We start from the raw sequence: 931,591 nt of genomic DNA on the forward strand, positions 1-931,591 counted from the left end.
GTGATTGCAGTGCAGGGGAGAAAGAATAAAAAGAGAAATCAAGACAAACAAAAAATTAGGCTTTTGAAGGAATTTTTGAAGCAGCAAATGCCCTTTTCAGCTTCTACCTGAATCCAAAGGGACCGTTCATGTCCCATATTATTTTAGCCTGTATGGGCGAGGAATGGAGGAGCACAATATTGTCCAGTTTATGCCTTCCCAGGTTTGTTTTGGAGCTTGTGTGGATACAGTCTGGCCACCTGGGGTGAATATCCTTCAATGATCAAAACCTTGAAATTTCTCAAAATTTATCTTGTGAAATCTCAGATGTTAGGGATGCCAATAATAAACCTGGTATAAACAGAGCTGCAGAGCTCAGCAGCATGGTAGGGTTCTTTTATAAAGTGCATACCCTCTGAACAGAGAGTGAGAGCTTCAGACCCAACAGTGAGAGTAAACATCTGTAGGCTCTGCCTGTGCAGCCCTGCTACTGGCCTTTTGCATCAGGCAGGCAGGATAGAATTTCATAAACATTGTTAAATAATGTCAAAGCCTTAAGCAAACTGAATTGCCTTGTCTTTGCACATAAAAATGCTTGTGTTTTGTCTGCATTTTCTACAGTTTTGAAATAAATAAATAAATAATAATATTGTGATTTACAACTTCTGTTCTGATCACTGACTTTGTCAGCTCAGTGGGAGTAGTTGATTTGCTAGACCTTAGGTTGCCAGTTTATCTTTCTGTTTGGGGTACTAATCATGTCACAGCATTTATAAATAGTCATAATGCTTTTTCCAATAAATCACTATTTTGGGTATCCTGGTGTGGCCCTGCATTATCTGACTGTGAGAGACAGGAGCTGATGAAATAATCTCCTTCATTTGTTCCAGCCATTGAGAGGCTTTAAGTGATGTATTTGTGTTAATGTAGAAACAAGGGGCCCACTTACCTGAGGAAAATTATGCGTTCCTGTGGCTGGGGTTTACAGGCAGTGAACACATTAACGTTCAGATAAATACTGGTGACTGATTTTCAACATGATCTACGATCCAGAAATGTTAGACATTTTGTCCCATTGAGGTCCATCTAGCTTGGTGCCCGTCCCTGTGATGGACAGTACTGGACACCTGAGACAAAATTACAGGAACAGTGCAACTGTGGGCTCAGACCTCCTTTAAATATTTCCCTATCTCTAGTACAATGTGGCCCAGGGATTTTTGTTATTGTGCTTGGTGGACCCAGGTAGATTTTGTCTCATGCATTTGTCAGGTTGCTTTCTAGAAATAACGTAAAGTTACTATCCATGGCATCCTTTTGTCCTTGGTTATGGAAAGGTAGAAACACTTTTTGTCTGAGGGTTTCCAGCAGGCTGTCTCTGCTCCTTAGACAGCTTTTTGATACGCCTCTGTCACTGCCAATGAATGTTTGTTTGGACAGCCAGAGTCGCTGTTGACATTGGAGAATTTCCAGCCAACTCTTTATGCTGGGGCCAGAAGTCAGAGGTGCATTCTGGATTTTGACCCAAGGCCAGCATGGCCACAGACACTGTTACATGCAATTGACTGCTGAACTGATGCTAAAACAAAACAAAAATTTCTCCATCCCCTGCAGTATCTCTGAGAGATTAGAGTACAGCAGATTGCCTAGAGACCTCCTTGCTTCTCTTCTGTGCCTGTGCGCTGTCCTTTCCTTTCTCCAGTGAATGATGAAATTGAGAGATTTTGGTGCTTTTCAGTTGTTCGACAGGGCACCATGACGTTGCCCGTTGTGTGTTGGTTTGAGAAGACAGTGCCGGGGAAACTGAAACTTGGATGTTTTTACGTGCTGAGGCCCCTCAGCGCTGCTGGAGGTCGCCTTGCTGGGTTGTTGGGATGTGGTGGGTTTGTGCATCACACCCTGCATTGCTGCCCGTGGCCCTTTTCCCATCCCCTCACTTGTCAGGGCAGTGGAACAGCCGCACAGTGGCTTGTGCTGCCTGCTGGGCTGGACAGGCTCAGCAGGGGAGTGGCCTTGCTAATTATCTCTGCCTCCCAGAGACAGGAGTGCCCTTGCTGCTTATTAGCAACTGGGCAGGTCCCTCTCTGTGCTAGGCAAAGCAGTGGTATGATGGCCATAGGATTGGCCACAGGAAGGGCTGCGTTTAAACAGAGCCAAATTTAAAAACATAATTTTGATGGGAATTATACACGTGCCATGTAGATTTAGCTGTGCTGGATATACAACCTTCCTAAGCTACTCCACTTGTTAGTAAGGAATTTTCCTGCTGGTAGTAACTGTGGCAAACCCTATATATTTATATATATATATATGTAGGTGCATATGGGTATAAATGTATGTATATGTAGTGTGTATGTAGACCAGCCACTTTGATGTATTGTTTGTCTTCTGCAGTCACTGAATAACTCACTAGAGCGAATGCAGCCACAGGGTGAACATTTGCAGACTGAAGTTTTAAGACTGCTAGAATGAGAATTTTGTTAGCTTCAGAAAGGAATACTTTGTAGACACATGCCCTTAATATATCGAACACTGCATTAAGAAGGTGACAGCCTTTGTAAAAGAGCTAGTTGGTTAAGTTGTCCATATACATCTTGCCAGACTTATAATACTCCAGTCACTTTAAGGGGATGGGTGATCTATGGTGAATGAGGAAGTAACATCATTATTTCCCCATTTTCATCAATCCCCATGGCAAAGAGTGTGTGAGCAGCTATTGTGCTTATGGTCATAAATTTTCAGTTTTGCGATGCTGCCCCAAGGTGATGGGTCAGAGGAGGAAGATTGTGGCTCCTAGCTCATGTCATCCCTCCCTATTTAATTACAATAATACTTCTTTTACAATAGCACTCTGAGCAGCAGCTCTCTTTCTTCTGTGACAGCATTTCAGCCACCCTAAGCTAAAAAAGAAATGCATCTCTTTTAACAGGACCATAAGTAGCTTTGGATGTATAACGCCTCTATAAAACTGCTTGGCAACATGATTTATTAGAGCAGGATCAGTGGTAAAAGTGACTTCTCTGACAGTAATGGATGAAACACTTCCAGCATAGCTACTCTGTCTCTGCTTGGTGCCTGTGCCAACAGCAGGCTGGTTTTGTCAGCTCATTCATAATCTCTGCTTTACTCTCAGCAGAATCCGTTGCACAAGACAAGTTTCAGCCACGGCAGATGCTTTTTTTTCTAGTCCTCTGTGGGAGCTGCTGCAGAAGATGGGTCAGTGCAAATGCTGCTTGATTTCTGAGACTCTGTCTGCTTAATTCGACATCCAGACCCTATACCTAGGTGGGAGTTGGGTGCATGCCACTCCCATACCCCTCACTGCTGCCCACCCCCAGGAAGAGAAATTTGAGTGACTGGGGTGAAAGGAGCTGCACTGTTCTTAGACTGAGTGTGAAGTCTGACTGATCAGCAGCCCAAGGTCCCAAGGAAGTCTCAGATGTATCTTCTGTGCAGTCCCTGTGAGAAGACTGGGTTGAGAAGCCTGAATCTAAGGTGTAGATTTTCAAAGTGCCAGTGGAAGTGAAAGATCCCAGAAACCACATCCTGCAATATACCATGTGCTGCAGCACCCTGATCTGCATTGTGACTTGAATGACCTTGGGTGTGCAACGTGACCCTGGCAGTGGGACCTGACTCTGGGGCTCCTTGTGGTGGGGCAGCAGAGACCAGCCTGTGCCATGTGGGCAACTGCACCACCCACCCTGCCTGTGCCTGGACTTGGAAGCTAGGTGGGTTCTAAGAGATGTTTGTGTTTGGGATGTCTTCTTCAGCACATGAAAGCAGAGAAGGATTGCCATGGCAACTATTCTCGAGTATTTTTCCAGTGTTTTCCAATCTTATTCATTTTTTTTTATATCTCTAGTGTTTAATTTAAGGCCTTTCCTAATTGGACTCCAAAAAACCAATTGAAGTGAATTCTCTGATTAGACAAAAAGTTCAGACACCTTCCCACACAACTTGTGAAGTATAAGATCAACAGAATTGAATGTTGCTGTGAGTAAGAGGAGATCTGAAATTTGAAATGCATTGTACCCAGACAAATGAAATAAATGAAGTCTTTTACTTAAAGCAAAGAATTGAAAAAAAAGATAGTGTACAGCATGACAATTTTGGGCACTCCCTTACTGGTAGATCTTTCTAGGCTGTTTAAACACTGATTATAGACCTTCTCAATCTTCTTTATGACTCAGCTTTGTGAAGGAACTTCTTTCAAAATCAACATGTGCTGACTCATTGAAGTATCTTTCATGAACTGTAGTATTATTTAGTCTGGGTACTTTGAAGGGAATGGTTACTGCAGTGGTGTTTCTTTGGGGTAATTACCCCAGATTAATGCCACTCCTTTTCTGGTATCTTGCTTCCACTTTGTGACTGTTTTGGCTGGAATAGAGTTAATTTTCTTCACAGTAGCTGGTGTGGGGCTGTGCTTTGGGTTTGTGCTGAAAACAGTGTTGATAATACAGGATATTTTTGCTATTGCTGAGTAGTACTTACATAGAGCCAAGGCCTCTTCTGCTTCTTGTTGCAAGTATGCCAGGAGTACACAAGAAGCTGGGAGGGGAGAGAGCTGGGACAACTAATCCCAGCTGATATTCCATTCCATATGGGGCCACACAGCATATAAAGTGGGGGGAAGAAGGGAGGGGGGATGTTCATAGTAGTGTCATTTTTCTTGCCGAGGAACTGTTCCATGTGATGGGGCCCTGGTGTCCTGAAACTCCTACCTGCCCATGGCAAGTGGTGAGCTAATTCCTTGGTTTGTTTTATTTGCATATGAAGCTTTTGCTTTACCTATTAAACTGTCTCAATCTCAACCCATGACTTTTCTCACTTTTATTCTTCTGCTTCTGTTGCCCATCCCACCAGGGTGGGGGAATCAGCGAGCAGCCGCGTGATGCTTCACTGCTGTTTGGGATTAAACCATGACACACCTGCACGTTGACACCTGTGTGTGGGAAACCCAGGCTGGAGGGGAAGAGGAAGTCCTGTGGAGGTGTAGGAAGGAGAAGGTTGATGCCTTGGTTGTGCTGTCTGGGGGGAGGGCGATGTGAGGGCGGGTTGGTTGAACGCAGTGTCTCTGGTGCCCCGTGCCTCCCGCACCGGCCCTTTGCCTTGGTGGATGCTGGCAGGGAGATTGATAAGCTCCTTTCAATAGGGCTTATGCTGTGATGGCTGCAGCACAGTTAATCACAGAATAGGAACCAGAGATTCCTCCCAGCTTCTCCAGCCCTGCCTTGAGACAGTCTACATCTCCTCCCTACAGTGGGGCCCAGGGAACAAAGATCTCCCTGGAAATTCCCTGCCTGACTCTCCTCCCGCTGTGTTGCCATCTGCTTTGCACAAGATTCGGGTATACGCCTTTGTGGAAAGCAATGCTCTTCCTCTGAGGACATCTTTGGCGCTGCTTCCCTGGAGGGGTGAAATCCTGAGGCACAAAGTGCAGCTGAGACTGTTCTGAGCACTCCTCCCTGTCCCAAGGCAGGGAGGGAAACAGAAATGACAATTTTATGAGATACTGCGTCTTGGGATCCTGATCTAAAACACCCTCCAGTTGGAAACCTGCCCAGCTGATTTCAAAATGATAAAAGCAGTCCTGCAGGTTTTGATCCAAATGGGGTAACAGAGCCTGGAGCAAATAGAGGTGGGAAAAATGGGTGCAGTTTCAAGCACACAGGGTGCCCAGGTGTGGTTTTGTCCCTCCCAGGTGTATCTGTTAATCTGCCCGTGTGTTGACCCCAGTGTAGCTTAATGCCACTCCTCTCCCATCTCACTGGGCATGGCAGTGGCACGGCTCACTGTTCCCCACTTGGAACAGTGCCTGTTGCCCACTTGGCCTCTCAGGTGCAGGCGTGGTTTTTATCAGCTTCAGAATGGCTGCACAGGACATCTCTCTGAATCCAGGAATGAAGGCCAGATCTTGAGCCAGGGGAGTCGTTTGGCTGGAGACAGCACTCCACAGAGCTGGTTTGTTCACAGGCAACAGGAGTTCATCTATTTTTCATCATGATGATGCTATTTCTGAATAAGAGAGAAAAATGCAGGCTTATTTCTGAAGCATATGATTTAGTTTTTGGCCTTTAAAATTTTGTTTATTTTGAATGGAAGCCCAGAATGCATATAATGTAGCAAAAAACTGCAGATACAGACTGGGATTTTTGTTTCACCTTTGAAGTTACTCCCACTCCTGATGCTAGGGCAGTAACATTTGAAAAGGCTTTGGATGTTTTCCCTTTCCTTGAAAAGAAACAAATGAAAATAATGATCCTGAAGCAATACCGCAGGCACCTGCTTCCAGATAACTCTGCTGAAATCAGCAAGGTACAACCAGGCACCCCAGAGAGATGAGGAAAATATCCTGGGAACTGCCACCCTGACAGAGTTTTTCTGTGACTGCAGTTCCTGCTCCTGGACATGTAGCAAGGGGATGAATACAAGCTCCCCAGACAGTCCTGATGTGAAGGTAAGCACAATTGTTTTCTTAAATGTTTGATCTCATAATCCACAAATCCGTTTATCATAAATATCCTTTCAAATTGTTGTGGCAAACTCTTCTGGACTGATTCCAGCTCCTGAATTATGAGAAGCTAAAAATGGTGTCTATTCCCATGGCTATAGACAGAGAGATGCTACTCAGAAACAAATGCACCACCAAGTGCCTTAAAAATAGCCCCTGTGGAATTATTCAGTGTTTGGGACTTGTCATTTCATAGGGGTAAAAATGGATTCATTTTGGCACAAAATATGCATAATATGTATCCACAGCTTTATAAAAAGCATTTATAAAATTATGTGTATAATTTTATATGAAATTGTTGCTGAGCAAAGAGACAAAACAATCAACAGGAACTTAACACAAGTTTTGTTCTTAAATAATTGTAAGACTTTTTTCTTAGAAATGCAGGTGTCAAAAAAGACCTTCCTCCCTTCACCCCTCCTTCCGTCCTTTCTTTAAAAGGAAGCTTTAAGGAAAAAACTTGAAATTGCTGCCATTATGGCAAATGTAATAGCTATAAGCCAAAGAAGAAGCCTGACCCAAAGTTGTCACCCCACATAAATTAATTCCATGGCTTTAGCTATTCTGGTTTTCAAAATGAAGGCCTTTATATCTCTTGGGGTTCCAGGTTTTGCAAGTGGAGACACAAATATGGTAGAAATTCAGTTGATGAGATGGTGCTCTGAGAAATAACTGGGTCAACAGCTGGAACATAACTTGAATTGTCTCTTAGTGGAGCATTTGGGGACCATGCTCTTTGTCTTCCTCTCTTGTTATTCTGCTTCCTTTCATCTCACTCGCCCTTCCAGTACTCAGGCAGGGCTGATGCATTTGTACTGGTGGGTGGGGAGGATAAGGCTTCGTTGGAGGGTCCTGGGCATCTTTCCTTTTCCACTTATGGGCTCTGCTGAAAGGGAGCAGGCACAAATATGAAGGCTTTGCTGCTGCCCTGCTCCAGGCTTTCCTGTCCATCCTCAACCTTGTAGAGCCTAGCTGCAGGCTGAATGTCCTTCTTGCCTCTAAAGGTGCTCAGTAACAATCTGTAGCAGCCTAAGCCCTAGGAAAGAGTGAAAGGTAGGGCAGGTAAACCAATATCCTGGGAAAACATTTTACAAAATTGGAGCAATAATACAGCAGAACAAAATGTGAGGCTTTATAGGCATGGACAACAATTTTGTTAGTGAACAGAGTGGTTTCGTTCACTCACATTGCACACCTGTACTCAGGTGCAGGTGGATGCCAGCAGCCAAGTGGTGGCTCACCCTGGGTCAGATTGCCACTGATAGTCCTGAGTGGGGACTGACACCCAGAGGAGTGACCCATGGCCTGCCAGGAAGTGCAGGATGGAGGGCTGGGCCTGTGAGCAGGAGGATGTCACCCCATACAACATCGTGCCTTCGAGCTGTGCTTGGGAAGTCTCGAGATATAACGTATGAGCAGACTTGGTTGCCCTGTCCTGATCGGGGGGATGAGTTACCTTAAAAATGGGATTTGGCAACTGAGAGAAGAGAATAAAACAGACTTCCCAGAACAGTGCAATGGCAAAGACAGCAACTTCACTTGAAAGAGATCCTTCAAATTGTAATGTTTTTCCTTAGAAATTGGCATTTAAAAAGCCTTTTAAATGAAATGCATAATTTTTTATTTGAAAAAACTCTTAGAATAGTATACTTTTAATAAAGGGAGTTTTTTATATAATTTCACAAAAGTCAGTAATATTTTCTGTTTAAAATTACATCCCTCTTACCATTTTACTGAAATTATTAAATGGTTTCTAGGGCAACTTACCAATAGCATTAGGGTTCACTTTTCTGTTTCTTGAGGGGTCATGGAGGTCTTCATCAGAGAAATCAAGGGATAGACAAAAATGTCAGAACTGTGCTTTGATGTTTTTCCACCTCTTGCTGAAGCAAAAAAATTGCCTGTGAATGTGATAAAAAGGAGTGAGGCTAGCTGGAGATTTATGCCCTCCTGGAGACATAGTGTGTCAGTTCTCCTCCAAGTTCTCTCATGCTATTTCCATGGCAACTCCATATAATGATAACTCCCACAGATTTTCTCCTTTTATCTGCTATTTTGGTCCCAGATAGTGATGGAGTTGAGGCATACATTTCTTTCACACCATTTGATGCCCATCGACAACTAAAGTAAATAATGTCCTCATTCTTCAGGTCTTTAGAAAGCACAGTTAGTTCACAGCCCTTTCAGGAATTCACCTGCAGAGCTGGACAGAGCTGAGACAGGAAAAGCAGTGCTACAGATGCTCACAGGAAGCTGCAAAGGATGAATGCTCACTGTCAGCACAACGTGACAGGATTACATTCCACTCCTGCTTTTCTCCTCCCCTTGGCCAGGGTAACAGATGGACACCAGGGAGGAGGCCATGGTGTAACGGGAGGATGGATGGTTTGGGTGCAGGGAGCTGCATCTCAACTGTTCTGCCCAGGGAGACAGAAGGTCATTCTGCCTGACTGGGAGATGCTCCCATTCCCCCTGATGATTGCAAATCTGGTCCAGCTCATGAAACAAGGATCAGGAGTTTCAGCCAGGCATAGCTGCAGCCAGAAAAGCCCTTAACCAAGTGCCACTAACCCATGACTTCCTCCCTCTTATGAAACCTCTGCAGCGAGATGCTGCTGGCTGATTTTACACAGCAGAAGTGGCAGGCATACAGCTTGCTTCATCTAGCTGGTAGGGCAGGACAGGCCAAATATTAGTGCTGGAGTGGAGGGTCCATAGAAATTCTGAGTCCAGCTGCCAGTGTGGGCTGAACTGAGCTTCTGTGCTTGGTTTGCAATTGAGTGCCAGGGACAACAGGACAGTCTGAATGTGAAGACCTATACCAAACATTCCCTTGCTTTGTGCCCTGAGAGCATCTGGATATTTTGACCCTCCTCATTTCTTCCTACAGAGGCTTCCATTTAAGCAGATGAGCAATGCTAGGTGAAAGGACATCCTCCTCCAGGAAGGGATCTTAAACCTTATACTTGATAGTAGTGTCCCTTCTGAGTAAGGCTGTTGCTCAGAAGAGCTTTCCTACCTGTTTGCTTCCCTCTGTCCTGTAAACCAGATGTTGGTGGGAGCATTTCTCCATCATAGGGAGAGGAAGGAGGGCACAGTATCATAGAGAGATATAGCTTGGAAAAGACTTCTGAGATCATCAAGTCCAACCTTCGATTGAATGCCACCATACCCACTAAGCCATATCATTAAATCCCATCTCTACTTGTTTTTTTTTTTTTTTTTAACACTTCCAGGCATGGTGACTCCACCACTTCCTGTAGATTGAGTCCTTGCCTGGAAGCAGCCCAGGTTTGACTCTCTTTTCTGAATGACACAGAGCAATTCACCTGGGTATGTGGGTAAGCAATCACCTAGGTATGGTAAAAATTTGACCTTCACCTTCTGCCCTGAATGTAGGAAGTATCATTTCCCCATCATGCTAGCATGATGGAAGGATAAACATGTGGAAGACCTTTGGAAGGACTCTTAGCAACTCAAAAGACATATCAAAAACAAGACAGCAGAATTTCTGAATAGCAGAGCTAAGGTCACCAATGCAAATTGGTGACCAGCACCGTGTCCAAGTGTATTGTGATGATCCCATCAAACAAAAACAATTCTACATTCCCCAGGGTAGGACTGAGGTTGAGACAGTGGGGTTAAACTCAGTAACAAATCTCTGTTAAGAGGGAGACCACAAAGACATGTTTTTAAAATCCTTATGTTTCCAAGTTCATGGAGGTTTTTTTTATTTCTTAGGATTATGCTAAGACACATATGGCCATAAAAATGATTCCTTATGTACTTAGACCTATAAATGTCTCTAAGGTGAGAACTAAAGTCAAAGAAACTTTTGCCATTGATTGTACCCGTAAGAATTTAACTTTTTTTCCCCCCAATGTTCTCACTTCAAATGTATCATCATGCTTCTATTAATTTCAGTGTGAGCATTGTATGCACAGTTGGAGGCAGAGCATGTGCCAAAAGCTGACTACATTTGAAGAGTGCACTGTGAAAGAGAAATCAGGTGAGACACTAGCAAGGGTTTAATCTCTGGGATCCTGTAAAAGAGCATGCAGCTTCTTTCAGCATTTCCTCATTCATTCCATAAAGCTGATTCCACTTTTAGAGAGTATTGCCAGACGATAAAGACAAATTATATTCAAAAAAAAAAGGAAAAACTCCTAATGAAACTTGCAGAGAGAGGACTTTCCCCTCCTCCCACCCCACTTGTCCGAGGATTTGGAAAAAAACACTTGTAGCCAGAACCAGGGCTAGACATCTCGGAAAATCTGGCTTTAGAACTACTGTCGGATGTCAGATGAAAAGTGTGATCACCACCAAGAAACGAGCGACTGATCTGGTGTGAACTCACTTGAACGCTTCGAATAGGTTAAAAATGGCCCATGGTGTGTCTTGGTGCGCTCTGGGTAGCTCGGCAGGAACGGAACCGCGTGTTCACGGTGGATGCAGATACCGCAGTGCCCCCGCCTGGCTGCTGAAGATCCGATGGCACGGTGAAACAGACGGCTCCAGATTTCGTGTCCTCACACAGGACTGGGTTTCGTTTGGCTTTCAGAGAGTTCACTAAAGCACAGTGGGCAGTAGAGCAGATGTCCCCCTAGGACAGGAGCAGGGTAGCAGAGAGGGGGACAGTGGCACTGCAATGCTGCAAAAACTGAGTAGACAGCCCTCAGGTCATTTGAAGCAGTCCCACAGTTCTTCCATCAGCCTCTGCTCTGAAGAATTGAGTATGCCTTGGCTCAGCACATACGTCCTTGCATCAGTGAATCCATCTGCTTGTGAGCTGACTTGTGCTTAAGAACTGAGCATTTAATCTTGGCCCTGTTGATGTCTCATCTCACACAAATTGTTTGCTGATTTTGACCCAAAAATCTGGATGTAACAAAGGAGAACCACAACACAGTCACTGTACGTAGTAGTGATGGTGGTGATTGGTGAGGAGGAGAAAGGACAAAGACCTGATTCTTCTTTGTGTAATAGATTTGTCTACCACAGGCTTTGACACTTGGGGTCTCCTGGCTTTCTGACTGGCATAGTCCCACCTAGGCAAGCCCAGAAGCTGGTGGCCTCCATTTGGGAGGCTGCACAGAATGGAGAGCAGAGCTGGTGATCTGTATTCTGCCTGGACAGTCACTCTGACAGAAGCATGTCCACTTGCTGCCCACTCCAGCAATTGCCCATGTCCTGGAGCCTTGTGGAGCGCCAGGAATCTGCACTGTGGGCTCTGGGTGCTGACTGATCTTCCTTGACCACAGACACCTCAGCAAAGATGAGCAGCAGCCTCTCCAGGCAACCATTTCTCTGCAGCAGTTGAAGTGCAGACAGTCAGGAAGAGGCTGGTTGAAATCAAACTAAACTGTGCCTAAAATAAAATGAGTTCAGAGACAAGCTCTTTGTGCTGCTGTATAAAACAAGCAGAACATCACAGTGGACAGGCTTCCTTTCTTTCAACTGGAAAGTTATAGTTGCTTGTGGTTTTTGTTTGTTTGTTTGTTTGTTTGTTTTTTAATTGGAACATGCTGAATCAAAGAAATCATTTAATGGTGGAAAAATTGCAAATTTTACAGAAGTTCAATGTAAGGCCATGAAATAACATTGTTGTTGTTGTTATTGTTAAAAACAAAAAGAAAAAAAATAAACAATAACAATATGATGTTGTTAGGAGTTTTAATACCTAAGCTGTTCTGAGACGCGGCTTTTCCCGCCCGGGGTGGGGTTTTTGTCAGAGCCGAGCGCATTTCCCCCGCTCAGGACCAGCCCCTCCCTCCGCGGCCGCTCCGCGGGGCAAGGGCGCCGCCCCGCGGCCGCTGGCGGAATGCCAGGAGGAGCCGCCCGCGGGCTCCCAATCCTGCCGCCGGCCCCTCTCCTCGCACCGACCCTCCCGGCGTTGCCTCCGCTTCCTTTGAGGAACCAGAACTCTAAACACAGCCGCTTCCCTGTTTTCGAGGGGGCTGCTTTCAATCTTGCAAGAGTTAGCGCGGTGGGACGAGGCCCACTGCTCTGGAGAGCACCGTGGGTACCAGGTGGGTGCTGGAGTCACTCCCGGACCCGGCGTGCCTCATTCTTTCGCCCTTGGCACCAGTCTCAGGTGGCTGCGGTAGGGGCTCAGGACGTGACAAACAGCCAGTGAGAGAGGGCGGTTCAGCACTGCTATAAAGAGAATGCCTGCAGGAACAGCCTGCTTTTTGGATTATAGGGGCGCCCTGGGATGATCAAGTGACACTGAGCAGTACTTCGGTGCCCAACCTCCGAGATTCAAGTGTGCTTGTTCGCTCTGGCAAAACCAAGAAGGAGATGATTTGCAGGAAAACATAGTTTCTTACAGCATTGAGCAAGGAGCAGTACCAGAGAATATTGAGGTCCTTTTCTCATACTGAATATTGATTAGAGAGCTCATCAAAATTTTTCAGCATTTCTCTATACTCAAGCATAGGATCCTCACTACAGACTGTTCTGAGAGAGAAACAGCAGACAGCGACGTATGCTGGAGACACAGCATTCTAGTTCAGCTCCTGACTAATTACTTAGAGAGCAAGATGCCCATTTTGTAAGTCACAGCCTTTGCTTTCTCCTCAAATGCACCTGTTACCAGTTTGATGGGAGAAACCGCTCAGCCAGGCAGAGCCCTGGCTGTCTCTGGAGATAGATGCAGATAAAATCAGCCTGGTCAGACAGGAGGGCAGCTCCTGCTCCATGCCTGGCACTTCAGAAAGTCTTGTAGAAAATGGCACTCACATCTAGCAGAGTGCTTCACTCGTCACCATAGCAAAAGCAAAACAAACACCAGTTTCCTTAGAAACTGCATGTGGCAGCGCATGTTGACTTTTAGGGAGGAAAAGAATCCTAAATAGGAAAGTACTGGGTGACTGTGCTGCAGGTAGGGAGAGGGGACAAGACATGTCCCAGGCCCAAAGGAACCAAGATGGCTGGAGTGGGGCAGGGACCCCCAGCAGAGACTCTCGTGGCCATTGTCCCTCACTGCTCAGTGCAGTGTCAGAGGCTGCCTTGGGGCAGAGGCAGCTGAGTCCCCGTGGCTGGGTGCCCCGGAGCGCACAGCTCCACTGAGTGCACCAACCCCAGCCTGGGTGCAGTGACACAGACCAGACGGCACTCAAGGGCTGGGCTTGCTGCTGCTGAGACACACCTCCACTTTGCATTCAGAGCCCCAGAAAGCAGGCAAATTTGAGCAGGGGATCTTGGATTTCCTTCTCCAGGGTTTCCTCCTAGGAGAGGCACCTGCCACTGGAGCCCTCAGCTCAGTGTCCACACCCAGGCCTTGGGTGCTATTTCTGGCTCCAGTCAAAAACTACCTGCCTTACAGTGGGAAGCTCAGGACTGTTCAGTCCCTTCTATTTATAACCCACACAAGCTCCTCCAGGGCAAAGGGAGTAAATGGTGCTGGGGAAAATGAGTCTGAAGAAGGCATTGTCCAGCAACGCATACTTATGGCAATGTACACCAACCACATACCAGGCTGTCTGAGTAAGGGTGAAGTCAGCAAGGTGAGGGAACTGGTTATTTCCTTTTATTTAGTGCTCAGGAGGCTCTATCTGGAGTACTGTGTCCAGTTTGGGTCTCTCACTGCTACAGAGCTTGATCAAGGGGAACAAATCTGGCAGGGGAGCCATTGACCATGGGAGCTGCTTGGACCATGTCACCAGGGGGAAAGACTGAGGGACCTGCTTAGTCATCAGAGGAAAGGCTAAGGGGGATCCAGGTGCTCTTGTCTATTAACTGAATGGGTGCTACAGAGAAGATGGGACCAGACTTCTCTGAGACATGCACAGTGAAAGGTCAAAGGATGACAGAGACGTTGCAAAAAGGGAAATTCTGATTAGACACAAGTCTAAAAAAGTCCCAATGAGAGCAGTCAGACACCAGCATAGGGACCCCAAAAAACTGTGTGATCTCTATCTTTGGAGACATTCAAAGCTTACCTCAAACTGGTCTTGGAGATGAGCTTTGTTCATGGCAGAAGCTGGACTGGACCTCTCCAGAAGTCCCATCTGACCAAAACCTTTGAGTGACTTTGCAGTACTGCTAAACCTACTAAAATGTAGGAAAGAGCTGGAAACAAGGAAGAACTCTGTGGCTTCTCAGAACCACCAGCTCCCTGCATGTTCTGTCAGCTTACACTTTAAAGGGAGCAGAATATTCTGCTTGGGGCAGAATAGAGCAAGAGGCATCCCATGTATTACTCATACATGACTTCCACATTGGCAGCTTTTCGATCTCGTGTTTGTCTTTAAGAAGCTGCAAAATCGATCCTTCCCTGGGGAGTGTGTGTGTGTGTAAAGGCAGAGTCTAAGTGGAAATGTAGGGCGGGCTGAAGTGTTGTTGCCCTCCAGGTGCTGCTCACAGGCTGTAGTGCAGCTGCCAGGGATGGCTGAAGGAGACTGCTCCCAGCTGTTCACTTTGCCTCTGTCAGGGACAGGAAAATGGGAGGCATTTCTCCTCTTCAGCTACCTCTGGTTCTGGTCCAGTGTGAGGAGACACACTGAAACCTACAATGTAAGGTTTGTAGTGGAGAAGGTGACTGCTGTAACTGGGCACTGGACACACCACCTGTACTGTCAGCCCTGCTGTGAGACAGTCAGTCACCCTCAGCAAAGGAGCAACATGCACACTTGGACCAAAAGCTGTCACAAGTTGTGGCCCTGTGATTCTGTTCCTTGGGGAGCAGATCTGATTAAAGTGATCTCTTGGTCCTGTGAGCCTGGAGAAAGCCCCCAGCTGAGGAAGAGGGACTCATGACCCCCATGCCACAGCAAGGGCTACTGGACTGGTAGGAAGAGGGTGAATCGCTCTCAAAAAAAAATCTTGTTTAAGGAGGGTGGCACTGGCACCAGCTGCCAGAAGGGAGAGGGAGCACTTGGGAGGTGACCCCAGCAAGGTTCCTCCCCATTCCAAGTTGTGTCACCACTGACATGGCTCTATGCTCCAGGGGTTTATTGCACCCTCCATGTTCACTCCTGGCCAGGCACGTGGAGCCCCACAGCCCTGGCAAGGCCATGGGATGGTGACCCTGAAGGTCCTGGGACTGAACAGTGTTTTTGTCCTTCTTTGCTCTTTTCCCATGACACCTCTGACCTGAAGTTCAGCAGTTTATCCTGCCTCCTGATAATCCTGGCTGCTTTCATAATCCAGGTGTGCTCTGTGCCAACCCTTCTCTGGTGTGTACATTTCTGGCTCTCTGGGCCCCGAAGGCAGAGCACCTGCAATCACCACCACCAAGGGAGCCCTGTGCAGGAGAGAGGGTAGGGATGAGCCTTAATGGGTTTACAGGCCTTCCAGTGAGCAGGTTTTCAGAAGAAACAGCACAAGGATCCTGCCTCCTCAACTCACTTGCTCCTTTTGGGTCTAGTCTGTCTGGCCCAACCAGTTTAGGATTTCCCTGGCATGTGTTTGTGATTAAGTGGCCAGCTGCTTTGGTTTAAGCTCAATTATAAGGAGAGAGGAAACTGCTGGTTTTCCAAAAGTCTCTCCTGAGGTGTGAGAAACTTGCAGCACAGCAGCACCCTTTAGCCAGCAGGGCAAAGTTCCACAGAAACTCATGTTTATTTTGGCATTTAAATGAGCTCTCACACAAAGCTGCCTTCATATCAAACAAGTGCAAAATAACTCTGGGCAGATTAGTATTTGTGTCATTACAGAGGTTTAAAAAAATTTACTCTAAAAGGCACTCTTAAATCCGTGGAAAGAGATTTGCATTCTCTGCCAAGCAGCATGCACAGTAACAACCAAATAATCAAGAAAATCACCATGCCCTGAATCAGTGGGAGTGCATATGATGGCTCTTATCCCTTCTAGTTCTGCTGCCTCTGGGGCCAAGGCACACTGGGAGGTATTTTCTGGTCTGAGGCAGTTAGTGAAGGAATTGGTAAGTGTCTGGGATATGGAAAACACATGGTGAGAGCACACTTCACTCCTATTTCTCCTGTTAGCCTGCTCCTTTGCTCCACCAGACTCCACTGAAGCAGAGGAGCTCTCTCTTTCAACACATTTTTGAATCATCCTGGGACATATTATAGTTATCAATGACACCACATCTGCTTGAAAAGCTAATTTCTTGAAAGTTAGGTACTGTTTCAAGCATATCCCTCTTACCTTCAGTCTACAAGTTAACAAGTTTCATAATGGCTTCACAAACCCTTTTCCCAGCCTGCTCTCCAATATTATATTAGGATCCTTGAGTTTTCTCCCTCAACCTGTGTTACACCTGTGGACTTTATAGGTGGAAGAAAGAGGAGGGATGGTTAGGAGGGATAATTTCCACCTCAAATTTACTAGAAAAAGGCAAGTTGTCCTGTGATACATTTCAAAATAAATCCTTAAGAGGGATCTTTCTCATGCCAAGGGATTCAGAAGCCTCAGATATCCTTGTGTTGCCCTTCAGTGCTGGTAGGCAGAGTGGGGAAGACCCAGGCTGCCTGATTCACTGTGCCTGAGGAAGGGGTTTACTTACCAATCATAAGGGTATGTGGTAGCATAACACACCATGTAGAATCTCATCGGATAGTATTCTCTTAAAAGGGAAATTATAGCCTCACACTATCAGGAGGTTTAAAAATTATCATCATCATCTGCACTGATATGATTTTGTTTCTACTTTCAAATAAAAATATTACATGCATTCAGAACATCAGAAAGACATCTTTTTACAAACTGAATTACATACCTACAAGCTCCTTTCCTATTCTTGATCATGCAAGTACCCAACAAGAGGCAAGCGAATAAATACAGGAGTATTGATACAGCAGATACAGACACGTGCAGTGATAAGAAGTTCACATCTTTCCTCTGGCATTTGCTTGCTGTGGCTTGGATTTATATTTCCTCATTTCTTAAGCACTCCTAACATTGAATCAACTTTATTTAAGAAAAGTAGCATGGAGAAGCTACTATCCCTTCTTCTGTACCCTCAAGCAGCTGACCTTTGGTCCACAGTGACAGCTTCAAAGAAGCACCTCTCTGCCATTTCTCCCTAAGTGCAACCTCCCAGGGGGCCCACTCCAACCCATGGAGAGCTATCACCCCACCAGCCATTACAGGAATCACATTTGCAAGGAAAAACGCCGGTTTCTCCATAGCCAGGCTGTTTGGGTTTTTATTAATTAAACAGTCCATATACAAAGTACTAAATAAATATACAGCTGTGTCAGATGCCAGTGTACCACACACACCCACTTGGAGAGCTCTCTGTAGTTACATATGAAATACCATGGAAAGCTATTTATCAAATGCAAAGCAGGTTACAGAATGATTCAACCCTGCAGACTCATTGCTCATCACCAGGGTGCAGTCCACACACCACACACACACGCTTTTGCTCACTCATGCCTGGGAAGAAGGGTGTCTGCCCTCTGTAACCTGGCTGCTTGGGAAATGTTTGTGTTAATGTCACAGACACACTCAGGATGAGACCGAGATCCAGGGTTCACAGGATTATATCCCACCAGGGTATCACAAGGAGCCACATGGAAGAGGCTTTGTCCTTAGGGATCCACAACCTGAAATGGCTGGGGTAGGGAGGGAGAGTTTGCAGAGGGGCAGGCACCTTGGGGAGCTCAGCTGAGGCACAGGGGTAGGAGCCAGAGCTGGAAAGGAAGCTCTTAGAACATGAATTGGAACGTGTGTCAGGCTAAATTGGTGTAGATGGTTTTATGTCTTTAAGTTTTCTTACTCATCTCCAGCATGGCCCCTAGATGATGAGGAAGGTGCTGGAAGCAAATATGAAGATGAAAAATGGAGTCTTCTTTCTCTCTCTCTCTCTCTCTCTGTCTCTTCTTCACTGATCTCTGGAGGACAGCCAGGCAGGGCTGGGAGTGGGCACAAAATTAACAGGGGATAGATAGAGATGTTCTCAGTAGTACCTGAGATGTCTTTGTGGGTGGACAGGAGGAAGGAATGTGTAGGGCTGATGCTCCTGCTCCTTCCTCTTCTCCCATCAGATGAGGGATGCAGGGATCCCCATGAGCTGATTAAAGCAGGTCCTGCCTGGGGCAAAGCCAGTCACAGACCCAGCTGATGAACTTCCTGCTTCTCTACCATTCCTGCTGGAAATAGGCCAGAATGCTCTTCCATCAGAAGAGAGAAGCTCCATTCCATGGAGACAGAGTGAGCAGGGACAGGATGGCCAGGGCCGTGTCTGAAAGCTATGTCTGAAGAATAACAGGGAGGTACGAAGGTGCCTGTGAGGGGAAAGAGGATCCCTCTCCTTTTTTTGCTGGTGTGGGTTGACTCTTCTGCAGGATCATCTCCCTTGTCACCATGTGGCCCATTCCCCGTGCCTCTGCTGAGGGGCACTTAGTCTCTGCTCACTGTGGAGCTGCTACATGGGGCTTTTCCCACCAGTGTAGTCATGGTATGGGCTTGTCCGGGCCTTGGGGCGAGGGATGGAGAAATCATTCTGGGGTTCAATGGCCTGAAAAGGAAGCACAGAAGTCTTTACCTTTGAAAACTGGACAGAAGTAATAAAATAAGGCTTATAAAGAAAACAAAGGAAGGAAGGGAGAAACAGAGCTGAAGGTTTCCTGAGAATGTGACCAATAAGGCTGTGGAAGAGGATCCTGGCAGAACAAATTTGTGATGGAGACAGGTCACCAGAGGGACCATGTGGGAACATGATGTGAGCTACTAGACCTGGCTAGGCTGTGGTCTGAATGAGGACTGGTGAATGGACAGGTGGATATGCAGACTGCCCGCTCTGGATCTGCACTGCAACTTCCAGTGTCTGCTGGTGGGAATACATTCTGGGCATGGGCTGAGGAAATAGGCACACTCTCCTGAGGAAAGGGCACAGTCTACGGTAGGAACTGTGCTCGAAGAGAGGACTTATGTGGTACCAAATCCCAAAGCATTGAAAACCATAACCTCTTCACACTGGGCCCCTTTTGCCTTCCCACGTCCCTGGACATGTCATAGCTTTTTCTTTCCTCCCATCCACAGGCACCTCCAAGAACATGTCACAGAATCACTTGGCTCCATGCAAAGCACAGGCCTGCCTTCACAGGGTCTGCTTTAGGCCCATCTGTCTTTGCCCCTTCTCCTTCCCTTCCTTTCAGCACCTGAACAGTAGCCTATAGCCTGCATGTGGTGAAAGGGGTGACATTAACTTACCTTCATCTGAAAGTGAGAAGCGTACGGGGAGTAGTTGACATTTCCTGTGTCAAAAGACAAAAGCAGGAGAAAGTGCATTAGCATTACACAGTATCTCAGAAATACCACATCAAGGGAGACTCAGAGGATCAGTGGCTACATGAGCAGCTGCTTTTAGACTGGTCTAACTGTGCAATGTGCAGGCAGGAATGGGCTATAAAATCCATAGTTGGAGGACATTAATATTTCCTTCTGAATGCAGGAATGAATGGTATTGCAAATAACAGGATGCAGGTGGCCTTGGAGTTTAGACACCTCCTATTGCCTCACAATTACTATCACCATCACCAGCCAAATCCCTCCCACTTGTATGCACAAGACCCCCTTCACAGTATTCCCTGGGAGAGCACAGCCTTTCTTATATATTCTCTCACAAACATGGGGGTCTGACTCCAGGCGATGAACGTGATACCAGTATCAAATCCACACCCAGAGGAATCACATCTCCTACCCACAGGTTTGGGAAACCTCAATTGATAGAAACATTTTGCTTTGTCCAAATCGGCAAAAGACTCATACAGAAAAGAGAGACTTTCTTGCCTCATTTTTGGATGATGGATTTATTCTTACATACATATGGGAACCTGATCACAACTGGAATAAATTACCTCCAAGGTATAACCTAGATAGGCCTGAAGAGCTGATGCACCACTAAAAGACAAAAAAAACTGATTTTTAACGTGGACTTCCCAGACATAGCAGGGTCATAAAGAGTTATATTTCAGCCCTGACATGCAGCAAGTCTCCTACTCAGTCACTCCTCCTACACATCTTTAGGTTTTGCATTAGTCCTCACTCATTTCCCTCATGTCTGGAGATTAATTTTCATGTGCATTTCCAAAGTTTCATCAGTCTGAAACCTTTTCCTAGCCTCTCATTTACCTATCCTCTTCAAATTTTTTCTTGTAGCTCTCCCATCTCTTCTAGGTCATGAGTGGTGCTTGTGTGCTTAGGGTTGGAGGGGAAGTGGAGTCATTCATTTCACCATACCTTGCACAATTTCATCTTGGGTGTAGGCACGGTTGTCCACTCCAGTTGCCTGCTTTATGAACTTGGGTTGGCAGAAGTCATTTTCTGGAGGGTAGTCCTCTAGCTTCAGAGGAGCAGTGAGGAAACAAATTTCGGGGACAATATACATTATCAGGAAAATCCAGCCATTGGACACCAGAGCAATGGCCACAACAGGATCATCCCACATTTGTTTGCCTAAAACTGTGTTGCCTTTTATGAGCATAGTGATCCACACTACCCAAATGGCAATGGAGAACAGGACAGTGACAAAGATGTGTGCCCCATGCCTCTTCCAACTTCTATATGGCCCACAGAATGTGAATATGGAAACCAAGAAGGCCAGAGCCATCAGGAAGAGCACGTAGATCAGAAGCATGACAAAGTCCTTGTTGGTATTGTCTCGAGCCATATTCAGGAATTCTTCTCTCTGGTTTACAAACATGGTGACTAAGTACTCAATGCTGATCACAACTTGTACCAGGGCAAAGGAGACAATGAAGAGCAGCAGCACCCGCCAGGAGAAGGGTTTTCTTCCTCTCACTAGTTTGTTGAGGTTGCAGGCATGGGTGAGGAGGCACGAGAAGCAGAGAGCAAAGATGACTCCAAACAGGAAGAAGCGAGTGGGACGAGTCCTGTCATTGAGTTTTATGATGAAGGCAAAAGTGAGACCAAAAATGCCGAGTGTGCCTAAAAGAAAGAAAAAATAGACGGAGATCATGTGCCGCTTGCTGTTGTCTTGGACTTTGCAGATGAGGAAGAAGAGCGAGCAGATGAGGAAAATGGTGATGAGGATGCCTGCTGCAGCCAGCGACTCCAGGACAATCCCCCAGGCCTTCTCTGTGTCACAGAGCAAGTAGTAGTCAGCGCTGATGCTGCCGCAGCCTGGGGGAGGTGACGTTGTCATCCTCTTGCCTTCTTGAACAACCTCTCCAAAGCTGTAGAAAAAGAGAAAGCACAGGCTGTCAAGTCAACCACCTGAGTACTGTCAACAGTGGGGAAGGAGAGGCAGGACAGACCTCTATCCCCACCTCGCTGGGCAAGGACACCACAGTGCTAAGGACATGGGGCAATGGCAGCAGAGTCATATCAAAGTTTGGCATTGGCTCTCCATCAAGTGCAAGCCAAGCCCCTCAGGAGGAGGCAATTCACCTTTCATGTCTTCTGCACTGTGCCTGATGTTGTGCAACATTTTAGGAGTGTGGGAAGCAGGGAGAAGGTGAGGCACCGCAGTGGGCAGTTGCTTGGTGCCCTGCAGTGCAGAGACTGAGCTGCCTTGTCAGTTCTGTGATACAAGAGCAGCTGTAGTCATAACTCAGTTTACACTCTTCAGACAAGTTCAAACAACATCAGTACCTTGTACCAGGAAGATTCAGAGAGGAACAATGCAGAACAAGAAACTTGTTTTCTTTTACATTAATTTTACCCCTTTTACCTTCTCTGAGGCACTTTTGGCTTTGGTTTACTGTTATGAATGAAGGGGAACTTTAACACCTTTTACCTTGCAGATAACTAATCTGGATGCCTCCAGCATATCCCTTCTCACTCCAAATTCAACACCAAATACAGGCCACCAGCCACTAGCCCTGAACTCATATGTCTTCTTCTTCATGGCAGTGTAGCAATAAGGAGTGTCTCAAAGACCTCACTCTCCTCTCCAAGATACTGCCTCGCACTGACTAGAGGCCTGACATGTCAGAGCCAATGCTGCTCATTGCATGAGAACTAACCACCAAGTTACTGTGTGAGCAGTCCACAAGCCAATGATGTCAATGATGTCAAGGTCCCTAACACATTCCTGCTGTCTCATCATAAGGACTTCAATGCAGTCTGAGCAAGCCTGCCTCCCAGGGGATAAGAGCTTAAGTGGGCTGTTTAGGGGAATTAAGTTCTCTACTTTCTTGAGAGCTCGAAGCATATGCAGAACCCACAGCGCAGGGGGCCTTTAGCACATCATGGCCTATTATGCATGTACCAGAGTTTAGACCATAGGGGCCAGGTACTGATTTCTAAATACTAAATCCTCAGTTAGGCTTGAGTCTCTAAAATTGATCAAAAGAGGAGTTTAGATACAATATCACAATGAAACGTGAGCAAACCTGTCCTTAATGGTGACTCATACTGGAAAAACAGGAGTTTTCTAATAGACAGGAAAAAGAAATCAACTTTGCAAAATTTAGACTTTAGTGCTCACAATGCCATTTGCCTTAATTTTCCTGCTCCAGAACAACATACTGCACTCATGAAGTTGGCTCTCAAACCATTCCAGCAGATTTCGGTGAGTGCAGATTGTGTTTTTAATAAATAGCAGTTGATCTAACCAAGGGATGAACAAAGGGTGAAAATACCACTGACTCACTCCCAGCCCCACATATGCTTCAATGAACCTGCTTCTAACTGAATTGGGGAAATATTTTTCCAGCTTCTAACCTCACTGTGTAAAAGATGTACAGCTCTTCAAAAGGCTGGCTACAATAAAATGCAGATTATTCAAATATGCAGGAACTTTGGACTGCCATGGAGAGAATGGAATAAGTGGATAAGACATGAACGAGTTTTCACAATCAATGTCCAAAAAACTTTGGAGATTTATGATCTCTTGCACAGGTAGCTGGGTTATCTGGACAATTGGGAGTAATAAATAATGAACCTTTCTGAAAATCTAGAGAGAAAATTCTAAAATTTTATCCACAGATATTTACTGTTGATTAGATTAGCTTATCTGTTCACAGCTGTGGCAGATACAGACTGGTGCTTGCTGTTGAGGCACATGAAGAGCCCAGAGAACCAGCGTGAGTGACCTCATGACAGCACAGAGCACATCCATAGCTTTGGCTCCTGACTGGTGCTGACTGCAAGTGGCGCTTGCCACAGCCAGCCACCACGGCCAGTGGAACAAACGGGATGGAAATAACCTTCCTGACTTGGAGAACTGGGCCACTTGCAACCATTTTTACTGCCTTCCTTTTCCAGAGTAGATGTCCTGCAAGGCATGATGAGGCATGAGGAGCCTCTACCCTGTCTCCTGGGTGAGTGTTGCTCCCCAGAAGCTAAGTCAGCTCATCCAGCCCCTACAGCAGTGTCTAGGAATTCCAAGGGGCTCTGCAGGGGCTCTATGCAAAGAAGCCTGTGCTGTGGTAGCTTCTGCAGCATACCCCAAATCATAGCTCTCGCTTGAGAGAGGAGGAGTCTTCTCCCTCCAACTTGACCCTCCTTTCTCATTGGTATTTGTACATAAAATGCACCCATTCACCCAGAAATTTCAAATCGTTTCCCGGGAGCGTCTCCCCGGCTCCAGCTGGCAGTCCCATCTTAGAGTCAAGGCCGGGAGGCACTCTCAGTTCACTGTGGCACCCCATGCCCCGCACAGCCATGGTCCTGCACGCCATCCCAACGCAGCTGCGGAAGGCAGGCCCAACCTGGATCCTGTAAAACACTGCCTTGATTTACCTTTCTGGGTCCTGCCTGGTGAAGGCAGCAGGGAGGCTCCGTCTAGGAGAGGCACTTATCCAGCGCACCAGGACCCGGGCACCTCCGCTCCCGCAACCCCGGCCGAGCAGCAGCTCCGCGCCCGCCGCTCTTGGGAGCTTTAACAGCTGGAGGGCTCAGGAGGTGGGGCTGAGCACGCCTATTCCAGTTCCACCGCCTCTCCTCTCCCACAGGACACGGCTGTGAAAATTCGGCCCCTGTGCCAGGAAATGAAGTAAGGCCTCCTGACGTCAGTGGGGCACTCACCCCTGCGTCGGGGTGGAGATGGAGCCCTGGGACAGCGCTGAATGCTGCTCAGTCAGGCACCTGATAAGGTGCTCTCCCGTCTGGCTCCTGGCACCCGTGGGTGGGGACCGTGACTATGAATAGCAGTGCGTCCCCTCCCTGCTCCGAGCCCTTTGCGTCTTTGCCTGCTTTCTCGGCAGATGAACTGCAAAGTAGGCGATGAGGAGGCTGTGGTGTGTGAGCGCCCGCAGTGCCCAGAGCGAGTGGCAAGCCTGGATCCGGAGATGGTTTGTTTCTGCCGGGCTCTCAGCAGGTGCTGCGTCTGCGTGCGGGGACACGACTGCTCTGCCTGTCCCTTCCACCTGTGCCAGTGAGAGTCACCGGCTTCTTTCCTGAAAAGGGCAGCTTGGCTTTCCTTGTGTCTCGCTCAGACCAGCCTGGCTTTCTGAAGGCTCGGTTCTGCCTGCTCGCGAGCGCTGAGTCACTTTGTCCAAATTGCTGGCCCAAACAGCTAATGAGCAAAAGCAATGACAAATTCCCCCTTGCTCTACATTTTATGCCTCTGGCCCGACACACCTATCAGCACAACCCCATCTAAATCCTCGAGTATACCCAATGTGTTTGTGACTTCATTTGTTATTTTAAATATTACTCACTGGGAGTATTTCATTATCCTGATTAAGGAATTGACATCAAGGCCTATTGACATGAAGCATTCAGTCCCTACACACACAGCCCCAGACCTAAAAATCCTCCTCACCTCATGAAGTTTGTACTCCTTCCCAAACCCAGGGGTGGGGTAGAGCAGCTGCACATGCCTGTGCTGAGATCAAAGTGCCCCCAGGTGTCTCATTTGCTTGTTAATTTTGTTTGGTTTAGGGCTTCTGGCTTATTTCTGGTGCTGATCCTTTTTGAATCTCACATGTGGAGACTGCCAAAAAACTCATACGAGAGAGTCCTCTCTTCCACACCCTGCAGAAGTACAAGAGAACCTGCAGGGATGAGTGGCTCATGCAGTGAAAGGCAACACTCAGTGTAGTCACTGTGGGGTGGGCCATGCTGAGCCCTGAGACAGTTCTTCATGTCCTTCCTACTTTAATTTCAAATAAAATCCTGTGTAAAATCCTGAGGCTTCTTAGGAAAAGACATATCAGGTCTCTCTCCAAGAAATTAATCTAAACTTTAAAGCAGGTCCTGGGCTTAATGAGCCAGCCAAGAAGGAGGCAGTTATGAAAAATTAAAATACAAAATAAGTAGAGATGGAGAAGAGCTTAGCACCATGTCAGTGGGACCCAATTTGTCTTAGGAAAGCATCCAAAGAAGCTTTCAAAGGCCACTGGTCACTGCCAGCCTATTTGCATCTTGTCAGAGCACATTATGGACTGCCAGCTACTTCCCTACATTTGCACAGACACAAAAAACCTCATGGAATAGACCATGTCAAATTATATCAGGGGAAGAAAAGATAAAAGTAACATGGACACTTTTCAGAATGCCTGAGAAATCCATGAGAGTCAGTCATCAGACATAACCTGTACTTTCAGAAGGTTAATGGGGCTACATTTAAAAACAATCCCAAGCGATTCTGGAGCCTGAGGGCTGCTGACTCACTGTAGTGTGAGACATGGTGTCCGTGGCTCTCATGCTGTGCCAAGGAGGGTGGAGAGGCACCACTGGTCTACAGGTGCGAGTACAAATGGCACAGTGATCACACCAGAAAGGTGAGATGGCTGTCACCTCACTTTAGGGACAGGATGTAACCTGCAGATAGAGGCACCTAAATTTAGATGTCTGATGGTTATTACCTAAATGTGAACTGAATGTCTCAGCTCCCAAACAGCCATAAGGTCAGAAGGACTGTCCCAGCTGATTGGATGCAGGTGCCTATTTCTGTGTACACTGAAATGCTCCCAGGTGTGGTTGCCTGGGGCCTCATTTTAGTTGCTTGCACACCAGCATAGCATCATTTGGGATTCCCCAGTGTCTCCTGCTCAACCTCCAGTGACCACTGCAGGAGCACATGAATTTCCCATACCTCCTCTATCAGATCTGGCAGCCCTGTGCAGATGTTTTGGATACCCTTAGGCATCTCAAATCACCTTTGTAAGAACGAATGGATTGAGTGCTCAATCTCCCTGGCTGTTTCAGAGTTGAGATGGCCAGCTGATATGTAAGTACCTAGTCCACTGTAAGGACTTAATTCTGGTACAGCAGCATGGATAAAGAGTTAATTGAAGGTGCTGTAGCTCTGTTACCTGTTACTCAGTGAACAGCATAAGGATGGCATATAAGATACAAGAGCTGTGGGAATTAGTCCTTCTGGAGCATTAGTTCACTCTAATAACACAGAAGATCCCAAATGTCCCTAGGCAGCGGAGTATGGACAATCAAATTGACTCCTAGGTGTCTACAGAGCAGACTTCTTTGGAGGCAGTCATATCTATTCCCACTATAGTTGGTGGAGAGAAGGGGCACTTCCAGGATAGTTGCAGTTGATCTGCTTCAAGACAAACCAAATCACACCTCAGAACTACCCATTTCTTTCCAATAGAGATGGATAGAAGAGAATGATACAGATCTTTACACTTGACAGCTGAATTGCTTAGCAAATCTCCAAAATAATTGAAACACAATCCAGTAGCAAAATGCTGGTAATGCTGGAAGTTCCTTTAGGTGGGAGGCTGTTGGTAGTAAAACTGTTTGCTTTGGCCATATTTCAGCCCTGAACAAGCAAGCTGGCTGCTGGTAGTGGGAAGGATAGTTGACAAGGAGAGTCAGGGACAGCAGTAGGGTCTGACCCCTTGGGCAACAGGCACCCACAGCTCCCAGTTCTCAGGCAGCAGGATGAGGGCTGGGCTTTCCCTCTGAGTCAGCTCTGCTCCCTGCCCCTTCTTGCTGTTGGCATTGCTTGGCTCTGCTCCCTCCTGTGGGGTGGGAGTGCCCAGTGCTGTCCAGTGCCCTGGGCCAGCCCTTCTCCACTGGCTTCAGTGTCACAGCAAATGGCAGACTGCTGCAGCCCCCTCAGCTCAGCTAGGCATGGGGAAGGAAGCATGTCTGGGAGGTGCAGGGACTGAGATAGCATCTTTTATTAAGACAAGTAATAAGGCAAGCAGATGCCTGGGGAGAGATGGTGCATGGCGCTCTGGAATGTGTCTAAATAACATGTTTGTGTTTGACCAGTGATATTAGCTGCATTGTGAATAGGTTTGTGTCATTCCTTCTGCTTAGCTACCTGTGCACAACAGATAGCTTAATAACATAAGAACAGCCTTGCTCCCTGAAAAATAACCCCTAGCCAGTACTTATCACAGTCATCCTGAGCTTACATTACAGCAAGTTCCATCCATTTTCTTCATCTTTAAATCAGTTCAGGTATAAACATTATGACATCCTTGGAAAAAGCCTGGCACAGGGATGATGGGTCTTCAGCCAGCCAGCTCAGGGCACCACTGCCTTAGACAGGAGAGAAGAAAAGGGAGGGGGTGTCATTTCTTTGCATAATACTGGACTTTCTCCTGGGTGTCCTGTCCTCGAATCCCTCATGTTCTGGCTTTGAAAGCATGTATCCGAGGATTACCAAAAACTCTAAGACTCTAAGAGTTGAATAGTTTTCCTTTGGAAATGAAGAGTATTGCACCAAAAAGTAAATATTATCTAAAATAATTGCAAAAGAAACACATCCTGGTGTCCTTCACAGCCTTTACTTTTCTCTGCAGCTATCAGTTCTTCCAAATTGCATGCTGTGCTCTGTGCCATTTTCAGTCTCAGGAAAAATATAAACATTTCTGGTATGTAACAATGCTTTGCTTTCTGTGCTGATTGCTGCCTCCTCTCAAAGAGGTTCCCTTCTTTAAAAGAGCAGGTTTGGGCCAACTCCTTTCTCTTCCTGCCTTCTAAATTCCCTAATTCCTGGTACAGGACTTTCATTTACTGGGAAAGGGATAGATTTGGTCAAGGAAAGGACAAGGAAACTTATTAAAATATTGAAATGAATGTTAGTGAGTATATCCTATATACAGAAACTTTCAAACTTGTGAATTAACTGTTACAGCATTCCTAATTGGTGAGAAGACCTTGCTTATGGAAATGGACTGCCTGGTCCTCCACTAGGAACACGATGCTCTTGCAATGTTGCAAACAGGATCACTTCTGCACACAATCCCAGGTGTGAACAGCCTGGTACCTGGAAACCCAGGGGCAAGGGGCAGCTCCTGGAGTACCTGCTGAACCTGTGCTGAGTTCATGCCTTGAACATGCTCCTGTCCCGTGGGGACAGGTATCACAGTCTTTCATATTCTACAAGTGTGGAAGCTGGAACAAGAATGGGCAGAACTAAGTGGAGAACAGCTGAAACTGTGACTGTAGTCACTTTGGCCAGGAAGAGCCATTTCATACAATAAAACTGGTGCTTTTTAAGGTCATGAACAAATTTAAAAAATGAATTAGATTTATCACCTCCTTTAGTACTTTCACCAGTATGCTGATTAACATTTCACTCATGACAACTGAGCCATTCTTCTACATGTGTAGTTTCCTGGAGGTTTCCTGTGCCCACCCACTTAACAGTTCAGCAAAGAATGCTCCAGCCCTCCTTTATGACATTAACCTCATCTGCTTTTGGGATGCATTCCCAAAGCAGCAAGTTGCCCTGATATATACGACTGGTCATTGTATAAAAACAGACATTTTAGGAAAATAACTCTCAATAAACAAGGGATCTGAAAACATACCCCTAGAAAGAAAGACAGGCCAGGGAAGATCCAGGAGGACCTGCACTTGCTCTCTCCCAGAAAGACTGACTCCAAGGCTGGGGTGATGATTTAGGATAGAGGGGAAGTCTGGCTGCATCTGTAGCTAGTGGGACATGAAAGAGGGACTCTCAGCAAAGCACTCCAGGAGGAGCCAGCTTTTGCTTTCCTTGTGTTCCAGTCCTGGTTTTGGTACCTTTGTCTGGCCACTAATGATGTTCCTTTTGGCATTCCTTGCCCACTGTGTCTGGAGTAGTTTCCCCTTTTCCCTCCTTGTCCTCTTCACATTGTAGGATGTAAGGTTGCAAAGACTGGCTGAGATTCTTGCTGGGAGAGGATCAGGCTCCCTCTTTCATGACTAGCTGTTGGCAACAGAGATTCTAAGATAGCCATCCTGCCCTGGAATCTGATTTCTCCTGCCAGCAGTGTCTTGGGTAAGACGTTCTGCAGGAGAGCGCTTCCATGCAGGAAGCATTTCTGGGAATCAGGCTGCACACAAAAACAACACTGCTCAATAATATGGAAAATTCTTCTTTACTGCTTCTGGATCAAACACCACCACAAAAGTACAAAGAAAAGCTGAGATCCAAAATAAATCACTCCTCCCTTTTAGACTTCAGAAAAGAAAAAATCAAAAACATTCATAGATTTTGGATTATTTTTTATCAACAAGCTTCTTCATGCAAGTACAGAGCTATGTCCCCCTGCAGCCAGCATAAAAGCTGGCATAAACTCAATATTGTCTCTCCTGGATAAATGATCAAAAATACAGTTGTGTTTATATGTTTAATTAGACACATCCGGTTGGACTTGATGATCTTGTAGATTTTTCCAACCTTACTGATTCTATGAAATGGCTACATACAAATCTGCTATTGACTGCAGAACCAGGGCCTGGGAAGAAGTCAGCAGTTTTGGTCAGTGTGTGCAGACTAACCTTTAATCAATGCTATGATTTTTCTTGACAGAAATGAGCATCAGGGGAGAAAAATATAAGGAACAATTATAAGTTATTAAGGTCAAGTAATTGAATTCACAGCCTGTTGATCCCAAATATTTTCTTACAGCTTAGAGCAGGTCCCCAGGGCAGGCAGTTCTTGTTCTGAGTGTCACAAATCCCAGTGTCACCTCCTGGAGCTGGAGAGTTGCTGAGGAGCCATGTGGAGAACCACAGTGGGAATCTTAGTCAGGTTTCAGGAAAATGTAAGCAAAGAACATGATAACACACAGTGCTCTGGTGCCAGCCCTACTGAAGGATGTCTTGCTGCAGTCCTGGGAGAAAGAGCTTCTCTTCTGTGCAGTTTCTTCTGGGGTGCTAGGGGCTTGGCAGCAAAGCTCAAGCAGATGGAGCTGGGGACTCCATTTGCCTGCTCTGCTATGTTCCACAGACACAGCCATCTCCCAGGAGCTATGGGCATTACAATCTGTGGGTGCTCCTGATTTGAGGGGAGATGATTTGTGTTCCAGTGGGTTAGAGCTGGAGACTGTTAGAAGTGCCAGGCCAGTGCTTACCTGGCAGACATGCCAGTGAGCAATAGTTACCAGATTACATATAAATGACTTATAAAGCCAACGCCTCACTTCTGCTTGATGGTTCACTCAAGATAAAGTTTGTTGCTTGGCCCTGATTATAGATGACCATAAAACTTGTCAGATATCTTGGAGGGCTGCTCAAGGCCTCACTCAGATGTCAGCATCCATCAGGAGAGTACTAGCTTGGTCCATGCTCAAGTCCTTCCCCAACTCAGTGTACGTATGCCAAAAAGACAAATACAGCCTTGCAATTGCTCAGAGATGAGATAAGAAAAAAGCAAGGATGTGTGCTTTTATCAGGCTAGGGCTAGGGTCATGTTTTCAGCATGCACAAAACGCCTTTTCACTCAAATCATGAGGACTCCCCTCCCTGTGGCAACCCAGGAGCCTGGGGAAACACTTGGTTTCTGGCACAGGTAGATGGTATGCCCTGGAAGCCTGGACATCTCATGCACAGACGGCAGTGGGTCTGACCACTGCTGGGGGAGCCCAGATGATTGCTTAGGACACTCATCCTGGGTGGAGGATGGTGCTGGCTGGGGAACAGAGCTCAGTATCCTCCATTTAAAAGACCAGCATATTGCTGGTCACCCTCTTTTCACTTGGCACAAGATTATGCATGCAGGTCTCCTTCCACTGCTTTCTCCATCATGGTGTGTATTGAGGTGAGTGGGTTGCTCTTCCAGTTTCGAGGACAACACAGACACGGAATCCCCAGATACTGCCTCACTGGAGGCCCAGGACTGCATTTCTGTTCTTTACTCCTCCCACCAAAACCCTTTTCTTATATGATTCTCTTGATGCAGTTTTGCCAGAAGTGACCGGTTGTTGAATCAGTATTAAGGTCTCTCAAGTTTCTTTCCACCCTACTTGCTAATCACAACTGATGCTTTATGAAATCTCCAACTCCAAGTGTCACCAGAGACACTGAGCTCCCTAAGGGACATACCAACGACATGGGTGTGTTTCAGAGGCCTGATAGCATTCCTGTTGCCTTCTGTAAAATGAGGCCTCTTTCTGCAGTTTCTACCTAATTTTGGCAAGCACACACCCACACAAACACACACATACCTGCGTGCAAGCACACACACCCCGCCGGCAGCTACACCCAGCCTCGCACTGCCTGCCACGCTTTGGCCTCTGTGGCTGCAATGTCTACTAAAACCAGATAAAAATGCAGGACTTGCAAGGTGTGAGGGTGCTGTTGGTGGAAGTGGTAGCTAGGAGGGGGAAGAGCAAAAGGCAATGACAAGCCAGGAGTGGAAGTGGCAGTCAGGCAGGTTGAGAAAGAGAACAGGCAGTTGCAAGCCAGAAGCATCACTGAAAATGGTTTTCCATAGAAAATTCACTGCAGGATACATAGCATATCTGCCTATTGTTCCTCTGCAATAAGTCTCCTTTACTTTGGGATGCCAGATCCAAATGATGTGCACTTCTTGCTCCACTTTTTAAAGATGGAGCACTTGAGGCCATAGATTTGAATCCTAGCCAGAGAGATTAAGTACTTGAGAACTGAAGCAGAGGCCTAATGTAATCCATTTAATTATTCTCCCTTTAAATCTTTCATGATAAAGAGTGGAAATCTCAAAGGGAAAGTTAACTGAAAAATGCAGTCTGTGCATAAAATTTCTACTACTATTCTTTTAAGTTTTCTGATTCATGCAAAGAAAAAAGAATCCCTCAAATATATAATCTTACACACACACACAGATACTTTCCTCACTCATTTGACCAAGTCCATTATTTCATTGAAAGTTCAGATGGAAATTTCCACTGACAATTCAGACCAGCTGTCAGAACTCAAAAGTGTCTCTTGATCTGCTGCTGGGATAGTTTCCTTGTCTCACCTCACAGCTTCATTTAACTCCTCTCCTGATTTCAGATAAGCCTGTGGAAATATTTGCTATCGCACATTAGCTATGGTCACTAAAGATATTGTAAACTTGACATGTTTATGATGACAAGCAGCTGATTAGAAAAGAGCATTAAACTGTTAAATGTGAACTTCCCGAGTGGATGTTGTGCCCAGGGCTAGGAGAAGGCGAGGTCTGAACTAGACAAAAAATACAACTGATTGCCATATCCCTGGCATTTATTATTTTTATTCCAAACTTCTTGACAACCCAGGAGCTCCCCTAAGCTAGGAGGAAGAACATCAGTGTGAAGTCATTATTAATAGCCAAATGGAGGGGACTTGGCTGAAATAGAGGTTTACAAAGCTTCTGGCTTGCAGTATGAAGAGAAAGAGGTCCTGTGCAACCATTTGGACCAGTAATTCCAAACTAAGGAGCCCCTTTCTGGCTGTGCTATGCTTCTTTCCTGGGCCACTTAGCTGGCTACTGGGTGTGATGGACAAGCCTCCCATGGGAGCCCCTGGACTCCCCGTTGCTCTCCAGACCCAGCAGCCCTGGCTATTTTGCTTGGCAAACAAAAGTGACACTGTAAGTGACAGCCATACCCCAAGGAAGGGTTGAGTGGAGGTTTAATTGCCAGTTAACCTCTTCAGAAATGCAAACACAGCTTCAGCTAATGGTATGAGCAATCCAGGAAAGCATCAGAGATGAGGGATGCTGCTTGGTGTGTGCATGATAAGCCAAAGAGAAGCTTTGCCTCTCTGCAGCAAGTTCTTCTCCTCTTCCAAAGTTGTTGCATTGCCCGATAATCCCTTCCTTGTTCATTATGAACAAACTGCTATAACAGACGCTTGTTTGCAGTCATGAAATACCAACTGCAACACGAGTAGCTCTCTTTAAAAGGCTATATATTGCTTTTTCCAGGAATCCCTGGCTGCAGATGGGACCTCACCCAGGATAAGACCCATCAGCTTTTGGGCACCAGGTAGTGCTGCTGCATTTCAACAAGCAAGCATTATTCCCTCTCTGGGACCTGTGGGGAGGTTTATTTGATCACACAGAAAATTCAGTGCCTTTGTGCCTACATTTTAAAAGGCACCAAGAATCACTACAAATTTTAACACAGACCTTCTGCTTGGCACACAAGACATCCCACTATGTGGCATGAACTAATTTGGAAAAAAAAAAAAAAAAGCCTGTGCTGTATGGGAATGAAGGGATCCCACCCACATCCACATATGCTATGGATTTGAGCAATACCATTGCTCCAAGGGTTTTATCAAATTACAGAGCTGTGATACACATGGGATTCATGTTATCATGAGATTTTACAGTACATGGGGTTAGCTTTCCCTCAGTCAGAACTGAACACAGACAGTAGATCTGAAGCTGTGTTGAACCAGAACTGAACCAAACCAACTTACTTCTTACTTAGCAACCCAAATAAAAACTAAATCCAGCCTCTGATGATTCACCTGTCTGATCAGCAGTGTGCTGTCACTAGAGGTAACGGCAAAGAAAAGTAGCAATCCACATGCATGATTCTGCCAAACAAAGCACACATTCTGGATGTATTACACGACAATCTGGTTTCTTTAGCAAATGCAGCATCTGTTAACAGTCCTGTTCCAATTTTTAAAAAAGTCTGCTATTTCGTAACAGTTGATAATCCCCAATCTCAGGAGTGGATAATCTAGATGTGTGCATGGTTAAAACCTCTGCTGGCCAATTGAGGTCTTTCTTAACTACTCATTTATAATCATCAAGCAGAACAATGACACTGTTGAAACTATTACTGGTTAGGATGTATCCTAACCTTGCAGGACAGCACAAAATTTTGATTGTTTTGCCCTAAATCTAACCCTCCTTCTCGTAACTTATCAAAAAGAGTTGACTACTACAAGTAATGAGTTGAAACAAGTTGTTGAAGATAAACCATCTTTTCCTAATAAGCAGTATTAATTAATTAACAAAATTAACATTAATTAACAAGAGACTTGCCTAGAGAGCCCAGCAGGATCTCTGTTACTTTCTATCATACACCTGCTTGTTTGGTATCTTCTAGAACACCTGGAAACACAGATTCCAGCCAGTCCCTTAACAACTGAGGTGGGATATGCTTGCAGGTGTGCAGTGGAGGAACCTCTACCTGCACAGGGGCTGTAGTAGATTCCTCTGGCAAGAGGCTTCAAGGCACAGAAGTGTTTCCTAAACTACCATTAAGATGGAGAGAGCCACGTTGGAACTACTGAGGCAGCTCACATCTTCCCTGTACTCTGGAAAACAAAAAAACAAAACTAAATGCAAACAGCTTGGGCAGAAACCTATTAAACAGACAGGAAAAAAGCCTGCAGATCCATATTGCAATGCAGTATGAACAGCAAAGCACAGAAACAGCCCTGGCTGCAGGATACTTGGGGGGCCAAGGCTGGGGACAAGCCAGCAGAGAGCGCAGAAGGTGCTTGAAAAAGGGGATGCATACATGAGACTTCCATGGTGAAGGAAAGGATTCAAACATGTAGGAGAGGCTAAAGGTGGGAAGATTGGAGGTCCCAAAAAAACCACCAAATAGTGGAAGCTCATGCAACACACTATGGGACATGTTGAGCAAGAGGAAATCTTGCCTGAGAAGGATGTCAGCAGAACTCAGCAGGTCTGTGCCAGCTGAAGAAACAAAGCACATCATTATCAGTTAATTATGTGAAGGGAAGCCTTGGCCAATGCTTCCAAAGAAACAAGTCAGTCCATGTGGAAAAGCCTGAAGGCAGGGAGGGTAGCTGCACTCAGGCACTCGTGGGCAGAGGGGCTTCCTTACCCCAGCCTGTGCAGGGAGATTCCCTGTCCCTCAGTCACAGAAGAGGTGATTCCCCAAGTTCATGTACCTGCAAGCATCACTGTCCCAAGATGCCAGTCACTGAATGCTTCCAAAGCTTAATGGAATCCCTTGGTAAGCCTTATCTGATCAAATGATGGGAGCGGACTGGGTAATGATGCAATCCAGCAAGCCAATTCAGGAGAGCAGAAAGATGCAAAGTGTGCCTCTGGGATTCTGCCGACATGCAGAGCAGACGGACTCACCTGCTCTGGTGTACCAGCACCTTGTGTGTCAAGCAGTTCTGGTTTCTGCCGTGAGGCTCAGCCCATCGCCCACATCAGTCACGGAAAAAAGCCTTCCAGCCAAAGAAGAACCCAGGGCAGCACAGAAGCTCACAAGCTGTTTCCCTTGATACAGAATTAATTTTAAGGCTCACAGCTTCCGGTTTTAAGGCTCATGGCTCTTCTTTGGCAAAGCAAGCAGAAATTTAGATATTTGTCCTGCCATCATGAAAGCCAAGGAAATGACTATCCAGATCACAGAAGTCACTTCAAAGCAAGTTCACTCAACTATGGCTGGCTTCAGTTCTCTATTTGTCAGAAGTCTTTTCCCACCAAGAGAGATAACAACTTCATCTAAACTCGCTGTCCTGCTGGAAAAGAGGGCATCTCCACCCATCAGTCCTCATCTTTATCCCTGTATTTTCATGTGTCAATAACTTATAGCACTGTCTTTTCCACAGACTTCAGCATATTTTTGGACATTAACCCACAAGCCATTTGAGGCACAAAAGCATCCCCACCTGCACATTTTCTGTGCTGTCCATATAAATTGGTAATACACAGTCCTGTAGATCGCAGGTGATCACAGAAACAAAAGGCTAACAAAGCTGGACACTTCCAGCTGAGGCTGCCCCAGCCTCAGTAGTGGGGCTAAAGTTGTGGAAACTGAACAACATGACAAAGGAGGAGAGCTCTCAAAAGTTTTAATCTGTTTATTCTGACTGGCAGAGGACATGCCAGTTCAGGGGCTCCACCTTCCTTTTCAAGAAAGAACAGAGCAATTAGCTTTCCAAAGGGCTGCTTGTGTTAAAAGGAAAAAAGAAAAAAAGGAAGCCTTACTGGCTGTATGTGTAAGATACAGACATAAAGACACTCACCAAATATTTAATTGATATCATGCCCTCCAACAAGCTCCCTTGCCATTGCACAACAGGTTCATCAACAACAGAAAGCTAACAGGGCACTTGCAGTACTCAAGTCTTCCCCTACATTTGCTGCTTCTACTAAACCTGAGAGCCACAATTTTCTGCTATAGGATTTCCAGAGGACACAACAGTCACATAATCACAAACAGTCTGTGCAAATACAAGAGCAAGATTAGTGAGAGTGATTCCCCCCCCACCCATCGGCTTAATGCAACCCTGATGGGGAGGGAATTTCTACACTAATGATAAATTGTTCATCAGACAGACCAAGTGGCAGCATTTGAAAGAGGAGGGAATAGCCTGGTGTACAGAGAATGGATCTTCAAGAAGTCACCCTCTGAACTAGACAGAAACAGTACAATTGGAGTATAGAAGTCATATCTGAGTGGCAGCTTTGGAAGAACCAAAGGTCACAAAACACTAGCAGGTTTTATGCAATGAAGAGCTTTCTAACAAACTCATCCAAGATGAGAAGGCCTGGCTACAGCCAGCCAGATAACCTCACACCTGCCCGTGCTTATGTCTCAATTCGATCTTAGAGAGAACATAGTAAAAAATCTGTTTCTGACATTTCTTCCACACATCTTTTATAACCATTCCTCACTGTGTTGTCCATTTTGGAGAGAACAGCCTTTTCCATTTTTAAAAGTTTGCATTTTTATCTAAACTCTTTATGAAAATTGGGAAGGCAATTCCAAGATTCCTAGATAATAGTGAAGAAATTCTCACCAATGGGTGGAGGAAGACTAAACTAAGATACACATGCATCCCTTGAGTGTATCCAATGGAAAACAGCTCAAAGCTCTGCAGGATCTCCAAGAAGCATCTCAAAACCTGCAACTACAGGCATGGAAAGCTGCTTTGTCAGGAGTCTGTTAGGCTGTCTGCTTCATGTTGTTGATTGTATTTGGAGAAGACTAATCCTTAATGACCAAAGACAGCCTCTGGCAGGCACCAGGGTAAAGGCTCAACAAGCCTGTACGCACACACATGAGCAGCAGTAATAGGAAATCACTCACTTGTGGCAAATCTATCATTCTGAATACATATTGAAGGATAAGCAGCATTACTTCCCTGCTGATGATACACCAAGCACAGAAGCTGTCAAGGATGGATCAGGCTGGGTATTTCCTGTTATAAATTCCCTTCAGCTGAGCTACAGTTAAGAGAGAAGACCAAGTATATGCAATTACATGGGTGACTCTGGGGTACCTTAATTTCTGTTGCTTTAAATAAAACTGAATGATCCTCCACACATTCTTTCCTAGGCTTGCTCCATGGATCCTTACATTGCTGCTGCAGGAAAGGAGGTACTTTTGTGACTCCGGCTCTTATTTGCAAAAGACTTTCTCCTACATCAAAGCCAATAAATTTCATGCTTTAGCCTTATTCGTGGGATGGAGCAAATATTGAAAAACAGACAAAGGAGTCCTTTTTTCTGGAAGCCTGCATAACCAAAGCAGTTCACCCTTATCATGCAGTCCCTCCATCATTATCACACAGATAACCTGCAGAGCAAGTTTTGCTATTTGCTTTCCTTTTCACAGAGGCATGTTTGTGAGTGAAAAATTTGAGCAGGATTAAGGGGGGGACTTAAGTCCAAATGGGAATAAATGCCAATAAACCTACCTTCCTTGAAAATATCAAAAAGGGAGGAGGAAGTGATGGACAGTAGCAATGGTGTCTGTTAGACGCAAGAAAAAACTTTTCCCACTTTTTGCATAGGAAGCCCACATTACATTTCCCTTTCCTCAGGAACCTTTACAAGCACCAAGCCCAAAGGAAGGCAGAAGCCTTTTACATGAGTTCTATCCCAACTTTATTGTAGAGAGAGGCAACAGACCACCATGTACATTTCTGCAATGATGGGTATCCTCCTGAAGAGAAGGCAGAGGTAAAGCGTTCTCTTCCCTTTGGGCATGCAAAATTACCCTGTATTAATCTCTAGGAAACACAGCTTCAGGCTTGTAGGTGCTTCCCTGAAAAAGTGTTGAACAAGCTCCAAAGACATCCACCTCTCCCTGAGGACCTACAATATCAACATCTAAAAACTGCACAGTGCCACTGTCTTCTGTTGCACAACTAGGCATGACCTTGGCACAGTCCAACACATCCTACCACGAGGCATGACGGATACTCGATTACCATGTTCAGGAAGGCAAACACTGGTGCCCCAGGGGGGCTTTGGAAGCAGAGAGAAAGTGTTATTGTCATCACCCTAAGTTTCTGTATTTGAAAGGTCCTCAGGAAGAGATACAGCACTGGAGGCATGGCTGTATTCATCCTTGGGCCAGAGATCAAGTAACCATTTCCATTTCTTAGGTGCCAGAGGAACAAAACTTCCTTAGTTCTCCCTTTTAAATGCTGTTATTCAAAAGGAGCTTTCCTAGTCAGACCATGAGAAAAAGCCATCTGAAAACTAAGAAAGTATCTTTTAACCTTTCTTTTTAAAGTTCAGGAGTTAACTCCAAATCTTGGGATTCTGTCAGGAACTCATATTCTTATTCTCTGTGTTTACAATTGTTGGGGGCTCCCCCCCCCAAAAAAAAAAAAAAAAAAGAAAATTCTAAGTACATAAAGAAGAGGACTAAGAACTCAGAATGACTACATGAGCTACATCTGACACCAAAGCTGGATTTTTACAGCATTTACTCTGCAACATTTACAATAATTAATTGCTCATTTGAATGTTTACAGAAGCTCCTTACATATCATTGCAGTCAAACCACAACATCACATTTATACATCACCAGAGTGGTTGGTACATGCCTGTGTTTTTCATAGGTAATGCAATGAATTCCATTCTTTCTTAGGTATGTTCAAGAGCTTTTAAGTATCTTTGTTATTTTCCTTCTTCTGTGCTTGGTTAAACTGCGCATTTTTACTAACTTCAGTCCTGATTTGTAAACTAAGGCCTTCAGATTGCCAATTACTTCTGAGAATTCCTCCTAAACTGAGACTCTTTTCAGCACAAGTTAGTGGTTTTGCTAGAAAGTCACAGCATTCAGCTCTCCCTCTTTAGCTATCTCTACCTTTCTGGGGGCAGGGGGACAGGTGGGCTGTCCGGTCCTTGAATGAGTTCATGTGTGCCTCATTACTTTTAGAAGATTTAGGCTCAGGCTGCTGCCACAGAAAAAGGCCCTGGATTGCCCACTTTGGTTCCCAGCTGTGCTTTCTGGCCCATGCTTTCCCTTGCAGCCCCTGGGCAGGAGGTGCATGGCACTGGGGAACTGATATGGCCAAATCCTTTTCAGATGGGTCAGTTCAATGCAGCTTCTGTACTGAACCACTGGGTGGTTGCAGGGACTGCTACTATTTTGCAGCTATTGTCACATATATTGAAGTTAGTTAGCCACACTAACATCCATGTCCAATTTTACTTCTCCCCGCACAAGGGTTGACCCGCTTCTGTTAGCTGTAGAACATTTAAATGAAAGACAATCTATCCCTATTTGTTATTGCCCCAAGTACTCAACTACACAGTACTAAAAATCAAAACCATAAAACATAATTTAAAATATGTATTACAAACATATAAATAATCACTTTCTCATTATGGACTTTGGAAGTGCAGAACTGTTTCAAACTGCAAACATCCCCACTGAACGTTGAGAACCCAGCTTTCATTGAAACTTCACCTGAGTTTCAACCATAAAGTATGACAAATCGTGTTAGCCCAATCCTACCTTACATCATGTTAAGGTTAATCCTCCACTCAGCTCCCTGATGTGTGAAACTCCAGAGGGTGCAAGGGTGTGCTTCAGAACTGCCCCTCAAAAGCCCTCCTGACTGAACAAACATACTGGCAGCAGTTGTATGAAAGTATGCAGCCACGTGCATACCAGTGTGGGTCTTTTCTGAACATTTATTCAGAGAGAGACAGGTCTCACTTCATTCTTTTCCCCTCATGTTTCATTAGATCAGCTAGAGATTTTGTTTTAGGCTGGCTGCAAATTCTGTTTTGCCCAAATACATCTCCAGACACTCCCTATTCCACTTCAGTTATAAAAACACCCTCTGACCCAGCCCCTCTGGAGTAGCCACAATAAAGAAACCATTTCCTGCCCCTCCAACCTGTTGAGATATTTTTAGTTGAAACTGAATGCACATACCTGTGGCAGGTGAGGCACCAGTGAGAATGTGGGTGTGGTGAGACCTTTGCTTTTCTAATGCCAAGTGCTTCTACAGCTTGTCATTCCAAATCAAGGGAGGTGGCCAGCTGTCTAGTCACTCCTCTCAATGAGGCTCTGTACTCTTTCACAAGCAGCAGCTCTATTTCTCTCCACCAATGTTCTTGATACTGCAGAAGAGGGATAATCTTTGACTCCATCAAGGGACATCCATTTGGAGGCCTGCTCTTGCAGGCTTCCAAATAGGAAGAACACAGAGATGCTACAAACTCCTACAACCTGAAAGGAATTCTGAAAGGAATGACTCCACCCCACCTCCTCCAGAAAAGTATCCTTCACATCACTTTACAAGATTGGTTCAGGACTGACTGCATCCCATCCATTACATAGCTGGGAATAACACTCCAGAGGTTTTCCAGGGATCCAGGACTCTCAGAGATTTAAGCTTCCTTTGCTCATACTGGAACCAACCCTATCCATGGGGAAAAGCACTTGGATCTCCACCCATATTATCACTCATTTTGCTCTCTCTCTGGTGCATTCTAGGGCTGTTTCCTCTTATCTGTGTAGTTTGCTACCAAAGGGCCCTGTAAAATGAACATGTTCTCATTTATGGGCTTTCACCCCTGCCCCTCTGTGCTAGGACCTGGGGAAAATAAACACTCTTTCCTTTACACAAAGGCTCTTAGCAGTGAACATACCCAAAATCTGTACACTTACGACTTGCCACTGACTCAAGACCATTTTTATCAGACTTGTTTATCAGACATTTACCAAGCTATCAGACTTGAAGATATTTGGGAGATTTAAGTAAACTGCTACAACATAAATGAAGAGTGAGAACACTGGCACTCTTTTTGCTCCAAAGAGTATCTCAGTTCCTTATGAAAAAACAGACCTAGGTTTTCTGGCATTTCTTTGCAAAATGTGCTGCCCCTAACGAAAGTGTAAAAGCATTCTGAGCAGCATACATGTGGATACTAGATTTATGCTGACAGTATGAAATAACCACTGTGCTCATCTTGACTACTGCAATAGTTTCTGCTTTCCATTTAGATCTAAAAAGGACTATTTTGAACATTTTTTTCATGTAGCACAAAATCCAGTTTATGAATAGTTCTACTGGACATTAAATTTTCATGTTTTCAGTAAATTTACATATGCGGGAGCTTCTCACTCTTCTCTGCCTACCAGCAGGAACATCCTGTGTGAAAATTTTTATTATCAGTGAGAATTAGCAGTAACCTTCTGGTTTTATATGAAGTACATTTATCTCATTCTTCCAAAAGTCTACTGGTCTGGCACGGAACTCTGCCTAAGAGTAACAAAATTCCCTGCCTAGGGAAACAAAGAGCTTTCCAGGATACCTGTTTTTCTGCACCTCCCAGCTTGTGAGTTGCTATCCCACATAAATACCCCCCTCTTGTGTTCATTTGTAAGTACTACGAGAATCGGCCACAAAAACCCCACCCAAAACCCAGACCTATCCTTGATGGTGTCAATCATTAGCAGGAACTGGATCGAATTTCAGGCAGTGAATGTTTCATCCTGCTGAAGCTTGTTCTCTCTGTGTTGGACTGCTCTTCAGCTGACAAATCTAAGGTACTGATGTCACATCTGAATTGCCAGGATTGACCCAAGAAGAATCCTGATACACAAAGTGAACAGAACAGGTCAGTGACAAGACAAGGAAAACCAAGTAGCTTTAAAATTAAGCAAAATATATTTTGAGTTCTCAGTGTAATACATCCCTTCACCAAGGCAAGAGCATCCCAGCTGTGCTGTGAAAACTCAGTCACTTCTTTTTAACTTTTTCCTCTTTCTTCAGACACATCTGACTCCAGATGCACTCAAGTGAGACTGAATAGTGGGACAGGCTGCAGCAGTGCAAAAGCTGCACTCACACTACACTTCATAGTGAATGAGCAGGGCCAGACCACAGCTGCTTCCAGGCCAGAAGTGATGGTCTCTGACAGTGTCTCTGAAAGGAAAACTGGTGCCATGGTACCAACATGGGCCAAGCTCAGTCTGTAGCTGGTGAAGAAGAAAAGTGGGTTTTTTCCTCAGGGACTGTCAAATTTTATATGTAGTTCTGAAAAAAAATCCACTGGTGATGGCTTGGTAGACTGTTTTTGATAGCTCAGATAGCCATAAAGAGAAAAATAAAAAAGTCTGTTCAAATACCAAACTAGAAGGCTTTCCTCTTCTTCTTTTTCCCTCCTGCCACCTTATTCCTGACACCAATAGCCTCTTCTGTGTCATCATCATCGTTCCGAGATCGCTTCTTCTCTCCCTGCTCCCGCAGCTCCTGCAATGCAATTGACAGATTGATCCAGAGTTTGGCACCTGAAGAAATTCAGACTACAACAGCAAGGACAGGGTCAGAAAGCCAGCACCCACCATTCGAGCAAGCCTCTGGGCCTCAGCCACACGCTCTGTCAGCATCATAACTTCTTCCTCTTGCATGGGGAATGCTGGCAGCTTCTTGCCAATCAGGTGTTCAATGCGCTGGAACAGCTCTACATCATACCTGAGGAAAGACAAGACACCAGCCTGAATGAGCCCCCCTGAGAGGGCCTCAGCTGTCACCATCACAGACTTCAGCCCTTATCTCCAGCCCACAGATACTGTTACTTTGGGCTGATGGGCTCACAAGCATCTCAGCTGCATCCAAATGATGCCATTTGGCATGGCTTCTCTGATTTATTCAGCTCATCTCATCTCATCTCAGTTCTGAAGTATTTGGTAAAGATTTTCTTTTTAGGCAGATACTTCAGTGTTTATAAAACACTCTCAAAGTTACTTAACCTGCATTATAGATTTTAAAAATACATAAATATATTGTATAGTCCAGTTATAAACCATTCTGCTCAATGAATGCCTGCTTCTAAAATTTTTCTAGACTTTCCTCCCTCCCCACCCTAGGCTTTGAATTCTCTCCCCTTTAACTAAATAAAACCAACTGGCACTTCAAAATGAAAAGCAGTATTTTATTCTCACCCAGGATAAGGTCAGATATTTTCTGCTCTGAAACACAGCTGGAAAGAATAACTTTGTTAAGTTTTATCACTTACTGTGTGACAAAGGTGATAGATTTGCCAGATCTCCCAGCTCGAGCTGTTCTCCCAACACGATGTATGTAATCCTGGAAAGAATTTTCTTGATAAGCAATAATATATTTTCACCAAACACAGAACAGGTCTTATGGCAGATCAACCTATATATTTTGTCTTCAGGAAAGAACAAGAGAATGTCAAGAACATACTGCCAGCATTAAATGCTCAGGAGGGTGTGCAGCATCCGATTTTGAGAAGTGGCCTAAGTGGAGGTACAACTTCAGCTTTAACATCTGAATTCTTCTCTTTTTAAATAAGAAGACCAAATCCAATTATTCCAGACTGCAGGATAAAAGTTATAGTACATGACCCTTGCCAAGACTTCACTCTCTTTTCCTTGGAAAGCTAATATTCAGTGACCCCATGCCTGCATTTTCAGTCTTGGGATCTAGTGCTCTGCATAGTGCACCTTCCAGAGAAACTCTCTGACAAGCAGACTTAAACTTGGCAGGCATGGTGAAAGAGAGGATGATTGAGAATAATTTAGAAGAGTCTGATCTATCGAACATCTTTGGTCAATACAGTTCCAGGCTGTTTTCCAGGTTTCCTACTACATTATGGAAATTAAAATACTCCCTTCTCCATACAGGATTTGCAGAGAGAGGATTGTAAGAAAGGATCTGTTCTATGGATTAGATGAGAGAGAAGAGCACAAAGACCATAATAACACCATTCAAGCTGCTGCCCTCACCATGTTTTTTCTTACTTTTGTGCCTTTACAAAAGGAGTGTCTTCAAAAGACCTTTCTGTTTGCAAGACTTCCTTCTGTTTGCAAGGCACAGTATCCTTAATCACTGTAAGCAACAATAGCAATTCCTGAAGGGTAGGTTAATGGTATGCTTTCCAGAACTAAGCTGGGAAACAGTCATATCCCTTGGATAATCCCATACTTTCCATACAGAGAGTTGGTAACTTACTTTCTTTTTCTTTTGCTGTACTTTTGTGATATGAAAAGGACACATATTAAGGACATCTTTTTTAACCAAATGCTTGTTGAATGTCATAATCAGAGAATTTTCTCTCTTTTAAACACAGTTTAAAATATGAAGGCAGACCTGAATCACAGACACAGAGATGACTACATGAAACTAGTAATACGTTAAAGTTGTTTTCAAAGCCCTTTCATGTAAAAAGGCAAGACATACAGTTTGAGCAGAAATGCAAAGACACAGAGCATTCCTTACTTCCCCTCTTCACTTACAGGATCACTTCTGCAACCCAGGCCGTGAGACCATACAAACAGAGATACCAACTCAATAGCAGAGGCTGAACTATACCTTTCAATGTACAGAATCATGAATTAGGCTTCCAGCCAGCAGAACAGAGAAAAGATTCTCCGTTCCTTTGTCTATCTGCTCCCAGTGACCAGAAGCTCTCAGCTGGTACACAGACAGGCTTACCTTAGAGTGTGTAGGAATATCAAAGTTTATCACCACATCCACATGTGGGATGTCCAGACCTCTGCTTGCAACATCAGTAGCCAGCAGAATAGAACGTGCCTTTGCCTTGAATTTGTTTAGAGAACCCAAACGTTTATTCTGGAAAAAGGACGAAAAGGGAATGAGAGAAGAACATTCATTCTAGTTAGCTCTTGTTAAAATACTGGCACAAAAGAACTGGAGGAGAAACTCAAAAAATTTCACTTCTCTAATTTCTTTTTTAAATATTACAGAATCGGCAGCAGCATTCACGTTAGGTAAATTTCTATGTTCAGTCCAGTCCACTAGCTGTGAATACTCCTCCTGCAAGGCAGGTGTGACTCTGTATGGTGCAGCCCATTTCCCAAGCCCCAGGCCCCCTGCCTACTTTATTCTGGGGGTTCATGCCCATACCTGACTCATCTGCCCGTGGAGGGGAATGGCAGTGAACCCCAGGTTGCGGAGCAGTAAAGCAGTCCTCTGAGTATTGTTACATGTACTACAGAATATCATGAAAGAGTTACCAGCCAGTTCATTCAAGATATAAACCAGGTAGCTGTCCTGTAAAGAAACAGAGAGAGAATTCAAAAAACAACCCAGAGATAATCACATGTGCAACATTAAGTCTAGGACTCAGAAAATGACAAGATATTGGACAGATGTGGGAACAAGAAAAGACAATGAGAGAGAAGAAACAGAAGTGCCATTACCTTGAATTTGGAGGGGATGAAAATGTAGTACTGCTGTAGTTTTTCAACTGTCTGATACTTGGAAGAAACAGCACATTTAACAGGATTCTTCAGAGCAGCACGCTGGAGTTTTTGAACCTGGTAAGAGCAATGAAATTTAGCTGGAAAGAGATCTTGTCAGAAAGTTGTATTAATATAGTCTAGTCAAGAGGCTAGCCTGATGGAAGGAGATCTAAAACAGATTAGTCTGCTCCCACCTTCTTGGTCATGGTGGCAGAAAACAGGAATGTCTTCCTGTCTCGAGGAATCACTTTTAATATCTTATCCACCTGTAAAAAAATAATGGAAATACTAAATACTACAAGCAAGCAGGACACAAGCCTTCCACAAATATAAAGATCATCCACATGAGGAATAATGCATGTGTAAACATACATTAGAGGAATAATGCATGTGTAAACATACATTACATACATGTTCCTACAAAATTTGTAGCAACAATTTTTTTTCTCTTCTAAAGGGAAGGTGTAGGCTGATATCTTGTTGACAATTAGGCAGTGTGAACTTCAAAAGTCCAACAACAGTGCAAATATCAGGCAACATTTCTGTAGGAATGTGTGATTGTTTTCTACACTAACTACATTCTACATCAGGCACTCCAGAGACACTAGTGGATTTCAGAGACAAAGTGCCTCCTACTTTCTTGGCAGTGCTCTGCAGAACTCTGCCATGGTCTAATCCCACCACAGACTTTTGTGTAATTATTAGATCTTAGTTACAATTTACTACTAATTTCTGCAGAACAGCTCAGTGTTTACTATGTGCCCATATGAAGCAATTTTAAAGGGACTCATGTGGCGTTCCAAACTCGTCTTTCAGCAAATCCCTACCTCTGTCTCAAAATCCATGTTAAGAATCCGGTCAGCCTCATCCATCACTAGGAACTTCAGAGCTCGTAAGTTGAAGCCCTTTGTGTTCTCCAGGTGATCAACTAGACGGCCAGGGGTGGCTACCGACAGTATAAGGAGAGCAAATTCAGAATGAAAGCAGAGGAAAAGATCCAAACAGGCAAGACAGCTGTCCATTACAGAAATGGGATTCTTCGCCCAAGAAAAGTAAGGATTGCTTTGTGGAATAACTCTTTCATAGAGTATCTTCAGAGAGTGGAGTCAGACTCTTTGAAGAATGTCCTAAAAAGAAGTGACACTAAAAAGACTGTAGACAAGCTGTACTGAGAAGGATGAGACCAGCACTTTAAATACTTGAGGAGAATGAAAAAACAAGGCAAAAACACTCTAGGTCTAGCAGGAATGCTTTGGAATGAACTTATAACAACAGTTACTGGTGGATACTTTAGAAACATTAACAAGTCTGAAGGGCCCCTACCCCAAAAGTTCAGTTAAACAGTTTGTAAGGTGGCTGTGCTTTTCCTTCCCACGCTTAATTGCAGGGGGAGGGGAGGGGGGGGAAGGAACACGGGGGGTGTGCGGGGGTACACACAACACGGCTAGCTAACAGATCAGAACCCCTAACCTAAACCCCAAACCGAGACGCAACAAGCCAGTACTGAGAGCTTAGAACAAAAAACAAATGAAGGATGTACTCTCCTTTCCTTGGTTAGCTGCAGTTTCATAATATTCATACGCCACATCCCCAGCACATCAACTTACCTATTATGACATGTGGTTTCTTGGCTAAGGCCAGAGATTGAGACATCGTGTCAATTCCACCCACAATAACCGCTGTAGGACAAAGAGAGGGGAGTGAATCCCTCAGTGTAGCACCAGCCCTCCCCTGGCACTGCAATGTTTACTCTGACTGCCCACCACCCACAGCAATTCTGTACAAATGAAAAGCTACTTATTTTTATGAGAATTTACTTTATTTTAGCATATCTGACCTTCCTAGGCTTCTTAAGCTATGCAATTAATTCCTTACTGGCCACAAATATTTTATTTTCACAGCTGCAGAGCTACAGGCAGAACCTATTCCTTGCAGTTTAACCCATCTGCAAAAAATCTAGGAATTCTAAGGAATTCTAAAAACACCCCCAAAGCTTTTTTTGAGAGATTATCTAAAGAATTAATACAGACAGTCTGAAAGGAAGATTAAACTACATCACACTGTAGGAGGGAGCTCTATGTAATTTCACTGGACACAAACCCACTATTGAGAACATTCTCTTCTATTTCCACCTTTAACTATTTAGACACAGAATGCAGAAGAGCTGTAGACCACTCCATAAGGAAAGACCATAGAGTCTTTCTTTTCTCAAACCTGATACCAGATCTCTATCTTCCAACAGCATAAGCTTTTCTCCTATTTTGTTCAACCCCTCATACAAATCCTCTATTTTTATCTTTGCAATCTAAAGCTGACAAACTGGTCTTCAGAAAAACTGGTCCAATACTGTAAGAGCTACTTACTGCTTTGAACACCGATGGAGGACCCAAGAGCTTCAAACTGCTCTGAGATTTGAAAGGCCAGCTCCCTTGTTGGTGTGAGGACAAGAGCAAATAATCGCTGAGGTGTTTCCAGCAGTGCTTGAAGAATTGGCAAAGCAAAGGCTCCTGTTTTTCCAGAGCCAGTTTCTGCCAGTCCAATGATGTCTCTGCCTGCAAGAAGGAGCAAGGGGACAAAAAACTGTTATACATCCAGAACAGAGAAAGAAGACTTTAAAGCACTGTGCAACAAAACACAAGAATTCCCTAAGGACAGAAAAAAAGGCAGAGACACAGAAGGCAAAAAAAAAAAAAAAAACAAAAAAACAACCACAAAGGGCCAAACCGAAGAATTTCAGAATTTCTCTGAAGCATTTTTAGACTGTGATTTTATTTGTACAGTGATCACAGTCTCAATAGTCAATTTTCTAGTTAAAACTTCTGTTAATATACAGGGTTTCAAACAATACTTAGGTTCAAAGTAAGCTGTACTTTTATAATGTCTCAAATCTGACATCAGTTTACAGCTTAATGACTCTACCTCACTATTCTAGTCCAAATGTTGTCTGTTTACTGGCTTACAAGGAAACAGACTGCGGTGTTTGCAACTTCAGTTACACAAACTACAGACAACAGCACTACCAAACTCACATTTCACATGGCACAATTGTGCCATTGATTAACAGCGTAATCTAAACCAGTCCCTTCAGTAGGAAGGGTAGGAGAGAAAGTCTTTTGCCCAAAAACAATGCAGGCAAAAGGGTGGAATTCATCAATAGAATCCATTATGACCTCCTAAGCTCATGCAGCCAAGAAGAACATGCTGTCAACATACCTTACACTGGAAACAATTTCTCAGGCATGCAGTCTTTACCTTTGCATTTGTTTCCCGCCCTCGGCCCCAAGAGAATCTTATATGTGTAGTAAAAGAGTCTGACAAAAGTTAAATGCTAGGACAGAGCAGACACTGAAAGTTTGTTCCCATTCTGTCACTATGTTGTTCCTTTCCTCCTTGAGTGTTGTTGGTGGCGGGGGGAAGGTGGGGGGGGTTGTTAAAAAAAAAATTCTAGAGGCAGAAATGTCTGCTGAATTCAGTAATTAATTTTTTCTGTAATTCCAGAATGCTTACAGAACGTCACTGTCAATTGGTTTATTACTCACTTGAGAAATCTAATTTTAAAGAGTTGCCTGCTCACTCACAGCAAAGCAAATTACACACACTAAGGAATCAGTCAAGGCAGCTTCACTTTCAGTCACACACACACACAAACACACTCTGTAGGTCTCTATCAGAAGCAGCACTGTCCAAAACCTATAGGAAGCTTCCTGTGTATCCCTGAGTATTTCAGAAACAAAATTATCAATGTGGACTAGCAGTTAAAATGATTAATAATAATTCTATTTAACATGGAGTATCAGAACTACACAACAGGAGTGAACACTCAAGGAACAACGTTTGCACCCATTTGAAAGTTTGTGACTGCAGACAGTGTTATAGGATAAACTACTATTCCAAGCTCCACCTCACCTGGAAAGGGCAGATAATTAATATGAAAACTACTTCTAGATAGAGATAATCTACAATGAAGAAGTTGGGACACACTCATCCGTGATCCTTCTCACTCAGGAAAATTCATTCACATAGAGCTCCTGGAGCAGTCCCCAGTTCAGGATCAAAGAAGTACACTGCTCACCTTGGAGAGCCACTGGAATGGCCTCAATTTGGATCTTCGTTGGCACCTTCCATCCCAACTGGTCACAAGCTTCACACAGGACATCTGTCACTCCCTGGACATTAGTGACAAGAGAAAAGGGAAACAGACATCACCAAAAAGACCTAAATAAAATCACAGAGCTAAATTAAATACATGCTGCAACGGAGCCAACTTGTCTCCAGCACAGACAAACCCCACGAGGACCCCAGTGCAACTCTCTGAAAGGGCAGGCTGCTCACAGTGATCCCCACTTCCATCAGTAATTTCATTGGATTTGTTCAAAATCTGTTAGAGATGACTGCCACAGGAAGAGTATGGTCGGTCTTACCCTAGTTTACACAAGCAAATTCCCTCCTCACACACATCTATCTCTTCACCTCAGGGGTGACCCATGACCACAGCAAACAAAAAACACCTCGTCAAGTTAAAACAACTGGAAGGTAGCGGCGGCCGGCTGCGGAGCGGCGATGGGAGCAGCAATGCCAACCCCAGCGAGGCAGCGGCCGAGTGCCCGCAGCTCCCGCCCGGGCCCGGCACCGCTGCCCGCGGAGCGCCGCACGTGTCTGCCCCGCGGGCACACGGGCAGGCCGGGAGCTCCCGGCCTCATGCGCGCGGGGGGGGCAGGACGCTGTTCCTCGGGACAGGGCAGCGAGCACCGGGGGCAGAAGCGGCTCCGGCCCAGCCTCACCAGGTCCTTGAAGCTCCGTGGCTGCTCCTCCGCCGCCGGCTCCTGCTCCGGCTCCGCCGCCGACCCTTCCTCCTCTCCTGCCGCCATCTTGGCCCGTCCCCTCCCGGTGCAGGGCAGAGCACTCTGGGAGCTGTAGTGCTCCTCGGGGCGCGACGGGATTTGTAGTTCCGGGGAAAGAGCCGAGCGAAGCGGTGGGTTCTCCCTCAGCTCCGAGGGCTGCTCAGGGAAGGGAGAGCTGCGGATTTCCGCCGCCTGTCCTGGGACAAGGGCACCCTGAGCTGGCTGTGGAAAGCCTGCCCGTCTGCCCGCCCGGCGGTAACCCCGAGCGGCCAAGCCTCAGGCCTGCACTCAGCGCTGCACGGCTTAGGCAGTGCTTGATGCTGTTCCCAGTTCATACCTTCTGCAGCTGTGAAAGGACAGGTAAAATGAGCTGGCCAGGCACAACAAGGCAAGAATATGTAGAAACTTACATCCATAATGCGTATAAAGAACAAATCAAGTGCTTCGGATGTGTTGGTATGAAACATTTTGAAGCACTAGTGATGGGAAGAGAGAAAATAGCTGTCATTGTCCCACATTGTTTTCCCGTTTATGATAATTGCTAGTGTGAATTTTTGAAGTATGAATTATGAATTTTTTACCCTCTCTCTCTGGGAAGTCTTTCTGGGCGTGCTGTCAGTGGAAATGCTGATACACTTCAGCATCTGTCCCTGGATTCCAAGCGTGGCATTTCCTCTGCACCCAGAACAATGAGGAAAGTGAGAGGAAATACGAATGAACTCTCTGCGTGACAGGGAACGAAGAGGAAACCTGAAACAATTCATGGGCAGGAGTAAAAATGAAACTGCTGCATCCCACTGTGCTCAGGAGCAATGATAAATTAAAACAAAACAAAAAAAAAGCCCCAAACCCACCCTGTGTAGATGCTCGTTGTTACCATATGTTTCAAAAATTACAGCAGTCTGAGCCATCAGCTTGCTGTTGATCGTTAGTGCTAAAGGTTAAGCCTGGCCAGCACATAGACATGAACCCCTGTAAGGGTCACTAGGATGCCTCAGGAAATGGAGTCAGGGATGTGACAGGAAGTCACTGCTTGTGATTCTTTACTGAACTCCTTGCCCACATAATAGGGTGCTGTTTTATTGGGGAGCAGGGTGCAGCAATTCTATTCTGGTGAAATTCCAGTTTGTGTAATTCCCTACTGTCAATAGAGGTATTTGAATGAAAGTTTTCTCCTGTCCTAAACTGTTGTTGGGAGCATTCATGCATGATAAAATAAATATACAACTTCAAAGTAGTAATTCCTTTTTTGTGCTTTTCAGCACAGGACACTGCAGATTATACTGGATTTAGAAATTGTCACTCCAAGGCTTTTAAACTTGGCTTTAAACAAATATGGTTCTAGCTCTACTGCATGTTACAGTCCTTAGCAGGGGCAGGGTGAGAGCATCCCCAGCAGATGAATTTTAGTGCAGATATAATGTCAGCTATTTCAGAAAGGGTGCATAATGAGACAAGATGGACAATGTGTACAAGCACATCACCTCCAGGAGTGCAGAGAGACACTGACACAAAAGTGCTTCATATTCATTTATTCAAATCAGCAGTGTACTTGTTCATTTCTGTTCAAACAGGCATGGGTATCAAAAGCATGAGTCCCACTCTGGGGAACCAGAGCTTTTATTCTTCCTATAACATATTAAAACAAATGTTGATATCATGAAAAGAAGAGACAAAAAGGACAAGGATTCAAGCTTTGTGACATAGAGTGCTGCCCTCCCTAAGAATTTGGTCAGTGTTACAGAATTACAGAATAGGTTTTTCTGATCATTTGGATTTGTGCCTGTGCAGGGACGTTTCCCTTATCCACTGGGGCATGCTTGTGGAGGGAGTTACCTCTGCATTAACTCTTCTAGTCACCTCAAGCTAGTTTCGGGGTCTTTTCCTTGTACCTCTTTCAGGTACTGACATGATCCCCATCATCACCATACTTGGGCACTTCTGAGTGGGATGATCCCAGACACATCCTTGTGAGGTAGGGAAGTGCTACTATCCCTGTTTTTAGACAGGGAATTGAGGTACTGATGGCTCAAAATCACAAAGGGCATATTTAGCAGAACAGTCACTTGAAACAGGGTCCCAGTCCTTGCTCCTGCTTTGTAGGGGCTCTGCCACTGAATCATCCTACTCCTCTCTACCCCTCCTGAATATTAGTACCCGCATGTATTTCACTAATATGAAGCCTTCCATGGGAAGCATTGCTAGGAGTACGTGTAGCTTTCCATGCATGCTGCCTCCCCTCTCACAGATGATCCACTGTGGGTCTCACAGGCTGCTTGACTGCATGGAGAGTGGCACCTCCACCTCTCAGGTGTGCTCCCATCACGGCGGGGCTCCAGCTCAGACCAGTAACACCAACCTACCCTTCCCTTCCTGCTGCAGGAGATATAACTGCTTCCTTCCACCAATGCCCTGAGGCAGACTCTGGTCCCAGGGTCACTCTTCTCTCTGTTTTGGCTCCTAAAATCTATTGTCACTGTTTGACTGTGTTTCACCTATTTTATTACTATCAGCATTCAGGTCATGCTTTCCTTTTCCTACAGGGATTTGCCCTCCCTCACAGCAAAATAACAGGTAACTTGCTCTCACATGCTACAGACTTGCTTTTACTCTAAAAAACAACAGTTTTCCTTTGGAACAGAGGCCTCCTTAAAAAAACCAAAACATATATATATATATACACACACACACTCTTATATACAATATCATAAACTTAAAATCATTCTATGTAAATAAATAGAACACAAACATCACAGTTCTCAGACTGGAGAGGTTTCTCCAAAATGGATAAATTCTGGCCCTGCTATTTCACCCTGGGATGGTGAACTATCCATACAGTCTGTCATATCTGGAGCTGCTTCTTTCTACAGCCTTTCCAGATGTACCTTGGTAATGGGATTGTACTTTACTGGAAATTGGCAGCTGCTGGCTTTTTTAGGGTACTCCAGCCCTTGTACCACACACAGATTCATAAGTTGTTTACAAACCAGGCTCAGTCAGCATCAGGTATTTCATCCACCTCCTGACCTACTTCTTTTTGCTGCCTTGATGAAGCAGAGCAGTGGAGATGGCTGGGGAAAAAGAGGTCTGCAGAATGTCTGCCTCATGGCATCAGCACCGTGAACTGTAAAACAACAGGAAGCAGTGCTAATGGTCACAGTTAATAATGAAATGTCTCCAAACCCAGTTTTAATATGGGCCAAACACTGTTTCAGCTGGACGGTCTCAGGATCTCAGCAGTGGTTTTAGCACCCAAGCTGAGTCTCCTAGTACATGGGGAAAGCTCTGTTCTGGACTCAAGAAGATCACAGACTTCATCCATTGCCCTGGTGCAGGTCTCGAGGTTGTCAGCCAACTTCTGGATTTTGGCCTTCAGCACAGCCTGGCTTACTTTAGTGACCTCCTTTGTGTATTCAGGCACGAGGAAGCTGTGGGAGCCGCAGAAGACCACGAAGCAGACGGAGTTGTAGAGCGAGATGGATGCCCTCTTCTCTGACTGGCGCAGTGTAGGGTCACCTGGGCCCTGCCCCCGGCGAAGGAACTCCAGGCAGCCGAGTATTTCCCTCATCTGTTTCCGACAAGTCATTGCAATTTCCTGCACCTTCCTCACCTCCCGGGAATTGCAGAGCACTAAGGAGAGGTCGGAAGTGATACTGACGGCCCCCCCTGCCGTGGCCAGGCCCAGACCCACAGCCGACGCCAGCAGAGAGGCTCCCAGCGTCGCCGGGCTCAGGGACAGCCCCAGGATGGCTGTGACTGCTCCGGCAGCGGTCAGGGTGCTCCCGCTGACATTGGCAATCAGGGACCTCTTGCAGAGCTTGTTGAGTTTCCGAGCTGCCTTGTGAAGGTGAGCAATTTGGCCACGCAGCCTCCGTCTCTGATCCAGCAGGGCTGCGTGGAAGTGGTGCGTGGGGTCTGGTGTCTGCGGAAAGGCAGCACTGTTCCTCTCCATGGCTTCTGTCCAGAGAAAGAAAAGTCTGGGTTGGGATTTATGTAAAAAAGCCCCACAAGACATGCTCATCCTGGACCGCCATTTCAGGGATGGCATCCAGCCAAAGTTTTGTTGCTTCAACCCATCTACAAGAAGGGTTTTCCATATGCACACACATGTACACTCACATGCACACACATACCCATATGAATGTGTACATTTAATTACATATTGCATTGTAACTTTCAGACAGCAAAATGTTAAAATGTTTTCTTAGTCCCTGCAAAGACTAAAATATCCTTAGACTGGGGTCAGAGGTGCTGTTACCATTATCTCTGTGAAGACACAAAAGGTCTTTTGAAACCATAGGGACAGAAATTCCCCTGAGATTAGGTGACTCAGTGCCCAGAAGACCAATGCTGCCAGAACTAATCTTTTGTCTCCCTGGTGGGATTCAGAAGATCTGCAATATAGAAGGACATCTTTCGCAAGAAAGGTCAGACTCCAAGGAGGTGAAAGCCACCATCCCAGGTCTTTGTTTAGGGGTGATTTCCTATTAAAGGAGGACAGAGGGAAGCTGCTGAGTGGAGTCTATGACTGGATTTTCCATATAGGAGGTGAGGAGCTTATTAATGCCTTGGACGGGTATTGTGGACATCCTTCCTTTCTTTAAACTTCAGCAACTCAAGGCCCTGCAGCATTTTTTTCCCTATTTTAACCTGGTGTCCAGTGTATGAACAAAGATGGGAACTATTGTTCTGTGGTGCTTAGTCCAACCTGTGGTCATAAGTACCCAGTTACAGTGGCAGGGAGGCCTCTGAACCTTGTTTAAGTGAATTGTGAAGAGCACATCAGAAAAGCAGGCCCATTTTTAGTGTGCACTCCCTGGCAGATGGGGAAACAGGGGAAATACAGAGGCCTGTGAATAGAAAAGGCTTGAAAACTGCTGGGTCTGGAAAACCTCCCCTTGCAAGATAGCAGGAGAGGCTTCACTTCTAGAAGATTAATCTTTGGTGTTTCTGTGCTAGACAATCTCTGTTTGCTGTCTCTCTTCATTGCCACAAGTGCAGAAGGAAATGTTCCAATCAATATTTTCAGGTTGCTCTAGGGCTGCAAAATGCTCTACAGAGGAAGCCAGCAACTTCAATCCTGCTTACAGGGAAGCTGAGGCAACAGAGCCAACAGGAGTGGTGTAGCTGATTGTCTGGAGGAAGCAGAGTCTCTGTGCTTCACAACACTGCATTGTGCACACAGCTGTGCTGCCTCTGCAACTAGCAAGGTCCAGCCATAGAGCTGAGAAGCTGTTTGGAGCCCATAATGCCCTCACAGCCAGAAGGAGTCTCTGTAGCAGAAAAACCCTGTCACTAAGCCAACTGAGCAAAACTATTCATTGCTGCAGGCACCTTTTCACTTCTAAGTCTTCTGTACTGTGGGAACTGAAGGAGCCTGGTCCCTCATAAAGTCACACTATGTAGTTAGGATCCTGGGGCTTCATTCTGCAGAATCCTCATGTTTCAGGAGAAAACTTTGTACCATAGTCTTTCCATCCGGAAGTGCATTCATAAATAATTCTCCCTGCAATCTTTCTCCCTTCTGCTGGCTTGTCCTAATTAATCTCACACCTTTAAGACACCCCCCATGCCCTTCAGAAAATGACCCCAGTCTCTCTTGGTGCCCTTGGGTCATTTGAATCACTTAGTACATTGTGCTTCTCTTAAATGGAGCCTGTGTCCTATTATTTTTACACTATCATTAGAAATAAAGCTGGAAGGACAAGGACTAACACCAATCTAAATGGATACCAGCATTGAAATGGACAATGAGCATATCACCAGTAACTTAACAACAGATCAATATGATGATCATTAAATATGTCAATTCCTGTAGCCTCTTAACAATTTGTTCTGAAGATTTACTCACTGATAATAACAGCAACTCTCTCACTGAATTATTAGAACAATCATTCATTGTATAGCATAGGCCATGTAGTGATGCAAATCTTTTCACATTGATTAATGCCAGCAGAAAGGAAAAAAAAACCCAACTCCTGCTCTTAGAGAAAAATCTCCCCAGCACTAAAGGTATACATCAGTCCAAACCCTGCAAAAACTTTCCTAATAGAGTACTCAGAGACACTAAAAAAATTACTGGTTCAAACTTACCTTCAGTTTCCAGCTACCCTCCCAGAAGACAAATTTTGTTCTGTTTCTGGACGAGACCAATTTATAGCTCCTGCGGACCAATTGCTGCGATGGGAATGCTTTGCCTCATACTGGGAGTTTGCCATTTCCTGTTCTCTCTTGTGCAGAAGGATATGACACACTGGAAAGTGACCTGTGGGACAGTGAGCACACATCACGTTCAGGAAACGATTCCTGCGAATGAACATTGTGTGTTCACTTTTCCTGAAGTGTAGGGTGGAAAAAAGGTTTAAAAATCGCAGCCTATTCCTGGCTCTGAGGTAGTGCAGACATTCCCTGCAGGGAACAGTTGCCTTTCCTTTCCCTGAAATAGCAACTGACTTTACTCTGTGCTGGAGCTGCCAATTGTTTGATGACTTAAGTTTCCCTCCACTACACATCTAGAGCCAGGGGACCTATCAGCCAGCCAACTACTCCATTCAAGGCCAGTGTACTTTTAAAATCCCAGCTCTTTGGGAAAATCCATAAAAGGGAAGCAGCCCCACAGCAAGATCATTGCTCTGAATTCCCATCCCTTCTCCTTCCCAGTACATAAAAATATGATGCAAAAGGAGTGATTACCCTATGGTTTTACTCTGTTTATTAACCACAAGCACCACAATGGTTGAGAAACAGCCCTCTTGTTTTCCTGAGATGCCTGCCCAGCAATCAGTAATCAGAAAGAAAGGATCATTTGGATCCCCTGTTCTGCTGCCTGCTGTTGCCTGGCAGTTGTGCCATACAGATGTGGCCAGAGGGAAGAATTGATTAAGGTGTTGGGTAAGAACAGCCTAAGTGCCACTCCTGGCACTGCCATGCTGAACCACGGCCAGTTTTAATCAAAGAGTCTTTTGATGGGATCAGGAAAAATAACTTTTGATGGCACTCAGTGGTAGTCCAAAGTGACATGTGTCATTATTGACACAGGGCCTGTGGTCGTGGGGACACTTCTTTCGAGCTGTGCTTGAAGATGGGGCATCTAGTTTCTTGTTTGGTGGATTCTTGTTCTTCAGGACTATTTGTTGAGAGGGAAGCTCTGATTTTGCCCCTGACCTAGCTAATCTGAAAGCAATCTAGCTGTCACTGAGTGGTGAGGCTTTCCAGTTGAATTTGGGGATGTGTAGCCACACAATTGCTGGAGCTGACCTTAAAAAGGGCTGAGACTGAGAAGAAGCAGGCAGGGAGAGGAGAAGGCTAGGATTATTCATTTCAACAGCAACTTAGTTTTCAATTATGTAAAAATAGGTGTGAAATAGTATGCCAAATGTTTTCTCAGGGGTGGACCTACAGGAGATGAAATGTGAATGAAAAAATAAATAGCATGGGAGAGTTATTTCAACCTGTCGCAGACATGAAAAGAGAAAACACTGTTTTGAAGTAAAATATGCAGTCCTGGTCTGTTACAATCTGTACATACTGCACGTTAACAGGAAGGTGAGCTTTGACACTGAAGGAAACTGTGCTTTAGCCCTTCCCTTTGTTTTAGCAAGCGTCTGCTTGAATTGGAGCCCATCTGCCTTGGCAAGGGTTTGCAGTTGATAGAGAGGTCTTTTCTCACATTCCCGAATAGAATAGGGCACTTTTATTCGTGTGACTGCATCTGTGTTAGAATTTGTGCCTGCAGATATGTCCTTGTTAGGACAGCGAGTTTTGGTAAAAGTGAAATAACAAAGAAAAGGAAAAAAAGGGTCAAGAATGAGCCGAAGATGATGACAGAGTTTTGGATGCTCTCCTTTTCCCAGTTGTCTTCTTTCAATATACTTAGCTGCAAAATATTGTCAAAAATTCCTGTAATGCTTAGTCTGTGGGCAAGGACCTGATTAGGGTGCAGAAGAGACAATTCATTTTTCTTAGACTATTCCCACACAGACTTTCATGTCCACTGAAAGATCTGCACTTCACTCAAGATCAGATGTTGGTCTCAGCCAAGGATGATTCCTCACAGGAATCATCCCTGGGCTCCTTCACCATTTAAAGAGAATATTTCCCCATAATCCACCCCTTTAATAAGGTGCATACCCAGAAAGTATGGACTTCATGTGAGGAGCTACAGATGTCAATGTGATTTTAGAGAAGAGATGTGTATTATAAAAAGAAACGCTATTTCCTAGCAAGTGGCCCTACCACAGCATTTTGCTATTGGTTCTGGTCCCTGCTGACATTCTCACAAACATCCCTCTGGTGAAACAGCTGGTCTTCTCTTGCACCGATAATTAGAAAGACCAGCTCCAGTAAAGGTGAGCAGGTGGGAATGGGAGCTGGATGGGAGAAAAGTGTCTTCTCTCAGCACCTGCTAAGGACTGAAAGGCTTCTAGTGCCATTAGTGCACTTGCCCAGATGTAAGTACATCTGCTGGGTCACCAAGTAGGTTCCAGGAGCCTGCTTGGAGTGAATCTTAGCTTATCAGGGATCTCCAGATGTGTGGAGTAGGTCTGGCCTTCACTGGGCAGTTCTGCAAGCTGGTGGAGCCCTGACCATATTGCCTGCTGTACACTGCTGCCTCTTTGTTGGTGACCTGCAAAATGCTTGGGCTTGATGGTGGAAGGAGCACAGCAGGTGTTTCACAGTGACCCTGGCCAAAAATGGTACCTCTGCTCCACCCTTTCCCATCTAGCCACATCCTCTTGAAATGCCTGAGGGCACTCTGTGGGAGCAGGTGACCAGAAAAGGGAAGGAAGGATGTTTTATTGCCTCAGCTCTCTTCCTTTCAGGGGATTTTGGCAAAAAGAACTGGTTTTTATGCTCCTGGTCTCTCCAGCAGAAGGGATGTATGGCAGAAGTGTCTGATCTGAAGCTGTTTGCAGCTACTGTGATGTAACATTTAAATGCAAATGTGTAACATTTGAAGCTGGAGTTTCAAATAAATACTTCCTTTACTAACATTGTTTTGATCAAATAACTGAGAAAATTGAGTAAATTTACACTTACCATTTTTTAACAGAAGATTTCTGCCATACTTGGTTCTTTCAACTTTAACTACTAGAGCTAAAAGCTTTTTTTTTTCTTTTATTTTATTTTTCAGTTGTATCAAAGACAAATCTTAATTTTTCACAGCAAGATATTAATTCAGAATCAGTAGAAACTAGAATAGACCAAAACTAAAACAAAGAAAGCAAATTGGAACAAAAGGGCTATATCAGCTTTTAGTAATCTTACCAGCAGATCCAAATTAGTTTTTAAAAGCATTCCAGGATGTGACAGGCTGTTCTGGGCTCTGGTCGCCGGTGTATGTGGGTCCTCAGCTGGGTTTGAAGAAAGCTGCAAAGAGCAGAGCAGGGTGGGGGGAACAGGAAAGCCTATGGGATGAGGACACATCTTTTTTGTTCCATTTAAGCAGAAAATTAGCCAAGTGCACTGACTGTGCCTGCTTTGGGAGTGAACATTCATGTAACAAAAATACCATCCTAAATTGCCTTGTCAAAACACTGTTAGCAGCATTTGCAGAGATCAAGTATTTATTTGGATGTGGAGAATGAATTCCTGCAATGCATTTTAACAGAGCAGTTTGTGCTGCCATTTGCCAGCTTTAATGACATGTTTCAGTGCAGGCTGTGTGCATAAGATTCTGATGCACAAAGGAGCAGCTCCTCACTCAGCTCGTGAGCCTCCAGCCCTGGCCGTGGCACAGCTGACATAATTCAGTGCAGCCACACACGGGCTCTGCTGACACCAGCACTGTTGGTGAACGCTGTTCACCCTCTGTTCACCCTCTTAGCGGTGGCAGCAGCAGCACCACACCAGAGCAAGTCTGGCTACCCATCCCCTCCAGGACTATAGAAAATAGAGAATTGTTCAACATATTTTCCAGAAACACAAAGAAACCTCTTAGGTTGGTAAAAAGTAGAAACTAGGTAACCTGGTTTCTCGTGTCTCTTTTCCAATAGACTTCTTGATGGCTGAGTTCACAAGGCAACATTTCTCTTGAAAGAAGGGAGTCTGGGTTCTTCTCACCTACATAATCTACTTATTTTTATAAAACTTTCAAGAAGTCAGTGTCTTTGAAATCTTGACTGCTTTGTCAAATTGTGGCTGAGATTGCCTTGGAACCTCAAAAGCTACTGTGTTACATCGACTAACCCTCCCATCTGGCACAATAGAAACATGACAGAGACACAGAGGCCTGAAGAAGCCCAGGAAAAGTTAAAAGCTGTTACTTTGAACTTCAGATAGAGATGCATCTCACCTAATTTCAGCCCCCTGTAGAGGTTCATACGCAGTCAGTTTATTCACACTCTGAAGCTCCCTCTAGAGACAGAAGAAAAGTCAGTCCCAAAAGCTCCTTCAGACCATCTTTTCCAGGCACCTGCTCTATAATATGTGACAAATTATAGACAGCAGTTCTTTAGCCTTTTCCTGCCTCATTCAATATCCCACAGGTTTGCTAGGTTTATGTTCCAATTTCAAATATCCTGTCCCAAAGTCCCTGCTCTGGGCCAGAGATGGTCCCTCAACCCAGCCCTTGCTGTCCTGCAGTGTGAGCAGGAGATGCTGTTGTGGAAGACTGTGTGTGGCAGTGGTGCATCCCTGCCTGTGCCCTCTGATAAGAGCCCCTTCTCCCTCATGGATTTTTCAGGTACATTTTGACCCTGTTGACACCAGCAAGGCTTGGGAACACTTCTGAGCTACAAAACACTTGCACAAGAGGGATGGATCTCATCTAGATCCAAAGAGAAATGGGCATCTGGCTATGAGCATGCAGTGTGGCCTTCCTTACCTCCTAAATATTTGTCATACAGGTACCACTGCTTGCATCCGTACTTAACTCAGTATTCAGCAGGAGATATATGGCTGTTGGGATGGCCTTTATGTCCATCACGAATCAAGTCTCTGTATTTGACAAACCTGCTTTAAAAAGTGTTTGTGAACTCTGCTTTAAGGACAAATTGCATTCTTCATACTAAAATCAGATTTTGACTAATATCTCTTGTAGTATCCTAGGGCTCCCCTCTATGCTGGTATATAAATTATTTTATATTTGCAGCACATCAGACATCTAGCAATTGTTCAGATCAGATGATAACATTTTGTAGTGAGCTGGTATAGCTCTAGAAAAATGTTTTCACACTTGAAGCAGCTCTGCAGACTTGGAGAACTGGAACTGGGCAAAAAGGGTGAATATGTTCTCTTCCAGTCAGCCCTTCCTTGAACCTGGTGCAGTCAGGGAGCTGTGTTGGATCTCAAAAAGCAAATATATTGCTGTACTTCGTGCCTCTTTACAGTGATGTCTGAAGGTGAGCATCCTTCATCCTTTAGCTTTAGCACGCACCAATCATTGCACCTGAAACTCTTCCTTCTCCAGCCATTCTGTAGGCAGGTCTTCTTCCTACAGCGAGTGGTCATGAGAGAGCCTAGAAAACAGTAGTCTCTTTCCCTAAAATCTGCTCCTCAGCAGGAATCTTTTCCTCCATAGCACAGTAGGTTGCAAGTAGGCATTGATAATCAGGCCGCCTACTTCTCAGCACTTTTTATATTTTGGAAAGCATATGGTGGCTGACGCATTTCCTGATGTATACTCAAAAATCACATCAGTTTGTATCCAGAACTTCTGATTATCGACATGGAGCTACAGACAATTCATTTCATTGCTGTTCTGCAGTATTTTCAATGATCTTTGGAGGTTCCTGTTCTCACCTGGTACATAGGGAAACAGAGGCAGGGAGGAAACCAATGGTTTGCTCATTGCCTCCTGGGCAGAACAAATGGTGAATGGAGGTGGCCTTCATTTCAGATGAATGTTTGCTCCCTGAAGCTACCTTCTGACCTGACACAGCTTTTATAATACTGATCAGGTAATGATTTTAAATTCCCTTGTTCTGGGCCTTTGATGGTTGAGACTTTCCCATGTTTAAGGATATATCATACTGCATTCTTCTTTTTATATTTCTTGGAAAAGAAAAGGTTTCTGTAAGCCAATAAGAATATTTCCTTGTAAGGCTTCTGGAACAAAATGGTTTTTTTTTTTTAGATTATTAATATGGAAGTGATTGGACAGCTGTCATAGGAATCCTCATTTGAATAGATGTCAGCAATAAGGAAAGAATATTGCTTCATGCAAGAAATTAAAAGAAAATTTAGAATCTGTTCATCAGTTCAAAACTGCCAGAAGAGTTAGTGGAAAAGGAACAAGAGACACGGATTTATTCAGGATCCCACAACTAAGCACTTTACATAACAGACCTTACTGTGCTGAAAAATAAGGCAGTGAAACAACCCACCAGAAGTATTCCTCCTCCTCTAGCTCATCTCTGAAGATGCCTGCTTGCCCAAATTCATACATTTCCCATCTTCACAGGTGCAGTGATAGCAGCAGCTACTTTTGCTCTTAGCTCAGGGCAGCATTTCAGCTGCTGGACATCTACGCCATGCTGCTCCTTTCCTTTGCTGGCTCTGCAGCCCAGCGTCCTCTAGAAAAGTGCTGGGAACATCATCTTCAATCCCTGCCTTCCAGCAACATAGGGGCAGGAGGGGGCAACCTCTTCTCCCTCAAGGATTCTTGTCCACCTCTTCTGAGCTATTATGAGCTTGTTTTTATGAGGTAATAGCTCATCTTCCTGGCTTCTCTGCAGAAAGTGGAGGAGTTGCAAGTTGTTGTTCTCTGCCTGACCAGGGTGGGCACCAAAGGGGAGCCGGTGAACCCCAAGGGCTGCAGTCAACCAGAAGTTTAAGACCAACTGTCTCAGAGGAAATAAAACTGCCTAAGTGATGTGAATGTTGTGGTTCAGAGTGAGATGGGAAAAGATGCAAGTCCCCACCTGGAGTTGGCAGGGAGATGTGTACATTGCCACCCAAACCAAAACTGGGTCAGGATTTTCTCCAGATAGCAGCTGAAAGATGGAACAAACTGCTCTTTCTACTGTTCCCTTTGGGTTTTGTGACTGTTACATGGGATGGAAATGCTATTGTTTTAGAAGGATGTTTTGGAAACTGAAGCTGGCTGCTCTTAGTCCAAAGCCTTTTGAGATGTTTCCTTGTGAGGGTGCTGAAATGAAGGTGAAAGTGTGTTTCAGATGCAACTGGCTGCTCTGGGCCCTACAAAAGGTCAGCCAAGTCATTCCCACATTTTTATGTGTTTGATGGCAGAAGAGTTTGGAATTACCAAACTGAGGTGCAGGAACTGTTGTTCCAGGCCGTCCTGAACCTAAACCTGGTGAGTACATCCAGTGTCAATGATAAGTGCAAGTGGCAGTAGGGTTTTATTATAACTGAAATCTGCTTCTCTCTCCACTAGGACTGTAATCAAACATCTGCGTGCAACTTGGCCAAAAGTGCTCCCTGTTGTCTGGATCTACAGAGCTGCTGAACCAGTAGCTTTGAGAGCCTTTTACAGTCACTGCTTCATCAAGGAGGGGTACTGTCAGGGCACCACCAGCCCTGCCATCCCTGCCCAGCATTTCCTGGGGCTCCCTCAACCCTATTCTGGTCCCAGGAGCCCATTCCTGCCCCCCCCAGAGCCATCAGCCCCTATCCCAGCAACAAAGAAATAGGGCCAGTCTCAAGTTCCCCACAGCCCTGCCTGGCCATGGTCCCACTGCCCCAGGGAGCATCCAATGCCTGGAGCTGGGGCTGAGCCCAGAGCCCCTCTCCAGGCCTGATACTGATCCCACCTGCAGCTGACTTTTTGGCCTTGCCTCGCTGTGTGTACGGCAGGGAGCTGAAGTTCGTGGCAAATTAAAATTTAAAATGAGCAGACAAATTCATTGCATTTTGAACAGATTTTGGTTTTTGTTTTTTTTTTTTTTGTTTTTTTTTTTTTTTTTTTTTTTTTGTTTGTTTGTTTGTTTTTTAATGAAATTAGATTAATCATCTCTGAACCTTTTTTCTGCTGACAGGAAATGTTGAGAATTTACACCTCAGCAGGAGAAGGGTAGAAAACGTGAATCAGACTAAAATTGGAGGATCCGAGCAACTGTATTTTTAAGAATTGTGAATGACTCTCAGCTCTCCTATCTCCAAAACACAGACGGGCTTTACATGTTTGGGAAAGTCATGGTAATATGAAATGCAGTGCAGTTAGGTGTTCTTGTGGAAAAGTCATAAGGAAGGAGAGGAATAGGAGAAAGAGTTCAAGAAGAATTATCCTCAGTATGAGTACAAACAGCTGAACACTGGACCTTCGTAAGATTCTCTTTCTAGGACTTTTAATGCCATCTAGGTGGCTACTCAGCTTTGTTCCCTAGAGCCAAATATCACAAAAGGGACATGCAATAATTGGAATGCTATCCTGATTTTGCAATTTTTTTAGTTGGCTATCAGACACTAAGTTTGGTTTGGATTACTGTATATTTTTGCAAGTTAATGGGCATTTGTTACTGGTTATAATAATCTATACTTTCCATTCTGTCTGGGAAGTGCTCTAAGGGGCTTTCAGATCTGCTCTCTTGCAGAGCAAGCTGGCTCACATTGATAGCACCTGCAAAAAATAAATTGTTCTGTAGGGTTTGCAGGCACATTCTTGCTACTCTACCAGAGATCTCTGTCCATACTGACAGTGCATGCAGAGACCGACAGCCTGGAATACCATTGAGATACTGTTGTTCTTGATTTCACTTCTTCTAAGGTGAGGTAGCAAAGCTGGCTGGAATTGTGATGGTAAATGCATAAGAGGGAGGGATTAAATGCATAATAAGTGGGAACTCTCTCACTAAGAATCCTTCCTACCTGTTCTTTTTTATGTCTGCATTGCAGGGAAATATGTACTACTACACATATCTTAACTAAGTTTGACCATGACTAGAGTAATGATCTCTGGTGCAAAATTTCAGGTTTTTGTGCTGCTAATCACACAAGAAACAGCAGGTTTTGGGGGAGGAGGGTGAACTATGAGCCACAGTCTTTGTATATTTACTACTCTGTAAGATGATGCTGTATTCCTATTCCTTGTAGGTCTTGATTATTCTCTTATACTTCTGCATCCTTCCCCTAATAAAAATGACTTGACTGCTTGTATATAAAATGGTCATGAGATTAAATAACCTTTGTAAAAATAAGGAAGGGGAATAATGGGATAAAAACAGAAGAGGAAAACCAAATAAGTAGGCACCCCTAAAATAATTACAAAATTTAGCCTCAAGTTGCTCAATTTAACATTTGATAGAGAATGGTGGAGACAAAAGTGGAGTGAGATGAGGACTACCACAATGTGTCACAGTGTTGCTGTGGTACACACTGAGAAGCTTTTCCTCTGGAGATGGTTGTTGTTGTGGTTGGCACCACTATACAGGAGTTAGACATACATCTGTGTGCCAGCTGTGTGAGTAAATGAAAACAGTCTTGGGAATATTATGTTACAAGCTGGAGGGAAGTGTGCTATTGTGATGCATTATTACTCTTGTAAAATAAGATTTGCCGAGAATGGGGGAGGTAGAAAGGCTTCTGTCCCAACACAAGTATTGGCATAGGTGATTGAAGAGTTGGTGAGTACAAAAAGCTGCTTAGACACTGTAACACATTTAGCTTTTAAAGGACATCAAGGATTCTACCAGACCTAGATTGAACAGAGCAGACACGCAGTCATCCACCTGATTGCAGGAAACTTTAGGGGATGTCAACAATTTCACTATTCAATTCTTTATGGCCCATACTACTACATGGAGTAAATGTCATACAGTCAAGTTTTCTTGCCTTTGTAAAATTTCCAGAGAACCTTAGTCTATAAGCCATCCTTAGTCTATCAGCCATCCCACTTCAAACATGATTTGAAAGCCCAAATCCAGATTTGCTGAATTTGCTGTCTTATTGGCACTGTCTTCCTCATCATAACATCATAATTCCTCAACTAGGGGACCTCGATGGCCAGAAGAAGTTACAAAGAAAACATAAATGCAAGAAAAATGTGTTTATTTTCCTAAAGTCTTTTTTACCATAATTATGCTAGAAAATGTCAAAGTGCCTATAAGACCTTTTTTTGAATCAGACTTTGTGAATTAATTGAAGATGAAGAGTCTTCCAAAATCTTCAAGAGGTTCATTTTACTGTTCTTTGGTGGAATGAAATAGAGAAGTGAGGTGGTATTTTTCCACTCACAGATTGTTCATCTTGTTGAAAAAGGAAAGTTAATAATAACTGGTCAGCATCATACCTGAACTATTCAAGTGCAGTTTGTTTACATGAGGTATAAATAAATGCAGCAATCTGACCCTGCTAAACTATTGATGGCCATTAAATTTCAAGGTAAACGTATTAGGAACTCCTTGACAGAGACACAAAACTATACCCAAAGTTGTAGCTGGTAAGAATATATGCATGCTAATGGGGTAGTCACCACAACGTGCATAAAGAGCTTTGCCTCACTTCGTGCTGCAGCCAAAGCTTTTATGTACAGAAACTGCTGTGACATGATCTGTAACATGGAAAAAGAGCAGTGAGCAAAAATTGTGTTTTTTCTTTCCAGCTTCAGATCAAAATATGAATGGTGCTCTGACATCTCTTGCAGACTCAAGATCTGTCAATTTTTTTCCATCCATGTTAATGAATCATATGAACGAATTTTACAGGTTTAGCACTGTGTGTTTCATTTAGAGTGTGATCTGTTTCTGTGCACCAGAGACTTACATGAAGCTCTGTGGTCTAACACAAACTTTTTGATCTTTGGTGTTCAGGTCCCAAATTATTCCACTGATATTGCAGAGCCTTTCACTAAGTTAACAACAGGAAAGGATTTCAAACAGGGTAGCCCATTCTGAGGGGGATAAAGTATGTGCTGTTTCATACGTCATGCATAGAAGTGTGGAACATCTGGAAACTTTATGTTTGGATGTAAAGGAAAAAAATATGCCTGAGTGTTTCACAGCAGCCAGAGGTATAAAGCTCGGTAGGAGAAGTGGCAGCACAGCTTTGTGCTACCTTACTCTCTTTGAAACCGTTTTATTTTAAAGAATTAGAGTCTAACAGTTTGCTTTCTTATCTAAGGTAAAAAGGACCCTCTGAAGATTACTACTGAGTTTTCTGACTCATGTTCACGTTAAAGCAGAATTTCTAATTTACGAAGAAAAACAAAACTTTCGCGTTCTCCAAGTCCGTTTGCTGGCAGGACTCGGGATTTCTTATCCCCAAGCTACTCAAATCCAACTCTTTTCCCAACAACACATCAACAGGCGAAAAACAGCCGCTCCCACGGCCTTACAGATGTAGAAAAAGGACGATATCGTGACAGATAAAATAGAAAAAAACATTCTATTTCACCTGAAGAGACACAAGACGGAGCGCGGGGCACCGGGCGGCGGCGGGGCGGGGCGGGCGGGGCCAAACAGCGCCCGCCGCGCTGCAATAAACGGGAGCGCCGCGGGGCCGCCCCTGCCCGCTGCTCCCTGCTACACGGCAATGTCCGAGCCAGCCCCGACCCCGCCGCCAAGAAGCCGAAGAAGGCGGCGAGCGGCTCCAAAGCCCGCAAGCCCGCGGGGCCCAGCGTCACCGAGCTGATCACCAAGGCCGTGTCCGCCTCCAAGGAGCGCAAGGGGCTCTCCCTCGCCGCGCTCAAGAAGGCGCTGGCCGCCGGCGGCTACGATGTGGAGAAGAACAACAGCCGCATCAAGCTGGGGCTCAAGAGCCTCGTCAGCAAGGGCACCCTGGTGCAGACCAGAGGTGTAGGTGCGTCTGGCTCTTTCCGCTTCAGCAAGAAACTCGGAGAAACAAAAGAAAAGGCTCTAAAGAATTAAAAATATACAGTAATGAAGCCCAAGATGCTGGCGGCTAAGAAGCCTGCCAGTGCTGCCAAGAAGGTGGTGACAGCAAAGAGCTCCAAGAAAGTTAAGCCTGCAGCCAAGAAAGCAGCCAAGAGTCCCAAGGTGATAAAGGCTGTGAGGCCCAGGAAAGCGGTGGCAGCAGCGAAGAGCCCGGCTAAGGTGAAGGTGGTGAAGCGCAAGGCAGCCAGTCTGAAAGCGGCTAAGGCAAAAAAGGCAGCACCCAAGAAATAAGCCCCATATGGAAATAGGCTTATTTCGTACTTAAATCCAACGGCTCTTTTAAGAGCCATCAACATTTTTGCAAACGAGCTGAAATGCTGTGGCTGCCGCCGTTTCGGGGAGGGGTGAGGGGGAACAGCAGTCTGCTGGTGAATGCGCTGTGAGTCCGGGAACAGCTCGAGGGGCACTTGAATTGGTGAGGGGAAGGGAGCAGCGCCTTGGTAGATTTCAAAATGTCCACAAGGCGCAGGGATTGGTTGCTGAAGGGCTGACCCGCTTCCTGGAACTGCTGTCAGCCCCGCCCCTAAGCGAAGTAAGACAGCGTGGGGCTGGTGCTGTGTGCACAGAACTGCGTCAGGCACGGACAGTTGAAATACCTGAGACAAGCACTTCAAAACTTCACATGAGCTGCCACCATCGTAATGAAATTCAAGCTCTTTCTCGGAATTTGTAGGTGGCTCTTAAAAGAGCCTTTGGGTTTCTCTCGGTTAAACGTGGGAGCCTTTATTCTTCGGCGCTCACTTGGTTTTAGCTTTGTGGCTGTCGGTCTTCTTGGGCAGCAGCACGGCCTGGATGTTGGGCAGCACGCCGCCCTGCGCGATGGTGACCTTGCCCAGCAGCTTGTTGAGCTCCTCGTCGTTGCGGATGGCGAGCTGCAGGTGGCGGGGGATGATGCGCGTCTTCTTGTTGTCGCGGGCCGCGTTGCCCGCCAGCTCCAGGATCTCGGCCGTCAGGTACTCCAGCACGGCCGCCAGGTACACCGGCGCGCCGGCGCCCACGCGCTCCGCGTAGTTGCCCTTGCGCAGCAGCCGGTGCACGCGGCCCACGGGGAACTGCAGCCCGGCCCGCGACGAGCGCGACTTGGCCTTGGCGCGCGCCTTGCCGCCCTGCTTCCCGCGCCCGGACATGGCTGCAGCCGAAAGAGCGAAGTCAAGAAACAACAGTGAAAAATTCGAGTTCCAACCTCGGCCTTATATACCTCTTCAGCGGAAGGCACGACTTTCGATTGGCTAAAACAAGGATGTGCCTAAAACAGCCAATAGGAACGCGGATCCAGATTTGACCAATGGCGATGAAGGGTGTAGAGCTAAAATTGCAAAATCTTGTCTCAGCCAATAATATCTTAGGCTGCGTGAACCCTAATTTGCATAGACGCCCTATAAATGTGAGCTTTCAGAAGGGCAGGTCGTTCGTTGTGTGTCTGACAGATTGTTAGAGCAGCTGCAGCGAGAGGTTTCGCTATCATGCCCGAGCCGGCCAAGTCCGCCCCCGCGCCCAAGAAGGGTTCCAAGAAAGCCGTCACCAAGACGCAGAAGAAGGGCGACAAGAAACGGCGCAAGAGCCGCAAGGAGAGCTACTCCATCTACGTGTACAAGGTGCTGAAGCAGGTGCACCCCGACACGGGCATCTCGTCCAAGGCCATGGGCATCATGAACTCCTTCGTCAACGACATCTTCGAGCGCATCGCGGGCGAGGCGTCGCGCCTGGCGCACTACAACAAGCGCTCCACCATCACGTCGCGGGAGATCCAGACGGCCGTGCGCCTGCTGCTGCCCGGCGAGCTGGCCAAGCACGCCGTGTCCGAGGGCACCAAGGCTGTCACCAAGTACACCAGCTCCAAGTAGACCGTTTACTGCGTCCTTTGTCCCATACTTTCAACCCAAAGGCTCTTTTAAGAGCCACCCACCTTCTCAGTAAAAGAGCTGATTCTGTGGCGAGTTCCTGTCTCGTCCTGTTTGTTCTTTTTTTTTACGGAGGCTGGCTGAGGGTAGTGTGCAGTTGCGGTGTAAAAGTGTCGTAAAATAAAAGGTAAGCAGGATTTGCAGTGTTTGCAGTGAACTTACGTTATGTCCTGCATCTGATTCAACGGATCCGAGGACGTTCATAATTCCTTTAAAAAGCTCTAGGAGACTGTTTTGTTGTATGTACACTGTAGGGGCGGCAGGTTAGACAACAAATAAATGCTGTCTGAGGTGTCCCAATTAAAACAGCCCAAGCACATTCCTGACGGCTGGTACATGGTATTTCTCTGCTGATTTACGGTGAAGGAAGATGGTGTAAACCGGAAGCCTTGACAGCACAGGTGCTTTCAGAGCAACTGGTGCTCGTTTCTTTTTTTGATTCACAAAACGGATTTCAAGGTGGATGCCCAATCCCCGGTCCTGCAATGTACGTTGTCGCGGGTTACAACGGAAAGCAAAGCGGAACGCGTTCTCTCCCCGACCTACTCAGTCCCCGCACAGGTAGCGCCAAGCACAGGCTCCCCGGCGTAGCTTTTTCCCGGCTTTTGTCCGCCCCTCTCTCTCCAGCGCCCTTTCCCCGCGCCCCGTACACGCCGCCGCCGAGCCGCGGACGGCGCTGGAGGCGGGCGGGCAGAGCCGGGGCCGCGCCGCTGCCGCGCTCGGTCCGACCTGAGTGAGGACTGCGCGGAGCCTCCCCGCGGGCGGGCCCGGCCGCCTCCCGCCCCTCCCGACACGGCGCTGATTGGCGGCGCTCGCGGCCCGCAGCCCGAGCGCGCGCTTCCCCGGGGCGCGCTCCCGGCAAGGGACGCGGCGCTCCCTGCGGGCCGGGGCGGCAGCCGGGAGAGCTCGGCGGGGCCAGGGAAGTCGGCTGCCGCCTGCGCCTTCAGCCTTTCTGCCGCGGCCCTGAACCGAACGCGGCTACTGAGCGGGAAGAAGCCGCGAGCCCTCGGCGAAGGAGGCGCTGCCGCCGCCGCCGCGGTGCCTTGCAAGGCGGTGTTGGAAGGGGGCGGGGGCGGGGCGAGGCCAGGGCGCGTTTCCCGCCCCGGAGGCGGGGTCTTTTCCCGGGCTCGCGAGAAGCATCCAATGGCGGGCGGGCGGTGTCGCGCGGGCGCGGGGCCGGGGCTATAAATGGGGGCGCGGCGGAGCCGGAGGCTCAGCGTGCGCTGTGGTGGGCGCGAGCGTCTGCGTGCGGGTGCTGGGCCATGGCGCGCACGAAGCAGACGGCGCGGAAGTCGACGGGCGGCAAGGCGCCCCGCAAGCAGCTGGCCACCAAGGCTGCCCGCAAGAGCGCGCCGGCCACGGGCGGCGTCAAGAAGCCGCACCGCTACCGGCCCGGCACGGTGGCGCTGCGCGAGATCCGGCGCTACCAGAAGTCCACGGAGCTGCTGATCCGCAAGCTGCCCTTCCAGCGCCTGGTGCGCGAGATCGCGCAGGACTTCAAGACCGACCTGCGCTTCCAGAGCTCGGCCGTCATGGCGCTGCAGGAGGCCAGCGAGGCCTACCTGGTGGGGCTCTTCGAGGACACCAACCTCTGCGCCATCCACGCCAAGCGCGTCACCATCATGCCCAAGGACATCCAGCTGGCCCGCCGCATCCGCGGAGAGCGCGCCTGAGTCTCCTGCCGCAGCCCTTGCTGGCCAAGCATTGAGGCACCCCGCACAAACCCAAAGGCTCTTTTAAGAGCCACTAACATGCCCAGTTAAAAGAGCTGTTCCACTGGTTTAAGCACTGTTGCATGGGAAATGAAGGAAACTGAGCTCTACTCTTACACGCCTTTTATAATATTAGGAAGAGTTTTTATTTAGGATGTATACTCCTGTGTTTTTATTTCATGAATCTAGTATTCCTTCTGTTAAAAACCTATTCTCACAATACATTTAGGGTGCGTGTAGTGCCTCCAGAAGCGCTTTTTGGACTAGATGACAGTTCTACTGATGTTATATATATACCTTAATGATGCACAGTAATCCATAGATACCTACTTTACATTCCGATCCCTTCTCCCTGCATTCACTGAACCGTGCACATTTCAGGCGGTGCCACAGCTCTTTTAATTGGGCATGTAGTGGCTCTTAAAAGAGCCTTTGGGTTTGTGCGGGGTGCCTCAATGCCTGGCCAGCAAGGGCTGCGGCAGGAGACTCAGGCGCGCTCTCCGCGGATGCGGCGGGCCAGCTGGATGTCCTTGGGCATGATGGTGACGCGCTTGGCGTGGATGGCGCAGAGGTTGGTGTCCTCGAAGAGCCCCACCAGGTAGGCCTCGCTGGCCTCCTGCAGCGCCATGACGGCCGAGCTCTGGAAGCGCAGGTCGGTCTTGAAGTCCTGCGCGATCTCGCGCACCAGGCGCTGGAAGGGCAGCTTGCGGATCAGCAGCTCCGTGGACTTCTGGTAGCGCCGGATCTCGCGCAGCGCCACCGTGCCGGGCCGGTAGCGGTGCGGCTTCTTGACGCCGCCCGTGGCCGGCGCGCTCTTGCGGGCAGCCTTGGTGGCCAGCTGCTTGCGGGGCGCCTTGCCGCCCGTCGACTTCCGCGCCGTCTGCTTCGTGCGCGCCATGGCTCCGAATGAGAGCAGCCAAGAACTAAGCAACAGCAGCAATGGAGAGCTGCGTGTATTCGGGGAGTATTTATAGCACTGGTGCATCCTCTGATAGGCAGACGGGGAGATGATGAATTTCATTGGTGGATTCAAATTTTAAAATTCCCGCCCTTACCAGATACCGCCTACCCTTTTCAGGCTCTGTTCTTACTAAATGCTTTGTGCTCTTGTAAAAATCTATAATGTATGCTATTGCCATTTACGAAATCTCTCAGGCTTGGTATTGTTTTTAACTGACAAAATTTAACTTCAGCATTAAACCACGGAAGCCTTAAAACTTTTTTTAGATTATGCAAGCTTATAATTGTATCTTGGTTATTAAGTTATTTTATCAATTTTAAGTGTGAAGTTTTCACTTTTATTTTAGTGGATGTTTGTGCAGAGGTAACAATAAAATTCCCTTTAAAGTATTTGTGTCTTTATTTCAGTGCCCTAAAATATCTCAGAGTTACACAAAATATAACGGAAAAAAAAAGTAGTTGAAAATGTCTACTGTATAGGAAAATTTAAAAGGGATATTAAATAAGTAATTTCAGTCCAAGAATGAGAACTATTCAGAGCTTTCAGTTCTTATTGATAATATACTGATATGTAAATTTATTAAGCATTTATGAAACAAGGATACATGGCTAGGAATCATGGCTTGTAGCTGAAGGTTTAGGTTCAGATTAGGTTTTAAGTTTAGAGCCCCTGTTTAAAAAAAGCTCCTCTAACAAAGTGGGAGGGCATTGCTTCCTTGTCAGTCCGTGCGTGTCCCCTCCGTCCCCCTTTTCCCCCTCACCGACACCGCCGCACTGTCTCTCTTTGTCTCTTTATTTCCTCGACTCGGCCCCCCCGATCGGCACAGTGCAGCCCAGCGGCTTTCAAAGCACACTGAGACACGGGAGAGAGCGAACACGGTGCGGGCCGGGGCCGCGCGGCCCCGCCGGTCCGGGCGGCGGCGGGAGCGAGGCTTGCCGTGGGCGGGGCCGAGGCCCGCCCGCCGCGGCTCGTCATTGGCCGCATGGAGAGCGGGGGCGGAGCCTTTCGGCGCTGCGGCCCTCGCGATTGGTCCGCGTGAGATTCGCCGCGCCATTGGGCCGCGCGTGCCCCGATAGGAGGCCTCGGCCTATCAGGAGGCGGCGGCCGCGCGAAGGGAGGGGATAAAAAGGCGGAGGCCGCAGGGCGGCCGTGACGGCGGCGCTGTTTGTCGGTGTCGGCGGGAGTTTGTCGGCAGAGCGAGCGAGCGAGGGAAGATGTCCGGGCGCGGGAAGCAGGGCGGCAAGGCGCGCGCCAAGGCCAAGTCGCGCTCGTCGCGGGCCGGGCTGCAGTTCCCCGTGGGCCGCGTGCACCGGCTGCTGCGCAAGGGCAACTACGCGGAGCGCGTGGGCGCCGGCGCGCCGGTGTACCTGGCGGCCGTGCTGGAGTACCTGACGGCCGAGATCCTGGAGCTGGCGGGCAACGCGGCCCGCGACAACAAGAAGACGCGCATCATCCCCCGCCACCTGCAGCTCGCCATCCGCAACGACGAGGAGCTCAACAAGCTGCTGGGCAAGGTGACCATCGCGCAGGGCGGCGTGCTGCCCAACATCCAGGCCGTGCTGCTGCCCAAGAAGACTGAGAGTCACAAACCCAAGAGCAAGTAAGCCGGGCGGCGCAAGTGTCCGAGGCCCTCAAGCGAAACCCAAAGGCTCTTTTCAGAGCCACCCACAGCCTCGAGAAAGAGCTTGAAATGCTGCGGCCAGGGTGCCAGGGCAGAGGGAAGGGTGGCTGCGTGTGTCTTTGGTATGTGTGCTTTGGCGTGTGTTTGCTGTAGCCAGCCCGGGCCGGTTCTGCCGGGCTGCGTTTTCGTCCTGGGCCGGGATCGGCCGCATCGCTGTGCTCCCGGAGCGCAGGGAGCTGCTCTGTGCTGGGACGAGCGCGGGCGGATGGCAGCGCGGAATGTCCCGGAGCCAACCGTGGCCTGCGCGGGCTTTTGGAAACGGCGCGGACACCGAACCCTCCCCGGCCGCGGGCCCGCGCTCCCGCAGGCGGCAGCGGCGACCGGAAGAGCGAAGAGCCCCGTCCACAACTTTACTATAGGCGCTGCAGCTGGATCTGCAGCTGCCTTTAAATCACAGGCCGGGAATAAGGAAAAGAATGTTGTAACGGCCTGAACGTGAACAACGTAAGCATGTTGTTTGCTCAAATTTTCATAGGGAAGGGTTACCCAAGTCTTCTCTTGGCCTGAGTTTTTTTTCCCCTTCCAAAAAAGGCCGCTGAAGAGCAGCAACCCAACCTAATCTGAGCAAGACAGAGAAAGGGAGGGACGAGAGGTGCAGTGTTCAGGGGAAACATCTAGCAGCAAATACAACAATTATCAAAACAAAGCAACACAGCTCTTTTAAAGGAATACGTGGGTGGCTCTGAAAAGAGCCTTTTGATATGGTGGCGCTGAGAGAATGCAAGACTTCAGCCGCCGAAGCCGTAGAGGGTGCGACCCTGGCGCTTGAGGGCGTAGACCACGTCCATGGCCGTGACCGTCTTCCTCTTGGCGTGCTCCGTGTAGGTGACGGCGTCGCGGATCACGTTCTCCAGGAAGACCTTGAGCACGCCGCGCGTCTCCTCGTAGATGAGCCCCGAGATGCGCTTGACGCCGCCGCGCCGAGCCAGGCGGCGGATGGCCGGCTTGGTGATGCCCTGGATGTTGTCGCGCAGCACCTTGCGGTGGCGCTTGGCGCCGCCCTTGCCGAGCCCCTTGCCGCCCTTGCCCCGGCCAGACATGGTGCCACACGGGCTGTCGCTCCTGCGGACGCGGCTGCTGCGAGGAGCGCCGCCCGCGGCCCGAGCCTTTATGCGCTGCGGTCCGACCTGGTTGGGAGCAGGGGCGGGCTCGGCGGGCGGGGCCGGGCCCGCGCCTCCGCCCCTGTGGCCGCTGGCGGGCACCTCCCCGGGCCCCGGCTGCTTCCTCCGCGCCGGTCCCCGCCTCCGCCTCTGCCCCCAGCTCCGCCCGCCTCGCTCGCATTCCCCCAGGCCCTAGGTTCCCCCGGACCGCTTTTCCCTGCTTTCCCCCTCTGCCGTCGTGGCGCGAAAGCAGAAGCCCTTTTTTTTCCCTGATGGTGCGACAGTGCCACTGCGCAAGGACGTGGTGGTCTTTCGGCCGCCGCGCACGGTTTTTATGGCCTTGCTGACCATATATATTCACTGCTGAGGTTCCATTCAGGCCTTCGATATACTGTGGACGACCTTATAAACCTAAGAACTCTTCAGTCAGTTTCAGGACCTTAGTTTAGTATTTGTCTTGTCTACCATGAAGCATGAGGAAAATCATGCCTAAGTTTTCACCTTAGACCAGAATTAAACCTTTTTTTTTTCTCAAAGCTGGCAATGTCTGACTCTCACATTATTGTTATCAGTGGCGAATCTGCACAGGACTTTTTCAGCAATGAACTGAACACCCTTTATTTTCTATCCTAGTGTTTCCAGTGTTTGCTTCCCATTCATCCATTATTTTCTGTCTTTAGCATTTGTTTGGCATTAAATTCCAGACATCCTGGTGATATACAAAAAGTATTATATTTCTATTAGGTAATTACTTCTAACTGGATTCAAATTATTAACATATGCCAAATGCACAACAAAAATGGCTGTGCCAGCCGTGTTCCTGTGTACCCCTATGTTTTCAAAAGGCTTGGCACAATTCTGAGTGGATACTCTTTCCTTCATATAATATGTGTTCCTTTCACAAGGTTATGTTGCAAGTGATGACATTTCTCTTTGTTATTTTGGTATAACTGCATGTCTCTGAAAATCAGACATAATGACTTTTCAATCCATGCCTCATTTCTGTTGGCTATGCCTGCAGTCGTCCATTTGTAGTTCAGGACCCACTGGCTCTGTGCAATTAACATAATTCCAATATGGAGAATTTGCCTGAGCTCACCATGGCCAAATACACACATTTTTACTCACACAGAGACAGAGGAAAGTCCTTGAAAGCGAAGGACTTGGAAAGATCTCTGTGAACTCTGACAACCCGTTTTCTCATTGACTTTGGCATTTTTTTTCTGCCTTAGTCACAGTGACTCCAGCAAGGTAAGTCTGAAAAAATGACGGGGTCTAAAAATACAATGGTGAAGTAATTGTTTCACAGCATCTTTCAGCTCAGATATTTTATATAAGAATGTCTCAGCCTGGCCCTGAAGATCTCTGATTCCTTTTTATCTCTTCTTTTACATGACTTGCCATTCCCTCTGTTTCACATGTATTATCTTCATCTCTGCAGCTACAGGGAAGGGTATTCAGTTCACTCCCTTCCCTGGCTGGCATTTTGTTCCATTTCATGCATGTTTTCCAGCAGCGTTTTATAACACAGGCAGACACTGAGGACAGCTAACCACGTGTTAATGGAATTTTCCACTATGACAGGGATACAGTCCATGAAGTATACATGTCCATCACTCATTTGTCCATCTACCACTCCCACTCACCTATTCCTCAACCTTTTGATTTGTAATGCTAAAGCAAATCCCAAAACATAAAAAATGCTTTGTCTAGAGGAAGCAACTGCTATACATGGAGAAGAAAACTCCCTGATTCCTCCTTAAGACATCCCCTCTGACTCAATGAGTCTCTTGCCTACAAAGCACTAAAACCTAAAGGACCACTTTGATGAGATTATCAGCTATTGCTCTTACCCTCTTTATTTACTAGTCTATGTCACAGTTGGGATATTGGTTCAGAAGGAAGTTTCCTGTTAATTACTCATTTCTTCAAGTGTTATGTCTCCAGCCTGCAATTCAGAGAGAGCAGAATCTCAAGGCTGTCCTGCTCATAATACCCATTAATTTCTCCCCACTCTTGGATACCTGCTGATATTACTAATTTAAGAAACAAGTTCTACTACTGCACTGTGTATTCTTCTGACCTTTTCCAGGCTTACAGCTTCTGTGTTCCCGATACTAGCCTAACAGAACTTCTATGTCCCTCAAGTTTGAAAGGACTGCAACCAGGTGATGCTGCTACCCAAGGGAAAGGTAAAAAAAAAACCAAAAACAAACAAACAAACAAAAAAACAACAAAAAAAAACCACCCAAAAGACCCAAACAAAACCACAAACCAAAGCTAAGACCATTCACCGTGTAGGGACAATAAGGACATGTGGTAAAATGAAAATAATAAAATCTAAACTCAAACAGACTTGAAGATTAAGAACCCATCCTTTTTTTCATTGGTGTCAAATGTAAACAAAAATTCCTGTCTTCATCCACCAATGTGGCTGACAATGATAACCCTTGAAAGCCTTTCTATGTACTCAAGCACACCAAGGCCTAAAGAATTGATAAAACCAGAAGAGATTGCATTTTTTTCCTCCACTTTCGTTTTGGTTCTATTTATTTTCTTTCTTTTTAATTTTTTTTTCCTAGCAAATTTTTTAATAAAAAGGCCATGCCTTAGATTTGGACAATTAATATTAGAATTACTCAAACATTCACCTTACTGATCACCAGGCCCCTTTCTCAACAGCTTTGAGTAATTTCAGCTATTAAGTTTCCTTGTACATGTCTCATTGCAGTTTGGGCAAACCCAAACCCCAGCAGGTTTCTCTTTACTTACCACCTCTATACAGCTGGATGTCTGCTGCTCCCTGCTCCTGGCTGCTCAGTGCTGGCCTTCTGTGCTAGTCTTGCTAACTACACAATTAAATGACAGATGTTACAAGCTACTAACCTCAAACAGAATACAAAAGTTAAAGTTGTTACTCTATTCCCTATTTCAAGACCAAATCAACAAAATCTTGGTGGCATTTTCAGTTCCAAAGGAAAAAAAAAAAAAAACAAACAACAACAACAACAACAAAAAAGACCAAAAAAACCCATCTGTGCCAGAAAGAAGAAGATTTAGTTTTAATACAGTCATTATGGAAGCCAATCTTTTCTGGGACCAAGGCAATTTGCAGGCAAAACAGATGAAATATATTCTTCCTGAATGTGCCCAAACCATACATATATAGTCTTACGGGCCTCTGAATCCAGATTCCTGACTTCCTAACTCTATGACACCAGAGGTGACAAGTTGCTGACCTCATTAATATATCGGGGGGAAATTAAGGCACCAGCCAGCCCTTCCAGTGCCCCTGGCAATCTGGACAACATACTGACCTGAGATAGTGCTACTCTGGCTCCAGACCATGGACTGCACAGCTGCAAAGCATGTGCTGTAAAAACATGAACTACAGCACAACACTTACACAGTGAACAACCCTTCAAAACATTTTTGTTCCCTTCTATGGGAAAACAGCCTATACAGTGAGCTCCCAAATGCTAACTTGCAATACTGCTGCTCTAGAAAGATGGCACAAACAACCTTGTCTAGAGCCAGTACCTGCTTCACCTTCACACCTCTGATGAGTAACAGGAAGGCAGCACCACTTAAGGGCAGCCCCTTCACATGGTGTGTTACACAGGGCTCTGGCTCTTAGCCTACATTGTGCCTACACTGTCATTGCCTGTGAGGCAAAAAAATGAGTTGCCTGCCAACACAAATTTACCTGGAAACGTGTCACATCAGTGTCTGGCGTGCCAACAGCCAGGAAGATGGCAGATTGCAGACCAGCTGTGCATGCACGAGGTGTCCAAGGACACTTTGTCCCTCCACAGGTTCCAAACACGTTTCTGGCTGGAGTGGGAAGTGACATTTAGATTCATCACATTGCTCCCTCCTGCGTACCAGAAGTTACAGACAGCATTGCCACACAAGCAGGAAAGTGTGGAGGGCAGAAAATCCACAGAAGTGCTGCAGTGTTGCCGGGAGGATAGCAAGCAGCTCAGCATCCCTCCGTGTGAGCTGCTGACCAGTCTGAGCAGCCAGGATTCGGTGCTGATGGAGAGGCTGCTATGAAAGGATAGAATGTTGTCACCCTCCTTGGTGGACTTCACCACTAAATGCAAGTCAAAGCAAGGCACTCTTGATTCAGGAGGAGACAATTTCTTTGGGGAGCCAGAGCTGATGCAGCTTCTGTTAATGTTGTTCACCTCTCAGGAACAGGCTGTCGAAAGGCCTGAGGTGTCCTCAATCTCGCATTGATGATGACATTCAAACCATGCCAGGGTGGTCCAGAACACAATTTTTAAAGTGGCTTGGATTAGTTTTAGAAGACCAAATTACTCAGAGATATAAATATCCAATTATTTCATATCTGACTGAGGACCTTTTCATTGTGTGTGAAAAAAGTAAAAAATGCCTTAAGCTAATAAACACACACACAGAGTAAAGAACAAAGTCCATTTTTTCATCATTAGCTGTTCTGAGAAAAGTTTTGGCCCCCTGCATTTTTTGCTGACTTTTTTTTTTTTTTTTTTTTTTTTTTTTTTTTTGCTTTCCCAGGAAGGATTTCCTTCCCAGTGCCTCCTAACTATGGACATATCCAAGTTTCAGACTATAGATTTTCAATTGCCAAATTACATGGCAATGAAGAAGGGAGAACACAACAGGTGTCCCAACCCTCAACCAAGGGTACAGGGAGGAGTGTACAACATTCCAGGAAGCTGAGTCTATGGGGACAGTCATCCATTGCTCTAACCTATTTGTTCTGCTCCTTACAGATGCTCACTCATACCCTGAATTTAAAAGGCCTTATGTGACCTCAGTATACTTAGGAGCCTTAACAGCAGTAGCAGCAGACATTAGTATTGTGTAGGCAGAGACTTGTTCTGCTGAGCTGCAACAAGTTTGTAGTTTGGTAGGTCTCGCTTTAAAATTCCTTAGCTAAGTGTTAAAAGTTGCTAAACTGTGCTGGCTGGTTGAATCACACAAGTGTTATTACATTTGAAACTCAGATGAAAGATGATGTCACTGAGGGCAAGTAAGGCATGGGTGTAACACTGTAATAGGGGTGTAATCAAGGTTGCAGGGAGCATTTACACCTCTTTCCTGTGGAACATGTATGTGGGAATGCAGATCATAATGTAAAGGCCCTCACCTAAATCTCTCTGGAAATTGCCATCTGAAGTGAGGAGAGGGGCTCTGGTGCCCGAGTGTCACAGCTTTGCCTCCTTCAGCTGCCTAAGGATGAGCACAGCACTCAGCTACAGCAGGCAGAGCAGCCCAGCAGCCACGTTTGTGTGGCTGGCTCTCGTGCTAATGCCTGCTAACAAAATTGCTTGGGGACAACTACTGTGCTACCTCTCCTTAATGCAGACATACCTAAATATAACCCACAGCTTATTTTCATAGGAACAAGTACTGGCAGGCCCTAAACTGCAGATGGGAATGTTTGATAGCTCTCAGGTGTGCTGCCAGCTCTTGGCTGTGGTTCCTGCCGTCTCCTTCCTAATGCCAAGAGGTCTCAATGATAACTGCCAAAGTTGGACAGATTTGGGTATCTGAAGGGAAGCAACTTGTAGGGAGGGCTCAAATTGCAGGTTTGTTATGTAGTGTGACCTGCTGGGGTGCCCATAAGGTGAGAAGGATTGAAGCCATTCATATGAAGTAAACCTTACAGTGGTGCCTTCTCCAGAAGTATGTCTAGAGATCCTTCTCTTAATTAATAATGAATTCTACCTCCCTCTAGTCTCACTGGGGAAACCAAACTACATGTAACAGTCTATGTAGTGCCTTCTCAATAATGTTTTTCCATAATAACCTATGTCTAAAACAGGATTATTCCCCTTCTTCATTTGCTCAGCTAGAGGTAAAACTGCCACTTCTGCCTTTTGGGTAATCTTTCACCACATTTTTTCTCTGCCTGAGTAAATCTGTTTATCCTTTTTAAACTATCTGTTCTGACTGCAGAGCAGCTCTTTTAAAAATTGCTAAATACACCTTAGCTTTCCAAAATATTGTTCCTGTATGTATTTTTTTCACATAAAGAAGATTACGTGTTCCAAGCAGCAATTCTGCATCAGTAAAGTTGGTTTATCTATCTGCTGCAAAACCATATAAAAAAATCATAGCGTCTCTGTCCGGAAATTTCTGAAGTTACTAGATTTTTTTTTTAATTAAAAAAAATATAATTAAGTTTAAGTTTCTAGATTGTAGCTGGAGACCAGAAGCTCACACATATAAACTCAGTAGATTTTTTTTTTTTGAAATGAGGAAAGGGTAGCAACTGCTGGGAGAAAAGCCAGGCAGAAATCTGGGTTAGTGACCATTTTAGCCACCTCAATTTTGCCATCAAAAAATGTGAATGAAGACTCTGTGAAGCCCCAAATGAGAGCTGGATAATTTCTATTTTCTTCAGTGAAGATTACTGAAGTAAATGTGTTAAAAATAACAAGAATAATCAAAAAGGAATTTTTTAATTTTGCTGACATGTCACTCATGGGCTATGCTTTTCCTCTGTCTATATGCAACGAAGTCTCTAGGCAACTGCTGAATTTCATATCTTCACAGCAATCGCTACCTTATTACATTATGCAGCCAAATCAATGGAAAGGTTCACTCATAGTTTTACATATACAAGATAAAGGCTTCAAGACATTTTACTTCCATTTGGCAATTTCTGAAGGTGTATCTGCAATACTCACATCCTCTCCATTTAATCCCTGTATCCTTACTTTGTGTTACATAGTATTGCCAAACAGGACCTTGAAAGTCACAAATTGATTAGCTCTTCTCTCAATTAACTTCCCCTTAAAGCATTACAGAGCTCAGATGCATTTTTACCGCAACCTTTTTTTATGGTATTTTATCATTATGGGGTGGAGGTCACAATTTTCCCCTTCATTGCATTTATTCATAATTTCACATTCCCCAAAACACAATTTTACAGCAAGCTAAATCTCTCGCCTTATACACATTTCAGTATTTATAAAAAAGCCATTGTAAATGAAGCCATGACACAGAAATAGAATTACTTTTCCCTAAAACTATCTACTCATACTCTCTGAATTTCTGGTTGCTAATATGTACCTAAATACTGTATTCACATTATATGTTATATCAGGTAATACCAAAGGGCTGGTGTGGTGTAGTCTTTGTGATTCTTAAACAACTACAGAAGACAATGGATAATACACTTTTTTTATCACGAGCAGTTACAGATTAATGAAATATTAAGCCAGAGCTCTGTTCTGTTGAGCGTATTACACCATCTTCCACCAGATATCAGTATTGGCTGACTCCTTCCTGGGTTAGGAATGACCTATGGCCTACCTCTCCCCTTGTTAAATCTCAGGTTATCACAAAGTCCTCTAGTTTCTGTCATAAAAGTATTTCCTTATTTCAGTGATTCCTGTAAAATGCACAAGTAATAATTAGGTGGATTTTATTTGGCGTGAGAAGGGGATTCAGAATTCAGAGGCTTTAGCTAACCTTTGTGTAGCCATATTCTGTAAAACATATTAAAAAATCCAAACAGTAATATGGTTTACAGTTCTACTACTTTTAGAGAAAATAAAAAACAAGGTAATATTCTTTGGGACTGAAGAGCATGATTATTAAACTGCATTGCTACTCCTTGCAAATCTTAAATCACCAGAGACAAAGATAATTTCCATAAACAACACAAGTGTAGGAGACTGCTTTCTTTTACAAAACTGCAGTTTTGTAACATAAGGTTTTAAATTACTATATACTTCAAAATAATTTTGAACATGATAAGCAAATAGCTTCATTTACTTAATATTTGGTAGAAAAATTCGTGTGGAAAACAAACAAAAAGAAAACACCCCACATAGGGCAGCACAGCAACTTTGTCTACTGAAATTCCAGGAAGACAAAATAAACCAACTCTATGTTCATCGGTCTCCAGATAATAGCAAATTGCTTATGTTTCTATAAAAAGTGGAATAGGTGGTTGTACGAGACACTATTTCACTAGACTTTAGCGTTTTAGTAGGTAAAACACATGGTCAAAGGAACCGGTTCTTAATCCATATTCAGAGCTGAAAAAGGAGTTTGTGTTACTTCCTCCTCTTCAAAATCAATTTAAACTGTCAAAATAGCTTAAAATCGTAAGATTTCAACTTTGACCCAAAGAAAACCCTCTAAAGAATAAGACTGAGTTGTTGCTGTGACATTTAAGTCAAAAGGAAATTTTTAATTTGCAAGGAAAAACAAAAGTTTCTCCCTTCAGAGGTCTCTCCAGCAGCAGCACACGGGATTTATCGCCTCTCCTTTAACTCAAATCGCGTGTTTGCCGCAGGAAACTCTCCCGAACGCAAGTACCTGCTCTTCTCCCCCCTCACCGGGGAAACCGGGCGATTTGGTGGCAGAAATTCCGAGGAAAATACACTTTTGTTAGTCCAAAGAAACACAAATCGAGCACACCGAAGGGCTCCCCGGCCGTGCAGCGGGGCGGGCTCTGCAACCCACCAATCACCGCGCGGCTCCGCTCTAAAAATACGAGCATCTGACCCGGGCCAGCCCAATTGTGTTCGCCTGCTCCGCCGAGGAAGCCGCCGCGATGTCCGAGACCGCTCCCACCGCCGCCCCCGATGCGCCCGCGCCCGGCGCCAAGGCGGCCGCCAAGAAGCCGAAGAAGGCGGCGAGCGGCTCCAAAGCCCGCAAGCCCGCGGGGCCCAGCGTCACCGAGCTGATCACCAAGGCCGTGTCCGCCTCCAAGGAGCGCAAGGGGCTCTCCCTCGCCGCGCTCAAGAAGGCGCTGGCCGCCGGCGGCTACGATGTGGAGAAGAACAACAGCCGCATCAAGCTGGGGCTCAAGAGCCTCGTCAGCAAGGGCACCCTGGTGCAGACCAAGGGCACCGGCGCCTCCGGCTCTTTCCGTCTCAACAAGAAGCCGAGCGAAGTGAAAGAAAAAGCCCCCAAGAAAAGGGCGCCTGCAGCCAAGCCCAAGAAGCCAGCGGCTAAGAAGCCCGCCAGCGCCGCCAAGAAGCCCAAGAAAGCGGCGGCGGTGAAGAAGAGCCCCAAGAAGGCGAAGAAGCCGGCGGCTGCAGCGGCCAAGAAAGCAGCCAAGAGCCCCAAGAAAGCCGCGAAGGCAGGCCGCCCCAAGAAGGCAGCGAAGAGCCCGGCTAAGGCAAAGGCGGTGAAGCCCAAAGCAGCCAAGCCTAAGGCAGCCAAACCCAAAGCGGCTAAGGCGAAGAAGGCGGCGCCCAAGAAGAAGTAAATTGTACCAGAAGAGTTTTGTTCTACATATTTTGTTATCCAACGGCTCTTTTAAGAGCCACCCACGCTTTCCCTAAAGGAGCTGATGCACCGAAGTCATCCGTAATCTGCAGCAAGGGTCCAGCAATTCGTAAGTTGTCAAGAGGTCAATTGTGTCTTTGTGTTTTTTGTGTCCTAGGGATCACCGAAAGAAATAGTTAAGAACGCGGTAGATTGCGGCGACTTAAGGGAAGTGTAGACTTTTGTTTTTCCTCCAAGTGATTACTTTGACAACAAGAAACAATGTTTTATAATGATTTGATAAAAAAATCGGATGTACGTTTTTTTAAAGATATATTTTATAACAAAATAATGCAATTGCCAGGCACGCTACTACTGAGCCATTTCCAATTTTTGAATTATTTCTCTTTAAGTATCTCCGTAAATGCCTTTGTCTGTTTGGGAGAAAGGAGGGGCGGGTTTCTTTACTGACACAAAAATAGCCCTGATCTCTCCCAGTCCTTTTGTTCCCGGTGAGAAAGAAAGCTTTAAGTATTGAAAAAGCCCGCCCTGCCAAGGGATTGGCCAGCGGAAATCCCGGCCCGCTGCCCTTCCCCCTCCCTTCCCCGAAGACGATTACGCCTCCCATCTCTGGAACTGCATCAGCCACTCGGAGAAGAAATAGGCGGAAAAGGGAGGTGGGACTCTCAGCGAAGAGTGTCCGTATGTTCTCAGACCTAAGAACTAAACGGAAAATATCCCCTACCAGAAAGAACTTGCATGGAGAGGGAGGAGGACGTTTTGGCAGAAGTTTATTAACAAAAATATGGAAAATTTTATCCAACCAAAAATAAAAAAAAAGTTAAAACAAGAACCGAGTCGTTAATACAAAACGGTCTTCACTGTTGTTCGGATAATTCAGCTCTCTCAGGACTTTGTGGGTGGCTCTGAAAAGAGCCTTTGGGTTTTTCCAGAAAAGCGAATATGCCGCTTAATCTTTCGGCGCTCACTTGGCTTTAGCCTTGTGGCTGTCGGTCTTCTTGGGCAGCAGCACGGCCTGGATGTTGGGCAGCACGCCGCCCTGCGCGATGGTCACCTTGCCCAGCAGCTTGTTGAGCTCCTCGTCGTTGCGGATGGCGAGCTGCAGGTGGCGGGGGATGATGCGCGTCTTCTTGTTGTCGCGGGCCGCGTTGCCCGCCAGCTCCAGGATCTCGGCCGTCAGGTACTCCAGCACGGCCGCCAGGTACACCGGCGCGCCGGCGCCCACGCGCTCCGCGTAGTTGCCCTTGCGCAGCAGCCGGTGCACGCGGCCCACGGGGAACTGCAGCCCGGCCCGCGACGAGCGCGACTTGGCCTTGGCGCGCGCCTTGCCGCCCTGCTTCCCGCGCCCGGACATCTTCCCTCGCTCGCCGCCCTGGCACAGGAACGCGCAGCGCAGCAGGCACTCGGCGCTCCCCGGCTCCGCTCTCGTTTTACTGCCTTAACCTTCCGCTGATAGGCTGATAAGTAGGTCTTGTGCAGGCAGCCAATGAGAAGACGGATCCAATTCTGACCAATCAGACACAAAAACTGGGGAGTGATGACATCATTTTGTTGTCTGACCAATAAGAATGCGCATAGCAAAATCCTGTCATTTGCATAGACGCGCTATAAATAAGAGGCACGCAGCTGTGCTCCTCACTTCGCCCCTGGGTTGGGTCTGCGGCCGTACCGTGCCGGAAGGGGACCAGCCGCTGTCGCCATGCCCGAGCCGGCCAAGTCCGCCCCCGCGCCCAAGAAGGGCTCCAAGAAAGCCGTCACCAAGACGCAGAAGAAGGGCGACAAGAAGCGCAAGAAGAGCCGCAAGGAGAGCTACTCCATCTACGTGTACAAGGTGCTGAAGCAGGTGCACCCCGACACGGGCATCTCGTCCAAGGCCATGGGCATCATGAACTCCTTCGTCAACGACATCTTCGAGCGCATCGCGGGCGAGGCGTCGCGCCTGGCGCACTACAACAAGCGCTCCACCATCACGTCGCGGGAGATCCAGACGGCCGTGCGCCTGCTGCTGCCCGGCGAGCTGGCCAAGCACGCCGTGTCCGAGGGCACCAAGGCTGTCACCAAGTACACCAGCTCCAAGTAGGGCGTCTCGGATCGTCACTCTTAACCCAAAGGCTCTTTTAAGAGCCACCAATTTTTCAATAAAGGAGCTGAACTCTCAATTAAGAAAAAATACTTTATTCTTTCTTAGTGTGGAATCTTTATGGTGTTTTTTTTGGGGCTTGGGTTTCTTTGGGGTAGGGGGTGGTTTAAGCGATTTTGGTTTTGCATACTACTTAAGGATTATCTTGATAAGTATTGCTGTCGAGTTTATTGTTAATGATCTTTCAGTAGCTACCATATGTCTGTAAAGAATTTTAAATGGCTGGGGGTATTGGTTGTTTGGTTTTATTTTTTTTTTTTTAGGTGATGTTTTCCTTACTTTATGGTTTTTGCAATTTTCAACATCTCCTTACTTTTACATGTTTACATGTTATGTCTGTTGTAAGCTAACGGATAGGAGTCTTCCTGGATTTTTCAAGTCGGGAGGGAATTGAAAAACTTGAAGGATGCTCACCCATGCACAGCACTGTTATTCTAAGATCTACCACTTGATGGTGCTCAGTCTTTGGAGTTTTTGGGGGTTGCAGTTATTTTTGTCACAGAAGTGAGTATAGCCCGCTGTACTATAAAAGAATTTATGTAGCTACGAGTGGCATTTACCTTAAGCTCTCGCAAATAGCCCAGTGATCAATATAACTCAGAAGCAGTTTCTAAAATCTCCTTTATCTTCAACATTTGTCTTTTTAATCCTACTGTTTATGTGGTTTTTTTTGGGTTTTTTTTTTTTTTTTTTCTTTTCTTTCTTTTTTTACAGTAACCTGCCTAGCTTCTCCCCATGACTGCTTTGGCTTCTCCTTTCAAGTAGGAAAACATAGGAAGATTATTTTTTTTTTTTTTTTACTTATCTGACTTCTTCTGCATTAATATTTCACTAATTGTAATAAAACTATGAAACGCTGAGAAACTAGACACTGCACTGACATTGTCAGCTACCAGACTATCACATAGCTACTAATTAGGCTCAAACTGCATGCCTTCTGAGTCACTCCCTCTCGTTCTTAGGTAATTACATGCAACCATAGATGCAGATCAAAGCCATTATCACTTTCAAACTGGATCTGAATAATCCTACATTTCAAGTATATATTGTGAACTTCTGAACATACTTAATTCCTACAGGGACCGCAGAATCACAAAAGTGAACTTTCTAGTACTGACTTGCATATTCTTTGGTAGTACAGGTAACGAGACAGGCACCAGGTCTCTCATAAGTCTGTCACCTATTACCTAATAAATGTTAATTTCATTTTGAAGGGTTATGGGGACTTCTCAGACTGGATTTCAGATATCCAGTGGGAAGAGGCATTCTCCAAACTCTTCTTTATCAGCCTGAAATGGTGTTTTGCTATCTAAGTAAGTGCATTAGTGCAAACTCTGAAATACAGGTTGCTTATTCAGAGTGCCTGTATATATCTAATACCTTAAAAGATTTATAAACCATTGCATATCCAGTCTCTAGGCTTTTTCAAGCTTTTCTGGGTCACCAGAAAAGCACAATGTGCTCCTATTTTGACAGTTGAAGATGGTCACCAGAATAATTTGTCAGTGGCTATTCTGCATATAATCAGTCATGTGAAAATAGTTCAAACTACAGCTATCATGGGAAAGCCCTGCTGCCCGATTTAAAGTAGGAGCTCAGTGATGCCTTTTGGCTTCCAGCTCATTAAGTGCTCCTTTTGCTTTTCCTGTGTTTGTGTGCTTCATGTTGCACACTTCATTAGGAGCCAGCATAGAAATTCAGAGGATTTTTAAATAGATTGTTTCAGTGTGTGAAATTGTTTCTAGGCCTAGGAAACTTTTCACTAAACGGAAAACAAAATGTTGCCGGTTGCCTCGTTCAAATTCAGGATGAATGATAAGGCAATATTAGAGTGCGATGATGTGAACATAGCATTTGACATCAGATCCGATTATAACATAACTCTAATTTTTCTGACAGTGCTGAGAACAAAGTCTCTGAACTGACAAAGAGCTACTGCCATGGAAATTATTTTAACTTGTTCTTGTCACTAAAGTTAAAAGTAGTAGGATTTAAAGTCAGCAAAAATAACAAATCTTAAAATTTCATGGCAGAAGATGAAAATTCAAAACCACTAATGCAAATAGTGTGAGTATAAAATCACGTGACAGCTTATTCCTGCATAATTCATATTCTTTACTGTTCTTTCCTATTTATTTCAGAGCACTCCTCTTTGTATTCTTAAAGACACCCTACCCAGATGACATCTCCTAGTACTAAGAGGACATGGTGCTCAAATACATCATCCTGCTCGAGCAGGTATTATTGCTGCTGCCCCCAAACCATGAAGGAAATAAGCAGTTGCCCCCTCAAATAGTTTTCCTGCCCTAGGTTCCTCTTTGAATGTGAGTTTCCAGTTCACCGAGTAAAAAGATTTTTTTTATCCAGTGTGCAGAGCAGATAGAGCAAGGTGTCTTCAAAGAGGAACCCCCTACACCAGATTGCAACCCAAATTATACCTGTGCCACCACCCATCATCCAATCCCCAAATCCAGTAATTTAATTCTTGGGGGTGGTCCCTTGATGTCATATTGATTTTTTTGGTCACTGGGCTGGCCTCCTTTTGAAGATATTTCATTCTTGGGATTGGTTCCTTGGTGCATCTTCATTCTGCTTCTGTCTTGCCAGTTTCAGTTTGTTCAGTGTTTGTGACACCATTTTTATCAAAAAGTTTACACTCTCATCAGCTCATATGCCCTAGGGCTCCAACTTGTTGATCTTCCAGTGCAAAGCAAAGTTATTAATCCCAACAACCCTCAATACTGAGAAGTGTTTGAACACATAATCTATAAACAGGCCCTTCATGTTGTCTTTTAATCGACCCTCCATGTTTACCTTCAAAATACCTCTTCATTCACAGCATCTGAAATATGGGGAATATTTACACTGTGTAATACAACCATTTTAGTCAATTTTTTTTTTATATCTCAGATGATCGGAGTCACATTACAGCTTAGTAAATAACCAGCAAAAAAAGAACACTGAAGACCAGTGTTCAACAACAGTTACAAAAAATGCCCCTATTTTATTTTTAATAGATTAATAAAATTATTATCACTCCTGGAATAACTTATATCTTCTCTAGATGACCATCCCTGCAGTAAAATTTGTGTTTATTCATCGTCATGTTTAAAAAAGAAAACACCTGCTCTTTTATTTCAGCCAAAGTGAACCACACCAGCTGGGAAAACAAATATCTGTATTCTATAGTTAACTGACTGAACAGTGGATCAGAAATGAGAAATAGATGCCCATACACCTGGACCAAAACCTGAACAAATCATAGACGGTCTGTAGGAATTTTTTGCTACTTCCTGGGGTTTTGTGGGGTTTTTTTGGAGGGTTTTTTGATTTGGTAGGGTGTTTTGGGGTTTTTTGGGTTTTTTAGGGGTTTTTTAGGGGGTTTTTTGGGGTTTTTTTTTAATGTTTGTTTTGTTTTTATTAATGATGAAAACCAGTATGTGTTCTCAAATGTGGATTTATTTTCTTTAATGGTCACAGAATGCAATTACCTGACACCCAAGACAACTTATTGCAATGTTAGTTTCCCAGAGGCTTTATTTCCCCTTTTAAATAGAAAACATTATATTTTAAAATAATTACACTTACAGGAGAATGTATTGACTGCAGCTAGGGAAAAATATTTGGTTTTACACACACCTTGCTGTAATGTTTTCTGCCAGTGATGTAAATCAGTTGAGGTTAGATGGTAAATGAAAAAAAATTGAGACTTTGGGTTCAAATAACTGGTCTAAGGGTTGTGCCAGTCAGAGAACAGCACAGCTCAAGACATGACACAAATCTCACAGGAGGAGAGGGCTGAAAGTAGATGGGAATGCAGCTGGGACCTTCTCCCTTCCCAGCTCACACACCTATGAGGAAGGAAGAAGCGTTACAATGAGCAGAGGCAGCTCTTTCCTCAAGGACTGGGGTCACAGAACCAGAGGCCTGTGTAGGTGGAAAGGGTGTTTTTGGTTAGATTTCCTTCATGCCTACAAATAACCAAATTATTTGACTGTAACCCAAGCAAGGTGGGTGTTTCAAAAGCATTCCTTGTCAAAAAATGATAGAAGGTATTAATCAAAAAAGTGAATCCTTTCATTTTTATCACTGAAAATCTCAGGAAGCAATTATGAGCATAATTCGTTTTACAACTAGAAAACAAGTAGATTGAAAAGAGTTACAGAACAGATGGGAATTTTATTCCCACATAAAATCCACAACCTTTTTGTACTTGCGCTCCTGCTTATATTTCATGTAGGTATTTTTATGTGCAAATGTCGTAGGAAAATGGAAGAAATAATTCCTGAAATAAGAAGAGAGCACACAGAGCGTTACATCTGAAGTCTGAATTTCTAATAGACGAAAGGATATTGATCTCCTTTTTTGCAGTATCAGAGCTGTGAAGAAATGCACACATCTCTGGTATGCATCCTCTTTTCTTTTTGTAGCAAATAGCAGCCACCTCAACAATAAACAATCTGAACACTCCACATGATCAAGTTTGGGTTTTTTTTGTTTGTTTGTTTGTTTTGGTTTTTTTGTTTTCTCTTATGCTCTTGGGACACAGCAAGGTTAGAGCCTTCAGCCATTCCACTTAGAAATGAGGACAAAAATTACTATAGCAATGACATAGGCCCAACCTTTCAACATAGCCAAAAACATCTTTAAGCAGAGCTGCCTCCACCTGTGCTCCAAGCTTATCAGAGTCGGTTTCTACTGTCTACATGGGGGGCTTTTGAAATCGCTGCTAGCAACCCCGTTGGAGCAGTGAAACAGCCACATTTCACAGGCATCCGGAGCTCCTGGAGCTTTAGCCTTACCTGATTCTTAAGTGTCCTGCAAATCCTCACAGGACGTGTATGCGTTGTACTTCAGAGTTACCATAGCAGCTCGCATTTCTCAGCAGGAAATGTCATGGTATAAAGAACAGGGGGAAACATCAGGAAACTGCAAGAGCTGGGAGTAATTTACAGCATTTATCTGAACCGAATAATGTCTACTTTTCTTCTTCTCCCTACATGTTTGTTTCTTGACAAAGGTAAAGTAAAAAATCATTAACTGGTGGCTGGGGCGAAACTGAAGAGGAAATATCTTGTTTCTGGATTTAAAAATCCAGGGCCCTGCTCTGCTCTTCCAGGAGATAGCCGAGCCTTTTCTTTGCCTTCTCCCTTCTGTTCCCAGGGGCCTCCTGCAGTGCAAGGTGTTGGTGGAAGCCACAGAGTAGCATAACTTGATGAACTCCTAATCCCAAAACACCCCCAATTCCCACTGTGAGGTCCTGCTCCATCCTGTGTTAACCCTGACATTTCCCTCCTCTCCCAGCGAGGGATTACTCCTTAAACCATCGTCCCTGGCACCAGGGCAGGGAGCAGGAAAATATCTGCTTGTCACGGCCTGACCACCAAACCCAAAGGATTTTGTTGTCGCTGGAGAAAAGATGGTTCCTGCTGGGAACCGTCCACTCTGTTACTCACCCCTGCACTCCCCCTGCGCTGTATTTATGCAGCAGCGGGATAACTCAGCTTCAGCCGAGCTCTCCTCCTTAACGCGCCCAAATTCAACTCCTGCAATTAAATCACAAAGCGCACAATAGAGGAAAAAAAAAAACCAAAGAAACCACAGATTCATATACGATTCCTTCATTTTAACGCACATCCAGCCCGTCAGTCCGGGGCCACAGTGCATCCCACCATTGCCAACTGCACACAGAACGCTTCCCCCAGGAACGGGGCGTGGGGAGGGACGGGATGCGGCATCAGTGGGCGCCGTGGGGGTCGGTGATGCCCACCCGAAGATCTGTCCCGTCAGCGCTGCTAAATGCTTCCATTTTCACCTTCCTCTGCCATTCTGCTGCTGGAAAACCAAGATTCTGTCAAAGAAGTATCCAGAAGTCCATCTGTACCGACCAAAGGAGGCTGCCGGTGTTCACTGTTGGGAAAGACATATATTTTCAAAACAGTTCTGCTCACTTATCCCGGTTTTGGTAAACCACATCTATAAAGCATTTTCACAAGAGTATCTGGCTGTACAATATGCAGTCGAGGTCCTGCGACCTTTCATAATTTAGACCTCAATGTAGTCCTATCTTTAATTTATGGCTTTATTTCCTAAATATGTAACTCGAAACTACAACTACATAATAACCGAGCACATTCTCTAACAGAAAAAAATGAGAGGAATTACTACAATAAAAGTTATTAATTATATGTCTTCTTGACTATTACCACCACACCCTTAATATAAGAGTATTCTTTTGTAAGGGAAAGAAACATATAAAATTGTTCTATTGGAAGTTTCTACAGTCTACAGACAAGAATTTTATTCTAGTCACACAACATCGAGAGTGCACACACGGTTTTTCTTAGAAGTCTTTCCCATTGTTCGCTATAATTCAACATGCAGAGGACAGTCTCATTACATGGAACAAGGTGACACAGAGGGAGTGTACACTTCCCCTGTGGAAGGGTGAATTTATCACTGACTCTGTTTTAGGAAAATGAAATTCAGCGAACACCAGGTCACGGATTTTAAGTCACGTTTTTTTTTTATACTGGAGGACGGAGGCGGGGAACGACATGGTCACGTTAAAAACTGCTCCCTTGCTGCGGTGCCACGAACTGCAAGACAGAGCCTCATGAAGCCAAGAAGCTGCTGCCTTCAGCAGCCAAGAGCTTGTACGAGATGCTAAGGGAAAAATGAGCCAAGAGGAGCCTTAGTACAGCCAGAAGGAAATCGGAAGCCAGCAGGGCAGCACCAGAGAATTAAACTTTAAAGCAACAGCGTGACCCGCTGTAAGAGCAGCAGCTTTTCAAAGAATGACTCGCTTTCACCCAAAACCAAGTTGACGGCTCGAAAATCCACATACCACAGGGAGAAGAGGGAGTGGATCCAGTGATCAGTGCCAGAAAAATGAAATGAAAAGCGATCGTACTCTTCCCAGTGTAGTGCAGTGACCACCACTGTAGCGGCACATCACATCAGACCGCTCCTTGGGAACACCAGCAACTCCTCTCTGCCTAAAACCTTTCCCTAGTGTTCCACAATTCTGGCAAGGAAAGCCGGTGAGACTCTTTCACACATGAGCGCTCAAAGGCAGCAGAAGTGGATCAGTCAGGGGCCCGAGGCTGAGAATACCCCTCCTATTGAGAAAGAAATTTGTTTTAGTCACTGCCAGGACTGCGTAACACTATTCAGGGCTTTAATTTTTTTTTTTTTTTTTTTTTGTTTTTTGGTCTGCAAGTTTTGCTTCCTTCCTCACTCTCCTTCCTCTGAAACATGAAGGTGCAATAAAGATTAACTTCTATTTACGACTCTTAAAGGAAACAATCCAGAGTGCTAAGACTTTATTGATGTCAGGCAATACGTACTGAACAGAGCACTTACAGCAAACACGGAGGTGACCGGCCAGGACACGTGATATTTACGCGATTATAAAACCCCTACTTCCCACTGGTAACACATTGAAAATATAAAAACGTTAGCCACTCAAATTCTAAAAAGGTATAAACGACGAAAATTCTACTTGGTGAAAAAAACAAAGGTTCTTTAAGAAAAAAGAAACCAGCATTTAGTCAACCTCCGTACAGGAGCAGGAAGACTGAAACAAAAAAAAAAAAAAAAACTTAAAAGAGCATAATTAAAACTAGAAGGAAAGACAACTTACTTGTTCCTGTCTCCTTTCACCAGATAGCCAAATCTGCAGTGACTCAACCCTTTTCGAAGAAAGTGGGTGGCCCTGAAAAGAGCCTTTGTTTCGAGATTAAACTCACTAAGCATTTACTTGGCTTTAGCCTTGTGGCTGTCGGTCTTCTTGGGCAGCAGCACGGCCTGGATGTTGGGCAGCACGCCGCCCTGCGCGATGGTCACCTTGCCCAGCAGCTTGTTGAGCTCCTCGTCGTTGCGGATGGCGAGCTGCAGGTGGCGGGGGATGATGCGCGTCTTCTTGTTGTCGCGGGCCGCGTTGCCCGCCAGCTCCAGGATCTCGGCCGTCAGGTACTCCAGCACGGCCGCCAGGTACACCGGCGCGCCGGCGCCCACGCGCTCCGCGTAGTTGCCCTTGCGCAGCAGCCGGTGCACGCGGCCCACGGGGAACTGCAGCCCGGCCCGCGACGAGCGCGACTTGGCCTTGGCGCGCGCCTTGCCGCCCTGCTTCCCGCGCCCGGACATGGCAGCGACTCAGCAGCAACAACAGCAGCAAACCCGGGAGAGCCGAGCTCGCCGCCTGCCTTATATACAAGTCGGGCGGATCGGCAGCGCCTCTTGTGATTGGCTGCGAGAGAGGACTCGTTCGAAAGAACCAATGGAAAAGCGCATCGAGATCTGACCAATAGCGAACCGCGGCGCTGTGCGCCGGGCTGAAGGCGAGCCAATAGCGACGCGGCGATGTCGGCGGCAGCGCTATAAAGGCGGCTGCCGAGGCAGTGCCGCTGCTGTGAGCAGTTTGTCGCTGTGTTTTTGCTGCGTTTGGCGAGTGACAGAGCTGCGGTCGCTGCCATGCCCGAGCCGGCCAAGTCCGCCCCCGCACCCAAGAAGGGCTCCAAGAAAGCCGTCACCAAGACGCAGAAGAAGGGCGACAAGAAGCGCAAGAAGAGCCGCAAGGAGAGCTACTCCATCTACGTGTACAAGGTGCTGAAGCAGGTGCACCCCGACACGGGCATCTCGTCCAAGGCCATGGGCATCATGAACTCCTTCGTCAACGACATCTTCGAGCGCATCGCGGGCGAGGCGTCGCGCCTGGCGCACTACAACAAGCGCTCCACCATCACGTCGCGGGAGATCCAGACGGCCGTGCGCCTGCTGCTGCCCGGCGAGCTGGCCAAGCACGCCGTGTCCGAGGGCACCAAGGCTGTCACCAAGTACACCAGCTCCAAGTAGACCGTTTCTGCGTCCTTTGTCCCATATTTTCGACCCAAAGGCTCTTTTAAGAGCCACCCACTTTTTCAACAAAAGAGCTTTAATTTCTTCACGTGCATGTTTTTCGTAGCATTTACTCTAAATAGCTTTTTGTTTAATGGTTGACCCGAAATAGTGAAAACAACTTTATAATCCAGTAATACAAACATAAGCCATATTTAAACCCTATTTAGGTTTTATAGGCTTGCAACTTATTTTCCCTACTGAGCCCAGATGTTTACTGACAAGCCTTCATTTTGTCTGTTATGCATGAGTTGCTTCAACTGGCGCGTGTTAAAAGGGCAGCTCCCCTGTGCTGTCCATCTACTGTGTGCTGTTGGCCAAATCCTTTCTGAAATGTGAAAACAAAAATGGTTAAAATGCTTCCCCCCTCCCCCCACCCTCTTGTTTCAGCCGTGGTCTCTTCCCTCTTATATCCATACCACAGACAACTACCAAATATTTCAAAGGTGTCATCAAGAATTCATTAATTTTTAGGGAAATACTTTTTTTTTTACTCTACACTGAACTGGTCTTCCCAATCTGAGAAAAAAAAAATTGGTTTAAATCAAATACTTTAAATATTACTTAGGCATTTATTAATTAGGTTTATTGTTGTAGGATTCCAGATAATGGCTTGATAACGGATTCAGAGCTAATTAGCATTCATATAAAGTGATTTCTTAGTACCTTCTGCCCCCTTATGGGTGTTTCTGAATTTTCTGACATTTTCAGTTTTACAGTCGGTTGAAGATGTCAGATTCAGATATATAGGAAAAACTGCAAATACAGATGAAAAACTCGTCCCGAGGGAAACTATTCAAATGGCACTTGAAAAACGCAGAACTTAAAACACAGAACTTACTGGATAGAAAAGTTAATAATGGGTACGAAATGAAAAACAGAAAATTCTTTAAATTAAAGAGTTGTGGCTCTTAAAAGCTCAGTCTGTCTGACAGAGATCAGAGGAAGCTCCCATAGACCCAAAGGCTCTTAGTTTAAGACCTGCTACGTGCATAATAAAAGGAGCTCAGCAATGCTTTGTAAAATTAAAACTAAAACCTATGCAATCAAAAAACCCATCTGGATCTAGAATAGGTAAAAATTTCTCCGGGCTCATTGGAAATTTTACTATCGAACCCTAAAAATATTGAGTTTTAGCAGCTGATTCTGTGTAATATGGAGCAGCTATTACAAGAGCCCAAGATTCTTTATGCAAAGACACGTCCCAGTTTATAAAGTTACCCCCTCACCCAACTACTAAAAACGTATTAGTTAAGATAGCGGAACAGCTCTTTTAACTGGGCATGTAGTGGCTCTTAAAAGAGCCTTTGGGTTTGTGTGGGGTGCCTCAATGCCTGGCCAGCAAGGGCTGCGGCAGGAGACTCAGGCGCGCTCTCCGCGGATGCGGCGGGCCAGCTGGATGTCCTTGGGCATGATGGTGACGCGCTTGGCGTGGATGGCGCACAGGTTGGTGTCCTCGAAGAGCCCCACCAGGTAGGCCTCGCTGGCCTCCTGCAGCGCCATGACGGCCGAGCTCTGGAAGCGCAGGTCGGTCTTGAAGTCCTGCGCGATCTCGCGCACCAGGCGCTGGAAGGGCAGCTTGCGGATCAGCAGCTCCGTGGACTTCTGGTAGCGCCGGATCTCGCGCAGCGCCACCGTGCCGGGCCGGTAGCGGTGCGGCTTCTTGACGCCGCCCGTGGCCGGCGCGCTCTTGCGGGCAGCCTTGGTGGCCAGCTGCTTGCGGGGCGCCTTGCCGCCCGTCGACTTCCGCGCCGTCTGCTTCGTGCGCGCCATGGCTGCAGAAACTCGAAAGCCGAGACAGAGAAAGACAGAATGAACACAGCGCCGCTCCCAGTGCCATTATTTATAGAGCATCCCCGTCTCTGATTGGCCACAAGACGCGCGATCTCATTGGCTGCCGTGCGATCCCAGCCGGGCCCGGGGTGGCTGCAGCTCGGCCCGGAGCCGCTCGGCTCCGCGGCTGCGACCCCGCTCCGACCCCAAGGCGCTCGGTGCGGGTCCGGGGCCCGGGGCGAGCCGGGAAGTTCAGACACAGAGCTCGTATCCCTTCTGCTTCTCCGACTCTGCATCTCTGCCAGTCTCCTGACAGGTTACAAACAATCTAGAGGCCAAAATTCAGCAGTTACTTGCACTTTATTTTTTCTTTCTTTGTGCCTCTGTTTTGGTTTACTATTTTTAATGATGGGCTGGTTACAAAAGAAGGAAAATGTTCTTTCAGTGCCGTAGAGAGCTCCTTACGTGAATAGGCACGTTATACCCAGCGACACAACGGACAGATGGGCTGCTACCTTGAAACAGAGACACTCCAAAAATCCAATAATGCAAGTTTGTAGCTATGATATTTAACAAGCTGTAGTGATCGAGATAATTTTAAAGCTACTATTTTCACGTTTCTCATGTTTTAATTTCTCTAGGAAATTCTGCTTGAGTTAAGCCATCGACTTTTTTTTGGTGAAATTAATTGAAAAGGAATACGGTATTGGTCTCCTTTTTAATTTTCCCCTACTCATGAAGGTTTGAGAAAACCAGACATGACCACGAATATTTATTGATATCATTGTTTGCAAGTGTCAAATGATTTCAAAGGTTTATATAAAGTGAAAATCGGGGTTTTCTTTTCAGTCATGAAGTACAACAAAAATATTCTTCAAGTGAGCCCAGGACTGGACTTCTCTCGATATGTGAAAATGAGAAAAACGTCAACCCAGGGCTTCTTTTGATACATTTTTCAACAAAATATACTTCTAGGTTCATCATTTGCTTTTATTGTCCAGTCTTCTCCCCCCCTCCAATCACCCCCCAAATGATCACTAGAAAATACTATTAGATTTACTCTTTTATTTTAAAAGTAAATAAATCATAGACAAAGAAATAAAGGGGGGTAAAACAGGAATATCAGAAAAAAAAAATAATCCCAAAGCAAATTTCTGATTTTTCCTTTGTCGAAAAATTAAATCAAATTTCTTTATACTCAGTTAAAAAATTAAAAAAAATCAAGGCATGGAGTAGTATTTTACATAATTGTTTAAATCGGCAAACATTAAAAAACCGTTTAATTTATTGCAGTTCTTGAAGCGATTTTGATGAGAATTTGGAACACTGAACAACATCATATGGCAAAGACAAGGTCCTTGTTAACAGCGAACTTACACATTTGAAACTGCTCACCAAGAATAACTATTACATGAACAATTTTGGTAAGACTTAGGACTTCAAATCTCTGCAACATTGTTCCAACATTGTAACACAGCTCTTTTAAAGGAATACGTGGGTGGCTCTGAAAAGAGCCTTTGGGGGGTTTTTGTTACGGTGATCCGAAAGGAACGCAAAGCTTTAGCCGCCGAAGCCGTAGAGGGTGCGACCCTGTCGCTTGAGGGCGTAGACCACGTCCATGGCCGTGACCGTCTTCCTCTTGGCGTGCTCCGTGTAGGTGACGGCGTCGCGGATCACGTTCTCCAGGAAGACCTTGAGCACGCCGCGCGTCTCCTCGTAGATGAGCCCCGAGATGCGCTTGACGCCGCCGCGCCGAGCCAGGCGGCGGATGGCCGGCTTGGTGATGCCCTGGATGTTGTCGCGCAGCACCTTGCGGTGGCGCTTGGCGCCGCCCTTGCCGAGCCCCTTGCCGCCCTTGCCCCGGCCAGACATGATGCGATTCCTCCGGCTGCTGCGGACACGACCGATGTGAGGCAGCGCCGCCCGCGCCGCGGCTTTTATGGTGTTCGGTCCGACCTGGTTGAGGACTGCAGGCGAAGGGGGCGGGGCTTTCCTGCCGCCTCCCCGCTTTCTCTGTGGCGCGGCCCGCGAGCAGAAAATTTCGGGATTTGTGTGAATTTCCCTTCTCCGAGGCACAATGGGTTCGGTGTTTCTGTCACTTTTCGGTGCGTTCCTGTGTTTCAGATGGCAAGGGGAGCATGTGTGGTTTATTATAATGATTCATGTGTTTTTAAAGCTTTGCTATTTCGTGATAGCTTAGAAGAAAAAGCTCATTCATAGAAAGTTACCCCACTTATTGATTCACTTAAATTATGCTCCGATTTGTTATTTTCAATGATTCATGTCTTATGTATTTCGGTTTCACTTGATTGCATGGATTCTCCTGAGCTGCTTCTCTGTTTATACAGTTACTTCACTTTTTTAAAATGGATAATCTTGCTGTAAATTCTGTCCAATCATGCTCCTGAGTAATTCTACCCATCCTCGTTTTTTACTCACATCTTCATTTCCCACCATCTCTGAATGTTATCTCAAGGTGAATTTTCCAGTACAGGTATGCTAACCAAGATTTTACATGTTTAAGTTTAATTTTTTAAGGTCAAAGTATTCTTTTGGACGAATATTTTTACAGTATTTTCCAGTGTGGTGGTGCCATAAACAAGAGCATGTCTATTTTTAGAGCAATTGAAAAATCAAATACTTAAAAAAAAAGGGTGATTTGCATTTCTCGGGTATTTATTAATTCTAGCTTCGGTCTCTTTAGTGGAAGAAAATGTTCTGAGATTTTACTTTTGAAATCCAGCTCTATTTAGCAAAAAATATTCAGTAGATCATTTTCGACCTGAAGATTATCTGGAAGGATAAAAAAGAGTCCTGTATTGGGTGTTTGCTGCCCTCTCATGGACGTTTTTTGATTGCTTGATAGTTTTTGTTTTTTCTTACTGGCTGGGCAGGTTTATGTAGTGGAATGCAGTGGGGATGCCACGGCTCAGGTCATGGTGTTATCTTTCCTAAGGCCAGTTTGCTCCTTTCAGAGAGGGAATTTTAGGGACTGTGACTGGACTGCTGCGGGAGATCAAGCTATCTGTAGAAACTGGCCACTCTGCAGTCAGCTCTTCTGTCACTTCCAGGAGATTTTGGGAGTAAGGTAAGTATATCCTGCTCTGGTAACAATGCGCTTGGAGTCACGTTTGCAGCAGGTTTTTCATCTCTGAGTACACAGATGAGTCCCCAGGGTGTTACCAACAGGGCAGTTTAGCTCTACCTGCTGCAGAACTCCCTGAATTTACTCTGCTATGAAAATCCAGACCACCGGTCTGTTCAAGCAGACTTCAGGCACTCTGACTCTATCACAGATCCTCCTTAGGAACTGTTTCCACTTGCAGATGCCTGCCATGAGGCTATCACAAAATCCTGGGCAAATCGCATACCTAAGCAGCTTGTGATAAGTTGTCCAGTTCTGTAAAGCTGAGTTTTTAATTCTGCTTCTTTTTCTTTCCAATGGAATAAAATGAAGGTACAGCCTCATAATGTAAATCCTGCTCAATAATGAGCTGCTTCTGGCCAAGGATCTGTGACTACATATAATATTTTCCTCTGTCTCTTGCTGTCTGTTTGCTTTGCAAAATATCAGAAATCATTTGGAAAAGGGCTTTTATTTTTAAAATAAAAGATACATGCTTGTTCATAGCGTTAGTCTTTTAACTCATGACAGAAATACACGACGAATAAAGGGGAGCAAGTTTTGAGCTGAGTTCCTGCTCTTCTTTGCTCACAGCTGATTCTAAGTTATACATCAAATATCATCTGTTCTGTGAGGTATCATTGATAAAATTAAACAGTAACTTAAGATCCATTGAATCATTTCCATTGGAAGAGACATTCAAAGATCATACAGACTAACCTCTGTGTTGCATTAAGGGTATAGAAACGTGGCAGAAAAGGAACACCCTTGCATTCCAGCTGGTCCTCAGAGATCAGAGGTGCTGGGTGCAGCTGGCCTTAATTTCTGATTCCTACAAATTCAGCACTGTAAGCCTAGTAGCGTAAAATAGGAAGTATGAGCACAGATTCACAAATAGTGCAGTTTAACAATTCAGCTCTAGAGATCTGGTTGCAATGAAGAAGAACTACTGTAATCACCGACTGGACAACAGAGTAGTTTATTGAAGAAACTGAACTACAAATTCAGAATTGCCAGTGCTAAATGCACTATGACAGAGCTCCAACAAGAACAATAATGTTGTGTTAACCCAGATATTATTATCATTATTATTATTATTATTATTATTATTATTATTATTGCTATTATTATGTTATTAAGCTTACCAAGAAGGCCTGCCCAACTGGGAGGAGGGAGAGGAGAGTAGCCTGTTGACTGTCTCCAAGGTCTTTTTGTCTTCTTCCCAAACAGGTTAAATTTCTACCCTCCTTATATAAAACATAATCTTATCCCACTCTCCCTCTTTTGTATGGCATGATCTAGGTGGAGAACTGAGTAACATAGTCACATATGTGGTAGCACATACTGCATAAAAGGTATTATTGCATGCAGTAGTGTGCAATTTAACATATAACTGACTTTACTGGGCAAAAGTTACTTGTCTTGCTATGTGTCCTTCAAAGTTCAGATCATGATTTTGTTCCATATGTGCTGTTCCTCAGAGCCAAAGCGTGACCATCCTATCTTCACCTTCAGCCCAATCATTCTCTCTTGACCTCAACAAGGCATCTCCCAATGTGCACAGATAACTGGAGGTACAGTGCAGGCCATAGCCTGTGAGCTACAGCCCTTGCCTTGGCCCTTGGTTGTCATTTAACACCTCTGTGCTGTAGACAACGGCTTCTTTTGCTAGATCAAGTTTCAATGTTTGATGCAAGCCATAATCCCATTATTATTTTTTTTTGCATTTCAATTCTTCCATAGCTGCTGGCAGCTCAATCCTGAAATAATTGAAAAAAAGTCACTGCAGTCACTGAGGTTTCACTGATGTCTCAGCAGTTAATGCAGGACTGATGACCAAAACTCATATGGCAGTGGAAGTGCAAAGAGATCAACAAAACAATATGTGCAAAATGAAAGTCAGAATGCAACATAACTCTGAATCTAGAAATAATTGTCCAAAATTGAGTACGGAGAGTGAATGGAGATTCCAGGAGGAGTGACATAGATTACTTCATTATGCTTTGACAATATGTTATGTAGAGGAGAGATCTCAAACTCCCACAGAAAAAAGTATTAGATAACCCTGTTATCAATGCAGCAGAACACTGCGTGCATTGTCATCTAGACAGTAAAAGAGAGACTTGTGGAAGGAAAACTCTGTTGTGTAATCTTACTGTGTCAAAGGTGTCTAGTTGAAAAGTGGCTCTGTACCCAGATTCAAGCTGGTTCAAATCTTTACTGAGATGCAAGCAGCAGAGAACAGGTCTGGTATTAATGCTATTTATGTTGCACTCTTCCAGACTCTACATCTGGCTGTCCCCAGCGTCCTGCCCATATATTGTAGGTGTTTCAGAACTGAAAACAGTTTCTTCCTTTTGAGAACCTGTAAACTTAGTCTTGAAATGTACATAACTTACATTTTACAATTTATTTAGCTCAGGATAATAGGAAGAACTATTTTTCTGCCTAATTCAGCTGCCATGGTTTAACCCCAGCCAGCAACTAAGCACTGTGTAGCTGCTCCATCACTCATTCCCAGAGATGGGGGAGAAAATCAGAAAAGTGAAAAAACTTTGTGGCTTGAGATAAAGACAGTTTAATTGGTGAAGCAAAAGCCATGCATGCAAACAAAGGAAAACAAGGAATTAATTCATCACTTCCCATGGTGGGCAGGTGTTCAGCCACCTCCAGGAGAGCAGGGCTCTGTCCCACCTAATGGTGACTTGGGAAGATAAAAGCCATCACCGGAATACTCCCTTCTTCTTCCCCACAACTTTACCTGCTGTGCATGAAACTGTATTATTTGGAATATCCCTTTTGGAATATTGGTATTGGGATCATCTGTCCTGGCTGTGTCCCCTCCCTGGTCTTTGTGCACTCCAAAATTCCTCAGGAGTGAGGTGGTGTGAGAAGCAGAAAAGGCCTTGGATCTGTGTAAGCACTGTTATGCAATAACTAAAACATCCCTGTCTTATCAACACTGTTTCCAACACAAATTTTAAACATGTTTGTGCCTGAACTAACACCATTTTTTTTTATGGAAGTCTAGCTTCTAATTTTCTCTACCCAAACAGAAGATTTCTTAATAAATTAGTGGAATAGTTTCACTTGCAATAAAACTCCACCTTTGTTGTTTTTTAAGAATTGAATCATTAAGGGAGACTTTTTTATTGTTTTTCTAAGACATGATGGGACTAGGCAGAATAAACTCTTTCATCTGACAATAACTGCCATAAAAGACATACACAAGAAGAACAGGAATAAAATAACCCACTAAGAGACAAGGAACACATGGAGAAACATATGTTTGAAAATTACCTGGTTTTGTGGTAATCTGACAGGCAATTGGGCTTTGTGGTGACTAATGCTGATGAAAAATTCTGTAACTCCCATCATAAAAAAATGTTCATCAGCAGAAAGTGATGTGTTATTCTGGGGGGAGTAACTTAAACAGAATTCTTAACAGGTTCTTTCATCTGTTCTGCTATATGGAGGCCTTGACCTAACCCAGTGGTTCATTTGGCATTATTGGAACATCTCTAACTTTTGATATTGACATTTACTAAGTACATCTGTGAAATAAACAGCTGACCCTATGGAAGAGAAAACAAATGAAACCAGATCTTCTTTGTAATAAATTGCAGTACTGAACACTTGGAGGTTTTTATGTTTTTACCTTCTTTCTAACGTTGGGGCAGATTAGCATTTAATCATATAGTATATCCTTTTGGTTTTTGTCAAAGTATGACCAGACTCTAAACACCAGCACACCTTAGAAAATACTGAGCAGAGCTCATATATTTTCTTTCTTTTGCCAGTATCATGAGGCATCTTGAAATGCTTAATGGAAAAAAAATAATTACCATATGTCCAAAAAATATGTCATAGAAGAGTGAGATGTGTTCCCTCTTCACTGCAGTCATAAATCACACAACTGAACCTCAGTCCAGTAGGTTAGCAAGGAATTTGAGCCATGACAGCAAAACAGTTTTTCTTAGGATATCAGGATATATTTTCTTAGGATATCCTGAGTTTTTCTTAGGATATCAGCTTTTCTTATGTCCAGAATAAAAATCTGCTTATTAGCTAGAGAAACCTGCTGAAGGTGATGTGGGGTCTTGAGGGACAGACAGACAGACACCAAGTCAGTGACTTGGCAATTTAACGTGAGCTGTTTCTGAGGCAGAATCAGTCTGGAGCTGTGCACAGCTCAGATCAGATGGCATCTGCAGAGCCAGCAGTGCACAAGCTGAGGAGAAAGGTGGATGAGAAATTATGAATTTGGGTTACTGACTGATATGCCAGTGATGCAATTGGTGTAAAGATGACATTACACTTATCCCTGCAGTATGAGTTTTTCTGGGCCACTCTTCCCCTTTGATACTGCTCTCTCCCTTTTCCCAGTAGGTATCTGCTATGCTGCCCAACTCAGCTTGACAAGTTTAACAGGAATTTTTGGTTTGATGCTAATTTTGTTCCTGTAATGGACAGCGTAACCACTGGAGCTTATATAGACCGTGCATTCAGTATTCCTGCACACATACAGTCTTTCTTGTTGTGTGGTAACTTCTTACAATATTTAAGTCATCTCTTAGGTGAAAGATCAATTTTGCTCGAGCTTTGTGCTCATTAACAAAGTAAATCCCTACCCATAGGCTATGATCGCCTCATACTCACAGTAAACCACTTCCTCACAGAGCAATCACAGTGAAAAGTGTGCACTGCATCATTTAAACCGAGACGGGAGAATTGCCAGTGACCAGAGCTGTTACATGTGCAGGAAATACCAAGTTTTTATGGTTCGAATTATGCAAAAATCCAACACCCGGGAAAGAACTGAGCGCGGCAGCTCCAGTGAGCAAGAGTTTGAGCACCGAAGCGGAGGACTGCGGGCAGCAGCAAACCTCGAACTTCTCGGACACCGCTGGCCCTAGGGTTTCCAAAGCGGGCACAAAACTGGACGGGAAGTGAAAAAGGCCGAAGGGATGAGGGAGGTGGGAGAGGCGGTACAAACCTACCAGGGAGTTCGTAAGCCTCTTCCGCCAAGTGAATGTAAAGAGAAGGTGGAGCGCCTTTTTAACCCGAAAATTGCTGGGTATTAGATAAGCCCGAGAGCGACGGCCAATGTTTGCGGAGCGCGGGCTTTTCGAAATCTGCCGGGCTCCGGGGGCGGTGCGAGGCTCTTCCTGAGCAGCTCTCCGCCTCCCGGCTGGTAGGAGATGAACTACGGGAAGCCGCAACACCCCCATCCCCCACTCCCCCTTCCCAAGAGCCGAGGCGCCTTGAGCGGTGCCTCTCACTACCTCCAGGAGCTCCAGTTGGCACCGATTCCCTGCAAGGAACAGGAAGGTATTGGCACCGACGCTCAGGGATTATTTATTTAAATGCGATGTGCCGCCGCCAGCTCCGCTGCGTTGCGGCTCTGCCACGGCGAAGAGCAAGACAGCAGGGAAGTTACCGGGTCCACCTAAAAGCAGAGGAAAAAAAAGGTTTTATTTGCGCACAGATAACATGAATACTCAAAAAAGCCTAAAGGCTTAAGAAAAAAGAGTTCCAGCTCTTTATGTGAAAATTTGGGTGGCTCTTAAAAGAGCCGTTGGGTTTATCTGCAAGGCAGATAGGAATTTTTTCTGCACCATTTATTTTTTCTTGGGTGCTGCCTTCTTTGCCTTGGCTGCTTTGGGCTTAGCTGCCTTAGGCTTGGCTGCTTTGGGCTTCACCGCTTTCGCCTTAGCCGGGCTCTTCGCGGCTGCCGCCGCTTTTTTGGGTTTTGCAGCCTTTGTCACCTTCTTGGGGCTCTTCGCTGCTTTCTTAGCGGCGGCGGCCGCTGGCTTCTTGGCTTTTTTGGGGCTCTTCTTCGCTGTCACCGGCTTCTTCGGCTTTTTGGCGGCGCTGGCAGGCTTCTTAGCCGCCGGCTTCTTGGGCTTGGCTGCAGCGGTTTTTTTCTTGGGGGCTTTTTCTTTCACTTCTCCGGGTTTCTTGCTAAGGCGGAAGGAGCCAGAAGCGCCGGTGCCCTTGGTCTGCACCAGTACGCCCTTACTGACGAGGCTCTTGATGCCCAGCTTGATACGGCTGTTACTCTTCTCCACATCGTAGCCGCCGGCGGCCAGCGCCTTCTTGAGCGCGGCGAGGGAGAGCCCCTTGCGCTCCTTGGAGGCGGACACGGCCTTGGTGATCAGCTCGGTGACGCTGGGCCCCGCGGGCTTGCGGGCTTTGGAGCCGCTCGCCGCCTTCTTCGGCTTCTTGGCGGCGGGAGCCTTGGCCGGGGCCGGGGCGGCGGCGGCGACATCAGGCGCGGCGACGGGAGCGGTCTCGGCCATGTCGGAGCCTGCACGATCCGGGCGAACAATGGAAGCGCGGCCGCCGCCGCCGCTTTTATAGCAGCGCCGCGCGCGCTGATTGGTGCGCGGCGCCCCGCTCCGCCGCCCGCCGCCGCGCCCGTTGTGTTTCTTCAAGGTCCAAAAAGGACTTTTTCTGCACGAAATTTGCAGCCTGTGCACCCCGTTTCTTGCCGGGAGGGAAGGGGGGAGTCTGTCCTACAAGCTAGTGGAGTTTCCCGTTAGAAGGGGCAGAAATGAGGGAAATGCGACCGCTGAAACTTAGCGGCGGGCAGCTGCAGAGACCTCGGCAGAGAGAGACCTTCGGTTTATACTTTAAATTAAAATTTTACCGTGAGCTAAATGGGCACAACTGGCACAAAATCTTGTTCTGTAGAAGGTGCTCTACAAGGCAAGTAAAAAACATAGTGGTTTGAGCGGTTGGTGTCAGAGTAAATGGATATTTAGTCCGAGGAAGTAACACAGTTTTGCCCCATGGTCCCAGCCGCTGATGCAGAGCTGGCTCCCTCGGCTGAGCCGCTTCCCTCCCAAATCACCCCGCTCAGCGCCTCTTCGGAGATCACAGGGTCTCAGCCCGTGCCTTTGGGGAGATGTTTGTGCTTTAGCAGCGTGTGTGAAAGTCAATGTTACTTTCCTTACGCTTCGGCATTCCAGTGGAACAAAGCACCGACGTGCCCCCTCTGTACACTGATGTTTCTGTCACTGCATTTTCGATACACCTTTAACGAAGTAGCCTTCGTTTGTTAAATTCAGAAATCAGGATTACTGCAATTACAGTTTATAGGCTTTTAGTGTTAATACATACAGAGTAATAAGAGTATGATATAAGAGTAATTATTCTTCTCTGCTTCATAATTAATTAAAATGGATTGGGAAGTAGACCCTGGAGTGCATTGAATTTTTAATTGTAAGGGGAGTTAAACCTGAAAATTCGTCCTTTGAGGGTATTTTGAGTAGCCAGGAGACTTAAAGCAAAACTGGTTTCTCCGTTTTTTAATGAATGAATGTTGATTGTGTAAGTTTGTATCTTTGATAACACCATTTGGTGATTCACCACTTCTTTACTTTCAGAAGAAGAGAACCTACACCTTAGCGAGAGGATTTCTGCCCCGAGAAGTGGCAGCTCCATGTTACAAACAATTGATGGTTTCTCTCTTTTTCTCTTTTTCTTCGCTTTGAATGCAATGTTGCTTTCTTTCAAACACCGAGCACTTAACAGTCTGCCTGCAACAGTATTGTGTTCTGTACCCTCCATATCCGGGGCTATCATCAGCTCCTAAAACCCCTCCAGCAGCTATATTCAGAACTAAAAGGAGGTGTGAAAGGATGAATGAAATGTCGGTGAAACGTAGAGTCCCCACTGTTTGAGACTGTGAAAATAAAGAAACACAGCGACTTGAGTAATTGGAGAAATGTCATGTCCTTTTTTTCTTACCCATGTTTAATTGAAAAATCTTAACTGCTACAATCAGAGGAAACATTAGATTTATTCTAATAATTTGAAATACCTTTTTTTTTCCCTGCTTGAAGTTAAATGTTGAAAAAATACAGCTTAGTGAGGTCTCCTTTAGTAAACCTATACAACAAAGGTAAATGGACATTTTGGATGATAATAACAGGCATAACAAAACCGCGGTGTGACCTTGCAGAATGTTGCATCGTTTCTTGATTAATCACAGAAATGAGAAAATAAATGTAATGCCCATTTAATCTGATACCTATTTCCTACAGTGGGGGAGGATTAAGGCCTTTTGTGACACTACTGAACACTATCAGAATGCTGAAAATATATTTTTATCTCAACTACCAATAGTAACCCCATAGCCAAGAACAGAGTTCAAAACCTACCAGAGGCACTAGTGCTAAGATCTGTAGTTATCTAGTCCTTTGATATTTGTATATAAGTGCTTCATTTGTGTCAAGCTATTCATATTTATTGGCAACTTTCTGTCCACTTTCTGGGCTTGCACAAGAACTGTTGTAATCTTGATCAATCCTTGAAAGACTCAGTAATCTTTTTATTTCTTCCTACTTCTTTGTGGCAGAAAGGAATTCTGAGATTCCTGGAAAAATAAACAGAACATTTGTGTTTTTCGTTATTTTCATTGTCAAGACTGTGTATTGATTTACTTAGAAACTGGAAAACGTTTAGAGTTGTGATTCTACTCTCTCAAGCTCATGTCTCCTTCATGTAAGATATCAGTGAGCCTTGGAGATAATCTCTACCCACTGTGAGAGACCAAGAAATGACACATTGGTAGTGTGGGGCAGTGGATACTTATAGGAAATGAACCATTGTGAACTCCTGTTCAGTGGAGACCAAAACAAAGGTGAGCATAAGACAAGGAGGGCAGACCTGAGTGTTGATCCAGGTCAGAGATAATTTGCCTTTTTTCCTCAGATATGTTTTGCTTTTGGATATCCAGGTGTAATAGCTTAGAATCATCCAAGTATTTGTATTGTAATCAAGTAAGTAAGCTTTTATATCTCAGCCACTGTAGACTAAAATTTATTTTTTCAGCCACTATAGAAAAGCCAAAAAAGGGAACATCTGCTCAACACAGCAAGTTGGTGTATTTGCATATGTATACCAGGAAGGCTTCCCAAGGCTTTGATACTCCATCATTTCTTCACATAGAAGTTGTGTTTGGGTAGCATCACTCCATTCACCTTCCCCTTATTTTTAAAATCAGCAAGTGTCAATAGAAACATCAAAATATTTAAGTAAAATATTGTTGCTTTTCTTCCAGGGAATAAATATGCTTATGAATTAGCACAGGCCTACACAGAGATTCTACCCAGAATTCTTTTAGAAAGTTAATAGACGGGGAAAGAAAAAAAAAAAAAAAAACACCATTGTGAAGTGGATTCATGCTCTGCATCAAAATCCCACACATGCTGTAAAATAATTCAACTTTATGCAGATTACTTACCAAAATTGGACATCTACACTTGCTCCTGTTCCAAAGATGAAAAGGGTAGGTAGTAAAAACTTATTGTTTTTCTGTGCTTTAATGCCAAATTTCAAAGCTGATGTCTTGCACAGGTGTTTTGATGTAAAATAAACAATGAATCTTTGCTACTTCTGCCAAAATAAGTGAAAGCCACCGTTATTTTCCTCTGTGCCCACTGACATTTATTTTCCTGAATGACTAGTAAAGTGAAAATGTTCTATAACATGTGTACATTTAGTATTTCCATTACCCCATGCCTAAATGGGCAGCACCCAAATTCTTCACCAAGTGTTGTGGCTTCCACAATGGTGAGGCTCCTGACTTGGTTGTACAGCAATTTTATCTATCTGATAATTTCGGGGTATAGGCCAAGACCTATGGTAAGATATGCACTTCAGAATGTTAAAAAAGTCTGTATTCTACATTTGAAAGACATACAATTTTTATTTTTTCTCATGCAATTGAACATGCCTCATTTTCAGGAAATAGAACAATTTTTAAATCACAGAAATTCAAATTCACACTATTCAAATATGGATGCAAACTATATCTCTGTCTTTCATTCTTTGTCCACTAATTCTCTTGAGAGGACAGAAATCCTCTTGGTCAGCATGCAGAAACACAAACGGACTGTAACTGGTTTTTCCCTCTTAAGTGGAACACAAGGAGTTTCTGATGCAGCATAAAACCTAAATCTGCTGCTGGAGTTGGCAAAAAGATGCAAATTGTGAGCAGGGACATTTTATGCTTCGGCAACAGTACAGATCTGGTAATAAGCATGGACTAGAAAGAGCCACTTTCCAGGTTAGACTCCCAAAGCTGATTGAAGAATGTTGTGACCAGAGTGGTTTTCTAAAAAGCATGTTAGAGTTCTTCCCAGAATTTCAGTGGTAGGAGGTGAGTGAGGCCTGCTGGTCTACAAGCAATGAATAGGCATTGCCCTTTGGAAACTCCAGATATGGCACAAGCAGAGAAAGGTTTTATACAGTGCAGTGAGGGAGGTCAAGGGTGTTTGCAAAATTATTAATCTATGTGGATTTTTTCTTTTCCTTCATATGGCAAAATCACTTCATGGAGTTCCCAAACTACACTGATACCGGGTAAGTGAATTCCTCTTACTGTGTAACAGACCAGACTCTGGTGGTTACTTTAGACCACACTCCAGGTCTTTCTGCATTGAATGGAATGACTGCTTGCCTGTTTCAAAACTTACTAAATCTGTGTTGTAGTTTTAACAAAATACATCCTGCACTGTAATATCAAAACATGTTTTTTTTTTCCTTTCTGTCTCTATTAAACGACATTAAAATATCAATTGTTTCTTCTAAAAAAACCAAACTTACATTCCTCCTTTTTTGATGTTGCTCTTGTCTTAATACTGCTGCATTAAAATCTCTTTACTGAGCATTTACAAAGGAGGAAGATTTTAATCCTTGCACATAAAAGGAGATTGTCAGGTAGATGCTTCAGCATGCATTGAAGTAGACAAAAGAGAGGAAGATAACCAGATGGCTCATAAGTGAGTGAAAATATTATTCAAAAAGTGCTAAACAAAAATATAATGTTTGTGAAACCTTGCTTTCTAAGGCTCTACATATCTATAAACATTTGGGGGCATATAAACCCCTGGGCAGCCATTTCATGGCAATTTCTGCTGTTTCCTGTGGCTGGAAGTAATTCTGAGATTCAGTTTACTGCTGACATGCTCACATTTCACGTATTCAGTGCTGGTCCTCTCTGCAGAAATACACAGAAGTCAACTTAGTGTTTGTAACATACAAATCAAAATATTTTCCACATAAACTAACAGGTTTGTGCAGATTTTCTGAAAGAAAAAAACAAATAAAGCCAAAAAGAAATCAATCAAAAAACCAAACAGGACAAAACCCCTCAGAAAAACATAACACCCTTCCCCAACAAACCCCATGTAGGAAAACTTAAACAGGGGAAATAAATTAAGAAAAACTATAGGAAATTATTTCAGAATTTTTATGATTAATAACACAATACTTGCCATGATTAGCCAGTGGCTTTATGCATTTTCAGGCTATTCATTATTTTCTAGTATATATATATATATATATATGTATATTCACATGAAGTGCTGCTTAAAAGGGTTCCAGATGATATGTAGACCCAAAACACATATGTAAAAAAGGAAAAAGACTACTGAAGTGGACATATGCTTTTCTGGCAATTATTTTCACTGTAAGCTGTACTTGGTTAAGTTTCTTTATAAAGTAGTGTCATATAAATTCCCAGTAAACAGTACACAGCATCAGAATAACTAGAGATTAAGAGGATTTAGTGCTACTCACTAAAGGAAATAAAACAAAATAAAATTACAAAAGACCTGCCCCCATGCTTGGAAAAAATGATTGCTGCCAAAATATAGTCTATTTATACCCAAATTTGACAGGCAAAAAAAAATGTTGTGCTGTAGGCAAAACAACACAGTAAGGTAGAAAATATTCGTTATAAATTTGAAAGAGTAACAAAAATAGTAACCAAATATATGTTTCTTTTATGAAATCTGGTAGAAAAAGTGATGCGGCAATGTTAGAAAGAAGTTACATGCTGCGCAGGAGCTGGCAGGAGAGAAGAGGGCGAAGTTCAGGAAAATGGCTCCTAAGGCTTTTTGCTTTTTGGAAACACGGTACCGGGAGAGCGCAGCTCCAACACACACTACAGGTTCGTGCAGTCAGCAAGGCCGGCCGAGCCGCAGCGCAAGGGCGAAGAGGGCTGCAATCCTGCGAGGAACGTGAGACTGCACACTCCGAGCCCAGATCGACACCACCGCGGGGACCTGCTAAAGCAGCATACACAGCTCCGCGGGCGTCGCCGCCCGGAGGGGCCGAAGCAGGGAAAAGCGGTCCGGGGGAACCTAGGGCCTGGGGGAATGCGAGCGAGGCGGGCGGAGCTGGGGGCAGAGGCGGAGGCGGGCACCGGCGCGGAGGAAGCAGCCGGGGCCCGGGGAGGTGCCCGCCAGCGGCCACAGGGGCGGAGGCGCGGGCCCGGCCCCGCCCGCCGAGCCCGCCCCTGCTCCCAACCAGGTCGGACCGCAGCGCATAAAGGCTCGGGCCGCGGGCGGCGCTCCTCGCAGCAGCCGCGTCCGCAGGAGCGACAGCCCGTGTGTCACCATGTCTGGCCGGGGCAAGGGCGGCAAGGGGCTCGGCAAGGGCGGCGCCAAGCGCCACCGCAAGGTGCTGCGCGACAACATCCAGGGCATCACCAAGCCGGCCATCCGCCGCCTGGCTCGGCGCGGCGGCGTCAAGCGCATCTCGGGGCTCATCTACGAGGAGACGCGCGGCGTGCTCAAGGTCTTCCTGGAGAACGTGATCCGCGACGCCGTCACCTACACGGAGCACGCCAAGAGGAAGACGGTCACGGCCATGGACGTGGTCTACGCCCTCAAGCGACAGGGTCGCACCCTCTACGGCTTCGGCGGCTGAAGTCTTGCATTCTCTCAGCGCCACCATATCAAAAAGGCTCTTTTCAGAGCCACCCACGTATTCCTTTAAAAGAGCTGTGTTGCTTTGTTTTGATAATTGTTGCATTCGCTGCTAGTTGTTTCCCCTGAACACTGCACCTCTCGTCCCTCCCTTTCTCTGTCTTGCTCTGATTAGGTTGGGCTGCTGCTCTTCAGCGGCCTTTTTTGGAAGGGAAAAAAAAAACTCAAACAGATCAAGAGAAGACATAGGTAACCCTTCCCTATGAAAATTTGAACAAACAATAACATGCTTAAGTCGTCCACGTGAAGGCCGTTACAACATTCTTTTCCTTATTCCCGGCCTGTGATTTAAAGGCAGCTGCAGATCCAGCTGCAGCGCCTATAGTAAAGTTGTGGCTGGAGCTCTTCGCTTTTCCGGTCGCCGCTGCCGCCTGCGGGAGCGCGGGCCCGCGGCCGGGGAGGGTTCGGCGTCCGCGCCGTTTCCAAAAGCCCGCGCAGGGCACGATTGGCTCCGGGACATTCCGCGCTGCCCTCCGCCCGCGCTCGTCCCAGCACAGAGCAGCTCCCTGCGCGCCGGGAGCACAGCGATGCGGCCGATCCCGGCCCAGGACGAAAACGCAGCCCGGCAGAACCGGCCCGGGCCGGCTACAGCAAACACACGCCAAAGCACACATACCAAAGACACACGCAGCCACCCTTCCCTCTGCCCTGGCACCCTGGCCGCAGCATTTCAAGCTCTTTCTCGAGGCTGTGGGTGGCTCTGAAAAGAGCCTTTGGGTTTCGCTTGTGGGCCTCGGACGCTTGCGCCGCCCGGCTTACTTGCTCTTGGGTTTGTGACTCTCAGTCTTCTTGGGCAGCAGCACGGCCTGGATGTTGGGCAGCACGCCGCCCTGCGCGATGGTCACCTTGCCCAGCAGCTTGTTGAGCTCCTCGTCGTTGCGGATGGCGAGCTGCAGGTGGCGGGGGATGATGCGCGTCTTCTTGTTGTCGCGGGCCGCGTTGCCCGCCAGCTCCAGGATCTCGGCCGTCAGGTACTCCAGCACGGCCGCCAGGTACACCGGCGCGCCGGCGCCCACGCGCTCCGCGTAGTTGCCCTTGCGCAGCAGCCGGTGCACGCGGCCCACGGGGAACTGCAGCCCGGCCCGCGACGAGCGCGACTTGGCCTTGGCGCGCGCCTTGCCGCCCTGCTTCCCGCGCCCGGACATCTTCCCTCGCTCGCTCGCTCTGCCGACAAACTCCCGCCGACACCGACAAACAGCGCCGCCGTCACGGCCGCCCTGCGGCCTCCGCCTTTTTATCCCCTCCCTTCGCGCGGCCGCCGCCTCCTGATAGGCCGAGGCCTCCTATCGGGGCACGCGCGGCCCAATGGCGCGGCGAATCTCACGCGGACCAATCGCGAGGGGCGCAGCGCCGAAAGGCTCCGCCCCCTCTCTCCATGCGGCCAATGACGAGCCGCGGCGGGCGGGCCTCGGCCCCGCCCACGGCAACCCTCGCTCCCGCCGCCGCCCGGACCGGCGGGGCCGCGCGGCCCCGGCCCGCACCGTGTTCGCTCCCTCCCGTGTCTCAGTGTGCTTTGAAAGCCGCTGGGCTGCACTGTGCCGATCGGGGGGGCCGAGTCGAGGAAATAAAGAGACAAAGAGAGACAGTGCGGCGGTGTCGGTGAGGGGGAAAAGGGGGATGGAGGGTACACGCACGGACTGAGAGAGAAGTTAGTTTCCCTTTGTTCCCTGGTGGTTTTTTCCCCCCGCGGTTTCGGCCGATTTAAACACAGTTGCGATCTTCCTTTCGAGCTTATAAAACGTCATACACTTCCACGCAAGGGAAAAAGACAATCATTTCGGTTATATCCCAAAGTATAAGGACAAGAAATTTAACACTTTACCTCCCACCACTATGTATCTGTAAAAACTCATTGGTTTTTGTTAAGTATCCCTATAAATATAATGTAGACCTTGCAGTGCTACAGCTCCTTCCATTGTGTATGTAGTGGCTCTTAAAAGAGCCTTTGGTTTTGTTTTAGCTATTTTTTAAAAGTAAGTGGCCAAATTCTGACAAGGCTTATGCACGTTCTCCGCGGATGCGGCGGGCCAGCTGGATGTCCTTGGGCATGATGGTGACGCGCTTGGCGTGGATGGCGCAGAGGTTGGTGTCCTCGAAGAGCCCCACCAGGTAGGCCTCGCTGGCCTCCTGCAGCGCCATGACGGCCGAGCTCTGGAAGCGCAGGTCGGTCTTGAAGTCCTGCGCGATCTCGCGCACCAGGCGCTGGAAGGGCAGCTTGCGGATCAGCAGCTCCGTGGACTTCTGGTAGCGCCGGATCTCGCGCAGCGCCACCGTGCCGGGCCGGTAGCGGTGCGGCTTCTTGACGCCGCCCGTGGCCGGCGCGCTCTTGCGGGCAGCCTTGGTGGCCAGCTGCTTGCGGGGCGCCTTGCCGCCCGTCGACTTCCGCGCCGTCTGCTTCGTGCGCGCCATGGCCCAGCACCCGCACGCAGACGCTCGCGCCCACCACAGCGCACGCTGAGCCTCCGGCTCCGCCGCGCCCCCATTTATAGCCCCGGCCCCGCGCCCGCGCGACACCGCCCGCCCGCCATTGGACGCTTCTCGCGAGCCCGGGAAAAGACCCCGCCTCCGGGGCGGGAAACGCGCCCTGGCCTCGCCCCGCCCCCGCCCCCTTCCAACACCGCCTTGCACGGCACCGGGGCGGCGGCGGCGGCACCGCAGGCGAGCGGTGCACTACGGTGTCGCTGCCCGAGCCTCGGGCTCGCCCTGTTTTTTCCAAAGCCGCTCCTCTCGCGTTCATTCCCGGCCTCGGGACCGCTGCCTAAAGCTGCCGCCGGCAGCCGCCTCCTTCGTCGAGGGCTCGCCGCTTCTTCCCGCTCAGCAGCCGCGTTCGGTTCAGGGCCGCGGCAGAAAGGCTGAAGGCGCAGGCGGCAGCCGACTTCCCTGGCCCCGCCGAGCTCTCCCGGCTGCCGCCCCGGCCCGCAGGGAGCGCCGCGTCCCTTGCCGGGAGCGCGCCCCGGGGAAGCGCGCGCTCGGGCTGCGGGCCGCGAGCGCCGCCAATCAGCGCCGTGTCGGGAGGGGCGGGAGGCGGCCGGGCCCGCCCGCGGGGAGGCTCCGCGCAGTCCTCACTCAGGTCGGACCGAGCGCGGCAGCGGCGCGGCCCCGGCTCTGCCCGCCCGCCTCCAGCCCCGTCCGCGGCTCGGCGGCGGCGTGTACGGGGCGCGGGGAAAGGGCGCTGGAGAGAGAGGGGCGGACAAAAGCCGGGAAAAAGCTACGCCGGGGAGCCTGTGCTAGATGGTGGTGCCCTGCAGGACTCTGCAGTAAAGAAGAGCGGTGAAACATCCCGGTCCTTTTATTCAGAAACAAAGAACAAGCAAACAAGAGCTCAAGGGTTTTTTTTTTTCCGTTAGGTTTTTCTTTCCGTTAGCGTGGCTTAACCGGAAAACATCACGTTCTAATGGCCAGGGGATTCGTTAGGGCCGTTAATTTTCTTACACGCTAATCCTACAGAACACATGCACGTAGTGCAGGCGTCTAAGATATGCAGGACATAGGCCAAGTTTACCAGAAACACCTTAAATTGCACTTTCAACTAAGATCACTAGCTTTACCCTGTAAAAACGAATTTCCCTCCCAGTCCCCCCTCCAATGAAAAAGCAGTACGAGACAGGAACTAGCCACAGAATCCGCTCTTTTACTGAGAAAGTGGGTGGCTCTTAAAAGAGCCTTTGGGTCGAAAATATGGGACAAAGGACGCAGAAACGGTCTACTTGGAGCTGGTGTACTTGGTGACAGCCTTGGTGCCCTCGGACACGGCGTGCTTGGCCAGCTCGCCGGGCAGCAGCAGGCGCACGGCCGTCTGGATCTCCCGCGACGTGATGGTGGAGCGCTTGTTGTAGTGCGCCAGGCGCGACGCCTCGCCCGCGATGCGCTCGAAGATGTCGTTGACGAAGGAGTTCATGATGCCCATGGCCTTGGACGAGATGCCCGTGTCGGGGTGCACCTGCTTCAGCACCTTGTACACGTAGATGGAGTAGCTCTCCTTGCGGCTCTTCTTGCGCTTCTTGTCGCCCTTCTTCTGCGTCTTGGTGACGGCTTTCTTGGAGCCCTTCTTGGGCGCGGGGGCGGACTTGGCCGGCTCGGGCATGGCAGCGACCGCAGCTCTGTCACTCGCCAAACGCCGCGAAAACACAGCGACAAACTGCTCACAGCAGCGGCACTGCCTCGGCAGCCGCCTTTATAGCGCTGCCGCCGACATCGCCGCGTCGCTATTGGCTCGCCTTCAGCTCGGCGCACAGCGCCGCGGTTCGCTATTGGTCAGATCTCGATTCGCTTTTCCATTGGCTATCGAACGAGTCCTCTCTCGCAGCCAATCACAAGAGGCTCTGCCGATCCGCCCGACTTGTATATAAGGCAGGCGGACTTGGCCGGCTCGGCGCTCGCTCGGCTTTCCCGGGTTTGCTGTTGCTGTTGCTGTTGCTGAGACGCAGCCATGTCCGGGCGCGGGAAGCAGGGCGGCAAGGCGCGCGCCAAGGCCAAGTCGCGCTCGTCGCGGGCCGGGCTGCAGTTCCCCGTGGGCCGCGTGCACCGGCTGCTGCGCAAGGGCAACTACGCGGAGCGCGTGGGCGCCGGCGCGCCGGTGTACCTGGCGGCCGTGCTGGAGTACCTGACGGCCGAGATCCTGGAGCTGGCGGGCAACGCGGCCCGCGACAACAAGAAGACGCGCATCATCCCCCGCCACCTGCAGCTCGCCATCCGCAACGACGAGGAGCTCAACAAGCTGCTGGGCAAGGTGACCATCGCGCAGGGCGGCGTGCTGCCCAACATCCAGGCCGTGCTGCTGCCCAAGAAGACCGACAGCCACAAGGCTAAAGCCAAGTGAGCGCCGAAGAATAAAGGCTCCCACGTTTAACCGAGAGAAACCCAAAGGCTCTTTTAAGAGCCACCCACTTCCTCATTAAAGGGCTGAATTGCTTCTGTATATTGATAAAACTGACCAAGTGTAACGGTTTTTATTAGCGCCCCTTCCTTGACCATCCTTCTTTTACATGAGTTTAAACAGAAATTGCCATCAATAGGGAAGACTGGTCTTTCACTGGGAATTTCCTAAAGCTTTGATCAACTGCTCTAGCTTAATATCATGAAAACGTTTCTTGAAAATCTGCATAGGCTTCTAAAATCAAATTCTATATTAAAATAAAAAATAAATTTTACATGTAATTTCAGCACTTTTAAGAAAATATGGGTGGCTCTTAAAAGAGCCGTTGGGTTTAAATGAAGAGCAAGACGTCCTCAGCAAAGGGCTTACTTCTTCTTGGGTGCCGCCTTCTTTGCCTTGGCCACTTTTGTCTTTGCAGCTTTTGGCTTGGCCGTTTTGGGCTTCACCGCTTTCGCCTTAGCCGGGCTCTTTACTGCTGCCACCACCTTCTTAGGTTTGGCAGCCTTTGTTACTTTCTTGGGGCTCTTGGCTACCTTCTTGGCTGCTGGCTTCTTGGCTTTCTTGGGGCTCTTTGCTGCCACCACCTTCTTGGGCTTCTTGGCAGCGCTGGCAGGCTTCTTTGCTGCCGGCTTTTTAGTCTTAGCTGCTGAAGTTTTCTTTTTCAGAGCTTTTTCCTTTACTTCTCCGGGTTTCTTACTAAGGCGGAAGGAGCCAGAAGCGCCGGTGCCCTTGGTCTGCACCAGGGTGCCCTTGCTGACGAGGCTCTTGAGCCCCAGCTTGATGCGGCTGTTGTTCTTCTCCACATCGTAGCCGCCGGCGGCCAGCGCCTTCTTGAGCGCGGCGAGGGAGAGCCCCTTGCGCTCCTTGGAGGCGGACACGGCCTTGGTGATCAGCTCGGTGACGCTGGGCCCCGCGGGCTTGCGGGCTTTGGAGCCGCTCGCCGCCTTCTTCGGCTTCTTGGCGGCCGCCTTGGCGGCGGGGGCTGGGGCGGCGGGCGCGGCCTCAGCGGCGGGGGCGGGCGCGGTCTCGGCCATGGCGGCGGGCGCGAGTGCCGCGGGCCCGGCGGCGCCTCCTTTTATAGCAGCGCGGCGGGCGCTGATTGGTGCTTTGCCGAGCCCGCCCCGCCCCCGCCCGCTCCCTGCCGCCCGCCGTGTGTTTCTTGCCTCCCACGAAAGCGCTTTTTCTAAACAAAATCTGGAGCGCGGCACCCCGATTCTTAGCATTCCTGCTGAGGACAGAGAATTTTTTTTTGTCTTGTGACGTTTCTTTCAACCCAGACTTGTAGTGAGTTTTAGGCAACCCAGTAATCCCCGAGTTTGGGGGTTGCACTCAAAGCTGGACCATAAGATTTTTATTTCTCCATTTGAATTAAAACTTTGCTTCTGACACTACTTCCTCAGTGACATCGGATACATGTTCCTGAGAGGGTTTTTCATTGACGTGCTTCGAAATGTGGGTAATCTCGAGACCTTATCTTAGCGTAAATTAGCTTTGAAAAGATGCAAGTGACACAAGGTAGTCACTCGGCTCTGTATCTGGATTATGAGTTGTTTTCCATATCGTGACTTCATCTCTTAAAAATAATGAAACCTTTGGACATAGTGCCCTATTTAGCTCTAGTAAGGACTTGGTAAAAAGTAAAATAAAGACAATTTTCACCAGAAGCATTAACCTGAAAAGCAACTCTCTTAAGTAATCAGGTATCTTTAGAATCCCGGAATAAGTTTACATACATATAGACACATACATATAGTTGCTTCTCTGTCCCCCTGTGTTTTCTATTTTCTTTCTTTGTAGTATTATTTTAATTAACTACTTGCCCATTTTTTTTCTCCAAAATGCTTATTTTCATAATGCACAATAGATAAATTATTCATTTGTATATTCTTATTTTAAGGCAGTGTTTACTTTTCTGCTTATTTTTACATTATAATTCAGTAATTATATAATAATTCAGCCACAAACACCAATTTTACAAAAAGAAAAACAAGATAAAATCAAAATACAATGTACATGTTTTCATTATGAAAAACAGACGTAAAGCTGCAGCCATTTCTATCTTAAAATAATGTAATTCAAGTGACTTAGGCAAACAATTTTCTCATCAGAACTGCTGAGAGAAGCAATGGCATGTTTTTTTCCAGTGTATAACTATTGTGATGTGGGATAAATAAAAAAAATCATAAAAATTATTTTTCCTGCAATGAGTTGGATAGCAAAAGGATAGTCAGGTCTGAACGTTTGTAGTACACTGTGGGAAAGAATTGGAAAGCCAGGTGATGGATTCACATGATTGTAAATGCAGTTATTCGACTTCTTTCACTTTACATTTTGGTAATAAAATATCACACACTGTCTTGTAAAGTTTTGATGATGGGGGGTCACTTTTATGAACTTGTCAGTGGTGCTAGGTTATCTTGACTGGGGTGTACTTAAAGACTGTCAAGAGATGTGGTGGCATTTCAGAGAAGCTTTTTTCTAGGGAAGACAACCAGCAGAAAACATCATGTGAGAGAGGATAAAAACAAGATGATGTGGATTTGGTTTTCTCCTGATGCTATATTTTGTGCTAGTTTCACCCCCTGAATCCACTGTGAATTTTGGGTTGTGAACTACATTGGCCCAGAAGTTAATCTCTTTGGAAGGATACACACTGCTGGGGAGAAATTTCTGGGTGATAATTCTGTGGCATACAAATTTCCTTCAAATTCTCTATCTTAATCAATTCTAATAACTCAGAGTCACTAGCTCCTTTACCTTTAAATTATTTTGAACCTTTGCAAATGCAATTTCCTGCGTTTAGGCTAGGCCTCTATCCTAGTTCCAAATACCTGATGTAGCAGCACATTCCTGGAACATTCTTTCCTAAAAGTTACTTTTCCTGGCCCTCCAAAATTCTGACCACCTATGAGGACTTTTATTATTTTGTTTTCCACAATAATAGAGAGTTTTAGGCTAAGCAAAGAAGGAAATGGAAAGAGATCTTGCAAAGATTTTCAAGGGGAAAAGAGGAGGGAAAGAGAAAAGAGGAGGGAAAGAGAAATAAATTTAATTCCTATAATTCTTATAATTAATGGGTGAACTTACTTTAAAAAAATTGCTTCAAATATTATGACATACTCAGTAAAAACAAAATGACATCTGTTTTCTATTCTCCACTTTAAAAAAAGTTGTCAAGATAACAGACAATTTATTAAGTACCAATCGGCCTCGGGCTGATTGGTTTAATGATCAGGAGCACAGGTAGTGTTTTCTTTGAACCTTCTGGTTACAGAACACTTTTTAAATACAGTGGACAAAGATATTTGGAAGAGGAGGACCAGGAGGAAGCTTCCTCCTCCTTCAGAACACACAACAAGTAGGACTGGCACCTTCTACAACAGGCATGAGGCCCTGGAAGTAGGAAGGTCAGACAAGTGATGAGGTGAGCCCTTCTGGGACAGAGGGGCCCCCTGAAACAACACCATCTGTACCCCACATCAAGACCTCCTCTGTTTTGAGGAAAAGAAGGGTAATTGTAATCAGACACTCCCTTCTGCAGGGAACTGGGGCCAGACTGGTTCTCACACGTCAGGCACAGAGTTACAGTGACTGGGGTAACATCAGGCTGTCACTAGGGAGGTTCTGCAGGCCTCCATCCTCACCCAATTCTTTCCAACATCTTCGTTAGCAACTTGGATGCAGGGCTCAAAGGAATACTAAGCTTGCCATTGATACTAAATTGGGAGGAGCTGTCAGCTCCCCCAAGTGCAGAGAGGCCCTGCAGAGACATTGATAAATTAGAGAGACTGGCAATCGAACTATGGGAAGTTTGACAAGGGCAAGTGCTGGAACCTGCACCTGAGACGGGGAAAAACTGGTTGTGTGTACAGACTGGGGAACGAGACACTGGAAAGCAGTGCCATGGAAAGGGACCTGGAAGTCTTGGTTGAAGGCAAGCTGAACATGAGCCAGCAGTGCCCTGGGAGCCAGGAGGGCCAACCCTGTCCTGGGGGACATCAGGCACAGCATCACCAGCTGGGCAAAGGAGGGGATTGTGCCCTCTGCTCTGCACTGGTTGGCCTCACCTCTAGTGCTGCGAGCAGTTTTGGTGCCACACTATAAGAAAGACATTATGTGATTAAAGAGCATCTGCAGAAGGGCCACGAGGATGGTGAAGAATCTGGAGGGGAAGCTGTATGAGAAGCAGCTGAGGTCACTTGGCCTGTTCAGCCTGGAGAAGAGGAAACTGAGGAGAGACCTCATCACAGTCTCCAGCTTCCTCATGAGGGGAAGAAGAGAGGCAAGCAATGATTTTGTCACTCCTGTGACCAGTGACAGGATTCAAGGAAATGTCATGAAGCTGAGTCAGGGGAGGTTTAGGTTGAATGTCAGGAAAAAAGGTTTCTACCCAGAGGTTGTTTGGGCCCTGGATCAGGCTCCACAGGGAAGTGGTCACAGCACCAGCCTGACAGAGCTCAGGGAACATTTGGACAACATACTCAGGCACATGGTGTGACTCTTGGCATGTCCTGCACATGGCCAGGATCTGATGGATCTGATGGATCCCATCAAACTCAGCTTATTTTATAATGCTATGATTCTGCAAAATTTTTCCAAAGTTCAGTCAGGAATTCAAAAACTCCCTTTTCTCCTGTTCTGGTATGGATAAATGCTTTCAGGTAGGTCCTTCCTATGAGCCCATGTGATTTGGTGCACTACAGAATCATAGTATGATTTGTGTTGGAAGGGTCCTTCAAAGATTAGCTAGACCAACATTGTTGTCGTGGGCAAGGACATCTTTCACTGGACCAGATTGCTCAAAGACTTATCCCACGTGGCTTGGAAATCTTCCAATGAAGGCATCGACAATTTCTCTTGTCCTACCACCTTCATAATGAAAAATTTCTTCCTTGGAACCAACTTAAATCTAACTTATTTCACTATTAAAACCTTGTCCCTTGCCCTGCCACTACAGGCCCTGGTGAAAATTCTCTGTCTTTCTTATAAGAGCTCTTCATATATCAAAAAGCCACACTGAGGTCTGCCTAGAGCCTTGTCTTCTCCAGGCCTAACAACCACTGCTCTCCCAGCCTTGCTTCATGGGAGAGGTGTTCTAGCTCCTTGATCATTACCATGGGAGAGGTGTTCTAGCTTCTTGATCATTACCATGGCCCTCCTGTGGACCTCCTCCAAATCTTTCTTCTACCCCAGAGGTGGATGCAGTTCTCCAGGTGAGGTCTCAATGGAGTGGAGTGAATGAAGAGAATCACTTCCCTCAACCTGATAGCTGTGCTTTCTTTTTTATGCAGCCCAGGATACCACTGGCTTTCTGAGCAGCAAATGCACATTGCCACCTCATGTCCAAATTTTCATCTACGCATATCTCTGGGTCTTTTTATGCAGGGCTGCTTGCAGTCAGTTCATCCTACAGTCTGCACTGATACTTGGAATGGCCCTGACCTGCGTGCAGGGCCATGCATTTGACATTGTTGAGCTTCAGGAGGTTCACCTGGGTCCAACTCCTCAAGCCTGTCAAGGTCCCTCTGCAAGGTATCCCTTCTTTCCAGTGAATCAATGGCCCCACTGAGCATGGTGTCACCCACAAACTTGCTGAGGGTGCGCTTGATCTCACTCTGTTATTGATGAAAATATTGCACAGTATCTGAATTGCAACTATATCTGCTAATTCCCTGAAGACCCTGGGATGAATCCCCTTATGTGCCATGGATTTCTGCTTATTCATGTTCCTCAGACAGCCTTGAACCTGATCTTTTCTTATAGTGGGGGAGGGACTTTGTTCCCCTAGTCTATGCCTTGAGTTTCACAGACTTAGGAGATGGGAAAGAGACTGCCAGTAAAAACTGAGGCAAAAAAAATTGTGGGGTACCTCAGTCTTCTCTATGCCAGTAGTCACTAAATCTCCTCTCTTTTTTATTGGGGGGCCCATTTTATTTCGTCCTCCATTTTTGGTCAGTGTACCTACAGAAGCTCTCATTATTCTTCACGTCCCTTGCCACATTCAGTTACAGATGTACCTTAGCTTTTCTGATTCTATCCCTACACATCTGGACAGCATTCTTCCCAGGATATGTGTCCCTGCTTTCACAGCCTGTGCATTTACTTCTTGCACTTCAGTTCAACCAGAAGGTCTTTACTCAGCCATATTGGTCTTCTACCTTGCTAGCCTGCTTTCTTACATGCGGGAATCAAGTGCCCCTTCTCCATGGGGCAAATGTCCTTAAATAACTTTCAGGCTTGATTAACCTTCTCCTTGATCCCTGAGGGCAATTTCCAAGGGGTTTCCATATCCTATTTTCTTAAGCAACTGAATGTTTACTAAATTACATATCTTGTCTCTGTGGTTTGCCTGGCCCATATCCCTCAAATTTCTAATAAGTCTGGGCTCAGGCAGCAGCCCAGGTTACAGCTCTTCCTGACCTCTTCAATTAGTCAATTTTTGTTGGCAAGAACAGGTTGAGTAATGCTTCTCCTCCGGTTGGACTTTCTTTCACCTGGATAAAAAATTATCTTCAACATGCTCTAGGAGTCTCCTGGATATCTCCTGGCTTTCTGTGCTACATCTGTGCAGATGTCAGGTTGACTGGTGTGCCCCAACAGGAGCCTGTGAATATGATGGCACCTGTAGATGAAGAAAGAAGCTTCATCACCATACTCCATCTTTTGTTTGGGTGGCCTGTGGTAAATATCAACAATGAGGTTTCCTTTTTTGGCTTGGCCTCGAGTTTTGTACCCGACGCTCTCAGCTATTCATCACTGTTTTTCTAACACAATTTTTTGCAATCAATCCTCTTTTTTCTTTTTACATAGAAGAAAACCTGCCCCCACCCTTCTTTCCTGACCCTTCTGAACAGTTTATAGCCATCCATTTCAGCACTTCAGTCTTGCAATTAATCTCACTGAGTGAACTGTGACTGTGACTGACTTTCTGCACAATAATTTCAATATTTTCTCAAGCCCTTCCTGATGCTTGTGCTACTGAGCAGTGATACTTCATACCTACAAATTCATTCTGACTTTTGGGTGCTTCTGGTACAAAAAAAAACCCACCAAACTAAAGTCACAGAGTTACTCACAGCAACTCAAACCTGCCCTTGATGTTATTGCAGACTTTGTGTGATTTGAAAGACATCTTTTGTCCATGCATGATGGTTTTATTTAAAAACTGATTTATCATGATATTCTAAACTGTAATACATTGTTACATGAGTAAGAAAACTTCATGTCTCAATAGGGAAGAACTTATAATTACATACTGTTCAGTTTACAGCAAAGGACTCCTGCCCATGACAAATTTTTTTTTGTATTCATAGAGATTTAAAGGCCCCAAATAGAAAACCAATCTCTTAAAAAAAAAAATCCATGGGCAGAGTTTTGGTAGGCATTAGGCAGGAAATTTAGGCTTTACACTGATAAAATTGCTTTTTAAAAAAATTTCCTTCTCACAAAAATACTCAGATTTTTTCAACAGCTTTATTTTGGTTCAAAGCAAGAGAAAAATAGTTCCTTGATCATTCCAGACCACAAAACTTTTGATAACTTCCGAGCTCAGTTAAAGGATAATTTCAAGAGTCCGTTCGGATAGATCAATCTATCACTTGAATTACTACAATTCTTTTTCATATTTAATGCACATGGTGACTGTGACTGTGGCAGGGATTGTGACAGTGATGAGCACTGCCACACCATCCTGGATCACTGAGCAAGTCTACTGGGATGGGGTTGGTGCGAGGCTGAGCCGGGAAAGTGGAGCCAGCAAAGTCAGAGGCGCACAGGCACAACATGGAAGGTAAAACCTGGAACTGAATGCAACCCCAAAGTCAAGGTGTTAAAACCAGCAGGTTTTAAGAGCAGAGTTTCAAGTCTGAGAAAACTTGAAAAACAAATTACCTTCAAGTCTGGCAAAGGAAAGGGAGAAAGAAACAAGAAGTATGTTTTCCTTATAGGAGCAGAGTCCTCTTGGATGCAGAAGTACAAGGAGAACTGCAATGGAATCTGCCTGTGCACTGTTACTGAGGTGAATAAAGCATTTCTGCTCTGCACTTCTGGCCCAGGGTCAGATTTTCCATCACGTGAAACTGGCAATGGGGACCAACTTCCCTTCCAAATGTTATTCTGTGTTCAGGGAATCAGTTGTTCCATAAATCCAAAAGCACAGAAAAAGTTAGGAGAGGAACAGACTGATCAAATATCTCTGTGGGCTGCTTCTGCGGGGAAAGAAAGTAATTTGCAAGAACAAAAGGGTGTTAAAATCCCTGCCTGAAATGTGCAAATGTTTCTCTTTGTCTTTGCTGTTCCCATCTCCTTGATTTCACGTGGGTACATCCACCCTGAGCAATGAGTTCAACTTACTAATTTACAGCTCTTCATAGAAATTTTTCGAGAAAGACATCAAACTAACTGTGAGGGCTCTTATGGTTTTGTTCCTTGCAAATGCAGTTTGATAGGCAACTCCCACAGAAAAACTGATTTATACTGCCTGGAATTGGATTGGAATTGTTTTTTAGGGTGTGGTTTTTTTATTGTTGTGGTGGCGAGGTTTTATTTGTTTGTTGGGTTTTGTGGGGGGGGGGTTTGTTTGTTGGGGTTTTTAAGGGGGGTTGTTTGTTTATAGGTTTTTTTTGGTTTTTGTGGGTGTTCATATGTTGAGGGTTTTTTTGCTAGTGGTGATTTTTGGCTTTTGCTTTTGTTTTTACCAGGCCTTCTGGTGGTGATCTCAGCTGTTACTCACAATCTTTTTTAATGGCACATAGCTTTATTCCCCATGTAAAATATCATAGTCATCAGTGCCTATTAGGGAGAAGACTGTAACAGGCAATCAGTGGCAGAGAGATGACCTGTCTGCAAAAAATTCACCAAGAGTTTAGATGCTCTTAATCTCATAAAACAGAAATAACAACAAAAAAAAAATCCTGGGACCATGAGATTTTTTGAGATCATATGCAAGCAAAAGTGTTAAGCTGTTTGGTAAAATATTTGTTTATGTCAGTCATGGTTGCCATAGTTTTGAGAAGAGAAAGCACTTTGTATCAGCACAGAGAAGAGGAATTTTCCCCTCATCCCGTGCCAAGATATTTTTATCTGAAGAGACTGTACGAAAGTGTTCTTGGAAAGCTAAGGATAACACAGAAGATCAAATAGTGATAACTGATGTGTTGATTAGGCAAAGTGTGGCTTCAGGGCCAAATCTGTGCACAGGTGTGGCACTGACACAAGGGCGTGGGGTGGAGTGTGCTCCTAAGCAACAGTTTGCCCTTTGTGAAGGTTGGGAGGAGGCTTTGGACTGCTGAAAGGAAAAGTGCCTGGATGCCCCGATGCTGCCTGCACAGACTCCTCCATGCCTCAAGGAGTAGAGGGACACAAAGAACTCTGCGCTATCCCTTCACTCTGGACTGTGCTGGAGGTTCCCTCCTGCTCCAGCCAGACATCCCTCCCGAGATGGAGTGTGCCAGACCAGCATGGGAAATGTAGATGGTGAAGACAGGTGATGAGCAAGCAGATTAACAGTCAGGGTCCTACTGCGAATCAGCCCTGGGCCTGACCATTGCAGGTTCCCCTAACGATTTTCTATTTGTGGCTGTTTCCCGTATGTATTGGACTCCACAGATTTCGGCAGCAACAAATGGAGAGACGGGGAGGATCTGAGGAGAAGTCCAATACTTCCACACAAGATAAGACAAGACACAGCATTTATTTCAGCAGTTCCCACACTTAGAAAAGTTCCATGTAAATCGCTTTTCACTCAACATCCAGATAAGACAGAGACTTAGTACCAAGGGGAGAAGCAAGGTCAGGTTTCCTGTCAGCCCCCGGCGGTCCCACCTGGTCAGGACAGGCCAACCAAGGTGCAGCGGCCGGGGAAAGGGGCTGCTCCAGGACACGAGTACAACTGTGGGACTGTGTACAGCTCCTCTGTTTCCGCACAGACCTCAGAAGCCCATTAAGTGTGAATTTGGGGTCAATAAGTATGACAGTTCAAGGGCTTCCTGAAGAGATTCAAGAAACAGGAAGTAATTGGCCCCCTTAAAACCAATGTTTCTGGAAAGGAGCAGCCACATGAGACACATATAAATTTGTCAAGGGAACGTGTGTGTAATTAACATCTCAGTCATTAAGCTGGGCACGGAGAGAAGCTGGGAGTGTGGCCGCGGGCAGAGCACGGCGGGACGCAGCGCCACAGCCAGAGCGGAACGAGTCGCGGCTTTAGGCAGAGCGCTGTCGCCGAGCTCCTGATCGCAGTGGGAACCTCCGTGACCAGCTCATCTTCCCTTGGCTGAGCGAGGGATGGTCCAACTGCCAAGTGAGCTTCAGACAAGAGGGCAGGGCCCTGCTCGGCAAACAGGAACATGGAAAAGTGGGAGGTTTTCACCTCTCGCTGCACTGTCACAGCTTGTGCAAGTTCAGACGAAGAAACACGGGACGAAACTGGTAAATTATGATCTAGTGAATTGCACAACACATTCACTCCCATGTCAAGAGGCGGGAAAAGGGAGACCTGGTGTCTCCTTCCAAGTGCTCTCGAGTCCCAAAACGGGCTCCAACATGGACTACTTATTACAGTGACCTCTTCTCTCCACAGCCCATTGGTGTGTTTCAGTACTCTGCTTTGTTCAGTGTACAAATCCTTCACTTTCTAAACGTTCCATAATGTGCTTACCATCAAACGATATGCAAACATACACCCAGTGTGTGTCTAACATACACATAGCTCTATGATCCCAAAAAAAGACAGTGCAGCCCAAAAAACAAATTAGATTTACACTCCCCAATGCCAATATCATCGTGCACCCTCCAGACACACACATCACTCCTCACCACCGGTGCACACATCGCCCTACGTACTGTGCTGCCATCACTCTGCACTTCCTGAAACACACAGCGCTCTTCTCATTATGACACAGGCCTCATCCCACTCCTCCCACCCACCCACATTGCTGTCTGCCGATTTACACACATATCACCTCATTCCTGAAGGAAACCACATCGCTTGCACTGTTTTACAAACAAATCACTGTGCCTGATGATGCACACAGCGCATGACAATCCCATATCTCTGAGTTGCCCTGCACCGTCATTCCTACATGCTCCCCACCCGCTGCCAGAAACACATCACTCAGCACCCTTGATCCACGTCCTGAGACTCAGAGCCCTGCACACCCCCAACTCATACATCACTCTGCTCCCTACAACATATGGCACCTTCTGAGCCAAGCAAACACACAGATCTTTCCGCACCAGCACCTGCTAGTGCATCAGTTCGGCCCTCCCTGATGGAGGGCTCATTCTGCTCCCTGATGAGCGGACACAGCACTCTGCTGCTTCCCTATACACCTCTTGCTCCATGCCACCCCACAGTGGCATCACTCTGCAGTGCCTGACACAAACCTCAGTCAGTGCCTGACGGGATGTCTCCTCTCCCAATGACAAATGCATCGCTCTGCGCTTCAAATGGCAAACACTCCACTTTGCTGTTCCTCAACACGCACGTATTCCTCGGCGCCTGTGGAGAACACACGCATTGCTTCACGCTGAGCCCGCAGGGTCCCTGCCGCTCTGTGCCATGTGAAAACTGCTGCATTTTGATAGCGTGAAAACACAAATATCCACATACATGGATCTGGGGCGATGGCGACTACATCCCTCTACAGCCCATGAGAACTCACAGAGCTTGGCAACCCTATCTTGTAAACCGCCCCGCACCTGAACGGAGCACGTAGCTGGGAGGGGAAAGCAACATCCATCACCGAGAACACCAAGGCTCTCACCAAATGCACCAGATCCAAGTAAGCTGCTTCTGCGCCCTGGACCATCTTTTCAATAAAAGAGCTGATGCTATGGTGATCTATACTTTGCTGTCCCGTTTGGGGTTTTTTTCGGGAAAACAGAGATAACGCTGCTGCAGCATTGTAAATTGTAAGGAAAGTGACACATGCATTGTTTGAGGTAAAAGGATGTGCTCTACATCTACTTCAACGGAGAAGTGAACATCCATAATTCATTTGAAAAACCCTGGGAGCCTGCTTCTGGTACATGCACGGCTTAGAGGGGGCAGGTTAGACAAGGGAATCGAGTCGGTGGTCCCAAAACTGCCAAAAAAAATCTGTTCCTGACTGCTAGTACGTGGTGCTTCTGTTGAGCTACGTGAATGGATGTCGGTGTGAATGGGGAGCATTCGAAACACAGGCAGTTCCAGACAACCCTGTGCTATTGTCTTCCAGTTATTTTGTTTTTGAGCAAAAGGCTTCGAGATGAACGCCCTCCCTCCATCCCTCCCATCAGTAAGCGCTTTCGCCCCGATCTGCATAGTCCTGCAGGGCACCAGCATGTAACACAGGCTCCCCGGCGTAGCTTTTTCCCGGCTTTTGTCCGCCCCTCTCTCTCCAGCGCCCTTTCCCCGCGCCCCGTACACGCCGCCGCCGAGCCGCGGACGGCGCTGGAGGCGGGCGGGCAGAGCCGGGGCCGCGCCGCTGCCGCGCTCGGTCCGACCTGAGTGAGGACTGCGCGGAGCCTCCCCGCGGGCGGGCCCGGCCGCCTCCCGCCCCTCCCGACACGGCGCTGATTGGCGGCGCTCGCGGCCCGCAGCCCGAGCGCGCGCTTCCCCGGGGCGCGCTCCCGGCAAGGGACGCGGCGCTCCCTGCGGGCCGGGGCGGCAGCCGGGAGAGCTCGGCGGGGCCAGGGAAGTCGGCTGCCGCCTGCGCCTTCAGCCTTTCTGCCGCGGCCCTGAACCGAACGCGGCTACTGAGCGGGAAGAAGCGGCGAGCCCTCGGCGAAGGAGGCGGCTGCCGGCGGCAGCTTTAGGCAGCGGTCCCGAAGCCGGGAATGAACGCGAGAGGAGCGGCTTTGGAAAAAACAGGGCGAGCCCGAGGCTCGGGCAGCGACACCGTGCTGCACCGCTCGCCTGCGGTGCCGCCGCTGCCGCCGCCGCCCCGGTGCCGTGCAAGGCGGTGTTGGAAGGGGGCGGGGGCGGGGCGAGGCCAGGGCGCGTTTCCCGCCCCGGAGGCGGGGTCTTTTCCCGGGCTCGCGAGAAGCGTCCAATGGCGGGCGGGCGGTGTCGCGCGGGCGCGGGGCCGGGGCTATAAATGGGGGCGCGGCGGAGCAGGAGGCTCAGCGCGCGCTGTGGTGGGCGCGAGCGTCTGCGTGCGGGTGCTGGGCCATGGCGCGCACGAAGCAGACGGCGCGGAAGTCGACGGGCGGCAAGGCGCCCCGCAAGCAGCTGGCCACCAAGGCTGCCCGCAAGAGCGCGCCGGCCACGGGCGGCGTCAAGAAGCCGCACCGCTACCGGCCCGGCACGGTGGCGCTGCGCGAGATCCGGCGCTACCAGAAGTCCACGGAGCTGCTGATCCGCAAGCTGCCCTTCCAGCGCCTGGTGCGCGAGATCGCGCAGGACTTCAAGACCGACCTGCGCTTCCAGAGCTCGGCCGTCATGGCGCTGCAGGAGGCCAGCGAGGCCTACCTGGTGGGGCTCTTCGAGGACACCAACCTCTGCGCCATCCACGCCAAGCGCGTCACCATCATGCCCAAGGACATCCAGCTGGCCCGCCGCATCCGCGGAGAGCGCGCCTGAGTCTCCTGCCCCCTGTGTACTCTATGTGATTCTGAATTATTTTTCCCACACCCTAAAGGCTCTTTTAAGAGCCACTACATTGCACAAGAGAGTTGAGACACTGTCTTCCTTAGGCATTCTTCAAAGAATTATTCTGAAATTCTGAAAGCTTGCTGCAATTCCAATGTAAGCATGCCAGTAATATCAAATACTTAAGCTGCTTTTCTGTTTTAGGCACTGTTGCATGCTGTTTTAGTGAGATGCTTTCCAATGCCCATTCAAGTGTAGAAAATAAGTAAATTGTACAAAGCAAATGAGTGTTCAAACACAGCAAATGGAAAGTACCCTACTAAGTCAGACAGCCCACACTTATCCCCTCACCCCGACCTTGGTATTTTGTGTAAAACAGACTATTCGGACTAGTCGAGGTTTACTTGAAAGCTTTGTGGAAGGTATAACCTGAGTTAGCATTAGAAGAAAAATATTACCAAGTTTCAAACAGTTTTTATTAACTTTTATACACCATCATTGCTTTTACTGTTATGTGCTCTTGAAATTTAACTGGGTATCTCAGAGATCTACCTCTATCACACGACTAAAACAGAAGTGCTAAGATTATAAACTTGATGATAGGATTAATAATTGAGAAAGTCAATAATTTAGTTTAGTTGTTTCTTTTTTGCCTTTTTTGAGGGGGAGAGGCGGGGGGCATGGGTGGGTGGATGCGTTCTGGGTGAGGACAGGCTGGAGAAGATGACCAGTGAGTACCTGGAAAGGCAAAGAGAATCTGGTGGTTGGTCATTTCTGACAAGTCACCTCTCTTCTATTTTCCCAATACATGGAGACCGCTGGCACAGAGAAAGTTTTGTGGCTTCTGTTTGGGACCACATCAGCTGAGGAAAAGAAAGCAGCTGTCAAGGCTTGGCAGATTTAACCAAAGGGAGACCTGTAGGAAATAATCTCATACAGTTTTGAGAGTTAAAGACAAGTGTTTTGCATTTGATGACAAGAAAATTGAATCAGTAGAGGAACATGCATGGGGAGATCAAAAGCCAAAACTCAGCAGAATTCAGTTGATCCAATAAAATTTTTTAGTCAGGAAATTACAGTTGGCCTTTAGTTCAATTTTTGGTTGTGTCAAGTCTTACAGACTGGCGCTGTTTTAGTATTTTAGAGAGGTCAAGTTTTCTACAAATTCACAAATAAGGCACTAAGATTTCTATTGATTTTGCTTCTTTGCTGTCACATCTTTTCCTCTGTCCTTGACAATGGACTCCAGCCTGTCCAAAACCCTTTTGTAAATATTACCAGCCAAAGCGTTCTGAAATTAAAATTCAAGTATTTGAGTATGGCAAGTGGGGAACACTGTAAGAGGTTTCATATGGTATTTTTCTGAAAAAATACACACGAGGTAAACATGGTATATACAAGAAATACTCATAGTATAGCGATGTAGGTATGAAAGTAAATATAAACACATACATACACACATATAACACCTGTATACAAACCTTCATATTCTCATTTTCCATTCATAAATTTCAGATCCATCCATCTCTTTCTCACTCCCCTCTGCCTCGGGACCACCTGGAATGTTTTCTAGCAGTTCTGATATTATATGGTGTAGAGCAATTTCAATATGGTGTATTAAATCATAGAAAGTGTTCCACATCTGGTACTAGATGATCAGTCAAAGACTCTTCTAGTTGAAATGATTCTATTATCTTCTTTTGTTTGTACATCACCACTTGCAGAGTAAGGGGTGAGAATTTATACAGGGCAGTGCTCCTGCTGGAAGAGTACAGAGACTGTGCCTAAATGTAATTTAAAAAGAACTCTATTATTATAATATTAAAATTAACACTATATCTGCCTACTCTCTAAGACTTCAGTAGCCTCCAGCCTGATACTACTTGTTGCTACACACTTGCAATTTATAACTGACTTAAACTTTGTAACTAGGCCCAAATTCGAGGTTAGCAAAGGTTAAAAGGGCTAAAACCTTCTGAGTGTTGCAATTGTAAATAAAGAGGCAGGGGTCACTGGTGCCTGCTTATAGTGCTCACCCAGGCTCTATAAAGAACATTCCCTGATACCAGGCTATGGAAACTGCTCTCAAAAGCAAATGAGGAAATAATTAATTATGACTGGTGAGTTGTTAATATCTTCTCTGTGTTCTCAGGCCATATTTCAGTGATCTCCAGTAAAATTGCTAAAAGGGACTGGGTAGGATCTTACAGCATTGACATCGTGCTACTTGTTAGAAATAATACAGTTTATTAATTTATTTTTCCTAATTAGTGTTAATATGCTCTATAACAACTAAAGCAGAAGGAAGAAAGAAAGGCTGAGGTTATACTTTCACTTATTATTATCTCTGACTTTTAAAAGAACATGGAACTTTTATGGCCTACTGAAATATCTCCTTCTCTCCTCAGGCTGTTAGTTATAATTTTCTTATAGCATCATGGTGCCTAATCAAGATAAGGAGAAATCTTCATCATGCCACAATATACAACCCTCCTTCCATTCCAATCTCGTTCCAAAATCAGGCAATGACAATCAATAAACTCATTCAGGGGGCTTTACATTGGAGGAAGAAAAAAGAAGGGGGAAAATAAAAAAAAAGGGATAAAAAGCAGAACCCCCCAAACAAATCTTTATCCTATCTGATTGGTAAAGTCTGCAAGTCTTTCTCCTTTCATTTCCCAACCACCCAAGTGCTGTCTCTGGCAGATGGGGTCTGCAGTGCAGCATCTCTAAGCAGGCAAATAGTCCCCAGAAGCCTCTAAAGATTACAGGTGGCCACTCTGGCTTCTAACAGCAGCCTTCAAGCGCTCTGCAGTCCTCAAGACTGAGGCATCCCAAGTACCAGATGTGAATTTTTGCAGATGGAGAGAAGAAAGGGAGATGATTCCAAAAATAACTAGAGAAACATCAGCTACTAATGAATCCAAGGTTTAATTTTAAACTCCTTCTTTGGATTCTCAGACTCTTGTTAGACTGACCTCGCCTCATCATAAGAATTTGAACAAAGGTGGGTCCTTCAAAGGCTGGAAACTGGAGGTGTATATAACTGTCCTTCCAGAAACTCATGAAGAATGCTGAAGAACTGACTGCAGAAATGACAACTCAGCAGACATCATATACGGTGATCACTACTGGAGAAATGCAAGTTAAAAGACAAATACATTTACTCTCATTAGGGCAAGAATATATAAATTTTCACTCTATAAAAATTATTGAAAATACCCCCTCCACAAAAAAAAAAAAAAAAAAAAAAAAAGAACAACAACAAAAAAAAACCTAAAACCCACAACCTTGTCCCCCCAGTTTTGTATTATTATGGTAACAAATCTGGAAAAGTTTGGTAAATTATTCTTGTCTACCATACTTTTCAGTCAGTTTCTTGGCCTTTTCAGTTACTTTTCTGTGCTGCAAGAAGCCTTATTTGCCCTGTGCCATCAGCCTGGTGGTCCATTGTTTTAACACCAGGTATAACGATATATATAAAAACCTGATTTATTGCAATTGATATTCTTGTTTCTGGCGTTAAGAATAGCGGGAGCAAGGCAGCAGCCCCCTTAAGGCAATCTGTGTTAATGAGGTTTGACAGGACAGTTACACAGAAGTTTCTGCTCTTGCCTTGTACCAGCCAGCCAGGGCTTAAGGTACAAATTTTCCTGAGCACGGGCCGATGCCAGACACAGGAGTGTCCCTGTCAGGCACCTCCAGCTCGCTTTTCCTCTCCAAAGCTGTGTCACATCCAGTCACAGAGATGTAAACCCCTCCATCCTGCCTGAGGCTCCCCAACAACCCTCTCTTAACTTACATCTCTCACACTTCCCCCACCTAGTGTTCTTAAAGCACTTGTTACTTTGCCGTTCTGCAAATCATCCCGGCTGAATTTCAAGAAAAACTTGAAGCAGCGCTACAGCTCTCTTTGATGTACATGTAGTGGCTCTTAAAAGAGCCTTTGGGTCTATGCGGGCTGCGGCAGGAGACTCAGGCGCGCTCTCCGCGGATGCGGCGGGCCAGCTGGATGTCCTTGGGCATGATGGTGACGCGCTTGGCGTGGATGGCGCAGAGGTTGGTGTCCTCGAAGAGCCCCACCAGGTAGGCCTCGCTGGCCTCCTGCAGCGCCATGACGGCCGAGCTCTGGAAGCGCAGGTCGGTCTTGAAGTCCTGCGCGATCTCGCGCACCAGGCGCTGGAAGGGCAGCTTGCGGATCAGCAGCTCCGTGGACTTCTGATAGCGCCGGATCTCGCGCAGCGCCACCGTGCCGGGCCGGTAGCGGTGCGGCTTCTTGACGCCGCCCGTGGCCGGCGCGCTCTTGCGGGCAGCCTTGGTGGCCAGCTGCTTGCGGGGCGCCTTGCCGCCCGTCGACTTCCGCGCCGTCTGCTTCGTGCGCGCCATCTCCCGCAGGAACCGACTGCAAACCCTGGGAAGGGAGACTGAGAAATAAGAGCGGCGTGTCGCCGCGGCCGCTTTTATAGACTGCAGCGCTGTCTGATTGGCTGCCAGGAATGCGCCGCTCCTATTGGGTGCCTTCCATTTCGAAAAGCCCGCCTCGAAGGCGCGCGCCTTCCCCAACGGCCGCGCGCCCTCAGCGCCCCCAGCCCCAGCCCGGCCTCGCCCCCGCCGCTTTTGTTTTAAGGGCGGGCTCTCCCTTGTCGCAATTTTTACAGCCCCCCTCAAAAATGAGACCTTTACGGAGAAATGTTCAAACGGAAAATGACAAATCGCAAATTATGCTGAGCTGGATGCATAGAAAACTCATGGGTTTTTTTTCCCTATTTGACTTTTTTTTTTTTTCTTTTCCATTTTGTCGAAATAGGAATCATAGCAGTATTTTTGGGCTTGGATTTTCGTTACTATGGGGTGCGTAGGGTTGTGTATTGTGAGGGAGTTTTGGTGGGAGAGGTTGTGCTCCACTTTGGGTAACTTTCATCTGGCAGGGTAAATGTATTGGGATCAAAATTAGTTGTAAATGCAAGTTTTCTAATCCAAGGGATTGTGCTTTCAAATTGCTGAATCTTTCCGTATGCAAAGTATCCTTAGGCTCTTGGTGAAGCGCAGCAAGGCATCAGGGGAAAGTTCCATTTTCCTCACTGTATATATTTGCAAAATTTCCCTATTCGGGTGAGCTGCCATTGGAGCCCGACCAGAAGGGCTTTCATTCGGGTGGAAGGCAGGTACTGACAGCACGTACGGAGAACACCGCTGGCACCCTGAAATAACAGAAAGCGTATTTTTAGCCTGAAACTCAGCAAAAGGGAAAATAACGGACAATTTCCTACACATCACATTCAGAGGACAATGGGGACCTTTTTTTACCATTGGGAAGGGACTCAGGCAGCTGATACCTCTCATCTTGCCCTAAAATCGACATTAACATTTCAATATGAATAGGTATCTACTTTTACTGTTTACGCAAGAAGGGGAAAATCCCCCCAGATGAGATGCCTGCAGGGAGATCCGTACCTTTAAGCCGTCAGCACGGAATAGGAGGCTACGTTTATGTTGCTTAGATATATTTTTAGGTCTCGGATACGGTCCTAAACGTAGTACATTTAAATAACCAAGATGGTCCTTAGCCTGTTAGCCGCAGGATTTGGCTCACAGCAAAGGATTCAAATGAATGATTTCTACAAATATATTCATGAATTAATAAATAATTAAAAATTTGGAAGCCAACTGATCACGTTACAGCAACACAGCTCTTTCACAGTTTAAGTGTGCGGCTCTGAAAAGAGCCTTTGGGGGGTTTTTGTCACGATGATCCGAAAGGAACGCAAAGCTTTAGCCGCCGAAGCCGTAGAGGGTGCGACCCTGTCGCTTGAGGGCGTAGACCACGTCCATGGCCGTGACCGTCTTCCTCTTGGCGTGCTCCGTATAGGTGACGGCGTCGCGGATCACGTTCTCCAGGAAGACCTTGAGCACGCCGCGCGTCTCCTCGTAGATGAGCCCCGAGATGCGCTTGACGCCGCCGCGCCGAGCCAGGCGGCGGATGGCCGGCTTGGTGATGCCCTGGATGTTGTCGCGCAGCACCTTACGGTGGCGCTTGGCGCCGCCCTTGCCGAGCCCCTTGCCGCCCTTGCCCCGGCCAGACATGACGCGATTCCTCCGGCTGCTGCGGACTAGACCGATGTAAGGCAGCGCCGCCCGCGCCGCGGCTTTTATGGTGTTCGGTCCGACCTGGTTGAAGACTGCAGGCGAAGGGGGCGGGATTCCCTGCCGTTCCCTGTTACGTCACCGAGGCTGAACCATCGTTCGGTGTCACCTGTTTAGGGCGCTGTAAGGTCTGCCAAGTAAACCAAAGAATGAACATCCTCCAGGAAAAAAATTCCAGCGATGTGCGTGTTCATACAGTTGGAAAGCTTTCCCCTCCCCCCCGATTTGTATAAACCATTTGCATCTGTGCGCGTATTATATTTTCTTGCACAGGCAGGGGTGGCTGTGATTTACTTCAAATTTTCGTTATTTTCATTCTGTCGTTTATTAATACTTTTGGTTAATTGGTATGCAAAGTGCTATAAACGTTGCTTCACTCTTTTTAATGATTTGAGATCTCTTAACAGCTTAAAATAATTTTTCATAATAATATTTAATTTTATTTGTTTCTTTATTTTGATCTTCACTTCCCATTTCTTAAATATTCCAATTTTACATCAGCAACTTTTTGTCTGTAATCACATATTAAAACAGAAGGTAAAATAGAATTTTTTTATATTTTTAAAGTTCTATTAGTTTGTGACTTCTGCTAATTTTTCTCATTTTGAGTTACTGCAGAGGGGTAATTTTTTGGGTTTTAATTTTTTACAAAAAGACCTTTACTATTACTATAGACTGAAATTTCTGCTCCTTGATCAGTAAAAAAATCACTTTGCTTTTTATTATAGATTAGGCTTTTCAATCTTTGTGTGTGTGTGTGCATGTGCGTGCGTGTGTGCATGCGTGTATCTATATCAATACTGGAAACAAAAGATATTCTGAATTGCCTTCTGTGAAAGTCAGGAGTGGTCTTAGGACATTCTAAATGTCATCATCCAAAAACATACCAGGCTGGTACAACTGAAAAACTGATACCTAAATTATGTTGGTTTTCTTTTGTCCTTTTATGTATGAAAGGCAAACATAATTTCTATGTATCCTTTTAAATTGTTAAAGTTTAAAAATCATTTATTATATGCTACTTTGAATTTAGGTCAACATTAGTAAAAGAAAATATTGCCAGACATTCTATTTTAAGAATATATATGAATAAAATTCTGGAAATATGTTTGTACATTCAAACAAACAGTTTTGAATTTAGGGTATGTATTGTATAAGTTTTCATTTTCCTTATTTTCCACCCACTGGCAGCTGGTGCTTCCTTCTCGCTTCAAAATATTCTGTGTCACTCTCAAAGGAAGAATGGAAATGCACTAAGCCCTCTGTGAACAGGGCAGGTTGAACAGATCCCTGCTTTGGACTGTATTCATGCTCTTGAGATCTGCCATGCTGGAAACACAGATTTCATCTGGAGGAAAGATATAAATTCTTGCCTTGCACTGAAAACCTGAGCACTTTTGACGGACCAGCATATTCCCACAAGAGAGGAGAGCTCAGAGGAGAAAGGCAAAACCTCAACGAGCTGGAGAAATAACGCACTGAAAATAAAACTGTGCTTATTTCAACATCAGGGAGACGGAAGGGTTACCATGGTTTTAGACAAGAGAGCTGCACCAGTGAATCATCAGATTTCCTCAGATGACTAACAAAGACTAACTTCTTCCTGAGCAAGCCAGACGAAAATGAGGGGTGGGGAGGATGGGCCGTGTACACGTGAATCAGCCCAATATAACTTGTGAAAACTGGAGAAAAAATGTAAAAGTTTGGGGATAGCAACAGGCTTGAGATTATTTCAACCAACCTATTCCCTGCCACGGACTGAGCTGGGGGGCAGCATTGATATAGAGATATAGAGACCAGTGATGAGAATTTTGTTTCTACAGTGATTAAACTGTCTATTGCAAATGCTTCATTATGCTTGGCTGCAATTTCAATACAATATCCTTCTGCTTGTATTAATACAATCCTTCTGATTGTATTAAAAATACAATCTAACATCAAATATACTCATTAGGAAAATTTAAAATTAAATGTTAAACTCTCCTCATGTAATATCTGAAAGAACATGGATGGAGAGTATTCAACTCCTACAGCATGGAGATCGGATCAGCTGGGACCTGCCTCCACACAGGACTGGAAGCTGCACAAGATCTGACTTCTTTGGCAGTCCTTAAGCTACTGAATCTACCCCAGTTGTCTTTGTTCTCTGTGTCCCCATGCCCACACACTGCACCTTCAGTTCAGCACATAAACCACTCTAGAAAGCTGTGCTTACTAAAACTTACCAGCACACATCATTTTGGTAAGATTCTTTTTAAGTACAGAAAGCTCTGATTTTGAGACTGAGGCACAAAAAAATCAATATTTGCATGTGTGGATTTATCATTTGGAAGGAATCTTCTGGCATTAGCATAAGTGCAGAAATGCTTTCTGCTGTCCAAGCAAAACTAGCAAATCCCGCAGATTTAGTGTAATGACTGGTGCACTGATAACTAATTTAGTATTTTCCCTGCCTTTCCCTGCTAATTTAGACAGTCAGAGGTGGAGAGACCCATTCTCATCTTTTTATTTAACCACTCCCGCTGGTCAGAGATAAGGGTTTGGGCTGTAGCCCTGGTTTGGGCTGTTTCCAACTTCCTTCTTGCTGCCAAATTCAGAAAATACACAGGGACTGATAAATCAAGAAAAGACCTCTGTCGTGGTCCAGCATCTTAGGCTGACCTTTGAGGATGCCGTTTGCCTTTCACATGGAGTGGCTTACAGATCACATGATCCACAGAGAGGCAAAATCTTCCAAAAATTTTCTTGTGGGCATGTTGTCTGAGTCTCTACTGGGAGGAAGACTTGCATGGGCCTCACCCCCATCACTCCATGCACAAGCTGAAGTCTTGCAGGCTCACTGAACTGCTGGAACAGCTGGTATAGCTGAATAGGTCCAGGAAAAAAAGGCTGGAGAAACTACTAGATCAGGTTTGGGGTGTTGGGAAGTTAATGAAATGCCCAGTTCTTCACATGAAGCTTTTATAGGATATAGGAGAGAAGGGACAGGGTCAATAACTGGTAAGGAGGAGCAAGGGCCACAATGTTGAGCAAATTCTGGCCTTGGCCGTAGCATTCCTGGGCTTGTCTGAGGAAAACACCGAAGAGTGCTCTAACAAGTGCTCCAGGGTGGCCTGTGGAGCTCCAAGCTCAGTAGCACTCCTTTCAAATCTGCTCCTGCAGTCCAATAGAGACACAATAAACAGCAAACCAGCTACTCAGCAACCCCAGCTGACTCGGGTGTTCAGGAGCTTTGCTTCTCTCAAATCCTTTCTCTTCTTTCTAAACTGGCATTTGATTGAAGCAGCACAGGTCTTATGATGCACTGTCCCTTGATTAAGTCAGAAAGATGAATCCAGAAAGAATTGTAAGCACCACATTTTTTGCACAGCTGAGTCTGAGTAGCTACTCTTGCTGCCTGGGCTCATGCAGAGCCAGTCTGGGCAGTATTTTTTCAGCTGAACTCTGCCAACCCTTACAGAGCTGTAAGTACTTAAAAGCAGCTGAAGTACTGCTGTGTCCAAATGGTATCTCTGGGGCATAGTTTTCCAAGTGCAAATCTAATGTGAGCATCCTTGTAGGAATTTATTGAATATTGTCTTGGGCTATGCGTTTCTGAAGGAAGCCAACTCTGAAAAATGGCAATATGCCTTTTGTTAGCGACACCAGACACTGCTGCTCTGCTCTGTTTTGTTACAGCGATACTTGGTTGGAAAACAAAAAATTCCAGTTGAAAACCCCAGGCACGTACAGGGATTTATTCATGGTCATGCTCTGGACCAAGCAGCTTGTCTTTAAGGATACAGTAGTTAAGGAATTCACCACGGTGTCCAGGTCCTGGCCAGGTCACACCAGTCGTCACCTGGGCTAGGCTGAGGCAATAGCATGCAACTGCCCTCATGGGCAGAACTTGGCACTTCTCTTCGACAAGCTGCACAAGATGGCCCATACCTCAAGCTTATTAATGTCGCTTTTGTCTGAAAGTATTACTTTTGACCCTGTCTGCCTTCTTCACTTTGTGCCATCCACACTAGCTAAGTGTACATTCTGCCTCAGCGCCCAGGTTGTTCCAGAAAACACTAAATAATACCAGCCCTGGGGCATTGTTTTCATAACCAGTTGTCTGCAGACAATAAGTTGTTGACTATAGCCCCTTGGCCCTGTGCTACAGACAATTTTCAAATATCTAAGAGACTGTGGATTCTGCCTGTAGTCCCTCTAATCCCAAACTTGGGAGATGATTCCAAAAATATAATGAAATGTCAAGTATAATGCATACAACATTTCTCCTTTGCCCACACAGATAGTCTTTAATCAACAGTTCTGTGATAATTACCTAATTACCTAGACATGAGCAATTTTTGTTGCAATCTATCCACTATCAAGTCAACAGAATCCATATTATTTCTAAGGCTCAGTCACTCTGTTTCTTGGAGACTGCTGTCATTCCCTGTAACATTTTCTACTCTACAGTAGAAGTTCTTTCCTCACTGCTAACTTGCTGCAAAGAACATCAGTTCCTGTACTCTCAACCATGTATATTAAGGACAAATCACTTCCTTTCTCATCATATTTTAAGTGTTTAAGAAGAAACTTTAGTTTTTCAGCATTCTCTTTCCGTCAGGGTACTTCAATAATACATGCCTTTTCATCAGGGATGAATTCTTAGACGTCTGCCAATCGGTATTTCTCTCTTCTGTGTATTGACTTATTGTTCACTTCCCATAACCTGAAATTTGGAACTAAAAACTAGGCCTAAAACTCCAAATAGGAGTATATCATTCCTGTCTGCAGACAAAGATCTTCTTCACCTGTCTTAGGGAAGCAGTCACTGTGATCCTTTTCTGCAAACATACTGCTTTTGATTCATTATCAACATAGAACTATAATCTGAAGATCCAGGTCTACTGAGGTGCTTGTCAGCTTCTGCTGACAGTAGCAGTTTTGCAATATTTCTTAGTATTTGTAAAACTGATACAGTTTATTCCAGATGAAGAATCTAACATATCTTTGAAGACAATGTCTCTTATCCAGCATTTTTCAATACATGAAATGCCCTCAACCTTTTTAATTATTTTTCCTAGTTGATACTCACAGCATTTATATACAAACTCTGTAGACTTTAATACAGATCATTAGCAAAATTATCTGATCCCTGCAGTCCTAGGCCATTTGAGACTGCAGTTTAATTTCATAGTTGACAAACATAAATATTTAAATATAAATTTCTACCCTGGAAATGTTGGTGTTTCCTGATTATTATTTTAATTTCTAATACTTTTCTAAAATGAAACAAAATCAAACTGAGAGAAATCTGTTGTAGTATCAACAAGTTCTAGAGAAACATTGCACCCTGTACTGAGACTGTTCCTAAAGTAAATTTTGAAAAAAGCCTATTAAACATGGTTTTGATTTCTTCTTTTATATCTGTTTTGAGTAGTGTAAATTCGATTTTTTATTCATATCGTCCCTGAAGCTGTTTGACCTTGTAAATACTACAACTCAACATCAATGAGTTATCCCTTCCTCAGTATGTGCTGAGTCTGTAACCTGAGAAATGCATTAATCTGTAACCCAAAATGACTGATTTTGTACTTAGGTCTTGGCCATATTCTTCAGATACCTAAAGAGTAAGAGAGGCTGCATAGTCTGGGTGCATAGCTGGGCCTGCAGCATATTGTCCCAGGAAAACTTCCACTATCCTACTTCCCTCCACTCAGAATGAAGGGCTGGAATTACCTTTGATACCTTAGGAAATGGCATCTAACATCATGTACATCCTGGGTCTCACTGAAGGGGTAGGACAGAGTTATTCTATATTGATGGCGTAGTTTCAATTCGCATTTCTGACTGAATCAGTATTTACAACCTCCATCACTAAAAAAAAAAAAAAGAAAGAAAAAGAAAATAAAAAGAAAATAATTTTACTCTGTTGCACACCTGGGAGGATAGACAGCATGTCACATAGTTTCAAATACCACATTCCAGTTCTTTCCAGGCACTCTGTAAAAGTTACATTTCCAGGAGTTACATTTCCATATTTTTCATGTAGATGCCTCTATTTCTTCATCTTTCTCCACTTACCTTCTTCCTCTTTTTCTTCAGCTGAAATCAATAGAAATGTAGTTGGTCTGTGGAACAAGGTAACACAGTTCTGCTCATTACTGAGGTTCTAAAGCTTACCAACACTACTGCTACTAGCAGTAATTCTTAGTCCCATGGATGGATGAAGAGAAGTAAAATTTGGTTAGAAGAGAATCTCTGATCCAAAGGCTTTCAGAAGCTAGGAGGAATATTTTGATACTTTAGGCTCTCATTATATGGTGGTAAAGAGAAGATTTGGGAGGTCATTCATTAAAATGCACAGCCCTTTTTTGCTGGTTGGCAAACATTTAGCAGTTATGGCAGAAGAGTAATTTCTTCGGTCAGTCAGTCACTTTTGGTCACTCCAGACTGTAAGAATTTAAGTTCTGCTGAGAATCTAACTAGCCTTAACAAATCCTTCAGTAACATACAGCATGAGCACCAAGCCAAATCAGGGTTGCTCAAACTTATCTTGACAAGCCTTGAAACTAAGGACTGTGTGAGAGGTTAAAGTGGTTTTTGAAGCTGTCTCTATGGAACTACCAAAATTTAAAGAGTTGTGGGAGTGTCATTCAGGGTTAATCTATACATGGGCTTCACAAATTAACCTGGAGAAGGACTATGTGTAAAATGGTACCAAGGGAAATAATTCTTTTCCTCCACTCATCACTGGTGAGAGAAACTGGAGTGCTGTGTCAAGTTCTGACCTTCCCAGTGCAACAGAAACATGAACAGAAGTGGAGTGGGACCAGTGAAGGGCCACAAAGAAGATGAAGGGATTGGAGCATCTCTCATGTGAGGAGTGTCTTAATAATGTGTTCAGATATCCCATGGGGGGGGAATAGAGGACAAAGATCCAGTTTTCTATAGTACTGCACAGGAAAAGAATCAATGGGCACAAACTGAAACACAGGAAATTCTATTTAAATGTAAGAAATAATATTTTGGAACATGCTCCCCATAAAGGATTTAGTGTCCTTCTGCTCTAGCTGATCCTTCTTTGAGCATGCTCAGGACCTACTGCATTAGGTGTTAGATTAAAAGATGAGATACTTTTTTTAGGAGATTTGATTGTCCTAACATTGAAATAACTGTCCATATATTTTTGTTAGCTCAGGTGAAGTATAACTAAAAGGATGTAGGCTTCTTTACTGCTGAAACTCTTTGACACCTTGAATCTTCCCTACATATAAAGTTTGCAGTTGCTGAACCAGTATTGTCAATATAGTTTTAGCATGACAGAAACCTGACTAATGTATTTTGATCTTGTTCTGGTGTTTTTATTACTAATATTGAGAGTGATTACTTGAGCAACTGCAAAATTACTATTTATTAAGAAGACAGCATGCTTCAGTTAAAAGTTGTCAATTTCTCTGTATCTTCACTGTCCTAACTATAGTAATTGTAATTGAGTGTAGGCTTTCAGCTAAATTTGTCTAATCAGCTTATCTGGATTGCTCTCATCCTGCAGTCTGGATGTCTTATTTGCCTTTATTTGTCTAATGTTTTTCCTCCTTGAGAAGCTTCTCTCTTGATAAGAAGAAAAGTATTTTCTCTACTATACAGTCTTAGGAATTCTTACATTATATATGAACTATTTTTGTCTTGAAGATCCCCGCATTAGAAAATACTTTGTCATTTTGTAGGTTCCTCTGTAATCTGCAGTAGCACCTACACAGCTGAGCAAGGGAACCTGGGCGTGTGTGTGATGGTGCAAGGGAGTGAGGCCATGTTTTGGGTGTACATTTAAAGAGGGAAAAAAGTTTGAGTCCCTCAGTAAGAGATAAACAGAGACAACAATTGTACAGGGTGCTTGGCAAGGAAATCTGGGAGAATACTGAAAAATGTTTGCTGTTTAATTAAGTATTAAATGAGTCACATTTAAATATCGTCTCTTCACATGGAAACTGCAAACGATTTTATTACCAGCTCACTCTCAATTTTTTTTTTATTTTCAAGTAATTTTGTTGACACGAGGAAAATTTCTCTGTCTGGTTAAAAAACTGTTCCCTAATGTACCACTGATTTGATAAATTATGTGCTCAGATGCTTGCTTTGCATCGTACTTTTTCTCTTATCAGTAAAACACCCAAGGCAATGTCAATGCTATTTGTAATGATCAGTCTCTAAAATACGAGAATTTTCACTGTGGTTCAGTGTTGCCTTTAACAGCTATTTCCAGCAGTGCAAACCTGAAAATTGCTCAAAGCAATTGAAAAGTTTGTTTTACCCAATTAAGTAGAAAATGTCATTGCTTGGCCCAGAGTGCAGGAATAACCCCTAAAAGCCTGCCCTTCTCACACCACCTCATATTTTTAAACACCCTCTCTTTATTAACATACATTTAAAAAATGAAATAAAATAAGTGAAAAAAAGAAAGAAAAAAAAAAAGAAAGAAAAAAAAAGGGGGAAAAAAAGGAAAAATGAAATTAAAAAAAAAAAAAAAAAGGAAAAAAAGAAAAAAATTACCTTCCTCAGAAATCAATGGTGAGAACAGGAACATTTTGTCTTCTCAGAAGTAGGCCAGGGATAATTCTTCACAGATAAGAGCCAGTGTGATGGTTAAGGAAAAGATACAATAAAGGATGTTGACACACAATGCCGGAGGCCAGCTGCCAAGACGTCCAGTATCTCAGGCTACTAGGAAAAAGCAAAGCGCTTCAGAAGTGCAACTGCAAACAGGGAGCAGGGAACACGAGGGATTTACAGCGATGCACCCAGAACTAAAAGTGAGAGAAGTCCTACATCCTACCTTTGAAACACTTTAGATTACAGCCCTCACAATCTTCTTCATATGCTTTCCTTACGAAAGCAAAACAGAAGGAACCAAACAAAGAAACCCCCAAAGCACCCAGAAACGTTCCCGTGCTTTTAAAACTCACCACAGAGTAGGGACAGCAATCCTTATCTGCTGCAGGTGGAGTTCTAGGGACGGCGCTACTTAGGGAGGAAGATCTAAGATCTCCCACCACTTTCCATCGTGTGCCTTTATCTCTAACCTCCGGTGTGTTCTTGGGGGAAGGGAAGGAAACCTCTCCTCTCCTGATGGGCTGAGAACAGGTTTACTAAAAGCAAGCTTGGAGCTCAAATGTGTGAATTTGAGGGAGGTGCAAGGAGGATGCACCCCTGGGGCTACAGCTGCATTCTTGTAGGAGCGGTTATTGTCCACTCCCTGTTGCTCCCAGTTTCTTGACCAGTTTCAAGTGTAATAAACCAGTCACAGAGCTCTAACAGCAAACTGTCAAAGCTGCAGGGATTAAAGCCCGTTAACCGCCGTGCAGCCTTTGTTCTCTGAAGAATGTACATCACATTAAACAGACCCGGATAGACGACAACACTTCCCTGCTCCCTTTTGTATCACTTACAGTCAGATTCTGCTTTATCTTTATTCAGCTAGACTGGAAAAATATGCATAATGCTCTCATCTTACCAAACCAAATACTTTTTTACCTCTCAAACGCATTCATACTGTTCACACGACTTGCTACACTGAACTTTCAAAATCTATGGCTACTGAGGACTTGGTCTAGTTGTTTATGTGGGATCAATGTCATGTTCATGAGAGGCATGGCATATCTCACTGCCCACTTCAATATTCCTTTCAGTCTGTTTTTTACTGTGGAGTACTGACAAGCCTAATCTTTTCCAATCTCCAGTTACCGTTTCTGTCCTTCAGAGTATTTATTACCTCACCTGCATGCAAGCACAACAAAATAAAAATAGAAATAAAAGAGAATATGGAACAACCAGAGTTTATTGTTTTGATTTGTAATTTTAATGAATCTACTGTATCATTGTCATTTTAATCTGTCTCATTTAATCAAATCTTCTTGGTATCAAGTATAACTTTGTGTCTTCAACATTCAATGTATCAAAATACATGTCAGGGCCCTTTGTAACATACCTCATGTCATCTTGAATCTCAAACTTTTCCAGGCTAGAAAAGTTCTTTTGTTGAAATAGCCCACTGACATTTTGCACGACATTTTTTTTTTTCGAAATACAACGTGGTAAAATATTAAGTTTGATCTTAACTTGTTCTTTCAAACCAAGGGGAAACAATTATGGCTGCTTTTTTATTAGAAACCAATCGAGGCTTTTGTCTTCTTACTTAATAAAACAATTAGCCCAAATAATTCATTGCCGTCCTTAAAAGTTTTAGTTAATTTCTATGATCACTTTATGAGACTCAATAATTAAGCAGGATTATGATAATTAAAACTGAATCTGATTTAGGAGGATTGTGTGAAAATTATTTCAGTATTCTTAGGTTTGGGATGGAAACCTCAATAGTGAGGTTTTTCCTTTTCCTTTAAAGAAAAGAATTGGAGGAATATGAAACCTACTAAAAAAATAACAAAACAAACATAAAAAATCCACAAAACCACAACAGTCAGTTTCCAAATATTTGTAAATTATGCTGAAACGGAAGCATTCTATTAATGAAGGCCATATTTCCATAGTATTTAATTTATTGGGTGATAACTGATGCTTCAGCTGGCTATGTAATTGTTTAGGTGGCATATAATACATATTAGTGTATCTATACCTGTTAGACATTTTTCCTCTCCAAGTCTGCCTCAGATGTTTGTAAGTCATAAAGAATAGCATCCACTATTGTAACAGAGATAGGGTTAAACTATCCGTTTATCTGGGATTTCTAGGCATTAACTAGGAATTAACAACTTCATTTTACAGACAGACTACTTGTAAAAATAATAAAATCTTTCTATCCACTTATAAAGCATCACACAAAAAACAAAACAAAACAACACAAAAAAAAAAAAAACCCAACAACAAAAAGCATAGCCCTGACAAGTTCCAAACACTTTTCAACAGGATATATATTCCTCTGAAGGTCTCTTCCTTTCCCCAAACAAGAAGATATGTTGAAATACCGTATCCTTAATAGTTAAAGATACGGTTAAGAGAGCCGAATCTTTATCCATATTCAAAGCTTGGCCATGAAATTGTGTTACTTCCTTGTCTTTGAAACCAATTTACGACAAAAATACTCAAGCTGCTCACTCGGTTTCTGTCCTAATCTGAAGAAAACCCCCCAAAGAGTAAGCCTGCATTACGGGGGAGACTTTTTATCTACGTGTTTTATTTTAATTTAGAAGGAAAAACAAAAGTTTGCCGTTCCCGGGGTCTTTCTGGCTTCACAACGCGGCGTTTAAAACAGCTTTTCTCTTCCATCTGTGGTCCAAACAGCAAGAAACTTGCCCGAATGAAAGTCCACCGTCTTCTCTTCACTCTCCGAAGAAACTGGGGTGATTTCGCGGCACTCGTTTTACGAAAAATATGAATTTATAACTCCGAAGAAACACAGACTCGGAGGAGGAAAAGCTCTTCCTGGCTAACAGTTAGGCGGGCTCTGCAAAGCACCAATCACAGATCACCGCTTCGCTATAAATTCAGGCATCGGGGTTACTGTAGCCCAATTACTTTCTTTTGATTAGGAAGAAGTCTCTGCAGCGATGTCGGAGACCGCTCCCGCCGCCGCTCCCGCTGTCGCGGCCCCCGCCGCCAAGGCGGCCGCCAAGAAGCCGAAGAAGGCGGCGAGCGGCTCCAAAGCCCGCAAGCCCGCGGGGCCCAGCGTCACCGAGCTGATCACCAAGGCCGTGTCCGCCTCCAAGGAGCGCAAGGGGCTCTCCCTCGCCGCGCTCAAGAAGGCGCTGGCCGCCGGCGGCTACGATGTGGAGAAGAACAACAGCCGCATCAAGCTGGGGCTCAAGAGCCTCGTCAGCAAGGGCACCCTGGTGCAGACCAAGGGCACCGGCGCCTCCGGCTCCTTCCGCCTCAGCAAGAAACCCGGAGAAGTGAAAGAAAAAGCCCCGAAGAAGAGAACAGCTGCAGCCAAGCCCAAGAAGCCGGCGGCTAAGAAGCCCGCCAGCGCCGCCAAAAAGCCGAAGAAGGCGGCAGCGGTGAAGAAGAGCCCCAAAAAAGCCAAGAAGCCAGCGGCCGCCGCAGCCAAGAAAGCAGCGAAGAGCCCCAAGAAGGCAACAAAGGCTGCCAAGCCCAAAAAAGCGGCGGCAGCAGCGAAGAGCCCGGCTAAGGCGAAAGCGGTGAAGCCCAAAGCAGCCAAGCCTAAGGCGGCCAAGCCGAAAGCAGCCAAGGCAAAGAAGGCAGCGCCGAAGAAATGAAGTGTTGAAGTGGAAATACTTTCAAACCCAACGGCTCTTTTAAGAGCCACCCACTATTGTCCCCAAAAGGGCTGATACACTCCGTCGCTGAGCTCTGTTCCTGCAGCAGGGCCAACTATTCACCACTATCCGTGTGGGACGTTCGTCTGTGGAGTGGATGGGACGCTAAACTTACGGCCGTGGTTTTACACTAAGACTTGGAAAAATAAAAGTTTACATTCCCGGCGAAAACGCTTTTAAAGGGCTGCGCTTTTTTTCTTTTTTTTTCTTTTTTTTTTTTTTTTTTTCTTTGTGGTTTTTTTTTTTTTTTTTTGGAGCACCGCAAGTGGGTGTAGATGTTAAAGGGACTGCTGCTTAAGGGCGGGTACCTTTCTGGGGCGTGGAGGTTCCTCTCGTTGCTCTAAATCAGCGCGATTCCTAACAGCACGGATGCGACTGCCACACCTCTTAGTGACCGTAGCAGGGAACTGTCAGCACGGCTCCTCCGCTTCCTTGGCAATGACCTTTCCGCTTGCCAGCGCTGGCGTGGGGCAGGTCTTAATTTCTGCGTGATTTGACCGACCTACTTTTTCGAGGAGGCGATTGCCGGGGCGGGAGGCGGGCAGGAGTCACCAGCGCTCCTCTCCCACCCTGCCGGGCTGGCGGCGGCGCGGCGGGAGCTCGGCCGCGCAGCTGTCCCGAGCCCCGCGGGCGGGAGCGCAGAGGCGGAGCGGCGCGGAGCTTTGCGCAGCGCCGGGGGGTGCGCAGCGCCGCCTGTGAGTGGCTGACGGGAGAAGCCGCAGCCGCCCATTGGGCAGCTGGGAAATTTGGAAAAGCCCGCGCTGCAGGGGAAGGGGGGAGGGGATGGGGTGGAAAAAGGGAGAAAAGGAGGGGGCCGCGGAGCGCTACCCGCGCGGGCTCCGAGCCTACCCGTGCTCCCGGGCCCCCGCGTTTCGTGAGATCTCAGCCCCCTAAAGCGTCTACCCCATTTCAGGGGTGTTCTCCCTTTCCCCCAGGCCTGTAATCCTTGTCTTCTCATACACAAGGCAAAATGTCTTTTAGCTTGAGCCAATTCTGAAACATCCGTACAAAAGATAGAGGGTCGAGTATTTCTCCCTCCGACTTTAAGTTACTAAATGTTGTTTTTATCTTCGTGAAGCATGTTTGCTAATTTAACTGTGAAACTTCTAATTTGGATAGAACATATATTGTCTCCTTACTGTTAAAAAAAAACTAGTTTTTTAATTGAAAAACTATTTAAACGTTTACATTTAAGAAAAGTACATCTGAACTACCTCCAACTTGAAAAAATATTCAAGGATTTTCTAATTACTATTGCAAGACTAAGTAGCTGACTAAACACTTGTTTAATTCTATGATTTTTTTTAGTTACATTTCCATACCCATGACCGAGGCACTACCGTGTAAAAGCTCTTTTATGGAGTATGTGGGTGGCTCTTAAAAGAGCCTTTGGGTCGAAAATATGGGACAAAGGACGCAGAAACGGTCTACTTGGAGCTGGTGTACTTGGTGACAGCCTTGGTGCCCTCGGACACGGCGTGCTTGGCCAGCTCGCCGGGCAGCAGCAGGCGCACGGCCGTCTGGATCTCCCGCGACGTGATGGTGGAGCGCTTGTTGTAGTGCGCCAGGCGCGACGCCTCGCCCGCGATGCGCTCGAAGATGTCGTTGACGAAGGAGTTCATGATGCCCATGGCCTTGGACGAGATGCCCGTGTCGGGGTGCACCTGCTTCAGCACCTTGTACACGTAGATGGAGTAGCTCTCCTTGCGGCTCTTCTTGCGCTTCTTGTCGCCCTTCTTCTGCGTCTTGGTCACGGCTTTCTTGGAGCCCTTCTTGGGCGCGGGGGCGGACTTGGCCGGCTCGGGCATTTTAGCAGCGATTTTCCACTCGGAGGAAGCTGCGCACACAAAATGGCCGGAGCGCCCTGTATTTATACAGACGCGTATGCAAATTTTAGGATTCAGCTCGGCGCAATGCCATTGGACCTTCCCGCACGGCGCGCGTCTTCATCGCCAATTGGTCACAACACGATCCGTCCGTTCATTGGCTCTTTCGGCAGAGCGCGGTTCCAGCCAATCTCCGCGGGCTCATCCCGCCCAGGGAAGGGATAAAAGGGGAGCGGCGCTTGCGTCAGGAAGATTGTCTTGGTTCCGTCGGTGTTCGGCCCGCGCTCCATCCAGTGCTTCCAGCATGTCCGGCCGCGGGAAACAGGGAGGCAAGGTCCGCGCCAAGGCCAAGTCGCGCTCGTCGCGAGCCGGGCTGCAGTTCCCTGTCGGCCGTGTCCATCGGCTTCTCCGAAAAGGTAACTATGCGGAGCGCGTGGGTGCCGGAGCTCCCGTCTACATGGCGGCCGTGCTGGAGTACCTGACGGCCGAGATCCTGGAGCTGGCGGGCAACGCGGCCCGCGACAACAAGAAGACGCGCATCATCCCCCGCCACCTGCAGCTCGCCATCCGCAACGACGAGGAGCTCAACAAGCTGCTGGGCAAGGTGACCATCGCCCAGGGCGGCGTGCTGCCTAACATCCAGGCCGTGCTGCTGCCCAAGAAGACTGAGAGCCATAAAGCTAAAAGCAAATAAATCTGACGAGCGAAGCTACTCAGACTTTGCACGACATAAAATTATAAACAAAAGGCTCTTTTCAGAGCCACCCACGTAGTCAGAAAAGAGTTGTGTTGCTTTCTTTACAAAGGTGCTCTGATGCGGAGTCTTAAATTGTACTAAATTTAATTCAAACGAACTTGTGTTATGATGTTTTAAAACTTTGTTTCTACTGATGAGAGCTGATACATTTGCTTTCCAATCAGTGTTTCTAAGTTAAAGTTAATATTTTTGTAATAATTTATTGTTTTATTTTTTCATTGTAACACTCAGTAAAGAGCTGGTACTTCGGGATTCTGCTCACCTTTCATGGTTCCACAGCTTACTTAGGGTGTAGAATACAGGACGGCGGATGAAGCACGCCTGGGAGTGGCAAAAGCTATGCAGCATGAAGGTAAATAGGAGACCATCATAAACCCTAGATGTAGCTCCATCTAACAATGAAAAAAGCATTTCTTCATTCCCTTTATAGGCCTTTATTCTTTAAAAGATGCTAAGTTCCGTATGTGTTCAGTACATGTAGAAATAAAATGAGGAATGCCTTAGCAAAAATGGCATTTGATCTATATCTCTACTTAGACCTGCACTCTAAAGCAACAGTGTAACACTCATTCAGGAGCACCTTGTAGTGGTAGTATATTCCCATTTTAAGAGGCATTTTCAAACTTTCTACTCATAACTTCTCTCACTGTTCATTGCTACTCCTCTTGTTGTATCAATTAACAGTGGGTAATATTGAGTTTTCCAAATTGTTGACACAAATATCACTCCAGAGCACAACCTTAAATCTCTTCATACTCATTATTATAAATTATGAGAAAAAAAAGTCTGGCTGATTCCTCTTGCTAGGATATTCTCAGAAGCCTTGTCTGATGATCTGTAGGACACTGCACTGCAGTGATTGGTCTCACCTTTGCTGCACCTCTGCTCTTTCCATCCCCTGGAGAGAGGAAGACTGCTCTGGGCCCGGGGGAAGGCAATTCTCCCAATGTGCCTCCTCGCCATCCCCAAGCTGTAGCAGAGAGGCTTTTTAGGCAGCATTGTGCCATGGCCAAAGCGGGGCATCAGGGATCATTTGTGGAGAGAAATATAAAGAAGACAGCTGCTGGAGCACCAGACTAATCTTTTGTAGTGATGGTATCTGTCTCTAAAGGTTTTGTTTTTAAGTGGACACGTTTAGGGTTGTAGTGGTTTTATTATGCTGTTTTATTGATCATTTACTACAGCTAAATATCTCTGGCCCTTACACTTCTTTTTTAAAAACTGCAATGGTAATTAAAATTTTTTTTTGACATGTATGAGCCTTCTATATTTAGTTTCCAGAAGAGATTTCTACATACGTGTTTGTCAGAAAATTTCAATCTCAGAATGGTTTGGGTTGGAAAGAACCATTAAAGATTACCTCGTCCAAAACCCCTGCTTGTGAGCAGGGTCACCTTTCACTAGCCCAGGCTATTCAAAGCCCCATCAGGCCTGACTCTAGGGATGACATCATCTAGGAATGAGGCATCCCCATTTTCTCTGGACAACTTTGTTCAGTGTCCTACAAGCCTCCTTGCAAAAAAAAATCTTATGTGCAATCTAAATGTGGCCTCTTTCAGTTTAAAATCATTGTCCTTCCTCCTGTCCCTACAGGCCTCAAAAGAAGCCTACTCAATTGAAAGGCTGCTATAGGATTTCCTCAGAACCTGCTTTTCCCCTGGCCAGACAACTGCAACTCTCTCAGCCTTTCTTCATGGGAGAGATGACCTAGCCCTCTGATAATTTCTGTGGCCCTCTCTGGACCTGCTCTGCCAGATTCATGTCTTTTCTTATGCCAGAAGATCACAGAGCTGCATACAGCACTCCACGTGGGGTCTCAGGATAGCTGAGGGGAAGAGGAAAATCACCTGCCTCGACCTCCAGTTCAGGCTGCTTTTGTTGCACCCCTCATTAGGATGGGCTTTCTGGGCCACAAGTGTGTATCTCTAGATCAAAGCACTAGAATTCCAGAAAAAGGCCGTGGGGTAGAGATATCTAAGCAGGAGTTGGCTTTCCCTGTGGACAACCTCCTGTATGTGGAGGTCAGAGTTAGTAGCATAAGAGAGGGCCCTGTCCTCTGAGTGTGGAGCTAAGCCCAGTGTATCCCTCCAAATTCATCCTGTCATCTGAACAGGAATATACTATTTGCCTCAGAATTTCATTCCAGACACTTATTACACTCATTTTTCTTCTCACTTCTGTGATGCTTAGATCCACTCCTTAACACTCCCTGGATTTGTCTTAGCCAGTAGTGGTTTCGCCAGTTGCTAACCCAGTGTTGCCACCACCAGTGATGAGGTCCCCAAGGTGAAAGTCCAGTAAATCAGATGGATTAAGCGGTAGGAGAGCTGGAAAATCTCCTGCTGTTAAAAACAGCTTTCAAGCAAATTCCAGTGGATGAAGGAATGCAGCTAAGCGAGTTTAAATAAATACATTTATCTCATTTGCATATGCAAGAAGCAGTAGGAAAGAGGAAATCCATATCACATGGTACTTTAGCTGTGTCATTGGGTTGCAATGCACCTTCACATTCTAAAGAATTTGTGACAAAAAAAAAAAAATCCAAACCTGCAAGCAAAGTCCCTGAAATGCCATAGATCACAGTTATGCTTGGGGATAACTCAGTAATGTCAGTCCATATATCAAAAGACTTAAAACTGCATGGTTAAGTATTCAAAGAGCTTTTCTACCCTTTTTCATCTCTATTGCTTTCAATGCTAGGAAAAATGTACCTATTAAGCAGCTCTTACATTACTTTAGTTTGCATACTATTATACCAAATGTGACAGTTGTAGCAGACACAGATATGGATTTAAATTGCCACTTAAGCTCTCAAGAAAATTATGAGCAGCTTTGAAGTTGGTTATAATATACTGGTGCAATGACTTTTTTTACTAATTATGTACCCTCTTGTGCAGTCATGGTGAGATGTTGCCTTATTGTAATAAACAAATGCAATTTTCTCATTATAGTTTAGTGAGGAACTTGGGCAACTGTCCTTATTAATGCTCATTTGAAAAGCTACAGATTTTTAATTTTTTAACTAATTTTTTTTTTTGTAAAGGTTTCTTTTCTCATTTAACCCCTAGTGCTGTGTGTCCAAATTAATGAGGAAAATGAGGTATCTATAACATGCAGATCGGAAGCTAAACTTTGATTAAAAAAAAACTTAAATCAGCAATAGAAATAACTTTACTGGGGATTTTATTCTGCAGCAAAATTTTATTTCTTCTCTTTTTAAATGATTTTTGTTTAAGAAAATACTCTTATCCATAAAAGAACTGTATGTATTTCCCTAACAGACACACATGTGAAACATGTCCATGCACACTTGCAGCAACACATAGGCAAGGCAACCTTCTAGAAGGCATGATATTAAATGATATCTAATGTACTAGACCTATTGAGGAAAGGGGTTTGTAGCTGTTTTATTTACCTTAAGCTACTGGTCTCAGCCTCTCCATCACCCATCTCTGGCAGAAATGCAAGGGGATTTTCCAAGTCTTGCCAGTACTTATACTGCTGGAAGGAAAAGCTATACTAGGATCCTCGATCTGCATTTAGGAAGCCTTAGAAATAAATTATTATTTTAACATCCCAAAAGGTTTTGCATCATTTCTTTTGAGTTTCTTAAGTAATCAGAATGCTGTTTCTAACTGCCTCAGGAAACCTCGCTAGACACAGATTTTCAGATATAAAGAACAAAGCAGACTTTGTGGAGCCAAATGGGAATGTTAGGCACCAGCCTGGCAGGCCCACTACTGACAAATCTTCCAGTGAGTCTATAAACAGTCTTAGTTCATTCTGTTCAGTCAAAAAAGCAAACCTAATCTAAATTAAAAATATATTTCCTTCTTATTCTGTATATATGAGAGGCAGGTCTTTAAATTTGAAAGAAAAAGGAATTCACAGTGATACTTAGAACAGGATTTGTACCTTTTTGTCACCTGCACCTGAAGGCATGACTGTCTCAATTGCACTTCCCCCTGAATCTAGGGAAGTGCTATTTTATCCCCAGCAATATTTTGGAGATGTTGCTGAGGTTATCTACATTATATTAAGGAATAAGTTTAAATAAATACCTGCACCATTTTTAAAGGACATGAAAAATTTTATAGCAGTAGGCATGTAACGGACATAAAATAATAATATAAGAATTGGCAAGCACCTTAGGCATATCCTCTATACTCTGTGCAAGTGATATTTAAAATCTTAACAGATTTCATTTAGAAATACAGCCTCATAACTCAGTATTTATTCAATCACTTCACAATTACAGTCCAACATACTGTAAGCAGCATGTCTGAAATGTTTTCTGCAAAAGCATGAAACACACGGAAAAAAATTCTGGATTCCTCGTTGGAATAAACATCGTTTCGCTAGTGTTCATTCTTCAGATGTCATACAGGCAGTTGTCTGTGATACCTGTAATTCTTTCTTTCGCTTGCGGGATCTCGGTGTACGGCAGCGGATACTTCTCCTCGAGGCCGGAGCTACCGGGAGTGAGCCCGGAGCCCTCCGGCCAGCGCTGCCCTGAGGCCGCTGCGCGGGGCTGGGCCTGCCCGAAAAGACGGTCCCTTCCCCGCTCTCAAAGAGCCCCTCCGAACTGCCTTCAGGGAGTCTCCGGTCTAAACGCTTCCCACTGCAGCCCCTCACTGATCATTTCTCCCCGCTCCCCCTCGCACCGACCTGCAGCCGACATGAAAGCGTGCGAACATGAAAGCGCGGAACGCTCCGTGCCCAGACCCCAGGGCCACACGGAGGAGGGGGCAGCTGTGGGAGTGTCCGGGTAGACAAAAAATACGGGAAGCCACCATGGCCGAAGCAAACAAAGACAGCGCGGCCCGGGAAAGTCTCCTCCGTCTGGCTCCCCACGAGCGGGAGGTAGAAGAGCGGCGGGGGGAGGCGGGAGCGCCGAGCGAGGCCCCGCATTGGTCGGATTTTGTCGCAGACCCGCGGGGAGGGACGAGGAAGGGGCGCCGCAGCCCGAAACGCGGGCCGGGGGTCGCAGGCCCCGCACTAGATACTGACAGACACCCAGAGCTGCCGTGGAACTGTCACCAGCACAGAGGGCAGCGGGGCGGGACAGGAAAGCAGCAAAGGGACGCGCGGGCTGACGGCGGGCAGGGACAATGTATGCGGCCCGACGTTCACTCAGTTGGTTAGCACCCGGTACTAAAAAAGGCAATACTGTACGTTCAATCTCTGTATGAGCCAACCACTTAAGAGTCGGGCTTGATGATCCTTGTGGGGCTCTTCTCAGAATATTCTGAGATTCCATGGCTAGAAGTGCGGGCCGAGGCCAGACCCGCTCAGGAGAGGCGGAGCCGCCGCGCGCCCCCAAGGGACGCAGCTGGGAAAGCGCCGCGGGCGCGTCTGGCGGGAAGCACGAGCGGAGCCACGGAGGGGCGGGGGGGAGGAGAAGGACCAGAGAGCGGGCATGAGAGCCCGCCTCCCTGCACAGTCCTCAACCAGGTCGGACCGCCGCCCATAAAAAAGGGAAAGGCGCTAATTCCCATGCATTGAGTCGCTGACTTCTACTGCTGCATCATGTCTGGCCGGGGCAAGGGCGGCAAGGGGCTCGGCAAGGGCGGCGCCAAGCGCCACCGCAAGGTGCTGCGCGACAACATCCAGGGCATCACCAAGCCGGCCATCCGCCGCCTGGCTCGGCGCGGCGGCGTCAAGCGCATCTCGGGGCTCATCTACGAGGAGACGCGCGGCGTGCTCAAGGTCTTTCTGGAGAACGTGATCCGTGACGCCGTCACCTACACGGAGCACGCCAAGAGGAAGACGGTCACGGCCATGGACGTGGTCTACGCCCTCAAGCGACAGGGTCGCACCCTCTACGGCTTCGGCGGCTAAACTCGGTTCTTGTTACGTTTTAACGCTTTTACAACACAAAGGCTCTTTTCAGAGCCACCCACAAATGTCTTAAAAAGAGCTTTAATCGCTAGTTGCGTCTGCTTTATTTCGCTTTTCGGCTTGCAGGGTAAGGGAGAATGGATTCTCTTCTCGGCTTTCCCCCAGACTACCGCTGCTTGCCCCCCCCAACCCACTCCTAAGGTCTTCCCAGGGGGAATGTCTCGCTTTCAAGTAGGTGGGAAGGAGCTGATCTCTACTCGGCAAACTAAATGAGGGCGCGACGCGTGTGGCGCTTGACTGCCGACTCTCGCTGCTGCGGGGAAATACGTTCGGCAAGTTACAGCCTTTATTTCCCCTAGTCTCTTCCACGCGGAGCGCCACCCGGTTAACCCAGACCCTCTTTTCAATGGCCGAGGGACGGGGCGCACACGCGAGGAAAATCAAAGGCCGTGGGCCGGGTAGGTCGGGGCCAACCGCCGCTGCCGCGGCACCACTTTTACCGCCACGGCCGGGAAGGGGAAGGGAGCTCCTGAAATGGCGGCACTCTTCCCTGCCATTCGGTGGGCGGGACGGAGCGGGAAGAACAAACAGCGAAGAGCACCCCTTAGCGCTGCTCTAGGGACCGCACACCAAAGACGCTGCGAGCCCCCCGCAGCGCGGTGCTCTAAAGCCCCCCCCGCCCGTCCCCGCCCTGCTTCTGAGGCTGCCTGTCCTCTAGGCACCGCTCCCGCCTACACCCACCACAGCACAGCGCCGTACACCCCGGCAGCTGTAGACGGTGACCTGCTCAGTGACCGACACACACAAGGGGCACAAGGGGCTGGCAGGGCTGGACACTACGGAAGGAAGGCTCGCTTTCCCCCCAGTTATCCCTGGATTCCCACTACCTTGGGCACTGAAAAGCGCTTGCCGTGGGCTGCCTGGGCCTGCTCCGTAACACAGAGACAACAGCTCTCTCCAGTGGAATTGAGGTGGCTCTTAAAAGAGCCTTTCGGTTTAAAGTAGAAAGGGCAGGAGACTCAGGCGCGCTCTCCGCGGATGCGGCGGGCCAGCTGGATGTCCTTGGGCATGATGGTGACGCGCTTGGCGTGGATGGCGCAGAGGTTGGTGTCCTCGAAGAGCCCCACCAGGTAGGCCTCGCTGGCCTCCTGCAGCGCCATGACGGCCGAGCTCTGGAAGCGCAGGTCGGTCTTGAAGTCCTGCGCGATCTCGCGCACCAGGCGCTGGAAGGGCAGCTTGCGGATCAGCAGCTCCGTGGACTTCTGGTAGCGCCGGATCTCGCGCAGCGCCACCGTGCCGGGCCGGTAGCGGTGCGGCTTCTTGACGCCGCCCGTGGCCGGCGCGCTCTTGCGGGCAGCCTTGGTGGCCAGCTGCTTGCGGGGCGCCTTGCCGCCCGTCGACTTCCGCGCCGTCTGCTTCGTGCGCGCCATGGCTACACGCCCACTGTAGCGCGGCTACGGCAGCAAACAACCCGACAACAAAACAGAGCGCTGCTCCCACCTCGGTTTTATATCCGAGCGATGCCTGCTGATTGGGCGATGGAAACGGCCGCGCTCAGGGCCCGGTTTGAAAATCCCGCGTTAACCCCTTCTTATGCTTTGCCCTGCTCTTAAATACCTAACCCAAAACGTCCGTTTCTCTTGGTCTTCCCTTTCTTCCGAGCAGATATTGCTGCTTTTTAACCCCTTCCCTTAATCAATTAAATTACTCTGCTAAAAAGTGCGTAAAAATGAAAGCGGGTAAAAATAAAATACAATTTTCTAAGAATTACTGAGAATATAACATGTTTGTATTCCCGTTTACTTGCTGATATTTTATTATCTGTTTAAACTGGTCGCTTATAATTTGTCATCGTATATTCTAATAGAAGTTGTAACAAAGAAATCGGGTGTTTTGTATGCATTCTGAAACTAAAAATTGCGTGGTGGGTTTTTTTGTTCTGTTTCTTCTCTTTTTTTTTTTTTTCTTTTTGTTTGCTTGGGATTTTTTGTGGATGTTTTGGTTCGTTTCTTTTCTGTTTCGTTTGCTTGCTCATAAGTTTGTTTTGTTCGGTGTGGGGTTTGGGGGATTGTCATTCTGTTAACGTAAAGCTTTTTAAGCCACTCTATTCCTTAAAATGTAAAGCCGCAAGTACCATTCTGAAACGCCTTAGTGAAAAATAAATATTAGAAATATACAGAATGCAAGTAAAACATCAACAGATGATGGTTTTTATCTAACAAAAAGGGAACAACACAACATTTTTTGAAACAACAGAGGATCAGAGCGGCTTCAGTGGTAACCCAATTAAATTCTCCGCTACAATGACCAATCAACAGCGGGGGGCGGGGCCGCCGTGCTCCATAAATGGGGCTGGAGGCGGCAGTGGCGGTTACTGTCTCGGAGCGGTTACAGCCGGGGCTTGTCATGGCGCGCACGAAGCAGACGGCGCGGAAGTCGACGGGCGGCAAGGCGCCCCGCAAGCAGCTGGCCACCAAGGCTGCCCGCAAGAGCGCGCCGGCCACGGGCGGCGTCAAGAAGCCGCACCGCTACCGGCCCGGCACGGTGGCGCTGCGCGAGATCCGGCGCTACCAGAAGTCCACGGAGCTGCTGATCCGCAAGCTGCCCTTCCAGCGCCTGGTGCGCGAGATCGCGCAGGACTTCAAGACCGACCTGCGCTTCCAGAGCTCGGCCGTCATGGCGCTGCAGGAGGCCAGCGAGGCCTACCTGGTGGGGCTCTTCGAGGACACCAACCTCTGCGCCATCCACGCCAAGCGCGTCACCATCATGCCCAAGGACATCCAGCTGGCCCGCCGCATCCGCGGAGAGCGCGCCTGAGTCTCCTGCCCTTTCTACTTTAAACCGAAAGGCTCTTTTAAGAGCCACCTCAATTCCACTGGAGAGAGCTGTTGTCTCTGTGTTACGGAGCAGGCCCAGGCAGCCCACGGCAAGCGCTTTTCAGTGCCCAAGGTAGTGGGAATCCAGGGATAACTGGGGGGAAAGCGAGCCTTTCAACTGTAGTGTCCAGCCCTGCCAGCCCCTTGTCCCCCTTGTGTGTGTCGGTCACTGAGCAGGTCACCGTCTACAGCTGCCGGGGTGTACGGCGCTGTGCTGTGGTGGGTGTAGGCGGGAGCGGTGCCTAGAGGACAGGCAGCCTCAGAAGCAGGGCGGGGACGGGCGGGGGGGGCTTTAGAGCACCGCGCTGCGGGGGGCTCGCAGCGTCTTTGGTGTGCGGTCCCTAGAGCAGCACTAAGGGGTGCTCTTCGCTGTTTGTTCTTCCCGCTCCGTCCCGCCCACCGAATGGCAGGGAAGAGTGCCGCCATTTCAGGAGCTCCCTTCCCCTTCCCGGCCGTGGCGGTAAAAGTAGTGCCGCGACAGCGGCTACGGCAGCGGCGGTTGGCCCCGACCTACCCGGCCCACGGCCTTTGATTTTCCTCGCGTGTGCGCCCCGTCCCTCGGCCATTGAAACGAGGGTCTGGGTTAACCGGGTGGCGCTCCGCGTGGAAGAGACTAGGGGAAATAAAGGCTGTAACTTGTCGAACGTATTTCCCCGCAGCACCGAGTCGGCAGTCAAGCGCCACACGCGTCGCGCCCTCATTTAGTTTGCCGTGTAGAGATCAGCTCCTTCCCACCTACTTGAAAGCGAGACTTTCGCCCTGGGAAGGCCGTAGGGGTGGGGGGGGCAAGCAGCTGTGGACTGGGGGAATAAGCCGAGACTTGAGAATCCCTTCCCCCTTGCCTTGCAAGCCGAAAAGCGAAATAAAGCAGACACAACTAGCGATTAGAAGCTCTTTTTAAGACATTTGTGGGTGGCTCTGAAAAGAGCCTTTGTGTTGTAGAAGCGTTAAAACGTAACAAGAACCGAGTTTAGCCGCCGAAGCCGTAGAGGGTGCGACCCTGTCGCTTGAGGGCGTAGACCACGTCCATGGCCGTGACCGTCTTCCTCTTGGCGTGCTCCGTGTAGGTGACGGCGTCGCGGATCACGTTCTCCAGGAAGACCTTGAGCACGCCGCGCGTCTCCTCGTAGATGAGCCCCGAGATGCGCTTGACGCCGCCGCGCCGAGCCAGGCGGCGGATGGCCGGCTTGGTGATGCCCTGGATGTTGTCGCGCAGCACCTTGCGGTGGCGCTTGGCGCCGCCCTTGCCGAGCCCCTTGCCGCCCTTGCCCCGGCCAGACATGATGCAGCAGTGAAAGTCAGCGACACAATGCATGGGGATTAGCGCCTTTCCCTTTTTTATGGGCGGCGGTCCGACCTGGTTGAGGACTGCGCCGGGGCCGGGCCGGGGCGGGCTCTTTGCGCGCCCTTCCCCCCGCGCGGGGCTTTCGCGCCATCGCTCCCGCCGGAGCCGCTCCCGGCTCGGGCCCGGCCCCGCCGCCGGAGGCCGCTCCCGGCCGGGGCCCGGGACAGGTCCCGGCCGGGGTCACCCCGTGCCCGCCGCGCTCGGCCCGGCTGCCCGGTCCCGCCGGCGCGGCTCTCGCTGCCGGTAGAGAGCGGGGCCGTGCCGGCCGCGGGGCTGCGGCAAAGCCCGGCCAATGGCGGCGGCGGGGCCGGCAGAGCCGCGTCCCGCCCGCGCTCCGCCGCCCCCCGCGCTGCACCGCCGCCATCGAGCTGCGCCCCGACAAAGGGCCCGGCCGGGCGGGGGAGAGAGAGCGGGCGCCGCGGCCCCGCTTCTACGGTAAATGCACCCTTTTCTACCGAAGGCTGAGAAAGTCCGGTATTGTGCTGCGATTTTTCTTTTTTTTCCCTTTGAGGGAGACTTTTTGTTTTTGGTGCCTTGCAGGGAAACCTTGCCCTTCCCACATCTGAGACTTAATGATCATGTGGCTTCGTTGTGTTTATGGGACTGGCGCGCTAATGAAGGAACTGATCAATGTCTCTTACTGATGTACCCATGAAAAAAAATCTACACTATATCTGTGCTTTTAAAGATGTTGCATGTGTTTGATAATTTTAATGATCCTATCCTTTATTGAAACTTAATAAAGCATGATTTTTGTAGTTTCTTTCTTCACAATTTATAACTTTTTGAGCACAAAAAGTGGTCTGGGTGTTATTTTGTGCTGGGTTCTCTGTTGGCTCCATGAGTCCATTGTGCTGCAGCGACTCCTGAAAACCTTCAAGCTTTGCCTGCACACACATCTTTTTACTTTTTCTGAGTTATTATTTAAATTTACTATGAATATATATTTCAGGTATTCTACTTTGTTCTGGAAGGATCATCAAATAAATGCTGTCCCATACAGTTGCTACATACCATCTTGCTTGGCAGGAGTTATCCTCTGGTTAATTATACCTGTGCAGTGCACGGGTTTTGGAGTTTTTTGCTGGTCAGGTATTTCTCAATTTCTTTGATCGTCCCCGTCTTTTCCCTGTTCCCAATGGATGCCTATTACTATGCAATACTTCTTGAATGTGGAAAGGTTTTGCCTGGTAATTTTGCACATTTTTCCATTTGAGCCATCACTGTTTTGTTGGGTTTTTTTGTCCTTTTTCACAACCTTTTCTCAAAAGTTCTCTTTCTCTATCTGTAGACCTTTTGTATGAATTTTGTTTAATACAGGTTATGCTTGGCCACCACCCTGATACGTATTTTCATGTGTAGATAGTTTACCAGTGTTTACATTAGTTTATACCTATTAATATCAAATTACTTGTTCTATGGGTATAGGAAATACATATTTATCTTTGCATATCAACACTGATGATACTTGTAGGACAGATGAAACACTTCCAGTTGTCATGGTCTAACCCCAGCGAGCAACCAAGAGCCATGCAGGCACTTGCTCATTCCTCCACCAGTGGCTCTGGGGAGAGAATCAAAAGGGTAAAAGCAAAAAACCTCATGGGTTGAGATGAAGACAGTTTGATAGGGAAAGCAAATGCTGTACTCACACACAAGAAAACCAAACCAAAACAAAGAATTATTCAGCACTTCCCATGGGCAGGCAGGTGTTCCGCTGTCTCTGGGAGAGCAAGGCCCGATCACTGTAATGCTTACTGGGGAAGATAAATGCCATCCCTTCAAATGCCTTGCCCTTCCTCCCCCAGCTTTATGTACTGAGCACCAAGTGATAAAGTCTGGAATATCCCTTTGGTCAGTTGGGATTACCTGTCGTGGCTGTGTCTTCTTACAATCTCCCAGGCATCCCCAACTTCCTCCCCTGTTGTGGCAGCATGAAAAGCAGAAAAGGCTTTGGCTCTGAGTGAGCCCTTCTCAGCAATACCAGAAACATCACTACATTATCAGCCTGGTGCTCAGCATAAATTCTAAACATGGCCCCGTACACACATGCATACACTGTGAAGAAAATTCACTCCAACCCAGCCAAAACCAACACATTTAGAATCACTGTCTTTGCACATTATTTATCATTACACTTACTCAAGGAAAAAATCCCAAAGATTTATATGTAGTCTTTCCCCTGCTGTCACCGCATTTATGGGTTACAACATAGATAGTACACAATAGAGAACTCAGTCAAACTTCTGCATGACTATAAAACATATTCTTCCCTGCCTATTACTGCTCTTGGTATTTGATATCACATACCTTTTCCTTGGCAGTGGTGAGTGTGGCGTTCTCTCTATTTATCTATATTCAGATGACCTATTTTGGTCTCTTCAGGACCCCGGTAAGAATTATTTTTCCCTTTTCATGTGGCACATTTGGTTTTAATCAGGTTATTTTTGGCAAATCATCTCTATAGCTTTGCTTTAATTTCATTTCAAATGTATAGATGCTAATATTCTTGCAGATTATTCAATTAAATAACTTAATTTTATTTATGTGGTTTAATAAGTATAGTTATTCTGCCTTGCAAAATGCTGGGTTCACCTCCCTTACCCAGTGTTAATTGGCATTTTATCAAAAAGTTGCAATCTCTTTTAGAATCCATTTCTTGATGTTTTTTAGTTCACTAGATCTCTTTGTGTGGTGCTTATTGTGCAGTTAATATTTTTTCCATGAAATTTAGCCTTTACTTACTTTTAAGTCATATTTTCTTGATCTTCTCTGTATTAGACCTCCTTAAATAATAAAGTTTTTATCATTACACAGGGTCCAATACTTTTTAAGTATTCTTAAGACAAACACATATGAAGAACTACAACAGGTGTCAGTGTAATTTGTTCCTAAGCAATACCTTAGCTTCAAAGAATAAACCCCACAGATTATTTAGAATAAATTTTTATTATGGCAAAATTTACATAGAATTCTTGTAGATATGACAGCAATATACAAATACATAGAATAGATTTATGCATTACAGTCTGCTTGTGTTATTTGAGGAAATATTCTATATTTCAAGGTTGTCCATGTAATGCTTACCCAAATTTTTATTTTCTACACCATGTAGCTTAATTTTCTTGTTTTTGGTTTAGAATACTTTATTTGTGTGTTACTTTTCTAAACTTCTTACCAGTATTTGTGGGTATAAAGTAACAGTGTGTATATTATTGAAGTATTACGACACTTCTGAAGATAGACAAAATTAAACCGAAAGGAAGAGCAAACAACCTATTTATAGGAACTCAAACTTTCAATGCTATGGAAAAGAGAAAAGGAGTTCTAAGCAATCTGAATTCACTGAATTCTGAAATAACACTTCATTTCCTATATGACATCTTTTATTTTATGGCCAGTCTCATGTTTAATGTCCAGTGTTCATCCTTCACTCCCGGTGGTTCATCTACATGGATTATTTTTTTACTCAGAACCAACAGGTGAGTATATGGACTACAAATTTTTACCTCTCTATCTATCTATCTTGTCCTGTTAATTAGGACAATAAGAGAAGAGCATGGGCAAAACCTTTTCCAGATGAGGCAGCATTAGTTGGAAGAGCCTGAGCTACGTCCCGTGATGTGGGCAGGCAGTCAGGGCACGCTGGAGTGCAGGAACGGGTTGGAGACGGCAGGAATAAATGAGAGAATGACTCCACTTCTTTGCTCACTCTAGGAGTGTCAGCAATTTAGCACTTCTCTTCCCCTCTGCATCTGTTTTCAATCTCTCATGCTGACATTCCTCCCAGCACCCCTGTCCATCCCAAAAGACAACCATCCCCTTGAGGAGGCTGTTGAAATAATGTGATTTTCAAATCTGTTTTCTCTTTATTGATCTGCTTTTCTTTTCAGGAAAGCTGTTAGCTGAGTGGAAGGAGTTACTGATCTCTCAGAGGATCTGCCAGCACATGTAGTTTCATGTCCTTAGGAGAATTAACATTAACTTAGAAAGTCTCTGTGGTATGTTTTTTAAATCAGCTAAAAGTGTCCTGATGGAAATACTGAAAATCAGAGATGCAGATTTGGTTCATCTCCTAAAACAAAAGCTTATGATAGTGCTACTTTATTTAGATGAAGCATTTGTGAGGGAAAGGAATAATCTTTTGTTGCATCATCTTCCTAGGGAGATGAGCATCCCAGAGCACTATCATATGAAATGTAGAAGCCCAGCTAAAAATGGAGATGGATTTTTGCCAAGAGTGATAATCAACATGACTAGATATTACAGAACATGTCTAATTCCACTGTGAGGAAAAGAAAATATTTTTGAAAGTTAATTTTGCACAAACAAAATTAAGGCTTTGTGCAGCCTACTGACATGGAGACTCCAAGCTGTCAATGCCTGCACAGCCTGTGTCAGCATGGCCAGTGGTTATCCCCACATAATAAATGAGAATCACCCCTTTCACACCTCAACATGTGCCTAAATCACTGCCAGACTCTCTGAAGTTTGGTCAGCTCCATCCTAATTTTCCTTCTCATTCACCTGGACTAATCTGATGAACCTGGGGGAGGGACTGAGTGCCCCTGCGGGTCTGTCTGCCCCAGGGCACAGCAGGATTTCTTCCCGGCTGTGCCTCTGTCTCCAGGCTAACACAGTTACCTGCAAGTGTGCGCTCAAGGCCAGCGCCGATATACGCAGAGTTGCACTCCAGGTGGAAGCTGGACACCAGCACGGATCATGGTAGCTCCTGTCCAGTCACAGTGGAGTCCATCTCTGACAGAGCATTTAAAATTACATTAAATATATGTCGTTTTTACCTATGGTGCTTACATATTACAAGGTAATAACATTTGTCACACTTGTTTCTTTTTCTGTGTAAATACAGTAATTAAATTTTGATCTTATCAGCACTATCCACTGCTGCTTCTATTCTGTATGAACTTCTTGTGGCTACAAGGTCCTTTGGCAATTAGCAGTCTACACACACACACAGACTAATGGGAATTTCACTGTCTATAGACTGGACTTGAACATCTGGATCATAATAATTTCGGTGATCAAATGGCAAATCCAACTATCCTTTTGGTGAGGAACAAAATAAATATTTGTTTTCCTGATATGAAACAGGGAACTTGCCATGACCTGTATAGCATTAATATCTTGGGCTCTCTAGGTGCTTTGGGTGTCATTAAATAACAATAGATTTCAGAATTTTAATTTACTTTTTTCCAATCATTGTTTTCAATTTCACTGCCTGTCCTCCTCTTGTGCCTGATTCCTAACTTGCTCTTCAGAATGGTCTCTCACCACTTTCCACCTTTACTGCACCTTCCAGTTTGATCCTAATAAAAATCTTCCTACATTTGAAAACCACAAATAAATAAAACAAATGTGTTCAATGCTCAGAAGCACTACAATGAAAGTTGCTTGAATGTCTAGAATCACCAGAAAACAACCAGAGAATAAAACAGGATTTTGTATCTTCGTACCATTGTAGCATTGTGTGAAATAGTTCCACCCAGCACAGTGTGCACAATTCTGGCCTCTAAATAAACTATTGCAAAAGGTAAAGAAATTTCTGAGAAAAGTGATAAAGCTGATTTAATGCTTAAAATGGCTTTTCTACTAAGCATAGCAGGACACCTTTAGAACAATGACCACTACTGACTGAAGATGTTCTTGTTTATCTTTACTACCCAGGAGGTCAGTGGTGAAATCTATCAAACTTAGTGAAGTCTAATCTAATAATGAAATTAGTTATAACCAAAAGGTTACTGATATCAGAAACGCTGTCTAAATTCCATAGGCAGGTTTTATTTTTTTTTTTAAGTAAATAGATTCTTACTCTAAAGGCTTTTTTTCAAATCAGAGAGAAGAGAGAAAGATGATGTGTGGAAAGAAGAAATGAGCGCCCATCTCTCTCCTCACAGAAGTCAATTCTGGACTACACAGATGCTTGCACAAACCCTTACATTGCTGGCAAATAGTTCATAAACTGATCCACTTAATTACATGTATGTCCTGAGGATCAAGTTTGATTTTTCCATAAGGTAAAAAACCCCCAAAACCAAAGAAATCTCCTCCCCAAAAAAACACCAGTCCCAAACAAAAAAAAAACTGATTCTACCCTTTCCCCCCACCCTGACCCCAGCCAAAACACAAACCCAAACCAACACACAAAAAACTTACCCTCAAAACAGCTCCTATTCAAGTGCTTAACTGCTTCCTTTTTTTTTTTTTTTTCCTGGGCTTCCAAGTTGCTAGCACCCTGGTTTGTGCTGGTATTCTCACGATTCTCTCAGAAACGACTAGTGAAGGCCATAGAGGAATCCCATGACAGGAGAAACCTGTAGCTGCTACAGGAAGAGGCATTGTTTCCTATTCGAAAAGAGAAAGGAGCATCAATTGTATGCGGAGTGCAGAGAGGCCTGGAACAATCGAGCTCTGGAAGATGTGATACACAGAGGTGCCTCCTGGAGAGGTAAAAAGGTTGGTTTGCATCAGCCTCCTCACTATGGCAGGGTTGTTTCTGTACCTGCAGCCGTGCATCGAGTCGTCTAGGACGGGATGGACAAGGGGAGGGGAAGGATGCAATGATCGGAAGGTCCTGATACAAGTGTTTTATCGTGTAGGGTGGTGCATTGCTCTCTCAGCTTTGAAGCCTGCAGAACCAAAGTAATATTTTCTAACAGAGCAAGCTGGAGCACCTCAGCTGCTCCTTGGGTTGTTTTGGTTTTGTGGCGGGTTGTTTAGGGTCTCGTTTGTTTGTTTTTGTTTGGTTGATGGTTTTCCCCCCCTTATCCCGGGCAGTAGCCGCGGTATAAATAAACGGCACTCAAAAACCACCAAGTAGCAGTTGGAAAAAGAAACACGAGAAGCATTCAAAACACAGGCTGGTTTTACCAGCAGCCAGAGCGAGATGCTCGTCACTCATCGCGGAGCCGTCCAGCGCATGCATCGTCACCGACTGCGGATTAAGGCAAGGAAAACGACTCGGGGGCGCGGTGGTGGGAGGTCGGGAAGCGGCGGCAGGCAAGGCAACCACAGCGAAATGGAGGGGAAGGGGTGGGGGAGGGAGAAAGAGGAGGAGGAGGAGGGAGGGAAGGAGGGAGGGAAGCTGCTTCCCGGGCAGGATTGGTTGGAAATTGCTGCAGCCCAGGCGGGTGGCGCCTGCGGCCCCGCTCCCCGCCGGGCAGCCGAGCCGAGCCGAGCCGAGCCGAGCCGAGCCCAGCCGAGCCGAGCCGAGCCGAGCCGAGCCGAGCCGAGCCGAGCCGAGCCGAGCCGAGCCCAGCCGAGCCCAGCCCAGCCGAGCCCAGCCGAGCCGAGCCGAGCCGAGCCGAGCCGAGCCGAGCCGAGCCGAGCCGAGCCGAGCCCAGCCGAGCCCAGCCCAGCCGAGCCCAGCCGAGCCGAGCCCAGCCGAGCCGAGCCCAGCCGAGCCGAGCCCAGCCGAGCCGAGCCGAGCCGAGCCCAGCCGAGCCGAGCCCAGCCGAGCCGAGCCCAGCCGAGCCGAGCCGAGCCCGGCCGAGCCGAGCCGAGCCGAGCCCAGCCGAGCCGAGCCGAGCCCGGCCGAGCCCAGCCGAGCCGAGCCGAGCCGTGCCGAGCCGAGCCTTGCCGAGCCCAGCCGAGCCCAGCCGAGCCCAGCCCAGCCGAGCCGAGCCCAGCCGAGCCGCGCCGAGCCCAGCCGAGCCGAGCCTCGCCGAGCCCAGCCGAGCCGAGCCGAGCCCAGCCGAGCCGAGCCGAGCCGAGCCCAGCCGAGCCGAGCCGAGCCCGGCCGAGCCGAGCCGAGCCCAGCCCAGCCGAGCCCAGCCGAGCCCAGCCGAGCCGAGCCCAGCCGAGCCCAGCCGAGCCGAGCCCAGCCGAGCCGAGCCCAGCCGAGCCCAGCCGAGCCGAGCCGAGCCCAGCCGCGATGCGGGCTCGGGGCAGCGCTGCAGGCCGGTGGAGCCTCTCCTTCGCTCAGCTGCGCCGCGGGAGTGACGGGGACGTCACGGGAGGCAAAGGGAAAGACGCACACGGGTTTAGCTACGGTCCACGGCAATCCGCTTTGCTGTTGTTATTAGACACACTCGAAGCGGTTTTTGTGACCTGGAAACTGACGCAGTTTTCTGCTGCGTTTCCACAGCTGTAGCAGCTGCAATTGGCTTCCACTTGCACGCAAACGTCCCGAGCGTCAGCATCAATGCCTTCAAAACCGTGTGAATGGAGACAAGTCAACTTCTTACATGTTTACCAAAGTCTAAACTGACCTTGTACTATGTATTTTAGAGAAATAAGCAGTAACTTATTCTTTTAAAAGTACTTTTGGGGTCTAATCAGGTATGGGTTTAAATGTTTAAGAAAAGTAAATTACTAATGGCTATTATTCAAATTATTTACATAGAATAATACCAGATTTGTAAGATGTTCCAACTGTATTTTATTTTGCTATGCTGTGTAAGATTGCAGAAAGACACTAAAGAAACTAAAAATGTGAGTGAAGGAATTTGAGAGTAATTTAATAAAAGAATTATAAAAAGTTAACCTTTGCATAGACTATGTGCTGCAAATGTTCATTTAAGTTTTACAAGGAAGAGCCTGGAGCACTGTGGGGATAGCATTGGTATCAGGTAATTAATTAATTCCATTTACATTTGGTCTAGGTAAACACTCTAGATTGACTACATTATTGATAAAATTTCTAGCCTAAAGCAAATTCTCATTAAAAAAAAAAAAAAAAATTAAAATCACATCTTCCTCTAAGACTTTGGAAGACTGCTTACTACCATGGGATTTGAACTGTATTCCTATCGTATCCTCAACATCATCAAGGTCAACAGACAAAAATCAAGCTTAGACAGTCTTTTTATAAAACAAACTAAAAAAAAAAAAAAAAACCCAAACAAAATATCTCTAAACCAAACCAGCGAAAAACAAACTGAAACAACATGAATAAGATTTTCAGAAGGAAATTATTATCCAAGGACTTTTTCTGTAAATGTTTTTCTTAATGTCACTTTTTTTATACTTGATTCTCAGCATCCTTCTCAATGTTTCTGCAACTGAGCATAGTTTCATTCTGGTTTTGATTTGTTTTATTTTTAAATATTGTCTTGCACATTATCTCTCCCTGCTTTATGGAAAAACAAAAAGCTATCGGGTAACTACAGGTTAAGTAACATTTACTTGGGAGCAAGGAATCAGAGAGATTACACTACCTATGTTACAGTTAGTCCTTTACAGCATAAGGATATATTTTGTGTGGACTTAAAGTTCAAAAGTAAATTAGGGTCATATGATAAAAATGTTCATTTCATGACCAAAAGCATCTGTGATGCAGTGTTCTTAAATCTAAAGCCTTCCTCCTTTTTGATAATTTAGGTTGGCTGGATAGATTAAATTATATTTAGGAAGGGAAATTCCACATCTGCAATGAAATAAAAGATTGTGCTTTCAAAGAACCACCACTTTTAACCCCCATTTGTCCCATACTCAACGAGGTCATATAATAAATTTCTCTCTTTTATTTCCATATTAAAAAAAAAACCTTTCATTTAACTGTGATATGCAGATAGAAAATGTGTTCATTTCTAACAAGCAGCTCCCCGAGGTAGAATAACATATTGCCTTTCTACATTAATTGTGCATGACTGGTGAGGAGAAACACAGATATGCAGTATTTGTACGAAAACATTCCAGGCATAATTTAGCTGAAGAAAAAGAGGATTTAGTACACAGAACTCATCAAATCTCCTGTACTAACAAAAATATCCTTAAACCCATCATGAAAACCCTGTCGCTGGCATAGAGAATGCAGTGGTATTTTAAAATCTCTATATAAGGAAACTCAGCCCATTACATGAGCTGTCTCAAGAAGGAAACATAGCTAGAAAATTGTGAACTTAATGAATTACAATACTGAGCTTAACGAGTTTCTAGTGAGGAACACTATGGAAAAACAAAACAAACACTTCAGACTAGATTACAATCTACACATATCTTATTAAAAAACTGTTAAAATAGGTGTTTTTCAAATGATTTTTAAAACATTAGCAGGGGGCGGGGGGGGGCGGAATAAGGGGAAAAAAAAAAAAAAACAACAAAATAAGCAATTTCCAAGAGAAGCAGAACATAAATACTGAAGTGCCCGAGAAGGAAATATGAACATTATTCTTGAAAAGAAATGCTCCCTCCTCACATCGTGTTTTCAAGGGCAAAAATGAAACCCGAGAGGCCTCTGTTTCAGGAATTTCAAATGGCCCAGTCAGAACCTTGTACAAATCAATTCCCTTCTCCAGGCCCACACAATCTCTTCCTTCTCTACTAAATATACATCAATGCAAGGTTATTTTGCCAAATATGCAAAAGACAGCAAAACTGAAATTATTAAACAAACAAAAAAAATGTCTTGAAGTAGATAAACCTAATTCCAGCCTCAAATTTCAGAATGGTTACTAATAAAGTCCTGCAGTGACTGCTGTTTCAAAGTCCAGCTCCGAATGGTAGATGATTAATATCTAATGCAATTTCTTCCAGCAGCACAAAGATGATTTAAAAAAAGGTGGGGAAAAAAAAAAAAAGTCCTCTGTCTATTTTGGGAAAGAAAAGGAAAAGCCAAAATAACAAACATGGGAAAAAACCCACCAAAGAACCAAACCAAAATAAAACGCCAAAAAAAAAAAAAAAAGAAAGAAAGAACTGAGCAAAGGAAAACAACTCAACGTGAAAATTGTTTGAGAATTATATACCGCTTAGAAACAGACCCCCAATTCTTATCTTGTTTCCAAGCAAGATTTCAGCCGGGCACTCCCACGTTATCTCCCTCGTCTTGAAAAACATTTTCCATTAACACAACGCCCCAGTGACTCACTCCTCCGCCTCCTGAGGCAGAACACCGGAAACAAAAAAAAAAAAAAGGAAAAATAGAAAAATAAGGGAAAAAAAATAAAAACCAAAAAACCCAAAACCCAAAAAGCAGAGTTTTCATCGCCTGAGTTCTCCAGGGACGATTTAAAGAACAAAGAAAATTCGGAGGCTCCCAGCGCTGCATTCCTGCCTTCTCTTGGGGCAGTTTTCCGCATAAATCATTACTGAAGGAAAAACAAACTAAAGCGTCATTTATCTGCAACTATTCTAACAAAGGAGGGAACGCGGTGTTCTTTACAGTGGGGAATTAAAAAAAAAAAAAAAAAAGGGAAAAAAACCCAAAAATTGACCTGTTCGGAGGAAAGAGAGGAAAGAGGAGCTGCCGCCGTCTCCCAGCAGCGCGGCCACCTCGAGGCACCAATGGCGGAGAAGCTCCTCCCTGAAGCTGCCGATCCCTTGCGTATTACCGGGATTTATAAGCCCCTGACACCCCTAGAAGAGGGACGCAGAGGCTGGCGGCTTCAAAGACCACAACTTTCGCATCGCCACGGCCGTGCACTCCTTCTCGGGGTGCAAGGAGCTCCTGCAGTCAAGCAGGGCCTGGCAGTCGTAGCAACCAAGGGCCCCAAAAAAGACAACTAAGGCTACCAAATCCAAAAAAGTGGTACCGAAGAGCTCAGCGAAGCCAAAGGCAGCAGTATCCATGAGACCATAATTTATAACTAAAGGAAACTTTTGCAGAAAAACGCCAGGAGCACTTTTAAACACCACTCATGCTGCCAGAATGAAGGAGAAGGAATTAATCACCAGTTCAAGCCCAGACTAGCACATCACGACTCCCTTCCCGTGCACTGGTGACTTTCTGTAGGGCTGCTACACGAACTGCCACTCGAGCCAATGCTGCAGCTGTCATCACCACCACCCCTCACTTAATTCAGAATACCTGATGCTACCTTTTGGAAGCCCTCCTGGTCTGCGCCCCAGGGAAGCACTTATGCTTATCTTCCTATTGCCTGAAAGCTTGAAGAAGCAAACAAGAAAAACGACGACCACAGAAAGCAGAAAACCGCAGCAACCGCTTCGCAGAGGGCACTCGAGTCCCGCCTGCAGCCCCAGCGCAGGGACAGCCGCGGCTCGCCGGCCCAGGAGGGGCCCCAGCCCCCGCGCTTTGAAAGCCGCGCGCTCCAGCCGCATTGGCCGGCGGCGGCACCGAGCCCGCCCCGCCCTTTGTCCCTCGGGGGAGCGGCGCTTCACCCCCGCGGAACCCACCGGGAGGGAGGCAGCGAGCACAGCCTAGCAGAATCCGCATCTCTTCTTAAACCATACAGCGGTGACTGATTTCAGCCACAGCCTTCACCTTTTATTGGTTTTTAAATAGGGAAACCAACGCCCGCTTACATAAGTACTTTAACTTCTGGGATAAAGGGAGGAAGCTAAAGACCCGCAAGGCAGAACCCAAAGATACATAACATTTTAGATGCCACCCCGAAATATTTTAAGTTTCCCGGTGTATTCCGAGGATCAAGCGTTCCTGCTCTTTCTAGGAAGATGTAGGTGGCTCTGAAAAGAGCCTTTGGGTTGTTTGCCAGATGAGATTTACTTGGCTTTAGCTTTGTGGCTGTCGGTCTTCTTGGGCAGCAGCACGGCCTGGATGTTGGGCAGCACGCCGCCCTGCGCGATGGTCACCTTGCCCAGCAGCTTGTTGAGCTCCTCGTCGTTGCGGATGGCGAGCTGCAGGTGGCGGGGGATGATGCGCGTCTTCTTGTTGTCGCGGGCCGCGTTGCCCGCCAGCTCCAGGATCTCGGCCGTCAGGTACTCCAGCACGGCCGCCAGGTACACCGGCGCGCCGGCGCCCACGCGCTCCGCGTAGTTGCCCTTGCGCAGCAGCCGGTGCACGCGGCCCACGGGGAACTGCAGCCCGGCCCGCGACGAGCGCGACTTGGCCTTGGCGCGCGCCTTGCCGCCTTGCTTCCCGCGCCCGGACATGGCTCGAAATGCAGAAAAATAGAATCGAGTGCGTGAAAAAGCTGCGCGAAAGCAGACAAAACGCCGGAAAAACGAGTAAATACCCCCAGAGCTTAAATGCTGCCCTTTTATAGCTTCCTTCTGAGGTTCGCTTGGACTTCTGATTGGTGGCGAGAGGGATTGTGAATTTATCCAATGGGAATGCAGATGAGAAAGTCGACCAATGGAAGTTGCAATGTATTTGACGTCACGGACCCGAGCTAGCCAATGCACAAGGACAGTGTTGAGTCATCTCATTTGCATACCGTCCCTATAAATAGGGGGAGCTCCGCTCCCGTATCTACGTCGTTCCTGCGGTAGCCAGGTACGGACAGACCTGTAAAATGCCGGAACCAGCGAAATCCGCTCCTGCTCCCAAGAAAGGCTCCAAGAAAGCTGTCACCAAGACTCAAAAGAAAGGCGACAAGAAGCGTAGAAAGACTAGGAAAGAAAGCTACTCCATCTACGTGTACAAGGTGCTGAAGCAGGTGCACCCCGACACGGGCATCTCGTCCAAGGCCATGGGCATCATGAACTCCTTCGTCAACGACATCTTCGAGCGCATCGCGGGCGAGGCGTCGCGCCTGGCGCACTACAACAAGCGCTCCACCATCACGTCGCGGGAGATCCAGACGGCCGTGCGCCTGCTGCTGCCCGGCGAGCTGGCCAAGCACGCCGTGTCCGAGGGCACCAAGGCTGTCACCAAGTACACCAGCTCCAAGTAGGGCGTCTCGGATCGTCACTCTTAACCAAACGGCTCTTTTAAGAGCCACCCATATATTCAGTAAAAGAGTCGATCACAGATTTTTTTCGGTGAGTGATGCTTATACCTGGTAATGCTTTAGTCCCTGGGTTAGAACATACGGTCGGAAGTTCAGACAAAAATGTTTATCCTGTTAAAGTATCCGGAAAGATCTGGGTCATCTTGCCTGTCCTGTTCTGTGAGTTGGTCTCGCAGGTCTATAAAAAGCCTGTTAAGCACCTAAAGAGTTCTAAAACTATTAAAGGTTTCTTTCTTTTTAGAATATTCGCTCTAGTTATCCACAATAACCGTTTGTTGTCCCCTTTAAATATAGATGTCGTTCTGGAACGACTTGGCCATAAGCCAAAGTGGCTTGTTTACCCGGGAACATAGAGCTTGATCTAATAATTGAAAGACGATGTTTAATAAAACCTATAGCGGCAGGCACAAGCAGATGCATTATGGTATAGAGAACAGCATTATTTTATTAGTCCTAGAGATTTCATAAGGAAGCAGTGTACTTTATTAATGTCTCTGACAGAGTGGAACTGCGGCAGAATTAAGAAATCCTGAAGCGACAACACAATAGGAAATTACAAATAAATATAAGAGACTCAAGGAAAAAAAAAAAAAAAAAAAAAAGAAAAAGAAAAAAAAAAAGCAAATATGAGCGCTTTAATGAACCTCAGGTAGTTCGGGATGCCCAGGAAAGGTTGTATTTCGGTAAACGCCTTTCACAAGGGGGTAAAATCCTGGCTGTCCCGGGCAGAGGCCGCGAAAAAAACTACTGCAGAGATAGAGTAAAAACTCCGCGTCTGCCGGCGGGCTGCAGCCGAGGGAGCGCTCCGGACCGTCTCCAGTCCCTCTCGGCAGGGCGGAGCTGAGAGATAAGAGAAAAGGGAGCGCGGCTGCTCCAGCGGGGAGAGGGGAGCGGGGGGAGGGCGGGGAGCGGCGGCGGCGGCTCCCTCCCACCGCCGCCTGCTCCCTCCCAGCGCCGCCCGCACCGCGCGGGATTTTCAAACGCTGCTCCTTGTCCAATGGCAGCCGTCTCTTCGCGCTGGCCAATCACAGCGCGCTGCTGGCTATAAATAGCGGTCCCTGTGGCCGCTTCCCGCTCAGTGCTCCTTCACTCGGCGGCGGCGCGGCGCTTCCTGCGGGAGATGGCGCGCACGAAGCAGACGGCGCGGAAGTCGACGGGCGGCAAGGCGCCCCGCAAGCAGCTGGCCACCAAGGCTGCCCGCAAGAGCGCGCCGGCCACGGGCGGCGTCAAGAAGCCGCACCGCTACCGGCCCGGCACGGTGGCGCTGCGCGAGATCCGGCGCTACCAGAAGTCCACGGAGCTGCTGATCCGCAAGCTGCCCTTCCAGCGCCTGGTGCGCGAGATCGCACAGGACTTCAAGACCGACCTGCGCTTCCAGAGCTCGGCCGTCATGGCGCTGCAGGAGGCCAGCGAGGCCTACCTGGTGGGGCTCTTCGAGGACACCAACCTCTGCGCCATCCACGCCAAGCGCGTCACCATCATGCCCAAGGACATCCAGCTGGCCCGCCGCATCCGCGGAGAGCGCGCCTAAGCTGTTGGCAGACGGTAATTTTGGATCACCGAAAACCCAAAGGCTCTTTTAAGAGCCACCACAACGTCACTAAGGAGCTGTAAATTCCTAGTTATGTGTAAGAACTGGTGTCTTTCGGGTGGCTTATAGTCGAGAGAATCTTCTACGTCAAGTAAGTACAACACAGAATGCTTACATCGTATTAGGAATCAGATCCTGAGTTTTGTCAAACTGCAATGCCGTTAATTATTTAAAAGTGATTTTGCTAAAATTTTTAAAAAGTTTTCTACGTGTTTTTTTCACATGTTATTTTGGTACGTAGGAAACGGTCTTAACTGTTCTCAAAGGGTAGATAACCATTTAAAAAATGAGGGGGTTTTATCTGTTAGCATATGTGTTAAAATAATTTGTTCGACGTGTTCGAATTCGTAAAGGAAGAAATCTTCATAGAATCCTGCTCTCACGATTGGAGAAATGCATTCTAAATGCCTCCTGTGTACTGTAAGTGTGCTGCCTTTATGTCTCTCATTTTACCTTATCGTTTTTCAGTTTATTGCTTTATTATGCCAGCAGCAATTTTGTATTTTACCCTCCCCCTTTTTTATTTTTGGGAGGGCCTGTGGGACTGTTTCTGAAAGTGTAGAAGCTCCTTTCCCGCCTTCCCTGGAAGAACTCTCCATCGGTGCTTTCCTCAGTGCTCTGTCATTCCTGGTCGTCAGCGACGTCCCGCGGACTCTGCCATTTCAAGCACCGCTGTTTATTACCGAGATAAATGTATTTCTAAAAATGTTGGGTGGGGGCGGGTGGAATATAAGGTGGATCAAGGCAAGGATGTTTTCTGAGTCGTTTTTCTAAGTCTTGTGCTCCTTGCTGGTATCTTGTCTAGGACCACACGTGTGACATCTTTAATGGTTAGAGATTCTAGGTTGCATGAATCTTCTCTGTCGTTATTGAGGCTCCCAAGAAGATGCGTTGAAATTTCCACAGACAAAGTATTTTCCAAGAAGTATCTGCTTGAAAACTTCACCAGTCTAGAATAATTTCTGAATGGCGGCTCTTCCCTATTCATCGTGTCCGGTGATTTTTGTGAACCTACCTAAAAAGGATTTCTCCCTGACTGTAAATTCAATCCCTCCCCGCCCCGGTCTCCAAATAATTAGATCTATAGTTGCCTGAAAAATGTAAACTTCTACAATTATTTCAGACTTTATGGCACCTTTATATATATCAATGCTACAGGTAGTTTTATGTAATTTGAGGAGCCTGCTGTTCCAGTGGATTATTGGAAATTATGTCCATTTAGTTTTTCGATGCTAAATGACTACCCGCGGCTTTACAAAGCTGTTGGATTGGGTTAGACGCAGCCTGCATTTAAACTAGGAAATAAGGAGCCACTGAGAAATGCTTAGAGGAAATATATCTCCTGGAAAGCCTGAGATTGCACGGCTCACTTAAATCTTAACTGCTGATAAACTTCATTTTAAGAATATTTCTTTCTCTGTGTCAGAAACTTGGACTCTGCAGCAAAATCTGACCAATCGAGTGCCTCGACACCATTTTCTTTCCTGTGTTTTTCTCACTTTCAGCCATTTTCTGTTTCTGAACCTCGGAGGGTTAAAAGGGAGGGGGGAAGGTATCGGGAGTAATGCTTTGGGAATTGAGAAGTCTCTGCTGTGACTAATTTATGCTCCCAGATTTGTTCATTGACATATGACTTGTGTTCTTCTGAACAGATTTTTTTCTTCCTGTAGATTGCTACCGGGACTGCAGAAACTGGTTTTAGTGAAAGCTAACTAATTTCATTTTACTGAGATGGCCAAAGATATGTTTACCTGGACCTGTTCGTATATGCTTACAAGAAGAAAATAATGTAAAATAGCTTTTTCTAACAGTTTATTTAGAGTAGTTTATTAGTTTTGTTGATATCTTATATAAGCCATTGGGCAGAGTAATTACATTTTAGCAAAATGTAGCATCAGAAATGATGGGGGTTTTGTTTTGGTTTTGGGTTTTTTTTTGGCATGTTTAAAAAACAAATTATAATTGAGTAGTAAGACAGGGAAAAAGGTTTTATTTGCCTTTATCTCTTGTCACACTTCCTCTAGTCTCTTGAAAACCTCAAATTGTTTTACTAAATTAAGTATTAACTGAATTCATTCAGAGAGAGTTGCATGCTCGAATAGTAAAAAAACACTTAACCAATTCATCAGCTGAGAAAGGAAAGGTGTGCAATGCTTTTTATTTTTTCAGGGCTTATATAAACTCTAAATTAATACTGCCTGAGTCTGAAGTAGTTTTGGTGTGTAATACACAGCAAATGGGTGGCATGTAGACACAGGTGATATAGCGCAAGATTCCCTAAGTGCAAGTGAGAATAAAAGTGGAACTTCCTCTGGTGCCAGCAAGGTTCAGCTGCATTTCTTTGCTTTTTGCAGGGGAGCCTGAGATAAAAGAATGCTGCCAAGGGAAAGCTGGATGTGAGCAAGACCTCTGTGTTGAGCAGTTGAGCATTGCCTTGAGACTTGCTGCTGGTAATCAAGGTGTTTTTGCAGGTGATTTTAGATGCTCAGCAAGATATTTGGCTAGGACTGTTCCTGGCCCTTTAGCCATCCTCCATGAATGAATCATGGCCTGGAAGAATGTTCTTATCAGTCCAATGGGTAAAACAGAGCATAGCTACTGACATTCTGCCAAAATACTTCATTTCATTCATTTAATCCAAATACATAAAAGGTCTGGTGACAGCATCTTTCTAGAACAAAAATATTTGAATCAGTCCTACTTGACAGCTATTAGTTTCTGAAAAAAAAAATCAGAACAGATAAATAGCCATATGAAAGCAAGGTTCTCATTTGAATTAACTATTGTAGTGTATTTGTCTTTTATTAGTTCTCAGCTTACAGCCTGAGTTGGGTGGATCTGTAGAATGACCACTACCCCAAAAATTAACCTTCAGTCCCACACAGGCCACCCAGCACTCAACTCCCAAGCCCATCAGTTGCTTCTGATCAGTTGTCTGGGTTGTTTTTTTGGTTGGTGTTTTTGGTGTTTGTTTTTTTTTATTATTTTTTTTATTTTTTATCTGACATTACCTCAATTCTTGGAGTTGTTTCCTTGATCCTTTCTTATCTTTTTCATTCTACTTTTGGGTACATTAGCAGCATTAGCTTTTAATAAAACCTTTTGTTTTGGTCAGCTCTTGTGGCCTAATGCTACAACCACTCCAGCCACTAATGCTAAACTACTTAATACATCATGAGAATATGCAGAATACAGTTAATGAAAATTTCCTATAAAAAGACTATGAAGTAACACAAGATTGAAAGCTCTGTTCTCAGTGAAGCTGTTATGGCAATACCAGGGTTTAGTAATAAAAGGACAACAAACCAGAGGAACATTAATATATAAAAGCAACGTTTTTGTAACTTTGGTAAAAAAACAAGTTTGAATTAAACCCATTTGTGCATAAAACAGTGTAAGCCCTTCTGGCTGGTGGCCTCAACCCCAATCTTTGATGACTGATAGGGATCAGAGAAACAAATCCTGCAGTTCCAGGGACACTGGGGTGGCAAAAGACATTCTCCAACCTTGCTCACTCCATACTGTTGTCATCTGTGCCACCCATGGTGCCCTGCATCTCAGTCTAAAGGTGCTTTTAGGTTTGCCTTCAGGTTCAAAGAGCCACAAAGTCTAAAGCTCCAGGGCCGCTGGTGCCACCAAAGACATGCCAAGGTGAGTGTGGCACTGCCTCAACACTGCTTTCTCCACACCTTTCTCTTCCAGGGCATCCGTGGTGCTGGGCACTTCAGCCTCGGCCCAGGCCTGCTCTTGGGGTAAGGTGTCAGAGCCACAAAATCCACACCTGCAGGGACGCTGGGGCAGCAAAGGCCAGGTCAAGGGCAGCGTGGCCCTGCTCCAATGGTGCTCCCTCCTCACCTCTCATCTGGGTCACCTGTGGTGCTTTATCAAGTTTACATGTATTGACAATGTTCAGTTCCATATCTGGTTCCCCACCCTTCGTGTTCTTTTACCCTAAAGCACTGTGAGGTTTTAGTCCATTAAGGTGATGATGCTTTTTTAGTGGGCTTCATCACTTTGTCTTTACACGTCAGCCAAATCTGTACTCTGCTATGCTGTCATCTGTTCTCATGTGAGTTAAATGTAGTTAAGATATTAAAATATCTGATTATAGATCCTCTGTGTCCTTATTGCTTCTTTCTCTCCACTTTATTCTTGCTCATCACTATTTCTGAAGATCAGTGCCATGAGTATTTGATGCATTTATGAGTATCCCCTTTCTCTCTGCATATGGATTTTCATGTTTTATGTTATTCCAAGCACAGCACTGATCCATCAGGATGGAGCTGTAAAGCTATACAAAATTTTGGTCTGTAAGAGCTTCAACTTGTGATGCCATCAATAGGAAAGTAATTGATCCAGAGGGCACATGATTTATTTTTTGTAAGTGTTCTATATGATCCCATGGATTTTAGGACAGTATGCCAATGTTGTAATGAACATAAGGACCTAGAGCCAAAGGACAAAAAAGTGCACACAAAACCCAAAAACAAATAAACAACAACAAAAAAAAAAAGTATTTCTGAGACATAACTTTTCAGGAACAGCCAAAAGTCAAATATAAATCTTTGTGTTTTAGATACCAATTCAGTGTGCTGAGGTCTGAACATTTCCTGGATTAATTCCAGCTACTGATAGTATTTGAAAAACAGGTAAGATCTTCACTGCACCAATGCAATGATAAGTAGCACTTGAGAATTTCTGAATGCTTTGCTGCAGTCAGCTAGCTCTGTTAAAATCCTTGTCACACTGACATTGTAGGACTTCTGAGCAACAAACAGGGACAGCTGCAATTCCAGTTAGTAATGCTGTGACATAGAACATTAAGGAAGGTTATATTCCCCTCCTTTTTCCTAAATGAAATATGCTGTTGGTTGCTGAAACTGAATGTTTGTTTTCTTTTTTTGGGTCAGTTTTGATCTTCCCATCAGTTGTCCCAGGCAGACTCATCTGACAGGTTGTTGTTTAGTGTTTAGGAAAAAGGAACATATTTGGAAAAAATTAAGATCACTACATGGATATGGACTAGTCCACCTCCAGGAGAGATGCATTTAAGAGTCCAAGAGTGGTGAATATGCCGACACCAAAGAAAAATTGAGGGGTTGCCGACGTTTGTCACTCGTAGTCTCCTTTGGTAATCTCTATGCAGGCCAATATAACACAGAAATATTTCCAGAACAAAAGTGTCACCTCACCTCTGCATCCAATGCTTGAAAACTGTAACAGTTTGCAGCATTTCCAGGCCAGCCCTGGCTGGTTTTTGTAGTTGTTTAGGCAGGTGCATGCAGAGTCTGAGTTCACCTTACAGCAGCAGCAGCACGAGTGCAGCCTGCACAGAAATAAAATGAAGAGTCTGAGTTCAAGGCTGATTATGTGCTGTGAGGACTGAATTACAGTTGTGTGTGTCTGTGTGCATGTGTACATGCAGTCATTACACACTTTCAAAAATCTGTAACTGGGATCTTTTAAAATGGGAAGAATAGGAAGTTCTTAACCTCCTTATAAAATTCATGTGGTTTAATGGCCCTGAAATGCCTGGCTGCAAGACTACATTGTAGAGGTATTTCATAATACACAGTATTTTGCAAGCAGCTGTATATGTTGTATTTTAAGATCATTTTCAAGTAATAAAACCTTTTATCCTCATGAGTTTAGGGGGTGGGGTTGGTTTGCTGGTGGTTTTTTTTTAACACATTATTTATGAGCCTCCCTGAGACCCTCCATGAGCCTCTACCAGGTATTTACTGTTGCAAAAGGGATGGTATTCTACTCTTCCTTCTCTTGGATATGTTTCCACAACTGTTTCATTGCTCCATGAGTGCTAATGTTTTTTACTTGTGAAAATGAGGTTAATATCAATATAAATTAGTTTCATAGCATCTGTGTCAGGAAGGAAAAATGTATTAATTTATGCAATTCTGCCTTAATCCAGTAAACTTAGTGGTACTAGAACATTGATCTGTTTTTTAGTGTTGACTGTAAAAATATGTGTAGCATTCCTATTCTAAGTGGCACATGTTTAGCAAGGAGATAGCCCAAACATTAGCATGAGAAACTGGAAATAGTCTTTCATTTTCATTACAGTGCAGAACAAGAATAGGCCTCCTACTTCCCTAGTAGGAAGCATTCCCAGAAGATGTCGTTGCAAGCAGTGGCTTCTTCCTTACACGCTCTTCTTTTGGAATTCTCTATGCTCTCAGCTTTCCTAGAAATGCTCAGAAATACGCTAGACAGGTAAAGGAATGACAGACAAGATGTGTATGTTAGCACTTGTGTTTCCAGGGAAACAAACAGAGCCCAGTAAAACAAACACAGGGCAAAGAACTATTCACACTTTAATCCTCACTAAGGAAATTGGATATTACATTTTAAAAAAACGGAAAAAAGGAAAAATCCTCAAGCAATTACACGGCTTGAGCATTTCCTTCCCCTCCTATTTTAAACAAGAGTAATTTAGTAAAAGAAAGAAGCTGTAGGTCGCAGAGGACAAGGTTGGCAGAGATTATATAAATTCTCCCGAGGAAGGTGTCTATGCAGGCAAATGATAATAACAAAAAAATGAAAAAGGAAGACTTGAAGCGTCCAAAGCAAAAGCAGCTGCCGAGATGAGCGGGCGGAGAGGCGGGGCGGGAGCGCAGGGCGAGCGCCCGCATTGGTAGGATTTTGCCGCAGACCCGCGGGCAGCGGGGAAGGAAGGTGAAAGGGATGTCGGAAGAAAGTGCCGCAATCCCTGCTCCAGCTGCTGGCGGAGACTCGGAGCTGCTGGGGAACTGTCCCCGCGCGGGGGGGCACGGCCGGGGTGGGGCGGGACTGGACGGGAGAGCAGCGAGGGCAGGGCGCGCTGCGAGCGGGGCGGCCCCGCTCGGGAGAGGCGGGCACGGCGCCGGGAAAGCGCCGCGGCGGCACGAGCGGAGCCAGGCGCGGGGGGAAGGGCGGGAGCGGCAGGCGGGGACGGGGAAGGACACCCCGCCTCTGGCTGCAGTCCTCAACCAGGTCGGCTCCCGGGTAATAAAGGCACGCCGGGGGCTGGCGGTGGTGCATAGGAAACTTTTGTAGCGCTCGGTACCATGTCTGGCCGGGGCAAGGGCGGCAAGGGGCTCGGCAAGGGCGGCGCCAAGCGCCACCGCAAGGTGCTGCGCGACAACATCCAGGGCATCACCAAGCCGGCCATCCGCCGCCTGGCTCGGCGCGGCGGCGTCAAGCGCATCTCGGGGCTCATCTACGAGGAGACGCGCGGCGTGCTCAAGGTCTTCCTGGAGAACGTGATCCGCGACGCCGTCACCTACACGGAGCACGCCAAGAGGAAGACGGTCACGGCCATGGACGTGGTCTACGCCCTCAAGCGACAGGGTCGCACCCTCTACGGCTTCGGCGGCTAAAGCTTAAAATAGTTAAAATGCATACTCTTAGAAACACCAAGGCTCTTTTCAGAGCCACCTACAAATCTCATGAGAAGAGCTGTTGATTACTAATTTCTGTGTATCTGTTACTGAGGTTTCTAGAAAATGCAAACACGTTACAATGGGTAAAAATTTTCTAAATGACAAAAACTTATAGGGCTAAGATTAGTGACGGTAAACGCACTAGTAAATTCCACCCAGCGCAGTTTGCATCACGCACTGATATTTTTTTATTTCTTAAATCCAGGACCCTAACTGCAACTGGGATAGTGTAAATGCAGCGCCTGAGCTCTGGCGGTTACAGGACGGAGGTGCCTGAAGTCACGTTGGTACCTTTTACTCCAATAGGAATGGAACAATTACAATCCTCTAATTTGCATAACGCCGTTATAAATAGGGGGAGCAGGCGCCATTTTCGATGTTGTTGTGCCACAGTGACGATCCTGAAACAAAACATTAAGGATGCCTGAGCCGGCGAAATCTGCTCCGGCACCGAAGAAAGGTTCCAAGAAGGCTGTCACTAAGACGCAGAAGAAAGGTGACAAAAAGCGCAAGAGGGCAAGGAAAGAAAGCTACTCCATCTACGTGTACAAGGTGCTGAAGCAGGTGCACCCCGACACGGGCATCTCGTCCAAGGCCATGGGCATCATGAACTCCTTCGTCAACGACATCTTCGAGCGCATCGCGGGCGAGGCGTCGCGCCTGGCGCACTACAACAAGCGCTCCACCATCACGTCGCGGGAGATCCAGACGGCCGTGCGCCTGCTGCTGCCCGGCGAGCTGGCCAAGCACGCCGTGTCCGAGGGCACCAAGGCTGTCACCAAGTACACCAGCTCCAAGTAAAAGGATAATGATCTATAAACCAAACGGCTCTTTTAAGAGCCACCACACGTTCCTAATAAGAGCTGTGATTGCTAATACCATAGGGGTTTTTTTTTGTATCATGTGGATTATGTAATTCGAATGCAAAAACAAATACCGTTAAAGGTACAAGATACAATTACACAGCTTCTGAGGATTCCTTTTTTATGCATGACTAACTCGAGTGACTACAAGCTCTATTTGTGAAATCTGTGTGTGGCTCTGAAAAGAGCCTTTGTGTTTCTAAGAGTATGCATTTTAAGTATTTTAAGCTTAGCCACCGAAGCCGTAGAGGGTCCGACCCTGTCGCTTAAGGGCGTAGACCACGTCCATGGCCGTGACCGTCTTCCTCTTGGCGTGCTCCGTGTAGGTGACGGCGTCGCGGATCACGTTCTCCAGGAAGACCTTGAGCACGCCGCGCGTCTCCTCGTAGATGAGCCCCGAGATGCGCTTGACGCCGCCGCGCCGAGCCAGGCGGCGGATGGCCGGCTTGGTGATGCCCTGGATGTTGTCGCGCAGCACCTTGCGGTGGCGCTTGGCGCCGCCCTTGCCGAGCCCCTTGCCGCCCTTGCCCCGGCCAGACATGACTAAATTTTCACGATACTCGAACGCAGTATGCCGGGAGAATCCCCTCGCCCCTCTTTATGGGCGGCGGTCCGACCTGGTTGAGGACTGCGCCGGGGCCGGGCTGGGGCGGGCTCTTTGCGCGCCCTTCCCCCCGCGCGGGGCTTTCGCGCCATCGCTCCCGCCGGAGCCGCTCCCGGCTCGGGCCCGGCCCCGCCCCCGGAGGCCGCTCCCGGCCGGGGCCCGGGACAGGTCCCGGCCGGGGTCACCCCGTGCCCGCCGCGCCCGGCCCGGCTGCCCGGCCCCGCCGGCGCGGCTCTCGCTGCCGGTAGAGAGCGGGGCCGTGCCGGCCGCGGGGCTGCGGCAAAGCCCGGCCAATGGCGGCGGCGGGGCCGGCAGAGCCGCGTCCCGCCCGCGCTCCGCCGCCCCCCGCGCTGCACCGCCGCCATCGAGCTGCGCCCCGACAAAGGGCCCGGCCGGGCGGGGGAGAGAGAGCGGGCGCCGCGGTCCCGCTTCTACGGTAAATGCACCCTTTTCTACCGAAGGCTGAGAAACGGGATTAATATGCTACGGTCTTGTTTGTTTTATTCTCTGTGACGGCGACACTTTAAATTTTCACGTGGGGGAATTCTTTTGTATGTCCCATGTCCTTGACTTAATGATTACACAGCTTTGTTTTGTTTATGGGACTGATGTGTTAATGAAGGGGCTGATTTATGTCTCTTGCTGCTATACCTGTGACAAAAGCCTATACCACTTCATCTACTTTTAAAAAGTAGCATGTTTTGGTCATTTTCATGATCTCACTCCTTACTGATAGCTATTGAACTATTCCTTTCACTGTTGTTTGGGGTTTTTTTTCATTTAGCATTACTTTTTGAACACAAACCAGTATTTTTTTATTTACTGTTGTTTTGCAGCTGCATTAATTTTAATGTGTTCCATCATCTTAATCACCTTTATTAGTTTTCAATGTCTATATCTTTGGCGGGAGGGGGGTTGAAAACGCACGGCTGACTTCTTCCCCTTCTTTATTATTTTCTTTCACCTTGGTCTTTTTTAGTACACTTATTTTCTGCTATTGAAATTTGACACATATATTTAATGTTTATCCAGGGAGTTATAGGTTTGTCAGATGATAACAACATTCAACAATTTACAAAACTAGAAAACTTGCAGCTACAGGCAATAAAGTACCAGGCAAATCATACAAGTATGCCTAAAATTTCAGTCTCAGCAACTAAAAGATCTACAATAGCTACCTTCAGCCTTGCAACCAAGCTTCTCAAATGTGATTCTAAGGTTCATCATGCGCTTAAAAATTTTTCCCAAATAATCCCAACAAGAGATGTGTCTCATCATCAGTAAATTTGTAATTTTCCCTATTGCTATGTGCTGTCTCCTCTTGATGGCCAAGTTGTTCTTTAACTTTTCCTGGGACTTCTTGGTCCTTTTCTCTGTGTTCCCCATAGAAAATTACACCACACTAAAATGAAGTTATGTTCAGAAATGAATCTAAATCTCCAGCATATATCCCTGTTCTGAATGAGAGGCAGCAGGGCTGCAGAGAGAAGGCAGGTATTAAAAGGGAGCAGCAGGATAACCATTGTGGCATTAAGCTGCTCTTTTCAACACTGCTTTGCCTCCACAGTTTAGGAGACATGTACAGCAGAAGCACTTTAAAGCAAGCCTTTCTCACTAGGAAGGAAAAATATCCCAACCATTCTTTGTCTGCTTCCCTTCAGACACTACTATTTTGCATACAGGCTGGAGATTTTTGTGGATCTGTGCTTCTGCTCAGCACAGTAAAAAAGAAAAAGGAGCAGAAGAAAGACCAGCTTGCTAAGATCCCTTTTTTCACTTGTTCCAGATAGGTGGCATAACCCTGTACAAGAAACCTTTCTCCTCTGATACCAGGTAAGTCCAGTCTTTGGACAGTCCGTAAGATTTCCAAAAGGAAATAGCATCATGTTTTCCTCTTGAACAATGAAGTCATATTAACAGGAAAACACCTTGATTTTCTGGTTCATGATAATTTCAAACTGCAGAGTAAAATCCACATCAAATTTTTAGGGTTATCATGGTTTTGACTTAGACATATACTTTCAATATTTATTCCATCTGAGAAGAAATACAATCATTTCATGTTATAAATTAAATCCCAGCTTCCATCTCATTTAAGCTGATGAAAAATAAACTATGCTCTATGGGCCAAAAGGATTAGTTCTAAGCAGGATGAGCAGTGTTTGTATTCCAGACTCTATATCTTTCTCGTTTGCATCTTTTTCCCTTTTACATTTATCTTGTGGCTGTTACAAATGCAAACTATTCTATGAAGCATCCTGGTATTGCTCCATCTTGCAGGAAAAAAAAAGAAAATAGGAGGGAAAAAAAAAAAAAAAGGAGTAGCAGAACCATTCACAAGTTTATTGTTTCTGGTTTTGTTTTTGTTTTTTTTTCCTTAGAAATGCCCTTAGCTGGGTTTCGCTGCTGCAAACCCGGCGGCTGCTGCGGGGGACACACGAGCCGGACGCTCCGGGGTGACCCCGGGCCGGGAGAGGCCGCGCCGCAGCGGAGCTTCGGCACCGACGGCTGGGATTGAAAGAGCTCATTCTCATTGGCTGATAGTATTCGGTCATTGACCAATCCGAGCGTGGTGTTTAAAAATGACCAATAGCAAAGCACTTCATTCTGCGGATGACGTCACTACGGCAGTTGTCCAATGGAATCGCTGATTTCTGATACCAGACATTTGCATAAGGGCTCTATAAATACGGGAGTAATCGCATTATCCGGCACTCCGCTGTGACTGAGCAGTCAGGGAGCTGCAGCCATGCCCGAGCCGGCCAAGTCCGCCCCCGCGCCCAAGAAGGGCTCCAAGAAAGCCGTCACCAAGACTCAAAAGAAAGGCGACAAGAAGCGCAAGAAGAGCCGCAAGGAGAGCTACTCCATCTACGTGTACAAGGTGCTGAAGCAGGTGCACCCCGACACGGGCATCTCGTCCAAGGCCATGGGCATCATGAACTCCTTCGTCAACGACATCTTCGAGCGCATCGCGGGCGAGGCGTCGCGCCTGGCGCACTACAACAAGCGCTCCACCATCACGTCGCGGGAGATCCAGACGGCCGTGCGCCTGCTGCTGCCCGGCGAGCTGGCCAAGCACGCCGTGTCCGAGGGCACCAAGGCTGTCACCAAGTACACCAGCTCCAAGTAGGGCGTCTCGGATCGTCACTTTTAACCCAAAGGCTCTTTTAAGAGCCACCTAATTTTTCAATAAAAGGGCTGAATCAGTGCTTTTAGGGGGGAGGTATGTAAATAGCTTAATGTTTGCACGTTAATTAGTAGATGATGTGGTCCTCTCCAGCAAGTTTAAATGTACCTACTACATTTCTTAGCTTACCTTGCCTATGCGCGGTGTAAAAACTTGTTCAAAGCCTCTGATCCGGTTCCGTCTCAAAAGGGACTTGAAAGCAGCAGCAGCAGCTTGTCCAATTCAATGTCCGGTGAGGAAGGTGAAATTGTAAAAATTTTCTAAGGGCTAAATGCCTTTTACCAAATTTACTAGCATCTACTTTCAGCGCACTATAGCAGTAAAATAGTTTTTTTTCTGTCTTGGCTTAATTTCGAGGCAGATTTGTTTGTATAGGTAGTAAGATAAGATTTTCTCAACGACGGGGTTTCAGCCTTGAAACACCAATGCCCCAGAGTTATGCAGGAGATGACTGCCGAAAAAAGGGGGCGATCAGTGATTTACACTGCAAGGTTTACTGGGAGCCGGGGAGAACCGGAGCGTGGAGCCGCAGCCCTTCCTGCCCCTCCGCGCCGCTGCGGCAGCGCAGCTCCCCTGCAGCTGCCGCCGGACAGGGCCGCGGCACGGCCCGCACGTTTCGCCGTGCCTGCTCCATTTTTCTCCCCGCCTTCCCCAGCGCCCCCCTCCCCCGGTCCGAGGCCGTGAGACAGGGGAGGGAGGGCCGATACGCGGTGCCGCGCGTCACCGACCGGCCCGCGCTCGGGCACGGCCGCGGAGGATGCGGGGGGGTCACCGCCCTGGAGGGCGGGGCCGGCGGGAAGGCGGCGCGGGGCCGGCGGGGCCAATCGCGGCCCAACGCGGCACTTTTAAACTCCCCCGGGCACCGGAGCAAAGGGCGCTCGCCGCTCCGCGGGGCCGCCGACACCGCCTCTTTTCGCTCGGGGCTGCGCCGGGCAATGAACGGGGGGCGGGGCGGGCCCAGCTGTTATCGCAGGCCTCCCAAATTGCACGTAGAGACACTCTTCCCTTGAAAGGCAGCCCCAATCTCCCACGCACTCGAACCTAAAATCTGAACTTTATTAACGCCGTGTAAACTCCCACGGAAATCTGTAAGTGATTTGGTGCATGACCTTAGTGTTTCAGCTCTTTTTGGGAATAAGTGGGTGGCTCTTAAAAGAGCCTTTGGGTTTATTTAGATGAGAAGACTCTCAATTACTCTCAGTCACCTTACTTCTTTTTGGGCGCCGCCTTCTTCGCCTTAGCCGCTTTGGGTTTGGCTGCCTTAGGCTTGGCTGCTTTGGGCTTCACCGCCTTTGCCTTAGCCGGGCTCTTCGCTGCCTTCTTGGGGCGGCCTGCCTTCGCGGCTTTCTTGGGGCTCTTGGCTGCTTTCTTGGCCGCTGCAGCCGCCGGCTTCTTCGCCTTCTTGGGGCTCTTCTTCACCGCCGCCGCTTTCTTGGGCTTCTTGGCGGCGCTGGCGGGCTTCTTAGCCGCCGGCTTCTTGGGCTTGGCAGCCGGCTTCTTTTTAGTTGCCTTTTCTTTTGTCTCCCCCGGCTTCTTGTTCAGCTTGAAAGAGCCGGAGGCGCCGGTGCCCTTGGTCTGCACCAGGGTGCCCTTGCTGACGAGGCTCTTGAGCCCCAGCTTGATGCGGCTGTTGTTCTTCTCCACATCGTAGCCGCCGGCGGCCAGCGCCTTCTTGAGCGCGGCGAGGGAGAGCCCCTTGCGCTCCTTGGAGGCGGACACGGCCTTGGTGATCAGCTCGGTGACGCTGGGCCCCGCGGGCTTGCGGGCTTTGGAGCCGCTCGCCGCCTTCTTCGGCTTCTTGGCGGCCGCCTTGGCGCCGGGAGCAGAAACAGCGGGAGCGGCAACAGGCGCGGTCTCCGACATTGTGCCGGCCTTCGTCCACGAACCAGGGGAAGCTCTGGGCCTGGAGCAAGTCGGCGGCCTCGTATTTATAGAGCGGAGCCGCGCGGTGATTGGTGCGTTGCAGAGCCCGCCCCGCTGCACGGCAGAAAGGTCCCTTCTCCCCGCTCATTTTGTGTTTCTTAGGAGCCGAAAACGGCTGTTTTTATCAGAATTTCCGCCACCGACCCCCCTCCAGTTTGCAGCGACGTGGAGAAGAAAGACTCTTGTTCCCCTCGGCCAAGTTTCCTTTCGGAGAGGCAACGGGTGAGCTAAAAAAGAGGCGATAAACACTGAGTCCTGGACCTGAACAGACCTCGGGAGACAGAAACTTTTGTTTTTCCTTCTAAATAAAATCCGCGATGTGGGGAACTAGATTCCCAAAGCAATTAATTAATATTCTTTAAAGGGTCTTCTCTTAATCTGAACTGAAAATGAGGGATTTAGATTGATATTTTAGTCGCAATTTGATTTCAAAGAGGAGTAAGTAACACAGGCTCATCCTGAGCACTGAATATGGATTAGAAATTAGCTCCTTTGTCCAAAATCCTCTGCCTCTTTCAAAATAATTAAAAGAAATTAAACTAGTGCATTATGCAGCAAGGCAAGGAGCAGGTTAAAGTCCTGTGAAGGGCTTTTTGTCCCACCTAAGGAGGTGACTTTTTACAGCATAGCAGTTTGTGCTGTGTTGCTCAGTGTACACAATGCAGACATGGTTCCCTCGTCCTCTGCTAAAGAAATACTTACTTTCTTAATAAATTAGGTGACATAAAAACTTACCATGGCCAATTTTTATTAGTAATGATAACCAGTACCCTATCATTTCATAATATGTCTGTGTTTTTATTTTGATACAGCTGGATTGGCAAAAATCTGAGTCATCATTGTATAAGGAGACACTGCTGCAGCTGATTTTCCCACTACTTGAACATAATAAAACTTGCTCAAGCAATCAGTTAGGAGTCCTCTTTCAGAGCAATTTCCTAAATATTCCATTTTCTTACTGTCCAGTGACTGATCCCTACATTGGAAGTAATACTAAAAATGGCATGTCTTGATGTATCTGCCACACTGAAACAGCTGGCTGCTAAGCAAGAGGGGAGACAGTCTTCAGAAGCACTTTTCCAAGACCAAACTTCAATTAAAAATAAATGCACATTGTTTTTCAGAGTATAAAGAATTAAAAGAAGTATTGTCTGACATGTTTATTAATTCCTACAACCCATTGTGTTGACAAAGGCCTGTAAACTCCTTTTAACCTCTTGATATTGGAACTGCTGGTGATAAGAAAATTCTGGGCAATGTTATGATTCAAGTAATTTATGCTTTCAAAATTATTGAAATATGATTTTGACCAATAATAGCAGATTTTCTGTTTCTATTTCAACATATTTATGGTTTATATTTAGCACTACGTATAAGCTAGAATCTAAACTGGCAACAGTCCTTTTCACCTCAGATTGCCTGTGCATTGTGAGGAACCACTCTTGTCAAACTCCTTCAGATTTGAGGCAGAAAATGGGCTCAGCAGCTCAAAGATTTTTAATGAGAAGTAAGGATTAGTAACTCAGAATGCCTTTTAATACGATAGAACAAAACCAAGCCACCAAAAAACCCACAAAACAAAAAACCTCCAACAACACCTGTAGGTCTAAAAGTGTTTTGGAGGGGGCAGGGCTGTTTTTAAAGACATCAGTGAATTACCTGAGCTTCACATAGGGCCGAGCTGAAACAGAAAAACAGACGCGGCATGATGGGGCTGTGCGTTCTTCCCTACACTCCTAGCAAACTTCCTAACCCACATCAACGCAAACTGATTCATTTTACTACATAGAAAATTTTTTAGAAGTTTTGATCCTAATTTAAGAGCTAAGGTACAAAGCATTCGGGGCGGTTTTTTGGATTTTTTCCAAGAGACAAGATTAAAAGGATTTGGGGTGTTTGGGGGGGTTTGTTTTCTCTTTTGGGTTTATTGAGGAGAGGGGAATATTTTTTTTTTTTTTTTTTTTTTTTTTGCTAGGATGTACAGCTCCTTTTATGAGAACGTGGGTGGCTCTGAAAAGAGCCTTTGTGTTAACTCTTGAGGTGGGGACGCTCCTCGGGTTTGTTTCACTTGCTTTTTGCCTTGTGGCTGTCGGTCTTCTTGGGCAGCAGCACGGCCTGGATGTTGGGCAGCACGCCGCCCTGCGCGATGGTCACCTTGCCCAGCAGCTTGTTGAGCTCCTCGTCGTTGCGGATGGCGAGCTGCAGGTGGCGGGGGATGATGCGCGTCTTCTTGTTGTCGCGGGCCGCGTTGCCCGCCAGCTCCAGGATCTCGGCCGTCAGGTACTCCAGCACGGCCGCCAGGTACACCGGCGCGCCGGCGCCCACGCGCTCCGCGTAGTTGCCCTTGCGCAGCAGCCGGTGCACGCGGCCCACGGGGAACTGCAGCCCGGCCCGCGACGAGCGCGACTTGGCCTTGGCGCGCGCCTTGCCGCCCTGCTTCCCGCGCCCGGACATGGCTCCCGCTGCTCCCGCCGCCGCCGCCGCCGCCGCCCCGACTGACGCGGTCACGTGGCCCCGCACCCCGCGCGCGGCCGCTTTTATAGCTCCTGCGCGCGCCCCGCTGGCTCTCGGATTGGCTGCAGCGCGCTCTGGCTCGCTCCGACCAATGGCGCCGCGGATCCAAATCTGACCAATGGGAGCCGCCGGCGGCCTCTCCCCCGCGGAGCCGCCCCCGCTCCGAGCCCGGCCCCGGCCCCGGCCCCGCTCCGGGAGCAAGGACAGCGCCGGGGAAACGCCTCCCCGCCCCGCCGGCCGAGGAGAGCGGAGGAGCGCAGCTGCCTCCCTGCAACGGGGGGAACCCCCCGCCAAATGGCATCGCCGTCCGTTCAGAAATAGTCCTGTATTTTAAATCGCAGAAGTGCTACTGCTGGGCTGCTTTAAAAATGTGTTATTGTTACGATAAAAGAGAAGCGTTACTTCCAGTGGGAGCATTCACACCCCAGCACCACTGAGAGGTGTGGAAACTAGGCAGGAAGAGGTAATACGAGACGTTTCTCTGATTCTACAGACCAATTACTTCAGTATTGCTGCAATCACTCGTGCTGGTGTTTTCCAGCTGAATTACCTGTCTCCAGGCTGAATCTTCTCAACTTTGGTAAACATAACTGATGTCATCAGATAACGTCCACAACAGAAGTTGCTTAATAAAGAATTTCGTGTTTCAAGAATTGTGTAAAGTTACATCACACAATATACATGAGGTAGGCGGAGAATATGCATGAGGTGGGCGGGCTTATGTAAATTTTACATGTTCTCGGTATAGAGGACAGCTGTGCAAAGATTTTTGATTGTGTCCAGAATTTGTGAAAACAGATTCAAAGTTTTCAAGTCTAAGTTTGGTTCGCTAATAACTTTGTCTCCTTAAAGCAGAATTAACCTCAAAACACGGTGCAATCAGCTAAGCCCGAAACTTACAGCCAACTAAATGTATTGTTTGAGGTATCTGCTAGTCTGGTATCCTAATATTATTAGCCACAACTAAAATTATCTGTCAGCCAATCTTTTAACATTAAAATTGTTACTAATTTTTACTTAAGGTAGCCTGTCCATGATGCACCCAGTAGTTATCTGAGGCTTGATATGAAGCAAATCTCGCAGTCAGAGTATATAAAATAAATTGGTTTGTAATTATTACTAGTATTTCAGGACTTAAGTTTTTACTAGCTACCAATAAAAGGGATGTTTAGGAACTTAAAAACAAAAATATAGCAGAAGCTTAGTGGGAAAAAGTAAGTATATGCTATTTACAATGTGATTATTACTTTTCTTTTCTGAGGTTCTGAATGCCTCTATCGTCTTCCAAGGCAAGTGATGAACCCTCCCCCCTCTCCACCTGCCTGCTAGTTTTTCACAAATCACACAGAAAGTGGTATTTTGATACACTGAACATTTATTGTCTTTCACAAGACAAAATGAAGTTTCCCCAGCCAATAAAAATCCACCAAGATGACCATAAAGGGGAGAGGATGAAAAATTCCAGTGTACAGTATACGCAACAAATTACCTGACTACCCTGGAAGAAAGATGATTGATCAACCTCACTGCAACTAAAAATATGATTATAAAATATTTACAGAAAAAAAACAGTACAGAAAATAAAAACTGGACAACCATTTGTGTATGAAATGCTGCTAACACTTTTCTGGCTCCTTAAAAACCTGTTCCACTACCCTCACCAGAGCAATCAGGGTGTGTAAGGATTTTGGCAGGGAACAGTCACCCCCGTCCCCAGAGTATCATTATCTCCCTCTAAGGAAGGGGGAGGACTTGAGGGGAGCAGCATCACCTTCTTCACTGCAATTTCCTTTCACCCTGTGGACGTGGTGGCTCTGAAAGGAGGTCCCCAGGCACACCTCAGCTGCAGCGGTCTCTATTCACAGCACACTGGCAAGTTAACCTGTGGGTAGGGAACTATTTCCAGTCATGCCCTTTCGTTGCTTGCAGGAGGACTTTCCCTTCTTCTCCCTCCACAGTGATCTGATCCGTGTTCAGAGGGGCAGGAAAGCTGACTAGGACTATGACAGGTCACAGGAGACCTTCCATTTCTTTCATGAAAGCTTCATACACATCATCCTTTGTCTGTACAGAGATAGGGGCAGACGATCCAGCCTTAGGGGCAGCTTTGGTTAACGGGAGGGCAGGCTCATCCTCTTGTTTTCTCTGGGAGGCAGCGGAAGCCCCTTTGTTCTCGCGGCGCACTCGCAAGGCGGTGGGCACGAAGCGCGTGATCTCCGCCTTGGGGTTGGTGATCTGCGGCTTGGCACTGATGGTGGCCGTGGCTTTCTTCTCGATGGTGGCCGCGCTGGTGTCATCCGCCTTGGGCCGCTGAATCAAGCTGGGGGGGGCACTCAGTACCCCAGGATTTGGAATGGGAGCTGGTGGAAAGAGCCCAGGTGGGGCAGGTCCTAAGGGAGGCACCAGAGGTGGCCGTAACATGCCTGGGCGAGGCGGAGGGATACCTGCAAGAAGAAAAGAAAGCGTGAGCTCTCTCCACATCTGGGAACTTGAAAATACTTGAGAAAAAAAGTGCACAGGCTCAGAATGCCAAGAGAAAACAACCCCCAGCAAGATGCAGTAGCACTGGCTTTTACAAAAAAAAAAAAAAAAATTTCAAATCTGCACTAGATGCCAGGTTGAAAATGCTGCTCTTCAGACTCTGAAAGTCACAGGAGCTTGTTTATTGTTCCCTTCTAAATTTAAAGTAATAATCTGAGAATAAAGTTTCTTGACAATCCACCCCACTGGAATTTCAGAGTCATCAGAAATGTCTGACCCAGGCACAAAAAATAAATATTCAGATCTCCAACTCATTTAGTGGAGCACCATTACAAGCACCCAGAGGCCCTTCAGAAAGAGTCCATCAGAGTAGAAGTTTAAACTCTGAAATTCCCTTTTTGAGGGCAGATTTCTTGCTACCAAACTATGCATAGCACTTACTTGTTATTTCACAGAATATTGTAATCACACATAGCACAATGCAGCCACATTGGAACAAAGGCAAACTGGCAGCCAATTATACCTCACTGGCTTGATCACCACAGCCAAGACTGCGAAAAGAAAGCAAGAAGGGACTTGGCACTGAAACAAACAGAACCCCTTACCTGGTGGGGCAGGAGGGGGCAGACGAGGAGGAGGACCACGGGGAGGAGGACCTGGGGGCAGACCTGGTGGGGGGCCTGGGGGAGGACCAGGTGGTCGCCCTGGGGGAGGACCAGGTGGCAGCAGTCGAGGCAAAGGCCCACGCAACCCTGGTAAGCCGGGAGGTCTCAGGAATGGAGGAGCTCCTGAAAGCATTCACGTAACAAACAAAAAATTTAATTCACAGTTAAAAATATATCCCAGCAACTATCTCATCAGCTAAGGATAAATTCTTCAACATATGAATGAAAGCTGTATTACCTAGCTGCCAGATTAAATAGAATTTCTAAAAATCTGAAGCAGAGGCAGCAGTTATACCGTTAAAGCATCTTTATGAACGTAGAGTATCATGGAAAAAGGGTTCCTCCCCATATAATTAAGTTGTAACTGGTAACAGCTTCTGAGCTGAGTTTGTCAGAATTTAAACAGCTAAAAACCTTTTTCTGTGGCATTTGATTTTTCTTCTGGCCTAAAAATAAGTACCTTTGCTCTTTTACTCCACTTCATACACCGGTTCTGCTGCTGTCTGCCTGTGTTGGCTCTAACAAAGACAACCATCAGGAAGGCTACAGCTACAGGGGCCTGATGCCCCAAAAGCAAGGTACAGCAATGATGATGCAGACTGATGACAGACAGGTCTCAGTAAGTGGGTACATATATTCCATCTGCAATACATTCTGCAGCTTCCAAACTCCCAAATCGATACCACTGCCTGAGAGCCTGCATCCCTCAAAGCAGAGTCAATCAAGTACTCACCTGGTGGAGGGCCAGGAGGAAGGCCGGTGGGTGGGCCTGGGGGCCTCAGTGGAGGGGCTGGAGGTGGTCCCAGCGGAGGAGGCCCAGGCATGGGAGGTGCCTGTATCTGAGTTGGTGGCACGGCCTGTGCACTCTGCTGCTGCTGCTGTGCCTGGGAAGTCGCAGTAGATGACCCGGTCTCTGCTAGTGCCTCCTCACTGAGCTGCTGCTGCTGCTGTTGTTGTGATGTCTCTTCAGACTCTGAGTCCTCTTCCTCCTCCTCCTCTTCTTCTGAATATTCCTCCACTTCTCTCCCTTCTTCTGGAATTTCCTGACCTGGATATGGGAATTATACACTTATAAAATCTGTCTGTGCATAACATCTTTGTGAACATCAGAGAAAACTGAGTACACAAAATAAAATAAAATGAAGCAAGAGAAAGATAAACCTTACTTCAAAGGGAAGAAATTTGACCACTTTTTACTGTTAAACATAAAATGAAAACAAATAAAAATAATAATAGAAAGATCATTGCTGTTCTAGAGAGAGCTCTGACCACAAGAATTGTGTGTTCCTCTAGGACCTGAAACTTGTACTACCAACCCAAACTACTGCTATTTAATCTCTGCCTTAAATGAGTTTGTGGGAAGGTGACGCAACAGGGGGATGGGGACACAATGCCACAATAAACAAAATCCCCATGTCCAAGAAACTCCTGCACCTTTGAAAGATACTGGAGTTTCTTTTTAAAGCAAACAAAGTTTGTTTTATTGGTTAACTTATCTCAGCAGTGTTTTTAGGGAGTACAAATCCCTACACGTTACATGCTGAGCATATAGACAATGTTACCCTTTCTCTTTCACCGAGAGATTTGTATTTCAATTGAACAACTGTTGAAAAGTTAAGCAAGAAAAGGTTTAGAAGAAAAAAACCAGTAAATTGCTACTCTTAACTTCAACTCTGCTATGCAAAACACACACATTACTTAAAAATAAATTACAAAAAACATACAAAACCAAAAAACACCAAACAAAAGAAAAAAGAGCAAAAACCGAGCTATAACTCAAATACCTATCGAGAGCTGATACTCTCAGCAGAACCTACATTATGACAATAAAATATTTACTCTATAAAATAAAACTTGTGCAAAGCAAGTTGCCCACAGAAACCTTAACTGGAAGCCTAAAGGCATCTCATCACATATTATATCCACCTTACTCACCTGCCATTCGTAACATCATGGCCTGGAGTGGAGTCAGTTCTTTCATGTTCTTTTTCTTTTTTCGTGACTTTCCAGGCATGTCTGCAAACCGGACACTGTGACCTGGGGAAAGCAGGGTGCGGATAAGGGTGACAGGAGGTGGGAAGAAAATAAGAAAAATCACACAGTTGTGTCAATACCTGGTGTGGACAGCATATCAGTCTAACACAGTGATGCTCCTTAGATAAGAGCTAGCACTGGTGTTTCTGATTGTTTGAAGTTTTGCTAACCTAGTGTTCTCTACCAATTGCTCACACCCAAGCAAGTGAGCATATTTTACACTGAGGCTTAATTTTGTAGAGCACCTTACCAATGCAATGATTCAGGTGAAAAATGGCTTGTGAGCTGTAAGGTAACACAACTAAGAACAGGTTTATCTGAAAGTTGCTTCACTTCTAGATAGCCTCCTTCTGACCCATTTATTAATAAAAATTCTTTAGCTGGAATTTAGGTGACTCAGAACATTGTTAGTTGACTAAATAAATTACACACACACCCTCAACTCTATCAAGTAGTGTTTTTCTTTTGAAAAATCAACCCCCAGTGTCTCATTTCCCCTTCACACCTGATTTCTTTTCTTCACCACCTTCCCTCTCCTTATCATTATCACGATGCAGGAAGTCCTCTCCTTCACTGTCTGCATCTGACCTATCGCTGTCACTGTCATCGCTGCTCTCATCGTGCTTATCTTGATCCATATCCTCAGGATAACCTTCATCTTCACTAGTGCTGGACATGTCGTCATCATGGCCTCGCTGTCCTGCAGAAAGCAAAGTACTAGGAAATGCACAAACTCCAAATACAAAATATTCTTTCACACCAGTGTATGTTTACAGTCACAATATTCCCCTTAGCAAAAGCTTGGACAAACTGTCATCCCTTTACTTTTTAGCACATATTTTTAGAGGATATTTTGGAAAATCTCTTAAGATTTCATATTAACCAGCTTATTAATTTGCACAGCAAAAAAGTGAAGGCAACTGCTCCTGCAACTCATTCATCAACTTCTATTCAGAAATTGCCCACCACTGAAATATTTTGATGTCTTCTGGCATGAAAAAAGCTAATTCATCTAATCACAAAGTTTCTAGGGATGATGCAGCAACTATATGAAAAAGAGGACCTATGTTCTCCTAGCAAATGCACCCTCAGGGCTGGTTGTGGGTTTTGTTGTAATTTTGGTTTGGCGGTGTTTATTTGATGGGTTTTTTAAACAGACAAATTCTCTGAGAGTGAGTTTTTTTAAGGGATAATATGAACAATGTTTCAGCACTGTTAAGGGTTCATAAAAAAATCTAACGTGTGAAACCTAAAAAAAAAAAGTATCTGAGACATGTAATTAAAAGTTTCAACATTTAAAAAATACAGCTGGTACCAAAATTGCAGATATTATGAATATGTCTGAATTACCTCAGAGGAACAATCACTTAGTAAGAATCCTTCAAATAGTACTAATATTCATATTGCCCAGAGAACACTTTGTATAGGGCACACTGTATTCACAGCAGTACCATCCATAGCAGAACAGAGGTCAAGGAAAACTTCAGAGAGGAATAGGGAAGTCCTTACCTGCTTCAGAACTGTAAGAAATCTCCTCCTCTCGCCTTCGAGGAGCCACGTCCAAGGTGAAGCCCACCTTACGGCCATACATCTGTAGGACCTGAGGAGGGGGTGGCCCTGGAGGAGGTCCAGGGGGCTTCCTGCCTGGAGGTAAACGCGGAACACCAAGCCCAGGAGGAGGAAGCACAGAAACTGACCGAACTGGTGGTCTGGAAATAAGAAAGGAAATGAGAAACGTAGGAACACAATTAAAGCAAACATGCCTTTAGTAGAATTATTTAGCCTTCTCTCACTACTGCTTATGCAGACTTCTAAAACGAAACATGAACATTTAAAAAGTACAGATTTGACACAAGGAGTTTACAACTTCATACAAAGACATGAGTGCAGAAGATGAGACAAAAGCTCCTCAGAAAGCAACTGAAGACAATACTGAAAAAAATCAGCTAGTGAATCGTACCACAGAAGGAGAATGAAATAATCAGAGTTGGTGAAAACAAAAGGCTATTCAGAAAGAAACAGAAAAAAACTAGCACTAGAATGAAAAAAAAAACCAAAACAAAACCAAGCAAACTAGGAGTTTATATGAACTATTCATATATACTGAATACGCCGTCAGGACAAAAGAACACACATATGGCAATTTAAGGGGCATTTATGTTCAAAACAGTAGGGTTCTAAATTTTCCTGATACGAAAAGACAAAAACTAGAAGGCATAATGTATTACTCAAATAAATTTAAACAAAAAGCTGTGATAGTGGGGAAAGATTAAAAAGGGCTTTGGTTAAACGAAAGCACAATTCACTTGCACAGAACTCCTGACTTCTATGAGTCAATATTACCTCTGTTCTACCCCTAGCTCCTCCCCCATAATATGAGGGCTTCCTTTTAATTCTCCCCTAAGTCTCTTTTTCCTCTTACCCGTAGGCTGATGTCTTCTTGAGGATAGAAGGTGGTTGAGCCCCTGGAAGGGGAATGTCCTGTATGAGGATGTTGGAGGGAGCATGAGGCATATCTGGTAAGGGGATACTCTCCACTTCAACATGCTGAGCATTCTGGAAGGGAGGGGAAAAAAAAGAAAAAGAGAATGGGTTACTTCCACAGAAGCTGCTGCACAAACTCATTACTCTTAAAAGTACAGAACGTATGGAACCTGGCACCACTTGTCAAACGTGTCTGTTCTTAGGGTGTGTTATCTTGCAGCAGTCCATGAAAGAAATTTGAGAAAGTGTTAACAGCAAAAGCTTTCAATGCAAACCAAAGCACTTGCAATGCACCCATGAAAAGCTTTAGTATTTCAGTCAAAACTCAGTCAAGTTTTCACCTTCTTTTAGACCTTCAGTCTACAAAATGAAGGGACTGCAGACAAGTATGGCCGTGCTTTTGTGCTTTTTAAGTATTCAAGTCACAGACTGCTGCACATTCCAAAGGAAAGGAAAAAAAGAAGTCTTACAGATCCTTGCACTTGTACAACACTATGTTCTCCAGCACAGTACAGAGGAATAATAGAGAAAGATCTTTAAAGGAATGCCAAAGGATTCTCACTATTTCCAGCAAGATATTTAGCAGAAATTCACAGAAATATTAATTGCACACTCACAGGCTCACACTCTCTTCAATACAGAAAACGAAAGGCTGATATTGTTGATTTGCAACACAAATTTCCCTTTCCTCCTTTCATTTTGAATGAGATCAGCGTATCAGAGACAAACAGTGACCTGACAACCACCACACCGTTCTCACTGAAATGCTCTAATTTGAGGTACTATGCAAATTAATATTTCATATGAGCCACATGATGCTGAACTCATATAAATCTCCCTTCCTCTGTAACAGTCACACCTAATGAGCAAACACAATACACTACCACAGTTACAAGACTGAAATACAGTAAGCATTACCTTGACAGCATCAAAATACTGGCTGAGTTGTGCTCTCTTCTGCTCATACTCCACTTCCAGCTTGCGCAGTTCTTTGTAGATGTCAGGATTTTCCTTCTCATAGAGCCGCAAGATACGTTCAAAAGTCTCACGGAGCTTTTTGCGTTTATCCTTCAGAACTTTTTCATTAAGTTGTGGCTGCTGTACAGGGTTAAACTCTGATCCAAGACAGCAAAAAAAAAGACAAAAAAATTTGCAAATTACTCTACTGCACAACTGTGATAAATGAAACCATTTCAAAACAAGTTCCAATCCCTGTTTTCAGGAAGTCTTGAGCCTTATGACAATCCCCTTCTTGAATTCTACATTAGCAGCACTCACACACACACTACTCGTTTTTCTTATCAATCATCTTATTGGAAAAAAAGTCCTCTTTGATAGCACCACAACATCTCAAATCATAATCAATCCCCAGATATTCACAGAATCCCCCCTTCTAAGAGGAAAGGGTAAAAGATTGCTCTATTTCAGTCTCCCCCACTGGCAGTTAAAACCACGCTGTGCATCTACATAAACCACTGCCCAAGTCCAACACCTGGTACCTCTCACTCACCCATCTCATCCAACTTTTCCATGTCCCGGATAATCTGCTTCGGATCTTTCATCTTCAGTACAGCTGCTCGGACCATCATCCGTTGCTTTTTGTTCTAAGACCAGAGATCAAGCAGATAGAAAAGTTTCACAGTAGAGAAACAAAAAAATCTGTTACCCCTTTCTCAGTATTCCCAGTCTGAAGAAAAAAAAAAAATCACACCTCAGAATGCCCTGAAAACGTTCACCATGGCAAAAAAATCAGCAGCAAATGTAGCTAAAACCTTCGGTAATTTTAATTCCACTATCTTGGTAATTGCAAATGCTGCTATCATTCCTTCACTCCAACTAAGACACATACAACCAACACAATAACCAACTGACAAAATACATTAGAACACTCTAAGAAGTGTGTGACTCTTGGATGCTTTATTTGTTTGGACTTTTTTTTTTTTTTTTTTGGTTTGTTGCTTGCTTCTTTGCTTCCTTGTTTTGGGTTTTTTTAATTACTAAGTACTTCCAGCAATGTTTCAAAAATAATTACAAGTTAAAGAACAGCTGGGAATATGTTTATTCCAAACAAGACTTCTATGTTTTTTTGAACTACGTGTTTGGACAGTATTTCCAAAGTCAGTCTTAGGATATCAACCAAAATATCCACAGTCTATTCATGCCCTTTCCAATCACACACACGATACGTAGTATAGGGAATGCCAACTACATGTTTCCTAATCTCTTTATTTACCTTCTTTAGTTCCCTTTTCCGAGCTTCCTTCCCTAGAGGGGAAAAGAAAAAGAAAGTAACAACTTGAAAGATAAAATCAAATTAATGAAGAACCTTTCCTTCATCAAGACTAGGGCTGTTTCTCAACAACTCACTCATTTTACAAAGACTTACTGCAATTCAGCTTCCCAGTGAAAGAGAAATATAGCATGAAATAGATTTCTGTTTCTTATCTTTTATACAGAAAAAAAAGAGATACTGCAGTCTTCATGTCTCCAGAAGCAAGGCTTTTTCCATACAAAAAAGAACAATAGGCAACCAAAGTCGTAGTGATAGGGGCAATCATGAAAAGATTGCTGCACAGAAGCTGAAATACTCATCAGACAAGACACTTTAAAAATATGTAGGCTTTGAGAATGCCTCTGAAATAAAGCATATCCACTGTGGGAGTCCAGATTTTCTTTATTCACTGAGTATTGGTAACACCTGGCATGTTACCAAAGGTAGAAAAAACAGTAAGATAACTCCCCCATCTAACCAGAGCACCTGCAAAATTTGACATGTTCCTCAAATTCCTGCCTGGGACAGATTAACTCTGTCCCAGGAAACAGCCTGCAGTTTATCCAACAGCTAAGTACAAAGGCCTTCCAACACTGATAACCAGTGGGAAACCAAGACGCAAATACTTCAGAGAAGCAAGAGCATGAAAGCAAGCAGCCTTCCCAGATAAAACTGAGATAATATTTTTCAAGTTAGAGAAACTCAGTTCTGATCCACAAGTGAGGATTCTATCCTCAGAGAAAGCTTTTTATCTGTTCCTCCAGGCACTCCCCATTCCCACCTGCTTAGCTTTTATGGATACTTACGGGCCTGATCTGTGGGATTCATAAACTTCCCACTCTTGGTGGATGATGTAGATCTCCGCCCCATTTTGATCTTTTTTCTTCTGCCTCAAAAAATGAAACTTAAAAAAGAGTAAGGGACCTGGAAAAGATGACATGGTTTCAGGTCCTACACACTGGCAGCTTGAGGATGCTTGTTTCTCTTCTTTCTATCAGCAAGTTACTCCCTCAAAGAGCCCAAATACCTTTGAGGTCCTCAAACCTGATTATGAGCTCAGCACCCATATCAAAACTGCCCTACTGCAACTAAGTACTACTATTTAACTAAGTACCTACTTACTACTACTTTAGTAGGTTATAATATTAAACTAATTGATGAGTTTGTTATTATTCACATTACAATTCAAACCAAGAAGCTTTGTGTTTAGACTATGGAGGGTGCAGGGCAGGGAGAAACACACATTCTATTTTTCTGAGAGCGTATCAGAGTTCAGCTTCTCATTCATTCTTGTAAGTGCTCTCCAGTTTTCACCTTTCTCTGTTTCAAATGTTTCCCCATAGATCCTCCTTCCTTCCTTCCCCAGACTTCCAACTGCCCCTGATATCTCTCCCCAGCACCCACTGTATCAGCAAGCGTAGAATTATTCTGCAAAAAATCATTTCCTGTCTTTAGATATTTCTTCAGCTTACAGATGACCACCTAAGTGTCCAGACTACAGCCAGGGATGTTTCTTCTCTCCCTCCCCCTCCACACCAACCTCCCTGCAAAAACACTGGGCTGGGTTTGCTTTTGTCTTTTGCATAACACTATCGCTTCCTTAGGTGGGAAGCTCACCAAACACAGCTAGGAGTTACATTTACACCCCGTATTTCCCACCTTTCTCATATTTAAAGGTTAAAGGCTAAAGGGAAAGAGAACAAACTTCTGAAACCTCGATTTCAGATCTTCTAAGGACCCAGACTAAAGAGTTTCAACGTAACAAGTTAAGGGCCGAAGGTGAAAAAAAAAAATAATCAAGGACTAAATTCATTATTCTTCTGACCACAGGGGAACGAGACAGAAAGCCCCCCCCTCCTACTCCCGCCCGATGGCAGGAGGAAGAAAATGAGTTAGCACGATCGGCCGCCTCCCCCTCTCTTCTCCTCGCAGCCCAGCACCGCCGCGGCCCTCTCACCCCTCCGCCCGGCCGGGCCCGGCTCCGGCTCCGGCTCCGGCTCCCTCGGCCTCGCTCAGCCCCGCGCCCGCCGCCGCGGCCCCGCCGCCGCCATCTTGCACCGGCTCCGAGTGGCGGCGCGGAGCCGCGCTCCGGAAGCGGCGGCCGCAGCTCGATGGTTCCGCCGCCCTTCGCTCCCCCTCGGAGGCTCCAACTCTATGGTTGGAGCCGGAGAGGGGCGGGAAGGCGGAGCGGAAGAAGCGGGAACAGGCCGGGACAGGGACAGGGACGGGGACGGAGGTAGCGATAGCCATAGAGACCAGCGCCCAGCCGGCCCCGGAGGGCTCTGGGAGCGGGTGGACACACGCGGTGCGGGAGGGGTACGCCCGGACGGGCAGCGCTGGAAATAGGGCTGCGAACGCGGCCGACGCGGCCTCTGCTCCCCCAGGCTCTCCAGGAGAGAGCCCCCACAGTGCCCCCCGTGCCCTGGAAGAAGGCAGAGCCCAGGGACGCGTGGGAAGCCTCTGGCCGTGGGGAACGAGTGCAAAGTGCTGCGGGAGCAGGGGCTGCCCACAGCCTGAGGCCCGTTCCATGGTTTATTGTAGGCTTGGCAGCGCTGCTCCCCTGTGAGCGGGGCTGGGATATCTCTGTACAAAGAGAACGGCAGAGGTCATTTTTGATGCTGTCGGGCACCACAGAAGATACTCTGTTGTTTGCCTTTTCCTACAGCCCCCACTGTGGTGAACTGACGAGGCTGTGAGCACCCGGTGGGAGCTGTTTTGTGTCAATGCACAAAGCACAATTTCCAGCAAAAGTCCACAGCACATGAAGAACCTGGATGAAGATGCACGAAACATCAATGTGCAAGCAATAAAGCAGGGGTGCAGGCTTAAAAAACTAGCATGTTGGGGAGGAGATGCAGGAAGGAAATTTTTCTCTGCATAGGTGGCATCTGGAAGCAGAGGTGGTCAGATCCCTGGGCAGGATTTCTAGACTCCCTGCTCCTGGTGAACATACCATGCAACACAGTGTTGCTACCGTTTCTCAAGGAATGGAGACTCCGTTGGCTAATTTGTAAGGATCATTGCATGATGGGTAAAAGATTATAAGCTACACATCACATTAAAGCCAGCTTTAGTCACAAGCGGCACAAAGTCAAGGAGCATCCTCAGAGCCAAGGTTTCAGGAGCTCTCAGTGCCTACAGAGGGAGTCTTGCTAACCACATGCACAATATGGTCATCCCCACCTTGTGCCTCTTTGGCGTGTGCTTTTTGTATTATTCTTGTCACCAGAAAGAACATTCAGCCAGGCAGATTTTGGTTGCAACTGTACTGTTTTTTCCACATAGGTTTGGAAGCAGCTTACACTGGTTTGGGCTGGTTTGCAGTTTTTTTGAGGCTTTTCTTATTTGGAACACATATATCACAGTGTTAATCCTTAATCCTTTGTCCAGAACAGCTTGAGCAAAGGCAGAACGCTCAATAGGATGGGATGGAAAGCTGTGGCCATGCACATCCCTGTGGGGTGCCATGTCACTGTAGAGGGGGATGGCTGAGTCTTCCAAGGTTAGCTGCACAAGGCTTGGGGTCTTCTGTCCTGGCAGTCCTGGGCTCAGTGGGGACAGTGGTACTGCCTCAGCCCTGACTGCTTTCTCTCAGCAGCGTGTGCAGATTTGGAGGACAGTAGTCCTCTCACATTTTTCACTTGGTACTTCTGTCCCACTGAGAGGCAGCTTGAAGGAGTCTGGAGGGGAAATATCAACAGACTGGTTATGACATCTTTGGAGCACCAAACATAAGACTGGCCAGAGCATTAGAGAGAGCAGGAATTAAATCTGTTGTGAGGAAATCCACTTTCCTTGAAGTCCACCAGGAATGAGGATATACCTAGAGGCGAGTAGCAGTTTTTTACCTCTGTGTTCTTCATTGCATACCTCACTTCCCCTGACACTGCTTAGCATTTGCATTCAAGAACATGTGGGCAAATTGCTTGAAAAAATGTAACAGATTTGTTTTTATTTGGCTCTGCTATTCTTATACAGCAGTGATTGGCAATCTTTCAAAGAGCTGATTTTAATTCCTAGTTTAGAGTGTACGCTTGCACATAGAAACAGGACCCAGAAACTCCTACCTCTCCCAACACAGAGATATTGCTGTTCTACTGACTGACAGTCTCTTGCCTCTACAGAAGTACCTCTAAACTGAGTGCCATTTGTGTCAGGAGACAAGAGATGTTACATTTTGGAGAAGTGATGCCTCAGGTCACCACGTCATCCACCACAACACCTCGTGTAGGGAAGGCAGTGCTTTTTGCCACCACTGAAGTGCCTTTCCTGACTCACATAGCCCAGTCTGTAGCTGGTCCCAGTTTCTCAGGCCCTGGCACCCATCTATGCTTCTGAACCCTGGGCTTTCTCCCTGATGACTTGGCAGAGCTGTTGGGTACCAGCAGTTTCATTGCCATTTAGTGGCTTTTGTGCATAAAAGGGAAGAGGAGTCAGAAAATACTGAAGTGATAACAGACATGGAGGAGAATTAAAACCCAACAAAACAAACAAACAAACAAACCCTCCAAACCCCAGAGCTGGAAGGGTTGTGAATCTTACCCATATCTTTATTTCATAGGCACCGTCTAGTTATTAATAAATTGAGATTGCTAATATTGAATATTAGCAAACGTGTACGAATTTGGACATGGTTTTAGTATGGGGGAAGCAGGTACTAAAAAAGGAACCTATGCATAACCCTACTAGATTGGTCTATTGTGGATTAAAAAAATATGAATTGCATGTGTAATGAAGCTTTCAATACTTCTTTATTATTTGGTTTAAGATTGTTTTTCAGACCAAAAAAAAAGAAAAAAAAAGTACAGAGAAGAGAAGTCTTCCAATACTCATGTACATTTTTATTAATTTTTAGATTACCTTTTTTCTAAGATCAAGAAAAAACAATCCACAGCATATCAGAGCAAAAATATAAAAAATAAGAACAGTTGGTAGCATATTGTGAAATGCAGAATCTGAGCACATTCTTGGCAGCCCCAGATTGGTGGGATCAGGTGAAGCGCTTGAAAATAACTTTAGTTTAATAGGGCTGCAATCCTACAGGCACTTATACATGTGTATAATCCCACTCCAATCAACAGAAGAGCAACTTTGCACAGGAACTTTTACATGTGGGTTGGCAGGAGCGGGGCATTACAAGCACGAGAGGTGGTTCAGGCACACCCGGAGTGCAGCAGCTGGTTTCTCTCAGTTGTGGAGCAAGGTTGTGTCTGTTTGCATGTAGGCCCAGGCTTCTCTTACCTGCCAATCTACTGGGATTAGAGTTTATTTAAAGAAGATCTCTGGCTGGCTCCTTAGGAGGGCAGGAAATAGCAGTTAAATATGCTTCAGCTAGTCCTTGTAATTGAATTCAGTCTATCAGATTTAGCACTAAACCACACTAAGAGTTTAGCAACCACAGATGTCTTCATAAAGCCTCCAGATGCTGGCATGAATTGCCTTGTTGAAATTGTTTTCTCCCATTGAGTTGTCATCTTTGATATAGAAACACACCTTCTCACCACTACCAGTCCAGCAGTCTGTATTTTTGTCTCTAGTATGAATTACAGTTCAAGGTTACCTACAATGCTTCCCAGAAAATAAGCTTAAGGAAAGGTGCAAAGTATTTGGAACATTGCCCCCTCAAAATATCTGTAAACCAGTTCTCTATTAATATATTTCAGTGCCAGTTTCCTGAACTGTCACTTTTCTTCTTCTGCTGCCACAAGTAAGAAAATAAAAAGCCATCAGTAGTTAATTTGTCCTAATGAATCAAAAAGGTTTCTGCAGGCATAAACTGCTGCAGCTGCTGTGACAGCAGAAGAGAGAGCTGCACCTTCATTTACTGAACTTGCTGTCTCACCAAAGAAGTTACTTCATGTATGGCACGCTGGTACTTTTCTGAGGCGGCTTTAAACTCAGCCAGGTGCTTCTCGTAGCTTCTCACAGCTGTCAGAAGCTGACTCCTCTCCACAGCTCCCAGGATGGCATGGAGAATCATCTCAAGGCCAAGCCCAATGATGGTAATGCTAACTCCCCCAAGAACAGATGCCGCAATCTGTGCAAGGAGACCGGTGAGCTTGCTCACAGTGAGAGTTAAATGATTGGAGCCAAGAAGTTTGACAGCTACCATTGCAGCTGTTGAAGTTGCTTCTCCAAAAATAATGGAAAAAACTCTCTGGGCTATTGCAATTTTCTCCAGCTCAGGCTCTTTGATATCATATAGCTTCTGGTACAGCACTGGCTCGAGCTTGTCCTTCATGTCACTATCAATCTTCTGCACCTGATGCTGAATCTCACTCATCACTTGAATAATAATCTCACAGTTTTCCTTGACTGTACTGCTCTCTCGCATCTCAATGGGGGTAATAGCACAGCCCAGGTGTTCATTCAGCACTCCAACCAGCTCATTTGTTGCATGGAAATTTGTAGACATACAGTCAAGCAATTCCTGATGCAGATGGATCAGTTCTTGCTTTCTCTTGGGATTATCTGGGTAAAGGAGGTCACTCAATGCCATTCTTCAGAAATAGGCTACTTCAAGAGAGAAAAGAAATTTCTTACTCTGTTTAACACCCATAACCATAGCCCTTAAAGAGCAGTGAAATCTGCTTTGTGTCTGCCCCAGTGGTTCTTTTCATACTGAGCAGATCAAATCCCAAAGCATAGCTTGTAAATGTAGAAATCTTAAAACTTGTTCTGGATCTTTGCCAAGTGATTGGAAAAGGACCTTGTAAGACATTGGGTTTGCTCAGAGCAACAAAAATAACTAACAAATATGTAATGAGCAGATTGGTAAAATGGATGTGGGCCATTGGCAACTGAAGATTGAAATTGAAACTGAACCTTGGAAACTGCAGATGGTAGAAGCTGAGCTAGTTCACTAAAAAATGGAACAATCTCATCTAATCAGCAAAATTAAAGATGTGGCTTAAAGATTAAAGGGTTGTTCAGGCACTCTTTTGTATCAGCCTATGTTTTCCATTCAGTGGCATCCAATTTTTCAGCAACCATGATGATTGGTGGATATGGTTTGTGTCACAATAAGAGTATTTTATGCCAGTATAGTCTTTTTCTTCTAACATTCAAGAGAAAATGATACTATATAAGCATCCTGTGCTTAAACTAAGAAGCTTACCCTCTGAATTCATAGTGAATAGTAAAATTGTTTATAATAACCCCATCCTAACCTGTATCACCTTACATACATCTCTCACTGTATTTCCTTCCCTAATATTTATTTCTTCATAAACTGCATGCCAACATAGAGAGTCCAAAGAGATTGAGTTAACAGTGATCATGGAGTAATTTCTCATCACTAAGATTCTGTAATCAACACTGTCACTTCCCTTTAACCTATCACCAGCTGCAAAGTTAAAATGCTTTAGCATGATTTCAGCTTAAATGCAAACATCTTTGCTACGGGGGCAAACTATGAATGATTAGGATGACTCATTTCTTTGTTGGCACTTTTCATGGTCTCAGCCCCCCTATTGCAAATCTGGGCCACATTTGTGCAGTGCTTTGCATTTTTCTAAGATAAACCTCTTCATTCTGTTGGTGCCTACATATCACAGTTAGTGCTACAAATAGTTATGTGTAAGGGACTACCCAGATTTTTCTTCTTAAAAAGATACCTTTGTGCCATTTTGGTCCTTTGTAATTCATGCACTGTCTGTTAGCTGCAAATCATCTGACACTGACCCAGCTCAATTTTACTAAACACACCCTCCCCCACAAGGTCACTGTAGAAAACCAAAATGATTTCCACAATCCCCTGCCAACTTTTAATCTCAGTGTTGAAACACAAGCCAGTCTGAAAAGAGTTTTTTTTTTCCCCAATATTTTGCACAGTACTGTGTATTTTTTCAGCCACTTACCTTGTATCTCTGCCAAGAGAATAAACTGTTTAACACATCTCCTTAGACAAGCTGTAGGGAGCAAAACACATATTCAGTAAAGGTTTGTGATTTCTGGAAACATAAAGCCATGATAATGCAGGCTGTGATTTCATATCAGTCCTGCCTCAGGGATGTTGCTGGTTTGCTTTCTGACTCAATGTGATACGAAAACCTTTCCTCTCCAGTGGTGTTTTGTTGTAAGGTGATTTGTTTTCCCTTATTGGTAGAAACTGAGAAGACAAATTGTTTTAGAAGGAATAGCACTTCAACAAACATTTTACATACTAGACAGGTGTAGAGAAGATTTCTGGAATCTGTTAATCGTATATGATTATTTCAGCTTCTTACAGCTGCTCTAGATTTTATATCTCCTAATGCTAAAATTACTTCTTACTCTTCACATCAGCACTTTCATCAGCTTTTGTATTTTCTTTTTAGAATTAGGCAGGCCACATGTATTTCTGTATTTCTATTTCTCCAGCTCCAGGGAGATTTACCACAGAAACTTTTCTAATTAAACATTTACACTGCCTACCTGATTTGGTCTGAATGCTCCTGTTGAAATGTGTATGGGATAGTAACTTCAGCCTCTTTCCCCTCAGCTCGCCTGGTGTTTTCCAGCAGCATGTGATGAGTTAGAGATCTGGAGGCTGGGCTTCAGTTGCATCCTGTGCCTGCCTGCCTGTCATTAATTCTATTGTGTGATGTTTACCCAGATTCATCTCATGTTCTTCCTCCTCTCCCCTTCCTTCCAATTTTAAGAGAATTCTTTTCACTTGATGCTAATTCCCAATTTCTAGATCCTCCAAAGGCCTTCTCTTCCTGGAGAGAATGGGTACAGCACAATTCCCTCCTGCCTGCTGCAGAGGTGCCTACAGCCATGGCTGAAATGGGAAGGTGTTACTTGCTGTCCTCAGAACATAAAAGGTGTAGGACAGCTCTTCTAATTCAAATATGTACAAGATTATGTTTTTTACTGGTTTCTATTGTTTATAAATATAATCATTAGTGCTTGCACCTATGCCTTGAAGCAATGAATTTTTGCAATGACTGCTTTTGTACACCTGCAAATTACAGAAGAAAAATTGAATGGTCCCACATAAACAGAAGAATAGATACCACAGGTAGTGGAAACAGGCTTTGTCTGTTCCAGTAAGACAAGCTTGTACATATGGCTTCAACCAAGCTAGACATCTTTCATGCTCTTATCATTAGAAAGATGGCCTGCAGTCCGCTAGGGTCTCACCAGGAATACTGCTTCCACTGTAGAGGATGGCTGAGTTCTCAGATGAAAATATAAGATGAAGCATAAAATGAGCCCTCTGCAATTGCGAACATGTTTTCACCTGAGAGCTGAGCTGCTGTATTCAACCCCAATGAATACAGTCAGAGTGCCAAACTCTCTTGTCAGAGCTGTGGGCATGAGAACATAAGCTGAAAGAGAACACTAAATGATTTAACTGCTATAGTTCTAGAAATGTCAATTAGTCGTGACTGCTGAGTGTTCTCCACTGAGAATGCCATGTAGTCTGAAGTATTTTGAAATATTTTGTGCAATATTGAACTGAATTTAATTGATCAGGCTGGCAACTGCCTGTGTGTCACATTCTGGAAATTGATTTCAGGTCTTCTTTGTTTGCAGTGGATGCAAATTCTTTTCTTCTAAAGCCTTCATCATTTGAAACAAGACAGAAAATAATTTGAACAATATGAAGACACTTTTGTTCCTGCTTTACTCTGGATCTTTTAGGAAGATTAACAGCTATTATTGCAGGCCTGTTAATTTAGAGGAAAATACTTGATCTGGAGTGTCTGTTGTCCTTCCTTGCTGCAATTTGCCAGGTCTCTGATGCCATGAGAGTAGAAGTGGTGTGGAGGCCCAGACTCAGCTCTGAACAGCAGCAAAGGCTAAAATGTTTTGCCATTTCACGCAATTTCAGACCCCTTTTGCCATGGGAAAGAAATGGAGGAAAAGGCAGATGGTTGAACTGAGTTGTGATAAAAAGTCTTCATACAGTGGGACAGGAAGTTGCAATTGCTTGAACACTTCTGACTACACATCTAACCACAGCAATAGCTGATGAAACGTCTGCTGCAACCAGTCCAGCTTTACAGGGCTCTGGCACAAGCAAAGGCAGCATCAGGAGCAGTCTCTGAGCTGCACACTATCCCAGGACTGTATCTCTAGTTGGCCTTGTGAGAACTTGTAGGTGCAAGCAGAAGGACGTAACTTCCTTAGCAGTCAAAATGGTATCATGATGGGCACCCAAGCAAGGAGAATGTCTTGTGCTTCCACCTACCAAGGGATGCTTGCACTATCTAGTCAGTGTATTAACTGACTAATATAAATCACTTTTAAGGGAACTGTAGCCTGACAAAATGTGGCATTACTCAGTCTTCAATTGCTTTGTCCCTTGAACGTAGATGTCATGCATTTGACTTTGCTGTGTCTATGTCCCCCACCCAAAAATGAGAGTTCAATTCTGTGTAGACCCACCAGCATATACAAACTGAAGGATTATATTTCTGAGGATGATGTAAAGTAGTTGTTTTCTAGGATTTACACAAATTTACCAAAAACCACCAAAACATAAGAATAATTAATTTACAGCACGTCCCTTACTTTGAAGATTGCAGGTCAAAGTCATACTTCCTGCAGCCATCAGAGTAACAACACTTGCAGCTGTTTATACCATATTTTCCTGGCTGCTTGGTGAGGTCTCAGAAAAGGCTGTCAAGAACTTTTTCTATGTTTTCTTCCAACTAATGTCTTGGGGAAGAATGGTTCAGGTGGGTTAGCAGTTTGGATAATTGATTTCAGAAAAGTAACAATCTATACAAAAATATATCCACCTTTATTCCTCTGTAATTCCCCTGTAATAATGCCTTATGGATTTCCTCTGTTTGCTTTTCAGAGTCAGACACCACTCCAGAAATGTTAGTTCATCTTGTTTTTAAGAGTGGCAAAGAAGGGCTGTGCAACGTCTGCCAGAATCTGCACAATTTAATGTACTTTTCTGTCTCTTTAACCAACACAATAATCTGACTCCTTGATGCATATCTTGGCACCGACTTTTCCTGCACTCAAAGGAGATATGGACAGCTGCCCAGTTACCCACTTGACTTTACTGCCATGGTGCCTTCCACATCCCACAGACTGACTCTTTCTCACTAAAAATAGTTATTAAGAGATCTGTAAGGAGTCCAAAGTCCCTGTGTGTCTTTCCTGAATGCCTCAGGACAAAGCTGTCTTCAGTGAAGGTTATCCCTGATCTAGTCTTCAGAAAGGCCATAGATAACCTTCTTCCTACCTGAATGGCTCCCGGGAATCTCTGTTTTGATGAACAAGAAAATGTTCCAGTCTTGGCTGCAGAGCTGCAGCTGAAAGCAAAGGGAAGATTGAACCTTTTGTAGCAGCAGGGACTCCAGAGGCTTCTTGCCTGCTATTCAAGGGCACATATTTGGATGCAGCCAGAGAATCAGAGATTGTGGGCCAAGCACAGGGAAACTCCAAGCACACTAGGGAGAATGGCAGAGGCAAGTGCAGTATGACCACTGTTCTTGCTTCTTGAACCTGAAAGAAAATAAAGGGAGCAGTCATTTAGACCTCTATTCACTGCCTAAAGCTTTTTGGTTTTGCTAACACAACCTTTGCCCACAAAGGCCATTTTCTCAACTCTGTCTATTATTTTGGCTTTGGAGGCACAAACCCTCATTCCTAAATGATTGTTTTCAGCTCAAAGATTGCATTGACACACTGCTGAACAAAGAGACAAAAGCAAGAGTCCTGGACTGGTGGTAGGCTCACAGAAAGGCAGGGATGTGAAACAGGCCCCATGAGGTATTCCAGCACAGAGTTCTCTCTATAACCTGGAAACTCTGTGTGTTCTTTGTCAAAGGATACCTTTTCTCCCTGCTGCCTCAGGAGAGAGGTCACTGCTAAAGTGACAGTAGCTTTGTTTACAATTCTCTCAGATTGCCAGAGATAAGTGTAGGAGTAGTAGCTTGACAGAGTAGTAGTGGACCGTAGCCTAGAATAGTCCTGAGGCTTGAAGTGTCGCAGCATTGCAGGACACCAGCAAACGGTGTCATTTTTTTCAAGCAAAACTCACCCACTCTTGCAATAACAATGTGGGGGACCCAAAGGCAGGAGTCCTACAACATCCTTGACACGACACTTGGGATAAATGGGGGCTGCAAAGAACCTTGAGACCTGCTGTTTATTCATCTAGTGAGCTGTGGGGTTGTCCCAGGTTTCACATCAAACAGGTAAAAGCCGGGTCTTGTGGATCTCGTAGGCAAACACAAGAGGTGAGGTACAGGTTTGGCCTTGAGTGTGGCCCCATGTAGGTGCAGCTGGTGGGGGCTGCCTGGGGCAGTGGAGACCAGCCCTGTCCTGTGCCCCCTTGCATGAGAGCCTGTGTACAATACCTTCCACCAGCTGGCACTGGTACTTGCTGTAGCTCCCCACAGAATGCAGATGCAGCCGGTTACCCTGCTGGGTTTGAAGAAAGCTTTTGACAAGAAATATCTCATAAGGGGGAATGAGGACTTCCTTCTCAGATGTGTGGTAAGAAAAGCCTTGCATAGCTGCTCCCAGGCAAGTAGTCACTGTGAACAAAGTTTCATTCCCAAACTTCCGGGCCTCCTTCCTGATGTGGGAGGTAGAAGTGAAACGGCCAAATCGCACCCTGCTGCCTACCTTGGCCTCAATATATAAGTCCTTTACACCCCTGTGCACCTGGTAGCACTTATGTTCCCCCATGCTGATCTGCCATTCCTTCAATATCTGGATAGCAGTTGTTAGGTAGAAGTGAAAATATTTAAAGCTGAAGTTGTGTCTGTAGTGCTCTGGAGAGATTCCTGCTGTAGATGTAGCCCAGTTCAGCTGCGAGTGCAGGGAGGAGTTCATGGTGTAAGCCATGAGGACTGTGGCGTGGCTGTCACGCATTTCCCTCAGCAGACCTACAGGGCTCTTTAGCAAAGCCTCCTGAGCCTTCTTCCAGAGACACAAGTAGTCCTTGTTATCAGCTATTTCCTTTTGAAAATAGTCTCCTCGCTCCAGTTCTTCCATCATCTCCTCTCTGCACCCCAGATACTGGTCATCAAAGGAATGCAGAGCCATATCCATCAGGCTGGGGGACACAGCCTGCAACATAAAAGCAAACGAAGATTAGCATCAGAAGTGAGAATTTCTTGTGTACCTTTGTGGATGCAATCCAAGTTTTTCTCTACCCTTTCCTTGCCTCTTTGTCATTATTGGCAGAGCAAGCAAGGCAGGTAGCAAATCTTTAGCAAAACCCTCCTGAGCAACCTCAGGTTATTGTCTATATGCCACCACAGGCAAATACTAGTCAGGATGACAGATTTCTTATTTGAGTGTATATCTTATTTGATATACATTGAATCTCCAGGAGCATTAGTCGATTTAGACAGGCTGGAAAAGGAGAGGAAAGATTCCATGAAATCTACTCACAAACACTCTATGAAATCATCTGGCTGCAAACAGGAGGAATATTCCAACCAAGTAGCTAAAACAAATTCAGACAGGTAAGAAAGGGAACAGAGGAACTGAAAGCAGAAAAATTAAAATTGAACCCAAAATTCCTTAAAGAACATGTTTCAAATGGAAAAAAAAATATTTCTGTGGTGTTAGCAATTTCATTATTTCAAATAAAGAACAATATTTACCTCTTTTGCCAGTATTTGTGAGAAGATCAGTAACAGGAGGGTGCTCAGTGTCACCAGCTTCCCAGTGTCCCAAGACACTGTAAAGAACATTTTTTTTAAGGAAAGGTAATTTGCACCTGTTTCTTTCTGTTTTTCTTTGAACTGAAAAATTCTGCAGTTTGCAATTTGCACTCAGGTTTTGGTCGCTGTTCTTCAACCAGAGATAATTCGTCAAATTCTCACCGCAATTCAGAAGTCATTAATCCATCCAAGCAGACAATTTACTGGTAGAAATGTGCCCAAAATCCATAAGGAAGTGTCTGGTTGCACCAGCTTCAGCTGTCATGAGAATGTCCGTCACCTTGACAGTTCTTTTGATTCCAAGGTATTTGGTGGTGTTCTTGCAAAAAGGAAGAAAACCGTGGCTTGGAGAAGTCTAAGGCACTTCTCCTAAGGAGTGGTGTGTCAGGGTGATTGCTCCCTGGTTAAGAGTTTAAAAGCCCTTGTAAAGAAGTTGACTCTGATAAAGACAACACAGAAATGAAGAGTAGGTTGGGATCCCATCTGGAAGCAGCGATAACCTAACTCTCCTTCTCCTCCTTATCACCCCCTGCTTCTACTCATGTGCTGCCAATCCTACTCTCACAGCACCGCAGACTGGCATTTCGTTGGACTGTTTACATTGGCACAGGCAAAATGAGTGTGTAAATGCAGATTCTGTGCTGAGACAAACCTTTCTGTAGCAGCTGCCTTCTAGACACCCTTCCAAATACAGGCAGTGAGTTATTCACCCACAGAGCCCCATGGCCTCTGATAACTCTTCTGTATGGAAAAAGATCCAAGAACTGTCAAGGCTTTGGTTCTGACTACAGAAAAGTGAAGCCCGTTTTCCATGGCCTGATAATCATAGGCTAGGTGAGGGGCACCTCCAGACATGGAGCGATTCCCTGAGATAAGGGAGGTTTGAGAAGCTGCTTGGATTCTGTGGACAGAGCATCTGCAAAATATTGCTGAGATAGGGTGGGAGGTGACATAAAGGTCTCATACTGGGCTCCTTTCAAAGCAGTTGGTGCTGCTGACAGTCTCTGTAGTCCCTGGCAACATGAGATGATGCCATGAAGTGCCATGAAGTGATGAATGCAGACCACCTAGTTCTACATCCTGGAATTTCTCTGTTATCTTGGGCGGTGTTTCAGAAAGTGGTTGTTTGACTGCTAAAAGTGAGTCCACAGGAGGGCTCACGAATTTATTCAGAGGCAACTCCTCCTCTGTTTGTGTAGAGATAAAACAGACCTAAAGTGAGACTAAGGCTCCTTTGGGAGCTTGGCAGTCATGATAAACACCCCCACTAAAATGTCAACTCAGCTGCATATAATCCATTTGTAAATTATGTCCCTGGTTTTCCCCTCTGACTTGTAAGTGAATCTTTAGTATGAAGGGAATCAGGAGGAAAGGAATTTGTATTTTCAAACGCTTCAGAAGCAACCCAAGTTATTATTAAATACAACAAATACAAAGGCCGAAAGATGGCAGCAGAGGATTTGTGGCGGTGCTTAGCGCTGCATTAACCAAAAGACAATCGAATTCCTCCATTTCAGCAGTAAATTTGTAACGGGATCTGAGTGCTCAGATCCCCAAAGGTCATAATGACTTCAGGCCATGAAGAGATCTGATGACACAGAGCAGATGACATAATGAAGGCCTCCAGGTGTAACTTTTTTTGCCTGAAAAAATATTACTGAAAGGGAGAGAAAAATGTAAGACTAACAGAAAGATGTAAATAGAGACAGGAAACTTTTTGTGCTAACAAAACCAAACAACAACAAAAACACTCCTCTTTTATTCATACACTGGATATTAGGGTTCTGCTAAACTCTCTAGTATTTTTCCAAGTGAAAATTTCACTGTTTTCAATAAAGCACTCTGTTAATTTTTACTAGATGGCATTAAGAGGAGAATTTTACTGTGAGCAGTGAAGCAGTGAAGCCCCATTAGTTTATGTCAATAGAAGAACAAGTCACAGGCGTTTGATGAAGACATGCAGAGATATTTATTAAGTGTCTTCTCCTTGGCCAAGATCAGCATCACCAGTGCAAGCCATAGCAGCTTGTCAAGCATGGCTCACACCGGCAGCCATCTCTGCAGACTTCTCCCGTGTCCTTACTTCGGGACAAGGCTTTTCAGAGCAATGCGGATCTGGGTACACGGTGAGTCAGGCAAAGCCTGGCCCTCCTCTCCCTCAGTGTCACAGAGTGCCGAACCTATGACCTAAATTGCAATGTCATCCTTTCTGATTCACTCTGAGGCATGGGAGGGGAGAAGGAAGCCTCATGCACTGGGTTCCTGCTCCTCAGGGTTCACAAAAGCAGGCTGTGTCTTCCAGGCATCTCTTTTAACACAGGTAAAGGTTGTTCGGAGGAACAGAAAGAAGCAGCACACCAACCCAGTTTACATAAGCAGTATTTATTGCAATGAGCAGCTGAGGATGGTTGCACCACATGTAACCAGAGAGATCTTGTCTCTGCCAGTTTCCTGAGCATCTGCAGTCCCTGTCCTTGGAGGTGTGATCTGCTGTTCACCTCTCAGGGAAGGAAAGCTGACAGAGTAAATCAGGAAGGTTATGCACAAAGTTACTAAGGTATAATATTAATGCCAGAGGACAGAATGAAGTAGTGCAGAGGAAAGACAATATGTAGATAAAAATACACATACATTATATATATATATATATATATATATATAAATTTAGCTACCAATTGTCTTGAACAAACCAAATACTGCCCAAATTTCAATCCATCCTTGAACCAATTTTCTTTTTTATTTTTAATTTCATAATGTTTATAGCTTTCTTTTTTTTTTTTTTTTTAATTTTTTTCAGCTGTTTAGGTACTTCTAGTTTCAAGCATAAATGCAAAAGCAACAGAGGAAAAGAGTTTTTGTGGGTTTTTTTTGGGTTTTTTTTGGTTTTTTTTTTTTTTTTTTTTTTTCTGCTGGGTATTTTTATTTTCACTAGAAGCTGGTTGGATAAAACAAAACAAAACCAAAAAACCAAAACCAAGAGAATCTTTTTTTACAGTCATGAAAAGCAGCACACAAATGCAAGGACTGATCTAAAGGGATTCCCTAAATACACCTTTTGGGATTTATTTATTGTTGCTATATAACAAATTTTATGAATAATCAGAAGAATGTACTAGAAGCTGATTGCTATCTATGCAAGAGTATTTGCACACTTCTATCTTTGCAAATGATCCCACGGTGATGCATATTTAATGTGATTATTCTATATGAAAATACTGAACTTTTCCACTAATTGGAACAGGAGGCAGGTGTTCTTCCTTCTTCACAGTGAGCATTCCAGGATCAGATCCATCACATTTACACATACTGTGACATTCTTCTTCCATAATCCTCCTGTATTTTGCAGAAGAGGATAAGAGATCTAGTGATGTTTCTAAGGCATGCAGTGGTTTTCTTGAAACTAATCCCTATTTTCCACATATTGTGTGCTGGGGATTCAGGTGGAAGGAAATAAGACAGAGTCTTCTGGTGAAGCTCAAAATACCACAAAAGATGTCTGAAGAGAGACTTTATGATGAAAGGAAGAAAGTTAATGGAAGCTCAACAAATGGGATAATCCCTGCCTTGGTGTTCCAGATGGTTGGGAGACGACAGGAGAAGATGCCAGTCCAGATGCTTTCCTTCCCTCCTTCCCAACCCCAGCTTCTTTCTCCTGTGGGGTTTGGAGTGTTCCAAGCCAAACAAGCAGAGAGACCTTCCCATCCTCAGTATCTCCCAAAGAAGCGGTTGTAGGCCACGGCAAATCCTACTTGGTCAGAGAGATAGTCACAGGGGGGGTAGTTTTCACAGCGCTCATGCATCTGCTCCATTGGGCTTTTATAGTACTCGAAGTACCTGCAGTAGACAGAGATGCCATTCTGCAGTTTCAGCCAGTGCAGTTGGAGACACTTCATACACCTGACACTGACATGAAAGAAGTGATCCTCCGGGGAGACCCAACAGAGGACTGGTCATGCTGAGTTAAACGTCTGCTCACACAAGGTTAGGCTACTTGATCAATGCTGGGAAATATGGGGTTGAACCCAACTTAAATCAATTGCTCTTGAGGTTTTATCAGCAAAGGAGACCACAGAAGTTGTAAGGGTTTGGCTTTTTTTTCAATCTCATTCTCCACCTATGCAGGATTTTTTTGTTGTTGTTGTTGTTATTTATTTAATTATATATTTATTTTATTATTTCCTGCTTACCTTTATTTTTGCCCACTAGCCATTATTTTCCTTTAGCTTAAACACTTCTCTCTAACAATCCTCATTTCTGTTGTAGACAGGAGCATTATCTCCATGTAGTTTTTTTTCTTTTCTTTTTTGCCAGGCTAAGAAAGCCCAAAATTTTTAGTCTTAGCTATACACTTTGGATGTCATTCTCAATTCCTCTTCTATGTTTGGTTAATCTTTCCTGAAGACTGTACACACCACCACAGAAATCCCACCAGTACCTCATGAATTTTTACTTTATTTCTGTATTGGAAAGAGTAGCTTAACAACCTCTTCCAGGAAATGTATGAAGAACTTCCTTGCATTACCTGAAATTTCTCAAATAGCTGGGATTTCTCCAAATCTTTGTGTCTACTTTCTGCACAAGTAAAGATATGTTCTACAGCTTCAGAAAGAACAGGCAATCTGATCTAGCCTTATTCCTGCAACAAAGCTGTGCTTCCATTGTGGGAAACCAGCGGCAATGACCGGGACTCTATGATTCTCATTATCCTGAAAATTGGTTCTGATGACCCTGTAGGTTGGAGCATCTTCTAACTTCTAGCCTCCTGTCTCCATGGCAAAGTTAATGCTGTCTTTCTCCCTGGGAGGAATACTAGAGTCCAGCTATGAGCCTTCAAATGGCTTTTAATGAAAAAGAATGGGAAAAAAAATTCCATTACTGAATGACTCCTACAGCCTTTTTCCTTCAACACATAAGGGTAATAACATAGCTGTACTACAAAATTATGCCTTGTCATGCCCTGTGGCCTTCCCGCCCCCTCTTCAGCACAGGTCCAGCTCTCAGCCAGCTCCTGAGCTGTTACCATTCGTAAGGGCTGGATCTCTTCTTCCTCTTCACAAAGGCATTGGCGACTTCTTTTTTAATCTTGATGCCTGCCAAGAGAGAACACAGCAGGTTAGAGACGCAGCACCAAAACACACAGACCAGTCCAACCTCTGAAAAGCAGAATCTACTTTCTTCACAAGCAAATGACTGCCACAAACCATGATAATGGTCCATTCATCTCTCCCCATCCCACTGTCCACTCAAAGCTCCCTCCCCACTGCAGCCTTCACATCTCCATGAAGCAAGGGCTTTTTCTGTCATAAACTCCATTTCATTATCGCACAGCATAATCTGAGTCTGCAGCAAATGTGCAGAAGGCATAAAATACTAATAAGAAGAAAATTAGGAGAATGGCACCCTCTTTCCCTGGCCTACTTAATTTTAGAGTCTTTGGCTTCCTGTGTCTGGACTGCGACTGAGAATTATGTAGGATCCCAACCAGAAGACCTTAAAGCACCTCCAATGAGCCATGAACAACTGGCAGCACACAGAAATACCAATGCTCACAATGCACAGAGTTCTGTGAAAGGTGAAGAGTATAAAATAGTGACAGTAAACATCACCCAGTGAGAAATACACCCAAGATGTGCAAAGATCCCAGCATTCAGAACCTGGAGAACATGAGAGGTGTTTCAGCCATGACAGCATTTGCCCCTGCTCTCCGCTAACACATCATGTCTGCGCAGTTTCTTCTTTGCTCCCTTGATTTGTCGTTGTGCAAACACCATGGTGCTGTGAAGGCCCCCACAAACACCAGGTACAGCCACTTCCCAGCCCGAGCCAGGGCTCAGCACAGCACAGCCTCACTCCAGGGGATGGTCCCACAACAGCAGAGGTGTGCACAGGTGCTGGCACAGCAGCAACACAGGCAGCAGCACACCTTTCAGCATGGAAACTGCCAAAATATTTCTTTCTCTGGGGAAAAAAGATTCTAAGACCTCTGCCTGTGGGGAGATGGTGGGGTTTGTCCCTTCCCTCATCATCATGGAGTGTTTGGCTGTGTTTCTCTTTGGAGGTGAGAGGTATCCTGTCTCTAGCAAACTGAGGTTTAGTCTGGATCAAAATACTGACTACACAGAAACTGCCAATTAATGAATTGTCAGAAACTACCACCTTTCCCTGAATAGTCTTTGCATCCTTTTTTCTCTTTCTCAATCTGTGTTTGTACTGGCTCACTGGAAAAATACAAGCTTTCATGCTTCTCAGCAGCAATGTTATCCTTTAAAGTGTGAGAAAGGACATGAGAGAACAAAAAGGATTTTCCATACAGATTTCTGCCAAGATCAGCTTGCTGCAAAAGTTGTGAAAAACCCAAGGTGTACAAATCCCACCATCCCAGGTGACCTGACAGGAGGGACTGCAGCCCTCAGGAGTAGCCAAAGAAGCCCCCCTCTTTCAGGGTTTCCTTGTTGCAGGATTTGGCAGGGATGTCACAACCTATTGATGTGGGCAGCTTCTGCTCTCAGAACCGCCTGGGGCTGAGCAGCCACTCTGGGCAGGTCTCTGAAGCCAGGTCAGAGCAGGGACTCCACCAACACAACTCTGTTTCACAGGATGCAGATGCACCCAGCTGCTAACAATGTGCACCCCTCATGCCTTGCCAGGGCACTGCTCAAGGGTTGTGGAGCCTGGGGCAGCAGCACACTGAGAGCAATGCTGGTGGCCTTGCTGCTGCAGGGACATGGCTGCTCTCATGTCACCTGCTCACACAGGAGCGGCTCTGTTTGCTTCACATGCTCCTGCACCTCAGGGACTGCAGAGTTAGGGAGCAAAAGGGGAAGAGTTAGAGAGAGACTCAGCATGGTTCTTGTTCAGCTCTTGAACCTATCAAAGGGAAGAAAGAAGGCAGATGCAGGAGAATGGAGCTGAGCATCAGTCAGAATGATATACTCACTGTCAGAGCTGAGAGATCCTGAGGGTTCTTTGGGATCTGGAAGACAGACAGACAGAAAGGAGTCTGCTTGTAAGTTCTTCTATGCTTGTGAGTCGTCCTCCTCTGTAACTGAATCCCACCACTGACTGGCCAGATCCAGCTCCCCCCACTTACATAGAAGGTCTGTTTCTCCCAAAATGGTTTTACTAACACCCATCATTTAGACAGAGACTAAATGATAAACCAGTTGAAATCTTAAACATATTAAAATGTTCAAATTCTCTGCTGCAATTCAATATGCAGCTGGGGTGGGGGTGAGTGGGTGTTGACCAGTGGAAGAAAATGCCCAGCAAAAGATGGGTGTCTCCGTCCCCAAGCCCTCTCTCATCCGTGACTGTCCAACAGGGACCTGAAGCTGTGCAATGACTGGTGGTGCATCTCCTCCTCCCCAGAGCTCTGTGTCTCTCCCAGACTGAGGGGAAGCTGACAGCAAGCTGCAGGGCTCAGCAGCACTCTGAGAGCCTTCCTGGGAAGATGTCCCCTTACCTTTCTCACAGCAGCAGAGTGCTGCCAGGGCCAGAGTCACAATCAGCAGTGCCAGCAGGCTCCTCATGTCTTCTTTGGCTGTGCTAGTCTCCCTAACCTCAGAGCTTTCCTGGAGGTTATTGAAGTTCTCCGGGGCTTGCTTTTGGGCAGCAGTTTATATCCTGTGATTTCTTGGAGAGATCAGGGATCTGGCTTGTGTTCCTGTGTCTGTGCTCCAAAACAAAGCCCGTCCTTTGGGCTGGGAGATACTGGGTCCTGGCAGTCATTTTGGCATCCATCTCATGACTCAGGGCATTTCCAGAAGATTTTATCTGAGGTTTTGAATGGGGCTGTTGAAGAAAAACAATGGGATTTTTAAAAATCATTTTTCTTACAAACTTGAAAGTCATTCAGTGATGCTGGAAAGCCAGAGGAGAGACCAGCACACACTGAAATAGAGCAGTTCTTTTCACGTGATAGGGCTCTCTCATGTGGAGTTTCTCAAATGAGACTGAACACACTGGTGACCTTTTCCTCCACCCCACCTTGACTCATTACCCTGAGGGTAAAGAAACCTGTAAATCAGTTTGCATAAGACAAACACAGTAGTTTTTCAGACAGTTTCAGAATTTCACTGAATCACTTTGGAGATGAGATTTTTATACTTTTAGGAACTTTGGAAGTTAATTTGAGGGAAGATCTTTATATTTTCCTCCTGGAAATCGTCACAATTTAGAAGCTTTATTTTGGCTTCTCTTGTCTAATAGTCAATTAAATATTTAGACTCCAAAACTGTTTTATTCTTCAGGACCCGAGTGGCTAAAGTTACTTGGTATGGCAAGAGCCTTGCATGGGCTATGTGTCAATAACCCCATGCTCCCCAAACCCACTACCGGAGCTACCTAATCCATGTCCCACAAACAGCATAGGAACCACAGAATTACAGAATAAGCTGAGTTGTAAGGGACTCATCAAGTCCAGCCCCTGACCCTGCACAAGACACCCCAAGACTCACACCATGTGCCTGAGAACATTGTTCAAATTCTTCTTCAGCTCTGTCAGGCTGGTGCTGTGACCACTCCCCTGGGGTGCCTGTTCAGTGCCCAACCAACTTCTGGGTGAAAAACCTTTTCCTGATATCCAACCTAAACCTTCCCTGACACAGTTCCAGCTGTTCCCTTGGGTACTATCACTGATCACCAGAGAGCAGAGGTCGGTGTTGCCCCTTCTCCGCCCCTTAGGAGGATGTTGTATACTGCAATGAGGTCTCCTCCTGGCTGAACAGACCAAGAGACCAACTTTGGGTAGTTTTTTTGTGGTTTTTTTTTTTTTTTTAATCAAGTGTGCTCATTCTTTCTGGTAGCAGAGATATACTCTTCTTCCACTTCATATCTAGTCCTCTTCAGACCCATGTGCAGGATTACAGAAGTAAAGTTTAGGAAGTTCCCAAGGAAAATCAGAGCCATTAGGGATTTTCCCAATTCTTAGAAACACTGTCTTTTAGCTTAGAGAATTTTCAGGATTAAAATAAACCCCAGCTTTTGTCCCTGTTAACTTTTCTACAATCCAGGAAAGCTGAATATATATACTAATGACATCCAGCAAAAGGTCTTGTATATATATTATTTCAGCAAAAGAGCAACAGTTAAAAAGTAAATAAACATCTAAAAATAATGGGTATTCTAGGAAAGTTACGCTTCCAGATGAATATTTGAAATAATATAAATATATAAATGTACAATTCTAGTAATCCAAACAGCTTTATTTATCCTCCCATCTTTTCCCAAGCTTTCTAAACAGCATGAAGTCTCTTAAATCTCTTTGGCTGTTGCTTATGCTAGTGAAATCCCACAGAAATTTCTGGTGTTATTCATTATTTATACTGGTTAACTGGGGATTGGAATCACTGGATATTTCTGGACACAGACCCAGACAGCGCTAGACCTTGTGCCTTCTGTTGTGGTGGTGTCACTGTGTCAGGACTCTGCAGACTTGTTGATTTTAGCATATGTGAGTTTGCTCCGGTTGGTGATCACAAGATTCACCTACTTGAGAACATAAGGAAGAAGTGTGTGTGAATATACCTAATATGTACAGGTTTTTTCCTTAAAATTATTTCTCTCTCACTTTTTCCTCTGGACAAAACTTTAGCAACTGTAAGGGTGGAGTTTCCTATCAGAAGTGTTTTCAATAAATAAATCACATTTCTTTCCAAAATTCAGTTTCAAAGCTGGCAAACCTTGGAGCATGTTTTGGAAGGAGACGCATGTTTCTAATGGACCAGGTAGAATTGGCTCCACACTTAGTTTCACAGATTAGTCAACAATGTGATACTTTATACATCACAGACTTTGATTGCATGCCATGAATCTTTCCAACTTCTATAATTTGCAGGTGCCTGTGTAAGTCTGGAGATGTGAATGCTGAAACCATCTGTGTTGAGCTGAGATAGATGTTATGTCTCCTACACAAATCACACCAAGGGGTGTCCCGGCTGCTGTCAAGCCCAGAATTCTTGGACATGTCAGCACTGGTGCTTTTTGGCCTGGGGACAGGCCCTGGTGATGGTGAGCAGAATGCAGCCATACTCAGTCCTCAGAGGTCCCGGAGGGGCTCAGTAACTTGTGCACAGGGTCAAGCCACATCTTGATTTCAAATGATTTATGAACAGTAAAATGAAATTGTTCTATGTGGACAAAGATGGGCTTAACCCCAAACGTTGGATTTATTTACCACCAGGAGCCCCCCTCCAGCTTTGATTTCTGCAGCTTTCAAGTGCTACCAGAGTAGCTTCAAGTGGAAGGGTTTTAAAAGGAATTGCAAAAGGAAATACAAGTTAAGTCTGGACCACACACTCCTTTCTAAAGGAGCACCTAACATCAGGACCTGATGGTAGCTGGATAAACCAGAGGCAATTTACAGGCTTTTTCTGTCACAAACTCTCATCCTAACTTTGTTTTAAAATTAAATAGGTGCCTTCTGGATTTTGTTTCCCCAACTGAAGAAAGATTTGATTTTCAAAAAGTGCATCCGCATTCTGAACACCCCACTGTTTTTAGACTAAGACTGGGAGCTGAAACTGTCCAGTGACCTCTGAAAGAAGCTACTTGTAGAACTTGGAACAAGAACATTATAGGTTCTTCCAAAGCCATATGCTTGCAAGGTAATGATGTTTTTCCCCATAATCTGCAACAGAATGTATGATACACAAATTCAGTTCCTTCATGGAAAATTGCATACCCCCCTTCCAAAACACTGTGAGTCATGAGAAGATAGTATCAAACCAGCAATTTATTTTGTAGTAAACACCCACATCCTGAACTCTCTGTGATCTCTGCTACATCAGCTCAGCGCTAATTAACACAGTGTAGGAATCCATGGCTACATGGGAGAGAAGCAGCAGGCAGGATAACATACAGGGATACAAGCAACTGAGTATGTTTCAGAGCCATTGCGATTTTGGGGAGGATACCCTGGACTCCAGGCCCCAGGGTGGGGACAGGTCATCCTTTACTTGGTCCTCCTCCTCCCCCCAAAATAGTGCTTGTAAGCAGCAGCGTAGCCATGGCGAAAAGCGTACATTTCACAAGGGTAGTAGTCCTCGCAGAGCTCCCTCTGATGCTCCTGGGCTGTCTTACTGCGCTCCCTGATCCTGTAAAGGTAGGAGAGAAGAGGGGTAAGTGTTGAGATCTTAAATATCTGTCTACAGCCCTTTCCTGTCCCGAAACTCCCCGCTTGGATTAAGGATCTACCATTAGCGTCCATCATCCAGCTACAGAGTTCTGAGCTTCTGTGTTCACCACACCCAGGGACTACAGCAGGAATGTTTTGCCTCCTCAGGCACCCTTTTATTTAGGGGCCAAGTAAGGTGGTGGGGAGAGGGGAATGGCTCCTGTCTCAACTTGAGGAAGGGTCCTCCCCTTGCAGCCTTCCCCAGCCTGCTCTCTTCAGCTCTTCTACTCTTTCCCATATACATAGAAAAAAAAGACCTGAAATATTCTGCAAAGGAGTCACCTGGTACTGAGGAGAAGGTTTGTCTTATGCCTCACCAAGAGATGATTTCTGTGTTTCAGTCTTTATTTTCACAAGCCTTGAATTAGGCATGAAATTGGTTACATCTGTATTTTATAAATGAGGGAAGAAGGCCTTCAGATGACTCTTTGATTTAGAAAAGGTCATGCAAGTTCTGCATGAAATCTGAGGACTAGAAAAAGATTTCAAACTGAGCTAGCTTTCGGACCATCCCACATTCATTCTCTCTTCTTCTGTTGGTGCTTCCTTCAGAAAAATTTATCAGTCTTCTCAGTATGTGACATGTCTCCAAATCTAAGGACCCACTCTCCGTTACCTGAATTCTTGCTTTTCCTGGGTTTGGGGACTTAAACGGTACCTCACAGTAAAAAAGGGACCGAGGCTTTCCACAGGTCACCATGGCTGCCACCCCTGCTAACAGCCTGTCTTGGCAAGGAGGAATCTCTTCCCACTCTCAAGCTCAGCATCCTGAGGCCATGGCATACCTCTCCTGAGTGATGGCTCTTAGTCTCGTGTCGGCTTGTATGAAGTCATTGGCCCTTCGCCTGTTGAGGAAGGGATCTGAAAAGGCAAGGGGTTATTCAGACTGGCACATTTTCAATGCCAGATTTCAACAAAAGCTGGTTTCCTCCTTTATAACAGACTCCTTGTCTGCCCTCCTATGTACAGTTAAATCCAAGACCTTTTAATATTCCCTCCTGTCCCCTGGCTGGTTCATGTATAGGCTCTCTCCGTGGCTAGTGCAGCCTGTACAGAAGTGCCCATGCTGGTCTTGTTCTGCTGTTATTCAAATCACCCAGAGGAATGTTACTGTGATTTTGCTGCCACAGTCCCTCTGATTGAGTGGAGCTTGGCCCAGAACAGGTAGGCACCAAACTACATAGACCATGGGACATCTGAGCACTCTCAGAAGAACAACAAGAACTGTGAAATTGTGCACTGGAAGGGCCTGAGTAATTCTCTCTGCCTCCAAGGTTAGACAGTCATTGAGAAGTTTGTGTGGCAGTTTTGGACTGAGGGGCCTGAAAGTCCCTTCTGACTTTTTTGAGAAATATCACAGTCCTGTTGCAGAGTTCAGGAGTCTGTGGATGTCATTTGGCTTCCACATGTGCCTTTGTGTTGCTGACTATCTGCTTTGTGAAATATTTCTTCCAGATGTCCTAATGTTCTAATTTCTTTTTCATTTTGATTCACCTGTTCTCTAACCTCTCCAGGATATTGCTTGTTCCAAAGTGACACTCTTCACCCTTTTCATGCTTTTCCTGTGACACTCTCTCTCCCTCTTCCAGCCAAAGGATCCCTCCTAGTCACACACCCTACCTGCTTCCAAGGTGCTTAGAGTAAGGCTCTTCTTGTACTTCAGGGAGAATAAATTCTGTACATGGCTTCTACGGTGGCTCTTTCCATGCTCATCCTAGAGCTTTTTGAGCAACGGCCTTTTCTAGTGTCAGTTAACCTGGTTTTGGTACACATAACAGAGGCCTGGACTCTGTTCTCAAATTTTTCCCAATTCTCATTATATTCTATGCAAAATAGTGGTATGAGCTTGTACCAAAACATGTGAAGTCTTCTTTTAACGCTCTCCCTTTTCATTCTGAAACTCCATCACTCAGTAAATTCAATTTCCCTGGACTCAGTTGTTCTACCTATTTTGTCCCTAGTAGGAGTATGAGTAAATGATCTTGGACATGTCTGTAGCACTCTTCAAATTCAATAAAATAGTAAAGCAGTCTCTTACTGAGATACTCATGGGACTCCATGCTTTCATGGGACTCTGTGGAAAGAAAGAACGAAACATGTATTATTACACTGTATAGATGGGATTCAGTATTTCATACACCACAGATCAACAGAACACACACAGAAATCAGAGAAGCCATGTTTTAAGGCACATGTTTAAAAGGAAGAGAAAGGGATTAGTGGTGTGAATTTATATGAGGCGTTTAAAGTGCTCAGAAGTTTAATAGAGAGCTACCTGGTGATTTAGTCAGTGCTTCCAGACTCACGTTTGGTCATCCAGCCTGATTCTGCAGCATAGTTCCTCACTTTCTGCTCCTAACACTACAGTGATAGAATACCAATTTGCCTTCAAAGCTTGCATGTGTTCTTAGAGAATGGAATAGCACAGTGAAATGCACTTGAATCTTGCATGAAGCAGCATCTTAATTCCATCAATATGGAACTGTGAGCCTCACCAGGAAAAGGGGATGATATTACAAAAGGAAAAAGGGAAATCTTCCAATTAGCAAGGAATAATTAAGAATTAGCACACCTATCATAGTTCAGACTACAAAGGGGCAAAAAGAGGAGCAGTCTGTGAGGTGAGCTGGAACAGAGAGGAAGGGTTTGAAGCATCCTTGACCGTGAATTCCAATGACTGGAGGTAACAGCTCTGGATCAGGCCTAGGAGGATCTTACACAAGGGCAGGAAAGCAGACAAGAGATCAAGTTAAGGGCAAAGAAGACACAAAGTTAAATAACAAACATCTGAACAGACCCATAAATGTCTGCAGGTCTGGAGTTTTCATTCTACCCAGTAATAAAGGTCACCTACCATAGGAAGTGGCAGCCACCACCAAGACGGCCAGGAGCGTAAGGATGACAAGAGTGCGCATTGTGCCAGTGCAGGGACGAATCTCTCACTCTGTCTTTCTCACTGTGTTTTGCTCTCTTTTCACTGAGGGTAGCTGGAGATCCTGGGCTGACTGCAAAATTAGCAGTGGAGTGTTTATTATGAAAACAGAGCTAGGAGGAAGCCCGTGAAAGAGCCTGGGCAAGGTGACAGCTAGCTGGTACACACTCTTCTTGGAGCTATTACAAAACATCCTCTATTAGCAGACTGGATTAGGTTTTGGGAAGGAAGGGGCATGCCCCCTTCCTCTCATAGCTCAGGCCTGGGGGACATGATCCAGAGGCAAACATGTCACTATCACTCCACACTCAGAAAAGCTGGCCTAGGCGAGTGGAAGGAATTTCACAGGCTGCCAGGGGCCCAAAGGCAGAGGTGTGTGTTGATCCCAAATATAAATGTTTGTTTTTCTGATTTTTCCTCTGATCTCCTCTCTTTGCCCTCACCATACTCTGTCTGGATACAACCAGCCCAAACTCTTCTGTCAGCTTTACCAATGGAGACATGGAGCATGAGGCTTCAAACGTTCCTGTCCCACTCAGACCCCCTCTCTCCAGCTGCCCTCTGCTGCAATGCCAGCCTGCCAGCTATCAGAGAAGGAATACAACCCTGCTGCCCCTTTTCATCTCCTACTTTATTGCTTCAGAAGTGACAAGCAGCAACCTGAAAGAATCCCTCTGCTGGTGTGATCATGATTTTTGCATTCAGATGACAGCAGCACCCAGAACTCTATCTTTGAAGGCTCTCACAGTGGTGCTGACCCCAGACTCCTCTTGCAGCCCAAAGGACAGCATCTTGGTGGAGTCAGAGGCAAACATTTCCCTCTCTGTTCTAGCACTAGCAGTCCTTGCCTCATGGGCACCAAAGGCACATGCCAACGTAAGGCTTTTCATCTGGGATGGATCTTCAAGGCCCGCAGTCTCAGGGAGAATTACTTTGTCTTTTAACATCTAAAAGAGTTTGACTGGATCCAATATCATGGGCAGCAGAGAGGGACAAAACATTAGGTGTTCCACTCTCCAGCTCTTGGAACAGTAGAAAGCAGCGAAAGAGGAGTTACAGAGATGGCTATCCCTGCTGAGTGAAAAGGAAAGAGTTTGCTAGAGGCAAGGTAGGGAATGGGTGTGGGCACCCACTGCCTGCCAGCCCTCCCCCAGTGGCAGTGATGGGGCTGGGATCCCAGACACTGCCTGGGAATGAACCTAAGCCACAGGAACCATTCTTATGTCTCGTCCAAGCTGTGACTACTGCCTGTTTTGTCTATGTGTATATGCAGGTATCAGGATTTCTCACTGACAGGATGCAAAGTGAATGCACTCTGGGTGCAGACCATTTTACTCAAACCACTGTGCTGTTGTCACTGCTGTCACCTTCAGAGGCCAATCCGTGAAGCCTCATTGAAGGTAACACAGCCAAGAACTGCAGGGACATTTAGCCAGAGCCTAACACTTCATGAGTGAGGAGTGAAATTCATTGGGAAAAGATTACTCTGAGCTTTGCAATTTACTCTTTCAATGTCAAACTCATGACCCTTACCTGAAGCGTCCTTTCTCAGGAAGAAAAACTCACCAGGGACTTCAACTTCAGACCAAAGAGAAAGAATTTCTCTTCATCCCCATTATCCCACCCCATGTGGAGAGCAGCTCAGTCCTGCACCATCCAGGCCCCCCCATACACATCCATTTCTTGCCTGTTCAGTGCTTAGCCTGAAATGAGGAGGAAAACTTGGGAAAAAGCTATAAGTTTGCTATAGACACAAGGTCAAAGGGGAACTGAGACTTTGCTGCTGCCACTCTGTGCCCTGCCACTCCAGTCTCTTTAAGGAAATTCTCTGCTCTGGGATCCTTTTCATTTCTTAGAACTTAGAAGTTTTGGACTTATTGTTGAACGTGGATTTTATAGGTTTCCCAAATGTTTTGTACAGTAGCTGCTAAGAAAGAAAAACATGAGGGAGAGGCTGGAGGACAGATCCCAGTGGGAAAGCAGTGGGGCACAGAGAGGAAGATGCTGGGTGTACTTTGGAATGAAAGTGAGGCTGCCCAGTGGGAAACTCCAACACACTTTCGAGCCAAACCCTCTTTATTTGTCTTCTCTCAGGGCAGAGCTTTCTGCTCCCTAGAAGACTCTGCTCCCATTTCAGAGGATTGTAATCCCAGAATGCCTGGAGCATACTCTGCCGTCAACCACAGGAGAACAGCCACAAACACCACTTTAACCCAAATGTTTCATTTGTTGCCACAGAAGCAATACATTTTTCAAGGGATGAATGAACATGCCAGCTTCACAGCCCTATTCCAGCAAATCTCCTTCGGGGAATTCTTCCTCTTGCAAAAGTACTCCTTTCTGCTCCCCCTGCACTCCATACTTTCCCAGCACACACCTCCCCTACTCAACAGCAGTGGGCTGCCCTGGGGGTAGCATGCCATGCAGCACAGTGAGCCCAATCCCTCTGCTTTCTTGTGGCATCCACTAGTTAGAAGTACAGAAAGGAGCTAAGACAAATCTGTACATGCCAGGAAGATCCCTGTAGACTCACAAATAAAGGAGGGATCAGAAAAGCAGCCCTGATTTGTCTGCTGCTGGAATGGAAAATCACAACACTGTACACACTGTAGCAAACACTCCTAACATTTTACAGCAGTGAAGCACCAGCACGGCAATGATAATAAGCAGCTGTCCAGGAAAAGCAAGGCAGTCCCTGAATACTCACTAAGCTGTTGCTTCCCTGCCAGTCTGCAGCTCTCGTCTCAGGGGGCAGCTCTCCTGGTGTCTTGGACCCTGGACCGAAGAAGAGGGACCTTTTATTCATTAGCATCGATCAGTGACTCCTCCCCTCTCCCACTCTTGATCCACCCCCAGGCTACCATCAGAACCACCTTCTGCCCACAGCCAGGCAGCCAGCAACATCAAAGAGCTGAGCCAAAAGGGAGAGAGCCAGAGCACACACCAGCAGCTAGAGGGGACACAGCCACATCCAGGTTGCCTTTCTGTGCCTGGGAGCAATGAGTGCACAGAGATATGGGAACAAGCTCCAGTCTCCTTCTTTGTTGCGAGAACCCCCTCGGCATTCACCCCCTCCTTTTCTGGCTGTCTCTATCTCAAGCTACAGTGCTAGCCAGGGCACCTGTTCTTCCTCAGGGAACAGTAGGCCAGGAGCCTTCTCCCATCTCATTTCATGCTGCTTTTGCAACTGATCCTCTCTCTTAATGGCAGGCTAATATCAGACTGAAAACTCACATAACAAAGGTGTCAGCTCTGAAACCCCCAAAAGCGACACATGCTACACACAAACCCAAACCCCTGAGGTGCACCCTCTGCTCACATCGGGCTCAGAGCAGTGCTGGGCAGCCCAGGACATGTGACTGCTGGACTGGGCTTTGGGCTTCTGGCCCAAAATGGAAATGATAGCATATCCGTGGAGATAAAGAACCGCCACAGTTTGGACAGAGAACAGTGAGCAGCTTCTGTCCAAGGGTTTTTATCTTTAGCTCCTAACAATGCTTTATGAGTCTGGGGAAGGTTCAGACTTCACTGTGGCAACGAGGTACCACATTACTTGTGTCGTTGTACAGGCAGCTGTTGGTCCTCAGATCCTGAGAACAGCAATCTTGGACTGTCCTCAAGGCAAAGGGTATGTGATCAGGAACCACCTTTGAAAAGCCGTGCAAACAGGAGGGCATTTCTTGCCCTTGTCTACCACCCTTTGGGGGTCATCTAAGTTTCAACCCTATGACATCCTGAACCCTGAAAGAAATCAGGACTCAGAAGATCTGGTCACCTTCATCTACCTAGATACTGGTAAATCATTGGCCCCGGTGCCATCTGGCAAACTCTTAGTTAAGTAGAAAAAAATGGGAGTTAAAACAAAAACGGCAAGATAGTAAGGAACCAGACAAATGGGGCAAAAGCTTAAGCAGTGGGAAGGAGAAATTATGAGAAATTGCCCATTGAATTTCTCTTGGGACTAGATTTACTTTACTTCTTTTAATGATGGGCATTAAAAATGAATGGTTGTTGAGGAATTTTGTCAATAACACAAAGCAAGAGGGCAACAGCAGTGAAAAGGAAGTCTGAGAGCTCATACACGATGAAAAGGATGACCTTTAAATCTTCATTAACAGGAACAGAATAATATGCAATAGGGCAAGGTCTGCCATCGGGATTAGCTGTAAGAATCCTGCTGTAAATTAAGTGCTCATTAGCTAGAAGTAATTGGGAAACAAAAAGAAGAGCTATGAACCAACAATCATAAAGGCAAGGACAGAAGATCCTTACCTTACCAGGGAGATTTCAGCAGGATTCCTCTGCATGGCCCAGGTCACCCCCTTCATGGAATAATTCTGGTGGGAAGTTCTATAGATGAGGACTAAAATATGATTTACACTCACACCCAAAATGACAGACCTTTTCACCATAGCCTGTGGGAGTTGCTAAGCCTCTCCACCCCTGCATTGACCCCAAGGCTTTCCCAGCAGGACAATGGACTAGCAGTCAGGTTTTGTTTCCAGTACCCCCCAAGGGCTGTGTCACAGTCCACAGCTCTCATGATTAGGAGAAGTCCCATTTCCAGCCTCTGTCTTTAAAGCCATGATCCACAACTATGCCTCCCTCACTGAGTGCCCAGCTCAGGTTAGGAAGGCTTCAGCAGAGTTGCTGAGTGCTCCAGTAAGGGAATAAACCCTATCAGCTCTGCAACAGAGCAGGGTTTCCAAACCCAGGTTGCCCAGAGTATCAAGTAACTGGACTTACCAATCTGGACAGACCTTTCCAAATTTGCTTCTGTGTTTCAGGATGTAAGTTAGTCAGCCACCACATGGTCTATGGCTTATGAAGAGATTTCTCAACCTGATAAACAAGTGCTTCTTAGAACAACTAGTTCTACAGCACATGAGAAAACAAGACTTTATTTTTACTTTTCCATTTAGTCCTAAGTAATACCTAGGAACTGGTCCAAGAAGCAAGAATAATTGAGCCACTAAGTAAGAGTGTTTGACTATCCACAATATAATTAAAGTCAACAACCTCATGGAATAAATCGTGCTGAAAACTAGCATACTGACACTAAGCTTTAGAAAGGGAGATGTTTTTTAAACACAGAAGCTAGTCAAAAGACTATGAAATAAAAATAAACAGAATACATTTCAGATATTTAAAGAACTTGATATACATATCTGAATATGTGTTAGCTCTGGCAGCAAACTCCCTCAGCCATTCAAAATTAAAAACTAGCTGAAATGCTAGCTAAACCTGAGGGAAAAAAACATTTCAAAACTAGATTTAAAAAATTCTAAAGATTAAAGGAAAGGGGGAACATATAAACAGGAAAATCTAGTTTCATATCAATCAAACAATTTTTTTCAAAATAACTGAAATTACTAATTTCCACTTCCATGATGGAATGGGCAAAAAAGAGTAATTTTATAACAAGTAAGTGATGGGGTTTTTTTCTTCAGAAATATTTATACACATATCTTTGAAATATGTCTTGACCTTTTCCCTGAGGAATATTTTGCCCCCAGCATTACAACTTTCTGCAAAAATAAATTTTCCAGTTTGAAAATGCGTATTGGTTCTAACAATGTGGATCTGTGTGTAGTCTTAGGACTGTTGTAAAAATCACTGTCTGAAGCTCACAGATAGTGTCAGTCTTCTGTGGGTGGGAAAGCTCCCACACCATCTTACAGCTCTTTTTTTTCATGCTTCCTCCAACATTTTGGGTCGTTTAGAAGCTTCCCTTTCCATTTTACGTAATAACTGCCAGTAACTTTCTCCTGCCCATGGATGTGGAGTACACCTGCATGTCCAACCTGAAGGATGTCACTCTGGGCTCTGGGACAAATGGTTGCTCAGTATCCCAGGGCTAAGGAGCAGGACTGAAAATAAACAACATTAAAAGGCCCAGATCCTTCTTTCCTGAACAAATTCAGAGGGTGAAAGGATAATTCTTCTTCCACTTGCTCTGACTTACAGAATTTGGGCCCCTCTCCACATTAATCATGACCATAAGGAGAAATTTATAGTTGGTGAGCTGTAGGGGTTCATTGGTTGGTTGATTGGTAAACTGGGGAGGCTTTTAGTTAAACTGGGAAACTGGGCTGCATTATGTTAGTGGTGGCAACATTAAATTTCATTTACTGTTCTGAAATTCAGAAATTAATGTCCAGACACAACCTCTATGCAGCTGTGATACTGAAAGTTACTCCCTGTAATCCATCAAGCTCCAAAACAAAGCCCAGTGTCCTAGAAAAATCTCCGTCTGGCTATGAATACAGGAACATTTGGAGTCAGCAGTACAGCCTAATGGGAGCTCACTGCTCTCCAGTTCTGCTTGCTGGAAAAAAGTGAGCCTGGCTCAAGCCTTCAACTCCAATGCTTAGCACCCTCTGTGGGATATCACTGAGTTACCTCAAAGACTGACTATCTCTGTTTGGCCAGGACTTGTCAGAACAGCTGTGTTTGGCTGGTAATAGGAAGATCATGAGCAGAGAAGACTAAAATTTCACAGAAGTCAGACGAAGGTTATTCAGTTCACTGAATAAAGCAACCAAAACATTTCAGGGCTAAGAGCTAACTCTATTGCTTCCTTTGGCTTCACCCCCACCCACCCACACATGTCCACATACACTGATCAGCATATTTCTCTTTTAGTCCGGGAAAGAAGGAAGAGACAGGATAATATTAATATTACTTGGATGTTGAAAAAATTGGCAGAAGCACTTGTGTAGAGATTAAATAACCCACATAAGAAACTTGCCTTTCTTGTACTTCAAGAATCCTATGAAAAACAGGGCAAGCAAAATGTTCAAACTTTGTCTGTATAAACAGAATATGCTTCTGGGTTGCACTCTTATGGGAAAAGGGAACAGAAATTTCTCTTCTTTTTCCACACCCATCCCCCTTGCTTCACCACATGAACACAAAAATGTCCTGACCTGATTAATTCTTTGGGATCAGATGAGATATACCCGCCTTATTTCCTGTACAGACATGGGAAGAGATAAGAAAGCATCTGTGGTTTCACTCTTCTCATCCATCTGGTAAATAAAAAAATAACAATAATGCTTCTATTTTTTTTAACAACATACTTAGGATAGCATCTTAGATCCCAAATCTGCCAGCCCTTGTGAAGCCAAGATTGGATTGAAACATTTATGTTCTGTCTGTCTTAAATGCAGGAGGCCACTGAAGTATTTACAAGCATCCCTGTTTCTTTGCCCTATCTCAGTTCAATATCTAAAGGATCATAAATGTTGTCTTTAGTAAGCAAATAAATTTTTCTGTGGTACGTCAAGCCCATGGTCTTGGCCTCTGTAGTTAATATCAGACAGAGTACAAAGGAATGCTAGAGAGTGGAGGGAAATACACAATACACAGCTAATTGTGAAATGCTGTTTGCGACAAGAAAAAAGGCATTCTTATTTATTGAAACATGAAATCTGATTACTTTTATCTTCTTAACTTTGTAGTTTGCATAACTACAAATTGTACTAATATTTCTAACATCACATGATGGTCAAATCCTTTGACTTGATGACCTTTCTTAATATTAATTTCACACTGTTTATATGCTTTTTGGATACTTATTTATTTTATTTGCATTAAAATTGGCAACTGATGATTTTTATTAAGAATTGTTGTGTTTACATAAAGCAGGAAAGAATTTTAAAAGGAGAAGGAAAGACAAAAGGAATTCAAGAAATGTTTGGAAAATGTTCTCAGTCTTAGGGTGTGATTCCTGGGGTTTTCTGCTCAGAGCCATGAGTTGGACTCAAGGATCCTGATAGGTCCCTTCTGACTCAGTATATTCAATGATTCTGTGATAAATCAGATCTTTTAGATTAGTTTCTCCTTCTTCCTAGAATGGCACTGGACTCCAAAACCCACCACTGTGTGAGAGGTGTCTTTGTCATTAGTGGTCCCAATTGTCTTCAAATTATAAAAGAAACAATAAAATAATAGAAATGGAGAACAAAGAAGAGGTCTGGGTGTGGAAGCACTGGGAAGAAAGGCATAAGAAGGGCTAAAAGAACAGCCCCTATTGATGGAAGCTGGATTAGCAGATCATTAAGATCTCAGCATATTGACACAGATCCTCTGGGTATCCAGACTAGGGGAAATAAATAATTCACAGTTTAAAACCAGGTAAGTCCTAAAACAAGAGGCAGAGTACACCTAAGACTTAATAAAAGGAAAAAAAATTAAATGTCTGGAGATGATGGTGCTTAGATGAGGAACAAGATTGAGCTCTAAGATACCTAGATGAGGAGACAAAGGAGGATGAGTTCTAATGATACTCAGAGGTGGGAAAGGATGGAGGCAAAAAAGACAACAGTTACTGCCAACTCCTGCAGGATGCAAAAGATGCATCTAAAATGAGCATATGGTGGCCAAACTAAGAGAAACACCGGAGACATAATGAGAACTCCAGAGCTCATGAATTAAATCTTCTATGTAATTGCAAGAAAATGGAATAGTATCAACAAATGCCTTCTGGTGCCTATGAATATGTGGTTATGAGGGTGTTAGTCTGAGTGAGTGAAATCGGTGTGGTTTGAAATAAAAAACCTTTGCTTTCTGTAGTGTCTTGCATTGCCCTCTGTTACTTCAGTATTGCAACAGTAATCACCTCAAAATGGAGTATCAGAAGTCAGTATAAAGACCTCTTATGATGTCCTCAGTATGGAAAACTCTTTATCCAAACCCTCTCAAGTTTTTCTGCAGCTTTGGAAGTCATCTGCTTGGTAATAAGTTTCTTTCAGAGCTCTTTCCATTTTGTCTCATGATCCTTTCAGCCAGGCAGTGGGACAAAAGCCAGGACAGGTGTACAAGAAAAAGAGCAAGACTCCAGTGCTGCAGGCATGAGGCGACAGTTTTAGATTCAACATTCCCCCTCATTTGCTCAGAAAAAGCTGACTAGGGTCTCTTCTGCTGCAATTATCTGTCCTTTTTTTTCTACCTACATTATAAAGGATGTAATTTTAAGATTCAATACACAAAAATCACATAAGAACACACTTACAACATGTATCAGTCATAGAAGTTGCATTCTACTATTTTCCACCGCAGAATCTTCCTTTAAAGACTTTTGCCAACAAAGACACTTTTGTCCTTCCTGGCCTTTGACCAATGTTTTTTTCCTCTGTTCCAGTAATAGAATATGCTTACAATACTTCCTGGCACCAACTGGATTGTATTATTTGGGATCTCTTTTCACTGTCTCCCACCTACAGCCATGGCCTCACTGGAAAATATTACTGTACATTTATCAGGAAAATACACTGCATGAGTCACATATTGGGTACACAGGCAGTTACAACCCTGCTGGCTGGCTAAGCCTAAGATTAATGACAATGGTGTTTACTACCATACATTTTCATACAGCAGACATTGAATGAGAATCTCTGCTGTGCATATATTATATACCAAACATTTGTACACATCTGTAGAGCACACCTTCCCCCGTGTTACTTGGCCAAGCATCTGTCACTTCATCTCTCTGAGGTAGGGGATTGTCTTTCTTGATGGTCACTTTCTTGATGTCACTTGATTTCACTAGTGAACTGGAGGAGGAACCAATGAACCTACTGGAGGATCCATTAAATAAAATAGCAACACTACACAATAAATAAGACATACTCACTATCTCCTAAGAAGACCCTTGTCTATTTTGAGACCTGAGTGTATAACTGAAATGAGCAGTAAGGACTGCAGTCAGGACAGTCATTTCATTCGAGTTGCCCAGGAATCTCATTAGGATTAAAGTCCTATTTGTGCCAAGTGCTGCAGAACCTGCAGGAGGGAGAGACATGTGGTTATGTGCTTGTCTTCAGCCCTCCACAGCAGAAGAGGTCTGGCAGGAGCACCTCCCTCAGCCGAGGGCCCTCTTATCACTGCCTGGCCTTCCCAATGATACACAAGTGTCCCAAGTTCACCCTCTTTTTCAGCCCCTGGAGCTCTTCTGCATTGTCTGATCTCTCTGGGCTCTGTGCTATCACTCTAACAATGATCTGTTACTGCACCAATCCTCTGTTGCAGTACTGGATTGCTAAACAGAAATCTCTGTCATTACCTTATCTGGGAAGATCTTGAGTAAGCAAGAACATAAGAAAATTTATCACACTGAGTTTGCACTTCCAGAAAGGGACACCATCAGTAAAACAGCAGCAGGAGTGCTATGCCACTGCAGAGAGATCTGCAAGGCTGGCATGACAGCTGAGAGCTTGGCTTTACCTCCTTCTCTCCTGCCTGACAGCAAGCACCTGAAATCTCAGCTCAGATTTCTGCCTCCTCCATGCAAAACTTAGCACTGAGGCACAAAGTTTACCTTAAGCTGCTCTCGAGAAAAAGATTCCTGATGTCTTTCTGCTGAAGCTTTCTCCTGCCTATCCCTGCCTGCCTGGTGGCTGTCCTTCATTCTGCCAAATTCTGTGAGCTCCCTGAAAGCTACTGGGCCCCAGGAACGTCCCTCCTCCTTGTTCTTAGTGGGAGCTTTTGCTGCTTTTGTCAGTGATCTGGGGAATGTGTTCCTTGAGATTTCTCTAAGGAGGTGGTGAAGCTTGGGGAGAAGCAGAGGATGGTGCTTGCCCAGAAACCCCTCCCGCACATTTTGCCCATCTGTGACATCTCTGTCTGTCACAGAGAAATTCAAGAGACAGATTAAATATATCAAACATAAATAAAGCAGCTCCAAGTCTTTGGCTGATTTTCATGGCTAGAAATAGAAGCCAACTACTTGAGGAGCTTTGGGTTTGCATGCTTGATGGATTCCCAGCATAAGGACAGACATTCAGATAAACCCAGCCCAAACTGAAGTAAACAATCTTGCATGACTTTTCAAGAAGGTGGCACTGAAGTGAGTCAGAGAACGTTGGTACCATTGAAGGCAATGGGCAAGGAGCAAGGAGCAGCTCCCAGGCAGCTCATCCTGGGGGACTTGAGGGTCCCAGCAAGGATGTGAGGGCATGTTACAAGCAAGACTACAGTACCCTTGACATGAAAAAGCTAATCATGCAGTTCTGGGACTTTCCACTTCTGCCCAACACATAGTCTCACAAAACCAGTAGCACCATAATACCTTAGAGACATACTGCTCTATTGTCAGGTGTGTCTAATCATTTCAAAATGGGGACAGGACAAGCAGACACACAGGTCACCTCATTTCCATAGGAATAGCCAAAGAAAAGAATCCCACCCTATTTGTAAAATGCTGGTAAAGCAGTTTCTTAAGTTTGAAATGTTCTGGAAGTAGTTATCTTTATTGTTAAAAGAAGAAGAGTTTTATTGTCCTAAATGACAAAGCCAGACTTGCCAAGGAGTCCACTGAAATACCACTCTCAGGACTCAGAGACCAAAGAGAAACCTTCTAACAGGGCCCCCAGGCAAAGTGCTAATCCATTTGCTTGTGTTGTTCAAGTCTTTCTTCATCACCACTCTGACAGAGGGTGCCTGGTGGGTTCTCTCTGGTCTCCCTTTGCATAGGATATTTGCTGTTTTTGAAAGGGAGTGCCTGGGGCACAAGCGATAAGGCAGGCACTTTTCCCTGGGAGCAGCAGTGTTATTCTTGAGGCAGAGCTGCCTGTAGGGCATGTTTATGGGCAAAAAGAGAAATAAAATCATACCAGGGTCAGAGGACCTGACACTCACACAGAGACAGGGAGCCAGCAGGGAGGAGGAGGGGGCAGTGAGAGTCAGCCCTATCCTGGAGACTGAGAGGGAACCTGTGGAGTGCCTTGTACTCTCAAGTCTCCATGCAGCTTGCAGATAGCAAGGCAGAAAGAAGAGATCCTGGTCTGGGATCCTGAGAACAACCTTAACAGGGTGATTCTTAGGTCACCCTGCTTCTGCCTGCTGCTCTGTGGGAGCAGTGCATCTCTCCAGAGTGGTTTGTGTCTCTGTGGCAGTGAGCAACCCGGTCACAGCAGAGACACCGAAGATGTGCTGTTCCCATGCTAGAGACCTGCAAGATGGAAGCACATGAAAGACCCATTAACCATGGCAGTATCCAGACTCTCGGATGACAGAATAGGTCTGTGAAAAGATGATTGATGAACATTTAAAGACTGTTGATAATTTGATATAAGCCTTACTACCTTAGTTATAGCATCAGAAACTGCCTTTCACTTTAACAATACCTTCCTTTCTGCTACTGTCTTGCAATGGCTAAAATGTACCAAGCAAGAGCTCATTCACATTTTCTTCTCACCTGCCACTTGTACTTCTTGATTACGCAAATATGCTTTCTTAATATCTTTGTAATAAAATATTTTAAACAAAATAATATTCAAATATTTGCTAATTAATCAAAATAACATTAAAATATTGATGACACAAATTTATCTTCTTAATATCTGCTTAACATAATATTTTCTCTACTGCTAGCATCTTAACAGAGCAAAACACCTGAAAACATTGCTACGAGATGGGGTCTGAAACCCAGGATGCCCAGGGATCCAAGAAAGCATGGCAACTGCTTGGAGAAAGCAATGCAGCAAGGAAGCACATTCACCATCAGACCCCAAAAGAATAAAGTAGTTCATCCAAGAGGAAAGGTCTCACTGGCAAGGAGTGAGAGATGGAGGGAAAAGAATGATCCTGATCTGTTTGGCTTCAGCTGTGCCAAACAAGCAACCAAACAAGACAGCCTTTTACTCATGGTGAAATACTGCCATTTTAACTTAAGCAAATAGCATTCGGAGTCCCAGGGAGAGGGAAGGTGAAGAGAAAATGTGGCCATATGGCTTACATTCAGGAGATCTGCATGCAGAAGACCTGGGCTCTGTCTCCAGCTCTGCCTACAGGCTTCATCAACAGCCTGGGGTAAGTTACTGTCTGTCTTTTCTGTTTCTCAGCCAAAGAACAGAAAAAATTGGCAAAGGAAAAGAAAGTCTTGATTGCAATGGGAAGTCATGATATATCCAGGATCAACACCCACATTGAATTCCAAGATGCCAAAGAATACTCTGAGCACAACAGATTTATATTGAAAATATCACCTCTGTATTTTAAAATGCAATATTTCAGGCATACAGCTTTCTGCTCTTCTTCATCTATCTCTCTCTCCTTTAGTAGAGAAGAAAACAGTTGAACATTTTTTCTTGAGCTGATTATTCTATTCCTTCAAGCAAATAACAGAGCAAAAAAACCAGGAAAACTGCAAGTTCCCATCCTGCTCTTCCAACAGCTGATTAGAATACCCAAGGACTTGACATTTGTCTGCAGCAGCCCAAACAAATAAAGGAACTAGAATTGGACTGCACCCAGGCTATGTCTTCTGGCACCTATGGAGGTAATGATGTGCTGTACTAAGCTGGACTGAGAAAGTTACAGACAGCAATCTACTAGGTAAAAGGCAAGAAATAATGCTGGTGATGTAGACATACAGAACACATGACGTGGATGGAATAGAATTACAGTAATCCCTAACAAGATGATGAGATGTGGGCTCTGGCCTAGTAAGAGAGGAAGATGGAAGACACAAAGAATATATAATACTCATAACACAGGGATAGGGAGAAACCTGGAGTGCTCACACAGCCCTTGTGTTCATGCTGGACACTGGATGGGGCTGGCATTTCAACCTGTATATGGACACCATGAGGGGTTCTCCAGGGGCTGTTGTAATCCATGGATATTGGAGATAGATGATAGATAGATATACATATACATATATATATGTATATATATATGTGTGTATATATATATATATATATCCAGCAGCTTAAGCCCCAGTGAGCGTGTGGGGAGGAGGACACAGCACTGTTTGCAGCTGTGATGCAGAGAGCAGCTCTGCATAGCTGCCATATGTGGAGGCCTGGTGCAGGCAGGGATGCAGTTATCCATGGGCCTTTCCTCTAACCTGGACAAAATCGCTGCTTTACAGATCATGCAACTAGCCTTCCTGCCTGTCTGGATATGCAGATACTTTAGCAGAGAAGGGAGAAATTCAAGTGAGAGAACAAGTATGCTCTTATTCAATGTGCATCTTGTGGTTTTGCAGGTTTTTCCACTGAAAATATTTCTCTGAAGTTTCCTTAGTGACTAAGCCAAAATGGGCCAAAGAGGTATTTGAGTCACAGCCTTAGAAAAAACGCTTCTGTGTTCTCTTCTCCACCATTATCATCTCTCTGTGGTATCCAGCCAGCACCTTCCCTCGCTGATCCTTACCTGTTTCTGGCCACATCACTCCTTGGGCAAGTCCTCTCCTCTCAAAACAGCCTTTGGCTCTTCCTTGCCCTCCTCTTTCACGCTCCTGCAAACCACTGTCCCAGTTGTATCCTTCAGACAATATTTCCTCCTCCTGTGTCAACTGTCCCCACATCTTTGCTGTCCCGTGGACTGCTGTTTATGGTCCTGAGAGGAAGCCATCCTGTGTGGAGGTGATTAAGAGTGACTGAGTCCTGCGAACTGTCCACCAGCAAGAGAAAGTTTGTTTCTAATATTGCTGCCCAGATTTATTGGTTTAGCCTCCTTCCAGATGAACTCACCTTGGCCCCTCAGCACAAGAGAGACACGGAGTTCCTGAAGCGAGTCCAGCGGAGGACAACAAAGACGATGAAGGGACTGGAGCATCTCTCTTACGAGGAAAGGCTGAGGGAGCAGGGCCTGTTCAGGCTCGAGAAGAGATGATTGAAAGAGAACCTCATCAATGTTTGTAATCTGAAAGGGGTGTGCCAAGAGGATGGATTCAGGCTCTTCTCGGTGCTCCAAGCAACAGGACAAGAGACAATGGGCAGAAACTCATGCACAGGAAGTTTCATCTGAATATAAGGAAGAACTTCTTTATGGTGTGGGTGACTGAGCTCTGGAGCAGATTGCCCAGAGGCTTTGTGGAGTCTCCCTCACTGAGATATTCAAGAACCATCTGGACACAATCCTGTGCCATGTGCTCTGAGATGACCCTGCTTTGAGCAGGGAGCTTGGACCAGATGACCCCACTGTGGTCCTTTCCACCAGACCCATTCTGTGCTTCTGTGAACAGAGGTGTCAGACAGCCATGCCCTTCATCCATTTATGATAAGGAGGACAATTATTCCTATCATATGTTGTTCTAAATCATCACTGTTTCCTCCCTGTCCTGAGAACTCAGGCTCAGCTCAGTGCTGGACTTCTGTGCATGAGATGGGATCTGACTTAGGCGCCATAAAGTTCATTCTGTGACAGCTATTCTGGGAAATACCTGAGAGATCTTAAAAAATAGTTTTATTCAAAGAAATGAAGAAGTTCAGTCCTGCCTTGCTGTGCTGGTTGTTGACCTCTGCATGCATAAGGCACCAGGGCTGCATGGCCTGGGAGATGTCTCTTCCCTTTGTGCTGGCAGTCAGAGGCCTCTCAGCACCTCCCAGCCACTGCCAAGGGCAGGAGCAATGCTGACTAGGCAGACTCACATGCACTCACATGCAGTGCCTGCTCCTCTTCTTCAGGGTAGGTGCAAAGGTTTTTCAGTCCTTCTGCATTCAGATTCTCTGCAGCTCAGCAGTCCCCCACTGCCAGATCCATAACTCTGTGTGCAGTGGGACTGAAGTGACAAAGCTGAGGCACAGATTTTCATATAAAAATCTTTGTTCATCCTGCAGCGGATGGGGGCTAGTTCACCTCTAAGCAACACTTCATTGTTTAATGTCAGACACAACAGTTCAGGGGAAAAAAATAAAAAAATATTAGTCCCCTCGTTGAACCTCCAGATCTCTGTAACCTTCTGCTTCTGGAGAGGTTCAAATCCTTTCTCACCAAAGATGGACATGAAATTGCATCTTACACAACACAACCCAATTCCCTGTTCCCTGGGGTAAAGACAGGCCTCTGCAGCCTCACTTTCCTGTGAGGCAAATTGAGCTTCCATCTTAGATACTTCGTATGTCCTTTGAGTTCAGATGCTGCTGCAGAGCAGGGGTTCTCATATCACAGTATGTCTGCAATGCTGAGGTGAAAGGGAACCCCTTCATCCTGCCCTCTGTCAATTTGCATCTAGCATTTCCTCCTTTTACAAACCAAACCAGCCTCCCCAGACAGCTCAAAACATCTGGGCCACATACATCACAAGTTCAGGTCAGAGATGACACAACGGGGCACAAGACCCAAAAATAAAACAAACATGAGATTGACCCATGCACATGATTCTGCCTCTGGTTTCTACCTCAAATGCCCTATTGCAGTGGCTAAGCCCACCAAAGCTGCACTGCAGAAGCTTTTGAGCACAGGGATTAAGGCAGACCCCCTTATTCCACTGCCACCACATCTGTGCACAGGGCATCCTGTGTGCAGCACCCCAGGGCTGTCTATGCTGTGTAAGTCCTGAAAAGTACTGCAGAACAGCTGGAGGAGGAAGAGGAGGAGGAGGCTTTTCCTGTGCCTTGCTTGCGGCTCCCAAGTTTGTAGGTTAGATGCAGAGCTGTGTAAGGTGCAGAGGGAATTAAACTCCCCAGTGTACATAAGCTCCTGAAAAGTTATCCCTATAATTAGCTGTGTACACAGTGAGCACAGTCACTGGGGACACTGCTTTTACTCTCAGGCTTGTTTGCAGAACCAGAACTTCATTCATGTCCTATTTTGTTTCCCTGCAGCACTAAGAAAGAGTCACGTCGCTGTGCCTAATTTCTGCAGCAGGCCAAGACACAAACTTCAGGTACTCATGCAGCAGGCCAGGGCCCCCACACTCTTTGATCTGGCAGACAGACAGATCAGTGCATGGCACTGGAAACACCTACAATGCTAAGACTCCTCACAGATGTCTCCCCAGGCAGGCCTTCCCTGTCTACCATACTGCAGACAAAGGAATAAACCCTTCCTAGGGAGGAGCAAGCTATTGCTGTAAAAAGGAGCAGTTTTCCAACTGAGGGAAAGTGAGCAGGGCTTTTGACAGGAGATACAGCCCTGCACATTCTAGGACTGGCATAAAACCAGGAGTTCAAAACCATCACACATCACTGACATGAGGATTCTGGAAGGCAGGTGTGAGTTTGCAGTGCCTGGGTTCTGGGCCAGTGGGAGGTGAGCCATCTCTTATCCTCAGAGCAGTAGTGTGACAGCATCCAGGATGGGGCCCTCTGGCTCCCCAGTGCTTCAGAGGGGCTGATCCCTGCGCTCACACCTTCACACAGATCAACACCAAAATTGCTTCATTCACAAATCATTCCAGTCCAGTGCTACAATCTCTGCCCATACCCAGGGCAAAGCAGCAAGGTATTCTGACACCTTAGAGCCTTCCCCTCTCTCTGGGGCACAGCCTTCAGCTCTTAGCATCTATACTGTCCTTCTGTAGTCTTTTTTCAATGCACAAAAGCCACAAGGGCATCCAGCAGAATTCAGACATATATTTTTATATTTTACCCCTGTACACACACTCATTCAAAAGGTCATCTGGTGCAGACAGTTCTCTTCCCTGGCCATGCAGATGGTGAGATCATGCCTTGTTCTGATCCACAACAGCCTCTCCTGGGTAAGATTACTGACTGCAACATCTTAGGCTCATTCATTTTTGCTGCACCATCTCAGACCTGCTTAGCTAGAGCTGTTCTGATCCCAAAGCTTCACAGATATCTCCTATCCTGGTGGAAATATCTATTGATGATGGGTCCATTTCCATAGGGAATGATTCTTAGCAACCAACCTGGTTGGTTAGGTATTGCATTGGTTAAACTCAGAGAAAGGAAGTTTTTTGAGCTTACTCACAGATAAATAGAGACTTTGTCCTTAAGTGAAAGACAAGGGGAGTGGGAAATAATATTTGCATAAAAATTCAGGCCATTCACTTACTGCTTTATTTAGTAAAATAAATGGAAAATTTCATGTGATATCAAGCAACAAATATCTTTATAGTATCAGCCAAGGCTTGGCAGTGGATCCCAGCATGGCACCAAAACCCAAAAGAATGAGGGAAACAGATCCCTGGAACTACTAGCTTTACTTCTGATATTGCCATTTCACTGTACCACCCTTTGCTCCAACAGTGGCACACACAGACATATTGTAGGGCAATACCAGAGGTCCTGAAGTACTGAAAAAGAGCTCTTGAGCCAACAAATGAGAAGAGATAGGAGAGAAGAGATTCCTGGAGAGGACAGACAGCATGTATGTACATAGAATGATAATGGGAATCCATGACTGACTTGGCTTAGGAATTTCTGAGCTGCAGGGCAGAGTGTACTCTTCATACACCAGAAACAGACTCTGGCTACAGTCATCTTCTTGGTTGAGAATCAGAGTTCTTCATTAAGGGGCTTCTCCTCAGATTTGTCTTCTTTCTAAAACACATTGGAGGCATGAAATCAGTTTTGACATTACTTGATTTCTCAGCATAAGGATAAAGAAAACAAAATAATTCAAATGCCTCCTTCTGCTGTCTATGCCACGACCCTATCTTATTTCTGTCACACAACACAAAGACCCTGTGCTACAGGAGGATGAATATTGACAGAGAGAGAACTTATAACACTGCATGAACATGAAGATTTAATTGTGCCTCTCCCAGCAGAGACCACTGGTGGAGTCCTAAGGCCCTATCTGTACACTCTGTTCTGTAGTCCTCCTGATAGATTTAATTCCTATCCATGCCATTGGTCTCTCTGACCTGCTGTCATATGCTGCCATCCACCTCCTCCCTTCTCAGCATCCATAAGCACCCTTCACTTTGTCTCCCTAAGTGCTGTTCCCAAAAGATAGATGCTTCACAGAGACCTTCATACAGCTGCAGAGATCCGTGAATTCTTGCTGTAGACCAGAAGGCATAGGTCAATGAAGAAAGAGGCTCTGCAAAGACATCCACCTCTGCTCTGCCCTAAATCTAATGTTTCTCTGATATTCAGGTGGAAACATACATGAAAGAGAAAGGGACAGGGATGCGGAGGAACTCAAGAAACTGAAGTCATCTTCTTCAAAAGCCTGGTAAACAACAGCATCAGGACCCTCTTTACCTTTGTCATTCTTTGTAGGAAACGATTACAGAAGTCCTGTACACGCTCAATGGAGATGTCACCCACAGTCAACACTTCGTGCTCATCATCCGGTGTGTGGAATATAGCCAGAGCTGGCAGCTGGGACTTCTTCAGTTGGAAGTACGACAATACTCGTTCATTGCTCTTCAAATTGCTGTCTAACAGGATAAAGAGAATCTGTGATGGAAATTGGAAAGAAAAAGTGAGAAAAACAGAAGCTGAGACAGAGAACAGATCCTCAAACAGTGATCATATGAAGATTAAGAGTGACATTGTCATAAAGAGTTTGAGAAAACCAGCCATACCCTTTAGGACAATCCCTTCCTTGCTGACTATCTAGCAGCTCCATGCAGTACACTTGTCTGTATTTTATCAAGTCCAGACTTACACTGCCAAACAAAATGTCTTCTTTCACCTTCTTTAAAAATATATCTACAGAATGACAGGAAGGCAGTCTCCACTTCTATTATCTTAATAGTTAAGGAAACAAGATGTCTTTTATCTTAACAGCAAATGTCAAAGAAGCTGAATCCTTCACTTGCATGTTATTTGCATAAGATGCTCACATCCTTGCAAGACCCAGTGTAAAAAGGGGTTTTGGTGTGGGAAGAATCAAATTCAATTGCAAGAATGTGGGAATGAAGTACAGGGCATCAGGAACCTGCAAGGATAAGAACATGAGAGTACCAAAACCAAAGGACATATTGAAGAGAGCAGAAATGAGAATGCAAGGATTTGGGAAACAGAAGTTGTTGGCAAGACACCATTGTCCATACAGCCCAGCTCGGTGGAGCATTCAGACCTGAGAAGAGAAGCTCAACATGAATAAGCCAGGATGAGAATGACCTTCAGTCATTATTATAAAATTTAAAAAAGAAAATAAATGTAGCAGTTAAACAATTTAATCAGTGACCTGATTAAATAGAATCCCTCAGCAGATAAGATCCAAGTCAATGAAAAAACACCCAGCTAGCATGTGTAATTTTGTCTTCTTTTTACCCTGTGCAATCTACTGGGCCGAGCATATTCAGTGCACCTATGTACAAGGCTATGGTTTCACTCACACAAGAAAAGAAGAGACAAAAAAAAAAGAAGCAATGTAATGTGAAGATTATGTGCCCAGTTCCCAGGCTGTGACTCATGTTTTTCTTTCTTTTCAATGAAGAACACTCAAGTTAGTTCCAAACTTGTTTTCTTCTCTAAAAATAAACTTCATAAATACTAAATTCCTTATTTATTAAATTTATGTTCTATAAAAAACAAATATATCTGAAAACTTTCCTAGGCAACAGCCTTTTGGGAAAGTGGGATACTTAGGCTGCTGTAAGGTTTAACTTCAGTTTTATAGCAAAATACAGAAACAGGAACAGCACTGTCACTGGATATGTGATATTCACCATTTGTAATTTTCCTTCCAAAAGTCAACTGTGCCTCAAGAGCAAAATGCTAGTGAGCAGACAGGTGGTGGGGTACTTCTCCCAGAGCACTTAATTCATCTCTTTGCAGGATAAAACACCAAGCTAGAAAAGGGTCGCATATTTAAGGTTCACAGGTCTAGGGACATGATCTGAGAGGCTTTCAGATGGAACAGCAGTATGCAATGTTTTAGGGCTCTCTTTTCAACTAGAAAGCTGGAAACAGAGGCCAGTGTCGGAGGGAAGTACTTTCAGAGTGTCAGTACAGTAAATGGTACTGCATTTTCATGGTTCATTCAACAGCTTTTGGGTTTCTCTATAAGAGATTGATTAGACAACAATATTTTTTAAATCAAATGTTAAAGAAGAAGTAATTAAAATTAAAACTAGTATTGTTGCATCACTTCCTATACAAAATCTCCACCACCTTTAAAACAGATGAATAGCATTTTAAAACAGTAACATGAATAAATGTTAGTCAATATTCTTCACTTCATCAAGCTTCCAGACTTTGCTAAAACACCCAAAACTAAAAAGCTGTACATATTTTATCCATGAATACCAAGAATAGAGTAAGAATAAAAGAGTAAAAAGGTTGAGGTTTAGAACTCTGAATGCCTTCTTCCTCACAGGAGCAAAGAGAAACACACAAACTGGCCCCTCAGCTAGAAAGGCTGAGATATCATTGTCATTCAGAGTTACTGACTTGGATCTCTCTAATGACTCCCATGTGGTTCACAGAGCTACAGTGTGCCAAAGTACAGCAAACTTTCCTTCTCTGCCTATATTCAAAAAATACAGGAAAGAGAGCAATTGCCACTGTAGCTTAGAAGAAGACACCTTTATGCCTATGAGAATGGTGCATTCCTGGGAGGTCTGTGACATGGGTTGTGTCCTCCTTCAGCAGAAAGGCCCAGCATGCCCCCTATGCTGGTTGTGCTGCAGGAGTCCTGTGCCCCACACAGGGCCTGCGTGCTATCAAGGTCATGCCTGTGGGGCAGAAGGTAGGATGTGTTGGCCAAGAGGCCACAAGCACTGGAAGCCTGATCTCCACAGCAGCTGAAAACCAAGAAGGTTTCTCAGTGGTCACATTTCCATGACAGATGCCATCTTGTGGAAGTAGAGGAATTCATGAGGAACGTATTTTGTTCTGAGATTCTCAGTCAGTTCCAATCATAAAGACTGAATGCAGTAACCATGGAAAATTATATTAACCATGAGGCAGAATTCACATTGCCTAACTTCTGCCATCCAGATCCTAGTCTTGTCTCAGCCAGTCATCTACATAACCTCTACAATAGTGACAGGCACTTTATTCCACTTATTTTAGAAGGGAAGGAAGCATATGCCCGGACTTCTCTTTCAGTGTTGAAAAGAGCCTAAAACCTTTACTAAGATGACCTACCCAAGCTACAATTCACCAAAAACAAATCCCACTTACAATGGCAACTCTAATGCCACTGCTAGAGATCAGTCAGTTCCATTCCAAACAGAAAGTTCACTTCCCATTTCATAGCATCCTGTACAATACCTGGTTGGGTGTTTTAAATTCTGAGATTATTTCCATGATTTTTTTTCATTTTGTAGCAATCTTCTTGCCTATGTTCAGAGATCTGCTGCTTCAGGCAGTGAAGGATATCCTGAATGAATGAGAAACCCCTGACATAAAATGTCCCCTTCACACATGATATTTTCTGTGCACTGTCACTTGCAATAAGCCACCTTTCATAAATTTTGTACACTGGTGCTGTCTTGGTGCCTTGACAACTTGATCCCTAGCCCAGTGCTTTAAGAACATCAAGTTCGTGGTAGATACTAAGATATGGAATTATATTATTGCCCAGGGAATTAAAGTTAATTGAAAATAGCACTGCAATGTTAGAAACCGATTTGCCATTGCTTAGTTTTTCCTTCAACAAAGACAAACAGAAAGGATGGTCAAGCCTTATATCCAGTGTTTGACTTTGAACTTCAGAGAGCTGCAGTTCACTGTTTTGTATAAGCAAAAAGATCAAATTCTGACGTCTGAGTGATTTCTTACATCATAGTTTATCAAAGCAAAACAAAAACATCAGTCATGAATTAAAAAAAAAAGACAGTTATAAAAACAACTTTACTGCAGATATCTATTAAGTGAGATAAAAAGTCCTTATTTACAGGCTTCTCTGTTTATGGCTAAAAGAGGCATCTCTAAATATTATCTCTCTCAGTTCTGGAGCCATCAGTGTCTCACACGAAGAATAAAAATTGTACAAATGACTGTCTGCAAGAGAAAGGGCATAATCTTTTAATTTCTGTGGAAGAACTCCTGAAGGACACCAGGAGTTTCTCAGAATGCATTTCTAAATGGACCTACATCTAAATTAAAAGGGAGTTTGCAAACATCTCTACCCAAATAATTTTGACATTGGAAACCAATTATGTCAGCTGCAACAAAAGCTGCTTTTGTTATTCCCAACATCACCTTGTTGAGACTTCTGCAAACACCCATGAGTTACACCAGCTGTAATTGGCATGTTATACTCTGATACTGTGGAAAGAAAACTGAATATAAGTATTCTAGTTTAGCTCAGCAATGCAAACCCAGACATCTCCTTTCCAGTGCATTTCCTTTCCTTGCCTGGACTTTTGGCAGTACTTTCTCAAATAAGCACATATTTGATTGAAGATCTAAGAAGGCTGGTGGATTTACTCCTGCAGCTGCAGTGCTCTGAACTCTGTTCACTGTTGTCCACCCACAATTGTTTCTCAAAGTGTGCTAGAAAACTACCATATTTCTTCTTATTGTTGTCAGCTTCTGCTGGTTTAATATCATCTACCATTTGCATTTTCCTCTCCAACATTTTACAGTGCTTAGTTTCCACAATAAAATCTAGAAAAATCTAGACTGCCTCCAGGCACTCAGTCTTGCTCCAGGTGCAGTTCAGACTGCACTGGCTTGCAGAAATGCTGCAACACACCCCAAGTATCCCCACTCTGTTCTGGCGCTCTGCAGTCACTGTAGAGCAGTGCTGGATGCAGTGGTACATGCTCACAGGGAGTCTGAACATCTCTCCACTGCACAGCAATGATTCCTTGCTGAAACCACTGGTAGCACTAACCCATTTCACCACTGTCCCACAGGACAGGAATTATTCACTGGCAATCCTGAACAAAATTCAAGTCAAGACTCTTGCATTTATTCTCACAAAATCTGCATTTATTTTCAGACTATCTGCAAGCCACTGAAAGGCAAAATCTAGTCAATACTTATTTTGAAGCAAACCTCAATTAACTTGGTAGTTCCAACAACACATAATTTCACAAAGGAAAATTAGCCAGCAGAGATCTTCATGGCATTATGCAGTGGCTGCCACCGATACCCAAACTAATTCAGGTCTTTCTATATGACAGAGCAATGGGGACAAACCTAAGTGGGCATGTTACTCTGCTTACTCCTTACTATCCAGACCTAAAATTCAAGCAGAGGGATCTTAGCTCTCTCACACTGGTTTCTAGGAGGGCAGCCTAAAACACAATTTACTTCTCAGAGTGCCACTCCATCAGGAAAAGTAACTTATTAGACTCTAGGTCACTTCATCTCTGTGTCCTCAAGTACCACAGCAGTAAAGTGGAAATAGTCAAATCCCCACATCTTTAATGTTTATATTTTACTCTGGCAAACTTGTTGACTGATTTGGTTGGAAACTTGCCTGCACAAATAAAAAAAAAATAGATTTGGCTTGCTGAGAATTCATAAATTGTCTGAACTTCAGTACAACATTTTATCCAATGTTTTGTGAAATATTTCTAAGAAAATTATAGCTATTTACTCAGATCTAGGCAAGTCACATGAAGACTAGATGCAGCTGCATCAGCAAAGGATAGTGATGCTGAACAGCATTGTGTTGGAAGAAATAGCTGCTAGGTGGAGACCTGTATCAGACTCTGCTCATGGAGAACAGTGGTAATGGTGTCGCTTTAACACACATCTCACAATAAATAAATGGAATTTTACAGATAAATGAGTTTTCCTTTATAATTACATATTCATCAAAGCAAAACATTTTTGAAGAGACCTTTTGATTTTGATGCATAGTTCCTGCCTAGTCTCTTGCCAATGGTTAGGAAAGATGTAAAGGTTCCTGTAAAGTAGTCCTGCCATAAGCAAGTCTCAAGGCTTCTGAGATTGCATGGTTCTGAGGTGGTCCCTGAATTTGAAGGTGAGGGTATACTTGATTTATAATCTGTTCCTTCAGTACCAAAACCAGATGCATACATATATTCTAGTTATCAGATCCCAAATCTTTCCAGGTCCACACTACTCATAGAGGAAGACCTCTTTATGCCTCTCAGCTCATCCTTCCCCACTTCTGTGATATTCTGCCCACTCCCATCTGCTCTTCTCCCTTGCCACAAATGCTTTCCTGTTGCTCCCAGTCCTCCTTTGCTTGCAAGTTCATTCCTCTGTTCCTTGGACACAAATTCCACTGTAATCGAGCTGCTGGCAGAGAAGCAGACATTGGATGATTTACTATTTGGGGAGCTCCATTCCCAGAGGGATGAGATTCAGGCAAAATGTCTCTGAAACACCTCATCTATCTCATCACCTTATTGTGGGAAATCTAAGCAATCAGTTTGCAGTGCCTTTAAAATAACCATTTCCAGAAGTGCAACGGTTAAGAAGCACTGACATTATTTGCTCTCTGGTCACTTATATAAGGCTCCTTGGCGTCCTGCAGGCTGTAGATACAAATTCACCTCTCACATCAGTGAAGCGCAACTGTGGCCAGACTGAAGAGCAGCAGCTGTGTGTCCTCTCCCAGTACAAGGGAACAAAACTGGATTAAAAGCAACAAAGTACACGATGTTTCACCAGGAGAGCAGAGAGCACAATACAGAGGATATTTTCCCCGCAAGGTGGCAAATTGGCAAAAGGCAAACAGAACCAACCCGTCCATTTAATTATCCAGATAATCCTCTTTTCCTGCTACTTGACCTTTGCTCTCATAATTCACAGAGGAGATTATGCCCTCCCCATTCATGGCTGAAATCACTGGGTTTTTTCCTCCCCAACAGCCCTTCTTTCTTTGTTTGGACTTACCTTCCCCTTGTAGAGTTCTGCTGCCACCCGAAACTTGCGCATTCGCTCAGGGTGCTTTGGAGACATCTTGTCCGTGATCAGGAGGAGGTTAAACTGGAGTGAACTCTGCATCACACCTATTGCTGTCTGCCCAGCACACAGAGAGAGAAACACGGGCAAGGAGATTGAGAGTGCTCACTTGGCATTGGATGCAGTGTCAGTGGGACATAAGTCCACATGGCTCAGCTGTGGTTTCTTTGCAAATCAGCATCACAAGCAGGACAGATTTCTTTAAAGCAAGGGGATCCAATCTGGGTTCTTTGCAGAAGCTCTTAACCTCCTGGCTTTGCTTACTCCCCAGACAAGAGTCTGAAGACCGCAAAGGTCCATCACTGGTCTTAAGATAGTGACTAGGCAAGAGGAGTAGGAGTAGGGCAGAATACAGGATGTTGAAGACTAAATGAAAGATATGAAGAGCAAGGCCAGCAAACACGGAATGTAAGGGTGTCCTAAATTGCTGAGGTCCAGCACCTGTGTGAAATATGAGCAAGAAAGTGGGAAGGATTTGTGGTGTCAAGGTTGGTGTTTGTCCTTGTTTTCTTTCTTTAGTGTTACATGGTATGTAGGATAGGGATGAGTCCACAGTTTCAGCACCCTCATGGCCTGGACACTCCTGAGTGCTGAGGGTTAAAATTGTCTCTGCTGTGCCACAGTGAGAGAAGACCCTGGGCAAGGGCCAAGCGGGCACTACACACTGGCCCTCTGTGAGAACCAGAGCTGGCACTGCCCAAGAAGCCACAGCACCATCTCCATGAATTTGCTCACTCCTCATCTCACTTCTTCTGTCTGCTTCCTGCAGGCCTGCAGCCTCTCCCTCAAATTAAACAGTAGTGAGGCCAGACCTGCTGCCTGCCTAGTGCCACCAAAACCACAGAGGCACAGACTGTGCAGCTCCCCGCCAGTGGGAGCAGAAGTTTCCACATGCTCCAGGAGTAACAAGGAAGGGGTCAGGGAGTGCATGCTGGCAAGGGCCATGAATAACAGAGCATCTAGCTTTTGGCAGACGGGACTCTGCTGTTAGCTTAATGTTTATCAGATATTTTGTATCCCTTCACTTTTCTGATGGTGTGCAGCTGAGGCGGGGGACAGTAGAGGGGTTGCAAGCTAAGCTGGAAAATGTTAGAGGACATCATGGGAGAGGATGAGGCTGAAGGTGAGGGTGAAGCCAGCTAGCACCAAGCCCCTTGACAAGGCTGGGGTGAGAGCGGACAAGGCGGGAGCAGCGGTTCCTCCAGCGGCTCCGCACAAAGGTGTGCTTGTCCATACAACCTTGTGTAAGAGCAATCAGCAGAGCTCATCAGCAGGGCTGGATCACATCTGACTCTCCTGAAAAGCTCACAGGGTAAACATTGCCTAAAAGTTCCTAAAGTATGTGGGAGAAACAGTAAGGGCCCCAGGATGGGGAGAGAAACTCTTGGCAGCACTTGGTGCAAGCTATGTGACCCCATTATCTGCTGACCTGCAGCATTTTTGGATGCAAACAGCATAGGCACTGGGAATAAATATTTATGAAAAAGCAAGCTACCTTAGGGAAGCTGTGAGGGCTTTGGGCCAGGGACTGCAGGAGGCACTGTTAACTGCAGGACCTCCAGAGCATCTGGAAAAAAACTGTAACAACATCTGTACTGACAATCAGGGTGGAGAGGACCAGCTGAACAGCTGAGGAATTCTCAGTCAGGGTGATAGCCTGGACACCAAAGAGGACACCATGCAGCGAGAACCCAAAGCATCAACAGAAATGCATAAAGAAAGAGACATTGTCCCATGAATTGCAAAAGGACCTAATAGGGGCTCCAAGGTTTCAGAAGGTCTGGGAAATTACAAAGATGAGAACATCATCCCTACTGATGTGACTTGGGTATTCTTAAAGGGCTGTTAGGCCAGTGGAGCAGGATATAGCAGTCCCCAGAAATATTTTGTGATTTCAAAATGTAATTTCTCCTTTTGAAGATGAAAAAACAAAAACTTTTTTGTTGTTGTTGCTACAGAAAAAAAAAACCTCCAAATTCTACCATATTTCACTGTGGGGAAAAAAATATTAAATTTCAAAACAAAATACTATCCTACTGGTGGGTTGCAACTGAACTGACTGAATACATCGGTTCTCTTAGATGATCCTTGAGTTTATCTTGAAAATGTATAGCTCTGCAACAGGTTGGGCCATTCTTCTGTGATACAAGCTGTGCCTGGTCAGCACTGTTGTAGCTATCCAGAAGGTCACAAAATACTCCATCAGCAATGATAAAGTCTCAGCCTTGCATCAACCGCGGCTTCTAAGACCTACTGACTCCACAGCAATGAGACCAGGGAACTGCTGAGATTTCAGAGGAACCTAAATCCTTGGTAAACCTCTACAGCAGAGAGGAGAGCTGGCACTCTGTCACTGCCAGTCAGATGGGTGAGCCGATGAAGATGGCCAACATGGAAGCATTCTAAGCCTGATTTTGTGTGTGGTTTGTTTGTTTGTTTGTTTGTTTGTTTTGGTGGTGGTAGTTGTTTTTAAACTCATGAATTCTGGAGGAACAATAGAAGGAATGGGAAAGATTTTGCTTGGGAAGTTCCCAACCCAGTCTTGAATATGCATTCAAATATCTGGGCTTATATCAAGCCCTATGTGCTGAGTGACACAGAAATTCTGCCTTCTGAGAGCAGGTCATTTGAGCTTCCATGTTTCTCAAGGCTTGACAAAGACAGGGCATTCTGGCTGAGCTGGCTCTGCAGGCATGGTACAACACAGCAAATGTCCATGGGAGGAAGCAGCACTGCGTGCAGAGTAGTAAGAAATGGAGTTCTCTGTCCCTCAACATGCCAAATGTAATGGAAACCCAAAGGAACTGCAATGAGTCCCTTCCTCTCCCACCACACTTATGCCCTAGCAAATCTGCTTCCAGTCCACATGTGGAGCAGCAGTGAAGAGCTGTGTGGCTTCCTCAGTCCCATCCATACCATCGCTCTGACCCTCACATACATCAGGATATGCAAACTGGGGCCAGAGGATACCATGAGAAGAAGGCCAAACACAAGGGTGAGGACTGCAGGGAGTTGGTAATTACCACAGGGTTGTACTCTGTCACCAGACGGAGCTCATTTATCCGAACAAAGTGAGTCAGCTTCTTGGCATCAACCTCTCTGTTGTTCATATCCAGATCCCGCCGGTCACTGTCTACCTGAAGACAGGCAAAGACACCTACAGTCACAGCTGTCTTCTCCTCTCAGCACCTCCTCCTGAGGCACTGACTGCACTCATTCACAGAGACACCCACCCCCTGGGACACCACCATCCTCTCTCCCCCACTACACAATCCCCACCTCTTCCCATCACCACTTCTGGAGGTCTAGAACCTACAGGAACGAGCCTGCACTCTGAGATAAGGATCTCCCAGCCTTCTCCAGCCTCCCAAGGACAAGGCAAACTCATGGTATACCAGAAATCTCTTAGGACTCCAGATGTCCCTACACTACCAGCTCTCAATGCACTGAAGACAGGGAGAATTAGCTGATAAACTATTCTAGGCATTGTGGAGAGAGGTCATTAAATAGTCTAACTCCTCACATCAATACTGGCTTTACATCCCTTTTAAACATCTCCATCTGCTTATTCTGTTTCTTCTACAAGTAATAAACATTGGCATCGCCCAGTATGGAATTCCTGGAAACATTGTGCAAGCAGGAAATCTCTCCAATAAAAAGAGGATTTTTCTTCCAGTACAGCAGGAAAGAAAAAAAAGGAAAAAAAGAAAAATAATTAAGCCCAGCATATTTCAGCTTTAGAGGAAAATTCATCCTGCCACACATCTCCCCACACTTCATCCCCTCAAAACGATCTGAATTTATTGAGATTTTCATGACCTGATAAACTGAAAAAAAGCAGGCAACGACTGAATGATAGCAATGCACTAGAGTTTAAGGGCAGAGTTCCTGTGCAGTACCACCACAGGATGTGACTGAGTTAAGCCATGGGAGCAGTGGTCTCTGACATGAAGTAGGATCAAAGTTTGGGATTTGAAAGCCATTGATACACATGTTGAATGAGGTTCTTGGGCCTGAAGAGCAGTACACATGCACACCCCATATTTTATTCTCTGCATCTGGACAACCTCTGAAAGTTCTTGTGTTAGTTTTTCCAGTGGTGTGCAGACATCTAAAGTAATTTTTGCTGTTCTGTGGTCATTGGCAAGGTCTTTGATACCAGTCACCCACCCTGTCTGACAACACAAGCTGGTGATTTTCAGACTGTGTGGCCTGATTCCTCTCACAGATTTTCCTCCTGCATAAGATGAAAGGGCAACTCTGCTCAAGTAAATAAGATCCGGACAGTGCAACACCTGGGCGGGTGAGATCAGACAGGCCTTGAGAATCAATCTAAAGCAGCCTGGACTCCACAGAAAGTCTTCTCTTGGCTTTCATGGGCTTCTGGAAACCTCTGACTTCCATTTGGGGATAATAACATCTTTAATCAGCACTCAACATTTATGTTTTTAAGAAAATAAGGCTGGAAAATAGCCTGAATTTAATAGTTGAAACTCTAGTCAAAATGTCTTTATCACTCCTTATAATTAGGTTGTTAGCATCTGTTAACTATGTTCTTTTTAGATATATCAGGATTTCTTACTAGAGTAAATTTGTTTCTTTCCCCTATATACAAAGAAGTCTCACCAGTTGACACAGTCCCTCCTACTACTGTATTTATGGTTTAAACTTCTAAGCATTGTGTTTCATACACTGCAAAGGCAAAGAATAAATTAATGTATGCCTCTGATTCACTTCTATCCTGGTGACGCATCTTTGTATCCTTCAAATGAGTATTTGATTCCAAGTTCCTGTATCCGTTCTTTTAAAATTCCTTTTTATCTCTGACCTCTTACTCCTACACATTATGCAGTGCAGGATAGAAGAAAAAAAATGTGTCTGATAATTTAAGAAAAACTGACAATCAGACAAGTGAATTGTCAACCATATTTTAACCTGACTAATGTATTATTTTCTTGGCTGTTTTTTTTTCCATATTAAAGAAGAGTTCAGTTGCAAAAACTTGACTCCAAACAAAGAATATTCAATATAATATAAATTCCAACAATCCAAACAATTTATTTTATCAAACTTTCTCCCAGTGCAGTCACCCTCACTATCTGCCACAGTGCAAAAACAAAGGATCTTTTCAATATTTTTGGAAGAAAACCACAATGACTAAGAACCAAAATTGAAATGAGTGTTGCTTAAAATTGCAACATCTAGCAAATAAAAGGTTAAATAAAAGGACCTGCCTAACTATTGCTCACTCTTAGATCATTCTTTTTTAATTATTTGGATAATATCAGTGGTAAACATGGTGCAGGAAATGATGAGGGGAAAAAAGAGAACAAATTGTCCAATCTTTGTACAAGCTGGATGTAGAACTTGGCCAAGCTGCCATATTTAGTTTCCCTAGACCATGTGGTGTGTACCCATTTCTCCCCACCTCAAGCACTTAGAGGTCTGGTGTCACAACACTTCACTGGCTTTTAGGACATCTTGTGCTGCCTGGGGCCCCATTCCTCTTCAGACACACCTACCTCTGCAGTTTTCAACTGCCGTACTTGTGCAAGAGGGAGCAACGTGGGGAAATGGATGTAACTACTAGAATACTTGCTCTTAGCTTTTCTTGGTACTTTTGCAGCAAGTACATGGCTCTTCCCAGTATCATCTCCTTAAATTTCAGCAAATATAGCTACATTGAGGCTACATTGAGCTACCTGCACTTAGAGCTGGAGTCAACAGAGATATGATCTAGCACAGCATCCATCCCTAAGAAACTCACAAGCAAGATTTCTAATGCCGAAAGCATATTTAGGAAAATAGTCTGCAAACCACCGTGTAGGTTGGTACAGCATCTCTTAACTGCAGAGACCTAGTCTGGATGTGTCTTCTGTCACAAGGGAAAAGTTTTGTACCCTAGGAGATAGCTTTGCCTGCCTGAAGTGACACTTGCCAAGTTTTGGTATCAAGCCTGCTGTGTTGATCCGTTGTGACATGAACTCTAGACGCTTTTCATGTGTCTCAGGACCCTTTCCAAAACCACAGAAACCTCATCCAAGTTAATGCCAAGCTCCAGGCAGGTCATGTAGAAACACAGGCATTGCTCTTTGCAGAGCTCTGGGTGCTGAACCAGATCTGTAGAGCAAACACCTAAATAGGAAAATCTTACCAGGTGTAATGAACGCTCCATGTCTCAGTGACAGGCACCCTGCAATTGAAAAGCAAAAGCCCTCTCTGGGGCAAGAAGAGGGATGCACTTTGAGGTGGGCAGGCAGCCCGACTGCCAATGACAGCCCTATTTTTGCCTTGCTCTAAGGATAGATGAATTTTATGCTTTTTACTGCTGTATGCATTTGCCCAAGACCCTCTCCAACCCACACCAGGGCGCTGGGGGACCCGGAACCAGACCCTTATGTTGGAGATGCAGGATTTTCCCTGGCAGCGTGTTCCCGGGAGGGAGCTGCTCCCCCACGGCACGCCGCGGGCCCACGCACCGTGCGGAACAGCGCGACAGTGTTCTCCGAGGCGCCGTAGTGGGACAGGACGGCGGCGCTGCTGCTGAGGCCGAAGGGCACCTCCGGGATCTGTCCGGCCGCCAGGCGAAACTGGTCCGCTTCGGGGCTCTGCGGGTCCTGCGGGGGCAGAGGAGGGAGGGTGAGGGGCCAAGCGGATAAGGGGCCAAACCTGATCGGAGCCCCGGGGGCCGCCCGGGCACGTGAACCGGCACCGGCACCGGCACCGGCACCGGCACCGGCACCGGCACCGGCACCGGCACCGGCACCGGCACCGGCACCGGCACGAGAGCGACACCTGCCGGCCGCTCGGTCCCGCAGGAGCGGCCGCCGCCGCCACCTCCTGCGCGGGCGAGCTGCTCCGGGATCCAGGAACCCTCCGGAAGGTGCTGAGCCCTTGGGCACTCATCAGAACATAGGTGCAGCTCGTTTTAAATAGATATATATATGTGTGTGAGTATATATGTGTGTGTTTATAAAATATATACATATATCTAAACGTCGCCATTTTTAAGCTAACCTTGATTCTAGAGTCAGGGGGTTACAATTTTGAACACCTTGAATTATCAGTACCCTGGCTCCTTTTAAAAGGATATCGTAGGTACATCTTGTGAAAAGTAGCTAATTCAGGTACATGAAAGGATAGAAATGTGCAATTTCTCAGTATTTTGAGGTCCATTAACTACTACTATCCTTTGCCTGTATTAAATCCTTCCTTGCTGTTCCCATTCCTAACTTTTTAGTGATGTATTTTTGATGCATCTATTTATTGGATATAAATTCTCAAGACATGGTCTCTGCTTGGAAATTGGTTTGTTTTCCTTTTTAGTTTGAACTGTCAGCTCAGCTGTTTGTGAGCCCAGAGAGAATGGAAAACAAAATTCTTTGTTCGTTCCAAAGAAAAACATCTCTCATGACCTGTTTTGGAAATGCCAGTGCATCAACATTGCTCTGGTGAGAGTGCTGAAGCCTAGGGTGGGAATAATCTCGCTGACTTTTGGAGCATTCCTGGGAAACCTGGGGTTTAATGAGGCCAAGCATGGCTCTTTCTCAGAGACACGCGGGGTTTCTGGAGCAGTGTGTTGTGTTTCCATCACGGCATGCTGCTCCCAGTCAGGGAGGCCCTGCTCATTATACGGGAAGCTTGTCGAGCCACATACTGCAGTGAACTGAAAGGCTGCAGCAGAGAAATAATTTATGGTGAGCAGAGAACATGGGCTTCATTTGGATGAATATACTTTCAGGCCGAGAGCCAAGCCTTCATGACACACATACGTCTTCATGTACTGTTCAAATGCAGCCCCGCCATGCTTCAGGCACTGAATGTCCGAGATGCGGCTGGCTGCTGCCTCGTGCTCCTGGCAGCTGGGGCTGCACGGCAGCAGCCTCCTGTCTGGCTCTGAAGAATGCAATCCTGCAGAGGGAGGTCACTGTGGCACAAGACAAAAGGAGCCGTGTCCCTGCTTAGCTCAGGAGGAGGTTCTGGGTACGGCTCTGCCGCAAGCCCAGCCAGCTACCCTCGGGGAAGGAGGCGTCTGGCACTTTCCTTCTGCGTGTGCAGATTGCCTGGCTGCTTTGCACAGCTTTAGCGCTGCACGAGCAGCCCCCAAGGAGCTCCAGTTGCCTGCAGGCAGCGAAGTCCAGGCGGCTGGTGCTCTGTGATCAGTGCTTACAAGGCCCCTGGGGCATCAGCCTCCTGCGCTCCCGGACTTGTTGCTGCCTACACTGCACAGGCAGCACCATCGGTCCTCACTCTGTGGTGGGCTGCGAGATGCCCCTGTCCTGCACCAAGAGCATGATGTCCTCCCTAGACTGCCCTCCAGCCCCAGGCACAGGGCAGAAGGAGGAAGGTGCTTGCAGAAGGACCTGTTTTTGAAAGTCTGAAGCCTTCTCTGACATGAGGTAGAGTGTGGACAGCAGAAGAGCAGAACAGAGCTCAAAAAAAAATGGGAAAAGGTGCAACTTGGGGACTTAAAAGTGATAAGGATCCTACTAAAGAGGCCTCTGTTTTACAGTGCTGTGGCTCAATAAATATATTCCTTTTATTTTCTGAGGAAAAATACTCATGCCATTTGTGGGAGCAAGGCACTCGTACCTGTCACTCACGTTTGAATTCAGTGGAATTTAGATAAAAAGAGACAGAGATCTCAAGGTATCTACTCTGGGAAACAAAGAAGTGAAACAGAGACCATGCCTACATCCTCCTTACAAAGAGGCTGCAGCCTGAGGCCAAACCCTCTCCTACTTCAGTGGACCTGCACTATCACTTCTCCCTGAGACTTGGCTTCCTCATCCCTATCACACAGGCAGTGCCTTACTCTGTCTTTGCTGACTACAGCATGTACTGACGTTCCCATTCACCCCTCATCAACACTGTTTCTCTACCATGCACATTTCTTTGTTTCTTCCCCTGCAGCATTTCCCTCTCTTCTGCTCCAGGGGCTCCTACAACCTCCTTCATCTTAATCCCTTGCTCCATCTCCTTTTCCATGCACAGACCAAATTCCCTGTGCTCTCTCTGTGACCCATCACCTAATCCTTCCACATGCCTGTCACAGCCCCAGCACCTTTTGGGACAACTGCTGCTTTGGTTTGGCTTACACCACATCCAGCCTCATGCTCTCATAAGAGTGGGATAGAGCTCACAACTGGCAGAGGGGAGGTGCTGTGGACAAACCTGGAAGAATCCAATGACTGCCACCTCTGCACCACTGACGAAGGCTTCGGCATCTGGGATGTTGTTTAACAGGATGGGTTTGTCTGTGGCGCTGGCTGTGCCTGCAGAGCAAAGGTCAGGGTTGGGCAGAGTGTACACAAGGAGCAGCTCAAAGAGGATCCCCCCAACACACACACAAGCATCCCAACCTTACAAGCTCACCCACACACCTCTCTTGCAACACGTTTGTGCAGCATACCTTGGATAAGGAGGACTCCCAGACTTTTCCCAAGGCGGGAAGAAAGCTCACTTACTGTGGGATGCAGAGTCGCTCCCTCCAGCACACTCTGCTGGGGAGCATCTGGTAAGCAGGATAACAAAGAGGCACGGGAAGACAGATGTGCCCATGCTACCAGCTTGCCTTCTCCTCGCCATGCCACCCTGCTCTGGTCTTCTCATCAGCGAGAGACACGTCAGCTGCTGTGGGGACCTACAACCTTCCTGGGGTGGTGGGAAGGGAGCAGCTGGCCCAGAGCAAAGCCTTTAGCTCCTGAGATAACTGCCTGGCTGGAGAAAGCCCCTCCCTGCTGTGCAGGAATCAGCCTTGGAGAGCTGCACCAACACTGCCACGGTGTGTCCTCACCCACAGCACTGGACTTCGCAGCTGCCCTGCACCTTTGTGACCAGACACCCCAGCTAGGTTAAGAACATCCCTCTCCAGGTGCTGGATCCCAGCGGCTGTTGTTCCCTTGTGCTTGACCAGCAGGCTAGTCACGAGGACATGCCAACTCTTGCATTAGCTCTGGGGAACAGCTGCTACGGTAAGTGCTAAACATGAGAAGGGTATGTTATAGCTCCCTGGCTCATTCAGCTGCCATCTGGGATGAGAGGTGGGGGCTATCCACCCCTGGAGTCTACCCCCATCACAGCCCAGACTTTGGGCTTCAAACGATTAATGAAATCCCTGAAGGAAACTGTTCTGAAATAATTTGCTTATAGAGTAAGGCTGCTGCTTTGAAAGAGGAGGGCTATTTCCCTGCTGAAATATGCTCTTAAGCCTTCCTATACTACATCCTTCACACACACATCACTGAGAAACATGGTCTAGAAAATAATGTGACACGCATGCAGAAAAGAAGAAAGAAACTGGTTTTATTCTCAGACACTGAAGTCTTGTTTCGGCATCTAGCTGCATTCCCCCTGACTGGCTTTGCCTGCACAAGGATGGATTTTAACAGGGTAGGGCACCAGATACAGACCAGAAGACCATCATGGGAGGTAAGTAACCCTTTACAATGAGTCAGAGCACATGGCAAGTGTAATTCAAGATAGGGATTTTCCAGGGACCAGTCCACCCCTGCCAGGTGATCTTGTTTCCTCAAAAAGGCACTTCCAGGACTGGAGTTGGTACGGGAGAGATGGGGACAACAGGAGGAAGTACTGGGGGAGAGGGAGAGAGATGTTTCCCAATTTAACCCATTATGGTGTCATGATGGGGTGGTGGTGAGAACTGTTGGGTTGTTTTCAGTGTATCAGAAGCAGCAGCAAAGGCCTGGAGACTGGTGCAGGAGACAAGGGGATGGGAAGGGGGAAGGCAAACTGGGTGAACTCATTCTGTCCATTCCTTCTTGATGGACAGGTTCCACTCCCAGGTGAGATGGTCGTGCTTGTCATCATCCGTGAAGAAGGATTTGTTATGATAGGTGCCTCGAGCCAGCATACCCTTAGGAGCCTCTTCAATAGGTGTCAGGAACTCGTACTCCTCTGGCCGTGGCCCATAGCTGCCAACCATGAACGTGGCTTTGTCCACTAGGAGAAAACAATCCACAGGGAATAAGCCCCTCAGATGGGGAGTGATAAGGGAGAGAGGAAGCCATGAGCAAAAGAACAGAAATGAGATGGGAGAGAAAGGAACAGCCCATGTCAGCAAAGGAGAGCAAAATCAATGGGTTAGTGAAGCATAAGGACAGCTGGAAGGATAACACAGATGGGCAGGTGAACAGGCAACTCAGTTTGTACACTCTCACATGTATGTACCTGTCCTGGTTTGAGACATATTTGGGAGAAAACTGAACATTCTGGCTGCTGGAAGGGTGTGAGTACACCCAGTATATGGCTCAAGATCTACCTTGATTTCCCACTACTTCTCTTTACAGGTGAGAAGACACCAGTTATGTGTGCTGAACAGGATGCTGAAGCCTTAGAGGTGGTTGCACAAAAATGCATGTGGGGTGTGTGTGCACAAAATGGGACTTTCTCTGCCTTGTCCAAGAGCAGCACCGAGGAGAACCCACAGGCAAACACAGGGCCCTGCACACAATGGGAAGTTTCATGGAGCAGGTCTGAATTTCACCAAGTACTTCTGAAGAGCTTTCAGAGGGTGGGAATCTCCACACAGGCTGAGCCCCTGCCCAGCAGGTGGAGGGGAGGAGAAGAGCTCTGTATGGAGAGGCAATCTGTGGCAAGCACTGTCCAAGCAGAGTCTCTGTGGACTTTACTGCTGCAGACAGGGGTGTAGCATACAGATACCAGAGCTGGCTCATACTGAGCTCGCACAAAACAAAAAACCGCGGTCCTGGGTGAAGCAGGCTTACACACTCTGCTGAGAAGTCACCTGCTGAGCGTTAGGACAGGGTGGGACTTGGGACCAAGGGAGCCTCTGTCCCAGTCCAGGTCTGCAGGAACACTTGTTCCAGAAGAGGGAACACACAGGTAGGAGCAGTGTTGTGCATGGCATGCAGGGCTCTTACTCACCCTTCACCCCTGTCCGGTAGGTGTGCTGCACGTATTTCAGTCCCGATACAATGTCCCTGTTTACCTGCAGGAAGTAACCAGAAGTGTCAAGAGAAGAGTTTTGGTTCTGTATCTGATGATTTTCCCCCTCCTTAGGGACATACCCATCTCGGCTCCCTACCCAAGGGAGCCTCAGCACAGGGCACATTGTACAGGTCCCTAAAACAACTTCTCCATAGGTACCTGGAGACCTTCAGAATCCTCTGTGCATCTCCTGCACTTCCCCGTCCTTTGCCCAACTTTGAAGCTGACTGGAGCACATCAGTAAGGTTCTCAAGACATGGTGATGAGGACAAAGAAAAGTGAACTAGGGAGTTCCTGTTCAATAATTTTCATACTGGTAACCATACATGGGTAACTAGAGTCATCCCTTCAGCCCCAATGGGTGGGCAGCTTCCAGGTGCCCTCTAAGCTCCATAGGGAGCTGGCAAGTTTCTTCTCAAAAGACAGAGGAAGAGTTTTCATAATATTTTCTCAAATCTCCCATGGATAGCTTGGATGTATCCACTGCTGCTCCCCTCCAGCATACACTGCCTTCCCACAGTGTACACTACCAATCTGAAAACAAGATGGACAGATCCTTTTACATTCCAGGGTAGAATTCACACAGTATGAGCCCTTACCAGCCATGGAACTGAGGGAAGGCATTGGAATAACTTGTCTGGCTTCAGGTATCTCTGGTCAACAAGGCACAAATACAGATAGAAATATTTCGCAGCACAAAAGAGAGCTGGAGGTGTCTCAGGGGAGAGCATTGGGGGACATTCATCTCTGAGACAGCAAGCCTCAGAGAAAAAGGGAAATCTGCCCTACAGAACCCACAATATTAACACCTTCCCTCGTCTGTCTCAGAATTATCTTTCTTCCCTTTTTGCCTTCTCTTCCAAGCCCAGCTTTGAAGCAAGCACTTGAAGAGATGATCAGTTCAGTGCTGGATGCCACACTGCAGTATGGCCAAGTTTCATTTTCAGCTGTAAACAGAAGAAATGGCTGACACACTGATTAATGGGAGTCAGGGAGAAATGAGCCCATTTAGGTATATCACGACCTGAAGAATTCAGGTATCTTCAGCCAAATGCTACAATATTACATCTTTTTAATATGTACATGAAGCCCAGAATTACTGGCTGAATCAGTATTTCATAAATAGCTCTCTTCTCTTCTCTTCTCTTCTCTTCTCTTCTCTTCTCTTCTCTTCTCTTCTCTTCTCTTCTCTTCTCCTCCCTGTTCATTTCCACTTAGTGTGAAGTAAAGATTTTCCAGTGGCTAAAAAGCAAAACCAAACTCAGCCAAAACTACCCATCTGGCTTTTAAACCACTTGTTGTTTATCAGTGTGAGCAAACAGAAACCAACTTCCTCCGAGGGGTGAGCAAGCAGAAGCGATTTCCTGGAGATACCTCATCCCTTGTTGGGTAGAACAACACCTGAAAGTAGGGGAGCTTTGCAAGCATTCAGCTTTTGGGAAGGCATTCTGCCTGGCTCGAGTTATCTGATAGACTGCCACTGACTGGCCTTAGCAATTGATAAGAAGCAACTGCATGGAAAACAACTCACTCTGAAGTGGATCTTAACTCTGTATTCCACCCCTTCCTTTAATACGAAGGTCTCTTTCTTGAGTGCTTCGAGGTCACCTGCAAGAAGAGAATCAAGCTGTCAGCTAGAGATGTCACAGCCAGGAGAGACCAGGCACTGAGGGGAAAATGGGGGTCGGGTTGCTGTCAGAGATGAGCAACCCTTCAAAGGATGACACCTGTAAAATGAGTACGCAGGCGTCTGTGTAAGATTGTGTTGTGTGACCAAATACACAGAAATTCCTGGGTGTTCGTATGTATCTGTGCTCACAGAAGATAATGCCTCAACAAACACAGGTCTGAGTACATACACACAAAGATGTTTATGCACAGAGTTGTTGCTGAGCATACGCAGGAGTGTGTGTAAGCTCCATCCATGCCCAGGCCTGGCTGGGGTGAGAAGAGCATGTTCCACAGCTCCTGCCCAGCTTGGAAGGCTGCCTGGGCCCCGCAGGGCTCTGCGTGGTTTTGGACAAACAGGAAGCCTCTCTGCCTCTCCAGGCCCAGCTTCCTCTCTCTGCAGAAAAGCCCATATAAGGTTCTCTCCCCATGCCCCCAGGAGCCGGAACTGCAGTATTGCTCGATTCTGAAGTTTCAATACAGCCTGTTACCCAAACGCATGCACATCTCTTGTGCTCATGAAGTGTCATTGAAAGGAAGCAAGCAGAGATGGCAAGAGAAACCCAGGAGCCCCTAGAGCAGTCTAGATGAAGGAAAAAACTCTCAGTATTTTCCTCTGTTACATCTCCTTTTTTATTCATATGTGTATACCTTAAAATAAGAAACAAGGCTAAGATGACTTCAGAGTTCCTCTAAAACCCACTGTAGCATCCCAAGGACAAACTCTCTTTTAACTTGGAGCATGCCAGGGCTTTTGCTTGTTCCCCTCTGTGACCAAGGGCAGAGCCTGTGCCTACCTGTAAGGTCCATAGTGATTGGTCCTGGAGCAGAGTCACATACCAGAGTGAGTCGGGTGACCACCACATTGGGAGCTGTTGGGTCTGCAGGTAGGCAAAGTCAGGGGGAAGCTGTCAGCTTGCAAAATTAAAGGCAATCGGAGGGGAATGATACTGAAGAAACAGGGATGCCTTGCCACACAGAAACTGCATTTCATTAAACACCCAGTAATGCCAGGCTTCCTTAGCACAATAGGACCACATGTCTACCCAGTCCTTCCACATGGATCCCTCTGGCCTCCATCACAAAAACCTAGAGGTGGTCTTTCCACCACAGAAAATTTCCTTCTTAGAATCATTCTGAGCAACAAGACCATCTTTCAGCATAGGCTGACCCCTTCATAACCCCCAAAACTCCTCTGAGACCCACACATCTCCCACCACAAGTCTTTTTCTGATGCCAACACTCCCCAGTAATCTTCCTAACTCCTAACACTCAGAGCATCTCCCATGCTTCCTTTATGTGCAGCTTTCCACCTGCCCATCCCCAGTCCTCCAGCACAACCAGTGCATGTCCCTGGCCAAACAAGGTCCGTCTTCTTTGAAGCAACAGCACACTGTTGCAGAACATCTCCCCAGTCCCTCCCTATCAGTGTGCCCCAACCTACCTACTACCACCGGTCCATCTCCCAGCAGGGACTTCTTGTACTTTGCGAGGCTTTCATCATCCTTGTCCAACTCTTGCAGCTCCTGCAGTGTTTTCTGGGGAGGAGGTTTGTAATTGAGTTTCCCATCCAGCTCATCATCATCATCCTCCACATGAGGTTCTTGTGTCTTCTCGGTCATGGTCACTTGGTCTGGGTGGCAGAGGAGGGTGCAGTCAGTGAGATTGCTGTGGATTGGGAGTATGGGGACACTCTGGGCACAGTGTGGCTCAGTCCCCCTGACAGGCAGGCACGCACCCAGTGCCAAAGGCTGAAGGCAGCAGGATTCCTACAGGCAAATGGCGACGGTGATCGGCTGCAATCCAGACACTGCTGTGCTGATATTCTGGCTCAAACACAATCCCCCTCTACCCCCGCTCCTCTCTCCCTGCAGGCACCACGCGCACACGCAGACCTACACCATTCTTCCCTCCCAGGGAGGAGGTGCAGGAGCAGAGGCTGAAACCAGAGTGATTTACAGCCACTCTGCAGCACAGTTGTGGCCGGCAACCCTGCAATTACAAGCCATCACACAAGGCTTCAGTGCTCGCTGGCTATCTCGCACAAAGAGCCGCTGCCACACACTGGAGCACAAAGAAACACGAATGAAGCCAAGGACAGATGTTTCGTTCACCCTCTAATAATGGGTTAAAAGTCACATTTCACAGAAAGATCGAATACCTGACAGCCACTTCCTTAGATTAGCAAGTCAGCTGTAGCTCTCAAGGAAGCGGGCAACATAGTCTATCTGCTGGCATTCCGTGTGCTCCCACTAACAGCTCACTGCAGGCGCCCACCAGGACTCCTTCCCACTGAGGAAGGAAGCATGATGGTGACCCCAGAAGAGCCAGGCATAACCGTGGTGCTCTTGGAGTGGACAGGCAGGAGAGCCGAGCCGCAGTCAGCAGGGCTGGGTCACGCACCGCTGAATGGCACAAGGGCAGCAAAACTGCTTGGGTGGCATCCCAAATGGGAGCCAGAGCCAGGAAACAGCAACCAATGGGCAGCCAGAGCTGCCATTGGGATGGGGGAACAGGGGACGGGCACCCCATTGGGATGGGGGAACAGGGGACGGGCAGAAGAGGTAAGCAATGCTGTGCCAGGTGCCCCTTCGTCAGCTGCCTGCCTCGAGGAGCCAGCCATATGGTCCTAGCCACCTTCCCACTCTTCAGAGGAAGGCTGAAAAACAGAGCAGTGTCCTGATACAATGGCAGTTGACACAAATGGCCAAGCCATTCCATGTTCCTTGGCAGCAAGAGGATTTGGTCAAGCTACACAGATCATTCAGTTCACCTTCACTTATGCTTGTTGAGACTGTCTCTACTAGAAAATCCCCTTTTGCTTGCTTATTTGCAATTTTCCAAACAAACCATTTGTCCTTCTCTGCAGCTCCAACATTTGCCCCGGCTCTCAAAAGTTAAACTGGGAGATAATGGGATAGTTTTTTTCATTTATTAAAACAGAAAAGAAATAAACAGAAAAAAAAGAATAAAAAAGAAAAAACAACTGTTTAAGGTGAATCATCAAGTGGCATCAGGCAACTCTGAGTAGTATGCAGACCTCTCAGAGCAATTCCAGTGCAGGGAAGAAAAATAATCGAGGAGTGGTACATTGGCATGTTGCAAAGGGACAGAGTAGAGCTGACCAGCACACAAACAAGAAGATTCAGTCAAGTATTCTAATTGGAAATGGCTATTGCAAGACGACTTTGTAATTTTGTGGTGAATGAGGAACTAGTGCAGAATGGGCAGATGGGAAATAAAAAGGAATCTCAACCCAAACAAACAGGAAAAAAAACCAGGTCCCAGCAGCTGAATAACCCTGTCTCAGTTCATGCCCAGATCTAGGAGTGCAAAGTACCCAAATACCATAGGAAAGGCCCTTGAGCTTGTCCTCACAACAAAGAAAACCAAAAGCTCCCTCCTGAAAGCAGCAGTTACGCATGCCCCACCACTCTGTGGCAGAGTCACCTTAGAAAGGCTCACAATCCCCTCAGTGCCATTCCACAGGAGGAGGCTGTGATTAGCCATGACAGCCACTGCCATGTCTTGCCTTCCACTTGGGCTCCAGCTGCAGGTCTGAGCACTGACCTGAGCTCTCTCACAATACCAGGCTGCATCTACCACCAATGCAAGCACAGAGCACAGCTGCCTGCCTGCCCCCATCCTCCCATGTCCACCTCTTGTAGTTTAGCACAGGAGATGGAAAGAGGCATCTCTGCCCACATGCAGAGAAAAGGCAGTCAGGACTGGACCAGCTGGCTGCTCCTCACCCCTCAGACCTTTCCCTTGCACCACACATGCCGCAGAGACCGTCCCTGCCAGCCCGCGGGGGTGGCTCACTTGAGGGGGAATGCTTTTAGGTTCTGAAAACCGCCCAGAAAGGTGGACAGACAACCTCCATGCCAACAGCAAGATCCTGCAGGGAACAGGACCAGCCAGACTGTCTGGGATGAACAACCTCTGGCTCACAGGCACCTCAGGATGGCACCGATCAGACCAAGTTCTGGCATTTTTCCCCAAGCCATGGACCTGATGCTGCCTTCCTGCCAAACTCCAAGGCAGCTGGTGACCAAGAGGAAAGCTCCCATCTCAGCAGCTCCTGCCCCTGCTTGCTGGTGCCCACTGCAAGGTGAGACACATTCCTGAGCTAAGGCACCACTGCTTCCCCAGAGACACCATGTTGCTGTCGGGGTTCCTGAGTTTCTGTACCACTGCCCAGGCCAAGGGCTAATATGGAGCCCCCCATTCAGACCAAGAGCCTCACTAAAATGAGAAAATGAACCCTACATTTTTATATGCAAGGAGAAATCTGTGTGCTTGGTGTCTTGCCTTGCCACATTTTTCTTGCCTTTCTGCAGCTCTAGCCCACAGACCTGCGTCACCTGCACCCCCGAGGCCTGGCAGCAGCCGTGAAACAGCAGGGAGGGGGCAAGGGCAGGGTTAGGGATCCCTGTTAGAGAGAGATGGCTGCAGCAGGCAAAGAAGGAATCGTGCGTTGGCAAGAGGTGCTAGAGTCTCGCAGCTGGGCTCTGCCTGTGCCGTAGACAGCTGCCTTCACACCTGCAGCAGGACGGAGCAGTGACAAGGTGGAGGGTAGGCACCCCCTCGACCCCCCCATGCCTCCACGGGGCACAAAAAGGGGTGTCAGAGGGGCAGCATTTTACCTGCCCTCCGTCTGCTCATCACTTCTCCAAACCAACCCCTGGCCGGGGGCTTATCTCCAGGAAGCGGCTTTAGCAGGGAGGAAGTAATTTTCCGCGATGGGGGGAGAAGCACACCGGACTCAGCAGCGCCCCCAGCCCTGGCCTCCCCATGCCAAGCCCCGGGGTGCGGGGACAGAAGGGTAGTTCATTGCCCGGGGAGCGCCGGGTACCACGCCGCAGGGACACACCCGCCGCCAGCCCGGGACCGCGGGGCCCTCTTCCCTTCCTTGCCCTGCCCCTCCGCCCCAGCGCAGCGCGGAGCCCGACTTCCCCCTCGGCTGCAGGCAGGGCTCTGCCTGTCTCCTCGGGCAAGACCGGGCACCGGCGCCAGCCCCCGGGAGCGGAGGCGCGAAGTTGCGCGGCGCCGGCGGGGAGCGAGCCGTGGGCGCGCCCGCTCCGCTCTCCCTGCCCGGCTGCCCCCGTCCGCCCCTCGCACTCACCGGCGGAGCGGCGCCTGCGGCCGGGGTCCTCCTCTGCTGTCAGCGCTCAGCTTCGAGCTTTGGCAGTTGGAGCAGGAAGGAAGTTGGTGAAGAGAGGAAAAAAAAAAAAAATAACACTCACACGCAGCGAAAAAAAAAAAAAAAAAAAAAAAAAAAGAGCCGCGGCAGCAGCAGCCCACCCGCAGAGGAAGCCCTGCGCGGCCCCGCATGCTGCTGCGGCGCTCTGCCGCCTGCCCCGCTTTGTGTGCGCCCGCCCGGCGCCGCGCCGCGCTCTTTTTGCGCAGAGGTGCACAGGGCTTTGTCTGCGAAGCTGAGCCCGGCCAGGGACGCGGGAGTGCCCGCCGTGCGCGGATTCGGGCTGTTGTGCCTGGGAGCCAGGAGGGTGATAGCTTTGTTTTTCTCCCCAGGCTTTTATTTTGTTTATTTTCCTGGTGCAGTTATGGTCGATTTCAAAAACTGGCGCTGATTTATACCGATTGAAATATGCGGAGAATCAGGTTGTGTATTCCTGCGTACGTGGGAAGATAAGCAGTATTGCAAATGGAGGTTCTTATGAACCTCATTTTTCCTGCTACCTGCTGCACTTAATCAGCTTATTGTTCCCAACTCCCAGCCGTTCTCACACAAGCAGTTTCAAAGATGAGCTACCTCAGGAAGAAAAAGCTCTCATTTCCCAGGGTTGCTTATATGATCAAAAAGATTTTACATCCCTTACTTTGTGAAATATCAGCAGGTTTCCTCTTTCTTTGCCCCTCATGGAGTGTCCGCTTAGTTCATCAGTCACATAAATCCTTCATGTACATGGTCATCAGTGCACAACAATTTTGGTTTGCAAACAACAAATCTGGGCCTGCAATGGCTGATAGACTGCTCTTAATGCATTTACGACAGCAAAATAAGCAAAGCATATCTATTGCCAATGGGCTTACATTCACTGCCTCAGATCCACATGTCCATTAAAAGTGTTTATTGTACACAAATTTTTAAAGGTTGTAAACAACTTAGGGAAAGAGATCTTCTTTAGGGATTAACAGATCTCAGAAGAGGCGGAATGATTTTTCCAGCCAGATATTGCTTTCATTTAGGTTATGGGGTGGCACAATGATCCTTACTTCATGAATTTCAAGGGAAAAACAGAACACATACCTGTCTGACAATGGATGCCCATTTATCAGGGGCTATAGCCTCAGAAACATTTCAAGCTTACATTAATTTGTTTCACCAGCAAGAAAAATTATTTTATTCTCTGCCACTCTTTTTCACTGCTACACTAACCCTTCCCTTGGGCCAGCACAAGGGACCTGACTTGAAGACAGTAGATAGATGAGTTCAAATGGTACCAGGGAAAAAACATGTAAGCAAATGTGTAAGTATATATTGGTGAGTTTTCAACACAGATAGATTTCCCCATACTTGTTTATAATGGACAAATGTGGTTAAACTTTTATGCCAGCACCAGTGGCTGAGTGGGATGGGGATAAGGAAAGGACAAAGCAAACTCTTTCAATTACAGTGCCGCTTTATGGCAGTTCATATTTTTCATGTAAGCAGTCCTGGCCTGGGAAAGCTGTGAAGAGTTGGATGTGTTAACTATGGAAAGATTTAAGGAAGCCCCCTGTGTCTTGTACCACAGCTTCTTGTTTTGGTTTCTTTGCTGTCTGGACTAAGTCTCTGATTTCAGTTTAGAAGCTTAACACAGTTAGCTGGGAGGAGGTGTGGGTTGAGGTTTCTGTTCACTCATGGCTTGGTTTGAAATTTCCTAGGTTTTAGCCACTGAACAGTGCAATTGTAAGTAGTGTTATTGCATTCATTCTTGCTGAGGAATAATCAAGATTAGTTTGGTGTCTTTTGTGGGTTTCTTTTTAGTTAAACAACAGACGGCACGTGCCTTTGTGTATCTATTTACACAGTATTTCTAAATACATGTGAGCATAAATTAAGATCAGTTTATCCACAGATATTCATAAAGGTATAGGGATGAGTAGCTGTGTGCCACCATCTATATGTATGTTCAACCTCCATGGGCTCATCTGCCTAGCATGCAGAGGAAACAGATTTTACTCCTAAATTAGAAATTAGTCAGTATGTAATCACGGGGACATCATGTAATTGCTCTGTGCCTCCTCTTCCTATTCATAAGCAGTGTGAGAAGGAGATGTAGACGTTGGAATCGCACCATGCCAAGCAGATGGGAACTTAGAAGCCAGGCATGATCCTTTGGGTCAGCATATCCAGCATCCTGCTGGGGAACCACGTCACTGCTCTGCTGGAAGAAAGGAAAGGTTTGAACCACAATGGAGCAGGACATCACTGAAAGCAAATCTCTACCACTGAGTATTTCATCTTTGACAAACTGATGCCATGCCATGAAGATCATCTCTTGGCAGACATTTTCCATCCTCAGCCAGTTCTTTTGTCTGTGACAGAAGGAGGCAGGGCCAACAGCTAAAATATACCTGCTTTATTGCAAAAAACATGGTAAAATTTCAAATGTGTTCTTAGCTGGAAAATATATTTTTTTACTTAAAATATTTTTATTAGGTCTTACTTAATTTTACCCCACTGATAACAGCTGATTGTACAATTAGTAGACCACAATAATAAGTGTGATCAACCACTAGTGTCTAAGTTTATTTCAAAAAGTTTATGCAAAATTTTAAATGCATATCCTTCAACTACACAGCCTGTGCTCCCAACAGTCGTATATGTTTGTAGCCCCCTATTGGAAACAATAAACCTTTACTTTTTAAAAAACTGCAAGGTTAAAAAAATTAGGCACTTATTTTCCTGTTTAAATTTGGATTGCTGCCATTAGGTATCCAGTATTTCTAGATTTGAACTTTTTACAGTGGTGGTACAGTGCAGCTTTGTGCTGCTAAATGTCATCTCCATCTTCTGTGGAGCAGGTTGCTTGCTGCATTTGAGGAACAGAACTACTTTATGACCTTTAAAAGTGACTAATCATGAAAAGTTTCACCTGTTAGAATCTCTTATTTTCACCTACTTGTAATTTCCAAAGCTATCTAATTTGGAGCTGAAATTTCCCAGGCTGAAAGCTCTGAGGGGAAAAATGAAAAGAGATTTCGGTCCAGGTAGGGAGTCCATGTTTGTAATTTTGAGAAGCTCAGTAGAGTAATACTTTTTAATGCTGCTCCTGTAAAGTGATTTGTTTTGGAACTACCAATTTGCATTTTCAGTGAACTCGGTACATAGTGTTACTAACACTGATTTCTCTCTAATGAATAATGTTGCTGAATGCTGTCACTGTCATGAGTTTTGCCTCCTCCTCAAGCTTTTTACAGTCTCCAGGAAGGCTACAGGTGACACGCTGGGAAGATGACCTCACAGTTCAGCAAATTCACGTCAGCAGGGGCAGCAAGGTCAGTTTTGGCCGTGAGTGTCCCCTAGACGGTGTCCCCGGATGGTGTCCCTCACTACATGCAGAGATCCTCTTCCCTGCAGAGATGGGAGGAGGTAATCCGGTCCTGAGGCAGTCACGAGGGGGTGGGAATGGGCAAGGTGACAGGTCAGGGAGCTCCAACATGAGCATTCCCTGCCATATGGGGGAGCATTCACTGCACCACAAGGTGCCACCCAACTCTGGTTATCCCAGCACTGCCTTCTCTGACTCTCAGTTAAGCGGGATAAACAGGGTGATACAGCCAATGAAGCATGAATTCATCTCCTCTGAATAAAACACAGGCACAAATTGCCCCGGCATTGGCTTTAGAAGTCAGCATCGTAAGGTTGCTCCTGTTGTGCCTAGGACACAGGACAAGGTGGTGCCTGTTTTCTTCTTACTTGTTGTTACTCACCCCTTCTGAAGTGCTGCAAAGGAGTGTTCAGCCCTCGGGGTGGGAAGGGAAGAAAGGGATGGAGGCTAGATAAAATGCCAGGCAAGTGTTCAGCATGAAGAGCAAAGAGAGAGAAGGCACTTTGAGGTGCCAACACAAAGCCCCTGTGAAGGGTTTAACTGGGTTTTCCAACCCCAAGTCCCATGAAAATCCCTTCAAACCACCTAGCCACTGGACTTGAGGACTCTCAGCTGGATGAAGAGCTGACCCCTGAAGACATGACTGTGTTCCATCTCTCCAGCTCCTCCAGAAGTGATTTCTTTGAAAGATGGAGAGATTGGAGATTTAATACTTGTCTAAGCAGCTTTCAGGCTTGTTAAAGTGCTAATCCCATAACCCCTGTCACAAGCCTGAAGGTGTGCAAAGACTTCACGTGTCACTTCACAATCCCCTGAGGAAGCAAGGGAAACAGGAATACAGAGGAAGGAAAAGGATTTTGTGCGGATGAGAGGGTAGGGGCAAAACAGCCAGTTTCATTCAGAATCTAGCCTGAGGAAGGCTGAGGATTGACAGAGCAGCTCCGTGAAGGAGAGAGAGGGAGTTAGTAGGAGGGGGAGAGTGAGAGGACAGGGCTTGTTGAGGGGAAGATGGTCCCTGTCATGGGGGAGCAGAGGTGAATTCTCTGCATCCCCTGCACTCCAGAGCCTAGCATGCAGGAAAGCAGCTTTTGCTCTCCATCCCTCACTTGGTGCCGTGGCAGAAGGCAGAGTTCTGCAGGTGAAGGTGTCCTAGAGAAGTCACCCACCAGAGCTGGATTTAAAAGGGAACTGGATTATTTTAGGACCTCTCAGAAAACAGGTGGTTATGTAAGGTCAAATCTCAGCAAGTGTAATCAAATCTCAGTTCTAAGCTGATCACCAAGCAGGGTGTTAGGAGTTATTTATTCAAGCATTCCTCCCTGTGTTGTGACTTTCTTCTGAAACAGCCAGAGCTGAAGCTGGGACTAAATTAGGAGAGCTTAGAGGCATCCTCTCCTCCTCTGCTGACCTTGGGAAATCTCCCTTGCCAGCTGCACCCTGACATTCCTGTGCTAAATAGTACTCTCAACAAGGAACTTGATTGCATACCAGAATTTATGGCTTCAAGTCAGGTTGTGTCCAGCCTCTGGCTATGTCTTAGATGCCTTATATACCCCATAGCTCAGGGTATGCTGCTTGCAGCTATATAACATCTCTCAAAGCCATGAGACAATAATTAGCAGCCTCTCTGTGGCAATGTTTTTCCTTTATTGCACTTGTGCTGTTCACATATTATTGCTCTCACAGCCCTGCCTCCGTAAACCCCCACAGTGTTATTATGGTGGATTCTTGTGGAAGAACTGGTGTGAGAATTGCTGTTCCTCCCACTCCTTCTTTTTCTTTTATATTGCAGACTTCAGTGTATAAAGGAGAAAAACAAACGTGGTATTCAATGGAAGAACCAATGGCTATTAAATTCTCAGTAAATATTATCCAGTTTTATATATTCACAGAAGATTAACAAGCAATGAATGTGCAGCATTTGCACATGATGAGCGTTCTCCTCCCAGATCTAATAGAAACAGACCCAGAAATAACCCATAGGAGTTTAAGTGGCTCTTGATGAAAATTGTATCATACCAAGGGAAAGCATGGCAAGAAATCATCATACTGGTCATTTTCACCGTCATCACCTGCAGCATCGGAGAGAGTCCTCAGAGGAGGATGTTCCTATGGGACCCCATCATATCCCTTCACAGCTGGTCAGTGGGGAAAATTTTCCCTTTTCCCCTCTCTCCTTTTCCTTTATTTTCTTTTTTTTTCCTAGAAATAATTTTCAGCATTACAATCAAAGTACACCATCAGCTCTCAGTGTCCCACAAATAAATCTTCATGTATACAAAACTGTCAGAACATCCTTTGTGCAACATGTACATGCTCACATGCAATGATGACTACTAAACAATTCACTTTTTCTGTGGTGTGTTTATGATGCTTGACTGGACCAGAAAGCAAGCTGCAATTCCAGGTCCTTGGCACAGAAATATCCTTAGCAGCCTCCCAGCAAGAAGCTTCAAAGCAATTTGTGTGTGTGTACCTCCAGGGGGAAACAAGAGTGTAGAGGATCTTAAAAAAAAAAAAAAGGTTGGAATCTGACAGGGAAAGGCCATTAAAAACAAAAACAAATGAACAAACCAACAAACTTTACAACATTAAGCTCTACAGTTGTGCAAGATCCTGTGGGGAAAACAGAAGGCTTTGTACTAGCAGTACACCTAAGTAATAAAATGAGAAAACAATTTTAAAAAAAAATTTATTCAGATTTTCATCCCCTGGCTTTCTCCCTTCCACAGTTATTTCCACTAGGGATCTGCTATCACATGGCAGCTAGAGCATTTAGCATCCATGTGTCTGGGAGGTGAGCAGCAACCCAAGAGACAAGATAATGGAACTGGAAGAGCTGCCTCCTCTGCCCATTAGTCAAATGTTCCCAAGGAGAGTGTGAGATGCTCCCCAGAAGCAATAATTTCTTTCTGAAAGCCTCAACTGTTACATGAAAAAAAAATCATAATAATGGTGGCAAAGGGCTGAACTGAATGAGATTGCACAGCAGTGCTTTTATGTGGTAGGAGGAGGAAGGAAGAATGTCTGTTCCATGGTGTGAAAGCCATGGGAAGATATGTGCCCCCTTAAGAAGAAGAAAGAAACATGCTACCAAAATGTTTAGGAAGGCCTTCCTTTATTGGTCTGCTGGTTGCCAAGCAGAAAGAATCAATCATTCAAAAAGAAGAGAATAAAAAAAAAAAAAAAAAAGATGAGAAAAGGAGCTGTCAGGAAAGAAGATATCTGGAGCTGAGTTGTATACAGTTTCTTCTTCTTAGCCCAGTGACATTGAATCATTTGCTTCGCTGTTTTAAACTGAATAAAGCTCTGGAATGATCTGATTTTCTGATTTCTATTTAAATAAAAACACACTTTTTTTTTTTAACAAGGTGGTTTTACTTCTCTGTTTATTTCAATGCATGATTTTAGAGAGTGCTAGTGTACCATTTAATCACTGTTCACAGGTACATGGCATGTAATTCATACAGAAGAAATCAATTATGAGAAAAGAAAAATCTGAATAAGACTCTTGAGACAATACTGTGGAAACTGTGATTTTTTTCAAGGGCAACCACAGTCACATAGATTTATAGCAGTCACATAGATAATCAGATTAACTACCTGGGTTTGATAAAAAAGGGAAAAATGCTAAGTTCAATATATGAATGTTGAGCTTGTTCTGTCAATGTCATTCAGGAGAAAAATAATCTTATAAATTAATAAAACAGATATTTTAAGTGTAGGCAGAGTGAAAAGAAGAAAGAAAGGATGCTTTTTAAAATGATCTAACAAAGTCAGTCCTATTGTGTCATTACCAACAGCCTGGATGCAGACATTAAGCAAAGTTAGTGCACAGAAAGGATGCTCACTAATGATATTGCTTTCTCTTGGGACAGCTTTGCAATGAGCATGGGGATGCTCTTAAACAATGAATCACAAAGCAGTTAGAAATGACTGAGCTTTTTGTGCTGCATGGCCAAGAACATCAGTCTCCTCAGCAGATGCCTGCATGGCTGAGTCTTATCTGCAGGTCTATGGACTCTCTCCACCATCTCTTCCATACTTACAAATAAGAATGATAAAAATGTAGTTCTCTCTCTTGAGATCTGATGGTGAAAAGAGCTATCAAAAAAAAAAAAAAAGAGAGAGGATTTCTTTTGATTTTCCTTTCCCTGATTTATGCCAATCAGGGAAACATTTCTGTAAGTTACTAAAATCATGCTAACATAGCAGCCTTGTGAGTGTGAGATGCTAAGACTTCGTTATCTGTTCCAAGAAAGGTAGGACTCATTACTGAGAGGAAAATATAACTCTGGTAACTAATGATGTGTAGGACAGACTACATGGTTTTATATCATCTGCTCTAAAGAGCACCAGAATGTCCTGAAGCACTTGTGCCTGGAAGCCTGGGGCCTGTAATGGTGTTCTGACCTGTGCAAGTAGAGCACTCTTGACTGAATAAGAAAAGCAGGGACTTCATTTTTCCTGAAGAAGCTTTTGCAAAGGCCATTTGGCTTGAGGACTTAGTTATGTCCCCAATACTGAGTTTGTAGCACAGACAGGGCCGTTGCTGATAGTTCAGCAAAATCCTATCACTTGATTTATGTTTCCTCAAAGGATCCTTTTCTACAGGTTGGTCATGAAACTCTCCCTCTCGAGCTCTGGTAGTGGAAAAACAGACCTCAGCCTCTTTCCTTTCTGCCCTATTGCCAGAGAAGTCTCCAGGGTGTGAGTGGAAATGAGTATCAAGATCAGGCTCTTCTGCAAGCTGAGCTCAGTGACACTGAACATAACTTTAGTATCCAGCAGCAGGCACAGATTCCCAAAGTCAGCACACCCTGTTTATTGCAGGCTGTTATAGATGCTTCATCCTGACACCAAAATAACTGTGCAAGATTTCCTGAAGGAAAAATGATAAAACTCTCCACGAGCGTGCCTTCTTCTCTGCATTTTTAATAGACTGATTTGCATGTATTCAAACAACCAAATATCTGTGCCAGGGAAAGCCCAATCCCCTGTATGTTTCTCTTTTCTACCCTAGCACAAATGACATGAGACTTAGGAACATGGTCAGCACTGCAGGAGGAGGATCACAGCATGTGAGTCCTCATTTGCAGGCACCTTACTCCACTGTGTTTCTCACCAAAACGCTGTTGACATGACAACCTCGCTGATCTTCCACGAGACCAATAGACAATCTCATTCTAAATCCAGGTCCTACCATAGTTCCCTCACCAGGGATCCAGAGGCACTTGGTGGGCTGCCTGTCTTCAGAAGGGAAACCAGCATTTTACTGCCTGGTTAATTCTCTGCTCACCTCCAGTTAGGTATCTTTGTGGCAAGTGATAAATCTCTATCAGTAAGGCACAAAGTCTCCCAAGTACGTGGCACAAGTTTGTAGGGATACATTTCAAAAGTTATTGTGGCCCACACCAACCACAGCCCTTATCAGCTGCATCCCTGAGTCTGTGCCTCAGCTGGGATTTCCTCCCACAGTCCCATGAGCTCAGTCAGCCTCTGGAAAAATGACTGTCTTGTAAACTTGTGTTTTCTTTGTCATTCAAGTGAGCTGCTATTTCTGGCATAACTACTGTTTCCATGGCTACACCAGCTCATAAATAGGGTCAGAAACCTTGGAGATGTTTTTTAAGTTATTCCTTGGAACAGAATATAATCTGGCTGGAGGTGATGAAGCTCCTGAGTTTTCCTTTGAGGCCATGAGGACTGCACTCCTGCTACCACCTGGACACCATGGTTTCTGGTGCAGCTCTGCTCTGGATCGAATGGCAACTGTTGTGGCCAAAAAAATTGGCACTGGATTTCCTGGAGAAGAAAAGCCTGGGCAGGGAGGGACAGGGATTGGGTTCTCAGTCCCTGGGCAGGACTTGTCATCCATCTGGTGCAGCAACCAGACACGAACATGAAGCAGGTGCCTCTTGCTCTGATAGGAAGCTGTGCACCCACAACTCTGCAAAGTAAATTCCACCCACTTTGTGAGGGGAAGGGAGAGAAAGAGTATGGATGGAGAGAGAGGACTGGTAATCCTAGGAGATAAGAAAGAACATGAGAAGTGGGGCCCTTTGGGAGTTTCTGTCATGTTTTTTCAGTGGTAAAAAAAATATCTTCATGTGACACCATGGAAATTTTTTTTTCCCACAGTCCAGTTTTTGTTAAAGGGAAACGAAACAAATTTCATTGGGAAAACAGGAAAACAAAGGGAGTATTTTGAAAACAAACAGCCTGAACATATGTAAATTTTTAAGCCTCAGGAATGAGCAGTAGAAGGCTGTACAGCTGACTTCCCCAGCAACTTTACCTACATAGAAGAAGGCAGAAGGGGAGGGGGAGCCCCTGGAAACCTGTCTGCAGCAGATGGAGACATGGGAATGAGCAGCGGGGATGGGAGTGAGTCTGCTGCCAGCAGACTGCACCTCTTTATATCCACACAAGCAGGTCCCTGCCCACAGTAATCACTTCTGCTGTCAGATGAGGATGAGTGCATCAATCTCCACACATTTATATACAAGTTCTAGTCATCACAGGGAAAGAGAGGACGCCAACAAGATGCTGCCCCCGTTCTCTTTCCTGTGCCCAGAAATTACTGCACAAGCCTCTGAAAGCTGTGTGATTGTCTTAAATGTGTGGGAATGTGTGTTTGCTCCTTCTCTGCTAGATTGAAAGCCTCTCAGCTACATCTAGGATTTACTTCCCAGCTTCTCAGTGCCCACTCAAGGGCTAGGATCTTATTGATTTTTCCAATGTAAGCTAAGAGTCTCACTGAAGGATTTATCTTGTCTAACTTCAGCCATCTGAAAGGTCAGAGGCCTCAGCTATGGGACTCTTGCTCAGCACCAGTGCAGTGCTGGACTGGTGTTCCCTGCCAGGGTCTGTCACATCAGTGAGAGACTGTCCCTTCTTGGTCACACACTGTCACACCCCTGGCTGGCTTGGCTGCTCCAAAATCCCTTCCTCCAACCCCACCCAAAGACAAATCCCATCCATCATAAACAAACCCACACTTTGGTTTCCTTCTGCCCTTGTGTTGCTCTGATTCTCCTGCTGCTCCTCCATTTACTGGGATTCTTTTCAGTCCTGCCAGCCCTGATCTTGTGCAGTTAGGTGGATGCTCAACAAGGGTAAGTGTGAGGTGCTTCACTAGGGCCAAGAGCCCCTGAGGGTTGTTAACCTTGTGGTTATACCTCCAAACAGGTACAGGCTGTGGCTGAGGCATTGCTGCAGCTGAGCATGAGGATGATCTTCCAGCACCTTTTTGCCAGACTCTGGAACTTCTCTTTTCATCCTGAGACTCCACCAAGTCTTTCTACATCTCTGACACTGATCTTCCAGGCAGTTACAGCAGGCTGTTAAAACACATGGGAGATACCAATGACTGGGTATAAAATAGTAAGCATTACCACACATAGAATTTTGATGGGCTGGAGTATGGGTTGAGCTCTACCTCTGGGGGCACCTCACAGTAACAATGCTTCTGGTATCCGGCTGAGACCTAGCTGTTACCTCAGCCCAACACCTTGGGTCTCAGGAGTGACTGGTTGGCCACCCACGTGCAACACAAAGGCTCCCATTCTCCCCCTGCCTTCCCATCTGCTTCACTAGAGCCCTGGCAGTGTCTCAGCAGCATTCCCTATGACTCCCTTGAGTGGACTCAGCCCTGTTGACACTGGGCTAGCTGCGTGCATCGCTCTGTAAGGTGCGTCCTTGCACCTGCAGCACCTCTGAGAAGTTTACTGGAAACCCCTGCAGGCATTCACCTGCACAGGAGAGGGATAGGGAATCCTCCCTTCCCTGACATGTGCAGACACGTGTGTTCCCAAGAAGCAGCATCACTCAAAGGGCAGGTTATTTCTTTATTTCTCTTTGCTTCTCAGAGATGTCCCCCCAGAAGCTCCAGAGAAGCCACAACCTTCTTGCAGAAAGGGGCACGTCACCCCTCAGGCGTGTGCCGCGGCTGTGCTGCTCCTCCAGACCTTGCTGGAGCTCTGCCTGCACAACTCTGGTCTCACAGTGCTCCCCTCATTTCACCCCTGCCGTGTAGATGCCCGCCCACGACTGATGCCCTGATGTCACCTGGTGGCAGAGTATATCTGGAGGACAAAGGACACCTCGAGACCCTTTCTACGCAGGCTGGAGGACGGGAGTTGAATGATTTGCAAGAGGAGCCCTTGGCACTGTAAGTGTTCCCCAGGAGCTTAAAGCAATAGCAAGGAGGGCAGGGGGATGAAAAAGAAACTGGCTGAAAAACCCAGGGGAGAGAAAAGTCCAAATAAAACTCCATGGGGGAAAAATTTGGATGTTTGTGCTTGGAGAGAGTGAACAGATCCAGTAGCTGGGAGAAGGAGCTGTGGTTCTTGCGTGGTTGTTTTCTGTTTCCTGTATCATTTGGGCAGGTGCTGCTGCAGTGATTTGTCTCAAAGTTCCCTGGCTGTACAAGCAGGGGCTGCTCAGTTCCTCATGCTGGGCACCCCTCGGCTGGGGCTCCCTGGAACCCCCTTGGCTTGTGTCCTCAGCTGGCTGAGCCTGCATGAGAGCAGCAGTGGGGGGCTGCCGAGGAGCAGCTGGGACAGGCAGCTGGTGTTTCCTGCCCCAGCGCCCAGCCACACCTGCAGGGCACACCAATGAGGAGTTTATAACGTGATGCTGTACCTCTGCTGTTACTGAATCCCTTCTTTCAACGGGGATAGTCTTTCCAGTGATCCTCATTTGGGAATACAGTTCTACTGGAAATGAGTTTCTGTCTCTTAGAGTGCATCTTCTTTCACCTGTTCTTGGTCTTAAAACTGCTGCCAGAATGAAGGATTTGAAATCCTGTGTAAGACACAGGAGCAGAAAGAGCTGAACCCACCTGGACTTTTCCCCATCACTACGATTAGCCACCTCAAGCAATTGAGACTGGAGCTGTGAGACCCCTCAAAGGCCCTGGATTTGATACTCCCTGACAAAAGCCTGAAAGAATGATGCTACTGGATTGAGCATGAAAGAAACCCATAAAAAGAACATGAGCACAAGGATGTTTCACCCTGGCTTTTCTCTGCTCACGGAAGAATATCTGCATGGAGGGCCACGGTTTATGGAGATTCTGTGTCTGACGCCCAGAGGCAGCGCAAGACAAGCTCACATGGAGGAATCTGTATTTTTGAAAGCTTTGAACAGGGGAAGATGAGTTCCTACAGCAATATGGTCTGAAAAGAAGATCAAGTGAGGCGTCTACATTATCTGCCAGGGACATTTTCCACAGAGAGTCAGAGATTAAGGATGGTGCAGATTAAAGAGTCAGCATTTGTCAGTAGTATTCAAGCCCCTTTAAATTTAAATAAAACTAAAAGAAGGATGATTAACCTGGCCAAAGCCCCGAGGTGGGATTTCTGACGCAACTGAGATAAGCCCATTAATGTGTATTAGGTATAATTAGCATTCAGATGCAAGCAAAGCTCTTACCTAGAGGATTAAGCCCTTGACTGAGCAGAAATGCTGTCAGGGGCAATTAGGTAACACCTTATCAGAGGAGGGAGCAGAGGAAGTACATGCAGAGGATCTTATGCCTCAACAGTTTTTGTATCCAACGCCATCAGCTCTTGCCCAGGAGCTGCCTGCTGGTGCTGGCAGAAGCAAAAGAGCTCTGGCAGACCAGGAAACACTGGGAGAAGGCAGCATAGCACTTGCAGAGATCTAGAGGAGACTCAAAACCTTCATCAAGCCACCTGTTTGATCTGGTACCAAGGACTATCCAAGTAACCAGGTATGGTAAGACAAAAGACTGTGAAATTCCCATGGGAAGAAGCTGCTATTGGCATTTCTTTCATATCTGTGATCCTGGGGTGCTTGTCTGGCTGTGTGTAGGAGCAGTTTGTTCACAAGCTGTGGTAACTGGGGCAGGTTCCATGCTGTGGGGCTGGGCCCACTCCAGCATGAATGGAGAATTCTTTGACTCTAATGATGGCAAGCAAGTCCCACCAGCTCAGTGGTGGTGGAAAGGCAGCTTGATTTCAGTGGCAAGAGGAAAGTTGTTATGTAGCATTAAGGTTGCTTTCCATTCTCTGTTGTTTTTTAGTGATGCATGGAGAATACAGAAGTAGATTAGTAATGAAGAAGTTAGAATTGTCCCTAATGTTGGAAATGTCCCTAGCTAAAAGTTTCATTGAATGCTCTTTATTAAATTCATGCAGGTGAGAGAGAATGAAGTGTGATTTGTGCAGATCCTTTTTCCTTCTAAATCCTGGGTTATTGAATATCTGGGAAATGGATACAACTACTTCAGATTGGGGCAAAAAGAAACTTCAATGACTGAATCTTTCCATTAGCTATTTCTCTGTTAAGTGAAGTCAGGGATGAAATGTGGACTCAAGGATTTAAGAAGTTTTGACCCTCAAAGACATATTTGTAGTTAAGGTAACATGCCAGTGCATAGTAAAGGTTAATGAAGCAGGGCGGGAATTCAGTTGGAGATGGAGGTCAAATGCATCTTTCAAGTTTTGGATGTCAGTCCTAAGGGGTGGAAATCTATTAGCTGGATTGTTTATTCTGTTGTACTTTTGGGAGTAGCCCTTGAGAGGAGTGCCAAGTAACTTGGATTAACATGGTGCTTAAAAGTGGATGCATGTCTCTTTTAGTTCAGGAGTGGGGGTCTAACACTGAGACAGACAACCTACTGATTAAAATTGCACCTGAGACAAACATAATAATAGACTTTGGCACATTAGCAGACATGCTGTGGAGCAGCTTTCTGATGCAAAGCATTCTGTAGTAGGGCAGTATCATCTGAATTTTTCCCATCCTGAGTAACAGAGAAGGACCAAATTCTGTCTTTGTTTTGGAAGCAAAATGCCTTCATCTCTCAGTTTGGCCCTAAAAATTTGTGAGTCAAAAGATTTCATCTCTCCTCCCAGCAGTGCAGTACAGGTCATACCTATCACTGCACTTCCATTCTCATTCTATAAAAGAAGAAGGTGACAGTGTTTGCCTGTCCTGCCACCATGCTGTGAGGAAAAAGAGAAAGTTGTAAATACTGGGCAACTGTTCAGGCACTGCAGAGATGGCAGCCAAATAAGTAACTTCCATGGTTTGAGCTGATCCTTGTGTTTGTGGGCACAGTGTGTGCTTAGGAAGCGTTGTGTTACACGCGGGGGAATAGCATCTGTGCATACTTCAGCTTCAGACACAACCATCTGCTGCTCCATTTGGGGCTGCTGGAACCTGTCCAGTCTCCTGCTTGGGATATTACAGCTGAGACAGAAGCCTGACCACAAGCGACAGAAGAACTAGCCTGCCTCTAGGTGCTATCATTTGGAACCATCCCACTGCCACACAGATGGAAAGATGCCCAGACAGCCACAGATACAGAAATATGGCTCTTCACCTTGTATAGATGTGGAAGTGACACAGGAAGATTGCTCAGATGATCTTTCTCCTTGTATATAAGGATTTGCTTTCCAATGCTCTGGCTATTTCAGGACAAAGGAATGAACTCTCTTTAGACTAAGAAAAAAAATCTTTGATGACATTTATAGTTCTGAGATTAGAAGTCCAGAGTGTCACAGCAGGTGATGTTGGGGATTAAGCCAGAGTACTATGGTGGCCTAATGAGATTAGTCTTTAGAACCAAATCCTGAAGTTAATTCCATCAGCGATTACATCAGCCTGAATGCACGGGGATGAACACCTGGAGATAGGAGACACATAACAGTCATGGTGAAGAACATGACTTCAAGGAAGAAAGAAAAAAGTTACATTTCTTTTTATCCATAAATGCACTTGTTCAGACCATTATAATACTAATGGCATACTAATTAGCACAAAATTTGATGAAGGGCTGGAAGCTTCCCTTTGGGCACTGGTGAGAGTTATAGCTGTCCTCTCTGGGAAGGAAGCAAAAGGCTGAGTGCAGCAGTTCTGCTGTCTAAGACAGGAGACATATCTCCTGAACAGAAATTGCTCCCTGATAACTATTTATCCCCTGTGGAGTTTGGCTTGCACAGTGTGGTGAAGAGGGGTCAGCACATGTAATATAATGCTCAAAAATACAAAAGTGGGCACATCCTGGAGAAAGTTACAGGCTTCACTCTTCTAAATCCTGAGAAATTTGTGAAATTAACTTCTGCGTAAAAGATAGTCTCTAGTGCGTTGCCATAGCCTTCTGTGTAATCTTGCAATGATCTTGTGCTATTTCCCATGAGTTTGGTATTGACAAACGTTGGGCCCTAATTGCAGCTCCAGCCAGACAAAGGACCCATCTAGCCCAGCATCCCAGGTCCATCAGTGTTCCAAAGGTAATGCTTAGGCATAAGTATGAGAACAGGTGAAGTATATCGTGGTGATTCCCAAGGACAGGATATTTCTCTAAGCCATACATGTGTCTTCGTGGCTCCTGTAGTAGTCCAGTTCATGAACCAGTAAGCAAAAACCTCAGCAATGCTGTTCCAAGGCTAGCTAGGAAAAAAATTCCAACATTGGCATTAAACTCCCTCTTTTTTTTGAGCAAAAACCTCAGCAATGCTGTTCCAAGGCTAGCTAGGAAAAAAATTCCAACATTGGCATTAAACTCCCTCTTTTACTTAAATTGTGGGGCAAGCTTCTGCAGCAACCTGTCTCCAAGAGTGCAACTGTGTTTGAGACAAAAGAAGGTATTAGTCTTCATGGCTCTGCAAGACATTGCACCATGGGGTAAATGTCTTTTTGGCCTTAGCTCAAATGCTCTTTGTTTGGCATCTTAATTGTAGCATGCCAGATGAAAGGCAGTGCTACCCTGCCTAATTTGTATGCATTACAATCTTTCTTTATCTTTAATACCATTATCTTTAATCCTGTCACAATTATATTTTCCATAATTCTGTCATCTGACTATTGATAGCTGGAAAAGATAAGCAGAACATTGTGTCAGTCCTTGCTGTTATCTTGCAGACAGAGGGATCTGAGAGAGGCACGTGCCTGCTGCACACAGCCCAGCGATGAGTGAGACCCCAGCCGCCAACCTCAACACTGGAGATGCTTCAACCGGTCCCACCACACCACGCAAGGGGCCTCCCAAGTTCAAGCAGAGACAGACAAGGCAGTTCAAGAGCAAGCCCCCCAAAAAAGGAGTAAGAGGGTAAGGGAATTTTGGAAAGAAAAGAAACCGTGCTAGTTGAGTAGCTCCCCACTGCTACATTGTGGTTCTGTGCATCTTCCCCTGGGCAAGGAGCCAGAAGGCTTCCCCCTGCCCCCTCAGCTCTCCAGCCTGGAGCTGCTTCTCTTCTACCCCCTACCCACAATTCTTCTTCCTTGGCTGGGGGTTTAGGGCATCTCCCCTTTCCTTTCTGCTGCCCCAAACTCACTCCTTACCTGCTCTTTTCTCTCCTAGGTTTGGAGATGACATCCCAGGCATGGAGGGGTTGGGCACAGGTAAGCTCTGCAGGATGTTGTTGTCATGTCCTGCTTTAGTACTAGTGCAGACAGACTTGATCATGGGAGAGGATTCTGGGGTGCCTCTGTTTCCCTGGCCTGTCTGCAGCTCTCAGGGTCACCAGAGAACACTAGTTCTGCCTCCCCAAGCTGCCACATTCATGCTTATGCTTACGTACACTACGTGAAGGAAAGGCCATTTATGTATGCTTCAGCTTCAGACTATATCTGCATTGGGCTGCAGAAGTGCTTGTTTGTTTTCTGCTAATACTCTGGCTTAGAATTTCTGCAGCATGAGATTCTCAAATAAATGCTAAATGCTAAGCTATTAATACCAAAAAATCACAGAAACTAAATCCCAGATGGTTAAGTATTTGTGTTGTCATCAGAATCCTAATTTTAAGAATTTTATGTACCCATCTGGGATTGAGAAACATGCATTGGATGAGCTGTAGCCAGTCAGAACTTTGACGTGTTGGTAGAGTTACAGATCCTGAATATTGTAGGCCAAATTATTCAGCATCTGATCTAAAACTGCAGACGTCTTCGAGGAGATCACAGTTTGGCTACAGGTAATTTATAAGAACAGGAGAAATCACATAACTGGAATTCACTTTTACACCAGTTTACATAGTCACTGAAGAGGCTAGGAACTGCTGGCTTGCTTTTGCTCACAGAGAGAATATACACTGATCTGGTTTGGTCTGACAGGTAGTACAGGATTGGAAATGCTCATCTGCCCATTTAACCTTCAAACGGAATCTCATTCTTGTTAACATTTCCTGAGTAAAACAGCCTTTCCATTAATAAAAAATAAATCCAAGGAGTGCATTGGACTATGAGAACACATTTGTCATTTTCCTCTTTTGCAGATATCACTGTGATTTGCCCATGGGAAGCTTTCAGCCATCTGGAACTGCATGAGCTGGCCCAGTTTGGGATCATCTAAGGTGTCAGCATCTCTACTGGTGTCACCTGGTTACTCCACAGATCCCAGCATGGTCATTACCACCTTTGACACTTACTTTTGGCCCCTGCGTCCACTTGCTTATGGACAGGGTGTTTTTGTAAGAGCTAGTTATGAGAAACTTAACTTTGCAGATTAATTTGGCAAAGAAGTTATTTGGGACCCTGAGCAGACCTCATGTTCCATGTGATGAAACTACTGAAAAATGTCTTAATGTCTCCCTGCACCATATTCTTTCTTCTCTCACTGTCACAGATCTTCAGGATTTATGGCAATACAGAGAGGCTGTATCTGAACTTTTTCCGTGATTAGCTGAGATACTGTGTGCATGTATGTCCAGACCTAATGAAATCAGCCTATTCCGTTTTCTTCCTTCCCTCCCTTTCTTCAGCTTTCTATATAGAATTTCCATGGGTAGGTCCCAGTGTTATTTGGGCCACCAATTATTTGCTCAGAGTACATCTGTAGAGAATGGCATTAGAGTCACCAATCCCAGACATTAGGCTGTTTTCCATAGGAGATCCTTCCCCAGCGGCTCACCGTAAGGAACATGCTGCTAAGATTTACCTCATCAGCAAATGGGGAAAAGGGCTTGTAAATGCTGTCTCTGCTGTACTGCCCACAGGCTATGAACCATGAGAGTTTGGCTGCTCTCATAAAGTTAAATGAATATATGTGTGTCTGAGATCAATAGCTAAGTGAATTAATCCTATTATTCGTTCCTTTGTGGTTGCAGTTCCAAAGAAGCAGCCCTCCAAATGATGCTGCATTTCCTCTCCTTTGATGGGAAGCCCTGTGTGACACTTTTCCCCATGCCAATACATATTTACATAAGACATTTGCTCCCCAGGACATGCTTGCTGCTTATTAAGACAGAAAATCGTTATGATCTGTCACCAGACTGTGCCAGCAGTCCTGCCACATGCAACAGAAAATGATATTGCAGTAATTGCTCCCTCTTCCCTGTATTTAGCATAGTACAAGTCTTCCTTCACCCTGCCCCTCATAAGTAGGAAGGCTTTCCTCTCTTCACTCCCTAGCAATTTCAAGCTCTGGAGCTTGTTTGAACAAGCAGGCAAACGGTGTCCCCAGAGAGAAGTAACAGCACAGCAAGCGGGGAGGCAGGGGAAGGGTAGGATGTGTACATGCAGGCAAGCACAGAGTGAATCCACTTAACCCCATCGATCTGTGTCTGCTGGTCTCTGGCAGCCTGAGTGCTGCCTAGCGGTGAGGCACCCGCAACCACTTAAATGCTCAGGGAAGGCACCCAGATTCCCTATGGCCCTGGCATTAAGGAAGGGCTTTTGGCTTGTTTGCAGGCAACAAGCAAGTTTATTGTAGCTACATAATATTCATAAGAGGAGATGGAATTTTTAGTCATTGCCTTTAGCTTAAGAATCCTCATTGCATAAGAACTGCCTCCCCCTGTCTTATCTTTCCTATGCTGAACATGTTCATGGGAGCAGAGAGTGATTGTGGAGAGGAGAGCAAATCCTATCTAAACGACTGATCCCCACACGTAAAGCATTGCTATAAATCCATGGCAGTGCCATAGTTATCTGCTACTCTTATTCCAGAAATAAAAGCTAGCAGTTTTCAGTTAAAATATAGTTTGAGCACCAAAAGCTAAAGGAAATTAATTCCTGTTGGCAGTGCAGAGTACAGCTTTTATTATTCAGCACTCCTGCCATTAGACGCAGCAGTGAGCCGAGGAGTGGTTCAGAACCGCAGCACTATCGCAGCGCAGAAGTCGTGTACCATTTAGCTAATTGCAGCCCACAGCGATTTCCTTGGGCAGAGGCAATCTGTCCTTTCCACTTACTTCCAGCTTCTCCTGCCTTTCTCACCTTTTAATGCTTTTCTTCTTTCCCTAAGTGTTCTTTATAAAAATGACGTTTTATTTAGCTTTTATGATAGGGAACTGATTTCTTTTTTTTTCTTTCAAGCTCATGTACTAGCCCTCTCCTTCTGCAGTTAAATGTGAATGTTTTTATGGCAATACTCTCATCCTCTTCCTCCCATTATGCCATCCTGTTACATATGATCCTCATTCCACCTTCTCAGTCTGTCCTCTTCTCTCTGGGAAAAAACCCATTAGGTCCAGTTTTGAATCCTTCAAGCTGGATGCCTCTATTTTAATGGAGTTTTCCCTTTTTTAAGCTTTTTAAGCAGGACAAAAACAAGAGAAAGAAATTTTAATTCATCCTTTTGTTCCCTTTTCTTCCCAGACCTTGGAAAAACAGTCCACAGACATTGAGATACTTTGTCAGAAAATACTGGGGTAAAAGCAAAATTCTCCTTAGTCCAGGGACTGAAGTTTTAGCAAATCAGAAGGTCCTAGTGTAGTTCCACATCTGATTGCCATAGCCCCAGTTCCCATCAGAGAACTTCTCCATTCTCCTTCCTACGGGAGTCCAACAGGAATGCACACATAACCCAGCTCTCATACCTGGCTGATGAGCTGTATCAAAAGATGGATATTTTGAGCCAACACAGTTTGTTAGTTATTTTAAAAATAATTTCTATTCATTAATAGGAATCACATTCATTCCTTTACTTGTAAGGAATTTTGAGGATTAGAAGAAGAGTCTTAAAACACACTCACAGTTGTTTTGTCTGAGGTTCTGAGTTTTTTCTAATGAGCCATAATTCCTGAAACTTGCATTTTTCAGTAAGAGATGGCTATGGTGCAAGAAAGCAAATGTGCTAAAGCAGCTTGTTGAAGGACTTCAGTCTGTATGCATTGTAATATGTTATTCTCTGTTCTTTTACTATAAAAACATGTCAAAAGGAATAAAAATTAATAAAAAATGTTTTAAAAATCTTAAGAATGTTGTCTGACTTGCTTACAAAGTATAGCCAGGGAAAGGCAGATGATTTAGCTTTTCCTTCTGAAATCCTTCCCTTTCCTGGGGAAAGCCCTGAAAGTCACTTATCACCTCTCATAAGAGAAAAACAGCTATTTATCCCCGAACAATAGGCAATAAAGACGGGCTGTGATATCATCTGAGAAGCAGTTTTTTCCTGAGTGATGACTGGTATATTCTCCCCCAGCACATGGTTTCCTTCAGGCTGAAATCTTTTGGCCAGTTACATCTTCTAAGACTGTGCAAATGAATGTTAGCATGTTTTCTACCCTATAGCAAAAAATTGCTGAGATGTGAATGCCACTTAGTTCCTTCTTATTGTTCCTTCTCATAGCTGCAAACACTCCTCTCCTGTTGCTTCTTTCTGTTGCTGAACTTTCTAGGTGTCCACAGGGGTTTCAAGATGGTCAAGTGCAATTGCCTTCTTGTGTTATGCTGTCAAATCTCAGCCTTAGAAGTGTTTTCTTTCATGCCATCTTTGGAGTTTTTTCTTGCTACTCATTACTGGGTGTCCAATTGAAAGTCTTTTGTCTTTGAATGTTCTCTGTCCTGTGAGATACAAATACGAATTGTCCAGGACTCCCTTTGTGAGGGATTTTCATAAACCCCTTCCCAACCACATTTTGAAAACCAGAAAAACACCATCTCACATAGTTATATCCACTTAAAGCCGTAACCAAATTTTGAGTCCCATCTTCGCTGACCCCAGTTTCTGACTCCAGTGAAAAAGTTAATTAAACCCAAATCTCTGCAAGAAAAGAAGAATGAACCTTGTGAAAAGTGAGAAGCACTTGTCTTGCTTCCCTCTCCCTCCCTCACCCCTCCCCCCCTGCAATCTAAATCACCTCAGGAATATCAGTTAAAAATAAATAAAAATAAAATTTAAAAAATAAATAAAACAAACCCTCAATGTAAGTTGGATTCTTCAGGAGATCTGAAGAGCACTAGTGCAAAATTACCATCCTCCAACAGTTTTCATATCAGCACCTCACTCAGTATCAAGCCACTGTCACATCTTCCTATGGTATTGGCTACACTCTATAAGGTGTAGGCTAAAAAATGTACTCTGGCAATATCACTCTGTGTTTTGTGGGGTACTTTTCTATTTTATATATGGGATTTTGAGAGTTAGGTAAATTGAGAGCACCCACCACCTTTAAGTCTTCAATACTTGATTTTCAGAGTACTTAACATTTTATCTTGAAGTTTAAAATGCAGCTGTCATTAGTTGTGGTTGCAGCTGTAAGTACTCATTCGTGAATCTCATTCTCTCTGAGTCAGATCTCACTCAGACAGTAAAATCCAGGGCCTCAGCTTGGAGATCTGAGGAACAAGAAGTCTATTTTTGAGAGCATTTATGTAATGCTCCATAGAGTGGGCAGCTTATTCCAGCCAAGAGTCTGTTTCGGCATCACCACACCACTGTGATGCAAATCTAGACAGATCTGAAAAAAAAAAAAAAAAAAAAGAACATAAGATTATGCAATTAAAATAAAAGATCGTATCACATGCTTATAAATGTGTTCAAGTCTGGAATTTCCTCATACCAGACTGCTTAACTTTGAAACCTTATTCCCAGTCCCCATAGTGCTGTCAGGGCTTTTGAAGCTGGCATCAGCATAGTACCCTAATGTGAGGCACCTGCACCTCCAAAGTTTGTCCTGGCAGCCCAAGGCAGGGAGCATTTATGGCTCTGAGTTTTTTCCACACCAGCCGTGATCCACTTGGAGGGAGTGGGATGGCTGAAGGCTCTGTGCTGGGGGTACAACATAACGATTGAATTCTGTCAGCTGCAACTTTCAACTTACCTTTAACATGTGCTCTCACATTTTATGTTGTTCCTCTTCTTGAAGTTTAGCATAACTATGGTGAGAATTTTGGTGTTTCTGCTCCTGCTGGGTGAAAATAATACCTTCTCTATCAAAGCCTTCAGGAATTTTTAAACACATTCTTGCCTCTGGCATTTTTCTGAGGGCCTCTCACATTCCTGAGGCTGTAAATGAAGTGGCTGAGCATAGCAATCACCAGCACATACTCAGCATACAACAGACTGTCCAGATGTCAGAGCTGACAAGGGATATGACAGAAATAGATGAACTACACTACCCTGTGAAGAGTAGGACTTTACACAGGGGGGCACTGGGAATGAAGAATGCTTTTGGTACTCTGAGACCTTGGTCAGGACAGTGGTCAGCACAGGAAAAATCCACAGGAAGGAAAGATATCTTCAAGAACATGGAGAACACAGAGAAGGAATGTGGTGAAGCCCCAGAAAGCTGCTTGCCAAAGCTGTACACTGGGCTTTGCCCTGTGGTCTGTGCCAGACAGGGTGGGCAATAGCAGCTGGCCAAGGAGCGCTTGCAGGGATTCTGAGACTGTTATGATACTGAAGAAGAGCATCCACACAAGGCACAAATAATTTATAAAGCACTGAGCAAGCTGAACTTGGTCCCTTACAAGAGACCTTGCTCTCTCTGGGAGGCAGTGGCTGCACAACCATCCAGGAAGGAAGAGAGCTTGGAGAAAAACACATCAAAGTGTGGGAGCTCCAGACTACTACCACACTGACCCTGTAATCATGGGTGACAGAGTAGGTAAGCAGGAATAACATCAGTGGGAAAACTTACGTCTTGTGTTATTAGGAGAACTCGATACACCCGTGTTTTACTTCCCCTCACCTCTGGACAGGACACCAAAAGGAGCAACAGATAGAAATCCCAGGATCATTAAAACCCCCACCATTGAAGGCTGCTGGAACACATCTCTTGGAAGTACGACCTAGGCAGGTTTACAGAGGCTGTAGAGGGGCAAACAGGCTATAGGCAGATGGAAGGCAAGGCCAGTTCCTCAGCCATACAAAGGTTCTTGCCCCACCAGTGTCCTGAGGCACAAACTCCCACTGTTTGATCAAAACACCACATTGGTTTCTCTAGGCACAGGGAGACGGCAAACACATTTGCTCATCTCACAAGAGCTATCTGGATTCAAGCCAGCTCAAATCTGTATCATCCAGACAGCTGCTGGCATGGGCATAGCAATCTTGCATCTGTCTGCACCAGGGGACTGGCTGCAGGTCTGGAAAGTAAGGAAAGAAAAATAACAGAAGGCCAAACGTGGAAAACAACAAATTGTATGAGATCTGGCTTTAGCAACTGCAGTTTTACCAGAACCATGCACTGAGATCAAGGTCTTTCCATGCTAGGCACTTTGTAAGTACATCATTGTGAACTAATAAATTAGTTATAACCCTGGTCTCCAAGCAAGTGCTTTACTCCAGCCTGAGGATACTGAACTTCACTAATAGGAGGCCACTGCAAAGATGCAGCACAGTCAGTCTTGAAAATGTCAGTACATGGCCCGGTCACCTATAGACAGCTGGGATGAGGAACACGCAGATGGAGGCATTGGGGAAAGTCCTTTCAAGCACAAACCTTCAGCTACATGATCTAGTAAGGACCAGTCTCAGACAAGAGCAAAGGGAAAGCAAGTCAGCAATTACATTGGAATGAAATATGGTCAGCACAGGAAGCCATTTTGAACTAAAGCGGCCTGTACTGAAAGAGTACCACGAGGAGCTATATCATGACAAATCTGGGAGGATCTTAACACCATTGCATCCCCATCCACAAGGCTCCATTCAGTTCTAGGCATTTTGAGGACAGAAGCTGATAAACTGCTCTGTATTTTGAACTCAGGTAGAAGGGGAATGAAGAGTAGACAAAAATGAAGAAAGGAGGAGTAAGGACTTCAAAGGCATCAGTTGCTCCAGCATGCACAGCCCCCTGAAGTAGTCAAGTGTAGTTATGATTCCCACCTGGAGGTAGCTGTAGGGCATAGATAACAAAGAAGGACAAATATTAGTGAGGATGAAACAAGGAAAAACTGTCTGAAAATAACATCAAAATATTAAGTAGCTGTTATCAAGAAGTCCTGACAAATACCTTCCTTGGGAAAACATGGGCCCCATGGGAACTGGGAAGGCTCTGATAGTCAGTACATTTGTGAGCGTGTTGCAGAAAGCATCCAAGAATCCCCTGCAGAGAACATCTGGTACAGAACAGGCGTAGTTGCTGCAGGAGTCAGGGCAGTCATGCTGGGCCATCTCTATTGCTGTTGTCTCTCAAGCTATAAACTAGTGATGTATAGAAAGTAAGTTTGCTTTTCATATTAAATTCATGCTCAGCCATTACAATATCAAACCTAAATACATAGGAAGCTCTGTTTAACAGCCAACTGTAAGCTTCTGATAACAAGACAAAGTAAGATGCCGGATTCTCAGCTGCTGAAAAAATACATATGAAAAAAACAGCAAAAATCTCAAGCTCAAACAAAGAACACTGAAGCACACGAGACATCTTCATTTCACTCTTCAGTGAGAACTGCTTCTTTGGAGAATACAGTAAGATTTTTGTTCTACATCCTGCCATTAGTGCTAGGTTTCTCACTTTAGAAGGCACAACATGCACTGGGTTGTGTGTAATGCTATGATATGCAATATATTTTTCTTTGCTCTAGTCTGGAACCATTTCCCTGAAATGTGGAATAAAGCTTTGAAGCTTTATCCCAGCCATGTAAACTTTTTGCATTCATTCATAGTAACGCCTAATCCCATTTTAATCTTAATAAGCTCTTTAGTGCAATAATATCCTGTGGCATTAAGGCATACAACTTAATTCCTTGAATTAAAGCCAGGATTCTCTTTGGAGTTTTTGCACTGACTTCCATAAGCTTTGGATTAGGTCAACCTCCAAATAAAACCCCAACCTGCTGCAAACCAGTGAACTACCTGATTGAAAAGGCTTTATGATTTTATATTCTCTTACAATAGCTTTTCTATGTATATAAAATCTGCACTCATAAGAACTCCAGAACTTCAAGCAGCATTTATCCAGAATAATTAGCTTCCCTGATGACAAGATGCTGTTGACAAACTCTTCAGGAAGAAATATTTCTTTACTCTCACTACCCCAGCCCAGGGCTGATACGGTGATAGAACATGAGAAGCTTGAAGCCTTTGGGTGCCTGCTCTCAGAAGAACATTATTTCTTGATCTCTCTAAATGAGCCACTAATGAAGTGGATTCCCAAGTTCCTTCAGACAAAAATGATAGAGACAAATTTAATATAACCAAATTGCAAACAGGAGGAAGTTGTTTCTAGTTATAATTATTTAGTTACAGAGGAAATTTTAAATCACCTCTTTCAAAGGTCTGAGAAAAGTCATACTGTGGGAACCACCTGGAATTTCTCTCTGAACCTCAAATAAATGTCCCAAGTATTCCCAATAGTACAAATCCTCTGGCCTGTTTTCAAACTGTAATTGTGGCTGGGAGCTACATAACAGTGCAAAATCCATTCTCTGCCCTTCCCATGTCTTCACTTTGACTTTACTTAAAAATGAGAAATCTGTATCATAGTCACTTCAGTCCCCTGAGCTTTGTGACAAGGCACTGAATGTACACAAAGAGGATCAATCAGTCCAAAGCTCAGACACAAATCCAAATCAAAGGGGTTGCTGCTCACTGACTGGGTTAGAGAAGGTGACCTCTTTGGCTGCTCCAATTGTCAAACAAAATGCAGTTCATGGTGACTTAGGCTTGCACATACCTTCTCTGCTTGCAGCAAGCTCAGAGCACAAGAACGACTCATTGCTGCAGCTCAGCTGCTGAACAGTACTCAGTAACCCAAAACAGTTCTGTTATTTTTCATCAGAGGTCCTTAACCCCTCTTTAGTTTACTAAAGAGATGGTAAAAAGGACATTTGATCAGACCCAGAAATGTTTTCATGGGAACATATTTCTGATAGGATATGAGTCTTTCTTATATGCAGCAGAAAAGTAAAATCATATCTGGTGGCTGGTTTGGCAAATTCAGATAAGAACCACATTGCTAATTTCTCACAGAGGAAATAATGAAACTCAGAAACAATTTTCCACATTATCTGTGCCCTGTAGATCTTCAAATCAAGAGTGTGGGACAGGAAGGTAGATAGATATGCTGAGGGTAACATCTGTGGCCCAAGCATTTCAGAGCTCTTGTGCAGAACCACTGGAGAAGCTGTCAAGTCATATCTGTACAGGATGTCATTAGGATGATGCCAGCTGTGTTTGACAGTCTAGTACCCATGCTTACCCACTGGTGCACAGGTGGGATTCCATGAGCAAGAACTGGGTTTGAATGCAGTAACCTGTATACTCATACAAAAGCACTGGGAAAAAACGGAGATTGGCATGTATGTTAAACTGATGCCACTGAGCCTGACACAGGCACTGCAAATTTTCTAGCCTATTGCTATAGTACAGGCAAAATAGGTCTTCACTGATGTGTGCTGTGTCTAATATGAATAAGAAATGTGGAGAAAAGCACAAGAGTTAAAAGTCTCTACCAAATCAGAAAAAAAGTCCTTCAGACCCAGTACTTTGTTTCCAGCTGTAGCCAGTAATGGTTGCAAAGGACAAGATACAAATTACATATATAACAGCATGGCACTAACATATCTAGTAGCTTCCAGTGATTTGCACTCAAGGACATCCTGAGCCAGAGATGATGTCTTTGTGTACAATAGCACTTGGTAAATTTTTCCTTCATGATGCAGTAGAGACACATTCTGAACTTATAGAAACCCCTGCAATCTATGGTACCCTTAGCTAAAGAGTTCACACAATAAACCCTCATACCTTTAAAAAACAAATTAATAGATCTGTGGCCTTTCTCTCTCAGAATGCATAAAAATCCGCAACTTGTTTTACTTGATGCTGCCTGCAAGTTTCCTCTGTGCTTCCCTTGGAAGAGACAAGAGTACTACATTGACAAAAGTAACCTATTCCTATTAATTTTGGTGCTTGCAGGAAGAGGATGTTGTGGTCATTCATTTTTTGGCCAGTGGTAATCAACTGCAAATGGTGGGTTCCAATTCAGAATATTGTTACTTGAAAACTATTAAAACTCCATGTTGTTTCTTACCTAGAGAATTTGGGACACCTTCTGTATTTAAATATGGGGGACAGTGGGTTTTAAGTCAGTGTTACTTAGGAGCAGTATTTAAAGAATTCAGAGATGACATGGTGAAGATAAGTAGAAATTACTGGAAGTTGGTTAAGTAAATTTCCTGTGGTCAGATAAAATAATCTTTACAATTACTGTGTTCTAGCAGTAGTTTCAAGATTAAAAAAATACACTTCACAGCCATTCTCTACACACAGGATCAGAACCACAGCTGCTGAAAATTGACCTTGTTCCCATAAGTCACCATACATTTACTGCAGCTAGTCACAAGACCAGCTTTCTGGGTCCTTGGGAGAAGCTCAGGTGGTCTTGTGTGCACTGTTTCAAGGAACTGTGTTTTCTTCCAGGAAGTAGTCTCTTTCCACATTTTGTTTTTGAGGCATCACCATTCCAAGTGTCAACCTCCAGCTTCTCCAGAGTGTTGGCAGCTGATCCCAGCAGTAAAACCCAGTTAGGCTCGTTGAAACAATGGGGCTGAGGGCTTTACTGTGGAAAGAGATAAAGTTCTTAGCCTTCATTAAATAATTAGCAAGAAGGAACACTTCAGAGAAGATGAGGTAGCTGTTGGTTTAATATTTTAGCCATCTATGGCAAACCAGAGGAAACTGCCTCATGCTCACTAATACCTTAACTGAGCATATTACAGTTTCTGGGTTACTCAAAGCAAAGTTAAGCTGGGGAATTATTGCCTCGGGAAAGCTGGCAGGACACACCTAGGACAGAAACTGGGTGATTAACGCAGCAGGTGCTGTGCCCAGCAAGTAGGGTCCATGCTGGATATAGCAGAAGTAGAGGGAGTACTGCAGATTCCCAAGAGATTCAAAACAGAGAGATGCTACTAATTAATTCATATCAAATAAGGTTTCATTAACAAGAGGGTATCCAGGCCACCCCTATTGCCTCAGAGCAAAGTCCAACTGCAGAAGCAAGGCCAAGTCTTAGATTTGCAGTCAGCAGTAGCATGCACAGACTGTGGCAGGAGCTCTTGTTCCAGTGCTGGAGTTGGCAAGGCTGCAGGTATGGGAGGGGGCACGCTCCCCAGTCCTCCTTCCCCATGCCCTGTACTCAGCTGCCTCCTTTAAACTCCCTTTGGAGGATGGTGACAGTGGCTGCCAAACATGTCCTGCTCTCGTGGGGCTCCCAGTGTGCTGGCTCTGCCTGCTGTTCCTCCAAGGGTTTCCGTGACTGACTCCCCCTCTGCACACAGTGCTGGGTGCTCAGCTCCTGGCCATGCCAGACTTCAGGAGATGTCAACACAGATCTCCTTACTGAGGATGCAGCCTTGTATGGTTAGACAGTAATGTCTGTGGTGTATTGTGAGAACTGGAGCTATAAATACAGAAAATAAGGGTGACTTTGGTATGTTTTCCCACTTAAATTTTTATTGGACTTTTTAAAGCCAGAAATATCAGAAAGCTCCTTTAATGACAATGGCATTCTTTAAGAGTCTCTGCAAAAACTGAGCCCTAAAACCTCTGCCCTACTAGCTCATGCTTCTCAGACCTTGAGGCAAAATCATTCTGAGTGAGGCTGTGCCAAGTGAAGACCCTTCAGAGCTTCCCATTTCTCACTCTAAAACACATGGAAGTTCCCCATCCATAGAAACATTTACAAGTTTTTCCAAAGCTGATGGAGGAGGAATCTTAGGATCAGTAGCACCTGCAGAGCATAAGTCCAGCTGCCTCCCACAACCCACGCTGTCATGCAAGCGGGGAGCAATACCACCATACCTGGGGCCAGGAGCAGCACTGAGGGCTCCAGGATGCTCATCCACAATGATGTCTTTGCTCTCAGGATAAATTCTCCCTACATGGAAGTATTTCCTAGAGTAGGAAAATGAGTAGTAAGCCCCTCCCCAGCTTGTACCTTTAACACTATCAAGTATTATTCGAGTTCTCCACAGCTGCAGAAGAAAACAGCTGCTAGGTCCTGGTTTTGACCAGAGACAGTCATAGTCGTGACATTGAATTATACAAGCACAAGGAGATACAAATAGCTTGTTTTTATTTATTTTGTTTTCTGAAATCTATAAAAATAAACATCTTCAAGACTATGAGACTTTGCCAAAAGTTAAAAATATAACTGAAGAATAAAGTAACAGCCACACACTGTTCCTAACCCAAATTTAACATTAAAAAACCCCAACCTGACCACAGCAGAGGAACTCTAACCAGAGTTTTCTACTCTACTCACTTACCTCTCACCTCATAAGGAAAATTTTTGAATGCAAAAAGAAATTAAGAACATAATTAATTTTCATACTCTAAATGTCACTTAGCCTTTTTGTTGTCTATCAGGTTCTTTTTGCCATACATACTCTTCTGTCTTGACCTAAAAACCACACCTTCTGTCTCAAATAACCTGTTAAAGCATTTGTGAGGCATCACCCTGATTTTTCTGCTGAAGGGCATGCTGTGTCCCAGGAACCTGCAAGGCACATGCAAAGACAACTGTTAAATGATTTTCAGTCTGTGGTCTACAGTCTGCAGGGACTTCATGAACTCTTTCTAAAGAATCCAGGACAAACAGTCAAAGCAAACAAGATGCTTGTCACTATGCTTTGATTTCATGGTCAGTCCATTAGAAAAAAAAAATTAAATGTTTATGGAAAAGATATAAGAAATCATACAAGGTTGAAGGCAGTCAAGAAAAGTCCAAGAAGAGCAGGAACTTGTTTCATACATACTAGTTTCTGGACTGCAAGTGTTTCAACTAGCTGAAATGTGAACCTATGGTGATTTTATATAGCTTCTAAGCAGCATTTTGCAATCCATGCAGAATTCTTGCTGCTGCACCAATTTTCTCAGCAGCATCCATGCCAGATAGCTTAAAGCTAGTGCAGTGGTTTCATTACCTTTTATGTGGTACATTATTTGAGCTGTTGTCATTTCAATGAGCCATGAGGCTTTGCTCTTACCTTAAAAGTAGGAACATTATTGAATTTTTTGTTTTTTTGCATTATAGATCTGCTATGCTGATTTACACAGCCAGCCCCAGATCTTCTTGGCTTATTAAGCATCACCAGATCTACTCCATATTGTTCTAATCTGGGTACAGGTATCTTGCAACAGAGAGACTAAAATAACCTCAGCTGTGTTAGTATTTGTCATGTTGTCTGTTATATCACAGCTCTGTCTGGTGCAGAAACAGGCAACAGAGCCTGGTGCAAAGGTTGCAGAGTTAATGCCCAGCAAAACAGTTCTACCTTGGGAAACAGCCTAACACCTCAGCACAGCAGCCTGGTCAGCTAATTCTCCTGCAGAGAAATGGATCACCAGTGAAACTGCTGTGCCGTTCTCTGGGTTCAGACTGCTATCTCAGCACAGCACTGCTCAGGTATGGCAGCTCTAACTGGAGCTAGCCCAGTACATCTGAGCTATGAAATACAGTCAGGACACCCACGTGCTAATCCCAAAATCACTGAAGGCATGTGGAGTATTTCACACAGACCACATCACCTCTAGACAACATGTTTCCACAGAGAAGAAAAAGAGACAATAACAAAATATTTTTCCATCTCTTGTGTTGTGGAAACGTTAATCCAAGCTCATGGTGTTTAACAGGCTACACAATTAGGACAGCTGACCTCCAAATGTTTCTGCTTATTGATGCAGTGCTGTAGGATCAGACCTTGCCATCAGTAGGCACATACTGTCTGCTCACCTTCCCTTTTGTAAAATAAAACTTTTCACACCCTAAAGTGTCTTCCCCATCAGCTTTCTCACTTCCCCCTAATTTCTGTGCCATTCTCAAAAGATGGTCACTGTTCCTCCCAGCACTGGTGTCATATTGCTGCTCACAATCAGCCTGCATTCTACAATTTTGGGGTGTAATCTCTGAGCTAAAGAAGACTTCTGGCTGCACTGTATCTTATAGAGGTCTTTCTAAGACACAAGACCCTTCACAGCCTGATTATCCCAGGGCATCCACATCCTGGATGGCTGAGTATTAAATCAGAGGCAATCTTTACTGCAAGTCACAAACTCAGACTCTGTACCAGCACTGAAATTCATCAGCCCTGCTACCACTGGTCTTCCACTAGGCCCTAATCACTCCAGATGGCTATGGGCACAAGGATAGCACTGGGAACAGCAGCAGGGATTAGCCAAAGGGGAGGACAGGGGCAGATGTGGCAGAGGGAGAAAGGGAGAGAAATTGTTATCTGGAGCTCATGTTCTGCCCTAGGTGTGGCCAGCTCTGTGGACATGGTTATGACATTCACAGAACAGGAACAATTGAGAGGAGCCCCTTTGCTGGGTGGGGGGACAGCCCCTGCAGCCCCTGGCCCTCTGATGGGGATTGGGTTAAGCACCCTCCACACATCATCTTCCCGTGCTTAGTTACACAGGCAGCATGGTACAGGTCCCCAAGGTTGGGTTTCACCTCTCCTGGCTTTAGGCATCTATAGCATGACTGCCAAGGGGGATCGAGTCAATAAAACCACTGGAGCTGAAGGATGTATTCATCCAACCAAGCACAGGCATCTGCTGCAGCATGACATGAGCTGTGCTCTGTCTCAGCCATGCTGATTAACCCTTCAGGAGCAAGGGAAAAACACTAAGGTGCCTAGCTCAGACAGGGACATTGCATTTGATTAGAGGTCAGTGCCATACTCAGAAACCAAAAATAAAGACTAGAATGCAGTGAAGACCAATCCTGGCAAAACAATGACAGTGACAGTCACACCAACACATAGCTGAGGAATGTGGATAAAAATAAAACCTGTGGGAACAAAACAAATTCTGACAGCACTACAATAACCATTGGTTAAATAGCACAATATTTACTGGCATTCCCATAGCATCCAAAAACCTTTAGCAGGGTTCAAAGCTTTGCTGTGCTAAGCACTGCACAACCATATAATAAAAAGACCCTCCTGACCTCTTGAGATCACATGCAGGAGCAGTAAGATCCATGTGTGGTCATCATCCATTTTCTGTGACTCTTTTTTTCCCCAACCATTCCCAAAAGTTTCTCAGCATTGCCCATTTCTCTCAAGGGATTGTGCTGGAACACAGTAACATGATTTGGGCAAGCATTTGTGTTAAAACACCATTGCCTCAGAAAAAGGCATATATTGCTGCTTGCAAACTTTCTGACATTGCAAGGCCAGGTTTGTACCATGACATTTCAGATTTCCTTTTAGATGATCTCAGGTTGTTTCCACATGTCTCAAGAACTTCAGCCAAGACTTTAAAATAGATTGAAGTTACAAAGAAAAATATTAGAATTATTCCCCAAGTATGTGAAGAAACCTCTGTATACATACAAGAACCAGAACATTTGGAAGAAAATAGGAAAGAAATATATTTACAGACCTCCTTTATATCTCCGTGAACACAGGAAGGAATTCAAACATTACTAAAGGCTCAAAGCAACTTGTTAAGGAAAGCACAAAAATATTTTACACATTTTTTATTTTTTCTGTGTACTAGGTTTGAGTTCAGGTGTGTGTCAAATACCCAGCTCCACATATCTTCAAGAACTCTTATGTTCAGTCTTTAAAATAAAGTATTTTAAAACATCCACATAGAAGACTCAGAATACACAAGGGTTTCTTTGCAGTGGCAAATGAAATCTTCAAAGAAAGCCCAGGAGGCTTATTAAAGATGGAACTAGGAAAAAAAACCAAAAAAAGAAGTCAAAACAAAAGCCAAAAAAACGCTGAAAAAAACCCTAAGCATGGACACAAGAATCAGTATTAGCTGCTGATTCACAGGGATGTGACGCTGTGAGATGGCCTGAGAGAAAAAAATGTCTGTAAAGAACAGAAAAGAACAAAGCAGAAATAACCAGATTTAAAGGAGCTTGCTTGACTTGGAGCTTCTCAAATACCTGTAAAAATTCATAGAGATTTACCAAATCCCTTAAGTGAGCCAGTTGTGTAAGTATCCAGAGAGTATATTATTTTTATTTAGCTAGAAGTATCTGGAATATATATGTATTCTTAAAACACTTTGCTTTCTATAAAATGGAGGATGCACCTTTGAGAATTGTGCAGTCAAAGGAAAGCGTGGAAATTAAGTCAGAAAAATGTGTCAACAGTTGCATCAGAGAGAAACAAACTGCTACTTTCAGTGCAGTATTTTATCCCTTTGTGAGCTGAATTATAGCCAAAAGAAAACAGCAAAGAAGATAATCAGGTCAATTTGAGGCATGATTTATTTTGAACCTTCTCTATAGCATGTTTAACATAATCATGTTTCACTGCGCTGCTAAGAATAGTCCTATGGAAACCGAGAGAAATCTAAAGCATGTGTGCATGTTTGCACTGGGTGAAAGGCACCTCACACAAACCAAGGCTTCATTTTTGCAACATGAAGTGATATTTAGACTCCTCCTTTGCCTCTAGGGACAGAGCCTTACTGAGTAATGAATAGGTATTTACATCATTAGCACTGAGGAGAAAATCTTACAGGAAACTTGGACTTCACGAGGAAAAGGCTGTTCAGACTGTTGGTTACGGCTCTCAGTAGGCAAATGATCATGAAAGTTGGTTCAATACAAACACTGATACCATTTTGCTGTCTTTGAAATATTTCAACTGCATGCTGGAAGGTGTTTGAGCATTCACATCTGAGCATCATGCCTAAATGAAACTGCTGCTATTTGCAGCACAACTAGCATTTGTGCATAGAAATGCAACAAGAAGAGCAGGGCTGGTCTTCACTGCAGAGTCAAATTAACTTTGTAATGTTCTAAGTTGAATGTTGCCTTTATGTTAAGTCCTGCTGACACACACGCGGTGAAGTGGTTTACAGAAAAATCTCACGTATATTTTCTGGTAATTGCAACCCAGACCAAAATGATTCCCACAGTTCTCTGCCCCAGCAGTCTGTTAGAAGTTCCCCTTTCTCTTTTATCTTGCAGCAAAAGCAGCAGAAGTAAAAACTTTCTCTTTTTCCCCCCAAAACTGTGTGTTTGTGCACATCAATAGGGGTTTGCACACTGCCAGATCACTCTGCAGCACAAGTTTAATCTTGATCACATGTGGGCATATGACTGCATTTCTGTCAAACCAGAGAGGGCACATGATGGAGTTTTCCCTGTCTTTTTCTGTTAACGTGAAGTTTATGTCAGCCAGGGGAGAGTGGATGACGCCTGATCCCTCACAAGGCCAAGCAGTATGAAGTTAAGCCCTTGTATTACTCTGAACGGGTCCGAGAGGGCAGCAGGGGTGTGTGGCAGGTCAACACTCTGCAGCCTGGGGCTGGGCCATCCTGGATGCCATGAGGACAGCCCAAAAAGGAGGACTGAACGAGCCAGCCAAGGCCTCACAGCAGGACACAATCCCAGATGGCAGCTTACACTGGCAGCTCTAAAATGGATTTGCACTTGGCATCCTTGCTTGAGCCACGCACACCAGCCTGTGGTGCTACTCTTTATTGCTTTACCTCACACGAGGTCACCTCAGAGTGAAGTAATTCAACAAAATAGTTCTAAAATAGCTCTGCTTGTACACTGCCAATGTTCCACTGTATGGTACAAGGCACACGGAGCGCATCCGCCTCCCTGGATCAAGAAGAGAAGCTGAGATCCATCTCCTGGCCTTCTCTGACAGACTGCTACCATCTCGTGGCCATTCTTGTCCTCCCTGTTAGCAATAGCACCCGACCTCTTGAAAAAACAGTTCTGTTTTCCCCTGTCCTCTTAGCTGTTCCACTAGAATTAAACGATTCTTTGGGAAAGAAGTAGCAAACCCAAAGCACTTTAGGTGTAGTGTGACACTGTAGAAAGAATAAGATTAAAGAAAAATGTGTCCAAAACATTTTTCATAAAGTTTACACAAGAACCTGAAAATAGCACCTATCACTTCATTTTGCAAAAGTAAATAAAGTTCTTTTAAGAAAATATTACACAGATCCTTTAAAAAAATAATAATTTGTGAAGAACAATTTCTTCTATATCAAACAAAGCTTTAGTGCACTTACCCTGAATCCCTGTCATCCTTGATTCAATCAGAAACAAATTAAGACTTAGAGAGAAAAACAGTTTGCAATATAAAGCTTCAAGAAAACATTTTAAATCAAGATACTACCAACACAAGCATTTTTTTTCCCAAGAAAGAACACAAAAATTCTCACCAGAGGTACCCAAATTTCCTGGGGATCCCAAGACTAAAGTTTAGGCTGTGAAGGTCCCCCTGTTAGCAGCAAACTTTAGAGCTCATGTAAGGGATAATGCTGCCCAGAGGACAAGACAGATTTATGACATACTTTTCATTGGCAGTTCTTCCACTCCAAACTCTGGGCAGCCACTCCCACCTCCTATCCCTGCCCTCTCTGCCTCTCCTGGTCACCTCTCTAAACAAAGGGTGGACTCTCACCAAAGCACTGCACCTTACACATGATTCCAACTGAGATTTTTTTTTTTTTTTTTGTATCATGATGATAGAAATAAAATTGGATAATTGAAATAAGAGCATATGACTGAGTTTATCTGGTTTGTGATTAGATTACAGAAATTATTGTTTATACAAGTGAAGTAAATCTGATCATTCAACTGGCATTTTAGGAAAAGAAAAAAGCAATTCTGGAAATTACACCTGCTTGCCTCTCAGGACCATCTTCCCTACAGAAACTCATCCATTGCTTTCCAGAGCTGAAGGTGCAGAGTCTGACTCTAGAGGGAGTTGTATAACCATATGTGGAGTGTGATTATGACAGGGAGGAGGAAACTTTCCTAGGTGTACGAAGAACCACTGGTCAGTCCCTCATGTCGTGTACAAACTGATACGACCATAACATATATAACTCCTGATACAGAGGTCATGGCATTCGTCTTGTGGCAGCAAACAGCAGAACTCCATGACTGTTTTGTGCTGGAGACTGTTTGTGCAGCTCGTAGGTTTTCTGTTACATCCATGATCAAGAGCACACGGTAACATGCTGAGCACTCTAAGAAGAAGGTTTGAATTCTCCCTCGTCTGCTCAGTAAAGAACATATCACCCACAGCCCCTTCTGGGGCTTCTTGGGCGAGGTCCAGGGGGCTGGACAGTCATGTCTACCTGCAATGCAGAGAAATCCTGGGGATGTATATTTACATATAACCAATGTGGACTCCTTTGTCAGCCAAGGAACTCGCCACTGGTGCCTCTATAAGCAGTGGAGGAAAAGCAGGTCTTCCAGAGAGCAAACCCAAGCAGATCCAAAATTCAGTGCTCTGAATTGTTGCTCATGAGTACATGCCTTCATGGACAACAGAGGAAGTTGAAGGAGTCCAGCCAGTTTGCTTAGGTGGCTGTGACCTCCAACGCCACAGCTATCCCTGAACTCCTGTGCAAATGGACCTTTCTGTTGGGCCTTCATCATATAACCCTCCAGACTCTCCTGCTCATGCCTCCTCAAACAGCTGAAAAGCAGCCTGTCTCAGTTATACAGGGCAGGAGTATAACCCAGGCATGGGATAATGGTGGAGTACATGGATTACAGACACTAGATCTAATTCTTCTGCAGGCCATAAAACAAACCAAAAGAGGCAGCTCTTCTCTGGAAATAAACAAAATCAAACTAGCCTGCCATAGACTTTCAATTTTATTTTAGTATTTAAATTTAATTGGTTTAGGTTGAAGATCCCCCCTAGCTAATTTGCGGCAGAAGACACAAAGTTGGCACTGTTCTTACATTTTAAGCCCTTTCAATTATTCCCCTACATTTTCCCTGTAAAACCTCAGGGTGGAAGATAAGGCAAGGGAAAATATATTAGTGATCACATTACTGCAAAGCTGCAAACAAAATTGGAAATTGATCTACTCATACTTAATGGTTCTTGACCTAGGTGAGTATTTATCTCAGTCTCACCTTGCAGCTCACCCATAACCACCAGTTTATGAGCCAGGCCTCCCTTAGAGTTAGGTATCCACAACAGGTTCATCAGTTTTGTGTTTAATTCCTTTACTTCCCATATCGTGTCGTCTACACTTGAAACCAAATCCTTCAGATTAAAATCTTTTGCTTATTATGGGGTTTTGTCTGTTGTGAAGAGAATTAAATCTAGAAACCAGACCTAAAGCAATGAGAATTTTTTTTCTTGTAAAAAATTAGTACTACTGATGCTGGTACCTGATTCAGACCCAAAGCAAATACAAAGTCACATGAAACCAAACTTCTATCTTTTGGCCTGATATAAGGAGATAGTAGGAAGGATAGGGATTGCTTTGAAAAGGGATGCTTTCATATCTATGATCCTATGACAAGTATTTATTTCTGATCAGTGTTGCAGTCAGTGCACAGTAACAGCAGTCCCAATCATCCAATTAATAGATTTTTTTTCAAAGCCTTTTCTCTGCCTATCCTGTTTTCATTTGAGTGGCTTTTCCCAGCTTCGAAGAATGCCTTGCTGACAAGCAAGTAACCCCCCACCAAGTTCAGATGTCTCTTTGTTACCCCTAAAATGCAGTTTGTCCAGATGTAGACCAGCCTTTCTACACAGAACTCCTCCTTGTCACTGCTGTCTGTATAAGCCTATGTTTGCACCACACAAAAGCAAACAAAATAAAACAAATCAGCCATACATGTCAATTACAGAAATTGCTGTCACAGATAAATTAAGTGAAACAAAGCTGCAGACAGATAAGGTTCAGACTTTAGTCCTGAGGTATCACAGACTCAGTACAAATCTCATGTCCAGTTATTAGCAATGTCAGTACTGTATTTCAGGGCTACAGGGTTAAATATGAATGTCAGCTAATAACTGATTTTATGCAGTCCTGATGCAAGCCCATTTTGAGATAGTGAAGACTAAGGCAGTTTGTGTGCTTTATATATACAACAAATTGCAATTCAGAAATAATTTAAAAAATGGAAATGCATGGGGGTGGGACTAAGACATCTACGACCTTATTCTGCTACCTTTTTCAGAGTGGATACCCACTACCCCTGAATCATTGTACACTACAACAGGTTTAGATACAATGCTGTCATAGCAAAGTCCTGACAAAGGAGGTTTTCTCTAGAAGGCATTTATCTAGAAGATGTGAACAGCCTAAGAAATCTTGCTGTCAGATGTAGGCAGATGAAGCACTTGCTTTGATCTCCTTTACAAATATAACTCAAAGCCTGATGAATCAATATGATTTCCCATGTAATTTTAAAGCACGTGGGAATAAATTATTTTCCTATAGATGGGGAAGGAAACTAGTCACAGTTACACATCTGCCTCATCTTCTTTAAGTTCTGTTTATCCTGTTACTTATCCCAGAAGTACAGCTCAGCTCAAGCCATTGTTCTCAGTAAAAAACAATATGAACCAGCTTAAAATGAGTTTGTTGAGAACATATGAGCAAAGAAAGATAAGAGCCAAAAGAGAAAGTGAAAAATATGAGAGCTGTGTAACTGCGACATCAACACTGAAGTCTGTGTTGGAAGAATATTTTGTTTTTGCCAAAACTTCTAAACAAAACCTGGTCAGATTGGATCAGTTCTTGAATACAGGCTTCTCTGCCTGGCAAGGATTCATTGGACAGAGTTGAAGGGAGTTAGTTGCCTTGTTCCACTGTCACTGGTTGAGTATCAGATTTATTTATTTTTTCCTGTTTTTGCTAAGTTGATCCAGTTGCCTTGGATGAACTTAAAACTTCTGGCAGTTGTTGATTTTGATCCTGGGATACTTTTACATGGATAAGAAAGGATTATAATAGTTTTGCAGTCCTAGGATAACTAGTTGTGGCCACAAAATGTTCAGAAGCACAAAACTGAAAGGGATTTGGTCCTTTCTTGAGGCAAATGGTAAATTCTTGTAATACACAGAAAAGCACTGGTACTCTTTGGCATTAGTTCATTAAGAAATTAGCTGCTTCTGCAGTATGGGCATATTACCTGTCATGAGTAGATTGCCACACTTGGTGGCCAGGAGAACTGGTAATTGCTGTGCGGGAAGGAGCCTCTGTCCTTTGCAACTGGACATGCTAATTTACTGCAAGGGATAAGATGTGGAGGAACCCTCTGAATCTCAGCTCCCTGCCTTTTTGCAAACAAGGGCAGTCTTTTAGTTGCTGTTCTTTAAAAATGCAACTTTCCACGAATTAAGTACTAACTTGAACTTTGTGCACAAGCAACTGGAAGTTATTCTTATTTCAGCCTGTAAAGCTCTCCAGCAAAGTGGGTGTTGTGGTATTGTGATTCTCAGCCTTCATTAATGAAACTTTCCAAACAAGGAGAAGAAAACTGTTGCCTTGAAGTGTGGCCAGTTGTCCCTCCTGCTCCTGAGGAATGACATGTGGGCAGTTACAAGCAGTCAGTAATTCCTGGGAGACCAAGCATCAAGCTGCAGTAGAACATGGGTGCTTGCTTGGCACTGAATATGTTCTCTAGGTGATAATAATACACACAAACTCAACACATTTCTTAAGCACCTCCTTTTAAAGCATAGTGTGGAGAATGTTCTAAGAAGCTCTGCTTATTACTAAGAGTTCTAATCAAGACACCAGCTGCATTACTGGCATGCTTGGTGGGATCAGGCATCTTCTCCCAGCACTTGCTTAGACTTCGATTTATAACACTGTGAATCAGATTCACACCTGATTCACTGCAGGCTGCAGGCCTTGCACATTATTTGACACTACCTCATGCTACAGTGCTAACCAGCATCACACTGTTTGTCTGCTCTCTGCCTACTAATTCTGTATTTGAGCATGGCTGACCCCACACCAACCTCCACACAAGCACAGACACACACAGTGGTACTACTTCCAAGCAAGCAATATGCAGCAGGGATGTTTTAGTGCTTCACTGCTGACAATTCTAGCAAGTAAACAGCCTGTATAAACATGGCTTGTGGCCACTGCTGTACTCAGAAACCAGTGCTCAGGAGCAGCATAAGAAATGGCTGGTAAAGGACTGGAAATAAATCAAGTATTGCAAAAACAGTGTGAGGCAAGGGAGATATTATTATTTCTCACTCACTTGGATGTTCCAGTTCCCTGACCAAGACACCTGCTACTTTGCCCACTACTATCCTTACACCCACAGCAACCTGCAGGACTACCCTGTGGCTATCTCTAAAGGTCCAGTGGTGTCTAAATTCTGAAAGATTCACATCTTATGCTGCTCACTGTGAAACACAGTGTATGTTTTAACTATCACCACCACTACCCCTCTCCAAAAGCGGCAAGTGCACTGAGCAGAAGGCTGTTATACTGATAGTGAGGGTACATCCAGGAGAAACTAAGAATTCCTGGATAACAAAGGGCTTTATGGATTTCATTCTTGGTGACTCAAGCAAAGCTCAACTCCTGCAGGACAATTTTGCCTTGAAAGCGGTACCTACGTTGGATCCAGGTGGTTTGATTGTGGGAAATCACCACTGCTTTTTAACAGGCCAGGAGCTGTACTTCAAATACAGATCTATCACGAAGAAAAGTTCCTTTTCCCTCTGGTATAACCAAAGAATAGTCAAAAGGTAATCTCATTTTCTTTCCCTTTAGAATACCCTATTCTCCTTTCCACTATATCTTTGTTAGTTTGATGTCTCTATGTCCCTTATTGTTTTGGTATTGTTTACATCTTTGCACTGCACCAAGCCTTTCTGACTGCTTTTTTAGGTTAAGTTTCTTTTCAGAATGGGTTTTTTTTTCTTCTTCAGTATTGTGCAGGTTTTCCTTTAATATATTTTCTCCTTTCTGGTAATATCTTCAAAGTAAAAGCGTTTTCTTCAAGACATTTTCAGCATATTTCTCCCCATGTCCTCTGCAAAAATTTACTTATTAAATTCCTTATTTCTTTCATTTTCTTCTTTTCTGGCATACAACCACTTTTGAGAATGAAGTTAGATTCAGAATAGATCCCAAATGTCCTTTTGACAGCAAAGATTGCCAAGTTTGCTGTATGTTTTGCTACAAATGGCTTTCATTTCTTGTGCAGACTTCCACTCACAAAGACATTGATGGATATAAAATTAAACCTTCTGGTATTAAACTAAACCCTAAACCAGTAAACTAAATCTCTCCAGTTTAACTTCTATGCCAAATTAACAAAAAAAAAGACTCTTGAGCAGAAAGTCAGTGTCAGAATTAGTACATTTAATGTTTTTCACCTCGTTACAGCCTGTTTTATATTATGTTTGTGTTCTTTCAAATGAATATTTTGGCCTGTAGATCCCTAACTTACAGGAGACTGATACTTCAGGCTGCAGACAAAACACCCCTTTCAGTATGAAAGACTTGGAGTCCATAGGACAGTATTTCCACAAGGTATTCTTGGACTATTGTGTAAATAACAAGCAGGTAAAGGAAGTTTCCCCTGCACCTTTTCTCCTGCGTCATTAGTCCAGCTGCGAAAAACATAAGTCTGTAGGTTTATAGCAATAATTAATTTGATAGTGGCTTTCTCTAAGGAATAAACTAAATTTGTGGTATTTCTTATTATCTATGCCTGAAGGAAGACAGGGTAAATTCCAAGGTCCTGAATTCTGATGTGTTAAACTGGAATTCCAGGTAACTTAGAACTATTCAGATAGGCCACAAATTATTGTATCTTCTCTGTATCTCATAAAAAATGCAAGAGTAAATGTTAGAAATGTTACTAAACTAGACTTTCAAGGGTCACACTATTCAATTTAACACTTTTTAAAAGATTGCTCACAAACCTTATAGTCAAAACTTAACAGGCAGTTCACTGGAAGAAGCAAAGCACTCTATCTATGCCAGGTGGCCCTTCTGATGAGAAAAAAACTGTAGCGATACAGAGCTTGGTCTATTGCATCACTCAAATCAATACACTTTTTTTCTGCAGCCCTTACATTTTGCAGATCAATCTAGGCACAATAAAAGGTGTATTACTTGGTTTTGTGTAAACCTTATTTCATTAACCATGGAAGACACTATTCTAATTGCTTTTAGCCAAAGTGGTTAGGTTCAGGGTAACTGACAGCAGAGCAAGGATCTGTATGCTGACCAAATGATATATCTATTAAACATAATCAGCTCCTCCTGTGTAGACTGTGAGTGACTGGGAGATCTGAGGTGCAGGTGATTTAGAGGTGAGCATTGTGTGCTATAAGAGCTGTGGCCCAAACATGGTCCTTTATTAGGGAATAAAACTTCTGTATACTTCTCTTTTGGGGAAAAATTATTAGGTTGGATCTATAGCATCAAATTTAAGATGTCCATAGCATAGAAAAAAGATGCTATTAAATATTAGGAAAAAATTCTTCACTCTGAGGGTGAAGACTCACCAGAACAGGTTGGTCAGAGAAGCTGTTGATGCTTTATCCCTGGCAGTGTTCAAGGCAAGTTAGATGGGACTTGGAGCAACCTGGTCTAGTGGAAGGTATGCCTGTGGCAGGCAAGGTTGAACTAGGTGATCTTTAAGGTCTCTTCTAACCCAGACCACTCTGTAATTCTGTGATGGTTCTATGATCTGGAGGCATCCATTGTCAGAGAACTAGGTCAGATGAGCAGTGCAGACCAGAAGTATTCATTTTCCCTGTAGCTTAACCCTGATCATCCAGAATGCAGTTTTTGTTCCAAAGAAGGTGGCTTTCACCTGTCAGCTTCTGCAGTTGAGTAAGCAGTCACAGAGTCAGGATGGGGAGGGCACTAGCATTAAACACAAGAAGTATCATGCTCTTTACTTTGGTGTCAGTCATACTTTGTAACACCCGGTTCAGAGTGTTCAGGAGCCGTGTCCTCCTCTCATGCACGCAGAAGAGCCATCACAATGTCACTAAGGGCCCATTGCCTACATCTAAGCTTATAGACAAATGTAGCCTCAGATTTAAAAGAGTGATTTCACAGGAGGACAAAGAGACATTTTATTTTTCTGTAACCTATATTTACTTGTTTTGCTGAGATAAAAATGGTTGAAGCATGTTTTTCTCCTTGTTTACTTGGTGTTTGTTTATTCGGTGCTTGTGATTGGCATATGATTACTCAAGAGGTTTCCCACAGATATGCAAAGCAAACTCCTGTGAGTGAATGACTTTTAGAAAGCATGGGGATGAAATTTAGCCAACAATAATAGTTCCTGTAAATTGTTGCTTCCTGTTTGTGACATAAATACTGTAAATAAACAACAGAAAAAGAGAAAACTTAGTAGAGGAGGAGATGAATACCACTTTGGCCACCTAGGAGCCTGACCCTGTAAAGCTATGCTTGCCAACACCTATAAACACCAGTATACATTGCAAAACTATTTGTCAGGTCGAGCTTCACTAGGTCCCGTTCTGTCATTTTGGTGCTAAAATATAAGTGAAGACATATTTCATGCCATGAAATTGTATGAATTGCATTAATGCATCTTTCATGCAATGAATAACATTCTTTTGCTGGATGTGTACCAGAAGCAAAATGTGTCAGGGTGATGCTGTTACTATGTAAAACAACTAACAACAGTTTATGAAATCAATCATGATCCCTTCAAGAAACTCCTTCTCTTCCTCTCATGATTATGTATGTGCATTTTCCCATGTGGATCTACTTCAGCAACTAAGTAAGTTCATCAGATCAAAAGACTTAACAAAATTTCTGTTGTTGATCCTGATGAAAGTTGTTAAAGGCGTTTGAAAAAAGGTGAATAGCAAGGAATATCACAGCTGGAGTAGAATTTTTGGCAGAAATTCATGCTGGAGCTGTACATAGTCCTCAACGACACTTTGATGATGTTCAGCCTAGAAAACTATACAGCCTCAAGATGTAAAATAGGAGCACTGTGATTGTTGCCTAGAGAAAGCAAACTGTTATTTGGAAAGAAGTCACATTGATATTTCAATGGGTAATATTCTTTTTATGTACATACACTTTATAATGCTGACTGCTTTGTTAATACTTTCATTGGTTCAAGAGACAGACCAGCATTTCTCGACTTTTTGCATTTTATGCCAATTCTTCTTTTCAGAAGCCCAAACATATGAAAAACAGAGCAGTGGCAATTAATACTACTGAGAAAGCATAGCTGTCCAGTTCCCAGACTAAAAATAAACAAGCCCTACTGAGTAGGAAGTGAGCTCCCTTGTCAATATGTTATGTTTGTATCCAGGTTCATAAATATTTACTGAAAAGAACAGCATAAGGGATTCAACCTTGAGCAGCTTTCTTACATGTACTCCTTCTGGCATTGTGATTATCATGTTTATTTGGAATTGTTCGTTTGGTTTGTTGGGGCTTTTTAAATTTGTAACTGTAATATTCCCTTATGAATCAAAATGGTTACCAAGACACCATAAAAAAAAAACACCCTAAAATATCAGGAGAACATTTTCACATTATGGCTAAGAACAGAAGTCATGAAAGCAAAAGTACCCATATTTTTCATCCCAGGAGGAACATGCTGTGGCTGTTTGTTTTTTTGGTTTTTTTTTTTTTTTTTTTTTTCTGATCGGAGACAGATATATGAAAATATACAAACAATATTGTCACCAAAATAATTTTGTCACAAAAGAACTTTACACAACAATTTTGTCACCAAAAGAAAAATACCAGCCTTTACATGATAACTGTTTGCCCATTTGTTATTGAACTCTTACCAAGATTCTCCTGTCCCAGCCTGGTGTACACTCCCTGAGCATCTCCTAAAGTGGCTAACTAATGGATAATACCTTTTTGTCAACCAGTGTTTTGGAACTTGTCAGTCATAATAATTCATTCCTGTTTCTATTCTTTTTTCGGAAACTCAAGGCACTACTATGTTTCACAGACGCAAGGCACTGATATTCAACCTAAGATATTTCAGGTACCTGAGCCAGTGAAAAAAAAGTAAATATTATAAGTTTGTTTAATTCTTTAAATACCAATAAGCCATTTTTTTCTATAACCTCAAACCTCAATAAAGAGTATGTTCCACAAAGATAAGTAGGGAGTTCTTTGCCTGGATTTCCTTCAATCTCAGCATTTGGAAGAGCTTGTTTTTCTGTAATTTAAACTGTCTTCATCACATTACTACACTATGATTTACTGATTGACGACAATCTCACTGGAGAAAAAATAAACCCAAGGCAAATTCCAAAGAGGTTAAAAAATATTTTCTCCTATTGGCAGTAGGGTACATGCATTTGTAATAATGTGCTCATTGGGTTAAATATTATTAATGAAATTTAATATCAACTGTAAAAGCCACCTCTTCACTTAGAATAAAAGGTTTTTAAAAATGTTGTAAATATTCTTTGTTTCTCAAGGGACACACCACCCCATACACTGTCAGACCTGGCTCATCTCACCTGCTGATCATGGATCTCACCCAGTGGTTCTGTGAGGGAGGTGCTTGCAGTGCAGCACTAAAGCCAGCTGCAGCTAACCTGGCCCATGTCCAGCTGCTGAGACACATCTGCTGGGTCAGGTCATGCTGAGAGAGAGAGCCCAGGGGCCTGGCCTGCTGCACTGATTTGGGCACTTGAGGACATGTGGTCCTCACCTGCCACCAGTGAGGGGGCTGTGCCTGTCACACCAGCCAACACACTGGAGATCCAGCTCTTGAGAAAGAAGACATATCAGCCACCCACAGTATGCAGGGAGAGATGAAGTTAAAAGGGAGTTCCCTCCTCCCAGCCTCTAAGTCTGGGCACAGACCATTACAGCTGTAATTGTCTTCTGTGGGACAGGCAGTCCAGTTAAGTAGAGTTCAAGTACAGTTTAAGTACGGTACAGTTGAGTATATTGCAGTGTTATGATCAGTAAGAGCTTGCCTGCCAAAGAGGAGATCAGTAAAGAATGTCTCTTTAAATGTTTTTGCAGGCTTGGCACTTCTTCCCCCAGCTGCAGATTTCATTCCCAGATATTGTGTACCGTAACCAAGGGGCGAAACGTAACAGATCACATTCTTCTAGGCTTTCCCAGAAATGGCATTGCTTAGAGGAAGTTGAACAAACAAATAAATAAACATCCCAGCTCTTAATATTTTGTTTCTGTGTTTTATAGTCAGACTGGAGAATTATCCCACAGAATCATATGTGGGATAAAGTGTAGTAGTTTACTTTTAAAACAGGAGGGTAAAATCAGCAAAAAATTTTGCAAAGTCCCAGTTCACCTCATGCTTAATAATATTACTAAACTGCTGAGTGTTTGCTTTAACTGCAAAAGGAGAAATCAAGAACTGCAGAGTAGTTAATTCCACTTTAAAACCACATAAACCTTCTTAATGCACACAAAAAATTATGTCAGTTTGAGGAAATAATTCCAGGAAGCAATGCTCACACAGCAACTTAGTAGAAACTGGCTCCTGGAATGTGCTTTCCTTTCCCACCCACAGAAAACAGGACCCAGCAGCCCAAACACTTCATCCAGTCTCTCTTACCTCCAGGTATACACAGGTAGAAGCCCTGCTGTCTTTCTCCTCCCCCTTCCCATTCTTTCTCCATGAGACACGTTGATGATCATTCCCCTGCTCACCTCATCCCCATCAGACTTATCTTCCCCAACCACTCCATCATCAGACTTTGGCACTGAAAGCCCAAAAGGCAGTCAGAGCATACCTGTAAAATGTCCCCAGGAAGAAGAACAGAAAGGCATACTGCATCCTGCCCAGCCTTCGGGCACAATCTTCCCTGCCCAAATACCTGGAAGGAGAAGGCAGGGAGGAGAATACCTGCTAGAGAGGCAGCCAAAGGTGTGGAAGGAAGCATCCAGAGTCAGAAGGTCAGCTGGGACCAACGGCAAGTCTTGAGTCAAATTTTGACTAGACTTCTCCCTTTTGGCAGCTATGGCATCCTAGGAGGCATTAAAAGCAGCAGAGACTGAGACCCTGCTGAGGAGGAGACATGGGACTTCTCAGGAAAAACTTTAAAGTGCCCCTGCCACAGGTGCACAATCAGGCAACCAGCTCTGGCCAGTGAGAGGCCACGCTCCAAGAGTAACATTCCCAAATAGTGTATTTTAAACATTTAAACTTTTTAATCACCTCCTAAGAGCACAGTAGCTGGCTATTCCAAAATGTTGGAAGTCAAGCAGATCAGGTAGCAGACCAGCTTGGCTGAACAGGGATCTTCTCTTGGGGAAAAAGGCCAAAAAAGGAAGGTGTGTGCCCAGTGGAAGCAATGCCAGGTTACATTGCCAGGTTACAATGCCAGGTTACCAGGTGTGCTGGTGTTGTAACAGCCGCCCCTCTAGGGGGACAGTGGCTCCAGGGAGAAATGCTTTGGCATGGCAGAGCAGACCCAGTGTGGCAGTCATCCTGATTGCCCCAGCAAACAGGACCCCAGTGTGAAAGCAAGGATATTTTTCAAGGAGCTGCTTGTGCCTTCTGCCCATGGCAGTGAAACAGCAGCTTCACTTGTGGTGCTGAGATCAGCTAAAGAGCTGGTTGACCACGAGATCAAAATTATATACCCTTTTTCTCCCTGAATGACAGAAAAATTAACATAATGTTGCCAAACTGCAAGACTCCCCCTCCTGGGAGCACAAACATGCCTCCTGCCAAAGCATGTTACTTCACTGGAACAGAGGTCTTGCCTCAGAAGTCTCTTATTCCTCAGTTTCCCAGCCATCAGCCCCAATGCTAGATGGCCATGTTCATCCCCAAGGCTTCCTTCTCCACTTTCAGCTCAGCAGCTCTGGACTGCTGAACTTCATCTGCTGCAAGATTTCTGTCCCCACCCACCAGAACCCCTGCCTAAGCCACCCATGATCTGAACTCCCTTGATCCAGACCCTTGTCCCTCTCCATGCTGAAGTTATTCCACACACCGAGGCACATAGTAAGGCATCCCCCCACTGCCACTTGCATGCCTCTGTCCACTGAGCTTCTCTTAGGACTTCCTCCTGTATTTCTTTCCACATGCCTTGTGCTCTTGGATGTGAGTGCCAGTATTACAGGCTCACAACATGTGTTTCACATGGGCATTTCTAGACCATGCCTAAGCATGGAATTATGAAGTGAAAATCTGTGAACAGCTTCATGGCTAGGTGTCCTGCATGCATCAACCCCCAGCACACAGCCCTCCTAACAGAGGAGGACTAACCCCACCACAAAGACTGGTAGTAGGACAAACAGTTCCAGATTGGCCCAGGAGGACTAAAGGAAGGAGAGTTTTGCCCCCTTACATAACTCGAGGTTTCAAGGGTTCCCTGTAGCAGCAGGCACCTTGGTACCTTGCACTGTGCCTGCGTAAGCACGGTGGCTGCAGGCGAGGGAACTTGGGCAACGCTGTCTGGGAAGCAGAGGGAGGGAGGGATCAGTGTCCAAAGTGCAAGAAGGGCCATGCTGGCAGTGAACTCTGGCAGTGCTGAGGTACTGAGATCCATCCTGGGATGGTCAGTCACCTCTAAAGAAGTGTCCAAACAAAACTAAACAAATTCATCTAAGCCCTCAAGGACACCCAAGCTACTCTAAAAGCACAACAATCTGGGTGAGCTTAGCCCGGTCAGTTTTTCGTGCTGGTTAACACAGCAGGGAGAAGGAAAGGAAACGCAAGCCTGACCCTGGCTCAGGTTGTGGAGCTGGGCTTGTTTTCTTGGTCATATGCAGCTGATTCGCTATCGGGGAAAAGCACTGCTCTCAGAAACGAAAGAGAAAGCAGATAACTATCTTCATGTGACAAAACAGGCTGTGTCACCAGCCAGCACATGATCGGCAGCAGCCACAGAACCGCTTGGCTCCTAGAACGGCACCACAGCCCTCTCCAGCGTGTTTCAGCTCCATACCCACCCAGATGGGCAGCCCGTAAGTATCCTCCACTGAGACCCCACTTTTTTAATGGCATTGGCATTGGGGAGAACTGCCAGGAGAAGTGGTGTTGCAGGGTGCAGATGTCTTGGAGGGTCCTTCCCCTGCTTTTAGACGCTTTAAGGGCAGCTCCCCCACAGTCTGTTGCATTTGCTGCTGGTTGGTTTCTGTTTGCCAGCAATCCTCAGTTTGTCAGCGGCCTTTCTTCACCCATGGTTTCTCTGCAGCTAATCCTGCCGGAAGGGCAAAGACGATCCGGATAGCTGGGGTGGGGAGGTGGTGAAGGGACAGGACAGATGTCTTGAAGTGTCACGTCCAAAACTTGACACTTTCCCATCAGTCTTGTACAGCATTTCTCCCCTCAGCAGCCAGGGACAGGGGAGGCGAGCAAGTCAAACTGTCTGGGGGGCTCTTCAGTGCAAAAGGAAATGCCCATTCCCTCGGCTCTTTGCCCTCAGCCCCACTGCAGCGGCATCCAGTGGCTCACTGAGATGCTCGTCCCTGCACAGAGGCCAGATCCTGTGCCACAGCTGTGTCCCTTCCTGTTCCCTTGCCCAGGTGCTCTGCCAGCTGCTTGCTGGAGGAAGGCACAGCCCCAGCCTGGCAAGGTTGCCCACCTGCCTGTGAGCAGCAGAGGAAAGGGCTGTGCAGTCCTGAAAGCACGGAGGGTGCCTAGGAGCCTTATCTCCCCCACAAAGACCTCAGGGAGCTCCTGAGCCATTCACATAGGGCCTCTCTCTGCCAGGGAGCCCGAGACTCTCCTATGGTGAAACCCAGTGCTTCCATCAATGCCAGTCCAGGAACAAGGAGGCTGACTTCAGGCTGGGGCTCACTGTGCCATGTTCAGGTTCCTCTTTCTTGCACCTCTGAGGAAGAGCCAGAGAGTCTCCTATCCAAAGGCACAGACACTCCTTAGAGGCAGCGAGTCTGTCTCTGTCTGGGAAAAACCCAAGCTGTACACTGAGTGAAAGCTCCTTCCTGTTTGTCCCTTGCTTCTCAGCCAGGCTGCTGCCAAACCTACCTCAGTGATGAGCTGCAGAGCTCACAAATGTCCTGTCTGTGGCTGCACTGTGGCAGGGTGCCAGGTCTCAGCCTTCACTGCCTCCAGGCCAGTTCTCTATCCAGCTGGCACAGGGCCATCCCAGGCATGTTTCTGGTCCTATCAGTCACACGTAGGGACAGGGATTTACCTACTGGGTTGGGCTGGGCAGGGGAGGCAGCAGGAGGCAAAGATGCCAAATATTTGACCGTGAAGAGAGGGACATCACTGGGAAAATATGTCCTTAAACACATGAGCCTCAAAGCAGAGGAGAGGGCAGAGATACCATGGTCTTTCCCCAGGTCTCCATACATGCAGAGATCACATAGCAGCACAGGCTCTCTGAGGAGGCTGTGTTACCATATGTTACCATAAGCCTGAAAGGAACTTAATTCTCTGTCCCCTCTCTAGTAAACATGTGCAACTAGGACAATTTTTAATAGCTTTTACATTTTATGGATGCCGAGGGAGTGAGCGTGAGACGACTGAACAAAAAGCCACGTTTCTACAAGCCTGCCTTCCTTAGGAAACTGGTCTAAAAAATACAACAGTAAGGGTTGGTGGGTGAGCGGGGCCAAGAGTCAGCTGGGCTGTAGTAGTCCCAGCCCTGAGGTCTAACAGAAACCCCTGGAGACCTGGTCAGCCAGCCAAGCTCCAAGTGCAGCTTGTTCTTCCTCTGAGGGAAAGGCAGGACAGCAGGAAGAACAATGAGTGGTGTGAGCCCTTGCGAACAGGGAGAGGAAAAGCAGCAATGCCTGGGTGCAGGAGACCATGTGTAAGACAGACAAACCAAGGGACAATACTAGGGGAAATACAAACCATGGTGAAATTACATCTGGTGGAGGTCTCATTTTGCAGCACACTCTGTGCCCAAGCATAGATATTTTCCTGGTTGCTTGTGTCTTCATTGCAGATTCAGAACAATGGGCATCCTCCATGTGACCTACCAGTCTCTCCAGAAGCCTTTTGAGAAGAAGCCCTCCAAGGGAGGCTACAAGAAGTGAGGGGAAAGTGACCAGAGGAAGTAGGTTGGTGTCTGATGCTGTGACCTCTCTTCCATGCTGTGTGTGTGCTTCTCCTGGGAGAAGTTTGGGACTGAGAAGCTTCATCTTTGTGCTTATTAAACAGAGGTGCCTCATGTCCAAGTTTCCAGGGAGAGATGAGGAGTGGGAGGGGAAGGCTAAAAGGTCTCTATTCACCAGCACTGCCACCAGGCACTGAGTACAGATTGAGTGGAGTCTCTCCTGGCACTCTAAAAAGTCAGAGCCTGTACCAAATTCACAATCAGCTTGGGGTGATGATCTAGAAGGACGTCCAGGATATCACAGATTCACAGACTATTCTGAACTGGAAGGACCCAGAGTCCAGTTCTTAAGTAAATGATATACCACTGGGTAATAGGCAGTGGAGGGGGCCAATGTGCACTTCTTAAAGGAAAGTGGTAAATTATTCTCAGCAGATAAAGCTTGTCGGAGGGTGGAAGAGTTAATTGCAAAGCCTCAAGCCTGAGGCTGGGCTTGAAGCCAAGGTCTCTTGAGTCCTGTGTTTATGCCTTTCTGCAGACCTGGGTGCACAGTGCTTCAATGGCATGTGGCCCTGCAGCCAGTAATAGCCTTTCCTGATGTCACTTCCCTGTTTTTCAGCGTGAAGCAGAAGCCTGCAGGGCGGCACTAGAGGACAGTACACGGTGTTCCAGAGCTATAGGACAAGGGCAGGGAGGCAAGGGGAGCCCTGCAGTTCAGATCCTGTCATGTCTGCACTTTATTCAGTAGTCCAAAGATCACAAGGGATGTCCTTGTCTGATAAAAACTGAAAGAAAGGCATTATCCCAGATAGCTCTTATCCTGCTTCTTACCAGACAGCAGTTTTTCTCTCCCCCCATCCCTGCAATTTGCATTATGGTGAGACCATGATGATGCAAAGGACATGTGTGGAGCTGAGTCATACTCTCCTCCCAGTACTGGTCCACATATGGGACACCATTAAGCCACCTTTGCTGTGACCAGAAGTGCACCAAATTCACCCCCCTCAACCCAGTAACACATGTGCAGCACGGTCCTAGGCAGGACTGAGACACTCCTGTTCTGTTTGCAAGGGGAATCCCTAGACCCCAACCATAAGGCTCAGAGCCCATCTTGGGAAGGGTGCCTTAAGAGGCAACAACTGAGGGGTCCCCCCCTTCATGTTTTGCTACAGGTATCCCCACAGCAGCTTTTACCACGGTACCAAGAAAGCATGCAGGATGAAAGACCCAGGATGGGTCTGCTGCAACAGAGGTGCACCAAGAACCTGCTCCTCGTGCTGACTTTACTGGAGGCTGTTGGAACCTTGGCCTTGATGTCCTACGCACTGCTGTACGAAGCCGGAAACCTGGTGAACCTCCCTGACAAACGCATTGGCTTTTACAACTTCTGCCTGTGGAACGATACAGCCGGGGAGCAGCAGTGCCTGGACACCAAGCATCTACAGGCAATGGGCATCAGTCTACTACAACTGGGTCTAGCCAGGGTTTGTGTGTATACCTGTCTGGTCTTCATCCTCTTCCACCTCCCTTTTGTTCTAAATGTGAATTGCACGGGGCAGAGAGAAGGATGGAAGATGATCCGCATCATACCCTTCATCAAGATGATAATGCTGTCTGGAGGCCTGGGTATGTTTCTTTTACAAACCTCGCAGTGGATTCGTCCCTCTGATTTCACTGGAGGCTTCCTGGCACTGCTTGGGACTCAGGCTCTGCTACTGCTCCAGATTCTCACTACCACTGTGTACCTCCAGCTGGGCCAAGCACACACATATGTGTCAAAACCATTTAATTGAGGAAGCCCTGCCCACTAAGATTTGACAGTGAAGAAAATGCAAGAGCTATTTAAAATAGTAATCCAAATAGAGCTTTACTCCCTAGCAAAAATCTGATTCCCAGTCCAAAGGCTCATGTTGAGCCAAGCTCTGGTACAATGCTGTGTGCAGCGCTCCTGCATCAAGCTGCAGCAGACACCAACAGCCACAGCACAGAAGCTTCCCAGGTACAACAGCGTGTAACACCCCTCAGCTTGGGGCACAGCATCAAAGTGACAGCACTTCTGGCTTCAAAGAGCAGTGAAGGTAGCAGTACCAGCATACAGTGGACACAGCCCTCTGCTTATACATAGTATAAGTAAAAAAAGTTGCTAGTATCTCATTGTATGTGATTAAATCTGTAATTAACTAACAAAATGCTTTTAATACCTTTGCCCTACCATATAACAAAGATAAAGGGAGTTTAGAAACAGGATCTGTAGATTACGTTTAACTAGGAACTAACAAATGTTCAGGAAAATGTAACCAAACAGGTAAATTCTTTGTAAGCAGACTGGATATATATCACTTAAAATAAATAAGCAGCCAATCAACAACCAACCTTCAAGGCTGTGAAGAAAGCCATTTAGGACGATACAGAAATAACACCAGAAAGAACCCGTTTTGGAGTTTGAAAACAAGATAACAGACTGAGCATGCACCAACTAAGAAAGTGCAATAAAAGGACAAGTGATGAAGACGATTAAACGTCCACCAAAAACCCTTACAGGGGGTAGTAATAACCCCTAAAGGACATTAGATGGCAGAAAAGACTGAAATACTTAACTTCGGTTTGTATAATTTTTCAAAACAGGCGTTTTATGTTATTGATTTTTCTGTGTAATGAATATGTAACAGCCTTGTAAGTATAAGCTGCATTAATTCATCCAGTGGCTGGGAGAACTCACATAAATAAAGAATGCCTGCTTAACAGTGATATTCTTTGCAGGGAAGTGAATTTGTTTCAAGGGACATGAGGGTCTGTTTTCTCTTGGTTCTCTTGCCTTGGTGGGGATGAGGCTGGTGATGCTGATTTGACTGATTCTTCATTTTCATACATACTGTCACAGCTGGCCTCATGTGGTTTGTTTGTCCTCTTTTTGGATCAGGAAGAGGATGCTGAGGCATCTTCATCCCTTCCTAGACCCCCATGCACTCTGCCATGGGGTCAGCCCCCTCAGGGCAGTCCCGGCCCCTGCCAGTCTGCACCCACACATCTTCCTCGGCATTGGGAAGACTGCTGGAGTCTGGAGGCAAACTCAGCACCAGGCCCAGTGGGAACAGCCTGCCAGGCCCCACTGCAGCTGTGACAGAGGGACCACAAGGACAAGGGGGCCCCAAAGGCTGAACCGTGACCATGCAGCTCTGCCAGCAAAGGTCTTCCAGGTCAGCAACTCCCTGCTCCCCTCCATGCCCAACACCAACCCACCAAAGGGATACTCAGAGAAACACAAATGTCCTGTTTAATCTGTCCATGCTGTGAAATGTGAAACAGAAATGAACACATCCTAATCTGGAGCCAAATCCCACCGAGCCCAGCACAGAGTGGGAGAACTGAGTACCTCCTTTCTTTCCCCCTCTGGCCTTCCTGGGTATCCTACAGCAGATGGATGCACAGCCCTCCTCCCACGGTTCTCAGGGCTGCGGGAGGAGACACCCTCCCCATGGTGCCCTCTTCTCCTGGGAAGTCAAAGATGTTAGCTGAAAAAGATCTCCCTGACGTATTTCAGGACATCGTCCTCAGAGTTCTTCCCGTCTGGCTTCTCTGCGTCAGCACCAGCACCAGGAGGGCATGGAAGTGCCGGACCGTGGTCACTGCTTCCATCCCTGTTGGCCGTGCTTCCAGGAACCTCGTTTGGTGTTGGCGGGAGCTCCTGCTCCTCTTCGCTCCTGGACCGGGCATTCTCTTCACCTTCCTCGCACTGTAGATTCTGACCAGAGGGAAAAAGACAAGTGCCGGCCGTGCATGACTTCACGCCGGGAGCACCCCAAGGAGTAGGAGGGCAGCCCACCATCCCCGTGAGCCGAGCCTCGCCAGGCCCCAGGCCCGCGGTTCGGCTCTGCGGCGCCCGGCAGGGTGCAAAGGCAGCCGCGCCGCTGGGACAGAGAGGAAGGGACCGGGAAGGCCACGCGGCACCCGGCAGCGCCCTCCGACCCGCCTAGAGAGGGGCCGCCAGGGAGCCACGGGCAGCAGCGCTCCCTGCTCGTCCTCCGGAGCCCTGCTGTGCTCCGGTACGGCCAGGGCCGCGTCTCCACCTCCGGAGGTCCCGGCTCACCTCGGCCAGGATCGCCAGGGCCACCTCCACCAGCTCCGCCTCGTTCATGCAGTACAGCGCCGCCGGCCTGGGCAGTGAACAGGGGAGGCTCAGCGCGGGCAGCGCCCGGGCTCACCCTCCTGCCCGCTGCCCCCCCGCCCCAGCGGCGCTACCTGCGCCCCGCCGCCGCCCGCCGCCGCCGCCCGGCCCTGGGCGACGGGGCCGCCGCCGCCCGCTCGTCCCCCGCCGCCCCCATCCAGGCCGGGAGCTGCCGCGGCCGCGCGCCCGCCGCCATGCCCGGGCGGGGCGGTGCCGCCGGGGCGCCTTCCGCCCGTCACACCGAGGCTGCTTCCCCCCCCGACCGGGAGTGCGGGGGAGCTGGAAAAGCAGCCCCAGGCCGCCCTTAAACACAAGTCACGACAGAGCCCCGTGTTTGATCAGGCAGGCAGGCAGTCCGTGAGGCCGCTCGTCCCACGATATTCCGTCAAGGAGCAAACATGGCTCTGGGCCAGCTGCGGAGCAGACGGCACGTTTGGAACGACGCGTGCCAGCCTCCGGGCCCCTGGGGCAGCCCGGCGGGCCGGGCCCGGCGTCGCCCCCGAGCGCTCGGTTACGGTGCCGCGGTGACGCCCCGAGCGCGCCCGCCGGTGCCGGGGCGCCCCCTGCAGGCCCGGGCGCGCAGGGCAGCAGCGCTCCGCCGGAGCGGCGGGGACTTGGGCCGGCAAGCGAGGAGAGAGCGGAGCCTGGGCCCGGGACGGAGTACAATCCCCTCTGGGAATACAGCACGTTGAGCATTGTTCTAGCAAAACAACGTGTTCATTCCTTCGCTCCAGGCTTCTGGCACAGTATCAGTGTTGTGCTAGTGCACCATTTTGCATAGCAGCCTTGAACTGGCACATGTTTTTTATACTTACTTTCCCTGTTTGGGGGTTTTGTTTTGCTTTTAGTCCTACTTATGAAGCAAACCTGAAGTAGTCTCTCTCCAGAAATCTCAATTGACCCTCTGTGAGGGCTGGAAGATAACATCTGGATGAAAGCAACATCTGTGGGAGTGTTCAAGACCAGGTTGAATGGGGCTTTGGACAACCTGGTCTAGTGGAAGGTGGCCATGCTCATTGCAGAGTTGGAACAAGAAGAGCTTTAGGTCCTTTCCAACCCAGACCTTTTTGTAATTTTGTAATTCTAAATTCTAAAGACTCTATGCAATGTAGTCAACACTGCAGGGCTTGGAATACAGCCACAGTCTTTCTTGGCCTTTTGAGAGGCAAACAAAGGCTCCCATTTGAGAGCTCTCTAAACACTAAGACTAACGCTGGGAATTCCTGAAGCCAGTTCAAAGTCAGCACTTGGATTTGAGGGGACATTAGCTCAGACTGGCATGAAGAGCAGCTGCACCATCAGAATCACATCCCACTGAGGTGGAAACCCTGTACTTAGATGTCAGTCTGGCAGGGGACCTGTTAATCTTGGAGAATGGAAGGTGGGGTTATCAGATGTGTATAGTCAGCAGGAGCAAGTTACTCCATGGACAACAGGTAGCTGTAGCATGAACATGCCTCTAGTGAGGATTTCAGTATCCAGCAGTGTCGCCCTTGAACAGCTGTCTGTGGGTATGGCTACCCATATGGCTCATGAATGGCTGTTCATTTTCCAGCAGGGTGTACGCTCTGCCAAGGAACAACAGTACAACAAACTCCCAACACAGGCCAAAGACAAAAGCAGCAGAAAGCTCCATGGCAAGGTGTAAGCAGATGAAATGTATCTGCTTAGTCCATTCAAAGACTATGCAATACCTGAGCACAGCACTTGCCCTGATGTTGGGGGGCTTAGGGGGAGAGACAGCTTCAGTGACAGAGAGCCCTATACAGGGCCAGACTGGTCTTGGCCTCCCTCCCCCTCTCCACCATCAGGTAGCTGCTAAGCATTATGTAGCTTCTGAACTCCAACACAAGTATTTCAAAGTCTGACTCAGGATTTCTGCTCTGGTTGGTAGCAGATACCTATGGCAAGGTAACACAATACATTCAAGCAAATGCAGTTGTTTTTGGTCCTGGATGTCTGGTTCACCCTGGTGAAAGCACAAGGGTTTTTTGCATGCAGGAGACTTGGCACATCACTGCCCTCACCACCCTCCATGTTTTGCAGCAACTGCTGAACAAAGCATAGAGTTCAAATGCAAGTGAATATTTTCTTTTTACAGAAAAAAACAAATAAAAACAAATTAACAAAATCGTAACAACAAATGTTATACCCAAAGAATACTCTGGTTTCTCATCAGCCTTTCCAGTTTGAGTCATCTTATTGTCATGCACTGTGCTGCCTCATGCTTGCTTCCTCCAGCCTCACCTTCTTCTGCAGAACCCTGACGTGACCACAGCCTTTTAGCACGTGCTACTCAAGACTCCCTAACAGAGGGAAGTCCAGCTGCCACAATGGATTAGTGGAGACTTATTTTTAAGTGCTGCCACTGATCCAGTCCCATACTGGCATTCTGTTGCACAGTGGTTTGGCAAATATATTTATCAAGAGGCAAAAACTACAATGAGAAGAGGGACTTTGCCTTCTCTCCCATGCAGTTTGTTCCAGTGAGTTAACACTGGTTTTGTCAGGTCTATTGCTCTTCCCCCCTTCAGTACTGTCCAGGTTAAGATTTTTGAGCCAGTAAGGTTGTTAATTTAATTTTCCCATCCATAGAAGCAGTGAGGCAGGTCCCGCAGTCCATGGCTGTGCTCCAATCCACTGTGACAACAGGAGCTCGGTGTCCTCCCAGGGAAAGGCAGCTCTCCAGAACCTTTTCCTCACCATTTAACTAAAAAGAAGGAAAGCATAAGATTTTAAGAAGGTAAGTTTCTGCAGTGGGGGCAATACACCTGACAAAACAAACCAAAGCCTGATACAGACTTCATATCTTTAAGAACATGCATAAGTAAGCAGAAAATCAGTGAGATACTGAGATGTGTGTAGTACACACATGAAAGGAAGCTTCCACTCTCACTACAGAACGTTCTCAAGCAGCTCAACTTCTGACATCAACTGAACTGCACTAATTAACAAGGCAGGCTAAGAGCATACACTGATGAGAAGCAAATAAGCCTAAGCTATTAGCTCATGTTAGTTCAAGTGCTCTGAGTGCCCCAAATGCAAAGTAAAAATTCCATCTAATCTACCTTGCAAGAGCATGGGCATGTGATCAGTAACACTTGTTACTGAAGCACAGAAATTTGGGCACTCAGATACATTCAGCCTTACTCTTCGTTTAATTTCAGTTCACAGTAAGGGAAGAGGATCAGGCTGGGTCCAACACAGAATCAGCAGGCACAGAAGGCAGACTGAACATAAGCACCAGTCAACAATCATACACTTTGCACTGAAGTGGCATGCATCCATGTATTAAAAAGTAATTAAAACTTTGTCCTAGTCACTTGGACACTAAAAGCTAAGCTTTAAGAAGGAGCACAAATACTCCAGCTACATACATAGGACCCAAACACTTGCTGTACATTAGACACTGCTAAAATGCACACTGTGTGAAACTGAGTGGCAGCTTTGACTGAGCAAGGATGGATATGTACTGCTTAAGAACCTCCAGGGGCTGCTGCTGTACACTTGTAATTAACAGAAGCTTGTATGGATATTTAAGGGTACTCCCCATCACTTCTCAGACTTACCTTAAAAATTACTCCCCCAGTAGAAGAACATGTCAACATGTAATTGCCCTCAGAGTCAAAAGCAAAAAGCCGTCCTCGTGGGAACTGGACTTGCTTGTAGCCACTGTACCCAGACAGAATAAAAGGACCTGTAGCTTCCCTGGGAAGGTCATACTCAGACACCTTCAAGCCACTTTTATGGATATTCCACTGAATAAACTAGAATGAGAAGAAGAGATGACAAAAGCCTATAATGAAATTAACTGGGATGCAAGTGGAGTTGCCATTTTTTGATTTTAAGCAAAATAGTGGTATTCCTCACAAACAGAGGATGGCATTTTGACATCTATATCTAAGTGGCTATATTAATAAAACACAGGCTGCCAAGGCTGTAAGAGTGCCTTCTATCCAAGTAAAGATATGCTCTGCCTTCAGGTCCCTCCCTGAGTCACACCTCTACTGCTGAAGACTGAGGAACTGCAGAAATCAAAGTGTTTATTATCAACAACAGGGAGCTGTTGACGAGATTTATGCAATGTGGTCAAGGATATGCTTCCCTGTGAATCCCAGATCTCAAATGTGGTGATCTCAGGGGCAGAGAAAGGTCATCCTCACATGGATTATCTAGGAAAGGGATGTCACCAACAGGAGGATTTGCATACAAGGTCAAACACAGCTCCAACTATTAATACATTTTTCAGCCACTCTCTCTGCAGATCGCGTGGAGCAGGGTGGTACTGCACCACCCTGCTAACCTAAGACTGCAGTTAGCAGCCCACATTTCATCCAGAATCTGAGCGTATTTTTACAATTGTCCCCACCATATGGGGAAGACTCCAGAAGTGACCTCTCAGCCAGCTGACCAGTAGGAGGTCATCCATAGCCTACCTTGCCATCCTCGCCTATGCTGTAGACTGTGTTCTCATCATAGCTGAACTCGACAGAGTAGACCTCCCCATCATGTGCCTTCCAGCTCATGGCGCACTCGTGCTGCTGCATATCTGAGGGGAGAACCAGTACTGAACACTCCTCGTACTCACACAGAGCTGAGGTGAGGAGAGGGAGGTCTTTTATGTTCCTGAGGTCTCTGAGCCAGCCCTCCAAACCAGCCTGGGGGAGCCCAAACCAGTCCCAGCACCCTGTGCCTATACTCCTGCTCTCACTTTGGCCACAAAAATCATTGTCTGTAACTACTCGACTTTACAGGGCTCTTCATACACTCACTGTCAACTGCAGGCATTCTGCATCCAAGCACCACTGGCACTCCTCCTCCCCTTGTTATCCTGCCCATCCTCCCAGCTGCTGACAGCTCTGTCCTCCCAAAGACCTGGGACTGCAGCCTCCACCTCTGCCAGAAGCAGATTCCCCATTCAAAGGTAGGAGGCCTGAACTGCCTGTATTGCAAGGACAGGCTGAAGATAATAAAAACCTGAGAAACACAAATTGCTCCCAAAAGAAGGACTTGAATTTAAATGGAAGGTCTCACATTAACTGCTTTCCTCATGACTCAGCCTCTAGTGGTACTGCTATCTGGCACAGCACAAGACCACATGGCTTAAGGGCAAATTCACTCTCTTCTTCAGGAGGAGAGAAACAACAAATCCAGCAGCACTACCAGGGTCTCCAGCCAATGTCCTTCAGAAAAAGTCTATGTCAATTCATTCCTGAGAGCTCCTGTGGAGACAATAGCTTCCACCTTGGTCTCCAAGCATATCCTATAGCTGCCTCCCTGCTATGGGCAGTCAGCTGAGGAATAGGGACCATCTCACTACTCAGTTTCACAGAAATATTTAAGTTAGAAAAAACCTCCAAAATAATCAAGCCCACCTGTTACTTTAATACTGCCAGCTACACCACTATACTATACTCTTAAGTGCCACATCTGTAACATCTTTTAAATACGTCCAGGCATGGTGACTCCAGCACTTTCCTGGGCAGCCTGCTCCAGTGCTTGACAATCCCTTTAGTGACAGAAGTTTTCCTAATATCCAATCTAAACTTCCCTTGATGCTGCTTGAGACAGTTTCCTCCTGTCTGATCCCTTGTTACCTGGGAGAAGAGACTGACCCCCACCTGACTACAAACTCCTTTCAGGTAGTTGTAGAAAGCAGTAAGGTGTCCCCACAGTCTCCTTCTCCCTAAGCTAAAGAACCCCAGCTCCTGCAGCCACTCCTCATGTGCTCCAGACCCTTTACCAGGTTTGGTTTTGTTCTCTGGACACGCTTCAGCCCCACAATGTCTTTCATGCAGTGAGGGGCCCAAAACCCAACATGCTGTTTGAGGTGCAACCTCAGCAGTGCCAGGTGCAGGGGGACAATCCCTCTTCTTGCTGGCCACATTATTTGTGATACAAGCCCAGATGCCAGTCTTGGCCACCTGGCCTCACAGCTGGCTATCAAACAATATCCCCAGGTCCCTTCCCACTGTACCAAAGAGACGAACAATCCCATCTGCAGCCCCGGTGACCAGAAGGTTGCCATTGTGGTTGAAGGCTGTGCAGTTAATAGCAATGGGCTCAGGCTCCAGAGAGAACTGCAGCTGGAAGGGAAAATCTGCATTAATGCTGAGAAACGGAGCTGGGGGTGCTGAAGAGCTGAACTCCAGGGGAAGGAAGAAAGAAAGATGGTAATTATTAACAATAACTCTGGTTTGGAGCCCTACACCTCAATGACTACAGACTTCAAGGGTCTGGCAGCAGCATTTTACTGTGACACTAAACCAGCAATTCACCTCAGCCAAGCCACAGCTTTCTTGGCCATGGCCTCGAGGTTGCAAAACCAGCTTCTGGCAGGCATTAGCTTGAGTATGTTGCTTTCTCCTACATGTCAGGGACAGCACTTCACTTAAAAACAGGGAAGGCAAGGGAAACAGCAGCAATGAAAACCCTTCGGTACAGCTCAGCTGGAGAAAGCCTCAGCAAAGCATCGTTCAATCCACTTGGGATATTTCCAGTCACAAACTGTGCAGCCAGGATAGAAACAAGGCCATGGACTATTCTGAAGAATTCCTCAGAAAAATCCCAATGCACCAATAAAACAAAAAAACTTCACCCAATCCAGCAGCTACTTACATTATTTAATTTTATCCTGAATGTAACAGAGGGGAAAGGAGGAAGGAGGAAAAAGAAGGGTGTTGAAAAGAAAGTCAGCATAATTTAGAAAGAGGGCTCCTAGACATTGAAACAGAAGACATTCATTCTCAGCAAGCAGACTGAGAAAGGAAAGAAACCCAGCAAGTACCTGCTGTTTCATCGTCTTAGTGTCCCACAGTAGCAGCTTCCCAGGAACTTGGTTCATGCTTTTGCCCCCAGAGCTGATTACTGAGAAGTCAATGTGGGAGACAGGGCTCTGGGCTGCTGCAGAGCAGACGAAAGAGGCACCACTTGGGCTGCAGGCAAGCGAGAGGATCCTGAAACACAGGCACATGGTCTGAATCACCTCTCTCCTGCAGCTGCCTCAAGCAAAACACTCACCTACCAGCTCTCCCATTAAGACTCTGCAAGACAGGGTGCACTGTAAAGAAGGGCAGGATTCATGTGCTTAGTTTTTGAGTGCCTCCCATTTACCTGAACAGTTTTACACTGCTCAGGCAGGGACTGCCCTCTAGATGAAGGCTGGATAGTTCTGCAGATGCAAAAAAGCAGCAGGAACATTGAGATGTTTACTATTAAAACCAACACCATTTATTTATATACAGAAATCAGTATTCCAGAGTTACCTGGGCATGTCCTCATCAATGCTGATTTCACAGAGATTCTTCTTTGCTTCAGTGTCATAAAGACGAACTGTCCCGACCCCACTGCCAAGCAATAGCTTGAAACCAGCAAGGAAGTAGATGGAAAGAGTGTGAGAGAGCAGTACAATGACGCTGGCCAGCAACCACCAAGACTTAGTAACTTTTTTTCTATTTATGCATTCAGACTAAATACTACTCCATTATGGTACATCCTGTCTTCCTGTGCAATCACACTGAGTAGGACTACCCCAAAGCCACAGAAGTCAGAGTAAAAACCCTGCTTCCCAGTGAGAAAAAGATCTAATAGGCACCAAGGTGGCATAAACACCTCTTTCTAGATCATGGCTCAACCCTATGGGATGCAAAACATGTATGGAGTCTCAATATCTAGGGGTCCAAGGAAAGAGAAGCTTAAGGTTGTTAACTGTGTGCTAAAGAGAAAATCAAGCAGAAGCCAACTCCCTTCACCCATGGGAGGATGAAATCATCCAGAAGAGCTCACACATGCTTTATCAGTGGTGTTACAATTTCAATTAAAATTTAAGTCATGAAGAGATGCATTATAAAAGAAAATTGAGCAAGCCAGATCTTTGTCACTTCAGTGCCTAATTTGCTGGTGAATCCTACATGTATTTCAGAATGAAGAATCTTTCCGTTAGCAAGAAAGAAATAAACTCCACAAAGCAGAAGCAACATCATCACAACAAACAAAGAGCGGCAACTGCATTGACAATTTGCTTTCTAAAAGCCAAAGAAGAGACAAGCTGTAGCACCAGGTCTTCACAGGTGGCATTTTATGGTTAGCAAGCCACATTGTCAGTGACAAAATGTGAAAAATACCACCTCATTTGCAGGCCAGCCTTCTCATACAGCCCTGTATCTGCCAAGGGAGGGCATGAAACAATAGCAACAGCTCAAGGACTCAAAGGAATGCATGTAATTTAAGGCTCCTCTCTAGTAACAGAACTAGAGAAAAAGGGATATAGGAAACATTTAAACTTCCATGTTATTTAAACAAGCTCCAAGCTCCTAATGCACACACAAACCCTCAGCTCTTAAGACACCAGTCTAGAACTGGCCATGGAGCTTTTTTCACACCTTTTTATGCACAAGTAAAATGCCACCCCCCACAACTCTATTTCCCCTTCTCTGCTGCTGGCTCAGGGTACGAGTGCAGGTCCACAGCTCTCTGCTGCAGGCCTCCAACAGGCTGTTGTACTCGGTTGTCTCTGCCTATCTTTGCAAGTTGCTGTGTGATCTGTATGAAGACAGGCATTTCTCTCAAAGGCACTACTATCCTGCAGCTGTACACACATTGCACTTCAGAATTTCTGTTTCAGGGCAAGCAGTGGGATGAACTCCTTGCTCAATACAAAGCATACACTCCCCACTCTAGTTCTTTTTGGACCCTAGAGGCTTTGGTCCCCCGTGTCCCCCTAGAAGTGGAAGCTAACTGCTGCCCCAATCTTATGCACAGTGCAGCTGTCTAGAAGTGAACATGCAACACGTAGCAACATGGCCCCAAGTCATCTGCTGCGCTTCCACATGCGGACTACTCACCAGCCGATCACGCTTGGTGGCCCATTCCAGGGACAGCAGTGGAGATTTGGAAATGGATGAAGCTTTCGTTTGCATTATGGGGTTAAAAGACCAGACTTTGATGACCCCATCCACATCCAAGCTGGCCACCCTCCGTCCAGAACAATCAACCCTGTGTGTAGAATGAAACTGATGGGATATTTTTCTCCCTCAAATTCTTAGATGTAACCCACTAATCCTTCCTTTCCTGGCCACACGCCAGTTCCTTCTGCAGGAATAAGAACTTCTTTGCACTACTTCCTGCTCACTTCACAGTAACTGGCACAACAAAGCCCACACATAAGCTCCAGACATAAAGCATAATGCCCTTAAGATCTGCTTTCCAAGGGAGTTTTTTCTTGGCTAGCATTGCCCAGTCACAAAGATCTCTGCTCAAAAATCTGTCCTTTTTCACAGGTAGCACAAGCTACATGCTATTTTCAGTCACACCAACTTGACTGCCCTACAACTGAGAGTACATGTCCAATGTGCTGGTCAGAACAGAGGCTGGGAGAAAGAGGCCAGACACAGCTGATCCTTCTGCAGAGGCTTGTACAAGACAGCCCTCTTCTGCCAGTGCATTACCTGCAGTACATGATGGATGAATGGTGCTCCCCATACTCCTCCTGGCTCAGGACGATGAAAGGCTGTTCCTGCCGAACTCCCACAGCCTCTGCACTGCTGCCAGGCATTTTGGTTGAAGTCTCTGTTTGCTCAGCATGCAGCTCTGAGCATGGTTCTGCCTCAGCTATGCTAGTATCTGTTTTCTTCTCAGCACTTTGGCCCTGAAGGAAGAAATCCTGTGTGAAATACAAGAAAGTAGCTCCATATCAAGCTCCTCAGCTACCCCAGCCTGCTGGGAGAAAAAAAAAAAAAAAGAAGCTGCAAAAAAACAGGAGCATTGTCAGCCCAACACTCCTTCTGCCAGGGACCTTTCTGAGTAGAAGATCATGTGTTGCACAACTGCACCATTTAATATGACCTGCTTAGTTGCTGAGTCCCTTATATGCCCCTCCCTGTGCCCAGCTATATACTTTCCTGTAGGAATTAAAAGAACTGCAACATTTCTAGCGTACCTCAGGCAATATCAGAGGCCCATTTACATGCCATTAGAGCACAGATTCACAAGAAAATAAACATATTTTGAGGAATTCTTGCATTCAGCAATATAAGTTAAGTCTGTACAATGTGCAGTTCAGCAAACCTGCACAAAATCTTGGCTTTCAAGCCCCAGTGAATGGATTATCTTCATCTGCCAGAGATTTAGATTGTGCACACTGGAGTCACCATTGCAGCCAACTGACTGATGACAACAGTAGAGCTGACACATGAGTCCAAAAGCTTAAGACCCAGTTTGACAGGGCAGACAGAACAAATGGAGTTTTAGGAAGTGACGGTATCTGGATGAGACAAGATCTGCACTGCAGAAATATTTGGAAGCAGCTTAGTCTTCTCTTGCTACCAGAAGTTGAACAAGAAGCAGATACAGCACATAAGGTGGAAATCCATCTGCTAGCATTCTTTTGATAAACCATCCTCTGAAAGTTAAATGTCCCCAAAATGGTATTGGTGTTGATGGTTATGAATTCCTGTTCTGTAACACATGCTTGCCTAATTTACAGTAGCTTCTCATCAGGACCAATGGATCAAGCACTACATAATCTAATCATCTGAAATCACAGAGCTGGAAAAGTCTGGGAAATAAATCCAAGAATTATTCTGATAGTTAATGTGGGGAGGTAACAACCAGTGAATGACAATCATGTGAAAGAAAACAGCACCATCTTTCAGTTTCCTTTTTGCTCACATGCTTTGAGTACAAGAGAAAGTTAAAGAGCTTGATAAGCTTCCCCAAGGGCACAAGGACCAATCTTTACACAGCCCAAAAATCACTGCCTTAACCTGGAACATTGTAGAAAAAATGAAGTGAAAGGAAACTTACTGGGAAATCAGGCTTTGCAATTTTCCAACCAATCCTGAAAGAGTTTTAGAGGAATCATGAATAAAAAAGTTCTCTTAAGGCCTTGAATGCTGAGTGATAGAGTAACATCTCTTTAACCAACACTCCCACACACAAAACAGCCACACATTGGCCAACAGGCAATAGTCCCTCAGCACTGTCTCTCCACAAGGCAGAATGTCTCATACAGACAAAATAACAACGGCTGAGATCCTGCCTGTGCTTTGTATTTTTTGACAACATTGCTGTTGAAAGCCAGACAACACACAGGTGAACAGAAGCAGTGTACTGACCTTCAGCAGTTAAAATTTAGGACATAGTTTTATTATTTCATTAGATTTTTAAGCAGGGCACACCCCCAGGCAAAACTACAACAGTAAAGAACAAAAAACTCCAAAAAGCAAATGTTGCTAGGAAAGCAACAAGTTCCATTCCTATCCAGGAAAATGTTATATTAGTTTTCATTGTCCCAGACAGAGCCTGTATAAATCAAGCATAAGAACCTACAGGAAAAGAACTCACTTTGGCTGGATGAGTGAGCCAAGTTCATTACCACTGAGGATTGGGGATTTTAACAAGGTGTTTGGACACAACCATTGAAAGTGAATGAAACCTTAATGAAGCCTCAGGACCAGGCTGTTGAAAACCATGGAGAAAAGAGACAATTCTTCTTCCACCTGAAATGCCAGTACTGATTAACTTCCAGAGACACAGAAATAAACCAAGAGCAGAAGGAGTTGATTAATTACAGATATTAAGGTTAACTTCCAGAGACACAGAAATAAACCAAGAGCAGAAGGAGTTGATTAATTACAGATATTAACCTTTGATACAGTTATTTCTGACTAGCAATTCCAAAGCTTAAAGGAAACACTTCCACTTGTTTCACCACTTAGTTTTACAGGAATACAAGCCTTCTGCCCCCCAGCCCTGCAGTGCTGACAGTACCTGGAAGGTCCCTTTTGACAACAGTTCCTTCCTTTCTTTCCCATGCTCTTGCAAGCGCTTCTGCCGCTGCTGCAGGGAACTGGACTCGCCTGCCACTAAACCACTGAAGTGGCTCTTCCCATCCTTACAGCTCACTGTTCCTTCTTTTCCTTTGGCACTCTGGAAAGCAGAGAAGTGATTGGGCAAAGTTATGCTTCTAGTAGGCTGCAGAACAAAGAGCAAAAGAAGCAGCAAAGCAACCAAGCACCTGCAAGGGCTCCACATATTGATAAGCTCTTAGATAACAACAGCTGTTCTTGTGCTGCATTCAGGCCCAGCATACATTTGCCAGGCAGAAAAGGACATTTAATTTTTCAGGTGGAAGCAAAAGCTTGGAGCGGTGCCATGCTGCAAGTTAACTCCTTGGAGACTGAGCAACTTTCAGCTGAGAATTACCTGGTGATTTGTTGTTTCTTTCTTCCCTAGCAGCATACTGCCAGTCTGCATTGGAGAAGCTCCACTTGAATGGGTTGGTCTGGAAGGGCCTTTTTTACTTTGGGAGAGAAAAGAGGACAGAAAGCCTCCCCGGGACTGAAGAGAATGTGCTGTACTTCTCTGATTGCAGGTCATATCACTAATGAAAAAAACAAAATACCACCAAACAGAGTATGAAAGTGAGGCAACCTGCCCAAAGACCACCCAGCTGAGTCAAGTGGCAGCTGTTTGAACCACTGGAACATTCATTTCCAAGCCAGTGCACCACTATGCACTAAAAACCTGTTAGTGCCTGGAGCAGGTCATTACAGTTACTGTAACCAAAAGCTCACTTCTCAGAGATGCCACTGAGACACTGAGCTCAGACTGTTGCTGAATCCCCTGTAGAGCCCCTTCCACTCCATCTGGTTTGTTTAGAAAGACCCGAAGGGAAAGACAGGGGAATTCAGATTTCTGTATAATTTATTCAGATAGGATTCTCAATTCAAAGCATAAAACAGACCTACTTTGAGAGACATTCAGTACCCAATATTTCACTGAACACCCTTTGATGAACAGCAGGTTATGTTGAACAATTTTATGGCACAAGCCTTCAATATCCCAAAATCCAGACCCAAAGAAAATAAGAGAGCTACAGCCCATTTCCATGATTATAAACACCTCCCTTCTCAGTCCACAATGCCAAGAGCAGCAGCTGCTTCCCAGAACACAACTGTCTGACCTCACTCTGCTACAGCTTCCTCTGAGAGCAGAGTGGCAGCAAGGGCAAGGGCAATACAATAATCCCCACTGTCTCTGTCCACTCCTCAAGGATGGAACTATTCTGCCAAAGCTGGGCTTTGGGTTAAGCAGAGACATGAAAATAAGCAACTGAACTGGTCCCCAAACTAAGAGATAAGGTGAACATGCAAGAAATGCCACTTCCTAGGCAAATTTTTCTAATTCAAATGGACAAAAATAAATACAGGAATAAATTACCTCATCTCTCATGTCACACTCCTCCATACATGCATATAGCATCAGGGCTTTCCACAAAGTTAAAAAACATATCACAAACTAAACTCTGTAGCCTGTACTACTGTGCAAAGACTGCAGAGCTGTCACCAAGATAGTTCAATAAACATTTAAGTCTATTTAATCAGACAAATTTTAGATTAAAACATTTTGTGTGTAGTACCTGCTACAACTTCTATCTGTCACTGGCAACAGGATAATTGAATCAATCCTATTCCTGTCCTGTACTGGAGTAAAAAAATAACAGTTAAAGAAGCTGTATCACTGTGTATGTTGCCTAATTTCCAGAGATAGGCACAAAATAGATGTAGCCATAAAACACACTTTTAACTGCAGCAAGTTCATGGGGAAATCTGTGCATAACTGAGCCTCACAGAAGAGAAGCTCTTTTCCCCGACTTTGCAAAAGCAAGAAACATCCCTGTGTAACAAGAATCCCTTTGGGTCATACAGTAACAGTATCTACAAAACAACACAGGGCATTCACCTATGGCACTGCAGGCACTCAAGTAAATTGGAATCAAAAGCCAGTCCACTTCATTTGAGCAATACTGCAGGTACTGCACTGCTTCCAGTGCCCTAGATGCTCAGAACACCTTGGTGCAATGCTGACAGCAGAGCAGAATCACTTCTATGTGTGCTTGGGCTCTCACTAGTTTGCAAGAACCTCCCAAAAGATGTGAGGGACACCTGTCATGAATTCCATTACACCTACTCAGGTCACCATAATTTCTGCCTGGATGTCTTTCTGCATTGAATCCCAGGGCAGGGGACATGGAAATGACCCTCCAGGAACCTCCCTGACCCAACAAAAGCAGCAGAGCCTCTCCCCAGCTCTTCTCCTGCAGGCACTCACAGCTCAGAGTCCCCTAGTCGATCCATGTTGGCCACATATGCAGGCAACTTGTGATGCAAAACTGTTTGTTCCACCTCCAGTTCCTCTTTCTTCATGCGGGAGGATTCAGCCTGCAGAGCAAACAGCTACGAGAGGAGAAAAGAGCCAAGTAAACACAGGGTCACTGAGATTCACCTCCTTCCCACTCAATGAAGTTGTTTACTCCTTTTATTTCATCAGGAGTGGGGGAAGGAAAAAAGTTGCTCTGACCAGCTGAACACCACATTAGTCCAATCAGTCAAAACAATCAGTACTTTAGGCACATGAAACTGGAGCCTACTTAAAACCCTTCATCCCTCTCCTCGGGTTGGCTGTGGGGACATTTGTGGTGCTGGGAAACAAGAGCTGGGCAGGGCAGAGCTTGCCAGTCCCTCTCCGTGCAGGCAGTTTGAGGCCAGGGCAACGCAGGCACGGAGCCTAGAAGGTAATCTTCTTCCCACAGCCAAGGGTTTGCTGAACCGGCAGGGTGCACCGAGGTCAGTGAAACCAGGTCACCCTGAAATCCAGCTCCATACCTTCTGCAACTCCTTCCTAAGCACGATAGTGAGATTTATCCCCACATCACGGAGAAAGAAAACCATCTCTTTTTCCCTTTAGTAGAGAGGAACCTCAGGATGCAGATTTCTGGAACAGATGTGGTTTATGCCTGTGACTCTTACACAGAGTTCCTCAGGCTTTTCTGTTTCTGTACATTTGTTTTTCTTTTTAACACAGTATTTAAGGAAAGAAAATACAGGGAGAAAAATGAGCTTTAGAAATCTAGCTTGCTATTTATGTATTTGCACTGCTTCAGCAGCATAAAACAGAATCACTACTTAATTTCAGCTAGCATAAAATTCCATATTTATTGACATCCTTTTTTAAAACCTGTATTCTAGAGGTAGCTGGTTCCCCCTCTGACCTGAGGAGTTGACTAAAAGGTAAAGTCTAGTTTTATTGCTGTCAATTTGCCAAAAAACTTTTATCTAGACTGCAAATGGTATCAGCCAACATGCAAAACACAAACCATAGGTTTAATCTGACTAAAAGTAAAAGATACAAAGTTTGAGGAAATAAAAGAGCTCTATTGCAAAACATACTTCATCCTCTGTCCCTATTCACTGACCATCTTTGCAGAACCTTCCTGTCAATGTTTGACTGACCTTCTAACTCCATACAGTACACAGTGACAAATCTTGGGTTTTTTCCCCAGCTGCCTCCTTTTTGAAATCAATTATTATATTTTACTTCTATTTCTAGGACAGTGTTGAACAGCTATTAAAACAGTACAAACAGGAAACACAACATTCAACATTTTTTTGTAACACAGGAGGTAAAGTACAAACTTTACTGAAGTATTTATTTATACCAAGAGCTTTTCTTGGTATGTTTGAGGAAGCGAAATTAAATTTTGGCTTGCATGAATAAGCCTTCCTACTTGTACGTGATAATCCCCATGTGATCTACAGTTTAGAAAGTTCTTAAACTGCAGATTTCACAAATTTCTCTAACAGAAGTTATACTTGGAAATGACTGACCGGTATTGCACCCTTTCTGTAAGTATCTGCTGATGATACTGTCAAACACAAGACTCGGAGCTTGGCAACATTTTGTCTGAACTAATAGACCCTTCTTATGGTTTACTATAAGATCTAGAGTTGGGAAACAGACATTCACAACATTTCCATTAGCTGGTCTAAATTGCTTTAAGTAGACATCAAACATGGCGAGGGGGCCATTTCAGAAGCAACAGTTTCTGTCTCTTTGCCAGAATTTACTGTCCATTTCTATTGCTTCTCTCTCTCTATCAGCTAAAATCTGGAAGCGACTGAATACTATTCACAAAATCAGCCATACTTCCTTTCCAAGCCATTCTATAACTCTATAACATACATCCTTAACCTGCCACCAGTTTCACCTTGTTTTGACTTTGCAGTGTAACAGAAAACAAGTTTGTATAGCATTCAGTATTCAAGTTTGTATACCTGTCAGACAGCACAGGGAGGAGAGACAATCAATCCTAAATACACATTTCACAATATGATGACAACCCTAAGTTTGCTGGAAACAATTGAAAGATAAATCAAAACAAAATAAAGGACTTAAAGAATCTGCCTTAGAATAACTGCATCAAACAGAACAGTTACAATATTCTCGAATGGATGGAATCAATTTTACAAAATTCACATCACACAGTCAGCAGCTAAAGAATGATCTCAGTTCTGACCTTATGCCGCAACGATTCATTTTCTTCTTGTATGAGACTGGTCCTGAGGCATTCAGCTTCAAAGTTCAGTATGACTGGAACTGGTAAGCGATGTTAAAGAAAACCGAGGTGATAACTTGTGTGCACCTGGCTTAATTCTAAAAGCCAGCACTCCATACTGGCCATGTCTCTGTAAGAACAAAGCTGCCCAGTCCATACAATTAGCAAAAAGTATGTGCACGACCAGAAGCTTAATTACTTAAGTCAACTTTTTACTTTGCTATTGCACAAACTATTTCATGTGGACTTTGCAAGGATTTTTAAATTATTTCTTTTTAGAGCCAGAAGTGGAGGGCATGACAGATTCTATTACTGCTTTACTGTACACTGAAGAAACAGTTCAAGATGAGCTGTATTCCAGCTGCAGCATAAGCCTGCCCATCACCAAACAAGACAGAACTCTGTAGTGTGGGGCTAAAAACTTATTCCTGCCAAAAATCAACTGCTCTATTATAATAAGCTGTCACTAGGCAATGTTGTGAACATAATGTACCCAAAGAAGGATTGAACAGAAGATGTCAGTACAGTTATGGATTATGACCCAAGCTTGTATGACTGTTTTGTACTATGTCAAGCAAAGAGTAAAATCATTTCAGAACAAGATGTGCACAAGATTTCTAGTGACTAGCATCAGGATGATTCAGCATCAGCAACAACCACAATTGTTTTGCCCAGGGAACACAACATAACATCAGATAATTGAGCAGTAACTATTCCAACACCCTCTGGTAAACATCAACTTTCTATTAAGTCTTGGCTGTAAAAAATCACCTGAAAGCAGGAAGTTCCATAGTACTATATCCTTGGCATAACTGTTGAAAGTATAACACCAGGGCAAGGGAGATTTAACTATTAGTTGCAAAGAAGGATATGCATGCACTGAAATAAGACGCTCAGGAAGTTGTGCAGAGACACGATGAACGTATCTGCCCACTGGCGTGAGAAATAGGTAGCAAAGGTGGGGTTGGAGTCTGGAGCGGGGAGGAAGGGCAGGACAAACCAATCCTTCCACTCTGCCTGGTTCTGGAGCTCAGAGGCCTGCTTGAGGAAAAACTCCTGCGCCTTGTCATTGCGGCCATTCTGAAACACAGCAAGAATAGGGCTCATACTTCGTTAATGCCACCAGATTAGGTCTAGGAACATTTGATTTATATTATAAACACAATAGCAACTATTTTCACCACCCTGACACAGCAAGAGGTTAATTACAGATTCACTAAGAAACAAAAGAATCCCAAATACACCAGGAGAAGCTCACAAATGCACTTAATCCAACCTTCTTTCTAGTCACCACAATCCTATTTAAGGCCGAGACCAATCGAACCGAACACACTGATTTCAGTTAAACCAGTGCAGAGTGCACTGACATGAGACATGAGCATTCATACACAGGACTAAAGTATAATTCAAATTACATAATGTCTACAGCACATACAGCTTGTAAAGGTTTCCATCTGACGCATTATTCAGACAGGACTGTCACACCTCAGGGTAAACACATGGCAAAACCAACCATGAAAAAGCACACTTCTGGAAAGATGTACTAGATTTTGACTCCTCCACCAACACCCAGATCTTCAGTCAGTGAATGGAACCAAGAAGAATCAAGGGGAGAACATACTCCATTGACTTTTCAGGGTTTGTTCAGAAAAAAATCTGTTTCATTTTAAGCTCATTATTTTCTGTCCTATTCATAGCAAACAAAAAGACATTCATTTTCTCTCCCACATTTCCCTGTTCTGGTTTGAACCTTGTGTTCTCTGCTAGCATCTAAGTTAACTGAGCAGGACTGAGCTAGCAGCATTGTTATCCTTTCTGAGGGAAACCTGTCTTTATGCGAGTGTGAATATCTTGCACCCAGCAAACCATGTTTCCCTGTTGCTCGAGTTCCCCTATCCTGCACACAAGCTCATCATGTGAGTCTGCAACCAACTCCATACTACACTGCTGATCATGACACATGAACTGCTTGTTCCTAATCCAGCAGGCCTGGCAGAGGCTCACAAAGGTAGTTTATTGCTTTGGTTTCAGAGACCAGGACCTTTATAAAGTAGCCTAAAAATCAAACACTACCTGAATAGCATGGACAAGGTAGTATCGGAATAAGCTGGTTTTCAGCTTGTTCACTGTTGGCCGATACACGTCTTCCAAACGGCTGAAAAGGCGTCGGTCCAGATAACTCCAGTAATCCCGCAGGGCAGCCAGATCGTAGCTCTGAACAAACTGCTGCAGCTGGTCCACTATCTTATCCACCTAAAGAGGGCAAAACAGGGAAGAAACAGGGAAGACTTCAGTCATGTGAGGGCTCTTGAGGCACAAGACTTTCTGTAACTTAGTGCTGAGAAGCTTTAACTGCGAAAGTAGTACGGTACAATCCTTATGCATTAGCTATTTTCTAATCCTGGAAACACTCTGCATTTTGCATTAGCATTCTTCCACTCTGCAGCACTTTACAAATGAAGGAAAAAGAAATATGACAGCGCATAGCCAAACAGATTTTGACAGAAATATCACATTTTGTTGAATCCAACTGAGGGAGTTTTTTGCAAGCAAGCAAAACTTTCCACCTCCTTTAAAAGTCTGTTGATAATAACAAAAAAAATTAATGTGATTAAATGTTTAAAACACAAGTGCAGCACCTGAAAAAAAAGTATTATTTTTAGACTAAAAGGAAAAATACCCGCATTTAGCCTAGAGAAAGAGGAAGTCAGTTCTGCTCCATTGCAATTTTTGAAGTACCTTTATCTTTAGTAACATCATCTACTAACACGGCAAACAAAATTTTGCAGAAGGATTTTTTTTGGCATTATGTCTCTTTGGAAATCATTTCTGCAATATGAATAAGGCAGAATGGTAGTGTGGGAATAGATTTTTGTTCAGTGGTTTCTGATGGCCAAGACAGGCATCAGAAAAAGAAAAAACTGCATCCTGTATAAAATTAAACTAAGGTTGTTTAATATGTGGTTTGCTCTCCCCTCACACTTAGTATCTTAGGACATACCCAACTTTTATCTCTGTGGCTTCCTACAGATATAGAAAACTAAAGTTTGTGACCCCAGCAGACCCTTCTTGGACAAAATTCAGATTAAGTCACCAGCAAAGTGCTGGTGTTTTAAAAAATAAAAGCAACACGCTTTATTAATGATAAAAGTAGCGCTTATATTGCTGGTCAAAGAAAAATCTGACTGTTCAAAGCACTACATTCAGTGCACAAAACTGCTGCTACAGGAACACAAAGCTCACAAAATGGACTGAAACTGTATTTTTGAGACTGGCAAATTCTGCGCCAATTTCCACGCGTTAGTCAAGGCAGCTGGCACTCAGGACATACAAACTAAAGAGCGGAGCTGTAAAGCCGCTGGATAAAAATCCCACGGCCGAGAAAATATGCAGGCAAAGGAATGTCTTCCTGCCCTCTCGGTCCGCGGCTCTCTTCCGTTCTTCTCGTCTCGAAGCCGACAATCCGTCCCCAGACGGCCGGGCTGGCCGGCGGCGCGGGGCGGCTGCCGGGAGCGGCAGCCCCCGGCTCGGAAGGCAGGCGAGGGGATGGAGCCCCCCGTCCTGCGCTGACGGCGCCCTGGAGCCGAGCGGGAGGGGAGCCCTCAGCCGGCTACAGCCCCCCGCCAGGAGGCTGCGCGTCGCTAAGCGGCGGCAGGGCGGGCCGGGCGGCTCCGGGATGCGGGATTCCGCCTGTGCGGCCGGCCGGGCCCCGGCGCCCAGCCCTGCCCAGCGGGGCCGGGGCGGCCGCTCTAGCGGGGAAGCGCGGAGGCTCCGAGGGCTCCCTCCGCCGCCAGGCCCGCTCCCCTCGCCCAGCCCCTGGAGCGCGAAGAGGCGCCCGCGGCCCGCCCGGGGAGCGCGTCCTCCTCGGGGCGCACCCGCGCCCAGCGCCCCGCCGGGAACGGGGACGCGGTCGCCGCTCACCCGGAAACCCTTCTCCCGGTCCGCCTTGATTTCGGCGTCCAGCTGCTTCAGGGCGGCGGTGAAGCCGCGGAAGAGCAGATACTCCCGCACCAGCTCGTCCGTCCGTTCCGCCGCCGCCGCCATGGGGGACCCGCGGCGCCGCCGGCTCCGCCCGCCCACGGGCGGGGCGGAGAGGGGAGGGGAGGGGATGACCCGGCCCAGCCAGCGCCGGCGGGACTACAACTCCCAACGTGCCTTGCCCGCCTGCCTCTTCCCACTCTCCACCCTGCTGGCGCGTCCAGCCCGCGTTTTTCCCGCCTTCTGATTGGTCGCCGCCGGGCGCCGGCTGCGTGCCGATTGGCCGCCCGCCACGTGCGGCTCGTGTTGCTTGGCGCGGGCGGCAGAGGCGCGGCGGCGCGGGGCGGGGTCCGGGCGAGTTGCTTGATTGACAGCTTGATAGACGGAGCGAGCGGGCCATTCCAGAGGCTCCCGGCGCGGCCCCTCACGGCCTTCCCGGCCGGCCCGTGCCTCCCCGCCGCAGCAGGAGCAGCGGGGGCGGGCGCTCTTTCCTCCAGGCTGTGCTTGCGGTCGGTAGCGAGGCAGGGGGCATTAATCAGTGGAAAGCCGGGAAGGGCTTTCCAGGCGGACGCCTCAGGCTGTGTCAGGCCGGCGGGGCAGCTGCAGCAGGCCCGGCTGGGCCTGGATCTGGCCCTCTCGTGTAAGAGTATGTCTGATATCGTTGCCCTCACCAATGTATCACAGTTTATTGGGGGAAAAAAAAAAAAAAATCTGTGTTGTAAAGAAGCCTGTCATTTAGCAACACCGGTGGGAGCAGAGGAGTCTTAGTGCTTTGTGAAGCCAAGCCCTGGATTTTCCATGGAAATGAAACATAAATCAGTGTAGGGAAAGGTGCAGGAGATGGGAGGCTGGCTTCAGCTGGGTTGCTGTTAATTGTTAGTGGTGAATTAGGTTTTAGTAAATACTTAACAGGCAGGTATCTCTTAGGCAAAGAAAATATTTCAAACTCCATGATTTTCTACAGAAAGATAAGCTCTTGTCAGTCAGCCAGATTTTTTTCTTTCTGTCTCTCCACTATGCAGGCTGTAAGATTTCTTTCCCTTCAGTTAGATATTTATTCAGTATAAATAAATGTTGCATTGCAGCTTTTAACAGGCACAGCTGGAGACTGTAGGAGGACACATGCCAAAGTGAGTCTCAATCCCCTGAGACACCTGCAAGAGGTAGAACACTGCATGGCAAAGCAGCACTTGCCACAGGCACACCACTGGGTTCCTCTGGCAAGACTCTTCAGCAGCTTGCGGGGGAGAGTTTTATCCCAGTCAGACAGCTGTGCCTCCAAGGTGCGGAACAGTAGCTCTTTCTCTCTGCATCATTGTAATACATGAGTGTGTTCAAATTTAACCAGGTTCAGGCTCAATCATTGAGGATGATCACTGAGTCTTTATGGGTTCCAGTATGTGTGTAATTTCACTGTATGCACCTTTCCTGGATCTCTTTAAAGCTGCCAACTCAGCCTAAGCGAGTTGTCCAATTTGTAGTTGCTGGGTCATGACTTTATCATGTGCCTTATCTGTACTTTTCTTACAGGCTTTTTGCAGCATTTTTATGGCTTTGCATTTTCTTTTATAGTATTTCAGAAACAAACCAAGAGATCCCATGATGAAGCTGATGTCACAGCATTTTGTTCTGAAATCAGAACAGTGAACTTAGGGACAGAAGGAGTTAGAGGGAAAGGAATAATTAATTTAGCTTTATGAGGTGCACTTTGTCTTCAAGACAGTGGAAAAATAAGTTCAGGAATAAAAACGAGCACCAGTACTGTTTCTTGGTCTCAACTAAAGGAATAAACTATTTAAGCAAAATTATAAAGATGAAATTTACTCAAAATACTACTGAAAAGACTAAAATTACCATGCTCAAGGCAGAGGAGTAAACATCAGGAGTATCTACTGAACTCTGCAACTGATTTGTTTAGTTCCATTGGTTACCTTCAGTTTTCCAGTTTGTAAAGTAGAGGGAGTAATGATTGTTTAGGACAGAAATTGTCTCCTGAATATGCTAAATACCACTATATGTGGCTTGTGCCTGCTGAATCCCTTAGCCCTCATGTAGGTTGAGGTAAGAGTTCAGTTTGCAGTGTTCTGAGCAAGATACAAGTTAACCTGCAGTCAGCAGGATCTCAGATGTCAAGACTAAACAGCTACTTCCTTTGCCTGGTCTAAGGGGACTGTGTTCACATGCCAGTTCTTGAAATTGCTTTTTCATAGTGTCTTGTGCCCCTTGTGTGACTCTTGGGAGCTGAGGAAGTTTAATGTCTTAAAAAGTGTTAATACAGAAGGTTGCTTGTAATCCTAGTGCTTGGTGCCTGGCTAAAATATCCAGCATGAAAGCTCTGCAAGGTAGATATGGATGGTCTCAAAAAAATCTTGAAATATTTTTAAGATGTGTATGTTTAAATGCACTGGCCATATATTTTCAGTAGTGCTTGGCACAGATGATGAAGGAATGATGTGCAGCACTGAAGTTAATCTGTTAATCCAGACTTTTGCTAGGACAAGCCTTTGCCATGTATTATGCTGCTGTAATCCAGGTTACAGCAATGTAGAACATGGCAAAGGCTTCTCCTAGCAAAAGTCCCATGGGAAATCATTAGTAAAATCTTATGCCTTAAGTTGGTAGGTATCCAGCAAGACTTCACAGTATGGTATTTCTGGACATGCTCCAAGAAGAGAACGATCCAAACAAGACCATTTGCTGATGAAAAAAGATCAGAGTTAAGTAGCAAATGTCTCTGTGATTTGGTGTTATGTGTATGTATTGCATAATATATACCCAAATATTTATATTCTGTATTGAAGTTTACTCTCTTATTAATTCTTTCCCCTTTTCATATGTATAAGGGTAGCTAATGAAACAACACAGTTGTTTTCACAGAGACATGGAAATTACTGAAGGTAAACATGAAGGAGATGCAAAGCAACAAAGGCATGTTAAAACATGAATCTAGTTAGAGCAGAGAACAATCAGTTCTGTTTTCTTCTTATGTTTAGTATCAGGTTTTGCGTAAGGCTAAGACATCTATCCAGAAGCTGGAGCAAACCTTGTGTTCTTTGCTGAAGATGAAAGGTAACTGTATGCAAGTATTTGCTTGGACAAAGAGCCTGGATTTGGTTTTTATGTATTTGTTAGAGACAGAAGTACACAGCTGAGCCCATTAAAGTATTGCACCAGCTGTGCCTTTAGTTGTAGCAATAAGTGAGGGATAGTGAGAAGTCTGTCAATCCACTGAGTCCCGTATCTCAGAAATCCCCCTCTGACTCAGCCTTTCCTACCCCCTCCCCAGCCTAGGTGAAGAGAGGAAACAAGCAATTCCTGCTGTCCCGTGGCAGCAGGCCATTCAGCCTGAGTACCCTTGGCAGCCTCACCCCAGCAGGTGTGGGGCTGGCACGGGTCCCCAGGCTGGATCCTTAGGCTTCCACCCGGAGCCTGCAGGAGCTGTGTGCTCCTCCTGGCCGCAGCAGTGTGGCACAGTGCCAGTCACAGCTGTCACCAGCACCCAGCCCTGCCAGAGCTTAGACTGCACAACAGCACGCTGTGGTGTGAGGTAAAAGGATTTCCTAGGGCAGGAAATTGAAGCCTCTGGTTAAGGGTGTACTCTGATATAAATGGTTAAGAGAGATGCTGCAGTTTTGTTTTCTTTCAGCTTGGCGGGCCCTCCTCACGCCCTGCTCTCTTACAGCCTGTGACACCTTGGTCACTCTGGCCAGCAGGTGCTGTCTGCACTTGTGGCAGCTCCTGCTGCGGGGCCTCACACCCTCAACAACGTGCCTTCTGTTTAGTGCTGCTGGCCACTGCTTCTGCTAGCAGCAAGCAGGACTAGGGGCTGATAGGGTAGAGGCTTTGGACATATTTTTTTGTCCCTTCAAGTGTCCAAATTCCTGTCAGCTAGAAAAGAAACTGCTATTCATGTGACTCGCACCTCCAATAATTTGAATCAATTAGAAGTCTCAGTGCTTAAAATGAACAACCTCATCTGAACCCACATCCTTAGATAACCCATAAAAGTGAGTCACAGGTAGAAAGAATAGTTTGACTGAGCAAAATTGAAAGGATAACAAGCAGGGAGGCTGGTTGAGGGGAGTTTGAGGCAAGCTTCCCCTTGTATGTACTTGCATATATGTAAAATCCATACTGCTTGTGAATCACAGGCTGGATGTCAGGGTTTTTCACATGCAATTTGTTTATTATAAGGTATTCAAAAAATACTGTATTGACTAGTGTGTGCCCGGGGTTTGATTTGCAGGTTGTTTTCACCATCAGTTCTGTAAAATCAATGTTAGGAAGAAGGCATTGATTCTAAGTTCCTCAGGGTTCATAAACGCCCAGTAGTGCTTGTGATGTTCTAGGGGAGACAAATGTTTATTCTTTCACATCATTTTTGCCTAATGAAAAGCTGTGGCTTGTGAAGAACCAGTTGACAGTATTCTGCTTGGTTGGGGCTGAGGGTGAGAGAGAAGTCAAAAGTGCTGTTGATGTGACAGTAACCTTTCTGCTGACAACAGCGAGCTGCAGTCTGGAGGTTGGGAGCCCATCCAGCTTGGAGGAAGTCAGGGAGGAATATGTCAGGAGGCAATTCGGCAGTCAGAGGTAAGGGCTTATACCAGTCAAGAAAAGATAATATTTTGCACTTGCTTCCATCCCAGCATCTCTGAAACTCTTTGTCATTATTACTGTATTTCCAAGCAGAGGTTTTTCCTCATGAGGAAAGGACAAAGAGTTTTCACCTGGACTGCTGTAATCCCATGGAGTGCACAAACATTCTAAGCTTGTTGTTGGTCTTGTTTCCAAACAGTGCTTGTATTTTTTTTTTTCCCTTTCTATGTAGCTGATCTCTGGCAAGGATGTCTCACTGCCTGAAAAGCAAAAGAAGGAGGAAGAAGCTGGCTTGGGAAGAATTCCCTTAGGCTCTGGAGTCACCATGACAAGGGCATTATTAATCCAGTTGAGAAGCTATTAATGTGGCTTTTTTCCCTTGTGTTCTTTCCAGCAGTACATCAGCCTCAGAAGATATGAGTGAAAGTGACTCTGCCATCTGGTATTTGCTTCAAGAACATGAAAAACAAACACTTGAAGAATATGGGAAGCCAGAATTGATCCAGTTTTCAGACACTTTATCCCCAGATCTAGTGGAATTTGAACGGTAGGTGCACCCCACATTGCCTTGAGGGGTTTAACTTGTTTGCATTATCACTGTGTATCCAGGCACTGCTGTTCATGCAGCCCTGCTGGAGCCTGTGTCTGCCTCACAGCAGCCTTGTGCCAGCAACCTTGGCCCTGCTGGTGATGAACTGATCACTTCCTAAGTCCCTGCAGCTTGCACATGAACGGACTCTTAGAGTTGTAGCAGCCCCCAGCTTTTCAGGCCTTGGTAAATCCCTGAGGATTTTTCACTCCTTAAGAAAAAGAAGAAAATTTTTTTCAAGTGTGTCAGTCCCTGTGTTGCCACACTTTACCACTGTATCCCTGCCATGGGGCTAGATTTTAGGAGGGTAAGAATTGCTGCTCCAGATGAATGTGCCAAGAGTCTAGCTGTATGTGTTTTAAGGAGGTGCAGGAACCAGAGGTAAGCACATTCTGTTCCTCACAGTGATGCTCATCCTTCCTCGAATGGCATTGTTATGAGGAGCTTGAACACTGTTCCCCTTCCAGAAGCAGACCCTTAGCTCCTGGCAGCTTGGAGTACTTTTTTAGTGGGATCAGAGTAGGGAAAGGCTGGATTCAACCAAGTAAGATCTTACAGCCCTCAGCCTCTGGCCTGCAGAATAGTGGTTGTCTGGAAGATACCAGAAGGCATTCTGCAACAATGCAAAATTGTCTGCAACACTGGGGAAGGGTGGGGGGGACCTAAAAACTCATGTGTTATACTTAGAGCTAGTGGATGTGAGTCTGTAAACCTTTTAAGCTCCTAAATGCATGATGCAGGACCTAAAAGTCAAAGACTGCTGTTCTCATGTCAGTTGTCCATGTATTTAATTTGGAAGTCGTAACATAAATAAGGTAAAATTACTGGTTTTTTGCAAAGTTAGTGGTATCTTAAAACCAAGTATTATACTCCGTGTTCTTCCCCTTCCTGTCAGACAAGACTAGGAGGTACTTAAGAGGTTTTATCCTGCATTTCCAACAGGATAAACGATTATTTGATTGCCAAGATGAGAAATAGATGCATGTGTAATTTATCCTGTACCATCAAGCAGTCAATTTCACCCTAACCATTCCACAGTTAATAACATGCAGTGCAGGAGAATCCAGAGCTGCAGCTGTCATCCTCTTCCATGGTATCACCACCACAACCAAAAATCTCTGCAGTTCCTTCTTCTCTTTTGCTTTGAACTGCTGTGTATTTCTAAAAATCCCTTTGATCGCCGGGTTTTTTCCTCAAAAGGAGACTGCAGCTGGACCAGCAGATGGCACCAGCTTCCCACTCATGCACCTGCTTTTGCTCTTGTTAGAATTGGAGGTGGCTGTAGTTAAGGTACCGTTTAGAAGACCTTGAAATATGCTGAATCAAGATTTTCAGGATTAGAAAAATCTGCTTCATCAAAGACTGCACGACAGAGCCATAAACACCTGACTTTCATGTTCTTTACTGGCCAGGTAGACCAGGGCCTGTACTGTGTAGACTCCTATCCTGTAGTCCTAGGGCAGATTGCATTTGGTTTATAGCTAATTCTTGTCCAAAAATGACGTTTTATAACAGGCATAAACAACAAGGACTCTTCAGCAAAGAAAGCAACAGCCTTTTGGTGATCATGTAATCACACTGTTTGGTGATCATGTAATTGCATATTTGCTTCGAGCTTCAACTGTCTGGGTTTTTTCCCACATTCAGCAGCAGGAGATACATTGGTAGGACTTCACAGTACTCTGTCCAGTGCAAAATGTGGTTGTCTCCTTCCAGCCGGGAAGGAAATAGTTGACTCGTGCTTCAAGCTTAATTTCTTTAGCCAAGCAATCTAATGGTGGTTCGTGTTCCGCTTGAGAAATTCCAGGTCCTTTGTTTGGAGCTGGACATCCAGAAACCTTAGTGAGTGCACTACCTTACATGAGAATGCTTATTCCCCTTCTGCTATTTTGTCTCCAGCAGTAGTGGAAAATACTCCAGAGTGTGGAAACTTGGGTTTAAACAGGTTTATGTTTGCCTACAAAATTATATTTTTAATATTGGTTTGCTGGAACAAATAAAAAATAATTATGTCTTTTGAGTTACTTTCTCATACAGTACTGTTCAGTTAATCAGGAAATGTGCTTATTTGGGACATCTTACAAGGAATCATTTTGAGCCCAAACATAGTAACAATGACTGCTGTTTATAGAGCTCTTGGATTATACTCCTTTGATCTTTTTATTTTCATCTGAGACTCTCTAAGCATTTAATTAATGTAAAATAACCTTCAGTGCTGCTCTCTGAAGTAGACATTATTATCCTTGGTTCACTGTGCCACACAGTGCTAACAGAAGAAGCAGGCTTGATCTGAGATTTAGTCACTGGGTAGAAATGACCCCTGTGTTGCACCACCAGTTTCACTACAGACTGCATAGAAGTCAGCGTTAGGGATGTGTTTCCTTAGATGTAAAATGGAGGAATAGGAGCACCCATGCATAAGTCAGAGCATCCAGACCTGGGGCAGTGTCTTTCTGTCTGTATGTACAGTACCTACTGCATCAGGATATGACCTCAGCCAGGGCTTTAAAGTGTAGCACGATGCCAGTAAATGTATAACAAGTGACTTGCAGTGCAAAAGGTTCAGGATACAAAGACAAGTAACTGAAAATGTATTAAATTCCAGAATGAGGTTTGCCCATGCAACCCATACAACCTGCAGTGCCTGGAGCTTCTGTTGTGAGACAGTCCTGCTGAGGCTGATGCTGGAGCCTGCTTTTTGCAGGTGAAATCGTCAGTGTTGGGCACCATTCAGTAATTGTATGAAGTCTGGGAGGCAGAGTCAGTGAAGTAGTTACGGATCAGAGCTACTCCCTGGTGTCCTGCTGATTTTCAGTAGATGGCTGCCTTATAGCCTGCTCTTAAGAGATACTCCCTTTCCTTTCCTTCCAGATACCTGTATTTTTATAAGCACACAGTGGATCTGCTGGTAGAGCATGGAATTGTTTGCACTGGAGAGGTCCCTCTTCCTGAGGTCTCCACAGCTATTTCCCATCTCTGGCAAGAGCTTTCTGAAGAGAGCAGGGACAGCATCTTGCAGTACTGTAGCCAGAGAGATTTCCTCATGGATCCCAAGGCTGCTTGCCCAGAGCCTGCTTGCACTGAAGGTAGTGTGAGGGACAGCGGAGGTAACAGTGAGGAAGCCAGTGGTTCCTCAGTCTCCACACCAGAGGAAGTAAGTGCTCAGCAACATTCAAAGTCTGCCTCTGAAACTCCAAGCCTTCAGATGCTAATTGGCTCTGCAGCTTTTAATTGCAAACATACAGTAGTTGTAACTACGTTTTCTCAAGATCACTTGAAAGCGTAAGTGGAGACAATAAGCAGTCTTTGATTAAATGTCTGCACCAGATTTTCTCTTGGTGAGATACCTAGTGAGCTGCAGAAGTGCAGTGGTAGCAATCCTGCTAGTCTCCACGGACTTGTGGAGTTTCTGTGCTAAGTAACAGTTAAATTTGCTCCTACCTTGCTCCAGGGACAGGGAGCAAGAGCAAGAATTATACAGTTACTGTGCTCTGCAGACTCTTCAAAGAGCACAGATGATCTAAATCCAGAAGGGATACCTAGTTTGCCAAATCCTGCTGTGTTTTGGGTTGGGTGGGTTTTTTTCATCAAAGCACTTAGTAGCAAAGAGAGAGTATTTTTAGACCAGTCCCAGTGGTACAGGGCCAATGACTGCCTGTACCATGCACCTCTGCAGAGCCAAGAAGTCAGTGACTGAGTAGACCAGGGCATTTATTAATAAGAGATTGAGTAAATAACAGACAGTTCTATCAATGGTTCCTGGAGCACCGATTGCTGAAGTAATTAGCTTTGAAGAGGTATGTGTAATTTCATTAGCTGCAAGGAAGGGACAGATGTTTACCTTTAGCATAGAAATAAATGGCATTGGCATGTTCTTTTTGAGTCACAGGACACAACTGATATTGCTCATTGCCTCAGGAAATGTTGTGGGAATGTTCCCTGTATGGTATTTCTGGCACAGAAAGTGTGTGAACTGCATTATGGCAGAGTGAACTAATGAGTTTAGTGGTCTGGTACAAGGAACATCCAAACTCTAACTGGAGTCAGTTTTGGAGAGACTGTCTGGTACAGCTGAGATCTCCAGCCATAAGCAGCAGTCCACAGTCAAGTCTCTAAAGCACTGATACAATTCATGGTTTTTACTGATTTTTTGGGAGATGTCATGTGAAGTCTAACTCCTGGAGGTTGAAGCACAGGCTTAAGGGAGTGGACTGACCTTGTGTTCCTAGCCATGAAATACAGTTATTCCACATTATTCCTGTCTCCACAAAATCTCTTGGTTTACTCTAGCTGTAACCATACCTGTTAAATGTAAAGAAAGAATATAATGTTTTTAAAGACTTCATTATTAAAAATTATGCCCTAGGTAAAACTTTTTAGGTGGCTGGATATGCTGACATCTGAAGTGATTTCTCTGCTAGGTGATGTTTGAAGATGCATTTGATGTTGCTGCTGGTTTCCTTGACAGAAGCAAGGCTCAGGGAATGTCCAGCCAGAGGTAAATTACAGACTCCCCCTTTTGGCAGACATAGTACGTTCATAGCCCACTGTCAGCAGTCCATGGCAAGTGCTCTGCGGAGTAAGGCAACAGCTCTCTTTTTTAATAAATGCTCAGAATAGCAGCCTCCAGCAGCTGTGCTCACAAAAATACTTCCCTTTAAGGGGAAAAGGTGAAACGACTAATCGTCATTTATAGCAGAATCAGTAAGAATCACTTACTAAGAGCCCCATCACTTCAGGATAACTGGGGTCCTTCTGATTTTCCTTGCCTCTCTGCACAGCTATTTGTTTTTTCAATTTACAATACTTGCCATGTTGTCTTTTTCTCTCTCACTTTCCAGGCCTGTGACCAAGAGGCATTCCCTAATAAATCAGCTAATCATAAGCCATACTCTCATTTAATGAAACAAAAATGATAATATGATAATTTTTCAACATTTTCTCCCTTGTCTTACCCTAATTCAGTCACATGGAGGTGATCAGGTTAAGGTGTTTGGTGTTGACCTGAACAGTAACACCAAAGAAACACAGGACCTTTTAAATAACATCTCTTTCCTCTTCAGTTCAGATGAGTAACCTAGAAGAGAACATGTCAGATACAAAGCTGGCACTGCCTTTGATTTTTTCCAGTAGACCAAAGAAAGAAAAGCATTGTTTTCCTCAAGAGGAAAATCACATTATGATTCATCTTTTATGTATTCTTTCTACTTAGTCTTTGTTAAGATTGTTTCTCTTTGCAAACAGTGTTTTTAATCTGTGGGGTTTTAATCCCATTTTCTACTTATTTCTCAACATTCAGAGTGATCTTTAATGTGTATCTCTTCCTTTCACCACCATTCCATGTTGCACTTCCAGAAGGGAATAAATTAAAATAAGGTTGTTTTGGGTGATGATCAAAATATATTTGAATGGATGAAAAAGCTTAACAAATACTTTTTTATTAAATAACATTTATTAGGTCACATTTTCCATTTGTTTTTAAAATACGATTAAGTATTCCTTAATACTGCAAAGTATTACTAGAATCTTTAAAGTCTGTTTTAGGTCCCAAATAAGTTTGGTATTTCAATAGTCAACATTTATTGTTTTCTGTTTCTTGCCTGTTGTTCTGCACCTTGTAATTCTGGACAGAGGTGTGATGGCAGAACTTTGTAAAATCCCAGGAAGAATACAGAGGTGAGGTCCAGAATGAAAAGCTTAGCTTTGTGCCACAGTTACCTGAGAACAACTGCCAGTTATAGCTAACATGTCACTTCATGACCACAGGTTACTGCATTGACTCGAAAACTTCACAGAAGTTAAAGCTGTTCCTCTGAACAGCCCTACCAAATACACTCCCAAATGACCATTGTTGCTGACCGTTTTAAATGGATATTTACTTTTCCCCAAAACAGTGTTACTATGCTGTAATGTATCAGCAGATCTCCTTGTTGTGACACCCGTTTCTTGTATTTCTGTTCTCTGTTCTTACAAATCTGCCTTGCACTTGGCAAACAGTATCTCATCAATGCATCCATCACAACTCTTCTCTGTCTTGCTTGGCTATTTTCTTTAATATCAAAACCATCTTAAAAACAATTCTAATTTATTTTTTATTTATAAGTAAAATATGGAGGAGAGAAAGGAGACCAGAACACAAAATTAAATACAGTATCTGATTCCATTTTCAGTTCAGCATTAACAATCTGCACTTCTGAAAATCCAGAGGATCATCAGAGACTCTATCTGCAGGTCACTGACTTCCTAAAACACCTCTTCTTCACTAATACACAGTTTTGCCAGGTAAGCCTTGCCAAAGGATTCCTTATAGAAGGAGCAGTGTATTTCAGAGCAGTGTATTTCAGGAGCAATGTCAGAAAGAGATTTTTGTATTCAATGCTTCTGATCATATTGTCCAGAATGACTCCAAAAAGAACTTGGGGTTCATTATTGTAGATATGTCATTCCAAAAGGCCAGTAGGATTGCCTTTGTAAGAGGTTAAGTGTGAGTGAACACTGCTTTGAATATTAATCAAAATGACAAATGGCATGAGGAATTGTAATTTTTTTTTTATTATTATTGCTTGCATGAAACTTCCTTGTGGAAAAGCTTGAATCTCCTCTGAGCAGGTAAAGCTCACTTTCCAGCTCTTCATCAGCCCCCAGGTGCTTCATTCTGAGCTCATTAGAACCACCTTCTGCCTGTCTGGGTGCCAGGTTCCCTGCCCTGAGCCCTCCACTGGCAGGCCCTAGAAGCAGGATATTTGTGTTCTTGAAAGAGCTGATGAAAAGCTCCTGAGCTTCCCCCTAACTTCAGCCTACTGTTGCAGGTTTGCTGAGCCAGAAGTCTTTGTGTTTGCATTGTTCTTCCTCCCCTTCTTGCCTCCCTGCCATGGAGGTGGCTCAGAGCTTGGGTAAAGAGCTGAAAGGGAGATAGCCCTCAGCCAGAGCGTGCTTGTTTTGGTTCAGAGTCAGTGGTACCTCCACAGTCGCTGTTGGTTTGCTGGTTTCTATTGCCTAGTTCCCACCTGGCCTTTGGTACTTGAGCAGATGCTCCTTTGAAGGGAAATAGAAGGTTTGTGATGAAGGGTAGTTGTGACAGAAAACAAAGCAGAAACTGGTGTTGCACCACTATCTGAATCCATCACAGAGAGACTGCTGCGTGCCATTTGGTTCCCCCATCCTGTACCTAGTAGCACTGAAGAAGGGCAGAGAATGGCAGCAAGAACAGGAAAAGGCATTGAATACTGTTAAGAGTAGGACTGTTCTACAAAAGAAAAGACTGGGGGGTACTGAAAGACCATTTTATTCATACATGGTGTGGATTCAGTACACAGAATGATTACTCATTGTGTCTAACACCATAAGAACTAGAAAGCACTAAATAAAATGAACAAACAACATATTAAAAATATTTGCATGTACAAATTACCACATTTAGACTCCAGGGTCATCAATCCATGGGCAATTACAAAATGTGAAGGACCAGATTCTATTTCCAGTGCGAAAAGGCCTCACAGCAGAGTTTGCTATAATGCACAAGCATTTATTGTAAAACAGAGCACACTGTGTGCCCAATTCTTGCACTTTTTTCTAAACTTCCCCTGCTGGCTGTTGTCAGAGACCAGGCACTGATCTCCACAGCTGTCTGTGAATAACTATGTTCTGTGTAAGAGCAGAGCTCTTCTTATGTTTAAGTAAATGACTATGAACTCAGCAGGCCTAGAAAAGAAAGAAAAGCTTTAGGCAAGATATGGCATTTTCTGGTTTTAAATTTCTTTTGTGAGTGTCATGCCTGGCATGGTCTCATCTTGTCCTTCTGCTTGGGGCTGCCTCATTATGTGTGAGCCCAAGTCCATCTCACAGCTCCCAGATGAGGTGGTATGGGAAGAGGTAGTGTATCTTTCAAGGTTTAAAGAGGCACATTTAAAATAAGACTAGGAGAATGGAAGTGATGGGAAGACAAGCAGCAAAAGAGGCCAAAGTACTGCACATTGGCAGTTGACTGTACTGTGTAGATCCGAAAGGAAAAAAAAAGCTGCACAGGCTTTTTTACACAGGAACTTTTAGTTATCTGTGATAAGACAATAAAAAGAGATTTGAGCACAAATCACCCAGGATAGATAATATGAAGGTCACAATCTGTTTTCATTTAGAGTGCAGAACAGCACATCTAGACACTGCTGCCAAGAGGCAAAAGAGCAGAAAAAAGAAAATATGACTGACAAGATATTTTTTGTTTTGAGAGCAGAAATTCGGATCCATCTCAAAGCAAACAGATTGAGACAGTTATGAAAGTGGTTGCAGAGCAGGGATAGAAGATGTTCCAGCTAGCTTGAAACACACCAACTCAGGCAGCAGCAGAGAGATCAGTATAGGCTACTCACCTTACCCCAGAAATTGGGCTGCTCAGAGCATCAGAGACTCCTGGACTTGACAGGGAAAGGAACCTGTCCTGCTTACCTTATTGGTATGACTGAACCTCTGCAGACCATTCCCCTTCCCTTGATGTGGAACCTGTGCTGGTGCTATGCTAGCACAGGAGTTTGGGCAGTGCTGGCATAAATTATCTCAAGGATAAAGCAGTGTCCCAGTACACTGTGCACACACCTTGTAGGACATACAGAGGTGGGTAGCAAGTACAGTAAGTACCAAGGTAAGGCATACCACTGAAATACAAAAGCCAGCCCATGGTCTCCTTTCCTTTCATCTGCAGAGTTGACGAGGTGGTGGATTTTATTGGTGGTCGTTCATGCCACTGCCATGTTCTGTCATTTCTGGTTAACTGTCCAGGTACAAACTACAACAACTGCTGTTGGACTGTGGATGGTTGCTGTTTCAGAGTCACAGCTACTGAGCACAGCTCCTCTTGAGCCACTGCCCTGGCTCTCAAGGCTACCAAGGGCTTGCACTCCACTGGAATAAAAAGCTTCAGAAAGACTCAAGAGGAGGAGGGAAATAATTTGGACAAGGAAAGGGAGAGCTCTTTAAAGGGCAGGGACCCCAAAATGAGAAAAAGAACATGCTTCTACAGTATATGATAGAGAAATATTTCTGAGCATGAGATTAGTTAAGCAATCTTGTAATTTTTCAAGAGCTGTTGTCTTAATGTCACATTATAAGAGAAGCTTAGCAGCAAAGGCAGTAAAGAGTTAATTTAGATTGAGATCCAAAGGTTTTACCTAAATGAAACTCAGTGGTTTTTTTTTCTAAGTAGTACTGAGCACCTGTGTGTCTTCAAAGGCCCACTTTCTTTTAAAATGATGGATTTTAGATGAGTCACTTGACAAGCAAGTGGTATTTAGTGCTTCTTAAGCTATACATTTTCAAACAGCACCTATTTTTAAAAGCAGTATTTCACTGAAGAGTCTTGCATCAATGCAGAAGGTGGACTAGATGGACTGCAGGCATGAATACTTCTATCTTTCAGACTTTGATTTCTCAAGAGCCACTTATTCTCTGTTAACTGGTGAAAGAGAAGACCCTTTCCTTCTGTTGCTAAAAGTGGAGCAAAGCCTGAAGTTGGTAGAAGTTAAGGCCTCAAGGAAGCTCTCATACCTTCAGAACCTGTTATGTGAACATATTTGCTACCACAGTCAGTAACAGCTGTCTAGATTATGTAAACAGACACAGGGTTGAGCCCTGTGATTTTAGAAGGAAATTGGCAGAAAATTTGAGCCATTCTTCATCCGGCACCTCAGGAACTCAGCAAGTGCTCAGGGAGGAGGGAGGGCTCATGCTGCATTTTCTGGTACATCAGCTCTTGACCAACTCATTGTATATTTGAAATTCAATGAAGTCCTCTGGATTTTAACCCTGCTTGACTTTGGGGGGGCTTTCAGGAAGAAGATCTTCACTATGATCATGAGACAGTGATGCTGCGGTGCACTGAGACCTTCGATGATGAAGATTTCTAAACAGTGTCTCCACTAATGTTTTGCCAAGCACTGCCAGGTACACCAGGCACGGGAGGAGGCTTCACCTCTTTCACTGAGCAACTTCTCTAAGCAGAGTGTGGAGACACTGTGTTGAAATGGTTCGTTACCATTGACTTCTCCTTCCCTCATTATTACTTCTTGATATTATCAGTTGAGTAATTTATACTTTTTAAAGGTTTTAAAGGTCTTAGCTATTTATTAATAAATGTTTTTACCTCTTGCTATTTCATGTTTAGCCTTGCTTCACAAAGAAACGGAGGCATGTACAGTTAAGTGACCTTGCCTAGAATAAGGTGCGGGAAGAGCAGCAGGGAGGCCAGATCAGTGGCAATCTGCACACTCCCACAGGATGCAGGTCTCAAACTGCAACCTGCAAAAGTCATCCCCTGACAGTGATTACTTTTCTGGTGCAATTTTTCATCTTGGGCTCACAAGGAAAGAGGGATTTCCTCATAGAGAGTGGAATGAGGCTCTTCTCTTTATGAGGACAATGAGCACCCACTCCCCAGTCACCCAAAAAAGTGCAGGCACAGTAATACACTTCGGATTATTTACTTTTGTAAAGCCGAGTGACCAGCCCTGTGCTCTTCTTCCACATCTGATTCTTGGATGAGTAGTGCTGCTCAGATAGTGTCTTGGAATTAAAAGTGCTGTGATATTGAATAAAGTCCTTCATATCTCTGAGTTATCATTAAAGGCTCTCTGCAGACTTGAACAAACTGTATTCTGATAGTGGTTACGTTGAGGTCATGCTACTAGCCATCACAAACAGAAAGGATGGAAGTTTTATTTTAAAACCTAAAGCTGGTGTGCCTAGATATCCAACTTCAGCAGCCAGCTTTTAGAATGAGTCCAAGAGGCCTGGACTGTGGCCCAGATTGCCTTGGTGCATAAAAACATGATACATTCAGGCAAAACCACGTGGAGCTGAGTACTGAAGTACAAGGGAAGAATAAACACTACAGTGCCCTTTCTGTCCCTGCAGTTGAGGCTGTGGTAGCACCCCCAGATGAATGTTTGCCACACTGCTGTGTTTGAAAGTGGGGTTGCAGGGGTTACATTTGGGTTTAGGAGGTCTTCGGAGTTCTCCAGGGTGCAGCCTTGCCATCCCCTGGCCTTTCCAGTGTGCTTCATTTATACATGCTGGCATTGCTTTGATGCTAGAAGCATTGTAATGACATTAAGGAGAACATGAAGAACACGTTACTTTGGTCCCTCCTCTGGCATGATCATAGTTCACAGGAGTGCAGGCCTGCAAGTAATTCTTTGAATACCACCTGCCACTCGCTCCAGCAACCACTCTGAGAAATACCATTACAGTGTACGTGTTATTATTTATTATACTTACAAAAAACAAGTATTAATCTCAATGAAGGAAACACAGGCTTATGCTAGAGCAACAATTTTATTACACAGCACCAGCAACCACAGGACCACATGTGATCACATTGCATGTGGCCCTACAGGCTGAAGCTAATAGGGAATAGGAGCAATAACCTGCACACCTGTTTTCCAGAGAAGTGCTTGTCACCACACTAGACCAAACAGGTACAGCAAGGGTACACAGGACACAGCAGTAGCATAGGGATGTGTAAGATTGTGAGCAGAACTCTTTTCTCCATTTGATGAGGATTCCTTAATCTTTGTAGGGTTGGGTGCCCTACAGTAAACTGTTTCTCCTGAGACTCCTCCCAGCACTCCAAAGATGGGATACATTTCAGTGAAGCTGTTTTTTTCTGTTAGTTCAAGAACCTAACTAAGGTCTCTAGAGTCCCTTTGTGGTCTGAGGCAGAAGAGACACGTTCAGAAAACAATCCGTCCCATTAACTTTAAATGCCTCTCTTACAACAACATTCATTTGACTGGCTAAATTATGGGAATTTGGAATGAGATGAATCATGACCGAGAGGCACCTGCTCCTTCCCCTTGGCCGGGTTGAGGTATACAACACAAGGTGAGAGGCTGAGTGCTGCTTTAAGGTGCTGAGGATTAACCCCAACCCAAGAAATGCCTGAGAGTGGTACGGGGAAGCTCCTTCAGCTGGCAGATCAGGGGACAGGGAGCCCTTCTGCTTGAGCTGAACAGCTGCCCCTTAGGGTGCCCAAGGGTCAGTGCAAGGAAGGAAACAGAACATCTTTACCAGGCATTTCTTGGGCTTTGGTGTTCTCCGAGAAGTGATTAGGTTCTTCCCAGAAGTGAGCAGGCAGGTAGAGAGAAGGAAAAAATTACTTCCTCAAGGCCATCAGTGGTGCAGTCAGCAGAGCTGGGAAGAGGAAGACATTATCCTTTTCCTGCTCCCCCCTCTGACAGCTGCCAGCTCATGCTCAGATGACAGGGGCTGCAGACACACTTTCAGACCTCTATTTCTAAGATGAGTTCACTTGCAGGCAAGGTGCTTATATCCTTGTATCAACACCAATCTCGGAGTTTCTTTCTAAGCTTGCTTTAACACTGGTTTTCTGCCCAGCAGCCTTCAGTTCATCCATTGTCTTGTCACAAGACAGTCTTCTGGGGCAAGCAGGGAGATAGCGAAACCAAGAGACATTGCAATATCTGGTGCCTATGCCAAAAGGAAGGTCATAGACCTTGGAAATGAGCTGAGAGCTCTCCGTCCCTCCCTTGTGGCTTTGCTTCCATGCCAGGAGCCCCCGCTCCTCCTGTGTTCCTGCAACAGCAAAGTGAGATTGTTGTGTTTAAAACAGCAGGTGTTCGAGCATAGGGCTGCTTTGTGTGCCTCACACCCACTGCTCAAATCCCAGCAGACCCAGCACAAAATACAAATCCCTTCTACTTAAATCCTTCCAGCTCCAAAGAGCTCTACAAATAATTCACTAACAAGCTTCCAGACAATACCCCTTTTCCTGCAACAGCTTCCAGATAAGCAGCTTTCTCCAATGCTTTCCATGGGAATCATGTATACCAAGAAGTTTTCACGTGCCATAGGAGATCCAAGACCTGTTCAAAGGGGAGGTTCATGCAGTGCTGGGAAAGCAAGGCTGCATGGTAACTGCCCAGAGACTTCAGAGCAGATTTAGCTAGCAGTTACTAGTCAGTCACAGGTATTTACCCTAGCCAAAGGAATTCCTAATTACCTGTAACTGCTGTAGCAGCAAAGTCCCTCTTGGGAAAGGGAGTGAGCACACCTGTAAATTCTGCCCAGAGGAGCTGATGATTGAAGGCTGCAGGAAAATTAATGAGCCAAAAGGAGACTGGCTTTCTGAGAAGCCTCAGACAGTAAAAGAATCTGGTTAATAGAGTGTCCTTTCTTCCTGCTCTTTTCCTACAGCAGAAAAGAGCATTTCCTCTCCTATTCTTATGCTCTCCCTCCCCATGCTATATGAAAATCCAAGGCTCTTTGCTGCCTGTGAGGGCCAGCACCAGCCTTTCCTACTGCTTTCCACTGCTGTGGCTTTAGTTCAGCCTCAGTTTTAGCAGCTCCCATACTGTCACACACTGGCTCCTTACACTTCTTATAGCTGCTTTCCTCTCTCCTTTTAACTAGCAATGTGGTTTTAGACTGGCATTTTCCCTGAAAGACATATTTGCCAAATAAACCTTTTCCTCAGCCTGGGTTGTTCCTGAAAAATTATTTAATTTTTGATAAGCTGCTGTTTTCCAGCCAGAGACCATTTCAGTGATGTCTCCTGTTCCTCACTCCTCTGTGGGACAAGTGCAGTCACACAGTGTTTCATGGTTGCTAGCACAACTCCTATCCACAGAACAGGAGTCATGAGGACAAAAAGTACCAGGAAACAAACCCTAGGACAGGCACAAACTAGCAGCTCATTTCAGCAAAGCTTACCTGGAATAGTGTTATCCAAGATAAAGCCCATAAGTCCACCCACAAACATGCCAGTGGTGAGAAGCACCAGGATCACTTGGTCAAGCTGGATGATTCCTAGAAGAAAAATAAAGCTTTAGATCATGGTGCAGGAAGAGCATTCTACCTGTTTTACCAGCAACATTTCTGGTGCCAAAAGGCTGCAAGCTGCATGCTCGCTTGGACGAGACTTGCAAATCCAAAGCGGAGTGTAAGATTTGGCAGTGGAAGGGAGAATGATCTCACAGCCAGTTTCAGACCTACAGATTCACAGACCCACAGTGGGCAGGAGATGGCTCATAAATACACTAAGAGCTTATAAACAGTGCAGACCCCAGCACTGTCTGAGAAAAAGCCACTTTCAGCTCCAAACACATTCAGCACCTCCACAACATAACACCTAACAGCTCCCTGCAGGAGCACCAGCTTCAGTTGCCAAAGAAATATGAATGTATTTAGCATGGGATTCCACCACAAGGTCATCAGGTGTGATGTTTCCCCTTGAGAGCTGATGGCCATGAGCAGTGGCACTGAGCATCTGATAGAGCATCTATAGAGCATGTGGTTTGTGGGCCCAGCTCTTTAGTCAGCCCACCCAGCACACCATGTATGCTTTAAGAGAAGACACTCTGGCCTTTGTGATGAAGACATTAGTCACACAAGACACAGTGAAGGGCCAGCTGCTGGAGAACTGACAATTTCAATAAAGTGAACTTGATGGAATTTAGTAGAGGAGTATGCTCTTGCATTTTGAAAGCACAGCATTTTATTGTGTATGAGCACATAAGAAAGCCTCATTCATTGAGAATCCAGTCACTGACCAAAAGCGGAGATTTCTGCACCAGAACTATGCATCAGAGCAAAAGGCAAAAATAGCCCTCACAGAAAGAAACAGACAACAGTCAATGCACAGGTTTCAGCATTTTATCAGGAGAAACTATTTTAAAAGATTTCTCTGCTCAGCCTTTCCTTCAGTTTTATACTACAGAAAATGCTTCTCATGTCACTTCTTACCTGTTTCCAGCAGAGCACTATTTTTGCTTGCCCAGTTGGGAATTGTGAGGCCGGCAAATAGAGAAAATCCAAAGATAAAGATGTTTCTTGAGGAGTTCATATCTGTATACTGCACAGAGAAATTCCATAAAATACATGAATAAACTGTGGATTACTGTTGTGTTCATGAGACATGGTGGGATGCACACACTGGAATCAGGAATGGACCCAGCCCTGGTGCTGCTGGGGCATTTGTGATCCTGCAGTCCCCAATGCCAGCCAGCTCTGCCCATACCAGGCAGGGCAGCCCACTGTGATTTAGCCCCTCTGGGTACAGCCCCTTTTCTTTACCTGAGGAATTGTCAACATAAATGTTTACATTTTCTGCAGTGTGGTTATAGCTGACACAGTCTGTAAGAAACTGACTTGAAACTGAGGGACCTGTGTGCAGTTTTGGACACCACAATATAAGAGATAAAGCTATTAGTGAGTGTCCAAAGGAGGGCCACAAGGATGGTGTAGGGTCTGGAGGGGAAGCTGTATGAGGAGCAGCTGAGGTCACTTGGCCTGTTCAGCCTGGAGGAGACTGAGGGGAGACCTCACTGCAGTCTGCAACTTCCACATGATGGGAAGCAGAGGAGCAAGAACTGATCTCTTAACTCTCATGACCTGTGACAGCAAAGAGCATGATGCTGAGTCAGGGGAGGTTTAGGTTGGGTATCAGGAAAAAGCTTTTCACCCAGAGGGTGGCTGAGCTCTGGAACAGGCTCCCCAGGGAAGTGGTCACAGCACCAGCCTGACAGAGCTCAAGAAGTGTTTGAACAATGTTCTCAGGCACACGGTGTGACTCTTGGGGTGTCCTGCTCAGGGCCAGCAGTTGGACCCGATGGTCCCTTCCAACTCAGCTTATTCTATGCTTCTCTGTTTCAATGAAATTAAGTCGCCTTCACCAGGGATGAAGCAGTGCTCACACAGCTGTTACCTGTAAATTGGAAATCCCCACTGCCACGATAACTCCGAACATCACGAGGAACATGCCTCCAATCACAGGGATAGGAATGCTGGCAAGCATTGCCCCAACCTTCCCAAAGATGCCGCTCAGGAGCATGGCACAGGCAGCAGCAATGATCACCATTCGGCTCCCTACCTGGGGCAAGAGGAAGAGGAGGCAGTCATGCACTGACCGGTAGAGAAAGGCGAGGGGTGGCAGGCACCAGTGCCAGCCTGTCAGGTAGGTGTTGCAGCTCTGGCCCTAGCACTCCATGGCAATGTTCAGGAACAGGTTTGGATACAGCTGCTGGTGAGCTGGGATGCTGACACTGAATGGGAAGCATCAGTATTTGTGGACCATAAATGTTTATCATGAAAGGCACTCCAAAAGCACCACACCTATTTACTCAGTGTTATCCTCTCTCCTACTATTGACAGAACCTCAACAGTTTGCTATTAAACTGAAATTAAAAAAAAATAGGAGCACAGTAATACCCACTTGTTCTTGCTCTAGCCTAGAAATATCTTGGCATACATACAAGCCTGGTATTGCAACCCTCCAGCCAGTTCACTGGACAATCCTTCCACCAGGGTTTGGATTGACATCCAAAAGTGGCTTTCAATGATGTATCCCACAATGATCCCTCCATTCCCAGAAGACCAAGATTTCAGAGACCAGAGCTGGCTGGCTGCTCCATCCTAAGCTCTGGGATCTGATATATCCTTTCTATGGTCAATAAATTAGAAGTAAGGAAGCCCTTTGGTCTGTCCCTATCTCTCACCACCTGTCTATCTCCAGTAAAACATTTTTTTTTCTCATTTTTTCCCCTAGGAAGAGTCAGAGTGGTTAAGCACTATAACAAAGATGGGATGAAGCACCAAGTCATGCCCTTAATTCACATCTGCTAGAGCATATGAATAGGAAAGAAAAAGAGTATCTGCCAAACAAAGGGTTGAAGGAGACATTTATATGGAAAGTGAAAAGGAAAGAAGCAATATTCATTAAACTTCCAAGTCAAGATATGCCTTGCCCACACCAAAACTTGGACTACCTAAAGAATCATGCTAAACTTACAATATTTGTGTCAGGGAAGCTCCGTAATCCTCTGCAAACATTTTATAATTCAATTAAATATTTTAATCCCTCCCTTTAACTATCTGAAGAATGTCTAATTAGAGGACAGGCATTTGGTGAATGCTTTCAACAAAAACATTCTCAGTAACTAACAGTGTCTCTTTTTAAGCATTTCTAAAACATGTCCATTTAAAATATTTTAAGTCTTTCTTGATTGTGAAAGATAAATTAAAAAGATTTGGTGTGGAGTTTCAAATAAAATCATGCATTGCCTTCAGGTGCTTCATTGCTTTTTATACTCTTTGGCTTAAAACCTTGGGACACTATTATCACCTAAATGTTAATTAATAAAAGTCAACAGATCTATTTGTTCCAGGATTAAGAACAAAGATTCAAAGTCTCGATTTGCTAAAATGTTGAATTACCATGTACATGGGGTTGGCCTTAAAGGCAAAAGACCTAATCCAGAGACAGCACTGTGACCATATTCTGCTAAAGCACTAGTTTGGAGTTTGTTTCAATTATGTCAGGAAAACAATAAAATCAGTTCTCTTTCTTAAGGCTGAAGAAACTGCAGGGTTCCCCAGAACATGTGGTGACTCTGAGGCCTTTACCTCTCTTAAAAATCCTCTTTTTCTTGGAAAGGAGTTCTCAGTACTGGTATACTGGGCCTGATCAAGCAGTTTAAATATTGGTGCCTGGTGCCATGTAGGATGTTGCATTTTGGCAGCCTCTCCTTGTCTGCCCCTGTATGTATCTGAGATCTCAAAAGACCTCTCCAGTGGTGCTGGACATCTGTGTTTAAGAGAGGAAACAAGTCCCTTGTGTTTCCATTTGTTATGGAAAAACATGTTTCCCATGTAAAAAAAGAAATTAAATCTGCCTTGTGCTCTCAGCACCCCCATCTGTCCCAGCCAGAGTGTTTACACTGATTTAAATTGACTGAGATGACACTCTATTTTCAGCTCTTGCAAGTGTGGACAGAGTAAGCAGAGGTGGGATCCAAGGGGAATATGTCTCCTGAATCAGCAAGGATGGCATGTCCTCCTGGAGGACTCGGCATACACTGTGAGAATACATGTCCTATAATCTGGTAATTATGAATTTGGGCAGCACCCCATACATACAATGCATGCAGCAAACTACACATCAGGAGAGAACTGGCTCAGGTGGATGGTTAGTATGCGCAGACTTCCTAGTGACAATGCACACACGGTGACAAGCTAAACTGGACTCCAAGCAGACATCCAGACAGCCCCTGGTGCTCGAGGCAGCCACCTCAGTCAAACACCAACACTGCAATGTGTGAAAAACGGTTATTGTGAGTGAGGTTCATAAAATCCAGTGAAATAAGCAATATTCTAGAGTGGAAGCTGCATTTATTTACTGACTCACAGCTCTTCTGGCATGACATTGCTTATTGGCAATGATTTGAAAATGTTGCCCAGTTAGCCTAAATGTCTGTCAACCTGTCCTAGGGCTGCAAAGCTCAGTGAAAATCTTTGATCTGATTGTCAAGCTTATCTCTGGAAATTTCTTTCCCTGATAAGTGCAATTAATATACTCAAGGGACTCACACACAAACCTTTGCAATCACATGTTATAGTCTACCTTTCACATGATTGCCATCCTTGGGTTATAGAAGTTGTGGAATTTGAAGCCCTATTAAATATTCACCCTTACCCTTTCTCTCCTCTCCCTCTCCACACCCATACGGGTCAGCTCAGATGCAGCATTGTCTCTTCAGCCTTACCTAGGCCAGGTGCCACGAGTGAGTGCACTAATTCCCTATGCAGGCCAGAAGCAGAGAAAGGGAAGCATTGCCCACCTCTGTTAAATCATCTGTAGCGCTGCTGAGCTGGTCACCAGTGTGCCAAGGCACAATTTTCCCGTGTTATAAGTTATAAATAAGTTATAAAACTTTCGGGAGGTGGCTGAGATCACTCCCCAGGTCCCGCACACAGCCGTGTGCAGCGCTCTCCTGTACACACACCCGCGGGGGAGCCCTCCGGGAGGCACCACAGCCACCCGCTGCAGCGAGGCTCACCTTGGTGATGCCCAGGGCGCCCACATTCTCGCTGTAGGATGTGGTGCCGCTGCCCGTGCCCCAGGCCCCAGCCAGGAGGCAGCCGATGCCCTCCATGCCGATCCCGCGGCTGATGGCGTGCTTCGGCGGCGGCGGGGCCCCGCACAGGCGGGCACAGGCGTAGTAATCTCCCACGGACTCCAGCATGGAGGAAATCACCCCGGCTAGGATGCCAAAGATCCCAGCCAGGCTCACCGTTGGCGTTCCCCACTGGCCTGCCAGTAAAGAGCTCGGTTAGGTGGAAGTTCAGGGTTTCATTTGCCCTGAAATCTGCCCCGGGGGAGGAAGAACAGCAGGAATGCCTGTGGGTGTTTGCCTGATTTTTGACATTTCATCTCCTCCTGGAAGTCGTAAGTGTAGGTGAAAGCAGGAGTAGGCACGACGGGGAAGGGGAGGCAGTGGTACCTGGGTAAGGCAGCCGAAACCAGGGAGCCTGTGACAGAACGTCCCCACGGCTGTCTGTCCGGGCCAGGTGGCCGTAGGCAGTGGGGGCCGCAGGGAGGACGCTGGTCACTGTCAGCACGTAGCAGAGCAGCCAGCTCAGGGAGAGCCCCAGCAGCACCTGCCCATCACAAGCAGCAGTGGGGTCTGGTTAGGGTATGGCTGTGTCTTCAGCACGGCTGGGGTGGACAATGTGACCCCGCCCGACCCTTTTCCCTGCACACGGAAGGGAGGCAAAGAGGCAGCAGGAGCTCCTGGTGGCCCTCTCTTCTTCTGTCCCTCCCTCCCAATAATCAGGGCCACGGGGAGCTTTTCCCCCTCTGCCCCTTACCACACAGGCTCAGCTGGGAAGCACTCATCTGGACACGAGTGGAAAGAGCCCAAGCAGCCCGGGGTGGGTGAGGCCAGCCCCTGACACAATTCCCTGGTATCCAGGAACCTCAACATACCGGGAAGATCTGGAAGAGGTAGATTGGAAAGAAGTGGCACTTCTTGCCTCTCTTGTAAGATGGAAGCGGCACAGCAACATGTTTCAAGTACTGAGAGAACAGAACTATGAAAAAAGTAGTCCTAGAAGGAGGGAAAATGAGACCATAAACAAAATGGGTGCCCAGCTACCCATCTGTCCCCACATTAAGTGAAGACCTGTTACCCAAGAACCCAGGACCCCAAAGGACCCATAAAAACAGGCTCTCAGCAGCAAAGGGTGGCTCCCCACTCCACCAAGGGCTCTCTGTCTGCGAGGGCCACGTGATGGAGGGGTCCTCCATGGCAGGGGTGTTCCCGGGGCTCGCGCTGATGGAAGTAACTGCAGCTGCAGCTCCTCTCCCATCCCTTGGACACATCTGGGAACAGCAGCACATCTGAGTGCACTCACAGCCTGCCCCCCATGTGCCTTTTGCCCAGGAAAGCCAACCAGATGAAGCTGGAGACTACCATATGTGGAGAGAGGGCAGGGACTGGGCATCCCACTTTACTGCTGAGCTGGTAGAAGACCACGGACATTTCCTGGGTTAGCCAGGCCTCTGAAGGGCTCCTCATTATTTTACAACAAATCTAAATTTTATACATTGAGTGAATTAATCTGGATAGGAATTGGTGAGAAATCAATTGCACCAGCTGAAGTGCACTGACTTCACTGGAAAACTGGTAGTTTTCCCCATGTGAAAAGGTGACAAACTGTAGGTGCAATAGTCAGGGACAGGCAGAATTCCAACAGTGCAAAAAAAACTCTATCCTCACTTCTCTGCAAAGACACTCCATGACATACACAATTCAAAGCACTGGATGACTGGAGGGAGAAAGTCTGAGGAGGAACTGGTTTCCATTTGTGGTTTCTAATGCTACAGAGTGCAGACAGACTGTGTGAGTGCACACTTCGTCCATTTGCATAAACAAAGGTGCTCAGCAGCCTTACAACTCTGGAAAGAACAATTCCTCCTACTCATGTGAAGACAATACATAAAGCACCACTTATTTCAGCACAGAATACCTGAATGCTCAACATGATCATTTTGGGAATGTCTTTTAAACTTAAATAGCGGGTGTGTAAGACCGTGTGTAAACAACTGTGACAGAGACTGCACACACAAGGGAAAGGCTTGTACTTCTACTGACCTATGAACTTCGAATTTTTACAAAAATCTGTGGTTTTTTAACTCATTTTTGAGTTTTACTTTGTTGCTGAGGGCTTAGCCTCCTGGGGGTTGGAGGAGAATGACTATGTCACATGGCTGCCTTGTACAAGCCAGTCACATGTTGCTGCTCAACAAATAAACCTTGAACCCAGGGGAACTCTGCTATGGACTGTGACATTTGGTTTCATATTAGAGGCAGGTGATTTGTGTACTCTCATCTTTTCCACAGAGATATGAGACTTACAGGAGTGCTATGCCCCAGTGCTGCCCAGCCATATCTCCAGCCGACTCAAACAGAGGTAGTGCAACCAAGGTGATAGTGGGGGCAATTGTCAGGGGGCCGATGAACCTCATCAGAAATCCAATCAGGCCAGAAAATCCAACGAAGATTTGAAAGCAAGAAGTTACAATGATAGTTCCTTGCACCTGGAAAAATGGAGGATGAAAACAGAGGTTGGAAGGAACTCCACCTGTTGAGCCTTTTCTTCATGTCAGTGCAAATCCAGCATGAGAGCCAGGCTCAGTCTCTAGTGACAGGCTGGCATAGAGGCCTCCTGCTGACAACAGTAAAACCTAGCTCAGAATTACATGTGGGAAGGACCACCAAAGCAGCAGCACAGAAACTACACCCTTGGCTGATGGATTTAGTCCTCACCAGGGCTAATTTTGTTCCAGAGATCACCCCCTCCCTGTCCCCTTGGGCCACCCAAGCATGCATCACCTGCCTTGCACTCTCCTGCCTGCTCCCCTAAGAGAGGGGAAAAGCTCTTGCCCCAAAACGAGGAGCAGGGCCATGGTCTCCACTGATCCTTCCTTGGGAAGGGCTTGGGTCTCTTCAGCACACTGCTGAGGCAAGTGACTCATCATAGCCTCTTTTTTTCCTGAGTATCAGTTTCACCCTGGGAACACATTTATCATCCTGATCTTTCCAGTGTTTGATAATCACTGCCAAGGAGCCAGCAATTACATTCTGAAATGCTGCTCACCTCGTGTCAGCTTCAGCCAGGGATGGGGCTGCTCTCTGCCTTCTCAGATTTGGTGACAAGCCCAGGCTGGAACCTCTATGGTGCTCAGCACCTTCCTTCCCCCAGCTCCAAAGGGAAGAGAAACACAGGGGCTGGGTGAATGACCCAGGCTGAATCGAGATGTCAGCGGTGCCTTTGTGATAGATTTATGTGTATCAGCAGAGAGCAACCTGTGCTGCACAGCAAACCCCTTTCAACACTTCCCAAGAGGTTTGGAAAACACACCAACAAATGGATCCACAGAGGCAAATTTAGTCACTTGCTCTGATAAAGGCAATCGATGTAGAATAAGGCAGTGAGGCTCCTGACCTTTCCTCCTCCCTTCTGATTACCTAAGAATGTCCTTTTCCTTAATATTTACAGTAGGTTTTGCCTTGCATTTTTTTAACTAGGTTTCCTTTGCTTAGACAGGGTTCTTTCCTCGAAAATACTTTCCCTCCCTTTCTTCTTCTAGGCTAACCATGCTTTATAGAGAAGGGATCTGACTGGACCAGTGGAGACTTTGCAGGGACCATAAATCACATGAGGAGATCTGCATGTCCCCTGTTCAGCAGCAGTGAAGCACCTACTTTTTTGATAGAGAATAGATGTTTAAAAAGCTGCAACAGCTTGAGGGCCAAGGTTCATTGGGAATAGAAGTTTCTCCAGCTGTGATGGCCATGACATGGTCAGGCACTTGACTGAAAGCAAACAGCCCTGATACAGAGTAGGTGCCACTGAAAATGTAATATACCTCTCGCATCCGTGTCTGCCAGACTTGGATGAATTCTGGTGAAGAGGTATTCACCAGGGTGGCGTTGTTTGTCCAGGCAGGGCACTTCCAGTTGGGGAGAGACAGCATTGCCAAGGTGGGGGTCAGGAATGTTAAAGTACCTCCTTGAATAATAGGCAGCCTGGAAGAAAAGCAGAAGGAAAAAATAAAAAGTGAGAGTGCTAGAAACCCTGCTCCATAACGGTGAGAGAAAGGAAAGCAAAATAAATTTAAAAATCAGTCTGCCCATGGCCTCTGACAGTATCTTTTGAATTGTTGTGGCAGGTCACCATCACTGATCATGGGTAGGAATTGCTGCCCATTGCATGCAAGAGCAATGACATGGGGTAAGAGCTGAGGTTAAAATACCAGCAATGGAGGGGCACATTGGTGCTACAGTCCAACCCTGCTACCCCGTGTTAAGGAAAAAGCAGCGCTTCTAATGGCTGATGAGACCACAGACCTGCACAGAGTAGGAAAAATCTGGCGGAGGGAAGAAGACCAAGGAAGAAAGACGGTGAGACGCTGAAGAAAAGCTCAGCATCAGTCTTGCCAATATCCAGTTGCTTCCTCTCTCCCCTTTGGCTGCTTTGGTTTTCTCCACAACGTGCTCATGCACACAAGGGCACGCACTAACTACTCTCCATGTCACAACAATCCTCGGTCTGAGGGTGATAGAAAAGGTGACTTGGCTTTCAATATACTGAGTTTTAATGCCAATTCCTCTTCTGCATTTCAACTGAAACTAGAAAGGAAACCTGCATGGAGGGGTCTATGGGCACTGACTGGGTGAGACCTTGGCTCTCCCCCCACACCGCACATCTCCTGGCTCCTCGGGGTAGCAAGGAGCATGCATTTCCAGAGGAGTTCAGCACTGGCTTCATGCAGAGATTTATACAGCAGAGCAATGCTCCTTTGAGCTACACCAGCCTCTTTTCCATGCATGAACAAATGAAGACAGACACCTAAAAGGCCTGACTGGCTCTCCAAAGCCCCACATAAGCCCCCATTGCAGTGCAAGTTTTTTTTAACCATTCCTCTTGTGTGCTTGAAAAATCCTGAGCTGCCTGAGGCACAACATCCCTGAAACAGCCAAAGGAAATTTCCAAGGTGCCTCTGTTTTCCTCCCTTTAGGGAGCACCCCTAGGAGGAACCCCCAAAGCAACCTTTTCTTGTGCCAGGAGCTCTCATGGCACCTGTTCAGAAAAGCCATGGGACAGCAGTTCAGGTGACTGCTTTTGCAGGGCACAGCTTTCCCTGAAACAAGAGGAATTTCTAACATTCTTGAAATAAGAGATGGTGTAGCTGTAACAGGCCACGTCTCTGTCACCTAAACTAAATATTTACACTAGTCATGCACAACTGAAGCACTGTCAAAGCTTTGAAAAAATTTTGCTGGGCAAGGCACAAAAAAAAAAACCCAAAAAGAAACAGAGAAGGCCCAGGGCCATGACTTAGAATCTAACAATAGAGTTATAGTTCCTGTTGTGTTGGTCCCTAAGATATTTCACAGCCAGTGTTGGCATGGATGAGCTCAGTGTTGCCACAGGCAGGCTCAGAGCAAAATGGGGTGCCAAGAGGATGTTCATGGGGTACACTGAACTTTTTTCTGTGAGGTTTGCAAGAGGGAAAGCTGCAGAAATAGGGAAGGCATTACTATGTTTTGATAATCAGTATATGATGTCCAAGCATTTACTAAGCAGGACTCACCATAATGGGAAATGACCTGTGTCTCCACTCAGGAGCCTCTGATAGTGTTTCCAGCGACTGTCTGGGGCCCACTGCTGCTTTTTCATGCTCTGTAACATGACTGAGCTGCAGGTTGCAGTGGGTCAGCTTTTCCCCTGGCTATTGCTTCATGAATGTCCTCATGCCTTATAGTTGGGGTCAGCAACAAGGCAATTGCACCCTCAGCACGGCAAAAGCCATTCAAGTTAATCCCATGGGAACAACTCCTTACCCCTTAATTTGATCTGTTGTACCTCAATTAGCTGTTCAGCCATGGGGGAGAGAGGCTCTCTGCTGCTCTTTAATCCCCAGTTAACAGAGAGCAGGGGACATTACAGCTCTCAGGAATGCACCGAGGCACGTTTGGAGGGTGCCTGGGAGAACTCAGAATGCCTGAATTGCACCAGCAGTGATGGTCATGCACTCCAGCCTGACTTTAGCGGGTAAACCAGTTTCTCTGTTTTTTTTGTGGTCAAGGTGCTCCTCCTTCCTCCACTAATCCTGTAACAATGTAGGAGAAGGGGAGCACTCTTCAGGAAGTTTGTCTACAGACACCTTTTAAGACTAAGAGAGATAGAAAAGTTTCAGTAGTGAATGAAGCAGAAGGAGGAAAATCATTTTGTGGAGCTGGCAGTTGACCAGTGATTAACCAGAGTCCCTCAGATTCAGAAGACAAAGAATGTATAACTTTTGTCTTTGAAGCAAAAAACATGGGTTCCCGCCATACTGGAGGAAAAAACAGCCTGTGGAAAAAGAGAGACAGCACAGAGTTATGACAAGGGGAATAGAAGAAATTTTTCAAGGTCAGCAAAGATACAGGATCTTTCTGGAAAGGGTGAGTACTTGCAGTCATCTCTCTCATTAAATACTTATTTTTCTGGGTACTGAATGGCAACTCCATGCTCATCTCACTGCTAGCTGCTCATCAGCAAAGGATTTACCTTTTATGCCACAAATCCCTGAACATGGGAAGTGGCACCACCTAACAGGATGTGCTGCTGAACTCTTCCCCGAGTCCCTAAGTAGTGGCAGATGGACTTCACCCCTAGAGTTTCCTGTAGAATTTGTGCTCTCTTGACCCTGGGCCCAAATCAGAAGGGCTCCTGCCTCAGCTGGAAGATCCCTGGAGTAAGGAGCAAGCAGGTACTTTTTACTGCATGTTGCAATGCTTTATTATTTTGAGGACAGATTCCTTATAAGCCCAACAAAAGGTATATGAAGTATCAGGAGATGCAAAATTCAGCAAGGTAACCCTGCAAAGCTCTCAGCAGTTTCAAGGTGCTTTGGCATGGACCCTGATCGCCCAATGGTAACAAATGACTCACTGATAAACTCTGCAACAGGGTGGTGGCCTAGCTCACATTCACAGTTCTTGCATTTGGCTTACCTTACTCCAAAGAGGACTTGGAGCAGGGTGCAAATTCCTGAGACAAAGATGATGGTGTTGATCAGGTGGCTCTGGGTCAGGAGATCATGCTGGAGGCAAAGGCCTTTGGAGAGCATCAGTGGGACGGCTACAAGACCTCCCATGGCTGTCAAGAAGTGCTAGGAGCCACAGAGAAAGACTGGGTGAAGAAGGACACAGAACTGGCTCTGTGTTATTACCATGGTGGTGAGAGAACTCACAGATTTGTGCTTGGGTGATACTAGCATTACCCAAGAATTGCAATGCACCCACTGAAATGTCTCCTCCTTTACATGTCCAAAGACCTTTTGTAGTGCTGTGGACTTCCCAGGCCACTGTTAGATACAACCAGTTTATCCCCAGCATCTGCAGACAAAGCTGTTGGACATACTTTTCCAGGAAGCTGGGGACCTCCCAAGGTACAGGGAGAGAGCAATCAGGCAAAGTGAATGCAAATATTTTAGTCCATCTTATTTGCACCACAAAGGATGACATAAAAAGCTGGCAAATTGGAGCTACATGTTTTTTGCCATCACTAGCTTTTCTCACACAGCACAATTATGGATAACCATAAAAAGTGAGTGCCAAAGAATGGAAGAATTGGGCATTGTACTTGTCAGAAGAGTCACAGACATATTTCTACAATGACCTGTTGTTAATGACTAAATCTGAAAACAATTTTTAAAACCTCTTTTTGTTTTAATTATTAACTTATGTTGTTCACTCTCACTTTGGAGCACAGCACTGCAGTGGTGGAACTAGTGGCACTCAGAAACACACTTTATTAATTACAGGCATGTTTTATTAAAATTATCATGCAGATGTGTTGGGTTTATACACTCTAAGTTTCCATTTAAGAAAACAAAGTACAAAATTCCACCAACCTCCAAGCACAGTCCATCATTATCCTAATGACTCTGAGGTCTCTTTTCCCACAGGCTCCCTACCCAGCATGGCATTGGTGGCACTGGGTCATTTAACACACCTGGGCACAGACACCAGCCAAAACTGCGTGTGGCCTGCTGCTGAGTTTTTGTTGCCATGGGAAGACAGAAGCTCAGAAAGCCCTTATACATTTGGCTACCTTCAGCCAAGGTACCCAACATGTTCTTATTAACTGTTTGACCCCAGCCCCAGGACCCTGCCCCACATTTGCACTTCAAAGGGTGCAGTGTAGCTGTGGGCATGATGATAATAGTCAGTGCTCAGGATGTCGACCAAAGGACTTGAGCTCACTAAAAGCCAGCCTCAGAGCTCCATTAAAGCTCTGTTAGAGTAAAACACTTCCAAATTCAGGTTTCACCCCAATTACTGGCTGAATAGCCATGTAATTTTCACTTATTCCCAGCCTCCACCTGCTTTCCCATCTCACCTGAATGCCCAGCAGGATGGACAGATACCAGGGAGGCACATCTGTGACAGTGTAGCCAAGCTTTGTGCCACTGTGGCCAGTGCCTCCACCTTCCTCTGGGACACAGGCAGCATGATCTGGTGAGGAATGGCAGTGGCTCCCATGTTTACCCTGGACAACAGGAGAGACACTTTGTTAGCCACAGCCTGGCCCTGCAGATGCCCAGCAGCCACTTCTCTCGCAGCCATGCTCCACATCTGGCAGGAATACCTCCTGTGTAGCTTTCAACAATGCCATGATATTAAAACAAAAATAAAAACAAAAAACCAACAAACTAAACAAAACAAAAAAACAAGGAGGGGAAATTAAAACAGAGGCACACAACATATAAACATATATGGAAAATTTTTGTATGTGCTGGTGTGTCTAGGAAGAAACACTAGAGGGTGTCTCAATTTCAAAGGGACATCCAGACAAAGTGTGTTAATATCTAGTTAAGGATGAAGAAACTGCAACCAGAAGCAAGGAAGAGTGCAGTAGGCTTATCAGTGAAAGCTGCACTGTCCTCTGGTCTCTGTACCTTCTGGCAATTCCACCCAAACAGCATTTCTTATAAAATATGCTAAAACACCTGGCTACCACTAATTACTGAGTAGAAGCACATTTTATATTTAATTTCCTGGGTCTTCTCTTTCAATCTCCTTATGCTCACCTTTACCAGCGTTCTGCCTCAATAAAGACACCTGCCTTTTGTCCTACTAGAAAACCCTGCTCCTCCAGAGGATCTGGGTGAAACACAGGGACACCAGTAGATGGGAAATCCCAGCATCCATGCCAAAGAAGCTGGCTGAAACTGCTACCCAGGAAAGCTCGGGTCTCCTCCCAGGGAGTTCTATGCCTTTCAGAGTTTATTTATATAAAGATTCATTTTGCCAAGGAAAGCAAAGTAGTGCTTTGCTTCATTTGCCACAGCTTTTCAGCTGAACAAATTCTCCTGGTTGTCTGTGCCTCCTTCCAGCCCACTCTGACCCCTGTGCACATAAACACACACACACACAGGGTGGAAGGAGGCTGCCTGGGAAACCACAACACTTAAAGCCAGATGCAAAAGCTAAGTAAGATCCCAAAGCATTTGTTTCATCAGCCCATCTCCAACTAGCAAGTCCTCAGCACCCTGGGCAGCAGAGGGCTTTTCTGGGCTGAGATGCCTTGCTCTATCAGGCAGGGACAGAAACCTGCTGTCTGGAGAAGCTTGATCAGTTTATCTGCACCAAACTTCTTTTTGTTTTTTTATCTTCCAAGTCCTGCAGGAACCTGAAGACACCAAAATACCCAACACAATAGCAAAGTGTCTGCGGTAACACTCCTGGCCTACCTACTGATGGAGGCAAAGAGGTAGTGCTGTGGTCAGGAACAGAGATATAAAATTAATGTCACATTCTGCTGTAAATTTTGCAGGCATGGCAGATTATTACCAAAATCGTTTGCCTGAAACCTCCAGGTTTGCATTCTCTTGGTTGAGTCTCCAAAGTCCCATTTTAGATCACACTGTTGAAAACAGGCCATGTAATCCCTAAGACCCCAGACCCTAATATTGTTATTGATCTGAACTGTTGTGTGAGGGGTGGGGAATTCAGGTTCCCCAAGGGTATAATTGCTCATGAATTTCTTTGTTCAAGGGCCCTCCCCAGTGGCACCCAGCTCAAGCTGTTTCTACTGCAGTACCACTCAAATAAACTACCTTAATCAACTTAAAGCCTGAGACTCTGCTCTGGGATTCCTACGATAGAGAAGCCTCTTTAACAAACACAGCGTATTTATCCAGCCTAGGCAAACTGTGAGCATTACAGATACTTCAAAATTGATAGGTGAAGGCAGAGTTAATTCAAACTGGACTCAGGCATGAATTTCAAGAGCAAAAGTTGTTCCTTAATAACTCCCTGTGCAGACATTTTCATTTCAGAACAAGAGAGCCTGAGCCATGGATTAACAAATGTACAGCAAGGTACTTAAGACTGCCCATGCATGGAGTCATTTGGAGACAACTACTCCTGAATAACACCACGGGTAGACAAATGCTAAGCTAGGCAGACAGCAGTAAGCTCCTTTCTTTTCATTGCAATTTTCCCTGTATTAACCAGGAGGCATATTCCAGCCAGGCAGAGCCTGTGCCAGTAACAGCCCCTCATGATCATCACATGAGCACCTGACCCTCCCCAGGAGCTGGAGGGGAGTGACCAGGGCTCATCGGGAAAAGGATGGAGTGGAGATATCAGGATGAGAAAGGAGCAGAGGCACTGGACTCAAACTGAAATGCAGGAGGTACCATCTTAAAATCTGAAAACATTTTTTTTGCTATAAGAGTGACCAAGCACTGCACAGGTTGTCTAGAGAGGTTGTGGGTTCTCCATCCTTAGAGATATTAAAAAACTGCCTAGACACAGCCCTAGGCAGCTGGCTCTGAACAACCCTGCTTGAGGGGTTCTGGAGAAGGTGATCTCCAGAGCTGCATTCCAACCTCAGCCAGCCTGTGAGGCTGAGATGCTGGCAGGAGGACAAGGCAGGGGCAGACTGGAGCAGGGAAGGGAAACCACTGTTGGGGGTTCTCACCCCAGCTGCTCCCATGAATCCAGGGGACCAGTACACCTTCTATGTGCCTCAGGCTCCAGACACAGCACGAGAGCCCTCAATCACACCTTAAATAAGTGTATCAGGAAGGCAGTCAGGAACTGAACTGCTTGAACTACAGGTAGAAGACCTTTGTCTTCTACCTTCTTTAGGGTGACTCAAACCATAAAAATTCACAACTCCGATTATGTGTTATGGCAGAACAAGTTAAAATGGAGAGCCTGTTAAAAATAACAAAAGAAAACTCACTGACTGAGCACTTCCCTGAGGCTCTGCCCACAACTCCACTGCACAAAGCAAGCTCACCCAGAGCTACCCAAGAAATGTGGGACTTGTACTCTAGGAGGTTAAATGCTTCCTCCAAGGTAGCACAGACAGGCTGTCTGTATCAAGGTAGCAAGACGTTTGCAGGACCCCACTCCTTCACACTTGCTGACAGAAAATAAGCAAAATTTTTTGTTTCTAATGGAGGTGACTCCTGCTTTGGGATAGGAAGAGGGCTGTCATGTCCCAGGACCTTTCCCATGGCTGTTTTAGCTAGCAGCATTCTCAGAGTACCACGCACCCCTGGACTGGCACATCATTTAGAGCTTTTGCTACATGTCTATAATTCTACAGGGTGCCCTCCTCAGCTGACACCCAAATCGCTTCTTCACCCACCTTTCTAACAATTCACCTCACTGGAAATAGGTCCAAAAGACAAAGAAACAGTGTTTACTAGGCTAAAATTCTATTGTAATTTTTCTAATGATTACATAAATTGCTTTACCCAGGAACACAGCCACAAGCTCACCTGTTTTTCAGATACACATGCACTGCCATTCATCTACATTATCATTTTAGAAATAGTGGAGGGAAAAGAAGTTAAAAGGGTACCAGAGAGCAGAAAGTATACTCAGCCTGCAGCAGCAGCAGGGGCTGCAGTGAGGAAATCATTCCTCAGATTCTTGTCAATAAGAGCTGAGACAGAAGTTTACCACACACCAGAATCATTGCAGCAGCCCAGGCCCCCAGCTTTCCCCTTCTCCTCCTTCCACAGGGTTTGCACCTGTTTATGCAAGAATTACCCTTCAGAGGGCAAACTCACCACAAAGCTGGGGTTACCTAGCCTGCTGATATCTTTGTCGGAAGAGGGTGACATGCCTTCCACTTGCCTTCACTGACTGCCTTGAAAAAGAACCAGTCCGAAGAGGAAAGCCTCCCAAATTGCCACTCCTTTCAGTCAAAACAGCCCCAAAGAAACGGGGTGAGAAGATGCAGAAGCTGGATTTCAGGAACCAAACAATGCTCAGTCCTAGCTATTCATGTGAGCTGTACTGCAGAAGTATTTCCTTTTCTTTGGCTTATATAAGTGACTCCTTTTCTCCAGCTGATTAGAGGACTGGCATTCAAATCAATCTGGAAAGTAGCCCAGAATTCCTTGGAATGAGAGAACCAGGAACTCTTGACAGAAGAACTTCATCCACAGCTAAGGAGGCTGGAGGATATCAGAGAGGCATCCCACACAGCCTTGGAAATTGTTGCTTCATTATTGTTTCAACAGCAACTTGCATTTTTTGTGTGGGTTGGGCCTGTTTGAAGATCTTTGTTATCATCTTTGGGATATTTAATTACTAGATAGTTTCACTTATTTCATATGTCAACTACTTTATATTTTGGCTGATGTACAAACATTGCCATCTTGTAGGATAGTCCTATTACAGCCTGAAAAGAATGAAGCTTTTACTGTGAATTTATTTATGGCAGCAACCAAGGACCAAATGTTGACATATATTTGTTGTTTAGCTTAAAAGAATTTGAAATAGAATGAGTCATAGTTGTAATATTGTGTAATTTAGAATACTGTTTGATTAGCTTTAGTTGCTTAGCATGAGCAGCTGGATTTCCTGAAACCTTGAGCCACAAGCTGTGGACTTTCATAGAGATATGCTTTTGACTGAAATACAGTTAATTTTCCTAGTAACTGGTACAGTGCTGTGTTTTGTCTTTAGGATGAGAAGAATATTGATAGCACACTGATTATTTAGTTGCAATGTTTATCCTGAGTCTAACACTTTTTTAGTTCCCCATGTTCTGCCAGCGAACAGGTGCACAAGAAGTGCAAAACAGAAGATAAGAATGCTACAACCATCAACTCAATAAAATAAGGCAATGGCCTGCATGCATGAAGACAGAGAAAGAGTCCAGTAAGATATTAGAAGACCCAGACTGAAAATCACCATTGGACTAAAAAACTGCATTAAGAGCACATGAAAGGCAGGTGTGTAATCTTAAGCATTTAGTTGCCTGGGGATTTCTTTGTTCGTGGTCCCTCTCTAAAGTCATCCAGCTCAAGCTGACGTGCTGCTGTACCACTCTATTAAATTCTTTATTTTTATACATTCTGATGCCTGAGACTCTTTTGTGGTGGAGCCCGAGTGAGGAGGAAGTGCACCCAAGAGCGTGTGTGTGTGTGTGAGTGAGGAAAGGAACACCCACTGGCTGATGGAGCTGCTTACTGTGAAAGGATTTTGGTCTCTGCTGGTGTAATCTTGGGAGGGGGGTGTGTGTGTGGGTGTGACTCCTGGAACACTAAGGCAACGGCTTCTCTTTTCGTACAAGTCATCAGAACATGCCACCAAAGAGGTACAGAAAACATAAGATTGAAAAAAGAGGACTTCAGGCCATCTTATTATTCCCGTACAGCTACGAATCCTAGCTCACAACCATCAGATGGCCCAAAGCATAGTTACCCTCTTCTTAAAGTAGCTAATGGTGTTAATGCTCCATCAAACCATTCCAGCCACCCCACCCCCACTTAGATTAAATCCTGTTTAATGGCTTCCTAATGCAGTGAGCTTCCCAGACCAATTGCAAAGAACTCCTTTGGAGAGGGGCATGTTATCACCTACACTTAGCGACCAGCCATTGGCAATATCTCCTGGTTTCCTTGAAGGATGCAGTGGAACTGAAATAAACTCCAGTCCCTATTCCTTCTGTAGAGCTTTGGTATTCTCAGATCTTCTCCTGAGATCAGCACTGTATTACAGGATAGGACAACATCACCCTAAACACCATTAGTGAAGTTAAATCCTTCTGGACAGATAAATTCTAAGACATCAAAATCATTGAATCACAGGATGGTTTGCATTAGAAAAGACCTGGAAGATCATAGAATCATAGATTCAGAATGGGCTGGGTTGGGTTGGAAGGGACCTTAAAGATCATCTACTTCTAGAGTAGAATGGCACAATATTCCTCTGGGCTAGTCTATAGTCTCAGTAAATTTTTATTTTTATAAAAAACGTCTTCTACCTGCTAATTTCAGCCCAGCATCTGTTCAATGACGCCTCAGTCCTGCCATAGCCTTGTTTTCAGATGAGACCCTGGCATTCAGTAACCAAAGCTTCTTAAACAATTTAAACTTGTTTAACATCCAAAAGGCAGGGGTGCATAACAACACCTGTGTCACCTAGACTAGCATGTGATACTGCCCACACAAAAGAGCATTAAGTAAACAGAATGAGAAGAACAAAATAATAATAACAACAACAATCCTTTTCCTCAAAAAAGGCTGGGCAGAAAACCAGTTTCCCCCCCTGGGTAATCCTGCAGTGCAAAAAATGCACTTTTTAGAGTAGCAAGACATGGTAGATTTTAATAAAAAACACAAAAAGGAAGTCCTACATAGCCAAAAGCCTGAACATTAAGCCTGTTAGGAATGAAGAGTTTAACAATACCAGCCTCTGGCCAACAGAAGGTTAATAATCTGTATTTTAGATGAAGGTTATGAAATAGCACAATGTATTATGTCAAAGTAGAAATTTATGGAGTCCATGTGAATATCTTGCCTTTGGAAATAAGCAAGAAAAGTAGGAAGTCTCTGTGTACATGCAAATATTTGTATACATAATGTATACATGCACATTTATGCACATATTTAAGTGTATATAACAGGATTATAAATAAATTACTAAATGGTGAGGTTTTTTCAGAACAAGGAATTATTCAATTAGCAAAAATGCCTGTTTGAACAGCAATGTTGTGAACTACTGAGTATTGATGACAGTCAATTATACAAATGACTTTTAAGTATAAATCAGCAGGTACACACCTTTTCAAGTTATTCACAATGTTTTAGAAAAGGAAACAAAAAAAATCCTGATTGCCTTTAGCCTTGTGTGTCTGGCATATCTCTTCCTGTCTCAAGTGACCTGGCCAGCTGCTCATGACAGTAAAGGTCGGCTGAGTTTTTGCCCCTGAGGGGGCATAACTGACTTTATGACTCTACAATGCAAGCACTAATACTGGAGCTGCCTTTGCCTTCAGTGAGTACCTCCAAAACTTCCAGCGCACCTTAAAATTGGAGTCCCAAGTGGGATAGATTCACAGAGTATTCTGAATTAGAAGGGACCCACAAGCATCATCGAGTCCAACTCTTAAGTAAATGGCCCGTACAGGGATTTAACCCACAGCTGTGGTGTTATTAGCACCACATTCTTTCCCAAGTTATGAACCAAGCAAGAGTGACTGGCAGATGAAGATGTCTAAAGCTGAATGAGAGGCATCCCTCCATGGAGGGCTCTGCACATCTAACCCGGGGAGGTGCAGATTTGCTGAGGTGTGCCAAGCCCCTTGCTGAGAGAGCAGGTTCATCCACAGTGCTCTCACAAACCTGTGAATTCAGCACCTGAATCCCACCTACTGGGGTTGAACAAAGGTGTGTTCAAAGGGAACTCAGGGCTATGAAATAAAAGCGGTGCAGTTTAGACGAGGCATGTCACGGACACTGTGCAAAAAAACCCAACAAAACACCAAATACTACAATCACCTTTCTGAAGAACAGTTTGTTCTTCAACAGCTCTAGCCCTGGTTGGTTTGCATGAAGGATGTACTAGCAAGAGAACTAAGCACGTGTCTTGCAATTACTAATTTAGTTACAAAACACCTCTATGTCCTGTCTGCAAAACCTTCTGCAAGCTAAGAGGATTATCCATGGTCACTGACTTGAAATTAGTACCTGTGTGTTCATTGAATCATAGAGTAGTTTGAGTTGGAAGGGCCCTTAAGTGTCACCTAGTTCCAAGCCTCCTGCCATGGACAGGGACACCTTTCACTAGATCAGGCTGCTTCAAACCCCACGCAACCTGGCCTTGAACACTTCCTGGGACAGAGCATTCACAATTTCTCTGGGCATCCACAACTTCTCCAGAGTTCAGAATTCAGTAGTGGGAGTGTGGGAGAGGGACACTTTTGCAGAGGGAAGATTTAAAAGGTTCAAAGGGGCACAAGAAAAGGTAGGGAGAAATGTCTCCTATTCAGGAGAGCTTTACCCACCATCCAGTGCATCCCCACCAGCCAGAGGGAGATCTGAGTGCAAACACAAGAGACACTTGAGCTAGCTTTGAAAACCATCAGCTGAGCATTGCCTTGCAGGTTGCTGTGATGGAAAAGCAGCCCTTGAAGGAGATCACCCACAGGGAATATACCACAAAGGCGGACAGCCCCAGCCAAGACTGTGGAGCTAGGAGAGCTGCAGCCTCATGGCCATGACAGCTTCCCCACTAGCTCCTCCTTCCTCTTAGCCTTCCTCACAAGCAAAGGACTGACCTGGGGCACAGACAGGCTCCTCTGCTGAGCCCAGGGTCACTCCCGGCAGGAACAGCCTGGTGCCCTGCTCTGGTTCCCAGCTCGATGCAGATGTCTGCCTCTGGAGAGCAGGAACTGGGAACAGCACTGAAATCCCACTCCAGCAGGATATTGATTTTGTAATAATAAGCCCCTTTATCTCCCTCAGCCGCAGGCTAGCTCTTAAGAGCATTAGCAAAGGGTTAATCCGTGTCATCTACACAGCATTTCGAGCACAAGCGTGCTTGTTGTGTCACGGGGGTTTTGCAGAGCCTGTTCGTTCCCTGGCATGCAGGACGAGACGCACTGCTGCCGGCCCCGGGCGGACGGCCGTGCTTTTGGCTGCGCTCGGTGCACAGCTGCTGCGTCCCTGCGCATCCAGCAGCAGGGACGGGCACCGCCTGGGGCTCTTCCCACTGCCCGCCAGCAGGAGAAGGTACACAGATTCCAGGCTTAGGCTCAAGAGAGGGAGCGCTTCAGGGTCGGTCCTGTCCAGACAGATGTATTCCCAGAGCCCAAGGGGCTGCCAGGAGACAACGGGGCTTGCACCCAGGGCATGCCCCAAGGCAGGCTCCTCTGCCGTCAGCGTTACACTGTCACACAGCCCAGCCTGCCTCAGAACTTTTACCTTTACTGCACGAGCAATCAGCACAATCCCTGCAGTCACATGGAGAAAAGAAGAAAAAAAAAAAAAAAAAGAAGAAAAAACCCAAAAACTCCCAAGAAACTAGCAATATTCACTGAGACAGGGAGGAACATACCTCCTTGGTCTGCTCTCCAGGGGGAGCCAAGGAAAGGTCACTGCTTAAGAAGGATTAACCAGAAAAGTGAAGAAATTAGTTTCTGAGCAAGATCATTATGAGTCATGGGAGGTTGAAACAGTTTTCTTAAGAAATCAAGTAAATCCCTTGGAGAGAAGTCCAGAAGTACCAGCCCAGCCAAAACAAAAAAAAAAAAAAAGGACTGAGATGGATGGACAAACAGAGCAGGATTAAGGCGTTCCCACATCCAAAATTCCATGGAGGTGACAAGAAAACTCTGCAAGTGCAAGAAGGGCCAGAGTACTGCTGAACTACTCCAAGTGGGAGCAAGAGCAAGTCCCAGTGCTGGGGAGGAAGGCAAGCAAGGCCCAGCCACTGCATGGCCCCACAACTCCCTCCCACTCTGCAGACACCCTCATCTACATCCCTGTGTTGGGATGGGATGTGACAGGAGCTCGATCCTGTCTGACATTTTTATTTCTCCTTTATGCACTACAGTAAATCACACTAAGATGGTAAGACCACTGCTGGGGTTTAGAAATAGAAACTGCTCACACATCTAAGGCAACATTCCCCCTCTCTGAACCCACTGAGGCAGCCATAGGCAGCCCAGCACACTGGCTACAGCCAAAGACCACAGATATAAAAAGAGAAATGAACAAAAACGGACCCGTCTCCATGCAAAGCTGTATTTGTGCCAATGCTATTAGTGAATAACAGCCTCTAACCCTTATATCTGCAGTAAGTTCCAGGACAGGCAAGAATGCAGTGCAGAAAGGGCAAAGGAGACCCACAGAGCCAGGGGAGCTCCAGGGGGTGCAAGAAGGGGAGAAGAGAGCCACAGCAGGGAATGCTCCAAAGTCACCTCAAAGGCCTGCTGGTCACACAGCTGCTGTACTGGCTGCTGGGGAGAGCCTTGGCACAAAAGCATTGCCTGCTCCAAAACACCTGGCTCTCAAGCACTCAGGCAACATGGAGCATCTTTTCTCTTCATGGGTGTACACAAGTGACCAGGCAGGCGGGGTAGGTAAGAGCAACATTACATTCCAGGAGGCAAGAGTTGATTGCTACTATAGCCCCTCCACCTATAAAACATCAGAGCCTGAAATGACAGGCAGAGACATGCCATGCAGAGAAAAGAAAAAGGAAAAACAGATTTCTCTGCAGTTCCCATAGTGGCAAAGTCAGCGGAATTGCTGCTATGAAACCCTTTTGATTCCCATGGCTCATATCTCACTCCACTGCCATTGACAGAAAATCAGCCCTAGGTTCTGGCAGGAAGGAAGAGATGAGCACAGGAGGGTCTGCAGCATAAGAGTCTCAGCAGTGAGCTCGAGCATGGATTTTGGCAGGAAAAGGAGGAGGAGAAGGAGGAGGGTTCCTTATGTGCAGCTCCAGCACCTGGAGAGATGTTAACAGCCAGTCTCTGCAGGCAGGGGCTGTAAAGGATGGATCCTAAGGGTTTGCTCTTTTCTCACTCCCTTTCCCACACCTGTTTTCCTTCTCCACGGGGCTCTGGAGGCGAGTGGCCAGAGCAGGGCTGGCAGCGCTAGGAGCAGGGACACAGCTTGTGCCGACACGACACGGAGGAGAGGCAAGTCCCGGGGGAAGAGCGGCTGCTAGCTTTGCTGCTCAGGGCTTAATGCACTAAGAGCCCAGCTGATTCCTGCTCAGATGCAAAGGGAAACCGCAGGCGCTCGGGGCGGCCAGGCACCCAATGGTGCTGTGTTTCCCCAAACCATGACAGGACAAAGGTTCGGGAAATGCATCGTCCTTTGCCTGCTGCCCTGGAGCTACCTGAGCCTTGCCTGGAGTGATGCTACTGGGCCCGGGACCGCCTCACCTGCTGCAGGACACGTCAGAAAGGGGCTGCCCAGCGACGCTGCCAACGGGACCGATGTGCAGAGCAACATCTCAGGTACTTAAATGAGCGATCTCCTGCCTGTCCCTCTGCGTGCTGCCTGGGGCCCCTCGGTGCAGGCACACGGGGGGGAGGGCGCAGGGATGCAGTGATGAAGGCATGATGGTGCTTCTCTCGTCGCACACAGCGGCACTCCCAGGCCATGCGTAGAGGCCACAAGGCTTTGTGGTGGCCACAGCAGCTTCTGTGATATGGGAGAGATGTGTCGCACTAGAAGCAGTCAGGAGGCACAGGGAGGGAACTTGGCAGTTAATGTTTTCCTTTGAGAGTAAAGTCCCTCCTCCATGTTAACATCTAAGCATATCATGATGGACCAGCTGTCTGCTCAGTGTATGGGTGCACTGAACACATCCCTATCCCTATTCCCTCCTCGACCCTTGGGAGGAAATGGAGATTTTTTTTTTTAAAGCACAAATAATCTCCAGCTGCTGAGGGTGATTATTTTTCTTTAATCCACTTTACAGGACAAAGCACGGACCATTACCCAGTGAGTGAGATACAGCCTCAGGGCTGCTGTGGGGTGACTACCCACCTGGGGCTTGCAGCAGCTCAGAGAGCCCATGTCATACTCCAGATCATGGTGACTATTGGCAAAGGTCATAACAACCAGTGCTGGACAATGTAATCACACGAGATCCAGCCCAGGCACTCTGCAGCCTCCCTGACACCGCTGAATTAACTCATACAGACATCTGCACTACCTGTTGACAGCACTGCTGATATAAGAGAAAGTCTCATCTTGCTCAGCCTGATGTTTCTTGTAAGCCTCACTGAACTAGAAGCCTACACCATCTCAGTAAAAGCAGAGGGAAACCAGACCTTTCTCTCATATTAGCTTTACTATTATACTTGGAATTCCCCACAAAAGTTACCCCTAAGCTCGATAAAGCACATTTCTGCCTGAAGGTTTTAAGCTTGGTTAAATTAGAGTTGATCAGAGTATTTTCCTTTAATTTAGGATATCGATACCCATGATACCTGCTACCACACTTTCTGGCCTTGTGGTAGAATATCCCAGGTGGGGGGATTGGCAAGCACATGGTCAGACTACCATTCTTTTTGGAGCCTACCTAATTTTTGGCTCTCCCTAGGTATTAGTGCAATGCAAAAGAGATGGTCTAAGCAGGATAATTAAGTAGTTCTGAATAGCTGTGAGTTACAAACTAGTTAAAAAATTAAAGGGTGGGAAGAAAAAAAGCCTCTCTCTCTAGCAGAGAGTAATAACTATTTCTTTGTTTTGAGTTCCAACCAACAATATTCCCTCAGAATATTGTATTATTAAAAAACATTCTCTTCCTTTCCTTCCTAAAAATTGCTCTCTATGTACTCTCCCCAGCCTGCACCTTTCCAGTCTCATTTCTGCTGTTCAGCAGCTGCTCACACTGGAGAGTCTGCAACTGAAAAACCTATTTTCCAGATAAAGCTGCTAGACTTTCTAATGTATTTCCTTTGGACTATGCAAAAAACCACGCACATGTAAAAAAACCGCAAGAGTGACACAGGGGCCTGGCAGCCCTTTCGACAGCATCACTAGGCGGGGGTGTTTGTCACCACCTACGCTTAACATGTCCCCTTCTCTCCCAGTGCCATGCACAGCTCTCCCCCCGCCACGCTACGGATACTACTACGTGGACAGAGGCTCGGGCGTCTCCTTGGGCTCGGTGCTCGTGTACTGGTGCCAGGAGGGATACCGGCTGGTGGGCAGCGAGAGGCTCGCCTGCCTCCGCCAGGACAGCGCTTCATCCTGGAGCCATCCCCCTCCCCAGTGCCAGGGTAAGGAGCCCTCGGGCGGGAGCCAGCCCTGGCACCCGCTGCCAGGGGCTCAGGGGCGGCCGGGGCAGCGCTGACTCGGGTGCGGAGGTGCAGCCACCGGCCCTCGCACGGGGGCTTCCTCCCTCTGGCCAAGGCAGCGAGGGCAGCAGGAGGTGGGGTGAGCCAGCCACCCTGAACAGGGAAAAGAAGGTCCAGCTTGACCCAGCTGGCTGTGGCCAGCACCGCTGAAGTGCCTGCCCCAGCAGCAGCACTGCAACAGCGTTTCAGGAGCTGCAGAAGGCAGGGGGGTGCCAGGGAGTCAATTCACCTGAGATCAGCTCAGCAGATAACCAGACCTTCCCTCATTCCCAGTAGCTGCTGCTCGAGTCATCAGGCCGGGTCAAAACCTGGTACCGGCTGACTCCTGGTGCCAGGCACAGGGAGTCCAGGGCACTGCCAAAAGCTTTCCCAACAGGAGGAAAACCGAACTTCACAGTAACCCGGCACATGCCGGCACGTGCCAGTTGCAAGTGGCCCTCCTTAATGCTTCTATTTTTCTTTTTATATTTTAACTTTTTCCCCTTTTTAGCTGTTTTCTTTCACCCTTTTGCATGCTTTCTTTTTTACATTTTTCAAGGGTTTTTCCTTTTTAACTTTTCTCCCTTTTTGACTTTATTACATTTTAATTTTTTTCTACTTTTCCTGTTTAATCTTCTTACTTTCTATTTTTAGGGCTTAATTTCTACTACCCTTATGTTTTATGCAGGACACATCAAATGCTTTACATTTTCTGCCCCGTGTGATTATTTTATATTACTCATCTGAAAAAAATATGATGTGTTAATATGGGGTTTTTTCCATCAAATTTCTGGTGTACTGAGCCGGCGTGGCATCAACCACGTTCACCACTAGCTTTTATAATGGTTACTAATAAATATTCTCTGGAACGTCGCTTTGGGGTTTACCTGCAAGGGGGACGGCGGCCGGGAGCAAGGGTGGGTCCCTTTCCCCGGCCCCGCTCACCGCCCCTTGCCCGCAGCCGCCCCGCAGCCCGCGGGCACCGGGTCCCGCATGGCGGTGGCCGCCTCGCTGCTGAGCGGAGCCGTCATCCTGGCACTGTCCGTCTCCTTCGCCGTGTGCTGCTGGCGGGACAGGGCGAGGAAGAGCCGCGGGGGGTGAGTACGGAGGTGGTGTGGGAGCGGGGGGCGCGGGGTTTGGCAGGAGTGAGGAGCAGCTGCGGCAGCTGCGGGAGTGTCGCTGCTGCCATCTGCTGAGACACGCGGGTTGTGCCCACTCGGGACACTTGAGACCCACTTGTGCCCTTTCACAACCCTCCTGCTCACACATCTGGAACTATCAAGCATAAAAAAAAGTTAAACCACTGCTCCAAAGCCAAGATATGCTTGACTGTGGAAGGGGTTTCCATCAGTGAGGATGCTGCTGCTGCTGCTGATTGCAGAGGGGGCTCCTCTTACATGCCTGAGGAATGGGATGCCATACAGAGGGACCTGGACAAGCTCAAGAAGTGAGACCATGGAAACCTCATGAGGTTTAACAAGACCAAGTACAAGGTGCCTGCACCTGGGCTGGGGCAACCCCAGGTATCAACACAGGCTGGGGGATGAACAGATCAAGAGCAGTCCCGCTGAGAAGGACTTGGGGGTGCAGGTAGATGAGGGGCTGGACATGACCCAGCAATGGCACTCACAGCACAGAAAGCCAATTGTATCCTGGGCTGCATCCAAAGCAGGGTGAGGAGAGGATTCTACCCCTCTGCTCTGGTGAGACCCCACCTGCCCTGCTGCATCCAGCTCTGAGGTCCCTAAAGCATGAAAGACATGGACCTGTTTGAGTAAGGCCCAGAGGAGGCTACAAAGATGATCGGAGGGCTGGAGCACTTCTATAAGAAAGGCTGTGAGAGCTGGCATTCAGGCAGCAGCAAAGCCTCTAGGAAGATCTTATAGCAGCCTTGCAGTACTTGATGGGACCCTACAAGAAAGAGGAGCTACAAGCTTTTTAACAGGGCCTGTTATGACAGGACAAGGGACAATTATTTTAAAGTGAAAGAGGATTGGCTAAGGTTGAATAAAAGGAAAGTGGGTTTTATAATGAGGGTGGTGAGACACTGGAACGAGTTGCCCTGAGAGGTTGTAGATGCCCCATCCCTGAAAATATTCAAGGTCAGATTGGATGGAGCTCTAAGCAACCTGATCTAGTTGAAGGTGTCTCTGCCCATTGCAGTGGGGTCACTTTCAACCTAAATTGTTCTATGATTCCATTAGCTTGGTGATCTACAAAAAAGCTCCCCGTTATCAGAGGAAGAAAGGAACACACAGTACGTGGAGGATGGTTAATAGGAATATCACTTTTCTGAGGCTAAGTTCAGCACAACTGTCTGCACACAGCCCAGGGCTGGGAGGGAAAGGAGGAGCACTCTTCTCTGGAAATAGCTGGGAGAAAAGTCATGGTGGGAAGCAGGACTGGACAAACAGAGGTAGCAGGACCACAGAGAATCATTTCTGCAGCAGCACCGCCTGGCATACACTACAGTCCAGCAAGGCCTCTTTTGTGCCCTGGGCAAAGGATTACAGTAACAAGGACCACGCAGCCTAGGAATACACCTTAACCAAGAGCCTAACTCATTATCAGAAGTGCACAAGGACAAGGAGAAAAGAAAAATCCCTGCAAGCAAGAGAGAGCATCTCAGTCTTTCAATAGGCACCAACCATACCTCTCCCCATAGGCCTGCTCTTCCCTAGGTGGTGCAACCCTTTTCTGCAGGGCTGAAACAGCATCAGTCCTTTCCTCGGGGAACGGAGGAATGGGGTAAAAATCATTGGGTGACAGTGTTACCTTAGGATACAAACATGCCAGATCTTTCCAGGGGTGTGAGCAAATAAAAGCCAGACCACAGAGCACAAAGAAAGCACCTGCACGGGCATCTCTCTCTCACCACTTGGCAGGAAGCAGCAGCAGCAGAGAAGACGAGCCAGAGGATGGAAGCGTGACCCCTCCATCCCCGAGAGGGGCAGGAATGCTTTTGGCAGACTCAAACACTACCACCGGCGCGATTACCACCTCTCGGCCGTCTCCAGCTCTGTGTTCCCAGGGGCATTCGCAGGCTGCAATAACCTGGCTTTCCAAAGGTACGGTTCAGCACCGCACCCTGCCGCTGCCCTCCCAAGCTCCTCACACGGGGACAAGAGCTGCTCCCAGACTGCCCGGAGGCAGGAGCGGCCAGCTGTAAAAGAGCTCGCGTCCCCTGAGCAGTCAGCGAGTGCCCTGCTTCACCCTCCGACACGCTCCCCACCTAGCCCCCAGCTGCAGTGAAACGCTTGCACCCGCTCTTTTTCAAGGGGGAGGGAAGCCGGAGGCCCGGGGCTCCCCTTTGCCCTGCCTCAGCATCACCTGGGTAGGCTGCAGCCTCCTTACCATGCCCTGTCCCGCTTGCCTTTCCCAGCAGCCCAGCCCAGCAGGCGAAGGTGCCCTTGGAAAGATGGCGCTCCGAGGCCCAGGAGGTGCTCCTGCCGGTGCTGCCGGCCGGCCCCGCCCCGGGCAGCGGCCTGCCCGGCCACCTGCCCCGCACCGCCCTGCTGCCGGCACGCCTCCGCGGTGACCTGCTGCCCTTCCGCGGCGACCTGCTGCCTCTCCGCGGCGACCTGCTGCCTCTCCGCAGCGACCTGCTGCCCCTCCGCGGCGACCTGCTGCCTCTCCGCGGCGACCTGCTGCCCCTCCGCGGCGACCTGCTGCCCCTCCGCGGCCACCTGCTGCCCCTCCGCTGCGCGGGCCTGGAGCAACACGAGGGCTTGAGCCAGTTTGGAAAGCCGCTTTGAGAATTTAAACTGCCATTCCACTTCCTTTTTTTTTTTGTTGTTTTTTTCCCTTTTAACGCTGTTAACTCCTTGAGCTCAGGAAGGAATTTCAGAAAAGCCAATTACTGCACCTGGGTTTTGAAACGGAGAAAACCTGTCACTTCATGCTGAAAGACCATTTTTTATATAATCCTTTTATTTCCCTCTCCTGTCCAGCAGTGCACATTTCAAACAGGAGTTTCTAGGTTATAAACTTCTTAATTGATCATTGATCAAAGTCAAGTCTGAGCAGCCCCAGCTTAACCTAAAGTCTATGTGTAGACTTCTAGGTTTTGAACATGAGTCTGATTTTCTTTTTAGGGCTCTTCTAAAGGCTGAAAGTGAAAACAGACAGATACCAGGAACAAAGAATGAGATTAAATATCTAGAAGCATTTACAATTAATTGCAGTTGAATATAGATAGAGACGTAAAGGTTTTTTTGTTGGCATTCAGAAGTCACCATATCCTCCCACTTCTATACGGACAATCTTTGACTTGGAAGATGTACTGACAAGAGTGCAAAGCTAGTCAGTCAAGGGGAAAACATGAATTTATCTTTAATACAAAGAACTTAGCACATCTGAAAGAAACAAAACAACACCTCCCTCCAAAAGAAGAAAAAAAAAAAAAGTAAAAAAGGAAGGAAAAAAAAACCCAACCCAAAACAAACCTCTTGGGGATTTTTCATCCCTTCTCTCCAACATTAGAAATTCAAATCATAGGTATCAGGACCCATAGCAGGACTCAAAGAGCTAACCTAAGCACCATCAATTGCATTCAGAAAGCAATGACACCATATTTCTGTCCATCATTTCCTGGGTGGAAGTCCAGGGGCGTGTTCCAGGAGCATATGCAGAGCCTGGCCAGGCAGCTTCAGGACACCTCAGCCGCTGTTTGCACCGCAGGACAGACCTGTGCATCTGCAGCATGCCTGAGGCACTCTGGGCACACGGGGCTCCTTGAGTAATGCGGCATCAGGTCTGCACAGAGATGCTGCTGGTACCCCGGGAGGCGCCGTGCTATTAGAGGAGGGCTGGCAGCCCCCAGAACTGTTGCGTGCATGGGGCTGGGAATAAGAACGAGCACTCCAGCATGCCCTGTTGGCTCAAGCATCCAACATGATACTCAAGCAATCCTGCTACAAAGGCTGGGAGTTGTAGTCTGCTGACTTCGTCTCTGTCATTTGCACCAAATTTCATAGAAAGAAACCTTAAAAAGATGCAAGGTAGCCCTTCCTTATGATAAGAGAAGGTTTGACAGTAGATATTGATACCGCTGCCACTTTTCCCTGGAATGAGGGCTAGGGACACTGGTTTTTTTCTATTTCTAATAATAAAGGAATCTATTCCGATTTCACCTCCTATGTCTTTTTTTTCTTTTTTTTTTCACATGACCAAGCTATGGGAAGTCTGGAAGCAGGTGGTAAAACTTCTACATATTCCTGGGAAATTATGATGTTGACAGTGGCCATTTACCAGCAACTGCACAAGAAGCAAGAAAAATCTTTCGTTCTCTTAAAGGCAACTAATGCCTTGGAAAGGACAGGAGAAACAAGACCTGCTCTGAGCTTCCCTTCAGCTCACATCCTAACCTTGCCTTCTCCTCTCTCTTTTTCCAGCCAAGTCTAATGCACAGGGAGGGGAATAATCCTGTTTCAAGGTAAACTGTTCAAAAGAAAAATTGAATAGTATGGGAATGAGACTTTTCCTATCTATTTCTTTCTCTGTTTCTCTCCCTTGTTATGTTTTAATGAATCCAAAAAACCTCACTACAATCTTCTCTCTCTCCAAAGAGATTTTTGTTAAAAAATACATTTGGGACTAATTTTGTTCTTCCTTGGATCTGAGTGAGGCTTTAAAAACAAAAGTGTGATTTCTTTGCTACATAATATTAGAGAGTGACACCTCTTTTCACTATAAACTGAAACGATGCACATTGCAGATATAAAGAATCTTCTGCCAAACATGTCCAGAAAGTTGCTGATTTGTCAGCAACTTCCCTTCACATGAAGTGTCATGACAAAAAGTTGGCATTTTCAATAAAAAAGCTGACATAGTAGGTTTTCATACAGAGAAAACTGTCAACTTGAAACAAGCATTTTATACAATTGATATTTAAAAAATTATTTACTTGACAAAATTGAGAAGTTTCCTTAGAGTAACATTTTCCTGACTATTTTTTAATGCATATATGCAAAGCTCAGCTTCCTAACAAAACTCTTTGATCCAAAATCATTGTCTTAGCCACATTTCTTCAGCAAGGAAGAGCACACAGCCAGGTCTTCCTCAAAAGTCTTCTCAAGATGAGATGAGAACCAAGAGAAGAAATATGGGTTAAGGGCAGGAAGGTCAGCTCTGCTACAAGTTTCCCCATCTACCCTTTACTCTTTGCCTCAGTTCCTTGGACCAGTGCAGCAAAGAGCTGAGTGAAATTGTGAAGAGCCACGCTCAGCTTCAACTCAGGAAGGCACCATCAGTGAGGCAACAAGCACAGTTTGCATTTATTTACCAAATGAGGAGGGGGGAGGAAGGCAACTATATAGAAGCTTTAAGTAATTTGTAAACTGGAAGGAGCAAACCTCTTAGACTATAAACTCATGCATTCTTGCAGAGGTTCCTGTTGGAGCCAGCATCCACTGAACCACATAGATCACATTTATATTTAAATTTACATTATGTACATTCAATATCCTGCAGAGAGCTGGACCTTGGAACTGAAGGAAGCCATCTGAAGAGGGATGGAGATAGCTGCAAGGCCAGCTCATTGCCCATTCTGTCCCAGGCAAACCTCACAAGTAGCAGGTTTCTGCTGAGGGTCTGAACAAAGCACTCCCAGTTGGTTCTTTTTTTAAACAGGATTTTAAGCTTCAGACTCCACACTGTAAACCTCAGCCTGCATTCTTATCTTGAAAGAAACAAGTTTTGGTCACAGCTTTAAATTCTCCAGTGAAGGTTGGTGTACCAGCCTCCTGTGACTGTTTAGCACTGGCAGAAGAGGTCTCAGACTCTCTGGAGAGCTGACCAAGATTAATGCTGGGACCTGTAACATCTAAATGCTAAAGGCATGAAATTATAAAAACATATTCATTGTGAGCTTGAAAAGAATGGCCACTTTCTAGAGTACAAGCTTCCTAGAGTAACATTTTAAGTGCTGGTAGGAAGAGGAAAGATCTGAGCAAGTTTCATTCTCTCTCCGTGCACTTCAAACACACACATTATTTGTCAATTTTTTAAGTCTCAGCACTGGGAAAAAGAAATAGCAGTCTAGCAAGATTTCACAGGATACAGCAACAGTAACTATGTGATGCCTGTATCCCACCGAAAGACTCATCTGCGTTGCAGGAGATGGAACCTCCTGACCATCAGATGTCAGGCAGATCACTCTCCCATAGATTTTAGATTAAAAAGAACTTTTCTGTACTGTTTTCCTCTGCAGTGATACCACCTCTGTTCAAACGACTTCCACACTTAAGTCACTGCATCAGACCACCCTAGACCAGTACTTTTCATCAGCAAAGCCAGTAACAAATGTGCAGCTGCCAGGTCACCCAACTCACCTCATACCTTCACAGTGCAGCAATTCAGAGCGCTGCAAGTCACTCCAGCTCCCTGAACTTGTATGGCAACAACTCTATATGGCCATTTCCATCTGGAGAGTCTTCAGTTTGCCACAGAAACATAACAGCAGCATGTCTTGGGCAAAGGCAAAGCCCAGAAAGTAGGGAAGATGAACATCTCGCTCATTAACAGTACTCTTGCATGTAGATCACAGCATTCTGAGGCTATGCCTTTTCTTACACTGCAACCCAAAGCTATGATGATACTTCACCTTTTTACTCTTTAGAAGCTTTGTTTATAGTCTGAACTATTAAGAGAAGAAAAATACAAGAGCTCCTTCCTATTGCTGCCTGGAATCAAAAGACAAAAACTTTTCAAACAATATTAAGAGTGGTAAGATAAAAAGCAATTCTTTAATGAAAGCTTCTGGGTGCACAGATATGGCTATATATGCACCCAATAATTTATATCTTCATTTTCTTAAAGTGCAATTTCTCAGTATATCTAGCAGGTACATCCAATAGGAGATCAGTTGCCCCAGTAACCTACCCTTAGGTAACCCTCTTGGAGTTGGTCCAGGGGCTTCCCTATTTCTTGTTATGTCTCAAGTTCTGATGGAAAACAAGACATCTTTGTCAGAAATTCTCTTTTTAAGAATATGACTAAACAGAATTTCCAGAATGTGTTAGAAAGGTTTAGCTTATTATTCTAAAACATGAGGGCAGGAAAAATACTAGAAACCGTATAACTGTATCTTAAAAATCTACAAAGCTACAAATACATGAAAAAGCTAAGAATCTTTAGGCATGGCTATCAGTTGAACATCCCAAAGAAGGAAAAAGATGCTGAGATTTGGGCAAAGAGGAAGGAGCACAAGCTCTTACAGTTCCTGCATCTGCATTCAGCTCGAACAGATGACCATACACCAGTGAAGTGGAAAACACATCCCTTCAAGCTGGGCTGGTGACAACCCCAGTCCGCCAACCCTTCAAGGAACTCTGCCTGCCACCGCTCAGTTTCTTGACATACCTCAGTTCTGTGAATTTTTATCCCAGCACAACAGCTTCCCCCAGAGGGAATTAGTCCCAGGCAATGCAACACCTGCCTTGCATTGGATTTCTGTGCCAAGCTCCTTTGCAACTAAGGCAACTTCCACACATTGTGAGGAGAGGGATGAAAAATAAGCAACCAGGTACCACAAGCTTTTCAAGTGTATTCTTCTAAACTCCCTTGCAAGCATAAGGTTGGAAACTGATGCATGACCATTTCCCTCACACCAGAAGAAAAAAAAGCCAGAAAACTCCACAGCAGCACGACAACTCTACCAAACTATAAAAAACTCCAAACTAAAACAGAACAAACAAAAACACAAAGCCAAAACCACCCCACATTTTCCCAAAAATCCAACATCTTCAATGTTTATGATTACATGAGCATCTCGGGGGAAAAAAAAAAAACTTACTGGACAACAGAGTCTGTGATGGAGGAAAAGAAAAAAGTTGAGTTCAGAAAATCCCCAAACGGAGACAAGGAAGGTCCAGCTTGACCCAGCTGGTTGTGGCCAGCACCGCTGAAGTGCCTGCCCCAGCAGCAGCACTGCAACAGCGTTTCAGGAGCTGCAGAAGGCAGGGGGGTGCCAGGGAGTGAATTCACCTGAGATCAGCTCAGCAGATAACCAGACCTTCCCTCATTCCCAGTAGCTGCTGCTCGAGTCATCAGGCCGGGTCAAAACCTGGTACCGGCTGACTCCTGGTGCCAGGCACAGGGAGTCCAGGGCACTGCCAAAAGCTTTCCCAACAGGAGGAAAACCAAACTTCACAGTAACCCGGCACATGCCGGCACGTGCCAGTTGCAAGTGGCCCTTCTTAATAATTTTTAACTTTTTTTCCTTTTTAGCTATTTTCTTTCTCCTTTAAATTTTATTTTTCTATTTTAAGTGTGATTAAAACAGGTCTGTCAAGACATCGCATTTACAACGCCACATACCTGCTGGCACTTGATTTCCAACTAGACAATGATAGTTTTTAAAGGAAAAAGAATTCCTGACATGGCTGTTCACCTCAGCCAGAAGGTGGTATTTTATTCCTTGCTGTATCTAGACAAAAACATAATTCTCTTGTTCATTATTAAAAAGATGGTAGGGTGGGAGGGAAAAGAGCCAAAAGGCAGGAACCCTTACAATCAATCCAGCACTGCTCACCCTCAAATTACTACACCTGAATTGTAAATTCGTTAAAAATGCCAGACAGCTTCTTCAACACATCCATGGCCAACAATCCCCTTCCTTCCGTCAACACGCACTCATACACATTTTGGCCCATTCTTTACCTTCTCCAGACATTATCTACCAAATGTGTTGGCAGTCCTAGGTCACCAGCCTTTCAGTCAAACACTGTTCTTTGCTTAACAAATGAAAGAGCTGCAAGTATCCATACAATATAAGAAACAACAGACCATGAACTAAGATAATCACACTGATGTTCTCTTTTCAATAAATGTTCCTGTACAGAATTTGTCATCATAGGAAAACTCCATCAATTAATTAAAAAAAAAACAACAACAAAAAAACCAACCAACCAACCAAACACCAAAACAAACCCCCAACAAAACAAAAACCCACCTTCCTCCCCCCCACCAATAAACCCAAAACTTCAGGAGAAAAAACAGATGAGCTCCACACAGTTGAACAGAATGCAACACCAGGTTGGTTCCCAACGGAGGGGATGCAGAATCCACATCAGGAAGTACACAAAAATAGGCTGTGACAAAAGCTGCATCCAACACATCAGTCTGATCACTGATACACCTTACTGTTGTAATGCCAATGTTACCCACCAAGAAGTCTTTCTTGGGAAAGCAGCATCATAAGGAGAAGTCATTGGTAGTTGCAAACCTTTTCCTGAAGCCTAAGGGTTTGTTGGTAGGCCAACCACACAAGCTGCTGCATGGCAGCAGGGAGTTAAGCATCTCCCAAGCAGCTAAAGCCCATGGCAGCAGACCATGGGCACAGGGCTGCCACAGCACCTCCTAAACTGCAACAAAGGGAAAAGTAAAAAACTGAAGAAGACAACAGCTTCAGGAATTCTGTGGTACACAGAAAGCAGCTGGAGCTGCTCTGGGAGCCTTGCTAATTTTCAGGGTCAGGAAGGGCACCCTTCTATAACAAAATGTTAAAGGTGGAAAAACACCTAGCAACTGTGGAAGGAGACAGAAAAAAATCCAAACCAGAGATCATTTATATCTTCACCAGCACCTCCAGCAGACAGTTCCTGCTGGGCTGCACCCCACTTCAGGGGCACCAGTAGGCACCGCGATAGATGTGGCCATTCCAGCCTGCAGCACCTCTCTTTCCACCACCAGCAGTTACAGGAGATGGCTGGGCGACAGAAATATAGTTTGCTTTTTGGAGAGCACTGGCATCAAAGGGTGTGCACATTCTCCCAACTCACCTGCAGCAATGCTGCCAGTTCAGAAAGAGCACATACAGGTCTGTAATAGAGTAATAAATACAGCACTAAAATGGCAATGCAAGTGAGAAAGTAACAAAAGCATGTAATCACCAAGTGCTGCTTTGCGTAACAGGATATTTAGAAATACTTTGTGCAGATTCAAGACTTTGCTCCTCTGTCCAGTGGCTGATTCAGGATTTGTGCCCACTTCCTGAAAGGCCAGTTCCTCACCCCACCCCATTGCCATTTAAGGTTCACAGTTCATCAGTGGAAATTCCCTTCTTTGCCCCAGCCAACAGCCAACATTTTCAGAAGGCTGCCAGCCTGAACTATAGAGCTCCCACCAGGTGGGAAATCCTGCACAGGCATCTTTAGAATTTCAGGCTCTTTGCCACCCTTGTAAGCTAAATCAATCAGCAGCCCAACCACAAGGTTGCAGGTTTTAAGTATGTCTGCTTGCAAGTATAAAAGCTTACTGGAGGCCTTATGTCCATTGAGAGCTCTTCATCCCTTGCTGTGCAGTGACAGTGTTTTACACCTTTATGCAAGGCTGCTGACGAACACAGGGAGTCGTAGCAAATTCTCTGCCATATCTTCAGGCACATTATTGCATGCTATCTACCCCAAGTGCCATGGCATTTAATTCAGAAAATATAAACAAGATTTTCATGCTTCAGATTTAAAAGGATACCACCAATAACAGAGACTGACTGCCTTGAGCTATTGCCATGTGTAAAGACAACAGAATCCCTTTAAAAGATTTAAAGTGTTATGCTTTTTCCACCCTTCAATATAGAAGTTACCATACAAAGCAGTACTTCCAATGATAAAGTAGTTCTGGTTTAGATGAATAAGAAGAAAACTCTAAACATGCAATGGCATATGCTTTTTATCAGATGCAGTAATGAAAAATCCAAGGTTAAAAAAACAAAAAAGCAAACATGAAGTCATCATCAAGTTTTTTGTTTTATTTAAGATTTTAGTTTTAATTCTGAAGAAAGAGGTACATTTCCTTGGTTTTAGTTTTAGCGTCAGGTTATAACCATGTTTATTTATCTGTTTCTTTTTTCCTGTCTTTTCAATACTGCACAAACGTCCAGAAACTACAGGGTTAAGTAAAAGCTGCAGGCAGAGGAGGTCAGAGGTTGCTCCTGATGGTGATCATGTGGCCCCAATGCAGTGCTATCCCAGAGTGCCCTAATCAGGTGAATCTTTTTTTTAAAAAAAAAAAAAAAAAAAAAGAGAGACTGACAGAGGAGACAGAAAGACTGAAGTAAATATCACTCGTGTTTCAGCTGCTTATAATTATATTACGTATACGCTAGGTATTAAATCTGTGAATACTTTTAAAACATTAAAGTTTACTTGAAATCTAAAGCCAAAATTAAAGAAAAATCTTATTCTCCCCTCTTTAAACCACTCTAGCAACATGCCAGTTACTCATACCTATAAGTGTTTTGTCTTTCAACACACTTCATGTCAAACTCTGACTGATGCAATAAAATCCCCTGCTCAAAAAAAAAAAAACAACCTAAAAAAAACAACCAACCCCAACATAGCAATTTCCCTGTGTAGTGCCACACTGAATGCAAAATAAATGCCGGGCCACTGCTTGCCCCACATGTTCAGTAACTTCATTTAAATTAAATACCTTTTTTATGTTCTTGCATTTGATTCTGCATTGCACTTTTCCCCCTACTGCAGATTGACACTTTTCCACTAGGCAGAAATACTCATGTGCAAAAGACGTAAGACAGTAATATTCTCCTTAAGCATTGAGACTGCATTTTGATTTCTCTCTCTTTTTTTTTTTCTTTGAATGGTTAGAAAGTATTTCAAACAGCGTATTTCAAACACCGTTTCTGGAAACTTAACAAAAAGAATGGTCATGACCCTGTGATGGCATTGCATTTGGGGGGGGAAGTTTGATCAGGAACTGGATTCTTCAGAAAGAAAGATATGACAGGGAACAGTAGGTGGGCGTGGGGAGGAGTCAGGGTGGGACACTTCCTGCATTTCTAACGTTTTGGGTCTTATTTTTCTTTTTTTCTTTTTCTTCCTTTCCTAATGACGATCCAGCGCTGAGCTCTGTAGTAGATCTGTGGGGGTTTTACTGGGGGGTCTGAAGGCTGTCTGAAAGCCTGGAGGTGGGGAATGGAAGCTGGTGGGGTTTGAAGGAGGAGAGTAGGGATTCCAACTGGCTCTGTGCAGAGGGATCTGTGTGCCGAAGGGGTTACTGTGGTGCGTCTGTGATGGCGCTGCACTGGGGCCGTCCACCTCTGTGAGGGCCTGAAGAGACTTTAGCCAATGTGGAGGATTGTCATCTTGAAGAGTGTCTAAACTGTTTCCTGTGGAGGCTGGGATACCTAAGAAAAGAAGAAAAAAAACAGGGATACAGGCAAGTCAGAGGAGAAGCAATAAATTGACCATGAAGGAGGTCAATTTAACCTAGCAAAAAGCAACAATGAAAAAACATTATTAGTTTGTACAGAAAATGCATTTTACATTATTATGTATAGTTACCCTGCCCACAAAAACATTTAACATTAAATTGAGATAGGAGAAAGTTCACCCTCAGAGCACTTCTTCATGAAACACACATTTTTCTATCAAACATTCTGCTCAAGAACTGCATCCTTGTCAACATGACCTTACCACACCAAGCTGCCAGTACACTACATGCTTCACCTTTCATTCTGCCTACTTGAATCACGCTTCAGCCTCTCTAACAGGGAAACACAACCAGACAGCCTTATAAAAGAGAGCTTTATAAACAAGTGGAGTATGTCCCTTTTAAAATAACCAAGTCCAGTGACTGCCTTCAGTGCCTCAGGACCAACGACGCACATACCGGACATGCCATCCAGCAGAAGGGACACCCTATAGATTGACCCTATAGGAAAGCGCTGATCCACCTGACTGCCTGCAAAGGTCCTGAGCATGCACTGCAAAGGCCTAAGTGACGCTCTGTTATACCTAGAGGTTCCACAAAAATTCCTGGACCCTTGAGGTTTTGTGGATGGAAGCTGGAAGAGACCACCGCATACTGACTTTTTTTTTTTTTTTTTTTTTTCAGATGTAAATCAGTTTGTGCCAAATACCCATTTGATGGTTTGCCAGTGGAGCTGAAGGAGTGAGAAACGGTTACCTGTGATGATTGCGGGGTCCATCCAGCTGCCAGGGCTGTCCCAATTCAGGCTGTCGGTGGTGGCAGTGTTGGACGTTGGTACACTGTGGTTGGCGTTGGAGGGGGAAGAAGCATTGGGCAGTCCACCAAAGTTGATGTTAATGTTCGGTAGAAGTGCCCTTAGCCCGTCCTGCCATTCCTTCATATTTAAACTCTCTACAGAACTGCTGTTGTCTGGGAGATTTACCAACAAAAAAAAAATGAAAGATAAAAAAATAAAAAGCTGAAGTTAGAAACAGATGTCCTTCTTTGGTGGGGTATGGGATTTTGCTTTTACTTTTTAAGCTAAGCATTTAATACTTCCCTATCCAAAACCTAGGGTCAGTGTTTCCATGATTGATGAATTACTCAGAGGGGCTGGCAGGTTTTAAACAAAGTGTAAGGGAATGGGAGAAAGATATAACTCCTCCTCCAGTATGTATTTCCCCCATTTTGATTCAGAGACTCGAATAATCAAGGACACAGTGGCTCTCCCTCTATCTAGGGATCTACCCTAGATCTACCAGGTACTTGATAACAATACCTCTGCTGCAATTTGGCTGCTTTATTGATGGGCAGCAGGCTCAAAAGGGTGACGTGTATCAAAATGAAGAAAGGCTAGGTAGGGCTTTGCAATAGAAACGGAATGTGAGAAATCAGGGAGGCTGAGGAAAATCACAGATGTCTTTTGGTTTGTTATAGCTTGCTCATTCACAGCCCTAGAGATGTTCTTCCGAAGGAAATGGTAATGAAGTTGGAGGGAGTGAAATTTCCTCTTGCAGTTGAAGAACAGTAGTGAAAATTCTTTAAAGACCTTTCAGAATAATTTCCGACACAGTAATATCCTCAAAATTTTGGTAAGAAGCAAACCAGCTGGACACCAAAGCAGTCAAGTCTCAACTACTTGCCTGAACGTTTCAAGACATATTGGTAAAGGACAACAGGATAATGTGGCTATTAGCACTACAGCAAATGATCCCTCAACACAAGTGTTACACCTTGCTATCTAGAACAGACTATCCGGTTCTGTGATCCATCTCTCACTTTAAGTATCTCAAAGCAGGACAAACCAGACATAAGCACTCTAGTACTTATCATCCAATACATCGAGTCATACTTCATAAGCTTGTGGTCAGTTGTATTTGGAAAGGAAGTGTTAGGCAATATGTTGGCACATGCTTGTCTTTTTGACAAGTATCTACAACACAACCTTTTTTTCAGACACCTCTGCCTGTCCTGATTGAAGACAGGACCTTGATCTCAATCAGAATTGTTATAAAGAAATACTTTCATAATACAGTTACTTCATCAACAACAGAAGAGATTTAAGTCTTCCTGGAAAATTACAGTATATCACTAACTTGCAACCTTATGTTGGAGAGTAAAGAAAGCAGTCTCAATTGCTATCAAAACCTGCCTTGGCAGTTTTTGTAAAGCTGAATGTTCAGAAAACAGTGGTGTCATGAGCAATTACTTTTTTGTAACTAGAGGGGGGAAGAAACCCTCAAAACCAAACAAGAAAACTACTTGAAATCCTGTCCTTTCACAGCTCCTCATTTTCCCTTTGCAAGACTAATGCACAAAAGAAATGCTTCTAAAGAATTCAGTGTAATAAGTTTTTAATCAAAACCTACAATCCTGAGATTAAAAATAATAAATCAAAATTTTAGGAAGTATTAGTAGAAAATGTCCCCAAGAGATATTGTTCACAACCCTCTAGAACATCCATAAGCCCATTTGAGACAAGTTCTAAATTAACATTTTACAACAAAAGTAGCCAGCTCACAATCACAGAAATAACAGCAACAAATTCTGCATGGTACACCATTAGTTTCCACTTTTTCCTCACTGCTGCTTCAAAAAGCTTGTGCAAAGAAACACAGCTCTGTTTAATTATTTACTTCTACTGCAACACAAAAAGCACACAAAAGTGCTTGCTGGGTCTGTGCATGAGCAAACACACTCATCTCAACACCTGTGAGCTGGGGATCTGCAAGGGTCTCAGTCACTGACTTTACTAACCCCCAACACGCCCTCAAAGCTCTTGTGTAAGAAAATGAACATATAGTAATCTACCTGCAACATGTCATCGAGGAAGACCAAGATAAAGCCTGCAGGACGTTACAAGGAACAGGATAGGAAAATTAATGTCATAGGGCATCAGGCCCCGTTGGGTTAAGAAAATATGTACGTTTTTATCATGTTATTCTCCATTTAAAAAAGACATAATACAGCACACATAAGGGTCAAGAAAGCTAGCAAGTGTTTAGATATAAGACTCATGAAATGGGAAAAGGCTGGCATTTCCTGGTGAGGAGACACTGCTGTCTGAGGCAGGTATAGTGCACCACTGCTGGGTACCCCCTCTAACACAAAACAAAAGGAAATAATAAACTGAGGGAGACTGTTCTTTACCTCAACTGTCTGAACAAAATCTACTTGGATTCACAGAAGTCAAGAGATGAAAGGCCTAAAATGATTCAGTACCTACCAAAACGGTGTTGTTTGCTAGCTAAAAGAGTCAGTTTGATAAAATCTTGTGCTCCTAGGTATAAAAGTGACAAAATAGAGTATTACAAAAAGTTTATTTTGTTTCCCAAACAGGTCTGTTTGTGAGGCTGCAAGGCAAGCTAGGACAAACATTGGCCCCAACACAAAAAACCCCAAGCACCTCTTCGCTGGATTCCAGCAAGTTTTAAACAGCCTAAGTGAAAATGCAAATCCACCCCAGAGACGGAAGTTAGTTCTACCAGCTGAAGGAAAAGAACTTCAGAAATCATTACTCATCCCTCAGCTGGTTTGTTCTTCCTATTAAATATGTCTATGCTTCATGATGAAGCTAGGACCATAGTCAAAAATGAGAAAAAGCTAGCTCTCAGTTAATACAGATCTATTACAAAGGGCATTTGCATGTTATCCTTCCCTACTTCTAAAGTTAACTGGTTGGAAGGAGTAATTTTCTGACGATTAGCAGACTTCTCAGTTGAACATTACAACCTAGGGGTGTGAGAACCAAAACAACAGTTTCCCTCTCTCAAGGAGTAAATGCTGTCTCCTTCCACAGGCTAATCTTAAAAGGCTTAAAGGAGCATGCCCACTGATAGTGTGAAAACACAGAAGAAAACAAGGTAAAACCCAGATGACTGCAAAGAAAGTGTTTTATATACCAAGATAAATATGAGATTCCTCCTGTCATGTCCTTAGCTTTGTCTCCCAAAATAGAGAGTAACCTGGTGAGGCATCACTGAAAGCACCACCATTCACATGAAAAACATTCTCAAACCCACAGCCTGCACTCTGGTCTTCTCTCAATGTACATTTCATAATCCTGTCTGGTCCAGTGGAAACTTGTGTTTACAGGGGTGAACAGATGCCACATTTCTAGCACTGAAATTTTCCTGTGTCTGAGGTGGTATGCCAATGTGAAATAAAAGCACTTGTACGAAAAATTTTCAAACTCAACCACTGTCTTAGAATGAGAAAAGGAAAGAAAAAAAAAGCTTCATCATAAATACAACTTCTCCATCCAATCTAAATAAAAAATCACTTGAAGTTAACTTAAGAAAAATAAAACATCTGAGAAGCCTGAACATTAATTTGTGTAAAACTAGTCACTTAATGAATTTCTAAATAAAATCATTGTCCCAGTATCACATCCTACCAGACAGTCAAGTAGTTTTACCTTATTCTCTACCTGCAATGCCTTAACACTCTTTCTTCAAATCAGGCAAAGCAGTGTGTATTTGGGGGAGAGGCCATGAAGAGGATTAACAGCCAAGCCAGAATACTGTTCTGTTGCACATAACCAGTACTTTTGAAGATGTTTGCTCAAGTGTCTGCTGCACTGATACGGGCTGTTCTGTGACTTCCAAAATTCTGACAATGACGCTGCAATGAAGACACAAAGGTGTTTCAAATTTGGCTGTGCCCCTTTGGTGACACTGATGCACTCAATCTTTCATATTGATGGGATAGCACAACTTCCAGCTTTCTTGGTGTGAGACAAGCATACTAAAATGAATATTCCACAGTGACTAGACCATTTCAAATCATTACCCCAATTCGGATACAAGCCTATGGTAAAATCCAAAGCAAAATTCACCCAGTATATGCTTAAGTAAATATGACCAATAGGAAAGATCACAAGACTGCTACATTATGGGAAAAGCAAGAGCATTGCTTTGCTCTACCTAACTTATATTCCAAGCCATTACAAAAGCCTATTTTCATGCTAATTGAGTAAAAACATTAAATATCTTCACACCAAGTTCTAAATATTCTAGTCCCACTGAAAAGCATACAGTCCTGCAGATCTTGGTTGCAATTATTTATTTTTAAAGAACCCATTAGTATGTCATATGTGTGACCAAGACACACAGTGTGTCAACTACAGAAAAGTGTCAAATAAGCAAAATAAAATCAGAGGAAAATCATCATATGAGAGAAAAATAAACTTCTAGCCTATGTCATATACCTGACTGCAAAGAATGCCAACAAAAGAAGCAAAGAGACTATCAAGGTGTATTCAGTAACAGAATAGCTATTTCAACAGCTTGCCTGTAAAAAGGCCCTTGTGAAATCTTCAAAGACACTGTACAATAAATTTTGAAGCCAAAGAAAAATGAGAAAAATAAAGAACAGGAAGGACTACCAGGAGTTCACCCAGAGTTTTTCAATTCAATTAGGAACAAATGGGGCCACCAGAGAAGCATACCCTTTCCAGTGACATCTCTGGTCTCAGTCTCTGCCTTGTGTATCATGTTCACAGACAGCACACATTGTAAGTGCTTTCCCTGAAACAGCCTATTTCCCTATTCCAAGAAGTGACTGGGGCTTCTCTATTTTGACCTCAAAATAGCTTTCCACTGTATTTCTGTTTTGAAAGCAGTTGTCCAGTACTTCCCTTTGAGGGGGAGAAAGGACAATTTATCACATCCAAAAAAGAAATTATGACCATCCCATTATATAAACTCAAAAGCTTTTCATCCAAAGGTTGAATACTTAAACATCAACAAAGCAGTTATGATAATAAATATACCTGTTTCACCTTAGTATGAGTAATAAGCTTGTTTGCTCATGAAATTTTTTAATCATTAATAAAATCCCATTTCAACTTCTATGACCTGAAGGATTTCTCTCTCAGCTTCATTGACTCTCTATATCTATGATTCCTAGAAATCCTACAATGCTTAAACCAAACAATGAAGTTTCATCCATTCACAGAGACCTAAGAATATTACTGGCAGATTAGAGAAAATGGAAGCTGTCCACATTTAAACAGCAGTGCTACCCATTAGGAATACAAGTAGCCACTTCTTCATATTAGAGAGACATCAAGTGACAGGAGCACTAGAAGGTAGAGCTGTTTGCAGTGAACCTTTAAAAGCCTCACAAACATTGTCTACACATGGGAAACAAATTGACAGTTCACAAAACCCAGATTTGTAAGTGTCATTTCACAGTGTGAATTTCAAATGAAAGTCCTACAGTCATGAGCTCTAAGAGCTGGGGAAACAAAAGATGCACACGTACATACAATTTCTGTACATACACACACCTACAAAATTGGCTTTGGCAGACAAGAGACACCAGTCTACCTTCAGCTTTACAATACTGCAAATAAAGCACATTTTACATCTATTCCATATTGATTTCCATGGTTATAGTAATTCCATTCAATTTTAAAGACAGCCATGTAAACAGAAGCACATTATTCTTCAGTGTCAAATAAATCCAACTGCAACTTAACTTGCCACTTAGCCAAACTATCAAGTAGAGTATACTAATTCTAAAGTATACACTTAAAGGGGGAAAGTAAGGTTTTCTAAATGATTTTTCATGATGATCTGGCAGTACAACTTTTAAGCTTTCTGTGACTAAGAAAGTGTTTTGAGTCAGAAAATGTCATTTATTTTCAGAGAAAATCCCTTCTACAACATTAGTACAGGGACAGTAAGAAGACTCATATTAGCTTGCATGGACAGTATCAGAATATTATTAGGCTTGAGAAAAGCTGTGTTACATCAAGTGTAAGCGTAACACTTACACTTACCACAGCTCAAGAGACCAAACCATAATTATAGCAGCCAGCAACCCAATTTTAACCTATAAGCAAATTTTAAATTGAGATTCCAGGTTGCTTTGAAAAACATGCTTGACTTTCTACAAAATGTTTCCAGAGCATCCCACATTTTTTATTACTGACTCCATAAGAAAATAGGTTTTGGTGCTGATAATCTTTAACATCACCACAAATCTAAACTAAGTGCACAAAGACTTAAGATATTGAAACAAATGAAATAGATACTTGAATCCTACACAGAACAGTTTGATTTAAAAGTTCAGAAAGCATGCAATTCCATTAATCTGATAAATAAAGTTCATTTTAACCTAAACTGCTTCCTCTCACATCATGCATCAGAGTTCAATGTCACCAGGTTACCCTGTTTGTCAATAGAACAAACTTTGACTTCAAAAGAAAAGCCCATGTGTACAAGCATACTTGTGGGTACACAGATAGATACATGCATAAATAAAACCAGAATATTTGAAATTTGCCCTTTGGGCAATGCAATAACTAGAAATTGTAAAGAAAAAAACCTGAGATCTTCGAAGCTATAGTAACAATTATCAAGAGCCTATCATGTTACTGAGATTCTGGATTCCAGGAATATCCAACCAATCAACAACCCTCTGACTTCAGACTGCGAGACCAGCATTAGCACAATGAATGCATACTCTGGCAAATGATAAACTCATTTTTAATCTTCCCACATCTGCAAACAATTAAAGCTGATATATATTTGCTGATTATTTCAATAATTCTGTAGGAAAATTAGATAAACTGCAAGAAAGCCAAGTTTTCACCTTTCATGACATGAAATTCATTCTGATTATTAGATGCTGTCTTCTAATAGAAGTGATCTATTTTTTAAATAGATTTTTTAAAATAAGTCCTCTGAGGACAAGATGAAGTTCAAATGGGGCTGTGTAGAAGAAACTAAGGGATAGCAAAGGATGGGAATTTTATTTTTGCCCTCAAATGTGATTTGGCAGTACTGGGAGGAGAAACACTATTTGTAAAGCTGCTCTTTCAGTTGTTGCTATTCCTTCAGGATTCATTTATGCTTCTCTCCCAATACAAATTTAAAAAAGATTTTATTTGCTCTCTGTTGTTTTTCAAGCTGGAGCACATAAAAAAAGTTTATGCAGAATGCCTTTGAATTATTTGTACTTTTTGCTGAAAATCACCAGTCATTACTGGTATTTTGTTAAATGGACTTGGAAAGAGCCAAAGTTTCAGGTCCATGCCAAGGCACAGCCTTTTGTTAGACACTGAGGTGGCAGTGCCAAGTGCACTCACTTTCCAGTCTTTAAAAAGAAAATGCCATGTTTTTAACATCACTAAGGCAGCTGCACCTTTTACCTCATGCCAATGACCTAACGCATATTTTGAAGTGACTTCAGAAAAGCATCTAAGAGAACACAACAACCCAAGGCTAAGCATCTGCCTGCTGGAGGAAGGAGACACATAAGACAACAGAATTGCCTCTCACACTACTGCAGGGCCATCTCAATATCTTACCCGTTACCTGTGAAAGGAAACGACCATTCTATGTTTTGGTGAACCAGTCCTAACGAGTCTTCCATCCCTAAAACCCAGGCAAAAGCCAACATCTAGTGTAGCTGAAGCTCTTTTGGTGACACTACTAGAGACAAAAACAGTCATGAAATTTGATGTGAAAAAACTCCAGTCTGCTTGTTTCTCCCTGTTTCCAGAAAGTTAACAAAAAAGCTGGCAGGAGTAACAGTCCAGAATGCAGACTGGGTCATCTACTCAGGCCACCTATTTCAGCCAGCTGCATGTTTATTTCAAATGTAGTAGAGTTAATGCGATTAGTCACTCCTCTAATACATTGCAGCCAAGCTGGAGGCTTTTTTCCCCACTTTTCCCTTTGTTATATACATATTCTTCTTCCAAAATAAAATTACACATTTAAAAATAGGCACCTTGTTACCCAAAAAAAGCAGGATGCCTGTCTTTTACTGTCATGCCAAAAAAATCTTACAATCAAAGATTTTTAAGAATATGTAAGAGCTTAAAACCAAGCTAGAGATGAAGACAGATACTTATGTATCAAGCCTTATTTGAAACAGAATCAGCTATATAATCACAGGAAAAAAAATTAAATAGGATTCAGAAAACAGTTGCACTACTAGCACTGAAAAGGCACTGGAAGGAAGGGTGGATGTGCAAGATGAGATTTTGAAACAGACGGAGAAGTAACAGGACTTAAAGGACAGGTGCTGTGGGTGCAGTTCTCTCAGAGATCATGACAAGATTAAACGAAGGAAGCCAGGCCTTTGCAGTAAATGTAGGAAGTGCATGGGAGTTAAGGGACAAGACACCAGAGCTAAGAAAAGGAATATCCACAGCAAATTTCAATCCTGACACTGATTTAATATTTTGGAAATTAATCTGAAACTGTACTTCCGTTTTATTTATTTTAAACCTGGATGCATAATAAAAAAAACACTAAACTCCTCCAGAAACAGGAATGAGCAAGCCAAAAGTTTATTTTCAAAATGGATTAATTCCATATTGCGCTGAACACTTCTTCACCAGTGAAAAAGAAAATTAGTTATGATGGGAAATAAAAGGAGAAAGAATTTCAAGGTGGGGATACACACAGACACAAAGCATCTCCTGAAGAGGAAGGATGAAGGACTAAGAACCTCCATGGGAAAAAATGGGTGCTGTGAGCAAAAGAACTGCTGAGAAGAACAAAATGTTCAATAGCAAAGGCTGTACTAACAGTCATCTTTGTTGATGAAACCAGGATATAAAGAATCAGTAGAAGCAATAATGCAAACAGCTGAGGGTTGTTTACAGAAGGTACTTTTCATTTTACCATTTCAAAGCAGTTTCAAATGAGGAGTGACCCTGTTATCAGGGCAACACATCTACTTCTGAGAGCAGCTGCTCTGCACTCTGGAAAAGATACAAGCCTTTGGAAATTCCATATGTGGCACCTACAACTATTAGTTGTATCAGCCAAGATGTTCATCAGATTTCCTATTTTCAATATTTACCCCTAATCAGATAAAGACTTCAGGCAGACATAGATCTAACCAGGGGGTACAGAAAAGATGACATTCAGCTGCAATGCTTTCTGCCCAGCTGGTGTTGGAAAGCCAAAGATCAAGGAAGACAGCCAAGTGAGCAAGCAGTCTTCTTTAAAAGATTAGGACAGAAAATTTATTGACTAATACCTCTCTTACTGTTAAGAGTAAGGAAACAAATACTTAAAACAGGCATTAAAACTTTCATATACTGTCAGGTCAAGAGGAAAAGTATAGGAAAGTGTTTGACCATGGCATCCAAATAAAGGGATGTGAGGCACCACTGTTTAAGTCACATTCTTGTTGCTAGGGTATAGGATCAAATGCCTTTTTTACACAGCACTTGGAGAATTTTTACAGCATGCTGACCTCGACAGCCATACCACATGGCCTAAACCCTCTTTTGAAAAGGCAAAGTAGCAGAACACACTCAAAACCCCATATCATTATCCTAAGACCACAGGAAAATGTCAGCTTCTATGCCATAAATTCTGTTTCCTTCCAAGACTGGATAAAACAAGGCTTGGAATATGTGTTTGTTTGTTTGTTTTCAGGAAATAGAAACAACCCAGGGAGAGGAGACAAAAAGACCAAATAAAAAACATGTGTCTCAAATGGAAATGCAATTATGTAATGGGAAAATAGCAAGTCAGACAAGTAATCTTAGTATTAAAGGGAAAACATGTTAACCCTTATCCTGATAGATCATCTTCTTGTGCTGTAAATATTCTTTAAATAATATGACCACAGTCAACACATAGGGATCTTCCCTTCTTTTACTAAAATTTTGTCCAAAAGGTAGCATTAGGCAAGAAAGGACTTGATGTTCAAGGCAAGTGCAATGGCTGGGGAGCATAGAGGCCAGAAAATTTAAAGCAGCAGAAGATCCAACACCATAAATTGATCAGAAATGGAAGAGCTCAGTACTTAAAATAAGTGGGAAGATGTTGGACTTTCTTAATAAAACTGTTGTTGCTTTGTCCTCTCCGCTACCAGCTACTGCTTCACAAAAACCTAAATGCAGCCATGACACGAAGATACGCATGCTAATCTGTGTCTGGATAAGGAATGCAACACCACTACCACAGACACTGCTGGGGGACACCCAAAATTATTAGAGCTGCCTACCCATTTATTGTCTCACCTTCGAATAAACATATACATCAATCAATAAGGATGCACATATTCAACAGGTATAAGCCACAACATCAAAACTAAAAGGTCTTGAGAGAATGAAATTTTGATTCTTCATTATATGACACACTTATTACATTCAACCCCCATGTTTTGAAAGATCAGGAACAGCCCACAGAAACCTATAGTACCTTCTGTATCAGTCACCTGCATGGTTATAATATCTTGATGAACTTTACAATGGTTATCTTCAAAGACAATGAATAAAATATTTTTCCCCATCCTAAATAAGGTTAAATTCTTTATGCTTCGTATCTGTGTCCACTTGACTCTTTCCTCTTTTTAGATTTTTAATATATGTGTGATATACAAAAATTGCCTCTGTTCAACAAGCATTTGGAGAAAACTTTGAGACATATGATTTAATTTTTAGGCTGCCCTGTGCAGAGTCAGAAATTGGACTTGATGATCCTTGTGGGTCCCTTCCAACTCAGGGGTTTTAATGATTTTTTTGGGAAGAGTATATATATATATATATATTTATATATATATATTGTGTAGGGAGTAGTCTTGGAAGAGTTCGAACTACCTCATTATTATGGTCTACAGAGAGCTTACAATGAAGTTTTACATTCAGGGTAATTATGAAATTAATAAATGAAGTAATAGCCAGTGTTTCAAAATGTCAAGTACTTCATCTTGTGTAGAACTGATGGGGAAAGTGGACTAACCATTTTCAACTTTTTCCTAATACTTCTAACTCTGTGAGTTTGTTACTGTACTTCTACGTAACAAAATCAATGACTACCAACCACTCAGTAAGTTCAAGAAGTAAAACCATATATTTATATTTTCAAATTAATATGCATACATCTCATTTTGTAAGCATCAGCCTCAAAATACACTGTTAATCTGAATCCTACCTTATTCTATGATCCCATACTATTTATTTATTATTATTTTTGAACAGCACCAGGCAGTAGGGCAGCAAAGATCATAGAGTAATAGCTATCAAATTACAAAGAGTTTCCTGTTATCCTATAGTAAAATAAAAATAAAGGCACAAACCCACCCACACTGCTGTCAGTAAATCAATCTTTCCTTTGGCATTATCTGCAGAACAAAGCATAGCTGCTGGCCAATATTCTCAGGATAGCTTGCATACAATCTAGGGTAAGAATGCTTTGTAGCAACAATTACACTGTCCATGAAGTGTAATGACAGGTCCATGTCACTGGACCTGTCTCCTGAAGCACCTGAAGTTACACATTTATAATTTCACAGTAAACCATCTAACCAATCCCACTCCAGAGAGCAGCAATAAGCTTAAATTGTCCCTGAAAATGACAACATGAAACATCTGCTACAGTTTGAAAAATGATACAGTGGGGGAAGGAAAAAAAGTTACTCTAGGAATCAATCAATCAAAAACTTCATTTAAATATGGGTTGAGGACAAATGTATGCCTGATGAATATGACACATTTCAAGTGTAAGCATAATAGATCTATGAAGTGAATAATGTATCATTGTGTCATTTCACTGGAAACAGCAGAATTAGTTAATAATTAACTACTTCCTCTGACAAATAAGCAACCAAATTCCACATAGAAATTATTTTTAAGTGAGAGCTTAATTAAAAAAAAAAGAAATGTAGGTAATGCCTGTGTACCCCCATTTAAATTTGGTACACATCAGAGAGCAGACCTGCCTGAAGCTGTAAGTTTATGAATACAGCACAACTCTGATTCTCAAATAAACAAAAGGCAGTTTCAGCAAATTACATTTAACATGTCACACATGAGCGTTTCAAATTCATGTAATAATGTCTAAAGTAGAAACAGCAGCAGTTTAAAAGATACCGTTTTCTTAATACAAGCATCCATACCACAAACACACCTAGTGAAGCCAATTCAAATTTAGAAAGCCTAGAAAATACTATACTAACATATGAATTTATAGAAGTTATTAGATCTGCTTCTTTTGACATAAATAAAAAGCTTCAAAAGGGTTGATTAAGTAGAGCAGACAGATACAGGCAGGCGTGCCTGTTCCCACCTCCTTTCTTTTAACCAGTAACTGGTCCAGTATTAGCTACTTTAGAAATTTATAATCCTGTAAGAAACTGTGATCAAACACCTTAAGAAACATGTGGCTTTTACAGCAGTAGAGGGTCTCTGCTACAAGACAGAATGTGAAGTTTCACATGCACTTGGTTTCTTTTCTTGTTATATCTAAACCATCCAAGTTGGTAACATTGACTAAAACACCCTAATATGGACTAACAAAAAAGCCAAGAGAAAGGAACTTAAGGTCTGCTACAACTAACTGTTCCATACTGCCAAACAGCTGTTATGATATGTACTGCCTTTCTAGTAGGTCAGCTAGAGTATGATAAAGTCTTATACGCATGAGTTCTCTGTACTTGGACACCACTTTCTTTCCCCAACGCCACCAGATAGATGGATCTGTAAATTACATGAGGAAACTAGGAAAATTCTGTAATTAAATACTTGCTACTGATAGATTAAAAACAAAGGACAGGAATTATTTTTTCAAACAGAATATAAAAGGGATTCATTGAGAGGCCTGTAGTCTAGAAGCAGATTAAAAAAAATAAACTGGAAACTATTAAGTCAGCACACAAAAAAAAGAGCCATGAGGTCATCTCCTGACTTTCAAATTATTTGTACTTCTGAAGCAGTTAGAGCACTACAATAAATATAATACAAACCCATAACCCAGCAAACTAAACCAGAACTGAGACTTCAGCTGATTTCTGGCAGCAGGAAAAGGGAGTAATCCATCCTTGTGCAAAATATTCCTTTTTCAAGATATATCAAAGCTGACGTATATCAGCTGAGTGTTTGCACTGCAGCAACTGCTATCTAATTGTCAGCCAGTACATTAACAATATTTTCTATAACAAGAGATTAAAACCAACACAAAGGAACCTTCCATGGTTACTACAGCAGATGTTTATTTTGGTTTTAGCACGATATTTGCCAAAAATATCTTTAGATTAATTGGTTGTAGTAGTTGCATACAAAAAAAGGACACACTTAAATATCAATTCTGTTACCTGAAAACATATGGGGGAAGCACATGGCCTGGGTTGTGCATCAACCAATACCACACAACCTGCTCTTCAGAAGTTGAAAAAAAGATCTACAAGTCTCCTACAATCACAAAAAGTTGCACTTTCAAACTGCTAACTAAAATTAAAAGAATGCAATACTTTTGCAAACCTGGAATCAACCTGAACAGATCTTTTTCAACACTAAAGGATTTTTCTGGTCCCCCAGATCATAAGATAGTCTTGTTACTGACCTCTCAAAGTAGTAGTTTTTACAACTGAGTGGTAGAGTTGAAAAGTCATGTCCTGTTGTTTATCTGAAAGTTGCATGTAGTTTAGGGGAAACGGAGCAACAGTGCAGCTGTGGATGCTGTTCTTGGTTACTCCATGCCAGAAACCTTTTTTTTTTTTTTTTTTTTTGGTGCAACCAATATCAGTCATTTCAGGCTTAAAACTTTGCTATTGCAAGTGTGAAGAGTTTTGAACTACCTGCACTTGCAGTATGGACCATGTTTATACTTGAATCAGCCCAAAGACCCTTCAACAGTACAGTAGCTACAACAAACCTTCAAAGAGGACAAAGTAAAGCCAAATAACAGCCAAAATTAGTTATTGTAAAAAAAGCCACTAACATTTTCCTAGGTCACCTTCTTATAGTAAAGCTAGTACTTCTAAAACCCACGAAAAGAAAATAATGCTGGCAACATCTCAAGGAGCAGTTTTCTCCACCTCAAGGCTACAAAGAGCTAACAGACTTTCTACCTGCAGTTCATTATTCATGTAATACAATCTTTCCCCTGTTAAAAGAAGGGAATTTGTTTGGGACAAGCTAAATTGGAAGTATGGAAAAACTTCAAGCCCCAGAAGCAAATTTTTATCAAGACAATTATTGTTACAATTAGCTGCTTAGTTGCAATGGTTGATGCAAGAGCCTATTAATCCACTCAGGGCAGCCTAAACTGGCCTGACTGCACATTTATTTTTCTCCAACATCACAACCTTCAGAATGAGGATGAATCCTCTTACACACATTGCAAGCATCCATTTAGTGAAGATTAGCATAATATTAAGGCCATCTGTAGTACAGAAATGAACAGCACTGAATGTTTTACTGTGCAGCCATTTGGTTATGCACAAGAGGGAATGACCCAGCCAAGACATCTGGCACAAATTACCATCATTACAATGTTTTGCATGACTTTAAGAACTCTGGTCAACACCTGCATACCAACGTGAAAGTCACAATGCACTTCCAGGGCCTGCTCTTAAGTAAAGCCAGTCTGGCAAGACTGAAGAGCCAAAATACCAATCTGCTTTGGCACAAAATTAAGCGGGCACATAATACTCCACCTTCCTTATAAAGCTCAACATTTACAAGGCTAAATATCCAGTCACTTTTTTTGAAATACAAAGGATCTATTTAAAACAATATTCCTCCCTCTGTTCATAACCTAGTACAACAGTCAAGAGATAACAGTCTACTGTTCGTTGCTGGCTATTTCCTTTTCCTGTTCTCATTCAGAGAAGCTGAGAGCATGAATAAATAATATTCACCACTGTCCCTATTCACCTACCTGATATAGGGATCCCTCCCAGACCTGTGCTGTGTTGTGGTGGGAGATTCAAGTCCAAGAAATTACTATTTGAGGTGGGATTTGCTGTGTGGTTCAAGTGCATGATGCTATTGCGTGGGAAGGCCATCCAAGGATAGCGAGCTGCTTGGCCTGGAAAACTGAAGGAGTTGTAAACTGCTCGATGCTGTTGAAACTGTGGAAACCTCTGTGGCATGACTGGAAAGGTGCTACTGAGAGAGTTGGCATTTGTGGGTGCAGCAGGATGCAGGAATCCAGAACCTGGCCCTTTGGCAGTTGTAGTGTGTGGGGTAGGGTTCTGAAGAGATGTGGGCGAAAGGGAAGGTTGGTCTTGGACTGACAGTTCCTTCTCAATCAGGTCTGCTAAGGCTTTGCGGGTGATGTCAAAGGGATCGAACCCTAAGTCGTCCTCTTGCTGTTTGGAGGAACCAAACCCAAAAGCTGCTTGCCAGTCTGTGGAGGAGGACACTGGTATAGTTTCTGTTGGAGAAGAAAGAAACAGGATTTACAACAAGAATTATAAATCATTTTCCCATATAAAAACTTCAGCCTGTGTATCTGACTGCGGTCTTTTATTTTCCATAGAATACTACTTTATATGTTCCCCAAAGACACCTTATTCATCAGCTTAGAATGCCATTTTCAGATCAAACTATCACAGACTTCTACTAAAGGTGAAGTGCTAGAAGTAGTAAATAACATTTTTACTGCACAGCTGCACTGTTCTTGAACTATGGAAAAACCTTATCCAGAAAGTATTTTCAGGAATAGTTCCAAGTAGAAAGAGACCAATGACCACTTTGCTTAGAACCTTCTATACCCCATACTACTTCATGGAAGTGCGAACAAGCAAAGCATAAATAAGGTTGTTACTCAGTTCACTATTTTGCTTTCACTATTAATGCTGTGCAAAAAGATAAGCAGGATGTGCCCTCTCAAAAGGAGGAACCTCAGAGCAGTACAAAACTGAAATCAACAAACAAAACCCACAAAAAACACAGGCAATGATAAAACAAAAAAGGGAACTGAATTACAAGATATTGTTAAATATTTTGAGGCAGTATTGCAAAAAAAGTTAACAGAATTTGTCTTAATTTTCAATTACTACTTCTTTTCATGATTGTGTTAAGTTAGCTATTCAAATTCAGTGAATTCTAGTCTATCTTCACATTATTTTTCCTCAAAATTGTGCTCAAGCAACCTGCTCAGTACAGGGTAGCATCACTCGCACCATTAACTCCCTCTGCTGGTAGGGACCTGGTCTGCCGCTGTAAGAAGGTTCAGTATCCTCTCCGAGAAGAAATCGACACTTCTATTTTCACTCTAAAATCCATGATGACAAAGAGTTGCTAGACCAACAAGAACTTGTCCTTTGGTTGTTTAAACCACTTGTCCTGTGGTTATTTAAACCACAGCCAGACACTTTATATTAACTATGATCCCTACTACCTGGAAATTATCTCTCACTGCTACTTAATCCTCACAAAATTGGTGCGCCAAGTGCCTTAGCAGAAAGGAATGTCCTTGGTAATAGATATTGTTTACAAACAGAATTATGATATCCAGAAGCAAGATAAACATCAAAAGATGACTAATCACTAAGTAAACTATATAATATTATTTACATTCATTTTTTTACTGATATTGTTTCATTTAGTTTTCTAACAATTCCCTCAGTTATCTGTGAGCTCTTAAATACTGTTAACCATTTCCAAGACTACAATTACAACTAAAACAATGTTTCGTGCATATGACAAGGTATTTCATAGGACACCACCTGGAAAATAAAGGTATCTTTCAGCTGATGAAATTTAACAAAACTTGTCTGAATTTATAGAATCTCACCTCAAAGAGAAAGATGAGACCTTCAGATAACTATGCAGGATACTAAGAAAATTCTGAATTTTACACAACAGCTTCTGCTATTAGAATTACAAATTATCACATCAAAATATATTGATACCATGTATTTTCCCCCCTCTCAATAAAAACCTGTAACACTAAATATTAAGCCATACATGTCACATCCTATGCACGTTGCTAGGAAAAACTAAAATAAGCACTCTGATAATTTAATCATGCAGCTTGAAAGCCCTGCAAAGTTTATTTAAGAAGAAACCCTTAGGTCAGTGCAATTCATCTGCAGTTAAGTGAAAAATTTTAACCATTGGTAAAGTGGGAAAACACAGTATGGAACAAGTCCTAGAGTTTTAGGTTCTACAGAGTTTTAAGCTCTGTACAACTCTGCACAAGTTTTAAGCAGCTGCAAAAGCAAGCAACACCCAGCCATGTAACCTGTGGATGTACCTGATGTGAAGAGGCTCTGTGGTTCTGGAGCTGTGGGCCAGTCACTCGAAGTCTGTGGAGAGCTGGGGAATGGAGGAAGCCCACTAGGGATGGGGTTAGGGTGCCGGAAGTTGTCAGAGAAAAGTGACTGTGATTCTGTTACAGCCCCTTCAAAAGGAGACCGTGCACTGTGATTAGATGAACTGATGGGTATAACTGGATTGGGTTTTGTTAAACCAGGTGGCGGTGAAGGTGTGTCACTGTTTGTTATCTACAAGCAAGAGAGAAAGAGAAAAATTAGGACATGAGTTTATATATTAAATATTCTTCACTAACTCAGATGAAAAGTTTCCTCAAAGCTCCTGGCCACAATTCGTTTTGTTAATATATAGCTCAGCACAAGGTCAAACAAAAAAATCAACTTAGCAATAGCATTTTTCAATTGTTTAAACTTAGTGGAAAAAGATCGTTGGAATCATTGAGTCCAACCTATGACTAAACACCACCTTGTCAACTAGACCATGGCACTAAGTGCCACATCCATCTTTTCTTAAACACCTCTGGAGACGGAGACTCCACCACCTCCTGGGACAGCCCATTCCAATGCCCAATTATGATACACTTCAGGAAATACTTGCTTCTCCAACTGCAAGTTGCACTAAATCCTCAAACCCACTTGTTACTTTCAGAGCACTTATCTTTTTGTCTTACCTGCTGAGAGCTGTCACCATTTCCTATACTGAGGGAGTCTGAAGGTTTATCGATAGGGCTGCAAAAGTGGGAGGGAAAGACAGTAAGAGACTCAAGTATTTAATGTGAAAAATCAATATTTGTTTTTGTAGTGGAAGAAAATACTTAAAATTATGACAAAAATTTAAAAGTAGGAATTAAGAAGGAAAAAAGTCCACTTATTTTTTATGAGACTGCTTTTTTAATCATAAGCATTCCAATCATTTGTCATATACTGCAATACTTCTTTTCACCACTCTCCATTCTGCTTGCTGACTGCCTTAAGGAACGAAGAAAAGTTTTGAACATGTTCATAGCAGCCCTAGAACTCTATACAATGACGGTATTTTGTAATAGTCAGTTCCATCTATGATACTACTGTAAAGAAACTGGAAAAGATCTGTTTTCCAAACAAGATAATTTTCAGTTTCCATACAAATCCTAAATAAATCTGGGAGAGATAAAACATGAAATTAACAATTTAGTCTTGGTGGCAAATTAAACTTCCTACAAGCCTTTAAGACTGAGGTTTGAGATGGAAAAAACATAGCATAAGAAACTGCCAAAAACGAGCATATTACAAGATACAGCAGAAAACCACTTCAGAAAGCCATTCACTGCAAACTATGGTGACTTGGCTGAAATGGCACATCTCAGGATTCAAGATTCTTATGGGCATCAGTGAGTTGCCTCAATAATGCTAACCGCACTGATGAAATGGTATTATTGAAGTTCATACTAAAATCTTTGTTTTGCAACTTCAACGTACTCTCATTTTCATTTACCCATGAGAAAAGATGCACAAGCATCAGGCTGCACAGGCCAATACACAGATTCTACAAACAAGCATCAGAAATAAGAACATGAATTTCAGTTCCACTAAGAGGCCACAACGTGATACAAGTTAAATTACAGTCAAGATGTTGAAAAATATATGTAAAAATTTCTTTTAACTGGGTGCAGACTTCAGATTCTAGATACACCTTGTATTCAAACAGCCCTTGTTGCTGCAAACTTTAATTACTGCATACAGCCATATAGTAAGGTCAACTATTAATTTCTTCCACTTGCAATTTCCCCCCTCACTCCAAAATGAGTAATCGAAACCCAGAAGAATTCTCCATTCTAAAAGAAACTGTGTAAGAGTAATCATCAATACCTTTTGTTGTGAAAAAAGTGCACTGATTGAGTCAGTATCTCAAACAGATAAATTAAGCTGAGATACTTATGACTATAAAAGAAAAATCACTGAGTTACTCCAGTGAAGACTTACAAATATTCTCTACTTAGTGATCCAAAAGCATGAATAAAGCTCTTCCATTTGAAACACACTGCTTTTGGTTAGTAATTTCTCAATTCCTATAGCACAGAAGTCTGCTGTAGACTCTTCATTACACAATTAATTCTGACTGAAGAGCTGACATTCCAGTCAAATTCTTTTCCTACAGAGCTAACATTCACCATACTGCAGTTTAAAAAGCTATGAGTAAGACAACTTTTATTGACAATCTAAATGATGAAAATGTCTATTATACTTGAACCTGCCTAAGGAGCCTTTATTTGCAAGATAGACTTCCAGCCCTCAGGAATGAATAAGGCTCATTATCTATTGACTACAATATTTTTATTTACATTAAACACATTCTTTTCAGGAAAAAAAAAGAATTGCACATCACTACTGAGATGCAATTCACAGGCTCTCTGATCGCTCCTCAGTGTGACTGCTATTTAGCCTAACAAGAAAGTACCACTTCCAACAACACTCTCCATTTTAGTGCATTGGTTCAATATTGATTTAAAATGAAGACCGGCTACCTAATCAGCAGCACCACTGCTTGAAATATTAGGGTTTACCTTGCTTTTTTCCCATCCAACCTCTGATGAGCATAATGTTTATTACCTAAAGGGGTCCATAAAAAACAAACCAGCATGACTATAGACTAAGACTGTAACTTCTAGTGGTGCATAAGGTGGAAGAGGACACCAGTTCTACTCAAGAAGGGCATCAAAAAAGAAAAAAGTGTTGTCTGGCAATAAGCAGATTAATTACTTCCTCTACACAAAGAAGCCTCAGTTCAACCTGCTGCCCTGTTGTCCCTCTGAGTGGTAATTGGGGAACCCTTTCCTCTGTGTTGTGTTTCTGGAACACATCACTGGAAGGAAATGACAGATATTTTAGCCCTAACATTTAACTTCCCTTTACTGAAGCTTTTCCAAGTAACAAGCCTCCTGATGTACAGCCAACAGCATGCTACTTTTGTGGAAGCTTCTGTATAGAAAGAAAGCTCAGCTCTGACTGGGACTGTGCAGCTGTACAAGCTGTTGATCCCCTGGTTATTCTGTTTCCCTCAGCCATTACCTGTAGTGTCGCTTACTAACTTCATGTTAGGGTTCTCCTGCACAGTGTGCCAGTCTGTCTTTTTAACACGGGCTACACTAAGCCCAGCTTTTTGTGAACTGATCAGGATTTGTATCCAGCTCTCCAGCCAGACAGACTGAAGATCATTCCCTCCACACAAATCAGTGAGAGAGAAAGCAAACTATCTGAAGTACAAAAGGCAGCACAATTACCCGAAATCTGAGTCTGCACCATCTGGAGTCATGTGTTCTGGGTCTGTGCCATTTTCTAATATAGGAGGCGTTTTCCTGTGTTCCATTGTTAAACCGTTGGCCGATTTACTTGAACTCTGTAATGATGGCCAGGCATCTTTGTTATTACTGTTGGGTCTGGAAAAAGGCAAGAGTAAAAAAAAAAAAAAAAAAAAATAGAAGAGTTCAAGTTATGAAGACAGTGTTTTAAAAATTGTAAACACTGGGGAAATAAATCTTTGTGCCAGACAATCCATTAGAATAGATTTATCTGGATGATATTTTTCAGATTTTAAAAGGTGATGACATAAAAAAATTAGTGGGATAGGTACAGGAGAGAGAAAACCAGAGGGAATTCTGTTTTCTTTCCTGAATAGATAGCTGCTTTGCCAATCCTAAAGTCCAAACTTGCCAATTTGAGAGGAAAAAAATGTAAATAAAAATTAAAAATGCCATCAATAGTTCAAGTGTCCAGACCTCTGCATACCTCATTTAGAATTACTTGCTTTAGCCCATAACTTTTAAGTTCTGTAAGTCATGAGCTAAGTCATTCTTTTTTTAATATATGTTTTATATTCCAGGTCCTATCAAGCCTGGCCATAACAGATGAAGTTTTGTGTTTTATACCTACAGAGGAGTCCACAGCTTTACTAACAGACCATGAGACCAGCCAGACACACACACTGTTCAAGTTACTGCTCCCTTCATTTCTAGTCTAAAGCCATAATTACTTCCCTTTTATAAAGTAATATTAAATTTCATTTTAGAGTGCACATTAGAACTGAAAAAGTTCAAGAGAGGACTCAAAGCCCAAAGTAAATAGCTACATTCTGTACAAATTTAAGCAAAATGGAATATAGTCTATAACCACATGGATTCAAATACAGTGTTGTCTGTCAACCCTGCAATCTTATTATAAAAGATCTTTTGTGTTCTCAAGTTCTTCTACGTTACCTGTAGCTTTTCATTTGCTTCTATAAGGAGCTGATTTTAGTGCCCAAGTCCTGTCTTCATAAGAAAGCGGCTTTCATTTAAAAAAAAAAACTTAACATATATATCCTTCCTGATGCTCCCCTACATTAGTATATTCCTATTACATGGTCCAACATTTACATCTTTAGGTCAATTTACTAATTTCACAGTCAGAATCTGGAAATTTCAGTAACTGCTTATAACAACACAAGTGCTTCCTACTTCTATTCAGATAAAATTAGTAATAGTAGCTCCCCTCAATCTCAGTATTTTAAGATTTGCTATTCTGTATCCATCTTTTCTCAACTACATATACAATATGTACATAGATGAGTACCTTGATCTGATCTACAGATCTCATCTTGGCTTTGCTCACATTTGGACTAAGTTGGAGCCAATGAGTTGATCTAATACAGAACATCAGGGAATGAAGAGAAAGAGGCAGAATACCTGTCATTTAACAGTCTCATAGTACAAAAATTAACTAAAATCTAGATTATCAAAACTGTCAATCAATTTAATTTAAATATTCAAATTTATGTTCACTACAGTGCAAAGCCATCTCTATACTAAAACAAACTTTAAAATGCCAGTTAAAAGTCAGTCTTCCATCCAAGGAAAAAGGGAAAGAGAAATAAATTGGTGTGTGCTTTGAGGTGGGGGATTTTATGCGTGTGGGTTTTTTTTTGTTTTGTTTTAGTTAAGTTCAGGCTGCATGTCTCTGAAGGGCTGTTCTCTGAAAGGTCAGCATGTACTTAATAATTGGTTCTTCTTGTAGCATAAGAAAATATTCATTTCAGTTCTTCAGAAAAATGTCATCAATATAATTTAAAAAGTTTGATCTGTTTGAAATGTGGAATAGATCTCAAATTTTGAGAGAACACAGTCACCATGATTATCAAGTAACACAGCAGGAGACAAGTACACAGAGTGGCCCTAGGGGATTTTAACAGTTGTCTTCAGCAGGAAGAAAAGGTCTGCAAGTAGGACCTTTCAAATTAAAACAATTGTAGAAAAACACTTACGAGAGTTTAACAAAGTCTCTTCTACTACTGGATATTTATAATTAAGTATCCACTACTTAGAACTCAACTTCTGTTCCATTCTGTTATGAAGCAGAAATTCTGCACCCCAGAAACACAAGAACGACTTTGGAGCTGTCAGGGGCTGTGACAAACTGCTAGAAATATGAGTATCATATCAACGAATCCTACAACAACAATCCTACAAGAACCCAATTGGGTAGAAACTGTGAAAGAACAATGTGAATTCATCAGTGCAAAAGCTACGACGAAACATGTCCAAATCCTAGCTGCAGGAAATTCACTTTGCAATCCTAAAGGTGGTACCTAGGCATTAGCAAAGAACAGAGACTGAGCTGTGATTATACTGTTCAACTGACAAGAGAAATTACCTCCAGAAATTACCACTCGCCGCCTTTAGAGGAACATGTCATTTTTTCCATAAGTGCTAAATGTTAGCACCACAGACTGGCCAAGCTCCAACTCCTAATTGCTTCCTAAAGGCATAAAAGTTATCTGCAGTTTCAGACAGTGCATTCTTCCTGCAGTGATATAATTTATTTTGCTGGGATCTAATCAGGTTTCAAATTAAAATTAGTTCAGATTTCAAACATAAAATAATCAATAAGCAAGTTCAAGAAGTGGTGTATTTCTTGCTGCACTTTACCTTTGAAGTCAATATTGAACCAGTGCCTGAGAAATAAGAAGCAGCTCTGTCCTTAAGAAAAAAGATCCCTCTGGAAGCCCTGACCACTTGCAGTCAAAGTGCAAATGAAACTGCCTCCAGAAATTAAAGAAAATAGTCCCAGTATCCTAGCTGGAATACCAGTTCTCAGAATTGTATTCTGCTCATTCAAGACCCATTGATAGTATTTTAGATACAGTACCCACTGTTTTGCGTAGACAGCTGTGCAGCAATGCTGCCACTGGCACACTATTGCCTGAAAAACTCAGTAGTGCATGAACTGGCACACAACACAAACCCTGAATACAAGGCCAAGTTTCATATGAAGTGCAATCTAACTCTCACATTCCGCTTTGCCCATGTCCTTTATCAAACTCCTACAAAAAGGAGTAGAAAAAATTGTCAACAGTATTTCTTTATCTTACATATGACATTTGAGTGAATAATTTCCTCAGACTTTCATTTATCTTTGTGTGACTATATACTCATATAGACAGAAATCTTTTCACAACTTACTGAACAAACTACATAAAGAGAACATTATTTTAGCAAGCCATTATAAGTTATATCTGCAGTTACAACATAGTAAAAAATATATGGACTGCACTATAAATCATGATGTAAAAAAACATATTAAGGTTATAAGGTATGTCAGTTACAAAAACACAGACTGCATTCATAATGACACCATACCAAGAAAGTAGACATCTGGTCTTTAACAAATACATTTGGTTTTGCAAATATAAAATACAAGGTCTTCTTTCAGAATACCATCTTCTGAACTACTAATCCAAATGCAGAAACATGTTTCTTTTCTAAGACACACACTCTGTTTTAGAACAAAGTGGTGCATGTGTCCTGGTTCTGGCCAGGGCAGGGTTAATTTTTGCAGTAGCCAGGAAGGGGCATGGCTAGGACAATCAATTCCATACCACCTTAATTAATTTTCTGGGGAAGGGCTCTCTTATGGGTCAGCATAGCCTAGCAGAGGAAGTGGTCAGTACTGCTGGGGTCTTCTGTGGGGTGAGCAATTGTGGGACTGTTTCTTTATCCTCTGTCATTCGTATTGTTGCTGTTACTGTTTTCTTATCTCACTGCTGCTTCCAGTAAATTGTTCTGATCTTTACCTTCTGTGCCTCCAATTCTCCTCTCCTGCTTGGTACAGGGGAGGGCAAGGGGGAGAAATGTGGAGCAGCTTTAGAGGGAACACTCTAAATTGGAGAATATCACTCCTAAACAATACGTCTCTCCACAGAAAAAAACCTATCAGATTTTATCCCATAATAGCTACTAAAAACAGTAGGCAATTTGGGGGATCAAATAGGAATAAAAGTCTTCTTTGGAATAACCAGAAGGAATAACCAGGCAGTCCAGTATCAGTACTTACGCATCGTACCTCTGCAGTGCTGTCACTTTGTTCTTGTTCTTGTCAACTGTACCCGTAGATAATTGGAGAAAGTTGGGATTTAGTTTGTATAATTCTTGCAGTAGTTTCTGTTCATATTCCTGGTGCTTACCCGCCTAAGGAAAGAGAAACTCACAATGAATGAATACTGGTATAATATATATATTTATAGTTATAATTTCTTTAATATATGTAATATCTATGTCCCAAAGCTTAGTAGTTTAGCCTTTACAACTTATCAGGTCATTCCTGTCAAACTCAAAACAGTACTACTCACTCTCAGCACAGATGTGATCTCAACAGCTCTAAAGCTTGCCTAGCAATCACTTGGATGTACCTACCTATTTCTAATTTTTGGGACTTCTAAAGCAGAAAAGCACCTACAACCTTATTAGAACTTGCTCCTCAGTTCTAATCAAGACCTTCACAAATATACCATGGAAATCACAAACAGTGACATCTCCAAGGCAGTCTGCATTTCATATTTCAACCATTCTCAGCTTTTCAGAAGATGGGAAGGAACAAGCAGTTCCTTTGAAACAAAAAGTTCTTCCAAAATGAAAGTAATTTTATATTGGCTTAATAAAACAGCTGAGGTGCATGACATGACAAGCAGCATATTCTAAGCAGTAACTGATAAATCATTCTTTTTAATAACTGAAATACTGAAGTATTCTTTCAGCTAATTGAATCAATTGAGAACAATTTCTTGCTTTCACAAATTTGTGGAGGTCCAATTCAACTCCAGAGTACTAGAATCTGGCAAGTGAAGGAAGAGAGTATTTTTCAGTTTAGCTTGCAGATAACATTCTGTGGCTTAATATAAAAAACAAAACCAGCAAGATCTACTCCTACCCCCAACACTTAAAGTAACATCTGAAATTCAAGATGAGCATTCGTGGTTTTCGTAGGTTGTTACGACACTCCAACCTAAGAATTACTACTTGCAAGTTAAGTATTGTTATAGTTGAATCAAGATACAAAATAAAACAGTGAATTTGAAGTTGTCAATAGTTTTTCTCTACTGTTTCCAGATACTAGAAGATGTCCTCTAGCAAAGGAAATAAGTGCCAAGATTTATGGTCAGGTCTTCTGAATCTTAAGTCTGAAACACCAAAGTTATTATCTATCACATCTTCAGTATTGATTTAGAAGCTCTCACACTACTTGTACATATAAAATTTAACTCTTTTTAACATTGATCAATTCCATACTATTTTGTTGGAACGAGAATGGAATTAATGCATAGGCAATGTGGACGTACCCCTAGAAAAATTTTACAACCTAAAAGAAAAATATGACCTGGTGTTTTTTTTTTAAATTAAACATGAATACACAAAATACAAAAAGTAGTACTGTTGATAAACTACATTCCCTTATGGGTGCTTGTAGAAGGCCAACTGCATATCTCACTGGAATACTTCAGGTCAAACCCTATCAATGAGTCCATTCTTTTGCTACTTAATCCTCCAATTTTCTATTACTGATTGATCCTGAATGTGTCCTTATGTAGTGAACTTATACACCTCTCAAGAAGGATTGAAACATCTGGTATATGCATCATCTTACCCACTTTGTCAGTGTCTACACCCAAGCTGCTACCTATGGTAGGAAAAATTGTGGTTCTACAGTATGGCTCACCTAAATGCCAACCTTGAGATATTCTGCACCTTGGAAATGCTTCTTTCACCATCTACTATGACTGTAGCAACTAGGCTGATGCACAGATTTGCACAATTAACAATTTGCAAACGTTAAGCAGCTGAGTAGGAAGAAACCTCTCTGGATCTCTCAAATTGCTTTAGTGACTTAAGACTAAATATCACAGCCAGGTACATCAGAGGTCTGTCTTAAGTTCATTTACTTGCCACACAAAAGCAAGAAAGAAACAAGATTAAAATCCTATACAGAAGCTTGCAGTTACTGTATTTTATTTGTAACAGACAACCCAGAGGCCAAACTTTGCATTTCCAACCCACCTCAAATTCCCAACTTCACTTTCCTAGACTTCCTGGAGTTCTATGAATTCTTTTTAGTTTGCCACTATATTTAGTTCTATTAATTACGTAACCTAGAATACAAATTCATCCATTGACAATTTTTTTTTTAATACGGAATCAAAGTCTGAATTAATAAATATTCAATCTCATTAAATGGAACTGGAAATTCACTGACAAACAAATGCAGGAAAGTTGGCACACTGAAAGAACAATGTACTTAGCAGGTGTGTAATTACCAATTACTTTTAAGAAAGCAATATGAAATTCAAATAACAAGGAACAAGGAAGGCTCATGTAAGTCACCAAGATGATGGAAAATCCACTCAAGACTTCTGAAGAAACTCACACATGAAAATTAAAACCTGACCAAGATACATAGCCTATCAATTTTAACTAGCAGTCAGGCCAGAGGATTGAGAGTTTGCCACTGACTTCTACAAAAAGGGCTGTAGAAAAGATTCTGTGAACTAGAGGCTGCTAAATAAACTTCCATCCTTCCAAAGATTACAAGGTAATAATAAAAACAATAACAATAATTTTTAAAAATAGAAGTTCATGGATAAACACAAGCCACTGGGATTGAACCTGCGTAGCTTTTGTAAAGGGAAACCGTGCTTCACTAACATGAATTCTTCATAGAGTCAGTAAGCATAAATAGAGAGGCTCCACAAAACTTTAAAAGAAGTTTTTGGTAAGGTTTCACACTAATTATTAATCTGCCACAGAACAGAGTTTGAATTGAAAATGGTTCAAAGTACAAGTCTTAGGGTGCAGAAGCAAGCAATGAGGACTGATGACTGGCATCAGTTCTACGCAACCATCGGCATGCGTGAGAAAGGACTTAAAAAGCAAGTTCTTTGCTGACAGTATCAAGCCTTTTGGGTAATAAACTGCCACAATGATAATGAGGAGCTCCAAAGGAATCCCAGAGAAATTGGCAAACAAGCAAATGGTGGCAAATAAGCTTCACCAAGGACACGTCAGATGACACAAGAAGGGAAAAGCAGTCTAGACCATAGTAACCCACTCCTGATCTGTGGACTGGCTGTTACAGCTCAGGAAAGAAGATGCTGAGGTTACTGCCAACAGACCTCTGAAACTGTTAGTTGATTATGCACTAGCCACAAAAGATGTGCTGGGCATCACTAAGAAGGCCACTTCAAATAAACTAAAATAAAATTAAAAAGCATGTATCACACTACATATAACAGACTGAAAACTGATAAATTAAACTTGGCTTCCCACACATCATGCATCTGAACTCTCCATCTCAAGGAGGACACAGCTAGAAAATATAGAAAAGGGCAACAGATACTGCAGAAATGGAGCAACTGCTCTAAAAAGAAGTTAAAAGACCAGAAACTATGATTTGGAGAGAAACCTGGGAGAGACTAGATCAAATTTTGCCATATCACAAAGGCAATGAGTAAAGTGAGTAAGGGGTTTTACTTTCAGCAAGCACTATGAAGCTAAGATTAAGGGACACTTGACAAAACTAGCTAGTTCGCAGTTTAACACAGGCAAAAGAAAGCACTTTACAAAACAGCTAGTGAATTTCTGGGGCTTGCTGCCACAAAAGACTAAAGTATCGACAGGTTCAAAATGGATTAAATAAATTCATAGCTGACAGGTCTATAAAAAACTAAAGAGACTAGATGGTAACATACCCTCAAACATGTATATGTAACCTATCTAGGTGGTGGGAGAAATACAGGAAAACGTACAGGGAAGGTGGCTTGGTTTGTCCTTGAATTTCTCCTTCTATTGCAATTATCCGCTGAAATCCTCGTAAATAATTTGTGGAAAGTCCTTAATATATATGGACATTCTTCTTTGTTCTCCAGCTTACATCAGCCTAACACATAAAAATTCTACTAGAACAAAATTTGTGCTGGCACTAAGAGCGGAGACCCTCTGCTTCGTGGGCAGACCACACGCAAAAATGACAGCATGGATGCAAGGTTAGCATACTTGAGGCTAACAGCTTTACCACACCTCATGCAGAAGGATGGAAACAGACCAAAAGACTTCAGAATGCACCACATTTGAGACAGTAAAGCTATCCATTTACTTGGTTCCCTACCCTAGACAATAAGCATTTTGATGTTGAGACAGTAAAAAAACCCCCAGCATCGTTTTTTTAGGTGTAATTATAGTAACCCTCAATATTTTTATTTGCAAATGCTTTCCAAACGCTTCACAGGCTAGGAGGGTTACTGGGATTCAGACAGCATGGTCAGCCACAGCATAAGAGTCAATCCATGATAACTGTCCACACACACCAATTTTACAATACAACCCAGATCTGAACTAACTTTGTTCACAGAGATGTACCTTACTTTAGTATGAAAAAAGGGAAAGTAGCTAGCTCAGGTTATTTGAATTCCTGAGTTTATCTTCACCTTTTTGCCTCATGAACACTCACTGGACTTCTCAGACTTCAAAACAGCATGCAATTAAAAAAACTGAACTGTTCTTTGCAATATCCAACTGGTTAATCACCTTTTGGATTTCAAAATTCATTGCTGCCCTAATATTCAGCAAACACATTACACATATTAGACTAAATCACAGACAGTAAGACATATGTGGCACATTTCATGTGTTTTCCATTCACTATGCTTACCTGCATTTCTTCTTTTGTGAAACTGGCTGCTTCATCACCTAGCTCATGTAGATACATGCAGTCTGGTTTTGGACACTGCATATTTTTTAGAAAATAACTGCAGTATTTTGTTGTACCTAATGATGCCTGAAGGAAAAAAAAAAGTACTGGAGGTTAAGAATGCCTTTAATCATATACGATAAAGTTATAGCTAAAAAAAAAATTACCTAAAGATTTGAAATTCCATCATAATGCATTTTTGATGCAGATAGAATAAAAAGTCCATTTGTAAGAAATATATATACTCTCGAGGACTAGATAATTAGGATGCATTTTTATTTTCATCCAACCTAAATAAATGCCTAAGCAAGAGCCTCAGTAAATATTTGCATAATCATAAGGAGAAATGTAGCAGGGTCAGGAAATGAATAGTAACTATATTTTCTACAGCCACCAATATGGCCAAATCAGCCTGAACACCTGTTTACACAGACACCAAAAGGAAAAATAACTTCAATTTCCCAGGGAGCTTCTGAGTCCCAGTGGTGTACGGACTACAGAAATGTTCTGTAAAAGCAAAGAGTGGGTTTTCACACTGTACTATTATGCTATACAACAAAAAAACCACTAAGAGCATGGGGAAGAGGTACATATGTTTGTCTCAAACTTTGTTTTAAGAAGTTATCTGCTAACCCACCAAAACACTGCCTGTTGGATGCTCACTGAATTTCCACTTTGAGATTAATACTCAGAAAAGAAGTCAAAAGCCAATGCACTGGACATTCTTGTTCAGCAATACAAGCATAACCATACAAACAAAATTATATGCTAATCCCTGATATGAATGTTCTACAATATACATGCAAGAAGATATAAATATTACCACCTTAAGTGTTCTGCCGTCTACCACCACATTATTGACGCACTGTATGGCTCTGAGGGCATCTTCTGACCGGATGTAGGTTACATATGCGCTGGCACTGGGACCCTAGGAAGAAAACACACACTATTTACTTGTTTTTCTTTCCCCAGACAGATCTGATCTTAAGTCACCTTTTTAGCTGCTCACTTCATAAACTGGTATATTCAGGGCTTGATGTTTGTAACAAGAAACTGACAAAAAAGGTAGAAGTAATAAGAACTCATATGTGATGCATGAAGAGCAAAGAAAAGAGGAAATGCATCAGTATGTTCCATTAATGCTCTGAAAATACTTAAAAGACATTTTATCCACAAAATGCTGATTAGTGACTAAATGCCATATTGCTGCTTCTTTAAAGTTTCTCGTCCTGTCTCACAGTTTTCAATCTTTCTGCATTTTGCATCCAACTTTGAGAGTCTGGTTGGAAAATGCCTCCATAACTCAACAGTAATTTGATTGTTGCAAGGCCTTTTTTTCTTTTTACACTCTTACCCATTGCTTAATCAGAAGTAGGGAGCCCCAGAATCACTCTGCACACATGTATTCTCTAAAGGAATTAAAATTAAAAAATTACAAAGGCCTCTGACTTACCTGTGAGCCTGCATATGATGTGCTGTTATTAATGACAACTTTATGTATTTTACCAAACTTCCCAAAATATTCTGGTCGTTTCAAAACCTACAAGAAAAGAAAGCTCAAGTGGTATACTTATAATTCATACAGAGGTGTACTTATTCTTCTATGAAACTGTGCAGCTAAAACCTTTAACTAATAAAAAACAGGTCTCTCCTAAAAGAAGAGCACAAAGATTTAGATTTGTTTTCCCACATAAAAACACAGTTACTTGCAATACAAAGTATGTTGTTACTGTAGAACTTTAAAGACAAATACCCCACATTTCATGAGGTATTTAAAAAAATTCTTTCAGTACTCTGATTACACAAATCCCATCCTGGCAAAATATATCCCATTCAGCATAAGAAGTTCCTGTATATACCTGTTTATAATTTGATTTAAAAAATAAAAATCATATTCATTCTTGTTTCCAAATAACCATACACCTTAAAATTGCATTCAGCTATGTTAATTACTAGGTACAAAATGCTGAATCCTGACTGCCATGCACCACACTCCAAAGAAAAAGGGAGTAAACCAATCAGCTCTAGATAATCTCAAGTTTTCTAAAGATCAGACTAAGTAAAGGAAGACAATAAAAGAAAATTTCCAGGGAGAAGAAAAAACCCTTTAGAATCTGTATCATGTTGAAATGAATGAGTGATTATCACATCCATAAAGTAAAAAAACACTCATCTTGCCCTTCCTAGAATCAGTTAGTACTACCACATCATTCAGGGACCCTGTGCAAAGCAAGAACATCACCAGCATATTGAGCAACTCTGCTGCATAACCATTACCTGTGTGCCAGTGAAACTGGCAACATATTTGACACATCTATACCACATGCCTTTTTTTCCCATTTCTGTGATGGAAGAAGGAACAGAAGTACTGACTACTCACGATGAAGCTAGACAAAATAAGGGCATTTCGAGTTCTAGGTAATAACCTGAGAGGCTATAACGGAAGATTTGTTTCCTCTGCTCCATCTTCATATTAGCATTGGATAGTGTAGGTCAACCGTGCTGATCCAAGAACTAAACCACCCCTCTCCTTCCCAAGTGAGCATCGATGCCTTCACGAACTAACAGCATCACACTTGGAATATCCCAGAGAACAACAGGGTATGTTGTATAGATAACCAGTCATTCACTGGTCTCTTCTGACTGCTCTTCATTTGGTCTACACCCTCTTGAAACATACTACGCTTACCCTGAAGGCATCATTGCAGAAGATAATGACAATCCTAAAGAAACTTCCCTTTTACCTAAGCATATTACAGATTATACTCCTCGTACAGTATGACAGAATAGTCTTCACAATTCTCCTAAGAGCATATCAACAGAAGAGGATCCACCTGTACTCCATTTATGATCCACAGACCTATTTCCAGAAACAGCACATAGCAGCCAAGCTCCCATTCCAAATCTCAATTTATGAAGGAGTTTTTTGACTGCTTAAGTGGAAAACTTGAATATATTGTATACTTTTTTTAGCTCATCTCTCTTAGGCTAGGTTTCTTGAAGATCAAGTCACCTTGTGCTATATGCAGCATTCAGTAAGTACACACTATTTTCTGGTATGTCAGTGAGAATACTGTTACCAGTACACCTAGTACAGCACATCCCCAACCCCCAAATAAATCCATTCCTATTTACTTCAAGTATTCAGTGTAAAAATATCTGAGGTGTAAAAAAAAAAGAAAGAATTCAACTGTATTTACTACTATTTTTCTTAATTACAAATCCTCCATCTGGTCAAAGAAATTAAATTTCAATAAAAAATTCATATTGCATTTTTCACTGATAAATAGCCTCAAGCCATTGCTGACAGTTGCTTGCAAATACTTGCTGCTATATTTCAGTACTTACTGAAGTGTTATACACCAGATCAGTTTTAACTTGATCTTTTCTCTTCCCTTCTTATCCTTCCTTTTTTTCTCATTCACTAAAAGCAGCTTTTTACACTTACTCTTCACCAGTCTACCAAAATACAGACTGAGACACCAGAAACAGCCCCTTCTGTTTGAGACTTCTCCAGATATATTAGTCTGACACAGTGAATTTAATCTGGCACTGTAATTTTGAAGACATGTATGTTATCCTGTAGTACATTTCCTCCATATTCTAATTCAAGATACTTTTATGCATTAGCACTTACTCCATTGGCCACCTGCACCTATGATTGATGATGGAAGTAAATAAAGCCTTTTAAATATAATCAGTTTTCTCAAATGAAAACCTTATTTTTGATGATGCAGCGTAGTAGGCTAACTTTTTCTGGGGTCTTCTGCTTATTAACTTTTTTCTAAGGACATAATCCTTACGGTTCTTAGAAGTATATACTTCCAAGTGTTGGTTTTTTCTTCTGTCCCTACAGGTTTGTGTGATACTGTATACCAGTTCTTTGTAATCCAACCAAGCTCCCATTTTAGAATTGGTGATTCACGACATAGCTGTATAGTGCCAGCAGATCCAACCTAGGAAAATGAGTACCTGAAATGTCCTTATGCTTATTTTTAGCTTAAAACCAAGCACCCATTATTAAACAAAGAACTTCCCCCCCCATCCCCCTCCCAAAAAAAACCTAAATCACAGAGCAGCTGTTTTACTCCCTAAAACAAACACTTATTGAGGCTATTATGGAGCAGGAAGCAAAGTTCCCTTAAGAAGTGGGGGTCTCACAGCAGCGAACCTTCTCAACACGTATCCTTCAGAGAAACACAAGGGTATTCCAATGTTTCATGGCAGCAAGTTAAGAGCAAGATCTGAAAGCGTGAACTGCTCACCTCTGGATCTGCTAGGCGCTGAGATAGCCCTACCACGAAGACCAGGTTCTTCTGTACAACCCGTACGCTAGCCAAATGTTTGCGATTCTCTGATATCTTCTGTTTCCTCTCATTTTGTTTCTGTTTCTTTTCATTTTTTATCCTCTGCAGCTCTTCCTGGGAGAGTGGTTTGTACACTGCTGGATCTTCTGGATATGGCTAAACATAACAAACAGCATTAAAGCAAATCCATATAAGAAACACCACCTTTGAAAACCATTAATCACTATGTTTTAATGCAAAAATTTCTTTATTATACTGATCTGACTATTATGGCCACCCTCATTATAGAGGCATACTCAGTCCTTTGGGAAAGGTAAACTTCTCGCATATTTTCACGGAATTCTTCTATTTATAGACATAATATTGATTTGGGCATCAACCACATTCTAACCCAGCTACCTAGTCAATTTGGTAACATTACCAAGCAGCTGCAACATGACAGCCAACACATCCTGTTATAATTTCACTAGCAAGAGCTTAATGTAAGCAGGATGAAAGCATGCACTTTATATTTATTTCTAATACAGATCTGGGTACTTAAATGTACTCAAGACATTTAAGTATATTTAAGTATTTCTGCAGTAAGAAATTAAAATACAAATGTAGTTTCAGTGGTCCACTAAGTTCAAGACAGTAACATCATCATACTACTCAAGGTTTACATGGTTAATTTTTAGTGAAGAGACAGATTTCAACACAATTAATGACAGTATTCTTGCCATGCTTATGTAGCAGTTTGAAATTTGGTCTCTCCCTCCCTGCAGGTAACTCCCCAAACACAGATATAACACTGTATATTTTAATCTCAAAAGTATACAAGAGAAGTACAAGTATCCTCAGAGTTACCTAGAAAGACTGCTCTATTCATGCTATAAAGGTACTATTTTAGCTGGGTCTTTCAGACTACAGTGCACTGTCCTCTGCCCCAGATTATTCCTCAAAGCAGTCCCATACTCCTTACCTGTCCCAGTTTTTTCAGACTGAAAAGTCAGGTTTCACATTGTATACAGAAAGCAATGCTAAGCACAAAAACAAGTACATAAAATATATCTCAAACAAAAAGAAGAGTTTCTAAACATCAAGGAGTAAAAAATGAGAAGAATACGGGAGATGTGAATTAAGACAAAAACTTAAGACAAAGAAGCCAAGCTCAAGCTCACCAGTATGTTGAACTAAGGTCTTTGCTTGTACTACCATAACCAAAGGTTTCAGTGTGCAATTCCAACAAAAATGAATTTAACTTTTTCCTGACTGTCTTGTGTTAATGACAAGAGTACAAAACTAGTTTTCATACTAAATAACCTGAGAAAAATCTACAGCAGATGAAAATGCTTAGGTTAAAAGCTTATCTTCCTCATAGCTGCATGACGTTACTCAAAGAGCCACCAAGTGCTCAGACCTGAAAGTCTTCTGAGTACATCCCTAAACAAATCAAGATCCACTTTTCAGTTTAAAGTTCAGCATTGCTATGCTACACGTGAGGTATGTTCTGCAAATACGCTACAGTTGACTTGAGCAGATGGCATCTCACAAACATCAAGTCCTCTGGAACATGTTTTAGTATCACAAAGGAATTTAAATGTGTAAGATACTTTCACAGTAGTTGAAGATGTCCTTAACATGAAAACACAATAAGAACTCAAGTTACCCTTGAAGAACAGTCAAAACCATAACATTTTTCAAAAAGATATTCAGTATTACTCTGATTTGTTACTCAGTTAACTCAGAGTTAACACTGAACACATTATATAGATTTCAGAATGCACTTGATCAACACCAATGACCAACTAGTAAGGTCACTTGAGATTTGCTATAGCCAATTATTATCTTGTGTTTTAATACATCTACATATGAGGACTTCTGAGATGCAAAATACTTTTACACTTAACGAGCTTCTCAAAATCTGTATTAGTCAATCACGTAAACTAAAGAATAAAAATGTTGGATTTTTACAGGAAAGAAAGACGACTCAGGGCAAAGAGCGAGTTATCTCACTTATCAGTGAGTTCAGGTAGGAATGGGAAGAAAAGTGCACCAGTATAACAGATATAGTTCCAAAAATATGGCTTGCCCTACATCAAATGATGTCCTGTCCACAATCCATTCTTTCTAAGATTAATTCCTATCCCATACTATGCAAGGCAAAACTTGCATGAGTGCCGCTCTCTGGTACTGTGCAAGAAATGCATTAAAGGTTTTCAGCAGATTCAGTAAAGCTCCTGAAGGTCCAAGGAAACTACAGCAAACAGTTCCAAAATTCATCAGCTTCTTTCTTGCCAAGTCCAGCCACATTCAGAGCATATTCTCAAGTGAGTAGCAAGTCAGACAGGATATTTCTTCTCTGTACAGCTATTTGCTGCCGGAGGTCCTGAACATCAATCAGGAAACATCCTGGGTAGCTCAAGCATAACCCTGAACATAACATTTGTATGTCCAAACAGTAGTTTGTATTTCTACAGGAAAGCATAAAAACTCCAAGTAGGAACAGAACTAGGCAGCAGCTTCAGAATCAGGGAAAGAGAAATGTCTCCATCTCAGCAGAAAGCTTGAGGCTATCCAAATAGGAACTTCAGTCATTAAGTAGCAGCAGTAATTGGTGTGCCATCATGGATAACCACACTTGTTTGAGCATCAGAATCTTCCAAAGTTCTCATTAGATACTGTAGAGCTGTATTAAATACATGTTTTGTATGTGTATCACTCATATGACATGCTTATACTGCTCCCAAGGAATAGAAGTAATTTGATATACTGACTTGTAGGACCTGTAAATGAATCAGCACACATCTCTTTAATCCCAAGAATAACCCAAACACAGCTGAGGGGAAGATCATTTTCCTAGCTATGTATCACGTGTGGCATAATAACAAATTAGGAGATATTGCACATTTAAAGAGGGTGGAAGGCAAATAAGCACAGTATCAACATTTCAGAAACTAATTCTAAAAAATCGTATTAGAAACCATTTTCCTTTCAAATAAAGGACAAAATCAGTTTACAGATAGGGAAATAAATTATTTCATCTTCAGAGTCATTGCTTCCCATAGTGCTGAAATTCACAAATTTGGATGATGGTTCAACTACAAACAGGTACATGCACTGGAGACTGCTGGAAAAAGTCTCTGAAAGTCAAGCAAGGTGGATTGACAGCTGGTGTACTTCACAGCACCATTTGCTATGTTGTTTATGCTGTCTAACCCTACAAATGAGAAGCAGAGCAAGGACTATACATATCAGAAGCTCTCAGGTCTTCAACAATTGAAGTGGAAATGCTACTGACATGCCCACATCTTTTTTTTTAAAACAATATACTTTCTTTAAAAACTGTCTCTAATGCCTTAGCTAATAAAGGCTTTGAGATCCAAACAAAGTAGCTATCTCTAGTGGTTATCAGCATTGATGTATTTTCAGATGCAAGATATTAGGAGATATCAACATCACTGATTCACTAAGTTTAGCTGACACCTTTAGTTATACCAACGCTTTTCAGAAAAAAACACTGATGTTCCCCAAACAAGCGTTCCATCATGGAATATGACCAAATTTTCTTTACACTAAGTGCACGTTAGTCCCTACAAGAACATCACCAAAAGCCTGAATTTCTCTCTTGAAGTCTTTGTTTATCTAATCAGAGATGACCCTTGATGAATTCTCCATCTTCCTGACTAATTGTGTCTTGTTATTTCAGTTTTGTTTCCTTTCACACTTTTTTCCCCATTTCCCAATTGTTGAAAGCTGAGCTGTGATTTATCAAGCACTTTGCTTTTGTCATTCCCAGGTAGGTCACATTCCTTCCACAGAATGGATGCACCAACATTTCCCACTTGTTGTCTTGCTACCAAGTACGTCCTGAAACAAGAAATACAAAGGAAGTCAATAAGGTTTATGTACAGTATACACCATTATACTTACATTAAAAAAAAAACCAACAATTTCCTATCCATTTCAAAATATCAATTGTTACACCAAACTACTCAGTTATGGGATTAAAAGCATAGGAGGAAACACTGATATTTGGAGACTGTGCATTAAGACTAAAGTGTTCCTTTTACACAGAAGTAGTAGGAGAAACATGAACAAAGCATGCTAATTTCTTGATCATACATCTAGCAGTATGCTATTTCCCTCCATCTCTAACAGAAAGTGCTAGATCTCTCATAGGAGTCACTCAGTCAAGGAATTGGAGAAAAAGCCAAAGCCACACCACAGGAACAACTGTGTATCAAAGTGATATTATTTGGTGGAAGAGCAAAGTACTTAAACATGAACATGCTAGGCATTTTTGTTGCTGGATTTAAAAAGTACAGGAACTGACACTAAGGCCTGAGTGGCATGCTCTAAGCAATTGAGATGGCATGTATTATTCACATGGCAAACAGGACCTAGACTGCTGAATTGTACAGAAACTATAATAGAAATATCACTGCAAAGACAAAAATCACTGGCATTACAATCAGAACCAGCAAGTCTGCTGACCTGCAATCCAGCTTTTGGCTACAGCAATCTCTTCTGAAGACAGCATACTTTTATTCTAACTTGTCTAGTTAGCAGCTATTTCACTCACAGATAAAATCAATTAACTGGAAAAAACAGGAAGCCTTGCTTAGTATCTTACAACTGGCTACACCTACAATTCTGAAGGGCATCAGGAACCCAAAGCCAGACAGTTCCATTTTTTTTAAGTAGGTATTTTTGGAGTTAATGAATTAAATAGAAACAATTTCTATTTCTCTAGAAACAAGACTATTTCCTGAGTCTATTTCAGAATATTCGAACAAAGTAGAAAGTTTTTAACACATTAATACTAAGATGTATCAGTTTCCAACCAGCATTTAAGTTTAATTCACACTAGCACCTTGCTAAAGTAAATGTTTGTGTACTACTATTATTCACAGGAGGAAACTTAAGGCAGACTAAATCAATTGACTGCAACCACATGAACATATTCAGCACGTGCAGGTATTAAGCTATGTAACAGTTCAAACATTTAGAAGTACTCTCTCCTGGGCAGAAGAAACCACAAGCTAACATCTTTTCAGTTAGGAGTGAATTAAAGAAGCTTAGGAAGATAATGGTATATATGCAATGCACAGCTCAGATCTAATGGCATAGGTGCCACTACAACACTCAGCCAAGCTATTTTATTACGGACTTCTCCAAAATCTCCCCCAAACACTTCCAACCTAAACCCCTGGACAGGGAACTTGTTCACTGCTCCTCTCCATGGATTAGTGCTCAAATTACAGGAAAGTCACACTGCATTCAATAACATCGGCATAAATAGTAAATTTCTATTATGTAATTGTAAATAACTTACTCATCCTTGTTTTAATGTATGTTTATCTATAGTCTATTTCACAATAAGTATCCCGCACTGGTACACTCATCCTAACAATATGGCATACCTGTTGAAACCATTGTACCTATTATAAACTTTCCTGCTAAAATTTTGTTGCTTTGGCATGTTCTGTGCTTCAGCATTTTAAGTGGCCACAATCAATGTACACCACAGTAGTTACCAATAGAAAAATGATCAGATCTTTCCCCAGAAGCCTTACTATGCACAGACACACTGCACACAAATACACATACCTGGTTCCTTCTGTCCAGCATACTTCAAAAGATGCTTTCTTCATTTATTAAATGCTGCAACTCTGTAGCTCAAGAGGATTTATTCCCAAGATCCTGGTATGGTCTCTGCATCACAATGTCTTTGTCCATGCCACAAAAGAAATGTCCTCCTCAGGCAGCCTTCTTCATGCCAACCTCTTATAATCCAGCAATACAGCTCCAAATCCACTCAAGAATATCTTGCAGTCCGTGAATGAAGAATCAATATAATCCTCATCTGTTATGAAAGATGACTCCTTTCTCTCCAGGAGTGGCCAGTATGTTTCACTCCAATCAGAGCACTTACTCGAGGTTTCCTCATGAAACAGTTTTTCTGAGCAAACTGTATCCAATTAGGCAAAATATTTGCACATCCAACAATAGGGCAGAGTATTCCACATTTAAGAGTTCAGCATATTTCAAAGAATTTAGACACCCAAAACCAGTGAATAGCACACTGCTCCCGTGATTCTTCAAATACATTTCACAAACTTCGAATAACAAAGAGGTAAACATAATGTAACAAATCCAGGAAAACAAAGCAACTTAGACAAGGAAATCCCAGAAATCTCATGTTGTATCAGAACAGTAGACATTTTCCTGTGGTATGGGAAATTACTATACAGCATGTGTCATCTACAGCAGGTATCCCAAGTGGAGAATTATTTGATTGATGACATGTGGATCTTCCTTGCAGAACACAGAGCTCAAATATTGCAGCAAACTTAGAGAACTTTTAAACAAACTTGTTGCTGTGGGAGAGCCTTCAGGCTTGCAGAAGCATACAAACACAGGTGAACAGTAGCAGCTCCAGTGTAGCCAAAGCCCAAGAGCAGCAAGAAAATATGACTGGAAGTGCTTATAAAATACTGTGGCAGTGAATAAAGACAGTGAGACCAAGTAAGATTACTTGGGGTCTGAAAACAAAGCTGTAACATGAGACAGGAACACAAGAGAGGCATCAGCTAGGGATAGGATCATTATTAAATAGTAGGAGAACAAGAAGACACAAGTAGCTGCAACTACAAGAAGAGAAAGGCCAGGCAAGAAAGTTACAGTCAAGGGAAGTCATTAAAGACAAGAAGATACTGAAAAGGAATTTTATTAAACACTGAAGATAAGAAAATAATGAGTTTAAACAAAACACTAGAAGGAGAAATAAAATAATTCAAAGGAAATAACAGGCAACTTGGTGAAGCTGAGGTTTACAGTTGTGGCCAACCAAATCAGCCAGACATCAAAACAGGGAGGTATCAAGTACTACCTTCAAGCATTTGGCAACAAGATCAGAACACTAGACAAACAGTCTAGATTTTGAAATGTTTCAAAATTTAACACTACTGGATATCTTTCTGAAGGTTTTTATATATTTAGTATCCACTAAAATATGGATTAAAATTCCCAGTGCCACAAACAAAACAAGCATGTGCTTTATAAACTTGCCTCTCAGTCAGCTCTGTCAGTTTAGCTGAACCTTAGCTCCCAGCAAACCCCTGATGCTGGAATCCTCACTATTCTTCCTGAAAAAGACTTGTTAATGCATGAGCACCCCAATTCAAAGGATTTTTATTTTTGGCAGTTCTCTCAGCATCAGCATGCCTTGGTTCTGATCCACAGCATCCCCCTATCACTCCAGTTCTGAATTTAATAAACCAAGACCAGCTGTTTCAGAACAGCTTCAATACATATGCAGACAGAATCTGAAGGATCCAACACCTCACCCTTGATCTAGGCCATGACTAGATGATTGTTTCCCTCAAGGAAAAGGATGTCTTTGGTACCAACACAATACAAAAGCCTTGTGAAATATGCAAGACATGTCGCTGTTCCAGGGATTTACCTTTCTGCAAGCAGGACAAAGTCCATTCTCATCAGTGCGAATACGATGCCAACAGAAACGACAGATTTGGTACCCACAGGTGCAAGGGAAGAAATTGATGTCATCAATTTCCAGGGGCTCCATGCAAAGAGGGCATTCCACAGGGTCTTCCTTAGCGTCAGGGCTGCGAGACATCTTTATATGTTCGCAGAGCAGCAAAAGTTTATAATAACTTAATAGACCAAGAAGGTCAGCACTTGAAGGTCTGCAAGAGAGAAATAAAAAGAAAAAATATTATTAAAATTGTTGACAACATTTCTTTTGTATCTTTTAGCATTTCAGTTTTTCTTCATCACTTTTCTTCTCCCCACACAAGTTACCTACTAAAACACAAGTTTCTGACAAATCAGCTCGACTGTTTTTTTCCTACTTATGAGCCTCACAAATAATACAAAAGATGGTGATGTACCTTCCCCACCTGGACAGACAAGCACTCTGGCAGTTCGCTAACCTGTTTGGGTTTCAAAATGTAGATTGCAAAGAAATCAGCACACGCCATACATTGATGTATGCTATGTATGTTAACCTCCTTTAACTATTGCTTTCTTGAAGTCCTTTACAAATCCAAAGTCAAATCCTTGAATGCGGGACAGTGTTTACGATCAATTTATTCCTTTGCTCAGGGACTTGGAACAATGAGATTTGCAGTAATATCTAGGTCATCCATTCAGACTTTTGAGTAGGTTATAGAATTAACAAACAAAAACAAGGAAAGCTCCTTACTTGGGATAATTTGTTTCATTTGTCTATCTCATTGTTTTGGTCCAAAGACTGATCTGAGATCATCTTCAGGACTACTTCATTAGCCATGATTCTTCAGGTACATGTCTTTCTACATGCATCAAACTTCCATCCAAGTCAGTTATCCTTTTCATCAGCACCCAATTCACACCAAAGCCAAAATACACGCAATGTGGTTGAAAAAACTCAAGTTGTAATTTGGAGTGCAGCCACAAGAAGGTATTTCTGAACCAGAATTTTGAAGAAGGCCAATATTCAAGTCACTATTTTCTTAATTAATTTCCTGAATTCAGCCATTTGAGTACGCTTCTATTCTCAGTGTAAGGATGGAGCACAGGAAATTTACTTTCAGACTCAAAACAAGACACCTGGAGTCACTACTGAGAAAATTAATTTGGATGTTTTCTTCTTATTTCTTTGAAGTGCCACTCTGGATACATGAAATTGTATCCAATCTTAAGCTCTCTCCATCTGCTGCATGAGATATGCATGTAGATGGGCAAGAGTAGAATGTTTAGGTGGACCTTTGGAAAAAAAATAAAAGAAAAAAATGAACAGAAACTAAAAACCCATTGAAAAAGACTGAAAAGATGTGACCGGAATTGAGAGCTGCATGGTCATACTAGCTCTAATGAACTACACCACTTCTTTAGAAATAAGTGAACTCTAAAGTTTTTAAAATCCAGAATTCTTTTTGCCATCATGTTTTTCCCAAAACATCAGTAACTGAATTATAATTGAACCACACACACAATCTGGAATCCCCCTCTACTCTCCCAAAAAGTTTTCTGTTTCATTTCTAACCAAAAGCTACTGGATTGTGTACTATGCAATATTTCTCCAGGCTTTTAGGAGCAAATCCAGAAACCAATTCTCACACACCTTTGTCTGAAGAAGAGTGACATTTAATTCTGTCCCTGGAAATAAGATGACTGAATACTGTGAAATCAAACTCTTGCTCACAGATTTCAGTATGGTCTGATGTTAGCCTTACATAGCATTGATTTGATACTTTTACCACCCCTAAAAAAAGAAAAACCAAACAACTGGTCATATTTTGGTCTTCCTCACCCCAGATCATACTTCCTTGCATGAGGTCTATCTTAAAAAGACCAAGAGGTTCCAGCTCAAGTTAGGAACCCACACCATACAGGATTGGATCCATCTAGCATCAGTCTGCAATGTATGTCCCTGTCTGCACACCACTTCAGCGACAGAAATTCCTCTACAAGCAGCCAGGAAAGAACCCTGAGGAACAAAAAACTGCACATGCACACAACCAAAGCACCAACCAAATACACACAGACTGATACCAGAAGACCAGGCTACCCGCAATTCCAACTACTTTGGTAGGCATTATATCCTCCAACCACAAAGTGTACTTCTGGTAAACATATACTGCTGCCCTTGAGAGAAAAAGGTCCACCGGATGACCACAAAAAAGTAAGGATGGGAGAACAACTATTAGATGCTGTAAGTGTAACTTCTCTATATAGTATGCACTAGCAACAACACTGTCCTTCCTCTTTCTGACCATCACAATGACAAAAATCAAAAAGTTAAATGATGATGATAATATAGCAGCTTTCATTTCATTATCTATCTTTCATTCATGGTGTAGTCACAATCATTTTGACAATCTCAAAACCAGGTTCTGGAAGTTTACCAGTGTTTTCTACAAAGAACACTAGCAAAGAACTGACCTGAAGGGAAAAAAGGATTAGTTTGTTTGGGCTGAAAAATGGGAGGGGCTGTTAAAAAGCCCCAAAACATCATTTAAGTGGTTGTTAGGCAGATAACACACACTTTTACAGTAGCCTGTAAACATTTCATGTCAGCTTTTCACACTTGTATAGCAGCAAAACCGTAACAACATGAAAGTGACTTTAAACCTAAGCATGGAATAAACTCAACAGATTTTGTTCAGTTTGGCCTTGGATTTAACTTTGTCACAGATCTCCCAACAATAGGGCAGTAAGCATCCAGCGTATTTCCTTCTGCTTCATACTCATTCCACCACATGCTCAGCAGCTCTGTGCCTATTGAAACACATTTAAGTAAAGCTATACTAGTACTAGTGAAACTGTAGTTAAAAGAGAAGTTTTGAAAAAACTTTCATTGCTACAGTAAAATTACGGAACTTATTAGGAAGTTATTATTTGGAATCTCCACTAAGATATGTCATCAGTTCATGTGGAAAAAAAGCATGACATATTAGCTAGTGCCTCTGGGATATGCAGATGAGCTCTAACAAAACTGCAACATAATTAACATTTATGAGCTGTTTAAGTTAACACAAAGAGTTCAGCAGATGCTAGCAATAATGTCAATAGCTTGCTTCAGTCAGCAAATGGCCTGTTATTTTACAACGAGGAGTAAGAAGCAGCTGTGTGCCATGTTTCTTGAAACTGAGGAAATATTTATTTACTTGGCCACAGACCATTCAAGCATCCCATTCAGAGATTCTCCACTGAAGTGTGTCTCAGTTTCAGAAGGGTTTATATACCAGGATTTGTGTCTGAAATCTGCATCGGAACAGGGCTTGTTTTTTTTTCAAAACTGGAATAACATGAAGAGTAAGGCATCAAAAATCCATTCTGCATATAGTTCATGCATTACCAGGAAACACAGAGTAATTAGCTAGCTCTAAGACTATTCCAAACAATCCCAGATTAACAGCACAGGAAAAGTAATGCAGCAATAGCAAAAAACAAAAGGCAGTATTACATGTTGTGCTTGATCCAGAGTATTTTGTCTTTGGGATCAAGTTCAAAGAGATTCTATTAACTGCATCTCAGGAGAAGAAAAGGAGGAAGATTGTGCACATCTACACACGCTTTACAAGCAAATAGAATTTGTACATACATATTATCCAAAACTCCAATGACTGAAGTCAAACATAGCTCCAACAGTTCCACATCCAGTTTACAGGACACTATGTCAAAACAAACACAGAGATGGAGCAGAAGTGGACAATGTCCAGCAGCACGCTTTAGGTGTAGTGATCGTGTCAAAGGTAATACCCAAACTACAGAAATACGAAGTTGCGTGTTTTATCCCTTGTACTGTAACAACTAGTAAGTTCTTTTCCAAACACATATGGAATGGAAAAAATGGAGACATTTTTATTAACTTTAAGTGCTTACTTAGCAGATGACAGCTGTGTCTAATCAGCACCACCAAACAATTTTTACTCCTGATAAAATCCTCTGGACTTTGCAGATGAGGAAAAAGTGATCCTACTATTTCAGGGTACTCACCTAAACACAACTTGACTTCTAATATACCTGGTGATTTCAGCCCATTTAGGATGCAGATGCTTGTTGCCTTTCTCTTTTGCACTTGAGGTGAGCAAGTTTAACTTCCACAAGTTTATCTTCCCTATTTAATTTTAAAAGGGGTCATTAAAAAAAAGGAGGGAAGGAGGCAGGGTAAAAAATTAAGCTTATTATGCCTTCTTTCCCTCAACAGTTTGACTTGACACACACTGCTCATCTCTCCAAAGACGACATGAGAACATCTCCATTTGCTAGCAGTTCATTTTAGTAAACACGTCCCTCAAATTTAAGTTCTCCTCCAGGAGGGCAGCTAGCTCCAGGGAATACAGATACATTCTTCTTCTCACACAGTGGAATGAATCCAGCCTTGCTACTTGCTTTAAGGAAACACAAGTGTCACAGACAAAAGTTCTCAAAACCTCAGTAAAGACTCATATCCCAGAAAGTATTTGGAGACTTAGGGCCTCTTGAAGGAAAAAAAAATCCAGACATGCATTAGCTAATGTTTCACCTAAAGTTCAAGCATATCTGACACTTGAAGTGAAACAGGTCGGAGTCTATGCACTGAACCTTCAGTAAGGGCTCATTAAACTTACGCAAACAGAAACCCATGCTTTTTTTCATGGCCTTGTATCTCTTGAAACTCATCAGCCATGAGAAGTCTCAAAACCTCAGTGTATGTAGATGCTTGCCCGCACAATGCTACTGGGAAGGCAGCTTCCCCTAACAAGACCCCTGCTCCCACTTTGCTAAAGGATCATTTCCCTTTCTACGCTTCACCTCCCTGATTCAGTGAGTTAGTAGATAATCCATAAATCAGAAAGTTCACATATGCACATACCAAATCCTTGCAACAGACACAAGACCAGCTGTTTTCCTGAAGTCATCCACACAATTCAGAAGAAATCTGTGAAACTTGCACAGAATATTCCATCTCTTTGACATGCTACCTTGTATTTGCCTGTCATTTTTTTGAGCCCTACCAAAGAAGAGGGGTCCTTTTCTCCCACCAGCTCTTCACTCGCATCAAAATACAATGATATTTTACAATCACCTGGTTAGCAACACTGACATATGAGACAGCCAAAATTTCCAGGAGTACTGAAAAGGGGCTATGCTTTTCTGAGTTTTATGGCTCTGTTACTGACTGGGAACAAAGACACTTCAGTAGCAAGCAAGCAGATTCCTGAATTCATCCAAGTAAATTTTCATTTGAGACCAATGAAAAGTTCACTTCCTACTTCTATTTCCTGACTGTGCTGAATATTTAAAGCAAAATGTAATACTGATTGTAAAAACATGTCCTGTAATTACAAAGTCCATTTTCCCCCATGTCCTCTTTCTGGGATGTTTATTACTCTGTTTGTAATCTACAGCTACATTTTAATCACAGGACAAACAACATCTAAGAAAAGTTAAGACGCTGACAAAGTCCCAAATGTTTGGAAAGTATGACCAGGAATCACGCAGTCACCTCAGTGTTTCTAAAAGCACTGTTACACTGGCTAGGATTATCCCCAAGTTATTTAGCTCAGAGGTCAAAACTGAAGCCTCTAGAAACTCCTCTGCCTTGTGTTTCTCTACAGGTGCCTAGGGAGCTCACCCTCATGGTCTCAGACTTCAAATTCCGACAGTGTAAGCAGCAGTACCATCACTTGAACCAAAAGACCAAAACAGAACTATCTTTGCATGGTGATATTTAACTAAATCAATCCTCCATCTCCTTCATCACACAGCCATACAGAAGCTTGCTGAGTATTGTGAAAACACAGAAACAAGGATCTAGAGGTAGCAACTGCTCAAGCAGCATGTTTAGCACCAGTGCAACACTCAGCCAAAGAAATCACCTGGGAAGTTTCCACCTAATGCCTTCTAGGCAGCTAATAACAAAAATAGTCAGATGACTCCTGCTAAATGAAAAGGGAACTAATCATTCTTTACAAACCCAATGTGAACACAAACTATTTTAAGACAGTTATGTGGCAAAATAAAAGAAGTTATGGACAGGCACAAAAGGTACTTTTCTCTCATTTAAACTGAACCAAGAATTGGTCATCACTGGCTTATTGTTACAGCACAAAGGGCTACATACTATTAGCGACACATGACTGCCAAATAAGATATTATTTACTCAGTTAACTTACTTTCTTACAAGTCATGAACAGAATCAAGATATAGTTTATTCAGAAAGAAAAAAGGCCAAGTAAGATTTTGAAAAATTCATCCACAAGCTCATAAGGGTCTGGACATAATTATACAAGACAATACTATCCCAAGCATGTAGGTCATCTCACTCAATGAAATTAAAAGCATAGTATTGCCCTCTAATTGTAAAAATTAATTTCCCACATTCATTCACATTCAGTTCTAGGATTGCTTCTCTTCCACTTTCTGCATGCCCCCATTTATTTTCTGCACTTACAGCACCACTATATATAGATATATCTAAAGCAATTGGACAATGAATTAGAAATGGGCTATACAATTATTAGTTTACATATTTTAAGTCTGTCACACACAGAGACCATGTAATATTTTTATACATATTCCACCATGGTTATTTCCTCCTGACAAAGCAGATGCTCAGGCAACAAGTGAAGCAAAATAGCTACACCTGTACACATTTGTAGACAGCAAATCATATATCACAAATTGTTGTCAAAGGATTTTGCAGAGACCATAACATGTAATACTAAGAAGAAAAAAAAAAAAAAAAGTCTGATCCTGTTAAATATGAGATACAGTCCATCTGACTGAATTCCCTAAATCTCTCATTACTGGGAAAAAGGGTACTACTCCATTCCTTTTACCTTTCCCTCAGAGCATCTGCTACCAGTCACTGTCAGAAACGTGATCTAGATATACCAACTTGCCAATCATGCAGCAACCACAGGTGGCCATTAAACAGGCTGTTTGGGGAATGGAGTGTTTTTATGGTGCTCACACAGCACTGCAGCACAAAACACTCTTTGCAGTTGAGTTGTCTACACATCACTGCCATAGTTCAATTTTTCCACAATGCTGTGTTCCATCTTGTCTCTAGTAAGGCACTACATACTCTTACATATGATCTACAGATCAGTTTAGAACTTGAACTCCAAAATTCACAAAAATTCAACAGCCACCCCAAGTCACCACATCACCAATACCCTTCCCCTTTGCACTGCCATTCAGGATATTCTTCCATCTCCCATGTCACAGTTCAGCTCTCTGCCTCTCTCACCATTTTCATTTGATCTCCTGCCACCATTCAGGCTATTCACATTTTTGTAGGATGCCTTCACCCAAAAGATGGAAAAAAACCAGCATTTGTGCCGGGCTTACAGGTATCACAGTTTTTACTAGTCCATTTCTTTCTTCACAGAAGAGGTGAGAACATGCCATTCTATAACATATTTCTTGTGTTAGCTTGTACTAGATAGCATACTTAATAATAATGGCAAATATTCTCAGATCCAATTAGAAATAACAGCTCAGGTCTGAAGAGCTCCACATCCTTTAAAGAGCAATGACCCAGAAATTCTTGGACACAGGAAAAATCAGCCCACTTGAGGCTGTAAGACTATTTGAATATAAACCATTTACATAACCCTGCCTGCAGCCATCACCTTCTGGATAATTTTCCAGAAGGATTTACTTTTGACCTGTTGCTCCAGCTGCATTAGTTCACACAGACTTAATATTCCAACTGGTCTGATCTGAAAGTCATACCATCACAGAAGAACAATCTGGCACAGAACACCAACACAGTATGCTGAGAATGAAGCAAATTTTTTTTTTTTAACTTGCATTCAAGGACAGCTCAGCTTTTACATTATAAAAATCTCCTGATTTGCATTTTCACAGTGCAGCATGAACAAGACCACTGCAGCATCTTTAGAAGTCCTAGCCCGCCTATCCAGCCTACTCTCTAAAACTACAGCAGTTCTACTGTCCAGTGCAAAAAACCTGTAAGCAGTTTTATTATTAATTCCTGGATATTTATGTTATCCAAATGAAGGATAAAGACTGTTCAGTTAAAACTCCTGCAAACAGACCTCCAGAGATTTAAGTATCAGATAACTGCCTTCCTCTATAGCAGAACAGCTCTCTCATTTGCCGCTGAAGAAGCGGGTACAGAAACAGTACCACACAAAGCATAACAAAAGAAACTTAACTTGTCATCACAGCAAAAGCACACTACATGTGGAATTTTTCTCTGGATTTTTTTACAAAATTTCTAAGATCTTTAATCGTTAACAGGCAGCACTTTTGCTCTTGGGGGAATAGTATCCAGTAGCTAACACATACACTTCTGAAATTATCTTGGGAATAATACTTGGCAAGTTAGAGCTGCTAGGGGCAGGGGGAACAAGCACAAAAAAGGGGGCTGGAAGCTGATCATACTGAAGACATATGCACTCTTATTTGTAGCACCATGCACTATAAAGACACACATATATTCCTTTAGCCAATAGGAATTACCAAAATGGCTTGTAGAAAATGAGCTATAAAACCCAAATCAGTAGGATCACAACTTATTGCTTCTTTTCTCAACCTGCTAAGTGTACCAGGAACCTTGCAAATTCTTTAACTCTCCTTATGAAGTGCCAAGTTGTCACAGCAATATTAAGTGATAACAAACCAGGGAAGTGTAGCAGCCACATAGCAGTATTAACAAAAAACTCTCACACAAGACACATAGCAAGTAGTAAATTTTCTGTTTATGTATAAGTGGGGGGATTGACCACCCCACATGCCTTGCCTCTAGCCAAGAGCCCCCTTGAACATTGTTAGTGATTTCACAAACTGACTGAGGTGCTTTTCTTGAATAGAAAGAGTACAAATCCATGTATGAGATAACCTTTCTTCCTTGTTACCGAGACATGAATAAAACTAAGAATTATTCACTCTGAAGCTTAATAACACAGCTGAATACACTTCAGATCCAGGGTATGGGAGATGTAGCTGGGGTTAGTAACTACTCCTCAGCTCCCTTCCATTGCTTTCCTGATTTCAAGGATATCAACTAAGACACCAGAAAATCTGAGACAGAAGAAATTTTAAGTAATTCTCAAAGTTTTTTTTCGTATGTGTTAAAAATTTATTTAAAACAACCTTCAAAAAACAGGTAACAAGAACATTTAATGTTTGTTTCCTCTCCGCCTTCTCAATTAAAATGTTTTTATTAGGCTTCATCTCATGCAGTTGTCCACTATTTTCAAATAACTTGACCTTTACAGAGCAACAGTTATTATGCAACTTTCAAGTAATTTTAAACAGCAAACATGAACATAATATCAGCCTAATTACTGATTTCTTAACAACAACAGTATTAAATCTCTCATGTTTTTCTATAATCCATGAAAGCAAAGACTTTTTAGTTGGGTGGAAGGGGAGAAAAGCACCCAAACAAGTTTAAGACAGAGAAAGAAAGCCTTATACAGCTCATCTATAAGTTCTAGATGAGTAGTGATTCCAGCTTGAGTGCTTCTGCTAATCAAGTAATAATGCAAAGCATTGAGCCCAGAAGAATAAAAACTCTTTGTCAAAGTCCGTGCACTTCTCAGTGCCCACAATTCCATCTTGAAACTCACTGGCAGCTGATGCCAGAAATTAGAAGACTGGCATAAAGTAAAGCCATAGAATACTACATTGGAAATGCTGTCTTATACTAGTAAAACACAAACTATTACTGCATCCCTTCCCTGGTCACAAACTGTGAAGCACCTATGTCAATGCCTCCCCAGAAATTTGTACTTTATGTCTAACATTACTTAGGGAAAAAGAAAATTCATTTCACTCTGAAATTATGTGGATGCTTACAAAGAATCTAAACAAACATCTGATTCTGCAGACTGTAGCTTTATTCCTCACAACTCAGTGTCCTCCTGGATGCCATGAAGCAATAAAACCTTCTCAGGTCTTTTTAAGCACAAACTGTGATAATCAGAATACAGATACAGAATGAGCCTGTCTCACTCCTGAAAGTTTCTAAAAAGACCTCAAAAGGAAAAAAATTAAGGGAAAAGTAGCCTAATATGTATATAATAAAATCTACAATCTTTAATCAGAGTCAAAAAACAATGGAACAAACTCCAGAGAACCCCCTCTGAAGCTGCAACTGCTCCCCGGAAAGCCAACAGGAACCATACTTTTCTGTCTCAAGGCAATGTTTCCACACCTAGGTCAGCCCTAGGAGCAGCAGCATCAGCAGATGGCTACTAACTAGAGCTCTTGGCTTTAGCTGAAGACCACCACAACAGAGTAAGTAGTGATAATGATCAAAACCCTGCCCAGTAATCACCATACAAGCCATTCTTGAAAAGGTCAAGATGAAGCAGAGACAGTAAAATTATTTACTTAAAAACTACTAAACACTTCATACTTCTGGACCTAGAGATATGGTGTAAGGAGCAATAGTCAGCTGCTGTCATTCCTCTACACAGGACAGAACTCAAGGAAAACTGCTGGAGCACTAAGAGCTTCTAACAGACTACCAGCTTTTTCGTATTATCCCATTTCAAGTATTTCAAAGTCTGAATTAAGTATTTTGCCTTTTAGTGACTCTGATTACATAAGATCAAACCAAGATGAAGAGTCTGGGGTTTTTTTAATCAGGTAACTCAGAAGTAATTTCTCTTCACATAACTCACATTTTTTGAATATGCTGTGGTCTACAGCTCACTTAGAAAAGAAAGAAAGAAAAGGAGAAAAAAAAAAATTTTGAACAGACCTCCTGACTGTGTTCCTGATTCAGCAAACGAAGAACAATGCCAGAATTTTCTCTTTAGGAGAATCAAGCCAAAGTTAATGAAGTTGCATTTTGAATTTTCAAGAAAAATACATAATTTGGGAAAGAGAATGACAATCAGCAATCAGTTACAGAATGCTGACACATGAATTGACATTCCCAATCACTAAATATTACAAAGATCTTGACTATATTAACCCACCCATAGTCTAGAACTGTGATATCTTGCCTCCATTGATAATTATAGAAGCTCCAATGTGTTAATACACATGGCCTGAAAAGTTGGCAGAAGTTTCTCCCTCCATACGTGCACATTCATTCTTTATCCAATACTTTTTCAATACAAGTTCTACTTGCTAGGAATAAGGACTGAAAATTTAGAAAATCAAACATAATTAATGCTTGATCTGTTTTGAAACAAACTTCAGTGAGGTAAAGAATAAATCTCTGCACAAACTTTTTATGCAAAAGAGCTATAAATTCTAGTTTATTTTAAAAGCCATTTTACTTAAGAGTTTGACTGGGTTTGTCTCTACAAGTTTTAACTTATTTCTAGGTTTACTTTCACAAAGTCTTGTCAGTGACACATGTTGATAAGGCAACTGGGGAGGAGCCCAGTTTTTACCTGCTGAGCCTGTACCTCACACAGAAAAGATAGGGAAAGTATAAAGATTCTCATGTTTAACTTAAATTGAGAAAAACTCTCCCACCATAACTTCATTAGGCATCCTGAAGATAGTTACCAGCAGTTAGTCAGGCAACAGATACACACTCCATGAAATTTCACTCTTCTTTGTAGAAGTAAATCAGGAAATTATGTCGAATGTTATTAATTATGTTTCTGATCAACAAAACCTACAAGAAGCTAATTTCATGTTACAAACTGATGAATCAGCCAGGTAACCATACTCATACTACACAGAATTGCAACTGCGTTGCTTTTATTTTCATGCTACAGGTACTACCTGACATTCCCAGGATTCACTGTTGTATCAAAGTACTTTAATTTACAAGTCTTTAAAAGACATCATATGCAAATCTACAGAAAAAGCATTTCTGTGTCCAGCAATACCAGATATTATTAAGGAGAAACATTTACCCATAGCACTGAGACACTGTCCATAAGCATGCTTTTCTAGTCACTAAGAAGAGATAAAAATTTGAGGAAGACATTAGTTACACCGAGATTGGTCTGATCTATGCATAAACTGAAAGGACAGATGTTTCTGTAGTATTACTTGAACACCATTACACAAAAACCCAGTTATAACCCAGCTCAAAAACTTTAGCATTGACAAAAGAGACTAACTTACTGCTAGGATCACTTGGAACAAGCTGCTTGTAGCCATACTAGTCTTTGTTGGTTTGCTTGTTATTATAAATCATTTTTTTTTCTTGGCACAGCAGTATCTCAAATAAACAGATCCAAGCACCTCCCAATATACTGCAACTTTATACATAATCTGTACAGACAGCCACAAATGAAATCTTAAACATTTGAAGAAAAAAGAAGCAACATGTCCACAGTCAGTAAATTACATGGCCTCATACTACCTAATTAGAAGGACTCTCCTCTAATGTTTTTCATGCTAGGAGTGTCAATTCTCATCAGCAAAAGGCTTTCAACAGCCAAGAGGGCAGTTTTAACCTAAAGAGCAACAGAAATAAATTCTGGAAAAGAGCAGCATCAAAATGCACAGAGCTCAGAGTTCTGAAGAACTACAGGTAAAATGTGCAGGAATGAAATAAAAAAATAGAGAGGCTATATAAGCCCAGTTTGAGCAGTGTTCATGGGGGTCCATATTTATCACCTGGCAGCAAACCTTATGTCAAGATTTTCTCTAGGTGTAGAAAGATCATCTTCAATTATTTTCTGTTTGAATACTCTTAGCTGGACAATATAATCAGGAGTTTGAATCCATTTTTACTTTGCTTTGGATAAAGTTTCTGGGAAGAAAATTAGTTAATCATGTATTTGTTCAGATTAAGAGTTTGAGCCTACTTCTGCCAATAATTTAGGGCTGAACTTTACATCAATGCTGTATTTCTAATAAGGTAAATCAAAGTCAAGTCACATGAGCCAGTGTTCTTCCAGTTAGCTGCCAAAGTAAGCTTGTTCTCATTTTATTCTGCCTTCATAGGTATAAAATAGAGGAAGCAGGCTGTCATGGATCAAAATAGTTTACCTAAATCTTCAGTATCCAAGGCATGGGGAAGACTCCACAGTGGACCAAAAAGTCAGAGCTCTTTTGTAATGAGGAGGATGGCAGGAGTACAGAGAACGTCCTGCAACCAGCATCAGGGAGCATAAACAAATCAACACATGTAGCCTGGGCAGGTTCAGAGAAAGCCCAAGTCTCCTCAGCAAGGGCAAGCACCCCAGGGAGATCAGTACCACAATCAAGTTTCTCTTCACTTTTTCTGGTAATGATCAAACCTACAACACCAACAAACAGGAATGAGAGACAAGTCCCTAGATAGGCATTCATGCAACCAGCACACAATTATCTACTCATCTTTACAAATCTGGCCCTATCAAAGGAACTGGAGAAAAGCCTAAATCACTTCTTGGGGAAGAAGAAACTCCAAACCAATCACAGCCCAGAGGCATGGTTCTAAGAATTAATTCAATGTGATCCACAACTTTTGATTTACAAGATAATCCCGCTGACAAGTATCAAAGAATTGCAACAAAGGAAGTCAGTATACAAGAATTTTGTTTTAAGAGGCTACTGTTAGCCCCCCCAGATAATTGGCATCTTGAATCAACATAAGGTCTTTTCCTTGTCCCCCACCACAAGGCACCTCTACTTTGAAATAGCAACATAAAACCTTGAAGTCTGGCATATTGCCCCAAGCTGCAAGCTTCTTTGCACAGTTTGTTTTACAGAAGGATCACTCATTTCTACACAAGGCCCATTATACTCAACCATTGCACTAGACATCATACATTATGTGTACAGAACCTGTCTTGCAGAAGAGGAATTCAGAGGGCTGGTGCTAACAAAGCTGAGATGACTGTAGTAACACCACCTCACGAGAAAACACACAGCTCTTCCCTGAAATAGGACTACACAAGATTTCAAGAGCTAAGAAGAACTTGTAAGAACATAGTATTATCTATGGATTAGGTTGCTATTGAAACAATCCATGTTTGAAACTTCACAAGAAAACTCATACCACTGTTAAGTGTCACATCCCTTATATTCAGGATCAGCTGAACATTCAGAACATACTGGCAAGTTTGCTCCATTCCTGGAAGATCTACAACTCATTCCTTAATTGTATGAGAGACCAATGAAAATAGACTTAGAAGGCTGAATGTTTAGATCTCTGTAAAATCTGAAAGCACTTTAAAATATTTCTTACCTTTCTACAAAACAAGCTGAATGAGTTTTCTTTGTAGCCTTCCACAGAAGCTAAGATCCTTGCTTTTGTCAACAGTAGTTTACTGCACTAACACTTCGCGCCATCCAACCTAGTTTGGTTAAAAGATCATGGAAGCACCAAAAAAAACAAGTCGAGGAAAAAATACTTCCCAGAAAACTGTAGTTTTCTCTGAAAATCCTTGACTTGATTATCATAGCCCTTTTCCCACTATGGGGAGAAACACAAGTAGAAAGTTGTCTTGCATCAGTAACAGTGCAAGCATTTTTTGTTTGGGGCCAAAGATGTGAGTATCAGGAAGAGAGTTTTTTGGACTCTACGCCTATATTGGCTACACATTACTCTAAGGGACAAGTGAAAACTCTGTTTATTGTGGTCTGTTACAGTGCCAGACTCTGCATGGCCAGCACCATGATCATCACCAAAGTTCTCAGGACTGAACAGTCCCAAAAGCTTCACAGTCCTTTCTAGATAAAATGGCAGGAACAGAGATTCTAGAAGTCTCAAGGTGTTAGGTCAAGAACATCAAATACAGAAAGAACATCTTTGTTTCTTGATCAGTATTGCAATCCACCATAAGTCTTTCAGCACAACAACCTTTTTCTCTTTAAAGACAGTGATCATATAAGAGGCCTCCACAGGCTCAGGAAGGCTCTCCTAGCATTTTCTATAGAGAAGCTGAACCCATACAAAAATGTATCAAAGCAGACCACAAAGAAACAATTACAAGCTGCAGGGAGTTCTTTAAAAAACAAAATGTACCTGGTGTTTTATTCAGAAAGTCATTAGTACCAAACAATAGTTTCAAAGAGCAGTGGATTCCAAACAAGCCTAACACTAAAAGCAGCCATATAATCAATCTATCACACACACCAATTTAGGATCCGTAACTCCTAAACTGAGGTGAATCAGGACCAAGAGGTGTCTGCACCCTTACTTCTCCTTATTCTTCCAGCAACCTGGGCCAAGTACAACAGCTACTCAGGACAGATTTGTTCAGTGTGTTCAGACTTGCATACAAGAACCCTGAGAACAGAATCCAGTGAGCAGCAAAACAACATTCTTCTCCCTTGCTACGACCATGTTTGAGATGTGCTATTACTGACTCTTGTGCTTTGGTTTTCAGAGCTCAACAATTTCGTACTACTCTTCTGACAGCATCATTCTCTTCATTAAGACATTCCACTTAGTAAGATTTATGATATTTGAGTCTTGAATATAGCTACAGCATTATTCACACATATCCTAAAACCCAATTCTCTAAAAAAGCAGCTCACACTCTGAATTTGGAGGAAAATAATTTGCAAATCTCATTTTGAAAGGGAAAATAGCTAACTTACATAGCTGTTATAAACAGCCAGAAACCCCAGCTAATCAAGGTATTTGAAAAATTAATATGCAAATAGACCTAAATCAGCCCAGCAGTTGCATTCTACAAGAAAAATGACCCACTCACTCTGTTTTACTGCTCAGACTTTCTAGGGTTTTGGCATCAGGAGGCCAAGTAATAGTGAACCACAATGAAATACAAATGTGTGCTTTTTACTTCTGTGCTTACTATGGATACTTAGTACAGGACAGACAGCACTGGCTGTATCTGACATGCAATATACTTTAGGAAAACAGTTAAGCACAGAACCTAATTTGATGAGAAAAAGTCTTTCAAAACTAGTCTTAAAGACACAGATACTCCATCTGAAATGTGTGTGCAGAAATAAGAAAATAAAACAATGGGTCATATTACACTGCTACTTTTGTGTGGGCTAGTGTGTGTGATTCCAAACCTATAATAGAAACTTTACAGTGTGGTTTAGTCTTCATCTGCAAGGTGCTGAATAATAATTAAGTGTTTTAAAGAGCAACCTGAAATCCCATATTACTGTTCCTACAGAGTGAAGTTGTTGCCACTGTCCCTAACAGCAATGTCCACTTTCAAAATGAAAGCATTAGATTTACTTAGCATTAGATTTACTCCCTGAGTTATACAAAGATATTTCTCAACATTTTTTCTGAAGACTTAAGAGAGACAGTAGGGGAATAGCATATTATTCAGGGATATGGCACCCAGGGTATCTGCTTCCTGACAAGGAACAGTTTACACATTCCAGGTTCTTTTAATACCCATCTGCATGATGGGCCAGAACCATACAGTAATAAAGAGAGGATAAAGTAATCTGTACAGACCGTGAGACCACATACAGTATCTTTTGCTCCTCTGACTTAATTACAGATTTTTATCCACTTTTTAAGATGTGACACTGTCTTTGGAAGAGGTTAGTGTTTTATCCTTACCTACTGTAATAGAAAAGGCTCGTGATCAGTACTGTGCATACAGATAAGTAAATCAGATGCTGTCAAGAGTTTACATTGATAACATAACACATGGAAAAATGCTGGCAGCTCAGACTGCCTATAAAGCAATACTGTGGCTGTAGATAGCTAACAATGAATAGTCAGGGTGAATAAAAGCACCTTTGGTTTTGTAGTGCTCTCCTGCCATTTTGTTTCCATTCTTTTTATTAATATCTGGTTATGTATGCAGGTTTCAGCTACATCACTGTTCCCAAATTCATACTAGAATGTCAGTCAGATAAATTCCCACCTCTTATACAAACAGCAAACCTTTGAAAAGGGATGAAATATTCTTGCTACCGCTGGAACACGAGCAACTCAATTCCCTGACCTTGTGGAAGGAAATGCTCCTTGGGTGGAGTAGGTAGTGCAGAGAAGAAATGCAGTTATAGCGTAATAGAAAAGTAACATCCTCTCCCAAGCAGAGGAAAGCACGCTGACCAACAGTCAGTGGCAAGGACATGCTTCCTACTGCCCCATTCCTTAGGGTAACAGATTACAACAGCTGCCAGGTTAGCTGCTTTCTATGTAAGGCAAGAGCTCCAAACCAACCACACACAGAATTTACATTATTTCTCCTCCACAAGGAATCTCAAGGTAAAGAACTACGTTCCCAGTAACCACCTTTCAATGAAAACTCCGCAGTTTAGTTTTTCAGCTTTCATATGAACACAGTTTCTAACAAAGACTACAAATTTTTCTGAACACTTTTAAAAGGGCATTAATAGTTACAAAGGTTTCTTTAAGTCCTTGAAAAACACAGCTATGCACAAGACTAAGAATGTTAGAGCACACAGAATATTCCCTCTAGATTAAATGCACTGTCAGCATATAAAATAGCACATCACTATGCAGAATTAAGGTTTTCGACATGAAGTCACAAGTCACTTTGCTACACCCTGAACACAGAGGTACCAAAGGCAAAGCATGTGCCCACAGCAGTTTTCCTTCAGCAGGACAGAGATCAAGGATAGCCACAAGAGAAAATGAGCATGAACATGAAGGGAAAGAAAACTGGTCTCCTCATAGCACTGCACATTTCTGCAGAGTCCTGAAACTGCCAAAGATGAAGAAGCCACATCCTTGTGCCTTGCATACACTCCTACATTCATCCTACTCTAAAAAAGCCATAGAGTTTGTAGGTTGAGATTATAACTTTTATGAAACCAACACAAAATGAACTAGTTTATTGGTCTAAAACGAGGTATTATCTCAGCATCCAACAACATGCTACTTCTGCAGCCCTCATTTTGGACAGAGGAACAGGATAACAAAGTCTGACACTTTAAAATTTCAGTAATTACTGACTGATATATTAAAGGTATATAATTATACCTTTAATAATACTAATAATAATAATATAAATTATATTCAGCACTTGATATAAAGCTACTGTCCCAAATTTTTATCACCATTAAAGATAAATTTATCTTAGCGTGCATAAGAATTAAAATTAATAGTAATTTACCTTGTTATTCTCAGTAAACAATAAAAGGAGAAACATTATTATTATTTGGACAGTAAATAGATTAAAATCAACTACATCATGGCAGAGAAAACCAATAGCTACACTCAGGGTGAGAGGGGTAAAAGAGCTCTTTAGGATACTCTTGGAACATACACATTATAAGTCATCCACTATAGCAGTCTTTTCAGACAAGGTAAAAAGAAAAAAATCAGAGCCCTCAGCATATAACTGAGCAGTAAAATAAGCATCTTGCATCAGTTTAAAAGGGGTCAAAAAATCCCTGAAGTATCTATTAAACAGTAATCCCCCAGTATCTGTAATAGGCAGCATTATCATTGCTGAGTATCTCAACTCCATCTGCTTCCTATTTAAACGTGTTTACAAATCTCACATTTGCTCTTGTCTCACAGATCAACACAAATTCAGGGTATAGGTGGCAAAATTCATTACATATAGGTATGTCAATAATGCCAAGTATTTTAGGCAGAACTGCAGTGGTGTACTGTTAGAATTCCTTATCACTATGCACTTTGTGCAGAAAAAAAAAATTTACTTAGAACAGCTTAAACTGAAAAGTTTGCTGCTCTCCACAAAACATATAGGATCTGCTTCTCAACTTTCATCAACCTTTAAAAGCCATTTTTCTTTCAGAATTGTTTTCTTATACTAGTTTTCTATAAAAAGACTATGATGTAGAATTGAACATATATAAGTGGCCTTCCTCCACCTTTCAAAAAAGCTTACACTTGTTACAAATGTTACACTTGCATTTTTAGACAAAGACAATATTATTTAAATTTTATTTTTAATATATCTAGCAGCAGTTAAAACACAGATATAATTCAATGAAATTATATAGGAGGGAAACAAACAACCCACAACAGAAAATTCCTTTTTATGTTCAACAGTTCCAAGAAAAAAAAAGGGATTAAAAAAATCACAAACTTAGATGAAGAGCTTGTCCTTCATCACCTCTGCTCTTAGAATAGAATGCTAAAATTTTATTTGCAGAGCATTACATCTTCAGTAGCCCTGAATGTTCTAGAATTCTGACCTTCCAGCTGGCATCTAGATCCAGCTCAAAGTTGGTCCCAGTCAGGACAGGGTTAATTTTTACAGTACTCAGGAAGGGGGCACTGCTATGACACAGAGGTTATTCTAGACCATTTTCAGGCATGGGAGAGTCCATCCCTTCTGGCTCACACAGTATGGTGGAGGGAAGTCAAGTATTGTCAGGGGTTTCCTGGGATGAGCAATCACTTGTGCATCATTCACCTCTCTCTTGCACCCTCTGCCACTTGTATTGCTGCTGTTACTGTTCCATGCTTTACCTCATTGCTGTTTCAGTAAATTCTTATCTCAACACATAGTCTTTACCTTTTGTGCCTCCACTTCTCCTCCCCAGCCTGCTGTAGGGGGAGGGGGAGTGAGCAAGCTGCTCATGGTTTGGAGTATTTCAGTGGAACACTAAGCTGCAGAATACCATTTCTACAGCACAGCACACATGTAAACTGCTCACTACACCTGTCAGCCCAGGTATCCAGCACTCACAGTAACCCACAGATTGCTCTCAACCAAGTTACTATCAATGGAGAGAAATCAAGAAAAGGTCAGCATAAAGAATGAAGTCCCGTTGCATTCCTTCAGGCCAGAATTAGTGTATGATTATTTGCATTATGTCTGCTAAACTTCTCTGACTGACAAAGAACCGAAGAATAGTACTAGACAAACAAAAAGCTCCCTCAAATAAGTCCTTTAGCATTGTATAAAGGTTTACAAACACATGTATTCACTTATCAATCCCTAATTAGTTCTACTTTGCAAGTACCATTAAACCCTCACAAGTATTAAGAGTCAAGAGTGATAATTACTGTCCAGTGTTTTGTTTTTAAAGGAAATACAAGTCCCAATGTGATGAAAAATTACATGTCCTTCAGAGTTCATGTAAGAGCAATACTAAGATAATAATGGGTTAGTTTAAAAACACTTTTCTAATTACTCAAACAAAATCCCCAAGCCTGAGAAAGAATACCTGCAAAATCCAGAATAACTAGTGTAAACGACATTATCTATTGGTACAATGCAAAGATGAAGCTAATTGCTAGGACCAGATTTTCCTTCATTCTCCCAAGAGATTCTGCAGAAGATATGGAACACCATTACGATGTTCAACACCTAATTTTATCTTTCATTAGGGGCTCTATTCATAGTCCTGATCATCACACTGAAGCTACCTAAAGGTCTTAGACTAAATTCTGCCATAAGATAAATCATAGTGCATTTGCAGTTACAAATTGGAGAAATTACCCTGGATTATCAAAATTGTGCTTTTTAGCCAACAGAAGTAAAGTATGTTTCTCCTGCTTTCTACATAGACACAACTACAGAAACAAACATTTAACCAAATACAGCCTTGTTGCTATTCCTGGGGCTTTGGATAGAAGTACCTAACCTGAAGAACAAACAAGAAAAACCTTACAAGGGAGACTGGAATAAAAACACTTATAACCACCCCACACACATACAATCCAGCTCCACTTCAATACTAAATAACTTCTTTTCCAACACACTCTCAGCCTGACTACAGCTGTGGAAGGGAAATGTCTGCAACTGCAGTACCATGGACAGTGTATGGAAAAGTTGATAGAATCACAGAATAAGCTGAGTTGAAGGGACCCATCATGATCATTGAGTCCAACTCCTGGCTCAGTGCAGGACACCTCAAGAGTCACACCACGTGCCTGAGGACATTGTACAAATGATTCTTGAATGTCCCACTGACAACTGTGCACTCCACAGATTCTATCCCTTCCATTAAAAAAAATGCCACCCTCACCCCTCCAACACCTCTTCTGCCCTGCCTAACCCTCCTTAAGAGCCTGCAACCATCCATCACGGCACACCAATCACAACACTCATCCCACCAGCTTTCACTTATGCCAATATCAAATTTCTAGGACAGGGCCAAAGCTTGGAGCTAGTCTTGCTTGTCCCTCATGCTGCCTGTATTGGTGTAAAAACATTTCAGGTGTGGTACTTCATAGCATTGAGGGATCCCATCAGCGCTCCTTTCCTCGAGTTTTAGCACACCATCCCATTGCTCATCACTGGCAAGCCTGGTATTTTCCCATTCCTTTTTGAGCATTTCATCACTGAGTTTTTAAGCAACCACCTTGAACTTGAGGAAGCTGAACATCCTGTGTCAGTGCAAGAGATTCAGAGATTCTGCATTACATCCATAAGCTTCAGTATTTACATCAAGGAATACCTTTAAGTTTAAATAAACCTTCCTGCATTTCCACTGAAGCCACACTATCTGCTTTAGGCCTATTAACATAGAATCACAGAATGGCCTGGATTTGAAGGGACCTTAAAGATCATTTAGTTCCAACACCGCTGAGCAGCAATAGACCAGGTTGCTCAGAGCTCAATCCCTCCTTTCCTTGAGTACTTCTAGGGATGGGGCATTCACAGCTTCCCTGAGCAACCTGTGCCAATGCCTCACCACACTCACAGTAAAGAATTTTTTCTACTATCTAAGCTAAACCTACTTTCATTTTGATTGTCACTACATGATGCTGTAAAATGTCCCTCTCAATCTGTTTTCTAGGATCCCTTCAGGTAACATAAGGCTGCAATCAGGTCACCCCAAAGCCTTCTCTTTCCTGGGCTGAATAACCCCAGTTCTTTCAGCCTTTATTCAGAGAGGAGGTGCTTTATCCCACTAAACCTCTTGGTGGCCTCCTCTGGACATGCTTTTACAAGTCCATGTCCTTCCTGTGCTGGGGACCCCAGAGCTGGATGCAGCACTGCAGGTGGGGTCTCACCAGAGCAGAGCAGAGGGGTAAAATCCCCTCCTTCACCCCACTTTGGATGCGGCCCAGGACACATTTGGCTTTCTGAGCTGCGAGTGCCATTGCTGGGTCATGTCCCAGCATGAGGGTCAGCCTCTCATCCACCAGCACCCCCAAGTCCTTCTCAGTGGGACTGCTCTTGATCTGTTCATCCCCCAGTCAGTGTTGATACCTGGGGTTGCCTCAGCCCAGGTGCAGGCACCTTGCACCTGGTCTTGTTAAGCCTCATGTGAGTTTATAGGCTCATTATTGATTTTTAGTTTCAAGCTCTAATATGGACAATTTTATACTCATGAAGTTGAGGATGGTTACAGTTTTTGCTATAGATTCACAGAATAATTCCAGTTGGAAAGGATTTCAAGGGATCTCTAGGCAATTTCCTTCTCAAATCAAAATCAGCAAAACAAGGCTATATTAAACTGTGCTTTATCAAGCTGGGCATCAAAACATTCAAAGCTGAACACTGCAAAACCTCTTTCACCTGTCACAGTAATTGTCCCACTCCACAGAGAAACACATTCATCGCAACTTCATCTTAAATGAAGTTATTTTAATGCACGCCTACTGTCTCTTGCCTGCCTTCCACACACCGCTCTAGCATGCTTGGCTCAGTATTTTCAATAGCATACCCATAGGTACTGCAGCCATTAGTTCCTCCTGCTTCCCAAAGTCTTTTCTGCAGCTTGAGGATGCATTTCCCTAACAGCAGACAGAATTTTAGCAAACTGTTACTGCTTATACACATCTGCTAGATTTAAAGTCTTCCAACACAAATACGAAGTTTTGATTCAAAGCAGCTGTTACCTTTATCCCTGCACTTCCTCATATACAACTGCAGGAACTAAGACCTCATACTAAAATCTGCTCTAGTACAAGCTAAAATGACTTATACATACTGCCTTTCTGGGCTCACTATAGCCCCTCTCTACAATGTACATCAACTCTAAAGAGAACATCCTCTGTTTAGCCTGCAGCTCCGTTTCTAGATTAGAATTAAAAGTTATGGATGAACTTCTAGAAAAACATCATACAGTTTAATGAAGAGTTGTAGTTTTACAAGTTTGTATTTATACACACACAGGAAGAAAAAAAGATGCCCTGAACTGAAGAGCAAAGAAAAGACCAAACCAACAACAAAACCTCAAAGATCAGAAATAGATCAGAAAGGAGAATAAGAGTACATTATTAGGGCTGCTGTCTAAATCATTGTTGGTTTAGACAAAAACACACAACAAAAAAAGTAAAAACATTACCAAGGACACCACAAGTACTCCAGCACTTGGAGGAAATTCCTGGTAAGGTATAGTACCCTTCCAACAATTACATGCAGAAGTTCCTGTATCAGTCTTCCCAAGCCTCCAAACTTACTTATCAGACTAACAATAAGATATTTCAGAACAGTAACAGCTCTTCAGAAAAAGTCCCACACTCTTTGACAAAGCAAATAACATCAGCAATTATTAACCACTGGAAAATTCACATCACGACCAGTCAGTCAAGAAATCCCAGAGAAAGGAGAAGGAGTGAAAAAGAAATTACGTGTTCCAGCACTTCTCAAAAGAAAAGGCTCAGGGCAGGGAGGAAGGGTGGGCTACAGATACTGGAAGAAACAGTGATGCTTCCTTAACAGAAAAAAAAGGAATCTTCTCCATATTTCTATGGAAAACCCACATTTCATTCACAGCTGAAGGGAGCAAATATGTCAGAAAAAGGTTTGTACTACTCATCCAACCTATTAAAAAAATTCATACAATAAACCCTCGCAACAGGCTTAAAATAATTCTTTAGAATCCATGAGAAACTACCAAGAAACAGAGGGAACAAGGAGGATTTGGTGAGCCTCTTCAACCTCATCCTAAAACTTGTGAGACAGCAGCCACCACCCCCAGATTAATTCTCAGCCATTCACACTCAGTATTAGTCGCAAGTGGAAAAAAGCAAACTTGACTTTTGCAAAATGTGGCCATGTTCACCCCTCACTACAGTCAGGAGAGTCAAGTCAGTTTAAGCCACAGGTGAATGAACACTGGACAATTAGGAGACAGAACATTATCAGTTGAATAACTAACTGGTGCCCCCAGCATAATAAAGAGAGGAAACTGTTTCAGCAGGTGCAGAGAAGGGCCACAGATGAGCGGAGGGCTGCGGTATCTTTCCTATGAGGTTGAGGTTATTCAGCCTGCAGAAGAGAAGGCTCCAGGGAGATCTGGATAGCAGCCTGCCAGTATCCAATGGGGGGCGCCTACAAGGAGTATGGCGAGCAACTCCATCAGGACGTGAAGTGATATGACTAGGGGTAAAAAATGTTAAACTGAAAGAGGGTAGATTTAAATGAGATGTTAGGAAGAAATTCTTCACTATGAGGGTGGTGAGGCACTGGAACAGGCTGTCCAGAGATGCTGTGGATGTCCCATCCCTGGAAGTGTTCAAGGCCAGGCTGGATAGAGCTTTGAGCAACCTGGGCGAGTGCAAGGTGCCCATGCCCATAGCATGGGTGTTGGAGTGAGATGATCTTTAAAGTCCTTTCCAAACCAAACCATTCTGTCATTCTATGAACTTGTCTATACTTTCCACTTTAAACCTAAGTCAACACAGTAATGCATTAAAACTAAATGGCATTTAGGCAGTGCTCAAGGCAGAAAACCAAAATACTACAAATTAAGGCTGTGATCCCACAAACATTTAAGTAGTAAACTTTACCCAATGGAATAGATCTATTGATGACAATGAGGTTAGAGAACATGATTGAAACAGAGAAACATTGCCTACATTTGCAATATTGGCTTCAAAAACATAAGTTTTGTTATAACAATTCCCTACCCTGAGCACTGCTGTTGCACAATGTAACAGTCTTAGTATGTAGATACACAAGACACAGTGGAACTGTAAAGATACAACAGAAATTTAATACATACAAACCTATTTCCACTTTAAAGATACTACAGCTACACCAAGGTACCTACATTTAGAATTTTTCAAGAATGAAAAAGTAAGAAAAACTGTAGCTAATAACTGCAAAGCCCAATGGAAAAAATAAATGAGTGAGCTTTTTCTTGATGTGTATCTGGGAGGTAAAGTCAATTCCAAATATAGCACATGTCCTGTGCTCAAATTTGTGGCACTATCTGAAAGTAGGTGGAAATGAGGCCTGTGGCTTATTTCTTCTTTCATGCTGAAAATGACAAAGGATGAAGCTTCTCTAAAATCTGAACTTCTCTAGCACATAATTCAAGGCAATAAATTACCTCTTTTAGCAATTTATAAAGCAGTTGGATAACATGAAAGTTACATCTAATTAAAATGCAAGAGCAAATAAATCCAATGAGCTATCAGTTCTATTAGCTGAAGAAAGAGATCACCTTGGAGTTCAGTATGGAAAATAAGAATACTATGCTTAAGACATCATCTGCATCAACATTAAGACAAGAGCAGGATGCTGTTTCAATAATGTGTACTGACATCTGAGTCAACAGAAAATGGTAAAAACATTTACCATGTCACAGTCACACTCAATCCCAGTTTGGAGCCGGCTTGGCTTCTACAGAGAATACTTAGAATTCTACTTTACTTTCCATTCTGTAATTTAAAAAATGAGATTTATTTCAAAAAGCAAACAATTAATTTCATGAGAAGCACAGAAAAACTTTGGAGGAGAACGTTCTTATCACTCATGCTCCACATACCTGCTAGAAATCCAGAAAGGCAGTTGCTCTGTACAATATTCACCCACATCATAAATACCTGTTCCCACATATCTGCTACTCAAGCTACAATTGCCTACTTCTGCTTTTCTGGGAAATACAGATGTGTTACTAAAAAACAACGTTGAGATAGATCAAGACCTGCATTGAGGGAAGCACCTTTATCCCAGTAAGGAACAGAACATAAGAGAACTTGAAGATAATCTATATGCTGTGGTAAACAAATTTTAGAGACAGACACATATAAAGCAACTTCTCAGGAAAAAAAAAGGAGAGCAATGAGAAATAACAGCATCAGCTTCTACAAATTTAAGTAGGATGTGTAATAGTGGATTTATATAAATTCCTTCTACTGCTAGCTCTACTACCTGGAGCTGCATTAACTCAGGCAGGTGAACTTAAGGAGTCATTTGGCACATATGAAGTGCTGAATAAAATCCCAAACAATCTGTCAGACTGCGACAAATATACATTATAAAAAGCACAGAAGTCCAAGTTGACTGCAAATACACTTGCCCAACATATCCTTTAAATGCTGTGATTTTTTAATAGTAAGAGACAGGTCTGAGGTTTTACCAACCAAGAGCAGCTGAATGCAATTCCTTTGGAGAAGTCTAATCCCATATGAGACACAAACTAACCAAAAACCCATAAGAAAAATCAAACAACCGCCTTAAGAGAACATAGATTTAAGTTCCTTTAAAATGAGAAGAAACAAAATACAAAATGAAGACATTAAAGATGCCTCAGAAACATTTATGCTGATGTCAGCTTTGAGAAGATGCTCTTCGATATCAGATTTTCTATTTAGTAAATAAGTAAAACAAAAACCCGAATAAAACAGAGAGTGACACTGAGTCCATCTCCTTCCTTATACTTTCATATACTACAGTATTTTCTAAGTCCATCCCAAGTCTCAGGAAAAAACAGTACAATCAAAAGATGCTGCATTGCACCTCTGTAGAAGTTACCTGCACCATGCTTTCAGAGGTGGCACACACTGAATACAGTAGAAACAGCAGCTGGTACTAAGTAGCTCAGTTGTTAAGAGCAGATGACTATAGCACTGCAAATGCCAAAAGGAACCTGACCCTCCCTCTCACCTCATTACACCAAATTACAGAAGTTTGAAAACAAACTTTGCTGCACCTCTGGTCAACAGTTTAATACATATGTGCAAAGAATTTTTAAAAAATACCCTCACAGTAACTGGCATTAATTACAAACAGAGATAGAATAACCATTTCACTCCAAAACTGCCTGCTTTCTGACTCTTCACTTTACTTATACTCTATACAACTACACTCTAAGAATAAAAGCCATGTGCCACTACAGGCTTCCTTATAAAGATGGCTGTATAGTGTTCTCTTTTTGGACACTGAAGTCAAAAGCAAATAGCTGGTTTCCCAGGAAAAGATACTACAGAACCAATTCTAAGCAGTTTCTGCCCAAGGTATGGTGTTTTCTCCTGACTGTCACGAGTCATGTGGTCACACAACACAGCTGGCTCCCACCAAGTTTCACTGTGCTATGGATGTATACTGCAGTGACCAGAGGAATAGTTCTCATACAAGGTATGACCCTGCCCCACCCCCAGAGAATCACAAGCCTCAAGTTAAATCAGAATGAGACCATGAGCAAAAGAAATTTAAGAAATTAATGTCTCTAAAAGGGCTCAGTGAAAGGAGGAAGCCATCACACTGGTGAAAACATGAGAATGGATGTACCTTGAAGCATGCTTAGAATTATAACTACTATTCAAGACTCAAATGAAACTGTAATCCAGTCAGATAATACTACCCATGTGCAGAAGACAGCCTGATATAAGAGCTGCTATTTCCTTAAACTTCCCAGCTGTTCTTCCATATTTTCAATGTACACTAACAGTTATGTAAAGGAAAACCAGTAATCATCTTCTGGTTTCCGACTTATCACCTATGTTCTAGAACCAGTTTGCCACTAACTGTGAAACCACATTAATATCTTAAATATATGCTTTACTAAATGAAAGGATTAATAAAGGAGCTTTCAAAGATGGGAGGAAGCTCTAACTTCTCTAACGTGGTTTCTCACTTATAAATTACTTGAACCTTAACCTAGGATGAAGTTTCATAAAAGGGAAGATTGCCTTCTTAGGAAAAGGGTTTCAGCATGCTAAATGATCAACATAAACACATGCAAGAAGGCTCGTTCAGAGGAGCAGCAGTTACATGATAAATGGCAGTAAGATTAAGTCACTAGACAAAATGCATTAATGCTACTGGGCCTCTCTCAATTCAGACCAGTGTGTTTAACATAATTTCAGGAGTTTAGGAGCCCCTACAGTTCACACTGATTGAAGGAAATGCATTCAAATTAACTATTGGGAATGCTGACCTATAAACACTAATTTTGACCTAGCAAGTTTTGGCCTTTTATTTTATGCTAGTTTAAGAGCTCTCAGGGGACAGACACATTTTATGAATGAGATACTGGAGACTAATTCTAGTTTTCATTCAATTAAAAAAAAAAACAGTCACATGTCATGAAGCAGGAGCTATTCAAAGACAGTGAATAGTTTCTATTTTGGAATGTCCAACAGTCCAAGGTAATATCTACAGATCACGGAGCAGCTTTAGGTCTTTAATTGACAGGCACAGCTATAGCTACACATACCTATCTTCATTCATTATATCTGGAGAGAAGACAAAGACAAAAAAGTAGCTGAATACTTTCTCCCCACATCTAGTGATTATTGCTACGGACTTCTTTCCTATCCTGTTTTGCTGTAATTCTAGGCTGTAGTAGAAAACAAACTCTGAACAGCTGCCACGTGCTTACCTGTCTGGGACATAACCTTCATCAAAACTTCTTTTACAAACTCCTCAGGTAGGCAGTTCCAAAGCACATACAAATATAATTACTTCCTCCCAGTTCTGCACTCAAATTCTGGGTTTTTTTTTAAGATGGCAACTTACTGTAACACATAATAAGAGACAGGTTTAAAAATAACAAAACTACTCCACCTGCAAGTACAGTATTTCACGCTCAAGGTGTTTTAGCTCATTTATCTTGAAAGTTAAAATTAATATACACTATTCAAGCAGGATCCACATTAAATCCATACTGGTGAGAGACTTTAAACCAAATAAATCTCATCTGTTGAATTCAGTGTTCCTGAAACAAATTAACCGGAAAAAATGTTAGCAAGTCTACCTACGCAGTGTATCTTATCCTACAAGGAGTAAGTTCGCTACCCTGTTAGTTACTGCTTTCGCATATCAAATCTTATCTGGAAGAAAACGTTTAAGAACATTCACACCGGGAAAAAATAAATGCCCCTTCTGTTAAGCAAGGAAAAGATTAGGCCTCAGCAGTCTGAAACATAAGCACTCAACCACAAAAAAGACCTAAAAATGGCCCAAAGTAAAAGCTGGGATGAAGCACTACTTGAAAATCACAGTACACATGCCTATCACATTTTTTGGCCATCCCTACAAAGCTCATGTGATTCTATTTCAAATTTGAAGAACTCATTAGACGTGAAGACAGAAGTGTGCTGCCAGTTTTGCAGTTTCTTTCACTTAATTTGTTTTGAAAAAAGAAAACACAAAAATCAAACCCCAACAACACAAAAACACCACGCCAAATTTCTAGTGCTAATAATTGATACTTGCAATCAAATACAAAATACTGCAATATCACCTTCCAGCAATGAAAGACTGCTAAGCTGAGAAAAGTAAAATACTCAAAGCCCAGAAGGGGCTCAGAGTACAAGAACCTGCACTACAACAAGGGACCCTCCATCTCTCAACCAAGATATGCAGAAGTACAATTACTTTACATCAGATTTTGTAGTCAATTGAAACCCACATCATATTAGGCATCTATTGCTCTGAAGACAGTGAGATAGAAGAAACAGATGCTGGGATCAGTATGTTAGAAAGCTACTCACAGACAGATGAGGTTTTTCCATTCTTCCTTTGTAAAAGAACAGAACTGTATCAAAATCAGACAGCACTGATCAGAGAACAAGCCTTAGCAAAGATCCAAGCTCCCTTTCCACCAAGTTCAGTAGCATGTTTGCTTGATCTCTACAACCACCTTTATTTTTAACTCAGTGACTAAAGGATTAAAAAAATCTCCCTTATGCTGATCCCAACCTATTTTTCTGCAATTTGAAAACCAGCAACACATGAAATACCTTAATAAAAATAACTAACAACTATGAAATCCAGACTAACGTATTCTGCTCCAGACTAAAAACATAGCTTTTGGGATACACAGAAAAGGATGAAAAGTGTCATTCCCTTGGCCTCTATTTGTCCCGATAGCTCTGGATGCAGGCTTCCTCAAGTTGTTAAAACACATGCAATAAGATTTATAAATACCTTATTTTGCACATCTGTGGTTAGAAAAGACTTGCAAGCTCCATTCAAATGATGACAGACTCCTACTAGAAATACCTTGAAGTTGTCAAGTTCCCAGAACAGCAAAGTGGAAGGAAAGAAAATAAACATATCACCACAAAACTTACTTGATTTTAGTACTTTGTGGAAATCACTAGTTTAAACACTAGTTCTTCCCTCTGAGCTGATGCAGCCAGTCTAATAACAGCTAACCAGAAGCCAAAACAATGCATCCTGAATACTCACTAAATTTGTGTAATCTTGTATACAATTTTGAAACAAGGAGACTATGAAGATTCCTTTTTCAAACTTATACAAGAAAAATGCCATCTGACAAAACCAAGCACATCAAATTTCTGGTGTGACAGAAAAAACCCCAGTCTGGTAAAAACATACACCTAACTGATCCAAGCAGTCTAATGCAAAAATGCATACATGCTTTTACTTAGATATGTTATATTCATATTTCCTGCCAGACACTTGCACTGCCCTCCCAATTTACTTACAGGAAGAACCAGAAGGTCTGAGCAGCAGCTCAAGCCATGCCAAACCATTTGCTGCTATACCTACTTTCCAGACTTGGAAAATGATTTACAGTTGTTAAAATGTTAACCAACCTTCTGAAAGGAATAAATTCATAGACTATTCTCCAAGAAGCAGAAGAGGGAGGCCCAGAGGGATGGGGACTCTATTTATTCATAAAGTTCTATCTCCTCACACTGTTACCATCCAATAAAAAAGGGGACTAAGCAGGTAGAAAGATACACACTGAAAAAAAAAAAAAAAAAACATGAACATCTTGAAAGAGAGAAAGCATTCAGGACACTGAAGCAAGGTAAGTTATGGAGTCTTTCACATAAGCATTTACTCAAGTTATCCCAGCAATGCAGCATAACTGCAAGTAGGACAAGAGGTGGTTTGTACAACCTAAGGCACCATGCACCGTGTGAAAGTTTAAGAACCCTTGACCCCAGCAGTCTTGCTGAGCAAGTAATTTCCTTTCAGCATGTGTTAAGGCCTATAGATCAGCCTCATCTTACCAGAGCAACCAAGGCCCAAGATGCAATCTGTGATCAGCCACTTAACAGTTACCTGCACTTACAGAGTGGTCTATTTGAAATAATCTCATTTATTTCAAAGAGGCAGGTGAGATTTTGAGCAATAGTTGCCAGAGTTAAGCCTTCAGGGCCCATACTTAGGATCTTGGTCAGAGCTACTTCAAAAACATTTAACTCAAAGAATATCCTAACTTTATGAACAACAGCCATGAAGGAAAACAAGTATTTTTACATAAAGATTATTTTTAATTAAATAAAAAAACTATGTACTTGTATATACTCTCTCACCAGCCTTTTTAACCCAAGTTTTTTATTTAGTGGGCACTCTAAGGATGTTCTTAAACTTTCTGAGATACCAAGAAACTAGAGCACTATTCCTGACAGACATTCACCACCTTTTCTCTGTAAAGAGAAAAACTGTTAGGATCCTCCAATACTCCTAATGTTAAAAGCTAATGAAGAGGTACCTGAAGAAACATGTAAGTTAAAAGAAGACATAATTTTATCACTGTATTCTCCCCTTCCAAAACAATATTTTTCCCTAAAATTAACTTAGTTTGCAATTCAGCCAAGTTCAACTGCCAAGCATTTCTAAACATGTGTTCATCTTGTTTATGAAATGGAAACTCTATCACAGAATTCCAAAAGCCTAAGGTGCAGCACAGCTGAATCTCAGACCACAAGTTAGATCACTACATTAAAACAGAGGTGCTAAGAAACTAGCAGTATATTTGGCTATTTGTAAGCCATCTGAAACTAATTCACCCTCTTGAGTGAAACAGCTGTTTTATTCCCTGCTCTTCAATAAGTCTGCATTTTATTTTTCTCCCTTTTCTTTTTAAGCAGTGGAAGGGGCTAGAAAAAGTTTCATTCTTCTACATATTCATCTTTCAGTATGTGTGCTCTTCTGTTAGTGCCAGACACCATGTTTACATGAATATGAAGTCAAAGTACAGAGATGTTCAAGTCAAGACATTTCAAAACAAAACACAGTTGAAACACAGCAAGTTAGAAACCTGAACAGGCTCAGTAAACATGTGACTGGCCAACATTAACTCCTAAAACTTTTGGACAGGAGTAAGCCAACATCTGCAGGTCTAGAATTTCCACAGCTTTAACCAGCTGATAGATTTTTCTCACATTAACATACGCTCTGGAGAAAATTGCTTCTCTTATGATCAGCATACTTGGTATTACCACACTGACAGAAGCATACAAGCCATGGACAATTAAATCCTTTCTGATATAGTAACAAAGCATTTTAAGATAATTACCTAGTGTATTTTCCCTCCCCTTTACTGTACATACAAAGGCACCGGCTGCTCACTTTTAAACTGGCAGGTAGAACTGTAGGACCGTCGCTAGAAGCAGGATGAGCACCCATACATAGCCTTGTCATTTGCTTCTGCTAATACACAAAATGGAAAGAGCTTCTAGGATTTTGCAAGCAGGAGACAGAAAGTTACATACCAGTTATTTTACTGACAGACAAATCTCAGGAGGTTGCACGGACTGTCCAAAATGACACCAAAATTAAGAGCCTGCCATTCACCATCTGTTTGCCTCTCCCTCAGGAAAAAAAGTGCACATCACAAGAAGAAATGGAGCCTGGCTCCAGGGAAGAGGAAGAAGGGAAGAGAGGAAATTTCCACGCAAATTCTAAGTGAATCACGCTGCGATGCCCGCGCCTGGCCGCACCGGCCTGCCCCGGCCAATGCGAGCGGTTCCGGAGCCACCGTCCCTCCGCCACCCCGGCCGGTGGCCCGGCCCGGCCCAAGGGCTTCCCCGCGCAGGAGCGGTGGGGTGAGGAGGAAATAAATACAGCCTCCTCCGGACAGCGACACGGAGGGAGCCCCTTCCCCGGAGCCCCCGGGGAGGAGGAGCCGCCCGTTGGCCCCCGCGCCCTCCCCTCACGGCCCGGTGCCCTCGGCGCCCGGCAGCGGCCCGGCGCGTCCTCCTGTCGCTGGGGCTGCACCGGCGGGTGGGCTGCGGCCTGCGCCGTCCCAGCGAAGCCTCGGCGCTCTCGTAGTCAGAGCGGCCCGGCTCCCCCCCGCCTCCTCCTCGTCTCTCCTTCCCTCCTCCTTCCCTCCCCGGCCCGGCCTTCAGCTCGCACTCACCCGCCTTCCTCCTGCCTGCCCGGCCCGCGGTGCGTGCGCGCGGCTCTCCCTCTCAGGCTGCCCAGCGCGGCGGGGGCGGCCGGGCGGGTGGGTGAGTGAGCGTGCGGGAAAAGAGGCGAGGGGAAAAGGAGAAGAAGGGTGGGGAGGGAAGGAGAGAGGCGGCGAGGAAGGAGAGAAGCGGAGGGGAGAAACCCGCAGCGGTGCTCCTGGCGCGGGACGTGCGGCGGCGGCCAGTCGGGCGCTCGGGCGGCTGCTCCGACGACCTTTACGCGAGGGACGGGCGATCTCCGAGCTCGGGGCGCTCCGCTGCCAGCCCGGCCACCATCTTACATTGGGGAGACTTGCCCCGGACGCCGCCCCCGCTGCGCGTGCGCTGCCGGCAGTGGGCGGGCAGCGGCGCCGGGAGGGGGGACGGGGCGCGACGGCCGCGGCCGCGACGGCGCGGGGCATGACGGGACTTGTAGGCGGCGGCGGTGGCCCGGGCAGCGCGGGAGGAGGAGGCGGAGGCGGAGGCGGTGGCGGTGGCGGCGGCGGCGGCGGTGGCGGTGGCGGTGGCGGTGGTGGTGGCGGCGGCCCTACCCGGAGCACGGTACTCTTCCGCCGGGCCGGGGATGCGGAGCTCTCCGCCGGGCCGGGGATGCGGAGCTCTCCGCCGGGCAGGGCCGTCCCACCGCCCTGCTCCGGGAACTCCCCGTCCGTAGACTCCCTGCAACTTCAGCTACCTGTTGCTGGACATTGAACCGCGCGGTTTTCAAGCAGTGGGTCGATTTCTTTAAAAATATTTCTTTTCCTGTCATTGGTGTTGCTTTGGGGTTTTTTCTCCCTGCCGGGTCGAAGCGATCCCGTGTACCGCTCCGTCGGACTTTGCCGGTTGCTGGCTACAGCGCCGGGGGATGTGCTGCGCTGTGCTCTGCAGCAGCGCCTGGCGCGGCTGTCGGCGGCTCGGCCGCGCTCCGCGAAAGCCGCCCCGGGCAGCTCTGCCTCACGGCGCCCGGGCCCTCGCCCGCCGGCGGAGCGGGACTGCGCCCTGCCACCGCCACAGCCCGCCGGCCGGCCGGCAGGCCAGGCCACCCCCGCGCCGCCTCCCGCCTCACCCTCCTCTCGCTTGATTTTCACTTTTTATTTTGTAGAAACTCAGAGAAACTATATCGCTTCTGTCCCCTCTTTCTACCACAGATACCCGGTGCCGTGGACCTGTTCAAATTGCACCCATATCCCTTTCTTTCTTCTGTGATCCCCAATGTTGCACAAACCTCAGCTGACAGAGAATGCTTTTACTCATCGCCTTTATAGCTCTCTTGTGGCTCTCCCGGCCGGGCATCCTTAGCTCTCAGGACAGCCAGCCTCATCTTAGATGTTTAATTATCAGTTATCTCCAGTGCACAAACTATTGCTACTCGTGCCATGACAATATGCATAAGTATATTTCGCCTGAGAATTTTACTTATTTCAGCAGTTGATAGGACAAAGAGGTGTTCATCACCGAATGCACTGACACAATCATTACATTTAATGGCATGGATTTTTTTTTCTCCTGTGATTTTGTTTCTTAGTTTGAAGTATTATACTAGTACAGCTTTGTACAATATGCCTGTTCAACTAAAAGTGGAACTTGTGTTGACATAGCTTATCTCCTTCGTAAAACAAGTTAATGTTACCTTGTGCATATTAAATTTTAGACTGATATATGTATCTCCCCCACAGGAAAGCTCTATAAATTAACTTTACTACTCCTTGCTGTAGGCAAGACCCAGGTCTGCATAAAAAGATATGCTGTTTTCAGCAGTAGTCTTGACATGTGAACTCAAATGCAACGTAATTCAGAAAACAAAACATAAAATGGAATGCAAATACCTATATATGTGAGAAATTCTGTTTCTCTGCATATATCTTAGACTGTAACATATACTTAATATATCAATGTAAAAGTAACTAGTCAGTATATATTAATCAAATTCAGGTGAGTGTATGTGTATAATAATGTATTTCTCAAAAACTTTATTATTTTCACATTTTCCTATCAACTGATGTATAAACCATTAGGTTCCAGAAGTACCCATTATGTAAGTAACTTATATAAGTAATGTGATTGTTGACACACCTAATAACCAGCAGCATTTCCTATTGAATAAAAGCAAGTACTCTGACTTGGAAAGAAAGGTTAAAAATAATATAACTAAAAGCTGCAATTTTGAGTATGAATTGAGGCTGTTAATATTAAGTGAATTCTGTGCTTTCTTTTAATTCAGAAGTAAGGAGTCTTTCCCTTAGTGAACATTTGTTCAAATCATGTTGCCGATACCTGCATGAACAGATAGCAGCAGCATCCAATAATAACGTAGGAAAAAATCTACATGGGTGAAGACTACTCTGGCTGATGTTACCAAAAGTTATCCATAGCCATGCTTCCACCTCTTATTTAATCTGGTAAGAATAATTCACTAGGCCATCATGTGGCCATTTTAAAGTTTTAATATGTCCTTTAATTAATTATTTTATTACTTTTAAGTAATTGTAATTTTTTTCATAAGGTTACTTAACCACATTTTGACACCTTATTTACTCTTGGAAATGTTTGGGTTTCATTTTTTTTTAATTATTCTGATAACTCAGCAGGACTGTTCCTAATAAATAATTTCCATGTTCATAAAAATGTATTTTGGAATACATTTTCTTGGAAATAACCACTATGCACTAGCTGGAGTAAAAATGTCTGTTCATATGATTTATATATTGTGGTTCAACCCCCAGTTCCCTGACATTTGTTGCATATGCACTGTCATGCATGTACTGGGAAATTGTTCTCCCAGGCAATGATCCACAGTCACTGTCTTGAGGAACAAACATAGGAACCTACTAGGATTCTGCAGTTTGGTGTGAAGCCAAGCTATTTTCAGGATTCCGCCAGTGTTAAGCCACCACCATTTCAAATGGCTGCCAACCTATTTGGAGGAAACAATGGAAGGTCCAGAGAATGGACTAGAGAAAGACATGATGGTGGTGTACTGATACTGGCAGGAAAGGAGGAGGTGGAGATCAAGTAATTCCATGCCTGGTTAGGATAGAGAGTACTTATGCTGGGACTTTAGGATGGTAAACGTTGCAAAGCAACTGCACAGACTGCAATCTGCAGCATATTCAGCAACAAAGAAACGATACAGCAGCACCTCTGCATGTTGACTTTCTGCTCACTGGGGTTGATAATGGTCTACCGCTGTGTGCTAGAAATATTTATCACACGTATATTTCACTGTGTTGGTACTGAAGAAAATTTCCAGTTTTATAAAGTTCATCACCCCAAGCTCTGCTGGCAGCAGTGGCTGAATGTATGTGCCTGTATTTCAGGCTGAAAGTTGGGTTTCATAAATAGAAAAAAAATTCTTTTTCTTAAGCTTCTGCAAAGCCTCATGGATCGCTACAGAAAGGTCACAGATATTATTATAGAATGATATACAATAGCTAATAACAGGTTTTTTAGAAATTCAGCCTTATTTACTGAAACAGAAATACGAATTGCTCTGCAGACTGCAATGGATGTTATTGATGTGTCCACTCCTTTTCTCACTCTTGGAGGTCCAAACATCTTTCTGCTTCTCTGACTAATGATGCCTTTTACTTGGCAAATGCACTGGAGAAAGGAACTGCATGACTCTTCTGACTAACTGTAGAATATTAAGAAAGGGCTTTGTTGGGAAATTAAGGGCAGGTGGAGGAGCCTTACAAACACTCCGATCGATACTTGCTGCAAGTGGCAGATGTTCACTATGTCTTGTTGGAAATCCCTGAGAGGAGAAGGAGATCTCTATGCTGCTCTGGAAAACAAGATGAGTGAATTGTCCTGCTCTTTCTTAAATGAGAGAAAAGAGTGGTGAAAATTAATATATTATAAAGATAATGAGAGAGATGTATCTTTATGTTTTTGAATTATTAGGGGGAAATGAGAACCTCAGTGGGATGCTTCAGCCTATTTTTTTTCATTACAACCTTATTTTTTCAGCATAACTCTGGCACAGCACACCTTATCTGCTAAGTGCACCTATCTTTTTGCAAATGAAAGCAGAAATCATTCCTGTTTTGTGGTAAGGGTTTGTGGGGATCTCCAGGAAGCTCCCACTATTTGTTAACCTCAGAGTGCACTTGAAGTAATGGCATAACATCCTAATAATCTTCAGAGTGGGTTTTTTTCACAATTTACAGCAAATCTTCCTGGGTGTTTTTTTTTCCTTGTCCCAAACTCCTCTGAATCTACACACTCATGTCCAAGTTAACACAAGTTGTCATAAACATCCTTCTAGCTCTTGTTTTGCCTTCTGGCTCCTGTGCTGAAATCCATTCCCAAAATTCTTGAACTTCTCTTTCCTATCCTCTTTCTTTTTGAAGTATTTTTTATTCATTAAACAATCTGTTAGGTTAAAGTTCCTTATCATAATGGGGCCTTTGTTGTCAGAGATAAATTGCAATTATTTGTTATTTCTGCACTGAACTCAGTGCCAATGATCATAGGTTTTCTTTTTTTTTTTTTTTTTTAATCAATTTTGGAATGTCATTCCCATCTGTTTTTCCAGTTTGGGCTTCCCTAGGAAGTGGTTGTTCTCAGCGAACTCCATAATGTGTAAAAAAATAAGAAGCCTCTCTCTCTTCATCTCTTTTCTGTAGAAATCCTGTGCTGGTCTTGGAATGGGACGGAGGGAAGAAGATGCTGGGCTATTGAGAGAGAGAGAGTTTCCTGTTACTGAATAGTAACAGGACTTGAGTTTGCAGTTTTATGTGCACCTCTGTAGCAATTTTACCTTGAAGTATATTTTCAAGAGCTGAGAAAAAGTCTTAGAGCAAAAGGTAATGGATAAATCAGAAGGATGAGCAGCATTGCATAGCAAGGTACTGAAGTAATTCTATTGCAGAAGTGAGAGAGACCATACAGATGATAAACCAAGAGGGCTGCACTGCTTTGCTCTGTGCATAAAAATGGAGCACAGTTTTTGCCCTAAGATCTCCTGTAACACATGCAGGTCAGCATCATGTGCACTAGAAAGGAACAGACTATAAAGCAATTGGCCCGAATTCAAGAATTTTATATTGCTGAAGGTTTGATTACAAGTGTTTTATAATCTCAGCATTTTGAAATGTTTAATTTTGGTAATTCATCTCATAAAATGTGAAAGGAAGCCAAAGAATGCTGAACAAATTATAAGCCAAAGTATGTTTGCTATTGCTTTTTTTTTTTTTTGCATTTGATGTTGCAATAAATATGCCTGCCCTGCAATCTGTATTCCTTTTAACTCATGGGATGCTGCCACGTTTTTTGAGTGGCAGGAAGAGCAGGTGAGCCCAGATGCATAGCAAACAGCACGAGGTGGGAACACAACATTGGGTTCTTGTTTGTGGACCACCATGATGACCACAGTAGAGAAGGTGGCACTAAACAGATGGAAACAGGCTCATGGCTTCATACAGCTCATTTTCTCTTGCCAGTGATGGCATCTGGATACCACCTGGCTTAGATGCAGAGCTATGGCATAACATAGGATGTGGTAGGAATACTTCCCTCAGCAGCGTTTTCAGGCTAACCACCTTTTTGGATTTCAAACAGCTTTTTCGTAACTTCAGTCTTCACATTTCAGTTGAGTGGTTTGAAAACAATATTAGCCCTACAACTCCGTATTTGAAGTGACATCATTTGACAGCCTTAGTAAGTCACCTGGGTCTGTTACAATAGAGGGGTTCAGCAGTTGACTTCCCATGGATAAATCTTTCACAGCTTATCCTATTATGGCCTGTTAGAAGTCCTGGAGGTCCTGTTCACATCCCTTCAGTTCTTGTAGAAAAGCCAGCGTTATTTTGCTTTATGGCAGCACTGATCCATTTCTCAGGAATGTCCCTCTCTTGCATTCAGTTTGACCAACAGTCACAAATAGTAATATTTGAGGCAGTGCCATAAAGTTTGGGCTGGATGTGCTGATACATATAACCCATGAGACAATATCAGGGAGGGAAAGAGGTGGTACTCAAAAAAAAAGTGTGCATCTGGAGGAACACACACATACTGGAATTGCAATGGAAGCCATCAGCATTCAGCAGGAGATGAATGGTCCAGATGATCTTGTAACAGAAGAGGGCACTCAGGGGCCAGACAGCAAAGAAACCTTATCACATTATACAATGAGGGGAAATTATTCAAATATGGGTAGGATCCTCTCATAAACTGGACACAGATCATAGCTGAGGGCTACTAAGCCTGGGTTTCATCCATGCATAAAAAGAAAGTCCAGCCACTTCAAAACAATCGTTACAAATACGCTCAAGCCAACTCATCTGAAATATTTGAAGTAACATGCCGGTGTAGACAGAACTTCATTATGTTACTTATTGTTTTCAGGGAGTCATCACCTGCTCTTTAAAGCAAAACATACATTACGAGACAGAATGATTGCTCATTATTGTCATATTCCTTAATTGCCTTCTATATTAGTGCATTCAAAGGAATGTATTTTTCCTCTTCTGTCCTTCTCTGCCTTCATCCAACAGCACTCAGCATTTTCCACAGAGCTCAAAATTGCTCACATTCTTATAAAAATGCCTCAGCCATATGCGATTTGCTGAGATGAAATAAAAAGTGCATGACTTGAGAAAATGCAATACTTTCTCCTGCATATTGATTCCATGGCTGCTGTATAAACAGGAACTGTCCATTACAAGAACTTCCACTGACTTTTTCTTGTGTTGGAGCTCATGTTCTGCATAAGCCAGGTGTGACAGGAGCTCACCTGTCAAGAAAGTATGACTTTGCATTAAAGGGTTGGCATGAACTTTGATGCTTGTAAATATATTGCACCAGCCGAGCTCCAGCTGCAACCTTGCAATTTTCCAGACAGATATATTTCCTTTTGCCAAAAGGAATGTGAGCTACTGCAGCTAATTTTACGTTATATAAATAGTGCTGATAGAGAGACAAGCCAGAGATTAGATAGGTTAGATAGGCAAAGTAATAGCTTAAGTAGGAAAGTCAAAGCATTCATTAATCAGAAATATGAATTATGTTCCTTAAGGAGCTGCAGGAAACCAGCTGAAATGAGGACAAATGAGAGATCCGAGAATAATTAGATCAGTTTTGCATATAGGCAGCACTGTAACTGAGACTCTTTATGACAGAGATGCTTGTTGTACAGAGAAATTTGGCTCTTATATTCTGATAGAGAACATTTCCTCTTAGCTTGTGCTTGACACGCCGACAGAGGGAAGGTTGTGCTGTGTGCCTTGTGCTGCTCTGCCCTCTTTCCCCTCTGCTCCATCTTTCCCCCAGCACTCTGTACCATGACTGGACCAGGCCAAGAGCCACTATGGGTCAGGAACATATCCAGGGGGAGCAAGGACCAAGCTGGCATCCTGACCACATTTTATAGATTAACCAATACACCTAAAGCATGGAAAGATACCTTTCTTTTTTAATATACTTTTTTTTATCCTTCCATATGAATTTTAAAATTGTACTATGTTTTCCTTGGCAACATTTTAAAATCATTGGTACTTCAGTGTATGAATATGAGAATTTCCTGCTAACAGGCCAAACATGGAACTAAAGCCCTGGGTAGACCCATTTTGTTTTACTCCTAATAATCCAGCATTTGTGGGTGTTAAGGAATGATAAATTGCGTCTTCTTAAATAGGTCATATTAAACTGTAGCCAGTCAGCTCTGGTAGGTGCCATAGTTTGCTAAAGCAAATAAATCAGGTGCTGGTTTTTATTTCAAATCACTTTCTTCTTTTTTTTTTTTTTTTTTTTCTCCTGTTTACTTTCTTTGTGTTGCTACCATACTTAGCAAAATTAATTTTTGCATGGAAAAATTCTGAAGCATGGAAAGCTTCAGAACTGATGTGCCTCAAACATTTCCACTTATAGTCTATTGTGTCATGCATGCCTGAAGTGTTTATAATTCATTTTATGCAAACGTTCATGCTGTACTGTGCAGTTGTCAGATTGTCATGGGAAGAAGGTAGTATATGCTCAGTGTTTTGTGTGGTTTTAGTCCATGCCTAGCAGTATTTCTCTTGACTAATACACAAACCAGTGTAATGTCCAAAAGCCACAGAATCTGAAACTTTTAGGTATTTATATTTGCATGGAATCCCATGAAAGTACCCTGATTTCCAAAACAACTGAGCATTTGCAACTTCTCCTGAGGTCAATGAAAACTCATGTTCTCTGAAAGACAGTTTCATTCTGCAAGTTTCCACACAGAATTCTATGTTGAATATTAGACCTACACTGTGGAAAACACTATGTACAATATTATGAGCATTAAGATTAGGTGGGGAGCCAGCTGCTTCCCAATTGTGTAAAAAGACTTGGCTAAAGTCAGGGACAAGAGAGAAGTGAGTTGCTGGTTGCTTGCTTCTTCACTCCGCTTTGCAGACAGGAACCCAGACATTGGATTTCCTTCCTCTGTGTAATATATACCTTTCCTCATTCTTCTGAGCAGTATATACTTTGACTCATCTCAGGCCTACTTCAAAGACACAGAAATCAAAGGGAACACTCTCAGACCTTTCCTACTAGAGTGAAGTCATACATTGTTCACCTCAGGACAGGTAAACAGGGAGTTATCTCAGCTGAGCTCTTAGTAAAGACAAGGGAGTTAATTTTTCACTGTCAAGATCTCATTAAAATTCAAGTTTATTTAAATTTAATAATTTGAGTGAAAATACCACTATGGATATTAAAAAAAAAACAGTTTAAAAAGTAAAGTATCTATTTTTGAGGTACATCTACTTTCATGCACAGAAATAGCTCTCAGGTCTCAAAACATGCAAACTGCTGAAAGAATAATGGTTCTGTTGTACTCCTATAAAAAGCAGGACCAGGTGGTCTAATCGAGTTTTATTAGGCATTGCTTTCTAATTGTTGACATGACTGAGCCATCAAAGCTGTAAAAGGTGCTTGTCTAATATTCTTAGCAGTGTATTTCCTTAAGAAAACTTAGCTCTGATACAGCATTCACCTTTAATTGATACCTTTCCTCTCAGATAACTGTAGAATTAAGATAATAAGAGTCAAATTAGTTTTTCATGGCTCATCTTCATCTTATGTAGAGTTTTAAAGTTTAGGTATGTCCTCCTTATAGGAGGTCTGCATGTCTCAGTCTGCAGAGGGCTGACAACTGCCATGGAGCAGACTGACAGCACAATTACCTGCAAGGTGTGCCCTATTGGGAAAAGGCTGAGCTTCAGCAGTTTGGTCATGTCACAGCATGTGACAAAATGTTACCAAAGAGGCGATTACTCCTGTCCTACCACACTCCTTGTGTCGATTGGTTCTAGCAATGGCAGCCATGCATAAATTGAAGAACTTCTTACGAAGCTATCTAAGCCATGATTTGGATGAGAAAATGTGGGATGTGGGCAGAGAAGCATGGTAGAAAATAACACACACTGCCCTGGGTGATACTATAGCTGAGTGTGCACTTACTGAACTGCATTGTATTCTTCTCCTTGATTTTAAATACCAGCAGTTAATAACTATCCCCTTAATGCTGTCCCAGTTTGTGTTTGCACAGTATTTAAAGAGGAGGTAAGTTGCTTACAGACAGGGATTCCTAGAAATGAAGCAGGCTGTTAACTCTAGAGGGATACCAGCTCCTCAAAAAGCTAGCTTTTTGTCTCATGTTATGCATGAAAGTTCGTGTGAGGCAAAACTTGGAGTCGGATCATTATTTCATGGAGCCATGAATAGAGAGAAAAGACATAACTTTCAAACAAGAAATCAGTTTATTGAGAGCACTGGGGCTGTACGACTTACTGAATTATCTGAGTAGGTAAACAAACCAGAAAGTATTGAAAGAATAGCTGTGATAATGAAAATAAAAACATTGTTTTTTTCTTGCTGAGATCAGAAAAAAAATCCACTCTATGAATACAGATTGCCTAGGTTTTGAATTTCTGTAAAGGAAAAAAGTTATAGCTGGTCAGGTTGACAGAGCTGGTAGTTTGCTTTCACATATGGCTCAGGCTTTCAATAACTCTGCAAAGCAGTTAACACAGAAGTTATATTTTTTTGTGAAAAAAAAGTGAATTAATATTCGAGTCAAACACATGCTGATGTGTTTGACAAAAAGACTTGATCACTGAGACAAATCACAAGAGAAATATTCTTCAGCTGGTGGTCAGATTAGCCTTTTGAATGGTGGGATTTTCTCTGCCCCGTTCCCTGGCAGGTTCCAGTTGCATATCTGATGGAAGTTTAATTATTTTCACAAAATTAAGTGTCACTAACAAGAGACTGAGATTGTAGAATGCCAAAGATCCCTCCAACATTCATGGGAGGTAGCATTTGTATATTAAGCTGGAAAGAATTTAGCAAGCCTCTCACAACCTGAACACAGAATCTGAACTCCTCCAGTGAAAGGGAGGCATCAGTCTTCCCTATAATGCTCTTTGGATCTCACCTCAAAACTGACACTAGACTTCCTGAGAAGTTCTGGGAAAATATACTTTGAAACACATTTATCATCATCCAATATGAAACAATGTCAAACTAAGACACCCAAAAGGCATAATCAAATCCTCATTAAAACTATGGCCATCTAATTTTTAGGGGTTTCTCATAGCTTAGTGTCCTTGTGTAGTTATAGTCTAAATATACCTGCAAGCAAACCTTTCCCTCAGTGTTTCAGAATGAGTCAGTACCTCAAGCTTCTCCTGGGCTGGACCACACCATGACTACTTGTTTCTGCAGACAAACTGCTCATTAAAGAGGACTCAGAGTGATGCATAAGAAAAACAAAATTATACTGTTAACAGGCAGATGCCCAGGAATGCAGCTGAGTGATGCAAATACAGCAGGAGAAGACTTTAACAGATATGCGACTTCCACTGAAATATTTTGACATCAGAACTGATTAATACAATTGCTTGTTCTAGAAATTGAATTTGTTCAGTCCATGTCCTTTAAATTCTTGCTCCTGAACATAATTCTTCCTGATTCTCAGCAAACTTACGTGAAACAAAAAAATGGCCTGGAGCAGAAAGCAAATCCTTTCTTATCCTACCTATTTACACAGGGTTTTTTTTCAAATAACTTATCTCAGAGCGTCACAACAGGGAAAGTATTTCAGTAACAAATTGTCAGAAGTGCACAAACTATATTTTGTGTATAGGTTGCTTCTTGTCTTCTGCCCAGAGAGCTCCAAAGAAGTGGACAGCGCTGGGAAGATAATTAACAAAATGGTAGCATAATTTCTGAAGCAATTTTACATTGCAGTAGAGATGGCATTGCAAGATACTCTTTTCCTGAGGTTCATTGGTTCCTGTATCAATTTCACTCAGTTTGTAAGTATAATGATTTGTTTCAATTTAGCTTAAATTGATTCCCTCTCCCATTTCTTGCATTATATCTAGTTACAGAAACCCTCTGCTTTGCATTAATAGCACAGAGATTTTTGTGCAATTTTACACATCTTCAGTGTTACCCAAGTGAACTCATTATACTCTCGTAGCTTTGAACTTATTCCAACCCACCCATTCTTGGATGGGAACCCAAAAGAATGAAAGAAGTATATAAGTCAGCTGCAGAATATATACAACATACTTCAGAAAGTGCTCAGTGTGAATTACAGGATAAAGCCTGAATTTGCAAAACTGGCAACTTGCAAAAACATCAGCCGTCCTTAAATCTGATATTTAAATCCCTGGACGAATGAATATCAATAAGGCAGTTGATGTGCCAAGACTTCTATTTACTATATCAAATATCTTCACTTTGCTTACGTGTTGTTTTTGCAGCATTTCCTTGGTTGTAGGTTTCTGCACCTCTTGTTGTCAATTACTAGCAGCTACATCATTACACTAATCAGATCACCTTCTGGGCTAATAACTGCCTCATTGCCCTCAGTAGCTGAATGGACAAATTATGACAGAAAAAGAAAGACTATTCTTCATTTCAGAATAGAGAAGAACGAGAAACAAAACAGATAGCTTTAATGGCCCCAAAGCAGGAATAGGGAAAAAGTAACTCGCAATACATCACAGAGCCAAGAACACTATTTTGACTTTACCTCTGAAGCCTGAACAAGGATCATACAGACCCAACTGACAAGCAGGATATTGCTTATCAAGGCATTCATTTCTGGTCAGATGCCTATAGTCACTAGCTGTCCTCACCTGCACAGGAAGGGCAGCGCTTGCTGTTGTTCGTCTCCCCCTGCTGACCCCAAGGAAGGTGTTCATATAACTTTGAGAACTTTTAGCTCATTCTTGCTTTTCACTAGATAAACTGCTTACATGAGCTAGCGACAACCTCACACAGTTTCTTTGATGAGTTTGGATACCTTGGTGACACTAGAAATATCTAGGATGGAAGACAGAGAAATTACAAAATTATTTTGTTGAGAAATGCTGCACGGAAAGGTCTCAGATCTTTTCCTAAGATTTGATGCCAAGCTAACGATCTCCATGTATAAAGCATGCTTTTTGCAGCAAAGACAGGATTATAGCCAGCTAACGAGTTTCTAGGAAATTTTGCCAGCACGTAAGACAATTCAGGGTTTTTTACTCTGCCAACTAACATTAAACAAAAATACGTTATTTTTCCTGTGTTCAGATGATAGGGCCAGGCTGAAGATCCATTCAATCAGCATTCCAGGCCTGCTGTGAGATGCTATACCCATTTTTACAGAACAGTAAGCTGAGATGCACAGAGTTAGTGTCAGTCAAAACAAGAGCTCCAGGAAGTCATATGGTCTAATCAGTAGCCAGAAATGTTTCTGGCTTTTTGGGAAAGAGGCATATTTCACAATGCAAGGACTGGTCTATTTATGTAGATGCACTTCTACAAGGCAACTTTTTCAGTTTCAGCTCCAGTGCTGAAAAGCCTTTTTTCATTTTTCTCCATTATGTGATGGAGATATGAAAGATGTGATCATAACGACGCTGAAGATTAAAGGTAGGAAATTAAGTAGGGCCTCTTAGGCATTTGAACAATACTCTTTTCTTGGCTAATAATTAGTCTTCCTGCTAATAATAACATGTAAAGAGAGTAAATTATATCATCATTATTATCTTCGTATCTTGATGTATGACTTGACTAAGAACCACTAGATAAAGTACTATCAAAATTAAGAATGTTACACCTGTAGCACATCACAAACCACCTACAAGTGACAAAGAGTAGATTCCCACTGTGCAGCTCATTTTAATTATTAATGAGTTATTTCCACCTATAGAAATTAGTGTAGCTCTCCCACCACACAAACAGAATTCGCTACCCTACAGGCAATTTGGAACCTCCTTTCCCTGGAATCCAAGGGAATTAATATCCATCCCAGGTATTTAGTGTCAGCCTACCTTTGATACTTCACAGATTTCTGTCTAGTAATTAAAGATGAAAGACATCGGTGCCCCTTCTTGAACCCATCTGTGTCGCAGAACTTGCTGAGAGTTGTTGTTAGGGAGAGGAATGAGGTAATCTTTCCCTATAGTGACTTGTGAAAAATAGACTACCAAACCAGCCAGTGATCCTGGGCCTAAATTAAAGGACAGCAAATAAAGCAAGAATAAGCAAGAATTAACTATTCATGGACTTCCCTACTCATTAAAGCATGGATGGATGGATGCAGTTATGCCAATAAAAATATGTGCAGAATGTATGGTATGGTGTATCTAGAGGCCTCTCTTACTTCACCCATACTAGGAGCTGAACTGTCACAACTATTTTGTATTAAAATATCACATTGCTGACAGAGAAAGAATATAATAAATGCTGTACAGCTGGAGCCAAATGTGGTATTTTTTCTTCTGCAGTTCAGCTGCCCAATGACCTACCCCTTGCAATCCCCTATTTCAGGCTGTCTTTCTTTTTTTTTCTTGTTGCTATGTGACCCTAGGTCAATTGGCAAGGAGAGGAAAGAATTATCTGGAAATTAAAAATACTAAATCTGCAGTGGTTAGAAAGGCTTTTTTCCTTCAACAGAGTTAAAAAAAAAAGTGGGTGCAATCTGGATGTATCTGAATGCCAAAAGAAATATGACAGCTATTAATGCCTGGGAAAGGTTTGGTTTTGTTTTTTTTTTTAAATTCAATTATTTATTTCTCTCTCTTCTTTAAAATTTCATGTTTCTTAACGAATCACAGCATAGGAAATCACACTGTAAGCCAATTTTTTTCAGTAACTTTTGAACCTGTTGCAATTTCTGAGTCAATTCCAACCTCATCTGATCATAGGCTAGAGGGCTTATAAACTTAGTGAAAATCAGGGAATGTATAAAGGAAAATGATCAAAATTAGAATCACTGTGGAAGGAGAGACTGAAGCAAAACCTCGAGCTATCCATTGCATTTGCTGTGGCCAGGTGATCAGCCCACGGATCTCCAAGTTTATCTGATACCTGCCTTTCATAGTCATGGATCTTGGGGTGGCACATGGGCAGCAGAGGAGCAGAACTACGGCTTCACAGGGAAGGATGCACAGGAGAGGATACAGGAATGCCCCACCCAGGTACCAAGGCTGCTTTAGTTCAGCTGCTTGGGGAATAACATCACTTATTTTCTACTTTTACCTCTTGCCTGGCATTCTTCATTTCCTAGAATGCAATGAACAATTCACTTGTCATTCTCATCATTACAGGTTTAGTCTGTTCATGGCTAAGACCAGGATAAGGTAAATCTCAAAGAAATATGGTACCTTTGACTAAATCAACAAATTAGGCCAAATTATTGAAAACACTTGCATCTGTTGAACTCTGAGAATGCCCCTCTTTTCTAAAATGTTCATTTCTCTCTCCTCTTCTGGCTAAGCGAAACAGTTTCTCTGTTTTCTGTCTCCTTTTTCCTACAGCTGCCTTGCCAATTCACTCTCACCCCAGGAGCACTACTCTCTCTATTACCCCTTCTGCCATCCCGTTATAGGGGAGATCTACAGAAGCAAAGATGGTTATTTTGCCAATTTCTCATGGGTCTAGTTCATTGGACATGGTTTTGCAACCATTAAATACTGGTTTAATAAAGCTCAAGAGGGGAAACTATTGGAACTAAAATTGAGTACTTTTGATGAAAATTTTTATCTTAAAGGTAAGACAGGAGGGAATTTCTGTAAGAATGCTGATTACTACTGGGAGAGAGAGTGGTAAATTCACTTCAGACACAAACTACTTCTAAGATACTGATATTTGTTCCTCAGCTCCAGATAAATAAGTGTATAAACATGCTTTTTCTTTTCTTTTCTTCGTGCCTGGTACATTTTTTTTTCTTTCTTGCACTTTTTTTTCCCTTGCACATACTTTGAGTTTAAGTGCAGTTTTCTTCACAGGATAACTCCTATCAGAGCTGGCAGTTTTTTGTTTTTTCCTTCCCTATACAAGATTGCAGGCCCTAGTTCACATTCAAAAGTTATTTATTGTGTCTATTTTTTTTTAAGACTTCAATCAGAAACCAGACAAGCTGGAATCATCCTGGTGATTTTTTTCCAGTTAAAAAATAAATTTATCTATTCTAATAAATGTATCTCCTAGTGCAGTGTCTGAATTCAGGTATTTAGCCATATTCAGTGAAAGCGGCTTATAGGGCAGGGTTTGGAAGGAAAGACTCACTTGCGCGTGGCATGGAAAGGGAGAGAAAAACTGCACGGCACGGAATCGCGGTGTTATTTACATGAGAGGAGCGAAGGCAGGAGCGCAGAAGCCCGGCGCTCTCCCTTTCCCGCAGCCGCCTGGAGGGAACACGAAGCCGACTGACGCGATGATCCATTAACCTGCATTAACTACAGCTCCCATCAGCCCGGGCGCGGGGCTGCCCCGCCGCCGCCGGAGCCGCTGGCCCTGCCGGAGCCCCGGCGCAGGAGCGGCCGCAGTGTGGTCGTGCCCAGCTGCGCTGTCCCGGGGCGGAGGCGAGCCCGGGGCCGGGGCGAGCCCGGGGCCGAGGCGAGCCCGGCCCGGCGCGCCGGGGTCAGCCGGGCCTTCCTCGGGCGCCGGCGCCGCGACGCGCCTCCCTCTCCCCAAGATGGCGGCTCCGTTGGCGGTAAATTCGGGTAAGAGCAATCTGAGCGTAGGGCTGCGGCTTCTCCTCCATCCTCTCCCCGCCGCCGTCCCGCTGCCTGGCCGCCGGCAGCCCTGCGCCTCTCCTCCGAGCCCGCGGGACCGGGGCGGCCGCGCTGGGCAGGCCGGGCGTGGCGAAGCGGCGAGGCGAGGCCCGGGCGGGCAGCGGGGAAAGGCTGCGGGGCGCCCGGTGCGGGGCGCGGTGTGCGGGCAGGCGCTGGGAGAGCGGCCTCCCGTGCGGCGGTAGCCGGGCTCGGGCCGCGCAGAGCTGCCCGGCGATGGAGCTCCGCGGTCAGAGCTGCCTCCATGCCTGGCTGGTCCTAGCGGGAAGTCACGTCAGGCAGCCAAGGCCTCCTTGTTTAGAGGGGACTGTGGTAACTCGGTGTGCACGTGGGTGCGCATCTATTCGGTATTACGCTCATCTCATAATGCTGTGTGGTGTAAGAGGCAAAAGAGGAGTACATCCAGAATTTTGCCCTGCTTTTTACGTATAGTGCCATTGAGTAGTTAGAGAAAACAAAGCCCCTATCCCTCTTTAGCTTTCTTTTTGTAAGACCGAACCAGGTCACTTCTTTCAGCCTCTCATTCATCCTGTTCTCTGGCTCGCTATTTCAGTGTCTAGCTCTGAGGAACCCAAAATTAGACACCGTATGGGAGTGAAGGACTCTGAGATGCCTGAATAATCACTTACTTGCATCTGCTGGCTACAGCTGTTCACACAGCTTGGCGCCTGTAGGCAGCCTTTGCTGTGAGCCTGTGCTGCTGACTGGTGTTCAGCTTCCAGTCTGCCAGGACATTGGAGTATTTGACACTTGGGTAAAGCTGCTCTCCAGAAGTTCCCTTGGTCTCCAGCCTATGCAGTGATTCTGTGTTAGTGCATTTACTCTTGTTGAGCTTCATTAGGTTAACAGAAGGAGAATGGAGACCTTGTGAAAAACAGTTTTCACTTTAATATAGGCCAAAAGGTCTGTAAATAAGGTTTTGTATGCCAATAGTGACAGTTAATAGTTACTACTAATTCCAGCTAATAGAATGAAAACATAAATTCCTGTAGCAAGCAAGGAACAAATTTTACAGAGATTTTTTTTAATCTCACTGAATGGATTGAATCCCTGTAGCCTTACAGGAAAGCAGTAATAAAGCAGAGACTCCTCATGAAAAACTATGGCTTTGTTGAAGTGAAAATTGGAGTAGTTCAAATGAGACTGTTTTATGAGTTGCACAGCAAGAGAGTCTACAGCCTTATAATTAGAAATCACTGGGGGAATAAAGAGTTTTTTCCAGGAAATACGAGAAAAATGAAAAGGAGATGTGGCACTAGAACTAGTAAAGATTTTGCCTTAGGTTATAGTATATTGTTTGTGGGAACAGACATATCATGGTTGAGTCTATCACTTGGCAAAATGTTCAGAAGCAACCCAGCCTACCTTTTCTTGCTGCCCCCGATGGGACAGTCAGCTTTTCTAAAACTAGTAATAATAGAACAGCTTAAGTGGGAAAAAGTCAGCATGGTTGCTGAAGTCCCACCTCTTCCTATTCCAGGTGCCTACTCCTTTCTCTGCAATAATCCATCTTCGTGCCATTGCAGAGCAAAGTGGGTTGTCGATGTGATCCTGCTTGAAAATAAACTCCTCTTTGGATTAGATTTTGGTTAGAAAAGTTATATCCTCAATTTGTTCTAATTCTCTACAGTACATGTGTTTGGGCTGGTGTAAAGCAATTATATGGTAGGGACAAGAGCAAACAAATGGGCCAGGGAAGTAATTGAACAGCTTTTGGCAGGCACTGTGGTTTGCTGCTGGTGTTTATTACACTTGGTAATGTAGTAAGAGTGAAAAGACAATTTCAAGTGGAAATCTGAACTCTTAACCCACACTGGCTGTGTGGGACAGCCAGTTACAGCTGAGTATGAAATTATGCATCCAATAGTAGCTATTTCTAGGCAGGGGTAACACTGTACGAGTTAAAACAATGAAGCTCAGAAAAGGCAAATTTGTCCCTTTTTTATAGGTTGGCCCAACACAGCCATACTGTCACCGCTGAATGTGTTCTCTCAGTCATTTGTAAATTCACATGTAGCTACTCAGCATGAATGGCTTCACCATTTAAGTATGGCAGTCTTTGATCTGACATTCTAGAGGTACTTTGAAGCTTAGGAGATTGGCATTTTGATTGTTGGGAGGGATATCAATTTTAGTTTGAGTAATCAAAGGAGTTTGTGCTCTCTCAACAGAGAATGTTTTTCTCTGATAAGTGAGGCAGGATTTTGCACCCCTTCCCGATGACTAGCTCAGTACACAATGGTTCATCTCTGACAATGTAGGAGCAATGAGGGTGATTTAAATAGCTTGCTTTTGCTCAAACTGGTTTTTGGTTTTCCCAACTTGCTCAGTCAGGCAGTAATCTTTGGAAATGGTTGAAATTATTTTTCTTTAGCCATCTGCTGTAATGCAAGAGTATTGTATATTTTGATTTGATGGGTTGTTTGGCTAATAGTGAAGGTAGTCCTTTTCTGGAGTGTTCTGTAGAAGTGGTAGAGTCACAGTCCTGGAGGGATTTAAAAGACATGTAGGTGTGACACTTGGGGACATGGTTTAGTGGTGGACTTGGCAGTGTCAGATTAATGCTTAAACTCAATGACCTTAAAGGCCTTTTCCAACCTAATACCTGTATTGTATGACTTTTGGCACCAGAATTTAGGCGTGTACATAATCTTTTTTGGTTCTTTACTTCCCTAAATGCAATTAAGTTTTATATCAGACCATTGTTGTTTTTTGTTTTGTTTTTGTGCCTTAGGAAATGAAAATAGACTTTTCTTGATGGGTGTAAGAGTATACTGGCATGCCAAGAGTAACAGTAAACTAAAAAAGAGTCTACTTATTGAAAATAATATAGAAATAATTAGTTTTCGTCCTTTCTATATTTCAAATACATTGTTTTATCTCTATTTTAGCTGCAAGCTTGTGGGGTCCATATAAGGACATATGGCAGACTGTAATGAATGCCATTTGGAAAAGGCAGCCTGAAGCTGTTCATCGTCTCGATCAAGTTTTAAAGAAGCACAAATCTGACTTCATTTCTCTCTTCAGAAATCCGGTACTGGACTAATGCTCTCTTCTGGAGTGAGCTGGAGAGTTGATGGTTTACTCTGTCTTATATTGTTGTCTTTCATGCCATTTTAGACCCTATCCATTCTTTTCATGTGACATTTTTACAGTACATAACACAGATGTGTTGTACCATTCTTGTTCTGATGTAAGAATACACATAGTATTAAGTGGGAAAAAATAATACATACATATTATATTGTATCTTCTACAGGATAATTTTATCTATGATGATTTTTTTTCTCTCATTATTTGAGTGCTATTTTGAAAGGAATAGTAAAATTATTTGATGATCCATCAGTCACGTGTTAACTTTTCTTGTTACTCTTGTGTGTCTGAAATAAAGCACAAAGCTATTTTGTCTTTTGGTTTTGCTCATGTTTCAGTCAGATTAACAAACATGCAAAACAGGTGAACATGTGAATTTAAAAAATACAGAATGTGTCTTGTTCAGAATGCTAGATAATGTAAAAAACCTCCCTGTTTCTTGGCTGGTGGATCATAAGGTAGTAACTAGAAATATATCTTTTTTCAGTGGTGTAATTTCTCCAATAGTAGATGGCTTTTTAAAATTGAAAGGTCAGGAAATGTAACAATCAGCTGTAGAGTTTCACCAGTATATTTTAGCATCTCAGTTTAATAGAAAACGAATGATGTAGAAAATAGATGGGAGTAACACAACAGTTCTGATCAACAACCCAGATGTCTTTCACTGAGTTGGTACCAATTCCTGCTGAGAATTGTCTCAAAGTTTACTTCCAAACTAGTATTTTGAGTAAACTAAATGTCAGCACTGATTGTATAAGATTATTTTTTTACGTTCTCACAAAGAGACCACTGCTGTCCAAGCCTGAAGCATTTTTAGGATGCCTTTACTATCTCTGTTGAAAAGCACTGCCTTTGTTTTTATGATAACAACCTAACCTGACAGAACTGTATTTGTGAGGAAGGATTAATGTGTAAAGCTTTATTCAGTATTTGATCTTGCCATTGTGAATAACTTCCGATGCTTGTTTCTCTTGCAGCCAAAAAATGTTCAGCAGCATGAGAAAATTCAGAAAGCAAGCACAGAAGGAGTTGCTATCCAGGGTCAGCAGGGAACTAGGCTTTTGCCAGAGCAGCTCATCAGAGAAGCCTTTATCCTCAGTGACCTCTTTGATATTGGAGAGTTGGCAGCTGTTGAGCTCCTTCTAGCTGGTGAGAAGGGAAAATATTTAAGATCTGGAGAAATATCGCTTAAATAGGGCCTTCTTATTTAAGTGTACAATTAAGGTGAAGGCATGATACAGTGAAGGCCTTCGCTTCCTAACACAGAATGTTCTTGAAAAGAAATTCTCACTGTAATGTCATATGGTAGCAGTGTTCTGAACCCTAATGTTTGTATGCTCAGCTATTGCAAAGTATATTCTGAGGAGGTTTTATGATTTACTTTCTATATCATTGAATTTAAACATAATTAAAACATGATGGAGAATTTTTTCATAAAGCAGTGTAATAGATACTGATTCTTCAAATTACGTATTTGTTATACATTGCTGTGTGATTCTATAATAACTGATAAGTAAAAGAAGTGTTCTGGAGAGTGACACATTCTTTGTGTAGAAGAATGATTTTAGAATTGTTAAGTTAATTGTTGTTATTACTAGCTACTGTTCATTAACTTGAAAAAATCATTAAAGAAGTAGATTGCAAGTTTGTCATCTTTGGAAAGCCATCTTCAAGTCACGCTCATTTTCTATTTTGAACTTGAATTTTCAATGTACTTTCAGATAAAAAATTTAATTTTGAATAAAAGATATTTCTGTGATAATCATCTTGAATTGATTATTAAGATGGATACATATCAGTGGCAAATACCATTTGTACTAGGATGTTTAAGGACTAGCACTTTAAAAAAAAATTTTATGTTTTAATAGTTGAGTATTAGTTTTATCAGTAGCACCCACAATATCTGGGATTTCTTTTGAGTGTCTGGAACAAATCAAAGTGATAGTGAATAATCACAGGTACTTTGAATGCGATATTTGTATTTCAATTAGAAATACAACAATTAGAGCTGTTATCAAGGCATGTATGTTCATCTTTCTCTGGCTGTTTCTGTGCATTTTCATTCACTAGGAGAACACCAGCAGCCTCACTTTCCTGGCCTTACAAGAGGTCTGGTGGCGGTTCTGTTGTACTGGGATGGAAAAAGATGCATTGCCAATTCACTGCGAACCCTCATCCAGTCACGCCAAGGCAAGACGTGGACATTGGAACTCGGGTCTGTATCAGGGTGATGAGCTGATCAAAACTCTTTGTTTTGAGTGCTTTTAGAACTAATTTGACTAAAGGGAATATGTATAGTCTTGAATTTGCTTTTTTCTCGTAACCTGATGCAGCTGCTCTCCTGTTTGTTTCTTAAGCATAATCATTTTTTGCACATATTTTTGTTGGATTATAGGGATATCTATTTTATTTTCAGTTCTTTCATGCTACTTCACCTTTTGGCAGTATTTTACTTCAGACACTCTCCCAGTCATTGGTGCTCTAACTAGTGGTGATTGCTCAGTATTTGAGAGCACTGCTGTGTTCTGACTTTCTGTGCATTGTAAAAGGGAATTGTGATCCTGCATTTACTTAAAAGGAATGTCCTATCTCCTGGTGAACATTATATGCTAGTATTTTTTGCCTTGAAAAAGAAAGCAGTGCACACTACTTGCTTCCAGGTTGGCTAGAGAAAGATGAAAAAATGTGTTCTACTGTAAATATAAATTGTGAGTGCAGTATCTGGACAATTGCATTTACTAGTGACAAAGCCTGTGAGTTACGTGCATCTTGTATATAATACTTTTTCCTTTTAATAGAAATCTTAACTAGCTGATCCCTGTTGTATTCTCACATTCCACGTTCTTGAACCTACAACTAGCTAAAGACCCTGTATCCATTAAGCATAATGTTTTGAGAGGGCACTACTTACTGATTAGTGATGCACATTTAGTTGCTCTCTGTACATAATTTATTTGTATGCTTTTTTGTCATCAAATACATTTATGGGATTCATTATTTTAGACATGTTTGTGACTGGAAAACTATGACTAATTGATAAATTTATATTCTTTCCCTTATAGTCAAGAGTTAATTTCCCTGACAACACGCTTTACAGATGACCTAATGGAGCAGGGTTTGACTCAGAAGATCCTTACCCTCGTGTCTCACATTGATTTGAACAATGAATTTGATAAGCTCCAGAGAGAGCGAGGATTGGGCAGTGAGAAACACCGCAAAGAGGTAAAATTCACTGAGCATGGATATTCTGTGCTGCTGAACACATTAGGGTAGAGTTAGACTGCAAGGAGTCCTTTACCTTTGCACAGTCTGCTACTGTCTGAGATCACAGGTACTGCTCCACAGCTTGTGCAGTATCAGTGTGGGATTCACGTTGCTTCCTGCATTTCTATTTTGCTGTTGCTCCCAGATGCTAGGGCTTGTCTTATTTTTAGTGAAGAATTGTAACAATAAAAATCTAAGCCTAATATTTACACTGTGTGTAAATTTCTTCTTTTTTAATTCTGAAGTCTGTATTTTAAATTATCAGCACTACCATTATCTGCACTATTGACATAAGAAAAGTGAACTAATTCACAAATTATTAAAATAGATTGAAACCAAGTTGAGTCAGGTGAATAATTCTCTTAATAACCTAATTGTGTTAATATGAACAAAAGCATTTCTAATAGTCAAGTGAAAATTGCTTAAAAATACATTGTCGTCTTTGTAGTTCTTGGACTTAATTGACACTGTGACTAACTGCAGCATAATTTTGCTAGCAGGAGGATTTTAAACATTATTTTTTTAATTTTTATCTCCTTTCTAATGGGTGATCTGCCTAAAAATCATTCTGTGTAATAATAAATCATTTTACTTTCCACTGAATAAAGAACTAGCTTTACACTTTTGCTATGAATCTAGAAACTGTGGAAAGAGTATCTTTCTCATTTATCTTAAATTACCTTAATTTCACTTTAAGATGAATTTTTGGGCAAAGGGAAGGCTGACTGTATCTAGGGTAACTGCCAGTGCAGTTGTGTAATTAGAGACAGGGAATGTGCCTTCTGTGTGGTACAATTACAGCTATGTAAATTCTGTGTAGATTGATGTCTCTTGAGCTCGACAGGCATGCTGGTTTGTGTGTAGTCGATAATCCCAATTCACACCTCTCATGAAATACATAGGAAAATAAATGTAATTAACAAGCAGAAGCATCCTTTTTTTGTTCAGCACATAAACCAAACATTTTCTGTAGCTGCTGTCTTCAGAGTGATTTTTAGTTTAAGCCAGTCACCATGATTGATTGCGAAGGACAAATTGAACATGTTCCCAGAATAGGTATATTCACTGCATTGGTTTTTTTTTGTTGTTTGTTTGTTTGTCTTGTAAAGGTTTCTGATCTCATTAAAGAATGCCGACAGTCCTTGGCTGAAAGTCTCTTTGTCTGGACCTGTCAGTCACCCCTGAGTAAGGATGACACTCTAATCCTCATAAGTTACCTGGAGAAGGTAACAGTGGAAGCTGATGGCTCATTGGATGGCGTGAACTTGTCTCTTCTCATGGCTCTCCTTTACTGCTTTGATGTCAGCTTTCTGGAACAAGGGGCAGAGGATCGTGAAGGTAATGCTGGCACCTTTCCCAGAGCTTACATTGTATAGATGGATAAATTGTTGTTTAAGCAGTTTTGTTATTGATCAGTAACAAATTGGCAGGATTTTGCATGTGGTTTTTTCACATTTGTTTACTGAGTATTGGTTTTGTGTTTTTGTTGTTGAAGACTTGATGCACCGGCTCCCTCTGCTAGCAGAAAGACAGTACATAGCAACAATCCACACTCGGCTTCAGGAGTCTCAGCCCTGGAAATTACCAGGCCTGCAAGCTACTGTTAGATTAGCCTGGGCACTGACATTGCGAGGAATATCCCAATTTTCTGATGTGACAGGTAAATTACCCTAAAGTTCAGTTGCTGCACATTAGTATTGAGAGCCTGTAATTGGTGTAAGTCAAAGGATCTGTTACCTTTCTGAAGTGTTATTTACTTCCTAAAAACTTTTTCTATGTGAGTTTGGTTGTAGTGAATTGAATTGCTCTGAAATGTACAGAATGTAGAAGTAATTGTTTACTAGACAGTAGTAGTGCCTCATTGAAGTGAAAGAGATTTTAATGTACTGGAAAATTCAAGGATTTAATTTTCAGCTTTAGTATCATTTGAATCTGCTTAAATCCAGATTAGCTTCTTGTGGTTTTTTTACATCTGTAGATGCTCGACCTCAGTATCTTGAGATGATGAATCTATTCATAATTTTTTTTTCCTTTCCGAACCTCACAAGCCATCTAGCTTTCTACTATGTCAAAATTGAGTCTACTCCAAAATATCTAATAAAGAAAATGCAAACATTATAATTAATGTTTAATTAAAGTTGGTTTGTGATTCATGGTTGACTGCCTTAGATTTTTTGGGGTAAATGGATATGCACTGTTAACATTTATTAAAACAGAAAGTTGAGGTCATCATCTGCCATTAATTTATCTTATCTTTTTTTCAGTCTAGTTCTCCTGTACAATAGAAAAAACTGAGTTGATGGAAGCACGGAAATTTGCATGTCAGCTGTGTATCCTGAAATATATTTGTTTGGTAGTAGATTGTTATTTACTTCTTCCCCTCTTGTGAATTTTCTTGCCCAGCTCTAGCAGAATTCACTGAGGCAGACGAGGCAATGGCAGAACTAGCGATTGCTGATTATGTTTTCCTGTTCCTGACTGAATCTGTTGTGGCATCTGAAAATTTCTACCAGGAGGAATTTTACATTCGCAAAATCCATAACCTTGTCACGGACTTCCTCGCACTCATGCCAATGAAAGTAAGTTGTTTGTGTGAATACCACTTATGGAGAAATGTGGGCATCTCTTCTATGTTTCTGTTGTTTGGACGAGGTAGCACAGAGATTTAGACGTCATGCTCAGCTTGAGCCCTGCGCTCCGGCAAACTTGTTCGCTTTATAGAAGCCATAATGTTTGGGGTTTGTTTTCCACCCTGAAGTAGAGTGTGGTTTTTAAAACACTTCAGTGTGGTGAGATTTGCAAAACTAGCTTTTATGGTGGTAGTAGTGTTTGTTTTCCATGATTAAAATTTAAATGAATGCTGACATTCCATTTCAGTTTGGGTTTGGGTTCTTTGGTTTTTCTCCTGCTTTGGCTCAGATTTTCAGTTGCTTGTAGCTAATGCCTGAAGACAAAGAAAGATGTTCATTACAAACTGGATTCTGTAATTCAGGTTATAAGACAAAAGCAGACCATCGACTTACACTCTAGTTTGATATAAGCCAGTACCAGCTGTTTCACAGGAAGTTGTTAGTAGACAATTGAGGTATAGCCCTACAAAGCAACTTTTTGTCTTAACTGCTGATAGGTAGTGGTTGGCTTATGTCCTCAGCTGTTTCTACTGAATCTCAAATTTTAGGTAAAAAGAAGTGTCTGTTTTGCAGGATCTTTGTTTTGCTTTGTGTGTCTGTGTAACCTTTGTTCAGTTTTACTTAAATCTCTAAGTCAGCATTTTAATTAATTCTTCTGCATAGGTTTAGCATTTATGCTGCTTGCCAGTCATGATTTGGGGAAAGCTTTTGGTTGCCTGCATTATATTAGTTCAGAACATGATAACTGGCTTTAGTACTTCAAATAATTCATTATTTAACTTATCAACAGTTTTTTTCTTGTTCAGTTAGTATACCGATTCCTTTCAACATTTATTTCTAGTTCTTAATATTTTTTTCTTGTTATTATTATTTTTAAACTTTTTTCCCGATGAGATACAAATTATTTTGCTGCTCATTCTGTTTTGCATATTGAAATATATTAGACCTTGAACTAGACTGTATTGCCTGTCAACATGGTTTTTTTTTTTTGTATGTTGAATTGGTTGCTTACTTCAGTTTCTTGTTCTTCAATGTCTCCTTAATATTTAACAAGACTTTTAATATCATGTCTGTTTGCTTTCTGTAAGCCTCTGTTGGGGTCTCATGTCAAAAGCTTTTGAATTTAAAATTAAATGTCAGCTGTTTTTTGTTTTGTAATTAGCATTTTCAACACAAGTTTAGGATGCTGATTAAATGGCTACTTTTTTTAAAAAATGCTGCCATTCTTCTTGTTCTTCTCTCTTGTTTTTCCTGTGGTATTTATTGATGTGTGATAATGCTTCCGGCTGAGACAGAGTAACTCCAAAGTTGCATCAGTTCAGACCTTTTCAAGTCATAAAGTAGCTGCAAGTAGAAGTAGTCTTTCATGGTGAAGAAGGGTGCAATCCACAGATCTATATACAGGAATCAATATTTTGCATTCATGTTTGCATTTACATTACATGTTTCTTTTCACTCCTTGTGAGTAATGGTCTAGCATTCTTTGAAAATAAGCTGTCTAGCTTTTAAATTAAAAAGAGGAAAAGCATCCACCTTTTGGAGCCAACCAAAGTATTTGGTGCAGTCAGTTACACAAAACTCCCATGATATAAGTTCAGTGCTTTTGCTATGCAAGTGATTGACTATAACTTTCAGTGCAAGCTCTTGAGGGGAGAGAGGATTGAAAAAATCAAAAATTGAATATTCCTGTCATGTTCGTGCAAGTACATTTGCTTTCTTAGTTTTAATAGGCCATGTAGACAATTCCATTTATTTTGGTTCTGTTTCATTCTTAGCTAAATATAGACCACTGTTTATTTTCCCACTTTATAAATCCTGCAGGTGAAACAGCTGAGAAACCGTGCTGACGAAGATGCTCGCATGATCCACATGAGTATTCAGATGGGTAACGATCCACCTATTTCCCTTCGGAAAGATCTGGAGCATTTAATGCTTCTAGTAAGCCTTATTTTCTTGTAAATTCCTGTGACAAATAATGATTGTGATTTCCATTTGTCATCTGAAACCCATATCTGAATGATACCATATGGTGCTGGATCTTTCCCTTTTGGGATGTATTTTTTTTCCCTTAAGTGTAGACATTTTTCTATAATTTTTCATGTAAAGGAATTAATTTACTGCCTTGGTTTCTGATGTTAATGTCATGGTTTTTATTATTTTTAGTAAGCAAATACTGCATTGTTTCTTATGTTTGAAGGTTTCAGAGGTTTTACCCCACTGTTGACAGTTACTCTGATAAATAATTGAAATGTTTAAATAATTCTCATGCATTGATATATTTGTAATGACAGTTTTGGAAGACTGTTTTGTATTTGCTGTAGAGTAGGCTTGGTAAGGTGACTCCATCAAGGCTGATGGAATTACAAATTCCCTTATTTCAGTAGAGTTTTGACTCTAAGTGTACATTTAAAAGAATGATTTTCTGTCATATTTTAATAAAATAAAGAAAATCAAAATAAAATGGAAAGAAAAATACTTATACTTGTTTAAATATTAGCTATTAGGGTTACTTAAATGCACTTTCAGAAAAATCCATGTTGAAAAACAAATTTGCATACTGAACTGAGGTGTTTTATATTTTCTGGTAATTTAAAAACTTGTATTACTAGTCTTTTCCAAAAATACTCCTTTAGGTTATAGGACATTAGCAGGAAAAATTGTAGTGAAATGCTTTCTTAAGCAGCTCAGATACTTGTAGTAAACTTAAATGAAGAAATAAAAATTTGCTCTGAGAAATTTGTATGTTCAGATAGGAGATAAGATTTCTAATTATGATACCAGCTATCTTGTAAAATTAATGTATAAAGGTAGGCATATGGTTGTTTAAGGAGAAATGACAATGGTTTTTTTAGCAATGGTTTAATCCATAATAGTTAAATAGAAAATTATTAAATTTCCACTGATAAGTGCATTCAGAATTTTGCTGGCTGTCACTAGTTCCAATACTGTTATTTAGAAGCTGTGATTTTCAGAAAGTTTTAAGAACTGGAGCACCAGCCCTGCGATGCTTTGCCTCTCAGATGTGTTTAGCTAATCTAGAAGCAGTGCTTATGTTTGAAGTAATTGTTTTTTTCTTCCTGGAGTTTATACTTTTCTATCATCTTCCTTTTTCTGACAGATTGCTGAGTTGTATAGGAAAGACCCCTTTAATCTGGAGCTTGCCCATGAGTACTGGTGTCCGTCGGAGCCCCTGCAGACATCCACCATCATGGGCTCCTACCTTGGAGTAGCTCACCAGCGACCCCCTCAGCGCCAGGTTATCTAGATTTTCTTGAGTAATTACTAGAAACTTAAAACTAAAGTAACAAAAAACCTTCAAGCAACAAATTTTTTGGTATCCTTATTACAGATAACCTCTAAGAAGATCTTACCTTTTTTCAGTGACTGATTTGCATGTGTCCTGCTCTTCATGGCATGGTTGTTGTTGGTTGCCCTAAAATGAGCTACTGCCAGCCATTTATGGTTGTCAGTAAACTTAGCAAGAGTACTAACAAACCTCTGTGAAAATGTTATTTAGGTTTGGTTTGGTTTGTTACAGTTGCTAAATGGATTCTGATAGCGCTCTTGTGTTTTTTGTCTGATGACTTCTACATGCCTTTTTCATGTAACTGAGAAGTTAGATTCCTTAACAATAAAAAAACCAAAACTTTATTAACTGCAGTTGATAGTATTCTAGGGGTAAAAAGTCCTAAGAATATTTTAATTATTTAAAGTCCTAAAATTATAGTCCATAAGAGACAGAACTTAAAATTAGAATGAAGAAACAATCTAAGCAGATAAAGCAGACATTCCAAAAACTCCTTGGCTATCTGGGGCGCTGTCAGCGCTCAGTGCTTCTTGAAGGACTGTGCAGTGCTAGGCAAAACCTTGTACAAGACAAATCAGATACATCCCAAGACCTACCCAGAATATTGGCAACTTAAATTAGGGCCAGGTGCAAGCAAGCCTGATATGATCCTGAAAGGAACCACAGTGTGTGTGAGTCACTGTTCAGGTATATGACAAGCACACTGAATTCTTTACTTAACTTGCACTGTGAGATGTGCTAGTAATACTCCTGTGGAACATTTAGGAGCTGAAGTAAATATTATCACTGGAAATACAGAATTGCAAAGTTAGTATATTCTGCAGTCGCATGAGTTATTTTGTTTAGTTCCTCTTTCAAACATGTCTGACTGAATAGGCCAGTCTACAAAGGAACTTGTCTACCCTGCTCTCATTACGTTAGAGACTGTTTTCTGACTTTTACTTCTTAATGTTTTCCTGTAATACTCAGATTTTCCCCTTTTTTTTTTTAACACTGATCTTTATTTGTTCTAGGTTGTCTTGTCAAAGTTTGTTAGGCAAATGGGAGATCTACTTCCTTCCACAATTTACATCCCATACTTGAAAATGCTGCGGGGACTGGCTAGTGGGCCTCAGTGTGCTCATTACTGCTTTAGTTTGCTAAAAGTCAATGGCAGTAGTCATGGTAAGAGAAGTGACACTTCAGCTCTTTCTCAACTCCTTTTCTTTTGAAAAGTGTGAAGACTCATTTGAGATGAATTGTGGCCTCATACTTTTAACATTTCATTATTAGTACAAAGGTAAAATTGGAAGTCTACTTGAAGCTGTAATCTGAAAGAAAACGTGACAGATGAGGTAGTTGGATGTCTGAGCACCGTAGCAAGCAAGTCACCTAGTGAAATAATGCTTTTTTTAAAAAAAGCACCATGTCTTAACACCATAAGAAATGCAGAATGTCAGTGTTGCTTATTATAAAACAAAAAATAAGTTATGTCCTAAAGTTAGCTGTATTTGCAAAATAAGTAATGTCCTAAAGTTAGCTGTATTTGCAAAACGTACAATGTAACTTTCCTGAGCTAACTTTGTTCAGTTAGAATTTTTTGATACATGTAATACAATAGCACTTTCTCAAAATAAGAGATGCTGGTCAGTCCTGTGTTTTGCATTCATTTTGCATTGGTCAAATTATAAAAAAATCCCCTACTTTGAAGACACAAATAATGCTGCAAAGATTCCAATTCATAAAACAGAAAACTTATTTATACTAGTTCTTTGCATTAGCACATTTCTGTCTCAAAAAAACCATAAACAAGCAAAAGTCCCCAAACATAAATGTTTTATTCTGGATACAATAACTTTCCTTTGAACTTTACTTTTTCCTTTAGATAAGAAAGTTTTCCTTTTAGTTTTAGCTACCCTGCTTTTCACCCTGTGGAAGAGTAGAAAGAAAATCTTGTCGCCTGTTTGTCATTTTTCTAGCGGAAAACATCCAAGGAGCAGGTGGTAGTCCTGTCTCCTGGGAGCATTTCTTCCACTCTTTGATGCTTTATCATGAGCACTTAAGGAAAGACTTGCCGAGTGCAGACAGTGTCCAGTACCGTCACCTGCCTCTCCGAGGCATCACACAGAAAGAACAGGATGGATTAATTGCATTTTTACAGCTGACTACTGTTATAGTCAATTGGGTAAGTAACCTTTTATTTGGTTTTCTTTGTTAATACTTTTTTTTTTCTTGCAAATCATCATCATTCAGCTCAGAAGTTCTCCTTGACCAAAAAAAGTATGTCAGGAAAATTTATCTAGCAGTTGTCATTTTGTTAATGAACTCCAAAAGTATGGGAAGCATCAGGAGTAACTGTAATTGCCAAACACTGAAGGTGTAGGTGAAGCAGAAGGAGATGATGCCTTTTCCTGAGTTGTTGGTATTGCTGATTTTCTTGCTTGACTCTCGTGCTGGTAATGGAGATGTCTTTCAGAAGTGAGGTATATTCACAATAAATCACTATGTAGTAGTAAAGTTCTTTGCCTTTATTTGTGAGTTTGAAAAAGCAAAAGTCATAGTTGAATTCTAAATGATGTGGTAGAAATTTAGCAAGAAATGATATCAGCTGTGAAACTTGCCTCCAGGGTTATCATTTAAAATGTCCCCAAACCAAGGGTTTAAAGTTATTTGAATTAATTGTCTGGAAGAGAATTCCAGGAGAATAAAATTGCAGTGCATAATTTTGTATTGTGACTTGTCTGTGTAATTCTGAATAGTGTAGAATTCTGCTCTTAAGTACCCACCAGATTTTGCAGCCTAAAAGTTTTGTGATACAGTGAGATGGCCTTGGTTTTGCTGACATAAACACAAGACACATCAGTGAAATTAAATGTGTTTTTTAAAAATCATCTTTGGTGGTAATGATAATGGAGTGATCCTGTTTGAGCTGTAACGTCAGCATTGGTTATGCATGGAGAAAAGGGAACTCTTAAAACTAGTATTTCTTGGCATCATCAAATCATAATCTGGGATGAAGATAAATTTGTTCTAAGGATGAAGGGAATTACCATTTGATGAGGCTAGAGGCTTGTTCCTGTCCAGTGGTTCAACGCAGAGTCTCTAGTGAGCTTACGTGAGTGATGATCCTGTTGTTAGACTAAAACAAATTGACACAAGTTCTTAGTAAACATCCAAATGAAGTGTGAGTTCATAGAAATACTTAGAGATAGGAGTATATAGAATGTTTGTAATAGAAATACTCATAAAAGTCCATCTACCCATGCTTGAAGATGCTAGAGCATAAGTACTTAAAGACTAATTCCATGAATGTGTGTCTGCTAAAAAAAAGCCAATTGTTAAAAGAAGCCTGTATTATCCAAATAATTTTTCTGCGTGGATAGGCACAATTTTAGTACTTGTAAGTCTTTATCCTCAGCTTTTTGTTTAACTAAAATGGTTGGCTTTGGAATTGTCTACTATTCTTTTGATATTTTGTGTACTTTCAAGTACAAAGCAGAGTCTTTGGTACTGAACTGTGAATTCGAGATTGTAAGACATGAAAAACCTTCAAAGTAATAATCTGCAGTTCCGTTTTCTGTTGACTCTGTAGAGTGAGAATGCTCGTTTGGCTCTTTGTGAGCACCCTCAGTGGACACCAGTAGTGGTCATCCTGGGACTTCTACAGTGCAGCATTCCTCCTATTTTGAAAGCAGAGCTATTAGAAACCCTTACTGCTTTTGGAAGATCTCCTGAAATAGCTGCTTCACTCTGGCAATCCCTGGAATATACACAGGTATCTTTTGGATTTTCAGTGCTTAGAACTGCAGCATCCTAGTTTGTTGAAATTGCCAGTAGTATATTTGAAATAGTATTGCATTTCCTCCTAAATTTTCTTTTTGCCATTGTTGAGTATAATTTTTTTCATGTACTTAATGCTTTGAAACGATTTTGAAAATGGCAGTACCGCCTCAGAGATGTCATTGGCTGTACTTATTTTACATCAATACGGGTTTCCTAACAGTCCTGTTTGAACTGTAATTGCTGCCTTATTTTTGGTTGCTAGTAAGAGACGATGACAATAATGACATCTCACCACCTTTGTTTCCTAATTTATGATATTTCTTAAAATATACTATTGTAAGAGATAGTGTAGGAAATGTCTTTCCCCTACCCAATATAAGATAAAAATCATTAATGTGAAAATCTGATGCAGATCTTGGAGAACGTAAAGCTGGAAGCATACAAATATCAAACATAATCCAGCCTCCCAGACAGAAAAATCTGAAATGTGATGAATATATTCTTTTTTTTCCACTTCTGATAAAAATTAAATTCTGAATTTTTTTTTCACTTTGATTATGGGAAATGTATTGGTCTGTTTTAATTTCTCTTTCTGTTTTGAAGATACTACAAACTGTGAGAAGTCCAGGCCAGAGACAAGCAATTGGTATTGAGGTAAGAGAGTCTCTGTACTTTGGCAGCCTCTCTGATCATCTGCATATGCATTTGGGAAGCACTTGCAGAGGCTGCCTCTCCTTCATGTGTCCATGGGAAACTTTTCTAATAGATGCTGTTGTTTCACTGCTTTGTAATTTACTTTCAGGCCTGCTTGTAATTTCTGGAAAATTTTATCCATTTTTGCGTGTAGTTAAGCTTCATACTAGTAACAGAACAGCATCTAAACCCTCAAATTCCTCATGAGCACTTCTTACTAAGTTTTTCCTAAATTGGATTCACTTTTTTTACATCTTGGTGTAGCTCACTTTGTGTCCATGGTAAATAAAAACAAAGTAGGTAAATGTTGAGGCATATCTTCTAGTAGCTCAGAAAGGAATGAGTATGTGTTGCTGAACTGAAATAACAGTACTGACTCTTTGCTGCTTTTGCTCTGTTTGCGTTGTACTATAGACAGAAATGCTGCTAAGTTGATTCACTGTGAAGTAATCCACAGATAATGCTATTACATTATTTCTCACATGCTTCTTCCTCCCCCAAAATTTATGATTTGTCTCCTCCTTTTTTTGCTGTCCTCCTGGGAAGGTTGAATTGAATGAGATTGAGTCCCGATGCGAGGAATATCCTTTAACTCGTGCTTTCTGTCGACTCATCAGCACACTAGTGGAGAGTTCATTCCCAGCTAACTTGGGAGCAGGTCTCCGCCCTCCAGGCTTTGATCCCTATCTCCAGTTCCTCAGGGATTCTGTGTTTCTCCGTTTCCGCACAAGAGCTTACCGGAGAGCTGCTGAAAAAGTAAGTTTGGTTTGAAAATTTTTATTTTCTTAGGATATAGTTGTTGATGTGGCTTAGATCTGTTTGAGAAAGCTTTGCAAAAGTAACTTAGAGCACTTGGTAGTGTTTTGATTCTGTAAACAAGTGATATTTCAATTCATGGGTCAGGATATACTTCAAAGGAGCTTGTATGAAGTGTCTTTTAAAAAGAAGTTTGTATTCCTAAATTTCAATTTGCTGTGCAGGATTCTGCAAGTCTACTACATGGCTAATGCTTTCTGAACATGACATGCCCAAATCTACAAGTCAGATTTGTCCTTTTCTCAATGTTACCTCAGGAAATATTTCTGACTTGCTGAACCAAGGAATTTGGCTTTGGTTCTGGATGAAGGTACATGCTAAACTTTATCCTGGAAGCTGGCTATTCTTGATCTGTTCTTAGCTGTATACCTCATAAAAACTATTTATCGCTTATACTTAAAATATCCTTATATGTATATTGTATAATAGCCTAAAACAGGTAATAAATCAGTTTCAGTGTTCCCTTTTCACTTCAGAAAGAAAGCTTGGGCTTTCAAATGATTTGACATGATGAAGTTTAGTGTTGTTGGCATGACTGTCTAATTTTGAAATGCTAGCCATGATTCTGATCCAGTACATCACTGCACTGTGTGTTGTGTTCTTTGTCATCTTGGTCTTGTTGCTTCAGTATCAGCCTTAATCTGTGTATGATTTGTTTTCTCATCTTCTGCAGTGGGAAGTAGCTGAGGTTGTTCTAGAAGTGTTTTACAAATTATTGCGGGACTACGAACCTCAACTTGAAGACTTTGTGGACCAATATGTGGAGTTACAAGGTTATCTTGTTCATTTGTTCACTGACAAAGAGAATTGTAGCTTGTTTTGCTCTGCTGTCTCCATCTTGGGATCTTGTTTAGTATTGCAAATAAGCTGGTGGAAAGCTAGATCAAGACTTTAAAACAGGAAAATGTTAAAAAAATTTTGATGTAGTACTGAGATCTGCATTGCTGACTCAGTAGGTCTTCATGTACACTATTTTCTACTTCTCTGTCTCTGCTAGGAGGATAACTTGTCTCTTCAATTTCTGATTTATTTGAACAGCAACTTTTGACACTTGAACAGCACCTTGGTTTTGGCTTGTTCCTCTGGACTTGTTTGGTCTATATCTAAATCACCACTATTTGTAGGGTTAATTTAAAGGAGTCATTGTATTTGAGATAACCTTTACTATTAATATTATTGATATATGAATTATTGAAAGCAGACAGTAGTGGTATAATTGTGACCTGGAGTAATTTAATTCTGAGCAACTATTCTTTAAAAGGCTAAAGCAGATTATGCTTGCCTCCTTATAGGAAATCTTGGGCTTATTTGGGCTCTAAATTTTTTTTTTCTTGAAACAAAGTTTCTTATAATGAATTCCATCGTGATGCCTGTGGATTTCTTGTAGCAGTGCTGTGAGAATGACTTCTTAATTGAAAACAACTTTAGAGTTGGAAGGCCTCTGTGCCTCATACTTCGACGAAGCGTCCTTGGCAGCATAACTAGCTCAGAAAATTTGTTAGCTTGTTCCTGTCCTCAGCTAATCCTTCAACTTGTGTGGTTATTTGTGGCCTCCATGATACGTTGGAGAAGTGGGTTAATCTAGTTTTGGGTAGATGCATTTTTTGAACAGATTCAGTGTGTGGCTCCATAGTGGCATGTCTTCTCTGTTGGTGTGTGGTGGAGTGGCACACATGGAATGAATGGAAGAAGGGCATTTTTAAAGCTGGTGCCAAAAGAAACCTTTGTGCCCTTGTTCTCACTTGTGTGTGATTCTTAATGTTTTCCTGCTGTTATCTACCACAGTTTATGAAGGACGTGCATAAATCAGAAGCAATAGTCTTCTCCTTTTATTTTATACCATGAAGGTCTTTAAATTTTAGGCTAGTAGTTTTGTTTTTGCATACATTATTACAACAGTCATAGGAAGTCATTCTCTTTGACTTCTGGAAATACTTTTCCCCTCATTCAGAGTCTTTGTGCAGGTTTGCAGGGGGACGTAAACTTTTTCGTTTCTTTTAGGTAAGATCTTTTTTGGGGTTAAATTGGAAATTGTGCTATTAGATACTGGATAGTAATGGTAATTGCCTTTACAACTATTCCCAAACTTTTAAAATTTCCTCAATGGCTTCTGTATAAAGAAAATCTCTGAAGACTTTGTACAAAGGATGTTGCTCAGAGCCAGAGGGGCTGTTATGTTGTAGCTTATGCTAACATGAGTAATAGAAGGGGTTTTTATTTGAGGTTAATTTTTTTTTTTTTACTCCTTCTGTCTTTAGGAGAAGAAATAATAGCATATAAACCACCTGGATTCAATTTGATGTATCATCTGTTGAATGAGTCCCCAATGCTGGAACTTTGCCTTAGTTTGCTAGAAGAAGGGGTTAAGCAGCTTGATACGTACGCTCCATTTCCTGGTATGTGCCTAGAATTCATTTTTCATGTGAAGTCAAAATGTATAGTAAGTAGGATTTAAAGCTAACATTGCATATCTGTAACTTACTATTGTATCTCTTGCATATAAAAATCATAGTTTGGGGAAGCTTTCCTACTGGTAAGCAACTGATAGGTTTTTTTCTTGGTGCAAGGCTTGATGAATGACATTTATGAATGCAGTCTGTTTAGCTTCTCCTTTGTATTTCTCATGTTCTTTGTGACTGCAGGGAAGAAGCATTTAGAGAAAGCTGTACAATACTGCCTTGCACTTCTAAACTTAACCCTACAGAAGGAGAATATTTTTATGGATCTGTTGCGGGAGAGCCACCTTTCCCTTATTGTCACACCACTGGAGCAGCTGCTTCAAGGAATCAATCCTCGCACTAAAAAGGCCGATCATGTGGTGAATATTGCTAGGTATGTACAAAGTACTGAGAAGGGAGGAGTTTTGGAAGCATGGAAGTGTTTGGATTCTGGTTCCTTCCATTGGTTTCACTAGCCAATGCTCCTCTTCACACAGAGCATCTTATGAATTTTTTTTTGGTGAGGGGAGATGTCTCCACAGGTGGTATGATCTGTGATTGTCTAGTGCAATATTGGGATCTGTATTTACAGTTTTTCTTTCTGAATTCCCCCCCTCTCATGATTTCTTTGTCTACTTTATGTTCCATGATTCCCTTGCATATAATTTCATTTTGCCCCAGACTTTGGTTGCCACAGAGTGGAAAAGTTCAATGAATTTGGTTCTTGGCCATGTTTTACAGTATTGTCCATTATTTACTGTATTAAATGCCTACAAGCTGTTGTTTTAACTTCTGCAGCAGTGTTTAATGTAGATATTGGATAAAAAGAATGATAAAAATTCCAGGAAAGATTATTATCCCTACTTAGCCTACTCATCTCTTCCAATGGAGGAGCATTCAGTGTTTCATATAGAGTGAAATTTTATTTAAAGCTTTAATGTTATCTCATGTAATTTGATTTGGAAATGTTTTAGTTCTAAATGTTGTTTAGTTTCTTATCCATGCATTACCATCTTGAAAAAGTTAAATTTTCAACAATTTCATTTCCATAATCTTGTGTCTTTGAAGGTATCTTTACCATGGAAACAGCAATCCTGAACTAGCTTTTGAAAGTGCCAAGATTTTGTGCTGTATTTCTGATAATTCCAACATCCAGATAAAACTAGTTGGTGATTTCACACATGATGAGGTAAGTATCTGTTTGTTTGAATCTGGAAAGAGAAACCAACAGAGAAATACTGGGGCTTCATAATGTTTCTTTAAAGGATAGGTTTCTAGGTCAACTACATTAAAACTATATTTTGTTTTATATATACCCACATATAAAACATATTTTACTGTGGCATTGGAAAAACAATTACTTCATTAATTGAAAAAAGCAAAATCATGAATGTTTTGAAGAAGAAAAAGGACAATATTCTTTGAGATAAGGAGATCTTTTTGTGACTTTATAGTCTTCAGTCTGTTAGAATAATTTAGCTTATGTAACAACAGTGGATTTTTTTCCTGTTCACTGGATAATTGCTAACCTGTTCCTAGAACGTCTGTGATTTTAACTCTTGCTTATTAATTAGGTTATATAATTTTTGTCTAAAAGTTCTGTCAACTTACATGGAGGGAATTATGAAAAGTATTTGGTTTAATACTCTTAAAATTGTCTTCATTTCCATCCTTCAATTGTTGAATACAGAGTGTTAGCCAGAAGCTGATGGCTGGATTTGTGGAATGTTTAGACAATGAAGATGCAGAAGAATTAATTAATCCAGATGAGGGTATGTAAAAGGCTTCTTAAAATGGGTTAAACAGTTGTCTTTTGCATGGAATAAAGTTAATGAACTAAGTTCATTACTGAACTGTCCTTAAGTCAGGAAACAGTCTTCCTCTGTTTTCTGTGGAATTGGACCTTTAACAGAATGAAAAGCACCAGTGTTTTGTTAAAGTATGTCCACATTATGATGAGCCAACTCCAAACTGAATCTGTTTTCAGAAGACAACTATTTAACATTGCTTTTGATATATTATTTACAGCTGTATTAAGAGTAACTAAAAATTTTATTTATGTATCTCTTTGCACTAATATAAGTTCATCCCTCAACATTCTTGTATTTTACTTGAAGACATGAAGATTATTCTATTAGATGTATTTTTACTTCATTAGTCACCATACCTGCTTTTTCTCCTTTTTCTTTTCTTTTTCTAATCAAGAACTGGAGCCAGAGAAGAAACGGGCACAAATCCATCATGAAACAAGGATCCATATTCTGAATCTCCTTATCACCTCTCTTGAGTGCAGTCCTCCCAGCCTAGCTCTGTATCTCTTGGGATTTGAACTAAAGAAACCTGTCAGCACCACAAATTTGCAAGATCCAGGTATGAAGAGGAGAGGTTGATCTGCCTTTTAATCAGTTCTGCTAACAACACTGAGATTCTTTTTTGGGAAATTCTTGGGAAAAAGCAGTTCCTCTTCAATTAAAGTATAAAACAACAGGCCTTGTCCTCAAAAGTTGCACGAAAAGATGTATTAATACTCAAATGCAGCATTTAAACAACTTTAGGATTTGAGTCTTTGTTTAAGTTGTATTTTGGAACAGACTTGAAATTAGAATTGTGGGGGAAAATGATTATTTAGAAGGGAAAAATTAATGTATTTTTAATTTAATACAGCGTAGTTGTGTCCCTAGTACAAAGAAGTTGATTTGATGATCCAAGTAGTACCTACATATGACAACATGTGAGCCTACAAAGAGAGTGTTGCTTTTAACTGGTTATATTTCTTGGCTATTGTTTTGTCCTTCCTCAAACTCCTATTTAAAATTATTTATAGGAAAGAAAACAAGTTTTGTTTTTTAATGTTGTAGAAGAAAACCTTTTAGAACATGTGGGATTTCATTCCAGTGCTAGGAGTATATAAATACATTAATTATATCTATATGACAATGCAAACTTCAGAAATATCACTCCTGCTGCTTTCATGTTGAATTGGTGAGAGTAATAGTGTGTTACTATGTGTCTTGTTTGCCTCCTCAGTTTCTAAGTGGTATTTTACAGAACAGACTGAGCAAGTCCAGCAGGGATGATCAGGGAGCTGGATTACTCAGGCTGTGAGGAGAAGCTGAGGGACGTCTGGAAACGAGAAAGGCTTTGAGGGAACCTAATAGAAATCTTTGAACACCTGCAAAGACGTAAATGACAGGATGAAACCAGACTCTTCAGAGGAGTGTGGGAGGAAGATGAGAGGCAATAGGCATAAAATGAAACAAGAGAGGCTCAATTTGGATATAGGAGAAATTTTTTCACCAGAAGATAGTGAAGCAGGTTGGCTATAGAGGTCATGCAGTCTTCATGTTTGGACGGTTTCAAGACCCAACTGTCTAAAGCCATGAACAATGGTTTGATATCATAGCTAGCAGTAGTTTGGTGTTGAGATGTCATGGTGTCCCTTCCAGTCTGAAATACAAGGTTATTTCTCAACTGTTTTAAAGGATGTTTTATATAAACAAGCTTGAACAACATTCAATAATTTGATTTTAGTGTTTTGAGAAGAATATTTCTCATTATCTTCAGGTTTGTATTGGATGCTATAGTCCAGCAGTTTTTAGTTGTTCATAGTTCTAAATGAAGAGTAGATAGGACCTGAGTTTTATTTCTTCAGATATTGTGAAATATCTGTAGTTACACAATACAGGTAACTGATCTGCACCCACACAATTTTACAGGGTATCTATTATATGTTAGATCAGTGATAAGGAAATCTGTCTCAAGGGTGTGAGAGACCTTGCCCACGTCTTTCAATTTTCTTGTTAATAACGTGAAGAAATAATGACTGTAAAGACATTTACCTCAAGATAATAATTTCCTGCTAAAGCATAAATTATACATGTTCAAACAGAGATTATTTCCCCTATAAGAACTCTGATTATTGATGCTTTTGCTGCTTCCACACCTCTTTTGGGTCGATTAAAGAATTAATTGGCTAAAGGAAGAATGCAAAAAGACAGAATTTTGACTTCAGTATTAAAATCTATTCCCTATTCCCCGTGGTTGCAGTGTCAGGTGCCTTTAGAAGAATTAGTCATATAATGGTTGTATTTGTAAAATAAGACAGGAATTTTTTAAAGCTGTTCTTTCAAATAGTCAAATGGCTATTGGTTTAAAAGTGTAAAAGCAAGAATTCAAACTGATTCACTAGCATCTCAAAAGCCTACAGACTAAGTATAAATACTTCCATTAGGTTTTTGCTGAAACATGATTCCTTCTTTGATTTTAAGTAATGGTGATAAAACTTTGCCAGAAGTTTTTGCTGCAGCTTTGTGGAGCAGTATAGTGTAGCACAGGGTATCTGAACAATTTAGGTTCTGTATTTCTGTGTACTTTATCTATATTGGCTATGGAGGAAAGTAAGATCAAGAATGTCAAGTTGTTTTTCTCTTTTCAGGTGTCTTGGGTTGCCCCCGGACTTGCCTTCATGCTATTTTGAACATACTGGAGAAGGGTACTGAAACAAGGAGTGGGCCTACAGCAGTTCGGGAATCTCCCCATCTTGCAGAGCTCTGTTACCAGGTATTCAGCATATTTTCTGTTGGCATATACTAAAAGTAGACTCTAAATAAAATTGGCTACTTCTTGGTTGGTGAACACAGGTGGTTGTTGACTCTGATAATAGTTTCATTTTTAAAATGAATATGTCAAGTTTTTATATATATTGAACGCTTTCTATTTTACCTTTTTCTGTTTAAAAAAATACCTCACAGCATCACAGAAATCAAAGGATCTGCACTCATGTCAGAAACTTGGAATTAGGATATATGTATAAAACTTAACCTAAATATTTTTGGTCAACCTCTAAGCCCGTTGGAATATGTGCCAGTTTTTACTTTTTTTTAAAATTTTGGAAGTGTAATATGATAGCAAATAACATAAAATTCCAGCTAAGCCAGTGAAATTCTTTGCTTTATTCTGTAGCCATGAGAGAATGTACATGGCTGAGAATGAGAGAATGTGTGGCTGAGAGGGTCGGGTGGGGGAGACAGCTGAGTTAGACAGATGTGTGAAGTAGCTGATGCTTGCACTCTTGTATCATGTTGAAAATCCATGGGCTCTAGAAAGGATTGTAACATTATTAAAAGCAAAAGGCAATTCTGTAGAAACAAGAAAAATTTATTACATTTCCTGTCTTGGTGGACGTACAGACAGAAAAAGACTTAAAATGAGCTGAACCATCAGGCTAATCTGTTGTCATCTTGTGAACAAACAGCCATTGTGGTCATCCACATGCTGATAGTCCTTTAAGATCATAATTCAACATCTGTTACAAATAATATGTTCAACTTTGAAGAAAGCTGATGGAAAATTTACTGTAAATACTGGTAATATTGTTTGAGCAGCAGAACAGTATTATGCTTCTTTTGATTTGGTGGTTGGTTTGTTTTAAAATAAATTCCATTCATGGATGTCTACTGTTTTTGATTGTCAGGTGATCTATCAATTGTGTGCATGCTCTGACACTTCAGGTCCAACTATGAGATATCTGAGGACCAGCCAGGATTTCTTATTTACTCAGCTGCAGTACTTGCCATTTTCTATCAAAGGTAATTTTTATGCTGTGATAAGATTGTACATGCTTAAAATTCAATGCATTTTTTGACTCCCTCGGAGTGAAAGTAGAAACATAAGTAGCATTATAAAACTGAATTTATTGCAGGCTCTGCTGATCATTTAATTCTGCAAAAATTGAACTCTCCCTACTTAAGAAGTTCAGAATATTAGTGCTGAACTTTTGGAAAAGAATGTTAGCTTTGGAATGCACCAAGTCTCCAGAACCACACGCTAATCTATATTGCAATTATCATTGTAGTTTTGTTAGATCATGCTACAGAAAAAAAAAATTGAAAAGTAAGAGTGTTATAAAGAACCAAGGGAATATAAGGCTGATGGTTGTAACCACCTGTGTTGGCCCTTTCTTTGAATAAAGTACTTTTAACCTAGTGGGTGTGTTTTTTATATTTCAAAACAGGATTTCTCATGTGCTTAAACTGAATAAATGTACTTTATCAGATGCTTGCTCTTTTGTTCATTTTCAGTAAACCTAGCATTCAAGTACATGTATCCAGCACATATAAAGTGCTTTAGATGATTCTTATATAACTCAGGAATCTAAATTAGATGAATATAAGAAGAGTCTAGGAGACCTGTGTTCCAGTCTCACCAATTTTGATTAAAGCTACAGTTCACTTGGGTAAATGCCTGGTTATTTTCACTGAAATTGTAACTGACTCTATTGGCTCATGAAGCACTGTATTCTTCACAATGACTGTTCTAACAGTTGGATCCAGTTTTGTTGTGTATGTGTATATGCTTATTGCATATATGTGTATGATTTGTTTTCAGAATAACCACATGTTCATTTATTGGCTTTTGTCAGATCTCTTTTTGTCTTGTAAACAATTGGTATGCAAATAATAACTAATGACATCCTCTGAAAGCTTTCTCAAGTGAAGAATGCTTTCCTTGGAGTAAGTAATATTATTTATGCTCAGTTTTATTATTTTTGCCTTATCCCCATCCAGAACATGAGATTTCAACACTCAACCAAATGTCTTGGCTAATGAAGACTGCAGCTATAGAAATGCGAGTGACATCTCTGAACCGCCAGCGCTCCCACACACAGAGACTGCTGCATCTGCTGCTCGATGACATGCCTGTGAAACCATACTTGGGTAAGAGGAACTTATGGTGAGGCTAAATAGGCTGGAATAAATGGAGAATGAGACACTTCATTTGAATTATTTTCTTCATAAGCTTATGGCAAATCATTTGTGGTATAGGAAGAAAGATCATGGTGGTTGTAGACTCCAAAGTGAACGAAATCGGGGCATCATTTTGTTCATTGCTGATAGAAAAATTAAAAACCGTTTATGAGGTAGGAGGGGGAATATTAAAAAAAAATAAAAATTGTAGAATAATTTGTTTTGAGCTGCCATTCAGTACCATTACAAAATAGAGAAGGTGGAGGTTCTTCCATGGTAAACAGTTTAAGACAAAGTTTCTCAGTCTTAATGTCTGTCACAAGCTGTCAACCCTCTCTCACAGAAGATAGTAGGTACACATCAATTTTGCTTTTAACATTATAACATCACAAACATGATATTTCATCCCAATGTGGTGTAAAATTCAGTGTTAAATAAAAAGGCAAGATTTCAGAGTTTTAGAACAGGGTTGAAGTAAATTAAGAAAAATAAGACCAGATGGCAATAAAACTCTTTACATGAAGAAAGTAGAATAAATTGAAGGTATTTTAACAGGCTACTGCAGCATGGTGTTTTCCCTTACTTTTATCAGCCTGAACACTCTCTTCATCCTTGTGAGGATCTGAGTTTGGGAAATTGTGTTCAGATATGCTACTCATTTTATGGTGTCCATCCAACTGCATTATTCATACTGGAGAGTGGGATGTCTATTTAATCATTTCTAGTATTTTCTGATCTGTATATAATAATTGGATACCTTTTGTCAGATAAGTATTTTTTCATTTGATTAAGAGTTCAAGGCTATATTGTATTAGAAGGGTTTAATGTGAAAGGTTTATCAGTTTATCACTGTGCTCTGTCTTTCACTATTGATAAAGTAGGTGATATTTTTCACTTAGATTTGGTTTTTGTAATTTATTTAGTATGTTTTATTACCTTTAGCTGATGGTGAAGGAGGAATGGAAGATGAAAGTCGAACAGTCAGTGGATTTCTCCACTTTGACACCACTTCCAAAGGTAACTGTTATGACTGTTGATTATTTATCAATAAAGTGTATCTGCTCCTTAACAAACAGAAGGGCCACCTGCAGAAAGGACACTTGGGAAAAGCAAGTAATAGGTGTTCTCAATAGCAGCAGTGCATGAAATAATTTGATTTAGTGTGGGGGAAAAAAAAAAAAACCTTGATACAGATGGTTGGAGTGAGTAAAAAACACTGAACTGGAACGGCAGTTTGAAGAGTGTGTTTAGATATCTGTGCAGGGACGAAATGGGAGAGTGGAAGTCTATCAAATTTATTGCTAACAGTAGAAGCAGTGAGACTGTTGCTAAGGCTGAACATAGTTGTATTTTCATGGCAAAGAATGTAAGTCCCACATAAATAAATAAATTCAGATTCTTTATGGTTTCTCAACAAAAGACTGCAGAGGTTATAATTGAAAACTAGCCTGGTTTCATTTAGGAGAAAAAATCAGTCTTGTGTTTGTAAATATTGGATGACATGCATGTATAGCAGGAGAACTATACAATATAAGACATCTTAAGAATTTAAAGCCTTAAAAAATGTTTTTAAACCTGTTACATAGATTGATAGCACTTTCTGAAGGTTTAATGCTTTCTTTTGAAACTTTACACATTAAACTGAAGATTTAGATTTACAAAGGTAAATTGGGCTCTTTTTGTTAATTTTTTGGTTTGCCCTTGATACTTACAAATACAATTTGAATTGACTTGCATTTCCAGTACGCAGAAAGATCTTAAATATCCTGGATTCAATTGACTTCAGTCAGGACATTCCAGAGCCCTTACAACTGGATTTTTTTGACCGGGCTCAAATTGAGCAAGTCATTACTAATTGTGAGCACAAGAATGCACGTGGACAAGTGGTCTGCAACGTCAAGGTTAGCATTGGTCTTTGTTTTCAAGTTGCATGTGCTATTTTATAACTTAGTAATTAAAAAAAAAATCATTGTGTTAATAATACTTTGAAACTTGCTTTTGCATAAAAGGTGTATGTTTCAGATAACATTTCTTTGGATGCCAGTATACAACTACCTAGCTCTACTTTACGTGTACACAATTACATGTGCAACGTTGTTGTGTACTGTAGTAGTTCTTGGAGGCTTTACTTATGATTGTATCACATTGTGAGGAGTACTTGACACGTCTATTATAAATTGTCCTGAAGAATTTGTGACCCTAAAAAATGAGTAAAACCTATTAGAATCCCAGTCCATCTGTTGCATCTGTCACTATGTAGCCATCTCCTAGATTCTTTTAGGAGGTACAAATACATCTCCTTTGTCACTTGTCCTAGTTTTGGCTTAAATGCTGTTAATTTTCTTCATAGTAGCCGGTACAGTATTGTGTTTTGGATTTAGGATGACAGTAATGTTCCTAACACTTTGATCCTTTAGTTGTTCCTTAGCAATATTTACTTAGTGAAGGACTTCTCAGCTTCTCAAACCACCCACCAGTGGGTGGGCTGTGGGTGCAGGAAGCTGGGAGGAAACACAGCCAGTACAGCTGACCCAAAATTTGACAAAAGTCCATACCAAGTGATATCATGCTCAGTGTATAAACTGAGGGGAAAGCTAGCTGTGGGCTGCTGCTTAGGAACTGGCTGGGCAGCAGTTGGCAGGTAGTGAGCAATTGCATTTGTGCATCCCTTATTTTTAGTGTTCTAAATGTTACATTATTCCCCCCACTTTCCTTTTGTGTCCTATAAAACTGTCGTTAACTCAACCCACAAATTTTATTTTGTTTTTCCGTTTTTCCCCCAGTTCTCTCCCCTACCCCACTGGGGCAGGGAGTGAATTGCTGCATGGTGTTTATCTACATGCCAGGTTAAACTGTATCATCATTTAAGTGTCACGTTTAATTTCAGTACGTTCACAGAGTTCTGGTTGCAGAAGTCAATGCCCTTCAAGGAATGGCAGCAATAGGCCAGAGACCTTTACTTATGGAGGTAAGTACAGAAAAAGTTAACTACTGTTTGTTGTTGCTCTTGGTGATTTCTTACCCTGTCAAGCAATAAGCATTACTATAGAAGATTATGGATTTGAGTCCTAACTTGGATTTAGTAATTCCTGAAGACAAAAACCCCAAAACTGATAAACTAAGGTACTTTGTACCATACTGTTCTCTAAAAAGCTGGCCTGTAGTCTGTTTCCTTTTTTTCTTTAACCTCTTCTCTCCCCATTAGTGATAACAATTGCAGCTGCCACCCCGTACAGAAAGCAGTTACACACTGATGTCAAGATTGGCTGTTCAAGTACAAGTGTGTTCATCTTATGGCCAAGATCATTTTGCCTTTCTCTCACAGACGATGCTGATTTATTTCTCCTTTTTTCTACACAGATATAGTTTCAGTGAACTTGGCGATTAGTTATTTTCTGTGTTTCCTGCTGTCTTTTAAATTAAGTCAAAATTGGTTAAACGGATGCAAAGGATAAAGGAGAAATTACTCAGACTAAATGGGAAAAAAAGGCACAAATAGTTTTTTTCATTGTTGTTTTTGTTTCGATTTTAAAGTGCTAGAAAAGAATTTTCCTGGTCAGTTTTTTTTCCTATGAGATCGAGACATTCGTGATGTCTGCCCTGTGAAAAGCAGCTCAGAAATGGAATGGGCTACCTTGTTAAAATAGTAATAGCAGCTTGTTTCTAGTAAGCTGAAGACTTGACATTTTATTCTGAGGACTATTACTAATAGAAAAAATTGTCTTCTTGAAGTCTGTGTTTGCCATGAATTTCTTCTAGCACTTTGTAACTGAGATTCTTTGTGGTGGGTTTTCAGGAGATCAACACTATCCTGCAGTACATCGTGGAGCGCAACAAGCTGCTGCAATGCCTCCATGCCAAGAGGCATGCTCTGGAGTCATGGAGACAGCTGGTGGAAATCATACTCACTGCCTGCCCCCAGGATCTCATACAGGCTGAGGACAGGCAGCTGATTATCCGGGATCTGTTGCAGGATGTGCATGACAAGGTAGTGCTCTGCTGGAAATCATCCCTCTCCTTGAACTTTGTTGCTGCATCTTTTTATGTGAAAGTGCTGCAATTTTGATTGTAATCCAAAAAAATCTTGTCTGCCTTTAGTATTCTTTTTAGTTTTCTGATTGCTGCTATGCTGAAGTAGAATGCACTTTGGACAGAGGGAATACTCTGCATTCTTGCATAGCTACTGTTGAACTGTAAACCATATATTGACAGATTTCAGAGGCATTTCGGTATCATCCAGCATGATGGTAGTCTGGAAAAGGTGTGTGAAAAAGAAACAGCCTGCTTTGATGAGGAACAAAGAAGAACTTATTGAAGGCTGAAAGCAAACTGCTGCATTTGCTAATTTACTGCGTTTAGATGACTCACTGCAAATCCTACTGTTGCTGCTTTTAAAAAAATTAAAGAGTAGAATGAAGCTTCATAGTAGAAAAATGAAATATTTTACAATTAGAAGAGCTTTTGGAAGTATGAGAGTTTGTCTTAAAAGTCTAGGTGTTTTACTGCTGAGTTATAGTAATAATTTTTGAGACAGACTAGACAGTTACTACTGACCCATCCATTCTAAAAGGCAAAATTTATTGAAAGATTTTTTATTCTGCTGGGGCATTATTATTTTTTTTCTTTATTGCGAGAGTTATATGGTTTGTAGTTCTAATTAATAGAGTTTTGTTTTGAGAGATATATATATAAAAATGTTATATCTTTTCAAGGAAAAAAGTAACCTTTTTGGGTTTTGTTTTTGTTACTACCATTATTTTTTCTGTAGGCATTACCTAAAAGTTACCTATTTTTAGTGGAGTGCTGGTTTTGTTTTTATTTGAACTGAATTAAAAGAACAGGAAACAAGGAAGGCCTTCACTAGCTGAAGAAATTTCTTTCCTAAAATCTTTACAAAGAGGAAATTCCAGACTCTTAATTTTCTGTAACACCTTGGTGAAGACTTTTGTGAAGTTGAGAAAAAAATTGTTACTGTCTATTGAAAATAATTGAACTGCTGTTCAAAATTACTATATTGCTTAAAAGGAAAGCTCCTTCATTATTAGTGATAAAGATACCAGATTTACCTTCCAAATAATAAAGTGAACAAAGACAATGCATGCAAACTTCTTGTTAGTGTTTTTCCACATTGTCTAAATGCTTCTTTGATGCTTAACCCTTTGGGTTTTTTAAGCAGTACCTTCACATTTTTAATGGTAATAAAATAGCTGTATAGCAAAGCAGATAGCAGTTATTCTTTCCCTAGCTTAGGTTTAAATCTTTTACTAATAAAGCATTTCAAATGTCAGCACATTTCTTCCCTTTCTGCCATCCACATTTGATTATCAGCCTGCCTGTGATTTATGTAAAAAAATCGAGGAGGCTAATGGTCTTCTCAATTAAAATATGTTCAACTCAGGTTTCTAAACAAGTTTCTGACATTACTGATTTTGATGAGTTATTAAATACTGTCATGTTAATGAAATCCTTAAGCATAATAAATTAAATAGTTGTGAGAGGCTAATTTAATTACTTTAATTAATTTAATAACTCATGAAATCAGACACTTTTAAACATTTTTTTTCTCTTTTGCCTTTTTTTTTGTCTTTCTACTTCTGTATTGAGATCCTTGATGATGATGCAGCTCAGGAGTTGATGCCAGTGGTGGCAGGGGCTGTGTTCACCCTGACTGCCCACCTGAGCCAGTCTGTGAAAACGGAGCAGAAACAGCCACTTGCACTCTCAATGACAGGACAGTCCCAATATGTCTTGATGCTGGATGGTTCTTTTACCTCATCACCTGGCTCTGAGAGCATATCCATGGGTTTTGCTTCTGTTGGTGACTCCTCCCTCCACATCATCTTAAAAAAGCTGCTGGATTTCATTTTGAAAACAGGTGTGTTGACTTCTGCAGGGCATGTATGTGAATTCCAACTGCCAAGAGTAAAAAGATGGGCTGAGCTGCTTTCAGATACTGCAGTGAAGGTTTTTGTTACAGTCAGTTAGGTGGATCTTACATGATTAATATAGATGTAATTGATGTTAATAACAGAAAAATTAGCAGACACTTAAAAAATCTGAACAACAAACAGAAGAGAGATATATAAATGACTATAAGGAGAATTTAATATTTTCATTCTTTTGGAACAGCATAAACTTGCTGAATTTACTCATAAATGCACTTTTATGCAAACAGTAGAACTTCACCTTAAGGAATCTAGTTCTTTATTATTTCTGCCAGTACTGGCACAGGAAAGTTAAATCAAGTGGCAGTGGAAGATGGTGTTAAGGAATTTACATTTGTTTGCTTTAATTGTGAATGTTTCTTGTTAACAGGTGGTGGCTTCCAGAGAGTGAGGACGCACCTTTATGGATCACTGCTTTATTATTTGCAGATTGCCCAGAGACCAGATGAACCTGACACTTTAGAAGCAGGTATGGTCCAAGTGTATTTGGAAAAGAGCAGAAAAAAAAAGTTGTTATTAAACCCTGGAGGGTACAGTTTCTGCATGCTGAGTTGCCTTCTGGAAACAGATGGAAAACATTTTGCTCTAAGAGCCTCTGAAATAAATTGCTTATGCCTTTGTATCTTTATGTACACTCATACTATAGTGATCCTATTTAAAAAACCCCAAAACAAATTCCAAAGCAAAAAAAAGTGCAAAACACCAACCACACAAAAAACCTCAAAACAAACTCCAAGGTTTGTTTATAATTTCATACTCTTTCTCTTCCTTTGTCTGAAGATCCCCCTACAGGGGAAACCAGCACAAAAACCTCACATACACCACACCACCATCCCCTCCCAAAAAAAAAAAAGCAAAAAATAAGCCAACCACAGTTGCTATTTATCCTCGAGTGCTTATGGTAAATATCACATTCTCTCTGTGAATGGCTAAAATACTTGAATTGTTAGTGTTTCTAATAATTACTTAGACAAGAATTGAAAAGAAATCTTGGGGCTAGTTACCTGCATACAGGCTTTTACTTGGCCTGTGTTTTGAGCTGCAGTAGTAAAAGAAAATAGACAAACTATGAATTTGTTATGACCCCTGTGAAGTGTATGACTGACTTTGGTTTCATTCTCTCCCATTTAAGTTACATTGTTAACTTAGCTTACACAGAATGCTTTGGGCCCAGTGAAAGTCCTAAAATCCTGGGATGATTTGGATTTGAAGGGACCTTTAAAATGATCTCATTCTAAGCCCCTGCCATGGGCAGGGACACCAGACCAAGTTGCTCAAAGCCTCATCCAACGTGGCTTTGAACACTTCCAGTTTTAGGCCTATTAGTTTACCTATGTAACAAGCACTGAACATTTGAATTATTTTAAGCAGACTATTTACAAGGGTCACGTATGTATGCAGGTCCACACTTTTTGCTCTGGCTGGTCTGTGTGATATTCAAGGAAGGATGGACTTGTAGAACATTTGCAGTTCATGTAAAAACCCTTGACCATTGTTTGGGGCATTTTTGTTGCAAGGTGTAGAGAATGCCCTAAGAATGTAGCTAAGTTAATGTATGTATCTATCTTTGTATGTTTCCATCTTTGTATGTAGCTATCTTTGAATGTTTTAATATTTTGTTTTATTTGCTTTTTACAGCTAAAAAAACTATGTGGGAACATTTGACAGCTCCTGAAGATATGTTTAGTAAATTGCAACGGGAAAACATGGCAACTATTGAGAGTTATGGGGCAGCTCTGATGGAGGTGGTCTGTCGTGATGCTTGTGATGGCCATGAGATAGGCCGGGTAGATGAATCTATTCTTTTAAAATTACTGTTCTGTTTGTTTTAAAGAACATCATCTGTGCAGAGATGGGACATTTCATGAGGTAGAACTAGAACATTTCTGTAGATACTGGATCTGTTTCATGTTTCTGTCCTCCCACTCATACTTCAAGCTGCTGAAAGTAGAACCATACATGCATAATAATTTTTTTCTCAACAAGGCTGTGTGTCCTATTGTTTAAAAACAAGAGCAGAAAGCTCTGCTGCAAAAGATGTAGGTAGGGACCTCTGTGACAGTTATTTGTTAGTATTTTTAAGTCATGGACTTACCTTGGGAAGATGTGACTTCATGACGAAGTAATTTCTGATAGTAGCCAGTAGCTGAGAATCTAGTCAGAAGGCAAACGAGTTCTAAATAGTAATCATGCTTGAGGCAATACCTCATTAAAATATTTTGCCTTAGTTATTGGTCAACAATATCTGTAATTTTTTTTTTTTTAAATAATAGAGAAAGATAATTGGCTGATACTATACTAGTGTCAAGAAATCTAAAAATATTTTTCACATAAATGATTGCAATTGTAGTGAAGAAATGCATTCTGCTTAGAAGAAGCTGTTAGAAGAAACTGCTTAGCCTTTCACATTTCTAGGTATTTATTAAAAATCTCATTGATGTTACAGGTTTAATTCTGTTTTGATTTGTTTGATTTTCTTCCCTCTTCCCAGATGCTGGCATTGGCTTTACTCGATCACATTGTTTCAGTAGACAAGCAGCAGCAGTGGCTGTTGTATCTCTCGAATAGTGGCTACCTGAAGGTGCTTGTGGATAGCCTGGCAGATGATGATCTGGCTCTTCAGAGCTTGCTCACACCTCAGCCCCCTTTGCTTAAGGCACTGTACACCTATGAGTCCAAAATGGTAACAGTACTTTAGAAATTATTTTATGTTACAGTGTTCATTTTTTAATTTTACTTTTTAGTTAAAGGTGTTTGTCTACACTTTGCATTGATTGTACTCAGAGATATTGTTAAGGAAGCTTTCCTGTCTGACCATTCAAGAGCACTCTGGCAGTCACACTTGCCCCACCAGAGATTTTAACTGCTGAGACCAAAGCCCCTTCGTAGCGAGCGGATCCAGCGACCGATGGGTGCCCCACTTTACCTTCACCACACTCACACACTCAGACCAGGTTTCCTTACTGGTTTGACCCCAGGTTTCCCAGGGCAGTATCAGCTTGAGCTGGTGCCTCTGAGAAGGGACCCTGAACAAAGGAACCCCTGGGTTTTTATACTCTCAACAGTCCGTGTGAGTCAGTGTGGGGTCGTCCAGCTGAGTCCTTGTCTCCTGCCCTGTCTCTGAGTGTCTGGTCCTCTGGCTGGTGCCCCATGTCCCTGGTGCCCTTTGTTTTTGCAGAGGGTGGGCAGTTCACAAGCTCTTGCTTGGGGCTCCTGCCACCCTTTCAGAGCTACTTGCCCTGAAGGTATTCCTTAAGGATATTTTACTAAAATAATATATTTGAAATGATGTTAAAATCAAGTGAGAAAGTAGACATTATAGGTCTCATTGTGCATCTCCAAAACTTAACCTTCTCTGCTCTTGTGTAGGCATTCCTCACTCGAGTTGCCAAAAGTCAGCAAGGTGCGTTAGAGCTGTTGCGGTCTGGTGTGATTGTGCGGCTGGCACAGTGCCTAGTGTATGACATGCGACCTGAAACAGACCGTCAGGGGTAAGTGTTGCTTCCCTGGCTGATGGTGAAACCATAGCACAGTCTTCCTGGAAGCACATTACATCTTTTTGTAGCCTCACAATTTTTGAGTAATGACTTGTGTGTGTGTTCTTTGTGTGTAGATTTCTTAAACCTATCAGTTCAGTTTAAAGCTACCTTTCATTGAGAGGAAAATTTCAGTTGTGGGTATGAGGTTGTACTTGCATGCTAATTACTTAGACTATAAAAAAATTATTTGATATCTCGGATAAAAATGATTAATGTGTTATTGTTAAATAATTTATACTGTAATGTTTGACAAACAGCTTACACTGTAAACTTATTTTGGGGGCTTTGCAGTTGGTGAAGTGCAGAGTTTGTCCTCCACCATAAAGCATTGAGAGAGCAGTGAATTAAAAGCTATTTCAGGAATATTTTATTATGTGTTTTAAAAAAAAATATTCGCAGTTATATATTGCTTGGCAAGTTTCTTGATGTACCACTTGGCAAGTTTCATACCACGTTAGTCATTGTGAGGTGATTGAGAGAAGATCTCATATAAGGAAATTCCATATTTAGGGGAAATTACCTGGATTGATTTCAAGCCTTGGTCCTTGTTTTAAACTTAAAATTCTTAGTGACACACTGAGAGTTCAAACACTTTGGAAAAATTTAAGATTTAGGCAAGATATACTATTTGAAAGTTCCAATTAGACCTGATAAGATTGTGTAAAACCTGCAGGGCATTTGTGAAGGATGGTATTTAACAGTTGCTTTAGAATTAAGCACAATTCTTCCTAAAATATTTGAGAATAGCTAGTTTTGTATATCAGTAAGCAGGTATCGTATTTCTGCAACAAAGTTATCTGGTTTAGTCCAGCATAATACAAAGAAGTAATTTTCCCTGCTTAAAGAAAACGTCTGGCAGCAGCTGTGTATCATAAATGTGTTGCTTTTCCAATATAAAGTCAATTCAGGTCTAGGCATCTTATTGAAATATAAATGGTTTTAGGTTCTTGAGTGATTGTAGGCTGAGGCTTTACCTCACTAGTGGACTTCACTCTTCTTGCACTCTTTATCTTTTTTTTTTCTTCCTTCTTTTTAAACCTCCTAAGAATGTATGCAATGAGAGATCCCCCAGTCTTCATTCCTGCTCCAGTGGAACGTTACCGCCAGATTCTTCTTCCAGCTCTTCAGCTGTGCCAAGTCATCCTCACATCCAGCATGGCACAACACTTGCAAGCCGCGGGACAGGTAAGTTCCAAAACATGCTTGATTATCACTACTATTGCTCATTCAAAGAAATTGTGTGTGCCTTTGCTCTGATAGTAAGTTGTTGGGTTTTTTTGGTTTTTTTTTTTTTTTTATCCCATCCTCACTGGTACACAAAGTCTTTTGAAGTTCTTCAGAAGCATTGTTTCCTCTCTGCCTGCCATTAAATTTTGAGTCAATCACATTTTCTTGTTTTTTCTTGTGGTGCAGGTTTTGCAGTTCCTAATTTCCCATTCAGATACTATCCAGGCAATCCTGAGATGTCAAGATGTAAGTGTTGGATCTCTCCAGGAGCTGGCCTCCCTGACAGGAATAATCAGCAAGGCAGCATTGCCTGGTAGGAACTGCAGTTTTGAAGTCTCAACACCATTTACAAGACTGTCAGGCTTTGTTTTCTGTAAAGAAACAGTAAGACAGAAGAGAATATCCATGGCAATACAGATTTTTTTTGACATGTAGAGCTCTGAGAAAAATAAAGAAATGTTAAATAATTTTTCTTGAAGTAGACATAGTGCAGTAGACATAGTGCTCTTACCCATATGTATCTGACTTCCCATTTTCTTTTCATCATGTTACCTCACACTAAATACTTTTTGTCTTGGAGGTGGCTTACAAATAGAAGTGCTCAAAGAATCTGTGGTATCTTCAAAAAATAATTCTTATTCAATAAGCTCTATAACAGAGGAAATTAAGATAGAAAATTGTTTGCATGCCCAGTTTTTTTTTAATGTTTTCTCTGTTTTTATTTATTTAAAACACAAAGTTTTCCAGGGGGGAAGCATGGCAGATTAGCATACTGCCATTTCTCTTGGGTGACTTACTTTTGCAAAGGGCTAATAACGATTGTGGTGGATATAGTGGTTTCTTCTGCATGCTTAGCAGTTCAGAGTAACTTCTCTGTTTTGATTTAATGGTTTTCTTTGTTCAGGAGAGATGTCTGACTACAGTAGAAAGGAGTGCAGAGCTGTAGGTTTAGCCCAAGTACTTCTTTTCTTACAGTATACAGAACTTTGCACAACAACTGTAATTTCCATGCCAGCCTCCCTTCCTCCTTGCCTCCATTTGATTACTTACAAGAACAGTAAGCCACATGCTGTCATGGGTCTCCTGGTAGCTGCATTCATATCTGAATTTTTTGCTCAAAAAATATGCAAAATACAAGTTGAATGTTTGGCTGAAATATTTCTGATCAATGCTTATATTTAAATGTATACAATGCATAAATCTGTTAAAAATAAAAACCCAAACAAACTGTTACTTAATGGCTGTATCTTTTATCAGGAGTGCTAAATGAGCTGGACATGGATGTTAATGAAGGGACACAGATGGAGCTACAAGGACACATAGGGCGATTTCAGGTAATTAAGTCATATATTTAACCCACGTCCTTTTAGAATTGGTTATCTAGATGTGTTTCTTCCTATTTTTCTACTTTGAATAGCAGTTGGGAAAGAGGTGTTTTCCAGCATCAAGAAGAATGTGTGAGGGGTTTTTTTTTGTGGGAGTGGGATGGGGTTTTGGTGGTGTGTTTTTTGGTGTCTCCCCACACTTCCCTGTCCAGTAGAAGAGGTAACATTTGGCAACATCAGGCTTGCATCGGGGACTTTGTTTCCCTTCCTAGCTTAGGACTTAGGTGAAGAGAAAAATTTGAAGCCAACACCAAAACAGGTGAAGTAATGCAGAAACAGTCTGTTACCACTTTGGCCACAAGCATGTCTCCAGCTCAACAATTTGGTGTATCAGACATGCTAGTGATTCATTTATTTGTTACTGAATTAGTTTTTGTACTCTGCTTTTACCGGACTTCAGATTTTGTTTGTCTGTATAGGTAAAGGTGTTTTAGGTGTGGGAATGGGTAAACCTAAAATGTCATTGATAGTATTCTGTATAATAGCCTGCAAGAGACACAAAAAAAGTTGTGCACTTGTGAATAGCACTCATTCCTCATTGGCAGTGTTTTAGGGTGTAATTAATTTCCAAATTAAATCAAGGTAAGTTAATACACTAAAAACTTAAATTTTGTTTACAAAGTGCTAGAAGTTTTATCTGCATTACTTTCTTAATACTGTGTTTTAAGGGACATGTATCACTTAAGTGAAAAGAATTGTGCACTTAATTTGTTGAGATGGTAATTTAAATATTTGTTTCTTATGGCAGCGCCAGTGCTTAGGACTTCTGAGTCGGTTTGGAGGATCAGACAGGCTACGTCAGTTCAAGCTGCAAGATGATAATGTAGCAGGAGACAGAGTGAACAAGAGGGATGAAATTGAGTTGGCCGTGCAACAGGTAAGGACACGAGATACCAGAAGCTTCAGTCTCAACATTTTACCTGCTGTGCAGATTTGTTTGCTTATCATAATTTCATATGATAGTGGTAGTGCTCTGCACTGGTTCTAGTGTCGTATAGGAGTCCACATTTTTTTTAAAGTAATCCTTGAATATATATTTACTTGCATTTGCATTAGAAATCTTTATTGTTTTGCATACAAACTCTTGAATTTTGAAGGCTTAAATTGATCAGAAATGTTTAAAATGAAAGCTGTGTATAGAGGGCAATGGCTAACACTAACTTAAAGCCAAAGGGGACTCTAAAATTATCCAGAAATTTTAGCTAGCAGGTTTGGGAAGGAGGCAAAGTTGCAAGTCCCAGACTTGCAGTAGAAGAGAGTTTGTAACTGATGAGAAAATAGAACCATCACATTCTGGTGAGAAGAGAGAAGCAAAGCATGTTGTTCACTGACATTTTTCCATGTAAAATTTAATGCTTCAAAGCCTGTAGATACTGTAATTGACATGCTGTCTTTTTTCTTTCCTTTGTTGGCAGGTCTGTGCCAACGTGATGGAATACTGTGAGTCACTGATGTTGCAAAGTGCCCCCAGTTTCCAGCACACTGTTTGTCTGTTTACTCCCAGCCTATCAGAGTCAACCAACCGAGATGGTCCTCGGCAGGGTGAGATTTTTGACTTGCTGTTTTATGAGCCTGAACAGTGTGACATTTGGGCTACTAGAAAATAGTGAACCAGAGGCTGGAGTTTCACATCCTGTTTAAGTCACTTTATGCCAATACTGTAGCCGCTCATTCTCTCATTCTAGAATCCATGCTTGTTCAACCTTGCACTAAACCAAATCAGGAAACTAATCCTAGTTAAAACAAATTGATTTTTCATCCACAGCCTCAGAAATGTATGTCAGTATAGAAATATGTGCATGTAAATAAATAGCACAAGACAGGGGAAAGTCAAGATCAGATTTCAGCATCTGTGCTGGATTACATTATTTTAAACTGGGACCTCATTTATGACATGTAAGATGTGTTTTGATGCTGATTGGAGCTCTATTGCAACACATAGCAAGAGTTTACACAGTGTTATTATGCAGTTGAATGGCTAAAATATGTAAATAGTAAGTCTTCTAATCTAATTGCATTTCACATTTTGTACTCAGTACTGCATTAGGCTGACTGCCTTTTAGTACTGGAGTCACAGAACTTTTTGCCTAGACTTACATTTATGTTACTTCTGACACAAGTGCAAAATAACTTGCCAGTGCTTTCTTGTATTTCACTAGGTTATTGACAGAGAGCACAGCTTATTGATTTCTTGCAGTTTTTAAGATTTGTTTTCTTATCTTCAACATCTTGTCTAGATACACAAACACCAGTGGTCCCATATTGGCACTTGCCTGGTCTGGGCATTATTGTTTACCTTCTGAAACAGAGCACTAGTGATTTCTTCAGTTACTATGACAGCCATCGTCAGAATGTTAACAAACTGCAAAATGTGGAGCAACTGCCACCAGATGAAATAAAAGAGGTAATTATTCTTCTGACTCTGTAGTTTCTGTATTGTAGTAACTTGGACACAGCTTTAACAAAGACTCCAAAGCATCTTTGATAAGCAAGTAGTTCCACTTCTTGTGCATATTCTTTTCCGCTCTTGGTGAAAGGGGTCCATAGAATGAGTGATCTAAAACATTAGGGAAAATATTTGGCTTAACTTTGTAAAAGTTGTGACTTTCATTATAGTTGCTTGGAGATGGGTTTCATTTTTTAATTTTTCCACTTTTTGGTCAGCAAGGTTATGCAAATTCAAAATAGAGAGCAAGTTTGTAAAGAAATAGTGGCTTAGAAGAAAGTTCTATATATTTGTAAGTAACCTTATTTGCTTATATCTCTTGATATTCTGTAATTTGCTACTGTCTTTCTGTTTTTTCTCTTCCCATCACAGTTGTGTCAGTCAGTTATGCCAGCTGGGGTCGACAAGATTTCCACTTCCCAAAAATACGTATTGGCAAGGCGGCGCCTGGTGAAACTAATAAATAACCGAGCCAAGTTACTCTCCCTCTGTTCCTGTATCCTTCTAAAATTGAAATGATCCTCAAGGTGATGATCCAGAAAAGCAGAGAGATAGAAACAGGGTTTTTTTACTTGGATTTCTGACAACTTTGAACAAAAATTCTGTGCAAAAAGTAAATTTGATATACTGACAATTAAGTTATGAGGGTATTGCTCTGCTACTGTCAGAATGTAAGGATTTTCAGGTTAGTAATTCCCATTTTGAAATCCAGCTAGGACTTTCTGCAATATGCTAATAAAGGAATTGTTACAGCCCAACTCTTCAATTTTAGTGTCCAGACCCCATAAACATTCATACATGTCCAAGTGTGGTGGAAGAAATACTTTGAAAAATAAATTTGATGTGCCTGTCATAATAGGAATTTGTAGTCTTACAGCCAACCTTGCATAAGCCTAAATCTCATAAACACCAGTAATTCTGTGGAAATAACCAGTCATGCACACAAGAATTGTCTTCAACAGATCAGAATTTTCCTCTGCAACCTCCCTTGGGAAAGATGTGCTCTTGCACGCTTCGCTGTTGTCACCTAAGATGTTACTGCCGTGCCTGGCTTTATAACCTCAGCTTTACTTTACTGTGTGCAGCTGAGTTACCCTTATGGACTGCATGAGCACTCCATACTCTGCTCTCCTCCTGAGGGCTGGATTGAGGCTCTGCAGGGTCATGAGGACAGCGAGTGTGAGCGATCCATCACTGGGCTGTGGCAGTGAAGGAGGTGACAGGTGGTTGAGTCGACATCTTCAGCTCTTTCCAAGTGTGTAAATATGCTCATACAGTAAATGTACAATCCAAAGACAACCAAATTGGAGTCCTTCACTGAGATGTGTCTGCAGATATCATAGAAATATGTCTCTTCATTCTTTGGCGCCATCTGGAACACTACCTACTGCACTGCACACCCACTGACTCCCAAGACCCACTGCTGTCCTCTAGGATGTCATTTAAGAAAGGAAAGCTGCAAGGTAAAATTTTTCAAGCATCAAAATGCCTTTGAATAACTTCTTATGATTAGCTTTAAAACTAATTTCCTACTATTAATATCTTTTTATACTTAATAAAAGAGATTATGTTTGGATTTTGCACACCTTTGGATATTCCACTGGAGAATTGGCAATACTGATACTGTTTACTCACAGATTTCTGGGTTTTTTGTATTACACATAATCTCCAAAGGAAAGTAAAATAACTTTTTTTTATTTCTGCTCTTCAAACTAACTGAAGTTCAGCTAATACAATCAGATAAGTAATCCAAAATAGTTTATAGGAAAATATTTCAGTATAATCTTAGATGAAATTATGAAATAATGTTAATATTGGTGGTTTTAAAAGCATGTTTAGAATTATAGCCACCATTGTTTCACCAGAGGATTTTAAGTTTGTTGAATTTCATCTTTTAAAAAAAAGGAAGAAATGGAAGGAAATCAGGGAGAGTGGATTTGCGGGAGAGTGGATTTGCGGAAGAGTCTTGCTTAAAGTGCCACGTTGTGTGATCAAAATTATTTATGACTCACTCTTTATGTATTTTCTCAAAATCATTTAAGTCAAAAAATTACTGTAATTTCTAATGCATAAGTTTACTTTTGGATCAAATTGGAACACTGTTTTAAATTTGTTATATGACGTGATACAGAGATAGTGTGGAGCTGCTAACACAATATTAACATCTTGTTTTCTATTGCCAGATTCCTTTGGTTCAGAGCCAAGCTTGGATTTCAGCAGTGGACTGAATCGAGTGAGCCAACACGATATAGAACAGGTGAGATGTGACGGTCTGCTGCAGGGTACAGAATGCTCCTGGCTACCCTGCAGCTATTAGAAGCAGTCTGACTGTTGTTTTTCCCACTTCTGAACAACCTGCAGTAACACAAACAGCATAAAATTTATTTTAGAATTTGTGAAGCATTACGAACTTGTTTTGGAAAATATTGTGAAACAGGTGGCACTTTTGCTGCTGTGCACATACCTTTGAATCTTAATATGAAGAGTTAAGTAAAAAATTAGCTATACTTATAAAATAATCATTCTTTTTCTCTTACCAACCAGTCAAACAGTGTTTTGTAGTAACAGCTTTCCAAAAACACCAGATATCCTTGAAAGACCTGCAATATGAGGGCAAGTTTTTAAATTTTCTGTGATCAAACTGTTCGCTGTAGGTCAGCTTCAGCCAGGCTATAGAGAAATGAGATTAAAAGGGTGACAGGAACTGAGGAGACTATAAAATGTGAATGGTAGAATAGAAGTAATTTCCACTTACACAGGAATAAAATAGTTTGTGTAAATTTGATGCAGAAGTGGCAGGAAAAATATATTAATAAATCCCACTGACATTTCTTATGACTATGCAGAAAAAAAACTGTTCTTCAAAACTGCAGTTTCAAGTACCTTTATAAGATACAGAATTGTAAGAAAAGTTGGCTGTGTGTTTTGTGATGAGGCATCTATAATTTATTTTGTTTGTCCAGAAGTAAAATATATAGTATCATCTTGGTAAAATACTTAAAATATATTTAATTCAGTGACTCTTTACTTATCCATTAATGAAAAAATGTTGTTGGTGCACACGGACTTTCTAAAGAGTCCTTAAAGGACTAGGAAATTTTTAATTGGAAGATGTGTTTGTAGGACTCTGAGTGAAGAAGCTGAATTATAACCAGTAATTCCTAAAACAGAATAAGTAGTACTTATTAGAGAAGTCAGAAAAACCCATTCTTGGGAAAGCAGGTCAGAGAATAAATCATAGTGAAGGGTTGACTGGCAGTGGATAATAAGCTGGCATTTCAGGAAGAAAAGATTTTGTATTGATGACTGCATCAAATCTCTGTTTCTCAGCTTCAGATTGAAGCCACAAACAGCTTTGGTGAATCTCTGCAGAAGAAGCTCCTGGACATCGAAGGTTTATATTCCAAGATTCGCTCGCGGTACACCTTTATTCAAGCTCTCGTTAGACGTATCCGTGGTCTCCTAAGGATATCAAGGACCTAAGAGACACTTGGTACATGCTGCTTGCCCAGTGAAGCTGTGTACTAGGGCAGACCTTCTGGATCATTGCATTGTATAGATCAAACATTTTCTAAATACTGCCAAAATTATTTTGTTACTTTTTTTTAATCCCTGTGGATGACTTTTGTGTATTCTTTTCTACTGCCCCCAACTTGACATAAAAAATAAAGGATTGTTTTTGACTGAATTATGAATAATGTAAAATTTCAAGCAAGAAAGAATTCTAATAGAAGGCCTCAAGGAAACAGGAAGTTCTGCAGCTGTGATGCTACTACATTTGTTGATGCTTTCAGAGAAAACTAAAAACATCTTTGTCTGTGTTGTTCCTGTTTCACACAGATTTAATGAAACCACAAGAGTTCACATTTCATCACTTGCAGACTGATTACTGTGGTGTGGATTTTAGATTCATTTTGTACTATGAACTGCTAATTTCTGCTCCCCCTCGTCCTGGTTTTTTTTCAGCTGAAAGAAGTACAAGCTGCTTCTCTTTGAACAAATTTAAATGAGAAAAGTGATAAAAGTCACGGAAGGTAACTGCTATAGGTTTAGTTCTTGTGGCTGGGGGAGTAAAGGTTTCTGTGCTTTTCTTGGGGCAACACTAGTATTAGGACAGAATAAAGTGCATGGGGAGGAAGCCAGTAATCGTGAATGGTAGGTTGGTTCTGTAATTAGATTGTTCTCCTATGAGGCATTCATATATCCTTGTATCTTCTGTAAACTATTAAAAAAAGCATAATCATTGATTATTGACATGAGATCTGTTGCACTTTTCCCTTAACTCAGTCTGAGGTTATGGCCCAGTTCATGTGTGCCTTGTACATTGTTTCCTCTGCGTTTTCATTATGTAATAGTTCACATTTTTTATGATTTTATATTTACTTATCTGCACAACCTGATTACATGGATGACATATTTTTATGCAGGGATGATGACAGTGGTGCTGTCAGGTGAGGCCTCTTAGCTAATCCAAAGGAGCAGCTTGGTCTCACTGTTCTACACAGCTGGACTTTTGACTCTTGACTTCCAGCAGGGCATGTTTCTTGTTTCTCCACCACTCGGAGAGAACCAACCTCTGATCCAAGAGCTGTGCTGGCTCCGAGGAATCGCCTAAAGCAGGCCGTGGTTCCGAGCTGTCTCTGGTGCGGCCGGAGGTCCCGCTGGCCGCGCGGCTCCCGGTCCAGCGCGGAGGCCCCGGGCCGGTGACGTCACCGGGCCCCACCCGCCGCGCGGCTCCCGGCGCCGCAGATTCGTCACGCGCCGGCGCCGGGGCCGCGGTTCTTATTCTGCAGCCCTTTCTCCCCGCTCTGCTTCCCGCCCGGAGCCCTTTCTCCCCGCTCTGATTCCCGCCCGGGCGTGTCTAGGGAGGGCGCGGGGAGGGTCCCGCTCCCAGACCGTTCTCTCCGCGCCGTGGGCGCAGCCGGGCTCCGTGTGTCGAAACGGCGGCAGGCGCGGAGCGCTTTGTTTACTCGCCGCGGCGTTCGACGTGGAGCCGGGCGGCGGCGGCGGCGGCGGCAGGGCCAGCGCGGCGAGGGCAGCGGAGCGGGGCGGGCCGGAGCGCCGGCGGAGCGACTCGACATGGGTGAGGAGCGAGCGGGAAGCGGCTGCCCGAGGGGCCCGGTCCATCACGACCCTTCCCGGCGGCCTTGGAGGCGGGGAGGGCGGACGGGTCGGTGTTGAGCCCTCCGCGGGGAGGGACGGTCTCCTGCCCGCCGGTGGCGAGAGGCCGAGGCTGAGGGCCGCGCTTGGGCGATGCCCAGCTGCCCCCAGGCCGGGCCCTGCCCGCGGGCCGGTCCCCGGGCAGGCGGCCCTGGAGCGCCCGGAGGCCGCCGGGGAGCTGCCTTGCGATGGCGAGCAGCGGCAGGAGGGTGTGTTCGGTCATAGCCTCAGGCTTCTGTACTCCTGACACCTGGCAAAACTAAAGTCTGAATCGGTCTCTAATGGGCTGCTGATAAGGAGCGGATTAGGAGAGGAGGTCCTGCAGACCAGGACCCAAATACCCAAATGATACCCAAATGATGGAGAGGGTATATTAAAGAAAGGCCCTGAATCTGAGGGTTGAGTGATTGAGGTGAACCCGTCCTGTCGCAGATGGTATTTGAGCAGTGTTTTAGTGTGGGAAAAGCATAACCAGTAGCATATAAAAAGAGGGAGTGAGAGGTGTCTGGCGGCAAGCAAAGTTACTCACTGAAGGAATTTTGGCATCTTAATCCTCCATGCAACCACTGGTAACCCTCTACTTGTGATGTTTCTATTGAAATACTTTTCTCCAGCTCAGTTCTCTTAAGGTTATTTGCCTGTCTGGCAGTCAGAGGTGCCATGAGCAGTACTGTGCAGACTGGCAACTGATGGTCCCTTAACCTTCTCCTTGTTTTCCAGGTCTGTAGCATCTGTGATTTCTGTGGTGGGATGGGCTTAGAAGAAATAAAGCAGCCTGTTATCAGTCTGAGTTCCTTCTAAAGTATAAGTTCATTGCTGCCTCCTTTCCCTGGAAAAGCAGATGCCTAGACAGGCAAACACAGGGAAAAACTTTTATTCAAACATCTTTCAGTAAGATTTTGGTTGCAAATCTTCCTAATTTGTCTCTGATATATTTATCAGTGTTGTCAGTGATTCTGGCTTGTCGGATGTTTCATTACCTTTTGCAGGCTTTAAGTGTATTTACAAAGTTATGATTTAACATTAGATATGTTTGTTATAAAAATCTTTGGAAAAAAATTTTACTGGCTTAGAACATCAGAATTCTTTTCATTAATAAAAATCTAATAGGTATAAATAAGATATTGGCCTGGCCACAAGTACTCTTGCATGCATTTAGAGAATAAATGAGATGCTGGGGCGATCCAGTTTTGAATAAAAGAATGAGATGGACATTTAAAATCAGCTTCTAGACTTCTCTGTAGCATTAACCTACTTGATTTGGTGCAGCTTTGCTGTTTGCAATGAACTGATTTAATATGTACCTACTGATTTATGCTTAATTTTAAGAAAAAAATAAGTAGGTGGTCCTCTGGAAGACCATAGACATCTTCTGATGCTGAATTCTTTCAGGCCTCTTTTGGTCCTTGTATAGTCTCTGGCTCTGAAAAGGTAGAGTCTGATACAAGCCAAAAAGAAGATGACTCATATTTTGGCAAATGAGAGAAAAGGAAAAAATAAAATTGTAGCTGCAGTGAGATTTGATGCTGCTGCAGTGTGATTTGCTGGAGTGAGCTACCATAAAATGGCAACATAAACCAGGAGGACATGATGTTGTTGAGCACACAGCCATCTGGGCAACAACCTGGACTTGTACTTTTTCACCAGAGAACAGAAACATCTTGTAGGCCAGTAAGAAACGAGGTCGGTCTGTCTGCCTTTGCATATCCTCCAGAGAGTTGGCTGACATTGAAATGTCTTTCTCTTCTGGTTTTTGTAGGGGGCTTTTTCTCCACCATCTTTTCCAGTTTGTTTGGAACTCGAGAGATGAGGATTCTCATCCTGGGGCTGGATGGAGCAGGAAAAACAACCATTCTCTACAGGTTACAAGTTGGAGAAGTTGTTACCACCATTCCAAGTGAGTGATCTGCCCATAGGGAGAATATTTGCCTGGAGCCTGTGATTTTCCTGTAGCTCTGACACATAAACTTTGCCAGCCAAACATACTACATGCTTCCTTCATAAACAAAAGGACCTTATGTTGTGGAAGCCTTGCACTGTTGTTTCTAATACTTTTCTTGGATAAAAGTATTACAAAAAATATTTTATGCTGCCTTGCAAAATGCAAAAAGCATTTGACCTCAAGATTGTTAGCATGATTTTGCAGGCTATTTGTGATAGGTCAACATTCAGTAGATGGTAACTTGTAGACTGTGTAATTCTTTTGTTTCCAAATATAACTATTATGTGAACTTCAGAAGTCATTGTTGCTGTACATAGGATGGTGTACCTTTTTTTCTTGACAAGGGTTATATAAACACTTTTGTTTAACATGGAGAAGAAGAAATCAGATAATTTAACTTTACATTCTGTAGAAAGTGTAACAAAACTCAATGTGAGGTTTCAAGGGAGAAGATGATGCTTATTTTAAAAAATGCAACTGATTTTACCACTTGTCTTGGCATTCATGCAGCCACACCCACCCAGTGTGTGTGCCCAAGTGTTCTGGCCATGATCACTCTGTGTAACATGAGGGACAAGGGATGCTTGACTTTTTTATGTCCCTGTTATGTCTGTTGTGTTCCTCCTGAATCTGACTTTGCTCAGGACTCTATTACCTTTTGGAAACCAACAGTTTGCTGGGACATAATCTTTTTGCCTGAGGGTTTTGCTTATTTCAGCCTCCATAAATTTTAAGCAGCCCGTGCCCACTGTTCACTTCCCTGTGCTGTGTTTCTCTGCGCTGGCAGGACAAGGAATGGCATACATGATACTGCAGCCTTGTTGCCATCTTCCAGACATTGGTATTGAGTCTTCTCCTGAGAAGTTGGTTTTGCTTTGGTTCTGCTGTGGCTCTTAAAAGAGTGCAGACCTTGTGTGGACAGAAGGACACATTCCTTAGTGCTCTCCTGCTGTCAGTTGTGTACTTGGTTATCACAGCAGGCCAGTTCTTTAACCCTCGCTCTGTTTCTTGTGGTGATTTCAGACACACTACTGTTTTTTAACAACCTTAGCTTTTGTTACAAATCTCTACAATATGTTTACAATGTGGTTTTATTAGTTCAAAAGAAATATTTCTGCATTATTTTGAGTCATGTTTGTTGGGGTAGCTTTTCAAAGGGCATGAGCTTCATTATGCAGCTACTGAGAATTTTCAGGTCTGAAAATTTTAAAGTGAGTGCAGTGATATTCTTCAGAAAAACAGGAAAATCACCAACAGTAAAATTGTTTGTTTCAGCCATTGGCTTCAATGTTGAGACAGTGACCTACAAGAATCTGAAATTTCAAGTCTGGGACTTAGGAGGACAGACAAGCATAAGGTAATAGATTTCTTAAAGTCAATTAATTTTCTCTAAAAAGTGCCAAGTTCTTGGAATTCTCATAGCAGGCATTTCTGAAAATTGTTTAAATTTAAAAAGGCCGTTCTCAGGAGAGAATTTTCATCTAATGGAATTCAGTTTGTAAAATCTGTGATGCCCTACAGAATGGAAAAAAGCAAGTCAGTGTTTTAATTTGTATTTGGTTTTGCTTTGAAAAACAAATTTATTAGTGTAGTAGGCAATTGAGTAGCATTCTGAGAAAGAGTGAAGGGGGTGATCAAAACCCAGAAGATACTTCCTAGCTTTGCATTCTTAAAGAATAGCGAAGTTGGATTTAGGTATAGATGGCATTTTTTTAGCAAGCTTCCCAAGTTTTGTAATGAGTCATTAACAGTACCCCTGTATGATCCCCTTGGGATTCCTTTTTCAGTGCTCAGTAGCAAGGTGCAGTGTAGTTAGCTAGTAAGGAAGGTGCAGTTAGTGAGATAAAGGTTCCTTCTCTTTTTAGTTTCAGTACAATAATTCTGGAAAAGGTGGTTTGTTTTGGTCCTTGTTAATTAATTGCCTGTATTAATTAGTCATTTGAGATTTCTCTGGTGACTCTTCTTTGGTGACTGTAATGAAGATGTCTATGTCTTTAAACTTTCTTTGCTTTCTTGTCCCTTGGTTATGGACCTGATGTCCTGCAGTCTGATTCCCAAATAATTCTGTCCCCAGCATGTCTCTTCTTTCCCTGTTTTCAAGTTGCTTCTTTATTTTTCTTTATTTGCTTTGTGTTGGGTTTTTTTTGTTCTGCCTCAGAGAGTATTTGTACTGTCTGTTCATTTTTGTAGCCTCTTGAAGAAATCTTCTACTTGCTTCCTGGGGCCTTTTACCCCAGAGACAGTTTTTACTTCCTCTGGATGATCAGTTTTTAATTATCTAGCTAAAAAGAACTGCTAACATGCAAATGACACGACTGGAACTTCTCTCTCCTCTGCAGGCCCTACTGGCGGTGTTACTATTCAAACACAGACGCTGTCATTTATGTAGTGGACAGCTGTGATCGAGACAGAATTGGCACTTCAAAATCAGAGCTTGTTGCTATGTTAGAGGTAAGAAAACAAGGATCACAGTCATTATCAGTAAAACAAATTGAGAAATTAAAACTTTTTTTTGAGTAAATATGAACTTTGATTCAGTGAACCAAGTGAAGCTCAGCTTCACTTGTGAAACTTCAGCCCTCAGCACAGGCCATGCAGCACTTCCGACTGAAAAAGCACTGAATACTCTGCAGGTATTTCTTGGACTTGTGCAGCATTATCTGGACAGTCAATTTCATGTAGCCTTGCGGTCATATGAAAATTTACCTGCCTGCCACGACAGCCGCTCAGTACTGCAGTGTGGCAAGATCAGGCCCCGAAGGATTGACAGTAATTAGTGTCCTACAATGTTTTGAAGCTGAAGAACAAATGTAGAACAAGGTAATGTAAGTAAGATGAGTTGAGCAACACTTCCTCTCTCTCTCTCTTGCCTTGCTGCCCAAAATACCTGCAAGCTCATTTAATGTGCCTTGTTAAATCCAGCTAGCAGCTTGTTTTGTAACTTGGACTGGCCATGTTTTGAAACTGCTCCTATAGGGTATCATACTGGAATTGAAAATAAACACCAGTCTTTCACTTAAGAATTTTATACAGAACAGAAATCAGCAAACAAAATAATTGAGAGCTGCTGAAGTTATTTTTTATGTGTGTCCAATTTTTTATTATATAGGTTTTCTCTCTTTAAATAAATTCTGTAGAAGTCTCTGCAACAACTTCCACAATTTTCTTTTTTTTTTAGGAAGAAGAGCTGAAGAAAGCCATTTTGGTGGTGTTTGCAAATAAACAGGACATGGAACAGGCCATGACTCCCACAGAAATGGCAAATGCCCTTGGCTTACCAGCTTTGAAGGACCGAAAATGGCAGATATTCAAGACCTCTGCAACTAAAGGCACAGGGCTTGATGAAGCAATGGAATGGTGAGTACCAGTCTAGTTATGCTTCATTCATATACTTAATTTTACACACTTGGGGTTTTTTTTTAATAAGACTGGATTTGTGGATAGTCTGATGTAAAAGAGTCCACATTGACTGATTTTCTGCTGGAAGTATTTGAGCAGAATTTAAATGACTTTTCAGTAAACTGACTTAACCTTTTTCCTAGGTTGGTGGAAGCCTTGAAGAGCAGGCAGTGATACAAAACTGACCCGTGCAAGGAAGTGTCAGCTATAGCCAGCATCCTCCTTTCTGCAGTTAAGTATTTTCAGGCCACAGATACTTGTAAATAGAACAGATTTGAATTTGACTTCTGTAATGTGGATGCCACTCTTCAATTGTAAAACTGAAATAGGTGAATGTGTACATTATGATACTCCATTTCTTTCTTTTTGTTTAAAGAATATACTTATGTTAATTTGTATGAAAGTCTTAACTAGCTGAGAAAGTTGGTAGTTTTTTTGTCATTCCCCCTTCCTTTGGTGGTTTTGGTGGCCAGCATATTGGTGTAGATAGAACACTAATAAAATCTGGAACTGTCAGCTATAACCGAGGGGTGTGTTGCTTGCTAGAGGCTGCTTGCTTTACAGAAACAAGTCCAAGTGCTGCCAGTTGCAGCAGCCACGTAGCTGAACACCTGCAGAGGTGCACCTTCAGTGCAGACACTGTTACGGTGAAGTACAGCAGGAGAGCACAAGTAGTGCACCTCTGGTTGCCAACGTGGCATTCAGTGTGTGTCTGAAAGGAAAACCAGTGTCCTCAGCACACACTACTGCCCTGATGTGCCAGGGCAGTAACTTGAATTTAACTTCCACCTTCATGAGCTGTTGTTCCTGCACTCTCAGCCAGAAGTGACAGGTAAGTAGCTCAGTATAGCTGCAGAAACTGAAGGCCAAATCAAAGTCAGGAGGCAGACTTGTCTCTCCGGGACCAGTGTGTTCACAGGCAGGAATGCAGTCATCAAAGAACCCATTTCTTACAAATGAAGTAAAATTTAATATGAAATATCATAGTTGTTGCCCATTCAACTGTACATGCTCCGGTAAATATACAGGTTTGGAAGAAATTTAGAAGTTTTTATTTAAGATCCTCGATGAAAAAGGACATAAAAATATTAATAAATACAATTGAAATATGCAAGTACTTTTTAAAACAGTAATTAGTTCTTTAACTCAGTATCACTTTTCATAAATTAATCCTCCAGGAAGGAAAAGCCTTTTCATTCCACCATTGCCAAATCTTTTAGTGCATTACTTCGATGTCGCTTGGCCTTGTACATAGGGCGTAGGGATTCTATTTTTCTCTTCCTGGTTTCTGCTTTATTCTTGTGTCTCTTCAACTTCCTCCTTGCAGCAATGTCAGGATTTGCTACAGTCTAAGGAAAAACAGTACATGGTTAGTTCACTGACAACTAACAGCAGTCCCTGTGAAAATCATGAACTTCCTAAGAAACTCCTAGCTGCTAAGACAACACCCAGGTGTTGGGGTCCTTGAAACTGAGGGTGTTCAGGCTGCTTTGCCCTTCAAGTAAGCAGGAAACTACCCCTGTCAGCCAGAACCTGTGCAAGAGGCCAATCATACACAGCTTCTTCCAAGTTTTGTTAAGGAACTGATGAAACTGTCCTAATTAAAGATGAAGTTCTTCCTCAAATTCCCCTTCCTGGGCATCTCTCAAGCCTTTAGAGAAGCCCTGTTTCTTTTTGTCTCAAGAGAAAGTGGAATCTTACCTGCAAAGCTCTCTGCTTTTTCCTCATTGCTCTTTTCTGGTTGGCCTGTTTTTGCACAGAAGAAAAGGCCAGTGAAAAGGCCTCCAGCCCCACTAACTTCTTGAGAAGTTCTATGATTTCTTGGGAAAGGTTCTTTAGTGTTGGATCTGTTAAAACAAAGTTGACTTACTTAATCTTTGCAGCATATGGAACGAAAGCCAAGAGCACAAAGTGGATTCCTCTTTCTTTAATAAAAGATGGCTGCACTGATAAACCTTGCCCAAACTGGTGCCTGTGAAATCTGCTGGTGCTTCACCAGCTTTCCCAGAGAGTGGCTTTTCAAGCAGCAAACAAAAAAAAAAAAGCTGCTGAGAAGCAAAAATCATTTTTAGAAGGGTGAAGTCATCCCAAATGTAATTACAAGTGGCTTTCTACATATAGCCACTAAGTTTCTAGTGAAATAGGCTTTGTTGGAAATAAAGATGATTCCAGTCAGAATCCTTGGTAAGCAAAACAAGGGCTGGCTTAATTGTTGGAATCACTAGTTAGTGGCAATATATTAACTACAATCACTGGAGGAAAAAAGATACTGGGGGTGAAAAAAGGCTAAAAAGAGGTGCTAAGGGAAAACTGAGAGCAGGGCAAATACTTCCCTCAGTCTCTGAAACAGTTTTTGCAAGTTCCTCTCAGCAAGGACTCTCTAAGTCTTGGCATCATGAGCACACCCTCGAGTACTACACTTTTCCCACTACACCACATGCTCAAGCTTTACCCACTTGGACACAGGAGCATGCCTAACTTCATTCCAGTCTTTGAACATGCAGGTTTCTATTTCAGCTGATATACACTCTCCTCCCTTCCTGGTATTTTGGTTAAACAGCAAGTAAGTGAAATTCACTGATTACAGTATCAATGTCTCAACAGACAAAAGGAATGGCAGGTAGTGTTTGTACTGGGGCATAGCTGTGATGCACATTCCTCTTTGTGAGGGAAATCCCTTACCTTGTTCTGCATAGTTGCTGTTCAGCTCCCTGTACAGAGGAGTGAGAATTGTTGGAAGGTAGGGCTTGATCCTGTCTTGCCCCAGATCCACTGAGATTGCTCCCAGGAACTTAAAGATGCAGCTTCTCTGAAAAGAAGTGTATGGGACATGAAGTAAGGAAAGCTGGAAGCAAGCTTCCTAACTGAACTGCTTCTGTGGCCATGTATCACTGTTCAACACAGCAGGTGGTGTTTTAGACACCCGAGTCACAAACTCACTGCTGTTTCGAGGTCTTACTGCATCCAAGTATGGCCTTTAGAGAGACACAACCCCTGTAGTGTGAGCAGGGACTGGGCTGGCAGCTGTTGACATTCTGAACAACAATTTGTTCTCACAGTCCTCAACTGAGGCAACTGAAGACAAAAGCTCAAGCTAACTCAGCACCATGGGGAACCACAGTGCTTTTTGTGATGCTCTCCCACCCATCCCCTCCCCTTGTCCTAGTAAGTTACTCCATACTGCCATTCCCCTGCCTGCATGAGCACTCTTGGGCATTCAAAGGCACTGCTCTGTTCTCTTCAGCTTGGTGCCTTGGGGTTTACCACTCTTCCACCACCCCCCAGGAGGCTGGAAGCATTAGCAAGAACCAGACTGGCACAAGCCGTTCCTGAGAACCCCAAAATGAAAGGCTTGTTTCTTCAGCACCTACTAACCCTCGCTTCAGTGCCAGCTCACAGCACCTTCTGCACCTTGTCCCCTGAAAGCAAAGAGCCAGAGCAACACTATCCTGTAGAAGTGCACTGCACTCATCAAAAGCAGTGGGACTAACACTGTTCTTACCTTTAAAGGGAACTTAGGGGAATATGCTGCTTCTCTCTTCGCCATGACAGAGAGCTTCTTCATTAACCACAGCAGTGTGGCTGGCTGGCCTTTCTCCTGTGTGTCCTCTCTTTCTTCCTCTCCTTGAGCAGAAGTATCTCTCTCATCCTCTGAGACCTCCTGCTCTTCCACTTCACACCTGAGTTCTTCATCTGCTTCTTTACCTTCTTCTGAGGCAGGGGCTAGCAAGTAAACAACTTTGGCCACAAAAAGTAAATTCTTTATAACCTGAAGTTTGGAAACAGAGGAGTCAGTCACTTGGGGTTGCTTCTGTAAGCAGCAGGGCATGTAAGAGCCAAGACTTGATCTGACAGAGGAACTTGCCAACCCAGGAGTCTGCAATGGAAGAGACCCCAGTCCTGCCCTGCACAGTGCTCCCCCTTTCTGTCCCTGCCACCCCTCAGTAGGCTGACACCACAGTGGGGACTTTCTGGGCTTCCAAGAGGCTCACAGCTGCTCAGATGCCCTGAGCAGAGAGCAGCTAGCCCTGAACTGTGTATCTGCCCTGAGCCACCACCTAGGACACAATATCCCTCATGTGCCAGGGCCTGCTCTGTGCCCTCCTGCAGCCCCAGAAAGGCTCCTGCCCTTACCTGCTCACTCAGAGACATGTCCAGGAACTTGGACTGCAGCTGATGGCAGAATGCAAATGCGAGTTCCTTCATCTGGGGAAATGAAAAAGGAGAAAGGAATGATTCCACTGAAGGGAGCTGGTAGCAGAGAATCAAAGCAGTATTTTGCAGTCACCAAAGGCAGTTCCCAGGGGAGACCAAAGGATCAACATAACTTCTGCCTACATCTTACCATCTGGAAGGGTATTTTTGTGCTGCTGAGAAAAGACCTCAGAGAAGCCCCCTCCCAGCAGCAGAGACACCTCCTGAAATGCTTTAAGTGATGAGGATTAGACAGCAGACAAGTGACTAAAAGAGAAACATGCATGCCAAACTATGAACTATTTTTATGTCCCAGTCAGGGAATGGGCATGAGCAGAGTGAAGGAGTAGTACAGACAGCATTACCTTTTTGTCCAGTTCAGCAATCAAGAAGACTATGGATGCAGACAGCTCTGCTGGTGTCTTTTTTCTCTTCCCTGACTTTCTTTCTTTCCATTTGTTGACAAGATCTTCTGGCTTATAAGATGCAAACAACAAACCAAAGATCTCAGTGGCTGTCAGCCAGACCCAGCTATGAGGATACCACAGGTGAGACTGGACATGATCTAGGGAAAAGAAAACCTCTTTCAGCAAAGGAGATGGTCCATTGAGAGCAAAAATAGAACTAGGTCACTCCCAACAATTACCACAGCATATTCTGCAATAAAAAGGTAAATGAAATGAACTGTGCTCATCTGCTCAGAACATAATAAAAGACTTTCTGGCAACTCAATCCAGCCAAAGCAGAGAGCAGCAAAAACCTACAGGCAGCCAAATGTCTCCACAGTGATCAGTTAAGTCATGTCTCTGCAACAGCTATGGTCCCCTCAGGGACTCGGTGCCACAGCTCATCTGCCCATGATGTCTAGGGACTGGCTGTTGTGAGACTTGTGTCAGCTGGCCCTGCTTCTGATGGTCACATCAAACCCCTGGAGAGAGGCTGAGGATACTTCAAAGAAGAAATGGAGCTGCCTTCCTGTCTCACCCCTGTAAAGCTGCCCATCACCAAAATCCAGGATAACAATGGTTTTCTGCTATCTCACTAAAGGCACCTGGCAGGCTGGACTCTTCAAAGCCACTAGCCAGCCACATCAGCTGCTGATTGCAGCAAATGAAGCAGTTAAAATAAGGGCAACAAAATGGCAATAAACCAGTCTCGTATTGTATCATCTCACACAAAGGGAAATTACTTGAATCAAGTAACTTCCAGGTCTTCACATCCTGACAGACACACAGTTTTTAGAGCACTATTACCATATGTCATCATTTTCTGGCTGGTAGGTATGATCAAGGAAATCTCTTCATCTCAGGAGAGCTCATTGTTTTCATCCAAGAGAATTATTGATGGTGAAACATGCAATAGTTTCAAACTATTTGCTCTAGGGGTAATATAAAGTACTTCCCAGCAACTGAGACAAAGGGTGTGTTGTTTTCATCAACTGTGTAACCTTTTCCATTAACAACTTCTCTTTTATTGCCCAGTAACTGCTGTGTGTTAGCATTTTGCAGAATGGAAACCTTGTATAATAAAGTTCAGTCATTTATGCTAGGGTGTGAAAAACCACAAGGCACACAAAGAATTTTTCTTGTAACACAGCTGTCATAATTCCTGAATGATACTTACGCCAGATACTGCTCACAACATCACTGTTCTTGGTTAACTGAATCAAGTTGCACTCTGTGATTAGCTTTTTTACCAGCACAAGAAAGCTGAATAGAAGCCTATCTGCAGCCCTCTCCTCTTCTTCTTCAGTTATCTAATAAAATCAGCAAGAAATATACTTATGAGAACCTGAGGACAGTGCTGATTAATCCCCGCTAGATAAATTTCATATCAAACATTCAAAAAACCAGAAGACTGACTTGCACCCGATTCCCAATATAAACAGAACAGAAGCACCTCCACTTAAGCATTTCCTCTGAAGACAATCTCTGCAGGAGATAGTATTAGAATAATTCTTCTTGTTTTTCATACAGCCATTACTGTAACAAACTGCTGGGTCTCTAAATGCAAGCAATTACACACATTATGTCTGTGCATATATTTGTGTGGATTTGATTCTCATCATTAGAGCCCAGCTGAGTGCAGATTTGCCTGTATCACCTGGGAAGCCCCCAGTTATTAGGACACTGTGTGTGCTGCCTGTGGGCCTCACCCTGCCTGCAACCACCAGCTGGCTTGATGTCAGTACATGTCACAGCACAGTGTGTGATTACACCAAACTTCTCCTCACTGCAGGTATTTTATTTTCATCTCTTGCCAATTTACAGATCCTGAGATTCTTTACTCTTTTGTGCAAGGGCAGCATGCTGAACCTAAGTAACATTAATGGCCACTCCCCAAACACAGTGGCTGGGATCCCTTCAGGATTATCATATGCCAAGCAGAATCTGAGGCAGCCTTGTTATTCTGAGTTAATCAAGTGCACTAAAAAGATTTTGCATAAAACAAAACCATGGTCTTAAAGTACAGGAATGGAACCCCTTTGAAAATTAAAGCTGTAGATAACACTGGACAAAGCAGACAGTCACACACCAGGCATTCCTGACATGCAATGCTTACACAAATCTCTGCAGCTAGCAGACACGCTTCCCACATTGCAAGGAACAATATATCTTCTGGTTACACTGTATAGTTGCAGGCTCAGGCCAGGTGGCTTTGCAAAGTTTCTTTTCCCCTTGTGCTGTGACATATGACATCAAATTTGGGCTTACAGGCAAACAAATATGGTTCTAGGTCAGTGAGGTCCTATTCAAAACAGATGTGTTTTGTGCCTTTCCTCAGTCTTGAACAGTAAATTCAACTGTTAAATCTCTCCTACACTTCTTCCCTTTTCCCATTTTCTTAATTCTCTTTCCTCGAGCTTCATGCATGGAGAAAAATTACTTACATTTTCAAATTTACTTGGGTTGATTTCTTTTTCAATCAAAGTGAGGACTGCTGCAAGGCGCCGTTCAAACATTACTCCGTCCACTTCAACAAACAAACCACATGCCTGGGCAGCCAACCTCCTGTGTGAGCTCTGACACACACACAAAAAAAAAAAAAAAAAAACAAAACAAAAAAAACCAAAAAAAACCCAAAAAAACAAACACAAAACAAAAAATTAACTCTTACAATGAAATCCTGCAGGTCCCAAGTGCAGGAGCTGATAGCAACCCTTACTTTCTGCCTGTAGCAACAGCACCTTAAGAGAAGCTGGTTTTCAGAGTATATTGAAAAAGGAGATGCTGCCAGCGAGGTATAAAAGCTTCCAGCAGCACAAGTTATCCCTGAGAATGCACCCTAAAACTGAATGCCAGAAGGCGTTTTCCAGCCCAGTTCACAAGTGCAGAGATCTGGGAGCTACTTTGCAACTCTTCACAATGCAAGAGGCAGCTTGCAGTTACAAACCAAAACTGAACATACTGGGATGGAAAACATGAAGAATAGTGTACTCCCTCTACTAGTGTAGAGGGAGAGAACTTGGGTTCAGCTAGAGGACAGCTTATCACCCAAGCACCCAGATCAAGACAGCAAGCAGATCTTGAAGACCAGATTTGCTGCCTTCCAGTTGCCAGCAACAGAATGAAGCATGTCTGAGATAAAGTCAGCACAAAATGCTGGGATCAGAAGAGCTTTAAGGAATTTGCTCAAACCTCTAACCTGAGCAAAGACTACACTATGAAATACCTGAGCCAAGAGTGGAACTGTTAGAAAGCCACAAAATGCAGCTGGGAAGTCTGTAGGTTGACCTAAAGCATCAGCAGGTCCCTACATTTATGCAGCTTGATGAAGCTGTACCATTTCTTGCTCTCTAAATCAGGAACAACTAATCCACCAACCCACCAGATCTGGTACTAGCAATCTCTCACTTGCCTTAATCTTACTCAGCCCTCCATCAGAGTTCAGATCTGGTCAGTGAAAAGACCAAAGAGTACCTTTTTGCTGTGAAACCACTCTGTGACCAGCGAAAACATCAGATCTTGTTTTTCACTGCTGATCTTACGGAGAAGAGATTTGCATGTCAAAGCCGCCATCTTTTTGCATTTGGCTGAGTCATCATTTATCATCATCATACAAAGAGAGAGAAAAAACAGCCCACAGTATTTGTGCAGGAGATCCTAGAAAGAAACAACCATTATCAACCACAAACACACAAGGAGCTTCCAGCATTTAAAGAGAAAAAGAGGGGTATTTGCTGCAATATATTCAGGAGCAGTGTTAGGCTTGAGTGGGCTTCATGTCAAGGCAGCTGAACTGCTAAAATGGGATGACCCTGTTGTTGGAGCATAGAGGGAGTGTATAGCAGCCCCAGCCCCACTCTGACTCTGACTTGCTACCATATCCCTGGGTCAGCAAAGTGAGTGTGAAAACTTAAAGGGCATTTTCATGCACAATGCTCACTGAAACAGGCTTAAGTCCTCAGCATTGCAGCAAAACCCAAATGTCCTTCTCTCAGAGACTGCAGCTCTTTGCCACCTTTAAAGAGTTCCTACGAACCAATCTGAAATATTAAATCATCAGGCAGTGCTGAAGCACAGCTTACTGTGCAGAATTTCTCATCCTTCCGAATTCTTGTTTGATTGCACTTCTCCCAGTGTCCTGAATGCACAGTTAAGCTCCAGCTGCAGAGCTTCAAGGCAGCTTAGGATTTTGCCTATGTGATCCTGTGCAGACGCAGAGTTATTTTTTAGCTTTCATTTTGATCCACCTCACTGAGAAGCCCTTCCTCTCCAGTCAGGCCAACCAAACAGAACACACCAGTTCTGTCAACAATCTCTCATGAATATTGAAAAACCCTTACAGTGAGAAAACTCTAGACTTCACTTTTTATTCCTATCCTGTTTGCTAAACTGGCTGTGTTTCTTCCTGGCATAAATCACAATTGAGTTTATCCAAACTCCAGCTGACACAGCTTTATTTTACTTGCAAACAGAGCACATTAGGCAAGTACTGCAGACTTTCCAGCATGTCATTCCTCTTTTGGAGCAAAGCCAGGTTCTTTGGAGATAAGTGAATGTTCTGCTCATGATAAGAGATAATAGGAACTAGCAAGTGCTTCCAAAATAAACTGCTTGGAAAATGCTGTTACTGCAAACCACAGTAACGGCCTGATCCTTGGAACACCAGGGGGTGCTCGTTACCTGTGGGAACATGTCAAGGAGGTACGCAATCATCTCCAGTGCAGATTCCCTCCCAGTTTCATACTCGTACCTGTGAAGAAATAAAGGATTAACTGTTAGGGATGAGTTAATCCTCCTATGAAGTTGCCAACAATTTACAACAACAACCAATTCCAGAAACACACACTGATAGGGATCCTTCTACAACAGCTACCAGACCTGGCCTGATACTGTGGACAAGAGAAGCAGCAGGCCCATCAGCTCTCTCTGTCAGAGAACGAGCACAGGGGCACAAACAGACCATGAAGGGTTCCAGCCCACTTGAGTCAGCACAGCCACACTGTGCTGGGGAACCTGATAAATGGCTGTCAGCTTGAGCAAGGGAGGGGTGAAGCTCAGGAGGAGGTTGGAGGCACAACACTCCTGCAGAATCGGTACAGTTGTTTTAACTGTGCCTGCAATTGCACTTGAGACATTGCCATGGGATAACAGTCCCCTAAAAATGCACCTCCCCTCATTCCTCCTGGATTTTCCATTTCACCTGTGTCCTAGGGTGACTTTATGATGATTTACAACCAGTGGAGGTGGTAAACCACTAAGCAAACAACAGAACTTTTGCTTACAAACAGATAAAGAACGATATTAGCAGTGAAACAGGGATAAGTAAAAAGGATTTGCTTCATCAAACAGCCTGACTTGAGAAAAGGGAAGTGTTTTAGAAGTAGGAAAATGAAGACTTCATCCATGCCTTCTGCTCATTACAAAGAGCTTTTTGGGACACCAGAGTCATATTTAAAAACAAAGTTCTGTTCTCACAGAGATGTCAGGAATATAAACTCACTCCAGCTGTGCGAGCATGAAATCCAAATTGGGTTTCAGTTTGTCACCAAGAGGGTAATCCAGAATGTATTTTAAGTAAATCTGGAAAGAAAAAACAATACAGAGATGAGTTAAAATAAACACTCAGGTAAGCTTGTAAAAAGGTTATGAAAAAAATTTAGTGATGGAGCAGCAAGCTTATGAGAATCATCCCTTTCGTCCTGTTCCTATTATACGAAGGGTCAACAGCTGCTGCCAAGCTCTGTGCCTGGAAGAGGATCAGTTTTTAAAGTACTACTGTGATTTGCACAGGCATCTGTGAAAAGATCCTGCATCCTTCAAAATCGGTCCTGTAACTATGAAAGCTACATTTCATGATCCTACTGAACCTATATCCCAATGCTTGAGACAAAGTAACCAGTTCTGTCTTTCAGTTGGTTTTACCTTGGAAAGAATGATGAAGTACAGGAAAGCAATTATGGCTTTGTAGCAAATTTGCTTATCCTGGGGCTTAAAAAAGAGCAAAGCTTAGTTACACAGGCTTAAAAGCCACCAGAGGAGGGACCATGTCAGTGCTGCTAAGCAGCTCTCCTGTACTTGGCACTGGTGAGGTTGCACCTCAAGCACTGTGTTCAGTTATGGGCTTCTCGCAGCAAGAAAGACCTTGAGGTGCTGAGCAGCAATGAAGCCGGAGAAGGGGCTGGAGTACAAGTCTTATGAAGAGTGCCTGAGGGAGCTGGGATTGTTTGGCCTGGAGAAGAGGAGGCTCAGGGGAGACCTTATCACTCTCTATAACTGTCTGAAAAGGAGGCTGTAGCCACGTGGGGGTTGGTCTCTTTTTCTGTATGACAAGTAACAGGACAAGAGAAAATGGCCTCAAGTTGTGCCAGGGGAAACTCAGATTGGATATTAGGAAAAAATTCTGCACTCAAAGGGTGGTCAAGCACTGGAACTGGCTGCCCTGGGAAGTGGTGGACTATTTAAAACAAGCTGGAGGTATTTAAAAAGAAGTATAGATGTGCCACTCAGGGACATGGCTTAGTGGTGGATGGGGCAGTGCTGGGTTAAGTGTTAGACTCAATGACCTTAAAGGAACTTTCCAACCTAAACAGTTTTACAGTTCTATGAAGGCACACTACAGTCTCACTATAGGCAAGGAGTCTGTGATTCTGCTGTGCACCAGTCTCAAGAACTGAAGCCAGATAACAAGGGGAAGAAAGATCAGTAAAGAAGGGAAAATGGAGTTCAGGGTTCAGCAGGGCCAAGGCACACATCTGTGAGAGACAAGATGGCCACACTAAGCCCTCTGGCCTGTCAGACAGCTGTAAATAAAGTGAGAGACTCTTCACCAACCTGCCTGCACTGGACTCGCACTGGCTCACTCTGACCCGTGATGGCTAGCTGGGCAACCTTCTGCAGCACATCATCAATTTCAGGGACAATCAGCTTCCTGGATAAAATAGCCTGAAAATGTGAAAGCACAGCTGGAGTCACATAATTTTGCTTATACAGTATGAGGTGCAGTACTACAACCCAGACAACACTGGTCTCAGGTGGTACCTTAACACTAACTTTTTCACACACAGACAGAGCAACTCAAAGAAAAAAAAAAAAAAGAAAGAATGGCTTACATATCCATATCTGTTTCTTTTGGGCATCACAGAATACGTGGTCTAATGATCAGAGATGTTGATTCTTTAGCAAAAACATACTCAGATCCAAATACATCCTCATATGCACTGAGTATAAAACAGCCTCCCAAACAATTTTAAACACTGAGTACAAGTCAAACAGTAAAACTTTGTTGATTTTTCCTCTCTTATAACAGAGAGCTTCAACAGCATTCTGTAGCCTGTTCCTGACGTGAGAATGTACAGCCTTTCACCAGGAAGCAGAACCACTGGTGTTCCAGTGGCTCACAGAAAACCCATGACTACTGCACAGAAATACCTTGAGAAGGCCAAAGGCAGTGGCTTGGCGTGATGAATCATAAATGTCTTCTTCAGCAAAGCCAAGCAACACTTGGAGCTGTTTGCTTGTTATCTGACTCTTGGCATTCTTCACAAGTATTGTTACACACTACAAAATCAAATTGCACATTGTCAATACACACACAATGCCATAAAATAAAGGTCCAGATGCCAAAGTCTGACTTGATTTATACTACTTCAGCTTGTAAAGACAAACTGCTGCTCTAGAACATGTGGCCAACACTATTCTCATCACATTTTGCTTTCAGATGGCAATTGTGAGACAAAAGTAAACAAGTGAATTGCCCCCTTCCCATGTCTCACTTCAGCTATCAGGATTTACTCAGGTGGAACAAGTTACTCCTACAATGAAGAAAGAAGGCAAACATGTTTCTATAAAGACATTTCTTTGGATCCAAGCTGTGCATTTTCAGGAAGCAACTATCTTTAAGTTTGTATTTGGGAAAGAACCAGCAAGGCCACATATTCCTCACTAGCTTCTGATCTTCAGACTACCTCTCCAGGGACAGCTGCAGGAAGGATATGTAGCTGGAAGTGTCTCATTCTAGAAAGTTAATCCTAAAGCAAAAATGATCAGATCTGGGTCTGACTTACTTTGAAACAGCTCACAACCAGGTGGAAATTCTGGCCTTTGGCTATTCCTGTCTTGGCAAACTCTTTCAGCAAGAGGAAAAGCTGCTTGATCAGTGACTCCATATTCGTACTGACAGAAGGCAAAGGGAACTTTAAAATCCATACCAAGGACTGCAGAGCACCAGTTATCACCTGGAAGAAAAAGCCAAAGGACAGCACGTGGGTACAGTGACACTGAGAGAACTCTTCTCACTGTTTTACAGACATGGTCAGGCTATCTACAACTGTGGTAAAAGGCAGTTAGCTAACAAACCCAACCTCTTTCGAACCATTCACAGGTAACACAAGGGTTTCTAAGCTCTAAAAGCACTATCTGCAACTCCAATATTCTATAACTTTGATTTTACCAGGTAAAGATATAATGCAGAGCTGCCTTCAAGATAGGGAAAATCCCACTCCAAGTATCTGACAGGGTATGACATATGCCTTCCATTCTTGGGCTCTAGGCTCACTCAAACCAAAAGCTGTCTCAAAAAGTGGCTGCCTACAGTGCTAGGAATGAAGACTTTGGAGTTGGATCAGAAGAAACCACAGTTGTGGCAACACTGCTCCCAGCAGCTACAGGATCTCATGAACATCCTCATAGATAGTCTGTAAGTGTCTCATATGAACATTCTCTAGGAGAACTTGCCCCCTTGCAACACGGAGCAGAGCCTTCAGTCCTCCATCAGCCACAAGCCTCCCTTAGGATTACATGTCCTCAAACAATTTAATCTGCACACCTATTAAAGCAGGTTTGAAAAACTGGTGGCTTTCTCTTCTCTTGCGAGTCAACTGCAAGATAACACTTGTGGGCAGGACTCTTCTTAGTACAGCAGAGAGAACACACAGACTTCATCTCAGAACCGTACCTTGATATCCATAGATTTCAGGCAGTCTATAAGCAGCTGAACAAACGGGTCTAACATTTCCAAAGCATGCTCCTCAGAAGAATTCACTTTGGATCTCTTCAGGCTCATGTGCAGTAGCTGTCATAGAAAAATCAGGACATTCATCTCAAAGTCAGACAGAATGCAAAAGAGTCAAGTAAGGTCCCACAACTGTTTCAGGTTATAGTAGAATTTATGCCATATCCCACCCAAATATTTCAACAGGCTGAGCACTTTTTATTAAAAAAAAATGTGTAAAAGGACCACTGAAGCTACAATATACAAAGTGAAGTTAAGGCTAATGGCTGTGCTATTAAAACAATATATCCAGAACACTTTCCTTTGCATACTTTTAACAAAATTTTGAATGCAAAGTATTTAATCTGAGGCGATCTTACCCGAAGTCCTGAATCAACCAGGATATATGTGTTAGTCCTGCTGCTGACACGTGCTTTCTGCCCTCCTCTTGTGGGAGTGGGCTGGAGCAGCAGGCAGCTCTCTGGCTGCAGACGAGGATCTGGAGGAGGGGCAGCTTTTTTCCTGAAAAGCAGTGTATGAATGGCAAAAGAAAATATTCAGATATGAACCCTCTCCACAACAATCCTGCTGTTGGGAGTAAAAAGAGCTGAACTGTGCTCAGCTGCTTCCCACAGAGCAAGCAAAAGCAGGTCACTGATGGACCACAATGAAATAAAACCAATTGGAAAGCAGCATGACAGACGGGACTCAGACTTGAGAACGATGCCACTATTCCAGAGATAACAAACACACAATCATTTGTAAAACATCCTCACTTTTTTCTTAGTGGACAGATCAACTTTGGAAGTTCCTTCAAGCAGATACACGTCCTGCCACTACCCACTGCTCTTCTTTACTGATCTTAACTTCAATTGACTTACAAACACTGCTCCAAGAAGCCTGCAAACAGCTGTCATACCCTAGAGAAAACTAGCCTACGTAACAGCAAATGCAGTACACCCAAACCCAGCTCTGAGCAGTGACAGCACCAGATGGAGAGAAAATCTGATGGTTCTCTGCATCTTCTGCCACAGCAGCAAAGCAATAAAGTGGAAGCCCATGTTTTCCCTTGTTCCTTGCCCCATAGAAAGGCACCCTGCTTCTAAACACCATCCCTTGTGCCTTCATCCTAACATCCAAATGCATGTTATCAACTCATCAGACAGCAAAAAAGCCTAGCTGAGGTTCCTGAGGACTTGCAAGAGTGGACTCCCATGAGTTCAACGAATGCTAACTCCCATTACTAAGCTTTATCTTTGCCCTCTTACTGCCCAAATGATTCAGCTACATTGGAAACAAAAAGGGAATGAAAGCAAGGAAACTCTCATGTGTTTGATCAGTTGGATTTGAGAACTGCCATTTCTCCAAGCAAACCAATACCAGACCATCTGAACAACATCCTGGAACTCACTTGGCCTTCTCAGTGAGCAGAGGCAAATTTTCACTGATGAGACCATGACTGAGGAGGAGGAGGGATTCTGCATTCATGTCTGAGTTGAAGATCAGCCCTGCCATGATGTGACGCAGTGCCTCATGCACCTTCCGGACTATCTTCAAGCTTGTAGTGCTCTCCAGAGTCTGCAAAGGTAAACCCATGAGAATTCAAGAGGACAGCCTGATGGCAATTATCTGTTATCTGTATTCAGAAATCATGGGAAAAACTAGAGCAATTTCTCTCTCATCATGTTGTCACAGTCTCCAGCTCTTTATGAGAACAGCATCACATTGCCTCAGCTTTGCACCACCATCCCTCCCTTCCTCTCCAGCCTCTTTGTCAGCCTCCAGCCAGTTCACCTGTAGCCACGAGGACACAAGAGCTAATGAGCAAACCAGTGTTCCATTCCTGTGTGAGCTTGCACTCTGCTAAAAATTCCGCATCTTTGAAAAGGCTATTATTGCACATAGATAGACCCTGGATACATTTTGTTGACATTTCCTTCATGTACAAGAGATGAAACCACACTGCAGCCTTGCAGGACTTCTAAGCTCCACAGGAAAGAAGAGTGAGCAGAGGGAGAGAACTCAAAAGTTGGACGTTTCCACTTTAGCAGCAGTTAAAAGCCACCCAGAATGCCACTCCCTGCCCTGGACATCAAGAATAAAGTCTCACTGCTTTCCCAAAGGAAAATGGGAAGCTAAAGCAAGATTCCATAGGTGATTTCAAAGTAACCACCCAGAGGCTCTAGAATCACCTTACAGAACTGAGAGATCTCACAGTTACTAAGAGAGACTCTGGCTCACTTTTCTTACCTCCTTCAGTGGCAGAATAAGTTTAGTCACCTGGCCCCTTCCTATGAACTTCCCAAGAATTTCATAGGAATCGTAACTCTTGTTTTTGCGTGCTTCCATGATCTTGGAGACAATTCCCTTCACTTCTTTCTCTTCAGCTACATTTCCAAACAATTCTTGGTTGAAAATCTTTGGAAAACAGGCAAGAGAAGTGAATGAAAGAAGAAAAGCAGGTTCCTCCAGTAGCAACAGAACAACACTATTCTCCCCCACTCACAGAAAAAACAATTATCCAGGTTTCCTACACATCATGTCTATCTTTCCTTTGTCAACATAGAACATCTGAGTTTAAGCACACCAGATGAGAACACTGTTCTCACACCCCTCTGTGGTGCTGTGATACAAGGAAGAGGACTGCATCAATACAGATCAATACAGATCAGTATATCCCAATATACCCCATCTGTGTGGCCAGCTGAGTTCCTGAGCTCCGTGGACTGCACTGAGTAGATGTCTGCTGACTTGCTCAGCCATTTAGAGTACAGGAAAACACAGGTAGGTAGGTAGGTGTCTTAATCTTGAATCCATCCCCTCTCAGGATGCAGGGCTCAGGATACAGTCCTAGAGATATTTGACTTCTCTTGATTCCCCTCTACAAGGCGGCCTACTGGTGCCTCCTTCCTTGGCGGCACACACACAACAGCCTGGTTTGCCACCAAGTCAGAGACAACCTATACAAAACCTTCCCCTCCTAGAATATCTCCCAAGCACTTCATGATGCTTTTTCTTTCAGTCTTGAATAGCTTTTACCTCAATCAGGATATCTAAGCAGGGGTCCAAATCACCAGCACTGAGCCTGGTAGTAAGGCCCTTCAGTAACAGGTTCACAGTGAAAGTCAGCACATGGAGCTAGAGAAAAAGAAAACAGATCATGCTTCCAAACTTCTGCACTGACCTCTTTAATCATACTGAATGGGGACACTCCCATACCTGAGACATCACAAGTCACACACTGCACTTGACCGTTCATTATAGGAAAAAAAACACTGGGAGGATGAGAATCCATGTAGTAGCAAGAGATAAAGGATCCCTATGCCACCACATACTGGCAAGAGGGCTGGAATCTCCTCTCTCCCCAGGGCTCTTACTGATATATTTAGGCTGCTCTAATTGGTGTTTTCACTGTTACAGCAGCTAGAAGCTCACGCTACTCCACTGTGGTAATTCACATGAAAAATTATTCTTAACCCAAACCATAGAAAGAGGAAAGATGAATTAATAGTCAGAGCCTTGACTCTGGATCTAGGAAGCAAGCCTTCAACTAGCATCACCACACACCTTCTGTGCAGTTTGTGTGGCAACTCCCCTCTTATAGATACTGCTAAGATACTGCTTAGCCCACATGACTTTATGGAAAGATTTCCTCTAATCTTACTGGAACCAGAAATTCATCCTTCCTCTTCATACCTCAACTCTTCACTAGGAAAATGGCTTAGACACTCAGTTCTTTGAGGGTACAGACCCTTATTTGACATTTGGCATGGCATAACAAAGACTGATATAGGCACAGCAACAGTATTTACCTGCATTATACCAAGCTATTCTACCAGTGCAAAACAATTTCAATAGCAACTTCCCTTTGGATTCTCCTCCCAATACATGAAAAAAAAAAGCCTACAGAGAGCAGAAGAAGAAGAATTTCAGCATTACCTGGTAGCCATGGATGAGCGCAGACCGCATCTCCTTTAAGACATACAGAAGGTAGTGCACGCCCAACACTTCCATGATTTTAATGAGGGTGTTCCGGGCAATGTCCCGTATTTCCTGAAATCTGTTTCTCAGGAATGTGCAGACTTTCAGTAGGATGCTGGAAACAAAGACAGACAGCTCTGTTCATCTCCAAGCAGAGCAGAACTAATTACACTGCCAAGGAGGCTGCTTTTCAGGACTGTTTCATAACCACAGCTGTACTCACAGCCAGCCTCACAGAGAGAGGCATACAGACACCTACTGTCCTTCAGGATGTTTTACTGATTGTCCTTTCTTTCTGTACATTTTTCTTTCCTCAGCACAACCAACTCTGCCTCTGCACCTTGATTCACAGCTCTGCTCTTAGGTCAGGATTTACAGAAGTCAAATGCTGAGGTGCAGAGGAGCATGTCACTAGGAATAGGAATTTCCAAAAGAAGTATTTAAGGTCTGTTGGGATGTCCCTCTTGACTTTAGCTGTGTACATAGCCAGAGCTTGAGAAAGGTGCCTGCACTCATTCCCTGCACAATGAACAGCCCCACTGGGATGTAAGGACCCCACTGGGATTTACCTTGGTAGGTTAGCTTCCATCACTTCCTGGGGAAGGCACTGCATCATTCTGACCATTGCAAAAGCTAATGGAACACGAACTACCTCATCATCATTCACAACATTGGATTTCACAAGCTTGTGCTCCTCGTCTCTTTTAACCTGTTTAAGAGAGCAAGACATAATGCACTTTTAATATACAGAAACAAATCCTGTGTTTTTCTCAGCAAACCCTAGAAGAGGACAGTATGACAGGCTGCTATCCTCTGATGACTGCAGGAAAAACCCAGACAGCTAAAGGACAGGTGAGATAAATCCCTGTGTTTTCAATACAGAAACTGGGCTGGTGCAAGCAAGTGGCTGAGAACTCTTCAAGAGGTTGGACAAAATGAATAATTTCACTTGTGTAAATTTGAGACAGTTCTCAGCAGCAAAGTTAAGACATCACATCCACACTGACCAGAGGGTTTGTCAGTAATCTCCATGACGCAGCAAAGGGCATGAAGCCTTTTTTGTGCTTTGAGATGGTCTCTCTCCAGTTGTGTCCAATTTTTTAAATGTGTTGCTTTTTCACTGGCTCTGAAGTAGTATCCCAATCCTTAAAGTAGGAGCCTAAAAAAGACCTTTCAAATGTCAACTCCTCACCTTTGCAACAATACACCTGTGCAATTTAGGCAAGATATTGACTGTAACTGTTTCTTGAATGTGCTTGATCAGACACTGAAGCTCCTCTTTATTTCGGGGTAAGAATGAAACAGGTTTGGGCACTTGTTCAGCATTTTCAGATGGCTCCGCTGCTTGCTCAGGTTCTACTGGCTTCTCAGAGAGATTCTTCCCATTCTTTTCTTCAACTTCCTCCTCTTCCCCTTCACTCTGCTCCAGCTCCATGGCTTCTTCAGCCTCCACCACTGGGTCAAGGTCCATGGCAGCAGCTTCTATCAAGTAATTGCCAAAAGTACAGGTAAATGCAGGAGAACACAGAACATGAGCCCTCAATTGAGACTCCTGTGACAGCTTGGTTCTATATAAAGCTCACACCTATCACCAGTGACAGCAAACCACCAATAAGCATCAGGCTTCTACTGGGTAAAGAAGCTCTGGCTTGCTGTTTCTGATAACCACCCCTCAGGGCCAGGTTTAAAGCAAAGACTAGGTTACAGTGTGTCTGAACTCTGTAGTCAGCTGAGCAAAGGTCTATGTGCTCGTACTGTAAAGAACTGCCATTCACTTAAAATTGAGGATTTCACAAGGCAAGAGGTACTGACAAACACAGGTGTGAGACATCTTCCTCCTTCACCCAAAGATCCCAACATGGGTAACCACAATAGTGAAGAAGCTGAAGACACAACTTCATCCCGTGAAATGGCAAGGGAAGCAAGGTGAGGACCTCTTGGCTGCAGATAACCATGAGAGCAGCCAACATCAAAGATAAAAACCTCAGGTGTGTCAGCAGCCATTGTGGCTGGGTGCAGACTTTAAAAACCACACAGGTTCTGAGCTGTTTTGGCTTCTAAACAGATGCCTGGGATGGAGTGGTAGTGTGGAGATGATTCCCTACACCTCTCCTGACTTTGTCAACACACAGGAGGAAAATATGCACTGCTCCTGAGGAGACAAGTCAACACTAGCTTCCAGTATGCCCATTTTAAAAAGACGGGAGTAGCTGATGTCAAGAGTAAACCACAAATCTTTGATTAGCTGTATTTGAGCAGTTTGAGGTAGTGTTTTTACAAGCAGACACAAAAAGCTCACCTTGGCTGTCAATGGTCACAAGCTGCTTTTCAAGTGTTTTATGGTCAAAGTGAAAGGCTTCCAGCACTATCTCTAACAAGCTGCAGAAGGAAAACATGAAGAAAGATCAGCCCTCTACACAGAAAGAAGAGGATGCATATACAACAGAAAAATCTTACAACCACTTTTTGGAAAACATCAGATTTAGTGACCTTGCACCATAAGGAGGTTTATCCTGAAAAGCCCCAGAAAATAAAAACTGGTTACTTTTCAGCTACATGCATTCTGTGACCCACTTCACTGTGAAACCTCACAGAGCATGGTACTGGAGCAATGGAAGTGTCCCAGGAGCAGGGACAGCCTGCAAGAACCACTGCCATCCATTCAGTGAGACACGGTGTAAGAAAGTAACAACCTGTTAAAACTTCAGAGTTGCAAGCAGCAAGCCATGCCCACCTTCACTTGCCTAAGCCCACCTCAAAGTCAGCAACCTCTCTCCTCAGAGAAGAGGCTAAAGTCCATGAGTTGCTCCTAAAAACACTGAATTGTGCCTGTGGAGTCTTTGCAGAAACCCGGAGCAGCAGTGCTCACGGCACCCACCTGACTCCCAGCTTCGTACCAATCTGTCCTGTTTGCAAGACGTGGATGAAGTGCTTTAAGTGGTACAAATATGCTGACCATGAAAGATGTCGGCAGACAGCTCCAACAACTTCAACTGAGGCTGTTACCATATTTTCATGCTGCTCAAAAGAGAGAAATTCAGTTGCTGTTAGCATTCATAATGGTCGTGGGTCTAAAGCATCCTTTACCCAAAGCAAGAAGAGACAGAAGTAACATTTGTCTAGTGGGGATGCTTGGGATTCAGTACTTTTAGATCTCCTCCTGAGCATCAAGTTAGGGAAAAAAAAAAATCACAGTCCATCAAGCAGATCTCCAGGCCCACTTCCTCCAAATTATTCTGCACACGTTTAACTTTTCTCACATAGTTAAACCTATGGGCTCACTTGTGCTAAGAACTAAGAACAAGAACCAGTGTCAAGGCATCCATCCACAAAGGCATGGCACATTGCTGGTCAACTATTCACATCCATTTAAGATGTGAAATAAAATGTGTCTATTTCTTCACCAAAGTTTCAATCAACATATTTTACTGCCCTCTGGTTGAAGAGCTACTCAGTCACTCTACTGAGGGGCACAGACTAGACTGCTGCAGGGGCTTGGTCCTGTGCCTGAGCTCTAATTGTTTCAGCTTCAAGAGTATTTCTGGCAGTAAGCAAATTAGACATTTTCTTTGCTTGATAGAAGCAGGTCTGTTGTTCTGGTAGTGTGCAGGGAACTACAGAAGTGTGAAACCTGGCTTTTAAAAGCCACAGGTGGAAAGTCTATCCACACTGACATTACTGAAAGTGAAAGTGACTAACAAAACCTCACCCTTCAAATTTTAATTACAAAGCTGCTATTGATTTCAGATGTTTTCAGCCAATTCCTGCAATTTCCCTCTAAATCCAGAGAAAACTGTATTTATTCACACCTCTGTTACTAGGCCCACACTATATTCCCACAGTCTACTGTCAAAGAGTAACTAATCTCACAACTAAACAGGAAGACAGAAGTTTGGAGCCAGAGGGGGAAAAATAAGAAGCTGATTACAAAAAATAAAGACAAATCCCCAAGTAAAAAAAAACAAAAAACAAACTAAAACAAAACAAAAATCCCTAATCAAATAGTTAAGAGATCAACCTTTGAGAAGCAGGACAAGTTTAGCAGATATAGGACTGGGCCCAGACTGCATCTGCACTTTCCAAACCCTCTTTCTGCCACCAAAACCAGCACAGCACTTTTGTCTACAATGGAGACACTCACTTCACAAATACATCAGCTCTCTAAAGCGGTTAGGTTTCAAAGGCAAATGGTATATAAGAAAGGTGAAAATATTCAATTAGATGCATTCAATTAAAAGAGCCTACCTTAAGCATTTTTTCACTGAAAATGGCAGTTATAGCATAAGGCATGATGTAGTTCTGGAGGGATTTAGAAGACAGCACAAGCTTTTCTTCAGTGAGCTGCTTTGCCAGTTTCCTCAGAGCTCGTGCCCTCCTGTGGATCTGAGACACGTCACATGGGAGAGAGTGAATGAAGCGGTGCTTGAGTCACAGCTAGCACAAGAGAGCACCTACATCCCGCAGTTCTGGAAATGTCCCAGTTTTAGGCAATGGCATAAACATATTACAGCCATTTCAAAGGTAGGCCTTTTTCCTTAAATCTCTGGGCTTTCACTTGCCTTTTGCCTCAATAGATATTCCAAGTCAATGGCATTATGCATTCACAATCATAAGACTGTTCTGTCTTCAGGTATTAGACAAGGGATGCAACTGCAAAAAGCAGTTGCTGCAATGAAATGCAAAGACCAGAGAAAATGACAAGTTAAAAACTTACAACTTTGCATATAACTACAGATACAGCAAAGACTCTCTCAGATTGCATCTCTGAAAGCAGAAGAAATGTATTTTTATACTGCAAGAAAAACCAGGAGACCAGGCTTTGTGTAACATTTATATTGCAAAGGTTTGTGAATGGGAAGGGGCTGCAGATCCTCCAGACTGAGAGCAGCAGGGAATAGGCCAGAAAAAACAGAGACCCATTCCATGCCTGTGTCAGAGGAATCTTCAGGATACTGCTGACTGTGGGCTATCATAAACCCAATACATTTCTACATAGAAACATGACTTTGATTCTCAATCACTCCTGATGATGTCTACATCCTTCTTTTTTGTAACAGTATCTAATGACACAGGTTCAATTTCTCTGCAGACAACACACAGATGCTTTGCAAAACATCCCCTCACACTAAGATGCTTTTGCTGGGCAGGGGAAGAGAGGCAGTAAGAAATGCCTGCTGTCTTTTACCTGCATGTGTTTCATGTTCTCAAAGAAGTCCATGTCAGGATCATGGCGGTTGGTCAGCTGGACCAAATCCTGGAATTCGGGATTTGTTGGGAAGGTCTGAATGAGGCAGGAAAGCAATGATGTGTAGTCCTGCTGGATGCTCTAAAAATAACAAGCAGTGATTGTTAAGTATGCCTTGGAGAGGCTGCTATAGAATTCTGAGAAGAGCAGTGATGTCATTTACAAGTGTTTCAGTCAAATGTCCTCATTCTTGGTAATAACAAATGCACCTATTATGGTCTGCATATAAATTAAAGCCTCCCCTCCAAAGAATGAGTTACAACTAAGAAAAGCTGAACAACAGAGAAGTACAGCTAATTTATACAATTTTGTAGAATTTTATAAGGTTTCAAATGAAGGGTAAGTTTATAGTGGGTATCTGCACTTCTTAACCCAGTAAGGGACTTTGAGAACTCACCCAAAAAACATCTCATTACCCTGAAGATAGCTGGAAGTGTGTGATCAGATACCAGTGCCTTACCTCAGCCTTACTCCTCAGACCCCTTCTCACAAACTCCAGCAGAGTGTGCTGGATTAGCTCCTTGTACTCATCTTCTGTGTGGCTGATTTCTGCCAGTCGGTGGATGAAACTGGTCAAGCAAAGGCTTGCGTTGTCACTAAGAGCCATATCCCCGAGCTGAGTGGATGAAGAAATGGCACCACATGAGTCTGGCTATGACATCTTTCTCTACCCAAAAGCTGGGACAGAAGAGTACCACTGGGCACAACATACCGAGTCCTTCAGAGACTCAGAAACTCTTGAGAGCTTTCCTATAGAAGTTCTAGTCCCAAATTAATGCCCACCATACCCATCAGGGAAAAAACCTTTTAGCTTTACCAGCAGGCCCACACAACCAGAACATGCTGCAACAAACAGAAAACCAGCCTTTCAAGCCTGTAATGTGCCTTTTATCCAGTACAAATGATCAAACAGTTCCAGGGCTCACTGACAGAAAGTTGTGCTGCACTGTATTTGCATTTTGGGACACACAGATGAAAAGGTAAACAGACAAAACTTCAAAACTGTGTTTGTAAGAATATCTACAGATACTTTCTGAATGTTATGTGGTGCCAAAAAACAGCCAATGGAAGTAAGTTGAAAGTTAGATTCATCAGGGACAGGTGGTGCATATAGCAAGAGAAGGAACATTCAGCCAACCTGGATGGTGTAGAAGCAGTTGTGCATAACAGGGATGAGGAAGTCAGTATCCACTGCTTGCATTTCCTTGATGTGGGCTGTGATTGACTGAAATGCTGACAGACGCACATCGAAGTCAATGTCATCCAGATGTCGCTGATCAAAGGCATTCAGCTAAGACAGAGCAACAAGTCGTTAATGAAAAATGACAGAAACGTGATCATACCATACTGGGGGAAAGAGGAGCAGAGAGAGAAATTGTGCCTACCTTAACAACATCAGTAATATACTTCAACTTAGCATCCAAGTCAGATAAAGTCTTAAAAGAAACATAAAAATCCAGTTAACTTTTATAGTTGTTAAAAATTTGGATAACTCAAGACTTTACCACTTGAGACAAAAAATAAGTAAAGCAGCAGCATTAGTCTTTCTCCCGTTAGAACCTCCATAAGAGCCTTTCTTATGTAAATTGGAGGATATGTGTTTTAAGTCCTAAGTTTCCAAATATCTACACTGTACATTTCCTGTGTTTTACTGCTAAAAATTTATGAAAGTCACTTCAAAGTAATACAGAACATCCTACTATAAACTGTGAGAGAAGAATACAAATAAAAATCATCTTCAGGATACTGAAATCCATTCTTATTTCATCAACATGCAGGATTTGTTATAGTTTAAGTGCTTTGCTTGGCTTCTCTTAACACTAAAGATCCCTGGTGAGGCTCACATCAACCAAGCTGTAAGCCAAAGGTTCTACATATCTTTGTGCTGCTCATTAATTGCTACCACATAGAATTCTCTTACTTTCACTTCACACAAGAAGTAAAAAGATTTTTAAAGTCATGCACAAAGATAAATACTCCTCTTATTTTACCTTATTAATTCATACCTAAATTACCTTATTACCACAAGGTAATTTACTCTTTAAAAAAGCATAGAAAGATGTAGAAATGCAATACCTGAAATACCAAGCACAACTTATTTCGAGACAGTTTGTTCTGGATGACAGAAAAAAGCTTTGCCAGTGGTTTGAGAAAGCTCATAGGGTTTGAGCAATGCCTCAGCAAGTTCTGCACTGTCTCCAGAATGTCAATTTGTGTACCCTGAAAGAGACACATAACTCTCAGTAAGTACTGAGACCTCACAAGATTATTTCATTTCCCCGGGACATATTTCAAGACACGAAGTGCACATTGCTGTACTTCATTCAGATCAGAGATACTGAATGAGAACAAAGAATTAGAAGGACACAATGCAATCATCAAATCTCTCAGAAGTACTTGCAGCCTCTCAATTAGAAACAATACAGTGTTAAGAGATGACTGTCAGCACAATAAAGACTTCTTTCATGTGTCTTTCCTCATGACTCAAAGGTCAGGAGAACTAACAGAGCTTTAAAAAGCAGTCTTTCTTGAATATGTGAGATGAACATTAACAGCACCATATACTTCACAGAATGGGTCAGGCTGGAAAGGACCACAGGGGTCAATTTGGTCCAACCTCCCTGCTCAGGCAGGGTCATCCCATGGCACAGGATTGCATCCAGACAGGTCTTGTGTACCTCCAATGAGGGGGACTCCACAGAGTCCCACTCTCTGGGCAATGTGTTCCAGTGCCTGGTCACTGCACAGTAAAGCTCTTGTGTGACCTCCCTCAACAGCAATCACATGTGGTCCCCTAATGACTCACAGATTTAAAACCCCCAAATAGTACTGTATGCGGTTTGCCTTTGCCTTTCATCCAGCAGCAGACTAATGCAGCACTCCCCAGTACACCACACACACCACATACTCAACCACATGTATTCACATCACTGTCCAGATGCTGTGGCTTTGGGGTGCATAAAATCCACAGTGAAGAAGAGGAATTATTTCAAAGCAAGCAATTTGGTGGATTGACTACAGTGACAAATGAAGAGTGCATTATAACTTCTGCAGACCTTCCCCATGACAAGGGGGAACAGAATCAGTCTGGGCACTGGCACCTCTGCACATCAACACACAGTGGCACTGCATTCTGAGCAGACTACAAACACGTGAAGACTTGATTGCAGGCTAATAATGAGAAATGGCATGTAATCAATATGACTTTTAATTGTATCTTAAACAAACAAATATACTTTATTAAAAGAAAAACGTATGTTTAGTAGCGGGGAGGATATAATTTTTACCTACCTGCTCCATGTTAGTCTGATAAAGGAAAGGGAGGAGAAGGCTCACAAGCACTGAATTCTGGCTCTTTTCTTGTATGAATTTGCTGATCCTGCAAAATTGGACAAGGTAATTTACTCTTTTATATAATTTCAATCACCAATACAGAGCAAAGAAGTCTGTCAGCAGTAGTGTCATTTCACAAGGCTTTGTCAGCCTATCCAGGCTACCAGAGCATACCTACCAAACTCACAGCCCCAGCCTAAGCATTCAGTTCCACATGACTGTAGGCATTTCTGCATCTTTTTCTAACCTCAAGAGATATTAGGTTTGAGTACCACCACCAACATCAGCTACAATCAACTTCTGAAAACTTACCACCTAAGTAACCAGGAAATAGCAAGGTCAATAACAGATCCAGGTATTTACAACTGTTGCATATTTAAAAAGTTTGAGACACAGTGTTTTTTAATTTGGGAACTATTACAATAAGCCTCTTTCTTTCTTCCCTCCTTCCAGCTTTTTAACTGTTTCAGGCTTTAAGAATCACTTACTTGGAAAGTATACTCAGCTCTTTGCTGACTTGAGCTCTGTACTTCTTCTTTTTCACCTTCTCCACACTTAACATTGTTTTGCTGAAGTACTGAAGTATGGCGGGAACATGGGGCAGGACCAACCGGCAACCTAGGCTGAGGGGCTCTGTAAGAGACACAACAGTAAGCAACACCCAAGAAACTCTGCTGCAAGAAACAGAAGGGAGATCCTACCCTATTCAAAGGGGAAATTAGGATAAAGGAGGCTTCATTAGTGGAAGAATAAGTAGATGGGAGCTATGAACATTCAAGGCAGTTGGTGGCTGGGAAGAAGCACCAGCACTTGCTGACATCAAGTCTAACTTGTCTGAAATGGGATCAAAGAAAGCACACATCACTCTCCTCACAGATTTCAGTAACAGCCCTTGTAAGTGCAGGCTTATCAGAAGGTACCAAGGACATTCCTCAACAGTAGCAATACCTCCTAAAATGACTGGAGCATTTGTAGATGTGGTTTTCTTTATTCCACCACTGACTTCTTGTGTAAAATCAAAGCTGCCATAACAGGGGCACATGCTCCTTACCACTAGCTTTGAGTGCTGCAGGTGAAAGATGTCTCCACAGCATCAAACACAGCACACTACTGTTCTGTCTACTAACTCTCAAAGATGCCAGGTCTTTCCAGTCAGGAAGCACAGACTAAACATCAAAAGTGGTACAGGATCACGTGCATACAGGAGTGGGGCCTTTATATAAAATGTGGTGTTAAGACACAGAGCCAAGTCAGCAATGCAGTTCTTGAACTTGTATCAGTCAAAGCTTCACAGACAGAACAGGTCAACATTGACCTCTTCATAAGGTATCTCTCCGTGCTCAGGACCCTGACACTCAAACTTGGACTTCAGCAGTCATCAAGCAAGCAGGACTTTACAGTTTTTGAGCACAACAAGACAAGTTTGTACCTTGATGTTTCCATCTCTGCCAGGAGGTCCTCTTCCCCAGTATTCTTAGACAATCCCACCATAATCTAACACCTCCATCTAAAGCACCCAACATATCTCTCAAAACTCTCAGGTTCTCAAAACTTTCAGGCAGGCATACCTTCTGTCATGTCTCCAGTGGCCATGACAACACAGTCAGTCACGTTCAAACTGGAAACCTGCTCCGTGGGTTCAAAATCTGGGCTGTTGAGAAGGCTATCAGCAATGTCCATCACAAGGCTGGATGTGGCCTCAGACAGATTCTTGGCTGACAGCACAGCAAAAACATTTGTCAGTATATCACTCTCTGGATGATCTGGCTGCTGCTTGGCCAGCAAAGGGAAATACCTGAGAGAAAGATTATAAAAAGGTTCACTGAAAATTAGGTTCAGAATTTTCAGCTCATAATTCTTTTGTGCGAGAAGTCACACAAAAAATAATGACTGTCTTCCACTTCAACCAAGAAAAAAAGTGCACAAAAACCAGAACAACAGTGTCATGAAAAATACAATGAATGGAGGTTGAGAGGTTATCAAGCCCCTTTTCTAATCCTTTCTCCACAGCCTGAGTCTCCTCTTAGTCTGCTCCTAACCTAGTGATCCAACACCATTTTTAACACGAGTTTGTATATAAGGTCTTCGAGCCTACCGAAGAGGTGTCTCAAAAGAAACACCAGATACTTTAGCAAAGGAAGAGTTTGTGGAAGGGGCAAAAATCACTCAAGACAGTTGAGTTGGAACTTCTCACAGTGTCTGAATCAAAAAAAGCTCTTTAACAACTTTCAGGAACAGACTCTCAGTCACAGATTTTATGCTGAACTTGCCCATACTCTTTCACAAAATAGAAAGAAATAGAGACACACAAAAACATGAATGAAATTATATATATTGCAAAACTGACTTCCCATCTCATAAGACTAAGAAAGTCATTGGTCAAGACGAACATATCCTAAGAAGTCAGACCTCCTCCTCACCTGTGAGTTGGGTTTGGGCTGTATATGTGCTTAGTTATTATTATTTATACATGGAAAAAGCAAGCTATTAAAAAGTGAGTTCCTGCATAAACTGGAAAGCTTCCTAGCTGCTTTGACTGCTAACAAAAGAATAAGAGTCTAATGGAAAAAGAAAATATGGGTTTGGACACAAGTATTCACAGTGCTCTTTCTTCCTTGTATTTTATGTATTCAGAGGTACTTAGGCTTTTTTTCCAGAAGAACACTTACCTGGGGTTCTTACTCCAGGTGTGAATGAGTTTGAGCAGAAAAGTTGGAGAATACTGACTCTCTGAAGCCAATCTGCAGATCTAAAGGAGAGAAAAATCAGACACCAATTCAACACAAGTAAGTAAAGCCTCTTAAAAACCTCATCTCTAACAAAGACCTCACGTTCAGTAGTTTACCTTTTATATAAAGTAATTTCAATCTTTTATAATTTTCCAACTTCTTCAATATTTGTCAAACGACTCTTAGATCATTTCACTCCTGTTTATACAGTATTCCAGCTACCATTTTTGCCTTCCCTTGAAACTAGATTCCCATGACACCTCACATTTGCCACAGAGACTTAGCAACCTCTCCCAGATATACCTATGAAATCTCAAGCACAGCACCCAAAACTCACTCCTCCCACACTTCCAATGCCCTGACTGCAGCACCTGGTCTGTATCTCCATGGCCGCACTGGAGAGGCTGGAACAGCGTACTGCATCCCGTGAATGGGATCTCCTAATAGGGTTCTGTGTCCAAAACCACCTCACCTCAGAGGTGGCCAGCCTGAGCCACACAGAATAGCTGCTGCTCCTTCACAGCTGGACACAGCCTAAGGTGACACAGGGCACCCTCCTCTCTCCCACTCCACAGCCCAACAGGCTCCACCCAAGTCACACGGGTGGGTTTCCACTGTGACCACCGCTGGACTGTTGGCAGAGCACCACTGGTGAACACACAGGCAGAGCAGGCTCCATTGTTTTCAGGGGTGGTAGGCAGAATGGTGCATGTGGGGCTTGGACTAGCTCAGTTTGCTCAAGACCTGAGCATAACAGAAAAGAAGGCAGGTCTGACCATCATAGCCAGGATCTTAGAAATCTTCTTCTCCTGTCCCAAAGACTGGTAATATTATTGCCCTGCACAGAACAGATTTCCTGAATGATATACAATGGAGAGTAAACCATTAATCCAATCCTGCAGGAATGCTGCTGTGCAGGCTAACAAGCCTCTGCAGCAAAATCCTGGGCTATGAACAACAGCAAACTCCAACTGCAGGTTCAACAGGCTTAAAACAATTTGCCCTCTCCACAAATTTTTTACACACCCCAGTTCTATAGTTTTAAAAAAGGAAAGCACACAAGTCAAAATTATTCTTCTGCCAAAACCAAATCTTCATGAAGTTCACCAGAAATTACTCCAGAGGGAGCTTCTGGATTGTACTACCATCTAAGCTTCAAAACCATCTGTCTTCCTGACATATGTAAGGATAAGAGGCATTCTAACTATTTAGTAACAACAGTACAACTTGTTCAGAGTTATTAAGAATTTACGAACACCGTGCTCTACGAAAGCTTTAAGGGCTTTGCTGACTGAAAGCCTGAACTGCTCTGGAACTGCAATAAATGTTCACTGCTTTTCCCACATAGCACCCTGGCTGTAAGAAGACTCCATGGACAAACCAGAACATGCACTTTCCTGTTGCCCAGCCCAGCGCAATACAGAGCTATATGCACTGCCTGGTACTATTTTATCTACTGTTTGTCCACATTACCATACTACACATCACACATTGTTACTGGTAGAGCAGAGAAACAGTGTAGGAGTAAACAAACACAATGTCTAGAGAAGCAGCTCTGCTGTTTCACAGACTAGACCAGTACTCTTTAACAGGGTTTTCTGCTGCAAGGAAGTTGGACATTTGCTCTGTGGAAGAGCACTCTTGGAGTTAGCCCCTCTTATTCAGTTAACCTTTTCATGGACACAACTGCTTTTAGAGCAGAGACTACCCAGCAGCTGGTACAGGCACTCCCTGACAACCCCAGAGCCACTGCACTGACAAAGACAGCATAATTTAATTTTAAATCCTGTGTTCTCTCTCCATGTCACAGCAGTGCATTTTCCAAGCTCAGAGGTGATCTGAATTTCTCTGATAAAAGCCACAAGCCTGTGCTTTGTCACTGTGCTCACACGGAACTCTTGGCAGGCAGGCTCAGTACCACTTAGCCTACTGACAGACCCTCCTGGGTCCTTCCTTTCCTGCAGCAGCATTTGCTTCTGCAGTCCCCTACCCAACAACTGTCACACAGAAAATAGCAAAGTACACCTAGAAATTGCTTGTATTATTTAGCTTCCTTGAAGCATCTAGGGCAGAAGTCTGCTTCTGTGGTTAAAGAACAAAGAAATGGCATCCATTTTATTGAGAGAAATTAATTTGTACTTTAATCTGTGACTTGATTATTCCAGGACTAATCAGAGAAGAGCCAAGAAACTGGCCTTGCACAGACACACTAGGATGCCACAATCTGTCCAAGGCCACGTCCAATCTAGCGATGGACAGAGCTGACATGATGGATTCCAGTACAGCTGGAGTTTTCTGAATGGTACATGTTTCAAACAAGTTATTTGGAAAAACTAGAATTACTTACCTGAGGCCATACCACAGCATGGAAAACTGCATCAATCTCTTCCACACTAAAGCTGTAGGTTTCATAATCAGAAAAAAACTCTGCCACAAGCTTGAGACCAAGACGTCTCAAATTCTTCAGTGGATTAATCAACCTAGGTTGGACCTGTAACGAAAACCAACAAAAAACCCAACCCGGTAAGACCTTGGCAGAACAACTACTCCTTGCTCTGAAATTAAATCCAACAATTCATTGACCACATCCAGATACATCCTTTGCAGAAACTTCTGTTTTCTCTTGTAACTTGTTCACAGTAGCAATCTACATCTCAGAGGTGACCTAAATGTTTCTAGAAGGGGCCTGTCTGTTCCTGCATTGAGTCAGTTGCACAGGACTCCTTCAGCTCATTAAAAAATCCATGCTGATAGGTTTAACCCAGTAGCATCTGCCCCTTTTGGATGCAATGCAGAACGCTACACCACAATTAATTAGATTTCAAACTCTGACACTTAAACAATTCTGTTTTACATTTGAAAGGACCGAAATCAGCTCTCCAAAGTGAAGTTGTACTTTGCACACCGAGATCTTCTGGGAAGAAAAGATATCAACAGACGAAGAGAAGAGGGGAGGAACAGAGACAGAAAGAATGTGAATTATGTCTTCCAGCAGAGTAGGGTGGGGGCTATAGCATTTGGTTACAGGAAGGTGCTTTCTGTACCCATTTAGTGGTTATGTTCCATAGCCTTTCTTGGGAAAAACATTTCAGTAAGGGATTCATGCACAGCTGCATTCTGTCTCTCCTCCCTGAGAGGAGTCTTGACCTGAGTAACCTAAATTATTTCCATACTGTGCAATGCAGCTCACAGCATGAGCACATGAAGTAGCTCCACAGTGCAGAGGTAATGAACTTCAGCCTCAGAAACAACAAAGCCACATGAGAGCAAATGAAAGCCACTGTCTGATATTGGAGCTCTTTTGGGTCTCCGTATCATGATCCACCAGAAGTTGATCCAAGAATCCAAAATCACAAGTAAAAAAGACAAAGAGGAGATGGTGGGAAAGGAACCGATCAAGCTCTTGCAACAGGACCTCCCAAGCTATGCTGAATGTGTACTAATGGAGTGCAATCAGCTTCCAGGTGGCAAATAAACTGTTTGAAAGCCCAAAAAAAGCACAAACCAGGATACTATTGCCAATGGCAACCTCCAAATGAAGTAATTTTGTGTTTCCCACTATCCAATCACCATAAGAGTTCTCTGAGATCAAGCCTTTGAGAGGACAAAGAAACTCAATAGTGAACACAATCAGTAGGAAACAGTAAATTAATAACTTATCTTAAAGTGGTCAAAGTTGATGTTTAATTCTCCAGGCAGTTTCAGTCTGCAATAAATTACTCTCAAACTCCAAGAATGTCTTCTAATTATTAGTCAAGATAAACAGATCTCTCACACTCTTCCTTGAGCTTTTAACAGCCCATGGCTAATGAAGTGCTAAATTAAGTTCAAACAATAGACTGTCACTCCTGACATTACACAACCATGACAGAATTACTGTAGCAACTGTGGCAAAATGCAGCTTTCCTAGCAGTTAATGAAGCAGCTTTTAGAACTCCTGTCTTCTGTCTTCATTGAAAACATGTAGGCATATGCAATGCACTGCTGAAGTCAGACTGTGGGATGCTGATGTCCTCAAATTTGCTCATCCTCCTTGTAAATTAACACTATTACCAGGTTCTGTGCAGTCTGCAGGCAACAATGAGACCTTGGACACTGCCTATTGCAAGGACTTGCTTTGTTCGATGGATTTTTTTCAAAGCAAGTTCTAACCTCAAATGCTCACAGCTGGTTCTTGGCAAGAACACGCTCATGGTGACAAACATTCATTCCCACTTGCTCAGACCATCATCTCGTAATGCCTTGCAACAACACAGTGATGATGGTGACTGTGCAGTTTGCTTGTTTCCCACCTAATATATGAACAGGTTCTGCACCAGGAAGACAGAAAAGCCTGGCTCAGTGTTACAGTTTCTGAGCAGCTGGCAACAGACCCCAAGTAGCTGGACTGAGCTCAGGGATGTCTGTGCTGCTCCCCTGCATACAGGGCAGCAATAAGCCAACATGCCCCACCTTTAGGTGCAACCAATCTTTAACAGGACGTTTTCCTCACTTGACCCCTTCTGCATGTACAACTGCTGCTCAGCAAGGGAAAAAACATTTCCAGTGCTCTGCAGACACCTGGCTAAGACCCAAACGGTAACACTGGATTAGTATGACTATTGATACAGAGCTGAAGATGCTTCTAGTGTGCAGAAAGCACAGCTGGTAGCCATGTCCTTCCTGTGTCCCATGACAGGAGACACGCAGGGCAGATAATCACTGCGATCATCCACAATCCTGAGCACGCCTGAGGTCTAGCACTGCAACAAAAAACCTCATGGACAAGGTTTGCTTTAATGTCTTCAGGCAAGGAACTTTAAAGCTCTCCTTCCCCTGCTCAAATGTTTTACCCTTGCAGCCAAGAAACTCCATCCTTATGGCAAACTTCAACTTCCAGCCATAAAATCTTGTTACATGTTACATGTTTACAACAGAACATTTATCTCTCTCTCATGCCCATCTCTCCACAAAACAGGTAGGAACAATGCACAGAGATCACCTTCAACTCTCTCTTCAGTAACTCAAACAAAAACACAGTTCAAATCAGTTTTCTAAATACATTAACTCTGCTTGCACTGCTTGAGCCCTGTAGCACTTTCAGACAAGCACAACTGGCCTCTATTTTGACAGACTTCTAATTGCAAACTTCACAATGCCATTCAACTTATCTTTATCTGAATCAGTAAAGCTCTGTTTATATGTGTAAACTCAGAGGAAGAGGAGAGAAAGGAACTTAATTTATATGTTTGTATATTGTTTACATGTATTGTACCTTCTCTCTTTGCTGGAGGATGCAGGATACCACAGCAGTCATGCAGAGCAGAATCTGTAGAATTTCAGGCAGGTATTGCTGGATCAAATGTCCCATGTTTTTCAACACAACTTCAAGACCATTGAAGAGGCTATGCTGACGCCCAAGAGGCAGGACTTTAGCTAAATCCAGCTCTGACATACTTTGAAGGACTGCAGTCTGGCAAGGCCCTGTGATAGGCAAAGGAACAGCAAATTATCTAGGGAGGCACCATGAACACATCCACTACCAAGAAAAATATTTCAGTGAAAAACAGTGGAATTTGGCCCTAAATTACAGATCCTCACAGTCAGATTTTTAAATAAGAACAGCTTTGTGTCTCCATCTCTCTGATATTTAGATGTCTCCCACTGCTACAGAATCAGAGCCCTTTACAAGCTCTCTTTACTGCCACGATACTCAGGCTAGCCTATGATGCCAGCAACTGCCCACTCCTGGCCTGCTACAGCTGACTTGCACAGCTCTGGCAAGTTCAGTTTTTCTGACCTTGGACACAAAAAACAGAGCAATCATGCCTTGTAAGGAGAAACTCAGGGGAAACCTAGTCCTTACCAAGGCTTTGCTTTCATCCTTTCAAGGCACGGTTAAGAGACAAACTGAAGCACATAACAGTACTAAGCATATTTATCCTCCCACATCTCTACAGTCAGGAAATACCACACCCCCAGTTTCTATGGCCTACCTACCATTACTGAATTGCTTCACAGCTTCAAAGAGTAGATCCAAGAACATCCGTATCTCTTCTGGCAGCGAGCCGGCCAGAAATCGCAGAACGATCGACATGCGAGTGCTCGCTGAAGACTTGCCCTGTGTTTTGCTCCCTGTTTTGTTTCTCATTCTGCCATAGAGAATTCTTCAAGAACCAAAAAGAGGTTGCATTAGCTTTCAGCAAGCCATCTGTTTTCAAGCCTCTTATTCTGCAGGAAAAACTCTGTTTAAAAATATTCTCTAGTGAAAATTCTCCCTTCAGAGATGGGTTCTCCACTGAACTACTACATATTGCCCAAAAACATATTGGTGAATGATCAGCTTCTGCTTCTACAATGGAAGCTCTGCTGAAAACTTCAGGTATAAAACTGGTTATCTTGCAGGACAATTCACATCACTGGAAATGAACTGAAACGTCCTCACAGTTCTGTGTAATCCTTAGTAGAAGTAGTATGTACTAAATGCTGTTTTTAAAGAAAACACTATTTGCATAACACATTATACAAATGTGTTAATAAGAAAACCATACAGAATATCACAAACTAAATCATCAAACAATACCATTAACCATGGGTTTATCTCAACTATAGAAAATGAGAAGCAGCATTACATCTCTCTGCTCATGGTACTCTGCCATGAAGCTTTTAAACTCACACTTCAGAACACACCTCATAAGAACAGGGATGAGATCTGGTCGATGCTCTGTTTTTACTACTGTGGTCTCCTCAGAAATACTGAAATGGACTATCTCTTCTTTAAAGCTCTTGTCCTCCAGTAGCCTTTGCAAGTTCTCCCTGAAAGTAATAAACATTATTTGAGGGCAGGTAGGGTTATAAAAATAGACAGACACACAGATACATCTATATCTAATTACCTACCTATCTATCCTTGCTGTATACAAATATTAAAGTACTATTTTCTCACCCTTTCATTAAAAAATAATTTTAAAGCCAGTAAGTTTAAGCTAATTATGTAGACAAGTAAGTCCTGGATGTATTACAAGGAAATGATTTAACTATAAACTACAGTTTTATGCTGTCACTTTCTTTGGATGGTTATAAATCATCAGTACGAAAGACATCTACTACTAACACTACTGACACTATTCTGGGACAAAATGGAAGTGTTACTATTTTCCTCTAAACAAAAAAGAGACACTAATCAACCTCAAGACCTGATTTCCTCTCTTAGAAACAAAACCTACAGCTGGCTAAAATTAAACTTTACATATCTGTCTTCAACAAATACAGGACCCCAAATAAAACTGACCCCAAAACAGGTTTCTGATATGACAGCAGGCTCATTCATCAATGCTAAAATAATATAAAAGCTTTTACCTGTATGGCAGTAGATGAGGATGCTTGTATGTCATTATACAGTCAAGAGCTATTCTCTGTACATTCTGGTCTTGATGAGACAGTAACTGCAAATAACAAATGAAAGAAAATTAGTCCCTATCTAGGAGGCAGAAGTGCTTACTGAAAATAGTGAAACAACCCAAAGGCTACAGGCTCAAGCAGGTTTTGGACTAACTTATTTAAATGGAAGCAGAATGTATGTGTTGCCAGTATTAAGGCAAGATGTACATGCACAACTTTCACTCATAAAAAGGGGCATGGCTGCTGATAGGTCATATACACTTTTCCTTCCTTTCTGCACAGGACAGTTATAATATTTGTTTTTTCATAGTTGTCTTTTGGACCAGTATGTGTTTGCATTTATCATCAAAACCAGTGATCAGCTGCGTATCTAAGAAGACTGGATTAAAAAGCAGACTACCCAAACCATTCCAAGATATCTGTATTTCTTTCCTGTGATAAACACAAACTACTTGGAAGATTTGGATGCAAAGTCTCACTGAGATTCACCCTCTCTTGAAGATGACTCTTCATAACCGAGGCACTAAACAACACCACGTAGTGGCCACGGCAACAAGACTATCTGAGTTAAAGAATTGTTTGCACAATGTACTCAGGCACATGGTTTGATTCTTGGGGTGTCCCTTGCAGGGCCAGGAACTGGACTCAATGATCCTGATGGATCTGTTCCAACTCAGCATATTCTGTGATTCTGAGATTCATTAGGACAGGGAAAAGAAGTTGAGAAATACAGGATCATTTTCCCAGGCAGCATCTTTATCAGTTCTTCAGTCTCCCACCAAACAGCACAGGCAAGTGTCACCAAAGGTCACCTTGCCATGATGTCCCTATGCCAGATGGGACACACCAGCCATGACAATGCATATACTAAGGCACAGAAATGCAAACAGTAAGTGATGAAGTAATCTTTCTTCTTGTGCCAGGCTGGTCTTCCCACAGTGATTTGACCTTTACACAACTGTCCAATATTTTGCTAAGAACACAGGCAAGCCAACACATCGATCAACTGTTTTTCTAAGCAATACTTTGAGACAGACTGAAACAGAGTGAATATCTGCTAGAGATTGTAAAATTCAGGGACTAAGGAATGGAGCTTTCAACACCCACAGCCTCAGAAAACAAACTGGGAACAATGAGAGCAAACCCCAATGACCTGAACAAATTCACAAACTGGGAACCAACACAACCCTATAAAATTAAAAAAAAAACAACCCCAAAACCGTTTTAAGGATTGTAAAATAGAGACTTATAATCCCTCTTTGAAGTCATACTATTGACAATTCTTTCAGGGAAATCTCCAGAATCAAACAGATTGAATATTCTTCAAGAAGAAATTCCTTTTTTGATGCTTGATGATCTCTTGTACATACTGGCCATAGTCTTAGTACACAAAACACTATAGGACAAAGATCTCCTTAGATCTTCCCCAAGTCTGGGATTCTAAATCCTCCTCCATATCCTGCAGGAAGTGTAAATGAAACAGATATCCTCTGCAGCCACTCTCCCACCTTGCCAAAGGTTACTACTTGTCTGCTGTCAGATCTGTTTGCAGTGCCACTCCTGGCAAACTAAGCCAGGTATCTTGAGCAGATCTTTGCCTAAGGGGCTCATTTCAAGTGAAGCCTGTTAAAGTGAAAGTCCTCTCAAGGACAGTTCCTTTTTCAGCTATCACAGCTGAGTTCAGAAAATGACAGGTTTCCTCAGTACAAGACACTGCTCTCAAATAAGAAAGAGTTAATTTATTAGTAGCATTTCTAAAAGTAAGCAGATCGCCTCACCTGGGTATACAAGGCATTCAACTTCTGCTCCAGATACAGTGCACGAGGATTTGAGAATTTTGAGAAAACTTGTAAGTGGGCTATTAGTTGCCTGCAAAACAAAGCAATTATTTTTTAAAATATCCACGAGACAAACAGGGAACTTTAATTAAAATTCATTAACAAGAAAGAAAACAAAACACAACACAAGAGGATCCCAAGTCTTCAGCATTATTTTAGACATATCAAGAGGTGTCCTGTTCCCTAAGCAGCTCCTTCCAGCTGTCACTTTACTGCACAGAGAATGCCTTTACTTCAGTAGCACTGGGTAGGCTCAGTTTTTTCATGAGAAAGGGGTACAGTCGGGATGTAGCTTACTTCTCTCTGCCAACCCAGCCTAGAACACCAAAATTCTGTATTTATCTCTTTGTTTATTCACTTGTCCGTAACTGGTGCCCATGTTGCTCCTAACAATGTGATGGGCTGCATTCAGCCACAGACTGTACAGGACTTAACACTGGGCTGCAAGGACAGATGGGAGTCAGTTCCTCTAGCACTGGCAGGGTCACCTCACATCCGCCCCACTTCCTCTTCATGGAAAGGGACAGAGAAGACCAGGATAAGGAAGGTGTGAGATCTCTTCTACCACATGTGCTGTGGAACTGGTAGAAGCTGTCCTCGTTCAGCTGCTAATTTACACTGAACCCTCCAGACACCTGAGCTGGGCCACCCTCTTCCATGGCTGGGCACAGACAAGGGATGAGCAGGATGCCTTCCAGGAACCCCACAGGGAACCCTGGGCAGATGCTCCCTGCTTCAGCCAGGCCTCCCAGGACACAGGGTGCAGCCCCACAAGGGAGTCCTCCCTGGCACAGGCCTGACCCGGGAAAGGAGGTCACTTCACTCATTAACACACCCCCGGTAAATCTTTCATGCCTTTGTTACAGCTTCAGGAACTAACGTTTCCACTTCACTGCACCGATGTTCTGAGATGGAGGCTGGGAAAACAACAAAATATCTTGGACTGTCACTGTATTTTAAGTGCTGATAACTTGCAGATACAAGCCAGAAACTGGGAATAAAAATGAAATACCCATAGGACACCTGGGATGAAATGACACTTTAGGCCACATATCAAATACTTGTATTGTTCTAACATAAAAGGTGATATTTTGAAGTTCTTTGTCAGTACAAGAGCCATCCTTTGCAAAAGAAGTGTCAGAATATAAATCTTTGTGCTGTATTTGTAAGGGATATTTGACAGAGGTCATCACTGGGGAGAATTCACACAAAGAGCAACTTTCTCCATGTATTCAGCACTGCAACAACACTCAGTAACATGCAGCTTCACTCTACCAAATAAAAACCTTGGTCCCTAATAAGACAAAGATTTACAATGGGCAGGAAATGGCAGAATCTCAACATCAGAATACCTAAACAAATAATCTAATTTTTTTGAAGTGTTTGGGAATGCCCACAGTTTTCAAAGACTAACAGATACGCACAGAGAAGTCAGGGAATTCAGGTACAAGAGTCTCTGAAAACATCAGAATACTTTACATTTTTGCCTAAAGTAAAACACACCACAGACTGGTCAGCAGGTTACGAAATAATGATAAAACCTGGGCAATGTATTTTGATTATTAGTACTGTACAGGCAGAATTTCTGACTTGTAATCCACTGAGAAATTATGAAGCACAAGCAAAAGAAGAAAAAATAATATATATAAAATCACAGCTTGTATCTCAATGTGAGCTCCTGAATCTACCTTTCCGTAAGAGCACTAGCAAAAGGGAAAACTAAAAATACTTACTTAGCAGCAGCTCTTCTTGTTTTCTTTTTTGGTACTCCTATACTAATTGGTTCCCCTTCTTCCTTTTCTTCTTCCTCCTCCTCCTCCTCCTCCTCCATAGTAACATCATTCACCTCTTCAGCGGGTATCTGTTTTGCTGCTATGGTACCACTAATTTTCCTTCTGAGATCCTGAGATGGAGCCACTAAGGAATCTGCAGGGTAGTACTCATTTCTTTGTTTAAAAAAAAAGAAGGAAGGAATTAGGAAGCATAACATTTTTCAAGGTTTCAGGGCAACAACATCAAATAAAAACCTCACTATTCTTATTGTAACATCTTATTATGTCCATCATACTCTCTGATATGTGCACACATATGCAAGCACACCATTGCTTTCCCTCCAGGGCAGGAATTTGAATCAGCCTCTAACAAAATCAGTATTTTCCCCATTCTGGAGGAAAACACTTTGGTATTCTGTGATTCTAAATTAAAGTGTGTTTTCATTAAAGAGGAACTTTATTTCCACTGAAATCTCTCTGTTACTGAGTAACGAGACTGACAATGTCAAGTCAATGAATGAAAGACTGAGCAGCAGAGACCTACTGTAAGTTTCATTTCAGCTGCTTAGTTTCTAACAGAATCCACATTCCAATTAAAAGATTATCTCCACTGGAAACAGACATGTCATCAGCCATGCATTCAAGAAATAATGTCTGTAATGGGATAGACAATCTTAAAGCTCAGCAACACATTGAAAGCAATGTGTCCACTTAACTGAAAAATAAATGTTACTTACCGAATGAATCTCAAAAGAAGTGGGGAAAGATCCCTCGACCGAGGCTCCACTCTGTCCGGAAACTTATCCAGTGCTTTCCAAAGTAGGAAACGGTAATTTGTGTGGTCCAGCCGTTCACTGCAATCTGTTCTACTCCTCAGCTGCTCCAGAAAGACAGTCCCCACCTCTCCTTCTGGCATCTTCTCACTTTCTGTTTCAGCAATGCTCTCCTCCTGTTCGTCTAATTCATCTTGTAGCTCCATTTCTACACAAGAGATAAGAAAATCTTTTCAGGTTACTTCATAATCACCAGTAGCAAGGAATCTATCCCCCATTACAAAAGTAATATATTTGGTGACATGCACTTGTTTAGACACAACTGTATTTAACACCAACCTGAAAGACACACATTGCTTAGAAAGCGTTCTAGGATGCCTTGCAACTCTGGCACTTCTCAACTGGGCTCAGTTCCCTTGAATAACAGGGAAGTTCACAAATGGCTGCATACTTCTGGCTCTATATTGAAATATTAGATTGCATATGCCCATAGGTAAACGTCAAGAGCACACACAAGGACTGTGTGCAGAAATTCCATGGAGCAGGAAGATGGTCTGCACCATTACACAGGTTTTGTCACTGTTCCTGACCAGTCTGAGCACTGTCAGCCTTAAGCAAAGATGAAACTGCTGCATGGTTTCCCACAACCTGCAACTCCCTCCTGTAATGCAGGTGGCCTTTTCCAGCTACTGCTTGGTGATTAGGACAGGAGACACAGCTTCCTCACATGCCTCTCCACTCCTGCCCTGAACATGACAGTAGTACTGGTTCTGAATTCTCCCATCACACATAAATTTGGGGAACTTGAAAAACAGCCACATAATTCACCATTAGCTGGGTTACTATGATAACCATGCTTAGGATAGGTGACTTACCAGCATAGCTAGCAGCCCTCTCCAAATGCTCATACAGCACCTTCCAGAACTGTTTATTCTCCATTTCCTTTGCATGAGAACTAGCAAAGCAGAATACAGCATGAAATTAGAAGGAAGATAAGAAAAGGCAAGTGTCATTCAGCTAGTTATCAACTACCACAATCAAAAGCTTTGATCACTGCTTTAATGTGGCTGTCCAGAGACAGGACATCTGTACAATGCAGCTGTAGCACTTCCTTGCCTTTTCTCATGGATCCCAAATGTCAACTGTTATTAAAATAATCTGACTGTATTCCATGACTTCAAATGAACTCAAATTGAGTAAAAATGTTCTCAAGCTTTCTACTGACTTCTGTACAGCAAATCATAGAGAATCAAAGGAAGAATTACCATGGACATATCTTTTGAAGAGCTGGTTTAATTTTTTCTTTAATTAATTCACTGGTGTGAAGAGGAAAATCCCATCCTTTTTAATCATACAACAAAGGGAGGAAAAAAGAAGAAGATAAAGTCATGCTGAAAGAAGTCACTTATTTTTTCACCATGGTAAGACTTCCCTATTCTTTAGTAGGATTTAGAGGTTTTCCAGTAAGGACAGAAAAGTTGGCAGATGAGGAAACTGAGAGAGACTTCTTATTCCTCTAAGCATTTGTGAAACATAAATCAAATCCTGCTACTTCTGACTAAAAACTCTGATGTTATTTGAATGTATTTATTGCAAGTTCTCTTTAAAGTAAGAAAAATCAGGAAGTAAGTTGAAGAGTCTACACAGGTTGAGATTTGAGAGATCAAATTAATTTCAGAAGATTTCACATGAAGGTTCTCATGCACAAACCTCTTCAAACTGGGTATTTTTTACCTCAGCTTCTGTTCACAGAAGAATGAAAGGAATGTCCTGTGAGACAACTACAGATTGCAGCATCCAACTGCATATACTCACGTTATGAGTTCAATTACAGGATCCCAGAGAGGGCTGAAGTTAATATAAAGCATTCCTAGTAAATATCGGAGAGGCACCTAGAATGACATACAACACCATCTCGTTGAGATTCAAAAAACAGTAGTTAAAGGCCAACCAAACTCCTCTAACCTTTCTTCCTCTGAAAGAGGAAACTTTGATTAAAGAAGTTCTCAGGAGTGCTACAAGAGACGAAGGAAGCCACACACATAATCATTCCTTCACGTGGAAATCTAGAACCCATTTACTGTAAGCTATACTGAGGTCTCATAACTACACCAAAATAACATGAATATGGAAAAACCAGTTCAGCACAGATGATCTAGACTGTCTCTCTATTCACCTTCAGTGCTGCCACAGCAAAATGAGGGTCCTCAGACAGATGAAATTTTGCCCAGAGGAGTATTCACTGCACTAGGCCTAATAGCATGTCCTCTAGATCGGCTCCTTGCTGAGCTCCATGGAGAAGGAGTGGCCTACAATCCTTCCTCGTGGATGTGAGGCCCCCTTCGGCTCAGCAGCAGAGGAGATTCAACAATCACAGGCATAAAGGATTCTCCTGCTGAAGCAAGATCCAGAGCCCACCAACGGCCAGTGGGAGTCCTACCAATGTTCAACCACAATGAGGACATGGCAAGGTCGTGAGTTTAAATTTGCTTACAACTTGCTTCTTCCTGGAATCATTTGCCTTCCTTTCCAAGGCATCAAACCCAGATTAATCTGACTGTGGACCATTTATCTAGATACCACTATTGTACTAGTAAACACAGTACTCCTGAGGACAATAGGAGCTGTGATGCCTACTAACAAGTTTTCTAAAACCTAATCTGGGAGTTAATTGATTTTTTTGATGTGCTTTCATTAAAATATCTGCAATCCATGTGATGAAATAAGAACATTCTCTTGGAATAAAGGAATGTGACAACTGCTTTTTGACAATAAATTCTTACCTCCTGCAAAGATCCACTTGGTATTGCAGGCTGCACTATGTCACATCTTAGTTTCCTCAAATGGAGAAGTTTCTCTCTGTAATCATTCACTGTTGCTGGCACAAGTTCTGCTTGGAGCAATATGGCAAATAATGGCTGGAATTCCCCTGTGCCATCACCCTGAACAAACAAGTGACAAGAATTCTGTTAGAGTACTTTTATCTCATTGAAAATTACTTCAAAAAAACGATACAGACTCACAGCCATTCTGGACAAAAGAACAAAGTCAAAGGACTTGCTCTGGTTTCCACCATTTAGGCACACATCTGAAAACACCAGAAGGTGGGGGACAGAGAAATAAAACTGGAATTTGAAAGCACAAAAGCAGATACATTTTGTTTCTGCAAAGTGAACAACATTTCACACAAAACATGAAACACAGACAGCTTTGAAATGTTAAATGAAAAGCTTTAGCCCTACCTCAATCTGTGCAGAAGGTGGATTATTAAAATGGCTTAGAATTCGAACCGTCAACAGCCGGACCTATTCCAAGCAGAAGCACATGTCAGGCAATATAAACTGACACATACACACCTACAGAGAGGTTAATGTCTGGTACAGCACACTGATTTCACCAGGTTCATCTGGGAGCTGAGAAACAGATGAATTCCTGTAGTCTAGAAGGCAATTAGAAGTGAATGATTACGCTCCTGCCCTGATTTACCTCTAGGAAAGAGGCAAGGCTGACAGGGCTAACAGTTAACCTCTGTTAACTCATGCCCCATTGACACAGGTCTAAGCTGACAATATGGAAATAACAGCTTTTTACACAATCTCATGCTTCTCCTTTTAGACTTTATCATTTAACTAAGTTTACTTATGTTTTATTGTTAAAATACAAATTACTTTGCATGTGCTCAAAACAGCAGATTACCTTGGAAACACCAGTGGAAATATTAGGATGCAACTTCTCAAACAATTCCATTAGGTTCCCTTGGGAAAGGGGTTCCTGGCAGCCACTCAATGCCAGCCTCGTGTAATAGAGATCAGCCAACAGCAATGCAGAGGGGTCTGAAGGGAAAGTGCTAAAACAATGGATGATTTTATTAGCATACAGAAAGCACTGCAACAACACTGGTATTTAAAAGTAAGGCAGTAGTGATAACTACAACGTTAAGGGAAAATTCCACGATTTCAGATTCTGCTTGCACCAGCAGGCCAGTGAAGTTAGACTTCACCAGCACAATGACTTGCAGCTGCAAAACCCATGACAGCCCAAGAGGCATGAGATCCCTCCTCTGTGTCAATCAAGCTTGTCAAGCTGACACTTGCATACTGGACATACAGCTGCAGAAAATAAGGTCACACGAGGGCTTCTGATACTGCCGAGGTGCTCAGTGATCAAATTCAACAGAAGGGAAATAATCTAGGCTTTGGTGAGACCCCAGAAATCCTGTCTGCCCACAGAGAAACTTCCTTCTGCTACCTTACATCCCTTGCTCCAAGCATGCTTCACAGCCCAGAGCTGACAGGAAAGCATTAGGCTAAAGCTCACTGCCAATAATTCCTGCCTGATACGGGCAAGTTGTTTTATTGCCATCATTCCTCAGACATGAGCACCATAACTTCCTAAATGAACAGGATGTTTTGAAGCTCAAGCCACCAACGACTTGGAGATGCTGAAGAGAGATTAATGGTCTTCCTAAATCCCTCCAGCCAGCCAGTTTTTTGTGCTAATTATAAGTTAAATAGAGTAAAAATAAATAAAATGGAGTATACAAAATCTCCTCAAATTGTGGAGCAAGCACAAACATGGATATGTAAGGACATGGTGGAATCCCAATACCACGGGCAAACGCAGGCCTTTGACACAGCTCAGAAAGTGCTGCTCCTGTCTCTTTTATCATTATAATGTAACACAGAATTACTAAGTGTAGCATTCCAAAGCAAAACTAGAACCAGTGTAGCACTCCAATGTAAAACTAGAACCAACTTATTTGACACACTACCCTGCAGTTAAGAAAGCATCAGTTTGCAGAGAAAATGTCATTGAACAGGAACTACATCTACCTGGTTCTCCAAAAAAAGTGCCTACAACTTTGCTTCATTACATAACCACAATAGTGAGGCAATGCACCAGCATAACAGAATAGGCAGCACACAAAGAAGCATTTAACCAGCTCTTAATTAAAGGCAAAGTCAAATTTTTGCCCTACCAAGGAAAACCATGAAGCACCACAGAACAGGCAGAGTTTACTCACGTCACCAAGCTCTTGACACGCTCCACAGGTAACAAATGGAGTACTTCAGCAGATTCCACCAAACTAAGTAGAGTACTTACAGCTTGGCAGGCCACAAATAGGTTTCCTGGAGCAGAGAAAGAACAAGAACATCTTGTAAATTTACTCAGCTCTCAGTGACTTGTGCTTGCATGGTGCATGCCCATCCGGAAAAGGCTGGAGTCAGAGAAATACGGTAGCATATGGATCCAAGAACTGGCATGTGTATTTTCTAACCATAACACATAATCATAACACATAAAATAAGTGCTTCCCTGGCTATCAAAGTAAGTTCCTCCTCCAGCAAGCCAGCACTGAAAGCTGTGACAGCTCCCAGTTTGCATGTTTCCATCACACCCACATGTGCAGAAAGCAGGGATCTGGAGCTAAGCACTGTGGCAGGAGTCACAGACAGCACTCTGCTAAAAAGGAAGAAATGCTGCCAAATTGATCTGAATGTAGCAAAACCAAAGCAAAAATACATACTGATGCTACCACCACACAGGTGCCTATAAACTCTGGAACTTTGGCAATGTACTACTGTGTAAGATCTTCAAAGCTGTCCCATGCACATAAAGACTGAGTATATATTAGTGAATGGTAGCTGAGTTTGCTGAATTTTGTCTCCTTTCTAAACCTCTCAGACTCCTTTTGAGATGGAGTTTCCCAGAAGCACATGATAGTCAATGCCCTGCCAGGCAAGAAAGGGCAATTCCTTTCCCACTACACTTTTAAGTTAGGAAATAGGTTGCTTTAAAAAAAAAAAGTAATTCCCCTCCTTCGTCTCTTTCCAGGTTGAAGAAATACTGTTCCTAAACTAGGGAAATTAAAGAAAGTTTTTAAAAGGTTTAACTGTCTTACATGCTGCCAACGGAAAAGAAAGGGAAGTGAGCATTCATATCCTATTTATTCCTCTGCAAACATGCCTCTATTCTAAGTTGCTTAATTCCCCAGAGCTGTGTCAGATCCTGCTAGCCACTAACCTCCATAAGGAGCTCCTCAAAGAGAGAAGAAACATCAAGCAACGACAGGAGGGAACTTTCTGCATCTATCTGCATAGTGTAAAGACAGTTCCCAATGCAACCTGCCTGCCCTTTGATAGCAGTGTGCCCATGCTGGACAAAGACAGCAGCTTTCACCTCACTACAGACACACCTTTGTGATCAATAAGGAAAGCACTTCCATACTGGCCCTGAAGAGCTGCCAGTAATACCTTGCTGTTGCTCTGACCCAGTTTTCAAGCCTGTTTCCTTGCACCCCACAGCAACCAGAACACCAAAAACACCCAGTTCTGGAACTTGCACTTTGCCTCAGGGCTCAGAGGCCAGGGAGGTCAAACAGAGCACAGGGCTGGGAGCCTTGCACAGGCAGTGAGAGGAGACTGGAGTCCTAGTAGAAGGTGAAGGAATTGCAGGAATCCTGGAGGTGGAAAGAATGCCAGAGGATGAAAAAAAACATCCGGGAACCCTAGTTTGGGAGGACGGTGAAGAAAACCAAGCCAATAAGTATAATATGGGACAATAGGAGGTATGAGTATAGGACTGAGGATGCATTTATTTTCTTTTCCCTTACAGAAATAGCATTGTGCCTCTGGCACACACACAGAGCCTGAGCAGTGCTGCTACTACTGCCAGTAAAGATGAGACCCAAGAAAAGAAATTCTACATATTCCTTTTTTAGGCTAAGAACATTACCAACAAAACAATCATGACAGCATGAAAAACCTGCAAATATGATAAAAGAAAGACCTAAATAAAAAAGGGCCATGCTTGACAAAGCTTCTTTAAAGAAGAAAAAGCAACAGAGCTGATTGGTGGATATGTTCAGGAATATTAACAAAATGACAGACAGCCCCTACAAACAAAGGAACAATGAACACTCAACCTGGGCTATTCTAAAAGTTGTTTATAGTTTGTCATAAGGTCAAATACTTTCTAGCTCTCTGAGTAACAACTGCCCTGCTCTATGCAGGCTCAGTTAATTTTTTTTTTTCTGGCCAGAAAGGGAAGACAACCAGTGACCATCTCCTCCTGGAGAAAAGATGAAGCATTTAGGAGACCCAGGTGTCTCCTGGGTCAGAGATGGTATGATGGTTTTGGCTGAGATAGAGGCAATTTTGTTCATAGCAGCTAGCATGTAGCTCTGTTTTGGATTTGTGCTGGAAACTTGATAACAGAAGGATGTTTCTGTTACTAATGAGCAGCACTCACATAGCACCAAGGGCTTTCCTGCTCCTTTCCTGCTTCTCACCTCACTCCACCAGTGGGGAGGCTGGGGGTACACAAGGTGTTGGGAGGGGTGTTGTCATTTAACTCCAGCTAGCCACCAAACCCCCTGCAGCCGCTTGTCCACTCCCCCACCACCAGGATCAGGGAGAGAATCAGAAGGGTAAAACCTAGAAAATTTGTGGGTTGAGATAAAGCAAAAAAAATCATGTACACAAGTGAGACAGAACAAGGATCTGCTTCCCATGGGCAGGCAGGTGTTCATCCATCTCCAGAAGAGTAGGGCTCCATCACATGTAGTGGTGACTTGAGAAGACAAACGCCATCACTTCAAACATCCCCTCCCTTCCTCCTCCTTCCCCACAATTTATATAGTGAGCATGAAGTGATAAAGTCTGGAATATCCCTTTGGTCATTTGGGGTCACCTGTCCTGACTGTGCCTCCTCCCAGCCTGCCATGTCCCCTTAGCCTCCTTGCCCGCATGGCACCAAAGCAGAAAAGGCCTTGGCAGCAGCAGCAGGCTCAGCAGTAACAAAAACATCTCTGTAATATCAACCTGGTATTCAGCACAAATCCAGAACACAGCCTCATACCAGCCACTGTGATGAAAATAAGCTCTACCTGTGGCTAGCACAGCTGACCCCACTGACCAAAGAGATACCCCCTATCATATGGCACCATGCTCAGCATTTAAAACAGGGGGAAGAAGAAGACATGACATTAGTCTTCAAATGTAACTGTTACAAGTGATGGAGCATGAAAGGGCTCTCCTGGGGATAGATAAGCACGTGCCTGCCCTTAGGAAGTGGCAAATGAATTCCTTGTTTTGCTTCACTTGCATGCGTGGCTTTTGCTTTACCTGTTAAACTATATGTATCTCAACCCTTGAGTTTTCTCCCTTTTTACTCCTCTGATGCTCTCCCCTCATCCTTGCTGAGTAAGCAAGCAGCTGTGTGGGGCTTAGTTGCTGGCTGAGGTTAAGATACAACACTTCTTTCTGGCACCCAACATGTAGCTTGCAAGGTTAGAAGAAATAGCAATGTGCCTGTGGCACACATAGAGCCTGAGCAGTGCAAGGTTGCAATGTGCTAGACTGGACCCTGTCTGATAGCTGTTATTGCTGTTTAGCTATTAAATGGCAAGCTTCTGTGCCTGCCATAAGGCTTGCTTGTCTTACTGTATATTAGCAGTCACTGATCATTAGTGACTGCTTTTTGCTTTCACAGCTGTAGTGCTGTACTGCTTAGCATCCTTCTCTGCTGTACCTGGGAACATTTTGATAACAGCAATGGCAATGCACCCAGGTGGGCAGGTGGCCAGGGCAGTGCTGCTCTTTTCGTCCTGCTGTACCAGCCAGGCTGGAACTCCAGTGTGAACTTAAGTCAATTGGACTGTGACCTGTGGATGAGTCCACACAGGAGCAGGACATCCCAAAGCATCTGTGGCTGTGGTTAAGTCCATGACAAAGTAGGTACATCTCAAAGCAACTATGGCTTTAGTTATGTCTATGCTGCAGCAGGTGCACCTCTGAAGGAACTTCCCTTGTGACCCAAGGGTAAATCCATGTTGGAGAAAGTATACCTGAAGCATCTGTGCCTGTGGGTAAGCACATGCTGCAGCAGGTATACTGCGAATCATCACCAGCTATGCATGAGGTCATGCTGGAGCACCTCAAAGTGTGTGGCCATAGACAAGTCCATGACAGAGGTACACTCCTGAGGGAGAGCAGCCACATTTGGAGCAGGCAGATCTCTGAAGGCACTGTGGCCCATGGCTGCCCTGGAACAGGTGCACCCCAAAACACCTGTGGTGATGGGGAAGTCTACACCACAGCAGGTATACCCCAGGAGAAACTGGGATTCATAGGTAAGACTGCACTTGGAGCAGGTACTCCCCAAACAAGACTGTGGGTAAATTCAAACCCGAGCAGGGGCAAGGAGAAGAGCTCATTGCAATGTTAAGCCCTGTGGCCTGGCCCAAAGGGACTGGGGTGGAGATTATAACAGATACAACTTTAAATTGTTGTAACCCATTTCGGTTGCATGTTGTAGGTTTAAGTGGCATGTTGTAGGAATTACTATAGCAGGAACCAGCCAAACCGACGGAGGACAAGCTTTACAGGAAGCAGTGCAAGTGCAGCAGTGAATTAACATGAGCTGACTCTGGTGGCAAACAATTCCACACAAGACACCAACTCTCCTGTTCTGAGTGACCACCGTAACAGATGGAGCCCAGATTCATGGATTAAATGAACTCAGCAGATATTCTGTGAACATTTTACAGGGGTGGTCCGCAGACTAAGGGAATGATGCTATATAAAAGGATGAAAGGGGAAAGGATGGATAATGAGGTTGCATTGGATAGTGTGGTACCTGAGCATGACATAAACAGTACTGAATAACAGGCAGAGAATATGCTGGTTTTGGCTGGGATAGATTGAGTTTCTGCATAGCAGCTGGTATGAGGCTCTGACTTGGATTTGTGCTGAAAGTAGTGTTGACAACACAGGGATGTTTTTGTTATCAGTGTGCAGCACTCACAAAGCATCAAGGCCTTTTCTGCTTTTCACACTAGCCCACTAGTGAGTGGGCTGGGGGTGCAATAGGAACTGGGAGGGAACACATCCAGGACAGCTGACTGCAACTGACCAAAGGGGTATTTCAGACCATATGGTCATGCTGAGCAGATAAAGTGGGGAATGTTCAGAGCGATGGCGTTTGTCTTCACAAGTCACCATTATGCATGGCAGTGCCCTGCTTTCCTGGAAGTTTCCTGCTCACCCATGGCAAGTGGTAAATGAATTCCTTGTTTTGCTTTGCTTCTGTGTGTGGCTTTTGCTTTACCTATTAAGCTGCCTTCATCTCAGTCCACAAACTTTCCCACTTTTACTATTCTGATTCTCTGCCCCATCCCAGTGGGCAGGTATGAGAAGGTGAGCATCTGTGTGGGGATTAGTTGACAGCTGGGGTTAAACCACAACGGTCTTTTTTGGCACCCAACACGGAGCTCAAAGGATTTGAGATAATGATATTTAATTGGAGTTTATAGCAATCATTGATGAGTAGCTATTAACTGACACATGCTAATGTCCTAAACATTGCACTATAAGTCTGAATTGGAGCTTATGAGTCAATAGTCTCTCCTTCAGCTTCAGCCTGGATTTGACAGCTTCAGCCTGGATTTGGTTTACATAGATTTCTTCATCTTTTTTTTTTTTTTTTTCCTCACCTTCTTTTCCTTCCCAAATAACTCTGTCTTCCACTATGCAGGACATCTGTCATCCCATCATTATTATGAACAGCAAATGTTCCTCTATTGTTTCCTGGAGGTTGTTTCCTCTCAAGCTTTGCTCTTCTAGTTTAAGTCAAGCTGGGAATTTTGGATACAGTGCTACTACTATTAATTTTCATGCTTTGTGCAATCAGAAAAATTGCTTTTATTTTTTTATATATCAACAAAAAGCAAATAAACAGGAAGTAACTGTAACTGACCTTTGCAGAGGCTTCCTTTATCAATGGCTGTGAAGAGAGAGTCTATAAAACTCGTCACATGAGGCAGAATGTGGTCTTTGTTCATTGGTCTGTTCAAAATAAATGGGAAGACTTTTATTTCTGTTACACTGATGCCTATGTATAAAAGCTTTCTATCACATTTATCTCTATTAAATTACAGGTAGCTCATTCCAAGTTTGAAAACGGCAGCAAAACGTTTTTGCTATTTCTGCCTCACAATTTAAGTTGTAGCACTCACTGCATCTTCTTTCTAACTAGTCCTTCAATAATTACTGAAAAAATACTGTTGAGAGAGGGTAGTGCTTAAAACACACAATTTGAGATGTGTCAAGAACATCTCTATACACTAAAGCACCAAATTTAGTGAGTAGGCAATCAAGAAGCTGATATTCTATTTCTGTTTTTACTGTTGACTCATGGTATTTCCATGCAGGACTTGTTTTTGTCTTCTAACCCCAGTTTCCTGAGCCTAGCACTAGCAATTATTGTCCTTTCCTTAGTAAAGTGATTTCTTACAGAAAGAGAGCTAATAGGCAGTAAGAAAGTAGACAGTATTACAGAAATACATGACAATAGTACCTTAGAATATCCCTTACCTAATATGTGGCAGCACAACCAAGGCAACCCAAGCCTGTGAAAGGTCAGTGATGTCTTCCTTCTCTGGTAAATGCATTAAAGACAGTACATGATCCAACACTGGTACTCCTGCCTTTTCTCCTTGTCTTTTACTTGTTTGTTGCCTTGTATTAGAGCTAAAAATAAATACAAGCATTTTAGTAATTCACCACTGCATATCAGAGATTGCTCCTTTTGCTCCTATGATATTCAAAATTATGTAGTCTACTTCTTAGCAAAAAGGACTTGCATTAACACAAGAGATTTTCTTCTTCTCAATGTCCTCTACTGCACAAAACATCATCTAGTCATGCTGAAGAACACAAAACAAGGCCCATAAGAAATGTCAGCTCTTTATTTCAAGTTCATATAATATTTCTAGAAGAAAAGACACTGGTTCTCAGTTGGACACCCTCACAACTGGGACATACAGACTCTACGAACACCTGAGTCATCTCTACAACTGTTGTTAATAAACTATGATAACACTGACATAGATGGATGACAGAAAACAATCAGTGAGGTAAGTTTTGGGACTTAAATGGAATCACAAGGTGAGCCCAAATCAACAAGCCTATTTGCAGGCAGAAAGGGTAACACCATAACACCATACTAGAACATATGAACAGGAGTCCTTCACACTCCATGCACAGCAATCTTTCCATTCCACCCAATGCTTGCAAGATCATAGTCAGAAGGCTGCATAGGCTTCACTCTTCAAGAAATACAGAAGCTCATAAAAAGCCAACAGTAAGAATTATTAGAGGCTTAAGAAAATACATTTATGAGATAAACCTCAAAGGATTAGGATTGTTGGTCCAGAGAAAGAAGATCTCAGACATGTCTGATGATGAAAGCCTGCTATTTGTAAATGCTTGATGCAAAGAGTAAGACATATTCTGCCCTTTATGTTTCCAGCAGATAAGATAAGCAGCAAAGGATTTAAAATGCTGTAAAGAAGGTTTAAGTTATACACTGAGGACTGGGGGAAAACCCCCTAACAACCCAAGAAAAAACCAAAAGCCAAAAAGCCCAACTAAATCAAAAACCACCTGTATAAAGATAGCAAAGTATTGGCACAGACTGCCAGAGGCAGCTCAGAAATCTCCAGAATTGGAATATTTAAAAACTAGGTAGGAGATGGGGTACGCAACTCTTGAGATGTCTCCTGGCCATAATTTACACCACTAACATTGCAAGAGCATAAAAAACAGTCCAAGCAGGACCAAGGTCCTTGCAGCTCTGTACTCCAAACCACTGAAAAAAATAGAGATCAAGAAACAAATAAAACAAGGGATGAAAACCAAGTTTAATCACTTTGACTCGACTTTCTGTTCCCAAAACCTCAGTGCTTCCACTACTACTAAATAAAAATAGGAGAAAGAGTAGACTGCTTAAAGGAAAAACAAAACCTTTCATAAAAGGCAATACAAAGTCAAAAGTTTTGAATTAGCTGAGTTAGAATTACTAGAAAAATCACTATCATTAGATTAGCAGTGGTCATTCTGTGCTTCAGTGGTTACCCCTAATTTTCCAAAGAGGCTCCGGGGAAAGCAACCACTTCACTGCAACCAAGCTAGGTTTGTAACTAAAAGCAGTCAAGCTGTGCCAGCACAGTGCTGCTTCTGGGTTAATTACATGTCTTTTGATAACCAGCTGTGCTCTATAGCAAGACTACTGTACTGCTGCCAAGAAAGCTCCTGGACAAGACATATGCATACAGGGAAAAAAGCTGGGGCACGGGTAGGAGGTTAGTAATGACCAGAAGCTGAACTGCTGCACTCACTACAAAGATTAACTGCCAAGGGATGCAGTTTGCATGATGGTGTAACAGATCCCCATCATATGTGCACCACAACACTGTATGTATCAGTGACCATCTTTCTGAAGTGGCATCTCTTCTCATATAATTTCAAAAAGGAAAGTGATATCCTACTATATCACTTGGTTTGCCACGCAATGTCTGCCAGCAATGCTGCCATTTTACACAACTCCAGCAAATACTGGAGGGCAACTTTTATGTGCTCTGCACTGCCTTCAGCCCTAGAGCCACATAGACACATTTAGTGTTAGCTAAACTTGAAAAGTCTCACCTGACAGATGTTTCATTGAAAACAAGAGGATACTTTTCAAATGCCATTGAACCAATGGTAGGAGGCTCTGCTTTCACCAAAATGAGTTTAGCCAGAATTGCCACGGCCTCATCCTTTGTAATGGCATCTGTGCCAGAGAAGCAATGTTCAATGTATTCTAGAAAGTATGGGAGAAAATGCTAAAGAGACAAAAAAAAAAGAAAAAAAAAAAAAAAAAGAAAAAAAAGGGTAAAAAGTCAAAGATTGGCAAGTCTCTTTAATCTTCATCAAATCCACAAAAAAACCCACAACACCAAACACAGGGAAATCCAAATGCTCAAAAATAAGTCAGCAAAGCATCAAACTTATCAGTTCTGGTGCCCCTAGAACCAGCAGTGACTGTAATTTAATGCAAAAACTCATTTTGCACCAAATCCAGTCTTATTAGGACACTCCAGATCCTTGACTTGGCTTTCACCTCCCATTCCATTTAATTAATTTGATTCCTCTCAGGTTGCCACTTATACGGCTTATTCTTCATTTTCACTTAGTTTCTCCAGAACTCATTCTCTTCTTCCCATGCATAGCACACTCACCCTCTTAAGTCCCCACAGACAAGTTTCTTTTTGAGAACAGATACCTATCACCTTCTCCAATTTTGAGAACCCTTACACAACTTTAACACAATAGCACAAGTAACCTCTTTCCTTCTTATCAGGTCATATCAGAAGTTTAAATAAACATCATGTCAATACACAACAATCCTTCAGCATTCAAGGCAGGTTAAGTATACTGTGGATTCTCCAGTTGCTCCCTTTAGCAACAAAAATAAACATAATGCACAATCACTTCCACCTACCCTCTCAAATTGCTTCATTGTGAACATTGCTTCAGAGAAGTCCAAAAGAAAATGCCGTTCAAATCTACTTGCAAATACCTGCAAGATGCAAGTGAAAGGTAGCAGAATGAGAGACATTTCATAGTCAGCTCTTCACTACGCAAGGGACACGTTTTCTGGTATACAAATCAAGCATTCTCTGAACTCTTGAGATACTCTGCCTGGCTCTTCTGCTAATTCCAGTACACAGAGCAGCATTGTTTCCAAGTGACAATTCAGGTACAGAAATGCAGTCCTTTTTAACAAACCCTAGACACAACCCTTTTTGACAAACACATCTGGATCCTATTGCCTCTGTGCAATGACAACCGAGCTATCTCTTCAGTGTGATATGGAAAACAGGAATTGAAAGTTCTAGGACTGCAGCACAGACACATGAACTGTTAGGAAAAAGCTTAGGCCCAAAACATATTTCAACTTGGCATTTTTTCCATGTAGCAGGTTGCAGAAAGTTTACTACCTCATGGGCAGAACAAACCTCTGTGCTTCTGAAGGATCCAAAACAGGAACAGTCCTTTGAAATACCCAGGATCAGTACTCCTCAATGCCAAGATAAAATACACACCCAGATCTCTCTTTCCCAGACCCTTCAGAACACAAGGACAGCTTTAAGCCTCCTCTAGTTTAACAGAAGCCCACACAAATATCCTCAATTGTTTGAAGAAGTCTGCTGAGCAAAACTGGCCCCATGCCACAGGCAAAACCAATCTTACTTCAGCACAAGTCAACACCGAAGACCAGATGAAATTTGATCTTCTTTAAACAATTTCAAGTCTTGCTTTCCCATTGTAAATCGCGTGGCATTTTTATTTGAAATATTTTTTCACACACACTACAACTATGGTCCACTGTTAGTTGCAAAATTATAATTTATTGTAACATGAAAACTAAAGAATCAGACTCCACAGTATAATCTCCTGTTGATCTTTGCAACACTACATTTGATAGGAATGTATGCAGCTAATAATGTCAGTGCTTCAGGAGCAAAGGTAGTACTGAAATATGCTTACCCCTGGACTTTCTAAATCAAAACTGAACTTGTGTGAACCTTGTTCACAAGGCTAAGGCATGCTCATTAAATGCTTGGAAACTTAAGGAAATTTTTGTTTTTCCACTAAGTTTGACTCAATGATCTGCTTTATCACCACAGGCAGGACGTATTCCTACACTGTTCTCCTTCCTTTCTCTACAGAGGCTGTAGGTTTCTGAATTGGAGCCTGGATTTCATTGCAATGATGTCTGCCACGGTGACATTGCTACACCGATAGCCTATGCAAGACCATCAGGTAATCCCAAGACCTCTTCAGACTTTATTTAAGGCATTGGGCAGGTTCTTCATTATCTGTGCAAAAAGGCTGAAGGGAACCTTATAGCATATTTCCTAGCCTGAAATACAATGTCCAGAAATCACCCTGCTCTAGGGAATTTGAAGACTGGGATTTCTGGTATAAGCAGCAATTCATGTTACCTTCTGAATAGCTTCCTTGGTCAAAGAATCTGGCAACAAAACATTTTCCGCCAGCAGGAATGCAGAAATGGCATTTAGCAGAATCTTGCAGCAAGATGATGACAGATACGGTGTCTGTAACATTTTTATTAAAACCTGAAATGAGAAGAGAGAACTCATATTTGTCCATGAAGATACTGATTATCTGGTCTGAATGGCTTGGACAGTCCCTGGACCAGGAGGGCACAGAGTTCTAGGCTTCAGCCCACAGAAACAAATCCTAATAGCCCCACTGAAGTTTGAAGGCCCTAAATCTAGCCTAATGGGGTCAAATGTATGTGAATCTGGCAGAACTGCTCTATACCACTGATATGGGGGAGTCTCCTCCACAATAGCAGGAGCAGACTCTAGAAGCAGTAGCCCATTTTCCCCATCATTCATTTAAAGCTGGGCTACACTGGCATTACAATACAGAGGTAAAATCTCACAGGATCAGAGAGGTAGCAATACTCAAAATACATGTCTCTGTTCACTCAAATCCTAAGCCCAGTGTCGCATCAGAAATGGGTACGAATGCTTCAGCTGACCACACCTCTTCTATGTTCAAACAATACCTCTCTGACACATCTAAGTGCCAGTCTGACTCACCTGACAGACATCTTCAGGCAGTGAGATTTTAGATCCATTTGCATGTTCCACTAAGATCAGATAAGCTTGCAGAATCCTTTCCATCTGCTCTGAAGCCACAGAGCAGTTGACCTTTGTTATTTTCCTCTGCAAATCTAGGAGTGACTCCTGTTTAAATAAAATAACTTAAATGCTTCAGATAAATGAACAGACTCTGTTTCACTTACTGCTATTTGAAGGACATTCTGAAGAATCAGTATCTCAGCTGCCCAACAAACTACTGTTGGCTCTTTTATACATATTCCATAAATTAAACCATGCAGAAACACTGTGAAATTTCCCTTAGGCAAAAACACATCCCAGATTCCTTGGACAGAAACACAAGGAACTCCTAAACGCCTAATTAGGGCCCCCAAAAAGGCTGACACTTGACATACAAAGAAGGAAAGAGGAAATATTGGGTTCCACACCCACAATGGTTTGGAAGCACACAGCTTTCACTGAAATTACCAGAATTTAGGTACTTTTACACTTTATGCATCATTTTGCTAATGGGATGCTGAGAGATTACTCATATAATGTACATTCTACATTAGTGTCTCTTTCTGTCCAGAAGATATAAACTCCTATCCCTGATCCAACAAACTGAACCCAATTAGACAGCTATCACAGACTACATGAATACTTCCCTCTGAGCAAGATATCCCCTGTGCATCCATCAGTTCCCAGGGTAAAAGAAAAAGCCTCATTAAAAATAAAAGGCAACATGTAATGAATTTCCAAGATCTCGTAACAACTACAGATGCTGAGTCAAAGAAACCTCAGGGATACAAAACATTCAGTGAGAAACAAATCTGTAGTTAATGACAGGTAAAACCGCTTATCATATTGGGTGAGGCCAGAGGAACCAGACAGGATTTTCTACGAAACTGGTTAGTCACAGGAAAGCAGTCTCAAGAAGGAACCAGTAGGAATTATTTACCCATGCTGGAAGGACTACCCTAAAAAAGCTCATGTAAACCATTTCCTGCAGTTTCCCGTTTCATCCCTTTCAGGAGCACAACTGACACAGTCTGTTGTTAGTTGCAAGAAGTTTCATCCCTCCTTAGCAAATCCCCCTATCAGATGTTTGCAAACTTTTAAATACTGGTCAGGTAGGTAAAACACACTGCCAAGCTGTGTCATTGCCCTATTCTGGATCACCCTGATCCAACACAGCACAGCCCGCAGCCCTCAGCTGTGCTCCTTCAAACCAGAGTGTAACCCCCAAGCAGCAACACAGGAACACCCAGACTGAAAACATTCTGATTTTCAGTACTTGGCTGCAAGGTTCAAACTTGGATTTCCAGGTTTAACCCAACTCTGCTTAAAAAGATCTGAAGGGCAAAAAGCTTCCCTCTAACTGTCATAAAGTGGTTTTGAAGCACCAGTAGTGCAGCAACATAAAACAAGCACTACATTCCAGCAAGCGTTCTGCAATGTGTGCAAAGGAGGCAGACTGTACAAATCATCCTTGCCCAGCCATAGGACTGAGTTCCAAGTCTCACCTGCAGTAGCTCCCTTCTCACTCACAAAACCAGGGCAACTCTGAGCTTAGAAAAGAAGGGTGGAATTTTTCCCATGACTCTGTATTTTATGTTTCCAAAGCAGATAAAAACATATTTCTGGTCCAATAAAACACAAACACTTTCCTCGGTAAGTGCAGAATTTTTTGTGTCACTCATGCATAAAAAAAATAACACTAAAAAGAAAAATAATCAGTCTACCTCCAGGCACTTGAAGACAATGTTGAAATGCTCCTTATGGATATGCACTGCAGCTGATCTGATCATTTGCTTGAAGGCTTCTCCAACAGCTACCCATGGTAGCTCAATTGCTTCTTCAGTCATAGGCCCCAGCTTCATCAGAATTAACTTCATAGCCTGCACATGAAAAGAGTATATTGTGTTCTTACACTTAGAAAATAAATGTAGCAATCCTAAAACTAATTAGTGCAAGGTATTGCTAAAATATTCCAGTGATCTCAATTCTTTCTAGAATGACTACAGAAAAAAAAAAAAAAAAAAGGCTATCACCTAAAATCTGAATTATCAGCAAGAAGTGTGATTTCAGCATACAGGAATATTGAAAAGGAATTACTTAAAACAACCTTCCTGTAATCAAAAATATTCTTAGAAGGCTTTCAGACCCTACCAGGTAATTACCAACATGCTTATCATCAAGGATCCACTGAGGTGAAGGAGAAAACACTCCTGGTTTCAGTGAGCACTGCCTAAGGCCTATCACAGTGACAGTTCAAGCAGCAATCTTGTCTTTACCGTCTCTGCACAAGAGTGGAACATGTTTCGAACACCCCTGCACATCTCAAAAAGCAGCTGTCCTACACCTTCCACCTTTTCGGGGTGCTCTCCCAGGTCAGAGAGCATTAAATTGAAGAGTTCATTTTTATCAGAAACCTATAAAAGATAAGGAGAAAAAAACATTATCTTCTATTCAGAGCTGACAGATGGAATAGAGACAATCAAAAGGCTCCACAGCACCATGTTGTTCTCCTAGTCCTGCCTTCCCACAACAACTCAAACTCTTTATTTTTGTGACCACACAAAGAAATTTAAAGAATAAATTTGATCAGCTATTCAGTCACTACAGCTCCCACAATCCCAGAATGCACACAGGTCTGCTGAGGTCATTGTAGCTGAAACACATGGGTTTCATTTTTCTCATGATTATAAACACATGCATAAACGCACTGTTAAACTGGTCACAACTGAAACAAAAAAAGTCCCTGTCCTGATGGGAAATAGACATGTATCAGCTGAACACAGAATCCAGTAATCTGAAACCAGAACCACACTTGAGAATACTGCAGGTACTTATGGTCCAATATTGTAAACACCTCAGTTTCTGAGGATTTGACTTAAAGTTCAGAAATTTCCAAAAACAACCAATCAAATGAACATGCTTTATTAAGGTCTCTCAACTCAGGAAAAAATGAGGATACTCAAACTTGCTAGCCAGTCTAAGGAATCCTGGCTTTTGTATGTTTTGACTAAAGAAAACCCAACAACTACCACTCCCTTTCCTTACTCCATTGAAAGGCTGCTGTCTGATCTTGGCTGATCTGCCTGGGAATGTTACATACAGTGATCTTCAGGAGAGGAAAAACATCACAAGAATTTCAGTTCTACAAAGGCCTTTAAGTATTTGTGAAAAAGTCAATAGAAAAATGTGCATATACAAATTCAAGTCTCCCTTCTGCAGGATTACTTTATTATTTCTAGTCATTGTAGATAAACTAACCACAGGCATTTAGTTTAACATCTCTAAACAGAGAGTGCTAAGGCCTCTATTTGCCACTACTGACACAGAATGCATGACATTCTCAGTATGACAGAAAAAAACCCCAACAAAATTACATAAAAATGACAACTCAAAACATGCTGTATGCCAGTTCCGGCTTTGTTAACCCTTCTCTGGAGAAAACCCAACATTTCATATTGAATCCAAAACCACCTCAAAATGAAGATAGCACCAAAGTACAAACATCCCACTTACCTTTCTCATTAGAAAGACAAAACTTTCAGCAGCGAAGTTTCTGATGTGCAGTTTGTGGTGAGCCAGCAGGGTGCTGTACAGGCTACAAAGAGACAAAATGATCCATTGTCTTACGGGCAATGCAAGAATTGCCATCAGCTGGTTAAAAAAATTGTTTCCAAGTTACATTGCCACTTTTTACAAACACTAAGAACCTGTCCTTCTAGAGAGAGCCAATATCTTCCCTCATCTAGATTCCTTTCCACTCTCCCTGCAAAAAGAACAAGAGTTCTGCAAAGAAGGTCAAATGACAGTGCCAGGCAAATTAAGCCACAATCAGAAATACCTTTCAAATCTGCAGATCTACACAGATTCAACTGTAGCATCAAGATTCTCAAGATATATGTTAAGCAGCAATAAGTGAAACGAAAGTCGATTTATATGCCAGATTTGTATTTCAGTTGAGCCAACAGGCTCTCCTGCACACTTAAAAGTTATGAAAGATTCAGTTTGCAAGGCTGATAAATATTTGCAGTTTGCCGGTATCAGTAACAGTGGCAGATGGCTCATCACAGGTTCATTGCAGAGGGGGTGGTGCCTCAGATTCTCTCAAATTGAGCAGATAATTTTTCAATATGTTTGACAGCTTAGCCTGGGCTGGGGAGGAAATCTGTAACCAGTTTTTTGCTCCATCTGTTCCAAACTGAAATTAGGAAGAAACATGGAACCACTGTCTATGTTAAAAGGAAGAGCCCAGCTACACCAGCAATTTAAGACTGAACAAGTGGTCACACTGGGTCAGGCCACATGCTCAGTCAGTCTACAGCAGCTGCCAAAAGCAGATACCTGGGAAAGGTTTAAAAACACAGCAAGCACATATGAAATCAGCCTTCAAGCACCTGCAGCTCAGGAACTCCCCAAGCCCAGAAGTCCCTGCATTTGATAACTCCCTGGAGCTTGGCGAGTCCCTCTCTGAGAAAAACTGAGAAAGCATGCTAAAAAGTATACTAAAGCATTAAGCCATGTATTCAAGTGGCATTTACATTTCTATGGCATCTAGTAACTGCTGATCAAGACAGACACTAAATATTGTTTTTACCTGTATATGTTGTGTATGTCCTTCACCATCAATCTCCACAAATACTTGTAGAGATAGGAAAGAGACGTAAAAGCCCATTCTAACAGCTCTGTGTCCTGCGTATCCAATAACTTGGTGATGGCCAGGAAAAAGTCATGAAAATGAGGATAGAAGTCAGCCTGAAGATCTCGAGCCAGTTGTACCACTAGACTGTGTTTCAGAAAATACACCAGTGTTAGTGCATTTCAAAAACAAACCAATCAAAACCTAGTCAAACATTGCATAATCCAGCACAGTCTCTTTGGAAAGGCAGGACCAGTAAACAAGAAAACAAATTATTAACATCAAACAAAGCACATTAATATAATGTCGGACATTCAGTAAGCACTCCAGCTAATTTGTTTGCCTTGTCACAACTATACCTTTTTTGAAGACTTAGAACCATAAAGCTCTACCAGGGAAATATGACCACTTTGGGCATCTCATTGCTTATTTTCCACAGGCACAATAAAGATAAAGAACACTTACAACAGGACTCATGCTTACCTGTAACACCATCAAGGCTTATGGCTACTTTTTGTGACCATATACTTACTTTAATAGGGGTTGGTAAGCAAGACTGCCTTCGACTTGCAAATGTGTCTTCAAGCTCTGCACAACAGCACTTTGGTAATAAACCAGCTGGTTGAAGGACTGGCATTTGTTGGCCACTTCATTATAGAATTGCACTGTTCAAACAACAAAAGAGAAGCCCTGAAAACTAGTCCAGTCCCTGGTAAGAATGTAGGGTGTTAAAGAATAACAGTGCTCCAGAGCCCAGTCCAAAAACCAGTCGGTAATCTCCCACTGGGCTCTGGATAAAGAAAAAACATATTTTAGCAGTCTAAGGAAAGCAGGAAACATGAATATAAATGACGTACCAAAATGCCGAGTGAGGTTCAGTTCCTTCCATTTCCGCAGTCCTTCGAAAAAGTAGGTTTCGACCTCCTGCCAAAACAAAGATGAAGAATAGCTACCAACCCTAATGAATGTGCCCTGTAAAGATGGGAGGTTCAATTGAACACAACTATCAGGTGCCTTAAATATTTAAAGAATATTCTAAGAAATCTCAATGGCCAATTTCAACAGGTACTATGGAGTTTCCCTGAAAATAAGTCTTTCTTTCAATATTCAAAACACATTTGAAAATATTTTCTGGTGACAGGACTTGTTTACATAATTGCTTTTTATACCTCTGTTGACTGGCCTTGATAATCTAAGATGCTGAGCCATAGTTCACCCAGCACAATGCCTTGGGATTTTCTTTTGGCATCCTCTCAGCTACTGAGTGGGAAGTTCAGAACAAGCCAGTAGGCCAGGTGGCAATAACCTGCAAAGCACTATAATCATAATGATGATTTATATGACACATAGAAATGATCCTTGTGATCCATAAAGACACATGCTCATACTTTATACACATGCTGCCAGTATGTGGGTGTAGATAGGTAACAACTGATGTGTCCCATATAACAAGTGATAGGACAAGAGGAAATGGCCTGAAGTTGTGCTAGAGGAGGTTTAGACTGGATATTGGGGAAAATTTCTTCACTGAAAGAGTGGTCAGACAGAGAAGTGGTCGAATAATCATCCCTGGAAATATTTAAAAGATGTGTAGATGTGGCACTTAGGGACATGGTTTAATGATGAACTTGACAGTGTTAGGTTAACAGTCAGACTCAATAATCTTAGAGGTCCTTTCCAACTTATGATTTTCAAACTTCTGCTTCTATTGCAACTATTCAGCACATGCAAGTCTTTCTGAGAACTGCTAAATGACACAGCAGCATCTTTCATGTTCAGAAACACGCCCACTAGCCACATGGAAAACATCAGGGTGGTACTGAGAAAGTGCCTCAATGGCAATACTGCAAACCAGGTAAAAAAGTACAAGGGAACACAGCATGAAATGAGGTTCCAGAAAAAGCAGTTCTTGCAGGAGCTCCTTTCCAATTTCCTCCTAAATAAATTTCTTAAGTGAGTCTTTCATGGAGTACGTCTACTTGTGATGTTATTTCAGAAAATAATCACAATTGCTGCTCTCACCTCAGCATAGCTCCCAGTTCTGTCAATTCGATGAATAATATCAATATTAATGTTGCTTAGGCGCTCCGAAAAGGTGAGAAACTGCAAAAAAAAAGACACATTTCTTGCTCAATTCTGAGCACAGCCCCTCCAAATCTCTTTCGATAGCACACACACTGCAAACAGAAATCCCACTTCTAAAGACAGGCTGCCAGAAAATACTCCTCAATAGCAGCCCTACAAGATCAAGGCAAAACGCCCAGCAGCAGGACTGATCCTCTACCCCCCGATCTGCAAACGGGGGCTCGCAGCCCACGCGTCTGCACAACACGATGACAGAGATGCAGAGAAATCTACCTAGATTTCAGCAAACTGCCCCGCTCCCAGCCTTCGTGAAACAACGCCCTGGTTCATTCCACCGAATTACTTCCTACGTTAGGGCGGCGGTGAGCCTGCTGCCGGTCACGGACGGCGAGCCGGCGGCCGGAGCTGCCGGGTACGGCGCAGCAGCCGCACTCCGGCCCCGCCGTCTCGGCCGGGACTCTCGCAGCGCTGAGCAGGCCCTGCCACGCCGCCCACGCTCGCGACTCCTGCCGCGGTGCCGCTTCGGCAGCCGGGCACGACCGCTGAGCTAACACCGACGGCGGAAGCCCGAGCTCCCTTCCCCGGGCCAGCAGCCGCGTCCGGGCGGGCGCTCACCCGGTGCGTGTTGCCCGACTTGTGGGCCGCGGGCTTGCTCTTCATGGTGGCGGCGGCCGAGACCCCACGGCGAGTCCCGCACGTGCGGCCCTACGCGCTGGGCGCCGCCATGCCGGGCACGGGCTGCCGGGAGCAGGGGCGGGACCGCCGGCGGAAGGGGCGGGCGATGCCGAACGGGACCTGTGCCCGGGGAGAGGGGACGTCCTGTCCCCGTCTCAGCTTGGCAGCGGGCGGCGTTTCCCTGCGAGGTGTGCCCCGCTCGGCCGTTGTCTGTGCGCTCTGGTGTAGGGCGGCGGGCTGGGGCACCTCGGTACCGGGGGGAGGCTGCGACGGTGCCCAGGGAAGAGCGGTTTGTGCTATGGCGAAAGCACGGTGGGGCGGAGCGCAGCCCGCAGCGCAGCGTTGATGGCTCGTCCCGAAACGGCCACTGCCCAGCTCCCCGATCTTAGTAGTGATTTTTGTCCGGACCTCAGCAATTTAAACAAAAGTGCTCATCGCAGACAAAGTACATGCGAACCAGGTCCTCGCACCAGAGCAAAGGGTTCCGGACTGGTCATTCCTTGCGACACCACGGCTCGTGGGAGCTTCTGCCTGCGGCCGCAGTTACAGGAGGGGAGGGACGTGTGAGTGCGGTGGGAGATGAAGTGAGCTTGGAGGGAGATGAAGTGAGCTTGGAGGGAGATGAAGTGAGGTTGGAGGGAGATGAAGTGAGCTTGGAGGGAGATGAAGTGAGCTTGGAGGGAGATGAAGTGAGCTTGGAGGGAGCTTTGGTGCGGGCAGGTGTAGCGCAGACAGCTCAGAACCACGCGACCGTCCGAGGCTGCGGCTTGCCCAGCTTGAGCGTTCGGCCCTGCCGCGGCCGCCCGTCCTGCCTGCTGCGGGCAGCTCAAGGCCGCTTCCAGAGGCCAGGCTTGCAGGCTATCCAGACGGAAAGACATCCAGGTGGATTTGAGCGCGGCTGAAGTTCACGATTAGGAGCACGTAGGGACCCACAGCTTCGAACAGACCCGACAGGTTAAACACTGCCAGGTGCATCTAGAAAGGTTGCCCAAAGGCAGGCAGTAAGCCATTAACATGATAGTCATCTGGACAGGTAGGGGAACGTGCTTGCTTCAGCACCTATGGAGTCAGAGCTACTGAGACAGCTTTAAACCTTGTTCTTCTGCTGTAGGAATAGAAAAGACTTAAGGTGTTTGCATTAGATGGGAAGAGAATACCTAATTAAGCATTTAAGTTTGAAAAGGTTGGCTTAAGTGATTTCAAGGCCAAACATCTCTATAGAAAGTGCAGCCAAATGCATGTTGAGAGGTCTAGATCCACGAGAGCTCAGGCACCAATATGCAACTGTTTAAAGCACAAATAACTCTCCAGATGTGGTTAGTAAGTTCACTTACTATGTCTCCTACCTGTTGTATACTTGTGGAAAACAGTCTACAAGATCTTTTTTTCCATTATGAATAGCATCTATAGCAGAGCTGTAGAACTTCATGGGATGCATGCACTACAAATTCACCCAAGGAAATGAGAAAAATCGAACATTCATGTAAAGTAATGGGGAGAAGAGCTCAGGTGTGCTCTGGCTGTTGCAGAAGTCATCATCAGCAAAAATAAAATACATTAGAGGAAGTTTTTAAAAGGCTAAAAATGCTCATTTTGTGTTTGTAAATTGGCAATTTCTCAGAAGATTGAGGCAGGGTAGACCTGCAGCTGCTGATATTCCTGAGAGTTTCTGGTTGTGAGAGCTACTCATGGACTGCGTGTCAGCCAGCACTGAATACTGCACTTGGAGGTACATCTGAGTGAGCCTCAGGCTAATAGCCTAGGTATCAATACCAGTATGGCCAGGACAGCTGGCAAGGTTCAGTGACCCAGAAGGGCCCTTCCCCACTTGTGTATGAGCTGCAGCTATGTTAACAATATCTTTACTACATACACTCCCTTCTGACTGCAATGCCTCAAGCCTCAGGAATTATTCTTTTACTTTTCCAGTAAGAGATGAGGTTTTCCCATCTCTGGGCAGGCCCCAGCTCCAGAACCAGAACGTGTGATTATCTGATGGTCCCTGCCAGCAATTCTCCTACAGAAATTTATGCTGCAGGCATTAAACATTAAAAGCAGATGGCCTTCTGAAGAGTAATGGCTTATTGGTAGTAATACCTGTAGAGGCACGTAGAGGAAACCTTTGTAAAATAGTGCATGCATGTCTACCAAAGTATTCACCAATTGAGATCTGACTTCTTCAAACACCCAGTGTGGGCTACAGCCACCAGTCCTTGACTTTAATCCATCAGCACTCCTAAAACAGGTCTGAGATTCCTGTGTCTCTTTCATTCCTGGGCTTTTTAGTTCTGCAGTTGAAAATCTAATTGCTGGACTCAGCAAGAGCCAGACCCACTTTATGTAGAAGCAAAGCAGGCTTGCCTTCTGGTAGTCTGTAGTTTAGCCTAATCATAGTAATTGGGGTGAAATACCTCGATATTTAACCCAGGATGGTCTCACAGGGCAGAATTCATCTCAGATAACCTACATGTTTAGAATGTGTGTGTCCGCCTTTGAGCAGCAACTTCAGGCTCCTTTTATATTCACTGAAGATCTAGACACATTCTTGTACTCAAAACATCTGTGTTAGAATAGAATTAATCCTAGAATTGGTAGTCTTGGAAAGTCTGGATGACTCCATTATGTGTGCATATCTACCACTGTCCCTGTGGATGCCCTCCCACATGATATGGCTCAAAACTACATAAATACACAGTATCCAAATGGTTACTGAGTTGCCCTACTTCTGTCGTATTTTATGTGTGTATTAATCACAAGCACAGCACATACTCCTGAAGTCCGTATGACACTGAGTTTCTGACTTAAGGGACATGTTACTTGACACAAGACAATGAGCAGCCAGGTCAGACTATTTTTAACCAGAGGACATTGTAGATTGCATAGGTGCACAGGTGTTAGATCAAATTTTCATTTTCCTACCATATTCATAGAGGCATAGTGGAGTTTGCAGAGGATTTTCCCTTTCAAAATGAAATATAACAGGATAATAGATGAGCAGAAACAACTGTGAATTAGACCAACCATCTTCCAGTCTTGGATGCCCAAAGCTAGGTTGCTCAATCAATATTAAAGACACTAAACAGTTATCTGAGCTGGTTGTGAGCCCAGAAGCCTTTCTCTTTGCCTACCTTGAATCACCACACAGGTGGCATGCAGGGGCTGGGGTGGATGTGGTTGTAAACTACTGCATCACAGGAGCTCTTCAAAATCCTCATGTAGGGAGAGGCTGGCATGAGTTGAAGGCAGGTTATACAAGTGTATCATGCAGTTTGGTGTATTCTTTCAACTGAAGCAAACAGATTTATAATTTTTAAATTTGTCTGCAAAGTAAGTTGAGCCCTTTGTAACACAATGACATATTTTCACTGCCAGTTTCCTCCTCAGCTTCTAGCTGGCATTTTGCCTTGCCTTGTGGGAGAAAACCCCACAAGATTATGTAGGATGTTGTTGAGAACACTTCAAAATCAAAGCAGACAAGATACTGGAATCCTGTTCTGCAATGTGGTGGAACTGTTTGGCCACATTTTTTCTAATATGCCTGAAGCATAGAGATTCTGCAAATAATGCAACTCCAGGTCAATGCTAGCTGAGTCATGGGGATAATTTCCTGGGGAGTAGGGGAAACCCTTAAGTTTGCTGATCAGACAGGGTTGGAACAAGGGGCTGGAATTTAGATCCCAGATTTTCTCTCTGAAATATCACAAACTTAGGGACTTCCCTCACAGAAAGGGGCCCTGACAAGCTGGTTCAACCCTTGACACACCTAGGCCAGTGACTCATCTATTTCAAGTCAGGATCCTGCTGCAGAGCTGAAATCGGTGGGCTGTAGTAGCTCCATCTCTTGAGGTAAACTGAACAGCACCAGAGCACAGGGACTGTCCACACCAATAGATCATCAGTAAAATCCCTAAAATCCCTAGCACAATTTTGCCACAATTAATGCCAGTTTTCTGCCCAGTAGGAACCCACACCTGGGTTTTTTTTAGGGTTGGTTTTCTGTTTGTTTTTTTGTTTTGTGGCTTTTTTGTTGTTTTTGTTTTTGTTGTTGGTGGTGGTGTTTTTTTTTTTTTTTTTTTTTTTTTTGTTTTGGTTTTGGTTTTTGTTTGTTTGTTTGTTTGTTTGTTTTTGGTGGAGAAGAAAGTCTTAGAAGTTATTTGTGTTAGAAAAAGAAAGGGTCTGATTTCCCCACAGACCACATGTGTACAGACAGTCCCTGGACAGGAGAGGTTTGCAGTGGTGGCTACTGCTGTTGTTCCTCATCTACTGCTCTGCCACAGCAGCAGCGGCAGAACTGGCTACAGCCTTGTTGAAAGCAACAGTAACAGAAGCAGCAGAAGGAGGATTCACAGAGGAATCATGAAGCATGGAAAGGAAAATTAAAAGGCAGGATGAAGTCCCGTTCCCCAAAAGAAATGTGAATGCTCTCCTGCATTTCACGCTCACGCTCACCATTAAAATGAGGGGCATTTGGATTTGACAGAAACCGTTTGTATTTCATGGCTGTCTGTCATGTGTCTGGGACTACTAACAGTCTGTTTACAGCATGCCATTCAGGGGAAAATAAGACCAGGCTCACTGAAAGGAATGGTATGTTCCTGGCATGGAATAGAAGGTAATGTACAAAGCAATCGGTACTGTTCTTCATATCTCTGCATCCATCTCATTCATGCAACGAAAGTTAGGTATGTAGGTTTGATGTTTTGGCTAATTAATTTGCTGCTTTTTCTTTTCTTATTTGAAGCTTCAACTGTCATAGTATTCATGCAGCTGTAACCTTGCTTTCGGGTTCCAACAGAGTCAGTACTTCCTTATTCATTCCTGATCTCAAAGATCCAAGAGACATAGTCTGCAAAAGCTGAAACACCAAAGAAAAGGCCTAATAGTCTCAGCTCTGCAGTGTACTGTAAGGAAAAAGCATTTAAACATACATACCCTTAAGTGGAGACTGCTAGGAAGCAGTCTAATTTTGATGTGTACTGTTGAGTGAAATATTTGTGGGTACCTTAGAAAAGTGGAAGAACTTATGCAACATCAAGAGACAAAGCAGCCCTTCTTGGCACTTCCCCTGTGTCATAAGCTGCTGGTACCAGCTGCTAAATTACAGATATTTATGAGAAATTTCCAATATTGGTCCATATAAAGCAGAAAAAAAACCCTAACAAAACACCAAAAAATCAAACCATACCAACCAACCTACCAACCAGCCAATCAACCAAAAAAACCACTAAAAATTATTTTATTTTATTTTATTTTATTTATTGATGCTGTAATTGTAGAGATGTTGCTAACACTAAGAAAAAAGAATAGGTCTGTCCCTTCTTACCATAAATTTAAGTAAGTTTTTGGACACTGCTGCTGCTTTTAGTACCAATTTCTGGGTCTAATTTATGATCAAATCAAATTGGAACCATTGAAAGAACTGATAAAACAAACATACTGAAATAATAGATCCCTATATAAAAGATGTCTAGGTGGAGACTGACACTTCAGTAATAAGGGAAAAAGAAATGAGCCTTAACCTCCAAGTAAGAGAGAAAACCCAAAAGACTCTGAAGCAGATGAAGTCCTGGTAGCTTGAACTGGGCAAGCACTTACCACAGGGGCGCAGTTCACCTCTCTGGCTATAGCTACTGGCTGCACAGAGGGCTAAAATTCACCTGGTGTTCATAGCCAGTACAAGATCACTTGCAGGGAGCCCACCAGCATCTCTTTTGATGTGAGATGAAATGAGTCCCTTTAAAATGATGATCAGCTAATGGTACTGTACAGATACAGAGCATCTTCTCTGCCAAGAGATGGAGTCTCTTAAATCCAGCTGCAGCCAAAATGCTTCTCCTCGACTGCCATTTACTGCTGTGCTTCCTTGTGCATCACATCATTCACCAAGTTTGCAAACTGCTAACACTATCACAGGGTACTAACCTGATTGTGCAGAAGCTGTGGAGGCTTTATGATGCTAGATCAATACAAATTTTTTTGCCTATTTAAAAAAGCATGTTAAGGTTATTGTTTCTTCCCCATTGCCTTAGCCCCAAATCCACATTTTCATCAAACCGCGCTCAGTAGTCTATTTGAACACGTGCTAACACTGGATATCAATACACTACAGAAACAGACATTAATTTTAAGAGTCTTAGTGTGCCTGGATTAATGAAATCCTCCTGCCATGGAGTTTGGTCTGCAGTGCAAGAGGCCAAAAAACCTACAGTGTGTCCCAGCAGCATCCTGGGAGAGGCCAAGGATACTGGCAGTGTTTCCGCTCTCCAGAAAAAACAGGGATTTGCTATTTGAAATGTCCAGATAGCATCAGAAATAGGTGTACCAAATCTCACGTTATAGAGGAAAACAGAAGAAACAAACCAAGCCAAAGTCAACAAGTGCAGATGGTTGGACCTGAGGGAAAAACCTCCTTCTTTATCTACTTTTGGTGATGTATGTTGCTTTGAGGATGTCTGACAAACAAAGCAGTTAAACACATAGAGCTGGTGTAAATATGCATGACTGCTTGCAAACATTTCCAAGCAGTGTATGCATCCGTGTGATCTCAGCATGGCCAGCCTTGACAGAGTGTAGAAGAAGAACTGAAGACGATCAAAAAGGGGTTTAAAAGAGAGGGAAGGCAGTCAGTTCCTAGAGACATTAAAAAATTGGAAGAATAAAGTGGATAGGAAACAGCAGTTTTGGGGGAAGTGCCTCATGGGACTGTGGGGTCCAAAAAGAAGGAGATTCTTGTGGAAGTGTGAGAGGGAGGAGGAAGAGAAAATTTCTTAATGTGAAGAGATGGGGGTGTAGATGAAAGGATTGAAGGAGCACAGGGGACTTAGCAGTAGCAATTACAAAGAAGGATGGGAGGCAGATAATAAGGGAGATGTCAGAAGTGGTGATAGACACTCTGGATTATGAATGGAAAAATAAATCAAAATAATCAAAAAGCTAGTTAGGTCACTGGGGCAGTGGCAGGCAACATTTTTCAGGGTATTTTGAAGAGGCAGAGTTAGCAGGCTCATTTCCAGAGGCTTCCTCTGTAGAAAATACAAAGAGACAGGCTCCTCCAGGGACCATATCAAAGCAACAGTTTCTTTCTGCAGAGCCTGTCTCTCTCCTTCAGTAGGGAGCCAAGCTGCATAACCGAAGTACCTACATGGTACCCCTAAAGCAAACACATATCAAAATAACATCAGCTAGAACATGTGATCTGAGATAGTTTGGAAAGCAGGTAGTGAAAAAAAGAGAGAAACAACAGGAACAAAATACAGAAGTACAGAAAAAATTACTCAGAAAAAAAATCAATTTTTTGTTCATCATTCTGGTGAACATTTGATAGCCCTTTCTCATACATTAACTGCAAGTAAGCAAACTAGTTGAATTGTAATTCTGTTGATGCAGAATTGAACACCTTAAATAAACAAAAGATCCCAAAGCCATGGGAATAAAGTTCAAACATGTAACTTATTTATCCATTTGAGTTAAAGAAGTAAAGTCTGTACCACAATTTTATTCCCATAATAATTGTTCTTGTGAGCAAGTATTTATGTATGCTACATCTCACTGCATGAACAGTCCATAAATAAATTTTGAAATTTGTTCTTTTAGATGAAAGAGGAGAATTCTCCTGCAGATGCATTATAGACTCCTAAACATTCAGATTTAAATGCTCAGTAGTCAAGGCTAACTTAAGTACTTCAATCCTGGAGCACTCACTATTGATTTTACAAGGTGTGTTGGAATTAGTGGGTTACACAATATAAAGTTCCCTTCTCAAGACTATTAAGTACTCACATTTAAATTACTTTTCTTGCAAACTGTATTCAATTGAATTTCAATTGAATTCAATTTGAATTTCAGTGGAATGCAAACATAGAAAAAACAAACAACTAAGAAAGTGTCATTCAAAATGTCAACATAAACCATGACTTTTATGACTCTTTGGTTCTTTTCTCCTTGTTGATCTCTTTCTTTGCAAGTCACTCTTTCTGTCCTTGTGTCCCAGACATGCTAAGCATGAGAAGACAAACACTTCAAGCAAAAGTTGTTACCTTGAAAGACTTCCTAATGATTAGGGTCTGAAGTAAAGACCTTTCCCAATTCTACACCTCTTCAAATATAGGATTTGGATAGGATAAGAATTGGAAATACTACAGACATTGAATTAGGGAACCATGCTTCTTGAAATATTTAACTTGTTATGTTTATGGTGGTTTTTTAAGACATATGACACTTGTAAATATCATTGCATCCTTGTTACTGCTCTCAAACAGTCTGTGCAAGAGGCACTTCTATAAAATCACTACTGGAAAAAAGTTTCTAAAAGGATGCTTGGAAATGTACCCTAGTGATATTATTAGGAATAAAGAGGTAACAATTATGGGACATCTCTGTAAAAGAAAATCCCTATGCTTAAAATACATGTGCCAGGTGACTATTTCTAAGAAACTCATCCAAATTTCACAAGCAATATTGATGATGATGCTGCTCCTCTGAATACCCTTTCAGGGTAGTTCTGTCATGACCAAACAATATTAACAGAAAAAGGGCTGACACAAAAGTAACTAAAAAGAAAACTAAGAAAATCACTAAACAAGACTGTGGGACATTAAGACATCTGCCCTTGTTTTGGCTGGGATAGGTAATTTTATTTTAGTAGCTGGTACAGTACTGCATTTTAAATATATATATAATATATATACATATGAGTGTATATATATATATATATATACTCATAAAATGAGTGTTGATAACACACTGATGTTTTTATTGTTGCTAAGTTGTGCTTACCCTAAGCCAAGAGAGTTTCCTGTGCTCTGTCAGTGAGCAGGTACACAAGAAACTGGGAGGGAGCATGGCCAGGACATCTGATCTGAACTAGCCAAAGGTATATTCCATACCACAGAACATCATTCCCAGTATATAAATTGAGAGGAATTGGCCAGGAGATGCTAATTGCTGCTCTGATGTGGGCTGGGCATTAGTCAGTGGGTGGTGAGAAATTGTATTGTGCATTGCTTGTTTCTTTTGGGTTCCTGCCACTCCCTTTAATTATTAATATTGTCATTATTATAAATATTACTAGATTTTATTTTGTTTCACTAATTAAACTCCTCTTATCTCAACCTATGAGTTTTACTTTATTTTTTTTCCATTTCCCCTCCTCACTGCAAGGTGGGGGACAGGCAGTGATTTAGCGGCTGCGTGGTGCTCAGCTGCTGGCTGGGATTAAACCACAACAGGAGTATTAAACCAAGAGAAGCAAAGCCAATGATGGTAGTAGTACGGTAACTAGCTATACTATCCCCAGCAATTCAAAACAGCAGTGTGTGGAAAAGCACAGCAAGTAGAGGAGATTAGGGTGTATTCAAACAACCTAACTGATGTTCAGAAATATGAAATACCATCAGCAATAAGCTTCCTTTACACCAAAATGCAACAAGCTTCTCAAGGTGACAAGTGATGCTGTATAGGAAGCAGTTGCTGCAATTAAAATCTTCCAAAAGTAAAAGAAGTTAATTTTTTACTTGAAGTACTGCATTGTGAGAAAAATCAGTCAGTCTAATTAGGATTAAATGATTAATTTTGATATGTTGTTCCCAACAAAAGTGTGACGTAAAGGAAATTTAACTGGTAGCTCCATGAACAGAGGAGTAAATGGAATCTAGGTCCTCATATCACTGTGTCTTAGTGTTGGTTGGCTTGTGAACTTAAGAAGATGAGAAGCTTTGCCTGCAGTTTTGTGTTTTTAAGGTCTTTCTCTCAAATGGTTTCACCATTCCCCTAACAGAGGTTCAGCTCCTGCAGCAGTGTTTCTTTCAATGGGAACATTTATGGGATCCTGCATTTTTTTCCCATCTACTTCAATGCAACTGGTAGTTCCTTAATCTTTCTGAGGCCCCAGTCTCTCTAGTGTACTGGTATACTGTGGTCATTGCATGAAGTGCAAACACCTTCCACATGCTCACATGTATATATATATGTACAGAGCATGATCCCACATCCCTGATTTCCTTAACAAATCATCCATTTTTTGCAGATTTTGTTTTGAACTTATTTTGTTTGTTTGTTTTTACCAAAAGCCAGCTATTTTCTGGCAAGGTTTCCAAACTGATCCCTATGTAAGCAGCAGAAAACAATGGCCAGTCCTGGCACTACACAGGAATAAAATTGACCATGAACTGTTCTCGATCTGCAAACTCAGCTTAGCTGGTGTAGGTACAGCTGAACCCCACACAGTCTGAAACGGAGCAAAGAATTACTGGAAGTTGGAGAGCTCCCAGGCTGCCAAAGCAAAATGTAAAGGGTCTTGCATAACCACTGAACAATGGTCACCAGGCCTCCAGTGCTCTCCTCCCTCACTTACAGTTGTTTTTTTGCCCATGCCCACATTTGCCTACAATCAGGATAATCCCTCAAAGTCTATTATCACAACTTAGTTCAGAGAGATGGGCAGTATCTCTCCAAGTTCAGGGCTCAATATATTTGTCTCTTCCACAGGAGAAAATACATCTGACTGATCTCCCAATGCAGTGGCCCATCCATGTGAAAAATAACAGGAAGGGAATGTCCTTGCTTACAGACTTCCATTAGTACCAGTAGAGCTGTCCTATAGTGGAAATGAGCCCAGTACAATCACAGGAAGGAACCATTTGGAACCCATAGGCAGTCTGGGGTTTGTTTGTAAACAGATCCATGGCCTTTTTAATTTGAGGGTGCTGGAGAGATGTGAATCTTACCCCTCTTGCTATTAAACACTGAATCTCACTGATGTCAGTAGATCTTACAAAAACAGAGTCACAGCGGCAGTGAGATGAGACACCACATAAGGCCCAGTGGAGATGGGGCAAAAGTGTTACAAGAAGAAAATGAAGGACACTCTCTGAGTTTGGAAGCCATTTACATATCTATTGTAGCAATGAGGAAAAGCAAATACTTGCAGTTCTGTCTCTGTTACACAGCACAAACCAGTAGAGCTAATTTGGTTCCCTGTGTGAAAAATCCAGAAAAACATTTAGTCCTGTTCTCCAGGTTCACTTGCTGTGATTTAGAACATGGCCATCGTACAGATTTGCTGCTTGTTCCAAAAATGGAAACATCCACATTGGAGGATCCAGCCTTTCATGCCATACTGATCATGATGACATTTGAAAGACAATTTGCTTAACACTACTGGTAAAAGAACCAAGGATGCCAGGTGAAACCAGAGTGATGTGCATTTCCTCATAGCTGCTTGTGTTTCAGTTAAGAAACATGATTTGTTTTCCAGTACATGCTATCACTTGCTGTGTTTACATTATGTCAAAAATTATAAAGAAGCCAAATCAAAATTGTATTAATCCTGTGTAATTAATACTTTAAATGCATGTTATGGTTTGAATGGCTTGAGCAACTTAATTCCTGAAGGAGTGCAAACAAAGGACACTGACCATGAAACTCTGAGCAGCACAAGCTGTGGGTCTGGGCCAGAGCCCGTTTATATCCTTCCTGAAAAAAAGGGGCTATGGTTTTTGACAACAAATACTTTTGGACAACACCAGGTCATTGCACTGAGTGGGGATGTGCTGGTTTTGATTGAAGCTCTGCTTGGAAGGTTCTTTCACTTAGTAAGAAGTGAAAAAAATCACTTTGTCAGAAGTTGATTTAGGGCAACCACTTCAGATGATAAATAAATCAATAGCCTAACTGGTAGGTGTAGAGCATAAGTTTCTGTCTCACTCTTCCTCAACAGGATGTCTGGAAGCTCTTACTCATTGTATAAGTAATTAGAGAGCAATTGGGCTACAATGACTGATGCCCTAACCTGCTGTGGTGAGATTAGGACGTGCCACTTGCACACCATGGCCAGCTTCTGTCTCTTCAAGGACATTCAGACTCCCAGATAGGCATCTAGACACCAGACCAAAACAGACATGATTTCACAGCTCAACTTAATAATCCTGCCAGACCAGACTTCCACCTGCTAGCCCTCCTTCCAATATGCACTCAGAAATAATTCCAAAAGGCCTGCAATTCCAGACCTCCCAAGGAGAGAGAAGTGTCCCATCATCTGTGCTTGGCTGTCAGGTATCTGGTCATTTTCATTTCTCTCTAAGATAGAAAAGGGTGCTGAAAACCATGTCTCAAAATGGTCAGATACAGGCAGCTCAAGAGCACCTTGAGCTGAACCCAGAGCACTTGCAGCAAAGACTACTTCCAGTTTATCCAGCTGTGGATAAGAGCCAGAAGAGGCTGGGCAGGAAGGAAAATTATTCTACCTTCCATGAAGGAAAACAGGATAATTTTTAATCCTCAAGGTGGTTCTGACTTTTATTAGGTAATCACCTCCAGCATAGCACTTTGCCAATGTACAGCTCAAAATGGAAAGCTACTGTGCAAAGCTTCTAAACTCTGCCACAAGGTGTGCTGTGTGTGGCTGCACTGCTGTCAAGCACATCTGAGTCAGCTTTGGCATCCTTTCATCTCCATTCCCCATCTAGGGCTGCTAATATATGGCAAAGTGGCCAAATACAGTATTTGCTCTTAGTCCTGTGTCTACTGCTGGCTATAGAAATAGGCACATCTCCACCAATTGGCGTGCATGGCCTTAAAATCACATAGGTGGTTTTGAGGTATTCCCCTCTGGGTAAGGTGTGTGAAGCTCCATTTGTGATATTCCTGTGCACTTTGACTCCTGAACTTGAAGACAGTTAGTAAAACTTCTGTGAGCATAGTGCAGGTAACAGGGTTTCCCTGTTGCACAACTGCAGTGTTCAGCAACTCGTCTTGGTAAATCGGATTCAGTGAGTTTCCTTCCAGATTGCAAAACTCATGGAAATGTATATAGTAAACGATATTTTCACCTTAGCCCTTTGGGGAGATGGTGGAATATGCTAAAGAGCGAGGGTAGGTTCCCCATTCTGGGGCACTCTCGTGTGAAATGTCTTCCCTCCAGCAGCTCTGCATCTCGACCCGGGTTTGCGCTGTTCAGGCGGGGCTGTGCCGTGGCGCGGGGCGGGCTGCCCTGGCCCGGGATCGCCGCCCCTTCTCGCTCCGCGGGGGCGCTCAGCGCCTCGGGGAGGAGCGGGCACCGGGACCGTATAAGGCCCGCCCGCCGTCCCGGCTGCGGCACTCGCACGGCGGCTCCCGGCGCAGCCCGCTGCCACCGCCGGGGACGCGCGGCGGGGACCTGCGCGGGGCGCTCCGCAGCGCACCTCTCCCGGCGGCGGACACCGCACCTGTCCCACCCGCGGACACCGCACCGCACCTCTCCCGGCGGCGGACACCGCACCGCACCTGTCCCACCCGCGGACACCGCACCGCACCTGTCCCACTCGCAGACACCGCACCGCACCTGTCCCACCCGCGGACACCGCACGGCACCTCTCCCGGCGGCAGACACCGCACCGCACCTGTCCCACCCGCGGACACTGCACCGCACCTTTTTGCTTCTGTCCCGCTGGTGTCACCGCACCGCACCTGCCCCAGCCCCGGCGGGGGGCACCTCCCCGGGAGCCCGTTCCCATCTGCTTCCTCCTGCTTATGCCATCCCGTGCCAGCCCTGCGGAGGCATCAGCAGCCCCTCTGATTTTGGGGAAGATCCTTGGTTCCAAGGGTGAGTTCCTCGGGTAGAATGGGGCGCTTCACCGTGTGGGACTATGTGGTCTTTGCAGCTATGCTGCTCATCTCAGCCATCATTGGCATCTATTACGCCTTCGTGGGAGGTGGGCAGAAGACGTCAAAGGACTTCCTCATGGCAGGCCGCAGCATGAGTGCCCTCCCGGTTGCACTCTCCCTCACTGCCAGCTTCATGTCAGCCGTCACCGTGCTGGGCACCCCTGCTGAAATCTATCGCTATGGTGCCATCTTCTGCATCTTTGCCATCACCTACGGCCTGGTGGTGCTGTGCAGTGCTGAGATCTTCCTGCCCGTCTTCTACAAGCTGGGCATTACCAGCACCTATGAGGTAAGGTGGAGTGGGAAGAATCCCTCCGCAGCTTTTAGGGAGCTGGGGGGCTTCTCATGCCTACTTTCTACGTGTCTGCCCTCCACCTTCTCTTCCCCCAGATTCCCTGCACTCTGGGCTGTTCTATGTCACCACACTCCTGAGAGCAGGCTGCAGCCCTCTCTGTCCCCAAGTCTGCCCACACTGTCTCTGCAGGCAGGTGATGCTCAACTCTGCTGCCTTAGCTCAGGAGCTGTGTGTCATACCAGATTTATTTCCTCATGCCAGATACTCAGTTCAGTAGGTGGAGTAATCCTAATGCACCTTGGATGATGACGTGTCATTAATCATCTGTAATTAATCTACTCAAACCAGAGCACAAAAGCACCTACTATAGGAATCAGAGTTATCACATCACATCATGCTCCCTCCAGATTGGTTTCTAAGCTTAGGTGCAACCACAAAAGTCACCCTTTGGCAAGAGTACGTATTTGTGCTGTTCCTAGAGATTTTGAAGAGACCCCTTGTCACCTGAGGCTGTTTACACTACTGTCTTCTCCCTCATGATTATACCAGGAGGTCAGCAAATGCTCTGTGTCTGTGAAAGTTTTCGTACTTCCACCAAAATAAGGCTGAGCTGGTTTTCAGCACAGCGTGTAAGTTAAAGCTATACCCATCAGCACAGACACAGCTGGGGTAGTGGGATAATCACAGGTCGAGTCTGACAGTTTTGGGATGGGGAAGCATCTAGTCAGTACTTTCTTCTGATTCAAAATGTCCACGCAGCCTGTTTATCTTCCTGCATGGAGATAGTTCCTAGCTGCAGATTTGGCAGCAAACTGCTCATTTTGCAGAGGACTTTGGGAAAGGAGCATCAGTGCAGGTGAAAGTCCTTGACTGGCTACTTTGGTCTTTAGCATTTTATTACACTGAACAGAGGCATTGCAGCACTGGAGGCTGAAAACAAGATTTCTGTTAGTGAATTTAGATAAGAATTCACCAACAGAAATCTCTGGTGTTTTCCAGTGTATTTTAATCTACTAATCTTTGGACTGTCATGATGATACTTAAATAAGGTTCTTTTAAATAAAAGCTTATGATCATAACTGGAAACTTGCTGATTATCTTGGTGTTGAACCAGTAATGCAGCTATAAAAGATATGTCTATTTCTGGGCAGAGTTCAGATTTTTAACAACCTTTTCTGTCTGTCCAGGGGTTCAAAACTGCTTCCTTGTGTGGACATACTCACAGATCACATTTTAAATGCTCAGTTCATGAGTGAGCCCTTTGAGATGCTTCAGTGTTTATCTGTGTTGATTGAACAGATTCGTCAGGCAAATGAGATTTCTTTTGTAGAACCACACACCAAGAGGGCTTTTAGGACAGATGGTGGTAAGAAATCTGCTCTACAGCATGACAGACTAATTTAGAGGTTGTGCTGTTCCAGGCTTGATAGAAAAGTGAGGGTACCTGTTTCACAAAAGGCTAAATTTTGACTTACCTGTAGAATACAGCAGGCTGCCTTGGGCAGTGTAGAAGATGAGGTTAACATGGGGAGAAGCTGCTGACCACTGAAAATCTTTTGCCCTCTCTTGCAGCAGTTCAGATGAACACATAATGCTAGAGTTTCTGCACTAAGATGTAGGAATAGTCACAATATTTTCTTTTTCTCCCTGATTTCACAAAACTAGTGGGTTCTATTTTTTGGCTGCTATGTCATTGTCAACTCTTAGGTTTCCCTGTGCAGAGTCAAGAGTTGGACTTGATGATTCTTGTGTATCTTTGTTCCTTTCAACTCAGCATATTTAGTGATTCTGTGATAATATGTTCTAGTCTTTTCTGTAGACACCGTTGAATAGTGACTAGCTTATGTCTGCTTCACTTGTTTGTGTGTTATTACCCACTGGTGAGGTCTGTAAAGAAAACCAAGTTGAAAGAGATATCAAACAAGGGGACTCTAGGAGTTTTGGCCATTCATGAAAATGTAAAAACTACAATCTGCTCTTTCTGTATTGCTTATCACTTCATTTCTAGTTCCATCAATAGTGCCAAATTTCAATATAAGCATTTGTTTTTTCTTCTTTTTTGCAGTATTTAGAACTCCGATTTAATAAATATCTACGCCTCTGTGGAACGGTCCTTTTCGTAATACAAACGGCAAGTAAACTTCAAAGCTATTCTGTGGTCCTTGGGGCCACCAGAATTATTTGGTCGGGTGTAACTGGCTGTTTTCTCTGAGCAGCTGATGAGGTTACCACAATGCCTGGGTGGCTGGGAGCAGGAGAAACACAGCTCTCTGCTGCACAGCAATGAGGTGGGGAGCAGGTGCTGGCCTACCTACCTCCTGGGTCTCTGTGGGCACTGTTGAATACCCAGAGCAGTCACTTGACATCAGCACCATGCCAAGAGACGAGCGACCCTTCACTACAGGATAGCACTGTGAAGAGCAGCCATTCGCTTGCCTGCTGGAGAAACCCGCAATGAGTTCAAAATGCAAACGTGCATCAATTATCTACAGTGGCAGTTTTCATCCTCTGCTGCATGGATTCTCAGAGTCTGACTAATTCTCAAAGGTCAATGAGAGGTGACAAAAAAGGCTGTCAGGAGCTGTCATTTACTTACTGCACAAGGGTTTGCACCACCACTGGAAAAACCTTAGGTGTCTGCAAACCAGAATTAGAAGATTACTGCCCTGGGGAATGTTAAGCTAAAGCAATCTCTTAAATTATTGTTGGTACAGTTTGCTGTATCTGGCCCTTTCAAAGAGTCAGTAGGGGACCACATCTTCTAAATGTCAGTGAGCATATGTCAAATGCACCAGAACAAAAATGTGTGCTTTTCACAGTTTTGAAGTGGACTTTTGGGTAATTCAAAGTAAGAATGACTATGCAGTCAGAAAGCTTTTTAAGGTACATGCTTATTTTTGTCCATTTTTGTATTTTTTAAGGCACACCAGAAGTCACAGGGCAATCACACTTGCACCAATAAAATAGTTCCCAATGCAGTGCTCTTTACTGATTTGAGCAGTGCTGCTTAGCTGGTTTTTACAGATACACAAGCTCATGACAAGCTCATGGAAAAAGTAGAGTTCTGGCATGTGTGAAACCTGACACTGTTTCACCAGCACTATGAAGACATCACAGTTGTGTAAGTTGGAAGAGCTAAGCATAATCTTTGCCTCAAAGATGAGAAAAATAATTCTATGCAACTTAAATATGTGCTCAAGGAAATTAACCAAAGACCTATATGTGGCTTTCTCTGCCAAGCACTTACAATTTAACCTGAATTAATTAAATACTAGTGAGGAAAGAAAACCTCCTATGATTTGAATGGTGCAATTTTAACTCTTCTGTGAATATTAATACTTAAAATAAGGTAAAGGATTTATAATGATACAACCAAAAAAACCATACTGAAGAAGCAGAAAGATTGTATCAGTCCTATTTAAACTGACACAAAAATGTGATCATAGTTGTGACAAATTTTAATTTCTGATGATTCAAGGCTTCTGGCACTTATTCACTGTGTGTATGAGAGAGCCACAAGTTCTCATGCTGCCATTTAATTCATGCTGCCATTTAATTCATGCTGCCATTTAATTCAAGCCTTGAATTAAAAGGCTTGAAGGGGTATGAGTTTGACTGTTGGACTATTAGAAGGAAAAAGAATTAACTTGATGATTGCATCCAAAGCATTGCAGTCAACAGTTGAATATTCTGACGGAAACCAGTAATGAGTGCTGTATGTACTGGAACCAATACTATTTAATACCTTAATGAATGACATAGATAGTGAGAATGAGTTCACCCTCAGCAAGTTTGTGGATGACACCATCCTAAGTGGTGCAGCTGATTTGCTAAAGGGAAACGACACCATCCAGAGGGACTTCGACAGACTTCAGGAGTGGCCCCATAAAGTTCAACAAACCCATGTGCAAGGTCCTGCACGTGGATTGGGGCAATCACAAATATCAGTATAGACTGAAGGATGAACTGATTGGGAGCAGCCTTGCAGAGGAGAACTTGGAGGTACTGGTGGATGAAAAATTTGACTGAGCCAGAAAGTCTGGTCACAGCCCAGAAAGCCAGTTCTGTCCTTCACCAAAAGAAGTATGGCTAGCAGGTTAAGGGGGGATTCTCCCTGTCTACTCCACTCTTGTGCGATCCCGCCTGAAGTACTGCATCTGCCTGTCGGGTCCCTGGCACAGAAAAGACATGGACCTCTTGGAAAGGGTCCAGAGGATGACTACAAAAATGGTCTTTGGGGTGGAACACCTCTCCTGTGAAGAAAGGCTGAGAAAGGTGGGATTAATTGTTAAACTTGGAGAAGAGAAGGCTATGGGGAGACCTTATTGCAGCCTTTCAAAGGGGGTTTATGATAAAGGTGGAGAGAGGCTTTTTACCAAGGCCTGTAGTGACAGGACAAGGGATAATAGTTTTAAACTGAAAGAAGGAGGATTTTGAGTGGATAGAAAGAAGAATTTATTTGCAACAAGGATAGTGGGATACTGGACCAGGTAGTCTGGAGAAGAAGTGCAATGGCCCAGCCCTGGAAGTGTTCAAAGTCAGGCTGGATGGGGCTCTGAGCAATTTGATCTAGTGGAAGGTCTGCCTGTCCATGGCAAGGGCATTGGACTAAATGTTCTTTAAAGGACCATTCCCACACAAACCATTCTATGATTCTATGTTTCAGCAGCACATGCTGACAGTTACTGTATGGACAGCAAGTCAAACATTGACTGGGCTAGATAGGTGTCAGGAGCTGGCTGAGAGGTGATACAGGTAGTTTTAGGAGATATTCACCAGGGACTAATCAGGACTGGCAGCTTTCTTGTCATGCAAGCTATATATGAAAATCTAGAGAGGACTTATGGCACTGAGAGAAACAAGCATGTACACACAGTGGCAGGCTGTAGCACAGAGGTAGGAATAACTATTTCCCCAATTGGCCCCCTATCCTTTCTGGCATGTGCTTCTAGTAGGTGTGTAGCAGAGGGTCAAGGCAATTAGGTTAGGCTGGGTGAAGCAGCTTCTCCACACTAATTTCATACAGCTAGAGAGCTGCTCACTCCCGTTATCTCTTGGCTTTGTCCCAGAATAGCCACTGGCCATGTGGTAGAGCTCCACCTCAGGGACTGGCTTTGATCTGCTCAAAAGCCATGGCAGGTAATTCAGTGGTTAGCAATCCTGCTCTGGTTTGCCATCTGTGCCTAGGGTGGACACTTGCAGGAAGGACAGAAGCTGTCTGAATCCTGGATGACATCTGATTCTGCTGTTTTTCCATGCCCAAATCTCATCCCTGTAAATCAGAAAGTCAGAAGAGTCCAGCAATGGAAAACTGATGCACGTCAGCTCACAACCTATTGGTGATCCAGATGCTTTGAATCAAGACCACTGACCTTCACAGAGGTTATCAGCAAGTTGGAAGCTGTATTCTCCTGACCCATGTCACAGCTGAATTTGTGGCAGTAATAACAGTGATAAAGAAGCAAAGAGGATTTAAAACCATATACAAAGAAATTGAAGATATCAGTGTATGAATCCCATTGTGCCCACCAAGGTAGATGGAGTAGCTCCTTGATTTGTCTGTATCTTTACTGTGGTTGAAAATACAAAAATGTATGGCTTTGTTTTACTGGCTGAAGGTTACATTCCTTGTAATGCTATATGTAGTGACTAACTAATGTCATATTTTTTGTTTTTACTCACACAAATTATAGCTGTATACTGAAAGGCATATTGATCTCAAGACTGAGAAAATTATAGTAATAGATTCCTTGACAAACCATGTGTAAACCTCATTAACTTCCTTTTGTTCTTGTTTCCTTTGCAGTTTTAAAGGAATAGAATAAGTTAATTATAAAAGCCAGGAGAAGATAAAGATGGATCTTATATTTAAGAGTCCCTTGTATTTGTTTTAAGAACATTTGGCTGTGAGACTGTAGAGTTTAATAGCCTCAGACATTTGTCTTCTAATTGGAATTATTTGTCAACAGTTATGAATTTAGGAAATATCGACTACATAGATGCTTGAAAAGAAATAATCTCAGAAAGTTATCACCTTTCCAAGAATTTATATTTATTTTGATATTTCCTTTTTTTTTTCCTGCTCTAGACTTTATACACTGGTATTGTCATTTATGCTCCAGCTTTAGCACTAAATCAAGGTAAAATGAGTGTACTATAACTGTTCCTCTACTCATAAAATTTTTTCTGCATATAATATTGGGATGGTGGGGTTTTTTTTGGTAAAGCAACAGCTAAAAATATATCTCAGGGCTTGACCGTGAGGTCTTTTAATGGGAACTCTGTAATCCTAGTCCCTTAATCCCTGCCTGTAAGGAATTACAGAAGAGATTTATGGGAATACTGGCTCTCATTTACTCTACCTCTGATGCAATACCTGTAGATAATGGCTTATTCAGAAAAGTTGAGAAGGCTTAAGTAAATTTTTAAGGCAATGCAGGCACTAAAGACAAATTTAATTCCTCTGGTTAAGTGCTACTCTTCAAGATGAGAGCAAAGTAAAAGTTCTGTAAATATGATTTTGGGCTGTCTAGAGCTGTTTAATGGGGTCTGTCCTTTTAGCAGGAAAACCAAATCAACAACAAAGAGATTGTTAACTTAAGATGTTTATTGTGATATTTACGAAGTTAAATATTTCCATTTTCTACTTCACAATGACTCTTTGATTTGAAAATGAGCCACATTAATTTCTAAAAGGGCAAAAGCTTTTCTATGGAGCCAAATTAAACTTGTAATCTGACACCATTAATTTTATTCCTTTGGCAAGAAAAGGGAATAATAAAATGCAAATAAAAAATGAATCATTTTGGCTAGAATCAAGTCACAGTTGTTCTGCTCATTAAATGTTTTTTTTGCCCTGTTCATTGAAGAAAAAGGAGAAAAAACCCCAACAGTCTCTCTACTGGTTTCCTCCAGTGTATAAGTCCCACAGGTTTTGTGTCTTTGATATTTATATTTGCCTTGCAAATACATGCTAAACCAAACTATGACTTAGCCAGCTCCTATTTAGAGTAGCTTATGTATTTCACTAGTTTTGTTTCCGTATTTCTCATTAGCCTGAGCTCTCTGTCAGGGAGCCCCCGATGCCGTGCCTGGCAGCAGGTGAGCATGTCAAGCTGGGGCAGTGACAGCCTGTATGCCAGCCACAGCACAGTGTTGTATAGCAGGAACATGTAATCCTTAAGAGAAGGAAGAAAAGAAGAAAGGCTTTTACTCTGACACATTTCTTCCAGACAATGCTTGAACAACTTTATCTCTGTGGAGAGCCCTCAAACTGTTTACTTGCTTAAATCCCTGCCTAAGGGCTCGGTAGCAACTACACAGGTGTTTCAAGGAAGGACATGTATTCTAAAACCTTCCTGAGTTGGGCCATACTGGACATATTGTTTGGGAGTGTTCACATTAAAGGCAATAGCTTCCTAGATCCCAAAATGAAGCTCAACTTTTTAGCAGTTTCCAAATCTGTAACAGCTGTTTCAGTTTTAAAACTAGTTAGGGTGAATCCCATTATTTAGACACGCTAATATTTTCATTGCCATTTATACCTCCTACTTTTGCATTTAATTTATTTCTAGCTTTTTCCAATAATTGGCCTTCAGTGTATTGTCCCCAGTGTCTCATTCACACTGGTGCTATTTTCCTCTCTTTCAGTCACTGGCTTTGACTTATGGGGCGCAGTGGTGGCAACTGGCGTGGTCTGCACATTCTACTGCACACTGGTATGTGGGCCCTTCAGTTGAGAAGGGTTCCTTTCACCACTCACATCAAATATGGAATTTATTAAAAAGAAACCTAATAATCAGGTTACTCCATGGAATTACATTTTGCAGGTGTAGCCACAAGACCATGTTCAACCAGGGACCTCTCTGAATGTATAGGCAGCCTCTATGCAACTGAAATCTTTTTTGTTATGATACCCTCAAACTTCTGTTGTTGCTGAAAGAATAGCAAAAAAGGTAGATTTCCCTTTCTACAAATTCTCCTGTGATTTTTCGTCTGATCTAGTAGGGTTTTGCTGTGCAATTTATCAAACACCACAACTGTAACAGTCTTGTGTGTTATTGAATAGAGCCATTGAAAATAGCATGCCACATGAACAGATTGGTCTTTAATTTAGCATTAATTGACCAAGTGTCTAGATGAAATGATGAAATAGAACCTCAGTGACAAATTTATTTGCATATGGTGGATTAAATAATTATTTTTATTCAGATGAATGGTACACCTTCTGGAGGTAGTGGTACTTATATAAAATAAGATGAGCAGTCTGAAGATAGTCTGAAAATCTATCTTTTGATACAAACTTCTGAATCAGGTTATGTGGTGAAGGAAATACTGGATTAAACTATGTGTATGGCCAAAGTAAATTTCCCTGCACTTCAAAAAAGGGCCAGGATGTCTTCAATAGCTTCCAGAACAGAATTCCTAAGGACATCAGTCAGAATTAGTCCCATTAAAGATGAAGATGAAATTCATCTATTATGCATAATATAGATAGTAATGTTTCTGTTAGTTGAATGTGAGTGCAAACTGGGAGTGTTGCTGCCTTGTTGTATCTGATACATGCTCTTCCTCTTGCAGGGTGGTCTGAAGGCAGTGGTGTGGACAGACGTTTTCCAGGTTGGAATCATGGTTGCTGGATTTTCATCTGTGATTATCCGAGCTGTGGTGGTTCAGGAGGGAATTGGACGCATTGTAAATGATTCCTACCATGGAGGAAGATTAAACTTCTGGGAGTGAGTTTGTACTTGCAGAGGATGTGCCTCTCTATTCCTACAAATAGAGCTCATGTGACTAACTGAAATTAAACTGCTACTGTAGGAGGAGGACAGCAGAAGTTGTGACCCAGTTTCTGTATATTTTTAAACAAGCTTACCTAGTTTGAGGGATATTTTTTATGTTTTACTCCGTACAAATTCCTGGAAAGAGAAAAACCTTTTTATTTTGTCAAGTAGGTATTTTAAGGATTCATTTGGGGTTCCGCTGAAAGAGAACGGTAAATAGGAGAGCATATTTGTATTTATAATTACAATTTGCAAAGTGCTGATTTGATATTTCAGTGACTGGACCAAAACAAATGGGAAAATAATAATTTTTGCCTAATCTGAAAAAGGGAGGGTTTTTTCCCTGAAAGAAAAAATAGAAGTAGTTTTAATAGCATTTTACCTTCCATTATTGTAAGTAATCTTAGCCTAAAAATATCACTTTAAAAGTTCAAGAACATTCAGTCTGACAATGTTGAATCAAAGACCATTTCAAGTAAAAAAATTATTTTACCTTTGATGACTACAAGACTCTTCTGAGAACCTTCACCCAGTACTATTAGTGAAAGTTTAGTATGACAAGTATTGTGATTTGTCCTTTGTCTATCAGTTCACAATATTAATCAGGTTATTCTGTAAAATTCTTCACCAAATTCTTCAGTAAGTAATTAATCTGTGGGTAATTTTTTCTTCTTATAACCAGTAATTTATTTCAATCTGTTTGGCTCATTTGCAGTGGTTCTACTGCATTGATTCTTCTCCCAGTCACAGAGTTCACAGATGGAAAAAGAAAAGGAATAAAGGATGTAATAGGCGAAATAATACTACAGTGTTCACCAAGATAAATATAATTTATTGCTATATTAAAGTTTGATTTAAAAATAATAATTGTTCATGGCTACCTAAAATCTTCTGTTTACTTAGAGGTAAGCCAGCAAAATGTTTTATAGAGGCTCTGTCCACAAAGGCTGGGATTGTAAACACACCTTTATACTGGTGTTAGACTGATGTCCCTCTAGATAAGCAGGCACATTACACTTTTTACTGCAGCATCATTTCATCACAACCACCACAAACATCATACAACTTTACATAAGACTGTAATTTATAGGCAAATAAAGCTCTCCAGCTTCACCTTTGGACAGTTCAGAGTGTTTCACTGGCTCAGGATGTCAGCTCTGAGTTTTAAAATTTGCTTTCTATGACTTCACGTAAAGTTAGAGTAACTTAATGTTCAAAATCTGGCCAAATTAAGAAAGTTTGTATTAGAACAAGCATGGAGAAATTATTTCTTCTAAGCATTAAGGTCTTTACATATTAGGAAGAGTTTAATATTCTGAATTTGCTTTCTCTTTTTCCTTTAATTGTAGCTTTGATCCCAATCCTTTGCAAAGGCACACCTTCTGGACGATTGTTATAGGTGGGACTTTCACGTGGACTGGTATATATGGGGTTAACCAGTCCCAAGTCCAGAGATACATCGCATGCAAAAGCAGATTCCACGCAAAATTGTAAGTCTGTCTGCAGTTACTGTCAGAATTTAGCAGTGGCTGTTCTTTATAAGAGAGATTTTTTTTTAAAGGAATGAGTGGGTATTTTGTCTGTATAATTTGCATTTATAAAGGCTAACAACTTTTGCCTTCTGTTTTGTGGATCAGGTATAAGAAATTTGGCACAGTAATTACTGGTATATGAATTACATGTGATTGCTGTAGCATTGAACTTTGTGCCTGAATGTTTCACTGCGCCAGTATTTTCATATAGAAATAGCTGCATTAAGTTTATGTGCAACCTAAAGACCAAATATTGTAGTACTTATGCTGAAGTCATATCAAGACAGTATCTTCAATTGCTGCTCTGCAAAACCTAAATCATTGTGTGTGGATTTTGAATGACTACAGACTAAAATATTTTTCCATAACAATGAATATAGGTGTGAGGAAATCCAGAAATTATCTATTCAGTGATAAAATTGCTGAGCAATCATGTATTTTGTGTTCATAATAATCATGACATATTTTTTAAGAAATTAACTGTGGAAACTGGCAGAGGGTTATGTTTTCCTTGAGTGTAAACATTTCTGATGAGCCTTTATTCTAGAATGGAGTATATTTACTATCTCTGTTATCTTATCTTTGTCTTTAGAACCATTCCATTAGTTCACAGCTCAGGATTTAAGAATTACCAGTGATCTCATGAAATTCATTTATAGAAGAAATGTAGAAGCACACATCATAAAAATAGCCCTTGTCTATTCAGTCATTCTGTGGCACAGTGACATACAGAGAAGAATCTTTATGAAGGCTTTCACTTCATAAAGCTAGCAGAATACCACAAAATCATGCACCATTTACAACTGAAATATTTTGGATTTATCAGTAAAGAAAATCTGCTTTTCAGCCATTTGTGCTGCAGACAGGAATGAGCTGATGCTCATTATCAGGTACATCTCCAGGGTTCCCTGACACATTTCCATCATACCAGGTTGCTTCTCTGCAGTCTGTGGCACATGGCTGCGTTCTAGGTTCTCAGCACTGCAGAGGCAGGAGGCACATCCCACATCTCCCTGGAATGACTGCATATGGGAGAATAGATGCATACATTTTGCCTGATTTGTGTGCCAGTCAGGCTGTTCTTCCTAGTACCTGCTCCATTTAGGGCTGTGCCCCTCTCTTAAGTCCTCCCTACTTTCTTTGAAGACACCTCCAGAGTGTCTCAGAAGCAGAGTGTGACCAGAGAAAATCTGACACCATGGCAGCCTCAGGGTAGGTTTTCTGAGCTGTTGCAGCAGCTTTCACCAGAGCTGGAAGCTATCTGGTTCTGTAGGGGGTTGGATGGAATTTAGGCTCTCATATTAATAGTTGCGGAGCCTTCATCAGTAGAGCCCTGTCCTGCTGGCATGGGTGGTTGGATTCTGTGGTATCTTGCTCGTGCCTTGCTTGTGCAAGATATTTGCTCTGTATGGAGAAATCATTTTGCATAATAGTTGCAGCTTGTCACAACTATAAACACTGCTATTCTGTGGTGACTATCTAGTTCATATTCAAGTGTAATTAAACACATTTGGCAGGTCATGTTGTTGGCCTGTACCTCTTACTGTCATTTAATCTGTACACAGAAGTGCAAAATGTCATCAGGTCAAAGTAATAGGGATTTTTACCCCTGTGCCATTTACTGTAAGGCTTTTTAAGAGACAGCACAGTAACACATCAGAGCTCAGAAAAGAATTCCTTCACAGATCCCAACGTACAGGTTTTGGGAAGGCCTTTAACAGTGGCACAAGAACAAGAATTTTCTCAGGCTTTGGGAAAGGATTTCACCCCATTCAAGGAACACCAGTAGGTAGGTGCGCATTCTGTCATCTTCGAACAATCACTAGGCAAATTGAACATAATGCTTATATCTGAATGATAAGAGGCACTCAGAGCAGGAGAGCTACACTGTCAGAAAAATATGGGCTACTAACACATTTTTCTTTCCTTTCAAAGTCATCAGCTGGCATATTTCAGTGCTAAATTCTTAGAGCCAGACTTAAACAAATAATTGAAAATAAGCTTTCTGCAGTCAAAATGCCTACTTCACCCAAACTCCACCCCATGTTACTCACACAGAATTAATGGAAACACCTCCCTCCAACACTGCTACAATTAGTATTCTCCTTTGCTTAGTCATAGGGTGTATGTACCATGAGCTGGGATGTAAACCAGAAGGAAAAATAAAGCTGTCTTTCAAACACTGACACAGTTTATAAACAATAATTGCTTATAAACAAGACAAACTATTTTCCTTCTGTGTGTTTCTCTTGACTCTCTAACCTTTACTACAGGTTCTAGGCTAATTCTTCTATTGCATCTGTTCAAAAGAATTGGATTGATTTTATTCATTGGTTAAATTTTGTGTTAAATCAGTTTCTGGGTGTTGTATATCAACATAGATTATGCCAGTGCAGGAATGGCTTCAGCTAAGTGGATGCAAGACGTCCAATCAATATGTAAGCTTCTATGAGAAGAAGACTGCTTCATTTTTACTGAATTAGTTTAGAGAGAAATTTAAAGTGCTGTTGGTTGTGTGTTTAGACCACCCCCTAATTGCAAATACAAGGCAAAAATGCAGAGTTTCCCCTACTATACAAAAATCAGCTTTTATTTTTATAGGTCTTTTCTAAGAGTTTGCATTGTGCTTGCCAATAGCTTTTCTATTGTATAAAACTGATAGTTCAATTAGTTAATCTACATTATACCTTTCTGAAAATGTCCATTTCAAGGTCTAACAAGTCTTATAAAGTTAGGTTTACTTCTTTGTTCATCCTGCTGGTCCTCTACAGAAATACAAAGGCTGTTTCCCCTTACTTTCTTGGGAACCAAAAGCACTAAAAGGCCTCTTGAAGCATTGCAAACATGGATATATTTTCACAGAAACCAAATGACCTCCCAGAGGAGGTCTTACCAATTGGCACAGGTCCAGGGTATGTGATCTGTCAGGAAGTTAAATCACTATCAGTGATACACAGATAACCAAGAGGCAACTGCTGGAAAGGAACGCTGTTTTTCAAGGCCTATGTTTGCTTGAAATGACCACTCTAGGCGAGAAGAACTTTGTGACCCTGGAGATACCAAGAGATTTGTGACCCAGGAGACATCAAGAGCTTAGAAACATTTGAGAACACCAGAGACTTAGGTGGAAAGCAAAAGCCCTCCCTGAGCAAGGAGAACAATGTGTTTTTCACTGCCAATAGAAACTGCCTGTTGTGTGGCAATGGCAGAATTACTGCCTGATGAAAACACATCTGGTCTCACCATTATCTGAAGCTGAAGCTTGCATCAGGGTGTGGGGAGGTGATGGAGTTTCTGGATGATACCAGACTCCAAGTTGTTTAGTTACTAAAGGGGAAACCCTGGGCTTGTTGAAAATCCCTGTTCTCTGGAAGTGGTAGCCAGAGGCAGCTCTAGACCAGGTCCCAGGCCCCCAGTTTCTCATTGCTGCTTCCCACAGAGACTGTCTCAGGAGGAAGTGGGAGATTTGTAGCTTTACAAGAACAACTCCAGCGTTGTGTAAGCACAATACTGCAGCTCCGGAGGCAAAGGAATGCTGGTGCTGACTATAACGTACCCCACACTTGGATCTGGGGCACCCTGCCTTACAAATCTTCTTGGGGTTTGTCAAGGAGTGTGGCATGGGGGAAAGAGCATCCTCTGGCCTGCTGCTTGCAATGTACAGCTCGTACACATGATGAAATGTGGTATTGTTCTATCGCTCCCATTATCTCTATTGTCAGGGGACAAGTGCTCAGACTGTGACACCAAAACCAGAAGTGTCATTTGTACATTTAGAAATGTGATCTCACTCCAGGTGAAATGCTGGGAGCCATATGGTAACTCCTTTGCCAGCAGGCAGCTGCTGACCAGAGGGTCTCCTCGGTGCAGGCGTGGGTGCTTCCTTGCTTGGCCGTGGCAGGGTCTTTTGTGGGATGTTGAGCTCTAACATGGTGTTTCCATGTGTCTTGGTGCAGGTCCCTCTACATCAACCTGGTGGGACTCTGGGTAATCCTGACCTGTGCCACACTGTGTGGACTGGCCATCTACTCCATCTACAAAGACTGTGACCCATGGACGGCCAACCAGGTGTCGGCACTTGACCAGGTACGGCCCCACATCTCGGGGGAAGGTGGTGGGAGGGTGTCGGAATCCAGAATGTCCTTTGGACACTCTTGGATGTTCCGGGCCCAGGTCAAAAGCATCTGAGATCCTGGAATGCAGCCACAGACCCCTGTGGCTTTGAACTTGATCCATGGAAAATTTACCAATCTTGCAGGAGGAACAAGAAATCACAAAAAGTTTAGATATTGTAGTAGAAGTAGTCACAAAGTGAAAGGAAGAATTTTTGAGTGCTGTACAGGGGGGTTTTAGGCCTTGTACAGAGGGGTCTGAGTTTTGTACATGGGGGTCAGAAGTTCTAAGATGGAGGGACTTGGGTGTGCCCTGTCCTTTTTTCCTTCTTCCTAACCTCCATGTTCTTGGTGATGTTGGCATTCACAGATTGGTTTGGAGTAGAAAGTCACTGTTCAATATAGGTGATGGGCATTGGGGAAAAACTGTAAACATTTAATAAGTAATGTATGATATAAAAGATGGCACCAGCCCCCTGGGTGTCGGAGTGTGCCCTTGCCTGACTGCTGAACAGACTGCAGCAGCTCAGGGAGAAATCTTTTAGATAACACACAATAAACTACCTTGAGACTGGACAACTGAAGACTACTGAGTCTTTCTTTGAAGGCACAGGCTGGAGGAGAGATTTTTCCACCTTTTCGGGTCACCCCAATCAGGGGGTGCGGCCCAACAACAGACCCCACAGGAGGGTATCCTTCCTCTGCACCATAATAACCAGACAAAGGCAGCTCAAGAGTCAGGGGGTTGGAAATAGTGACATGATGGAATCTTGTGTCAGGCTGAGACTACAGTTCCTGGAGCTGCAAGTCCCTCAGCACTTAGTAAGGTGGGCGGCATGGAGAGCTGCAATGTGGAGAGTTCTGAGTCCACCCACCTCTGAAAATGCGTGGGTTTTTCACTCAAAATGGGTTCAGGAGTGCCAACATTGCATGAAACTGCTTTGAAGAGAAGTGAGGGGAAGAGAGCAGCAGTACCTTTGTGAGTGACTGTGGGTCCCAGTGAGCTGCTTTGTGTCATCCAACCCAAATTCCTCTGGGTTGACAAAGGCAAAATCCTTTTCAGGTTCAAAACATACTTGTGCCCAAAGCATGTACCTTTAGGAAGGCTATCAGCAGGCAGCTCTTTGCTAGTGATGGTGAATCCTTCCCTCCTTTGGAGGAGAGATAGACAATCCAACTGTGCTGCAGTGAAACCACCTCACCACTGATGATGACCTCTCCCTAAATAGACCTTGGAACAGCAGGTTTACCTGAGGAAGAAGAGTTCTGGCAACCCATAGACTGGCCAGAGCTAGGGCCCAAGGAAATCAAATAAGTTTTATTTGTATGTTTAAGATAATCATAGGCTCTGGATAATGCTCCAATGGAAAGCCAAGACAGATAATGGGGCACCTGAGGTGGCCCAACAAGGTAGAAACTGGAAGGAAATTAAGTTTTTCCTGTCAGTCAAATTCATTTGGTAGAAGCTGGAAGCAAGACACAAAAAATATTAACTTGTCTGGGAAAAAAAAAAATGTTCACAGGAAGAAAATCTTACAATTCCTCTTTCTTTCCAGCACTCAGATCTTGCAAACATCAAAAAATGGTAGTTTCCTATATGAAAATTGATCTCAGGTTCCAATATCTGAGTTTATTTGATTGTATATGAACCCCTTTTTGTGGAGTCAACAGCAGAAAAAGCATCTGTGACACCCAGCCCCTCCAAGGGAGTGACGTACAGAACAGACCACCTGCTGCCCAGCCCTAGTTTCCTCTACAATTGTCACTGGAAAACAAGGTCCTGATGGCACGGCACCCCAGCTAGGTGGTCTCAACAGACTCTCTGTAGCTCTAGTGGACATTTTAGGGTTGGTTTTCCCTGTAAAAAATCAATAAATGGAGCAAAATAGGGCATTAAAAATTAGAACAGCTGGGCAGAATGCCAGTGAGAAGGCTGTAAAAAAACAATATAGTGATTAGATGAAAATTAGGGCAAGAGGGTAATACTTCTTAATCTGAATTTTTCAGCTAATGCCATACCTAGTGCTGGATATCATGCGTGATTTCCCAGGAGTGCCAGGACTTTTTGTGGCTAGTGCCTACAGTGGGACATTAAGGTAATTTAATAATCTGGAAACTACTACCTTTTTTCCTCCTTTTTTGTTGGAGCTAAAGTTGCATTTACACTAAAACTTTTGTACTTATTTCTTTAGCTAATTTCTAGTCTTTAAAAAAATCACTATGACCTCTTTGATGATGCCGCTTAAGAATCCATAGTTTCCATTTGGGCCGTAGGACTTAAAATTGTTTGGAGTTCAGTTAGCCACATGATGTAAAGCACTAACAAATCCTTCTCTGTGCTTTTAAAGCCCCTCTGCTATAGGAATTTTTGAGTATTATGGATGGATGTTACACCACATAGCTACAGTTGGGGAAATTTCCTGTTGCTCATCTTTAATTTTCCAGTTTCAAACCTGCATAACTTCAAAGCCATCCGCCTTTCCTTAACCCTGATCTTTAGACACTTCTTTTCCAGAGTTCTCGGGCTTCCAGTTGTCTTGAATGAATCCCATGAAACAACAATCACTATATATTTGTACTGTAGGAGACAGACTGATACCCTTCTATCCCATACTGGGAAGTGTTTTGTTCAGCTTTCCCAAGGAGTATCTTTAAGAAACACTGTCTCTCTCAGTGAAGGCTCTGAACAATAGCAAGCAGATAGAAATGAAGAAACTCACGAATGTGACACCAGAATATTTTTTTTTTTAAATTCTGAATACTTGTAGCTACATAAATAGAGGGAACAGCCAAAAGATTAGTTTCACATGCTGAAGAAAAGCTGGTGGCTTGCAGGAGCGAGGTACACGCAGACAAAGGATCACCTGGTTTGTGCCTTAGAAGTGCTGGTTTCTCTGATCCCACAGGGAACCTACAGTAGTTCAGATTGGACTAGATGCCTAAGTTTTAGGTGACCATAATTAGATTATCTGAATCCTTCTCTGAGAGTGCATTAAAAGTAAACAGTGATGTGAGAATTTTACCTACCCAAATATATACTGTAGATAATTTGTCAAGGTGTCATGTATACCAGTAGTGTTTACAGTCTAGCTATATGTAATAGAATTTCTATCCAGTTCTCCAGGCCCAGCCCAACTTTTCATCAGTATCACCATGGATAATTACTTTAAACAATTTTTTTAAGTTGTTAGCTGCATTCGCTAGAATAATAAGTGATTTAAACCTGTGCAGCAGTTACATTAGTTTTCTGGCACTGTTCTAGACAGTGGCAGTTTCTCTGTGCCAGTAACCTACCTGTTATCTATAATTTCAGTTTTTAAGATATTAAAAAATTGTATCAATCTTGCCTTCTGTAGTACGGTGTCCTCCAGCATCAATGCTCTAGCTGCTGTGACTGTTGAAGACCTCATTAAGCCTTACTTCAAATCTCTCTCTGAAAAGAAGTTGTCATGGATTTCCATGGGGATGAGTATGTCTGGAAAACATCTTTTCTATTTTGGTTTACAAAGTGAAGGTTTGATTCAGACCTTGCTTATGATGGTGCATGTCAGGAGTAAGTAATTCACACCAGTGGGACTATTTTGGTGCAACATCTAGGGGAGACAAGATAGCCATGTAGGTTTTACACAAATGGGGGACAAGTGAGTTTATGGAAAAAAGGAAAACATCTTGTTTGGTCTTTAATAAGGAAAGATGCACTGCATCTGTGTTCAGTATTGATTCGCAGTTCTACAAGGCCAAATATCTCTGACTTAAACGCCTGCTATTTTTCTTTCATCTGTCAAAAATGAGAAGCAAAGGAAGCTCTTTTGTAACAATTTATTTTTATTGATATGCAAGCAGTAGAATTGTGTCCCAAGAATATTCCAGAGAACAAGAAATTTCACATCTTTTCTGATATACTTTCAGACTGTCACTCTGTTTAGCTCCTCTGCTTAATGTATCTCCAAGAGAATCAGAACTAGACTGAGCAGATGGTTTAAATCTGTGAAGTGCAATTGTCACGTCTGCTACTTGTGCTGTCTGTGACCAGCTGTAGCTGTTGCCCAAGAAAGTGTTTGTAGTAAAAATGAAAATACCTCATCCCAACAGGGTGTCATGTTGTAGCCCATAGCAGGGAGCACAGCAGACTGGTGGAAGGGTAACAAGAATTAAATATTTTCACCTGAGAGAATTTTCTTAGACATTGCAAACAGTGCTTATGCCAAAATTGTTGTTTGTGGTATCATGAGTTGCCTGACACATCACAATGAATAGTGAGATTAACCTTTTGCTAGAGCAGTGAAACTCATCAGGGCAGAGGTGGGAAAAACAAGTAAGCCAGTGTTACAGCTCCAGGAAAGACACTATGTCCTGGTGACCTGGGATGCTCCCTGTCACTGTGCCAGCTCCCAGTGATCTACCAGCATTTACTCTTTTTCTTCCTAGACTTTAGGCTGAGAAATGAAAATCATTCCCTTGAAATAAGGACAATGACACAGTAGATTAGCTGAGAAATATGAACAATAAGTGGGTTATTGCCACTATGACTAACCCATATGACTGACATTTATTAACTAATCTTTAGTAATTCACAGAAAGAGGATTTTGTCAAGTTTGCATGATTTCTTCTTAATGTAAACAGAAACCTGACCTTTTGGCCAATTCAGACTCTCTTAGAAAAACTCCAGATGCTAGCGCTTTTATTTGGGAGATGTTGTGGCCATGCCGGGTTAGACAGAAGCTCTTCCATTAGTGATTTTCAAATTTAGTCAGATTTATACATTGTTCTGCCTTTCACACACAGGCCTGTTTTATGGTGGAGTCTGCATTGCTATGGCTGCAGTGGCATCTCTTCTGGGAGCCTTGCTGCAGGTAGGTGCCAGACACCTTTTTCATGCCCATGTTGAATGACCCAGAATAAATTATGTAAGAAAATAATTGCTGCATTATGAGATTAGTTTTTATTCTTTCTTGGGTACTGATGTGAAACCGTCCACAGCCTGTGTTTTAATCATCCATGGCTCAGCCTGGGTTTTGAGCATCCATATAGCAAATCCTGGCAATTGAGTACACACCACTTTAAAAAGTCTCATAATTTCTTTCTGAACATCTTCTCTTCTTGTCACTTTGGAAGCTTTACCTTCCTTGCACAGCACCTGATAGTAGACTTTCTTCCTCAGGCAGCGCTCAGCATTTTTGGCATGGTTGGTGGCCCCCTTTTAGGACTGTTTGCCTTGGGAATCCTCTGCTCCTTTGCAAATGGAATTGTAAGTAGAAATTTAAAGACCTGTTCATCCAAAATTTATTGATGATTTTGGGCTTCTCCTTCCCCCTCTCCCACCAATAATTTGATGTTGGGCAGGAAGGGAGATGTCTTTGGTACTTTCCGTGAGGACATTTTATCACAAGGAAAACAGAGCTGTATAGGAACTTGAATTTCCATCCCATGAAGAGATTTACACATCTGGATGGGGGAAAATAATCTGAATAAAAATAAAGCTTTGACAAGGATTTCTTAAAACCAGTTTTAGAAGCAGGGACAATGCATCTCGAGATACAGCTGAACAACAAGTATAGGCTCAGAGAATGCTGGCCTGTCTGAGCAAAAGGGGGTCAGGCCAGGAAAATGGGGTCTAGGCACTTGCAGACCAAATTGGGTATTCTCGGAGTGCTTCCATATTGTAAAATTACCATTTCCAGATGAAAAACGTTTTCCATCAAAAAAAGGATTTGACAAACTTTGATAATATGGTCCATGGTTTAGTCTGGCAGGATTACTATTTAGTAATAGTAATTGTACTATTACTATTTACAGGTTTACTAATCACTGATCTTTACCTCTTTGCAGTTGAAGATTTTATATGTATACTAAAATAAATAATAAAAAAATTAATAGCTCTCAACCACAACCTCACCTACTTCTGACTTTTCGCTAAAACAAGTCACATGAGAAAATTGAAAAAGTGCTTCTGTATTTGTTCAAAGAGGGCCTCAAATAAAGCAGGATTTTCCCATATCCCATGAAGACCAAAGTTATCCTTTGTAAAGACCTAGTGGCCAAATAAAAAGTGTGCTCAGGAGCTGTGAGAAAACATCATATTTCCCCAAAAGGGAATGAAGTAAACTCCCCAGCACTTCCCAACTGTATATTTCATTTCTGCTATGGAGACTACTGTTTAGATTATCTTGGCTATTTCTTACTCATCTAAGTGTTGTTTCTTTCAAATATCTTTTTCTTTTTATGTAAATCCAAGTTTCACTTTTTGTTTTGCAGGGGGCATTTGTGGGTCTTGTCAGTGGCTTCATTATTTCACTTTGGGTTGGAATTGGATCTCAGATTTATCCTCCACTTCCAGAGAGAACCAAGCCACTCGATCTCTCGACTGCAGGCTGTAATATATCCTCAGGAAATTTAACATCAACAGAAATTCCATTAACAACGGTTTTCAGCACACCAGGTGCAGAAAGGTATATGACTTCATCAAGTGCAGTAACAAAGCATGTATTTTTTTAAAGAAACAGAAACATCTGCACAGTATTTGAGTTACTATAACGATCCTTCTCTGGTTTATCTACCACACTGTTTGAGATGCAGCAGTTTTCTTTGAATTTTTTTTTCCTCTCAGAGTGAAGTAGTTTGTCTGAGTTATCCCATAACAGAAGTCAAAGTGAATATTCCTATTGATCTGAAAAGCATCAGTTCAATATTTGAGTTCAAAGGCTTGGACTTGCCTTACTGTGGACCACAGTTTTAAACAAAGATATCATTTATAGTTATTGGATTAGCTTCCACAATCTGTCACATGAATAAGAGTAATTGGCAGTTAAAGGGCAAAATGCCAGTTAGCAGCTCTACCTACAGCAACTTGTCTGTGCAGAATAGTTCTAATCAGTACATTCAGAATGGGCACAATATACGGCATTTCCTCTGCTTTGCAACTGCCAAATGTCTTACTCTGCATGATCACAGTTAAGTTTAACATGAATGGCAATATAGAGAGCAGCAGGAGCAGAAAGAAGCTGAAAAAACATATTTCTAGGGTTTCCAAATCCTTACACCTTAGAGCATTGTACAATCAAGAGTTACCCTGACACACTGGGTGCCAAACATCTGGTTTCATATACCACACCTCTCGCATGAGCCCTCCAGCTCTGCTCCTGTCTGCCGGGAAGCACCTGCTGCAACAGAGCATAGTCAGGGAGAGCAGAATGAGGTGTAAAGACAGTTACTCTGCTCTTTAGAGCTGCATGGAGTTGATTTCCTTGTTTTTTTTTTTTTTTTTTTTTTTTTTTTTTTTTTTTTTTTGTTTTGTTTTTTTTTTTTTTGTTTGTTTGTTTTTTTTGTGTCCCTGCCTTTAAATAACATCACCCTTGCTAAAGAAATTAATCCCTTCATCTAGATTCATAGCAGAGACAGGACTGTCCTGTTTTACCTGCTCTGTCTCATGCATTGCCCCACTCTACTGGCTAGCCTTGTCTCTTACAAAGGAACTTGTTCTGCAAATTTTGGAACAAATTTTCACTGCACATATGATCGTATGGAGGTAGCTCAAGATTACCAGGTTGCTTGGTTCAAAAGTATCTCTGTATTTTTATACTGTCTGGAAACAAGCACTTTCAAGTTTTTTTTGGGACAGAAAAGGAGAGATTAACGCTTTTTCTGCTTTATTTTAGGCCTGCCCTGGCAGACAGCTGGTATTCCTTGTCTTATCTCTACTTCAGCACACTTGGGACACTTGTCACAGTAGTTGTGGGAATAATTATCAGCCTCCTAACAGGTACTAGTTTCAGAACTGTGATTAAATGTGTCTCAGATCTCTTTCAAACTAAGATGTCCTGAGAGCCACAGGAAGTGCTAGTAACCTATTGCAAACACTGTGTAAAAGTTACCATCCTAAATCAAATTTCCTCCCCTCAGTGCTTGTGCATCCCACTCCTGGTCTTTGGTCACAGCAAAAGTTACTACAAATCTCTAAGGAGAAAGAAGTTTCAGCATATTTTTATTCCTAAGGGGCAAAAAAGAAGGAAAAAAAAAAAGACATCTGTCTTTTTGGCAACATGGCAGCAACTTGGAGCAAGGATATACACCCATGCTTCTAGAGGACAAAAGCAGTTTTACTTTGAGTGAGTTCAGAGCACTCAGGGGCTGTTGTCTGCATCCATAAGAGTGCATGCTTTTCACCGCATTCCTCAAGAACATGCCTAAGAGCTGCAGAGCCTCTGCATGGCTATTTTAGCTTCTTTCTGTTCCCCAGTACTTTTGTGCAAAGGGAAAAAGCAACTTGCCATGGGTAAGAATGGGGAGTTCTGTTCCAGCCCACAGCCTCACTACTTCTGCATCCAAGTCAGATGCAAACTCCACTTGTCATTCACCTCATGCATGGCAGAAACAGCAAAAAAGCAGCTCTTTCCACAGCTTTACCCAGTATCCCTAGCTAGATTCATATAACAGCCCTTATCTTTGAGGCTGTTAGATTTCCAATTTTTAGACTGGTCTACAATTCTCCAGGACTATGAAACTCCAAACTCAGTAGACAAACTTAGTTCCATTAACTTCCCTAAGCCTTGCAACTAATAAGCACAAGCTACATTTATCTATTTTTTTTTCCTTCTCGGTTTTTAGAAGATTTGCTCCACACTTTCTTTCAAGCACATGCTCTTCCCATTGCTATAGTGATGCTTGAACTCAAATTTTGCTTTTTACCAGATAGAGATCAGGTTACCTATAGGCCATGAAACAAAGCATGAAAACCAGACAACTCAATAAATCCAGATGAGAAATACTCAGCCCAAGAACAGAAGCACAAAAGAATTAACCCAGTCACAATGTCACTCTGCTTCTCCTGGAGCAAGATTCAATTTAAGCCTCAGGTGGCAAGCAGAGCTAATTCCCAGCACCTACATCTCCTTTGTTTCCCTCCCAAGAGTAGTTACTCTTCCATGCCTTAAAAATGCCCAGACATTCCATTAACCCTCATCTTGGGGATGTCCTTAAATAATTCACTATAAAAATTTCTGGTGAGTTTGGAGACAGGAGTCTTGCTGATAAGGAGCTGAGAACTGGAGCTCAGGGTTCAGGGTAGCACTTGGTGCCACAGCTCCTGGACTGGCAGAGTAGTCCCAGACATCATTGTATGTGATTCATTCTTCTCTGGTGATTGCCAGATTCAACTTTTTCCAAAACAGGAAATCCAAGGAGGATTTAGGAAGTTAGGAAATAGCTAAGACATTTCAAATAGACTTTGAGGGATCATTTTATATATTGAGAGGAGCAGGGTATACATTTTTGTAAAGAAGTGATCCCTAAGGTCTTTGATTGCTTGATGGCTTTTGCTGCACGACTCTGTCCTGCTTGCCTGGCCTGGTGCCCATAGCTGGGGTCTGACACATAGTTTGCATGTATAAAACTGGCTGAATAAAACTTGTCTATTTTGTAGGAGGACTAAAGCAGAACACGGATCCTAAATTCCTGCTGACCAAGGAAGATTTCCTGTCCAACTTCTCACGGTCTGAAACTGAGCAAGTAAGTGTAACTGTGCATCTCTGATTTAAATCAATCTTCCCTCCAGAGTGCAAAGGCAAACAAATTTCCTGTTTTTTTCCAATCAGGGTGAATAGCACCTGATGATGCCTGATAGGACTATCTGCTTTAAGGCAGTAGCAGAGCACAAGGCGGGTAGGAGTAAGGCAACTGCCACAGGCAATGAAGCAGTTTTGCCACAGCTTAGCTTCAGTCAACAACAGAGAAGCAACTAAGAAAATGGTCAGTTTTCTCCATGTTTCTGCTAAAATACTCCCTAACTGGCCTCTGGGAAGCTGCCCCAAGGCACACCTTGGACTCAGCAAAGCTTTTTTTGTTTGTGAACATGTGTTCTCTAAGGTCAGATTTTTTTTGTAACTTTGGCTACTGTTTGAGAGAAAACATTTCTAGTCAGTGTATCTGTTTCCTAGCTCTCATCCTAAGAAAAGGGGAAATATTATTGGGTAATAACATCCATTCGAAGGGAGAATACAGGCAAATTACATTTTTAAAATAAACTACAGATCACTTTTCAATCAATATAGTCAGCTGAACATTCAAGCTCAGCTTTGTTCAGTAGTTCAGACAATAATCATATCTTTAAGATGGTCCAGCTTGCAAAATGTTTTTCCTTGATACTGACAACTCCTTCTAGAATGATCCTATGTACTTCAGCTTCTGGATAAGAACACCAGTGAAAAAAAGGGATATTTTACCATACTGTTGTAATGGTATTTGCCCATGTCAGTACTGGAGGTCAGCTATCCAGTTACTGCCATTCACTGTCTTTAATGGGTCAACATCTGTTTCTACTGTCTGGGAATTTAATCCCTGAAGTCTTTTGAAAAATAACAAAACAATCCAGCACCTACATGGAAGCTAATGTCCACAGTCATACTTTTTTATGCCTGGAGTCAGAAACAAGTCTCTTTATGTATCTGTCTCTTATATGGCTAAGAGCTGAATAACAAGTAGTTGGTATCACAAATACTGCAGAAAGTTGATGAGATAAAAAATCAGGACGAACTAAGCAACTTTCTGCACATGAGGAGCTCAATATCTCATTCCATTTAATAGAAATGTGACATCAAAGCAATGATGCATGTTAATCTGCTCTTCCTGTCACAGATGGGGCAAGGATGAAGGGTTGGGAGTCAATAGCTCAAAGACCTGGTGGTGACATATCAGTAGACATGAAAACAGCAATTAGAACTTTGCACACCCAAGCCAATTTGCAGGACAAGAACATTTTGTGTTACAAGAGCATTTTACACAATTAGTACCTTATGCAATACAAAACTTTCCATGCCCCTGGAAAAATATCATCTACTGCAATGAGTAAGTATTTGTGCTCTGTCAGCAGCCAACATGTTTTCCTGCAAGGCAACTCTTTATGTCAGGCCTGACTCTGCTGGCCAAAGAGAGGTTTCTTCTGTTTTACAGCATAGTTTTGTCTTCTGTTTTTTAGCCAGAGAAAGTGGAAGTGTTGAACTGGAAACCATTTACCGTGGCAGACGAAGGAACTGACAACCCTGCCTTTAGCCACATTGAAATGGATGTTGCAAGTGACAAGAGCAAAGTCAATGGTCTTCACATATGACACAAGGCCATGTCAGCCCATGAGGACAGTTTTGCTCATGTCAAGCGCTGTTGACATTCCTGCTCTGGGTCAGTTACCAGCTCTGCTGGGGTCATGGGCAGGCATCTGCTGAGCTTTGTGGCATTATCTCCTTTGCATGACCTTGAGATTAGTCAAGAAAGGAATCAGGTTTTTCTTGCACTTCCTCACTCTCTCTGGTTCTTGGTGACAGAGCCTAAAGCAATGTTTCTATGTGAAATATTTGCTTGATATTTTTGAGCCTCCTGGAAAATATCTACTTTTAATCTCATGTCACCCTCAGAGTGAATTTTTTATTTGGGAAAAGTACTGTTCGCCCAGATATGGCTGTTTTTCTGTCTTGTTTTTGTTTTTTCTTTTTTCTTTTAAGGTATTGAAAGTATGAAGAGATTAGGGTGTGGGATCTTATCAGATTGCAAGAAATAGTGGGTCATTTTTTTTGTATAGGAGGTATATTTAGAGCTATCTTGGTCCTCTGTAGAACTGATTCTAAGAGCCTATTTATTTTGCTGGTTTTGTCATCTGTGTTTTTTTTAACCCACTTGTTTCTTGGCTACCTGCACCTTCTCCTCCGTGCTCACTGCTGGGAGCTGCAAGAGTGACTTTGGTGGTGGTAGAGGCAAGAGTCAGTATGGTCTTTCCCTTCATGCCCTATCTCCCTGGTCTCCTCTGTCTTTCCCTTACAGAGCTGGTCCTCATGAAGGAAATAATCTATTTACACTTTTTATTCAGTGCCATAGACACAACCACAGCAGCCTTCTGCTGCATGCCCAGCTTGCTGGCCTAGGATTGTTCTTGCACTGGGCTGGGCACAGTGCAGCAGAAATGTTAATAAAGAACATTCCCTTTTACCTATACTGGACAAGAGTGAAGGCTGCATCTGCATTTGCCACAGCAGTACTCTCCAGAGCTATGAGCTGAAACTTTCTTAGTCCTTTATGTTCTTGCAGTCCTTGTTTTCACTCTGGGGATTCATGTTCCACGTTGGTTCAGATCAGGCAAGTGCATACTGTGTTTTGGCAGGTGTGCAGAGCCCCCTGCACAATTCTCCGGGGTGGAGAAGGGATCACAGAGGATGTCATATGGTGAAGGCTTCTGCAGGGCTGCAGGGCTTATGGAATGGCCTATCCTCTGGTGGGGCTGCCAAGGGAAGGTTAACAGCCCACCCACATGAGACGATGCCCTGTGCTGGTGTTTTGGGAGGGTGAAAACCCCCATTGCTTTCTTCTCCTGCTTGCTTTTGGGTACAGTGGGGAACAGACTGACCCACTGTATTGTTTTTGTGCTTCAGACTTTTACTATGGCTATACAGGAGTTTTAAAAACTCTTCTATAGCAGCAAAATTAAGTTGGAAAATTAAAGCCATTGCAGGAAAGCTGAGCTTTGATGCTTAGAAGGCAGTCATGCTTAGGAATCAAGTGAAAAACTGACTGCATGCCTTAAACGCTTTCTAAAAATTATACTGCATTTGTGCCAAGCACTGAGCTGCTGTAACTTGGAAAATGACCTTGACTGGGGCCCTGTAGCATCTAAATCAATTTTTTCTGTGCCCTTGTGACTGAGGGCACTTGATGATCTACTGCATAAGATGAACTGTTAGGATCAGAAAACGAAGGTGAAAAAATGGGCTCCAGGGACCAGACCAGGAGAAGAGGCCAGCCAGACATGCTGTGGGTGCCACCAAGGCCATGACTCCATTGGCTGACTCAGTGCAAAACTATGTGGTGATGGAGGCAGGTTGCCCCCATGCCTCCTGAAGCATTTTTTTTTTTCATTATCCAGTGCAGAGTTTCAGGCCAGTCCATTTTCTCACTCCTCTGCTGTAGCTCCAAGTTCAGGTCAGTGACTAAAACCTCTGTGTGGAAGGGCTGTGATCAGGTGGGATAGATCCCAAAAATTATGTCTTGTGTCCCTTTATTTGAGATCTGAGACAAACAATAGCATCCTGAATAAAGTCTTCTAGGATTCAGGACAGGAATATCTCTGTTTTGGGACTATGCAAGTTACTCTGAGACAATTAGCCCATTGACTGAATTAGCTGGCTATGCTTCTCAAGTCTCAGAAGATAAGTGCAGCTCATTCAACCTTGTGCCTTGTCTTCGTGACCAGAAACAGATACTGCATTCTGTGCTATGGAATACTTCTTCAGCCTTGGAATATAATAATTTATACTTACCTGGTACTTTCAGCCCACACATCTGAAACAGGGTAAGTACTGTTATCTCCATGCTGCTGCAGAGTGCTGAAGTGGACTGGTGTGCCTCTGTATACCTGTGCTTTGTGAGAGACAGTAAGCTGTAACAGAGAACAGAAGCCTGCAACAAGCACTTGATCTGTGTGTCTGCCAGTATGGCTACAGCCCTCCCAATCCAAATGCTGAATTCCCATCTGAATGTGCTTCTCCAGAGGGTGACTGGTCACTGCTGTGTGAAACAGCATCACCATGTCCTTTCTGCATCACTCTGTGCTGAAATTACTGTGCTGTAGTTGATTCTGCCTTAGATCATCTGTAATTTCTACCCGTTTTGTTCATGAAGACTAATCTTCCTGGCTATCATACTTTTAAAAAATATAGTTTTCTTCTCCATGGTTTGAATTCACTTAGTTGTTTAAAACAGAGGAAATGGGTAAATTACCATCTTACCTCCCCTTTATTGTTGAAGTCATTATTTAATCACTGAGCAGTCATTTAACTTGAATTTTGGTATGAAGTAAAATTTTGGGCCAGGTGATATTTATTGGTCCACAATAAAAACTCAGCAAGATGAGTTTTCACTGGGAAGTATATCTTGCTATAAGCGGTTTAGAGACAAACACACTTACACTTTGCAGGTGACCTAAGCAGCTACCCCATTTCTTGCTATCTAACCTCCCATGACTGCTGCAGAGCTATAAAGTGACTCTTTTGGCTTTATTTTTTCCTATATTCTTCTTAATTGGCATCATTAATTAAAACAATTAATTGATTTTCAATAATATTTTCTCTGGGAAAATATACTGTCCTCTGCTAGCTGAACTCTAAGCCAGGGCCTTCCTTGTCTGTGTAAAAGCAAGATAATTCTTGGAGTTTCCACTATACTCCTGCACCCTGATCCTTCATCTCTCCCAGCTAAAAGCTCACCTGATAAAGAAATGTGGGATGCTCAAAACTGATTCATTTCACAGGAGTGGGAGCACTCTGCAGTGTCCAAATTACATGCAGCATCTGGCAGGGTCATGAGACAAAACAATTAGGAACGTGTTTAAATAAAAATATTAAAAAACCCCAACCATAAAACCACAACAGTTACAATATTTGACTATGTGAATACACGAAAGAACCACAGAGAAAATAGTGATAGATTTTGTCTGTTTTTGGTCTGCATTTAAATTTTACTTCTATCTGACTGGTCAGTTTGCTTGCTGAACAAATAAGGTAAACAAAAGAAACTCATGAATGACTAGCAGTAAATACTTCATATGCATAATTTATTTTTAAAGTTTATTACATCACATTATACAAGCATTAAACATGGCTTTATGTTGATGATTTTTTTAAGTGTGAAAACTTGACATTCTTCTCCATAGAATTTTTCTATTTACAAATAAACAATCTCTCTATATACTTTATATATATATATATATATATATAATATATATGGTCAATAATGTAACTCCCCTCAGAAAGATTTAAAATAAAAAAGAACTGATTTGTAAACACGTTTTCTGTTGTAGTATTTGGTGGCTTGAATGTAGATGATGTTCTATTCCTAGATTTTTCTTTTGTCAGAGTATCCATGTTGTTAATTTACATTTTTTATTCTAAGATCTGTAAAACCAGCATGGGACAGAATGCAAAAAACTTAGCAAACGGGCTGAAAAACAGTCCCAATATACATTTTTTCCTTGGTTTTAAAAACTGGCATGTAACTGCTCATGAAGTACATGCTGCTGTCAAGAATGGCCTATGGAGAACAATCCTATGCTGACTGCAAAATGATTTCACAGTAACTCCTCTGATGTGTGCTGTCCTGCTTGCTATGTAAAATGTCTGTGCCATGCATTGAGGTTGCAGTTTTTTCTCATTCCCTTGAAGGTAGTGCTCTTGTGGAGCTGGAATAAGTAAACAACATACAGGACTGTCACATGGAGATTTAAACAAAACCCATCATCACATCAAGAAGAGAATGGCATAAATTAGTTCTCTAGAGACTATTAAAATTCCATTTATTATTATACTAGGATTCGTATTTTATTTTTCTAGTAAATAAAAAGGGGACATCTTTCCTGAGTGTTCTGCTATGTAGCTCTGAAGGACTCCAGGGAAATCTGTTCATCAGACCAGCAGCAGACAAACCTCGATGGGTTGGCTGGTCAAACTGAAGTGACAGAGATGTACTCAGGGTCTGCCAGGGAGGTCAGAGCCCCTTGCAGCATCATACTCAGCACAAGCTTGGCAAGCAGCCAACCTATGGTCTCGTTTAGAGCAGAGCGGGACGTATCTTCTAGTAAAGTGTTGTCAGGAAAATTAATCATAATGCAGCTATCTTAAAAACTACTCTCAAAAGCAATTATTATCTATTGCATTTCTGCTACACATTATTTGTTTTGGCACATTTTATTGCAGTGGTTTCTCTGGAGTGGAAGTCAGTTTATATTCTACTGTGTTTCAGCTCAGTTCTTGAAGTTACTGAGATCTAAATTGATAAAGCTGCATCTTACTGCAGGGATTTGCAAAGGTCCATTCTGCTGTTATGGGTGACACTGATTTTATGCATGGCTCATGTCTCACTTTACTACTTAGTTTCTAAGCTCTGCTCATCTGTTGGTTTAGACATTAAACAGTGGGTATCCAAAAGAATCCAATTATTAATGAGAATTTGGTCTGAATATGATTTTGCACAGCGATCCTGCCCCAAAATTCCCAGGCTGCAACTGTAGGTGGTGGGTGGTAAATATTAACCCATCTGGCATGTGTGTATTGGAGGTCAACACTGCCTGATCCCCACCCGCTATTTACAGAGACAGAAATGCACCTATTTCCCCACTGTCCTGTGGGCTGTGTCCACAGCTGCTGTGAGCAGAAGCAAAGATGAATAAATTCACTTCCCCATTAGTCAGGAATTTACCCCACAATCACTAGTTGTGGTCCCCACTCAGTTTGGCACCGAGCCAACACTGAACAGACTAATCCTGAAATTCCTTCGGTGTTTATGATGTCTTGTGGGACTTTCAGGCTTGGACCAGGAGCAGCTGATAAAAGGGAGCTGCTATATCATTTTTACTCTTCAGGTAGGATGGTGGATTGCTACTGGGGGAGGTTCCTTGTTTTTTGTGTAGGCAGGCAGTGGCTATAGAGAGGAGGTGCTCACATTTTCTTTCATCCCTCTCCTTCCTCAAGTCATATTGCCTTTCATCAAAGCTCCCCCATCTCATGCAAATAGCACAGTTCTCCTTTGCAGTGGAAAAAAGTTAATAGATCTAATTCGGTGATATTTGTCTTGGTGGAAATGGTCCTGTTGTCATGTGGAACTTGAGGTATCCATCCATAGGATCTTGCATTGTGTGGTCAGTCCAGAAGGACAAACTCTGCTCCTTCTATCAAATTACTTCTAGAATAACTTTTAGAAACTGATTGAAGAGCTTTCAAAATACTCAGTACTTTGATTCATGTTGCTCCATCCAACACCTAGGATGTCTTCAAAGCTACAAGTGCACTCTTTTTGGGTGATAGTCTGGAAATTTTTAATTTCTAAATTAAATTAGAAATTTTAAATTTCTCAATACTAAGGAATTTTCTAAAGGATATTGACAGTGGCTTATTTTGCCCAAGTCTAATTTGCAGCCTGTGTAGAATGGTTCTGCATTAAGGATTTCAAGCTGTTTCATACTATAGTCTGTTATTTTGTTTTTTTCCCTCCACCCCTTCATAGATAATGGAATGATGAATACAGAAAGTGCTACAAGTGTAGATCTTCTGGATGACTGTGTTTTATTCTGCTGACCTTCTTCATCTGTCTTTTTTTTGTTTGTTTGTTTTACTTAGGCAGATAGGTCTTTAAGACACTGTCTGACATCTGTTATGTGTGTAAGTACACCCTAATTCCTGACTAGGCCTCAATGTGATCTGGCAACACAAATACATGGGCAGTTCTGGGCAAGATGCCCTAACCTGATTTGATTCCTTCAGACACCAGACAGTCCTATAGCTGAAAAGGCACTGTTCAAAACTTTAACCTGTATTACCAACTTTTCACAGTGTAATTTCCAAATAAATGACCCTACAGCTAGATACCTCTGGCCACATTTAGATGCTTGGCTATCTGTCTGCACTTCTGATGCCTACATTTTTCATTGTTTGACCAGCCGATCAGACTCATGATCATGCATCTCCTTCTAGATAATACTTCAGTATTGTTGAGCAATGGAAATGATCCACCTACGTGACCTTAACTGGTGGCAAATGCAAACTGACGCAGTTGGGTCCACTGTGGAAGAGAGCAATGCTGCCATGCACGTGCTGCAGGTGGTGCACACACACAGACAAACACTGCCACGTTGCCAAGGCGCAGTCACTGTTTATGAAGTAGCAACTTCATGAGAATGAGCCATAAGATCACCAAGTTCTGTAAAGCACTGGAAGTTTTGTAACTGCTTTGAAGTTCATGGCCTGAAATTTTAGTCAGGGTTTGGGAGCTTCCTGGCAAGAGTGCAGAGACTTAGTATTGATCTGATGTGCTCATGTTGACATCAGCTCTAGAGAAGACTAAGCCTTGGAAACACCTCTAATTTCAAAAGGCTTACGACAAAATCCACCCTATTGAAGAGGGGCACACATGTGCTAAATGCACACAACATTACTGACTATTCTTTTCAATGCACTCTCTGCTGTAGAAAACCAGGATTTTTTTTATAAACAAGAGTTCTTATCTTCTTTTAAGCAAATGGTCTTCTTTTAAGCAGTTTATTCTTCATCCTGTCATGGCCACTCATTGTGATAAGATTTTCCATTCTTTTTCCTTTCCTTCCGCTCTTTTTGCAGACGTTCTAGCTCAGCTTCATACATCATTTCCTGAATCAGGTACTTTTCTCTCCTCATTCGATCTCTCAGATCTTTTGGAAGATCTGGAATTAAGTAGGAGATCAGATGCTTTATGCAAAAGACAAGGTGCTGTGAACACAAAAAAAGGAAAGAAAAATGTAAAACCTCAGGAAGAAAACAAGTACTTTTTGTATCTTCTGAAAACAATATCTTTCCGATACGCAGACAGATGCTGTGTTTAAACTAAACCCATTACTAAATTTTAAGAAAAAAAAACATGAAGTTTTTTCCCCCCAAGAACTCCAGTCAAAGACAGTGGAGTGTGGGTCACAGCAGAAATTATGAGCAGGTGGGTTAAAATAAAGCCTCAAAACTGTTCTATGACCTGTGTGTTCAATGACCCAGAGGTCATGATGTGTTGTAAGGTTGTTTGGACAGAGCCTGGTATTAGAACTGGTATTAGTTTCTGCTCTGCAGGAAGAGGAGGCTTAAATGATGGAGCACTTTCCTGTTGCCATAAACATTTACATCAAAATTTGAAGTAGTGTATCTATACAAAAGCAGTAATGTATCTATACAAAACAAAACCTAAACATTTTTTCTTACACTGTGTCTCTTATCCAAAGACATATTCCTGTTTACCAAACACCACAATTAAATACAAGTTGACTGATCCTTTGTCCCTCCTATTTTAGGCATGACCCAGCAAAACTTGAGTTTGATGCCTGAGGATTACAGGAGTGTCCTTTTCTGTTTGATCAAAAATGCTGCTTGTAGATTTATTCACTTCACTTAAGAGGAGGAACAGATAAACAGAAAATATCCTCCATCTCAGAAAGGACACATATTCTAGATTGGAAAAATAAAGGTATTTCTTCCTCTCCAAGCAGAACCCTTCTTTTGAAAGCTACTGAAAAGAGAATGTAAAATGTTTTCCCGTGTATTCTTCCCTCATGATAAATAAACTCACAATACTTTAATTGCTGGGAGTTTTTTTGCTAAACCTAAAAAGAGAAAAAAAAACCTCTTCTGTCAGTTTAGCCTGGACAAAGAATTCCTTTTGCAGTGATAGGAAGTACTTTTGTTTGTTTTCAAAGGAGGTTAAGTTATCCAAAACAAACCACACTCAAAGTGCCAAAAAGGGGCCTGAGCCTAGGCAGCTACTTAATTTATGAGAAAACCTACCTTGAATCCCCTATCTCTTTGTGCAATCTTTATTGTAAGCACTGCAGCAATCACAATACAACCATTTGATTTTCAAATAAAAAGGTCATGGTTTCTGCTGCAATTACCTTTTTGATTTCATAGATATAGTTAAGTTATAGTTATAATTTTATAGTTATAGTTTGCAGTGTCCATAAGCAGAGTGGCTCATGTTGAGGGAGGCAGATATGAGCCAGCCTATGGCTTTGGTTGAGACAAAGCAAAGTCAACTCAGATGTGCCTGGTAACAGGGAGACACTAAAAGTTATTCCACAGCTGGTCACAAATTCAGTTGGACACTGAGACTTGAACAAGGCTCATTTTTCTTGCCTCACTTCTCTTTGTGCCTACGCTGGCCTGCCTTTATGTCAAGTGTGTATCAAGAGGCCAGACTCTCTTCAGTCTTTAAAATTCTTAGGCTGACCTTCCAAGACCATTCTTGTAGTCCTTTTTGGACTTGCATACCCTGACTTTCAGTACTGACTGCTCATGAAACTAGAAGAGATTAAGCCCAGCCAGCATCTATCAAATCTTTCTCTTTTTCTTTTCCTTAATATTTCCCTGAGTGTGGAACAGATGATGGAAGAAATTATCTCCTTGGAAACCAACTGCTAATAAGTTACTCAATGTAAAGGAAGAAGAGAGCCCAACCTGCAGTGCCATATTCCTTCACCAGGGAAGGTCTGAAAATTGCAGTCATGGGGAATTTGCTGAAGTCTTTGGGCTTCTGCTGAGCCATAAAGAAAAAGAATAGAAATAATAATCTAGAAAATGCATCTTCTCCACCTTTGCTCTAACACAAATCCTTCTGTTGCGTTACCCAAAGAGGTGTGTTGAAAGCTCAGTTCAGAATGAATTTACACTCTTCTGTGAGCCAGAATGCAATATGTGCTCATGAACATTACACCATATGCCAGTACGGTGACTACAGTTTCCATATCTGTGTTGAATGCCCTGTTGCTGTGATTTCAGAGCAGAGGACTGAGTAAAGAGTTTTTTAAAATCATATGCTCCTTCTTTGTTTTCTTCACAGTGTAAAAGGCATTTCAAACTTCTTGTGCTGGAGAGATGTTGGATTCTGGTGGGGATATTCAGGCACTAAGAGCTGTTTTTTTTTTTTTTTTTTTTTTTTTTTTTTTTTTTTTTTTTTTGTTTTTGTTTTTTTTTTGTTTTTTTTTTGGTATATCATCTCATCCTATTTTCTACCCTTCTGGCTCTCTTTCTCAAAGTCAGCATGGGAATACCAGTCATGTGAAGTTGGTGTTATCTCCTTTGGTTTGCCTTAAAGACATCTGTGATACTGACAGTAAATACTAATATTATGAACATAGACAAAGATATTGAATCCTTTTCATTGTCATCATCTTTGTGATGCCAACCAGTCTGGAGGAATGAAGGTCATTAAAAAAAAACAAACAAGAAAAAAAGCTAGATGAGTAAATACTGTAACTTTAATTATCATTTTTTCTCAGTTTCCCAGATTTAATATTTTCTTCTCATGTTCCATCACCCCTATTCTCACACAACAGTCAGCATATGGCTTCCCAACCTAGAAAAGTTACCAAAAAAGTAAATAAAAGCTTCATTTATTTCCCCCTCTTTGCAAATCACTGCTACAATTTTCTGTGTTATATTCCCTTTTGTATAAGACTACATGCCTGTGGCTGTTCAGAAAACAAAGCTGAGAATACAAAGCAGAATATAAGTAGAAGAAACTAAGACAAAAAACATCTTAACAGCTGCCATCATAGATCAGCCCAATGCAAAGGTTCAGAAGGAAATTTGTATTTTTTTTGGTTTTGTTCTGCCACCTGAATGGTCACTGACCTCAAACACAATAATGAAGGCCAAGCGCGCTGCTAAGACGTGCCAGAACTGCAACGTGTAACCGTAGGGCACTGGGGAGTGCGGAGGGTCTCGGTAGTCCCTGTACCTGAAAGACAAGCACAGTGTGAGTTAACAAGCTCTGCACTGCTGCTTGGGCAAAGGCGAAACCAAAACTTGTCTTCTCTTCATCACTGCATTCTCTGCACCAAAAATGAGCTCAGTCCGAACTGCACAGGTTACCCTAATGCTGCTTGCTTCTAAGTCTGGGCCTGTGCCAGTGTTTGATTTCAGGTCAGGTGCCTGCTTTTGGAGCAAGTGTGCTGATCACCTCCACTTACCACGCTTTTCTTCATGAAAATGGACTGACTTTCAGATGAAACCTACCAGTAAGAGGCACTCCAGGAGTTCTAACAGAAATTGGGTACAAAGGACCCAAACCACTGTCTGAAGAAAACCCCTGAAACAAATACACAGGATGGGAGGTGCTTTGACCCTACAGCATCTCCCTTGGCAGCACGACATGTACTTTTCAGGCAACTCCTCAGAACCTGGAGAAGGGTGGGATGCTCTGCTCTTTTAAGGGACACTTTATTCCCTTTATTCAAGGACTTTTGAAACCCATAAATGTCCCCAGGTTTGTCAGTCTGATAGTTCTCCCAAAATCCATATAAAAATGCCCCATGGACCCCACCTGGCCCTTGATCAATTAGTTGGCCATCCCTGGGGTAAAACATGACTCATCCTGACTTCAGAAGAGCCAGCACTGCACCTCTTGGTATATCAAGAGGTGAGGACCACGTGAGAAAGTCATCTAGTGTCTTTTCTCACAGTGTTATTTGGAAGACTTTAGGTCTCCAAAATTTAATTGTAGATGTCTATTGGGAAAGTTCCATCCAGGAATACTCCAAGATTGTATTTACAAACCATGAATCTATTTAAATCACATATTCTGGAGTCCATTTTTACTAGCAGTTTGTTAATTCTAAAATAGAACTGTGGAAACCTTATTTAAAAGTAGTGTAAAAATTGTTTGCTTCTTCATCTGTTTCCTAGATGGGACAGAAAACCCACTGCAAAAAAATATTGAAAATACCATAGTAAATAATACAGGCTGATCACTAAGTTAGTTTTAAGAAAGTAATGAAAATGCAGATGAATAAAAGAAACAAACATTATTTAATCTCTATGATAATCTGTATTTCTCCATGAAGCTTCACCTTAGGTTGCAGAGGATGCTATATAAACTGAAATAAACTGTCTTGACATCTTAGTCAGCATCAAATCTCTCAGAAATTGCAGTATTTCTAAAATAAGTTCTAAAAACGGAGAATATATTTCCTTGTGCAAGTAGCATTCTGACTTCATAGTTTAGGAAATTTTATAATATCCTAAGCATCCCAAAAAGATAAATCCTTGGACCAAGTCCCAGTAGAGTACCTATTTTCTTTTTTTTTACTAGCTAGAAATCCATTGTCACACATGAAAAAATGGGGAAACCTTTTATAAACAACCAGAATAGCACAGCACTATCTGTGTTCCAGGCCACTAGAAGTTAACTGGGACATTTTTTTCAGACAAACTGCCTTCCTGGAAAAATGCCTACACTATTACACAGTAGAACATAATATCTCCTTACCTGCCTATCAATATCTGCCTTGAAGTGCAATTAAAATGACTGATGCTTTAGCAGAATGCAGTTTGGTAAGAAGCTGATAAACTCAGATAAAGAATGTTAATTTTCTTTCAAGGGTAGATATACATAACAATTCAGTGTCTCCCAAAAGGACAGATATATCTTTTGGAGATTTATCACACCAAATTTAATAGTGTTCTGTTTAGGCGATATTGAGCAGGCAATTTTTTTTTTAATTGTGGGAATTCCATCATCAAATTTAAGGGGCAGCAACTTCATGCTAGAAGTTGGGGAAGAAAGGAATTGAAGGGAAGGAAGAGAATGGTCAGAATGACAAAAAATTATTAAATAATGCTATAGCAAATAATGTGAAATGGAATATTCTCACTGTGGTTCTGCTCCACAAGTGAATTCAGCTTTGGAATACTCTTTCTGCCAAAGAAGTTGCAACAGTCATAAATATCAGTTAGTTAAATGGAAGCACTGATGCCACTCCCTCCCCCCATTTATTATGCTATACCACTCAAAATTCTTCCTATTCATAAAAGCATCACAATATTGCAAGTATCACTGACTTTTGCTGTACCACAGCCCTTTGTGGTATCACAGAGTATCTTTTGTTCTTTAGGCACTCATAAAAGGATATTTTAATTCTTCACAGTGAAAAATATTTGGACTAAATATCTGCTAAAAGGCTACCTGGTCTCATGCTTGTAATGTAACATTGCAATAAAAAAATGGTAGCTGTATTTGTTTGGTAATTTTTGTTGGGACAATATTTAAGACCTTTTATATAGACCCTTGAGGTTTTTGGCCATTAAATTTGCTCAGGTGCAAATCTGCCATTACAGGCTTTTCTCAGACTGCAATTTCTCCAATCTTTTGTTGAGGACAAAGACGTGCAGATAATTAACTGCTCATCTTCCTTGGATTCAAACCACAAATATATGATTATTACTAATAATTACACCAGTAAGCAATGACATAAACATATTAACAATTCAACAATTTGGAAATGCTGGATTTGAGGTTTCGTAAAGACAGCTTATGACAGAGCCTTTTTATGTCTGTCAGACCTGTGAAATCCCTCAGTGTGGCCTCTCCTGTGCAATCTTGACTTCCTGTACATGTCCTGTGATATCATCTTATCACAATTGGGTCTCACTGGTACCTAAGCAGTCAGGCACCTATTACTGGCCCTTTGATACATATTTATCCATGATGATTGTGTCTGAGTCAAGCTATGACACCATAAAAACCCTGCAATAGGACACCCTCCAGATACCAGCTCTTTGGCTAATCTTTTATCTGAGGAAGGAATCATGCAGGTAACAGCCAAACAGTACCAGGAAGAGCATGAGCCTGAACAGCACAGTTAAAACTTTCCATTGTTAACTTCTAAAAATTAGTTTCAACTCCAGGTTTATTATGATGCTTCTCCATTTCAATGTCCTAAAGCAGAGAAGTATGTTGACCAGAAACTTACCTGCAATATTTTAATGGTGACCCAGAGAATTCACTTCCATTTGATGTTGGCTCTGAACGGTTTTCAAAGTCAGACACCAGAAATACTGATAAACTGGCATTAACATAGCCAACCATACACCTAGAGGGGACAAAATGCTGTCAGCAGGACACAGAAAGGTTTTTCCATTAACTGTTGTACCCAGGAGGATGTCCTTTGGGTTTCATAAAATCCAGAAGTACAATTTTGATGCTTATTAATATTTGAAAGGGATGTTGAGGCAATATAAAAGAAATACTAAAGTAGGTCAGATGAACAATAAAAGTGAAGCAATGGTAGATTTCTATGGGAGAAGGAATGGTGAAGATTAGGACTGGTTACTTTTGAAAAGTCACCTAAATGGTGAACAATGGGGCAGAGAAAATAATGAGCAGTGTTAGGAAGATAATCAAAATATTCCCACTGTTACACTCATGGTACTAGCACAAAGGGAGACTAAATCAGATCAAAAGATAATACACTTAAAACAGCTTTTTAGAAAATGTCCATTTAATCAGAGGAACTCCATTCTAGAAGATCCCAGGGTGACTGAATACTGTGAGGAAAAATTTAGAGAACACTGAGTAGGAGAAGTGATGTCTGCCGTTGAAGGGCTGTGGGTGTCAGTAGAAGGCTCAAGTTTGGTGTTAGTAGAGCTGAGGAGATCTGGCCAAAATGTGTTGTGCTGTTCATGCTGCACTAACTGCATGCAAACACAGGTAAGTGTAGGCACACAACTCATCTTGGTGCAGAGTATAATGCACTGCAAGGGTTGGGGGGTTTTGGTTTTGGGTTGGGTTTTTCTAAATATGGACGTTATAGTCTCTGAGAAATTATATTCAAACACCATCTGGTTTTGTCTCCATACTGATTACATTTGGAACTTAATTTAATTCCAGTGTTTTTCTAGTATCATTGTGTGTCATGTGGATCTAATACCTACAGACATTTTTTGAAAGAAAAGAATACCTCTTTCTTTAACCTATTCAATAACAGTTAGTCTTCACACCTTAATTTGAGAAAACTCACTATTCCTGTGGATTTTTTAATACCTTCCTGCTTTTGTAACAGTACTTACTAATAACATTATTCAGAATGCTGACATAAACAGCAGGTTAGCTCCTTCAAAATATTACTACCTGATGGCTTCATCTAGAAATTCACTCAAAAAAGCAGTAGAAGTGTGAAAACATTGTACTAGAGGTTTGTGAAAAGAAGATGAGCCAAATGGTGAGCCAAACCACTTCCCCTGTGCAGAACTAGATTCAAAGCCACTGAGTCATATTTGAGTCTTAAGAGAAATATTTCTAAAGGTGTTGTTTTTTCATCCACAGTGGTCCTGAGAAAATCCTTCCTTATGCTTTCCTTAGCAATGGGTTGCTTACAGTGCTACAATATCCTGTAGATCTTTACAATGGCACAAGCAGAGGCACATGCTCAGGAACAACTGGCACCAGACCACTTTGCCCCAGAAGGGATTTTAACTCTTCATGAAAGCAAACAGAACATCCTCCCTAGCCCCAGCTAAAATGCCCAAATCCTTGCAGGACAGAAGTTAGTAGATCTGCTAATTGGGAGCTGCTGCACCAGATGCCCTTCTTCCCTCAGTATGATTAAATGAATTGACATGCTGTCAGAACCCAGAATGTCCCTTGGACACTCTTGGATGTTCCGGGCCCAGGTCAGAAGCATTTGAGACCCTGGAATGCAGCCACAGACCCCTGCGGCTTTGAACCTGATCCATGGAACAATTTACCAACCTTGCAGGAAGAACAAGAAATCACAAAAGTTTAGATATTATAGTAGAAGTAGTCACAAAGTGAAAGGAAGAATTTTTGAGTGCTGTACAGGGGGGTTTTAGGCCTTGTACAGAGGGGTCTGAGTTTTGTACATGGGGGTCAGAAGTTCTAAGATGGAGGGACTTGGGTGTGCCCTGTCCTTTTTTCCTTCTTCTTCCTAACCTCCATGTTCTTGGTGATGTTGGCACTCACAGATTGGTTTGGAGTAGAAAGTCACTGTTCAATATAGGTGATGGGCATTGGGGAAAAACTATAAACATCCAATACGCAATGTATGATATAAAAGATGGCACCAGCCCCCTGGGTGTCGGAGTGTGCCCTTGCCTGACTGCTGAACGGACCGCAGCAGCTCAGGGAGAAATCTTTTAGATAACACACAATAAACTACCTTGAGACCGGACAACTGAAGACTACTGAGTCTTTCTTTGAAGGCACGGGTTGGATGTGAGAATTTTCCACCTTCCCAGGCTCACCCCAACCGGGGGGTGAGTTCCGGCAACATGCAAAAGATGTCAAAAAGGCAGCAACAGATGAACTCACTTTCTGCAGCATGGAGTAAAAAAACCAATCTGCCATATGTCCAATAGCAGAATGCAAGCTCTCTGTCTCTGTCTACTGTTTAGCCTGGGTTTCTTTGAACAGCAGGGTTCCTTGCTAATGGCACTGCCAGAGTATTTGCAAACTGTGTCTGTGTCTGGCTGGATTCAGTGACCTTCCTGGAGCCCAGCAGTTGAGATTTCACAAGTGGCCGGGCAGTAACTATCTCATGCTTGCTGGTAGTGTGCACATACTAATATAATCTCAGTGTTTAGCAACACTGAAAGAAAATCCACTTAGGCAGCAGGGATTCAGATCACAAACGTCTCCTGGAAGATTTAATCTAAGAACTTTAGTTTTAGAAGAAAAAGAAATTGCTTTTCTCTGCAAGTATATATTGATGTATTCATTGGAAATTTCTTCCTCTTGCTAGACACTACTTTTTAAAGTAATACATGCTTAATATTACATCAGGAAAAAAAACCCAGTGTACAAGTTTAAGATGCTCAACAAATTCTTTACTGATTCATATCAGTATTGCTTCAGAAAAAAAAACAGGATTATATCCATGTACTACCAGCTGGGAAGTACAGCTTGGGCAGCATCCACACACAAAATCTCTAAAATAGCTCTGCCATGTTTGCCTTGAAGTAACCTCATGGATCACAGTCACTCAGCAACCCATTCTGTGAATATGCAGAGCATCAGTACCTATGGCTGGTATCTGTTACCTAAACACAAACAATACATTTGGTTTAGTGGAATCAGAACATTCACAGACCGTAATACTGCATCTATTCAAGTAGTAAGTGATTTTCATGCACATCTGTTCCCCCCACCCCCCAAAAAAAGCCTTACTTTTGTCCTGCTTCTCCTTGGCCAGCACAAGGTCCATATTTGTAAGCGTAAACAAGGCGAGGGATGAAATCTGATGTCACTGCTATAACAAATGCATTTGTGATAACTGAAAGAATTCCAATGCCTTCCAGGATCCCATACCAGATGCCTGTTCAACAAGGACAGTATGTTTGCTCCAGGAAAAACAAGAACCAAAGTGCCTGAAATACTGCATGATCTGAAGTAGATTCCCCCACTGCACAAGGTGTTTTTATGTAGTTTTTACCCAAGAGTCACCAGTAAAAATTTTTACTGATGACTCTTGGATAAATAAAATAAGTCAAAAATAAAGTAAAAGTAAAAATAAATTTTCTTATTGAACAGCTCATCACTGTTCTCATCATTGTGAATCGCACCAAAGGAAGGTTAGACATAGCCATTGATTTAATGAGGCATTGAATTGACCCTGAAACTTTCCTAGAATGCAATTTATTTTGAGAAATCACATCTGAATCAACATGAAAAAAAAAAAGGTATTCTTCTGTGCTTCTATTAATTACATTATAGAACTGCTTTTTTTACAAATTATGTCTGTAGTGTATACCATGTACGGCTGTTGTCCAGGCTTGTGCCGGAACCCACAGATTCACACTGTTCTTATTCAAAGCTTTAATCAGACTTTAGGCACATGGTAGAATGTTCTAAGAGCACAAAGTCTGATCTTCTGCTATTTCTTGGTGTGGGCTAGGGATTTTTGCAACGCAGTTGGTTAGTGAGATTTCCTATTTACCCCTCTGAAAACACCAGAGATTCAGCACTGGGCAGATGAATTTGTTTTTGAGTTCTTCCTAAAGGTGCTGTGCTTTTGCATACTGCAAGGACAGAAGAGATTTGTAGTCAAAATAAGTTCAGAGATCCTTTGCAATAGTGTGTGGCTGAATGACCTCGGAGTTATGTGGACCTTGTGTTTAGCAATGCAGGTGTGACTCACTGAGAGCAAGTTGTCTGCTGGGATCCAGACCCACCCTGGGACCCGGTGGGCACGGCCCCTGAGTCACAGGGGAGCTGGTTTCGGCCAGGTAAATATAAAACATACAGGTTCCTTACAGAATGATGGCCACTTTAACTTGACTTTCAAGTTCAGAGGGACTTTCATCTGATCTGTCTGGTTATTATATTCAAGTTGAGCAGCAGCATGTGTTTGCACAGTGTATCTGCCACAACAAAGCACCTGCAGAGAACACTGATCACTTTACACCTTGGCTGTTAAGTCCCCCAGAAAATCACTGAAAGATTATAGACTATTAATTGCATAAATAGATTGGCATCAGATACTTGAAGTCTTTTGAACAATCAAGGGGTGAAAATGACTGAAAATACCTTAAATCTGCTCTTCCTTGAAGTGGTCAAAGCTTTGACAACTAACACATATATATATATATAAAACACCATACAAAGAGCTCACCTATATCTTTGGCTCTTGAAGCTAAAGGTCTTCTCCACTGAGTAACGAATTTGTAAGCATCAAGCCGAATTTCAATAATATTGTTTAGTAAGGCCAGAAGTGGTGCCAGTGGAAAAGCTGCCACAAAAATGGTTGTGAACCCAAACTGAAGAACTGGGGGGAAAAAAAGGAAATATCACAGAATAACTGTTAGGATCCAGCCCCAAGGTCTAAGATACCAAACAGTGTATGCAAATAAGCAGTATGTACAAAGTATACAGACACTCATTATTATGTCCTACTACATAATGGTCTAGTGGCAGTAGTACAGCAAGTCCTTGTCAAAAGTTAGAAGAAAGAATGAAAAGAGCCTGGAATGGTGGACAGCACCATCTAAATTTTGTAATTTGTAATGAAGTTCTGAAGTGAACAAGTGTGCAAGTGAACAAGTGAACAAACTGTGCTTTTAGAAATGGACATTTTTACTCCAGCATCAACTAGGATCTCTCAATACTTGCAAAGATTAGGGATGAATACATTCATTTAGTGATTCAGATGGGAAGCAGTTTGAAATTCTGTTTAAGTTTCTAGAGGTAAGTTTTCAGAGGATCAGATTTCCCATTAATTTGAAAAGAATTGTGTGAGGGAGAAAAGGAAAAAAACAATCATGACATATGCAGTTTAGTCACATAGGGCAAAAGTTCATGTTTTTTAAATTTTTTTTTGAGCAGTTATTCTCCTCTCTCCTCTGGATAGAGCAGTGCCTTTTGGTAGTAAGTAACTTTGTAAATGTGAGGTAGTAAATGAGGGAGGATTTTAAACATAAACAAGCATGCTGGTCTGTACCATGTACTTCAAAGTAAAAACACAAGACAATATTCTTTAGAAAATAACAGCTAAGTTCTTCAGAAATGTATGCAGTTAAAGAACTGGGCTCTGGTTTGGAAAACAAATCCAGAATGGGAAGTGTTTCATAGATGGGAGATTAGCAAAACATCAGCAGTGTGCTTAACTACATTGGTTTAGTTGTTAAAACCTTTCTCCCATTCCTCACCTGATCTGTGAGAATGAAAAACTTTTGCAGTCTCCTTAGCTTCATATAGTGACAATTAAAAGAATTCACCAGTCCACATCAATAAAAAAACAACAACATTAAAATATAGTGAAAGAGAGAGAACGAATGTTAGAGCCATACTCATTTCTAGGTATTCATCAAAGAGTCCATAAGCATTCATGGGCTGCAGATTATAGTCCTTTTCCCACTGTGGGAAGCTTGATTTTCCCTGTGTGCCGTACTCTTGCCGTAGTTTTCTCCTGGTCCACCAGTTTTGAATTAGCCTACATTTTAAATTAAATAAAAGAAACAATGTAAAGAATATGAATGGCTATTTATCAAAAAATTGGAAGAGGTTAAGTGGGCACAACATATCCTGCAAAATTAATTTCCCAATGTCCAGGAAAATAGAGCATTAGTAATTCATGTGGCCGATGACACAGCATAATAGGCATGAAAACAGATACAGCCGATGAGCTGTAATCCCAGCCTATATGTTGTTAAAATGGTGAAAGGATTTTGACATATTTTCATTATTTATTTACTTCTTTTTCTCTGCACAGAGTGCCAAATCGCTTAAGGGTTTGTTTATGTGGCAGAATGCAATGCTGCGTGGAGATACTGAGCTCAGTAAATAAGAGTGCTAATGCTGCTTGAGTCTTTCCTCTGTGTGTGACCTGGCATCTCTGCATGGCTCTACAGCGTGCAGGGTAACAGTCTCTGGGCAAGCCTGGAAGGAAAAGAAAACCCTGAATGGTGTCTGCAGCCAAACATTCAGAGGAGAAAGAGGCAGAAAGAAATGTCTGAACTACAGACAACTCATGGTGGCTGAGAGATGGATGGCTGACATAGGAGCTACCTCCACCTCAACAAGAGGTTCTAACGAAAACCGGCAAAAGTGGTAGGGAATGGAAAGAAAAGGATCAATACTGCTGCTACTGTTCCCTCCTGCCCATCCCAGCTGATCCCTGCAGCCCTAACAGCTGCAAAATACTGGCAAGCAGTACTAGGCCCAGGAAAGATGGAGAAATAGCAAACCCCTCTGAACTTTGCAAGGACAAACTTTCTGACAATGTCAGCTCTCTTAGATTTTCACACTTGCTAATTTCCCTTGATGACCATCCACACTCTCTAGCATCAACTACACTGATCAAATTAAGTCTATATTAATCATATAAAATACAGTCATTACATACTAATCAATAAGGAATAAACTAATAGGAAATGAGTAACTGCCAACCTTTTAGCTAGGGCACAGCTTCATGTTACCTTGAAGATCACAAGGGAACTTGTCTACATACCAGTCAGTACATTTTTCTATCTTTCAGAGTGCACGTGCCAGCAGTGCATTTTTTCCAGCTCGTATCTGCTCTTTCAGGCATCTTTTATCACCCAACAAAAATAGAATTTAGAACTTACTAGTATAGCTAAGAAATGATACATGTATTTTTCATGTAAGCAACATAGTGGTCACACAGTTATTTTTAAGGAGTTTTAGAACACAGAATAAAATTTAACAAAATCAAGTACTTGCCATGTAGTACTTATTTGTTAATATTTATTTTACACTTTCACTTTTGCAAACTGTGTCCAATGTGGAAAAAAGCCCCAAATATCATCTATATATCTGCAGTTCTGTATCCTTGGGGGAATTTTGTGCTGTAATGACTACTGCATCTTGTTTTTATTAACTGGCGATAAGGAAAACATAAACTTAGTATTCTGTGACCTACAGAAGAATAGGTATTATATTTACTTACGGGTATCCCAATTCCATGAAATTATTCCATGTCTGCTTTAACACCATTATAATACCCATTTGCATACAGAGATCAATAAGGCATCCACTAGGGTGGCACTACAAAAAAAAAAAAAAGAAATAAAATGTTAAATGGGAATTATACTGAGTTTTAAAGTATTTATTAAAGGCTATAAATGATAGTGGATCATTTACAAAAAAGAAATTAAGTGCATTCTCCTTATTTTTTAAAGAAGTGCAAACTCATGGGAGCAGATGACACTGTATCATACTGTCAGCATTTTAAGCTTATCACCTAATTCTCTGCAGAGGTCAGAGTCAGCTGAAACCAATGCAGTTTTCACAGCAGTGCTTCCAACGTGCTGAGCAACTGTGGGCAGGGCAGAGGCAAAGGCCACCGAGTTTCTCCATTGATTTCAATTGTTTTTGGGGAGGGTGACTGTGCATCAAGTCAAAGAATGAAGAGAAAATTCCTCCTGGCTGCACATAAACCAAACAGTTCATGCCTAGAGGACAGACCTGGAATTATTAATTGAGTACTATTTAACATCTATGACTGAGTAGACCATACAAAGCCGTTCTCTTCTCGAAGAACTAAAAAGCTCTCTCTGCTCAGCAACAATTCTTACTGTTTCTTGCTGAGTGCTTGCTTGCTTTAGCAGTAGCTCCAGACACTGAAGCTGTGGTGCTGCTTTTGGGAGAGATCGTCAGATAGTACAAATATAGGTATTTTTTTATCTGGTATTGGAACAAACAGAAAGGGATCAAAAGCTTTCTACCCTCAAACAGCATTTTGTGCAATTGGCTTTGCAGATCCAAACAGTGTAGTTCAAACTGTATTTTAAAATCTAGGGTATTACAGATAAGTCAAACAAATCACTGTCACAGAACTGGAATTATTTCTCTCTAATTTTTAGGGAGAAAAATTGGTTATGTCCTGGAATAAAATTAGATATTAATTTCTTATACATACTTCATTATCCAGGTCTCAGAACTTGGATCACTGCTGAGGTTTCTGCTGACCTAATTTAGCATCTCTTTGAATTAACAGGGTGACAGGATTGGGTTTTTTTGTTGTTTCTGGGTTTTTTTTCTGGTTTTTTTTTTTATTTTTTTTACTTCTCTGTCATGACAAAATCGTCATCCTTCTATTTTTTAGGAGTTAATCACATGAGTGAATATACCCTGAGAGAGGTGGGTGCAGTGTTAATGAAGTAGCAGCAATGTTACAATAACATCAATAATATGTAAACTGTGGTCTAAGCATGTCCATGGACACTGGACTAGTGTTACTAAATGTCTTAGAGTTGGCAAAATTCAGCAGGAGAAGAGAGGGGTATTGGACAGATATCTGGACATGGTATTCTAAAGCAGGTTAGTTCTAATAAGACCTAGCAGAGGTCAATAAAGTTAAGACTTTTTCATTATTAGACTCCTTTTTTATTATTATTAGACTCATTTTTTCTCTGAGAAAAGCTAAACAGGGACTACTAAGGGTAGCTTTCACCAGCAACTGACCCAACCTGTAACACCTCATTGTTGCACTTTCCTCACAAACCTGGTTCTCTTTTCCTTCTATCTCTTCTGCTGCAGAAAGATGAATTTCTTTCTCTGTTCTCCGATCCCTCTGTGAAATGAATCAGCCCACTGAATCAGCAGAAGACTAATTCAGCCAGAAAAAGGAAGCTTACTGCTGATACAAGGCTCCTCACAGGGCTGGACAAGTGAGAGCCAATGCAGAGGAGGACGAAGGAGCAAGCCTCAGGGGCAGGACTCAAAGGAAGACCAGAACTCTTTTCCTTTGACAGCAGCAAGTTTTTAGGTCAGCTCAGCCCCAGCCAGATTTTGGAGGGCTATTAAGCAAAATTCTGTCTGCCCATTTTTCAAGCCTTCTTTCCTTGAAGGGACAGAATTCTCTACAAAATTAAGATGGTTTTATTCAAATTCAAGTCCTTTTGTTTGTTTTGCTAATATTTGAATGGCCTTTATTAACCAAAATATTTATGTATCCAGATGTGTTTGAAAATTCAAACTGGCAGGCATTTTTCACTTACCATTTGTCATTTATCGGCAAAGTTGTTTCAATTATACATCTGTGAAGCAGGAAAGAAACCACGGGATTTCAGTGTGCACATAGCAGCACTGGAAAGTAAATGACTGGTCCAGAAACTGCTGCTGTTCATCTCCTATAACTGTCAAATGGGATTTGAATTCTGAATGTATTTATTTAAAAAATAAACAAAATTGAATTGGTCCTTGAGTAACTTGCAAAGCCAAACTCTCATTGCTTTTCATACTAATTTGAATTTATAGACATGATACATTATGCCAGTAGCTTGTTTAGGAAGTTTGTTTAGTTGTTTTGGTCAAATTTCACATACATTTTATGTGTCTGGATTTTTAATTCATTACTTTATTATTTTATCTCTCTGGTCTGCAAGGCTAGAAAAGCTGAAAAGAAAGGATTTTTAGAAGCAAAAAGTTATCAGATTGATATTTGATTTTGATTCATTCCAAGGATAAAATATTTCCAGTGTGAGGAATCTTAAACCATCTGATACCACTGTTTGTGATGCAAACACTAGAACTGGTAGCACTGCAAAGGGAATACTTTTATATATATATATATATATATATATATATATATATATATATATATATATATATATAAATGTGTATAGATGCTTTTGTAGCAGATGGTAGTGTCAATGGTGTGGAGTTAGACACACCATTGACACTACCGATAAAACCCAATAACATACTCAAAAATGCCTAGGCAGATTTACATGTCTGCCTCTGCTTGCATTCATGGCAACTGTGGGCAGCAGATAAATCAGCGTGCAGTTATCGAGCACTCACCTCTTCCAGCCTCCACCGGTTTATCAGCCTTAAGTAGGCACCAGGGTGTCCTGTAAATCTTAACACAGGAATATATATCAACTATGTTGTGTAAGCAGTCTTTTCACGATAGTACAAGAAAGCTCACACTCTTATTTTTATCTGGTGTTATCTTAATGTGACTGGTATAAAAGATATTATGCTGTAAAAAGTTTTATGGGTATTCTTGGAATAATCCTCATGAAGGACTACAGATTTTTTTACTTCCGTTTTATTTCAATACCAACACTGCTGTTGGATATTCAACATAGGCAGAGCAGAGGGAAAATCTGACTGAAACTGATCATGTCAGTTTGGAAAATGGCATTCAACTGCCAGTCCATTTCCTTACAATATAAAATGCTCTGTGATGTCTGCCTTCCTGTTAAATCAGTGAAAATTTTAGTTTTCAGTAAAAACCATAATTTTCCAACTATTCTCCTGTGTTTTCCCCCAAAGTTATTCCTATATGTAAATAATCCATACTAATGGTTTCTTCTACTCAAACCTGCTCTACTAAAAAGGTCTTTTTTTTAGGAGACTGACAGAAAGAGATATACAAATAATATATATTTAGATAGATACATAAATACACAAAAATACATAGATATAAAATATAAAATAAAATATAATAGATATAATAAATATATATGTGGGAAAAGCCTCCAAATGATAGCTCATAACTCAACAGTTCAGATCATGTAATTGGAGCAGTTCCCTTCCAACTGAAGTATCCTTTCCCTTTTCCTTTTCCTTTTCCTTTCCTTTCCTTTCCTTTCCTTTCCTTTCCTTTCCTTTCCTTTCCTTTCCTTTCCTTTCCTTTCCTTTCCTTTCCTTTCCTTTCCTTTCCTTTCCTTTCCTTTCCTTTCCTTTCCTTTCCTTTCCTTTCCTTTCCTTTCCTTTCCTTTCCTTTCCTTTCCTTTCCTTTCCTTTCCTTTCCTTTCCTTTCCTTTCCTTCCCTTTCCTTCCCTTTCCTTCCCTTTCCTTCCCTTTCCTTCCCTTTCCTTCCCTTTCCTTTCCTTCCCCTTTCCCTTTCCCTTTCCCTTTCCCTTTCCCTTTCCCTTTCCCTTTCCCTTTCCCTTTCCCTTTCCCTTTCCCTTTCCCTTTCCCTTTCCATCTGTACAAATAACACACATAAAAACAGAGTGAAATGACCTGCATGTACAGTATTGTGAGATGCATCTGTTTCCAATAGTGAAATTGTTAAGTTAATATTGAGACCATGTGGTGATAGGAAATGAAAACTGCATCTGTTTCTGGGCTTTTGAAAGGAGTATAAAACTGCAATCTGTTCTGTTTTGCTAGTATGGAATTTGCATTTTGATATGTGTGATAATATGGTCCATTTTGTTTCATTACAAACAATTTTATTTCTTCTCTCTACTTAATTTTGCACATATGAGTGTGCAGACATCAATCCTACCTTCCAAGGAAGAATGCTATATAAAAGGTAGAGCTGTTCAGATTGACAAACTGAAAAAGAAACATTTTCAGAGTGAAGCTGTTCTCCCACTCCGATTCCGTACGAGGCTGCTCTGTGAAGAAAATTATCAGAGTTTCAGAGGCTTATTCAGAATATCAATTTCCCTTGGCACAAAGGCTGCACACACCTGTAAGAGCTGGCAATATATTTTTAAATTAGCCTGCTGTTTTCAAAATATAACCTGGCAGAGGAAATTGTATCCAGAAGCAGCACTCAGCAAGTGAGCTTGTTGAGACTTAGAAATCTATTCTGGTGTCTGCATATATATGTATGACACTGTAAGAAAGGGGTCGAGGTAACACGTATACTAGACATCCCACCTGCATTTAAGTGGTCTTTACAGGCTCAGGCTCTTTTCTTGTTTCCTTTTCTGCATCCTACCACAATGACACTGCCAGTCCACCAAAGCAATTTAAATGCCTTTTTGTTAGAGATGCCCCACTGAAGAAGAAAATCCTCATGTTTCATGGATTTGCTCACAAATATCAGTGGAGTGTCACTGCATGACTCCCCTTCCTTGTCCCAGGGAGCTCATCACAAAAATCCAAGAAAAAATATTTTTCAGTGGATGGGCTAAGGCAAACAGGAAAGGGGAAGACATATTCTTGCCTTTGAGTATTGTTCCCTTATTCTCCATCTCAAGAAATATCAAGACAGAAGTTAACAAAACAATGTCCATGCCAACACACCAGTTCCCTATTCTGGAACTACTTTCCCGCTGGCAGGAGCTTCTTGTTAGCTGACCTTTGCTGTGAACAGGAGTAATCAGAGAAGTGGAGTTACTAATGGTGATTCTGAGTATCATAATGCTAGTAATCATATACTGCTTCCAAAGCAGCCTCCAGTAAAGTATTAGAAGTACAGAAAAAGCAATAAACTTGATTCTCTTTACATAGAGCTGCTCTTTCATTAGATGCCAGTCTGCAGGAAGGACAAGTTTGAGTATAACAAGGCTGCTGCAGCTGAAGCTTTGCTCACATGCCCATCAGAGACAATGGTGATGCTCTGGAGGAGCACAGATGTGAGTTCTGAAAAAGGTCATGTAAAAGCTGAAGAAGGACATCCCCAATGTCCTCAATGTACTTTTGCTGACAGTTCTTCTTTGAGCTTATTACACTGATAAAATAATTCAGATCAAATCAGTTCCTTAGGCCACCAGAGTAAAAATCATAAAACTGTCTGAACAGGATCTAAACAAACTTGACCTGCTGAATTTTCATACAAGTCTGCTTTCTGCAAAAAGCAGACCTACCTTGATGACAACCTAACAGAAGGTAATCAAGCTTCAAGGTCTCTAGAATATATCTTACTGTCTGTCTCCAGGCTGTCAGGACATAGCTTGTACAATTCTCAAACTTGAAAGTTGTCATATTTCTCAACTGTAGTTAGCAGGTATCTTCTCCATGGATACAGGATAGCAAAAATATTTTAAAACTACTGCATACAAATGAGGACTCTCAGTTTACTAAGAAACAAAATAATAAAATTCTATTGTACACAGATATGTTTTGAACACATTACCAATGACTTCTGGGTTGTAGAAAAGCCCTGCGAGTAGCTAAAATCAGCTGTTTCCTTTGAGCATCAAAGCATCAAAATCTGTCCATCTGGTCCAAAATAGTTTACTGAGCATCATCAATGTACACAGGTTTCCAGGAGCTCAAAACAACCTCCTCAAACCTCAAAATTGTATGTGTGCAATAATATGGTTTGCTTAATAGGCCTTCAGCCAGAGTCTCATTTCAGGCTTCTTGACACTAAGGAGCCCTTGCCAATTGCCACCAGCTACTGCAATCTTACAAATATATCAGGATCTCCACAGATCCTGTCTGAGCCATGGATATATGAATGACAGCTTGTTGTTACCCCATTGACAGTGGATGCTCTCCTCAGAAAACAGGTCTCCTAGCTCTAGCATAAAGACTGCCTTTGCAAGTGAGCTGAAGGGATCACTGAAGTTTAGAACATCATGTAGTTTAGGTGTAGGTAGTGTTGATGATTCACCTAGTCATTTTCCCTCCTTACTGCCCTTCTTAAAGGCTAATGTTTGATAGCCAATCAGCACCTTAGTTTCAAGCTATGAATTTGTTTTCCAGAAGTGACTCCCCTTTTCCATGTTTACAAACCCTGGAGGTTGTGAGTGTTAAGTCTGTCTGAAAACTCATGCCTTCCTCTCCACGGTAAAAATTTTATATGTACTTAGAGTAAACAATTCATTTACATTCTTAGATGGTAGGGGGTTGAAACAAGAACAAAGGTGTATGATTCTTGTCACCACTGGTTGAATGGCACAGTACTTTAGTTTATATACTTTCTTATTAGAAACTTTAGAAAAACATGAATTCCTATAGATTGAAAATTAGTTATGATTTTTCATATTTATGCAGACATTTTGAATTTTATCATGGTGTATGGACCAATAAATCAGTACAATATTATTCAATTTTATACTTAATATTACTTACCTAAATTTGTCAGGAAAAGAGCAACTTTTTCATACAGCTGTAACAGAGAGGAAACAGCTTCTTAGTTACAAGGCTGGCTCAAAAATGTAGAACTGCTTTCTAGGGAGAGAACATATTAAATCTGACATGCAGATGATTTCTGTGATGTTCTGATAATGAAAATAAAACTGCATAATAATACAGCAATTATATAATCAAACAAGGAAAAGTAAAATTTTTCTATCTAATGCTCATCCATAATATATGGAGAAGAAATGCTGTCACTGTCCCTATTTTATATACAGAGTGAAAAAGGCTGAGAGAACTTTTCCAAAAAGAAAAGAGGAACAACAGCACAACTGAGATTTTTGTTTTAGTTACTTATGGAATATTCACCTCACAAGAAAAAAAATCACCCTAGAAGAGCATGCTATGGTATGTTGGATATGTTGGTTATTTGGGGCTTTTTGGTTTTGTTTGGCACTCTGGTGCTGAGAGGAAAGACACAGGGGGAACAGGGTTATTTAAGAGAAAATCTTTTGTAATCCCCACCACCAGACACATTTCTTACTCTGTGCCAGTGTCATTTTTTTAAATCCTAAGTGGTACTTTCTGCACTTACAGGTACCATGCTCTTAAACTCTCCAGGAGATTCCAAACTTCATTAAGATTACAAAACTAACTTGGAGGGGTTTCACAATCAGTATTTGCAAAGGAGTTTTGAACCTATTAACTACATCACCAACACCATCAGTATTAGAGTAAATTAATACAATGATTTTCATTTGCTTTAAATGAGTCTGGAGCCTGTTCCTACAAATTGCTAAATGTCCTTAACTCTCACTGATGCCTGCAGGAATACAAAGCTTCTCATATTTCAGGCTGAAGTATTTACTTACTCCTACAGTGCATATCAGCAATGTTTATTTGCAATTATCCTTAGAATCTCTTGCTTAAACTGAGTTATGTATTGTTTACAGATCAAACTGCCTGCTTAAGAGCTGAAGTCATTCAGAAATCTCTCATCCATGTTAACAACCACTTCATGCTTAGAATAGCTATCCACTGCCTTTGGAGTAAATGGTTTTGTTTCAAGTAATGAAAAAGGTAGTTTCCTCTGGGTTTAAACTTAAGGGCAACTGTAAATGTGCTAAATGTCTGGGTCATTTGTATCCTGATCCCAGCAGGGAGTGTGGTTTTTTAACAAATGTTCACTGCTCTACAGAAGGATTTATTAAAACTTCAATTTGTTGCTATTCCATTTGGAACAGTAAGACTGTGTTAGAGATTCTGTTAACAACGTTTGGATCTAATTATCTGCTACTGTCCTTTATCACTACTACCCTCAAGGGGCCCTGTTTGGGATCATATTCTGTTTTCTGTTCATATTTTCCATGGACAATATTATTGGAATTAACAGTTTTACATAGCCCAGGTAAAGTTAGTGATTGTTTTCAGGTCAGGCTGCAAGATTATCTGGGAGACATTACGCTTGAGAGTCATTTTGTTTTGTTGTGATGGAAGTGTCAGAATAGGTACCTAGTGCTCAGAACGTCTGGTCTGGAATTTACTTGTGGTCTAGACCTTTCCCCTGATGCTTTGAGAGGCTGTCAGCTTGCATCAGAATCACTGCTGGTTTTCAAGGCTTCTAGCAGTGAATTCTCTACTGCTATGCACATCTTGGTCTGTTCTGGGTTTATTACTGTATCTTTTCTTGCTCTTCTGACACTTCTCTTGAGTCACAGTTCATGCAGAATTCTACTACCTGAATTGGTTCTGGGGATTTTTCTTCTCCCAAAAGAAATGCCACGATTGCCCTTCAGTAAACTACATTAATCCATCATGGGAAGCAAGGGATTATGCTCCTAAAACCTTCCTTTGAAAAACGCCTGCAGTTTCATATTTTGTGGATCTTTTTCTTCCATGAGCTATATCCAGATCTAAGGTTGGGGTGTTTATTGAGTGGTGATGAGTATGAGGCTAGAGAAATCCATCTTTGCAGTGCTCCACCTATTTGATTATTTTAGGAAATAAGACAAAGTTTCTCAAAAGGCACTTTCAAGCAATCTTCCATTATTTAAAAGTAAAAACTCAGAGCTGTAAAACTCTTTGGGAATGAAGAAATTTTGTTTGTGCAGCGTTTCTTTGTTGCTGCTTCACTGCATATACGACTTACACGGAGAGCTTGAAAATGGATGTTACACTGGCATAGATATATATATCTATAGTATTCACTTTTTTTTCTTTCATGCTTATTGTGTGCTCTAGGTGGAGTAAAGAAAATCCCCCAAAGCTGGAGACAAAACTCAATAAAATAAAAATAACATAAAAGAAGGGAGCCCTCAGTACAATCTCAGACAGAAAACCAGTTTTCTCCTTTCTGCCCTTTCTCAGCCTGTAGTCCCACCTAAGGGAAAACACAGGAAAAATAACAGTTCTAGACAGACTGTCTTAGTCACTAATCCAGTCTTGCCTATGCCAAAAAGAAGAAGCAAAGTCCTGCAGCAAAACTCTTGGAATTTCCTGCCATATGAAAAAGGACCTGTCAAAAAGAATTTTTAGATTATGGAAATGCTTGGATATTGCATAGGAAAGAAGTCTTCAAGCCAGCCTTGGAAATAAGCAGACTTGAAATAACATCTCATCTTTTCCCTAGGAAGTAAATCAGCATATCTCCTGGAGTGAAGCCTACCAAGCTGTTTGCAGAAGATGCTTGCTGTTGAGTAGGCAGAGATACTCCACCCTGGCTCCAGTACCCATCTGGTTTGTAGGCTGAACCCTCCTTCCCCTAAAAGGCATTCTTATAATGTCAGTTGACAAAACCTGACAGTGAAAGGCCATACATGTCATGCCAAGAGCAACAAAGAGCAGACACATTGCTATCAGAGCAATATAACGGGGTATCCGTATCTCAGTGGAAGGAGGGAACTCATTCCCCATCTAATCTATGCTATACTCACTTACTGGGGCTGTTGCCACATAGAAATTCCATTTTCGTCTTTGTCCCAAGTCTGGTTCCAAACCAGCCCACAACAATGACCTGCCATCAGCCAGCCCCACTGCAGTGTACCCAGGCCATGTCTCTGGTGCACACTGGCAAAGGCTATGGGCAGCTCTGGAACAAATCACATCTCCTCAAGCCTTGTGAAGCTTTCAGCTCAAGAGAGTTCTGCTTATTGACATTGTGTCTCTATATGCATATCCTCACTGGAAAACTACTATGACAGCTGAAATTGGAATGACTGAAAATAGTGTAAATAAGAACTTAGCTTTGTCACTATATTAAAAAAAAAAGCCATCAAAACACAATTAAAAAGAAGAATATTAATGAAGTGGACAGAAAACTGTGTAAATATAAAAAGGAGAGAAGTGGCAGGGGATAGAGCAGTGGTATGATCATGTCTCCCTAAAATATTTTCAGAATATTCAAACATACTTTACATAATATTTTGGGTTTGGAATTGCACTTTATATAAATAGTGAATGATGTCCATAAACAATAATTCCTTGTCTGGCTTAGCAAGACACTCCATTCCTGATGAAAAAGGAAGTGAAAGCATCTGGTTGTCTGCTGACTGAGATATCTACTGCTCTGGTGGCTTAGGTATACTTTTGGATATGTTAATGTTACTCACCACATTCAGTAGCATTATGATGCAAAAGTTGATGCACACTGCAGTCCCTGTAGTTGCAACCTGAGAGTTATTCCTGATTAAAGCCCACTTAAAGGCAGCAAAAGTGCTGACAGTCACAACACGGTAAATAACAATGCCAAAAACAGCAGCAATCACCACACAGATCTAAAGGAAGAAAAAATCAGAGAGAAGAACCTGAAAACTTCCAGTGGAACAGGAGTTACTTTCTCCCTGAAACTCTCAAAATTAAATGAAATGAAAAACTTTAAAAGTGCATTCCTTTTGATTCCAGAGGAAGGTTTCAACATGATGATTTTTCTTCTTGTTATGCTCTTTTTATTTCTCATAATGAAAAATATAGTTGAAATAATATTAAAATAATTTTTACTTCTTAAAATTTTCTTGAAAATGTTCCTCTTCCTTAGCATTAATGTGGGAAACAGTATTGCCAGCTCTGGGAATCAGAAGATTTCCTTATCTTCACATGATGTGCAAAGGCTAGTCTCAAGCTGCTGTTGCAGCTTGATGGTATCATACTTGGGATGGTTTTTGTGATTTGATGGACTTCACACTTCACACAAATGTCTCCATTTCTAATCACTGCCCCAAAAACAGCCCTGCCAAGCCAGCCTAGCTAGCTGTTTCTTCCTACAGTTCTGGAAAGTTTCTATCTAGAGAAGGTAACCAATTCAATTGCCCTTGTGATTTCTTCTCTGTTGAAACTTTCAGGAAATGTGACAGTTAGAATGAGAAAGCCACAGCTGAGCCAGGCTGCTTCATCACTTAATGTTCCTCATGCAACAGCTGAGCTGTGTTATTTACTTCACTGTGAGAGTCTATGCTGAGAAATTTTGAGAACTGCTCTAACTTGAAGTTTGGCAAGTGTATATCTCCTGTTATAGGTGTAACTTAAAAAATATTCTTATCTAAATGGTCAAAAAAGTGTCATTTTCTAACTTGCTGGTAGCCCATGCTATGCCAACAATAAAAGTAACTTCAGTGAAAATAATTTTTGTCCTGTTTTAAGGGCTGTTATGGGGACAATAATTTGTGGTTCATGCAGTTTAGAGCAAGGTTACACTCTCTGGCACTTTGAGTAAGATCTATCACTAGTCTAAGAAGATCAATTACTGAGTTTGCACAAGGTAAAACACTGCCACCCTTAAAGAAAAAAACATGGGGAAAATACACAAAATATCAGAGTTGTAGTATCGATTCTGAGCAGACACTGCAGTCCTGAGTATGTGCCCTCAAGGGCTGAGTCAGGGTGTCCATCCACCTGACGTACCAGAGCACAGTTCATCTCAATAATGCTTTTGCCTTTCTTGACCTAGATTGTTTTGGACAATTTTGGATCAGTTTCTTACTGTCCTCTGCCCTGTTGCTGGGTTACCTCAGCTACCTGGCTCTCCACAGCTCCTGAGGCTGTGCACATCTACCATTTTCTTGTCTCCTGGAAAAGCCCCAGTAAATTCTGTGGCAGTCTGTTGATTCCAGACCAGCACTGTGTTTTCAAGACCAGCACTACCATGCCTGTTGTCATGTGAATAACAGCCCACATCTGCTTCACTGAAATTAGAGGATGGGGGCGTTTCTTCAGAAGTGCATGCAGCTCTCTGTTAGGAGATTTTGCTGCTCCTTTTAGTTTTGCATAACTAAAGGGATGAATGCATCATTTTAGTGAAGGAACATTGGTTTCTCCATTTCGACTGCACTAGGAATATAAAGTCTCTTTCCTCATCTCCTCAATACACTGAGAAAATAGGTTGTATTAACATCATTAAGCACTCTAGGCATCTTATTTAGGTTCTCTGGGAAGTTTACAAAGAACAACTGCTTCTCTTATGGCAACTTTCCCCATCACTCTGCACTGTTTACACAGGGAAGGCTACCAGTGAGCTAATTCAGCCAACTGAAGTTGGTGCCTGAATGTGATAGTGTCACTATTCTGGCGTATGTCACTACATACAGTGTCGCAGGTGTAGCCTTGAAGAAGGGATTAGCTATCTGTGAGACTCAGTGAAGAGTGAACCAGTGTAGGACTTGATAGAAACTCAAGTGATTTGCTATGTAGATTTTCAACATGCACAGAGTTTATTCCACTTTCAAGCAGTTATATCCAACATTTACCTACTCTATTAGCAGAGATAATGATATTTTGTTCTTTTTCAACTGGTAAATAAATAAAAGTTCTCAAACCATAAAAAATATTCCAGATGCAGAAACGATGAGTCTGCTGCATTTATCTGCAAATGCTTGATAAGGCTCTGGCTTCCCAGATATGGGGTTCATTCGTTCTTTCTTGGAGTATTTGGCTTCAAACTGCGGACGTATTTCCTCCTAAAGAGCAGACAGATAATGTTCACATACAGCACAGCTAGGAAAAACTCTGTAGGAAACTTCAGATCGTTTATCAGATCACTGTTCTGGGGAATTACGTCATTGAATTCAGCAGCTGGCACAACTACTATAAAAGCTGAGCTGGGAAATCAGGTCTCCTTCATGAGGACTAGAATAAATCACTGTACCCATAAAAGTAAGTACTGAAAGTATTTAGTAAAATCCCCAATTAGCTATTCCTCTAAATAATGCTCTTTCAAAACTATGTGGCTGCAAGACAAATTGTTTTAAGATTGATACCACAGAATTTTTCAGTCTGACATTATCCTATTGGTACTCGAAATTTACAACTAAGAAAAAAAACCCCAAAAACCAAAAAAAAACCAAACCTTTTTCCAAGCCTAATTGCTGATTGTTAGGCATTTGGTGGCACTTCCATTACCAGCAAATGCTTCTCAGCATTTGAAGAAGGATCCATGCCATCTAATGCTGCTCAATTACTTCTTAACTCGGACAGTATTATTAGCAGGAACAACTTTCAGCAGCAGAAATGTCAAAGTCTGCTTTGCCATTAATAACCCTCTTGTGAAATGAAACCTGGGGATTACTTGGGGAGAGATTTGGTTACATCTGTTTACAGCATTGCCAGAAGACAGGATCACCCCTGGTGCAGGTGACATCTGCAGTAGTGCTACCCCTCTGCCCTAACATCACCAAGAGCCACGTGTCCTGTGCCACCTCGTTCCAGTCTGGCATCCAGGACACTGGATGACACTCACTGTCAGAGGTGAGATAAAGCACCAGGTTGGGAGAATGGACTTTCACAAATGCTAGCAGATATTAGAGCACCGTTTGTAGTACTCTACTGTATACTGGAGAGCTGCTCCATGGTACAGCTGGCTACAAGGGAGCAGACAAGAACCAGCTTACAAATTTCAGTCACTTCCAGCCCTCCAACTGCATGCAACTGAACTCTGATTGACTGCAGCTGGAAACGCCCAGACCTTAAATGACTATGCTGAAATATGTCACCCTGATTTCTTAGGATTTTCTAAAGCCTTCTGAATTTACATTCTTGTAGAGAACTTTCTCATGCAACTTTCTGTAAACAACCTATTGTTTTGCATTCTTTCATAGAGGCAGAAAAATTTGATGGACTGGTAGTTTGTCCAGTGTCATTGGAGAGGTGGCACGTTCACCTTCCAATCCACTGGGACCTTTTGAGAACTATAAATGATTGGAGTCAGAAAAAATAAATTAGTCTCTTCATGGTGACCAAAGCTGTGGTGCGTCGTTTTTTCTTGTGTCCTCTGGTGACAGAAATAGGTGAATGTTAACTGCTCACACAAGTCTTCAGAATGTGAATAAAGATGAGATATACTAAAATCCTACATCCTTTTAAAAAAATTCCCAGAAGAGGAAGGGGGGAAGAAGTCATGTCTCATTCTCCTCCTTCCAAGTCTTGAAGATGCTTTCTCAACACAGTTAATTTCCAAATTCATGCAGCAACCTGGTAACAAGTTATAAGAACAAATGAAGAGGCATGTATGCCTAGCTGCAATGCCTCTGTACCTAATTATGTGCTTGAGGGAACCAGCCGTACCTCAGCTATACAAAAAGGCTAAGCATGTTTCTATGGAGGCAGAGTAATACCTTGTTCTTATTCTGTTTTGCTCAAGCTGTTCCTGCCATATCAGGGCTGAAGGAAGCTAAGCAGACCGTAATCTGGCAAAAGGAACAATGTAAGTAGTATTCCTCTGTGCCCAGGGGCATGAAAAAGGACAGAGTGTGATAGCTGTGAAGCAGAGTTCCTGAGAATTTTACCCTGTAGAGTGCACAAGGGCTCTGCCAGCTGGCTTGTCATAGACAAGAAACCTTAACTTCTCTGCACCTCTCTGAGCCAAGGTTTGATTATCTTTTACAATCTGCAGTGTAGGGAAATTCTTATCATATCCACATGTCCTATAATCTCCAGCTGATGCAAGTAATGCAAATGCTATTTTTAGACATTCTCAAAAAAAAAAAATTGGAAATCTGGCATGACACTTTGTACCTGTTTAACGATACTCAGCAATGCTTGGGCAAGTAAACAGTACTGTGTCTGGCTAAGGTTAATGATATAAAGAAGGTGACACTGAAGAAACAGAAAAAATATGCTACAAATAACAACAGAAGCCAGATTTCATCTGGAAGTGCCAGGAACTGCATGCAGTTGGTTTCTTGTGGTGCGCCCACCCAAGACACTGTTGCTCTCCGTGTCTCCCACCTTGCACCTGGTTTCCAAGAACAGGAAATCCAGATATGTAGGGTTGAAAGAGCCAGGACATTCTCAGCTCATATCCCCAGACTGAGAGGCCTGAACTTTGCAGGGGTTGCTGTATGCCTTTCTTGGATGAGAATCTGAAGTGGTGAGGAATTCACAAGGTTGCATATCTGAATAAGTGCAATTCTCCTTTCCATCGTCTTCATTGTTTCATTTATTTGTCTCTTCATTTAGAACAGGAAGGTGATAACAAAGAGCTAGGAAGCCTTATAAATTGTGTTTTTTCAGTGTATTGTTGCTAGGAATTAATAAATTTCCCTTTGTAAGAAAACCTTATTTTTCAATTTGACAATGGAAATTAAAGCAACCAAAGACTAGACACATATTATTAATAAAATAACAATCTTCATTATCAAAAGCTTGACATTTAAAATGGTAATTAGACCTCCTTAATCGATGTCTTTGAAACAACTAATAAAAGCAATCAGCTGATTTTGCCTAGTGATAACTGAATGGAAACCAGAGAGGAAATTTAATTAGCAGTGATTTTATTAGGAAGTAGCAATTTAGGAGAAAAATTTTCACCTTCTGGAGTCAAAATTCTCATTGACTTCTCACTGACATACAACTTCCCAATGGAACTCCACAGGATGAATCTTTTCCAATCTACATAAAACAGACTTTTCTCCTTCCTTCCCATTTCTCACACAGTTGGATAATTCCAACTTTTTCATAAGAGAAACCCTATTGATTTCTGGAATGTGAAATATGGAGTAATGTGAATTGCCTTAGACCAGGTATTTGTGTTCTAGAAGAGCTACTCTAAATTTCTTTGTGAAATACCTCCTTTTCTCCCCAAGATTTTTCTAATCCTTCAACAGGTAAATTATCAAATATTCCTATCCTTCCTAATCCAAGCATTTTGTCCTCTATAGCCCAGATGTAGAAAAAGAAATTGTAGATTGAAAATCTGAATCTTGATCACAGGTACAAGTATAGCATCCCCAGAAGTAAGTCTCCAAGCAAAGCCTGTGGTTTGCAGGTGAAGACAATGGCAAAGTGAAGAGGTGGGCTTTGAACCACAGAGCAGGGAAATGATCTCCACACTTTCATCTGGAGCACCCACTTCCAAACTGTGTCTTTCTCAGGGGGAGAGTGCAGTTCCAATGGAAAAGTGCAGCATTGGATACTCAAGCAGAGGAGGCAGTGCCCATTGGGCTGACCCCGAAGCTGGGACATGCTTAGCTGTGCCATAGGTGTGGGCACTGGGGGCTGCAACATCTTCAAAAAAGATACCTCTGGGAGGCAATCAGCTGCTTTGGATGCCACTGCATGCTGAACAAAGGAGGAACTGATGCCTCAAATGCCAATGAGATACTAATGTTCTAATTACTGGACACGCAAATCTTTGAGAAGCAGCCTGTTGAGTTCCTATGAGCATCTTTAACCTGTAATTTGAGAAAGGTACAATCTGGCACACTGCTTCTGAAAAAAATTCTACCTCCTGCTGTAGAGACTTAAAAGATTCCCTCTAGAACTGTAAGGAGGTGCACTGAGTAGCTCTGGAACAGGTACAATCACCACTACTCCTGACAGAGGTTTTGTTGACACAACTTACTGGAAAAATTCTGGTGTGAGAATAAAAGAGCAGCTGACATCAACAGGAAGCAAGTATCCTCTGAAAATTACCAACATGCAAATATCATCCTGCAGGACAAACTGAAATAATCTGCCAGGAGAATATAAACATATCTTATTAAAAAAGAAAAAAAAAAGAAAAAAAAAAAGAAGGGGAAAAGAAAAAAAAAATCGAAGTGTCACTTAAGGACACCCTTACCAGGAAATTCAATATTTGTAAATGAACTGATCATACAAGATTCAGGTGGATGGCTTTATAAATCAGCATAATCCCAAATCCAGGTAGCTTAAATGGTGAAAGATGAAGATATATAACATCCCAAACTATAAACATCTGCAAGACCAGGCTTCCTGGGAAAAACATAAAGAGGTTCTCATACTGTACTTACTTTTGTATTTTGTTTGTTTAAAGGCTCCTTCTCTTTCCAGGGACACAGAGGAAGCTATAATTGTCACTTGGAAATTGCAATTTGGTACAGCTTTTTCTTAGCTGTCAGCATTGGCAACAGTGGCTTTTTTTGCAACTAGCCATGAGAAGACATGATCCCTGCAGGCCAATCAGCACTATATGAACCTCAGGCAGGACTGTCTCAATCCCTTTGTGACTTGACAGCATTGGCAAGAGCAGTCTGCTAATCTCAGAAGAGTTGAATCAGTATTAGAGTATTTCCTATAAATAGGAAGATAGTCCTGGGCTATCACCCAGAACTGACTGCACATCTGCACAGATAACAACATTCCTGTTGTTGTAAAGAAATCAATTTCAAGTTGTGTAGGTTATTTCATGTTACATTCTTGGGTTATTTTCTTAGTAATTAAGCATTTAAAAGAAAATCCTACCAGCAATTCCACCATTTCATGGTCTCACTGAGCTACTTTGCCTCATACAGATAAAAACCCATAACTCAGAAGTCTGTTTCTGTGCTGGCAAGATTGACAAAAAAGAAAATCTCCCACCAAAGCAGCACTGTAGAGGTTCAACTTCACTGAGACCACTACAGCAGTCTCTTGCCATCACTCCAAGAACTTCTGTAGAGTAAGCAGAGCAGACTTGTAGACACTTACATGTCCAAATCCCACTGGAGGAGCACTTTTTCTTCAACACTCACTGAATCCTGCTTTTCTTCTGCATGATAAAACTTTCTAGTTCTATTTAGACCTGAGTTCTCAGTCCCAAGAGCATGTGGTTAATTTCTGGTGACCACCAGAGGAAAAGATTAAGGCTATTTTCTGAATTGTAGTGTTTTCCCTAAGGGGATTTCTCGTATCAACACTGAATGAATTAAGTCCTCTCTCTCTCTCTCTCTCTCTCTCTCTCTCTCTCTCTCTCTCTCTCTCAGAAGCTGCTACAAGCCTCAAAAGGCTTTCCTTCCATCAATACTCTCAGTGACAAACTAAAAGCTCATTTGCCAAAATTCAAGGTCTCCTGGGCTGTCAAGAATTTCCAGCTTTCAAAATAAAAATGCATTTCTCCCATAGTGCATTTCTTCCCTGAAATCTCTCAAATTAATTTAGATTTACAGAAGTGTGAAAAAAGAGGACAGTTTGGCCTGGAGAAAGTTTCTTTACATTCCAGAGGAAACATCTGAGGAGAAAAATCCTTATTTCATAGTTTATAAAGATTTAAAGAATGAACTGAAAATAAATGTAAAATAAAACCATACATTTTGAACCAAATAATTTTGTATTAAAGATTAAGGAGTTTTTATACGAACCTCTTCTTCTTCCCAGTCTATCAAGTCCCAGTCATAAGCAATTACTGCTCGCCTTCTTTTCCAAAACTCCAGAAAAACAGTGGCTAGAGCAAGCAGGGGAAAAGATGTAAAATTGTTTTTAAGTCAAGAAAATGTTAATGACTATCACAGAACTATTGAATGAAGCTGTTACATTATTTTAATTTCTTTGCATAAATGGGTTCTTTTGAACAGCAAATCATGCTGATGATCAAAACTGCTTTCAAAAAGCATTGCTTTCTAAGGATTAGTTTGCTTGCTTCAAGTATGATTGAGGCTTTAGAGATTTCATTTAGTGCTAAATGAGAATGTTTAATTTCTAACCAACCAAGGGAGTGCTCTCAAAGAATAAAATTGTTCCTGTGAGTCATCACTTCTAGATAAAGCAGATTTCTGATGAAGCTAAGGGGTTTCTTGAGGCCATTGCACATAAAGGAGTAACTTTCTTTATCTGAAGACCATTTACATTACACAGAAACCAGAACCCAGAGGAAGCACAGTCCAGTGCATTTGAAAATGTGCAGAGTACTACTGGGGAAATGGGAACTTCTGGTTTACACCATTTTAATTCAACCCCTTTTTTTTTTTTTACAGTATGTGAGTTCGTATATGGGGTGTGGTGTTTATGTCTGATAGTTAAACATTGTGTAGTACAGCCCTTATTGATAGAGTTCAAGATGGAATAACAGGCCTGCACATGACTGCTACAGGAAGATGACTGGGAGCAAAATTAGACAAAGCTGGGAGGTTATATTCACATTCTGAACAGAAGTTAGAACAGTACGGAAATAATAGGGTCAAATACAGTTGCTGCTCCCTAGATGGAATGCAGGTGGCATGCCCTAAACCTATTCCACCATGAATTCCCATATACCTAATCTGCAAATTTAAGCACGTGCTCAGGGGAATGGAATGGAGGGTGGAGCAGAATGGAGACATAGAGGTCAGGCTCTGATGTAATCCTTGCAGGGAGGGGAACCTGATGGTCCTTTGCGGCTGATAAACAGCACAGCACCCGTCAGCCAGGGGAGATAGGAGAAGGTGTCTTGTTGCTGAGCCAGCAACTGTGGTGAAATTGTTGTCCCTGGATGAACTGGGTACATAAAAACCTAACTATAATATTAACACACACCTCCATCCCAAAGTTACCTGCCTTCAAGGTATGACCTCTCCTCACTGGGCATGCACTTTATATTTCATTGACTATATCTTCAAGAGAGAAGTGAGAGAATTTTACACCTATCAATAACAAAGGTATATATCACTAGAGCCACTAAAGCTCCATCTAAATGTAAACAAATAGTATAAAAGTAAGTTAAGAATGGGAAAAACTTAGAGAAGGCTCCATCATAACTTCTGGGATCAGGGGGCAGGCTGAACCTGTCTCCTCCTCCAAAGGAATGTCTATTGAGTAATCATTGTATTCTATGCTTGCTGAGTTGTCTTGAGCTAGGTTTGATTGATGATTAGATCTTGTCTGGATATTGCTTTGAATACATTTTTGCAGTCAGCTACTGTCACTGTCAATCTTTGAACTTTAACCTGTCACAATTTTCCACTCAGTGTGTATATTAATAAAGAGTGTTGTCCCCGAAACTGTTGGTGTGAGTCCTTCAAGGGCTCTGGCAGTTGCCAGCAGTGGGCAACATGAATTAAAGTGTGAAGACCTGGGAGGGGGTCTCTCTTCTGCTGTTGGTGTGTGTCCCTGAACAAGTCAGTCAAACCATCCTCTGACCCAGTGGGCAGCTCAGTGGTGAGTCATCATAACAGGGCATTGGCAGAGTGATCAGACACAAAGGTATTGGCTTTCCTGGAGCACTGACAGACCAATCAAATACAAAGGATCTGAGGAAATTCCTGCTTTGATATGACAACTGTGCTCTCATTTTGTGATGGAAAGAAAAATCAAGGAAACAGTAATAGCAAAATGTGCTCATAATCCAAAGATTAATACTCAGCCTGCTGAAAGATACAGCAGTGTTAAACATTTATTTTGTGTAAAGGATCTAGAAACTACTTAAAGTTAACACAAATCAATGGGCAGGCTTCTTCTCCCACTGTGAAGTGGAGAGGAAGGCTGCCCTTTATTGCTCACTGAGAAGCAGCAGACTGATAACCAGTGAACATAAACCTCTTTGTTCATGAGCTAGCACAGTATCAGCTGTAACAGTGTCACAATAGTCTGGCAATATAATTCACATCCAGTCATAAAAGCGTCTCCTTAATGGGCTGTTTGCCCTTCTGAGCATATTGATAAAAATGGGACCTGATAATAAGTACTGGCATCAGTTTGGCGAAAGTTAATTTTTAGATGGTAAGAATTATGTTTTATTGTACTAGCCAGTGCAGTGAAAGTGTGCTTAGGAAATAAACACTACAAGCAGACAAGGTAAGGTATCAAAAGCATGTGTAAGGAAGCAGATATTTGGTTTGAGGGCATTTTCATATATCAGGTAATTATTTTTCTGCAAGCTGGAATTATGTTACACCAAGAAACAACCACTTTGATTTTAGTCTAATAGAGAGTCATGAGCCTAATGCTTCTATAAATGTTTGTAACAGTTGCAGTATGATTGGTTGTGATCAGCTAAATCAGTAAGTGCTAATGAGGCTCCACTGCTACTGAACCACAACATGGTTCATTGCTTGATTTTTTTTTCCAGGTAGAAGTGCTTCACTCGTACCACCTCATATTGAATTATTTTGTCCAGGCTAAACAAGTAGTCCTGCACTGCTTGGAAACCTAGGAGGAAGAAGCCTGATTGATTTCTGCCACTTTGTTTCCATTCCAGAAAGCTGCTGGTAGCGGAACTCCAGCAGGTATTTGAGTCCCAGCCCTGAAGGTCTCAGATATATATTTGTTGAACAATACTTCTTTTCTTTCTTGTTTTTCCCACACCTGGAGTGAGGAATTTATACATATTATGTTTAGCACATTAAGCACCTGTCAGAGTAAGTATGTGAAGTTCCTGAAGCTTCTTCAGAAAGTTATTTTCTAATTGTTAAATAGAAATATGATGTTCTGTACAGTGCTGATTTAGCTTTCACTGTGTTACACTTTTCTCCCTTTATTCAGGTCAGTATGCAGCTTTTCCTTGCTAGGTATTTTAATATGTGCTATAAATAGCTATCTTTGATTGATTCACTGTGCTTCTGAGGTTTTCTAAAAGCACTGAATTTTCAAATTTCTCTGCTTATTCTCTAATTGTGATTTTGATTGCAAATACCCTATACAAACTTCAGCATTCTTTTCTGACTTTGACATTCAATAGGACACAGTTGTTTTTTTTCCATTTGTGTAAACCAGATCCTGAGTTTTCTCAAAAATTCCTGCTTGGAATTTTGCATTTCTTCTTGGCCTTAGCTCCCAGATCTTTTACTAGCTTTTCCTATACTACATTTCTCCTACTTCAGAACTCAACCTTGCAGCTGAGTCCTCAATATCCACTTGTACAAGCAGCTGTCTTAACATCATTTCCTCAGATGCTTTTGTAACAAGTTGTGATCTTATCTCGGAATGCAAATAACCTCTTGTAGGAAATAGCTTTACCCTGACCTTCTCTCAGAAATCCTCTCTCTACTGTGTTTCAGAGCACCATTTCATATATCCATCCTGACTCCTAGAAAATATTCTATATACGAGGAGTATTGCTGAAGAACATCCTTAGATTCTAACTCCTTGGAGAGCAGATTAATGTCAATGTTTTACGATAGAGGCAAGATTTGTACAAAAGTAATAACTTTTATTAGACTAACAGATACATACAGAAAAATTGTTTTATGTTGGCATTTCTTATTGCTTGAAAAAAGTGTTAAATTCTTCATGCCAATCCTCTTTTTCCCCTCCCAATCTTGCCTTTCAGCAAGTGTTCTAATGCTACATCCTTTATCAAAGGAAACATGCTACACAGGAAAGAATTTCAAAAAGGATTTTGCTTGCATCCCTTAGTTCCCCAAAGATGTGCACAGAGAGAGAAACTACCAACAACCTACTTTTTCTCCAGCATGACTTTAGAAATGATAAAGTGCTGGACTTTCCTTTTGAACAGTTACAGAATTTTGCTCTAGAGTTTCAGGAAACATCTAGGCAGTAACAGCTTTACAATAGATTTCCCCAGAACCTCAATTGGAAAAGCAAAATCTACAATTTCATCTGGCTTGACTGAAACATGCTGGAGTCAACTGAGTATCAAATTTACCAAGCTTTTTAAAATGAGAATTACTTTTTCCTTCACTTTAAATGTCAACATTTTTTTGAATCAACAACATTCTCTCATTTTTCTGTCTTTGGTGAGAATCTAATTTAGGCAGTAAAAAGAGAGAAGTTTTTCCTAGATATGGCAGCTGCTTTATTGTCAAGCCAACCATTTCTCAAGGCTTACATCAAGAACAAAGCAGAGGTGTTTCTCCCTAGCACAGAAACACAAAATATGATATTGCTTCCCTATTTTTGAAAGCTTTGAACATCTGGAAAATGTCATTAAAAATCATTTTCCAGCTTCTGAGATGATCATATCTTAGTGAGCATCAATGGCAATCTGTTCACCAATGAAAAGATTTTTAAAAATGTTAACAATTACATGGACTCACTTTTTCCCTATAAACCACAGAGATTAATAGCTTCAATCTGTTTGAAAGGGTATTTCCTTCAAGAGAAATTTCAATATAGAAAAACTTATACAAACTAATAATGAATTCCTTAAGTGCACTTAGGACCTTTTGTCCTTTGATAAATCAGTTTAAAGGGAAAGTTTCCTTAAGTCATATGGCCACACCTGGTTTTGAAACTCCCAAGCAAATGGCTGAGGGTTATCTCTCAAGATGGGAGCTTACTAATGGATCTAAAGACAGTGAAGAAAATACTTTAGATAATAAAAGAGTAAACTCTGGCTAAAGAGGTAACACAGTTCTGGGTGCCTTTTTGCTTTCATTCTCTTCTTATGAAAGCACTGCCTTAATTATTTAATATGCAGTTTCTGTCAAACTGTATGTTCTGGAAGGCTGAACTTTTCACAGACAATATTTTATGAGCTTGCCAGTTGTTTCATGCTGACAGAAAAAACATTTCCACAATCAAACTGCTATCATCGATTCTTCTCTTCCTTTATGATTTACTGCCATGATGGCAATGCCTGAAGCTGCCAGTAGGCCTACTGCAGACTGAAAACCCATTTAATACAGGCAGTAAGCCAGCTCCTAAATACAGTACCAGAAAATCCCTAAAAAGTGTGACTTCCCTTATTTGAATGTTGCTTTAGCCCTGTCTGCATGGAAAATATCTCCACAATCTCACTGTTTTCTCTGCAAACTCTTCTTTAAGGAAGTATGGTTTATGTGGAGCCAGAGGATTGCCCCATTCCCCAAACCATACCCTACACTCACAGCTCCTGCTGGTGCTGCCCCTCCCTCCATCCTGGCAGCCAGCTCCCAAGCACAGTTTAAGCCAGCAAAAGTGCTGGGGAAAGCTCTCACCCCAGCTGCTGTCCTATAGTCTCTTCTCCACTAGCCAGATTATCTGGGGGCAGCTCCTGTTGTATGTTTTTCTTATCTCACTGTGGACTTAGGTGCTGCAGATGCATGGGTGGGCAGTGCATTGCTCAGCCCTGGCAGGCTGGCGTGGAGACTCCTGGAGGCAGTCGGGTCTGGGAGTCTGACAGCGATGCTGAAGGAGGGGGAGGAAGGAGAGGCTAACGAGAGAGAGATGTGGTTCCTGTGAGCTAAAGAGAGGACAGAGAGAGGGCCTACAACATTTTGTAGGCAGGCATGTTCAGCCTCCTCAGGCTTCTCAAAGGCAGTGCCACAAGGCAGCACCGGGCATGGTGACCTCTGTGAGGGACTGCCCTTACCTAGAGCTACTTTTCCTTCAGCCCTGGATCTGGGGATTGCTAAGACACAGAAACCATGCTGTGAGCACAGCTGTTTTCTGAGCACTGTTATTGTTAAGGAGAAAGAAAAGCACTGGTGCAAAAATCTGCACTCCAAAGAAATGCTCACCAGCAGTTAGGAACACTGCCATAAATGTTCAGCAATATTAACCCATCAGTTTTCCTAGCTAGAGATGTCCCTGCTTGTACATTGTCTTGGAAATTCTCAACTTCATTGAACACACTCAGAAAGAGTTTGGAAAAGTTGAGTAAGCATGTAAAAGAAATCTTTAAGGCTTAGAAATTTTTGGCGATTCTTTGCTCCATGTAGCGCTAAAACAAAGATGAAATATCGAGCAGAAACATAAAGACTGCATGATCTGTGGATTTTTCTTAAATGTGATTGGTCATACTTGAATATTTTCAGTATTACATGAAATGGCTTAAATAGGCTTGATTGGTATATGACCTAATTTAATTGGAGGAAGGAACTGAGAGACAGGTAAGCTAATCTGTGTTGTTCTGGTGGCTCTCATGTTGCCTCTTGGATATTTCTTGTGGTTCAGTAAAGAGATTTGCAGTTTAAAATTAAGATTATAAGAATTACTTGGACATCTTTCCAAAGCAGTTGGAGATCTGTAAGAACAGGAGAACAATGACTAAATCCAGATAGCGCGAGGACTCGGATGCTGTTTTGAGTCACCTCGTTGAGCCATTTTCTGCAGTTGTTAACCTTCTGTCACAATGGATTTGTAGCAGCTTAGAGCCTGGGCCTGTTCAGGGATTGTTTGAAATAATATTTTGTGCTGCCAGAAATTACTGGTTCCCCTTGCCTTCAATCCTGCCTACATGACATAGTGGGAAAAATAGTTGAGCCAAAAATAGAACATTTCTATGGGCAAAATTCAGCCTCCATGGCAACAGTTAGACCACACTCAGATCAATTTGCCATTCAATGAAATCTTTTATTTATTTCATCGGAAGTTTGCTTTAACTGCAACCAGCTTCCATGGATTTAAGTTTTCCTGCCTTTCTGCAAGGTGGGGAAAAAATATTACTCCATTTTAATACTGACACTAAACTGAGCTGGCCTAAGCTAGGAGAAGCCCTGAGCAGTAATAGAGAGAAGGCCTTAGTACCAATGGATTTAAAAATAGTTAGAAATTCCCACAGAATTATATATATATAAATTACATGGACACTATATAAATGCATTCATATTTTTGTTTTAATTAAAATTATTATCAAGTAAAAACTTGATTCAACCAATTGCATCTTCTTTTTGCAGAAACAGAAAAGTCTCTAGCCTATATTATTTTTTTAGTGTCAGATAAAAAGTGTGCTGGAAAATAAAAAGGCCTATGTTAAATCATATTCTTTAAGAAAAAGATGGTGCAATTACTTAATATCAAAATGAAAACTTACCCCACACTGCCATGAAAACAGCAAAAAAGACAGTAGCTCCATTGTCAAAAAGGTGGGTTACCTGAGAGACATATTAATAATGCAATCAGTTTGTGATAATAGGCCTTTATTTTCGATTTTCACCTACTAAAATAGATGTGATCATGAGTCTAGCTGGCCTGACAATCCTAGGGATCCTTCCCTTGATACGTGAAATCCACCTGTGAATTGACAGGACTATTTGCCAGCCTGGCCTGGGACTGTCCCCTGCCAACACCAGATGTGAGCATCATTTCAGACCCAAAGCATTAATTTTATGGAGCCACACGGAGAGGATGGATGAGAAGATAAAGGCTGTCAAGGACACCATAACACATAGCTCTGTAACACGGCCTCTGACACTGCTGAATCTCTAAGTGCAAATTGCATTCAAATATTTTACAACCCAAATTAAACATTGGTGAAAAACAGTATTAATGTTGGCTTAACTTGATCTGTCCCTTCAAGATTTCATCTATCCATGCTCGCTAAAGACAAATGCAAAAGGCAAGATTCATGCTTTTACCAGGAAGTATTTCTATTTGCATAGCATAAAACATACCTTGGCATAAATGCAGCTGTCTGACAACCTCATGAAAGGGCAGTATTTATCACATATAGGACACATTATGATATCTGTAGCTTGGCAGACTTCTTTACTGGAAAAATAGAAAAGACAAAAATAATAGCTTGATTACTACAACAATTTGCACAACAATCTGTCTGGATTGATAGGTTTTGCTAATATTCAGTTACTTATTGAACAAAACTAGTCTGTAACTGAAGCCAACATGTTCATAACTGCATGTGTATAATTAATATTTGCTGACTGTCTAAGATTACAGAGTTTACAGTCATAACTGCAGAGGGCAGCTCTCCAGGGACAACCTAGCAGTATCTCTTCACCACTTCCAGCTTCTCCTTGAGTCAGAGTGACCTTTGGTAGGAGGAGCTGAGGATAACTTCAGACAAAGTTATTCTTGTGACTTAAGTGCACAAAAACTTAGAGATGCAGCACTCAGCAGAAGGTCCAGGGATTTCTTCATCTGAGAAATGCCTCTCTGTGGTGGATCTTTGGGAAAGGCCTTATAGAGAGTGAAAATTCCCCACTCTTGTGCTGGCCTCTTAAGGAGTAATGAAGGAGTCTACTTTTTCCCTACTTTGTTCTGACTTGCCAGCACCATTAGCAACTGGAACTGGGCAAGAAGAATTTTCTTTAATCGCAATTCAGGAGCATAAAACATGGGGAGTTTCATACTAGGTACCTCATAACAACTAAGCAGTCTTTTCTTGACCATTCAATAGTTCAAAATGAAATAAGTAACAGCTTATGGGAAGATCTCTCAAATTATTCATAATAACCCACAGTTGTAATTTCTTTATATAAGTTCCCACGTTACCTGACTTGGCAGTGGTTCAAAGTGGTGACTCCATACAAAAAGACGAACAATCCAATGAAGGCAGCTGGGAAGAGCATCCCTGTGTACCAGCCTAACCAGGCAAAGTACAGCCCAATTTTCTCACCAAAATACCGTCTGTTTTAAAACAAAACACAGCAAAGTTATCTGCTAATTAGAATAATCTACTTAATCTTGCTCATTAGTAGAAAAAAAATTTCTATCATATCTGAAGAGTAGATTAAAGAGGAGAAAAAGCCTTCAACTAAGCTTCTAAATACACACTGAGGTACCTGCCTCAGTAATGAACTTAAAACATTAATTAAAATATTCATACAGTTAAATAAATAACCACAGTTATTCAGTTATTAATCCAGTTAAATTCAATAACCACAGTTAACAGATAAGTGGTGACCTCATGAAGGAAACACTGAGTTACTTTTAGAAAGCTAGTTCTTTGTATTTGGGAAATTGATGGTGTGCTTTGATTTTGGCTGTTTGACTTTACTGCCTGAATAATTACACTGAAATAAATTTTATCCCTAAAGAGTGTATAACAGCAAAAATTATTTGAGCTCAAATTAGTTCTAAGAAATCAATTAACCAGAGTTCATTATCCAATACAGTTTATTTTCATTTGATTATTTATTTTCTTAGCTCAGTTTCTGGAAAACTAATTTTTATTATTCTACTGCAATGGAAAGTGAAGTGCAAGTAAGGTCCACCATCTTGCAACGGTTTGAGGAAAGCAGTCTGAATTGGTCCCAATTTATTAGATATATTGCTTAAAAACTAGCAGCAAAGTAGCCAGGAGGTTCCATCTTGCTACATATATATTCATTAGCAATTTTCCTCCTCCCAAACAACCAAACTTTTATTTATGTGCTGGAGACTACATCAAGCACACAAAAACCTGCTGAACTCATCAGCAGAGGAGCAGGCTCATGTTTTGTCCTATTCCTTTGTGCACAGTAGATTTTAGGGGATTATTTGCAAGATAGTTTTTAAAGGATGATGCAAGATGATATGCTTGTGTTTCAGAGATTTTGTAGACAACTTAAACTTGCATATCCACTCAATTTGAAAACAGCTGCTTCTGGAAACTCACGCTAATGTTGCAACCTCTGATGTATCCAGAGAATTAGTGCAGTGAGCCAGCACTGCTGGCTCCTCTACGCTCCCAGAAAAAGTCATTGGCCAAACTTTCTCAGTGAGAATGGAAAGACCTAGGACTGCCTCTAGCACTGGGTGCAGTGGAGGACACTTGGTCTGGACTGCACAAAATTAGTAGCTTTCAAGTTGTTACTAAAAATTTCCAGTGTGGGAATTCTGAGCTCATGCTCTGATGGAAGAAACTGATCTGCAGTGACTATTTTCATTTGAGTTTACCAGCTCTGTATAAGAAGCCAAGTACTGTCATTTTGTTTTTATTCTTCTGTCATTCAACAGAGACTCAAATTCACAGACTAAAGAGATGGTAAGCTAATGCTAACATGCTCAGTTCTGACAAAGGCAGCAGGTCTGATTGTAAAAAAACACACTGCAAACTGCTTTTTAAGACCTGACTTAAGAGTGTAAATGAAACCTTTGGCCTGATAATTTTCCTGAAACCTAGGATGTCAGTTTGTGCCTGCATCTCCAAAAATGCAAACTCACATTTGAGCTTACTTTCACTAAAAATGGATGACCTATTTTTTCTCCATGTACATAGTTCAAAGTAGTGAAGGACCCCTAACCTTCATCAAGCTTTATTTTTTACTTCATTCCCTACACTCAAGGATGAATGCTTTCTCATTTCAACCCTCTAGCTGACAAGCATCGATGGCAAAAATAATCTCCTATCCTGTTAAGCCCTTCAATCTAACAGTGCAAATCACAGTATCCTGTTTGATCTAGAAATCAAACACCTTCATCCTAGATGAAGACCCAAGCAAAGTTCAGTGTGTGCGTAAAGAAGACTGTCCATGATGGGGAGCAACCCATCTCTGAAAAGTAAAAAAAAGGCATCTGAGCCAGGTTTTGAAAATAAATGATGTTGACATTACTTTGATACATACTGGTTTAAATATGGATAAACAGTCACAATATTCCATTACTGCTCTTTGTAACACAGCTGATATTCTACAGGCACAGGCTGTACTGCTGTAAACTGCATCAGGATCAACTTAATATATCAAGTCTTCTGGCCCCTAAGCTTACATATTTCTCCTTTTAGTCTCTGCTCAGATACCACTCAGTTAAATGCTATGGAAACAAACTATGCCAGTGAGAAGGTCTTTGGAGGCCTTCCTAGGTGCCATATTCAGAGCAGTTCCACAATTATTCCATTATGTAATTCAGCTAGTCTGGACCATCATGACCCTCAGGAGATGAAAAACGTGTAGATGCCTTTGTCACTCCCTTCAATTTGCCCCAAATATTTGTTTGAAGAACAGATTTGTTCCCTCTCTTCTTCTGTCACTATGTAAAGAACAGAAATTTCATATAGCTTGCTTCAGTGATGGCAGTTCTTTCTGAGCCAGGGCTCAGCAATGTACACAAATAATTCCAGAGGTTTCTTTCCAGAATGCATCACTGTGCATGACTTATACCTAAATTTCGCCGTTATCACTCTACTCATTTCAAGGCCTCTTTGAAATTTTCCAGTGTTGATAACATCTTTGTGTTCTTCTTAACTTTGCTGATTTATTACTACTCATTTTTTCAGATTATTAATATGGACCGAAAAAAATTGTTTGAGTCTTTAATGATTCTTCCACAGAAAATTTTCTCCACAACTAACCTAAAAAGCAAGACATAGAAAAACCCCAAGCACCTAATAGAATAATCCATCTCTCCTATCCTTATTTGTGCTGTACCATCAAAATAATAATAAAAATGTAATTTCAGCTTCTCAGTTGTGAGCTGGCCTCTATACTAGCCCTTCAATACCAGTTACCTTAATGGTGGACTGTATATCCCCTCAATCCAATCCAGTGGTAGAGCTATGACTTAATTGGGTCAAGATTTCAATATCAATATTTATCAATAAGGCACAGTTTTGGAAAGTATTAAGCTACAAAGTCTAATTTCCAACCTATGAAACTGATATTAGATTATCCTATGTTTAGTGACCCTCATTACAGAATATTTTGCTTTCAACATGCCTAGAAGGAAGCCATGGATCTAGAATATAGACATATCAGGGCTCAAGCCAAGAACCTATCTATTTTCATTAACTCTTTTGCAGGTAAGAAAGAAATCCTGCACAGAACTTTCTACACCACAGAAACTACTAGAGCTTTCCAGTAGGTGTTTTGGACATATGAAGCTCTCATGTCAGAAGCAATGGGGTGAGTAGGAAGGGTTGACAGGAGACTGAAAAGGAGTAGTCAGCTTGCAGTCAAGACATTTAATGGAAAGATGGAGCCAAATGCAGGTTACTTAGGCAGCAGTTTTTGCTTCCAAGTTCATTTAGATACCTTTACAATCACTTAAGAGCCAGTTTTCTCCCTGCATTTTTGTCCTGTAAATTACATGCACAAGCAGCAGCAGGGGCAATTTGTGCACAATCAAGAGGGAAGCAGCAATGCACAGAAGTGTGGAGGAGGTGATCCAAAGTCCCCAGGAAACACTGCAACTGTTTCTGTTGATTTACATCGTCCCAGAGCATATAAATATACTGAGACCTGTTGCTATCCAATTATAATCAATTCTAAGGGTCATAAATTATTATTGTAAAGTATCTATGGACATTAAATTCCAAGAGATGTATCATTAAAGTCATGGTACCACATCTCTTGACTAATAGGAGTGGCTTTGTAAATTATACCAACTCTGTGCCATCGTACTGCCTCATGTTTCAAAGCAGAGTGAAGCAGAATCATGCAATTTCCCTCAAATGACTTTTTCTCATTTATTTTTAGTGACTAGTATCTCCATAACAGCCAGCTGATGAGATTAAATGAAATCTGGAGTTGCCAATTTGGCAGAACAGGAGATGGAATCCTCATTTTAACATCTAAGGAAAAAATAAACCAGCACTGGAGTATGAACATTTTCACTTACCATTGTGGTAACTTGACTTAAAGATAGAAATAGCACATCTATTGATAACATAAATGTACTATCTACATCTAATTTATTTCTTAGCCTTACTAAAGCATAGTGTCAACTAGAAGCATAAGTTCCGGACAGTCGTCTTCGGAAGAATCAACATCCAACCACTCCTTTTGTACAGATGACCACACTACACCCTTCAAGCACAATCCCACATAACTCTTATTATGGGGGGGGGAAAAAGATGTTCCTGCTATATAACTGCACTGAAAAAATCTTCTTTTTAAAGTGTGCACTCTGAGACGCTTCCAAGTGAAATGAACAGCAGGTCTTGCTGGTGTCATCAGTTCTTCAAGGAAAAGTCTCCAGCTCAATAGACATGTGAACTGCTGAGTGGCTGTAGACATGGAAGATTCATTCATGGATGCTGGATTACTCACATTTCCTCAGCTCCTCCCAAATCTTCAAATCCTCTGAAAACTCAGGAGGAGCTGAGGAAATGTGAGTAATCCAGCATCTGTGAAGTGAGAAGGAAAAGGCATCCCCTTCTCTTTGTTGTCACCCTCCTTCAGTGAATTCATCACAGCTGTGGATGTGTTCCAGGCAGCACATGGCAGGCTGGGCTGGGGCTGCAGTTTTGGACCTGCTGAGTTTGGTGGCTTGTAATTTAGGCTGCTGCCAATGCTCAGGGAATCTCACAGCTCCCCCTGCCCCTCTCCTCCTTGGTTAAACACCTACTCTCAACAACAGCAGGACATTCCTGACTTCAGCTAGGGTGTCTATAGCAATTGCTTTTTTTTTTTTAATATATTTTGAAAAATCTGTCTGATGAAAAATAAACTTTCTTAAAAAATCTTTAATTTTAAACCCAGGCTATACAAGAAGGCTGCTATCAAGGTCTAGAATAATCATATCTCTATCATATAATTGCTTATTCTGTTACCATTTATTCTCATACTTTAAAAAACCTTTCAGATGCCTGATCATCAAATTGAACCAAATACCAGATATTGCCTCAAGAGCACTTTCACAAACAAGAAGTGATGAAGAACAGTAGCCTTGACCACTATGGAAAAATGATTATAAATACTATAGATATATACAGTTTGTACTGTAATAATAATATCTTTTGCACTGGGAAATTAAAAGCAAAAAAACCCTTCAGTATAACTGTTGGCTCCTCCATAAATCAGCAATTTCTATTGTGCAATTTGACAAAAAATTCCATATTTTTATCCAGTGTATTAAAAAAGAAATAAAAAGCTTTTGGGATTAAATTATGATATTTAATAAATTATTTTGTAAAGCATTAAAAAAATTACATGACTCAGTAGAACTTTTTATTGTATTTCTTGGTTAGCTTTTTATCTATAGAAATGAAACTGTTTTATGAAATTGATAGGTTTTATACAGCCTTAATCAGTAACACTGTCTGTCTCCAGGGTTATCCTCTACAAATCTTTCATCTGGAAACAATTTTGAGAATAAATAAGAGCAAAGGTTTCTATTAGTTGCAGGACTTATGAAAGAGGCAATTAATAAGCTGGAGAAATTGCATGTTGTGGATGACCCTTCCTGATGGTCAATGTATCTTCAATGATCCTGATACATCTGAAGACTTTATTAATAGACTCTTGTAGCTCCATATTCCTCTCTTCAAGTAGAAAAAGCCCATTGCTGTCCAATAATAATTCTGCCATCAAGATCAGTAAAGGCTCTGGCTCTCTTTGTATGCATAAGAACTATGTAATCCTCTATTAGTGCATGCAAGGCTATTTGAAAACATTATTTTAAAGGACTGTAAGAACTTGGAATCACATCTCAGCTTTCTCAGTGTTTTTTTCTTTGCAGACTACTTCCAAGATGAATAAACATCTGGACAGTGGTGATGTGGCTGGTCTGAGTTAAAGGCTAGTGGTACAGAGGAGACTTCCACCACTAGTGTTGCTGAACACAGTAGCACACTCGGCAACTGTAGGCTCTGCTCTGTGCCATTTGTAAGCATCATGAAACTTCATCCAGAGCTCATTCTGTGGTTGCTTTTTGGAAAAAGAAGATCTAGTTGGTGAGAGCATATCTTTCACCAAAGCCATGCTCCAAGGAAGAAGAACTCCTCCTGTGGACAGATTTCTAATCAAGTATATCCAGCCTCCACAGATTCTTCTCTTCCTTTTTTTTTTTCCTCTTAAATATCCTGAGAACACTTCATTACAGATTACAGTGTCAGGAAACTCTGGAAGAAAACTTCTTTCGATTTCATGTCCTTCTACAAACTCCTCTATAAATATTTATTTGCATGTAGTGTCACCATGAACTAAATAGTTTCCCATGACTTCAGGATCAGTTTTTTAAAACCACATGAATTACATAAGCTTTTCATGGTTTTGTCAGAAGTGAAACAACCTGTGCTCAAAGCATCTATAACGTGACAAAGGAAAATCAGTAAGTCTTACCTTACAAGATCCAGTGGCTGGTATTTATACCACACTCCCCAGGAAGCCCAGCATTCATAGAGCAGGTGTCTGTGGTTTTCTGCTCCATGAGTTTTTATTGAATTCTTACTTCTGTAACTTCCCTAAAATACAAATCTGGACATTAATGAATAGCAGCAGCAAAAAAGAATATTTAAGAAATCTCTCTTACTAGCAGCATGGATAACACAATTCATGTAAACTACATACTTGTGCTCCAAAAGCCAAATATGGCATAAAAAAAATCAACTGATGTCACTAAGATTTGAGAATATTCTTCCTAAGAAATTTATAATAAATTATATTCAAGTCATAGCCTATAAATGCAAAGAAAATCTTTGGTGAATCTCAAAAAGCCCCCCAGAGTGTGATATTTTTCCTCTCTGGAAACATACTGATATAACAACTTAAACAGTTCTTACAGAACAGATCCAGAACAACTCTCTTTACTCATATCTTTTTGCAAGAAATACCCCTAATTTTTCCCCAAGGAAAAAAGCATTGCTAAATGGAAGCATGTCAGAGGCAGACATTAATAAGATTAAGGATAAATAATTACACAATTAAGAATTAATTTTGTGGGAAATGTCTGTTCAAAAAAGGGGAAAAAAGAGCAAAATACCTCATGAAGAGGAAATGCAGCTTCATAGGAGCCATTACTGAGCAATCGATTCAGACCTAAGAATCAAAAGCATTCAATTATTTACCAACAGGAGCAGAAAATGGCTAAGTAAAAAGCAAAACATATATTCAAAAATGGCTAAATGAAGATTGAAGCCAATTGACAGTACACGATACGTGTAGAAAAATTAATCTTCTACAAATTTTGATAAGTAAGAAATAATACAGAGAAAGACTTGTTCAAATATTAATCAGAATCTATCATTCCTTATGCTAGAGGCTTAAAGATTCATTTGCCAAATCCATCTTTAGTGCAACTTTGGTGAAATTGGAGACTTTACACCAGGTTTAAAGTTTGACCTTATAAAACATGGTCTAACAAAGCTATTTAGATGAAAGGCTGCATATCTTGGGAGCTAAAAACTTCAGGATAGGTCTTGACATTTTTGAATTGCAGACCACTAAAGCAAAAGAAACTCATAATTTCCATATGATAACAACTTTTTAAAATGTATTCAGCTTGTGTCTTATGAAAGTTGCTGAACAGACAGAAAGGAACAAGACAAGCTGCAGCATTACAAGACCAGAAAATAAAATCATTCCTATGTGGCACAAAAAAGTAACCATACAACCCCCTCACTCAGGCCATGTCCCTCTTTAATGAGAGCCTGGAGAAATAATGTTTGCTGAGATGTTGGTGCTTTTCACTTGGAAAACCACCAAAATAGGACTGTACTGTTACCAGGCAATGCAAAACAAAATATCCACACTAAGAGCCTGAAGGTATTTGAACCCTATTGACCAAGAGGCATAGAGTCTTGATTCCTTTCCTGATTCACAGGGGACAGACAGCAGCAAGAACACAGCAATGAGAAGTAATAAGTCAACATGAATAACACTTTCAGTGGTAGCATCAGTATCTGCCTGGCAAAATATGCTTTCTTCCAATGTCTCTGTAAGAAAGGTAAAACTTGTAGAGCTGAGTTGGGCTTTGCTCTGCCCAATGATCAGTGCAAGGTTGTGTTTACTACAGGTACAGCACAAGTTGACATGTGAGGGAGATTGAGATCTTGAGGTAGACAGGGACTGCAGGTGTTTGGGCTAGGTGCGACATCAGCTCTGCTCAGGGCTATTGCTGCCCTCATCCCAGCAGCTGAGAAAGAAAGAAGTGAAGTTCTGGGATATTTCTCTTCCTCTTCAGGAAAGGTGAGGTTTAAACAGCAGGGAAGTGAAATAGACTGCAGAGTTTTATGGGGATTGTCTCTACATTTGCCTCTGTGTAGTATTCAAGCTGCATGACTTGGCAGAAGGTGGCTACTGTTTCATGTTCTATCCCTCCTCTGTCACTGCCTGCTCTCCTGGACCTGTGCAACTCCAAATTTCCATTCCACTTACTAACTGAAAATGAAGCCACAGTTATGCATAGCATTCTTTGCACTGAGGACATCAATGGTGAACCTACAGCAACACCAGAGATACAGGATCCTCCATCCCCCTTAGGGATGGATAGGTATCCAGGAAAAAGCCCTGTAGCCTGAGATGTAGAGCAGCACAAATCTTGCCATCCTTCCAAGCCCATTTTAATGAAAGAATAAAGGTTTTCCTGCATGAGTCTCTCTGCTTCTCCACTGCTTGTAATCTGTTAATATTTCATGTTTAAATCAGCCTGTTCCCTTGCAGAGGTGATAAATTCCATGTGTTGAAGTGCTTGTGAAAGCTGACTGATATTACAGGAAGAGGATCACATCTTCCAGGCAAAACCCCTGCCACAGCAGTGGGTGAGATGTAAACAGTCAAAAATAAGGTGGTTAAAGAGGAAAGAAAAGAGTCTGTTAAGAAGCCAGGCAGACTTTCTTTTTTTAAAGACACATTTAAAAGCAAATTTCTCAGTACTTACCAATTTTGTTTTTCCCTTCTTCATATTTCACTCTTTGTAAGATATGGTGTACAATTCTACTTCTTGTAGCATTATTGAAGAAAGTATCTTTGTTGTGTATTATGAAGCTACATGAAAATAAAAACCAAGGACATCTCAGAAATATGTAATAGCACATTAAAGGCAAATATTTAGTTCCATTACTTTCTGTAGCACTCTAAAGATGTATGTCAGCAAGTGCAAGGAGGATTAAAGATACATGATTAAGAGATGATTAGCCAGGTGAGATACTGTCAGTAACAGTATTCATTCTCTTACAAAGAATTACACGGAGAAGTCTGGAGAAAGATAGAAGATATTTAAGTGTTCATTATGATATGCATCACTTTTAGATAATTCACTGAAAACTAGAAAATTCTTGCACAAAAAATTGCAAAAGCATATCTTTGTAAGTGCAGCAGTAGAATTTCACATCTGTTCCAGGCTTTTTTGTTATGCTTTACCATTAAGAGTCAGTTGGAAATATCTACTTGGTTAATCATTCTTACTGAAAACTATTACTGAATACAATGGTAGAAATTGAAAGTATCATATACTCCTACATTTGGTCCTGGAAGCTAAAATACAGTAGAAAATTAGCTCTCAGAGGCCACTTATTAACTATGAATGCAGCTTCTATGTTCAGTAGATTAGATGGAATTGTGGTGAATCTGAATAATTTTTACAAATCCCAACAAACCCCGTGGATAGGAGGCAATATTGGTTTCCTCATCTGTGTTTTTGAAGAGCTGCAGAATTGAATAAACTGATAAATAAAATGTTAAGGTCACAGAGGTGTCATAGAGAGATGAGTCTGTAGGAGTGCACACTAGACAAATACGACAAATGAGATCATCTTAATCAGAAGCTTGGCGTGGATTCACTTCACCTTCTCTTTTGCACAATGTGAGATTCACTGCTCAGTTTTCCCCACTGGTAATTTTACTCAAATGAATTTTTTTTTTCCTGAATCAATCTTTACCCATGGGAAATAATATACAGCTTTGCACCTCCACATTAATTTTGAAAAAAGAGGAGTCCAACTTCTGGACTTTGAGAACTTCATGTGCTCCCTCTTTATTATCAAAATTCTCAGATGAATTTTCAATACAATACAATGTGTACATAAGTTCCTTATGTTCTGCTTCAAAGGCTGACAGTAAAAAAAAAATCCTAAAGTAAAGGTATGTAAGACAAATTGCTCCAAGAGTACCAGAAGTAATAAAACCTGGTTTTCTAGAGATTACTATCTCATGTTTCCTTTGCCACTTCACCCCAGATACTCACAGGTCATTTCTGTGTCTACAATCTACTCACTACTGTACTCACTACTTCTGGCTTCCTCCCATTTCCCTGCTATTCCCAAAGTCCTACTCTTGCCCTACAGTACCTACCAAAAGTAATTAGATTTATGCATATTGGCCGACTACAACCTGCATGCTGATTTACCAGTGGGCTGGTACCAAACAGCAAATGCAATTGGTGTCCACTGCCTGTTCTCTATAGGAACAGTTTTGGGCCACTATTTCATTTCAAGCTGCTATTACTCAAAAGGTACGTAAGACTGAGCTTATCTTTCAGATACAGAAAGATATGTGGATATAAAGATGTATCTTTACCGCTACACCTGTATCAAATTCAGTTGAAAGTAATCAGAATGTAAAATAATAACTATTAAAAGTATTTTGAGACAAAGGAAATATCGTATTCATGTAAATCTTAATGCTGATAAAAATTATATTTTAAAAAATCTAAACTCTGAAGCTGGTAGAACAGTGTTGTTTTCAGCTGAAGCTGGAACTCTATATTAGGCTGTTTTCGTAGCAGCAGAAAAAAATTAAAAGGCAGGAGTAAAACAGAACTTAACAACTAGAGATTTTTGCTTTCGATTTAATTTTATTTTACTGCCTGACTGTTCAAGACCTCACCTCCCAGACAGCACTAAATGTTAAACAACTGTGAAGATAATTTCACAGATATCAAAACAGCACAGTAATTCTCATTCTGACTTAGCCTGACTCGTCATTCTGATGAGCTCTTGTAGGATTCAATTGCGAATTAGATCACCTTATCTGGGAAACTTGCAACACGGAACCAGATAACACCTTAATCTACTTTGCATGTAATACAAGGTTATTTTGCTCATCTGTTATCATAACTGTCTCATACTGCAACTAGAGGTAGCCATTTCAACATCTTTTCTGAAGAACTTGTTTAATAGTTTTGTTTGCATTTAAGAATTTCTATTTTCATGAGTCATGAATGCAAAAAGGCAAAAATCAAGGATTATGTGAACTCCAAAAATCAAAGAAATAATTACTTGTTTAAAGAAACACTTTAGTAATTTGCATTCATTTACAAACTTAGTAATTGTGTTATTATAGCTTTTGATCTCACATGGGCAAGAAGAAATAACAAGACATGTATGTGAAGCAGATGTAAACGCCTCAGTATAATAACTGCCATGAAGAACTCTGCTTATTCCAGAATAGCTGAAGCAGTCCTAAAACACCTGTGAGAATATGAGCTGCAGAGGTTCTGCCCTGCCCAGTCTTGTGCCAGTAAGGGCAGGAGGGGGAGAGGAAGGACTCACCATGATCAGAGTGGGTCAAAAACATGCCCTTGAGTGTTTTCCAGAGTTATTAATGAAGACATGGATAAAAAAGAGATGCTAGAGTTCAGCAAATGTGAAAAAGTAGTGCCAAAAATGAGTCCTCTGGATGTTCTGGATCATCCCTAACAATATCATTATTTTGGGATAGAATTGCATGTGGTAACATTTAAAAAATAATCCTCACTTATTTTGAACATAAAAGTCATAGAGTTTTAAAAATCTGCTTAGCTCATTTTTTATTCTGTGAAATTGTCTGTAGAGTAGACTCAGAAAGAGCAGCATCACCATGATCACTGGGGCAGGGACCTCTGGCACAGGAAACAAAAAGAGGCAGACATGAGTGGAAGGCCTTGAAAGGTTAAGAATACCTCAGGTAGTTGTATCTGTGTTACAACATCCCAGTTAGACATTGACATAAATTAGGACAATGTCAGGGAGGTTTCAATTTATCTCCAAAGTCACAGGAGTTGCTCTTGTCAGGTGATAATCAGGCAGCTCAGTGTAGGACTTACCCCTTTCAACCACCTCCCCTTCTTCCCATGCTTCATGGATGTTTCTTCCCCCCAGATTTTTTGTGCTTCATTTTGTCTTATTTCTGAATGTGGGTGGTAAATCCATATTCACAGAATAACCATCAAAGCTATCCCATGTTCTACAGCATCCAATGAAGAATTCAGAGGAGAAAGATTTTCTCAGTCCGTGAAGAATCTCACACTTCAAATTTCAGTTCACAGGGGCCAGAGCTGAAGACAATTTCAAACTAGGTACACATAAACATTTATCAGACATTACTGAGCTATGAACTGTATAAAGCAGAGGCTTTCTAGTGAGTTTTTTAACACTTGTTGCTTTTAGGTGGAAGAATTTCCTCAGCTGTTCTGTTTCTGCTGCCCTTGTTAGATTTTCAACATTTACAAGGATTTGAATATTCATAAGAGCAATACAGCTTGTTTTCAGGCTCAGTAAGGGTTTAGACTTTATTTATGAGACTCTTCATTGATGGTTTTCATCATTTTGTTGCCTCATTTGTAAGACAAAAAGTAAATAAGGATTAATACATTATAATTTTTTTACCTGTGAAGTTAATGTATAGGTAGATAAAGCCAGTGATTTGTTCCACAACAGCTATAATAATTAACTTGGTCCTGTAAGTCTTATTTATGTGAGCTGTCCTTACTCAAAAGGAAAATCCCAATGAAGATAATGAGAATACTTTTGGAAGGAAAGCTTCCAGAGTTTTTCCTTAATTAAAGTCCCTTTCAAAAATGTCATTCTGAAAATACTGCTCTTACATTTAATGCTGTAAGAGACATGAAAAGTCAATGAAGGTTAATTGCTTTGAAGCTATATTTGTAGCCTTTTTAATTAAATTGTGAAGTGGAATTTTCAAACTATCTTTCCGTGGATAGCAAAGCACAGCAAAGCTAGCTGTTGTCTAAAGAAAGACCTCAAATTAGTACAAATTCAACCAAGAAAAAATTACCAATGAATTCCTATTCCTACATTGTCTTTGCAGGTTGCACAAACCCTTAAAGGGTAAATTTAGCTCTTGAATCTTTGAACACACATTTGAGAAATAGTGGGTTTACTTTTCTTGCTTTATTTTACTTTTTATATTTTGGGAAAGCAAAAGGCAGGAAAAAGCTGTTTTCTGCTTTAGTGGCAAGATAAACAAGCTGAAATCTGAACACCTGTGGTCTGGTGACAAAGGTACAAAGGGAGGATGGATGCGTGCACAGATCCGTGCGTATCTTTGAACTGTGGGATTCACAGACACTGAAACATTTGATGTCTGACACTCACCATATCTAAAACTGCCTTCTCCTAGAAGCAGTACAAACTAAGAGCACAGATGTTGTTGGAAGTAGTGATTTCTATGTGAGTGGTGTATTCCTTAGCACAGGAAAAATGCCCAAACTTCTGTACTCCCAGGTAAATCACTGAGCCAACAGCCAACCTGTTGTTGGCTGAGGTAATAGCAGGTTTTTAGCTCTTTTAATGTAGAGAAAATAAATCACCAGCTGTAGTAGTAGCAACAACGTGAGTCTGCAGTATTCCCCTGAGAATAATACCACACATTTCTCTACTTCATTTGTATGAAAATGGCTATATTATTAGCACTTGCTGATTTTCATTTTGCTTGACTTTTAAGACTGCAGCTGTCTTGTTTAAGGGCATTTTTATTAATGGTTAGTAGGAGGTTTTCATATCATATGCCGAAAACAGGGTCACTTTGGGATGAAGAATGTTGTAGTGGCTCTCTCTGTTTCCAATTTGGCACCACAGATTCAAAACTGCTAAAGTAAAATAGAAAGTCATGAAAGAGCTGAATCTCTCCTCTGCCTTCCTCTGCCTTGCCCCAGATCAGTCTTCTCCCCAGATCACTTCTTAATTTAAATTAGTTCACTTAGAAATATTCACCTGAGATAGAAGGAGGGAGCCTTTTGTATTTTTCAGGGATGCCCTGCTTCCTTCTACTTTTCATGCAATTAAAACTTCCAGAATCAGAGGGAATTAAAAAAAAAAAAAAAAAAAACAAACACAAAAAAACCCAAAAAACCACACAAAAAATCCCAAAAACATTGCAGGGCATGTCCAAGTTTGGCAGCACAAAGATTTGTTTGAGAGCAGGATTTACAAAACTGTGATTCCCCATTTATAAAAAGCCATTTAAAGATGTATAGTTATATACTGTAGATGTATTTAAACACCAGAATGACCTTCCTTGTTCAAAACAAGTAAGTGTCCATGCAGCCCTGTGCCATGTCTCCAGTTGCAGCAGCTCCCTCATCTATCCATGATTTTGGGGTGAGGGGGCTCAAGGGAACACAGGCACAGATCATCTTGGTAGAGATGGGGTTTGTTAAGATCAGTTTGAACATCAGAAAAAGCTTGAAAAGACAAGATGTCTTTAAGAGACACATATCTTGGAAATCTGGAAAAAATACAAGACTCATGTACCACAAGGGGACATAATACAAATGAGAAGACCTCCATTAGCCTCTGGTATGCAGGGCCATTTTTTGCTTAATTAATCAAGTTACTATCCTAGTCCTCCTAATTGAGTAAATTTTTAATCTTATTTTCATTAAATAATAAATATTTATTTTAAGTGATTATTCAATTATATAGTAGGTTAATATTTAATCAGAGAGTTTATCGCCCTTGAAAGAAAAAGCAAAGGGGAGATAGCTCCTGATATAGAGTTCGAAATCTCTAAACAGCAATTAACATATTTTCCTAGCTGGTATACACTTATCTCAGAAATTGCAGCTAATTGCTGCTGTTACTATTCCCAAGTGACTAGCAGCTGACTACACAAAATAACTAAGATGTAGTAGAAGAACATCTAGGTGTGTCTAATGGTAAACATTTTTCACATCTTGTGCATTCTTGTAAGGGATAATTTTCAGAAGAAATACTTTGGTATAAACATGGCCTTTTCCAAGCTGTGGCTGCAGAAAAGGGACACTACTCAGAAGTCTATCTTGAAAATAATAATTTTGTATTCCACACAATAGAAAAAAAAAATATTGGCAGAACTTTTTTCCTCCAAAAAGAGGTTTTCTATTACTTAAGAAATAAGACGAATTTTGGTCTTCTCTTGTACTGACAATTTTGTGAATACATTTAAAGGCATTATGGCATGAAGTATGCCATAATGCCTTTAAAAGAAAACCTGAAGGTGTGCTGCAAAAGTTATAGGCAAATGTCATTCTTGTGTTTTTTCTTTGACAGTTTTGGAGGAAGGACAGATGGCTAGCTGTGCCTCTTAAACTTAATTTGTTTTTGGAAAGCTGAATTTCTCCACATCTGGCTTTTTTCCATCTGAATGGGAAAGAAAAATGCAAGAAAGAAAAAGTCTATTGGTATGATCTACTAAAGTTGCACACACTTATTGTACATCAATATTTTAAAAATAATATTTTCTATGGAAATAAGGTCTGGTCAGGTTTTTTCTTAATTATTTTCCATCCCAAAGACAGAACTGTAAGTATTGTCAGTTATTTGTCTTTCCATGCTTTTAAAACAAACTATCACAAATGAAGCTTCCACTCAGGTCATGTTATAAAATCTGTATCAGACTGGAGCCCTCTATGTGGAAACTGTGCCTAGATCACAAAAGAAAAACTGCCTGTTCTTTGATGACATGAAAGACATCTGAAGAAAGGAAGAAATAAGGACTTTTAGACCCAAATTGCAATATTTCAAATGCAGCCAAGCTCATATGAATATTTAAGGCATAATATTTTAGAAAATTAAAAGCCCATAAAACCAGGAAAAAAGGAAGAATTTGGCAGGCTGCAGGTAGGGTATGTGGCAAAATCTACCATGAGGCCATGGAGATCTTGACCGAAAACTAAGGATAAGGAGTTTTATACTTTCAATATCACTGTAATTGTGAGTGATTTACTGCATGGTCTTCATTAAGCATGTCTTGGATAAACAGTAATTTATGGCAACAGAGAAATCCAAAATAGTTTCAACCGCCAAAAGTACATATCTTGCTCTCCAGAAATACTTGTAGAATAGCCAGAAAAATCCTCATTAGTGTAATTAAAAGACTGATCATATATCTTAAGCTCTTATGGATATTTCTCAAAGAACAGTTGAATGTACTTCCCACTCATCTCTCCTTCTCACTTAGGATTCTAGATTTCCAGGAAAATTTTTTGACTTCTACTATAAACTTAAAACTCAAAATCTGTACATAAGTTCTGACAAAAAGCAGACACTAGTGGCATTTTTCAGCTACCACATTAATACAGTGCAAAAGGACTAAAAAACTTGCATTTATTCTGCATTCTCTGAGGACTTCAACAACGGAACGAGTTTCAAACATTTGCTTTGCTCAAAAAATGGTCATTTGTTCAATAAAAAATCTTAAACACTGAGGTCAGCCAGCTGAGCACTGGTGTGGTACTGGGACCCCTCCTGTCCTGTATCTGTTCTCTCTGAAGCAGTTTTGGCACAACTGTGTGATGGAAGAGGAGGCAGAGTCACAGCTAAAGGCCCAAGAGTAGGAAAGAGATTGTCACTGTTCAGTGTGCTTGCGGAACACTGAACTCCGCAAGTAACTACCCATGACAATTTCGTAGCCTCCAGTATAATTACACGGTATTGGTAATATGGTGAGAGCACTCTAGCCAAACCTTAACTGTCCCAAATATCAAAATGTATGGACTTTTCTTACCACTGAAAAAAGCCAAGCTAAATTATCATAACATTACTGTAGATGGCAATTATTCTTTTCAGCCTCTCATTAATTTCAGTGATTATCTATCTTCACATTCCTAAAACAATATTGTGGGTCTCTGGGTTAAAAAATTTAAATACCTGCATGCATCTCAGTAGAAAAATATTGAACAAGTCATTGCATTTCAAAATTCTAGTGAAACAAAACAAGCCAAACACAGGAAACAAGCTGAAGCATGATAGGAACACCATTGCTGTCAGAGCCAGCATCTTTTGGGAGAAGGAGGCCAGCTCAGTCAACATTTTATAAGCCCCCACACAAAAGGATAGGAAGATTACACACAGAAAGCTAAGCAGAAAATGTCAAGTCTGCCAGAGAATAAAGTTTCCAACTCTGCAATGACATAGAAGAAGGGCCAAACAACAGCAGGAGTGTTAATGAAACTAACACTACTTAATAAACTCTCCTGCCAGTTCACCAACATGAGCATGAGTAAAGCAGAAGAATGAAAAAAAAAAATTCTAGTTCATATACGTCAATTCTCCTTTCAGCTACAAAAAAAATCTCTCAGAACAAACCACCAACCCCTTTCCTACATGCAGTAATTTTAAGGGAAGTTAGCAGTTAATATTACTGGTAATAAAAACATTAATGATGACAGACCAATTTATTAGTTTTTTTAGTATCACTGATCTATTCTCAAACGAATTTGCACCTACCTTTCCTCTTGCAGGGCACAATAACTGACCCATCTCTGTATCAAACAGATGTCTGTTGAAATTTCCCTGGAGTTCTGCACCTGTTCTTGTTTTTCTGCTGTATTTGGAAAGATGCCATTTGTGGAAGAGGTTTCTTTTACTCACTTTTATTGTAGCTAGTAAATAAAATCCCTGAAAAATTATTCATTCAAAATGAGGTATTTCAGAGGTTTATCAACCTGGATTCTCCCTGAATAAAACCACATATTTCAGAATTTTGAGTGACTTATAACTCGTTCTGTGTCTTCTTTTAGTACCCTCAACAGAGCTGCCTAATCTTTGTGGCTTTGCTGTCAGTCAATGACTGTTTCCCATATCACAAACACTGCAACTACCCATAAGACATAAAAAAATTTACATCCCTTGAATTCCATATGAGTTCTGAAGGTTATGTGGGGCTTTTTCTGTTCTGCATTTTGCAAGGGAATAAAGGCTTCTTGTAGCCAAGTGATTTCTCTGACATTTGTTCAACACTGGTGCTACTGGTAGAAAAGTGTCACTGCTAGGTCTAAACAGTCTGGGCACTGCCATTTTGCAAGCAGTTTTGCTTCCATAAAATTGAAAGAGAAACGCAGTCAAATTGGCATTGTCTGTTTTCTTTAGAGTTTTGTTTGTTCTACAGTCATAACTATGAATGAAATGCAAGTATCAGTATTACAACCATCAGTGATGAAGGACTACTTTTGATTATGCTAAAGACATAAGGAATGATGAGAAAAGCTTTAAGCACATCTTTAAATGAAAATGAACAGCTGCAATTCTGACCTGAGAGAAAATAGCCATTTGATCCCTTTAAAGACATAGTTGAAAATCCAGTGAATTAAAAGGAACTTTCCCATTTATTTCCTTAGCTTTGAGCTGGACATTTAATTAATAGAAATGTAGACTAGCTATCTTTCCCTTTTTGTGAAAAAAGACTAATATAAAGGCACTAGTCATTAAGACATGAACAAAGAATTCATTTTTTTCCAAGGTGAATCCAGAAGGAAAAGTCTTCACCTTGCAACTGAGATGTGCTAGAATACTCACTGATGGATCCTTTGTTGGCTGAATGGAGCAGTATAGCAGTCATTCTCCTCCAGATCTGGCAGTGTTTCCTTGTCCAGTTTCATTGGCTTTCTGGGCAACCATCCTCGGAACCTGCTTATCTGTTTCTCGATCCTGCAGCACATGATAAGTATGAGCACTTGTGATAATGGGTTTTTTCAGTATATTATGAAGAACTATCCTGGTTGTCAAACAAGGATACTGAATATTTACAACTAGGAAAGGCGCAATCTCTTCTGACTTTTGTTGAGGCAGACCCAATTACATATGCTGAACTCGATTACTCATAACCAGCTTTCTGCAGAGGAGCATTTATTTTGTCTCATCAGAAAAGCAATGCTGATGGTAAATGCTGCCATAAATCTTATTAAGCCCAGTGAGTGCTTGGCATACCTCTAAATCTTTATTTCTCAGATTTTCAGTTAGTTTAAAATTCAGGCTTAACCAACATTAGATTTTGTCCATCTAAAGATTAGAACAGAGATCTGTTCTGATCTATTCTGGACAAAGATCTTTGGCAGCTAAACCCAGCAAGTTCCATCCCATTACTGCTCTCTGTATGGATTCTTACCTTGCAATTGATGCTATTAAAAATAGACTACTTTGTTCATTTTATTCAACTGTGGTTTCTTGCAACACTACAACCTCCATGACACCAGAACTCTGGGTGTATAGGCTAACAGGTGACTGCTATGCAGATTCTTACATTTGGAAGGTGAAAACAAACAGTGACTCAGCTGGAGAAAGGGCAGATTTAACTACAGGTGCACTCATGCAAAGATACACAGTGAAATGAAGGGAAGAATCAGAGTTCATTGAAGACAAACTAAACCAAATTCAAATCCATACTGGAATGTTATAATGAAAAGCACCTAAGAAAGCTATTTTTAGCACAGTGAGCCCTACCGCAAATCCTAACCAATGATCCCTGCAAAAATCATGGACTACAAATGATGGAGTGTACCCATACTTCAGTCACTGGATCAATATTTCCAGAAGTGGAGCTAAAGGACAAAAATTTACTTCCTTTGAATTTAAAACTCAGTTCTGAGAGAAGCTCAAGGACTGGAAATATGGTTGAGGGTGGTTTGTTTGTTATGTTTGTTTTGTGGGGTTTTTTTTGTAGTTGTTGTTTTGGGTTTTTTTGGGTTTTTGTTTTTTTTGAACAGCCAACACAAGAACTCTTAAGACCAGCAAATGCTAGTACCTCTGCATAGTCAGTTTGAGGGAGGACAACCCATATCCAGGCAGCTGAATATATGGGGAAGTGATGTGAAAATGTTACATATTTTCATTTAAAATTCATATAGTTTTTCCTGGAATATTCAGCCTTCTTCCACCAGGTTTTATCTTGGATAAGGAAGCTAATGCTCATTTTTAAACATGGGCACATTTCAAAATTGTAAATAAATCAGCTGTACCTGTTTTAGTCTCATTTCTGCACTTCCAATCTGGAATAGCATGATGGGGCGAAGGGTGTCAGGTGTTGCATATATACGCAAATTCATCATCAGGACTGTTTGGGAAAACTGGAATATGTATGTAAACTTAATATAAGATTTAATTACTTAATTAATCATAACCTCTCCATGGGCAGTGTTTGCACTGACCCAGCAGTTTGAGCACAGGAAGAGGCAGTTTGCAAATGTCTGTGCTGAATGCAGTTGAGATGTCAGATCCCAGAGCTCTAAAGGGTCTGATCCATTGTAACTCTCCAGCTGCAGCATCCTGACAGCCTCGAGCTAGTCTGCGTAGACAGATAGAAATGCCAAGGGAAAGCAAGTTCTCTAAGGGGGAAATCCCTGTCTTTTGGCCTTTGGTTTTTGCCCTGTAAATTCAGCAAGCCCTGTCTTACTGAATACATATTCAACATGCTTAGTGTGTCTGGGTATGGAAAAGGAAGGAGGAATTAGGAAGAGGGTTTTTCTAAATATCCTGATCCATTTCTGTTAATTAAACTCGTTTGAATTCTCTAAGCTGTTAACACCCCTGCCCATCTGCAATCCATTCATGCTGCAAGTCAATGTGCACATTTGAGATACTGCAGGTTTATCACACAAGCACAGCACAAAGGGACTGAGTGCTTTCCCCACTTAACAGCAATGCATTATTCATGCTGGCTTCTCACTGAGTGTACCCAGAATTTGAGTGGTTTGCCATTCCCAAGACTCAGGTTACTTGGCATGCTCAGTCAGCCTGCTGGCAAACGGGTCCGAGAAGGTTGCAAAACCTTACTGCAAAGCACATAACATGCAGAACAGCCTTCTGCAGGGACAGCAAGCCCCCTAGTTATCTCCTTGGAAAAGAAAAATGACCGTGTCTTAAAATTTCCTCCAGCTCATTCCAACAGTGCCGTCAGTCAACAGTGCAGGCTTTGTACTCTACAGGATCATCTCCCAAAAGGAAAGAGCTGAAAGAGTGGTGTTGGTACTAACAAATACAGACACACAGTGTTAAAAATCTATTTTTTAAATAATTTATTCAAGGCTAATCTATGCCTCATTTTCCCCACGCTCAGTTGAATGGGGGAACGATGTTTGGAACACAGTGTGACCTTACCCAGGAATAGGGTGATGGAGTGATGGAGAGGTAGCTGCTTCACACAGTGCCTCAAAGGCAGTGTCTCCCACTTCAATCCTGCCTCTGCTCTACAAGTCTAGTCTTTACTCAGCATCCTCTTTCTAAAGATACATATTGTGTTTAACTCATACAAAGAGTTTCTCAAATAATTTAAAAGAAACTTTTCTCACCATAAAGTAGGGTAGGGATAGAAAAGTTTTTCAAAGGAAAGTTAGGAAAATAAAAAAATTTTGCATTGACTGATTTTTGCATTGAGACTGATTTTTATGAGTGGGTCAGCTTTCATTGAACTTTATGTATATTCTGGTGCTAGCTATTTTATTAGTTGAGTTTTAAACCATGATGCAGGTACTATAAGGTGTCTGATACCCCTCCTTTCCTTTAAAATAGGGAAGTTTTGTAATTTGAAGTGTTGAGATCACTAGAATTTTTCAGAGAGAAAATTCAAGTCAGGTTCACAAGTTGCAAGAGACCTCTCTGGGCTTTGCCTTGTGATGAAACTTCTCTCTAAAATAAATTTTGCCCAAATGTCAACATAATGTTTGTATTAGCTCAAAAAATTAAAGGCTTTGGGTATTTGTAATCTACACTGAACTATGAGTAGAGGAAATAGATACTTTTACTGAAGCCATATATCTAAGTTTAACATAAATGAAAATAAAGCTGAATATTTTTTTATTTTTCCCCTCTGGGGCCATTCAGTTACAGCTTTTCTTCCTCAAGTAGCTATTTATAGACCTGAACATAAAAACTGAATTTAGTGTTCTCATCACTTAGGAACTAAATACCAGAAAAAGATCATACCTCTTCCCATACTGATTTCAAATTGCATCCCGACTCATAAGAAAATGAATGTGTAGCAAAACTTCATATAACACATATTAATGATGGATCCTTCACCTTCTCCTTCCTATCTATTGCTTTAGTCAAAGCAGCCATGTCTTCCTTAAAGTCAAGACCAATTCCAAAGCTAACAGCCACTATAGTATCTCTTGTAAGGTGGGAATGGAAAGTGGGGCAGCATCAAAAAGCTTTAGAAGATTTGTGTGCATTTATTACCATGTGCCAAAGAGGGATAAAATGTCTCAACTCCACAAAGGGCTCATTTGGTGCTTACTAATATGAAAAGGCAAATTCCATAATGTGATATCAGTGCTGGTGCTATCAAGTTACCAGTAAACTGTGACATAACTTAATATCCAAAATTCTTTTTAATATGCTCATACTGCAGAATGACCATCCCATGGATGTAAATGTATTGACATTATGTGCAAAACAGTATGGCTGTTTACTCCAAAATGCAGATTTTTCAAATTTAATTTTTCTCTCTTAGAGGTCCTTGGGAATATTTTCACTGACCTCAGTAAAAGAATAGATTAGGGACTAGACCACTGAAAACTGCATCAAGAGTACCATGGCATTAAATGCCACATACAGTGAGAGAGATAATTGAGAGAGATTATTGTAGGTATATAAATGATCTGGTTTTTGTGAAGTCTGTATAGATTTTAGGCATTTTGGAGATACTTTCATTTAATTTTGAAAGGTATCCAAAAGAAAATGCAAACTGCATCAGGAAAAGAGTTTCATTACTTGAAGTCAGACATAACCTGGGCATCAAGCATAACCTTAAAGGTATTTAATAATTGAGTGAAAGCACTTCAAAGATTCTTGGAAAATACACATCTCTCAGGCTTGGTTCATTGGCTTCCTATCTACCAACAAAGTACTAAGCATCCCCACAGAGGAAACAATAAATAAATAATGCCATCATATTACAAGTAAGCAGGGTTCATAGAAATGGAAAAACCCCTCTAACTGTGGTACTCTAACCCCAAGAAACTCCCTAATGAGCTACATGGAAAGAAGGGGATACAGCATTGGCACTAACATACTTCTTTTTCTTTGAAGACTCCATCAGTTAAAAAATATATTCTTATTCCTAAAAAAGGCAAAACTGACAAAATTAATTGCTTCTTTCACAAGGCAGATGCCTTAAAAATGCAACTTCTGTTTAGTTTTTTTTGCAGATGTCCTAGTATGTAATCACTCCCTTCATAATTTCTACAAACGCAGCCGATAAACTTTTCCTTCCAGCTTGACTTTAAACTTTATTTTTGTTATTGGGTCCAAATGAGCATAAACTGGCATGAGAACTGTACTCACCTATTCATGAACTTGTATCGGCGATGCAGGTAATAGATTTTTCTCCTGGAAGAACAGCAAAAATGAAGCCAGTCGAGAAGAAAACCCATCGTCAGTTACAGTATGAACTAGCAAGGAAGGAAAGGAGATTGAAGACAGAAGCCTGTAAGAGGTGAAGGAAGAGACTAAAAGAGAGATTAACAGAACCATCACAGGAAGCCACACAGACACTGGTGGCATTTGAATTGCCAGAAGGTCATAATTTTCCCACTGTCTCCTCCTTTTCTGCTATTTGTCATGTGTGGAAGATGGGGGTCCGAAGATGTTTCTATTTCAGAGTACATAAACTGTTCAGGAATTCCATAGGACTGACAAAAATATGGATAAGTTATATGATGTCTACTGGTGAGTTATTAAAGCTGCATTTGGTGAAACATAAGGGGGAATCACTTAGAAAAGCCAGGAAAGCTGTACCTTATGCTGCAATATGCTGTAACACATGCAGTACCAAGCGGGGTCTGTGATTCCTGTTGGGATAACATCCCTTGAAACAGAATATAGGCTACACAAGCAAATGCACACGTGCTCAGCACCCCGCCAAGTGTGCAGCCACTCCCTGTGCCCCTCATTCAGGCTGTTTTCTGTTGTCAGTGCAATAAGCTGTGTGTGAGAGCAAACGATGAGCAAGTGAGCAGACAAGGGGACACGAGCAGACACATGCTGAACCCACTCCCAACCGGCTCCTGACCAGCCCTGCAGTGCAGAGCAGCCCCTAACCACCATGTGTAGATCCAGGACAGGGAGTCCACGTCCTGTGCCACTTCCCTGCTGGCTGCTCTTGTTCTTCTCATAGACGCCTATCATACCACAGCTGTCAGGATCTGACACATTGCCTTCAGCACAGAGATCACATCTTCACGCGAGTTAAGAAAATCTGAGAGTTCTTGACTGTGGATTTGGGACTCATACTCCTTACTGGAAGATTTGGGTGCCTGACCAAACTCTGATTTCCTCATCCAGAGGCTGACTTTGTCATCCACTGAAGGTCATTGCTAAATCAAGGTGGTTTCTGTGTATTCTGAGAGGTTCCATTGTGTAATGCAGAACTGTACCACTTCTGGAAAATGAAGGCTTATACCACACATGTTCTAAATATTATAGTAGATGTGGTGTAGGAATGCTGTTAGTGCCTTGGAATCAAGTCCTCTAAAATAAGACAACGCTAATGCTTTATGAATGATTAAAAAATTTGGTTAGCATTCCAGGTTAATTTTCAGAACTTTTGAACATTTTTGTTATTAGAGTCCATATCGTGGTGGTGAAGTAAAAATTTTTAAACTATTTCATGTTAGCCAGCCTTCTTTGGATAGTGTTATTTATCTTGCTCTAATCAATATACTCAGTATCTTGCTCTGCTCGACCTTTCTCAGCAGAGAAAGTCCAAAGCTAAGTGTTTCTGAAGATGCCATCCACTTCTTAGTTTTGCTTCCAATAGTCAGAGATATCCACCACTTTTTCCCTCCTGCTTTGAAACAACAAGGATTTCATTCAATGAAGCATGGACCTTGCAGAATTCCAGCCTGAATAATCAGGAGCAATAAGCAATCAGCAGCTCTTAAAACAAGGGCTTAGACAAGGGCGTCTGGGAACACACCATCTAGACTTTGGACAATTTGTAAAATTTTTTGAATTGGTAAACTGTACTGTTGTTTTTAAGAAAAAAATTAAAGAGCCTGCCCAGCAGTCACTAGTGAATTACCATGATTCCCTCTTAACAATGCTGTAGTAATTCTCTCTCTATGGATGTGGGAAGAAGGAAGCCATGATCCTGAAGCCATGATCCTCAGTATTTTGAAAGCTTTCTATATAATCTGTATGACACCTACTTTGCTATCTGCTGAGTGATCAGGAAAGAACAAGCTGCTCCATGACTAAATTCAGACTTCATGGTTTATTTCTGAATCATGAGACCTCACTCCACTGCTGGAGCGGGTCCATCTAAAGGAATGCCACAGAAGTCAATGAAGGCACACTTTTGGCCTAATCCATTGTTTCTATGGCTGGAACACTTTTAAAAATGAATGTTACTATCCTGCAATGACTTGTGATTGCTTTTAGAATTTCCTCTTTAGAAATAAAATCATAAGGAAGAACAGTTGAAGATTTGCTGTGAAAATGAAAACAAAATAAATACAAAATAAGCCTGCAAGTTTGTCCTTTATACATATCCATTTTTCCTTATGAGTTCTCTACTGCTACAGGGTGTCTCGTACCAAAGGCATTTTTCATACTTAGGTAAGAATAAACAGAAAGAATCCAGCTCACTAGTTGCATATTCTGTGTCTGATTCTTTTCTTGTTCAGGAGTAATTCCATTAAAATCAATGGAGTTTTATATTGCAAACCCTGCTAATTGAAAGAAGAGTCAAGGCCTCTGAGTTCATGGGTTGTGGTCAGTTCCAGTGGAAGTCTTTATGCTACTTTGAAAGTTCTGATAACCAGCAGAGTAAAAGCAATATTTTCCATAGGAAATTTCATAGCCCAACATGCAAATAATATTTAATCAATTATAAAAATAACCTGAATTTCAATGTGGAATTAATCTAGTTATCAGTAGCATTTAATATAAGTTCTCTATTTTCTCCACAGAAAAAAGCATTCATAGCTTAAATTGTTTTCCTATGAGAAGAGATACTTATTTATACTTATTTATGGGATACTAACTACATACTATACAAGCAATTTACAGGTGCATACCAGATACGTCAAACAGACATGCACTTTCTGTGCTGCCTTACGTACCTGGATCTTCTTGACCTCCCATTGATTTCAATGAAATGTCCATTTAAAAAACAGCAGCGCACAAGTATGCAGGGGGCTCCAGCACTGAAGGGGTTAAAGGGCCTAAGGACAGAATACCCCATGAAAACAGATGCACTGCTACAGCCCATCTTAATCTCAAACCAGTGTTGTACTTAAATTGTAGGCTTTAACAAGAAACAGCAATGCATGTGGTATCTAAGGAACTCCGTTTATATTTCCTAAAGGTGTGTGGTATCTTATAGAAAAACTTTTCTACAGGCATTTTGGTGTTATTATCACATTAACTTTACAGTATAGTGTGGCTTTGGAGGTTGAGACAAAATACAACTACACCTACCTGAAAGGCATTCTTACATTCATTAGTTCAGCATATTTGCCCAGGACCTCCCAAGGGGCATGCAGTTTCACAAACATGATGTCACTGTTTGTTAGGGATGACTGCAAAAGAGAAACAAAACAGCCACCAGAGCTTAATTTTTCAAGTAAAAAACAAAGAAACCGTAGTCAGTGGTCAATGTGATGTGTCACCCTTCCCAATTCCTTTTTCTTCTTGAAATGTTGTATCGGTATTTTGTCAACTCATTTTTCTTCTGCTGTCCTGAAAGCCACGCTGTGACTCCCTTCTGGCCTGCATGTGTGCCTCCTTTACATGGAAAAGAGGACATGGAGGGCTGACAGATGCATCTTTGGGTTAACTGAGTGTACACAGCATGAAGAGAACTTTATGCAGGGTGTGCACATCAGCGTGGCTGCTACCTAACAGAAAGCTGTCAGGCAAAGACCAGAGGGTGTGCAGCAGAGAGAAGAAAAGGAGGAATTTCGCTCTGTTTGCGCTCAAGAGGAGACACAGTGCTCTACAAGAAAGCTACAGCACGTTTGGCTGAAGCTGATGTGAGAACACAAGGAGCCACGTGGTAATACTGGAAGATTAAATGTTCAAATTCTAATGAATATTAATTAAATTTTCATGAAGTTACATACAATACAATTTTAGACAATCAAGAGGATGGCATTCCAAGAAATAAGTAAAGATGCACTTAATATGAGAAAAGGAAAATATGATGACAGAAGACCAGGCAAGAAAATTGTAAGCTTTGGGGATGATTTCCTAGGTTTTTTTGATGTTGTCTTATATTCAACGTTTCTTACATAAATTCTTGGTTAACACAACTTACTAGGAGTTCTTAAACCTAGTATTGTTTATCTGGAAACTACTGTGGCTATATGGGTGGGAGGCAAACATTTATACTTTTTATGCTCTCCCTCCACTACCCTGATAGATGCTGAAATTATTGAATTTGCATGTCTATGTCCTTAGAGTGGTTAAAATTCTATTACTACTTTGTGACATGATAGGAATGAAAACTCCAACATTTAAGATACATGTATATAATTTTATTCGGCACATCAAAAAACTCCAAAAAACATTTAAACAAACAAAAAACCAAAACAAAAACAAAGGAAAAAAACCCCACCCAACCCAATCACTATAGAGTTAACATTTTATAAACAACTACAGTATTGGACTATAATGGACATAGATATTTGTACTCAAAATATTACGGGGGTGCAAATATGGATTGAACATATAAAGGAATGAGTGACTTCATGGTGCTAAAAACTGCAGGAAAAAAAATCTTTCTTCTTTGCTGATGAATTTTTGAAAAATATTTCAATACAAAATGACACAACAGCAACAAAATGCCCCCAAGAGACTTGCTTCTGAGACAATGAATTCACTTGCACTCTTTCCCTGACTTTTATGGATTTTAAATCAGGCTTTAATTATGTTTTTCTTTATAGGTACATTTCACAAATTAGCTTTTCTTTTCCCATGAGAATTTAGCAAGGCGATACCACAAAACCAAATTCTGCCACTTAAAAAATCTCCTGCAAACTGCTCTCTCAAAGGTGAGGTTAAGTCAGCAGTGGATTGGCAATTTTGTCCTAAATAGCTTGGATTAAAAAAACAGAACAAAACAGAACAAAATCCACTAATCCTCAAAAGAACTAGCTAAAAAGCCAAAATACAGAAAGAAACTACAGTACTGACACACCAAAAAAACCTGAGAATTGGGGAAATTTTTTAAAAACAGCTTCTAAACATAGTGATGGCTGTTAAACAGGAAGTTTATAGGTATCTTCCAGCATATTGTAGTTTGAGCCTTACTAAATATGGGAGCCAAACATGACTCGTGAAGATGCTGTTTCAGAAGTGAACACTATCTAAATTTGGTATCTTATGTGTTATATGTTTTCATCCAGAAACATGAAAGACTTCTGAATGGTTATCACAGTATAGATGTTTAAAGAATATTTTTCTACTCTGTATCTTGCAATGTTGGCACATCAAAATGTTTTCAAAATGATAATCAGCTTTGCCAGCAGAAGATATAACCAACAGAAAATCTAATCAAAATAAATGTGGCAGGTTCAGTCACATTCAGAAAAAAAAGAAATAATAATGCTAAATTATTAATATAAAAATACATTTCTCTTGGGTATGCTCAGGTTAAGCGTTCATAAAGGAAAGCATTAAGCAAGGCTGAGAAAAGCAAGGCTGGAAAAAACAAGACTGGAAAGAGACTAATCCAGATGGAGGACAAATTGAATGAGATGCCACACTCACCTAATCTAAGGAGTAAATAGCTAACCAAAATATCTGGAAAAACGATAGCATGAAGACCATCTTCATTACAAAAATACTTTAGTGAATGGAATCTCCTAAACTGTCTTGGTTAGATTAGTATTTAGACTCAGTATCCTTCATCTTATAAATGCTCCAAGTGAGAGTAGAGGAACATTCTTCTGTCATAATTGACTTTCAAGCGTTGGTTTGTTAAATGATTTGGAGAAGTAAACTCAATTTCACATTATGGGAACATGCAAACCAAAATCAATGTAACATTACTCCCCTTGGAAACTTAAATAAGACAGCTATTGACATGAAAAATCTGCTATAAAGTGATGTCCAGATGACGAAGAAAGAAAAGCAGAGGAATTAAGGGGGCAGATCAATGAGATAAAGCACTTAGCAAACACAGAAATGGAATAAATGTTTGGAATTGACCTGTAGCACCAGTGGATATAGTTATCCCAATGCAATAATTTTCAGGCCACCAATGTTCAAATAAATTGGTTGTTTGGAACTGATTTATTGAGAAGGAATATCCATTAAAAAACTGATTTTCTTCTGGTCACTAACAAACATTCTCAGCTGTCTTCAGAACTGTGTAAAGCCAGGGTGACAAGAGACTTTCCAGAATCAGACAGCCGTAGACTCATCTAGGGTGGAAGGGACCTCTAGTGTTCATCTGGACTGAGCCTCTGGCTAAAGCAGGGCGAACTTAGATCAGCCTGCTCAGAGAGGAGCTTGTCCCATTGAGTACTGAATATCTCTACAGGCAGAGATCTCACAGCCTTTGGGCAACCCACTGACTGAAACTGGTTGGAGAAAAGAATATTTTCTGTGGAAGAACTGCCCTCTTTTATAGAGAAATCCTGGCTTAAAACTACCACTTTCTAGATTTGTTTCCCTCTACAAACACCCTTATTTATTACAAGAACTGTATTTAATTGTTATTCTCATTGAGAGTGGTAGCAAGGTATATTTAGCTTAATTGGCCTGATCTTCAAAATAGGTTTGTATGGTAGAATTCAGATCACCAGAGTCTGGATTACAGATAGTCAATATACATTTTGGCTTCACTGACAAGCATCATTAGTACCGTATCATTGCTGCCAGTCCTAGAATACAGGCAATACTATAGGTCTACATATTATAGACTTGCCCTTCTGGCAAGGCTACCTTTCTATTTTACCATTAAGTTTATAAAGACATTGCTACTTCCCAGACAAATCCAATCAACATCCAACACATTTAAAATCAAAGCCACATTTTCTTCTCCAGTGTCACTATGTAAGGAGTGAAAGAGACTAAAGCACGAGCCATTTATGTAACTCCAAAAGCAGAAACATCTGCTGTGGTGAGTTACAGTCATCAGCTAGGTCAAGGAAAACTTGTAAAAGGTCAGGTTGTCATTCTTCTAAAGCAGGCACAGAGCGGTGCTAACTGCTGGTTAAGTCGTGGCTACTAAACTCCCATGTATTCCTGCAAGCATTCTAATGTCTTTTGATGACAGGATTTAAATACATATTTATTATTGACCTCACTCTGCTCATTCTGCACTTACCATTGCCAGTCTGAACAGAAGGAGAGTTATACTGATGTGGAATGTCTCTTGAAAAGCCCATATTTTGCTGTATTTGCAGGCTTCCTTCCAGGATCAAGGCTAAAGATTAGTATATTTTGTCAAATATCCTCTTGAACATTCTCCTCTTCCTTGCTAATTTTAGTTCATTGTCAGTAATATTGTCGAGTCATTTTGAAACAAAAGCTGTAGGTACTCACCTTGATATAAGCATTTCTTGGGTCTAAAAGTTAAGAAAGTTGAGAAAACCTATTCACAGCATATAGCCTTGCCGAAAGTTAAAATTACAGGGGCTCCAATTGAATGGTGCCATTGTTTATTTGCCTTGAAGCTACTAGACAGGTTTTCATTCATGTATGCAAAACAATAGGGTGAAAAAGAAAGTCAGGATTTACCATTAAGGTGTTTCCTCTATCATTTAAGAGAAAAATTCTCAAGGTTGAATCTCTCTTCACCTTTAAAAGCCTTCCCCATAAAAGTAAAATGAGATAAATAAGATTTTGAAACAGATTTAACAACCAGAATTAATGTCATCTACTTTAGGAAGATCCTACAAGGCAAGTTAAAAAGCCAGAACAGAAACAGTTCTTTACATTTTGGCAAATCTAGCTAATTTCTGGTAAGACCATAAAGCAGGGAAAAACAGAAAAGGAGACAAAATCAACATACTTCTTCCAGTAACAATTCTCTCTGTAACCTAGCTCTGTATGATGTCTGAGTGCAGAGTAGTAAATAGTCACTACTACATGTTCCACTGTTTTTGAGAATTACTTAACAGCACAGATTGATTTGCCATGTGGAGTGAATTAAGTGGAAAAACAAAACCCAGCAAATTTTAGTTGATTAAACTGTTCTTCCTCTGCAAAACCAAAGTAAATGTAAATTCACATGGGCAATTCCATGGAGCTAGAAAAACAGAAAGTATATTCTGCCAATACTTTTCCAGTGCATACATTACTACTGGGCAATTATTTAGATACTGTCAATATATGTCTGGTTTCAGGGAAAATATTGCATACTCACAAACATTAGCCTCTACATTCATGCTTCTGAGGAACCTAATGAATAACAGTGCCAATATTTTTCACATATGTACCTTCAACAAAAGCATGGGTTTAGTGAAAAAGGGGAATATATTGTTCACATTTTAATTTGGATATTAAGAAGCCTTTGAATTGCAAGAAACTGTAGTTTCTTGCAAGTCAAGTAAGGATGAAAATAAGGATGAAAAAGATAGCCCAATGTTAAAATAGGAAGCCGTTGATAAAAGCAATTTTGACTTGAGGACACTGACATGTGAAATGTAGAATAACTTGATCTAAGGAGACAGATTACAATTTAGAGTGATTTTTATGTGAACTCTCATGACAAAATGTGATGAGGAAGTAAAGCTTATTTTTTTTTTTTTTTACTTTGCAAAGTACTTGCAGAGGTTCTGCTCCAGTGGAGTTAGTAATGCAGGCAGGTGGCTGCTTCCTGCCAGCATTCAGGCAATGTGTCATCTAATCCAGCTCAGAGCAGGTGTCATTGTTACAGTGCTTAATTTTGGCAGCATATGACAGGATCTCAATTGTGGAACAGAACAAGGGGAAATGCTTGCAATGTCCTTCTATGTAGGCAAAAAATATGTGAGTGGGAGGACAGCTTCAAGAACAGGGTAGGTTACTTGAGTAGAAGTAAAATGCAAATACTATCTCACTGCTCAAATTTACTGTGCAATGATGAGCTCACAATCTGCAGCAGAGAAATACAAATTCCTTTAAGATAAGACGCGACATCAGAAGGAAGTCTTTAATTCCAACAAATGTCATCTAAATCTGCAAATGGGTCTTACAGTAAGGTAACTTAGATGTAGTAAATCAACCATGGAAACAATATCCTCTGACTTGGACTGCACTTCCAAGAGAAAAGAATTAGAACTATCTGCAGCATGACCATCTTAATGGAAAAGGTTGATATGACTGTGAGGTATGATAAAACATTTCTTGGTAATTCCATCAGCAAATACTGAATGAATACAGGTTAGACCCATCTGGGTAAGATCTCTGTGACAAAATAGCTAATAATATGGATTTTATCTGACAAATAGCCATTAATTCCTTTGGACTAGAAAATTACTATAAACATGTGAAATCATTATTTGCAGATTTAAAATGCAGATAGCTAAAATCTCTGGGCAGAATAGTGCACTTTTACTTATGAAAACAGTATTTGACATTGTCTCTTTACATGAAACATCACTTATGGGCTCAAATTATAGATTTAAAAAAGTTAGTACTTAATACAGTACTAGTTGACATCATCAAATCTTTTTGACTGTTTATGGGCCAAAAAAAGGCCTCTAAAGTACATAATTTTTTTTTTGACATCACAGGCCATTAAAAATGCATCACACATTTGAACTACATTTTATAAGGCAGTTTCCTTTGTGATTTTTCCCAAGTGTAAAATATAAAGCCAATATTTTTCCAATATGGATTTGTTTCTCATTAATAGTTTATTTGAAGTAGAAAATACTTACATTTAATGAATTGTCCATAAAGTATTCATGTTTGCTTTTAGAGGCTTATTGGAAAAACATTGCTTTGGTAAAGAAAAAGTTTATTTTTTGTCCAACAGTTAATTTCACAAACATGATAATTAATAAAACACACAAAAATGCAGGCAGGCTTATGATAGCTTTTTCATACACATAACCTAGAGAAAACTGAATAAGCTGCTTATTGCATCATAGAATAATATAGGCCATCTAGTCAAATCTCCTGCTCTAAGCAGGGACAACTAGAGTGGTTTGTGGAGTCTTGAATATCTCTGTGGCTAGAGACCTTGCAACCTCTCTGGGCACCAGGGTATCTCTGGACAGAAAGGTCACAGCTGAATTTCCATGTGGATTCAGAAGTGTTGGCAGCAGCCCTGGTTCTGAGCACCTGCCCATGCTCCAGCAGTGTGAAGTTCTTTGGTTGTTCAACTCCCTCTGCAGTCTTGTTTCTCAGCTCATACCATCAAGGAAGACAAGAAATACATACATGATTATCAATCTGGACTCCAAAGTCCTTTCAGCACCCACACTTTCCAGGATGCAGTGAACTGCCCTGCAGCTCTCTGTACACCTCTGTATTTGATGGTGCAACTCAAAATTCTTTCTAAAGAGAGACACTCATGAGCTCAACCAGAGCACAGCTGAGGAAGAGACTACTCTTAAGATCACTGTCAGTTCAGTTCAGGTCAGTTCAGTTCACATGACACAGGCCCCAAGTTCTTCAATCCAGCTACACATCCTCCACATGAGTAACTACAGGCAGAGGTGTTAGCCCATGCTGTACGGGAAGCAGTGGGGTAATGCACGCGCTTGTTAGCACAGCTTGTTATCTTGGGTGCTGTCCCATGCTGGTATGAGTAGGATAACTACGTGGACTGGCAACACCTGGGTGGGTTTCTGCACCATTCCTGGCTGTGCAGGACACACATGTACCTCTGCTCTGCAGGAAAGTCACAAGAGTGCACTCTCACTGCTCCTTCTCAGATGTAATACAGCTTCTCATTTTCCAGGGAAGAAATAGCACCAAAGAAAAACCAAGATCCAGTTAAATGAAGGGGAAAGATGCATCACAAGAATGTGAATTATTGCCAACTCTACCAGTTACAGTTACCCATAAACTCTGCTAGTCTGAGTGACTCAAATGCTTGCTCATTCAACTACTATCTCAGTTTTCTGTGCCTTACTTACCTTACTGTTATGATTATTAGAACTGGAAAGAGTTTGAGGAGCCATCTTCTAATAATTCATTTCACATTGTTCTAATCATTGCTACAAAACTTTCCTGCCTTCCTCATTTAAAGGCAGAGACATGAGCAAGACATTTTCCCTTTCTTCTTCCACTTTATACAAATTGTTATACAGTTGTTATATTTCTTTAATAAAATGGACAAAGTGAATTTCTGAGCAACTGCATTCTGTAGTCTTACTAAGGTACTCAAGAAATCTGATACACTAAAAAGATGCAAACAAAATTTTACAAGGAACGTTGTCTTCTAAATATGCCAAAGCGTATGGTAGAGCAGCCATCTCTTCAGATATACCACCATTAATACATGAAAGGAAAGTTCTTTCCAAAGCAAAAGGTGATGTTGAGAATAGTCTTGATTACCAATATTCAGTTCACAATTCATATTAAAAAAAATTAGATAGATTTACCTTTTTTTAAATCCCAAACCATGCTCAGACTGTATAAGACTTCCCACAAAATTTAAATACAAAACCCCAAGAGATAAAGGCAAATCCATCTTAATGTATTGTCTTCAGCAAACCACAATTTCTTGTTGATCATAAAAAGAAGTCTCATAGCCTAGTGCAGAGTGGAAATTTCTACTAATTGATGATGTACATGATTGTACATTTATGACCTGTCTGCTCAGCTAAGCTCAGAGTAATTTGACCTCTATGTAACTAGATCATTTGATGTTAAAAATCCACACATCAGAAACAGAAGAAAACCCCCACTTTCTTAAGCAAAGATAGAGTAATTAGAATCTAACTGGAGACAAGGTGAAATTGAAATACATAATGTCTCTAAACTAAGAAGGCAAAACTCTGGCTCCTTTGTGCATCCGTGAACAAATCCCTTCATTTGTTAGACATGCTTTAAATGAAACAAGGTCGAGGTATGACAAGGGCAAATTATGAATTTGCTCCAGAATGTTCTAACTTATTGTGATAAAGCAATGCCCATACATGGCACAATGAACTGTCAAGGCAGACTCCTAAACATGAGCTCTGCTGTTGATCAATTATTGCTGTTCCCAGTGTGCCTACTGACATAAGGTGCCAGATGAAAACACCTCCTGTATGACAGAGAAGAGCAGAGCAGCACCAGATGGAGCTCAGTACCTTAATGGTTCAGATAAATGTGATAGAGCACAGAGAGGATTTCCTCTCAGAGATCAGAGCCCTGACATGCAGATTTAATAAGAGGAGTTGCAGAGAACAAACCAGTCCTCTTTTTCTTGAAAGACAACATCATTATCACATGAGATAATGTTAGTTTTGATCTGATTGCATATGTTGCAAAGACATCCTGCAATTGTTTGCAGAAAAATTTTGGGGTTTGAGATGCCTATGATGCATGAAATGAAGGCCACAAGTAACACATACATTGGCAAAGAATCCCCCTTTCCAAATCCACTTGTACCATAGAAACTGCTAAACAGACCATACTGTTCTTCTCTAGGGATAAAAAAAATATTACTGTCTTTAAGAAGTCTCCAGCTTACAAAAGGCAGCTTGTTCAGCTTAGGAAAGTACAAATGTCTTTTTTATCTATTGAGAGATAAATATTTCTAAATTTTCTTTTTTAAGTATTTTGCCCATTTTTTATATGGGCTGTGCCACTCAGAGCTGCAGCAGAGAATTCACAGCCCATAAGTGAAACAGAAGTTACAAAAGAGGTTTTAGCTTTGTGGTACCATTCAGATCCTTTTATTCAGTGCAAAATTTTAGAGTAGAATTGAATTTCTCACCTATTGTACCTCTGGAATGTATATGCTTACAGCAATCTCTCTTGTTCTCTTCTACAGGAGAGTAGAGAAATGTAACATGGAAATAAAATTAATATCTCACTTCACTTAATAATCCCATTTTTTCAAGCTCTGTATGGATGTATTGTGATAGACATTTTCTTCTATTATAGAGATTTCCTGATAGGAAAATTATAATTCCAACAGATAGTTTTTGAAATAAGTCAATATGGCTCATACATCAATGGCTCTATAGATAAAAATCATTTTGTTGAAAGGAGTTTTCTTAAAAACATGGCATTTGGGGCCCAATGAATATTATAAAAGATATTTTAAAATTGGAGGGAAGTTCTATTAGTGTTACATCCCTAGACAACAGGGAAAATTTTGCAAATTGCAGAACATTATCTCACCAAACCACCTCTTAGAGTATTATAATTTCACATACACTGCAGGCTGTCATTCCTGTCAAATATTTAAAATATAACATCCAGCGTGTCAGAGAAATGTAGTGTAGGAATGTGCTTTGCATCATTTGATGCAACTTTGCAGAGTCACTATAATTACTTGTGCAGTACAAACACACATACACTGTCATGCGTAACCACTTTTCAATGATAGAGCAGAGTAGTGAATTAGTTAGGGAAGAAATGATACTAAAATTGTATAGCACATACCTCTCCTAGTTCTTGGTACTAGGGACTGAAAGCTTTGAACCGAATTGTTATCACCGCAGTAGCACAGCTGGTGAATTTCTTTTCTAAAATAATGTTATTGCCCTACTGTCCACAATTGCCATATTGCTCTTCAAAAAAGGAAAGTCTGAAAAATTACAAAAATTAACTAATTTCTTCAGCACAATATTTCAAAGCAACTCCCCCTCCCCCTTTCTGTGTCTTACACATATCCAGAAACACATCTGAAAAATACTTCCCTCACTGTTTGTTTCCTCCTCATATTTGTTTCCTCCCCCAGAATTCCATCTGCATATTGCATGCTCCTGATCAGCCAAAACCACATTTCTCTTACCAGGTTCCTCTCACCACCACAGAGGGCAGCTAGCCCTGCCCATCACTCTGGCTGCATGTGATGTATTATGGATCAGACCTCCCAATGTCAGATCTCTGCAACAGCAGCCTCTGAAGCACAACAAATTACAGAGCTCTATTTTTTTAAAACTTCAGTTTGAAAAAGTAACAGGAAGTCACCTTAACTTTCGAACTGGAGGAACCTCATATAAAATACACATATGCTAAATTTCCCTAACTACCAACGGAACAAGAATATGGGGATTCTTGCTTTGTCTAGATGGTATTTAAGCACAACATGGGAGAAAACTGAAAGCTTTAAAATACTTTTTTTTTCTGGCAGATTTTAAGTGAAGAGCTCATCTAACAGAGATGCCATCTCCCCTTTAAAACATGAAAGGTTAACAGGTAAATATCAAAATACTAATAAGGAAAGAGCTCTGGGTAACAATTGAGCAATCGTCACCACTGTACATCGTTGGTGGAAAGTGCAGTGGGGGCAACACTGACAAGAAAATAGAAAGTCTAATGTTGGAAATGTCACCAAGTGCCTAAAGTGATGCACTTATCTAACATATAAATATTTTTAATATATAATGAAGAGCAAAGGAAAATGGGGCAGGGGAAACCATGCTCTGTTCTTAGGTAAATGACTTTTCATGTTACACTCTAGTGTCTGACAAACACATTCTTGTAGCACAGAAGATAGAGATGTGGCTGAGAATTAAATGCAAAAAAGATGAACACACAAAATATCACTATTAGAATCAAGAAGAGAAGGCAGAAACAGAAGCCAGAATAGGGTAATGTGCATGAAGATTATTAAAAAAAATCAAATTAAGAGCACACAGGACTCAAATTCCCTAGTCCTTTATTTTGTATAGCTATTCAGCAGGGTGCAAAGTACAGGCTGAGTAAGAAATAGATGGATTAATTAAGAAAGAGCAGGACAATAAGAATGATAAAGAATTTTGGGAAACTCGACCTAGGGGAAAAAGATTGTTCAAAACACAGATGGAATTCAAAACACCAAAGAAAATGCTAAGCAGAGACCACAGTAACATTCTAAAAATAAGTAACAAATAGTTATGAATAAGAAGGGAATGAACTGCACTCAAATTTTCTTCTCAATCCGGCAAGAAATAACTGGATTAAATTGTAGAAAAGGAGGTTTAGGTCAGATCCTATGTAACACCAGACAAGAATTTCTAGGACTTGGCATGTGGGGCTGTAAGGAATATATGAGTGGCTGAGAGTGCTTAGCCTTGGATAAAAGGAGAAGCCCTATATTATGCTCTCATGTGGATATTACTGTAATAAACCCTGTCAAGAAAGCAGAAATGGTTCTATACTTAAACTCTTTGTCCACATCCACACACACATATTTTGCTTTCACCATACTAAAATCAATAAAGAGATACTTGATAAAAATCACAGAGGACTCAGGCAAAAGTGGTGTTAAAAGTATATGTTTCTTCAAGCACATCTGATATCCTTCAGAGTTCCAACAGTATCTGTGTGCTGCACTTACTGTGGAATATGTTATTATTTTACTTAAAATTGCTTTCTGAGATCTTCAGTCTTATAGGCTTCAAGATCAAAATTTAGCTGTTAAGGCCACCAGAAACATATCTTCCCTTTGTTAGAGGCATACACTTAAAACAACTCAAAATACAAGAGGTGAGGAGCTCAAGAGTAACACAATGAAAGAGACCGGTGCTTTTGGATATTGGTAATAGTTTGTTGACAGTGCTCCAGGACTTTGCTGTAGAGTTACATTGTTTGTCAGGTGTTTAGAGAGGTGCATACCGGCTGTTTAGAAAATACAAATTCTAGGTGTTCGAGAAAACCTGACATATTTTCAGGTGTTCCCATTTTAGTTGCAGGAACTGACTGTGATAATCTCGCAACACAGGATAAGGAATGTAAGTGCAAGTAATCCATTCATGTCCAAGTACATCCTGAGGAGACCTGAAGCAAATTGTGGCCCAGCACTATTTTCCAGGCTCTTAATCTAATTTTACTTTTCTGTAGTCACATGAAATAAAATTCTGGTCCAGAGACCCTGATTGCAAAGGCTTCTGTTAGATTGTACTTGCATCAAGAATCTAGTCATGAGTTTAGGAAATAAGGTTTCCTTTTATGTGACATATTGTCTAGTGAAAATATCCTTTCATGATCTGCAGGTAATCGATGAAATTAATTAAGAAGATAGCATATAAAAGCTTTGTTAGCAAGGCATGGTTAATCCTGTATGAACATTCCAGTGATCAGCTGTGATGCCATTTAAGACAGAAAAGTATTTTGTTGTGACACCAAACTGAATAAATGTTATGACAATAGAGCAAGGACAAGGTTTCCAAAAATTTGTCAGGAAACAGGTGAAAATTTTCACTTTGACTTAGTTTAAAAAACTGTTGATACAAAGTAGCGTGTTTTGGTATTTCACTGGATTATATCTGTTTTCTCTTTTGTAAAGATAGCATTTTTAACAACTAGTACAGCATTTTAATATAAAGTATTTAATACTGAATCTGTTTAAATGAAATATTTTCACATATTCAAAATGTTTTGCTTTCCTCAGCTAAAACTCTTTGCCGAGTCTTATCTATACTAGTGATTATTATTTGCTTGCCTTTCTCCTTTGCTGCATTCTGTTAAGACCTTCTCCATAAATACAAAACAATTGTTTCAAGATATTAAGGGCTTGTGTTGTATTTCCAAAGTGATTTCATAGTCACGTTTTTATAGTGGGAGCTATACAATGAGAAGCGGGCTTTTCTTACATATCTGCCATGATTTAATGTGGATATGCCTCCACATTCTGACTGTAGTGTCCTCTTATGCTTTCTCAACATCATTCTAAATTCCCCCCTTTCCCAAAACTCTGAAGTGCTCACATTTCCCAAATAATTGTTATGTTGTGCCTTTTGGCTGGAATAATACATTAGTAGGAGACATTAATTGTGTTTTTTTTCATAAGACAGACAAAAATCCAGCCCAAGATGGAAATGTAAATCAGCATGGCAAGCAGTCACCAATTCCCAGTCTAAACATCAAAGAACAAAAAATCTCAAATAATGGAAAAACTGCAGAAACATTAATCCATTCCATAGTTTGGGGGTTTTAGAATGGAAATTTTCAGTTGACACACAATTCCATTAGCTGCATACTATACATTATACCAGTATTGGGGATGATCTTGCAATCCACAGATCTATTAATATAAATCTATAGATAATACCTGGACAGAGGGCAAACAAAAAAGCTTATTTTGAGTAGTTTATAGATATGATGTGTGACAGGTATCTGACCCAGTTTTCCCTGCTGGATAGTGGCAGGCCACTATATTTGTATTAAAACACTGGCACTATCATGTCTCTGAGCCCACTGATCCTGAGAAGTTCCCTGAAGGCTTACTGCCAAGAAGCAGACACCACAGGTGTGATTCAGGGCAACTAAGTTTAGATGTCTGCAATGGAGAGGAACAGGCACCTTCAAGGTGTAATTTTTTTGTTCTATTTTCCTCAGAATGAGATGAACTGATGCATATTAAGGGCTTGTTCCTACCTAGTCAGATGATGTACATTGTCAACAGCTACAGTCAATATGTTGTTTTTTTTTTTTTTTTTTCCTCTTGGGGCTTTGCAGTAAAACCATCTTATTTTTCCTAGACTCCTGTTCCTCACCACCCACATCACGTTACTGCCTACAACTGCACCTTCATGGGTGCTTCTAGTGCTCTGCTCAGCTGTCTGGGACACATCACAGCAGCAGCATTTGATTCGGAACATTTTACAAGGCCTTGGCTGCCATCCATTTCCCCCATCCCACCCTATTAATTCTTCCCGCAGAGAAGACATAGGCAAATGCAGATTTTAAATAACAAAGCCTCCCATCAGTGTCGTCTGTACTTTAAAAGGCCTCTTGAAATTGGTCAGTACTTTCTGTATTTCATTACTTGAATTCTTCTCTCCTGTGAATTTCTGAAGCTAATGATGATAAAATCCATAAATTTGCACAAGAACATTGACCTGGAATGTTCTAAAAATCACAGCTTCTATTCTCTTAACTGCTGTTTCAGGACATTTGTTTAATCTAATCTTGTCTCAGAAAGTCAATGTTTCAAATAGCAAGAGCACTCACAGCACAACTTCAAGAACGGTAGTGATGAAGGGCCAGGCTGTTATCTATAGAAAACCTCTAGAATTCTACAGAGAAAAGCCATGGCCATCCTGATCTAGCATTGGTGACAGCTCTGCTTCACAAAGTTGACCTTCAGACATGCCTTCCCACCAGCACTCTGGAACTTCTCCAGATTCCTCAGAAAATAAGGTCACGGAATAGGTTAACTTTTAAGGCACAAAAAGATGAAGAAGTCTAAATATGAAAAGACAAATTTCTTGAGGAGAAGAACATGAATTTTGCATATTGCAAGACAAAGTATCATGGTTTCCAGATGTACACATCTCCATTTTGTTCTCCTATCTACATTTTCACTGTGGAGGCTTTATTCTTTCTGAAAAATTTTTAAGTTTAAAAAAGTGTAAGAGATGGCTTTTAAACAAAAAAAGTAAGCACAAAGTTCTTATATTTTAAGAAAGGAGAGTCAATCTTGTTATAAATGGAAAGGTCTAGTTGAGTCTGTTAACAAGACAAGTAGTAATTAGAGTACCATGAAGAGCTCCAAGAGGAAACAAAAGGGCTTTCACTGTTTTGTCTAAAATGTACTTTTACACATTCTTTCAAGAGGTTTCAGATAACAAAATAAAAAGTAATTTGTGCACAGAAGAGAGTTTTGTAAACCAGATAAGACTTTAAACAGGAGGACATGACTGTGTCAGCCAAGTGGCTGACAGAAGTTTCAGTTAGTGTGGCTATCTCAGAAGCATTTTTTCCCTCAGGTCAGGCTTTTTAAAACTTCATTTACAATACCACTTCATTACCACTCAAGCAGCAAGAAACAAATATGTAAATATGCGTTGATAATTCTGCATTTCATTTGGGCCCAGAGACCCATAAACTGAAAGGTCTTTTTCAAGGAAGTTGAGCCCTGATGTAATTAGTTCTATTTTGTTCTGTCCCCACAACTGAGATACAGTTAATTCAAGGCACAGAGCACCAATGCTTTGTGCTCTTTATATATTCTCTGTCTTTCTGTTCCCTAGAGAAAACTTTAGATTTTTGCTTATTAAGCCATTACTATAAGGGAGTGCTGCAGCAAACCAGTCATGTCACCTTTGGGCAATGAAAACCCTGACTGTGTAATAAGTGATTGTAGCCTTGTGCATTATGCTTATTCCTGATGCTGCTGGCAGGTGAAACAACACCTCAGAAATAATTTCTGTTTAAGACCATTTATGGTAAACGTGATTTTTGACATATCTCATATTTTTGATATCTCATAAATAATTGTGATATTTTTTTCTTAATCTATTGCCTGTCTGGTTTTTTTTTCCTCCAAAAGATCTTTGATGTTCTGATTTGTGGATGTTGATGACAGTAAACTCTTTGACAAGAAATTTTAACTGTTCCTGAAAGAAATATGTCAGGGGCTTTTAAATTCCTATTCAGTTACCTATGTATTGTCTGTATTAACTCCCTATTCCTTGAAAAAGCTATATTTTTTTCGAAAATTGGATCAAGTTTTCAGCAACATTTGCTTAGTCTACTAGTTTGACAAAGCCCTGTTAAAGGCTGGTACTTGTCAACTCAGAAACATATTCATTTATGGTCTTCCTCAGATAATCAAGATGTTTATCTTTAAGAACTGCATTCTGAAATTTAAATTCAGACCCTATCTATTCCGACTTTCATTTATCTCCTCAATTTTTTTTTCTAACTTGCCATTGTGCTGTACAGTGGACATAGCATCCAAAATCTAAAACTTTTCCCTCAGAAGTTCAAGCAGCTGGAAACTTCTCTACTGTTTAGTGTCCATGTTTTTTTTTTTTTTTGTTTTTTTTTTTTTTTTTTTTGTTTTTGTTTTTTTTTTTTTGTTTTTTTGGTTTTTTTTTTTTGTACAGAACACTCCCTGGGAAAGGACATTGCTCTGCTTGTACCAACACATTTTTCTGTAAAACACTGCTGAAAAGAGACTCCTTTTGCTATGTGTACTAGATAATAAGACCTGTCTGATTTCCACTTGCTCTGGCTGAATTGGTATGAAATGAATAGCCCAATGTTTAAAATCAAATAGCTAGAAGCACTTTCATTTATATTGCCTGTGGTAAGGTTTGCATTTCAGTCTGGTTCCCTTTTTGCAGGCATAGTTTATGTCATGTTGATGTCCCTGTCCCTGATTTGTGGATACAACCAGACGCAGTGCTTAACACATTAAATAACAAACTGCACCTGCTAATAATTATAGTTATGCTGCTCATGAAAATACAGAGCCTGCAGGCTGCATAATTTGTACTGTAAGTTCATTAGCTGTAGATATTTGCATATTAAAAAATAGGATCAGAAAAGTGAGACACTGAAACAACTTACAAGAGTCCATGAAAGCTATGGAATTTTTGATACTGGTCACAGTAGTGGGGTAACACTGAATTACATCTGTGGTGGGTTGACCCTGGCTGCATGCCAGATGCCCACTAAAGGCACTCCATGACTCCCTTTTTCATCAGGACATGGGAAAAATATAGAAGAGGAAGCTCACGGGTCTAGATAAGGACAAAGAGAAATCACCCATCTGTTACCATAATGGGCCAAACAGACTCGTCTTGGAGAAATTTAATTTATTATTAATCAAATTAGAATAGGATAATGAGAAATAAAACCAAACCTTAAAACACCTTCCCCCAACCCTTCCGTTTTCCAGGCTCAGTTTCACTCCAACTTTTCTCTACCTCCTCCTACCCAGTGGTATGTAAGGACAGGGAATGGGGGCTGTGGTCAGGTGTTGTCTCTGCTGCTCCTTCCTCCTCAGGAGGAGGACTCCTCACACTCTTCCCTTGATCCAGTGTGGGGTCCCTTCCACAGGAGACAGTGTTCCACTAACTTTTCGAATTTGGGTCCTTCCCACAAGCTGCAGTTCTTCACAAACTTCTCCAGCATGTGTCTCTTTCATGGGATGAAGTCTGTCAGGAACAGCTTATTCCAGTGTGGGTCTCTTGCATGGGGTTATAAGTCCTACCAACAAATCTGCTCCACCACGAGCTCTTCTCTCCAGGAGGCCACAGGTCCTGCCAGAAGCCTGCTCCAGTGTGGACATCCCACAGGCTCACAGCCTCCTTTTGGGCATCCACCTGCTCCAGTGTGGGGTTCTCAACAGGTTACAGGTGGATATCTGCTCTCCTGTGGACCTCCATGGGCTGCAGGGACACAGCTGCCTCACCATGGTCTGTACCACAAGCTGCAGAGGAATCTCAGCTCCAGCAGCTAGAGCACCTCCTCCTCTTCCTTTTTCACCGACCTTGGTGTCTGCAAAGTTGTTCCTCTCACATATTTTCATTCCTCTCTTTTGGCTGCTGTTCTGCAGCAGGCTTTTCCCTCTTTTTAAATACTTTGTCACAGAGGTGCTCGCATTGTTGTTGACAGGGTCAGTCTTGGCCAACAGTGGGTTCATCATGGAGCTGGCACTGGCTCTGACAGATGTCAGGGAAACTTCTAACAACTTCTCACAGAAGCCATCCCTGTAGCCCCACTTACCACCAAAATCTTGCCATGCAAACCCAATACAAGGTCTCATCTTCTCCAAAGACGAAGAAAGTCTAGTTTTGTCCAAATGACAATTTGGCCTAAAGGAAACCTGTTAGCCATAGGTGACATCCTGCATGTTGCTTGACCTACCGTGCATGCACAGTAGGGATAATCACCACTCTCACCATTGTCCCAATGCTTCCTAGTACATATCTAATATAGGCATGCTCATAGCTATTTTTCTCTCTGTCAAAAAGCTCAGAGGAAAGCTGATATAATTTCAGAGGTGGAACCTTTCCCTAGCTACCCTTTTCTCTAGTGGATGTGTGCTTTTGATATGTGCAGAGTAAGCTCAACATGACAGGGAAAGGATATGAGCAGCAAATAAAAACTATCAGTCAGGAAAAGATTTTCCAGCTGACCTGCAGCTTGCTCCTGGCTACCACACAAACTCTCCTGGCAAGCTGTAAGAAGTCAGTTGACCATAGACTAAGGACTCTGGTTTAAAATCTATGCCTGGTTGATTGAATTACATCTATAGGAGCAATAAACTACAAAAAAGTTATTGTTCTTTCAATAACTGGATAAGCTGAAGTCATAACTGAAAAACAAACTTGGAATCAACTATAAAGGCACTGAGATTTTATTGTTTGTGGCTCAGAGAACCAAATTACATAAACTACATTTATAAAACACCTTTTCTAACTCAGATCTGCAAGTGCCACTTGAGGTCTGGAAGTCAGCTCAATTCTTTTCTACCCATGAATCACAATCAGAAAAAAAAAACATTTATGTAACAGGAATCTCATGAACAATTGCACTGATGACGCACAAACCAGAAAAAAGCAGATCAGTCTCTCATAACTGTTTTGGCTCTGCAGTACTAACAACAACAACAAAAAGGAGTAGATGTCATTTTTTTTCCAGAAAGTTGATAGTATTTAATTAAGTTCAGAAGCAATAGCTGTTGATTATAATGTCTCTTTCACATCATCACTTCTGAACACAGTTAGTGCTCAGAAGTTTCAGTCTTTGAAGTTCTTAGCTTTTTCTTGTTCTTTATTTCTAAGTTTTACCTTACTTTGACATGGTCATAGGTCTATTTTCCTTTTACACTCAGGGATGTGCTAAAAGTCACGAAGATACTCTGTGTGCTCTTTCTGTCATCTGTAATTTCTCTCAACATTCATCATCTTGAAAGCAGACTCCAACTTGCTGCTAAATATAAGTATCTTACTAAATATATGTTTCTAGCTTATGCCCTGCCCCATTAGCATGAAGTTACAGCTACATTAAAAGAAACTGCTTTACACAACTATTACTAGTTCTTCAGGAACCTATCTACATCTGCTTGCAAACTTGAAAAGTCATGAAATAATAGTATTCTGTAATTATATTGCATCAACTACTGAAAAATATTTCAAAATATAACTTCTAGGGTCATGTTAACATAACTTAAGACTCAGAGTATACCCACTAATAGATATTTTTTCATACAACACAGCTAAAGCTTTTACTGTGCTTTTCTTTCTTGTCCTTTTAGGTTTTCCCCAGAGAACACCTATTATGTATTTCTACTGCCTATTGTATACACCAGCTGTGTTTTTGCTGCCAGATGTTGCACCAAAAATGTCAGCTGCTGCTTGAGGCAGGGAGCGAATGCAATTAGAGGTGCCCTGGAGACAGCTTGACACTTATGGTGGCAAAGTTTAAATTTCTAATCAGGCATGTAACACAAAAACCCACACAACTTGGATTCTTCCAAAAACTGGACCAGCACCACACTGACATCATTTATCAGGGAGATACAACGATCAATGTGCCAGCAGAAGTCCAAATGGATTGGCTGTTACTTGTAAAATATCTGAAGCTAGTTTATGAAGCACATTCTGCATGCAACAGCTGTGAGGAGTCCAGCCTTCCAGGGCAGTAAGGAATGCTAATGGTTAAAAGTGGTTAATTGCTTTTATACTGAGACATTTGTTACCATAAATATACAAAATAAATAAAATAAAAGGCCTGAATGCTATTTTTACTATTCATGTGGTTAGTTCCCACTTACTACACTTCTATCACTCACTTTCTACTTGTCTGTCAATTGCTTTTTCAAGTAAACTGCAGGAAATCAACTTATAATCCATAAATTAAAACTTTGAACACAATCATTAAGCATACTGTATCAAGTACATTTAGTAGTAGAAATACTCTGTATGATATTTTAGTGTAGTCATGAGAAATAAAAAAACCAAAAAAAATAATGCTATGTTCAAACTAAATGTAGTCTGTTCCTAGGGCTCCATGATCAGATCCTAGCCCAACATCAGATTCATTTTGGATACACTGTTTTTAGTTAAATGCAAGATGACTTTCTTCTTTTTCTCTTGTACAAATTACACATGCAAGTGTGGTCTGTGTTTGTTCATCCAGCATAAATTTCTCACCTCTATCTCTTATTTGCATTACTTTGCAGTGCAGCTTAAAAAGTTTGCAAGTGAATGAGTAATACAAGTTAGCTGCTGCATGCTGGCTTCCTCTGTGCATGACCTACTATCATGGTATAGTTTAAAATATCTTACTGAAACATATCTGCAAGACTGTATTTGTGTACTGCATAGATACTCTTGACAGCAACTGAGTTCTACCTGGTCGTTTAGGACAGGTAAACAGTAATCCATGCTGCAGGAATAATTTGGGAAAAGGGTACTTCTCCAAGTTTTGGCCAAGAGGTTAAATTTATAAATATTTATTCTTGTGAAAAATATCATGGGCTCAAAGTAATTCCGACTCTTCATTCTCTCTTGAAAAGACAGGTTTTCCAGAAATTGTTGGGCCACAGGGAGGAACATTTAATTTGGAATGACAGACACTATCCATATTTTCTCTTCACATGAAAGTGTTCACAAATAATTCTCTTCTGCATGTCAGTGGGTCAATCTAAGTCTCAGGTTTATCTTGTATTAAGATAAATTTGAGACGTACCATCAGAATGTGGACAGTAGCACTCTGTTAACCTTTTGCCCACCAGTATTGGAAGGGATGAGATTCATGTGATATCTAGAGATGGTATCAGTGCCTACAAACTTACAGTGTGATTGGTACTTCATCTCTCATAAGAACATGCTCCACTTGGAGTCTGTCCTCTCCACTTTCCCCACACATAAGTCTTTTTCACAAAGAGTATTGAAAAATGAGAGCAGAAGGGTCATCGAGGATCCCAGAGCAAGGATATCATAGTTACTTATCTCACTTGTGAGACATTGGAAAAGAGAATAAATCAACAAAGGAAATGTTTCACCCGGCTGAAAAGAAAATACAGTCTATTTTCTAGGAATTACCTACATTTTTGATTACCTTATTTGAGCATCTCTGCATGTGATCACATGTGTTGGATGTGGTCTGGAAGTGTCTGGCTGTAACAGGGTCAACACACTCATCCTATCCAGAACCAATATACACCGAAAAGCAGGGGGAAGCATCATAAAATGACTTGTGCTGTACCACTCAATTAGCATTTACCCTTGGAATGTTGCTTTCAATTTAAAATCTTTACTATTTAATTTTATTTTTACTATTTTAAAATTTTTTCACTCCTTAAAAATGTTTCATCACTATTTTTTCTCTATTATTTATTTTGGTTAAATTTTTCCTTATTTTAATTATCTCTTCATTCGTCTGGGATATCCTAATTCTTTATTACTAAATGTACTGAGCACCAAATATGGCAGAACTTCCAAGGCAGAGTGGTGTGGTACAGTTGAAGACTGAGAGTGTGAATTCGTTGGGGAATATCTGCAAAACATTACCACCTTTTCTTGGAGTTAGAAAAATATCTGTTCAGACCTTTCTCAGTTACATGATCTTGACATTGTGCCTGAAGTTATCTCAGCTGTTGGGAATTTGTTTCAGATTTACTTCCTCATTTTATGCTGCTAAGTGAGCACTGCTCCCTGCATTCACCACTTCCTGGGAATTTCACTGTGCTGTACTTGCCAGTGAGCCACTGCAGTGCACTTCTCCCTCCCTGCAGTGAGGCATATGGGTTTGAAATTGCAGTGTGGATAGCTCTGTAAGTTTTCCTCTCTGCCAATGGTTTTCACATAAAAAGGACAGGGCTAACACAACTGAATGTCGAGATATGAACAGCTGGTAGCCAAAGGAGAATGAACCAACAACCACACAAAATTCATGGAAGGTAAAAAATTTCTTTCAGTCCAACAGATACTACCTATTGCTTCTGAATATGTTCTGTGGCCAAAGAAATAGGCAGTTTTCTCATTTCATCTGGGAGCAAACGTTTTTTTCAGTGGAAGCAGTATATTGCAAGTGAACAACTTGAAAAAAAAAACATGCAGTTAAAATTTTCCAGAATTAACACTCAAAATGATGTGTAGCCTCAAAAATAGGAGAAGTAAAAATAATGAGAAATAATCTAGACACTAGGTAATCACTCAGATTAGTTTAAAGCTAAGTGTTATGCAGCACTGTTCTTAATCTCCGGGGATGGGGGAGGGAGCGTACTAAGAATGTACATCTTTCCTTCAGGATTCTAATTAAATTTAGAAACTAACGTGATCATAAAATGTACATGCTAGGGTTTAATTTTAGGTCAGAGTCGTGTTAAAAAATATTGCTACCCTTGATTTTAGAATCATTAGCCCAAATCATGTAGCACAACCTCATTTTGATCATTCTGTGTTTAGAAAATGTGCAATTACTGACACTGACAAGAAGTCACACCAAGGGCAAATGAGATTAGTAAGAAATAAAACTGCATGTCACTAGCAAAATAGAAACTGAAATGAATAATCAAATTGGCAGATCATTCATGCAGCCTAGGCAGCAAAGTCCAAATAAATGGTCTTGAAAGCCAAAAAAAAACTCTATAGCAAGCACTTAAATCATCAGTTTGAAAAAGATTTCAGCACAGAATGTTGCAATAAGTTTCATAATACTTAAAATATAAAGTGATTTCATAGGTTCCACTGCTGACCTTATCACAGTAATAAATCTGCAAAAAACACAAAGTAGGAAAAAATTTATTTGAAACCATTGTACATATGTATTAATAGGGAAGATTCCTTCCCCATTCGTTTTCTGCACTGCCCAAATTTTAGAGACTTTGTCAGCATCTCTCCTGGTGGAAGCAGGGCGGAATTCTAGGATGTGAAGGTGAATAGCTGCAGCAACACTCACATGTTCTTGAATGCTGGGTTACAACTCCTACAGCAGCATGTATACTGGAAATGTAATAATGAACAATCTCTGGCATTGAAAACATCTATCAAGTACTGCAGCACTGAAGATGATGGCTTCCAGCTTATTTCAAGGAATAGGTTAGGGTAACTTTTGGTGTAACCAGTAAAATGCTCTTAACACACTTACATACACAGTTATACAGTACATAGGCACATACAGTACTTATGTTCAATCAAAAACATTTAAAGAAAAAAAAATTCATTTCTATGAAAAGGCTTCCTTTTTTTCCTCCCCAGTGTTCTCCAAAGAAGTGTGCATGTCAAGAACACAGACAGAATATTTACACACGTACCAAGAATTCAGTGAAAGAAAGGGAGATAATGTGTAACACCTACATAATTATCCAAGCCTATATCCTGAAAATTCCTCTTCTATTTCCATCACTGGCACCATGACAATGCATATGAGCATGAGTGTGAGTCCACCAGGCACAAATAAAAGTGAACACTAAGCAATACCTGTTCTGGATGGAAGTGAGGCTTAAGCCCTGCTTAAGAACATTATCAAAGTTTAAGGAAGATCATAGGCTTGGCAAAAGAGATATGATCTCTTTAAACCTTGCTCCTGCTACCTAACATACCAATACATTTTAGACACTTTACATTAATTTCTACACTCTTTTCCATAAAAGGTCTACTGATTTAGGACATTATGTTGGAAATAACGTAGATATAAGTGGTTCATATGTCCTGCCCAATTATTTCAATGCTTAGGGTTAAGACAGAAGTAGAAACTTTAAGCTGTTTTCAAACTACTAAAATACTTCTCACATTGCTTTGCGTAAGCTGACAGATAAAGGAAGGCAGGGAACCAGCTAGGTCTCTGGAAAGAGTACCAGGAGCCTCAGCAAATAGTGGAGCATGTAGCTAGAAGAAAATGTAGATGCAGAAATATGGATTGCACTCAGTAGAATTCAGGCCATTCAAGCCCAGCACTTGTTTTTTAGTATTGCACAACACACCGGATGAAATTCTGTGGCCTACTTGTGCATAAGGTTGAAAAAGATGTCTGTAATGGCCTGTTTTGACCTTCAATCCCTGTGTCTGATTTTCCTTTAGGCTACAGTTTTGCACTGCTCTGGCCTATATTTAGGCAGGCTTAAAAGCATTTTTCTACTGCTACAACAAAGTGAAGGAGTTTCAGAGTAAGCAAATCATACCCCCAGATTCTATATAGCTTCAACGTGAAAGTTTTTTTAAGGAATATCTCTTACTTCTTTTTCCATTTGAAGTCCTTCTGCTCTGATATTTCTCTCAAATACTTCCCTCTTCTCTGTCTGTGGATTAGATTTTCTATACACAAGGATGTAATCAATCCGACATTTCCCATCTCTAAAATATAGTCCATTGGTTTTGTTCTTATCAGGTACTTCCTGCAAAGAGAAAATCAAGCAATTCAGTAATGTTAGTTTTCCTTGATAATTACTGCATTGCTGTTTGCATCATTGGTTTTCAGTAATACTCAACAGGAAAGATAAGGAATCACAACAAACTGTTCAAGTTTCAGGCTCTTCACATACAGTGCTTCTGACTTCATCTGAGAGGAGCACAGACTTCCCTACTTATGGGGTTCTTAAGGGGCATCAGGAGGTCTTAGGAAAATGCTTGGACATATGGGGATGGGATAGAATAGAAAACACAAGCAAACCTCCCTCCCCCACCACTCTCCATAAAGCTAGGAATAATTTCTTACTAATAAAATAGAGCAGAGAATAGTGTTACTGAAGCATAAATTTAAAATTAAGAACTTAGTATGGCTGAATGTCTTTTTACATGTGAAAAGAGTGAACATTAACATTATCATTATAATTTACTGCAGTGAGAAACACTCAAACCAGGCATGGAGATTTTCATTACTCTGCCCTGTAGGACACAGACAGCAATATGAAGGTTCTGTACTGACCTCACCATACCACATCAAAATAACTACTGAATATTCCTTGCTTAAGGAATAGCTGAGGATGGATTTGGAAAGAATTACTGGTGTTAGGTGTAGCGGCACATAAAATCAATAAAAGCAATAAATACGGTCTCTTTTCTTTAAAAAAAAAAAAAAAAGCTTGTTCAAATGTTTGGTCTGACAGAAAAACACAACTTGATTTCACTGTTAATAATAGGATGAACAGGTCACTCTCAAGCGATATCAAAGACTAAACTACTGGTCATTTTCCAGTAAGTCGTGAGATTAAACTCTCCACGGATCCTCCTCACCATTTAACACTACTTCTACGTTATACAAGATCTGCCCAGGGTTTAAGCTTTCACTTTCAGACAAGTTGAAATTGCATGGCAGTTAGCAATGGTTGGAGTGTTTCATATAGGAAATGTAAACTGAGAAGGAAACACGGGAACAAACAGCACTCCCTCTAAGCAGTATAAAGGGCAAGGACCTTCAGGAACCTCAAGAACAGTCCAGTTCTAAGCTGAAGGGAAGGTTAAGCTAATTTACCTCTGTTTATCCAAAACTCACTCTGCTATTCCTGCTAGAAATAGCCCTGCCCTATAATATACAATCAAGTATCTGGAAAAAAAAAGCATATTTTGACTTTCACATCTGTGGGAAGGAGGGAATTTTCAAAATACTTTCTCCATAAGAGAATTGTTTTTGAATTTAAATCACAAAGTGAACATTATAAGCAGAATTTTTTGTTATAGGAAAACCCCCCCAAACAATTTTCCCATTCAAAGAGTTTTGTATAAGCTATCTTTCTAATTCTCAGTAGGCATTTTGATTAAATGGAAAACCAATGAAAACATCCCAAATGTCCCATCCCCTTGGTACATTCGGTTCACTAAAGGAAGAAGGGAATTTTTCTAACATTCTTTCATTACAGTGCCTAACTCCTGACACAACTTAGGGCAGACTTGATACAGTGGAACAGTTCTTAGAGCCCAAAAAAAAGGCAAGAAAAAAAATCTAATCTCTAAGGAAAAACAGTAGCCAACTATTTATATCTATACTTCATATCATGCTGACAAATGATATTATCAAGATATGAGAAGCATTTTTCATAGAACATTAAATGTGAAAACAGCTCAGGAGGCACATTTTATCTTTTTCCATTAGAAATCTCTGTGGAGAAGACCCAAAAAAAAAAAAAAAAAAAAAAAAAGCCCCAACAGCCTAAAGGGTATTTAAAGTTACTTAAATAAAGGAAGGGTGTAGTAGGAGATTTAGAGGCTGTGGTCAGCTTGGTGGTCCTGTTGTGATTTCTAACCCTCCTGGCAAGCCTCTTGTTCAGTGGTCAGAGTCAACATGTATTTTTAGTGTAATAGGAAAGGAGCGGTAGAGCAAAACAATCCATGCTGAGGATCTGCTGTGTATGCTATGTAGGCTTAAGGGCTCACTTTGGGCCCACTGTAATCTGGACCAAAGGACTCACTGGATTTACATCCATAAGGAATACAGGTTTAAAATCCAGCACTGCTCTGGACCACAAAGAAATCATGGGTAGGGGAAATTGAGAGATCCACTTCAAATGTACATTCCTCATCTGAACTCAGACCCGTTCTGAGAGCACCATAAGGAATGTATCCTTCTCTGCATGCAGTAGTGACTCCACTGGAAAAATTGATTTGCCCCTTCCTATGTTTCTTCTTTCTCTGAAGAAAATTGGTTTGCCCTGCACTGACTCATCAGTGAATGCAGAACTTCATATTAAAGAGTACCTATGAGATTCAGCCAGGGTATTTGGCTTGTCGGACTTCTTCCACTACAAATATGACTGCTGGGGACATTTACTTCTCTTGGACTTGTGAAACACTACCAACTACAGTATTGTAATTTTTCACTCAGAAAGGTGGCTTGGACACCCTTATCTGTACTTGAAGATCCTTTTCATTTTAGGAACACTGTATGTCAAACCCAGACTGCTAACCCCTATTAGACTGTTATGGCCTCTGGGAAAGAACCCTTTCTCTGGCCCTCTGTTACAGACTCAAAGGCAACTTTATAGACTGAGTCTGGACTTGCAAGAACACTTGAGGATCTAACATGATACAGAGACAGTCAGTGCTGGTTCAGCAGTGTCAGCTGCAAGACTTCTGCATCACCTAAGTATTACAGGTTTATGCTATTCCAGACAGACATTTGTCCTAACTTCCTCCAGATATTGCATCTCCCTTACCTGTATTACAATATCAAAATTCAGTTTTCCTAAACTGATGAAGAAGAAATATACAGCACTAGATCTGACTGCTGGTTTTTGTGAAATAGTGGTGTAGTCATGTATGTCAAACCTCTATTGTTTCATCTAAAAAAGAATGCTGGAAGAAAATAGAACAGTGAAGACTTCACTCTAATAAGAAGCTCAGCATTTCTGTCTATCTTTATGACTGTACTGTAATATGTATTGTATAATTTTCACTTGTTTTCCAAGGCATACAGTAGTTTTTGTATTCTCAGGTGCTCAGCTGGGAACCATCAGCATTCAGAAATGACTCATATACATGCTAGGAGAGCTTTAGGCCAAAGGGCTTACCAACACATATCCATACAAACCATACAACATCTGAACAGTGTATCTTTTCCTTCTAGAGTTCAGCAGGGACCAAGTACTTTGAAACTTTTTTTGGTAGGCTGCAGCATCACTTAAGTCCCATTAAAGCTTTCAATTTTCATATTTTTCCCCCATCCTACACCTATATGTGACCAATATTACTATTTTCCTCAGTAATGATTACAAAAAGACCCCTTAAATCTGTTCATATTCCTCAAAGGTTTTCCCTTTCCCTTTAAAAAAACAAAAAAGAACACATCTAAGAGAAAAAAAATTAGGTTTTGAGGTATTGTTTTTTCAATTTTATTACATTAACAGCAGCATGTCCTTCTGATAATTTTCTATTATTTTTTCCTCTTTAACTTACAAAACTCATGTTTCACCTGTTCCTTTTTGCTAAAGACCATATGGTACATGGTCCCAAAAATGCAACATGGGACTATCATGTCAGATTAGCCTATTATAGTGCTAGCAGGCAAAGAGAGTCCTTTGTACGTTGTGTAGGAAGCTAAGGAAGAGCTATGATTAAAGAAGATGAAATTGTGAGCAAGGTCAAACATATTCAGGGTGCCCTGAATTTTGTTGCTTTAATTATCTGTCTAAACATTCGAGGAGTGCAGCTCTCTATGGGCAGAATTTCTAGAACAAAGAAAATCTCTGTCTCTCTCCTCAGCAGTGTTGCACAAAAGAATTTGCACCACAAAACCCTCTAGCTCCTGAAAAAGATAATCTCTAATTGCCTCTTCTAAACTCTATCAAAACTAGTAAACAAAAGAGGGTCAGGGCAGGGCCTTCAGCAATGTCCTGTGGTTTCCCACTCTTTTTAAATTACTAGCATGGTCCCTGCCAGTTCTGATCTGTTCCAGTCAGCCGTCTGCCAAGAATTCCTCAGGCACAACTTGCAGGTAACATCAGATCAGTCCAGTAAGTAGCCTAGATGTAGCTCCATTCCTGAGGCGGAAGAAAGGAGAGAAGTCCCTGGTCTCTTCACTTGCTGTGGAAACAACCCTAGAATCCATGGGTGTCAGGGCAATGGGAGGCAAAATTAAAGGGCACATTGTTCCTTTCTTCACAAAAGACATAGGAAGAAATTAAGACACAAATTTTCATTGTGGGTCCATGACACTTTGCCTGCTTTAAGACAGATTTTAAAAGGGACTATGTTCTGAATATTTCCTCCCTGGTATGTTCTCTGAATCACCATTATGCACCATCAGGTGACAATTCTTCATTGGAAGGGAATGTGTCTCATAACTGACACCCAATGCTTCTCATGGAGTTGTAGATAAAGCCCCTCCACACCCTTTCCCCTTAAAGGACGAATACAGGGAAAACTTTTCCAGCATTTCAGAAGGATTGAAGTCTTCGATTTGTATAGATGTTTCACTGAGGGTGCAGGAAATGAAAACTTTTGAATTTGAAATATTTTATATTTCAGCATTATAATCTTAGAATGGGAAACCAGTTCTCATGGGAAAGATTAGACACAATTTGTGGTAGAGATCAAGATTTTAAATAAAATTACATTTATTACATCTTTATAATAGCATGAATACATACTTTATTAATAATTCTGTGTGTCCTTACCTCTCCCACAACTTCCAGCCTGCTGGCATCATCAGAAGTACTGGTCAAGTTACCATGGTGAAGCAGGGAATCATCATCTTTGGAAGGGCTGTTCACACCTTCTAACTCATCAAAAAAAATGTTGACATCCTTAGCTACTAAAAAAACAAAAAAAACCAACAAAAAAAAAAATAAAAACCAAAAAAACAAAACAAACAAAAAAACCACATTCAAATCACCACTGAACCAAATGAAGACAGCAAGTATAACCCATCAATAATTTCACTTTTTAGCTCTGATATAAGTATATACCATTTAATTTTAAAATCTGATGAGCTTTGTTGGAATGCTTTCTTCATCAATGAGCCACATAAAGATTTAGGACATCACAACACCTCTCTGATGAAAAATAAACAATCTGCTGTCACATTAAAACAGATATTATCTATCTTCTCAGCTTCTTTTGGGGAAAATGGCTTAAATGACTACCTTCTGGATTAGTATTGTCTCTGAAATTTTCTTAGGAGGCAGAATTTTAACCTACTATACAAAGTGTTAAGTTCAAAGTTGTACAGACCTGTGGGGCAGCCAGAGGCAGAAGGCTTTAAATAAATACTGTTTCTTGAAAGGCATTGAGTAAACAAACCTGGGCAGATATTTCTCTTTTCACAGTTTGGCATGTTTTGATGCATATAAATCTGACACTTTCAGATCCACCTACTACACAGCCCTCACTCTTGCATGAAGCGATCGCTTACATCTACAGATTCAAGCTGTGGTAAACCAACCCTGATAAAAAATACAGATATTAAGCTCTGGAGTGACTGCCAGATGGGAGGAGCAGGGCAGGCAGGTTCACTCTGCACTCCATGCACAGGTCTGGTGAAAAACTTGATGAAGAGATGTGTGCCAGGAGAAGAAAAATGCCTTAGCTGAGGATCACGCTTCAGCTGTGAATGGACTTCAGCTCTTCAATCTCATGCCTCATCGGCAAAATCCAAAATTATGAAAGTAAAATTATAACTCTTAGAAGGGACCCCCAATGGTCCTAGATACTGAGCCTCTTCCACTGACTACACTGGGAGCAAATATCTAATAGTCTTGATAGAAATTAGTCTAACCTCCTATCCCTACTCACATTTCTTGCAAGCTTGACTGACTTTTGGAACCATTCTTCTTTTGTGCAATAAACTCCTGTTGCTTTTGCTTGTCCTCAGCTCCCCTAATTTAGTGACAGACAATTGTAATTCCTGTTGGTGAGAATCTATAATAACAGCCAAAACGCTCTAATTGCTGGCAGCAACTTAGTTCCATTTCTAACTACTGGCTGCAGGTGTAAAAATCCATTCCCCCACTGTGGAGAGACGGGATAGCTGCCAAAAATTAACAGCTACTAACTGTTCCCAGTGATCATGAGCATTTTGTGACCTCCTTTTCCCCTTTCTCTTCTTCAGGGGTCATAGCCCAGTTTCAGAATCCTTTTAAAAAATTGCTGATGATACCAAATCCCCAGTCTCTGCAGGTGGCCTATTTTTCATGCTCACAAGCAGGACAGCCTTATCCATAATATTCATCCTTAAAACAGACATATGTTGCAATTTAAATATACTACTCTTTCCCTGTCAATCATGAGCATGGAGAAAAGCTTCCTCCCTTTTTGTACATGTCTTTTAGAGCATCTAAAGTCTATTATTACATCTGTAGGTAATAAAAAAGAAAACCCTATCAAAATATTCAAGAATCCTTCATCTTCATTTTCATGCATAAAATATGGACAAGGTTACTGAAAGACTTTGTATTTTATCTACAAGAGTTTTGTTTGGAAAATGACTGAAAGTTTCAGAAACAACAGAGAAGTTCTCATGTCCCAATTAATCCAGTCCAAATAATAGGCTAATGTGCTAAGCTAAGCAGCATAGTTTTTAAGACAGATTCTGAGTTTCTGGTGTTGTTTAGTTATATCTGATGAGAGCCTGCAGCTCCTCAGTGTCACTGTGGCTGCCTCCAACTTGTCCTCGGGGAAACCACAGAGGCTTTGGGAGATTTAAAAGGCAACAAAGAGATTCCAATTTGTAGCACATGCACAAGTAATATTAATTTTTTTCCCCCATCTTCATTCATTTAAATCCACAAAAATCATACTAGAGATGCTTATAAAAGAGGTGAACTGCCACAACAAAGCACAGCACAGCCTAACCCATGTCCTTCACTGTCCCTACTCTTTTAAATTCACAACTAGAAACATTCCACCCCATCAAATAATAATGTGGATGTAGATCATGACCAGATTTTGCACAAATGAGAGAAGAATAAATCTCAATATTGATCAGAAAGAACAACTGAAAACATTTTGAAATTACTTGAATTTCACTGAATTGAAACCCATCAGTGCTTCCATGACAGTGACACCTAAATCTGTACATGGTTAAAACCACAGTATAATCAGAAAACAACTGTGGAAAAAACCAAAAAATAATTAAATAGTGAAGCTTTCTGAAGATTATTCAAGGTGCATTTATCTGTTGCAGACAGCACCATTGAAAGCTGTATAAATGAAAGTTTTGCCTGTTCACTATACTCGAGGGAATTTAAACTATCTTTGTTCTGACTGATTTGGTATAAAAGATGAGGACTCAGGGATACTAGAATTGCTTCTTCTTGAAGTGCTGGTAATGCTTTGGGTTGCAAAACTCATAGTTTTTAAGTGGATGTTTTGAGATACAGAGTTTGGTGTGTAAGACAGTGAATGTGTCAGTAGCCTTGAAACACAGAATTACAGGACTATCCTAAGGACTTGTGAGGAGCCAAAAATCTTATTTTAAGATCATTTTAAAATACAATCCATCTCAGTAGTGAAGAAGTTGTGGAAGCAACTCTCATCTGATTAGTGAAATTAGCTACCAGGACTTGTCCAGATTGCCTGCAGTGGAAAATTGTTTATGTCAGAGATACACAAATAATTGGCATGTTGGTTGATCACCACAGAAAATGTGGGCCCCCAGCATTTGCTGAGATAATTTTTCTACCCCAAGTCTCCATATATTCTTAAAAATAAATTAATAAAGTACTGTTCTACAAAATCAAATAGATGATTTATACAGCAGTTCCTGTTTGCTTTACATTAGTAATGGTGATGCTACTTCCAACATAACTTTCCTACTGCTGGTAGGTAGTTCAGCCCTTCTACTCCAATGGACTGAATACCTACATGGCCAAATGTTGCTAAAAAGATAATCAGGGCTCCATCTTTCTTGTCCCCTTCAGACCCTGACATGCATGTACCCACAAATGCCCTTAACAGAATGATATATAATGGCTTTATTATAAACACAAATGTTATTTGGGAGACAGACTGCTGCTACTGTACAGTCATGTATTTTTAAGCAGTGAAATTTAACAGGAATACAGAGCAGCACATGCATTGCTACAGGAGATATTAAGAATTCTCCCTCTGGTTTTAGATCAGTTTAAATTTGCAAACTCTTTTCTCCCCCTCAAGTTCTATTTTGCAGAAAAAAAAATCAAAATAACTTGATAATTCAGAATCCCTTGAAGAATAAAAGGAAAAAAAAGGTGAGTATACAAATATTTTAATCCCAAACACAGTAAAACTACATCTTCTGAAAACTGGATGCTGATAAATTCTGAGCAGGAGTCCACACACAATCTCAGTGGGTCCACAAGTCACTTCAGATCAAGATGCTGATATAAGGTGGGACTCAAAAACAAGATAACTCCTTTAACTTTCTGAAGGTGGATGCTGAAACTGAAGTGTCTAAAAATAAGAATTTTCATTAAAAAATGGGACCTGACTATGTTATTGTGTGAGAAGATGGAAACATGCTCAGAGATCACGCTTCTGTTCGTTGTCATTTTATTAGCAGAAGTCCCACCAAGCCATACTCTCACTTTGGATAATGCTAGCTGAAGATCAATATTCCAAGCTTATCTTAGCAAGAAAAAAATTATTTGGTTTCTAAAAGCATCATTAGCCTGTTTCAAATTATCATTCAATGTTAACAACTGGGAATAAAAGTAACATTGACTGTTCAGAGCAACTATCCTAGAAGGAATATTTAGACATCTTTATCCCAATTAGATGATATTTGCAACAGACTGCAGGTGACAACACCCCCCTGGACACACAACAAGCCTCTGCAAAGTGAGTAGTTCAGAATTCCTTCTGTCTTTGATGAAGGAGATGTAGCTAAAGGACATAGAGGTTAACTTCCCAACAGCACCTGCATCTGATCTGGGTAAAGCAAAAACACTCTCTTCAAAGCTGTAAAAGCTGCATCCTTCTCAAATGGCTTGTGAATAATCCATAAATCAAAATGTTAATTCTTGAAACACTCCCAGATTAAATTGCTTATCCATGTTTAGCCATCTTGTCTATTCACCTCTGAAAGACTCTACAGTGCCTTTTCATCCTCTCCAGTCTGCATCCCGACTGCCCCCAGGCCTATATCTGGGCTGTGCTGGTGTGAAGAAGGGAGAAGACAAAACCTCACATTAAGATTTCTGATAGGAAAACCTTTTAAAATCAGAAAACATGGAATTCATCCTAAACCTGTATCTTAAGTAATAAGGTGATTCAATTTCAAATTATTACCCCATCATCTAACCTGAGCATTTTCCTTCCACCCCCAAACTAGTACCACCACTAAACAGCCTTATTCTACCGCTGTGTGGTTCCTTATTCATGTGGCAAAAATCGAGCAGAGTCTGTTTTTTTTTACAAATTCATCTTTTATCACACTAAAATGTAAGCTGCTGTTTCTCACTCTAGGAAATTGCTATACCAAACACCCAGTTAAAAATCAAATTAGAAAATAAGGAGGCCAGGAAGCCATGGCTTGCATTTTAACTCTCAGCCTGCATAAGAATTTCAGACTATTATGAAAAATTCTCACTGAAATTCCAGATTTTATTGGATTCCAGAATTACATCAGTTTTGGATAGGGGCTGTATCTTCCATTGTTATTAATAAGAGTAGTACTAATTCTAGCACAAGAGTTGAGATCATTCTGCAGTTGGACTTAGGAAGGGTGAACCAATTCATTCTTAGTCCATAGCCCATTACATATAAAAAGAGATAATTTTGTGCAGTATCTAAGACACATGGACCTTCACTTGCTGTGACAACCTCATGAAAAATACGGAAAAATACCGGCTGCAAAAATGTGAATACAGCCCAAAACTTTGGAAGAACTGGAACTTCAAATCCATTCTTCAAACCCCAACTGCAGCATTTTAATAATATTATTAGTACGCACATCTACTCAGGAGTGCAAAGCATTGAATAAACTATTAGGAATCTTACTAGTTCTGATTATGACTGCATAGAAAATATATACTGCTGGAATCCTTTGGCACACAGCAATTCAAACCTTACTATGACTACTCTGATAGCAAAAGATTCTTACTAGCTTTCAATAATCCATTCAACTTCCTGAGAGATTTTAATAAAAGATTCTTATCATTCAGTTCATCACTTTGTGTGTGCCTTCAGTTATAATTTCAATACATCTCAATTGAATCTTCTACCGTAAACACAATTTTGCATCCAAGGAAGAACTTACTTTCTTGTATTGCATTAAGAATTTCTGAAAAGTCCACATCTGTCTTCTGTATGTCTGGTTTTATCCATATTTGCGTTTCCAGCTGGTTAACCTGCAAATCCTCTCTTCCTTCTGAAGAAATTGAAGAGATTGATGGGGTTTGTGACAGTGCAGTAGAAAATCCAGCCAAGGGGCTTCAGGTGAGGAAACATACACATTGAATGAAGGTATTTCCATTTTTCCTCCTTAGCAGAACCCAATTTTCTTCAAACCAAGGAGCTTCAGATAGAACATGGGCTGAATTAAAGCTAAATAGAATGAAACAACAACATTCTCTGCTATCAGCAATGATGCAGAGTCACCACTGGCAAGTCCCTCGTTCAGGCGTCCATATGCTGCCACGCCATGAGCATCACCTCACCATACTATCTACAAAACCAGCTCCCAGATGTGAAAACAAACAAGAGATGTTACAAATGACACAGGAACAAACAGACTAAAATAAAACACACACACACACACACAAAGTTGCAAGATAGAAAACAACCATTAGGACAAAACCAACATGGACAGAGTGTTTGAGACGCAGGGCACCGTAAGTTCTCATATGCCAACCTGATGGCTGACGTAGTCTAGGAAGGAGTCAAGCACTGGAGTCCATTTTAAATGGATTCACATTGGTATGTGGTTTAAAAGCATTGCAGAATAAAAACTTATTCTGGCAGGCCAGAGTTTCAAATCTATTTACACACAAAAACAGATACAAGATTTGCCCATTTCAATGCTCTTTCAACATGAGCAAAGAAAGCAGAAAGTTTTGAAAACAGAGAAAGGTGGCTGCATATTGAGAGCAGATAGAAAATGGCCAAACAGGCACAAGATGCTGGCTACAGGGTATTTGGATAGAGACAGAGAGAAAGAGGGAACTACTGGGAATACCTCTGGTTTTTGAAGATTAGCAGGAAAACCTTTCAGAAAGGCACCTGTTAGACATGATGCTCTTGAGTACCTAAAGCACAGTTAGCAGAGACCTTCAGTGGTCAGAGAGATATCTGAGAAAGGAGCTCATGACAGAAAGGCCAAGGTGGAAGAACAAGCCTTCAGATCATTTAGATTACTGTGCTTCACTAGAAGCTATCACTTATGCTTTAGAAAGAAGCATTTTCCTTTCATCTACAATGTGCCTACAGCAAGCTGCTCTTATTGTGAATTCTGCACTAGCCCATTGTATTTTCCCCTTCTCCTTGCCAAATTTCTAACTCACTACTGCCTTGATGGGAGCGACAAATAATATTCCTAAGCACAAAATTACTCAGAAGTGTTTTAAAGGCCCTTCTTCACTTTTTGGAAGTACAGATCTCAAAATGGGCACACTTCGACCAGCTTTATCTTTTATTATTTTTCAGTGTTAAAATATTATAAATTCAAATTGTCTCGTGCTTGCTTCAGCGTATTCTTTTGTTCCACAGCAAAGATTCGCTGTTAACATCAGAGACAATTCCCCTTGTAGATTCCTGCAAAGTGATCTGTCACAGCAGCAGCAGGAGTCAGCATTTAATGATGTAGAACAAAGAGAATTTCTTAAGTGAAACAACTGATTATTCATACAATAGCAGCCGAAGGAGATGAGAGGCTGCTCCTCTCATCTTGCGGCTGCTCCTCAAGATTTGCCCCAAAAGAGATTTCTAATGCCCAAGAAAAAATACTCCAACTGCTGAAAACTACATACAAACAGTATGATGGAAATAAAAAAAGTAATCAACGGACATCAATTCAGCTAAGTAGCTTCGCAAATTGTATCATTCAGTTTCCTCTTAAAACTCAGCTACCACCTTTGACATTGTACCATTTCATACTTGCATCCTCACATCCAACAGCCTTTGTTCTGCATTTCAACCCTAGTGAGAGCAAATAAATGACAATATGGACAAATATAAAATACCCTTTGTTCCTTCAAGCCCTCCATCCTCGTTACATTTAAGTTGATGTTCCTCAGAAGAGATGAAGGTAGCAGATCCCTGCAGCATCTCCAGCAGATCTGAACCAATTGGGCCAGGGAGAAAGAAAGTGGCAGTCAGCTATGGATGTTCCAAAGTGCTGATATCTGATGGACTATCTAACCTTTTAAGAAAATTATACTCTTGGAGAATGTACGTAGCTGACTTCAAAGCTCCTCTTCAAATAACAAAAACCAAAATGCCTAGGAAGTGGTCAGAAAATTACCATCCTAAATCTGACAGTATTTCAGACAATGAAGTCAAGACAATTTTGCTGCATTTGAATTTCCTCTCCTGTATTTGATCCTCTTGCAGTATAGGGACCTTTTGGTAATGCACAGAAATGACAGTGATCTATGCTTGTCTGATTCACAGTAGCCTTAATATCTGGTCTCATTGCACAAGTCATCCAGCATCCAGACTGATTTCAGTCAAAATTGTAGGAGTAATCTTCTACCAATCATTTCTGATAAAACACACAGCTAATTACAAACTTGCCTTCAACAACACAAGGGATAAAGTCTACCTACCAACAACATAGCTTTTAAATGAGGGGTTGCAGGAATGCTTTCTTCTCCCATGACCTTAATGATGTCAATAAAGACTTGAATTAGGGCACTTGGGCTTCTATCCTCCTCCCTCTCTGTCAGCAACTACTTTTCCGTAGGGACTACTGCTTTTTTTAGCTGAGAGAAACACCACCTATATGATGGGCTGTGGACTGCCCAAATTAATGATTTCTGGCTTGTTGTCAGACAGAGGTTTTAAACTAGTATCTCTTTGGAAAAAGCCACAGTGACCTCATCCATGTTCTAGAGATTTATTTTCTTTACCTTACCATGGATCTCCAATACTACATTCAAAGTATTTGATGTCACTGTTGCTATTGATGGGTCGCTCACTTGCCTTTAGCATTTCCTTCTTGCTTTAGCAGCTGCTGATTTATGCTTTATCAATGACATATCCCACTGAGTAAAATCTAAGCAGTATTGTCTGACAGGATGGTAAAGATTCTCTTTCCACTGAAGTATGAGAAATAAACACATATAAAAGTGAAGTAAATATTAGATTTTTAAAATTTTATGTTTTTTTTTTAACGATCACTCTCAAATTTTTCTCAGCTTATTGAGACTTTCTAGCTCAACTGAAATAATATTTTAACTACCCCATGTCACTCTCTCTGATTTACTTATTGATGCATAAAGTTTTGCATAAAATAGCATACTTTTTCCTTTTTTTGTCTTGAAGGGTCCCAATAAATTAGATTAGGAAAACAAATAAGATTTTTAAAAGACTTTTAATTTTTAGAGGCTAAATGAGATGGCTTGTTCTGTCAGAATTTTAACTTATTTCTAAATATAAAAATGACCAAATGAATCAGAGAAGCAATTTGTGTACCAATGTAGTTAATACAAGGGTGTTATGTGATGTTAAACAAAGGCATTCCAACTTGTAGTGAAAGAGATTTTGCCACGTGGGTGGATGCTGCTTTCACAGAGCCATTTAACTCTAAGAGGGTAGCAAGAACAAATATAATTCTAACATGAGCAGGTTTGTTTTGCTACACTAAGTACTGTATCTAAGTTCTACAGAGAAGCTGCTCCTTCTTAGCAGACCTTTTAAAGCAAGAAGAAAGCTGCTGTGCACGGTGCCTTTTTCACTCTAGGCAAACCCATGCCAACAAGGGATAAAGAATCATACCTTCAGGCACATTTTCTGTTGGCTTCTTCCTGTGAGTTCTCTGCAAGTCATCAGCTCAAAAGCAGAGTTTCAAAGGGAAACTGCATTACGTCTTTCTTATAAATGTTAGTCAGGGTCTGCATGTGTGTGTACAGCACAGCTTTACTGCTCTCAGTTATGGCAATTCTCATTTCTGTGACAGGAGTGGAAACAAAATGCACAGCACAGCTGGACTTCCCAGGATCTGCCCCATCACTGCACTGAACAGCACAACTGCAACTGAGGAAAACCATTTTGGTTTGATTATTGCTTCAGAAAAAAACCACAAGCTGTTCTATGCGTCATAGAATGTATGCAAATATATATTAATATACATGTCTTCCTAGCAAGATAAAGTTGGCTTGAAAGCAGTAGCTCAGAGATAATTATTTCATTATGTGGAAGGTTGATGTGTATCATATCAACTCTTTCAGAGAGAGCTGCTTTTGCTACATTGGTCAGAAAGTGTTTTCTGTCAGAAATTCTACATCATGTTCTTTTTTGTTCCTCACCAACCAGTACTGCTATATTCTTTCTGCCTAGGCATTTTTCTTTCCTGCAGCATAAGCTGAATACTGTACATATCAATTGTACTTCAGTGATTACATTAGATAGATTTTAATGTATCAAAAGTATTTAATTCTTTTTTTCTGCCCTTAAATCTCTCATGTACAGTAGTGCGGAGTTTCACAACACAAAATTATCATTGCTAAGTATGTTCTCAGAGCAGGATGAAGAAATGTGTCCTACCTTGAGCTTCCTCTTATCTGCACAGAAGAAAAAGTCTTTGTTTGTAAACTACAACTTTGGTTCACCAGCCCAACACTTGACTCCTTTCTGGAAAAAGACTATTAACCAGAAACTTTCCTTCCAGCCTTGCTCCTTGCCAGCAGCACTGAACTTCTTCTAACTTGCACCTTCAACACAAAAGGTGCAGTTGGAAAAATGTGCAGTTTTGATGACTCTTAAAAATCTTTCATCGGTGCAATAGGTCCTGAATTCCTTTTCTGTGTTTGGTGAATTCATAAAGCAAAGTGTAAAAAAAGTACCAAACTCCAGTGCTATCTCTCTTTTTCTATTTTAACCACCCTGAATGCTACCAGTAATGAAGAAGACCTCAAAAAGTCAGTTGCTTTGTGCTCTATTGGACCTCTAAAGCATAAAATAGTACAGAATTGCACTCCCAAGGATGGGAGCAGCAAATATTGTGCCTCTGTGAAGATCCCAACGTGCAGAAGACACATTTGCTTTCCTGAGACATCCACCCACACATGGCACAGGAACAGTCAGTGGTCTGTATGACCCAAAGGAAGTTCTCAGAAACAAAAGACAGATTAGAAATGACATCACTTTCTTGCTTTGCTGCTGCCCTTATACCTGGTCTAAGTTGTGGTGACTTTTATGCAGCTCTTTAGGGCTTTTGAGTTTTTTTGGCACCACAGTACATTGGCTGGAGTTTCTAGTGGGTCCATTAGAACCCTAGAAGCACTTACCTGTAGAATGTCTACTCATCCAAGGAATAAGGCCCCCCCACCACTGATTTGTTTTGGTTTGGTTTAGGTTGGTTGGTTTTGGGTTGCTTTTGGATTAGTTTGGTTTTTTGGTGTTGTTTTTTTTTTTCTTTTATTTTTTTTTATTTATTTTAGAGGAAGGTCTGGCTGAATTCTGAGATATCAGAATGAACCAGCAGACTTTGTCTTAGGAAAGAAGTCTTGCTATCTTTTGGAACGATACAAACCTTTTGTAGAAATTAGTAACATTATGCAGCCCTATTTTAATCAAATCCCTTTTCTGACTTTAAAAGCATCTCTGCCAAAGTAGAAGCTAGTTTGTTCCATCTTTTGACAGTCTTCCTGCAAGAATCTTTCTTTGGAATATATGTAACATATTTAACATTAGAAAAAGAGTCTTACATAACACTAAAACCCCTTTAAGCAAGAACTATATAGCTAAGAAAAAACCCCATTTTCAGTCAAGCATTACAGGATCATAATAACTGATTATTCAAAGTCTCTCTCACTGTTCCTTCAATTATAAGTTATTCTTTAGATTAAATGGGTCATTACTTTTTTTACATTACAGAAACTTTGCAAAATTTTATATATTGTCTATTTTCTTCAGAACAGAATAGTCAAGTAGTTTTAAGACAGCTATGTTACACTGGCCTCGGGACATTATAATCTTGCTTTAGGATCAGTGAGTTTAATCCTGAGCCTTTTCCTGTTTTTTCCCCTTGAAAGGAAACTCTCTGATGGTAGAACAATCAGGAACATCCACAGAGAGGGGCATTTTACAGCCTTTGTGAGGTGACTACATATTGTAAACTAACAACAGCCAGGAGAGCTGAAATCTTAGGGTGAATTGTACTGATTTTAAAGTAGCCATGAGTAATTGATTGGAGGGCTGAATGAAAGATTGTTTTATAACAGCGGAGAGTGATCAAAGCAGAAAGGAAAATAAAAAGTATTTGAAAGGAATTAAGTTTAAAAACACCCTCAAAGAGAAGGAAAACACCCTCAAAGTCACCACTTAAAATTATTAATATTATTTTTGAAGCCCCTTATTGAGGGCATGCATAGGTCCCTCACAGATAGATTCAGTACTCATATGTATCACATGCAGCACAAATTGATACAGAGGGATGCAATTTCTTCCTGCATCAAATACATTTAAATTAAGCAAGAGAGCATTGAAAAACAATGCTTTATGTGCTAGCATTTATTTTGTTAGCATGCTGTTGCAAAAGTGTTCTCCAAAGTGCTAGAATGAACATTCCATGAGACTTGATACCTTAAGACCAGGAATTTTCAAAGAAGTTACTTTTGACATAGAAAAGTAAAGGCCTGAATGAAATAGGCTGAATGACTATGCAAAGTGATAGAAGATTTCAAGCTCTGCATCATCTGCTGGCTAGTTCAGCTCTTAATTTCAAAGTACTGCGTAATCACCATGTGGTGTCCTGCCACTCAGTCTGGCGACAAAAGGTCCTCATGGTAATTGAGGCAAACTGTTCTTCTCATTAGGATCTTTGCTTTGCAGAGCACCCAGAGGCAGGAGAATGGGAGAATGAACAGTCTGTGTTCAGCAGGGAGGTGTTCCTAGATCACGCTTGAAGTACCAGCATGGGAGAAATTCCTCTCTATGCGTTGAACTTACATTGCTTTGAACACAGGCTGTAGATAAAGGGAAAAGTTAAATATGCAGGCTGGTCTCTTTGATATTAATGTCCAAATTAGGGTCTTCCTTGTGCATAGGAATGATTCTTGTACACATGTGGGGGTTTTAATTTGAAAATTAGCTTAATGAGGGGAATACTAAACTTTTTTGAAATCTGCTTGCATTTTCTATGCTTCATTCCACATGAGAGAAAGTTCTATGTACACCCAGAAGAAGGCATAATGAAAAGGATTGTTCCCTTAATAATGTTAGACAAGTAAGATAACAGCATTACTGTCCATGTGAATTCAAATTTCCAGATGAATTTACATCAGCCATCCCCATGCCATGCATGCATTTGCTGCCAAGAAGCAGTTGCATGACAGAGCATCCTGGCAGAATTATTTGCAGAGTTTTAGTCTTTTAATCTAGGAGCGATATATGCCACATGTCCTGCCAGTCAGCAAAGAAAAGAAAATGTAATTTAACCAGCAAGTCACATCTAACTAACACAGATCTTCTAAAGACCATTTACAATCAAATGTGAATGCTAACTAGCATATGCATATTTTGTGATGAGAAAAAGATATATTTTGCACAGTAAATTATCATTGTTGAAGGCTTCAGTCCTAGATCTTTTGATAATTCAATATTAATTATTTTGTGACTAAGCTTATTAAACACGTTTCCTTTTTCCTTTGTTGCTAGTTTCAAGAAACATGCCTTTTTACTCCCAAGCCTCCCAAGTCAGATTTTCTGTTGGCCAAGCCTCCTAGTTCTTCTTTCTTATTTACAAGCTCAGTAAGTACAGTCATCAATAAAAATGTTACGGACTGATAAGCAGTTAAAGAAGAGGACCCAAATGTAAAGAAAAACCTGTCCAAAGCAAACATACCTTCTTTTAACCTCCTAAATTACCAAATACTTCTTATCACAAAAAGCAAGAGAGTGCAAGAAAAGTTTCTCAGTGAATTCCAATGACCCCAGTAGACTTTCACCATAATGCCAGAAACCAGTCCTTTCAGCACATAAAGTTCTTTCAAGTATCATGGATATGTCTCTATAACTTCAGGTAGCAAGGAATGTCCTTTCCAAAATGTACAATTCTTTAGCTTTGAAAGAGATATTTTTGAACAGTAAATTCTTGAAAGCAGAATTTTCTAGAATATTTTTATGTTTTTCCTGGAGTGAAGAATCTTTACATGTTAACTAAATTTTGTAAATAAATTATTTCAAAGACAACCCTTCCTTCTGCTTCTGTAGATTGCTTGCAGTACTGATTTGAATAACTTTGAAAATCTTGCCAGGGAACCTCTGACTTCCTGTTATTACAAAATGGGTAACACGTGTTAGGAAATGTTGCAAGTAGAGAATAACTAAGAAGATTCCAGAGTTTGTCACAATGAAAGAATTTATTTTACTGCTGCTTAGACATGTTAGATAAGACATTTTTTCCACAGCCAGCAAATTTAGGGATTCCCAGAAAAATGAGGTTTGACAAGTTCTGCAGAATCTGAAAATAAAGGAATTTGTCACCAAGAGAATGAGGCAATGTAACATTGTCCTGACTTGGAACAGATTAACAATGGAAAGAGCAGACAGAAACCCAAAAACCAAAGTACTGCTTGTTGCACAGCAAAGGCTCAATGCCATCAGAAGGGAGGTGAGGCGTTTTTCTGTCCCCGGATTTGTCTAACCATGACATTGAGGGAATGGACTGGGATGACAGCTTAACCCCTCTAGGTTTGTTTCATGCTTCATTCTGTTGCTCTTACAAAGAGCCTAAATGATGATACTTTTGCTTTCAAGATGAGCCTTTTGTGTGCAACACAGACAGGACTATTCTACACTGTCTTCAGGAGCGTTGTGCCAATTCACTGCAGCCAACAGTCTGCCCCAGTGGCTGTGAACTCTCGACTTCAGTAGCCTTTACCCCACTAGCCACAACACACCACAACTGCTCACAGGGATGGAAGATGATAACTGAATGTTTCTCAAAACTAAAAACATGCTGTCCTTGACTTTGGAAAAAAATGCGTATTTGCCTTAATGCCATTACATCTACATTTATCTTCTGATTACTTATCTTTGCTTTCCTTCTTTCTAGGAGAAAGTTCCTTCATATGGGTGCACCTGCAAAGGTGTCACAAGTCTTCCCTTCCCCTTAATAGCCTTTTTCTTCCACTTGTTTCTCCATTTTCCTTTGTTTTTTTTTTTTGTTTCAGTTACTTCATACCTTTGTATCTGCTAAAAATACAAGCGTGGAAGCTGTAGTTCTGCTCATGGCTGAGCAGTACCTCTTTGCAAGCTTGCACAAAAAATGTTTTAATTTTTTTTTATTTTTAAATAACAGTACAGACAACCCACTGCTCCCTAGCCACTCTAACACCCAGATTATTAATAGAAGTCATGAGCCTCAGGCTCCTTACTAGTTACAAATAAAACTGGCAGGGAAGCAACTGGAAAGGAATGCTGGAACAATGAACAGTATCTATTGTTTCTTGTCCTTAGCATACAGCTACATATGAACTTCATTCAAAGGAAACTACTGTCAAATAAATAGAATTCATGATAGATAATAAAAGTTGTCATTCTTGAAAGAAGAAACAGTGCAAAGGGAAAAAAGGTGCTGTAAAGAAAACAGAAGTAGTGTGCTATCAAATAAGAAAAATACTCTCAACCTGCACTTTATCAAGGATCTTTTCCTTCTATGGTACTAGTCTCTTTTACTGATAAGAATTGAAATGGCATTTTAAGTCCTAGAAATACCTTTTATTATGCTAGACTGCCTTCATGTTTGGAGTATTAGCTAACTGGACAAAGAAAATTTCAGAGTGAATATAGCATACACTACTCCAGCAGTGAGAGCTACTTGAACGTGATAACAGCAGTCCAATAGAAGGAAAAACCCAAATTATATGAACAATTTAAAATTAGATGGAACAAACCCCTACATACTTACTGTATACAGTAGAGGATGACAGCTTAGGAAAGAGTGCTATAAGATCTGGTATCTGAGTAATTAATATACATAAGAACATAATCATTCTAAAACGTCAAGCTGCTTATGATATCTGAGATAAGGTACTGCCACTGGACAGCTGATGTCTTAATCTGATTATGAAGCTACACCTGTTAATTTGTTACTGAGTGAAGAACATATGATTTTTTGTTTAAATTAGAATTTCCTCTTAGGAGTGCTATTCATTGCTGCTGCTGCCGACCACTATCTTTCTTAGATCTACTTGCATACAGCTCAAATGGTTGCAGTTTAGCCTGGACACAAACACAAATATAGTGGTCTCAGAATTGAAAAGGCAGACACAAATTATAGAAATGCTTCTTCATTTCAGATGAAAAAATGGGACTGTAAGTTAGTCAAGAGAAGACTCCTGTCATACAAAAAGTATTTTCCATAGGTGATAGATGCTTCTACTGTCCTAAGAGGAGAATATGACAGATAAAACTAATCTCATATACTGAAAGATAATAATTAACCAAATGGTCACTAATGAGCTCCATTTTCGAAAACCTCTGGGGTCTACCTAAAAAGGGATCTTTTTCTCAATCAAAGTCTTGAATTTGCTGCATGAACGTAGTTTAATATTAAAGCACAGGCCCTACTTATCAACAGATGAGTGTTATTGTGCACATTCAAGATACATTTTTAAAAAACTGTGATGCAGGACTTTTTTGCCAATCTCTTAACATGCTGCATACATCGTTATATATCTTTAGCAGCAGCAACATTTCAGTAGTAGCAATTTCTCTACTTCAACGAAAAAGACAGAAGCTGAATAAACAGGACAAACAAGTGAACAGAAGAACGAAAATAAACAAAGCATATGGTTATGAGTCACTGTAAATTCTTTAATCTGTGTTGACAAAGATTATGGTGACTAAATACTATGAGTGCATGAAACTCATGGCAGTAGACCTGTATAGCAATTTACAATAGATAATCTAAAATTTAAACTTCTATAAAAATTAAGCCATTTACTGGACCTGCAAGTTAAGGGAGGTGCACTAAGAGTTTGCAGGCAAAACTGTCTGTCTCACACAAACAGACTCTACCTCCAACACCCAAGCAGCTGCATACATCACATATCATGCTCTTTTCTGGGCAGCAACACTGGAAGATAATTGAGACCCTCCAATAAATATGCTACAAAACTGACTTCATGGGCAGCTTTAATTTGCTCTGCTCAGGAAAGAAATTCTGAGTTTAATTTTCACTGTGAAGGATGACTGAGCATGGCCAGTACAAATGTACTCCCCTGCTATAAGAAAAGTTATTTCTAAAATAGCACTGGCAATTATCATAACAAGGAATGAATTCATGATGCCAATTAGAATTTAATGGTTCCCTGGAGATTTTGACTTTCTTTTGAAAAGTTTCATTTTGTTAACCAGTTAATCTATGCTGTAAGATCTCAAGCAGATACACAGGTTTTGTTAGTGTTATAGCAAGAAAGAGTTTGATCTACACCCTGGATTGTGTATTTGGTCAAAACCAATTTTAGTGTCAATTATTGAATTGCATGGGGGATGCCTGTAGCCTCTAGAGCAATTAGCTCAAGGCTTATAAAAATTAAATATATATAAAGGAAGCAGTATTAAAAAGCAATATCCCAAATCTCTCTGCATTAACATTTTGGATACCACTACACATCGTAGGGGCTATTATGGTTAAACTTATATTTTTATTTCCCACTTTCAGCTGTCCCAACTGCTGTTACTCCCTAAAACCTATAATTGACAAAAACATCAAATGTGAACAAAACATCAGTCGGTAATTCTGACAATCAATAGATTGATCTCCACATAAGCATGACCTCGTGCTATTAACACCAGCTTCACCATGTCATGGCACATCACATGTGAAATGGGACTGGAAAAGGTGTCAAGGCAAATCTGTTACCTGGCTGATGGGTTTTTGCTTTTCCACCAGTGACTGATGAAATCGTAGATCCAGAAGATGAGGCTTCCATTTTTATTGACCCTCTGGCTTGTGGGATCGAGGGATGCCCATCCACAGGGGGATGCTGTGACACTGGGTAGCTTGCTGCAGTTCTCCTCTGACAGATTTGCACACACTTTTCAGCCCCATGAATAGAGAAATTTATACCTGATAGGATTAAGAATGATACTGTTAAATACAAGAGATCAATATGGAATAACTAAAATATAAATTGTCAAGATTTAAAATGGAGCTGCAAGAACCTTCATAAAGGAAAAAAAAAAGAAAAGCAAAAAGAGAACTCTAAAAGATTAATTTTCTTGGAAAATTAAAAATGTGAACATCTTTTCTGCTGTATTGTAGGCATCAGATTCAGCCACAGTAATAGATATTTAAATTAATACACAGTCATGATTTAACAACTTACAGGTCTGCAGGAGGAAATATCTTCCATTCCTTCAAACTATCCACACAGGTCACAAAGGACAATATTAATGCGGTAGCTACCATAGAGTTTATTAAATGACAGTTTTCTGATTGATGGATTAGCATTTGTCAGAAATTATTTCTTTTCTTCTGAGACTTTACTAATACCAGGAAGTCTCATCATATCGAAAAGATGCTACAAGTGAGGTATTAACTAGCTTTTAGGGAAAAAAATAAAGGTCTGCTTTGAGGAAAGCAGTAAGGCTGCAAACAACAATAGTAAAACCTTAAGCTTGGAAAAAATTCCACTTTCTCCTGTCTTGTGAAACCTTATCATCAGTACTGGAAATTGTTTTTCATACTAAAATTCTCAAATTTGTCACATTTTTTACACTGAAATTGTGATTAAAAAACAGCCTTTTATTTTTTCTAAAGAGAAAAGCAAAGTTGAAATTTCCTATGTGGCTAATGCACAGTCTTAGAAAGAAATGTGATCTTACAGTAAATTGCTGTTTCTGACTTCTTCCTGTTCACATTGATGTAATTGCTCCAACCCCACCTGAATTGCTTTCAGCACACTCTGGTTTGAAAACCTTCAGACAATCTCTTTTGGGCAAGAAGGCTGAAAGATGGTTGTACACTACTGTTTTACACTTAATTTACTTGTGACTCTTATTGCTTCTGTCAGCAAACTATCTTTGTTTTTAAAGAAACCAAATGAAACACCCAAACCAGATATAAATAAGCAAACTAAAAAGCAGATGGAAAAGCAGACCCTAAAAACTGAAAATGTGGCTATTGTAAGCACATTGTAAAGTGCAGTCCCTCAAAATCGCTAGATATTATCGATTGGATTGCTCAGTTTAATGAACTGAAATGTCCAAGAATGCATTAATGAATCTGCTCTTCTAGCTCCCCTGGAAGTCAATGCATGTGAACTTCCAAGTCATAGAAGAGGTTGTGAATCTTTGAAAAATTAATACACTTTGATCCATAATATACTAGCAAGGGGAAGAGAGCTACCACTTCTGTAGGCAATTTGTGAAAACAGTGGGCTTGCACACAGGAGCAAAGGCTGTGCAAACTGATTTCTTTTATGATGGCTTTGTGCATTCAGAATCGAAGCTGTGCACTCGATACTTGCCTTTGCTTCTTGACTCCAGAGCTGATCTCCTGCAGGAAATGTGAAGGCATGAGGAGTTTCCTGCAGCAGCTGCTCACCTACTTCCTGGTTTTAGGGCTAATGTAACTGCCAGCTTCTAAAGATTTGAAGTCACATCCTTAGGATACAGAGCAAATCCCAGTCACCTTATTCTTGTGAAAGGCAGCATATCAACCCATGTGAACAGAATGACAATGAGCTTGCCTGGACAGCATGTTTCTTTGACCATGCAAGCTGAAATGGGCTTCAAAGGGTGAGAAGCTAAGCCCCAGCTGTAAAATGAGCACTTTACTTCTCTTGCAGTCACTAGAACATTGTGATGATCAAAATATTGAGCAATTATCCCTAATGTATTACAAAATTAACTACAACCATTTTCTTTAAGCATCACCACAGGTTGTAGCATCATTTAAAACAATCATCCCTCTCAAGCTTACAGTGGAGTCAGCCAACATTCAGCACTAAACTTGATCCTGTCATCAAAACATGCTTTCTAGCTGGATCTCAGTAAGGCTGTGCTTTCATTTGGTCATGAAAATAGAGATCTATTTTAGGAACTGGTTCCAAACATAATCTGACTGCTACATTACTCGGAGATTCAAGTTAAGTTGGTTCTCCACATTCTGGAAATGGTCTATAAACTCTTGTGCAGCTGTGACTGAACTTCCTAAACTATTTCTGCAGCATGGTTTATTTCAGACATCAAAATAAAGGATACTGCTGCCAGATTGCTGTTCCTAAGAACTGCAAAATTTGCAGATTGATCACATCCAAAATTAGGTTCCATCAACGACTTGCTACTGGTTATATGCAACCTTTTGCTTCTTCCACTAAAGAAAGATGATAAATCATACTTCCAAACTACATGAGGAAGAATTTTCCAGCATCACTGAAAACTTTACATTTACAATTTTCTTTAAACATATTTAAAATTTAAGAGTGCCCAAAACCAACCACACAAAGAGTGTCACAAATGTATACAGTATATTTGGAAGTTTTTCACTCTAATCTCATTGGTACTGCAGTTATTTTTTCATGTAATATCCTTTTATTAGGAGAATTAATTTCCATTATTTTCCTGAGAATGAGATACAGGACAAAGATGCAAGTGTCCTTATTTAATAACAATTTCAGGTTTTTCCAGAGAAAGGTCAGGTCTTTCGTTTCTGTGTGCATTTCTTTTGTTAAACTACAAGTCTAAAAAGATGTAAGACAGTAATTCTGCCTCAAGCTGCAGCATTACCTTGTTTTCATGTGGGCGAAAGTTCTTTTAAAAGAGATATTGGCAGTCAAAAATACATCCCCAGATAACATGCAGAAAAGCACAGACAGGGAGGGGGAATCAAAAGTAAAAAAGAGATGGGAACAATGCATATAGTTTATGGCAGATGAAAACCTGGTGAACTATTGGCATTAAGCAGACTCTAGAGAAAACTCTCCCTAGTCTTCCTGCAAATAACCCACACTGCTGATGAATCCTGGGGTTTGTGGAACAGAGATGTGAGAAAACAGCAGAGAGGTCTCTGAAGAGTAGATGTTAAATTTGACATCAATTACTTTGCTGCAGCGTGACAATACCCACACATGACATCTAGAAAGAAAGAGAAGTTCTCCAGCAGCACAATGCAGTCTGGGTCTTCCGCTAACTGTATTTGGTGGAGTTTTTCTCCTGCCTTTAGGCTTGGCCATATAGCTGCTGACACCAAAATCCCCTTACCATTGCGTGCCTGGCTGTGTGGCTTTTGGTTGTACCTGTCCCTGCAGCAAAGTGATTTTTAAGTGAGCTTGGCATTCATGCTCAGTAGTTGGGTACAGTCACACTGGCATGCTCTGACAGGTAGCATAGATGTTACAAAGATATGGGGTTTCTCCTGTCTTGCCCTCTGGCTTAATGTAAAGGCTCACAAGCACCACTTTGGGCCAGGGCTTCAGTGCAAATGCAAGTGAAAGACTTAAATACTGACACAGCTGACTTTTCAATTTGGAGGACTGGCTTCTGGACAGGGCTCAGCCACCTGCACCTGGCTGGCTGCAGTAAGAGTGGGAAGTAGTTTAGTGTTTTGAAGCTGGATGAGATTTGAGCCTCTAAGAATTATGCATAGCACTCAGCTCTTTTCCTTTCCTGCATGCATCAAAAATCCTTCTCTTTATTTTCAAATCTTCATGTGCCTTTCTCTTCCTTACCTGTATTTATTTTTTTTTTTCTTATACAAGTTTTTTGTCTCCATGAGGAGCTGCTCTTCTTACTGACCTTTTGTTCTCCCATGACTCTTAGCTTGCAGGTTCATATAAGACAAACACCTTCACTACCCTCCTGCCAATACATCTCAGCTGTGCAGTTTGCCAGCGGAGAAGAGCAGCTTATATCCTGCTTCTGGATAAATCTTATTGCTCCAAGATAAGTACTTTTATTATAGAATTTTTCAAACCATCAATCCTTCCACATTGAGCATATTTTGTCTCTTATAAAGTGGTAAAATTATGACGCTTAGGGATTTATAATGCTCCAGATAAAACCCGCATATGAAAACATTAAAAGGGAGTGATGAAGTACTTCCAAGTCATGAAGCAATAAAATTAAACATAAAGAAGAAAAAGGAGGGAGAAATTATTAATATTCTGAACACTAAAGTGTGCCTGCATGCAAAGTTTTGTGTGACTTGATATTTGTTTTGTTGGCTCATCAGATGCTACAAAGATGAACAACAACATCCTGCACTACCAGGAAATCACTCTGCCAATGCATCTGATGGACATCTGCTTTGGTTACGTACCATGCACCTCTGCTTTGGCTGTGCACCTATGTGACTGAGCACAGTGACATCGGCTCTGGTGCCAATGGAGAAGACTCATGCAGCCGAATTTGGGTCAGAAAGGCCATGTGTCCAAATTATACTGTGCAGGGACTGAGACACCTCTCCACCTGGGAAGGCATCCCCAAAGTGATTGTCAGGTTTCTGTCAGCCCCAGTTTTCTTCCATCTTGTACCACTTTGGATTACAGGCATTTATTTATAGGTTCCTTTCTGAAGTGTTTGTCTCTAGACAAAGATTATGTGAACATGAATAGGCAATAATAAGACAGTGCAGAGTTACAAAGTTGTACAAACAATCCATTAGCTAACAGTGCTTGATTAGCCTCAAGTGTCCTGACCTGCTTTGTAGATCTTCCCTGGGATAACAAAGTAGTTCTGGCAAGTGCAGGAAGTCCTTTCAGTTTTGTATCACTAGTGTCAGTGCTCCTGTTGGAAACCAATTACTCCATCCATTTCTCTTTTCTAAGCGTGTCTTTTATTTTGTTTCAGCCTTATGTGGAGGGCCTTAGGAGCAGATTGAGGTAGGCCCTTTTTCAAGGCCCTTTTCTCAGCAGACCAAGTACTGGGGAGCACAAAGAAGTGAGGAAGAAAAAAATCTAAGCTACTCTATCACACATGGCCACAAAAAGTAAAGCAGCTCTGAAAAGTCTGCAGTCATCAAGGCAGAGATAAGCAAGATCATAAGGAAGCACTTTGTAAGCATGAGCAGAGAGCAGAAAATGATGCTTTAAGGGGTAGTATACAAATGGGAAAATTAGATATTTAGTTCCTTTCAACTTTTACACACAGGGAAGGAGAAAGTGAGCTAATTTGTCCACCTTAATAAGCTAGGTACTCTTTCCTTTCCATTTGCAAATTGCCACATTTCCCATTAAAGTCAATGATGCTCTGCAGACAGCTTCAGCTTTTCCACATTTTAAAGATAGCTTTGATAAAGGGGATCTCAGAAAGGGAAGCGATGTAAAAGGTTTCTCATGCTAACCCAGTTTAATTTGATATTTGGCAGAGAAACAGCTGTACTTGATGCCATGATGGACTCTTTTGCTTGCTCTGAATTCTAGGTGGAAATGAAGGAACATGAGAGAAAAATTCTCCTGCTGTCCACTGTACACATGCCTGAAAGCTTAGTCTAAAGGCAGTTTCCTTTTTTTTCTCACCCTATGTATTATTCATACAAATACATCCAGAAAGCATCCTTAACTTGGTGAAAAATGTTACAACATCATTAGGATTCCCATATTAGATTAAATCAGTTCTTAAAAGTTTAAATATCATCTCTTTAATGCATCATCAAGTCCCTTGCCACTGATAATATGTGATTATGAAATCACATCTAAGATCAGGCTATGCTTCAAATATAGCTTTCAAAATGTTGAAATACTTGTGACCACATCAGATGTAAAAAACACCTCACAACTGCAAGCCTTCAGGTAAGCAAACAGAAAAGCTAGTACTTACAGAATTTCCCAGGAACTGCACTGGCTGGAGAGAAGGACTAATACTGTACATCTTGACAAGATACATGTGTTCAGTTTTCTGAGATTTTGCATGATTGCTCCTCCCAGCCTGCTTCCTCCCAGATATTGGAGACATCACAGGATTTCCAAAATGTGTAGTAGTTTCAGATGATGTTCCCTAAATGTTACTTTTTTTCTTATTTTTATGATTTTTTTTTCCAGTTGGCTTCTGAATTTACATCCATTTTTAACATATATAATTTTCCATGGAAAGAAACCACAGAGCTTAGAGATACAGTTGGTGTTAGAGATACAGTTGGTGGAGGAATAATTTTTTTTTTTTGTCTGAAACTTGTTATCCATGGAAGTATTGTATTGAAAGAGCTCTATCATGCCCCCTGCTCTATTGTCTCTCTTCCTGAGCTTAGGAGATCTAGTATAAACTGCTGCTCCTTACTAATAAACTGTTGTATATGTCCAATCATCCCCGGTCACTCTTCTGTTCCTTGCCTTTTTCAAAGAATGAAGACCTGAAATGCACACTAAGAAAGGTTCAAGAAGCAACATCAGCAATGCTCATGGTGTTCAGGCTGTGCTTTCACTGAGGATTTACACAGTGACACAAAGAAATTTCTCATTTTATTCTTTCTCTTGTAATTTCACTTGCCCCAAGATACTTGTAGATTGACTCTGCCTCCCTGTCATATTTGCCAGCTCTTTGGGCAATGTTTCAGTGACTCAGGACTCTTTCTTCTAACCATTTTCTTGAGGTTCCTCTGTTCTTCTTCCTTATAAAAGTGGCTACATTACCTGTGGTAAAACTGCATCCAGAGCCAACGTTAACTTAAGTCTGTCAAAGTCCTAATGAATAAAAAGATCATGCCCACCTTAGGCCTGCCCTACAAAAAACTGTTGTTTTTATAGCCCTGAACATGATTTATTGAATTACAAGCTAACATTTCAACGGTGAATATTTAGCGTAACTGAAAAACCCCCATAGTAATCAAGGAGAGGCAAGATTACAACCCGAAGCCATGAAAATGTCTTGCAGAGAGTCATAATAGTCATACTTTAATGGACTACATGACACTCTGAAAAACCACTTGTCTGCCTTTGGTGTGAAATGTTTAGCTAAGTGAATATAAAGCTCTTTAGGGCTGCTGTTGAACTAATGGTGATTGTTGCAAGTGTGTTGCAGAGTAATGGTGCTGAACACAAGGTGATGCCTATGCGAGTTGTATAAACCCAGGTGAATAAATGGAACTCTTTTCCATCCCCAAGGTGCCTAATTTGATTAATTTTTAAGCCTTGTACTTTTATTTCTGTCTGAAAATTCATTCTTTAGTTCCTTTGTATAAAAAATAAACACAGTGTAGAGTGCATATATGTTATATTTACCAGGCTACTGGAATAAATGCCTTACAATTGTGCGCAAAATGTACCTCACTTAATTTCACCCAGCAACTTGAAACCAGTGTCATTTGTCACTATCCCAGCTGCCTGAACTCTTCTGGAGATTGCCTGCATTTTTATTGTTATAGTCTTTACTGTTCTCTTTCTGTTTGTTTAGTATCTATTGTGATTTACTTGATTGTTCCTATTAGACTTTCACTAGCGTTACAACCACATGCATGCTGAAGAGTAATTGAAAAAAAAAAAAAAAAGGCATTTAAAAAAGTTCCTTTTCTTGGCCCAGTATGAAAATTGCAGTGAGGAAAAACACCATGACTTGAAATCTGATAAACACAACAGAAATCAAAAACTGAGGCTGACAAAACATTTTTAATAAAGTGTTTCTCTATCAAAAAATTGCCATTTTTTCAGGAAAAGAAAACCTCAAAGTCAAAAATTGCTGTCAAAAGTTTTGTTCAGAAATTTTATTCTGAACTTTTCTGGATTGGAATATATTGCCTTTTTTTTTTGAAACTACTTGATGTTTTGTAAAATGTAATCTAACAAATTGAGTAGAATGCAAATTACAATGTAGAATATCAGTTACCTCTGAGCAAGCCAAAAAAAATTATCATTTCAATTACTGAAACACCATCTGTATTGCCAATCATCAATTAATTTTACATATTAATTAGAAATAATTAAAACCATAAACATCCAAACCAGAGAGCAAAACAAATCAAAATAATATAACAAAATACAACAAATACAAGAAGTCCAACCAAGATTAAATATTTCAGCTGTCCAGAAGCAAATTCTGAGAGAAATATTTTAAGCATTATGTAGAAATGTGCTCAGAATAAATTTAAAGGAGGGGGGGAATGGTGGTAAACAAGAATATTAGAATTTCTGTGGATCGGATATTCCAGATTTTGATTCACCGTTTCTATAATCAAGGGGAATAGACTTGCATTAGAATGAATGTAGGCTCAAACAAAAAACAATAGATTCATATGTCAGTTTCTGTCACAACAAATAAGATCACATCAACACCTCTTTCTTTGAGGCAGTTTTTCCTAGAAAATGTAATAGAAGATTGACTCTGTCTCCTTAAGTGCCTGTTATTGATTTGGAAACTATAAGAGGCAGTTAATCTTGTCTTATTAATTTTAATATATATGCACAGCATTTACTAGCTGAAAATAGACTCAATACTGAGATGTTTTAAAACTTACTTTCACCTGTGGTAAGCACTGCATTTAAGATAATTTTATTCCTTAGCAAGTAGCTATTATTCTGAGCTTCAAAATCAAGAGCATTCTTATTAAACTTGTTTGTGCTGATTTTGAACTTTTTACCCATAGAATAAAAGTTAAATGCACACACAGCTGAAATACATGGTACAGGCATTGGGGCAAATCACAGTGCTCTGTGAAACAAAGCACCAAGTCAAGTCCCGGATGCTTTTTACTGGCTGAGGAATGAAAAGCAGCACTAACCATGCAGATGTGTTCTAAGTGTAGGTAGATTTAAAAACAGAGAATTCTCTTTTTTCCTCCATTTTAATTTGCTGCCTGAATGTCAGCTGCTACATTGCATATACCACAAGTCTCATTTTATCTGATTTAATCAGATATTCTCCATAATGCAGAACAGCGCAATCAATCTGAGACATCATCTCTGAAACAGGATAAACACCTCAGGAGACTCCACAGATGGGAAAAGAAGGTATCTCAGGACACTTCTGAATGTGTCTGCTCCATGGCACAGATAGTAATGATTTTCACATAGCCTAGCACATGCCTAGCATAGCAACTAGGCTTAATTTAACTTTCTCTTTTTGCATCCCATTTCAGGGGACTGGTCTGTCATCAGTGGCCTTTTGCTGTTCCAGTGTCAGGCCCTAGTCACGCTCTCTGGGGCACCCTCAAGCAGCAGATCAAGTGCACTTCCCTGCCTTCACCCAGCCTGTGCTACAGCCCCAGATATGGGGCCTTTTACAGGCTTGGTGTCTAAATCCTCCATGCTCACAGTTAGCTTTATCAACCATCAATTGACATTTACTTTCAATGATATATTATCATCGAAATTACACAGCCAATGTCTTCAGGGGCAGGCCTTAAGAGAACAAAATTTACTTCTACTTCTCCCTCCACCAAATAGGAAAAGTTATCTTACAGATCATGTTGTAGCAAAGGATCAATTTTACTAAAATGTTTCTGAAGTAAATATGCATATGGACAGATATGTATCTGAGTAAACAGGTCACATGTGTTGGGTCCAGTCCAATGCCTGAGAGGGTTTTTTGCTTCTGAAACAACTGTCCATTGTGGGCATGTCCCAGGCTTTAGCATCTCATGTGTGCAGGATTTGATGCTGGATCCCCACTGGGAGGAGGCCCGAAAATCCCCTGTCCCTTCTGGGGAAGGCTCTCATATGGGCTGGAAGGACGTGCTGTGGCACATTCCATCAGAGCCTGGATGGGCATTGCTCTGCAAGGAAGAAGCACCAGCCTCCACAGCCCTGCTTGCTGCACCTGTGTCTGGATCAGGCTCTTCTGTGACAGACATATTAACACGGGTCAGTTTTACCAGAAATGTTGAGGCATGTGTACTACTTGTCATTCTTTTTTGCATCATTAGTTTTCAGCACACTCCCTCTTGGCAAGTAACGATTTTGGTTGTAATAAAGCCTATGGTGCCAAGCTTTCCTAAATGGCCATAAAGTGAAGATGATCCCCACAAGAGGTGGCAGATGTAGTGTGCAGCAGATGCCAATGAACATCTGTGTTCATCTGCCACCTCATCTTTCTGGCAACACTTCAGACCATGAACAGTAACAAAATACCATTGAAAAGAATACGTAAACCTGCCATGTTCACACATATGTTCCTGACAGACATCCAGTTGATTGTCCTCAGCTTATGCCCATCTGGATAGAACAAAGGACATGTCTTGCTTATTCTTCTGAGCTAGACTGTATTTCTGATGGAAGACTAAAAAACCCTAAAAGACCATAGTAGCTACGTAATGATTGTCTGAATTTGGCAGATTCCATAGACATGGAAAAAAGCTCTCTATTCATAAATACCATTTGAATTCCTTGAGCTCTTTATGACAGAATGAGAAGAACTGGTAGAACAGTACAAAAATGCAGTAGCTGCATTGTAGGGTGTAAAGTATCTAACAGATTGGGTTTTTTAAAAAAAACACCTCACAATTTTAAGGTGTTAAAAAATTAAACACCTTGATTTCATGGTGTCCATGTTCTAGCTCCTTCACTAAATAACAGCCTTGTGCAAGGGCAAGGCCTACTGTTTTTTCATAAATAATTTTCTGATATGTTAGCAATTCAGAAAAAATATGCAAACCATGCAAGACAGACTTTCAGGTATGTTTTATGAAGTACATAAAACACTGGATATTTAATTTCATGTTCCTACTTTTTAAAAGGAGGCACAGAAGAGACACAAATTTTCTGAATCCACCTAAACCAGCTTGATTATAAAATGAACCTATAATAAAAGAAACCAGTGCCTAAATTTAGCTCCTGTGATTGTTATCTTCTCAGTGAAAGGGCATTCATGAATATTCTTTCATAAAACTTTTCCTTTCTTCGCTCATAACCCTGACACTCAGTGTAATTCATTTTAAAAAACATCAAGTGAAAGTAAAAAAGGATATTTAAAAAAAATCTCACTGCATATGTATAAAATACTATAAACACTATAAATACTATACTTGCAAGTAATGCAAGTATACTGAAAACTATATTTTTAAGAACATTCCAGTCTGACAATGATGCTGAATTTGTTCTGAATGTCATAGTGGTTTCAAGGGTTCAAACCAACAGACAGTTCAGGCAGAGAGTCAATTTCTCTTCACATGTACCATTTTGTCTACAGTTGAGTAGCTACACCGAAAGATGTGTAGAACAAAATCTTTATGAACAAATCCTAAACTGAAATTTCATCACCAAAACTGCCTATAAAATCCTGACGTGATTCCGAGAAGATCTTAGCCTGTTGTAATAGAGTCTGTCTTTGGGCAATACACAGTATCTGAACAATTAAAGTGGTTGTGCACTCTGCTCCTATGATGATACAACATCCATAAAAAGAAAACTCAAATACACAGTCTAATGAAAAACCAAGAGAATAGTCTACTAGTAGGGCAATTAAACTTAAAGAAACTGATGGGTAGGTGGTCAATGGAAAAAAATCCTAACAAGTAAAACATCAAGCATCTACATGCAAAATGCATTTTTGTTAAAAATAAACAAACACCCAAGTCCCAACAACATAAAAACCCCAAACAATCTACCTGTCTCATTCCTTCCCAGAGGAGATGCCTGGTTAGACATAACTCCATAAAGCTGTTTTATATATTCCTTGAAAGAAAGAGCCAAGAGTACCTTTTCACATTACATCTGTTCTACAGAATCAAAATGGCACTGAAAACCATGGGTCCCACTGGACTCATCTCTTCCTTCTAATCCTTTATGAACACAGTTCTAAATCCTGAAAAGTCTGGGTTTAGAAACAATATTCTTGTTACATTTCTATGAATAGCTAAACACCAACCAGAAATATTTTTCTTCATTTACAAAGCAATACGATACAGCTAACAAGAGGATGAATCATGACAGTCTTAATTACAATTACATGAACAGAAATCTGGGAATAAATTTCCATATATGATTTTAATGCTTCAATCAATAAAGCATACTGTCTGTCTAGAAATCAAATATGTAGATGAGTTAGAACCGAAGAAGATGGAAGTGTGAGAAAATTAATATTAGATAGGAATATAATCTGTTAGCATTTTCTCTAATTCCGGATAATGTTCATGATGTTTTTCATCTCCTTATTTGGCACCTCTCCTTGTTGAAAACTGGGCATAGTATTCATTTAATGACTTCTGATAATAACATCTTCAGTGATCAAGCCATGGCAAGGAACTGATTGTGACACATTCTCTTTTTCAAAAACTGCTGGGTTTTGGGTTTGTTTCTGCCTTTGCAACTCTGAAAACTTATTCCTCTCAAAATGCATTTTTCCATTATGGGACTGTTTAAAAAAGTAAATCTAAGACAGTCAAAGTAAAAACAACTTCATCACTGACAATACTGAGCCTTTCTTTATTTTTCTTTCAAGTCTTCCAGTTAAAAATCCATTTTATACATAAATACATCAGAACCAAAGCAGGAGGCCAAATTCAAAGAGGATGCATAAGCATTCGCAAGTCCTAAAAATTGCTATATAAATATGCTATATTTGGTGCCCCTATCAGTTCCATAACTGTTTTTTCCTCCTTGGAATTTAATGGTAAATGTCAAAATGTTTTCTATATTAGCTTCAATCAAAAGAAAATATCTCAAAGCAGTTACTTCAATCCAGTCTCTGAATATCTACAATTTAGAATTCAGTGATAATTTTCACTGACTCTAAATTTGCATTCAATGAATTCTAAGACCATATATGTTCTTAATTCATGCAAAGTGATAAATCTCTCTCTGCTTTATTTCTCATTTTCATAAGTGCAAGATACTATAAATGCATGAAAATTCTTTTTTTCCTCTCTTATTGTGCTAGGCCACAGCTCATTTCATCTCATCTCCTTTATTCTAAAACTGTAATTGTTATTTATGATGCACAAAGTCTACTGTTCATCGTTTCAATAGAAATGAACATGTATTGTCTGTAAATGCAGGACAACATGACTTTCTCAGTAAAGATGATTATGCACTGCGTTTTACTATGTGCTGACGGATATTATGAGAAACATTGTGACCCAGCTATAATCCCATCCATCAGAAGGGCTGGGGAAGGAGAACATCTGCCGACCTGCATACGGTCAAGCCATCAGCCAATTTTCAGAAACTTGGCCACAGTAATTCACAACAGTCACTTTTCTGAAAAACTCTTGTTCACCTTGCAGTCACCTGGCATAACCCACTATCAGCTTTCTTTGCAGACACCATCCCATGCTTCAGTGGTATTTTGCAAATGTACTGCTTACTGAACTGCTTGCTTTCCTAATACCTTGTCAAACTTCAGCTGACTTTGGAATTGAATACAAAGCTCTTCACAGGACCCTGTACACATAAGAAAAAACAGCCCTTCAGATCACACTGATCCTATCCTCCATTACAAAAGCACAAAAGGCAATCTTCTACTTACCCACATTTCACATTAAATAAAAATACCACTGCATGATGGCAGAATATCTCAAAAGAGCAAGCATTTCAGATAAGTGTTAATAACTTTATTGCTAAGCTTGCTCTAAAAGTTAAACTTTTCTGAAGATATTACATAACATGAGTAATGCAGTAATTGAGCTTATTTTTAACTGCGCTTATTTTTAATTGAACTACTCAGGTATTGAACTTAAGGCTGTCACCTTTAAATGACTCGCTACATTAATGTAATAATTTTTTTAAATTCTTTCTAAAACTTTCATCTGCTTAGAGGTGCTTTGTAATCTGTTTCTTCAGGTATGTAGTGCATGGAGAAGTACTGGAGTGTTTACAGCATCAGCTAGTCCTAATCCCAGCAGAACCAGCTTGCTTTTTTCAAGCAGGGAACAAGACCAGTGAAATACAACTGTGGCCATATAGCTAAATAAATAAACCTGGGTGGTGAGCTGATGCCCACCCCAGACTCCGGCCGTGTGTCTCAGACAGCCTCCCACAGGCAGCTCAAGACCTCACAATTACAGATTTCATGAAAGGAGAAAATAAAGTCCTCTTCTGACCTGCCCTTCTGCTTTTTACATGCGGTGTGGGAACACTCCCACACACCCTGGTACACTTTTGGATCATTATATTCAACCTTGGTAGAACCAACTGGATGGTGGGTTTTTTTTTAGTTTTCCATGGTATTTTTGCAATTTGATAAAAAGTGGCTTTCTCTTGCCAGTCCATCAGCCTCCTAAGTGAAAATCTGAAATCTGCCCAGAGACTGAAGTTCTCTGGATGCAAACTCCTTCTCCCAGTCTTACAACTACTTTGGACATAGAAATTTTAATTCTAAAATGCTCTTATTTTGATTATTCCAGAACGACACTCCAGAGTTATCATTTCAGGGAAAATGTCAGAATTCCATCTGATGTACAATATGTTCACTGGGGAAATTCCAGTGGGAAAAGAAATTACATATTCCTTGGATCTAATACATTCCAAAAATAGGATATAAGATAATCAAGCTGAGTGCTGAGAGAAATCAGATATGACTGTTAAAGTTACATTTCACTGAACTCTAATGTATGAAGGATTTTCTTCTTTTAATGCATAAACAACTTGTTTTCTCCTGCTGTATTCTGTTACCTCCCTTTCCTTTCCAATTTTAAAAATATTTCTCACTAAGATTCTGAATATGCATGAAAAGGCAGTCCAGAAGTAGAAAAAAGAAAAATAATATTTTCAGTGTGAGAGAAATATTGGCAAATTGTTAACTAAATACCTACTTAGATGAAATCTAGTAATACCACAAGTATTACCACCAGGCTTTATCTAGTTCTCCAAGTCTATTTTAAGCCAGCATTATGAGATTAGTTAGCATACAGCATCCTTATAAAAATAAAATTAAAACCACCAGTATCATTTAACATCCTTTTGCATATGAAAGTCCCTCTAACTGATTCTTGTAAAACCTTATATTCTATGGTAACATTGCTAGAAGCTGTAAAAACTCACCTTTCTCTTAGCTGAGGATGCTTCTTAAAGGCAACTTCCTATGTTTGGAAACTCACTGTAAAGGTTGCCATGGTGATTAATTTTAAAAGTGAAATTCTCCCTTTTTAAAGTTTTTTCTTTAAAGAAGAAATGTGCTAGAGCTCAGCTCTCAGCAAGACAACTGGGAATGAAAACTCCACCTTAATCCTGCAACTTCATCAACAGAGATGTTTTCAGAAAATTTTTGGAAATATCTATTTTTACCTAAAAATGAAAGAAAAAGTACATCCATAAGCAAAAGAATTGAAGGTAAAAAGCAATATATTCCAGTGGTTTGACTGCAGCCTTCAGGCTAGGTTATACTACTGATAGGATGGAGGAAAGGCAAGGAAAGAATGGTTGGGGTAGCTGAAGGTCAATAGAAAAACTGGCAGTCAGCTTGGGATAGTGACATTGTGTGGCAAGAGAAAGAAGTGAAATGCATCTCCAAAGAAAAAGCCTAGAAACCAAAGGTCACTACTGATAAGCTCTTTACCTAAGGCATTGTCCTTTTTATTTCCATGGCTCAAGATGCAATTTCACATGGGTGTTTCCATCTATCAACTTCTCCTCTTCCCAGTGATGTGCAAAGCTACATTAGACCTTGGCTGTCTACACAGCTGTGTTAGCTGTCAGGGAACAGACAACTGCACAGCTCTGTTCCAGCACTGGGAGATGGAAAAGTACCATTTCTTCTCTAAAAACCATACAATTTTCAACATTACATCATCCAGCTTGCCTCTGCATAAGCTGTCACTGCAGAAATCACTGGCAAATTAAACTGGGAAATGTTGTGCCAGTTCAATACCCAGGCAATTTATGACTACTTTATTCATATAAAGATCACAGTACTGTGAGACAGCTGTATTATTCATTATGTGTTTAGTATTTTATCTCTCTAGGCAAAAGTATCTGTACATGCACAATTAAAATGTCTGACGTAGACAGAGTTGATTTTAATACAAAGAATCAAATCTGTTTCAGAGACCTGCTTGACCTTAAAGCTCTATTATTTAAATCAATGGAAGGAAAACCAGGCTGAGATTTATGTGGTGCAGTGCCTGGGCATTACTCATTTTACCTTGAATAATTACCCAAGAAGGCCTCTTTACTTGATCTTATCACATTAGTCATGGTAAATGTAAGATAGTCTAAGTTATATATAATTATTTGACGCTCAACACACATGGTCATGATGATAACAAAAGAAAACACCTTTTTAAAAATGGCAGAACACACAAATAATTAGTATTGCTTCTTTACCATTATTATAAAGTTTAGTAAGTCTATGTGCTTTGTAATTACCTATTAGGACTTCTAGGGAAAAAAAACTCCATTATCTGCATGGCATCAGAGTTACAGGTATGAACACAATGCAAACAGAGTAGGAAACAGTCACCATCTCATTCCCCAGACCAGCAATGCTACTCCTAAATTAGTGATCCCCACACCTTTTTGCCTTCTCTTGCAGGGTCAGATCGCACCTATTGGCAACTGCATGCTCCCTAAATAAAATCCAGTTTGTTTATATTGTCCCAGAGAACTGTGTTTTTCAGCACACGGAGTTTAAGCAATGAAAAATCAATTTTCTGTGCACGGGGAAAACAGTAGTCCAATGTGCAAACAGCTAGACTGGTACAAATATTTCAAGGTTGTCATCTCTATCATTAACAGAGATGTTCATCTTTTTACTCACTAATCTTTACAGAGTTAGGTTAAACTACGACTATTCTCCATACTCCTTCTTGAGTATGGGTCTTTGTAAGAATTATGGAGACAAGTCACACTCCAGACATTCATCCTTAAGAATTTTAACTTCCCTATGTACTCACAGGAGAGAAGTTGCTCAAGGTCTCCACAGAGCACCTTATAGCTCAGAACAAAACTGAGATTGACCACACTTAAATCACTCTGTGATGTGTCTTTGAAGGCTGAGGCTAATTCTGCGTTCAGAAGTAAGTTAAGCTACAAAGAGTAGTGAAGTATCGATCATGTGCTTAGTTGTGGCAAGCACAACACTTAGTGCCTTTTTTTTTTTCACCTGTATTTTTCCTTTACTTTTCCTGTGTCTCTGTCCTTTTCTTGTGACTGGCATTTTCTTTAGGCCATTATTTGCTTCTCATTTACTCAACATGAGCAAGTTGCAGAACAGTAAAGGGACCTTAAATAGGGTGTTTGATAATTTCTTTGGAGCCTGAAGTTGGAAGTGTGTTTTTAATCTAATAAAAGGCTAAATAAACCAAATAAACCAAAACAAAATGTAGTGGGTTTAGCTGAACCTTCTCTTTCATCACCCTTGCCCAAGCTGATGATGTTTCCCTCATGACATCACCAATATGTTAGGACCAGCTCCTTGCACTAAAACAAAAAGCAATTCAAGGAAACCCAGCACACAGAGGAAGAGAGAATGGCACTGGGGGCAGGTGACTGGAGAACCAGCTTGGGAAATCCCTGGGCCAACACAGGCAGACACATATGCCAGCTCAGCACCATATTGTGATTTCCCTCCCCTCCTTAAGATGTATCTGATGTCTTCCCAGGAGCTTGCCCACTCTGACATGTACCTACAAAGCAAGTGAGGACACAGTGCCTGAATACAGTGTCTGAAACATTTGAACACACAGTAAAAGTTCTGGACAATTTTTGTTGCACAGAATGCCACTAAAAAAAGACGCTGGATTGTTTTACTCTACTCTCAAAAAACAGGGAAAGACTCAGCACAAGAAATAAATACTTACATTATAAACTTGGAAGTTCCATGCTATAGATAACCTTGGAAAAATAAAGGAATCATTTAATCAGAGTCAAAACTCTTGTGGATGTTTCCAGCTTACAAGGCAGCACTGCAGGGACACAATCTAAACATACATAAATACTTCCAGATAGGAAGGCCACTCTGGGACTAACTAAAAATGAGCTGTGTTAATGGCATAGGATGACGACACTAGGCTTAAACGGAGAGAACCCAGAAATAAGAAAAGAGGAATGAATTTGCCTGTCAAGGGAGAAGGATACAGCTTATTCCCTGCTGCCAGTGTTTCCTCATTAGCACAGAACAGTGTGACTGGTCAAGCCCTTCCTTTCCAATCCAGACAATAGTTGTACCTACCTCATCATTTCCAGATGGGAGTGAGCTGCAGTGTGAATGTAGCAAAGAACAAGGTATTCAGCACTACCAGAACAAGCTGCCAGCAATTCAGCTGTTACATTTGCAAATTTGCTATTAGACCAGTATGACCAATTAGTTTTCTAGCTGGATAGGGGAATCACTGAAATGTAATCTCTTGCAGCACTGCTAAGTGGCACAATTAGCCTGAATAATGGTGGCCAAGCATTATTAATATGTCACGGAAGCAATCTGTGACTGCTACACAAAAATATGGCCCCTAGGATACCCATGAAAGAGCAGGCTGCCTTTCAGTGTCTGCAGAAGAAGACATGAGGGACATCCTCCACACAGCAGAAATGCAGGGTAAGCCACAGTGTGAGAGCAGTTCTGGCAGATGACAGCAAGATGGTGCCCTCAAGGTGCTGGGTGATTAGAGCTCAAGCAACGAGTCTTCTGCTTTCTCTCTATGCAGCCCAAGCTTCCTGAAACACTTGATTGTGTTAAACACAGAGGAGTCATTGCGACTGGTCTGACAGTAATGCAATCACAACTACTGAGAGAGTCAACAGCCTGCTTTCAGGGAGGAGAGCCTCTGGCTGGAAGGCTTCACAGTCCTGAAATCAGAGACCAAAGTTCTGAATATAAATTCCGATTTAGTAGGAAAAATTCCTATCTAGAACATATCAAAAACACAACACCCTATTTACCCTAGGACAAAATTATCACTTCCTGTGGCATTGAGAAGTCCCATCATATAGAGAATGGCAATGAGGCTCATCAGTATATTTGACAGAGATTTCATAAGTACTGCTGACTTAAATCTGTTTTAAACACCAGTCAGGGTCTAGAGGTGAAGCGTAAACTGAACCCAGTGTCAAAGCTTCAGCAAGGACACTTGCAGGAGAAATAGAGCTGAGGTAGAGACAATCCAGGAGTGTGACATTAAGTTACATTCAATTCTTTACAGGTATTTGGAGAACCTCAAGGGGTAGGTCTGTCTATCCATCAAACATCAGGCATCTGAGGACATGTGAAAGACTCCATCCAAGTCATCCAGGAAATGCTCAGACCAATGAGGCAAAAGGACTCAAATAACAATCAGTTGCATCTCTGTATCCTCCACATAGCTTAGCAGACTCTAAGGGTGCTCAAGGCAGCTAGCACAGTAGGGATGGTCCAAGACCTGGCACCAGACATTTGTCTGGGTTAATGAAGAACTAAGCAAACCAGTAATGCTATCATATTACTTTATGGTTTATGCTAGTGAAGAGCTCACCCATGAACTAACCAGTAGTGAACCACTATACCAGAGAGGCCAACCATGGCAGCCTTAGCCCAAAGCCACTAGCTCAGCACACATAATAGCAGTCCTGATGAAACAGAAGGCCTTATACAAGAAACTGAAACTTGCTCATTGCTGGCAGTAGAAATACCAAGCAGCATGAACTTTCTACATTGACACACCATTAATCCTTGGAACAGAAGAAAAAGACTGAGCCTCTGTCAATAACTTATCATGCCTTGCTGAAGGCTAAAAGTAATCTGGGGAAATGGCATAAATTAAGTGCTCTTACAGGTACTCAAAATTTTTCACTGCATGACTGTGCAGATCGCAAGGGACAAAATCTACATCCTGTATCTCCTTCCATCTGCTGAGAGATCAGGCCTCCCCTCAAGACTGGATTTTGTCTGAAGGGACTTGAGTGCTGCCCCAGCAGATTTATGGAATGACATCCTGACATGAACAGCATCTCATGAGGAAGGACAGGGAAAAGCAAAGTAGTATAGCAGTCTACCTGCCCTAGGGCATGAGATATGCTGGTATCATACAGTGCAAATTGAGGAACAGAGCAGAGGGGGGCTTCCCCAATCTGGGAAAAAACAGAAAGGCTCTGTTCACTTTCAGTGGCAGGAGGCATGTAACACAGCAGGTGACTCCTTCACAGTCTAAGACCTGGCCTATGGAAATGCATTTGGATCCTTTGGCTAGAAATATCATGTGTAAACAGAATCTTTTTCTAATACCCAACCTAAACCTCCCCTGACACAACTTCAGGTCATTCCCTTGTGTCCTGTCACTGGTCACCACAGAGAAGAGATCAGTGTCTGCACCTCCTCTTTCCCTCACAAGAAGTTGTTACTTCAGTGAGGTTTTTCCTCAGTCTCCTCCAGGCTGAACAGAGCAAGTAACCTCAGCCATTCCTCATATGCCTTCCTCTCAAGGCCCACCACCATCTTTGTTGCCCTCCTTTGGGAAGCTCCCAAATTCCATGCAATGCAGCAGAGAATCTTTAAGATGATAGACAGAATGTTACTATCTCTCAGAAAGATGAACTAGAAGTGGTAGATTGTTGAGAACTTAGAGGAATTTGAAGCCTAGCACTTTGTCTGGGTTTATCTGTGAAGCATTAGCCACCTCTGGCCTTAACAAAAGAGTAAACGTTTTCAAAAAAACACCCACCCATCCAACAAAGACAAAAATGAAAATAGAAATCTGTAGCAACCTGCATACCACTTGAAGGGAGAAATAGATCTTATAGAAAAAGTAGATTGAAGACTGATCAATCTATGTATATCTCAGTGGATGGCACTGCAGCTATGCATCCGACACCTCTGCAAACAGCTAATTCAGGGGCACACTGTTATGTGACTCACAAACAATGGTGATTTTCTTTTCCTTTCTGGGAAAGACGAGAACATTACTTCTACGTAGACAATACAAGGAATTTTGAAGTTATTAAAAGAAAAGTGAGCTTAAATTTTCCTCTGCTGCATTCCACTTCTGTAATTAGTTATTCTTAGTTCTCTCTGGTTCTTATTTTTTCTCCCAGGTTTTTAGTAAAAGAAAAATTCTCCTTTCCGGCTTTTATATTTGCTAATGAATTATCAAAGACAATAGAAAGTATGTAACCTCTAAAATTCAGTCATGTATTCTGGAGCCTGCAATACATAGTGTCAGAGAGAGTAAGACTAAACATTCTCATATTAAATGTTAAAATCATTATTAATATTACTACACACATTGAAGTAAAGGTAAGAACAGATGTAGAATCCATTCACCACAGATTCTCTTCACCAGGTTTACCTGAAATCACGAGAAATTACTGCCAGGCAACTTAGGAAACAGCACATGAAGAAACAACAAGTGAAGGTGATGATTTGTCCATCTTGCACATCTCCCTGTGAAAGTCTCCCATCTTTGAAGCTGAGAGGGGCAGACCCCCTCCCCAGAAACAGAGGGAAAATGCAAAGAAAAAGAAGGAAAGGTCCCTGCCAATTATTATGTATGTTTTAGTAAGAGACTTGTTTGGGAGACTTGTTTTGGGAGCCATTTTTCACTCCCAAAGAATCATTTTTCCTCAGCAGAGTCACACCATAAGCAATGTCACATTGTAACAGATGATGCAGCACTGCTGACATGCTGTAATTTTCTCTGAATGCAGACATTTATGGTTTCATACTAACATACCTCATGCTGATGTTGTAATGATCTTGACCTGCAGTTTTTACAAGGAAAAAAGAAAGTATTAAATCACTGACAAGTGACCACAAAAGCAAGTGTCCCTGTTTGCCAGAGAGGCTCTGCTCTTGTTAATGACACATCCTGTTAGCCAGCTCAGTTCCAAATGACATGTTTAAAATGTGAAGTTGGCAGTGTCATCCTGGAGGTCTGACTACCCAGAAGAAACATGCCATCACAAGCAGCAAAGACCTTGCAAAGAGCTGCTGGCAGGGAGGGGCAGCCTTGATTCCGGCTAATGCCACCAGTGCTGTGACCTTGGACCGAGACAACAGAGGGCCAAATCAGTCCCAAAATGGGGAGAGCTGGAGTCTGCTGCTCTGTCCAGGGGATGAAGGGGTGGAGTGCAACCTTATTTCTGAGAAGTCATCTCAACCTGAAATGGTGCTGCTTCATGTCCCCTTGTCTTGCCCAGAGGCCGCCTGTCCGGGGCTTGGACGGAAGCACAGACAATAAAACTGGCTGTTCCCTCCTGCAGTCCTCAGTGGCTGCCCGAGGTACCTCTGTCGGGAGGCAGCCCTGTCCTCCTGGCACTCTGCCCCTGGCTTTGCTCAATTCTAACTCACGCTGCATCGTCTCTGGGGCTGCTTTGGCTTCCTGGGCAGCTCTGCCTCTTGGCAGCCTGATACCCTTTTGTCACCCAGTCTTATCTATCACTCAACGATTTTCCTTCTTTCAAAAAAAGTCTTCCATTTCACTTGTTCTCTGTCTCATTTCAGATCCCTTAAAACGTACATTCTTCCATTTCCTCTATCTTTGATCTTTTAATTAATCTGGTTGCTTTTGTTCAAGTGCAGTACAATGTCTTTGCAGCACTATATTTTGTGCTGTATATTGCCTTGGTTATTTAATTCTCTAAAGCCTTCCAGAGACAGCTTATTTGCAGGACATCATATAATTATAGGAAGGTTTTTAGCTTGTGCTGGAAATGAAGCTGTCATTGGGAAAGCAGCTCTAAAATATGCTGTGGATTTAACCCACTGTTTCAAGTCTTACATCCAGATACAAACAACACCTAAATGCCAAACCATGAATATAAATTTCATAGTAAAAAACAATTTACTCCCCAAAAAACCAAAAACATCCTCATATAATTGCTCTCAGTAAAAGTATCTATTAATTACATTTTAAAACCAGAATTTGGAAAAAAACAATTTCTAGTAGGTGGTAAAATTTGTGTTATTCACAAATATTTCAGTATGCTGAGTATTATTTAGGTATAATATTTAATGAAAGCAGATGCCTGCTTCTCCTTTAACAGCTGGGAAATAGCACTTCTGGGATGAGTATAACATAGGACAAATCTGTTCTGAAGCCTTTGTGGCCCACTCCTCTCCTTATATGCAGGGAAATCCCTAGGTACCAAATCCATACACAACATATTTCTTCCTCAGGCTGCCTGGCTTCCAGAGAAAACTGACCTTTCTTTAAATGAAAAAAATAAAGAAGCATGCTAAATACCCCCTCCCCTGCAACCCAGCCAACAAACAAAGAACTGACCCCAAAACCAAATCAACAATAAAAAACAAATCTAGAGAATAAAAATCATCTATTAAAAATCTCTGTGCTACCCATGGGTAATTAATCAGAAAATGAAACCAAAGTGAATATGCAGAATAAGAATTTTTCTGCCTCTCTCCTTCTGTGTATATACTCTTACACACCTTTGAAAAAAAACTATATATATATATATATATTTATATATGTATATGTAACAAGTCATGAGTAATCATAAGTATTACTACAGTAGCAGTCCTATTTACCATCTCTACAAAATATAGTCACAATGATATTCTACACCTAACATTAACATTCCTGATTTCCTTAGGGAACACTACGGCAAGAAGGAAGATCTGCCAGACTACAGCAAAATGTAGAACACTGCACAATTACCTCAGGGTATTCTGTTTCAAAAAAAGTTGCAAAAATAATGACAAGGAAGGTATAGCAACACTTCCAAACAAAACTACAGAGCATCCCAGAGCTGAAGGTTACCCATAAAGTTGTTAACTTGCATGGCCCTTGGCAAAGCAGACCATTTCTAGTGAAATGGGTTCGGTCATGACAGGGCTTTTGAGCAACTGACTGCAACAAAAGTAATTTCAAGGCTGAAAAATATGCAGTGTTTAAATAAGCTTTCATAAGCTAATAAAAATATAATGACCAAGAGAAATCAGGAGGGAAGCGGGGTTAAGAGACGTGCAGGATGGGTCTCTTGCCAAAACTAGGAGCCTTCCTACAAGTGTAGGACTTGAAAAAGTCCTACTATAAAAAGCCACTCATATTGTACTAAGAAATCTGACAAAAAAGACTATTTTTACATGGCATCCTTTCTCTAACACATATTTTTCTCTAGCACCATTGTATTTCCTGCTAATAGAGTAAAAATTACTATTCCTAAATCCTTTGCAACCAAGTTCAAATTTCCTTGTGAAAAATTCTGTTACCTGTAGGCTATGAAACACAACAAACTAATGGAGCCTTCTTCACTCATAAGTTGTCTCACAGAGGAAGATTCATTTTAATTTGAGTGGAGTGATTTTTGACTACATAATTACCACCTGGGATGCCTCTAGAATGATTTTGCTATACAGTTCTTAAAAATGTCAGTGCATTGCTTATCCAATTCTACGCATGTTATAAAACTTTTCTTCAGATTCACAATAGCAACGCAGAGGTAATAGAAGATACTGAGCCAATACAAAAGCTGAAGACAGATAAAAGATGCCAAGTGAACTAACCCTTTTGTTGTCAACACAGATCTGAATTGAAAATGCCATCAGAGGTTCCTTGCAAGGAGTTTTATGTCATTTACCACCTTATACTCTTAGAATCCATCCCCTTTCTTGTTTAAAGCATGTAAGCGTTGCTAATAATTTTACTTAAGCTTGTTCAGTTTTACTGAGCTGTCACCAGCTTTTATTGGATCTTTTTGAAATGATCAGTGAAAATGTAACCACTCCATACCACACAAGAACCTTTGAAATATTGAGTGATATTTGCTCAAAAGACAGCAGATTGTTGTACAGTGCTGTAGCGACAGCCTGTGAGTGACTGCAGGTGCAGCCAAAGTCTCACAGAGGTGTTCCACTGTAACCTTTCAGGAAGACACGATTTCTGAGCCCACAGCTGTTCTCAGATGTAGCAAGGGATATTTAAAAAGTAAGACATAAGAAAGATCAAACTCATTATATGAAATGAGGCTACAGAGTAACTGGGGCTCTTTTAAAGTACTACTTGGACACATACACCTTAAAGAAGCCTCATACCTTGCAAACTTGAAACATTAGCAGGAGTTAGGAGTACTAATCCTAGCAGACACAAAGCATCAATCACAAGGACCACAGACATGAAAGCACACCTAGCTCAGAGCCTGACAGCTTGCCTGGATCCAAAAGGTCAGAGTCTAGTCTGACATAAAGCTGCTCTGCAGCACCACAAAAGATACTCTGAGACCTTGTTTGTTTAACAGGAGCAGGTAATGCCTATAATGATACTAAAATGGTGTCCAAAATCTGGTGCTGTAATGGTGCCCCAGCAGCACCAGGTGGGTGATGCTTGTGTTGAGCTGCCTTCCTGTGGAGTTAAGCAGGTGACAACTTTTCAGGGAAATACAAACCCTGCTTAGCCAGGGTTAGAGCCAGAGAAACACAGGAAACAGGGAAGAAAGGAGCTTGCAAGGTCACCCTGCCTCTCCTCTACCTTCTCTGTTGAGAGACCAAATTCATGCAACTACTTTAACCCACCCTAGAAATGTTCCAGGAGAGATGGCACTGTTCCCAGGCAGTCTCCTCTAGCATCTCACTCTCCTCATGGCTAGAAAGTTTTCCTTAATGTCTGAAGCTCCTTTACCACAGGTTAAGGTCTCTTTTCCTTGATCTAATCACTGTGGACAGAGAGGTCAGACTACTCCTGTCCTGTCTGCCACCACCTTTGGTGTAACATTACAGAAGGGACAAACACACTCTCAGTCTCGACTCTGCCAGATGGAGCAACCAGCAGCTCCTTGGCTGAACTCCTGCACACCTTGTTTTTCAGCTGCTCTCGCTGCTCCCTCCCAAAATTTCTTCCATTGGCTTTTCCACCTCCTCCTAGAAGGGGACTGCCTTGAACTAGGCAAAATACTACAGCTGAGATCTTCTGAGTGCCAGCAACAGAAGGAGGATTTCTCCAGGTATCTTCCACACAGCTATCCTCCTCCTACACCCCAGTATGTTGCCTGTTTGCAGCGGTACAACATTATCGGCTCACACTCAGCTTTTGTATGACTGAAACTCCCCCACCCCCAGATCTTTTTCCAGAAAGCAGCCATTTCTTGTTCCCCATCCTCCACACTTGCAGTTGATTTTTTTTTGTGCCTAAATGTGGTCATCCCAGCTGAACGGCATCCAACATTTTTCTAGTTAATTTTTTTAGCTTATCATGGCTATCTGGGTTTGACTCCTGCCATTCAACATTCCTGCAGTATATATAACAGGTTTGTGTAATGTGTAAACAAACTTAGAATTGAATAGCTATAAAACATGTAATGGAATATCATATTACATATGCCATAGATTGTGATGTTCTATCAATAATTGTATAGCACCACACTCCAGGTGACCTCTGTGAAAAGTTCTGTGCTGCACAGCATTTCAGGGCAACTGGCTTGACATCTGTTCTGTGCCTGTTCTTTTTCAGAACATTCTAGTACAATATTACACTTTGTAAGAGTTTCATGAGCACCAGGCTTCAGTAGTTTGCAAATGAGTGTCATGAAAGACTGTGAAAATTGCTAATGAGCCAAGAAATATGTCAACTATTATTTCTCCCATATCCAGTAAACATGATGTTCTCTCACATGAAAAAATCAGATGGTTTCCATGAAATTTCTGCTTGGCATAATCTAAAGATTTCTGCTCATCTCCTTGTTACCTTCTAAATATGGATCAACAGCTTACTTGCTCAGTAACTTTTCCTGTTTTTTCTTTTCAGGGATTAATCCCAAACTAACTAGTTAACAAATTCCAGGCTTCTCTTTTTATTCCTTCACAAAGGTGCTATTTATTTCCCCCTTCTCTTTTTTCTTTTGTTTTACAAGTATAACAGTCCTGTACAGTATCAATGGATCAATAATTCTTTAACATATTAAGATCAAATTAGCTCCTCTTCCTGAACAGTAGAACAAGCAAGCTGCCTTGGCAGTATTGTACTTTCCCTCTCGTGACACTAAATAGCTCTTTTTAAGCCAGTCTCTCCTCTTTCTCTTCTTTCTGCCTTTGAAAGTGTCTTTCTCTGAGTTGCCAAAATGTGCTCACTTTCTACTAGGACTCCACACTTGGAAACCATTCGGTTTGAAACATCTAAAAGGCATTTCAGCCTGGCTTAGAAGCGCTTTGCTCAGAGGAGTCTTTACTTAATTTACATACAAGTCTGGCCCATAGCCCTTACTTTGGAAGTGCCAGAATATTGAGACTCTGGAATTTTAAAAGATGTTTCCTTTGAATATTGAATTGCCCTTCAATGTAATCTTACTTTGTGAGCACCAGAATTTGGGATGTGGGGGAGGGAAGAGTTTAAAAATTATCTTTGTTCTGTTAGAGAATGCAGCAACATTTTGCTGATGAAGTGAATGGGGACAGGCTGAAGGGCCTCACTTCTGTTGAAACAAGACCTCAAGAAACTGCAATCTCCTCAATTATTTTCTATTTGTTTCAAGAGGCTCTAACTGCTGAATTGGACATAAATTTGCAAATAATTTAAATCAATATAAAACTACATATGCTGTCATTTAGTTTTGGACAAATAAATTCTGAAATGTTTGCTTTTTGCCTCTTTTTCCTCTCTCAAAGCACAATTTTATAACTTTTCCTTTGCCTATGAATTAATTCTGATTTTTAAGGTTTTTGTGTTTTAGCAAAGCATGAATAGTTTTTCATCATAGCAGCAAAGACATACCAATCTATCAAAAACCATTTGTTACAAACCAAAAATTTGCTACAAAAAAAAGATTCTCAAAAACAATTCAAAAGAGTTTATATTAAGATCTTGTTAACATTAGCAAAACAACATTTCTACGATGGCATAAAAAATAACTAAACACTTTAGCAGATGCTTCAGAGAGGCAAAAATATCTGGCAGAAAAAATCAGAGGGATTTTTTATGTAATCTGCCCTCTTCCTTCACCCTCACTTTGCTGCTGCCACTCACATATCAAATAACAAAAAGCCCAACTGCTCACAGATGCACAGATGAGTTTTGCCCAGAGAAACAGCTGTTCAGTGCCATCTCTGATACTTACTCATCTGCATCTTTTCAAGGCACCAGGCTAGCACTGTTCTGTTGCTCCTAACAGAAGAGATAGGAGCTGTAAGAGGCACGTTTTGGGGTTTTTTACATAAAGAATATGGGGCTTAAGTAACTGTATGAGAGTGAGGAAGGTAAGTATGGAAACATCAAGGTTATCAGTAGAGAACAAAAAGCACTAATCCCAGGTTTGACCTGAATTTTCCTAATATTGGATTAGCTTAGATATTTTGCATTAATCTTTTCCATCAGACATTTTCATTCTGTGATCTGAGAGTGCCTGGTTTTGCACAGCTTCTATCCTCATTACTTATATTAACTTAAAATTATACATATCTATTGCCAAAGAGATAATGGTCTTCTCTATTTATCTATTTTACTTCTCACTAACTAAATTGGATTCTGCTTGCCTTCTGAAATGTTATATGTAACCTTCTATTTATCTACAGCCAAGCTGCCTGAGGGAATAAATTCTTGTTCCTCCCAGGAATATGTGCTCACTGCAGTACGTGGCCCATTTAATGAAAAAAATTACTGCTATAATTACAAGGTTTCAGGACTTTGTCAAAACCCTATAAATGTTTTCTTTGGCCATTCACAATGAATAATTTATAATTTCTAAGTATTTCCAATTATTTCATTGGAACAGCTTATAGAAGAACAAATTCTTTTGTGTCAATTCATACAAAATAATAATGTTCTTTCAGGAGATGTAGACTTGGCTGATACTCACACCTGTTGTCAAAAATCTTCATGAATGGATTGCAGTATAGCTAATGTATTATGAACCTTGTATTCCCTATACTGATCATGGATAACTCCTTGGCGTGGGAGTTTGGGGGAGCCAAACTGAAGGTGAATGGGAAAAAAAGAATGAATGAGTAGATGAATCATTTGCCAGACAAGAAAGAAATAACAGACTTATAGTCTAACAGCAGTATGATTACCTTTGTGTTAGGCTAAGAATATAGCATTTCATTATTCACATTTCTTTAAAGAAAAATAAATATAAAGATGTCAAGAGGATGTCTACTGAATGGAAATTGGAGTTTCTGAGAGATGATGCTATTTTTCAACAGTTACACTTGCACAAAGAAATCTGGGTTTGTTTTTTTTTTTTTTTTTAAGCAGAGAAATAAAATATTTGCAAAAGTGCCTGAATTTTCATTTTAAGTTTTAGCAATCAGAGAAAAAAATGGAAGGACCAGCTGGCAGAGGGTGTAAGAGAAACATCAGCTGTGCCAAGCTTTCTTTGGCTTCTCTCCCCTATAACCTGTGGCCTTTCTCTGCAAGCCCTGTTATCCCTTGCCAAATAGTGTTACTCGCCAAAGCAAGTTGTAAATTTTAGCAGGAAAAAACCAAAAAGGCAATGTCAGGAAGCCCTTACTGCAAAAAAAAAAAAAGTAAGGTGAGTCCCTACTGCTGTAGTTAGGGGAGGAGAGGGACAACATAGTGGTGAAATACCTCTCTTTCCACTGTGTTTCAGCACACTTCATGGATCAGAATTTGTTTTGCTATTGAGCAGAAGTGAGAAGGAGCTCTGCTGAATTATGGTGCCACTGCTTTATGTTCCAAAGAGATAAATATATTAATGCTCTAAATAAATATTAAAATTTATTTCCGTTTCCAGCTGATTCAAGTTGCTACTGGTTTTCCTCAGTCCTGCCACAAATACATGATCTGCTCAGAGTATAGAGTAGGGTCACCTGGCATTCAAAAATACTGTACTGAAAATAATCTAAGCAGTATCAAAATCTAATAATCTCTTTTGCATTAAGAGAAACTTCTCCTTTCCAGTAGTTGCTGCTAAGTTACTCATAGTAACATCATTTTAAGTACCTCCATGATTGCTATCTAGATGTCTTTCCAGCCGGGCAAAGTTCTGCACTGAGTATTATATTCAATATTAACAATAGCAAAGTATTCTTAGCATTTATTTGTAGCTTGCCTGCAATTTTTACTGCAACCCTTTCTCTTTTTATGCAAATTTCCTATTATTATGGGGTTTTCTTCTGAGTCCAACATCCAGATAAAGTAAATTGCTATAAGACCATAGAGTTGAGAAGGCATTTTGGAGCAGCACAGAATAACCAAAACATAGGGGAGGGTTGAAACCCAATCTACAACTCATGGTTCTGTCAATAGGATCAGCAGCTGATGCACTGCCCTTGTCTTGGGGAACACCTGGGAACAGTCCTGTGGCACCTGGGAACAGCCCTGTTTCTGCCTTCACTGGTGGGACTGTCAACTACCTGAGTCACAGTCTACTTGCTGACAGCAGCTGCTACACTTGGACCCTCAAAGCCACGACCTGAAAGTAATTTGTTGTTAACATATAAGAGATAGGACTTTCAGAAAGTAGTCCTAACAGCATTTGCTACAGAGGGTTAAGGTAATTCTGTCTGCTGTGCTGTCCCAACTACTGCTGATTTTGTCTCCAGTTTCTGGAGATCTGCTTTGGTTATCAGGTCAGCTCACTCAAATATGGGTGAGCAAGGACAAAGGACATAATGAATATTTGGTACAAAAAACAGCAGGCATTTTCCAGCTAGCCTAGGCCTGCAGCATCTTTCAGCAGGAACAGCCAAACAGAAAACACATTTTTATTTTTGGTTTTTCTGCTTCTTAATTTGCAGCCTGGTTTGGTGAGTAAACCCAGCACATTTAAAGCTCGTTTCTATAAGCAAACAGATACAAAACTGGGAGAAGCAGTTGACTACCTTGAGGGCAGGGAGGCCCTGCAGAGAGACCCCAACAATTTAGAGAGCTGGACATCACCAACTATATGAAGTCCAACAAGGGGAAGTGCTGGATTCTGCAAGTGGGATGGGACGGACTGGGGAATGAGACACTGGAAAACAGTGCCAAGGAAATAGACCTGGGGGTCCTGGTTGATGGCAAGTTGAACATGAGCCAGCAGTGCCCTGGAAGCCAGGAGGGCCAACCCAGTCCTGGGGGACATCAGGCACAGCATCACCAGCTGGGCAAAGGAGGGTATTGTCCTCTCTGCTGTGCACTGGTTGGCCTCACCTCTAGTGCCATGTGCAGTTTTGGGTGCCACAATAAAAAAGATACTAAGAGAACATCCAAACAAGGGCAGGGAAGATGGTGAACCTTGAGGAGAAGATGTATGAGAAGCAGCTGAGGTCACTTGCTCTGTTCAGCCTGGAAAGAAGGAGACTGAGAGCAGACTCTGCAGTTTCCTCATGAGGGGAAGAGCAAGGGCAGGCACTCTTCTCCATGGTGACCAGTGACAGGACTTGAGGGAATGACCTGAAGTTGTGTCAGGAGAGGTTTAGGTTGGGAATTAGAAAAAGGTTCTTCACCCAGAGGGTGTTTGGGCACTGGAACAGGCTCCCCAGGGAAGTGGTCACAGCACCAGCCTGGCAGAGTTCAAGAACGGTTTGGACAATATTTTCAGGCACAAATTATGACATCCTGACCTAGGGATGGTCCTGTGCAGGGCCAGGAGCTGACTTCAATGATCCTTGTGGGTCTCTTCCAACTTAGCATATTCTGTAATTCTGTGAACATGGATCTTCTGCACCTATCCCTGAAACTGACACCAAAGTTGCAAAGCAAATGCATAAATAATTCCAGAAGAATTGCTTGTCTGTGAGAGGAATTGATGCTGCTCTCCCAATACATGCTGCAAACTAGATAGGTAGGTATTAGCTCTACCTTGCTATTTGCACTGAAGACAATGGTCCATTTCCCCTAAGACCCCATGACCCTCTATCCTCGTGGACTTTCCATATACATTCATAAGTCAAATTTTTCTTTCTTAGAAACTGACTCTCTATTGTAAAATGCAGGCGGACCCAGTGGGAAGAAATGATGGTGTCCAAGTCCAGTTCAGAAGGCTGAATGATTTCTTTATTATAACTATGCTATAATACATTAATATACTATATAAAGGAAGATACTAAAACTACAAACCTACTTGTTCTAACTACCATCTCTAACTACCAACTTGTGACCCTGTTCGCAAGAGTCCCGATACAGGTGGATCTGATTGACCATAAGGCCCAAACAATCCTCACCAGAATCCAATCAAGCAATCACCCCAGGTAAACAATTCTCCAAACACATTCCACATGAGAAAACAAGGAGCAGAAATAGAAATTGTTTTCTCTTTCTTCTCTCTGTGCACCTCTATGAAAAATCCTGAGAGAAATGTGCTTGCCACATATCGCCTTTTTTAGTATAAATAAATTTAAAAAATAAAATAAAAAAACTGTATGCAATTCTTCTGCAGGACCCCTGTAAAAGAGAGAACAAACACATCTCAAGAGCTTCCCTTATCAATTTGCTAGTTATCAATCAGAACCCAAATCGGATGCTGATGTGGAATGACCAAGGAGATCCTTTACCTGCAAAACATCTACTTCTGTCAAATCTCTAAAACAAAGCTTATAATACAAAAACCCAAACAACAATGAAAATAATGACAAGTTTCAAAGTCCAAACAGCTGAGTCTCAGGAGGTGTCCATTGACTGGAGATGTTGATCTTGACATCTTTAAAAGGCCTTCTCAATCCTGAAACAGAGAACTGCCGAATCCTGAAACAGAACAACTGAAGAAAGTCCAACACCCATAGAAAACCACCAAATGTGACATCATATAATTACCAAACACCAGAACACCAAATGTCATCCCAGAGATTGCAACAGCTGATAAAACTGAAATGAGCAGAGCTGGAAATCATCAGAAATTCAAAAGAAATGAGAAAATCTCTAGAATGCCATGGCCAAAGCTCTTAAATCAACCACTTTTTTGTTTTTTGTCTTTCCAACCATCTCTATTTAATTAATCTTAAATCTAATTTTAATGATTTTTTTTTCTTTTTGAATAGCCAGCAGCAGCAGGTCTTAGGACCCTGTACTGCTGGGTAGGACAGTAGACCCGGTCCAGGTGGGCAGAACAAGGATCCCAAACCTGGCAGTGGGGGGCATGGGGGCCCCGGCCCAGGACGCTGGACCAAGCGGCCCAAGCCTGGCCAGCAGGGCATTGGCCCAGGCCCTGGTGGGCAGCCCAAGCGGCCCCAGCCCGGCCAGCGGGGAGGAGGTCTTCATCTTCACAGCATTCCCAGAACTAGTCCCCCCTGCCCCGCAAATGCGAGCGGGAAGTGTCAGGGGCCCCGAGTCCCGATGGGAATCCCACTGAGCCAGAGGATCCCCCAGCCAAGTGAGAGCTGGACCAAGAAAAATGCCATTCCCTGAAAAGGCACCAAACTTCGTAACTTCCACTTCTGCGGCGGCAGCAGACAGCTGCCGGGCAGAGCCAGCAACAGGGAACAGGCTGGGAGGGGGCTCCGAGCTGACTGGAGGCGGTGTTCCAGCATATTAACTCCCTACAGGAGTGTTGCCTTCATACATAGAGCAGGACAGACCAATGCCCACAGCAAAAGAGGCACCATAACAAAAAGCAGAAACTCAGAATTTCCATTCACAGTGCCAGGCAGCAAGGGTTCTGTATATTATCTCCCATCACGTCCATCTTTTGAATAGGCTTGGTCTTACAGACTCATAGACACATCAGTAATCTTGGCTAGCAAAAAAGCAGAGAAAATAGTCACATGTAGAGGAAATTGCAAGCTCAAGCCCATTATTTACCAAAGTACAAAGCTGGTAACAAAATCAGTCATTTTTACATTAATGAAGAAGGCCCTTAAGCACCAGGCCTGCTGATATTAATTTTTTTTTAATTTTCATGGAATCAGATTATTTCTTTTAATCACTTAGCTTTTGAGACTAATTAAATAATAAAAATGTTTTGTTTGCAAAATTGCAGCATGTTGCTCTCACACAATGCGAAGAACCAGATGGGTATTTGTTTGGTTGCTAAAGTCAGTAGTTGTTTTTTGTCTTGCTTTTTCTTAAGAAACTTTTAATATTTAGGGCACAGTTTTTTTCAGACTAAATTTGCATAAGTACTTATTTTCAGACTACAAACTAGGTTTTTGATACCCTCATTACAAAGTTAACCTCTCTCTTGTAGGATAACTCTTAGTGCTCGTCTCTCTTGGGAAAAAGATAATTTACTTAATTTTCAAAGATACAGACCTAAGAGCATTGTTTTTCTAAAATGCTGTCTTAATCAAAAAAAAAAAAAAAAAAAAAAGACACCTCTGCTGTTTTCAAAAGCATTTACCAAAATAAACATTTATCCACCTGCTCTTTGACCTATAGTTTTTACAGTGCTAACATACCAGTGCATTGAGAGAAAAACCCTGTAGTGTGATGGTGATCCATGGAAATACAAATGAAAATGAATACTTTCAAATCAGTATTTGGCATCTGGTATTTTTTAACCAACGAGTCATAAAAAATTCTTACTCCTGAGAAAAGATGGGACAACATAATACATGTGTAATGTGAACATAAGAATATATTGATAGGTGAGATACCTTGTGGGCTTTCTGATAACTTATGGTAAACACATTTTTAAAAAGACATCAAAGAATTACTTCAACCTCATGAAATGATGCCACAGAAAGACATACTGCTTTTGTTCCTAGCATTAATCAATCTTAGAGAGGTATTTGACTCAGCCCCTATAAGAACTGAATATCTTATAGCCTTTAATGGGTTTACCCTTGTAAAGAAAACATGAGAAAGAAAAGTTCCTTGCTTATTTACACTGCTAAATGCACACAACCTCAGTGATCCTCCTTTGGTCACCCTAGAAGAATATGGGCAGTCCAGAAACATCTACTGTGAAGACCTGTCCATGCAACATTTTTTAATGTATAATTTTCAACCTATAGATGTAGCACAGTGAAAATAAAAATATTCAGAAAAGTAGAAAAATTCAACATTGCCATGCTAATAGCTCATCTACCACAAGAGTCAGCCACAGATCCACCAACGGAATTAAAGCATTTCTTGACTCTCAGTTTTAGTGTTATCAGAATGCTAATATACAAGTACACTTGATCTTACTAGAAATATTTAGTTAATTCTCTGGAATTAACTAAATTTATTGGTGCTTCTGTGTTCAAATAATCCATGGGTACATGTGTGTTTCTATGTCTGTGTGTGCAAAACTTCACTTGAATTTTTGATCATTGTCTTTCAAAAACTGTCCTGTATTTCACATTTTTCTTCAACTGGAACCAGTATATTTCCTGAGAAGCCAGGTGGTTCCCTTGAGAACACACTGCATGTCAGGGATGGCGTCAGGACTTGCAGCCATCACTTGAAAGTCTGCAGAGGAATTCTCTGTCCATACACATTTTAGCTGTACTTCTTCTGCTTCTCCTGACCTTATAGTTAATTCTGGATTCAGATGTGGTTTGAAGGATGAATATCAGTGACAAAATTGCTACAGGATATTAATGAGTTTGGTATACAAAGCCTGTTTTTCAACAGCTCCTTCCCTGTCATCACTACATTTAAATTAAATGTGATTAGACCCACAAACAGTAAGAAATGTTGGGTGACACTCCTGAAAAAGAACGACCATAAATGGCACAAAATGAAGGCTTAGACAAGAGTCCAAATGCAAAGTAAAAGACTGTCAGCAAATTCAATAGGATCACTGCTTCCCGAGTTTTGCTTGTGCATGTAACTGTGTGGATCCCCATAGACATTTTGACTGGGAAACACATTAAAATCTAGATTTGTTTGCTTTGGGTACCCCTGGTTTCTACCTTTTAGGATAATTTCCTTATCAGTGTGCGTGTATACTCAGCAAGAAAAGCTATGTCCAATGTCTCAGTCTTACAGGGGCACATAAAGCCAAGTAGAAATTCAGTATTTTCTGAGAAGCTCACAGTACATTGCCAACAGGACTCTTGTTACATCAACAGTGGATGTAATCCAGGTTCAACCCATCTTCTTTTTTTTTGTTATTTTAATGAAATTCTAATTTCACAAGGCATACTCCAGTTGAGAAAGTAAAGAAATCCTCAGTTTTCTTTTCTGGGCTCCAGTTCAGAAAACAGAAACATAGAGAGGATTCCAATTTTGCTATCTCTCTATTTTCTTTCAGCATTGTCCTTCCATTTGATGATGCATCAGCAATTAGCATTTTGGAAAAAAAAAGGAGAAAAGAGAAGGAAAAGACATCTTTTTAATTGCTCGATGTTTTTATTATGTTCTGCCGTCTGGTAGCTCTTCAAAAGTAGTAAATTAGCCTGCAGCACTGATTTTTCCCAAGACACCTCTATTACTTTGAATTTGCATCCTTATCATGTATATTATGTATGCCTGTGCGTCACTGTGCCTGAATTAGACTACAAGTTCCTTGTGACAGAATACCTTATCCTGTTCATAGCACTACATTCAATTTTGGTGCTCAAATAATAAAGTTAACATGAGGAACATAATGGCAAGCAGAATCAACCAAAATATGCCTAATGCAAGACTGGCTACGGGTCCAAGAGCTACTAGACAAAAATTAATAGCACAGCCTGAAGGTTCATGGCTGAAGATGTCTAAAAGTACCCCCACAGACTTTGGATGACCATTTCTTTCCACAAACACACATTGTGGGAGCTCTTCTACCAAGGGACAGCAGCTCTTTTGAAAATAACTTCCCACATAGAAGTACTTATTCTGAGTTCCTACTAATTAATTACTATCTCCCTATTTTCCTGGCTCTCCGCAAGGCTGATGGGGAAAGAGGGGTCACATCCCACCTCGTGGCTGATTTTCAGAGGGAAAAGTATTTCTCACTCAGGAGCTTGTAGGTTTCCATTTGCAAGTTCAGTGCAAGGTAGCAGGAAGAAAATATCCCAGAGCTAAGACTCCAGGTAAAAGAGAGTCCAAACTTATACAAATATGGGACAGTTCATATGAGCTCCGTTATCTTTTCCTACTTCCTCTGTCTTGATTCCTGCCCTTCTGACATTAAGAACTGCTGGCCTGAAGCCACTGGATCAATAACAGCGTTTTGGCTTATTTTAGATCCATTACATGGACAATATTCTGAGAAGCAAGCACCAAAAATGGCAACAGCACAAAATGATTCCTACGTGTCCTGGATCAATGTCTTAGCAATTTTGCAAGTTCTGACAATGAATGCCACATGGGATAATAGACCTTGTCTTTCAGAGAAATAAACTATTCATCTCAAAAAGTAAAAAACGGCTAATTTTCTTAGGTATCACCATAGTATGATGCTAATCATACAACCTATTATATAACCATAATTTATTCTGAAGAAGCTTCACTTTTCTTTATAGCATTAAGAGTAGTCCACTGCCAACCACAATGATGTAGATGAATAAATAGTCTGATTTATCAGTTTCTGGTCCACTTTGTAGTATTCACAGATTTGCTTAATCTACAGTACTGACTTGATAATCTCAAATTTTCCATCAGGACCATGGTTTCTGAAGGTAAAGAGACATTCTGTAACTACACTGCTGTGTATTAAATTACCATTACCCTAAGCATTGCCTAGGATTACTGAAAATGTGCAGAATTAGTAGAAGGAAATGGTATTTTCTGTCTAACTAGTAATTTTTATTCTATTTGCACTGGACAGCCCTCCATGTATGGTTTGTTTCCCAGTGGTGCTGACTCCTTTTTTTCATTAAGTGTTCTCCTGCATGAATATCTTACAAGCTCTGCCTTCCTGGCACAGCTGTGGTTGTCCTGTCTATGGCAACTGGATGCAGCCTTCTCATTTAGCAAAATGATTTTTTTAAAATTTATGCCTGTGTAAAGTTTTTATGCATGCTGCAATAATTACAGAGGAAGCACAAGCTGTATTACATGGAAGTAATTCCTTGCACCTCACCAAACGCAGAGGAGTCAGGAATTTAAATAGCTGGAAGGATGCATTCTCATTTCCCAGCAATGTTTCCTGCTCTCTCTTCACCTGCTTCTGTGGCTTGTCTGCTTGGAGCTGAGCAGAGCACAGGGACAGGAGAAAGTGCTACGTCAGCTGCGAGGTGATACAGCAGTTGTTTCAATGACAGCAATCCTTTCAAAATGCAGATCAGAGCTTAATCAGCAAATAGCTAGTGACCTGGAAAGTCAGGTAATTTAGTGCTTGGCTGCAAGATGAACACTTAATTGAAGCCTTATCAAGTGCTTGCAGAATTTACTCCCAGAGTTTACAAGCAGGCTCAAATGCCCTGTGAAGCAGAAGGGATTGTTATTGTACACCATCCAAACCAGTTGACTTGCATTTCTGAAGAGTCATACAATCCAGATGGAAATAGATGGGGTTTCCTCACACTTTTCTGCTTCCTCCTGCTGTCAGAATTTCCAGTGATATCAAATTTCCAGTGATATCAACATAAGCACCAAAGCTTGACTTGAGCAATGTTCAAATTCTTGAGACATGCCAATATCCATGCAGCTCGTCAGTTCTTGGTTTAGACATGGCTGCAGCAGAATAAAAACCATCAGTCTATTTCTCTTCTACCACTAGGAAGGTGACCTCCAGCCTTGGGTAGGCTTCAATGCACAATCAAGCAGCAAAAAAAAAAAAAAAAAAAAAAAAAATTCAGAACCCAGTGGACATGTGCTGATAAATTACCTACTCTGTTAGGCCTACTCACTCTTGTGGACTGGCTTAGAAAACTGGTCTTTGCACTGTGGATGCTTTCATAGGTACTGTCATAATGTCTCCAACTATCTTTGCCTCTAGGATAACACATTAAAACCTCCAAATCAGAAAAAGCAGGAGGATAAAAATCTTGTACCATCTTTCCTGGAGTTTCAACACAGGTTTTTTTGTCACAACTGTATGTGGCAGGAAAAAGATGTAAAGCATAACTGAGTAAATGCCTCCTTACTTTACTGCCCATAACTCCTTTTCTTTGATGCCTTGTCAGTGTTTGACACAAGACAAATTACTTCCCAGGGAAGATGCTTTGTTTGGAAATTTTGCCAGTGTTTCTTTGCTGATCAGCAAGCAAGGCTTCAGAAAGACAAATATAAAGATCACCAACTGTTATCCAAAACTGAAACATATGTTTATCACATGCGCTATACTCAACTAGAAGCTGAAGATGTGCTCCTTTGTTTGCTCCCCCTTGTAAGTATTTAAAGAGAAATCAGCTAGCAGCTAACTGTGCCACGTTCTAAGCGATTTTATTTTTGTGTGTGTGCATGCACTGATAAGAGTCCTGAATTTAATTTTTTAATTGACTTTGGGAATGAATAAGAAATGTTTTGAATTATCCCCTAGGGTAGCAGCACTCCCCTGTGGAACAGAGCCCTGTCATCAGTGCTGTCAACCAGAAATTGCAAATGTCAACTAATAGAAATGCCAGTCTTGACCAAACTAATCATAAATCAGTTCTTTCACCTCTACATCATCTGAAAAGTACAAATAGGACATAACTTGGTGCTGGCTGCCAAATGGAGATCAGTAGTGATGGAGGGGATCACTGAGCAGGCAGGAAAGTAGTCAGTGCTGTGCACTGCAGAGTGGGCAGAGGCAGTGGGTTAAAGCAGAAGGCAGAAATCCTTTCTTGCTCTTTGCTGGTGCTGACCAAGCAGAGGCATCTGCTAAGTCAGGTACCAAGATGGTAGTACAAGAACTGGGAACTGTTGCTCTGACTATTTTTACCTTTCTTCCAAGCAAAGAACAGCATTTGAAAAAATCCAGACTAATACTTTGAATATTTCCCCTTATAAAGACAGGAATCCATTTACAATTTAGCAATATGCTTCAGCTGTAAAAGACTTGTTTTGCACATGATCCTGGATATATTCTCCATAATACAACAGTATGATGAAGACAGAGGTTTAAATATCTTCCTCAGCAAAGATAGTGTAGCAATGGAGGTCTTAGCAACAATATGGACATGAACACCACCTGAGTGAACTTGTAAGAACAACTCAGACATTAAGTTGAAAGTCAAAACAAAACCACATTTTCTGGAGGTTCATTAGTTTTAAGACATCATTAAAATCTTGTGGCCTTTCCTTATGATTCTCTCAACTGTGAATTATTGTAGTAATGGATGAGATGCTACACTCACAGCTCTTCTGAAACTTCTGCTGTTCTTGCAAAATACACAGCCAATTTAGTTTACTGCACTGGATTAGAGATAAACCTGCTGATCTTAAGAAGTGACCTTCAATTTCTTTTTATCAGAAGCTCAGAAAGTCTTGGATGTCATTGGTTTGACAGCATGGCAGAGCATTTCTCTAAATCACTTGCAAACGTAAGTAAAAATGCACTAAAAGTGAGGTAATAACTCCAGTTTAACTCAAGGATTGTGCTCGGCACAGCATCCAGTGCTGAATCTGCACACTACATATTGCTGCATCACCAGTGACCTTCTTCTGACTCTCATTCCCATAGCCCACTGCAGATGCTAAACTAAATTCTGATCAGGTACAGCTATTACAGATAAACATGTCTGTAGGCAGATAATTAAATTAAGCAAACTTGTGCTATTTCCCACACAATTTAGAACCAAGTTCTTTTCAATGGAAATTTACAACTCCCAATTTAGACATTTATCCTCTATTTTCAAACTTTGGCTGATCCATCCTTCAAACCTCTCCCACACAACAAACTTTATTTTACACACAAGAAGATAAGACATGAAGGACTGTCTATGCTCCAGTCATCAGTGTAGCATTCACCACTAATGAGTGGTGAATGTGTTCTTCTTGTGATTCCACACAAGAAGAACAAGAAAAGCTGCACCTCTCCCACCTGTGCTGCTCATTCCTATATTGATCTGGTGCAGCTATAGCAGCTACTGAGCCTAATCAGCAAAGCTGCAGTAAGGCCCAAGTAATTTGACCAAAACTCAAATAGCAAAATATTGGCAGAATCAGACAGAAGGTTCCCATCTTCCAGATGTGCTACGCTGAGATCAGCCCCATACCTCATTTTCTGTATCTCTCCAGAAAAAAAAAAAATTAAAATAAATGAGCCATTAAATAATTAAGGTGAACCTCAGTGATTCACTAAAGTTTCAAATACTGAACAAATACTGTAATGGGAAATTGATCTAAAGAAATCTACCAACAATACATTTTGGTGAAAAGGTAGCCCAAAGAAGCTCATACTTACAATTTACTTATTTTCCTGCATCCATTGATATATTAGGATGGTTTTGTCATCATCCTGCTACTGACACAGCTTTGTGCTGTTTAGTATGACCATGGTATTAGTGAAGAAGTTTTGTTCAAGTTGATGATGAAAGTAACAGCAATGTAGACTGTCTCTGTGTTCATTGTCTCTGGGAAACAGCACTCAAATTATCTCAACACAACACAAGTTAGCCAAAGTGGGCAGACATCCACAAGCCAGTGCTTTTCTCCCCTTCTCTGCAACCCTCAGACAGCAATGTAGACTTTCTCTGTGTTCATTGTCTCTGGGAAACAGTACTCAAATTATCTCAACACAACACAAGTTAGCCAAAGTGGGCAGATATCCACAAGCCAGTGCTTTTCTCCCCTTCTCTGCAGCCGGTGAAGTGTCCCTGCAGCTCCTCTGGATCTGGGTTTCAAGAGCAGGGTAAGGAGTCTGGCTACTTTGCACTGCAGCTTATCAGAAGCAAACACACACTGCAAAATCCATTGAAACTGATTCAAATAATAGAAATCTTTTGCTACACTTAGGGGTGAATTTCTGAACAAGAGACAATTTACTGTACCTGTAGTTGGATCTCCCTGGCAAGTCTCCTTGATTGTTCCATATATCACATCCTAGTGGGTAGAGGATTTTCCTCTAAAATCCTATACATCCATTATGTCCCACATGAAACTGCATTATGCAGTTCAAAAATTCTTTTATCGCTACCCATACTCCTTGCCTAAATCTCAATAGTTTGTTTTCTCTTTCTTTGAAAAGTTGCAAATCAGGATCATATACATGGCAATTGTGTTTTAAAATTATAATTCCAAATTGTTTCTTTAAGTCAAAAATAAGTCTGAAAAAACAGTTTCTACCAGAAGTGCTCTGTGAACAGGTAGAGAACTACAATTCAATCTAGATTTTCAAGAACACTCCCTTAAAAATGTGTAAGATCCTTCATCTTGAAGCTAGCTTTAATATTTTATGTTTCCTATACTGTCTTGTTATGATTGTGAAAAGTTCACAGTGCGAGAACTGCAGTATTTTTAAAAACTCTATAATTGTCTTCTACTTTTCTCCTTATTTTAGTTCATTCACTATGAAAGGGAGATATGAAAACGTATAAGTTTTGTCCAGATACTTTAAGTTGTTTATGGTAAGAAAATTATTTTTATTTACTAGCTTTATTACACTTTTTTAGTGTCAGATTTGCCCTTATGTATTTATTTTCCCACCAGTATAAAATAAACTGAGAGAGGCAATCCAAACCTTGTTTAGGACAATGTTGAAAAAATGACTACGTGGCAAAAAAAAGAGCTTAGCTTCCTTATGATAGTACTTAAATTATGTTCAAATTAATTCTGTGCAAACTGAACCTGCGAATTTTGTGCAGGTTTACAGAGGATCTGCACTGAGCCTGCCGAGTTTGAATGGTGCTTTTGCCCATGCTAAGGTAGCTTCCCCTGTGGGCTGTCAGCAAATGCTAGGACTGTTCCAGCTAAGCGTGGTCAGCATCAATAGGTCTAGAGATGGAAATCTTTCTTCTCAGTTTCATGCTGTGGTACAATAATCTCTTTTTTTTCCCTTCCAATTTCCTTAAAAAGGTTCCTCAGAGACCCCACTGTTATGAGCTCACAGATGCGACCGTGGCAAGAAACACTCTCCACTTCAATCCTGAATTAAGCATTGGGACCATGGTTCATCTCTGGAAACTGCAAAATTAATGACTGTGGGCTAAATCAGATCATCTCTGAACATAAACTGTCACACCTGAGGTTTCTGCAGTAGAAGCACATTGACTTAAGCCCACTGAAATTGTGTCCCTTCCGGCTGGGAAAGTGCCCAAGGCTAGGATTGCACAAAAACTTTTAAGGTTAGTTTTCTTTAGCAATCCAGAAGCATGTAGGTTTTAGTCCAGAGAAAACAGAATAATTGCTCTTCTCCATCAAAAATTATAGCGTAGGGTGTCCACAGCACAGAGGACAGCATCAATAAAGTTAGCAGTGTGTGAACAAAATTGTCAGGGTCTTTATCTCCAGTGACCAGAACACACATCCAGCAATTCTCCTAGCTAGAACAAAGGCACTCTTTCTGTCTGCAAGTGAATGCCTCACAATAAAAATGAATTGTCAAATTAAGCTGTTGATTAATTCAGGGCTATTTCTATCCAATGATCCTGAAATAATACTATTAAAGCAGAAAAGTTTTTTTTTTCTTTTCTTAGTTGATTGTTCAATAGACTTTAAGCAAGAAATTGTTAATTTCTAGCAATTTGCCTTCAAACTCAATGTAGAATTTAGAGTCCATAAAATCCATGAGTCGTCTGTGATTATAATATGAAGATTTAGACAATTTATTTGACTAATTACCTATTTTTTGTGCTGACTTGAGTTTGGCTCTAAAAGAGAAAAATGTACATCAAGAAAAAGTTAGAGCTTTAAAGCAGTGAACAATGCAATTTTCATTACGTTATATCCTACCCTCATTAACACATTCCACAATTTTTCTGTGCAAATTCTATATCTAAAATATACTTCCTACCCTATTTCATTATTCTTTATCTTCAATTACCTTTTAGAATAAAACACATTTTTTCCTAAAGGACGAGAAAGGGAAAAAAACCTCCCCTCTCACCTTGTTATTTATTTTTCAACCCTGAGGAATATAAAAGCCTATTTAAACACAAAATGATACAGCACTGGTTTGTATAGCCTTATACATTGTTCCTACATCAGGTAACTGCTTGTTCAGACTATCCCTGCATGGACCAGGTGTCCTGCCTCTGGACTCCAGAGTGTCCCGGAGGCTGGATATCTATGGAGTGAGAATAAATCATCACCATGAATAACTGATAACTAACATCACTAAGTGATCTTTCTGCTGCAGGCAAGAGAAATTTCAAAAAAACAACTCTGCTTGTTTCCCAGGTACCTGACTTGAATGCCCGCAGAAAGATCCAGATTCAAGTTCTCTACATCTGTCCTGCTCACAAACTGCAAACTGTGCTGAGAAAACACTTGACCCTGCTGTTCCTCATCATTCACACTTCCACTTGTTACTGCCATTCACTTCTGCTGCATTAGCATCATCATTCCTTTTCAAACACCAGAAATTAGAATTAGTCAAAAAATTGCATAGAAATGAGGAGATATTTCACACCTCAGCTCCACAAAGGATTTCTACTCAAGACAACCATTCATTGTCCAAACCAGACACAGAGTTGCTCAAACCTTGTTCCCTCTGTACCAGCTGCTGTGCTGACCTCAGTATTTTATGGGACTTTCTGTAAGAAATGGAGATTTCTCTGCCAGGGCTTTGACATTACCCAAAACAGACTAAAGAATGATAGAGCTTAGAAATCTGTACAAGGCACAAAAATTATTCGGTTTCCAACAGGGTCCAAGGTCCCACAATCTCAGGTGCTAGACATCACATGCTTTTTAAAAAAACAAAAATGTCTTATCTCAAATGCTTACCGTCTTTTTATGAAAGAGAAAAATTGAGCAAAAGAACGGAACTAGGGGGTACTTAATGTGTCAAGCAGGAATGAGACAAAACTCATTTGCTCTCACTCACTCCCCGTTATTGTTAATTGCATGAATCATTTACTAAAACCTTCAATATGCTGTGCTCTGTAAAAACTGATACCCATCCATTAAGGAAGATGTGACTACAATCAAAAATATTGCACCAAGCTAGGTTTGAATTTTAAACTTTTTTTTTTGGTTGTTAATTTATTCTAAAATCAACCAGACAGGTATCACTATATGCTGTAAATTTCAACTACTGGGGTACTGTTGACTACAGATTAGCAGCAGCTTCTGCCTCAGCCAGGCAATACTTTTGCAAAAATGAAAATGGCAAGCATGCATTTTTACTTGTAGTTGATTTCCCAACAAACTGCAGCACTGGATTCTTTCTCATTTTTTCAAAGATTTTCAATTACATCAATTCCTACTGACACACAGAAGATCTGCAATGTGTCTTGCATGACTCCATTTTTTGAAAGCACCTGACTCTGAATTATTTTATCGCACTTGTAGTCTGAGCTTGCTCAGCAAAATAGCAGCACTAGACCAGAGGATTAACATTGCACCAAAGTGCTCAGCATCTAACAGGGCAGTTAACAGGGTAGAATATTAGTGGTGTGTCAGGCTTTTCATATGAAGAGTAAGGAAAATTTTCTCCAGACTTTCACAAAGCATGAAATTCAACACAGAGGTGACCCTTGGCTTAGTTATTGAAGGTTGCAAACCTGGCTTGTCCTAAATCAGCTATAAATGCCTGCTTATGCTGAAAGGAAATGGTCTGTGTGGGAAAATGAGCATTTTATGTATTTCCTTCAGAGGAAATCAATAAGTCTCTAATTTCCTTGACACAGAATTAGATGCTTAGTGCCTTAAAACTGCTATATAAAGTAAATAAACCTACCATCTTGTTCTGCATACTTCTATTTATGCAAACAGCTCCCTCCACCTCCTGAGCATTACTATTTTTAGCTTACAATTGTTAACGTGATTACATGTAAAAACATTGAAATGATGCATTCAAGTTACACTTCTAAGTGATAAACAATGATTGGAGGAATATCCTTAGTAGTGTTTCCTGAGTTCTGCAATTCTCTGGTTTTGGCTTCAGAGTATATTCAGCCCATGATAGCCCCCTGATATATCTCAGTCCTTAAAGTAATTAAAAGAAATTATTGTAAAGCATGAAAAATTAGCTCATGACTTTCCTTCAGCTGAAGCCAGAGTAAGGTATATACTGGACCCCAACAGAGAGGCCAGTTCAGGCCCTTTCCTGGGATTATGCATTATTCTTGTTCTTGCCCTGGGACAGCAAAATGCAGGTGACAAACCACCTCAAAGCCACAGGCATTGTAGGATGCCATGCTGTGATATCTTCCTGCCAACAACACTCCAGCAGCATTGAGTAGGCAATTACTGATTCAAAATTTGCATTCCTGTAGCCTTGGCTCACTGGCCAGACGCTGGCAAAGCTTCTGAAGCAGGACAGTGCCCAGGCTAGTTTCAAGGGCACATGAGCAAAGTATTAGTTGCTTTACTCACAGCACTTAGGACAGAAGATATTTTTTTTCTGGGCTTGATCCATTGCAATTTTACTACTTGTGTAAAGTCCTTTGTAAAACTATTTTAATGAGAAGGAATGAAAACACTTCCACAATTTAACCAGATTTACTTATAACACTGAAACTGCAAAGATAGAATTTGTGCTCATAATAGTTAATCAACATCAATTTTTCATTTTAAAAAGCAGCTTTAAACTATTAACCACATCAAAGAATAGGCTATAAAATCACTAACCATGCATATACAAACACAGATGCCTCAAGATTTAAAATGCCATTTCTGACTTGGGAAATCTGCTCAGGCAAATTTAAAAGCATCTTTGTTGGAAATTCAGAGGGAGAACATTAGGTTTAGGATGGACATTATGAAGTTCTTCACAGAAAGAATAATTGGGCATTGAAATGGGCTGCCTACAGAGGTAGTGGGGTCACCATTGCTGGTGGGAGATGTTTAAAAAAAGACTGGATGTGACACTCAGTCCCATGATCTGGCTGACAAAGTGGAGGTAGGTCACAGGTTGGACTTGATGATCTCCAAGGTCTTTTCTAACCTAACTGATTCTGTGAATATCTATCTGTCTATCTATCTCTGAGAGATGGTTATTACTGTAAAAAAATGTAAGATTACCTAAAGTTATAGGCTGCCTATTTTTTTTTTTTTTTGTCAGCAATAGATGTGGTGTATTTTTCCTCTCTTACAGCTCAAGGGCATCACTGTAATGGTAGAAGAGTAGAGACCTTCTCTCCCAGGATCTCATGGCTAGCAGACGTCACACCATGAAGGAGGAGGAATGTCAAGATTAAAAGGTCTGTGGCAGTAAAGGACACTTAGTTTCATTAAAATGCCATCAACAGGGAGTTTTGTAGCAAAAGATGTACTTCCCTCTTCTGACAGTTCTACCAGCCCTGGAATGTCAACCACAGCTATCAAGCTGAACCCTCACTATGCTCAAGACAAGGAAGATGAAAATTGAAGCTCTCAAATACCTTACATATACAGCCAACATTTTTCTCAATATCAGAGGATGAAAATACTGGATTTTATGTAGTCTTTTAAAATATTTAGGTGTTGACATGTAATACAACTATATCAGAGGGCTGTTGAGTTTGCAGTGTCAAGTGCCTAAGCAGTGCCAGGTTTAAGGCTGCATCTGTGAAATACACTCAGCACTTCTGTGCTTATGCAACGTGATATGAGTATTAATTTCAGACCACACAGAAAATTTTATCCTCAGTGTGCATTTAGGATAGACACTTCCATGATAAGCATCAGCTCCACCTGGCCTCTGCCCAGTCTCTGTGCACAGGAAAAGCCATACAGAAACACACATTGAAACTGCATGAAGACAAAGGTTGGTCTCGGGATCAAAGAATTTGGGTTTTAATTTGAGGTACTCAACTGCATACCCTCCTCTGCTTTCTATGCTGCTAAGGAAGGGACTTCAGAGGGAGTATTTCACTGTCCAAGCACCCAGCAGACAACACCAAAGTTATGGTACTCACAGCTGCAGTCAGTGACCACTGAAGCCTTATTTTGATTATATAAAATGCTATAATGTGATAAAGACATGAAAAAAATCATGCCCTTGATGTTTCACATTCAGGACCCTAAGCTAATGAACATTTCTCCTTTTACATCAAAAACCTCAGCTCCATATTTACGAAGTAATAAGAACAGATGACACCAAAAACAGAAATAACATCTCATATGATAGTTTCCATGAAGGATAATTATTTGCCATTTAGACATTAGCAGAAGTTTTGGTGATTGCAATAAAAATACAAATATCAGGAAATATTTGGTTTTTGTTTGGAGCCTGGTTTGGATCATAGACAGAATGAAATATTTCACATGGAAAATAAAAATAAACCAAGGTAACTCAGGGAAAACACCGCATGTGAACATATGACTGAAGTCTCCAGGATATCGCATAATACAGCCAACCAATATTCCAGCATTTAATAATTCTTAAATGCTCAAAGCTGCCTCCTCCCACAGTATTCAGTTAAATAAAACTAGTAGTGCTAGTATGCAAGAGTACAAAGCCATACCCAAGGTTTAAAACTGATTGACAGGCTTACAGATGTTTCTAAAAGTGCAGTTCAAAAGATGTAAGTGCTGACAGCGTGGCCTCAGAACACATTTTCCCCTGGACTCCGTTCAGCAAACACGACATATGCTTGACAACAGTGAATGAGAAACACACCAATTGCAAGTTACTTAGCCTGGAGCGCACTGCAATCAGAGCACATCAAAAACTAACCAGGGGTCATGGTATGCCCTGGAAACAAACAACTGGAATTTTTAAACAGGCAGCGACAAGCTGCAACGTTATCAAAGTTATTTAGCAAATATCCTAAATATTTCTCCACTCTCTGTAACAATATGATTTTGTCTTTAAAAAAGCTTTTATTTTAAAATAAAACCTTTCAGTTTTTAAAAAATTCTTTGAGGTCACTTACTTGTTTTAGAAACTAGAAGACTGAAAGTTTTTTTCTTTACCTTGTGCATTTGAATGTAACTTATTTAGAATTATCTGTTAAAATTAAAATTTTCACTTCCACTATATTGTCACTCTGGGAAAACAGGCTAGCCTGGGATGGGCAGGGTACTGGCACAGGTTTCAGGAGTCCTGGGTTGAACTAAGACATTCCTGTGTGATCTTGAGTGAGGCACTTAAATTTTTGACCATGAACAAGTTCCTGTGCAGTAATTGCCATGCTATCACATGATAGCTGAAAGCATGTAGAAATTCCCAAATGCAGTTTCTTTCATCACAACCTGATTCTGAAGCAAAATGCCATAAAGAAAACAAAACACCAACCAAAAAAAAAAAAAAACAAAAAACAAAAAAAAAAAAAAAAAAAAAAAAAAAAAAAAAAAAAAACAAAAACAAAAAAACTCACCAAGCCCCACAAAAACCCACCAAACCCCACCAAACCCCAGTGGATATGTGCCACATCCATCTCTCTTCTTTCTTCCCTTGTCCCTCCTGGAACTGGAAGGGAGTACATGTCCTGAACCTATTTCCCTTCTCAACTTAGAAGGAGAGGTGATACCCTTCAGCAACCAACCTCACACAAGGAGAATCAGGACAAGCACAGACCTATTATGCCTCCTCACTGCAACATATATTAAATTTCAATTCAAGCAGTGTATCTTGAAAGGTAAGAAAGTGGCTTAACAACATTGAAATCTGAGCTCCCACTTCTGCATTGTCATGTCACCTTTAACACCCATTGCATTGTTTCAGAAACAATTCATAGAAAGTTTTGGCTGCTGTTGCAAAGAATAGTGACCTGCACAAGTGCTGCTGAAGTACCACAATTCTGTGGTCTGAGTTCATATTTGCATTAAGGCTCAAAACTTTAAGCAAAAAACAAACACCAGTATGTGAGTGGGACACCTGGACACAGTCTGGAAGAGCAGGTAAAGAACAGAAGGAGCAGACAGAGAAATGCTGCAGGCAGAATGGAGCAGAGCTTGGAAGACGGTCAAAGGATAGGAGGTCCAGCAAGAAGCAGAAGCACAAAGTGCAGAATTGTAAGAAATAAGATCAGACACAGAAGCTGAAATATAAGAGGCAGAATTAAAACCGCAGGAAGAGAGTTACCTGAATGCTGATCTTACTGAGCTTTACAGGAAGCAACTGGATAATTTAGACCTAAATTTTGTCACAAAACTTGCGGTATATTAACATAATGTACTGATCACAAAACAATTGAGTCATGTTAGTTTTTAGGTAAAAAAAGGAAAATAAAGTTGTATTTTTCTTACGTAAGAATGCATATATTTTTGCAGAACTATTCCAGGTGACAATAGTGCAATGAGAAGTTGCAGTAACAACTTCATCATGGGTCACTGAGTACTGATGGAAACTTGTTTGTATAATCAGAATTGTACCATAATATATTAATCTGAATAATTCAGCGTCTATTATTATTAGAAATATAAACTAAATAAACCTCATGAAGCATGCTGAAGTAGAAAGCTATCCAATCATTTGCCAAGGCATCTCTGAAATCCAAATCACAAATCCCACATTTTAAAGGAAATTAGGGAAATTCTGTCTATGGCTCAACAGCAATTTCACTATGATCAGTTAGAAAGAACTTCTTATGTGTAGGCTTATCTGGTGGTTATCATAAAGAGACAGAGAATAAAACAACTATTAGCAGTACTCAGCATCATTCAAAACAAAAATAAGTCTGTGGGTAGAAACTTGACTACCCTGCATTTAATTTAAATGGGATCAGGAATTTTCACCAGTCTGGAAGAGTTCGTTTAAATGGCATAGGCTAGAAAATCAAATGCTGCAGATGTTCCTCTGGGAACAAAGGACAAGAAGAAATTAGAAGAAATAATACTTCTCCTTCCCCTGAGGGCAGAGGAGCATTTAGCTTAATTCATTTTCTCCCCCTCATCTAAAATAAAGATTTTTTTATGACAATAACCTCAAAAACACTAAACATAAACCAAAGCAGCAATGTCTGCATGAAACTGCAGAGAGTTTGAAATAACTCAGACCAGTATGACCTGCTTAATTCTTCTTTGCTATGGTTCTTTGATCTCAGATTCCACAGCTACAAAATATATTATATTCCTGCTAGATTAAGGAAAAGAGTATTCATGTTAACAAGGCTGACACTTTACTTGACTCTTTAGTCCCAGCCCTTTTGTCCTGCCAAACCTGTTTGTCGTTGCCTTTTGTTCTCGATTTTTCTATGCATCCTTCACAATATATTGGGACTGCAGACCAAGCTCTTAGAAAACACTGTCTTTAGAAAGAACAGTATTTGCATTTCCCCAGGCACTGAATCAGAGCAGTGCTCTGCCTAGATGAAACTCAGCACAGGATGGCAACTAGCATGGTTATAACCCTCCCCACCCCCCAATGCAAAAGAAAACCAAAACTAAGGAAAATATGATGGCAAATCAATATGTAAAAAGGCAAAAAAGTACATACCAGGGGAAAATAGTGGAGAGAGAGTGACACAGAGAACAAACAAGAAAAGAATTGAATTGAGGCTGGGGGATAGATGAACAACGTGTACAGAGGTTTTATGTCTACCAGGATACACAGACAAATACCAATGGACTTCAAAAAGCTCTGGATTTTAACTGACACTTTACAGGGAGTGGTTTCCCAAGAAGTATCAAGCCCATTTAGAAAAAGTCTCCAGTGGTCTAATACATCATGTATAAAGTATTATGCTTAATTTTAGTGTAAAACCAGTTTCTTCAAAGAAAATTATCTGAAATGGGAATATATCTCCTGCTGATCCAAAACAGCAAATCACCAAGCCAGCTAATCACCAGCTTTTCCATACAGCAAACTGGCTCAGAGGAGATTCTGTCTTTCTCTTCTCAAGTGATTTTGCTAATTAACTGCTTCATGCAGAAATGAAGGGATGTGGAAAAATTTTTCTACATTTGAAGGCTGTAAGCACTATATAAAATAGGAAATTATGTCAATACTGCAGGGGGTTGAAACAAGAACAAATGGTCAAAGGTAGAAAAGCTGTTTTGATGCAGGCTCTATTTTAATAACCTCCCAGCACTAGTGACATAAACCCTATAGATAAATTATACAGAAGCCTACTCTTCCTAGCTTCATATTAAACAGCAATTATTTTCTAAAGAAGATTAGGACATCTCTTTTAGACATATTTCCAATCACCCTCGGGAAGTGCAAACTTTTGGTATTCTTCCTCTGTAGAGAGCACGAGAAACTCATCTCCCATGATCATCATCAATACCTACATAATCCTGGAATCTTAGAACTCACTTATGTCCAGAGAATGCATTCAGAAGATTTAATTTGTTTATCTTTTAAAAAATACTTATCTATGGTAGTATGGGCTTTTGAGGGACCAAGTTGTCCAAAATTCACGGACAGCAAGCCTCCCTTTGGACAATCGGATTGCAAATGCTGAATCTGGAAACCTCTGGATTTATGTTCAAAGCTCACCATTTGGTGGGAACTAGACTTCTCTCAGAGCTGAATTTAGAGGCCAGACTGCTGTAACTATTCCTGAAGTCATAAAGGGAAACTGTTTTGAAGGACTGGTCTTGTAGCATTATTAGTATCTACACACAGCTCTTAGAAATGTGAGGCTTTTCTGAAAACATTCTCTCAGATCTGTGCTTTCCTAGAGTAAAGCCCATGCAAATGCAAAGAGCTGCACACCATTAGCTCCCTTATTTGGGGATCTAATTGCAGCTTTAGTGATATTCATCCTGCTCAGGGTGTTTTTCATGACGATTAAAACACTTGCATTGCCTGCTCCAGTGCCAAGATCCCTTCTACTAGAATACTGAAGAACTAACCCATAACTCCTAACAAAACTTTTATTTGTCCTTACAATGAGAAGTTCTCGATTCTAATAGATTCCAATCTCGATTCCAATTTCACATTACCAGAATGCGAACACCTAATATTGGTCAAGTCAAACAGGCCTAGTGCTGCTCCATTGTTACCACATTGAGACTGGAATAACATAATTGCGACTTCTGCTATGCAGGAGAAAGTTCTGTAACACACAGAACACCTCTCACTTTATTGTCCAGCATTTTCTATGCAGAAGTTACATAAGAACAAACCTGCACGACATGAAGTGAAAGACCGTTGTTTCCATGAAGCATCAGACAGATCTACACAAAGCACTATGCACTTGTACAAAAGCAGAAAATGCAATCCCCTCCCGAGATATGACAGGCACAGGATGCAAGCACCTATTAAGAAGGCAGGATATGCACAGGAGACACAGAACATATATAACAATGTCTGAAAGCTAATCCTTCCCCAATGACATAGAGAAAGCATGTAGCACACACACACACCCTGCCTAGTACTTCCCCAAAGCACTAAACTTCTGACAGATTATGCAGCACAGTGTTCACACACAGGATTTCCAGACTTTCATAAAGTGCAAAAGTAGCAACTGCACTGAAGAGAGCTCACACATTAAAGCTGCAAAACATATAGAGAAAGGTTTGTAATACCTGCATCATTAGAGTTACAAAGTCCTTGAAATCATCCTGGACAAAATCTGCAGACCAAGTGGGATAATATGTCCAGGAACACCTTTAAAGTTAGCCCTTTGAAAAAGGGTGAAAGCCTAGAAGGTGCAATCAGCTTTTGATTATGCATGTGGAGTCATTAATGGGTCAGGATGGATGAAGAAACAGTCAGGTTAAAGCATAACTGTTACAGCACTCTGTTACCAGCCAGAGTGCTGCCTGGTACTGATGACTTCAGCCCTGCAACATGCATATCTCAGTATTACTTTCCAGTCTGGGGCAGAGAGGGAAGTTGGAGCATGGCTAATTCACTGTCTGAATTCTTCAGCCATTGATAATCAATAGCTGTCTGCGTAAGTTTTGTCAGAAAGGATATGAGCAGATGGAAAGCATAAAATTACTGAAGCAGTATGGAGAAATGACTGAGCTTTCTGTAAAAACATACCATTTTATATTCCCAACATAAATGTATATTTTTTGAGTATTTGTGGAGTAAAAAGCTTTAAAAAACTTGCTTCTATAGACAAGTAGATGAAGAATGCATATTGATCATATACAAGAATAAGAAATGCAATGACTTCATCAGACCATTGGGTGATTTTGGCTGGCTAAGGAACAGAGCTTTTTTTTTTTTTTTTTTCTTTCCCTGCAGTTGTTTTCTATGCAGTCTTCAGCCACCCTGCAAAGGAATTAACATGACACCACGCTGTGAAACAAGGAAGTACTATGCATGCATTCCCTATTAGAGCATTCATAGAATTCCCAAGAAATGAACAGCACATCTACCTACTTGAATTTCACGTAATTTGGGGAATTTCACTCTTCTCTATACCTCTCAAGATTGTTCCAGAGGATTGCGTCTTTATTTTTCAAGCCTTTAGCCTGCAACAAGATGTGCTGGCAAGGATTTTAGATGCATAGACTTCTCTGTTGCAGTACACAGATGTTAGGTTCCAAATGCAAACATCCCATTGCAAGCTCATATAGTTTAAACTGAAAAAAATATTTCAGGATCATTTTCCTCTCTTCCTTTTGCCTCAAGGTTATTGAAACAGCACATTACATTTTATTCTTTGGCTTTTAAACTTTTATTGGAAAAAACAGATATGATTATGCACTTATGTTCAAAATTAGATTTTACAAGATTATTTTACTTAAACATTAGTAATTTTTGAGTGACAACCACACTTCTGATAAATTATTGGTTAGGAATGTAGATTATTTTAGGGCATAGGAATATCTGAATTTACAACAATATTTTAAAACATAATAGCATGCAGTTCTGTAATTAACTGGAAGGTCTTCAGGATATTTTAAGTGGCACATGTTTTTTGCAAAACCTCTTGTTTTTTAGGTTTACAATAATTTTATATGGAGAAAATGGTAAAAATCTCCAAGTTCAAATGCATGCACAAAATTACTTTTTACATTTAATCAAGAAAAGCCTAAGCCTAATTCCTCCAAGGCAATATCACAACCTGCAGGTTGTGCAGGGTCTCAGGACTGCTTCTGTGTGTGTGTTACCAGGAGACCTGCATACCTTCCACAGCAAAAAGTTTCCTTGCTGCTGTCATAGTGCCAGCACTCTCTTAAGCTGGAAGAGAACAAACTCAGGCACCTTCATTAGTAATATAAAAGAGTTAAGTAACACACAGACCACTCATAGTGCCAAAGTCTTTCTGTAGTAGACAGTGGGGAAGGCTGCTCTAGAGGTAAATGTTTTTAGGCAGCTCCTTGAGCTGCCTAAAACTGGCCTGTTCCCTACCAGAGTAGGAGGTTTGCAGCATGTCCTCACTGCATCAGTGAGAAGGGAAACCAGGCTCAGGATCAACTGCACCAGTGGGTTCTACATGATGCCAAAACACAAGATCTGATGGGGAAGATGACTCAGAGCACTGAGATCTGTGTTATGTGCTGGCCATTGCTGCTTGTTCTGAGGGCAATGCAGCAGGTACCTCACTGCACCATGAAGTCCTCTACCTGAAGATCTGGGTAAGCCTCCTCCTTCTCCCAGTGCCTCTTGCCTAACCTGGGCTTCCCCCTCCCCCACCGCACACATACATGCTTATCAATACAACGGGACATTACACCCAAGCACAGAAAAGAAATTAAGGGTGTTGAAAACAACAACAGTGTTCTAAAGTTGTTACTCATTAGGGAGGGAAAAGGAGGTACACAGACTCTGTTCAACTAATCAGCTCGTGTGAAGCAAAACTCTCTGAAATACAGGCTAAATCAGGAACAAAATTGTTTTATTAAGTCACAATGTAAGCTACATTAAACCAAGAAAAAAAAATCCCAGACACCAGCATATCTCTTGTTAAACCCAGAAAAGGCAATGCAGAGACAGAATAAAAGCTTTATTCTTGTCCTACCTCAGTAAAACAAAGGTATAAGAACACATCTCCTCTTTGCTCTGCTTGAAGTCAGACCACCTTGCGACAAGTTTGTGCCAGTGTTATATCTATCCCTTCAGTGGACCTTTGAAGATGTAGCAGAGTCTTTATTATTCCTGCAGTCTGTAAGGGCTGTGCATTAGTCAACCCACATAATGAATCCACAGCATGAAACACATTTAAGTTAAAAGGAATACTTTTGTAGTTTTCTCATACCAAAAGCAAAGGAAAACATCTATCTAGCAGAAACTGCACATTTGCTTTACTTTAAATCTCATGCAACAAACTACAAAAGAAAAAACAAAAACCAAAAAACAAAACAACAAAAAAAAAAAAAAAAAAAAACTAAGGGCACAGTTAACTATGGTCTAAATAACAACCTTTCCTATTTATAAAATCAGAGCTGTTAAAATACCTTAGAGCACAAATTAAGCCAGAACTGATTTTCAGACATTTAAAAGCACTTTTTTTTTCTACTGCAGAGATGTAAAAGCACTTCAAAAAGCTAAGAATTTGCAACTATATAGGGATGAGGGTTATTAGGTTGCCTATTCTGTAACTTGTCCCAGCTAGTGTGCACTTGTAGAATGCAGAAGGTCCAACTTAAAACCACCTGATGACTTAAGCTTATCTAGACAATGCTGAAGGAGCCCATCTGTCCCATGCCAACGACAGCAAATACCGGTTCAAACCACATGTATGCTCACACTTGGACACTGAGGGGCTTCAGAGTTTTCTAGGTGGCTGCTCAAGCAGGGATATCTGTGCCCTCAGTGCAAGGGTACAGACCTAGAGAAACGAGCCAGTCACCTTTACCCAGTCTTTATTCCAGCTCCCCAGAAGTGCATCCCCTTGCTGCCACAGGCAATCGGGAGCAAATGCTCAAGTCTCCCGTTTCAAGGACAAAGCGGCAGTACTCGGCTTGCAGTCAACACTTCAGAGCTCCGGGTCAGAGGAGGGAAAGAGCAAAATAAAGAGAAAACTTGTATTTTACTTAGCCGGTATCTGCTATGAAGATGCTGATAATTATGACGAGATATTAAGTGAAGGTCACGAGGCTTATCTAAGACTACAGGGGGAGAAAAACAGATGGGGAAGGGGGAGGGAGAGACGGAGGGAGCACGAGCACTGCAGCAAAGAAGCTACGCTCAGCCAATATATGCTGGCACTTACCATAAAAATAGAAAGATCCAAAGAGAATCAGATTAAGGAGCCTTTTTATCTCTCTTCAGTAGAAAGATTCCCACATGAAGCTCTGAACACAGCTGTCCAGGGGAAAAGCAAGGTAATACGATGATACACAGAAAACACTAACACGCGAACGGTAAGTCCTTCCACAGCCTCCGAAAACCTGCAAGCAGTTTGTGCCGAAAAACCAAAGGTAAGAAGTCTGAAGACGACTCCTGCATAACACTGCAGCTAAACCAGGCTGCTGGATTTCCAGTCACTCACGCCGCACTGTTTTCATCCTCATCTTCTCATCATTACTTACATCCTAGAGGTGGGCTTGGGGGGTGGGGATAAGAGATTTCTCCTCCGAGTGGAAAGGATCGCAGAGGCGGCATCAGCATTTGTAATCAGTCGCTGGGAGCACCCAATCAGAGGACCTGAGGGGTGGCAGCGTGACAGCTGCCCGAGGCAGGGCAGCCCGACGCGCCAGCGCCAGCACGGTCCTGCCTCGCCCGGGATCGCTGCGGGGCTTCGGTGCCTCGCCCGGGATCGCTGCGGGGCTTCAATGCCTCGCCCGGGATCGCTGCGGGGCTTCGGTGCCTCGTAGCCCCGGCGGGGATTTCCGCACCCACAGCAGCCGAAGCGCCTTCGAGCGCTGCGCCCGCTTCTCCGAGCAGCAGCGCTCAGAAAGGCGCAGGCTTTGCGCTCAGAAAGGCGCAGGCTGCTCTGCTGGCTGCTCTGACTGCACGTCCCTGCAGTCCCACAGAGGCACGGAAAGTTTGGAGTTTACCTTGTGATTTTGTCAGCCGGTACCTTGCCTATATAAAACATACGTTAATCGTTGCTTCCTCTTCAAAGGTATCTTTTTGAAGGAAAAAGAAGTCTGTAAGAGATTTTACAGTGTTGTCCCATTGTTGTGAATGGCCTTGTTCGAGCCAGTGCTGGTTTTGACATGACATCACAGACCCCAGACAGCATCAAATTCACAGAAAATACACAAGCAAAGTTCCTTTCCCTGCACCTGTCAAGATGACAACTGGGTTAAATGTTTTGCTGCTTTCTACCATACTATTTGATGCCAGAAAAGATTAAAAAAAAAAAAAGCAGACCCCTACTTAATTTTCAGTAATGATATCCAGGATCGGGGGAGAAATATTCCAGTGGTATTTAAACCATTGAACCAAGTCAATAGGAAAGTGATGCAGTCAGATTTAAAGATGCCAAGCACTGTAATTTTCAAGGGATGTTCCTGATTCTAAGATACAAGTGACTGCTGCATTTGACTATGGGGGAGAAATTATTCTGATCCAGCTCACAATGCAGTCCATAGTGAAGGAAACTAAATACAGCAAGGAAATTTGTGTTTACTTAAAGTTGACACTCTGCCAGTAGAAAAAGTTAGATGCTTACCTTTTCAAAACATTTTTAGAACAGTCAGTCCTGAATTTTTGCTGTATCACAAAGTAATCATGAATATCATACATCTGATATTCACATTTCATAAGATGAAAAGGCCATGTAGTGTAAGGGGGGAGCATGGGGAAAACAGACATCAAAGTGTTCACAGCAGTGGTACCCACATGACTTGGTCAGTATCAGGTACTTGTGGATCGCACTAGGTAACAACATAACCCATCAGGGAAAAAGGAGGCCTAACAACAACAACAACAAAAATATTTTTAAAAAATAGTAAATCACTGCTTCTACATTTTGAAGCATAGACTGTAAATGTAAAGGCCAATTTAATACAACTAATCTGTTCCAAAATTTTTGAAAGTGTAAATATAGTGCAAGAGCATACAAATTCCAGTAACAATAACAGCAGAACACTAGGCTGTCATCCCATATTGGTCAGAAGATATTATCTTTCTGTATGTTTTCTTTTTTTTCTCTTTTGCTTTGGTTTGATTTTAGCTTTTTTTAATAAAAACTTTTTCCCCTTCGATGACAGGACATTGGAAGGCCTATTACTTTCTTACATTTTATTTAGGTTTTAATTAGCTGATTTCATACTGTCAACAGGACATGCGTGATATTTATTCCTCAATTTCATAAACATAATTAGCCCAAAAAACATGAGATCTGCTCAAGAGGGAGTAAGTACAGGTGAAGGCAGATCAAAAGAGTAAATGACAAAGTAGGGCAATTACCATTTCTAACTAATGTATTAAGATACATACAGATAATAACACATATGTAGGTAATCAAAATTAAAAATACAGCCAATATAGGAGCAAACATGAGAAAAGAAGGAAGCAGCAAAAGAAAACACATTTACACTCTACAGTAAGTTTTCAAAACAGACTGCAATGCTAACAGAAAGATTACTACTTGGCATCTGTGAGTGTTCCCATGCCTGGTGTTGAGGAGGGTGATGAGAACAACTTTCTGCTAACTTAATCATGCCTGAAAATAACTTAGGAAAATCAGCTCTTGGTACTGCTCAACTTGAACATCCTTCAACTTTCTGAATTTTCTATTTTTATCATGCATTAAACTGAAGTGCTTTCAGTTACCAGCTTTTTAACCTCTATATTGATCTACTGAGAACTGCCAAAAATCCCTGCTTAGTTGTCATCTTGGTAAATGTAGATGTTTTCTGATCTTTTCCTCTGTCAAGTGGCTCCTTTGCAATTTTTCAGGACCTTTTTTTTTTTAGCTCAATTAGGAATTTAAACAATTCTTTTAAAGTACTATAAAATAACTTATCTTTCTACTTATTCTAAAATAATTGGTGGTTTCTAATTAGAAACTATTGAGTGAGCATTGGAATGAAGTATTTCAGGTTATGATATCAGTTTTCCCTTTAAATACAGAACAGAAATATTTACTGAATATTTTTGCTTTTGACATTGTCATGGAAAATTCTGCTTTTCTGCATCAGAACTCTAACAGACCAACACGTTTTGAGTAAAAGATCAACTCCTAACATATTTTTATTTCCAGTTATAAGAGAAACTTTATTTTCTAGTGATTTAAACATGCAGTAATATTCATGGTTTCAATACAGCATTTTTTTTCCTCTTTTATCCTTTTTATCTTACAGTTATGAAATTAATATTATTTTATTGTTAAGACTTCATTCTTAAAAATATAATTTCCGTGGAAAACATAAAATATTCTTAAATGACTTCCAGATAAATAAAAAATCATAATTATAAAAAAATTACTTCATTTTTCAAATCTCTTAGCCATGAAACAGGAATTATCAATGTCAATTCAAGTAGAAATTTTATGACTCTCTTTTTCAAGAAAAGTGGGTGGTCCACAAGCTTTTGCTCATGTTGCTGCTGAATAAGTTGAAATTGCATAAGGGAGGTTCTGAACAACACATGCATATGGAAAGGAAGCTAAAAAGTATGATGGACTTCAATAAAAATGTATTAGTTCAGCAAAATCAAAATGACCATTAATAATAAAAAAATCTATACAGCCATTTCTGAAGTACTAAAAATATCAAGATAGAGGAATAGAGAATAAGTAATCATCTAGAGAGACTTCCATTTCTGCAGTGCAAGTTTAAATCTAATGCAGGTGGGAAGCAGTACAGAACTGACAAGACTGCGTGGAGAGAAACGGCTGCTGCTCACTGAGACATCTTTCATTCTGGTAAGAGAGCTTCTAAGACCTTTGCTGTAACAATATTTTTAAAAATGGAAAAAACCACAAAGCAAACAACAAACAAGCTTTTCAATGATAAAGTCAAACCCCCTGGCAGAAAAGCTGTTCATAAGAAACCCCCAAAACCTCAAAAAAAAACTCCCCAAACCAATGTCTCTTAGCCATCTTTTGGCTGAAAAATCAGTAATGGTTCTGTTTGCATTCCAAAGACTTTATCTAAAAGGAATTTATCTAGGAAATAATAGCAAGATGCTATTTAGGGATTGTTTCACTTATGGAGAATTTTCTTGAATGTCTTATATGAGAGAAATGGCCTCATTGTGGTTATCCATGCACCCATATGTGGCTTATGTATCCACATTTGTCAAACAAACAAACAAACAAAACCAAAAAGATCCATATCAAAACACCTCCAAATTCTACAATTTAGGAACAAAGAGACAGTGAGAATGTTCTCCCCACCTTTCTCCTCCTTCCTAAAGGGACAGTAAAATCAATGCCATACAGAGGTAGCTGAGTGACACAACTCATACCAAGAGCACCATTACCAGTTCCAATATCTGCAATATCATTTGACTTCAACTCAGGACCTCACAAGAAGACTTTCTATAAATCAAGTAAGAAAATTATAGACAGGTAGTATTTCTTAAAGCATAAAGAACAGGTTTTGTTAAAGCAACTTCAAGGGGACCCTAAAAAATCACTTGCTATCTGCAGCCCAAGCTTGTAGCTATAAGCTGTAAACATACATAGACCAACAAATGGATGTTTTTATTTAAAGTTGTTCTTCAAAAAAGAAAAAAAATATTAATTATTCAATTATTAAATTCATAACTCCATATTAATTATATTTTGTACCATGCACCCTAACAAGAAACAAGTGCCATAACATACGAAGCAGTTAAAGCACTCTTAACAGATTGTAATTTAATGGTACAGAATATTCCACTTAGTTCTAGTTATTCCCTCAACTAAGTAAATTAAACTCATAACAGCAAAACACATTTTATGATAGCCCTAAGAAAACTACCTTTGTGAAAGTTTTTAAGCACTGAACTACCAGCAGTAGAAGATGGTGAGATAAAATAGTTGGTGAAGATTCAGACATAACAACAAGACTTTAACAAAGCAAGTAAGAAAACTTACATATATATATATATATATATATATATATATATATATATATATATATATTCTTCATATATGGATCATGCAAATCCCTTTCAGACTGTAGACTAGAGAGGAGTTGGTAGGACTTTTCTAACCTGCAAGGAGACAGGCGGGTTACATCAGGTCACACAGGATGGAGAGGCTGTGATACTGAGGTCCTGAGAGGAATAAGGGGAAAGATGACATCGAGAAAGCAGGGGGCCACCTTGCACGAACAGACAGGCCCCCAGACACCTATAAGGGCTTTCTGCCCACTCTTAAAGCAGATGTCCTAGACCTGTGTCAGACCTTTAGTCAAATTGCAGATGAGCATATACTAATCCTTCAACTTCCTGGAAGTAAAACATGACCTGAAGTTAATGCTGAAGCAGAGAGGAAGGACCCAGCACGGGTAAATGATCAGAGCAGCCCCAATAGAGCATCCCCTGGTAATTTGTGCCCTGTATCCAGGTGTACTGCTGGTTCAGTGACACTGTTTCAAAGCAGCATCCAGACCTACTTCTAATACAATTTGTAAACTAGATGGTGAGAGGATTTGCAAACAAAACATTAAGAATGTAGCACAGGGATATGGGGGAGAGCATTAGATGTCATGAATAGGCCCCTGAGAGTTGAAGGGCCTTTAGGGTCAGACACTCTGATGTGATGCACCCATGTGACAGACATTTGAGAGCTTACAATAGTAGAGAGTGTTGCTGAGCATTTAAACACTTGACATGTTCACTGCTGACCTGTGAGAGGTTTAAATAAAGAATAATTTAAAATGAAAAATAATAATTAAAAATGCATGATCTCTGTGAAGAGACAAAGAGTTTTATTAACTTCTGATTTGAGGTTTACCATTCCCTTATTAAAGAGTAGGAATTAATCTCTTTTGAACCAATAAAAATCTAAACTGAACTAACCTGTTCCTGATATAGGAACTGGACAAGATGATTTCAAGATGCCTTCTAACCTAGATTACTCTACAACTCTAAAACTCCTGACCAAACTTCAAGAAAAATCAACCAAGGAAATTGCTCAAATAGAAACAAACAGCAGCAAAACTGTTAGTGATAACCACTAAATAATAATATCCACTAGTGAATATACACACACATATGCACATCATAATCAAAGAGCCTGAATTCTTTTAACAGGTGTTTCAGGCAGAGTCAAGAAAATAAGACATTTTTATGCTGGGTTCTTTCTCCCAGCAAGGAGAGAAGTTTCAAAAGTTGGCTGATCAGACTCTGAAAGTGACTCCATGTGATGCTGACCTTTTAAATACCACCACACCTACCAAGGCTGGGGTGAGTTCCCCATATCTTAGTCTCCTTTATTGAAGTTTAAAGGAGTTTTCCTTCTATAGAAAAATTTTAAGTGCATCTTACAAATAATAATGGGATTATTAATAATCTTTCAGAAAATTAAGTTATTTTTTAAATTAACTTTCTACCTAATTAGCTTGTTCATTGTTTCAGCTCATTCAGAAGCACAGACCATTTTCAGGCATTCAACCATTAAAATGTTGGGTATGAAACAAAAACAAAATAACCACAAAACTGATCATTTATTTGAGCTTTCCAGGTTTTCATGGATTTTTAATGTAAGAAAAATAAATTCTAGAAATGTCACCATTAATAATCCTGTTGGATCTCTGCAATACCAAAAGCAAAAGGAAATGAAAATAGAAATCCTTAAGTAGTGTACATAACTGAAACTATACTTGCAAATGAATCTCTTCAGGACACATTCATAAATACTGCCAGCCACTGACAACAGTAATTTAAAACAACCTTTTAATAACAGCTTGCCTCCCCCTGTAAAATGCCTTATAAAAGGAGCTCAAAAGAACTGGGCTCCCACCAAGAAATAAATCTTACCACATGGCACTTAGGACCTAATGCAATGGACAAAATGCAATAAAATTAGTATCTATTTGTGACAAACTCAATATTTTGTGTGTATTTACTGATTACTATGGCTGTCTATCCTGTGGTGATACATAAAACCTGTGAACTAATATACACAATATTTTTAGACCACTGTTGATTCTCCAGTGTAGAAAGAGCCTAAAAATATCAGCACAACAGTTTCTTCAGCTTGGCAGGTAAACTGAATAGAGTTTATTATAGAGTGAGTTATAGTGAGGACAAAAAGACAAAAGTTTTCTGAAATATTTTTACAGATTCTTCTGGTTTAGTTAAATGAAGAATCTTTATGGGACAGTGGAAGCTATTTTGACTGAAGCGAACAGAAGTGCTTTATTTAGTTCTTGCCTTACTAAACCCTTGTATTCATTTCCTCTCTTCCCTGTTAATTTAGATGCATCTCCTTTTTTTTTCTATTGTGAAAAAAATTTAAACAATTTAATTTCAAAACTGTTTTTCAAATTTTCAAAATATATTTTTGTATGAGAGACTAATAGTCTCTCTGTAGTGTAATTCTGTGCTCTGCCATCCAACTTCAACACCTATAATGGAAGCTCAGTGGGAAATTAGTAACCTCAGGACACCTAGAAGCCAAAGGTGCAATACAATAGCTCCTACACATAACCACAGATCTGCTGCTTAGACACACAGGACTAGCCTAGCAAGTTTTGGGAGATCTGCCACATGTCTAAATTTTAATCTAGGGGGGAAAAAAGCAACCAAAATACCACAATTTTGGGAAATATCAGTATTTCCCAACTGAAACACCCCAGTCTAAAAGCATGAGGAAGAAAAAGGCACTGACATTGCAACAGTTTTGCTTGAATAATACCATTCACTAGGTTTGATCTGTATTCACTGTTTTAGTTTCCATTTCTCCTCTACATACTCACACATCCAAATCCCTTCTAGTGGAGAACTTATAATTTACTATTTTCTTATTATTTTCATTGCAACTGCTGTTACATTTAATTTAAAAATATTTCACCCACTCTGGAGTGTTTTCTCCTTTTGTAGTGAAGAAAAGGAAGAAGTGCTTGTTGGCAAAATGGAAAACACCTGCGCATTGATGTGCCAGCCCTGGAAGACAGAAAAAGCACCAAGTCCTACACAGTTCAACAGAAAGATTCATGAAGAAAATCCACATGCAACCTAACAAAGCTGTTCCTGTAAGGGCCTACAAAGAATTGATATTGATATCTGGAGACTTAAACGTTGCTTAAGTCTTAAGCAAGAGTTGCCTGAGACCCGCATAAATTATATGCAAGGAAAGAAGATTCATGGGACTTGAATATCCCTGGTGGAAAAAGCTGTTGTGTTACTTGGAGATTTGATAACTGCTGCTATGACATGAAATTACGGCTGGATGGAAAGATTGCTGACTTAGGTGCTGATTACTCTGCTGTTAAAGCATCATGCAAGCAGCAGTGTGCAGCTGGCACTAATGATACATCACAACACTCCATCTGCAGCTCCCCATGCACACTGTGGGGGGAATGTCCTGTGCAAAGTACAAGAGATAATTAGGCAAGAGAGGCTAGAAATACAAACCAAACAAACACTACTTGCTTATTGTGGTACACTCTCAGCCTCCCCAATACTACCAAAGAATGACGAATGACCAGTGCACACACAGAAGTATTAATCTCCATTTATTATTCTGTTTTTTCAAATTAAATATTACTATCATCTGTAGTAAAGCACTATTTGAAACACTCCTGAAAGCAGGAGTAGGTTTTGTGTGCAGCCATGCTCTGGTTCCCTTTTCCTGTCATCACCTGAGAAAAGTTCTTTAAATTCAAAAACTTCTCCATATTGACTTTTTGACATGCTCCACGCTTCCTAGAGACACAGATTCAGAACAGCAATTTTCAAATGTTGCTTTGTTTCCCTCTCATTTTTCTATACAAGAGCTATTTGAGTGCTATTGCGGCCCTGAAAGAAGTAATGGTTTGGTAATTCAGATTAATCACCATTTCCACACTAAGCAAAGACCATCAGGAAGAAAGTGACTTAAGAAAATATGATCACCAGAAGTAGCTGTAGAGCAAGAGGTAATGACAAGGCAGAAAAGAGATCATTTTTCACCTACGCATATGGAACGCTCTGAACTGATCAATTGGCTGAAATAATCTATGACATGAGAAAATAAATTATTAATATCAACTTCTGCTATAAAGCTCTTTTTTTCTTTCCTTTCACCTTCCTTCCTCACATTTCTGTCACTTTGTTGCCTGGGGCTCAGAAAGGAAGATTTTGTTAAATTTCCATAATGCAACAGAACCATTAGTCTCATAGCCATAGACTCAGAAAAAAAAAAATGTTACATTTACAGGGAGTAAAACGCACTGTACAGTTAAAGTCAGAAAAACAACTTACATTTACTTTCATATGTCCCCAGGACAATGTGGGGGTCAGGCTGTCCTGATTGCTGCCACTATAGAGTGGACTGTAAGAAAGTGAGATGGGTTTTGCTCCCCTGTATCTTCCAGTTTACCCCTGGTTTCCCTTTGGAGAGCGATAAACTCCTGACTAGATGAAACACCTCAGTTTTCTCGTCCCAGCAGGGATCTGACCAAAGCAATGACAGAACAACCCACCATCACCAAGCCAGGTCAGTGAGGAAGGAGACCAGTGCCCATGTTCTGCGCTTTGGCTGAGCTGAGCTGTCTGCCCCTTGCACGTTCCTGCGTCAAACAGCGTGCTTTTGTCATCTCTGTCTGGGCAGGTGGGGAGTGAGCTGGAGGAGACTGCCATGGGTCAGCCTGCAGCTTTCATCACAGCAGCGCCAGGCTCAGGTCACCTCACAAAGCACTGCTGCTCCTTTTCCTGCACAGTCCCTCTTGCCATGCCTGCCCCCATGGCTGCTCTGCTGAGACAGCAGCACACTCCCGAGGGAAAATGGGCTGCAAACCACAAACCCCACTGAGGAGATCCCAATGGCTGTGCCAGAACAGCACAAGTGAATCCTCAGTGCAAAAATGAAATCCTCTCAACAGACCAGCATGGAAGCAAAGCAATTACAGCTTCCACACCACCCTCTTCAAACATGACATAAGGCACCCAAGAAAGGATTGAGCTGGTTTTCCACAACCTCTGTTTGTGAGAACACATTAATGTCTTCCAGACAGGAAGATTTCTCCCTGTGACTTGGTCTCTCATGACACCAGTCCTTAAACTGTCCTTGCAGCTTGGCAGAAGGCGTCCTTTTTACCTCCCAAGTGGCTGCCTATACATACTGACTGTAATTGGAGGAGTAATGTACATTAAGTTTGCCAGCTTCACTGGGATTCATTTTTAATAATGAGATTGAAAAGGTGAAAGCAGTACAATTTTATTCTGTCAGAGCCAAAAGCTTGTTTCTGATGACAAAGTTGCAGAGGAGAACAAAAGGACCAAAACCTATTTTATAAGATGACAGAACCTTCCCAGGTCTATCACTTGAAATTCCTGAAGCACTTTTTTTGCTGTAGGGGTAAAGAAATGGGACAGCTGCATTCCCCTAGAGCTGGGCCCTGTGGGCATTCCAGGGGCTGCTGCATCAAACCGATTTCCTCCTGCCCAAGCAGAGCCTCCCAGCTCCCATATCCACATTTAGTGGCAGCTTCCTGACCTTCTGTTGTTGTTCTCATCTGCTTTTTAACAAGCAGCCAAGCCACTCCTGGCTTCTTTTTCCTTGACGAGTAGAGCTGCCATTTCCCAAGTTTTATCCCCCGACTCTAGAATATCAAAGTGCAGGAGTGAGGTCTCTCTTGGCCCTCCAGGCCCTCTGATCACAGAGTGCCATCATGCTCTCTAATACATTTCTCCAAGCTTAGGTAACTTTTGAGGTATTTTCAGTCCCCTCAGGACCATCTCACTTTTTGATAAATAACAAACCATCTGGAATATTTGTTGCATGCTTACCTTACAAATCTTTCCATTTTCAGTCTGCTTTCAGCCCTCCACTGGGATCAACCACATTGCAGAAAAAAAAAAAAAATAGAAGACAGATCTGGCCTGTAAAGGAAGCCTTCCAGGTGTCCCTTTGACTCCCAGTTCAGAGAAATTTGTACTCATAGTAGAGACTAACTTTCTCAGCACACCTACCTTCGCACACAGTGGAGTCAACCACAGAGTTGCTCAGCTGAAAATTGTTATAAAATAAATGAAGAGGTAAAAAACCTTCTGAAGCTTCAAAGAGGATGTCAATCATCAGAAGACTTGAGGATTTTTAAATACATGTGTTTCTGTAGCCGCATTGCAGAATGTCAATGTTTCTCAAGAATAAATGCATGAGACTGTTAAGTCCAACCTCTTGGCAAAAAGTTGTGGAGTTAGTAAAAGGACTTTGTTTCTATTTCAACGAAGACTAAATTATTTCATTACTTCAGCTGCCAAAGCAGTTTTTATAAAGAAAACTTCCCAGAAGACACCAACTGGCAAGTTGCCTTACAACTAGCAAAGGTGCACTCCGAGGTCATCTGCACAGAAAACCAAATCCTGTCCCTGGAGTGGCATCAACCACCCTGACCATTTGAGACTTAATTGATCAAAACATTTGAATGTCAAACCTAAAGCTCATGAAAGCACCACTAAAGTAAAAAGATTGCTTGTATGCTAAAAAATACACATTAGCTAAAATATTTTGCTAGGCCATCCATCATGGTCCCAGCAGTATTTATGATTAATTAGCTTATTCCACTTGGAAAATGCAGGGCCTTTACAGAGAACTGACTGGAAGGTCTAGACCTTAAAAATATGCCTATGTTTTAATTTAGTTACAAAAGTAAAAACAACTATTTAAATAACTTAAAGTAATGGGTTTACTAACACATTTACACTGATTAACCATTTACATTTTCCAGAAGTGCTCTGCATAAAGATACATTAATACAGAAAATTAGCCCAGCTTACTAAATTAATATATTTGTCACCATCATAGAAAATTCTACATTTATTAAGCAGGAGCTATTTTACCTTGTAAAAGCAAGGAATAGATTGAAAAAAAAGTATGAATTTAACAAAAATCAGTGTTTTATATGCAACAAAACAAATATTATTGCATATAGAGCTGGAGGGGCTTTTTTTTTTTTTTAAAGACAGCCATGCACAGGATCTGCAGAGTCAAATATTTATTTGTCATATAAATGTTGAAACAAGAATAATCACATTTTTAAATGAAATACCAAAATATCAAAACTGCAACTAATTGCAGTTAACTAACTGCAACTACGCAAACAATTTCTAGACACTGACACGCTTGCAATTTTACGCATTGCTAAGTTGCTTCAAAATCTAAATCAATGTAAAACAATATTAAGAAAAAATACTTCTACTAGGACCTTCAAGTCTATGCCAAGTCTCCTTTTAATTTTTAAATTTTAAACAGTATGCCTGAAACAAAAAATGAGGCTTTTTTTCTCTGAGCCAGACTCTCCTCCGATTATGTTATATTTTGAAGAATTAGGAAACAAGGTTCTATAGTCTTCCACTAAAAAAAGGTTCTATCAATAAAAGTAAAAACATGTCTGATTACTCTTGAGATAGAGGACATAGGGGCAAGTCATTCTACAGAACCTCAACAGACCCTGTCAACTTCAAAAGCGTAACGTGGCAATATCTTGGAGTACTTTCTACAGCTAAAGAAGGAAGATGAGACTTTGAAAGTCCACAAGATACAGTGAATGTAGATGCAGTTCTGATCAGAAATATTACCACCTGACCAGGAAATAATACACTAAAAAACCCTTATGTTAAATTAAAAGTAGTAAAGCATAGCATTAAAACTATAGTATAAATGGTTAAGATATAAATTAAATAAGCTTTGGTAAAGGAATAATAGTTGATAATAAAAATTATCTTATTTTTCTTATTTAAAGAAAAATATATTATCAGTCACATTTATGTGTATGAACATTTAGATTTAATTTTTTTCACAGTTTGTTGTACTATTGTTTTAGTATTCATTTAAGTTGCTCAAAATAAGAATTAACAGTGTGTTCATGATGCAAGAATATTATCACTTGCTTGCAAGTCTTAGGACAATATACTGACTGCATCTGAAAAGATGCACTGAAACTGCCTCAGTCCTGGATCAGTTTTCCTGTATACAGAAGTCCATCAAATGAGAATTTCCCACTCCTATGAAGATGACCTTACATGATGCTATTCTGAAGTGTCTCAGAAGCTGTTTTACTGAAGCTTACATCAGTCAATCCCCAGATTTTTGTGTAAAACCATTCTTATTCAGTCATTACACGTTCTTCTGGTTCAGCTTTCAAACATTCACTGCCTGATTCATATACCTGAGATCAACTGAAAAATTTCAATAATATGTTTAATAAAAGCTTTTAACATAGCACAAAATCCAGGGTTGATAAATTATACAAGATGGTGGTTCTGGACTAAGCCCACAGTGTGCATGAATAACTTCACCGAGATCCTGAGACTGTGCTGGATGTCTGGATGTTTAGGAATGCAGAGGAATTATTTCTGCAAATGTCTGGATTTAGGCACTGCCTTATTCACAGAATTTTGGACATATTCTTTGAAGCAATTGGCCTTTAAGCTTGATGCATGTCCAAAGTGTTGTTAAGCCTTGAATTCCTTTGCCATCACTTCCATTTGCATGTTCTGTCCTTACATAAAAACCTTGTTTCAGCAAAATGGATTCCTATTTTGCTGAAACAAGGTTTTTTTTTTTTTTTCTGTACTTTAAAAGCAAATATTTTGCAGCTTCTTCCTTTCTATCTTCTAAAAAGTAGAATTTTAGAAAGAATTTAAAAAATGTAGATTTTTGTTTTAATCAGAACTCAGTACAAAGTATTACCAGATATACAACCTCTTCATCAAGAGCCTGGTTTCCACGGTGACCAGCACATCATCTGCTGGTTTGTTTTAGTTTTTTTAAAAAAACTTGCTTTTTAATGTCACTCGTCCCCAAAATTAGGATAGAAAATAAGCTTAGAGAAATGTGATTTTTTTTCCCTACAGTGTCTAAACCAAACTGAGGACTTAGATGCCCACACAGTACCAGCATAATGCATCATCCTTTTTATCTAAAGCTCACTCATCCAACACAGGTACTAGTAGCAACTGACAAAAATCAGTACTCTGACAAAAATGTTCATCAAGGAATTTTTTTAAGCCATATGGATGACAGTCACAAGCAGGTGAACCACTGCACAAGCTCAATGCTTTTAAACTGTGCAGGAATATAACCTAAAATTTGGTGTGCTGGATCAGGCTAGAAGCCTTCTAGTCTACCGGCTGAAGTACTGTGTTCCCAGTAATAGCCAGAGGTCATAATTTCTGCCACCTTTATAATTAAAAGTGACCACTTCTTCCCTCACCCTATGAACTGAACTACTGCATCCCCTCAGCCATGAGAGAAACCCTATTCTAACCAGAAATAACTTAAAACCAAGCTGAGTTCATGATTTTCTATATATACCAAAATAGCTGATTTTTACTTTTGTTATTTCCACTTGGCTTATACAGTCAGTTCCCCACTTGCTACTCATGGTATTCAATCTAAAGAAAGACTAAAAAGCCTTGTGCCTCATCTCCCTGCCTGGGAGGAAACGCCTATCACTGGACCAGTCAGATGGTCATGTACCTTTCTTGTCCCTAGTCACTAGGTATTTACGTAGTAATCAACATTAATATAGTATAGACACTGTCTATTTCTCACTGTGAATTTCATCCTCTATTCAGCTGCCCAGCACATTCAACATTTAATTCAATCCCACATCCTATTTTTAACAATGACTCATTTAATTTCATCCTCACCCTCTTGCTGTCTCAGTTCAAGACTATTATATAACTCAAACCAGTAAAATATACAGCTACAATGTTTTACTGTTACAGCTTCATTGCTTATAATTTCTGCCAAAGATTCCTTTTATTTTAATGAGACATTGGATGTTTACTAATACAGGTTCTCAACAACAAGCTGTACTGATAACAAGAGATAATACTTTGTTTAACCTGCTAACTTGAAGATCACCTAGAGACATCTGATTTCTGGTTTGACTTGATAAACACTACCTTTGTGATCATGCAGAATAGTTGAATAATGGCTCCACCTTTCTGTTTCTTTCTCCCTTGCCTACTATACACAGAATGGCATAGTGTAATAGCTGCCTAAGGAAAAAAATAATAAAATCCTGTTTTCAGCAAGCCTGAGGTATAGCATGTTCTTATCTTTATGCATAGACCTGCATGAATACTCTCCCTTCTCCCACAAAATTAATCTCCAAAAATTTATTTTCATTCTTCAATATTTTAATCTTAAAAGCTGAAGTGCTTCAAGGATATGAATGACAGTATTTTTGGCAAGGGAGAAAAAGGCACCCAGGGGAAGGACTTAGAAAAATAAGAAAGAAGGATGTAGGTATTTCTGCATGAGGTGTGTTTGCAGGTTTTAGTCCTGACGTGGAAAAGATTACTGGGCTTTGAAAACTTGTCATTTGAAAAGCAGCAATTACTTCTGTAACCCCAGAGTGATGTCTGACATGCACCTTATTTTTTATATGTAGACAACAGATAGTCAAGTACCCATTTCAGATTACTGCAGCTTTATTTCCAGGATAGAAGGGAAAAATTATGTAGGAAACAATGGAAAAAAGGAAGCACAGACAGAGAAGAGAGAGAGCAGTTGTATATTTGAATAGCAGTTTTGTTTATCATAGGTTCAATTACCTTATGCTGCAGTGCAAGTGAGTCTTTCCATTGATTCTAATGGAGTTTAAAAAAAGTCCTGACTTGTTTAAACCTTAATTCTGATAAAACTCAGGAATAAGGGGGCTCCAGCAGCCTGGCAATCAGGATTCAACTAAAGGCAAGTCAGTAGACATAAGAATTCTGTCCAAGAGTTTTTTTGCCTTTTGCAATGAATGCTACTCGGTCTTCTCAACCAAAAGACATGGCTTAGACATAAATGCCATGGCAGAACTGAAAGCAATCAGACATAAGCACTAAGGAGCAAATATTCTACTGGACACCAGATCAACACCTGCCAAATAATCCCTCTGCTTATCTGTTATAGGAATAGGCTCCCAGCTAGAAGTTGGCCACGGACCGGTTCTCTGGAGTGAGGCGATCCACTCTCACCTTGGCCCTCAGCAGCAGCCCGCCACCTCAATGAGCATCTTCCATCCTGACTGAGAGGTACAGGCAACACTGGCTTGCTATGCTTATTGTCTCACTTTGAACGTTTCAGTTTCCTAAAGGCACAAGGGAAGCAAAGCACCTCACCTGTGATCCAGGCATGGGAAACTGCAGGAAGCCTGAGAGGAAAAGCTACATACATGGAGTTTCCTCCAGCCATCACCTCCTCAGAGCTGAGCAGAAGCAGGCTGAGGGCAAGCAGACATGCATAGCTGGAAGCTCCTTTTCCCTGGAAATGCTATAAATGAAGAATGAAAAATAGGTAGAAAATGAGGAACAAACTCACAGTACGTACACAGAACAAGTAGGTGGGCTGGAAGGAGAAGGAAAACGGGAAGAGATTTTCGGAGGTATACAATTAGGGGAATGACTGAAGAGGAAGAAATGTAAAAACAAATGTTAAAAATTAGCAAAAAGGGAAATACAGTTGTTGAAAGGGTAGACAGGATGACATTTTTCAAACTGGTAACTCCAGTTTTTTTTCTTGAACTTGATTATTCTTCTTTCAATGAGGGAAGTGATGGGACACAAAGCATGGTTACCTCAAACCAAGCTTTAAAGACAGAGGGGAAAAAGAAATAAGGGCTTTACTGGAGCTATTTTACATAGTTCATTTCATTTCAGTTATACAGCTCCTGCTCTCTGGCTCAGTCTTGTATTGCAGTGCTACACACAAACACTTCCCACTTGACATCTGAAACTCTTGACACATCCTTTCTCTTTTAAAGGATCAAAGCTTCATTATCCACAGAAAAATGAAACAACTCATTTTAAAAAAAATGGAAAAAAATAAAGAAAACACATTAGATATTTGGGGTTTTTTTTGGTTCATGCTCTTTGATGTGACTATCAAAAGTCACATCATTATTATAAAGTTGGGGGTTTTTCATAGTTTTCCTGCTCAAGGATGTATCAGTTACTTACATATAGAACACCTCAAGGTTTAACTGTGTTATATTCTCTAATGAGAAATAAAATAAAAAGCATTCTAATGTTAGACCCTTAATTTCTCTGGAAGTAAAGTTGGAAAAGTCCTATTTTGATTCTGTAAAGTTAACAAGCAGATACTTAAAAATAATTTTATGTTTACCTTTTAGTAGTGTTTTGGTTATAAAATATGCAAGATAAATACACTGTTCACAGGGAAAGACATGTCACTGACAGGAGAATGAAACAGATTGCTGTTCACAAACCCTTCTTTGATTTAAAGAACTAATTAAACATTTCCTTCTTGCACTAAGCCTTAAAGATCCTCTAGCACTAGAAGTCTGCAATTGGAAGAGTGGTATGAAGACACATCCTTAGGTAAAAAGCAGTTCTTCAATAACTGATTCACACTCCATCCTAACCCTTTTCTTCATTAGTTGACTAGCTTACGAAACCAAAATATTGCCCAGAGAAAAAGAGTCTCCATGAAATCTGATATTCAAAATAATTCTTATTGCCCCAACAGTTCTGAGGAGGAAATTGTGTAGTACAGTTGAGGGACTGAGTTTAGGTTCACACAAACCATCAGCTGTAAGCAAACAGGGATAACAGATTCCTGCTTGAACTTGTGCAATGATATGCCAATCTCAGATCAGCAAAAAGGGCAAATATCCACATTGGAGATAAATAGGAAGGCCAGGTCTTGCAGCTAATTTCAAAATTAGCACAAAGAGAATGCAGGAGAATAAACGCACTTCCAGCTCTAAAGATGCTCTCTGAAGACAAGTTCGAAGCACGCTGGTGCAACAGTTCAGGAGGCACGGGCTAGCATTGCCAGTTTTAAATGCCTTGAACCAACAGCATGACCAGTGCTGGCTGGCATTTCCAAATACATTTTTACAGGAACTACCAGCTCATCCTATTTCGGCAGATTTTAGTCTCTCATTCATAAGTGGTAAGAATAATTAGAGAAGCAGATAAATTGATCTCCATGGCACAACTATCAAGTTCATTAAGCATCCACTTCATTGCTTTGCTGGATCAAAATCAGGAAGTTCAGCAGCTTCTAGACTTGAGCCTAAAATAATGTCAGAAGAGTACAGAAATTTCACAGGTTTTATTGTCTTCCTTTTAAACATGAGTGTTTTAGAATGGCCTGTGCACTTAATGTCAGCCAGTATTTTGAGTAAACAATATTACACTTTGAATCATAAAAGCAATTCTACTGGTAGCCAGAGTTTTGAAACTGATTAAGTACACACACTTAGATATTTAGAAGTATAGATTTAATGGTACTCTCTGTTCCAAGAGTCAGCAAGGACATTCTTTGTAAGATCCTAATTTATCATATTTATTGAATGTAGTATGCATTTCAGCCATTTCAGGTATAAACTTAAATACATTTAGTCTCATTTTATTAAAAGGAAAAATGCATATGCTGCATTTCAGGAGCAAAAGATGACACAGCACTGGAAAGAAAGGCATTCCGTAGTGCTTAGCACTTCAGAAAGTGCACTCCCCTCATTTTTGAGAAAAGTAGTGAATCAGTGCCTTTCTTAACAGTGAAAGATTCTGCTGGTGGCTGAATGAAAGAATTAAGAAGGATAAGCTTCCCCTCTTCATGGCCACATAGATTCATGAACAGAGGCATGATGCTTTTGCTGGCAGACAGGAGACAAGGGTAAGGAAAGGCAGGCTGTTCTCAGGGCAGTGACACAAGTTTATGTAGTTTTCAACTGGACTTCATTGTTCTCAGATTCAGCTGACTACAGAGTTCCCAAGGAGCATTTTTGCTAACGGTGTTTTTCCTCTTTATAAACCCCACCAGGAGGTCTCTATTAGACTGCAATAAAGTGCAGAAACCTGTCTCTCTCTCACTCCTTTCAAGATGCTGTACAGAGAACACCAAGCCAATCTCCAAAAACGGTCCATCCTTTGATGCAAGCACAAAAGGAAAACAGGCAGAGAAGCACAAGCAGTCAGCAACACTGTGTGCATAGCGGATTTTGTCCTTGGCATTTAAAAAGCACCGAAATTCAAGTGAGGATTCTAATCAGAGATAACAAAGATGTGTTTTCTTTCTACTTCTAATTTTTATCATTTCGTCAATCACTCTGCAACTGGAAGCCAATCAAAAACAGGTTACAACCTCAGAAATAACCATCCTCCTTCTAATTCCTTTCATTCCCTCTTTCTCTCCAATATACTAAGAATGCTTAGGACTTTTTACCAAAAATCAATGCTTAACCACAGTGATCCACTGACTTTATTGCTTTAACTTGTTTGCAGGTTAATACACACCAAACTTTGTCTAGTTATACCCAGGCCGCTGCATATTCTGTTAAATCTCTCACAATGCCTTCAGCCACAGTAAGGAGTGTCAGCACCATCTTGTGGCTTTCACTTTTGTACAGAATCCCCAGGAGTTGGTCAGTTTATGACTTCTCCATATCAAGACTTGCAACTGGAACACAAACCGTACAAGTTGAAATGAGGAGCTGCATCTCCAGGGTCACTTTGCAGTTTCCTCAGACTCTGAAGGCTGTTGGTCAGGATAATGGAGGATGATGAAGGTCAGGATAATGAAGGCTGATGGATCAGATGCCTGTTCTTCAGACTCAGCTATTTCCCCACACTTTACAAACATTAGATTATTAAGTAAACAGAAACCTACTGCTTAGTTTTTCTTTCTTTAAATGACTTTTGTTTTGCAAGTCTAAACACAGTAAAATTTTTTTCCTCTCTTCTCCCATATTGTTCTGGTAGATTTTCCTCTGCTTAAGCTCCAGTAAATTTTTACTCTGGTTGAAAATAAGCAGTCAGTTTAGGGAAAAAATCTTCTATCTCTCCCTCTGTAGCAAATACTTCACCTGAAACATCCCAGACCTCCATTTGTTTTTTTCATAGCTGCAGCCCACTTCCAATTAGGAGCTGAATTTATCTTCCTCTACTCTTTCTTGCTGAGGATTCACAGCTTACTGGAGAAAAAGAAAAAATCCTGCTATGCACAGTAGCAAAACTTGCACCATTTTTTCCCATAACTTTTCCCTTATTCTGTTCCCAAAAGCCATCCATTTCTTGCTGTCTGACATTCTGAATATCCTTTGCAGTGATGATGTCTCCTACCTTAGACTCATCAGCACATCTCATCAATGCACTCCTCCTTTTCAGGCAAAAATCCTCCATAAAAATATTAACCTTGTTTCCAAACCAGTACTGGGAAAACTCCACTATTCATCTTCCTCCTGTTTAGCACTCCCCCTCCCAAGACTGTTGTCATGTCCCCCTCAATCATTGCCTTATTCACATTATAATTCTTCTAAGTATCATTTTTCTTCAGGGGAACAAATAAATTCCTAGGCAGGCCAATATAACTCCTTTTACACAATCCAGTTAACATTGGATCTACTTCCTTTGCATCTACCTTATCAAATAGATTTTGCTGGAATCCTGTACCACACTAGAAAGCAGGCAATGTCACAAATTATGTCTTTATATAGGTTTTCACTGTCATCGCACAGTTTAAAACTTAAAAGCTGCACAAGACAAGACAGCTGCAGAACCAAAGAATACATATAAGTATGCACTTGCCTACAAATCAAGAAATACATATAAAAATAATTTTATTTTTGCCCATGTCAAATACGGCATTCACAGCAGGTGCAATGTCTTGCAGTGTAGTAACAAAAGGCAAAGGTTTAATGCCATGACTGCACATGCAAAATAAAATGAAGAGGTCACAGGAATTAATGTAAATAAAAGAGGGGACATGAGCTGCAGCCAGACTTCCAATAGATTTGAGGAATAAATCTGGAACATTCTTTCAGGTTTACCTTATGGTTGCAAAAGTTGTGTATTATGATCATCATATTATTTTTTTCCAAAGTGTGTGTTTCTGTCTAACTGTAAGACAGGCTCAAATGCATCCCTGAGAAGGGTCCATCTTGAACCCTCTGCATTTTCCCTGTCTCTGCTGTGAAACACAAGCTCTCCTGAAATAGCTCTGTTCTGGACATTCACAATCAAGGGACCAGGCCCAGACCAAGGAAAATAATTTAACTGCCTACTTTACCTTTCAGTTGCTTTGCTGGGATTTAGCAGCCTAAATGCATTTTTGGGATTATTCCATTGAAGTAAGGATGGAACGGTGTAACAGTGAAGAAGGGCAAATAAAGTAACTACAGTAATTACAGTCCAATCAGCCAAACATCAATATTTGAAAATAGATAGTGACAAATTAGTAAGTAAGCAATAAAGCTTTATTTATTCAAGCTGTCTTTAACCACCTTGATGAAAACAAGATGATAACAAAGAGTTGACATATTTGTCAGGAACAATTCATGGCAAATCAATATAATTGCTTTCAAAACAGCTGATCTAGCATACAAGGGGACAGGTCCCTGTAATGAGCAAACAAGAGAAATACAGTCCAGATGAAGGCGCACTAATTTCAGGTCAAAGCAGTTGAATGAAATTATTCAGATTATTTTTGGAAAAATGGGAATACATTTCAAAAAGGCACAGATTTCTTGCTATATCCAGTATTTTAATGAATGTTGGCATTTTGTATTTCTCTAAAATTTGTAGCTGACACAAATTTGACAGATATTGTTCAGCTCCTGACTCATTTCTACCCAGTGCAAATCTATTAATCTAAATCCAGCTGGTGTTGTCTAACAAATCTTCTGTATATTCTGGAATATAGTGTTCAATGTAATTAAGCACTGAATAATGATCATAAGAAGAGGCAAAATTAATCAGGAATTAATCAGGAACTCTTCTTGACTCAGCTTAAAACCAATATGCGGTTATGAAATATTTACCATAATGACCTTCCTCTCTGGTACTCCCTCGCAAAGTTTTCAGGTTAGAAAATGAGCAAAGAATAACTCATGCTTTGTCTCATTCTAAACAGAAGCCTGGCTTTTATTGACCAGAGCAATCCTCTCAAAACCCCATTATTTCAAATCACAACTAGTACTAGAAATTTTTAAATTCCCTTCCACACTCCATGAAATTGATTAATTCTAGCATCTATTATACTCCTATATCCAAGGACAAAATTTGACACTACTCTGTAAATTATCTAGCGTTGCAAAATGCTACAAAGCAGCAAAAGCAGTAAATTGAGACTAATGTTTCAAGTAGGATGCAAAGCACCCACTAAAACCAGCTGCAGATTTATCTCTTTCATATTGTGTATCAGAATACACGGAGGTTTTCTACGTCATTATCTTATTTTGAACATTGAAATCCAGCTCAGACATTGCCATGCAAGATCCCAAACATGCCCTGTTCAAATGGAAGCAGACAGAATTTTTCCACCATCAGTAGTTAAAAAAAGAATTCTTTTGAACTATAATGTGTGTGTTGAGTGCATTATATACTGGTGGTTTAGCATAGTTTGTTTTTTAAAGAATTTGCTACTAAAATGTTATAGAGAGTTTAATTGTAAATGCACAGATGAGAAGCAGCACAGTAAACCTGTGGTATTCTTCTGCATTTCAAGCTTTTGTAAATGATCTGATCAAGTAGTCTTGGAAAGAAATGAGCGTGGATATAACTTTGAGATTTACCCTGCCTTGTTAATCTAAGTTACCTTCTGTCTTTTCAAGAACTCCCCCATTTCAGCTGATGCTGTACTCTTGCTTGAGCTTCCATAGAAGTGCTGTATGCTGCAAACAAGCTCTTCATCCATTGCAAGACTGTCCTTGAAAACTGATGTAGCTTAAAACACTTGAGGAATCTTTGCATCAGTAGTGTTATAATGAAGCCCAGGGATAGGGTTTAACACTGGAGTTACAGACATGACATCCAGCCTTAAGGAGTAGCTGCTGACTCAACACCGTTCTACCCCTGAGCAGTAATGGTAAAAACTCTGGTTACATGCAGTACCCTCTACTCTGCTGCAGGATTAGATTTAAAAATTAGATTTAAAAAAATCCCACAGATCATAAATTGTTTCATTGGATAAAGAAATTAAGAAATTAATTATCAGGATGAAGAATGTACCTTCTTGTGCTAGAAGTTGTACTTTGAAGCAGCAACACCACCCTGCCCTGCTGAAAATGGACATTACTTGAGTGCTAACCTGCACTGCCACCTGAGTGGCACCATGCTGCCATGCTGCTTTTCAGTATGACATTTTCATAAACATCTCAGTGTGAACTCTTCAAAGACCCTGTAGCTTCTTAAATTAGGGCATTTGTATTTGGCTTGCTAATATACTATCCTAATGGCATCTTTGGCTATATGTATCCATACTTTAGAACTGGGAAATTGTTCTGCAATGCCAACTGGTTCTTATCAAGTTTTACTTCTGTTTTATTATACTACAACTATTTTCTTTTATTTTAAATTAACATTTCTTCCCTTCTCCACATCACCTCTAGGTGTCAAGTACCTCCTCACTTGCCACCTCACTGTCCCAAAACCACTTCAAATTAAAACCAGAGTTGTCACTCATCATGTGGGGAAAATATTAAGTGTCTCGCAGTATTTGTATCAGTAAAACTGATGGTAATGTAAATCAAGATGCAAATTAAGCTATAGAATATAGTCACACAGTTAATACAATCAACCTTCAACTGAAGAAGGAGATGCATATTTACACAGCTCTTAAGTGGAAGCAGAAAAAAAGGTAAATAAATGAAAGCCACAACATTTAACCTTCCTGAAGCTGTTCAGCATTTGTCCTAATACTCCTGCTTAGCAAGTGTCGCCATCAAAGCAGATATTAGGAATGGTACTTGAAGTGGTGGAACCTGGGATTCCAGCTGCCATGAGCATCCAGACAGGTTCAGAAGATGAGCCATTAGATCAGAAAGTTCTGGGAAAGGACAAATGGGTTTTGATTTGATTTCAGCACCACCACAGAGTTTCAGGCCCATTACTTTTGGCAACATACAGTAATGTCTTCATCAGTTACACTAAATTACATTAATGTACTGCAATACTTAAAATGAAAAGAGCAGTAATACAAACCACAGTTATATACATATTTGACCATAATTTTTACTACAGATTATATTCAGCCACTGTTGCCAGCAATTTTTACAATTTTAAGAACTAGATCAGCACTAAGTATTCGTACCAGCTCTAGGTATGAATAGAATATTCAGACTTTTCAGAATATTTAGACTTTTCCAGAATTATGCCTTTCCATACTGGATCTATTAATACCTCACTCTCCATAGATGCCATTCTTTTACCTGGCACCTAAGAAGAACCTTCTAATTCTTCACTCAGTAACACAACTTAGGCAGCAGGAATTAAAATCCTTTTACAGAGGTTCAGTTAGGAAGCATAGAGATGAAGATTCATTGATAGCCAGAAAATTTCACTGAGCTCATGAGCCACTTCCTATCATCATTGTCATTAAGAACTCTGAGAGACAAATGCAATCAGACTGTGGGTCAAGTGACTTGTCCTAACATCACAACTCTTCACCAACTGTCATCTTTCCATCAGACCCTGAGACCTCCAAACCTCAGTAGGAAAGAACACCACCAGTGATCAGCATACCGCTGTTGCCTCAGATAGCTTCTGATAGCCTTTTAACAGGGTGGGAGCAGAAGTGCATTCCCATGGGATCTAACTGGATGCCCCTTGTACACCCTATTTTGTGATTAGCCAGGTGCTAGCAGCATTTCGAACATAACAGACATATGAGGGCATCCCCCATCATGCAAAGTTTTATGATAGGCACAGAAGACACTGTCCTCAAATGCCTCCATATACTAACATGGATGCACCCTCACCAAACAGCTGGCCTACCAGTTCCAAAGGAAATGTACACTAATGGTATTATTGCTTAATAAACCCTTATAGTGCATAAACATTTTCATGGTGTTTCTGTGATCTGATCCTTATTTAGGAGCAATCAAAGCACTCTGGCAGCAGAAACAGCTGTTTATATTGACCGTGAAAATTGCTGATCAAACTAAGCTTGGACACATGAAAAACAAAGAATCGCTTACCTGTGGTGTCTTGACTCAAAGTCTCTTGACTACTACTGTTGTAAGAAGGTACTGGAGTGATTGAAAGTGATGCTGGACAGGACAATGGACATGAGAAGTCATTCTGTGTAGCAAAACATTGACACATGGGAACACAGGCATCTTCAGAGACAGTGAGACCGAGGTGAGGGTTCCCATACACACACAGATTTTTCCAGCGAAGCAGTCCTATTGCAAGAGGGCCAACAGCTTCAGAACCTGACAACAAACACCTGGAGTTAAAACCTTTGTCCTTGTATTGTACAGCTTGTAATTTTGGACAAGGAAGCTCGAGCAAGGTAATACTCATTCCTGTTTTGACCATTAAGTTTGTCTGTCCCCTGGAAAAGAATGCCATATTTTGTTCTGGTCCACTATCAGTAATGTTCTTAAATGCTGGTGTAATGCTGAAATAATACTTTCATTATGTGGCCTCCTTGTACTGAACAAGATACAATTAACATTAAATAAACCTTCTAATTTCTGCGTGAATTCACAGACTGTGGTGGTCTTGGATTTCTGCAGGAACTCACTCATACATTACAATCTGTAGGTTTCTCAAGTAAAAGTGGAAATCACGCCGAATTTTTATTTTTTTCCTTTTTTTAATCACCAACTTGCTGTGATTTTTTTTGACCCCTGTAAGGTTCAGACCTCAGTGGAAATCAGGAAGCGGGAAGCAACCATCCCACTGTAACAATGCACTTCTCTGTTCTTATGCTATGGTCCTCAGCAATTCTTTTATCCACCAATCAGTGGTTTAGGATTTCCTTTTTGCACTTTCTGAAGATTCATATTCCATCTTACTAAAAGATGGATATGACTGTATATGACATTGTGACACAAAACCATAGGGCTTATCATGACACTGTACCACAAGACTGTAGAGGAGAGATACCCTGAAGAGATGGCTGCTGCACATGATATTACCTCTGCTGCTTCACCAGCATCCCATCCCAAAATACAGAAAAAGAAAAAAAATTACCTATAACTGCAAAATAAGGGGACTTCTATATGTCTCTCCTACAAGTAGTTTCTTACTTTTTAACTCTCATGCTTGTGATACTTGCAAGACTAGGAGCATCTGAATACAAGAAGTCCCATCCACAAAACTGGACTTTCAAATGCAGACAAATCAAACCTGTGATGGTTACACAAGCACCAACAGGCTATTATGGCAACACTCACAACAAGACTACAAGTCTGATGTAGTCTTGGCTGCTGCATCAAGCCAGGACTGAAATACAACACAGAAACTCAGACCTCAGTCATGATCATTCAATGAATTCCTGAATTCACCTGCAGAAAACCAAGTAAGTAACAGCAGAGCAGGCCTGAATGGAACTGGTGGCCCAGAAGTAGCTCATAAGTTCTGCAAGAGCAATATGACAGCATTCAATGCAAGAGTCATTCCAGTTGCTCTAACCACATTTCTGTCACTTACTGTAACTAAGCATCAAACTAAGCACCTGAAGAGCAGCAATTGTCTAATGCTAGATCCCTTAAAAGGGAACAAAAGAACAGAAATTTTTTATCAGTTGTCTCAGAAGAGGAGCCTCTAGGAGTTAGGAAAAAATCCCCTTTAAATAAGTGTGTGTGCCCTCAGAGTTATTTGAGTTTCCCACTTGACAGACAGACCCATACATCAAGAACCTTCAAGTGTGTCCATTCCAGGGAAAGAGCTCAATGACACTGCAAAATTTCAGTGACCTGTAGTAAAATAATGTTCAAGACTAGACAGTATTGCAGTAGACATCACATTTAAAAAAAAAGCTCCATTCTCCCTACTTTCATCTTTTCTTTTACATAAAATTTTGGCTTATGGCTTTTTTAAACATAAATTGATGGATTTTCTAGGGGGTTAGCTGCCAATATATTTTTCTATTTCTCTTGCAAACATTCAGTACATTTGAGACCATCAATTTTACTGAACATGGAGCTTTGCCTGGCTAACTTAAAAGCACACAGGTTTATTCAGCTTTCCTACTTGTAATTTGGGTGTGTTTTAACACAGATACCCACAGACTAAAGACTGATTATCCCATAGTGCTTGACTGCTTTATCATGAGGGTTTAGGAAAACGGGAGCATTAAAATATATCTATGTACACAGGATATGAAATTTATGGCTGCTTTTAACTGTCTATAAATTAATGAAAATAGGCATAAAGATTTATGTTCAGATTTTTTAAATACCCTTGCAGTCACTCCTTTGTCTAGTTTAATTTCCTGTAAACACTGATTTTCACTTTTACCAATAAAGAGTCATTACACAAACTCATTTGCAAGTACATGGAATTCATCATTTCTGAGGGAAAAAAAAAAACAAAAACACAAACAACAACACAGCTACATCACATCAAAGAGACTTTTAGTTGTCTTATTTATCCGTTCACCACTGCTAGGCCATTTTGCCTATAGTAAAACCACCAGCCTAATTTTCATTTTTATCTGTAAGAGAGCATATGCTGCAGCTGTAAGCATAATACACACAGAATCTGATGCTGAAAAAACTAAGCTAGACTACAAAAAGTTCAAAACAGAACAACTCAGCACTCTTGAGTGAATACAAGCTATCCAAGTTTTTGATTTTGTCTAATCTTATTAGTCACATCAGTTAGGAACAGCTTTCACTGTAACCACTTGTAGTAGCCACATTAAAATAAATGTCTAAATAAAGCAACACATATAAAACATATGTATGTGTATATATCAATGATATATATGTGTACCTAGATACAAAAATGTATATAAACACACACATACCCACGAAGGCATGAAAGTGTATGTATGAGAAGTGAATGTAGTTTTTAATTCTTGAATTGCAAAGCCATAACTGTTTTGTTTGCAGAAACATTTAGTTTCAATTGGGGTTTTATTTGGAAGGGGGGAAAAAACTCCCTGAAACTTTTCCACTCAAAAAAAGCTGCTTGAAAAAGTTGTCAAATTTCAGAGATATGTCTTTCAAGGTAAGTGCAACACCAGGGATCATTGCAAAATGCAAGGAATGCTGGCTAACTCTGCAGCAGTACAACGTGTTTAACTGCATGATCCATGCACAGGCTGTTTCTGCCTGTTTTTTCAACTGACAGCAAACCAGCAGCTGAACCAGAAGAATCCAAAAAAGAGACTTTTGCTGTGGTTCCATACCTTTTAAGTTGCACCAAAAACTTCAATCTTATAACAGCAAGGAAAGCAGTATATAGATCTCAACAGAACTTCACAACATCAAGGCAGGGAAAGGGCTGCCTGAGATGAGCTGCAAGAGACACTTTAGCAGCCTAATAGAATCGAGGTTGGAAACAAGAGGACAGCTATGAATTCACAGACAATGTTCCAGCCACAAGCTTAATGCCATTCCTAGGTATTTGGATATGCTTTGCAGACAAACAAACACATGCACCCTCTACTAGCAATATAGAAATTAAATTGCATACCTTGGAACAATTTTTCCAAGTGAAGAGGACTGTAAGGGGATTGATAGCCCCTCAGAGCATTGCAGAGGAAATGGCCCGAAGGGTAAACCTTAAAGCTTAAACATGGATACAAACCTGGCTACCCTAGTCCCCCAGGTTTTCCTGTCAGGCATCCACTTTTTATGCACTTGTTCCACTGTTAGACAGGTTTCCCTTTCTCTCTGCAGTTTTCTCTGAAGTGGTGGATTTGTATCTCTGAGTTTTCTCTCTGCTGGATTGCCCTCAGCCTTGTTCTCTCACAGACAACACCACACTCCAAAATTCTCCCCAAAAACCTAAACTTTTATATATCCTCTTGAAGCAGTAATACTCGAAAACAATCCCCTAATGCTGCTTTTACCCCATAAATGCAGTAATGCTATACAGCAAGCACGTAACTCAGTAAACTCCTGCTTCTGCCTTGTAACAAGCCAAAACTAAGAGAGATAAAAAATAACATACCTTGCACAGTCCATGCATTCGCCCTACCTGGGCTCCAGGCTGTGTTTGCTGCAGAGTGCCAGCAGACTGTCTGTCGTGACCTGTGCACCTCCAGCCCTCCTCTGTTTCCTGGGGTCCTGGAATCCCCCATCCTGCTAGGATGCTTCTTTCTGCTGCTGCCCAGCCAGCGCCTCTCACCTGTGTTCCTGCTGCCTCCTGAAGCCTGTATGGCACATGCTGGCCACGTGTTAGAAGTGCAGGCTTGCCATTCAAAGGCTTGGATTTTTTTTTTCTTTTCGTTTCCCCTCCCTCCTCTCCTCTACCACCTCTCCAGCTAATCCTGATCTTCACAATCAGACACACCTTTCCCCTCCTGCAGCTGAAGTGGAGCAGGAGCTGCTGTTCTTTCACATGGCTGCTGCTCCAGTCAGGCTGCTCCATAGGGAAACAGTCTCCCTCAGGGAATTTGGAACAGAAAAAGGTACAAACACATTTACAAAAACACACATATATTTATTCACTTAACTCCTCCTTGCTGCTAAACCCTCCCTGAGCTGTGGTGGTAAAACCAGATGTAGCCCTTGCATAGAGAAATGAGGCTGCTGCAGGGTGTGCCAAATACATCTGCACAAAAGATTGGACATTAAAAGGAAGTGTTTATATGGGGAGAAATAGACACACTATAACAAAACAAATCCAAGTCCAAGAGACTTCAGTGGCAAGTCTTACAGCTACAGTTTTTCCACCTGAGATCCTGTCCCACCTCACCTGCTCCTGTTCAGAGCGGGAGGCAGAATGTCCAACAGATTATCTGGGCCTGAGGTTCTACTGCAGGTCAGCAGCCAGCCAGCTCCTCTCCTTGACCGATGCCATGGGAGGCAGACTGTGACCACCTGAGTCACGCACCCTGACATTTTCCTCTAAAAGCTTAAGCTGTGAGTGGCCAGCATGCAACTTGCTGGAAACTCCTGAAGGTTCCAGACTATCCCACTTAACCCCTGTAACAGTAACCTGAAATGCCTCAACATGCTAGGGAGGCAAAGCAGGACACCCCTTTTCTCCCAGGGTAAAACTCCCCTAGTTGAATTAACTGCTCTTTTTAGCCCAGGAATCTGATTAAAAGCTCTGTAGTGCAGGGAAGGAGGGCAGAAGAGAGACAGGACCAATCCTGGTCTCAGAGCTTGCCTTGCAACCTGCTTGGCTTGCTTATCTGGCCTGAAATACTGCATAGGGTTACCTGCTTTGGAAAAGGTTCTCCAAATTCTCTGACCCTTTGAAGAGGTTAAAGGATTGAGACATCTCATTCCCAAATTTTGCTTCCTTTTTTGAAATAATCTGTTCTGAATAAACCACTTTATTAATTTCTTTCCACTTAAAATATATGTATTGGGAATAGATGACATATAGCTAACATGGCAAAAAAATTCACAGTAACAAACTCAGAGTACCTGTTATCAAATAACCCCACCCCCCCCCAAATGATTAAGTCTATATCAGCATTTCCTAGTCCTGCATACTTCTGGTATGTTTATAGGTGTATTTAGCCAAATGGGACGACAATAATTGCTTTCAAGAAATTCTGTTCCAGCTAAGCATATTTGACATTCACACACAGCATAAAACTGAAAGTGCATACATGGGATTTTTTCAAAGTTTAGGTTAAGCAGAAAAACAGCTTTTCGCTTTTATTATCTATGTGTGCCCCAATTCACACTTTTCAGCTTAACCTCTCCTTGTCCAGGTTTCAAATACTGGTGTTAGCTGGTAGACTGGCTAACACATAACCAGACACAAAGAGCATGTTATATTAACAGGGATTTGACACAACATAATTATTTTACATCTTAGCAACCACTCTATTCTTTCCGCTTTGTAGAAAGGGAATTATCCTTTAGCTGCCTCTTCTTGGAGAAGATATGCTGCCAAGGGTGAGCCAAATCTTCCATGGCTGTTATTAATTCATATCTGGATTTGACAAGAACTGATATTTATATAACCTTTTAGTAGAAAATAAAAATACATCTACATGAAAGTACTATGTGCAATGTGTTCTCATGTTGGATCTGCTGACATGTGAGTAATTTCCTTTGGTTCATGTCAAGACTTTAGATACACATCCAAGGACAGAAATTTGCACTCAACCACAGAAAATATGCACAGCAGACCGTGTCGTACAGCAGAAGGGCATATTCTTCACTTAGCTGCTTTAGGATGTGAGCCTCTGTAAGTTTCTCCCGTAAATGAAGAGAGAAGGATAAACTGCAGTAATCTGTAGTAAGATCAAAAGTCTAGTCTGTGAATAATTCTTGATAAGAGCTTTACTCTTATTTACCATTAAGTAATGATGCAGCACAAGGAAACTAGATACCTAATTTAGCTGGCTAAATTAGTTTCCTGAAATAGGAAGTGTAAACCATGACCCATTGTATCCATTTGTCATCCAGTCTCCTTCCATTTTTTTCTGGATTCAATAAGCACTTAAGAGTTTATTCTGGGGATGCAATTCCACAAGTGTGTTGTCTACTTCTGTGGGAAAGAGCAGTACCAGCCTCTGCTACCAGAGATTGTCTTCCCCTACACAGGGGATGCATCAAGATCAGGACAGACTGCAAATCATAGGCAGATGATGGAGATCACGCTGGCTCTCTACAGATCAAGGCAAAAATAATACATTATTAAGGACAAGGCATTTCTTCCACCTGTCTCATTGCAGAGCAGTGGGTAGAACACCTGGCAGAGCCAGAACTCACAAAGCGCTAAAAGCCACAAGGGGTTTCCTTCTGTCTTCTTACCTAAGGATTTTGAGACTGCTTCCTGTGGAAGAAGAGAGTGTAAATAGCATTTTTGGAAATATCTAAAAGAAAACAAGAAAGACTTCTGCTCTGCTTACACATAGAAGGATCTATGTCACTAACAAAAGCCTTGATCTTCAACTAATCGCCACAGGCTGCTTATCTGTCAGATAACTTCATTTTGATTGAGAGCCCTTGCTGTGACTTTTCATGTTAGTGCAATAAAATACACTGCTATGGATGTCCACTTCATCAGTGGTGTGGTTGACAGGATGGATTTTTTTTTGGTCATCTGTTTAGCTACACAAGATGAGGTAGGAGCACTGCAAATCATTGCTTTAGACATACCATAGCAGTGGGGCTGGGGAGAGTTGGAGCATACTTCATGGGAAACAGATTTCATTCACAACAATAATTTATATTTACACTAGGGACTGCAACATCATTAAAAATCCCCACTGCAGTAAAAGCCCAGGAGAACAATGATTATAAATATCTTTCCTAAAAAAGCTTGATGCAAGGCACTGAAGGCCAAACTCTAGCAGAAAGTATTCAGAGTGTGGAACCTAGAACTCCTCAAGAAGAGGAATTAGGAGTAGTCCCAATAGTGCACTATAAAATTTTAAGTAATTATTAATTTAATTTTTTAAAAATACATACCAATGACATATATTGGCATTTTAATGAAAAGGCAAGTAGCTCAAGAAGAGACTGGCTTGCTGCATTCTACAGCCTACACAGGAAGAAGTCTTTAAGCTTAACAGCTTCTCTTCCTATCAATAACTGTGATATTCCAGCTGAATAAAAGGTAAATAAATCCTAAATCTTTAATTTTTGCTATGGAAGTGGAGAATGAAAGATCAGACTTCACAGCAGCATGAAGTTCACCTAGTCCTCTCCATTTAACCAACTTTTCGTATCAGGTAAGGAAAATTCTGTTCAGAAAACAGCTTTGTTGCAAGTGCTAACAAATGGATAACACAGGGTTTGCTATAGACCTTGACAAAATATAATTGAGAGCATCAATCACAATCTATTTGGAAAACCTCACTGTGTATTAGATGCAAGTTACGAATGTCTCTTCCTAACTCAAATGCTCCGTCAACGGGGTGAAGACTGAGTTACTGAGTGCCAGCTGCCTGAAATATGTAACCTAACATCATCATTCACCAAATGGGTCCTGTCCCAAGAGCCTTGGCACCACAGGTCTCACCTTTGTCTAAAAGTGTGCATGCTCAGAGACACAGAGGGGCTTTGAATTCCACAGCAGGGTTTCCTCGTACAAGACACAAGAGACAGAAGTACAAGTTAAGCCTTTAAAGAGAGACCTCTGCTCTGCAAGCAAAGCAGACTGAGTAAAGCCTTCCCATTGCACAGAGTAGAACAAACCCTCTCCACAGCTCTGTAACTTTTACCAATTTCCTCTCTTACACAGACTCCACACAGATCTCCACAAGCTCCAGAGTCTCTGTTGCCTCCAAAGGCATGTCGGCATCTCTGCCCCACCTTTGCAGATGCTGACTTTGGAATGTAGGGTATCCTTGCTCCTCTGAAATATACTCTGAAAGCAGTGGGCTCCATCAGGTGCCACCCAGGTTTGTCAGAATAAAACGAACAATTAGGTAGCAAATGGAGAAGCTTCATTTTCATTGTCACTGGGTAATGCAGTCTTACTAAAAACTTCATAGAAATTTCAATGATTATTCTCCTTTTCTGAACTCAGTTTTGACTTCAGCACATAGCCACACAAAGACTCCTAATGTTTTTACTTCTGTTGCAAAACACATATTTCTGTCCTGTTATTTCATTATTTAGCCCTTAATAACTAAGTCATAAGTAGTTTTCATTGTTAAAAAAAACAAAGGATTGTTTTCTAGTTCTTTGTGTAGGATTATGAGCAAAAGAACAAGTACAAAAACAGCTGCTTTCAATTTAACAAACTCTCATTTGTTGTTACTGAATTTCACTTGTTGAATTGAATGGCAAGCATAGGTTTTTACTGCATTTTATGAGGTTGTTCATTAAGGTGCATTTTTGCAACTTCTTGGGCTTGAGCCCAAGCTTGGGCTTTAGTTTAAGGATCCCATTGGCTTGAGTACAGTTTGAGAATTTCTGCTGCATAGGAATAAAGCCTGCAGACAGAGAGCCTGAGCCTTGTTTCCTTCCAAAGGTCCTCTCAAAACACCACTACATGTCCAGGTCCTCTTAAAACACTGAACTCATTTTGCTTTGAGAGACATCATTACATCTCATGATTGTCTTATACTTTATGAACTGCAGAAATCTGTGAAGATTCAGGCAATGTAACAGCACATGCCCTTGAATTTTTATGAGCCTATGCAGAATCAGATTTTATAGAGAGCAGTACTTGTTCAGCTAAAACCAAATGCTTTATTGTCACAATACCACTTCATTGTTGTTACAGACACTGCAGTATTTTCCAAAACACACATTTCTATTTTGGTTTTAAAAAACTTCTTTGTGGTTATCTGTGTGTCAAGGGAAAGGCAAACTAAGACAAACACTACCACAATTCATTATCTACTAGAACATTTGGTGATGAGAATTTCCTAAGAAGAGCATTCGCAGAGAAGTAAAAAGCTGAGCTGAGAACAAGAGTGAGCTCACCTGCAAACCTTGCTTCAGAGAGATCTTACTGAAGCATCCAGCACTCCAAAGGCAATGTCCCTGTCATCCAACCCACTAGCAGTCACCTAGTCACCAGGCTGTTCTTGGTAAAAATGTCTTTATTTTTGAGAGATAGATACAGCTTTTTAATCTTCCCAGCGTGACAATGCTGCCTGTCCCATCATGCGGTTGAGGTGGTTGTAGGTTGTGACTGGAGATCTGGGGGTGAAGAGGGAGAGGGCAAGGCCTGAACAATGCTGTTGTAGAAATTTCAGCAAAGGTTTTTGACACCATAGGTATGACTTAATGACTGCTTAACATAATTTCCTTATTGAGGGAGGGGAAAGCAGTAAAATACCTAAATTAAGCTTATGTGCTTTTTTTTTTTAAGCTTTATAAAACTCTCCTAACCCAATTCTTGGAAAATCAATCACACAATGCCTTTTTGTGCAGTCACAGCAAGAGTGATACTCTCTCACAAATTACAGTTCTCCAGGCACCCGTTTCCATTAGAATGTTCACAAGAATTTTGTTGACCAAGGTGGTAGTGACTGGCTAAGAAGATAAATAATGAAGCATCAGCTGTATGTTGTATGCAGTTAGTCTTCATTGTTTTCTTCCCTTCACCTTTGGCATTATACTGTTAGTTTATATCCCAAACCCATAACCCAGTGTTTGAATAACTCAAACACTGTTTGAGCCTAGCTGTATCTTTCACTATTACGAGCACCTATTTTTGCTTGAACAGGAGCACTTGTGGCAGTGACATGGAGTAGAATAGCTAAATCGGAATGTACCTATGCCATTCATTTAGTCCAATGATACTTACAGTGCGGTCCAGAGCCTGTGGAACAGAACAACATACAAAATGGTCAAATAATTTTGGAGGCAGATATTATAAGTTTAGGAAATTAGAGAAATAAATTGCTCAGAATTTTTTGTAGCTCCTGTACTCAGATACCATACACGCATTTAAGATGAGATGAGCTGTAAATTCCTGAAGATTGGTTCTGCATCCTTGGGAGAGGTAGATGGGGAACATGATGAAGGAATACAGGAAAGCTGTATGATTTTCTCTTGCTTCAGATAAAAAAATTCTCTCTCTAGGAACAAGATTTATATGTCCTCTTTTTTCTTTCTACCTCCCTGCATGATATTAGACAACTGAGATAAGTTCACTGTTTCACAAAGAGCTACTTTACTTTCTTGTTATAAGTGTCTGACTTAAGCCCATTACTCAAATTTGCAATGCTGCTAAGTACTCCCGAAATATATAAAGCCAAGTCACCTGAAATTTCAAAGTTAACTCAGTTCAGTGTCATCACACTATCACACTAACTACTTTGAACTGCAAATTAATTGACTCAGCTGAATGGATACTTTAATCTCAGTGACTTGCAGCGCTGACTTTCCTCAGTTTTAAGGAGATAGGCCTCAAGAAATATTACAGTGTTGGGATGAGATCCTGCAAATACTCACTGTCTTCAGCACAGGCTAGAAAGAGGCAAGGGGCCACACACACTGATGTCCAGAGAGAATCCCCAATACTGAACAACTGCTTATGCAGGCAGAGCTGTCTCTTCTACAGGCTGAGTGAAACAGCATTCTGATTAAATCATAATTGATAATGGACATGTGCGTCAAAATTATAGAATCATAGAATGGTTTGGGTTAGAAGGCACCTTAAAGACCATCTAGCTCCAATGTCCCTGTCACAGGCAGGGACACCTTCCATTAGATCAGGTAGGTTAAAGCTCCATCCAGCCTGGCCTTGAACATTTCTACAGATAGGGTAACCACAACTTCTGTGAGCAACCCGCGCCTCACCACTCCCATAATGAAGAATTCCTTCCTAACATCCAGTCTAAACCTACCTTCTTCCAGTTCAACATCATTACCCCTCATCCTATCACTCACTACATGCCCCCATAAAAAGGCCCTCTTCAGCTTTCCTGAAGGCCCTCTTTAGGTACTGAAAGGCTGCAATGAGCTTTCCCCAGAGCTTTCTCTCCTCCAGGCTGAACACCCTCCCTCTCTGAGCGTGTCTTCATAGGAGAGGTGCTCAAGCCCTCTGATCATCTTAGTGGCCCTCCTTTGGACTTGTTCCAGCAGGTCCATGTCCTTCTTATGCTGAGGCCCCAGAGCTGAGCACAGTACTCCAAGAATTCCATGTATGCTAGTGAAACAGTTGCACTTACCCATCTGAATTACATCTTTCTCTAAACTGTGAATGTTTGACTTCACACACCTAATATGTTACTTCTACACACCAGAGTAAACGGACTGTGACTTAAGGACCCAAGTCTTGGGGAAAGTCATGGGGTTTTAAGAAGGAAATCACAAAGAAACTTCTCAGTATTTTTCATTAAACAATTAAGCCCATCCATAATCTTGCAGACATCCTTATGGCCACTGTCATGTAGATCACTAAAAATGCTTCTTCATCAATATATTTGTAAATAATTTGACCTAGCAAAATATCCTACTACCCGAGAGTGTATCCTACAGCTAAGAGTGTTTTAAAATCCAGACTATACAACTGTGCAGTCAGAAAAATCTCCCAAATCTAATGTATCATACAGGAGCTTAATTCCAGGGCTATAGATATAGATACCAGACACAGATATTTAGTTTGATTTTTAAATAAACTCATTCTGCTGCTCTTTTCTTTGGATGCAGCAATAAATAATATCATGGTACTTCAAGGGTCAATGCTGCAATGTGTACACAAGAAAAGCAATTTATTATAGTTTTGTTTCACAGGTGTCTACAGAGCAGTGTATTCAGCAAAAAGGAAAAAAAAAGCTGTGAAGCAGCATATTGTTCATCAGGATGACACATCACAGTAATTATTTCTGTTCTGGGAATATAGGTTCTGCTACAAGGCACTTTTTGTTACAGCAGCAGTGCTTCAGAAAAGTAAATAATAATGCTTATATAAAAGTGCAGCAAATTAGAAGATTCTCAACCTGAATTTCAACAATTACTTTTATTTTAAAATGCAAGAGGTAAAGTATATGCTTTCACTGTAAAGATGTATGTAACTGACTTAAACATGGTTCTTATGAGGTGCCCTGAGTATTTTGACAAACACTAATGTATTCCACTTTTCCTGAGTGAATATCCTAACAGGGTGTTTGAGGAAGCATGCAAGTTTGGCTTTGTTTAGTAGGACCACAGCTTTGAGCAGTACTTTCTGACTCAGCACTAAAGGCCAATTTTACATCAAAGTTCTATGCTGCAATCTTACCTTCTAAAAACTCTTAGCACAACAAATCTGTCAATACTTTCTGCCTAGCTACATTCTTTGGAGAAATGGCCAGCTGCTCCCATTCTGCAAGGTTTTCCTTCCATCTGGAACAAAATACTTCACACAAAATGCCATAATAGCATTGCTTTAGACATCAGTAACCCTCCCCAAGTAGAAAGCTGTCCACTGCTGGCGCTCCCAACCAGGTGACACACCTGAAAATTCATTTCTCAGTTAATGGGGATTGCTGGCTAGCTAGATCTGAACTGTGAGCAGATCTCACCCCTCAAATATTTTAATGTTGTAATGTTTTATTTTTTATTAAAATGCCTGAAAGGTATAAGTGTTGAACTTACTTACATTTCAGACTATTTATTTTTCGAAACTTTTACTACAGAAGTGATCTTCAATCTTGGCTTTTAAAGAAAATAATGAAAAGGAAAAAAAAGAAAATAAAGAAAATAATGAAAAAATAATTCCAAGAATGTGCTTGCATGAAATGAAAGGGTCTTATAGCATTAAATGTCTCTTGCATTACTTATTTCATGCCAAGACAGGATTTTGCTAGCTAAAAGTTTTATTTGAATCAAAGAGAAAAGTTTTGCCCTGTATTTCTAGAGAAGTTAAGGGGTTTTGATTGTCAGAGTAGTCTCTATAAAATTAAGACACCAGATGAACCCATAGAACTCACTCTCCTAACAGATTTCAGTGTCCCTGTAGGGAAAAAGAAAAGGAGCTGCATAGTTTGATGTTTAACGTGATGGGTGCTTCAAGTTTTACAAGGAAAACTGCCCTGAAATTTACCAGAGATTGATAGATAAGACAGATAGATAGATATGGTTAGGATATATAAAATAGGGTCAGGATACTTACCTGAGAAAATCTTGGACTGCCTTTGCATTTTATTGGCTAGCTGTAACAGCATCTCTTAAACAACAAAAAAAAGAGAGAAAAAAAAAAAAGTTGCAACTAACACCTATGCAGAGCTTGATCCTTTTGATCCTGTAGGAACAAGGATGGTAGATGACACTTGCATGTGTTTACTAGACACATTTGAAGTGGAAGGGTAAGTCTATGTGATTAGGCACAAGCACCAGACTGCCAGGAACTGAAGACACTTTGGAACAGCAGACAAAGGCAGGCTTTAAAAGAGTTCTAAAAAAATCAAATAGTGAAGGGGAAAAAATAGTTAATTAGGTGGGTCCAGTGAGAACATCCAATACTCCACTCAACTAAACTAATTAAATTTCTGTCATTAATGGCAACAGACAGAGACAGTTCTTTTGTTGACAAGATATAAGCAGGGAAAATATGGCACACAGGTGCTTTATATTTCAAGTAGAGCTGCAAACACAACTTTCTGGTATATCTGAAACTACCTAGGCTCATTCCTAGAGGAGCCTAGGAAAGGGTAGGATGCCCCTTCCACACAAGTAGTCACACTGACAACAGGGTCAGAGTAAAAATGTCTTGAAATCCAAATAAAGCAATAGATTAGACGACTGCAGCTATTTATGACAGAGATGGAATCTACTCTTTATGTGGTGGCAGAGATATGCCTTCTGAAATGCAGTCTCTTTTCCTCCCTGCAAAAACATGTCAGGAGAAGAAACATAAAAACATGCATATAAAAAGGTGCAGTGTTTGTTTATTTTAAATAAGTACTCATACAGAGGACATCAATATCACATGGAGAATTCAGTCAGATTCTTGCTCCAAATTATCTTTCCCTCACAAAAGGTAATATAAACTGAAGATTAGACTTGCTATTTGGCAACAAACATTGCAAAAATAGTATGTATTTCCATTAGGATGTACTTTGTTACACCTTGGCTTACCTCATGTTACATGACTATGCAGTTGGCAACTACAATTTCCACAGAAGCTGGATCATGCTCAAATACACTATTTTTATAATAAAAACAAACCAAGTCTACCCATGATCTGCTTTAGATTAGCTGATTAAGGTTTCAACTGTAACAGTTTATGCATTTTTATTTCAATTTTGAACTTCAAAATTCAGTTTATTACATGACATCATATATCACAAAGATGAAGCAATTTGCCTCATTTTCTCTGTAGTTCAGAAAGGTAGATGTTGGAGTTGCATTACACCGAGATCGAAGAGCCTCAGTGTTTAAATTGATGCTAAGAACCCTGTAAATGGTTTAAAAGGTGTTGTGGGCTGACCCCAATCAGCAGCCAAGTGCCTGTGCAGCTGCTCACTCCCCTTATCTCTCCTCCACCCCCAGCAAGATAAGGAGAGAGGAGCAGCAAAAGCAAAACTCACTGGCTGGGGTAAAGTGTTTAATGAATGAAGAAAGGTATGAAAAGTAAACCACCAAGCGATGCAAAGGCAATCCTTCACTACTCCCACAGACAGACTGATGCCCAGCTAGCTGGCAAACAACCACCTTAGAAGCCACACAACCTGCATGCCATTCTTTCTCTACCTCTTCCTTCTTTTTATTGTTGAGTTGATGCTTTATGATATGGAATAGCTCTTTGGCCAATTCAGGTTGGCCAGTTCCCAGCCATGTCCCTCCCAATCTCCTGCCTACTCACTGTGGGGGCAGAGAAAAAGAAAGACTTGACCCTGGAAGGGTTGTTCAGCAACAGCCCAAACAACACCATGTTATCAACATGGGTTTAGATTTTAAATCTAAGACACAGCCCCATATGGGATGCTATGAAGAAAGCTAACTCCATTTCTTCCAGACCCATTACAGAAAGACAATCCCAAGAAGTCAGCTATTAATCTGCATGAGATATATCACATGTAACTCACCATTTGGAAGCCCAAAAATAAAAAGCAAGTCATCTACTGTAAAATGCTTCCAGCATGTGAAACCATGTGCCAGATTCATCAAACCTGACAGGAAACCACTATAGTCAATACTCTGCCTAACATTGTAGCAGTGGCTTTGACCAGCGTACATATAAAACAAGCAAGCCCAAGGCCTTCCCCAAACTTTGTATGGGATCTTGAGGGACTTGTGTCCACATTATCAAATCACATCTGTTTTCCTCTTACAGTTTGGATACTGGCATCTACTGCTTACTCCCAGCAGGTTGTGAGCAGTATTGTACAGTAGATATGCATAAATAGAATCATAAATTAAATAAAATAAGCTAACAAGGTGCTCAGAAATGCAGCTCTATGACTCCACCACATCGCATGAGAACTCAGTTTACAATGCTTGCTTACTCTAGTTCCAGGGGAAAAAAAAACAAAAAAACAAAACAAAAAAACCAACAAACCCCTTAACAACAGAAGCTACATATTCCATGGAACTCTTATTTTAAAAAGACTTCCCTGTTCCACCATCCAGGAGCCTCTGTGGCAGTGACAGCCACTCCTGCCCATAAATAGACTGGGAATGGAGGCCAGAATTGATGGTCTGTGGAAACCACCAGTGTGTCTTCAAAGACCTTCAGAGCTCCTCAGTGTCTGGAGGGACAACTGTTCATTAACCCCAAAATAACTCAAACAGCACTACTCCCAAAGACAGCAGTTTTCAACCTACCATGAAGCTCACTTCTCAAGGGTAAAGATGTTGAGCATCACAGATGTTGAACCCACTGAAAGACTTCAGGAGCTGGGTGTAAACAGTACATAGCTTTCTGGCACTTTAACATGTTTAAAGGCAAATGCAGACTATATTCCTCTTTGGGAAACTACTTCTCATCTCCAGAGAGTGATAGAGGAGAGCCAGAAAAGAGGTCTCCATAAATAAAACAAGAAAGGCCACTACAGACCAGAGTGTCAACAAAAAATAACCTGTAGCACAGAGAAAAGCATTGAGCAATTCAGTCTTACATGCAAAGACCACTCCTGCAGAGCAGTAAAGTTCTGCCAGAATAGGTCAGTGCTTGCAGCTCAGTGTTGCTGCAGCAGGAGCTGTTTTGGGGCTCCAACCCAGGAGTAGGAGCTGGTGTGGGGCTCCAGCCCAGGGGAAAGTGTCTTCCCTAGAACTCAGGAGCATCTCTCCATGCAGCAAGAGCTTTCTAGGAAAGCAAGTCAGATTTGAACATGGACCAAAAGCAAGGTTTTCTGCCCTGGGTTTTAAAGGTAATATTGCTCACTGGAGAATTCTGTTCTGAATTTGAGAGGCTAAGGCACAATGAAAGTGAGCAGTCAAGGCCATGATTATCGGTGTCCAATTTAAAACAAACCAAGCTCCACTTCCAAGTGAGCTGAATCCACTTTAAGGCATATGAAGGGGGCACAATGAACACTGATAACAGCATCTGTCAAATCTAAACAGGACTAGAAAATTCTTCTCTTTCCAAAACATGTGACCTAGATTTGGGCTCTGGGATACTAGTGAACAAAACCCACAGTTTTGTTTGAGGTATTAGAAATTTTACAGCTTGTGCACAGCTCTGTTGCTTGCCACACACCTCAATGCAGATGTGGCAGAACCACCAGAGTTCTGCTGCAAAAAGCATCGGCCTTAAGTCCCCTTTCCTCTTCCACACGTTTTTGCAGCAGATCAAGGATATTTGCCATTCCACAGTGCCACACAGCAAGTAAGCTCACTTCTAAGCATATTCAAATAGAAGTTTCTAAACCGCAAAATAAACACAGTTCTTACGGTAAGTTAGGCAGCAAAAGGCAGGTTATACCTAATATTTCATATTAAATATAGTGTTATTTAACGTTTTTCCCTCATCCCCAGTGCAGCAATTACAAGAGACCCTATTGAACAAAACGGAGACTTCCACAGAAAGTAACAAATTAGTTTACTTTCTGGGCTTTTTAGTCCCTGTCATAACAAAATAGTGATCATCTTGCCTGCCCTTCATAAGAGGATCTTTTGATGCACCAGGTGTTCCTTTGTTATATGCCTGCTCCTTTGGGAGAGGCTTCTTGGCTGCTGGGGCCAAGCTTTTGTTTTTTTGCAAGTTTTTGGTTGAATGCTGACCTTTTGTGGAAGGCTGTGCTGGCTTTTTGGTCACTGCTGCTTTGGCTGAAGTTTGAGGAAGCCGTACAACAGACAAAGGTGTGCGTTCAGCAGGTTTGGATAAAGAGGGTCCAACCTGAGGGGGATTACTGGCATTTGGTTGCTTGCTGCCAGCTGATGACACATTTTTGCTTGTAGGTAACAATGGAGGTGGTGACTTTGATGCTTTGCTAACTGCAAGGGAAGGTGCAGAAGCAGAAAGCTTTAGCTCAGAAGCAGTCTTCAAGTTCCTTGCCAGGTGAGAAGTTGTTTGTGGGGCTTTCTGAGGATGCTCAGACCCAGCACCTGACATCTGAATATCATTTTCAGGAGGTTTTGCAAGGAGCTGCTGAGAATGGGCAAACTTGGCAACAGTGCGCAGATTTGTAACTGGCAGCCGAGCAGCCCTGGGAGCAGCTGAATTTGCCTTGGTTTTAGTGACTGATACAGGTTTGGATTTAGCAGGGACACACTTCTGTTTTGAAATGGTTGCTCCAGCTGTCCCAGACAAGAGAGATGGTTGTTTTTTAGAGGGTGAGATGGCACGATGGAGTGCTGGTGCTGGGGAGCCCCGAGGCAGGGCAAATTTCACCTTGGTAGCATCAGGGGACCGAATACGTTTGCGCAATGTTTCAGAGGGAACAGGAGCTGTTCTTGTTCCTGCACGTGAAGAACTTTTGCTTCCAGGCTGTGAAGGAGCAGAAGTTGGTGAGTTGCATGCAGGAGACTCCAGTTTCTTTGAGGTGCCAGCTAATGGTTTGAAAGGAGACTGCACACCTGTTGCTGAGGACCCTTGTAATTTGGACCTGACTGTTGATGACTTGGCAGTGGAAGATGGGGTCACTGGCACTCTTGGTGATGCCAGGGCACGGGACTGAGGATGTTTAACTAAAGCCTTCTTGGCATTGGCCCCAAGACCTAAAGCAGGAGCAGGAGGTTTTGATGGCTGCTTTTGAAACATATTGACAGCTGACATTGGATTCATAAGAGGAGGCTCCTGATTTCTAGCTGACAAGCTGGGGACACTGTCACTGGTGACCCCTTTCTGAAATGCCAGGATTTTTTGTTCCAGAGTTGCAAATTGAAGCACTCGGCATGGATCATATTTGAGCAGAAAACCTTGAAGAGTGTCCCAGCCTCCACCAACACGTACCATCACATGCTTGCCATGTAGCATCTGAGAATGGGGAAGAGGGGGTGAGAGCAGAAGAACAAGAGAAATTCTTATCTTGTTTTAGTTTTCTTCATCTTAGATTACCACCTATTGAAATTGACTAAAAATAGTACTTCCTTTCTAACAGAGAAACATTTTAAAACAGAAATTATGGGATAAACAAGGTTTTTGCTTCCCAATTATTTTATTAGATAGCTTCTCCTTCAGAGATAGTAATTCTGTGTCAGGAAATAATGACATCTTTACAGAAGACATTTTAACCATTCTGTAAGAATCTTGGTTTAGTATACAGAGTTCTGGGCATGGGTTTAATTTAAATTACAGATGTCCTTGTAACACAAACTCTTATGACTGCTGACGAGAGTACTCAACTACCCCGCAAATTATAAACCCCCAAGAATACAGGTTTTGAACAAGCAACAATATTCTCAAGATATTCTATGGCATTATCCTTATTTATGTTGCAAGTCATTACTGAAACTTCAGAGACACCACAAAGAAACATTATCTTAGTTTAGTGTGGTTGTAAAATCAGTGTTTGTGGATCAAAAATCTAAAGAATGAAGTAATTACACCTATTTAGAATACGGGATTGAATGTCAAGTTGTTGTCCCAACCAAAATAACTCTAATTCTAAAACAACTCCATAAAAATGAGGTATTTCACTTAAAAGCATTTCTCTCTCCAAAATAAATATAAATTTGAGTTCTAAAAAACTACTTACTCGTATGAAGAGTATTTTATCTCCCAGCCTATAACGTCCCTCTGACAAGTATTCAATTGAAAATCGATGGGAACAACTGCAGGGAGGATCTTCTGCTATATGTTTTACCTAATTATTAAATTGAAAGCATTTGTTAGATTTTGACAGAAGCACAAGTTTAACCATCTATTGAGTTAATCTTCTATTAAGATGGAAGACCCAAGAAGGAAACCACTGAAAAAAGGGGAAAGGGAGTCCCCAAAAAAATGCTAGGTTAGAGAAGATCTGCCTCTACGAGCCACTTAGAAATGCAACAAATTGGAAGGGTGAGACTATTGCCAAGAAGGAGAAATAGTGAGTTTTCAGAGAAAGTAAGGATCTGGTGGCTGACATTCCCAAAGAAACAGAGTTTTTACATTACAACACAGAGGATCTTTAAAACAAATGAATTTTTAAGCAGAATAGGAAACTTGTTCATAATTTCCTCTGGACCAGTTCACAATTTGTACAAATAATTTCCTTCTCTGCATACATATTCATTTCCAATTAGTACAGCTTCAGAGGTTTGATTTTAAAATCTTCTTTCAGAAGACTTTTATCAAAGCCTACTTTAACATCTGATGAAGTTTTATGAAAAGATCAAATTGAAGAGAAACAAACTTTCATTGCAGTCATAGAATACTGACACCAGAAAAACTGAATGAGAGCATTTCTTATACTCAAATATTTCTTATGTACAAAGAAGCAAGGAGAAGGAAGAGGGGAAAGGAAACCAATGTAGGTAATATGCACTCCAAAACATATAGAATAGCATTTTATTTACATTTTCGAAACAAAACAAAATTGATAAAAAGATGTGCATACCCTTCTGTTTGAGGAGGCTCACATGTATTCAGTGAAAACCAGCCTGTCCTTACTGAGACAGATAATACAAGTTCCAAACTAAGAGTTTAATTTAAAGCCCATATCACACTAAGCAAGTAGCACTTACTGCCTCGTGTAGCTCCCCATGGTGACAACATGACTTTGGTGTGCTAAGAGGTGATGGTGGCCCAGAGGTCATCAGCAGGGTTTCTTCTAGCTCAATTTCCTTCTCTAGTTTTACAAGTACAGGAGGTTCAACTCCATACCTCAAATACCAAAGCAGAGTGTTTAATTACTAATTTAATAAAGAAAATAAAAAAACTGATCACAACAAACTTGCAAAATTATATGTGGTTTGACAGACACGGACATCTCAGTCAGAGGAGTAATTGCCTTGTTAATCCAAAGGAGTAATTGCCTTGTTAATCAAAGGAGCATCTCTGAGTTTCTAGCAGAAGCCCTTCCTAAGGTAGCTTTTGTGTTACCAGAGGATGAAGTAAAAATACTGCCAAAACTACACCGTTGAGGTCACATTCAATTTAGATAGACTATCTTAAAGCTTCCAGCTCTGCACTACAAATAAATTAAGTCTACATTTAGATAATAAAGATATACCTTTCAAAAAGCTGAAAAATTTAAACCCTTAAAATCGTATTTAATGCTCAGTGAATTCTTCCAAGAGGTACACATTATCTATAAGATGAATGTATAACTTAAACACACAGCTATAGAAACCAGCATGGAACAGCACCTCCCCAAGGAAAGAGTCTGATAAATATTTGAAAAAATATTCATATTGTATGATGGTCCTAGAAAAGCTTCTCATTACTTTTTGCACAGAATTAACATCCGCTGCATTGCACTTATCAGTTGCAAACAATGTCCTATCTTTGTCCTAGCTTTTACTTAATAGGATGTGTCCTTTAATTTCTTGTTGGGAGCATGTGTGGATCACGTACCCGGATACAATGCGCCCAATTTCCAGCAGACAAAGATACACTTGTCTTGGATCCTTGTGCAACACTAAAAGGGAAGAGAATAAAGAGAAGTTACAGTTCATATTTATTGCAGGAGACCTATGCAATTAGGTACAGCCAAGAGAAGGGAAGATGAAGTATCCATAACTATAAATTTCCATCATCCTACCCAGAGGCAAGGTACATTATCATTGACAAAGCACGACATGCTTTACAACTCTAATTTTCTATTCCATAAAGTCTTTAAACCCATCCTGGCACTCCTGACACCACTCTGCTCTTCCTCTTAAGAGAAATATATTTTATGATCTTTCTTGATGAGAATAGGAAAGAAAGAGACATGAATGCTTCCCGTTTCCTACTCCCAAACGCAATATCACAGTCTTAAAGATGAAAAGCACATAACAACTACAAAAAGGAAAATACACACATCTGTTCATGATCACGCTTACAGACACCGCTAAGTACATGCACTCTGGAGGTTACCATCCAGTGGAGGATACACTGCAAGGGCTCTAGCTCACAAGTGGATGGCTACACAGCCAGTCAGCCTGAGTGGTTTTAAACCTTGGCTGGGAAAGAACAATCTGGGTGACTGTTACCAGTGCAGTAAGCAACAGATCTTTTCTTATCACTACTTCAAAAGTTCCAGCTCTTTATTTACAGATGAAATCCAAAATATTTCTGATGTTCAATTTGATATTTAAAATGCCTTTGCTTTAAGTGTGTTTCCTAAAGTATAATCCAAATATGAAGTCAGATTTTCTCATTTACATAATCTACTCCAGTTTCTAAGTCTGCTTTTTAAAAGATTCAATTATGAAAGGTAAATCTAGAATAGCAAGTTGGCGCAGCCATTATTTAAAAGCTACTTTTAGAGAACAATTATTCTATTTTTTAGTGCATGAATATGTGCACATGTATGTGTGTATTTGCCAGCTGTAACAAAAGTGTTTCAATTTGCTTGAGTCCAAAAGGGAAAAATCCAAATATATCCCTAGCAAAGATCAAGACATTTGTTTTGGCATGATGTCAAAGGGCACCCCATGATGCCTACTCTTCCTTTCTGCTGTCTGAGTAGCGTCTTGATTTATTTCCTTCCCAGTCATCTACACTTTTCAGGAGGTGCTGCTATATGTACCTGATGGGAAAAAGATAATTATAAACTTATCCTTCCCCTGTTTCATTCATGAAGAATGGCTTGAAAGTCTGATGGAAAACATCAGTGGAAAGAATGTTTCATCTAGGAGGCTGCAAGTCTGCTCATTTCAACTGCCAAGAAGACTCACAGAAGATATTTATGCCACAAAGCAAGCTTGTGTCAAGAGTTACAGACTTCAAAACACTTCTTTGCAATGAGTGAAATCCACAGTACTAGGAAATCATGTCTGCTTATCTCAGGGAAGCTAAACAGGTTCTAGTTACCTGTCCACTTACAGGAACAACATGTTTAAGCAATACAATTCATACAAGGAACTGAAAAAAAATTAAAATATTATTGTAACTCTGTTCTACTCTATATTTCCTGGCACTGAATAAACATACACTCACTAGTTAATCAAAACGAGACATGCAAATGATGGAGTTTTCTCAACTGTTTTAAAAGATGACTTATCCAGTAGAGATGCATGGGCAGTCCATGCATGTAATAGCATTTAATAGAGCAAAGACTTCAAAATACAGTAATTATTATGACAATTACATATGATTATTGAAAACAAAGATACTTCTCAATTTTTTGCTTGTATGCTGACAGGCAGATATTTTGCTTACAAAAAAAAAAAAAAAAGGCAAACAAAAAAAAACCCAGAATTTGGCTTGCCATAGAAAGTTTTGTATTAATTAATTTTTATTGACATAATAGCTGGCATAAGACCATTTCCTTATTTATTATGTGATGAAAGTATAATCCTCTTAATTAGCAGTCAAAAAAGTTTTATTCCATCGTATTAGTCAAGAAGATGCTATACAGCACCAGTTGTGCACTGGGGCAGTGGGGCAGGCATACTCATAGTTGGCAATATTTATTTCTATAACTATCTTCCTAAACGGGAAAATACAAATGGTTTAGAGTAATGTTGTGTCCTGAAGTAAATGTTAATTACCAACAGGCTGTTGCCACTTCAGACACAATGCCCTGATGTTGTTACCAAATTTAACCATCTTGGATGTATTATTCTGAGGGACTTTTTCCAAGAAGAATGGCTGTAATACCCAATAAAGGATCTTATTGTGAGTTGACTCCATGGCCCTGTGGTCTTCCCACACACAGAAAGTGAAACCACACTCTCAGTGGTTCTTTTTACTGAAGAAAAACACGATTTTTTGTTGCACAGCTCTCAGTCCCCACTTCATCCCACACAGTAACTTTCAGAAGTTTAGAAAAGCATCATGCAAGTTATATTAGTCATTTGAGCTGATTTTTAAAGGCTTTTACTTGGACACTGCCTTAAAATAAATAACAGTTTGCATGACACATGCAGAGTCAAGAGAAAAAGTTCAAAAGTCTATAACAAGGCATCTCCCTGACCAGGTAGTGATTCACACAAAGATCAAAGCAAATCTTACAAAAAGAGAGAGTTACCTAAGCCTTCAGATTCAAAGAGGTATGTCTCATCAACTCCAATGGCTCTACACCAGTTAAGAAAGTTGGCTGTATTATCTCTGGCAAAAAAAGATCCTGATGGAGCATCCTTCTTACATGGAACTTTTCTCATAGGAAAATTCTGACAAGGGAAGAAAACAAAAAGTACATTGTACACATCAACATTGCCAACAGATTTCAAAACATATTTGCAAAGGAAAATACACCCTAAATTCAGAGTACAGAAACAGTTGTAACTATTTTGTGTTCACCTCACTATGTATTCCATAAGAAAAGCTACACTAATATAGAAGGCATTCTACTTTATCTTTGTGAATAGTCACTGAGTGAACAGTCCTTAGTTCTGCAGCCTTTGTACTCCAAAGTAAGAGAGACTTGCTTGAGATTCACATTTCAGCTAAGCACTGCCTCTCAATGGAAACACTGAAGCCCATCTCCAGGTCTGGACACTTTTATGGCTGACCTGTACACGTGAGTTCAACCACCACTTTCTGGCACAAAACATACCACCAAGTGCCAATGGATATCTTATTAAAAACCCACACTGGTGTCAGGGGAACAAACTCCAGACTTGGACTAGATCTTTCTCTGGCAAGACTTCTACTGAAATCAAACTAAAAACCCAGAAAGGACCTTAGGATGTGACTAAAAAAGCAAATAATTTGTTGGATGAGTTTATCCATCTATAAAGCTACTTTGTTGTTAATCAGTCTTTGGATACACAGCATACAAAACACTTCTTTGGGAAGCCTCACTCACCTGCTTTCCCTGTAACTACTACTTAAAATTTGGGGCTTTATAGATGTATTTAAAAAATCATTATACAACTCACCCTTAAGTTGCTTGTGTTACAACATTTTTTAACTGTGTTTTGAAGAACATCGATCAATTGGCAAAGCAGTACCCCATTATCAAGTTCTTCTAGCAGTTGTTCTGCTTTGACTTCCATTCCTTTAAGAAAAAGAAGGTCAATATTACAGTTACTCCACAGAAGGTAAAGAAATTTCATATGAACTTAAAGACAACTTAAATAGCATTCCAGTGTTAAAGAGTGCAAAATAGAAGAAATATATAAATAAAATCAAATATTAGTTTAATTAGATTTTAATTAGACTAAAAAGATTCAGAAATATATTTTAGAATTATTAATTGTGGAACACTTAAGAGGTGGCAGCTAATAAAACCGAAATCAAAGCATCCATTTTAATGTAATTTTCCCAGCCATTCAAACTCAAATACATCAGATCTTAATAGTTCTACAGGTATTACATGTCACCGTTGGCTAGAGTATTGGAAGTACTTTGAGATTAATTAGAGACTGATTCATTTTTAAGCTCACCCAGCAAGCCAGACAGCCAAATGGAGAGATCTTCTTGCATAGGCACCAAAGTGGCTTCGTGCCGCACAGATATCCATTGGTCATACAGGCACACGTCTGCCAGACCCGGCCCGTGTCTCGGAGTCAGAGGACTTCGGGGACTCAAGGGAAGCTCATCTCCAAACCACACCTGCAGAGAGTTCAGTAAGCTGAAGACAGGAAGCTCTAATATTTGCAGTCAGATGACAAAAACTTGTGGCTCTGAATTAGACTAAAGAACTATTATTCAAAGAGTGTTCACTTCCCTTTCAACACACAGAGCAAACCAACAGAGCAATGAAGTGGTTCTGCTCTTGTTAGTAACTCCTGCATCAGTATACCACTGCATTCCTTCTCTTGACTCCCCTGGATTTAAAATTACATACTTTCCTGAATACAGAATAAAGACAACATGCATTAAATGCTTTGGGATTTTTTAACTCGGCACATTTTAAGTCATGAAATGTGCAAATTATTATATAATTTACTACAGATTACTGATTTCTTAATCAAACATTTCAGAGGCATTTTGTGCTTAAATCATTAAAAATTATAGCATTAAAAGAGGAAATGTTCCCATGCAAGGACGTAGCACAATTCTTAAACACAAATACTTAGCTTTTCTCTTCAGAACTGTGTATCTTGGAAATAAGAGGTAACTTACACTTCAAGAAAAGGACCACACTGAAATTTTGTGAAGAAAAATTTCCAAAGACAGAATCTTTCTAGCATTCTTAACTATTTTCCTTCAGGTCAGTGTGTATGTAAAATATATTTATACTTAAGTCATTAACTAGAATATAAGGTTATTAAAAAAACTCTTCTTAATCATGATGGAAATTTTTCAATAATCTCAGGCTCTGACTTCAAATCCTTCTTAGCTAACAGCACTAAGAAGTGAATGGGCCACCTATCTGATAATAGCAGTGGGTTATCCTTGTCACATTGTTCCTTGTAAAAGGGACAAATTACTACGATTTTTTTTTAACCAGAGGTAACTGGGGAATCTAGTATTTCATCTGCTTCAGGGTAGACTTTAGTATTAAAAAAAAAAGAACTATTATACATGTATGCAGGATTTAAACACTTCAAAAGGCATTTACCTGAACTGCATTCTGCATGGTCACCTGCTTTACATTAGTTTCTCCTCCTAGGGAAAAATAAGAGATTTTTATTACACTCTCTCATGCTTTCATGAAAATCCTGAGAAAAACACATCAGCGCTGTTTTGGAAAAATGAGTCTCATAGGAAGGGAAGGGGAAAGAGGGAAATATCTTGGTAGCGAAAGTTTTGATCCAGTATTCAGTAAACTTCAGTTCTCTGCCCTTAGATAAAAGTGCAGTTATTACAGCAAAAGCAGCAACTTTGTATGCATAAACAATGCTCCAAAGTTGGCAATATTTTTAGGAGCTGTATGACATTTATTTTTTTCAAAGAGTAATACAAATACTTAAAGCCATTCTTGGATTTAACACAGTTAGCTCTGAATTTTCCTTCCAAGTTATCACAAGTGTATCTCGTACATGTGTGCAGACAGATATATGCACCCTGATTTTACATTAAATACTTGGAAGACCATGAAAACCTTAAAATAAATAAATATTTTTGACGAATAAGATTTTCTCTTACAGAATCATAGAATGGTGTGGGTTGGAAGGGATCTTAAAGATCATCAAGTTCTAGCATAGACATATGAGAGAAATATGTTTTAATAAATCTTTGTTGGGATTGTGACTTTGCAGGCAGCATGCATGCACTAAGTATTCAACAGAATGCTGCAAACTATTGCAGCAATATAGTTATCCATACAAATCCCAGGCAAAATGAACATTAAGGAAACTTTGGAGACAATCCAGTCAATGCTTTCTCTCCTGAAGCCAACACTGTATTTTCCAGCAATGCTTTCAACCATGGGAAAATCCAGCACAAGCTCTACACTGGACTGAGGATTAGTAAGTCTTTCCCTGGAGGCTCCAAGTCTAAAAATGTGCAGCATTGCCAGGTTAGCTGCATGCATGGGTACAGAGGGTATTTCTCCATAATAATTTTCCAGTGGTATTTTACAATGTCAAAAGTTCCTATCTGTGTCTTGAAACCTGTTAAAAACAACTTACATGCTCTGTTACTTAATAGCTGCAATAAAATTTCATCTTGCTGATTAAACTGAAAACCCGATTGCAGACATTATCAGACACTTTAACTCATCTGTTCTCATTTAAAATTAAGTAATTTTTCTCTCCTATCCCAGCTATTTAGGCTTTGTATGTAGATGGCATCTTCTCTCCTGCACAACCTGGCCTTCCTATGACAGAAGGCTAAATAGCCCATCATAGAAAACACAATTCTTATAAAAATTCTCACCCTTTCATCCTACACAGAAAGCAGAATGGTGTCATTTTCTCCCCTTTGTTCCTTCCCACTGCCTTAAACCTCACAGACTACGTGGGACTACATGTATCAGGCATTTCAAACAACTTACCTCTACGACTGGCAAATGAGCAACCAGTTTGGTTTCAGGTGAAGACACTTCCTTGTAGCAGGACTGCTAGCTTTTCTCAGACCTTGTCAGAGACACACCAGTGATATGTTTCCCCTTCCTTTTATTTCTAAGGAGGGGGGGGGGGGGGGGGGGGGAAAAGAGAGACATCCTCTCCTTGATGTCATTTTTCCTTCTATGAATGAACAAGGGAAGGGAAGGGTATATACCAAGCATTACTAATGAGCATGTTATGCTTCCCACAGCTTTGTCCAGGGGAATACGTTTTCCTTTGGCATAAGAAAGCTATTGTCCTAAGAGAAGCTCAATAAGAGGCTTCATTGATTAAAAAAAATAAATAAAACAACAGCAGAACAGCCAGTAGAGAAGTTGGTCTCATTAAAATAAGGAGTTCCATATAGGCTAACAAGAGCTCTAGCATATTAACTGCCAAGGGAAAACAAAAGACAGCCTAATTCACAGGGAGCACTCAAAACATGAACAAAGCAAAATATTCACACTGCAGCTATCACAGGAATGCTCAGCATCTGCAGTTTTGTGGCATGTCTAACAAAAACGAGTCTTGCCAAAAAAAAAAAAGAAAAAAAGAGGAGATTGCGGAAAATTGTGGCACTTGAACTTCAAGGGCCTGCTCTTCTAAAACAAGTTATTTTGTAAGCCCATATGTCAGAGCTCCCTAGAAAGTCAAAAGGCTTCACTTATTATCAGGGCATCTGAAAAACACTTAACAAAAACCCCCTCTGATGATGTGAGCTACACTGCATGAATTTTGAGTTGAAAAGTAATACAGTAACAATTACCCATTTTCGGATGCCAAATGGTTCAGCTCAGAGATTGCAGGGAATACAGATTAATGCAGCCTTATCACTTACTGCGAGAGGCACGTGATGAGAAGACCCAGATCTGCCACCTTCAAGTAGTCAGCCTGTAAATGTGCAGAAGGTGCTGTGGTGAGGTGAATACTGCAGTACCAGGCAGTGTCATAACCAAATCTGACTTCTTCTAAAACCAGTTGGGTTCTCTGCATCAAAAAGCTGTACATAATGAATGAAGTAAGTATCTGATACTGAATTCTGGCAGCTCCAGATAGGACTGCATCAGTTTCTACACATGCCAGTTTTATCAACTCTCATTCAACAGGCATTTGCTGTTCAGACACTTAAGTTTGTGAAAGAAAGGACCTCAGAATAAAAGTACACTGTACCACATCCCTCGCACAGCTTCAGGCTGTGCCATTCTCATTTCCAGGCAGACCTTGATACTCTCAAGGTCCCTTGGGACAGAAGACTGAATAAGTCCATCACAGTAGAAACAATTCTTTTAATAATTCTTCTCCTTCCTCCTACTGTTTCTGGTGCTGTTTTCCTCCATTTTCCCCTTCCTGCTTCACCCCTTAAAACAAGGAAAACACCAGAAACTTTTGAGCTTTTCCCAACCAGGGAGCAACCAGTCCAATTCCAAGCTCAGTAAGCATAGAGGTCCCCCACCACCAACCCCACTTTCAGGAAACACCTCATTTTTGCTGGTGCTTCTGCTGCCAATGGCTTTGTGGGATGGAAGGAGAGGAGCTGTCACTGAGCCACACCTTACAGCTGGATCAATACAGAGACACTGATTTACTGGGAGACAGGTGGTCAGCCACAAATGATATATCAGGAGAGGCAAGAATTGCCTTCAGCTGGTTGAGTGCCAAACCTCCAGTGAAGAACTAGAGCTATGGATCAACACCAGGTAAGAGAGATGAGAAAAACAACCGTATCTATTGACACGTGGCAAAGGGACAGGCATTCCTCAGGAAAGGGGGTGCAGACACATCCTGGACATGACCCACACAGACTTGTGAGACCACAGTTTGCCTCTGCTCTCCACAGAGATGCCCAGCACTTTGCCCCAGACACTCCGGGAAACAGCAGAGTCAGCAAATACCAAAGCACTTTATACAAATACTTCAGGGTGTTAACACATGCTCTTAGATACTCCATGAGATAGCCTGCTTAGGAGCAGTTGTATCAGGATTTATAGATCACTCCGTGGGCCCCAACCAGCAAGACATGCTACACTAATTACAACCTATTCTGTAGCGCAAGATGAACTGAGTAAATCCCATTTTACTTGACTGAACAGTTTATATATAAACAAACAAACTCCACAACTCTACAGATAGCTAAAACATTGATGAAGCAGCCATTGACCTAGCTTAAAGTGGAACCTAAAGGGATTCACAGGCTTATTGAACTGCCTTCTGTTAACAGGCTCGTTAAGAAAACACTTGGATAGAAACACTTCTACATCTTCACCCTGTATTTAAGATATACAACATCATCTTCTATTCTATCAACACCCAAAGGCAGTCACAACAGTCTAACCCAGAGCAACTGGATTAGTCTTGACAGTACCTCCTGAAACTCATGTTTATAAACACAATGAAATGAAAGAAGCTGTCACATCAGTATCTATTGAAACCTACTACAGGATAGTCAAGATTTTTTTTAGACACATCTAGTAACATGCAAAATAAAAGGGGTAGGCACAAGAGACTGAACAGAGCACTACTCCATCACTACAGCGATTTCAGAGCCTTTTTGTTGCATTACTGTGTCAGCAGGAACTCTGCTTCCCTGGGGAGGCATCAGAGGCACGAAAGAGAAAGAACCAGACTAGTCAGTCCGAGGTGATGGGCTTTAAGGCGGCAACCAACTCCTTACATTAAGGCACGCTGACTGTTCTCAGAGACTGCCCTTCCACGCCTCTCCACGAAGTGCACACAAGCAGAGGCAGTGAGCACGCTCTCCCTTACCAAATGGCAACAACAAAGGCCCTGGGTACCCCTGTCGGAGCAGAGAAACCCACACGAAATCAGGGAGGAGCACTTCATCTCAACAGCTGCCATCTCCACAGGAGACCTGCAGACGGCTGCTGTCCCACAGGAGCATCCAGTTTGGGCAGAGGCTGGTTAACACCAGACACACTGCCCCAGCTGCTCCCTCACATACACAGGCAAGTCCTTCTCTCCCTCCCATTTCTAACCCACACTTCTTCCAGCAAAGTAACACGGAGGGGAGCATTTTTCGATGCCAATTAGGCTGCTGGGTGGCCACAGTCAGGAATAGTTCCTTATGACTTAAATATAAAAACGTGTCTCCACCCCGTACAATTTCAAATGCATTCACAGTTAGGGGTTATAGCTCCTAAAGGAATACATGTACTTTTTCCCATGTCTTGATCTGATACTATGCCAAAGGTGACACACAGCATCCCTGGAACACGGCCAGCTTTTGGGCAAAGAAAGCAGCCAGACGCTTTTCCGCTTATTAAGCAATATGAATGAGTATTTTAGCCAAGAGCACTGGGGCAGATTTCCTACAGAAACAGCACTGCATCCTCAAACGCCTGCATAGGGCACAGGAGAGACTGGTTTGAAGGCAGTTATGCGAAAACTTTCCCCTCTCCCTTCCCCAGGCTAAGTTTCGAGGCGCTTCCTTTCCGACATCCGTGACTGGATGAACTGCTGCCGCTGGACGGGCGACCAAGCCGATCCCAGTGACCGGCTCCGCCCAGCACGGGCTCTGCCGGGGCTCCGCCACACGCGGGACTCGGCGCGTTCCCAGCGCTGCCCCCGCAGACAGGCGGGTCCCCCCCGAGCTGCGCTGCTCCGCCGCAGCGCCCCGACCGGGACCGGGACCGGACCCGCTGCCCCTCAGCCGCCCCACACCTCCCCCGCGGGCCGGGGCCGGGCCACCGCCACCCCCCGGTGCGGCCTGCCGCCATACCCACCCCTCCGCTCCGCCGCGCCGTGCCGTGCCGAGCTGTGCCTTCACGGCGCTGCGGCTGCCGCCGTGCCGTGCCGTGCCGTGCCGTGCCGAGCTGTGCCTTCACGGCGCTGCGGCTGCCGCCGTGCCGTGCCGTGCCGAGCTGTGCCTTCACGGCGCTGCGGCTGCCGCCGTGCCGTGCCGTGCCGAGCTGTGCCTTCACGGCGCTGCGGCTGCCGCCGTGCCGAGCCGAGCTGTGCCTTCACGGCGCTGCGGCTGCCGCCGCGCCGGCCGCTCCTTTCGAAAGCGCCAATCGGCGCCGGGGGCGGGGCCGTGCCCGCCGCACCTGGCCCGGAGCCGCGGCACCGCCCCGCTCCCGGGACTGCGGCCGTGGGCTGGGACATCGCCTCCGGGCCGGGACATCGCCTCCGGGCCGGGACAGCACCCGCCTGCACGCCCGGGTGCCGGGAGCCGAAGGGCCCCCCCGGCAGCCGGCGTTCTGCCCGCGGAGCTCGGCTGGGAGCGGACCCCGGCACGAAGAGGACTCCCACCCTGCCTGCAGTCCCCGGTGGCATCCCCACCTCCGCGCACAGCATCCAGACGCGCTTACCTGTCCCAGGGGTGCTGCTGATGGTATTTTTTGAGAGCCATTAAGCACCAGCAATCAAAGTCATAAAGCAAAATAACCTGTGACACACTTTCACAAAGTAAAGATACTCTATAATTTTTACTTCCAAATAATAATGCAATTGAAGTTACATGTTATATCATTAGAAGAGTTTTTGTGTGTATGTGGCTTTTCTCCATTACATAATTTTTCATCTTGTGAAGAAATAACATCTTGCGCACCTTAACATGAATACATTTTGGAGTTAAACAACAAATGACTATGACATGAACCATTTCTGCTGGTTTATTACTGTAACCATCTGGAATATATTCTCTGTCAGACGTAAAGAACAAAACAACATTGCAATGAAAAATTATGAATGGAAACTTGCATTTCCCCATTTATTTACAGAGGAATAGTTACTGCATTCAGCTTAATTGCAGCAGAAATTGATTGGATTCCTCTGAAGAGCTGGTGGGCTCTTTCTGGTCAGAGGGTATAAATATAGAAAAAGTTATACTCACGTGTGAGGATCTGATAGCTCTACAATATTCTGTGTATAGTAGACAAAATGACTTTTATGAATCCATGGATTCATAATGTTTCTATAAAAATGCAGTAAAGAAAATATAATGCACCGTGGGAACTTTTCTATGAAAATAAGTGCTGTGTGGTCCTTTAAAAAGATATTTCTCTTAAAATAAAATAAAGAAGTATCCATCACTGCACATCCCAGATCTCACAGAGAAGAGGTGTGAATTTGTGATCATTCACTCTCCATGACATCAGCATCTCTGCGTGGTGATGGTTAAATGTCCGTAATTCTGTGAGACGACCCAGAAGACATGCAAAGTGTTGAGGGTTATCTGGGTGGTGAAGTTTGCAGACTTTTTGTAGAATATCCAGCAGTGGTTCTTGAAGCCTTTCCACAGATTCTCTGCCCTTTATGTATTGTCGATCTAATTATGGTTTTAAACAGAAGAAGTGATTAGCAAATATACTCTCTGATACATTGCAAATATTTACACCAATAAGTTAATACAAAAATATTCAAATATTTAAAATGGCCACTGATGTTCATACCTACAAAGAATATTTATTTTCAAGTTAATATGAAATAAAAATGTTTAATGTTGTATTTTTCCATTAGGGTTTTCATGTGAGCTTCCCACTTCTAGCTAGAGAAAATTTTTAACCTTCTTAAAAACTGAAGTGTTTTAATCTGCAACGTTTCACTGGAGTTCTGTCATCATCCCTCCATAGTCTAGCTCTGCACCAGAGTATGTCTTGCAATGCAGTTCAAAAACTGAGCAACACCCTAAGTTCTTGGAGGTGTAGTACTCCTGGGGAATTTAGCCAGCAGAGGAGAGTGTAAAAGCAGGTCACGAGGGTGAAATCAGACATCTTCATCCTCAGATTAAATTTCTCTTTTACAAAATACTTGTCTCTTTATTTTGTTCATATGGAAACATCTGTTTGGATACTTGGATTGAGAGGAGAAGGATGGGATTTTTGGTGCAAAAAATTTCCTGAGACACACTGACTCAAAGAATGATGGAAATGCTTCATCTTCCCATCTTTCATGAAACCTTGTTTGGAAACCTCACGATAAAGTCTGAATACCTTCATTGCCATACTCTAAGTTATTCTAAGTTATAGGGTTTCCCAATTTCCCTTTAAAATACGTGGCATTCCACGATGGTCAGTGGTGATGTGCATGTAGCCACATCTGGGGTTTTCTGAAGGAAGAAGGCTGTTTTGCTAAGCAGTGAAGACATACCCGTAATTTTTAAAAGCGTGTTATTTAAGCAGTTTCTGCCTTGTTTTCAAAACCAAATGGTGTAGCAGGACATTTGGAGTTTGTATTTATATGCTTGTTTTCTGGTTTAACAACTGTATATACAGAATGAGCATGCACATTCACTTACTCTGTAGAATGTAAGTTTTTACAAATCTCATGTCTGTTCCTCATGCTTTCTTTCCAGAACCATTAATATTTAATTCTGGATGAGAAGTTACCTGGAGACAGGATAACTATGGCTGTGAGCAGTGCATATTCTTCTTGTGTCATCTTCAGCTCTCCGATGCTTTTATAAAAATTAAACATGGGAGTTATGAATTCATCTGAGATACCTGTGAGAATGAAAAAATAGTAATAGTATGTCTTAATTATTGAAGCACTCTGGTTTACTGCTACAAAGCAACTATTTCATATTTCATATTGACTTTTTTGGTGGGAGAAATCTACTACAGAAATCATGATGCAAGACAATTATTACACAAGTGCAAGCACATCCTTGTTTTCCAGAGCAAACTAGACACAGGCAAACACTGGCATTTTCTTTTTGCATGGTTTCAAAATCTTTCTTTCAAACAATTCATTTTACTCTGCAGGTTTGTCCATCTGGATCTTCAGGACAAGTATACGTGGTTACCTTGTCTGCTGATAATCCTCTTTGCAAAGCAGACCCTGTGTTCCCTGTCTCTGCATTGGTTATGTGGAAACCTCTCAGGGTGTATGGTTTAATTCCAGCCCAACTCTACAGCAAACGGCCTTGGGCAGTTGCTTCAGCTGGCTCCATAGAGACTTAATTACTCCTTTTACGTAGCCTGAAACTTTCGCTAGGTCTAGGATTACCTGTAGTCCAAGATCAACTCACTTGCAACTATTATTACCTTAAAGCATAAAATAATGTATTATAAAATATAGAGCCAAAAATAGCTAAACTCCTGGCCTGTTTAAGAATAGGATCATGTGATTCTCTCAGCATCAGCAGAAGCCTTTGGGGTTTCCAAACTAAGGCATGCCAATGGGACTTCTTGCTGACTTTGTCATCAGGTCACAATGTTCTTAGCCTTAAATTACAGACGTATTCCATCCCACTCTTGGGTGTAAAAGAGAAATTCTGTGACATCAAAATTATTCCTCTTTTAAAAGATATGTGAGTCACTCAGAGCAGACATTAAACTATTGACAGTGGCTGCTTGCAGCTCTGAAGCAGTGTAGACATCCAAACCAGTGGTTCTGCAGCAAGAACCTCTTGGCCTTCCTTGGCTGAAAGGATGGAAACCTCCTCAGTTCCCATAGATGGGGGCCACAGGATCTCTTGTAGATTTAATCTTAATTTTGAACTGTTCTAGGAGAAGTCCTTATAACTTCCTTTGAAAACCACATTAAATAGTGTGGGTTTGAGTGCTGTGTACAACACCAAGCTGAAGTCCAGGACTAGTGAGGTTTGGAGTGCCCCCAGTAGGCAAAATTCAAACTGAAACTCAGCATGTTGAACTCAAAGAAAGGAAACATGAAGTCACTTGACTCAACTATGAAACAGCCACATTTTGCTGTGACAGTGAATTTACTTCAAGCAGTGGAAATGTGTGTCCCAACAATGAAGGAATGGTCTTGTAGGGTGTGGTTTATTTCATGGCTGAGTCATGATTTTAAACACATGACATGAGCAACCTTGTTCACTTCAGATTACAAGCCACAAATCTTGTTTCCTTGATGAGTTCAATACTACTGAGTCTAAGTCAATTAAAGGGATATATATGATGTGGGTCAGCTTGTCCTGTAAAGGTTAGTAACACAACTGGCCCTTCTTTCACAGCAAACAATAGTCATAGCATCTAATGTGCTGCAAGGCTTATGTTGTTAGTCATCAGCGTTAACTCCTTAACATTTTGAATACCTGTTATTGCTAACTTTTGGGGAAACACCTGTCTCCCTCTTGGGTGGTTTTAAATGCCAAGGTTCCTTATAATATGTAAGTAGCACATATATATGTAACACCAAAATCATAAAGTTTGCATGAAAGTAGAAAAAAATAAAGAAGTGAAAAGCTGGGCCCTAAAGCAGAGCAAATGAATTCCTTTCATGGAAATGAGTGGCTCAGCAACAACATAAGAAAAGTCTAAGACAAACTTGATATTTTTAGAAGTCTCTGTGCAAGGTATTGTGCTGCTGGGCACAATCATCTTGACAGGAAACAAGAAATGGTAGGAAGTGGGCTGTGACTGACTCCCATGATTTGTTTCTCATATTCCTAATTTGAAGTTTTTTTCTCTTTTTTCTTTCAAAGGTCAGGTTAGCTTTCAGCTGGATCAATTTATTGCTTTTGGTGACTGCAAACTCCTCAAATCCTATTGTCTATATAGCAGAAGTAGGATGAAAATGGTGCTGACAAACAGTATATGGAAAAGATAGTGAGGACCTAAATTCAGGTCCTCATTACTCCCAACAATGCCTAAGCATGTAGTGAAACAATCCCTGCCCAGAGAACTTCTAAGCTAATGTTAAGTATGGAAGGGTGAAGTAAAAAATGAGTATAGATGTGAAAGCAAGTGAAATTACTGTAGAGAACTCTGCATTAGTGTACTGCAAACAAAGAAATAAAACAAAACCATAGAGATGAAAGGGAATTATAAAGGGATGTTTGAGCAATGCAAATGATTTACCACTTTTTCTAAGGAGAACAGAACTTTCAAAATCTTTAAACTGATATATGTCACGAGACGATTATGAAAAAAAATCAGTGAAAAGTGAGCAATTTTGGAACTAGGATAATGGAATATTTTCTCTTAGTAGTTTTGCTGTCTTCCCACCTATGCTGGAATTTCCCTGCCATTACTTCATCTTCCTGCATGCACGTTACACAAATTGCTTTTCTGTCACAAGAGGGGGCTGTTTTCTAATGTAAGTGTAAACGCTTCGGTTTGGATTTAATAAGCTCCAACAGAAAGAAAGAAAAAAAAAAAACCCAAAACAACTAGGAAAACACAGGAAGCAGATGTTTATAAATCTTACTTTTTCTTCCTAGCTACTGGATGAGATGTTTTTGCCACTTTAATTCAGATTATCAGAACAAGAACTAAAAGTGATTTGGTGCTTGTAACTGGAAAGGCTAGAGAAGAAATGAGTTACATGATGTTCCCAATGTCATTACTACAAGTTCAAAAGTGAAAAAAACCCCAAATAGATGAAATTATATTTCAGGCCTCACTGAGAACAGGAACGTTAGTTCTGCCTAGCCTTCTATATTTAGATCAGATGACAGCCCTGCACAGCGCTGTGCTGAGCTGTGCAGGCAGAGCTTCCTGGTTACTGCTAATAGTGCCTCTTTCCCAACTCTCTTCAAAAAGGTTTCAAAAATCTTGTTTCATGCAGCATTATGGCAGTAAGAACATGCTTCTCTTTCATATGTCATTGAGCATTTTTCTGTGTTATACGGATTCCTACCTAACCCAACTCAGCCACCTGCAGAAGATGCTGCAGATCATTTGATTATTTCGTTGTGTTCATGCATGTCTGGCTGTGAACCCAAGCGTGGTCACTGGGAAATACAAGCTTTACTGAGAGCAGCTTTGCAGCATCGAACTAGAGCAGATTTAAACCCATGAACATTATTCATTCAACATCCCTTACTTGCACAAGTTCATCCCCGTCTGGAGTTCAAGGCACAGCATTACTTTACACCTTGTCTTTTATAGAGTTTTGTTGCTATGATTGCTCTTTAAAGGAAAGATGACTGATACCTGATATCATAAGGTTTGCAGTTTCAGGCCATGAATAATTATCTGTTTAACATAATCCTGGAATACCTGTATTTACTGTGATATCGAGTCAGTATTGCCAGCTTTTTGAGACATCATTCTCTCTTCTATTTTGGCTGTTTTGAAAAACTGAATAATTAATCTATTGCAAGAAGAAAGCTTGAGAGTAAATGCTAATTAACAGTAACTAACACTGTGTTATTAATATAGATAGAGAATTTTTTCTTGATAAACATTGAGGTGTTAATGAATATTAAACTAAGGGTATATTAGTAGCTGCTTTATGCAAATAAAATATTCCAGTTACTCACAAACTTACATTTTATCTTTCACATTATTCCATCTACCAGAAATGTTTTTCATGCTGCTTATTAGCTCTCCCTTCTGAGCTATTCAAATGCATAAATGGTACTTTAAACACTGACCAAAGTCACCTCTGAATGCTGAGTGCCAAATCAGGGGAAAATCTAGCCAGGAGAGAAGACACACCAGGGCATGGGCACATTCTTTTCTGTCTGCCATTATCTTGTAGGGGTTAAATGGCCAACTTAAACGAGACTTAGCATGTGTTGAGCAGAACTCACAACCAAGTACCAAACCCCCATTTTCTTTCCAGCAATCCATAGGACCTCTGTTAAGCCATAATTGCAAGCAAAGAAACCTTAATTTAAAAAAAAAAAAAAATCCAAACAAACAACAAACCAAGCCTGTAAGGAGGGTGCAAATGACCTTTCCACATACCCTCCTTTAGCAATGTCCTGAGTGCCTGCAGTCAGAAGAGAGAAATGTGGTCTGGCACATCGTAGCAGCACCTGCACTGCCTTGAGATAATCTTCATAGGCGGAGTCTAAAAACATTTTTGGCCTGAAGAAGCATACTTATGCAGAAGAAAGATTGGGTCCCTGACATCTGTTCTTACTTTCACGGTATAGATCTATTCTGCAGATATAATTTAAATAAATTTAGCAACTTTATTTGTACTTCAGATACCTAGCACTGGATGACTCCGTGTGGTAGATTGTGCAGGAAAGGTGTGTGAACAGGAAAGCTCTTTCCTATATTTTGCTATTTAGTGTGGTCTACATTTCTAAATGTTTTGGGCAGTATGCCAGTTTTGCCTTGAGTCATAGGATGATGTGTTTCCTTCCACGAGGATGCACATGACCATTTGGAGGTTAGACACTTTGGACACGTCAGTGAAGATAATTTTGTTTCTCTGCACAAACCCCAGCACAAAGGGGGTTTGAAGCACCACCTTTGCTCAGTACTAATAACCAAATTATAAAAGACAAGGGCAATGGAAGTTATTAATTATTCATATTCCAATACTGAACTTTGCTTTTTGGTTGCAGGAGCCTCTTATCCAAATCAGTGGGAACTTTGTATCCCACATTCAATGGCAAAAGGTGGCCTCTTGCCAATGCTTTGAAAGTGTGGGCTTTCCTTTTTTTCCTAGGATCTGAGTGTACTTCAGCACCTGTAACCCATCCAGGATGACAACAGTGTGTTTCACAATGTCACAGGTCCTGCTGCCAACTTAAAAGTTGGGTCCAGATTCTTGCCTTTCTGTCAATATCAGTATTTTATTTCCCAATACTCAAGTTCCTAGAACTGCTCTGTAGAGTAAAATGATGAAATAAAAATCTCTGTCTTTTCATGACTACTGAAACCTGGTATCTTTAGAAAAACAAACTACAAATCCTCACAGAGAAGATTTCTGTATCTCAGCTCTGCTTTTTAAAAATAGTGTACTGCTCAATAATGGGGAGAATTTGCTTTCAAAATAACAGAAAAACACCAAGCATTAAATTACTAGAATGTCAGCCTTTCACAGAATGAGTCAATCACAACATGCTATATGCAGAGTGAAGCATCAAATGAGTAAATGGCACCAAATCTCAGTAACATTAAATTTTAAAAGTCTGTATTTCTCATTAAATCTCAATATTAGGGTGTGTAGGAGAGGATTTCAGTCACAGGAGCCCCTAATGCAAGAATTTTCATAATGGCTTATGGAGAAAGACCATCAGGGCTCAAACAAAGGCAGTCTCTGAGGTGCAGCAGGACTTGAGCAATATGCACAAGCTGAGAAATAAAAATATGCCTCATCAGCATGAGAATGAAAATGAATGCTGATAATGCTCAAAGGTCATCACCACCAGATCTCTGACTTCTTTATCAGGAAAAAAACCCCAAACATTCCATACAATCAGACCAGAGAAGACATAAATATTAATAGATGAGAGCAGCTTCAAAGTGGACATGGTGGCAGGTGATGGAAGTATGGACAGCTTGTGACTTTTAGGCAGGACCACCACCACCCTCCCTGATTTTATGGATACAGGCATCAAAGCCTGACAATAGAATTTCTGTGATATTCAGACATTAGTCTGTACCTAAAAATATACAGATAGAAATTCTGACTAACAGCAATAATTTATGGCTGCTGGCATGGCAATGTTTAGGACCTCACTAGGAGCCATAAATCATCCTGATGCTGTTTTTTCATTTGTTACCTATAAACTTGATTTTTAACTCCCATTTAGCCATTACCAAATTTCTTCTGAGGCTCTTTGTTGTCTTTGTTTCAGTTTGCTGCATTTAGCCTTTTTTGTTTCTGTGTTTATTTGTTTGTTTTCCAGTGAGGCATATGTAAAAACAGGGCTTTTATCTCTTCTGGCCATTCTATCTCTTGGACCAGTCTACAACATGATAATGTACAGCTGCAGCTTTTAGAAGCATTTGTCCTTACTGGTTAAGGCTTGAAAAGATTGTTTACATTTCTACTCTAATGTCACATTTAGTACAGGCTACTATGAAACCTAGAGCCCTGGTGTGGAGTTCTGTGACATGCAGGGGTGTGAACTGCATAGAATTTAATATTTTTAATATTGAATATTTGTAATATTTTGTTTTACTATAATTTATATTACATAGTATGGAAATAACATTGAAAGTTCTATGTGTAAACAATGATAACAGAAGAATTTGGATGTCTTTCTTTCATTTTGTTTAAACTTTGACACATGAAAATAATGAGAATTTAAACCACAAAAAAAAGCTATTTCTGTAGCAGATATTTTAAAACTATTTCAAAGTTTCATTTATTTAAAAGTTAAATAGATCCAGTAGCAATAATTAAACTAGAAATGCAAAGATTTACGACCTGCTTTTTTAATTGTCACAGCCCCATTAAATGTAGCAAAGGAAAATCTTTTAAAGTAGGTTTGAATATGCACTAAGTAGATAAATAGAATATATAAGAAAAGTTATTTTACTCTGGCTATTAATGGAAGGAAAAAATGCAGTCAGCAGCAGTAAGCTGAATAATACATTATCCTCTTGTAATACATGGAGGGGGAAGTTGTAACATCAGAATTTCCTCTTATGTCTTCAACTTGATCCTGGCTTGAGGGAAGATGTTTTAGAAAGCTTCTTCCAAGAGCAAGATACATTTGTATTTATACACGCATACAGTTTTAAAAAGTTATTGTGTTTCATTTCTTGTGAATTATTCAGCCCGGGTTTTTGGTTTAAGAATTTGCTTTTAATTTACCCTGGAGTTTTTTTTCCCCACAGAAAAATAAAATAATTGCAGGAAACATACCATATTTGTTACTTGTCTTGAAATTTCTACACAAACTTCTTCTAAATTTTTCTACACAAAATGTTGGGGTTTTTTTTTTTGTTTGGTTTTTTTTTTTTTTTTAATCTGCAACATGACAGGAAAATAATACTAAGGCAGGATACAATGTAATCTTCCAGCCAGTTGTATTATCATGAAGTCAAGCACAAACTTGCAAAATATAATATTGCATCTCATCTGGATTCAATAGCTGCAGAAAGTTAACAGAATATTTTAAAATTATGACTAAGGAAAATTATTGGTATGACATAAAGGGTTATGCAGTGTTCTGGATTAAAGTATTTCTTCCTTTTGGTGGTTTTTTTAATGAACAGTTGATACCCTGAACAAAGAAGCTTCATACTCATTGTACAGATTAGAGAAGAAAAGCTTTCAGTAATCATGTTGACATATGAATTCATTTCTCCAAGACCTATTTCTATCAAAAATGTGGGTTATAATCCAGTAAAATAACCTCTTAATGAAGACATTTGGGTATGCGACAACTCATTACAGTTTCCAGGAAACGTATCTGGTGTTCTTGGCATACTTCTCTGCCTGCAGAACCTGGATCAGAGCTATTCATATCACTCTGGAAGTCACTATTTCCAGTCTATCAAACAGTACCCCCTTATAATCAATCAAAATGAAAGAAATATATAAAACTACTAATTATAAATGAGTGTGCTAAGCCAAAATAAATACATATGCTCATAGTGAATTATTCTCAAGTTTTCTGATTCCTTTTCAGTGAATCAAATATGTAAGTATTGGCTTAATTTTGCTTACATCAGTAGTATTTTCTGAACTGAGTTCAAGCCCATTTCCATGACTAATATTGAGGTTACATGTTCTTCTGTCTCCTCTCCTTCTGATCCTTATAAAGGGAAATCAGAAGGCAGAATCTATAGACTGATTCTCTTATTCAGAATTGTTGATCCATTTGAATATTCATTGATAGGTATCTGAGGGTTGGATAAAACTTGCTGGTCAATACAGAAAAAGGCAAAACATTCAGTATTGCATTGGTGGAGCACAAAGAATGCATAATAATGTAACACACAACTTCACCTCCTCTAAGGAACAAATAATATCTAGCCCCATTTGGCTTTTCCTAATTATTACAATTTATGTCTAGAACCAGTGGAATTCATCAGAATCACTGAACTTTCAATGGACTTTAAGAAGCAAAAAACACACTGAGAACATGCTGTATTTATAATTCTTCTATGCATCGTGTTCAGTGCAATTCAATTTTACCAGAACAACCCTAAGAAAAGTGCTTGCCTTCAGTCATCTTCAGTAACATCTAGAATCTTTTTTTCTTTTCTTCTTATAGGGATTGTCTAAAATCATAATTACCAATTATGAAAGCATAATTACCAATTCTTTATGTGAACAATTTGAAATGGTAATAGTTCTTCTTAATCATTCTTTCATACTTATCACTGGAGACATGCACTAGGTTTATGTGATGTAGCGTTATTCATAATAGTTGCAATGTACTTTTTACTAAGGTAAAGAATCCTTTACCTTATGAACTTTAGACTCAAGGCTTAGTTAGATTTGTTTTAGTTAATGTAAAGAACATTCAGATAAATCTATCTCGGTGCTACTAAACAATCTTACTAGCTTCCCAAGGGCCAAATACTGACCCAGAATTGGAATAGTCTGGTTTGGTTTTGCCCCATTGAACAAGATACCTACCACTATTGCGAATTCGTTCTTCTAGAAGGACAGTGTGTCCCGTAGGAAGTTTCCTGCTGAAGATCTCAGCTGAACGGAGGAACATGGCTTCTACTGCTGAGCCCTTCAGCAAAGCAATCTGGTCTTCATGATCAAGGGTTTGGAAGCCTAAGGCCACAGTAGAGACAAATCAGGCAGCAAAAGAAACAGTTCCCGCTTCTTTCTGTCCTGAAATTCCTGCATGTGAGGTGCCACACATCTGCATAACCTTGATGCTGGTGTCAGTAGGGTTGCTAAGTGCTGCAGACATTCAAACCTGGACTTCAGGACATGACTGATTTGAACCTCCCCAAAGTTTATGAGGATTACATGTGTATTTCAGTGTCCATGGTATTTTAGAGGATAAGCAAAGTGTGGTGGTGCATAACCAACAGTGAAAATTTTGTCTAACCTGATGCTGCTCCATAATATCTTCTGTTGTTCTTCCACCAGAGCTCTCTACACTCCTTTCCCACTGCCATGCTTCTTTCAGTGTTACAATGCACCTTCCTTAGTTAAAGGGGATCTCTACCACTTGAGAATTTTAAAAATGCTAATAAACTCAGATTGTCAGCACTTATCCATAACACACAATGCAAGGACCATAAATATTGGTGCCACCAACTAGAGAAAGTTCTCGTGTGGGACTAATAATTCAGTGGATGTCATAACCTAGAGGCATTGCTGGAAAGGTAGCAAAAATAGAGTCTAGCAAGTGTTAGTGGTAATTTAGAGGTACACTATTTGGCACTGCAGCAATATATAAAAAATAAAATCTCTCTACAGACACAATCCCTTCTCTGAGCATTTTCTTTGTCAATAGCTAAAGGGTGCCACATCTTGGAGTAGCAGAGTTTGGATTGTTCAGTCTACTGTTCTTCTGAGCACAAAGCACCTTTTCTTTATACAGTATCTAAACAGTCTGTAGAAGGATCAGGCATTTTTAAAGTCTTTAAAATATACACAAAGCTTTCCAAAAGGCAACAGAAAGGCATGCAAGCATTGCAATAACAAAATTTTCTTCAACATGCTGGATATACCTGGTAGTTTTTTAGTGAATTCCACAAGAACCTGCACATGACTAGTTGCCATTTCTGTTAAAATCAGAAAATTTCCTTCAGCGCTGAATTCCTCGTTCAGCTGTTAAAAATCAAACCAAACAAAATCTGTTAATTTTCACTGATATTTCATATTCAGGAGCAAAAAATACATGAACTATTAGACTGGACCAGGCAAGATTTCTGCCAAACATTGTAATTTGTCTCCAATTTTGTAAAAACCAAGTATTTTGGAAGGCAACATAAGAAGTAGACACTGTTTTATACTCTAGAAAATATTTTCAAGATTCTAGGCTGGTGTCTTTACTGAAAGGAAGCTTGACAGCAAGTCAAACTCAAATCACTGCCTCCACTGACAATTGAAAAAACAAAGTTACAACCAGCTAAGGTTAGATTTTATTATAAAAAGTCTTATTCTAGAGATGGAAGATTTTTCCTAATATTTAAGTTTTATAAAGATGTGGTCTAATTATTGACTGAATGGGAGAGATTCTGATCCACTGTCATCATACTTTAAGTGTAAGGCCACAGTTTGCTCTACTTAGTACACCTACTTATGATGACTACCAATATTTTTTCCCTTGTAATCCTTAGCTTCATTATCAGTGTTTCAAAAATTAATTTTTCAATATACTTACTAGTTTTTTTGACACCTCCTGGGGTATTTGTTGCTTACTGTATGAATCCATAATATAATCAAGAAGTTTCTGCTGCTCTGGGGTAAGTTCTACCTTCTCCTATACTGGCAAAAAAAAAAAAAAAAAAAAAAAAAAAGCCCATCATGAAATGCAGTCATAGTAATGATGTAGCATCTCTTGCTTTAGGCAAAAGCTATACATCCATTTTTCACCATTTGGAGACCAAGGAGATAAGAGGTTTGCTTGTCACTGAGGCTTTTACAGAAGTGTACAGAAGAGAGGTGTATAATGTTTTTAAACTGCATAGGTTTGTGTGGTTAATTATCGGAAATAAGGAAATGTTTAGCAAATAACTAGGTACATTCAAGTTTTAATATCACACCTCAATGTATGTGATATATGTACCCCAGAAAAATTACTGCATGGATCTTACAGATGCTTTACAGGGTTTTGACTAAAAATACCAGAACTACATCTACCCTCAAGGTATTTCCTTGACTTAGTGGAAGACAGACTTTTAATCAACACAGGTAGCTCCAGAGGGTTTTCAATATTCTTTATTCACTGTATTAGATGCTTTTAACAAAAATCACATCACCAGTAATGAACTATTAAAAGAATTCTCTTACCCTATATATTTTAGTTGTAGAAGTTACTTGTTTCACATCATGGCCTTCGTTGTCTTCATTGACTGTCTGATCTGGGGGCTGCTTCACATTTTTCCGCAGCCTTTTTGATTTGCACTGTATCTCTGTTAAGAGACCTAGAACACATAATGCAACACAAGGCAATTGGATTTTTATATGCCTGAGGCACTGAAGAGGGACTTAGACATGCCCATGAATGCCCTTTACAATAATCACCAACACTGCTCACCTGTGCAGATCATCTCATGAACATGTCATTATCTTTGGATTTGAGCCTATTGAGACAAGCTAGGCACACACTATGAGTAGTCTACCCCACATGGAGCTTATCTGCAGACCAAAACAGTTGGTTCTGCTGACCCAGAATCCACACATTGAGCATGTCAGGGGTCTTGCTTCGGACCAGGTCTAACCTATTCTTTCAGGCAAAAAGCCCATTAGTGATGGGAGTGTACTGGACTATGCCTTTGGTTCAGTTTTATAGAAGAGAAAAGCCTTTCCTGTGCTCCATGATCTGAACCAAATTGCAATAAATAGGAACAGCTGGAAGACTGTCATCAAAATAATGCTCTTTTGCTCTGATTTAAAACAGTGATCAAGGTGCAGCTGTTCTTACACAAAGGGCATTGGATATTTTCAATAATCTTTAAGCAATATTAGGTCTGTTGTGCAGAATCTTTGGAAAGAAAGCCCACACAGAAGAGGGGGCTCCCAGGTTTTAGCCATTACTCTTTCACTACACAGCTAGACCAACAACTGAAAACGTAGACTCAGAAGTAACTCAGATTGGCAAAAGTACCTTTAAAATGTATTTAAGAAGTTACCCAGCTGGTCTTGTTATTTTGCTTTTCATTGTATTAGAGGAATGTATAAAGCTCTGATTTGATTATAGTTTCACTTGCAAAAAAGGATTTTTGAATTTGTGGTACAGGATTTTTTTCCTCAGTTTTTTGTTGTTCTAGAATACATTTCAGTACTCTGAACCAGGAAGCATCCTTATTTGGATGTCCTAAAAACGATCAATTTTCTTGTTCTAACAAAAGAAGGGAAATAGGTACACTGCACAATCTGTGGAAGACAGTCAGAAATCACAAATGAAAAAGTAAACACCTAAGTATCCATCTAAAAATAAACCTATTTATTTTAAGCACAGGATTTTCTTCTTTCTTTCTTTCTTTCTTTCTTTCTTTCTTTCTTTCTTTCTTTCTTTCTTTCTTTCTTTCTTTCTTTCTTTCTTTCTTTCTTTCTTTCTTTTTCTTTCTTTCTTTTCTTTCTTTCTTTTCTTTCTTTCTTTTCTTTCTTTCTTTTTTTTTCTTTTCTTTCTTTCTCTCTCTCTCTCTCAAGTATTCTTCCCATTCTTCACCTTTAAAAATGCAGAGCAGGAAAAGAGGCTCATTCAGTGAGTATATGATGTGGAGGAAGATACCATCAAACCAGTGAATCTCGTTGTGAATGTTTTTAATTTCCTGTTTAAGCCCTATATAAAATGACCTACCTGAACTGCTGTGAGAAGAGGAAATTTACATGATTAAAATAAGACCTGCAAAGAATACCTTGAAAGGAGGGAATAGGAATGATAGAGATAATAATTGGTATCGAGCCATGTAATTTGTGGTGCCACACAGCACCAGAGATTTCTTTTCCTAAATTATTCACTGCATCCTTTGGTGCTGTTAATGGGCTTTTGCTGTTTTCCACCAGCTTAGGATCTGGTCTATTGCCTTCCTAGGGAAAATTTGCTTTACATTTGCCTTAAGCATTAAGACAGATTTTTCTCATGCTTCTTGCTACTAAGTATTACCTTGATATCTTATTCTGTCTCCATTTAAGTCATCTGAAAAACTTGTGAGACAGGATGTCACTTTTTAGCTCAGAGGTAGCTAGGTTTCAATGGGTATTAAATTCCAGGAAGAGTGGCAGAAGCTGGGTCTTCCCTAGGTAGACATTTCACCCAAGAAACTTGCAGTTTAGATCCAAATGACAGCAAAGAACTGAAATTGATGGGTAGTAACTTTGGTCTGTCTGTAGTTTGCACATAAAGGGCAGGAGAAAGATTGTTGAGTAGCTGTGCCATAAATATTTATAATATTTTAGCTCCTTGTTCAGAGGGAAAAAGGAATCCACAGAGCTTGCAATTACAATCCTACAAAATGAGTAAGTGAAACTAAGTTCAAGGTAACCTTTTATTTCCTAGTCATATTTTTTCAAATAAATGCCCTATACTACTAGAAGTTTCATGTTTTACTGTCCTAGATTGCCTTGAACTAAAAGCAATTATACGACACACTCCTACTTTAAAGCCATTAAATGGGGCCTTGCCAAACAGCCTCATTGCAGTGCATTAGAGCACACTTATGGTTAAGTCATGAGCAACACAAGATACCCCATGTTTCCATTGCAGAGAGAGAGTCAAATGGCAGCAGCATCCACTGGCTTTTATTTCCTATATGCCAGCTTGTGAAAATGATAGGCCAGCATTAAAGTTTCATGTAGTGCCAGTCAGTATTATTTACGCTGACCTCGGGTTTTTTTCAGCAGTGGGTTGTTGGGTTTTTTGCTGCACTGAGTGACTCAAGCTATTTTGAATACTCAGAATTTTGAAGCAATGAATCAGGGATGAGCTCCACAGGGGAGTTATTTTCCTCTGACAATACAAGGGTGCATGGAGTTCTTCCATCAAAGTGGGGTCTGCTCATATATTTATGTATTGCACAAGAATATGTCCTATCTCAGGATCTTTGCAGCCTGTTGAATTTGCAGAATGAAAGATTAATTACATTATGCTGGCAACACCTTCGAAATATTGATGGAGCTTATTGTTTCTCATATAACCAACAGTTACTATAGTATCTTCTGATCAGATTGAAGGATAGAAATATATTAAAAATTCCAAGTAGATTAATTTCCTGTATGAACGCAAATTGATTTCACACATACGTGTATGCTAAAGTGACTGGAGCCATCAAGAAGAATAAATTGTAGTCCTATTCATGGAAGGCAAAAGAACAGATGTTTACAGAACGTTTTCAGGAGCAGGCTTACAAAAATAGTGCAATAACTCAAAGAGGAGCTTTAAACATGTTCAAAGTTGCACTCCAATATCCCCATTGTTCTAAGTTATCCAGTTTGAAGCTCAATAAAGTTTATAAACTGTCTGAATAGAATATTTGTTTTCATTTGTGGAGACCTATGTGTCTATGAGTTCTACCTATGTGCCTACATGCAAGGCAGGAAAATCTATAGCACCATGAGAAAAGCTAATGAGACTATAAAAAAGGGCCAGCCCTTACCCGGCTTTGCCTGATTGCTGGGTGAGGTCTGGGAACATGCATTTGGCAAGTCCACAAGAGCTTCCTGCTAGCGACACTCCTGCTCTTTTCTTGAAAATGGCATTGTGTATGTGCCAAGACTTGGACTTGGCCCACAAGAACTTGACTGGGGGAGCCCCAGAAAGAGGAGGAAATAAAAGCGCCAGAACTTTCCTGCTCTGGCTTCCATAACACTGCAAAGCCCTGACTCCTGGGGATTGTCCCATAGACCCACTTCCCCTGCTCCTTCGCACTCAAGCAGACTAATAGCTGTCATCCAGTGAAGGACTGGCCTTCCTTCACCATTTGCTCAGCTCCTATGCCCTCGCATCCCTGACCACCAATTAAATCCCATTGCTTAAAAGTGCACTTGTCTTTCAACAGGGTTTGATGCACAGGCACAGCATCTCCTTTCATACACCTTCCACCTGCCAAATGACATCTTTTATAACTTTATTGTCAAAGCCAGATCACTCAAGCAAATACAGTATTTAATGCACACTCTGACTGGATGATGCAAATACCTGTATACATACATTCAGCCAACATGCCCATCTGCTTGCATTTCCTTAGACGGCACTCCTGGCATTTTCTCCTCATGTACATGTCCATCTCACAGTTGCCTCCATTTTTACACTTATATACTGCATTTTTTGTGATGCTTCTTCTGAAGAATCCTGCACAAAACAGCAGTGACATAGATGAAAGAAAACACTCTGAAGCAAAGTCCTCAAGGTGAAGTTCACCCCATCTGCACTGAATTTTCTGAATGACACATGTTCTGTCAGACCATCGGTTTCTTTCAGTGTCTGGATGACTACAATCTTGATACTTGTACTGAAAACAGTATCCAAGTCATATAATTTAATAAATAAGCCCAAGCACTAGACATTAGTCCAAAGTAAAGTCCTGGAATTGTGAATGTTGGGAAAATTCATACCCAAATCTGAAACCTGCCAGTAGCAGGCTGAGTACCAGCACTAGAGCCATAGGGTGATATCATACAAATAGCCAGTGAAAAAAATGTGAGTCTGTTAAGTCTCCTGAGGTACAGAATGTGCAGAAAGAGAGCTGAGTAACTCTTCACCCTTCCCCCAGCTCCTGGGAACAACAGAAGCTCCACATACTGGTCTGCTCACCCACTCCCAAGTTTAGTAAGGAAGCTGTGCTGTATCTGCCTATTGTACATGTGGCCCCTGACCCTGTTTACAAGATACTCCAGCCTTATTCACTAAGTACTGTCCACTTGATGAGTTAAGTAGTCACCTAATTTCACCTGCACAGGCAGTTCTACTGGTATCCTCAGTGGATTCACTCAAAAATTGCACAGTAATTGCTGCAAACAGCAACTGACACAAGAAATTGAGAGGACCCTTCCTAAGTCTGTCCAAATCTCCTATTTGGCTGCTGCCCATCTGTGAGACCAGTACTGTGGGCAAAACATGGGGTACACAACATAATAAATGTGATTAAATAAGGGTCATCACTAAGCAACAGAATCTTTGCAGTCAGTATTTCCTGAATTTTTAGTGTTAGCCACTGTGCCATTATAATCTTCTTACATTGCCCTTCACATGGCAGAGACTATTTAGCATCAGCTACAGTGGGAATCAGCTTTCCTCCCCATGTGAGGGCAGGTTTCTGAAATAAACTCCTGGGAGCTCCTGTTGCCCCATTACTGATTTATACTCTACTTCAAACTAGAGCTCTGTGTACATTTATTTTAACCAGAGCTATTCAAAAAGCTTTTGCTTTCTTATCACCACTGCCTGGCACAATAAAACTATTGTTTTCCAACCTGACACTCTAATGCATTAAAAAAGGGACCAGATAAGAGCCAGTCTCCCATAATCAAATCACAGAGCACATTCAGTTGCGAATCTAAAGAACTGTCTGTGTGTTTGAAGAATTGGGCATTGTCAGATGACAATTTCCCAAATTTGCCCCATGGTTTTATAGTTGCCTAATCTCTTCCAAGCACCAGTGTGTAGCAACTAATAAAACAATTCCACTACCTGGTCACAAAAAATCTGGCATTTCTCTGAATCTTCAGTAATTACTGCTTGAAATCTCTTCCACGCTGTCTGTTTTATTGGCTGCTCTTCAAACAAATACAGTTGACTGGCATCAGTCTCTTTTGAAATGCAGATTACTTAGAGCCTCCAGAAGCTCCAGGCATTATTTTTATTCATCACTCACATGGTTTTAATACATTACCATTTACTGGTCAAGGAAAGGAAAAAAAAGCCTGGATTTAAGCTGTAAATTCTCGCTGTCAGTTAAAGGCAACTGCATCTGCTTTATATAATTTATTATTTCATTTGTAAATTTTAAATCCCGTAGTTTATGATACATTAATAAGTGGTAAATGTGGAAAAGGTCTACACAAATATTTAAAATATTCTAAGACTGATTGATGACTTTATCACTCAACCTATTCACAAGGTGTGCATTTACTTCATGATGAAAGAAAGGAAAAAATTTTGATAATTTTTTTAAGATGTACAAGAAAGAAAAAGGCAAAAACATGGATGAAAAAGCTAGGAACCAACAAGATTCAAGAAGTCAAATACTTTCTCTTGAAAATGAAGGTTTTGAAAAAGTGAAATTATCTGAAATGAAAAGCAAAATAATTTTTTTCTTTTTGGCAAACACTAGTTTTAACCCTATTCTTGCTTCAGTTTTCTGACTCTTGAATCATTGTCTTTTGAACAGACTTCTTCACATTTAATTTTGAAATTAGCTTTTGGTATGAATTAAATATCTCTATATATTATTCACTACTAATTCAAAATGAGCTTACACTGCTGGAAATGTGATTTTCTATAACAGAAGAAGTTTTACTAAAAATTAAAGGCAAGTCTGAAACAACATATGCTAAAGTAACAAAGGGTTAGTAACCCCAAAAGCTGAAGGTTTTTCTGGCACAGTCTAATTTTCATCTGATCTCACCAAATTACAAAAAGCTCATGTTGGCTGGAAGTGTTGAATTTTCTTTGTTCTCGGATAGTCATGAATATGATTAATTATGGTAGAGCAGCTCCAATGTTACTGATGCTGATTTTTTTCTCATGGAAATTTTGAAAGTTGAAGGAGGGCAGCTGTAAAAAGATTAGATGAAAGCTTTGGAAGTATCTCTCTTTGGCATCCTGATGGGTTTTAAATTTAAAAGTTTTTGAAATTCACAATTGCCAACAAAGTACCTGCTCTGCTCTGTCAGGCTAGCAAGACATCTTCTGGTGTTCCTTTGCCCCATGCCCCCGTGGTGGCTGTTAATGTGAGGAGAGGATTAAAGAGGGAGCCTTTTTGCAAGAAAAATTCTAGTCTGGTGTGAGACACATCAAGCAGCACAGAAGTGGTTTGAATACTGCAAAAGCTCCTACTGCAAGCGTGCATGGAGGGGATGTGTAACTAGCTTTTCATAGAGTCAGAATGGCTGGGGTTGAAAGGGATCTCGAAGATAGGTGTGTGGCAAGCACATAGGAGCCTTTTGTTTCAACAGAACTTATTCTGCGGCTTAATTAAACAAGCACAACATTATTTCACACTTGTTCTGTAACACCTAGCAATGGCCCTTAAGACCCAGTATAACTACACAGGCTGAGGCTGTACCAGAATGTCTTTGATGTCAGTCTGCAAAGATTGTTTCAGAAATGGTCTCCACAGTAGCAAGATTAAACACAGTGTATTGCTCCTTGTGCTGTAAATATTATGTAAAATACTAATGAAATAGTTCATACATATTTTTTAATGGTAATGGTAATGTATTAAGAAATATATATATGTGTATATATATATATATATATATATATATCAGTATATACTCCTGCCAATATATTCAAATGAATATTCTCATGAGGACAATAGATAAGATCCTAATATAGTTCCATCTGCCCAAGAAAGAAAACCAAAGAGAATGGAAAGTGTTGCTGAATGCATTACCCATGAAAGAAATAATAATAATAATTAAAAACCCTAATATATTCATCACAGAGGATTGAATCTCATAAAAATATGTGCAAAGCTTCTTCCTTTGAATAAGAACATCCACTGCATCAATGGAGCAGAGGTGCTGCAATGTGAGCACTAGTCCTATGGAAAGGGACCTGTATATTATTTTGGACACACATTGAGCATGAATTAGCAGTCTTGTTGCCAAAAGAAGGGATAATCTCCTACTGAGGTTCAAGACACAGACACGTGAGGTAGTTATTATACTGCACTGATAAGAGCACGACTGAAGTGCCGAGCCTAATTTTGGTCTCCGTGTTTTGAAGGTAATATATATCCATGTGAAAAACTCCACAGATAACAAGAATGATCAAGAGATCTAGACAACATAGTGTCTGCTTTGCCTTGTTAGACAGAATTACTGTCCTCAGCACATCTCTTCACTGTATCATCTGGTACTTTAGTCATCTTAAAAATTTATTGTAGAAACAGAATCCATTATCTTCAAGTAATTCAACTTTTACTATGTTTGATCAAGGATACTATTCTTCTTAATTGGTGTTGCAGTCACGAAACAGAACAAAAACATAAAATAGATTATCCCAATAAAGCAGTAAAATTATGGTTACATAGAGTGATTCAAACTGAATCAGTAGGGAAGTGGATGCACTTTTCCTTTCACCATGGGCTTTAGTCTGAATATTTACCTGATAGCTTGAAACTCTCTTCTAGAAACATTCTATACAAATTTCAAAGTTTGTAATTTAAGTCTAAAAAGTTTCTTACACACTTAATGTTGAAGTTAATAAAGAGGAGGAACACCTTACCAACAGAATTAAAATGTCATTACTTGGAATTGTCACATCAAAATTGAGTTTAACCTGGTTTATAATGACAGTATTAATATGAGTTAATTCACAGTTTTTGACTTGGAGACTATTCACTCAGACAACAGAAAGAAATGAATATCTTATTTACTGGAATTTTTGAAATAAACTGTGTGAGCCTTGACTGTGTTCATATTTAGTGTGTTCAGCTATTGTGGTCTCTATTTTCCTCATAAATGATTTTGTGATAAATAAAGAAAAGTCCCCACATTAGGTCCAGGAATTCACTGTCTATAACAGTGAATTCCACATTAAGATATTTTAGTAATTTGGTAGTGACCATGAGTTAGTCTTTATCCATAAAACATAAATTTTATTGAAATATTTATTCACAGAACAGGATGAAAAAATGGGGCAGTATTTTTCTGCCCATAATGTACCTCAGCCCTATCACAGATATATTATACCTTTTCAGGTATGATAGTTGACATAACCTCTTGTCCCTCTCTGCTAAAATATCTGACAATCATGTTTACCATAACAGCAATGATTTTCTACATTGCATTTATCCTGATAATAATATGTGAATAATATTCTTCTAAGAAGCAGGATATTTGTCCTACAGATACAACCTTCTCCCTGAAGAGGCTCCCTCCTTAGAGATAGGGGCTACCCTTAGAAGAAAGTATAGAACTAGAAGTCCTTCAATTTCACAAACCTGAAGACAGCCATCATATCCTTTTGAAGCTGGGGAAAAGAGAATCCCTGGGAACAGCCTGCAGGTGGGGGCTGACAGCTTTTACTTCCCTTCAATGCACACGACATGAGGCACTTGGGCTGGTTTTAGCTATTTTCTAGGGCAACCTAGCACTCCACTCCCAGGGGCCTCCATGGGCATGTTCCTTCCACAGGCAGAGAATGGCATGAGCAGCTTCCACAGAGAGCAGAGCCAGGCTGCCAGTCTCCACAGAAAGCTGTCCTGCAGTTCACCAAAAGCTAATGGTGCTCGAGAACTGTAGGTTGGCCCATTATGCTGTATAACCATAGGGCAATGGTAGAAAACACTGCCAGTCTGCCTTGGGAGAAATACAGAACAGGGTATAGAGGATCCAAATACAGAATCTAATATGTTTAATGATTTGGATAAAATTAACAAGAAAAGTTAAAAAAAAACAACAACAACAACAAAAAAAACCAAACTCAAAATTCCCAAGAAGCTGCTGTGCCCATTAGCTGAACTGATTTCATCCTACCTTTGCATCCTTCACAAGTAAGGGCATTATAGTGATACCCAGAGGCTTTGTCACCGCACACCACACAGAGCTCTTCTCCTTTCCCTCTTCCTGTGGAGTGACCCAGTCTAGGCTTTTTGGCTGCAGGGATATCCATTATCTCTGTCTCTCTTGTGAAAAAGGTCTCTGAGGGTAACCTCCTGAGTTCATACATCCCAGGGGAGTACCATTCCTCATGCTGCGGAGGGTAGAAGCCTAGGTTGGAGTAATAAGGTGGCGATGAGATCTGAGGCTGAACTTGGGGAAATGGCACATTGTTGTACTGCGCATAAGGTGACACATCGGGCTCTTGAACTGGAGAACTCATTGGTTCTGAAAGGACACCTGGAAAATAATAATGCAAAACCAGTTTCTGTTACTATCATGAAACTGTAGTTACCAGAGAAGTTTGCACTTCCAGACATCTACCTCAAAAACCAGGCACAAAACAAAGACTTCATTATCTAAACTCAGATTTGCTACACAAATACACTGCAAGAAGTTTTAAAAATAATTTATTCATTCTCAGACACTCCTTTATAATTGGTGGAAATGTCTGGCACTGGCAGTTACACTAAAAAAATCTTGAAAAATATTGTGCAGGTAACATATAATTGTTCAGTTTATAAGAAAGAGCAACCCCACACCAGAGAAGTTAACAATCCAAATTAGGCCTAAAAGCAGAATGGAAGAAATCCAAGAAAATGGCAAAAAACCCATGGTATTGGTGAAGGCTAAATCAAGACTCAAACATCATGTTAATTTGTATTAATTCTGAATGCATACATCATGACAGACAAAAACTGCACTAGGGAAAAATGACAAGGGTGAGGCTTAATTAGAAGACTGAAAACATGAAGTAAGTTCAAGAAGATAATAAGAAAGGTTCCTTCCTTGAAATAGGAAAGTGAGGTTACCAGGAAAGAACAAGAAAGATATTCCTAATGTAAGTGGTGAAATGCAACCTTCTCACCATCCAGCCTCAAGTGGCCAGCCAGCCTCTGCAGCCTGGTCCCCAGCCCCTACAAGCCTGTGCCATTCAGTGCAGCTGCGAAGCTCTCTTAGGAAGTAACCCTGTAAGCCAGTATTAGTCACCTCTGAGCCAGCAACAGACCTGGCAGCGGCACAGGGAGTGGCAACCTTTCCTGTCAGGATCAGCACGTATCTGGAGGCTACCATAACCTTGCTTATTAAATAGCATATTTAAAATTGCAGACAACTGAACCCTCATTGCATTTCTGTACTCCAAGCACAACAACATCCAGCAGTCCCTGGATGGTGCAGGTAAAATCAAGTCCACATCAAACAACTGAAAAGCTGAATTCAAAAGTTATTTGCAAACTATTTCTTATTTTCTGTTGGAGAGAGCCACATCTCGCTGTTTCATGAAAACTCTGACTCAATTCCTTCAATAGTTCCAAGAAGAGAGTCTGAGAAAAATAGCGCATATTTCCAGGAAGATGACCAGTCCAGTTTTATTTGAATCAACAGCAGTATTTACAAGGAAATCATGGATTAATGCTCATTGGTGACCATCACTTAATAGTACTTCAGAAGAACTCCAAAAACATTTTTGCTGACATAAAATTGATCCCAGACAAGTGTCCTTCTTTTGTGAGGAATCAAAAACAATGAAGAAACGCCAACAGTTAAGAAGAGGGAACATCTGTAATGCCAAAAATAATTAAAATCTATCCTGGGGGATCCTTCCCTCTCCTTTGTCTCACTTCAGTTAGTGCCAGAAATGAACCTTTTAATTACACTGGCTTTTTCACTTTCAAGGTCTCACACTCTCACTCTGCAGTTTTCTGTCCTTCCTATTTTACCATGCTGCAGAAGCCATGCAAGTGTTCTGAGCTTGTGTGGTCGCTCTATTATTGCCCGCAGCACATCGTTGCCAGTAACAAGTGTTGAGGTGCCAGTTCCAGAATAAGCAGCGAGATGTATGTCTGGAAAAATGTGACACAAAATCAAATGAGAATAATGGTGCCATTTTTTACCAGCAATTAGTTTAATTATGGTTGCATTTTGTTACTTTGGAAGAGGCCAGGCACCAAGTGCTAGAGTCGCAGTAGCAAAGTAGCAGAAGGCACTCCCCAAATCCAAGGTTATGCCATTTAAACAGAGTATGGACACACAGAGGGCATCTGGGGACTCTATGAAAGAGCCAAGAAGTGATGCTTCAGCTTGATGCATCAGATGCAAGCTGTCACTGATACCTGCCAGCAACAGCGGTGACAAAACAAGTGAAGGGTGAGCACAGCAAGGATTTCATATCCAGTATAAGTTTAATGAGTGTTATTTTAGCTGTATTTACCACCTATTGAGACTTGCTCATGAAGACTGGTCAAGGTACTCTAGGTACCAAAGCTGGGGTTAATTGTGGGATACACAATCATTCAGTCTCTCTTTGGAAAATAATAATTTCACTGTCAAAACCTAAGTTTTCATTTACTTGTTGGTAATTAGTTGAGTTTGCTAAAAGAAAGTGGGACAATCCCAAAATGAAAAGGAAGAAACTGTTGATTTTTAGCTTTCTGCCATACACAGGAAACTCCACAAAAGCTGTATACCAGCCTCTTGAACTGCTTGGGCCTCTGAAAGAGCAAGAAGAGAAGGCAGCATTCCTTCCACAGAAAAAAATATCAGCGCTTGTCAAAAAATTCAGAACTATTAAAGGACTGCAGCACATCCTGAGACAATACTGGGGGTTTATTTAAACAACTGTGGAGCCATTTGGGTTCCAAGTATGTTTAGAAAAATCTTCCCAAACATTAATTCTACTCTGCTTCCACTGGAAACAAACAAAACAAAACAAAACAAAAAAACGAACAAACCCCCCCCCAAAAAAAAAAAATTCTTAATTAAGTTAAATAAAGAAAAAAAAAGCCAAATAGGCCATATCACCTCCTTTTTCCTTTCATCACACACAGCGTTAAACAATTTAGCTGAACTGAGTACATGCTCAGAGCAATGGAAGGGAAAAGGAAAACCAGACAGGTTTGAGAGAGACTGAGAGAACATGGTCTTGTTTTACGTAAAATTCACTAAAACTAAAACTACGTAAGACTCACTGCTTAAATCTGGGAAGTGCTCAAAGATGAGTATGATTTTTGAAGATAATTAGCTTGCAACTATGTAGGTTTTCCCACTTGAGCTTGAAGTTCTGAGGGTTTTTTGTTTGGTTTTGTTTTGGTTTGTCTTAAGTAGTCCTGACCATGATGTACCTGTAGAGCTGTACATGAGAGTCTGGACCAAATAATTTCTTAACAAAAGAAAAGTAATTTATCTTACCAAGCGGAATGTACATAAGCTTTTCTCCAGGGATATATATTAATAGAGGTCTGGGATGGACTGGTCTCATGCAACTAAAGCATGAGCAGCCCAGTAAAATCTTTGCAGTTGCAGAAGTATAAGCAGTGAAAGTGAAATCAGAAGAGAGCTCATTGGACTACGCCGACATTTTGTTTGTGTGGTCTTAAATATTTTTAACCATTTATCTCTTTTTCCCTTTGGAAGGATACCTTTCCGATTTTTAAGGAAAGACTACTTAAGCACACACAAATGTTGAGTTACAGTTGCAAATTTTTTCTGTTTGCAAATCTTATATTTTGTAAATAAGTGCTTTTCAATTAAAACCTTTACAAAATATTGAAAGTTTACTAAAAACAAAGTGAAACCTTCACATGCATGTGATCATCGTTTTACAAATATTTTTTTCTACTTGTGACTGAAACTTATTGGAGAGTTTTACTTCTGTTACTTTAAATTTTACACAGAATACTTTACAAGAAACTTCAAAAAATATTTGACTTGTAGAAATATTCCTTGCAGGAATAAAGAACTTGTTTTCAGGTCGCAGAATGATACTGAGATTTTGTGCAAGCAAAATGTGATTTTATGCAGAATATTACAGAAATTACAATTATTCTAATATTCTATTACAATATTCTATTATTCAAATATTCTATTACAGAAATTACAATGAGATCACATTTTTATGTTAAAGTTATTGTTCCACTAATATGAAGTTCAACAAAGAGAACTAAAGTCTAAGCAGGTTTAAAATATGAACCCCAGGTTCTCCTTCATTATTCATGAAGGAACATAATAAATTAACAATATTCAGAATTAGGTAACTCGGAAACCATGGCATACATTATCAAAATCCTGGTTTAATTCCAAACAAATTATTTGCTTATCTTTTAAATTATTTGTGTATCTTTTGGTGTAAAAAGCCTACTAGCATCCTACAATTTCAAGGAAGAGTGCAAGAATAGATAACAAAAATATCCAAGGGAGAATATGGCAATATCCTACCTTAGGCTGTGTTAAGTCTGACCATTTCTTGAAGAAAAATACTCTCCTTAAGGTGCCACAGTCCTTGTTTCCATATTTTTCCTTTTTTTACCTCCTAAAATCTACATGTACATGAAACTTCTTAATTCTGCTTTGTCTGTGTCCTGTTCACTGTGAGAACTTTCTTTAAGATTAGAAAGGAGTGACACAGACCAGAGGTTATATAGTTTACTAATTAACTTCATTACGAGCAACTTGTTTGTAGATGCTGGAAACAATGTCTGTTCCCAGTGTGGATTTACCTGGATAAAATTTGGCTACCAGTTTGAGGGGATGCCTCCAAGTAGCCTAGCCATTGTATTTTTGTACCTATTGTGGTTTAGTTACAACCAAATATTTTATCAATAAATATTTGGTAAGGTCAGGTAGTTCTGTGCAATAGATTAACCACTCCAGTATCACAGGAGGCAGGTTTTTCAAGTGGAGAAATGCTGCATTCTCAAAAAAAGGCCAAAGTGCTCAGACCACACTGGCAAGACAGAATGGTTTGGGCTGGAAGGGACCTTAAAGATCATCTAGTTCCAAACTCTGAAATAGGAAGGGACACCTTCCTCATAAGCAGGTTGCTGAAAGCCACATCCAATCTGTCCTTCTCATTAAATTTTTTACTCACATTTCCACTTTTTGGTTTGGCTCTCTTAATAATTATTATGCATCTAATGTTTTCTGTTTTAATTTGTGCTGGTTTGTTTCTTTTTGATTTGGGGGTCAGTTAAAAGCCTAATTATCTTCTCTGCAGGGATGAAGCCAGATGTTGCATCAACTGCCAGGTGGTACCAAAGACAAGAAGTTATTTAACATCGCTTATGATCTTGAAGCTGTTTAATCAGTTTGGACACTTGACCCTACTAACTTTTTATTACTAATATTTATTTTTGAAAATACACCAAAAAAAAACCAAACAAAAAATCAACCAAACAAAAAAAACCCAAAACCCCCAACAAAACGATAACAACAACTAAAAAAACCCCAAGTAACCACAAACCAAACCAAACCAAACCAGAAAAAAAACAGGAAAATATGCAGATTTACCTAAAAGGAGCCAGTCTTTTAAGCTCCTCTTAGGCGCTGTGTCTACAACAATTTTCAATGGTATTTCTTGTTCTTTCATTAAGAAGTGTAGATATATTGTCTTTTTCTCCCCTTTGTTACATGTCATTTTTTCCCTTATTGTTCCTCATCCTTTTCCATACAGCTTTTAAGAGTGTTCATTCCCCCCAAAAACTTTTTCCCAGCTAGGGACATATACAGTGGGGCTGGCATTTCTTGTCTTGCTATATTTTAATGTCACATTACAAGAAAGCATTTTCAGGCCATTAAAAAATACTTGAAATACTTAAAATCCTTGAAATAGGTCTTCATTCCAACTAAGCAGTTGATTTTCTTTCCAGATTCTTAGAAATAATTAAATTTCTATATCTGAAGTTTCACACTTAGTATCTTGTATTCTAGCAACTTCTATATGAGGTTCTTTCACAGAAAATAGCTAGCTACTTGCCTATCATAGAAATGACAGTTTGAGTCACATACTGTGTATATGTCAGCTGCCACACAAATATATAATCTTTCTGAATCACCTGAGTAGAGAGTTAGAAAAAGAAAAGCAGGTTTGCAGGAAGACAGGGTGCAAGGGAAGGACCTTGACTTTAACTAGGTTAAAGATCCTTCCTCATCTGCATTTTGAGGCCCTTTTCCCAGGGACTCATAAATTCAGAAGTGAAAAACTACGGTTAAAACACACTAACTCCAAAGACATACAGAGATACTTTACCTTAGACATATACTCTTAAAATGGCAGCATACAATTTTCATCTACTGAAAGGTAGAGAACTTTTTTTTCTGAAACCTGCTGCATCTAGAAGTCCTGAGGCTAAGGATGTAGAATTACCCTGGAATTTTTATTGTGATGTGGCTCAAAGCATGGGCAACTCAGAACTGACAACATTTCTTTTTCAAAGACCTGAACCTGGAGCTAATGTTTGGAGAAGCAATTAGATTTGCTTCTGAAGGTCTAAGAACACTCTGCAGACTGAATAAAGCATGGTGAAAATAAAATGTGTATCCAAGGTTCTTTTAAAGAATGTGAGTGTGCATCTTTGAATAAAGGAGACTGGTTGTATAAAGGATAATGTCTGTAAGCCAACAATTTTTAACTTGTGAGCCGCAATGTATGAGAAGACCAAAAGGAAACATGCATTATAAGGACCATCTAAAAGAAAAGCTTTCTTTCTGTTTTCTGGTGTCCATAAGTCACTTCCTGACAAAATGGAATGTCAAAAATTGCAAATAATTTACAAAGATAAAGAATTGAGAGGCAAAGCCATTTCCTACAAGTGTTTTGCAGAGATGGAATCTTATTTTCACAATGAGTAACTTTCTCTGTGCACAGTTGCATATTATTTCTGATAGGCTTTTTACCCAGCTATAAAAGCAAAAAAGACACCATATTAGAGTGACACCCCACAAAACAAAAGTCAGCTTAAGTGAAACACAGCAGGAGTGCTAAGTTTTCTTCCTAATGGGACCCCTGATTCAACTCCTTAATACATTATTTCTTTCTGTTACAGAAATGTCAGTTTGAATTAAATCTCCATTGTGCTAAGCTCTGAACACCTTTAATGAGAGACACAATCCCTTTTCTGAAAGCTTCACAATTTGTAAGTAAGATTACCATTACTCCGTGGAGGGAAAGTATGTTATATTAACATTCTTCATTTTATTTTCAAGCAACTTTATCATTACTCCTTGTAATTAATGAAATAATGAATAAAAAGGCAGATACTGGGAGGAAATTTCTTGACAAAAATCCAAAGTAGCTCGGGTATGCCAGAGTTTTGAAAGATGACTGGAAATAAAATTTGGCACCCTAGATTTGAACATCATTCTCCTCTCTGTATATCGTGGCCTGACACTGGAATTAAGAGGTAGCGAAGGAGTTGTTTAGCTGTTAGCATAATTTTTTTAACAACTCCAAAACATTTCTCCAACCAAACTCCAAAACAAGGAGGGATAAAAACCAGTAACACACAGTAATGGAGTGGGTTCTGTTTACCATTAGTGATAATGCTGTGGTTTAATTGCATGGAGCCAGGACATTGCAAATGGTCTGACTTGTAGAGATGGTCCTGAGTTCTAGGAGCTCTGCAGCTGGAGTGGCTCTGGGTGCCAGAGTCCTTCCTTCCAGGCCCCAGGCACTACTCTTGTTTCAGATAGATGAAACTGGAATGTGTTCAGTTTTTCCAGCTTCTGGTCTTATTTGGACTGCAAACTTCTGAAGTGTTGCAGCATTTCGTGGGGGTTTGTATTGTGTGTGAGGCTCTCAATGCATCATAACATATGCAATGAAGGAACCACACTCTTGTCAAATGAAAGGCTAAAAAAATTTACAGTTCTCTTTTTTTTTTTTTCTTAGCAGTACATATATCAGAAAACAGTTTGCCCATGCTTATAAAATATTGACCAAGAATTTTTCACTCATTAACAAACTCATGCTTAGCCTTGAAAAATTCAGTGAAACCGAAGCAAGGAGAATCTTCCAGACTGCTTTATAAATTTTCTTGTCCTCTGAAGTTAATAGGAAAAGTATTTAATGGTCTTAATAAGACAGAGATTTTAATTTAGGTGAAATTACTTTCATACATTTGCATAATATGGCAATGCAAATACATTGTACTATAATTTCATTACAGATTAACTGGAAATATACCTGCTCAGCTTGATTTAAGTGACTCACATGAAGGTAACATCCAGCCTCCATACAAAGGTCTGGTTTAGTCAAATGATCTCCAGTACTAGAAGAGTGTCACAAAAACAACCTACAGTTTCTGCTCTGAGCAGTGATGAGAGCAATAACCTGCATGATTGCATTAACACCACAGATCTATTGTTTGTTATTCCTCTCATAAGTATTGAAGATTCAAGAAGGTTGGTACGTTTCAGTCTAATATCCTTGACTTGAAATTTCAGACCATTTCCTTCTAGGTTTCTGAGTATAGGACAGCTTTCTATTTCAACCTGATTTGGTGACTTACCAAACAAGTGAGGACCTTCAGCAAGAGGAAATCCATCAGCAGTGGCTAGCTGATGATGTCCTATTAAATTCATTTCAGATCCCATTTATTCTTCAGTTCAGGAGTAATATTGCTGATTAAACAGGAGGTTGAAAAGAGACCCTGAAATATATGAAGTAAAAAGAATATTTAAAACAAGACAACTAACTTTTGTGTACCTAGTGTAAAGAAGAATGCAGGAGGTTGTTTCAATATTTGCTGTAACAAAAATTGTCTTGAAATTAAAAAACCTAATTCAGCCTTTAAATAAAATGCTACATCCAGCCTGTTTGTTTTTTCCTTGCTGTGGCATAGTTTATTTGCCCTCTTTCTGTTCATTTTAAATTAATAGCAGTTCATGCCCAAGTATATTCAAATATTCAGACTGAAGCACTGGCCTGATCTCCTGAAGGCATGCTGCCCAGCCCCCCTACCATGCAATACCAATAGTTTGCATTATTTTTCACCACCCTTTCATCATTTAATTGCTTTCACTTACTGAAAAAGTGTAAGTTTATGGTTAGATCAGAAGAACACATATGGGAAACTTTAGTTTAACTTCTAGGGACCAGCTCTTTATCTTGTATCAAGTAATTACTCAACAAGAAAAATGGTGACAAACACAGAAAGCCAAGCCTTGCTCTGACAACCAGGCTCGCCCACCCGCTCTCTCTGCGGTCTCAGGCAGCCACTCAACTCTCCCTTGGGGAGGCTGGGAGAGGCGTGAAAGGGGCTCCTCTGCCCAGCTCACCTGGGTGGACTGGGCCAACTCCAGAGTGCATTTGAGGCAGGGCCAAAAGGAGAATATAGAGCTCCAGCAAGTAGATGTCTCAAGGGCTTACACAGGCACCAAAAGGATTCTGCATAAAGTTGTCACCAACCTGTTTTCCTTTGCTTTACAGTCTTAATTCTTTATTTGGTTTTATTACTGTGGGACTGTCCCTGGGACTACGTTTCCACTCACTGAAGGCATTTGAGAGCTGTAGCCCAGTCTGCTTCCCAGTGAGGGCCCAGTATGTTTCTCGAGGAGAAATGAAGTCATCTGATAAAAACGTGAATGCTGCAGGAGGCCCCAGTGCTGAGCAGGCTGGGAAGTAGCTTGTGAGAGTGACAAGCACACTCTGTAATTATATTCAGATTTGTCTGTAAGGATTCATTAAGTTCTTTCTTAACATAAACAGAGGCCCTCTAATTAGACAGATGCAGCTTAAATGTCTGCCCACAGATAATTTAAACAGTTTACTTAGAAATGTCAAAAGCTACTTGTATCACAGACCAGATAGGGCTCTTGTGGCAAATCACATATAAACACAGAGTCTCAAATCTAGCACAGAAACATAGTTTTGCAACAGCAGAAAAACTGCATGTGTCTTGGATGGGGTTTGGCAACCAGCTCAGCCACCCCACGTTAACTTGCAACGATTTTATTGCCTTGCTGCCTCCTTTTCCAGGGAAGTTATCTGCTGAAATCAAGATGTGTGGCTACTCACATGGCTCTAAGGTCTTAAAATTCCTGACAAACAGATTTCTTATGAAATACCCATGACAAACCCTTAGGATGGGACTCCCCTTACAGCCCATTAGAAGTGTTCTGTGATGGGGGAAGGCAGCGGCCCAGTCAGGACCATTTTAATGCCAGCACAAAAAACATCAAAATGAGGTATTTTCAGAGGGCTAATGAATATTTTTCTGGATTTTCTTGTTGAAGACCAGAGAAGAGAGACTATCAGCACCCTCTCCTCATGTCCCAGCCCTTTAATATCTTCCTTACAGCTCACAGGAGTGCAGCCCTTAGAGCTCCTTGCAGGATCAGCTCTCCTTACAGCCAGACATGAAGTCTGGTCCACCACTGCTACTACTACTTCTCATGTTTCCTCATTAGTCCCTGTTTGAGGGCCTGACACTGCAACACCTAACATCAGCACTGAGATAGTGAATTTCTGTATGTTCATACTGAGCCTAGAATTTATCTTCTTAGGGAATGTTGGAATTTATATCAAAATACTTTAAATACTATCCCAAGAAGACTTCTATTTAAAAGTATTTACTGCCAGTATATGGTCAGACTTTCAATACAAAGATTCTTAATTTGTAAGTTTTGTATTCTACATCCTGCTAGTTTGTGCTGCAAATAAAGAAAAAAGTGGGCAAGCTATGTTTCTAAAGGCTTATAAAGTGTCTGTGTTTTTGTAGCCTCTTTGCTATGTCTATAAAATTATTTCTTGTTTCTTTGAGGACATTCCATTTTTTAACATATCATTGTATAATGCCCATCTTTAACCTCAAGATGGACTTCTTAGAATCTATTATTCTTTGCATACACACACACAAAAAAAAAAGACCCAACCCTCGCATTATTAATAGTGCCTTGTTGATAGTAAGAATCTTGAGGACATATTTGTAATAATCTGGGCTATGGTAGGACATTACAGGTTTTGTAACTCTATGCCTCCTGCCACATATATTTTTGTCTGGATGGATTCAGTTCAAGCCAAATGTTCATGATGATTTTACAATTCCCACCATTTTAATACTTCATTTTCTTTAATATATTCAGCTGATGTTGACCATTTACTAGGTTTCACGGAAGAGATTACTCCTATCTTCTTGGGGTTTCTGCAAGGCACAAGATCACCATAAAAAAGGCCAGAAATCTATTTTCCAATTAATCTAGCTTTGGTGCTGTAAATTTCACTGACCACCAAACTCTTCATTAAATACTGGTTGATACTTGGCTTTGATTTTCTCCTAAATCCAGCCTGCTGTGAGCTATCTAGTCTAAATTAGATTTATCCATTTAATCAATTCCACATGTATTTAAAAGCAGCAGGTGCTGATTTCCAGCTCTAAGACCCACACTAGGTACACAGTACAGAGCATTGAAGCTACACTTACTCTATACATTGTTCAGTTCTGGGAAATAATGTAGGTCACTATAATGGATTGATACTCCATCCTGAGGTAACAACAAAAACAAGGAGCATCTGACATGTAAAAGCTGAAATAAAGGCAATAGAAGCACAGGAAATCAATATTGCTCTCCAAAATAAGAGCCCTTCAAGAGAAAAGAAAAGGCATGTGATAAATTAGAAAGCTTCTTTTTTCCAAATAATTTTTCGTTAACTTTTTAAATAAACCACTTTACTCCACCACCTTTGGAGATTATTTCACAGGCCAAAATATACAGCAAAGGAAAATAGAGATCAGTATGTATAAAGTAAAATATGTGCCCAACTGCATGAGATTGTCTTCAACTTCATGTTAGGAGCTTGGAATTGCATAAAATTCTATTACATGTAACCTTTAACATTCTTCAGAACAATCAATGTGTGTTTGCATGTTCTATGTTTAACTAAGAAAATTTACAGGTGTATTATTATATATGGGGCTTGTTTGTCCACTGTATGGGTGTATATAAATATTTATTCAGATTTCTTATGGGATACATGTTCATTGAGGTATACAAATATGTATGTATAGACAATTGAACTCTAGGTTTCATATTTATTGAGAGCTCTTATCTGTGCACTACCCTGACCTTGCTATGGTCAATAGTAAAGCTTTCCCTGGCTTCTCTGTCAGCAAAGCCAAGTCTTTCACTGAAATAATTAAAGTTAAATCAACTGACTTCACTGAAAATGAAAGCATCATGGCCCCACACTTTCAAGTAAATGTAAAAATACATTCGATCATCAGAAAAGCTCCATGACAGCTCTAATTGTGGTTTACTTTCAGAAGAATGGTTGAATCTATTTCAATTACTCAGCAAAGGAAGAGATATCAAAGCACATGCAAAATCTTACACAAATATTAGAGAAGTACATTTCCTTCCATCTGTCCTATAATATTTTCCTATTCTTCACACATCTGACTGCCTATTGCTCAGAGAGAAATGTCAGTAACATCATTAATCTATGGCCCAATTCAAACATTGTTAACATCAATGGGAAGATAGATTCCCATCTCATTCACAGGCTTTTGATATGGCCTCATAGCCTTTCCATAGAATATTTAATTCAGTGCCTCAGTTATTTGAGAAGCTATTTTATTTGCTTACCTGATTGTTTTAAAGTGTATCAAAGGGACCTGAAAGCATTAGAAAGATGCACGCTCTCTATTTCCAGCCTGCTGCTCTCAGGTCATTTTGGCAAGCACAGCACGACAGGCAACTATACAGCAGCTGATGCAAAATGCGAACAACCATACGAGCAAGTTTGGGACATGTATTACTGTGCTTATTTGAAATTTTCTGTTACATTTCTTAATATGGAGTTTAAAATCAGAGCAGGAAAGAGACACAGGACACAGGGAAAAAAAAACCAACAAAATAGAATATTCCTACTTCTTAATTCTGAAGCAAAGCAGGTATCTAAGTCCCAAGTAGAATTGAAAACTCTATGAGAAATATCACTGACATTTCTGTAAGCAGGTAAGTGACTTCAAAGAGTGGGGCCAGCTTCTGACTCTGCCTGGGATTACCTCCTAAACACCATTTGTGTGTTTCTTGCTTTCTCCAGCATCTTTTTCATGTCTCATCTGAAAAACCTGCAAGCCCTCCGCTTCTAACTTGTTTTTGGACTACCATTTAGACTACTGCAATTCCGATATAATTCCCAATCTCTAGGCTCTCTGTAACGCAAGCAATAGCAATAAAAATAACAAAAGCGAAATATGTTCGCCACAGTTATAGTTTTCTGAAGATAAATGACTGGCAGAAACACGCAGAGTAGAATTACATTTTCTTAAAACCTAGCAATGGATTCAAATAGTAATCATTTGAAATTTGAAACCCCCTTTTACTTTTCCTAGTTATGTGAAATATGGGCTAAAATCTTCAACTTTGGAAGATGCACTTGAAATCTGTACATAGAACCGTGAAAGAAAAAAAGTACGGAAAGAAAATTCCCTTTCTGGATTTTTCTCTGTTCTTCCATTAATCACATTGAAAATATTTTCTGTTTCTAAAAGGAGAAGAAAATCATTTCACAGCTAATGCACACAATTAACTAGATAGTGCTGTTGCAAGTCTCAATATCAAACTTACACCTTCTGTTCCAGTGACACACAGAAGCCAGCTTTCTAAAGACAAATTTCAACATGACCTTATTTTTCACCTTATCATTTTTCCCAAGGGCAATTCCTGCTGTTGAGACAGTTTTGTGGATGAAATGACTTCTTACATTATTATTCATTTTAATTTTTTTTTTTATCAAAAATCCATTAACATCCACTAAATAATTCAGGTGATAAAATTACTTTTATACTACACAACAGCAAGAAGCTATCAGTTTAAGGAATTATTACTTACTTTTCTTTTCTGGAAGGCTGCAGATGGCAGGATGTAAGACAGTTCTGCACTCAGTTCAGTATCCTAATGATTCTCACATAGGAACATTTTTGTTTTGTTTTTCTTTCATGTTTAGCAAAAGCCTGTAGTGATAACACAATGAATCAAAGCTGGGGTTTATTGGCTCAGTGCCCTAATGGACAAGGATTACTCATTAACAATTCTTTCTTTGCGAAACTCTCTAAACATGGGCTGTATTAAAATGTTGTGAATTCCAGCTTGACCATCGGCAGAGATTTGAGATGCTTGTTAATACTCTGATCCAGTGCAGAGGGGAAGTTAACTCAGACAGTGGGGTGATAGTACCTTGTTGCTAATTATAACACTTTCCTTGCACATGTACATTTTTATGACATCCTCAGCCCCCTTGTCTTCCCCATCCAAAGATCCCAGATGTTATTGCAAGACATAAACTTGATTTTTAAGTATTTCTGTTATTTTTTCACACTTTTTAGGGAGACTGAGCATTACACAGAGCACTGAAGCAAAATAGGCTATAAATTACACCATCACAGGGATGTGAGGACATTAAAGTTTAATTCCTGTATCTGCAACAATCTCTAAAAAATTGCATAATTTTGATTTGGGCTCATCCCATAAAGCTTTAGACAAGAAACTGAGGACCCTAATTTTAAATCTATCAGACTCATGCACTAGGTTTGCACAGGGTGAGAAATTGGTACCTGTGGATGGAAAACCACATCCTTGAGTGGGTTGCACTGTATCTGAAAATGCTGATGTGTTGTCATTGACAGAAAGGGGACCTTGAACTACCACATCCCAATTTACCCTGCAGAGGGAATCAAAGTGAAGACAAATGGATTGAGGCTGTTTTATTTCAACATCCCACCTACACAGGAAGCATAATAATTCTCTGGTTTGCATTGCTGAACATACCCAGTGGGCAGGAGTTGATCTGACAGTGGTACTGAGACAAATTTCAGTCAGAGGAGACTACTGACTGCATCACCCATGGTGAGTTCATGATTGCCACACAGTCTATGATGTCCATCCTTCCCTACATATTTACACTGTCTGAGCAATATTGAATACACAGAGACACAGGCTGTGCCTCCTACTTGAGCAAAGAGAGGCATTGGGCAGCAAACATGGTCTTTTCTCTGAGAAAAGTGAGAGCTGCTGGCCCTAAAATTACCAAGAATAAAATTCCTTCACTTTGCCTCATTTTAAGAGAAAGAAATAATACTTTAAAAAAAGTATATTAATCCTCAAGCTTTTACCAGGGCAACTCAAATCCTCTATAAATTCTTTATACTTCTCATGAAAATATTATTAATAATGAGTCTCTTTTATGTGTTCTGTCCCTTGCTAATTCACCTGGTAGCCACCCAAACACTCGTGGTCTGACAGACTTCTGAAGAGAGCACTGGGAGAATGATGCTGTGAGACACTAACTCCCAAGAGACTACTGTTTCCAGGGATTTATGCCTACAACTCGTTCCAGCAGGCACTGGACACATGATAAATACATTTAAGACTAAGGCTCTCTCAGTCCTTATTTCTGACTCTCTGAACACCATCTCACTTCTGCAAACAATGAGATTTCTCTTTGACAAATTCATATTTAGCAAAATCAACAAAGTACTTTCAAGTAAGAGAATTCTTCCAAAACAGCACTACCCACAGAAGACAGGTTATCTCTTCAACCAAGCATGTCAACAGCCCATCTGACGCTTTCCACTATATGTCCACTCCAGTGGTGACTAGAAAATGCATGCCAAAACCCCAGTTTCTTTGGTCATCCTGAGGCCAGTGATGGGTTTTATCCCACACCAGGAGAAAAAGCAGAAGTGGAGCCAAGAAGTCCAACAAATGCCATATTTTGTGCCACGGATGTTTTGGTCTCTTGGTAGGCTCCAAAGATCTGAAATTTCTTTCTCATCATTCAGCTTCCCCCAGCATTGGTCTGATATAGTTGGTGGCACAGAGCAACTGCTTTTTAGAAGTCCCTAGAGACTAACTTTCAATAAATGTTCTTTCCCAAAAAGCATTTTCCTCAATGTGGATGTTTGTCAGACAGCTAAGAGTTTAGCACAAAGGAGATGGAATTTAATGCCCCTATTCACCAACACATTTGTTGCATTAAAGCATTTTCCCTTATTTTCAATAATAAAGAGGCAAGTGCCAAAGTGGTGCTCTGTCCACTAATCAATAGATTCAAGCTCTTGTTGGAAAAAGCAAAGAAATAATCCATATGATCAAAACAGGGGATGCTGCCTGTAGCAATGACATGTGGCATTACTGGTTAAAGCCAGGTGTTCATATTTATTGTGGTTCATGTACAAATGAGAATTGAATAGAAAGGAACTGGAGCAAATCAAATATATCTTCCATGGTGTTACATACACAGCATCAGGGGAGAGAATAGAAGGAGGAAATATTCAAACACAGATACTTATAAATGGAATATCTTCTCTAAGGTAGCATTGCATTCTAAAATTTTTGAAATTTCAGAATATTACCTGACATCCTGGAACTTTTCCAGACAATACTAACATTACTTCCGTTAATTGACAAAGAGTATGTGTTCTACACTACATCTATGTCATTACCAGTCCAAATACATGTTCAGCAACAAAACCAGAGATATAGACAACATTCAGAGCTAGAAATCTGTCTGCCTAGAAAATACCACTTCATAAACTTCACACTCCATGAAAGGAGATGTTTGCCATAGCTCTTTTGCTCCTCCTCTTACTACTCTG

The 931,591-nt window shown here is 41.9% G+C and overlaps 63 protein-coding genes, 7 long non-coding RNA genes and 2 pseudogenes across 111 annotated transcripts; 28 read left to right on the top strand and 44 right to left on the bottom strand.

Annotated features, from left to right (window-relative positions):
• Positions 1–17,584: 17,584 nt before the first annotated feature.
• LOC137474707 (retinoic acid-induced protein 3-like) lies at positions 17,585–24,318 on the bottom strand. The gene is made up of 4 exons (XM_068191519.1): positions 24,116–24,318; positions 20,648–21,603; positions 19,619–19,662; positions 17,585–18,923 (listed from the first exon to the last, which is right to left on the bottom strand). Exons 2-4 carry the CDS (start codon positions 21,570–21,572, stop codon positions 18,831–18,833), a joined length of 1,062 nt encoding a protein of 353 aa, XP_068047620.1. The 5' UTR covers positions 21,573–21,603; positions 24,116–24,318; the 3' UTR covers positions 17,585–18,830.
• Positions 24,319–42,365: 18,047 nt separating this feature from the next.
• DDX47 (DEAD-box helicase 47) lies at positions 42,366–50,867 on the bottom strand. Its single transcript, XM_068191520.1, has 12 exons — positions 50,733–50,867; positions 50,024–50,117; positions 48,315–48,503; positions 47,559–47,630; positions 46,779–46,897; positions 46,146–46,217; positions 45,910–46,026; positions 45,614–45,760; positions 45,182–45,319; positions 43,740–43,810; positions 43,066–43,195; positions 42,366–42,973 (listed from the first exon to the last, which is right to left on the bottom strand). Exons 1-12 carry the CDS (start codon positions 50,817–50,819, stop codon positions 42,854–42,856), a joined length of 1,356 nt encoding a protein of 451 aa, XP_068047621.1. The 5' UTR covers positions 50,820–50,867; the 3' UTR covers positions 42,366–42,853.
• Positions 50,868–53,145: 2,278 nt separating this feature from the next.
• APOLD1 (apolipoprotein L domain containing 1) lies at positions 53,146–57,181 on the bottom strand. Its single transcript, XM_068191522.1, has 2 exons — positions 56,886–57,181; positions 53,146–54,749 (listed from the first exon to the last, which is right to left on the bottom strand). The coding sequence occupies exon 2, from the start codon at positions 54,742–54,744 to the stop codon at positions 54,004–54,006; it is 741 nt and encodes a 246-aa protein (XP_068047623.1). The 5' UTR covers positions 54,745–54,749; positions 56,886–57,181; the 3' UTR covers positions 53,146–54,003.
• Positions 57,182–58,295: 1,114 nt separating this feature from the next.
• LOC137474726 (histone H4) lies at positions 58,296–113,996 on the top strand. The gene is made up of 2 exons (XM_068191542.1): positions 58,296–58,302; positions 113,498–113,996. The coding sequence occupies exon 2, from the start codon at positions 113,532–113,534 to the stop codon at positions 113,841–113,843; it is 312 nt and encodes a 103-aa protein (XP_068047643.1). The 5' UTR covers positions 58,296–58,302; positions 113,498–113,531; the 3' UTR covers positions 113,844–113,996.
• On the top strand, positions 67,055–75,883 carry LOC137474913 (histone H1.11L-like; annotated as a pseudogene).
• Positions 69,299–69,739, bottom strand: LOC137474722 (histone H2A-like). Its single transcript, XM_068191538.1, has one exon. It carries the CDS (start codon positions 69,709–69,711, stop codon positions 69,322–69,324), a length of 390 nt encoding a protein of 129 aa, XP_068047639.1. The 5' UTR covers positions 69,712–69,739; the 3' UTR covers positions 69,299–69,321.
• Positions 70,011–70,525, top strand: LOC137474725 (histone H2B 5). Its single transcript, XM_068191541.1, has one exon. It carries the CDS (start codon positions 70,048–70,050, stop codon positions 70,426–70,428), a length of 381 nt encoding a protein of 126 aa, XP_068047642.1. The 5' UTR covers positions 70,011–70,047; the 3' UTR covers positions 70,429–70,525.
• LOC137474714 (histone H3) lies at positions 71,697–72,190 on the top strand. Its single transcript, XM_068191527.1, has one exon. The coding sequence runs from the start codon at positions 71,748–71,750 to the stop codon at positions 72,156–72,158; it is 411 nt and encodes a 136-aa protein (XP_068047628.1). The 5' UTR covers positions 71,697–71,747; the 3' UTR covers positions 72,159–72,190.
• On the bottom strand, positions 72,654–73,505 carry LOC137474713 (histone H3-like). Its single transcript, XM_068191526.1, has one exon. It carries the CDS (start codon positions 73,216–73,218, stop codon positions 72,685–72,687), a length of 534 nt encoding a protein of 177 aa, XP_068047627.1. The 5' UTR covers positions 73,219–73,505; the 3' UTR covers positions 72,654–72,684.
• On the top strand, positions 74,290–75,883 carry LOC137474717 (histone H2A type 2-C-like). The gene has a single exon (XM_068191531.1). The coding sequence runs from the start codon at positions 74,373–74,375 to the stop codon at positions 74,760–74,762; it is 390 nt and encodes a 129-aa protein (XP_068047632.1). The 5' UTR covers positions 74,290–74,372; the 3' UTR covers positions 74,763–75,883.
• LOC137474728 (histone H4) lies at positions 75,568–75,942 on the bottom strand. The gene has a single exon (XM_068191545.1). It carries the CDS (start codon positions 75,877–75,879, stop codon positions 75,568–75,570), a length of 312 nt encoding a protein of 103 aa, XP_068047646.1. The 5' UTR covers positions 75,880–75,942.
• On the top strand, positions 84,387–85,533 carry LOC137474712 (histone H1.01). The gene has a single exon (XM_068191525.1). The coding sequence runs from the start codon at positions 84,503–84,505 to the stop codon at positions 85,160–85,162; it is 660 nt and encodes a 219-aa protein (XP_068047626.1). The 5' UTR covers positions 84,387–84,502; the 3' UTR covers positions 85,163–85,533.
• On the bottom strand, positions 86,075–86,602 carry LOC137474720 (histone H2A-IV). The gene has a single exon (XM_068191535.1). It carries the CDS (start codon positions 86,534–86,536, stop codon positions 86,147–86,149), a length of 390 nt encoding a protein of 129 aa, XP_068047636.1. The 5' UTR covers positions 86,537–86,602; the 3' UTR covers positions 86,075–86,146.
• Positions 86,807–87,313, top strand: LOC137474723 (histone H2B 1/2/3/4/6). The gene has a single exon (XM_068191539.1). It carries the CDS (start codon positions 86,882–86,884, stop codon positions 87,260–87,262), a length of 381 nt encoding a protein of 126 aa, XP_068047640.1. The 5' UTR covers positions 86,807–86,881; the 3' UTR covers positions 87,263–87,313.
• LOC137474718 (histone H2A-IV) lies at positions 91,386–95,515 on the bottom strand. 2 transcript variants are annotated; one of them, XM_068191533.1, is made up of 2 exons: positions 94,968–95,515; positions 91,386–94,443 (listed from the first exon to the last, which is right to left on the bottom strand). In XM_068191533.1, exon 1 carries the CDS (start codon positions 95,468–95,470, stop codon positions 95,081–95,083), a length of 390 nt encoding a protein of 129 aa, XP_068047634.1. In that variant the 5' UTR covers positions 95,471–95,515; the 3' UTR covers positions 91,386–94,443; positions 94,968–95,080. The 2 variants fall into 2 exon arrangements, with proteins under 2 accessions (XP_068047634.1, XP_068047633.1); XM_068191532.1 differs by having other exon boundaries at positions 91,386–93,232; positions 94,170–95,515.
• Positions 95,705–96,238, top strand: LOC137474724 (histone H2B 1/2/3/4/6). Its single transcript, XM_068191540.1, has one exon. The coding sequence runs from the start codon at positions 95,798–95,800 to the stop codon at positions 96,176–96,178; it is 381 nt and encodes a 126-aa protein (XP_068047641.1). The 5' UTR covers positions 95,705–95,797; the 3' UTR covers positions 96,179–96,238.
• LOC137474716 (histone H3) lies at positions 97,549–98,032 on the bottom strand. The gene has a single exon (XM_068191530.1). It carries the CDS (start codon positions 97,991–97,993, stop codon positions 97,583–97,585), a length of 411 nt encoding a protein of 136 aa, XP_068047631.1. The 5' UTR covers positions 97,994–98,032; the 3' UTR covers positions 97,549–97,582.
• LOC137474727 (histone H4) lies at positions 99,046–99,922 on the bottom strand. The gene has a single exon (XM_068191543.1). It carries the CDS (start codon positions 99,863–99,865, stop codon positions 99,554–99,556), a length of 312 nt encoding a protein of 103 aa, XP_068047644.1. The 5' UTR covers positions 99,866–99,922; the 3' UTR covers positions 99,046–99,553.
• LOC137474710 (histone H1.03) lies at positions 106,672–107,594 on the bottom strand. The gene has a single exon (XM_068191523.1). It carries the CDS (start codon positions 107,417–107,419, stop codon positions 106,739–106,741), a length of 681 nt encoding a protein of 226 aa, XP_068047624.1. The 5' UTR covers positions 107,420–107,594; the 3' UTR covers positions 106,672–106,738.
• Positions 113,997–114,522: 526 nt separating the features above from the next.
• Positions 114,523–115,159, bottom strand: LOC137474719 (histone H2A type 2-C-like). Its single transcript, XM_068191534.1, has one exon. The coding sequence runs from the start codon at positions 115,045–115,047 to the stop codon at positions 114,658–114,660; it is 390 nt and encodes a 129-aa protein (XP_068047635.1). The 5' UTR covers positions 115,048–115,159; the 3' UTR covers positions 114,523–114,657.
• A 126-nt stretch (positions 115,160–115,285) lies between these two features.
• LOC137474715 (histone H3) lies at positions 115,286–116,362 on the bottom strand. The gene has a single exon (XM_068191528.1). It carries the CDS (start codon positions 116,309–116,311, stop codon positions 115,901–115,903), a length of 411 nt encoding a protein of 136 aa, XP_068047629.1. The 5' UTR covers positions 116,312–116,362; the 3' UTR covers positions 115,286–115,900.
• A 1,148-nt stretch (positions 116,363–117,510) lies between these two features.
• LOC137474729 (histone H2B 1/2/3/4/6) lies at positions 117,511–118,022 on the bottom strand. Its single transcript, XM_068191546.1, has one exon. It carries the CDS (start codon positions 117,984–117,986, stop codon positions 117,606–117,608), a length of 381 nt encoding a protein of 126 aa, XP_068047647.1. The 5' UTR covers positions 117,987–118,022; the 3' UTR covers positions 117,511–117,605.
• Positions 118,023–118,291: 269 nt separating this feature from the next.
• Positions 118,292–118,786, top strand: LOC137474721 (histone H2A-IV). Its single transcript, XM_068191536.1, has one exon. The coding sequence runs from the start codon at positions 118,332–118,334 to the stop codon at positions 118,719–118,721; it is 390 nt and encodes a 129-aa protein (XP_068047637.1). The 5' UTR covers positions 118,292–118,331; the 3' UTR covers positions 118,722–118,786.
• Positions 118,787–118,789: 3 nt separating this feature from the next.
• LOC137474711 (histone H1.11L-like) lies at positions 118,790–119,812 on the bottom strand. The gene has a single exon (XM_068191524.1). The coding sequence runs from the start codon at positions 119,810–119,812 to the stop codon at positions 119,144–119,146; it is 669 nt and encodes a 222-aa protein (XP_068047625.1). The 3' UTR covers positions 118,790–119,143.
• A 12,085-nt stretch (positions 119,813–131,897) lies between these two features.
• LOC137475034 (histone H3) lies at positions 131,898–132,419 on the top strand. The gene has a single exon (XM_068192015.1). It carries the CDS (start codon positions 131,932–131,934, stop codon positions 132,340–132,342), a length of 411 nt encoding a protein of 136 aa, XP_068048116.1. The 5' UTR covers positions 131,898–131,931; the 3' UTR covers positions 132,343–132,419.
• A 3,857-nt stretch (positions 132,420–136,276) lies between these two features.
• LOC137475035 (histone H3) lies at positions 136,277–136,758 on the bottom strand. The gene has a single exon (XM_068192016.1). The coding sequence runs from the start codon at positions 136,735–136,737 to the stop codon at positions 136,327–136,329; it is 411 nt and encodes a 136-aa protein (XP_068048117.1). The 5' UTR covers positions 136,738–136,758; the 3' UTR covers positions 136,277–136,326.
• A 445-nt stretch (positions 136,759–137,203) lies between these two features.
• Positions 137,204–159,670, bottom strand: LOC137475038 (histone H4). Its single transcript, XM_068192019.1, has 2 exons — positions 159,663–159,670; positions 137,204–138,461 (listed from the first exon to the last, which is right to left on the bottom strand). The coding sequence occupies exon 2, from the start codon at positions 138,433–138,435 to the stop codon at positions 138,124–138,126; it is 312 nt and encodes a 103-aa protein (XP_068048120.1). The 5' UTR covers positions 138,436–138,461; positions 159,663–159,670; the 3' UTR covers positions 137,204–138,123.
• LOC137474731 (uncharacterized) lies at positions 140,985–151,940 on the bottom strand. Its single transcript, XR_010999470.1, has 2 exons — positions 151,073–151,940; positions 140,985–148,251 (listed from the first exon to the last, which is right to left on the bottom strand). It is a non-coding gene; the product is annotated as an uncharacterized lncRNA (long non-coding RNA).
• Positions 149,667–150,936, top strand: LOC137474730 (histone H1.10). The gene has a single exon (XM_068191547.1). The coding sequence runs from the start codon at positions 150,039–150,041 to the stop codon at positions 150,702–150,704; it is 666 nt and encodes a 221-aa protein (XP_068047648.1). The 5' UTR covers positions 149,667–150,038; the 3' UTR covers positions 150,705–150,936.
• LOC137474733 (histone H2B 1/2/3/4/6) lies at positions 152,132–152,608 on the bottom strand. The gene has a single exon (XM_068191549.1). It carries the CDS (start codon positions 152,570–152,572, stop codon positions 152,192–152,194), a length of 381 nt encoding a protein of 126 aa, XP_068047650.1. The 5' UTR covers positions 152,573–152,608; the 3' UTR covers positions 152,132–152,191.
• On the top strand, positions 152,842–153,595 carry LOC137474732 (histone H2A.J). The gene has a single exon (XM_068191548.1). It carries the CDS (start codon positions 152,895–152,897, stop codon positions 153,282–153,284), a length of 390 nt encoding a protein of 129 aa, XP_068047649.1. The 5' UTR covers positions 152,842–152,894; the 3' UTR covers positions 153,285–153,595.
• Positions 158,851–159,239, top strand: LOC137475036 (histone H4). Its single transcript, XM_068192017.1, has one exon. It carries the CDS (start codon positions 158,877–158,879, stop codon positions 159,186–159,188), a length of 312 nt encoding a protein of 103 aa, XP_068048118.1. The 5' UTR covers positions 158,851–158,876; the 3' UTR covers positions 159,189–159,239.
• Positions 159,671–160,158: 488 nt separating the features above from the next.
• LOC137475037 (histone H3) lies at positions 160,159–160,641 on the bottom strand. Its single transcript, XM_068192018.1, has one exon. It carries the CDS (start codon positions 160,616–160,618, stop codon positions 160,208–160,210), a length of 411 nt encoding a protein of 136 aa, XP_068048119.1. The 5' UTR covers positions 160,619–160,641; the 3' UTR covers positions 160,159–160,207.
• Positions 160,642–161,519: 878 nt separating this feature from the next.
• On the top strand, positions 161,520–162,054 carry LOC137475039 (histone H3-like). The gene has a single exon (XM_068192020.1). It carries the CDS (start codon positions 161,535–161,537, stop codon positions 162,003–162,005), a length of 471 nt encoding a protein of 156 aa, XP_068048121.1. The 5' UTR covers positions 161,520–161,534; the 3' UTR covers positions 162,006–162,054.
• An 890-nt stretch (positions 162,055–162,944) lies between these two features.
• Positions 162,945–163,375, bottom strand: LOC137475041 (histone H4). Its single transcript, XM_068192021.1, has one exon. The coding sequence runs from the start codon at positions 163,344–163,346 to the stop codon at positions 163,035–163,037; it is 312 nt and encodes a 103-aa protein (XP_068048122.1). The 5' UTR covers positions 163,347–163,375; the 3' UTR covers positions 162,945–163,034.
• Positions 163,376–166,344: 2,969 nt separating this feature from the next.
• Positions 166,345–170,883, bottom strand: LOC137475042 (uncharacterized). The gene is made up of 2 exons (XR_010999654.1): positions 169,584–170,883; positions 166,345–168,167 (listed from the first exon to the last, which is right to left on the bottom strand). It is a non-coding gene; the product is annotated as an uncharacterized lncRNA (long non-coding RNA).
• Positions 170,884–175,552: 4,669 nt separating this feature from the next.
• LOC137474736 (histone H2A-IV) lies at positions 175,553–176,320 on the bottom strand. The gene has a single exon (XM_068191553.1). The coding sequence runs from the start codon at positions 176,217–176,219 to the stop codon at positions 175,830–175,832; it is 390 nt and encodes a 129-aa protein (XP_068047654.1). The 5' UTR covers positions 176,220–176,320; the 3' UTR covers positions 175,553–175,829.
• Positions 176,321–176,523: 203 nt separating this feature from the next.
• On the top strand, positions 176,524–186,395 carry LOC137474735 (histone H2B 8). The gene is made up of 2 exons (XM_068191552.1): positions 176,524–176,958; positions 186,255–186,395. The coding sequence occupies exons 1-2, from the start codon at positions 176,582–176,584 to the stop codon at positions 186,280–186,282; spliced, it is 405 nt and encodes a 134-aa protein (XP_068047653.1). The 5' UTR covers positions 176,524–176,581; the 3' UTR covers positions 186,283–186,395.
• Positions 176,965–181,082, top strand: LOC137474734 (histone H3). The gene has a single exon (XM_068191550.1). It carries the CDS (start codon positions 178,140–178,142, stop codon positions 178,548–178,550), a length of 411 nt encoding a protein of 136 aa, XP_068047651.1. The 5' UTR covers positions 176,965–178,139; the 3' UTR covers positions 178,551–181,082.
• LOC137474738 (histone H4) lies at positions 185,653–186,051 on the top strand. Its single transcript, XM_068191555.1, has one exon. It carries the CDS (start codon positions 185,675–185,677, stop codon positions 185,984–185,986), a length of 312 nt encoding a protein of 103 aa, XP_068047656.1. The 5' UTR covers positions 185,653–185,674; the 3' UTR covers positions 185,987–186,051.
• Positions 186,396–186,466: 71 nt separating the features above from the next.
• Positions 186,467–186,895, top strand: LOC137474737 (histone H2B 7). Its single transcript, XM_068191554.1, has one exon. The coding sequence runs from the start codon at positions 186,470–186,472 to the stop codon at positions 186,848–186,850; it is 381 nt and encodes a 126-aa protein (XP_068047655.1). The 5' UTR covers positions 186,467–186,469; the 3' UTR covers positions 186,851–186,895.
• Positions 186,896–187,084: 189 nt separating this feature from the next.
• On the bottom strand, positions 187,085–187,461 carry LOC137474739 (histone H4). Its single transcript, XM_068191556.1, has one exon. The coding sequence runs from the start codon at positions 187,451–187,453 to the stop codon at positions 187,142–187,144; it is 312 nt and encodes a 103-aa protein (XP_068047657.1). The 5' UTR covers positions 187,454–187,461; the 3' UTR covers positions 187,085–187,141.
• Positions 187,462–188,435: 974 nt separating this feature from the next.
• On the bottom strand, positions 188,436–192,765 carry LOC137474743 (histone H1). The gene has a single exon (XM_068191566.1). The coding sequence runs from the start codon at positions 192,564–192,566 to the stop codon at positions 191,910–191,912; it is 657 nt and encodes a 218-aa protein (XP_068047667.1). The 5' UTR covers positions 192,567–192,765; the 3' UTR covers positions 188,436–191,909.
• LOC137474744 (histone H2B 1/2/3/4/6) lies at positions 190,266–190,724 on the top strand. Its single transcript, XM_068191567.1, has one exon. It carries the CDS (start codon positions 190,266–190,268, stop codon positions 190,644–190,646), a length of 381 nt encoding a protein of 126 aa, XP_068047668.1. The 3' UTR covers positions 190,647–190,724.
• A 1,631-nt stretch (positions 192,766–194,396) lies between the features above and the next one.
• Positions 194,397–195,124, bottom strand: LOC137474745 (histone H2A). The gene has a single exon (XM_068191569.1). The coding sequence runs from the start codon at positions 195,078–195,080 to the stop codon at positions 194,691–194,693; it is 390 nt and encodes a 129-aa protein (XP_068047670.1). The 5' UTR covers positions 195,081–195,124; the 3' UTR covers positions 194,397–194,690.
• Positions 195,125–196,497: 1,373 nt separating this feature from the next.
• On the bottom strand, positions 196,498–207,175 carry WBP11 (WW domain binding protein 11). The gene is made up of 12 exons (XM_068191557.1): positions 207,034–207,175; positions 205,883–206,000; positions 205,038–205,069; positions 204,315–204,408; positions 203,723–203,919; positions 202,743–202,876; positions 201,830–202,029; positions 200,826–201,020; positions 200,222–200,323; positions 199,020–199,334; positions 198,227–198,409; positions 196,498–197,584 (listed from the first exon to the last, which is right to left on the bottom strand). Exons 2-12 carry the CDS (start codon positions 205,944–205,946, stop codon positions 197,151–197,153), a joined length of 1,950 nt encoding a protein of 649 aa, XP_068047658.1. The 5' UTR covers positions 205,947–206,000; positions 207,034–207,175; the 3' UTR covers positions 196,498–197,150.
• A 3,368-nt stretch (positions 207,176–210,543) lies between these two features.
• Positions 210,544–216,332, bottom strand: SMCO3 (single-pass membrane protein with coiled-coil domains 3). Of its 5 annotated transcripts, none has more exons than XM_068191563.1 (3): positions 216,268–216,332; positions 212,936–212,986; positions 210,544–211,592 (listed from the first exon to the last, which is right to left on the bottom strand). In XM_068191563.1, the coding sequence occupies exon 3, from the start codon at positions 211,573–211,575 to the stop codon at positions 210,898–210,900; it is 678 nt and encodes a 225-aa protein (XP_068047664.1). In that variant the 5' UTR covers positions 211,576–211,592; positions 212,936–212,986; positions 216,268–216,332; the 3' UTR covers positions 210,544–210,897. The 5 variants fall into 5 exon arrangements, with proteins under 5 accessions (XP_068047664.1, XP_068047663.1, XP_068047662.1 ...); XM_068191562.1 differs by lacking the exon at positions 216,268–216,332 and adding an exon at positions 213,492–216,242 and having other exon boundaries at positions 210,544–211,589; XM_068191561.1 differs by lacking the exon at positions 216,268–216,332 and adding an exon at positions 213,492–216,241.
• ART4 (ADP-ribosyltransferase 4 (inactive) (Dombrock blood group)) lies at positions 216,286–219,261 on the bottom strand. 2 transcript variants are annotated; one of them, XM_068191560.1, is made up of 3 exons: positions 218,648–219,258; positions 217,388–218,105; positions 216,286–216,530 (listed from the first exon to the last, which is right to left on the bottom strand). In XM_068191560.1, the coding sequence occupies exons 1-3, from the start codon at positions 218,735–218,737 to the stop codon at positions 216,436–216,438; spliced, it is 903 nt and encodes a 300-aa protein (XP_068047661.1). In that variant the 5' UTR covers positions 218,738–219,258; the 3' UTR covers positions 216,286–216,435. The 2 variants fall into 2 exon arrangements, with proteins under 2 accessions (XP_068047661.1, XP_068047659.1); XM_068191558.1 differs by lacking the exon at positions 216,286–216,530 and having other exon boundaries at positions 216,749–218,105; positions 218,648–219,261.
• A 2,499-nt stretch (positions 219,262–221,760) lies between these two features.
• On the bottom strand, positions 221,761–226,354 carry LOC137474747 (osteocalcin-like). The gene is made up of 4 exons (XM_068191571.1): positions 226,170–226,354; positions 225,645–225,680; positions 223,728–223,797; positions 221,761–222,541 (listed from the first exon to the last, which is right to left on the bottom strand). The coding sequence occupies exons 1-4, from the start codon at positions 226,234–226,236 to the stop codon at positions 222,412–222,414; spliced, it is 303 nt and encodes a 100-aa protein (XP_068047672.1). The 5' UTR covers positions 226,237–226,354; the 3' UTR covers positions 221,761–222,411.
• A 3,067-nt stretch (positions 226,355–229,421) lies between these two features.
• MGP (matrix Gla protein) lies at positions 229,422–235,656 on the bottom strand. Its single transcript, XM_068191570.1, has 5 exons — positions 235,520–235,656; positions 232,735–232,885; positions 231,919–231,954; positions 230,666–230,741; positions 229,422–229,800 (listed from the first exon to the last, which is right to left on the bottom strand). Exons 2-5 carry the CDS (start codon positions 232,793–232,795, stop codon positions 229,659–229,661), a joined length of 315 nt encoding a protein of 104 aa, XP_068047671.1. The 5' UTR covers positions 232,796–232,885; positions 235,520–235,656; the 3' UTR covers positions 229,422–229,658.
• Positions 235,657–250,542: 14,886 nt separating this feature from the next.
• ERP27 (endoplasmic reticulum protein 27) lies at positions 250,543–267,866 on the bottom strand. Its single transcript, XM_068191972.1, has 9 exons — positions 267,773–267,866; positions 267,480–267,580; positions 266,909–266,963; positions 266,078–266,216; positions 264,781–264,974; positions 261,329–261,438; positions 258,237–258,362; positions 251,718–251,915; positions 250,543–251,048 (listed from the first exon to the last, which is right to left on the bottom strand). The coding sequence occupies exons 1-9, from the start codon at positions 267,864–267,866 to the stop codon at positions 251,004–251,006; spliced, it is 1,062 nt and encodes a 353-aa protein (XP_068048073.1). The 3' UTR covers positions 250,543–251,003.
• A 728-nt stretch (positions 267,867–268,594) lies between these two features.
• On the bottom strand, positions 268,595–277,439 carry ARHGDIB (Rho GDP dissociation inhibitor beta). The gene is made up of 6 exons (XM_068191572.1): positions 277,069–277,439; positions 273,388–273,576; positions 272,741–272,824; positions 271,807–271,883; positions 270,213–270,276; positions 268,595–269,267 (listed from the first exon to the last, which is right to left on the bottom strand). The coding sequence occupies exons 2-6, from the start codon at positions 273,563–273,565 to the stop codon at positions 269,068–269,070; spliced, it is 603 nt and encodes a 200-aa protein (XP_068047673.1). The 5' UTR covers positions 273,566–273,576; positions 277,069–277,439; the 3' UTR covers positions 268,595–269,067.
• Positions 277,440–288,490: 11,051 nt separating this feature from the next.
• On the top strand, positions 288,491–295,211 carry PDE6H (phosphodiesterase 6H). Of its 2 annotated transcripts, none has more exons than XM_068191573.1 (4): positions 288,491–288,674; positions 293,399–293,585; positions 293,838–293,878; positions 294,751–295,211. In XM_068191573.1, exons 2-4 carry the CDS (start codon positions 293,446–293,448, stop codon positions 294,825–294,827), a joined length of 258 nt encoding a protein of 85 aa, XP_068047674.1. In that variant the 5' UTR covers positions 288,491–288,674; positions 293,399–293,445; the 3' UTR covers positions 294,828–295,211. The 2 variants fall into 2 exon arrangements, with proteins under 2 accessions (XP_068047674.1, XP_068047675.1); XM_068191574.1 differs by lacking the exon at positions 288,491–288,674 and adding an exon at positions 290,028–290,240.
• Positions 295,212–297,594: 2,383 nt separating this feature from the next.
• On the bottom strand, positions 297,595–300,259 carry LOC137474750 (uncharacterized). Its single transcript, XR_010999471.1, has 2 exons — positions 299,521–300,259; positions 297,595–298,261 (listed from the first exon to the last, which is right to left on the bottom strand). It is a non-coding gene; the product is annotated as an uncharacterized lncRNA (long non-coding RNA).
• Positions 300,260–325,788: 25,529 nt separating this feature from the next.
• On the top strand, positions 325,789–331,117 carry TMEM140 (transmembrane protein 140). Of its 3 annotated transcripts, none has more exons than XR_010999472.1 (3): positions 325,789–326,303; positions 328,259–328,377; positions 328,989–329,535. XR_010999472.1 is itself a non-coding variant. In XM_068191575.1 (3 exons), exon 3 carries the CDS (start codon positions 329,581–329,583, stop codon positions 330,160–330,162), a length of 582 nt encoding a protein of 193 aa, XP_068047676.1. In that variant the 5' UTR covers positions 325,819–326,303; positions 328,259–328,377; positions 329,542–329,580; the 3' UTR covers positions 330,163–331,117. The 3 variants fall into 3 exon arrangements, 2 of the variants coding, with proteins under 2 accessions (XP_068047676.1, XP_068047677.1); XM_068191575.1 differs by lacking the exon at positions 328,989–329,535 and adding an exon at positions 329,542–331,117 and having other exon boundaries at positions 325,819–326,303; XM_068191576.1 differs by lacking the exon at positions 328,989–329,535 and adding an exon at positions 329,542–331,117 and having other exon boundaries at positions 325,819–326,303; positions 328,259–328,373.
• A 508-nt stretch (positions 331,118–331,625) lies between these two features.
• On the bottom strand, positions 331,626–332,976 carry CYREN (cell cycle regulator of NHEJ). Its single transcript, XM_068191577.1, has 3 exons — positions 332,609–332,976; positions 332,457–332,523; positions 331,626–332,111 (listed from the first exon to the last, which is right to left on the bottom strand). Exons 1-3 carry the CDS (start codon positions 332,728–332,730, stop codon positions 331,878–331,880), a joined length of 423 nt encoding a protein of 140 aa, XP_068047678.1. The 5' UTR covers positions 332,731–332,976; the 3' UTR covers positions 331,626–331,877.
• Positions 332,977–334,989: 2,013 nt separating this feature from the next.
• On the bottom strand, positions 334,990–353,015 carry WDR91 (WD repeat domain 91). 4 transcript variants are annotated; one of them, XM_068191578.1, is made up of 15 exons: positions 352,852–353,015; positions 351,004–351,183; positions 349,803–350,010; positions 348,892–348,974; positions 346,647–346,771; positions 344,739–344,916; positions 344,304–344,462; positions 341,981–342,180; positions 341,378–341,528; positions 339,800–339,894; positions 339,322–339,490; positions 338,512–338,620; positions 336,971–337,083; positions 336,104–336,301; positions 334,990–335,244 (listed from the first exon to the last, which is right to left on the bottom strand). In XM_068191578.1, exons 1-15 carry the CDS (start codon positions 352,972–352,974, stop codon positions 335,080–335,082), a joined length of 2,256 nt encoding a protein of 751 aa, XP_068047679.1. In that variant the 5' UTR covers positions 352,975–353,015; the 3' UTR covers positions 334,990–335,079. The 4 variants fall into 4 exon arrangements, with proteins under 4 accessions (XP_068047679.1, XP_068047682.1, XP_068047683.1 ...); XM_068191581.1 differs by lacking the exons at positions 348,892–348,974; positions 349,803–350,010; positions 351,004–351,183; positions 352,852–353,015 and adding an exon at positions 348,852–348,874; XM_068191582.1 differs by lacking the exons at positions 348,892–348,974; positions 349,803–350,010; positions 351,004–351,183; positions 352,852–353,015 and adding an exon at positions 347,765–347,788.
• A 505-nt stretch (positions 353,016–353,520) lies between these two features.
• Positions 353,521–368,706, top strand: STRA8 (stimulated by retinoic acid 8). Of its 5 annotated transcripts, none has more exons than XM_068191602.1 (9): positions 353,521–353,554; positions 353,994–354,191; positions 355,902–355,977; positions 357,414–357,498; positions 357,899–358,051; positions 360,965–361,247; positions 362,515–362,591; positions 364,264–364,375; positions 367,915–368,706. In XM_068191602.1, the coding sequence occupies exons 2-9, from the start codon at positions 354,084–354,086 to the stop codon at positions 367,987–367,989; spliced, it is 969 nt and encodes a 322-aa protein (XP_068047703.1). In that variant the 5' UTR covers positions 353,521–353,554; positions 353,994–354,083; the 3' UTR covers positions 367,990–368,706. The 5 variants fall into 5 exon arrangements, with proteins under 5 accessions (XP_068047703.1, XP_068047699.1, XP_068047698.1 ...); XM_068191598.1 differs by lacking the exon at positions 353,521–353,554 and adding an exon at positions 363,725–363,769 and having other exon boundaries at positions 353,612–354,191; positions 366,324–368,706; XM_068191597.1 differs by lacking the exon at positions 353,521–353,554 and adding an exon at positions 363,725–363,769 and having other exon boundaries at positions 353,612–354,191.
• On the bottom strand, positions 362,207–364,174 carry LOC137474760 (uncharacterized). Its single transcript, XR_010999475.1, has 2 exons — positions 363,049–364,174; positions 362,207–362,395 (listed from the first exon to the last, which is right to left on the bottom strand). It is a non-coding gene; the product is annotated as an uncharacterized lncRNA (long non-coding RNA).
• A 690-nt stretch (positions 368,707–369,396) lies between the features above and the next one.
• On the bottom strand, positions 369,397–402,709 carry LOC137474757 (solute carrier family 23 member 1-like). Of its 5 annotated transcripts, XM_068191594.1 has the most exons (13): positions 389,028–389,514; positions 385,334–385,483; positions 383,944–384,101; positions 380,811–380,970; positions 379,297–379,478; positions 377,865–377,985; positions 377,380–377,536; positions 376,936–377,189; positions 373,806–373,970; positions 372,845–372,953; positions 371,813–371,908; positions 371,173–371,189; positions 370,430–370,696 (listed from the first exon to the last, which is right to left on the bottom strand). In XM_068191594.1, exons 1-13 carry the CDS (start codon positions 389,079–389,081, stop codon positions 370,571–370,573), a joined length of 1,749 nt encoding a protein of 582 aa, XP_068047695.1. In that variant the 5' UTR covers positions 389,082–389,514; the 3' UTR covers positions 370,430–370,570. The 5 variants fall into 5 exon arrangements, with proteins under 5 accessions (XP_068047694.1, XP_068047693.1, XP_068047697.1 ...); XM_068191593.1 differs by lacking the exons at positions 371,173–371,189; positions 389,028–389,514 and adding an exon at positions 402,505–402,709 and having other exon boundaries at positions 369,397–370,675; XM_068191592.1 differs by lacking the exon at positions 371,173–371,189 and having other exon boundaries at positions 369,397–370,675; positions 389,028–389,504.
• Positions 396,049–401,814, top strand: LOC137473521 (sushi domain-containing protein 3-like; annotated as a pseudogene).
• A 7,078-nt stretch (positions 402,710–409,787) lies between the features above and the next one.
• CNOT4 (CCR4-NOT transcription complex subunit 4) lies at positions 409,788–486,531 on the bottom strand. Of its 8 annotated transcripts, none has more exons than XM_068191584.1 (13): positions 486,157–486,531; positions 453,041–453,284; positions 445,549–445,746; positions 442,737–442,823; positions 442,110–442,211; positions 441,245–441,370; positions 436,601–436,734; positions 432,517–432,672; positions 429,928–429,985; positions 429,238–429,487; positions 426,913–427,410; positions 411,989–412,201; positions 409,788–411,206 (listed from the first exon to the last, which is right to left on the bottom strand). In XM_068191584.1, the coding sequence occupies exons 2-13, from the start codon at positions 453,212–453,214 to the stop codon at positions 410,905–410,907; spliced, it is 2,298 nt and encodes a 765-aa protein (XP_068047685.1). In that variant the 5' UTR covers positions 453,215–453,284; positions 486,157–486,531; the 3' UTR covers positions 409,788–410,904. The 8 variants fall into 8 exon arrangements, with proteins under 8 accessions (XP_068047685.1, XP_068047687.1, XP_068047686.1 ...); XM_068191586.1 differs by having other exon boundaries at positions 436,610–436,734; positions 486,157–486,530; XM_068191585.1 differs by lacking the exon at positions 486,157–486,531 and adding an exon at positions 485,510–485,532.
• Positions 486,532–487,249: 718 nt separating this feature from the next.
• LOC137474763 (uncharacterized) lies at positions 487,250–499,624 on the top strand. Its single transcript, XR_010999477.1, has 2 exons — positions 487,250–488,583; positions 497,307–499,624. It is a non-coding gene; the product is annotated as an uncharacterized lncRNA (long non-coding RNA).
• Positions 499,625–502,036: 2,412 nt separating this feature from the next.
• Positions 502,037–547,215, top strand: NUP205 (nucleoporin 205). Of its 3 annotated transcripts, none has more exons than XM_068191603.1 (43): positions 502,037–502,167; positions 505,128–505,270; positions 506,307–506,478; positions 507,400–507,544; positions 508,392–508,551; positions 509,703–509,931; positions 510,089–510,253; positions 510,997–511,172; positions 513,045–513,161; positions 514,342–514,479; positions 515,544–515,694; positions 516,489–516,694; positions 518,102–518,284; positions 518,896–518,946; positions 519,532–519,741; positions 520,475–520,574; positions 522,060–522,197; positions 522,444–522,633; positions 523,308–523,428; positions 523,930–524,011; positions 524,445–524,609; positions 526,675–526,799; positions 527,713–527,827; positions 528,806–528,955; positions 529,928–530,002; positions 530,729–530,886; positions 531,873–531,953; positions 532,782–532,973; positions 534,590–534,860; positions 535,301–535,399; positions 536,569–536,717; positions 537,422–537,613; positions 538,300–538,421; positions 539,516–539,654; positions 539,883–540,009; positions 540,954–541,030; positions 541,830–541,958; positions 542,497–542,623; positions 543,319–543,485; positions 543,900–544,023; positions 544,862–544,990; positions 545,711–545,784; positions 546,858–547,215. In XM_068191603.1, the coding sequence occupies exons 1-43, from the start codon at positions 502,140–502,142 to the stop codon at positions 547,008–547,010; spliced, it is 6,045 nt and encodes a 2,014-aa protein (XP_068047704.1). In that variant the 5' UTR covers positions 502,037–502,139; the 3' UTR covers positions 547,011–547,215. The 3 variants fall into 3 exon arrangements, with proteins under 3 accessions (XP_068047704.1, XP_068047706.1, XP_068047705.1); XM_068191605.1 differs by lacking the exon at positions 502,037–502,167 and adding an exon at positions 502,561–502,583; XM_068191604.1 differs by lacking the exon at positions 502,037–502,167 and adding an exon at positions 502,591–502,614.
• Positions 543,288–548,207, bottom strand: LOC137474762 (uncharacterized). The gene is made up of 2 exons (XR_010999476.1): positions 548,102–548,207; positions 543,288–545,882 (listed from the first exon to the last, which is right to left on the bottom strand). It is a non-coding gene; the product is annotated as an uncharacterized lncRNA (long non-coding RNA).
• Positions 548,208–548,354: 147 nt separating this feature from the next.
• Positions 548,355–554,551, top strand: ARL1 (ADP ribosylation factor like GTPase 1). Its single transcript, XM_068191608.1, has 6 exons — positions 548,355–548,610; positions 550,447–550,584; positions 551,905–551,986; positions 552,969–553,080; positions 553,808–553,986; positions 554,172–554,551. The coding sequence occupies exons 1-6, from the start codon at positions 548,607–548,609 to the stop codon at positions 554,200–554,202; spliced, it is 546 nt and encodes a 181-aa protein (XP_068047709.1). The 5' UTR covers positions 548,355–548,606; the 3' UTR covers positions 554,203–554,551.
• Positions 554,552–554,974: 423 nt separating this feature from the next.
• UTP20 (UTP20 small subunit processome component) lies at positions 554,975–618,683 on the bottom strand. The gene is made up of 62 exons (XM_068191606.1): positions 618,522–618,683; positions 617,844–617,924; positions 616,679–616,745; positions 616,354–616,486; positions 615,780–615,968; positions 614,702–614,783; positions 613,465–613,602; positions 612,913–613,068; positions 611,168–611,314; positions 610,541–610,675; positions 609,034–609,111; positions 608,196–608,374; positions 606,084–606,239; positions 605,467–605,555; positions 599,732–599,837; positions 598,405–598,555; positions 597,951–598,013; positions 597,492–597,650; positions 596,524–596,600; positions 595,584–595,663; positions 594,673–594,916; positions 593,897–594,109; positions 592,104–592,194; positions 590,284–590,369; positions 589,615–589,740; positions 588,925–589,091; positions 588,200–588,408; positions 585,293–585,436; positions 582,886–582,965; positions 581,785–582,011; positions 580,705–580,849; positions 580,175–580,262; positions 578,960–579,103; positions 578,269–578,319; positions 578,022–578,174; positions 577,344–577,499; positions 576,824–576,964; positions 575,884–576,021; positions 574,517–574,656; positions 573,938–574,017; positions 572,831–573,120; positions 572,208–572,347; positions 571,597–571,753; positions 570,697–570,795; positions 569,908–570,075; positions 569,069–569,235; positions 568,038–568,179; positions 567,622–567,738; positions 566,732–566,902; positions 566,097–566,225; positions 565,500–565,610; positions 564,169–564,248; positions 563,349–563,418; positions 562,143–562,325; positions 561,113–561,244; positions 559,846–559,978; positions 558,588–558,787; positions 558,163–558,234; positions 557,531–557,797; positions 556,711–556,837; positions 555,730–555,875; positions 554,975–555,377 (listed from the first exon to the last, which is right to left on the bottom strand). The coding sequence occupies exons 1-62, from the start codon at positions 618,564–618,566 to the stop codon at positions 555,222–555,224; spliced, it is 8,391 nt and encodes a 2,796-aa protein (XP_068047707.1). The 5' UTR covers positions 618,567–618,683; the 3' UTR covers positions 554,975–555,221.
• A 13,213-nt stretch (positions 618,684–631,896) lies between these two features.
• On the top strand, positions 631,897–661,770 carry SLC5A8 (solute carrier family 5 member 8). The gene is made up of 15 exons (XM_068191613.1): positions 631,897–632,511; positions 634,583–634,648; positions 638,606–638,657; positions 640,168–640,235; positions 641,098–641,252; positions 642,650–642,790; positions 646,789–646,918; positions 648,952–649,040; positions 650,301–650,413; positions 651,731–651,798; positions 652,107–652,193; positions 653,201–653,394; positions 654,601–654,704; positions 656,364–656,449; positions 657,915–661,770. Exons 1-15 carry the CDS (start codon positions 632,179–632,181, stop codon positions 658,044–658,046), a joined length of 1,818 nt encoding a protein of 605 aa, XP_068047714.1. The 5' UTR covers positions 631,897–632,178; the 3' UTR covers positions 658,047–661,770.
• Positions 661,512–860,802, bottom strand: ANO4 (anoctamin 4). 4 transcript variants are annotated; one of them, XM_068191609.1, is made up of 28 exons: positions 860,445–860,802; positions 779,079–779,285; positions 767,307–767,417; positions 761,746–761,882; positions 756,874–757,032; positions 732,345–732,445; positions 731,987–732,088; positions 729,207–729,251; positions 724,443–724,574; positions 714,827–714,933; positions 712,931–712,986; positions 712,291–712,412; positions 705,803–705,937; positions 704,965–705,061; positions 704,385–704,445; positions 697,078–697,160; positions 691,321–691,461; positions 689,122–689,286; positions 685,508–685,544; positions 682,983–683,094; positions 681,542–681,599; positions 678,684–678,781; positions 677,065–677,207; positions 675,891–676,043; positions 674,447–674,594; positions 671,235–671,354; positions 668,116–668,221; positions 661,512–665,214 (listed from the first exon to the last, which is right to left on the bottom strand). In XM_068191609.1, the coding sequence occupies exons 1-28, from the start codon at positions 860,785–860,787 to the stop codon at positions 665,023–665,025; spliced, it is 3,471 nt and encodes a 1,156-aa protein (XP_068047710.1). In that variant the 5' UTR covers positions 860,788–860,802; the 3' UTR covers positions 661,512–665,022. The 4 variants fall into 4 exon arrangements, with proteins under 4 accessions (XP_068047710.1, XP_068047712.1, XP_068047713.1 ...); XM_068191611.1 differs by lacking the exon at positions 860,445–860,802 and adding an exon at positions 835,685–836,184; XM_068191612.1 differs by lacking the exon at positions 860,445–860,802 and adding an exon at positions 794,065–794,098.
• Positions 860,803–874,649: 13,847 nt separating this feature from the next.
• GAS2L3 (growth arrest specific 2 like 3) lies at positions 874,650–890,931 on the bottom strand. Of its 5 annotated transcripts, none has more exons than XM_068191617.1 (12): positions 890,746–890,931; positions 889,772–889,865; positions 889,024–889,076; positions 888,134–888,260; positions 886,757–886,803; positions 885,636–885,804; positions 885,129–885,247; positions 884,276–884,417; positions 881,674–881,737; positions 880,842–880,980; positions 879,872–879,979; positions 874,650–879,150 (listed from the first exon to the last, which is right to left on the bottom strand). In XM_068191617.1, exons 5-12 carry the CDS (start codon positions 886,772–886,774, stop codon positions 877,774–877,776), a joined length of 2,136 nt encoding a protein of 711 aa, XP_068047718.1. In that variant the 5' UTR covers positions 886,775–886,803; positions 888,134–888,260; positions 889,024–889,076; positions 889,772–889,865; positions 890,746–890,931; the 3' UTR covers positions 874,650–877,773. The 5 variants fall into 5 exon arrangements, with proteins under 5 accessions (XP_068047718.1, XP_068047715.1, XP_068047719.1 ...); XM_068191614.1 differs by having other exon boundaries at positions 889,024–889,185; XM_068191618.1 differs by lacking the exon at positions 889,772–889,865.
• On the top strand, positions 889,837–890,865 carry LOC137474770 (uncharacterized). Its single transcript, XR_010999478.1, has 2 exons — positions 889,837–889,882; positions 890,404–890,865. It is a non-coding gene; the product is annotated as an uncharacterized lncRNA (long non-coding RNA).
• A 1,677-nt stretch (positions 890,932–892,608) lies between the features above and the next one.
• Positions 892,609–930,522, bottom strand: NR1H4 (nuclear receptor subfamily 1 group H member 4). 6 transcript variants are annotated; one of them, XM_068191621.1, is made up of 12 exons: positions 930,507–930,522; positions 929,549–929,655; positions 928,827–928,948; positions 923,501–923,641; positions 915,093–915,455; positions 909,586–909,738; positions 905,736–905,869; positions 905,107–905,205; positions 904,451–904,550; positions 903,393–903,539; positions 894,530–894,643; positions 892,609–893,469 (listed from the first exon to the last, which is right to left on the bottom strand). In XM_068191621.1, exons 4-12 carry the CDS (start codon positions 923,583–923,585, stop codon positions 893,231–893,233), a joined length of 1,434 nt encoding a protein of 477 aa, XP_068047722.1. In that variant the 5' UTR covers positions 923,586–923,641; positions 928,827–928,948; positions 929,549–929,655; positions 930,507–930,522; the 3' UTR covers positions 892,609–893,230. The 6 variants fall into 6 exon arrangements, with proteins under 6 accessions (XP_068047722.1, XP_068047721.1, XP_068047724.1 ...); XM_068191620.1 differs by lacking the exons at positions 929,549–929,655; positions 930,507–930,522 and having other exon boundaries at positions 928,827–929,101; XM_068191623.1 differs by lacking the exons at positions 929,549–929,655; positions 930,507–930,522 and having other exon boundaries at positions 909,598–909,738; positions 928,827–929,098.
• Between the last annotated feature and the right edge of the window lie 1,069 nt (positions 930,523–931,591).

This window comes from Anomalospiza imberbis, chromosome 5 (assembly GCF_031753505.1).
Source record: "Anomalospiza imberbis isolate Cuckoo-Finch-1a 21T00152 chromosome 5, ASM3175350v1, whole genome shotgun sequence".
In the NCBI taxonomy this organism is placed as follows: domain Eukaryota; kingdom Metazoa; phylum Chordata; class Aves; order Passeriformes; family Viduidae; genus Anomalospiza; species Anomalospiza imberbis.

Coding starts and splice junctions, on each gene's coding strand:
- LOC137474707 (XM_068191519.1), bottom strand. CDS start 21,572: ATGACAACGTCACCTCCCCCAGGCTGCGGCAGCATCAGCGCTGACTAC. Junction 19,663..20,647: donor CCAAGATGAAATTGTGCAAG/GTATGGTGAAAT, acceptor CTTTTGACACAG/GAAATGTCAACTACTCCCCG. Junction 18,924..19,618: donor CTTCTCACTTTCAGATGAAG/GTAAGTTAATGT, acceptor CTTCCTTTTCAG/GCCATTGAACCCCAGAATGA.
- DDX47 (XM_068191520.1), bottom strand. CDS start 50,819: ATGGCGGCAGGAGAGGAGGAAGGGTCGGCGGCGGAGCCGGAGCAGGAG. Junction 48,504..50,023: donor CATTCCAGTGGCTCTCCAAG/GTGAGCAGTGTA, acceptor TCCTTCTTGCAG/GCAGAGACATCATTGGACTG. Junction 45,761..45,909: donor TCATCCCCTCCAAATTCAAG/GTAATGGCACTT, acceptor GTTTCTTTACAG/GACAGCTACCTGGTTTATAT.
- APOLD1 (XM_068191522.1), bottom strand. CDS start 54,744: ATGGAGAGGAACAGTGCTGCCTTTCCGCAGACACCAGACCCCACGCAC.
- LOC137474722 (XM_068191538.1), bottom strand. CDS start 69,711: ATGTCCGGGCGCGGGAAGCAGGGCGGCAAGGCGCGCGCCAAGGCCAAG.
- LOC137474725 (XM_068191541.1), top strand. CDS start 70,048: ATGCCCGAGCCGGCCAAGTCCGCCCCCGCGCCCAAGAAGGGTTCCAAG.
- LOC137474714 (XM_068191527.1), top strand. CDS start 71,748: ATGGCGCGCACGAAGCAGACGGCGCGGAAGTCGACGGGCGGCAAGGCG.
- LOC137474713 (XM_068191526.1), bottom strand. CDS start 73,218: ATGAAATTCATCATCTCCCCGTCTGCCTATCAGAGGATGCACCAGTGC.
- LOC137474717 (XM_068191531.1), top strand. CDS start 74,373: ATGTCCGGGCGCGGGAAGCAGGGCGGCAAGGCGCGCGCCAAGGCCAAG.
- LOC137474728 (XM_068191545.1), bottom strand. CDS start 75,879: ATGTCTGGCCGGGGCAAGGGCGGCAAGGGGCTCGGCAAGGGCGGCGCC.
- LOC137474712 (XM_068191525.1), top strand. CDS start 84,503: ATGTCCGAGACCGCTCCCACCGCCGCCCCCGATGCGCCCGCGCCCGGC.
- LOC137474720 (XM_068191535.1), bottom strand. CDS start 86,536: ATGTCCGGGCGCGGGAAGCAGGGCGGCAAGGCGCGCGCCAAGGCCAAG.
- LOC137474723 (XM_068191539.1), top strand. CDS start 86,882: ATGCCCGAGCCGGCCAAGTCCGCCCCCGCGCCCAAGAAGGGCTCCAAG.
- LOC137474718 (XM_068191533.1), bottom strand. CDS start 95,470: ATGTCCGGGCGCGGGAAGCAGGGCGGCAAGGCGCGCGCCAAGGCCAAG.
- LOC137474724 (XM_068191540.1), top strand. CDS start 95,798: ATGCCCGAGCCGGCCAAGTCCGCCCCCGCACCCAAGAAGGGCTCCAAG.
- LOC137474716 (XM_068191530.1), bottom strand. CDS start 97,993: ATGGCGCGCACGAAGCAGACGGCGCGGAAGTCGACGGGCGGCAAGGCG.
- LOC137474727 (XM_068191543.1), bottom strand. CDS start 99,865: ATGTCTGGCCGGGGCAAGGGCGGCAAGGGGCTCGGCAAGGGCGGCGCC.
- LOC137474710 (XM_068191523.1), bottom strand. CDS start 107,419: ATGGCCGAGACCGCTCCCGTCGCCGCGCCTGATGTCGCCGCCGCCGCC.
- LOC137474726 (XM_068191542.1), top strand. CDS start 113,532: ATGTCTGGCCGGGGCAAGGGCGGCAAGGGGCTCGGCAAGGGCGGCGCC.
- LOC137474719 (XM_068191534.1), bottom strand. CDS start 115,047: ATGTCCGGGCGCGGGAAGCAGGGCGGCAAGGCGCGCGCCAAGGCCAAG.
- LOC137474715 (XM_068191528.1), bottom strand. CDS start 116,311: ATGGCGCGCACGAAGCAGACGGCGCGGAAGTCGACGGGCGGCAAGGCG.
- LOC137474729 (XM_068191546.1), bottom strand. CDS start 117,986: ATGCCCGAGCCGGCCAAGTCCGCCCCCGCGCCCAAGAAGGGCTCCAAG.
- LOC137474721 (XM_068191536.1), top strand. CDS start 118,332: ATGTCCGGGCGCGGGAAGCAGGGCGGCAAGGCGCGCGCCAAGGCCAAG.
- LOC137474711 (XM_068191524.1), bottom strand. CDS start 119,812: ATGGCCGAGACCGCGCCCGCCCCCGCCGCTGAGGCCGCGCCCGCCGCC.
- LOC137475034 (XM_068192015.1), top strand. CDS start 131,932: ATGGCGCGCACGAAGCAGACGGCGCGGAAGTCGACGGGCGGCAAGGCG.
- LOC137475035 (XM_068192016.1), bottom strand. CDS start 136,737: ATGGCGCGCACGAAGCAGACGGCGCGGAAGTCGACGGGCGGCAAGGCG.
- LOC137475038 (XM_068192019.1), bottom strand. CDS start 138,435: ATGTCTGGCCGGGGCAAGGGCGGCAAGGGGCTCGGCAAGGGCGGCGCC.
- LOC137474730 (XM_068191547.1), top strand. CDS start 150,039: ATGTCGGAGACCGCTCCCGCCGCCGCTCCCGCTGTCGCGGCCCCCGCC.
- LOC137474733 (XM_068191549.1), bottom strand. CDS start 152,572: ATGCCCGAGCCGGCCAAGTCCGCCCCCGCGCCCAAGAAGGGCTCCAAG.
- LOC137474732 (XM_068191548.1), top strand. CDS start 152,895: ATGTCCGGCCGCGGGAAACAGGGAGGCAAGGTCCGCGCCAAGGCCAAG.
- LOC137475036 (XM_068192017.1), top strand. CDS start 158,877: ATGTCTGGCCGGGGCAAGGGCGGCAAGGGGCTCGGCAAGGGCGGCGCC.
- LOC137475037 (XM_068192018.1), bottom strand. CDS start 160,618: ATGGCGCGCACGAAGCAGACGGCGCGGAAGTCGACGGGCGGCAAGGCG.
- LOC137475039 (XM_068192020.1), top strand. CDS start 161,535: ATGGGGCTGGAGGCGGCAGTGGCGGTTACTGTCTCGGAGCGGTTACAG.
- LOC137475041 (XM_068192021.1), bottom strand. CDS start 163,346: ATGTCTGGCCGGGGCAAGGGCGGCAAGGGGCTCGGCAAGGGCGGCGCC.
- LOC137474736 (XM_068191553.1), bottom strand. CDS start 176,219: ATGTCCGGGCGCGGGAAGCAAGGCGGCAAGGCGCGCGCCAAGGCCAAG.
- LOC137474735 (XM_068191552.1), top strand. CDS start 176,582: ATGCCGGAACCAGCGAAATCCGCTCCTGCTCCCAAGAAAGGCTCCAAG. Junction 176,959..186,254: donor ACCAAGTACACCAGCTCCAA/GTAGGGCGTCTC, acceptor TCTTAAATCCAG/GACCCTAACTGCAACTGGGA.
- LOC137474734 (XM_068191550.1), top strand. CDS start 178,140: ATGGCGCGCACGAAGCAGACGGCGCGGAAGTCGACGGGCGGCAAGGCG.
- LOC137474738 (XM_068191555.1), top strand. CDS start 185,675: ATGTCTGGCCGGGGCAAGGGCGGCAAGGGGCTCGGCAAGGGCGGCGCC.
- LOC137474737 (XM_068191554.1), top strand. CDS start 186,470: ATGCCTGAGCCGGCGAAATCTGCTCCGGCACCGAAGAAAGGTTCCAAG.
- LOC137474739 (XM_068191556.1), bottom strand. CDS start 187,453: ATGTCTGGCCGGGGCAAGGGCGGCAAGGGGCTCGGCAAGGGCGGCGCC.
- LOC137474744 (XM_068191567.1), top strand. CDS start 190,266: ATGCCCGAGCCGGCCAAGTCCGCCCCCGCGCCCAAGAAGGGCTCCAAG.
- LOC137474743 (XM_068191566.1), bottom strand. CDS start 192,566: ATGTCGGAGACCGCGCCTGTTGCCGCTCCCGCTGTTTCTGCTCCCGGC.
- LOC137474745 (XM_068191569.1), bottom strand. CDS start 195,080: ATGTCCGGGCGCGGGAAGCAGGGCGGCAAGGCGCGCGCCAAGGCCAAG.
- WBP11 (XM_068191557.1), bottom strand. CDS start 205,946: ATGGGGCGGAGATCTACATCATCCACCAAGAGTGGGAAGTTTATGAAT. Junction 205,070..205,882: donor GAATCCCACAGATCAGGCCC/GTAAGTATCCAT, acceptor TTTCCCCTCTAG/GGAAGGAAGCTCGGAAAAGG. Junction 201,021..201,829: donor TTCTTACAGTTCTGAAGCAG/GTAAGGACTTCC, acceptor TGCTTTCTGCAG/GACAGCGAGGCCATGATGAC.
- SMCO3 (XM_068191563.1), bottom strand. CDS start 211,575: ATGGCATTGAGTGACCTCCTTTACCCAGATAATCCCAAGAGAAAGCAA.
- ART4 (XM_068191558.1), bottom strand. CDS start 218,737: ATGTTCTTTACAGTGTCTTGGGACACTGGGAAGCTGGTGACACTGAGC. Junction 218,106..218,647: donor CACAAATACTGGCAAAAGAG/GTAAATATTGTT, acceptor TTTATGTTGCAG/GCTGTGTCCCCCAGCCTGAT.
- LOC137474747 (XM_068191571.1), bottom strand. CDS start 226,236: ATGAGGAGCCTGCTGGCACTGCTGATTGTGACTCTGGCCCTGGCAGCA. Junction 223,798..225,644: donor AGGATCTCTCAGCTCTGACA/GTGAGTATATCA, acceptor CTCTCTTGGCAG/GCATCAAGATTAAAAAAGAA. Junction 222,542..223,727: donor AGATCCAGCCCTTACGAATG/GTAACAGCTCAG, acceptor TGTCTACTGCAG/GTACTTCGAGTACTATAAAA.
- MGP (XM_068191570.1), bottom strand. CDS start 232,795: ATGCGCACTCTTGTCATCCTTACGCTCCTGGCCGTCTTGGTGGTGGCT. Junction 230,742..231,918: donor GGAGTCCCATGAGTATCTCA/GTAAGAGACTGC, acceptor TTGCCTTTTCAG/ATCCCTTCCTCAACAGGCGA. Junction 229,801..230,665: donor AGAGCCATCACTCAGGAGAG/GTATGCCATGGC, acceptor CTACCTTTACAG/GATCAGGGAGCGCAGTAAGA.
- ERP27 (XM_068191972.1), bottom strand. CDS start 267,866: ATGGGCACATCTGTCTTCCCGTGCCTCTTTGTTATCCTGCTTACCAGA. Junction 267,581..267,772: donor GAGCGACTCTGCATCCCACA/GTAAGTGAGCTT, acceptor TTTGCTCTGCAG/GCACAGCCAGCGCCACAGAC. Junction 264,975..266,077: donor TTTGAACAGTACATGAAGAC/GTATGTGTGTCA, acceptor GGCTCCGATCAG/GTTTGGCCCCTTATCCGCTT.
- ARHGDIB (XM_068191572.1), bottom strand. CDS start 273,565: ATGACCGAGAAGACACAAGAACCTCATGTGGAGGATGATGATGATGAG. Junction 271,884..272,740: donor AATCACTATGGACCTTACAG/GTAGGCACAGGC, acceptor CTCTTCTTGCAG/GTGACCTCGAAGCACTCAAG. Junction 270,277..271,806: donor GAGTTAAGATCCACTTCAGA/GTGAGTTGTTTT, acceptor TACTTCCTGCAG/GTAAACAGGGACATTGTATC.
- PDE6H (XM_068191573.1), top strand. CDS start 293,446: ATGAGTGAGACCCCAGCCGCCAACCTCAACACTGGAGATGCTTCAACC. Junction 293,586..293,837: donor CCCAAAAAAGGAGTAAGAGG/GTAAGGGAATTT, acceptor TTTCTCTCCTAG/GTTTGGAGATGACATCCCAG. Junction 293,879..294,750: donor CATGGAGGGGTTGGGCACAG/GTAAGCTCTGCA, acceptor CCTCTTTTGCAG/ATATCACTGTGATTTGCCCA.
- TMEM140 (XM_068191575.1), top strand. CDS start 329,581: ATGCAGGATGAAAGACCCAGGATGGGTCTGCTGCAACAGAGGTGCACC.
- CYREN (XM_068191577.1), bottom strand. CDS start 332,730: ATGGCGGCGGGCGCGCGGCCGCGGCAGCTCCCGGCCTGGATGGGGGCG. Junction 332,524..332,608: donor CGGGCGGCGGCGGGGCGCAG/GTAGCGCCGCTG, acceptor TTCACTGCCCAG/GCCGGCGGCGCTGTACTGCA. Junction 332,112..332,456: donor CCCTGGCGATCCTGGCCGAG/GTGAGCCGGGAC, acceptor CCCTCTGGTCAG/AATCTACAGTGCGAGGAAGG.
- WDR91 (XM_068191578.1), bottom strand. CDS start 352,974: ATGGCGGCGGCGGCGGAACGGACGGACGAGCTGGTGCGGGAGTATCTG. Junction 338,621..339,321: donor CTAAGACGATGAAACAGCAG/GTACTTGCTGGG, acceptor TTTCCCTTCCAG/CTGCAGTTCTCTCTGGAGCC. Junction 337,084..338,511: donor TGGGATTGTTCGTCTCTTTG/GTACAGTGGGAA, acceptor TTCTCCCCTCAG/ATATGCAGCAGCACGAGTGC.
- STRA8 (XM_068191597.1), top strand. CDS start 354,084: ATGGCAAAGCAGCACTTGCCACAGGCACACCACTGGGTTCCTCTGGCA. Junction 355,978..357,413: donor TTCTTTGCTGAAGATGAAAG/GTAACTGTATGC, acceptor TGCTGACAACAG/CGAGCTGCAGTCTGGAGGTT. Junction 364,376..367,914: donor CTAATACACAGTTTTGCCAG/GTAAGCCTTGCC, acceptor GGGGGCTTTCAG/GAAGAAGATCTTCACTATGA.
- LOC137474757 (XM_068191592.1), bottom strand. CDS start 389,081: ATGTCACCCTCTTCCGACAAAGATATCAGCAGGCTAGGTAACCCCAGC. Junction 373,971..376,935: donor GCGCCCTGGGCATCACCAAG/GTGAGCCTCGCT, acceptor CTCTTGCCCCAG/GTAGGGAGCCGAATGGTGAT. Junction 370,676..371,812: donor CTTGGATAACACTATTCCAG/GTAAGCTTTGCT, acceptor TTGCTGTTGCAG/GAACACAGGAGGAGCGGGGG.
- CNOT4 (XM_068191584.1), bottom strand. CDS start 453,214: ATGTCTCGCAGCCCTGACGCTAAGGAAGACCCTGTGGAATGCCCTCTT. Junction 412,202..426,912: donor GGGAGGGATCCCTATATCAG/GTAGGTGAATAG, acceptor TAAATCTCCCAG/ACAACAGCAGTTCTGTAGAG. Junction 411,207..411,988: donor GGACCCCGCAATCATCACAG/GTAACCGTTTCT, acceptor TTCTTTTCTTAG/GTATCCCAGCCTCCACAGGA.
- NUP205 (XM_068191603.1), top strand. CDS start 502,140: ATGGCGGCTCCGTTGGCGGTAAATTCGG. Junction 519,742..520,474: donor ACCGGAGAGCTGCTGAAAAA/GTAAGTTTGGTT, acceptor CATCTTCTGCAG/TGGGAAGTAGCTGAGGTTGT. Junction 524,610..526,674: donor CACAAATTTGCAAGATCCAG/GTATGAAGAGGA, acceptor TTCTCTTTTCAG/GTGTCTTGGGTTGCCCCCGG.
- ARL1 (XM_068191608.1), top strand. Junction 553,081..553,807: donor AGCTTGTTGCTATGTTAGAG/GTAAGAAAACAA, acceptor TTTTTTTTTTAG/GAAGAAGAGCTGAAGAAAGC. Junction 553,987..554,171: donor CTTGATGAAGCAATGGAATG/GTGAGTACCAGT, acceptor CCTTTTTCCTAG/GTTGGTGGAAGCCTTGAAGA.
- UTP20 (XM_068191606.1), bottom strand. CDS start 618,566: ATGAAGAGCAAGCCCGCGGCCCACAAGTCGGGCAACACGCACCGG. Junction 594,917..595,583: donor GAGGGCTGCTAGCTATGCTG/GTAAGTCACCTA, acceptor TCTCTTGTGTAG/AAATGGAGCTACAAGATGAA. Junction 570,076..570,696: donor GCTTAGATATCCTGATTGAG/GTAAAAGCTATT, acceptor TGTTTTCCAAAG/ATTTTCAACCAAGAATTGTT.
- SLC5A8 (XM_068191613.1), top strand. CDS start 632,179: ATGGGGCGCTTCACCGTGTGGGACTATGTGGTCTTTGCAGCTATGCTG. Junction 641,253..642,649: donor GGAAGATTAAACTTCTGGGA/GTGAGTTTGTAC, acceptor CTTTAATTGTAG/CTTTGATCCCAATCCTTTGC. Junction 646,919..648,951: donor AGGTGTCGGCACTTGACCAG/GTACGGCCCCAC, acceptor TGAATTTTTCAG/CTAATGCCATACCTAGTGCT.
- ANO4 (XM_068191609.1), bottom strand. CDS start 860,787: ATGGTCAAAACAGGAATGAGTATTACCTTGCTCGAGCTTCCTTGTCCA. Junction 732,446..756,873: donor GACTTCAAATGGAAAAAGAA/GTAAGAGATATT, acceptor TCTCTTTTGCAG/TCATCCCTAACAAACAGTGA. Junction 677,208..678,683: donor TTCATGGAATTGGGATACCC/GTAAGTAAATAT, acceptor TTTAAAATGTAG/GCTAATTCAAAACTGGTGGA.
- GAS2L3 (XM_068191618.1), bottom strand. Junction 881,738..884,275: donor CTTTGAATCTGAAGGCTTAG/GTAACTCTCTCT, acceptor CTTCCCTTTTAG/TGTTGCACAAGGATCCAAGA. Junction 880,981..881,673: donor ATTGGGCGCATTGTATCCGG/GTACGTGATCCA, acceptor TTGGTATTTGAG/GTATGGAGTTGAACCTCCTG.
- NR1H4 (XM_068191621.1), bottom strand. CDS start 923,585: ATGGGATCTGAAATGAATTTAATAGGACATCATCAGCTAGCCACTGCT. Junction 915,456..923,500: donor TGAAGGTCCTCACTTGTTTG/GTAAGTCACCAA, acceptor ATTATTTTCCAG/GTGTCCTTTCAGAACCAATG. Junction 904,551..905,106: donor AGGAGGTGTCAAAAAAACTA/GTAAGTATATTG, acceptor GATTTTTAACAG/CTGAACGAGGAATTCAGCGC.